Source organism: Mobula hypostoma, chromosome X2 (genome assembly GCF_963921235.1).
Source record: "Mobula hypostoma chromosome X2, sMobHyp1.1, whole genome shotgun sequence".
Classification (NCBI taxonomy): domain Eukaryota; kingdom Metazoa; phylum Chordata; class Chondrichthyes; order Myliobatiformes; family Myliobatidae; genus Mobula; species Mobula hypostoma.
This window is the reverse complement of record NC_086129.1, coordinates 20,522,255-21,611,179: the sequence shown is the minus strand read 5'-3', so window position 1 is coordinate 21,611,179 and position 1,088,925 is coordinate 20,522,255. Positions and strand designations below refer to the sequence as shown.

At 43.3% G+C, this 1,088,925-nt stretch overlaps 2 protein-coding genes across 4 annotated transcripts; one reads left to right on the top strand and one right to left on the bottom strand.

Moving 5' to 3' along the window:
* The first annotated feature begins 101,251 nt into the window (after positions 1-101,251).
* On the top strand, positions 101,252-129,017 carry LOC134340871 (CMP-N-acetylneuraminate-beta-galactosamide-alpha-2,3-sialyltransferase 4-like). Its single transcript, XM_063038443.1, has 8 exons — positions 101,252-101,301; positions 101,403-101,503; positions 107,305-107,365; positions 109,461-109,556; positions 116,497-116,686; positions 117,933-118,064; positions 127,883-128,032; positions 128,940-129,017. Exons 1-8 carry the CDS (start codon positions 101,252-101,254, stop codon positions 129,015-129,017), a joined length of 858 nt encoding a protein of 285 aa, XP_062894513.1.
* Positions 129,018-167,951: 38,934 nt separating this feature from the next.
* kirrel3a (kirre like nephrin family adhesion molecule 3a) lies at positions 167,952-995,531 on the bottom strand. Of its 3 annotated transcripts, none has more exons than XM_063038271.1 (16): positions 995,216-995,531; positions 543,521-543,670; positions 540,255-540,404; positions 341,679-341,836; positions 325,481-325,631; positions 280,726-280,831; positions 245,295-245,443; positions 239,642-239,769; positions 229,330-229,456; positions 228,102-228,202; positions 222,889-223,087; positions 206,328-206,435; positions 204,657-204,827; positions 178,795-178,895; positions 173,607-173,693; positions 167,952-172,095 (listed from the first exon to the last, which is right to left on the bottom strand). In XM_063038271.1, exons 1-16 carry the CDS (start codon positions 995,259-995,261, stop codon positions 171,655-171,657), a joined length of 2,373 nt encoding a protein of 790 aa, XP_062894341.1. In that variant the 5' UTR covers positions 995,262-995,531; the 3' UTR covers positions 167,952-171,654. The 3 variants fall into 3 exon arrangements, with proteins under 3 accessions (XP_062894341.1, XP_062894342.1, XP_062894343.1); XM_063038272.1 differs by having other exon boundaries at positions 204,657-204,812; XM_063038273.1 differs by lacking the exon at positions 204,657-204,827.
* Between the last annotated feature and the right edge of the window lie 93,394 nt (positions 995,532-1,088,925).

Genomic DNA, 1,088,925 nt, shown 5'->3' with positions numbered 1-1,088,925 from the left:
TTCCCCTTGTCCTCACCTACCACCCCACCAGCCTCCGGGTCCAACATATTATTCTCCGTAACTTCCGCCACCTCCAACGGGATCCCACCACTAAGCACATCTTTCCCTCCCCCACCTCTCTGCTTTCCATAGGGATCACTCCCTACGCGACTCCCTTGTCCATTTGTCTCCCCCATCCCTCCCCACTGATCTCCCTCCTGGCACTTATCCTTGTAAGCGGAACAAGTGCTACACATGCCCTTACACTTCCTCCCTTACTACCATTCAGAGCCCCAAACAGTCCTTCCAGGTGAGGTGACACTTCACCTCTGAGTTGGCTGGGGTGATATACTGCATCTGATGCTCCCGATGTGGCCTTCTATATATTGGCGAGACCCGACGCAGACTGGGAGACCGCTTTGCCAAACACCTACACTCTGTCTGTCAGAGAAAGCAGGATCTCCCAGTGGCGACACATTTTAATTCCACATCCCATTCTCATTCTGACATGTCTATCCATGGCCTCCTCTACTGTAAAGATGAAGCCACACTCAGGTTGGAGGAACAACACCTAATATTCCGTCTGGGTAGCCTCCAACCTGATGGCATGAACATTGACTTCCCTAACTTCCGCTAATGCCCCACCTCCCCCTCGTACCCCATCCATTATTTATTTATATACACACATTCTTTCTCTCTCCTTTTTCTCCCTCTGTCCCTCTCACTATACCCCTTGCCCATCCTCTGGGTTTTTCCCCCCTCCCTGGGCCTCCTGTCCCATGATCCTCTCATATCCCTTTTGCCAATCACCTGTCCAGCTCGTGCTCCATCCCTCCCCCTCCTGTCTTCTCCTATCATTTTGGATCTCCCCCTCCCCCTCCCACTTTCAAATCTCTTACTAGTTCTTCCTTCAGTTTGTCCTGACGAAGGGTCTCGGCCCGAAACGTCGACTGTACCTCTTCCTAGAGATGCTGCCTGGCCTGCTGCGTTCACCAGCAACTTTGATGTGTGTTGCTTGAATTTCCAGCATCTGCAGAATTCCTTGTGTAGTACCTCATTACATGTGCAGGTTTCTTACAATAATTACAAATAATACCAAAATGTCTTTCCTTCACATGTCTCCCTTCATCTTTACTTTTCTCACTAACTTCAGATTTAATTTCTGGTTTACTTTGACGCTGTGCTATTTTTCCTTTTAAAAGTTCTACCTGGAGAAAATTTATTCTTATGAATTAAAGCATACTCATCAGCTAATTTAGCAGTCTCCTGCAACGTAGCAGTGTCCCTTTCATTTAAGTATGTTCTCACTTCAACAGGAATGCTCCTTTTAAATTCCTCCAGTAAAATCAACTCAATTTATTATACTGCCCATTCACATTTTTAGAGGAAACCCATCTCTCAAAACACACAGATTACTCATAAGCAAATTCCACGTAAGTTTTTTCCACAGATTTCTTCAAATTTCTGAATCTTTCTCTATACATTTCTGGAACCAACTCATATGCCTTCAATATATGCTGTTTAACAATATCATAATCCAGTGCTTGCTCAGCATCTAAAGCTGTATAAACTTGTTGTGCCTTTCATCTAATTACTCTTTGTAACATCACTGGCCATTGCTCTTTCGGCCACCCTAAACTCAGAGCAACAGTTTCGAGATGCTGTAAATATGTGTCCACTTCAGCTTCATTAAATGGAGGAGCCAAAATAACCTCATGACTAGCAATAAACTGTTTCTTAGAACCAGAAGACTGATTCTCAGACTTTAATTTTTCCATCTCTAGCTCAAATTTCCTCTGGTTTTCAGCTTATCTTTCTTTAAATTCCCTTATTTTATGGGCCTCCCTAGCCTCGAATTCCTTCTGTTTATTTTCAGCTTCTAACCGACCTCCAAAAGACCATTACATCATTCTCACAAGAAAGTCACAAGATCTCCTTGAGGTATGTAACAGAGCGTTTACTAATAGGGTCTCACCCTCAGGTACTTCCCCCAGGCTGTACCACAATCCGCTCTCGTTTAAATTCGGTACTGGCCCAAGGCCGCTACACGCGTCCTCACAAGCAGCTTGAAACACTGGGTGCGCAGACAATGCCCCCATGAACTCCAGTTTCACTGACCAATAATCGTCTTCTGGATAATCACTGGCACTGGTGTCCCAAATCTCTAGTGCCCTTAATATTGTCAAGGGTAAATGCTTCAGAAACCGGTTGAAAAACGAACTGTACAACAACTTGACTTGCGCCCCGGTGTCGAGGACGACTTTAGCATAGCTTCCATCTAACCGTAACGACACATGGAGGCGTGGTCCCTCTAAGCCTTCAGGAATAGGGTCTTTTCCTTTCGGAAGTTCCTTGGTACATTGTTGGGAACGTGCTCCCCCAGAGACCCCAAGCCATTCCCCCACTGGGCCTCCACTAAGTTTCCCGACATCTCTCTGATCAGCTGAACAACTGAGGAGGGGCTGATCCCCTTAAAATGATCCCCCTGGCACTGCAAGCAATTTAGCTGCCCCCCCCCTAGCCAGAGAGAATACACTGAAAGCTTTTCCCCAATCTCCTGACACAGGTATGGAAAGCCCCCCAGGTGCTACATTTTACTTCCAGTCGAACCAGGCGCATTTTCCCCCGCTTTCAGATAACTGGCAGCTGTCGCTACGGGGTAATTGACCCTGACAGTTCTAAGACCATCACCAGCCCACCTACTCAAACTTTCAACCAATCCGTCGCTCTCCCTCAACCGAGCACTGCCGCTCATCTAACAACTGAGAGATCCGCTTTGCCTATGCCTCCGCCCCTTTAGGGGTGGACATTATCCCAAAAACCAGGCGGATCCTGCCATAGTTGGAACATTTATTTGCAGACACTACCTCCGAATCAGACCACTCTTTCCTCTTTCTCCTAACAGTTGTTACGTACCCCGTAACTGGGTTGCCAAACCAGCAGAAATGGATCACTCAGTTGGAGTCTGGAGTACTAGAACTAAGAAAGTTTTATTAAAGAAACAAGCAACACATTAATCGAAAGGATAATAAATGCAACAGTTCAGCGATGATAAACGCACATGTGCACAGAATTAAGATAACAGCATCAATCAAGCTCTATCGTTGTCTAGGGGTAAATGACCAATTTCAAAATGACTCAAAGTTCAGTCCAGTTTAGTAGTTCAGTTCGCAGTAATCGTTGCCATGGCGGTGGACAACGTGGGGGAAGAGAGACATAGAATAGGAACAACTCATCATTCAGCACAGCTTCACTCACAGACCAGCGAGATGGCTCACAAACAGCATTTGGGCGGGTCCTTGGTGATGTCACCTGAGGTCACCGACTGTGACCCCTCCTCCAGATGCGGTCGATCCTCTGCAGTGAACCCGGCACCCAGGCAAGGGCGGACACACACCGGGTTCCCGCTGATCGTACCTTTCCACCCTGGTCGTTGTCTGGCACTTCTCACCCACTCGTGAGAAGCGTACCGCTTCCAGGGTCTCGTTACCTCGGGTGGCGTGTGTGTCTTAGCGAACCTGTCCCGTTTTATCCCCCTGCTGGGGTATCGCCTGTCCATCACTTCAAACAGTTCAGGGTTCAAAGGGGGGAGCCGCTCCAGACAGCTCTTCCTCCCACATCCCTTCATTACACATCTCCAGACGCTGCTCCATTGTTCCTTATCTCTCCTTCCCCTGAGGGCAGGTGGCAGACCAACTGCTGATGCCACTGATGCTAGCCCAGGCCAGCAAACATCTTAATTTTATGTGTATTCTCGTAACACAGTATGGACAGCCCATGGTCCCGCCTCACCCGGGGCATCAATAGACACTGGCAGTCCTACCACCATTTCGTCAGTGCTACTCCAAACTGGAACAAAGACCTCCAGGGTACCAACAGCCACCCCACCCAACACGCATGCAGTAACAACCAGCAATCCCACAGAGGCTCACCAGCTTTCCGTCCCCGCAGCATGTATAATTTAAAGAGGGTGATCACACAGCTTCCCACTGAATCAAATACACAGATGAAACCCCCAAATGTAGCCCCCTGGTAAGCCTCAGGCTCACTCAGCTCGCTTCCGTCTAGGGGGAGCAGCCTTCGGCCCCACCAAACTGGGTAATCGAGTTTGTGTGGATGCCACGTGATGTACCCCACCCCGCCAAATATCAGGCAATACACTATATGCAATTAAATGATTACACTTTATAGATCTTACTGGAACTATGTAGAGGTACAATATAAAAGGAAAGTAAAAGGCACCAAACTTATCAAAGTTCAACCAGTTCGTGCACAACCATTGGAGCCCAATTAACGGAGTCTTCTTTCCACCATTTGATCCCCTCCTACTTCCTCGACCCGCCACCTGGGACCAACCACAGTGGTTGACCAGACGCTCCAACAAGTCTGTCTTCGTCTCCTCTCCTCGCCGAAGACCCTGGGCCTCGGACTCCCGCTCAGGGTCCATTCCGCCGTCCAGTTTACAGCATTGCGTCTCCTCTCTCTGGCCCCCATCGCAAGCAGCAATATCATCTCTTGTCCAATACAAAATTGCTCTTATATTAGCTAACCAGTAGTAATATAGAAAATTTGGAAGTGCCAAACCCCCCCATCTCACGAGGCCTCTGTAGTATTTTTTCCTTTACTCTGGGCTGTTTTTTAAATTTCAAATAAAACTTGAAATTTGACTATTTAGGTTATTGAAGAAAGTCTTTGTTAGAAAAATTGGGAGGCTTTGGAACATGTATAAGAATCTGGGCAGGACAGTCATTTTAATTGTATTAATCCTCCCGCTAAGGGAAAGAGATAAAGAATTCCAACGTTCAAATTCCTGTTTGAGATTGGAAAGGAGATGTTGATAGTTGGCTTTATAAAGGTCCTTGCAATTATGTGTCATCCAGACCCACAAATATTTAAATTTCCTATAGCTAATTCTAAAGGGGGTCATGGAGAAAGAAATGTCCAAGCATGTGGTCCCAATTGGCATTAGTTCACTCTTTTGAAAGTTAACTTTATAACCAGATATTTGACAGAATTTAGTGAGCAATATTGATAGATTTGGGAGACTTCGACTTGGATCTGAGATATACAATAGCATATCATCTGCGTACAGTGACACTTTATGTTCCAAAGCTCCCCTCTGGATGCCTTTGATACTAACTGATGTTCTCGGAGCTATGGCGAGGGGCTCAATTGCCACAGCAGAAAGGAGTGGAGATAAAGGGCATCCCTGTCTTGTGCCACGTTGCAGTTCAAAAAAGGAGGATATACAGTTATTAGTACGTACTGCTGCCGGTGGGGACGAGTAACATACTTCAATCCATGAGATGAATGTAGAACCAAAACCAAATTTTTTTTAGAGTATAGAAAAGAAAGTCCCATTTCACCCGGTCAAATGCCTTTTCAGCATCAAGTGACAGAATAATCTCTGGGGTACTAGATGCAGAGGAATCATAGTATATTTAGAAGACATCTTATATTAAAAAAAAAGAGTACCAATTTCTTATAAAACCTGTTTGATCGGGTGAGATAATTAATGGTAGAGTCTTCTCCATTCGGTGTGCCAGGACTTCTGCAAGGATTTTGGTATTTGTATTTAAAAGGGAGATTGTTCAGTATGAACGACATTCAAGGGGGTCTTTGCCCTTTTTCAAAATTAATGAAATAACTGCTTGACGCATTGTGGGAGGTAGGGAGTGGGATAAAAAAGACTCTTCAAAAACAGATAATAGTAATGGAGAAAGTTGAGTGGAAAATGTTTTAAAAAATTCAGAACAATATCCATCTGGGCCTGGGGATTTTCCACTCTGCATACTCCTACTTGCTGGGTCTATCTCCAGAGTCGTGATTGCCTTCTCCAGATCAGCAGCTACATACGGATCTATATATTAGATTATGAGAGCACTCAGTCCTCTTTTATTGTCATTTAGAAATGCATACATGCATTAAGAAGTGACACAATGTTTCTCCGGAGTCATATCACAGAAAACAGGACAAACCAAAGACTAACACTGACAGAACCACATAATTATAACATATAGTTACAGCGGTGCAAAGCAATATCATAATTTGGTAAAGAACAAACAATGGGCATGGCTAAAAAAAATTCTCAAAAGTCCCCGAGTCGATTGACTCCCGAGTCCCCGATAGCGGCGGCAAAAGGGAGAAACTCCCTACCATAAACCTCCAGGCACCGTCAACTTGCCGATGCCTTGGAAGCAGCCAACCGCAGACGACCCTGAGTGCATCCGTCCGAAAACTTCGAGCTTCCGACCAGCCCCTCCGATACAGCCTCCCGAGTGCCATCCTCTGCCGAGCGCCTTCGACCTCGCCCCGCCCGCTGAAACAAGCAAAGCCGAGGATTTGGGGCCTTCTGCTCCGGAGATTCCGGTTACCACACAGTAGCAGCGGCAGCGAAGCGGGCATTTCAGAAGTTTTCCAAATGTTCCTCCGTACTCTCACGTTCCTCTCCATCAAATCAGAATTGTGCACGGTACCCTACTTGACAGATAACAGATATTCATCACTGGAGCGGCTGCACGTGCTGCCGTCACGCTGCCATCTTTGCCTCCTTGTATATGGGATGTTCAGCTTTAGAAATCTAGATCTGATGGGGTGGTGGATAAATCTGAGGAGTACAGTGATGGTTAAAAGCCATGGAAGCATGAGTTAATTTCTACATTATCTGTTTGCTTTATGCCCTGTGCATTCCGTATCTCAGGTATACCGTGACTAGCCGCTTTTTGACGCAGTTGATGGGCTAGCAGCCCCCTTGCTTTTTTTCCACGTCCATAAAACTCACATTGCAACTTGGAGATAAGATAGTCAGCCTCTTGAGTTGTTAATAGACTGTATTCAGTCTGAAGTAATAAACATTGTTTGAACAAAGCCGATGAGGGCGCTTGGCTATGCAAGAGGTCTAATTCCAGTATCTGATCTGTCAGTTGTTTAATACGTTCAGTTCTTATTTTTCTCCGAGTCGTGCAGAGTGAGATTATTTGGCCTCTTAAATATGCCTTTAGTGCCTCCCACACAATTGATGGAGACATCCCTGGTGTTTGATTAATTCTCAGAAAAGATTCTATTTCGGAGTACATATACTTCATAAAACATTCATCTGAAAGGAGAGTAGGATTTAGCCTCCACGGACGGTAACTTGGTTGTGTAGCAGGGATACGTAATATTAAAGTCAGCAGACGATGATCGGATATAACTACAGCTTCATAATCACACTCTGTTACAGAAGAGAGGAGGATGGTGTCCATAAAAAAAATAATCTATACGCGAATAGCAACCGTGAACTGAGGAGAAAAAAAGAGTAACTCCGAGAGGTAGGGTTATGAAACCGCCATACATCAGCCACTCCGTATGTTTTAAGAAAATGTCTGATAGACTGTGCTGACTTAGAGATAGGGACATTCCTCACAGCACTGCGGTCCAAAATTGGAGAGAGGACACAATTAAAATCGCCTCCGAGGATGAGCTTATGTGTGACCATGTTTGGCAACTTGGAGAAGAAATCACTGAAAAACATATGGTCATCTCAGTTCGATGCATAAACACTGGCAAGAATAACAGGCAGCCCATATAGCCGCCCAGTTACAGATAAAAACCTTCCAGCTGTATCAGGTTCAACACTCATTGCCACGGACTGTTATTATAGCTACTCCTCTGGCCTTTGAATTAAAATTAGAGTGAAATACTCGACCAACCTATTTCTCTCTTAGTCGACAATGATCAGAGATACGCAAGTGGGTCTCCTGTAGGAATGCTATATTAGTCTTAAGGTGTTTCAAATGAGTAAATACCTTTTTATGTTTTACAGGGTGATTAAGAGATTTAACATTCCAGCTCACTAATTTAACAGGGCAACCATTTGTCTGAGATGAAATATTATTATTAACCGTATGGAACTGAAGGAAGTAGAACATCAGATAGGTATCTCCCAATATACATAGATTGAAACAACGATAGGCCTAAGTATGAAACAAAAAGAAGTAGTCTGGCAATTTCCCTACCCTCATCACCTATACAAACACAGTGAACCCAAAACCCTTTATTACCATATCCACACATTAAGTGTTTACTTGGGTGCCTCCTGAGCTAAATCAGGTTGAGCTCCTGCCCAACCCACCCTTGGGCAGGATTTGCTGATAGACCTGTGAATAATCTGTAATCAGAACCTAATTTGTTACTTGTTTACATTTTTCTGTAGCCACTATTTTGTTATCAAGATGTGTTTTTACTGGTAATTCATCAACTAATGTCATAGGAGGGGTGCTGGGAGCGGACCCAAATGCAAGACACAGACACTGAAGTACTAGGAACAGGACAGGACTAGAGAATAGAGTCAAGGGCGTGACTGGATGCAGACTAGGAGCTGGGACAAGAACACAGACTTGGGCTAGGACATTGGCTAGGCAAGCAGGACCAGGACTAGGAACTAGGAACTTGGAACCTGGACAAGGACTCCGAGCCAGAGACTGGACAAGGACCCGAAACCTGGGTCTCGACTCGGGCTCAGACCCCAGATCTAGGTGAGGACATGACGAGGCTTGGGTTCCTCGAGGTGAGGACATGACGAGGCTTGGGTTTGGACTCCAAGCCAGAGACTGAACAAGGACCCAGAACCTGGGTCTTGACTCAGGCTCGGACTCCAGAACTAGGCGAAGACATGACGTGGTCTTGGGAAACAGGAACCTCGGGACACAAAGCCGGAAGCCTTGACTTGGTCAAGGAAGAGACAGGAACGCAGAGCCTTGGTCGAGGGGCAGACAGGAACGCAGAGCCTTGGTCGAGGGGCAGACAGGAACGCAGGGACATGGAACACAGAGCCAGGACCCCTCCTTGGGAACAGGACATAGGGCTGGGACTCATACACAGAATGCTGAACACGACGAGACAGTTCCTAACACTAGGTAGCGGCAAATGGCCAGACCCACCTAGCGAAGGCATGGATACAGAGACGGATCCCAACACTAGGTAGCAGCAAATGGCCAGACCTACCTAGTGAAGGTGTGGACACAGAGACAGTTCAAAACAACGATAGACAGTTCCTTATCTTGCTCCAGCAGTTGAACTTGACAGCGGTGCAGGCAAGGGTTACAGGCTCAGCTCAGCTCAGCTCAGCTCAGCTCAGCTCAGCTCAGCTCAGCTCAGCTCCAGGCAGGGCTCCGGGGGGATCAGGATCGGGATCAGACAGGAACAATCCAGCAACTGAAGCTGAACGAAGGAGCTATTTATGTAGCCAGCCCAAAATGTGAATCAGCTGCCTCAATTTGAGCACCCAACAGAAAAAAAAGGGAAAACCAGAAAACCTGGAATAAAGAATAATTGGACTGGACTGTGAACCGGAATCCAGACTTCACGGACCGGACCATGACAACTAAGGTTGTAAAAGTTCTATCAAACTCATGCTCCAGTAGATAAGCTTTGACTATAGGTGAGTTTCTAATGTGGCAGGAATTAAGTTTTTGTTATGTGCCATTATCACCTGTTCAAAACACTTCATGATGATTGACATCAGTGCCACTGAGCAGTAGTCATTTAATTCTGAAGGTGTGAAGTTCGTTCGCAGAGGGATGATAGTGGCTGATTTGAAGCATGTGGGGACAGCACCCTGGGTGAGTGAAGTGTTGCAGATGTTTGTGAAGATGTCAGTGAGATGGTGTGCACACTCCTTGAGTATTTGGCCTTGGATGTTGTTTGGCCCCGCCTCCTTACGGGCGTTGACACTCTGCAGAGTCCTCACGTCTGCTGCTGTTACAGACGGTGGCTGCTCACTTGGGAGGGGGTAGCTTTAGTGGCGAACATTGTGTTGCATGCCTCGAAATGAGCATAAATGTTGTTTCACGCCCCGGTAATGATTTTACTGCTAATGTTGTAGGGTATTTCATATAATGATTTTTCTGTAGAAGCAGTGTGTTCTACTGGCAGTGTTTGGGTTAACGTTAAATACAGTGGTATGCAAAAGTTTGGGCACCCTGGTCAAAATTTCTGTTACTGTGAATAGCTAAGCGAGTAAAAGATGAACTGATTTCCAAAAGGCATAAAGTTAAAGATGACACATTTGTTTAATATTTTAAGCAAGATCACTTTTTTATTTCCATCTTTTACAGTTTCAAAATAACAAAAAAGGAAAAGGGCCCAAAGCAAAAGTTTGGGCACCCTGAATGGTCAGTACTTAGTAACACCCCCTTTGGCAAGTATCACAGCTTGTAAATTAAGAGTCTTTCAATTTTTGTTTGGGGGATTTTCGCCCATTCTTCCTTGCAAAAGGCTTCTAGTTCTGTGAGATTCTTGGGCCACCTTGCATGCACTGCTCTTTTGAGGTCTATCCACAGATTTTCGATGATGTTTAGGTCGGGGGACTGTGAGGGCCACGGCAAAACCTTTAGCTTGCGCCTCTTGAGGTAGTCCATTGTGGATTTTGAGGTGTGTTTAGGATCATTATCCTGTTGTAGAAGCCATCTGCACGACTAGTGCGCATGCGCCGGTCGTGCATGCAGCCTGTTACAGCCGTTCCGATCAGTATTCTTACTTTTCTCTTCTTACTTTTTAACTTATGTTATTTTTTGTATTTTTTTTTACACGGTAACACGTCGAAGCTGCACCCTCTCTAACATGCTGGTCGAGAGTTTTATCTGGGCTTTTAGCGCTGGAAATAGTTACATTCCGACATGTCTCATTAGCAGGACAGAAGCATGGTCGCATAGTTCATTCCAGGGACCAGCTGCTTGCACTTATGCTGGCCGGTTTAGCGAGCAGAGCGGCGGACACCCCTGCTGAAATCTGGAGGAAAACACACAGAGGATGCAGAGGGGGATCACAAAGTCGAGGAAAGAGGACCAGGTCGAGACAACAAAGACTTATGGAGAAGAGGAGTTCGGTGGGTAATAAAATGGATGAGTTCACGGCGTTGGCCAGGCATCAGAGAACATTTCGGGAGTGCAGCGTGATGTGTTTCACTGGAACGGGGCTGCACGAGGGCATACCCGATCAAACCTTTTCCATGGACGGCTTCCAGACCATTCGGGCTGACCGGAAGTGCACTGAGAGCAGTAAGCGTAAAGGAGTTGGGTGCTTATTGTTCTGGTTAACAACAGATGGTGCAATCCGGGTCATATTACGATTGAGGAATGCGTTTGTAGACAGGATATTGAACTTTTTACTGTTGGACTTTAGCCATATTCCACCGAGATACAACACTGGGTGGCACGGGAGTTTGTTCCTGACTGTGGCCATCGAACTTTGCAGCTCCTCCCGTGGAGGGTCAGACACCCTGAGCCAATAGACTGGTCCTGGACTTATTTTCCATCTGGCATAGTTTGCATTTTGTTGTTTGATTGTTTGTGGTTTTTGTATTGCTATACTTATGCTCTATTCTTGGTTGGTGCAGCTGTAATGAAACCCAATTTCCCTCGGGATCAATAAAGTATATCTATCTATCTATCCTCTTTTCATCTTCAGCTTTTTTACAGATGGTGTGATGTTTGCTTCCAGAATTTGCTAGTATTTAATTGAATTCATTCTTCCCTCTGCCAGGGAAATGTTCCCCGTGCCACTGGCTGCAACACAAGCCCAAAGCATGATTGATCCACTCCCGTGCTTAACAGTTGGAGAGGGGTTCTTTTCATGAAATTCTGCACCCTTTTTTCTCCAAACATACCTTTGCTCATTGTGGCCAAAAAGTTCTATTTTAACTTCATCAGTCCACAGGACTTGTTTCCAAAATGCATCAGGCTTGTTTAGATGTTCCTTTGCAAACTTCTGATGCTGAATTTTGTGGTGAGAAATTCATGAATTTTTTGGAGAAAAAAGGGTGCAGAATTTTATGAAAAGAACACCTCTCCAACTGTGCAATTTCAGGGAAAGCATTTCAGGATGTATATTGTATACATTTCTCTGACATTAAATGTGACCTTTGAATTAGCGTCAAAGCGTGGAAGGTGGTTGGCAGTGGCAATAGGGTTGAAAATGATGTTACCTCTGATACGGGAGGAAGGTGGACCACGGAACAATGTAAGGGAGGTGTACCCAGTTGCACTCAGACTAGCCCTGTTTCGTTCCCTTCTTCCACGTACTCCTTTTGCCCATCATTCACATGTTCCTCCCATTGGTTGCTCTCCCCAAAATAGACACCATCTCCCTGGCCCTACCGTCTACTTTGAAGCATCTGTACAACAAAGACACCAACGTCAGATACACTGACAAAGCACTGCCTTCAACATCATATGTCTAAACAACACAAACATGAGAGGTCACAACACACAAAATGCTGGAGGAACTCAGCAGGTCAGGCAACATCTATGGAAAGGAACAGTTGACATTTCAGGCCAAGACCCTTCATTGGGACATTCCTGATGAAGGGTCTTGGCCTGAAACATTGACTGCATATTCCTTTCCAAAGATGCTGCCTGACCTGCTGAATTCCTCTAGCATTTTGTGTGTGTTGCCTTATAATCCTAAACACACTCATCTCTAAACTCCTGGACCTTGGATTCAGCACCTTCTTCTGCAACTGGATCATCAACTTATTGATCAAAAGAACACAACTAGTTAGGATAAGCAGTAATACCTCTGCCACAATTATCCTCAGTACTGGTGCCCCACAGGGCTCTGTCCTCAGGCTTCTACTTTACTCCCTGTGTATTCATAAATGTGTGGCCTGATGCTGCTTTAACTCCACCTACAAGTTTGCAGATGACACTCTTGTAGTGGGCGAAATCCCAAATAATTACAAAATGGAGTACAGGAAGGTAATAGCCCAGTGGCATGGTGTCATTGCAAAAATCTTACGTCAGTTTCAGTAAAAGATCTATTCATTCACTTCAGTTAGTGGGGTGGAGCACACATCCCTGTCATTCTCAATGGTGCTGAGGTGGAGTTAGTTGAAAGCTTCAAGTTCCTTAGTTTTAACATCACCAATAATCTAAGATAGGGAGCCTAGTGACCTGGTGTCACAGGAACAATTTTCCCTCAACGTCAGCAAATGAAATAGTTGATCATTGACTTCAAGAAGTGGAGTGGAGCACATGCCCTATCTGCCTCAATGGTGCTGAGGTGGAGGTGGTTGAGTGCTTCAAGTTGCTAGGTGTAAGTATCACCAACAGCCTGCTATGGTCCAATGATTCAGATGCTATGACCAAAAAAGCCCACCAATATCTCTATTTCCTCAGAAGGTCAAGGACATTCAGCATGTCCCTGTTGACCCTCACCAAATTTTATAGATGCACCATTGTAAGTAGCCTTTTCAGATGCATCACAACTTGGTATGGCAACTGCTCTTCCCACGACCACAAGATAAAAAGAAATACCATGTGACAGTAGTAAACCAATTGCCAATTGCAAGGATTCTCTGTGGAGTCAAGCTTCTCTGACGTTTATGCTTTTTCATGTGAAAGGATGGATGTGGTGTTGTGAAACACACACCAAAAATTACTTTAGTAACGTCAAAATTAGGGCAAACCCAGCATTTTGGCAATGTTCCTTGTGGGTCACAATCATCACTGTCTTCTGACCACTTCTGTTTTGCCTGACATACTTGGATAGAAAGTCAGATATACAGTTGAAGTCAGAAGTTTACATACACCTTAGCCAAATACATTTAAACTCAGTTTTTCACAATTCCTGACATTGAATCCTAGAAAACATTCCATGTTTTAGGTCAGTTAGGATCACTACTTTATTTTAAGAATGTGAAATGCCAGAATGATAGTAGAGAGAATGATTTATTTCAGCTTTTATTTCTTTCATCACTTTCCCAGTGGGTCAGAAGTTTACATACACTTTGTTAGTATTTGGTAGCATTGCCTTTAAGTTGTTTAGCTTGGGTCAAACGTTTTAGCTAGCCTTCCACAAGCTTCTAACAGTAAGTTGCTGGAATTTTGTTCCATTCCTCCAGACAGAACTGGTGTAACTGAGTCAGGTTTGTAGGCCTCCTTGCTCGCACACACTTTTTCAGTTCTGCCCACAAATTTTCTATTGGATTGAGGCCAGGGCCGTGTGGTGGCCACTCCAATACCTTGACTTTGTTGTCCTTAAGCAATTTTGCCACAACTTTGGAGGTATGCTTGGGGTCATTGTCCATTTGGAAGACCCATTTGCGACCAAGCTTTAACTTCCTGGCTGATGTCTTGAAACGTTGCTTCAATATATCCACATAATTTTCCTTCCTCATGATGCCATCTATTTTGTGAAGTGCACCAGTCCCTCCTGCAGCAAAGCCCCCACAACATGATGCTGCCACCCCCATGCTTCACGGTTGGGATGGTGTTCTTCGGCTTACAAGCCTCACCCTTTTTCCTCCAAACATAATGATGGTCATTTTGGCCAAATAGTTCAATTTTTGTTTCATCAGACCAGAAGAAATTACTCCAAAAATTAAGATCTTTGTCCCCATGTGTACTTGCAAACTGTAGTCTGCCTTTTTTATGGCAGTTTTGGAGCAGTGGCTTCTTCCTTGCTGAGCAGCCTTTCAGGTTATGTCGATATAGGACTCGTTTTACTGTGGACATAGATACTTGTCTAGCTGCTTCCTCCAGCATCTTCACAAGGTCCTTTGCTGTTGTTCTGGGATTGATTTGCACTTTTTGCACCAAAGTACATTCATCTCTAGGAGACAGAAAGCATCTCCTTCCTGAGCGGTATGACGGCTGCGTGGTCCCATGGTGTTTATACTTGCGTACTATTGTTTGTACAGATGAACGTGGTACCTTCAGGCATTTGGAAATTGCTCCTAAGGATGAACCAGACTTGACATAATTTTCTGACCTCAATCCGATAGAAAATTTGTGGGCAGAAGTGAAAAAGCGTATGCGAGCAAGGAGGCCTACAAACCTGACTCAGTTACACCAGTTCTGTCTGGAGGAATGGAGCAAAACTCCAGCAACTTACTGTGAGAAGCTTGTGGAAGGCTACCCAAAAAGTTTAACCCAAGTTAAACAATTTAAAGGCAATGCTACCAAATACTAACAAAGTGTATGTAAACTTCTGACCCACTGGGAAAGTGATGAAAGAAATAAAAGCTGAAATAAATCATTCTCTCTACTATCATTCTGGCATTTCACATTCTTAAAATAAAGTAGTGATCCGAAGTGACCTAAAACAGGGAATGTTTTCTAGGATTCAATGTCAGGAATTGTGAAAAACTGAGTTTAAAGGTACTTGGCTAAGGTGTATGTAAACTTCTGACTTCAACTGTAAGTGGCGAAGGGTAAAATTTTGAAGACATTGGATTGGGGAGTTAAGGTCAATGTACTTTAATCTCTATAGCTTGTAAATGGGAAGAACTTGTTTGAAGTGATAGTAATCTATTCAATTAAAGTTTAATTGCCATTTACCCATATAGGAACACTCATGAATACAGCCAAATGAGACAGCATTACTACAGGATCAAGATGCAAAGACACATTAACAGCAGTCACACACTATAAGCACACACGCGATCACAATCATGTAATAGGAGCCCCAAGGCCCACCTCCCCCCTCCCCCCACCCCGTGACTTGATGCACACAAGTCAATTAACCCACATAGAATATCATTACAAATACAATGACCCAGAGCATGCATGTATATCTATAGTCCGGACACCCACCCAAGCCAACTGATATAATCTGTCGACTGGCCCCTAACACCCGCTAGGCAACACCCGAGCTTCATGGCCCATTCTTCGCCCCGACGCTCGACTCCCGCTAGATGAATCTGTGGCTCTGAGGCCCAGACCTCACATATACAAGCACATGGAGAATATGAGAAAAACACAACCAGACAAATATGTATGTACATAGTCCAGACCTCAGCCCATTTTAAATCTACAGTCGCCACAGCTGTGCTACGCCGACCCTGGTAGAGCACAATGCTAAAAAGCAAGTGACCCCACAGCCTGGGGGCCCTGTCCATTGAGTGCCACTAAAAAAATCTGTATGCGGCCACAACAGAGCTTGTCTTCTGTCAAGTGAAACTCTGGGAGAGCAGGTCCGACTCCGTTCTGGACACTGTGCCACACCGTCCCCGGGAAAGCGCAACGACCTCGCCCCCTCACTTCAGATGACTGCAAACAGTCAACACCGTGGCTTCAGGGCTAATCCTCGGTACGACCAAAGACTCAGCCCCCTCCATCCACCCCTGATCGCGTCCAATAAATCAGCAAATTGAATTTGCAGTGTACCAGATTAACAAAGTCCAAAGGGGTCTTGCGATAAGTAGGAAAGTGCATGAGAGAAAGAGCTGAAGAATGGAGGATGAGAAAGCCTTGGCAAGTAGGATTAAGGAAAACCCCAAGGTGTGCTACACATATGAGAAGAACAGGAGGATAATGAGAGTGAAAGTGTACTGTTCAGGGATAAAAGAGGAAACATGGAGTCGGAGGAGGTACGGGAAGTAGTTAATGAATACTTTGCTTCAGTATTCAGTAGTGAAAAGGACCTTGCCATTTCTGAGGATAATGTAAAACAGGCTGATATGCTAGAAGATTTGATATTATGAAAGAGCATGAGCTGGAACTTTCAAAAACCATTAGGATAACTACATTCCCGGGGCCAGACACAATATACCCCAGGTTACTGGGGTAAGTAAGGGAAGAGATTGTTGTGGTCTTTAGCAATGATCTTTGCATCCTTGCTGGTAGCAGGGGTAGTATTAGATGGTTGGAGGGTGGCAGATGTTATTCCTTTGTTCAAAAAAGGGAGTAGGGAAAACCCTGGGAATTATAGACCAGTGAGTCTTCAATGGTGGGCAAATTATTGGAGAAGATTCTTAGAGACAGGATTTATGAGCATTTGGAAAAACATAGTTTGATTAGGGATAATCAGCATGGCTTTGTCAGGGCCTCGTGAATGAATTCTTTGAGGATGTGACAAAGCATGTTGATGAAGGTCAATTAGTGGATGTGGTGCAGATGCATTTTAGGAAGGTGTTTGATAAGGTTTCCCTTGGATGTGGGGGTCCTTGATGATAGATGCTGCTTTGTATTAGGGTGTCCAGTGGTGGGGAGGGCTTTTCCTGTGATGCAGTTGCTATATCCAGCGGTCCATTCTCGGCCAGTAGTATCCTCAGACTGCACTCTCAGGTGTCTTTAATCTCGCAATAAAATAGGTAATGAATATCCCCCTTTTTCTGGTGGTCCAAGTGACTTCTCCAAAGTCGCTATGCTGACTAGCTCCAGCAAGAATGACATCCTTTACTCTTTTCTTGCCATTTGTTTCTTTCCTCAGTGAGTTTCTCTACATCCGTATCCCCATTCCTATTACCCCCTGCTGCAGGGCCCAATCCCCTCGCGGTCTATTGGGCTTCTCCTAAATCTACTCTTTACCTCCTGTTACAGGGTCCCAAACGCCACCTTTTAACAGTGCTTGAATGTCTCCCGGCAAAGGTTTAAAAATTTGACAGGTGTAGCTGGTCAGGACTTTATTTACCTCAGCTGGCGTCCAGCGTTTTAATATTCCCACATCTCCGCTATAATACAGGGATGCTAACCCATCCCCTCATCTGTGGAGTAGGCGGCCATTTCTTCCTCCTTTGTCTTGGATCGAGTTCCGGGGTGGAGGACCCGACCATATCTGGTTTCTCCCTGCCTGTCCCAGGGTCGTGTGGTTCTGACGCTTGCTCCTGTTCTGAACTCCGCCCCCCTTGCGGCAGCTGTTGCTGCTGACGGTAATGGTACTGAGACTCGTCCACAGCCATCCCTGTGTCACTGAGGAGCTCCAGATAAGCCAGAGGGGGGCGGCGAGGCAGTCGGGGCCGAGGGGGATACCTCCGCCTTCGGAGAGATCTGGTTCTCTTCTTGGGTTTAACCTTTGGTGGCTGATGTCATCTTGGCACCTCCCCATTTATTAAAACATCACATCATATATTTTAAGTCTCAGTTTGGATCCCCATTTCCAACTTCTGTTTCGTATTTCCAGCACTGAATTCTCTTTAGATCGAAAGACTCACCATATAGCCAATCACCACAACTCCACCCATACAACTCACTAGTTACAGGGTACCTGTCTGCTGTCTGGTTTCCAATCAAACCTTGTCGGCGGGGGAACCAACGGGTCACCCAGGAGTTGTTTCGTCATCTTATAATCATATATATATATACACACACACACACACACATATATATATATACACATATATATATCAAACTTAGCATTTTGCTAAGAGAAACTCAGCATTTTGTGTGTGTTGCTTGGATGTCCAGCTTCTGCAAATTTTCTCTTGTTTGTTTTGTATACGTATATCATATACAGTGGCATGCAAAAGTTTGGGCACCCCTGGTCAAAATTTCTGTTACTGTGAATAGCTAAGCGAGTAAAAGATGAACTGATTTCCAAAAGGCATAAAGTTAAAGATGACATGTTTCTTTAATATTTTAAGTAAGAAAACTTTTTTTATTTCCAAACACAAAATAATCTGCAGATGTTGGGGTCAAAGCAACACTCGCAACACGCTGGAGGAACTCAGCAGGTTGGGCAGCATCCTTGGAAAAGATCGGTCGACGTTTTGGGCCGGAACCCTTCGTCCTGATCTTTTCGACGGATGCTGCCCAACCTGCTGAGTTCCTCCAGCGTGTTGTGAGTGTTTTTTTATTTCCATCTTTTACAGTTTCAAAATAACAAAAAAGGAAAAGGGTCCAAAGCAAAAGTTTGGGCACCCTGCATGGTAGTACTTAATAACACCCCTTTTGGCAAGTATCGCAGCTTGTAAATGCTTTTTACAACCAGCTAAGAGTCTTTCAATTCTTGTTTGGGGGATTTTCGCCCATTCTTCCTTGCAAAAGGCTTCTAGTTCTGTGAGATTCTTGAGCGGTCTTGCATGCACTGCTCTTTTGAGGTCTATCCACAGATTCTCGATTATGTTTAGGTCAGGGGACTGTGAGGGCCATAGCAAAACCTTCAGCCTCTTGAGGTAGTCCATTGTGGATTTTGAGGTGTGTTTAGTTTCATTATCCTGTTGTAGAAGCCATCCTCTTTTCATTGTCAGCTTTTTTTTTACAGATGGTGTGATATTTGCTTCCAGAATTTGCTGGTATTTAATTGAATTCATTCTTCCCTCTACCAGTAAATGTTCCCCATGCCACTGGCTGCAACACAAGCCCAAAGCATGATCGATCCACCCCCGTGCTTAACAGTTGGAGAGGGGTTCTTTTCATGAAATTCTGTACCTTTTTTTCTCCAAACATACCTTTGCTCATTGCGGCCAAAAAGTTCTATTTTAACTTCATCAGTCCACAGGACTTGTTTCCAAAGTGCATCAGACTTGCTTAGACGTTCCTTTAAACCTTTTGAATATAACTTTTCATGTGCCTTTCTAGCTCTCCTATCCATTCTTCATCTCCTTCCTGGCTACCTTCTAACTCTCCAAAGTCCTTGTCTGATCCTTGCTTCCTAAATCTTAAGTGAACTTCTTTCTTCCTCTTGACTAGATGTTCCACATCTCTTATCAACCATAGTTCCTTCACCCTACCATCATTTCCCTGCCTCAATGGGATGAACCTGTCCAGAATCCCATACAAATGCTCCCTGAACAACCTCCACATCTCCATTGTGCACTTCCCTAAGTACATGGATTCCCAATTTATGCTCCCACATTCTTGCTTAATAGCATCATACTTCCTCTCTCCCAATTAAATACTTTCTCATACCATCTGTTCTTTTCCCTGTTCAAGGCCATGTTAAAAGTTAGTGAGTTGTGGTCACTGTCTCTGAAATGTTTTCCCACCAAGAGATCTGATACCTGACCCTGTTCAGTGCCTAGCACTAGATCCAGAGTGGCCTCTCCTCTATTTGGCCTGTCTACATATTGCCTCAGGAGCTTTCTAAACATCCTGCCTATTCTCTTTCCATCTCCCAGTCACACAGCTATCTGCCTCCTGCAACTTTGGAGTGACAACCTCCATGAAGCTCTTACCTATCACATCCTCATTTTCCCATTTGAGCCACAGATCATCAAGCCTCAGCTCCAGTTCCTTAATGCGGTCTGTAAGGAGCTACACTGGATGCACTTCACGTAGATCTCGATATCCAGGAGACTGGAGGTCACCCAGAATTCCCACGTCTGACATGAAGTACATACCACTGACCCCAGATCTATTCCCATTAGCCAGGCCTAATAGACAATGAAAGAAACAAAACTGACCAGAATCTTACCTTATCCGTCGCCTCTTTTTGCCGAAGCCTCTTGAACCAAAGCCTGAGCTCCCCACTCTAACGCTGTCTACTCCCATAATGGCTGCTCCGCTTATACCTCACTTCTTTTGATAGGCCTATTCCAAGTGCCTAATAAATCGTGGTATCTCAAACCTGCTGAAATGTTCTGAAAGGTTCCACTTACGTTTTAATTCTTACGCTCACTCACCTCCAACCAAGTGACTAGTTGTGTTGTTTTTGTTTGTGTACAGAGATTGAAGAGCATGGCACTGGTGAAGAGGATTACAATGAGCTGGATAGCAGTGGTGGAGAAGCAAATTCAGGAGTTCTTCCAGTTGGTGGATTGGATGGCGTTCAAGGAATCATCAGTGGACCTAGGTCAATTTTCTGGGTTTTAAAAACTCAGAGGATCTGTAGGGTGTTTAAGAAGGCATATGACATGCTTGTTGAGGCTTTCAGTTCAAAGTCAGGAAGTTATGTTGCAGCTTTATACAACTCTAGTTAGACCGCGTCTGGAATATTGCATACAGGTCTGTTCGACCCATTATAGGAAGGATATTGAAGCTTTGGAGAGTGTGCTGAAGAGGTTTACCAGGATGCTGCCTAGCTTAGAGGGTATGAACTATAATGAGAGGTTGGAAAAACTTGGGTTTTCTTTTCTAGAGCGGAGGAGGCTGAGGGGTGATCTGATAGGGGTTTATAAGATTATGGGAGACACAGATAGAGTGGACAGACAGTATCTTTTTCCCAGCATTGAAATGTCTAATACCAGAGGGTATGCATTTAAGGTGAGAGGGTGTAAGTTCAAAGGAGATGTGCGGTGCAAGGTTTTTACACAGAGAATGGTGGATGTCTGGAACGTGCTGCCTGGGGTAGCAGTAGAAGCAGATATATTCGAGGCTTTTAAGAGATGTTTACGTAGGCATATGAATGTGAAGGAAATGGAAGAATATGGACATTGTGTAGGCAGAAGGGATTATTTCAGTTGGGCATTGGATTACTAATTTAATTGATTTGGCACAACATTGTGGGCTGAAGGGCCTGTTCCTCTGCCATACTGCTCTATGTTCTATGTGCATGGCATGGGCTGCCGGTGGAGGTGGAAACAATAGGGCATTTTAAGAGACTCCTGGATGGCTACATGGAGTTTAGAAAAATAGAGGGCTATGGGTAAAGCCTAGGTAGTTCTAAGGTAGGGACAGGTTGTCATAAGGAGGTGGCCAGGAACGGACCCAAGTGCAAGACGCAGACACTGAAGTACTAGGGACAGGACTAGGTTACAGGGTGAGGGTAAGGACATGGACACGAAAACTGGGAACCTGGAACAGGACTGGACCAGAGAGCTAGGAGCCCGGGCTTGGACTCCGAGCCAGAGACCGGACAAGGACCCAGTACCTGGGTCTTGCCTCTGGCTCGGACCCCAGAACTAGGCAAGGACGAGGCTTGGCTGGCAGGCAGGACGAGGCTGGAGTCTTCAGACTTGAGGCTAGAGGCCAGAGACTTGAGGTGAGGCTTGGCAGGAGGCAGGAGGCTGGAGTCTTCAGGCTTGAGGCCAGAGGCCAGAGACTAGATGTGAGGCTTGGCAGGAGGCAGAAGGATGGAGTCTTCAGGCTTGAGGCTAGAGGCTAGAGTCCTGAGGTGAGGATTAGCAGGAGGCAGGAGGCTGGAGTCTTCAGGCTTGAGGCTAGAGGCCAGAGACCTGAGGTGAGGCTTGGCAGGAGGACAGAGACTTGAGGCGAGGCTTGGCAGGGGGCTGGAGGCTGGAGGCTTGGCAAGAGGCTGGAGGCTGGAGGCTTGAGGCAAGGCTTGGCAGGAGGCTGGAGGCTGGAGGTTTGAGGCGAGGCTTGGCAGGAGGCTGGAGGCTGGAGGCTTGAGGCAAGGCTTGGCAGGAGGCTGGAGGCTAGAGACTTGAGGCGAGGCTTGGCAGGAGGCTGGAGGCTAGAGACTTGAGGCGAGGCTAGAGGCTCCTCCTGGGCAGGGCGCAGTACTCCACCCGACGGAGGCAAGGAACAGGAAGGGACAGAACCGACCGCAGGTAACGGCAATATGGCCTGGCTTACCCGAAGGAGGCAAGGGTTAGGAAGGGACAGAACCAACCGTAGGTAACGGCAATACGGCCTGGTTTACCCGATGGAGGCTAGGGACAGGAAGGGACAGAATCAACCACAGGGTAATGGCAAGACAGCCAGACTTACCCAGTGGAGGCAAGGGACAGGAAGGGAGCTAGGTACAGGGTGGCTCCAGGACAAGACTGCAGGCGAGATGAGGCAAGAGTTACCAGCAAGACCAGGCAAGGCTTCAGGCAATACAAGGCGAAATGAGAACTTCAGGCAAGGCAAGAGTTACCGGCAAGACTCCAGGCGAGGAAACAGAAGGCAGGGGAAGGGATACAAGGAGTAAGGACAAGAACAATCCAGCAGCCACACCCTGGTCTCTGAAGGTATTTATGCAGCCAGCCCCAATGAGCATCAGCTGCCTTAATTAGTGCTTAACAGGAACAGAAACAGGGTAGACAAGAAAACCTGGAGCAAGGGTCGATGGACCGGACTGTGAACTGGGATACGGACTTCACGGACCAGACCATGACACAGGTTCCACACAGCTTTGTAGGACGAAGGGCCTGTATTGTGTTGTAGGTTTTCTATGTTCTATGTTCTATCTATCTTGGTCTAGAACATGGAAGCAACCATGAAGAAAGTGCATCAGCATCTTCAAATTCCTTCTAATTTTATGGAGACTCAGCATGTCACTGAATTATCTGATAAACTTCTACAGACGCACAGTGGAAATCATTTTGGTTGCATTATGGCCTCGTGTGGGAATTTCAAGGCACAGAAATGCAAAAGGTTACACAGAGAGGTGGACTCAGCCAATTCTATCGTGGGGTTTATCCCTCCCCAACATTGAGGCAAATTCAACAGGCGATGTCTCAGGACGGTGACAGACATTGTTTAACGCCCTCGCCATCTGAGCCATGCTCTCTTCTTGATGCTGCCATCAGTCAGGAGATACAGGAGCTTAAAGACTCACACTTCAAAGTTCAACAACAGCTCTTCCCCACTGCATCAGGTTCTTGAACTGATCTGAAAAACTGTTATTCAACCTTGGACTATATTACCCTCAGCTTGCACAAGTGCCATTATGTAAGTTTTGTTTATTGAATTGTGTAACTTATGTATAATTCAGGTTAATTTAGGTTTATGCAATTTATGTTCGTCTTGTTAGTACTGCTGCTACAAAAAGCTAATTTTGTGGTATTACAGTATACGATGGATGTGTATGCTCATGACAATGAACTTAAATAACATTAGGTTTTAAAAAAGTTTTTTTGAGCCATTGGCTTACCTTCATATTGTTGCTATTGATGTATGAAGAATGGACACAGAGTCACTGAGTAAAAAAATTCACAGGCAAAAAGAGCAGGGACATGGCATATCCAAGTGAAAGTTACCAATATGTTGTCTCTTTCACCCTTTGATATTCTCTGAAATATATTTGTGTGCACTCCTCCACATCTTCCAATTATTGGGTCTAAATATAAGAGGACAAAAGAGACTGCAGACACCAAAATCTAGAACAAAAAACGGAACACTGGAGAACTCAATGGATCAAGTAACATCTGTGGAAACACAAGGAGTAAGTCGAAGCTTTGGATTGAGACTTTGAGGGTCCTGATGCAGGATTTTGACTCAAAATGCAGACCTTTTCAATCCAATGTTCCTGTGCAACCGTGTTTTGAAAATTGTTATTTGACCTGCTTCAGCCACTTGCCCTGCCAGCTCATTCCACATACGTATATACCACTCATCGTGTTAAAAAAGTTGCTCCTCATTTTGCTATGAAATCTTTCCATTCTCACTTTAATCCTTTGCCCTCTAGTTCTTGATTCACCAACCCTGGGAAAAACACTGAGTTTATCAAACACCCTATCTATTGTGTGTGTGTGTGTGTGTGTGTGTGTGTGTGTGTGTGTGTGTACCCTTAACTCCTGGTGGAGTTGTTGGGGAGCCATCATGACAAGCTTTTTTTTGGTATGCTCATCGTACGGCGTGTCTTGGGCATCTGAAACCTGGCGGAGCCCATCCCTCTCCAGGTTTTTTTTTATGAGGTCAAGTTGTTAGCTCGACACTCAACCCAGACACGGATGGAGAGCGTGCAAAGGTGCTGGCCGGATTCGAGCTCGGGACCTCTCGCCCCGAAGTCCAGCGCTGATGCCACTACGCCACCAGCTGGTGTCCGCCCTATCAATTGCAACACTTAAAAGAAGTTTGGATAAATACATGTATGGGAAGGGCATGGCGAGCCATGGTCCAGCTGCAGATCAATAGGAATAGGTAATAACAGTCCAGCATGGACTAGTTGGGCCAAACAGCCTGTTTCTGTGCTGAGTGCTCTATGACTCTATGATTCTGTGACTTAGTGACTCATTATTGGGGGAAATAGATTTTACCTGTTTCCGTTTTCTCCCTTTAAAATCTACTAATTTTGAACATCTTCTTTAGATTGCTCTTAACAAGGTTGATTACAGAGTTTTAGTACCCCTGAGAAAGCCAAAGCTTCTCCTCCTTAGTGACATCTTAGGAGACAGCTTTCACACCCTCTCCGTGCTTGGGCCATCTTTCCTAAAGCAAGTTATTCACCAGCAAATACAAACTCAACTGTAGCTAAACCAATGCAAGTCAGCATGAGGATTCCTGTCACTTTTCATCTAAGACTTCTACTAATGCTCTTGGGAGCGTTGACATGTTACAGTTACAGGCTAAATAGAAGCTGTTTTTTCTGTATATCCTGTGACGAGAATACACATAGATTAAGATGTTAGCTGTCCTGTGCTGGCACCAGTGGGATCAGCAGTTGGTCTGCCACCTGTCTTCAGGGGAAAGAGAGATAAGGAAAACAATGGAGCAGCATTTGGAGGTGTTAATGAAGGGATGGGAGAGTTTAACGGAAGGAGAGCTGTCAAGATTGGCTCCCCCTTTGAACCCTGAACTGTTTGAAGTGATGGACAGGCGATACCCCAGCAGGGGGATAAAAAGGGACAGGTTCACTAAGGCAAGACACGCACGACACCCCGAGGTAACGAGACCCTGGAAGCGGTGCGTCTCCCACAAGTCGGTGGGAAGTTTTGGACGGCTGGTCGCGGGACAAGCCATAGACGCACAGGGAGGAAAGGCACGATCGGCGGGAACCTGGTGTGTGTCCACCCTTGCCTGGGTGCCAGGTTCACCGCAGAGAAACGATCGTATCTGGAAACGGAGGGGTCACGGTCGGTGACCTCAGATGACATCACAAAGGACTCGCACGAAAGCTGACTGCGAAGGTCTGTGTGGAAGCCGTTTGAATATTCATTCGTTTTGCTCTCTCTCTCCTTCCCCCCACTGTCCATCTCCCACGGCAGCGATTACTGCGAACTGAACTGAACTAAATTGAACTGAACTTTGCGTCACTTTGTAACTGGTCATTTACCCCTAGACAACGATAGAGCTTGATTGATCCTGTTATCTTAATTCTGTGTACATGTGTGTTTATCATTGCTGAACTGTTGCATTTATTATCCTTTTGATTAGAGTACTGTGTTGCTTGTTTCTTTAATAAAACTTTCTTAGTTCTAGTAATCCAGACTCCAACTGAGTGATCCCTTTCTGCTGGTTTGGCAACCCAGTTATGGGGTACGTAACAATCCAAAGATATTTAACTTTGGGCCTAGGCCGTTTTCTAATGTGGGAATGGTCCTAGTGATAGTTCTGGCTTTGGGCCAATATAGTCTACAACGTCTCCAAGACTGGGTGTGCCATTCCATGCTCAATCTATTCCTCCTGCCGTAGTCAGCTATCCAATTACCAGGTATCATTTCATTCACCTAAATCATTTAATAATATAATAGTTGTCATTTAGGAATGAAGTCTATTATTGCTGGTCTTCCTCTCTATTTAAATAATATTGTTCCTTAACCATCTAAGAATTGCCAGCAACAATCTTGGTACATAACAATTTTGTCTTCCATTCAAGAACATGTAGATTTCTTTCTGCTCCATCTTAGTAACATTAGAGGAGGCACAGTACAATTCTTTCAAAGGTACATTTAATTTCAGAAAAATGCATAATAAAATGTTTCTTCTTCACAATTGTGTAAATAAAGTCTTCACTGTACAGTCAGAATTAAAGAAATTCACCCTTTCCATCCTCATTGTGTCATGTTGGAGCATTCTTCAATTCACCACCACCCTCTGTTCACACAGTTCAGTTCTTGCTAACCTCCCATGCTTTCAACTGGTTATTCTGCTATTGTTGATCTTTATTGAAGTTTACTCTCATGACTTCCGTCTCCCTGGAGTCAATACAGTGATTATCGCTTGTTGTGGTGAAATTTAACACTTTCCCTGCTCCAAACAAACACTGACTAGTACTAATGGTAAAATATTCAGTTGATTTCCCTTTCTAATCCCCAGGATACAATTCACACTTTATCCTCTTTTGTGACTGCAAAGGTAACACTTAACAAGACCCTATTATTCACTAAAATATTAACTGCATTTGACTTTAAAGGAACCTCACTTCCCCTGAGTTACTGAGACAATTATCTCTTCATGTGTCTACCTTCAAGGGGTCTCCTAACCTTTTTTTATGCCAATGAGCCTTGCCGTTAACAGAAGGGTCCGAGGACCCTGGGTTGCGAACTCCCAGAACCTGTCTGATTTCCCCTGGAATAAATGGTCATCTAGACCTTTTCAGACAGCATTTAATAATTTTGCTGTGGTTATACTTATAATCACACTGAGGTTCTTGACTTTTCCTGCATTTGTGAATGTATCTCCTCAGAGTCTGATCATGCGTAATTTTCCTTATTTGTTGTCTATAGTTGCTTATCTTTTTAAAAGCTCTTTCAAGTATGTAAAAAATAAAAGGGAGATGAGGGTGGTTATAAGACCGCTAGAAAGTGATGCCGGAGAAATAATAATGGGGGACAAGGAGATGGCAGATCAACTAAATGAGTATTTTGCATCAGTCTTCACTGTGGAAGACACTAGCAGTGTGCCAGGTGTTGAAGAGTGTGAGGGAAGAGAAGTGAGTGCAGTTACTATTACAAGGGAGAAGGTGTTCAAAAAGCTGAAAGACCTAAAGGTACATAAGTCACCTGGACCAGATGAACTGCACCTGAGGGTTCTGAAAGATGTAGCAGTAGAGATTGTGGAGGCTTTAGTAATGATCTTTCAAAAATCATTGCACTCTGGCATAGTGTCAGAGGGGCTGAAAGTTGCAAATGTCACTCATATCTTTAAGAAAGGATAAAGGCAGCAAAAAAGAAATTACAGACCAGTTAGCTGACCTCAGTGGTTGGGAAGATGTTAAAAGTCAATAGTTAAGGTTGAGTTTCTGGTGTACTTAGTGACACAAGACAAGATAGGACAAAGTCAGCATGGTTTCCTTAAGGGAAAATTTTTCCTGACGAACCTGTTGGAATTCTTTGAAGAGATTACATGTGGGATAGTTAAAGGGGATGCAATGGATGTTGTATATTTGGACTTTCAGAAGGCCTTTGACAATGTGTCACACCTGAGGCTGCTTACCAAGTTAAGAGCCCAAGGTATTACAGGAAAGTTATTGACATGGTTAGAGCATTGGCTGATTGGTAGGAGGCAGCGAGTGGGAATAAAAGGATCCTTTTCTGGCTGGCTGCCAGTGACTAGTGGTGTTCCGCAGGGGTCAGTGTTGGGACCACTTCTTTTTATGCTGTATATAAATGATTTAGATGATGGTTTTCTTGCCAAGTTTGTAGATGATACAAAGATTGGTGGAGGGGCAGGTTGTGTTGAGGAAATGGGGGGGGGGGGCTGCAGAAGGACTTAGAAGGATTAGGAGAATGGGCAAGAAAGTGGCAAATGAAATACAATGTTGGAAAATGCATGGCCATGCACTTTGGCAGAAAAAATAAATGTGTAGACTATTTTCTAAATGGGGAGAAAGTACGAAAATCTGAGAGGCAAAGGGACTTGGTAGGTGGAGTTGGTGGTGAGGAAGGCAAATGCAATGTTAGCATTCATTTCAAGAGGTCTAGAATACAAGAGCGGGGGTGTGATACTGAGGCTTTATAAGGCACTGGTGAGGCCTCACCTTGTGTATTGTGACCAGTTTTGGGCTCCTTATCTAAGAAAAGATGCAGAGGGTTCAGAGGAGGTTCACAAGGATGATTCCGGGAATGAAAAGGTTATCATATGAGAAACGCTTGATAGCTCTGGGTGTATACTCACAGGAATTTAGAAGGATGAGGGGGAATCTCGTTGAAATCTTTTGAATGTTGAAAGGCCTAGACAGAGTAATGTGGAAAGGGTGTTTCCCATGGTGGGGGAGTCTAGGACAAGAGGACACAGCCTCAGGATAGAGGGATGTCCATTTAAAACAGAGATGTGGGGAAATTTCTTTCGCCAAAGGGTGGTGAATTTGTGGAAAGGCAGCTGTGGAGGCCAGGTCGTTGGCTGTATTTAAAGCGGAGCTTGATAGGTTCTTGATTGGACACGGCATCAAAGATTATGGGAAGAAGGCCGGGGAGTGGGACTGAGAAGGGAAAAGAAGTATCAGCCACAATTAAATAGCGGAGCAGACTCGATGGGCCATATGGCCTAATTCTACTACTATGTCTTATGTTATTAACTAGGTATGCCTTTTGGAAGGGGTTCTCAGAAACACACTTTGATAGTAGCAATTACCATAAGACATAACTCACACATCTTCACAATTTACCCTATAATTAGTTTCTAATATTAATATAAGCAGGCCAGAACATAAGAGCACAACATAATGTCAGAGTGGACTGTTAGAAACTTTGATACTTTAGTCACTATTCAGTGTGATGGCCTCAACTCCAGCCTAAGGAGTGCCTATAGCAGATGCCATTTCATTGGCTCTTTACTCAGCTCTGGGGCGTTTAGACAACAAAGGTGCATACATCAGGATGCTCTTCATTAACTACAGCTCAGAATTCAACACTATCATCTTCTCCAACCGCATCACTAAACTCCAAGACCTAGGTCTCGATATCTCCCTGTACAACTGGCTCTGCTATTTCCTGACCTGCAGATCCCCATCAGTTCAGATTGGCAACAACATCTCCTCCCCAATCTCCATCACCACAGATATACAACAAGGCTGAGTGCTTGGCCCTCTGTTCTACTTGCTTTATACCCATGAACGTACAGCTACAATGCCATATTTAAGTTTGCTGATGACATCACTGTTGCTGGCTGAATCAAAGGTGGTGATAAATCAGCATATAGGAGGGAGACTAAAAACCTGGTTGAATAATGCCATAACAAGAACCTCTCACTAAACATCAGCAAAACCAAAAGAGCTGTCTGTATTAAGTTCCATCTGGCATTTTTTCCAGCTGGTCCAGATCTCACTGCAACTTTTGATAGCCTTCAACCCTATCCACTACGTCATCAATTATGGTGTCATCCACAAATATGCTGATTAGAGGCAACCATCTACTATCACTCTCTGGGTTACCCCATGAAGCCAATTTTGAATCCAATTTACTCCCTTTTAACTTGCATTTTGATGTTCAGAATGTATCGTCAGAAGTTTTTCATTAATGATCAGAGGGAGTTTTGAACCCTTGGCCTATCTTCATGTTCATTGCTGTTGTTGTGTGAGGAATGGACAGTTACCTTATGCAGTTCTTGTAGAGTTTTTTTTAAAGTTCACAGGCAAGAGATAAGGACATGGCATATCCAAGCGAAAGTTATCAATTACATAGTGTCTGTCACCATTCTTTTCTTTCTTTCTTTCTTTTTCTTTTTAAATCTTTTTATTGAGTAAGTATACAAAAAAGGTAAGCCATATAAACATTAATACAATGTTAAAGTATAATAAAATTCCAAAAGATATCAATACCAAAAAGAAATTACTACAAACAATGTAATTTAAACATAAGAAACCAAGATAACATAATAGTATACTAAATTTTATATATATCAATGGAAAAAAAAGAAAAAAAAACCCCCAAAAAAACCCACCGTGCAGCTAACTAAAAGCAAAGCAAAGCAATGGGCTAACTTGAAACCAAACAGAGTTAAACTTAAAATCACGTCCTCAATCCCGACCTCCATTAAAAACAGTGAAAAAAAAACAAGAAGGGTAAATATTACATTAAATGAAAATATCGAATAAAAGGTCCCCAAATCTGTTCAAATTTAAATGAAGAATCATAAAGGTTACTTCTAATTTTCTCCAAATTCAAACATAAAATCGTCTGAGAAAACCAAAAAAAGGTAGTTGGAGCATTAAGCTCTTTCCAATGTTGTAAAATACATCTTTTCGCCATTAAAGTAAGAAATGCAATCATTCTACGGGCTGAAGGGGAAAGATTACTAGAAATTTTAGGTAGTCCAAAGATAGCAGTAATAGGGTGAGGAGAGATATCAATATTTAATACCTTAGAAATAATATTGAAAATATCTCTCCAAAAAGTTTCCAAAGCAGGGCAAGACCAAAACATATGAGTTAAAGAGGCTATCTGCCCCGAACATCTATCACAGAAAGGATTAATATGCGAGTAAAAACGCGCTAACTTATCTTTGGACATATGTGCTCTATGAACCACTTTAAATTGAATTAGGGAATGTTTAGCACAAATAGAGGAAGTATTAACTAATTGTAAAATCTGCCCCCAATCATCCACAGAAATGGTAAGCCCCAATTCCTGTTCCCAATCTACCCTAATCTTATCAAATGGAGCTTTCCTAAGTTTCATAATAATATTATAAATCATAGCCGATGCACCTTTCTGACATGGATTAAGGTTAATTATCGAATCTAAAATATATGTAGGAGGAAGCATTGGAAAGGAAGAAAGTATAGTACTTAGGAAATTTCTAACTTGTAAATATCTAAAAAAATGTATTCTTGATAAGTTATATTTATTAGATAATTGTTCAAAAGACATAAGGGAACCATCTAAAAATAAATCCAAAAACCGTAAAATACCCTTAGTCTTCCAAGTTTGAAAAGCGCGATCCGTAAAAGAGGGAGGAAAAAATATGTTACCTAAAATAGGAATCGCTAACCCGAATTGATTAAGATCAAAAAATTTTCTGAATTGAAACCAAATGCGCAAAGCATATTTAACTATCGGGTTAGAGACCTGCTTAAGACGTTTCGAATCAAAAGGGAGAGAGGAGCCTAAAATAGAACCAAGTGTATAACCCTGAACCGATTGTAATTCCAATGCTACCCATTTAGGAATAGATAGTATGTCCTGGTCAAGTAACCAAAATTTCATATGTCGAATAGTAATAGCCCAATAATAGAATCTAAAGTTAGGTAATGCTAAACCTCCATCTCTCTTAGCTTTCTGTAAATGTATTTTACCCAGTCTCGGATTCTTATTCTGCCAAATAAATGAAGAAATTTTAGAGTCAACTTTATCAAAGAAAGATTTTGGAACGAAAATTGGTAATGCCTGAAACACATATAAAAATTTTGGCAAAAAAAACATCTTAACCGCATTAATACGACCAATCAAAGTTAAATATAAAGGAAACCATTTAGATGAAAATTGAGTAATATGGTCTATTAATGGTAAAAAGTTAGTCTTAAATAAATCTTTGTATTTACAAGTAATTTTAATCCCAAGATATGAAAAGTAATTATTAATCAATTTAAATGGAAATTTATAATATAAGGGAAGATGTTTATTAATCGGAAAAAGTTCACTCTTACTAAGATTTAATTTATAACCTGAGAAAAGACCAAATTGTGCTAATAACTCTAAAACAGCAGGAATGGATCTCTCAGGATTAGAAATATATAAAAGTAAATCATCAGCATAGAGTGATAATTTATGGGACTTTAATCCCCGAGTTATCCCAGTAATATTTGAAGATTCTCGAATAGCAATTGCAAGAGGTTCTAATGCAATATCAAATAATAGGGGACTAAGAGGACAGCCTTGTCGAGTACCACGAAAGAGAGGAAAAAAAGGTGAGTTTAAAGAGTTAGTACGAACCGAGGCTACAGGGGAGTGATATAACAGTTTAATCCAGGATATAAATCTCAAGCTAAAATTAAACATTTCAAGCACCTTAAATAAATAAGGCCATTCTACTCTATCAAAAGCTTTCTCGGCATCTAAAGAAATAACACACTCAGGAACATTTTGTGAGGGAGTATAAACGATATTTAACAATGTACGAATATTATAAAAAGAGTAACGACCTTTAATAAAACCCGTTTGGTCCTCCGAAATAATAGAAGGAAGTACTTTTTCTAGTCTATTTGCTAATAACTTAGAAAAAACTTTAGAATCAACATTTAATAAAGATATTGGTCTATAAGATGCACATTGAGCAGGGTCTTTATCCTTCTTTAGTATTAGAGAAATTGATGCTCTATTAAAAGATTCAGGAAGTTTACCAAGTTTCAAAGAAGCCTCAAAAACCCTACCGAGCCAAGGAATCAATAAAGAAGCAAAACATTTATAAAATTCAACGGTAAACCCATCAGGGCCAGGAGCTTTCCCCAGATTCATAGAAAAAATAACATTCTTAATCTCATCCATTGTAATGGAAGTATCTAATAAGGAAGACATATCCTGTGAAATCTGAGGGAAGTCTAACTTATCTAAAAAATCATTCATATATTTAGAATCTCGAGGAGACTCTGATTGATATAAAGAAGAATAAAAATCACAAAAGGTTTGATTAATCCCCACATGATCCAGTATCAATCGATCATTTTGGTTATAAATCTGATTGATTTGAGATTTAACATAATTAGATTTCAATTGATTAGCCAGCAGCTTGCCAATTTTGTCACTGTGAACATAAAAGTCACTTCTTGTTTTCTTTAATTGGTTTACAATCGAGGACGAGAGTAGTAAACTGTGTTCCATTTGAAGTTCAGTTCTTTGTTTATATAACTCCTCAGAAGGAGCCATAACATATTTCTTATCAATTTCTTTAATCTTGTCCACAATTACCATCTCCTCCTGCTTCTGTTTCTTCCTCAAAGCAACAGAATACGAAATAATCTGACCCCGAATATAGGCTTTAAAAGTGTCCCAAAGAGTGTTAACCGAAATATCTTCTGTATGGTTAATTGTAAAAAAAAGCTCAATCTGTTCATTCATAAAATTAACAAAGTCCGAGTCCTGAAGCAACAGCGAATTAAAACGCCATTGTCTATTATTCGGTATATTGGCCATAATTTTAATAGAAAGCTTAAGTGGAGCATGATCCGAAATGGTTATAGAATCATAATCACATTTAATCACTGAAGGAATAAGACGAGAATCAATGAAAAAATAATCAATTCTTGAATAGGAATGATGAACATGTGAAAAGAAGGAAAAATCTTTTTCCTGAGGATGCAGAAAACGCCAAATATCCGTCGACCCAGAATCAGAAAGGAAAAAATTAATCAGATTTGCAGATTTATTAGGTAAAGTCCGTAAAGGAGCCGAACGGTCCAAAGCTGGAGACAAACAGGTATTAAGATCTCCGCCCCAGATCAATGAAAACTCGTTCAAATTCGGAAACTGATCGAACAATGATTTATAAAATTCCGGACAATCCATATTAGGAGCATAAACATTAACCAAAACTACTTTTTTATTAAATAGTAAACCACTAACCAATAAAAATCTACCATTCGGATCAGAAATAATATCCTGTTGTATAAAAGTAACTGAGGAATCTATAAAAATAGAGACGCCTCGAATCTTAGCATTGGAGTTCGAATGAAATTGTTGCCCCTTCCAGAATTTGAAAAAACGTAGTCTGTCCCCCCTCCGTACATGGGTCTCTTGTAAAAATAAAATTTGTGCTTTAAGTCTCCGGAACACTTTAAAAACTTTTTTCCTTTTAATAGGATGATTAAGACCATTAGTATTCCAGGAGACAAAATTAATAATAGACTCCATAAATCCTAAAGTCAACCCACAACAAGGAGGATTGACGATAGGCGCGACCCACAAACCTGGAGAGGAAACAGACAATACAAAAGATACCGGGAAAAAGGACGCAACCAGTACTTCAATAATGTATATAGCCCAAAGAGAAACAAACTAAAACGTGAAGCCCCTCCCACCACCCCCCACCCCAAGACCCCAAGGCAAAATCTAAAGCAGACCCGCCAGAAAGAAGCAAACGCTAAAACTACCCCCGTGACTTCCGGTATACGCTCCCTAAAAAAAAAGGTATAAATATGAAAAAGGATCAGCTAATTGTAAAACAGTAAAAAAATAAAAAAAAAGGTAGCTCAATTAAAATACACACAGAACAGAACAAAAGCCGGAAAATATATATTAAAAAAAAAACCACAATAAACCTCAAACCCATGAATAGACACAGCAACAAGAAACAATAAGATTATTGACATAAAGTGGTTATAAAAAGCAAAACAGAATAAAATTTAAAAAAAACTACAAAATTTAAGGCCACACAGGAAATACGTAAGATGACAAAAGGGAAGTAACCACCCAGAATCCCCTGGGAAAAGAAAGAAATGACGCAGTTAAAAAGAAAGTTTAGCAACCATATTAAGAAATCAAAAGTAAACTTTTCTGCCCAAATAGGGCACGAAAAAGTTAAAACCAACCAATTCACAGCCTCCGATCAACGGAGATAATTAAAAAAAAAGCAATTAAGATGTTGAAGATGAAAGTTGATCCAGATAACTCTGGGCATCCGATGGAGAATCAAAAAAACGAAGGGCTCCATCTGACATGCGAATCCTTAGACGTGCAGGGTACAGCAGCGCTGGTCTTAAATCCATCTTATAGAATTCCGACATCACGGATCTGTAACGAACCCGTTGGTCCCAGATTGGTTTACTGAAATCTTCCACGAATCGGAACTTAAGATCCGAAAAATCAATGAAACCTTTAGATCGAGCGAATCGAAACAGTCTCTCCTTGTCTTGAAAATAATGAAAACGTAAAATAACATGCCTAGGTCTATCTGACCTAGACGAATATGATGGGATTCTGTGAACACGATCCAGAAGCGGTGGTTGGTCAGGAAATACAGTAGGGAATGCATCTTTTAAAAGTTGAGAAAAATATTTCATGGGATTGTTGGATTCCACGGCTTCCCTCACCCCGATGATTCGTAAATTCTGCTGTCGCATTCTAGATTCCAAGTCAGAGTTTTTAAAAGTCAAAAAGTCAAGTTTCTTCTTCATTACATTAATTGTTTCTTCGATTTTCCCCATCTTAAGCTCACTTTGTTGCGCGAATTTTTGAAGATCAGATATAGCCGACTGATGTTCCGCAATACATGTTTGCATCTTATCAATTAAATCGGCAATTTTCTGGAAATTAGTTGAGATATCCGTATGAATCAGGTCTTTAACAGAGCCTGCAATTTCCGTACGAATCATCTCCCTAACAGAGGTTGAAATTTCCCTCTGAATTAACTCCGATATCGCTTTCAAAGTCACCGGTGATTCAGTCGGGAGGAGATCCGTAGCTTTCGGTTTAACCGGAGGTTTACCATCCTTGCCGTTTTTCCCGTTCTTAGACATAGCAGATCTAAGTTCCATCCAATTGTCGGAGAATTCAGTTTAATTCAAAGTATTGTAAGAATTGATGCCTTAATGGTTAATTAAAGTATAGCTGACCATAGAGAAAAAAAACTCAGAGGTAATGGAGCGAGTCAAGAACGCGACTTCACTCCATGAGCGCTACCGGAAGTCTCCCCACCATTCTTTTGACATTCTTTGAAATATACAGTATTTGTGTGTGTACCCCCAGATCTTCCAATCACCAGGTCCAAATATAAGAAGCAACAGAATCTAGAACAAAACACAGAATGCTGAAGAACTCAGTGGGCTAAGCAGCATCTGTGGAAACAAAGTGCAAAGTTCAACAGTTCAAAGTGAATTTATTATCAAAGTACATATTTGTTACCATATACAACCCTGAGATTCATTTTCTTGCGGGCAAACTCAATAAATCCATAATAGAGCAATAACCGTAATAGCGAAAGTCAATGAAAGATTGCACCAACATGGGCGTTCAACCAGTGTGCAAAAAAAAACAACAAACTGTACAAATACAAAAATAAATAATAATAATAAATAAATAAGCAATAAATATCAAGAACATGAGCTGAAGAGTCCTTGAAAGAGAGTCCATATGTTGTAGAAACATTTCAATAATGGAGCAGGTGAAGTTGAGTCAAGTTAACCTCTTTGGTTCAAGAGCCTAATGATTGAACCTGGGGATGAGAGTACGTCGAAGTTTCAGGTAGAGACCTGCGTGTATTTGTCCTACATATGCCCCTCTTGATTTTGTTTACCTGTATAATATCACCTCTCACTCTCCTACGCTCCTAGGAATTAAGTCCTGGCCTGTCCAACCTCTCCCTATAACTCAGTCCCTCAAGTCCTGGCAGCATCCTTATAAATCTTTTCTGTACTCTTTCCAGTTTAATAACATCTTTTCTAAAGCAAGGTGACTGAAATTGAACACAGTACTCCAAGTGCAGCCTCTCTAGCATCCTGTACAACTAAACATTAGCCTAGTCTTTAGATTTATCCAATTATTTGTTAAAGTTGCTTGTTCTCTCCATTTTGGGATACTTCCTACAGATGTGACTGTTGACTCCTAATATTCCATTCTGGTTGATTTAACATGCTGTCATGGAGGCCTTTGAGAGAAGAATATGATGGAAATTGTTTCAAAGTTTAGAGTTTGGGGAATAAATCTCCCATTGGATCCGAATAATCATCATAGATATCAGTAGCATGGTCCTTATTAGTGAGTGGAAATTGAAAAGTTTCCTGGGCAGTCGGGAGGCTCTCAAGATGGCCTCTTTTCTATGCATTGTATTCGGTCCATCAGACAGTCCACAGGAAAGTAGAGGGTAAAGAGGGTTAATGCTCCCAGGCAGTTGAGTAATTCGGGCCAAATCCTCTCTGAACATAGATGACATCGGCACTCAGAGGTGGATCTGGTAGAGCCACTGCCACACAACTCCAGACACCAGGGTTTAATCCTGATGCCTACTGCTGTCTGTGTGGAGTTTGTATATTCTTATTGTAAACCTGAGAGTTTCTTTTGAGTGCTCTGGATTCCTCCTTTATCCCAAAGATGTACAAGCTGGTAGGTCAACTGCTTGCCGTAAATTGCCCCTAGTGCATGGGTGAGGAGTAGAATTCGGGATAGGGGTCGCATGGTGGAGCTGAGGAGAATGCAGGAGAATAAAAGATGTGGTGAATGTAGGATTGATAGTAACGGTTGGTTGATGGTTAGCATGGATGCTGTGGGCCAAAGGACCTACTTAAATGCTGTTTCCCTCTGTAATTCCATGATCACTCTCTCCTACCTGGATTTTCTGTCAGAACATTTGTGAACTGGCTTGTGATTCATGGGTTAATCACAGTAAAAGTGATCCCACATTCAACAGCCATCCCTTTGTTCCTTTTCCTTTCAGGTCTGGTTAAGTAATGGGAAGCTGGTTCAGAGGAGTCAAGCAACATGAACCTGGGTCTGTGGGATCAGCTCCTGCTCTCATCTTTGCATGAAAGAATGCAGCCGTTAGTTGCAAGGTGCTGTCTGAGATGATGGTCAGTCAGACAAAAATGGCCCAAACTCACAGTTGGCAAACTATTACACAAGGAAATCTGCAGATGCTGGAATTTCAAGCAACACACATAAAAAATGCAGGTGAACGCATTTGGGTCTCGGCCCGAAACGTCGACTGTACTTCTTCCTATAGATACTGCCTGGCCTGCTGCGTTCACCAGCATTTTTTATGTTGACAAACTATTATCCAGTTTATCTAGCTCACTTTTGGAAACTATCCAATTTAATTTCCTTGGTCATTTTACTGAAGAATAGATATATTTGCCCTAAAGTGGGGTATATTAAATGTTCACAGGAGACATAAGAAACTTCAGATGCTGGGATCTGCGGCAAGGAGAAAAGTGCTGGGGGAGCTCACTGGCTCTCTGTCTTGATGCAGGGTCTCGAATCAAAAGGTGGACATCCTTTTGCCTCCACAGATGCTGCCAGGCACACGAAGGTGCCCAGCAGTAATTTTTTTTACTGATTTAAAATATTCTGGGAAGACAGAATATAGGAAGAAATTTGGTACATTAGACATTTACTGAAAATTCTGAAATATCTTAGAGGATAGAGGCTGCTATGGTGTTGCCAAGGTTGGAGATGCTATGACTAAATGTTTCAGCTTCAAAATAGGACTGAGATGAGGAAAATATTTTTCACAGAGTTGGGAATTGTCAGAATTCGGACCCCAGGGGCCAGATGATGCTTATGCAGGCTTGAGATCTATCATATTTTTGGATACTAAAGAAATGAATGTGGAAGTTGAGTTGAGTCAACAACAATCGTGATCAAAGTTCAAAGTACATTTATTATCGTGTTAAAGTGTAGGTCACTATATATTCACAAACTCAAGAAAATCTGCCAATGCTGGAAATCATCTATGTATGCGTTGCCTTGTCACCATATACTGCCTTGAGATTTATTCTCTTGCAGGCTTTACAGGAAAATAAGTTTATGAAAAACTAGACAGAGCAAAGCCACATCTCTCAATAAAAATCAAAGTCAAATAAAAAAAAATAAAAGTCTGACAAACAAGTTAGAAAAGCGTTTAATTGGAGTAAGGGGAATTATGAGGCTATCGGGCAGGAACTTGGAAGCTTAATTTGGGAACAGATGTTCTCAGGGAAACATACGGAAGAAATGTGGCAAATGTTCAGGGGATATTTGTGTGGAGTTCTGCATAGGTACATTCCAATGAGACAGGGAAGTTATGGTAGGGTACAGGAACCGTGGTGTACAGAGGCTGTAGTAAATCTAGTCAAGAAGAAAAGAAAAGCTTACAAAAGGTTCAGAGAGCTAGGTAATGTTAGAGATCTAGAATATTATAAGGCTAACAGGAAGGAGCTTAAGAAGGAAATTAGGAGAGTCAGAAGGGGCCACGAGAAGGCCTTGGCGGGCAAGATTAAGGAAAACCCCAAGGCATTCTACAAGTATGTGAAGAGCAAGAGGGTAAGACGTGAAAGATTAGGACCTATCAAGTGTGACAGTGGGAAAGTGTGTATGGAACCGGAGGAAATAGCAGAGGTACTTAATGAATACTTTACTTCAGTATTCACTACAGAAGAGGATCTTGGTGATTGTAGTGATGACTTGCAGCGGACTGAAAAGCTTGAGCATGTAGTTATTAAGAAAGAGGATGTGCTGGAGCTTTTGGAAAGCATCAAGTTGGATAAGTCACCAGGATCGGATGAGATGTACCCCAGGCTAATGTGGGAGGCGAGGGAGGAGATTGCTGAGCCTCTGGCGATGATCTTTGCATCATCAATGGGGACGGGTGAATTTCCGGAGGATTGGAGGGTTGCGGATGTTGTTCCTTTATTCAAGAAAGGGAGTAAAGATAGCCCAGGAAATTATAGACCAGTTAGTCTTACTTCAGTGGTTAGTAAGTTGATGGAGAAGATCCTGAGAGGCAGGATTTATGAACATTTGGAGAGGTAAAATATGATCAGGAATAGTCAGCATGGCTTTGTCAAGGGCAGGTTGTGCCTTACGAGCCTGATTGAATGTTTTGAGGATGTGACTAAACACATTGATGAAGGAAGAGTAGTAGATGTAGTGTATATGGATTTCAGCAAGGCATTTGATAAGGTACCTCATGCAAGGCTTATTGTGAAAGTAAGGAGGCATGGGATCCTAGGGGACATTGCTTTGTGGATCCAGAACTGGCTTGCCCACAGAAGGCAAAGAGTGGTTGTAGACGGGTCATATTCTGCATGGAGGTCGGTGACCAGTGGTGTGCCTCAGGGATCTGTTCTGGGACCCTTACTCTTTGTGATTTTTATAAATATCCTGGATGAGGCAGTGGAGGGATGGGTTAGTAAGTTTGCCGATGACACAAAGATTAGAGGTGTTGTGGATAGTGTGGCGGGCTATCAGAGGTTACAGTGGGACATTGATAGGATGCAAAACTGGGCTGAGAAGTGGCAGATGGAGTTCAACCCAGAATAGTGTGAAATGGTTCATTTTGGTAGGTCAAATATGATGGCAGAATATAGTATTAATGGTAAGACTCTTGGCAGTGTGGAGAACTAGAGGGATCTTGGGGTCCGAATCCATAGGACGCTCAAAGCAGCTGCCCAGGTTGACCTTGTAGTTAAGAAGGCATATGGTATATTGGCCCTCATCAATTGTGGAATTGAATTTAGGAGCCGAGAGGCAATGTTGCAGCTATATAGGACTCTAGTCAGACTCCACTTGGAGTACTGTGCTCAGTTCTGGTCACCTCACTACAGGAAGGATGTGGAAACCATAGAAAGGGTGCAGAGGAGATTTACAAGGATGTTGCCTGGATTGGGGAGCATGTCTTATGAAAACAGGTTGAGTGAACTTGGCCTTTTCTCCTTGGAGCGACGGAGGATGAGAGGTGACCTGATAGAGGTGTATAAGGTAATGAGAGGCATTGATCGTGTGGGTAGTCAGAGGCTTTTTCCCAGGTCTGAAATGGTTGCCACAAGAGGACACAGGTTTAAGGTGCTGGGGAGTAGGTACAGAGGAGATGTGATGGGTAAATTTTTTATGCAGAGAGTGGTGAGTGCGTGGAATGGGCTGCTGGCAACAGTGGTGGAAATGGATACAATAGGGTCTTTTAAGAGATTTTTGGATAGGTACATGGAGCTTAGAAAAATAGAGGGCTATGGGTAACCCTTGTAATTTTTAAGGTAGGGACATGTTCTGCACAACTTTGTGGGCCAAAGGGCCTGGATTGTGCTGTAGGTTTTCTATGTTTCTAACATCCAAAAGAGAACAAATAGAGCCAATAATAAATAAAACTGAGAACTTGAGTTGTAGAGCCCTTGAAAATAATTCTATAGGTTGTGGAATCAGTTCTGCATTGAGGTGAGTGAAGTAATCCACAATGGTCTAGGAGCCTGAAGGTTGAAGGGTAATAACTCTTCCAGAACTTGATGATGTGGGAACTCAGGCTCCTGTACCTTCTGCCCAATGGCAGCAGTGAAAAGAGATCTTGGCCTGGATGATGGATGCTACTTTCATAAGGCATAGCTTTTAAATGTGCTCTTTGATGGGGTGGGCTGTATACATGACTTATGTACACTTCTCCATTCCTGAGCACTGGCGTTTCCATACCAGGCCATGATGCAACCAGGCAGGATACTCTCCACTGTGCATCTATAAAAGTTTAGATGACATGACTAATCTATGCAAACTTCTAAGAAAGTAGAGGCGCTGTGTGCCTTTCTTGTGATGGCAGATTGCTTGATATGGTAATGCCAAGGAATTAAAATTTACTGACCCTCTCCCCTGAATAGGTCAGACTCATGGACCTCCGTCTTCTTCCTGCTATAGTGAATCACCAGCTCTTCAATTTTGCTGACGTTGAGTGAGAGGTTGTTGTTAGGGCACCATTCTATCAGATTTTCAATCTCCCTCCAAATGCTGATTCATCACCACCTTTGATTTGGTTAGCAGTAATAGTGTCAACAGCAAATTTAAATAGGCCAATGGCGTTGTACTTAGCCACACAATCATGCGTATAAAGTGAGCAGAACAGAGGACTAAGCACACAGCCTTGTTGTGCACCTCTGCTAATGGCAGTTGTGGAGGAGATGCTGTTGCCAATCCATACAGACTGCGGTTTGCAGGTGAGGAAATGGAGGATCCCCAGTTGCACAGGAAGGTATTGAAACGTAGTGTAGGTCTTGGAGCTTAGTGATTAGTTTGAGGATGATGATAGCATTGAATGTTGAGCTGCAGTCAATGAAAGCTTCCTGAAGTATGCATCTTCATTCAACACACATCAAAGTTGCTGGTGAACGCAGCACACCAGGCAGCATCTGTAGGAAGAGGTGCAGTCGACGTTTCAGGCCGAGACCCTTCGTCAGGACCTGCATCTTCATTGTCTAGATGTTCCCGAACTGAATGACTAGCCAATGAAATAGCATCTACAGTTGACCTGTTGTGACAGTAGGCAATTGGAGCAGATCCAAATCACTACTCAGACTTGAGTTGAGGAGATCACACTTAATGGTGACCAGACTTGCGTTTCTAACGGGCACCTCCTACACTATGCTGTGCCGTAATATTCCTACGTTCTGATAATGTTGTAAGAAACTAACTGCAGAGTTATTTGTCAGCTGTGTGAGTCATGTCGTTTGGTAACACCTACCATTCAATGCATTTTTCTATGAAACAACCCTTTAAGATACAGAAGCCCACATCATTAAGCAACCATAGTCAATCAATAAGGAATATGGCACATGATCAGACTCTGAGGAGATACATTCACAAATGCAGGAAAAGTCAAGAACCTCAGTGTGATTATAAGTATAACCACAGCAATATTATTAAATGCTGTCTGAAAAGGTCTAGATGACCATTTATTCCAGAGGAAATCAGAAAGGGTCTAGAGTGAAGAAGGTAGATACATAAAGAGATGATTGTCTCAGTAACTCAGGGGAAGTGAGGTTCTCTGACATAAATGCGGTTAATATTTTAGTGAACAATAGGGTCTTGTTAAGTGCTACCTTTGCAATCACATTAGAGGATAAAGTGCTAATTGTATCCTGAGGACTAGAAAGGGAAATCAACCTAATATTTTACCATTAGTACTAGTCAGTGTTTGTTTGGAGCAGGGAAAGTGTTAAATTTCACCACAACAAGCGATAATCACTGTATTGAATCCAGGGAGACGGAAGTCATGAGAGTAAACTTCAATAAAGATCAACAATAGCAGGGTAACCAGTTGAGAGCATGGGAGGTTAGCAAGAACTGAACTGTGTGAACAGAGGGTGGTGGTGAATTGAAGAATGCTCCAACATGACAAAATGAGGGTGGAGAGGGTGAATTTCTTCAGTTCCGACTGTATAACTAGTGGAGACTTTATTTACACAAATGTACTGTGCTTGCTCTAATGTTATCAAGATGGAGCAGAAAGAAATCTACTGCAGTTTCTTGAATGGAAGACAGAATTGTTATGTACCAAGACTGTTGCTGGCAATTCTTAGATGGTTAAGCAAGAACAATATTATTTAAATAGAGAGGGAGACCAGCAGTAATACAGAGTTCATTCCTAAATGACAACTATTAAATTATTTATAGGAAATAGTCATGGTAGTGTAGCAGTTAGCACGACTCTATTACAGTCTCGGGCATCAGGGTTCAGAGTTCAATTCTGGCACAATCTATAAGACTGTGTGTTCTCCCCATGACTGCGTGGGTTTCCTCTGGGTGTTCCTCTTTCCTCCCACAGTCTAAAGAATACTGATTAGTAGGTTTATTTGTCTTGTAAGTTGTTCTGTGATTCGGCCAGTGTTGAATAGGTGGGTTGCTCTGCATGCTATCTATTGGGTAAATAATCAGATGAGTTCCTCAACAAACAATCTGCTGCGGGTCAAGCAGCATCTGTCGAGAGAATGGAATCCTCCACACTGACTTGAATTGGCTCAGCTACAGTTGAGTTTTGTATTTGCTTTAGGAAAGATAGCCCATGCATGGAGAGGGTATGGTCAGGGTGTGGAAACAGTCCCTTAAAATGGTAATATGGATTTGAAGCTTTGGCTTTATCAGAGGCACTGAAACTGTGTTTTCCAGAATGTTAAGAGCAAATCTGAAGATGATGTTCAAAATTAGGAGTAGATTTCATGGAGAGAAAGCAAAACATATAAAATTATAGTCTCATAGAGCACTACAGCACAGAATTAGGACTTTTGGCCCATCTATTCCATGCTGAACTGTTATTCTGCTTATTCTCATTGATTTGCATTTGGACCACACCCTTCCTATCCATGTATTTATCCAAACTTCTCTTAAATGTTGTAATCAAACACACATCCATCACTTACACTCTTACCACCCTCTGAGTGAAGAAGTTCCCCTTCAGGTGCTCCTTAAATATTTAAATATTTCACCTTTCACCCTAGTTCTAGTCTCAGTGGAAAAGGCCTACTTGCGCTTACCCCATTTTTACCCCTTATTTTGCATACCTCTCTCAAATCTTTCTTCATTCGCCTACGCTTCAGGGTATAGTTATAACCTTTTCAATCTTACCCAAAAACTCAGGTCCTCATGTCCAGCCAACATCTTTTAAATTTTTCTTTGTATTCTTTCAATATTATTGATATATTTCCTGCAGGATACTGTAAAGTCAGCCTCACCAGTGTCATAAACAATATAGCATCCCAACTCCTGTAATCAATATTCTGATTTATGTAGGCCAACGTGCCTAAAGCTCTCTTTACAACCATATCGGCCTGCAACAACACTTTCAAGGTATTATGGATCTGCATTCTCAGATCCCTTTGCTCTGCTGCACTTACCACTCACCGCACAAGTTCTACCCTGGCTTGTCCCACTAAATTACATCACTTCACACCTGTCTGCATTAAGTTCAGTCTGCCATTTTTCCAGCTGGTCCATATCTTGCTGCAAGTTTTAATAGCCTTCCTCACAATCCACAATGTGCCAGTCTGAGTGTCATCTGCAAACTTGTTGATCCATTTTACCACATCATTATCATTCAGATTGTTGATATAGATGGCAAACAACAATGGACCCAGCATCGATCACTGCAGCACTCCATTAGTCACAAGCCTCCAGTCTTAGAGGTAACCATCTCCTACCACTCTCTGGCTTGTCCTACAAAGCCAATGTTGAATACAGTCTAATCCCTCATCCTGAATGCCCAGTGATTGAACCTTCTTGACCATCCTCCAAAGAAGGACCTTGTCAAATACCTTGCTAAAGTCCATGTAGACAATATCCATTGACTTTCATTCATCAACTTTCCTGGTAACCTCTTTGAAAATCTCCATATGTTTGGTTAGACACAACCTACCATGCACAGTCATGTTGACTATCCTTAATCGTACCCTGTCATGTATACTTAAATATCCTGTCCCTTAGAATACTTTCCAATAAGATATCCACTACTGATGTTAGGCTCATTAGCCCATAATTTCCCAGCTTATTTTTAGAGCCTTCCTTGAACAATGGATCAATGTTAACTATCCAAGTTGACCAGTACCTTGACCATAGTTAAGGATGTTTTAATCACCCCTGCGATTTCTGCAAAAGCCTCTCACAGGGTCTGAAGGGACAGCTTGTCAGGTCCTGGGTATTTATGTCTAATTTCCCTTAAGACAGCAAACAACTCCTTCTGCATAGACTGTATATGGTCCAAGACATCACTGCGCCTCACTTCTCTTGACTCCGTGTCCACCTCACAAGAATATACAGTTAAAGAAACTCCATTTAAGATCTCCCCCATCTCTTTTGGCTCCGTGCACAGATGACTAGACTGATCTTCAAGTGGACCAGGTTTTTTTTCCTTCCTACCTTTACCTTTAATGTATCTGTCGAAGCCCTTAGGAATTTCTATACACCTTGTCTGCTAGAGGAACCTTGTGCCTTATTTTAGCCTCCTGGATTCCCTTTAAGTGCTCGCTTGCATGTTTTATACTCCTCGAGTACCTCATGTGTTCCTTGGTCTCTGTTACGAGACGCACCCAACCGCTTTGGGCGAGGGGGGGGGGGCGCGGTGGTTAGATGCTCTAACTCCCCGGAGAATGGATAGCTGGCGCGGCCCTTTTAAAGGCTCAGGACAGTCCGCTACTCGGCAACCGCTTTGGGCGCCAAGAATTGAGTAGTTAAAGAACACCTAGGTCCAAACCATTCTCGTCACACATCTTCGCACCTTGTATGCGCCTCTTTTTCGTTAACGAGTGCCTCGATGCAACTAAGAAAAACAATTTTACCAAAACCTGTTCGTCTTGCTTTTTATTATGACAGGAACATCAAGCGGCGAGCACCCAGTCCACGATGACAGACGAAGAGAACTCGCTTCATTTAACTGATGTTCTCATTGCGACAAGCACAATAACGGACAGAGCGTCATCGCTAGGTGAGAACCACTCGGCGGGGGAGATGGGGGAGGTGATGCTCAATCACCCCGGTTACAGTCAGGGTGATCCACAAACTGTACAATCCGGGCTAAAATGTAACAACAAATGAACTTGAACATCCCACCATTATCCCACAAACGCGTTTTAAAACATGAACAATAAATAGTGCCAGCCGCCAGGGATGCTGGGTGGGGCGGGCTGTCAACTCCCACCCCCCGAGTTCGACAATACAAACCCTGTTCTAACTCATAAATCAAAAATAAACAACCATAAGTGTGTTACAGGAGTACACAAGAAAGTGGGCTGCAAACTATATTCACGTTACACTCGTCTTGTAGGGAGGTGTAAAAGTACGTAAGTAAGTAGTAATCAGTAGGTGATCTGCCAGCTATCTGGCTTCAAGCCAATCATTTCGCTAACAGAGCAGGTTAATTTTAACACTGTCAGATCATTGATACCCACCTGCTTTTCTTCCCGCCCCTTTATTTCAGGAGATTATGTGTTGGCATTTCACTTGCTAATCAACATTTGAGATATACCACATTTTATTTCCGGTCCATTTGCCACTGGTGTTAAAAGTTGTCATGGCTTTTCCATTTCTTTGAAAAAATATTTTGCGTTCAGAGACAGTTGACCAAGTAATTAAATGATCGAGGTAATTTAAAATCGGATTCTCAATGTGGACAGGCACCGAGGGAGTTGGTAAAGTTGCATTATTTTAGTTTAGTAATCTAAAACGCGCGGAAAGTTCTATTTTAACTGTAAAAACAGTAAACTTTTTATTCCTGCATCTCCGTAAACAATTATATTTGCGAAAAACGCAAGAAGGTTTGTTTGTCACCCTGACACAGAGGCATAGGCGATTTGTGTGTATAGGCTGCATCTGAGTGAAGCCGATATGAACTGTGTATTACTGGCTAATTGCAGACTGCTTTAATGTCCGAACGAAAAGAGATTATTATCAAGATACTTTTCTCAATAGCAAATAAAGGGACTTTGTAGTGCCTAATTTAATTGGGGATTGTTTGCTGGTGGAGGCAGTGTTTGCAGTGTTGAGGCATTGGATGACGCTTGAAGTTTTGGAGAGTTTGTAGGGTTGGTGCTGTTGACTGGTGTGGTAGGTGGTGTCCTAAATGTTGAAAGGGTATTGGTGGTCCTGGATGGTGTAGTGGGTTTAGATAGTTATATTGTTATGATGTTGGATGTGGTACAGTTATAGTGGTGTTGAATGTTATTGGATGATTTTATATGGTATTAGATGTTGGAGTTGCTGTTTTGTGCTGGAGGTTTGGATGATGCTTTGATGTACTGAGGTGTAGATATCATCCCTTGCTACTATTTTGTTTGAGTTCAGTTTCAACCCTAGTGGGGGAAAAATATCAGAGAACAGCACAACCTTCTTTACTTGTGTGACTACTTTCAGGGATTTATGGATTTGGACCCTAAGATCCCTCTGTACATCAATACTTGCCACTAGCTGTGTACTTTCCCTTTATATTTGACCTTCCAAAGTGCAACACCTTGCACTTGCTTGGATTAAGTTCCATCTGTTATTTTTCTACTTGTATCTGTAACTAATCTATGTTCCACTACACATTTTGTCAGCCCTCTAGCACTGACCACAGCTCCAACAATCTTTGTGTTATCTGCAAACTTATTAACCTACCCACCCTCATGTTTATCCAAGTCATTTGTATATATTACCAATAACAGAGGACCCAGCATCAATTCCTGTCGAACACCACTGATCATGGACCTCCAGCTACATATACCCTTCCACCACTACCATCTGTCATCTTTGGCTGAGCCATTTCTGAATCCAAACTACCAAGTCACCTTGGATCCCATGTTCCTAATCAGTCTAACATGAGAGACTTTGTCAAACTCCTTATTAAAATGCTTATAGACAGCATCCATAACTCTACACTTATCAATCACTTTTATCACCTCCTCAAAGCACTCAATCTTTCAATGATGGCATCCGTCTGTCTTGAAGGGCGATGGAGTCTGTACTGGAATGACCTTTCCAGGGCACAAGGTGGGTGGAAGGTGTGGAGATCTTGAGGTGCCCAGTCGTTGAGATCCCCCTCTCGGCTTCACTGGTGTAGTCCAAAGGAAAGCGAAGCAATATGTTTGGCACCAGCTTGGCTGCAGGAGCTGCTGGGAGGATGTTCAATGAGGTTCAGCTGCCTTAGGGGCTCCACTCTGGGTTTTCTGTCTGGGTTTACTCCCGTAGCCTTTGTCTCTCCTGAGGTTGCCTACAAGGCAGTGGGGCTATTTATCCAGAGCTAGGGATTTGGTTCATGAGCACCAGCACATGTCCACACACTGGTGGGCCTGCATGTTACGAGTGTGGGGACCAGACTTCCTCCCCGTCCACTGTAGGTCAGCCTGAGTCTGAAAGGAGATCACTTTCCGTGTGTCGCCAGCGAGGAAGTACTACATGAGGCTTGCTGTTGGAGAGGATGTGTACTGCAGGAAGAGACTTACACATTCAGCTCTCCTTTTCACGAGACTGCTAGCCAATCTTTCAATAACCTGAGATATATCCTATTGGGGCCATAGGACTTGTCTATGCAGCTGCTCTTCAAAAGACTCAGCATCACCTCCTTCTTGATTTTAAAATGCCCAAGCATATTAGCATGCACCACACGAATCTCACAATGTCATTTCCTATAGTAAATACAGATTTAATACCTCACCCACATCATTTGATTCCAAGAATAGTCCCTCTTTTATGCTTGCATTGACCTGCAAATGATAAGGTATGATGTAAAAGGTTGTTACCTACTGTATTCTAATGTCTTCAGTGTACTCTATACACATTAACCCTTAAGGTTGTGGCAAATTCTTCAAAGTACTGTTTTCTCCTTTGAAGATCTGAATTATGGGACCTATCCCTCTTTCTTATAACATTCTTCATTTTATAGTTAATAATTTATAGTTAAGCACTGATTCAAGCTAACTTCTGGTTTCATATGATATAGTATTCCTTCTTGTCTCTTTTCCATTGAAGTCAAGTCAAGTCAAATTTATTGTCTTTTAACTATATACATGTATATAACCATATAGAAGTGAGACAAGGTTTCTCCGAAACATGGTGTAGTACACATAATATACATAATACACATAACACCTGATAACATCTGCAGATGATAAGTTGAGAAGGATAAAATCTACAGATGAATTACCCATAAATAACAAACTAAAGGGCAGTAATATTAAATATTGTAAGGTACGGAACAGATTAACCAGTGCCACTTTGAATATGATGCAGCCAGGATTTCAGAAGCCTGGGGGGAAAAGAACTGGTTTTCATCCTGACCGTTCTTGTTTTTGTGCATCGTAGTCTCCTGCCTGATGGTAGAAAGTCAAAGAGGATGCTGGATGGATGGGTGGGTTCATTAACAATACTAAGGGCCCTGCATATGCAGCGCTGTTGATAAATGTCCTGATGGATGGCAGAGAGACCCCTATGATCCTCTTGGCTGTTCTCACAGTTCTTTGTAGGGACTTCTGGTCTGATGCTCGACTGCTCCCATACCAGATGGAGATGCAACTTGTCAGAACACTGTCATTGTTGCTCCTGTAAAATGCAGTTAAGATGGGGGGGGGGCGGGGGCGGTGGTGGGAGAGAGTCTTGCTTGCCTCAATCTTCTATGGAAGTGGAGACGCTGCTGTGCCTTCTTGTTCAGGGAAGTGATGTTAAGGGACCAGGTGAGGTCATCTGTGATGTGAACTACCACGGAACTTAGTGCAGTTAACTCTCTCTATGGAGGTGCCACGTATTCACACGGGGATGGTTCATCTGCACCTTCCAGAAGTCCATAATGACTTCCTTTTCCTTCTCCACATTCAGGCTTAGGTTGTTCTTCTCAGATTAATGTACCAGCCACTCCACGTCCTCTCTATGCTCCTGTCTCGTCATTGTTCTTGATAAGGCTAACCACTGTTGTGTCATCCGCAAACTTGATGAGATGGTTTGAGCTGGATCCTGTGACATAATCGTGCGTCAGCAGTGTGAACAGCAGCGGGCTGAGTGCATGGCCTTGGGGAATGCCGGTGCTCAGCGTGATGGGACCTGCTGCCCACACGGACTGACTGTGGCCTTGCTGTTAACAAGTCCAGTATCCAATTGCAGAGGGAGGTGTTGAGACCCAGCGAGGACAGTTTCCCCACCAGGTTCTGGGGTATGATTGTGTTGAATGCTGGAATGAAGTTTATAAGCACCAGCCTGGCATATGAGACCCCAGTTTCCAGGTGGGACAGGACAGAGTGGAGGACAGAGGCTATTGCATCGTCAGTGGATCGGTTTAAGCGATAAGCGAACTGGAAGGGGTTCAGTGTAGCTGGGAGAAAGGCTTTAATGTGCTCCATGATCAGCTGCTCAAAGCATTACTCTATCTTTGGTTTTAAGATAACTCCTGCTGATTGCATTACTTCGACTTTGAAGCTGCTTGTGGCCGTCTGTACAATTTCCTTCCCTGCCATCCATCTGTTTGCACCAGTCTGAACTTTGTACTTTGTAAATCAATTATTACTCATCCTAAATGCAAGTTGTACAGTGCTGTGCAAAAGTCTTTAGTATGTATATGTAGCTAGGATGCCTAAGATTTTTCCACAGTAAAGTAGTAATTTTATGTATTGCACTGTACTGCAAAAATAAAAATGAATTTCATGACATATGTGAGTGATGATAAACTGATTCTAATATAGGTCTGTATTGCAGACTGAGATTGGGAAGCGGGTAGGGAGAGGGGAATCAAGGTTGGGAAAAAGGGGAAGGGAGAGGGGAGAGAGCAGAAAGCACCAGAGAGACATTTTGTAATGATCAATAAACCAGTTATTTGGAATCAAATGACCTTGCCTGGTGTCTCAGGGCTGGGAGTGTGTGTTTGCACCAGGCTCCAGGACCACCCCCTGACCCTGCAACTCCTTCTCTGCCACCTGTCCAACACCCCTCCTGCGATGCACCACCCTCACCATTCCCAATAGACATTGCTCCCGCTAGACTTCAAAACTTGCAGCTGTTCCAAGTTGACAAATACAGTAGTCTGTCTCTAAATAGATACACACAAAATGCTGGAGGGAATCTTCAGGTCAGGCAGCATCTTTGGAGGGAAATGAACAGTAAACACATCAGGCATTTTGTGTGTGTTGCTTCAGACACTACAGTGTCAATTGTGTCTCCATGACTGAAGACTCTGGTGGGTGTAGTACTTGGTAACCTGCCTCCAGTATCATCCAGCAGCACTTACGTCCACTCTGATCAAGCATTTTGATATGTTGATGAATTAGAATCAGGTCTAATATCACCGGCATATATCGTGAAATTTGTTAACTGCGGCAGCAGTACAATGCAATCAATACGTGATAAATATAGAAAAAAATGAACTACAGTAAGTAATATATTTATATTAAAAGTTAAATTAAAAATAGTAGTGCAAAAACAGAAACAATAAAAAGTGAGGTAGTGTTCCTGGGTTTGATAATCAAGGACCCCCACCATTCAAGATGTGCTTTCTTCTCACTGCTGAAGAAGGTGCAGGAGCCTCAGGATCCATAGCACTGGGTTCAGGAACAGTTATTACCCCTCTACCATCAGACTCTTCTTTCTTTATTTTTCAATCTTTTTATTAGTTTCATAATAATAAACATACCATAGTATTGATACAAAGTTATTGGGAATACATTGTTGTAATTAACATAGTTAAATATAAGCCCAGTTGACACATGAGTGTTAGATTTCCCAATCATACAGGATACAGATGAACAATATAAAACAAAAATAACTAAAAAAAAATGAAAAAGGAAAAAAAATATATCCCCCCAAAAAACTAACCTAAACAGTGTTAATCAACTAAGCTAAGAAGAAAAAAAAGACATGGGCTGTTATGTAACATCATAAAAAAAGGAACCATTAGTTTCGTCGACTCTGTTCCTCTCAACATAAATTACAAAGAAATAGAATAAGTTTGGAAAAGATCAAATTACATCATATGAAAATGTTGAATTTAAGTCTTTTCAAATTTAATAAAGGGATCATAAGCAACACTTCTAATTTTTTCCAAGTTTAAACACAAGATAGTTTGAGAGAACCAATGAAATGTGGTGGGAGGATTAATCTCTTTCCAGTTCAGCAAAATGGATCTTCTAGCCATTAATGTAAGAAGTGCAATCATCCGACGAGCTGAAGAGGTTAAATGATTTGATTCTATCATTGGTAACCCAAAAGTAGCAGTAATAGGGTGAGGTTGTAAGTCTATATTCAAAACAGTTGAGATAATATCAAACATATCTTTCCAATATTTTTTCAACAAAGGACATGACCAAAGCTATCTCGGAGCGACATCTATCACATACAGGATTTATGTGAACATAATAACGAGATAATTTATCCTTGGACATATAAGCCCTATGCACTACTTTAAACTGTATCAACGCATGTTTAGCACATACAGAGGATGAATTAACGAATTGAAGAATTTTTTCCCATTTCTTAATCGGTACAATAATCTTAAGTTCCCTTTCCCAAGCAGTCTTTTATTCGATACGTCTGGACATATTTTCATAATTGTACTATAAATAATTGCTATTACACCTTTCTGAAGGAGATTTAAATCTAAAATATTTACGAAAATATCAATTTAATATAAATTACCATCAGACTCTTGAACCAGAGGGGATAACTTCACTCACCCCATCTCACAACCCATGGACTCTTCATCTCATGTTCTTAATATTTATTGCTTATTTATTTTGTTTGTTGTCTTTTGCATGTTGGTTGTTTGTCCATCCTGCTGGGTGTGGTCTTTCATTGATTCTATTGTGTTTCTTGGATTTACTCTGCATGGTCACAAGAAAATGAATCTCAAGGTTGTATATGGTGACATATACGTACTTCAATCATAAACTTGCTTTGAACTTTGAAAGCAGAGGTTTCCCAGTTAGCCTAGGAAAATATGGAAATACATTATTAAAGTAATAATAACAAAATCTTAAGATTAGATTAGATTCAACTTTATTGTCATTGTACCGAGTACAGATACAAAGCCAATGAAATGCAGTTACCATCTGACCAGAAATGCAAAGAATAGTGTTATTTACAAAATAACTGTGAATAAAAAGTAAGTGCTACAGCATACAAATATAAAAGTACTGAGACAGTACAATACGGGTGCAATACTGTTTAGCGCTGTGATGTGAGGTTCAGCAGGGTCACAGCCTCAGGGAAGAAGCTCTTCCTGAGCCTGCTTGTTCGGGAGCGGAGGCTCCTGTAGCGCCTACCGGATGGGAGGAGAGTAAAAAGTCCATGGTTAGGGTGAGATGCATCCTTGATAATGCTTTTCGCCCTGCCCAGGCAGCGTTTATGGTAGATGTTCTCAATGGTGGGCAATTGGGTGCCGATAATCCGCTGGGCAGTTTTCACCACCCGCTGGAGTGTTTTGCGGTCCGACACGGGACAATTACCATACCACACTGAGATGCAGTTGGTGAGTATGCTCTCAATGGTACAGCGGTAAAAGTCCGTCAGTATCCTGGGACAGAGGTGAGCTTTCTTGATGCTCCGCAGGAAATAAAGGCACTGTTGCGCCTTTTTGATCAGGATGGAGGAGTTCAGGGACCAGGTGAGATTCTCGGAAATGTGGACACCAAAGAATTTGAAGCTTGATACATGCTCCACTACAGCTCTGTTGATGTAGATGGGGACGTGAGTGTGGCTCCTAGCGTGTCTGAAGTCCACAATGATCTCCTCGGTTTTCTGGGTGTTAAGGGCCAGGTTGTTATCGGCACACCAGGCAGCCAGGTGCTGGACCTCGTCCCTGTAGGCTGTCTCATCATCCTCTCTGATCAGGCCAACCACTGTGGTGTTATCTGTGAACTTGATTATAGAGTTAGAACCATGTACAGGAACGCTGTCATAGGTGAAAAGGGAGTACAGAAGAGAGTTCAGCACACAGCCTTGAGGCACGCCGGTGTTCAGGGTGAGAGTGGAGCAGGAGAGGTTGTCTAACTTAACTGATTGGGGTCTGTTAGTCAGAAAGTCTAAGGTTCAATTGCAGAGGGATGAGCTGATACCAAGCCGGTGAAGTTTGGCCATCAGCTTGGAGGGGATCACAGTATTGAATGCCGAGCTAAAGTCAATGAACAGCATTCTGATGTAAGAGTTGGGGCAGTCCAGGTGGGTCAGGGTAGAGTCAAGTGCTATGGAGATGGCGTCCTCTGTAGACCTTTTGGTGCGATAGGCAAATTGATGGGGGTCCAGGGTAGTGGGCAGACAGGATTTCAGATGTGATAGAACCAGTCTCTCAAAGCTCTTTGCAATGATGGGGGTGAGTGCAACTGGACGGAAGTCATTCAGTCGGATAAGCAGCTTCAAAATGATTTTATGATATTGTTAGACAAGTTTGTTCAAGTTCGTTGAAGATTTATCAAACAGAGTAGGAAGAAATTGTTTCTGACCCAAAATGTCAACAACCCCTCCCCGCTCCCCCCACCCCCAACAGATGTCTCTTGACCCACTGAGTTCCTCCAGCAGATTGTTGGTCCATAATCCTGCATCTGCAGTCTTTCGTATCTCCAGGAAGAAATTAATTTCTCAATTGCCAGTAACCAGGACTACAATGATCAGTGCTGAGACCTCAACTATTTACAGTCTACGGAGTATACGGTCACATTTGTGATGGCATAAAAGTAAGTGGGTTATGACAATATGAGGTGGACACAAACAGCCTGACAAGGGAAAGAGATAGATTAAATGAGGGGGCAGGAACTTGTCACATAGTGTATAATGAGGGCTAGCCACTTTAGAGGAAAAGGAAATCAAATTGTAATTTAAATGGAGAAAACAAAAGGAAATTTTTTAAACCCTGCAGATTCTGGAAATCTGAAATGAGCAGAAACTGCTGGAAACACTCAGCAGCTGAAAAGGTGGAGGAGGGATGTGTGGAACACAGGGAATATAACTGGGGTGATTTAATGTGCCAATTAGAAGGCAACTGTGCTTCTTTGTGTTGTGTTGGCAAGGGTGATGTCGTGGGACATGCCTGGTAGGTGAAGCTACCTGAGACAGAAAACCTGAGCCAAAATGATGCCAGTCAGAAATGGCCAGTTCCAGTGCAGACAGGAAGGAGAGTGTTACTGATAGTTGGAAAATTCAACATTGAGTCCTTTGAGAAAAACTTAAATATTCTCATAATCCTGGGTGGGGTGGATGCAATGTCAAATTATCCAATGACATCAAATGCTTCACCTCAATGTAAGTGAACATGCAAGTGAAACAGGCTATTAAAGGAAGCAAACAGTATGCTTGCTTTTAAAAGCAAAAGGATTTAAATAGAGTAAAGACGTGTTACCACAATTTATAGGGCTTTCACGGCACCACACCTGGAGTATTGTATATCAGTTTGTGTCTTTAATCCAAGGAAGCACTTCCTGCTACAGGAGGAATGTGGCAAAGGTTCACCTGACTAGGTTTGTGGGATGGTTGGTTCATCACATGTAGATTGAATAGGCTGCTCCTTCATTCTCTAGAAGAATAATGAGCAATAACCTTACTGAAATAGACTAACTTCTGAGGGAGTTTGACAACTCCCTCCAACATTGTACAGATTGGTTCAGTAATTGGTTGATAATTATTAGCTTTTCCCTTCTTGATCTTATTTTCTTTTTCTTTCTGTATTTTGCTCTCTATATAGCTCTTAATAAAGTAGCTTGCCATAACCTTGAATGTGTACAACACCTCCTTTGTTTCTGGATACCTCTTGCTGCTGAATCAGGAAAACAGGAATGAATTTCAAAATATTTTCATTACAATTCTCAACAGCAGTGAGCAAATAGACCTGCAATTAATGGCATATTTCACTGTACCACATCTCCAACCATAATACAATTAAAGAAATATAAATGCTGAGTCGGGACAATTTGGATTTGAAGTGAGTCTTGGATTATTGTGTAAACCACGGAATTATATCTGGAGCCGGCCTGGCGGTAAACAGATATTCTATCCAATTGTTCCCCAGGACCATTAGAACTGCAGCAGTCAGAGAGATGTCAAGTGTCCCAACAGGCACTGGGACAACACTGGTAGCTGAAGAGGGAGGAGAAAAGCTGCAGAGGGAAGGCCAGGTGTTATACACCTGGCCTGGGTCAACACAAAAACTTTGCTGAATCAGTTTCTCAGTATCCCACTGACCTGGAGAAGAGAACAAGCAGATGAGGCTAGCTTGGGAACTGATAGCTTGTGAGAGGGAGTCTGATGAACCACAAAAGACCAGACACACTGATAATTAAGGAAATAATGGTTGAACAGCAGCAGCATCAAAGGGTGACAGAAACGTGTACTTATGCCTAGAGTTACAGCTACATATTGGCTATTAAGAACTAAGCAATATATGAAAGGTAGATAAAGATAAAAGTCAGCTTTATTTATCACATGTACAAAGAAACATACGGTGAAATGCATCATTTGCGTCAACAACTGATAGGCTGAGCATGTCACCATGCTTCTGCCGCCAACATAGCATGCCCACCGCTCATGAACCGTATATCTTTGGAAAGTGAAACGCATGTGGAAACAGGGAGAATGTACAGACCCTTTACAGGCAGCAGTGGGAACTGAGCCCAGGTCTTACAGATAGCGCCATACAGCATTGTGCTAACTGCTACACCACTGTGGTGCCCTTATGCAAAGAAATGCATAAATACGGGATGGCCAGCAGCAGCGACACTGCAGACCAACCACTGAAGACAACCCTGAGTCAGAATCAGAATCACATGTCATGACATTTGTTGTTTTGCATCACCAGTACAGTGCAATACATAAAATACTAATGTAGAGGTAGAGAGATAAAGTCATGCACAAATAGAGCTAAAATACTGAGGTAGTTTTAATGGTTTCATTATCCATTCAGAAATCTGGTGGGAAGAAGCTGTTCCTAAAGTGTTGAGAGTGTCTCTTCCTGTACCTCCTCTCAGATGATACGAATGAGAAAAGAACATGTCCAGAGTGATGGGGGTCCTTAATGATGGATGCTGCCTTTCTGAGGCATCACCCTTTGAAGATGCTCTCGATGCTTGAGAGGCCAGTGGCCATGATGGAGCTGGCTGAAGTTTACAACCTTCTGCAGCTTTTTCCAATCCTGTACAGTGGCCCCTCTATACCTGCCAGAGATGCAACCTGTTAGAATGCTTTCTACAGTACATCTGCAGAAATACTAGAGTCTTTGGTGACATTACAAATCTCCTGAAACTCCTAAAGAAATATAGCCACTGGCATGCCCTCTTCATAACTGTATCAATATGTTGGACCCACAGTAGATCTTCAGAAATGTTGTCTTGAAGCTGGTCAGCCTTTCCACTGCTGACCACTCAATTCAATAGGATTCATCTGTGTTTCCTCAACTTCCCTTCCCTGAAGGCCACGACCAGTTCCTTGGTCTTGCTGTCATTGAGAACAAGAATGTTGCAGCCACACCACTCAACCAGCTGATCTATCTCACTCCTGTATGCCTCCTCTTCATCATCTGAAATTCTGCCAACAAAAGTTATCAGCGAATTTATAGATGGTGTTTGAGCTGTGCCTAGCCACGGTCGTGGGTGCAGAGAGAGTAAAGTCACAGGCTAAGCGCACGTCCTTGAGATGCGACAGTTTTGATTGTCAGTTAGGAGGAGATGTTACTTCTGATTCACACAGACTGGTCTCCCAATGGAGAGGTCAAGGATCCAGTTGCAGAGGCCCAGGTTTTGGACTCAGAAGAACTCACCCGCTCTTGATGAATGTTGTAATATCTACATATGGGCTGTATGTCTTGGAAATTATGGAGATAAACTAAGAAGATGTGGAACTACAAGAGCTGTGGAACTATGAAGTTCAGTAACTTTTTGAACTCTGTAGTGAATCTTTGAGTTTGATAAGTAAAGTACATCAATTAGGTGGTGTCATAGTCTGCTGTGTTTTATCTGATCCATTTAATTGACAACAGATCTCAAGGCCAAAATACAGAATATGAAAGTAATTATTATTTCTCCATAAACAGAAGGAAGTTGTTATGACAACTTGCATGGATGGAATCAATCTTAACTATTTCTGGGTGTGACTGACAGGTGAATTTGCCAATCATTTACTTTGTAGCACCAATAACTCCAATCATAAGAACATGGTAGAAAAATAAAATTTCTCTTTGATCACAACGTGACTGCCTACTTGTCAATGCCCTTTCACAACTTTGGAAATGTGAGGGAAAACTCCATTTTAAAAAAACATAGCTTGAAAGGTCCAACCATATACGTCACCAGCGTAGACAAGAAATCCAGAGCCAAGATCAACTTGTGTCAGTTCTCAATTAATATCTGTAATCCTGGGAGAACCACTCAAAAGACATAAGATATTAGAGTAAGCACCCACATACGGTCCTGTGCAAAGGTCTTAGGCACATTATACAGCTAAGGTGCCTAAGACTTTTGCGAAGTACTGTAGTAATTTTATGTATTGCACTGTACTGCTGCCACAAAAAAAAACAGATTTTATGACATACGCGAGTGATGATAAACCTGATTTTGATATGGGTCTCTGTTGTGGACTGAGAGTGGGAAGGGGACAGGGAGAGGGGAATCATTGTTGGAAAAAGGGGAAGGGAGAGGGAGGGAGTGGGAAGTAGCGGAGAGACATTCTGCAATGATCAATAAACCAATTGTTTGGATTCAAATAACTTTGCCTGGTGACTCAGGGCTGGATGTGTCTGTGCGCAGGCACCCAGTCGCATCCCTGGCACTCCTTCTCTGCCACCTTTCCCACACCCCTCCACCCTCATCATTCCCAATATCCTTGGCTCTTTCCAGATTTACAGACTCATTCTCCGCTGCACGTTAACAAATACAATACTGTGAAAAAGCCTTAGGCACCCTAGCTATATCTACCTAAAGACTTTTTGCACAGTACTGAACCTGGACTGTAAAAACAGAATCAGGCACAGAAAGACACAAATAGCCAGATGCACATACACACAGAGACAGATACGAATACCGTACACACACACACACGCTTACAAGGACTTGGATTCAGATTTATTTATCACATGTACATTGAAACATAGAGTGAAATGCGCCATTTGCATTAATAAACGACACACCCAAGGATGTGCTGGGGGCAGCCTGCAAGTGTTGGCATACACTCGGGCACCAACAGAGCACGCTCGCAATGCTCAGCAGAACCACACAGAACACAACAGGCAACAAAGCAAGCTCCAGGGCAGGCTTCCAGTCTGCAGTATCCAGGCCTCAGCCATCGGGCTTCGTCGTCTGATTGACCTTCAGGCTTCAATCCTCAGTACCAACACCTGGGTTAGCCGATGATGGGACCCCGAATCCCAGGGTCAATCTCTGGGAAATAGACAAATCCACACCGACAGTTATGTACACCATGACAGAAACCGACACGCGTATGCTCTTGATTTTAAATATTAGGATTAAATCCTCTGTCTCCAGTGTCCCAACTCAGCGATAATGGAATTGTGCGCATTTGTCTTCACATGTTCAGCAAGTCCTGCTCGAGTCTGTTGTGCTGCTGACAGTGTCCACACAGCTCTCAACATCCCTTCGTCGCTGCTCCTCTCTATCCTTCCTGCAGAGCTCCTCAAGATCTGCAGACAAAGAGACACATATCAATGTGCAGTCTGCACGCCAGAGGAACACTGGCAGCAAGGGACTGGGCCACGTACAGGACTGGTACAGCACTGCCAGCAGCACGTGCTGCAGACGTTTCAAATTCATTGCATTTGTTCTGTGTATGATACACATGAACATTATTAGCGGCGGGAGCGGGAGGAGCTAGGCTTGTGTTCTCACTGGCCACTCAACTCTGTGCACAGCCCCAGAGACATTGCCCTTCAAACACTCAGTAATTCCCCCACAGGTCTAGCTTGTCTCTGTATTCACTCTGCATGTAGGGCTGCTTTGTTGCTGCACCTCTCTCTCCTTCCCAGTGCCTCGAGATCTGCTGCCAAGCAGCTTTCAATTTAACCCGCTGACTGGATAAATGTGGAAAAAATTTGCAAAAGCTTCAATCAGTAATTTTGCAGAGAACTTAGTACAGACTCTTCAGCCCACGATGTTGTGCCAACCTTTTAACCTCCCCCGAGACCAATCTAGCCATTTCCTCCTACAAAGCCTTCCATTTTCTTATCATCCATGTGCCTACTTAAGAATTTCTTAGTTGTCCGTAACATATCTGCTTCTTCCACCATCCCTAGCAGGGTCTTCCATGCACCCACCACTCTGAGCAAAAAAAAACAATTACCTCAGACATCTCCCCTATACTTCCCACAAAACACCTTGAAATTATGTCCCCTCATAATAGCCCTTTCCACTCTGGGAAAAAGTCTCTGGCTATCTACTCTATTTATTCCTCTTACCATGAACTGTGCACCTCCATCCAGTTATCTCTCATTCTCCTTCACTAGAGAAAAGCCCAAGCTCTCTCAACCTATCTCCATAAAACATGCTCTCTAATCCAGTCAGCATCCTGGAAAATCTCCTCTGCACCCTTTCTAAAGCTTCCACATCCTTCCTATAATGAGGCGACTAGAGAACTGCCTGTTTGCTTCCGAATCCAATGCTAACCTTTAAATTTCTGCTCAGGTATTTTTAACTCACATCACCAGTGGCATGAGGGAGGGGCCTGACAGTGTGAATGCACACTGTCTTTTCTCCCAGGGTTAGCGAATCGAGAACTAGAGGGCATAGGTTTCGGGTATGAGGGGAAGAGATAGAACAGGAACCTGAGAGGCCACTTTTTCACCCAGAGGGTGGTCAATAAATGGAATAAGCTGCCAGAGTAAGAGGTTAAAACAGGAACATTAACAACATTAAAAGGCACTTGGATAGGTACATCGAAGGGAAAGGTTCAGAGGGAAGTGGGTCAAACACGGGCAATATGACTAGATTAGATTGGCACCTTGGTCAGAATGAACCAGTTGGGCTAGAGGGCTGGTTTCTGTGCTGTATGTCTCCGTGCTTACATTGGCTTTCTGGGCTCCAATACTTCAACCTTGAATACCTGGCCTCAGCCGCCACTCTAACCTCCTCCAGCTCCGTAGTATTCGGAGAAATGCGCATTGTTCCAAGCGGCCGTTTGCCAGGTCAATGTCCCATGACTGCTCAATCACCAAGACCACAACCTCCTCCCTAAATGTCGCCATTTGTTTCTTTCCCCTATGCATTCTGCAATTAAGTTTTGTTTTAATCAAGTCTTCAATCATTGGATTTGTCAATCACACTCCAGTAATAGCCAGGTCTGCTCTCCCTGGAGCTGAGGAGTCAAGTGGGCATGTGACTGAGGTGGTGGTTCTAACATGTGGAGACTACATGAGTAACTGTAATTTATTTATTTATTGGGATACAGTGGGGAACAGGTCCTTCAGGCCCTTTGAGAAGCACTGCCCAGCAACCCACTGATTTAACCCTGGCCTCAACAATTTACAATGACCTGCTGAGGGATACAACTGTTTACATGCAAGCTTGAAAGGACTTTCCTGGTCAGCTTGGGCCAGAAGAAGACCTTTGACAGAATATATCACAGTCATGTCATCGGGATATCTGGGGAGGAGATGCAGCTTGTCTATGGAAACCATAAGAAATAGGAAATAGGCCATTTGGCCCATTGAGTCTGCTCTGCCATTTCATCATGGCTGATCCAATTTTCCTCTCAGCCCCAATCTCCTGCCTTTCCCTTGTATTCGTTCATGCCCTGACCAATCAAGAACCTATCAACCTCTGCCTTAAATATACATAAAGACTTGGACTCTACAGCGGCCTGTGGCAACGTATTCCACAGACTCACCGTTTTCTGGCTAAGGAAATTCCTTCTCATCTCTAGTCTAAAAGGACACCCCTCTATTCTGAAGCTGTGTCCTCTGGTCTTAGAATCTCTCATCATAGGAAACATCCTCTCCACATCCACTTTAACAAGGCCTTTCATCATTTGATAGGTTTCAATAAGGTCACCCCTCATTCTTCTAAATTCTAGCGTATACAGGCCCAGAACCACCAAATGCTCTTCTTATGACAAGCCATTCAATCCTGGAGTCATATTCATGAACCTCCTTTGAACCCTCTCCAGTTTCAGCACATCCTTTCTAAGATAAGGGGCCCAGAACTGCTCACAATACTCCAAGTGAGGCCTCACCAGTGCTTAATAAAGTCTCAACGTTACATCCTTGCTTTTTTATTCTAGTCCTCTTGAAATGAATGCTAACATTGCATTTGTCTTCCTCACCACAGACTCAACCTGCAAATTAACCTTTAGGGAATCCTGCACAAGGACTCCCAAGTCCCTTTGAACCTCAGATTTTTACATTTTCCTTTCATTTAGAAAATGGGCTACCCTTTCATTTCTTCTATAAAACTGCATAACCATACACTTTCTGACACTACATTCCACCTGCCATTTCTTTGTCCATTCTCCTAATCTGCCTCAGTCCTTCTGTAGCCTCTCTACTTCTGCAAAACTACCTGCCCTTCTACATATCTTCGTATTGTCTGCAAACTTTGAAACAATGCCATTAATTCCATCATCCAAGTCATTGAGATGTAATGTAAAAAGAATCGGCCCCAACACAGACCCCTGTGGAACACCACTAGTCATTGGCAGCCAACCAGAAAATGCTCCCTTTATTCCTTCTTTTTGCCTCCTGTCATTCAGCCACTGCTTTGACCATGCTAGAATCTTTCCTGTAATACCATGTGCTCGTAGTTTGTTAAGCAGACTCATGTGTGGACCTTGTCAAAGGCCTTCTGAAAATCCAAGTGTATAACATCACTGATTCTCCTTTGTCTACCCTGCTTGTTATTTCTTCAAAGAATGCCAACAGATTTGTCAAGCAAGATTTTTCTGGGAAACCATGCTGACTATGGCCTATTTTATCATATGCCTCCAAGTACCCTGAGACCTCATCCTTAATAATCGACTCCAACATCTTCCCAACCACTGAGGTCAGACTAACTGGCGTATAGTTTCCTTTCTTCTGCCTGTCTCCCTTCTTGAAGAGTGGAGTGATATTTGTAATTTTCCAGTCTTCTGGAGCCATTCCAAAATCTAGTGATTGTTGAAAGATCATTACTAACACCACCACTGGAAATGTCCAAAATAATGGCTCGGGTACAGAAAGTTTGCTCATCAATTCTGGGGTCAAGGAAGATGTTTGTGCAATGTATTGTATTGAAATTTTTGTCGAATCTATCAGGAAGGTGAGTGCTGTTAATATTGAAGAGGTTGGTACCATAGCTACTTCTGTTGTGTTTTTTTTTAATTTCCATGTGATTTGACTCTATATCTCTTCCCTTTCTGAGGTCAGTAGTATATCCCCAGCCAAGTGATCGCCCTCTTTCTCTTTCTAAGTTCTGTTCATAAGGCCTCAATTGAATCACATTTTAGGAAATCCTCCATGCTGCAACAATGAACTTCTGGATTAATACTGCCATGCACCCTCCTCTTTTACATTCTCCAGCCCGACCCACATTCCCCCGCACCACACTGCCTTCACCATCCTCAAATCCACGAATACATCTGTACCCTGGAATGCAGATTTACCAGTGCTGCCTTTCATTCAATCATGTACCTATGAGTGCAGCTACCATATTCCCATGTGTTGAATAATGTCCTCAGCTGTTTCATTTGTCAGGTTTCTTGCATTAAAATTGACGCAATCCAGCCATCTATTCCTGCACGTAGCAGCTGCAATCAACCTGAATTGGCCTCATGGGGTTATCACAGCAAAGGTACTCTATTTGTTTCTCTTTGTTGTCAAGTTACCAGAAGTTGATGAAAATCTAACTCAGAGGAGCCTGTGCATGCAGCAGGGACTGTCAGGAGCAAACAGCAAAGGTAAAACTGAAACTGGGAATGTGGGAACAGTGCTGCTACTTAATCATGGGAGTGAACCATATGTCTTGTGCAAAATACTCTCAGTGTTGCTGTATGTGGCTCAGGTGTGGTGTAAACCCTGCTTCTGAGCTGTGACAGTCAAGCAAGTTAATTTCCGTTTCGTCCGTAGGAACAAAATAGATTTTTGTTTGCAGAGAAGCATGATGTATGCATCTCCAGAGAAAGGTATTAAATTTGCCTTATCTGCTTCAAGCAGGCTTCAATCATACCAGTGCCCAAGAAGAATGAGGTAATCTGTTTCAATGCCTATCATCCAGTCACACTTGCATCGACTGTGATGAAGTGCTTTGAGAGCATGGTCATGAAGCATATCAACTCCTGCCTGAGGAGTGACTTCAGTTTGACTCCCTTCACAATAGGTCAACAGCTGATGCCATTTCAATGGCTCCTCACTCCGCTCTGGAACATCCTGACATTGAAGATGCATACATCAGGATGCTCTTCATACTACAGCTCAGCATTCAACAATATCAACCTCTTAAAGCTAATCACAAACTCCAAGATCTAGGCCTTGATAGCTCCTTATGCAATTGGATCTTTGACTTTTATCAATTGCAGACCCCAGTCAGTTTGGATTGGCAACATCTCCTCAATCACCAGCAACACAACTGCACCACAAGGCTAATGTGCTTAGCCCCTTGCTCTACTCACTTTACTGTGAGGCTAAGTACAGCTCCAATGCCATATTTAAATTTGCTGACGATTCCACTGTTGTTGACTGAATCAAAAGTGCTGACGGATCAGTATACAGGAGGGAGATTGAAAATCTGATTGAATGGTGCCGTAACAATAACCTCTCACTCAGCACCAGCAAAGCCAAAGAGCTGATTATTGACTACAGGAGGAAGAAACCAAAGGTCATGAGCCAGTTCTCATCAGGGGATCAGAGGTGGAGAGGGTCAGCAATGTTAAATTATTTGGTGTTATCATATTAGAGGATCTGTCCTGGGACCAGCACAAAGAAGACATGGCAATACTTCTACTTTCTTTGAAGTTTGTACTGACTTGACATGTCATCTAAAACCTTGACAGACTTCTGTAGATACACAGTGGAGAGTATCCTAACTGGTTGCATCTTGGCCTGGTATGGAAGTTCCAAGAATGGAAAAGCCTACAAAAAGGGGTGGACACAGTCTAGCACATAACAGGCAAAGCTGCCCCCAGTATTGAGCACATTTACAAGGAGCTCCATCACACGAAAGCAGCATCCATCTTCAAGGACTCCCATTAACCAGGCCATGCTCTCTTCTTTGCAGCCATCGGGAAGAAGGTATAGGAGCCTTGGGTCCCACACCAACAGGTTATTTACGTTATTTGGTTATGTATAGTTTTTCACAAATTCTATTGATTATCTTTATTTTTTCTGGTAAATGCCTGCAGGAAAATGAATTTCTAGGTAGTCTATGGTAACATATATGTGCTTTCATAATCAATTTACTTTGAACTTTTAACTTGGAAGTGCAGTCCTCCCCACAGTATGCAATTAGTTCTAGTTGTCAGCATCCTTTCCATGTTTTAGCCATATTTCCACAGTATACCAGCTATTACTTTTGGTTTTATTTTACTTTCCTCAAATTATGATTGCTGATGTTTTTGGGAGCTCTATTAAGTGTGACAATTTTTTAGTGACCCTGTTAAAGATATTAAATGTTTTTCTGTGTTTCCTGTTTCTAATGAAATTGTCCATGTTTAGAAATTGAGTTGTAAAAGTTCCTCATAAAAGAAGAAATGCTAATACTGAATCAGTAGTTATTGGAAGAGCAGTGGGATTCATTCGAGATAACTTGGACATCTCTTGATGAACTGTGAGGAGAAGGCTGAGCTGCTAAGTTAGTTTTTTTATTTGGCAGTTACCAAAGGAGAGAACTTTGTCAACGGCACGGCAGTGTATGTATATATATATATATGCTGCTTAAGACTTTTGCACAGTATTGTATTTGTCAACATGGAGCAGAGCGAGTTTGTAAATCAGGCAGCAGCAAAGGATGTTGGGAATGGCAAGTGTGGAGCACCGTGGGAGGGGTGTGGGACAGGTAGCAGATGGCGCAGGTGCAGCCCTGAGACACCAGGCAGGGTCATTTGATTCCAAACAATTGGTTTATTGATCATTACAGAATGTTTCTCTGGTGCTTCCTGCTCCCTCCCCTCTCCTTTTCCCTACCATGATGCCCCTCTCCGGGACCTCCTCCCACTCAGACCACAACAGAGCCCCATATCAGAATTGGGTTTATCATCACTCACATGTCATGAAATTTGTTTTTTTTTTATTTGTGGCAACAGTCCAGTGCAATACATAAAATTACAGTACTATACAAAAGTCTGGGGCACCCTAGCTATTTACAGTATATGATATATTATCCAAATTTATATTAAATGTTGCAATTAAACCTCATCTAACACTGCCACTGGCAGCTCTTTCTACACTCACACCACCCTCTGAATGAAGAAGTTTCCCCTCAGGTTCTTTCAAATATTTTATCTTTCACCCTAAATCTATAACTTCTAGTTCTAGTCTCATCCAACCTAAGTGGAAAATCAACAGCATGCATTAACCATATCTATATCCTTTTTAATTTTGCATACTTCTGTAAGATCTCCCGTTCTCCTGGGCTCCAGGAAGTAAAGTTCTAACCTATTCAACCTTTCCGTATTATTCAGGTCCTCAAGTCCTGGCAGCATCCTTGTAAATTTTCTCTACACTTTTTCAAACTTATTGGTATCTCTCCTGTACGTAGGTGATCAGAATTGCATATAGTACTCCAAATTCTGTTGTAGGGAGTCCAGAACAGATAAAACTGGAGATGAACTACTCAATAGGCTGACAGTATCTTAAGTGGCTAAACCATCCAGTGGGGGTTGGTGAATTCTTGGTTCTTGTAGGAAGGGTTGTGGCCATAGCGAGTAGCTGCTAGATTATTATTTAAAAATCATCATCCTCATTTTGTGCCATGTCGTAGGATGTGCGCGATCATGGTCTTCAACATGATTGTTCTTGGCAATTTTTTCCATGGAAGTGGTTTGCCATTGCCTTCTTCTGGACAGTGTCTTCACAAGACAGGTGACCACGGCCATTATCAATACTCCTCAGAGTTTGTCTGCCTGGCATCTGTGGTCGCATAACCAGGACTTGTGATTTGCACCGGCTGCTCATACGACCATCCACCACCTGCTCCCATGGCTTCTCTGGCCCTGATTTTGGTGGGTGGGTGATAAGCAGGTGCTATCCCTTGCCTGAGCGTGACCTGCAGGCCTGCAGGCTAGCAGAGGGAAGGAGCACCATACACCTCCTTAAGTAGAGATGTATTTAAAAATAGAGGGATAAATTTGGTCTTGCCAGATTGCTTTAACTTTAGCTGTTGCCACAAATGTTGCCATCAAGATATGTCAAAGTCAAGGTAAATTTATTATCAAAGTACATATATTTCACCATATACTACCTTGAGATTCATTTTCTTGCAGGCATGCACAATAGAACAAGGAAACACAATAGAATCAATGAAAAACTACACACTGAAGACTGACAACACGCTGGAGAAACTCAGCAGGTCGGGCAGCATCCGTGGAAATGATCAGTCAACATTTCGGGCCGGAACCCTTTGTCAGGACTTTTGTCAGGGTTCCGGCCCGAAACGTTGACTGATCGTTTCCACGGATGCTGTCCGACCTGCTGAGTTTCTCCGGCGTGTTGTGAGTGTTGCTTTGACCCCAGCATCGGCAGAGTATTTTGTGTTTACACTGAAGACTGACAAGCAACTAATGAGCAAAAAGAAGGCAAACTGTGCAAATAAAAAATAATACTGAGAACATGAGTTGTAAAGAGTCCTTGAAAGTGAGTCTGTAGGTCATAGAATCAGTTCAGAGTTGAGGTGAATGAAGTTATCCATGCTGGTTCAGGAGCCTGATACTTGTAGGGTAATAACTGTTCCTGAACCTGGTGGTGTGGGACTTAGGACTTCTATACCTCCTCCCAATAATAGTAATGAGAAACAAGTATGGCCTGGATGGTGGGGTCTTTGACAACGAATGCTGTTTTCTTGTGGCAACACTCCATGTAAACGTACTCAGTGGTGGGTAGGGCTTTGCCTGTGATGGATTGTGATGTACTGTATCCACCACTTACTGTATAATTCTCCATTCCTGAACACTGGTGTTTCCATACCAGGCTGTGGAGCAACCAGTGAGGATACTCTCTGCTGTGTATCTATAGAAGTTTTTGGTGACATGCCCAATCTATGCAAACTTGTGAGAAAGTAGAAGTGCTATCATGGTTGGCATGAATTTAACTACCACCTTCATTACAAGCTTGAATTTATCCAGGTCTTGTGCCTGTATCCGTGAATAAGGTCTTTATTTTAATAGTTCCTAATGAAGCTACAATCAAAAGCAAACACCATCATTCCTGACATGATGGACAAATGTGTTATGGTTATTACATTATTATGGATTTATTGCATATGCCCACAAGAAAACGAATCTCAGGGTTGTATAATATGACATATATGTACTTTGATAATAAATTTTCATTGAACTTGAACTATGAACTCCTTGATTTCATTGGTTAAAAACTCCAAGTAGCACAGTTTGTGGATCTGGTAGCAAATCATTGACAACAACTATGGGAATTCTGTCTTAAACTGCACATGTGGAAAATTCTCAAATTTGCTCTCAGTCATGTAGGCATATAGACTTCAAGGTGAGCTGGCTAATTGGATCAAAAATTGACTTGGTGATAGGAGGCAGAAGGTACTTGTGCAAGGAAACTTTCCATGTTGTAAGTCTGTGACCAGTGGTGCTCCAGCTGGATTGGAGCAGGGTCCCTGTTGTTTACGATAAGTACTAATGACTTGAATGTGAAAATAGAAGGAATGAGTAGTAAGTTTGCAGATGAATCAAAATTTGGTGGTGTTGTGTATATCGAGGAAGGTTGTCTAAATCCATAGCAGACTATGGATTGGATGGAAAGCTGGGCAGATGGAATTTAACCTCAACAGTGTAAAAGAGGTCAAATAAATGTCAGAAATATACAGTAAATAAACTGGCAGCAAAGACCATTGATGAATAAAATAGTCCTGGAGTCCTTCATTCCCTGAAAGTGGCAACGCAGATAACATGGTGGTGAAGAAGACATAAAGTATGCTTGCCTTCAGAAGTCAAAGCACACTACTGTATTTGCCAATGTTGAGTGGAGAATGAGTTTGTAAATCTGGTAGGAGCAAAGCATGTTGGGAATAGCGAGGGTGGAATACCCTGGGAGGGTTGTGGGACAGGTGGCAGAGAAAGAGTGCCGGGGTGGGTGGTGTCGCGGGTGCAGACACACCCAGCCCTGAGACACCAGGCAAGGACATTTGATTCCAAACAATTGGTTTATTGATCATTACAGAAGGTCTCTCTGGTGTTTCCTGCTCCCTCCCCACTCCTTTCCCCTTTTTCCCAACCTTGATTCCCCTCTCCCTACCTCCTTCCCACTCTCAGTCCACAATAGAGACCCATATCAGAATCAGGTTTATCATCACTCACATACACCATGAAATTTGTTTTTTTTTTTGTGGCAGCAGAATATAAAATTACTATGGTACTGTGCAAAAGTCTTAGGCACCCTAGCTATATATATGTGCCTAAGTCTTTTGCACAGTCCTATATATTTTAAGAGTTGGGATGTTATGTTGCAAATTTACAAAACATCGGTTAGACTGTACTTGGAGTATTGTTTGCTGTCCTGATCACCATGTTATGGGAAGGATATGGTTGTTTAGGAGAGGCTGCCAAGGAAAGTCACCTTGGAACTGTGAGGTGTTGCACTTTGGCAGGACACAGCAGGGTAAGGCTTACACAGTGAATGGCCTTTAAAAGTAAAACCACAACTCAACAAGGGCATACTGGTATGGAAATAGCAATGCCCTTGAATGGAAAATCCTGCAAAATGTAGTGGATATGGCCCAGTACATCATGGAGAAAGTCCTCCCCACCATTAAGCACATCTACAAGGAGCATTGTTGCAGGAATCCAGCATTCATCATTAGGGACCCCCACCACACAGCTCGTGTTTTCTTCTCACCGCTGCCTTCAGGACCCACATCACCAGGTTCAGGAACAGTTATTGCCCCTCAACCATCAGGCTCTTGAACCAGACGGGATGACTTCGCTCAACTTCACTTGCCCCATCACTGAACTCTTCCTACAATGTATGGACTCACTTTCAAGGACTCTTCATCTCATGTTCTCGATATTTCTTGCTTGTTTATTTCCTTATTTTCCATTCTTTCTTTTTGTATTTGTACAGTTTGTTATCTTTTGCACACTGGTTTTCTACCCTGTAGATGTGGTCTTTCATTCATTCTATTATGGTTATTGGATTTAGTGAATATGCTTGCAAAATGAATCTCAGGGGTGTATATGGCAACATATATGTGCTTCAATTGTAAATTTACTTTGAACTTTGAAATTTATTTAGAAGTCTCTTAATGTAGCTGACTCTACCACCACATCAGGCAGTGTTCCATGCGTTTACCACTCTATGTAAAAATTCTACTTCTGACATCCCCCCCTATAAAGTGTAGCAAATATGGTACTCAAGGAGTTGTATCTCAATGTGCGGAGTATAAAAAATAAAGTGGATGATCTTGTTGCACTATTACAGATTGCCAGGTATGATGTTGTGGCCATCAATGAATTGAGGTTGGAGGATGGTTGTAGTTGGGAGCTGAATGTCCAAGGTTACACATTGTATCGGAGGGATAGGAAGATAGGCAGAGGGGGAGGCGTGACTCTACTGGTAAAGAATGGTATCAAATCAGTAGAAAGACGTGACATGGGATTGGAAGATTTTGGATCCTTGTGGGTTGAGTTAAGAAACAGCAAGGGTAAAAGGATCCTGAAGCAGTTATATACAGACATGCCAACAGTACCTGGGATGTGGACAACAGACTACAATGGGAAATAGAAAGGGTGTCTCAAAAGCGCAATGTTATGATAGTCATGGGAGATTTCAACATGCAGGTCGATTGGGAAAATTAGGTTGGTAATGGATCTCAAGAGAGTGAGTTTGTTGAATGGCTTTTTAGAGTAGCTTGTTGCTGAGCCTACTAGGGGATCAGCTATACTGGATTGGGTGTAATGTAATGAACTGGAAGCAATTAGGGAGCTTAAGGTAAAAGAACCCTTAGGAACCAGCGATCACAATATGACTGAATTCAACTTGAAATTTAATAGGGAGAAAGTAAAGTCTGACGTAACAGTATTTAAGTGGAGCAAGGGAAATTACAGTGGTATGAGAGAAGAGTAGGCCAAAATAAATTGGGAGGAGCTGTTGACAGAGATATCAGCAGAGCAGAAATGGCGGGCATTTTTGGGAACATTGAAGAAGGCACAAGACGTGTATTACAAAAATGAAGAAATACTCAAATGGCAAAATATTACAACGGTGGCTGACAAGGGAAATCAAATCTAATGTAAAAACAAAAGAGAGGGCATACAACAAAGCAAAAATTAGTAGGAAGATAGAAGATTGGGAAGTTTTTTAAAAAAACCCACAGAGAGCAACCAAAAGAATCATTAGAAGGGAAAAGATGCAATATGAAAGCAAGCTAGCAAATCATCTCAAAGTGGATAGTAAAAGCTTGTCCAAGTATGTAAAAAAAATTGACAGCGTTAACCACTGCTTAATTAGAGTTTTACAATAAATATGGTAGGTACTTAGAATTTATTCCCATAGTATGATTATCAAAAGCAAGATGCATAGGTTTAAGGGGAGAGGAAGGAGTTTTAAAGGGGAATTTAGAGGAAGGCATCTTGCATTGCAACTGGGTTTTATCTAGAAATTGTTGTCAGAGGTGGTGGTGAAATCAGATACAATCACTATGTTTAAGAGGCATTTAGCCCAGCACTTGAATAGACAAGACATAATGGTCCAGAGCTAATTGCGAGCAAAAGGAATTAGTGTAGATGGGTGAAAATGTCAACAAGAAGGTGATGGGATGAAGCATCCACTTCTGTGCTGTTTGATACTGTGAATTTATGACTCTGTGGTTTCTGAGGAATGACTATGTACTTGCCAATAATTTTATGGCATTTCTACTGTAAAATCTAGAACTGTAGTGTTTGTAGGACCATGCTGCAGAGTGTGTGAGAATATTGAAGCTGTATTGGTTTACAATTAATTCTATTCTTGATCAAAGCTTATTTTAGTTGTATTATATGTTTGATTTTACTATCTTCAAGATCAAAGCTAACCTTAGTTACTAGCTATACAGATTAGCCACTTCTTTCGGCACACCAGCTGGGTAATGCAAATATGTATTCAGTTAATCAGGTGGCAACAGCTCACTGCATAAAAGCATGCAGACATGATCGAGAGGTTCAGTTGTTGTTCAGACCAAACATCAGAATGGGGGAAGAAATATATCTAAGTGACTTTGACTATGGAATGACTGTTGGTGCCAGATGGGGTGACTTGAGTATCTCAGAAACTACTGACCTTGGATTCTCACACCAACAGTTCTCTTGATTTTACAGAGGATGGTGTGAAAATGAAAAGAACATCCAGTGAGTGGCAGTTCTGTGGGTAAAAGCCTCTTGTTAATAGAGAGGTCAGAGGAGAATGGCCAGACTGGTTCAAACTGACAGCAAAGCGACAGTAACTCAAATAATCATGCATTCAAACAGTAGTGAGCATCTCTGAATGCATAACACATCGAATGTTGAAGTGGACGTACACTTAGTGGCCACTTTATTAGATACAGGAGGTACCAAATAAAATGGCCACTGAGTGTATATTAACAGAAAGAAAACTTTAAATTTTAGGTTTATTATGAAGTTATAAAATGGAATAGCAGCTGAAAAGGATGTCCTTCTTCTATTACAGGATAAATCTTCTAGGAAGCACAGATTCTAAAATTTGAGAATTCTCTTCCAGCAAAGATGAAGTGCAAAACAAGTAGGCATGTTTTCTTGTATTCCATAATCTCTGATCACTTCATTAGTCACTACTGTTTTTTCTACTAATGTAGAAATTCACAGAGAATAAAATGTTGGCTGTTATGGAGTCTGTTGTAAATATACTGTATAAATTTAAGCGACATCAAGGCCAACAGAGGAATTATATAAAGAACATATTTACATTTAAAGTTTTTCTTATCTTTACAATGAATGGAGTGTAAGCAGTCACAAATTTATTGTAGTTAATATTGAGCCATTAACTTGAATAAAGCAAGTACTTGGAAAACACTAATGTGGGAATTATTAGATTGTTTGTTCATTCTGATCCAGCCATAGTTATGGATCAGGACACTGATGATAACTTCTAGCAATGTCTCAGATATTATCTTTCTTGATACCAAAGGATTTAAGAAGTCAGTCAATGAAGGGGTTATAGCCTTTAAAAATAAAACTGCAACTGAATGAGGGCATGCTGACAGTTTCCTGGAAGATTATTTCTTTTAAGTGTTCACAGAGAACTTGCGAGAAACCCAACCCCCACTGTACTATGCTGGCTGTGATTTGACTCCACAGGTTTCAATAAGTGCATTTAATGTCAGAAAAATGTATATAATATACATCCTGAAATTCGTTTTATTTGCAAGCATCTACAAAAACAGAGGAGTGCCCCAAAGAATGAATGACAGTTAAATGTTAGAGCCCCAAAGCGCCTCCCCCCAGCTCCCCCCTCCCATGCACAAGCAGCAGCAAAGCAACGACACTCCCACCCCACACCCACTGGCAAAAAAGAATTCACACCCTCCACCAAGCACTCAAGTGTGCAGTAAAACATCAATAAAGACTTATCTTTACAATGAATGGAGTTAAGCAGTCACAAAGACAGCTTGTTCACCTGGTAATTCAACATATCACAGGCTTTCTCTTTCCCTAATAAGGGAAAAAAGAGATGTCCCTGTTTTACAGCGAGAGGGGAGACGTAACAAACAACTCGCAAACAACTCGGTGAATACCTGATCTTTCATTACATGACCTTCCTCCCTTAAACAACACTAACCCATACTCCTGTCATTGGTCTATCCTTCAACTGCAGTTCTGTCCTGTCCCCAAACTTTTCACGATCAGTAAATAAAGCATACAAAGAGATCAGGCAAAAGGATGATATTGTTTAACACCCCTATCCTTCCTTTGGAATGAAAGCAGTGTCCTGGATATTAATATGAAATTCCTGGATCCTCAATTGTTTTCCTGGAGGACTGACAATGCCACTAAGTTGTGTCAGCCAAAGTAGAATGAATGACCATCATGAAAAATAGATACAGTGAAAGAATTCAAAGGCAATAATGGATTATCATCAGAAAACAAAGAGATAATAGAAAATGTGTCCGATTTATGAAGAACAATGAAGTGTCGTGGGGGCGGTGGTGGAAGAAACACTGAATGAAGACAAGTAAAAGTACTGTTCACTAAAGATAAATCATAAAGTACATCTCAACAACAGAAGAATCATTTATTTCAGTCCCTTACGAAACAATGGATTTTAATATTGGTGTATAGTTGACCTTCTAAACTTCCCAATCTCTAGTTCGTCCGCTTAATTTCTTAAAGCTTGTAAACATTATTCACCAAACCTCCAAAGGGGATTTGAGAACTTTCTGCATGAGGCTATTTTCAAGTCAATGCTATGGACCTTCAGGGAGCATTGGGTGGGATTAAAAATTTGGATGCAGTGTGCAAAGAGGGATAGAAGAGTAATGCTAGGTTAGGACATGTGTCCAAGAGATTGGTGTCAGGACTGCTCTAGTGTCTACATTACAGCGACAAGCTAGATTCAGGCACTTTGCTATTTGAACACAGTTGCTAAGAATATAATGAAGGCATGATTAGAAAAATACAAAATGCTCCAAACTGACTAAATTAGTCACTACTGCACTGAAACAGGCACTTCGGCCCATCTAGTCTATGCCAAATTATTAATCTGCAATTGACCTGCATCCGGTCTATAGACTTTGGCCCATCTAGTCTGTGCCAAATTATTAATTTGTAGTCAACCTGCACCTGGACTATAGACGTTCATGCCTCTCCCATCAATATAACCAATCCAAATTTCTTGTAAGTGTTGAAATCAAACTTGCATCCTCCACCTTCCACTGGCAGTTCATTCCACACTCCCATCACCCTCTGAGTGAAGAAGCTTATCCTTGTATTCCCCTTAGGCATTTCACCTTTCACCCTTAACCCATGACCTCTAGTTCTAGTCTCTCCAAACCTCCATGGAAAAAGCCTGCTTGCATTTACCCTATATACCCCTGACAAATTTCCACATTGTGGAAATTTAATTAAAACTAAGTCCTGCAGATTTTAAATAACTGAAATAAAAATATCAAGGGTTCATTTCTTGTCAGCCCATTATAGAAAGAATGTGAAAGCTTTAGAGAGGGCAAAGAAGAGATTTAACAGGATGCTGTCTGGATCATAGAGCATGTCTTGTGAGAAAAGGCTGAGCGAACTAGAGCTTTTCTCTTTGGAGCGAAGGAGGGTGAGAGGAGACTTGAAAGAGATGTACAAGATGATAAGAGGCATAGATAGAATGGATAGCCAGAGACCTTCTCCCAGGGTAGAAATAGCCTATACGAGGGGGCATGATTTTAAGGTGATTGGAGAAAAGTATAGGGGGGATGTCAGAAGTAAGATTTTTACAGGGAGTGGTAAATGCATGGAACACTGCCAGATGTGGTGGTAGAGTCAGCTACATGAAGAGACTTTTAAATAAATGTCAAAGTTCAAAGTAAATTTACAATTGAAGTACACGTATGTCACCCTATACAACTCTGAGATTTATTTTCTTGTGGGCATTTTCAATAAATCCAATAACCATAACAGTGTGGCGGCTCGCCCACACGGCAAGCGAACCGGCTCCAGCAGTCGCGGGCAAGTCTGCAGGCAGCGGCAACCGAGAGGGCTCTGAGTGCGGGGCAGACCTCGGCCTGGAAGCGGGGGATGCTGGGAGCGGGCACTTTAGTGCTCGCAGATTGAAACAGTAAACAGTTCAACCAGAGCCCGCTCGACTCAGTGTGTTGCTTTCACTCGTTGCGTATCAGCGCGACCACATTGGTGACCCCGACGGTCCAACGGCATTTGGGCCCAGCATGAACGACTCGGCTCTGCAGAATGCAGTTTCCCTTAAACTGCCAACCTTCTGGACCACTTTGTCATGGTCCAGTCCATGAAGTACGCATTCCGGTTCACGGTCCAGTCCATGGACTTAGGACTCCGGGTCTTCCAGCTGTCCCTTGTTTTGTTTGAGTTAATCAGAGTCACCTGATTCCCATCTTGGGGCTTGGAATATAAGTAGCCTTGGGGTTGAGTGTGGGTTGCTGGTTTGTCTTGTCAAGATCCCCTGAGAGCAACCTGTTGGTGGAAGGCTAGAGCAGCCACTTGCCATCTTTAGGCCGCGTTGAGGAACCATCCCCTCCTGGAGCCTTGCTGTCAGTAGTTGGAGCTGTCTTTGCGGTATGGATTTGGCCATTTCCTGGGCCAGCTGAGTGGCTGTCAGCCACTCCGAGCTAGGTACGGATCCAGCTGTTTCCGTAGCCAGCCGAGGCTGCTGGCCGTAACTGCTACTCGGAACAGCCCCCATGCAGAGATGGAACTGTCTGTTGTTCTTTGGTGTTTGTCTCTTCTTGTCCTCACCTCCGTGGGGTAAGTCAGGCCGTTCTGCCATTGCCCTGCGGGGGATCTGTCTTGTCCTCGTCTCTGTGGGAGGGTGGAGACCGTGCGGCGACTATTGGAGGCTGAACGACGCCACCACGTCTGATTGCTGTCCGGTACCGCACATCCAGAACTTTACGGCCAACCTGCACATCTTTTTGAAGATTGACCTGGTCCGAGCGTATCATCAGATCCCAGTCCACCCAGACAATGTACCCAAGACGGCCCTCATTACCCCCTTTGGCCTGTTCGAGTTCCTCAGGATGCTGTTCGGGCTCAAAAACATGGCACAGATGTTCTAGCACCTGATGGACGCAGTAGGGCCAGATTTGGATTTTCTGTCCATCTACCTGGATGACATACTTATCACCAGCCGCTCCTGCCAGGAACATCTAGCACATTTACGTCTGCTCTGCCGCTGCCTAAGCAACTACGGCCTAGCTATCAACCTCGCCAAGTGCCAGTTTGGCTTACCCACCATCGACTTCTTGGGACACTGGATTGACCGCCATGGAGCTGTGCTCCTGCCGGCAAATTTGAAGCCATTCGCCAGACCCAGCACTGTTAAAGGCCTGCAGGAATTTGTTGGGATGGTTAACTTTTATCACCGTTTCCTGCCCTCAGCGGCCCGGATCACATGGCCCCTTTTCGGCTTGATGTCTGGCAAGGTCAAAGAGGTCACCTGGACAGAGGAGGCGAAGGCAGCTTTTGAACAAGCCAAGAACATACTATCAAATGCCATGCTCCTGGTCCACCCCCGGGTCGACGTCCCCACTGCCCGGACTGTGGATGCCTCCGACGCGGCAGCTGGCGGTGTGCTCGAGCAGCTCATCGAAGGCCAGTGGAAGCCACTCGCTTTTTTCAGTCGGCACCTACGACCCCCAGGACTTAAGTACCGCGCTTTCGACAGGGAGCTGCTGGCCCTGTACCTTGCCATTCGGCACTTCAGATACTTCCTGGAGGGGAGAGAGTACACGGTCTTCACAGACCATAAGCCCCTCACTTTCACGTTTGCCAAGGTATCGGGCCCGTGGTCGGGCCGCCAACAACGCCACCTGTCGTACATCTCGGAGTTTACCACCACGATCAAGCACATCTCCGGGAAGAACAACGTGGTAGCCGACGTGTTGTCACGCACCTCCGTCCAATCAGTGCACTCTGTCTCCGGGGGTGGATTATGCGGCGTTAGCTAAGCACAACAACTGGACAGTGAGATGCCGGCATACCGAACCACAGTCTCAGGACTCCGCCTCGAAGACATACCCATTGGGCCCGAAGGTAATGAGCTCCTTTGCGATGTGTCCAACGGGCAACCTTGGCCCATTGTTCCGACCGCTTGGAGGTGCCGCGTTTTTGACACCTTGCGCAGTTTAGCCCACCCTTCCATCCGGGTGACCATCCGGCTGATCGCAGACAGGTTTGTGTGACACAGCCTACGAAAGCAGGTCGGGCACTGGGCCAGGACATGCACGCACTGTCAAACCTCCAACATCCAGAGGCGCGTGAGGGCCCCACTACAACCCTTCCAGCCCACACATAGGAGATTTGAACATGTCCATGTGGACATTGTCGGCCCACTGCCGGTTTCGAGAGGAGCGAGATACCTGTTCACCAGGGTGGACAGGTTCACGAGGTGGCCGGAAGCTATCCCACTCGCTGACACAGCCACGGAGACATGCGCCAGAGCCCTGATTACCATCTGGGTGGCACGGTTCCGACTCCCAGCCGACGTCACTTCAGACAGGGGTGCGCAGTTCACATCGGCCTTGTGGTCTGAGCTGGCACAACTCCTCAGAACCCAGCTCCACCGAACGACTGCTTACCACCCGCAGTCCAATGGCCTGGTGGGACGTTTCCACAGGCACTTGAAGTCAGCCCTGATGGCACACCTCCAAGGGCCAGACTGGGTTGACGAACTCCCCTGGGTGCTGCTTGACATCCGCACGGCACCCAAGGAGGACCTGGCCGCATCATCGGCCGAACTTGTTTACGGTGTCCCGCTCACAGTTACCGGTGAGTTTGTGCCAGTACCCCGTGGCCAGGAGGACACAGCTACGGTGGTCCTAACTAAACTCCGGGAGCGGCTTACAACACTTGCCTCAGTCCATCATGGAACAACACCCTCTTTCGTGCTCAGGGACCTACAACAGAGCAAGTATCTTTTCGATCGCCGAGGTGTGTACAGACCACTCCTGCAGCGACCATACGAAGGACCCTACAAGGTGGTGCTCCATAATGGGACGACCTGTGTTCTCGACATCGGCGGCCGTGAAGAGACTTTTACCATTGACCATCTCAAACCAGCGCATCTGGACCTCGAACGTCCGGTTGCGGTGCCACCCCCATGACGACGAGGCCGGCCACCTTAAAGAATTGACAGTGTGCAGGCTGTGGACTCTGCACCTCCTAGCGCCGGTTCTGGGGTGGGTGGGGGGGTCATGTGGCGGCTCTCCCACGCAGCAAGCGAACTGGCTCCAGCAGTCGCGGGTGAGTCCGCAGCCAGCGGCAACTGAGAGGGCTCTGAGTGCGGGGCAGACCTCGGCCCGGAAGCCGACGTCACTTCCGCCCCACAAAGAGCGGGGGATACTGGGAGTGGGCACTTAAGGCGCGCAGTTTGAAACGGTAAACAGTTCAACCAGACCCTGCTCGACTCAGTGTGTTGCTTTCACTCGTTGCGTATCAGCGCGACTACAATAGAATCAGGGCAAATATCCAGTGTGCAAATGAAAGAAAAAAATGAGCAAGAAATATCGAGAACATGAGATGAAGAGTCCTTGAAAATGAGTCCATACAGTATGTTGTGGGAACATTTCAGTGATGGGGCAAGTGAAAGCTCGGGAGCCCGATGGTTGAAGGGTAGTAATTGTTCCTGAACCTGGTGGTGTGAGTCCTGAGGATCCTATATCTTCTTCATGATGGCAGTAGTGGGAAGAGATCATGGCCTGTGTGTGCGGGTCTCTGATGATGGATGCTGATTACCTGCGGCAACACTGTGTAAATGTGCTCAATGGTGGGGAGGGCTTTAAATAGAGTCCTAGAGTACAACACAGAAGCAGGCTTTTTGGCTGATCTAGTCCATGCCAAAACCGTTTAAACTGCCTACTCCCATTAACCTGCACCTGGACCATAGCCATCATTGCCCCTACCATTCCTGTAGTTATCTAAACTTGGCTGAATTGTTGAAATCGAACTCGCATGGTCTACTTGTGTTGGCAAGTCGTTCCACACTCTCACAACCCTCAGAGTGAAGAAGTTCCTGTCATGTTCCCCTTAAGCATTTCAGCTTTTACCCTTAACCCATGACCTCTGGTTGAAGTCCCACCCAACCTGAGTGGAAAAACCCAGCTCTCATTTATGCTATTTATACCCCTCTTAATTTTGTCTACCTCTATCAAATCTCCCCTCAATCTTCTACGTTCTAAGGAATAAAGTCTTAAACTATTCAATCTTTCCTTATAATTCAGATCCTCCAGACCTGGCAACATCCTGATCCGTGATGGACTAGGCTGCATCCACGACTTTTTGTATGATTTTTCATTCAAGGACGTTGGTGTTTCCATACCAGGCTATGATACAGCCAGCCAATAGAAGTTAGTCAAGGTTATATCATGCTGAATTGTCACAAACTCTTTAGGAAGTAGAGACGTCATCATGCCTTCTTTGTAATAGCACTTGCGTGCTGGGTCCAGGACAGTTTCTCTGAAACAATAACATTGGGGAATTTAAAGTTGCTGACCCTCTCTGCCTCTGATCCCCTGATGAGGACTGGCTCAGGGACATCCAGTTTCCTCCTAAAGAAGTCAATAATCAGCTCCTTGGTCTTGCTGATATTGTTGCTGTGGCATCACTCAGCCAGATTTTCATGCACATGGATTAAAGAAAAACGGAGGCTAAGTGGGTGCCTGGGATGGAAGAGTTAGATCAAGGATTCCCAACCTTTTTTATGTCGTGGACCAATACCATTAAGCATGGGGTCCGTGGATCCCAGGTTTGGAACCCCTGGGTTAGATTGATCTTGGAGTAGGTTAAATCATCAGCACAATATCACTGGCTGAAGGACCTGTACTGTACTTTACTGCTCTATTTTCTATGTTCTGATAAACTGGAAATACTCAGCCAGCCTGGCAGCATCTGCAAGGAATGAAATGGAAATATTTTAAATTGAAGAGCTTCCTTCAAGTGCAGTATAGTAAAAGCTTGTAACTGGGAATATTAACTGTTTCATCCTTCATAGACGCGATCTAACTTCTCAAGAATTTCCAGCATTTTTGTTTTTCTAAGTGTAATGCCCTGGTTCATATTTTTTACTATTGTGCTGTATGTATTCCATTTTGTGCTGTTCTGTGAGAGCTGCTTGGTTTCAGCTTATGTTTGGGTTATTGTTGAAGATAAGAGATGAGGATAAATGTGTGCTATCCAATTAGGATGGTTGAATTGAAGGGGAAGTTTCTCTGGTGAGGGACCCTAAGGTTGGGCTTGGGGCTTTTGTTCGAGAGGAGATGAAGAGAGAAGATACTGGGAGAGAACCGGTCGTAGCAAACGATCCAGTGGGAGACCCGTTTGTCCGAGATGGATTGCCAGTGACGTTCGGAAGGTGGTGTGTGCTTTCACGTTGACCGAGGGCCCAGTGTGTGAGTGATGGAGAAGTTCAAGATGAGCTCCAACTTGTGTACATTTGACTGTTTAATTAGAATGGGCCCTTTTATTTTTGTTATTCTTTACTAACCCTTTAGTTAAGATTCATAAATATAATTCCTTTTATCATATGCAGTGTACTGTCTGTTATTTCATGGCATTACTTTGTAACAGGTTAGCAAATGATACAGCATCCGCACAAACTGGGGTTTGGGATGGGATCGAGCGAGCCTCAATCTCATGGGTTTGGCAGGGCCGAAGGTTGTCTTCCCTAGACTCACGCAGCCAAGGAAAGCAGGGTGGTTCCTAAGTTTATATGATGGGAAGACTATGTAGTACTGTATGTGGTTTCCTTATGCAGTGCTTAAAAGCATGAGAAGAATCAAAAGCATTGCTGTTATGACTGCCTTAACCCTCAGAAACGGTAGATGATTGAAAACATTGGCAGGTCAGCAGCTAATGAGGGAAAACGTGCAGAGTTGGGATGTTATGTTGAAGTTGTAAAAGACATTGGTGAGGCATAGTTGGGAGTATTGTGTGCAGTTCTGGTCACCTACCTACAGATAAGATATTAATAAGATTGAAAGAATACAGAGAAAATTTACAAGGATTGTGCTGGGACTTGATGACCTAAATTATAGGGAAAAGTAGGTTAAGACTTTATTCCCTGAAGTGCAGGCATATGAGGGGAGATTTGAGAGAGGTCTACAAAATTATGAGGGGTAGAAATAGATTAACAGCATCAGGCTTTTTCCACTGAAGTTGGGTGAGACTAGAACCAACTTGATGGGCTGACAGCCTTGTTTACTGCTGTAGTGATCTATGTCTCTATAACGTAAGATTATAATTTTGGCAGGGCACAAATGAGAAATGTTTTGGTTGCAGAAGAAAATTGCTTCAAACAAATGCATTCAAGCAATGAAATACAAGGAAGTATAAGGAGATACTGGTCCAAAATATCCAAAATACTTGCATTTGATTTTGAAAATCGAGCTTATTCTCATCTGCACAAGTATATGTATGCAGGGGTTCAATGAAAAACTTATTTGCAGCAGCATCACTGGCATGTAGCATTAGACCCACAATATTCACAAGACAATAATAAATTAAGTATAAAAAATAGAACAAAAAACCCAAAGTCTATGGTCATGTAAATATGAATGCAGAATATAGTATTAATGGTAAGACTCTTGGCAGTGTGGAGGATCAGAGGGATCTTGGGGTCCGAGTCCATAGGACACTCAAAGCTGCTGCGCAGATTGACTCTGTGGTTAAGAAGGCAGACGGTGCATTGGCCTTTATTAATCGTGGAATTGAATTCAGGAGCCGAGAGGTAATATTGCAGCTATATAGGACCCTGGTCAGACCCCACTTGGAGTACTGTGCTCAGTTCTGGTCGCCTCACTACAGGAAGGATGTGGAAACCATAGAAAGGGTGCAGAGGAGATTTACAAGGATGTTGCCTGGATTGGGGAGCATGCCTTATGAGAATAGGTTGAGTGAAATCGGCCTTTTCTCCTTGGAGCGACGGAGGATGAGAGGTGACCTGATAGAGGTGTATAAGATGATGAGAGGCATTGATCATGTGGATAGTCAGAGGCTTTTTCCCAGGGCTGAAATGGTTGCCACAAGAGGGCACAGGTTTAAGGTGCTGGGGAGTAGGTACAGAAGAGATGTCAGGGGTAAGTTTTTTACTCAGAGTGGTGAGTTCATGGAATCGGCTGCCGGCAACGGTGGTGGAGGCGGATACGATAGGGTCTTTTAAGAGACTTTTGGATAGGTACATGGAGCTTAGAAAAATAGAGGGCTATGGGTAACCCGAGCAATTTCTAAGGTAGGGACATGTTCGGCACAACTTTGTGGGCAGAAGGGCCTGTATTGAGCTGTAGGTTTTCTGTTTTCTAAAGTGGTCCAAGTGACCATTCCCTTGTAACACTGGGGTAGTGATTAGAGTTGTGCAGGATGATTTAAGAATCAAATGGTTGAAAGGAAGTAGCTGTTCCTGAACCTAGTGGTTTGGGACTTCAGGCTTCTGTACCCACTGCCTAATGGTGGCACATCCTGGATGTGGGAGTGTGTGGGAGGTGGTGGAATGTTGATGACAGATGCTGCCTTCTTGAGGCACCAACTCTTGTAGATAAGATTGATGGTGAGGAGGGATCTGCTGTGATGTATTGGATATGTCTGCAGTCAGGAAGGACTTGACACTGAGTGATCAGCACATGGACTGAATTAATAAGACTCACTGCATTGATAAATCTTTGAACTCATTCTTTCCCAGGACCTTGAAACAGAGGAGCTCCTCTGTTGAGACACTCATCCTCAGCTCTTAGTGCTAAACACATTGGGTACACTTCTGAAGTTGGATATAGCTCCTTTATTAAGGCTGAAACCTCAAGACTTTTCCAATCCATAGATAAGCTTCATGTAACAGACTCAAGAGATTCTGCAGATGCTGGATATCCCGAGTAACGTGCACAAAATGCTGGAGGAACTGGGCAAGAGAGGCAACATCTATAGAAAGGGATAAAGAGTCAATGTTTCCGAGACCCTTCATCAGGACTACTTCTACTTCACAATTTTGAATGATTTGCTGATGATGTGATTTCTATCTTTCATGGATTAGGGCTTCTCAGCAAATCCTTGACACTTGACGAAACTCGAAGCAGCACACATAGGAAATGGCCATCACCCAGCACGATCCACAGTGACTGCATTTAAAGATTAGTAATTTTATCTTAGAAATTCTGGCCTGTTGCGAATGGAAGATTTTGAATTTGATTCTTAGGCTGAGTAAGTCAGAGATGTAATATTGTTTTATTTTACTATACTACACATTTGAAAAGTGATGTTATCAGGGGTGAAATGCAATTGTGATCATTTGCAGCTTGAATTACCCACAAATTTAATTGTCACCATTGATTGTAATTCACCTTTGTGTATTTGATGCATGCCTTCTCGCCTGACCCCAAATTCTGGCCCACTCTGCCTGCTCAACCAATCCCTTGGTCACCAGCATAAGGAAGTGTGCATTAGACAGTCATTACTGCCTGACCCCAAATGACTAGTTCAAATTTATTGGCAAATCAGCTTATGACATTATTCTACCCCCAAGCAGATGCACAACCCTTTTTACATAGATTAGAAAGAGGTCTCCGGCTCTCAATTCTCTTTCCATTTCCTTTATATCTTTAACAACGTGGCTTTGAGATCCCCAAAGGGATGTACTTTCTTGCTTTCAGGTAAGGCAATAATTGAAGCACATTTTTGTTCATAGTCTGCCTCTGATTGTTAAGTATGTGAGATGTTGGTGTGCAGCTGTGCTAAGCAATTTAATTTTTTTTCATTCATGTGCTTAGGTTGCGGTAAACATGGATGTAGTTGTCTCTTCATTTTTGCAGTGCTGCTCACCTTCTTCTTTGCCATTCTTTGGAACATGTTCCTTGGGTAAGTCCTTTCTGTTTGGTGTTGATTCCCAAACTGGTCCTTGGGTGTAACTATCATTTCCATGAATTAAATAGAAATTAGCTTTCTTTAAGTCATATTTTACTTAATGACAAATTGAATATTTTATTTGTCTCTCAGGAATTTGGTTTGGAAACAATTCAATATAATTAAATAATAATGATTGCAATCTAACTTTTATTTTTTTTATTATGCTAAGAAATTCAACTATATTAAACACTTCAGCAGCTGTTTTTCTCCTGGAGAGACACTTGATTAATCATTTCCAGATCATTCAGCAGGAGTCAGAAATTTCCTTGAGAACTTCATGGTGCCAATCACTCAGTGGCACTGTTATGATCCTGTCTTGTATGCAAGGGATGAGGTCAATACTCACACACCATTCCTTTTGGAGCATTGTTAGGGATCATGGACTTTTGGGGGCACCTGTTCTTGAGCACTCCAAGAACAATATAGTCTTGGCAAGTGAGTGCTAGGCCAGAGCGCAAGTAAATAATTTAATTTTGTCCACAAGTTCCCCTTCATAAAGTGCTGAGACCTCACTATTTCAACTGATTTTCAACTTCTCACCCAACCAACTAGATCTGCAAATTCCACCATATGATCCCCATTCCTCTTGGAGTATACCATGCCCAGTTTCACTCCTTACCCTGAAATACTGCCAGTCACAATCAAGGATCTGATCACACTAATGCCAAATGGTGGTCTCTCCCCTATCTCCCCAACTAAGTATTTATCACTCTCCAGTCTCCTCTCCCCTGATCCCCTCTAAACAAGCATAGGTCTCCTCAAACCCTCCCCAACAATTCCTGTTCTTCTCTCATTTGAATAACTTCTTGGTCTCTTCCCAGTCTCACCAAACCAGGTGCCGGTCTTCCCTGATTCTCCCCAGCACCAAACACCAGGAGTTGCTTTTGGTCCAACACCCAACCCTCTTCTACATGCAAGAGTCTGATGCCCTCAACTCCTCCAATGCTCCAACCATTCCTGATCAGGCCAGCATAACAAAGAAGTACTGAAATAGGCCATATAGTGATCTTGGTCACTTCTTTCCTTATCTTAACTTTCCTGCACTAACCCCTGATTTGCATAATGTTTGGAAAAAATCGATCTGTCTCTCCTTTGCTTACAATGAGTTGCACAGCACTGTTGGATAGAGAATTCCAAAGATTCATTTCTTTCTGGATGAGGAAATCTTTTCTCAGGGCCCGTTGATCTCCCATGCACAAGTAAAGTGCAAGTTGGTCCATCTTAACTCTGAACACATACAATAGCCATATGTCCTCCTGAGGTTTGGGCTTTAAGTGTAACAAATTACTGCTTCTGATGGATGTTTCTGTACTTAACCCTTTTTTATATGAATAGTTTTCTCTCTGTCCTGTCACAGAACCATATTTTCCATTGCCTTAGTTACATTGAAGACTCTGTCTCCAGCATCCATTCCACACCCCAGTAGTTCCTGCCTAGTGTATGTAAGTTTACTCAGTCTCTCAATTTTCTTCTTCTCAATGCTCTTCACTGCAACCTATACTTAAAGTCTCTGAATTATCATCTTCATTTAAAAAAAAATATGATGCAGGTCAATGGGACCAAGCCAAAGAGTTTCTCATGACACGATGGGCTGAAGGGCCTGTTTCTATACTATATGACTCTATAACTCCATGACTCCATAAACAGTAACCAAAATATTAAATGAATAAGTTGTGCCTGTCATTGTAGGACTGGAATTTCCTTTGCCCTCTACAATGGGCTGACAAATGAATACCCCTGATTTGCAAGGCCCTCACCAGAGAGTTTTTTGTAAAGGACACCAAACTAGAATTTCAGGATTTAATCTACGACATCAATCACATCCATCACTTCAGCTCCTGTCTCAGTGATCCAGCTATTGAAATTTTCCTGTGAATGATAAGAACAAGAATCAGATTCAGTTTTATTGTCACAGACATCAGTCGTGAAATTTGTTGTTTAATGGCAGCAATACAGTGCAGACATAACAACCTACCATAAGTCTATTGTGTCTGGTGCTCCCAGTGTGACCTCCTCTCTATTAGTGAGACCTGTCATAAATTAGGGGACCACTTCGTAGAGCACCTTCGCTCCATCTGCCAAAAGCGGTGCTTCTCATTGACCAAACATATTCATTCCAATTCTCGTTCCCATTTGCATTCTAACACGTCGGTCCACAGCCTCCTCTTGTGCCCAGATGAGGCCATTCACAGATGGAGGAGCAACACCTTATATTCTGTCTGGGTAGCCTCCAGCCTGATAGCAAGAATATCGATTTCTACTTCTGGTAATTTTTTTCTCCTCCCCTTCCCCTCTTCTTCTATTCCCCACTCTGGCCTTTTGCCTCTTCTTACCTGCCTGTCACTTCCCCTGCGACCCTTCCTCTTTCGTATTCTCTTATGGTCCACTGTCCTCTCCTATCAGATTCCTTCATCTCCAGCCCTTGACCTTTCCACCCACCTGGCTTCACCTATCACCTTCCAGCTATCTTCCTTCCCTTCCCCACACCTTTTTATTCTGGTGTCTTCCCCCTTCATTTTCAGTCCTGAGGAAAGGTCTTGGCCTAAAGTGTTGACTGTTTATTCATTTCCATAGATGCTGCCTGACCTGGTGAGTTTCTCCAGCATTTTAAAGGCGTAACTCACTATAAGTTGCAATGAAAATAATTAACAAATAGTGCAAAAGAGCAGCGAGGTAGAGTGCATAGGTTTATGAAGCATTCAAAAATCTAATAACAAAGGGAAAGAAGCTATTCCTAAAACATTGAGTGTGGTCTAAGATTGTGCCAACAACAGTGGTGTCATCAGTGAACTTAAAGTTGACATTTGAGCTCTGTCTAGCCACACAGTTATGACTGTAGGGAGAGTGGAGCAGTAGGCTAAGCATACATCCTTGAGGTGCGCCTGTGTTGATTGTCAGCAAGGAGGAGATGTTATCAACAGTCCATACTGTCTATAGTTTCCTGTTGAGGAAGTCAAGAATCTAACTGAGAGGGAATACAGAAGTTTGAAGCTTAGCCTCCCTTCCTGAGTGCAGCTCTTGCTTTGCTTGTAGTCCGGATTTTGACTGCGGTAATTATTTCCTGACTATAGCTTCATCTTCTGACGCAAGCAGTTATATTCTTTTGATAGTAACATTATTCTGATCGAACATGAGAAATAGGAGCAGGAGTAGGCCATCTGGCCCACAAAGCCTGCTCTGCCATTCAAAAAGATCATGGCCGATCTGGTCATGGACTCTTTTCCACCTACCTGCCTTTTCTCCAGTGGGCACGTGGCCAAGTGGTTAAGGCATTTGACTAGCAACCTGAAGGTCGTGAGTTCGAGCCCCAGCCGAGGCAGTATGTTGTGTCCTTGAGCAAGGCACTTAACCATACATTGCTCTGCAACGACACTGGTGCCAAGCTGTATCGGCACCAAGCTGTACCTTGCCCTTCCCTTGGACAACATCGGTGTTGTGGAGAGGAGAGACTTGCATGGGCAACTGCCGGTCTTCCATAAAACCTTGCCCAGGCCTGCGCCCTGGAGAGTGAAGATGGATGTCTTAAAATGGATGCCTTTTCCCCATAACTTTTAATTCCTCTACTAAGCAAAAATCTATCCAGCCTTGTCTTAAATATATTTACTGCTTCATTGGGCAGAGAATTCCACAGACTCACCACCATCTGGGAAAAGCAGTTCCTCCTCATCTATGTCCTCAATCTACTCCCCTGAATCTTGAGGCTATGTCCCTTAGTTATAGTCTCACCAACCATTGGAAACAATTTTACTGCCTCTACCTTATCTATCCCTTTCATAATTTTATATGTTTCCATAAGATCTCCTCTCATTCTTCTGAATTCCAGTGAGTACAGTCCCAGGCGACTCAATCTCTCCTCATAGTCTAACCTCCTCATCTCTGGAATCAACTTGGTGAACCTCTTCTGCACCGCTTCCAAAGCCAGTATATCCTTCCTCAAGTACGGAGACCAAATCTGCACACAGTACTCCAGGTCTGGCTTCACCAGTACCCTGTACAGTTACAGCATAACCACCCTGCTCTTAAATTCAATCTCTCTAGCAATGAAGGCCAACATCCCATTTGCTTTCTTGATAGTCTTTGCAAACCAACCTTTTGTGATTCATGCACTCCCAGGTCCCTCTGCACAGCAGCATACTGCAATTTTTTTTACTATTTAAATAATAACCTGCTCTTCTACTTTACCTTCCAAAGTGGATGACCTTGGATTTACCAACATTGTACTCCATCTGCCAGACTCTTGCCCACTCACTTAACCTATCTACATCTCCCTGAAGACTCTCCATATCTTCTGCACAATTGGCTTTTCCACTCAATTTAGTATCATCGGCAAACTTAGATACACTTCATATGGCTCCCTCTTCCAGATCGTTAATGTATATTGTGAACAGTTGCAGGCCTAGCACTGATCCCTGTGGTACACCGCTCACCAATGATTGCCAACCAGAGAAACACCCATGTATCCCAACCCTCTGCTTTCTATTAATTAACCAATCCTCTATCCATGCTAATACATCACCCCCAAATCTGTGCATCCTTATCTAATGGATAAGTCTTTTATGCAACACCTTATCGAGCTCCTTCTGGAAATACAAGTAAATAACGTCCATCTGTTCCCCTCTATCCACTGTGCTCATTATATCCTCAAAGAACTCCAGTAAGTTTGTCAAACAGGGCCTGCCTCTACTGAGTCCATGCTGTGTCTGCCTGATGGATCCATTTCTTTCCAGATGCCTCGCTATTTCTTGAAGCATGTTCCCAAGTACAGATGTTAAACTAACTGGCCTATAGTTACCTGCCTTTTGCCTACGTCCTTTTTTGAACAGTGGCGTGACATTCGCCGTCTTCCAATCCGCCGGGACCTGCCCAGAGTGTTTTGGCAAATCATCATCAAAGCCTGAACTATAACCTCTGCCATTTCTTTCAGTACCCTGGGATGCATTCCATCAGGTCCAGGGGACTTAATCTACCTTCAGGCCCACAAGTTTTCTCAGCACTACCTCTTTAGTGATAGCTATTGTATCAAGGTGCTCACCTCCCATCACATCCATAACATCTCTCTTTGGCATGTCAGACGTGTCCTCCACCATGAAAAATGACACAAAATAGTCATTCAAAGCGTCTGCCATTTCCTTATTACCTAATATCAATTCCCCCTTCTAGTCCTCCAAGAGACCTACATTCACTTTAGCCACCCTATTCCACTTTATATAATTATAAAAACTTTTACTATCTGTTTTGGTATCTTGTGCTAGTTTATTTTCATATTCTATATTTCCTCTCTTTATTGCTCACTTTGTGGTTCTTTGTTGCTTTTTAAAGACTTCCCGATCTTCCAGTTTCCCACTGCTCTTGGCAACTTTGTATGAACGAGCTTTTAGTTTGATGCCTGCTTTTATTTCCTTAGTTATCCAAAGCTGGCTCTCCCCACCCTTACTGTCCTTGCTTTTAACTGGAATATACTTCTGTTGAGCACCGTGAAAAATCTCTTTGAAAGTCTTCCACTGTTCCACAACTGTCTCACCATATAGCCTGTGTTCCCAGTCTACAGAAGCCAAATCCTCCCTCATCCCATTGTAGTCTCCATTGTTTAGGCATAATGCACTGGTTTTAGATTGAACTATTGGAACCTCCATTTGTATGAGAAACTCAGTCATGCTGTGATCACTCTTTCCAAGAGGATCACTAACTACAAGATTGCTAGTTTTACCTGTCTCATTGTACAGGACCAGATGCAAGACAGCATGTTCCCTTGTAGGTTCAGTAACATGCTGTTCAAGAAAACCATCACATATGCATTCTATGAAATCTTCCTCAATACTGCTGTGACCAACTTGATTTACCCAATCTATGTGCAAGTTAAAGTCCCCCATGATAATTGCTGTTCCATTCCTACATGCCTCAGATATTTCTCTGTTTATTGCCTGTGCCACTGTAATGTTATTATTCGGTGGCCAAACGACAACTCCCACCAGTGATCCTTTTCCCTTTACTATTCCTAAACTATTACCCAGATGGATTCAACTTTCTGCTCCTTAGATCATCTCTCACTATTGACCTGATCTTATCCTTAATTGAGAGCACTACCCCTTACCTTCCCGCCTGTCCTTCCGCATTACCTGATATCCTTGGATATTTAATTCCCAATCCTCTCCACCCTGCAACCAAGTTTCTGTAATGGCCACTAAATCATACCCTTTGTACTGATTTGTTCCACAAGTTGTTATGAATTTGTTATGAATACAAATACAATGACCTTGTTATGAATACAACAGACATTAGATAAAGTGCCCTTACACTCATTGTCTTTAAAATCTAGTAATCTTTGTCTCTTACGTATTTGACTTTTCTGCACTACACCCTTACTTTTCTCTTTTTTAACTTTTGCTTTTACTTTTTCTTTATCCACACTTTTCTCTTTTGCTTTATCCATACTTCTCCAATCTGTTGAACCCATCCCCCTGCTATTTAGTTTAAAGGCCCATCCACAACCCTAGTTATGCAATTCGCCGGGATCCAGGTCCCATCACGGTTCAGGTGGAGCCTGTCCTAATGGTACAGCTCCCTCCTTCCCCAGTACTGGTGCCAGTTTCCCATGAATTCAAACCCACTTCTCCCACACCAATCTTGAACCACACATTTATCTCTGATCTTCTTAACACTGTGCCAATTTGCACGTGGCTCAGGTAGTAATACAGAGATTACCACCTTTTTGGTTCTGCTTTTTAATTTAGACCCTAGCTGCTCAAATTCCCTCAGCAGAATCTATGTCATTGATACCCACATGGGCCATGACAACTGGATCTTTCCCCTCCCACTGCAAATTCCTCTGCAGGTCAGATAAGATGTCCTGAACCCAGGCACCAGGCAGGCAACACTGCTTTCGAGACGCTTCCCTGGGACAGAGAACTTTTGTCTATTCCCCTGAATCTACCCAATCCCCAATTACCACTACATTCCTCTTCTCTCCCCGTTCTTGAACGGCTCCCTAAATTACGGAGCCACAGTTAGGTTGCTCATCCTTTCTACAGCCCCCACTCTCATCCACACAGGGAGCAAAAATCTCAGATCTGCTGGACAAGCTCAAGGGCTGAGGCTCCTCCAATACTGTCTCTTGGATCCCACTAGCTGCCTCACTCGCAGTCACACCCTCTTGTCCCTGACCACAGACCAAATTGAGGGAGTTAATCTAATGGGTGTGAGTACCTGCTGAAACAGAGTCCAAGTAACTTCGCCCCGCCCCCTAGATGTAGATCCTGTATTAACTCTGTTCTGACTGCTGTTGGGCACGTTGCCAAGTGGTTAAGGTGTTCGTCTAGTGATTTGAAGGTCGCTAGTTTGAGCCTCAGCTGTGGCAGCGTGTTTGTGTCCTTGAGCAAGGCACTTAACCACACATTGCTCTAGTGTCTGTGCGAGGAGTGGTGTCCCACACAGACTTCCAATCTGCATCTTGTAAGGCATGAAAATGCCCGACGTAGGCCTCTCATGGTCTGAGTCAACATTCCCTCCCCTCCTCTCTGACTGCTGCTCCTGTCTTGACTGTAAGACAGGAAGGAAGGAAGTTGAGAAGCAGGGATTACGTGCCGCGCGACAGTGGGTATAGGAATAGAATGAGGTGGAGGATGAATGCGTGGCTGAGGGATTGGAGCAGGGGGCAGGGATAAAGAAGAAGAGGGAGTTGTATGAAATGTATAGGAAGTAGGGGGTAAATCAGGTGCTTGAGGAGTATAAGAAGTGCAAGAAAATACTTAAGAAAGAAATCGGGAGGGCAAAAAGAAGACATGAGGTTGCCTTGGCAGTCAAAATGAAGGATAATCCAAAGAGGTTTTACAAGTATATTAAGAGCAAAAGGATTGTAAGGGATAAAATTGGTCCTCTTGAAGATCAGAGTGGTCGGCTTTGTGCGGAACCAAAGGAAATGGGGGAGATCTTAAATAGGTTTTTTGCGTCTGTATTTACTAAGGAAGCTGGCATGAAATCTATGGAATTGAGGGAATCAAGTAGTGTGACCATGGAAACTGTACAGATTGAAAAGGAGGAGGTGCTTGCTGTCTTGAGGAAAATTAAAGTGGATAAATCCCCGGGACCTGACAGAGTGTTCCCTCGGACCTTGAAGGAGACTAGTGTTGAAATTGCGGGGGCCCTGGCAGAAATATTTAAAATGTCGCTGTCTACGGGTGAAGTGCCGGAGGATTGGAGAGTGGCTCATGTTGTTCCGTTGTTTAAAAAAGGATCGAAAAGTAATCCGGGAAATTATAGGCCGGTGAGTTTAACGTCAGTAGTAGGTAAGTTATTGGAGGGAGTACTAAGAGACAGAATCTACAAGCATTTGGATAGACAGGGGCTTATTAGGGAGAGTCAACATGGCTTTGTGCGTGGTAGGTCATGTTTGACCAATCTGTTGGAGTTTTTCGAGGAGGTTACCAGGAAAGTTGATGAAGGGAAGGCAGTGGATATTGTCTACATGGACTTCAGTAAGGCCTTTGACAAGGTCCCGCATGGGAGTTTAGTTAGGAAAATTCAGTCGCTAGGTATACATGGAGAGGTGGTAAATTGGATTAGACATTGGCTCGATGGAAGAAGCCAGAGAGTGGTGGTAGAGAATTGCTTCTCTGAGTGGAGGCCTGTGACTAGTGGTGTGCCACAGGGATCAGTGCTGGGTCCATTGTTATTTGTCATCTATATCAATGATCTGGATGATAATGTGGTAAATTGGATCAGCAAGTTTGCTGATGATACAAAGATTGGAGGTGTAGTAGACAGTGAGGAAGGTTTTCAGAGCCTGCAGAGGGATTTGGACCAGCTGGAAAACTGGGCTGAAAAATGGCAGATGGAGTTTAATACTGACAAGTGTGAGGTATTGCACGTTGGAAGGACAAACCAACGTAGAACATACAGGGTTAATGGTAAGACACTGAGGAGTGCAGTGGAACAGAGGGATCTGGGAATACAGATACAAAATTCCCTAAAAGTGTCGTCACAGGTAGATAGGGTCGTAAAGAGAGCTTTTGGTACATTGGCCTTTATTAATCGAAGTATTGAGTATAAGAGCTGGAATGTTATGATGAGGTTGTATAAGGCATTGGTGAGGCCGAATCTGGAGTATTGTGTTCAGTTTTGGTCACCAAATTACAGGAAGGATATAAATAAGGTTGAAAGAGTGCAGAGAAGGTTTACAAGGATGTTGCCGGGACTTGAGAAACTCAGTTACAGAGAAAGGTTGAATAGGTTAGGACTTTATTCCCTGGAGCGTAGAAGAATGAGGGGAGATTTGATAGAGGTATATAAAATTATGATGGGTATAGGTAGAGTGAATGCAAGCAGGCTTTTTCCACTGAGGCAAGGGGAGAAAAAAACCAGAGGACATGGGTTAAGGGTGAGGGGGGAAAAGTTTAAAGGGAACATTAGCGGGGTTTCTTCACACAGAGAGTGGTGGGAGTATGGAATGAGCTGCCAGACGAGGATGTAAATGCGGGTTCTTTTTTAACATTTAAGAATAAATTGGACAGATACATGGATGGGAGGTGTATGGAGGGATATGGTCCGTGTGCAGGTCAGTGGGACTAGGCAGAAAATGGTTCGGCACAGCCAAGAAGGGCCAAAGGGCTTGTTTCTGTGCTGTAGTTTCTATGCTTCTATGATTCATATTTCTGGATCATTAGGACCTCTTTTGGGACAGGTGTGGGACAGGGGAGGTTTGCTAAGGCTACTGGGGAGAGTTTAAACTCGGATTGTTGGGGGTGGGAACTGAACTGAAGAGACGGAGGACGAGGCAGTTGGCTCACAAATACAAAAAGCTTGGAGACAGTTTGTGAAGGATAGGCAAGTGATAGAGAAGGGATGCGCTCAGACGGACGGTTTGAGATGTGTCTATTTTAACGCAAGGAGTATTGTGAACAAAGTGGATGAGCTTAGAGCACGGATCAGTACTTGGAGCTATGATGTGGTGGCCATTACAGAGAATTGGATGGCTCAGGGACAGGAATGGTTACTTCAAATGCCGGGTTTTAGATGTTTCAGAAAGGGCAGGGAGGGAGGCAAAAGAGGTGGGGATGTGGCACTGTTGATCAGAGATAGTGTCATGGCTGCAGAAAAGGTGGACATCATGGAGAGATTGTCTATGGAGTCTCTGTGGGTGGAGGTTAGGAACAGGAAGGGGTCAATAACTCTACTGGGTGTTTTTTATAGGCTGCCCAATCCAATAGTAACAGGGATATCAAGGAGCAGATAGGGAAACAGATCCTGGAAAGGTGTAATAATAACAGAGTTGTTGTGATGGGAGATTTTAATTTCCCAAATATCGATTGGCATCTCCCTAGAGCAAGGGGTTTAGATGGGATGGAGTTTGTTGGGTATGTTCAGGAAGGTTTCTTGATACAATATGTAGATAAGCCTATAAGAGGAGAGATTGTATTTGATTTGGTATTGGGAAATGAACCTGGTCAGGTGTCAGATCTCTCAGTGGGAGAGCAGTTTGGAGATAGTGATCATAATTCTATTTCCTTTACAATAGCATTGGAGAGAGATAGGAACAGACAAGTTAGAAGAGCGTTTAATTGGAGTAAGGGAAATTATGAAGCTATCAGGCAGAAAATTGGAAGCTTAAATTGAGAACAGATGTTCTCAGGGAAAAGTACGGAAGAAATGTGGCAAACGTTCAGGGGATGTTTATGTGGAGTTCTGCAGAGGTATGTTCCAATGGGACAGGGAAGTTATGGTAGGGTACAGGAACTGCAGTCTTTTTATGAAGCTTCCATTTCGCTCATTCTCAAAAAGAATAAGAATCCTACTGAAGGTTCTTCGTATAGACCTATCTCTTTACTCAATTTTGATACTAAAATTTTATCTAAAGTGTTGGTTCGCAGACTTGAAAATATTATATCTTCTATAGTTTTGGATTATCAGACAGGATTTATTAAAATTCCCATTTTAATCTGTGGCGTTTGTTAAATGTTATGTACTCTCCATCTAAGGAAATATCGGAATGTGTGATATCTTTGGATGTGGAGAAGGCTTTTGACAGAGTTGAATGGAACTATCTATTTACATCCTTAGAAAAATTTAATTTAGGACCTAATTTTATTCATTGGATTAAATTACTTTATCTCCCTCCGCTCGGGTTCTTACTAATTTTCAGAATTCTAAACCCTTTAAATTCCAACGTGGAACTAGACAAGGTTGTCCTTTGAGCCCTCTGCTTTTTGATTTGGTATTAGAACCCTTAACAATTGCTTTTTGAGAGTCTAAAGAGATTGCTGGTATTTTAAGGAGAGGCACTATTCATAAAGTGTCTCTCTATGCTGATGACTTATTGCTTTTTATATCTAATGTTACAACCTCTTTACCATTTGTGTTCTGTTTACTGACTAATTTTAGTCAGTTCTCAGGATATAAATTTAATTTGGTTTTGGTTGTTCGTCCATTGTTGACGTCGATGAGGACCTCGACACCATAATGATGGTGTCGAGACTAGCACGTGATTTGGATTTAAGTGAGGGAGAGTTGCGCAGCGTCAGCCTCACTCTCTCTTCCCAATTCCCATCTGGATCCAGTGGCAAGACAGAGTCTAGACGGCTGGAGATGGGACTAGGCACAGTGGATGACTGGGACGTCTTCTGTGTCTTGTCCTGCTCTACACGTTCCACGACGCTTGCAGAGACCGCCTTCTTGACCGTTGGACCTTCCATTGGTCTCGTCCGCTCAGTCCGCCGGAGTCTGTCTTCACTTGCTGGGATAGACAACTCCCTATCTCACCGAGGGTTTGAGACCCGTTGGCTACCCTCACCTGGTTTAGCCGGCTTGTGGAAGCCGTTGCCCGGGGTGTGGCCGCTGTCGCATGCAAACAGCTACGGGAAGCCACAGGTGAGAGCTGAGTGCCAGGTGGGGACCAAAGGTGGACTAACCGCCCTGAAAAGGACGCGACATGTTCCCCCACCAGAGGTGCTACCCCTCCCTGACACCCCATACACCTTCAGTGGTAAGAAAGAGGCTGCTATGTGATAAGTGAAACCATAAGGGTGTGGGGCGATGGAGAGCTCATGGTCAAATGAAGGCTGGTGAGGCAGGAGGAGGTGGGAGTGTTGAAGCAGAAGCATCACCAATTTCTTGTGTCTATGTAATTAAATTTACAGAAGAGTGAACTGTTTCCTTTAAACAATTTAATACCAACTGATATTAACCTTCCTTTTAAAATTTTAAGTTACGTATTTAGGAGTAACAATTACTAAGAACTATAAAGATTTATTTAAGGAAAATTTTTTAAGCTTATTGAATTATGTTAAAAAACACTTTCTAATTGGTCACCTCTCTCTTTATCTCTGATTGGCCAAATCAATTCTATTAAAATGAATATCTTGCCTAAATTTATATACCTTTTTCAAGCTGTGCCTGTTTTTATTCCTAAATCTTTTTTTGACTCTTTGGATTCAATTCTTTCTTCCTATATATGGAAGAATAAAAAAGCCTCGTAGAAATAAAGCTCACCTTCAAAAAACCAAATAGAACGGAGGATTTGCCTTACCCAATTTTAGGTTATATTATTGGGCAGTTACTATACGAAATATTACATTCTGGATATATTACATTAACCATAAGAATGACAAGAAAGTTATTCACCCAGAATCAAGTACATACGTATAGGTATATGGAATTCGTTATCCAAAAGGGCCATGCAGGCTCAGTCACTGAGTATTAATAGAGATACATTTTTAGATATTTGAGGAATTAAGGGATGTAGAGTACAGAAAAGTGTTGCTGAGGCTAAAAGTATGTTATGATCTTGACAAGTAACAGTGTAGACATGAGGGGCTGAATGAGGTATTTGTACAACACATATCAAAGTTGCTGGTGAACGCAGCAGGCCAGGCAGCATCTCTAGGAAGAGGTGCAGTCGACGTTTCAGGCCGAGACCCTTCGTCAGGACTAACTGAAGGAAGAGTGAGTAAGGGATTTGAAAGTTGGAGGGGGAGGGGGAGATCCAAAATGATAGGAGAAGACAGGAGGGGGAGGGATAGAGCCAAGAGCTGGACAGGTGATAGGCAGAAGGGGATACGAGAGGATCATGGGACAGGAGGTCCGGGAACTATGAGGCAATTGCCCTAATAGCTGCCCTACTGTGCATTGTAGTCTGAGTATATTATCAACATATCAGGGCAAATTGCGAATGCCCATATTCCCGTGCAGATCCCTTAGATGGCAACTTGTTGCCTTCCAGATTTGAATTTGAATCCTGCTCTTAAAACCTGAATGCATGCCGCTAGTTTGACCTGGTATAGATCACACATAAAATCTGTGCTCCTACTTCATTATAATTTTGGTACTTGGCCATGCCCTCTACAGTTTGTTACATTAGCATGTGTCCAGAGGATGTAATCCAAAGGGCTTGACTTGAGTTGACCAATACCATGTCCAGCCATCTTTTCAAGATATGCCTGCAAGTTGGGTATATTTTTTTACCAGACTGGTTACATCTAAGGAGGGAGCTGGGCATGAGAAACAGAAAAGTGACTGATCTTTTGCTATTGATCAATAATTAGATAGGTTTCTTCTGGACTGGATGCATATATATGTCTTGTAATGTTGATCTATTGGGCCTTTGAGCAGGCACTGAAATAATTAGCCAGAGAGAACAGATACAAAAACACTGAGGGACAATCAGAGGAGATTATGTACAACAAGACCTAGTGAAGGGAGGAATAGAGCAGAAACTGAACCAAGAGTATATAGTCAGCCTTGTGGGCCATCATTGTTGTTTAGTACATCACAAGTTAGCTATTTCTAAAGATTTGCCTCTCATATATTAATTTTTTTATTATTAGTTTTGGATTCCAAAATGCGAGCTCTTTTGGTTCTGCTGATCTGTAAGTATGACTATTTGATACCTGCATCTGTCCCTGACCTATTCTAACCTCACCTGTACATTTGTTTAGAAGTGCGTAAAGTCTCTGGAGTGGAGAAAGGGATTCATCAATGTTCCTCTCACTCCCATACTGCTTGCCATCTCAAAGTATTGGAGGAGGAAGAACAGTACCTCCATGTTCTCTGTAACTCTCACATGTATGGCATGATCTGTCTGGATGGCACACAAAACAAAATCATTTCAAGGTATCTCAATGTATGTAATAATGATAAGCTAATACCAATATCAAAACGGATGCGATATCCCCATTGATTCTATGGAATCCCTGACCAGTGACAGCTCAAAGTAAGGAAGAAGTATTTTATAATGCCTCTGAGAACCTTGAGTCTATGAGCCAGGTCTTAACTGAAAAAAGGCAAATGAAGCTCAGCACCTCACAAATCACAAACCTGCCCACCCTATCGTGCACCTACAAGGATTCGCTGTCAACCACTGGGAAGCCCTCCCTTGATTCTACTGCTTTAACCATTCTAACTGGCTTTCAATAAAGCTATGCATTTGTATTTCTAGGTACTTCTTTTCCATTACATAGATCACACTTTCCAGACTGCATCACTTCACACACATTTGTTACTGAAGTACTACGAACAACACAGCCTAATTCTGCATTATCTGCAAACTCGTTGATCATTCTTTGGGCATTCCCATTCAAACCACTTATATAAATAATGAATAGCAAATATCCCAACACTGACCCCTGTGGCACACAACTAGTCATCCACCGGTCTCTATTCCGAGAAACAAACTTCAAACACCACCCTCTGTTTTCTACCTCCAAGCCAATTTTGAATCCACTTTGAGTGCAGTTGGTGGGGGAGAAGTGTCTGAGAAGCTAGGATATCGATGATCTCTGAAGGTAATATCATTGCCTCTTCCACACTTGGTGAAATGAGTAAGGGAGGAATAGAGCAGAAACTGAACCAAGAGTATATAGTCAGTCTTGTGGGCCATCATTGTTGTTTAGTACATCACAAGTTAGCTGTTTCTAAAGATTTGCCTCTGGTATATTAATTTTTTTATTATTAGTTTTGGATTCCAAAATGTGAGCTCTTTTGATTCTGCTGATCTGTAAGATGACTATTTGATAACTTATTCAACATGATAGCGGTAGCGATAGATGGTAGGAATCAGTGTTTGGGATCCCAACTATTAGTGATTTGGTTGGGGGTTAATATAGTTCATTTACAAGTTTGCTGGTGATACAAAACTTAGTGGGAGTAGGAATGGTGCTAAGGATGCAAAGAGACTTAAAAGGAACATGGACAAAGTGAATGGGAAAGGACACAGAAGATTGAATAAAGAATAGAATCCATGTAAAGTTCTCCATTTTAGTAGAAAATACAGAAATATTGAGTATTTTAAATGCTGAGAGATTTTGAAATGTTGCACTTCTTCAAGAAAGTTTTGAGCATATTCTTAAATCTATTCGGTAATCTCCATCTATTTGGTAAACTCCACCCATGACAGATCTTGGAACAGACTAACTTTTTTAGGAGACTGGTGTCAAGCATTGGAATAATGTAGCTTACCCAACCCAGTCAATGGTAAGTAACTAGGGTCTCTGTGTTGGCAATGTTAATCCGGGAACAGAGGTTGACTCTGGGTTGCTTATTCTTCCGGTGAACTTGGAGGATATTCTGGAAGAAAAGGTACTGCGGATCTTTGATCTGTTCTGTAGTTTGTGATGTTGATCTGCTCCATTCATTGCATACCATTTTTGTTGTTTTGCAAGTAAACAACCCTGCATTTATTAGAATAGCATCTCAGCATCATAAGGCTGGCAAGATTAACACCAATTGCTGGCATAAAACTTTGATAAAAATATGATTCCTGTGAAGAGGCCTCAGGGCATTTTATAATTGAATCAAGTTAAAAATATTTAGGCATTGGTCTTTGCTTTATTGAAAATAATCTATTCAATTAAAATGAACAGTCAGGCTGCATTTAAATGCTGGAGAGCATCGTGGGTTAGAGAGGCTTCACAGTTGTCTAGGCTGTTGTATTCCAAACGCAAACAAGAGAAAATCTGAAGATGCTGGAAATCCAAGCAATACACACACACAAAATGCTGGAGGAACTCAGCAGGCCAGGCAGCATCTATGGAAAAAAGTAAACAGTTGATGTTCCTCCACCATCAATGTTGCCCTCAACCACATCTCTATCACCTTGTGTTTCTCCCTCCCCTCCCCCCACCTTCTTACTCTGACTCCTCAGCTTTTATTCTTCAGTCCTCCTGAAGGGTTTCGGCTTGAAGCGTCGACTGTACTCTTTTCCATAGATGCTGCCTGGCCCGCTGAGTTCCTCCAGCAATTTGTGTATTGGCTGTTTTGAAGAAGTAAAATCCTCTTTCCCTGTATTATAATGCCCTGTATTATAAGAGGTTCAAGGCAGTGAAATAATGACAGGCCTTGGCTGGAGCAGTGAGGGCCGTGAAAGCATGTTCTGGTATGTTGTTGTGTGGTACTCACAGCACAGTTAGGGATTGGGGATTGATTGATTCTGCCACAGAAGGCTTTGGGCAGGACAGTGAATCTGCTATACCAAATATAAACCAACACTCCATAATCATTACTTTATCTCCACATAATTACAGAGAAAACAACATGCCTTGCTCAACCTGGTACTCACAGAAGACTGCTCCGATCATCTTAAAGTAAGTCATTTATTGATTACAGCAAAATCTGATGATTCTAAAAGTGGTGCATTTGCTGCACTTTGATGTTTCTCCACATGATTTTGTTTTTTTTAAAACAGTTTTTCTCGGAATCCCAATGTGTTTTTAACACTTGAAGGCGATTGGCGGTACACGCCGAACATAGTGTCTTATAACTTGCCATATGGGATAAAAGGCAATGGTGAGGACCCTTCAAATGACTTCCATTTTTTGTTTTTCCTTTGAAAATATGATTGATAGAGCTCTCTCTTTGAAAACTGAATGGTAAGCATGAACCATTAGTTTGTAAGTTTTGTGTCACAGTCCCGGATGTCCCTCCTGTTTATTCCTCATATTCTCCTAATTCCCTTTTCCCCATGTTTCTTTTGCTCCCCGCCTGTCTCGCTCTGTGTGTGTGTGTGTGTGTGTGTGTGTGTATGGGCGCGGTGGTTGTGGCATTCCTTTTGTTCTCCTGGGCTTCCTGATTGCGACGCACCTGAATCTCATCTAACCTGCAGCATAAATACCCCGGCTTTCCAGATCGTTGCTTCAGCCAGTGTGGCAGTTCACATTCTAGGTCGCTTAGAATTGTGTATTCTAAGTTTTGTTTCTGCGCTGTTGTTTGCCTGTGTTAACTTTGCCTCTCCGTGTTGACAGGAGCATTGCATGCCGCCTTCCTGCCGTTCTCCTCCAGCCACGCTCACACCCTTGTCTGCATCCCTGCTCTGCCTCGTCCCGCCGCCCGCCTACACTCTCCGCTGGCTCAGTGGTTAAATGCCGCACTCTCACCACAGTGACCCGGGCTTGATCCCCAGTCAAGCCTCGCACACTCCTCTGCCTAATCCTCACTCCCCTGCCTGCGACCATTAATAAACACTCTTCAGATTACTCTGCCTCTGTGTCAGTCTGCGTTTGGGTTCACCTGTTCCTCACAACAGTTTGATGTTCGTGAACCAGGAGGTCTCAGAATCTGGTTTGAATTAACTCAGAGGTGATGGAGGCTGGTTCCACACATGTGCTGCATTTGCCCTTACATTGCTTGGCTAGGGAGTGATAGATTCTGAGAGTTCTTCGTGAGATTTGTAGTGATGTACGTAATTGGATGGGTTGGGATTCATTGTGACAGCTGCCTAAAGTCCAGAAGTCAAATAGCTGCCTAAATGTATCTGAGCACATTATTCAGAACCTCACTGGCACTTGTTAAACAGGACCCCAGTAATATCAACATACAAAATGCTGGAGCATCTCAGAGAGTCAGGCAGCATCTATGAGATCCTCCAGATTTCCAGCATCTTCAAAATTCCTTTTATGTCTCCAGTGATATCACATGAGTCTGTCTTCACATGTAGGTCAGACTGGAGGCAGGTTTTCTTCCCCGAGGACATTAATGAACTGGAAGGGCTTTTTTTCTATAACAGTCTGGCAGTTTCATGTTGCAGTTACTGAGACTAACTTTTTCATACACTCCATATTTCTTTAAGTAGCTGAGTAGAAAAGTCCAAACGGAATTTAATCCAAAATTACAAACGAGAAAATCTGCAGATGCTGGCAATCCGAACAACACACACAAAATGCTGGAGGAACTCAGCAGGCCAGGCAGCATCTAGGAAAAGAGTACAGTCAACATTTTGGCCCGAAACATGGACTGTACTCTTCCTAGTTGCTGCCTAGCCTGCTGAGTTCCTCCAGCATCTTGTGTGTATTAATCCAGAATTAAGCCATTTGGCCCATGGAGTCTGCTCTGCTACTTCATCATAGCTGATCCATTTTCCCTCTCAGTCCTGATCTTCTGCATTCTCACCCTGACTAATCAAGAATCTATCAAGCTCTGCCTTAAGTATACCCAATGACTTGACCTGCACACCCACCTGTGGCAACGAATTCCACAGGTTCACCACTCTTTGGCTCAAGAAATTCCCACTCACGTCTGTTCTAATTGAACATCCCTCTATCCTGAGTCTGTGAGACTCACCCACCATAGGAAACATCCTCTCCACTTCCACTCTAATGAGGCCTTTCAACATTTGATAGGTTTCAATGGTATCCCCCCTCATTCTTCTGAATTCCAGTGAGTACAGGTCCAGAGCCATCAAACACGCTTCATATAACAAGCCTTTCAATCCTGGAATCATTTTCATGAACCTCCTTTGAACCCTCTCTAATATCAGCATATCCTTTCTTAGATAAGGGGCCCAAAACTGCTCATAATGCAATGAGGCCTTACCGGTGTTTTATAAAGCCTCAACATTACATCCTTGCTTTCATATTCTAGTCCTCTCAAAATGAATCCTAACTTTGCATTTGCCTCCTCACCACTGACTCAGCCTGCAAATAATCTTTAGGGAATCCTGCACAAGGAGTCCCAAAGTCCCTTTGTGCTTCAGATTTTTGAATTTTCTTTCCATTTAGAAAATAGGCTATGCTTTTATTTCTTCTACCAAAGTACATGACCATACACTTCCATCTGCCGTTAAGTATATGTAGCCCAAGTCTTATGCTTTGCTGCTGTGATCCCCGGCTGCTATACTCTGTACCCCGGTAATATGATGAACTGATACTGAGGCTTTGGGCCTACTCTGGGCTACTCCAGGGTTCAGATCTAAGGACTCAATTTGGTTCAGAATGTTGTTGCTTGCTTCTATTATTTACATGATTTGTGTTCCACCGCCCCCCTCCCACCCTTCCTCTGCACAACAGGTGTTGGCCTTTATTTTTAATCCGGTTCTTTTGGGTTTCTTGTTTTGCGGCTGCCTCTAAGCAAGTAAATCTCAAGGTTGTATAATTTCTACATTCTTTGATAATAAATGTACTTTGAAACTATGAAGAGAAGCAAATTTGCGCCACTAAAACAATGGAATCCTCAGTGTAAACAATACAAACACAGTTGACAAAATGAACGTGACAAGCACAATGAAGTTGATTGGATACAAAGCACAGGATATGAAAGTGCATATCTATTTAAACATTGATAAACACTGGCATTCAACTACTGATCAACTGTGATGCATTAAAGTTCAGTGAATGCACAACAGAACACAATTGATTCAGGAATGCACACAATAGGATGAGAAATTGACAGAATGAGCAGCAACAATTCTAAGGATATCAGGAAAAAGAATTTCATATCATCCAAACAAGAGAAAATCTGCAGATGATGGAAATACAAGCAACACACACGAAATGCTGGAGGAACTCAACAGGCCAGGCAGCACCTATGGAAAAGAGTACATTTGACATTTTGGGCCGAGACCCTTCTGCAGTCCTGTACTTTTTTCCATAGATGCTGACTGGCCTACTGAGTTTCTCCAGCATTTTGTGTATGTTCCTTCATACCATCCAAGGGTAGTTTTCACTCTTTGCTAGTGTACACTCTGCTCTGATCTAGGTGTTGCCTGGAATATAGTTTTGTTTGTTGATTTGCCCATTCTGCTTCCTCCTTTCCTGTTTGCACTTCAATTTTCAAGCAATTCTATTGTTTGACTGGAGCCTTTCTATAAGTTGCTTGACAAGTGAGATATACACAATGTCATCCTCCAGTCAGCTGACACAAAGGTATATTAGTCTTATAGGATAGCCATTGTATGGGAAAAGATTAGCAACTTGAGGTTAATAATTCAGCTGGCTGCAAATTATTTTGTGAATATACAGGGAGACCAGTGCCAATTTATAGCTTTGAAGACACTCCTCCTATGATATCTGGACATCAGAGTAAACAAATGAAGCCAGGAGAACTCAGGAACTGCCTTGAGTGTACCTGGTGATTCATTGTTGTTGTCACTACAGCTTTTGTCATCTACAATTTCTGTCCCAGCATAATGACTACCCTGCTTCTCATCGTTGTACACCATTGGTACAAAGCAATGGAGTCAAAAACTTCTGAGGAATCCTGCTGATGTTTTTATGTGCTGATCAGCAAATCCATCAGTTGTTTTCAGAATAAGTTTCACTCCACCTGCTTGTAAGCAATCCTGAGCAATTCAAGTCCATGGGCCTGAAACTTAATTAATAACTTCACAATTTGTGTATTTGGCAGTAAATCCCCAGGTCACAGTTTCTGTTGGAGAACCCATCATCACCTGGTGCATTTCAATCCATATAACCTTTGGATGTGAACACGTGTCCAATTGTGATCACCGTGGTGTCCTCTTCTGTCTGCATAACATCATGACAGCAGCTTAGTACTACAGAGGGGCTGTTAGGCTTAAGGTGAAGGAGTATGCTGACACCAGTCTGAGGGTAGGTGTGCTGTAAGGCCATCAGTCAGTATGTGTTTGGTTTCTTTATTTTAGAGCTGATCACATTGAAGCACCAAATGCAGTATACCAGATTGAAAGAAGAGGCTGCACCTGGAGAGGCAGTTTGGGTCCCTGGATGGTGGGATGTGGAAAGCTGTAAGGACGTGTTGCATCTCCTTTGGTTGGGAATTGCCACAGTATGGGAAGTGGTTGCTGGGAGTGGAAGAGTGGACTGTGAATCGCAAAGGAAGCAATTTCTGCAAATGGCTGAAAGGGACAAATGCTAAGCGTCTAGTAGAAGAATTTTGTTGGAGATGGTGGAAATTGTGAAGAATGATCCATTGGCTGTGGAGGCTGGTGGAGTGAAAGGAGAGAGATACTTATCATAGATGCTGCCTGGCCTTCTGAGTATTTCCACATTTTCTGTTTTTACTTCATATTTGCAGATTTTGATTTCCTTTACACACTGCAGATTGTCCATTTCCAAAGTCAAGGTTCAACTATTATTTATGAGTTTGGTAGATTACATGGCTTTATTGTATGTCAGAAAATAAACAAAAGACCTTTGGTCTCTAAAATAGTTAATTGAGTCCTTGAAATGTGATCTGAAAATCTCCATTCAAGTCACTTCCTCACATAAATAACACTGGACAACAAAAATTTTGCTTCCTGAATACCTTTAGGTCTATCTTATGAATTTTGGGCTACTGATCATGAAAATCACTATGAAATTTCCCTATCACGCACCATTTTTAAAAATAAACTTATGTTTATTATTTCAATTCATAATTCAAGTCAATTAAAATGTTGCCTACAATGTAAGCTGGAAAGTTTTCTATCTTGTCCAGGCATGCTTGGGCATGATTAGGTGGTGCGGCTGCTGCATGGCAGGGCAGGTTTTAGTAATAATTATTGGGTTCAGGACTGTAAGGATGGAATTTGCTATCACCAGGCACAAAAATTTCTATGAAGGATTTTGATATTTGAAAGAGACGCTTCCCAGAATAATAGATGCCAAGATTAAGGGAAACAGTTTTGTTGGTCCACAAATCAAAGAGGTCATCAATGACAGGCAATTTGAAGAATTTCTAGCGGGACCGGAGAAAATCACATGGAAGGCATTCAAGGAAGTTGCTGAAATTTTTCTTGGCATCTACAGAGCACCAAACTACATGCAGCTGGTTGAAAGCATGCTTCAAGCATATAAAACCATGAAATGCAACTTGTCACTAAAGATTCATTTTCAGCATTCCCATTTAGACTTGTCCCTGCAAATCTTGGTGCTGTTAGTGATGAGCATGGTGAAAGGTTTCACCAGGACACTGCGGTCATGGAGAAAAAATACCAGGGCAACTGGAATCCATCAATGCTGGCGAATTATTGTTGGACATTTAAGCGAGAAGCCTCAGACACTGAGTACAAATGAAAATCATTAACAAAATATTTTTAACTTAGTTGAACTATTGCAAAGCATCAGCACTATTATGCAATTAAAGACATTATATTCAATAAAAGTTAATTTGTTGTTTCTCCGAATTCCTACGTGATACAAGTAGTCTGAAATTATATTTGTGTTCATCTTCAAGCAGTCTACCATAAGCAAAAAAAAGTTCTGAGGAAGCAACACTTCTGAAAAATTTGTTGTCCAGTGTAATTATTCTTTAAATATTAATGTGAAAACCACCAGTTGTGCAGTAGCAGTAAGTGGAATAGTTTGTAGACATTCTAAAGCAATCATTGTATCCTAATATTTTTCTAATCTTTCCAGAAGAACTTGTCAGACAGATACTCGCCCAAACAAAGTCCAACATGCCGGAAAGGATTGACGGGTAAATGCTTCACCTTGAGGGGGAGGGGGGTTTAGTAGTTTTGGGCATTTTTCCCTGTTTGGACTGGCATTACTTTGGCCAGTTCTTTGCATCGAGGATGGCTTGCTTCCACTGCAGTTCTATGGGTTCTGTAGGCCTGGAGTGGCTGATGAAACCAATGTGAGATCCACAGACTCTGTCACAAGTGTGACAGGACGTGCTTGGTCGGGCAGTTGGGTGGAGGGGTGAGGGGTGCTTGGTTTGTTTGCACTCCTTCCTCCATTTACACTCACCCTCTGTGTGCTGTCACTTGAGAGGCTCAAAACTGGTGCTTTCTCAAACAACTCTCCACCAGTTTGAGGGTTTTGGGCCAGGGATTCTCATGGGTCAATAAGGATGAGTCCCCAAGAAAGCTTTAAGGATATTCTTGGCTTTCCTTCAGTCCTCCTGGAAGTTTCTTGCAGTAACTGAGCTTGTTTCAGGAGTTTGCAATCAGACCTACCAATGATGTAGTCCTACTACTGATGCAGGCTGAATACTGCTTCCATATTGAGAATGTTTGCATTGTTAGAGTCCAGTGCTGACTTTGTTTTATCCCATGGATGTTTTCAAAGTGTTATGTTATGCATCTTTTATAACAGATGCTAATACTTTCCCTTCTACTGATGTTAGGCCTAATGGTCTGGAATTCCATGTTATTGCCTTTCTTTTTTAAAAAAATTGTGAGTTATAGTTGGTGCCCTCCAATCTGTAGGAAATACTCCAATGTCTAGGACTTTGGAAGCTGATGACAATTGCCTTCACTATTTCTAGGGGTCATTTCCTTTAGTTATTCTGGGATATAATGAGGTACACAAGATAGATAGTCTTTTTCACAGAGTAGACCAAAATAGTGAGGTAGTTTTCATGGGTTTATTCTCAATTCTGAAATCTGATAGCAGAGGGGGGAAAAGCATAAAAACAAATTGCACAGCCACAGGATATTCCTTATGTCAGGGACTTCATCAGGAATGGTAATCACACCATTGACCGAGCTGAGCAAGTCCTGAGAGATATGCTAGTTAGAGAGAACTGATATACACATGATATACACATATGTGCTTTGTCCTCACTATTCTACCTAAGTAACTGAAGTGACCAAAGTAATGGGTTTTTGCCAGAAAATATCCTTCCCTTGAAATGAATGTGACATTTGAGTGAAATCCTGTCAATCTGGTCAATGGGCATAAAGGGGAAAGCATTCCAATGGTTGAAGTTATATCTTGTACAAAGGAAGATAATGTGCCTGATGGAGATCAATCATCAGAGACCAAGGCAACTGATTCTTCCCTGCATACAACAAGAACTCAATAACATTGGGACATTAAAGGAAAATCACCAGGTGGTGACTATCTCCATGTCTAGAGATGTCTAACCACCAAACCCCAGCATTCACATTTTCAGTGACAGTGGGCACATAACAGTAGAATGGGAGCTTGAAAGGGGAGGAGGGTTCAGTTATATATAGGAAGAAGATGGGGATATGGATGGAACAGGTGGGATTGAGCAGAGATTGAGATGGCGCAGTAGGTAGCAGGAGAGAGTGGGATGGAGCATACGGGAATGCGGAAAGGTTAGGGTATGGTAGGCTGAGATGACTAGAAAGTGGGATAGAATAGATGGAATGGGCGGGTTTTGGACAGAGTAAGTGGGTACAGGCAGTGAAATGGAGGAGGAAGGATGCAGTGAAGGGTTGCTCAACGTAAATTTCCAAGGCTCTCTATGAAATTCATTATAAAGTGTAGCAAGTAGGAAAATGCCAAGAGATTCAGAACATCAGAAAATATTAAAGGATTGTGATTTGGAAAGCTGAGAGAGCTGGACTGAAAGGGAGAGTTGTGGTGGGTGGCAAGACTGTGAGTAGGGAAAGATTTGAAATAACAATCTGGACAATATGTGGAATTAAAAGTGAAAGACTTAGGCTGTCATGTCAATCAAGGATATGCATGTGACTAGTTCATGGAAACCCTGAAGTCAAACCAAATAAGAATTCCAATTTTGACACCATCTCTAACTTACAATGTTCAGTCACTGTGATCAGAATCCAGTTCTTCTTAAGCTCTTGGTCTCTTGCTAGTTTGGTCTGTAAACGGTGTGTTGTTGTCGGAAATGGAAACACCTTAAGGAACAGCTTACTTGGAGAAGTTATCAACAAATACGACATTGTTATTCGGTGAGTGATGTGCAGTCATCTTATTTATTTCACTTTGCTTGTGATGTGACGTACTCTTCATTGGCAAGACCAAGTGTACACCGGGTTACTGTTTTGCACAGCACCTATGCAATGTCTAATGGCCAGCCTTGAACCTTTGGTTGTGCATTATTTCAACTCTCCTTCCTATTCTCCACTGACCTGTCTGCTTTAGCCTACTCCACTGCCAGGGTAAGGCCAAATGCAAGCTAGAAGAACAGCACCTCATATTCTGCTTGGGTAGTCTACAATTCAAAATTCAAAGTTCAAAGTACATTTATTATCAAAGTGTGTATACAGTATACAAGCCTGAGACTTGTCTTCCTGCAGGCAGCCACAAAACAAAAAAAAACACATGGAACCCCTTAAAAGAAAGCATTAAACACACAAGGTGCGAAAAAAGGAACAAATCGCGCAAATGGCAAAAACTGAGCAAATAACATGGAGAATATTAAACATCAAACCTCAGAGTCCCCGATAATGGTCAAGGAGTGACAACCATTGAGTCAGTTCAATTTTGCACTGTGTCAATGATCGCAGGCCTTAGCCACAGAACCAGTTCCGCGCCAAAGCACCTCAATCAAATTGCGCAAATAGCAAGAAAGATTAACCAGAAACACATGGAACATGAACCAAGCGATGAGTCCTCCAAAAGTGAGTCCATGGATTGTGTTCAGTGCTGAGGACATTAAACATCAAACTGCAGATTCCCCCGACAAGGACTCACACAGCCACGAGCCGCGCCACCAAGGCGATTGAACCCAAGAGTCCTGCACCTTCCTCCAATGGCAGGGAGAGGGAGAGGGAGACGGGCGAAATGTAGGGAGATGCTGCTGAATACTGCTCGACTTCCACCCTCGTGCTCGTCGATTTCAATCTCGCTTGACGTTTTAATCAACGAGGGGTGATGAAGCTGGCCATGGGTTCGCGTTCTGCATTTAGAAAATTATGGTGGTAAACTCCGCTCTCGACCTATTTTAGTGTTCAATGCGTGAACATTAAATTTTCCAATTTCAGGAAACACAACTTCCTCGTGTTCCTTTCCCATAGCCACCAGTCCACCCAGTGTCTCTCTCCCTTTAATCACCTTTTCCACACACCTCTCCCCCTCTTATAAATCATCTAACTGCCTCTTGCATACAGATCATTGTTCATACAGATCAGAACATCACATGATGCATTGAGGTAGAATAAAGTAAAACAATAACAATGCAGAATAAAGTGTAAAAGTACAAAACAACTTCGCTCTACTTCTTCGAGGGAACACCTTGTCAGGCTCTGGGGATTTATCCACCCTTATTTTTCTGAAAACAGCAAGCACCTCGGTCCATGACCCACTGCTCTTTTGCCTCAGTCTATATACTTTGCGTCATTCTCCTAAGTAAATACAGATGCAAAAAATACATTTCTTTTGGCTCCATGCTAAGATGCAAAAAATATATTTATTTTGGTCCTGTGCTAAGATGACCATGCTGATCTCCCAGAGGACTGATTTTGTCCATTACTTTTGCTCTTAATATACATCAAGTGCACATCTTTTTTGGCATTGGTACTTGCCACATGTACCAAGATGCAGTAAAATGCGTGTCTTGTATACAGATTAAATCATTACACAGTGCATTGAAGTAAAACAAAGAAAAATTATAGCAATGCCGTATAAAGTGTAAAAATGTAAAACATCTTATCTCCTCTATGTCATCTTGTTCCACTTATCACCTAACAGGCACCATCACACCCTTACCTCGCTTGCAAACTAACTTCTATGTTCTTTCTGATGCAGGATCTTATTCTGAAACATTAACCGTCCCTCTTCCTCTACAAGGTTGCTTGGCCCACTGAGTCCTCAAGCAGGTTTTAGCTCCAAATTCCAGCATCTGCAGTTTCTTGTGTCTTTGCTTCATCTGAGTGTCAGTTTTAGTCAGTGCTAACAACCTGTCTTCTGAATGCAGTAACATGAGTTTGCCCTTATCCGCAGCCACTGATTTTTTTTTTACAGTACTTTGAAATTAGCTTAGTTTTTACAGAAATGGATCTCTCTCTTCCAGCATCCTCTGTTTCCATAAACATGTAGTCCATTCGAGAGCGTTACGTACCCCGTAACTGGGTTGCCAAAACAGCAGAAATGGAACGCTGGTTGGAGTCTGGATTACTAGGAACTAATAAAGTTTTATTAAAGACATAAGTAATACAGTACTCTAATCGTAGGGATATCAGTGTAACAGGTTAGCAATGATAATACACACATATACACAGAAATAGAGTAATAGGAATCATCCAAGCTCTATCACAGTCTAGGGGTAAAATGATCAGTCTTAAGTGAAGCAGAGTTCAGTTCAGTTTAGTGCAGTTCCCAGTAATCGCTGTTGTTGTACCGTTGGGGGGAGAGAGAGAGAGAGAGACGCAATTTGGTTCAGGCAGACCTTTGATGTCTTCACAGTTGGTTTCGGGCAGACCCTTTTATGTCTTCTAATCCCTGCTGTGGTCACCGACTGTGACCCTTCCGTTCCGGATACGATCGTTCTTCCGCGGTGAACCCGGCACCCAGGCAAGGGCGGACACACACCCCAGGTTCCCACCGATCGTACCTTTACACCCTGTGAGCCTCTGGTGGGTTCCCACGAACCGGACCTCCAAAGTCCCACCACTTGTGGGGGTACACTGCTCTTTCCAGGGTCTCGTGGTCTCGTGGTGTGTCGCGTGCCTTAGCAAACCTGCTCTTTTTATCCCCCTGCTGGGGTATCACCTGTCCATCAAACTTCAAACAGTTCAGGTTCAAAGCAATCGGTCTGTCAATATTCTGAACTGTGTTTCTTTTTCCGTTAATCCCTCTCTTCTCTCTTATTAGCATTTTGAATGTTTCTCCATTGTCTTTCTTATCTCTCTCATTATCATCAATCGTCCGATAGCTTTGCTTGGCGTCACAGGAGACACTGAGTGCAACTGTGACTTGAGTGATGTTGAGAGTGGATTAACAAACCTGCACTTTTAGGTTCCTCTGAAGACCTTAACAAACAGTCCAACACTTTCAACAATTCCTTTTCTGCTACAGATGCTGTTTACCAGCTGCGTTCTTCCACCAGATTAATAGTTGGTCATGTCCTGTCGTTAGATTAATCAAAGTTGTCCTGGGTTTTTGATTTTCTTAATATCTCCAACATTCAGAAATACTTCAATTATTCATATAACCATATAACAATTACAGCATGGACACAGGCCATTTTGGCCCTTCCAGTCCATGCCGAACGCCTACTCTCACCTAGTCCCACTGACCTGCACACAGCCCATAACCCTCCATTCCTTTTCCTGTCCATATAGCTATCCAATTTTACTTTAAATGACAATATTGAGCCTGCCTCTACCACTTCCGCTGGAAGCTTGTTCCACACAGCTACCACCCTCTGAGTAAAGAAGTTCCCCCTCATGTTACCCCTAAACTTTTGCCCCCTAACTCTCAACTCACGTCCTCTTGTTTGAATCTCCTCTACTCTCAATGGAAAAAGCCTATCCATGTCAACTCTATCAATCCCCCTCATAATTTCAAATACCTCTACTAAGTCCCCCCTCAACTTTCTACGCTCCAAAGAATAAAGACCCAACTTGTTCAATCTTTCTCTGTAACTTAGGTGCTGAAATCCAGGTAACATTCTAGTAAATCTTCGCTGTATTCTCTCTATTTTGATGACATCTTTCCTATAATTCAGTGACCAGAACTGTACACAATACTTCAAATTTGGCCTTACCAATGCCTTGTACAATTTTAACATTACATCCCAACTCCTATACTCAATGCTCTGATTTATAAAGGCCAGCGTACCAAAAGCTTTCTTCACCACCCTATCCACATGAGATTCCACCTTCAGGGAACTATGCACCATTATTCCTAGATCCCTCTGTTCTACTGCATTCTTCAGTGCCCTACCATTTACCATGTATGTCCTATTTTGATTAGTCCTACCAAAATGTAGCACCTCACATTTATCAGCATTAAACTCCATCTGCCATCTTACAGCCCACTCTTCTAACTGGCCTAAATCTCTCTGCAAGCTTTGAAAACCTTGTCCATTATCCACAACACCACCTATCTTAGTATCATCTGCATACTTACTAATCCAATTTACCACCTCATCATCCAGATCATTAATGTATATGACAAACAACATTGGGCCCAGTACAGATCCCTGAGGCACACCATTAGTCACCGGCCTCCAATCTGACAAACAGTTATCCACCACTACCCTCTGGCGTCTCCCATCCAGCCACTGCTGAATCCATTTTACTACTTCAATATTAATACCTAACGACTGAACCTTCCTAACTAACCTTCTGTGTGGAACCTTGTCAAAGGCCTTACTGAAGTCCATATAGACAACATTCACCGCTTTACCCTTGTCAACTTTCAACAAAATTCAATAAGATTTGTCAAACATGACCTTCCATGCACAAATCCATGTTGACTGTTCCTAATCAGACCCTGTCTATCCAGATAATTATATATACCATTTCTAAGAATACTTTCCATCAACTTAACCACCACTGATGTCAAACTCACAGGCCGATAATTGCTAAGTTTACTCTTAAAACCCTTTTAAAACAATGGAACAACATGAGCAATACGCCAATCCTCCGCCACCATCCCCGTTTCTAATGACATTTGAAATATTTCTGTCAGAGCCCCTGCTATTTCTACACTAACTTCCCTCAAGGTCCTAGGGAAAATCCTGTCAGGACCCGGAGACTTATCCACTTTTATATTCCTTAAAAGCGCCAGTACTTCCTCTTCTTTAATTGTCATAGTTTCCATAACTTCCCTACCTGTTTCCCTTACCTTACACAATTCAATATCCTTCTCCTTAGTGAATACAGAAGAAAGGAAATTGTTCAAAATCTCCCCCATCTCTTTTGGTTCCACACATAGCTGTCCACTCTGATTCTCTAAGGGACTAATTTTATCCCTCACTATCCTTTTGCTATTAATATAACTGTAGAAACCCTTTGGATTTATTTTCACCTTACTTCCCAAAGCAACCTCGTATCTTCTTTTAACTTTTCTAATATCTTTCTTAAGATACTTTTTACATTCTTTATATTCCTCAAGCACCTCATTTACTCCATGCTGCCTATATTTATTGTAGATCTCTCTCTTTTTCTGAACCAAGTTTCCAATATCCCTTGAAAACCATGGCTCTCTCAAACTTTTAACCTTTCCTTTCAACCTAACAGGAACATAAAGATTCTGTACCCTCAAAATTTCACCTTTAAATGACCTCCATTTCTCTATTACATCCTTCCCATAAAACAATTTGTCCCAATCTACTCCTTCTAAATCCTTTGGCATCTCCTTAAAGTTTGCCTTTCTCCAATCAAAAATCTCAACCCTGGGTCCAGACCTATCCTTCTCCATAATTATACTGAAACTAATGGCATTGTGATCACTGGACCCAAAGTGCTCCCCAACACATACCTCCGTCACCTGACCCATCTCATTCCCTAACAGGAGATCCAACACTGCCCCTTCTCTAGTTGGTACCTCTATGTATTGCTGCAAAAAACTATCCTGCACACATTTTACAAACTCCAAACCATCCAGCCCTTTTACAGAATGGGCTTCCCAGTCTATGTGTGGAAAATTAAAATCTCCCACAATCACAACCTTGTGCTTACTACAAATATCCACTATCTCCTTACAAATTTGCTCCTCCAGTTCTCGGTCCCCATTAGGTGGTCTATAATACACCCCTATAAGCGTCGCAACACCTTTCCTATTCCTCAGTTCCACCCAAATAGCCTCCCTAGATGTCCACTAATCTATCCCGCCAGAGCACCGCTGTTAGATAATCTCTGACAAGCAATGCAACACCTCCCCCACTTGCCCCTCCTATTCTATCACACCTGAAGCAACGAAATCCATTCTGAAGTCATTCTGAAACAACTTTAGATATTGCTTTTCAAAAAGTAAATAAAATCAATTGCAGCACTTATTTTTGAATCAGTTAAATCAACAAAACGAAAAAAACAAATGCTTTGTATATACTCTCCATTCTTTCATGTAATCCTATAATCCACATTCCAGTGAACGAACAAGTGGAGCTTCTATCAGCAGAACCCAGAGCTTAAAGACTGGGGAGCCTTAGCAAGCTGTCACTCCAGTGCTGGCTCCCAGCAGAAAATGGCCGACTGTATTGTTGTTCTCTCATTGCCTTTCCTCACTTATGTCGGACCATTGGCAGTGACAACTTTAGTGCGGTGCATGTAGAAGCACAGCACAAAGATATCATTGTCATAGAGTACAGAAACAGGACCTTCAGCCCTCTAGGTCTGTACTGACCACCATTTGCACTGATCTAACACTAATCCCACTTTTTTCTCCCCACATTCCCATCAACAGCTTCCATTTCTCATATACACATGAGAGTTAATTTACAGTGGCCAATTAAACTACAACCCCACGCATTTGTGCGATGTGGGAGAATATGCTATAGGTGGATAGGTGGATTTCACAACTAGAATATTGAGTTGATTATTATTATCCATTCTTTAAGTTTCAAGTAATTGTATTAAAAAGCTGTGATTGTTATGCATGGTTGCAAGGTGAATATATTAATTTTGGTAGAAAAATGGTCAGGGAATGTTAAATGAACACATTGAAATGGATGTACCAGAGGCACCTTAAGGGTGTTATTCTCATGTAATAGTTCACTTGGGAGGTAAAGGTAAAAAAAAAACAATGAAATGAAGCAAAAACCGTCTTCAATGGACTTCTGTTTAATTCACCCAGTGGTGGTGTTCCTCATTGGAAAACATGTCCAAAACTACTTCATCTGTCCTGTAAATTAGAGTGTTAGTGGATAGTGTTTATTCAAAATCAGGTGCCTTACTGGACACTATGATTTTTAACCTCTACCAATTTTCCTCTACTTCTTAGATTAAACAATGCTCCAGTGAGAGGCTATGAACAGGATGTTGGCAACAAGACTACTTTGAGATTCTTTTACCCCGAATCGGCAATTGAAGACCTCTCTGGTGAAAATGAACCTGATATACTCTTTGTGTTGGTACCCTTCAAAACAGCTGATCTCCTCTGGCTGAAGGAACTTGTATATAATAAAAGAGGCGTAGGTATCATGCATGAGAACTGTACTATTTACCACTTATACTTCCCATAACCAGAACCATAACATAAAAAAAAGTTTTTCTGCGCTGGGTCACAGATAGCAAAGCCAGCATATTTTTGCCTCTCCTTTAATGCTACTTTTGAATATTTGTTGTCCTTCTAACTGAAAGTGTTTCCATAAGGTCTTTAGTGAGGGAGTTCCAGGATTTTGACCAATTGATGGTGAAGGAATGATTCATAAGAGAACTAGTAGATATTCCTTCTCCTGGAAGCTTTTTCTTTGATCTCATATAGTCACTATATATTCTCTTAGCCAAAATTTTAGGCAATGCTTCTGTCGGGGTTTTACCTTACAGGAAAATTTATATATTATAAACTATCTATTGACTCTTTAATTGTTAGCCCTGCCTTGCTTGTTGACTGAGATATTATTGTTGCCATATAGTCAACATGCCTCATATCTTTATAGTTTGCCCTGTTCAGTTTAAGGCTCTGCTTTCACATTGAACTAAATGACTTCCTACCATTCCAAAAATTTCATCATATTATGATCACTGTTCTCTAAAGTTCCCCTCACAACTAGACTTACAATTGGCTTACCTTGGTTATATGTAAATTTAAAGACCCTGTGATTATGGAGTTGTCCTTTTGACATGTGTCCTGAGTTGTAGTATTCCCTACATCAACAATACTGATTGGGATTCCATATACAGTTCTGATCAATGCCTTCTGGCCCTTGCATCCAAACTGATTTTCTGAGTTTTCCCCATGGTCTTTATCTGATTCTTTAATATCAACATGCCCATTTCTATCCTTGACCTCTGCCATCAACAAAAGCAGAAAATGCTGGACAGTTTCAACAAATTGGGAAGCAATGGAGTTGGCATTTCAGATCAATCATCTTTTATGTGGATGGGTAAAAGTTAAAAATACAGTTGCAGTGTAGAAGGAAGGTGGAACGAAGAAAGGGAATGTGTGGTGTGTGATAGACACGAATGACAGATGCTCAAAGTTGAGTTTATTGTCACATGCTCAAATACACGTATACACAAATGCAATGAAAAATTTACTTGCACGGACACATTACATTAGGGACATGACATTCATAAGAAAATGGTCATAGTGTCACTGAAACTGAGGTAGTGATTAAGGTTGTGCAGGTTGGTTCAAGAACCAAGTGGTGAAAGAAGGTATGCAGCCATGTGGATTATATACTCCTTTTGACTTGTATTGATTTTTCCCACCAGACAAGGAGTGGATTCTGGAGGAGTCCACCTATAATAAAGAAGTTGGATATTTCTAAGTTGCGGATACTCAACCCTTTTTACTTCTATCAAGCGATGACAGAATTACTGCAGAAAGCAAATGTCATCAAAAAGGTGAGGCATGATTCTAACGGTTCTTGTGAAATCAATTGGGAATACAGTTACTGAACTCTCAGTTAACCAGAAACAGTTAAGTATCTGAATTAGGGAAGTTTGCCTCAGTTTTCAGTTCTCAGGTGACCATGTGCCAGTTCTCATTGGTTCAAAGTTCTCAGTAAATGACACTTACTGAGAACTACACATTCAGAGGTGGAAAGAGTAAGCATATTCGAATTTCTGGGAGTTAACCTTTTGGGTGACCTGCCCCGAGCCCAGCACATGGATTTAATCATGAAGCAGGTACATCAGAAAATAGTTTTAACTGTACTGTTTACCACTTATACTTCCCATAACCAGAACCATAACATTAAAAAAAAGTTTTTCTGCACTGGGTCACAGACAGCAAAGCCAGCATATTTTTCACAAGATCACAAGACGAAGGAGCAGAAGTAGGCCATTCAGCCCATCGAGTCTGCTCCGCAGCTCCCCTATGAGCTAAACTATTCACCCATCTAGTTCCAATTTCCGGCTTTTTCCCCATATCCCTTGATACCCTGACTAATTAGATACCTGTCAATCTCCTCCTTAAACACCCTCAATGATCGGGCCTCCACAGCTGCATGTGGCAACGAATTCCACAAATCCACGACCCTCTGGCTAAAAAAATTTCTCCTCATCTCTGTTTTAACTGGGTACTCTCTAATTCTAAGACTATGGCCTCTTGCCCTGGACTCACCCACCAAGGGAAACAACCTTTCCACATCTACTCTGTCCAACCCTTTCAACATTCGAAACGTTTCTATGAGATCCCCTCTCATTCTTCTATACTCTAACGAATACAATCCAAGAGCCGACAGACGCTCCTCATATGTTAGCCTCTGCATTCCAGGAATCATCCTCGTAAATCTTCTCTGAACTCTCTCCAACATCAGTATATCCTTTCTAAGATTGGGGGCCCAAGACTGCACACAATATTCCAAATGAGGTCTCACTAATGCCCCATAGAGCCTCATCAACACCTCCTTACTCTTATACACTATTCCTCTTGAAATGAATGGCAACATAGCATTCGCTTTCCTTACCGCCAATCCAACTTGGTGGTTAACCTTTAGGGTATCCTGCACGAGGATCCCCAAGTCCCTTTGCACTTCCGATTTTTGAATTTTCTCCCCACCTAAATAATAATCTACCCGATTATTTCTTCTTCCGAAATGTACAACCGTACATTTGTCAACGTTGTATCTCATCTGCCATTTCTTTGCCCACTCTCCTAAACTGACAAAGTCTCTCTGCAACCTTTCCGTTTCTTCACACTTCCTGCTCCTCCACCTATCTTGGTATCATCTGCAAACTTGGCCGCAAAACCATTTCATCCATAATCCAAATCATCGATATACATTGTAAAAAGAAGCGGCCCCAACACCAACCCCTGCGGAACACCACTAGTAACCGGCAACCAATCAGAATAGGATCCCTTTATTCCCATCCTTTGCTTTCTGCCTATCAGCCAGTGCTCCACCCATTTCAATATCTTTCCCATAATTCCATGGGCTCTCATCTTATTAAGCAGCCTCATATGCAGCACCTTATCGAAGGCCTTTTGAAAATCCAAATACACAACATCCACAGCCTCTCCCTTGTCAATCTTATTCGAGATTACCTCAAAAAATTCCAATAAGTTGGTAAGGCAGGATCTTCCCTTCATGAAACCATGCTGGCTTCGGCCTATCTTGTCATACACCTCGAGGTATTTCATAACCTCGTCCTTGAGGATTGACTCCAATATCTTTCCAACCATCGATGTCAGACTATTAGGTCTGTAATTTTCTTTTTGCTGCCTCCTTCCTTTCCTAAATAGCGGAACTACATTTGCGACCTTCCAGTCCTCCAGAACCATGCCAGAGTCTATTGATTCCTGGAAGATCATTTCCAATGTTTCCACAATCTCCAAAGCGAGCTCCTTCAGAACCCTTGGGTGCACCTCATCCGGGCCGGGAGACTTATCTATTCTTAGTCCACTTAGCTTCCCAAGCACTTTCTCTCTAGTTATCTTGACTGTACCTAATTCTATTCCCTGATACCTCTGGCTATCAGGTATATTGCTCATGTCTTCCACTGTGAAGACTGATGCAAAATACTCATTCAGTTCCTCGGTCATCTCTTTGTTATCCATTATAATTACTCCAGCATCATTTTCAATCGGTCCCATATCTACCCTTGTCACTCTTTTACTCTTCATATATTTAAAAAAAACTCTTAGTATCCTTTTTTATGTTAATCACCAACTTCCTTTCATAATTCATCTTTTCTTTCCTAATGACTTTCTTAGTTTCTTTCTGTAAGTTTTTAAAGGTCTTCCAGTCCTCATTTTTCCCACTAATTTTTGCTTCCTTGTACGCCGTTTCTTTTGCTTTCATTTTTGCCTTAACCTCTCTCATTAGCCACATTTGTGCCATTTTTCCATTCATGATTTTCTTTTTTCTTGGAATATATTTTTCCTGCATTTTCCTTATTTCTTGTAGGAATTTCATCCAATTCTGCTCCGCCGTCCCTCCATTTAGTTTACTTTTCCAATTGACTTGGGCCAGTTCCTCTCTCATACCACTGTAATTTCCCCTGTTCCACTGAAATATCGATACACCTGATACCAGCTTCTCCTTTTCAAATTTGAAACTGAACTCAATCATATTATGATCACTACTTCCAAGAGGTTCCTTTACCTTCAGCTCCCTAATCGCCTCAGGTTCGTTACAAAGCACCCAATCCAAAACAGCCGGTCCCCTGGTGGGCTTCTGGACAAGCTGCTCCAAAAAGCCATCCTGTAGGCATTCTACAAACTCCCTCTCCTGAGATCCATTACCTTCCTGACTTTCCCAATCCACTTTCATATTAAAATCCCCCATAATTATCTTGACATTGTCCTTCTGACACGCTTTTTCTATTTTCAGCTGCAACTTGTAGTCCACATCCTGACTGCTGTTTGGAGGCCTGTATATAACTGCTATTAGTGTCTTTTTACCCTTGCCATTTCTTAATTCTACCCATAAGGATTCTACCTCTTCTGATCTTATGTCCCTTCTTTCTATTGATTTGATATCGTTACTTACCATCAGGGCCACGCCACCCCCTTTACCTACCTTCCTATCCTTCCTGTACACTGTGTATCCTGGGATATTCAGCTCCCAATCACATCCATCATTTAGCCATGACTTGGTGATGGCCACAGTGTCATACCTTTTAACCTGCAGCTGTGCAGCAAGGTCATCCACTTTATTTCTGATGCTGCGTGCATTTAAGTACAGTACATTTAGATCGGTACCTGTTGCCACTTGTGCTATATATCTATTTTGCAGCAAATTATCCTGTATATTCACCGGCCTGTCCTTCTTACCATCTTTGCTGCACAGTATTGTTGACTTATTTCTATTTTCCTCTTCCTCGATCCTAACACCTTGGTTTCCTTCCCCTTGCCAACTTAGTTTAAACCCTACCTAACAGCTATATTAAACAATCCCGCTAGGATATTAGTACCTTTTGAGTTCAGGTGTAATCCATCTTTTTTGTACAAGTCATACCTTCCCCAAAATAGATCCCAATGATTCAAGAATTTGAAGCCCTGCCCCCTACACCAGTTACTTAACCACACATTCATCCGCTTAATTTTGCTATTCTTACTATCATTAGCATGCAGCTCAGGCAGCAATCCTGATATTATTACTCTGGAGGTCCGGCTTTTCAATTTTCTTCCTAGCTCCCAGTAATCTTTCTTCAGCACCTCCTCTCTTTTTCTGTCTATATCATTGGTACCAACATGTACCAAGACTTCCGGCTGCTCGCCCTCTCTCCTCAGAATACTTTGGACTCGATCTGAGACATCCCGTACCTTGGCACCAGGGAGGCAACACACCATCCGGGTATCTTTGTCCGGCTCGCAGAATTTCTTGTCCACCCCCCTTACGTTGGAATCCCCTATAACTACCGCATTTCTTCTTGCTCTCTTGATTTCGGCACTGGGCAGAATGCCAGAGTCTCGTTCACTGTGGTCCTCCTCTGTCAGGTTTGCCTCTTCAACAGTATCCAAAACGATATATCGATTTCTGAGGGGGACTGTCACAGGGGTGCTATCCACTACCTCTCTATAGGTAGTATCTATCACCTCCTCACTTTCCCTAATTAGCCGAAGGTCATCTATTTCCATCTCCAGCACCTTAACACGGTCCTTCAGAAGCCTCATCTCAGTGCACCCGGTGCAGATGTAATCCTTGGGGAGGCTGGGAGTCTCCCAGGGTCCCCACATCTGGCACTCCAAGCACAACACTAATCCTAGATGCATACCTCTAATGCTACTGTTTGTACCAAATACCAAAAAACTGTAACTTACTCCATTACTATGAGACTCAACGGTCGCAGGAAGCCTCTTCCTGCCTCTCCGCCGAAGCCCGTTGAGCCAAAGCCCTTTCACTCTGCACCCTCTCACTCCGCAGCCCGCTCCGACGCTGTTTGCTGGATATGGCGATTTTCTTTTTAAACTGTTCGCGCTCAACTGGCTGACGTCATGCGCCTGCACAGTCTGGCCTCTCTCCTACTCTGAGAAATAAAATGTCCTCTCGCTGGAAATCCTTAGCCTCTTACCGCTGTCTTCTTGATCCGAACAGCCTCTCCTTTAATGCTACTTTTGAATATTTGTTGTCCTTCTAAATGAAAGTGTTTCTATCCACACCGCATTCTGGTGGTGATGAAATCTTTTCTTTGAACTAATGTGGTTCTTTTGATGAAACTACTCCCATGATGGTTCCAGATGATGAAGAACCAGCAGTAAGTCAGGATGCTGAAGTAGGAATCAGGCACTGGCAGGTGCTGAAGGTAAACCTCTAGTGATGAACTGCAGTGATGTTTTGGATGAAATATGCTAAGGTTGGAGTATCATGTGTTCACCGAGCAGACTGGATGATATGGTGAGCAGCAGTTGCTAATGGAGGACTGTTGGGGCTGTACTTGTTTAGGAAGATATTGGTGGCTGAGGATGGCTTTAGGAAACAGCACAGTACCCAAAGAGTTTTAATGAAGATTGGATTTGGCTCTTGAAGGACCTGCTGGTGTAAAGATTACATCTTATGATATGCTGGCTTTCAGGGAAAGATGGACTGTTGCAGAGGCAGAAATGGACGATGGCAGAAAGCTAAGCTTTTTAATCAACAGATACAGAGAGAAGCAGTGGGGTAAGTGGGTGGTGACAGTCAGACCAAAGAGTGGGAGGGTTCCTGCAGGCCTGTGGTTCCCTTCAGAAGGACTCACATCAGATCCAGGTCCAGAGAACTGAAGGCAGACATGGATATACCAGGCTGGATGAGTCTTGGTAGGATTGAAATTTCCTAGAATTCTTCAACACAATGAACCAAGTTCCTTCCACATCTGAAAGCGATTTTGTGCGAAGTAGAGTTTGGAGGGTTGATGTCATTGACACTTTTTTTGCATGGCAGGAGGTTGGAGTAGGAGTTTGATGTTCTAGCTGCCGTTTTCTGGGTGGGCAATCTGCTAGTTTTTGTGCAAGGGAAGTGTTGTGGGGGGTAGGATTTGGTCTTCACGAGTTTTGATCATTCTCCAAAATAATCAGTGCAAGTTGCTTCCTATCATAAGTGCGATATTTCCCTATCTTCTCCTCATTATTTGCATGTTAGCCCATATTTTCCTATCTTCTATTCATTATTAGCATGTTAGCCCATGAGTCTTTTTCCTCATGCATCTAATGTATGACTGTCTCTATCATGTTTCGGTAAATAAAACTGACCCCCACTGGTCAAAGTGAAATCATGTCAGGCTGCCAACAGTTGCTTCAAGACTTGTTTAGGTGATACAACATAGACCTTAAGACCATAAGACGTAAGAGCAAAATTAGGTGAGTCAGTCCATTGAGTCTGCTCTGCTAATTTATCATGGCTGATCCTGGATCCCACTCAACCCCATACACCTGTCTTCTCACCATATCCTTCGATGCCTCGACCAATCAGGAAACTATCAACTTCTCCCTTAAATATACCCACAGACTTGGCCTCCACGGCAGTCTGTAGGAGAGCATTCCACAGATTCACTACTCTCTGGATAAAAAAAAATCCTTCTTACCTCTGTACTAAAAGGTTGCCCCTCATTTTTGAGGCTGTGCCCTCTAGTTCTGGATACCCCCACCACTGGAAAACATCCTCTCCACATCCAGCATACCTAATCCTTTCAACATTCGGTAGGTTTCAATAAGATCACCCCGCATTCTTCTAAATTCCAGTGAGTACAAGCCCAAAGCTACCAAATGCTCCTCATATGTTAACCCCTTCATTTCCAGAATCATCCTCGTGAACCTCCTCTGGACTCTCTCCAATGACTGCACATCCTTTCTGAGATGTGGGGACCAAACGTGTTGACAATACTCCAAGAGCGGCCTGAATAGCATCTTATGAAGCCTCAGCATCATCTCCTTGCTTTTATATTCTATTCGCTTGAAATAAAAGCCATTTACCTTCTTTCTCACAGACTCAAACTGTAAATTAACCTTCTGGGAGTCTTGCAAGAGGACTGCTAAATAACTCTGCACCTCTGATGTTTGAATTTTCACCCCATTTAGATAATAGTCTGCACTATTGTTCTTTTTACCAAAATGCTTTATTATACATTTCCCAACATTGTATTCCATCGGCCACTTTTTGCCCATTCTTCCAATTTGTCTAAGTCCTGCTGCAATCACATTGCTTCCTCAGCACTATCTACCCCACAACCTATCTTCGTATCATCTGCAAACTTCGCCACAAAGCCATCAATTCCATTATCCAAATCATTGACAAACAATGTGAAAAGCAGCGGTCCCAATACTGACTCCTGAGGAAAACCACTAGTCACTGGCAGCCAACCAGATAAGGCCTCCTTTATTGCCACTCACTGCTTCCTGCCTGTCAGCCATTCCTCTATCCATGCCAGATATCTTTCCTGTAACACCATAGGATTTTATCTTGTTACGAAGCCTGCTGTGTGGCACACTATCAAATGCCTTCTGAAATTCCAAGTAAATGACATCCACTGCCTCTCCTTTGTTCATCCTGCTTGTTACTTCCGTGAAGAACTCTAACATATTTGTGAAGTTCTTATTGAGACATGGTCATAGAGACAGATTAGGACAATGCCAAAATGGATCCTCAGCCAACATAGTGTAGTCCATCTACACTAATCCATTTGCTGCATTAGGACCGTGCCCTTTATATCTTGCCAAAGATGTACGTAGTAGGTTAATTGGTCGTTGCAGGTTGTCTCATGATTGGGTTTGGGACAAATCGGATTTGTTGGGGGTCGCTGGCGCAGCACTGCTCAAAAGGTTGGAAGGGCCTACTCTGTGCTGCCTTGCTAAATACTGTAAATATGATCCATAAAGCCTCCTAAATGTAGTGATTGTATCTGATTCCACCACCACCTCTGGCAGTGAGTTCCAGATATCAACCACTCTCCTTGTAAAATATTTAACTCTCATGTCCTCTTTTTAAGTTCCATTCTCTCACCATAATCCTTTGTCATCTTATTTTTGATACCCCCACCGTGGGAATAAGATTTTGAACTTTGATTCTGTCTATGCCATTCTAAATTTTATATATTTCAAACAGGACACCCCCTCAGCCTCCTTCACACCAGGGAGAACAAGCCCAGTCCACCTCATCTCTTCCAATGAAGAAAGTCCTTTAGTGCTGGCAACATCCTGGTGAATTTCTTCTGCACTCGCTATAGTGCTGTCACATCTTCCCTTTACTGTAGCAACCAGAACTGCACACAATAGTCCAAGTGTAACCTAGACATCATTTTATGAAATTGTAGCATTTCATTCCAACTCTTGTAATCTGTGCCCTGACCTATAAGGGCAAGCATTCGACTCTGCACTCTTTCCTTCTCCATATGCCCATCATCTCCCCTATTGCTTGGCAGGTCTTGCCCCAACTGTTCACCTCACCCCTTTTTACTGACTATCTGCCCTCTACTCTTTCAGTCCATATGAAGGGGCTTGACCCAAAATATCGATGATACCTTTCCCTCTATAGATCCCACCTGACCCATGGAGTTCCTCCAGCAGTTTAGTTTGTGCTGCATGCCTTATAAATCTGAGATGCCACCTTCAGGGAACTATGGATTTGAGTTCTCTTTTCAGCAACATTTCTTAGTGCCCTGCCATTTATTGTATATGTCTGACCCCTATGGCTCTACATTGATTAGGCTTGCTGAACTTTAAATCGACTATGGCACCCAAGTCTCTTAACTAGCTGTTTCATAAGGACATAAGAACATGCGAGATAGGAGCAGGAATAGGCCATCTAGACCATGGAGCGTGCTTCACCATTCAATGAGCTCATGGCTGATCTCACCTACCTCTCTTTTTCCCATAACCGTGAATTCTCCTGCAATTCCCCTAAATATATTTAATGAAGTAGCCTCTACTCCTTTCCTAGGCAGAGGATTCTCTGGGAAAAACATTTTCTCCTCATCTCCATCCTAAATCTATTCCCCTGAATCTCGAGGCTATGTCCCCTAGTTCTAATCTTCATTTCTGATGTTGCTCTTTCATTAAGCAGCACTGAACAATTGACAATATTAAATTTGATTGCATCTCAAAGAATCTCCTATTATTACTAAACATCCTTTAGAAAGCCTGATTGCTCTTTCATGTCACACATTTATTAATCATTAATGATTTTTAGCTGGTTACACATAGGAAAGGGGAATCTGAGCAGTGATGTAAATGGACATATTTGCTGTGTAATTATCAAGTGAGTTATAATTATCCATTCAAGTAATTGTGAAATGGAATTATTTAAATGTTGTAATTTGTGGAATATGTGAAGAAACACTATGGCATGCTTGACTTCGTAGGTTGAGGCATAAAGCTTCTCCACAGAGTGTGGCTGATATCTGGAAATCTTTTATAAGAATCTCGTGTTTATATTTTTCATATCTGGAACTTGCAACAGAACTGCTGGTGAAATTCGATAAAATTACCATGTTTAAGAGCCATTCAGACTGATCTTTGAATGGGCAAGACACAGAAGGATAATGTCTAAATGCAGGCATATGGGATTAGTGTAGGTGGGAATAAAGGTCAATATAGACATTGGCTGAAGGACTCTGTGTCTCTAAAACTGATGGATTGTTAATCGTCAAATAAATTTAATTGCTTCACTTATTCCTTCAAAGAGAGAAAACTGCCATCTCTGTTTTGGGTAGACTACATATTAATCCTATCAAAAACATTGTAGTTGACATTTAATATGGCAAATAAATAATGTATACTGCCTTCCACCATTTTCTGTATCTTCAGATAAATAAAACAGACATGCCTAAGATTTCACTGCTATTCTATTATGCTGGAATGGAGCTTCCCTTCATTAAAATTTCCTTGCCAGTTTGTCATTGTGGGAATTGTTCATCTGAACTTCCTTCTCAAATACCATATGTGTCTGTTTACCTTTTAATTTCCTCCTCAAGTCCAAACTGACAAAATCAAAACTCTTCTCTATGCTTTTAATGGGCTTGGTGGTTTTCCCATTCAATCCAAGAACCTGGAAGCCAAGGCATTTTTCCATTACTAAATGGTTAATCTTTTTGTAATCCTTTCCTCCCCCTGCCCTGCATTCCACATCGTTGTTCAGTATTAAGAGTTATTTTTTATTTCAAAAGTCTTCGTATGCCTCCACTGTCCTCACCTCCTCTGATCCACCTCCTTTCCTCATGTGGTTTCCCATGTTACTTTCTCAGTCTGATTTGCCTTTAGCATTGTTGCACTTTTCAGTAAATATTTTCTTTCTCTATCACAGACAGCACCTTATGCAACCACTGGCTTATTAGCTGTCACAGTGGCCCTGAACTATTGTGATGAAGTGCATCTCGCTGGATTTGGGTATCCACTAAATCAAAAAACAGGACTGATTCATTATTTTGATAATCTGAACATGAATCTCATGTCTGTAAGTATCAAATAGGAGCAATCCTAGATTTTACATCCTCTCCTTTGTCACAAGTTATCATCTCTTGTAGTCACCATCTTCTGTTTAGTGGACAATCACTTTTATGATTATATGCATGCATTATGTTTATTGAATTATACTCGCAACTACCTGGGCTTACTTGTTTGGGAGCAAGAACTCAAGCATTTACAGTAGGCCTCCAGATGGAGTCAGCATCCGAAGTGTTAATACTTGCTCCAACACTTGCTCCATACTGGGTCACCCAGTTCACCACAGATCCCTCATTCTGGTTAGAGCACAGGAGGAGATTGTTCAGCCCATGTGTGTACAGGCTCTATGTAAGATCAATCAAGCTGGACGATCCCCATGCTTTTTACCCATAGCCTATAAACTGGTCCATTCTGCCTGCACACGATCCATATCCCTCCATTCCCTGCATGTCCATTTGCCTATCTAAAAGTCTTTTCAACACTGTCATACCTACTCCTACTGTCACGCTTGGCAGTGTGTTCCAGGCACCTACCACACACTGTGTAAAAAGAAAAATTTGCCCCATACATCCCTTTAAGCTTTTCTCCTTTCACCCTATAGCTATGGCCTCTAGTACTAAACATTCCTAGCATTTCTTTCTTCTTTTCCCTTGTATTGATAACTATGCTTTACTGATCCCTGCCTTTTTTCCAGTCTGTTCTCTGATTCCCAAGACAAATTAACACCATATGGTCAATTGCTCCAAAAAGTCACTAAAGTTGTTTAGTTTACTTATTGCATTAATATCCATGTACTATAAACCTATCTTGATGCTTCTTATACTTTCTCTTGATCTGATTCAGCCTAAAGCTATTCCATGTTGTTGGTACTTGTATACCTCAAATTTTTTTCAACTTTTTATTCCCTTCCCTTTCAGTGTTACCTCCTGTTCCCATCGTCCTCACCTTCCTTTGAACCCTTAGCTCCCAGCTTGGTTGACGTGAAATACATCTGACTCACACATAGACAACTTCCCCAGAATTGATCTCAATACCACAGAATCTGAAGTCCTCCCTCTGTGAAGGATATTCACTTTCAAAGCCCTGTGAAGCCTTTTGCTAACCTCAGCTTTCTAACACAACAGCATAACTTTTCCAAAGGTCAGCGTTGTTTTTGACAAAGTTAAATTTCTAACCAATATTCCTTGCTTAACTTCTTGTTATGAATAAGTAAACACCAAGGACTTGTAAGCCCATGTTTAATCAATGTAAGACAATGGGGTTATATTAATTGGCCTGCATCAAACACCGGCTAAATTGTTTGCACCATTGTGACTGAGTTCAAGGAAGTTCGCAGACCAGACTGATTTTGTCACTTGGCACAGCAGACATGGTCACAGGTATAGTTAATCAATGGTTGGGATGTTTCTGTACTCTGAGGGTTAGCCCTCAGAGCATTAATTTTGAGTGTCTGGGATCTCTGTCCTCAGAAGCTTTTAGACCATCTGTGAATTACTTTGTCCCAGCAAAGGTATCTGTAAAACATCACATGCAGATAATGTCAGCTAGTAGAAAACAGTAGAGATGTTAGAAGGCATTAGAGATTGTTAAGAATGACAGAAAGACTGAGTGACAGAAAGAACTAGAATTCGTTCCTAACCCTTCAGTTTCTGCAACAGACAACTTGCTTGTCTGCAACTCGTTGGTATGTCCTTTAGATATATAAGAATTGTACCTGTGTTTGGAAACCCTATGAAGTTTATAAAGCTTCTGTAATTCTGAAATCTTTTATAAATCAGAAATCAGTTTTAAGTGTGTAATAAGAACTATTTGTCCAAGTGTATCATTAAAATAAACTGTTTAAAGTACTTCATTAGCTGTAAGTATCTCCTCCTTGGTAGGGAGGGGAACAAACCACTCAAACAGTGGGTATTGGCAGCGAAACTAGGCACAGATGTAAGTTAGTCTTTGAAGAGTAGGTTGATCCAGTATACATTTTATAGTGAGGGTACCATAGTTATCTATATTGGGTAAAGCTTGACATCTTCTTTTGAGTTAAGGGCTTTGTGGACAGTGAACTCAATACCATCACAAGTCGTAGATCATTTCTCCAGCTTCTCCTTTTTTCCACTGTTGTATTTCTTTAGTCAATTGTGCATGACTTTGGAAGTAACAGATGTTACCATCTTTGATTAGATTAGATTAGATTATGAGGACACGCAGTCCTCTTTTATTGTCATTTAGTAATGCATGCATTAAGAAATGATACAATTTGTTCCTCCAGAATGATATCACAGAAACACAAGACAAACCAAGACTAAAAAAAACTGACAAAAACCACATAATTATAACATATAGTTACAACAGTGCAAAGCAATACCGTAATTTGATGAAGAACAGACCATGGGGCACGGTAAAAAATAGTCTCGAAGTCTCTTGAAAGTCCCATCATCTCACGCAGACGGTTGAAGGGAGAAACTCTCCCTGCCATGAGCTTCCAGTGCCCCAAACTTGTCGATGCAGCATCCTGGAAGCACCCGACCACAGTCTGACTCTGAGTCTGTTCGTAAACTTTGAGCCTCCGACACTGAGCACCGAGCACCATCCCTGCCGAGCGCTTCGACCCCGGCCCCGGCAACAGGCAATAGGCAAAGCCGAGGATTTTGGGCATTCCCCTCCAGAGATTCTCGATCACACAGTAGCAACAGCAGCGAAGCAGGCATTTCAGAAGTTTCTCCAGATGTTCCTCCGTGCTTCTCACATCTGTCTCCATCAAATCAGGATTGTGCACGGCCCCTATTTAACAAATACGATATCATTTCGGAGCGGCCGCGCGTGCTGCGTCGCACCGCCATCTTCTCCTCCCCTCCAAGGATGCCCAGCTTCCTAATCTCTTTCCTAGTTCTTAAATTCATGTAAGGAACTTCATTCACTTTTCTATCAATGTCATTGGCAACAATACAGACCAGAATGTCTGTTTGTCTCTCTCCTGCTCCAGAATGTTTCATAACACCTTGAAGGTTGGGAACAAAGGGAGCATTGAAAAGGATGATTTCCAAAATGAATTTGAAGATATATGTAGCAACAGACGCAGAAATATAAACTCTGGCAACAATGAGGCAACATAACTTCCACTGACTTTAATGAGTTTCTACTACCAGATACGTCTTCCCTTCCTATTACAGGTGTCCCCCGCTTTTCAAACATTTGCTTTATGAAACCTCACTGTTATGAAAGACCTACATTAGTACCTTGTTTTCGCTTTCAGAAGGTGTTTTCACTGTTACGAAAAAAAAGCAGTGCGCGATAAAAAATTTAGCGCGCAAAATAAAATCAGTGCGCGATAAAAGGCAGTGCGCCCCGAGCAGCCGCTTTCTTCCGGATTCGGAACGGCATTGCTTTGACACCTGCCTGTGAGCATCCGTTTGCAAGATGAGTTCTATGGTGTCGGAAAAGCCTAAAAGAGCTCGTAAGGGTGTTGCACTTAACGTAAAACTAGACATAATTAAGCATTTCGATCGTGGTGAACGAAGTAAGGACTAAGTGAGTTTGGCTTGTGGAAGCTGATGAAGATGATATTGAAGAGGTTTTGGCATCCCATGACAAAGAGCTGATGCAATTGGAAGAAAAAAGGATAACAATCGAAACCGAATGCAGTAGAGAAAGTGAAGCAACTACGTGAGATTTTCGCTGCAATGATAAAGTACGACTTTAATTTTGCAAGGGTACGTCGGTTGAGGGCATATTTGCAGGATGGTTTGAGTGCTTACAAAGAACTGTATGATTGAAAAATGAGCGAGGCTCAGCAGTTAAGCAAGCCTTCCACATCAGCCACAGCAGACGACGAACCTCGACCTTTGACATCAAGGCAGGCAGTCATAGGAGAAGATGAGCTGCCTGCTCTAATGGAAACAGACAACGAAATGACTCCCCAGTGTCCCACCACCCCAACCCCCAGGCCTCGGACAGATACCGATTTGTGGAGAATGCAATGGTAGCCGGGAGGTGCACAGTACATCTTTAAGAAAAAAGCTAAAATAAACATGCTAATTAATTAGGTGCCACCCCACACATAAATGTCGGCCCAGATCAAAGGTGAAGCAATCGGCACTGACCTGGGCTGACAATTTTGTGCCGGGCAGCATCTAATTAATTAGCATGTTCATTTCGGCTTTTTTCCGAAAGATGTGCTGTGTGCCTCCCGGCTACCGCAGCATGCTTCACGGCAATGTATTGGGTCGGCGGCCAGGAGGGTGGGGGCCACTGCACCACCCAAACCTGCGACGATTCAGTCTAACACACCATCATCAGTGTGCTCTGCGCTGTCCCAATTCCAGTAAGTGATACTACACTGTACATACATTATTTCTACTTTATATCGGCTGTGTATTTTTACGTGTTATTTGGTATGATTTGGCAGCTTCATAGCTTAAAGGTTACTGGAGAGCGCTTGCGCCATGTTTTTGCCAACAGCACTTGTGTGAGATTTTCTGCCGACGGCGCTTGCGTGAGAATTTTGCTCCGGAGAACAGTTCAGTAATGATTGTGGAAAAGTATTTCTACTTTATATAGGCTGTGTATTTATCATATCATTCCTGCTTTTACTATATGTTACTGTTATTTTAGGTTTTATGTGTTATTTCGCATGATTTGGTAGGTTATTTTTGGGTCTGCGAACGCTCACAATATTTTCCCATATAAATAAATGGTAATTGCTTCTTCGCTTTATGACATTTCAGCTTACGAACCGTTTCATAGGAATGCTCTACCTTCGGATGGCGGGGGAAACCTGTATTCAGCATTCTAAAGAGTCTGTTCATCCTGTAATCCCTGGTGCATTCATCCTTCTCTGCTAACATCCTCGCCCCTTCTCATGGCATCTTCCGGTGCAGCTGCAGGAGATTCAACACCTGCTGTTTCACCTCTTCCCCTCCCATCATCCGTGGGTCCAAACACTCTGGCTGTTGATTGCACTGAGATGCTGGAGTTACTAGTAATGGAGAAAGCATGCACATGAAGCCCTTTCTTCCCGACACTCTGTGTGTGGAAGCTGTTGGCTGAATGAAATATTAGGGGTTGGGAGGATCAAGCCTTGGAAGGATTGTGAACTTAAGGATGAGAATTTAAATGATTGGAATTTGATAGAAAGGAAGATATGGGGAACAAAGTTTTGGTTTAATCATCGAGGAAAATGGATGCAAGTGAATCCAGGAAAACACTTGGAGCATAATGAAGAAGGCTTTTCAACCCACTAAATTCATGTTAGCTGTTGTGGAAGTTGAGTCCATGTCCATAAGTGATGTCACTGAAAGAGCATTGAAATGATGGATCCTGAGTAAGATTTGGAGATGGAGAATGGGGAACGATAATGGACAGGGAAGCAATCACTGATATCTAGGTTGGATCTGGTGCTGCAGTGAGCTACCTAGACAAAACAGCAGGATGGTAACAGGATCATGGTTACACATATAGAGCAGTAATAATTAATTTAAATGTAAATCTCTGCAGGTCACTAAAACAGAATATTCTGCCTAAAATTTTATGTGTATAAGCTACTTCAGGTCTTTATCTCAGATACTCTATGAACACACCTCAGTGTGATGATATTGTTTACTTTGGAATACAAACTTTTTTTTTTGAAGGAAAATCTGATTTTATGGTCCATCACCTGTAATGCTTTCTACCGTGAGATTAAATCTGGTTATTAAATGCAAACACTGTTCCTTTAAGTGACTGAGTTCTCAACATTGATTTTAAAGTGTCCTCCTTGTTACATTAATTAGTTTAAAGGCAGGTCGAAATTTGGGTTCTCAACAAAGGGCAAATTGTTGAAAAACTGAGGCACTCTTAACATGAGCCTTCAATCCCAAGCTTGATTTTATTGAATATTTCTTACTGAGGAGACTATTCTGCTCTTGCTGCACAGTATTACCAATCTCAAAGATATATCCAGTGAGCTCTACTCATCCATTCATCCTACAGATCCTGTACACACATTCCGACAAGTATATATCTAATTCACTTCTGAAATATTAAAATTATCTGAATTTCCTTTGATATTTCAGGAAATGCATCTCAGAGCCAATGGAGAAAGATTGCTGGAGCATTTTAATTATATTAACTTTGTGTGCTCTCACTTCCATAATAGATAGCTTGTCCTCATTGACGAGAAGGCTGATTGAATCAACTTTCTAGTCAGCTTTCCTGATGTTAGCAGAGCCTCCCTTTAAATAATAAGAAAGGCAACACACTTGCAAAAAGCGTTTTGCCATAGCATAAATAACAAGATCACTAGAGTCATGGAGTAATAGAGCACTACTGCGCAGAAATATGCCCTTCGGCCCATCTAGTCCATGCTGAACTAGTATTTTGCCTAGTCCTATTGACCTGCACCTGAACAAAAGCCTTCCATACCCACCCCCATCCATATACTCATCCAAATTTCTCTTAAATGTCGAAATTGAACTCTCATCCACCACTTTCACTGGCAGTTCATTCCACAGTTGCATCACATTGTAAGTGAAGGAATCACCCTCTGGTTCCCCTTAAAGATTTCATCTTTCACCCTTATCCCATGACCTTTAGTTCTAGTCTCACCCTACCTCAGTGGAAAAGGTCTGCTTGCATTTACCCTGTCTATACTCCTCATAATTTTGTACAGCTCTTCCAAATCTCGCCTCAATCTCCTATGCTCCAGGAATAAAGACCTAACCTAGCTAACCTTTCCCCTATAACTCAGGTAACATCATTGTAAATATTCCCTGTACTCTTTCAATCTTACTGATATCTTTCCTGTAATTGGTGACCACAGCTGCACACAATACTCCAAATTAGACCCCACCAACGTCTTATACAACTTCAACATAACATCCCATCTCCTGTACTCAATTCTTTGATTTATGAATGCCAATGTGCCAACAACTCTCTTATGACGCCTTATAACTGTGACCCTACTTTCAATGATTATGGACCTGTATTCCCAGATCCCTCTGTTCCACCACAATCCTCAGTCCCCTAACATTCACTGTGTAAGTCCGACCCTGATTTGTCCTCCTGCAGTGCGACACCTCACATTTGTCTGCATTAAATTCCAACTGCCATTTTTCAGCCCATTTTTCCACCTGCTCCAGATCCCACTGCGAGCTTTGATAGTCTTTCTCGCCATCTCTAATCTTGGTGTTATCTGCAGATTTGCTTATCCAGCTTACTACTTTATCATCCAGATCATTGATATACAGTAGATGACAAACAACAACAGATCCAACACTGGTCCCTGTGCACACCACTAGTCATGGGCCTCCAGTCAGAGAGGCAACCATGTACTACCACTCTGTGACTTCTCCCGCAAAGCCAATGGTGAATCCAATTTACTACCTCACCTTGAATACCAAGTGACTGAACCTTCTTGACCATCCTCCCATGCAGGACCTTGCCAAGGGCCTTGCTGAAGTCCATGTGGAGAACATCCACTACCTTTCCTTCATCAATTTTCCTGGTAACCTTCTTGTAAAACTCTATAAAATTGGTTAGACATGACCTACACGCATAAAGTCCCCTTGACTATCCCTAATCAGTCCCTGTCTAGCCAAATACGTATACAGTATATCTGTTCCCTTAGAATGCCTTCCAATAATTTACCCGCTACTGATGTCAGGCTCACCAGCCTATAATTTCCCAGATATTCTTAGAGTTTTTCTTAAACAATAGAAAAGCATTAGCTATCCTCCAATCCTGCAGCACCTTACCCTTGGCTAAGGGCATTTTAAATACCTCTGCTAGGGCCCCTGCAAATTCTGCACAAGCCTCCCACAAGGCCCTATGAATTTATATACCCTAACTTGCTTCTGTAATCAGAAGATCTCTTTGCTATTTTGCCTCAGTCTATAGACTCTGTGTCCATCTCCCAAGTAAGTACAGATACAAAAGGTTCATTTAAGATCTCCCCCATCTCTTTTGGCTCCGTGCATAGATGTCCACACTGATCTTCAAGAGGACCATTGTTATCCTTTGCTATCCTTCTGCTAAAATAAACTGATACTAATACCAATAAAGGTGTGCACTGAATAATATACAGTATATTAGGTGCACATATTTAGTTCAAGTTCAAGTATAATTTTTCATTGAACCATACCAATGAATATAGCCAAACAAAACAGCATTAACTCGGGGCTAAAGTGCAAAACAGAACCGATAGTCACACACAGTACAAGGCACATATAGCACATGTAAGACAGCAGTAAAATACAATCACACACAAAAAAAAATTATAATCCTAGTCCTTGAGTCAATGGATGTTGCAGCAGTCTGCAGTCAAATGCAATATAGCTTGTCTTCTGCTGAGTGAACTCTGGGGGGTAGCATGATCACTGTGCCACACCACATCCGGCACTCCGGTGGAGTGCCCAAATCCAATGCCTTCCCGTAGGCAGCTGTGAATGGGCAACACCGTGGCCTGAGGCCCAGTCCTTGCTATGACCAAGGCCAAGCAGCTCCTCTGCCATCCGCCCTGCCACTCGACAATAAACCTGTGAATCGGACTTGCAGCATTCCACATTAATAATGTCCACCGGTGTCTTGCGATCACAAGAAAAGCAACTATGATGTTCACTCGCTGTTAGGTTGCACTGACTCCTCAGACGCCTCTCTGATGCAGACAGCAGCACAATCTGCACTAAGTCCAGCTCCTTCAGTTTCTATTGTTGTTCTTATTGTTCTTATTTATTGGTATTGGAATTGCTTTATTATTGTCACAAGTACCAAGATACAGTGAAATGCTTGCTTTGTGCACTGTTCACTCAAGATCACATCATTACACAGTGCATTTATTTTTTATTTAGAGACACAGAGCAGAATCGTCCCTTCTAGACCTTTGAGCCACCCCATCCCAGCAACTCATGATGATCTTGATTTAATCCTAACCTAATCATAGAACAATTTACAATGACCAGTTAATCTACCCTGTACGTCTTTGGACCCTTGGAGGAAACCAGAGCACCTGGGGAAAACCCGCACCTTCCACATGGAGGATGTACAGAGGCTCCTTCAAGGAGACACCGGAATTGAACTCCAAATTCCGACTCCCTGAGCTGTAAGAACATCGTGCTAATGGCTACACTACTGTGGCACCCGAACAAGATGCTTTTTAAATCAATAAAATTATACTGCATAGAAATGGGCCATTTCATCCATCTATGTCTGCATTTGGCCACTACCTCTTTATACAGAAGAACATAAGAAATAGGAGCAGGAGTAGGCCATCTGGCCCATCAAGCCTGCCCTGTCATTCAATAAGATCATGGCTGATCTGTCCGTAAACTCAGCTCCAGCTACCTGCCTTTTCCCCATAACCCTTAATTCCCTCACTATCTAAAAACCTATCTAACTGTATCTTGTGTGGGCACGTGGCCAGGTGGTTAAGACATTGGACTAGCGACCTGAAGGTCGTGAGTTCAAGCCCCAGCCGAGGCAACGTGTTGTGTCCTTGAGCAAGGCAATTAATCACACATTGCTCTGTGACGACACCGGTGCCAAGCTGTATCGGCCCTAGTGCCCTTCCCTTGGACAACATTGGTGTCATGGAGAGGGGAGACTTGCAGCATGGGCAACTGCTGGTCTTCCATACAACCTTGCCCAGGCCTGCGCCCTGGAGAGTGAAGACTTTCCAGGCGCAGATCCATGGTCTCGCAAGACTAACGGATGCCTTTAATTTAACTGTATTTCAAATACAAAACTGCTTCCCTGGGCAGAGAATTCCACAGATTCACCACTCTCTGGGAAAAACAGTTTCTCCTCATCTCCGACCTAAATCTTCTCCCCTGAATCTTGAGGGAATGCCCCCTAGTTCTAGTCTCACTGACCAATGGAAACAACTTTCCTACTTCTATCTTATCTATCCCTTTCAAAATTTTGTATGTTTCTATAAGATCCCCTCTCATTCTTCTGAATTCCAGAGAGTATAGTCCCAGGCGACTCAATCGCTCCACATAGGTTAACCCCTTCATCCCTGGAATCAACCTGGTGAACCTCCTCTGCACTGCCTCCAAAGCCAGTATATCCTTCCTCAAGTTTGGAGACCAGAACTGCACACAGTACTCCAGGTGCGGCCTCACCAGTACTCTGTATATTTGCAGCATGACCTCCCTCCTCTTGAATTCAATCCCTCTAGCACTGAAGGCCAACATTCTGTTTGCCTTCTTAATAACCTGTTGTACCTGCAAGCCAACTTTTTGCGATTCATGAACAAGCACTCCCTAGTCCCTCTGCACAACAGCATGCTGCAATCTTTCACTATTTAAATAATAATCTGCTCTTCTATCATTCCTTCCAAAGTGGATGATCTCGCATTTACCAACGTTGTATTCCATCTGCCAGACCTTGACTCACTCACTTAACCTATCTATATCCCTTTGCAGACTCCCCACATCCTCTGTACAATTAGCTTTTCCACTCAGTTTAGTGTCATCAGCAAATTTTGCTATGCTACACTCAGTCCCCTCTTCCAAATCATCAATGTAAATGGTTAACAGCTGCGGGCCCAGCACCGACCCCTGTGGCACCCCACTCATCACAGACTGCATACCGGAGAAACACCCATTTATACCAACTCTAAGTACGTCCAAGTTCCTTTTACTGTTGTTCTGTTATACAGCATCTACCTCTACCAGATCCCCAGACAGCTTGTTCCACAACATCACCCTCTGTGTGAAAAACTTCCCCCTTAGATCTCCTTTAAATCTCCCCCCTCTCACTTTAAACCCATGCCTGTAGTTCCAGATGACTCTGTCCTGGAAGAAACAATAGATCCCGATTATCTATCCTTAAGTATGACCTCTAAACTGTTATAAACCTCTATAAGGTCACTCCTCAGCTTCCTACAGTCCACTAGGAATAAACCTAGCTTATCCCATTTCTTCTTATAACTACAACCAGGACAGCAGTTAGCATGACATATGGGACAGCATGGGGCCTCAGAGTGCAGAACTCAATTCTGTCACTGTCTATAATGAGTTTGTACACTCTCCCCATGACTGCATGGGATTCCTCCTGATGCTCTGATTTCCTCTCACAGGCCAAAGACGTACAGATTGGTAGGCTAATTTGTCATTGTAAATGGCTCTGGGATTAGGCTAGGGTTAAATAGATTGGTTGCTGGGTGGTGTGGCTCGTTGGGCCAGAAGGGCCTTTTCCATGCTGTTTCTCTAAATAAATAAATAACCCTCCATTCCAAGCAATATCCTGGTGAGTCAATCTATTGCTACCACAATAAATGTTAGTGTAAAACCATACACAACACTCCAGGTATGGTCTAACCAATGTTTTGTATGACTGCAGCATGATCTTCCAACACTTGGCTTATTAAGGCAAGCATACCAAGCGCTTTATTCAGCTGCCTTTGTACTTTAATTGAGCTGTGAACTTGCATTGCGAGGTTCAAGGTTCAAGGTACATTTATTCTCAAAGTATGCATGAGGTTCATCACTCCCTGTCAGAAGTTTTAAATGACCAGATTCAGGTCAGATCAGATTCAGATTTATTTATCACATATACAAGGAAATCTACAGTGAAATATGTTGTTTGCATTAACAACCAACACACCTTTTATAGTTAAGGGTACAGAAGCTGTGCAAGCCCTCCAGAGGCAGTCGCACCAATACCTTGTGTATTTTGTCTGATGTTTTGCTAGTTCTAAACTCCAACTCCTTTGCAGTAAAGGTCAATATGCTATTTGGTCTTCTGACAGCTAACTGCTGCAGTTTCCAGTCCCTCCAATCTCTAAAGTCCCTTGGCAGGAAATCTCTGCCCTACACCCCTCTCATGACTCTGTTGTCAATTTCAAACATTGGGTCAGCATTTGCTACAGTAATATGTTCAGCCTACTGAATGGTTTGTAATGATTTAGCGTATCTCTGTGCTTTTCATAAAGATAGTTCCTTTTTCCTGATCTGTGTGAGAAGGGAGGTGGTATGGGGGATGTGGGTGTTGCATTTGCTTCTCTTCAGACTCTGTGCATTGTTTGCTGTTTGAAGTTGCGATCTATGTTTAATCATTCTGATTACTTTGCTTTTTTTCAGAGGTCTGTGCACAATGTTACGAATGAAGACCTATTTTTGAGGAAGATGCAGAAAGCTGAGATTATAAAATATCTCACTTAACCTTAAGAATGATTTGTACATTTGTAAACATGATTTATTTTTAATAACCTGCCAGCAAAGTGGACTTTACTTGAATCTAGTACTACCTCTCTGTTACACTTGGGGTTTCACTGCTATGTGTAGCTCTTTTACTTTCTCATCCTATTCAGCCAATCTGGCAGGGGTGGTCAACACTCAGTACCACCCTTTCCCGCTCTCTAGTGAGACAATGTGAAGGAGTGCCAGTGAAAGATGATTCTGTATTAATATTCATGATATCACTGAAAACTCTTGTTGTGGTGGTTGGGCTATCATATTTAGGTCAAACAAAATGGCCTCTTAAATCGGCAGACAGAAAAAACTTCAGACGCTAAAATCCAGATGCTAAAGAACAAACTTACTCAGGTCTGATGCAAAATATGATGCAAATTCTGATGCAGTTCTGACCCAAAATATTGACCACCCAGCTGCCTCTGCAAATCTGCTTGATCCACTGATATCTTTCAGCATTTTGTTTACATTTTCCCTAACCTTGTTGCTTTTAATAAGCGGCATTATATTCACATGCTATGGGATGCAATGCTGAACACCACAGCTACCTATTGAAATTTGCTGGATGCCAGGGTTACAAGGAATGAGAGGCAAATGTATTCAAATAAGAGAGGTGAATGAGCTGCACAATTGGCAGTGAATAGTAGTGTTTGTGCAGAGCCCAAGATGGATGAAAAAAATTGAGATTAGGACATAGTAAGTGAAATCAGAAGGTTTTCCCTTCATTGTTATTGGCCTGTCTCCTCTTGGCTTTCCTTTCAAAATTTGGCAGACATTTTGTTTTGCTCTTTCCAAGTTCTAGTTGAGTCTTATAGTGGTGATGGTATTTTATCAGGATGTGCTCTGAGCCATAAATTGAGATGTAATGGAACAGTGTTAAACAAGAAAAAACAGGTATCCAAACAACGACTCAGATAACAATGAGATTTGTTGAAAATACAGGGAGGAAAGTACTGTATGTGCAATGAAAAATAGTTTTCCAAAGAGTAAAGAGTAGAATATTTTACTGCTGTTGCTCGTGACAGTTCCTTTGATCATGCTGCTAAGAAAACAAGGTAATAATGGCATTAGATAGCCAATTTATGAAGGAGAGGATGGATGATATGCAATTACAAACCATTGAATAGAATCTCAAGCAAGTCTTTTAACCAAGGTGAAGGAATCTGTCAAGACTCCCAGGCATCTTAAGGTAAAACTATGCTCATTTAAATAGAAGTTATGTGGAGCAAAACCAAAAGAAGAAATTATTAGAAGTTTTGACACTGAGTTGCACAGTGCAAGACATGGAGTTGTGCAGAGTTGAACTTTTACAATGCTTCTCAATTCAACTACACCAAAAGTAGCCATCCTTAGGAAAATACTGGATATGAGATTTGATCACTTTGTGGGCATCATTCATGCTAATAATGATCTCACCTGGTTTAGATCCTGAACCCTTCATGAACTTGGACAGGCATTTGTGTACCAATCATGGTAATGTGGCTGGGATATTTCTTGGCATCAAGCAAACTCCAAAGGCACAACATGCACTTCCCCCCTCACTGCCATATACCAGGGTTTACGAATACAGTCTGGGACCATTGTGGAGTAGTTCTAGAGCAGTGAGAAAAATGTCTCACTATACAACCTGCTCACCTGGGAGACTTGATTGGGCAGTTTTGTAACTGAGTGCAGGTTGCTCAGACCCTTTCCAAAGTCCACAGAACACGGAATGTGCCTCCTTCAACATGTTCACTTAATGCAGCCCTCAGTAGCCATGCTTGCACATTCAGAATCATTCTATCCGTGTCTCTGCCACTCCCTATTCCTCGCAGCCTATTTCCTTTTCCTTCTCCCCCAGCAGCTACCATCTCCCATCCACTCCTCCTCTGCAGCATTTCATCCTCTCTACCTGGCAGCTACAGTAGGTGGTACTGCCTTTTGATTGCCATGGGGAGTTTACTTTAAGAACCAAGACTCGTATGCTTTCAGTGCACTATAAATTGCCAGCGATTATGCTAAATCAGTGATGTCCTGCCAGCAATGTGAGGACTAGTTTTAAAACACGATTCTAGGTTTTAGCTTTTGTTATTGGCAAATTTCATGATTCTTTGCAGTGTGAGATGTAGGGACAGGTTAAGGCACAAGAAAGTCAGGATATTCAGGAGAAGTTGGACATTATGTTGCAGTTGTACAAGACATTAGGCAGGCTGTTCTTGGACTATTGTGCACAGTTTTGATGACTCTGTTACAGGAAAAATGTCATAAGCTGGAAAGAATGCAAAATAGATTTACAAGTATGTTGAGAAAGGAGCACAGGGAGATGAGAATTACCCAAAGTTTAATGTTCATCCCATTGGGTTATTTTCGCCACGTGTACAAGTACATGTATGCATGGGTGCAATGAAAAAAAAACTTACTTGCAGTAGCATCACAGGCACAGAGCGTTCACAAGAAAACTTCAAACATCAACTAAACACCAATGGTCATAGTGTTGTGATTCGAGTTATGCTGGCTGGTTCAATAACCAGATGGTTGAAACCAAGTAATTGTTCTTGAACCTTGTGGTGTGGAACCCCAGGCTTCTGTACCTCCTGCCCAATGGTAGCTGCGAGAAGATAGCACAGCTCGAATGGTGGGGATTTTGATGATGTCTGTTGCCTTCTTGAGACAGCACCTTCTGTAGGTGCTACAATGGTAGGAAGGGACGTGTCTGTGATGTACTGGGCAGAATCATTATTCTCTATGTCTTCTAACGTATCTGCACGTTCTAATTGCTGACCCAGACCATGATGCAACCCAAAAAGATACTTTCAACAATACATCAGCAGTTCTTTCTGAAAAAGTGAGTGTTGACCTTTGTCGTCTGGAGCTTCCAAGCAAATGAAGTTCCTCTGCTTTATCCATGCTAGAATCTTCCCTGTGAACGATGGGCTTGCAACTTGTTAAGCAGCCTCATGTGTGGCACCTTGTCAAGGAATTCTTACAGCTTTGTCAAGCAAGATTTTCCCTTGAGGAAACCATGCTGACTATGGCCTATTTTATCATGTGCTTCCAAGTACCCTGAGACCTCCTTAATAATCAACTCCAACATCTTCCCAACCACTGAGGTCAGACTAACTGGCCTATAGTTTCCTTTCTTCTCCCTTCTTGAAGAGTGGAGTGACATTTGTAATTTTCCAGTCTTCTGGAACCATTCCAGAATCTAGTGCTTATTGAGAGATCATTACTAATGCCTCCATGATTTCCTCAGCCACTTCTTTCGTAACTCTAGGGTGTACACCATCTGGTCCAGGTGACTTATCTACCTTCAGACCTTTCAGTTTCATAAGAACTTTCTCTCTAGTAATGATAACTTCACAAGCTTCATGCCCCCTGACACCTGGAATTTCCACCATACAGCTAGTGTCTTCCACAGTGAAGACTGATGTAAAATACTTATTTGGTTCATCCGCCATTTTGTTGTTCCTCATTATTACCTCTCCAGCATAGTTTTCCAGTGGTCCGATATCCACTCTCGCCTCTCTTCTATATCTTATGTATCTGAAGAAACTTTTGGTATCCTCTTTAATATTATTGGTTAGCTTACTTTTGTATTCCATCTTTACTTTTTCAATTACTTTTTTTAGTTGCCTTCTGTGGCTTTTTAAAAGCTTCCCAATCCTCCAACTTCCCACTATATTTTTCTCTATTATATGCCCTCTCCTTGTTCTTTATGTTGGCTTTGACTTCCCTTGTTAGCCATGGTTGTGACATCTTGCTTTTAGAATACTTCTTCCTCTTTGAAATGTATATATCCCGCGCCTTCCCGAAATTCTAGTCATTGTTGCTCTGCCATCATCCCAGTCAGTGTTCTTTTCCAATCAATTCTGGCCACCTCCTCTCTCATGCCTCTGTAATTCCCTTTACTCCACTGTAATACTGATACATCTGACTTTAACTTCTCCTCCTCAAATTTCAGAATGAACTTGATCATATTATGATCACTGCCCCTAAGGGTGCTATGACCTTAAGCTCCCTAATTCAATTCTGGTTCATTACACAACCCCCAATCCAGAGTATCTGATCCCCTAGTGGGCTCAACCATGAGCTGCTCTAAAAAGCCATCTTGTAGGCCCTCTGGAAATTCCCCCTCCTGGAATCCAGCACCAACCTGATTTTCCCAATCTACCTGCATATTGAAATCCCCCGTGACTATTGTAACATTACCCTTTTGGCATGCATTTTCTATCTCCCATTGTAATTTGTAGACTACATCCTTACTACGGTTTGGGAGTCTGTATGCAACTCCCATCAGGGTCTTTTTACCCTTGCAGTTCCTTAGCTCTATGCACAATGATTCAATACCATCCGACCCTATGTCACCTCTTCCTAATGATTAGATTTCATTTTTTACCAACAGAGCAACACTGCCCCCTCTGCCTTCCTGTCTGTCCTTTCAATACAATGTGTATCCTTGGGCATTCAGCTCCCAGCAATAAGCTTCTTTCAGCCATGATCCAGTGATGCCTACAACATCATGTGTGCCAATCTGTAACTGTGCTGGAAGTTCATCTACCTTATTCTGTATACTCTGGGCATTCAAGTACAACACCTTCAGTCCTGTATTCACCCTTTTCAGTTTGGTCCACCTTTTACGCTGCAACTTATCCTTTTGACTACAATTGTGCCCTATGGTCAACGGCAGCCTCTGCTCACTACACATTGCCTCTGTTTGTAAACCAGCTACCTCATCTTCTGCTCTATTTTCCACCCTACAATACTTCTTGCGTTGAAATATCGGCAGCTCAGGACACTAGACACACCACGCTCAACCTTTCGATTCCTAACTTTGTCTGAGGTCTTACCAACATCTGCCTCCATAGCTTCTCCACTAACTGCTCTGGCACTCTGCTTCCCATCCCCCTGCAACTCTCGTTTAAACTCCACCATGCAGCATTAATAAACCTTCCCTCGAGAATTTTAGTCCCCTTGTAGTTCAGGTGCAAATAGTCCCTTCTGTACAGGTCACAGCTTTCCTGGAAGAGAACCCAATGATGCAAAAATCTTATGCCCTTCCTCCTTCACCAACTTCTTAGCCACATCTTAAATGTATAATCTTCCTAGTTCTAGCCTCACTAGCACAATGCACGCGTAGCAATCCTGAGATCACAACCCTGGAGATCCTGCTCTTTAACTTAGCGCCTAACTCCCTGAACTCCCTATGTAGAAGCTCATCACTCATTCTACCCATGTCATTGGTACCCACATGGACCATGACTCACGACTCTGAATGTTCACCCCCAAGCCACTTAAGAATGCTGAGGACTCGATCCAAAATATCTCAGAACTTTTCACTGGAACACGTCCTAATTGTTTCCTGAAATCTCCCTCTCTTTTACATTAAGATCCTCATAATATATACAGCTTTGAAAGGGTTTTTCATTTTTCCTGTACATCCTGTGTTATTTTTTAACTAAGAAAAAGGGCGTGAAGCAACTTGAGAAATATGGCTTAGTTAAGTTGTCATTGCATGTACATATACATTCTCTGTATATTGGTTGAAGCGGGTTTTTATTTTCAATGATTTGTGTGTATAATATGCAATCATTGTGATTAAAACTTTACCAGACTCTTCATGCAATCAATGGTAGTGCCAGTGTCATCACTCATTTCGATTGGTCGTTGCTCAGATGAAGAGCGAAAAAGGGGGACTTATGGAGCAGGGAAAGAAGATGGGAGAGAGAGAGAGGAGGTGGATGTAGAGTTACAGAAGGTTAAAGGATGGGGAGCAGTGGGGGAGATATGGAGGGGAGATGGAGGGATGGGGAGATTAGAGAGATGTGGATGATATGAAGGCAGAAGACCTGGAATGGACAGAAGGATGGCGGGGAGAGAGAAAGTTAGCAGAGTTACAAAGGGGGTGGAGCAGGGGAGATATGGAGGGGACGGGAGATATGGAGTAGGTTGAGTGGGGATATGAGTGGGGAGAAAGAGTTTGCGGAGTGATGGAGGGGAGAGGAAGGGGTTGTGGGGTTATGGAAGACAGGAAGATGTACAGAGGAGATATGGAGCAGGTAAAGGGATATGCTTTGGAGATATGGAGGGGGAGTGGGGACATATGGAGGGAGAGGGAAGTGTGGGGAGCTTAGTAGAGTGGGGGAAGAAGATAGGGGAGATGGGGAAAGGGGAGCAGGGAGTTATCCTGAAGGACTGCTGAAGAATGAGGTTATTATTTGGTTTTACTTTAGTGGACTTTCCAACCTATTCACTACATCATTATTAAGATTAAGACCTGGTGACAAAAAAACCACTCTGGAGCAACTCAGTGCATCAGGCAGCATCTGTGGAGGGAAATGGGCAGTCAGCATTTCAGATCAAGATCCTTCATCTGAATTGCTGAAGTCGAGGAATGACTTGCTTCCATTCTAGTTTTGAGGTGGTTAAAGTGGGAATCTTCCACATTCGGGGAGGAGAAAGCCAGGAATGAGTGGGTGGGAAGGTCGTAATATGGTCTGCTTTTTCCGCTGCCCACACAGGTCACCTGTGTACTTGAAATGAAGAGACTCCAGTCCATGTGAAGAATTTCAATCCGAAAAGCCGACTGCATTTCCCTCTATTAACACTGTTTGACCTGGTAGATCCCTGCAGTATTCGCTGTTTTACAAAGTGGATTGGATGCTCCAGAAGAGAGAGAGCACTGATATTGAACATTTCAGGAAATTTTCCCCACTTTCCCTTGTTACGTACCCCGTAACTGGGTTGCCAAACCAGCAGAAATGGATCACTCAGTTGGAGTCTGGATTACTAGAACTAAGAAAGTTTTATTAAAGAAACAAGCAACACAGTAATCGAAAGGATAATAAATGCAACAGTTTAGCAATGATAAACACACATGTGCACAGAATTAAGATAACAGCATCAATCAAGCTCTATCGTTGTCTAGGGGTAAATGACCAAATTTCAAAGTGACTCAAAGTTCAGTCCAATTTAGTAGTTCAGTTTGCAGTAATCGTTGCCATGGTGATGGACAACGTGGGGGGAGAGAGAGAGAGAACAGGAACAACTGATCATTCAGACACAGCTTCACTCACAGACCGGCGATATGGCTCACAAGCAGCTTTTGGGCAGGTCCTTGGTGATGTCACCTGAGGTCACCGACCGTGACCCCTCCTCCAGATGCGGTCGATCCTCTGCAGTGAACCCGGCACCCAGGCAAGGGCGGACACACACCGGGTTCCCGCTGATCGTACCTTTCCACCCTGGCCGTTGTCTGGTACTTCCCACCGACTCGTGAGAGGCGTACCGCTTCCAGGGTCTCGTTACCTCGGGTGGCGTGTGTCCTGCCTTAGCGAACCGGTCCCTTTTAATCCCCCTGCTGGGGTATCGCCTGTCCATCACTTCAAACAGTTCAGGGTTCAAAGGGGAAGCCGCTCCAGACAGCTCTCTCTCCCCCGTCCCTTCATTACACATCTCCAGACGCTGCTCCATTGTTCCTTATCTCTCCTTCCCCTGAGGGCAGGTGGCAGACCACTTGCTGATGTCACTGATGCTAACCCAGGCCAGCAAACATCTTAATTTTATGTGTATTCTCGTCACACCCTTCACTCTGGTTGCGGTGCCTCAGGTGATCTTGGAGCTTAGACATCCAGTTCTACTTATAACCAAAGTGCAACACCACTGAGTGTGACAAGAGACTGAACAACGTTGCCAAGAGAATTTCGATAAACAGAACCTATCACTGCTCTTAGTAACAGGAGTCCAGTTCGACCCTTCATAGCACCCACACTGCACTCGCAATCATTCCTCTGAACCCACACCATTCAATCACCTATTATATCTCACTTGCCTTCTGTTTGCCCCATGATTTTGAAGATCAAAGAGCTGAATCCTAAAATTGCTGGGTGAGTACAAAGATGGATAAGACAATGACAGATTTGATTGATGTGTTAAGTAATAATTTCTGGTGTAGAATAATAGTTTTGTCCACTTGAATAAGCACCCTCTTTTCCTTATTTTCCTGTGCCAAAATCATCTCATTTTATCCCTTTGAAATCTCTCCTGTGTGAAAAAGGTTAACTCTTTCTACTAACCATAAGGCCTAGGAATAGAATAAGATCATTCAGCCCATCGAGGCTGCTCTGCCATTCCATCATGGCTGATCCTGGATCCCACTCAACCCCGTACACCTGCTTTCTTGCCATATCCTTTGGTGCTCTGATTGATCAGGGAACAATCAACTCATGCTTTAAATATTCCCACGGACTTGGCCTCCACCGCAGTCTGTGGCAGAGCATTCCACAGATTCACTACTCTCTGGTTAAAAAAAATCCTCCTTACCTCTGTTCTAAAAGGTCGCCCCTCAATTCTGAGACTGTGCCCTCTTGTTCTGGACACCCCCACCAGAGGAAACATCCTCTCCACATCCACCTTATCTAGTCCTTTCAACATTCAGTAGGTTTCAATGAGATTCCACCTCCCCCCCCCCACGCCCCCGCCGGAATTCTTCTAAATTCCAGTGAGTACAGCAGGCCCAAAGCTGCCAAACGCTCCTCGTATGTTAACCCCTTTGTTCCCGGAATCATCCTCATGAACCTCCTTTGGATCCTTTCCAATGACAAGACATTCTTTCTGAGATATTTTACCTTTTAATGTATCATAGTTTCCAAAAAAGTATATAATTATTGGTGATCTTTGCTCAAAATTACCATGGTACATGGGAGAATATTTAGAATATTATTGCCATTTTGAGCACAAGCTCTCAAAAATTGATATTAGTTTTCAAAGGAAAATAAATGTAATCCTTGCATCCTTCTCCAAACCCTTTTAGCAAATACCCAGTCCTCAAAGTGAAGGTGACCCAGGAGAAAGAAGGGGAGGGTGGAGGTAGCGACAGAGGCTGGAAGGTTTTAGTGGTCCCAGATAAAGGAGGGATGAGTGTTAGAATGTACCAAGGAAAAGGAAACTGGGTAATGAGGACTGAGAAGGGTTGTTTGTAAAAAATGGATACAATACTTCATATACCACCTGGGCAGTCTAAGACCCAATAAAATGAACATCAAATTTTCCAATTTTGGCTTGTTCACACATCCTGTGCTCCCTTCTGTCCTATTCGGATCCACCCTGGTTGTCTCATCTCCCCTCTATTTTTTCCCAAATCCCACCCAGACACCTGTTACCCAGTTTGATTCCACTCCCCTCTCCAGCTCTGTTCACCTATCATCTCCCCCCTCAACATCACCACCAGCCCCCATCTCAACTCTTTACACCGACTACCTCCCCTCTGCACTCTCAGTCCTGATACAGGGTCTTGACTTCACATCTCATTCCTCTGCCTCCTCATAAACTGCCTGTCCTGCTGCATTCCTCTGTCAGTTTGTTTTTCACTCCACATTCTAGTAGCTGTTATCTTTTGTGTCTCCTGTTACGTACCCCGTAACTGGGTTCCAAACCAGCAGAAATGGACCACTTAGTTGGAGTCTGGATTACTGGAACTAAGAAAGTTTTATTAAAGAAATATGTAACACAGTACTCTAATCATAAAGATATAAATGCAACAGGTTAGCAATGATAAAACACACATGTACACAGGACTAGGATAATAGGAATTAATTGAGCTCTATTGCAGTCTGGGGGTAAAATGATCAGTCTCAAGTGACGCAGAGTTCAGTTCAGCTTAGTACAGTTCGCAGCAATCGCTGTTGTGCAGTTGGAGAGAGAGAGAATATGCAAATCAGATTCAGACAGACCTCGATGTTCCTCCGCAGTTAGCTTTTGGCGCGAGCCCTTTTAATGTCTTCTGAGGTCACCGACTGTGACCCCTCCGTTCCGGATACGATCGGTCTTCTGCAGTGAACCCGGCACCCAGGCAAGGGTGGACACACACACCGGCTTCCCGCCGATCGTACCTTTTCACCCTGTGCCTCGATGGTCGGTCCCGCGACCAGACCTCCAAAACTCCCACCAACTTGTGGGGGGGGGGGCACACCGCACTTCCAGGGTCTCATTATCTCGTGGTGTCATGGTGTGTCTCTTGCCCTAGCGAACTTGTTCCTTTTATCCCCCTGCTGGGGTATCGCCTGTCCATCAAACTTCAAACAGTTCGGGTTCAAAGCAACTGGTCTGACAATACTCGGAACTGTGTCTCTTCGTTAATCTCTCTCCTCTCTCTCTTATTAGCATTTTGAATGTTTCCCCATTGTCTCTCTTATCTCTCTTATCGGCATCAATCTTCTGATAACTTGGTCTTTTGTCACACTCCAAAGTAAAAGTAATGTTTTCTTGCAATGCTCATGTGATTTTACTCCTAGGTCACATGTTGATGAGTCCAAAATTTTCATTTTTTTCTCTAGATGTCCTGGTGAGCTGGCAGCTTGAAGCAGGTCACAGACCTGCCCCAGATCTCTGCTTTCTTCAGTCCTTCACTTTCTATGCCTTCTGTACCGTATAGCCTACATTATAATAAGGGACTACTTTATGTTTTAGTAACACCTCATTGCATGTGCTTTTAGGCGCGTATTGAGCTGTACGTGTGTGCCGAGTTCAGATTATGCCATGAACCTTAGCTCCTGTCTCCAGCGTTTTTATTAATAGCATTGTTGTGTAACCAGGCCACATAAACAACAAATTGGCAACGAGGTTAATGAACCTACATCTTATCGGAATGCCGTGTTTTAGTTGATAATGACACTCGGAGGAGAAGAGAGAGAATCTAAATGCATCTAGATGGAGTGCGCTTGTTGCGCTAGCAAAAAGAACACGTGTCAAAAAAAAAACAAGGGGAGAACGCGGCTAAATTAACATAACAAAGATGGCGATGATTGGAACCGTTACAGCATTTGATAGTGGCATTGAAGACTGGGCAACTTACATTGAAAGAGTGGAGTTATATTGTGAGGCTAAAGGTGTTAAGGATGAAAAGAAAGCCAGTGTCTTACTCCGTATTATGGGAGCAAAAACAGACGGGCTGCTACGGAGCTTGTTAACCCCTGAAAAGCCAGCTGACAAAATGTTAAAGCAAATAGTAGACACTCTCCAACAGCATTTAAACCCCAGACCACTGGTCATTGCTGAAAGATTTAAATTTCACAAACAGAATCAGAGCAAAAATGAAAGCATTTCTGAATATTGTGCTGAATTGCGCAAATTATCAGAACATTGTCAATTTGGAGCTGGTCTATCGGACGCATTGAGGGACAGGTTAGTGTGTGTCGTGCACTGTGAAACCACACAGAAGAAGCTCCTGTGTGAAAAAGACCTTACATTAGAGAAGGCACTAAACATTGCAATATCAACTGAAACAGCGGCACGGGGTGCTTCAGAGATACAACAAAAATCTCTGGAATATGTCACAAATAAAATGTCACTGAACAGAAATGAAGGAAAGAAATGTTTCCGTGGTGGGAACATGTCACATGACCCTGAGGGCTGTTGGTTTAAAAACAAAGAATGCAGAAACTGTGGCAAACAGGGTCACACTGGCAGAGTCTGCAAAGCTAGTCAACAGCAGAAAAAAGACAAAATACAGAGAAACAAGAAACCCCAGAAAGGAAAACACAACAATGTACACAAAATGGAAGAAAGCAGTTCTGATGAAAACGACTCAGACAAAAGTGAATTGTCTTGTCTACAACTTCACAGCGTGAAAGACACAGATGATCGAAGAGTAATATGGATTACTCCACAAGTGGCAGGCGTGAGACTGAAAATGGAGTTGGACACAGGCTTAGCTTTAACAGTGATCTCTGTACACGACTACAAATGACTGCTTTCTCACATACCTTTGAAACAAACTAAACTACTACTAAAGACTTACACAGGACAGAAAGTGCATCCCAAAGGTAAAAAAGTGACAGTGACCTACGGAGACAAAACACAGCAGCTGAACCTCTATGTACTGAAAAATGGAGGACCACCATTGGTGGGATGTGAATGGCTCAGGAAAATTCAGTTGGATTGGCACACCATCAAGGCACTAGTTGTGTCAGCAAAGGAGGGCAGCAAGACTACATCTGAGAGTCTGTCACAAATACTTGCTGACTCTGAGGAAGTGTTCATGAAAGGAATAAGAACACTTCAGGGCATGCAGGCAAAGATTGAGATTGAGGAAAATGCATGTCCAAAATTTCACAAAGCCAGACCAGTGCCATATACAATCCGTCCTACAGTAGAGGCAGAGCTGAAAAATCTGGAGCAGACTGGGGTCCTGTCAAAGGTGGATTGGAGTGAATGGGCCACGCCTATTGTTCCAGTGATGAAGAAAACTTCTAGCGCAAAACCAGGAAAACCCAGCAAGGTGCGCATATGTGGTGACCTTAAAGTGACTGTTAACCCAGTTTTCCGCACACTACAGTATCCTATACCTCGTATTGAGGACATCTTTGCTTCCCTGTCAGGAGGGGAACATTTCACAAAAATCGATTTGGCCCAGCATTATCCTCAAATGGAAATCGAGGAATCATCCAAGAAATACCTGACAATAAATACACACAAAGGACTTTACCAGTACAACAGGTTGGTGTTTGGGATAGCATCAGCTCCTGCAATCTGGCAAAGGGCAATGGATCAGGTCCTGCAGGGGATTCCAGGGACTCAGTGTTACCTGGATGACATCATTGTCACCGGCAAGGATGACGACAAACATCTTTCTAATCTTGAACAAGTGCTCACCAGGTTACGAGAATATGGGCTCAGAGCTAATCGACAGAAATCTCATACTGTGGGCATGTGATCAACAAGGATGGCTTACACATGTCTCAAGACAAGATAGAAGACACCACCACCTGAAAATGTGTCTCAGCTGAAAGCATATCTTGAACTAGTGAACTATTACCACAAGTTCTTGCCTAACCACAGTCCTACTCCCACTAAATGCACTATTACAGACAAGGACACAATGGAAGTGGATTGAGAGCTGTGAGAAAGCGTTTCAAGAAACTAAAAGACTCATAACTTCAGAAGGGGTGCTCGTGCACTTTGACCCCTCCTTACCAATCCGACTGGTTTGCAATGCCTCACCCCATGGGATAGGAGCTGTGTTATCGCACAAGTTTCCAGATGGCTCTGAAAGACCAATAGCCTTTGCCTCAAGAACGCTAACTTCAGCTGAACGCAACTACGCACATATTGACAGAGAGGCCCTAAGCCTCATGTGGGGAGTCAAGAAATTCAGTTACTACCTGAATGGTCAAAAGTTTACCCTGTTGACTGACCATCAGCCTCTCATGTCAATCTTCAGCCCAAGAAAAGGCGTTCCAGTGATGACAGCACGAAGGCTGCAGTGATGGTCTCTTTTCTTAGGAGGTCACAGGTATGACATTGAACACAAGGGACCAAGCAACACAGCAACGCAGATGGGTTGTCACATTTACCACTGCCGACTTCTGAGATAACTACGCAAATGGATTCAGCGGAGGTCTTTCATACAACAATATTTGAACAATTACCAGGAACAAACACCCTCATTGAAAGGGAAACTTGCAATGACTCTATGTTGTCAAAAGTGTATGACATCACAGTAAAGGGATGGCCAGTGCGTGGTAACACACTGTTTCCAGCCTTCTCAGTGAGGATGGAGCAGTTGTCAGTGTGTCAGGGAACACTAATGTGTGGTTCACCAGTTGTGATTCCTTCCAAGCTGGGCACCAGAGTGCTGGAGGAACTGAATGAGGGGCACCTGTGTACCGTGAAGATGAAAAGTCTTGCCCGTGCCTGTGTATGGTGGCCAGGAATCGATTAACAGACTGAGGACATGACCAAGAACTGCTCTGGATGTCAAAAGATCCAGAACACACCACCACAAGCCCATCTCCATCCATGGGAGTGGCTCTCATCACCATGGAAACGAATGCACATCAACTTTGCTGGACTATTCATGGACTCTATCTTTATAATCGTCATCAATGCACATTCCAAATGGCCAGAGGTCATCAAAATGAAGACAACCATATTGGAAAAGACCATTACAGTGCTGACGACCATGTTCGCCAGGAATGGCATACCAGAACAAATCTGCACAGACAATGGACGACAATTTGTCTCTGAAGAATTCTAAAGTTTTGTGAAGAACAATGGAATCAAGCACTTTACATCTGCCCCTTACCATCCATCCACAAATGGCTTTGCAGACAGATTTGTGCAGACATTCAAGAAGGCCATCAAGGCAATGGACAGTGAAAATCGACCACTTCAACACAAGATAGACAACTTCCTCCTTGCCTATCGTAATGCAGTACATGCAACCACTAATCAGACTCCAGCGATGATGTTTCTGAACAGGAATCTGAGGTCCCACATGGATCTTCGCAAACCAGATGTACGGCGTGATGTGGAGAACAGACAGTTTAAACACTTGAATGCTAAGTTGACACGGAGCTCCAGTGTGGGCAGTCAGTTCTTGCGCGTGATTACCGGACTGAAAAGTGGCAGCCGGGTACAATTTCCGCCATAGACAGGCCACTGATGTATAGAGTACAGGTGGGAGAAAACATATGGAGATATCATGTGGACCAAATCCTGGATGCTCAGGTGAAAAACACAACAACACCTTGCCCGGACTCCCCTGACATAGAAGCAAACACTCTTGATGTGACCACATCAGCCTCATCTACAGATAAGCCTGCCATCAGTGCTGAGGACTCACCTGATGTACCTGTGGAGACTCATTCCCCAAAGCAAACGTTTCAGGACAGATGTTACCCAGAGAGGCAGAGAAGACCTCCCCAGAGACTTGAGTTCCGGCAACATACATCAAAGTTGCTGGTGAACGCAGCAGGCCAGGCAGCATCTCTAGGAAGAGGTACAGTCGACGTTTCAGGCCGAAACCTTTCGTCAGGACTAACTGAAGGAAGAGTTAGTAAGAGATTTGAAAGTGGGAGGGGGAGGGGGAGATCCAAAATGATAGGAGAAGACAGGAGGGGGAGGGATGGAGCCAAGAGCTGGACAGGTGATTGGCAAAGGGGATATGAGAGGATCATGGGACAGGAGACCCGGGGAGAAAGACAGTGGGGGGGGAACCCAGAGGATGGGCAAGGGGTATAGTCAGAGGGACAGAGGGAGAAAAAGGAGAGTGAGAGAAAGAATGTGTGTATAAAAATAAATAACAGATGGGGTACGAGGGGGAGATGGGGCATTAGCGGAAGTTAGAGAAGTCAATGTTCATGCCATCAGGTTGGAGGCTACCCAGACGGAATATAAGGTGTTGTTCCTCCAACCTGAGTGTGGCTTCATCTTGACAGTAGAGGAGGCCGTGGATAGACATGTCAGAATGGGAATGGGATGTGGAATTAAAATGTGTGGCCACTGGGAGATCCTGCTTTCTCTGGCGGACAGAGCGTAGGTGTTCAGCAAAGCGGTCTCCCAGTCTGCGTCGGGTCTCGCCAATATATAGAAGGCCACATCGGGAGCACCGGACGCAGTATATCACCCCAGCCGACTCACAGGTGAAGTGTTGCCTCACCTGGAAGGACTGTCTGGGGCCCTGAATGGTGGTAAGGGAGGAAGTGTAAGGGCATGTGTAGCACTTGTTCCACTTACACGGATAAGTGCCAGGAGGGAGATCAGTGGGGAGGGATGGGGGGACGAATGGACAAGGGAGTTGCGTAGGGAGCGATCCCTGCGGAAAGCAGAGAGGTGGGGGAGGGAAAGATGTGCTTAGTGGTGGGATCCCGTTGGAGGTGGTGGAAGTTACGGAGAATAATATGTTGGACCCGGAGAGGCTTTTCATTCCAGGACGAGGGAGATGTCCTCCTTTTTTAAAGTAAGGGGCTTCCCTTCCTCCACCATCAACTCTGCTCTCAAACGCATCTCCTCCATTTCACGTACATCTGCTCTCACACCATCCTCCCACCACCCCACTAGGAATAGGGTTCCCCTGGTCCTCACCTACCACCCCACCAGCCTCTGGGTCCAACATATTATTCTCCGTAACTTCCGCCACCTCCAACGGGATCCCACCACTAAGCACATCTTTCCCTCCCCCCCTCTCTGCTTTCCGCAGGGATTGCTCCCTACGCAACTCCCTTGTCCATTCGTCCCCCCATCCCTCCCCACTGATCTCCCTCCTGGCACTTATCCGTGTAAGTGGAACAAGTGCTACACATGCCCTTACACTTCCTCCCTTACCACCATTCAGGGCCCCAGACAGTCCTTCCAGGTGAGGCAACACTTCACCTGTGAGTCGGCTGGGGTGATATACTGCGTCCGGTGCTCCCGATGTGGCCTTCTATATATTGGCGAGACCCGACGCAGACTGGGAGACCGCTTTGCTGAACACCTGCGTTTTGTCCACCAGAGAAAGCAGGATCTCCCAGTGGCCACACATTTTAATTCCACATCCCATTTCCATTCTGACATGTCTATCCACGGCCTCCTCTGCTGTAAAGATGAAGCCACACTCAGGTTGGAGGAACAACACCTTATATTCCGTCTGGGTAGCCTCCAACCTGATGGCATGAATATCGACTTCTCTAACTTCCGCTAATGCCCCACCTCCTCCTCGTACCCCATCTGTTATTTATTTTTATACACACATTCTTTCTCTCACTCTCCTTTTTCTCCCTCTGTCCCTCTGACTATACCCCTTGCCCATCCTCTGGGTTCCCCCCCCACTGTCTTTCTTCCCGGGTCTCCTGTCCCATGATCCTCTCACATCCCCTTTGCAAATCACCTGTCCAGCTCTTGGCTCCATCCCTCCCCCTCCTGTCTTCTTCTACCATTTTGTATCTTCCCCTCCCCCTCCCACTTTCAAATCTCTTACTAACTCTTCCTTCAGTGAGTCCTGACGAAGGGTCTTGGCCTGAAACGTCGACTGTACCTCTTCCTAGAGATGCTGCCTGGCCTGCTGCGTTCACCAGCAACTTTGATGTGTGTTGATTGAATTCCCAGCATCTGCAGAATTCCTGTTGTTTGACTTGAGTTCTAAATGGGTCTTAGACCAAAAGTAAAAAAAAAGGATTTGTTATCATTTGATATTATTAAGTTGCTAAGTAAACAAATTGTAGGGAAAAATGGTAGGCAAAAAGTAAACAAATATGTTAAGGTTAAGCGTATTTGTTTAGCATAGTGCCCCAGTAAAAAAAACCAGTTGATACACTATTAAAATAAACAGGGAGGAGTGTACCGTATAGCCTACGTTATAATAAGGGACTACTATATGTTTTAATAACATGTCATTGCATACGCTTTTAGCCGTGTATTGATCCATACGTGTGTGCCGAGTTCGGATTCTGCCAGTAAAGAAGCATGAAACTTAGCTCCCGTCTCCAGCGTTTTTATTAATAGCATTTTTGTGTAAGCAGGCCACGTACACAACACCTTCATTAATAGCCAGTGGTACAGAAAGACAGTCCTTACACGGATCTTCCCCCCTGCTGTTCTCTGAATTCAGACTATTGCTTGTTCTTGCCGTTTGGTTCCACATTCCCCGATGAGCCACTGATACCCCACACTGGCTTCTCAGGCACCAGAGTACAGAGACCTGTTGAAGAAGTGATTCACTGTCACCAAAGATTCTCACAAATTTCTACAGATGTACTGTGGAGAGCATTCTGACTGGAATCATCATGACCTGCTGTGGAGGCTCCACTGCATAGGATCGCAAGAGGCTGGAGATGGTGGTAGACTCAGTCAGCTGCATTATGGGCACAACCCCCCACCATTGAGGACCTCTTCAAGAGGTGGTGCCTCAGGAAGGCAGCATCCATTATTAAAGACCCTCACTATCCAGGACATGCCCTCTTCTTATTACTACCACTGAGGAGGAGGTACAGGAGCCTGAAGACCCACACACAACGATTCAGAGACAGCTTCTTCCTCTCTGCCATCAAATTTTTGAACAGCCCATGAACACTACATTGCTATTCCTTTTTGTGCTATTTAGTTATTTTGTAATTTATAGTCATGTTATGTCTTTGCACTGTACTGCCACTGAAAAATAACAAATTTCACATCACCTAAAACAGCAATAATAAACCTAATTCTGATTCTGGTTCACTCTCCAGCGTGGGGCACCCTCCGGAACCTCAACAAACAGCCCCACACAGTGGCAAAAGGTGGTGTTGCAGCAGGCTCACAGCAGCTGGAGAAAATGGGAAAATCAAGCAGCAAAATGGGTTGGATCCATCAGCCTGTGAGTGGGGAAGTGAGGATGGTGTCTACTGGCAGTGAAGCATCACTGGCATTTGTTAGATTTGGTTATCAAGTCTCATCCAGTTGGCATTGTCCATTTGATGGAATAGAAGGCCGAGACAGATGGATCGTTGGACTACAGTTTATGGGAACAGGGGTCGTTGCTATTGTCACGTACCCCGTGACGGGTTAAAGAACCAGCAGAAATGAAAAACACTTTGGAGTCTGGTATTGCTATTAACTAATGGTATTTATTAGTAACTACGCAATACAGTAATATAAAATCAGATAAATCAAACAGGTTAGCAATGATTATATATATAAGTGTGGAAATATAAAAACCAAGCTTCTTCAAGCCTAGGGATAAATGGATACAGTCTTACGATGATGGGTAAAGGGAATCAGTTCAGTTCATGGTATTGAGTTGAGTAGTGATGGAGAGAGAGAGGTGTCTAGTTCTTTAGGTGAGCTGATGCCATCGATCTTCCCGTTGTCCTCCAAAACTTCCAAGTTAGCCAAACTTGACCAACTTAAGAGCACTGTCTTTGGATGATAGTCTACCAACCCAGGCGAGGGTTAGACACACTAGTGGACTCCACAAGGTCGTTCTTTCACGCACTATTGATCACAGATCGATCTCTCTTAATCGATCCTCAGTCCCACACTCGTGGGCACCTGGACAGGATAATGGTAACTTCACCACACCTTGGTGCGTCCGCGTGTCTGGTGTCCTGTGAAACAAGCAATTACGCTGGTTTAAATACTGTTGTGCTGAACTCCAGCTGTCCATCAAGTAGCTCCTCCCTTCTCTCTCTGTAGGAACTCAGAAGCTGCCAGTATCCTTGCAGAAATTCCAAACAAACTGTGAGCAGTCTTTGCCTCTCTCTCTCTCTTAATAACAAGGCGCTTGTGTTGAACAACTTTCTCTCTCTCTTTTTAAAAGCACAGCTTATAGGGATAATTCAGGATCCCGTCACAATATGAACTTATTGAATGATGGACGAGGCTTGATGGGCCAAGTGGTTGGATTCTATTCTTTATGTGTGGACCTCAACCATTGAGGAGGGAATACCCCCGAGAGGGAGTGGAGAGTAGCCACAGACAAAAAACAAAGTAAATAACCCATAATGCCTGTTGTAAGACCATTGACCTCTGACCTCTGCCTCCTTTAGGTTCTCAGCAATAATAACACCATGACTCTAAAGGCTTTTTCCTCGGATGATGCTAGGAAGTATGCCTTCAGGGCTGTTGTACCGCGAGCTGGTGATAGGGAGAGAGAGAGGTCACCCTGATGTAGATGTGCATTAGGAGCAGGAGTGGGCCACTTGGTCTCTTAAACCTCTGCCACGATGGCTGATCTGATTATCAACTCTTCTGTGCTTTTCCACCCACTCCTGGTAACTTTTCAGCTCTGTGAGCTTGATGTGAGTAAGGCACTTCATTGCACTTTAGTGCATATAACACTAAACTAATCTGCTATCTGTTATCCATTATGCTTAGCAGCTATCTATCCATCTCTGTCTCAAAAATATTGAAGGAATCTACAGTACAATGCAAAAACCTTAGGCGCATATAGCTATGGTGCCTAAGACTTTTGCTGTTATTTGTCAATGTGAAGCAGAGAGCAAGTTTGTAAATCTGGTAGGAGCAAAAGATGTTAGGAATGCTGAGGGGGGAGCACCACGGGAGGGGTGGGGGACAGGTGGCAGAGAAGGAGTGCCAGGGGCAGGGGGTGGCGTGGGTGCAGACACACCCAGCCCTGAGACACCAGGCAAAGTCATTTGATTCCAAACAATTACAGAATGTCTCTCTGGTGCTTCCTACTTCCTCCCCTCTCCCCCTTTTCCCAACCATGATTCCCTTCTCCCTGGTCCCTTCCCACTCTCCGTCTACAATAGAGACCCATATTAGAATCAGGTTTATCATCACTCACAAAGGTCATGACATTTGTTATTATTTGTGGCAACACAAATACAGAAAATGACTACAGTACTGTGCAAACTTCTGAGGTACCCATGCTATATATATGTGCCTAAGGCTTTTTCACAGTACTGTACTTCTAAGCTCTTTAAGGAAGAAAGCTTAAAGATTCACAACCTATGTGAGAAAAATATTCACCAGTTTTGAATGGATGTCCCCTTGATTTTAAGCAGCAACCTTTAGAAGAAGAATTCTTTCCACATCAAAGTGGTCAAGACCTGACAAGTTCTTATGTTTCAATCAAGTCACTTCTCACTCTACTAAACTCCAGCAAGTACATACTTAGTCTGTCCATCCTGTTTAATGTGTCTTTGATAACCAAATATGCAGGAAGCATTTTCAGCTTCCTGTATTTAACCTTAGGGTTTCTAAACTTGACAGTTGGAGTCATTTTGGAGCATACAGAAGCTGAGAATTTCCTGAAACTATATGTTTTGAAAGGTGGAGAGTTCTAGAGGAATAGGGATGGGAGAGGCGTTCAGTGAAGGCCACGTCCGAAGGGCATTTTCAGAAGGTTTCCAGCGCTGCTGGAGGTCTTGGCTGGACTATAGCACAGAACTGTAGGGAAGGTGAGGGGCATTTAGCTCAGCAGTGAGGAGAACTGCAGTAGTTTGGGAAACAAAAGAGAATGGGGCTGACTCTGCATGATGGCAGCAGCTGACATGAGTCTCTCCTCTGGAGAGAAAGAGATTTAGCACACGTGGGACGCAAGCCAGAACAAGTAAAACAGAGACACAGGGATTCTGTAGATGCCGGCAATCTTGAGAAATACACACAAAATGCTGGAGGAACCAGGGAAGTCAGGCTCTGGAGGGAAATGAAGTTGACGTTTCAGGCCAAGGCTCTCCTCCAGCATTTAGTGTGAGCTGCTACAAGTAAGATGAGCACTAATAAATAAAATCAGAAATTGAGCAGAATGTGGGAATGGCTGTGGCTAGACACAGAATCAATCTTCCTCTATGTCAGTGCTGTTCTATGGAACACTCCCAGGCCAGGGATTACAATGTATTAACTGTGGGCATATTTGTGAATGTATTGATGTGTGTGTGTTTGTTTAGTTCTGTGTATTGGGGTCTGCATCCATTTAAATAGACAGCAGCTTTTTACAGTGAGAATGGTTGATATCTGGAGCTCCCTGCCAGTGGAGATGGTGGAATCAGATACAATCACATGTTTCAGAAGCACTCAGGCAGACACGTAAAGGCATGAAAGGATTCTGTCTTAATGTAGGTGAATGGAATTAGAGTAGATGGGTACATAACACGCCGTAAGGTTTCACTGCTAACGTAAATGACCTCTCAGTAATGCTCTGCTGCTAAGCTAATAGTTTCTCTGTAGCAGCAATGTTTGGGTTACGACTAGAGATAACGGGGCATGTTAGCGAATGAGTGGGATGTTGCTCTTTCTTGTGTGTCTGGGAGAGGGATTTTGCGGTCTTTTGCCGGGGAGAGATGAGGAGAGAGGATGCGAATGGAGAGTTGGTAGACCGCCAGACAGAGTGGACTGAGGAGTGAGGGTTCGAAGGTCAGTGACAATCAGAGGAGATCGATGGTGGGCGAGCGGCCTTATCAGTGAGCTCTGTTACATATTAGACATGAGAATGGGCCCTTTTCTTTTTTTCTGTTTCTTTACTAGCCATATAGTCAGACTAAGAATTATAAAGCTCAGTCGTTTAATCACATATTGTGTACTGTTTGTTATTTTGTGGTACTGATTTGTAACAGGGGACACATCGCGCAGCATCCACCCAAACAAGATTTCTTAAGTTTGGCTGGGCCGGGGGCTGTCACCCCCTTGATTAAGCTGCTAGCCGAACCGAGAGTTACAGGTAAAAAGGCAGGCATGGGTGAGGTTGAACATAGGGCCGATTTCTGTGCTGTCTATGACTCTGTGACACTCTGAATGAACAGTCAATCCTGTGTCTGTTGGAAAGTTCAGCTGATATATTAATTTACAACTGTGTTTCTTTAGCTGCTTTCACAGGTGTTTGATTGTCTGTTCGTGTAGATGTAGAACCAACGCCTTTATGCATGTGTTTCTGATGAGATGTATTATGGAAGTGTGAATGTGATTATGGTCCACAACAGTATTATCCTCCTCGCAGATGTACAAGTGTCCATGACCAGCTGGATGTGCGAAATTTCTACAGACAAAATAGACTGGAATCTGGAGCATTATATGGGAAGAACTCAGCAGGTCAGGCAGCATCTATGGAGGCAAAAGGTGTAAGTCCACTTCTTGCGTTGATGCATGGCAGTTGGACTGAGATGGAAGGTTGCCTGGGTGTGGGATGAGGCAGAGGCTGGAAGGTGATAGGTGATACCAGGTGGGGAGGGGACTGTGAGCAGATGGAACAATGTGGGAGAGAAAGAGCTGGAGGCTGGAGTGTCTTTCTGTGCTGCATTGATGACTTCATTGGTGCTGCCTCCTAATTTGTGCAGAACTTGCTAATTTCATCACCTTCACCACCAACCTCTGCCCTGACTAAAGAAATTTGGCATGTGCCTGTTATCCTTGACCAAATTTATCAACACACCATAAAAACATTCTATCTAGATGCTTTATGGCTTGGTATGGCAATTGTTCGTCATGTAACTGCAAGAAACTGCAGACAGTTGTGGACACAGCTCAACACATCATGGGAATCAGCCTCCCCTCCATGGACTCTGACTATACTTATCGTTGCCTCAGTAAAGCAGCCGACATGATTAAAGACTCCATTCATCCCGAACATTCTCTCTTCTCCCCTCTCCATCAGGCAGAAGATACAAAAGCCTGAAAACATATACCACCAGGCTCAAGGACAGCTTCTGTCCGATTGTTTTAAGACTTACTAAATAATTCCCTCGTACAATAAGGTGCACTCTTAACCTCACAATCTAACATGTTGTGACCTTGTATCTTATTGTCTGCCTGCAATGCACTTTCTCTGTAGCTGTTATACTTTATTCTGCATTCTGTTATTGTTTTACCTTGTTGTACCACAATGCACTTTGTATTGATTTGATGCAAGACAAGCTTTTCACTGTGTCTCAGGAGATGTGACAACACCAATGCAAGTACCAGAATTCTGGCTCTTCATTTCATGGATCTTTCTGTCTTCATCTCAGGAGACAGACTTGTTACTTCTTTAGATCCACCAATTTCCACAATGATCTTGATTGTACCTCTTCCCAACTTGCCGCCTGTAAGGAAGTCATCCCTTTCTCAGTCACCATTCAGTTGCTGCACCTCTGTCACATCTCTCCTCATGATGAGACTCTCTGTTCCAGAGCCTCCATTTTCAAGAAGCCTGGCTGCTGTTGAAGATGGCCTTTACGTCCATTTCCTAGATGTCTGGTATCAGCCCTCTCACTCTCTAGACAGCACAGCAATAGAGTTTGCTTGGTCTCCAAATTTCACCCCATCAGTCTCCGCATCCAACTGGTCATCCATCATCATTTCCACCAGCCTCAAAATGATCTCACCTCCTCTCACATCTTCCTTTCTCCATCAAAGTTCAGCGTAAATTTATTATCAAAGTATATATACAGTATGTCACGATACACAGCTCTGCGATTAATTTTCTTGTGGGCATTCTCAATCAATCCAATAGCCGTAATAGAATCAATGAAAGACCATGCCGACAGGGTGGAAAACCAGTGTGCAAAAGACAACAAACTGTGCAAATATAAAAAGAAAGAAGAAAAAGGAAATAACAGTAATAAATAAGTAAGCTATAAATATTGAGAATATGAGATGAGGACTCCTTGAAAGTGAGTCCATAGGTTGTGGGAATAGTTTAGTAGTCCACTTCTTGGTCTCCTCATTTTTCCCACCCACACCTCTCTGTCCCTTCATGGTACTTTCCTCTACAACCAGGAAAGGTGTATCACCTGTCCCTTCACCTCTTTCCACACCACTATCCGGAGACCTGAACTGCCCTTCCAGGTGGTGCAGCGATTCACTTGCACACCTTCCCACCTGGTCGACTGCATTTCGCGCTCCCGATGTGGTCCTCTGCATAGGAGAAACCAGACGTAGGTTAGATGAACTGCTTTGCTGAGCACCTGTGCTCTCAGGCTTCCAGTTATGTGTCACTTTAACCCCCTCCCCTTCCTACTCCCACACCAGCCTGTCAGTCTTAGGCATTCACCATTGCTGCAGAGAGACCAAACACAAACTGGAAGAACAATGACTCATTTTCTACCCAGGTAGCTAACAACTCAGTGGTATGATCATTGAATTTCCAGTGCCCAGTAAATCACACCTGTGCACCTAGTTTATTCACCTTTTGCATTCCCTCTCCGCCCACAAATGACCTATGACTTTTGTATCTATTTTAATGCGTCGATGTGTTTGCTCAAATAGATGCACAGAGTTCTGAATGTCTGAACTGATCACTCAAACCTTGTGTCCATAGACGTAGAAGTAGATAAATACACCCAGTGGCCACTTTATTAGATACCTCCTGAGTGCACGTTCATGGTCTTCTGCTGCTTTAGCCCATCCACTTCAAGGTTCAACATGTTACGCGTTCAGAGATGCTCTTCTGCATGCCACTGTTGTAATGTGTGGTTATTTGAGTAACTGCTGCCTTCCAGTCAGCTTTAAGTAGTTTAGCCATTCTCCTCTGACCTCTCTCATTAACAAGGCATTTTCACCCACAGAACTGCTGCTGACTGGATGTTTTCTCTTGTGTTTTGCACGATTCTCTGTAAACTCTGGAGACCGTTGTATGTGAAAATCCCAGGAGATCAGCAGTTTCTGAGCTACTCAAACCATCCTGTCGGGCACCAACAATCATTCCATGGTCAAAGTCACTTAGATCACATTTTTTCCCCATTCCGTTTGGTCTAAATAATAACTGAGCCACTTGATTATATCTGCATGTTTTTATGCAATGAGTTGCTGCCACATGATTACATATTTGCATTAATAAGCATGAACATAGTGCCCACTTTATTATGGAAGGAAGCTTCAAGCAAATCCATGAATGCCTTCCTCTGATGGCTTGATAATCTTTTCCTATGACTGAGCTCAGATCTCAGAGCCCAAGAAGCTGCTCAGTCCTGTGGATGTTGGCCTGGGAAAAGTTACTGACAGCGGTCTGCTGGCACCCCACCTACCTACCTTCCCCATCTCTCCTGGATTCACCTATCACCTGCCAGCTTGTGCTCCTCCCCCTCCCCCACCCTTTCATTCTTGCTTCTACCCTCTTTCTTTCCCATTCTTGGCCCAAAATGTTGACTGTTCATTGCCTTCCACAGTTGCACCCTGACCTGCTGAGTTCCTCCAGGATTTTATCTGTGTGAGCATAGGATTGCTTTCCCCTCCAGTGATCTTGGAGAATTTTGTCGACACAGTGTTACTGCTATCTTTTATAGTGTCCCAAGTTGTCCGCTGTAGGTAATCCAAGCCTCAAGAGCATATCATTAGGAGGGTAAGGATCACTGCCGCCCAGTAGACTATGAGTGTTGTGCCAAGTCTTGCTCAATCAACCAATGACTGTGCTGACAGATAGAGGGGCAAGGTAGCGAAGCGGTTCGTGTAATTGCTGTCAATTCCCACCGCTGTCTGTACGGAGTTTGCATGCTCTCCCTGTGACTGTGTGGGCTTCCTCCGGGTGCTCCAGTTTCCTCCCACATTTTAAAGACGGACATTTAGGGTTATTGCTTTGTGGTCATGCTATGTTGGCGTTTGAAGTGTGGTGACACTTGTGGGCTGCCATTATAATCCTCACTGATTTGATCTGATGCAAACAACACATTGCACTGTATGTTGCGATGCACCTGTGACAAATAGACCTAATCTCTTTAAAATCACTCTTTGAAGACAGTGGCTCACAAAGTACGGGTAGTGGTTCACATTTTGCTGAGTTTTGCCATGAACCTCCAGAGGGCAGTGTTGTACAGGTTAGTAGAGGACCTTTTGCTTGCAGGTAGGGGAAGAAAAACAAAACTGCTCAAGGAACTCAGTCGCACAAGCAACGTCTGTGGAGGTACAGGTTGACATTTCTGGCTGAGTTCTTGCATCAGGAATGAGAGTGCAGAGGGGAGGTGGGCAGTATTAAGAGGTGACTGGGAGGGGTAAGATAATGGCTGGTTGGTGATAGGAAAAGATTATGGTCAGGTGGTAAGTTGGTGGGAGGGAAAGTTTAGAGAGAGGCAGGGGGATGGAAACAGGGTAGGAAGTCAGCATGGCCAGGTGGGGAGGGGGTGTGAAGAGGGAATCAAATAAAGGAGGGATGATGGACAGATAGTCAGATGGGGGAGGGTAATGAGCTCAGGAGAGGTGGGGGGGTGATAATGTGGGGAAGGATGGAACAGGTGAAAGATGAACAAAGTGAGAAAGACTCTCGTGGTGTGAGTGGAAAAGGTGCTGAGCGAACATATTGGGCCCTGGAATGCTATCTACAGGATTCCATGTCAGCCTGGCTTTCTCATCAAAGGAAGGACATACCTGTGACCATAGGAGTGCAACAACAGGTTCACTGGACTAGTTCCTCATTTGCTCAGCAGATTGATCCCGTGTTCTTAAGCTTAGAAGAATGAGAAGTGATCCCTTTGGAATATACAATTATTCATATATGACTTAATGTGATGGATGCAGAGACAATGTTTCCCATGGCTAGAGTACCTGGCAGGGGTCACAGACACAAATTAAGGTGTTGGTCATACGTGACAGAAATGAAAACACAGACAGTAGTGTATCTGTGGAACAAGCTGTCAGAGGAAGTGGTAGTTGTAGGTACAATACAATATTTAAAAGACACTTGAATAAGTGCATGAATAGGAAAGGTTTAGAAGGATAGAGACCAAATGCAGAGAAATGGGACTAGCTCAGGTAGGCTCCTTGTTCGGGCCTGTATGAAACTATGAAAAGAAAATTCTTCTCAAAAAAGATGGTGAAACTTTGGAATTCTTAACCAAAAAGGTTAATTCCAAGAAAGGGATTTATACAACTTTACTTTTAATGAAATATAGGTATTTGGTTGGTATGATAATGTGCTACTGAGCTGAAAGAGAGGTCATGATTTTATTGAATAGAGGATTGGGCATAAAGTGCCAAATGGCCTGTTCCTGCTTATATCTCTTATGTTTCTTATATCCATGTTCATACCTGTATATACACACACACACAAACCAAGCTCACTAACTCCCTATGGCAGCCTCCTCTCCAACTGATCTTACTGCCTCTCCCTTCTGACCAACTCACACAGCTTGATCGTCATCAGTCAGTACATCTGAACCACAGCAACCCTGCCTTGCTAGCACTATCAGTCCAGTAACTGATAGATGATACTCAGTGGTAGATAGTGAGGCTCTTTAATTTATTCATTCAGAGCATGCAAACGTCACTGGCGATGTTGGCATTTATTGTCTGTCTCTAATTTCCTCTGACCTGGGAAGGATCTAGAGTTGCATACTGTTCAGTCAGGGGAATATTGCTGTCCACAAAGGATATCTGTGAGCTGTAGGAGAGGTATGGAATTCTGCATCTCCATAGCAACCTACCAGGGTCCCCGGGCATTCAGAGACCCAGATCAGCTGGATTCCAATGACCAGGGTTAAACTGTAACCAGAGAGATGCCACTTGACCTCCAGTCTTCAGTTCCTTATTGAAAATAGTCAGTGAACAGATAGTCATGGTATTCGGGGCTTTTTTTCAGATATTTGGGTGACAACAGAAATGTTTCACACATTAAATAATTTCCATAATTTATTCACATTTTATCTTTACTGATTGAGTGCACAGAAAGCAAATGCAGGTAAACTCACTGGGACCACGAGCACAGAACTTAACCCTTCATTAATAGAAGGTAAGTGTGGGGGATGAACCTTTTATTCCAAACATTCCTGTTTTGCAGAAGTACACATTTCTTTCCATAGATCTTTTGTCTGGTATTTTGTGTAGATCCTCTGAAAGGAGAATGCAAATTTCAGCAATTTTCCACCAGCGCTCTCTTGAGTTATTTTTGCTATTCCTTTTACAGGAAGACTGCAGGGAGTCTTGGGAATATTGCACCACCAAGTTGACTATCCCTTTGCACCCAAGAAAGCTGCTTCAGAGTTTTGGAAACTATTCATAGAAGGCCAGTTTCAACAATTTACTTGGTGCCTTTTGTTATATTTAAATCTTCCAAAATATTCTACAGACAATGACATACTGTTGAAGTAGGGCAATTGTTCTAATGAGGAAAAAGCAGCTACTGTTACACAGCAAGCTCCCACAAACAGAAATTAATCTGGGGGATGACGACATTCTGATTAGGGATGTTGATTTAAGGTTAAATATTGTTCTTGGACACCTACCCTTCTCATTAAGAATCATTTTATGGGATCATTTGCATTCCTCCAGGAAATTGATAGAAGTTTTATATTTCATATCAAACTATTTATATAATTATAATTGATTAACTTATGTAACTCTGAAGATTTTAAATGGTAGTGCACCAGTTTCTCATTGATGCCCAGGAACATTAGCCTTGGTTTTGGAGTCATGACTAAGACATGTAGGAATTATGGACACAGAAAAAGAGCCTGAAGGGTAGGGCTTCTGCACAGTCTGTACTGTGATGGACAATTTTGGTGGTTTGCCTTAGCTTAACGCCATTGGTCAGCTTCTTGTCTTTTGGGGCAGTGAGTGGCAGCTGGTTGGTGGAGAGTGATGATTGGCTAGTCCTGAGGTGGTCCAATGGCAGTGTGAGGAGACTGCAGTGTTGTCAGCTGCTGGGAAGGAGATCAGATTGGTAGGAGGTGTGTAGGTACAAGTGACTTGGATGAGGAAGTGGAAGGATGTGTTGGTAAGTTCGTAGATGACACAAATGTTGGTGGGAGTTGTGGATAATATGGAGGGTTATTGTAGGTTGCAATGGGACATTGACCAGATGTAGGGCTGGGCTGAGAAATGGCAGGTGGAGTTCAACCCAGAAAAGTGTGAAGTGATTCATTTTGGGAGAGGTGTGTGGTCAGTGTTTGGGTGTGGAAAGAGGAATGTGGGGTTAGGGTCTGTGTGGAAAGAGGGATGTGGGGTTAGGGTCTATGTGGAGAGAGGGGTGTGGAGTCAGTGTCTGAGGGTGCTTAACCAAATTGGTGGGCCGAGTGGACTGGGTTTTCCTCAGGATGAAGGCTAACCTCACAGTGGTTACACAGGTTTCAATAGACCTGGGTTTGTGTTGACTCAAAGAGTTTCCTATCTGTCTGGAGCTGCATTCACTTTGCAGACCTTGTGGTGTAAGAAAGAGAAATATGCAGGAATGTGCAGGCAACTGAGACTCTGCCGTTTAAATGCTTCATCCCCACTCGACAGGGTAGTTTGAATTTGCCCCTTAGCTAAGGATGCACATGTCCTTCAGAGGAGCACAAGTGTGAGGTCGTCACCAATAGCCTGACCCAAGGGAGGGCTGCCCCACCTGTGAAAATACCCATGGGTCTACAGGAGATGCAACCTGGTGACTGCTTCCACAGATCAAAGTGAGGTGTTTGTTGGGTACCGAGCTCCCTTACGCTGTTCCTTGAGTTGAATTGTGTTTGTAGATCAGAGCCTTCCATTGAGCGTCCCTGATGTCAAATTACAGAAGTTTCTATGGGACTGTATTAGATGTCAGAACCCAGCTGTTCTTCCAGAGCTGCCCGTCACCATTCAAAAGGTTCACTGGTACTATCTACAGTGCACACTGGCATTATCCAGAAGGTTCACTGGAAATTTCCTCTATCTCAAAAATGTACAATTCTTTTCAAAATTACTTCAGAAATTGTTATAAAAACATATTATCAGCAAACAATACTCCACATTTTTGTTAACAAGTTGGCATTGTGGTACCTAATTTACTGACATATAGGATTACTGAGTTGTCCACGGATTTGCCTGAATATCATGGTGTATTGTGAATGACCCTTACTGTTGCACTATATTGGAACATTTACTGTGACTGACTGTGGGTGATTAGGTAGCACAAATGCCAAACAAACAACTTGCAGTTGGGGTGGCGAAGAACAACACTTCAACTTTGTGAAACACTGTACATGAGATTAAAATGATATTTACATCTTTTGTACACTTCACCAACCTCTGTCACCAATTTTTCATGTTCTATTTAAAGAATTCACACCTGTGACAGAGATAAAGCATTTGACATTCCATCAATTTAATTTTGAAAGCCGAGAGTGTGAAAGAATATTGGGGTGAATAACAGTGGATCTCTCATCCTTCGAGCCCTGGGGTGTGTGGAGGGAACTGGTCTCTCAGTTAGAGCAAGTTGCCACAGAACTCAGGACACTGACAATGCGGGGCCCAGTAACCCATTCCACAGGTCATCGGGGTCAGTATCTGAGGGCAGAGAGGATGGGAGTCACGGAGGCAGTGTCTGTGCACAAATTCTCTTGGGTGATAGGTACCAGTATTCGGCTGTGGACGGGGATCACAAGAGCTGGTATTTGAGAGTAGTAGAGGGTGGGGCTCACGGGGGTCAGTATCTGAGTGTGGAGGGGTCAGGGGTGACCTGAGGGTGACGGGACCCCTAAGTAACGGGAGCAGATATCGGACCATCTGGAGCCTTTACCCTCCTTCAGTTATCCAGCATTTGTGCGCACTTAACAACCCTTCTTAAGGCAGTGCAGATGTGTGCTTCTGTGTGGACAGCTGGCTGGACAAGGTGAGAGAGGCAGGAGGAGACAGAATGGGGACTGAGAGACAGACAGGAATAGATGTTGACTGGACATTTCAGTGGAGAACTTTTCACCAAAGGGGTGAAATCGCTTGAGCCCCTCCAGCCTCAGTTGGGACAGCCTGCACATCAAACTGTGTAACCATCATCCTACTTAGTCTTCACACTGCGGAGACTGTTGCAGGGCTGAACAAACTGAACAAGCTGCAGCCCTGGGCCCAACCTTTCAACAGATGACCTCTGTCGACTTTCACAAGCCCTTGACATTGGCGGCAAAGCTCAAAGAGTAGAGATTGGTCTTTTGCACAAAAATGACAAATCTGTCTTTTGCCCCCAACGTTGGGCACGGATCACCCCTTGAAGATAGAAGGGCTGAGAGCCCAGTTTCGAGGCAGTCCCACCCCACCTACACATCACTCGGCTGTTACTTGATCCACCGTGTTTCCTACTTTCCATTGGAGGACGTTGGCGACCTTCTTGGAGATCCAGCACAGTTTGGTTCCCTGTCCTAGACCAGAGGTGTCATTAAACAATCTGCATCAGTCTGTCCCACCAGTGCTGGGTTGAGGCCAGGACTCAAAGTCATAGCTGGATCAAGAACTGAGGCTGTCACAGTCCCATTATCCATGGGGCACTTGGAAATAGACAGGAGTGGCCCTGGGAGGGGGGCAGGTTTGAAGGACTTGGCCCATGGAGATTCCACTGAAGATTCAGGAGCAGGAGAGGCATCCAGGAGGAGGGGCCCAGGACAGGAGGGGCTCAGACATGGGTCTGCATTCGCCTCTGCAGTGGCCGTGTTAAGTCTGAGTTCTGAGACGATGAGTGAGAGTAGTGGGAGGAAGCCGAAGCCTTGCTGGCCTCGTCGAACTGCACCGAGCTGTCCTGCTTGCTGTTGCTGCTGATGCTGCTGTCACACTGGTTGTCGAGGAAGGAGTTGCTGTCGCTCATGGAGCCCCGCTGGTACTCCCGCTCGCACAGCTCGATGGAGCTGCTCCCGTTGCCCAGCACAAAGCGCTGCCCGTACTCGTACATGCGGTTAGCGGCACTCAGCTGTGTGTAGAGGGTCGAGAAGGACATGCCTGTGGGCACCCGTTGCCTCACGGATGGTCTCTGGTCAGGTGGGCAGCCCACAGTGCCAGTGGCAGCAGCTGGCCTGAGTTCTGGGAAGGTGTGAACACTGTAGTAACCGTTGGTAGGATCCTGTGGGGGCAAAGGTTCAGATAGATGTTTGGTTTAGATTTCAGCTTGAGGGAGAATCACACCTCTTCAGCAGATAAAATCTATTTTCTAAAGATGCATAGTGGTGTCAACAATACAAAGCTAATGTGTTAATGGATTGTCAGCTCTCTGCATGGGAGGCAGTTTTAGCTGTTGGTGAGAAGGAGTAGTGCACATCCAAATATCTTGTATTTACATCACCCTTTTAGACAGCTTAGATTGTCCTCAAAAGTATCACAGCTGACTAAGTGCTTTCTCCATGCATTTGGTGTTGTAATTTAGCAAAACACATCAGCTATTCTGTGCACTAGTAGATGCTACAAACTACGAGTTGGAGAATGACTACATAATTGACCTTTTCTTCTCGATCCTCTGCTCTCATTCATTTCTTTTTATTTACACCTCCTCTTAGATAATCCAGCCTGACTATTAAACTTTCCCCACCCTCTCTCAGCTAGCACCGCCTCCATTTTTGCCATTTTGTCTCTCCCCGACATTCCCTTTCAGTCTACACCTCTCCCTTCTCTTAAAACACATTTGATTTTGAAGTTTCCCTTGATCTGATGAGAGGTCATCAGCCTGAAATGTTACCTTTGTTCCTCTCTCCTCAGATGCTGACTGACCTGGTGAGTATTTTTAGCATTATGCATTTTTATTTCAGGTTTCTAGCACCTGCATCTTTTTATTTTTCATTGGCTAGATGCTCTTCTGATTGTAATTTTGAAGACACGGGGAGTTCTTTTAAAGCCTTGCAGTGCCCTGGGTTTTAAAGGTGGGTGGTCAGAAGCTTCTGTGTAGCTTTTGTTGACCCTACCCTCCCCTCCTGCACTGCTTGGCTCTAACTCAACCCCTAATCTCACACAAACTGTGTCTTTGTCTTCTGAGGTAGATAAATGATTTGTGGAACAGATCAGTCTTTAATAACAACATTTGAAAGATACTTGGTCAGCCATATTGATGTTATGGGCCAAACATGCGCAATTGGGACTAGCTTGGATGGCATCCTGGTCAGTTAGGCTATAGGATCTGTTTCCATGTTACATGACTCTGACTAGTAGAACTGGCTAAAAGGGCTGAATGGTCTTCTGTTTCTGTGCTCATTTTCATTCTTCTACTCATCAGCATAGAGAATCTTTCTGATGACTCTCAGGGGGACAGGTGTAAAGGGACCCCGATCCATTTCTGTGTGTCAGGAAGAGGCCTGTCAAGTCCTGGACAGTTTTCGCTTCCCTACATCTGAGGCAGTTGTCCAATTGGCCCCAACCAGAGTTCACAACAATAAACAAATGGAGTAACAAACAATCTGCTGGAGAAACAGCACCTGTGGGAAGAATGGAACCATTGACAGCAACGATTCCTTCCCCACACCCCCACCGCCCAGATACTGCTTGAGTTCCTCCAGCAGATTGTTCGTTGCTCCGAATTCCGGTATCTGCGGCCTTTTGTGTCTTCAAAGTAGAATAGAGAACCAAAAGTACATAAGATCTTTGAACCTTGATGTGTTGATATTCCTTCTCTTCTTCCTTGAGGACTTCCAGCTGTTTCAGCACCGGGTCCTGCTCAAACTCTCCCCGGTTAATCTGTAAACAACAAACAATCAGCACCTTCATCGCCCTTTACACTCCTCCCGCAACACATTCATACTCCAACACTTTCTTCTCAAGGATATGTCTCAAATGATGGTCAAACAGTGAGAAGATCATTATTCAATTTAGTAGTCTGGTACTCTCCTACAGGCGAAACAGCAGATAGTGCTGCTGAGGCACATTGGTTTTGACCATGATACTAGATTCTCTTATCCCTATTACCACATGTGTTTGTCCAAGTGTGTGGCTTCCTTCCACATCCCAACGACATGCTCATGGGTAAGTTGACTGGCTGCTCTAAGTTACCTCCACTGTAGGTGGGTGGAAGGAGAATGAGAATGTTTGCTAGGCAACCAGAAGACAGAGAACTCGGGAACTTGAGCCTTGCACTTGTCCAAACAAGTGACAGGCTCCTGTAGCATGTGCAGATGAAAGCAGAAAGAGTCGACAAACTGACCACAGCATCCATGGTACAAGGGCCGATTCATGAAGGGGAAATGAGAAAGGAATGTGTGGTGATATAAGACCATAAGACATACGAATAGAATTAGGCCATTCAGCCCATCAAGTCTGCTCCGCCATTCCACCATGGCTGATTCATTATCCCTCTCGACCCCATTCTCTTGCCTTTTCCCTGTAACCTTTGATGCCCTTACTAATCAAGAACCTGTCAACCTCTGTTTTAATGACTTGGCCGCCACATCTGTCTGTGCAATAACTCCCACAGATTCACCAACCCTGGCTAAAGAAAATCCTACTCATCTCTATTCTAAAGAGATGTCCTTGTATTCTGAGGCTGTGCCCTCTGGTCCTAAAGTCCCCCACTATAGGAAACATCGTCTCTTCAGCCACTCTATCTAGGCCTTTCAATACACAATGAGATCCTTGCTTCATTCTTCTAAACTCCAGTGAGTACAGGCTCTGAGGCATCAAATACTCTTCATACAAGTGCCTTTCATTCCTGGGATCATTCTTGTGAACCTCCTCAGGTCCCTTTCCAATGCCTGCACATCCTTTCGTAGATAAGACTCCACATGCAGCCTGACTAGTGCCTTATAAAGCCTCAACATTACATCCTTGTTTTTTTAATATTCTAGTCCTCTTGAAATGAATGCTAACATTGCTTTTGCTTTCTTTACCACTGACTCAACCTGCAAGTTAGATATTGAAGAGTATAGTTAGAAGAATATAAATACTGTTTTCTTCAGCTTGAAAGTGAGTACCAAAGGTACAGTGGCAGTGTGAGGAACATCTGGTCAAAGCGGAGGAGGAATTTGGATTGTATGGAGAGAGGACCAGTTGTTGTATTTATTTATTTATTGACTGATTGAGATACAGAGTGGAATAGGCCCTTCTGGTACTTCAAGCCACACCACCCAGCAACCCCTGATTTAATCCTAGCCTAATCATGGGATATGGTTCACATGGGAACCAATGACTTAGATAGACCCTTCCCCGCCCCCCCAGAAATGTTCAGCTGAAGGAGTATGAGTTCAAATTTAAAAAAAAAGCAGAATCAGAAAGGTGATAGTTTCTGAATTACTACGTGAGTGACATGAAAACTGGTAGAGTAGATATGATCAGTGAATTGGGTGCATTGTTCAGAAGCTGGTGTGTGAGAAATGGGCTTTAATTCAGGAGCACCGGACTATCACTGAGGAAAGAAAGAAACACTTCACTAGAGTTGAGCTGGGACCGGTACCAGTGAATCAAATAGCTGGGGCTGTAGATAAGGCTCAACACTTAGTAGTGGAGGGGAAAGATTGGATTGGGGGAATAGCTGAAGAGAAGAGACTTAGTGACAATGTAAAGTTATGAAAAGGGTAATGATAGCCAGAGGGTTTCAGAGAGGGACCAGGAAAACATAAGTCAGTTAGTCATTCCATTCAGTCAGAACAGGGAAAATGGTAAACACACAGAAGTGAAGGATTTTTATCTGAATGCATGCAAAAGGATAAATTAATAACATCAATCAAAGAAAATTAGTACAATCCAAAAAAACTGTGACTCTGATATGATTTCAATATGAATGAGATTAGGTATTAAATATTCCAGGATATTTCATCTGTAAAAGAGATATGGAAAGGAGGTGGGATAGCCTCGCAGGGATTTGTTAAAGGAAATTATGTCTAACCAACCATTCAGAGTTTTTTCTTGAAGCAGCAGAAAGGGATGATGAAAAACATGGTGGATGTGGTGCATCATCCAGATTGTAGCCCATTGAATTAAAAGAGCAGCAGCATTATGAATAGAAAATTGGCTGAGTAATGGGAAACGATGATGTGTGGACTGGAGAGAAGGACTGTGGACTTCCCCAGGGTTTGTTACCGGGACCACTGTTTTGTGTAACTTCAATTGATGTACAGTACAGGTCTGCAGGTGGTGTAGACCGTGGGCATGTCTAAGTTTTGAAGGGGAGTGTAATATAAATATATGTATGATCATATGAATACAGGAGCAATTAATCACTCTGTTCCCTTCACCTACTCCTCCGCTTAATAAATCATGACTCATCTGATTGTAACCTTAACTCAAAATCCCCATCTATCTGTGGTAACATTTCACTCCCAGCTTATCAGAAATCTACCTGTCTTAAAAAAAGTATTCAAAATCTCTGCCTCGCAATCAGATAGATACAGATATGATGACAGAACAGATATGTAGACAGATTATGAAAAGATTTAAGAGCAACAGGGTTATTGTAGTGGGTGACTTCGGCTTCCCCAGTGCAAGAGGATTATCTCGGGCAGAGCGTATGAGGTGTAACCAAGAGTGTTTCATAAAACAGTGCATGGATAGTGCAACTAGAGTAGGGACTTAGTTTTGGGAATGAACCTGGCCAGGTGACTCGTCTTTTGGTGGGGGGGGGGTTGCATTTTGTAACAGTGATTACAACCCCTGAAGATTTAAGATGGTTATGAATAGGATAAGTCTGGACCTTGGGGAAGGGGGTGAAAAAGTACTAAATTAGCGAAGGGAAAATAACATTTTTAGGCAGGAGCTACGGAGAATAAATTGGGAGCAGCTGTTAGTGGGAAAGACCACATCTGACATGTGAATATCATTTAAAGACCAGCTGGTTAGAGTTCAGGGCCGGCTGGTTAGAGTTAAGGAAGAAGGGTAAGAATGGCAAGATAATGGAACTTTGGTTGGAGAGAGAGGTTGTAAATTTAGTCATAAAGAATAAAGAAGCTGAAATCGCATAGTACTTTTGAGAGTAGCCTATAGCCCACATTACGGTGAATTATGGACTGAGGTGACTGGGCTAAATTTCTGGAGGGCAAGATGTCATCTGGAAATTATGGCCAGCATGTTCTATCCTGAGTTAAATCATTATGCACAATTTGTATCTGAAAATAGGTGCTCTCAGATGCAGTTTCTAAGCTGCACAGAGTATACGGTGGACCCTTATGCTCACAGAGGGTACTGTGAAGTTACCGGGGATTCTTATTGCATGGTGGGGCTGAGAGAGTGCACAGCTGAACTGTATGTACAGTAGGACTGTGCTCACTGCGTGTGTACACGCTCAGAATATGGCGTGCTTACGCTGTGCACTGAGCGACTTTGTGGACAACATCTACAGCTGCTGGAAGATTGTTAACTCATTGGTCCTCCATTGGAAGGAGATGCCCGCAGTAAATGCTGTTGGGTGGCGCATTCCAGGGCCCAAGCATGCTGAAGGGCACACTGAAGCTCAGTGCAGCCACTGCAAAGGCTGTGTGGGAAAGGACCACAGTCCAGTGTCCTGCTGCCACTGGACACAGAGGAGTTGGGCCCTGTAACAGCCGCTCACTCATTTCAGGGTTAAGAAACAAACATGAGTGGCTTTGATGCATTGTAAGGAAATGTGTTGAACTGATAGTATGTGAAGAAAGACATGTGCAAATTGTATTTAATGTGCATATATCATGAGTAAAAGATATTTTTGAAATAAAAGAAAACTATTGTTTACTATGGCCTGTGAACTTTTACAAAGAGTGTACTATAAAATAGTGCACTCTGTATACATAGGAAACATATGCTCAGAGCAATATAGCATGTCAAAATTGTGTATAGTTTATGTTTAATGTATGGTTCTCTTGTGAAGGCAGCTTATGTGATTTTATATACCCGTAATACTGTTGCAAGTAAGTTTTCATTTGTGCCTATGCACACATGTACTTGTGCAAGAGACAATAAACTCAACTTTGAACTTAAATAACTTAGCTCATATTGTGAATATTCCATGGTATTGTGTGGACGCTGAGTGTGTAGTATAAGACTGCCTGCTCATATTGTGTATCACTCTAAGTGTGCACTGTGGGCTGTGAACTCATTCATGACAGTGTACTGTGAGGGCACTTTATTATTGAGAATGATAATGACAGTTTTGGCCCCCTGAATTAAGAAAGGATGTTTAGAAATCTAAGGCATGCCAGGAGAACTTCACTTGAATAATTCCTGCAATGAGAGGGTTGTCCCATCATGACTGGCTAAAAATATCTGTTTTCACTGGAGTTTAGAGGAATGAGTGATGACTTTATTGAAACATAACATGCTGAGGTGGGCAGGACAAGGTAGATACTGAGATGTTTCCACTAGTGTGAGAGTCTGGAAGGAGAGAATATGGCTACAAGCCAAGGGGGCTCGCATTTAAAACTCAATCTCATGAGAATATTTGCAGAAGATGTTGACTCTGGAATTCTTTGCCCTGGAGGTGAGATCACTGGAGGTACTTAATGGGGAGATAGGTACATTTTTGAAGGATCTGTGTTTTTGAGGTCTACCTGGAAGTGGCACAGTTGAAGTCTGGGGCAGAGCAGCAGTGAGTATATTGAATAGTGGAGCAGTACTGAAGAGCCACAGGCCTCCTCCTTCTCATATGTCTTGTATGCACACTAAAGCAGAAGCAGGAATCAAGGATGAGGGTTCTGCTCCAATCTGTATCATGAGGGCTAACACCTTGACAGAGAACAGCAAGCTCAGCACAGCAGGGAGTGATACCTGGGACCTGGGCCCATGGGGAACAAGTTACATGATGCACACTGCATCATTTCCTCATCTTAGACTTGTGAGGAGACTAGAAACACTGTGCAGAGAGAGATACCAAACTCACCATCACATTTTGAATCGCTGCCTGGTCTCCTGGCTGCTGGGCTCCATTGTGGACAATCTCTACACGGATCTCATTCTTGGCAGAAACGTCGCCTTTAACATCTGGAAAACAGTCATAGGATGAAAGTCAAACACCCCTCACCTGAACCTTTGCACTTCTAATATGGACCTGGACACTGTAATGGGTATGAAGGGTGAGCTGTTGTCTGGATAAATCAGCCACTTGGATAGAGCTACCTAGTGGGAAAGATTCTCACCCACCATTTTACCTTAATGGTCAGTCTTTATGCCAATCACTGTGTGGAAACTGGCTTTCTGACACTGAACTTGGGCTTTTATCTTAGCAGAATACTTCCTGCTGCATTTTGAAGTACTTTCTTCCTTATCATCAGCTATCTCCACACCTCAGTGTACCAATCTGACATCCTAGGCCAATACTACGTGAGCGCTGCATCGTCAGGCTTCAGTTGAAATATTAAGCTCACACACAGTCTTCCTTGCCTGGGCAATCAATGGTTCTGCTGAGTACAGGTTCTCCTGTGTGTTCACCTCTCTTGACCAGAACAAAGTGTTCACACAAGTAAGCCTTGTATGACTTGTCCTGTAAGAGTGACCTGTGAAGGTACTGAATAAGTCAATCTTTCCATATGACCTATCCTTGACTCTTTAAGTAAAGCAGCAGAGCATAAATTTCTTCATTTTTTTTTTCAAGGTACTTGTTTTCTCATTTGAAGATCAGGTTGCGGAGTTGCTCTGAGGAACCTCCAAGTTCAGTGTGTCACTTATCTGCCTCGTTAACCAAAGCTGGCTAGAGTCCTCCAGTTGTCTGTCCAAAGCAGATTTTGATTTATTTGAGGATACACCTTACTTGATGTCTCCCTCAAAAACTTATATCTCTTTGCTTTAACTGCCTAGGGCAGTATTGGTATGAATAACCAATGTCCAGTGCCATTGATGACAAAATGCTGACCTTGAACTCAAGACAACTATCACTTTGGTACTAAACCTTGTGTTCATAACAGATTGAAAACCCCAGTATATCCCTCACTTTGCTGTTAGCATCAGACATACAGTAGCATCAGTAAAGGGCAAGGCTTGGTTCAATGGGGGAGCAGGCAAGCAGCAGAAATAGTCATCTCTAACCATGAACCCCCCCTGTGCCTGTGTATTAAACAGCAGGAGCTGTGGCCGAGAGAACATTCAATAGATTAGATCAAACCTCTGCAGTCCTATACATGGAGTGTCAATTGGAGCTTGAAAATAATACAACTATTGACAGGAGATTTTCCACAAACAGCTCCACTGTCAACAAGGGCCAAACTAAAAACTATTACCAATCACATTTGGTCAGGAGTTCCAAGTGGATGACTAGTCTTAGCTTTATCCTGAGATCGCAAATTTCTGCCAATGACTTCACTCCCCATGATGCCCAATAATGGCCGGTTACAGCAAAGGCCCGTTCTGGGTGCAGCACTGAAGACCAATGCTCCTGAACCAGCTGCACTTCCAGCCAAGTTGCTCAGTACAGTCACAATGTTGGCACTTGTCTGAGAATGTGGGAAAACTCTCCAAGTATGTCCTGTCCAGAAAAAAAAAGCACAATAAGTCCACCTGCTCCATCAACGAAGCTGTTGCTGGTGCTATCAAGTGGCTCTTACTCGCCAATTACCTGCTCATTGATGCCTAGCTGGTGTTCTACCAAGATCACTCAACTTCAGATCCTATCACAGACTTGATCTGAACTTGATAGAATTCCAAGGATGCTGTGGAAATGACTGCTTTTGACATCAATTGACCAAATATGATAACAAGAACCTTCAGTAATGTTTGCGAATTTTGCTTTCCACTGCCATTCTATTTAATAAGGAAGAGGGATGGACTTATTCGAGACCAATAATCTCAATCCTAGGACATCATTTCAGAGGTTGCTCCAAGCTCCATTTCCAACATCTTCATCAATGACATTCCTTTTAACATGTCAGAAATGGGTAAAATTTACTATGATTGGAGTGTACTTTTGTTTAATTCATAATGCCTCCAGATAATGAAGCACAATGAAGCTACATGGAGCAAGAGGTGGAGAACATTTAAATATGGGCTGATGAGTGGCAAGTAAACTTTGTAGCACACGAATACCAATCAATGGTCATTACTAACAAAAGAAGAATTAGTCACTTGACTTTCTAAATCAGTAACATCACCAACCATCACCATCAAAACTCTAGGGATTATTTTCATCAGGAACCTAGCAGTACTAGTCATACTGCATCTACAAAAAAGGGGTCAAAGAGTGGTCATCCTGAAGTGAATGAGTCACCTCCTGAAACCTGAAAGCAACATCTGGGAAACACACGAGAGATTCTGCAGATGCTGGAAATCCAAAGCAACACACACAAAATACTGGAGGAACTCATCAGGCCAGGCAGCGTCCATGGAAACGAATAAACAGTTGACGATTTGGGTCCGTACTCTTCTTCAAGGCTGGAAAGGAAGGGGGATGACACCGGAATAAAAAGCTGGGGGGAGGGAAAGGATAGTTAGAAGATGATAGGTGAAGCTAGGTGGGTGGGAAAGGTAAAGGGTTGGAGAGGAAGGAATCTGATAGGAGATGAGAGTGGACCATGGGAGAAAGAGAAGGAGAAGGGGGGTGATAGGCAGATGAGAGGAGGTAAGAGGCCAGAATGGGGAATAGAAAAGAGAGGAGGGAAACATTTTTTTACCAGAGAGGAGGGACACCAGGGACAAGAAATTCTGCAGGTGCTGGAAATCCAAAGCAACACACACAAAATGGTGGAGGAACTCAGCAGGTCAGGCAGCGTCCATAAAAGTGAATAAAATGTCAGCGTTTCAGGCCAAGACCCTTCTTCAGGACTGGAAAAGAAGGGGGAAGATGCCAGAATAAAAAGGTGGGTGGAGGGGAAGAAGGATAAACAACTTGGTCAATTTACACCAGTTCAGTACTTCAACCATTCCCTCCATTACTATCTTAGTATGGCTGTGGTATATACAACATATCAGATACACTGCTACAGCAACCTAAGATTCCTCCAACAGGACTTCGAAAACTTTGATCGTCCAGAAGGTCAAGTTTGACAAACTTCTGTAGATCCGCCGTTTTTTAACTGGTTGCATATGGAAGCACCAATGCCCAGGAATGGAAATGGTTACAGAAAGTGATGGATACAGCCCAGTCCATCACAGGTAATGCCCTCTCCACCATTGAGTATACTTACATGGAACTTTGCCATAAGAAAGCAGCATGCATCATCAAAGACCCCTCACCATCCAGGCCATACTCTCTTATCGTTACTACCATTGACCTGGAGGTACAGAAACCTTAAGTTCCACACCACTAGGTTCAAGCCCAGTTATTACTCTACAACCATCAGGCTCCTGAACCAGCATGGATAACTTCATTCACCTCAACTCTGAACTGAGTCTACGACCTACAGACTCACTTTCAAGGTCTCTTTACAACTCATGTTCCCGTTATTATTTTTATTTGCATAGCTTGTCTTCTTTTGCACATTGGTTGTTTGTCAGTGTTTTTTATATATGTATAGTTTATTTTTGTAAATTTCTACTTTATTTTTTCCTGTAAAAGCCTGCAAGAAAATGATTCTCAAGATAATTCAATGGATTCTGATTAATTGGGCCACCAGTTAATCGGGGAAGATGCTTATTTAGGGCAACTGTTAAAGGACAAACACTAATCGAGAAAATTGCTGGGGTTCCCTTCATTTATTTGTGACACTATGCCACTTAATTGGGGCAAGAAACTGTGCCAAACTGGTTCTAATCAATGTCAGTCGCGTGCACTTGTGTGGCTGTTAGACGTTCTACTGTACTTAGAGTAAATAGTTTTAAAATAGTATCAGCTGCATGTGTTTGTGTTGAATAGCAATGATTTTTGTCACTGATAGATGGCAAGAAATAAGCAGTGAGACTATTTCAAACCGTTTTGCTCACTGTTGTTTCAAACATTCAGTTTTGGGGATGCCAGAAATGGCTGGGAGTGAAAATGAAACCATTTCACTACTTCAATAAGTTAGGACCTACGAAGAATTTGAAGGTATGGACAATCATAGAAACATAGAAAATAGGTGCAGGAGTAGGCCATTCGGCCCTTCAAGCCTGCACCGCCATTTATTATGATCATGGCTGATCATCCAACTCAGAACCCCGCCCCAGCCTTCCCTCCATACTCCCTGACCCCCGTAGCCACAAGGGCCATATCTAACTCCCTCTTAAATATAGCCAATGAACTGGCCTCAACAGTTTCCTGTGGCAGAGAATTCCACAGATTCACCACTCTCTGTGTGAAGAAGTTTTTCCTAATCTCGGTCCTGAAAGGCTTCCCCTCTATCCTCAAACTGTGACCCCTCGTTCTGGACTTCCCCAACATCGGGAACAATCTTCCTGCATCTAGCCTGTCCAATCCCTTTAGGATCTTATACGTTTCAATCAGATCCCCCCTCAATCTTCTAAATTCCAACGAGTACAAGCCCAATTCATCCAGTCTTTCTTCATATGAAAGTCCTGCCATCCCAGGAATCAATCTGGTGAACCTTCTTTGTACTCCCTCTATGGCAAAGATATCTTTCCTCAGATTAGGGGACCAAAACTGCACACAATACTCCAGGTGTGGTCTCACCAAGGCCTTGTACAACTGCAGTAGTACCTCCCTGCTCCTGTACTCGAATCCTCTCGCTATAAATGCCAGCATACCATTCGCCTTTTTCACCGCCTGCTGTACCTGCATGCCCACTTTCAATGACTGGTGTATAATGACACCCAGGTCTCGTTGCACCTCCCCTTTTCCTAATCGGCCACCATTCAGATAATAATCTGTTTTCCTATCTTGAATATTACTATGAAAATGAAGATTTGCAAGATGCAATCATTAATAGCATTGTATGAAAGTAATCCATTATCTACACCAGGTGTCTATGTTGATTTTGTTCATTGAGTACTCTGGATGAATTCCTTTGATGATAAATATTAGGAACTAATACACAGTTTTATAATACTGTAGTACTATTCTAATTTGTTTTGTATTTCATTTAAATACATAATTTGTCTTGTTTTTACACTTTTTACAACTATTTCCATGAAACTTCAGCTAATTGGGCCAAAATGTATTGGTCCTGATGTGTCCCAATTAATGGGAATCTCCTGTATATGATAACATATATACACCCAATAATAATCAGAGTTAAAAGTTTCAGCAGTGTAGAAAGACTTAGATTGAGAGGAGGGCTCATATCGAAAGCTACAAACTTCTCTGCATCAGTCATTGCCACTTCATCAGATCCCCATGTTGGCGAGGTTCTAGTCACAAAGCGAAGGCTTTCTGCTTCTGGCAGTTCTGCTGTGGTCTTGCATTACTGTAGAACGTTACCTTTAGTGTGAGGGAGCAGCAAACAAAGTAATGTCTAAGGATAGTGGAAGAGGTTGAGACCAGGAGAGAAGAGTCTGGAGATTTAGGGAGAAAATTAAGACCATAAAAGATAGGAGCAGAATTAGGCCATTTGGCCCATCAAGGCTGCTCTGTCATTCAATCATAGCTGATCCTTTTTTTTTCTTTTCTCCTCCTCAACCCCAGTTCCCGGCCTTCTCCCCATAACCTTTGATGCTTTGTCCAATCGAGAACCTATCAATCTCTCTGTTAAATACACTCAACAACCTAACCTCCACAGCTGCATGTGGCAACAAATTCACCACCCTTTGACTAAAGAAATTTCTCCACATCTCTGCTTTGAAAGGGTACCCCTCTATCCTGAGGATGTGCCCTCTTATCCTAGACTCTCTCACCATGGGAAACATCCTTTCCACATCTACTCTGTCTAGGCATTTCAACATTCGAAAGGTTTCAATGAGATTCCCCTTCATCCTTCTAAATTCCAGCAAGTACAGACCCAGAGCCATCAAACGTTCCTTGTATGATAGCCCTTTCTTCCCTGGAATCATCCTTGTGAACCTTCTCTGGACCCTCTCCAATGCCAGCACATCTTTTGTAAGATGAGGAGCCCAAAAATGTTCATAATACTCAAGGTGAGGCCTCACCAGTGCCTTATAAAACCTCAGCATCACATCCTTGCTCTTGTATTCAAGACCTCTTGAAATGAATGCTAACATGGCATTTGCCTTCCTCACCACCGACTCAACCTGCAAGTTAACCTTCAGGGTGTTCTGCACAAGGACTCCTAAGTCCCTCTGCATCTCAGATTCCTGAACTGAAAATTGAATAAAAAATGAAAATCAAAGAAAAACTGCAGTTGCAATACACAGTGCACAGACAAAGTGATAAGCCTTTAATAGATTATGTACATAACTCACAGAAGTTCCTTATGTTCCACCCTTTGCCCTCCCCCTTCTCCACAGCTACCAAAACTAACGTGTTTTCCCTCTCTCACTTCTGTTGAATGGTCTCATTCCCCAAAAAATTGTCGGTTCTCTCTCCATAGAAGCTGCCTGACTTGCTGAAGTTTCCCAGCAGTCTTAACTTCAGTCGAAGAACACAGAACATAGAATAGAGAATAAGAACAGACCCTTCAGCCCACGATGTTGTGCTGAATTAATTCAATTAGTAATGAAATACTTAACTAAACTAATTCCTTTTGTCTACACAATACCCATGTTATTCCAATTGCTGCGTATTCATCTGCCTATCTACGAGTCTGTGGTGGTCAGTGCTATCATGTTTGCTGTTGTGTGCTGGGGCAGCAGGCTGACGGTAACAGACACCAACAGAATCAACAAACTCATTCGTAAGGCCAGTGATGTTGTGGGGATGGAACTGGACTCTCTCACGGTGGTGTCTAAAAAGAGGATGCTGTCTAAGTTGCATGCCATCTTGGACAATGTCTCCCATCCACTACATAATGTACCGGGTGGGCACAGGAGTACATTCAGCCAGAGACTCATTCCACCGAGATGCAACACAGAGCGTCATAGGAAGTCATTCCTGCCTGTGGTCATCAAACTTTACAACTCCTCCCTTGGAAGGTCAGACACCCTGAGCCAATAGGCTGGTCCTGGACTTATTTCCTGGCATAATTTACATATTACTATCTAACTATTTATGGCTCTATTAATACTTAATTATTTATGATGCAACTGTAACGAAAACCAATTTCCCCCGGGATCAATAAAGTATGACTATGATTATGACTAGATGCCTCTTTTTTCGGCAGATCAGACAAGAGGAAGTGTGAGTATTGAAGGAGGCAAGAGATGGGATTGCTGGGGTCTTGACCATTCCCTTCGTGTCCTCTCTAGCCACAGGCGAGGTCCCAGAGGACTGGCGAGTGAGTAATGTTGTACCTCTATTTAAGAAGGGAACAGGGGAAAATCCTGGGAACTATAGACTGGTGGTTTCACATCAGTTGTAGGGAAATTGCTGGAGAAAACTCTTAGGGATAGGATACATGAGCATTTGGAAACCCGTGGCCTAATTAGGGATAACCAGCATGGCTTTGTGTGTGGTGAGTTGTGCTTTATCAACTTGATGGAGTTTTTTCACAAAGTGACGAGAGAGATTGATGAAGATAGGACAGTGGATGTTGTCTGCATCGATTTTAGTAAGACGTTTGACAAAGTCCCTCATGGGAAGCTAGTTCAGAAGATTAAGATGCTTGGGATCCATGGTGAATTAGCTGTTTGGATTGAGAACTGGCTTGTGCATAGAAGACAGAGGATAGTGGTTGAAGGGACTTATTCAAGCTGAAGATCTGTAATTAGTGGTGTTTCACAGGGATCTGTGCTGGGACCTCTGCTGTTTGTGATATATATAAATGACCTGGATGAAAATATAGGTGGGTGGATTCGTAAGTCTGTGAATGATACCAAGATCGGTGGAGTTGTGGACAGTGTAAAAGGCTGGTAATGAATACCGCATGATGTAGATCAGTTGCACTATGGGCTGAGAAATGCCAGATGGAGTTTAGCCCAGATAAATGTGAGGTGTTGCACCTCAGTAGGGCAAATGGAAGGAGACAGTATACAATTAAGGGCAAGACCTTTAAGAGTGTTGCTGAGCAGAGAGATCTTGGGATCCAAATTTATAGCTCCTTGAAAGTGGCTACACAGGTTGACAAGGTGTTTCAGAAGGTTTTTGGAATGCTTGCTTTTGTTAGTCAAGGCATTAAGTTCAAAAGTCAAGAGGTTATGTTGCAACTTTATAGAACACTGGTTCAGCCACATCTGGAGTATTGGATACAGTTCTGGTCACCCCACTATAGGAAGGATGTTGAGGCTTTGGAGAGGGTGCAGAAGAGTTTTACCAGGATGCTGCCTGGTTTAGAGGGCATATGCTATCACCAGAGGCTGGATAAACTTAGGTTGTTTTCTCTGGAGCACCAAAGGCTGAGGGGAGATTTGATAGAGGTCTACAAGATTATGAGAGGCATAGATAGAGTGGACAGAGAGCATCTGTTTCCAAGGGTTGATTTTCTAATACCAGAGGGCATGCATTGATTGATGAGGGTAGGGAAATGGATGTTGTTACCTTAAATACATTCCCTCTGGTATTGGATATTTCAACCCTAGGGGAGAAATGGCTAACTGCTATATCTATGTTTCTCATAATGTTATCAACCTGTATCGTATCTCCCCTCAGTTTCTGCCATTGCAGTAAAAACAACCCTAGTCCAACCTCTCTTTATAGCACATGCCCTCAAATCCAGGCAGTACCTGGTAAACCTCTTCTACACTCTCTCCAAAGCCTTGACATCCTTCCTATAATGGGATGACCAGAACTGAATGTAATACTCCAGATGCAGTCTCACTCGAGTTTCATACAGCTGGAACATAACTTCCCAACACTTGAACCCAAGAATAGCAAGCATGCTTTGTGCCTCCTTTACCACTCTATCAACCTGTGTTGTCACTTTCAGGGAGCTATGGCTGAACCCCAATACCTCGCTGCAGCTGGAGGAAGCCCACATGGTCACAGCTACAACATGCAGTCTCCTCACAGAGTGCACTGGAGGTCAGGAGTGAACTGGGATGCTGGAGATGTGTGACCATAGTTCCACAACATGCACCACTGTGCCATGGCAGCTATGCGCCCATAGCATCTCACTTACTCTCTACTTTTCTTCTTGCAGTGTTTCCTTAATTTGATATGCTGCACCATACACTCCAATGTCTGAGTTAGAGCTGGACGACACTACCCTGCACTATTTCTGGTGCTGCACTCTACTGTTACACACTCCATTTGTTTTAGTACATGCTAATTCACAGGGCAGTAAATTAATAAACATGCATATTAACAAGCATTCTTCATAGTTACTGTCTTAGCTTTTATCAATGCTCAGTGGAACCTTTAATGCTGTTCGCACAGTCATCTATGGCCAAAGCTGTCTCCGCACATATTTGCTTCTGTTGTACTCCAGCCAATTAGTGTACATTTCAAAGGGTTTAAATACTGATTTACCGGGACTCTTAGCTGGAATGCTCTGGGCAATCCAATTTTTATGCAGACTCTTTGGAAATGAGTAGAATATATGCTGAATCTATATTCCAATGTTTCTGGAGTGTTTTGTAAAAAAAAAGTCTTAAAATTCTCCTGAAGGAAATCAACTTTAATGACCGCGTGTTCATGGTGGATATACTTGTTAATGGTTCTCAGTAAATTCCCAAAGCTTCGAGTGTTAATGGACAAGATGGATTTGGCTGCTGAGCTAGTGATGGAGCAACAGAAGGAAAAGAATTTGTACAGAGGCAGCCAGAGCAGAACAAATCAGGAGAAGCAGAGACAATGTGAAAAGGACTGAGCAGGAATCAATACACTGTTCTCATCCGACACCTCCCTACCAACACCAGACGCATACAAAATACAGTACTGTGCACCTGTATGTGCCTGAGGTTTTTGCTCTGTACTGTATGTCCTCTACTTCAGGGTCCCTTCCTAGTCACAAAGTTAAAACCTGGTTTTAAGGAACATTCATATTTTTCCAAGTTGTCAGTCTTTCATCATCACTGAATCTAAATGTTGGTATTCCCTAAAACCACATTTTAAGAGTATCTTCCCCAGAAAGACTGGAGGGGGGGGAACATTGACTCAGACCATGAGAGGCTTGGGTCAGGCATTTTCATGCCTTACAAGGCGCAGATTGGAAGTCTGTGTGGGGCGCCATTCCTCACACAGACTAGAAGACTAGAGTAGTTCAAAAAGTAGAGTATTGGCAACTTGTCAGAGGAAACTAGAAATGTGCAGTTGATGTTGGCCTTGCCAGAGACACAAATGAAGAATTAATTAATGGAAATATTTTCTGAGTTAATGGGAGAAACTTGATGAAGAAGTGGTGCATTCTGATCATGGTTTTCCAGTGTTGTAACCTACTGATTTGGTTCAATCAGTAATATTGCATTGGCTATTTATTGCAGGTCAGTTCTGTCTGGATGTGTTCAGCTCCAAGTTCAATAAATTTTCTCTTCAGAATTGGTTCAGATTTGTTTATCAAACGTACATCAAAACATACAGTGAAATACATCATTTGTGATGGTGGCAGCCCGCAAACGGTGCCACATATTCTGGTGCCAACAAAGCATGTCCACAATGTCCAGCAGAACAATACAAACAAAAGCAACAACAACTACAAAAGAGGACGAGACAATAACAGCAAAACAAGCCCCTTTCCCACCTCACAACCGCCCCCCGCACAGACACAAGCATGCTTCCAGTCCCAGGACAGGCTGCCTCCGGGACGCCAGTCCGTGTTCTTTTCTTGAATCCAGGTTATTTGAACATCGTGCATGAGATGTGTATGTGCTCTATTCTTCCTTTCCACCTGTACCTTCTGGTAGTTGTCCAGGTTAAATTTTTTTTGTCTGTCAACTTCCCACTTACATGTTCAGTGCATCTTGTGCCTTATATTTTACAGAGCCTGCACTAATTCCACTGCCTTCTTCAGTTTGATAGTATCTGCAAATCTGATCAATTTGCATTGCATTATTAAATCCAAAATGCCATTCAAGTTATTCAGTTACAGATTCTCCACATTCCCTATTCAATAATTCTCCCCACCCTCAGCATTAACCTACAGAAACTCTGCCAATATGTTTACATTTTTGAGGTCTTTCCACCAATTTTTCACTGCTTATCTGATGCCTGGATTCTAATTGACCTCTTTTTAATTGTGGGATATTCTGAGACCTTCTGAAAGCCTGGGTGTAACACATTGTCCAATTTGTCAGTTTATTCATCTGTTAATTTTTCATGAATATGCATGTCTTCTGTGGTACCAGGGGTGGTGGAAGAGATGCGTATTCATGAAAAATAAACAGATGAAAGGTCAACAAGTGAGTAATAACAGGAAGATTTATCTCCTCAATTTAGCGATACAATTCACCGTTAAACTCTCTGCTACTGGAAACTATCTGCCATATTAAAATACGCTGAAAATAGAAGTGCAAACATGTGCTGGTGTATTAACAATAATTACTTCTCATACTCAATATTTTTCCATCCTCACTGAAGCAAGGATCAGAATTCAAGCCATGCTCCGTTGCACCTACTTTCGCATCTGACAGAGACTGTCTGATTTAAAAAATCGTAAATACATTCAGGATGTTCCTTCGATGTCCTCCCTCTGGTATGGAAGACTCATTCGTGTGGATAATGGGAGCATTTGTAACAGGTTTTCATAGATTGAAAACAAAATGCCACTTTTTACAAATGTTCAGTTTGATTTAAATGGAAAATATTCTATTGGATCTTCAACATTATGGAACGATGTGTGAGTTTACCCTACAATTTCTCTGGTATTCTAGGCACTGCACTATATTCCAGGATCCAAAATTATTCCTAGATTTCCTTCTTCTTAAACACCTCTGTTAAACTGAGCAGTCCTATATGTAGTCCTGCAAGACTTGTGCTTCTCCATTTGTCTCCACTGAGCATGGCCCAAAGGGTTGAGACCTCTCCAGCTATCCTCCTCTTTCTCCATGAAGACATTCTTTGAAGACATAACTCTTTGACCAAGCGTTGATCATCTGCCCGAATAACTCTTCGTGCAGCTTGGCACGGAATCTTTCATTTGATAACACTCCTGCGATGTTCCTCCAGAGGTGTCTTTTCATTTGTTAAGGTCACCACAAAAACAAGAGTTATTGTTGCATCGTGAAGATGCTCTTTTACTCATAATGCATTCAAGGATAGGGGCATTTCTTTATTTGTGGAACAGGTCACCTCAACTAATGCAGGCTTATGCTTTGAAAGAGATGTGCCATGGAGATATATTGGTCAGCACTTGCTGTGATGAAAATTTGCTTCCTGGACCAATGGGCCTCTTCTTTTTGCCAAGCTCATCTTTCTAAATGCAGCTGTTAGCCAGAAAGAACTACAATCTACAAATCAGTGAACATGAATAAGGCAGGACAGTGGAAACAGACAAAGCAGAAGACTTTGTTTTTGCCATGTGGTTGCAGGAATGGAGGCGGCCATTTTGTGAGTCTGTCCTTGCAGCCGCCGTTGTGTGAACTGTTTGGTGAACTGATTCTTGATCCAGGATAACTTAAACAGAGCAATTGAATGTAGACACAAAAAGTTTCTGCTAATGATCTGCTAAACCTGAGACCATTCTCAGACAAGAAGCTGTTTATTATATAGAAGAAACAGCCTGTGATCTGGTCATCTGGGCCCAGTGTTTGGCTGACCTAATTAGACTTCTTTGAACCATTCTGAATTGGACAGAACAAAATAAATCACCTAAGGCACAAGATTGATGGATGCAGCCATAAAACAATGCTGCTTGTAGACTTGGGCCATATCCAATGAGAAGCTGACACAGGTCAGTCAGATGACCTTGAACCCATGAAATTGAAACATCATAGATTGATCTGATAATGAAAAGATTAAGAAAGAAGGATTTAGGGAGCACAGGCAGTGACAGCTCTGTGGAGATTGATAATCACAGAAGTTTTTGACCCTACATCGGACGTGTGGAAATTATGTCAGAGTCACAAGGGATGCCTGGTCAGTGTGGAATCTTTTCCCTGGGTATTACCTTTTCTATTCTTTGACTGTTCATGGAGGGTTAAGGAAATCTAGTTGGTGTGCACACTTATATTTAGTTACGTGAATTCATGTTTGTTAGCTGAGCCAATAATGACACTTGTTAGAAAATACAGATTCTCTCTGAGCCAAACTGATCATTATTATTGACAGTTAAACGTTACACAGCAGCTGCCATTTGTAAAGATCAAACAATGTAAATTAAACTTTCAATTATATGCTTTGTTTAGGTTCTGGTCATAAATGGGAGCTAGTCTTCAGTTCTAAAAATGTAAATGGAAAGCAGTAATCAGCTTGAAGTTTGAAAACTCAGCTTTCCAAACAAGCTCTGTATAAAGCAGACACATTGCTTGTAGGTAGCAGGAAATTAGGTCACTGCTGCATAAGAGGTGCAGTTTTAGACAATGGGTTATTTAATTTGGCTTGTTTCAAAACAGACAGCGCTGGCTAAGTTGCTTAGTTCAAAGAAGCTTGCAGACCAGATGGACACAAATGACGTAGCATATCAATAACTGATCCGTTAAAAAGCTGGGAGTTTTATGTACTCTAAGAAGTTAACTTTACACCATTAATTGTGGGTAGCTTGGATCTGTGTCTCCAAGGAGCTCTTAGATTGTTTGTGTAAAAAACGGATCTGAGCAAACATATTTACCAGTGATGTCACCCAAGTGACAAAGAAACTGCATAAATGAAGAGAGCAGTTCAGGCTTAATAGGAATGGTTAAAGAACATCAAGAAGAGTTATAGAAAGGCGGGGTGACAAGAATCCATTCCTCTGACTTCAGTTTCCGAAACGGACGTTAATCTGCATTGTTGGTATTCTTTTTGGTTTATAGAAATTGTACCTCTGTTTTGGAAATATTTTGTGTTTTAGAAATGATTAGTAATTTGAAAATATTTAAGATGGAAATCCTCTGTGAGTTTTAAATGTGTTTTAATATGTATCACTGAAAATAAATCAACTGTGTTTTAAACTACTTTGTTCACAGCATGTTTCTTCGTCTTGGTAAGAAGAGGGGACCCACCACTCAAATATGGGTTTTGGCAGCTAAGCTCACCGTGGAGAATAAACAGAGAAGTGAACTAGTCTTTGAAGATTGGATAGTTACAGTATAATCACCCTTTACTGAGGGTATTTGTAGCTATTTATATCTGATAGGGCTTAAGATCTTCATCTGAGTTTAGAATGTCATGGTCAGCTAACTCAGAACCATAATATTGTGAATCCAAAGATATGGATCAATGGACAATATACCTCCTGTTTCTCCTCCTGAGAAGGCAGTTGGGCGTAATAACAGCAAAAACCCTCATGAGCTATTCAGGTCTATGTCCAAGTGTCATGAAGCACTGTTTCACTGCCAGCTTCTTCAACATATTAAAATGAATACAGGGAGGTTTGAACAGCCCACAGAGCTAAATGCCTGGAGTTCATCTTAAATTTATTTTAGGGGTTTCTTGAGTTTGAGAATAACTCGCTTCCAGTTTTTGACCTGAAACATTAACTCTGTTTCTCTTCCCATAGACGCTGCCTGACCTGCTGAGTATTTCTAGCAGTTTCTATTTTTGCTTCTACTTGAGTTCTGTGGATTCTGAAATAGTTGGTGAGTGTATTGTGGGGCAGGGGATACTAGATTGGATGGGTGGGCTTATGGTGTGAATAGGAGGTGGTGTGCTCTTCCTGTCATTTTCACTGGGGTCTGTGAGCACTCCCCACCCCATCAACTCTGGTGAACACACTAGCAGATCTGCTATTCATAAAGTACACACTCCATTTTGACTCAGTAAGTCCCATGAGTCCCTTCAATCAGTCAGTACCAATGTTACATCTTTCATGGTGACTTTGCACATATTTCTCAATGTTTCCTTTCAATGTATTTTTTGCTGTAATGCAGTAACAAACAGCGTGTCTGTTTTGGGAGTCTGATGTTAAGCATGCCAAGGACTTTGACTGTGTAGTAGACTGATTCTGCGTAATTAGGACTTCAGCACTGACCTACAAGATTTCACTAAAAGTGTGAATGGATTTCGAAGAATTTATGGAGACAGGCTGGTGGTATCTCTCCAGTCCTTTTTGGTATCTGCATTTGGTGCATTTAGAACACCTTTAAAAGGCAGTGGCTCAAGAAGACAGAATCTATCATTGAGGACCCTCACTACCCAGGATATGTCCTCTTCTCATTACTACTATCAGGGAGGAGGTACAGGTACCACAAAACAATAAATTAAATGACATATGTCAGTGAGCATAAACCTATTTCTTATTCTGGTGGTTTGTATGTTTAAACCATATAGGAGAGTAGTGATTACTATTGCCAGTAAACCAGGAGCATTGTGCTCAGTTTTATTATAATTATTATTATTTTTAATAATAATATATTTTTTCTTTCAGCTCCAGCTGGGAAAACCTGAGGTTTGAGCATAGCCAAGCACACTCATTTGTCAATTGCTAGGAACTTTTGGACTATTCCAGTGGTGTTTGTTATTGTGGCTTTCTGGAGATTTATATTTGCTGTGTAGGCCTAATTGTTTAATGCTATTGAGTAGTGACTTTAGGATGATACCAGTTGTAGATATTGCTATTGGGGCAATGTATACCCTGTTCATGTTCCATAGACTTTCAATTTCCTCTTTTAATTCAGTGTATTTCTGGTGTTTTTCACTTATTAATTTCTGTCTGTTATGTGTGTCTGGAATGGCTATATCTGTTAAGTAAGTTGTCCTTGCTTGTTTATCCTGTAATAATATATCTGGATGGTTATTATGGATTGTTCTGTCTATAATAATGGATCAGTTAGTATTATTATTATTTATTATTATTCTTTCTTTTTGTATTTGCACAGTTTGTTGTCTTCTGCACATTGTTTGAACGCCCAAGTTGAGTGGTCTTTCATTGATTCTATTGTGGTTATTATTCTATAGATTTATTGAGTATGCCCACAAGAAAATGAATCTTAGGGTTGCACTGTATATGGTGAGATATATATTCTTTGATAATCAATTTACTTTGAACTTTAAAAGACCTTGATCTTCAGAACATTCTTTCTCAGATGTCTAAAGCCAAGGTCATTGATGACTGCTTTCATTGAGATTTGGAAAAATTGTGTCATGCAGAGGAGAGGTTGATAGAGGAGCTTTCTACAGTAGACATTTAGTGTTAGTGTTGGACATATTTCTCTGATATACAGGAGGTTAGTGGGAAGGTAATATGCTAGCGGTACGCACCAGCCTCTAATATTCTGCATTATGTAGATTGTACAAGATAATTTGAGTGTATAAGAGCAATACTTGTATGAATTGCAGTCATGTACAGATAATAGTTTTATAAGCTATAGTTCTGAAAGTAACTCTTTACTTTAAAAATACTACGTTCCCAAACCCATCACACGCATCAATGTTTCCAAGTTGCAGGAATAGGCGTATTTTCATTAATAGATCAAATTCTTTAAGTTTGTGCACTGAGTCTTAGAATGAATTTTGAAATAATGATTAAAGATTAAAAATTCATTTGCAGACATTGGCACGTTTTCTTTTAACCAGCGGGGTTTTTGGCTCCTGTGGGGAATTAGAGATAAGCTGTGGCCTTGAAGTTGAAATTCAGATTTGGTGTCCGGTTCTAAGTCAATGGAGCTTTTATAAGTGGTGATTTAATTCAGCTACAGTAAGAAATTGCTTTCACTTTATGCAGTTGAAATTGTAATGACTGGTATTGTTTACTATTAATTGGAACATTTATTTGAGCACAGATTGGTTCAGTTGCTGTGGGGTGGAAAGCTGGCTTCTCAAAGGCTCGTCCCATGCTGACGTTATTTATTTATTGCTATTCAGTGTAGAATAGGCCCTTCCAGCCCTTCGAGCCAAGCCGCTCCACAATCCCTGATTTAACCCTACCCTAATCAATGACCAATTAACCTACCGACCGGTAAGTCTTCGGACTGTGGGAGGAAACCGGAGCACCCAGAGGAAAAGCAACACGGTCACAGGGAGAACATACAAACTCCTTACCGGCAGTGGTGGGAATTGAACCTGGGTCACTGATACTGTAAAGCGTTGTGCTAACCACTACGCTCATCTATTTCAGTGAGAAAAAAAATATTAATTAGAGCTGAAAATGTTCTGTTCAACATTAGAAGTTCAAGGGGGATATTAGAAGAAGGTTTTTTACTCAGAGTGGTTGGTGTGTGGAATGCACTGCCTGAGTCAGTGGTGGAGGCAGATACACTAGTGAAGTTTAGGAGACTACTAGACAGGTATATGGAGGAATCAAAGGTGGGGGCTTATATGGGAGGCAGGTTTTGAGGGTCGGCACAACATTGTGGGCCAAAGGGCCTGTACTGTGCTGTACTATCCTATGTTCTATGTTCTATGCTCTGTGTTCAATTTTGGACCTTTAAGGTTAATTTCATGCAAGTTTTTAAAGATCAAACACAGTGTCTTGGGTTAATATTGTAATGTCAGACTCACACTCGAATGCATAAAATACTACCAATATGGACAAGTCTATGAGGAAGTTAAACCTTTCCACTAACAGCTCATTTCTTCATGACAATTGATTTTAAATGGTGGTCATTTGAAATAAGACACGTCTTCTTATTGGATGGGTGGTGATGGATTTTGGATCGTGTATAACAGGAGAAGCAGTGGTCTGGAGAATTTCAGACCCTGTCTGTGCATGTCAGGTGCAGCAGAAACACAAGAGAGGGAGGCTTGAGCATGGCACTTTTGGGGTCACCTGACGAAATACCCAAGGAGGGCTCCCTGGGATCTGGAAAGTTAGTTTTCAGTGACAAGGAAATCAAAATGCATGTAGGTATGAAGCTGCCTACCAGGAATTGGAAGCTTTAATTGGGGAACCAGGGAGGATATTCGTCGAGCCTGCTGATCCAACAATATGGTTTGTTTATAGTTTAGAAATGGGAAAAGAACAAGGACACAATATGTCAGGATATATTGGGAGATCCCTGGGACTACATTACCTGGGCATAATATGCCAGCGGATGTCAGTTTTTATTCCGGGCTGTGGGCCAAGAGAGGTATGGCTAACAGTCAGTAATTTATTATTTTCCCTTGGATTGGACTGTGTCCTTTCCAATGAAAGTCAAAGACCGCTTCCTTTGGATGGTGCCCACGGCAAGGACAGGGAGAGCTGAGGATAGCACAGGAGTCACGCTTTGCAGCGAAGGAAAGGAGATATTTTGGGGGAGCTCTCAGGGCTTTTATGATTATTTTTGTACTGAGGCTTGTGGTTTACTTTATATATGATTTTTTTTAATATTATTGGAGCAATTAAGGAAGTGAGCCAGAGCAGTTAAATACTCATTCTTTCTACATTGTTGTTACAAATGGTCATAGTAGAGTACTCTTCTAATCCCCTTTTCAACGTGTCACTGCTTTAGGTTTTAGGTTTGGGTGCTGAGAGTTAGTTATGATAGGCCATTTTATTCTTCATGCCTCCCACATAAACATGGAATTTGTTGTGACTGGGAAGCTGGAATCCGATTCTGACTGCTGGAGGCCAACTTTGGAAGTGACCCTTATTCACAAAGACAAAGCTGTGACTGCAGCAGGAGGTCCTGGAATTGAACATCACAAGTGCCTTACTGGACAGAAGAGAGGATCACGATGTCAGGCAGAAGTAGCATGGAAGACAGGAGAGAGAATGGAAGACAAGAGTCCCCTTTGTGGTGGAGGTGAGTGGGATGGATGAGGTCTTCAGTGCTGGATCCTGGTGGTATATAGACAGGAAACCGTGGAGAGTGATGACAACCATGGGGTAAAGAAAGAGCAGTGGAAGCTTTGCCAGGGGATATGGTGCCCAAGTGGCTGAACTTGTAGCTCGAATCGAGAATGCCAATATTGGATAGATCGATGGTTAAATATACATGCTGACATAAGGAAATAAGCACGTGGCCAAGAAATGGTTAAATACTCATTCTTTCTATATTATAGTAACTAAAGGTCATATTCTAATATTGTCGTAGTGGGATGGATGAAGTCTTCAGTGAAGGGTTGTGATGTTACTTAGATCCATCTGCAGGCATTGGAATTTGACATGGAAAGGTAAAAATGAATTGTTTGAAGCAATGGATTTGCAGGAAGGACACATTAATGAGGTGAAGGTGCAGCAGAAGAAAAGGGGCCAGGACATGCTGCTAGCACTGACGAGGCTCCCATAAGGGCTGAGTACGAGAAGTACAAATATTTGAGACAGATTGGTCCAATATGTACGAACATTGTGGGATCAACTTAAATATTTAAGAGACAAGATAAAGAAGTGACAATGTACGGAGATTTAAGAGTCTGCAGATGCCACAAAATGTGTCAAAAACCAAACTGCTGGTGAAGCTCCTTGCCTGCGACTGGTTTTCTTTAGTGTGGTGTGGCCGTTGCACAGAGCTGACAGTGTGTGGTCTTGGTCCAGTGGCAGTGATTCCCATGGTAACTGGAAACCAGGCTCTGTAACCCAGTTGGTGCAGCTTTAGTGCTGCAGGGATCTGGCTCAATTCTGACCTCAGGTGCACTGTATGCTGAATTGTTGTGTTTCTCCTGCTGTCTGTGACCACATAGGTTTCCTCTGACTGTTCTGGTTCCTGCCACATCCTAAAGACTTACTAGTACATTGCAAACAAGAGAAAATCTGCAGGTGCTGGAAATACAAGCAACACACACAAAATGCTGGAGGAGCACAGCAAGCCAGGCAGCATCTATGGGTTATCGGTGCAACTAGTTCCCTTCCACCACCACTCTCCTCCGTCTGGTGGAACTTGTCCTCACTCTCAATAATTTCTCATTCGACTCCTCCTACTTCCTTCAAACTGAAGGTGTAGCCATAGGCACTCGCATGGGTCCCAGCTATGCCTGCCTTTTTCTCGGCTACATGGAACAGACTATGTTCCAAGCCTTCACTGGTATCACTCCCCAACTTTTCCTATGCTACATCGATGACTGCATTGGTGCTCCTTCCTGCACTCATGTGGACCTTGTCAACTTCATCAAATTTGCCGCCAACTTCCATCCTGCCCCCAAATTTATCTGAACCATTTCCGACACCTCCTTCCCCTTTCTTGATCTGTCCCTATCTCTGGAGACAGCTTATCTACTGGTATCTTTTATAAACCCACTGTTTCTCACAGCTGCCTGGACTATATCTCTTCCCACCCTGTTACCTGTAAAAATGCCATCCTCTTCTCTCAATTCCTCAGCCTCCACTGCATCAGCTCTCAGGATGAGGCTTTTCATTCCAGAACTAAGGAAATGTCCTCCTTCTTCAAAGAAAGGGGCTTCCCTTCCTCCACCATCAACACTGCCCTCAACTGCGTCTCTTCCATTTCTTGCACATCTGCCCCCATCCTCCTGCCACTCTACCAGGGATAGGGTTTCTCTTGTCCTCACCCCCAACCCCAAGTAGCCTCCATGTCCAGTACATAATTCTCCATACCTTCCACCATCTCCAACAGGATCCCACCAGCAAGCATATCTTACCCCTCCCACCAACTTTCTGCTTTCTGCGGAGACCACTCCCTATGTGACTCCCTTGTCCATTCATCCCTCCCCACTGATCTTCCTCCTGTCGCTTATTCTTGCAAGCGGAACAAGTGACTTGCTGAGGACCCGTGATTCCACCTTCAGAGCGGGCAACAAGGCAGCCCTAACAACAGCGAGGGCCAAACCGTCCCGGGCCATCAGAGAGGCAAAGCGTGCACACGCCCAGCGAATCCGCAGCCACTTCCAGGACAGCGGAGACACGCGGCGCATGTGGAAGGGCATTCAGGACATCACCAACTACAGGACAACATTACCTGACTGTGTGGGTGATGACTCCCTCCCAGATGCGCTGAACAACTTCTACACTCGGTTTGAGGCGGTAATAACGTGGGGGCGAGGAAGACCACTCCTCCTCCAAATGACCAAGTGCTGTGTCTTACCATGGCCAATGGGTCAACCCACAGAAGGCTGCTGGACCAGACAATATTCCTGACAGAGTACTTAGAGGATGTGCAGACCAGCTAGTAGATATTCTCACTGACATCTTCAACATCTCCCTGAGCAACATTGTCGTTCCTACGTGCTTCAAGGCCGCCACGATCATCCTCGTGCTGAAGAAGTCTTCAGTGTCCTGCCTCAATGATTACCGTCCTGTCGCACTCACATCCATCATCATGAAGTGTTTCGAGAGGCTTGTTATGAGGCACATCAAGACCCTGCTGCCCCCCTCACTGGACCCCCTGCAGTTTGCGTACCGTCCCAACTGATTAACAGACGACGCCATTGCCGTCACCCTCCACCTGGCCCTAACCCACCTGGCCAAAAAAGACACGTACGTTCGAATGCTGTTTATAGACTTCAGTTCAGCATTCAACACAATCATTCCTCAGAAACTGCTTGGAAAGCTGAGCCTACTGGGCCTGAACACCTCCCTCTGCAACTGAATCCTAGACTTCCTGACTGGGAGACCTCAGTCAGTCCGGATTGGAAGCAGCATCTCCAACACCATCGCACTGAGCATGGGGCACCCCAGGGCTGTGTGCTCAGTCCACTGCTGTTCACTCTGCTGACCCACGACTGTGCTGCAACACACAGCTCGAACCACATCATCAAGTTCGCCGATGACACGACCGTGGTGGGTCTCATCAGCAAGAACGATGAGTCAGGATACAGAGAGGAGGTGCAGCGGCTAACGGACTGGTGCAGAGCCAACAACGTGTCTCTGAATGTAAACAAAACAAAAGAGATGGTCCAGTCCCTATATACTTCCATCCCCCATCAGGAAGGTCTCAAAGCTCTCCGCTTCTTTTTGGATTCCAGACCTAATCAGTTCCCCTCTACCACCACTCTGCTCCGTCTAGCGGAATTAGTCCTTACTCTTAATAATTTCTCCTTTGGCTCCTCCCACTTCCTCCAAACTAAAGGTGTAGCTATGGGCACCCGTATGGGTCCTAGCTATGCCTGCCTTTTTGTTGGCTTTGTGGAACAATCTATGTTCCGTACCTATTCTGGTATCTGTCCCCCACTTTTCCTTCGCTACATCGACGACTGCATTGGCGCTGCTTCCTGCACGCATGCAGAACTCGTTGACTTTATTAACTTTGCCTCCAGCTTTCACCCTGCCCTCAAGTTTACCTGGTCCATTTCCGACACCTCCCTCCCCTTTCTAGATCTTTCTGTCTCTATCTCTGGAGACAGCTTATCTACTGATGTCTACTATAAGCCTACTGACTCTCACAGCTATCTGGACTATTCCTCTTCTCACCCTGTCTCTTGCAAAAATGCCATCCTCTTCTCGCAATTCCTCCGTCTCCGCCGCATCTGCGCTCAGGATGAGGCTTTTCATTCCAGGACGAGGGAGATGTCCTTTTTTAAAGAAAGGGGCTGCCCTTCCTCCACCATCAACTCTGCTCTAAAATGCATCTCCCCCATTTCATGCACATCTGCTCTCACTCCACCCTCCCGCCACCCCACTAGGAATAGGGTTCCCCTGGTCCTCACCTACCACCCCACCAGCCTCCGGGTCCAACATATTATTCTCCGTAACTTCCGCCACCTCCAACGGGATCCCACCACTAAGCACATCTTTCCCTCCCCACCTCTCTCTGCATTCCGCAGGGATCGCTCCCTACGCGACTCCCTTGTCCATTGGTCCCCCCCATCCCTCCCCACTGATCTCCCTCCTGGCACTTATCCTTGTAAGCGGAACAAGTGCTACACATGCCCTTACACTTCCTCCCTTACCACCATTCAGGGCCCCAGACAGTCCTTCCAGGTGAGGCGACACTTCACCTGTGAGTCGGCTGGGGTGATATACTGCGTCCGGTGCTCCCGATGTGGCCTTCTATATATTGGTGAGACCCGATGCAGACTGGGAGACCGCTTTGCTGAACACCTATGCTCTGTCCACCAGAGAAAGCAGGATCTCCCAGTGGCCACACATTTTAATTCCACATCCCATTCCCATTCTGACATGTCTATCCATGGCCTCCTCTACTGTAAAGATGAAGCCACACTCAGGTTGGAGGAACAACACCTTATATTCCGTCTGGGTAGCCTCCAACCTGATGGCATGAACACTGACTTCTCTAACTTCCGCTAAGGCCCCACCTCCCCCTCGTACCCCATCCGTTATTTATTTTTATACACACATTCTTTCTCTCACTCTCCTTTTTCTCCCTCTGTCCCTCTGACTATACCCCTTGCCCATCCTCTGGGTCCCCCCTCCCCCTTGTCTTTCTCCCTGGGCCTCGTGTCCCATGATCCTCTCATATCCCTTTTGCCAATCACCTGTCCAGCTCTTGGCTCCATCCCTCCCCCTCCTGTCTTCTCCTATCATTTTGGATCTCCCCCTCCCCCTCCCACTTCCAAATCTCTTACTAACTCTTCCTTCAGTTAGTCCTGACGAAGGGTCTCGGCCCGAAACGTCGACTGTACCTCTTCCTCGACATGCTGCCTGGCCTGCTGCGTTTACCAGCAACTTTGATGCGTGTTGCTTGAATTTCCAGCATCTGCAGAATTCCTGTTGTTTAAAAGAGATGGCTGTGACTTCAGGAGGACACGGAGCGACCACTCTCCGCTGAACATCGACGACTCCTCCGTAGAGATCGTTAAGAGCACAAAATTTCTTGGTGTTCACCTGGCGGAGAATCTCACTTGGTCCCTCAACACCAGCTCCATAGCAAAGAAAGCCCAGCAGCGTCTCTACTTTCTGCGAAGGCTGAGAAAATTCCATCTCCCACCACCCATCCTCACCACATTCTACAGAGGTTGTATTGAGAGCATCCTGAGCAGCTGCATCACTGCCTGGTTCAGAAATTGTACCATCTTGGATCGCAAGACCTTGCAGCGGATAGTGAGGTCAGCTGAGAAGATCATCGGGGTCTCTCTTCCCGCCATCACAGACATTTACACCACACGCTGCATCCGCAAAGCAAACAGCATTATGAAGGATGCCACGCACCCCTCAAATAAACTCTCTCCCTCCTGCCATCTGGAAAAAGGCACCGAAGCATTCGGGCTCTCACGACCAGACTATGCAGCAGTTTCTTCCCTCAAGCCATCAGACTCCTCAATACCCAGAGCCTGGACTGACACCAGCCTACTGCCCTCTACTGTGCCTACTGTCTTGTTTATTATTATTTATTGTAATGCCTGCACTGTTTTGTGCACTTTATGCAGTTCTGGATAGGTCTGTAGTCTAGTGTAGTTTTTGTGGTTTTTTCTTACGTAGTTCAGTGTAGTTTTTGTATTGTTTCATGTAGCACCATGGTCCTGGAAAACGTCTCATTTTTACTATGTTCTGTACCAGCAGTTATGGTTGAAATGACAATAAAAAGTGACTTGACTTGAAGTGCTACATCTGCCCCTGCACTTACTCCCTCACTACCATCCAGGGCCCTAAACAGTCCTTCCAGATGAGGTGACACTTCACCTGTGCGTCTGTCAGGGTCATATACTGTATTCAGTGCTCCAAGTGTGGCCTCTTGTATATTGGTGAGACACGACGTAGGCTGGGAGATCACTTCGCTGAGCACCCACACTCCGTCCACTCCAAAAAACGGGATCCTCCAGTGGCCTCCCATATTAATTCCATTTCCCATTCCCATTCCGATGTGTCAATCCATGGCCTCCTCTACTGTCGCAATGAGGCCACACTCAGGTTAGAAGAGCAACACCTTATATTTCATCTGGGTATCCTCCAACCTGATGGCATGAACATCGATTTCTCAAAATTTTGGTAATGCCCCCCTCCTTCACCATTCCCCATTCCCACTTTCTTCTCTCACCTTATCTCCTTGCCTGGCCATCACCTCCCCCTGGTGCTCCTCCCCCTTCCCTTTCTTCCATGGCCTTCTGTCCTCTCCTATCAGATTCCCCCTTCTCCAGCCCTTTATCTCTTCCATCAGTTAATTTCCCAGCTCTTTACTTTACTCCTCCTCCTCTCCTGGTTTCACCTGTCACCTATCACCTTGTGTTTCTTCCTCCCCTCCTCCCACTTTCATACTCTGACTCCTCATTTTTTTTTTCTCTGGTCCGGATGAAGAGTATTGGCCTGAAACATCAACTGTACTTTTTTCCATAGATGCTGCCTAGCCTGCTGAGATCCTCTGGCATTTTGTGCATGATGCCAGTACATTAACTGATCATTGTAAATTGCCTCTTAGTGTAGCTTAATAGCATGAAGAAAAATATCAAAAAGGGAGTTGATGGACATTAAGGAAGAAAACAATTTGCAAGGGTACAGACAAGTAGGAAGGAGGGAAAAGGACTATTAGGATTGTTACCTTGGGAACCAGCATGGAATTTTATTCGGCTGTAAGATGCTAACTTATCGGTGAATATCAGATCACTAGACCGAGAGATAAATCTACAAGCCACTGAGTATCAGGCAGAGCATATTAAAGATGCATAAGAGCATTTACTTCTGGTGGAAAGCTGAGGGCAGAGCCTCACTTGTTGAAAGTGATTAGAACATAAGGGAGCTCCCACCTGAAGTGGTGGTTCATTGATGCCAGCACCTGGTGTTAATTGCAGGTGAGGTGAGGAGGAACATGCAGGGTGGTCTATCCACACCAGAGGGGGAAATTAAGCAGGAAGTCCAGAGGGATGCCGATTACAGTGAGGCTTAAGCATCCCAGCTCATGAACAACTCATGAACAACACTTTCACTGTGGGTTTTTAATGGAGGCTGGGGACTGGGGTGGGATGAACAGAGGAATGTCGACCGAGGTCAAAGTCTTGGGGAGGTGGGGTGGAGGGTCTAGGGAGGGAGCATCATGTTTCATTAACGTGATGAGAATCAAGCTACTCTACAGCCGCACGGTACCTGGGAGAACTGGGTTCCTTGTAGCCGTTACCTGAGCTTTGTTTTCTGTTGGTGAAAGGAAAATGATGCCGTCTCAATGGTTTAATCTCTCTCAGACAGTTAGTCTTGGTGAAGGGAGGAAGCAATCTCTTCACCTGACAATGATCAATGCAGGTACCGGTTATCCACCACGAATGTATTTTGTGAGCTGGAATAAAGCATCCTGGAATATTAATTAATTAATTAATTACCTAAACGCTAACCTTCCCAGTTTAATATGCTGGCTTCCTGTATGTGACACATTTTACCTGGGCTCATTGTTGAATGGGTGCCAGAAATCTGCAGAGTGACGTGGACAGTGCAATGCGAGCAAGCAATTCAAATGCCAAAGGCATTATCTGATCACATACCCACCCACTTTATTTTAGCATAGAGAGTTGTGGGCACAGCTCAGTCCATCACGGAAACCAGTCTCCTCTCCATAGACTCTGTCCACACTTGTCACTGCCCCAGCAAAGCAGCCAACGTACTCAAGCACCCCACCCACCCCCACATATTGTCTCTTCTGCACCTCCCGCCCCCCCACCCCCCCCCAAACCAGGTTCAGGTCACACTGTTACAAGACTCTTGATGGGCCTTTTAACCTCACAGTTTACCTCTTCGTATCCTTTGAACCCTATTGCTATTCTTTCTCTATAACTGTGACTGTAACATTACATCTGCATTCCGTTATTGATTTTTCCATATACTGATGTGTTGAAATGATCTGTATGGATGGCATGCAAACTGAGGTTTTTCATTGTATCTTGATACATGTGTCAAGAATAAAGTAATTAGCAATTACCAGTTTCAAAAAAACATGCAACTGCCAGCATCTAGATTCCAGAGAAGATACTCACTTACCCCCTGCTCTTTTTGACTGGTCCCACACCAGCTGTGGTGGAAACTGAATGATGAAGGAGGTTGGCAGGGGAGGTACGTCTAACTTGCTGGGGTAGTTAGGTGAAAGCTTGGAGGGCATGGGTGGAAGTATGGTTGAGAGCAGCCTGAAGGAGGAATCCCATGTGGATGAGGCAGAGGAAGATAAAGGTATGACAGGAACCTAACCTGATTCTCTGTAAGATTATGGCTGCTCTGGATCTCTATTCACCCCATCACCCCCACTCCCCCCGACATGAGCTGCCTCTTTCTGGAAGGGAGAGTCCCAGATGTTCTCCATCTCTGTGAGATAACCTGCTTCTTGAGTTCTGGGATAAGTTCCTGGCTCTGATTTTTACATCACATCTACTTATTGATGGAACATCCTATCCACCCAGCCACATGTAAACAGTTCAGTTGGATTGACCGTTCTGAAATCTTTTGACATTTTGAAAAGCTCAGATTGCCATTCGTGCCAAGTTTCTTCAGGTTATCCCTGTAATCTAATCCTCCACCCGCTGCCAAACTCTGGGCAAGACCCTGCCGTGGCAAGCAGCCCGTCCATGTGTGCTGTCACCAGAGCTCTGTGGAGATGAAACAAAGGTCCATTTCTTTGTAACCTGGCCCTCCTGAGAGAAAGGCAAATACTCTGATTGTCTTTCTTTTTGTTCATTGTGCCTCACCACTTGTTTTAAACAGTTCATGCGGAGACTCATGACCTCCACACACTTCATTCCTTTTGTCGTCTGCTAAGTGTGCTTTATCTCTTCCACATGTGAGCTCCAGCTTAACTCGAGTCACTTACTTCTCTGGGAGCGCGAGCAGCAGATGACCATGATGGTTGCAAAGACAACAACGAATGCCACTCCAGCACCGACTGCCACACCGATGACGACAGCCAATGAGAGCGCCTCTGTAGGAAGCAAACAGAGTGGGCGTGACCAACTACTGTTAAAACTTTGGGCCCCGTTGACACTGATAGCTTACTCATTACAGGTTTTGGAAATCACAGCTAAGCACACTGAAGGGCTGGCTACTTAATTGTCAAGGAGTCATACAGCACAAAGGCAAGCCCTTTGGCCTAACTATGTCCATGGTAACCTTCAAGTACTTGTGTACACTAATCCCAGCTACCAGCACTTGGTCCATAGCCTTCTACACACTGATGATTCAGGTGTCTAGATCTTTCTTAATTGTTGTGAGCACCTCTGCCTTCACTATCCCTCAGGCACTGTATTGCAAATTCCAAGCTTTTCGATCAGCTCTGAACCTTTTATCCCTTATCCTAAACCTGTGCCCTCTAGTTATTGATACCGCTGTTATGGGGAGCTATCTTTCTACTTAACCTACTGTGTCTGTGGCCATTATAGTTTATCATGCTTTGATTCTTCGTGGGCTGAGAAACTAGGTCAAATTCTTATTTTGCAGGATTAATGAGCTCACAAAGGCACCAGATGTCTCACAGAAGCAGACCCATTCCTGATCATGTGCCCTAACCACCATCTTAGATTAGGATAGACGAGAGGCATTGTTCACCCATGCTTGAAGCCGGCGATATGTACTGTCCACACTTCCTTTGGTGGCTTGTTGCTTCTTGCAGGCTCTGTAATTATGAGCTCCGAATGCCAAGTAACTTTAGAGTCTCAGACGTCACCATTCTTGTGAAGGTGTTTGACCTCTTCCTAAAACTCCAAATGTTGAAACGTGGGTGCTCCTGAAATACTCGCCCCGCCCATGGGGCTTACTATCGGGATAGCCGGTGGCATAGTAGCGTAGCATTTAGCGTGATGCTTTACAGCGCCAATGATCGGAAGATCGGGGTTCAATTCCTGCCACTGTCTGTAAGGCGTTTTTATGTTCTCCCTGTGACTACGTGGGTGGCCTCCAGGTGCTCAGATTCCTCCCACATTACCAAAAGATGTACGGATTAGGATTAGTTAATTGTGGGTATGGTACATTGGCGCCAAAAGCATGGCAACACTTGCAGATGGCTCCCTCAGCACGTGTTTACGCTGTGTTGGTTGTTGAAGCAAATGATGCATTTCACTGAATGTTTCGATATTTTGATAAATAGAGTTTACCTAATCTTATCTGACAAATAAAGCTGTCCTGACGAAGGGTCTCGGCCTGAAACATGGACTGTACCTCTTCCTAGAGATGCTGCCTGGCCTGCTGCGTTCACCAGCAACTTTTATGTGTGTTGCTTAACTAATCCTATCTTATTTTTCCTTATCTTGCCTTGTCTTATCACTGGTCCATTGTAACAGCTGTTCACATGGTAGGGAATCACCATTTTAATGCTTGGAATCTTAATTTTTGAGGAAAGCACTGCCAATCAAGCCTTGGTGTTCTAAACAGGACTCTTGGTGGTGGAACTCTAAACCAATAGAAAGGACATGTAAAATTGCATTTGCATCACCAATACTTGAGGTTTATTCTAGCTTTGAGAAAGAAAAATGTAAGATAAAAGCAGAAAATCCTGGAATTACTCCACAGGTCATGCAGCGTCTGCAGAGAGAACAAAGGAGTTAACTTTGCAGAATTAGGAAATATTGAAATGGAACAAAGCTTGTGATGGAGAGGCATAGGAGAGGGGACAGAAAGAATAAGCTGTGGTAGGAAAGAGACCAGGAGGGATTGACACCTCGCCAGAGATATCTCTATCACCTGCTGTCACCAGGCACCATCTTTTCATCATTTAATCTCACTTGCTTTCTAAACCGTTATTGACACTCTGCTGATCTCTACACCCCCGTCTCTTCTGTGTAAACTTAAATATGTTTGGTTTCTAGCTCTTCCTAGTTCCATCAAAAGGTCATCAAAATGAAATATCAACTCTCTCTCTCCCCACAGATGTTGCATGGATGACCTTATGAGGATTTCCAGTATTACCAGATTTCCAGTTTCTGATGTATTTTGCTTCTGCATGCATTTAAGCTTTCTTTAATGCTGTGTGTAAGCAGGGATATTTATTAAACCTAGATAAATGTACTATTGACTAATTAAATATTAATAGATACACTAATCCATTAAAAATCAATTAGATATCAAGTAAGTATAAACGTGTGCTAATTGAATGTATTGATCAGGTTGTGACGGGAATGGCAGGCCAGATGAAGTGCTGTGGTTACAACATATAGAATTGAATGAGATCCTTGGAATCCTCATCAGTGTAATTGTCTTGCCCCGGAATCTGAACCGCAGAATTTAGAACTGCAGAGAGGTCTCTCGCCCCAACAATCCAAGGCCATATACGAGAAGCAATGCTCTTGCTGAGCCCTCAGCATCGTCGCAGATCCCTCCCACGCGTCCCACAATCTCTCGGATCTTCACCCGTCAGTCAGAATGTACCACAGTCTCAAAACAAGGTTTGTTAGGGTGGGTAATGGCTTCTTCCCCCAGGCAGTGAGATCTCTAAACACCCAGTACACATTATTTATGACAATGCCAGGAGTATTATACTGCTGTATATATAACTATATGTTGTATATGTACTTTATGTCAACTTGTACAGTATATACGTCTACAGAATTGTTTTTCTTACTGTATCTGTTAATATTATCTTACATGCTGTACTGTGTTTTGCACGTTGATCCCAGAGGAATGTTGTTTCATTTACTGTATACCTGAATGACAATAAGCTTGAACTTGAACTTTACCATGAGTTAGTGAAGGCGAGGGTCAATTAGACAATTTGATCTGGGAAGCAGGTGCATTCCTTAAGTTCAAAATTAGCCTTATTTGGGACAGGAAGACATGGCTGTAAGTCGGATAGTTCTGGAGACTGAGGCTGCAGTGACAGAGGATGCTCAGCCTTTGACCTTGGACGACAAGTGCAGGTCAATTGCTGCAAGGAAGGCTTTGGAGTCAAGTGCTAGAATCTGGAGCAGAACACAAACTACTGGAGGACTTGGCAGGTAAGGCTGCATCTACAGAGGGAAATGGACAGTTGACGTTTCGGGCTGAGGCCCTTCTGGACTGAAAGAGTAGGAGATAGACAGTATAAAGTGTGAGGGGAAGGAGTGGAGCTTGAGCTGGCGGGTGATTGGTGGATCCTGGTAAGGAAGGTTGATAGGCAGATGGAGGAGGGAAGAGTGTGAATAGCCACGGAGGCCAGGAGGAGAAAGGTAGAAGCAGATGGTGGAATCTGATAGGAAAGGAAGGTGGAGCATGGAATCAAATAAGGGAGGTGGAGAGGGAAGAAATAAGTGGAGGAGAGAATGAAAATGAGTGACGGAGCTGAGGGTTGGGGTGGTTGTAAATGTATGGCAGGAACTGGGTAGATCATGAGGAGAGAGGTAAGGAACAGAAGGGGCAGAGTGATGTGAAATTGGTTTGTGGCGAAGACAGATAATATGTCCCAGACAAACTGATAGAGGAGACCATTTGCAGGTGCGAGTGGATGTGGGGGAGTGTCAATGAATGTGACTTTCGCTGAGGGCTGTGGAGTCAGAGGGACAAACATTGTACACTGTTGCCAGCCCAGTGACTGGGTTAACAGGCATGTGCTCAGACTGGAGAGCAATGTGCTGTGGGAAAGAAAAATATTAATTTGTCCTGGTTCACAGAACAACAAATACCACAGGTGGAACTAGAGAGGGGGAGCCAGTGTGGGGATCCAGGATTTGAATTAAGAACCAGATTTACAAACTGAATTCTGTCTGGCGTTTTACCTTGGCTATGTGATCTAGAATGAAACACGTGAGGGAATTAGATGGTGTGGAGTTTGATTCCTGGGCAACAGGCAGCTGTAGAAAGGAAAGAGGGATCTTTCCACTGGGCAGGTATCACTTAGAGTTATCAAGGTGTAGACTAATAAAGCATGAAATAGGACCTTCAGTCCAACATGCCCATGTCTACCAAAATTCCCATCCAAGCTAGTTCCTCCAATATGGCTCTAATCCTCACCCCTCTTTGTATTTATTCAAGTGCTCCTTAAATGATGCCATTGTGCATGCCTCTAGTTTCTGATTCCCTTTCCCTGGGAGGGAAAACTGTGTGCGTTCACCCAATCACTGCTCTTCAGGTTTTTAAATCCTTCTGTAAGGTCACCCCTCAGTATCCTACCCTCCAAAGAATAATGTCCCAGGAGACACAAGAGACTGGAGATGCTGGAATCTGGAGCAACATGCGCAAAGCTGGAGGAAATGAACAGGTTAGTCCGAGTCTATGGGGGAAATGGATAGTTGACGTTTTAAGTCAGCTTGAAACATTAGCTCTCCATTTCCTTCTATAGATGCTGCCTGACCTGCTGAGTTCCTCCAACATTTTGTGTGTTGAATAAAGCGCTAGCCTGGCCAACCTCTATAACACAGGCCTGGTAACATTTTCAGAAATCTTCTTCAAAGTTCAAAGTTAAAAGTAAATTTATTATCAAAGTACATATATGTCACCATATACAACCCTGAGATTCATTTTGGGGCATACTCAATAAATTCATTATAGAATAATAACTATAATAGAATCAATGAATGACCGCACCAACTTGGGCATTCAACCAGTGTACAATAAACAACAAACTGTGCAAACACAAAAATAAATAACAATAATAATAATAATAAGCAATAAATATCGAGAACATGAGATGAAGAGTCCTTGAAAGTGAGTCCATTGGTTGTGGGATCATAGGTTGAAGTGAAGTTGAGTGAAGTTGTCCCATTTGGTTCAAGACCCTGATGATTGAGGGACTCTTTCCAGCCTAATGATGCCTTTCCAATAAAAACGTGACCACAATTTTGCACAATTCTCCAGAATCAGTCTCACTAATGTCTTGTACAACTGCAAACAGCATCTAAACTTTGATACTCAGCGCCTAACTGATGAGGGCCAGTGTGCCAGGTATCTTCTGAAGCACCCTGTGACACCACTTTCAGGGAATAGGTATCTATACTCCTGTGTTGTACAAAATTCCCCAGGACACTACCATTCACTGTGTAAGTTTCACCCTCATTTGATTTCCCAAAATGCAACACTGTACAGTGATTTGAATAGAAAGCTATTGCTATATCCTGGCCCACGTATATAGCTAGCCAGAATCCTCCTGAAGTTTTTTCTTATAAACATCTTCATTCTCTATGATGGGCTTATTTTACTGTCATCTATAAAGTTATTAACAATGTCTTGTACACTTTCATCCAAATAATTTCTATGAATGATCAACAGCAAAAGTCCCTGAAGCAAAAACTAAACTGCTGAATGAAATCTGTAAGTCAGGCAACATCTGTGAAGGCAAAACAACATAGAACATAGAAATCCACAACACATTACAGGCCCTTTGGCCCACAATGTTGTGCCGACCATGTAACCTACTCTAGAAACTGCCTAGAATTTCCCTCTATTTTTCCAAGCTCCATGTACCTACCTAAGAGACCCCATTGTTTCCGTCTCCACCACCGTCACTGGCAGTGCATTCCATGCACCCACCACTCTCTGTGTGAAAAACTTACCTCTGTCATCCCCTCAGTACCTATTTCCAAGCACCTTAAAACTATGCCTCCTTGTGTTAGCCATTTCAGCCCCGGGAAAAAGCCTCTGGCTATCCACACGATGACGAAGGAGTGGTTTTGTTTCAGATTGAGAACAAGCGGAAAGAAGATTTAAAGAGGTGAGAAGGAGGGGTGAGATAAGCAGCTGGTGAGTGACGGTGGAACGAGCTGAAGTGAGTGATGACCGGTAGATGGAGTGAAGTGGTGGAGAGGAAAGGAGAGTTGAGAGACACAGGCTGGTGGATGATGGGTGGAAACAGATAAGGAAACATCAAAGACAATGAAGGCAGATGTAGTGAGGTGGGGAAAGTAGCGACAGAGGCTGAAAGCCAGAAAAAGGTAGGATGATATGCAGATGGAAACAGATGGGGAATGGATAAAGAGGGTCGAAGAGCAGGAACTTGGCTGGATTACTCACCACAGCACCCAACTGATCTTTGAACATAACCTTTAGACTCACTTTCAAAGACTCGACAACTCATGTACCCATTATTTATTATTATCATGTATTTTTTCATCCTTGCACAATTTTTCCCTCTTTGAGTGTAGTTTTTTTCATTGATTCTACTGCACTTTGTTCTACTGTGAATGCCTTCAAGAAAAAGAATTTCAGGGTCGTAATGGTGACATATACTGTACGTACTTTAATAATAAAATTTACTTTGAACTTTGGAATACGTGGTTGAAGGGCAGATAGAGATAAGAGTCCTTGCCTTTATTTGTTGAGGAATTGCGTTCAAAAGTTAGGAAGTTAGGTTAATGCTTTGTAAGACTCTAGTTAGGCTGCATCTGAATAATTGCATTCAGTTCTGGACACCCACTTATAGGAAGGATGCCAAGGCTTTGGAGAATGTGCAGAAGTTTACCAGGATGCTGCCTGGATTAGTGGGTATGTGCTACAGGGAGTATCTGGACAAACTTGGCTTGTTTTCTCTGGAGCAGCGGAGGCCCAGGGTTGCTCTGATAGAAGTTTACAAAATTATGAGAGACATAGACTAGATTGCCAATATCTACCACCCGGGGTTGAAATGTTGAACATTAGAGGGTTTCATTTAAGGTGAGAGGGAGGGGTTAAGCTCAAAGGAGATGTACAAAGCAAGTTCTAATACAGAGTGTTAGGTGCCTGGGATGATTGTGGCACCAAATAGGATAAAAGCATTCAAGAGACTCTTCGATAAACACATGAATGTACAGGGAATGGAGGATATGGACATTGTGTAGGCAGAAGGGATTAGTTTAGTAATTACCAATTTAATTAGTTTGGCATGGCATTGTCGGCCAAAAGGTCTGTTCCTGTGCTGTACTGTTTTACATTCTATGTTCCAAATCAGAAGTTAGAATCAATCATTCTGGGTGAGATGTGGACCGGTGGGAGTAGTCTATAGGACTCCGAACATTCATTTATTAATTGAACAGAATATCTGTAGACAAGTGATTGGGGCTTGTACCAATGGTACTGCAATAAACAAGAGGACGAGAAACTTACTACAGATGAGGAACATTAGTCTAATCTTTGATGTGAAACATTAATTCGTTGCTCTTTCTACAGATGCCGCCTGACCTGCTAAGTGTTTCCAGCATCTGTTTTTGTTCCAGCATATGCAGTTTTTAAAAATGTTTTGTTCAGAATCAAGTACGTTTTGTCAGTTATTCTGGTCTCATAATTGCAAAATCATGTTTAACATATTTATTTGGAATTGTCGGAGGATAAAATAAATTGGATGAATATAGCTACATGTGATGCATCTGAATTTCCAAAAGGCATTTGACAAGGCAATACAAAATTGTTTAATTGTAAAAACAAAGTGGGTAGGCTTGAAGATGTAATTTTCAGGCTGTAGTGAGTAGTGTTTCAGAGGGAATGTGCTGGGTAACAATTTATATTGATGAATTGGATAAAGTGATGAACAAGATTGCTAGTCATACAAAGACAGGTGGGAGAGTAAAACAACAAATGAGTGAAGAAAAAGATGGCACATTCGGTATAATGAAGAAAAATGTAAGATTGTCAACTTGATTCGGAAGGCTATTACTTTGTTAGTGTGAGACTTAAAATGTTAGTGTTTATAGAGAAATGAATGTTCTCAAAACAAACTCAGAAAGTCAGCAGATATAGCAAGTAATTAGGGAAACAAAAAATAAATAGGTTTACATTGCAAGGATAATTTATTTATTTATTGATACGGCGCAGGTTAGGCCCTTCTGGCACTCAGAGGCATGCCACCCCAACAACCCCTCAATCCTGATTAGCCTTAACCTAATCACGGGACAATTCACAATGACCAATTAATCTACCCGGTATGTCTTTGGACTGTGGGAGGAAACCGAGCACCTGGACAAAACCCATGCATTCCACAGGGAGGATGTATAGAAACTTCTTACAGAATGGTGCTGGAATTGAACCGGAACTCTGGAACATGCTGAGCTGTAGTACTGTCACGCTAAACGCTACTCTACCATGGCGTAGTAATGGATGTCTATATGTAACTGTAGAGGGCTGTCATGAGACCCCACTCAGCATTATGAATATAGTTACGATGCCTTGGAAGCACTTCAGAGCAGTTCCACTCAGATAATTCCTGGAATGAAGGAATTGTCTGTGAGGGGACCATTGAGAAGAATGAGGCAAATCTCTTTGGAGATTTCAAGAAGATGAGATGATCTCATTCACACAATAGATGCAACAAAGATAAGCAGAGTAATGTCAGAGAGTAGATTAGGCTCCTGGGTTAAGCTCCAATGGAAGAGAATAATCCAAAGTCTGGGTCATAGTGCATGGAAACATTCTCATCGACCCAACTGATCCATGCCAACTAAGGTTCTTACATTAATTTATTTACAGTACTAGTCAGAAGTCTGTGGCACATATACATATGTGGGTCTCTATCATGGACTGAGAGAAGGAAGGAGGCCAGGATGGAACGCTCCTCCGTTCAAATGTGGGATTCAGGATACCTGACAGCTTCCACGATGACTACATCTGTGGGAAGTGCACCCAACTTCAGCACCTGACTGACCGGGCCAAGGAATTGGAGCTGGAGTTGGATGCACTAAGGATCATTCAGGAGGCTGAAGATATTATAAACAAGACTGTTGAAGAGGTGGTCACATCTAGCGCACAGCCTTCAGACAGTAGATGGGTGACCACAAGGAGAGATAAGGGGATTAAGAGGTCAGTACAGGGTTATCCTGTGGCTATTCCCCTCAGCAATAAGTATACCTCTTTAGATGCTGCTGGGAAGATGACCCATCAGATCACAGTAGCAGCTGCCAGGCTGGTGGCACTATGGCTGGCTCTGAGCCTCGACAGAGAAGGGTAAAGTCAGACAGTGCGGTAGTTATAGAGGACTCGATAGTTAGGGAGACAGAAAGGAGATTCTGTGGCCACAAAAGAGACACCATGATGATATGTTGCCTCCCGGGTGCTAAGGTCCATGATGGATTGGAGTGGCTGCAGGATATTCTCAAGGGGGAGGGTGAACAGCCAGAGGTTGTGGTACATATTGGCACCAATGACGTAGGCAGAATAGGAGAAGTGGTCCTACACGCTGAGTATACAGAGTTAGGAAAGAGACTGAAGAGAAGGACCTCTAAGGTTGTAATCTTGGATTACTCCCTATGCCACGGGGTGATAGCACGGATGAATGAGTGGCTGCCCAGATGGGGTAGGGGGCAGAGTTTCAAGTTCTTGAATCATTGGAACCTTTTTTGGAGAAGGGATGACCTGTACAAGAGGGATGGGTTGCGCTGGAGCTGGAAGGGAACCAATCCCCTTGCTGGGAGGTTTGCTGACATTACTCTGGAGAGTTTAAGCTAGTTTTGCAGGGGGCTGGGAACCCAAACTCCAGGTCAGTAAGGGAATGATCGGACCAGAAGGTAGATGTCAGGGAAAGTACTGAAAGGCAAAATCGAATTAACTGGTATGATGGGTCAGATAGTTTGAAGTGTTTATATTTTAATGCGTGGAGTATTATGGGTAAGGGTGATGAACTTAGAGTATGGATCAGTACATGGAACTACAATGTTTTAGGCATTACTGAAACTTGGCTGAGAGAGGGGCAGGAATGGGTGATTAATATACCAGGTTTTTGAAGTTTTAGAAAAGATAGAGGAGGAGGTAAAAGAGGGAGTGGAGTTGCACTACTAATCAGGGACAATATCACAGCTGCACTGAGGGGAGGCATAATGGAGCAGTCAGACTCTGAGTCCATTTGGGTGGAACTCAGGAATAGGAAGGGTGCAATCCCACTGATGGAATTGTACTACAGACCCCCCAGTAGACACCGAGACATCGAGGAACAGATATCTAATCAGATTAAGGAAATACGCAAAAATAATAGGGTTGTTGTCATGGAAGATTTCAACATCCCTGTTATAAACTGGGACCTTCTTAGTGTAAGGGGTTTAGTTGGGATTGAATTTGTTAAGTGTATCCAGGAAGATTTCTTTAATCAATATGTGGACAATTCAACAAGAGGAGGGGCCATACTGGACCTGGTGTTGAGTAATGAGCCTGGCCAATGACAGACGTTTCAGTGGGTGAATAGTTAGGGAACAGTGACCACAAGTCCTTAACTTTCAGGATCGCTATAGGATAGGTATGGTCCTTGTAGGAGAGTTTTAAATTGGAGTAGGGCAAATTACAAGGGCATTAGGCAGGAATTAATTAATTAATTAAGCATTAATTGGGAACACCTTTTCTCTGGCAAGCCCATATCAGACATGTGGAGGGTGTTTAAAGATCAATTGTACCGAGTACAGGAAAGGTATGTTCTTGTTAGAAGGAAGGATGGGGATGGTAAGATAAGAGAACCTTGGATGTCTAGAGAGGTGATAAATTTTGTCAAGAAGAAAAAGGAAAAGTATCTAAAGCTATGGAATTCAGGACATGAGGATGATAAAGAAGCTAGAAATGAACTAAAGAAGGGAATTAGGAAATCCAGGAAGGACCATGAAAAGTCCTTGTTAAGTAGGATTAAGGTGAATCCCACAGTCCTTTACTGTGCTTATTGTCTTGTTTATTAATTATTGTATTGTCTTGCACTGTTTTGTACACTTTATGTAGTCCTGTGTAGGTCTGAAGTCTAGTGTAGTTTTGTGTTGTTTCATGTAGCACCATGGTCCTGGAGGAATGTTGTTTCGTCTTTACTGTGTACTGTACCAGCAGTTATGGTTGAAATGATAATAAAATTGACTTGACTTGGCATTCTACAGATACATCAAGAGTAAAAAGATAAGTAGGGAGAGGGTGGGGCCACTCAAGGATAAAGGGGGAAACATTTGCTTGGATGCACAGAATTTGAGTGAGGTAATTAGTGAGTACTTTTTTCAGTATTTACCAAGGAAAAGAATATGAAGGATCAGGAGATTAGTGCTGAGTGTATAAATACATTAGGGTGTTTAGAGGTCAAGGAGAAGGATGTGTTGCACCTCCTAATGAGTATTAAGGTGGACAGGTCCCCAGCATCTGATGGGATTTACCCCAGATTACTGAAGAAGCCAAGAGATGGGATTGTTGGGCCTTGACCAATATCCTTGTGTCCTCTCTAGCTACAAACAGGGTCCTGGGGGACTGGTGAGTGGCTAGTGTCGTACCTCTATTTAAGAAGGGAACAAGGGAAAATTCTGGGATTTATAGACCGGTGAGTGCCATGTCAGTTGTAGGGAAATTGCAGGAGAAAATTCTGAGGGATAGAATATGTGAACATTTGGAAACCCGTAGCCTAATTAGGGAGAGCCAGCATGGTTTAGAGTGTGGTGAGTTGTGCCTTATCAACTTGTTTGAGTTTTTTCACAAGGTGACGAGAGAGATTGATGAAGGCAGGACAGTGGATGTAGTCTGTATGGATTTTAGCAAGGCATTTGACAAAGTCCCTCATGGGAAGCTTGGGATCCATGGCGAATTGGCTGTTTGGATTCAGAACTGGTTGGCACATAGAAGACAGAGGGTAGTGGCTGAAGAGACTTATTCAAGTTGAAGGTCTGTGGACTTCCACAGGGATCTGTGCTGTGTCCTCTGCTGTTTGTGATAAGTCCATAAGACTTTAACACACAGGAGAAGAATTTGGCCATTTGCCCATTGAGTCTTCCCACCGTTTAATTATGGTTGATCCTTCTTTGTTCCCTCCTCAGCCCCATTCTTCTGCCTTCACCCCATAACCTTTGATGCCGTGTCCAATCAGGAACCTATCAAGCTCTGCCTTAAATACACCCAACGACCTGGCCTCCACAGCTGTCTGTGGTAATAAATTCCACAAATTCACCACCCTCTGGCTAAAGAAATTTTTCCTCATCTCTGGTTTAAATGGATACCACTTTATCCTGAGGCTGTGCCCTCTTGTCCTAGACTCCCCCACCATGGGAAACATCCTTTCCACATCTACTCTGTCTAGGCCTTTCAACATTCAAAAGGTTTCATTGAGATACCCCCTCATCCTTCTAACGTCCAGTGAGTACAGACCCAGAGACATCAAACATTCCTCTTTCATATCCAGAATCATCCTTGTGAACCTCCTCTGGACCCTCACCAATGCCAGCACATCTTTTCTAAGATGAGGGGCCCAAAACTGTTCACGATACTCAAGGTGAGGCCTCACCAGTGCCTTATAAAGCCTCAGCATCACATCCTTGCTCTTGTATTCTAGACCTCTTGAAATGAATGCTAACATTGCATTTGCCTTCCTCACCACCACCTCCACCAGCAAGTTAACCTAAATGGTGTTCTGCACAAGGACTACCAAGTCCCTTTGCGTCTCAGATTTTTGGATTTTCTCCCCGTTTAGAAAATAATCCCCACATTTATTTCTACTACCAAAGTGCATGACCATGCATTTTCCAACATTATATTTCATTTGCCACTTTCTTGCTCATTCTCTGAATCTGTCTAAGTCCTTCTGCAGTCTACCTATTTCTGCAACACTGCCTGCCCCCTCCATCAATCTTTGTATCATCTGCATACTTGTCAACAAAGCCATCTATTCCATTAGCTAAAACATTGATATACAACATAAAAAGAGGTGGTCCCAACACTGACCCCTACGAAACACCACTAGTCACTGGCAGCCAACCAGAAAAGGATCCTTTTATTCCCACTAACTGCCTCCTGTCAATCAGCCAATGGTCTAACCTTGCCAATAACTTTCCTGTAATACCATGGGCTCTTAACTTGGTAAGCAGTCTCATGTGAGGCACCTTTTCAAAGACCTTCTGAAAGTCCAAATATACAACATCCACTGCATCCCCTTTAACTATCCCACATGTAATCTCCTCAAAGAATTCCAACTGGTTCATCAGGCAAAATTTTCCCTTAAGGAAACTATGCTAACTTTATCCTATCTTGTCTTGCGTCACTAAGTACTCCAGAACCTCACCCTTAACAATCAACTCCGACATCTCCCAACCACTGAGGCCTGACTAATTGGTCTATAATTTCCTTTCTGCTGCCTTCCTTCTTTCTTAAAGAGTGGAGTGACATTTGCAATTTTCCAGTCCTCTGGCATCATGCCAGAGTCCAAACACTTTGAAAGATCATTACTAAAGCCTCCACAATCTCTACCGCCACTTCTTTCAGAACCCTAGGGTGCAGTTCATCTGGTCTGGGTGACTTATGTACACTGAGGTCTTTCAGCTTTTTGAGCACCTTCTCCCTTGTAATAGTAACTGCACCCACTTCTCTTCCCTCACACACTTCAACACCCGGCACACTGCTAGTGTCTTCCACAGAGAAGACTGATGCAAAATACTGATTTATTTTTCCTTGTCTCCATTACTACTTCTCCGGCCTCATTTTCTAGCGGTCCTATATCCACTCTCATTTCTCTTTTATTTTTTACATACTTGGAAAAGCTTTTACTATCCCCTTGGATATTGCTTGCGAGCTTGCTTTCATATTTCATCTTTTCCCTCCTAATGATTCTTTTGGTTGCTCTCTGTAGGTTTTTAAAAGCTTCCCAGTCCTCTGTCTTACCACTAATTTTTGTGCTGGTGTATGCCCTATCTTTTGCTCTTACATTACTTCCCTTGTCAGCCATGGTTGTGCTATTTTGCCATTTGAGTATTTCTTTGTTTTTGGAATACATCTATCCTGCACCTTCCTAATTTTTTCCCAGAAACTCACACCATTGCTGTTCTGCTGTCATCCCTGCCTGCAGCTTCTTTCAATTTACTTTGGCCAACTCCTCTCTCATACCATTGTACTTTCCTTTACTCCACTAAAATACTTACTACTGCAGATTTTACTTTCTTCATATCAAATTTCAAGTTGAACTCAATTATATTGTGATCGCTACCTCCTCAGGGTCCTTTTACCTTAAGCTCCCTAATCACCTCCAGTTCATTACATAACACCCAGTCCAGTATAGCTGATCCCCTAGTAGGTTCAACGACAAACTGCTCTAAAAAGTCATCTCGTAAGCATTTCACAAACTTACTCTCTTGAGGTCCATTATCAACCTGATTTTCCCAATTGACTTTCATATTGCAATTGACTTTCATATTGCAATCTCCCATGACTGTCACAACATCTCCCTTTCAATATGCCTTTTCTATTTCCTGTGGTAACCCATTGTGATGTTTATAAATGACCTAGATGAAAATGTAGATGGGTGGGTGTGGTTGTTGATAGTGCAGAAGACCTGCGAAGAATACAGCACAATATAGATCAGTTGCAGATATGGGCTGAGAAATGGCAGATGGAGTTTAACCTGATAAGTGTGAGGTGTTGCACCTTGGTAGGGCTAATGCAAGTACACTGTTAAGGACAAGATCCTTAACAGTGTTGCTGAGCAGAGGGATCTTGGGGTGCAAGTTCATAGCTCCTTAAAAGTGGCTACACAGGTTGGTAAGGTGTTGAAGAAGGTTTACAGAATGCTTGCTTTTATTAGTCGAGGCATTGAGTTCAAAAGTCAAGAGGTTGTGTTGCAACTTTATAAAAGTCTGATTAGGCCACATCTGGAGTATTGCATACAATTCTGGTTGCCCCACTATAGGAAGAATGTCGAGGCTTTGGAGAGGGTGAAGAAGAGGTTAACCAGGATGCTGCCTGGTTTCGAGGGCATGTGTTATCATGAAAGGCTGGATAAACTTGGGTTGTTTTCTCTGGAGCATAAGTAGCTGAGGGGAGATCTGATAGAGGTTTATAAGATTATGAGAGGCATAGATAGAGTGGACAGAGTATCTGCTTCTCAGTGTTGGAATGTCTAATACCAGAGGGCGTGCATTGAAGGTGAGAGGGGGTAGGTCCAAGGGGGATGTGAGGGGTAAGTTTTTCACTCAGAGTGGTGGATGCCTGGAATGCGCTGCCTGGTTTGGTAGTCCATTAAAGGCTTTTAAGAGACGTTTGGATAGGCATATTAATGTGAGGAAGATGGAGGGATGTGGACTTGGTGTAGGTACAAGGGGTTAGTGTTTGGGTGTTTTTGATTTGCTTTTTAGTTGGCTTGGCCCAACATTGTGGGCTGATTGGCCTTTTCCTGTGTTATACTCTTCTATGTTCTACATTCTACCCCCTGCCCCTGGCACGCCTTCTCTGCCACCTGACCCACATCTCTCCCGCAGTGCTCTACCCTCACCATTCCCAACATCCTTTGCTCCCACCAGTTTTACAAACTCATTTTCTGCTCCACAGTAAGGTGTAAAAGTCTTAGGCGCCCTAGCTATATATATGTGCCTAAGACTTTTGAAAACTATACTTTAGAGATACAGCACAGTAATAGTCCCTTCTGGGATGTTCTGCCCATTTATATCCATGTGACCAATTAACATACTAACCCATACATCTTTGGAATGTGGGAAGGAACTGGAGCACCGAGACAAAACTCATGTGGTCCTGGGGAGAACATACAAACTCCTTACAGACAGCAGTGAAATTGAACCTGGATTGCTGGTAGTGTAATAGCATTACACTAACTGTTACGCTACTGTGAGACTTCACTATGCTGTCCAAGATTCCCAAAGTGAGGGTGAAGACCAAGGGTGGAATGATAGCTAGGGGAGTCACTGTCATGAAATGCTGAGTCTCCCGAATCTGGGTTTGAAATGTCATCTGGGTCACAGAGTGGAACTACAACTGGTTGAGAGCAAGGTGGTGGGTTTGAGCACAGAAGTGTGAAGTTTTTGCCATGTAGCAGCAAGGCGATTACTTACGGAAGCAATTGAGAAATCATTTCTCAAGGTGAGTGGGAGACAGAGAAGGGGTTAGGTCAGGGGGATTGAGGCAAGAATCCAGATGCCCTAGAGTGCCAGTGGTAGAGGGATAATCTGATTGAAATATATAAAGTTATGAGAGACAAAGGTGGGTTAGACAGAGTATTTTTCCAAAGATAGAAATGTCAAATACTAGAGGACAAGGCTTAAAGGCTGGGGTGGGGGGAAAGGTGGGAACGTAAGGGGCAAGGTTTTTATACGGAGAGTAGTAAGTATTTGGAATGGATTATCAGGGCTAGTTGTGGGAATGGGCAGTTTGCTGGAATTTAAGAGCCGAATGGTCTGCCCGGTGCTGTGCTCGTCTATGATCTATAAATAGATGATGGAGTGGAGTTGGTGAGGAGGAACAGTATGACTGACAGCAAGAAAAGTGTTGAAGATGAACATTCAGATTTACAGGAATTTCCTCTGTGAGTTTCCAAGGATGTAATATTCTTGCCAAGGATGACACTGGCCAGACAAGTGCTAAGAGAGTGAATAATTGGGTTGAAAGCCAGTATTCATGCACTTCTAGGGAAAGGGTGGGCTAGGGCAGATTGTTAAAGACCCTTAACTGGAATAAAACACAGGAGTATCCAACCCTACATGATCCTAAATGTGGATGGGACATTAAAAGACTGGCCAGGTAAGATTGAAGGCAATGGGTGCAGAAGCTAATTGGTTCCTTGTGTAGCCTACCTTGTTCTTTTAGCCGAATGATTTCTGTGTCCGAGCCAAAGCTGTTCCAAGCCGTGCAGTTGTAAATTGTCTGAAAGTCAGCCCGCACAATGTTACTGATTGTCAGTGTTGAGATCACGCCTTCCTCCATGCTCACTGTTTCCACTGTGTAGCGCCCTGAGGTACCTGATTCCAGAATGTTCTCCTTCCAAGACCAAGCCTGGGTGTATCCAATAGAGCAAAAGGACAGATTAAGTTATCAACTGCTTTCCAAAAACATCACGCATGTCATCATTTACCAAGTTCCACAGGTGCGAGGAGCCCATAACTCCTTTGTCACTTGTGATTATGATGGATGTTCTGTACTTGTGAAAAGCACTAGATAAATGCAAGCTCCTATCTGAGTGCAAGTATCCGACTCTGAGTTTCAAGACCCTTCCTGGGAAAGAATGAGAGGTCATAATAGGAGATTAGATCCCATCATCCTGTGCCAAGGCCAAATACCTCCACAGCCTCCTCCCCATTGGTAAGCTGACCAGTTGCCATCTGGGCTTTTGGCTAATTCCTCAAAGATCAATAAGCTCCTGTGTCTCCATGGTCTAAGGGGAAAGACATTGGTCATTCCCCATTCCAGGTGCTCTAGATTGTGCAAACCCCACACATCGACCACCTTCCTTCTCCATTTCTTAGCTGTGTAGACCGACACTCCATTAATGCATCTCCATAGATCTCCATTGCTCCAACACTGGAGGTCACGTTTCCTGCTCGAGAAAACCTCCTCACTTTCCATATCTGCGTAAAAACATAACTCCTCCTCTTGTATTACTTGAATGGCTCAGTATGATTTGATAACTTTCCAGTGAGGCTTTTTTGAGTGCTTTGGAATGCAAATGGGGCTATATAAATGCAAAGTGTTTTTAGGATGAGAGGTTGTGAGATGAAGACTCTTTCATGATGTAGGATGACCACAAGGGATGCTGTGAGAAATTATGGGTCAGGGTCGTCCACTGTCCAGGGGAGATATACACACCCAGTAGAGAGGGAAGGTGCCTTGATAGGCAAGAGGTGAAATAATAAATAGAAGGCTGCTTCTAGCTGGCTGATCCACAGATGGTCATAGCCCATGCAAAAAGGGGTAGGATATTGGCCACTCTTGTAGAAACCCTGGGACTGAGGGGTTCTTCCTGTTCTCCAAAAAGTCCCTGTACACAAGATGGGTCTGCAGGAGTACATGTAGAAACCACCGGAAAGGAATGTGCATTGTCCATGAACAAAAAAAAAATCATGGAGGAGCTTAATCAAATGACTAAGGGTCCAAGGGTTGTGAGGACGTGAACGGGGAGCACCGAGCTTTCAGTGAATTAGAACATCCAGAAGGCACCAGAGCACTGAGTTCAATGTACAATGCTGGAGCACAGAGTTACACCAACACATAATCCCAAGTTGTGCCAGAATGTGTGATATCAGAGCACTGTGGCAGAGGAGCGCCATCTGGAGTACTGTGAGATGCCAGAACATTGGGAGATGTTGGACATTAAGGCCATGGAGGACCAGAGTACTGGGTCAAAAGCGAACAGCATGTCATGATTTTGGGCAACTGTTAATAATATTAACTGTTTATAAGCCCACACAATTATAACACCAGGCAGTTGGGACTAGGGATCCTGACCACTCTCACCCTGAAATTTATCAGTGCAAGTCAGTAACTGGTGCAGTGAAATTGAAAATTACAGCAATTTGGGAGACTGCATCATCCACTTTTATTTCTAAAATGATTTATTTTTATTTTTGTTGATCCATTGAAGCTTCTCATTGCAATAAAAAAGCCATTAGCCAGGGAACAAATTAAAAACTGAGCATCTGTATAGCTGTCAAATGCTGGTGAGTGTTCTACAAGTCTAATTACACATGGTACAGGTTACACCAGATGTTCTTCACTGGAAGTGCTGCACTGCACCCTACGTGCAGATATTACATTTCCTTTTATTTCATTAGACGTCATTTTTTGCAAGGTTAATATCATTTTATCTGTGTTGTTGAGTGCCGGTGAAGGCCTGTTGTCTTTGTGATTGCTGAGCTTCTGACTGGTTCTGGGATCAGAGGTGCTTACCAACAACATCCAGATCCATTCTTAAAGCAGTGGAACGTCCTGAGTTGACTCAAGGAAGCTCCTTCAAAGAAAATTTGACTCCGAGCCATTAGGAGGTAAATGAGGAGATTTTTGGTCAGTTACACAGCAGGTGGAAGTGATCTCTCACAGCTTCACTGACCAATGTCCTGACCTCAGGTGCATTAGGACACTGCGAAGGGGAAGTCAGGGAAACACACACCAGTCCTTAGGAGGGGTCAGCAGTGGAAAGTGAGCAGCTTCAAGTTCCTGGGTGTCAACATCTCAGAGGATCTGTCTTGGGCCCCATACGTTGCTGCAATCAATCAGAAGGCATGCCAACGCTATCCTTTATGAGGACTTTGAGTAGATTTGGTATGGTCAGCAGAGACTCTAGTAAGACTCTATCAAAATTCCGGTTCTACCACGACCTGCATAGGATCGAAAGAGGCTGCAGGAGGATGTAGACACAGCCAGCTCCACCACAGGCCCAAGCCTCCCCAGCATTGAGGACATCTTCAAAAAGTGGTACCTCAAGAAGGCAGCATCCATCATTAAGGACCCTCACCATTAAGGACATTTCCTCTTCACATTGCTATCATCAGGGAGGAGGTACAAGATCCTAAAGACCCACACTTAACATTTTCGGAACGGCTTCTTCCCCTCTGCCATCAGATTTACGAATGGTGCAAGAACCCATGAACACTACCTCACTATTCCTCTTCTGCATGATTTATTTATTTACTTTATATTTTAAGTTATAATAACTGTAGTGCTGCCACCAAACAACAAATTTCACAACAAATGTGAGTGATAATAAACCTGATTCTGATTTCTCCGGGTGCTCCAGTTTCCACCCATATCCCAGAATTTGGTTACTGTGAGTTGCTCTTAGATAAGTGGGTAGTTGGAGAATCGAGAATTGATGAGCTTGCAAGAGAGCGGGTGGGACAGACTGAAATAGGGAATAGGATTAATTTGGATAGCTCTAAGAGCTTCCATTGACACAATGGACCAATTGGCTGCCTATGTCAAAGGAACAGGAGAAACTTGAAAAGGAGAGGGAGAAGTTTCAGAGGAAATTTTTTTAGATTAGATTAGATTCTGAGGATACCCAGTCCTTGTTTATTGTCACTTAGTAATTCATGCATTAAGAAATGATACACTGTTCCTCCAGTATGATATCACAGAAACACAAGACAGACCAAGACTAAAAAACTGACAAAAACCACATAATTATAACAGATAGTTACAACAGTGCCAAGCAATACCATAAATTGATAAAGAACAGACCATAGGCACGGTAAAAAAAAAGGTCTCAAGTCCCAATAGCTCCATCATCTCACACAGATGGTAGAAGGAAGAAAACTCTCCCTGCCATGAACCTCCAGTGCCGCAAACTTGCTGATGCAGCACCCTGGAAGCATCCGACCACAGCCGACTCTTGAGTCCGTCTGAAAACTTCGAGCCTCCGACCAGCCCTCTGACACCGAGCACCATCTCTGCCGAGCGCTTCGACCCTGGCCCCGGCCACCAAGCAACAGGCAAAGCTGAGGATTTGGGGCCTTCCTCTCTGGAGATTCTCGATTGCACAGTAGCAGCGGCAGCGAAGCGGGCATTTCAGAAGTTTCTCCAGATGTTCCTCCGTGCTTCTCACGTCTGTCTCCATCAAATCAGGATTGTGCACGGTTCCTACTTAACAAATACAGATATCATTTACCGGAGAGGCCGTGTGCGCTGTGTTGCGCCACCATCTTCTCCTCTGTAAGGGTTATCATACAAGGAATGTTTGATAGCTCTGGGTCTGTAGTCGCTGGGATTTAGAAGGATGAGGGGGAATCTCATTGAAACCTTTCAATGTTAAAAGGCCTAGACAGAATAGATGTGGAGAGCATGTTTCCCATATGGGGGGGCGGGGGGGGGAGTCCAGGACAAGAGGACACAGCCTCAGGATAGAGGGGTGTCCATTTAAACAGAGGTGCGGAGAAATTTCTTTAGCCAAAGGATGATGAATCTGTGGAATTTATTACCCCAGGCAACTGTAGAGTCCAAGTCATTGGGTGTATTTAAGACAGAGCTTGTCAGGTTCTTGATTGGACATGGTATCAAGGTTACAGGGAGAAGGCCGGGGAGTGAGGCTGAGGAGGGAAATAAAAGGATCAGGCATGATAAAACAGCGGAGCAAACTCGATCGGCCAAATAGCCTAATTCTACTCCTGTGTCTTATGGTCTTAAGTTTCAGGTGTCATGTTCTGGTTGTTGATGGCATAGTCACTGATGCTGGAGAAAGTTTTCTTTTATTATTTAGAGATAAAGCCCAGGACAGGTCCTTCCAGCCCAACAAGCCATGCTAGCCAGCAACCCATCTGTTTAACACTAGCCTAATCACGGGACAACTTACAACGACCAGTTAACCTACTAACCAGTATGTCTTTGGACTATGGGAGGAAACCAGAGCACCCGGAGGAAGCACATGCAGTCACGAGGAGAACAGACGGCATTGGAATTGAACTCTAAATGCACGATGTCCCGAGCTGTAGTAGCATCGTGCAAACTGTTATGCTGCTGTGGTGGCCTAATTACCGTTCCTTTAACGCAGTGGAGTTTTGGGAGTGTTATTAGCAGGCTGCTGAGAGTCTATAATACAACAGTGACCGCATGTCAAAATTTAATTAATTGGCTGCAAAGTGTGTGGGGATATCTTGAGACATAATGCAAGCTGTTCCACAACCACTCTCCCCCCACCCCCCGGACAGTAAAGTTCAGCTTTTTAAATGTTGTTTTACAGTAAATTTATGCTATTTTACTATATTTTTTGCATGCAGCATTGGGATCTGCATGACTTTGGCAAGGACAGCATTTATTGCCCATCCCTAAATGCCTTCGCAAAATGGTGGAGGGAGCAGCTGCAGTTGCTCTGGTGGCGGAGCCCCACGCTGCTGTGGGGACGGAGTTCTGGAATTTATACCCAATGATGATGAAGGAGGGAAGATGTATATTTCCAAGTTGGCACGGTGCAGAAGATGCAGGTGGCAGTGTTCCGTTTCCACGCACCCACTGCCCTGAAATAATCGGCCATATGGAGGGAGTGTTAACAGGCCACTGTCTGAGTTGCCGAGTCACTCACTATTCGGTCAGGGGGAGGTGTACTGCGGATGAAGCACTTGATTTGGCCCTTCTTCCCCTGTAGAGCGTGTTGCATCTGCGTGCTGGAGATGATGGGGGGTCCTGAAATCCAAAACACAAACAAATCACACATTTAACCCATGGAAGAACATTATTAAATTAGCCCACTCATCCATTCCAGCCCTACTTGTAATACACCCTTTCCAAATGAGCAAGCAACATCAGTGCAAGCTCCACACATAATTATGTTGAATATAATTGCTGTTTATTAGTGGTCTAATTGAAATAAATTTGCATTTTAATGAATATTTTAAAGGGTAATTGCACACACAATGTGCAATGGACAAACTGGCAGCTACTCTTTCATCAGAGAAGATGTGTTGGTGGGCGGGAAGGAGTGAGGGCGGTTTCAGTTGACGGGGATGAAGTGCTGACAAGATTACAGCTCAGTACAAATTCCCAGGCTGGCATTAAAAAGCCCCACTTAATGTTTCTGGTGATTTGCTATTTTGTTCCACAGGAACCTAATTGCCTTCCAAGACGTCATTTAAAATCTATCTGAATGGTGAAACTTTGCTTTTATCCTTCTTCAAGGAGAACATTTGGGCTTTGTCGCAAATTGCCTAGCATCTTAAAGTGCTTTGATATTGTATCACTGCTACTGAAAATTAACGCTGGACCAGAACTACTTTTGGGAAGTATGTCACTGAGGGACCTCAGGTGAAAATAGCATGATACACACACTTCACTGAGCCACAGACCATTATCCAGTTCTGAGCTGATCTAAGGGTTGATCCAAACTACTTCAGTTCATGCATGTGTATATTCCCATGCATCATTAGATTTGCAGTGGCGTCTGTGTTATCTTCAGCTGCAATTCCATGGTTGATGCCTTCTCTTATCTCTGTAAACGTACTTGCATAACTACGTGCACATATTGTGTATGTGTGTGTGTGCGCATTTACTTGTGGATGTGCATATGCATGTATACAGTTGCACGTGTGTTCACGTATACTTTCCATAAGCAAGATCATGTGGCTGCGTATACTTACATGTGATTGCACGTATGTTTGTGTTTGTGTGTGAATGTGCATGTGCACGTGTGAGCATGCATATGTCTGTGTGTATGTGTCTCTGTGCCTGTACAGTGTGCGCGTCTGTGCATTGGTAACCACAGTGAGACTCAGTACACTTCCGAAGAGCAAGCTGTGAACAATCGAGTGCTTTACCGTTGACCGTCAGGCTGACTTCCCTCTCCCCGGCGCCAACTCGCGGTACAACAGCCCTGCAGACGTACTTCCCAGCATCCTCCTGGGTGACGGCCTTCAGGACCATGGTGTTATCATTGCTGAGAACCTAAAGGAGGCAGGGGTCAGAGATCAGCGGTCATTAGAGCAGCATCATGAGTTATTTTCTTGTATACTGCCTGTGGCTGCCCTCCACTCCCCCTCCGGACCATCACCTGATCAGTGGCAGTGAGTGATACAGGAACATCAGAGCTAGAGGGGTAGCAACAGCCGCTCAGCCCATCGAACCTAGTCCATCATTCAGTAAGGTCATGGTCACAGCTCCTGTTTCCTTACTCTAGTCTGTCTTGACTTTCTGTTCCATCAGATGGACAGTAACTGCTAGATAATACAGGCCCGTCTCCTGTGGGAGGTGTGGCAGAAAGTGACGCCATCCTAGTCTCCCCAGGGCCCATCTGTCCTTGACACCCTTTCTCAGCAAAAGCCACATCACTGCCAAAGGTATTGACTAATCTCCTGCCTTGGTTCAGGAGTCTGCTGCAGTGCTGGGAGCCAGTGGGGTGTTCCAGGCCCTGCTTCAGCAGATGCACCTGGTCTATTGACTGGAGGGAGTCACAGGGAGCTAGCTACCTGAGGCATCGCGTGCTCATGTGACTCTTCCAGTTCCAGTCAGCTTACGGGGGGAGAAACTGCAGCTTCATCAGGTGGTGTGGTACCTGTCCAGAGATCCTGCACTCTGCACCGTCAGGGACCAGTCTGTGGTCTGCCCCTCTGCTCCATGGCTCCTGCTCACTGTTCAGTGAGGGACAGGTTTCCCGCTTCCTCTCTCTGCTTGGTGTGGGACTGCTCTCAGCTGTGAATCATGGCCTGGACTAGGAGAGGTGACTGAGTGGGGTCAAGGCAGTGAGGGGGTGGGGGGGGGGAGACGGTGTGGGTGCGGAGGGTGACGGAGTCTGAGTGAGTCTAACGGAGTTAAACGAGGGTGATGGAGGTGCGGAGGTTGGGGGATGGTGAGAGGCTGAGAGAAGGGTGAGGAAATGCTGTGGGAGGGTGAAGTACTATGAGTGAGGTTGAGGGGGTGTAATGGGGGGTGGGGGCATGTGCCTTCACATCAGGTGTGCAGACACTAGGGTGCCACAATATCTGGGAGCCTTTCAGTGTCTTTTGCGGCAGGTGGGAGTTCTGCACTGCCTTTGATTCTTTTAGTGAGAGTTGGGATCACTCCAGGACTTGGGGGGTGCCTGCCTTGGACAACCCCCCACCCAGCCCCGCATCCCTGTCCAGTCCAGCTGATAGTCCCATGCTGTGTCACTTTTCCCACGCGTCAATCTCAGGCCCCGTCTCCTGCACAGAGACCGGCGCACCACTAGCTTCTGTATTGTGACTACACCTCCATCAACACAAGCAAGAATAACTGTTTAATTGCTGTTTGTGGGATCTTGCTGTGGGTCTGCCTGCTGTGCTTTGCACATGATAACTATGAGTACACATGAAAGGGTTGCGTCACTTGTGTGAGGTTGGCCATGTGCAAGGCAATTTATAAGTTCAACATTATAATTCAAACTCCGTAACAGGGCATTAATGTTGCTTAATTATTCCTTCAACATCAGTACACATGGAGAGCTACTGAGCAGCACTTCAGTTACAAAAGACACGGCAGCTAATTGAACAAAGTTGTAGGAAGCCCCTGTTAGTATTGTATCATCACTGTTATAAAGAGGTAAAGGAATCAAATGAAAGGAGTATATTTATACAGTGCATCTCCTGATTTTAAGATGTGACAAGGAATCTTGTTTCTTTGACAGTGTGGTCACTGAAAGCTAACCAGCCAGCTTGTCTCCTGCAGCTCCATGCTGATGCCCTGATAATCCCTCACCAGTTGTGATTCAGTGCCCGAGAAGCGTTCCATTAAATCTAACTTGATCTCAACTGAAGTATGGTGCCTCACTGATGGAGTCCCACCCTTCAAAAGGTTAAGGACAGATGCAACTTCCCATATGGGCAGGCTCGGATAGGCCCACGTCCACTCCTACAGACAGTGGTCAGATCTCTACCATGGCACTTAAAGCCCTTGTCTTTTGGCTCAGGGCGGAGAATGTCATTACCCTAGCTGAGGAAATTCTCTTTCATCTCTCCACTGTCCTCTCAGGCCTCCTCTGTTACCCTGATTAGAGGAAGCGCTGGAGCAGCCTCCGCTCTTGAGCTTGCCCAAAAGGTCTGAGATTGTTGCTCCCTGCGAGGATAAGAGTGGGAGCTGTAGGAAGGACGAGCAACCTAACCTAGGCACCATGGTTCAAGGGGCAATTCAAGAGGGGGGAGAAGAGAAGAGAACTCCAGTTGTAGTTGGGAATAGACACAATTCTCTGCCGCAAGGATTGAGAGTCCTGAAGGTTATGTTGACTACCTAGTAGCCGGGACATCTCACTTGACTTGCAGAGGAATTTGTGAGTGGGAGGGAAAAGATCCAGCTTTCATGGACCATGTGGGTACCAATGACAGAGGAAGAACAAGGAAAAAGGTTCTGCTGAGGCAACTTGAGCTAGAGACTAAATTAAAATGCAGAACCAAAAAGGTAATAATCTCTGGATCGTTACCTGAGCCACGTGCAAACTTGTACAAGTTAATAGGATCAGGAAACTAAATGCATGCCTCAAAGATTGGTGTGGGAGAAGTGGATTTCAATTTGTGGGACATTGGCACCAGTATTGGGGGAGGAGGGAGCTGTTCCGATAGAATGGGCTCCACCTGAATCATGCTGGGACCTGGGTCCTAGTGAATTGTATATTTAGGGCTGTAGATAGGCCTTTTAAACCAAATAGTGGGGGTGGGAGCTGGGTCCAAAAATTTGAAAAAGTGAGGATAATGTAAAAGGGAAAGATAGTGCAGGAGAGGTTATGAAAGTCTCCTGAATAAAAAAAGACAAGGAATTTAGAAAGGGATAAGAATTTAACTTCCAGCAACATGGAGAGAAAGTCAAAAACGGCAATGAATACAGGTCTGAAGTTGTTATATTTGAATGCACGCAGTATACAGAATAAGGTAGATGATCTTGAAGCACAGTTAAAGATTGACAGGTATGCGTGGGCATCACAGAAAAGAGGTTGAAAGAAGATCATAGTCGGGAGCTTAATTTCCAAAGATACACATTGTATCAAAAGGACAGGAAGGTAGGCAGAGGTGGTGGGTGGTTCTGTTGGTAAAAAATGAATTCAAATACTTAGAAAGAAGTGACATATGATCAGAAGATGTAGAATCCTTTTGGGTAGAGTTAATGAGCTGCAAGGGCAAAAAGACCTTTAGTAGGCAGTGATGTACTCAGGATGTGGAATACAAATTACAACGGGATATAGAAAAGGCATATAAAAGGGGCAATGTTGTGATGGCCATGTGGGATTTCAATATGCAGATTGTTATAATTTGTGACTTCAAAACATTAAAAACTAATTTAAAGAAAAAGATGGAAGAACGGGAAAATGGGTCTTAGTTTGTTCTTTACTTTAGCGGGATGTGCATGTATCACATGACCTATGCAATTCACATATTTTAACATATAACCACATTGAATTACATAAACAAAGAATGCATAATCAACAATATATTTACAAGATTACTCAAATATTACTGAAATATTAAATATACCACACAGGTAGATTGGGAAAATCAGGTCGGTGCTGGATCCCAAGAGAACAAATTTGTAGAATGCCAAAGAGATGGCTTTTTAGAGAAGTTTTTGGCAGAGCCCACTAGCAAAAAGGCATTTCTGGATTGGGTGTTATGTAGTGAACCTGATTTGATTAGTGAGTGTAAGATAAATGAACTCTTAGTAGACAGTGATCATAATATGATGTAATTCACCCTGCAGCTTGAGAGGGAGATGCTAAAATCAGATGTATCAGTAAAGGGAATTACAGTGGCATATGAGAGAGAAGCTGGCCAAAGTTAATTGGAAGGAGACAGAGCGGCAATGTTGGGAGTTTCTGGGAGTAATTTGGAAGTGCAGGATTGGTTAATACCAGAGAGGAAGAAGCATTCAAATGGGGGTGGGGGGGTGGGGGTGAGGATGAGGCAAACATAGCTGACAAGGTAAGTCAAAGACAACAAAAAGTCAAAAGTGAAGGCATATAAAATAGCAAGCTCGAGGATTGGGAAGCTTTTAAAAACCAACAGAAGTCAAGTAAAAAGCAATAAGAAGAGAAAATATAAAAGATGAAAGTAAGCTAGCCAATAATATACAGGAATATCCCAAATTTTTTCAGATAAATAAAGAGTAAAAGAGAGGTGACATCAGACAGCTGGAAAATTATACTGGAGAGGTAGTAATGGGGGCAAAGAAGTAGTGGACGAACTCAATAAGTATTTTGTGTCAGTCTTCACTATGGAAGCCACCAGCAATATGCCAGAAATTTGAGAGTATCAGGGGCAGAAGTGAGTGTAGCTGCTATTACTAAGGAGAAGATGCTTGGGATGCTGAAAGCTCTGAAGATAGATAAGTCACCTGGACCAGATGGATTACATGCCAGGGTTCTGAAAAAGGTAGCTGAAGAGATTGTAGAGACATTAGCAATATTCTTTCAGGAATCACTAGATTTTGGAATGGCACCTGAGGACTGGAACATTGCAAATGTCATTCCACTCTTTAATAAGTGAGACAGTTAAAAGAAAGGAAATTATAGGCCAGCTAGCCTGACTTCAGTAGGTGGAAAGATGTTGGAGTTGTTTGTTAAGGATGAGGTTTCAGGGTACTTGGAGGCACATAATTAAATAGGCCAAAGTCACCATGATCTCCTTAAGGGGAAATCTTGACTGACAAATCATGACTAGAGGTGTTCTGCTGGGGTCAGTGTTGGGACCGCTTCTTCTCACATTATGTGTCAATAATCTGGATGATGGAATTGATGGCAATGTCGCCAAGTTTGCAGATGATGCAAAGGTAGGTGGAGGGGCAGGCAGTGTTGAAGAAGTAAGGAGTCTATCAAAGGAATTGGACAAATCAGGAGGATGGGCAAAGAAGTGGCGAATGGAATGTAGCGGAGAGAAATGTCCAGTCAAGCACTTTGGTAAAAGGAATAAAGGTGCAGACTATTTTCTAAACTGGATGCAAATTCTGAGGTACAAAGGGACTTGGGAGTCCTACTATGGATCCCCTAAAGGTTAACTTGCAGGTTGAATCAGTGGTAAGCAAGGCAATTTCAATTTAGCATTCATATCGAGAGGACTAGAAAATAAAAGCAAGGATGTAATGTTGAGACTTTATAAGGCCACACTTAGACCACACTTGGAGTATTGTGAGCAGTTTTGAGTCCCGTATCTGAGAAAGGATGTGCTGGAATTGTAGAGGGTGCAGAGGAGGTTCATGAGAATGATCCCAGGAATGAAAAGATTAACGTATAAGGAGCATTTCATGCCTCTGTGCCTGTATTCGCTGGAGTTTAGAAGACTGAGGGGGGAAATCTTTGAAACCTATTGAATATTGAAAGGCCTAGATAAAGTGGACATGGAGAGAATGTTTCCAACAGAGATGAGAAGGAATTTTTTTAGACAGAGAATAATGAATTTGTGGAATTCAGAGCCACAGACAGCTGTAGAAGCCAAGTCATTAGGTATATTCAAAGTGGAGGTTGATAGGTTCTTGATTAGTAAGGGTGGCAAAGGTTATGGGGTAGAGGCCAGAGAATGGGGTTGAGAGGGATAATGAATGGTGGAGCAGACTCATTGGGCTGAATGTCCTAATTCTACTCCTATATCTTATGGTCTTATTGTCTTGACTAACTTGTTAAACTCTTGCTTCATTTCTGATGAAGGATCCCACTCCTGAAAGATTAACTGGTTTCTTTCTCCAGAGATGCTGCCTGGCCTGCTGAGTGTTTCCAGCATCTTCTTGTTTTTATTTCAGAGTTTCAGTGTCTGCCTTTTCTTGGATTTTCACTTGGACTATTCAGCTGCAGTTACATCACCAATGCATCCATAGTCATAGTCATACTTTATTGATCCCAGGGGGAAATTGGTTTTCATTACAGTTGCACCATAAATAATAAATAGTAATAGAACCATAAGTAGTTAAATAGTAATATGTAAATTATGCCAGTAAATTAAGAAATAAGTCCAGGACCAGCCTATCGGCACAGGGTGTCTGACCCTCCAAGGGAGGAGTTGTAAAGTTTAATGGCCACAGGCAGGAATGACTTCCTATGACGCTCAGTGCTGCATCTCGGTGGAATGAGTCTCTGGCTGAATGTACTCCCGTGCCCACCCAGAACATTATGCAGTGGATGGGAGACATTGACCAAGATGGCATGCAACTTAGACAGCATCCTCTTTTCAGACACCACCGTCAGAGAGTCCAGTTCCATCCCCACAACATCACTGGCCTTACGAATGAGTTTGTTGATTCTGTTGGTGTCTGCTACCCTATCCCGATCAGAAACTCACCCAGTTATTGCACACCATGGTGCCATTCCATTAATCAGTGAACCTCCCAACTCATTATGACCCCTCTTAATGTATGGGTTCTCTTTCTTGACCTAGAGACTGCTCTCATCTTCTATCAATGAGTCAGTGCAACTCCTGCCTTCAAACATTACAACAAAGTGTGAGAGAAATGGAATGCACAGTTTAGGCTCTGCAGGAATTGCAATATTACTGTTGGGGCAAGAGTTTATGATAGAACTTCTTACCAAATGTCCTTCACTCATCGAGAATCATACTCAAATAATAGCAGTGGCTGACACAACAAATATATCAAAAGGCATATCATTGATACACAAATACTTAAAAGTGCACCTACATACAATATACTGCAGATAACGAGCAGTGGATTATGCTGGGGCTAAGTAAAACCAGAAGATGTTGGAAAATCTCGGCAAGTCAGGCAGCTTTTTTTGGAAAGAGAAACAGCTAATCTTTCAAGTCGAAACCCTTCATCAGAATTCAGAAAGAGAGAATGCAAGTTAGTCCATGTTGCAAAGAAGACTGTGATATAATGTCTATCACAGGACAAATGATTAGCCAGTTATTAAGCATGGATTATTAAGCTCCTTTTTGTGTATCATGTTGCTAATATGAGCACTGGGTGATGATCAGTGCTCACATTAGCAATCAAATCCCTAAAAAGAGGTGACATAGGATCGGAAGATGTAGAAACATTGTGGGTAACTGCAAGGGTAAAAAGACCCTGATGGGAGTTATATACAGGCCTCTGAACAGTAGCCAGGATATGGGCTACAAATTACAACAGGAGATAGAAAATGCGTGTCAAAAGGACAATGTTACGATAGTCACGTGGGATTTCAATATGCAGGTAGATTGGGAAAATCAGGTTGGTGGTAATTTTGGGTCCAAAGAGAGAGAGAATTTGTAGAATGTCTATGAGATGACTTTTTAGAGCAGCTTGTGGTTGAGCCCACTAGGGGATCTGCTATTCTGGATTGGGTGTTGTGTAATAAACTGATTTGATAAGGGAGCTTAAAGTAAAGGAACCCTTAGGAAGTAGTGATCATAATATGATAGAATTCACCCTGCAAGTTGTGCACTGTAATATAACAGTATTACAGTGGAGTAAAGGGAATTATAGAGGCATGAGAGAGGAGCTGGTCAAAGCTGGTTGGAAAGGGACACTAGCAGGGATGACGGCAGAGCAGAAATTGCTGGAGTTTCTGGGAGCAAATCAGAAAGGGCGGAATAGGTACATCCTTAAGAAGAAGTACTCTAAAGATTGGATGACACAACCGTGGCTGACAAGAGAAGTCAAAGCCAATATGTAAGGGAAAGAGAGGGCATATAATAGATTAAAAATTAGTGGGAAGTTGGAGTATTGGGAAGCTTTCCTACACCAATAGAAGGCAAATAAAAAGTCATAAGGAGTGAAGAGATGAAATATGAAGGTAAGCTAACCAGTAATATCAAAGAGAATATCAAAAGTTTTTTCAGATATGTAAAGAGTAAAAGAGAGGTGAGGGTAGATATCAGACTGCTGGAAATTGATGCTGGAGAGCTAGTACTGTGGGACAAGGAAATGGCAGACTAACTGAATAAGTATTTTGCATCGGTCTTCACTGTGGAAGACAATAGCAATATGGCAGAAATTCGAGAGTGTCAGTGGGCAGAAATGAGTGCAGTTGCTATTGCTGAAAGATCTGAAGGTAAGTAAGTCACCTGGACCAGATGGACTACTTACGAGGGTCTGAAAGAGGTAGCTGAAGAGATTATGGAGTCATTAGTAATGGTCTTTCAAGAATCACTAGATTCAGGCATGGTTCTGAGAACTGGAAAATTGCAAATATCACTCCACTCTTTAAGAAGGGAGGGAGGCAGAAGAAAGGGAATTATAGGCCAGTTAACCTAGCCCCAGTGGTTGGGAAGATGTTGATTGTTATGTCTGAGGTCTTGTAGTATTTGGAGGCACATGATAAAATAGGCCAAGTCAGCATGGTTTCCTTAAGGGAAAATCTTGTCTGATAAATCCGTTGGAATTCTTTGAGGAAATAATAAGCAGGATAGACAAAGGAGAAAGATGAGCAAAGCTGCAGATACTGGAAATCCAAGCAAAACACACAAAGGGTCTCGGCCCGAAACAGCAACTGCTTACTCTTTTCCATAGATGCTGCCTGGCCTGCTGAGTTCCTCCAGCATTTTGTGTGTGTTGCTTAGACACAGGAGAACTGGTGCATGTTGTGTACTTAGATTTTCAAAAGGCCTTTGACAAGCTGCCACACATGAGGCTGCAAAACAATATAAGAGCCCATGGTATTACTGGAAATATACTAGCATGGATAGAAGATTGGCTGATTGGCAGGAGGCAAGGAGTGAGAATAAGGCTGCCAGTGACCAGTGGAGTTCCGCAGGGTTTGGTGATGGAAGCACTTCTTTTTACATTATATGTCAATGATTTGGACGAGGGAATTGATGGCTTTGTGGCCACGTTTGTAGATGATACGTAGATAAGTGGAGGAGCAGGAAGCATTGAAGAAGCAGGGAGGCTGGGTAAAGAAGTGGCAGATGGAATTCAGTGTTGGGAAGTGTAGGGTCATGCATTTGATAAAAGGAATAAAAGTATAGACTATTTTCCATACGGGGAGAAAATTCAAAAATCTGAGTGCAAAAGGACTTGGGAATCCTCGTGCAGGATTAGAAGAAGGAGGGGGATCTGATTGAAACATATAAAATTTTGAAAAGCCTAGAGAGTGGATGTGGAGATGATGTTTCCCATAGTAGGGGAGTCTAGGACCAGAGGGCACAACCTCAATTCTGATGGATGTCCATTTAGAATGGAGAAGTGGAGAAACTTCTTCAGCCAGAGGGTGGTGAATCTGTGGAACTGATTGATAAGATTCTTGATAAGTCAGGGTGTGAAACATTATGTGAAGAAGGTAGGAGAACGAGGTTGAGAAGGAACTGGATCAGCCATGATCAAATGATGGAACAGAATCGATGGGCTGAATGACTCTGCTCCAACGTCTTATGGTCTTATGACATACTGTCTAGTTGATCAGGAAATGTCTAGCAGGTGAGAGCAAGCAAATAAAGGAAGACAAAGGTAAGAACATATGGCTAGCCCTGGTACTGAGAGATCTCCATAGCTCCTGCCTGATCCAGTGTGTGTTTCCAGCATTTTCTGGTTTTATTTCAGATTTCCAGCTTTGCAGTTTTATCTTGATTTTCTAATACTGGCACTGTAGGCTATTTGCCCTAAAGGCTTTTGAAAAAGAAACACATTCAGCAATGTAGATGTCAGCCTGACCTTGGCATAAATCACAGCCAACTGTCACTGCAAAAACCTGCAGTGACCTTAACACACCATATACAACGGGCAGCTCACCAATAGTCTCTTAAGGGCAATTTGGGGAAAATGATATACCAGTTATGCGTGCATCCCTGGAATTAATACCAAAATAAAAACATTGCATGAACATTCTAATTAGCCGGCTGGTGGCATAGTGTCATCAGCGCCGGACGTTGGAGCGAGGGTTCCCGAGTTCGAATCCAGCTAGCTCTCTTGCACGCTTTTCATCTGTGCTAGATTGAGCGTCAAGCTAGCAACTCGGCTTTGTGAGCCTGCTGAAAAAACACCGTCATGACAGCATCCCAATGACTCCACTCGGAGTTAAGGGCTTAAAAAAAATGAGCATTCAAATTACAATGAAAATATAGCAGAGGGATGCCCTTGGAGGGCTGCAGAATTTGTGGTCTGCTTGGTCTCTTCACATTACATCTGTGGCTTTGTTTACCCAGAGGTATGGAGTGGGGAGGTGAGGAGAGGAAGATTGCTTGCCCGACTGAAGTCAGACACAGTACTCACCACCCCAGAGCCTCGCTTCATCCACACAATGGTGAGGGATGGGTTTCCAGTCCAGGCACAGTTAAACACAGCGCTTGACCCCAAGTCCACGGCCAGAGACTGAGGTTCGGAGGTCAACCTAGGTCCGACTGCACAAGCAAAGAGAGACGAGGTGTGAGAGGAGGTGAAGAACAGGCCTGCTCCACTCAGCTATGAGATCCCAGCTACAATTGTATATGAATCCTTCACTGGATCGGGGCAGTTCAAAGAAGTAATTATTAGAGAGAATTTGGCACTGTTGAGATATTTACCCAGTACCTGGGAAACTTGGGAGGAGTACATGTGCAAACTGCAGGAGGAACTCAGGAGGTCAGACAGCGTCTACGGGGGTGGGGGGCAGGGTGTGGGAGGGAATGAACAGTTGACATTTTGGACTGAATCCCTTCATCAGGATTGGTAAGGAAGGGGGCAGAAGCTAGAATCTGCCATTGGTTAGCATCAACACTTTCCCTACATCCCAAATCTTTTCGACGAAGGCAATAGACTTGGTTGGATCGGAAAGCAGAGTGTGGTGAGAAGCCAATAGACTGCCCAGGGGCACAGTCCACTGCCTCAGGGTGGTGACTTCTGAGAAACAGTCTGAGGGGTGAGGTAATTTTTCAGAGCACAATACTAGGGTCTAAAGCACAAAGTTATACTTAAGGGCTCTAAAGGTAACTTTAAAGATAAGAGAATACAAACATATGCTGGCACAAGGACAGAGAAAGGGTCAATTTAGTCTTGTCTTCCAAAGACTCACTAGAAGCAGAATGGGAATTGGAATGGCATTGTGCATTTCCAGTCTAACATGGCAAATGATCGACAGTGAAGAGACTAGGAGATGACTGGAATTTGAGCGTTGGGAGATGTGGATTAACAAGACTGGGATACCGGGAGGGATAAAGAATTGAGAACCTAATTGAGACTGGACTTTGAAGATTGGTGATTGGAAACTGGGGGCTGGCAATAACTGGGACTTGTGAGATTTGGGAGGCTGGGCATGATTGTGAATTCTGAATGAGAGTTCAGAGATTGGGAATGGTTGGAAGTTGGAAAGTAGAGCATGGCTAAAGTTTGAGAGACTGGGAGTGCATTGGAGTCGGGAGTGTTTGAGAGTTGAGAGAGGGAAGAGACGGGAACAAGAAGACTGAGACAGGTAGTATAGCTAGGAGCAGGGGTGAGCTTCTCAACATGAGTTTAGGGAGCTAGGTAGTCATTTACTGAGCTGGACTTCAAAGGTTGCAATCTCTGATTGCTTCTGGTCCCACAGAGGGCAAATATAGGAACAGAAGGATAAGTTCAATGAAGGGATTAGACAGGAGGATGGGCTTTAGGCTCCTGGATCTTTGAGAAGTTTTCTGGGCAAGGTGGAGCCTGTGCAAGCAAGATTGGTTGTGCCCAAGCTGGAATGAGACCGATAGCTTTGTGGGGAGATTTACTAATATTTTTGGAGAAGGTTTTGAATTGAGTTGACATGGGAAGGGGGATGAGAACAAATTTTCAGTTGGGGGGGATGCATATAATAACCTAGAGGAGAAAGAGTTAGTTAAACCAGTAGGCAGTGCAGGTAGATAAATAAACATGAGGGAAACAAAAAACTACGCTGCATCTATTTTAATGCAAGGAGCCTAATCAGTAAGGTGGAGAACTCAAACAGTTTTCGTTAACATGTGGATTTACACTATCATTGCCATCATGAAGACACAGTTGAAAGACTGGCATGAAGGGCAACTCAGAATTTTTTGGGTGAGGCTGTGGGAGATGGAAAAGAGATGGTGGTTTTGCACAGTTAATCAAGGAATGTATTACTTCAGCATTGAGGGAGGATATCCTCGAATGGTGGTCAAATGAGACCATACAGGTACAGATTAAGAGCAAAAAGGATTTTGTCACTTCTATTAATTGGTGTGTATTGCAGACCTCCTAACATTCAACAGGAGATAGAGGACCAGAGATATTGGCAAATAGCAGAGAGATGTAATAAAAATAGGGTTATAGTATGAAAGGGAGTAAAGTAAGTGCATGTTCGGCACAGCATTGTGGGCCGAAGGGCCTGTATTGTGCTGTAGGTTTTCTATGTTGCGATGAAACGATTTCAATTTCCTGAATATTATCTGAGTATAAAAGACTCAGCTGGGCGGAAGTTTTCAGGTGTCCCATGAGAACTTTTTGATACAGTGTGTAGATAAACCAGTGTGGGAAGTAATATTGCTGGGCTTTGTCTTGGGGAATGCAATTGGACAAGGGGAGGAAGGGTCAGTGAGGGAGCATTTTGGAGGTAGCCAAAGAATCATAGATTAATACAGTCGGAAACTGGCTCTTCAGCTCAACTCATCTATGCTGACTAAATGGGACTACTACCAGTTCCATTTGCCCACATTTGACTCATATCCCTCTGACATTTTCCTATCCACATACTTGTCCAAATATCTTTTAAACGTAGCTATCATAACTGCCTCAACCAGATAGTGACCATGATTCTGTAGGTTTCAAAGAAGGTATGAAAAAAATAGGGATGTAACAGGAATAAAACTTTTAAATTGGGGCTGCCAATTCCATTAAAATAACAGAGATAGACTGGGAGAAATTACCGCCGGTAAGTCCACATCTGCACAGTTCAAAGGTGCAAGTTCACAGACAATATCTTCCTGTAAGGGTGAAAGCCAAGGGTAACAATTACAGGGAATCCAGGATGTCAAGGGATGTAAAGGGATGGACAAACAGATAAAAGAATGCATATAACAGGTGTATGGAACTAAAGACAAGGGGGGGCTTTCAAGAATTTAAAATGAGTTGGGAGGCACTTAAGAAGTAAATTGGGAAGTCTAAAGGGGACTACATAAAAGCACAGGTAAACAGGATTATGGCAAATCCAAAGGCATCCTGGTACTACGGGCAAAGGAATAACTAGGGAAACAGTAGAGCACAGGAGGGACAATAGAAGCAATCTTTGTGTGGACCCTGAGGTATAGATGAGGTCCTGAATGAATTCTTTTCATTAGTATTCACAAAGGAACTGGACTTTGTTGTTGTAGGACTCTGCTAGTGGAAAATGAAGTGACTGTGCGTATCCATCAGTAAAGAGATGGTTCTTAGTGCTTTAAGTGGGCTAAAACCCCAGGGCCAGATGAGGTTTATCCCAGGCTTCAATAGGAGACACAGGAAGTGATTATGGTGCTCAAACTGAGATTTTTACATCTTCATTAGACACAAATCAAGGTACCAGATGACAAGAAATGTGGTTCCCCTTTTCAAAACGGGCTATAGGCAAACATAGTTACAGACCTATGAAGCTAACATCAACACAAAGAAAATTATTGGAAAAAAACACTCTGAAGGACAGGATTAATTATCATTTCAAATGCAAGGACTGACCAGGGGTAGCCAGCATGGCTTTGTCAAAGGCAGATCCTATGAAACCAATCTGACTGAATTCATTGAAGAGGTAATAAAATATATTGATGAGGACAGTGACGTAGACATGTTTTACATGGAACTCTAGAATGACCTTTGACAAGGTCCCAAATACAGTAGTTCAAACTTAAAGTCCTTGGGATCCAGGGTAAGTTAGTGAATTGGATCCAAAACAGACTTGACAAAAGAGACCGAGGTTAAAAGTAGAGTGCTGTTTTTCTGATTGGATGTCTGTTCCAGAGGGATTGGACCTGGGATCCTTGTTGTTTCTACTATATGAGAATGATTTGGATGTAGGAGGCATGATCCAGTAAGTTTGCAGATGATAGGCAGATTTGTGGAGTTGTTCACAGTGTGGAAGGATGGCTTATGCTGGGGTGATATTCATGTGTTGGTGAAATGGGCTGAGATATGGCAGGTGGAATTTAACCCTGATAAATATCAGTTAATGCATTTTGGGAACACTAATGAGCACAGGACATGAACAGCAGGGTCCAATGGAGTATTGGAGAACAGAAAGACCATAGTGTATAGGTCCAAAAATCCTTAAAGGTGGCGGCACAGGTAGATAATGTGGTTTACAAGGCTTATGGGATAGTGGTCTTCATGAGGCAGGGGACTGAATACAAGAGCAGGAGGCTATACTCCAACTTTATAAAACATTGGTCAGACCTCAGCCGGAGCACTGTGCGCAATTCTAGTCACCGCACTTGGGAAGGATGTGATAGTGCTGGAGAGGCTGCAGAGGACATTCACCAAGATGTTGCCTGGAATGGAGTAGTTCAGTTCTGAGGACAGACTGGAGAGGCTCAATCTGTTCATCCTGGAACGGAGGAGATAAAGTGGGGATATGAATGAGGTATATAAACTTATTAGAGGAGACTGCAGGGAAGCTTCTCCCGTGTCAAAGATAGATACAATTAGAGAGCATGGAATTAGGGTAAGGGGATAGAGTTTTGGAGTGGATCTGAGAGGGGGCTTTTTCACCAATAGGGTGGGTACCTGGGACACACTGCTGGAGAGAGTTGTAGAAGCAGAGTCATGAGATCATTTAAGAAGTATCTACACAAGCATTTGAATCACCAATGCATTGAAGGCAATGAGCCAGGTGATGGGGGTTGGCATGGGTGCCCTTTGGTTTGGTGTGATGTGATGGGCCGAATAGCTTGTTTCCAAGCTGTATGATTCTGTGACTTTGTCAGTACGACTTGGTCTTGTGAGATCAGGAAAAACTGAGGTTTGGTCATGAAAGAATTGGAAAATGAGAGCTTTCCAGTGAGTGGAATTTGGAGAGTGAACGTGAGTTGGGTATTGAGAGTGACAGAGTGTTGTGAAAATGGGAACGCCTAGAAGGATGGAGATTAGGAATGAATTGTAACTGGGGGAATGTGAATGACTGAGAGTCTAGTTATTATGTATGATGAAATTGGGAGACTGGGAAATGGGTGAGAAGTAGCTTTGGAGTTACTAGGAGTTGGACTAAGCATGAATGGAAAATTGAAGAGTGATTTAGGAGATTGTCAGTGACTGGGAATTGAGAGAGAAGAAGTGTCTGGGAATTTAGGAATAATTGTTTGGAAGATTGGGATGACTGGCAGTTGGGATATTAGATTCTCTTGGAACTAGGAACTTGGGAAGAACTAGTGCTTGGGAGATTTAGTGTGATTGGAAGTTGGAAGCAAGGGAACAGGGAATCTGGAGCTTCAAGAATAGCTGAGAGTTGGTTGATTGGGAATGTCTAGAATTTGGAAACCTGCAAGTGTTTGGAAACTTGGAGACTGATGGTGACCTGAGAGTGTTGGGAGATTTATTGAGAGTGACTGACAGTTAAGAGATCAGTTGTGATTAATGATTGGGGCATTTGTGGTGATTCCATTTTAGATAGGTGGGTGAGAGCTGGAAGCTTGTGTTGGGAAATTAGACAAGACTGGGAGAGTGATGTTGAAAATAAATCCGAGTGATAGAATTTTGTGTTTGAGAGAGGCTGAAAGTGAGACACAGGGGAATCTCTGAGACCCAGGAGATGATATGACTGAGGAAAGCTGGGAGTAACTATAATTCTTCCTGAGACTGTTGGGAGTATGAGGAATTATGAGCAATGAAAAATTATACCAAATACTGGAGGTTGTAATGACTGAGGACTGTGACACTAGGGAAATCTCCAGTGCTGAAAGCACAGAAAGTTGTGATGCTGGGAAATAAAGAATGAAGAGTTCCTTACAGTAAACATCAACAGTTCGGCTGATGTTTGTACTTCCCAATGGGTTGGACACAGCGCAAGACACGGGCTCTGTGAAGAAGCTGTAGTCCACAATCGTCTCGTAAGTGTCACCCTGAACTCCCCGCAGTAGCTGGCCTCCCTTCGCCCACCTGAAGCAACATGGAAGAGATCAAAAGCCACACTCATTAATGTAGCACTCAGATAACACCTCAGTTTAAATCTCTGAAACACCCCAAATTCTTACTGGAGCTCTCTAATGTACATCACTGGCATCCTCTGATATACTTCATACTTTCACTGTCTTATGGCACTTCTAACAGTGTACACACTTAACAGATGCATCAGCAAATAAAATTTGAGATGGGGCTACAGAAGGAGATATGAGGACAGCAAGCCAGAAACTAAGTCAAAGAACTCAGCCAGTCAGCCAGCATCTGTGGAAAGAGAACACAGTCAGGGACATTTCCTTAGATCTAGGAAGGTTTACAGTTTTCAAAGCAGAGTCGGTGAGAGGGGTGAGGTGTAAGACAGAGGATCTGATTGAGGTGGATGAAGACAGATCAGGTGATAAATAACATGAATACTGACTGCTAACAAGACATTTTTAAAGGAATGGAATGAGAAAGGGATATAGGCAGGGCGATGGGAAATGATGAGAGAGCAGTTTACCTGAAGTTAGTAAGTACAATATTCATTCTTGAGGTTACAAAATGCCCAGGTGGAAGATGTTCTTCTTGTTAATGTTGCACCTCACTGTAGTGGAGGGGCCACAGACAGGTCAGAACAGGAGTGGACTGGAGAACTAAAGTGGCAAACAGCAGGAAGCTCAAAATCACCCTTGCACACTGAGCACAGGTTCTGCCAAAGCCATCACCTAATCTGTATCCAGTTTCTCCAATGTAGAGGAAGCCACATTGTGAACACCAAATGCAGCCCACTGGATTGGAAGAAAAGAAAGTTAATTGCTGATTGTTGTTGTTCCTTTCCGTGCCTTGTAGTGCCATTTCTTTAGCATTTGTCTGTTTTTCATGAGGACGAGTTGCTAGCTCAACGCTGAGCCCAGTACGGAAGGAAAGCATGCAAGGAGCCAGCCAGATTCGAACCCGGGACCACTCCTCTCGAAGACCAGTGCTGATGCTACTACAGCACTGGCCAATTGCTGATTGTAGGCCTCCATTATTACTGTATTATACAACTGTATTAGTCCTATGGGGCGGCAGGGTGGAGAAACCAAAGGAGGTGTAAGGTGCTCCTTCCCTCTGCTAGCCTGCAGATCACCATTGTGCAAGGTGTAGCACCAGCTTATCCCCCTGATCAGGGTCACGTGAAGCCATGGGAGCAGGTGGTGGATGGTCGTACGAGCAGCTGGTGCATATCAAAAGTCCTGGTTACGCGACCACTGACGCCTGGCAGACAATCTCTGAGGAGTATTGATAATGGCCGGGGTCACCCATCTTGTAAAGACACTGCCCTGAAGAAGGCAATGGCAAACGACTTCTGTAGAAACATTTGCCAAGAACAATCATGGTCATGGATAGAGAAAAGAATAAGTAGATAAAAGACAGATGGAAGACCATGATCACCCATGTCATACGACATGGCACGTAATGTTGATGATGACTAGTCTTATGGCATACATCTCTAATTTCCTTTGAAAGTGCCCTCATTTGGCTGTCAGAGGAAGTGACCCTCCTAGACAGTCAGAATCGCACGCTCCCCTCAGGAGAGCTGTGATGGGTAGGAAACAGTCATCCACCTCTTTGCAGACTGTGGATTTACTGAGAGGGTGCGGACAAGGATACAAGAGTCCATGTCCCCATTCATCCACAGCAGCTGTGTAACAGAGGACCCTCTGATCCGTGGGCTGTTCCCAGGGACACACACTGAGACAGACATCAGGTGCTGCTGGAAGGTCATCAACTCAGTGAAAGTCTCCCTTTGGTTTGCCCAAAACCCATTGATCTTCCAGTACAACAGATTGTCTGTAGGGAAATGCTGCCAAATGGCACATTCCAGGCTGCAGGAGTAGATGCTGAGAGACGGAGGCAACATCAAGGCTTTGTGAGGAAGCACTGTAGTCTAGGGTTGTGTCACCACTAGACGTTGAAATGCTAAGCCTGGTGCAGAAGCCCCTCAAACACGTATAGTTTGTATCATTGCAATGGCGTTCTGTACATAAGATATGCTCACATTACCAATATATAATACTTATAACACTGTGAGTATATAGACTGAAGAACACAATAAAGGTGAACAGAACAATGCACTGAGTGTTTTGTATTTCTATGCATTTTTAATGAATGGAACTTATTTCTGAAATTAAAAAAAAACTGTCCATACCTCAGCTGATAAAGTCAAGCATATCACTACAAATGCCCACTCTATTGCCTTCAGAAAGTTCTGCATCTGCCCTCTGAGGTCGTTCTGCTGCAAGTGCAGAGGAATACATTCTACCTGTCTGGATAAGTGAGTTCTAACAACATTCAAGAAACTGAACACTAACCAGGACAAAGCTGTTTGCTCAAGAATCATTTCAACCTCCATCTTCAACCTTTACTCCCTCTACCATTCATACTCGGTGGCTGCAATGTACAAAATGTGTTAAAATAATTCACCAAGGCAGCACTTCTCAAAACCATGACTTTTGCCACCTAATGCAATTTTCTTTGCAGTATGAGCAGCATTCCCTTTTGACACTTTTCCTCCATTTGTTTTCCTGGGACAGTCATGAATTCTTTATTGAAGAGCACTGTGGAAGGACCTTCACGACGAGGACTGAAGAAGGTTAAGCAGGTGGCTCACTCCTGACTTTGCAAGGGTAACTACGACCACACAGCAAAGCTGATCATGCCAATGATACCTTAGATCATGTAAATGAACAAAAAGAAACCCATTGTACAATATAGCACACCTTGTGTATACCCTGTTATTGCCCACAGTGTAATACAGTTGTACTTCATACCATAACATGAGCAGCACACACAAAATGGTGGAGGAACTCAACGGGCAAGGTGGCATCTATTGAAAAAAGTAAGCACATTCAATGTTTTGGGCTAAAACCCTTTGGCAGGACTGGAGGAAAAAAGCTGAGGAGTAGATTTGAAAGGTGGGGGAGGGGAGAGAGAAACAGCAGGTGATAGGAGAAACCTGGAGGGGGAGGGATGAAGTAACGAGCTGGGAAGTTGATTGGTGAAAGAGACAGAAGGCCATGGAAGAAAGAAAAGTGGGAGGAGCACCAGAGGGAGGCGATGGGCAGGCAAGGAGATAAGGTGAGAAAGGGGAAAGGGGATGGGGAATGGTGAAGTGGGGTGAGGGCATTTTATACTTAGCAAGGGGAGAGTTAGAGAAAATGTGGTTTCTCCTTGGTATATACTAAAATAAATTGAAAGTGTGTAAGACAAAATGGCATTAATCTGGAGAGGAATTATTCTGAGAAAGTTAAAGGAGTACAAGTCTACTGCCTTGAGTGTAGATCATGATGAATACATGCTTGTCTGGGGAAAGTGAAATCAATGTACAGATACCAAATGATGCCGTATCATAGGAAAGTACTGGTGTAAGAGTTACGTTGGAGTTTTAAAGGGATCTTAAATGATATAAAAAGGGGCACATTTTTTGTGCAAAGGGGAATCTTCTCTTAGGTTGGGTCACAACTAGTTAGAGATATGTAACAACACACATCAAAGTTGCTGGTGAATGCAGCAGGCCAGGCAGCATCTCTAGGAAGAGGTACAGTCGACGTTTCACGCCGAGACCCTTCGTCAGGAATAACTGAAGGAAGAGTTAGTAAGAGATTTGAAAGTGGGAGGGGGAGGGGGAGATCCAAAATGATAGGAGAAGACAGGAGGGGGAGGGATGGAGCCAAGAGCTGGACAGGTGATTGGCAAAAGGGATATGAGAGGATCATGGGACAGGAGGCCCAGGGAGAAAGAAAAGGGGGAGGGGGGAAAAACCCAGAGGATGGGCAAGGGGTATAGTCAGAGGGACAGAGGGAGAAAAAGGAGAGAGAAAAAGGAGAGAGAGAGAAAGAATGTGTGTATATAAATAAATAACAGATGGGGTACGAGGGGGAGGTGGGGCATTAGCGGAAGTTAGAGAAGTCAATGTTCATGCCATCAGGTTGGAGGCTACCCAGACGGAATATAAGGTGTTGCTCCTCCAACCTGAGTGTGGCTTCATCTTTACAGTAGAGGAGGCCGTGGATAGACATGTCAGAATGGGAATGGGATGTGGAATTAAAATGTGTGGCCACTGGGAGATCCTGCTTTCTCTGGCGGACAGAGTGTAGGTGTTCAGTGAAACGGTCTCCCAGCCTGCGTTGGGTCTCGCCAATATATAGAAGGCCGCACCGGGAGCACCGGACGAAGTATATCACCCCAGCCGACTCACAGGTGAAGTGTCGCCTCACCTGGAAGGACTGTCTGGGGCCCTGAATGGTGGTAAGGGAGGAAGTGTAAGGGCATGTGTGGCACTTGTTCCGCTTACACGGATAAGTGCCAGGAGGGAGATCAGTGGGGAGGGATGGGGGGGATGAATGGACAAGGGAGTAGCGTAGGGAGCGATCCCTGCGAAAAGCGGCGGGGGGAAGGGAAAGATGTGCTTAGTGGTGGGATCCCGTTGGAGGTGGCGGAAGTTACGGAGAATTATACGTTGGACCTAGAGGCTGGTGGGGTGGTAGGTGAGGACCAGGGGAACCCTATTCCTGGTGGGGTGGTGGGAGGATGGAGTGAGAGCAGATGTGCATGAAATGGGGGAGATGCATTTGAGAGCAGAGTTGGTGGTGGAGGAAGGGAAGCCCCTTACTTTGAAAAAGGAGGACATCTCCCTCGTCCTGGAATAAAAACCTCATCCTGAGAGCAGATACGGCAGAGACGGAGGAATTGCGAGAAGAGGATGGCGTTTTTGCAAGAGACAGGGTGAGAAGAGGAATAGTCCAGATAGCTGCGAGAGTCAGGAGGCTTATAGTAGACATCAGTGGATAAGCTGTCTCCAGAGACAGAGACAGAAAGATCTAGAAAGGGGAGGGAGGTGTCGGAAATGGACCAGGTAAACTTGAGGGCAGGGTGAAAGTTGGAGGCAAAGTTAATAAAGTCAACGAGCTCAGCATGCGTGCAGGAAGCAGCACCAATGCAGTTGTCGATATAGCGAAGGAAAAGTGGGGGAACAGATACCAGAATAGATTCGGAACATAGATTGTTCCACAAAGCCAACAAAAAGGCAGGCATAGCTAGGACCCATACGGGTGCCCATAGCTACACCTTTAGTTTGGAAGAAGTGGGAGGAGCCAAAGTAGAAATTATTAAGCGTAAGGACTCCCCCCCCTCCCCCTTTTCCTTCTCCCTGGGCCTCCTGTCCCATGATCCTCTCATATCCCTTTTGCCAATCACCTGTCCAGCTCTTGGCTCCATCCCTCCCCCTCCTGTCTTCTCCTATCATTTTGGATCTCCCCCTCCCCCTCCCACTTTCAAATCTCTTACTAGCTCTTCTTTCAGTTAGTCCTGACGAAGGGTCTTGGCCCGAAACGTCGACTGTACCTCTTCCTAGAGATGCTGCCTGGCCTGCTGCGTTCACCAGCAACTTTGATGTGTGTTGCTTGAATTTCCAGCATCTGCAGAATTCCTCGTGTTTGCGTAGTTGGAGATATGTATTAGGTTTGCTTTCTGTACTGCTATTTCATTAACCATTTGTTTTCTTTCTGTATTGGATGTTTGATATAAGGCCATAATACTGTAAGAGCTAGGATCAGAAATTGGCCATTTGGCCCATCATGTTTCTCTGCCATTCCATCATAGCTGTTTTATCCCTCTCAACCCCATTCTTCTGCCTTCTCCCCGTAAACTTTGATGCCCTGATTAATCAAAAACCTATCAATCTCCACCTTAAATATGCCCAATGACCTGGCCTGCACTGCCATTTGTGGCAAAGAATTCCACAGATTCACCAGTACTGGTTAAAGAAATTCCTCCTCATCTCTGTTCTAAATGAATGTCCCTCTATTCTGTGGCTATACTCCCCCACTATAGGAAACATCCTCTCCATATCCACTCTATCCAGGCCTTCCAATATTCGATAGGTTTCAATGAGATCTACCCTCATTTTTCTGAATTCCAGCAAGTCCAGACCCAGAGCCGTCAAATGCCCCTCATATGTTTACCCTTTCATTCCTGGTTTCATTCCATGAACCTTCTCTGGACCCTGTCCAATGCCAGCATATCCTTTCTTAGATAAGGGGCCTCACAATACTTCGTGCAGTCTGACCAATGCCTCATGAAGCCTCAGCATATCATGCTTGGTTTTGCATTCCAGTCCTCTTGAAATGACTGCTAACATTGCATTTGCCTTCCTTGCCATGAACCTTTAGGGAATCCTGCATGAGGACTCCCAACTATTAAGTTCCTCTGCCATTTCTTTGTCCCCTATTACTTTATCATTTTACAGTGGTCCAATATCCACTCACATCTCTCTTTTACTCTTTATATATCTGAATATTTTTTGTATTATTGGTTAGCTTAGCTTCTTAGTTCAACTTTTCTCTATGGCTTTTTCGTTGTCTTCCACTGGTTTTTAAAAGCTTCTCAATTATCTACCTTTCCACTAATTTCACAGGACAACAAAGATTTTGCTTTCTAAATACTCTTGTGTGTATCTTATGGATTTTGGGTTGCTAATCATGAAAGTCAGAATGAAATTTCCCTATCATGCACCATTTTCTGTAATTGCCTATATTAGTTATTTCAACTCGTAATTCAAGCCAATTAAAATATTGCACACTATGTAAGCTGAAAAGTTTCCTATCTTGTCCAGGCACGCCTGGGCATGCTCAGTCAGGGCAAATGCTGCATGGCAGGACAGGTTTTAGAAAGACTATAAAAGCATCATGTGCACCATTCCATTGCATTGCGTTTACATGTATATCGGTTTGCGATCACGTTGATGCACATGCTCTACGCGCATAGCATATTGTGCGTACTCATTATAATAAAGTAACTATGTTTTCAGGAGTATTTGTAACAGCAAAATGTCTTGCCAATGTTGCAACAGCCGCGGCACTTTCTGTTATATTTGTGGAGAGTATACGCTTAAATCTCAGAGACGGAACATGACTCCTCTTATTAAGAAAGCCTATGAGCTCTACTTTGGGTGTAAAATTGATGACCAAGACAAAGCCTGGCTCCTCACATTTGTTGCATTGCCATTTAGACTTCTTCCCTGCAAATCTTTGCGCTGTCAGTGATGAGCATGGTGAAATGTTTCACCAGGACATTGCGATCATGGAGAAGCAGCATCAGGGCAACTGGAATCCATCAATGCTGACTGATTATTGTTGGACACTTAAGCATGAAGCCTCAGACACTGAGTACAAATGAAAATCATCAACAAAACATTTTTAACTTAGTTGAAAAGTGTCAACACCATTGTTAAATTAAACACATTATATTCAATTAATTTCTTGTTTCTCCAAATTCCTACATGATACAAGTCATCCAAAATTATATTTGTGTTCACCCTCTAACGGTCTATCAAACCAGAAAAAAATTCTGAGGAAGCAACTCTTTTGAAAAAAAGATGTTGTCCAGTGTTTTTGCTATATTATATGCTCTCTCTTTGACTTTCCTTATCAGTCACAGTTGCCTCATCCTCCCTTTAGAATACTTCTTCATGCTTGGAATGTACCTTTCCTCTACCTTCCGAATTTCCCCAGAAACACCAGCACTTCTGCTGTATTTAATATATCAGTAACATTTGAGTAATCTTGAAAATATATTGTTTGATTAAGCTTTCTTTGTTACTCATATAATTCATGATGGTCATATGTAAAAGTACGTGAATTGCATACACTGTTCCACCACCACATGATAACTGTACACCTTGCTTAAAGTAAACACAAGGTTAGTCTAACATTTCGGATGCCTGAGTCTTCTTTTGAATTAGTTTAATGTTTTGAAGTTACAAAACATAACAGTGGCAACAAGGTATTTTTTTAAATTAACCCAAGACTGCTACTGACCTGTTGAAGCACAGTGAGACGTTCGAACTAAAAAAAAGTGCAGCAAGGAATACCAATTAAAAGACGCAGGCCAGCACATGCAGAGATTGTCAAGTAAGAAAAAGGCAGTAAACAGAAGAATTCATGGGTTACATAGAAACATAGAAAACCTACAGCATAATACAGGCCCTTCGGCCCTCAAAGCTGTGCCGAACATTTCTTACTTAAGAAATTACCTAGACTTACCCATAGCTGTCTATTTTTCTCAGCTCCATGTCTCCATCCAGAAGCCTCTTAAAAGACCCCACCATTTCCGCCTCCACCACCGCTGCCGGCAGCCCATTCCATGCACTCACCACTCCCTGTGTAAAAAACTTACCCCTGACATCTACTCTGTACCTACGTACTTCCAAGCACCTTAAAACTGTGCCCTCTCGTGTTAGCCATTTCAACCCTGGGGAAGACCCTGGTACATAAAGAGTGGCTACGGACTGATAATAATCATTTTAAAAAAGCAGAAATGGCTGTTTACATCAGAATGATTGATGTGTTTGATTACATAGCAGGCAACCAGCTCACGTATACTGAGCAAATTGAACAGTACTTTGAAGCAAATGAAATAGCCAATGAGAAACGAGTATCAATTTTTCTGAGTGCATTGGGTTTAAAGGCATACAGTTTGCTTCAAAGTTTAACTGCTCCAACTAAACCATCTGAAGTGAGCTTTGCTGATATTGTGAAAGTATCAAGAATATTTAGAATTGAAACCATTCTGCAGAACTCTTTAGGTTTCATAAACGAAATCAAAAGGAAGGGGAGTCCATTTCAGCATATGTGGCTGAATTGAGTATTGTCAGTTTGATAATAGTCTTAACAATGCCCTGAGAGAATGTTTAGTTTGTGGAATCTTACAAAAAAGTGATGAAAACAGTGGTCCAACTACAGCAGTTTTTGTGGGAAACATATTTGAGAAAGTTTCTGATATGTTGATCAGGCAGTTACATGCAAAATGCAGCTTGGTTCTAAGCTGGAAGAGAGTTCAATGAGCTTCAGAAAAGTTGCAGGCATTTGGCTTTTGTGAGTATAAAGAACCAGACTCTATTCTGTGTGCATCAAGGTTATTGCATGAACTTCAAGCGGGGGACAAAAAGCTGCTTGTAAAGGTAGATGCAAAGACCAAAGCCTAGCTGGGTGACTGGAAGACCAAAAAGAAAGGAGGCTATGGGAATATGAAAGCAGAGGATTCATCAAAGGATGTTGTGAATGAGGGAACCGAGAGGAGAGATCAGATTGTAAAGGGAGCAATAGAAGGATAAATAAGAGAAAACTCCGGTGAACTAAATGCACCTTCCTAAGATCAAGATGCTCAAACTAGAAGAAGAAAAAGGAAGAAGAAGAAAGGTGTTCAGAGTGTCAGAACCACTTCCTGCAGTCCCAGGGTCAACTCCTACAATCACCATGGAGGAGACCCCAGAACCTGAGATAGTTTTCACAGCCACATGTCTCACCTGCCAAGCAGAGGGATCCCCCAAGAGTAAGAAACCCTTCACAGCAGTGAAGTCTTTAGCCCTGAATGGGATAATTTAAAACTTACCATGCTGTGGATGTCTGTATATAGTAGTTGTATTATATAGTATACTGTGTACATAGTTGAGATGCATTCTCCATTGAGTTGGAGTTTATAGCTAAGCAAGGAGGAGTGTTATGTATTTAATATTTAAGTAATGTTTGAGAAATCTTGTAAATATATTGTTTGATTAAGCATTCTTTGTTGTTTATATAATTCATTATGGTTATATTTAAGAATATGTGAATTGCGTATGTCATCATGATACCATATGTTACCTATACGCCTCACTTAAAGTCAACATGAATTTAAACAAACCTTTTGGACTCCTAAGTCTTCCTTTGAATTAGTTTAATGATTTAAAGTTACAAAACTTAACCGTGTCCCATTCCAATCAATTTTGGCCAGTTCCTCTCTCATGCATCTGTAATTCCCTTTATTCCAATGTAATACTGATTTTAACTTTTCCTTCTCAAACTGCAGGGTGAATTCTATCATATTATGATCACTGCCTCCTAAGGGTTCCTTTACCTTAAGCTTTCTAATCAAATCTGGGTCCTTACATAACACCCATTCCAGAATTGCCTTTCCCCTAGTGGGTTCATTTACAAGCTGCTCTAAAAAGCCATTTTGTTGGCATCATTCAAATTCCCTCTCTTGGGATCCAGCACCAACATGATTTTCCCAATCTACCTGCATATTGAAATCCCCCATGATTATTGGAACATTGCCCTTTTTTACATTCCTTTTCTATCTCCTGTTGTAATTTCATTGAATTATTCAAATAAGGTGATTTCTTGTTGTTTAACAAGTGTACAGTGACTCCTTTGTTTGCAGGTAGGTACATGAACGCCCCTTGTTGAATCAGAAAAGAAGGCCAAAAAAGTTAAAATATCTTTGTTACATCTCCTCTGCTATAGAACTTGCTACAGTGCCAATATTCACCAGTATCCTATAGAACTTATGTAACTTTGTTCAGCTTATTGTGGAATACTCCATTACATAGAGTGGTATTCACAATGTATTATACTTTCAGTGACATTGTAATGCTCAGTTCCCATTCATTTACAGCAGTTCTTGCTACACCGTGGCAACAAATGCATAAACATGTCACCTTTCAACAGCAGCTTTATCACAGCAAAATCAACTAAAGTGCTTAAAGGATCAAAGGTTCATTTTATTGTCAAAGTATGCATATATAATGCAACTCTGATATTTGTCTTCCCCAGATAGCCACGAGATACAGAAAGACAATGGGTGTTGATGAAATAAAAGGCATCAACTTCCACCCCCACCAGAAAAAGTAAAGAAACAACATTTGCAAGCCCCAGACTCCTCCCCTCCCCCACATAAAAAGCAGCGACAATAACAGTCCCTGACCCCTTCACTTGCAGAAAAAAAACAGCGACTAAAAAAAGTCACTTAACAAGTGACTTAACAAAATAAATATAAAATCTTGCCTTGAAGCGACAGAAGGATATGGTGAGATAACTACAAGTGGAAGCAAGGAGATGGGAGAGTTAGAGAAAAGATTTCAGGGCTGACAACCATGGAACTAAGACATGGTCACTGAGAGCAGTCTGCTTAAAGAGCAGAGACCTCAAGGCTGGAGAAGGTTCCAAAATAACATTGAGGGAGGGGGGCGCGGGTGATGCTTGGGGGGAGATATGGAAGTAAAGGCTGACAGTGGGGTGAGAATTACACTCAGTGGCCACTTTATTAGGTACAAGAGGCACCAGGTAAAGTGGCCACCAAGTGTATGTTACTGAAGCATATTTGACCAGGAGCCATTTGAGTCATCAAGCATAGGAATGCTGGGAGAATGAGACAAGGTTATGGGTGGCAGGATATGAGATAAGGACAAGTTTATGTCCAGTGGAAGCTTACCTCAGGGCCAAACACATCACCAAACATGTAAATGATCTAAAATAAAAACATAAATGCTGGTAACACATAGCAAGAGTTAATCTTTCTTTTCTCATGGTTAGAGCTACATTGCTGCTCCCTTTCAGTTATTCACCAGTGACCCTGGAGAAACAAATGACTGCAGATAACCTTGTTTATCTTCATGGTCATCCTGGTTTTGTTTTGTCAGAACCAATTCCACTCTCTCAACCTCCCTGCAGCTTAACAAACTCGCTTGTTTTCTTCCCAGTTTTGATAAAGGGCCTTCAAAACTTTTCTCTTCCCACAGATTTGGCCTGGCTTATTGAATGCTTCTTGCATTTTCATATTTTAGATCACTGGTATCTGGGCTTTACCTGATTTTCACTTACATGTAAACAATCCAATTAATGCCGATGAGGGAGACTGAGTGCATAGACTTAAATGTGGTTGGAGGAAATTCCTATTCAGTCACTGCTGGATGCTGGAGGGGCTAGGAGATGCAACATTGAGGTAGACTGCAAGCTTACATATGGAATCCAATCCCATGTCTTTGAATTGTTGTCAAGGGTAATATAGAGATAGGAAAGAGAAGGGAGCCAAGAATAAGTCCTTGGGGTTCTCCAGAGGTGATGGAACTAAAGCTTCTGCAAATAATTCTCTCCATAGAGAATTCTCTCAAAAAGACAATGAAATCAAGGCCAGCTCACCCAGCTGGGCTCCAGAGGTAGGAAGATGGAGGATGCATGTGTGATTAGCCTTCTCAAAGACTGCAGGAGAAGAAGGATGGGCAGATTACTTCATTCACCATTACATAGGATGTGACCTTAAGAAAATGAGGAGGGATAATCAAGTTACTGTCTTATTACAACCTGGGAGAAGGCCAGTTGGTCTATCAGGTCCATGCCAGCAAAGTAATTCCATCAATCCCATTTGCCCTCTCATTATTTTCTTCAGTCTTACCATATATCTTATCATGTACTCCCCTTTGATCCTTTTACCACATGTACTTTAGCTAATAAACTTAGTTAAGCTATTGACATGTCTTTGGTAGAGGGAAAGAAAACTAAAGCACATGGTCACCGGGAGCACTTGCACGCTCCACGTAGACAACACTCCAAAGTGAACCTGGTATTGTTGATTTGGTATTCAGTTTATTTTGTAAAAACAACATTTCCTTCCCATAAGCTACTTTTTCCATCACTACTTGCAGGGGTAAATATGAATTTCAACTTGAAGCGCATATGGTAGAAAGCCGTCCATCGCTATCCACTCTTTAATTTTCCTTGAAACAGCAATAACTTTTCAAAACATTTTCTCATTAAAGACCCAGAAGAAAGCTTCCAGCTTAGGTGGTTTTTGAGAAGGTGCCTAGCTTTCTATACAATGCACTGTGAGGACAGTAGAGTGAACAGATAACTCGCCTTCAAAGGCAACACCATGGGTTGGAGACGCGTCTGAATGCCGTATGCTACAATGTCAGCTTCTGATCTCAGCAATGTCGATTGCTGATCCCTGGAAGTCAGGTCAGAAGGTGGTACATCGATCGCGTTTTCTCGATGCTTAGCATTGCTGCCATTCAAGTCCGTGCTGGAGCTGAAGTGGCAAGAATGGGAGCAGCGTATAGCAAAGCATGAAGCTGAATTGAAAAGGCTTGTGTAAACACAGTGAAAGCACACACAGTCATGGGGAAAGTTCGTGTAGAAGCTACACTGAGTGCGCTCAAGAAGGAACGTGAACCTGAGGCTGCCTTAGCAGAGACAAAGGCGCATGAAGCAGCAACTTACTTAGACAGTGGTGGTTGTCTCTCTAGGAAGATGACAAAAGATCTGACCAATGGTGCAAGTTGTCCAATGCAACATGGTTGCTCAAAGGAGGATGAAGGCATAGGTAGGATCCAGCATCCTGTCATGCCTCACCAAATTTTTACCCAGTCCTCCTCCTGAATTTGCATCCTCCGCTTCAGGTTCAAGCCCAAAGAAAGATGAACCCTCATTCAAGGTGGAAATTGAGAAATGGCCAAGGTCACTCAACCTGGAAATAGAAGGGTGTTCACCAAGAAATAAGAGGAGACAAGGGTTGAGCAGTGCACCAGGTGCCTAAGTGGCTCACCTTTCAACAGAAGCTACCACAGAGCCAACAGCACAGCGCTCACTCGCTGCACCAGGCTACGATGAGTGAGATGCTGAGTCTGACCAGAGAAGCCCTGAGGCAGAGTCAGTCCAAATGTGGACAAAACAGTCATCCACAGAGTGGTGGAGCATCTGAGGAGAGTAGCAAACAGAACGGAGAAGCAGTAACAATATATTGCGGAATACAGATGGACACACGGTGCAGAAAGCACTAGTGGTCTCCGGGAAACTGAGTCCCTACTGACACTTCAGCAGAATTAAACCCAGATATAGCTGCGAAGAAAAAGCATTTCAGAATGTATATTGTATACATTTCTCTGACATAAAATTGGACCTTTGAACCTTTGAACCTTGGCCAACATCTTGGCTACTGGTTCCCGTACACCTGCACCAAAGCACAATGGGGAGACAGCTGAGCAACCATTAGATGTACCGACTTCCCTGTGCATTCTAAAGACACGTTCTGGAACATCAGAAGTTACTGGAAACAGAGTTGGTGGATTTGTCGCAGAGTTAATAGGAGGGAAGGTCGGCTTATCAACGCCAACTCTCATTGACTGCGACCATATTCCCAACAACAGGGATGAAATCTTAACTCCTGAAGCTGCACACAGTCATTTACATCTTTAATCATAGCTGACAAAAGATAAAATAGAGAAAAGTACGAGTGGGGTGAAGAAAAGTCAAGTGCAAAGAAGAAAAAGATTACAAGATTTTTAAAGTACAAAGAGGGTAAGAGCACTTTATCTGAATGCCCGTAGTATTAGAAACAAGGTCAGCGAACTTGTGGCACAAATCAATACAAAGGGGTATGATTTAGTGGCCATTACTGAGATGTGGTTGCAGGGTGGAGAGGATTGGGAATTAAATACCGAAGGATATCAGGTAATATGGAAGGATAGGCAGGAAGGTAAGGAAGGTCGGGTAGCGCTCTTAATTAAGGATGAGATCAGGGCGATAGTGAGAGATGATATTAGATCTAAGGAACAGAATGTGGAATCCATCTGGATAGAGATTAGGAATAGTAAAGGGAAAAAAAACACTGGTGGGAGTTGTCTATTGGCAACCAAATAATGACATTACAACGGCACAGACAATAAACAGAGAAATATCTGAGGGATGTAAGAATGAAGGCAGGAAGGTTGTTTCCACTGGTAGCTGAGACTGGAACTAGAGGATATAGCCTCAAGATTCAGGGGAGTAGATCTCAGATGATGATGAGGAGGAACTGTTTTTCCCAGAGGGTGGTGAATCTGTGGAATTCTCTGCCCAATGAGGCTACCTCAGTAAATATAATTAGACAAGGTTGGATAGATTTTTGCATAGTAGGGGAATTAAGGGTTATGGGGAAAAGGCAGGTAGGTGGAGATGAGTCCATGGTCAGATCAGTCATGATCTTATTGAACGGCGGAACAGGCTTGACAGGACAGATGGCCAACCCCTGCTCCTATTTCTTATGTTCTTATGTTCAAAATATCCCCACTTGACTCTTTTGCTGAGACTTTCCTGTTGCTTGGTGGAGATACCATCTACGTACATAAGGTACGTGAACAGTGCAATAGTTGGCGTAATGCACCGTACATCCAATTACTGGACCTGGGTTGGGTCATAGTGGGTGAAGTCAGCCTCAGTGGTGCTCAACAGCCCACTGTCAGCTCATTTAAGATTAATATCCTGGAGAATGGGTGCCCGAGTCATTTCAGATTAGTACCTATATGAAAGAGAAGATTGAAGGGGTAGTCAAAGACAGTCTTTGCCATAGTTGACACATTTGCAAGCAACCTCTCAGCACAGAGCAACTGAATCGGGCAAAGGTTAGAATCCTTGTTGTTCAAAGACAAGTGTATGCAGAGGAAGTACAGTACATCACAAAGCAGGAACCTCTCCCAATCCAAATTTACTTAGGTGAACTCTGTCCCTTTCTTGACCCTGAAGGTTTACAGTGAGCTTCTTATATTGTTATTCAGAAACAGCATGGAATAGGCCCTTCTAGCCCTTTGAGACACGCTGCCAAGCCTAGCAATCCCCTGAGTTTAATCCTGACCTATTCACGGGACAATTTACAATGACCAACTAATCCACCAACTGGTACGTCTTTGGACTGTAGGAGGAAACCGGAACACCCAGAGGAAACCCACGCAGTCACGGAGAGAACGTACAAACTCCTTACAGACAGTGCTGGGAATTGATCCCGGGTCGCTGGTGTTGTGAAGTGTTGTGCTAACCACTGCACTACTGTGCCGCTGGAGGGACATATTAAGGTATCTCAGCCAATCGTCATTCTGACTGAGCACCGTGTCACCGATCTGCTTATCAGACATTACCACAAGCAAGTATGTCCTCAAGGATGACATTTTCAAAGCTAGAACTGTTAAAGACTGTGTGGTAAGTCTGTTTCAAGACTAACCTCTGACACTGTCCATTCTTTTGCCAAAGACATAATGAAACGATCGTTCGACTTTTAGTTAAGTTTGACATCATGGAATTCAGGTGGGGAGTGTTCTGCCTCTAGAGGCACTATTCATTTTTTAAGCAGTTTGTTTCGTACAAACATCACTTCCTGTTCATAAGGTGTTTTATACATCACTTCTTGTGCAGGCTAGTTTGGATTTTGACCTGAATCACACATGGTGGAAAGCCATCTCCATCCATTCTTTATTTCCTCCTGACACAGCAATACCTTTTCAAAAAGTTTTCTCATTAAAAACCCCGAAGAAAGCTTCCAGCTTGGGTGATTTTTGAGAAGGTGCTCAACTCCCTGCCTAGCTTTGTAGGTAAAGCACTGTGAGGGCAGTAAACTGGGTCTCTGCATCTGTGAATAACACGAACCACTATGTCACTTTGCCACCCAGTCCCAGGGGTGACTGGGACCACAGTACCAGCTTCTGAGGAGAGAGGAGACAGACATGGGAGGTGATAAGAACAGGCAGTTTGAATGGGCAAGAGGAGAGGTTCCATTAATACAGTGCACAACTTCCCCGGGGAGGATGAGAGAGACAATCTAAGTCATGCCTTAGGCCCACTCATACAAAACACACTTTATCGTAACCACACTTAAGTAGACACTGACAATTTCAGACAAGTTTTGACTTACAGCCATGGTTCTGCTTGGATTGGTACTGAGCACCATCAAGCCAATAATGGTTTCTTATTTCAAATGCACATCATTGTGACTTCACACACACGAGAAAATCTGCCAATGCTGGAAATGCAAAGCAACACACACAAAATACTAGAGGAACTGAGTTAGTCAGGCTGCATCTATGGAAAAGAGTAAACAGTCAACATTTCGGGCTGAGACCCTTCAGCAGGCCTCCTGAGGAAGGAGCTTGGCCTGAAACTTCGACTGTTTACTCTTTTCCATAGATGCAGCCTGGCTCATTGTGACTTGTTGCTTCTGGCAACATTATTTGATTGCAATCATTTTTAGTGTTCATCATTAAAGAGTCTGGATCTACATCCACACACCTCATCACTGGTGTTCATTGATTCACCTTCCAACCCTTTACTCCACGCTTATCTGTTTTGCCTTTACAGCCACTTGCTTGTCAGACCGCAAATAGCTCAAGAAGACTGCTCAGAAATCTATTTCCCTGATATATTAAACTCACCACTCTCCACCAACCCACAAGCAATTGCCCTATTTACTGACCCTGCATTTGGTCCAGTGAGATCACAAGAAGTTTGCCAAGTAAGGTGAAGGGTCATTAAGGACCCTCAGGATGCTATTGGTATCATTACAGCTATACAATTATTATGTTACAAAAGCCTTTTCAATCCTGTGCTAGGTTCTAGTAGACCAATCTTTATAGTTCCACTCTTCCTTCTATATTCTCACGGCTGAGGAAACTACCTTTAGGATGACAATGACTTTAGGAGTGTTTTCAGTACCTCTCCCATTAGTGGATTGCAGATTACTGCAATAGTTATGTATTGAAAACTTGATCATCAGCACATCCCCCTTTGTATCTTTTGGTCAAAATGATAAGTGTGCCTCTTCTGGTTCTGTAACTATCTGCCTATGGGAAAAGGCTCTCTCTATTTACCTTTCTAAAATTGTCTTTATTTTATCCACCTATAACACAATTCCCTTCAATTGTCTTTGTTTCAAGGAGGGCAGCCCCATCTTCCCCAGCCCTATTCCTGAAAACATTCAGTCTCCTCTCTGGAACCTTCACATCCTTTCTGAGGTCTGGATATCAGAAGTGGATGTGATGAATCATTTGTAGCCAAGCCAGTGCTTTAACAGATTCAAAGCATTTACATAGGTTTAAGTAAAATCAAACATTTTTACCTCATCTGACTAGACAAGTTCAGAAGGTAGGGCAGTATATTTAGTTCTTACAGCAAGAGACCAGGTTCAGTTTTGACCTTGGGCCTTGGCTGTTTGCACGTTCTTTCTGTGACCATGTAGGTTTCCTCTGGGTGCTCCAGTTTCTTTCCAGATCCCTGACATGCTTAATGGTAGAACAATTTGTCACTGTCAATTGGCATTACTGTGTAGGTAAGTGATTACGGGTTCTGCTTTCACAGGTGTCCATTAGTTGGGAAATGAACAAAAAACATTTGATAGGGTCACACTTGACATGATATGGTGATGAATAACATCAAAAATACACAAGACTGATGAGAAGGATTGCTAAAAGTGGAGAGAGAGAGGAAACTAGTTTTGTCATTCATAGGAACAAATGCATATATGTGCATTGGACTTTTCAACTTAATAATATTATGAGAGCTCGTTCATAAGTGAAGGCATTAGTAGTCATGTGTTTGTAGCCCAGGGGCAGCTCATACACTTAAAAAAAAACTTTTATTCTCTTTCTATATTCCTCTGTAGGTTGTCTTCATACTTTATGTTCTCTCTCTTTGTTATCATTTTTGACTTCCTCTGCAGGACTTTGATGTTTCCCTTGGCTGGGGAATTGAGAGTTATCAGTCACAGGGGCAGGCCATTTAACACAGAGATAAGGAGAATGTTTTTCACTCCGAGCCTGGGGACCCTTTGGAATTCTCTGTTCTGATAGGCTTCGGAGGCTCAGCCATCATTCAAATCCAAGATAGAGAGATAGCTGAAATATCTGAAGCATCAAGGGATATAGGGAGAGAACTAGAAAATGGCATTATGTAGAAGATAAGCCATCTTAGCATGTTTTATACTTAACACCTTTTGGAAGAAATTCTCTGTCTTTAGATTATGCAGCAAGTAAAAGGAGATAAGAACATTTGATCTATGGGTAATCGTGTTTGTGCCTGTAGTCAGGATCCAGTAGGAGCAGGAAAGCTTCTCTCTGTTCCACTAAATGACTAGTTTCTAACCTCATAATGACAAACCTTACCAACGTCCACCCATCCCATACTCTTTTTTTAGCCTTCATGATTATCATTCCTTCATTTCTATGGTTTCCCTTCCCCTTCCTCTGCCGTCTCTTGCCCCCCCCCCCAACTTGATCCAGATTCATGTGGGGTACAGATTTACACTTGAAGAACTGAGTCCACACCATGCCAATCTTGCTTCCAGCTTGCAGAATGAAGCCAAATTTCATGAGGCAACTCTCAACAAAATAACTGATGCTGAGCAGCGTGCCTCTCACCTCTTCGAGGATCATCACTTTGTCATGGTCGGAGAGCCTTGTGAGTTCCTGAGATCTTTAGAATGATACTGCATGGAGCTCAGCTCCTGGCAGGGTCATCCATGGTGGTAAGGTCAAGGGGGTGGTTCCAGACAAAGAATGATCCAAACCATGACCTCAACGGTAGAGCTGGCAGAAGATGATGACTCATCACAACAGAAGTGAAGGGTCCCCAGTCGTCTTGCACTCCATGTCACTGGACCCTGACCATGATCTGTCAAGGACCGTGTGGTGGCTGCCTGTTCATCAGCCTCCCCACATCCTCCATTAAGGGAACAACCCCTTAAAAGAACATCATACCCGACTCGAGTGAACACACTATTGCTACTGGAAATATTACATCAAGCTTGTTCTGAGAAAGGGGTTTGAAGGCGCATCATAGATACAGAGAGAGAAACTGAAAAGTTTAGGGAAGGAATTCTGGAGTTTAATGATGCAGCAGCAAGAGAATGGACATGAAATAGTTCAGAAATCTTGGTGAATATTATATGGACAAAGAGGGGTGAATAAACAGAAGATTTCAAAAACAAGATATAAGACAGAGCATAGTTGTAGCTGATAGTTTTTCTTCTCCAGTCCAGCAAAGGTTGTTTTGCTTTTGTGGGCTTATCTCTGTCACTATATTGATCCTTGAAGTAAGAGATTTCCTTTGCTCTCTATTAGGGGCTCTTGAGGTCATGTGCACTCAGCAGGCCAGAATAAAATAAAGGAACTTCTAACAGCTGAGACTCAACCTCCAGATTTTTTGGTGTTAAGATGAATCAACAGCTCCAGGAGATGTCTTCTGATTCAAAGATCACACTCTGGAATGGCTTCTAACAGAGAGGTGCATTGTCTGAGTGTCTGTTGGTAACTGTGAAGTCTTCTGAAGAACTTCAGACCTGGCTCTGGGTCAGCAAGTTGGTCTGTGCTACAAGCACTATCAGTACTTCCCTGTATGCTGACTGCATCAAGCCTTGTTCACTCCTCAATCTGATTTTAAAAATATTATCCTTGTTTTCAAACAGCAACCAGTCACTCAAGGATCACACACAGTGCTAGTCCCACAAAAAGTCACTTCTCACACCATTTGCTCCTCAGCTATGCAAATGGCTTTATGTCTGAACCTACACTTCCTCTCCAGCTGACCTGGATTACTACCAGCCAAGTAAAAATAAACTGCTGTGTGATATTCAAGAATAACAATATTGTAGTTAGCTCTGGTTTGAAATGCCCAGCTTCAATCTTCCTTCAGACACCACTCCAGTCTGCACTGAATTCACTTTCATCAACATTTGCCTGACTTGTGTAGAGGACAGGAGCTGAGAAACAAGGTCCATGGGTTGGGCTTTAAGAACAGTACAGCTATGATTTGAGCAGCTCCCAGTGTGGACTGGTATTGAAGAATTCCTGAGGGGCACAGTGTCTGGTGCCATTATGCCGCATTATCAATTGTATTTTATTTTGAGAATTGGACATTCTTTTGGAGAGGTCTGTGTAATGATGCAACCTGAAGGAAAGAAATCTGCCTCCCCTACCTGGTCTGGCCTATATGTGACTCCAGACTCACAGCAATGCTGTTGATCCTTGGTTGTCCTCTGAACAGCTGTATCTACAGTAAATTGTTAACGTAATACAGATGAAGCTGAACATTAACCCCATCAATGGATTCGGACACAGCAAAGAGAGCTGACCCCATGCGATTCAAGCAAAGGGCCAATGCAGTTGTACCCATAGAATCATTCCTTACAGATAACGTTGGACTCCTCTATTGCAGACCTGGGGAGGGTCCTGTCCCTTCAACAGGACAGTATCACCAGAGGTAGCCAGTATAATGGTAAGCAAGCAGGATGGAATCTGTAGTACTAGCTCCAGACTCCATGATATCTCATGGGATCTGCTCAAATATGGGCATGGATATCTTCTGCTGTTTACTGTTGTCATCTCTCCTCAGTTGATTAATTATTGTTTCTCCATGTTGATTTACACTTGGAAAACTAACAAAAAGTAGAAAGGGCTTAAAGTGTCCTCTGCCTAGGGAACGTCAATGTCCATCACCAAGTATGGCTTGGTAGATGCACCAGTGATAAAGCTGGTTGAATCCCCTAGGGCATATCTACAAAAAATCCTATTTGCCCACATTAAGTCCATACCCATCTATGTTCTGTTCATTCAAGTACTTCTTCAGATGCCTCTTAATGCTGTGACTGCTCCTGCCTCCACTACCTCCACCTGAGTCCTGGGCTCAGCCGGCTCCGGCTGACAGTACCCGGTATGGGCCCCTATCCAGGGTTACGGATCCCACTGCCTTGTGGGTATCTTCGGGAGAAGAGAAGGCTAAGGAGTAAACCCTGCACAAATCCGGAGTGGAGCCCCTAAGGTGGTTGGATGACGTATCACGTCACCTTCCAGCAGCTCCTGCAGCCAAGCTGATGCTTCGCATTCCTTTGGACCACATCCGTGAGGCCGAGAGGGGGATCTTGGTGTCTGGGCAGCCCAGGATCTCCATATTTATTGCCCAGGTCTTCCACCCGGAACGGGTGCGTCCATTGTCTACTTAAACAGACGGAACCATGAATACAGCACCGGAACAGGTCCTTCAGCCTATGATGTTGCACTGAACTAATTAAGCTAATGATTCCTAATTACACTAATTCTTTCTGCTGGCACATTTATCAGAATCAGGTTTAATATTACTGGCATATGTCATGAACTATGCTGTTTAGTAGTGCAAAAAGAGAGCAAAAGAAGAAAAAAGATAGTTGATTGTCCATTCAGGAATCTGATGGCAGTGGGGTAAGAATGTTTCTAAAATGTTGAGTGCATGTCTTCAGGCTCCTGTACCACCTCCTTGATGGTAGCAATGAGAAGAGGGCATGTTCTGGGTGACGGGCGTCCTTAATGATAGATACCACCTTTTTGAGGCATCGCCTTTTGAAGATGTCATTGTGCTGGGCAGTCTAGCGCCCATAATAGAGCTAGTGAGTTTTCAACTTTCTGCAGCTTTTTCTGACCCTGTGCAGTGGCCCCTCCAAACCAGATGGTGATGCAACCAGTTAGAATGTTCTCCATGGTACATCTGTAGAAATTTGTCAGAGTCTTTGGTGGCATACCAAGACTCCTCAAAGTCCTAATGAAATATCGCTGTTGTCATGCCTTCTTTGTAATTGCATTAATATGTTGGGCCCAAGACAGATCTTCAGAGATGTTGACACCCAGAACTTGAAACTGCTCAGCTTTTCCACTGCTGATCCCTCGATCAGGATTAGTGTGCGTTCCCTTGACTTCCCTTCCTGAAGTCCACAATCAATTCCTTCGTCTTAATTGACACTGTGTGCAAGGTTATTGTTGCGACACCACTTAACAAGCTGATCCATCTTACTCCTTTATGTCTCCTCCTCACCATCTGAGATTCTGCCAGCAATAGTCATTGGCATAACTATAGATACTGCTTGAGCTGTGCCCAGCCACACAGTCATGGGTGTAGAGAGAAAGTAGAGTAGTGGTCTAAGCACGCATCCTTGATGTGCGCCAGTGTTGATTGTCAACATGGAGGAGATCTTATTTCCGATCTTCACAGTCTGTGGACTCCCGGTGAGGAAGTCAAGAGTCCAGTTGCAGAGGGAGGGACAGAGGTCCAGGTTTTGAAGCTTGTTGATTAGAACTGAGGGTATGATTGTGTTGAACGCTGAGTTGTAATCAATAAACAGCAGCCTGAATACAGGTATTGCTAACGTTCAGGCGATTGAAGGCTGAGTGGAGAGCCAGTGACCTGTAGGCCTATTGTGGCGATAGGCAGCGGGTCCAGGTCCTTGCTTAAGCAGGAGTTGATTCTGGCCATGCACAACCCCTCAAAGCACTTTGTAACAGTAGATATGAGCCCGATTGGGTGATGGTTGTTGAGGCAGCTCACCCTGCTCTTGGGCACTGGTATGATTGTCACACTTTTGAAGCATCATGGTACATGGTTCATAACCCTTCATTCTCTGCATAGTCACATGCACTAGGGGGTATACATTTAAGGTGAGACCGGAAAGATTTAATCGAAACTTGAAGGGCAATTATTTACACAAAGAGTGGTATCTATGTGAACCGGTAAGATGGCAGTGTATTCGATCGCAGCAGCTTCTACAGGATCAACAATAAGTGCTATTATCCTTTTAAAATGTATTTTTTTATGATTGAAAGATTCTGATGGACATTAAGAACTTAAAGTACTGTAGGTCTATCCCATCAGCGAGTTGCTCATTGGCGGAGAAAATGAAGGGGTTGCACATCGTGCTACTACCTGTATCAAAGGAGGTGTACAATCTAATAGTGAGTGACTATCTTGGTCACTTTTCTTGGGATCGCTGGACTCTTGTGGACATTGTTAATGTGGAGTGCGGCCAGCTCAACTCACTGATTTATTGGTGGTGAGTAGGGGTGGACGGTGGTGGAGCTGTGTGGCCTCGGTCATAGCGAGGACTAGGCCTCAAGTCATGGCACCGCCTGTTTACAGAGATGCGTTGGTGTGGTGTGGCATGGCATCCAGGCTGGAATGGGTGCTGCCCCCAGTATTCACTCAGCAGAAGACAAGCTGTATTGTGTTTAACTGCAGATTTCTGCGGCACTGATGTCTCGGCTCTGGACTTTTCATTTTGCGTGGCTAAATCTTTCTGTTTCCTTTATGTGCTTGCTACCTTGTATGTGCTATGTGTGCTTTGTGCTGTGTGACTGTTGGTACTGTGGTTTGCACCATGGCCCCTGTGTCGTTTGGCTGTATTCGTGTATGGTTGAATGGCAATTAAACTTGAACTTGAATGGAATTGAATGATCTGCTGCAGGTAGACGATTGGACAGGTACATGGATTAAAAAGGTTTAGAAAGTTGTGGGCTAAATGCTGGCAACTGGGACTAGCCTTAATGGGGCATCTTTGTTGGCATAGACAAGTTGAGTTACAGGACCTGTTTCCAAGTTACCCAAAAGCCTCTTAAACACCTCTATTGTATCTGTTTCCACCACCACACCTGGCACCACATTCCAGGCACCCACCATGCTGTGTAAAAAAAAACTTCACTTGCAACACCTACTTTGAGCATTCCCCCTCTCGCCAAAATGTGTGCCCTCTAGTTTTAGATATTTCGACCCTGGAGAAAAGATACCAGCTGTCTACTCTGTGCAGGTGAGGTCAGCAAACTCAGTGCTAATCACAAAATGAAGTGAGGACTTCTTCATTTGTGTTGGTTTAGTGGTAATGAAGAAAGGTGACATTCCATTACATTGTCAAAGAAAGGAAGTGCCACTGCCCTATCAGACACCAGTGATGTGACTTTACTTCCCGGGCAAAGGAGGCTGCAGCACAGTCTGTGAAGCTTCTTTTATATTGTTAACATTACAATGAATCATAGGGACAATAAAACACTTTAATACTTATTTGAATAAAAAGGCTGAATTATGGATGAAATTGCAAACCTAATAATTTTTCCAGGCAGATATTATTTGCATGAATTTTAATAACTCTGTTCATTAAAATAATCAGAGAATGGCAATAAAATGTAGCCCACTGAATCTGAAGAATACATCGGGACATCTTCTGGCAGGTAGGAATAAAATCAAATAATGCAGAAATATGCAAACTTCTGTTTACAATAGATTTTATGTCTGTCTGGAAATGAATGAATGTACAGTAATTCGCTTTCAAGGAGCCAGAACCTGTTTAGAAGACACTATCTGAGGTTTGTGAGCATTGCCAATGACTCTCTCCACCACTTGGTTACTGTTACTGTTCAACAGAGTAGCAGGTATTGATTTGGAGGTCTGGGTTTAAGGTTTGATCTGTAATCTGTCACTCGGATTCCTCTCTCTCCATGAGGTCTGATCAGTAGATAGTCCAAGAGTGCCACAGCAGAGATATTGTTTCTTTGTTAGTGAATGAATTTGTGAGCACAGAGTTGGAAAGCACGAGGGAGTTGCCAGCCATGGCGAAGTTGGTAGTACCGTGGGAATGCTTTGCTGTTGGAGATGTTGAGCTTTGCATCAGACGTTAATCTGAAACTCTGTCTCCTCTCATAGGAGGACATGCAGTATCCTACAGCACCATTTCAAAGGAGAGAAAGGAATTTAACCCTAGTCATTGTACAATAAAACAGCAAGCGCTTGGTCATTACCTAAGACTACTGACTGTGCCAAAATATTTAGCAGCAGTATAATGGTGGCTTCACTTAACAGTATTTCAATAGTTGAAAAGTACTTTGGGACATCTTGGCCTTGAGAGCATTAGATTACCAAGGGAACTCAACAAATCTTTAACATGAGCCTAGACAGGCAGTTGTATTAGCAAAAGCCATCTATGGAAAGAATAAAGATGGGAAGCTTGTCCTGCGACTTTGCCACAGATGGTCCCAAACCCAGTGGTGAAAGGATGTGGGTTGCACATGGGGCTAGCAACCCCATCCCTGGCAATACAGAAATGCCAACAGATGTTCCAAAGACCGCATCCTTAGAAGAGGATACACCTTCGCTTAGAAGACACCAAGAAGATGGGCTACACCTGGGAAGAACTTGGAAGACTGGCCCAGGGTAGCGGACTCTGGTGATGTACTGTCAGCATCCTATGTTCCAGTAAAGGTGATGGTCTTAAGTAAGCCTGTTCTGCATGGTTCATTACAGCACAAAGCAGGTAACTCCATGACCACAAAAACTTCTTCTGATGTGAAACACTCCACAATAACGAAAGATATTACATTGCGACAAATGAGGTTTTAAAAATACAGTGCACATTTAAATTGTATCAACAAATTTACTTCATATTCTATATAGTTGCCCTTTTATAAAAGAAGGGCACTTATTTTGACTTGATATACTTCATCTAAAATAACATACACAAAATATTGGAGGAGCTCAGCTGGTCAGACAGCATCTATGGAGGTGAATAAAGAGTCAACGTTTTGGGCCAAAACACTTCATCAGGACGCAAAACGCCGACTCTTTATTCCTCTCCATGGATGCTGCCTGAGCTGCTGAGGTCCTCCAGCATTTTGTGTGTATTAGTCTGGATTTCCAGCATCTCCAGAATCTCTTATGTTTATATTTCCTCTAAAAACCAACTGCCTTCTGAAAATTTGGAGAGATCTGAAGGGTCCATTTTACCATCTGCAAATTAATTCAAAATAATCACTGAGGAACTGGAGAAAGGTGAAGGAGAGAACAAACAGGAACAATGGAAATTGTGGAGACGGCAAAAATAAAACAATGGGTTTTTGCACCAGCGCCAACAGGTTCCATAGATTTTCCCAGGCCCGTCCATGGAGTAGCAAGATCTAATGACCAGATTGCTTTGAACTGATAGAGAGCAGTTTGCTACTCATTAGAATCAGAAGCTCATTGAATGCAATATATTGGTTAAAGCCAATATGGCGCCCTGAGACAGTAATGGATTATTCCAACCATATCCTGACTGATGGGTGGAGGCAATCCACCACAGTGTGGTGGACATCCCTGGGACAGCATTATCCCTGGAGCAGAGGGAACACGTCACTATGTGATGGGCAGATGCTGGGACAATGCTAATACATCACAGCTCGACGGAAAGACTGACCTGAGACTATATATGGACTGGACTCTCCTCTGCCTCCCCCCCGCCCACCCCAATAAACATCATCTTTTGTTTATATCCTTCTTTTCCTTCCTTTGAGTTTGAATTTAAGATTATAGAATAGTACAGCTCAGTGTGGGCCCTTCAGCACATTTGCTGACCAATAAAAACCTACTCCACAATCGATCTAACCCTTCCCTCCTACACAGCCCATAATCCTCCATTTTTATCCCATCCTGTGCCTATCTAAGAGTCTCTGAAATGTCCCAGTTATATCAACCGCTACCACGATGCACAGCAGTGCATTCCAGGCGCTCGCCACTCTCTGTGTAAGTCTTGACACTCAGAATCAATATTTGCGAGCATGATTTAGAGTGAGAATGACTGAATAAGAGACAATGAATAATCAGGAAAATTAAGTGAGAAAATGGTCAACCAAATGACTTAAAGGATTGAGAAAAATTGGAGCAAGTATCAAATGGAGCATAAAATGGGAGGTTGTTCTTATCTATTCAGTTCAATGTAGATGGAAGGTACCTATTCATTCTTATGTTTAATTATTCAAGAGGTTCTGAATCCAGTTTGAATGTGGGACTTAGGCATGATTGACAGATGAATTTTGGCTGCATGATATATATTTTATTCAGACCTTGAGGTTGTGAGGCATTCAGTGACGTATAATATAAATTAATTTGTTATCAAGAATAATTTGCATAATTTGTGTAACAGCTATTCTTCCCGATTCTGGCCTCGGGATATGTAAAACCCGTGGAGGGACAGAAACTGGCAGCAAACCACAATGAATTATAAGGTTAGTGTGGTCATCTGCCTCTGATAATTCACAGAACTGTTAAATGCTCTGGCTCACAAATTGCATTTGACGAAGCAAAATTAATTACTTGAAGAACAAGTGCCAAATTTGGTAGTCTCCACTCCAGCGTAAGATCTGTTCAGAATTTAAACTGTTCCCACCTTTTAATCTCCTTTGTCCAGTTATTATGAAACTGTTGATAGCCTCAGGACTATGCATTATGCACTGTTTACAGTTTTGCAATGGGTAGCCAGAGGTTTGAAATGGAGCTCCACAGGAGCATCCCTTGCTTAATTAAGGCAAGATGAGGCATCCAGGATCTATTCAGGGTAATTAAGGGACTGTCCCTTCTTGACAATTGCTTCATAAAACGTTCAGCACTAGATAGGCTGCACTGAGGAAAACCAGTTTGAGATTGAATGTGTATTGCTGGAGGCTGCCATCAGGTCCTCCTGGAGATGTTGATGTTAGTGCTGCAACTGCTGGGTAATAATCAGACAAATCCCTCAGGGAGAATGTCAATCATTAATGTGGAAGGGCCATGGTTTAACTGAGTGTGATCAGTGAACAAAAATACTGCAACATACAGGAGTGACATGGATGTCAGATCCACCTGAAGTGCACATACATTATAAAGCAGAAGTTCAACAGATGGTCATGGAAGCCACAAGATGATTCACAGTAAGCTTTGGCCGGCCACTGTTGTGCAATGATCCCCCAGTGTTTTCTCATGCACGATATTAGCTATCAGGAGCAGGAATCTCTCACAGCCAGGACTATAGCTGGGGAAGAAAATGCAAACACAAGAGGTTCTGCAGATGCCAGAAATTCAGAGCAACACACACACAATTCTGGGGGATCTCAGCAGGTCAGGCTGCAACTCTGAAGGGCAATAAACCCCACCCACCCATCCTCCCTTCACCTGCTTTCACCTATCGCCCTGTCAGCTTGTGTCATGAATGTTGGATCAGTGAGAGGCCTCCAAGGGCTCCAGACCTTAGCACTCTACTTCACATGAGTATCATTTAATTTACTCAATTGTGGCTTGTTTACCCTAAGTTTTTCACACTGTTTATTGGTAACTATGGGTTTCTCATGGGTTTCTAATTTAAATTGCACACACTGAGCACTCGTTGCTTAGACTTGAACTAGCCTTCGCATAGTCACGTTTGTTCCGAATGACTGATGTATCATCATTGATCCTTCTGTAAATAAACTTTCTTCGATGTTTCATACTCGAGTCTCCAGTTACTCTGTGCCTGGGTTTGCAAACCTGAGTTCATCATCCAGGCAAGACTGAGCTATCGTGGACCCAGCAGAGTGTGAACAACTGTGTACGACATTGGCCTGTCAAAGAGAGGCTGTTGGGAGATATGAGCACGTGCTCCAGGAGATCACCAACCTCATTGCAGAAGTTCTCCAAGTCTGGTGGGTGAGATATACATTTTACTGAGATAGGTTCTCATTCCGTGCACTCGCCTATGTATCCTGCCATGGATTTCCTTAACTCTCGTGAAGGACCATTAAACGTACCAGCTCCTGAGCAGTTTGATGTTAACTCTGAGTCTTGCCGGGGTTTTTGATACAATGATCCTTGGCATTTGAGTTACAGCCTTCCAAGTTTCCTTCAGATTGAACTAAGGTGGCAAACATCACCTCACTCCTTTTGGGCAGGGCTCTCTTTTGAGCAACAGCACTATGGGAGAAGGATTCGCCCACCTGCTTCGATTTAGACCTCTTTACTAGATCAATAAGGAGAGTACTCAGTCACCCCAACAGTGGTCAGGAGGCATCCAGCAGGCTCCTTCATCGACATCAGGGTGTCTGGTCTGTGGTGGACCACTCCATCGAATTCTGCAGTATGGCAGCAGAGAGCAGTCGGAACATGGAGGTGCTGGCCGCCATATTTCATCAGGATCTTAATAGCAATCTTAAGGATGCTTTCGTGGCCAGATGGGGTTGAAGATCCGAAGAGTCTCATAGACCTGACAATTTGGATTGATAAACAACTATCTGAGAGGAGGCAAGAAAGATGTGGTGAATTTTCCCAAAGAATTTCCCTTCATACCTATTCAAGGTTTTCTTCGACCCCAAATTCAGGGACTCCACCGAGACCTCTGCTGACTCCTCCTGAGGAGCCAAAGTAAATAGACAGCACCAGACCCTCTTCATCTGAGTGGGAGAGTCAAAGAAGAGAGAAGTGCTGTGCTTATTGTGGAGAGGCTGGCCACTAATGCTCTTCTTGTTTTGAATTGTCAGGAAACTCCCCAAGACCATCCAGGAAGGGGATGACTGTGACGGTGTCTAACTGTTCTCCCAGCCCTGCTACTTCCATGGTGGTGCTACCTTCTCTTTTACCTTGGAAAGAACACCAGCATGCACTTGGAGCCAGTACTGTGAGCAATTTCATAAATCTTGTGCTGAGCAGATGACTTAGTGTCCTTGCCACTCTTCACCATGGCTCTGGATGGGAGACCATTGGTCCTGGGGCAAATTTGTTTTCTTACCTCTCCTCTCCCATTTACTATCAGCCAGCATGTAGAATCTGTTCAATTTTATCTTATCTACTCCCCTGAGATTCCACTCATTCTTGATCATCTTTGACTGGCTTTCCACAACCCTCTGATCAGATGGTCCACTGGAGCCATCAAGGGTTGGCCAATCTCATGCCTGACCAATTGCTCACCTTCTGAGTTGCCTTCAGGACCTTCGGAGTTGCTTACAAGATCTCCCTAGTTGCCTAAAAGATCTCCCAAGCCAATTCCTAGATCTCCTGATTCCTCTCCAAATTCCTCCGAGTCAGATCCTACTTCTCCTGAATTGTCTTGCTGGAGGTATTTAGCAAGAACAGGTCCACCATGCTTTCACCTCACTGGGATTATTATTGTGATATTGATTTGCTACCTGGCACTTGTCCTCCTCAGGGAAGACTTCATTCTTTGTCTCGAGAGAAGAACTATGGAAGGCTACATTCAGGTAGCGCTTGGGTTGGATTTATTTAACCATCCACGCCCCTCGCTGGTGCTGGTTTCTGTTTTGTAACTAAGGAGGATGGTGGTTAAGGCTGTGCATTGACTATAGGGGTCTGACCATCATCAAGAACAAATACCTGCTTCATAAAAACCATTTTGGTCCCTGAGTTAGCAAAGGACTTTCACAACCACCATTCTGATCACCCTGGGCCGTCAGGAGCCAGCCACAGGAGGGGGTGGATTGTCATGAATCCCTTCAATCAGCGATCTCCTCCCAAGAGCTCCAGACCTCAGTCCTCTATGACACCTGAATATTCTTAATTTACCCAATTGTGACTGGTTTTACCTGTTACTTGCTCCCTGAATTCCTTTCTTGCTGTTTACTGGTAACTGCGGGTTTCATGTGTGACCTTGTATTATTTAAGTTATGCTGCTGAACACTTGGCACTCAGTCTTTGAACTAGCTTTTCCATAATATTGAGTGACTGGTGGATCTTCGTTGATTCTTCCGTGAATAAAGTCTCGCCAGTGTTTTGTACTTGAGTCTCCTTTTACACTGTGCCTAGGTGCACTAGCCTGAGTTCATCATTACAGCTTGTACCCCTTCCCCTCCCTGGCATTCTTATTCTGGGTTCTACCCTCTTTCATTCCAGTGCTGAGGAAGCATCTCAGCCCAAAACATCGATTGTCCATTCCCCTCCATAAATGCTGCCTAACCTGCTGTCTTCCTTCAGCATTTTGTGGGTGTTGCTGAGGGGAAAAAAATGTTCCTTGAGTTCCTCTCAGCAGATAACAACATTACATCATATTTAAAAATACATGGCTACATTGGCATCACTGGTAAAGCCAGCAGTGGGTGGCCATTCTTAGTTGCTTTAGAGAAGCTGGCAGTGAACCACTTTCTCAAGGTGCTTTAGTCCATGAGGTGAGGTATTAAGGTTTTAAGATGTTAACCTTTTAAAAATTTATTTCTGAGTATGGATGGATGGTCTGTGACCTGAGAGGAAAGAGCAGGTGGTGATGTTTCCTTGAATCTGCAATCCTACCCTTCCAGATGACAGAGGACTGGAACTGTGAGTATTGTTGAAGATTTGGTGGCTAGCTGGAGGGGGCGCACACACAGGGTGCCATAGTGGAGGAAGCAAACGCTTGTGGTTGTGGGTGGATGACTGATCAGGTACGCACGAGACGCAAGAAATCTTCAGCAAATACAGAAAATGCTGGAGGAACTCAGCAGGTCAGGCAGCATCTATGGAGGGGAGTAATCAGGGAAACAAACCTGGCCTGATGAAGGGTCTCGGTCTAAAGCATCAGCTGTTTATTTATCTGCATAAATGCTACCTGACCTTCTGAGTTCCTTCAGCATTTTGTGCGCATTACTGATCAGGTAGTTGATGTTGTATACTGTTGGACAGGCCAGTCACTTGCTGAATTTGATGACCAAGATCAACTCAAACTGTTATGTTCTTGTTGCATCTTCTAAAGGTTCTGATCTTGTTGACTGGGAATGGCAAAAGCTTCCGTCACCCAGTGGCACTGCATCTCTTGTGATCTGTTGTCTTCAGACCTTCACAACACCTGCACTTCCAGAGCTGGGACCAGTGGCTAGTGAGTCGGAGCTGGAAACCTGACAGAAGGAACGCTTCCCCAGGCTGAGATCAGCTAAGTAAGTTGTACTGTAATACGTACTGTAAAACATACGTAATTATAGTAATGGTAAAATCCTGAAGTATTTCATTTATCCTCCACTAACTATAACTCTTGATTACTTCACTGGGGAGCCACATGCTGTTAGAACTTCTCACGTTGATTGTTAGTTAGAAAAGGTGATCAATCATTTAAGAGGCAGCATCTGCTGGGCCAAGTTTGGTCTGCTGCAGTGGTGCAATTAATGACCTCTCTTCTCATTACAAAATGATCGCAACTCCCTTGTACTGATGTGCCAGTTGTGATGACTCTTTCCACTAACTAATGATCTGCTACATTGCCACCCTTGCTTCACTCAGCCTCACGCGGTGAATATGTAAGTGCTGAAGCCTGGGATGATGAAGGCTGCTAAGTCAAGTAGAGCGAAGGTGCCTCCCGTTTCAGAGGGTGAAACACGGCGAACCAAAATGTACATCCACAGCCAGGGTGCGCAGATTCAGCCTCACTCAAGAGCAACAGTGGGTCAGTCTTTTGAGATGATTTCACTCAGGTGATAGCACCAACTCCTGTTTCTCCAGATACTCCTCAATTATTGTGTTTTGAAAACTCCAATTTATTCCTTGCCATCAGTTCTCAGGAACATAACTTCCCATTTTCCATAGCCAACTATGTGGAAAAGATAGTTCCTGATTTCCCTTCCCAATGTTAATTTGAACATTATAGCCTGCCAGCGGAAATCGCTGCCCCCAATCTGTCCCATTGCACAGTCTTAAACACCTGAGCATTTTAAGCAGTGACATTTTAAATCCAAACACAGCAAAGGTTCAGTGCTAGCCCATTCACTGTCCCATCTCAGATCCGTTCCCAGGCAGTGGCCTATTTGGATCAAAATACCGGGTGATGTGATCCATTCAACAACGTATGAGAACTGGACAGAAGAACTTTCTTCACCCAGTTTTTCACGTTGCTCCTCCTAGAGGACCACAACCTTGTCGTGGTTTGAAGGCCTGCGTGCCTCAGTGACCCAGAGAGCTATGCTGGCTGGAGTCAGGGATTCATGCTTCAGTTCACCCATGCAAAGCAGGTCAAAGGATAGAGGCCATTCAAAAAATGGTCCACTGGTCCTGCAGATTCGGGGTCTCAGCTCAGGGCTAACAACTCTGGTCAAACACAACTGTTATGGAAACAGCACGGAAGAATGCTTCTACATCTGTGTCCGGCAGTATGATGGCCAAGGACAGGGAGACATGGAGGATGTTAGGCTTAATCTAAATCTCTGACGCAGTTGCAAAAGGGAGTAAGCACTACTCTGTCGGACCACTGGCAGATGGGAGAGTACTGTACGTATCCTTCCTGACAATGATCATATTCTCTAGAACAAACCTCATTAGAATCACAGACTTGTACAGAATCGAAACTAGCCCTTTGGCCCATCTTGTCTATGCTGAACAGCGTTTCTACCTATAATTAATTATATTTGCCTGCATTAATTCTATATCTCTCTGTGCCTTGTACCTTCAACTAACTATCCAGATGCCTCCTAAATGTGACTTTTCTTCTCCTCCAGGTCATTCCAGATTCCAACTGCTCATTGTGTTTAAAAATGTATCCCTCATATTCCCTTTAAACCTTCATCCTCTCACCTTAAACCTACACTCTTTAGTCTTAGACACCCCTACCGTGGGAAACAGACACTATCTACCCTGTATTTGTCCCTCGTAATCCTACATAACTCAGCTTTGTCTCCCTTCAGCCTCATTTGCTCAAGGGAAAACATTATTCAATCTCTCCTGATAACTCAATCCCTCCAATCCAGGCAACATCCTTGTGAATCTTTTCTACATTCTTTCTAACTTATTCACAATATTGTGGTGACCAGAACTGCACGCATAACTCCGAGTGCAGTCTAACCAACATCTTGTACAATTGTAATGTGAGGTGCCAACTCTTCCACTCAATGCCTCAACCAATGAATGTAATATGCCTTCCTTGGCACCCTCTTTATTTCTGTTGTCACTTTCAAGGAACCATGCACTTGTACCACAAGGTCTCTCTCTTCAAGAACGCTCCCCAGGGCACCAGCATTCACTGGATATATTCTGCCCATGCTTTACTTCTCGAAATACATCAGTTCACATGTCTGAGTTAAATTTGACCTTCAATTCCTTTGCTCACTTTCCCAGATGATCAATATCCCATCATAACTTGAGACAACCTTCTCTTTTTTTGTCATCTGCACATTTACTAATTATGCCATCTATATTCTCATCCAGTTCATTAGGGTAAATGGCAAACTACAGAGGGCCCAGCTCTGATCCCTGTGGTATATCATTGGTCACAGGTCTCAAATTTGAAAATCAACGCTCTACTACCACCCTCTGACTCCTACCCAAGTCAATTTTGTGTCCAATTAGTTAGTTCTCCGTGGATTTTGTAGGATCTAATCTTCTGGACCATCCTATGATGTAGGATCTTGACAAAGGCCTTGATGAAGTTCAATGATCCTCTTGGCCACCTCTTCCCAATACTCACTGGACTTGAAAATACAGTCAGAGTTCCACGGCCGTGCCTTCCCAATCTATAATCTAGGGCAGCACAGCAGTGTAGTGGTTAGCACAACGCTTTACAGTACCAGCGGCCCAGGTTCAATTCCTGTCACTGTCTTTAAGGAGTTTGTACATTTTCCCCATGACTGCATGGGTTTCCTCTAGTTGCTCTGATTTCCTCCCACAGTCCAAAGATGTACAGATTGGTAGGGTAATTGGTCATTGTAAGTTGTTATGTAATTAGGCTAGGGTTAAATTGGGGGTTGCTTGGTAGTGCGCTGTATCTCAATAAATAAACAAATAATCATCCAAAAGGGACACGCACAGTGTCTTACAAAGTCTTCCTCTCCACACAAGATGTTTGAGCATGCCTAACTCACAGCATTTTCCTATTCTCTCTCCCCCTCTCCTGAAAGTGGTGAACAGCAAGATAAAAACTTTGCCCGACGGTCTATTAGTCAGCCTCGAGAGGGAGTACTGTATGTCTTGTGGGTGACGGGGCAATGAAACCAAACCTTGGCCTTGGGTTATGGACACCTGTGCACTGTCCACAGGAAGTGCTGGATGGCAGTGAGAAGGAGCTCTGGCCAGTGGTGGATCACCAGTTTCAGCCTGACCCACGGTCTGTATCCACTTAGCAGTTTGGTAAACGCATCGAATGGGAAGAGCCATCCCACCCAGCAGGAGATGAGGAGGTACCTGTACAGGCTAACAGCAGGGTTTGCCTTTGCAGAACATTGAAACTTCACCGTGCTCCCTTCCAGGACAGGCTGAGGCTCCATCGTCAAGTTCACCACAGGCGGGTCTGCAGGCAGAAAAGAGGTTATAAATGTATTGCCAGCTCTTACTGCAACTCTCGCTCTCAAAATGATTTTCACTCTGCAGAGTGAATGCAATGTTGACTGAAGATGCCTGGTTTATGTGGTGTAGACTCCACATACAGCAATGTGGACTCTGATGAAGTTAACTGATTGACAACGAAGAAAATGTCGACTCACTGGAGAAATGACCAACAATCTGCATATAAATGGTTACCTTAATGATGTGAAAGAGCTTTTGGCAGACATGAATTGGGCAAGGATTGTGATATTAGGGGAATAGAAACAGGCAGAAATTTCAGAGAGTTAAGAGCTGCTACTAGGAAAATTCTTAAAGGAGGAACGTATGGGGAGTTTGGGGGGGTGTGGGGAAATGGAAGAGACAGCAGAGTACACAACTATCAATAGAGGTGAGGACTACCAAAATAGGGAGGAAAAGAGAAGAGATGGCAGCGTGCAGGGCTGGAAGAGATTGCAGAGAAAAGAAAGGGTGAAGCAAGCAGAGGATTTCAAAACGAGTGTAAGAACCTTAAAGTGAGGGATTAAGATGACATCAAGGCATGCAGAGAATGAGTTAAGATATGGGAAGCTGTGTGCTTTGGGTGTGTTCAATGTGATGGAGGAAGGACATTGGGAGACCAGTGGTCATGAACTATTATAAGGAATGTAGATAGAGGGTATCGATGGAACATGGAAATAGTTTCCCTCCTGCCATCCAGACAGATGTGGCAGTAAAAGGATTTAAAAAAATCTGTCCCATTGAGATCTGGATCACCGCCACTGGAACTGTTTTCTGTGACGGTCTGCTGACATGGAGACCAGTGCATCAGCAGGACTGTGATGCAACGTTAATTTTTTACCTGATGTATGTGCAGCAGAGAGCAGACCCACAGTCCCTTAAAGGGTCCAGTGTGAGACTCACTAGAAATTTAAAGGGATTAGGCTCAGAAATAATCTTTGGAATGGGATAAAATCCTCCCTGGCTCTTCTCTGAAATTCCTGCCTTAACAGTTAATTACCTCAGCTGAGCTAGAAAAGCCAAAGGAGTTGCTGGCTTCTTGGCCAGACATTGCTTAATCACATGAAAAGTCAAATTATTGTTTTTCTTGAACCGACCTGATGTTATTATGAGCACAAGAAATTCTGCAGTTGCTGAAAATCCAGAGTAACACACACAAAATGCTGGAGAAACTCAGCAGGTCAGGCAGTATCTATGGAGAGGAATAAAGAGCTGACATTTTGGGACGACACCTTTCATCGGGACTGAAAAGTCATTGTGCCCACTTTTGTTTATTTTGTCATGTAGGTTATATAATATATATATTTTTGTTAAATTTAGGTTTATGTAAAATATGCTTGTCATGTTTGTAATATACTGTGCTGCTGCAGGGTATAAATGGCGTTTATACCCTGGGCATATATGCTCAGTGGCCACTTCTGTATGTTCATGGTCATCTGCTGCTGCAGCCCATCCATTTCAAGGTTCGATGTGTTGTGTGTTCAGAGATGCTCTTCTGCACACCACTGTTGTAACACGTGGTTATTTACTGTCACCTTCCTGTCAGCTTGAACCAGTCAGCCCATTCTCCTCTGACCTCTCTCATTAACAACACATTTTCACCCTCAGGACCGCTGCTCTCTGGATGCTTTGTGCCTTTTTGCACCATTCTCTGTTAATCTTAGAGACTTTTGTGTGTGAAAATCCCAGGAGGTCAGCAGTTACTCAAACCACCCTGTCTGGCACCAACATTCATTCCACTGTCAAATTCACTTAGATCACATTTCTGATGTTTGAACTGAACAGCAACTGAACCTCTTGGCAGTGTCTGCGTGCTTTTATGCATTGAGCTGCTGCCACATGACTGGCTGATTAAATATTTGCATTAATGAGCAGGTGTACAGTAGTGCCTAATAGAGTAGCCACTGAGTGTATGCCCATGACAATAAACTTGAATTTGCACTTGAACCTAACTGAAGTATCATTTAGGGTAGATTGTACACTATAATAGGAAGCAAGGTTGGTGTCAATCACTGAGAAATAAGAGAATAGTAAAAAGATACTGATTATTGAGTGGATTTGGAAACTTGGACTGTTTGATGTCCTTTGTTGTAAATAGGAGCTCTGATTTAAGCAGAAGGCTGCCGTGGAATTGGACTGAAATTGCTTGGATGAAACAGGGAATGAAAAATCAATCAGTTGGAATCTACAATTGCCAGAGAATTGTAGCAGTGAATTTTGACTTAGTGAACCATGTCTCCAGGCTGCACAATGGGCACAAGATGCGCTCGTACACTACCATATCTGGTCTGTCTACCAAAGGAATGGAAATGGGTGCTGGCAGGGCTACTTAGGATGCGTGCAGTCAAAGGTGGGAAAGATTCACTGGTAAAAAACTCCTGCATAGGAACAAAATAACCATCAGTTCTCCTCAGAAGCTATGTTTGAAGGTAGTTGAGAGGGTGAGAATTAGATCACTGATTATAGGGAATATGGGAAATTAGGCCCCACTTGCAGTTCTGGTTCATCTGACAGGAAGGATGTGGAAGCTCCGGAGAAAGAGCACTGAAGACGCTCACCAGGATGCTGCCTGGTGAACATGCTGCTCTTCTCTCTCTACACCATAGGCACAGCGCAAGCGGCATCTATAAGTCTGCCGATTACACAACTGTTGTTGGCAGAATCTCAGTTAGTAACGAGGAGCTGCACTGATCTCGTTAGTGGTTGAGTGGTGTCACAACAGAAACCTCGTACTCCATGTCAGCAAGACCAAGGAATTGGTTGTGGACTTCAGGAAGGGGAAGTCGAGGGAACAGACACCAGTTCTCAGTGAGGGATCAGCAGTGGGAAGGTGAGCAGTTTCAAGTTCCCGTCTGTCAACATCTCTGAAGGTCTATTTCTGAGCCCAAAGCTATTGATGCAATTATGAAGAAGGTGTGCCAGTGACTATACTTCATTAGCAGTTTGAGGAGATTTGGTATGTCACCAAAGATACTACCAAATTTCTACGATATAATGTGCAAGGCATTCTAACTGGTTGCATCACGGTGTGGTACGAAGGGGCCACTGCACAGGATCAGAAAAAAGCTGCAGAAGGTTGCAAACTCAGCCAGCTCCATCATGGGCACAAGCCTCTGTAGTATTGAGGACATAGTCAAAAGGGGATGTCTCAAAAAGGCCGCATCCATCATTACAGACCCCCACCACCCAGGACATGTCCTCTTCTCACTACTACCATCAGAGAGGAGGGACAGGAGCCTGCAAACACATACTCAACGTTTTAGGAACAGATAAATATTTTATCAAAGTATGTTTATGTCACCGTACACCACCCTGAGATTCATTATCTTGCGAGGAGATCCAATACAAGAAATACAATAGAATCAATGAAAAACTACACAGAAAGACAGACAATGTGTTAAAAAAACAAAGTGTGCAAATACAAAAAAACCTAGTAATCATAATAATAATGAATAAATAAGTAACAAATAATACTGAGAACATGAGTTGTAGATTCCTTGAAAGTGAGTCCAAAGGTTGTGGAATCAGTTCAGTGTTGTGGTGAGTGAAGTTATCGACACTTGTTCGAGAGCCTGATGGTTGAAGAGTAGTAACTGTCTCTGAACCTGGTGGTGAGGGACCTAAGGCTTCTGTACCTCCTGCCTGATAGCAGCAACAAGAAGAGGCCTTGCACTGGTGGTAAGGATCCTTCTTGATGGATGCTGCCTTTTTGTGTCAGCGCTCCTTGTAGATGTGCTCAATGGTGGGGAGGGTGTTTCCTGTGACGAAATGGGCTGTATCACCACTTTTTGTAGGCCTTTCCGTTCTTGGGGATTGGTGTTTCCATACCAGGCCATGATGTAACCAGTCAGGATACTCTCCACCACATACCTATAGAAGTTTGTCAAAGTTTTAGCTGACATGCCAAATCTGCACAAACTTCAATGAAAGCAGAGGTGCTACTGGGCCTTCTTTGTAATGACACTTACATACTGGTCCCCGGGCAGATCCTCTGAAATGATAACACCTAGTTACTGACCCTCTCCACTTCTGATCTCCTGATGAGGACTAACTCTTTGACCTCTGGTTTCCTCCTGCTGTAGTCAATAATCAGTTCTTTGGCTTTGCTGACATTGAGTGAGAGGTTGTTGTGGTATCATTTCACCAGAGTTTCGATCTCCTTCCTATAGACTGATTTTTCACCACCTCCCCTCCACCATCGGATTTCTGAATGCATAATGAACCCATGAACACTACTTCACTAATTCTGTTCTCTTTTTGCACTACATATTTAATGTTTTATCTTTAAGTTTCTATTTATTTTTTATGTAGTTATATATGTATTTATTTATAATTGCAATTTATAGTATATTTTATGTGCTGCAAAATAACAAATTTTACAACATTTGTCAGTGATGTAAATCTGATTCTGATTCTAGATTAGAATATTAGCTTTAAAGAGAGGTGGGACAGGAGCATCAAATTTATGAGAGGCATAGATAGGGTAGACAGCCAGAATCTTTTTCCTAGGGCTAAAGTATCCAATATTAGTGGGGATAGCTTTAAGGTGAGAGAGAAAAGATTTAAAGAAGTGCAGGGTAAGTTTTTCTCACACCAAGTGTCAGGTACCTAGTACGTATTGCCAGAAGTGGTGGTTGAAGCAGATTCAATGGTGGCATTCAAGTGGATTTTAGATGGACACATGAATTTGCAGGGAGCAGAGTGACAAGGTTCATGTTCAGGCAGAAGGGTCTAGCTTAATTTGGCACAGACATCATGGGCTGAAGGGCCTGTTTCAATGTTGTTCTGTTTTATGTTCTGCTCTCTGTGCTCCAAGTCAGTGCTCACGCATATTGGAGTTAGGGATGTTCACTGGTGAACGTTCCATTTGCATCTTTTCAGCAGATGAATCAGTCCATGCCTGTATGCAACATTTGAATATTATGGCAACTATCCGTGATGAAGGACTTACCTACTAACCCCAGATCGTTCCCAGTATCTACAAGGCACCACTGTTCACTCAGTTTTCCTGCTGTGCACAGTCAGGATAGTGATGTTCTTCCCCACAGGAGGGCACCATGCCTACTGCCAAGCACCACCCCTCAGGAGAATACACACCCCATAGCCAGATAGCTTCAACTGCATCTTCAGCTAGCTTGGGCAGTGGATGGATACTGACCCAACTAGAGCAAGATCTCATGGGTCATCGTGGGCTAATGTACAAACTCAAAGAGAAAGGAAAGAAAATCTCTGGCATCCAGGTGAGTCACACAGAGGTTTGGTGCTGGGAAGGATGAGATTACTCCAGCTATTAGATGTGAACTTGGCTCAGAGATCAAGATAATGAATCAGTCTGAGAAGGGATAAGAAGTAGAAAAGGAAATTCACTCGCCTGAATCGGGGCCTCTGAGGGCAGCTACAACATAAATCAGAAAATGGGTGGGAGGGCTTGCAGGAAAAGTATTGCAGAAATTCTGGGTGGACTTTAAACTGCAGATAGATTGAACAAGTCATATTTGTGGTGGAACCCTTGAAAATATTCACAGAATGTATTCACCAAAGTTTCTGAGAGCCAGTGAGAGAACAGATTACTTTGGATCTGGTCATCTGTAATGAGAAAATGATCAATTAATTAATCTGATTGTAAGGGGTTTTCTGAGGAAGTGTCAAAAAATCATAGAGAACTACAGCACAGAAGCAGGCCCTTCAGCCCATTTAGTCTATACTGACCTGTTTTCTGTCTCGTCCCATTGACCCACACCTGGTCCATAGACCTCCAAACCCCTTCCATCCATATACTTATCCAAATTTCTCTTAAATTTTGTAATCAAACCCACATCCACCCTTCTGCTGGCAACTCATTCCACACTCATACCACCCTCTAAGTGAAGAAGTTCCCTCTCAAGCTCCCCTTAAATATTTCACCTTTCACTAGAAACTATTGACTTCACCCAGCCTCAAGAGAAAAGCCTGCATATATTTACCCTATCTATACCACTCATAATTTTGTATGCCTCCATAAGGTATCGCCTCATTCTCTTACGGTCCAGGGAATTAAGTCCAAATCTATTATACCTCTCCCTATAAATCAGTTCCTCACATCCCAGCAACATCCTTGTAGATTTTCTCTGTACTCTTTCAATCTTATTGCTAACTTTCCTGTAGGTAGGTGACCAGAACTGCACACAATACTCCAAATTTGGCCTAATCAACGTCTTATACAACTTCAACATAACATCTCAACTTCTGTCTCAATTCTCTGATTTACGAAGGCCAATATGCCAAAAAAAAAACTCTCTTTCCAACTCTATTGACCTGTGCTACCACTTTCAAGAAATTATGGATTTGTATTCCCAAATCTATTTGTTCCATCGCACAATTTAATGTCCTACTGTTCACCATGTAAGATCAACCATGGCTTGTTCTCCCAAAGTGCAACACCTCTTGCCTATCTCCATTAAATTTCAGCTGCCACTTTTTCAGCTGGTCCAGACCATGTTGCGAGTTTTGATAACTTTCTTTTCTGTCCACTATGCCCCCAATCCTAATGCCATCTACTAATTTGCTGTTCCAGTTTACCACATTATTTATTTAGATAGTGAGACAATGCACATTAGGCTCTTCGAACCATGCCACCACAGCAAACCCAATTAACCCTAACCTAATAATGGGGCAAATTACTATTACCAATTAACCTACCCGGTATGTCTTTGGACTGTGGGAGAAAACCAGAGCACCTGGGTAAAATTCACATATTCCACAGGGAGAATACACAGAGACTCCTTACAGAATGGTGCTGGAATTGAACTCAGAATTGCAGAACACCCCGAGCGGTGATAGCATCGCGCAGCTGTGGCACCCAATCACCTGTCATTAATATAGATCATAAAAAACAATGAAGCCAAAACTGATCTCTGTAGCACACCACCAGTCAGGGGATGACCATCAACTATCACTCTATCTTCTCCTGCTAAGCTAATGCTGAATCCAATTTACTATGTAATGGCTTCTTTGTAATGTTTCACTGTTAAGGCTAATGTGATGGCTTCTCTGTAATGTTCACTGCTGAGGTAATGGCTTCTTTGTAGCAGCAATGTTTGGGTTATGGCTGGAGATAACAAGTCTGTAGTATGTAGTATGCATGTTAGCTAATCGGAGATTGTTGTTTTGTCTTGTGTATCTGGAAGGATGTTGTTTTCGCGGTCTTTTGTCGAGGAGCAATGACGAGGGAAGACGCGTGTGGAGAGAGCTGGTAGACCACCGGACGGGGTGGACTGGGATCTGAGGGTCTGAAGGTCGGCGACACTCGGAGGAGATCAATGGTGGAAGAATGACTACTGAGTGAGCTCCAACGTGACTTTGACTTGACTTGGACCCTTTTTTAAAATTTTCATTACTACCCCTATATTCAGATTAAGATTCACAAAGTTCAATCATTTAATTGCATATGGTGTACTGTCTGATATTTTGCATTGTGGGTTTGTAACTGGGGGTACATTACACAGCATCCACACAAATGTGATTACCCAGTTTGGCGGGGCCGAAGGCTGATTCCCTAGATGAACACGAGCTGGGCGGGCCTGAGAGTTACAATTATGTCCTGGATTGATTCAGTTGGATGCTGTGTGATTGCCCTGTTTAAATCTGTGCTGGTATGGATGCTGCTGGGGTAGAGCAGTGGTGTGTCTCTGTGGGATTGCCGGTAATTAATGCGTGCGTGTTGAGTTGGGTGGATATTCATACCCCGGATGAATTGTTAATTCAATTTTTGAGTATGGTTAAAGCTGTTGGCAAAGTTGAAATCGTAGTGTGAAGGCTTGATAAGATGGCAGGCTCAGACCTTGTTTTAGTTCAGACTAGCGCTGACATAACGGCGGTGGGACTGCCAGCGTCTATCGGTGCCCCAGGTGAGGCAGGGTCATGGCCTGTCCATACTGTCAGGGAGGAGGAGAAGGGAGCCCAGCAGGCTGGGTCACAAGCTGAGTTGCCCGCAGTTGGGGGAAGAGATTTCAGAGACAGGTTTTTATGGTTTCTGAGGAGTGAGAGGAAAGAGTGGTCGGATTTGGAAAGCTTAATTAGTCCCCGTCCCCCAGTGAAGAGTGAGGGTTCTGAGTTGGCATCAGCCCTTACCTGCCTGGTGAATAAGTGGCCCAGTGCACAGGCAGCGGGTCCCTGCCAGAAGCTAAGAGTTTTCTCTGGAATAATGCCCACCCCCGAGGGGGAAGAGGAGTATGAGACGTGGGTGGAGCGGACCTCTCAGTTGTTAGACGAGTGGCAGTGCTCTGATGACGAAAAGCAACAGAGATTGGTTGAAAGTTTGAGGGGGTTGGCAGCTGATGTAGTAAGAGGCGTGACAGTTAACTAGCCCTCTGCTGCCCTTGCTGAATATCTAGACACATTAGAGAGCACTTTTGGTACGACAAGGAGTGCACTGGAGCTCCTGGGGGGGTGGGTTTCAAAACATGTGTCTGGAGAAGGGAGAGAAGCTTTCCGCGTATCTTTTTCGGCTAGAGAGACAACTAAATTGTTTGCAGCGCCGGGGGGTCATTCAGGCGGCTGAGGTGGATCAGTTAAGGATGGATCAGGTAGCCAAGGGCACCCAGCCCCAGGACATGATTGCTTGGGGTCTCCGATAGTCCCGTAAAATGTGCACCCCCTGCATTTGTTCAGCTGATCAGAGAGGTGTGGGATGAGGAGAACGCATTGGGGCCATGAGAGGACTCCGTCAGCAGGGTTCAGTCCTCGGTAGTAGCCCCTTGTGGTGAAGTGACCGGGGATAGCCCAACCCGGGAAATGGTAAAGGAGATGGTGGCAGGGCTGAGAACTGAAATGTCTCGGGTGTTAACAGCGGGTGTGGACCCTCCGTATGATAGCACTGGTAGAGAGGGCCCTCCCCAAGGGGATGGATTACGCAGAGGGCTGCGGGTGGCTGAGGTTCCGCGAGAAGAGGGGCAGCCAGTAGTGTGTGCTATAACTGTGGGGAAGAGGGACACTTCCGGCGGGAACATGAGCGGCAGGAAGCCCCTCGGAGTGTGAGCCCCTGGGTATCTAAGCAGGGAAAGATGTCGGGAAACTTAGAGGAGACCCAGTACCAAGGAGCTCCCAAGACCAAAAGACCCTATTCCTGAAGGCTTAGTGGGACCACGCTCCAGTATGTCGCAACGGATAGAGGGATCATCAGGAATACTACGAAGAGAGAGGTCACCTTCAAGCAGGGATGCCCCTGGCAGGCCCCCATGAGCCATGAGCCTCCTCACAAGAGGTCCCCACCATCATCACTGAGTCCCGAAGCCCCTATGCGTCCCCAATAGTAGTGGCCAGAAGAAGATTGTGAAGGTACGCATGTGTGTGGACTATAGGACTCTGAACAGGCACACCGCCCCTGACCAGTATGCGGTCCTGAGGATTGTCTGAGTGGTGCGAAGTGGTTCACTGTGCTGGACTTGAGGAGTGGATATTACCTGATCCCGATGAGTGAGGCCGACAAAGAGAAAATGGCATTTATATGTCCCCTGGGATTCTTCCAGTTCGAAAGGATGCCCCAGGGCATCCTTCCCCTGCAACCTTCCAGCGGGTCATGGAGAAGACGGTGGGGGATATGAATTTGCTTGAGGTGTTGGTATACTTGGATGTCCTCATAGTATTTGGATCCACCTTGGAAGAACATGAAGCGAGGCTACTGAAGGTGCTCGGCCGCCTGAAAGCTGAAGGGTTAAAACGTTCCCTGAACATGTGCCAGTTCTGCAAAACGTCTGTTAGCTATGTCAGACACATAATCTCACGGCTTGGAGTAGGTGCAGACCCAGCTAAGATAGAAGCGGTGACCACTTGGCCAAGGCCCCAGACTGTGAATGCTCTGTGCTCGTTCCTTGGGTTCTGTGGTTATTATCGGAGATTCATGAAGGGCTACGCCAAAGTGGGTCACCCCTTGAATCAGCTTGTGTATGGTTACCCTCCCTTGGGGAAGAACGGGAGGGAAAAAAGGACAGGAGGGTGGAGAATATCTAAACCCGTCGGATCCCTTTGGACAGAGGTGGGATATAAAATGTGAGGAGGCTTTTCAGTCGCTGAAGGAGTTGCTGACCCAGGCGTCGGTGCTGGCCCCTGATTGCCGTACGTACTGCACACAGATGCCAGCCGAGAGGGGTTAGGGGGCATCCTGTATCAATATCAGGGCACCGGGTTGAGGCCTGTGGCATTTGTCAGCCGGAGTTTGTCGCCCTCCGAGAGAAACTATCCCATGCACAAATTGGAATTCCTGGCGTTGGAGTGGGCGGTGGTGGATAAGCTGAGTGACTATCTCTACGGGGCCAAGTTTGAGGTGAGGACGGACAACAATCCCCTAACTTATATCCTGACATCAGTGGTTGGCAGTGTTGTCTATGATTTCAGCTTGAAGTACGGGCCGGGGAGCCTGAACGTTGATGCGGATGCTTTGTCCTGACGGGTGCATGAGGGACTGGACATGAATGAGGAGTGGGAGAGCGTCCTTGCCACTGGGGTGAAAGCCATGTGTCAGTTTGGCATCACCGTGAAGGCAGAGGAAAAGGAGAGGCAGGATCAGGCACTGGATCAATTGAGGGCTTCTGGTGACGCCATACCCCAAGTTTACTGTAACCTGATTGCTCTGAAGACAGATCAACTGGCGAAATTGAGTTCTGGGGAAGTGGCAACTGCTCAGCGGGATGATCTGGGCATTGGCACTATTTGGTCTGTGGTTGAAAAGGGAGATATGGCTCAGGTGGAGAAGACGAAGCACGCTTCGGTGCCTCCATTACTGAAAGAATGGCCTCGGTTGGAGTTGAAGAATCAGATCTTATACCGGGTCATGTCACCCCCGGAACGACCTTGGCGTTGCCAGCTGGTTCTGCCCGAGAAGTATCGGAGGATTGTGTTGAAGTCACTTAATGATGATTCTGGACATTTGGGGGTGGAAAAGACCTATGGATTGCTCAGAAACCGGTTTTACTAGCCCAGAATGAAGTCGGAGGTTGAAGAATACTGCAAGTCGTGGAGGGTTAGACACCCTGAGCCAATAAACTGGTCCTGGACTTATTTTCCATCTGGCATAGTTGGCATTTTGTTGTTTGATTGTTTGTGATTTTTGTATTGCTATATTTACACTCTATTCTTGGTTGGTGCGGCTCTAACGAAACCAAATTTCCCTCGGGATTAATAAAGTATATCTATCTATCTATCCATCTATCTATCTATTCGCTGCATACGGAAGAAGGCACTGCGTATGCGGGCAGCTACTTTGTCCCACTAGCAGAGTGCAGGGCCCCTGGATCTGGTGTGTATTGATTTCTTGTCAATAGAACCCGATGCCAGCAACACGGCGAATGTCTTAGTCATCATGGACCACTACACCAGATATGCTCAGGCTTTTCCTACCAAGGACCAGAGGGTGTTTTGGGAGAAGTATTTCATTTATTATGGCCTTCCCAGGTGGATACATAGTGATCAGGGACAGGACTTCGAGAGCAGACTCATCCATAAGTTGCTGGGCATGCTTGGAGTCGAGAAGTCAAGGATAATGCCCTATCACCCGAAGGGCGATCCCCAGCCTGAGAGGTTTAATCGGACCTTGCTGGACATGCTCGGGACCCTGGAGATCAGCAAGAAGAGCAGGTGGAGTCAACATATCGGGCATCTGGTTCACTGTTACGAAATGAAGCTACTGGGTACTCGCCATATTATCTGATGTTTGGGCGTGAGGTGAAGTTGCCCGTTGACCTTCATTTTGGGACTGATGAGGGTGACTTACCACCAAAGCCTTATCTGAAGTATGTGTCTGATATGAGCAGAGAGCTGAAAAGGGCTTATGAATTAGCTGGGGTCACAGCTGCCAAGCAGAATCAAGGAAATAAGGAGAGGTATGATCAGAAAGTGAGGTTCTCCCAACTCCTGCTGGGAGACCGAGTCCTCATAACGAACTTGGGGATACCTGGAAAGCACAAGTTGGCTGACCACTGGGTGGCCACACCCTATGTGGTGGAATGGGTCTGTCAGGATTCTCCATCGGAACCACCTGTTGCCCCTGGGACAAGAGGTGCAAGTAGACCCAGAGCCCGACTTGGAGCCTACACCTAGTAAGAGGACTCTGCGAAAACACGGGGCGACTGCAGGGCCCACAGCGGGAGAGGCTGGGCCAGGCCCCGCCTATGAGAGGGATACAAATTCAGAGGATGATGATCTGGATGTTTGGTACATGCTGCCTTTCGTTAACTCCCCATTGATTGAAGAAGAGACTCTTGGCCTTCTCCCACTGAGGCAGGTGAAGTGGTGGGGGGTCCATCTGTGGGCAGCCTGGGTTACAGCAGGACCCTGGAGGAGAGGAAGTGGGGCCTGGACACAGGACAGAGGGCTCCAAGTTGCAGGGGGGCATGAGTGGTAGATTGAGGGAGGACTCGCCAAGTAGACTCGAAGTACCCCCAGTAGCGTCTGAGCCTGAAGAGTTAGGTGAGGAGTTACGGAGGTCTCAGAGAATTAGGAAACCAGTGGATAGTCTGTAGCGCCGAGGGAACAGGGCGTGATCTCTACTGTTTTGGGGAGCTATGTCACTGCCTTTTGCACCTGGATTGGGCTTTGTGTTTTGCAGGAAGGGTTGGCGAACCATCTCAATGTCATGAGGACATGACTAAATTTGGTGGGGGGAGAATGTAATGGCTTCTTTGTAATGTTTCACCGCTAAGGCTAATGTAATGGCTTCTCTAATATTCACTGCTGAGGTAACAGCTTCTCTGTAGCAGCAATGTTTGGGTTATGGCTGGAGATAACAGGATTGTAGTATGCATGTTAGCCAATCGGAGATTGTTGTTTTGTCTTGTGTATCTGGAAGGATGTGGTTTTTGTGGTCTTTTGTCGAGGAGAGAGGAAGAAGGAGGACATGTGTGGAGAGAGTTGGTAGACCACTGGACGGAGTGAACTGGGATCTGAGGGTCTGAAGCTCGGTGATGTTCAGAGGAGACCGATGGTGGAAGAATGACTACTGAGTGAGCTCCAACATGACTTTGACTTGACTTGGGCCCTTTTTTATTTTCATTATTAACCCTATATTCAGATTAAGATTCACAAAGTTCAATCATTTAATCGCATATGGTGTACTGTCTGATATTTTGTGTTGTGGGTTTGTAACTGGGGGTACATTACACAGCTTCCACACAAACATGATTACCCAGTTTGGCGGGGCCGAAGGCTGATTCCCCTAGACGAACTCGAACTGGGCGAGCCTGAGGGTTACAACTACTTCACCCTGAATGCCAAGTGATTTAACCTTCTGAACCAGTCTCCCACGGGGTATTTTGTCAAAGTCCATGTCAAAAACGTCCACCATCCTTATCTTATCAACTTTCTCAGTAACCTTCTCGAAAAACTAAGTTTTATAAGTTTTGTTAGACATGACCTACCACACACGAAGACAAGTTGACTATCCATATACTTATATATAGAGTCATAGGACACTACAGTACAGAAACATGCCCTTTGGCCCACCTAGTCCATGCTGAACTATTAATCTGTCTCGTCCTATTGACCTGCACCCGGATCATAGCGCTTTATACCCCTCCCATTCATGTGCTCACATCTACCACTTGCACTGCCAGCTCATTCCGCACTCTCTCCATCCTCTGAGTGAAGAAGTTCCACCTCATTTTCTCCTTAAACATTTCACCTTTTACCCTTAATCCATGGCCTCTGGTTGTAGTCTCACCCAACCTCAGTGGAAAAAACCGCTTATCACCATTCAGGGCCCCAGACAGTCCTTCCAGGTGAGGCGACACTTCACCTGTGAGTCAGCTGGGGTGATATATTGCGTCTGGTGCTCCTGATGTGGCCTTCTATATATTGGCGAGACCCGACGCAGACTGGGAGACCGCTTTGCTGAACATCTACGCTCTGTCCGCCAGGGAAAGCAGGATCTCCCAGTGGCCACACATTTTAATTCTACATCCCATTCCCATTCTGATATGTCTATCCACAGCCTCCTCTACTGTAAAGATGAAGCCACACTCAGGTTGGAGGAACAACACCTTATATTCCGTCTGGGTAGCCTCCAACCTGATGGCATAAACATTGACTTCTCTAACTTCCGCTAATGCCCCACCTCCCCCTCGTACCCCATCCGTTATTTATTTATTTATTTACACACATTCTTTCTCTCTCTCTCCTTTTTCTCCCTCTGTCCCTCTGACTATACCCCTTGCCCATCCTCTGGGTTTTTCTCCCCCTCCCCCTTTTCCTTCTCCCTGGGCCTCCTGTCCCATGATCCTCTCATATCCCTTTTGCCAATCAACTGTCCAGCTCTTGGCTCCATCCCTCCCCCTCCTGTCTTCTCCTATCATTTTGGATCTCCCCCTCCCACTTTCAAATCTCTTACTAGCTCTTCCTTCAGTTAGTCCTGACGAAGGGTCTCGGCCCGAAACATCGACTATACCTCTTCCTAGATGTGCTACCTGGCCTGCTGCGTTCACCAGCAACTTTGATGTGTGTTGCCAAAATCTGCTGGGTAGGTTTGATTATTTGGATTGCTTATCTGAATAACAGGTGTGGATTTATATCAAGCATAAAGTAGAACTCTGTTTCCAAGTGCCACAGGTTCAGATAATATTCTGGACAGGAAGAGATGAGTTCCTGAATGTAATTGATACACTATAGGAATTTGTTCGAGTGTATTTTCCTTTTGTTAATGCAGCCTCATGAATTACTTAAACACTTTATCGAGAGCGCAGAACAATTGAACTATGGTCTGTTGTTTATTGTTTGCAGAGCTGTCTAACTTCATCCATCATTAACACTGCATGAGGGATTAAATATTGCCTTCGAGGCAAAACTGATTGAGTATTCAGGCAGCGTATGGTGTGTGGTTGTTGCTGTTGTAAAGACAGCAACAGTGTGAGCATTGTGAGCATTGCTCAGAGTCTCCCAATTCCTCTGGCTCTGCCACTGGAGTACGCTACAGAGAGCTGCTTTCTTTATTCATGAGTTTGAAGCTGGGAATTTTATCATTCCCCAGTTACAGCATTAACTTGGCTCTGGAAAGTAACCATTTGATTAAGTAAAGTGAATGCCCATAGCAATGATGTCTGCTAATTCACAATGAATGCTTGATGTCCAGCAGGAAGGCCATAGAAAAACTCTTCAGAAAATGCACAAAGAGAGATCATGGGAATAAAAAGCACTTCCCTCTAAATCTTTGCTGAACCTAGAAGGGTCATATACTGTATTTATACCTGGGCCTGCAGTTTTACTACAGGAGCATTCACAAGCCATCGTGGTAATTGCGGGTCTCGGCCCGAAACGTCAGCTGTTTGCTCTTTTCCATAGGTCTGCTGAGTTCCTCCAGCATTTTGAGTGTGTTGTGTGGGAACTGAAACTCCAGCAAGTTTTAAAAAACAGGACCTTGTTTAACTAAAAACTTAAAGAACTCTATCAGCAACACACACAAGAGGCTGGAGGAATTCAGCAGGCCAGGCAGCATCTATGGAAAAAAGTACAGTCGATGTTTTGGGCTGAGATCCTTTGGCAGGACTGGAGAAAAAAAAGAGGAGTAGATTTAAAAGATGGGGGGAGGGGAGAGAAACACAAGCTGATGGGTGAAACCTGGAGGGGGCGGGATGAAGTAAAGAGCTGGGAAGTTGATTAGTGAAAGAGATACAGGGCTGGAGAAGGGGCAAGGAGATAAGGTGAGAGAAGGAAAAGGGGACGGGGAGTGGTGAAGGGGGTGGGGGGTGGGGTTGACATTACCGGAAGTTTGAGAAATCGACGTTCATGCCATCAGGCTGGAGGCTATCCAGACGGAATATAAGGTGTTGTTCCTCCCACCTGAGTGCGGCCTCATTGCGACAGTGGAGGAGGCCATGGACTGGCATATCAGAATAGGAATGTGAAATGGAATTAGAATGGGTGGCCACTTCTTCTGGCGGACAGAACATTGGTGCTTGGTGAAGCGGTCTCCCAATCTACGTCGGGTCTCACCGATATACAGGAGGCCACACCGGGAGCACCAAACACAGTAGATGACCCCAACAGACTCACAGGTGAAGTGTCGCCTCACCTGGAAGGACTGTTTGGGGTCTGAATGGTAGTGAGGGAGGAGGTGTAGGGGCAGGTGTAGCACTGTACTTGGCAAGTGTCCCCCTCCCGGTTTCACCTATTACTTTGCGTTTCTCTCTCCCCCTCCCCCCACCTTTTAAATCTACTCCTCAGCTTTTTTTTTTCTCTAGTCCTGCCGAAGGGTCTCGGCCTGAAATGTCAACTGTACTTTTCTCCATAGGTGCTGCCTGGCCTGCTGAGTTTCTCCAGCATTTTGTGTGTGTTGCTTGGACGTGCAGCATCTGCAGATTCTCTCTTGTTTGTGATTTACGAGCTCTCTCAGGTTTCATTTAGGATTATGAATAGTTGGAGCCAACCACCCATCTCTGTAGTGCTCACTGGTCCTAGCCAGACAGGCTGACAAAGACCCATTCATTTCTGCTTTCTACCTATTAACTAATTCTCACTTTTTCTGAAAGTCCTAAATACCACATCCCTTGGTTCCCTCATATAGATACGTCCTCAAAGAACTACATCTGCTCATTTAACACACGGGATTCTGCAGATGCTGGAAATCCAGAGTAGCACACACAAAATCTATGGAGAGGAATAAACAGTCGACGTTTTGGGCTGAGACCCTTCTCTCAGCCTGAAACGTCAACTGTTTATTCCTCAACATAGATGCTGCCTGATTTGCTGAGTTCCTCCAACTGATGAGTTAAACTTGATTTTGCTTTCATGAATCCATGCTCAATCATTGCTTGCATGCCTGATATCAAACTCCAGAAGCAGACTCTCTTTCCAAGTTCTGTCATGGGAAGAGAATACCAGGATAGAAGAAAAGATTCAAGAATGTAACAAAAGACTCCTGGAACTCCCTTTCCCACGATAATGCAAACTGGAGAAGGAACATTCAGGATGGTACTGAGAACCTACAGTCCATGTGTTGAGAGGACACAGAAGTCCAGTGTAAATGGCAGAAGAAGCATATTAAACCCAAACTATTTTTACGCTTTCCCTGTAAGGCACCTTCTGTCCTCAGAGTCTGCAGTTCCCACATTGTTCAAGTTCAGTTTATTGTAATTCAGCTGTATGCATGTATACTACCAAAGGAAACAACAAGGTGCACAACATGGTACATATAACTCACACACACAACACATGAAATAATATTACAACAAATAAATTAACAAATAATAAGGTACATTAACGACACAAGTTAAATGTAATCAGTATAATGCTACTGGTGCTTGATATGTGATGAGATCTGGGTGGTGGCAGGGAGTTCAGCAGTCTTACAGCCTGGGGGAAGAAGCTGTTTCCCATCCTAGCAGTCCTTGTCCTAATAGTACAGTACCTCCTGCCTGATGGTAGGGGGCCAAAGGCATGTTTGGATGGATAGGAGAGATCAGTGACAAATGCCATGGATATGGCCTGATCAGTCAGCTCAGAACCCACAGAAACAGACCAGAAGGTCACTCTCTGTCTTGAGGGACAGCCTTAGAAGAAGGACATACCTTTAAATAAAAAGTGGAGGGAATGTATTTTCTGGTAGGAACACCAGACAAAACTTTGAGGAGTTTTTACAACCTGCTTTTATGTTTCTCGCTGCTTTAATCTTAATTCTATTTTCAAATTCTTGCACATCATTTGCTGAATAATAAAATGCTCTAAAACCCCAGACAATGTTTTCTCTGGTAACCTTATGAGCTTTTTCCATAACATGGTAGAATTTCAAATTTGGTTTGAGAGTAAGAAACTTGAGTCTGAACCTAACGTCCTGACCTTAAATAAAGGCAAATTGGTTAGTAAGAGAACAGTGCTGGCTAAACTAGACTGGGAAAGTAGATTTAAAAATAAAGTAGGTTACATTGGCAGACATTTAAAAGGATTATTTTTGAGTGCATTTACCCTATCTTACCCCCCATAATTTTATCAACATACATCAAAGTTGCTGGTGAACGCAGCAGGCCAAGCAGCATCTATAGGAAGAGGCGCAGTTGACGTTTCAGGCCGAGACCTGACGAAGGGTCTCGGCCTGAAACGTCGACTGCGCCTCTTCCTATAGATGCTGCTTGGCCTGCTGCGTTCACCAGCAACTTTGATGTATGTTGCTTGAATTTCCAGCATCTGCAGAATTCCTGTTGTTTCCCCATAATTTTATGTCAGCTCTTATCAAATCTCCCCTCATTCTCCTGTGCTCCAGGGAATAAAGTCCAAACCTGTTCAAACTCTCCCTATAACTCAGTTCTTCAAGTTTGGGCAACATCCATGCAAATTCTCTCTGTACTTCTTCAATCTTTTGGATATATTTCCTATAGGTAGATGACTAGTACTGCACACAATACTCCAAATTTAACCTCACCAATATCTTATACAACCTCCTGCACTCTGTGCTCTGATTTATGAAGGCCAACGTGCCAAAGGCTCACTTTATGACCAAATCTACTCGTGAAGCCACTTTCAAGGAATTATACATCTGTGTTCCCAGATCCCTCTATTCTACCACACTCCTCAATGCTCTAATGTTCACTGTGTAAGTCCTTATCCTGGTTTGTCCTCCCAAAATACAGCACCTCACACTTGTCTGCATTAAATTCCATCTGCCATTTTTCAGCCCATTTTTCCAGCTGGCCCAGATCCTGCTGCAAGCTCTCTGTCGACTATGCCTCCAATCTTAAGAACTTCATTCGCCATTTCACTCAGTGGCTCTTTATTCAGTACACCAGTACACCTGCTTATTGATGCAAATTTCTAATCAGCCAATCATGTCGCAGCAACTCAATGCATAAAAGCATGCAGACATGGTCAAGAGGTTCAGTTGTTGTTCAGTCCAAACATCAGAATGGGGACGAAGTGTGATCTAAGTGAATTTGACAGTGGAATGATTATTGGTGCCAGACAGGGTGGTTTGAGTAACTGCTGATCTCCTGGGATTTTCACACACGAAAGTCTCTAAGGTTTACAGAGAATGGTGCAAAAAACACAAAGCATCCAGTGTGCAGCAGTGTGAGGCAGATGTTAAGATTTCTCTGCAGGTGAGAGTTCCAAATGAGGGAACATAGTTACAAGGCAAGGAGGCTGTCAATTGAATGTATTGGAATTTTGTCAGATAGAGTGTGATGAATCCCTAGAATTTAAAGTAGAGGTAGTCAAATTCAGGGAATTAAGGGCTATGGGGAGCTCCCATAAGAGTTGAGGCCAGGGGCAGATCTGTCATGATTATATTGATTAACACCACTTGAGTGGCCTATTCCTGCTCATATTTTTCTACATTCCTGTGTTCCCCAACATACTAAATGAGACACATTTTTCATATATTTTATAATCAACTTCATTTACCTGTCTTTACATGAAGCCCCACATAATAACCATATTATGCCTTTTACAATTCTTTTACAACTGCCTTTTACAATTCTTCAAGTTCTTTTACAATTCCCTTCATCTCTACAACTACTCAGATAGCACAGGGAATCAGCATTGAGAGTGGGTCATTGGAGCTTGAGGAGGTAGAGAATGAGAATGGGCTACAGGGAAATTTAATAAAGTAATGGGCTTGAATGCCCAACATCTCCACTCCCAAACTGAAAATTCTTTTAGTGGATTAATACTGGTACAATTATCTTACACGCACAGCCTGTCACTCTCCAAGTTAAAAGTTGTTCTAACTTCTCCTGATGCCAACCTGGACCTTCCCACCTGCCCATCTGAATTCCACCAAGTACTAGTTAGGAGCCTCACTGGGGTGTGTTGCAGGGCCTGTAGCAATCCTATCCCACTCTCCTGAGGTTGCGTGACAGACCAGACGTCCAAGCACATCTCCAAACAAGATCCCCATGAGCTTTGAGGAACAGCAGAGAAAATTGGAGATGAAAATTAGAAAATAAGCATTTACAGGAATGATTTCCTTTGACGAGGCAATTATACAAAGCAATCAGGCCTAATATTCCTGATAGGTTTGGTCTATTAAACGCCAATTGGAGAAGCTCTATCAGTTTATGAGGATCTACACTTACAACATTCATAAAGATGCCTATATCAAAATCCCTGACTCTCTGGAAGAAATTGGCTTTCACACAGTATTTAAATTTTTCTAGCTGCCAGATGGTTCTCCATCTCTCATCCCCGGTGGTCCTATTTGACATCTGTTTGCCATTAATATTAAGCAGTTACTCAGAAGATAGATTCCGCTGATCACATAGCAATGCACTGCACCACAAGTTAATAACGTGCCAGGGGCCTAGTGGGCGATACAGGCTCGTGCAGTTCAACTCTGCATAATTGTGCCACAAGAACTTTGTTGCAAAGTAAAGGAACGGAAGCAGTATTCTGCAGTTCAGTTGGCGATCAGGTTAAGCACTTAATTATATCTGGGGATGGCATAAAGGTGCAGCCAGTAGAGGAAACCTGATTCAATCTTGGCCTTTGCTGCTGTCTCTGTGGAGTCTGCATGTTCTTTCTCTGCAGGTGTGGGCATCCTCCGGGAGCTTCAGTTTCCTCCAATATGACAAAGAAATGCAGGTCATTAGGTTAATTGGCCGCTGTTAATTGTCCCTACTAAAGGTGGGTGATAGAACTGATGGGAATGCAAGGAGAACAAGTTGCGGGGATAAGTAGTGGAGGGAGGGAATGGCTAGGTTTGTGATTTAGTATTACAGAGAGGGTGGGGAAGGAATGAATGGATTGGACAAAGAGATGATCTGTGATAAGCTGAGGGTGGAGTTGCTGTATGTACAGTACTGTGCAGGAGTCTTAGTCACATAGAGAGGGCGCCTAAGACTGCTGCACAGCACTGTATTTGTCACTGTGGAGCGGAGAGCAAGTTTGTAAATCTGGCGGGAACAAAGGATATTGGGAATGATGAGGGTGGTGCCACGGAAAGGGTGTGGGACAGGGGGTAGAGGAGGAGTGCCAGGGGCAGGGGGTGGCGTAAGCACAGGCACACCCAGCCCTGAGACACCAGGCAAGGTCATTTGATTCCAAACAATTGGTTTATTGATCATTACAGAATGTCTCTTTAGTGCTTCCCGCTCCCTGCCCTCACCCTTCCCCTTTTCCTAACCATGACTCCCCCCTCTCTCTGCTCCCTTCCCACTCTCAGTCCGCAATAGAGACCCATATCAGAATCAGGTTTATCATCACTCACATAGGTCACGAAATTGCTTTTATCTTTGCGGTAGCAGTACAACACAATACATAAAGTTACTACAGTACTGTGCAAAAGCCCTAGCTATATATATATATTTATGTGCCTCAGATTTTTGCACAGTACTGTATGAGGTTGTCTGGGTGATCAGTTATGGGAGCAGGTATAGAATGAATGCCTTACAGAGAGAGCATGCAGGTAGAAGTAATGAATGCAAGGCTGTGGGACTCACCCAGCAGGTCAGCCTGTGCTAATAGACAGAGGAAAACTGAGCCTGTGCCACAGGGGGTGCAGAAAGGGAGCTGCTTACAACTGTACAATTCAATATTAAGTCTGGAAGGTTGACATATACACAGATAGAAGATGTGGTGTTGTTCCTCGAGCTTTCACTGAGCGTCATTGTAACAGTGCAGGAGGTCACAGGAGGGAGGTCAGTGTGGGATTAGATTGACCAGAGTTGTTTCCTTCAGACGCTTCAAAGATGTGTGGGTTTGTTGGCCATCAGAAACGGCTCCTTTTTTGTAGGTGAGTGATAGAATCTTGGGAAGCTGATGGGAGTGCAAGGAGAATAAGGCTGATGCACGGGCAGCCACCACACGGTCATTGACAGATTGGGGTCAGAGTTCAGTGACATGGAGGGCACGATGACTGAGGGCCCTTCACTGCTGCAGCCCTCCTCCACCTTCACTACTGTTGTGACGTGTCTTCGTCTTCCACCAGCTTCACTGTTTAGGTCTTATTTAGATTGCTCTTTGCCTAGAACCTCCCCCTTGACCTTACCACCATGGGTGACCCTACCAGTAGCTAAGCCCCAGGTGGCGAAAATCCAGACAGCATCACTCTCGGGACTTCAGGAACCCACAAGCCTCTCTACCACGACAAGGTGATGATCCTCAAAAGGTGCACATACGCTTTCCCTGGTACACACTCCTGTCACATTAAGCCCTGCACAATACTATCTCCATCAAATGCTCCACTAAACATGGACCCAGCCCGTCAGGTAACCAAGCACAGCTCCAGCAACCTGGGTTCAATCCTGACCTGAATGGAGCTTCCAGTGTGACTTTCTGCATTGTATATGGGTGGTCTGGTTACCCGCTCACATCCCAAAGACTTGCAGGTTGATAGGTTGAATGGCCACTGATAATTGTTCCTGCTGTGTGTGTGTAAGTTCATGGTGATGTAAGGAGAAAGGAGTGGATTGGTGGAAATGGGTGGGTGATTGTTGATGTGGGAAGAATGGCCTGCTTCTGTACTGTACAGTATCTCTTGGTGACAACCCAGCAGCCTCCAAAGCACACTCCCTAACGCAATCTCGTGGCATTAACTCACCGCTCAACCTACCCAGTACATCCTGGCCAAACATGCATGCCACATACACTCACTGAACACAGTCTGCACACACTCCCATGACACACTTCCTTTGCACTCTCTGCAGAAACTTTCTGCACATTCTCCCTGCAATGGTACCCCCGGATACCACCTGCATGCACGTCCTCACACGTCCGGCCCACACCTGCAGCACACACGCCCCTGCATAAACCCTCAAAGAACATGCATTTCCTTCACTCATACACCTTACATACAAACTCCCTGCACACACTGCACAACACCTGGGAGCTTAGGAGGACGATGGTGCCTGATGGCGACTCCTTTGCTCGCATCTTCGGAAACAGCTCTATTTCTATCTTTAATATCTCTTTTCTCCCCTTTCAGGGTTTTTTTGAAGACCCAGACCTGGAGTTACACGCTGACTTCGGATCTTTACAGGAATGGGACGCGCTCTCGGTGTCTCATGACTGGCCGCTATTTGATATGTCAAGGATGTGGCCTAGAAGACTAGTGTGCGTTCAGGGTTCTGGGATTTTGTGGCTCTGGAGGTTGGCAGGCTCGAGGTTGGTGCCGCCACAGAAAACTGTTGGGTCGTGGGAGATGGAAGATCGAAAGCAGCCCGAGTTCTTTGGGCACAGAGCTCGGAGGAAGCGACACAACAGCATCTATCAGTGAGTCTAACACCATAACACCATAAATCAGTGAGTCATTTTGCTATGCCTCCCCTCTCACTGTGAAACGGGGACACTTCTTTTTCCCTTATTAGGGAGTGGGAGAGCCTGTGGTATGTCGAATTCTGGGTGAACAAGTAGTCTTTGTCTTTATTGACACTTTGCTGCGCACTTGAGTGCTTGCTGGGGGCGCTGATGCTTTTTTGCTGGTGGTGGAGGGGGGTCATTGCCTTGCTGCTGCTTGTGCGTGGGAGGGGGGAGCTGGGGAGCTTTGGGGTTCTAACATTTAACTGTCACTCATTCTTTGGGGCACGCCTCTGTTTTCATGGATGTTTGTGGAGAAAAAGAATTTCAGGATGTATATTGTATGCATTTCTCTGACATTAAATGTACCTATTGAAACCTATTGCACCACCTGCAAATGCATATTGAACAAGCTCAGTTGTGCACCTGCCGTGCCTACTACATGCATACACGTGCATGCACACACTCTTGCACATTATCTGCATACACGTGCTTGCACAGTACCTGCACTCATTTACATATACTCCCTGGTGTGGACTGATCTGCAGTCATATTTTACACAGAAATGGACAGGAATTTAAAAGCAACTGAATAGAGCGTGCAGAGCAGATTTATTAGGTGCAAAAGTACTTACTAAAACATGGAAAGGCAAAGAAATATTATTTATGTCCTTATGATAAAAAGCAAAGAGGCTGTGAGGGTGAGATGAGAGATCATTCAATAACCCATACTCAAAGGGAGTACTTCAGGAATTATAGATGATATTGCAGTCCTCTTGGTAGAGAATGATAATAAAAGCAATCACTGCTTAACAAGGAAGTGCACCGAGAAAGGCAGACAGTGGAAAATCAGAATAATGAGAAGGCATTGTGTATCACTGTGAGGAGATCATGCTCAGTGATGAAACAGATTTTGAGCATGTCAAGATGCCTGAGCAGAAGATTTGATTTTGCATTGTGTTTCTGGCTGAGAATATTGGAGTGGCAAATAGCAATGAAATGTAAGAAGGTCAAAATGGCCAAAGTCTAAAATGGGTTTAGTTTATTCTGGCAGAAATACTCAGCGTTTTCTAATGTACTCCAGTGGATGGCTTCAGTAGCTTACTGAGGACTGAGATTGTCCATGACTTTAGGAGAGGGTCACCTGTGTATTGTCAAATTGTGAATTTATTAGGTACATCTGTATACCTGCTCATTAATACAAATATCTATTCAGCCAAATACACAGCAGCAACTCAATGCATCAAAGCATGCAGACATGGTCAAGAGTTCAGTTGTTGGTCAGACCAGACATCAGAATGGGGGAAGAAATGTGATCTAAGTGACTTTGACCATGGAATGATTGTTGGTGCCAGATGGGGTGGTTTGAGTATCTCAGAAGCTGCTGATCTCCTGGAATTTTCACGGACAACAGTCACTAGTGTTGACAAATGATGTTGTGAGAAACAGAAGACATCCAGTGAGCGGCAGTTCTGAGGGTGAAAACACCTTGTTAATGAGAGAGGTCAGAGGAGAATGGCCAGACTGGTTCAAGCTGACAGGAAGGCGACAGTAACTCAAGTAACCATGTGTTACAGCAGTGGTGTGCAGAAGTGCATCTGTGAACACACAACAAATTGAACCTTGAAGTGGATGGGCTACAGTAGCAGAAGACCACGAACATGCAGTCAATAACACACACAAAATGCTGGAGGAACTCAGCAGGACAGGCAGCATCTATGGACAGCATTTTGATTGTTCACAAGATGGTTCACAGCATCTTATCTGTGAACATACACTTGGTGTCCTCTTCATTAGGTACAGGACGTACTTAATAAAAAGGGCATTGAGTGTATATAAATGACTTGGATAAAAGTATAGATGGACGTGTCAATAATGTGTCAGCGAAGAGCGGCTAGTGTGTGAGAGGCTCAGGGTAGGAGTGGAGCTTTGGGGCTTTGGCTCAAGAGGCTTCGGTGAGCAAAGGCTAAGGACGAACCTGCACTCAGTGAGGTAAGGCCGGGTAAGTTCCTTTAATTACTCTAATTAACTTAGGAGTAGGTAATGGAGGCAGCAGTTAGGGCAGTTGAGTGCTCCATATGCAGTATGTGGGAAGTCATGGACAGCACAATTGTCCCAGATGACTACACCTGTAAAAGGTGCATCCAGCTGCAGCTCCTGACAAACCGAGTTAGGGAACTGGAGCTGGATGAACTTCGGATCATTCGTGAGGCAGAGGCAGAAATAGACAGGAGATAGTCACCCCTAAAAGTCAGGAGGCAGATAGCTGGGTGACTGTCAGGAGAAGGAAGGGGAGTAGACAGAATGAGCAGATCATCCCTGTGGCCATCCCATTCAATAATAAGTATACCATTTTGGGTGTTGGTGGGGACAACCTACCAGGGACAAGTTGTAGTGGTCACGTCTCCGGCACCGAGACTGGACCCTCAGCTCAGAGAGGAGGGAGGGAAAAGGGGAGAGCAGAAGTGATAGGGGAACAGATAAGAGGTTCTGTGGGAGAGATCGAGAATCCCAGATGGTCTTGTTGCCTCCCTGGTGCCAAGGTCCGCAATATCTCAAATCGAGTTCTCGGTATTCTCAGGAGGGAGGGTGAGCAGCCAGATTTCGTGGTCCATGTAGGGACCAATGACGTGGAAAGGAAAGAGGGGGAGGTCCTGCAAAGAGAGTATAGGGAGTTAGGTGCAAAGTTGAAGGACAGGACCTCCAGAGTTGCAATCTCAGGATTGCTACCTGTGCCACGTGCTAGTGAGGCTAGAAATAGGAAGATAATGCAGCTAAATACGTGACTAAGGAGATGGTGCAGGAGGGAGGGCTTCATGATTCTAGACAATTGGGCCTTGTTCCAGGGAAGGTGGGACCTGTTCCAATGGATGGTTTGCACCTGAACTGGAGGGGGACTAACATCCTTGCGGGTAGGTTAGCTAGTTCTGCTTGGGGGTTTAAACTATATTTGCAGGGGGAGGGGAACCAGAGTGTTAGAGCAGATAGTGAGGTGGAGGAGGATAAAGGTCATGCGAGGACTGCGTGTATAGACAGTAACCAAAGGTTTGTACGTGATAGAAATGGTCTCAGGTGCATCTATTTAAATGCAAGGAGTATCGTAGGTAAAGCAGATGAGTTTAGGGCGTGGATTGACACGTGGGATTATGACATTATTGCTATTAGTGAGACTTGGATGCAGGAGGGGCAGGACTGGCAGTTTAATGTTCCGGGGTTCCATTGTTTCAGACGTAACAGAGGTGGAGGGACGAAAGGGGGAGGTGTGGCATTACAAGTTAGGGAGAATATCACAGCTGTGTGTTGACAGGACAGCCCAAAGGGCTTGTCTATAGAGGCCATATGGGTGGAGCTGAGGAACGGGAAAGGTGTGACCACACTAATAGGGTTGTATTATAGATCGCCCAATAGTCGGAGAGAATTGGAGAAGCAAATCTGTAGAGAGATAGCAGACCGATGTAAGAAACAGAAAGTTCTAATAGTAGGGGATTTTAACTTTCCACATATTGACTGGGACTTCCACACTGTGAAAGGGTTAGATGGCATGGAGTTTGTCAAATGTGTTCAGGAAAGTTTCCTAAATCAATATATAAAGGTACCAACGAAAGAGGATGCAATACTTGATCTCCTATTAGAGAACCGGACAGGCAGGTGACAGAAGTATGTGTAGGTGAACATTTTGGGTCCAGTGACCATAATGTCATTAGTTTCAAGTTAATTATGGATAAGGATAGGTCTGGTCCTTGAGTTAAGGTTCTAAATTGGAGAAGGGCCAATTTTGAGGAAACGAGAAAGGATCTAGGAAGAGTGGATTGGGATAAGTTGTTTTCTGGCAATGATGTGTTCAGTATGTGGAAGGCATTCAAATTCAAAATTTTGAGAGTGCAGAGTTTGCATGTTCCTGCCAGGATTAAAGGCAAAGTTAACAGGCATAGGGAACTTCGGTTTTCATGGGATATTGCCTATCTGCTTAAGAAAAAGAGAGAGGTGTATAGCAGGTATAGGCAACAAGGAACAAATGAGGGACTTGAAGAGTATAGAAAATGTAAGAAAATACTAAAGAAGGAAATCAGGAAGGCAAAAAGAAGATATGAGGTTGCTTTGCAGATAATGCGAAAGTAAACCCAAAGGGTTTTACAAGTATATTAAGAGTAAAAGGATAGTAAGGGACAAAATTGGTCCCCTAGAAGATCAAAGTGGTCGTCTATGTGTGGAGCCTCACGAGATGGAGGAGATCTTAAACAATTTTTTTGCATCAGTATTTACTCAGGAAACTGGCATAGCGTATATGGAAGGAGGGGAAACAAGCAGCAATGTCATGGAACATATAGAGATTAAAGAGGAAAAGGTGCCTGCTGCCTTATGGCGAATAAAGGTAGATAAATCCCCTGGGCCTGACATGATATTTCCTCGGACCTTGAGAGAGATTAGTGTAGAAATTGTAGGAGCCCTGGCAGAAATATTTAAAATGTCCTTAGCCACGGGTATGGTGCCGGAGGATTGGAGGGTAGCTCATGTTGTTCCGTTGTTTAAAAAAGGCTCCAAAAGTAAACTAGGTAATTACAGGCCGGTGAGCCTGACATCAGTAGTAGGTAAATTATTGGAAGGTGTTCTGAGAGATCGGATATACAAGTATTTGAACAGCCAAGGGCTGATTAAGGATAGTCAGCATGACTTTGTGTGTGGTAGATCATGTTTAACGAATCTTGTAGAGTTTTTCAAGGAGGTTACCAAGAAAGTAGATGAAGGAAAGACTGTGGATGTGGTGTACATGGACTTTAGTAAGGCCTGTGACAAGGTCCCACATGGGAGGTTAGTTCAGAAGGTTCAGACACTAGGTATCCATGGAGAGGATGTAAACTGGATTCGAAATTGGCTGCGTGGGAGAAGGCAGAGAGTGGTAGTGGATGATTGCTACTCAGACTGGAGGCCTGTGGCTAGTGGTGTGCCTCAAGGATCTGTGCTGGAACCCATTGTTGTTTGTTGTCTATATCAATGATCTGGATAATAATGTGGTAAATCGGATCAGCAAGTTTGCTGATGACACTAAGATTGGAGGCGTTGTGGACAGCGAGGAAGGCTTTCAAAGCTTGCAGAAGGATCTGGACCAACTGGAGGGGTGGGCCAGAAAATGGCAGATGGAATTTAATGCAGACAAGTGTGAGGTGTTGCATTTTGGAAGGACAAATCAAGGTAGGACATACACAGTAAATGGTAGGGCACTGAGGAGTGCGGAGGAACAAAGGGATCTGGAAGTTCAGATACATAATTCCCTGAAAGTGGTGTCACAGGTAAACAGGGTTGTAAAGAAGGCTTTTGGCATCCTGGCATTCATAAATCAAAATATTGAGTATAGTAGTTGGGATGTTATGGGGAGGTTGTATAAGATATTGGTGAGACCAAATTTGGAGTATTGTGTACAGTTCTGGTCACCTATCTATAGGAAGGATATCAGTAAGATTGAAAGAGTGCGGAGAAGATTTACTGGGATGTTGCCGGGTCTTCAGGAGTTGAGTTACAGGGAAAGATTGAACAGGTTAGGACTTTATTCCTTACAGCGTAGAAGAATGAGGCGAGATTTGATAGTGGTTTACAAGATTATGAGAGGTATAGACAGAGTAAATGTGAATAGGCTCTTTCCACTTAGATTAGGAGAGATAAATACGAGAGGACATGGCTTTAGGGTGAAAGGGGAAAGGTTTAGGGGGAACATTAGGGGGAACTTCTTCACTCAGAGAGTGGTGGGAGTGTGGAACAAGCTGCCATCTGACGTGGTACATGCGGGCTCACTCTTAAGTTTTAAGAATAAATTGGATAGGTACATAGATGGGAGAGGTCTGGAGGGTTATGGACTGGATGCAGGTCAACGGGACTAGCGGAATAATGTTTTGGCACAGACTAGAAGGGCTGAATAGCCTGTTTTCTGTGCTGTAGTGTTCTGTGGTTCTATGGTTCTAAATCTACACATGACACAGAGGTAGGTGATTTATAGAGTGTAGAAAATTGCCAAAGGATACAGCAGAATATAGATTGACTACAGATATGGGCAGAGAAATAGAGGATGGTGTACAATATGAGTAAGTGTGACATTTTGTACTTCGGGAGATTAAACGTAAGGGGAAAGTTTCAGACTAGATGGTGTGTGCTATAAATTGAAGCTGGACAAACTTCGGTTGTTTATCTGGAGCACTGAATGCCAAGGGGAGACCTGAAAAAAGTTTATAAGATTATGAGAGGCTTAGATAGGGTCGGAATCTTTCTCCCAGGGTAGAAATGGCAAACGCTAGGGGACATGCATTGAAGGTTAAAAGGAGAAGGTTTGATTGAGGTGTTTTGGGAAAAATTTTTCCACAGTAGGCGTCTGGAATAGGATGTAAGGGGATGTGTCAAAAGCAGCCTCGGTACTGGTATTTAAGAGTCCGTTAGACACAGGGAGTGGCAGGATATGAATCACATGCAGGCAGAAGAAATTTAGTTTAATTTGGCATCATGTCTGGCATGGATACTGTGGGCTGAATGGCCTGCTCCTGTGCTGTACTGTGTGGCTTGATGCAGCCCACGCTACAGGTCATACGGCAGAGGCCTTCGATCAGAGGAACTTTGCCACCTCAGGGAAATCGTCAAAGTGGCATATGTGGAGGAAGCAGATGTGGAGAGAACAGAGGATTCATCACTGACCCTGCGGTTTGACAGCAAGCCTGAGGAAAAGAGAAGTCAGTTGGAATTAGATTGGGTAAGGCAGTCGATTGATCCAAACATCTGGAGGATCATGTGACAAAGTAAATCACACTAGGCATTGTGAATGTTTGTTTCTTCTTTTTGCCTTTCATTATTAATGGAACATCTGTGTCTTATATAATATTAGTTGCCAACAACCAATGCTGTTTTAAAGTTGTACTACTTTAATTGTTGCATTATTTCACGGACTGTTCCATTTTGTTCAGTGTGTGGAATGTTCCAGAATTTGTCTGTTCTTTTGGTGAAAGCTACAAGCAGAAATGAAGCCTGACAAAGTAGCCTTGTTTTTAGTTTGAGTGGGCGACTGTTTGCTCAATCATCATCTTACAAGGACTATAAGGTGAGGGGTAATGCCTTGTTAAGATATTACTTAGACAGCAGAAGTTATGGAGCAATCAGTAAACTGGAATAAGACCATAAGACAAAGGAGCAGAATTAGGCCATTTGGCCCATCGTGTCTACTCTGCCATTCCATCATGGCTGATTTATTTTCCCTCTCAACCCCATTCTCATACATTCTCCCCATAACGTTTGACGCCTTTACTAATTGAGAACCTATCAACCTCCGCTTTAAATATACCCATCAACTTGGCCTTCGTAGATGTCTGTGGCAATAAATTCTGCAGATTCACTAGCCTTTCAATATTCGATGGGTTTCAAATGAGATTTCCCCTCATTCTTCTGAACTCCAGCGAGTACCGGCCCAGAGCCATCAATGCTCTTCATACCTAAACCCTTTCTATCCCAGGATCATTCTTATAAACCTCCTCTGGACCCTCTCCAATACCAGCATATTCTTTTTCAGATAAGGGGCCCCAAACTGCTTACAGTACTCCAAGTTGTCTGACCAATCTGAATCTGAAAATCGAAGAGTTGCCCAGGGTATCCAAGGTAAGCCAATGATCTCCGAATGGAGGCACTGAGTGCCCAAACAAATCCTACTGATGTTGTGAATTAAGCAAGAATCACCAATTCCCATCTATTACAAATGGACAATTTTGTATTGGTATTTTGGGATATAATTGAGAAAATTGGGGCAACCACACATAGCTTCCTAATCAACTATTTCTTTTCCCCCAACAGATCAGACACAATGCTGCTCAGAGACTTTTTAATTCTGATTTCCCAAATTTTCAGAGGGTGTGTGTGCGTGTGTGTGTGTGTGTGTTATGTGGGTTTCAAGATGATGTTGGAGTGAGGGCAACAGCACATCCATATTGTATGATTCTGACAATTGCTTGCATACACTTCATGTTGGCAAAATAAAATAGAATTATGTTTGAAATAAAAGATGATAGCATGCCGTGAACTGAAGGAATTTTATTGTAATTAAAAGCTACAAATGTGACAAGCGGCTGGCTTTCAATCAAATAGCTCTTCTGAAAAGAGCTTGTTTTGTTTCCAGTTTCATTTAAGACTGGCTTTTGTTTCATAGAATGCCAATCAACATAAATAGCTTGGCCTAGCACCAGATGGATCGGTTACTAAAACCTGTTTGGTTACCAAGTTTTGTTAAGTGAGAAAAATGAGTGTGGTAGATAGGTTTGTGAGCAGATGTTCGTGACAAAATAAGGTAAGAGTGTACTCAGGAGTTATGAAAGAAGTCCATGTTGCTGGGGTCATGGGGTTTTAGATTTGCTACCTGCTCCAGCCTACCAGAACCTTACCCAAAAGGGTCAGCACACAACCTGTGGTCAAAAGGACGTGAATTGGAGGCTTGTCTGAGCTGTGCAACCCTAAGGTGGAACTGCAGAACAGAAAACTTAAAGTGACAATATAACCACAGTTTTCCCAGTAACTTGTAGCAAAAGTGACCTCAAAGAGCTGTGGGAGATATTCACTGTGCTGGTGAAACACAAGCTGCAATGTTGTAAATCAAAAATCACTGGTGGGAACTTTTAAATGGTGGAGATAGTAAGTATGCTTTGCAATCAGCTGGATTAATGTAGCAGGTCCACATCCAACGTTGAACAGTATTGTGATTAAGAATTTGGTAGTTTAGCAAATGTTCAACAATATCCTGGTTGAAGTCTTGAATTCTGGACAGGGTGGAAAATTTGTACTGACTTTAGTGTAGAACTAATGCTGCATCATGTAGGCAAACAAAGGTGAAGGAAACTTCGTTTTACAATGAGCCATATGTTAATACTAGAAAAATGATGTGTGGCCTTGCTGTTGGTCATTAAGGCATTCGGATCCATGTTGGCGGTCACTCATTACGGACGGACTGAGTTCCTGCAGCTACTCTCCTCATATGCCGCCAAAAAGACGTTTCCCATATTCTGAGATTTATGTGATTACTGGACTGTACTTTATATTGGCTTCCTTCAGTTTTTGGTGTTTTCTTTCTTGTGGATGATTGGTGGGTGGGTGATCTGATAATTTTTTGTGTGCAGCGGGGAGGGGGGAGGTTTGGTGTTGGTGTTACTGTTGCTGCTCCTTTTTATGAGTGAGGGGGTCGGGGTTGGTTATTGTCGCTGTTTTTTCTGTGAGTGGGGGTTTGGTACTGTTATTGTTGCTGTTTTTTCTGTCGGTGAGGGAGTCGGGGATTGTTATTGTTGCTGTTTTTTTCTGTGAGTGAGGGGGGTCGGGGATTGTTATTGTCACTTTTTTTCTGCAGGGAGGGGGTCTGGGATATTGAGGTCTGCAAGTTTTGTTTCTTCTCATTTTCATGCTAGAGGTGGAGGGGTTGATGTCTTTTCTTTCATCAACACCCATGGTTTTTCTGTATTTAATGGCTATCTGGAAAAGACAAATATCAGTGTTGTATTGTACATGTGTACTTTGACAATAAAATGAATCTTTGCAAAAGAACAATTTTTGAGCAAGAGTGAATGGGATAATATGACTATCCTGATAGTATGTAATCAGCCTAGAGACACGAGACCCTGTCTTTATAGAAAAATGACAGGTGTTATTCCAACTGGTGGGTTCGATTGGGATCCCAGAGAAAGTAAACTGGATTATGTCAGTAACTGCAGGCAAGTACTCTTCCGTAGTGACAGTCTATCAAAGGACATAGCACCACGTAGACTTGTCCTGCTGCAGCAAAAGATTTTTGCTTACCTCTGTCCAACCTGTAAGATTTAAGATGTGGGTTTCATTAACCATGCATGAGCAAATATACTGGCAAGAAAGGCATTTAAAAAAAATATATCACCATGTAGCAATGTTCAGACATGATATGCCAACCCATCAAAACCACCAGGAAAGCTGGCAAAAGGAAAAGACCAGTCACAAAACATTAATATGCTCTAACACAAAATCATAAACATGTTAAGTAAGAGCAGGTCCATAGGGGAGACAACTGATCAAGTGGGGGCATTGGCATGAATTTTGGAACCCATGCTCAGATTAGAATCCTGTCACTTACTCCTTCCCTTACCTGTGGATCATTTGCTGACGTCCATGTCCGATGTGGAGAACAGAGACAGAATGCGTTGGCTGGACACACATCCATAAAGGTGGAAGGGACAGGCTGCTCAGGCTCATGGAACAAAGGTCAGTACCTGGGGTTTTGTCTCAGCAAGAACAGGGTTAAAAGTGAGAGCGCTGGACTTGTAATGTAAATACAGTCTTGTGCAAATTAATATTGAGAATGTGGGTTGGGGATGGGTTGGGGGTGGGCTTCATTGGTGCCTAGAAATTTAACCCTGCAATCCTTGTTTCCAGGTGATGAATGTCATGCTGATCTTGGATAATGGTGGGAGGAAGCCACTGGTACTTAGGAGGCCTTGGAAAGAAGCAAACTGTTGGAGGTTCTCCGTGGGTCAGTCAGCACCTGTAGAGGGAAATCACCTCCTCTAGTCCAAGCAGAAACTGGGTGAGTACTTTGCCGAGCATCTGTGTTCCATCCGCCATGGTGATCTAAGCTTCAATTTGCCGGGCATTTTAATTCCCCTTCCATGTATACACCCACATAAGACCATAAAACATGGGAGCAGAATTAGGCCAGTTGGCCCATCAAGTCTGCTCTGTAATTCCATTGTGGCTGATTTATTATTGCTTTCCATCATATTCTCTTGCCTTCTCCCTGTAACCTTTGACACGCTGACTAATCAAGAACCTATCAACCTCCACCTTGCATATACCCAATGACTTGGCCTCTACAGCTATCTTTGGCAATGATTCACTACTCTCAGGCTAAATAAATTCCTCCTCATCTCTGTTCTAAATTGGACATACTCTAAGGCTGTGCCCTTTGGTCCCAGAGTCCTCCACTGTAGGAGCCATCCTCCACATGTCCACTCTGACTAGGCCTTTCAATATTTGATAGGTTTCAATAAGATCTCCCCTCATTATTCTTAACAGGCCCAGAGCCATCAAACGCTCCTCATATGTTAACCCTTTCATTCCCAGGATCATTCTCATAAATCTCCTCTGGACCCTCTTCAGTGATAGCACATCTTTTCTTGAATCATCATCATCATCATCAGGTGCCGTGCCCAGTTTGAGCTTTCACTGCCATGGCCCACACACTCCTGTTTCGGGTCAAGTGAATCAATTCATTGGTATTCATTTCCAATTCTCTGGCTGCTGTCTCCATCATCATTTGTCTTTGCCTTCCTCTTGCTTTCTTCCCTTCAATCTTTCCCATAATTATCGTGCATTGTAATTCCTCTTTCCTAATCACGTGTCCAATGAAGTCACATTGCCTTTTCATGATCTCATACATTATTTCTCCTTTTGTGCTTGCTCTGTTCATGACATCCTCATTAGATATTAGTTTTGTCCATGATATTCTGTGCATCCTCCTCAAAAACCACATCTCTGCTCTTTCAATTCATTTCCTCATGTTACTAGATATAATCTAACATTCTGAGCCATATAACATAACAGGATAAATGTAACATTTCAGTGCTCTGAGGCGGATTGTCATGCCTAGTTTAGTGTTGGTCAGTATACTCTTCATTCTCGTAAAGATGTCTTTTGCCATCCCTATTCTTCTTTTGATGTCCATGTCGCACCTGCCATCTGACGTCACCCAGCTTCCTAAGTAGCAAAAGTTCTGTACTTGTTTTATGAATAAGGGGCCAAAAACTGCTCACAATACTCCAAGTACAGTCTGACCAATGCTTTATAAAGCCTCAGCATCAAAGTACATCCTAGATTTTATATTCTAGCCCTTTTGAAATGAATGCTAACATTGCATTTGCCTTCCTCAGCACTGACTCACGTGCAAGTTAACCTTTAGGGAATCCTGCACGAGGACTTGCAAGTCCCTTTGCATCTCTGATTTTGGAATTTGCTTCCCCTTTAGAAAATGGTCTATACCTTTATTTCTTTTACCAAAGTGCATGACCATACACTTCCTTACACTATATTCCAGCTGCCACTTCTTTGCCCATTCTTCCAATCTGTCTAAGTCCTTCTGCAGACTCCCTGCTTCCTCAATACTACCTGCCCCTCCATCTATCTTCATATGACCTGCAAACTTGGCCACAAAGCCATAAATTTCATCATCCAAAATGTTGACATATAACTTGAAAAGAAGCAGCCCCACCACGGATCACTGCAGAATATCATTACAGCCAACCAGGAAAGGCTCTCTTTATTCCCACTCTTTGCCTCCTGCCAGACAGACAATCTTATGTCTATGCTAGTATCATTACTGTAATACCATTGGCTCTTATTTTGCTTAGCAACTTTATGTGCAGCACCTTGTCAAAGACCTTCTGAAAATCCAAGTAAATAGCATCCACGGGCTCTCCCTGTCTATCCTGCCTGTTATTTCCTCAAAGAATTCCAACAGATTTGTCAGGCAAGATTTTCCCTTCAGGAAAACATTAGAACTTGGCCTATTTTATCATGTACCTGCAAGTACCCCAAAATTTCATCCTTAATAATGGACTCCAACATCTGCCCAACCACTGAAGTCAGATTAACTGGCCTATCATTTCCTTTCTTCTGTCTCTCTCCCTTCTTAAAGAGTGGAGTGACATTTACAATGAGTCCTCAGAAACCATTCCAGTATCTAGTGATTCTTGAAAGATCATTACTAATGCCTCCACAATCTCTTCAGCTACCTCTTTTAAAACACTGGTGTTATTCATCTAGTCCAGGTAACTTATCTATCTTCAGACCTTTCAGCTTCCCAAGCATTTTCTCTTCAGTTATAGAGACTACACTCACTTCTTCTCCCCCCCCCCCCCAACACACTCGAATTTCTGGTATACAGCTGGTGTCTTCCATAGTGAAGACTCATGCAAAATACCTATTCAGATTGATCACCATTCTTTGTCCCTTGTTACTACCTCTCAGGCTTCATTTTCCAGTGGTCCGATATCCACTCTCACCTCCTTTTTACTCTTTGTATATCTGAAAAAATGTTTGGCATCCTCTTTTATGTTATTGGCTAGTTTACCTTTATATTTCATATTTTCTCTCTTTTTAGTTGCTTCTGTTGGCTTTTAAATGTTTCCAATACTCTAACTTGCCACTAATTTTGCTATATTATATGCCCTCTCATTTAGCTTTATGCTGTCTTTGACTTTCCTTGTCAGCCACAGTTGCCTCATTCTCTCTTTAGAATATTTCTCCTTCTTCTTTGGGATGAGTCTATCCATATCTGAGGACATGTCTGTCCTCAGCCTCCCTCACTGCCAGGGTGAGGCCACGCCCTGACTAGAGGAACAGCACCTCATATTCCTCCTGGGTAGTTTACAGCCTGATGGCATGAATCCTCCAATTTCAGGTAAATTGCTCCCCTTCTGTCCTTGTCTCTCTCCTCCTGACCTACTCATTCCTCCTATACGCACAATAACTCTCCCTCTGACTCCACACCCCCATCACTGAGCTTCTTTCTCCTCCTGCACCAACACCCACACACTCCTCTCACTGGCCTCCTCCCCCAACTGTTTCCATCTGCCCTTCTCACCCCTTTAATTGTTCCATATGCTCCTCCTACTTTCCTATCAGATTCCATCATCTGCAGCCATTTGTTGCTTTCATCTATCACCTCTCAGTCTCTATCGCCATTTCTAATCTTCCTTCCTCCATTTGCCTATCATCCCTGCTCATCAGGATCCACCTATCACCTGCCTGGTCTTGTCTCACCTCACTTCTTTGCACTGGTTGTCTTCTCTCTAAATGTCGACTGTCCACTCCCCTCCACAAATGTCGCCTCACCTAAACTCCAGCAGTTTGTCTGTCGCTTTGGATTCCAGCATATGGAGGAAAGTGCCCAGGGCTTGTGCACAATGCCAATCAAAGGTTAATGCCCCAAGAGATAGTGTTAGTGGTTGGTTATTCAAGATAACCAAGACTGTGGTCTTTAAAGGGACCTCTGCAGGTCACAGCCAGCAAGGTAAAAGTGAAATTATAAAAAAAGAAAATGCTGGAGATAATCTGCAGATCAGGCAGCATCTGTGAGGAGGGAAGCACAATTAAAGGTACAGTCGACGTTTCAGGCCGAGACCCTTCGTCAGGACTAACTGAAGGGAGAGTCTCTTACTAACTCTTCCTTCAGTTAGTCCTGACGAAGGGTCTTGGCCTGAAACGTGGACTGTACCTCTTCCTAGAGATGCTGCCTGGCCTGCCGTGTTCACCAGCAACTTTGATGTGCGAAGCACAATTAATGTTGTTCTTAGTCTCCACCCTATTAGGGGTTGGTGTCCACGCCTGTCCTCTCTTTTGAAATCAAAACATGTTGATTTCTAACTTTACCCTGTTTTGATGAAAGGTCATGGACCTGAGTCATTAACTTTCTCTCCATATCTGCTGTCTGACCTCTGGGTACTTCTAGTGTCATTTCCTTTTACTTCCGATCTCCTTTATCTGCATCTTTATATCTTTCATTTCATTATATATCCAGCTGATGGGAGATAGAGGAAGAATCAGCAGAACGTCTGATTCAGATCATCATTCGCTTCCTTCTCAGCAGCAGCGCAGCCTCACGATCAGATTTCGAATCTCCCTTTCCACATTCCTGATTTCCCTCTTTCTCATTATCTGCATGTTCCATTGCACAGTTTGCGGCTTCAGCGACAACAAGGTGCTTCAGTTTTCACATGCTTTCAGCTGTGAATGTGGCACTGCATTTAACCTACCATGGGAAAAGTTTTATTCATTATGCCTACTGACGCTAACCATTGATCCTGGCCAGCTGTGTACTTGGGTTCTGAGCTGAGGTTCATTGCATCTGGTGCAGTAACCGTGGCCTGAAACAGTCCCATACAGTGAATGTGAGATGGGGTGCACGCCACAGTTCCCGAGCAGTAGAGGGAGAGAGAGTTTAAAAGAAGGGAATAGAGACAGTCGGCACATTTTGCTCGCCAGAGTTCCTGAGGAGACATTGGTTTGTATACAGGGAGAATGAGATTAAAAGAAGTGAGCGGGGGCTGTCGGTACATGTTATGCACCATATTTCTCAGGGAGACATTGTATTGCATAGAGGGAGAGAGAGAGTTTAGAAGAAGCGAGTGAGGGCAGTCAGCACATTTTGTGCAGCACAGGTCCTGAGGAGACATTGGATTGCACTGAGGGATAGAAAGCTTAAAAGAAGTGACTGAGGGCAGCCGGCACATTTTGCGTACCATGGTTCCCAAGGAGATATTGCATTGCGTAGAGGGAGGGAGGGTTTAAAAGAAGCGAGCAGGGGCATTTGACACATTTTGCGCACCACGGTTCCCGAGGAGACATTGGATTGCATGGAGGGAGAGTGCTTAAAATAAGCAAGCGGGGGCAGTCAGCATATTTTATGCACCACAGTTCCAGAGGAGACATCGGATTGCATGGAGGGAGGAAGAGTTTAAAATAAGCGAGCAGGTCAGTCGACACATTTTATGCGGCGATGTTCCCAAGGAGACATCCGATTGCGTAGAGGCAGAAATGCATTTAAGAGAAATGAGCAGAGACTGTCAGCTTATTTTATGCGCCACAGTTCTCAAGGAGACACTGGATTGTGTAGAGGGAAAGAGAGCTTAAAAGAAGCGAGCAGGGGCAGTCAGCATATCTTGCGCGCCACAGTCCTGACAAGACATTGGATTGCGTAGAGGGAGAGTGGGTTTAAAAGAAGCGAGCAGGGGCAGTTCGCACATTTTATGCAAGGCAGTTTCTGAGGAGACATTGGATTGTGCAGAGGGAGAGGAAGTTTAAAAGAAGTGAGCGAGGATGGTCAGCGGATTTTGCGCGCCACGGTTTCGGAGGAGACAATTGATTGTATAGAAGGAGAGAGAGTTTAAAAGAAGCTAGTGGGTACATTTTGCATATTTTTGTACACGGCAGTTCCCAAGAAGACATTGGACTGTGTAGAGGGAGAGTTTAACAGAAGCGAATGGTTGAATTTGACACATTTTGTGCACCACTTCCTGAGGAGACATTGAATTTCAGAGCAGAAGAGAGAGTTTAAAAAAACCGTGCGGGGTCATTCGGCACATTTTGCGTGCCACAGTTGTTGAAGAGGAAGAGTGAATTTAAAGGAATGAGTGAGGGCAGTCGGCAGATTTTGTGCACCACAGTTACTACGGAGACATTGGATTGCACAGAGGCAGAGTGAGTTTAAAAGAAGCAAACGAGGCCAGTCAGCAAATTTTGCGCTCCACTGTTCCTGAAGAAACATTCAGGAACAGAGGGAAAGAGAGTTTAAAATTAGCGTATAGGGGCAGATGGCAGATTTTGCGCGCCACAGTTTCTGAGGAGACATTGGATTGTGTGGAGGGAAAGAGAATTTAAAATTAGCGTATGGGGGCAGATGGCAGATTTTGCGCACTACAGTTCACGAGGAGACACTGGAGTGCAAAGAACAAAAGAGAGTTTAAAATTAGTGAACAAAGGGAAATGGCAGATTTTGCGCACCACAGTTCACAAGGAGACATTGGAGTGCAAAGAACAAAAGAGAGTTTAAAATTAGTGAACAAAGGGAAATGGCAGATTTTGCACACCACAGTTCACAAGGAGACATTGGAGTGCAAAGAACAAAAGAGAGTTTAAAATTAGTGAACAGGGGCAAGTGACAGGCTTTGCGCACCACAATTCACGAGGAGACATTGGAGCGCACAGAAGGAAAGAGAGTTTAAAATTAGTGAACAGGGGCAAATGGCAGATTTTGCGCACCACAGTTCATGTGGAGAAATTGGAGTGCATAAAGGGAAAGAGTGTTTAAAATTAGTGAACAGGGGCAGATGGTAGATTTTGCACACCACAGTTCACGAGGAGACATTAGGTTGTGCAGAGGGAAAGAGAGTTTCAAAGAAGCGAGCAGCGGCAGTCGGCATATTATGCATACCACAGTTCCCCAGGAAACATTGATTGCGTAAAGGTAGAGAGTTTAAATGAAGCAAACGGGGGAAGCCGGCACGTTTTGCGCACCCCAGTTCGAGGAGACATTGGATTGCGTAGGGAAGAGAGAGTTTAAATGAAGGAAGCAGAGACTGTCGGCACATTTTGCTCAACACAGTTCATGAGGAGGCATTGAGTTGCGTAGATGGAGAATGAGGTTAGAAGAAGCGAGCAGGGGCAGTCAGTACATTCAGTGCGCCACAGTTCCTGAGGAGACATTGGATTGCGCAGAGGGAGAAGGTTTAACAAAAGCAAGCAGGAGCAATCGGCATATTTTATCCACCGCCGTTCCTAAGGAGGTATTGGATTGCATAGAGGGAGAGCAAGTTTAATTGGAGGGAGCAGAGGCCGTCGTCATATTTTGTACACCACAGTTCCCGATGTGACATTGGATTATGTAGAGGGAGAGAGAGTTATGCCACAGTTCTCGAGGAATAAACTGGATTGCGTATAATTAGGCACTTTGTAAGGAAAGGTCTTCTTTCTTTCTTATTGCACATTTAATGCAGTGGTGATGCCAAGTAGGATAGTTAAATGCTCCTCTTGCGGTACGTGGGAAGGCAGGGAGACCTCCAGGGTCCCTGATGACTATACCTGCAAGAAGTGCATCCAGCAGCAGCTTCTGACAGGCCATATTAAAGATTTGAAACTGAAACTGGATGAACTCTGGATCATTCGGGAGACTGAGGGATTGATACACAGGACATACAAGGAGGGGGTGATGCCCAAGGTGCAAGAGACAGGTAGCTAACTGGGTGACCGTTAAGATGGGTAAAGGGAATAGGCAGCCAGTGCAGAGTACCCCAGTGGCTGTTCCCTCTAAAACAGGTATAGCACTTTGGATACTGTTGGGGGTGATGACTTAGCAGAGGAAAGCCACAGTGGTCAGGTCTCTGGCACTGAGTCTGGCTCTGTGACCCAGAAGGGAAGAGGGGAGAAGAAGTGAGCCGTAGTGAAAGGGGATTCATTGGTTAGGAGATCAAAAAAGAGGTTCTGTGGATGAGAGTGAGATTGCTGGATGACATGTTGTCTCCTGGGTGTCAGGGTCAGGGACATCTCTGATCAAGACCACAGGCTTCTTACATGGCAGGGTGAACAGCCAGATTTGTGAGTCATGGTCCATGTAGGTACCAATGACATGGGAAGGATGAGCAACGAGGTTCTGCAAAGTGAGTTCAGGGAATTAGGTGCTACGTTATAGGACAGGATCTCCAGGGTTGTTATCTCAGGATTGCTACCCATGCCATGTGCTAATGAGGCCAGAAATATGAAGATCAGACAGTTTAACATGTGGCTAAGGAGATGGTACAAGAGAAAGAGCTTCAGATTTCTGGACCATTGGGCTCTCTTCCAGGGAAGGTGAGACCTGTACAAAAGGGACGGTTTTCACCTGAACTGGAGGGGGACTAATATCCTAGTATCCTAGAGCTGCACTGGGGGGTGGGGTTGAAAGTAGAGTTACAGGGGAATGGGAACAAGAGTGCCAGAACAGTTAGTGGAGAGATTGTGGAGGCAGATGTTGTAAAGCCTACATATAATTTCAGGAATCTAAAGGTTGAGTGTGGTAGGACTAATGTTCTGAGCTGCATATATTTCAATGCAAGAAGTATGGTAGGAAAGGCAGATGAGCTCAGGGCATGGATCGACGTATAGAATTATGATATTGTAGCCATTAGTGAGACTTGCAGGAGGAGCAGGATTGATAACTGAATATTCTGGGCTTCCATTGTTTTAGATGTGATAGAGTGAGAGGGATTAAAGGGGGAGAGTTGGCATTACTAGTCAGGGAAAATGTTACAGTGGTTCTCAGTCAGGACAGATTGAAGAGCTCATCTAGTGAAGCTTTATGGATAGAACTGAGGAATAAGAAAGGTACAACCATGTTAATGGGATTATATTACAGACCACCCAACAGTCCGTGGGACTTATAGGAGCAAATTTGTAGAGAAATCGCAGACTGTTGCAAGAAACATGAGGTTGTGATATTAGGTGGCTTTAACTTTTCACACATTGACTGCGACACCCATACTGTAAAAGAGCTGAATGGGAAAGAGTTTGTCAAATGTGTTCAGGGAAGTTTCCTTAATCAGTACATAGAAGTTCCAACTAGAGAGAGTGTGATACTAGATCTGCTGTTAGGGAATGAGACAATTGGCAGACGTTTGTGTCGGGGAACACTTTGTATCTAGTGATCATGATGCCATTAGTTTCAATGCAATTATGGAAAGGGATAGGTATAATCAGTGGGTTGAGATTTTAAATTTAAGAAGGTCAGTTATGATGTTATCAGAAGGATCTGGCAAGTGTGCATTGGAAATAGTTGTTTTCTGGCAAAGGCATACTTGGTACGTGAGAGGCCTTCAAAAGTGAATTTTTGACAGTACAGTGTTTGGATGCTCCTGTCAGAATAAAAGGCACAGTTAAAAGGTTTAGGGAGGCTTGGTTTTTGAGCGATATTGAGGCCCTGGTTAAGAAAAAGAAGGAGGTGCATAGCAGATATAGGCAGGAAGGAGCAAATGAGGTGCTAGAGGAATATAAGAAATGCAAGAGAACACTTAAGAAAGATCTCAGGAGGGCTAAAAGAAGGCATGAGTTTGCTCTTGCAGACAAGGTGAAAGGGAATCCTAAGGGCTTCTACAGATATATGTAAGAGTAAAAGGATAGTAAGGGATAAAATTGGTCCTCTGGAAAATCAGAATGGTCATCTACGCATGAAGCTGAAAGAGATGGGAGAGACCTTAAATGGATTTTTTACATCTGTATTTACTTGGGAGATGGACACAGAGTCTATAGAAGTGAGGCAAAGCAGAAGCAAGGTCATGGACTCTATACAGATTACAGAGGAGGTGTTTGCTGTCTTGAGGCAAATTGGGGTAGATAAATCCCCAGGGTTTGTCAATGTGTTCCCTCAGACCCTGTGGGAGGTTAGTGCAGAAATTGTAGGGGCCCTAGCAGAGATATTTAAAACATCCTTAGCCACTGGTGCTGAGCCAAAAGATTGGAGGATAGCTAATGTTGTTCCATTGTTTAACAAAGGCTCTAAGAATAAGCCAGGAAATTATAGGTCAATGAGCTTGTAGTGGGAAAGTTATTGGAATGTATTCCAAGGGACTGGATATATAAGTATTTGGATAAACAAGGTCTGATTAGGGATAGTCAACATGGCTTTGTGCAAGGTAGGTTGTGTCTAACCAATCTTCTAGAGTATTTTGAAGAAGTTATCAGGAAAGTGGATGAAGGCAAGACAATGGATTTTAGTGAATTTTAGTAAGTTATTTGACAAGGTCCCGCATGGGAAGTTGGTCAAGAAGGTTCAGTCGTTTGGCATTCAGGATGAGGTAGTAAATTGGATTAGACATTGGCTTTGTCGGAGAAGTCAGAGAGTGGTAATAAAGGGTTGCTTCTCTGACTGGAGGCCTCTGACTAGTGGTGTGCCATAGGAATTAGTGTGGGATCCATTATCGTTAGTTGTATCAACAATCTGGATGTTAATGTGATTAACTGGATCAGCAAATTTGCGGATGACACCAAGATTGGGGATGTAGTGGACAGTGATGAAGACATGGCTTGCAGCGGGATCTGGACTAGCTAGAAAAATAGGCTGAAAAATGGCAGATGAAATTTAATGCAGACAAGTGTGAGGTGTTGCACATTGGGAAAACAAACCAGGGTAGGTCTTGCATGGTGAACGGTTGGGCAATGAGGAGTGTGGTGCAACAGAGGGATCTGGGAATATAGGTCCATAATTCCTTTAAAGTTGTGTCACAGGTAGATGGGATTGCAAAGGAAGCTTTTGGCACATTGGCCTTCATAAATCAAGGTACTGAGTACAGGGGTTGTGATGTTATGTTGAACTTGCATAAGATGTTGGAGAGGCCTAATTTGGAGTATTGTATGCGGTTTTGGTAACCTACCAGCAGAAAAGATGTAAATAAGATTGAAAAGAATGCAGAGAAAATTTACAATGATATTGCTGAGACTTGAGGACCTGAGTTATAGGGGAAGGTTGAATAGGTATTTAAAATTATGAGGGGTATAGACAGGGTAAATGTAAGCATGCTTTTTCCACTGAAGTTGGGTGAGACTACAACTAGAGGTCATGGGTTAAGGATGAAAGGTGAAATGTTTAAGGGAAACATGAGGGGGAGCTTCTTCACTCAGAGGGTGGTGAGAGTGTGGAACGAGCTGCCAGAGCAAGTGGTGGCTGTGGGGTTGATTTCAAAATTTAAGAGAAATTTGGATAGGTACATGGATGGGAGGGATATGGAGAACTATGGTCCAGGTGCCGCACAATGGGACTCGGCTGATTAATAGTTCGACATGGACTAGATGGACCGAAGGGCCTGTTTCTGTGCTGTAGTGTTTTATGACTCTATGACTAAAGGCTGACTGAGAGCCTTGGAGTGGATAAAGCAACTCACGTTGGATATCGATGGTGACCTCGGCCTCCCTCCCCTCTGGGATTGCCGCATTCTTTGCTCTACAAATGATACGCTGGCCATTTTCAATTTCAGACGATGGGATGTGCAGGCTGCTGACAATGCTCTCTCGTTTGCCATCCTTCAGGAGTCTCTGCGGGAGGAAACAATTTCAGGGTTAGCTGTGGCTTTGGAAATAACTCTCTTGCCCCTGAGCTGGAAGGTCATGCATTCAAAATCCACACCATGGTGCGTGGTCAGCGGCTGATGGTTTTGAATAAGGAAGGAAACCTCCTGAAGTGGGAGTTCACTGTTATCAAAGAAACCTGATGTGGAAGCAAAACCAAAATTCAATCTCATTTTTACAGATTATAAAGTTTCTTGACTTTCCAGTCTTTAAATATGCATTATGTACAATGAAGCTCCTAAACGTACTGCAAAAGCAAATTAACAGTACAGCTGGTGTACAGCAAATGCTTTATTGAAGGCAGAAACTACCAAGTAAATTGAAGTTTTTGGGTACTAAAATGCATCAAATGTCATATTGCACGATACAAATTTGATCTTAAAAATACCCTGCAGGTGCATATATACAGTTCAACACATAATCCAGCATTTATATCAACCCCCAGCTCCATTAGTTTGAGCACTAAGGGGCAGAAGACGCTGGTGGGAGTTGTGTACAGGCCACCTAACAGTAGTAGTGAGGTCGGAGATGGTATTAAACAGGAAATTAGAAATGTGTGCAATAAAGGAACAGCAGTTATAATGGGTGACTTCAATCTACATATAGATTGGGTGAACCAAATTGGTAAAGGTGCTGAGGAAGAGGATTTCTTGGAATGTATGCGGGATGGTTTTTTGAACCAACATGTCGAGGAACCAACTAGAGAGCAGGCTATTCTGGACTGGGCTTTGAGCAATGAGGAAGGGTTAATTAGCGATCTTGTCGTGAGAGGCCCCTTGGGTAAGAGAGACCATAATATGGTGGAATTCTTCATTAAGATGGAGAGTGACATAGTTAATTCAGAAACAAAGGTTCTGAACTTAAAGAGGGGAAACTCTGAAGGTATGAGACGTGAATTAGCTAAGATAGACTGGCAAATGACACTTAAAGGATTGACGGTGGATATGCAATGGCAAACATTTAAAGGTTGCATGGATGAACTACAACAATTGTTCATCCCAGTTTGGCAAAAGAATAAATCAAGGAAGGTAGTGCACCCATGGCTGACAAGAGAAATTAGGGATAGTATCAATTCCAAAGAAGAAGCATACAAATTAGCCAGAGAAAGTGGCTCACCTGAGGACTGGGAGAAATTCAGAGTTCAGCAGAGGAGGGCAAAGGGCTTAATTAGGAAGGGGAAAAAAGATTATGAGAGAAAACTGGCAGGGAACATAAAAACGGACTGTAAAAACTTTTATAGATATGTAAAAAGGAAAAGACTGGTAAAGACAAATGTAGGTCCCCTGCAGACAGAAACAGGTGAATTGATTATGGGGAGCAAGGACATGGCAGACCAATTGAATAATTACTTTGGTTCCGTCTTCACTAAGGAGGACATAAATAATCTTCCAGAAATAGTAGGGGACAGAGGGTCCAGTGAGATGGAGGAACTGAGCAAAATACATGTTAGTAGGGAAGTGGTGTTAGGTAAATTGAAGGGATTGAAGGCAGATAAATCCCCAGGGCCAGATGGTCTGCATCCCAGAGTGCTTAAGGAAGTAGCCCAAGAAATAGTGGATGCATTAGTGATAATTTTTCAAAACTCGTTAGATTCTGGACTAGTTCCTGAGGATTGGAGGGTGGCTAATGTAACTCCACTTTTTAAAAAAGGAGGGAGAGAGAAACCGGGGAATTATAGACCGGTTAGCCTAACGTTGGTGGTGGGGAAACTGCTGGAGTCAGTTATCAAGGATGTGATAACAGCACAATTTGGAAAGCGGTGAAATGATCGGACAAAGTCAGCATGGATTTGTGAAAGGAAAATCATGTCTGACGAATCTCATAGAATTTTTTGAGGATGTAACTAGTAGAGTGGATAGGGGAGAACCAGTGGATGTGGTATATTTGGATTTTCAAAAGGCTTTTGACAAGGTTCCACACAGGAGATTAGTGTGCAAACTTAAAGCACACGGTATTGGGGGTAAGGTATTGGTGTGGGTGGAGAATTGGTTAGCAGACAGGAAGCAAAGAGTGGGAATAAACGGGACCTTTTCAGAATGGCAGGCAGTGACTAGTGGGGTACCGCAAGGCTCAGTGCTGGGACCCCAGTTGTTTACAATATATATTAATGACTTGGATGAGGGAATTAAATGCGGCATCTCCAAGTTTGCGGATGACACGAAGCTGGGTGGCAGTGTTAGCTGTGAGGAGGATGCTAAGAGGATGCAGGGTGACTTGGATAGGTTGGGTGAGTGGGCAAATTCATGGCAGATGCAATTTAATGTGGATAAATGTGAAGTTATCCACTTTGGTGGCAAAAATAGGAAAACAGATTATTATCTGAATGGTGGCCGATTAGGAAAAGGGGAGGTGCAACGAGACCTGGGTGTCATTATACACCAGTCATTGAAAGTGGGCATGCAGGTACAGCAGGCGGTGAAAAAGGCGAATGGTATGCTGGCATTTATAGCGAGAGGATTCGAGTACAGGAGCAGGGAGGTACTACTGCAGTTGTACAAGGCCTTGGTGAGACCACACCTGGAGTATTGTGCTGTTTTGGTCCCCTAATCTGAGGAAAGACATCCTTGCCATGGAGGGAGTACAAAGAAGGTTCACCAGATTGATTCCTGGGATGGCAGGACTTTCATATGAAGAAAGACTGGATGAACTGGGCTTGTACTCGTTGGAATTTAGAAGATTGAGGGGGGATCTGATTGAAACGTATAAAATCCTAAAGGGATTGGACAGGCTAGATGCAGGAAGATTGTTCCCGATGTTGGGGAAGTCCAGAACGAGGGGCGACAGTTTGAGTATAGAGGGGAAGCCTTTTAGGACCGAGATTAGGAAAAACTTCTTCACACAGAGAGTGGTGAATCCGTGGAATTCTCTGCCACAAGAAACAGTTGAGGCCAGTTCATTGGCTATATTTAAGAGGGAGTTAGATATGGCCCTTGTGGCTACGGGGGTCAGGGGGTATGGAGGGAAGGCTGGGGCGGGGTTCGGAGTTGGATGATCAGCCATGATCATAATACATGGCGGTGCAGGCTCGAAGGGCCGTATGGCCTACTCCTGCACCTATTTTCTATGTTTCTATGTTTCTATGTTTCTATTATCTGACACGATATTCCAGTGAGGTACTATTGACGGCACTGTCTTTTGTACTAGATTTTAATAAAGAATAAGAATTGTGTTTATTATCACTGACATATGTTGGAAAATATATTGTTTTGTGGCAACAGTACAGTGCAAGACATAAAAGTTACTATAAGTCGCAATAATAAATAGATAGATAAATAGTGAAAAAGTGGACCAGTGAAGTAGAATTCCTGGGTTTATGGAGATTGCAGATGAGAAGAAGCTGTTCTTAAAACTTTGGGTCTCATGGCTCTGATACCTCATGGTAGCAACGAGAAGAGGGCATGTCCCAGGTGGTCAAGGTTCTTAATGATGGATGCTGCTTCCTTGAGATACTGCCTTTTGAAGATGCCCTCAATGTTGGGGAAGTGTGGGCTCATGATGGAGCTGGCAAAGTCTACAAATCCCTGTAGCTTCTTTTGATCCTGTGCACAAGGCATCTCAGGCGGAGATGCAACCTGTCAGAATTCTCTCTGTAGTACATCTGTAGGAATTTGTTAGAGTCATTGGTGACATGTCAAGTCTCTTCACACTCCTAATGAAGTATCGGAGTTTGATGGCTCTGGGCCTGTATTCTCTGGAGTTTAGAAGAATGAGGGCTGATCTCATTGAATCCTATCAAATATTGAAAGGCCTAGATAAAGTAGACATGGAGAGAATGTTTCCTGTAGTGGGGAAGTCTAGAACCAGAAGGCACATCCTCAGAATATAAGGAAGTCCCTTTAGAACAGAGATGTGGAGGAATTTCTATAGCCAGAGAGTGATGAATCTGTGGAATTCACTGCCTTGGGTGGCTGTGGAGGCCAAGTCATTGGGGGTATTTAAGATGGAAGTTGATAGGTTCTTCATTATCAGGGGCACCAAAGGTTATGGGGAGACAGCAGGAGATGGTGTTGAGAAGGTTGATAAATCAGCCCTGATGGAATGGCGGAGCAGTCTCCGTGCCCTAATTCTGATCTTAAGTCTTATGTTCTGATGGACACCACTCAACTAGCCGATCTATCTCTCTCCTGTATTCCTGCTCGTCACCATCTGAAATTCTGCCAATAACAGTGCTGCCATCGACGAATTTATAGATAGCATTTGAGCTGTGCCTAACCACACAGTCAGGAGTGTCGAGGGAGAGAGAGCAACAGGCTAAGCACACATCCCTTGAGGTGTGCATGTGTTGATCGTCAACAAGGAGGAGATGATATTACCCATCTGCATCGACTGAGCTCTCCCAGTGAGGAAGTCAAGAATCGAATTGCATAGGTACATCCTACATCCTGCTCTGTCAGTATCCCATCTAATAACAATGAAATGCTGAGATTGGTAACTCTGTTTCTCCTTCTGCAGATACTGGCCTAGTCTGCCGAGTATTTCTACCATTTCTCTGTTTGTATTTCTGATTTCCAGCCACTGCAGTTCTCTAATTTTCATTGCAGTTGTAATAAGTGTAATAATGGTTATTACTTTAAATTTGCCACTACTTTAACATTTTTGTTATATGTCTACTTACTCTCTGGGTAGTAAAGTTGTTTAGATAAGGTCCGAAAGAATCTACTTTGCACACCGTATTGAGTTTATCAATCTGTACGCTCTGCAGTGAACCTTGTTAGGGCTTGCAGACCCACTGAATAACAGCAGTAGAGCAGGGGAATACCCTGAGCAAAATTAATCTGTCAGCCAACATCATTGGAGCAGATTATTGCTGTTTAACAGAGATTGCTGTGTGCTGTTCGGCTGATGTGCTTCCTTTGATACAGGAGGACACACTCTAGACAATTACTTTGTTGACTGTAATACACTTAGGGATATCCTGAAGTTATGAAAGTCGCTGTACAATGGTCGTCTTTTATCTGACATGATGTGTGCACTGCGATACCTACTGTATGTCATACCCACAATGAAATGGAGGACAGAAGGGCCGAGCAAGGTTGATTAGGCTGGCTGTTCAGAGGCAACACAAGTGAGAAGCATTGAAAAACACGGAGCTTGAATCTTGGGAGGTTCCCCGTCTGGATCCAGATTGTAACAAGCTGCAGGATAAAGTTCATCTGTTCATGATCCTCAGTCCCTCTGCCATTAACTTGCTCATCCCAAAACACAAATCAGACAGAAAGAATAAAAGAAAAAAGACAATATCCAACAGAATTGCTTTTTGTTCAGTGTCCTAAGCTGCATATAGATTTATTATCTTTCAGAGTTACAGCTGCTTGCAGCACTCACCCCTCTAAGCACCCTCTCTACTATATTTAGTGATGACACTTTGCCTTGAGCCCAGTCTTTTTTTTACTTCTATCCCATTTAATATTGTTGGCATCTACTACTGTTCATTTTAGCCCATCCCCTCTGTCAACTCATGAACTTTCATTAAGAGACATGTCCATGCTCCCACCTCGATACTGAGCCTCTGTTGTTACTTCTCAATATTTTTCCCATGCTCCTCGCAAAACTAACCAACAATGACCACCTCTTAGCCCTATTTATATTGAAATTCTTGACTTCCAATACTCTTCGGTCTCAAATGGAATTACTACATCATTCTCATTGTTAAAGCTGCCAAGAAACTTTACGTTAGGAACTTCCTCAGTGCAAGTTTCTCTACATTCGTGAGACTTGACGTAGACTGGGGGACCACTTTGTTGAGCACCTTCACTCTGTCCGCCACAATAGGCAGAATTTCCTGATGGCTTCTAACCTCTGGTGATTTCTTTCCCTACCCTTCTCTCTTTTTCCATTCCCCATTCTGGCTCTCCTTTGCCTCTTCTCCTCACCTGCCCATCACATCACTCTGGTGCCCCTCCTTCTTCCCTTCCTTCCATGGTCTACTCTCCTCTCCTATCAGATTCCTTCTTCTTCAGCCCTTTACCTCTTCCACCTATCACCTCCCAGCTGTATCATAAATCATCCAAAAAGCCAAAATCAACGTCTTCAAGATGATTTGCTCGCCTTCCATGCCTTGTTGATTCTAGTGCTCGTACTTAAATATTAATAGACTAGCTCCAAAGCCCATTTGCTTTTAATGAGATGGTGATTCACATTTGTTCCCACAGCTGCATCCCTTTTACTAGAAAATGTATCTGATCTACTCATGGCATGGCGATGTTGAAGGCATTCAGTGTTTTTCAAGTCACATTCTACTCTTAATGCCATGTGTCAGCATATGCGTCCTCTCGATCTCTCTTTGCAACAGCACTGACTCATCTTACTTCTCCAGTGGCAGTAGAGGTGGCAGCACCTCTACTTCCTCAGGAGTTAGTGAAGATTCGGCATGACATCTAAGACTTTGGCAAACTTCCATAGATGTGTAGTGGAGCGTGTATTGACTGGCTGCATCACAGCCTGGTATGGAAACACCAATGCCCTTGAGTGAAAAATCCTACAGAAAATAGTGGATACAGCCCAGCCCATCATGGGTAAAGCCCTCCCCACCATTGAGTACATTTAGGTGGAGCACTGTCGCAGGAAAGAGCATCCATCATCAAAGAGCCCCACCATCCAGACCATGCTATCTTTTTCCTGCTGCCATCAGAAAAAAGATACAGGAACCTCAGGACCCATACCACTAGGTTCAGGAATAGTTATTACTCCTCAACTATCAGGCTCTTGAACCAGAGGTAATAACTTCACTCAACCTCAATCACCCCATCATTAAATTGTTCCCACAACCTATGGACTCACTTTCAAGGGCTCTTCATCTCATGTTCTCAATACTTATTGTTTATTTATTTATTATTATTATTTCTTACTTTTTCTATTTGCAGTTTGTCGTCTTTTGCTTATTGGTTGAACACCCAGTTGGTGCAGACTTTCATTGATTCTATTATGGTTATTATTCTATTGTGGAGTTATTGAGTATGTCTGCAAGAAAATGAATTGCAGGGTTGTATATGGTGGCACATGTACTTTGATAATAAATTTACTTTGAAAGTTGAGCTTTGAAAGGCGACACAGTGGTGTAGCTAGTTGAGCCACCGTCTCACAGTGCCAGAGACCTGGGTTCAATCCTGACCTTGGGTTTCCTCCTGGTAATCCAGTCTTCTCCCACATCCCAAAGACGTAATGGTCGGTAGGTTAATTAGTCACTGTAAATTGTCCGCTGCGTGCGTAAGACAGTGATAGCATTTGAGGCAATTAATGAGAATGTGTGGAGGATATAACATGGGATTTTAAATGGAGAACATAGATTAGTACAGCACAGTATAGGCCCTTCAGCCCATGATGTCATGCCGACCTTTTAATCTATTTGAAGATCAATCTAACCCTTCCCTCCTACATAACCCTTCATTTTCCCTTCATCCATGCACCTATCTAAGAGTATCTTAGATGGCCCTAATGTATCTGTCCCTAACACCACTCCAGCAGTGTGAACCATGTACTACCTCTGACATCCTCTTTATATCACCCAACAATCACTGCCCTGTCATAAAGCACATCCACTCTTCCTCTGCCTCTCATCATCTTATGCATCTCAATCATTACATCTCATTTTCCTTCGCTCCACAGAGAAAGAAACTAACTTGCTCAGCCTTTCTTTGTAAGACATGCTTTCTAATCCAAACATTATCCTGGCAAATCTTCTCTGTACCTTCTCTAAATCTAATAGTGTCATAATTCACACTCCGCCAATTAAATACTTTCCCACACCGTCTTCTCCTATCTCTGTCCAAGGCTATAGGAATGGTCATGGAGTTGTGTTCACTGTCACCAAAATGCTCACCCACCAAGACATTTGACACCTGACCATGTTCATTGCCTAGTACCATCCAGTATGGCTTCTCCTCTAGTGGGCTTGTCCACATACTGTGTTCAGAATCCTTCTTGGACACAGTATAGAATTAGTGTAACTGTGTGCTTAGAGAGGACTTGGTGATCTGAAGCGCCTGTTTCTCTGCTGTATCTCTCCATGAATCTTTCTGAGGACTGCAGAGTTGCATTCTCCTTAAACAACAAAGGAAGTATTTATATAATCCTTTAATATAACATAGCATCCCAAAGCAACTCACAGGAAAATGATTAATAAAAAAAAAAATGAGACAGTTTTGCACAAGGGGATACTGGGACAGATGACCAAAACCTTGAATATAGGGGTAGACTGAAATGAAGAAACAGAGAGAGATAAAGTGGTGAGAAATTTAGAAAGGGAACTCCTGAGCATAAAGCAGAGGTACCTGTCAGTGTGCATCTCAGAGGCTGGAAGAAAAGCAGAAGATACAGGGAACAGGTCAAGCAGCATATGTGGAAAGAGAAACAGAATTTATGCTCTGATTCAGAACTGAGAGGCAGAAGGGAAACTCGGAAGTGTCAGTATTACAGTTGAACAAAGGGAACTATGGTGCTCTGAGGGAGGAGCTGGCCAATGTTCAATGGAACAATACCCTAGCAGGGATGACAGTGGAACAGCAATGGCAAGTGTTTCTGGGAATAATGTGGAAGGTGCAAGATCAGTTCGTTCCAAGGAGGAAGAAAGATCCTAAGGGGAGTAAGGGGAGGCCATGGCTGACGAGGGAAGTAATGGACAGTATAAAAATAAAAGAGAAGAAGTATAACTGCAAAGACGAGTGGGAAGCCGGAGGATTGGGAAACTTTTAAAGAGCAACAGAAGGTAACTAAAAAGGCAATATGCGGAGAAAAAATGAGGTACGAAGGTAAACTAGCCAAGAATATAAAGGAGGATTGTAAAAGCTTCTTTAGGTATGTGAAAAGGAAAAAAATAGTTAAGACCAAAATTGAGCCCTTGAAGACAGAAGCGGGTGAATTTATTATGGGGAACAAGGAAATGGCAGACGAGTTGAACAGGTACTTTGGATCTGTCTTCACTAGGGAAGACACAAACAATCTCCCAGATATAATAGTGGCCAAAGGACCTAGGGTAATGGATGAATTGAAGGAAATTTATATTAGGCAGGAAATGGTGTTGGATAGGCTGTTAAGTCTGAAGGCTGATAAGTCCCCGGGACCTGATGGTCTGCATCCCAGGGTACTTAAGGAGGTGGCTTTAGAAATCGTGGATGCATTGGTAATCATTTTCCAATGTTCTATAGATTCAGGATCAGTTCCTGTGGATTGGAGGGTGGCTAATGTTGTCCCTCTCTTCAACAAGGGAGGAAGAGAGAAAACAGGGAATTATAGACCGGTTAGCCTGACGTCGGTGGTGGGAAAGATGCTGGAGTCAATTATAAAAGATGAAATTACGACACATCTGGATAGTAGTAACAGGATTGGTCTGAGTCAGCATGGATTTACGAAGGGGAAATCGTGCTTGACTAATCTTCTGGAATTTTTTGAGGATGTAACTATGAAAATGGACAAGGGAGAGCCAGTGGATGTAGTGTACCTGAACTTTCAGAAAGCCTTTGATAAAGTCCCAATTAGGAGATTAGTGGGCAAAATTAGGGCACATGGTATTGGGGGCAGAGTACTGACATGGATTGAAAATTGGCTGGCTGACAGAAAACAAGGAATGGCAGGCGGTGACCAGTGGGGTACCGCAGGGTTCAGTGCTGGGACCACAGCTGTTTACAATATATATTAATGATTTAGGTGAGGGAATTAAAAGTAACATTAGCAAATTTGCCGATGACACAAAGCTGGGTGGCAGTGTGAAATGTGAGGAGTTTGTTATGAGAATGCAGGGTGACTTGGACAGGCTGGGTGAGTGGGCAGATGCATGGCAGATGCAGGTTAATGGGATAAATGTGAGGTTATCCACTTTGGTGGTAAGAACGGGAAGGCAAATTATTATCTAAATGGAGTCAAGTTAGGAGAAGGGGAAGCACAATGAGATCTGGGTGTTCTTGTACATCAGTCACTGAAAGCACGCATGCAAGTACAGCAGGCAGTGAAGAAAGCTAATGGCATGCTGGCCTTCATAACAAGGGGAATTGAGTATAAGAGCAAAGAGGTCCTTCTGCAGCTGTACAGGGCCCTGGTGAGACCACACCTGGAGTACTGTGTGCAGTTTTGGTCTCCAAATTTGAGGAAGGACATTCTTGCTATTGAGGGAGTGCAGCATAGGTTCACAAGGTTAATTCCCGGGATGGCGGGACTGTCATATGTTGAAAGATTGGAGCAACTGGGCTTGTATACTCTGGAATTTAGAAAGTTGAGAGGGGATCTTATTGAAACATATAAGATTATTAAGGGAATGGACATGCTGGAGGCAGGAAGCATGTTCCCGCTGATGGGTGAGTCCAGAACCAGAGGCCACAGTTTAAGAATAAGGGGTAGGCCATTTAGAGCGGAGTTGAGGAAAAACTTTTTCACCCAGAGAGTGGTGGATATATGGAATGCTCTGCCCCAGAAGGCTGTGGAGGCCAAGTCTCTGGATGCTTTTAAGAAAGAGACGGATAGAGCTCTTAAAGATAGCGGAATCAAAGGTTATGGGGATAAGGCAGGAACTGGATACTGATTGTGGATGATCAGCCATGATCACAGTGAATGGCGGTGCAGGCTTGAAGGGCCAAATGGCCTACTCCTGCACCTATTGTCTATTGTCCATTGTCTATTGTCTATTGATTCAAAGAGAAGGACATGTTAGTTTTAAGTTGCAGTATGGTGCAGGGACAGTGTTTGGCCAGGGTCACGATAGTGATAAATGGTGGTTGACGTTTAACAGCAGGAATTAGCGAGTGAAAATACATTCAAAGGAGTGTAAAATATGTATAACTGTGGGACATGCTGGACAGGTAAGGTTATAATAGAGAGAGGAAAACTGCACCACTATCAAAGGAACAGAGTGAGGTGGAGGATAAATGTGTGGCTGAGGGATTGGAGCAGGGGGCAGGGACTCAGATTTCTGGATCATTGGGACCTCTTTTGGGGCAGGTGTGACCTGTACAAAAAGGACAGGTTGCAGTTGAATCCCAGGGGGAACAATATCCTGGCGGGAAGTTTTGCAAGGGCTATTGGGGAGAGTTTAATCTAGAATTGCTGGCGGGTGGGAACTGAACTGAACTGACGACGAAGGGGCGGTTGGCTCACGAATAGAGAAAGCTTGGAGACGGTGCGAGAGCGATGATAGTCATCAAAGGAATGACTTGCCAGTACAAACAATGCATGCAAATTGCCCATAACTATAGAATTAGATGATGAGTCTGGAAAGGTTCAGCATGCCTGGAAAGAAGGTAAGGTGCTGTTCCTCTAATTTACATTAGGCCTCATTCTAAAACTGCGGGATGCTGCAGAAATGTAGTTCTGAGTGGGAGTGGGCTGGAGAATTAACGTAATGGCAACAGGAAGATCAGGACTTCCCCTGAAGACTGAACGTAAGTGCTCCAAAAAGCGACCAGCTGATCTGTGTTTGGTTTCTCCAGTTTGTGTCCACATTGTGCACACTGAATACAGTATACTAGTTTGGAAGAAATGTAAGTGAATCTTTGTGTCACCCACCTTGGATCGCAAAATGATGAGGAGGGAAAAGGGAAAAGGAGAGCTGTTGCACCTCTTGTGATTGTATTCATGTCCTCTAAAGATATCAGTGTATATAACCCACTTACTCACATTCTTATGCTTCTTCTTTGGAGCCAAGCTTTCCTATAATTGAACCAATAGTCAGAGTCCTCTCCAGATGCTGATATTAAGAATCTCATGTCAAATACAGTCTGGCCCTGTGGCTTAGAAGGGTAGGGAAAGGAAGAGGATAGGGGATAGGGGACTCTATTGTTAGGGGTCAGACAGATGATTCTGTGGATACAGGAAAGAAACGCGGACGGTAGTTTGCCTCCCCGGTGCCAGTGTCCAGGATGTTTCTGATCGTGTCTACAAATTCCTGAAGTGGGAAGGAGAACAGCCAGAGGTCTTGGTACATATTGGTACCAACGACGTAGGTAGGAAAAGGGAGGAGGTCCTGAAAACAGACTACAGAGAGTTAGGATGAAAGTTGAGAAGCAGGACCTCAAAGGTAGTAATCTCGGGATTACCGCCTGTGCCACGTGACAGTGAGTATAGGAATAGAATGAGTTGGAGGATAAATGTGTGGCTGAGGGATTGGAGCAGGGGGCAGGGATTCAGATTTATGGATCATTGGGACCTCTTTTGGGGCAGATGTGACCTGTACACAAAGGACAGGTTGCAGTTGAATCCCAGGGGGACCAATATCCTGGTGGGGAGGTTTGGAAAGGCTATTGGGGAGAGTTTAAACTAGAATTGCTGGGGGTGGGAACTGAACTGAAGAGACAGAGGAAGAGGTGGTTGGCTCACAAATAGAGAAAGCTTGAAGACAGTGCGAGAGCGAGGATAGGCAGGTAATAGAGAAGGGACGTGCTCAGACTGATGGTTTGAGATGTGCCTATTTTAATGCGAGGAGTATCATGAACAAAGCAGATGAGATTAGAGTGTGGATCAGCACTTGGAGCTATGATGTTGTGGCCATTACAGAGACTTGGATGGTGCAGGGGCAGGAATGGCTACATCAAGTGCCAAGCTTTAGATTTTTCAGAAAGGACAGGGAGGGAGGCAAAAGAGGTGGGGGCGTGGTACTGTTGATCAGAGATAGTGTCATGGCTGCAGAAAAGGAGGAAGTCATGGAGGGGTTGTCTACGGAGTCTCTGTGGGTGGAAGTTAGGAATACAAAGGGGTTAATAACTCTACTGGGTGTTTCTTATAGACCACCCAATAGCAACAGGGATATCGAAGAGCAGATAGGGAGACAGATTCTGGAAAGGAAAAAGGAGAAATAATGACAGGGTTGTTGTGGTGGGAGATTTTAATTTCCCAAATATTGATTGGCATCTCCCAAGAGTGAGGGGTTTAGATGGGGTAGAGTTCAGGAAGGTTTCTTGACACAATATGTAGATACACCTACAAGAGGAGAGGCTGTACTTGATCTGGTATTGGGAAATGAACCTGGTCAGATGTCAGGTCTCAGTGGGAGAGCATCTTGGAGATAGTGATCACAATTCTATTTCCTTTACCATAGCAATGGAGAAGAATAGGAACAGACAAGTTAGGGAAATGTTTAATTGGAGTAAGGGGAAATACAAGGCTATCAGGCAGGAAATTAGAAGCATAAATTGAAAACAGATGTTCTCAGAGAAATGTATGGAAGAAATGCTCGGGATATTTGCGTAAGGTTCTGCATAGGTATGTTCCAATGAGACAGGAAAAGGATGATAGGGTACAGGAACCATGGTGTACAAAGGCTGTTGTAAATCTAGTCAAGAAGAAAAGAAGAGCTTACGAAAAGTTCCAAAAGCTAGGTAATAATCGAGATCGAGATCTGGAAGATTATAAGGCCAGCAGGAAGGAGCTCAAGAAAGAAATTAGGAGAGCCAGAAGCAGCCATGAGAAGGCCTTGGGGTTTTCCTTAATCCCCAAGGCATTCTACAAGTATGTGAAGAGCAAGAGGATAAGACGTGAGAGAATAGGACCAATCAAGTGTGACAGTGGAAAGGTGTGTATGGAACAGTAGGAGATAGCAGAGGTACTTAGTGAATACTTTGCTTCAGTATTCACTACTGAAAAGGATCTTGATGATTCTAGGGATGACTTGCAGCAGACTGAAAAGATTGAACATGTAAATATTAAGGAAGAGGATGTGCTGGAGCTTTTGGAAAGCATCAAATTGGATAAGTCACCACGACCAGACGGGATGTACCCTAGGCTACTGTGGGAAGCAAGGGAGGAGATTGCTGAGCCTCTGGCGATGATCTTTGCATTATCAATGAGGACAGGAGAGGTTCTGGAGGGATTGGAGGGTTGCGGATGTTGTTTCCTTATTCAAGAAAGGGAGTAGAGATAGCCCAGGAAATTATAGACCAGTGAGTCTTACTTCAGTAGTTGGTAAGTTAATGGAGAAGATCCTGAGAGGCAGGATTTATGAATATTTGGAGAGGCATAATATGATTAGGAATAGTCAGCATGGTTTTGTCAAAGGCAGGTTGTGCCTTATGAGCCTGATTGAATTTTTTGAGGATGTGGCTAAACACATTGATGAAGATAGAGCTGCAGATGTAGTGTATATGGATTTCAGCAAGGCATTTGATAAGGCCCCCATGCAAGGTTTATTGAGAAAGTAAGGAGGCATGGGATCCAAGGGGACATTGCTTTGTGGATCCAGAACTGGCTTGCCCACAGAAGGCAAAGAGTGGTTGTAGACGGGTCATATTCTGCATGGAGGTCGGTGACTAATGGTGTGCTGGATCTGTTCTGGGACCCCTACTCTTTCTGATTTTTATAAATGACCTGGATGAGGAAGTGCAGGGATGGGTTAGTAAATTTGCTGATGACACAAAGGTTGGGAGTGTTGTGGATAGTGTGGAGGGCTGTCAGAGGTTACAGTGGGACATTGATAGGATGCAAGACTGGGCTGAGAAGTAGCAGATGGAGTTCAACCCAGATAAGTGTGAGGTGGTTCATTTTGGTAGGTCAAATATGATGGCAGAATATAATATTAATGGTAAGACTCTTGGCAGTGTGGAGGATCAGAGGGATCTTGGGGTCTGAGTCCATTGGACACTCAAAGATGCTGCGCAGGTTGACTCTGTGATTAAGAAGGCATATGGTGCATTGGCCTTCATCAATCGTTAAGAGCTGAGAGGTAACATTGCAGCTATATCGGACCCTGGTCAGACTGTGCACAATTCTGGTTGCCTCACTTCAGGAAAGACATGGAAACCATTGAAAGGGTGCAGAGGAGATTTACAAGGATGTTGCCTGGATTGAGAAGCATGCCTTATGAGAATAGGTTGAGAGAACTCAGCCTTTTCTCCTTGGAGCGACGGAGGATGAGAGGTGACCTGATAGAGGTGTACAAGATGATGAGAGGCATTGATCGTATGGATAGTCTGAGGCTTTTACCTAGGGCTGAAATGGCTAGCATGAGAGGGCATAGTTTTAAGGTGATTGGAAGTAGGTACAGAATAGATGTCGGGGGTAAGTTTTTTACGCAGAGAGTGGTGAGTGCGTGGAATGGGCTGCCAGCGGCAGTGGTGGAGGCGGAAACGATAGGGTCTCCTGGAGAGGTACATGGAGCTTAGAAAAATAAAGGGCTATAGGTAAGCCTAGGTAATTTCTAAGGTAAGGACATGTTTGGCACAGCTTTGTGGGCTGAAGGGCCTGTATTCTATGCGTCTATATTTCTAAATAAGATTCAGAAAAATACGGACTCCTGAGCAGCTAAAGGTCAATGGCTGGAAGCTGTTCCATTTGTAAAAATCTGAAGCAAATGGAAGTGTGACTGGTGTGGACATGGAAAAGGGTCACCTTGGAATTTTAAGATTGGGACAAGATGCAACTTCTGGAGACAGCTTTACTTGGCAGGTGGGAGCGTTCACCAAGCTGACAGAGATGTGAGACACAAGAGACCACACTTGGTACATTATTTTCAGGTCCGGTCGCCTCATTATAGGAAGGATGTGGAAGCTTTTGAGAGTGTGTCACAGAGATTTACTAGATGCTGCCTGGATTATAGAACATGTCTTATGAAGATAGTTTGAGTGAGCTATGGGTTTTCTCTTTGGAGCAATGGAGAATGAGAGGTGACTTGATAAAGGTGTACAAAATGATAAGAGGCATAGATCGATTAGACAGCCAGAGACATTTTCCCATGGTGGACATGGCTAATACAAGGGGGCATAATTTTAAATTGATTGTAGGAAAGTATGAGGAGGGGATGGTCAGAGGTAGTTCCATTACATGATGGTAGTGGCAGATACATTAGGGGCATTTAAGAAACCCTCAGATAGACACATAGGTGATAGAAGAAAATGAAGAGCTATGTAGATTGGAAGCATTGGGTTAAAAGGCCTGTACTGTGCTGTAGTGTGAAATGTTCTATGTTCTATGTGGCTGTAGATCGTGGGTCAAACAGCATCTGTGTGTGGGGTGGGGGGGGGGTAACCATCAGGACTTCACCCTGCAGAGGACCACAGTACGGAACTATCGTTTGTGCTTGCGTCAGGTTGCTTATCTTACCTTTATGTAGGTAGCTCCACTTAGGGGCTCTCCGTCACGTATCCAGGTGATAACGGCCGCAGGCTTGGCATTGTCTGCACGGCATGTCAGGTTGAGGGAGTCTCCCACCTTCAGGCTGACGACTGGCCCACTGCTGATCACTGGATTGTCTGGAGGTACTGCAATAATGGAATACAAGTAAAAGCATGAAACCAATGGCCACTGATTGAGGCTTTCCAGTGAGCCCAAGGATAGTAGGTTCCATTTCTGCAAATGGAATTCCCAGTCTAAATATGCACTCAGTGGCCACTTTATTAGGTACACCTGTACACCTGCTCTTTAATGCAAATATCTAATCAGTCAATTATGGGGCAGCAACTCACTGCAAAAAAGCATGCAGACATGGTCAAGAGGTTCAGTTACTGTTCAGACCAAGCATCAGAATGGGGAAGAAATGTGATCTAAGTGACTGTGAAATGATTGTTGGTGCCAGATGGGGTGGTTTGATTATCTCAGAAACTGCTGATCGCCTGGGATTTTCACACACAACAGTCTCTAGAGTTTACAGAGAACGGTGCAAAAAACAAAAAAAAAACATCCAGTGAGCAGTAGTTCTGAGAGAGGTCAGAGGAGAATGGCCAGACTGGTTCAAGCTGACTGGAAGGCTACAGTAACTCAAATAACCACACGTTACAACAGTGGTGTGCAGAAGAACATCTCTGAATGCACAATATATCGAACCTTGAAGTGGATGGGCTACAGCAGCAAAAGACCACAAACGTACACTCAGTGGCCACTTTATTAGGTATGGGAGGTATCTAACAAAGTGGTGAGCATAGATCTCAACTCAAGTCTATTTTGCTAAGTCACTGTAAGTGAATTACACTCTCTTCACTCAGTATATTGTCTATCCTTCATCCACTCTTAGTCACTCAATGCGCAACACTCCCTGCACTCTCAGTGCTCATGACCCTCTGTTACTCTTCGCCAATCCTCCATTGTGTTTGATGTCATTCAATGACTATCTCTCTATTATGACCTCCAAAGCTGAATGGAAATATGCACTTCCAGTACATTAGATCAATATATGCCAATCACTCTGTTACACTGTCTGACTCAATGCCAATCCATCGATTGCAATGTGCCATTCATTACCAAGCCCCTGACACTCCCCGTCACTCAGTGCAATCGCTTTGTAACAGCCTGCCATTCAATGCCAATCCTTCAACTGCATTGCTCAATCAATTAGTGCCACTTGCTCCATTATCCTCTGCTTAGCTCAGTACAAATCCATTGATTGTGCGCTGTATCACGCGCCAGTCCCTTCATGCCACATGCCATCAATTAGTGCATACCCCAATGGCAGTCGGTTCTAGGTCATCCATTACATTTGATTTGCTACTAGTTTCTCCTTAATCGTGTGTACTTAGCCTTACTCCCTCTCATACGTCTTTTTCAATGTCTTGCTTACTTCGTCTATATAGTAGGTGCTGATCGCTATATCATAGGCTCTGTGCCATTATATAAGACAATGCCAACCCCTGCATTGTTTTTTGTACAATGGCACCAATCATTCCATTATCTTCATACCAAAATGCCAGTTTTTCTGTTACATACACTGCAATTCCATATCAGTCTCCTTTGCCTTGTGTCCTGGTGCTAATCTCTCGGTTACACTGTTGGCCGAGGATCCAAACCTTCCAATGCACTCGGTGTTTCTAAGTGAAAATTCACCCACTGCACCGTATATCACTCAGTTCCTATCCATCTACTGCACTCTCTTTCACTGAGTCTTCATTACTGTCACACCGTTTGCTTTTGGTGAGGCTCGTGTGCCCTTATGAAGGTGTTGACTTTATGTCATTGTCCGGTCCGTGAAGTCCACATTCCGGTTCACAGTCCAGTCCGTCGATCCGTATTCCAGGCTTTTTGATTTTCCATTGTTCTGTTGGGTGCTCTAATTGAGGCACATGTTTCTTGTTTGGGCAGATACATAAATACATCTGGAGACTAGGGCCTGGCTGCTGGATTGTTACTGTCAAAACCCCCTGTCTGAATCCCTTCTCTGCCTCTTCCTCCTGAAGCCTTTCCCTGCAACCAGTGTCTGAAGCCTGGCCTTGCAACCCTTGCCTGAAGACTTGCCTGCAACCTTGCCTATTCTTGCTCTCAAGTTCTATTGCCGGAGCAAGACTGGAGTCTTGCTGTGTCTAGATAGGAACTGTCTTTTGTTGTTTGGAACTGTCTCTGTGTCCACGCCTTCATGAAGTAGGTCCAGCTGTTTGCCGCTACCTAGTGTTGGGAACCATCTTGTCATGTTCAGCATTCTGTGTATGAGTCCTGGCCCTACATCCTGTTCTCAAGGAGGGGTCCCAGCTCTGTGTTCTGCGTTCCTGTCTCTCCCTCGACCAAGGTTCCGCATTCCTGTCTTTCCCTCGACCAAGGCTTTGCTTTGTATTCTCATCCTGTCCATGTGTCTCGTCCTGTCCTTGTGCCTCGCCCAGCCTGGTGCTGGAGATTCCTCGTCCTGGGCTGGAGTTCCTTCGTCCTGTCCAGAAGTCTCATATCCAGTCCTGTTGCCTTGCCATGTCTTGTCTGAGCCTAGATCTGGAGTCCGAGCCCGAGTCAAGACCCAGGTTCCGGGTCCCTGTCCAGTCTCTGGCTTGGAGTCCTTGTCCAGGTTCCAGGTTCCAAATTCCTAGTTCCTTGTCTGGGTTCCGTGTTTCTTGTCCATGTCCTAGCCCAGGTCCTGCATCCTAGTCTCGTCGAGACCTGTGTCAATGTCCAGCGTCCTTTCTTCCCACTTCCCTTGCTTGCTTAACTCTAGTCCTAGTCCTGTTCCTAGTACGTCAGTGTCTGTGTTTTGCATTTGAGTCCGCCACATCCCAGCGCCCCTGTTACGACACTTTAAAGATCAGACAGCAGGCTGCAATAGCTCATTCAGCGCAAAGGTGTATATTATGTTCCAGAGGTGGATAACTTTTAGAACAAGTGCAAAAAATAACAAAATATCAAAATGACAAAATTGAAAATGCAGATATATACCATCAGACCTTTAGGACTACAGCTCCAAAGCATCAGTCTGAAGTAATACATCCTGCACCAGTCCCTACCATCCCCAGACCGATGGACTAGTGGAAAGGTTTAATCAAAACTGGAAGCAACAACAAACAGGAACATCAAAGAATGCCACTGTCCTGGAGCGTGCAATGACAAACAAAAATGTTCATGCTGCGCGATACCCTAGCGTGTGCACCCGATAAGCATAACCTCAGCACTGCCAGCAGTTCTACTCTTAAGTCATTCGGTTTCCAATACCTCCATCTCATGGTGCCAATCTCTCCAATGCACGCTTGCATCAAAATACTAATTCTCTATTACACTTTACCATTGTGCCAGTTCCTCTATTACACCCCCTGTCACTGAGTGTCAATATCTCATTCCAAAATGGGTCAGAGTGCCAATTCCTTTATTGCATCCCAGGTCACTTAGTTTCTATTCTCTGTGACATTGTGCCACTCAGTGTCAGTCCCTGTCCAATACCATGCATCATTCAGTGCTGGCCCTCCATGCACTGTATCACTCACTGCCAATATCTCCATAACTTTGTGTTTCTTAGCGTCAGTCCACACACCTGATGCCAATGCTTTCATTACCTCTTATTCCACATTGCCATTTTTGCTGTCACTCTTGTTGCACTGGCGTTAATCAGTGGCAGGGCTAAATATTTTATTACTCTTGATGTTGCCATGCTAATCTCTTCGTGCCCCCTATCTTTCATTTACCTTCGTTGGAATCACCAAGCCTTCCTTTACCCTCTGAATGAAGGTATCAGTCTTTCGATTCCTCGCGGCCTGATTGTACCAGTGCCTCCCACTGTCAATCGGATAACAAACAAGGCAACTAACTGCTGAACATTTCAAGGTGAGTTCAAAACAGTCGAAGGTAAAATTATCTTGTATCAGGAAATTCCAGCAAAGGGAAAACACAGTGTGGAATATACGTCCGGCTAAGAGTTTGCTTAATATAAGCAATGCATAGGTAGTTTGTCAATTGGATACAATAATGAGAATATACTGACATCTCTCCAAGATGGTCTAAGTAGACTCCTGTGGGAATTTATACACATTCAGCCTGCCTTCTGCAGTCCTGGTTATCACAAAATTGGCACGAACGTTGTTGGCTAATTGTTGCAATCAATGCCTATCAGTTCAACTCCAGGAGTCCCAGTGTTACCTGGAAAAAACACCAATCCAGCCAAGAATTGAACATCATCCTCCTTAGTCACTTGTTCTTCTTGCACACCCAATGTGTACACACATTATATTCTATTCCAAAATAGTCCATCTTGACTAGTGCTCTGACACTAAGAACCATCAGCCGGGACCCAGAGCAATGGATGAGGAAGAATCAAGGCAGATTGTTATCTATCACAGGACTACTGAATAGAGACAGAGATACTCTACATGAAGGAAATGTCACATCAATATGGATTGAGGAAATAATTTTAAAAACATTTTCCTCACACATCAAAGGACCCATGCACAGATATTACAATTTGCTTCCTCAGTCAATTCTCAGAGAACAAAATCCTTGCGAAATGGAGATTCATTAGAGGGAGAATGTTCTATTGGCGATGAGATTAGTGTGCTATTTTAAGAAGCCATCTAAAACTGCAATGTGTTCTGGTGTGGGTTATGTTATTACATTAGCCTGACTTTACATTCAGACAACGTGGCCATTCCATTTATGCACTCAGATCTGAAAATGAGCTCACTAGGGTGAATACAGGAAGCAGACACCAAGTATTCCAAAGCATTAGCTTGTGCTCACTGCCTTATTAACTTCATGGTGCATCAGTTTAACAGCAGCCAATGATTGGCACGTACCTGCAGTTTGCCCAGATTTCAGACCCTTCCGTGGCAGCTTCCTGCAACTCTTGTATTGGCTATCAGGTTAATTCAACAATGTTAACAAATTAATTTTCTTCTACTTACCCCACCTTGTTCCCAACCCTCCCTGTCTTTTTCTCATTCTCCACTCTTTTTGTGGCTATTAATTTTTTCAAAGTGATGATGTTGAGCGATCCTAACAACCACGCTACTGATAGAAATTCCTTATGGAATCATTTGATATCATCCTTTATCCTACTCCGTCTGTTCTTTCGTTGCTGTTGAGCGTCCATGGAAATCCTTGCATCCAGAATGTTCCCGTGAATTCTCTCACCCCTGTGCATGATAAAGTGGGGAGAATGCTGGGAGTGGCAGTATAATGGACACATACAAAATCTAGCTCTTCAGGTCAGGGTTGCGACGGTCAGGTTTGAGGTAGATTGATAGATAGATACTTTATTAATTCCAAAGGAAATGACAGTGTCATTAACATTGCAAGTGCACAGATATACAAATATACAAATATTAGAAGAGATCTGATGTTTGAATGGAAATTGCAGTCCTTCCTGAGAGAATGGAACAACTTACAGAAGTCTTTTGGCCGGAGGCAGGGCACCTTAATCAACTGGTTGTTAGTCCTAGCCTAGAGAGAACGCACCCAGATTTACAACTAGGAGGGAAAACAGAGTTAATGTTTTCAGGTGGAAGACTTTGCCTCAGAATTAGTTCTGATGATAGGTCATTAACCTGAAACATTAATTCAGTTTCTCTCTCCACAAATGATACAAGCGTGGTTGAATGTTTCCAGAAATTTCTGTTTTATTTCAGATTTTAGCAGCAGTTGTTTGGTCTTTGATCAGAGATGGGAGGCTCTGTTTCTCAGGTGACAGACCCTGCTCTTCCAATGAGAGGAGAGGAAGTCGCAGCAAAACATGGGACTGCCAGTTAGCTCCGCTTAATAGCCAATGGTCAGCAAATATTCACCTTAACTTTCGTTCTTAGAACTACAACAGCATCCAACAAAGAGTGTTAATACAAAATTGTCTGAGCTGGGTGCAATGATATATTATGAACACATGTCTATAAACAACTTTGCATGTCAAAAATGAATCACTTTTTGCTTCGGTGCATAATGGAATTGGCTTTTTTCCATCCATTCCAGCACAAATGAGATTAAAAAGCAGATTCACTGACAGAAAGTGGGCAGGCTCATTTTAAAAAGAAACAACCTCAGAATATAGATTTCTCATCTAATCAGACATCATTCTATGCATTTCTGTAGAAAATTGGAACTTGTGGGACTTGTTGATGCATGTGTGCAATATTTGCTCCCTTTTGAAGCTCAGGGACACGGTTAAATCTTCATCCTCCCAAGCTGTTGTTTTTGTTAGTATTTCCTAGTGACAATTTGTGTAAATTAGGACTGTCGTTCCAAAGACCAGCGTTTGCTGGAATTTACCAGAGAAGATGCAATGACTTTCTTTTAAACTTCTAATAGCATTTAGTCACAACTGTAATTTTCTAAATCTGCAATGCATCTTCCCCTGCAATTTATTTATCCACTTATTAATTAATAAATTTCCTTTGAGATTTTCACTGAAGTCCCTTCTGGTGAAGAGCCTGCTGCTTCTCAGGAGCAGAACAATTTCCTGGAGCAGGATGGTGTAACAGGAGCTCTGTGCTCAGTAGCCGTGGAGGTTGCAAAGGATCCAGAGAGTGTGGAAGAGAAAGATTATTCTGCTCTTGGGGAGCTGGTGGGGTTATCAGCCAGAAAGACTGTTTTCCAAGAACAGAAGAATAATCTTCTGGAGACTGCTGGAAGGAACTTAGGAGAAAAAAAAATCATAACAGAATTAATAAAAGAGCAGTTTTAGAAATCTCTTTCAAGTTTTCTGTTTATTGGTTCTAAAAATAAAAATCAAAGGGAGTTAAATGGCCAGTCAAGAACCAAATGATTAGGTAGCAAGGACTCTGTTCCTCTTTCAATTGTGAACATGTTGGTGACTAATGGCAACAGTGTGTGATTGTGAGGGTTTTGGCAGTCAGTCATGTGATAAGATCTCCATAAACACATCCGTTCAGAATTGGCAATCCTCAGAGGGTCACCAGTGGAAGTGCCCTGTGACCCTGAGATCGCGTAAAATATTCCAGGTAAAATGAGGTCTGAGATTAGCACGACAAATAGCAATTACAGCAAGCTTTTCACAAATGTCAACAGAAGTGTTAAATTAATAGCCCTGTACAAAATAATGAAACTCTCTGGATGTGAAATATTTGCCATGTTTTGTTATAATCTTTGAGCACTGCAATTACATGGCTGGCTGGCTGCTGTTATTACCAGCACTCACTTCTCACTGATCCCAAAAAAAAAATCCCTCAAAGGCCCACAGACACTGTTTGTGACTTTCTCCAAAACATCCCAGTGGTAGCTGCACCGTTGCCTTCAGTCTTTCGAACCTGTTTCGGCTCACCAATTCTACCTTCTCCTGCTGCTCCTTGTTGGGATCACGGCTTATCATTTTCAGTTGCACGTATCCTGAAGACAACTTTCTTCCACTAATTGCTTCATACCCACCCTCCCCGTCTGACCAATCCCTTGCACAGCACATTCCCTTTCTTGTCCAGTTAGAAAGCTTGATTATCTACATGGATGATGCAACATGTAATTATGTTGGAAGTCAAAATTACAGTATTAACTGCAAATTTCTTGGCACACATGCATTCTTACCTACCTGCATGGTTCCAGCATTGTCTGACATTATTTCAGATTTCCTCACGTAGGAGAATCTAGAACTGGGGGTCACTCTTTAAAAAGAAGGGTCTCTCATTTAAAACAGAGATGAGATGAGATTCTTTTTCTCTCAGGAGGTCTCAAATATTTGGAAGACTCTTCCTCAGAGCAGAGCTTTGGAGTGTGCTTCAGGCGAACAGAGGAGGGAGATGTTACTGCAGGTGGAGTCGCAGTTAAAATGATACATATCGGCCATGATCCTATTAAATGGTTGAGCAGGATTGAGGGGAGGGCAGTCTGATCCCACTCCTAAATTGCATGCTCATACGTTTGGATTTTCAGTTGTTTTATGAGTCAGCTGCAACCTGCCTCCAATATTATTCTCATGAATAGATGTTGAATAAAAGCAAAGAAATATCCCTTTTTTTATTAGTATACCTGTGCTGATTTTCTTTGCTCTTGTTCTCAGCTTACTGCCCTGAGCCTTGCTGCTTCCATGTTGAAAACTCCAGCCGATTTCCACCTTCCCTACACGGGTGGATCATTGCTGAGGCAGTTGGCAACTGTGGGAAGAGTATCCTTCTTGTTACCACCTCTGTATGGTCCAGCCCTGGCTGGTACTCCATCAGACGGACAACCTAATGCCAAGCATGCCTGCTCAGGGGTACAAGCCAATACCAGGAGTTGTGTGTCCTACACCAAGCTGCTGTGGGACACACACCAACACCAGGAGTACGGTGAACAGGCACCATAACCAAGAGTGAGTGCTGTGGGACACACCAGCACCAAAGTTCAAAGTTCAATGCCAATTCATCATCAAAGCACACACCGCATATATCACCTGTGATTCATTTTCTTGCAGGCATTGACAGTATAAAAATGTAATAGGATCAATGAAACACTGTAACGACACCATCCTTCCTTAATGCTGATTTGATTTGGCCAACAACAATCAGCACACTTAAGTACAGCACTGGAGCTGTGCTTAACCACACAGTTATAAGTGTGAAGTAAGCAGAGCAGGGGGCAAAGCACACAGCCTTGTGGAGCACCTGTGCTGATGGAGATTGTGGAGAAGATGTTATTGGAAGTACGAACTGACTGTGGTCTACGTAAGAGGAAATTCAGGATCCAATTGCACAAGGAGAGATTGAGACTGAGGTCTTGGAGCTCATTGTTTAGTTTTGAGGGGATGATAGTTTTGAACAATGAGTTGCAGTCAATGAAGAGCAACCTGATGAATGCATCTTCAATGTCCAGGAGTTCCAAGATTGAATGAGGAGATAATGAAATAGCATCTGCTGTTCTCCTGTTGTGACGGTAGGCAAATTGCAGCTGATCTATGCAGTCTGCTGGCAGAAGTTGATATGCATCATGACCAACCTCTCCAAGAACTCCATCACAGTGGATGCAATTACAGCTGCAGGATGGTCATTGAGGCAGAAATGGGTGATGTGGACACAAACCAACAGCAGGACTGAGTGGGTGGACGCAGAACAACATCAGGACTGGATGCCTGGGACTCAACAACACCAGGACTGGGGGTGGACAGAACAACATCAGGATTGGGTGTGGATTGGTTGTTCACTCATCAACATTAGGATTTGGTGTGGACTCAACAACATCAGGACTGTGTGTTTACACAACAACATCAGGACTGTGTGTTTACACAACAACATCTGGACTGGGTGTTGCCTCAACAACACCAGGACTGAATGCCCTGCAATTAATAACATCAGTACTGGCTGTAGACTCAACAACACCAGGACCAGGTGGTGTGAACCCAACAACATCAGGACTGGGTGTTTACTCAACAACATCAGAACTGGGAGTGGACTAATCCACATCAGGACTGGGTGTGGACTCAAAAACATCAGGATTGAGGATTGACTCAAAAACACCAGGACTGGATGTGGACACAACAACATCAGGATTAGGTGTGGATTGGATGTTGCCTCATCAATATCAGGACTGGGTGTGGACTCATCAACATCAGGACTGGTTGTTGACACAGCAACATCGGGACTGGATGTTGACTCATCAAAGTCAGGAATGGGTGGTGACTGAAAAACAAAATGACTCGATGTGGACAAAGCAACATCAGCACTGTGTGTTGACTCAACAACATCAGGACTGGGTGGTTACTGAAAAACATATGGACTGGATGTGGACACAACAACACCAGAACCAGGTGGTGTAGACTCAACAACATCAGGACCAGGTGGTGTTGACACAACAACATCAGGACTGGGAGTGGACTCAAAAACATCAGGACGAGGTGGTGTGGACTCAAAAACATTAGGACTGGGTGTTGACGAAACAAAACTAGGACTGGATGAGGACACAATAATATTAGGACTGGGTGTTGACACAGTAATATCAGGACTGGGTGTTGACACAGTAATATCAGGACTGGGTGTTGACACAAAAGCATCAGGACTGGGTGTTGACACAAAAACATCAGGATTGGGTGTTGACTAAACAACATCAGGACTGGTTGTGGACACAACAACATTAGGACTAGGTGTTGACTAAACAACATCAGGACTGGGTTTTAACTCAATAACACCAGGACCAGGTGGTGTTGACACAACAACATCAGGACAGGGTGTTGACTAAACAACATCAGGGCTGGCTGTGGACACAACAACATCAGGACAGGGTGTTGCATCAACAACATCAGGACAGGGTGTTGCATCAACAACATCAGGACAGGGTGTTGACTAAACAACATCAGGGCTGGCTGTGGACACAACAACATCAGGACAGGGTGTTGCATCAACAACATCAGGACTGGGTGTTGACTAAACAACATCAGGACTGGCTGTGGACACAACAACATCAGGACTGGGTGTTGACTCATCAATATCAGGACTGGGTGGTTACTGGAAAACATAATCACTGGATGTGGACAACAACATCAGCACTGTGTGTTGACTCAACAACATCAGGACTGGGTGGTTACAGAAAAACATATGGACTGGATGTGGACACAAGAACATCAGGACTGGGTGTTGTGGACTCAACAACATCAGGACTGTGTGTTGACGCAACAGTATCAGGACTGGGTGTTGTGGATTCAACAACATCAGGACTGGGTGTTGCCTCAACAACACCAGACTGAATGCCCTGCAATTAATAACATCAGTACTGGCTGTAGACTCAACAACACCAGGACCAGGTGGTGTGAACTCAACAACATCAGGACTGGGTGTTTACTCAACAACATCAGAACTGGAAGTGGACTAATCCACATCAGGACTGGATGTGGACTCAAAAACATCAGGATTGGGGGTTGACTCAAAAACACCAGGACTGGATGTGGACACAACAACATCAGGATTAGGTGTGGATTGGATGTTGCCTCATCAATATCAGGACTGGGTGTGGACTCATCAACATCAGGACTGGTTGTTGACACAGCAGCATCGCGACTGGATGTTGACTCATCAAAGTCAGGAATGGGTGGTGACTGAAAAACAAAATGACTCGATGTGGACAAAGCAACATCAGCACTGTGTGTTGACTCAACAACATCAGGACTGGGTGGTTACTGAAAAACATATGGACTGGATGTGGACACAACAACACCAGAACCAGGTGGTGTAGACTCAACAACATCAGGACCAGGTGGTGTTGACACAACAACATCAGGACTGGGAGTGGACTCAAAAACATCAGGACGAGGTGGTGTGGACTCAAAAACATTAGGACTGGGTGTTGACGAAACAAAACTAGGACTGGATGAGGACACAATAATATTAGGACTGGGTGTTGACACAGTAATATCAGGACTGGGTGTTGACACAGTAATATCAGGACTGGGTGTTGACACAAAAGCATCAGGACTGGGTGTTGACACAAAAACATCAGGATTGGGTGTTGACTAAACAACATCAGGACTGGTTGTGGACACAACAACATTAGGACTAGGTGTTGACTAAACAACATCAGGACTGGGTTTTAACTCAATAACACCAGGACCAGGTGGTGTTGACACAACAACATCAGGACAGGGTGTTGACTAAACAACATCAGGGCTGGCTGTGGACACAACAACATCAGGACAGGGTGTTGCATCAACAACATCAGGACAGGGTGTTGCATCAACAACATCAGGACAGGGTGTTGACTAAACAACATCAGGGCTGGCTGTGGACACAACAACATCAGGACAGGGTGTTGCATCAACAACATCAGGACTGGGTGTTGACTAAACAACATCAGGACTGGCTGTGGACACAACAACATCAGGACTGGGTGTTGACTCATCAATATCAGGACTGGGTGGTTACTGGAAAACATAATCACTGGATGTGGACAACAACATCAGCACTGTGTGTTGACTCAACAACATCAGGACTGGGTGGTTACAGAAAAACACATGGACTGGATGTGGACACAAGAACATCAGGACTGGGTGTTGTGGACTCAACAACATCAGGACTGTGTGTTGACGCAACAGTATCAGGACTGGGTGTTGTGGATTCAACAACATCAGGACTGGGTGTTGCCTCAACAACACCAGACTGAATGCCCTGCAATTAATAACATCAGTACTGGCTGTAGACTCAACAACACCAGGACCAGGTGGTGTGAACTCAACAACATCAGGACTGGGTGTTTACTCAACAACATCAGAACTGGAAGTGGACTAATCCACATCAGGACTGGATGTGGACTCAAAAACATCAGGATTGGGGGTTGACTCAAAAACACCAGGACTGGATGTGGACACAACAACATCAGGATTAGGTGTGGATTGGATGTTGCCTCATCAATATCAGGACTGGGTGTGGACTCATCAACATCAGGACTGGTTGTTGACACAGCAGCATCGCGACTGGATGTTGACTCATCAAAGTCAGGAATGGGTGGTGACTGAAAAACAAAATGACTCGATGTGGACAAAACAACATCAGGACTGGGTGTTGACTAAACAACATCAGGACTGGATGGTGACTGAAAAACATAGTGACTGGATGTGGACAACAACATCAGGACTGAATGTGGAAACAACAACATCAGCACTGTATGTTGACTCTACAACATCAGGGCTGGGTGTTGACACAACAAAATCAGGACTGGGTGTTGAGTAAACAACGTCAGGCCTGGCTGTGGACACAACAACATCAGGACTGCATGTTGATGCAACAACATCAGGACTGGGTGTGTGAACTCAACAAAATCAGAACTGGAAGTGGACTAATCCACATCAGGACTGGATGTGGACTCAAAAACATCAGGATTGGGGGTTGACTCAAAAACATCAGGACTGGATGTGGACACAACAACATCAGGATTAGGTGTGGATTGGATGTTGCCTCATCAATATCAGGACTGGGTGTGGACTCAACAACATCAGAACTGGATGTGGATTCAACAATATCGGGGTGGATGTGAACACAACAATATCAGGACTGGATGTAGACACAACAACATCAGGACTGAGCGTTGACTCAACAATATCAGAACTGTGTGTTGCATCAACAACATCAGGATGGGCGTTGACACAACAACATCAGGACTGGGTGGTGACTGAAAAACATAGTGACTGGATGTGGACAACAACATCAGGACTGGGTGTTGACTCATCAACATCAGGACTGGGTGGTTACTGAAAAACATATGGACTGGATGTGGACACAACAACATCAGGACTGGGTGTTGTGGACTCAACAACATCAGAACTGGAAGTGGACTAATCCACATCAGGACTGGATGTGGACTCAAAAATATCAGGATTGGGGGTTGACTCAAAAACATCAGGACTGGATGTGGACACAACAACATCAGGATTAGGTGTGGATTGGATGTTGCCTCATCAATATCAGGACTGGGTGTGGACTCATCAACATCAGGACTGGTTGTTGACACAGCAACATCGGGACTGGATGTTGACTCATCGAAGTCAGGAATGGGTGGTGACTGAGAAACAAAATGACTCGATGTGGACAACAACATCAGGATTGGGTGTTGACTAAACAACATCAGGACTGGATGTGGAAACAACAACATCAGCACTGTATCACACATCAAAGTTGCTGGTGAACGCAGCAGGCCAAGCAGCATCTATAGGAAGAGGCGCAGTCGACGTTTCAGGCCGAGACCCTTTGTCAGGACTAACTGAAGGAAGAGTGAGTAAGGGATTTGAAAGCTGGAGGGGGAGGGGGAGATGCAAAATGATAGGAGAAGACAGGAGGGGGAGGGATAGAGCCGAGAGCTGGACAGGTGATAGGCAAAAGGGGATACGAGAGGGTCATGGGACAGGAGGTCCGGGAAGAAAGACAGGGCGGCGGGGGGGGGGGGGGGTGACCCAGAGGATGGGCAAGACCAAGATCCACAAACCTGCCTGTCCTGGCCGACCTATTGTCTCAGCTTGCTCCTGCCCCACCGAACTCGTTTCTGCATACCTCGACACTGTTTTATCACCCCTTGTTCAATCCCTTCCGACCTATGTTTGTGACACTTCTCACGCTCTTAAACTTTTCGATGATTTTAAGTTCCCTGGCCCCCACCGCTTTATTTTCACCATGGATGTCCAGTCCTTATATACTTCCATCCCCCATCAGGAAGGTCTCAAAGTTCTACGCTTCTTTTTGGATTCCAGACCTAATCAGTTCCCCTCTACCACCACTCTGCTCCGTCTAGCGGAATTAGTCCTTACTCTTAATAATTTCTCCTTTTGCTCCTCCCATTTCCTCCAAACTAAAGGTGTAGCTATGGACACCCGTATGGGTCCTAGCTATGCCTGCCTTTTTGTTGGGTTTGTGGAACAATCTATGTTCCGTGCCTATTCTGGTATCTGTCCCCCACTTTTCCTTTGCTACATCGACGACTGCATTGGCGCTGCTTCCTGCACGCATGCAGAACTCGTTGACTTTATTAACTTTGCCTCCAACTTTCACTCTGCCCTCAAGTTTACCTGGTCCATTTCCGACACCTCCCTCCCCTTTCTAGATCTTTCTGTCTCTGTCTCTGGAGACAGCTTATCCACTGATGTCTACTATAAGCCTACTGACTCTCACAGCTATCTGGACTATTCCTCTTCTCACCCTGTCTCTTGCAAAAACGCCATCCCCTTCTCGCAATTCCTCCGTCTCCGCCGCATCTGCTCTCAGGATGAGGCTTTTCATTCTAGGACGAGGGAGATGTCTTCATTTTTTAAAGAAAGGGGCTTCCCTTCCTCCACTATCAACTCTGCTCTTAAACGCATCTCCCCCATTTCACGTATATCTGCTCTCACTCCATCCTCCCACCACCCCACTAGGAATAGGGTTCCCCTGATCCTCACCTACCACCCCACCAGCCTCCGGGTCCAACATATTATTCTCCGTAACTTCCGCCACCTCCAACAGGATCCCACCACTAAGCACATCTTTCCCTCCCCCCCTCTCTCTGCATTCCGCAGGGATCGCTCCCTACACAACTCCCTTGTCCATTCGTCCCCCCCATCCCTCCCCACTGATCTCCCTCCTGGCACTTATCCGTGTAAGCGGAACAAGTGCTACACATGCCCTTACACTTCCTCCCTTACCACCATTCAGGGCCCCAAACAGTCCTTCCAGGTGAGGCATCACTTCACCTGTGAGTCGACTGGGGTGATATACTGCGTCCGGTGCTCCCGATGTGGCCTTTTATATATTGGTGAGACCCGACGCAGACTGGGAGACCGCTTTGCTGAACATCTACGCTCTGTCCGCCAGAGAAAGCAGGATCTCCCAGTGGCCACACATTTTAATTCCACATCCCATTCCCATTCTGACATGTCTATCCACGGCCTCCTCTACTGTAAAGATGAAGCCACACTCAGGTTGGAGGAACAACACCTTATATTCCGTCTGGGTAGCCTCCAACCTGATGGCATGAACATTGACTTCTCTAACTTCCGCTAGGCCCCACCTCCCCCTCGTACCCCATCTGTTACTCATTTTTATGCACACATTCTTTCTCTCACTCTCCTTTTTCTCCCTCTGTCCCTCTGAATATACCTCTTGCCCATCCTCTGGGTCACCCCCCCCCCCGTCTTTCTTCCCGGACCTCCTGTCCCATGATCCTCTCGTATCCCCTTTTGCCTATCACCTGTCCAGCTCTCGGCTCTATCCCTCCCCCTCCTGTCTTCTCCTATCATTTTGCATCTCCCCCTCCCCCTCCAACTTTCAAATCTCTTACTCACTCTTCCTTCAGTTAGTCCTGACGAAGGGTCTCGGCCTGAAACGTCGACTGCGCCTCTTCCTACAGATGCTGCTTGGCCTGCTGCGTTCACCAGCAACTTTGATTGTGTTGCTTGAATTTCCAGCATCTGCAGAATTCCTGTTGTTATCAGCACTGTATGTTGACTCAACAACATCAGGGCTGGGTGTTGCCTCAACAAAATCGGGACTGCATGTTGATGCAACAACATCTGGACTGGGTGTTGCCTCAACAACACCAGGACTGAATGCCCTGCAATTAATAACATCAGTACTGGCTGTAGACTCAACAACACCAGGTCCAAGTGGTGTGAACTCAACAACATCAGGACTGGGTGTGGACTCAAAAACATCAGGATTGGGGGTTGACTCAAAAACACCAGGACTGGATGTGGACACAAAAACATCAGGATTAGGTGTGGATTGGATGTTGCCTCATCAATATCAGGACTGGGTGTGGACTCATCAACATCAGGACTGGTTGTTGACACAACAATATCAGGACTGGGTGTTGACACAACAACGTCAGGACTGGGGGTTGACACAACAACATCAGGACTGGGTGGTGGCTGAACAATATCAGGACTGGATGTGGAAACAACAACATCAGCACTGTATGTTGACTCAACAACATCAGGACTGGGTGGTTTGGACTCAACAACATCAGGACGGGCTGTTGACTCAGTAACACCACGACCGGATGTGGAAACAACAACATCAGGACTGGATGTGAACACAACTATATCAGGACTGGATGTAGACACAACAACATCAGGACCGAGCGTTGACTCAACAACATCAGGACTGTGTGTTGCATCAACAACATCAGGACCGGGTGTTGACTCAACAACATCAGGACTGCGTGTTGACGCAACAACATCAGGACTGCGTGTTGATGCAACAACATCAGGACTGCGTGTTGACTCAACAACATCAGGATTGCGTGTTGATGCAACAACATCAGGACTGGGTGTTGCCTCAACAACACCAGACTGAATGCTTTGGATTTAATAACATTAGGAATGGATGTAGACTCAACAACACCCGGACCAGGTGGTGTGGACTCAACAGCATCAGGACTGGGTGTGGACTTAACAACACCAGGACTGGATGTGGACACAACAACATCAGGACTGGGTGTTGACTCAGAACATCCGGACCGGATGTGGACTCAACAATATCAGGGCTGGATTTGAGCAGAACAATATTCGTACTGGATGTAGACACAACAACATCAGGGCTGGGCGTTGACTCAACAACATCAGGACTTTGTGTTGACACAGCAACATCAGTACTGGGTGTTGACTCAACAACATCAGGACTGGGTGTTGACTCAACATCAGGACTGGGTGTTGACTCAACAACACCAGGACTGGGTGGGTGTAGTCAAGAACATCAGGACTGGGTGTGCCAACTCAACAACATCAGAACTGGATGTGAACTAATCCACATCAGGACTGGATGCAAACACAACAATGTCAGGACTGGGTGTTGACACAACAACGTCAGGACTGGATGTTGACACAACAACATCAGGACTGGGTGTTCACTCAACAACATCAGGAATAGGTGGTGTGGACTCATCAACATGAGGACTAAATGTGGACACAATAACATCAGGACAGGGTGTGGCCACAACAACATCAGGACTGGCTGATGACGCAACAACATCAGGACTGAGTGTTGAGCCAACAACATCAGGACTGGGTAATGACACATCAACATTAGGACTGGAATTTGTAGACTGAACAACATCAATACTAGGTGGTATAGAGTAAACAATATCAGGATTGACTCAACAACACTAGAACTGGGTGTGTGGACTTAACAACATCAGGACTGTAATGTAGACACAACAACATCAGGACTGGGTATGGCACAATAACTTCAGGACTCATCCACATCAGGACTGGATGTGGACACAACAACATCAGTACTGGGTGTGGATTCAACAACATCAGGACTGGGTATTGATTCAACAATATCTTCACTGGGTGTTGACTCAACTACATCACGTCTGGGTGCAGAATCAGCAACATCAGGACTGGGTGTGGACTCAAAAACACCAGGAGTGGGTGTTGACTCAACAACATCAGGATTCTGTGTGGACTCAACAAAATCAGGATTGATTATTGACTCAACAACACCAGGACTTGGTGTGGACTCAACAAAATCAGGACTGGGTATTGACTCAAAAACAACAGGACTGGGTGTGGACACAATATCATCAGGACAGGGTGTTGACGCAACAACATCAGGACTGGATATTGACTCAACAGCATCAGGACTTGGTGTGGATTCAACAACACCAGGACTGGGGGTGTGGATTTATCAGCATCAGGACTGGATGTGGACACAAAAACTTCAGGACTGGATGTATACTCATTCACACCACTACTAGATGTGGACAAAAACAGCATCAGGACTGGGTGTGGACAGGGAGTTGACTGAACGACACCAGGACTGGGGGCGGAATCAAGAACATCATGACTCGATGTGGACGCAACAACATCACGACTGGATGTGGACTCAACAACATCAGGACCAAGTGATGACTCAACAGCATCAGGAATGGATGTGGACTCAACAACATAAGGAGTTGGGGTTGACTCAGCAACATCAGGATTGGATGTGGACACAACCACATCAGGACTGGGTGTTGACTCAACAACATCAGGACTGGGTGTTGACTCAACAAAATCAGGACTGTATGTGGACACAACAACATCAGGACTGTGTTATGTGGATACAACAACATCAGGACAGTGTGGTGTGGACACAACAACAGCAGGACTGGGTATGTGGACTCAAAAGCAACAGGACTGGGTGTTGACTCAACAACATCAGGACTCGGTATGTGGACACCACAACATCAGGACTGGGTGTTGACTCAACATCACCAGGACTGGATGAGGACAGAACAACATCAGGACAGTGTGATGTGGACACAACAACATCAGAACTGGGTATGTGGACTCAAAAGCAACAGGACTGGGTGTTGACTCAACAACATCAGGACTCGGTATGTGGACACCACAACATCAGGACTGGATGTTGACTCAACAGCACCAGGACTGGATGTGGACACAACAACATCAGGACTGCTATGGACACAACAACATCAGAGTTGGATGCAGACACAACAACATCAGGACTGGGTGTTGACAGAACATCAGGACTGGGTGTTAACTCAACAACATCAGGACTGGGTGTTGACTCAAAAACACAAGGACTGATTGTGGACACAACATAATGAGGCCGGGGTGTGGACTGCGTGTGGACTCAAAATCACTAGGAATGGATCTGTGGACTCAGCAACTTCAGGACAGGGTGTGTGGTCTCAACAACATCAGTACTAGATGTGGACTCATCAACATGAGTACTGGATGTGGACACAATAGCACCAGGACTGGGTGTGGCCACAACAACACCAAGACTGGGTGGTGTGGACTGAACAAATCAGGACTGGCTATTGACTCAAAAACACCAGGACTGGGTACGGACACAACAACATCAGGACCGGGTCTTGACGCAACAACATCAGGACTGGGTGTTGACTCAACGACATCTGGACTGGGTGTTGACTCAACAACATCAGGAATGGGTGTGGACACAACAACATCCGGACTGAGTGTTGACACATCAACATCAGGACCGGGATTTGTAGAGTGAACAACATGAGGACTGGGAGTTACAGACTAAACAACATCAGTACTGTGTGGTATAGAGTAAACAACATCAAGATTGAGTCAACAACACCACGACTGGGTGGTGTGGACTCAACAAAATCAGGACTGAGTATTGACGCAACATCATCAAGACTGGATGTGGACTCAACATCACCAGGACTGGGTGTGTGGACTTAACAACATCGGGACTGGAATGTGGACAGAACAATATCAGGACTGGGTATGGCACAACAATTTCAGGACTGGATGTGGACTCACCCACATCAGGACTGGATGTGGACACAACAACATCAGTACTGGGTGTGGATTCAACAACATCAGGACTGGTATTGACTCAACAATATCTTCACTGGTTGTTGACTCAACTACATCAAGTATGGGTGCAGAATTAACAACCTCAGGACTGGATGTGAACTCAACAACACCAGGACTGGGTGTTGACTCAGCAACATTGGGACTGGGTGTGGAATCAACAACATCAAGACTGGATGTGGACACAACAATATCAGGACTGTGTGTGTGGATTTAACAACATCAGGAGTGGATGCCCAGTGTGGACACAAAAATATCGGGACTGGATGTAGACACAACAATGTCAGGACTGGGTGTTGACCCAACAATGTCAGGACTGGGTGTTCACTCAACAACATCAGGACTGGGTGTTGACTCATTCACATCACTACTGGATGTGGAAAGAACAGCATCATGATGGTGGGTGTGGACAGGGAGTTGACTCAACAACACCAGGACTAGGGATGGAATCAACAACATCAGGACTGGACGTGGACTCATAAACTTCAGGACCGGATGTGGACTCAACAACATCAGGACAGGGTGATGACTCAACAGCATCAGGAATGCATGTGGACTCAAAAACATTGGGAGTTGGTGTTGACTGAACAACATTTGGATTGGATGTGGACACTACCACATCAGGACTGGGTGTTGACTTATCAACATCAGGAATGGATGTGAACACAACATCAGGACTGGGTGTGTGGACTTAACAACATCAGCACTGGATGCCCAACACAACAATACCAGGACTGGTGTGGACAGAAAATTATCGGGACTGGGTGTAGACACAACAATATCAGGACTGGGTGTGGACTCAACAACATCAAGTCCGGGTGTTGACCCAACAACGTCAGGACTGGGTGTTGACTTAACTATATCAGGACTGGGTGCTGACGAAACAACATCAGGACTGTGTGCTGACTCAACAATATCAGGACTGGGTGTTGACTCAACAAAATCAGAACAGGATGTGGACACAACAACATCAGGACTGGGTGTGGACACAACAACATCAGGACTGTGTGATGTGGACACAAGAACATTAAGACTGGGTGTTGACTCAACAACATCAGGAATGGATGTGGACTGATCAACATGAGGACTGGATGTGGACAGAACAGCATCAAGACTGGGTGTGGACAGGGTGTGGAATCAACAACATCAGGACTGGTTGTTGACACAACACCAGGACTGGGTGTGGAATGAACAACATCAGGACTGGATGTGGACACAACAACATAAGGACTGGGAGTAGACACAACAACATCAGGACTGGATGTGGACACAACAACATCAGGACTGCTGTGGACACAACAACATCAGAACTGGATGCAGACACAACAACATCAGGACTGGGTGTTGATAGAACAACATCAGGACTGGGTGTTGACTCAAAAACACAAGGACTGATTGTGGACACAACGTAATGAGGCCGGGGTGTGGACTGCGTGTGGACTCAAAATCACCAGGAATGGATCTGTGGACTCAACAACTTCAGGACAGGGTGTGTGGTCTCAACAACATCAGTACTAGATGTGGACTCATCAACATGAGGACTGGATGTGGACACAATAGCACCAGGACTGGGTGTGGCCACAACAACACCAAGACTGAGTGGTGTGGACTGAACACACCAGGACCGGCTATTGACTCAAAAACACCAGGACTGAGTACGGACACAACTACATCAGGACTGGGTCTTGACGCAACAACATCAGGACCGGGTGTTGACTCAACAACATCTGGACTGGTTGTGGACTCATCAACATCAGGAATGGGTGTGGACACAACAACATCAGGACTGAGTGTTGACACATCAACATCAGGACTGGGATTTGTAGAGTGAACAACATGAGGACTGGGTGTTTCAGACTGAACAACATCAGTACTGGGTGGTATAGAGTAAACATCATCAGGATTGAGTCAACAACACCACGACTGGGTAGTGTGGACTCAACAAAATCAGGACTGAGTATTGACGCAACATCATCAAGACCGCATGTGGACTCAACAACACCAGGACTGGGTGTGTGGACTTAACAACATGAGGACTGGAATGTGGACAGAACAATATAAGGACTGGGTATGGCACAACAATTTCAGGACTGGATGTGGACTCATCAACATCAGGCCTGGGTATTGACTCAGCAATATCTTCACTGGTTGTTGACTCAACTACATCAAGTCTGGGTGCAGAATCAACAACCTCAGGACTGGATGTGAACTCAACAACACAAGGACTGGGTGTTGACTCAGCAACACTGGGACTGTGTGTGGAATCAACAGCATCAAGACTGGATGTGGACACAACAACATCAGGACTGTGTGTGTGGACTTAACAACATTAGGACTGGATGCCCAACACAACAATACCAGGACTGGTGTGGACATAAAAATATCGGGACTGGATGAAGACACAACAACATCAGGACCGGGTGTGGACTCAACAACATCAGGACCGGGTGTTGACCCAACAACGTCAGGACTGGGTGTTCACTCAACAACATCAGGAATGGGTGGTGTGGACTCAACCACATCAGGACTGGGTGTTGACTAAACAACATCAGGACAGGATGTGGACACAACAACATCAGGTCTGGGTGTGGATTCATCAACATCAGGACTGGATGTAGACTCGATACCATCAGGACAATATAAGGACTGGGTGTTGACAGAACAACATCACGAATGCATGTGGACTCAAAAACATCAGGAGTTGGTGTTGACTGAGCAACATCAGGATTGGATGTGGATACAACTACATCAGGACTGGCTGTTGACTTATCAACATCAGGACTGGATGTGAACACAACAACATCAGGACTGGGTGTGTGGACTTAACAACATCAGCACTGGATGCCCAACACAACAATACCAGGACTGGTGTGGACACAAAAATATCGGGACCGGGTGTAGACACAACAACGTCAGGACTGGGTGTTCACTCAACAACATCAGGACTGGGTGGTGTGGACTCAACCATATCAGAACTGGGTGCTGACTAAACAACATCAGGACTGTGTGCTGACTCAACAATATCAGGACTGGGTGATGACTCATCAACATCAGGACTGGATGTAGACTCAACAACACAAGGACTGGGTGATGTGGACACAACAACATTAGGACTGGGTGTTCATTTAACAACATCTGGACTGGGTGTGTGGACTGAAAAACATCAGGACTGGGTGTTGATTCAACAACATCAGGACTGGATGTGGACACAACAACATCAGGACTGGGTGGACACAACAACATCAGGACATCAATACCCAGTCCTGATGTTGTTGCGTCAATATCCAGTCCTGATGTTGTTGCGTCAACACCCAGTCCTGTTGCTTTTGAGTCATTACCCAGTCCTGATTTTGTTGAGTCCACACCACCCAGACGTGGTGTTGTTCTGGCCACACCGAGTCCTGATGCTATTGTGTCCACATCCAGTCCTCATGTTGATGAGTCCCCATCCAGTCCTGATGTTGTTGAGTCAACGTCTAGTCTTAATAACAATAGCATCAGGACTCGGTGTGGCCAGAACAACACCACGTCTGGGTGGTGTGGACTCAACAAAATCAGGACTGGGTAATGACTCAAAAGCAACAGGACTGGGTGTTGACGCAACAACATCAGGACTGGATATTGACGCAACAACATCAGGACTGGGTATTGATTCAACAACATCAGGACTGGATGTGGACAGAACAGCATCAGGACTGGGTGTGGACAGGGTGTTTACACAAGAATACCTGGACTGGGTGTGGAATGAACAACATCAGGACTGGATGTGGGCACAACAACATAAGGACTGGGAGTGGACCCAAAATCATCAGGACTGGATGTGGACACAACAACATCAGGACTGCTGTGGACACAACAACATCAGGACTGGATGCAGACACAACAACATCAAGACTGGGTGTTGATAGAACAACATCAGGACTGGGTGTTAACTCAACAACATCAGGACTGGGTGTTGACTCAAAAACACAAGGACTGATTGTGGACACAACGTAATGAGGCCGGGGTGTGGACTGCGTATGGACTCAAAATCACTAGGATGTGGACACAATAGCACCCGGACTGGATGTGGCCACAGCAACACCAAGACTGGGTGGTTGGACTGAACAAATCAGGACCGGCTATTGACTCAAAAACACCAGGACTGGGTATGGACACAACAACATCAGGACCGGGCGTTGATGCAACAACATCAGGACCGCGTGTTGACTCAACAACATCTGGACTGGTTGTGGACTCATCAACATCAGGAATGGGTGTGGACACAACAACATCAGGACTGAGTGTTGACACATCAACATCAGGACCGGGATTTGTCCAGTGAACAACATGAGGACTGGGAGTTACAGACTGAACAACATCAGTACTGTGTGGTATAGAGTAAACAACATCAGGATTGAGTCAACAACACCACGACTGGGTGGTGTGGACTCAACAAACTCAGGACTGAGTATTGACGCAACATCATCAAGACTGGATGTGGACTCAACAACACCAGCACTGGGTGTGTGGACTTAACAACACCAGGACTGGAATGTGGACACAACAATATCAGGACTGGGTATGGCACAACAATTTCAGGACTGGATGTGGACTCATCCACAACAGGACTGGACGTGGACACAACAACGTCAGTACTGGGTGTGGGTTCAACAACATCAGGACTGGGTATTGACTCAACAATATCTTCACTGGTTGTTGACTCAACTACATCAAGTCTGGGTGCAGAATCAACAACCTCAGGACTGGATGTGAACTCAACAACGCCAGGACTGGGTGTTGACTCAGCAACACTGGGACTGGGTGTGGAATCAACAACATCAAGACTGGATGTGGACACAACAACATCAGGGCTGTGTGTGTGGACTTAATAACATCAGGAGTGGATGCCCAACACAACAATACCAGGACTGCTGTGGACACAAAAATATCGGGACTGGATGTAGACACAACAACATCAGGACTGGGTGTGGACTCAACAACATCAGGACCGGGTGTTGACCCAACAATGTCAGGACTGGGTGTTCACTCAACAACATCAGGACAGGATGTGGGCACAACAACATTAGAACTGGGTGTTCACTCAACAACATCTGGACTGGGTGTGTGGACAGAACAACATCAGGACTGGATGTGGACTCAACAATATAAGGACTGGTTGTTGACAGAAGAACATCAGGACTGGGTGTTCACTCAACAACATCCGGACTAAGTGTTGACTCAAAAACACGGGGACTGATTGTGGACACAACATTATCAGGACTAAGTGTGTGGACTCAACAAACTCTGGACTAGATGTGGACACAACAACATCAGGACTGGGTGTGCACTCAAAAACATCACGACTGGGTGTTGACAGAACAACATAAGGACTGGGTGTTGACTCAAAAACACTGGGACTGATTGTGGACACAATGTAATGAGGCTGGGGTGTGGACTGCGTGTGGACTCAAAATCACCAGGAATGGATCTGTGGAATCAACAACTTCAGGACAGGGTGTGTGGACTCAACAACATTAGTACCAGATGTGGACTCATCAACATGAGGACTGGATGTGGACACAATAGCATCAGGATTCTCTGTGGACAAAACAACACCATGACTGGGTGGTGTGGACTCAACAAATCAAGACCGGCTATTGACTCAAAAACACCAGGACTGGGTATGGACACAACAACATCAGGACCGGGCGTTGATGCAACAACATCAGGACCGCGTGTTGACTCAACAACATCTGGACTGGTTGTGGACTCATCAACATCAGGAATGGGTGGTGTGGACTCAACCATATCAGGACTGGGTGTTGACCCAACAACGTCAGGACTGGGTGTTCACTCAACAACATCCAGACTAGGTGTTGACTCAAAAACACGAGGACTGATTGTGGACACAACATTATCAGGAATGGGTGTGTGGACTCAACAAGCTCAGGACTAGATGCGGACACAACAACATTAGGACTGGGTGTGGACTCAACAGCATCAGGACAGGGTGATGACTCAACAGCATCAGGAATGCATGTGGACTCAAAAACATCAGGAGTTGGTGTTGACTGAGCAACATCAGGATTGGATGTGGACACAACTACATCAGGGCTGGGTGTTGACTTATCAACGTCAGGACTGGATGTGAACACAACAACATCAGGACTGCGTGTGTGGACTTAACAACATCAGCACTGGATGCCCAACACAACAATACCAGGACTGGTGTGGACACAAAAATATCGGGACCGGGTGTAGACACAACAACGTCAGGACTGGGTGTTCACTCAACAACATCAGGACTGGGTGGTGTGGACTCAACCATATCAGGACTGGGTGCTGACTAAACAACATCAGGACTGTGTGCTGACTCAACAATATCAGGACTGTGTGATGACTCATCAACATCAGGACTGGGTGTTGACACAACAGCACCAGGACTAGGTGATGTGGACACAACAACATTAGGACTGGGTGTTCACTCAACAACATCAGGACTGGGTGTGGACTCAACAGCATCAGGACAGGGTGATGACTCAACAGCATCAGGAATGCATGTGGACTCAAAAACATCAGGAGTTGGTGTTGACTGAACAACATCAGGATTGGATGTGGACACAACTACATCAGTACTGGGTGCTGACTGAACAACATCAGGACTGGATGTGGACACAACAACATCAGGACTGGATGTGGACTCAACAAAATCAGCACTGGGTATTAGCTCAACAACATCAGAACTGGGTGTGGATTCAACAACACCAGGAGTAGGTATGGACTCAACAAAATCAGGACTGGGCATTGGCTCAACAACATCAGAACTGGGTGTGGATTCAACAACACCAGGACTGGGTGTGGATTCAACAACACCAGGACTGGGTGTGGACACAACAACATCAGGACTGGATGTGGACTCAACAAAATCAGGACTGGGTATTGGCTCAACAACATCAGGACAGGGTGTGGATTCAACAACACCAGGACTAGGTGTGGACTCAACAAAACGATGACTGGGCATTGGCTCAACAACATCAGAACTGGGTGTGGATTCAACAACACCAGGACTGGGTGTGTGGACTTAACAATGTCAGGACTGGATATGGACTCAACAAAATCAGGACTTGATGTGGACACAGCAACATCAGGACTGGGTGTGGATACAACACCCAGGGTAACATGGTAGGGTGAAGGAACCATGGGTGACAAGTGGGGTGGAAAATCTAGTCAAGTGGAAGAAGGCAGCATACATGAGGCTCCGGAAACAAGGATCAGATGGGTCTATTGAGGAATATAGGGAAGCAAGAAAGGAGCTTAAGAAGGGGCTGAGAAGAGCAAGAAGGGGGCATGAGAAGGCCTTGGTGAGTAGGGTAAAGGAAAACCCCAAGGCATTCTTCAATTATGTGAAGAAAAAAAGGATGACAGGAGTGAAGGTAGGACCGATTAGAGATAAAGGTGGGAAGATGTGCCTGGAGGCTGTGGAAGTGAGCGAGGTCCTCAATGAATACTTCTCTTCGGTATTCACCAATGAGAGGGAACTTGATGATGGTGAGGACAATATGAGTGAGGTTGATGTTCTGGAGCATGTTGATATTAAGGGAGAGGAGGTGTTGGAGTTGTTAAAATACATTAGGACGGATAAGTCCCCGGGGCCTGACGGAATATTCCCCAGGCTGCTCCACAAGGCAAGAGAAGAGATTGCTGAGCCTCTGGCTAGGATCTTTATGTCCTCGTTGTCCATGGGAATGGTACCAGAGGATTGGAGGGAGGCGAATGTTGTTCCCTTGTTCAAAAAAGGTAGTAGGGCTAGTCTGGGTAATCACAGGCCAGTAAGCCTTACGTCTGTGGTGAGAAAGCTGTTGGAAAAGATTCTTAGAGATAAGATCTATAGGCATTTAGAGAATCATGGTCTGATCAAGGACAGTCAGCATGGCTTTGTGATGGGCAGATCGTGTCTAACAAGCCTGATAGAGTTCTTTGAGGAGGTGACCAGGCATATAGATGAGGGGAGTGCAGTGGATGTGATCTATATGGATTTTAGTAAGGCATTTGACAAGGTTCCACACGGTCGGCTTATTCAGAAAGTTAGAAGGCATGTGATCCAGGGAAGTTTGGCCAGGTGGATTCAGAATTGGCTTGCCTGCAGAAGGTAGGGTTGTGGTGGAGGGAGTACATTCAGATTGGAGGATTGTGACTAGTGGTGTCCCACAAGGATCTGTTCTGGGACCTCTATTTTTCGTGATTTTTATTAACGACCTGGATATGGGGGTAGAAGGGTGGGTTGGCAAGTTTGCAGACGACACAAAGGTTGGTGGTGTTGTAGATAGTGTAGAGGATTGTCAAAGATTGCAGAGAGACATTGATAGGATTCAGAAGTGGGCTGAGAAGTGGCAGATGGAGTTCAACCCGGAGAAGTGTGAGGTGGTACACTTTGGAAGGACAAACTCCAAGGCAGAGTACAAAGTAAATGGCAGGATACTTGGTAGTGTGGAGGAGCAGAGGGATCTCGGGGTACATGTCCACAGATCCCTGAAAGTTGCCTCACAGGTGGATAGGGTAGTTAAGAAAGCTTATGGGGTGTTAGCTTTCATAAGTCGAGGGATAGAGTTTAAGAGTCGCGATGTAATGACGTAGCTCTATAAAACTCTGGTTAGGCCACACTTGGAGTACTGTGTCCAGTTCTGGTCACCTCACTATAGGAAGGATGTGGAAGCATTGGAAAGGGTACAGAGGAGATTTACCAGGATGCTGCCTGGTTTAGAAAGTATGCATTATGATCAGAGATTAAGGGAGCTCGGGCTTTACTCTTTGGAGAGAAGGAGCATGAGAGGAGACATGATAGAGGTATACAAGATAATAAGAGGAATAGATAGAGTGGACAGCCAGCGCCTCTTCCCCAGGGCACCACTGCTCAATACAAGAGGACATGGCTTTAAGGTAAGGGGTGGGAAGTTCAAGGGGGATATTAGAGGAAGGTTTTTTACTCAGAGAGTGGTGGGTGTGTGGAATGCACTGCCTGAGTCAGTGGTGGAGGCAGATACACTAGTGAAGTTTAAGAGACTACTAGACAGGTATATGGAGGAACCCAAGGTGGGGGCTTATATGGGAGGCAGGGTTTGAGGGTTGGCACAACATTGTGGGCCGAAGGGCCTGTACTGTGCTGTACTATTCTATGTTCTATGTTCTATAACAATATCAGGACATGATGTTGACTCATCAACAACAGGATTGGATGTGGATACAACATCAGGACTGGTTGTGGACTCAAAAACATCAGGACTGGGTGTTGACTCAACACCATCAGGACTGTGTATAAACTCAACAACATCAGAACTGGGTGTAGGTTCAACAACATCAGAACTGGGTGTAGGTTCAACAACATCAGGACATTGTTTGTGGACTCAACAACCTTCAGGACTGGATGTGGACACAAAAACATAATGACTGTGTGTTAACACATCAACATCAGGACTGGGAGTTGCAGACTGAACTACATCAGTACTGGGTGGTATAGTATTAACAAGATCAAGATTGACTCAACAACAGCACGACTGGGTGGTGTGGACTCAACAAAATCAGGACTGTGTATTGAGTCAACAACATCAGGACTGGATGTTCACTCAGCAACATCAGCACTAGGTGGTGTGGACTCAACAACATCAGGACTGGAAGTTGTCTCAACAACATCAGGACTGGGTGGTGACTGAACAACATCAGGACTGTCTTTGGACACAACAACATCAGGAACGTGTGATGTGGACACAAAAAGGTCAGGACTGGGTGTTGACTCAACAACACCAGCACTGGGTGTGTGGACACCACTACACCAGGACTGGGTGTGTGGACACCACAACATCAGTACTGGGAGTGGACAGGGTGTTGACTCAACAATACCAGGACTGGGTGTGGACTCATCAACATCAGGAGTGGGTATTGACTCAGCAATATCTTCACTGGTTGTTGACTCAACTACATCAAGTCTGGGTGCAGAATCAACAACCTCAGGACTGGATGTGAACTCAACAACACAAGGACTGGGTGTTGACTCAGCAACACTGGGACTGTGTGTGGAATCAACATCATCAAGACTGGATGTGGACTCAACAACACCAGCACTGGATGTGTGCATTTAACAACACCAGCACTGGATGTGTGCATTTAACAACATCAGGACTGGAATGTGGATGCAAGAACATCAAGACTGGGAATGGCACAGCAACTTCAGGACTGGATGTGGACTCATCCACATCAGGACTGTATGTGGACACAGCAACATCAGTACTGGGTGTGGATTCAAAAACATTCGGACTGGGTGTTGACACAACAACGTCAAGAATGGGTGTTCCCTCAACAACATCATGACTGGGTGTGTGGACACTACAACATCAGGATAGGTGTTGACTCAACAACATCAGGACTGGGTGTGCAGACTTAACAACATCAGGACTGGATGCCCAGGACTCAGTGACACCAGGACTGCTGTGGACACACCAACATCAGAACTGGATGTAGACAGAACAACATTAGGACTGGGTGTGGACTCAACAAAATCAGGACTTGATATGGACACAACAACATCAGGACTGGGTGTGTGGACTCAAAAATATCAGGACTGGATGTTGACTCATCAACAACAGGATTGGATGTGGACACAACATCAGGACTGGTTGTGGAGTCAAAAACATCAGGACTGGGTGTTGGTTCAAGAACATCAGGACAGGGTGTGTGGACTCCACAACTTCAGGAATGGATGTGGACTCATCCACATCAGGAATGGATGTGGAAACAACAACATAATGAGTGTGTGTTAACACATCAACATCAGGACTGGGAGTTGCAGACTGAACTACATCAGTACTGGGTGGAATAGAATTAACAACATCAGGATTGACTCAACAACACCATGACTGGGTGGTGCGGACTCAACAAAATCAGGACTGTGTATTGACTCAACAACATCAGGACTGGGTGTTCACTCAGCAACATCAGGACAGGAAGTGGACTCAACAACATCAGAACTGGAAGTTGTCTCAACAACATCAGGACTGGATGTTGACTGAACAACATCAGGACAGAAAGTGGACTCAATAACATCAGTACTAGGTGTTGTCTGAATAACATCAGGATGGGCTGTTGCATCAGCAACATCAGGACTGGAAGTGGACACAACAGCATCAGGACTGGATGTGGACTCAACAAAATCAGGACTGGGTATTGCCTCAACAACATCAGGAGAGGGTGTGGATTCAAAAACACCAGGACAGGTTGTGTGGACTCAACAACATCAGGACTGGATGTGGACTCAACAACATCACGACTAGATGTGGATTCATCAACATGAGGATTGGATATCGACACAATAGCATCAGGACTGGGTCTGGCCACAACAACACTATGACTGTGTGGTGTGCACTCAACAAAATCAGGACTGGATATTGAGTCGAAAACACCAGGACAGGGCGTGGACTCAGCACCATCAGGACTGGATGTGGACACAACATCAGGACTGGTGGTGGACTCAAAAACATCAGGACTGGGTGTTGACTCAACAACACCAGGACTGGGTTTTGACTCAACAACATCAGGACTGGGTGTGTGGACACCACAACATCAGGATAGGTGTTGACTCAACAACATCAGGACTGGATGTGGACAGAATAATATGAGGACTGGGTGTACGGACTTCACAACGTCAGGACTGGATGCCCAGGACTCAGTAACACCAGGACTGCTGTGGACACAAACACATCAGAACTGGATGTCGATACACCAACATTAGGATGGGTGTGGACTCAACAACATCAGGACTGGGTGTGGACTCAACAAAATCAGGACTTGATGTGGACACAACAACATCAGGACTGGGTGTATGGACTCAACAATATCAGGACTGGATGTTGACTCATCGACAACAGGATTGGATGTGGACACAACATCAGGACTGGTTGTGGAGTCAAAAACATCAGGACTGGGTGTTTACTCAACAACATCAGGACTGGGTATGGACTCAACAAAATCAGGACTTGATGTGGACACAACATCAGGACTGGGTGTATGGACTCAACAATATCAGGACTGGATGTTGACCCATCAACAGCAGGATTGGATGTGGACACAACATCAGGACTGGTTGCGGAGTCAAAAACATCAGGACTTGGTGTTCACTCAGCAACATCAGGACTGTGTGTTTACTCAACAACATCAGGACTGGGTGTTGGTTCAACAACATCAGAACAGGGTGTATAGACACAACACCTTCAGGACTGGATGTGGACTCATCCACATCAGGACTGGATGTGGACACAACAACATAATGACTGTGTGTTACCCATCAACATCAGGACTGGGAGTTGCAGTCTGAACTACATCAGTACTGGGTGATATAGAATTAAAAACATCAGGATTGACTCAAAAACAGCACGACTGGGTGGTGTGGACTCAACAAAATCAGGACTGTGTATTGACTCAACAACATCAGGACTGGGTGTTGAATGAACAACATCAGGACTAGGTGTTGGATCAACAACATCAGGACTAGATGTGGACACAACAACATCAGGACTGGATGTGGGCACAACAACATCAGGACTGGGTGTGGACTCAACAAAATCAGGACTGTGTATTGACTCAACAACATCTGGACAGGGTGTTCACTCAGCAACATCAGCACTAGGTGGTGTGGTCTCAGCAACATCAGGACTGGAAGTTGTCTCAACAACATCTGGACTGGGAGTTGACTGAGCAACATCAGGACTGTCTGTGGACACAACAACATCAGGACTGGGTGTGGACACAATAACATCAGGAACGTTTGATGTGGACACAACAACATCAGGACTGGGTGTGTGGACACCACAACATCAGGATAGGTGTTGACTCAACAACATCAGGAGTGGATGTGGACACAACAATATCAGGACTGGTTGTGGAGTCAAAAACATCAGGACTGGGTGTTCACTCGGCAACATCAGGACTGAGTGTTTACTCAACAACATCGGAACTGGGTGTTAGTTCAACAACATGAGGTCAGGGTGTGTAGACTCAATAACTTCAGGACTGGATGTGGACACAACAACATAATGACTGTGTGTTAGCACATCAACATCAGGACTGGGAGTTGCAGACTGAACTACATCAGTACTGGGTGGTATAGAAGTAACAGCATCAGGATTGACTCAACAACAGCATAACTGGGTGGTGTGGACTCAACAAAATCAGGACTGTGTATTGACTCAACAAAATCAGGACTGTGTGTCTGTACTCAACAACATCAGGACTGGATGTGGACACAAGAACATTAGGACTGGGTGTGGACGCAACAACATCAGGACTGGAAGTGGACTCAACAACATCAGGACGGGGTGTTGAGTGAACAACATCAGGACTGTCTGTGACACAACAACATCAGGACTGGATCTGGACACAACAACATCAAACTGGATGTGGACTCAACAAAATCAGTTATGGGTTTTCGCTCAACAAAATCAGGACTGGGTGTGTATTCAACAACACCAGGACTGGTTGTGGCCTGAACAACATCAGGAGTGGATGTGGACTCAACAAAATCAGGACTGGGTATTGGCTCAACAACATCAGGACTGGGTGTTCACTCAGCAACATCAGGACTGTCTGTGACACAACAAAAACAGGACTGTCTGTGACACAACAAAAACAGGACTGGATGTGGACACAACAAAATCAGGACTGTATGTGGACTCAACAACATCAGGACTGGGTGTGTGGTCTCAACAATATCAGGACTGGATGTTGATCATCAACAACAGGATTGGATGTGGAGAGAACATCAGGACTGGTTGTGGAGTCAAAAACATCAGGACTGTGTGTTTACTCAACAACATCAGAACTGGGTGTTGGTTCAACAACATCAGGACAGGGTGTATGGACTCAACAACTTCAGGACTGGATGTGGACACAGCAGCATCAGTACTGGGTGTGGATTCAAAAACATCAGGACTGGGTGTGTGGACACCACAATGTCAGGATAGGTGTTGACTCCACAACATCAGTACTGGATGTGGACACAACAACATCAGGACTGGGTGTGCAGACTTAACAACATCAGGACTGGATGCACAGGACTCAGTAACACCAGGACTGCTGTGGACACACCAACATCAGAACTGGATGTAGATACAACAACATTAGGACGGGATGTGGACTCAACAACATCAGGACTGGGTGTGGACTCAACAAAATCAGGACATGATGTGGACACAACAACATCAGGACTGGGTGTGTGGACTCAACAACATCAGGACTGGTTGTGGATTCAACAACACCAGGACTGGGTGTGGACTGAACAACATCAGGAGTGGATGTGGACTCAACAACATCAGGACTGTTTGTGACACAACAACATCAGGACTGGATGTGGACACAACATCATCAGGACTGGGTGTGCGGACTTAACAGCATCAGGACTGGATGCCCAGGACTCAATAACACCAGGACTGCTGTGGACACAAACACATCAGAACTGGATGTAGATACAAGAACATCAGGACTGGGTGATGACTCAACAAAATCAGGACTTGGTGTGGACACAACAACATCAGGACTGGGTGTGTGGACTCAACAATATCAGGACTGGATGTTGACTCATCAACAACATGATTGGATGTGGACACAACATCAGGACTGGTTGTGGAGTCAAAAACATCAGGGCTTGGTGTTCACTCAGCAACTTCAGGGCTGTGTGTTTACTCAACATTGTCAGAACTGAGTGTTGGTTCAACAACATCAGGACAGGGTGTGTGCACTCAACAACATCAGGACTGGGTGTTGACTGAACAACATCAGGAGTGGTTGTTGCATCAACAACACCAGGGCTGGATGTGGGCACAGCAACATCAGGACTGGATGTGGACTCAACAAAATCAGGACTGGGTATTGGCTCAAGGACATCAGAACTGGGTGTGGATTCAACAACAGCAGGAATAGGTGTGTGGACTTAACAGAATCAGGACATGATGTGGACACAACAGCATCAGGACTGGGTGTTGACTGAACAACATCAGGAGTGGGTGTTGCATCAACAACACCAGGGCTGGATGTGGGCACAGCAACATCAGGACTGGATGTGGACTCAACAAAATCAGGACTGGGTATTGGCTCAGGAACATCAGAACTGGGTGTGGATTCAACACCACCAGGAATAGGTGTGTGGACTTAACAGAATCAGGACATGATGTGGACACAACAGCATCAGGACTGGATGGGGATTCAACAACATCAGGACTGCGTGTGGCACAAAAACTTCAGAACTGGATGTGGCTACAACAGCATTAGGACTGAATATGGACAGGGAGTTGACTCAACAGCACCAGGACTGGGTGTGGAATCAACAACATCAGGACTGGATGTGGAGTCAACAACATTAGGACTGCGTGTTGACTGAACAACATCAGGACTGTGTGTGTGTACTCAAGAACATCATGAATGGATGTGGACACAACAACTTCAGGAATTGATGTGGACACAACAACATCAGTACAGGGTGTGTGTACTCAACAACATGACTGGGTGTGGACACAACAGCATTAGGACTGAATGTGGACAGGAAGTTGACTCAACAACACCAGGACTGGTTGTGGAATCAACAACATCAGGACTGGATGTGGAGTCAACAACATTAGGACTGGGTGTTGACTGAACAACATCAGGAATGTGTGTGTGGACTCATCGACATCAGGACTGGATATGGACTCAACAATATCTGGACTGGATGTTGACTCATCAACAACAGGATTGGATGTGGACACAACATCAGGACTGGTTGTGGAGTCAAAAACATCAGGACTGTGTGTTCACTCAACAACATCAGAACTGTGTGTTGGTTCAACAACATCAGGACAGGGTGTGTGGACTCAACAGCTTCAAGACTGGATGTGGACTCATCCACATCAGGACTGGATGTGGACACATCCACATCAGGACTGGATGTGGACACATCCACATCAGGACTGGATGTGGACACATCCACATCAGGACTGGATGTGGACACAACAACATAATGACTGTGTGTTAACACATCAACATCGGACTGGGAGTTGCAGACTGAACTACATCAGTACTGGGTGGTATAGAATTAACAACATCAGGATTGACTCAACAACAGCACAACTGGGTAGTGTGGACTCAACAAAATCAGGACCTGGTGTTCACTCAGCAACATCAGCAATAGGTAGTGTGGACTCAAAACATCAGGACTGGAAGTTGTCTCAGCAACATCAGGACTGGAAGTTGTCTCAGCAACATCAGGACTGGAAGTGGACTCAACAAAATCAGGACTGGGTATTGGCTCAAGAACATCAGAACTGGGTGTGGATTCAACAACACCAGGAATAGGTGTGTGGACTTAACAGAATCAGGTCTGGATGTGGACACAACAACATCAGGACTGGATGGGGATTCAACAACATCAGGACTGCGTGTAGCACCAGAACTTCAGGACTGGATGTGGCCACAAGAGCATTAGGACTGGATATGGACACAACAGCATTAGGACTGAATGTGGACAGGGAGTTGACTCAACAGCACCAGGACTGGGTGTGGAATCAACAACATCAGGACTGGATGTGGAGTCAACAACATCAAGGCTGGGTGTTGACTGAACAACATCAGGACTGTGTGTGTGTACTCAACAACATCAGGACTGGTTGTGGACACAACAAAATCAGGACTGGGTGTGGACACAACAAGATCAGGAGTGGATGTGGACTCAACAAAATCAGGACTGGGTATTGGTGCAACAACATCAGGACTGAGTGTTGACTGAACAACATCAGGACTGTTTGTGACACAACAACACCAGGGCTATCTGTGACACAACAACATCAGGACTGGGTGTGCGGATTGAACAGCATCAGGGCTGGATGCCCAGGACTCAATAACACCAGGACTGCTGTGGACACAAAAACATCAGAACTGGATGTAGATACAAGAACATCAGGACTGGATGTGGACTCATCCACATCAGGATTGGATGTGGACACTACAACATAATGACTGTGTGTTAAAACATCAACATCAGGACTGGGAGTTGCAGACTGATCTACATCAGTATGGGTGGTATAGTATTAAAAACATCAGGATTGACTCAACAACACCACGACTGGGTGGTGTGGACTCAACAAGATCACGACTGTGTATTGATTCAACAACATCAGGACTGGATATTTACTCAGCAAGATCAGGACTGAAAGTGGACTCAACAACACCAGGACTGGATGTTCACTCAGCAACATCAGCACTAGGTGGTGTGGACTGAAGAATATCAGGAAAGGAAGTTGTCTTAACAACATCAGGACCGAAAGTGGACTCAACAACATCAGGACTGGATGTGGACTCAACAAAATCACGACTGCATATTGGCACAACATCAGAACTAGGTGTTGATTCAACAACATCAGGACTGCGTGTGGCACAACGTCTTCAGGACTGGATGTGGATACAACAGCATTAGAACTGGATGTTGAGAGGGAGTTGACTCAACAACACCAGGACCGGGTGTGGAATCAACAACATGTGGAGTCAACAATACCATGACTGGGTGTTGACTGAACAACATCAGGACTGGGTATGTAGACCCAAAAACATCGGGACTCGGTGTTGACTCAAAAACACAAGGACTGGATGTGGATTCAACATAATCAGGACGGGGGTGTGCACTGGTTGTGGACTCACATCCACCAGGACTGGATGTGTGGACTCAACAACATCAGGTCTGGATGTGAACAAAACAAAATCAGGGCTGTGCATTGTCTCAACAACATCAGGACTGGATGTGCTCAGAACAACATCAGGATTGGGTGTGGACACAACAACATTAGGACTGCATGCTGACTCATCAACAACAGGATTGGATGTGGACACAACTTCAGGACTGGTTTGGACTCAAAGCATCAGGACTGTGTGTTTACTCAGCAACATCAGAACGGGATATGGACTCAACAACGTCAGGACAGGTTGTGTGGACTCAAAAATATAAGGACTGGGTGTGGTCCCAACAACATCAGGATGAAATGTGGACTAATCAACATGAGGCCTGGTTGTGGACACAATAGCATCAAGACTGGGTGTGGCCACAACAACACCATGACTGGGTGGTGTGGACTCAACAAAATCAGAACTAGGTATTGAGTCAAAAACACCAGGGTAAGGTGTGGACCCAACAACATCAGGACTGGATGTTGACTCATCAACAACAGGACTGGGTGTGGACTCAACAAAATCAGGACTGGTTGTGGACTCAAAAACATCAGGACTGGGTGTTGTCTCAACATCATAAGGACTGGATGTTTACTCAACAACACGAGAACTGGGTGTTGGTTCAACAATATCAGTACAGGGTGTGTGGACTCAACAACATCAGGACTGGGTGTGGACACAAGAGCATTAGGACTGAATGTGGACAGAGAGTTGACTCAACAACACCAGGACTGGGTGTGGAACCAACAACCTCAGGACTGGATGTGGAGTCAACAATACCATGACTGGGTTTGACTGAACAACACCAGGACTATGTGTGTGAACTCAACAAAATCAGGACTGGATGTGGACACAACAACAACAGGACTGGGTGTGGACAAAACAACATCAGGAGTGGATGTGGACTCATCAAAATCAGGACTGGGTATTGGCTCAACAACACCAGGACTGGGTGTGGAATCAACAACATCAGTACTGGATGTGGAGTCAACAATACCATGACTGGGTGTTGACTGAACAACATCAGGACTGGGTGTGTAGACCCAAAAACATCGGGACTGGGTGCTGACTCAAAAACACGAGGACTGGATGTGGACACAACATCATCAGAAAGGGGGTGTGTACTGGTTGTGAACTCAAATCCACCAGGACTGGATGTGTGCACTCAAGAACATCAGGACTGGGTGTTCACTCAGCAACGTCATCACTAGATGGTGTGGACTCAAGAAAATCAGGACTGGAAGTTGTCTCAACAACATCAGGACTGGGTGTTGACTGAACAAAATCAGGAGTGGAAGTGGACTCAACAACATCAGTACTCGGTGTTGACTGAATAACATCACGACAGGGTGTTGCATCAACAACATCAGGAATGGGTGTGGATTCAACAACACCAGGAATAGGTGTGTGGACTTAACAATATCAGGACTGGATGTGGACACAACAGCATTAGGACTATTTGTGGAGAGGGAGTTGACTCAACAACACCAGGACCGGGTGTGGAATCAACAACATCAGTACTGGATGTGGAGTCAACAATATCAGGACTGGGTGTTGACTGAAAAACATCAGGACTGGGTGTGTGGACCCAAAAACTTCGGGACTGGGCGTTGACTCAAAAACACAAGGACTGGATGTGGATTCAACATAATCAGGACGGGGGTGTGCACTGGTTGTGGACTCACATCCACCAGGACTGGATGTGTGGACTCAACTTCATCAGGTCTGGATATGGACAAATCAAAATCAGGGCTGTGCATTGTCTCAACAACATCAGGACTGGATGTGCTCAGAACAACATCAGGATTGGGTGTGGACACAACAACATTAGGACTGCATGCTGACTCATCAACAACAGGATTGGATGTGGACACAACTTCAGGACTGGTTTGGACTCAAAGCATCAGGACTGTGTGTTTACTCAGCAACATCAGAACGGGATATGGACTCAACAACGTCAGGACAGGTTGTGTGGACTCAAAAATATAAGGACTGGGTGTGGTCCCAACAACATCAGGACGAAATGTGGACTAATCAACATGAGGCCTAGTTGTGGACACAATAGCATCAAGACTGGGTGTGGCCACAACAACACCACGACTGGGTGGTGTGGACTCAACAAAATCAGGACTGGATGTGGACTCAACATCATAAGGACTGGGTGATTACTCAACAACATGAGAACTAGGTGTTGGTTCAACAATATCAGTACAGGGTGTGTGGACTCAACAACACCAGGACTGGGTGTGGAATCAACAACCTCAGGACTGGATGTGGAATCAACAACATCAGGACTGGGTGTTGACTGAACAACATCAGGACTATGTGTGTGAACTCAACAAAATCAGCACTGGATGTGGACACATCAACAGGACTGGATGTGGACAAAACAACATCAGGAGTGGATGTGGACTCATCAAAATCAGGACTGGGTATTAGCTGAACAACATCAGGACTGGGTGTGGACTCAACAAAATCAGGACGATGTGGACACAACAACATCATGACTGGTTGTGTGGACTCAACAAATTCAGGATGATGTGGACACAGCAACATCAGGACTGGGTGTGTGGACTCAACAATATCAGGACTGGATGTTGACTCATCAACAACAGGATGGGATGTGGACAGAACATCAGGACTGGTTGTGGAGTCAAAAATATCAGGACTCGTGTTCACTCAGCAACATCAGGACTGTGTGTTTACTCAACAACATCAGAACTGGGTGTTGGTTCAACAACATCAGGACAGGGTGTGTGTACAACAACATAATGACTGTGTGTTAACACATCAACATCAGGACTGGGAGTGGACCCAACAACATCAGGACTGGGTGTTGACTTAACAACATCAGGACTGTTTGCTAACACAACAATATCAGGACTTGATGTGGACACAACGACACCAGGACCCGGTGTGGGCTCAACAAAATCAGGACTGGATATTGGTTCAACAACATCAGGACTGGGTGTGGATTTAACAACACCAGGAATGGGTGTGTGGACTTAACAACATCAGGACTGGATGTGGACACAACAACATCAGGACTGGAAGTGGATTCAATAACATCAGGACAGCATGTGGCACAACAACTTCACGACTGGATGTGGTTTCCTCCACATCAGGAATGGATGTGGATACAACAACATCATGACTGTATGTTAACACATCAACATCAGGACTGGGAGTTGAAGACTGAACTACATCAGTAGTGGGTGGTATAGAACTAACAACATCAGGATTGACTCAACAACACCACGAATGGGTGGTGTAGACTCAACAAAATCAGAACGGTGGTGTGGACCTAACAACATCAGGACTGGGTGCTGTCTGAACAAAATCAGGACTGGATGTGGACACAACAGCATCACGACTATGTGGACACAACAGTATCACGACTGGATGTGGACTCAAAAACATCAGGGCTGGGTATTGCCTCAACAAGATCAGGACAGGATGTGGATTCAACAACACCAGGGCAAGGTGTGGACTCAACAAAATTAGGACTGGGCATTTTCTCAACAGCATCAGAACTGGGTGTGGATTCAACAACACCAGAACTGGGTGTGTGCACTTAACAATGTCAGGGCTGGATGTGGACTCAACAAAATCAGGACTTGATGTGGACACAACAGCATCAGAACTGTATGTGGACTGAACAAAATCAGAACAGGGTATTGCCTCAACAACATCAGGACTGGTTGTGGAGTCAAAAACATCAGGGCTGGGTGTTGACTCAACACCACCAGGACTGTGTGTAAACTCAACAACGTCAGAACTGGGTGTTGGTTCAACAACATCAGGACAGGTTGTGTGGACTCAACAACTTCAGGACTGGATGTGGACTCATCCAAATCAGGACTGGATGTGGACACAACAACATAATTACTGTGTGTTAACACATCAACATCAGGACTGGGAGTTGCAGACTGAACCTCATCAATACTGGGTGGTATAGAATTAACAACATCAGGATTGACTCAACAACACCACGACTGGTTGGTGTGGACTCAACAAAATCAGGACTGTGTATTGACTCAACAACATCAGGACTGGATGTTCACTCAGCATCATCAGAACTAGGTGGTGTGGACTCAGCAACATCAGGACTGGGTGTTGACTGAGCAACATCAGGACTGTCTGTGGACACATAACATCAGGAATGTTTGATGTGGACTCCACAACATCAGGACTGGGAGTGGACAGGGTGTTGACACAACAATACCAGGACTGGGTGTGGACTCATCAACATCAGGACTGTGTGTGGACACAACAACATCAGGATTGAATGTTGACACATCAATATCAGGACTGGGATTTGTAGAGTGAACAACATCAGGCCGGCGAGTTACAGACCGAACAACATCAGTACTGTGTGGTATAAAGTAAACTACATCAAGATTGACTCAACAACACCACGACTGGGTGGTGTGGACTCAACAAGATCAGGACTGAGTATTGACGCAACATCATCAAAACTGGATGTGGACTCAACAGGTCTGGGTGTATGGACTTAACAACATCAGGACTGGAATGTGGATGCAACAACATCAGGACTGGGTATGGCACAACAACTTCAGGACTGGATGTGGACACAGCAGCATCAGTAGTGGGTGTGGATTCAAAAACATCAGGACTGGGTGTGTGGACACCACAATGTCAGGATAGGTGTTGACTCCACAACATCAGTACTGGATGTGGACACAACAACATCAGGACTGGGTGTGCAGACTTAACAACATCAGGACTGGATGCACAGGACTCAGTAACACCAGGACTGCTGTGGACACACCAACATCAGAACTGGATGTAGATACAACAACATTAGGATGGGATGTGGACTCAACAACATCAGGACTGGGTGTGGACTCAACAAAATCAGGACTTGATGTGGACACAACAACATCAGGACTGGGTGTGTGGACTCAGCAATATCGGGAGTGTGCATTGACTCAACAACATCAGGAGTGGAAGTTCACTCAGCAACATCAGAACTGGAAGTGGACTCAACAACATCAGGACTGGAAGTGGACCCAACAACATCAGGACAGGGTGTTGACTCAACAACATCAAGAGTGGGTGTGGACTCATCTGCATCATGAATGGATGTGGACACAACAACATAATGACTGTGTGTTAACACATCACATCAGGACTGGGAGTTGCCTACTGAACTACATCAGTACTGGGTTGTATAGAATAAACAACATCAGCAATTGACTCAACAACAGCACGAATGGGTGGTGTGGACTCAAAAAGTCAGGACTGTGTATTGACTCAACAACGTCAGGACTGGAAGTTCACTCAGCAACATCAGAACTGGAAGTGGACTCAACAACATCAGGACTGGAAGTGGACTCAACAACATCAGGACTGGGTGTTGAATGAACAACACCAGGATTGGGTGTTGCATCAACAACATCAGGACTGGATGTAGACTCAACAAAATCAGGAATGGGTATTGGCTCAACAACATCAGAACTGGGTGTGGATTCAACAACACCAGGAATAGGTGTGTGGACTTAACAGCTTCAGGACTGGATGTGGACACAACAGCATTAGGACTGGATGTGGACACAACAGCATTAGGACTAAATGTGGAGAGGGAGTTGACTCAACAACAATAGGACTGGGTGTGGAATCAACAACATCAGTACTGGATGTGGAGTCAACAATATCAGGACTGGGTGTTGACTGAACAACATCAGGACTTGATGTGGAGACAACAACATCATGACTGTGTGTGTGGACTCAACAAATTCAGGACTTGATCTGGACACAACAACATCAGGACTGGGTGTGTGGACTCAACAATATCAGGACTGGATGTTGATCATCAACAACAGGATTGGATGTGGAGAGAACATCAGGACTGGTTGTGGAGTCAAAAACATCAGGACTGTGTGTTTACTCAACAACATCAGAACTGGGTGTTGGTTCAACAACATCAGGAAAGGGTGTATGGACTCAACAACTTCAGGACTGGATGTGGACACAGCAGCATCAGTACTGGGTGTGGATTCAAAAACATCAGGACTGGGTGTGTGGACACCACAATGTCAGGATAGGTGTTGACTCCACAACATCAGTACTGGATGTGGACACAACAACATCAGGACTGGGTGTGCAGACTTAACAACATCAGGACTGGATGCACAGGACTCAGTAACACCAGGACTGCTGTGGACACACCAACATCAGAACTGGATGTAGATACAACAACATTAGGACGGGATGTGGACTCAACAACATCAGGACTGGGTGTGGACTCAACAAAATCAGGACTTGATGTGGACACAACAACATCAGGACTGGGTGTGTGGACTCAGCAATATCGGGAGTGTGCATTGACTCAACAACATCAGGAGTGGAAGTTCACTCAGCAACATCAGAACTGGAAGTGGACTCAACAACATCAGGACTGGAAGTGGACCCAACAACATCAGGACAGGGTGTTGACTCAACAACATCAAGAGTGGGTGTGGACTCATCTGCATCATGAATGGATGTGGACACAACAACATAATGACTGTGTGTTAACACATCACATCAGGACTGGGAGTTGCCTACTGAACTACATCAGTACTGGGTTGTATAGAATAAACAACATCAGCAATTGACTCAACAACAGCACGAATGGGTGGTGTGGACTCAAAAAGTCAGGATTGTGTATTGACTCAACAACGTCAGGACTGGAAGTTCACTCAGCAACATCAGAACTGGAAGTGGACTCAACAACATCAGGACTGGAAGTGGACTCAACAACATCAGGACTGGGTGTTGAATGAACAACACCAGGATTGGGTGTTGCATCAACAACATCAGGACTGGATGTAGACTCAACAAAATCAGGAATGGGTATTGGCTCAACAACATCAGAACTGGGTGTGGATTCAACAACACCAGGAATAGGTGTGTGGACTTAACAGCTTCAGGACTGGATGTGGACACAACAGCATTAGGACTGGATGTGGACACAACAGCATTAGGACTAAATGTGGAGAGGGAGTTGACTCAACAACAATAGGACTGGGTGTGGAATCAACAACATCAGTACTGGATGTGGAGTCAACAATATCAGGACTGGGTGTTGACTGAACAACATCAGGACTTGATGTGGAGACAACAACATCATGACTGTGTGTGTGGACTCAACAAATTCAGGACTTGATCTGGACACAACAACATCAGGACTGGGTGTGTGGACTCAACAATATCAGGACTGGATGTTGATCATCAACAACAGGATTGGATGTGGAGAGAACATCAGGACTGGTTGTGGAGTCAAAAACATCAGGACTGTGTGTTTACTCAACAACATCAGAACTGGGTGTTGGTTCAACAACATCAGGACAGGGTGTATGGACTCAACAACTTCAGGACTGGATGTGGACACAGCAGCATCAGTACTGGGTGTGGATTCAAAAACATCAGGACTGGGTGTGTGGACACCACAATGTCAGGATAGGTGTTGACTCCACAACATCAGTACTGGATGTGGACACAACAACATCAGGACTGGGTGTGCAGACTTAACAACATCAGGACTGGATGCACAGGACTCAGTAACACCAGGACTGCTGTGGACACACCAACATCAGAACTGGATGTAGATACAACAACATTAGGACGGGATGTGGACTCAACAACATCAGGACTGGGTGTGGACTCAACAAAATCAGGACTTGATGTGGACACAACAACATCAGGACTGGGTGTGTGGACTCAGCAATATCGGGACTGTGCATTGACTCAACAACATCAGGAGTGGAAGTTCACTCAGCAACATCAGAACTGGAAGTGGACTCAACAACATCAGGACTGGAAGTGGACCCAACAACATTAGGACAGGGTGTTGACTCAACAACATCAAGAGTGGGTGTGGACTCATCTGCATCATGAATGGATGTGGACACAACAACATAATGACTGTGTGTTAACACATCACATCAGGACTGGGAGTTGCCTACTGAACTATATCAGTACTGGGTTGTATAGAATAAACAACATCAGCAATTGACTCAACAACACCACGAATGGGTGGTGTGGACTCAAAAAGTCAGGACTGTGTATTGACTCAACAACGTCAGGACTGGAAGTTCACTCAGCAACATCAGAACTGGATGTGGAGTCAACAATATCAGGACTGGGTGTTGACTGAACAACATCAGGACTTGATGTGGAGACAACAACATCATGACTGGGTGTGTGGACTCAACAAATTCAGGACTTGATCTGGACACAACAACATCAGGACTGGGTGTGTGGACTCAACAAAATCAGGACTGTGCATTGACTCAACAACATCAGGACTGGAAGTTCACTTAGCAACATCAGAACTGGAAGTGGACTCAACAACATCAGGACTGGAAGTGGACCCAACAACATCAGGACAGGGTGTTGACTCAACAACATCAAGAGTGGGTGTGGACTCATCTGCATCATGAATGGATGTGGACACAACAACATAATGACTGTGTGTTAACACATCACATCAGGACTGGAAGTGGACTCAACAACATCAGGACTGGGTGTTGAATGAACAACATCAGGATTGGGTGTTGCATCAACAACATCAGGACAGACTGTATGGACTCAACAACTTCAGGACTGGATGTGGACTCATCCACGTCAGGACTGGATGTGGACTCATCCACGTCAGGACTGGATGTGGACTCATCCACGTCAGGACTGGGGGTGTGGACTCATCCACGTCAGGACTGGATGTGGACTCATCCACGTCAGGACTGGATGTGGACTCATCCACATCAGGACTGGATGTGGACACAACAGCATTAGGACTGAATGTGGAGAAGCTGTTGACTCAACAACACCAGGACTGGGTGTGGAATCAACAACATCAGTACTGGATGTGGGGTCAACAATATCAAGAAAGGGTGTTGACTGAACAACATCAGGACTGGGTGCGTGGACCCAAAAACATCGGGACCTGGTGTTGACTCAAAAACCCGAGGACTGGATGTGGACACAACATAATCGGGACGAGGGTGTGCACTAGTTGTGGATTCAAATCTACCAGGACTGGATGTGTGGACTCAAGAACATCAGGACTGGGTGTTGACTTAACAACATCAGGAATGTCTGTTGACACAACAAAATCAGTACTGAGTATTGGGTCAACAACATCAGGACTGTGTGTTCACTCAGTAACATCAGCACTAGGTGGTGTGGACTCAACAACATCAGGACTGGAAGATGCCTTAACAACATCAGGACTGGGCGTGGACTCAACAAATTCAGGACTTGATGTGGACACAACAACATCAGGACTGGATGTGGACTCAACAACATCAGGACTGGGTATGGACTCAGCAAATTCAGGATTGGATGTGGAAACAACATCAGGACTGGTTGTGGAGTCAAAAACATCAGGACTGGGTGTTTACTCAACAACAACATCAGAACTGGGTGTTGGTTCAACAACATCAGGACATGGTGTATGGACAAGTTGTCGACTCAACAAAATCAGGACTGTTTATTGACTCAACAACATCAGGACTGGATGTTCACTCAGCAACATCAGGACTGGGTGGTGAGGACTCAACAACATCAGGACTGGAAGTTGTCTCAACAACATCAGGACTGGGTGTTGACTGAACAAAATCAGGAGTGGAAGTGGACTCAACAACATCAGTACTCGGTGTTGACTGAATAACATCAGGACAGGGTGTTGCATCAACAACATCAGGACTGGATGTGGACACAACAGCATCACAACTGGATGTGGACACTACAGCATCACGACTGGATATGGACTCAACAAAATCACGACTGGGTATTGCCTCAACAACATCAGGACAGGATGTGGATTCAACAACACCAGGACAAGGTGTGGACTGAACAAAATGAGGACTGGGCATTTGCTCAACAACATCAGAACTGGGTGTGGATTCAACAACACCAGGACTGGGTGTGTGCACTTAACAATGCAGGACTGGATGTGGACTCAGCAAAATCAGGACTTGATGTGGACACAACAGCATCAGGACTTAATGTGGACTCAACAAAATCAGGACGGGGTATTGCCTCAACAACATCAGGACTGGTTGTGGACTCAAAAACATCAGGGCTGGGTGTTGACTCAACACCATCAGGACTGTGTGTAAACTCAACAACATCAGAACTGGGTGTTGGTTCAACAACATCAGGATAGGGCGTGTGTACTCAACAACTTCAGGACTGGATGTGGACTCATCCACATCAGGATTGGATGTGGACACAACAACATAATGACTGTGTGTTAGCACATCAACATCAGGACTTGGAGTTGCAGACTGAACTACATCAGTACTGGGTTGTATGGTATTAACAACATCAGGATTGACTCAACAAAACCACGACTGGGTGGTGTGGACTCAACAAAATCAGGACTGTGTATTGACTCGACAACATCAGGACTGGATGTTCACTCAGCAACATCAGGACTGGATGTGGACTCAACAAAATCAGGACTGGCTCAACAACATCAGAACTGGATGTGGATTCAACAACACCAGGAATAGGTGTGTGGACTTAACAACATCAGGACTGGATGTGGACACAACAACATCAGGACTGGATGTGGATTCAACAACATCAGGACTGCGTGTGGCACAACAACTTCAGGGCTGGATGTGGGCACAACAACATTAGGACTGGATGTGGCCACAACAGCATTAGGACTGGATGTGGCCACAACAGCATTAGGACTGGATGTGGAGAGGGAGCTGACTCAACAACACCAGGAGTGTGTGTGAAATCAACAACATCAGTACTGGATGAGGAGTCAACAATATCAGGACTGGGTATTGACTGAACAACATCAGGACTGTGTGTGTGTACTCAACAACATCAGGACTGGATGTGGACACAACATCAGGAGTGGATGTGGACTCAACAAAATCAGGACTGGGTATTGGCGCAACAACATCAGGACTGGGTGTTCACTCAGCAACATCAGCACTAGGTGGTGTGGACTCAAGAATATCAGGAAAGGAAGTTGTCTTAACAACATCAGGACTGAAAGTGGACTCAACAACATCAGGACTGTGTGTGGAATCAACAGCATCAGTACTGGATGAGGAGTCAACAACATAGGACTGGGTGTTCACTCAGCAACATCAGGACTGTCTGTGACACAACAAAAACAGGACTGGATGTGGACACAACAAAATCAGGACTGGATGTGGACACAACATCATCAGGGCTGGGTATTGGCTCAACAACATCAGGATTGGATGTGGACTCAACAACATCAGGACTGGGTGTGGCACAATAACTTCAGGAATGGATGAGGGCACAACAACATCAGGACTGGGTGTGTATTCAACAAGATCAAGACTGGATGTTGACACAGCAACATCAGGATTGGATGAGGACATGACAACAACAGGACTGGATGTGGGCTCATTAGCATTAGGACTGGGTGCCTGGACTCAACAACTCCAGGTCTGGCTGGTGTGGACTGAGTAACATCAGGACTAGGCGTGGACTCAACAACATCAGGATTTGCTGACTGGACACAACAACTTCAGGAGTGGATGGTGTAGGCTCATCAACATCAGGACTGGGTGTGGACTCATCAATATCAGGACTGGGAGTTGACCTAACAACATCAGGATTCGGTGTGTGGACTCAAAAAACACCAGGACTGGATGTAGACTCAACGACATCAGGACTGGATGTGGACACAAGAATGTCAGGACTGGGTGTTGACTCAACAACATCAGCAGGAGGTGGTGTGGACTCAACAACATCAGGACTGGATGTTGACTCAAAAATATCAGTACTGGGTGTTGACTGAAAAGCATCAGGACTGGGTGGTGTGGACTCAGCAATATCAGGTCTGGATGTGTACTTATCAGCATCAGGACTGGGTGCCTGGGCTCAACAACTCCATGAATGGGTGGTGTGGACTGAGCAACATCAGGTCTGGGTGTGGACTCAGCAACATCAGGACTTGATGTGTGGACTCAAGAACTTCAGGATTAGGTGTGGACTAAACAACATCAGAACGGCGTGTGGACACAACAACATCAGGATTCGGTGTTGACTCAACAACATCAGGACTGGATATGGACACAGCAACATCATGACTGTGTGTTGACACATCAACATCAGGACCGGGACTTGTAGACTGAAAGACATCAGGATAGGGAGTTGCAGACTGGTCAACATCAGTACTGGGTGGTATGGAATAAACAATATCAGCATTGACTCAACAACACCAGAAATGGATGGTGTGGACTCAACAAAATTAGGAGAGGGTATTGACTCAACTACATCAGGACAGGGTATCGAGTCAACAACACCAGGACTGGGTGAGACCTCGACAAAATCAGGACTGGGTATAGATTCAACAACATCAGGACTGGGTGTGGACTCACAACATCAGGACAGGGTGCTGACTCAACAACATCAGGACTGGATGAGGACTCAACAACATCTGGACTGGGTATGTATTCCACAAGATCAGGACTGGGTGTTGACTCAACTACAACAATCTGGGTGTGAACTCATCAACATCAGGACTGGGTGTGGGCTCAGCAACATCAAGACTGGTTGTGGACTGAGCAACATCAGGACTGGATGTGGAGTCATCAATATCATGCCTGTGTGTTGACACATCAACATCAGGACCGGGATTTGTAGACTGAAAAACATCAGGACAGGAAGTTGCAGACTGAACAACATCAGAACTGGGTGGTATAGAATAAACAACATCAGGATTGACTCAGCAACACCACGACTGGGTGGAGTGGACTCAACAAAATCCGGAGTGGGTATTGACTCAACATCATCAGGACAGGGTGTCGATTCAATAATACCTGGACTGGATGAGGACTCAACAACATCAGGACTGGGTGTGGAATCACAACATTAGGACTGGGTGTTGACTCAACGACATCAGGACTGGATCTGTACACAACAACATCAGGACTGGGTCTTCACTCAACAACATCAGTACTAGGTGGTGTGGACTCAACAACATTATGACTGGATGTGGACTCAACAACATGAGGACTGGGTGTTGACACAACAACATTAGCACTGGGTGTTGACTGAACATAATCAGGTCTGGGTGTTGAATGAACAACATCAGAAATGGGTGTGGATTCATCAACATCAGGACTGGAAGGGAACACAACAACATCATGCCTGTGTGTTGACACATCAACATCAGGACGGGGATTTGTAGACTGAAAGACATCAGGACAGGGAGTTGCTGACTGATCAACATCAGTACTGGGTGGTATAGAATAAACAACATCAGGATTGACTCAACAACACCACAACTGGATGGTGTGGACTCAACAAAATCAGGACTGGATATTGACTCAACAACATCAGGACAGGGTGTCAGTTAACAACACCAGGACTGGGTGTGGACTCAACAAAATCCGGACTGGGTATTGACTCAACAACATCAGGACTGGGTGTTGAATCAACAACACCAGGACTAGATGTGGACACAACAGCATCAGGACAAGGTGTTGACAAGGAGTTGCCAAAGCAACATCAGGACTGAGTGTTGACTCAAAAACATCAGGACTGGCTGTTGACTCACAAACATCAGGACTGGCTGTTGACTCAACAGCATCAGGACTGGGTGTTGAGTCAACAATATCAGGGCTGGGTGTTGACTCAAAGACATCAGGACTGGGTGTTAACTGAAAAACATCAGGACTGTGTGGTGTGGACTCAACAATATCAGGACTGGGTGAGGACTAAACAACATCAGAACGGCGTGTAGATACAACAACATCAGGACTCGGTGTTGACTCAACAACATCAGGACTGAATCTGGACACAACAACATCATGACTGTGTGTTGACACATCAACATCAGGACCGGGATTTGTAGTTCGAAAAACATTAGCATAGGGAGTTGCTGACTGAACAACATCAGTTCTGGGTGGTATAGAATAAACAATATCAGGATTGACTCAACAACACCACAACTGTGTGGTGTGGACTCAACAAAATCAGGACAGGGTATTGACTTAACAACATCAGGACTGGGTGTGGACTCACAACATCAGGAAAGGGTGCTGACTCAACAACATCAGGACTGGATGAGGACTCAACAACATCTGGACTGTGTGTTGACTCAACAACATCAGGACTGGATGTGGACACAACAACACCAGGAATGGATGTGGACACGACAACAACAGGACTGGATGTGGACTCATCAGCATCAGGACTGGGTGCCTGGACTCAACAACTCCAGGTCTGGCTGGTGTGGACTGAGCAACATCAGGACAAGGTGTGGAATCATCAACATCAGAACTTGCTGACTGGACACAACAACTCCAGGAGTGGGTGGTGTAGACTCTACAACATCAAGACTGGGTGTGGACTCAGTAACATCAGGACTTGATGTGTGGAATCATCAACATCAGGACTGGGGGTTGACCCAACAAAATCAGGATTCGGTGTGTGGACTCAAACAACACCAGGACTGGATGTAGACTCAACAACATCAGGACTGGATATCGACCCAATAATATCAGGACTGGGTGTTGACTCAACAACATCAGCATGATGTGGTCTGGAGTCAACAACATCAGGACTTGGTGTTGACTGAACAACATCAGGACAGTGTGTTGATTCACCAACACCAGGACTGGGTGTGGACTCAACAAAATCAGGACTGGGTGTGGCACAACAACTTCAGGACTGGATGTGGACACAACAACATCAGGACTGGGTGTGTATTCCACAAGATCAAGACTGGGTGTTGACTGAACTACATCAAGTCTGGGTGTTGAATCAACAGCATTAGGACTGGGTGTGGACTCACAACATCCGAATAGCGTGTGGACTCAACAACATCAGGACTGGGTGTTGACTGAAAAACATCAGGTCTGGCTGTTGACTCAACAACATCCGAATGGCGTGTGGACTCAACAACATCAGGACTCTGTGTTGAGTCAACATCATCAGGACTGGGTGTTGACTTAACAGCATCTGGAATGGATGTGGACTCAAAAACATCAGGACTGGGTGGTGTGGACTCAGCAATATCAGGAATGGATGTGGACTCATCAACATCAGGACTGAGTACCGGGGCTCAACAACTCCAGGACTGGGTGGTGTGGACTGAGCAACATCAGGACTAGGCTTGGACTCATCAACATCCGGACTTTGTGACTAGACTCAACAACTCCAGGAATGGGTGGTGTGGACTCTGCAACATCAGGACTGGGTGTGGACTCATCAAACATCAGGACTGGGTGTGGACTCATCAACATCAGGACTGGGAGTGGACTCATCAACATCAGGACTGGGAGTTGACCCAACAACATCAGGATTCGGTGTGTGGACTCAAACAACACCAGGACTGGATGTGGACACAATAATATCAGGACTGGGTATTGGCTCAACAACATTAGGACAGGGTGTCAATTCAACAACACCAGAACTGGGTGTGGACTCAACAAAATCAGGACTGGGTACTGACTCAATTACATCAGGACTGGGTGTGGATTTAACAACATCAGGAGTGGGTGTGGCACACAACTTCAGAACTGGATGTGGACACAACAACATCAGGACTGGGTGTGGACTCATCAACATCAGGACTGGGAGTGGACCCAACAACATCAGGATTCGGTGTGTGGACACAAACAAAACCAGGACTGGATGTAGACTCAACAACATCAGGACTGGATCTGGACACAATAATATCAGGACTGGGTGTTGACTCAACAACATCAGGACTGGATCTGGACACAATAATATCAGGACTGGGTGTTGACTCAACAACATCAGCACGAGGTGGTGTGGACTCAACAAAATCAGGACTGGGTGTTCACTCAAAAGCATCAGGACTGGGTGGTGTGGACTCAGCAATATCAGGACTGCGTGCCTGGGCTCAACAACTCCAGGACTGGGTGGTGTGGACTGAGCAACATCAGGACTAGGCGTGGACTCATCAACATCTGGACTTGGTGACTAGAATCAACAACTCCAGGAATAGGTGGTGTGGACTCTGCAACATCAGGACTGCGTGTGGACTCAGCAACATCAGGACTTGATGTGTGAACTCAACAACATCAGGACTGGGTGTGGACTCAACAATATCAGGAATAGGCGTGGACTCGTCAACATCAGGACTTGGTGACTAGACACAACAACATCAGGACTGGGTGTGGACTCATCAACATCAGGACTGGGTGTGAACTCATCAACATCATGACTGTGTGTTGACACATCAACATCAGGACCGGGATTTGTAGACTGAAAAACATCAGGACAGGAAGTTGCAGACTGATCAACATCAGTACTGGGTGGTATAGAATAAACAACATCAGGATTGACTCAGCAACACCACGACTGGGTGGAGTGGACTCAACAAAATCCGGACTGGGTATTGACTCAACATCATCAGGACAGGGTGTCGATTCAATAACACCTGGACTGGATGAGGACTCAACAACATCAGGACTGGATGAGGACTCAACAACATCAGGACTGGGTGTTGACTCAAAAACATCAGGATTGGCTGTTGAATCAACAGCATCCGAATGGCGTGTGGACTCAACAACAACAGGACTCAGTGTTGAGTGAACAACATCAGGACTGGGTGTTGACTTAACAGCATCTGGAATGGATGTGGACTCAAAAACATCAGGACTGGGTGGTGTGGACTCAGCAATATCAGGAATGGATGTGGACTCATCAACATCAGGACTGAGTGCCTGGGCTCAACAACTCCAGGACTGGGTGGTGTGGACTCTGCAACATCAGGACCGCGTGTGGACTCAGCAACATCAGGACTGGGTGTGGACTCAACTACATCAGGACTGGGTGTGGAGTCACAACATTAGGACTGGGTGTTGACTCAACAACATCAGGACTGGATGTGTACACAACATCAGGACTGGGTGTTGAGTCAACAACATCAGGACTGGATGTGTACACAACATCAGGACTGGATGTGTACACAACATCAGGACTGGGTGTTGACTCAACAACATCAGGACTGGATGTGTACACAACATCAGGACTGGGTGTTGACTCAACAACATCAGGACTGGATGTGGACTTAACCTCATCAGGACTTGGTCGTTTGGACTCAACAAGTCCAGGACTGGGTGTAGTGGACTTAGCAACATTAGGACATGCTGTGTGGACACCTACGAACACCAGGAATGGGTGCGCACCAGGACACCAAAAACAGGAGTGTGTGTTCTGCGATATATTCAGTTGAGAAATTGCTTGTCTATAGACCTTTGCGGAAGACTCTTGTCTAATGTTACTCACACCAAAACCTTGCGCACAGGTTCAGAGTTAACAGGGAGTTTGGATTTACGCAGTAACTGAGAAAGACTATAGCTGGCTTTAGTGACTCTAAATCTTTGAATATAAATCTATCATCTATACTAATAAAATGCATTGCAAGCACTTGAATGAAATGTCAAGAAATAATTTCATGGGAGTTTGTTCAAGTTAATAAATAATTTAATTTTACCACAAAAGAAAATAAATCCTCCCTTTAAATAATTCTGCACCAGTAGTTGCCTGTAATAGGCAGTTATGTTGATAGCATGGTGAATGGTGTATTGTAAATCTGAAGGACTGTAGGTGGTGTGAGTTCCGAGTCCCAGGCTGAATGTTGACCATTCCACCCAGATGGGGAGTCAACTGCCTACTGGCTGTGTGATCACCTTGGCACAAACCAGTTTCGCTGTTTGTCCCTGTGACATTTTAGATTAAAGTCTGCATATTGCCTCGGAGAAATGATAGGGTGCTCTTTTGGCTGTAAGAATGATGTTCCTGTGAATTATTTTTCAAAGAGACAACTGCTTTGTGCGACGTTGTGATCCTGAAATGTTACACCTCATTTCTTGAAGTTTGATGGGGCAGCATGGTCGCATTCTGGTTAACACAACGCCTTACAGTACAGGTGGCCAGATTCAATTCCCACTGCTGCCTGTAAGGAGTTTGTATGTTCTCCCCGCATCCTGGGTTTCCTTCGGGTGCTCCAGTTCCCTCCCACTCTCCAAGGACGTATCAGTTGGTAGGTTAATTGGTCATTATAAGTTGTCCCGCGATTAGGCTGGTATTAAATCAGGAGATTGCTGGGCAACGTGGCTCAAAGGGCCAGAAGGGCTATTTCACACTGTATCTCTAAAATAAGAAATAAAAATTAAAAAAAAACACATCCTGAAGCTCACTGCCACATGACGTTGAAAGTCAACATCCTGGGTCAAGGAAGGCGATGATTATCCAGGACCCCTGCTGCTAAGCTCAACATCAGGATCCCGGTTTGAAGGTGACAACATGTTATTGTGAACTTCAGGAACAGTGGGGCCAGATTTAATGTCCTGCAGTTGAATCAGCTCCTGCTGTGTACAAGTGGAATAAAAACATTCACTTGACAAATTGAGGACTACATTCATAAGCAATCTGGATTGTCTACACAAGAGGCTCTGGAGATGCTGGAAACCCTGAAAAGGCTGGAGCAACTCAGCAGGTCAGGCAGCATCTATGGAGAGGAATAAAGGGTTGACGTTTTGGGCCAAGACCCTTCATCAAGACTGGAAAGGAAGGGGAAAGAAGCCAGAATAAGAAGATGGGAGGAGGGGAGGGAATACAAGCTGGCAGCCCCCTGAGGGGAAGGTAGGTGGGTGGATTACAAAACTGTAACTTGATGAAAAAACTGGGAAGCTGAATGATGTAGTGGCCATCCACTGTCCTCAGTATAAAGGTTCAATACTTTCAGCTAAATTTCATTACAGATTAGGAAAATCACCATAACAATGTTCAATGTTATTCAGCAACACAGTGGGGAGCCGGCCCTTCTGGACCGTCAAGCTGTGCTGCCCCGGCAACCCCACAACCCAGATTCACCCTAGCCTAATCATGGGGCAATCTACAACGACCAATGAACCTACACTGTAGGAGGAAACGGGGAAAGCCTTCATGTCCTGCCGGAAGGACGTACAGAGACTCCTTACAGAGTGGTGCCAGAATTGAACTCCAAACTCCGGAATGCCCTGAGCCGTAATGGCATCGTGATAATCGCTACACTGACTTTGGCTCCCATCTGTGCGTGTGCATGTGTTCTGTGCACATCTGTCTATATGTGTAGCTTTGTGTGTGTGTAAATCTGCAGTGCGATCACTCGAGTCACGTATGATGGGTTGTCTATTAATGGGGCTTTAGATGGCAGTAGAAGATGATCCAGGATCCACATATTCTGAGGGGCTTCCAGACCCCAGAATCCTGTTCCCTTCACTGCTTGCTAATCCAGGATGTAGGGATTATTCCCTTAATGGAGAATGCATGTGATTGACTTCTTTTAACATGGGGAGGCTGATGCACGGGCAGCCACCACACGGTCATTGACAGATTGGGGTCAGAGTTCAGTGACATGGAGTGCAAGATGACTGAGGGCCCTTCACTGCTGCAGCCCTCCTCCACCTTCACTACTGTTGTGACGTGTCTTCGTCTTCCACCAGCTTCACTGTTTAGGTCTTATTTAGATTGCTCTTTGATAAACCTCAGAGATCCTGCGGATGCTGGAAGTCTGAAAGAACACACACAAAATACTGGAAGAACTCAGAAGGTCGGACAGAATCGGTGGAGATGAATAAACAGTCACGTTTCGGGCCGAGTCCTGGAGAAGGGTCTAAGCCCGAAATATTGACAGTTTATTCATTTTCATAGATGCTGCCCGACCTGCTGAGTTTCTGCAGCATTTTGTGCGTATTGCTCTTTGTCGGGAAACTCCCCCTGGAGCTTACTGCCATGGGTGGCCCTACCAGGAGTTAAGCCCCAGATGGCTAAACTCCACATGGCATCTCAGGAACTCACAAAACGGTGACAGTCCTCAGAGAAGAATCGTAACTGCTGTACAATTCTGCATAATTGCCACATATTTTGTTGATACAATGAGTCGTAAAGTCACAGAGACATATAGCACAGTAAAAGGCCCTTTGGCCAATTATGTCAAATCTGACCATCAAGCATGCATTTATGCTAATCCCATTTAGCAACTCTTGGACCATGGCTTAATGATTCCAATGCTCATCCGGAAACTTTTGAAGTATTGTTCGAGTACTTGCCTCCTTCTTTTTCAGGCAGTGCATTCCAAGCTTTAGCCATCCTCTGAGGGAAAGAATTATTTCTCAGATTCTTTCTACACCTTTTACTCCTCACTTTAAACTATGCCTTTTGGTCTGAGACACAAGAGAACATTTCTAATGATCCACCCTTTCTATGCTGTTCATAATTTTGTATATCCCTATCAGGTTTCCTCTTAGCCTCTTCTGCTCCAAGAAAAACAAACGCAGCCTCTCCAGTCTCTCCTCATAACTGAAACACAACATCCTGGTGACTCTTTGCTGCACTCTCTCCAGTGCAATCATGTCCTTCCTATAGTGTAGTGATTAGAACTACACACAATATTCCAAAAATGGTTTAACCAAAGTTTAAGATCTTGTACCAAAACCTTCCTGCTCTTATATTCTATGCCTTTGTCCAATGGAAGAAACATTATGTATGCTTCCTTTACCATCCTTTCTTCGTCCTTCAGAGATCTTTGGACCTGTACACCAAGGTCCCTTTACGCCTCAGTATTCGTGATAAATTTCCTATCCTTAGTGGAACCCCTCCCGAACTGATCACTTCATGTTGATCAGGATCAAATTCCACTTGCTTTGTTTTCTAAGCTGATCCATAGCCATCTGCAACTGAAAATTACCTTCCTTTATATCGACAGCACCTCTGGTTAACTAAATGCCTGCACACATGTAGGTGTGTGTGTGTCTGGATTTCTGTGAGTGGAGAGTTGGGGGAAGGGGTTGAGTGTGTGTGTGTGTGTGTGTGTGTTTGTGTGTGTGTGTGTGTGTGTGTGTGTGTGTGTGTGTGTGTGTGTCTGTGCACGGACACGCGTGTGCATATGTGTATGGGTGTTTGTGTTTGTATGTGTATGATTGATTGTGTATGGATGTGTGTGTGTGGGTATGTGTATAGGTTTTTATGTATAGATGTGTGTGTGTGTAGGTGTGTGTATAGGTGTGTGTGTGGGGAGCATGTGTATGGGTTTTTATGTATAGGTATGTATGTGTATGTGTGTGTGCATACATATGTGTATGGGTGTTTGTGTGTAGATGTGTGTGTGTGGGTGTGTGTTTGTGTGTGGGGGGTGTTTGTGTATGGATATGCGTGTGTGGGTATCTGTATGGGTGTTTGTGTGTGGGTATGTGTATGGGTGTTGCTGTATAGGTGTTTGTCTGTGTGTGTGGGGGTATGTGTATGGGTGTTTGTGTATAGATGTGTGTGGGGGGGTGTGTGTGTGGGTGTTTGTGTAGGGATGTGTGTGTGTATGGGTGTTTATATGTGTGGGGGTATGTGTATGGGTGTTTGTGCATGGATGCGTGTGTGTGGGTATGTGTATGGGTGTTTATGTATAGATGTTTGTGTGTTTGTTGTTGATTGTGTATGGGTGTGTATGTGTATGGGTGTTTGTGCATGGATGTGTGTGCGCAGGTATGTGTATGGGTGTTTGTGTATAGATGTCTGTGTGGGTGGGTGTTTCTGCATGTGTGTATGTCTGTGTGTGTAGGTGCCTTATCAATTGGTGTCTGTGTGTGTGTGTGGGTGTGTGCTGGGGATCTCCAATGCCTGAATCCTGTAATCTTCTGGAGTAAATGTCTGATCAATGCTTTGCCTGCAACTCTGATGAGGGTCGCAGCTGATTTACAGTTCACAGACTTCAGAGTTAAAAATAAAGTGTGTACCTGACTCCTGTGCAGCAAAGCCTCATATCAGTCTCAGTCACTTCTGTGCGCGTTGAAATGATCACAGAACGGCCTCCCATCACCAGTCTGTGGTCGGCCGCTAGTTCAACCTGTCCATCACTTACACAAAGCTTTTATTTACTCAGCTGAATTAATCCATTTCAAAATAGAACACTGCTCTCCTCACAAGCTCCAGCAGATGCTCTACACGATAGGTACCGTAAGGAAATCAAAGTCCCACTGATTCATTTGTTGTTCGTGATGGCAATTGCTACTCTACAATAGCAAACCAGCCAGCAGCGCTGAGCGCTTGAATGGGTGTGGGAAGGCTGATATACTGTAAGTATGAGTTTCACTCGCCGGATCCATCCTTTGCTACATACGGCAGCTGATGTTCTCAGGGGTGGTCCGAGTACAGCTGGGTGCCCCTGGATATAGACAGCCGACCATCTGATGCAAGCACAACAGACCTTCCTGAGGTGAACAATTTGAGCTCCGAGACACCAGAACAATATCAGTTACTAATAAGACCCCCGACAAGCCTAGTGTCCTATGGGCAGGACACCAACGTCCTGATGCAGGGTTTCGACCCAAAGCATAAATAGGTTCCTTCTTCCTCTCGATGCTGTCCAACATGCTGAGCTCCTCCAGAAGGTTGTCTGTTGCTCCAGATTCCAGCTTCGCGCTCTCCTGCGGGTGTCTCTAGCCGTGTTGGCTCGTTAGCCCCTCGTTAACAGCCACTGGACTCAGCGGTGAGAAAACCACCTTTCTCGGACTTCGTACGTCTCGGGTTGGCATGACCTGGGTGACCTGGGTCCCACTGAAACCGGGAAGTCGGGATTTCTCGACCGCCCGAACCCCCTGTTTGAGCGAACACTGTGTAAATACTGTCCCCATGCAATTAGCCGTTGGCAAGAAATAACAGACTGTACACTGCATGCAATTATAAAATATACTTATGAATGTCAACTTAACTAAACTGTTATTAAAGAAGGAAGTTAAAAAAACAAAAGGGCCATTATAATTATAAACAGTCAAATGTGCACAGTTTGGAGCTCAAATCTTCAAAAAGCTGGATGTGTCCATTTTACTCACAGTGCCAACTTCCATTCACCAATCACTGGTAGAATTTCCCATCTTGGACTCCATCGAATTGTGCATTTCTGTTGGATCAAATCCTGCGGCTGGTTCTCTCGAGCTTCTTCTCTGTCCATCTCCCACGAAACCGCACCCCCCCCCGCCCCCGTGTCCATCACAAAACCTGTTTTCTCTAGAACCTTTTCCCAATATCACCATCCTAATTGGCTGAGTCAACATTCCTAAGCTGAACATCACAACCCCTTACCTTTAAAGGTGACCCAAACACTACGAGCAGAACATACTGATTTTACAGAAAGCCATTAAATGAACTACCCTACATTAGCAGTAAAATCTTAACCAGGGCATTACACTACTCTCTATTTTTTTTAATTCTTTGATGAGAGGTGGATTTGTCGAAAAGGCCAGCAGTAATTACCTACCCCTTAAGGTGATGTGAACAGTTTTCTTAAACCACTTCAACATGTGTGATATGTACACTCCATCTATTGAGTATGAGGTGCCAGGTTTAAATAACAAGGAGGTGTTCATGAGGGAGAGAGATTAGGCTGAATGGTGTCACAGCTGCAACCTTGCCCTCAACATCATCAAGACCATGGAATTGATAGGGGGACCAGGAAGGGGAAGTTGGGAAAATGCACACGAGTCCTCATTGAGGGGTCAGTGGTGGAAAGAGTGAGCAGCTTCAGGCTCCTAGGCTTCAGCATCTCCGAGGATCTATCTTAGGCCCAGCACATTGAGGGAATCACAAAAACGGCACACCAATGGCTATACTTCTTCAGGAGTTTGAGGAGATTTGCCATGTCACCAAAGGCTCTAGCAAGTATCTATGGATGTATGGTGGAGAGCATTCTGACTGGTTACATCACCACCTGATATGAAGGCCCTAATGTACAGGATTGAAAGAGGCTGCAGACTCAACCATCTCCATATGGACACAAGCCTCTCCACCATCAAGGACATCCTCACAATGCTATGCCTCAAGAAGGCAGCATCCATCATTAAAGGCCCTCACCATCTGTGACTACCATTGTGGAGGAAGTACAGGAGCCTAAAGACCCACAGTCAACATTTTAGGAACAGTTTCTTCCTCTCAGTTCATATTTCTGAACACTTCATGAACTTATCAATGCTACCTCACTATTCCTCTTTTGATCTATTTATCATTTTTTTTGTAAATGATGAGTAATTATTGATATCTTCCTCTGTACTGCTGCCACAAAACAAAAAAAATTACAACATATGTCAGTGATAATAAACCTGATTCTAAAGGGATGTCAACATAATGGTGTAAGGGAAAAGCTCAGAGCTGCATTCTGTATACATACTTCAATAAAAATGGACCTTGAAGTCAGGATAGTATGTGATTTGGTGGGGAACATGCAGACGGTGGATGTCTTTCCAGCTACCTTTGCTCCTATGTCCGGTGTTCTTGGGGGCAGTAATCTGTATATATGTCACCATGCACTATCTTGGGATTCATTTTCTTGCAGGAATTCACAGGAAAGTAAAGAAGTAAAATGGAATTTTTGCAAAAGTATACATAAACAAAGACTGACAAACCAATCTGCAAAAGAAAACCAATTGTACAAATTAAAATATAAAAAATAAATAAAACTGAAAGCATGAGTTGTAAAGTCCTTGAAAGCGAGCCTGTAGGTTGTGGAATCACTTCAGAGTTGAGGTGTTATTTCAGGAGCCTGATGATTGTAGGGTTATAATTGCTCATGAACCTGGTGGGATGGGACCTAAGGCTCCTGTACCTTTTGCCTGATGGTAGAAACAAGAAAGAGAGCTTGGCCTGGATGGCGGGGGTCCTTGATGATGGATGCTGTTTTCTTGTGGCAGCTCTCCTTGTTCAATGTTGGGGAGCTCTTTGCCTGTATCCATCATGTAACTAGCTGGAATGGATAAGTTCACCTCTTCCTGGGCAGAGCATGTCTGGGTAACCTTCCAAGTTTGGAAGATTCCAGTAGTGTGGTTGAAATGGAAATTCATGTTGTAGCTTTGGAAAAGGGGAAAGGTTCTGGATAGATTACAACAGATGGGTGAGAATTTTAGAAACTAAGACATTTTCTAGTGGGAGCCATGTGGGAGCAGAAGGGTGATGAGTGCCTGTGACAATGTATGAACTGTTATGAGTTGCAGAGCTGAAGACCTGAGGGTTATGAGAGATTACACATTTGCTGAATGATATCCCTCCTCCTCCTACTTCTGAAACTACCTGCAGCTTCTGGCACAGCTCCTACACCATCATGCAAAGTCTTGAAAAGCTATCAGAACTTAATGAATTCAAAGTTAAGGTTTAAAGTTCAAAGTAACTGTAGTGCCCTGGGTAAGATTCTTACTCACTATGCTATAGGCATTTCATTTTAGCAGCTCTGTAAGAGCAGTCTGTTCTGTTTTAAGTATATTTTGGCGGGGGGAGGGTTTGAGCTAAAGGTATGGGCTATGTTGTTCAACTTAAGAATGTTGTGTCAGCCAATCAGGAGTTATAAGTTATGGAGTTGGGAGAAGGTTCCAGAGAATGCGAGGCAGAGAGATTTTTTGTGAGGGACACTGGTGTTGGTCGAGGTTTTTTGGTGGGAGCTGGGAGAAGACAGGAGGGAAGATGGCTGAGGATGCCGTCCCTGTTGCACAAGGTGCTTTGTGCAAGTGAATGGCTTCAAGGAGGAAGAACCAATACTCCTGTGGAGGAGTCTGCTTGCTCAAGATGGATTTTGAGTGTCATTTGGAAGGTGGTGTGTGCTTTCACGCACACCACTGGTCCAGTGCATGAGTTAAAGACAACTTCACAATCAGCTCGAACTTATGTGCACATTTGGACTGGGTTAACTGTAATAGGCCCTTTCTATTTTCATTTTCTTTTTCCTACTAACTGTTTGATAAAGCTGAGATTTGTAAATGTACCTTCTTTATAATTGTATGCAGTGTACAATCTGTTATTTCTTGCCAACGGCTAATTACATGGGGCAAGTATTATAACACAGTGCTTGCACAGATCGGGGTTCGGGTGGTTGAGACATCCCAACTTCTCAGTTTTGGTGGGACCCAAGTCATTCCGACCCTACAGTCTGAAAAAGGTGGTTTCACCACTGAGTCTGGTAGTGGTTAACGAGGGACTAATGAGCCACATATCTAGAGATGCCCAGTAAAAAAGGGTAATATAAATTTATTATCAATGTCCGTACAGTATATGTTACCATATACTACCCTGAGATTCACTTTCTTGCAGGCATTCACAGTAGAACAAGGAAACACAATAGAATCAATGAAAAACAACATACAAAGACTGACAAACAACCAATGTACAAAAGAAGACAAACTGTGCAAATAACAAATAAATAAATAATACTAAGAAGACAAGTTGTAGAGTCCTTGAAAGTGAGTCAATTAAGATTTTGACTGCAAGGCCATCCAGCCATTTAGGGCATCATGATTGTGTGGTGGTTAGTGTAACGTTTTACAGTGCTAGCTGTAAGATCAGGGTTCAATGCCCGCCGCTGTCTGTAAGAAGTTTCTAAGTTCTTGCCGTGACCGCATGGGATCGCTCTGGGTTTCCAGAAGTGTATGGGTTAGGGTTAGTGAGTTGTGGGCATGCTATCTTGGTGCCGGAGGCTGCTGACCACCCCCAGCATAATCCCTGGACTGTGTTGGTCGTTGATGTAAACGATGCATCTCACTGTATGTTTCAAGGTTTTGATGTACATGTGACAAAAAAAGCTAATCTTTATCATCAGTGACCCAAATATCATGTCCTCATCTAAATCACTGACATAGACTGCAAACAGCTGGGATCCCAGCACTTATCCCTGCGGTACCCTGCTGGTTACATCCTCCCAACTCAAAACTGACCCGTTTTTGTTCTGTTTTCTGTCCTTCGTCTTTATCAGTATATTCCCCATAATGCCATGTGCTTTCATTTCCTTTCATGATTGTTTGAGTGTCAATTTATTGAAGGCTTTCTGAAAATCTGAATACACCATATTAATTGGTTATGCTTTATCTGTTCTGCCAGTTACAACTTCACAAAATTATGACAGATTTCACAGAGTCACAGAGCACAGAGACAGGCCCTTAGGCTCACTGAGCCAACAAGGACCCATTTGCACTAATGCTACACTAATTTCATTACATTTTTTATTTTTTTATTTTTATTTTAGAGATACAGGCTCTTCCGGCCCATTGAGCTGCACTGCCCAGCAATCCACCTATTTAACCCTGGCCGAATCACAGAACAATTTAAAATGACCAATTAATCTACTAACTAGTACATCTTTGGATTGTGGGAGGAAACCCATGCGCTCATGGGGAGAACGTACAAACTCCTTACAGACGACGACAAAATTGAACTCTGAACTCTGGGTTGCCTGAGCTGTAATAGTGTCGCAATAACCATTATGCTACCGTGGTTACGGACCTCAGTTGGAATAATCTGTTCGGTTCAGGTCACCGCATCATAGGAAGGTATGTGAAAGCTTTGGAGAGGATGCAGAGAGGATTTGCCAGGATATTGCCTGGGCCAGAAAACAGGTCTTATGAAGACAAATTGAGAAAGATTGAGCATTCCTCTTTGGAGTGTAAAAGGATGAGAGGTGACTTGATAGAGGTGTACAAGATGATAAGAGACATACTGTAGATAGTGTGGACAGCCAGTGCCCTTTTCCCAAGGCAGAGATGGCTAATACAAGAGGACATGATTTAAGATCATTGTATAAAGTATAGGGGGTGATGTCAGAAGCAGGTTTATTACAGAGAGAGAGAGAGAGAGAGAGAGAGACAAATACATGGAACAACACCAGGACTGGGTGCGTGGATTCAACAACACCAGGACTCTGTGCCCTGGAATCATCAACACCAGTGCTGGGTGTGGACTCAACCACACCGATGAAAGAAAAATGGAAGGTTATGTGGAAGACAATCTTGGAGTAGGTTATGAGGTTGGTACAACATCATAGGCAGAAGGGCCTGAACACTGCGTTACTCTTCTACCTTCTATCTTAATAATAGATTACGGCAATTTCTCTGCTAATGACATCAGGCTCACTGGTCACACTAGTTTTTGCAAACAAGAGAAAATCTACAGATGCAGAGAAATTCCAAGCAACACACACACACAATCCTGAAGGAACTCAGTAGGCCAGGCAGCATCTATGGAAAAAAGTAGAGCTGATGTTTCAGGCCGGGGCCCTTCAGCAGGACTGACGGACTTCCTGCTGAAGAGTCTTGGCCCAAAACGTCAACTGTACATCAACTGTATAGAAGCCCTTGCAAACTATTCATGCATTTCCAACTTGTCCTCTTTCTTCATCTGCTTTTCCTTTCTCATTATTTCACTTTGCTATGAACGCCATGTGCATGCAGCTAAGGAGCTTGTAGTTTTAGCCTTGTCCCATTTCCCCCAATGGTTGCATGCTTGCATCTTCCTTGACAGATTCTGTAATCAATGCCAGTTTGTTAACCTGTATTATTGCATGTACCTTTCTGCCAATTTGCTAGCTTCATGCAAATGAAGCGCCTGCTATTGACCCCAGCAAGTCCACTGGCACGCTTATCTCAACATCTTAAAAATTATGGGATTGATATTCAACTGCGGTTTTATCGCATCTGGCTCCTATTCTGTTCTGACACAATGTTCACATCGGAGTTTTAAAATTTTTTTTTTAAAATTAGTATTGGCAATTGGTTTACTATTGTCACATGCACTGAGATGCAGTGTTAACTTTTGTTTTGTGTGCCATCCAGAGAGATGATGCCATACATGAGTACATTGAGAAAGTTAAAAAAAACAGGATGCAGAATCTAGTATTGCAGTTACAAAGAAAGTGCAGTACTGGCAAACAAATAAAGGGCAAGGGCCACAATGAGATAAGCTGAGAGATCAAGAGTTCATGTGTTCAGTTTTAGCATATGAGAGGTCTGTTCAAAAGTCTGTTAACAGTAGGTTAGAAGTTGGGCCTGGTGGAATGTGCTCTTACACTTTTGCATCTTATGCCCAAAGGGAGAGATGAGGAGAGAGAATGACTGGGGTAGGAACAGTCCAGGATTACATTAGCTGCTTTCCCAAGGCAGTAAGAAGTGGAGACAGATCCACTGAGGGCTGTCTTCATGTTAATGACTGGGGTGCATTTACAACTCTGCAATTTTTTGCTGTCTGGGCAGAGCAGTTGTTGGACCAAGCTTTGGTGCATCTGAATAGAATGTTTTCAGTGGTGCGTCTGTAAAACTTCATGAGAGTTGTTTTTTTTTATTTTTATTCATTTACGGGATGTGGGCGTTGTCAGCTAAGCCTGCATTTATTGCCCATCCCTAGTTGCACTTGAGAAGGTGGTGATGAGCTACCGTCTTGAACTGTTGCAGTCCCTGAGGTGCAGGTACACCCAAAGTTCTGTTAGGCAGGGAATTCCATGATTTTGACCCAACGACAATGAAGGAATGGCAATATGGTTCCAAGTCAAGATAGTGAGTGACTTGGAGGGGGATTTCCAAGTGATGGTGTTCCCAGATATCTGCTGTTCTCGTCTTTCTAGATGGTAGCGGTCGTGGATCTGGAAGGTGCTGCCTTAGGGACTTTGGCGTGTTGTTGCAGTGCATCTTGTAGATAGTACACACTGCTGCAACAGTTCATCGATGATGGAGGGATTGGATGCTTGTGGAAAGGGTACCAATCAAGTGGGCTGCCTTGCACTGGATGGTGCCGAGCTCCTCGAGCGTTAATGGAGCTGCACTCATCCAGGCGAGTGGTGAGTAATCTATTACACTCCTGACCTGAGCCTTGTTAGATGGTAGACAAGCTTTGGGGAGTCAGAAGGTGAGTTACAAACCGTAGGATGCTTAGCCTTTGACATGCCCTGGTAGCCACAGTGTTTATATGGCTAGACCAGTTCAGTTTCCTGTTGATGGTAACTCCCAGGATGTTGATAGTAGGGGATTCAGTGATGGTGATGCCACTGAATATCAAGGGAGGATAGTTAGAGCCTCTCTTGTTGGAGATGGTCATTGCCTGGTACTTGTGTGGCTCAAATATTACTTGTCACTTGTCAGCCAAAACCTGGATATTGTCCAGGTCCTGTTGCATTAGGGTATGAAATGCTTCACTAACTGAGGAGTCATGAATGGTGCAGAACGTTGTGCAGTCATCTGCGAACATCCCCACTTCTGAAGTTCTGTTTGTTCTTGATAAAAGACAAGCTTGTGTGGGTAAAAATAACACATATTTATTTACGGTAAATGGCTTCAGCCCGACACGAGCACGTGTGTCCAGCTCATGGTTTCAGCTTGACCTGAGCACGCTGAAACCAACATCACTTCTGGTTCCGCGTGAACTGCCAACATTGTACACTGGGAAATGAAGTTCTTTATTATGTAAACACATAATAATACAAGTTTCATTCCGGACGTGCCGAGTTTTGAGGCATCGATCCCTGTTCACCCTCCGTTTTCAGTTCTCACATGATTTGGAAATTAAATGTAAAAGATAAGATGCTGGATATACTGTGTGGAAGGCTGCTGCCTGATTTCCTCCAGCATTTTGCTTTTAGCTCCATCTTCCAGCATCTGTGGTCTCTTATGCATCCATACGGAAATTAAATGTTCATAACATAAAACACAGACACAAGAACAGGCCATGTTGACCATGATACTAAATTGAACTAATCCCGCCTGCCTGCAGATCCCTATTCCCTGTATGTTCATTTGCTTAAACACCACTATTTTACCTGCTTTCATCACTTCTCCTGGCATTCATCACTCTCTCTGTAATAAATTTTCCCCATGCACCTCCTTTAAACTTTCCCCTCTTCTCAAAACTTTGCCCCGAAGTATTTAAGATTTCCACCTTGAGGAGTGACTGGGACTCTCCACCTGATCTGTGCCTCTAATAATTTTATAAACTTCTATCAGGTTTCCCCTTAACCGCCAGATTCAGGAACGCACAGTATGTGGTTAGCGTAATGCTATTACAGCACCAGTGGCCAGGGCTTGATTCCCACTGCTGTCTGTAAGAAGTTCTCCCTGTGACTGCATTCGTTTCCTCTGGGTGGTCCGGTTTCCCCCACCATTCCAAAGACGTATAGGTTACTAGGTTAATTGGTCACATAGGTGTAATTGGGTGATGCGGGCTCCTTGAGCTGGAAGGGCCTGTTACCCTGCTCAATCTCCAGAAACAAAAATTTCAAAAAACAGCTACTTCCCATCAACTATTCAGCTCCTGAACTGAACAATACAACTCTAATCTCTACCTCACTATGGCAACACTATGATCACTTTGCTCCGTTTGTACTGCAATGGCTGTTTTATTTTGTTCTAATTGTGTTCTTTATTGTAAAAAATGTGTCATTTATATTTAATTTATGCTTTTCTTGAAGTGCCGACCAAGATGAGAGTGGAAAACAAACGGGTGTTCAGTGTCTTCTGCCTGCATTTGCCGGTCTCCCTCTCGCCACTGCAGCAGAAAGTGCAGGAGCCTGGGGTCCCATGTTGTAAAATTCAGTCGCCTCAGAAGCTCGTGGATGTGTTCTTACTTTTGGCTGTGGTTTGATGTTTAACATCCTCAGTGATGAATGGGATTTACTATTTGCGCAATTTGATCGAGGCGCTTCTGCGCGGAACTGGATCGGCAGCTATCGACAACAGCGCTGAACTGACTGACATGGTGGCTGCGGCCTGGACTAGATTCAGTCGCCTCTGGGGCTCGAGGCTGTGGTATTACTTTTGGGGATTCTGCAGCCTGATGATTAATATCCTGTATGTTATTTGTTTGCTCTTTGTTCTTTGTGCAATTTTGTTTTTTTTGCATATTTGATGATCTTGTTGGGAGCAGTTTTCTTTAAACAGGTTCTATGGTGTTTCTTTGTTTTGTGGCTGCCTGCAAGAAGACAAATCTCAAGTTTGTATACTGTATACATACTTTGATAATAAATGCACTTTGAACTTTGAATGTAATCTGATGCTATGTGCCTTTTTCACTACACCTGTGCTTGCATTTTCTTATAATATATGATAATACATTTGACTTTGTGTCATTGGGAGAGGGAGATTGAGGAAAATGAAGGTGTGAACTCCCAAGAGAAAGCAAAATTGGATTCTAGATGGGTGTTGATAGAAGACTTAGGATTCAGAGATGGAGTTTTAAAGGAGAGTTAACTCCAAGGAAACAGAGATATGTTTCATGGACAGAGAGAGGCAGGCTTCACTGAACTAGGTTGTTTTGTTGTCAAGCTCATCTATTTGAAAAAAAAGGCCTCTCATGTTGGATACAGAAAACACTGCATACCGGGAAACAACCCAATGCCTCTCATTCTGGAACATCTCTGTACCAAATCCTCAGATGATTAAGTGAGGGTAAGAATCTGCTTTCAGTGATTGACCCCTTCACATACAAACCTCCTGATGTATGGGCGTCACTGCTGCAGCAATGCGCACCTCATTTTCAGACTGGAATTACATTGTACCAGATAAGTGGGAAAAGATTTAATACAATTTTATTAAAATTACAGAGATGTGAAGTACCATACGTGCACTGCTCAGGAGGCTGTCGGATCCTGATTCAGTGAATGACCTGTGATTGAAATTCATTTCTGATTAACGTCTCGCTCCTGCACATCACCCTGATTTCATTTCAATTCCCTGCTCTGCATATCACAGCTGATAAGTTTTGTTGGAACTAATCACAGGGCTTGTCATGACAGCTGGAATTCTAATGAAGCAGGGAGAGGTCCTGCTCTGTGTGTGGACTGTAAAAACCCATGGCCAGTGCATTAGGCTGAAACTCAGCTCGCAGTGCTCCCACTTCTCTGGGGCTTCGCTACTGGACTTGACAAAGTGGAAAACAGGCGACACGCTGAGCTGACAGCCCACTTCACATCCCCTGTCATTTTTATTTCCACTGAGATTGACTGAAATACAATTCATTGAAGTGCCATTTAATAGAGATTTTTCAGATATGATGAAAGGCTTTGTGAGAGTGAAGGAACATACTGCTGGAGTTGTATCATGAAGTACTGTAATATTGTATCCTGTGATACTGTAATCACTGAATAAACCATCTTTGGAAAAGGAAAGAAAAAGAAAGAGACTGCAGATGCTGGAAGTCTGGAGCAACACACAAATGGAAGAACTCAGTGGGTCAGGTAGCATCTATGGAGGGACATTTTGACAGTTGACATTTTGGGTCAAGAGCCTTCATGAGGACACACAGAAGAACTGTGTGCATTTGTTTACTTGAATATTATGCCAATAAAAATGCCTCCAGAGTTAATGCAGAAAATGCCATGTGCAGGAGGCTCAGACATTCAGCTGGGCATTACTTGCTGTCTATTGTGCTTGCTCATCTGATATACGATAAATTCTGTCGTTCCCCATGTAGCACTGGTATTTCCCCATGACGGGGGAAGTTAGATCACGTTAGGAATAAAAATGTAATACATGAGAACATAAGAAGTAGGAACAGCATGAGTCCATTTGGCCTTTCAAGCCTGCGCCACCATTCACCAAGATCATGGCTGGTTTTCCAATTCAGCACCTCCTTCTTTGATTCCTTCAATACGTGGAAATCCATTAATCTGTTTTGAATGAACTCATTGGCTGAGATTCTTTGAACCTGGTAGAGAATTCCAAAGGTTCACCATCCCCTGAGAGGAGAAACTTCTCTTCTCCGAAATAACCACTCCTCATTCTGAAACCAGATTCCACATTCAGGGAAAATTTTTTCCCTGGATCCAGCATCTAGAACCCTGTAAATGTGAATGAGATAATCTCTTATTCTTCCAAGCTCCAAAGAATAAAGGCATGGGCTACTCAATCTCTCCTCAAATAGTACACTTGCATTCTCTGGAACCATTCTAGTGAATCTTTAGTGACACACTTTGTTATGGCAAGTACTGTACATCCAATTTTAAGTAATGAAACTACCACACATATTACTCTTGCCTTGGTCTTAACAAGAATCTAGAAAATTGGAGTAGGACATTTTTGGCCCATATTCAAATCTTCTTTTAATAGAGGCCTACACACCGTTCATCTTTCTAACTGCCTGGGTTGACTTTCAGTATAGTAGAACCTTTGAGCATCAATGTTTCCCAACCTCCCAACATTTAAACAGTAATCTGCGTTTCTATTGTCTGTTCCAAACTGGATCACCTCTCACAATTCAGCAGTGTATGCCACTTGCTGTGTCCTCACCCATTCCTATAGCTTGTTTTTATCCCACCAAGGCTCATTTCTCCTTATAATCCTCCCTAGCTCTACGTTATCCACAAAACTCAAGGAATATGATTCCTGGTTCTCTCAGCTAACTCATTGCTGTCGATAGTGTACTAATGAAGCCACAACACGATCCCTGTACCTCAACAGTGACAGCCTGGAAACATGATGAACATCGATTTATTTTCTCTCTGCTTTCTGTCTGTCAACTAACTTGCAATCCACGCCAATATATTACCACCAGCTTGATATGCTTTAGACTTGTTCTCGTGCCTCTTGTACTGTTCCTCATTAAAGGTTTTCTGAAAATCAGATCTATTGGTTCGTCCTTTTCTAGTCTCCAAGTCTATCCTCTGTGACCTCTGGTAGAGACTCAAGATTTTTTTGTCATACACTCAGTGACCACTTTATTAGGCACACCTGCTTGTTAATGCAAATATCAAATCAGTTGATCATGTGAAAGAAACTTCATGCATAAAACCATGGTCAAGACATTCAGTTGTTGTTCAGACCAAACATCAGAATGGGGAAGAAATGTGATCTAAGTGACTTTCACTGTGGAATGATTTTTGGTGCCAGATGGGGTGGTTTGAGTATCTCAGAAACTGCTGATCTCCTGGGATTTTCACGCACAACAGTTTTTAATATTCACAGAGAATGGTGTGCGAAAGAAAAAACATTCAGTGAGTGGTAGTTCTGTGGGCAAAAACACCTTGTTAATGAGTGAGGTCAGAGGAGAATAGCTAGACTGTGTCAAGCTGACAGGAAGGCGACAGTAACTCAAATACAGTGACTACATGTTACAACAGTGATGTACAGAAGAGCATTTCTGAATGCACAACATGTTGAGCCTTGAAGTGGACGGGCGACAGCAGCAAAAGACTGCGAACGTACACTCAATGGCCACTTTATTAGGTACAGGAGGTACCTGTGATCATGCTTAATGCATGATTATGAGTGTAAATCATACTTAATTCTTCCTTGCTTTTTCTAGACGCTTTGATTACATCCTTTATTATATATTCCAACATTCTCCATACTGATGTAATATGAACAGGTTGGTAGTTTCCTATTCACGGTCTTATTTCTTTATAAAATTATAGGGGCACATTTGCTACCCTCAAGTCTGCAGAAACATCTCCAGAATCAATAACATTCTGGGATATGCTAACCAAAACATCCACCGTTTCTGAACATTTCGAAACTCTCTTTCCTGGTTGCAGCTATGTCTTGCACTGTGAAGATGGGTGTGGTTATGCTTCTTTTGATGCGCCTGGCTGCCTGCTTTCATATTCTGTCAAGGAGAAACAGTTGTGGGAGCACACAGCATATATACGCAATAAATTCACAGCAGCAAATAAATTGTAGCTAGTCCCCCTTTCCCTCCCCTGCCTTTTTATTCTGGCATCTTCCCCCTTCCTTTCTAGTCCTGAAGAAGGGTCTCGGCCCAAAACATTGAGTGCTTATTAATTTCCATAGATTCTGCCTGTCTCTCTGTCTCCCTCTGCAACTAGATCCTCGACTTCCTAATCGGAAGACCACAATCTGTGCAGGTCGGGAATAGGATCCCCACCTCACTGACAATCACACTGGCGCACCCAGGAATGTGAGCTTAGCCCACTGCTTTACTCTCTCTATACGCATGACTGTGTGGCTAGGCACAGCTCAAATGCCATCTGTAAATTTGCTGATGATACATCTATTACTGGCAGAATTTCAGACGGTGATGAGAGGGTGTACAGGAGTGAGATATACCAGTTAGTGGAGTGGTGTCACAGCACAGCAACAACCGTTGCACTCAACGTCAGTAAGACCAAAGAAATAGAAACATAGAAACATAGAAACATAGAAAATAGGTGCAGGAGTAGGCCATTCGGCCCTTCGAGCCTGCACCGCCATTTATTATGATCATGGCTGATCATCCAACTCAGAACCCCGCCCCAGCCTTCCCTCCATACCCCCTGACCCCTGTAGCCACAAGGGACATATCTAACTCATTGTAAATGATTGTAGATTTCAGAAAGGTAAGACAAGGAAACACAAACCAATCCTCATAGAGGGATCAGAAGTGTGAAAGGGTGAGCAGTTTCAAGTTTCTGGGTGTCAGTATCTCTGAGGATCTCTCCTGGACTGAACGTATTGATGCAGCTACAACAAAGCACGACAACAGCTGTATTTCGTTAGGAGATTGAGGAGATTTAGTACATCACCAAAGACACTTGCAAATTTCTCAGATGTATCGTGGAGAGTATTCTAACTCGCTGCATTACTGTCTGGTATGGGGGAGGGGAGATGGGGTGCTGTTGCACAGGATCGAAATAAGCTGCAGAATATTGTAGACTCAGTCTGCTCCATTATGAGCACTAGCCTCCGTAGTATCCAGAACATTTTCAGGGGGCAATGCTTCAAAATGGTGGCATCCATCATAAAGGACCCCCATCACCCAGGACATGCCCTGTTTTCATTGCTACCATCAGGAAGGAGGTACGGGAGCCTGAAGGCACACACTCAATGATTCAGGAACAGCTTCTTCCCCTCTAATCTGATTTCCAAACAGACATTAAACATGTGGACATTACCTCACTACTTTTTTTTCTGTTTTTGCACTACTTATTTAATTTAACCCCGCATCAACATCAGTGAGGTAGAGCTGTAGACAGTCCACCAGTTCAGCTACCTGGGGTGCACCATCTCATCAGATGCCAAGATTGACAAAGAGATTGACAACAGACTGGCAAAGGCAAACATTGCATTCGGCAGGCTGTACAAAAGTATCTAGAGCAACAAGCATTTGAAGAAAGGCACAAAGATCAGCGTGTACAGAACCATTGCACTGACCACCCTCCTGTACGGCTCCGAGTTGTGGGTCACCTACCGTCACTACCTACGACTCCTTGAGCGTTTCCACCAGCACTGCCTCCGCACCATCCTCAACGTCCACTGAAGTGACTTCATCACTAACATTGAAGTTCTCGAACAGACGGAGGTCACCAGCATCGAGGCCATGCTGGTGAAGACACAGCTACGCTGGGCAGGGCACGTCTCCAGGATGGAGGATCATCGCCTGCCCAGGATTGTGCCGTATGGCGAACTCTCCACTGGCCACCGTGACAGAGGGGCACCGGAGAAGAGGTGCAAGGACTCTCTGAGGAAATCCCTTGGTGCCTGTCACATTGACCATCACCAGTGGTCCAATCTAGCCTCCGATCGCGAGGCCCGGCGACACACCATTCACCAGTCTGTCTCCTCCTTCGAGAACGTAAGCAGGGCTGGCATTGAGGACAAAAGGAGAAGGAGGAAGAACCGTGACACAGCAGCACCAAACCCAGAACAGAATTTCCCTTGCAGCCGCTGTGGTTGGGCCTGCCTGTCCCATATTGGCCTTGTCAGCCACCAGCGAGCCTGCAGCAGACGTGGGCAGCCCCCTTCCTAAATCTTCATTCGCGAAGCCAAGCCATGATGGTGATGATAATGATATAGTTACTGTCATTCACATTTTTTCCTATTATTATGTATGCATTGTACTGTTACTGCAAAGACAGTAAATTTCACGGCATATGCGGGAGATACTAAACCTGAATTTCTCCGGCATTTTGTGTGTGCTGTTCTGGATTTCCAGAATCTGAAGAATCTCTTGTGTTGAAATAAATTGTATTTCAAAACTATGTTTTTGTAAAGGTGTAAAAACTACTTTATTAATACTATACGAAAGGGTGCCTTGCTACTGAAGATAATCACATCCCTGAGTAGGGAGGAATGGATAGGGCTTTTATCATGCAGATGATATTATAATTGGAAATAAGGAAAAGTATACCCATTATATAATTACTTTGCATCTGTCTTCACAGATGAGGAGGATAAAGTACCAGAGACAGCAGGAACATTAAAATAAATCAAAAAGGAACCAAACAGTATTAACAGCAATTTCAAAAACGTGATTGAGAAAATACTGGGTGAAGAAAATTTCCAGGATATGATACTTTCAACAGTTACCACGATTTGCTGATACTGTATTTAGCACATTTAGCAAAATAGCAGTATAAAGAGGAATGTATAGAAATGACAAAAGCCTCACTCAATAGTCACCACTTTGAGTTCAATCTTCAGAAGTGACGCTGTGCTTCCTGTTGTTGGTCACCCTCATTCGCTACACCACTCTCACTTTGACATCTCTGTCTGTAACCTCCTGCACTGTTAACATAAGGCCCAAAGTGAGCTTGAGGAACAAAACCTCATCTTCCATCTACAGCTTCAGGTAACTTGTTTTCTTTGCCTGCATCAGTAATGGCCATTTCTATTGTAAGCTGTCCATCTGTGTTATTGACTTTGCTTCTTTCTTCCCATCAGCACAGCATAACTTACTGGTCCAACAGCTTTCCACTTCACATTTTCTGCTCCTTTATGTACACTCTGTGGCCACTTTATTAGTTACACCTGTACACCTGTTTTTTAAAATACAAATACTGTATCTAATCAGCTAATGATGTGGCAGAGACTCAATGCATAACAGCATGCAGCCATGGTCAAAAGGTACAGCTATTGTTCAGATCAAACATCAGAATGGGGAAGAAATGTGACTTCAGTGATGTTGACCATGGAATGATTATTGGTGCCAGATGGGGTGGTTTGAGTATCTCAGAAACTGCTGATCTTCTGGGATTTTCACACATAATAGTTTCTAGAGTTTACAGAGAATGGTGCAAAAGACAGAAAAAAAAAAACATCCAGTGCAGTGCCTGACGTCAACACAATCTCCCCTTTCTCTACACAGTGCTGTACTGGTATATATTTCCTTGCAGCCTCCACCTGCCTGAAAAATAGACAACTCTGCTCTATTATGTTTCTTGAATAGTGGACATCTACTCTTGTGCAACAGGACTTCTGTTAAATACTTCCACTGTCAGGAAATCAGAATCTGACATAGGGAAAGAAACAAGGTGACAATTCAATCCCCCACAAGCAAGAAAAGGTATACATTCCAATTGCAGAATATCCTGAGCCTTTGCTCACCTTCACCTTAATTATCAGTTGCAGAGGACTGATCATGAAATCTTCCATCAGCATGGCAGTTTGATTCATTTCCATAGAAGCTGTCTGACCTGCTGAGTTCCTCTATATGAATTGATTCATCCATGTGAACTGCTGCATGATCATCAGGAATGCTTACCATTCTATCCCTAGGCTGAATTTTGGAAAATCTGATTACCTGGCTGCCCTCCTCCTACCTGTGTACGAGCAGAGGCTAAAGAGCAAGACTCCAGAGATAAGGACAACAAAGAGCTTGTCACGGGAGGCAGAGCAGTGGCTACGGGATTGCTTTGAGTCGGTGGACTGGGCCATGTTCAAGAACCCATCAGAGTATCTGAACGAATACACCAAGGTTGTCACGGACTTTGTAAATACTGTTATAGACAAATGTGTATAATCAAAAGCATTCAAAATCCTCCCAAACCAGAAGCCCTGGATGAACCATGAGATGAACAATCTGCTGAAGGCCAGATTGGAGGTGTTCAAGTGTGGCGACCAAGGAAAATACAAAAGGTCCAGAAAGCTATTTTTGGTTTTGGTCCCAGATGAACTCAATGGCTTTTATGCTCACTTTCACCAACAGAACATAGAGGAATTATCACAAACTCCCATAGCCCCTTTAAGACCCTGTGATTTCAGTCTCTGAGGCTGATGGGAGAGCATCCTTCAGAGGTGTAAACCAGGGAAAGCATCTGACCCAGATGGGGTACCTGCTAATTACTCAAGACCTGTGCTTATCAACTGGCTGGAGTGTTTATTGACATCTTTAATCTCTTGCTTCGGCAGTCAGAGGTACTCATAAGATACGACCATAAGACCATAAGATATAGGAGCAGAAATAGGCCATTCAGCCCATCGAGTCTGCTCCACCATTCCATCATGGCTGATCCAATTCTTCCAGTCATCCCCACTCACCTGCCTTCTCCCATACCCTTTGATGCCCTGGCGAATCAAGAACCTATCTATCTCTGCCTTAATACACCCAATGTCTTGCCCTCCACAGCCACTCGCGGCAACAAATTCCACAGATTTACCACCCTCTGACTAAAGTAATTTCTCCGCATCTCTGTTCTAAATGAATGTCCTTCAATCCTGAAATTATGCCCTCTTGTCCTAGACTCACCTACCACGGGAAATAACTTTGCCATATCTAAGCTGTTCAGGCCTTTTAACATTCGGAATGTTTCTATGAGATCCTCCCTCATTCTCCTGAACTCCAGGGAATACAGCCCAAGAGCTGCCAGACATTCCTCATACGGTAACCCTTTCATTCCTCGAATCATTCTCGTGACTCTTCTCTGAATTCTCTCCAATGTCAGTACATCCTTTAGAAATTAAGGAGTTCAAAACTGCACACAATACTCCAAGTGTTGTCTCATGATTGCCTTATAGAGCCTCAACATCACATCCCTGCTCTTATAATCTATACCTCTAGAAATGAATGCCAACATTGCATTCGCCTACTTCACCACCGACTCAACCTGGAGGTTAGCCTTTAGGGTACCCTGTACAAGGACTCCCAAGTCCCTCTGCATCTCTGCATTTTGAATTTTCTCCCCAGCTAAATAATAGTCTACCTGTTTATTTCTTCCACCAAAGTGCATGACCATACACTTTCCAACATTGTATTTCATTTGCCACTTCTTTGCCCATTCCCCTAAACTATCTGAGTCTCTCCGCAGGCTCTCTGTTTCCTCAATACTACCCGCTCCTCCGCCTATCTTTGTATCATCGGCAAATTTAGCCACAAATCCATTAATCCCATCGTCCAAATCATTGCCATACATCGTAAAAAGCAGCGGTCCCAAAGCCAACCCCTGTGGAACTTCACTTTTAACTGGCAGTCAGCCAGAATAGGATCCCTTTATTCCTACTCTCTGTTTTCTGCCAATCAACCAATGCTCCACCCATGCTAGAAACTCCCCTGTAATTCCACGTGCTCTTATCTTGCTAAGCAGCCTCATGTGCGGCACCTTGTCAAAGACCTTCTGAAAATCCAAGTACACCACATTCACTGCATCTGCCTTGTCTCCCTTGTTTGTAATTTCCTCAAAGAGTTGCAGTCGGTTTGTCAGGCAGGATTTTCCTTTCAGGAAACTATGCTGGCTTTGGTCTATCTTGTCATGCACTTCCAGGAACTCTGTAATCTCAACCTTAACAATCGATTCCAACAACTTCCCAACCACTGATGTCAGGCTAACAGGTCTATAGATTCCTTTTTGCTGTCTTCTACCCCTCTTAAATAACGGAGTAACATTTGCAATTTTCCAGTCATCCGGTACAATGCCAGAATCTATCGACTCTTGAAAGAGCATTGTTAATACTTTCACAATCTCTCCAGCTACTTCCTTCAGAACCCAAGGGTGCATTCCATCAGGTCCAGGAGATTTATCCGCCCTCAGACCATTAAGCTTCCTGAGCACCTTCTCAGTTGTAATTTTCACTGCACATACCTCACTTCCCTGACACTCTTGAATGTCCGGTATACTGCAGAGGTCTTCCATTGTGAAGACTGATGCAAAATACGCGTTCAGTTCCTCTGCCATCTCTGCGTCTCACATTACAATATTTCCAGCATCATTTTCTATTGGTCCTATTGTTACGTATCCCGTAACTGGGTTGCCAAACCAGCAGAAATGGACCACTTAGTTGGAGTCTGGATTACTGGAACTAAGAAAGTTTTATTAAAGAAATAAGCAACACAGTACTCTAATCAAAAGGATATAAATGCAACAGTTTAGCAATGATAAAACACACATGTACACAGAACTAGGATAATAGGATCAATCAAGCTCTATCGCAGTCTAGGGGTAAATGATCAGTTTCAAGTGACGCAAAGTTCAGTTCAATTTAGTTCAGTTCAGTTCGCAGTAATCGCTGTTGTGCCGTTGGGGCGGGGAGAAGAGAGAGAGCGAAAGCGAATGAATATTCAAAACGGATTCCAAACAGACCTTTGATATTCCTCGCAGTTAGCTTTCCGGCGAGCCCTTTTGTAATGTCTTCTGAGGTCACCGACTGTGACCCCCTCCATTCCAGATACGATCATTCTTCTGCGGTGAACCCGGCACCCAGGCAAGGGCGGACACACACACCGGGTTCCCGCCCGACCGTATCTTTCTACCCTGTGCGTCTATGGCTGGTCCCGCGACCAGACCTCTAAAGCTACCACCAACTTGTGGGGGCACACCGCTTCCAGAGTCTCGTTACCTCGTGGTGTCGTGTGTCTGTTGCCTTAGCGAACCTGTCCCTTTTTATCCCCCTGCTGGGGTATCGCCTGTCCATCAAAGTTCAAACAGTTCGGGGTTCAAAGCCACCAGTCTCTGACAATACTCGGAACTGTGTCTCCTTTTCGCTAATCCCTCTCGTCTCTCATTAACATTTCTGAATGTTCCCCCATTGTCCTCTTATCGGCATCAATCTTCTGATAATTTGGTCTGTCGTCACACTATATCTACCCTGAACTCTCTTTTACCCTTTATATTCTTAAAAAAGGTTTTAGTATCTTCTTTGATATTAATCACCAGCTTCCTTTCATAATTCATTTTTTCCTTCCTAATGACCTTCTTAGTTTCTTTCTGCAAGTTTTTAAAAGTTGCTTTTAGAAGTATCTACTTGCTTCAAACAGGCTTCAATCATACTGGTGCCCAAGGAGAACGTGGTAACCTGCTACAATGACTATCATCCAGTAGCACTTACATACATTGTGATGAAGTGCTTTGAGAGGTTAGTCATGAAACTTATCAACTATTGCTTGAGGAGTGTCTTGGGTATGCTCCAGTTTGCCTACTGTAACAATAGGTCAACAGCAGATGCCATTACATTGGCCCTTCACTCATCTCTGGAACATCTGGACCATGAAGATTCATACATCAGGATGCTCTTCATTGACTTCAGATCAGCATTCAATACTACTAACCCCTCAAAACTAATAAGCTCCAAGACTTGGGCTTCGACACCCCCATATGCAACTGGATCCTCAATTTCTTCACTTGCAGACCCCATCCAGTTTGGATGGAAACAACATCTCCTCCACAATCACTATCAGCACAGGTGCACCACAAGGCTGTGTGCTTAGCCCCCTGCTCTACTTGCTTTACACTTACGACTGTGAGGCTAAACACTGTTCAAGTTTGCTGATGATCTCATTGTTGTTGGCTGAATCAAAGGTGGTAATGAATTGGCATATAAGAGGGAGATTGGGAATTTAGTTGAATGGTGCCAGAACAATATCAGTAAAGCCAAAGTGCTGAGTATTGACTATAGGAGAAGGAAACCAGAGGTCCATGAGCATGTCCTCATCAGAGAATCAAAAGTGGAGAGGGTCAGTAACTTTAAATTCCTTGGTGTTATCATTTCAGAGGATCTGTCCTGGGACCAGCCCATACTGTAAGTGCTATTACAAAGAAGGCACAGTAGTGCCTCTAATTTCTTAGAGCTTTGCACAGATTTGGCACGTCAGCTAAAACTTTGACAAACTTCTATGGAGAGTGGAGGGTATCCCGGCTGGTTGCAGCACAGACTGGTATGGACATACCAATGCCCTTGAATGATAAAGCCTACAAAAAGAATTGGATAGAGCCCAGTCTATCACATGAAAAACCCTCCCCACCATTGAGCACATCTACAAGGAGCACTACCACAAGAAAGCAGTTTCCATCATCAAGGACCCTCACCATACAGGGCATGCTTGCTTCTTGCTGCTGCCATCGGAAAGGAGGTACAGAAGCATTAAATCTCACATCACTATGTTCAGGAACGGTTATAGCCCTTCAACCATGAACCAACCTGGGTAACTTCGTTCACCACAACACTGAAGTCTTCCATAACCTATGGGCTCACTTTCAAGGACTCTGCAACTCATGTTCTCTATATCATTTATTTATGGACTGTATTTATTTCTTTATTATCATTATTTTCTGTTATTGCACAGTTTGTCTTCATATGCTGATTGATTGTTTCTCCAAATTTGTTTGTGCATACTTTTTCATTGATCCTATTGTGTTCCTTTGGATCTACTGTGGATGACTGCAAGGCAATGAATCACAGAGAGGTACATACAGCATATGGTGACGTATATGTACTTTGATAAGAAATTTACTTTGAACCTTGAACTGAATGGCCATTCCTTAGGAAAGCAAATTTATGTAGCTTCTTCCCTTTCCCCATATTCCAGCATATCTTTACAGCAATGGACTGTTGTTGCAAATTGCAGTTGTTGTTGTAGCTTCTGTCAATTAGAATGAAATAACGTTCCACAAACTGCATTGCACTAAAGACCAGATGATGGTGCTATACATTAGCTTGATAAATATTGATCCAGACACAGAGAGAATTCTCTTGGTCCTCTTTGAATGGGTCCTCTCTGATGGGGCATTTATTGCTCATCCTCAGCTGCCTGAGAAGATAGTGTAGGGTCTGCTCCTCAGGTGACTGGACTCTTTCCAGTGTAAGTTTGCAGGTGAGTAATTGCCTGGCAATACTTAAGTTGAGTGCTTTGAGAAAGAACTCAAATATAACGTGGAGCTTGTTCCAAAACTCTGAGAGATGACTCAAAGGCTCTTTAATGTCAGCCCAGTACAGTGTAGCCAGGGGGCAACAAGGCAAGCTAAAACCAGTCATTGATTAATGAAAGCCTTAGAGATGATCCAGAAAGGGAAGATGAGAAGAGAGCATTTTGTGATTCCAAATGAAACAACTGGAATGAGGAAACGTCTGGCGCTACAATGAGTCACAGAGGGAGTCTGAAGACAAAGTGGTGTAAAGCAGAGGTACAAAGATGGGGAGTATTAATAAACAGCCAGAGGTAGTTGCATCTGAGTTCATGGTCATCCAATTATGCACTAAAAACAATCTATATTTGTGAGGCCTATGGTCACCGATGCCAGTTTATTAGCAGTGTATTTAGTATTATGTGGAGTAGTCATTGCAGGCAGATACTATCAAGAAGGTAGTGAGTCAGGGCTGAAAGGACAATGTACTCACTGTCATGAAGACAATTATGTTCTGATGAAAATCAGAAGAGAATGAGTCCAGATGTGAATGAGGGATGTGATCAACGGGATTCCTGCTGCCTGGAGTAGGCACTTCAGAGATGATAAACGCAGTTTGTGGTGAAGAGTTCCATGGACCAAGGGACCAAGTGATCAAGTGAATTTATAAACCTTTGAATTTACTATTATGTCTTAATGAAAATGGTTAACTGGCTATATAAGTTCATATTTGTCAGTAGTTCATTTGACTACGTGTTGAGTTTTAAAACAGGGCATTCATTATTCAGTGTTTTTATGAACAGGCTCCCTCCTGTGTGAACAGTCCTTATGCCAGACAAATGCTAATTAAATGTACAGAGGTGGTATCCGGATTGCAGATTGTGGATCGCTATTCATCAGCCCTCAGATGCACAGAGGACCTGGTATCACAATTGGGGGACCCTGTGCAACTTGTGAAGTCCCCAGTTTTCAAACTATCGCTGATTGTCATTTTTGAAATTGAATTAAATGATGCACAAAATAGAAGCAAGCTGCCATCCAGTATTGAGGTAGGATCACTCTCTATTTGCATGACTGCATCTCCAGCATAAGGCATAGTGTTATGATCCTTATCAGGAATTCCCTTGACAATATTGCTTCATTTGTCCAGACACGAGGTTCCCTTTGCCTGGTCATTGGCTCAACCCCAGCACCCTCCCAAAAACCAGGGCAAGGCCGAGTTTATCAAATGGCTAACTGAGAGATGCCTTCTGAGGAGTCCGAAGTCATGGTGGCCAAAACATGTCATTGGACTCTACATGTCATTCCAATAGTGAGGAAGGAGGGGATTGCTGGAGGGTGGAGGGTATAAGGACAGTGTCAGTGGATGTGAACCCATGCACTGCATGGTGTCCCAGAATCTCCAAACAGCAGATCAACTAATGACTACAGAATGGAGCCATGAATGCTCATGGTCACCATATCTATATCAAGTGCCTGGTCTGTGCTGCCTGTTCACGGAGACCATGTATCAGTTTTCTAAAGAAACCCAGAATCAAATTAAAGGATCTTTTCTTTTGTACCTGGGATCTGAGCATTCTTTAGGCTGGGGACAGTTGCTTTCTTTGTGTTCTGTTTATTCAAAATAGTCTGAAATTTTTGGGACAGAGCAGTGCAACTGACAACCTAACTCATCCACCACCACTTAGAAATGATAGGTAGACAAGATAAAGGGCTGAAAAAGATGGAATCTGATAGGTCAGGATGGTTGAGCTTGGAATAATGGAGGAGGTGGGGATGGGATCCACTGGGAGGAGTGTGTGTGTGTCTGTGGGTAACAGGCAGATGGAGGGATAGAAAGAGAGAGAGAGAGAGAGAGAGACGGAGAAATGCAGAGTTACAGACAGGGTAGGCTTGAGGGCACTGGTGGTCAACTCCTGTTCCTAATTCATGCACTTGTGCATTCTTACTTCAAGATCACCCAAAGGACTTTACAGAAATGAAGTACACTTGCTGTGTAATATAAGGGATTGTCATAGAGAAGTTGCACTCGGAAAGTTCCCACTAATACTAATGAGAGTCTATTTTAAAATAGTGGTGCTGATTAACAGTTAATTGTTGGCACAGGAAACTGCCATGCCTTCCTTCAAATAGACCTGTGGGATCTTTGAGGCATCATTGAGAAAGCAGGTGTGGTTTCAGTGTATTGTCTCATCTTATATACTGACTTAGATTACACACTCAAGTGGGGCTTAAATTGACAATCACCTGATCATCACTACATGTGTCAGATGCTGGACAATACAGGTCTAACAGCATGGGAGTCACTAAGGTCCAGGGCTCTTCCAGGTGCAGCACACTTTCTCTCAATGGTCAGAATGTAGAAAAGATCTGAATTTAAAGCTGAAGTTATGCAGCGTTCTCTGGGGAATGACGAGGTTGGGGCAGTCCTTCTGCCACTTGCTGAAATAACAGGAATGAGTGCAGTGGGAAAGCTAAAAGGTTGAAACGTGATCTGTATTTCCTATCAAAGAAATTAATTTATAGAGAAACACAACCTGTACCATAGGTTAAAGAAACTCCACTGATTGAGCACCCTCAAGATTTTGGCAATGTCAGACGGGTGTTCTTTCCAGATTACTGGATTTAACTCACAACCCTAATCCCCTCCCCAACAACAGTCTTCTTATTTCATGCTTTTATTACATATTATGCAGTCATATGAGAAAATTTCCAGTGAATCTGGTGAGTTTAAAGGGAGTGAGAAGCAGAAGCCTGCTCACCAAACAAGTGTTCCTGACCCCAACCCCAGTCACAAATTTACCCACACTCTTGACACCCAGTGTTCCCATCACTGACTCTGACCCCATTCCAGTCACACACATGGCCTATTTACTCTGTATTAAATAGCCGACATCACAAGTACGTGGATGGTAGGTCAGTGGATAACAAGAACTTGGTGCAATGGGAGAGTCAGAAGCCAAACATTCAGGTTTCTGGACAATTGGTTAGCAATTGAACCAGAATATTGGAGTTTCACGGTACTTATTTTCTACAGGTAGTTTAAGATTCCTTTCTCAAATCAAATCCGGTAAGATGGTGGCACACTTGAAGGCAATGGTCTCTACAGGGTTAACCAAATGTGTTTTTGTCTTTTTTAAGTGTCATTTTTACAATTGCAAGACTCTGCTGGGGATTAAGATCGTCAAGTACTGCAGGACTACCCCATCACTGAGTTGCTCATTCGCGGAGGAGTTGGACTTGATAGGGACCGTGTGGCTGCCTGCGACAATTTTGACCATATTATTATTATTTTTCGTCCTGGGCAAGATGTAAAACTGCATCCAGGCGCAGGGGTCCGCAAGGGCTATGAGGATAATGGAGTGCCTCTTAACCGGCGCTGGTACTCCCACGTGCCCCTTGGGCAAGGACTGGCACCTGTCAGCCTCCCTTACCAGGGTTACGGTGAAGACACTGGCAGCAGGGTATTGGATGATAGCACTGGCGGAGGAACCCAGCAGGTCAACGGCAATAATGTCAACTGCGCAGGTGGAAGAATGCCATAATGGCATCAACGGCTGGGCAATTTGGTTAGTGAGAAGGATGTGGGGGACGACTCACAGAATCCTCTTTCCTCAAAGACAACCACTTTCACTCTATGACAGGACCGATGAATGACGAAAACCTTTCCGTGGGCAGTGGGACCCGCAGGATGCATCACGGTAACAATGCTACTGGGGAAGAGGCTGGTGGCACTTCAAGTAACTCTGGTCATAATGGTGACTCTGGGGGAAATCCTCTTCCAGGAACCCCAGAACCTGACACAACCAGTGCTGGAACGAAGACTCTCAGACTTAACAAACATTATATCAATATTGGCTCATGGAATGTTCGCACTCTAAGAAGCACAGGGAAATTTCACCTGTTCATCGATGAAACCGGCAGAACCGGCTGCGATATCATTGGAACAACAGAGATCAGATGGTCTGACAGAGGTCAGTTTCCAACAAAGAACTGCTACACAATGTACTTCTCTGGATCTGAGAAAGGAGGAAGAGCAGGTGTTGCGTTCATCTTGAAGCATAGCTAAAGCAGTACTAGGCTACAACCCATTGAACAAATGACTAACGTCCATCCGCATGCAATGCAAGCCTTTCCCAATCACACTCATTGTCAACTACTGACCAACTAGCGGTGCAGAGGAGGAAGAGCTTGAGGGACACTACAACAACCTGCAAGGCCTCATTGATGATACTCCGAGAACTGATGTTGTGCTCATCTTAGGTGATTTCAATGCAAAAGTAGGTCAAACACCTCTGAATAAGGAAGTCATGGAAAACAACGGTTTAGGAACATCAGATGAACAGGGGACACGGCTAGTTGAGTTCTGTCAAGAAAACCACCTCTGTATAATGAACACAATGTTTGATCAACACCCTCGGCGCAAATACAGCTGGACAGCTCCTGATGGTAAAACCAGGAACCAGATTGATTATATCCAACAAAAGATGCAAATCAAATATTCTGAAATGCAGGACAAATCTGGGAGCTGACTGTGATACTGATCATCAACTGCTGTTGGCCAAGATGAAGCTCAGGGTTAAGAATGTAAAATGAGCAAAACCACCAGCCAGCTATGATCTCTTAGACATACCAAACTCTCTCAGCATAGAGGTTTGCAACAGTTTCGAAGCCCTGCTGAACTTACAAGAAGAGGTCGAACTAGAAGAACTTTGGAACGCAACAAGAGATGCATTGACAACAGCGGCAGAGAAACACATTCCAAAGTGACGCAAGCACAAAGGCACAGCATGGATCACAAATGAAACACTGTATGCAGTAGAAAAGAAGAGATTGGTGAAAGGTCAGAAAGGAACAAGTAAGGAATACAAGGAGCTGAAGCGAGAAGTACAACGAAGCTGCAGGCTTGACAAAGAGGCATACCTACAGCGCATCTGCTCCAGCATGGAACATGAGGCCAACAAAGGCAACAGCAAGATAGTTTATGCTGCAGTAAAAGAACTTACTGGCACCCTCACACCAAGAATTGGTGCAATCAAAAATGACAAAGGAAAAATTCTGACAGAAGATGCAGATGTGAGGGAAAGGTGGCTCGAGTACACCAAGAAACTCTATGAAAATCACGAGAATGAAAACCGTGACAAAGCCATTGACTGGACAACACTAGAACTTGAACCAGAGCCACTATTGTCAGAAGTAGAAAGAGCAATCAAGAAGATTAAAAAGAATAAAGTACCTGGTCCAGACAACATACCAGCAGAACTACTGAAAGCAACAGACACCTCAGCGGCCCACATCTTGCACCGCATTGGCTGCGCCATCTGGAAGACTGGTGCAAATCTGTCTACACTCCAATTCCCAAGAAAGGGGACCTCCTGCAGTGCAGTAATTACAAAACAATTGCATTGATATCACACACCAGCAATGTTCTACTCATAATCATCTCTGAGAGACTAAAGAACTACGTAGATAGAGAAACTGCACTCGAACAGGCTGGCTTCAGGAGTGGCCGAGGTACCAGGGACCAGCTCTTCAACATGCGCCTAATAATGGAGAAAAGGAGAGAGGTCAATACCCCCCCTGTACATCTGCTTCATAGACTACGTCCAATACACCAAACTGTGGACGCCAATGATTCAACTGGGTGTGGCACTACACCTAGTGGCTCTTCAAGAAACACTGTACGCTACGCAGTCCTCCAGCCTTCGGACCACATCTGGCGAGACTGAATCATTCTGCAATGGGAAAGGAGTCTGCCAAGGCGGCATCCTTTAACATCTACACTGAGATGATCATGAGACTGGCAATTCCAGACAACACTGGCATTAAAATAGGAGGAAGAACCCTCAGTAACTTGAGATATGCAGGTGACACAGCTCTGCTAGCCACAGCAGAAGAAGACCTACAAGCACTACTCAATAATGTTGCAAAAGTCTCTGCTGAATTTGGATTGCTGATAAATGACAAAAAGACCAAAGTTATAGTGATAAGCAAAACTGCAATTCAAGCTGACATCTACATTGGAAATGACGAGATTGAACAAGTGTCCTCCTTTATATACCTTGGTGCAGAACTAAGTGACACAAACAAATGCAACAAGGAGGTAAGGCGAAGGCTAGCAATGGCACGCACAAGCACTACCAAACTCTGGAGCATCTGGAAAGATAAATCTATAAGCACTGACACCAAGACACGCCTCCTCAAGAGTCTCGTCTGGCCAGTAACCCTATATGGCTGTGAAACGTGGACCCTAAAAGCAGCTGATGAAAAGAAGTTGACAGCATTTGAGTTGTGGACATACAGATGGATCTTTGGGGTATCATATGTTGAAAGGTGATCCAACTATTTCATCCTAGGAAAGATTGGCACGAAATCAATACTTCTGGAAACCGTTATCCAAAGGAAACTTTGTTATTTTGGACGTATCTCAAGAGCTGATGACACACTGGAGTGCACTGTGCTTGAAGGCAAACTAGAAAGAAGCTGGTCCCGAGGCAGACAGACCTGGACCGACAACATCAAGAAATGGACCAGCCTCCCCACCAGAGATGCAAGAGGTTTGACTGCCGACAGATCGCAGTGGAGGAAAGTGGTCACTGAGGCTCTGGCAGAGTATGGCACATGCTGGTGATGATGATTACTATTTTTATATACTTTTTGTAATTGTATCTTTTTCTGCAATCGTAATTATATGTGCTATACATGCTCTGTGCTGTGGGTGACTGTTGGTACTGTGTTTTTCTCCTTGACCCTGGAGGAACATGGCTTTGTTTGGCTGTATTCATGTGTTATGGTTGAATGACAATTCAACTTGAAACTTGTATAGGAGAGTAGTAGGAGAATCAGGGGAATATGTATTGGTCCTGTGTAAGAGAGACTAGATTACATAGAAATAGGCGAGGAGTAAAGTAGGGTGGAGTACAAACCACGTCCGTATCAGTGGTACTGAGTGGAGATGGTTGAAAGCTGCAAGTTCCTGGGTGCAAGTATCACAAACAATCTGTTGTACTCCAGCTACTCGGACACTCTGGCCAAGAAAGCACAACTATGTCAATACTTCCTCAGAAGACTAGGAAAATTTGGCATGTCCTCGGTGACTCTTGCAAATGTTTACAGAAGCACCCTAGAAAACATCCAATTCAGATGTATCATGGCTTGGTACGGCAATTGCTCTGGCCAAGACTGTAAGAAATTGCAGAGAGTCATGAATGCAGCTCAGTCCATCATAGAAACCAGCCTCCACTCCATGGACTCTGTTTACACTTCCCGCTGTCTTGAGAAGGCATCCAGCAGGATCAAGGACCTCTCCCATCCCGGTCACTCTGTCTTCTGCCCTCTCCCGCTGGGCAGAAGATTCAAAAGCATGAAGCCATTTATGGTCAGGCTCAAGGACAACTTCTATTTGACTGTTATCAGAACCCTGAATGGTCCTCTCATACTCATGAAGATGAATGCTCTATCTTCCAATCTACCTCAACAGGGCTTTTGCACTTTGCTTGTCTATCTGCACTGCACTTTCTCTGGAACTGCAATGCCATATTTGCTATATGGGGACAGCTTCGTCAAGTACCTCTATTTCATCGGCCAAAAGCGGAACTTCCTGGTGGCCAAACATTTTAACTCTAATTCCCATTCCCATTCCAACATGTCGGTCCATGGCCTCCTCTTGTGCCATGATGAGGACACCCTCAGGCTGGAGAAGCAACACCTTTATATTCTTTTTGGGTAGCCTCCAACCTGATGGCATGAATATCAATTTCTTCTTCTGGTAAAAAAAGTTTTCCCTCTCCCTCCCTTCTTCTTCTGTTCCCCACCCTGGCCTCTTACCTCTTCTTACCTGCCAATCACCTTCCCCTGGGTCCCCTCCTCCTTTCCTTTCTCCAATGGTCCATGCTCCTCTCCTGTCTGATTCCTTCCTCTCCAGCCGTTTACCTTTCCTACCCACCTAGATTCATAGAAACATAGAAAATAGGTGCAGGAGTAGGCCATTTGGCCCTTCGAGCCTGCACCACCATTTATTATGATCATGGCTGATCATCCAACTCAGAACCCCGCCCCAGCCTTCCCTCCATACCCCCTGACCCCCGTAGCCACAAGGGCCATATCTAACTCCCTCTTAAATATAGCCAATGAACTGGCCTCAACTGTTTCCTGTGGCAGAGAATTCCACAGATTCACCACTCTCTGTGTGAAGAAGTTTTTCCTAATCTCGGTCCTAAAAGGCTTCCCCTCTATCCTCAAACTGTGACCCCTCGTTCTGGACTTCCCCAACATCGGGAACAATCTTCCTGCATCTAGCCTGTCCAATCCCTTTAGGATCTTATACGTTTCAATCAGATCCCCCCTCAATCTTCTAAATTCCAACGAGTACAAGCCCAGTTCATCCAGTCTTTCTTCATATGAAAGTCCTGCCATTCACCTATCACCTTCTAACTTGTCCTCCTTCTGCTCCCACCTTTTTATTCTGGCATTTTCCCCTTTCCTTTCCAGTCCTAATGACGAGTCTCGGCCTAAAATGTTGACTGCTTATTCTTTTCCATAGATGCTGCCTGACCTGCTGAGCTCTTCCAGGATTTTGTGTGTGTTGCTCTGGATTTCCAGCATCTGCAGATTTTCTCTTGTGTTTGTGACGATATTCTGCATTCTGTTTTTTTCCTTTTGTCACCTCAATGTACATTGATTAGGAATGATCGATCTGGATCACTTGCAAAGCTTTTTACTGTGTCTATGCACATGGAATAATGATAAACCAATACCAATTGCTCTGAGAGATGGCATTGACTCAATGTGCCAAATGACCTCCTTGTATGTTGTAAGGAAATATCTCATCTCCTTCTCAGCTGGACTTGCCACTTCCGACCAAGAATCTTTGAAAAACACATTTTGATACTGATAATTATCAAAGATAGTTCATATGTTACTCATGGCCCTTCTCCCAATGACACCCATACAGTATATTTATATAAATATTAACCTATCAGTGGTCAATATTAGATGACAAATAAAGAAAATGTTAGCGACTACCTTATACTATCCCCCATCCCATCAAATTTTCTTAATCTTTTACTTAAGCCCACTGTGTACTTTCGCCTTCAGTGTCCCACGTCCAAAAGCTATCATAAGTCAGTTTCAAACTGTTGCCAAACATGTTTGCAGATCTTTATAAAATACATTCATTGGCTCAGAAGGAATTCTTCCTCCAAGATGTAACTATACCCCTCCTCTCCCTCCTTCACCATCCCCATCCCCTTTTCCCTCTCTCACCTTATCTCCTTGCCCACCCATCGCCTCCCTCTGGTGCCCCTCCCTCCTTTTATTTCTTCCACGGACTTCTGTCCTCTCCTGTCGGACTCCCCTTCCTCCAGCCTTGTATCTCTTTCACCAACCAACTTCCCAGCTTTTTCCTTCATCCCTCCCCCTTCAAGTTTCACCTACCACCTTGTGTTTCTTTCTCCCGTCTCTCCACCTTTTAAATCTACTCCTCAGCTTTTTTCCTCCAGTCCTGCTGAAAGGTCTCCACCTGAAATGTCGACTATCCTTTTTTCCAGAGATGCTGCCTGGCCTGCTGAGTTCCTCCAGCATTTTGTGTGTGTTGCTTGGATTTACATCATCGGCAGATTTTCTCCTGTTTGTGCCTTCCTGGTGATTGAGGACGTGGTGAACAAGCAGTTGGGACATACAGCATTGCGAGGAGACACTGGATTTTGTGTACCGGGAGAGAGATTTCGAAAGAAGCAGGCAGTGGCAGTTAGGACCTTCTGTGTGCCATATTTCATTAGGTGACATTGGATTTTACATAATTAAGCACTTGGCAAGGGACAATAAGAAGAAGTTATGTTTAAGCAGAGTGGCCCTTGTGGGAGCAGCTGTTGGGTGAGTGGGCCAGTGTTAAGAGTAGTGAGTTGAGGCTTCAGCTTATAAAGGCTTTGGCAAAGAGAGTCAGAGGCTGCAGGCAATGTTTTTTCCCGTTTAGTTTGTCTTTCTTTTTTTCCTATTGTACAGTTAGAGCAGTGGAGATGCCAGGCAGGATAATGGGATGCTTCTCTTCTGGGATTTAGAAGGCAGGGAGACCTCCAGTGTCCCTGATGACTACACCTGCAAGAAGTGCATCCAGCAGCTCCTGACACACTATGTTAAGGATTCGGAGCTGGAGCTGGATGAACTCTGGATCATTTGGTAGGCTGAGGGGTTGATTGACAAGCAATATAGGGAGGTAGTTACATCCAATGTGCAGGACACAGGAGACTTGGTGACTGTCAGGAGGGGGAATGGTGATAGGCAGTCAGTTCAGGGTAATCCTTTGGTCATTCCCCTCAGAGACTGCTTTGGATACTGTTGGGGGGGGTGGGTGTGGATGACCTCGGAGAGGAAAGCCACAGTGGTCAGCTCTCTGGCACTGAGTCTGGCTCTGTGGCTGAGAAGGGAGCGGGGAGACGAGGCAAACTGTAGTGATAGGAAATTCAATGGTGAGAGTAACAGACAGGAAATTCTGTGGATGAGAATGAGATTCCCACATGGATTGTTGCCTCCTGGGTGCCAGGGTCAGGGGCATCTTGGATCAAGTGCATAGCAATATTAAGTGGCAGGGTGAGTAGTCAGAGGCCATGGTTCAAGTTGATAGCAATGACATGTTTAGGAAGGGTGACGAGGTTCTGCAAAGCGAGTTCAGGGAGTTAGGTACTAAGTTAACGGGCAGGATCTCCAGGATTGCTACCCATGCTACATGCTAGTGAGGCCAGAAATAGGAAAATCATACAGTTTAATATGTGACTAAGGAGATGCTGTAGGATGAAGGGTTTCGGATTTTTGAAATATTGGGCTCTCTTCCAGGGAAGCTGGGATCTGTACAGAGGAGGACTAATATCCTTGCACGGAGGTTTGCTAGTGACATTATGACATTGTAGCCATTAGTGAGACTTGGTTGCAGGAGGGGCAGGACTGGTAGCTCAGTATTCCATGATTCTGTTGTTCTAGACATGATAGAGCAGGAGAGATTCAAGTGAGAGTGGCAGCATTACTAGTCAGGGAAAATGTTGCTGCAGTGCTCAGACAGGACAGACCAGAGAGCTCATCTAGTGCGGCTTTATGGATAGAACTGAGAAATAAAAAAAGTGTGACTACATTAACCTGATTTTATTATAGATCATACATTAGTCCATGGCATTTAGAGAAAGACATTTGTACAGAGATCACAGACTGTTGCAAAAAACATTAAGTTGTAATAGGAGATGATTTTAACTCTCCACATATTGACTTCCATACTGTAAAAGGGCTCGATGGGATAGAGTTTGTCAAATGTGTTCAGGAAAGTTTCTTAATCAACAAATAGAGGTTCCAACCAGCAAGAATGTGATATGAGGTCTCCTACTGGTGACAGAGGATTATGGAGGGGAACACTTTGCATTGGTGATCATAATGCCATTAGTTTCAAGATAATTATGGAGAAGAATAAGTCAGGCCCTCGGTTTGACATTCTAAGTTGGATAAAGTTGGTATCAGAAAGATTCTGAGTTTGTATCTTCCTGACAGAATAAAAGGCAAGGCTAACGGGTTTAGGGAACCTTGATTTTTGAGAGATATTGAGGTCCTGGTTAAGGAAAAGAAGAAAGTGCATAGCAGGCATAGGCAGGCAGGAACAAATGAGGTACTTTGAGGAGTATAAGAAATGCAAGTGGACACTTAGGAAGAAATCAGGAGGGCTAAAAGAAGGTAATGGGTTGCTCTAGCAGACAAGGTGAAGAAGAATTCTAGGGGCTTCCACTGATGCATTAAGAACAAAAGGTTAGTGAGAACATAACTGTCCTCTTGAAGATCAGTGGTCATCTATGCATGAAGACGAAAGAGCTGAGGGAGATCTTAAATGGATTTTTTGCATCTGTATTTACTTGGGAGATAGACAAAGACAATAGAAGTGAGGCAAAGCAGCAGCAAGGCCATGGACTGTATAAAGATTACAGAGGTGTTGTTTGCTGTCTTGAGGCAAATTAGGGTGGACAGATCACCAGGGGCTGATAAGGTGTCCCCTCAGGCGTTGTGGGACGCTAGTGCAGAAATTACAGGGGCTGCAGCAGAGATATTTAAAATGTCCTTAGCAACCTGTGAGGTGCCAATGAATTGGAAATGGTGTTCCATTGTTTAAAAAAGGCTCTAAGAATAAACCAGGAAATTATAGGCCAGTAAGCTGGATATCAATAGTAGACAAGTTATTGGAAGAAATTCAAAGGGACTGAATGTATAAGTATTTGGATAGACAAGGACTAATTAGGGACAGTAAACATGATCATTAAACTTGTGAATTAGGGGCATAGTGGACAGAGAGGAATGCAATCAAAACTTGCATTGGGCCCTGGACCATTTAGAAAAATTGCAGATGAAATTTAATTAGATTATGATGACACGCAGTCCTCGTTTATTGTCATTTAGTAATGCATGCATTAAGAAATGATACAATGTTCCTCCAGTAGACATCACAGAAACACAATGCAGACAAATGTGAGGCATTGCACTTTGGGAGGACAAACCAGGGTAGGACTTACACAGGGAGTGGTAGGGCACTGAGGAGCGTGGTAGAACAAAGGAATACAGATCATAATTCATTGAAAGTGGCATCACGGGTAAATAGGGTTGTAAAGAAAGCTTTTGGAACATCGGTCTTCATAAATCAATTATTGAGTACAAAAGTTGGGATGTCATGTTGAAGTTGTATGAGACGTTGGTGAGGACTAATTTGGAATATTATGTCCAGTTCTGGTCACCTACCTACAGGAAAGATGTCAATAATATTGAAAGAGTGCACAGAAAATTTACAGGGATTTTCTGGGACTTGACAACTTGAGTTATAAGGTAATGTTGAAGAGTTAGGACTTAATTCTCAGAGCAGAGAAGAATGAGGGGAGATTTGATAGATGTATACAAAATTATGAGGGGTATGGATAAGCTAAATATCAGCAGGCTTTGTCAACTGAGGTTGGGTGAGACTAGAATTTGAGGTCATGAGTAAAGGGTGAGAGGTGAAATGTTTAAGTGGAACATGAGGAGAACATCTTCACTCAGAGGGTGGTGTGAGTATGGAACGAGCTGCCTGCAGAAGTGGTGGATATGGGTTTGACTTAAACATTTAAGAAAAATTTGGATTTTTCTTAAATCCAAATTGGGAGGGGTATGGAGGGCTATGGGACTAGATGGGCCAAAGGGCCTGTTTCTGTGTAGTACTCTATGATACTATGACTATGATTCTATGACAGACACAATCTCTCAGGGTCATGAAAACAAGGGAATAGAAGCACTTGTGGGCTGTTCAGTGTCTTACATCTGTTGTACCATTTCGTAAAAACTTGTCTTATCTTCTACCCTAGGCCTTTTCAGACTGCAACTTTGCGATTAATGACCTGAAATGGTTGTTGACTTTGTTTCTCTCTCTACAGGTACTGCATGAATTGCGGAGTATTTCCAGCAGATGACATTTTGATTCAGATTTCCATGATCTGCTGTATCGTACTTTTACATTCTTGGAATTCAAGTGAGAGGGTGGAATCTGGTTCCAATTGGCAGCTTGGAAACCGTGCCTTCTTTGAGGAATATTGGATCTGGTGACCGGAGCACACATCAATGTCTTCACAAAAGATCAACCACCCTGAGTCTCTGACCAGTTCCCCTTCAATCTACAGGAGATGCCTTAAGGGTCTGTTCTGACCTTTTCTGCTCTCGTACCCAAACAGATTTGATCTTATGCTTCACTGCTTTCTAATTACAGTTTTTAAAAAATATTTCATTATCTATTACAGGCTCTGTATGGCATTTACTGTCTGTAGTTGGCATTGAGTTGTTTGCATTTTAGAAGGCAGTTAAGTGTCAGTCATGGTAACTCGTGATAGGGGTCACGCGTAGGTTGAACCAGATAACAATAGAAGGTTTCCTTCATTAAAGGACCTGGAAAATCATTTGTCATTTCTCACGACTCTGTTACCTTGTATTAATACTATGCTATTTCAGATACAATCCAAGTTACAAAACTGTGGAATTCAAACTTGTTCTTAAGATTAATGGCCTATCAAACTTCTGAATGGCTTCATTTAAAAAAGGCAGCAACACAAAAATGAAAATGATTGGTTTCAATAATATCATCTATATAATGGAGGCCTGCCATTCTCACAAGGTTTGCTTTGTCTTCAGCACTTTCATGGTCCCCTCTCAGACAAGGACCAATTAGATCGAAAGAAAATTTGGCTGATGACTGCACACTGTCTATATTTGGGTTGGTTTGGAGTTATAAATCATTCAGACAAGGCAGCTTTCCATCTTCCATCTAGCACCATATTGGTCTCTGAGTTAGCCCTTTGCTCAAAATGTAATACGTAACTACTTGGACAGAAAATAAAAGATATTACTCAACATCAGGTATCAGATCTTATAGTGGCATGCCAAGTAAATAGATAGCTTATCAACGAGTCATAGTCATACAGCACAGACACTTTGGATCCTCAAGCACTTATCCATACTATACCTATCCCATTTTGCAGCACCTCTCCTGGTCCCTCTTTGCCTTGGTAATTCAAGAGCTTATCTAAATGTTGTGGGTCTCCATCTCCACCACCCACATCTGATTCCAACCACACTTAGGTGAAAAAAAATTTTCTCAGATCCCCTTGAAACTCTTGCCCTTTAATTTGAACGTATGCTCTCTAGTATTATGCACCTCAAGCATGTGGAAATGTTTCTCACAACCTACCCTATCTATGCATGGCATAATTTTGTGTAACTCTGTCAGGTTTCCCCTCCACTTCTCCAAAGTAAACAAAGCCAGCCCACATCAAATGAGAGATTGGAGTCAATGTTCAATTTAGATGAGGGAATTAGAATCAGATGCTGATGGAACAGAGAAAGGTAGGAGACCATTCAGCCAACTGAGTTTGCTCCACCATTCAATAATGGCTTTTTTCTCTATCAATCTATTTCTCCTGCTGCCTGACCTGCTGAGTTCCTTTAGCATTTTGTGTGAATTGCTCAAGAATTCCAGCATCTGCAGCTTCTCTTCTGAGCTCTTTGCAGTTCAAATGCCCGTCAGCTTCAGGGATCCAGGTTCGATGCTGTGCTGAGCTGTGCAGAATCATGACAGCTCATATCTTTAACCTCTCGCTTCAGCAGTCAGAAGTACCCACCTGCTTCAAACAGGCTTCAATTATACCAGCATCCAGGAAGAACATGATAACCTGTCTCAATAACAGTCATCTAGTAGCACTTGCATCTACTGTGATGAAGTGCTTTGAAAGGCTGGTGATAAAACATAACAACTCCTGCCTGAGAAGCAACTTGGATCCGTTCCAATTTGCCTACCGGCACAACAAGTCCATAGCAGATTCCACCTCATTGGCTCTTCACTCAATTCTGGAACATCTGGACAGCAAAGACGCAGACGTAAGGATGTTCTTTATCGACTACAGATCAGCATTTAATACCATCATTCCCTCAAAACTAATCGATAAGCTTTAAGAGCTTGGCTTGAATACCTCCTTGTGTAATTGGATCCTGGATTTCCTCACTTGAAGACCCCAGTCAGTTTGGATTGGCAATAGCATCTCTTAATGGGCAGGTGCACCACAAGGTTGTGTGCTTAGCCCTTTGCTATAATCGCTTTACACTTATGACTGTGAGGCTAAGCACAGCTCCAATGCCATATCTAAGTTTGCTGATGGCACCGCTGTTGTTGGCCAAGTCAAAGGTGGTGAATAACCAGCATATAGGAGGGAGATTGAAAATCTGGCTGAGTGGTGCCATGACAATAACATCTCACTCAATGTCAGCAAGAACAAGCAGCCGTTTATTGACTTAAGGAGGAGGAAACCGGAGGCCATGAGCCAGTCCTCATTGGGGGATCAGAGGTGGAGAGATGATATAATTTCAGAGGATTTGTCCTGAGTCCAGCACATACTGTAAGTACAATTATGAAGATAGCACAACAGTGCCTCTACTTCCTTATAAGTTTGTGAAGATTCGGCATGACATCTAAAACTTTGACAAACTTCTAGAGATGTGTGGTGGAGAGTATATTGACTGGCTGCATCATAGCCTGGTATGGAAACACCAATGCACCAATGGCCTTATCTGGAAAAGCCTACAAAAAGGAATGGATATGGCTCAGTCCATCACGGGTAAAGCCCTCCCCACCATTGAACACATCTCCATGAGGCACTGTCACAGGAAAGCCAGCATCCATCATCAAGGACCTCACCACCCAGGATATGCTCTCTTCTAGCTGCTGCTATCAGGAAGAAGGTACAGGAGCCTCAGGATCCACACCACCAGGTTCAGGAGCAGTTATTACCCCCCAACCATCAGGATGGTGGACTGAAGTAGTTAACTTCACTCAACTTCACTCGCCTCATCACTGAAGTGTTCCCACAACCTATGGACCCACTTTCAAGGACTGTCCAACTCATGTTCTCAATATTTATTGTTTGTTTATTATTATTATTATTTTGCTTTTTTCTTTTCTATTTGCACATTGATTGTTTGTCCATCCTGTTGGATGCAGTCTTTCATTGACTCTGCTATGTTTGTTGGATTTATTGACTATGTCCACAAGAAAATGAATCTCAGGGTTATATATGGTGACATATATGTACTTTGATAATACATTTTCTTTGAACTTTGAGAGAGATTATGAACATACTTATGTGGGAGTAAATAAGATGCAAGGATATAGGAAAGTTAAGAGAGGGAAGTGAGACTAATGGGACAGCTTTGCAGAATGCAGACATAGACCTGTTGGGTCTCCGATTAATTTCCGCCTTGAATGTATTCACTGACTCTATCACTTCAAGTTTCTGGGGTAAAGAATTATAAAGGCTCTCGGCTCTGAGAAAAGAAATTCTTAATCCTGATCTCAGTCCTGAAGAAGGTTTTTAACCCAAATTGTTGTCTGTCCATTTTCCTTCATAGATGCTGCCTGGCCTACTGAATACTTCCAGTTTTTTGTGTGTTTCTGCATAAGAACATAAGAACATAAGAAATAGGAGCAGGAGTAGGGCTTCTGGCCCATCAAGCCTGCTCTGCCATTCAGTAAGATCATGGCTGATCTTACAGAAGAAGCTGTCCCTTGATTTTGTGTTTAGTCGGTTAATCCTCCACCAACACCCCCACCCATCCTGAAACTAGATATCACAAGTAGAGGAAATAGCCTCTCACTCTCTTGGCATCTACCACTAGATTTTCTTCAAAACTTTATATGCTTCAATAAGATCACCTTTCATTCCTCTGAGCTCCAATGAGTATAGGCTCAACCTTTTCAATGTCATTTCTACTGGAACCGCCTTCATCTCAGGAAGCAAACCAGTTCCCCTTCTCTGCAATGCCTTCTATGCAAGAACACTCTTTCTTAGATATGAAGATCAATGTTGTGTGCAGTATTCCAGATTGCATTGGCACGTGGCCAAGTGGTTAAGGCGTCGGTCTAGTGATCTGAAGGTCGCTAATTCGAGCCTCAGCTGAGGCAGCGTGTTGTGTCCTTGAGCAAGGCACTTAACCACACATTGCTCTGCGACAACACCGGTGCCAAGCTGTATTGGCCCTAGTGCCCTTCCCTTGGACAACATCGGTGGTGTGGAGAGGGGAGACTTGCAGCATGGGCAACTACTGGTCTTCCATACAACCTTGCCCAGGCCTGCGCCCTGGAATCCTTCCAAGGTGCAAATCCATGGTCTCGCGAGACTAACGGATGCCTATATATAATTCCAGATGCCATCTCACCAGCAAAGCTGCATCAAAACTTTCTTAAACACAAGATTCTGCAGATGCTGGAAATCCAGAGCAACATGCACAGCATGTCTGAGAAACTCAGCAGGTCAGGCAGCAACTATGGAAATGAATAAACCGTCGATATTCTGGGCCAAGTCCTGATGAAGGTTCTCAGCCTGAAATGTTGACTGCATATTAATTTCCATAGATGCTGCCTGACCTGCTGAGTTCCTCCAGTATTTTGTGTGTGCTGCTCAAAATGTTTACTTTTATACCCTGCACCCTTTGTATAAAGGCAACATTTCATTTTGTTTCATGTGCGAGAATCCAAAGATCCTTTTGTACCATGATATTTTGAAGCACTATCCTATTTAAATGGAAACCTGTTTGCCACTCTTCCATTTGAAGTATATTACACTTTTCTACATTTCCTCCATCTGCTAACTTCTTGAGCACTCAGTTCAACCAACTAAACCCCTCTGTAGAATCTTCGTATTCTTCATAACTTAGCAGGCAGTTAGCTTTGTATCGACACCAGATTTAGCTCCAGCAGTGACAAATCCAAGTATCACCAGGAAGTAGACAAGCTCGTGTCCTGGTACAACCACAACAACTTGGAGCTGAATGCCCTCAAAACTGGGAGGTGCATATCGATTTCAGGAGAAATGAGTCTCCTCTCCAACCACTCATCAGCAACAACTCTACAGTTAGCACCGCTCAGCATTCAGGACCCTGAGCGTCATTAATTCACAGGACCTCGTGGGAGAACCACATCTCCTTCATTAACAAAATGTCTCAGCAGAGGGTGTACTTCTTGCAACAGTTGGTAAAATTCCATCTTCCCCAAAGCATACTGGTGCAATTCTACCTTCATAAAGAGCAGCATCACATCAGCCATTTCTGTCTGGTTTGGCACAACATCCTCTCACAATATGCAAAAACTGCAGCGAACTGTCAGGTCAGGTGAAAAGGTTATTGGCTGCATCACTGCAGAACTTGTATGTATCCAGCACAAAGAACTGGGGAGGAACAAACATTGTGAACACTACCCACCATGCAAACTGCCTTTTTATAAAGCTCCTTTCTGAAAACCGCTGTAGGGCTATTAAAACTAAAACTTCACAAGTTTCTTCACCCAGTCAGTTAATCTGATCTAACATTCTAGTTAGTTTCCCACCCCCCCCCCTCTATTTATTACCCCAGTCACTGCATTGCACTGTATACAACAGTGTTATAATATTGTTTACATAGTAAATACATGCTGGTATTTATCTATTTATCCACATTTTATTCCATATCTGTACTTTAACCTCCTCTGACTTTATTTATATACAATTCTTTATTATTTATAATTGTTGAATGTTGTTTTTATGTTGCACCTCGCGCCAACACACCACAGCAAATTCCTAATACATGCAAATGTACATGGCAAATAAAGTTGATCTTTGACCCTTAGTCCTTGATCCTTGATTCTTCAGTATTTCCAAGGAGGTCATTAATATATATTACTCGTTGTTGAGCCCAACACTTGATCTCTGTGGCACTCTGCTTGTTATTGATAACTGATCTGAAAATGACTCATTTATACCAGTTCTCTACATTCTCTTAGTTAGTCAGTCCTCTCTCCATATCAATTACCTGCACCCTTGAATGTTGTAGCCTTTCACGTGCTATCTTAATGAATGTCTTCTGGAAATCCATATATGCTCTGTCTTCTGGTTCCTCTTATCTGCTCTCTTTATTAAATTTTCAAAGAATTCAAGGGCATTTGTCAAACATGAATGCCCTTTGATACATCCACATTGACTTTCTACATCTCCTGCTGAATCTTCCCAATTTCCCAATAATTGGAATTGGTCCATTCTTGTCACATGCTCTGAGACACAGTGAAAAACTTCTCTTGCATACTGCTCATACAGATCAAATCATTACAGTGTATTGAGTTACAACAAGGTAAAGCAATAACAATTTAGAATAAAGTGTAATAGTTACAGAGAAGGTGTAGTGCAACATAGATTGTGAGATCAAGAGTCCACCTTATTATACAAGGAAACCATTTAATAGTCTTATAAGAGCAGGGTAGAAGCTGACCTTGAAACTGGTGGTCCGTGCTTTTAGTCTTCTTTATAACAAATACAAGATGTTTTTTTTTAGATCGGGACAAGAAGAGCGGCATGAGAACTGAATTCTGAAGGAAGGCAGTTTTTTAAAAAAACTTCTTCGAGTACAAGAAGGACGAGACTGCGCAGGCGCGTGACGTGGGCAGGACAGTGTGGAGAGTTTAAAGAGAAGACCACCCTATGCAGTGGGCAGTGGAGTGAGTGGCAGCAGAGTGTAGGGCTTTGGCTCAATGGGCTTAGGCAGTAACGGGAAGAGGTGAGAGCGAAGCACCGACTCTGTTTTTTCCCCTTGACAAATCGGCCCGGACAGACAGAGGAACAGCAGGGCTCACACAGCTAATGGTACGAGCTAACGGTTTAAAAAGTTTGAGTGTTTGGTGAAGTAAGTGGGTGAGTAGACTTATTTTTCCTTGTTTCATTCCTGTAGAACTAGGTGGCATGCCTGCAGGGTTAGTGCTTCGTTCAGGGTGTCAGATATGGGAATCCTGGGAGACCTCCAGCCTCCCTGATGGCCACATTTGCACCAGGTGCACTGACATGCAGCTCCTCAGAGACCGTGTTAGGGATCTGGAGCTGCAGCTTGATGACCTATTGCTTATCAAGGAAAGTGAAGAGATGATAAACAGGAACTACAGGGAGGTAGTCATCCCTAGGCTACAGGGGTCAGAAAACTGGGTGACTGTCAGGAAAGGGAAGGGAAATGCCCGGATAGTGGAGAACACCCCTGTGGCTGCCCCCCTCAGCAACAAGTATCTCATTTTGGATGCTGTTGAGGGGGATGACCTGACAGGGGGCGGCCACGGTGACCGGGTCTCTGGCACTGAGCCTGGCGCTGTTGTGCAGGAGGGAAGGAGGGAGAAGAGGAATGAGGTAGTCATAGGGGTTCCATCGTCAGGGGAACAGACAGGAGATTCTGTGAGCCTGATAGAGATCCCACACGGTTTGTTGCCTCCCAGGTGCCAGGGTACAGGATGTCTCAGATCGGGTCCAGAATACTATGAAGGGAGAAGGCGAGCAGCCAGCTGTCTTGGTACGCATTGGTACCAATGACATAGATAGGAAAAGGGAGGAGGTCCTGAAGAGAGATTTCCAGGAGTTAGGAAGGAAGCTGAGAAGCAGGACCTCCAGGGCAGTAATCTCGGGATTGCTACCTGTGCCACGTGCTAGCGAGGGCAAGAATAGTAGGATTAGGCAGATGAATGCATGGCTGAGAGACTGGTGCAGGGGGGAGGGCTTCAGATTCTTGGATCATTGGGATCTCTTCTGGGGGAAGAATGACCTGTTCAAAAAGGACAGGTTACACCTGAACCCGAAGGGGACCAATATCCTGGCAGGAAGGTTTAATAGAGCTGTTAGGGAGGGTTTAAACTAATTTGGCAGGGGGATGGGAACCGGAATGATAGAGCGGAGGAAGGGGAAAACAGAAATAAATCTAAGATAGTGAGCAGTAAAGATGTCAGGAAGGACAGGCAGGTGATGGGGCAAATTTGCAGCCATTGGGATGAGTTGCAGTGTAGTCAAAGCAAAAAATACCAAATACTGGTCTTAAGGTGTTATACTTAAATGCACGCAGCAAAGGAATAAGGTGGATGATCTTGTCGTACAGCTACAGATTGGCAGATATGATATTGTGGCCATCACTGAGACGTGACTAAAGGATGCATGTTTATGGGAGCTGAACGTCCAAGGATCCAGAACCGGGGGTCACAGTTTGAGGATAAAGGGGAAGCCTTTTAGGACCGAGATTAGGAAAAACTTCTTCACACAGAGAGTGGTGAATCTGTGGAATTCTCTGCCACAGAAAACAGTTGAGGCCAGTTCATTGGCTATATTTAAGAGGGAGTTAGATATGGCCCTTGTGGCTAAAGGGATCAGGGGGTATGGGGGGAAGGCTGGTACAGGGTTCTGAGTTGGATGATCAGCCATGATCATACTGAATAGCAGTGCAGGCTCGAAGGACCGAATGGCCTACTCCTGCACCTATTTTCTATATTTCTATGATACACGGTATATCGGAAAGATAGGCAGGTAGGCAGAGGGGGTGGTGTGGTTTTATTGGTAAGAAATGATATTAAATCATTAGAAAGAGGTGACATAGGATCGGAAGGGGCAGAATCTTTCTGGGTTGAGCTAAGAAATCGCAGGGGTAATAGGACCTTGATGGCAGTTTTATACAGGCCTCCTAACAGCTGCAGTGATGTGGACTACAAATTACAACAGGAAATAGAAAAGGCCTGTCAGAAGGGCAGTGTTATGATCATAGTGGGGATTTTAACATGTGAGTGGATTGGGAAAATCAGGTCGACACTGGATCTCAAGAGAGAGAATTTGTAGAATGTCTACGAGATGGCTTTTTAGAACAGCTTGTTGTTGAGCCCACTAGGGGATCGGCTGTACTGGATTGGGTGTTGTGTAATGATCCAGATGTGATTAGAGAGATTGAGGTGAAGGAACCCTTAGGAGGCAGTGATCATAACATGATTGAGTTCATTGTGAAATTTGAGAAAGAGAAGCCGAAATCCAATGTGTTGGTATTTCAGTGGAGTAAAGGAAATTACAATGGCATGAAAGAGGAACTGGCCAAAGTTGACTGGAAAGGAACACTAGCGGGAAGGACGGCAGAGCAGCAGTGGCTGGAGTTTATATGAGAAGTGAGGGAGGTGCAAGACAGATATATTCCAAAAAAGAAGAAATTTTCAAATGGGAAAAGGATACAACCGTGGCTGACAAAAGAAGTCAAAGCCAAAGTTAAAGCAAAGGAGAGGGCATACAAGGAAGCAAAAATCAGTGGGAAGACAGAGGATAGGGAAGTTTTTAAAAGCTCACAAAAGGAAACTAAGATCATTAAGAGGGAAAAGATAAACCTATGAAAAGAAGCTAGCAAATAATATCAAAGAGGATACTAAAAGCTTTTTCAAGTATATAAAGAGTAAACGACAGTTGAGAGTAGATATAGGACTGATAGAAAATGATGCTGGAGAAATTGTAATGGGAGATAAGGAGATAGTGGAGGAACTGAACGGGTATTTTGCATCAGTCTTCACTGAGGAAGACATCAGCAGTGTACCGGACACTCAAGAGTGTCAGGGAAGAGAAGTGTGCACTGTCACAATTACGACAGAGAAAGTACTCAGAAAGTTGAATAGTCTAAGGGTAGATAAATCTCCCGGACCAGATGGAATGTACCCTCTTGTTCTGAAGGAAGTAGCTATGGAGATTGTGGAGGCATTAGCAATGATCTTTCAAAAGTCAATAGATTCTGGCATGGTTCCGGAGGACTGGAAGATTGCAAATGTCACTCCGCTATTTAAGAAGGGGGCAAGGAAGCAAAAAGGAAATTATAGACCTGTTAGCTTGACATCAGTGGTTGGGAAGTTGTTGGAGTCGATTGTCAAGGATGAGGTTATGGAGTACCTGGAGGCATATAACAAGATAGGCAGAACTCAGCATGGTTTCCTTAAAGGAAAATCCTTCCTGACAAACCTATTGCAATTTTTTGAGGAAATTACAAGTAGGCTAGACAAGGGAGATGCAGTGGATGTTGTATGTTTAGATTTTCAGAAGGCCTTTGACAAGGTGTCACACATGAGGCTGCTTAACAAGATAAGAGCCCATGGAATTACTGGAAAGTTACATACATGGATAGAGCGTTGGTTGATTGGCAGAAAACAGAGAGTGGGAATAAAGGGATCCTATTCTGGTTGGCTGCCGGTTACCAGTGGTGTTCCACAGGGGTTCGTGTTGGGGCCGCTTCTTTTTACGTTGTACATCAACAATTTGGATTATGGAATAGATGGCTTTGTGGCTAAGTTTGCTGATGATACAAAGATAGGTGGAGGGACTGATAGTGCTGAGGAAACAGAGAGTCTGCAGAGAGACTTGGATAGAGTGGGAGAATGGGCAAAGAAGTGGCAAATGAAATACAATGTTGGAACGTGTATGATTATGCACTTTGGCAGAAGAAATAAACGGGCAGACTATTATTTAAATAGGGAGAGAATTCAAAGTTCTGAGATGCTACGGAACTTGGGAGTCCTCGTGCAGGATACGCTTAAGGTTACCCTCCAGGTTGAGTCGGTGGTGAAGAAGGCGAATTCAATGTTGGCATTCATTTCTAGAGGAATAGAGTATGGGAGCAGGGATGTGATGTTGAGGCTCTATAAGGCGCTGGTGAGACCTCACTTGGAGTACTGTGGGCAGTTTTGGTCTCCTTATTTTAGAAAGGATGTGCTGACGTTGCAGAGGGTTCAGAGAAGATTCACTGGAATGATTCCGGGAATGAGAGGGTTAACATATAAGGAACGTTTGTCCACTCTTGGACTGTATTCCTTGGAGTTTAGAAGAATGATGGGGGGACCTCATAGAAACATTTTGAATGTTGAAAGGCATGGACAGATTGGATGTGGCAAAGTTGTTTCCCATGGTGGGGGAGTCTAGTACGAGAGGGCATGAATTAATGATTGAAGTGCGCCCATTCAAAACAGAGATGTGAAGAAATTTTTTTAGCCAGAGGGTGGTGAATCTGTGGAATTTGTTGCCACGGGCAGCAGTGGAGGCCAACTCATTGGGTGTATTTAAGGCAGAGATTGATAGGTATCTGAGTAGCCAGGGCATCAAAGGTTATGGTGAGAAGGCGGGGGAGTGGGACTAAATAGGATAAAATGGATCAGCTCATGATAAAATGGCAGAGCAGACTTGATGGGCTGAATGGCCGACTTCTGCTCCTTTGTCTTATGGTCTTAAAAGACCTACAGTTTCCTACTTTCTTATCTGGTATGATACTTGTGATATGCAGCATGAAAACAAGTCCTTTGGCCCAAAACATCCATGCCGAGCAAGTTGCCTAACTGAGCTAGTCCCATCTGCTTGTGCTTAGCCCATACTCCTCAAAAAATTTCCCAGCCATGTACCTGCCTAAGCACCTTTTGAATTTTGTAATTGTGTAACATGCTGTACCACTTCATCTAGCAGATTATTCTATACCCCTCAATTCTGTGTGACAAAGTTGTCCCTTAGGTCCCTTTTTATATCTTTAAACTGTGCTAATTTAGGATACCCCTGCCCTGTGAAAAAAACTGGCTATTAACCTTATTTCTGCAAATCTACAACTCTGCAACTCATGTTCTCATATTATCTCTTTATACATCAATTTATCTATTTTTTTTTGTATTTGTACAGTTTGTCTTCTTTTGCACATCTTCGTTTGTCAGCCTTTTCTTATAGTTATTCATTGATTCCATTGTATTTCTTTGTTCTACTGTGGATGCCCACAAGAAAATGAAACTCAAGGCAGCATATAGCGACATATGCATACTTTGATAATAGGTTTACTTTAAACATTTGAACATTAAACTTTATGACTTTATAATATCTGCCTTGCAGGGAACACAAGTCGTTATCAGGTTTAATCTCACTGGTATGTGTTGTGAAATCTGTTGTTTTGTGGCAGCAGTACATTGCAATGCATAATAAAAAACTATATATTACAATAAAATGCTCTCTCTCTCTATCTATCTATCTATATATATATATGTATGTATAGAATTAAATTAAATAAGTAGTGCAAAAAGAGAGCAAAAAATGGAAAAAATAGTGAAGTAGTGTACATGGATACATTGTCCAGTCAGAAATCTCAAGGCTGAAGGGAAGAAGCTGCTCCTAAGATGTTGAGTGTGTCTCGTCAGGCTCTTATATCCCCTCCTTGATGGTAGCAATGAGGAGAGGATATATTTCAATTTCCTGGGTGTCGATATCTTTGAAGATCTCCTCTGGGCCCAGCATATTTATATAATTACAAAGCAAAGGAGGCTGTATTTCATTCAGAGTTTGAGAAGATTTGGTACATCACCAAAGACTCTTGCAAATTTCTACAGATATGCCACATGAAGCATTCTAGCTGGTTGCATCAGCATCATTAAGAGCCCCCGTCACACAGGACATGCCCTCTTCTGATTGCTACCATCAAGGAGGAGGTTCAGGAGCCTGAAGACGCACACTCAGTGCTTTAGAAACGGTTTCTTCCTCTCTGCCATCAAATTTCTGTGCAGACAATGAACCCACATACACTACCTCACTTTTATCCCCCTTCTTTTTTGGCCATTTTTGCATTACTTATTTCATTTATAGTTTTTTTTATATTTATGTATAGCATTGTACTGCTGCTGCAAAACGACAAATTTCACGACATATGCCGGTAATGTTAAACCTGATTCTGATTCTGATTCTGTCCTGGGTGATACGGGTCCTTAATGACGGACGCTGCCTTTTTGAGGCATTGCCTTTTGAAGGTGTCTTCAATGCTGGCGAGGCTGGTGATGGAGCTGGCTGCGTATGTAACTCTCTGTAGTTTGCAGAGAGGCTTGAGGCACTACTCTATCCCACTCCTGAACGTCTCCTTGTCACCATTTGAAATTCTGCCTAAAATTGTTGTATCATCCTGTGCAGTGGCCCCTCCATACCAGATGGCGATACAACCAGTTAGAATGCTCTCCGTGGTGTATCTGTAGAAATTTGTTTGAGTCTTTGATGATATACCAAACCACCTCAAATTCCGAATGAAATATAGCCACTCTCATGCCTCCTTTGTAATTACATTATTATGCTGGGCTCAGGATAGATCTTCAGAGGTGTTGACACCCAGGAACTTAAAACTGCACATCCTTTCCACTGCTGATCCCTCGATGAGGGCTGGTGTGTGTTCCCTCGACTTCCCCTTCCTGAGATCCACAATCAATTCCTTGGTCTTACTGACATTGAGTGCAAGGATGTTGTTCTTGCAACACCACTGAACAAGCTGACCTACCTCACTCTTGTATGCCTCCTCATCACTTTTTGAAATTCCGCTAGCAATGGTGTTATCGTCGAATTTAGAGATGCTGTTTGAGCTGTGCCTAGCCACACAGTCATAGTTGTAGAGAGAGTAGAGCAGTGGGCTAAGCACGATCTTTGAGGTGCAGCAGGTACTTCACGGTGGTCAGTGAGGAGGAGATGTTATTTTCAATCCCATTGATTGTCATCTCCAGATAATGAAGTTAAGGATCCAGTTGCAGAGGAAGGTACAGAGGCCCAGGTTTTGAAGCTTGTGGATTAGTACTGAGGGTATGATGGTGTTGAATGCTGAGCTGTAATCAATAAACCTGAGATAGGTGTTGCTATTGTCCAGGTGATCCAAGGCCAAGTGGAGAGCCAGTGAGGTTGCATCCGCTGTAGACCTATTGTGGCGATAGGCAAATTACAGCAGGTCCAGGTCCTTGCTTAGGCAGGAGTTGATTGACCAACCTCTCAAACCTCATCACAGTAGATTTAAGTGCAACTGGGTGACAGTCATTGAGGTGTCTCATCCCGCTCTTCTTGAGCACTGATATGATCGTGACCCTTTTCAAGCAGATGGGAACCTTCAATTGCAACAGCAACAGACTGAAGATGTCCTTGAACACTCCCGTCACTCTCCTTATAACTCTAACATTCCAATCTTGCTAAAATCCTCACAAATCTTTTTCATACCCTTCCAAATTTAATGACACCTTTCCTGAGGCAGGAAGTTTGCACAAACAGGGAATTTACAAGTTCTTCCTGTGGCTGTGTGGGTTTTCTCTCACGTCCCAAGGTGTGTTGTTTGATCAGTTATTTGGCTACAGTAAATTGCCCGTAGTATATGTAGGTCATAGAATGAATGGGAATGTGGATAGAATAGATTAAATAGAGGCAAAATTTGTGGTAGAATGGTATTATTTGTGATCCAGCATAGACTCAGTGGGCCATATGTCTCCTCTTTTTATGTTGTAAAGAAATATGTGGGAAAATAATATCCTTGTATTAGCTCCCTTAAAGAGTATTCAATCATTCCCAGTTTCCTGCTGGTTCTCTTCAAACCTATTTATTTTTCCTTTTCAACTAATTATCTGAATAACATTTGAAAGTTATTGTTGAATTTGGCAATCCGTTCAACACTGCATGCCCCTGGAACTAGTCAGCAAATTGTCAGAAGGGTTGGAATGTCTGCTCAAAAAGAAAATATAAAATCAACTAGAAACCAAAATTCTTTTATTGAATTGCACAGATTTCAAAGCTGATAGCTCTCTGGGATCAAGACAAAATTCAGAGAGTGGCAAAAAGTTGAAATGCTATGCTCAGGTGTGTTAATATTGTGTGATATTATATTCAGAATTGTAAACAAAGTTTAAAATTTGTGGGTAAACATCAAACCACCAAAGGACAGCTTTTGTTCTGTTTTGTAAGGCTATTGAACAATCCTCTAGTATGATAAGATGGATTCTAGACCTCAAATCTACTTGGTTATGGCCTAGCTCCTTATTGTCACCCTGCACCGCACTTTCTCTAACTCTAACACATTATTCTGCATTCTGTTATTGTTTTCCCTTGTACTATCTCAATGCTCCGTTGTACTGAAATGATCCTAATGGATGACATACAAAGTAAAGCTTTTCACTGTACCTCTGTACATATGACAGTAATAAACCAGTTTACCAATTTATCAATTTAATTGGGGTAGGGATTATGGTGAATACTAAGACAAATATTCTGAAGCCATTAATAAGCTTGCGGAAAGGGGATATGATCAATATGAGTTTCACCATGTATCCATTTGATATTTCATTGAAGAAAAATCAGAAATTATTTAAAAATGAGAAGCTATATGGACTGTAGGAACAACAGATCTTAGAGTACAAATGCACACATGACTGAAAGCAGCTTCACAGCCTAATGAGCCTGTGAAAAATGCCATCAGGATGGGTGGCCATCTACATGGGATAGTCACCAACAAATAAACAGGCAATTCAAAGGTGGTGATAATGTGGAACATAGGGGTGAGGTTAATGATCTCCAAGGGAGAAGAAAATAGTGTTAGAGTTGGATAAACAAGGATAACAGGAGTATTGAGCCATCTGCTCTGTTAAATATCAGATACTGACAATCCCTTTGATAGATCTCGGGTGTGGTTTATTGGTCACAGACATAACAAGTTGTAGTGTTAGAAGTGTTTCTACATGTTTTAAATCACTGCCCTCTGGATACTGAATTCCCTGCCAGTTGGTTTACCTAAGAAACACAATAAATCAGCTCTCCCTTAACTCTCCACTCTAAAAGCAAACTTAGTTATTTTTGTCTTATTGCATCAGTGACATCTCTAATTCTTCATATTATCCTAGTAAATCTCCCACCACCTTCTCCAAGACCTTGCCAATACTTCTTAAATGTGTTGCCCAGAACACTCCAGTGCAGTCTTAACATTATTTAACGTCGAATCTGCACAGTTACTTGTGCTTCTGATACAGATGAGAAATTGTCCAGAATAAGTAAGGCCACACATTTTACTTTAACACTCTATTACTGCACACTGCTTCCAGTCTCATTAGATCTGAACTTTGTTATTGTCACTTTTAACAGCTTTATTCTTACACTAAGCCATCTGCTTACAGTGTCATTACTTGAAAGTTACAGAGTGGAACACTTTGCAAAGATCCCCATTTCTGATATTGTAATGGAGAGAAAGATCTTAACAGAACAGCCGAGGCTATCCCAAATGGATGCACTTTTAAAAAACCATAGATGGTTGATGCATTTTGGATGGAATGCTGGTATGCTGCTGCAAGAACCAACACAAAGAAATCTACAAACACAGCATTGCTCTTGAGTTTGGTATAATGCTGCGTGAAGGGAGATTCAGGACTGCGACCAATAGGTGGAGGGGCAAGATCAGGAATCTCTGTGGTGAAGCAGTGATCACTGCATGCAGAGGATGGGCTAATACAGTAGATGCTGTGCCACAAACACCAGATGAACTCTCACCCAGTGGCAATGAAGATCTGCGAGAGCTACGAGTTTGAAAGTGCAAGCAAGGTCTGGAAGAAGCAGCAGGTGAGCACATGGTCATATCAGAGTCACTGGCAAAGAGACACACCAGAGGCTATACTTCATTCGGTGTTTAAGGAGATATGGTTTGTCGGCAAAGACGGCAGCAATTTTTTCACAGATGTACCATGGAGCACATTCTAACTGGTTGCATCACTGTCTTGAATGGAGGCTCCAAACTGAAGAACCAAAAGAGATTGCAAAGGATTGTTGACAGCTCCATCACAGGAGCAACGCTCTCCACCATCGAGGCCATCCTCAAAAGGCAGCATCCATCATTAAGGACCCTCACCATTGGGAAATACTCTTTTCTCATTACTACTATCAGGGAGGTGGTTCAGGGGCCTGAAGACCCACATTAAATGTTTTAAGAACAGCTTTTTCCCCTCCATCATCAGATTTCTGAACGGTCCCTAAACCCACGAGCACTACCTCTTTATTTCTCAGTCATTTATTTATTCATTCATTTATGTGATTTGCAGTAATTGTTATGTTTTGTGTTGTACAGCTGCCACAAAACAACAAACAGTTCTCAGTGATCTAGAGCAGCTGCTGTGGGCAAACTGCACAAGAGGTGGAAGCCCTTGGGAAGGTGAACAGGCAGCACTACTTCCAGTCCACATGTGTCTCAGTTGTAAGCATTGCCACCAGGTTAACACAAACACAGGAGAATCAGACAACAAGATCGAAATGGGAATACTAATCAGTATCTATTGTCTACCAGAGGACTGTGATTAGGACACTGCCCTGAGGATTGTGGAAGCACTTATAAACAAGTGCTTCAATACAGCAACACACGAGACCATTACAGGCCATGAGGTGTATCTGAAGTACCACAACCATTTTCCATTAAAGAAAAATAATGACAAGCCCATGCATGCAGGAGGAGCCCTCCGCATTAAGGACTGTTGGGTCTCTGGAAGAGGCAGATGGCTCCAGGTGCCTCTCAAAGACACAAGCATTTCTGCAGATGCTGGAAATCTTGAGTAACACAAGTAAAATCAGCAAGTCAGGTAGCATCTATGAAGGAGACTTAGACATTGATAGATTATTCCTCTCAACAGATGCAACTGAATAGATGCCACATTGCCAACTTGAACACCATAGCTAAAGTGTGCAGTGAGATAGACTGAATGTAGTCAGGCAGAGTTGAGAGCCTGGGAGATGATTTAGAGTTCAGAGCAGGTGACCTCGAAGGAGAAAGCAGGAAAGAGAAAGGGTCTAGTACCTAGAATGTGTCACAAGGAGAGTGAGAATGCAGGATCATATGAGAACAATGACAGAATGCATTGTGAAGCAGCCAAAGATGCTCCAACTGAGTTTATGATATCCAGTAATGTGCCAAGCACAATGTATAGCTGTAATAAGTGTTTGATGATATGAGTTGTTAGCACTGTGTTTCGTTGAACAGAGGCATGTTAGGGCACAAAGGTGGGATTAAGAGGTTGGTGAGGACAATGAAGACAATGACACTCAGGTGACAACTAATGGACAAGATGTGACCAGAAATGAGTGAGGATCATTGCATGGTGTGGACACTTCAGAGATAGTAAGTGATGTTGGCAGTGAAAAGGTCAGTGACTAGATGGAACAAGGGATTAAGGCAATTTATATTACATTGGATTGACAGCTGCATCTTATAATAAATAAGAGCATATACATAATATTTTATAAGGATTTATTGCTCTTTGTTAAGTGAAGTAGTGTATTATATATAGGTGTGAGTGTGCCTCAGGAGCTCAGTGCACCAAGTAGCATGACTGATACTGTATATTGTTGCATCAGACACTGCGATTAGCTGTCATGTACTGTCTTCAATAAAAGCTGTTCTCTTTACTGCTGTCTTTGCTTATAGAGCCTGTTTGCATCACCGATGTTGATGCATTTGCCCCAGCACACCACCGTATAGTGGTATACTGGTGACAACAGCCTGGCACAACATGTGAAGGAGAGGCTTGCATACTCCAAAGGACGTCAGTCTCCTTAGGAAGAAGAGGCAGCTCTGGCCCTTCTTGTACACGGCCCTTGTGTTGGTGCTCTACTCAAGTCTGCCAACCAGGTGCTCCTCCAAGCACTTGTAGGCCCTCACCACATCCATGTCCTCACCATTGATAGCAACAGGGAACAATGCAGGCCTAGTCTTCCTAAAGTCCATCACCATCTCCTTTGTCTTACTGATGTTGAGCTGCAAATGATTCAGCTTGCACCATTTGACAGAGTCCTCCACCAGGGCCCTGTATTCATCCTCCCATCCACCCTTTATACACCCAACTACTGCTGAGTCATCAGAAGAATCAGTAGGTCTGTTGGTCCAGACAACAATCATAGAAGAAGGGGAATGTAGAGGCAGGAAGAGATTGGGGAGGTAACCCCAGCCTCAACACAGGGGACGTTGACTGAAATCATTGTCATCTGTAGTGATCCCTCATTTCAAAGATGATCGCAACCATAGGTTTTCCTGAGTCCTGAGTTGAGATAGACATCTGATTCTGTGACTAGACTTGCAGAGGGTGCAGACATTCCCAGTTGGAAGTGGCTTCCTCTCTATTCAGCTTCAAGGACAGACCTTTGTCCTCAAGCAGCCATGTTCAGATGGAGCATGAAATAGGAAATAGACAATCCTGTCGGAAATGGCCTCAGCCATCGGTGCGTCCTGGGTAACTAGTCAGCTGAAAATGCAAACACAGATGAAGCCTTTGTACCAGGCCACAGCCTTGAGAAATGGAGGAACATAAACACGTTACGAATGTGTCCTTGTTTCTTTATTCTGTGCCTATAATTACAAAACTCCAAATGCCACTGGCCGACAGTCACCTATGCTGAACCCTTCAGGGAATTGTGCATTTTAACAGGGTAATTATAGGTGAGGGAAACAACTTGGACCATACATGTCAAGAGGTTTCCGCTCTCTGCACTGCTGCATCCAACTGCAGCTTGAATTCTGCCAGAATTTGCACTTCAGTCCCTTCATCAATATACATACATCAAAGTTGCTGGTGAACGCAGCAGGCCAAGCAGCATCTATAGGAAGAGGTACAGTCGACGTTTCAGGCCGAGACCCTTCGTCAGGGTCCTGACGAAGGGTCTCGGCCTGAAACGTCGACTGTACCTCTTCCTATAGATGCTGCTTGGCCTGCTGCGTTCACCAGCAACTTTGATGTATGTTGCTTGAATTTCCAGCATCTGCAGAATTCCTGTTGTTTCCCTTCATCAATATGTTGATTTTGTATATCATCATCTGGGCAAAAATCCTCTCTAACCAGCCCCAAGATTTGCGTCTTGGCACCTTTGTTTTATTCCCACATTTAATTTACAGTTACATTGTAAACATGTATTTTCCATCCAGTTTATGATCTTGCATGTATACCTGGCACAGTTTGCTTGCTGCCAGTACATACTGCACTGCGTAGAGCACCTTGCCTCTGTAAAATGCCCAATGTTGTGATAGTTCAACCTAGTTGGAGAGCTGGCCCGTGCCATTGACAACTCACCTGCATGTCACAGCGGGCAGGTACATTATGGCAGCGATGGGTGTGGGCAGTCACTCTGACCCATGAGACACTGAAGAACAGCAGAAGAATGGAGAGAGAAGTCAGAGTCGTATAGCACAGAAACCAGCCCTTTGGCTCACCATGTTCCTACTGACCTGGACATGCCGAGGCCTCTGTGGTGATCCGGAATTCCTTTGAAGACCTTGGTGGAATAGGTGGCCAGTCTGATAGAAAGCAGTGACAGGAGGTGGCTGTGGAGTTGAACTGTAGCCCTGGAGGTCTGGGTGCAGTGCTGCAAGTCACACAGTGACCTCACAGCCATGGGCATGCTCAACAAAATGCCATGTTCTAACTGAGCCACCAGCATCAGACAGAGCACGTCACTATATCCTACATGCTTGGCACTATTCCAAACCAAACATGCAATCTCAAAATTACTGAAATACAAGAAGAAAATTACCCATATACAATGAGCAACACTCCCCAATACACCTCCTTTTCACTTGAAGGGAAAGGTTACAGCATCATCATGGATAGAAACAGACATTTTGATCCTTTATATTCATGCTGGTCATTAGGTTCATTTGGAGGCTTGTATGGATATAAAGGCTCAAAGAATCAGATTTTATTCATAACTCTATAAGCTTTTTCCATCTCCCTGAATTCAACTGTTACCTGCTATGCTATAGTGTTTCAGGTGCAATTATGAGAGTATCTTTTGACCACCACAGAGTTGCTGCCACATGTTTGGCTGTTTAGATATTTGCGTTACCAAGCAGGTGTACAGGTGTACCTAATAAAGTGGCCACGGAGAGTAAGTCAGTGATTTGGATGACGGAACTGATGGTTTTGTGGCCAGACTTGTGGATGACACAAGGATAGGTGGAGGGACAGGTAGTGTTGAGGAAGCAGGGAGACTGCAGAACGACTGCAGACAGATTAGGAATATGGACAAAGAAGTGGCAGGTGGAATATAGTGTAGGGAAGTGTATGGTCATACAGTTTGGGAGAAGGAATAAAGACATAGACTATTTTCTAAATTTGGAGAAACCTCAGAAATCAGAGGTGCAAAGGAACTTGGGAGACCTTGTGCAGGATTCCCTAAAGGCTAACTTGCAGGTTGAGTCTGTGGCGAGGAAGGCAAATGCAATGTTAGCATTCTTTTCAAAGGAACTATAATATAAAAGCAAGGATGTAATGCTGAGGCTTTATAAGGTATTGCTCAGACCGCACTTGGAATATTGTGAGTACCTTTGGACCCTTTATCTAAGAAAGGATATGTTGGCATTGGAGAGAGCCCTAAACAGGTTCATGAAAATGAAAGAGTTAATGTATGAAAAGTGTTTAATGGCTCTGGGCCTGTACTCACTGGAGTTTAGTAGAATGGGGGGGTGAACAGGGGTGTCTCCTTGAAACCTATTGAATATTGAAAGGCCTAGACAGAGTGGATGTGGAGAGGACGTTTCCTATAGTGGGAAGTCTAGCACCAGAGCGTACAACTTTAGAATACAGGTACATCCCTTTAGAACAGAGATGAGGAGGAATTTCTTAAGCCAGAGGGTGGTGAATCTGTGGAATTTATTGCCACAGGTGGCTGTGGATGCCAAATCATTCGGTATATTTAATGTGGAGGTTGATAGGCTCTTGATTAGTAAGGGTGTCAAAGGTAATGGGGAGAAGACTGGGGTTGAGAGGGATTATAAATCAACTATGAGCAGACTCAATGGGCCAAGTGGCCAAGTTCTGCTCCTGTGTCTTATTGTCTTCTGTTCTCATGGTCTGACTGACATTACAGATATGTGGTTGCAGGGTGATCTGGGTGATTAACTTTCTTGTGTTATGAGATTTTGGGAAGATATGCAGAAGGGAAAAGGAGGTAGAGGAGTTATGTTAATTGGTATTCTTCCTATAGTTGCTTATAGAATATTAACAATTATTTAATAATAAATGTTAATTCGGTTGACTTGGTTGTGTAGTGGTTAGTGTATTGCTATCACAGCACAAGCAGTTCAGGTTCAATTCCGCCACCGTCTGTAAGGAGTTTATACGTTCTCCCCATGACCACATGGGTTTCCTCTGGGTGCTCTGGTTTCCTCCCACATCCAAAGGCGTGTGGGTTTGTAGGCTAATTGGTCACCTGGGTATAAGTGGGTGGCACAGGCTTGTGGAGCTGGATGGGCTTGTTACCATGCTGAATCTCGAAACTAAACATTTAAAAAAAACAATTGACTTTATTAAAAATAAACTCAAAAAGCCAGCTGTAGAATCAGTGGCTGGAATCAATTGGGTGGAACAGAAAATAACAATGGGAAAAAGTCTTCATTGCAAATAGGCAATATTAACATAATCAGGAGTTAGTAGAGGTTTGTAGGAAATGTACTGAAGTAATTGAAGATCACTTTAATCTTCATAGAAATTGGACCAATCAAATTTGCAAAGGTCACCTTGTTGTTGATTTCACAGAATATATTTAGCCATTTTCGCAAGAGAACCTTGGTGAACCACTGGGAAATGGGCTAATTCTAATCTGGTCATGTGCAATCAGACCAGATTAATTAATTAATGATAAATATATATCCTTCGGTGAATGATAGAACATCGGATTCAGTTAGAATAGAGACATATTAGAGATACAGCAGAGAAACAGGCCCTTTGGTCAACCAAGTCCATGCAGACACTAATTCCACATGATTCCCATTTTTATTTTCCTGATATCCTCTATATCTTCCGTACATTCAAATACTCACCAGCAACTTACAGAGGTTGATTAACAGCCAACATATTTCTGGGATGTGGGAGGAATCTGGAGCACTAAGGGGAAATCCACATTATTACAGGAGGGTCTGCAAACTCCACGCAATCAGGATATGAGGTCAGGATTTAGTTCTGTTCTCTGGCTCTGTGCTTCAATAACTGAGCCACTGTGCCCCACGAACTGGGACCTCAAAAAACAAACTAATTAAAAAGGTGGTAAGGCAGCATTAGTTTGATTGATAAAATAATTTCAAAGGTACCACAGCCGATAAACTGAAGCAGATTTTTCAACAAAGATAGAAAGATACATTCTCAAAAATGAATGTATTTTAATAAAGATACACTCAGCGGTCTCTTTATTAAGTACACCTGGCCATTAATGCAAATATCTAATCAGCTAATGATGTGGCAGCAACTCAGCACATAAAAGCATGCAGACATGGTCAAGACGTTAAGTTATTGTTCAGACCAAACATCAGAATGGGGAAGAGATGTGATTTAAGTGACTTTGACTATGTAATAATTGTTGTTTCCCATTGGGGTGGTTGAGTATCTCAGAACCTGATGATCTCCTGGGTTTTCACATGCAGCAGTTTCTAGTGTTTACAGAGAATTGTGTGAAAAACAAAAAAAAACCCAGTGAGCGGTAGTTCTGTGAACGAAAACAGAGGAGAATGGCCAGACTGGTTCAAGCTGACAGGAAGGTGACAGTAAATAACCACCTGTTACAACAGTGGTGTGCAGAAGGGCATCTCTGAACACACAACACATCGAACCTTGAAGTGGATGGGCTACAGCAGCAGAAGACTATGAGCATACACTCAGTGGCCACTTTATTTGTTACAGGAGGTTCCTAATAAAGTGGCCATGAAGTTTATGTGCAAGGGACTTTTAGAAGGGATTGAAGAAGAACATATTTATTCAGAGAGTAGCAAATGAATGTGGCATTCCAAGGCTCTCTTTATTCTGGAAAAGTTGTAGTGGACCAGAAACTGCAAATATGACATTTTTGTTCTTAAAAACAATGAGTAAGCAATCAGCTAGCCAAACACCTCTATTAAAGAATATGCTGAAATCCATGATTAGAAATTAAACCACAGAACATTTAGAAAAACACAATAGAATCAACTGCAATCCACATGCCTTTATAAAAGGAAAGTGTGCTTAATAAATTTCTGGCAACTCTTTGAGAAAGCAAAGAACAAGATGGATAAAAAGAGAACCAGTAGCTGCAGAGTATTCGGAACTTGAGATAAGGATCCCCACCAGTAATATGCTAGATAAATAGATGCGTGGATAGAGGATTGTCTAATCAACAGAAATTAAAGTCAGGATAAATGAATTTCATGTTGCCAAACTGTATTTGGTCTTGCATAGGGATGAGTGCTGGGCCAAACACTTCCAATACGTATTAAGACCATAAGATATTGGAGCAGAATTAGGCCAGTCAGCCCATCGAGTCTGCTCCACCATTCCATCATGGCTGATTTATTATCCCCTTGTACTCTATTTTCCTGCCTTCTCCCTGTAACATATGACACCCTTACTAATCAATAATCTGCCAACCTCCACCTTAAATATACCCAGTGACCTGGCCTCCACAGCTGTCTATGACAACGAATTCCACAGATTCACCACCCTCCAGGTGAAGAAATTCCTTCTCATCTCTGTTCTAAAGGGACGTCCTTCAATTCTGAGGCTGTACCCTCTGGCCTTAGACTTCCCCACTTTAGGAGACATCCATTCTATTAACAACTTAGATGATGTGACTGGATGTACTGTGTTCAGATTTGCTTTTATCTCAGTCTTTCACTCAATGGATCAGATGCAGAAGACATGTTAGCAATAGGAAAACAAGTGAAGGGGAGAATACAAAGAATTCACATCTATCCTAGAAAGGAGTGAGTAAGCAAGTGGCCGAGTGCTGGGCAGATGCAGTTCAATGTGGAGAAATGGTCAGAGGAATAACAAAGCAGAACATCGTTTAAATGGAGATTGTAGAATACTGGAGGGCATAGAGTCTCATGGCTTCTTACAAGTAAACACAAAAGTCAGCACACAGGTTCAAAGAGCAATGAGGAAGACAAACAGAATGTCATCCTTTATTACAAAGGAGATAGATTATAAAATTGAGGAGTCTTGCTGCAGTTGCAGAGGCTATCGGTAAGACCACATTAAAACCATTGTGTGAAGTTTAAATCTTATTAAAGTAGGGATATACCTGCAGTGAAGGCTTTGCAGAGATAGTTCACTGGGCTGATTACAGTGATGAAGGATTTGATTAATGGGGAAGGGTTGAACAAGCTCGGCCTATATGTTAGAGTTTAGGAGAAGGAAATGGAACTTATTGACATGTATGATTCCAAGAGGACTTGATGGAACATTGTGGATACTGAGGAGATTTTTTTTTTCTTGTGAAGGAGCCTAAATCTAGGAGCATAGTCTCTCATGGAATTCTCATGAACTCTACCCCTGGGATCTATGGAGGTTTGAACTACTGAATACATTGGAGGATAGACAAATGGGAGACAAGAACTTTGAGAAAAAGGCAGATCAGAGTGGGTGATCTGTGCGAATGGTGAAGGAGACTAGAAGGACTATGTAGCCACTCCTGATTCCATGTCTCATATTTTTATACTCATTTCTAAACCTTTTCAAATACCACTTCTATCTTGTGCTACATTTTTCTGTCTTCTTTCATATGGATGAAAGAAAATTGGCACATGGATAAGACCATAAAACCATGACATAGAACAGAATTAGGCCACTTGGCCCATTGAGTGATCCACCATTCCATCATGACTGATTTATTATTCCTCTCAATCCCATTCTCCTGCCTTCTCCTATCTCCCTGTGGATGAAAGAATATTGGAAGGTTATGTTGGAGGGAAGGGTTAGATTGATCTTAGAGTAGATTATAAGGCCAGCACAACATTGTGGGCTGAAGGGCCTATACTGAGCTGTATTGTTCTATATTCTCCCAGAATGCCTCAGACGACAGCTTGGTTGGGCAGTCCAGTTAGTAACACATCTCTTTCTACATATGGTGTGTATGGAGAGTCCAGGGAGGGGTATCACCTCTGGTGGCGGGCTTGTTGTGCTCCGCCAGGGGCAGCTCATCCACCTTTGGTCCCCAACTGCCACCTGGCTCTCACCTGTGGCTCCAAGCAACTGTTTGCATGTGACGGTGGCCACACCCCAGTACACCTCTTCAAAAGGTGGGCTAAACCGGGCGAGAGCAGCCAGGAACCTCCAACCCTGGTGAGATAGGGGTGTGCCTACCCCAGCATGGGAATCCAGTTCCAGCGGACTGAGCGGATGAGATCAACTGCACGATCTGGCAGCCAAGAAGGCGGTGCGGCGTCATGGCTATCCACTGCAGCCGAGGAAGTCCCAGTCGCGATGATTTTCTGTACCATTGGACTAAGATTTTTGAGGTTGTGAGAGTGGAACTGCTGCAGTGCAATGGAGTTTTCACCATAAAACTCCTTCCGCACAGGTTACGTCATTGTCAGAAACGACAGAAAGCCAACACTCTTTCTACATATAAAGAAACTATAACTCTTTTTCATCTTTTCCATTGTCACCACATCCTTATATCACAGAGAGTTCCTGTTTGTTCATCTACACTATATCTGAACAAACCAAGATGCCATAGAAGTTCACTGTAACTTCTGTGGCTCTGCTTTGGCCTCTAAAAAAATAAACTGATAGATTATCGAGATCTGTTTGGTAAGGCAGGTGTGGAGAAGAGATTTCCACTTCCAAGGGAGGCTAGAATCAGGGTCATAAATCAGCAAGGTAATCTTATAGCAAAATCACAAGAAGCCTTTCACTCAGAAAGTGTTGAAAATGTGGAGCTCACAGTCACATGTAGTGGATACCACTAACATTTATGGGGAAGCCGGATAGACGGACAAACGACTCAGTTACATTGAAGGGTTTAGATAAAGAAAGAGTGGAAGCTGATACAAATACCCATAGTGATCCAACAGGCCAATAGCCAGTCTCCAGACTCTAAATACTTTCCACTAACATCCATGAAATGTAGTACAGGAGGTTCTATGATAGCCCACACACTCCACTCAACAGACATTACCGGGAATCTTTGTAGTGCCTCTCTTTAAGATATCAAACTCTGGTACCAAACCCTGGTATCAAACTCTGTAAGAATCAAATTCCATTTGCTCATTCGCACAAGTACCAGTTATAGAAAGAAAATTGCTCTCCAATTGAATCTCAAGATTTAACTCACACTGAGGTTAATTCTTTACTCTCCTGCCTTTTCTTTTCAAATTACCAACATCTAGCCTGGGAGCACTTTAAGTTCTCTACAACATCCTACAGTTCATTTCTGATATGTGTGGGAGGTCTTTTATTGCTCAGAAGTGAATACTCCACCAGTTACAGAAATTAAACACTGAATCTCCCTGCCATTTGGACACATGTTATTGGGTGAAATAGATCCTTTCCCCTGGGTTTCTTATGAGGCTAAAACTGTGAAATGTTTGAAGCCACCCATTCCAGGGACCAATTGATTGTGCTCATGCTTGCCAGTTTAGCGAACAGAGCAGCGGACATATCGACTGAAATCTGGAGGAAAACACACAGAGGATGCAGAGGGGGATCAAAAAGGCGAGGGAAGAGGACCGGGTCGAGACAACAGAGGCTTTTGGAGAAGAGCAGTTATAGGCCGTGTCTCCCCTCTCTCATCATGGGAAATGTGAGATCGCTGGGGAATAAAATGGACGAACTGCCTGTGCTTGTCAGGAGTCAGAGAACATTTCGGGAGAGCAGTGTCATGTGCTTCACTGAGACGTGGCTGCATGAGGACATACCCGATCAAAGCGTTTCCATAGAGGGCTTCCAGACCGCTCGAGCTGACTGGAATTGCACTGAGAGCGGTAAGCGTAAAGGAGGGGGGCTGGCGGTTCTGGTAAATAACAGATGGTGCAATCCTGGGCATATTACGATCAAGGAACGTGTCTGTAGCCCGAATATTGAACTTTTTGCTGTTGGACTCCGGCCATAGTATTTGCCAAGGGAAATCTTGCATGCAATTGTGGTTGTTGTGTACATCCCTCCCTCTGCCAGCCCGACGTCGGCGTGTAACATCATTTACACCGTCATAGTCAGATTACAAACCCAGCACCCGAGTGCCCTCATTACCACCTTGGGTGACTTCAACCAGGTTACCATGGTTAGAACACTGCCCAACTTCACACAGTATGTGAGTTGTACAACCAGAGGGAAGAGGACTCTGGATTTGATGTACGCTAACGTTAAGGATGCATACAGCTCCTCTCCCCTCCCCCCACTGGGAAGGTCAGATCACAACCTGGTGCATCTAAAACCCTGCTACGTGCCTGTGGTGAAGAGTAAACCTGCAACCTCGAGGACAGTGAGGAAATGGTCGGAGGCGGCTTATGAGGTGCTCCAGGGTTGTTTTGAGGTGACAGACTGGCAGGCACTCTGTGAGTCAGATGGAGAGGATATTGATGGGCTCACAGAGTGCATCACTGATTACATCAACTTCTCTGTGGACTGCAATGTTCCGACAAGAACTGTCCTTTGTTATTCAAATAACAAGCCATGGGTGACAAAGGACATTAAGGACATCCTGAATGCTAAAAAGAGGGCGTTTAGAGATGGAAATAGGGAGGAGCTGAGGGCAATGCAGAGGGACTTGAAAGCCAGGATCAGGGAGGCTAAAGACAGGTACAGGAGGAAGCTTGAGTGGAAACTCCAGCAGAACAACATGAGAGAGGTCTGGAGTGGGATGAGGACCATTACTGGGCTCCGGCAAACTAGCAACAGAGGAGCGGAAGGCAGTGTGGACAGGGGCAATGAACTTAACCTGTTCTTTAACAGATTTGACATTGTGGCCCCTGCCCATCCCACACATGAGCCATCTGTTGTCGGCCCCCAACCAACATATATTCCACTCTCCCCTCCTACCCCTCCTCACAGTCCCCCACCCTGCTCTCATGACTATACTCCTTCCCCACACAAAACCACCACAGTGGGCTTCACGGCTGAACAGGTGAGAAGACAGCTGAAACGTCTCAACCCAAGCAAGGCTGCAGGACCGGATGGTGTCAGTACCAGGGTGCTCAAAGCCTGTGCTCCTCAGCTATGTGGAGTACTTCGCCATGTATTCAACCTGAGCCTGAGGCTCCGGAAGGTTCCTGTACTGTGGAAGATGTCCTGTCTCGTCCCTGTGCCAAAGATGCCACGCCCCAGCGGTCTGAATGACTACAGACCGGTGGCATTGACCTCCCACATCATGAAGACCCTGGAGAAACTTGTTCTGGAGCTGCTCCGGCCTATGGTCAGGCCACACTTAGATCCCCTCCAGTTCACCTACCAGCCCCGACTAGGAGTTGAGGATGCCATCGTCTACCTGCTGAACCGTGTCTACGCCCACCTGGACAAGCCAGCGAGCACTGTGAGGGTCATGTTTTTTGACTTCTCCAGTGCGTTCAACACCATCCGCCCTGCTCTGCTGGGGGAGAAGCTGACAGCAATGCAGGTGGATGCTTCCCTGGTATCATGGATTTTTGATTACCTGACTGGCAGACCACAGTACGTGTGCTTGCAACACTGTGTGTCCGACAGAGTGATCAGCAGTACTGGGGCTCCACAGTACTTGTCTCCCTTTCTCTTCACCATTTACACCTCGGACTTCAACTACTGCACAGAGTCTTGTCATCTTCAGAAGTTTTCGGATGACTCTGCCATAGTTGGATGCATCAGCAAGGGAGATGAGGCTGAGTACAGGGCTACGGTAGGAAACTTTGTCACATGGTGTGAGCAGAATTATCTGCAGCTTAATGTGAAAAAGACTAAGGAGCTGGTGGTAGAGCTGAGGAGAGCTAAGGTACCGGTGACCCCTGTTTCCATCCAGGGGGTCAGTGTGGACATTGTGGAGGATTACAAATACCTGGGGATATGAATTGACAACAAACTGGACTGGTTAAAGAACACTGAGGCTGTCTACAAGAAGGCCGTCTCTATTTCCTGAGGAGACTGAGGTGCTTTAACATCTGCAGGACGATGCTGAGGATGTTCTATGAGTCTGTGGTGGCCAGTGCTATCATGTTTGCTGTTGTGTGCTGGGGCAGCAGGCTGAGGGTGGCAGACACCAACAGAATCAACAAACTCATTCGTAAGGCCAGTGATGTTGTGGGGATGGAACTGGACTCTCTCACGGTGGTGTCTGAAAAGAGGATGCTGTCTAAGTTGCATTCCATCTTGGTCAATATCTCCCATCCACACATAATGTACTGGGTGGGCACAGGAGTACATTCAGCCAGAGACTCATTCCACCGAGATGCAGCACAGAGCGTCATAGGAAGTCATTCCTGCCTGTGGCCATCAAACTTTACAACTCCTCCCTTGGAGGGTCAGACATCCTGAGCCAATAGGATGGTCCTGGATTTATTTCATAATTTACTGGCATAATTTACATGTTATTATTTAACTATTTATGGTTCTATTACTATTTATTATTTATGGAGCAACTGTAACGAAAACCAATTTCCCCCGGGATCAATAAAGTATGACTATGACTATGACTATGAGTAATGCCTGCAATGGTAGGAGATCTGAACTGCTGGTATTACAATGTAAGAGCAGAAACACTAATAGCAAGTTACCTTTATGATAGAAAAAAAAAGCATTTTGTAACTGTGGTGAAAATATCTGGGCCAAAAATGTACATACTGAAAGGATGACTCGAAGATTAGTTGGGAATTTCAGGAAGGAGTTGGGACAGAAATGGAGTTTAAGGAAGGAATTCTAGAAGCAGAGATTCATAGGCTCATACCACAGACATTTGTGGAGAAAAGGAAATGTCCACTTGTTAAAATAGTTATTTGGTCTTAAGATGTGGATTTGACTGGAGATGCCAAGATATATTGTCCTCCCCTAGCTACCCCAGCATGCAGATAAAGTAAAATGACAACAATAAAATGATAAATGGGTCAGGAGTCATACATAGTCCAGACAGAGTCAAGATAGAAGAGTTCTCCCTAAAAGATATATCTAAATCCAATGGGTTTTTAAGATAGTGAAAAGCACTTGACCAAAAAAAATCTACTCAAGGTACAGGGAATGAATGCAGAGAGAACTGAAAGCCAGACTAATTGTAAATTCCAGAATTTAGTTGAGATGAGTTGCGTTTATTATCATATGCACATGTACACGTATGCACAGGTTCAATGAAAATCTTACTTGCAGCAGTATTACAGGCACATAACATCATATAAGCAGCATTCTCAAGAGAAGCATAAATCATACACAAAGTAAACAGAGTGGTCCTAGTATTGCGACATGGGTCAGATGTGGGGACCTTTGATGGCATAGCCTCTTGTAGATTCTACCAATGGTGGGAAGGGATCTGCCTGTGATGTACTGGGCAGACTCCACCGCTCTCTGCAGTTTCTTACAGTACTGTGCAAAAATCTTAGGCACCCTAGATTTTTTATATTGTTTCAGATGGTATGGCCTCCAGAGAGCCCTATTCTCAACATCGAGGCCGTCTGGAATTACCTGGAGAGACCGAAGCAAGTGAGACAGCCAATGTCTGCAGAAAAACTGTGGCACATTCTCCAAGATGACTAGAACAACCTACCAGCTAATTTTCTTATAAAAATGCAGGACAGTGTACATAAAAGAGCTGATGTAGTTTCAAAGGCAAAGGGTGATCACATCAAATATTGATTTGATTTGGCTTTTTATTGTTTACTGCTCTTTACAATTCTTTTTGATATTTAGAAACTTTTCAATTCATTATTTTTGAAAGCATCTTCGCTTTACAGTATTTTGTTACATGATCCTAAGAATTTTTGCACAGTACTGTATGTCCCTATGTATTTGAATTATCAATTAATTAATATTCCACACTGGCTTTGAGTGGGATTCCAATTGTATGATCAATTTAACAGAACTCCATCTGTTAGATTAGTAGCTTACCCCTTATGCTAGTAGAACTTGAGTTTGGGGAACAGCAATATCGCAGAAAGGTGTTGCTGGGAGAGACTTGCTGATTGTGAGCCAATGCAGCCGAAGACCAGGAGATGAGGAAGGTGAGGAAGGTACAAAGGTTTTACGGGTAGCAAGGGTCTGAGTGATAGGTGGATGGAAATACAACTATAGATGTCATCAAAATACTAACGAACACTAAATTATTCTAACTGAATTTCTGAAATCAAGTCTTGCATTGTAATTGGTTTATGATTGTCACATGTACCAAGATACAGTAAAGAGCTTTTCTTGCATACTGTTCACACAGATCAAGTGACTAAACAGTGTATTAAGGTAAAACAATAAAAATGCAGAATAAAGTGGAAATGACTCGGAGAAAATGCAGTGCAGGTAAACAATAAAGGGCAAGATAATGAAAGGGTAGATTGTGAGGTCAAGAGTCCATCTTATCATACAAGAGGTTCATTCAAGAATCTGATAACAGTGAGACAGAAGTCGCCTGTGCTTTTAGGCTTTTGCGCCTTCTGCCCGATGGGAAGGCGGAGACGAGAGAATGGGCAGCGTGGGTTGGGTGTTTGATTCTGTTAGCTGCTTTGCTGAGGCAGACAGGAGGGTGTGACTCTGAGCGAGGATGCAATGGGAGTGGAATGTTGGATGATCCTCAGCTTTTAAGCTTGAACAGCAGGTATGAGATTCTTACATCTTCTGTGAGAGAAAGCAGATACTACAGGGTGGACGAACAAATTGACCACAGTGCCATGATTCAGGGCATCTATTAAGTTTGGAGAGTGGAATGAAATGTAGGAGCAACAGAACAGTATAACTGTGAGGAGTTGATACTTTCCCTTATAGTTATGAGCTCAAGTCCCCGGCAGCCTAGTACCAGGTTATGGACATCTCAAGCCTGGACAACAACTTGGGTGGGAGTGGAATGATTCAGTAGTTATAGCTCATATAAGAACTAATAACTTGGACAAGTCTAAGAAGGGGATTCTGCTGAAAGAAAAGGAACAAATAAATTTGAAATGAAAAAGCAGAGCCATAAAGATGATAACCTCTGGATATTAGCTGAGCCATGTACAAATTGGCATAGTATCATTGGAATATGTGGATCAAATATTGGTGTGGGAAAAACGCACCCAGTAGCCACTTCATAGGTACATCTGTACACCCGCTCATTAATGCAAATATCTAATCAGCCAATCATGTAGCAACAACTCAATGCATAAAAGCATGCAGACATGGTCAAGAGGTTCAGTTGCTGCTCAGACATCAAACATCAGAATGGGGAAGAAATGTGATCTAAGTGACTTTGACTGTGGAATAATTGTTGGTGCCAGACAGGGTGGTTTGAGTATCTCAGAATGTGATGATCTCCTGGGATTTTCATGCACCACAGTCTCTAAGAGTTTACAGAGAATGGTGCAAAGAACAAAAACATCCAGTGAGTGACAGTTCTATGGGCAAAAACGCCTTGTTAATGAGAGAGATCAGAGGAGAATGGCCAGACTGGTTCAAGCTGACAGGAAGGTGACAGTAACTCAAATAACCATGCATTACAACAGTGGTGCAGAAGAGCATCTCTGAACGCACATGTTGAACCTTGAAGTGGATGGGCTACAGCAGCAGAAGACCATGGACATTCACTCAGTGGTTATTATTAGGTAACTCTTGTACCTAATAGAGCATCCACTGAGTGTAGTTTTCAATTTGTTGGGCATTGGAGCCAGTAGTGGGGAAAAAGAGCTCCAATGGTTACAAACTTCACTTGAATTGTGCTCAGACCCAGAATCTTACCAAGTCAAATCATAACTAATGCAGATAGAGAATTAAAGTGAATAGTTTTAGGGGTTGTTATTAAGACAGAAAAAAGTTAAGAAAGCTGAAGTGAAAGAACAATAGTACAGTGCAGCAAAATGGGAAAGGACAACTAGTTTCTGCCAGGAAGAGGCAGTGCATACAAGCAGAAGAGGACATCTTCAATTAGTTTCAGAGGAAGGAAAATGTTTAAAAAGCAAAACTGAAGTTGCTCTATGTGAATTTCTGTGGCACCTGTAACCAGATGGATGAACTCATGGCAGAAGTAGCAGTGAATGGATGGAATCCAATATCCATTAAAATATGTAGCTGAAAAATGCCCAAGTATTGCTGGATACTTAACTTTTACCAAAGATAAGCAAATAGGCAAGGAGAATAGATGTGCTATTAAGGAATGTGAAAAGACAGAAAAAAAGGGAGGGCCTTAGCCTGGGAAATCCAAAAAAAAAATGAGTATCAGTGGTGTATGAACAAGCAAAGGGGTAAATATGTTGGTGACAGTCGTCTATAGGCTTTCAAACAGTACTGGTAATGTCGAACTTGATTTAATCAGGAAATAAGGTGTGCATAGAACAAGGTTAATATAATAATCATGGGGGCTTTAAATATTGATCGGACAAATTAAATTAGCTGTAATAATGTGAGGATGAATTCATGGAATGTATAAGAGATAGTTTTCGCGATCAGTATCTTAAATAAGCAGCAAGGGAACAAGCTATTTTAGAGCAACACACACAAAACGCTGGAGGAACTCAGCAGGTCAGGCAGCATCCCTGGAAATGAACAAACAGTCGGCATTTTGGGCCGAGACCCTTCTTCAGGATCGGCTCAAAACTTCAACTGCTTATTCATTTCCATTGATCTTGCCTGACCTGCTGAGCTCCTCCAGCATTTTGTGTGTGTGTTGCTCATTACTTCCAGTATCTGCAATCTCTTGTGCTTAAGCTATTTTAGATCCACTACTGTGTAATATGAAAGAGTTAATTAATAACCTGGTAGTTAATGGGCCTTCAGGAAGCAGTGATCATAATATGATATAATTTTATAAAATAATTGAAAGCGATTTAGTGCAATCTGAAACCAGGATCTTAAATCTAAACACAACCAGAAAAGCAGAAGACACGAGATGGCCATGATAGATGGGGAAACTATAACTAATACTTGATTACAACAAAATAAATATAAGTTAATACATAAAAAAACCCACAGGAAATGTAGGTCAGCTGTGGCTCAGGAGAGAAGTTAAAGCATTAGATCAAAGGGAAAGGCTTATTCTGTGGCCATACAGAGCAGTAACACTGAGGGTTGGGAAATTTTCAGAATGCAGCAAAGAAGGATCTAGACTTTGATGAAGGGATGGAAAGTAAAATGTGAGATCAGTCTAATGAGAAGCATAAAGCAGTCTATTAAAAAACTTCTACTGATATGTCAAAAGGTTTTGTCATTTTTATGCCTGTCCCTCAGAGACTGAGACAGGAGAAATGACATTACAGAATAAGAAAAGAGCAGTGAAATCAAACAAATATTCTATGCCTGTCTTTGCAACCATACATTCTGTAATAAAAAATGTAATCCTGTCTCAATCTGGTACCACCCAGAAATGTTTGAGGACAGTTCATTGAGAGTAAATGAGGAACTGAAAGAGATATGTGTAATAAGTCTGGGTAAGTTAATGGGACTGAAAAACCAGTAACTCCCCAGGACCTCCTAAGCTAAAACAGAAGGTTTTGGAAGAGAAGGCAAGAGAGACAGTGGCTGCACTTTGTCATCTTACAAAATTCTATTGCTTCCAGAATGATTGGCATAAATTGAATAGTCACAAATGTAACCCCAATTTTTACAAAAGAAGAGAGATAACAGGACCAATGACCAGCTGGCCTGACATCAGAGCAGGGGGAATGTCTATATCTATTTTACTTTAACAGAAACAGAGCGCTTAGAAAATAATCCACAGGGATTTATGAAAAGGAAATTAAATCTGTCAAGATTTTTCAGTTGTCACCAATAGAAAAGATAAGGGGAACCAGTGGATTGAGAGTTTTGAAAGGGCTGTTGCAAAGCCATATACAAGAAGTTTGAACCAAAGATAAAATGCTTGGGATTGGGATAAAATGCTGACTGAGGATTAGTTAACAAACATGAAACATGGAGCAAGATTAAATGGCTAATTTTCAGATTGGGTGGTAGTGACTAATTGAGTATGGATGGACTGGTGCTAAGACCTCAGATGTCCACATTCTATATCACTGACACGGATGAGATGAGCAAGAATAACGTATATACGAGGAAATCTGCAGATGCTGGAAATTCAAGCAACGCACATCAAAGTTGCTGGTGAACGCAGCAGGCCAGGCAGCATCTCTAGGAAGAGGTACAGTCGACGTTTCAGGCCGAGACCCTTCGTCAGGACTAACTGAAGGAAGAGTGAGAAAGGGATTTGAAAGTGGGAGGGGGAGGGGAGATCCAAAATGATAGGAGAAGACAGGAGGGGGAGGGATGGAGCCAAGAGCTGGACAGGTGATTGGCAAAAGGGATATGAGAGGATCATGGGACAGGAGGCCCAGGGAGAAGGAAAAGGGGGAGGGGGGGAAAACCCAGAGGATGGGCAAGGGGTATAGTGAGAGGGACAGAGAGAGAAAAGGGAGAGAGAGAGAGAAAGAATGTGTGTATATAAATAAATAACGGATGGGGTACAAGGGGGAGGTGGGGCATTAGTGGAAGTTTGAGAAGTCAATGTTCATGCCATCAGGTTGGAGACTACCCAGATGGAATATAAGGTGCTGTTCCTCCAACCTGAGTGTGGCTTCATCTTTACAGTAGAGGAGGCCGTGGATAGACATATCAGAATGGGAATGGTACATGGAATTAAAATGTGTGGCCACTGGGAGATCCTGCTTTCTCTGGCGGACAGAGTAATAAAATGTGAGTACCTGGGATCCTCAGAAGGATTCTCCATAACTTCCGCCACCTCCAACGGGATCCCACCACTAAGCACATCTTTCCCTACCCCCCCCTGCATTCCGTAGGGATTGCTCCCTACGCGACTCTCTTGTCCATTTGTCTCCCCCATCCCTCCCCACTGATCTCTCTCCTGGCACTTATCCTTGTAAGCGGAACAAGTGCTACACATGCCCTTACACTTCCTCCCTCACCACCATTCAGGGCCCCAGACAGTCCTTCCAGGTGAGGCGACACTTCACCTGTGAGTCGGCTGGGGTGATATACTGTGTCCAGTGCTCCCGATGTGGCCTTCTGTATATTGGCAAGACCCGATGCAGACCGGGAGATCGTTTTGCTGAACACCTACGCTCTGTCCACCAGAGAAAGCAGGATCTCCCAGTGGCCACACATTTTAATTCCACGTCCCATTCCCATTCTGAAATGTCTATCCACGGCCTCCTCTACTGTAAAGATGAAGCCTCACTCAGGTTGGAGGAACAACACCTTATATTCCGTCTGGGTAGCCTCCAAGCTGATGGCATGAACATTAACTTCTCAATCTTCCGCTAATGCCCCACCTCCCCCTCATACCCCATCCGTTATTTACTTATATACACACATTCTTTCTCTCACTCTCCTTTTTCTCCCTCTGTCCCTCTCACTATACCCCTTGCCCATCCTCTGGGTTTTTACCCCCCTCCCCCTTTTCCTTCTCCCTGGGCCTCCTGTCCCATGATCCTCTCGTATCCCTTTTGCCTATCACCTGTCCAGCTCTTGGCTCCATCCCTCCCCCTCCTGTCTTCTCCTATCATTTTGGATCTCCCCCTCCCCCTCCCACTTTCAAATCTATTACTAGCTCTTCCTTCAGTTAGTCCTGACGAAGGGTCTCGGCCCAAAACATCGACTGTACCTCTTCCTAGAGATGCTGCCTGGCCTGCTGCATTCACCAGCAACTTTGATAATGTATATACCTTCATTGTTGATATAAAGCTGGAGTGCAGTGTGGGCTGTGAGGAAGTTGTCTTCAGGGTGATAAGTGAATGGATGAGGACATGACAGTTGGAATATTATGTAGTAAAATAGGAGGAAGACCATTTTGGTAGAAAAAAAGGCAGAGGATTAAGGAAATTAACTGGTAAGGAACTGAAAGGTGTTGATATGCAGAGGCTTCTACCTTCCTACATTTAGTTACTAAAGCTCCCTTCTGAAAACCACTATAGGGCTATTAAAATAAAAACTTCATGTCATCTTAAAAGTTTCTTCCCCCAGGCAGTTAATCTGATCAAACAGTCTAGTTAGCCACTCACATCCCACCTTACTACCTCAGTCACTGCACTGCACTTTAAATGCTTTACACTACTGCTATTTACATTTTAAATACATTCTGGTATTTATGTATGTATACACATTTCTTTAATCTGCACTTTAACCTCTAAATTTATTTTAATAATTCTTTATTCTTATAATTATTAAATGTTGCTTTTTTTATTGCATGTCTCGCCAACACACCACAGCAAATTCCTAATACATATAAATATATATTGGAAATAAAAATAATTTGTGGTTCTTCATCCTTAATATGTAGATGCAGCAAACACGCAGGAAGGCAACTGGCACATTGGCATTTATTGCAGCAGCATCTGAGAACAACGCAGCAACATTTACTGCACTTACATAGAGCCCTGATAAATAAAATCTGGATTATCGAATATAGGGTGGCTCTCCTGATCCTACTCAAGGAAGGACATAGTTGTGACAGAGGGACTGTGACTAAAGTTCACCAGGTTGATTCCTGGGATAGGCACATGTCCTATGGACGGTTAAGAAGACTGGGGTGAGACTCTCTGAAAAGTGATCTCATTGAAATGCTCAAAATTGACAGGGTAGACGCAGCAATTATGTGTTCAGAACCAGGGGTTGTCCATTCGGCACTAAGATGAGAAATTCTTCACTAGAGGATGACAAATCTTTGGAATTCTCTAATAAGGAGGTACCAATACAAATCAATAACTTTGTTGTTATGAAGAGAATTGAGGGATATAGATTCGTGCAGAAAGGTCATACAGAGGGTGAATGACACTGCAGACACAAGGGTAGCATCTATTCCTGTTTCTCTCTCTAAAGTTCTCGAAGCACGGTCCACAAACTGGAAGTCCTGAGAATTAGTTGTGCGGTATTTTTCTGGGTGGAAATTCTGATGAAAGGGGGTGCACCAAGCATGAGTTTCTCCATCGGAGCATGTCAGCTGACTGAGTGTGGCGAGCTCCATATAACATAGTGCTCAAATTCTCCTCCACCAGGTGGAGCCATCGAGTGACCATGGGAGTGCTTGGTCCATTGGCTTCCATTACAGCAATCTGCGCCTCCCCTCCATTTACTAGGATGCTGTGAAAAGCAGCTGAGCTCTTACCTACCAGGGAGCATGCAGTGAAAGAACGAGGCTCACTAATTAACAATTTGCCAGCTTCTGTGCTGAAATGTACCCAGAACCTTATAACAAACAGGAGTGATCTCTGAACAAATACAGTGTCGTGACTATTCCAAGGAGTAATACACTGCCTTTTCAAGTGTCTAGTTTTAATTTAAAGTACTGAGGGAAGCGCCTTTTATAATGACTATAAAACGTTTAATTTTATTGTTCCCAAAAGGAATGCTTCAAAGGGTTCTTCAATTAATATGGAACTGGAGAATTTAGAGGGATATTTACCCAGCTGCATATTTAATTAATTTCAGGTACAATTCTCCTTTCTGAAAGTGAAGGCAGGAGTTAAACACTGACTAGGTTAGTCATAATGGTGGTCTAATTGCAGATTGGATTTGCGCTGTATTTGTTCACCTATACTGTACATTTTCTGCAGCTATCATTCTGTATTCTGCATTCTGTTTTCTTTTTTATTATCTCAGTGTGCTTATGTATGGCATGTTCGACCTGACTGGCACGCAAACAAAGGCTATTCACTGTATCTCCATATAAGTGACAATAATAAACAAATCTTACCAATATTAGAGCGGGTAGTGCATTATCCTGTTCTGTAATGTACTTCCAAATAATATAAAACAAATACATTGAGAAGCAGCTTTTGACGTAAGGCAGCAACTCGTGACCTCAACAAGCCTTTCAATTCATAGGAATAGTTTTCCTTTCCCCTGTGTGAGTGTGTGTTAGAGTAAGAGACTCTTCTTTGAAAAGTTATCCTCTCCTGCTCGTAACAACCCAGTAGTCCCCCCCCCCCACGTATTAAGTATACAGAATACTGTTCCATTATCCACAAACATATTGGATTAGCGAGGCTTCAAATTAAACGACACGAAAATGGGATTCCAGCAAGAATAGAGTGTGATTGCACTAGTCACCACGACTGGTACTGATCACCCTTTCAAGCCACTTATTCAAGCAGAGATGAATTATTGATTGACTGGTGTCTCATTAAGCCTGATTCAAGAATTCCGGAACAGCATTGCAGCCGCCTCCTCAGTTGGCGGGGATGGGAAACGCGAAGCTGCAGAGAGAACGGGTCCCCTCTTTTTTTAACAATAAATCAGGAAGCATTCAAGCTGCAGGGCTGGAACATTTTCTCTGACACGCCCATGGTCAGCAGTAGCAGGGAGGGACCTGTGCAGTGGGTCAGACCCTAACCTCAGTCCCAGGGCTGCCAACTTCAGCAACCGAGTGAGCGAGAGTGAGAGAGACTGCTTTGCCATTCAATGAGATCATAGCTGCTATTTTCCCTCAGCATCGCTTTCCTGATTTCCATATTCCTTAAAATCATTCAATAAACACCTATTAATATTTGTATTGGATAAATTGAATGTGCCAAGTCTCCTGAGACACCTGTGCTGGTCAATTCTAAAGCTTCTGCAGCTCACTTTTATTTTGAGGCAGTGACTCAGGGAACAGGCAATGCATTGCCAGTGGAAACATCATTCCTGATCTAGATAATTAAACTCTAAGAATCTTGCAGTTTTCACTCTGAACTCTGGGTAGATCAGAGTGGGAACAGCTTATCTGAAATGGAAGATGAATATTCATGCCATTGGGTTGTAGACTACTCAGGAGGTGTTGCTCATCTTTTGGGGGTGTCAAGGACAATCATGTCTGTGCAGTAGAGCTCTTGTGTTTCAGCTGCCAGGTTAGAAGTGTTGATGCTGATACCTTACCTTGGGACATGACAGTGAACAGAAAGCCCATTGTAGAGTAAGAGATGATGGGAGTTGGTGGGAGAGGAGTCATTAAACTGGGAAGAGTGCAGAGAGATTTACAAACAAGAATGTTGTCAGGCCTTATAAAGCCTTAGCATTACATCCTTGCTTTTACATTCTAGTCCTCTCGAAATGAATGCTAACATTGCATTTGCCTTCCTCACCACGGACTCAACCTGCAAGTTAACCTTTGGGGAATCCTGCAGTAGGGCTCCCAGGTCCTTTTGCATCTCTGATTTCCGAATTTTCTCTCCATTTAAAAAGTAGTCTATACCTTTATTCCTTCTACCAAAGTGTATAATCTACACACTTCCCTTTACTATATTCCATCTGCCACTTCTTTGCCTATGCTTATAATTGTCTAAGGCTTTCTGCAAACTCCCTGCTTCCTTAACACGACCTGCTGCTCCACCTATCTTTGTAACATCTGCAAACTTGGTGACAAAGCCACAAATTCTGTCATCAAAATCATTGATATATAACGTGAAAAGAAGTGGTCCCAAAACTGACCTCTGCAGAGCACCACTAGCCATGGCAGCCAACTAAAAAAGGCCCTCTTTACTCCCACTCTTTACTTCCTGCCAGTCAGCTAATCTTCTATCCAATCACCTGCAAGAGAAAATCTGCAGATGCTGGAAATCCAAAGCAACATACACACAAAATGCTGGAGGAATTCAGTGGGCCAGGCAGCATCTATGGAAAAGAGTACAATCGACACTTCAGGCCAAGACCCTTCAGCTGGGCTGGAGAGAAAAAAAAGATGAGTAGATTTAAAAGGTAAGGGGAGGGGGAGGGAGAAACACAAGGTGATAGGTGAAACCGAGAGCCGGGGGAGGGTTGAAGTAAAGAGCTGAGAAGTTGACTGGTGAAAGAGATAGAGGGCTGGAAAAGTGGGAATCTAATAGGAGAGGACAGAAGGTCATGGAGGAAAGAAAAAGCAGGGAGGAGCACCAGAGGGAGGCGATGGGCAGACAAGGAGATAAGGTGAGAGAGAGAAAAGGGGATGAGGAGTGGTGAAGGGGGGGCATTACTGGCAGTTCAAGAAATTGATGATCATGCCATCAGGCTGGAGGCTACCCAGGCAGAATATAAGGTGTTGCTCCTTCAGCCTGAGTGTGGCCTCATCGCGACAGTAGAGGAGAACATGGAGGGACATGTCAGAATGGGAATGGGAAGTGGAATTAAAATGGAAAGGCGGGGGGAAGGTGTTGGAGTGGACCAGGTGAATTTGAGGGCAGGGTGGAAGTCAACAAACTCGCATGGGTACAGGAAGCAGCTCCAATGCAGTCATCGATGTAGTGTATGAAAAATGGGGGATGGACACCAGTGTAGGCCTGGACTGTTCTACGTAGCCGACAAAAAGGCAGGCATAGCTGGGACCCATGTGAGTGCCCATGCCTACACCTTTTATTTGAAAGAAGTGGGAGGAGCGAAAGGAGAACTATCTTTTCGATAATGCCATGAGCTCTTATTTTGTTAAGCAGCCTCACGTGTGGCACCTTGTCAAACACCTTCTGAAAATCCAAGTAAAAAACAACCACTGAATCTTCTTTGTCTATCCTGCCTGTTATTTCCTCGAAGAGTTCCCACAGATGTGTCAGATAAGATTTCCCCTTTAGGAAACCATGCTGGCTTTGGCCTATTTTATCATGTGCCTCCACGTTCAGAGGGATATGGGCAGAACATGACACATGGAGTTTAATTAGATCAAGTGTGAGAGAAGTTAAATATAATGACCCTTAACAGCATTGATGAACAGATGGATCTTGGGATCCAAGACCCTAGCTCACAAAAAGTGGCCACACAAGCAGATAGGACAGTAAAGCAGATATAAGACATGTTTGCCTTCATTGGTCAAGAGCATCAAGTAGAAGGGTCATGAAGTCATGTTTCAGCCACCTAAGGTTATAGTTCGGCCACATTTTTATTACTGTGTGCAGTTCTGATTGCCCCTATTACAGGAAGGACGTGGAGTTTTGGAGAGGGTGCAGAAGTGGTTGATGGTATGTGTTGTTAGGAGAGGTTGGACAAATTTGGGTGTTGGACGCTGAGGGGAGACCTGATAGAAGTTTCTAAGATTATGAGAAGTGTAGATAGGGCAGGCAGTCAGAGACTTTTTTCAGTGTTGAAATATCAAGTAACAGAGGAGATGAATTTATGGTGAGAAGGAGAATGTTTAATGGAGGTATGTGGGACAGAGTGGTAGGGGCCTATAACAGGCTGAAAGGGAGAACGGTGGAAGCAGATATGACAGGCATTTCGGCCTCTTAAATAAACACATGAAATGCATGGAGGAGTATGGATCACATGCCAGCAAAAGAGATTTAGTTTAATTCAGCATCGTGTTTGGCAGAGACACCATGGGCCGAAGGGTCTGTCCCACTCCTCCACTGTTCTGTGTTCCAAGGTGGTAGTGAGCTACCCCTGTCTCTGGGAAAAAGTTACGCCTACAGTCTTGCTGGGTGGGAAGTTCTGGCCATCATTTGTGATGCAGGATAATGTGCTTGCAAGTAGGATGATGTAAAATCTCAAGGGACCTACTACTGCTGCTGTCCCCAAAGCCCTAGGATGGAAGCAGACTCCAGGCTCAGGGATAGCTCTTATCCTGCTGGGACTTGTTTTCCCAAAGGGACCTGATTTTTGGGCGAAGCTAAGATGGTGCCAAAAGGCTGCCTCTTTGAGCTCATCTGCGAAAACATCTTAATTCCTCCCCTTAATGTTGTTTTTTTTTCCCCTTTTCGAGGTGGCTGGGGTTTTATCAAGGCTTCTGATCTGCAACAGCATGCAGCCTGCAGTTTCTCACGGCGGTGAGCTCCCATTCTTGGAGCTGACTGACTGATCGGCTGTTTTCCGACATTCTCCAGGCACGGCATGGAGACCAGGGTGTGGCCCTGTGGACAATCGATTCCAGGCTGGTGGCCACTGACTGAAGCGTCACGGGAGGAGGAGTTTGTAGCAGCCGATGCTGTGGATGTAGGTCTCTGTACTTGAGCGATTCCTCTCTGTCTCTCTTTCTCTCGATGGTGGGGTGAGTTTGCTGCTGATTCCCGAGTGGGAGAATTTCGGAATAAAAGAGACGTGGCAGACTGTAACATCATAACAGTGACTGTTTGTTAGCCTCCCCTTTCGCTGTGAGATAGGTGACATCTCTCTGCCCCTTATTAGTGAGAGAGAGCGCCTGTGGCTATCAAACTGTCGGATAAACAACAGTTTTTGTTCACTGCAGATCATGGTCTCTTTTTGGGGGCTTTGCTGCTTCTTGATGGGTGGTGGGTGCTGATGCTTCCTACTGAAATGGGTGGGGGAAGGGGGTGTTGATGCTTTGCTGCTGCTTGTGCGTGGGAGAGAGAGAGGGGGCTTTGGGGCTCTAACATTTTTCTGTTGTTCATTCTTTTGGTGTTCTCTTCTTTCTCGCAGATGGCTGTGAAGAGCAAGAATTTCAGGTTGTATACAGTATATGTTCTCTGATAATAAATAGAACCACCATTTGTATGACAAGATAAGACAAATGGCCTAATTCTGCTCCTTTGTCTTATGGCCTATGGTCTAAGATGGACTCTCGACCACAAAATCTACCTCATTTATGATCTTGCATTTAATTGTTTACCTCTTTTTCTTAGTAGCTATTATACTTTATTCCATATTCTGTTATCGTTTACCTTGTTCTAGCTCAATGCATGATTATGAAACAAGTTTTTCACTGCATCTTGGTACATGTGACAATATTAAACCTACACCAGTTCTAAACATTCTGTTGGCTCAGCCAGCAGAGTAAGGGCTACTGTTCATGTTGTGGGCCATACACTCAGCAATGACACTGTCCTATTGGAAGCCATGAATGTTTACATCGTGGACAGTAAGTCAGTCAGATGGGCTGCTTTGCCATGGATAGCATCAAGCAGCTTGAGTGTTAATGGAGCTGTAAATGCCCAATCAACTGGAAAGAATTTCATCATGGTTATGACCTATGCCTTATAGATGACAAGGCTTTGGGGTATTGGAAGTCAGTCTCTGCAGAATAACTGATCTCTGACCTGTTCTTGTAGCAAAGGCATGAATGTGTCTGGTTCATTTCAGATTCTGACTGATAGTGACCTTTCAATGAGGGTATTATTAGTGTGGGATTTGCTGATAGCAATGTTTAATGTCAAGGAGAGATGATTAGATCCTCTGCTCTTGGAGATGGACACTGTTGAGCACTAAAGCAGGTATGTCACTTGTTACTTGTCAACTAAGACCCGAATACTATTAATGAGCAACTGACAATTCATTTTCTGGGTTATTATGGGAAGAAATAAAGAACTTTGCAAAATTTTCATCCTGGGCCTTATAATGATCAACTGAAGGTGACCAGGACACCAGAACACCTGCAATACTATCCTGAGATCAAGACCCATTAAAGGCCACAGCCATTATGCCAGGGTGGCACTTGACAGTTTGCCCTCTGCTTTGATTTTACAATGATCTCTTCAAATGCTACCTTTATGTCAAGGGCAGCTACTATAAACTTTTTGACAAAGTTTGAAACAAGGCAACCAAAAGGTCAGGACTCTGTGTTCCAAACTGAACCTCAGTGAGCATGTTATTGGTCTGCAGCAGTGTTTATGGCAGCTTCCATCATTAACAACCCATATAGGGGCTGTAATTCTACATTTTGACTCTATCGACTGGACATAACTAGACAATTACCAATATTGTCACATAGATGACAGGGAAATAACTGTACTGGGGTTGTCAAAGTCATTGAGGCATACAGCACTGAAACAGCTCTCTCAGCCCACTAAGTTTTCACCTACTATCAAGCACCCTCTTATAGTACTAACTCTTACACTAGTCCCATTTTATTCTTACCACATTCCCACCAAGTCCCTTTGCAATCTATTGCTCACCTACACACTAGGAACACACTAGTGACCAATTAACCTACAAACCTGCACATCATTGGGATGTGGGAGGAAACTGGAGTACACAGGGATAACTCATGGAGCTCAGGGATGAACATGTAAATTCCACACTGACAGCACTAGAGGACAAGACTGAGCCCAAGTTACTGGAGATACGAGGAAGTGGTTTAATAGCTGCACTATTGTGCTCACATGGATGGGGGGGGGGAGTCTCATTCCAAAGCATGTTCTAAGCGCATTAGCTGAGGTGTGGTGGAGTCCCTAGGCCTTGGTGCTCTCAGTCATTTCTTGATATCACTTGTGGTGAATCAAATTGACTAGAGACTGAATTATGTGGTGGTGGGAAGACGATTTCAGGAGATCTGAAATAATCAACTTCTGGGTGAAGAATGGCTGTAATTACTTCACTTGTAGTCTGAATCTCCACAACTATTCATTACATGTAGACAGGATCACAAAGAATGGACCTGATTAGCTGGCTTTGCCTGACTTGCCTGCCTGTAGCATGTAGATGGATGCTGTTAGGCCAGGCTGGTGTCTCATTTTCAGATGCACTTTTTTATACTGTGTACAACATTCTATTACGACAGTCTTGAATTAGAACCAGGAGCAGGTTTATTGGATAACATAAAATTTGTTTCCTAGCAATAGTACAGTGCAAAGACGTAAGATTACTATAAATTATAAAATAAATAAATAGTGCAAAAAAAGGAATTATGAATTAGTGCTCATGGGCTCATGAACTGAAGGTGGAGAAGGTACTGGTTCTGAACCATTGAGTGGGGGTCTTCAAGCTCCTGTACTTCTTCACTGATGGTAGTAATGAGAAGAGGGCATGTCCTGGATGGTAAGGGTCTGTAATGATGAATGTTGACTTCCTGCTTCTTGAAAATATTCGAAATGGTGGTGAGGGTCATGTGTGTGGCTGAGTTCACAACCCTCTGCAGATTCTTGTGATACTGTTCATTGGAGTCTTCATACCAGGGTGTGATGCAGCCAGTCCAAAACACTCTCCACCGCACATCTATAGAAATTTTCAAGTGTCTTTGGTGTCTACTTTCAGCTATAGCTTTAAGAGGCATGAAGTTTTCTCTGAAAGCCCTACACCATTATGTTTTGATTGAATGATCTGCACTGGTGAAATTACATTTTGCTGCTTGTCAACATAAGCATGTGAAAAATAGCATCGACTGATTCATTCTTCTGTTTCTCGTCCAATTGAAGTGGGATTGATTCATCTGCTATATTTCACCAGGAGTGAAATGATCACACTTCACGTCATTACCTGAGCTTCCCTTACTCCAGCAAAGGTTCTCCAATTCCTTAATTGCTCACAACTTCCTTGTTAATATCTTTCAATCACCCTCTTTGCCAAATCACCATGCATATTTTTATAAAGTCTCATTATTTACTTGCAGAGATTTGTGTTGATTATTGCATGGGCCTATTCTGACAAGGTCACATCTAGCACAGACACTGGTGCCCGAGTTGTAGTGAGGAACAGAAACAGTGGCAGATTGTATTCTTTACACAGTGGCCTCAAACGAGTTAACAGCCCTTAGCAGTACAGAAACAAAAGGTTGGAAATGGCTATCCTGATGAATGGTCTCAACTCAAAACAGCAACCGTTCCTTTGCTTCCATAAATGCTGCTTGACCCACTGACTTCCTCCAGCAGTTTACTTTTTAGCTTCCGATTCCAGCATCTGCAGTCCCTAGTGTCTTCAAAAGAAATAACCGTAGGGTTTCTCAAACTTGTTCTTACAGAAACATGGCTCCAGGACTACATGCCATGCGCCATCAACCTTCAAGCCATGCCACTCAGGGACTGGTGATAATGTTTTTCCGTCACTGTATGTGCTACAATAACTATATGTGTATTGTGTTTAGCATCTTGGCCCCGGAGGAATGCTATTTTGCTTGGCTGTATACATGTGAATGAATGACAATTAAACTTGAACTCGAACTTGAACTTGAAGCCTGCTCCATCATTCTTCTCCAGCTCTTCAATTTCCCTGGGCTATGCATTTCTGCTACGACAAGTATTTATCGCTCGATGCCATTTGTCCTTGGAGAGATGGAGGTGTGCAATCTTCTTGAATTGCTGCTGTCTTTCAGCTGAAAGTAGTCCTGCAATGTCGCAGAGGAGGACGTCAACCTGCATCTTAACTTGATCTAGCTTCAAGTTAGGATTGTGTGTGTATTTATGGCTTGGATGGGAAGCTGAAAGTCATGGCAATTCCCATGTGCCTGAAACTCTTGTTCAATTGAATGGTATATGTCAAGGGTTTGGGAGGTCCTGCCAGAGCAACCCAGACAAGTAACTGCATTGTATTTTGTAAATAGCATATAATACAGCCACAGTGCATTCATGGTGGAGGGAGGAATTGTTTATCGGGGGTCAAAGGGGCACCAATCAAGTGGATAACATTGTCCTAGATGCTGTCAACCTGCGTGTATTGGAACTGTACTCATCTGTGTGGAAAGCATTCAGCACACATCTGCATTTTGTCTTGTAGACCTTGGCAAGACTTTGATTATCAAAGGTAAGTTGGTTGCTGCAGAGTACTAGCCTGTTCTTGTCACCACATTGTTTATGGGGCTGGAGTATTTTAATGACTGGTTGATGGTGATTCCCAGGAGTTTGTTGCTAGGAGGCTGGGTGATGCTATTGACAATAAATGTGAAGGGCTGGTGGTTTCAACTCTCCCTTGTTGGAAATAGTCATTGCCTGACATTTTTTGTGGTATGGGTGTAAATAGCCACTTAGAGAGCCCATACTTGATTAACATCTTTTTGGCACGTGGCCTGCTTTTTTAGAATAGAATTTAACATTATATGATCATCAGTGAGCACCTCCACTTCTATCCTAAAGATGACAAAAGGTACATTGATGAAGAAGCTTAGGATGGTAGGGCCTAGCATACTGCTCTAAGGAACTCCTCCAACAACGCCCTGAGGCCGAGAAGTTTTACTTCAAGCAACTACAAGTGTCCTGCCAAAGGGCCTTGGCCCAAAACGCCGACTACTCTTTTCCATAGGTGCTGCCTGGCCTGCTAAATTCCTCCAGCATTTTGTTTGTGTTCAGCATCTGCAGAATCTCTCCTGTTTGTGACTGTCCTTTATCCAGTGTGTGACTCCAGCCAGTGATATATTTGCCCTAGAAACCTATTGACTTTCGGTTTTGCTGAAAGTCCCAGGATAACAAATGGGTTCTGTTTTAACAGCCATTTATAAGTTAGTATTGTCCACAAGTCAGAAGATCCACAAAAACCACCTGTTATATTAACCATAAACCCACAGCATTGTAATGAAGGGGATCAAAAGCACATAAGGCTTGAGAAGAAAGAACAATTACTAAAAGTGGAGAGAGACAAGAAACTAGCTCTGCTTGGAACAAAAATATGAATGAACATTGCACTTCTGAATTTAATAATAATATGTAAGTGTGTTCATAAGTCAGGTGTCCTTAGCCTGAAGACAGTCTGTACTCCACTGACTGTTGCCTTAATACCAAGGGAAGTTATTTGTCAGGAATTCGGATCTTTGATCCATGTTTAGATGAAGGATGGCCCTGATGTAATCCAAAATGAGAAATGACAAGGTGGCTATTTTTGAGTAAGTACTGCTTTATAGCACTGATATCTTAGCTTAAGCTGAATATCTATCAAATTGAATAAGATCACAGGCATTTCTATACCTCATCCACTTTCCAACAAAATCCCCATAATTCTAGTCTTCTTTTCTAATCAAAAATGATCACTCTGGTCAGAGACTTTTGGAATCATGAAGTTATTACTATATAAAAGAAAATATCTCCTTATCCTTTAACTATGAACCCAGTTCCAAATAGGAAATCACTTGTCATTGTCTTACCTATCGATCACTTTCAGAAAATGTTATATTTCATAAGATCATCTCCTGTGTTTCAGTGCTGAATTTCACAAAGGCAAAATATTGAAGGGTTTGGAAATCTGAATTATAAACAGAAAATGGTAGAGACCCTGAGCAGGTCTGACCACATCCATGGAGAGACAAGAAATTAATGTTTCAGGTCAGTGACGCATCTTTAGAACTGATTCTCTCCCCACAATTATATGATTGAATGTTTAAAATGATGAAAGGATTTGAAATGAGAGAGGCAGGGTAATTATTTTCTCTGCTGGGGAAGTTCTGAACAAGGAGCCATAATAAAGTTGGAGCTAGTCTACTCTCTGCGATGTCGGAAAGCATTTGCAGATACACGTACAAAGGGTGGCAAAAATTTGGAAATCCCAGCAATAGAACTGTTGAGGCTGGGGTTAGTTTAGTGTGAATGGTCTGAGATCCAAGCTGGGTAAATGGAGACGATATGGCTCAGCTATGACTTAATAAATAGTGGATCAGACAGGGGAGAATGAAAGTCTTCAACATATTCCTATGACCTAATGTTGCTTTAGCTTTTGACCTAGAAGTTGATGGATTCTCATGCTGGCTGTGTGTGGAGTGGCCTCCATTCATAGCCAAAAGTCCGAGTCAAAGTCGAGTTTATTGTCATAAGCACAGGTACATGTATGTACAGGCTCAATGAAAGATTTACTTGCAGCATCAGAGACACATATCATCATATAAGCAGCGTCTGGAAGAAAAACATAAATTAAACATCCAAGCTCAGTGAAAATAGCCTGCTTGCATTTACCCTGACTATAGCCCTCATAATTTTGTATACCACTATCAAACCTCCCCTCATTCTTCTGTGCTCCAGGGAATAACGGTCTAACCTATTCATCTTTCCCTATAACTCAGATCCTCAAATCCTGGCAACATCCTTGTAAATTTACTCTGCACTATTTAAATCTTCTTGATACCTTTCCTGTAGGTAAATGACCGGAACTGCACACAATACTCCAAATTAGGCTTCACTAACATCTTATACAACAAAACATAACATCCCAACTTCTGTACTCAATAAAAGTTGCTGGTGAACGCAGCAGGCCAGGCAGCATCTCTAGGAAGAGGTACAGTCGACGTTTCGGGCCGAGACCCTTCGTCAAGCAACTTTTATGTGTGTTGCTTGAAATTCCAGCATCTGCAGATTTCCTCGTGTTTGCATTCTGTACTCAATAATTTGATTTATGAAGGCCAATGTACCAAAAGCTCTCTTTATGACGCTTTCTACCTGTGATGCCATTTTCAAGGAATTATGGATCTGTATTCCCAGATCCCTTTGTTCTACAGCATTCCTCAGTGCCCGACCATTCACTGTGAATGGTTTTATCCTGGTTCATCTTCCCAAAATGTAACACCTCACACTTGTCTGCATTAAATTCAATCTGCCATTTTTTCAGCCCATTTTTCCAGCTAACTTTGATAGCCTTCCTCGCTGTCCACTAATTTTGGTGTCATCCGCAAATTTGCTGATCCAGTTTACCGCATTATCATTCAGATCATTGATATAGATGACAAATAACAATGGCCCCAGCACCGATATACCTGCATCACCCCACTAGTCACATGTCTCCAGTCAGAGAGGCAACCCTCTACTACTACTCTCTGGCTTCCCCCAGAAAGCCAATGTCTTATCCAATTTACTACCTTTTCCTGAATGCCAAGTGATTGAACCTTCTTGACCAACCTCCCATGTGGGACCTTGTCAAAGGTCTTACTACATCCACTGCCTTTCCTTCATCATTTTTACTAGTAAACTCCTCGAAAAACTCTATAAGATTGGTTAGACATGACATACCAAGTCAAGGCCATGTTGGTTACTTCTAATCACTCCCCGTCTATCCAAATACTTACATATCTGTCCCTTAGGATACCTTCCAATAACTTTCCCACAACTGATGTCAGGCTCTGGCCCATATTTTCCCAGCTTACTCTCAGTGCTTTTCTGAAACAATATAGAACAACATTATCTACCCTCCAATCCTCCAACATCTCACCTGTGCCTGAGGACATTTCAAATACCTCTGCTAGGATCCCTGTAATATCTGCAGTGTCCTCCCACAAGGTCCAAGGGAATACCTTGTCAGGTCCTGGGGTTTATTTACCCTAATTTAGCTGAAGACAGCAAACGCCTCCACCTCTGTAATCCATATACGGTCCATGAACTCAGTGTTCTTTTGCCTCACTTCTATAGACTTCGTGTCCATCTGCTGAGTATCAGATACAAAAATTCCAATTTAAGGTCTCCCCCATCTCTTTTGATTCCATGCATAGATGACCATGCTATCCTTTTACTCTTAAAATATCTGAAATAGCCCTTAGGAATTCTCCTTCACCTTGTCTGCTAGAGCAACCTCGTTCCTTCTCTTAGCCCTCCTGATTTCTTCTTAAGTATTCTCTTGCATTTACTTTATACTCCTCGAAGTACCTCATGTCTTCCTTGCTGTCTATACCTGCTATGTACCTCCTCCTTCCTCTTAACAGGGCTTCAATATCACTTAAAAACCAAAGTTCCTCAAGGCACAATTGAGAGCCTGGCTGTATCACTGCCTGGTATGGGAACTATACCTCCCTTAATCACGGACTCTGCAGAGAGTGGTGTGGACAGCCCAGCGTATCTGTAGTTGTGAACTTCCCATGATTCAGGATATTTACAAAGACAGGTGTGTAAAAAGGGCCTGAAGGATCATTGAGGACCCAAGTCACCCCAACTACAAACTGTTCCAGCAGCTACCATCTGGGAAACAGTACCACAGCATAAAAGCCAGGACCAACAGGATCTGGGACAGCTTCTTCCACCAGGCCATCAGACTGATTAACTCAAGGTGATTTGAGTATATTTCTATGTTATATTGACTGTTCTATTTATTATAAAATATAAATTATTATGATTCCACATTGCACATTTAGACAGAGACGTAACGTAAAGATTTTTAATCCTCATGTTTGTGAAGGGTGTAAGAAATAAAGTCAATTTAAAAACCATTAGCCTTGCCTTTTATTCTGTCAGGAACATACAAACTCTGGACTCTCAAAATTTTACTTTTGAATGCTTCCCACGTACCAAGCATGCCTTTGCATGTAAACAACCTGTCCCAAATCCAAACTTACCAGATCTTTTCAGAAACCATCAAAATTGGCCTTTCTCCAGTTTTGAATTTCAACCCAAAGACCAGACCTATCCTTTTCTTTTGAAACAAATGGAATTATGATCATTCGATCTGAAGTGATTCTCTACACACACTTCTGTCATCTGCCCTGTCTCATTCCCTGTTAAGAGATCCAATATTTTCACTCTCTTTAGTTGGCACCTCTATATACAGCATTGATTAAAGAAACTTTCCGAGACACATTTGACAGACTCGATTCCATCCAGCCCTCTAATCTACGTCCCTCAATTTTTACCACTCACCAACACAGAGGAGGCAATTTATAGTGGACAACTGATCTGCAAACTAGTATGCTTTTGGAATGTGGGAAGAAACCCATAAGGGTCCAAGGAGAACATGGAAATTTCACACAGACAGCAGTGGAGGTCAGGATCGAACTGACATCACTGGAACAGTGAGGCAGCAGCTCGACTAGCTATGCCACTTTTCCACCTAGGCTTCAGTCTGTGTCGGATGCTTGAGCTCTCAGCAGGGGAATCAACTCTCCAATCAAACTCCTGCTGTGCAAGCAAAATATTTCTCTTCGAGGAGAGGCTAACCCCTTCTAATTAGCTGCAAACAACTTGTAATGTATTTTGCACAGATAGATGCTTGCATAGATCTGGAAAAAAAGGCTGAACATGATCACTCAAATCTATAAAAAATCTGACTCAAGCCATGGCATAAATCTAGCAAAAACCGATCCCTTTCACAGAATCTGCTTCTAAGTTCAAAGTTCAAAGTAAACTTATCATCAAAGTACATATACGTTATCATATACAACCCTGAGATTATTTTTTTGCAGGGATACTCAATAAATCTATAATAGAATAATAACCATAATGTAATCAATGAAAGATCACAACAACTTGGGCGTTCAACCAGTATGCAATAGTCAACAAGTGTGCAAATACAAAAAGAAAATAATAATAAATAAATAAGCAATAAATATTGACAACATGAGATGAGGAGCCGGTAGGTTGTGGGAACATTTCAATGATGGGGCAAGTGAAGTTGAGTGAAGTTACCCCTTTAGTTCAAGACCCTGATGTTTGACGGGTAATAACTGTTCCTGAACCTGGTGATGTGAGTCCTGAGTTTCCTGTACCTTCTTCCTGATGGCAGCAGTGAGAAGAGAGCATGTCTTGGGCGGTGGGGGTACCTGATGATGAACGTTGCTTTCCTGCGACAACACTCCATGCAGATGTGCTCAATGTTGGGGAGGCCTGGGTCGTATCCTCTACTTTTCGTAGGATTTTCTGTTCAAGCACATTGGTGTTTCCATACCAGGCTGTGATGCAGTCAGTCAATATACTCTCCACCACACACCTATAGAAGTTATTTAAAGCTTTAGATGTCATGCTGAATCTTAGCAAACTCCTAAGGAAGTAGAGACACTGCTGTGCTTTCTTCATAATTGCATTTACATGCTGGGCCCCGACTGTCCTACAAAATAATAACACTGAGGAATTTAAAGTTTCTGACTCTCTCCACCTCTGATCCTCTGATGAGGACTGCCTCATGGACCTCTGGCTTCCTCCCCCTGAAGTCAATAATCAACTCCTTCGTCTTGCTGGCATTGAGTAAGAGGTTGTTGTTATGGTACCCCTTTTCAGTCTCCCTCCTATATGATTCAGGATGATCAGCCCAGTATTTCACTGGAGCTGTGCTGGCATAAGAAATTAAAATCTCACCTGACTGGAGTCAATCAGGGCCTTGAACAAAACTAGTTCCATACCTGGCCAACATATTTGCAGAAAAGCAGGAGGAAGCTGTGCAGCAAGATTAAGAACAGAGGACGAGGTAGTAACATTATGCACATTGTCCTGGCCTGCATAAAAGCATCAAGCCAGCATGGCCTCATGCAAAACAGAATGTGGATGTTCATTGGAATATAATCCTGGCCCAAACTAAATCTGACACAGGTATGGAGGTCTCACTGGCAACCAATCTCTAATCCAGTCATATTGCAGCTAATTAATGTGTTGTTCCCTCAGAAGTTTTGTTTATGATAGACCACTTGAAGATGAACACAAATATAATTTCAGTCTACTTGTATCATGAAGGAATTTGAAGAAACAATCAATTTCTATTGAATATAATGTATTTAACTGCATAATGGTGTTGATGCTTTGCTATAGTTCAACTAGGGTAAAATGTTTTGTTGATGATTTTCATTGTTCTCAGTGCCTGAGGCTTCTCACTTGTTTCCAACAATAATCAGCCTGGATTGATGGATTCCAGTTGCCTTGATACCGTTTCTCCATGACCACAGTGTCCTGGTGAAACCTTTCTCCATCCTCGTCACTGACAGCACCAAGAATTGCAGGGAAGAAGTCTAAATGGGCATGCTGAAAATGAATCTTTAGTGACATGTTGCATCATGTTGTCAACCATCAGCACATAGTTTGGTGCCCTGTAGTTACCAAGAAATTTTTTAGCAAAATCCTTGAATGCCTTCCATGTGATTTTCTCTAGTCCCACTAGAAGTTCTTCAAAATGCCTGTCATTGATAACCTGTTTGATTTGTGGACCAACAAAAATGCCTACCTTAATCTTGACATCAATTATTACGACTTGAATTATACATTGAAATAACAAATATAGGCAATTTCAAAAAATGGGATATGATAAGGAAATGGCATGGTGATTTTCATGATCAGCAGTGCAAAATCCATAAGATACATCCAAAAGTATTCAGGAAGCAAAACCTTTGTTATCCAGTGTAATGAATGGCATTTTATCATAATACCCAGCTTAATGTAAACTCGTCCAACTTGCAAAGTGTGTCTGTGAGAGAGAGAAAGAGAAAAAGGTGCAAGAGAAGGAGAAAAGTGTGTGCATGTTTATGTGTGTGTGTGTGTGTGTGTGTGTGTGTGTGTGTGTGTGAGAGAGAGAGAGAGATGAGAAAGAAAGAAAGAAAGACAGAAAAAGTGTGAGTTGGAGATGGTGAGAGATTGAGCATTTGAGCGAATGAGTGTGGAAGTCAAAATGAGAAGCTTGAGAGTGAGTGAGGAAGTGAATAAGTGAGGGACAGTGAGCAAAAAAGAGTGACCAAGTGAATGTGAAAGAGCAAGTGACTGGATGAGTAAGAGTGTGCAAATTAGCAGGGGGAGAGAGAGCAAGCGAACTTGTGGGCGACTCTCCCCTTAATTGTGGAGACCGTTTCTTCAGTTCTATGATACCTCTGAGAAACTGTCAGTTTTGGACTGAGAATCTTTGATGTAGATGTGAGAATGGAAATATTATTTGATTATTTTGTTGAGTGAAATAATATAAATAAAAATTAGGAAAGAACTGATAGTGGTGCAGGCAGGGAGAGAAAGCCATTTCATCTTATTCTTTTTATTTGACCGCAAGATAGATCAGCATGGAAGTATGGAGCAGGGCGAGTGTGATTACATTTAACTGGATGGCCACTGAGAGTCTGCAGTGCATGTCAAAGTTGTTTAAGGTGGAAATAGACAGAAAATCTAGGATAGATTGATCCCATTTGTTGCAAAGGATGCTATTAGTCAGCCACAATGTAGAGGAGCCTGGATTATTAATCAGAAATAGTGCTCTAGGCTCTACAAGTAAAGTGAAAACAAAAAATATGTAAGTAAATAAATCAGGAGTTTGAAGCTTGCTAGTAAGATGTTCAAATAAAAGACTGAATATTTGCTATGATCTAAATAATCATTCTTCCAGAAATGCATGTAGTGCAAGGAGAAAACTGAATTGCAAGCAAATTCTATGGGGAAGATATGATGGTTATTACTAAGATGTTGTTGGAAGATGGTCAGTATGAAGGAATTAAATATTTCAAGTTATAAGAATAATAGGTAAAGTAAGAAAATGGCAGGACAAGCAGACAATTGATATCTTAAACATTTTATGGCTCAGTGATCTGAGATGAAATCTCTTCAATGATGAAGACAGAACGAGAGGTAAACAGGCAATTGCGACTCTGGATGGAATTAAGAAGCAGAGAATGTTTTAAGTGTGACAGGAGATGTTTCCTATTCCATCTGGTAGCAATGACATGTTAGAGTACATAAAGTTGAGATTAAACAAGCAGTTAGCAAAGGCAGAGTAGTTTTAGAGGAAGCTTCCAACTTTCATATCTATAGGAAAAGCTCAGATCAGAAGGTAGTGAATTCCTTGAGTGTGGTTAGCATTTTCTTTTGCAATATTGTGTCCCTGATCTATCAAGGGTCAAAGCCATAAAAAATTTAGCAATGAGTAATGACCCAGATTTAACAGTGCATGAACATTTATCTATTCATGATCATAAAATAATTGAGCAGTATAATATATAACTGGTAAAACTGCAAAACAGCTATTAAGGTTCTAGATTTATATGATTTTATGGAGATAAAGCAGAGTGTTAGACAATATAAGTATTAGGAAAGTTGGGCATATGTAGAGAGAGAAATGTGAGAGTACGAAGGATCAGACTAGGGCCATTTAGGAGCAAGGATGAGGGAGAGTAATCAGAAAGAAAATCAAAAGATGGATGAAGAAGGAGAAAGTGGGTGCAGAGTGGGCAGAAATGTGATGGAGGTTTGTTGCGTATTTAATATTTCAGTAACATTTGAGTAATGTTGTAAATATATGGTTTGATTCAGTATTCTTTGTTGTTTACAGAATTCATTACTGGTTATATGTAAAAGTATATGAATGGCATACATCATTGCACCAGCATGTCTTATCTGAGCACCTCACAGAGATAGAACGAAGTAGACGCATTTTCCCAGGCTCCAGGGATTTTTTTCTCAATTAATTTCTGGAATTAAAAAAAACAGAACAATGGTGACAAGGAAGCTTTAAAATGAACTCAAAATGATTACCTACCTGTTGAAGCACAGTGAGCCATTTCAGTAAAAAAAAAGCGCAGCACATTTTTTTTCTTTGCAAGGGGAGAAAGATGATCAAGATGAAAAAAGTCTGAAAAAAGGTGATATTCACAGGTTCATAAACAGTGAGTACCGGGTGATAATAATAAATAAATAAGTAGAAATGGCTGGCTACACTGGAAAGATAGATGTGCTTGATTGTATAACAAATAACTGGATTATGTATACTGAACAAATTGAGCAGTATTTTAAAGCAAATGGAATAGCCAATGAGAAATGAATGTCAGTTTTGGTGAGTGCAATTAGTGGAAGAGCATATAGTTTTCTCAAAAGTTTGACTGCTCCAACCAAACCAGCCAAAATGAGTTTTGCTGTTATCATGAATGCAATGCAGGAACATTTAGAACTGAAACCATTGTTAATTGCAGAATGCTTTCGGTTTCATAAAGGCAGGGAGTCCATTTCAACATTTGTGGCTGAATTGTAGAAATTGCCCGAGCATTGCCAGTTCAGTAATGATACATTGAGAAATTGCCTAGTTTGAGGAATCTTACAAGAAAGCATTCAAAAACGGCTCCTAACTGAAGCACAACTCACATTTAAAAGAGCAGTAGAAATCACTGTATCAATGAAAACTGCAGTCAGGTTAGCAATTGAGTTGCAGTCAGGACTGAAGGTAAGCATGCACAAAATTGCAACATCTGAACAGAAACTCCCTGGCTGAACACATTGAGGCAGGGTCTCTCCTACACCAGACCAATGCAGGTTTAAAGGCAAAACTTGCAGAAAATGCAACTAAGTAGGACACATATGAAGAGCATGTTGGGTAGGCAAAAATAAATGAACTGCATAGGGAAGACAAAATGATAAAAAGTCAAGCTGCAGTTTCAAAAAAAACTCTGATCTGCATGCTGTTGATGAAAAATCTGATAATGATGAGCGTGACACAGTACTGAGTAGCCCTGGGATTTACAATGTGAAAAATAATAAGAGAAAAGCAATATGGCTTACACCTGAAGTGAATGGCAAATTAATTAAAATGGAAATGGACATTGGCTCAGCTGTTTCAGTCATTCCACAAAATGAGTTTGGATGGCATTTTAAAGGCACTGAATTGAAGCCCCTGCAGATATCCAACTAAGAACTTCTACTGGAGAAAAGATAACTCCTGTGTGAATGACATTCTTAACAGTGAAATACAACAACCAAACAAGCCATATTGGGCTTGTATGTGGTAAAACTGGTGGTGAGGGGGGGGGGGAGCATTGTAGGGGTGTGAGTGGCAGAAACAACTTGAACTTGATTGGAGATCCACCTGCAATTTGCATGCCATATACCCTGCAAAAGAGTCAACTCAAAGCAAATTAAGAAAGGTACTGGATAATGGCATTGGAAAACTTAAACATATGAAGAGTAAAATAGTGTTAAGTGAAATTGCCACATCCAAGTTTTACGAAGCCTGCCCAGTTCCTTTTAACATCCATAATAAAGTAGCCAATGAGCCAGATTGCATGGAGTTTGTAGGTATTTTTCCTAAGGTTGACTGGAGCCATGGTCAAGTCCAGAGGTCCTAGTAGCCAAGAAGGATGGGTCTGTCAGGATCTGTGGTGATTTTAAGACCACCATCATCTCAGTACAGAAGGTAGATAAATACCCTCTTCCAGGATAGAGGATAGCTTTGCAAACCTTTTTGGAGGGAAACTATTCAGCAAAGTGGACTTAGCTGAGGCCTACCTACAGATGGAGATGGAAGAAGAGGCCAAAGTGTTTCTCATCATAAACACTCACAAAGGACTTTATTGCTATACTAGGCTTATTTTTCAAGTAGCATCAGCACTTGCATTCTGGTGCTGCAAGGCTGCCCAGGCACTAATTTTACCAGTAAGGATGACAAGGAACTATCATAACCGCAAACTCTGCCGTGGTGTCCACGCGCCTGCAATTTCGCCCGGGATCAATAAAGTATGACTATGACTATGACTATGACTAGGTGAGCTGAGGAACAGTTTCGACAATTGCACTTCTGAGTACTCACATTCCAGCTAATTACTGTTTCATTATGGTGGTATTTAACTCCCTTCTTTTTGTTGTTGTTTTGTCAAGAGATGACCAAAAACACAACACATTAATGCTACCTGCTTACCTTTGTCCATGTCCGGGAAAGAGGACTACTGTTTTGATGGACGCTGTAACGGAGTGGTGTTATTTAGTTATTGCTTCCAGCTGCAAAGTTGGCATGCAACTTTCAGATTGAGAGTTTCAATTAATGGTCCTGTTGGCCTAGTGTTTATTGTTTTTCTTTTCCTTTAAATTCTGCAACAGTTCTCTTTAAAGTCAGTGAACTGTTGACCCTTTTCAATGTCTCTTCCTCTGCACACTTGGGCCATATCTGAGCGATTTGACAGCAAGTCTTGACCAGACTAAAACAGACCCAGCAGAGCGAGAACAGCTGACCTTGGCCCTGAGATTCATTGGCCAGGTAGGGGAGAAGTTACAGGCAGTTGAATCTGTGTTGAGAGAAGTTACTGAAGCAATGTGACAGATAATCTCAGTTCGACAAGCACAGTCTCAGCTGGAGGAATGGAAGTCATCCCTCGAAGCAACAGTTCAACAGCTCATTACAGACAATCAGAATCAGGTGGCAGCCATTTCCACTCTCACAGCCGCAGTCCATGAACTTACAGTTGACAGCCAGAGTCAGCTGACAGCTATTAGTCTTCTCGCAAACACAATTCAGCACCCTTTGGCCATGTCAGTCCCACTTCTAGCACCTTGCAGATCTTCCTTTTCTGTTACCCCAACAACCTCGGCCACTAATGCCTTGACTCCTGCATCCAGATCAGAAATGACTCCCGTATCCATACCAGAGATAACTCCCATGTCTGTACCAGAGCTGAGTATTCCTCCACTGGGCAGATACTCTGGTGACCCCAATGGCTGCAGGAATTTCATTACCTGGTGTGAACTGACTTTTCAAGCCTGCCCTAGTTGGTTTGGTGATGATGTATGTAAACTGGCATACATGGTAAATCTCCGGGAAGGACCTCCACTCATCCTGTTCAATGCTGTAAGGGAGCAAGGTTTCCTTGCAGCCCAGTCATTATCAACATTTTGTTGCCTAGTTAAGGACAGTTTTTGACCTTCCTATAAGGGGTTAGGAAACTGCCCACTGAATGCTGGACCTGCATCAATGTAGAAGCACAGTGAGGGACTATGCAGGAAAATTCCACATGCTTGTGGTGGAGACAGGATGGACCAAGAGAGTCCTCATCACTGCCTTCCAGTGCGGACTGAAGCAGGGGCCCAGCATTGGATCTGTGTCCATGATGAGCAGGACAGTCCAGATAACCTGACTGATCTGGCCATTTGAATTGACGACCCGGTAACTGAGTGGTGCAGGGAAAGAATATATTGAGCTTTAAACTCTTTGGATCACCGTCTGTCTTCAGTCTCTCCCTCATCACCCAGCACCCAGTCTAAGGAGGAGCCTGTGCAAGTGTGGCGCATGTGCCTATGTCAGGAGGAACGAGCTCGGCGCAAGAGAACAGGTTTCTGGCTCTATTGTGGTGATCCAGGACATTTCCAGGCATCTCGTCTCAAACGTCCAGTAAAAGCAGATACCAGAGAGCAGGAAGGAGAGTCCAAATGGGTCAATCCTCGCTGCAATCAGCTTTCCTCAACTGTGTGATCTCCCAGCTTCCTTGTCGTGAGGATCTTAGACCCATGAACTGAAGGCATTTATCATCTCCAGTGCAGTCGGGAATCTCACGGACATCTCTCTGGCTCAAAGCTGGGGAGTTCCAACTCAGAAATTGAGAGTCAAGGCCCTGGATGGCCAACCTCTGGGCACTGGTAGATCCACCTTTCCACTTAACCTCTCCAACTTGTACAAGAAGTCAGCCATAGGGAACAGCTCTCCTTCTGTCTGGTTGATTCACCTAAACTGTCACTGGTGCTTGGTTTCCCCTGGTTATCCTGACATAACCCATGGATTGATTGGTCCCTTAAAGCATTCCAAGAGTGGGGACTGGCATGCCTGTCTAGCTGTCTAGATCCAGCCCATGCTCTGGTTCACCAATCCCTGCCTGAGTCAAACACTGATGTAGACCTGTCTGGCATACCAGCTGAATATGCTGACCTTCTTGATGTTTTTAGTAAAAAGAAGGCCACCTCCCTGCCTCTACACTGGCCATACAACTGCACCATTGGCCTCTGACCCGGTACTAGTCCTCCCCAGGGCTGGCTCTTTTCTCTCTCTCATCCAGAAACAATGGTGATGATAGAGTACATCAAGGAGGCATTGGCCTTGGGGTTTATCCATCCGTCAACCTCGCCAGCAGGGGTGGGCTTCTTTATTTGGAACAAGAAAGATGGCAAGCTCCATCCCTGCATTGATTATCAGCCCCTAAACAATATCACCATGAAGAATTGCTACCCTCTTCCTCTGCTTGCCTCTGTGTTTGAACATCTCCAAGGGGAAATCATATTTTCCTTTTTTTTCAAATCTTTTTGTTGTTATATTATACAGAAAAAATAACATGAGTACATTGAAGTAACAACACTTACAATGTCTCAAAAAAGACATTATCTTAAAGATTGAAAAAAAAATTTGTGATAACAAAAAAAACCTACTAAGCAGAAGAGTGAGAGAAAAAAAAAGAACTCATTAGGTGTACAACCCTGGAGTCATGCGTCATACAAAAAGCTTCTAAAAATAAACATCAAACCGCCAACAAGAAAAGAAAATATACTAAAAAATTTACATATAGATCGTGGAAAAATTATATCAATTAGCTCAAATGATAATAACGAGCAAATGAGCCCCATCTTTTCTCAAAATCAAATAAAGGTTCAAAGGTTCGACTTCTAATTTTCTCCAAACTAAGACATAGCATCACTTGAGAGAACCATTGTGACAAAGTGGGAGCTGATGTATCCTTCCACTTCAACATAATGGCCCTCCTAGCGATCAATGTAACTGAAATCATATTTTCCAAGATATACCTTGTTCATATCAGAGAAGGGTACGAGTGGACAGATCACAAAACATCTCCTACATTCGGGATGCTAAAAGATTCAACTCTCATCCAGCCTGTTGGGCTCTCTTCTTCACCTGCTTTAAAGTCATCCTCACTTATCAGCCGAGCAGCAAAATTACTAAGGCCGACACTCCCTCCTGGCAGATCCTTGGGTCTGAGGACAATGCCAATCCGCAGCCCATCCTTGCATTGGTGCTCCAGTGATCTAGGGAATAGAGGTGGAGATGAGGGCCACCCAACAGTCAGATCCAGGCCTGGGTGGGGGACCTCCCAACTGGCTGCTTGTTCCTGCTGCCGTGCGCTCCAAAGGGTTGGAATGGAGTCACTCCTCCTGTCTGGCTGGACATCCAGGCATTAAAACGGACCCTAGAGTGTATCAAGAGATGATTTTGGTGGCCATCTATGTCTCAGGATGTCCACAACTTCATCACTGCCTGTCCCACCTGTGCTCAGAACAAAATGTAACACCAGCATCCTGCAGGTCTGCCATGTCTGCTGCATGTACCTCACTGTCCCTGGTCCCACCTCTTGGTGGATTTCGTCACTGGTCTTCCCCCATCTAAAGGAAACATTGCAGTTCTAGTCATTGTGGACTGATTCTCCAAGGCTGCCCACACTTCATTGCTCTCCATAAGCTTCAGTCGGCTCATGAGGCTAGCACCCTTATGGTTCAACATGTGTTCAGGCTGCATGGCTTCCCTCAGGATATAGTGTCTGACTGTGGACAACAGTTCACATCCCATTTTTGGAAGGCTTTCTGTTCTCTTGTGGCCAGCCTCTCATCTGGTTTCCACCCCCAGTCTAATGGCCAGATTGAGAGAATGAATCAGGAGTTGGAGACAATTCTGCACTGCCTTGCCTTTGCCAACCCCACGTCCTTGAACTCCCAACTGGTTTGGGGAGAGATTGACTGGAGATAATAACTTCCAGTTGTCCTCCTCTGGTATCTCCCCCTTTGTTTGCCAGAAGGGATTCCAGACGTTGCTCTTCCCTGACTAGGAGACTGATGTGGGAGTTCCGGCTGCTGAGCAATTGATCCATTGCTACAAGTGCACGTGGAGATAAGCCAAGGATTCTCTGCTGCGTGCTCAGAAACAACATGCCCAGCAATATGGTCAGCTCCGCCGACAGGCGGCACCTCTGAAGCTAAGAGAGAAATTCTGGCAGGCATCGAGGAATCTTCTTCTGAAATTCGTGGCCACAATTTGGCCCCACACTACGTGCAACCATTCATCGTGGAAAAAGCTATCAACAAGGTCTTGTATAGATTGTACCAACCATCATCAATGAAGATCCACCCAGCGTTCCTTGTTTCCCAGCTCAAGCAGTTACTACCTCTCCCCTGGCTCTAGTCATCCCACCTCCCCTCCTCTCTGCTTGGTGGATGGTTCCCTGGTCTATACTGTATGACACTTTCTGGTATCTCACTGGGTGCAAGGCAAGGTCCAATACCATGTGGATTGGGAGGAGTACGTTCCCAGGGAACGTCCTTGGATACTGGCTGATAACATTCTGGACAACTCTCTCATTCAACCAGTGGTGGATTCCCAAGGACAAAGGACATGTCACAGTTGTGGTCCTTTTTAGGGTTTGTCAATTACAATTACAGGTTCCTGCCAAACCTGGCTGCTGTGCTTCACCCCTTGAATTCATTACTAAAGATCGGAAATTAACGGTAATGGACAAAGCAGTGTGAGGAGCTTTCAAAAAGGTAAGGGAAATAGTGACGTCAGACACTGTACTCTCACATCATGATCCACATCATCCTGTGAAGCTTGCCTGTGACATCTCTCCTTATGGTATAGGTACAGTCGTGTCACACGTTATGAGTGATGGAAGTGAATGCCCCACAGCCTTTGCATCACATTCCCTTACCGCTACAGAGAAAAATTGTGTACAGATTGACAAAGAGGCCTTGAGTCAGGTTTGGGGTGTAAAACAATTCACCATGGGAGAGAGTTTACTCTCATTACTGATCATCAACCACTAGTGTCCATTTTCAATCCACAGAAGGGTGTTCCACTAACAGCAGTATGAATGAAGAGATGGGCTTTGTTTCTTGGAAGACACAATTACAAGATTGAATTCAAGAGGATGACTAATCATGGAAATGCTGATGGATTGTCCCATTTTCCCTTGGAAAAGGAATTACCTGAAAAATTTACAAATGAGGACATTCCCATTGACATATTCTCCCTAATTTAAATCATAAATCTCCCTATTATGGTAGAGATGATCCAAAGAGAAACTAGGTCTACACGTCCACCCAAAATTCTGCAATCTGCAGCAGAAGTTCCAGTTCCCCCACTTTTACCAGCACCAGGATGAACTTGCTCTTAAAGGAGGTTGCTTTATCTGGGGATTGAGAGTTGTTCCATCCAAGCTGAGAGCTAAAGTGTTGGAGGAGCTACATGCCAGTCATCTAGACTTGGTCAAAATGTAAGTGTTAGTCTGGAGCTTTGTCTGGTGGCCTGGGATAGATCAGCAGATTGAGCAGCTTGCCATACATTGTTCAAGATGCCAACATGTCCAGAAGATGCTAAGAGAAACCAACAACTCCTCAACTATACTGTTCCTGGGTTGTCCTTTGCACCAATGCATGGATCTGTCCAAACCCAATCTCAGACTATACAGGATAAACATTTGAGTCAAATTGAGGGCTTCTCAAACCAGGAGGTTTGACGTTTGAGTCAAATTGAGGGCTTCTCAAACCAGGAGGTTTGACGTTTCACTCCTGGACAAGCAGTCCTAGCGAGGGACTACAGAGGCGATCAACAGTGAATACTTGGAAAGATTAAGGACAGAACTGGACCACTCTCCTACACAGTGGAGTGTGTGTTGTCTGGAGATGACACATTGATCAGTTGAGGAGAACAGTGTCAATTGTTGGAGAAGAAAGTTGGCTACCACTGTCAGAACCACTTGCTGCAGTCCCAGAGTCAGTTCCTACAACCACCACGGAGGAGGCCACAGGACCTGAGATTGTTTCACAGCCACAAGTCTCACCTGTTGAGTAGTGTGACTCTCTTTGTCAGGAATGATATTATCCCATAATATTAAGTAATCCTCCACACCGATTAAATCTTTAGGCCCGAAAGGGACAACTTAAAATTTACTATGCTGTGGATATCTATAGAGCAGCTGGTTAAGCAGGGAGGACTGTTGTGTATTTAACATTTCAGCAATATTTGACTAATATTGTAAATATATTGTTTGATTAAGCATTCTTTGTTGTTTACATAATTCATTGTGGGTTATATATAAAAGTACATGAATGGCATACATCATTTTGCCACCACACCGTTGTGCTCGTCTTGCTTAAAGTAAAAATGAACACCAGCACCATGTTTTCTTTCAATTACTTTTATGTAGTGGAGTTACAAAAAGAATAAATGCATCATACTCAACTGTTGGGCAGGTTATATGAAGGAATTGTAAATGTATTTTAGAAGGGCAGGTTTGAAGTTCAACTGGGGCAATATATTCAGAGTTTATAGAGGTGAACCAAAGTCACACTTGAATACAGTGTTATCCAAGTCCCAAAATATCTTCAAGGATGTCTCCCCTAGGATCACTGGCTACATGACGAATCCATGGATTAACCTTCATACCAATCCGACTACAACAAGCCAAGGTCAATTCCTTTTCTAACAGGAGATAAGTGGAAGCAGACCTCGGAAATTGGAATGAGATACGCCAACTAGTGGAATGGTGCCGCAGCAACAACCTGGCACTCAACGTCAGTAAGATGAAAGAGCTGATTGTGGACTTCAGGAAGAGTAAGACGAAGGAACACATACCAATCCTCATAGACAGATCAGAAGTGGAGAGAGTGAGCAGCTTCAAGTTCCTCGGTGCCAAGATCTCTAACCTGGTCCCAACATATTGATGTAGTCATAAAGAAGGCAAGACAGTGGCTATACTTTATTAGGAGTTTGAAGTGATTTGGCATGTCAACAAATACACTCAAAAACTTCTGTAGTTGTACCATGGAGAGCATTCTGACAGGCTGCATCACTGTCTGGTATGGAGGGGCTACTGCACAGGACTGAAAGAATCTGCAGAAGGTTGTAAATCTAGTCAGCTTCATCTTGGGCACTAGTCTACAAAGTACCCAGGACCTCCTTAGGGAGCGGTGTCTCAGAAAGGCAGCGTCCATTATTAAGGAGGTGCAGCACCCAGGGCATGCCCTTTTCTCACTGTTACCATCAGGTAAGAGATACAGAAGCCTGAAGGCACACACTCAGTGATTCAGGAACAGCTTCTTCCCCTCCGCCATCTGATTCCTAAATGGACATTGAAGCTTTGGACACTACCTCACTTTTTTTTAATATACAGTCTTTCTGTTTTTTGCACATTTTAAAAAATCTTTTCAATACACTTAATTGACTTACTTGTTTATTTGTTATGTTTTATTTATTTTTTTCTCTCTCTGCTAGATTATGTATTACATTAACTGCTGATGCTAAGTTAACAAATTTCACGTCACATGCCGGTGATAATAAACCCGATTCTGATTCTAAAATGCAGTTTTGGTCAAAGTGACACAACCCTTGTTAAATCCTGATGTAATTGAATCTAGGGCACAGAGTATGACAGTGTAGTGACTAAATTTAAATCAGACAGTCTACAGTAGACAAGGTACTTCAATAACTTTGTATTGTCTATCTATACATTTAGAATCCATGGTTATACGTCTCCTACTTACCTGCAGCTAATCAAGGACGATCAGAAGCAGCTCAGTCCATGTGCACAAAAAGTTGTACTCACCCTAGGTTTCACATGGATGCAAATCATTACCAAAAGCATTACACTCCACCACAGACGTGATGTTGGACAGTACTGGCAACCTTATTGCTAAAGTGAATACAGACAATAATCTCAGCGTCTGGGGACACAGCAATATGAAACTGAAACAATCTAAATGCACATTCTCAAAGGTGGAGGTATACAGCTTTGTCTGAATGTAGGTGTTAATAGAGTTAAACCAATTAAAGACACGGTTGAATACCCACAAAACCAGAAGAGAAGTTGATAAGTTCGTAAGTTGATGAAGATCCTGAGAGGCAGGATTTATGAACATTTGGAGAAGCATAATATGATTAGGAATAGTCAGCATGGCTTTGTCAAAGGCAGGTCGTGCCTTACGAGCCTGATTGAATTTTTTGAGGATGTGACTAAACACATTGATGAAGGTAGAGCAGTAGATGTTGTGTATACGGATTTTAGCAAGATATTTGATAAGGTACCCCATGCAAGGCTTATTGAGAAAGTAAGGAGGCATGGGATCCAAGGGGACATTGCTTTGAGGATCCAGAACTGGCTTGCCCACAGAAGGCAAAGGGTGGTTGTAGACGGGTCATATTCTGTATGGAGGCCGGTGACTAGTGGTGCGCCTCAGGGATCTGTTCTGGGACCCCTACTCTTTGTGATGTTATAAGTGACTTGGATGAGGAAGTGAAGGGATGGGTTAATAAATTTGCTGATGACACAAATGTTGGGAGAGTTGTGGATAGTGTGGAGGGCTGTGGGATAGGATGCAATACTGGGCTGAGAAATGGCAGATGGAGTTCCACCCAGATAAGTGTGAAGTGGTTCATTTTGGTAGGTCAAATATGATGGCAGAATACAGCATTAATGGTAAGACTCTTGGCAGTGTGGATGATCAGAGTGATCTTGGGGTCCGAGTCCATAGGACACTCAAAGCTGCTATGCAGGTTGAATCTTCGGTAAAGAAGGCATACGGTGCATGGTACTTGCGTGGGAGAGGGTTTACCCTCATTACTGATCATCAACCACTAGTGTCCATTCTCAATCCACAGAAGGGTGTTCCACTAACAGCAGCAGCCTGAATGCAGAGATGGGTTCTGTTTATTGGAGGACACAATTACAAGATTGAATTCAAGAGGACAACTAATCATGGAAATGCTTATGGATTGCCCTATTTACCTTTGGAAAAGGAAATACCTGAAAAATTTACAACAGAGAACATTCCTCTTGATGTATTCTCCCTAATGCAAATTGGCAGAGATGATTGAAAGGGAAACCAGAAAAGGCCCGACATTGTCTCAGATCTACTTGGCCACCCAAAATGGCTGGAATGTGCAGCAGAAATTCCATTTCTCCCATCCTTACCAGCGCCAAGATGAACTTGCCCTTGACAGAAGTTGTATCATCCAAGCTAAGAGCTAAAGTTGGAGGAGCTACATGCCAGTCATCTAGGCATGGTCAAAATGAAAGCATTGGCTTGAAGCTCTGTCCGGTGGTCTGGGATGGATCAGTAGATCAAGCAAATTGCCATGCACTGTTCGGGATGCCAACACATCAGAAGATGTCAGGACCAGTGCCTCTCCATCCCTGGGAATGGCCTGCATTGCCTTGGCAGAGGATTCATGTGGATTTTGCTGGACCATTCATGGGCACAAATTTCTTGGTAGCAGTGGATGCAGCTGCAAAGTGGTCATAAGCCTCCACTACAGATTGCACACTGTTGATGTGTTGAGAAGCCTCTTCTCAAGGACTGTTGTTCCAGAACACTCAGTCAGTGGGAATGGACTACAGTTTGTTGTGGAACAGTTTCAGTCATTGCTGAATATGAATGGAATAAGACACATTATATTTGCATTGTACTGCCCAGCGACAAGTAGCTCAGCAGAAAGGTTTGCCCAGAGTCGAAAAAAAGTTCTCTCCCCCTCCCTTCTTCTATTCCCCATTCTGACCTCTTACCTCTTCTCACTTGCCAATTACCTCCACCTGGGTCCCCTCCTGCTCCCCTTTCTTCTATGGTCCAATCTCACCTCCTATCAGATTCCTTCCTCTCCAGCACTTTACCTTTCCTACCCATCTGGTTTCACCTACCACCCTCCAGCTATCCTCCTTCCCCTACCCCCACCTTTTTATTCTGTCATCTTCTCCCTTCCTTTCCAGTCCTGAAGAAGGGTTTTGGCCTGAAATGTCGACTGTTTATTCATTTCCATTAATCCTGACTAACCTGCTGAGTTCCTTCAGCATTTTGTGTGCAAAACATTAAGTACCACAAAGAAGGAACTTTCATGGAAAATGAGAGATGCTTTGACTTGTCAATCAGTGAACCAAGTAAGGTTTGCATCTCTAACTAATGTCAAACCAGGCAAACCTCTTTAGGAATGCATTACACATGTTCCAGTTTTGAATTTGGTGTAAGTTATGACAGGATGTGCATTGCCTAATATTTAATGTCACTGTGTATACCTGACAGAAGACATGAACACATGCTATATACATACTGTAGGTGATCGAAATCAAAATTTCCAGTTTGTTAGCACACTAAGTGCTGATTGTAATGGGTTATTAATTAGCTGAAAAAATCAAGAAACCCGATCATTTGTGAAAAATATCTCACTGTGCCACAGAATTTCTTGGAAAAACAACTCATGATAACTTAGATCATCTTAAATTGATAGAATCTCTGAAGGTTGTAAGGGGAAAAGCATGCTTGCTGTGATGCAGAACTAGCTTATACACCAAAGAAGAAAAGATTCACTGCCAGAAAAAAAACCATGGATGACTAAAGAGATGAAGGAGACCAAAAGGGAAAGCATGCAAAACCTCAAACATCAATCATTCGTTTGTCATGTGCCATGTCATATGACATGGGTGATCATGGTGTATCCATGACCATGATTGTTCTTAGTAAATATTTCTGCAGAAGTGGTTTTCCATTGCCTTCTTCAGAGCAGTGTCTTTACAAGACGGGTGACCCTGGGCATTATCAATTCTCTTCAGAGGTCACAAAACCAGGAATTGTGATGTGCACCAGTTGATCATATGACTATTTATGACTATTTCCCATGGCTTCACATGACCCTGATCTATGTGTGGGGGGAGAGGGGTAAGCCATGGGTACACCTTGCTTTTGGGCTTAAGGGTGACCTGCAGGCTAGTGGAGGGAAGGAGCGTTTTATACCTCCTTTGGTAGAGATGTATTTCCACATGCCACCCACAGACACCACTACAGATTCCAAATATTCTTTCCCTAAATAACACTTGAATCAAATCCTACCTGACATGCTGCTCTCCACTTCTCTTCACATGTACCATACTCCTCCCCATCCTACATGTTTTAGCCCTTTACCTCATCTTGTTGAAGTGTCATCAAGCTGGTATCTTTGTAACCTTCGTACAGATTTCCCATACAGGCAACTAATTGAAGGAGGTGACATTGCAAATATTAAAAGCCACAAAGTAAGCAATATGAAGAGACATACCTGGGATATTAAAGGCTATGTTTTTCTTTTTATTTACATTTGAGCAAGTAAGCCAGAAACAATGTTTTTCACGACTACATTTGCGATAATACTATGTTAGGTAGAAATATCTTGTATATCTCAATGTGAATCAGAGATAGAGGCCCATGGGATTTGCAAAGCGAGAGTAATGATAAAAAGATAATGACAGTAAAGAGCGATAAATCATCTGAACAAAATTGCTTTGGTCTCAAGATTTTAAGGAAGCACTTGGCAGAAATCCTGTTGTTCAAAGTTCTCTGGATTTAAGAGCCATTTCCTTCATATTGAAGAATGTCAATGTCACACCATTATTTCGGAGAGACACGAGGGAGAAGATACTGATGAAGTACTTGAATCCATAATGATATATGGAATGAATAAACACCTTGGGCATTTGGAACTATTACAAAGGAGCCTGTATCAATTGGCAAATGTTTTGTCAGGCCTGATTTAACTTCTTGAATAGGTGATTCTTGTGGACTGAGTACTGACTGAATCCTCATGTATATTGATTTAAGAACGTTCTGATAAAATCCTTTACAGATATTGTTAGCAGGTCAAAGCTTATGGAATTGAGTCAAATTATTGACCTGTTTAGGAGAGGCAGGAGATTGAGAACAGGAATGACGTTTAGGTTGTCATATTGGGAAGATGCCCTGCAAGGAACTGTGCTGAGACCATGACCAATTTAATCATCATAAATGGCTAGGTGCTGGGACAGAAAGCTATCTATCCTAGCTTTCTTAAGCTCCAAAGACAGGCAGCATTGTAAGTCATGTCAACAAGATTTTTAAATTACAAAGCAATATTAATAGATTGGAAGAAAGGGTCAAACTGTGGGAAGTGAATATTAAAGTAGATAAATACAATTGAGACAATTTGGACCCATAAACAAATAAAATGGAGAACTGTACAATGAAAATCTGGAAGAGTAGAGTTGCAGGGACAATGATGATTAAAATCCTATAGACAGGCACAGAATGCAGATGAAACATTTACCCAGAAGAACTGGTATTCAAGGCAGAACTGATGTCCCAGTGACACAAAGCTTTAGTTTGGCCACATCCAGAGCACAAGGAAGCTCAGTACGGTACAGTTGACTAATGATGTTTAGGCTGTGAAGGGAGTGCACTGTAGGTTGATTAGATCATTACTCGTCTTTAATTGCTGAAGACAAACTCGAGTTGTATTCCCCCGAATTAATCAAATTAATGCTTACACTACATGTTCAAAATATTATGTAGAACTGAGAGGAGAGTTATTATCAAGTTTTGTTTGAAAATATTGTTCATACATCTTGGGATTTCCTTTGTATTAAAAATGCCGTTTCTCATCGATGATATAACATCAGAGTCACCTTTTGGAGTTGAATACAAACTTCAAATGTTAATCACTCTGGTTGAGCAGAGAGTCTGAACCTCTCTCACTGGAGGTTACTGTGGTTCAGTTTAACACCAGGCACTCGCCATTGCTGGCTGATGTGCTCTTGTAGTTGATTCAGCTGCATTGTCTGCATCTTCTCTTATCACTCAGTCACCACCTCCGAAATGGCTTTCTTGCCAGGCCTGTATATAGCTTGGCTCTCACAATGTAGCAGCGACATGAATTTAAAGCTGAACTTTAGAGGCTGAAGAGCGTGTTTCAGGATGCTGAGGTTGTAGACAGTGTTATTGAGGACTGTCCCTGCTCTCCATATCATTCTTAGATTTACTGAAATTGTCAGTCATATTATCTGAAGGAACTGGGCTGCTGCCTCACAGTACTTGGTTCAACTCTGGTGCTGCCTGTGTAGAGTTTGTATGTTCTCCCTGTCCCTGAAAGGGTTTCCTTCAGATATTCTGGCTTCATCCAACATACCGAAGGCGTAAGGGATGGGAGGTCACTTGGCTGCTGCAAATTTCCTCCAGTGGTAGAATCTGGGGGGACTCATTGAGAATGTGGACAGAATAAAAAAGTAGAATTAGTGCAGGATTCATTAAATAGGCAGTTGATATTTGACAGGGACTCGATGGGCTGAAGGGCCAGTTTGCGTGCCTCATTACTCCATGACTCTCTAACTCTACTTCTGCAGGGTCATCAGTTGATTTGTGATCCTCCGATTATTAGTGAGGAATTATTAATCTTACCTTTCATTAAATGTATTTTTTTGAGTTGCAAACATGCTTAGCACTCAGCAAGCGCAGTTGCAGACTTATGTTACCAACCTTGAATGAGTAAACTTGATTAAACTGATGTCCCCAGTTTAACAATAACTGCTTGATCATTTGTGAGATCCATTCTCAGTGAGGATGCAAATGATCTATTCCTGTTGCAGACACCAAACTGCTCTCTGAATTGCCACTGTTAAAATGTATCCTCTCTCACGTATGCCACGTAATTACTATTGCCTTCAGGAAGAACATTAAAATTCAAGATATACCACCTCATTTAGAAGCAGCCTAAGCAGTTAATTTGGCTTGTGACGATTCAACGCTTGTAGCACAGGCTATAGAAGTGTGGGTCCCACCATGCTGAGCAATAAAAGGATTCTGCATGACCCTATATCATAACCCAAGAACCACACCATCCTAACAGAGTGCTGCCTGCCACAAGAACTGGACAATATGGTATGACCTATCGTGACCCTGTCACTGGGAGGGTTACCAGAATGTCGGAATGATGGTCCAGGTAACGAGGCAGACTCAAAATCAAAATCAGGTTTATCACTGAGCAGCACCTGCAAAATGCTGGAGGAACTCAGCAGGCCAGGCAGCACCTATGGAAAAGAGTACAGTCGATGTTTCGGGCCGAGACCCCTCAGCAGGATACTGGCGTATGTTGTGAAATTTGCTGTTTTACAGTAGTAGTGGAGCGCAATACCGTACATAAAAAGTTACTATAAGTTGGCGTAAGAAATATATAAAAAGAAGTGCAAAAAGTGAGGTGCATTCATTGATTCATGGGCCATTCATAAATCTGAAAGCAGAGAGGAAGAAGCTGTTCTTAAAATGTTGAATGGGTGCCTTCAGGCTCCTGTGCCCCCTCTGTGATGATAGCAATGAGAAAACCATAAGACCAAGACATAGGAGCAGAATCAGGCCATTCAGTCCATCGAGTCTGTGCTGCCATTCCATCATAGCTGACTTATTATCCCTCTCAGTCCCATTCTCTTGCCTTCTCCCTGTAACCTTTGACACCCTGATTAATCAAGAACCTATCAACCTCAGCTTTAAATATACCCAATGCATGGTCTCCCTTTGGCTAAAGAAATTCCTCCTCATCCCTGCTTGAAAGAGATGTCCTTCTATTCTGAAGGCTGTGCCCTCTGGTCCTAGTCTCCCCACTATAGATAACATCCTCTTCACATCCACTCTATCTAGGTCTTTCAATATCCGATAGGTTTCAGTGAGATCCTTCCTCATTCTTCTGAACTCCAGACCATACAGGCCCAGAGCCATCAAATGGCTCTCATACTTCAACGCTTTCCTTCCCAGGATTATTCTCGTGAACCTCCTCTGGACCCTCTCCAGTGGCAGCACACCTTTTCTTAGATGAGGGGCCCAAAACTGCTCATCATGTTCCAGAAGAGGGCATGTCCTGGATGACAACAGGGTCCTTGATGGTGGGGAGGCTAGTGCCCATGATAGAGCACTGAACTATTTGGATAGGGTTGCTCTAGTTTCTAAGGATGTTGTGCACATTTGAACAGGAATATAACAGTTCAGTTTCACTGATGCTGATTGGTCGACCTATTATGATTGACTAGTTTACTGTTGTCACATGTACCAAGATACAGTGAAAAGCTTGTCCTGCAGACCGTTCATACAGATCAAGCCATACACAGTAAAACAAGATTTAAAAAAAAACAATGCAGAATTGTAAGAGCAACAGAGAAAATGCAATGTAGGTAAACAAGTGCAAGATCATGACGTGGTAGACTGGCAAAGACAAAGTAAATTTATTATCCATGTACGTAGATGATACTATGTGAGATTCATTTCTTGCAGACTTTTACAAGAAAATAAATAAATAATAGAGTTTATGAAGGATTATACATAAAAAAGGCAAACAAACTCCTAACAAAAGAAGACAACCTATTCAAATTAAAAATTCAGAATGTGAGTTGTAAATCTTTGAAAGTGAGTCTGTAGGTTGTGGAATCAGTTCAGTGTTGAGGTGAGTGGAGTTATCCAGGCTGCTTTAGGAGCCTGATGGTTGAAGAATAGGTTTTCCTGAACTTGGTGGGAACATGGCCTGGATGGTGGGGGTCCTTGATGATGGATGCTGCTTTCTTGTGGCAACGGTCCTTATAGGTATGCTCAATGATGAGAAGGGCTTAGCCTGTGATGGACTGGGCTGTATCCATCGCTTTCTGTAGACCTATCTGTTCCCGGTCCATACTAGACCGTGATGCAAATCATCAGGATACTCCCCACTGTGAATTTATAGAAGTTTGTCAAAGTTTTTAGTGACATGCCAAATCTATGCAACCTGCTAAGAAACTAAAAGCACTGTCATGCATTCTTTATGATGGCACTTATGTGCTGGTCAGCATCTCTGATATTAATACACAAGGAATTTGAAGTTTACTAACCATCTCCGGCTACCTTAATGAGCCTCCAGCTTCTATCTCCTGCAATCGATAATCAGGTCTTTAGTGTTGCTGACGCTGAGTGGGAGGTTGTTGCTGTGGCACCATTCAACCAGGTTTCGCTGATTCATCACCACCTTTGATTTGGCCAACAATAGTGGTGTTGTTGGCAAACTTATATGTGGCATTGGAGCTATAGTTAGGTTAGGGTCATAAGTATAAAACGAGTAGAGCAGGGGGCTAAGCACACGGCCTTGTGGTGCATCTGTGCTTATGGCGATTGTGGAGGAGATGTTGTCACCAATCCTTAGTGACAGGGGTCTGCAAGTGAGGAAATCAAGGCCTCAGCACCTCCTTGTGCGGCTTGTGTGTGAGGTCAAGAGTCCATCTTATTGTACAAGAGTCTGTTAAAGTGTTTGAAAACAACAAGGTAGAAGCTGTCCTTTGAGCCTGGTGGTACGTTTGTTGAGGCATTTTTATCTTTTGCCCAATGGGAAAGAAGAATGAATATCTGGGGTGGGTCGGGTCTTTGAATTGAATGAGTTGAATTGACTTTATTTCTTACATCCTTCACATACATGAGGAGTAAAAATCTTTATGTTACGTCTCAGTCTAAATGTGCAATGTGCAATCATAGTAATTTAGAATAATTTATAATAAATAGAATAGTGAATAGAACAGAGAAACACACTCAAATCAGCACGAGTTAATCAGTCTGATGGCCTGGTGGAAGGCCTGTTGGTCCTGGCTTTTATGCTGCGGTACCGTTTCCTGGATGGTATCAGCTGGAACAGTTTGTGGTTGGGGTGACTCAGGTCCCCAATGATCCTACGGGCCCTTGTCACACATCTGTCTTCGTAAATGTCCTGAATCATGGGAAGTTCATAACTACAGATGTGCTGGGCTGTCTGCACCACTCTCTGTAGAGTTCTGCGACTGAGGTGGGTACAGTTCCCATACCAGGCAGTGATGCAGCCAGTCAGGATGCTTTCAATTGTGCCCCTGTAGAAAGTTCTTAGGATTTTGGGGGTCCATACCAAACTTCCTCAGCCGTCTGAGGTGAAAAAGGCACTATTATTCCTTTTTCACCACACACCTGGTGTGTACAGACTACGTGAGGTCCTCGGTGTTGTGAACTGGCAGTTGTACTGAGGCAGCAGGAAACCTAGGCAGGTGCTCACTTTAAGCAAGCTCATTCTAGGTAGATCCTCCATGGAGAGGACAAAGGAACATTGATATGCTGCCGTTCAGGATGCCCCCAAAGCACCTTCCAGCCAGTGAGTGCTTCTGAAGCAGAGTCACTGCTGCCAACCAGGAGGCGTTGTGGGGTATTTTTGTGTACACAGTAAGCTCCCATTATAGCAATAGACTAAATGACTGGGAATCCCCATATCACTGCTTGGTCACTGTGTCTCTGCTCGACAAAAGTATCTCTATGTACAACAAATATCCAGTTCGCAGAAAGAGTAAAGGAAACCGTCAACGACACTTTGGTTCAATCTGTCTTCTTTTGTACATTAGCTGTTTACCAGTCTTTCCTTATGTTTGGTTTTCAGAAATTCAATTGTATTTCTTTATTTCTGTATATGCCTGCAAGAAAATGAAACTCAAGGTAGTATATGGTGACATATAAGTAAGTACTTTGCTAGTAAACTTACTTTGACTGTGACTTGATCAGACAGTGAATGGTGGAATTCAGTATGTTACAGCTCAGATGACGGAATCCACAGACTGGAATGTTTGCACAAGGGGTAAACTGAGTTGGACCATTGAATGGTGAGGTGTTGCACAACACAGAATCAGACCATGGCACCAAGTGTTGTGTAACTATGTTCCCCTAATCCTCCAGCTTTCACCTCTTCAATAGCCTGTTGCAGGCCAGAGGAACCACACAAATACCGTGATCAGGAAAGTTCACCAATGTCTCTATCTCCTCGAGTGGCTGATGAAATTTGGCATGTCCCCATCAATGCTCCATAGAAAGAATCTTAACTGGATGCATCAGGGCTTGGTACGGCAACTGCTCTGCACATGACCACAAGAAACTGGAGAAAGCTGTGGACACAGCTCAGCACATCATGGAAATCAGCATCTCTTCTATGGACTTTGTCTATACTTCTCAATGCCTCAAAGTAGCTAGCATAATCAAAGAACCTGCCCACCCTGAAGTTTCTCTCTTCTCCCCGCTCTCGTCGGGCACAAGTGTAAGATAAGAAGCACAGCAGCCAACATGGATACAAGCAAGATCCCTTGAATAGCAGTGAGTTAACTTTCAAATAATCTCCCATTATTTATGCTAATTGGCAAAGTGGCCAGGGGAGCAGAGTGAAGTTATATTTCTGCAGCATATAGTTGTAACCCATAATAAACTGATGGATCCATATGCAATATATCCATAATGTAACACATAATAAAGGGCAGAATGGTACTGTTGTAGTTAGCGTAATGCTAGTGACCTGGGTTCAGTTCTGCTACTGTCTGTAAGGAGTTTGTACGTTCTCTTCATGACCACATGGGTTTCCTCTGTGTGTTCTTGTTTCTTCCCACATTCCAAGTACGTATGGGTTGGTAGGTTAGTTGGTCACATGAGTGTAATTGGGCAGCAAGCATGATTGAGGTGGAAGGAGCTGTTACTGTGCTATATCTCTAAATAAAAAAATATATTCTTTGGAAGCAAAATTCAATAGATTGAACAAGAACATTGACATTAGATCATTGAGTGCTGGCAAAGGTACAAAAGGCTCTCTGGGACCTTGAAGAAAAAGGAAGTATTTATCCTTTGACTAACTTTTATGGAACTCCCTGAGAATTCCATAGGGAAATAATGGAATACAAGGATAGCAGGTACCACTTGTTCCCACAGAGGTGGTCCCCTTGGACTGGGATGCCTTCCATGTTGGAAGTAACTCAATGGCTGGGATGGTGGGAACTTTAGAGAAAGTTCAATGAATGTGGGATGAAAGGGAGATCGGTTTGAAGCTTAGGATAGGCAACTCAAAGCAGGACGTCCTTTGCATTTTGTCGATGCCCATCCCAGGCACAGGTGTTGGAGCATGCACAGCCAGGGGAAGATGAAGGACCTTAAATCCACTCCAGATTGGGAGGAAGAAATGGGCCTAATTTGGGCAGAGGAATGACTGCGTATTCAACATTTTATTCCAGAGTAGCAGATGCCTGGAGTGATAACTACAGTGATTGTACATGTGTCATTTCTTAAACAGAATCACCAGATCATCATCTGACACACTTTCATCACTTCAATATTTGATTATGTAACTCATGCTGGAAGTAGAGCAGGATACTTCCTTAATATATCTCCTATTTTCTAAATTTATTTTTGTATGACACTCTCTAACACACCACTTCTGATTGCCAGTACTCTTCAGTGGTGTTAATCCAAAATTTTTTACATTGCTACAGTTGTTTCTCCCTATCTCTGAGGTACCTGTTGTCCAGATTCCCTCACATCTGGTTATGGAATGAAAGGAAAGTCTGTAGTTTAGCAAGAGTTTGTGAATCAACATCTCTTTGATGATCTGACCATCCCTGTATTATGGAGATGGCAGATGCTGGAATCTGGAGCAGCAAGGAAAGTTCAGGAGGAACTCAGCAGGTCAAACAGCATCTGTGGAGGGAAATGGACGACCAATGCTTCAGATTGAGACACTTCATCTGGACCTCCTGATTTCTTCCAGTGATCTGTTTGTTGCTCAACCTTTTGCTACCTGTTTCTTCAGCACTTTTGGCAGTTCTTGCTGATCCCTCTGCTGTGCTATTTGATGCCAAATGTTATGATGGAATAATTGTGCACTTCTTATGTTTCATTATGAAATCAAATGAAGGAGAATTAGGACTGTTATTTGCTGATGTGGATTAGAATTCTTCCTGTCACGGTACTTGACCCAACATGTATCACCTTGATCCACTGAGTAGCTGTGAGAATGAAAAATTTATCGGTCTTCTTTTCACAATTATAAACGTGTGCTCTTTTTAAAAGTGTTCTTTATGGTTTCCTGTTCAATGAACGTACTTTGGCTCTTCAATCTTGTCAGCAGACATGTTTATGAGCACTAAGATCTACATTAAATCCTAGCCATAGCCAATAGACAAAATCTTTGGGAATATAACACAAATGTTTTATCACAGTCCATTTATGAGGTCTCAAGTCTTCATCTGGATATTTGATTGATTTCAACCTTTTAAAGTTTCTTCACATTCAAGTTTGCCAGCGGGATACATTGAATTTTCTCAACCATCTCCATTGCCGTATTGCAACTTCATTGTGAAGCCATTATTTTTAAAGAGTCATGGGGTCATACAGAGTGGAAACAGGTCATTGAACCCAAATGATCCATGCTGACCAAGATACCTATCTAAGCTAGTTCCGTTGTTTGTGCTGGATCTTCATAAGGTCACTTTGATGATGCATTAGCAATCACTTTTTGTTACAAACTTCCATCCAGTAAAATTCTATTCATCGGGCATGTTCAGGAATTTTGGCAGTGCTGGATTGACACGTTAGCACAATCAGATGTTATTTTATTGATGCTCTAACGCACCTTCAGTTTTTTTTTAGAAAGTGGAATAGCGCATTTAGAGTAGTACATTTTCCAGTGAAGCTGATAAGTTTCATTGGAGCAATAAAAATGAAACCTGCTGAGTTTCAGTGGAGCACTGGAGCCAGGCTCCCAATGAGATGTGGCAGACATCAGATGGTGACCCAGCTGCCGGAGCACCGGCATTTCTGAATGGTCAGATACTGGATTATTGGAGCAAAACAATCAGCTGTTGGAGGAACTCGGCAAGTAAGCCTGTGCCTGTGGAGGAAAGTGGACGATCAGTGTTTCAGGTTGACATCCTTCACTTGGACTGATTTTGGCATGTTTGGGAGAGTGAGGCCCAAAGCTTTGCAAGAGCAAGAGAAAAGAAGAGTGCACCAGTGTGTGGTAGTGAGGGTGGAGTGCAGGACTCAGAGGGAAAACTGTTGGGAGGAGTGGTCAGTACAGTAAAATAGCATCCTGGCTAGGGCTAAACTGGGAGACCTGGAAATGGAGCTGGAAGTCACACAGAATAAGATGGCTGTGAAGTCAAGTACTGAGAAAAGGCAGGCGGTAGCGAATGTGGGTGAGAAGGTGGTCAGAGAGCAGGGTGGCAGTGGAAATCGCAGACAGGTAACAGTGAGAGAGGGTCTCACAGGAATTCCTCTGGAGCACATCTTCAAAGTGGGCATGCTTTGAAGAGATTTTGCAATAAGGAGGAGAAACAAGAGACTATAGATGCAAGAATCTGGAGGAAAATGGATTATTGGAATTTTTACTGCATTCACCTGTGTAGTGATATTGAAATGAGCAAGTGGCTATCTTTATATTCTTGACATAACCAACACTGATATCCGCTACTTAGAACCAAGAACTGCTAACAAGGGTGAATGATCTGTGACCAAATATCTTCTCAATGGGAACCGAAGAAACATTTGCACTTCAGAATTCATCCCAAGTGCCTCCTTCTCACTTTGATGAGACTGAGAGAAATTATGTTCAATATTCTTGATAAAAACATTGTTGTTTTCCAGTACGTGACTGAATTATGGAGTAGCAACAATGATCAGAACACCAGCTTTCAACATGTGTGATGTAGAGTCATGGAGTCATAGAAACCTACAGCACAGAAACAGGCCCTTTGGCCCATCTAATCTGTGCCATTTAAACTGCCGAATTCCATCCCTTTGTTCTACCACACTCTTCAGTGCCTTACCTTTCACTGAGTAAGTCCTACCCTGGTTAGTCTTCCCAAAGTGCAACACTTCACATTTGTCTGCATTAAATTCCACCTGCCATTTTTCAGCCTATATCCCACTGCAAGCTTTGATCATCTTCCTTGCTATGAACTACACCCCCAATGTTGGTGTCATCTATAAATTTGCTGATCTAGTTAACCACATTAACGTCCAGATCGTTGATATAGATGACAAACAAAGGACCCAGCATCGATCCCTGTGGCACTCCATTAGTCACAGGTCTCCAGTTAGAGAGGCAACCATCTACTATCACTCTCTGGCTTGAATACCGGTCAATCATGATAATGAGCTGATAAACATTCCATTTCATAGACTCATCTCACACATTATATGCCGTTTGTTACTGTTTGCTCCACAAACGTGTTATCTTCCTTCAGTAGCTGCTACAAAATCTGGCAAAGATCTAGCATTCTGTACTGTGCATAAGAATGGACTTTAGTTCTTATAAGATGTCAAATTTTGTGGATTCATAATTGCTTCTATCTTTTCATTTGTTGCAATCCATTTGTTTCTAATTTTCACCCAGGCAGTGTCCATTATTAAGGACCTCCAGCACCCAGGGCATGCCCTTTTCTCACTGTTACCATCAGGTAGGAGATACAGAAGCCTGAAGGCACACACTCAGCGATTCAGGAACAGCTTCTTCCCCTCTGCCGTCCGATTCCTAAATGGACATTGAACCCGTGAACACTACCTTACTTTTTAAATAAATATTATTTCTGTCTTTTGCACGATTTTTAATCTATTCAGTATACGTATACTGTAATTGATTTACTTATTCATTTATTATTTTTTTTTCTTCTTATGTATTACATTGAACTGCTGCTGCTAAGTTAACAAATTTCACGACACATGCCAGTGATAATAAACCTGATTCTGATTCTGCTAAAGCACAGCTCTCTGTACAAACACACACTTGTTCCCTGTGGCCATTTCACTAAATAAGTTTACCACTTTGGATGCTGATGGGGTGCACGACCTACCAGGTGGAAGCTGCAGCAATAGGGTTCCTGGCACTGAGTCTGGCTCCGTGGCTCAGAAGGGAAGAAGGGAGAAGAGTAGTGCAGAGTGATAGGCAATTCCATATTCAGAGGAGTAGACAGCAGATTCTGTGGATGTGAAAAAGACACTTAGATGGTATGTTGCCTCCCAGGTGCCAGAGTCAGGGATGTCCACAACATGCTAAAGGGGCAAGGTGAACAGCCAGAGGATGTGGTACATGTTGGTACCAACGACCTAAGTAAGAAAAGGAATGAGCTCCTAAAGAAAGAATATACAGATTTAGCTAGAAAGCTGAAAAGCAGGACCTTAAGAATAGTAATCTCTGGATTGCTGCCTGTGCCACACACCAGTGAGGATCTTAGATTTCTGGATCATTGGAATATCTTCTGGGGAAGGTATGACCTGTACAAAAGAATGGGTTACACCTGAGCTCAAGGGGGACCCATATTCTTGGGGGCAGGTTTATTAGAGCTTTTGGGGAGGATTTAAACTAATTTGGCAGAGACATGGGAACTGGAGTGAGAGGGCTGAGGATGGGGCAGTTGGTATACAAGTGTAGAGAGACTGTGAGGAAGAACAGTCAAATGAAAGGGCAAAATTGCAGACAGTGGGATGAGTTGAAGCGTAAGATGGGGGCAAAATCAAAAACAGTGATGAATACAGGACCGAAGGCATTGTATTTCAATGCATACAGCATACAGAATAAGGAAGATGACCTTAGAGTTGAGGAAGAGATTGGCATTTATGACATTATGAGCATCCCTGAGTCATGGTTGAAAGGAGATCATAGTTGGGAGTTCAACATCCAAGGATAGACATTGAATCAAAAGGACAGATAGGTAGGCAGAGGGGCTTGCATGGCCCTGTTGGTAAAAAAATTAAATCAAACCCTTAGAAAGAGGTGATATAGGGTCAGAAGATGGAAAATCCTTGTGGGTAGAAACTACAAGGGTAAAAAGACCCTGATGGGAGTTTTATACAGGCCTCTGAACAGTAGACAGGATGTGCAATAAAAATTACAACAGGAGATAGAAACGGCATGTAAGAAGGGCAATGTTATGATTGTCATGGGGGATTTCAAATGCATTGCTTGGGAAAATCAGGTTAGTGCTGGATCACAAGAGAAAATATTTGTAGGATGGCTACGAGATTGCTTTTTAGAGCAGTATGTGGATGGTCCCACTGGGAAAAAACAATTCTGGATTGGGTGTTGTGTAAAGAACCAGATTTCATTAGAGAGCTTAATGTAAAAAAAATCCTTTGGAGGCAGTAATCATAATATGATAGAATTCACCCTGCAATTTGAGAGGGAGAAGCTAAAATCAGATGTTTCAGTATTGCAGTGGAATAAAAGGAATTACAAGAGCATGAGAGAGGAGTTGTCCAGAATTGATTAGCAGAGATGACGGCAGAACAGCAAAGACTGGAGATTCTGGGAGCAATTCAGAAGATGCAGGATAGACATATCACAAAGCAGAAGTATTCTAAATGGGAGGATGAGCCAACCATGGCTGACAAGGAAGGTCAAAGACAGCATAAAAGCAGAAGAGATGGCATATAATAGAGCAAAAATTAGTGGAAAGCTAGAGGACTGAGAAGCTTTATAAAAAAACAGCAGAAGCCATTTAGTAAGAGCAATAAGGAGAGAAAAGTTGAAATATAAAGGGAATATAAAAGAAGACACCAAACATTTTCCAGGCATACAGTATAAAGAGCGAAAGAGAGGCGAGAGTGAATATTGGACCGCTGGAAAATGGCACTGTAGAAGTGGTAATGGGGGAACAAAGAAATGGTGGACAAATTTAATAAGTACTTTGTGTCAGTCTTCACTGTAGAAAACACCAATCGTATGCCAGAAATTCGAGAGTGTCAGGAAGCATAAGTGAGTGCATTTACCATTACTAAGGAGAAGGTGCTTGTGAAGTGGAAAGATCGGAAGGTTGATAAGTCACCTGGGCCAGATGGGCTTCACCCCAGGAAAGAGGTGGCTGAAGAGACTGTGGAGGCATTAGTAATGATCTTCTAAGAATCACTAGACTCTGGAATGGTTCCAGAGGACTGGAAAATTGCAAATATCACTCCACTCTTTAAGAAGGGAGGGAGGCAGAAGAAAGGAAATTAAAGGCCAGTTAGCCTGACTTCAGTGATTGGGAAGATGTGGGAATCCATTATTAAGGATGAGGTTTCAATTCCCCAGGAGGCGCTCATGGAGTGAGGTTAACTTTGGCTTCACTCCATTACCATTACTTTTTTTTAACCTACGATCACCCTTATTTAATTCATTTTTACCTACACTAAAAGATTTATACTATTGAATTATCCCTGAACATTGTCTGTGAAATTTGAAGAAATGAGCAGAGAAATAAGTACAAGATCTAAAGGGCGAGATCCTAAAAATGGGAATGATTCCGACGGTAATGGGAGGAAATAAGGTGAAACTAAGCAAACTGAATTAACTTATGATACACTGTTGAATCTTTTAAGTGTAAAATTTGATGAACAACGTCAAAGTTTTAAGGAAGACTTAAAGTCAATTAAGGATTCTTTGGAATCACTTGGTTACGAAGTTAAACAGCAACAAAGCAAAATTGCAGAATTGCATGATGAAGCCCGGAAGAGAGATCTGAAAATTGAGAGTTTGAACAAAAATTGTCTTCGACGTTTAGACATCTGAAGAGTTTTAAATCCAAGATTACTGATCTTGAAAATTGATCCAGAAGACAGAACTTACGTATAATTGGTCGCCCCAAGAATGTCGAGGAAGGGGACCCTTTATAATTCTTCTCTCAACTTTTAAAGGATGCGTTTACCTCTGTATTTCCAGACGACCCTCCATTGCTTGATTGTGTTCACCATACACTTCGTTGAAAACTGAACCCGGGGTCTAAACCGAGAGCAGTGGTTATCCATTTCCATTATGTTCACGTTAAAGAGCATCTCATCCAAATTGCCCGTTGCCAAGGTATGATTAAATTTCAAGATTATCAATTCCGTCTCATGGAGGACTTTAGAGAAGTGAAGGAGCGGCTGGCTTTCAAATCTCTGATGTTGGAATGTTACCAAAAAGGTCTCAGACCAGCTTTATTGTATCCTATGCGTTAAGAATTTCTCCTCTGGAAGGACCATGACGTATCTTTTGTTCCACAAGTGCTGTTCAAAGTTTCTTGGATGAGCACTATCCAACTGCTACGGATACTTCACTCTAATTAATGTATGGCTCTCACAGTATTGGCTCTGTTTTTATGTGCTTCTTTTTAAAGCCTATAATTATTTTATGAAGATGGACCTTTATAGGTTCAAGATTTTAGTTTTTTAGCTAGTAGTGTAGGTATTCTTTCACATTTCAATTTAAGTTTTTCTTTGTTGATGAATTTGTTTTTTCTTATTTTGCTAATTTCTAACTATTTGATTTTTGACATTGTTATTAATGATTTGAAGCTGAATTTCTATTACGCTGGAGGAACATCTTGTGTTTTTTTTTGCTTCGTATAATAAAGATTGCAGTTTGTTTTCCTTTATAATACCTTTTGTTTTTTTTTTACTGCACCATTTTTCCTGTTCCTCTTCCCATAATTCCTTTTTTCTTTTGAAGTGCCATTTCTAATTGTTTCTGTTTGTAATTGACTAATAATATGTATTGGCATTTACTCTTTTCTCTCATTTTAGAAACCACAATATGAAGGTTGTTATAGTTCAGTGTTCAATTTTTCTTTTGGATTTCGGGTGGTTCTCTTTTCAACATATATCTTTGGAGTCACCTTCTGGAGAAATGGGGGTAGAGTTAGTGTTAGTTTATTCTCTGGCCTTTTTCTGGCTTAGTCTTGGGTCTTTGTTGGTTGAGGGTGGGGTTTTTTTTACTATTAGTTTTTTTCAATTGGGCTGACTTAGAACTACAAAAATGTCTGCAGTGTCGTGACTTCTGGTTCCTTTTTGAATTTTTGTTCCTCTTCCGTTTTCATGAGTTTACATTATGGTTAACTCATTATATACCAAAAGGTTGATTCTAGGAAAATATGGATCAGATTATTAATTCTGTCTCTTGGAATACAAACGATTTAAACCATCTGATTAAATGGAAAAGGATTTTTAAAGTATTCCAAAAACTGAATGCTCATATTATTTTTGCACAAGAAACTCAAGAGAGGAAAGAGGATAATCAGTGTTTCTTTAGGCTTTGGAAGGAATAACAGTATCATTCGAACTCCCAGGCCAAAGCGAAAGGAGTTTCAATTTTTACAGATTCCTCAATTACATTTGTTCATCATGACATCATTTCAGATCCGAATGGCAGATTTTTGTTAATTACTGGATTACTTTTTAATAAAAAAGTTGATGTGGTTAATGCCTATGCTCCAAACGTGGACTATCTCGAAGTTTTTAAGCATTTATTTACTTCTTTTCCTAATTTAAATGATTATATGTTGATAATGGGTGGTGATTTTAATTGTTGTTCTCATTCCACCAAGATGCAACACAAAGCATCATAGGAAGTCATTCCTGCCTGTGGCCATCAAACTTTACAACTCCTCCCTTGGAGGGTCAGACACCCTGAGCCAATAGGCTGGTCCTGGACTTATTTCCTGGCATAATTTACATATTACTATTTAACTATTTATGGTTTTATTACTATTTAATTATTTATGGTGCAACTGTAACGAAAACCCCGGGATCAATAAAGTATGACTATGACTATGACTATGACTATGTTTAAATCCCTTGATGGATAGATCTATATCTAGTCAGGCTTTACTGAATAAGTCAGCCAATCTTATCAACTCTTTTATGATTGATTCTGGAATTTCAGAAATTTGGAGATTTCTAGACCCTATGGATAAAGAGTTTTCATTCTTCTCACATGTTTATCATTCTTATTCTAGAATTGACTACTTTTTTATTGATTCTCATTTAATTCCTTCTGTGATTGACTGTAACTATGACATTATTGCCATTTCTGATTATGCTCCAATGAAACTTTCTATCAAGTTATTGGATACATCTGCTAGTACTAGACAAAGGCGGTTTAATTCCAATCTGCTTCAGGACTTGGATTTTGTTAAGTTTATGAAGGAACAGATTGATTTCTTCTTTTCAACTAATATTACGGAAGAAATTTCCAGTGGGACAGTATGGGACACCTTTAAAGCATATATCTGTGGACAGATTACTTCCTATTCTGTTAGTTTGAAAAAACACATTAAGAATGAAACACTTCTGTTGGTTGATAAGATTAAAGACATTGATAAGAAATATTCCATTGCCACTAGTAAGGAGCTTTATAAACAGAGAGTCGAACTTCAAATAGAACTTAGCTTATTACCAATATCCTCAATTGAAAATCAACTAATGAAAACCAGAAGTGAGTTTTATATACATAGTGATAAATCAGGTAAATTATTAGCTAATCAAATGAAAACTGCTTCAGTTAAACGTCAAATTATCAAGATGATACATGATCAAGTAAACATGATGATACCTGGACAGTTGATCATGACGAGATAAACAAATCTTTTCAAGAATTTTATGCCTTTTTATACCACCCCGAATTTCCTCATGATCCCAATACCATGCATGACTTTTAAGGAAATTGAACTTTCCAAAATTATCACCCGAAGAATGTTTAACATTAGAAACTCCTATTATGGATGAAGAAATAAAAGGTGTTATTTCCTCAATGAACTCTGGCAAAGCACCTGGTCCAGATGGCTATACAGTAGAATTCTTTAAGTTTTTTTCTTCTATTCTTTCTCCTTGTTTGTGTAGAGTTTTTAAAGAAGCAATTAGATCAGGTAAATTGCCACAATCATTTTATGGAGCATCTATTTCTTTAATTCTAAAAAAAATAAAGATCCTACTGATTGTGCATCATATAGACCAAAATCCCTGCTGAATGTAGATTCTAAGATTTTTTTCTAAAATACTAGCAACTAGGTGAGAGAAGGTATTACCTCAAATAATCCCTGTGGACCAAACTGGATTTATTAAAAATTGTTATTCATCTTTTAATATTAGGAGATTAATGAATATTGTTTATACTCCTTCACTTAGTACTCCAGAATGTGTTACTTCATTAGATGCCGAGAAAGCCTTTGAGAGAGTTGAATGGCCATATTTATTTAGTGTGCTTGAGAAATTTAATTTTAGTCCGATATTTATATCTTGGATTAAATTGATATATCATACCCCTGTAGCTTCGGTTTATACTAATAATCAAAGATCTCCCTTTTTTTGCTTATTTCGGGGTACTAGGCAGGGAAGTCCTCTTAGTCCATTACTATTTGATATTGCTCTAGAACGTTTAGCTATTTGAGATTCACCTAATATTCTTGGTATTACCTGTGGGAATGAGATACATAAGTTAGCATTATATGCAGACGATTTCTTATTATATATTTCTAATCCTGAGAAATCCATTCCCACAGTTCTACCCTTGTTGCCTCAGTTTAGTAACGTTTCTGGTTATAAATTGAACGTTAATAAGAGTAAACTGTTTCTCCTAAACATGCAGGTTCCAATATATGGATGTTTACCATTTAGATTGGTTACTGACTATTTTACTTGTTTAGGGGTTAAAATTACAAAAAAGCACAAGGATTTATTTAAGGCTGATTTTTTACCTTTAATTGATCAGATTAAACATCTGTTTACTAAATGGTCACCAATGTCTCTATCATTGATAGGTCAGATCAATGTTATCAAGATGATTATTTTACCTAAATTCTTATATTTATTTCAAGCGGTGCCAATCTTTATTCCAAAATCCTTTTTTGATAATGTCGACTCTGAAATTTCTTCATATATATGGCAGAATAAAAATCCTAGGTTAGGTAAAAGATACTTACAGAAGTCTAAAAAGGAGGGTGGTCTGGCATTGCCGAACATTAGATTTTACTATTGGGCAATTAATATTCGATATTTAAAATTTTGGTCATGGGACTTGGACATAATTTCAAGTCCACATTGAGTAAATCTTGAATGTAAATCTGTACAAGGGTTTTCACTGGGTTCTATCTTAGGGACTTTGCTTCCCTTTGCTCTTTCTAAATTGCATAAACAAATGCATAATCAAATAGTTAAATATACTTTACGAATATGGTTTCAATTTCGAAAATTTTTTGGGCTGAATCAATTTATTCTAGCAAGTCCTATTATATGTAATTTTTTTTCAACCCTCTATTATGGATCAAGCCTACTTGGCTTGGAAAACCAAAGGTATTTTACGACTTTGTGATCTATTTTTGGATGATTGTTTCATGTCCTTTGAACAATTCTCTAACAAATATAATTTGCCTAGATCCCATTTCTTTAGATATTTACAGATTTAAAAAAATTTAAATACTGTTCTTCCTACCTTCCTGAATCTATATCCAATGGATATTTTGGAAAAAAAATAGATTTAAATCCTTTTCAGAAAGGTATAATAGCAACTATTTATAACATAATTATGAAAATACGTCCAGACGTATCTAACAAAATTAAGAATGATTGGGAAAGGGAACTTAAAGCTTACTTTACGTATTGAAAAATGGGAAAAAATTCTTCAATTAGTTAACTCATCCTCTATATGTGCTAAACATGTGTTGAAACAGTTTAAAGTAGTACATAGGGCCCATATGTCTAAGGATAAATTAGCTCGTTATTACTCCCATATAAATCCTGTATGTGATAGATGTCACTCTGAGATAGCTTCTTTAACTCGTATGTTTTGGTCATGTCCTTTTTTGAAAAAATACTAGAAAGATATCTTTGATATTATTTCATCTGTTCTGAGTATTGATTTACAACCTTGCCCTATTACCGCAATTTTTGGTTTACCAATGATAGAATCAAGTCATTTAACCTCTTCAGCTAGTCGGATGATTGCATTTCTTACATTAATGGCTATAAGATACACTTTGCTGAATTGGAAAGAGATCAATCCTCCCAGCACATTTCATTGGTTCTCTATATTGTGTTTAAATTTAGAAAAAATTAGAAGTGTCATTTATGATCCTTCTATTAAATTCGAAAAGACTTTAACACTTCCATATGATGTAATTTGACCTTTTAAATATATGCAGAGAGGAGCTGGGTCAATGACACTAATGGTTCTTTTTGATGTTATACAACAGCCCATGTCTTTTACTTTTCCTTAGTTTAGTTGGTTAGCATTGTTAGATTAGTTTTTTCTGAGGTTTTTTTTCCTTTTTTATGCTATTTCTGTTTTTTGGTATATTATATTCGTACTTTGTACAATTTGGGAGGTTTAATACCTGTGTGCCAATTGAGTTTATATTTATGCATGTTAATTATTAACAATGTAATCCCAATAGCTTTGTATTAATACTATGTTATGTTTAACATTTTGATATTAATAAAAAGATTGAAAAAGAAAGATGAGGTTTCAGTGTACTTGAAGGCACATGATAAAATGCCAAAGTCAGCATGGTTTCCTTAAGGGGAAATCTTACCTGACAAATCTGTTGGAATTCTTTGAGGAAACAGAAAGTGTAGACAAAGGAGAGTCAGTGGATGTTGTTTACTTGGACAGTGGTCCCCAAAGCATGTGCTACTAGGCCGCGAGGAAACGATATGATTTGGCGATATGAGTCAGCTGCACCTTTCCTCATTCCCTGTCATGGCCACTGTTGAGCTTGAACGCATGCAAGGTCATTACCCACTCGTCATCCATGTCAGCGCGGGAAGGAGATCAACTCCTCGCGCTTGCAAATGATGGCGGACTGAACAGTATGTTTGACATAACATCTCTGCCGGCATTCTGGATCAAAGTCAAGGCTAAATATCCTGAGATAGCCATGAAAGCACTGAAAATGTTGCTTCCATTTCCAACATATCTCTGTGATGAATGCAATGAAAACTAAATTGCGGAATAGACTGGACATAAGGAAGCCCCTTCGAGTATCACTTGTCTCCCATCACTCTTCGATGCACTGCCTTGTTGCAGGAAAACAAGTATTCAGCCCAGGGCTCCCACTGATTCAGTGATATTGGTGTGTTGCAATGATTTTATATGTTCATACGGGGAAAATATGTGCTGTGTGTTTAATATCCAAACGTTACTTAAAATGTGATGATGCTATTAACTTATACTTATAACCAATTTATAACCATATTACAATTATAGCATGGAAACAGGCCATCTCTGCCCTTCTAGTCCATGCCGAACGCTACTCTCACCTAGTCCCACCGACCTGCACTCAACCCATAACCCTCCATTCCTTTCCTGTCTATATACCTATCCAATTTTTCTTTAAATGATAATATCGAACCTGCCTTGACCACTCCTACTGGAAGTTCATTCAACACTTATTTCAAGCTCCCCTGATAATTGACTTATCACTATATTCATGCAAGGAAAGTATGCGCTGTGTGTTTAATATTAAATTTGTTAGATAAAGCCTTTTAGAAACGAAATTGAGTGTATTAGCCACTTATCATCTATTTCCGGTCGTGATTAAACACGTACTCCCCCCCCCAAACAGAATCGGCAAAAATGATTTGTAGAAAAAAATCGGCACGTACACACACGTGCACTGGTACCCGCGCAAGGCTTCATGGTTATTGTAGTCTTTCTCGGGGTAAACACAATATATTTGACTGCTACTCTTGTCCGTTGGCAACCCTACCCCGCTCCCCCCCGCCCCCCCCCCCCCGGGGTCGGCCGGTCCACAAGAATATTGTCAATAATAAACCGGTCCGCAGTGCAAATAAAGGTTGGGGGCCCCTGGACTTGGATATTCGGAAGGCCTTTGACAAGGTGCTGCATATGAGGCTCCTTAATAAGATAAGAGTCCCTGGTATTACAGGAAGGATACGAGCATGGATAGAAGATTGGCTGACTGGCAGGAGGCAAAGAATGGAAGTAAAAGAGAGCCTGGCGACTAGTGGTGCTCCATAGTGGTCAGTGTGGCAACAGATTCTTTTCATGTTATATGCTATTGATTTGAATGGTGGAATTCATGGCTTTTCAGCCAAGTTTACAGACAATACAATGATAGGTGGAAGGGCAGGTTATATTAAGGAAGCAGGGAGTCTGCAAAAGTACTTAGACAGATTAGGAGAATGGGCAAAGTGGCAGTTGCAATATAGAGTAGGGATGTGTATGGTTATGCACTTTGGTAGAAGGAATAAAGATGTAGATTATTTCCTAACTGGGGAGGAAATTCAAAAATCAGAGGTGAAAAGAGACTTGAGAGTCCTTGTGCAGGATTCCCTAAAGGTTAATTTGCTGATTGAGTCGATGGTTAGGAACACAAATGCAATGTTAGCATTCATTTCGAAGGACCAGAATATAAAAACAAGGATGTAATGCTAAGGCTTTATAAGGTATTGGTCAAACTACAAATGGAATATTATGAGCAGTTTTGGGCCTCTTATTAAAAAGAAGAATATGGTGGCATTGGAGAGGGCTCAGAGGATGTTGACAAAAATGATTCCATGAACTAAATGATAAATGTATGAGGAGCATTTGATGGCTCTAGGTTTCTGCTCACTGGAGTTTAGAAGAATGAGGGGGGATTTAATTGAAACCTATTGAATATTGAAAGGGCTCGATAGAGATGATGTGGAGAGGATCTTATTAATAGTGAGGGAGTCTAGGACCAGAGAATACAGATTCAGAAAAAGAGAGATGTCCATTTGGAACAGAGATGAGGAATAATTTCTTTAGCAAGAGGGTTGTAAACATGTGGGATTCATTGCAACAGACTGTTGTGGAGGTTAAGTCTTTCGGTATGTTTGAAGCAGACATTGATAGGTTCTTGATTAGTCAGGGTGTCAAAGGTTACTGGGAGAAGGCAAGAGAATGGGGTTGAGAGGGATAATGAATCAGCCATGATGTAATGGCAGAGCAGACTCAATGGGCTGAATGGCTTAATTCTGATCCTGTGCGTTATGGTATTCATGCGTTGAGCTTAGCACATTTAAAATTTGCAGATGTTCTTCTTTGGTACTGGTGGCAATTAATGCATGCACCGCACAAAGAGTGATCAACACCTTGTAATCTCTAGTCCAGAATGATCTGTGGAGATGAATTCACATCTTACGGTGTGAAGTAAAGAACTATGGTGTATTGATTGTCAATTAGCACTGACTGCTTCTCCACAAGTCGCTGAGTTTGTACATGTGATGGATCTATATTGGTGCAAACTATGGCTCCTCTCAGCTCCTCCATAAACCCTGTGAAGTAGGCCTTGATCATCACTGCTGTCTTGTGATGAACTCATCACGAATACTGTCTTGTGTGTCAGCATGACCTGCTTGGTTCAACACAACCTATAAACACCATTCATGTCCCTGTAGACACCTACACATGGAGTTGGCCAATCACTTTGATTTGTTTTTACTGGAGCTCTGTTCAATTTGAATTATTCAGAATCAGGTAAAATATCACCGGCAAATGTTGAGAAATTTGTTGCTCAACATTTCCTCCTCCTGGCTCTACAGCACATTGTGTACAGGGAGAAACACTGAGCTGATTGTCTTTGCACTTGTGTTCCCCTGTGGTATCCTGGAACATGCAATATCTGTGCCCCATCCCAATAACCTTGAAGCATCCATTTGAGCATTTCTTTCCATCCCAGCTCCAAAACTCCAAGCCAATCTTTACCTGAGATGATTGATCCATCAGTGTAATGAGTCATAATAACAAGGGCTTTGTCCCTTGAGCACTATGATAAACTAAGTATTTCATCTGGCTGAAAATTTTAATATTAAATACTTTTACTTTTAATATTAAATTTGCGGATGATAGGTTGGCCTGATCTCGGACGAGGATGAAACAGCCTACAGGCTTGAGGTGGATCATCTGTCAGAGTGGTGTAAGGACAACGATCTGGTCCTTAACACTTAAAATAAAAGAGATGATCATTGACTCCAGGAGATCAAAGGACAGAGTACACACACCCTCCATATACATGGAGATGTAGTGGAAAGTGTGGAAAACCTAAAGTTCCTTGGAGTTACGTTGTCAAAACAGCTGACATGGATAACCAACACCTCGTTGCTTGTAAAAAAGGGCACAACAGAGACTCTTCTTCCTCAGAAAGCTGGAACAGGTCAAACTCCTTGCTTAACTTCTACAGAAGCACAATTGAAACCATCCTGACCAACAGTGCCACAGTGTGGTATGCCAGCTGCACAGCCCCTGAGCGACAAGACCTGCATCGCGTGGTGAAGGCGGCCCAGTGAATTGTCAGGATGGAGCTCCCAGGACTGGACACCATCTATTCCAGCAGACTCAGCAGGAAAGCAATCAGCATAACCAGAGACACCACACACCCCGGCCACTCCCTGTTTGACCCGTTGCCGTCCAGCAAAAGGTTCAGGACACTAAAAACCAGAACAAATAGACTGAGGAACAGTTTCTATCCCAGAGCCGTGGCCTCCATCACACCACTCCCACAGAACAATGACTGAAACTGTCAGCACACACATACACATACAAGGCCTCAAATACTTGCACTAACAGCACTTTGTGCGTTACTGTGATATTCTGGTGCTGCTGCAACTTATTTTCTGCTACTTATCTATTTAATACTGTTTTTCTATTACAGTCTTGTTTTTATCTACCGCTTTAGTTAATTGTCTGAGAGGAAGCCAAACAGAGTTTCATTGTACCTATGTACAATGACAATAAAGATCATTCAATTCAATATTTCCAAGTTCTCTGTAACCTTAATCAGCAGTACTTGGCTAAAACATATACACATTTCCATGCATTGCAGAGCAATCTGCTGCTGCGTGGATATCCTGATCAGTTAATTTCTTGTTTTGCTTTTTGCCAGTGGTGCTGCTGGCTTCTTGCTCTGCAAAATGTCCCTACTGGAACTGTTGAGTTAACAACAGCGAAACTTGCTGGGCAGTGCATGGTCGAAGAGGGTGCTAAAGTTGCAGTGTTGAGACAGATCCTTTGACAGGGTAGAGTACTCTTTGTCTTTCTCACTCTACCTCTGCTTCCTCATTCTGTAGTTCTAATGCTACTTCTGGGCATTCAGGATTGAAAAGGTTCCATAACCGTGGTGTTGTTTTACAAAACAATTTTAAAAAATTTTACATGCCGTCAAAGCCTTGCTAACTCTCTACACATTTCAGATAGAAGAATAGCGTTCTAACACGTTTGGTTATCACCGTTTTTGGTGGGCACCAAGTAGATTGTTGCAAAATGGGCTGAATGCCCTAATTCTGCTCTTATGTCTTGTGGTCTTATCGGGGAGAAAGGGGGAGAAAGAAGGAGAATGGGGATGAGAGGAATAATTTAATCAGCCGTGATGGAATGGTGGAGCAGATTCGGCCTAATTCTGCTCCTATGCCTGATGGCCTTATAAAACATCTCTCAGTGTTTGCTTTATGAACCAAAACATTCACACACCTATTTATATCCCCAAGCTTGAGTCATCAACCCTGAGTCATCAAGTGTGAGCCTTTGCAGCTCTTGGTTCCTGCAAACCCTCACAGGGTGGCGCAGTTCCTGCCAGTGTGACCGCACGTTTACACTGCTCCTTCTGCGCTTTGTATTTGACCACCTCTGTTTGTTTCAGCAGTGCTTGTATTGGATTTGAAATAATCAGAGATTCACTCCATGGACTGTATGTCATTTTGTTTTACTGATCTTTTATCTGCCTCGCGTCTTGGTAATATCTGTGTGTAAACATGTGGCCCTTACTTCAAATTCAAGGTCGATGAGATGAAGATAGGTGGAAGGGCAGGTAGTGTTGAGGAAGCAGGGAGTTTGCAGAAGGACTTAAACAGATTGGGAGAATGGGCAAGGAAGTGGCAAATAGAATATGCTATGGGGAAATGTATGGTCATGTAGTTTGGTAGAAGGAATAAAGGCATAGATTATTTTCTAAATGGAGAGAAAATTCAAAAATCAGAAGTGCGAAGGGTCTTAGGGGTCCTTGTGCAGGATTCGCCTAAGTTTAACTTGCAGGTTAAGTCTGTGGTAAGGAAGTCAAATGCAATGTTAGCATTCATTTCGAGAGGAGTAGAACATAAAAGCAAGGATGTAATGCTGAGGCTTTATAAGGCATTCGTCAGATTGCACTTGGAGTATTGTGAGCAGTTTTAAGCCCCTTATCGAAGAAAGGATGTGCTGGCATTGGACAGGGACAAAGGAGGTTCATGAGAATGATCCTGGGGATGAAAGGGTTAACATATGAGGAGCATTTGATGACTCTGGGCCTGTACTCACTGGACTTTAGAAGAATGAGGGGGAACTCAGTGAAGCCTATTGAACATTGCTGGATAGAGTGGATATGGAGAAGATGTTTCCTATAGTGGGTGAGTCTAGGACCAAGGAGCACAGCCTCAGAATTGAGGAACACCCTCAATTGAATTGAGAACAGAGGTGAGGAAAAATTTCTTTAGCCAGCTGGTGGGGAATCTGTGGAATTCATTGCCACAGATGGCTATGCAGGACAAACCATTGGGTGTATTTAAAGTAGAGGTGGAGGTTGATAAGTTTTTGATCTGTAAAGACATCAAAGGTTACAGCAAGAAGGTCGGAGAATGAGGTTGATGGGGATAATATGTCATGATGGAATAGTGGAACAGAATCAATGGGCTGAATGGCCTAATTCTGCTCTCGTATTTGATGGTCTAATGGAAGAGACACAGAGCTCCTGGAACTGGTTTATTCAGTGCTAACTTCGCTGAATGTAGCCTTGTACACTGTGTGTGTGCATCAGACTGTCGTCATCTGTTAACCTCTGAGGCAATGAGGGAGCTTACACTGGCCTCATGGAAGAGCTGGGTTGAAAGAAACACCCAGTGATTCTTATGGTGAACCCCTAGAGGTTTCAAAGCAAGACAAAGCAGGGTTCATCTGATGCCCCAAGAGAATTTAGGAGATAGGAGGGGCTGATGGACTAGAACTGTCCTATGTAATGCTTCATTTTAAACAATTATGAGCAGTCTCATTGACTCTGAGGTGTTACAAGACAGAAGATGATTTTGGCAGATGTGAATGACAGAGTGCATGCCAACATGGCCAGGTTACCTGGGCTGGTTGGTTGCCAAGCAATGAACCCCAGCGGCACTGCTGCTGAAACTTTGCCCTTTCAAGGCCATCCCTTAACCTGTTAATGGGTCAATCACCAACTGCTGCCATGTGAAGTCTTCAACCCAACGGCATCACTCCGCACCCAGAGAGCTGCCCCTGAATAAACAACACTGGGATTAGGGATAGCTGCAGGAGAAGCAGCCCAGATTGTAGGAGAAGAAGTGAGGGCATCTGACTGCTGGTAACTGTTAGTGAAATCACGTCCCTCCACTTCTATACCCTTTCCCTGCTTCATCAGCCTTTCAAACAACTAGCAGGCAACGTCTCTCAGCTACAGTGGACCAGATTCTTAGGAAGTAACATTTTAGGTGTCACATGACAAAGTATCATGTGATACACCTCCAATTTAATGCAGTTGTTAGTTGCAGCAGTAATGACTTTTAGCCAATTTACTTTCAGAAAGGAAATACAAACTGAACTAAGTGACAAAGACCCCAAAGTGCAGGCAGTGTCCAGCACCAAGTAACTGCCCAAAATGCCTGAGAAACACTGGAATTAGGGGAGGGGTGGGGTTTATAAAACCGATTTTGCTGCCCAGGTTTCTCAAACAGATTTAATCTTGGGGCTTTGATTGTAGCTGGGGTGGCAGTGGGACAGAGATGGAGCAGGACGAGTGAGGGGTGTAAGGTGCTAATGAGAAAGGTAGACAACCATATTAACACAGTCAAAATTATAGACTCATAGAGCATAGAAACAGGCCCTTCATCCTGCCATGTCTATATCGAACCATAAAACTAACAACTTGTTTTTGTGTAGCCTGATGTTATCTGGAGAAAAATTTGCCCAGAGACCCTACTAGCAAGGACCAGATGAGGCTCTAGAGACATACAAGGTAGCCAGGAAGGAGCTGAAGAATGTCTTAGGAGAACTAGAAGTGGTCATGAGAAGTCCTTGGAGAGAAGGATTAAGGAAAACCCCAAGGCATACTATAGATAGGTGAAGAACAGAAGGATAACTAGAGTGAGGGTAGGACTGATCAGGGATAGTAGAGAAAACATGTGCCTGGAGTTGGAGGAGGCAGTGGAGACACTTATACTTTATACTTTATACTTTATTGTTGCCAAACAATTGGTACTAGAAAGTACAATCATCACAGCGATATTTGATTCTGCGCTTCCCACTCCCTGGATTACAAATATTAAATATTAAAAATATTAAAAATAGTAAAAATTAGTAAATATTAAAAATTTAAATTATAAATCATAAATAGAAAAGTAAGGTAGTGCAAAAAAACCAAGAGGCAGGTCCGGATATTTGGAGGGTACGGCCCAGATCCGGGTCAGGATCCGTTCAGCAGTCTCAACAAATACTTTGCTTCAGTATTCACCAGTGAAAAGCACCTTGATGTTTTGGAGGATAGCGTAAAACAGGTTAATGTGTTAGAACATGTCGACGTTAACAAAGAGGATAAGTTGGAACTTTTAAACATTAGGATAGATAAGTTCCCGGGGCCAGATGGAATATACCCCAGTTTACTACAAAGAGTGAGGGAAGAGACTGCTGTCTCTTTGGAGATGTTCTTTCCCATCCCCACCGGCCACAAGAGTAGTACCAAATGACTGAAGGGTGGCAAATGTTATTCCTTTGTTCTAGAAAGGGTATAGGGATAATCAGGAATTATAAATTAGTGAGTCTTACTTCAGGGGTAAGTTATTGGAGAAGATTCTTAGAGACTGGACTTACAAACTTTTGGTGAAGCATAGTCTAATTAGGGATAGTCAGCATGGCTATGTGAGGGGTAGGCTATGCCTCATGATCTTGATTGAACTTTTCCAGGATGTGCCAAAGTGCATTGATGAAAGTAGAGTGGTGGATGTGGCATACATGGCTTTTAGTAAGGCATTTGATGAGATTCCCTATACTGGGCTCACTCAGAAAGTAGGGAGGGATGGGATCCAGGGAAATTTGACTATGTGGATATAGAATTGACTTGCCCACAAAAGGCAGTGTGTGGTAGTAGATAGTGCTTATTCTGCCTGAAGGTTGGCGTGCTTCAGGGATCTATTCTGGGACCTCTGCTGTTTGTGATTTTTATAAATGACTTGGCTGAGGAAGTGGAAGGGTGGGTTAGTAAGTTTACAGATGACACGAGGTTTGGTAGAGTTGTGGATAGTGTGGAGGGTTTTACATTGAATCGGGTCATTGACCGGATGCAGAGCTGGGCTGAGAAATGGCAGATGGAATTCAACCCAGAAAAGTGTGAAATGATTCATTTTGCAAGGTCAAATTTGAAGGCAGAGTATAGAATTAATTGCAGGATTCTTGGCAGTATGGAGTATCAGAAGAATCTTGGGGGCCAGGTCCATAGCTTTCTCAAAGTTCCTGCGCAAGTTGATAGGATTGTTAAGACGATGTATGGTGTATTGGTCTTCAATAGTTGGGGGGATTGAGTTTAAGAACCATGAGGTAACATTGCAGCTCTATAAAACTCTGGTTAGACCACACTTGGAATATTGTGTTCATTTCTGGTTTCCTATTATTGGAAGGATGTGGAAGCTTTCGAGAGGGTGCAGAGGGAACTTATCAGGATGCTGCATGGACTAGAGAGAATGTCTTGTGAAGGTAGGTTGAGTGAGCCAAGGTCTTTTTCTTTGGAGTGACCGAGAATGAGAGGTAATTTAACAGAGGTGTACAAGATGATAAAGAAGCATAGAACAAGTAGATAGCCAGAGACTGTTTTCCCATAGAGGTGAAATGGCCAATATAAGAGGACATAATATTAAGGTGATTGGAAGAAGTTTTGGGGGGAAGTCAGAACTAAGTTCTTTACAGAGAGTGCTGTGTGTGTGGATCACCGTGCCAGGGGTGCTGGTAGAGACAGATACATTCGGGACTTTTAAGAGACTCTTAGATAGGCACATGGATGATAGAAAAATGGAGGGCTATATAGGAGGGAAGGGTTAGATTTAACTTACAGTAGGTTATTAGGTTGGCACAACAATGTGAGCCGAATGGCCTGTACTCTGCTGTAGTGTTCTATGTTCTACTTCCCATAGCTTCCTGCTAACTAACTTGTGCAGAGTGACTCATTGGAAGCTGTGTCCAAACAGACTCATATTCAGCCATGAAGACTCTCACAGTCAGTCTGAAGGTGACTAGGAAGTGAGGAAGGAATAACAGGTGCCAGAGGAGCCATCGATCACCATCTTCAACATCCTTGCCCAAAGAGCATGTTAGTGAATTCCTGTCGAGCAGGTACTGAGGTCAAGTGTGGAATCCCAACAGCCATCCAAGTCATCCAACATGAATCTGCCCTGTGCCAAACCTGGCACAGTCCTTTAGATAGTTAACTACCGAACCTTGGTATGATTGAGGTTTCTATTGTGAGATGAAACTAACTCAGGCATCTGGACTAACAATATAGACAGTTCCTAGGTTATAACTGGGCTCTGTTCCTGAGGACAATTTCTGCATAAGTCAGATGCATCTATATTCTATAGTAACCCATACGTAACCCATATAGTAACTCATTCCACATACACTGAGTCGCCCTAACATTACTTATAAATAATGTAATGGAATATATACTGTAGACAGTCTCTAATGAATATCATGAAACATTCTATTGTTATTATTATTATTAGTTGATTGAAAATTGATTTTAAAATGTCTGGAAGAATTTGCATGAAGTAGATTTCCATAAGCCAACTCTTTCATAACCCGGAGACACCGTGTACAAGGTGGTGAGCAACTCGACAGACAGCTGACCTCAGGCTCCACTGTCCACATCTCCACTTCTGGAGAGATCACCAAAGCCACACACCTGCACAGGTATCACATCTGCAGACGGTCATACTCAGCTGCACTGTCCCCTGACACATTCCTTCTAAACATCACCGCGCAGTTGTTCTCCTGCTGGGTGACAGTTCTTTGAAATTTGAGATACACTCTTACATGTCAGTCCTGGCAACATAAAAGGTTTGTTTAGTGTTCTTCTACCTCGCTGTGCAAATGAAAAATAAAGCTAACAGATACTGCCACATAATGCTTGCATTGAAAAAGTAGATGCTGTGGCAAACATTCGGTCCATGATGACAGGAGAAAAGCTCATTTGTCTCAACTGACTTCTTTATTGTGACAAGCACAAAAAAGAACACAGACCGGGTACTATGACCCGGGGAGAAAACTCACCCAGTCACGTATAGACGGGGAGGTGATTATCTCACACCCCGGTTACAGTCAGAGTGACCCATAAGCACACAAGCAAATAACTCTATAACCCAAGCTAAAATATAACAATAAATGAACTTGAACATCCTACCATTATCCCACAAAAGCATTTTATCACAATAACAATAAACAGTGCTGGCCAATAGGAATACTAGGGCAGGCTGTCGACCACCACCTTCCCCCGCTCCCCCCCAACCCCCGCTGCAATACTATATGCTAACCAGTAATCAGAACATACAAACCAACACTGATTCTCCATATGGTGAATAGCACCCTTCTTAACATTAATATTGATACATTGATACACAAATGGTACTCCAACGTGTCCTACCTTGTAGTGCCCAGTCCTTTGTAAATCAGCTCTCACTGTGTGTTCATTTTACTAACCAGTGTGATCTGCAATGTTTCTTTTGTTAATTAGCACCGTGACCCTTTACAAATCTGCACCAACCAGCATTAACTCTGTTGGTTTCTCTAATTATAATTAACTGCAATGATTCTTTGACCAACTGGTACTAACAGTGATGCACCCGTCAATAAGCCCCACTTTCAGTGTGGTCTGCTTATTCACCAGAACTAAATGCAGAACTCCTATTACCAATCAGTGATGGCTATGGTGCATCCTTATTAACCAGCAGTAACTAAAATGCTTGCATTGATGCTCCATTTATGTACCAGCTGTCAGTAAGACACTCCATTTCCTAACTAGCAATAACTGCAATGTTTACTTTTCTTAAACATTGCCCACTTTAATTTTCCCTTTACTAACCAGCACCAAAAGCAATTATCACTTTATTAAAACATGCTCAATCAGATGTTCCCTTGACCAGCCAGTAATGATTGAGATATTCCCCTTACTGTCTAATGGGTTTTGAAGAGTTCCCGTTTACAACCTAGTGTTAATTGTGGCATTCAGTTCTACATGAGATGCTCCATTTACTAGGTAGTGTTCACCACAATATTTGCTTACTAGCTGTGATGCTTTCTTTACTAGCTAATGCACATTGGTTCTCCCTCAAGCAACTGCGGTGTTTCTTAAACAAACTGATGCTGATTGACATACCCCTTTGTTAACTAGCACCAATTGGAATCCACTCTTTTAACGGACAATGATGCACTCTTTCCTAACCAGTGCCGATGGAGATGCCAGTTTGATTAACCAGCAGCAACGAAGAAGTTCTGAGAAATATCACCCCGCAAGACCCCCTTTGCTCATCGGCATTCACCGCGAAGCCCTATTTAATTAACCAGCACTTAAAGCACCTTCCCAGCACTACTGCAGAAAATCTCCAGTGAGCTGCAGGTGTGCCTGGGCTGCAGCTGATAGGTCTGCACCTGGTTTATTGCAGCACTTTCAGTCAGCTACCTGGGAGCAGCGCAGACGATTAGGGGAAGATGTCAGTGGGAAGGGCTGAGCATAAGTGCAATGCCGGTTAGTTTTATTTTTATTTAATTAAAAAGTCATAATCAGAGCAAACACAACATATTTACAAAGTGCCTTATCAAAGGTTTCAAATTGGTCTCAACAGAACAGAGCAATAAATTACATAGAATCATAGACAGTATTTGGCACTGTCTGAAATCTGTTAACTACTGCACACATCATCCTAACCGAGGTGTGGGCTCCCACATGGACAGCAGTTCGCTTGGCCCCTGTACATAAGACCTACACGTGCACACAATCCCTTAAGGAAGGGCTTCTGCCATCCTTATCTGCTGAACCGAAAATGGAAGCCCAGAGCTACTAGTGTGAGTGACCTCTCAGTCAGGGGTATTTAGGGATGACCAATGAATGATGGCACGGACACTCACCCGTATCCTGTGAGCACATGTAAAAGTGCATTTGAAAATGCCTTCACTTACTGAGCACGGTCAGACGTGCTGGCTGTGACCTCAGGGCAGCGTGTGTAGCCTGACACTCGTACACGGCGTCATCGATGAGCTGGGCTTTCTCGATGCGGAGGTTGTATTCCCCAGCTGCGTGGTCGCCCACTATGGAATAACGTGGGAAGCCTGCAAGAGGAAAATAGCCAGCTCAGTAAAACTCTGCTCACGGTCCCCCCTGCCCTGGGAGTGGAGGAATCTGACTTTCTTTAGTTCAAAAACAGCAGAAACCCTGAGTACAAAACCCAGCTGGTGCAGTGAATGTGATGCAGTGGAACTTACTGCTCTGCGGAGTGTGTGGCATTGCTCATCATGATGTGTTCCATGGGCAGGATTGATCCTCACTAATTACATAAGACACTATGTGCAGCAAGCTCTAAACTCTAAATAGGATTGGTTCATCAAAGTGATCACTACTTCATTGACTACATGGACATTTGGTACTGTTTGCCTATTAGACATGTTTATATTGCTGGACTACATGGAACATAAAACATTAAAGCACAGAACAGGCCCTTCAGCTCATGGTGTTGTGCTGACCTTTTAACCTACTCTAAGTTCAATCTAACTCTTCCTTCCTACAAACATACGAGGTTATCATACGAGGCTCTGGGTCTGTACTCACTGGAATTCAGAAGGATGAGGGGGGATCTCATTGAAACCTTTCAAATGTTGAAAGGCCTAGACAGAGTAGATGTGGAAAGGATGTTTCCCATGGTGGGAGAGTCTAGGATAAGAGGACACGGCCTCAGGATAGAGGGGTGCCCTTTCAAAACAGAGATGTGGAGATTTTTTTTAGCCAGAGGGTGGTGAATTTGTGGAAATTGTTGCCACATGCAGCTGTGGAGGCTAGGTCGTTGGGTGTATTTAAGGCAGAGATTGGTAGGTTCTTGGTTGGACATGGCATCAAAGGTTATGGGGAGAAGGCCAGGAACTGGGGTTGAGGAGGAGATTTAAAAAATAAGGATCAGCCGTGAGTGAAGAGCAGAGCAGTTTCTTAGATGTCCCTAATGTACTGTATCTACCTTTCCCCCACCCTTGGCACAGCATTCCACACATTTACCATTCTCTGTAAAAAAATAAACTTACTTCTGATATCCACCCCCCCCCCCTTTACTTTCCTCCAATCTCCCTAAGATTACGCTCCTCCGGATTAGCTTTGGTTTGATTCCCTTTGTTACTGGAGATTCCTTCTGTCTCCTTGAGTCCAACTTGAGTGTTGACCCATTCCAGATTTGAGAATTTAACTCGTGAACTCCTGCTATTATCACCCTTGCATAAGGAACTACTGTATGTACCATCAAACAGCCCTGTCTTCAATTCCACTCACCCCTTGCATTCCCTCTTCAAAATTTTACTGAATTACCTGCTCTCTAAGTTTGCCCCGGAGTCACTGAGAAATAATGACTTCACTATCTACAATTCAGCAAGGAGATCTATTTTCCATTTTTTTGTTTGTTTTTCATAAATGTTTTGGAGATAGAGAAAAAGCTAAATGGCTCCATCAAATATCATCTGATGGGACAGTGATGAGTACATTAGTTTTCCGGTTGGTGGGACAATACCCTTGCCAGGTGACCAATGGGAAAGCATGGGTTAAGGGTTTGTCAGAGGTGGGAGATCAGGTGATGCAAGATCTAGGAACTGATCCAACTGGGAAAAAAAAATTCCACCTTTTCCACATTGTTTCCTTGAGCTTCAGTTAATGCCAATGGGAATTTCAAATTATGTAAGATCTCTAACATTAAGCCTGTACTTTCTAGAGTTTGATAGAGTGAGAAGCAATCTCTTGAAATGTACAAAATTCTTAACTGGGTAATACTTTCTCTTGGCTGTGATGTCAAGAACCAAGAGCCACAGATTCAAAGTAAGAGGTTTGGTCAGAACAGAAATGGGAGGAGATTTGTTCACCCAGAGATTGGCAAAGATTTGGAATCGCCCATCAAAGAGTGCTGTGGAGGATTGGCCAATATTAATGTTCTGCAGAGAGGTCACCTGTTTTTTTACATATTAAAGTGATCTGGTATTATGTGTTAACATAGAACATATAACATAAAACAGTACATCACAGTACAGCTCCTTCGCCCCATGATTTTGTGTTGACTGTTAACCTATTCCAAGGTCAATCTAACCCTCACTGCTACATTCTCTTCCATCCTTGTGGCTATCTAAGGATCTCTTAAATATCCCAAATACATCTGCTCGACAATTACCCCTGAAAGTGCATTCCATGCACTTACACTGTCTCTATAGAAAACCAACTTCTGACATCACCCCTATACTTCCCTCCTTAAAATTATGCCCTCTCGTAAAGGTAATTGCCACTCTGGGAAAAAAACACTGGCTGCTCACTCTGTCTATGCCTCTATCAAGTCACATCTCAACCTCTTTTGCTCTAAAGAGAGAAGCCATAACTCCCTCAATCTTTCCTCATGTGACATGCTCTCTAAACCAGGTAAAGCATCCTGATAAATGTCATCTGCACCCTTTCTAAATCTTCCACATCCTTTCTGTAATGAGGCAACCAGGAATGAATACGATACAGTACAAGTATGGTCTAATTAGAGCTTTATAGAGCTGTGACATTACCCCGTGGCTCTTGAACTCAATCCCTTCAGTAATAATGGCAACACACAATATGCCTTCTTAAACACCCTATCAACTTGCCCAGTAAGTTTGAGGGATCTATGGACATGGACCTCAAGATCTCTCTGCTTCTCCACACTGTTAAGCATCTTTCTATCACTCTTATACTCTATTTTTAAGATCGACCTTCCAACGTGAATCACTTCACACTTTTCTGGATTGAACTCCATCTGCCACTTCTCAGCCCAGCTTTGCATCCTATCAATGTTCCTTTGTAACCTTAAACACCGTCCACAACACGGCCAATCTTTGCATCATCTACAAATTTACTAATCCACCCTTCCACTTCCTCATCTAAGTGTGGGAAAGTGGTACTGAGGTGAAAGGTCGGCCAAAATCAGGAGCTGAATATGCTGAATGGCTTCTACCTGCTTCTTTCTCTTATAATTAAATGTACAGTATTTCCAGTTACCATTTTAGCATTTGCTAAAATTCCACAACAGCTCAACAACTTGGTAGAAATATTTGCATCTGTGCTTCAGAGAGATGTTCTGGGGCTCTATTTGTGCTGAGCTACTTGCTGGTGAATTGTTCCACTGTTGGCCAGTAGAATGCATGAAGGTCAGAGTTTGCCATTGGCCTTGTTGTCAGCTTCTTACCTGGCAGCTGATTCTCGACCCCTAATCCAAGTCCATCCTTTGTCCACAGAATGATTCCGCGATAGCCGGTGACTGCACAGGACAGTGTGACTGGGTGACCAGCCACCACGACTCTATCCTCAGGCTGCTGGATGAATGAGGAGGCATGGCCTATGGGAAACCAAAAAAAAACTTGGCTTAAACTAAGCATTCATTTTACAATAATTGGAAACAATAATAGATTTGCAAATTTAAAATAAAACTGAAAATGTTACAACTACTCAATGCTCCCTCCTGAGTGGAAAATGCTTGCAGGCCTTTTCCCTTCAGGATAAGTGAGACAAGAACTAGAGGTCATAGGTGAAAGGTGAAGTATTTAAGGGGAATCTGAGGAGAAACTTCTTCACACAGGGAGTGGTGGAAGTGTGGACTGAGCTGCCAGCGGATGTGATAAGTATGAGTTCAATTGTAACACTTAAGCGAAGCTTGCATAGGTACTTAGATGGAAGGTGTATAAGGGGCTGTGTTCTGGTTGCAGATAGACGGGACTAGGCAGAAGACCAGACTGGCATGATCTAGATGGGCCAAAAGGCTTGAATATGTGCTGGAGGGCCCTATGACTTTATGACTCTATGACCCTTCATCCAAACAGGGGACCCTTCTCTCCCCATTCCCCAAGGGACCACTCAGAAGTGTATTGCACTGGGATGACATTAGGTCATGTGATGAAATTTCTGGCGTCCTGGAGGTTTCATCACATGACCATCCACCTACCTTTCCCACCACTGGTCTTCTAACACATCAATCCTTCTTCTGTCCTGCCTGTCCACATTATGGAGTACTAGAGTTATTCAGTATGGAAATAGTCCTTCAGCCCAGCAAGTCTAATTGGAGAGAATCTTTGTAGTCCAAATGACTGACAGTGTAACAGGTTTTTCCCCTGCTTATGATGTCATAAAAATAAGAAGCATATGATTTTAAAGAAAATAACAAAAAAAATCATGTTTCAATGTTTTTTCCTAGATTGGTCACAGCAATAGTGAGAAATGAATCTTTAGTTTCACCAGTCTGAGGACAATATAAGGGGTAGTCACCCTGAACTTTAAATATCTCCAGCCATTAATACTAACAGCCTATTGGACTGGCAGAAGGAGTTTTCCATGGGAGCGTTGCCATTTTTTCAGAATGAATAATGCTGAGTGAAGTGTGGTCTAGCAGGTCCCAAAAGAATCTCTCAGAATCACTAGGCTAACAAGCGATTCTGTACATGCTGAAAATCTTGAGCAACACACACAAAACACTGGGGGAATTCAGGATCTTAGGCAGGAAGCGAACAGTCAATCTTTCAGGCTGAGACCCTCCATTGCAACTGGAGTCCCTAGTGTGTCCACATCTAAAAATGCTGACGTTGGTATTAAATACCAAAGGGGCATGGAGAAAGAGCAGTCACTGTTTGTGAGACTACGTGATTGTAGTGTTGTATCTTTCTCACACCTTTTGGATCCCAAGAACAGTCAAGAACTGAATGAAAGCAAGACCTTGAAGCAGAAGAATCATAGAATCATAGAGTAATACAGAAATGGGCCCTTCAGCCAACTACATCCATGCCAACCAAGATGCCCATCAAAGTAGTCCAAAACTGCTGGATTTGGTCCCACATCCCTCTAAAAATGTCCTGTCCATGTACCTATCCAAGTGTCTTTTAAATGTTGTTATTGCATATGACTCAACCATTTTCTTTGGCTACTTCGGCCACCTTCTGCATGAAGAAATTTCTCCTCAGACTTTCCCCTCTTATCTTACATCCTTGCCCTCTAGTTTTTAGCAACACACATAAAAATTGCTGGTGAACGCAGCAGGTCAGGCAGCAGCTCTAGGAAGAGGTACAGTCGACGTTTCAGGCCGAGACCCTTCGTCAGGATTAACTGAAAGAAGAGCTAGTGAGAAATTTGAAAGTGGGAGGGGGAGGGGGAGATCCAAAATGATAGGAGAAGACAGGAGGGGGAGGGATGGAGCCAAGAGCTGGACAGGTGATTGGCAAAAGGGATATGAGAGGATCATGGGACGGGAGACCTAGGGAGAAAGAAAGGGGAAGGGGGGAAGCCCAGAGGATGGGCAAGGAGTAAAGTGAGAGAGACAGAGGAAAAAAATGCAGAGAGAGAAAAAAATTAGTAATAGTAATAAATAAATAATGGATGGGGTATGAAGGGGAAGTGGGGCATTAGCGGAAGTTAAATAAGTCGATGTTCATGCCATCAGGTTGGAGGCTACCCAGACGGAATATAAGGTGTTGTTCCTCCAACCTGAGTGTGGCTTCATCTTTACAGTAGAGGAGGCCATGGATAGACATGTCAGAATGGGAATGGGATGTGGAATTAAAATGTGTGGCCACTGGGAGATCCTGCTTTCTCTGGCAGACAGAGCGTAGGTGTTCAGCGAAATGGTCTCCCAGCCTGCGTCGGGTCTCGCCAATATATAGAAGGCCGCATTGGGAGCACCGGACGCAGTATATCACCCCAGCCGACTCACAGGTGAAGTGTCGCCTCACCTGGAAGGACTGTCTGGGGCCCTGAATGGTGGTAAGAGAGGAAGTGTAAGGGCATATGTAGCACTTGTTCTGCTTACAAGGATAAGTGCCAGGAGGGAGATGAGTGGGGAGGGACGGGGGGGATGAGTGGACAAGAGAGTCGCGTAGGGAGCGATCCCTGCCGAAAGCAGAGAGAGGGGGGAGGGAATGATGTGCTTAGTGGTGGGATCCCGTTGGAGGTGACGGAAGTTACGGAGAATTATATGTTGAACCCGGAGGATGGTGGGGTGGTAGGTGAGGACAAGGGGAACCCTATTCCTAGTGGGGTGGCGGGAGGATGGACTGAGAGCAGATGTGTGTGAAATGGGGGAGATGCATTTGAGAGCAGAGTTGATGGTGGAGGAAGGGAAGCCCCTTTCTTTAAAGAAAGAGGATATCTCTTTCGTCCTGGAATGAAAAGCCTCATCCTGAGAGCAGATGCAGCAAAGACGGAGGAATTGCGAGAAGGGGATGGCATTTTTGCAACAGACAGGGTGAGAAGAGGAATAGTCCAGGTAGCTGTGAGAGTCCGTAGGCTTATAGTAGATATCAGTAGATAAGCTGTAGATAAGAGATAGAGACAGAAAGATCAAGAAAGGGGAGGGAGGTGTCAGAAGTGGACCGGGTAAACTTGAGGGCAGGGTGAAAGTTGGAGGCAAAGTTAATGAAGTCAACGAGCTCAGCATGCGTGCAGGGAGCAGCGCCAATGCAGTCATCGATGTAGTGAAGGAAAAGTCGGGGACAGATACCAGAATAGGCTTGGAACATGGATTGTTCCACAAAGCCAACAAAAAGGCAGGCATAGCTGGGACCCATACAGGTGCCCACCTTTAGTTTGGAGGAAGTGGGAGGAGCCAAAGGAGAAATTATTAAGAGTAAAGACTAATTCCGCTAGACGGAGCAGAGTGCTGGTAGAGGGGAGCTGGTTAGGTCTGGAATTTAAAAAGAAATGGAGAGCTTTGAGACCTTCCTGGTGGGGGATGGATGTATATAGGGACTGGACATCCATGGTGAAAATAAAGCGGTGGGCGCCAGGGAACTTAAAATCCTCAAAAAAATTCAGAGCGTGAGAAGTGTCACGAACATAGGTGGGAAGAGATTGAACAAGGGGGGATAAAACAGTGTCAAGGTATGCAGAAATGAGTTTGGTGGGGCAGGAGCGAGCTGAGACAATAGGTCTACCTAGACAGGCAGGGTAGAAGGATAAATGCTAGGAGGGAGATCAGTGGGAAGGGATGGGGGAGACGGGATGGGTAGGAGGTAGAAACGGTAAGTGCGGGGTGTGGGAACTATAAGGTTAGTAGCAGTGGATGGGAGATCCCCTGAGCTGATAAAGTTGGTGATGGTGTGGGAGACAATGGCCTGGTGCTCCTTAGTGGGTCATGATCAAGGGGTAAATAAGAGGAGGTATCCACGAGTTGTCGCTGTGCCTCGGCAAGGTAGAGGTCAGTACGCCAGACTACAACAGCACCCCGCTTATCGGCGGGTTTAATAGTAAGGTTAGGATTAGTGCGGACGGAGTGGAGAGCAGAGTGTTCGGAAGGAATGAGGGTGGAATGGGAACAAGGTGCAGTGAAGTCGAGACAGTTGATGTCCCATCGACAGTTAGCAATAAAGAGATCTAGACCAGGCAGAAGACCAGAGCGGGGTGTCCATGAAGAGGAGGAGGGTTGAAGACGGGAGAAGGGGTCATCGGTGGGGGTGAAAGAGTCCTTGCCAAAGAAATAGGCTTGGAGACGGAGACGGCGGAAAAAGAGTTCAGCGTCATGGCGAATGCAGAACTCACTGAGGTGTGGGCAAAGGGGGACAAAGGTAAGGCACTTACTGAGAACAGAGCACTCTGCCTCAGACAGTTGAAGGTCAGAGGGGATGGTAAAGACCCGGCCTGGAGTTCAAGGCTGGGATCAGAGGGAGGAGGGGGAGGGAGGCTGGTGGTGTCAGTGGAGAGGGGAGGGTTGAGGTTACAGGAAGAAGGAGCCTCCGAGGGCCCAGGGTAGATGATGGAACGTGATGGAGATGGGATTGCAGAGTGGTGGTGAGGGAAGGGGAGATGGACTCTCACAGCTATCTGGACTATTCCTCTTCTCACCCTGTCTCTTGCAAAAATGCCATCCTCTTCTCACAATTCCTCCATCTCTGCCGCATCTGCTCTCAGGATGAGGCTTTTCATTCCAGGACGAGGGAGATGTCTTCCTTTTGTAAAGAAAGGGGCTTCCCTTCCTCCACCATCAACTCTGCTCTCAAACGCATCTCCCCCATTTCACGTACATCTGCTCTCACTCCATCCTCCCGCCACCCCACTAGGAATAGGGTTCCCCTGGTCCTCACCTACCACCCCACCAGCCTCCAGGTTCAACATATTATTCTCCATAACTTCCACCACCTCCAACGGGATCCCACCACTAAGCACATCTTTCCCTCCCCGCCTCTCTCTGCTTTCCGCAGGGATCGCTCCCTATGTGACTCCCTTGTCCATTCGTCCCCCCATCCCTTCCCATCGATCTCCCTCCCGGCACTTATCCTTGTAAGCGGAACAAGTGCTACACATGCCCTTACACTTCCTCCCTTACCACCATTCAGGGCCCCAGACAGTCCTTCCAGGCGAGGCGACACTTCACCTGTGAGTCGGCTGGGGTGATATACTGCATCCGGTGCTCCCGATGTGGCCTTTTATATATTGGCGAGACCCGATGCAGGCAGGTAGCTGAACATCTACACTCTGTCCGCCAGAGAAAGCAGGATCTCCCAGTGGCCACACATTTTAATTCCACGTCCCATTCCCGTTCTGATATGTCTATCCACAGCCTCCTCAACTGTAAAGATGGAGCCACACTCAGGTTGGAGGAACAACACCTTATATTCCGACTGGGTAGCCTCCAACCTGATGGCATGAACATTGACTTCTCTAACTTCCGTTAATGCCCCACTTTCCCTTTGCACCCCATCCTTTATTTATTTATTTATTGTTTTTTTTCCTCTCTCCTTTTTCTCCCTCTGTCCTTCTCACTATACTCCTTGCACATCCTCTGGGCTTCCCCCCTCCTCCTTTCTTTCTCCCTAGGCCTCCCGTCCCGTTATCCTCTCATATCCCTTTTGCCAATCAACTTTCCAGCTCTTAGTTCCATCCCTCCCCCTCCTGTCTTCTCCTATCATTTTGGATCTCCCCCTCCCCTCCCACTTTCAAATCTCTTACTATCTTTTCTTTCAGTTAGTCCTGACGAAGGGTCTCGGCCCAAAATGTCGACTGTACCTCTTCCTATAGATACTGCCTGGCCTGCTGCGTTCACCAGCAATTTTTATGTGTGTTGCTTGAAATTCCAGCATCTGCAGATTTCCTCGTGTTTGCCTTCTAGTTTTTGATTTCCTGTCCCTGGGAAAAAGATTACGTGTATTACCCTATCTATGTGACTTGTGATTTTCGACACCCCTATGATATCACACCTCAGTCTCCCATGCTCCAAGCCCGACCAACTTCTGACTATAACTCTGATCCCCGAGGGGCAAGTTAAAGAAAGGCAGGTCAGATTGGATCTTGTGAAATATAGTGAGTCAATAATGGTTCACAGCCTTTTCTCTGGCACCATTCATAATATGACAGGGAATAAAGCAGTGTTTGGAAGTGGGAAACGAGAAAAAGCTAAAAGATTTTCAATTTAGATACGGTTGACATTATTCTGAGGAGATGGAGTCTGTACACTGTAAACAGGATTTTAATGCATGAAATAATGGAGGAAATATTTGGAGATAAATACAACTGTGGACAATAGGGAACCCAAAGAATTAGAAAGAGATAAATACAGAAAGGGGCTACTGGTTTATTCACTAGCCTGCTCATCTATGTGCGTCACACATTGACATTTGTACATTTACACTGATTTCGTCTAAACTCAAGAACCAATAATTCATGTATTCATGTTATCTGAGAGTGAGATATATGTGGTGCTCTGATTGTTTCTCTCCGTAACTTTAGTCAAACTTTCATTTCTGTCTGTACTGCCCCCTGTTCCAGTCTCCCCAAGATCTATCTGAACTGAACTGACTCAGGCTGAGTTTTCTATGTATTGGTAACTCAGCAGGAATATAATTGGATGTGCAGTCTGCTGTAATTCTGCAGCATAGCAAGGAATTTGATGACCTCTACATATGCACCCATCTCTTACTTGTTCCTAAATTACTTTTCTTTGACAATTCTCAGTGTGGAAATAAGCATATGCTTGATACTATTTTGTGTTGTAAAGAGCACAATAGAAATAAGCAAAATGGAAGACAACTATTTAAGATGATGCTTGTGAAAAGGCATGACATAAGAAAATGGATCTAAATTCAGATTGTCACATCACTGGGTCCCACATATTTCATCTGATCCACTTTGAGTAGATTGACTAAAAGTTATCAAATTGCCACTCACAATAATCAGTGGGTGCTCTTTAAAAAGATCATATTGCTTAGGTCTAGCTTTGTAAAGATTCTTCTTACACTAATTAGATGCTTTTTGGTTTTCTTTTATCTATTTCTGTTGCATTGGTAACTGGTGTAATAGCATCCATGCTGTTGCGAGACCTGGCACTATTCTGTATCACACATAAGGATGACCGTGGCTCTATTAATGTTAGTCTCAAAAAATTCTGCAGATACTGGAAATGTTGAGCAACACACACGAAATGCTGGAGGAACTCAGCAGGTCAGGCAGCATCTAAAGAGGGGAATAAATAGGCGATGATTCCAGAATAATAAGGTGGGGAGATGAGGAGGAGGTGGAGGGAGAGTACAAGCTGGCAGTTGATAGTTGAGACCAGATGGAGGGCAAAGGTGGGTGGGTGGTGGAGGAGGTATGAAGTAAGAAGCTGGGAGGTGTGGATTTTACTCCTTCCTTTCCAGTCCTTATGAAGGGTCTCAGCCTGAAGCATCAACATTTTATTCTCTTCCATAGATACTGCCTGATCTGCTCAGTTCCTCCAGCATCTTTTGTGCGTCCTATTGTTGTCAGGTTTAGTGTATTCACAAATTACTTCTACCTTTTCTTTGATTGTTTGCAAAACATTTGCCTTTAGTTTTAGCAAACCCATAGCTTTCTGTTCAATTGTACACTTGCTCCTTTTATGCTTTGTGCCTGTGTAGCTGCTAGAACACAAATAATGATTGAAGATTTTCTTCAGAAGTACTTCTGAATTAATATATAATCCTCAGTGCATTGACACTTGTCCACTGTAGCTTAAACATTGCTTGGTGATGAATTCACACCGTACAGGGTAAAGTAAATGTGTACAGATTGTCAATTAATACTGGCTTTGTTACTTCAACTTGAGATTGGTACGAACTTCGGCTCCTCCCAGATCCTCAGTAAATCCTATTAAATAGGTCTCAGGATCCACTCATCATCTGCTGTAATTACCACAGAGATGAGTACTGTCACTTGTGAGGTGATCCTGTCCACACTGACACCAACACTTGGTCACTCTGATTTGTCTTTACTGGTGCTCTTTTCTCTTCAAATTATCCATCATTTCCTCCACAGTGGAAATTTTGATTCCACAGTGCATGCACTACAGGGAGACAATTCCATCAGATTGGATTTGTACCTGGCTAGACCCTGGTACATGGACCATTTCGGCACCCCTTCCTAACCACCTTGAAGCCTCTACACTGAGCAGCTTTATCTAGCCCAACTCCAAATCTGAGCCGATCTTTGTCCAAAACCTGGACAATTAGTGTAATCAGTTACAAGTACTGATGTGCCTGTCCCCTGAGTGTTGTGACAAACTAAACAATTCCTCTAACCTAAAGCCTTCAATATTTGCTCTCAATATATCTTTAAGTTCATTGTATCTTTTGCCAGTGGTACTTGGCTGAATTTAGATACATATCCTTGTCACAATGGAGCACCCTACAGTATGATCACATTGTCCAGTCAACGATATGCTTCTGTAGAAGTTATTCAACTTTTGGCCATTGGCCTTGATGGGGAAACTGGTCAGTAGCCCAGTCCTCACTTTTCTCTGCTGATTCTTACTGTGAAGAGTCAGAGAGACATGCAGCATGTCAATAGGCTTTTTAGTCTAAGGAATCTGCGCCAAACATCAAGCACCCATTTACACTAATTCTACACTAATTCCATTTTGAAAGTTTTCAAAAACAATTTTAGTAAGCTTTCTTCAATTCTTCCTATTATCATTTTGGGCAGGCACATTCTAACTTGTCATATCAGGAAAGGTTGAGTGACCTAGGCACTTTCTCTTTGGAGTGAAGAGGCATATAAGATTATTAGAGGCATCGGCAGTGTGAATAGCCAGCACATTTTTTTTCTCTAGGGTGCTAATGGCTAATACCATAGAGCATACTTTTAAGGTGAATGGAGGAAATTTTAAAGAAGGTATCAGAAGCCGGTAGTTTACACAGAGTTGTGGGTGGGTGGAACACACTGCTGAGGATGATGGTTAAGGCTGATAATAAGGACATTTAAGAGACCCTTAGATAGGCACATGAATGAAAGGCAAATGGAGGGTTATGGACAATGTTGGGAAGGGAAGGTTCCCAAGGTTTGGGAAGGTTTGGACTGATTGTAGAGTGGGTTAAAAGGTTGGCGCAACATCTTGGGCCGAAGCACCTTACTGTTTATGTTCTACGTTCTATGTTACAACTGTCACCAACCATTTTCACAATGTCATTCCGTATGAAAACATTTCCCGGAGTTCTATGTATGGATTGAAGATCTCCTGTATTTGGTTGTAGACACCAAGGTAAATCTGACCCTGGGAATGACGCTGGGTATGGGCAGTGAACAGGAAGGAAATGTGTCCAGCTTTCTGACCAAGGGGACTGAACAGCATGTGCCTTCTAGATGAAGGAGGAAGGGGTAAACCACTGGCTTTAAAACAACACCCATATTTCTTCAGAGGCACAAGAGACAGCAGATAATGAAACCGGGAGCAAAAAAAAATGAACGACTGGAGGAAATCAATGGGTCAGGTACCATTTGTGGAGAGAAATGGGCAGTTGATATTTTGGGTCAATACCTTTCATCTAGACTTATTTTTCTTATATATTTTATATAAAAATAAGAAACAACTAATATTTCCTTATCTTTTTTTTGCTGAATTGTCCAGAGCATTAACTTTGGAGTTTACTCCTGAATGTAATAGAGCACACTTGACGAATAGTGGTACTTCAGGTTTACATTAATCGTCATAGACATACATCCGGGGCACAAAGAGCATGAAATGATATGGGGAGAAGGCAGAACATTGGGGCTGAGAGTGAATAGGAATCATTCATGATGAAATTGCGGAGCGGACTCGATGGGCAAAATGGCCTAATTTTGCTTATATATCTTATGGACTTATGGGCTGATACACAGGGTATAACCACCGTGAAAATTATGTTTCCTTTCAAGTAGCAGCACAGTATATTACAAGATAAGGACAAATGCAAGTTAACATAAATGCTAATTTCCATAAATTATATATAAGTTACAAGTGTGCAAAATAAACAACACAATAAACATCATGACACTAGTGCAAGGTTAACAGAGGCTTGTTCAAACACTACTGGACTTTGCAAGTGGGTAAATAACAGATCCTGAATTATATTTTCTGTTTTGTCATTCACTTACTGAGGATCATTTTATTCCATACACACAATTACAGAGGACTGATTAGTCCTTTAAACTTGTGCTGTGAGGATATCCTGCAAACACTGTGGCTTGTGTGAACCTGTCTAGCAAAAGTCCCGCACATAACAAGCCTTATTTCATTCTCTATCTACAGTAAAACCTATTGCAAGCCCTTCGCCACAATGTCCTCCCTGTTACATAACCCTTTGTCAACTCTTCTTCAAGTGCATCTTTTCCTCAACAAACCTGGATTGGCTATTCCCCATTTCCCATCCTGCACCCAATGCAGAACTCTTGAACAAAGAAAAATGTTTGTCTGCAAACAACAAGATCCTGTGCAAACAGGAAAAGATCATGAACATACATTTCCTTTTTGTCTGGATTCATACTACCCCACTCCCCATTTCCCTGTCCTCAACAATTCATGAACAGCTTCTGCCCCCCTGCCATCAGATTTTGAATGGTCCTTGAATCCATGAAGACTACCTCACTATTTCTTTTTTTTTACACTACTTATTTACTCTGCCTAATCAGAAATCTGCACTGGGAGCAAACTGCCGCTGTAAGAATAGATGGAGAAGTGAGCCAGTTTACGAAAATCAAGAGAGGCATTAGACAAGGATGTGTTTTCTCCCCTGATTTATTTAATGTGTACAGTGAAACAATATTACAAAAAATAAGAGACATCTTGGGAATCAAAGTTGGCGGTGAAACATCAATAATTTCACATATGCAGATGACACTGTGTTAATTGCAAGTACGGTGGAAGAACTACAAAACTTAATTGATACAGTTGTTGAAGAAAGTGCAAAAATGGGTCTATCAATCAATTGTAAAAAGACAGAATGTATGGTGATATCCAGAAAGAAGGAGAATCCTATCTGCAGGTTGAGAATAAACGGGAAGACATAAAACAAGCACAGAACTTTTGCTACTTAGGAAGCTGGGTGACATCAGATGGCAGGTGCGACATGGACATCAAAAGAAGAATAGGGATGGCAAAAGACACCTTTAGGAGAATGAAGAGTATACTGACCAACACTAAACTAGGCATGACAACCCGCCTCAGAGCACTGAAATGTTATGTTTATCCAGTTATGTTATATGGCTCAGAATGTTGGACAATATTTAGTAACATGAGGAAATGAATTGAAGCAGTAGAGATGTGGTTTTTGAGGAGGATGCAAAGAATATCATGGACGAAACGAATATCTAACAAGTATGTCATGAACAGAGCAAGCACAAAAAGAGAAACAACGTATGAAATCATGAAAAGGCAACGTAACTTCATTGGACATGTGATTAGGAAAGAGGAGTTAGAATGCACGGTAATTATGGGAAAGATTGAAGGGAAGAGGAAGACAAAGACAAATGATGATGGAGACAGCAGCCAGAGAACTGGAAATGAATACCAATGAATTGATTCACTTGACTCAAAACAGGAGTGTGTGGGCCATGGCAGTGAAAGCTCAAACTGGGCACGGCACCTGATGATGATGATGATTTATTTTATAATTTTATGTCATTGAACTAAGACAGTGATAATAAACCTGATTTGATGTGCCAGGCCTGGTACGGAAAGCAAAATAAGAAGACTGCCTATTCTGGGAGCAACGATGCGTCTTTGCAGGAGCAATACTAGCTGAGGGCAGGAATAGATGGATTTGCAATGCCACACAGCTGGCTGCAATTATCAGAAAGAGGTGAGAGAAAAAGCAATAGAGTTTACATGAGGGAAATGGAGAGAGAGAACCAGATAGAAGAAAATAAACTGCAGCCCAAACCATGAATTCAAGAAAATCAATTTCATATTTTATTTACATTTTTATTGGACACACTTGGCAGCTGCATTTATTTCATTGACACACAGAGCTGTTGGAAACAATTGCTCAGTGTGCTTTAAAATCACACACACAGCCTGTAGGGAACAGGCATGGCACAGACCTGGGTTCCTGGCTCTGTCTGTCTGCTACAGCATCATCAGCACATGGCTCCAGCTGCCTGAATGTTGTAGATATGGAGCAGACACCACATCTCTTTACCCTTTAAAATAGAGCATGAAACTGATCTCTTTGGAAACTTTTTGTTATCTGTTAATTTTTTTTTTAATGTGGCTGATGGTCAACTTTTTATTTGAAAACATGAAACTCCCTGAAGATTCACCATGTTCAAGGTGTGAGGTGAACGGATTCAGCACGTTTCAGGTGTGAGGTGAATTGATTCACCATGTTCCCTGTGTGAAGTCAGTATATTCAACATATTCGCTGTGTGAGGTCAATGCATTCACCACGTTCAAGGTGAGAGGTCAACGGATTCAGCACGTTCAAGGTGTGAGGTGAATCGATTCACCGCATTCAAGGTAAGAGGTCAATGGATTCACCACATTCAAGGTGTGAGATGAATGGATTCACCATGTTCAAGGTGAGAGGTCAACTGTTTCACCATGTTCACTGTGTGAGGCAAATGGATTCACCATGTTCAAGGCGTGAGATGAATGGATTCACCATGTTCAAGGTGAGAGGCCAATGGATCCACCACGTTCGAGGTGTCAGATGAATGGATTCTACACGTTCAAGATGAGAGGTCAACTCTTTCACCATGTTGACTGTGTGAGGCAAATGGATTCACCACGTTCAAGGTGTGAGATGAATGGATTCACCATGTTCAAGGTGTGAGATGAATGGATTCACCAAGTTCAAGGTGACAGGTCAATGGATTCACCATGTTCAAGGTGAGAGGTGAATGCATTCACCATGTTCAAGGAATGAGGTTAATGGATTCACCACGTTCAAGCTGTGAGGTCAATAGATTGACCATGTTCAAGGTGAGAGGTCAATGGGTTCTCCACGTTCAAGGTGAGGGGTCAATGGATTCACCGCGTTTAAGGTATGAGGTAAGTGGATTCACCACCTTTAAGGTGAGAGGTCAATAGATTTAACATGCTCACTGTGTGAGGTGAATGGATTCACCATGTTTGAAGAATGAGGTCAATGGATTCACCACGTTGAAGGTGTGAGATGAATGGATTCACCACATTCAAGGAATGAGGTCAACGGATTCACCACGTTTGAAAAATGAGGTCAATGGATTCACCACGTTCAAGGTGTGAGGTGAATTGATCCTCTACGTTCGAAGAATGAGGTTAATGGATTCACCACTTTCCCAGTGTGAGCTCAATGGATGTTACTGTAGTAACGTTTACACTAATACCTGGTGTGTGGATGTTTGTGCTTGTAATTTATATATGTGAGAGAATATGTGTGAAAGTATACACATTGGAATTTAGATCGGTATGTACATTTGTTAGTGTATGTGAAAACAAATCTGTGCGTGTGTGTCTACATGTACAGTATATGTGAAAATAGGGTGTGTATGTGCATATATGTTAATTGAATGCATGTTTGTGTTTATGTGTGTTTGTGTGTGTGCATTTTTCTGTGTTTTGTACAACATCAATTCCTGTGTGTGTGAGAGTGTGAGTATGCGTGTGCATATATATGTTTTCACTTGAATTTATGTTTATGTGTGTGTTTGTACATATTTTAAACAAAGTGTTTGAGTTCATGTGTTGTGTGTGTGTGTATGTGTGTGTATGTGTGTGTGTGTTTGTTTACACTGCTGCAGAAAATTGTGCAGTATACGTACAGTAACTATTCTCTAATGGAAACCTTGCTCCCAGTCTGAACATAACTCTAAAAACGCTGACTGAAGAGATGAAAGTTTTTATAAAATACACACCTTTTGGCAGCAACCTAGCCTGTAAGTCCAGTGTTATATCCAACCCTGGCCCTCTTCTGATCACACCAACCCTCTCCCCACTCTGTAGTGTTTTTGTCCTTGTTACATCTTTAGTGCAATGTTAATCCCTTCAACAAAAGCCAATGTTCTAACATCTTCCTGCAGAAAATTAAGCTATAATTAAAGATGCTTATCCTCTTTTCCAAAGCATTATAGAGGGAATCAAGGAACAATTCATTATATTAATAATTATAGTTGAAGTCACAGTCTGCAATTACTACAATTATTCATTCTGATTCCTTCCCTTTGTCCCCATTTCTTTATCAGCCATGCCCAGCTCCCTCTCTGGAGTCACTGTTGACTGCTGACTGGGACATCTGTGTAGGCGCTCTGATTTTTGCCCAGGCTTCCTGGCTTTGATGTCTGTCTTGATCAGTATACTGCTGCATCCTGGCTTTTCCCGTGGAGAATCACAAAACAAGCATCAGGACTACCCTACCACCATCACCACTGATTCCACCATAATTCTATTCCCCCTCCACCCTTTCTGCCAACCCATCTTGCACTCAGCCGCTCCATGATGGGCATAACCCTCCCCATCATTGAGGGGGTAAAGGGATCTGAACACTCATATTCAACATTTTGGGAACAGTTTCGTCCCTCTGCCATCAGATTTCTGAACTAATAAACACGACCTCACTATTCCTCATTTGCACTATTTATTTAATTATATTTTAATTTATAGTGATTTTTTATGTCTTGCACTGTACTGCTGCCACAAAACAACACATTTCATGATATATTTCATCGGTAATAAAGCTGATTCTGATTCTGGGATGAGCTAACTGTACACAGACCGGCGGGGGCAATCGGATGATGTAGGATATTTCTCTTTGGTCTGTTAATTGCTGCTTAAGCCTAGTTCATGTAACAATGCAGCTTATTTTTTGTGCTTGGCAGATGTGGATTCCAGCTGTCCAAAAACTTGAGTGCTTGAGTCTAAACCAGCCAGTCACTGGAGGACATTGGGGTAGATATTACACCCAGACCCAGCCTTCTCTCTCTGGTGAACATAAATGAACTCTGTGGTGGCGAGATAGCAAGCGTGAAACCCAGAACCATTTTATTGGCATGCCTGGGGAAGGGTGGAAGTAGTTGTCCACATGTAAGTAAAGAACTGGTTGTTAACTATAAATTGTGCTACAGTAATATCAGACTGATGAATGGCAAAACTGTGATGGAAGATCTAAGAAACCAAAATCAAGGATGTTCTTCATTCTGAGAGGCTATGAGGTCAAGCAGAATCCATGACAACAGTTTCAAAAGCCAGTGGAAAGGGATTTCATGTGTAAAGGGTGGGACTCTTATTGGTATTACAGAGACCACTGAGTTCAGTGGGATACTGGCACCTCCAGCAAGTGTTGGTCCAGTGGTAGGACAACAGAGGTTCCCCAGAATTCTGTTGAGATGTAAGAGCCATGTTTGAGGAAAAGGTAGGGGCAAGTTAGTAGGTTAAAGAGCCATAGAGAGTCACAGAGTTGTACTGAAAAGAAACTAGTCCCATTTGCCTGCATTAGGTTTGTATCTTTACTTGTCTTGCAGATGTAAGTGCATGTCAAGATATCTTTTAAACCCAGCAACTGTATCTGACTCCATTATGTCCTCTGGCAGCATGTTCTGGATATCCACTACCATCTGTGCAAAATATTTCCCCTCAAGTCTCCTTGAAACCTCCTTCCTCTCATGGAGTCATAGAGTCATAGAAAAGTACAGCTCAGAAACAGGCTCTAGTCCATGCCGAACCATTTGAACAGTCTAGCCCCATCGATGTGCACAAGGACCACCGCCTTTCATACCATCCAAATTTCTCTTAAATGTTGAAATCGAGCTCACATGCACCATTTGCGCTGGCAGCCCATTCCACAGTCACAGCACCCCCTGTGAAGATGTTTCCCCTCATGTTCCCCTTAAACTTTTCACCTTTCACCCTTAACCCATGACCTCCAGTTGAAGCCCCACTCAAACTCCATGGAAAAAGGCATGCTTGCACTTACCCTATCTATGCCCTTCATAATCTTGTATACCCCTATCAAATCTTCCCTCAATCCCTATGTTCCAAGGAATAAAGTCTTAACCTGTTCAATCACACCGTATAACTCAGGTCCTCCAGTCCCTGCAATATCCTTGTAAATTTTCTGCATACACTTTCAAGGTTATTTGCATCTTTCCTGTAGATAGGTGAGCAAAACTGCACACAATACTCCAAGTTAGGCCTCACTAATGTCTTATGCAACTTCAACATTACATCCCAGCTCCTGAACTCAATACTTTGATTTATGAAGTTCAATATAACGAAAGCTTTCTTCACGATCTTATTCTTCTGTGCGCCACTTTCAAAGAATTATGGGCCTGTATTCTCAGATCACTTTGTTCTACCACACTCCTCAGTGCCCTATCATTCACTGTGTAAGACCTACCCTGGTTGGTTCTACCAAAATGTAACACCTGGCACTTGTTTGCATTGAATTCTATTTACCATTTTTCAGTCCTTTTTTCTAGCTGATCCAGATCCCATTGCAAGCACTGTTATCCTTCCTCACTGTCCACTACACCCCCAATCTTGGTGTTATCTGTAAATCTGCTGATCCAGTTAACCACTTTATCATCCAGTTCATTGATACAGATGACAAACAACAAAGGACCAATCCCTGTGGCACTCCACTAGTCACAGGCCTCCAGTCAGAGAGGCAACCATCCACTGCCACTCTCTGGCTTCTCCTGCAAAGTCAATATCTTAACTCTATGCCCTCCTTTTTTTTTGGTACCACAACCATGGGTAAAAAGACTGGCAACCTACCCTGCCTATGCCTCTTATAATTTTATATACTGTAGTTCTATTAAGTTACCCCTCCGCCTTCTTTACTCCAGGGAAAACATACACAGCCTAACTAATCTGTTGCCATAATGATAGTCCTCCAATCCAGTCAACATCCTGATGAATACCCTCTACAGTGCAACAACGTCCTTTCTATAGTGTAGTGACCAGAATGACACGCAATGCTCCAAGTGCAATTTAACCTGTGCTTTATAAAGTTCCAACATTTACTGAGTATTCTATGCACCAATCTATGAAGGAAGCATGCCAATATGCTATTGTTAGGATGAGGGGGGATCTAATTGAAACCTTTCGAATATTGAAAGGCCTTACAGAGTAGATGTGGAAAGGATTTTTCCCATGATGGTGGAATCTAGGACAGGTGGGCACAGCCTCAGGATAGAAGGGTGTCCATTTAAAACAAAGCTGCAGAGAAATTTATTTAACTAGAGGGTGGTGAATTTGTGGAATATGTTACCACAGGCAGGTGTGGAGGCCAGGCCATTGGGTGTGCTTAAGGCAGAGCTTGATAGGTTCTTGATTGGACACGGTATCAAAGATTACAGAGAGAAAGCTGGAGAGTGGGGCTGAGGAAGGGTAAAAAGGTTCTGCCATTATTGAATGGCAGAGCAGACTCGATGGGCCTAATTCTACTCCTACATCTTATGGGTCTTATGTCCTTCTCTTTGGTGAACACAGATGAGAAGCATTATTTTGGAATTTTCTGACAGTTCCAACTCCGCACAAAAATTACTCCTCATGCCCAAAAGGAGACCCATTTCTTCCCCTGGCTACCCTTTTGTTCTTGATGTACTTAAATAAAACCTTGGTATTCTCCTTGCCCTCCAAATTTCTTTCTTCAGTTCTCTGCTACACCTTCTATATTTCTCAAGAGGTTCCCTCAATCCCTGTTGCCCATATGTACCATATATTTCTTTTTATTTCCTGATCAAACCTTTAATAACCTTTATTGTCCAACATTACATAATCTGGCCAGCTTTGCCTTTTGCCCGTGTCAGTGAATGGTAGAATATGCAATGAGTTGGTGAGAATGTGGGGAGAATAAAAACATGGAGTTAACATGCCAGACTCGGTGGGCTGAAAAGCATATTTCAGTCCTTTATCTCTCTGACTCAAAAAGAATTTTGGAGATTCAGATCTGAACCTATTGAGTGGATCCTCAAAAGGTGCAAACAAATAACAAGACATTGAATGGAAAGCAGTAAATATTTCCCATATGGATTTTTAACAAACTGCACATAAAGTGCTTGGTCATAAAACTGAGGCTCAGGGAATAGGTACAGCATGTGAAAAAGCATTATCTAAGGACAAAAGACAACAAGCACTGCTAAGTAGCTTTTCAGACTGAGGAATGGTAGACCATTTCTTTCAGTCAGTGCTCGGATTGCTCTTCGATGTTATACACTATGTAAACTATTGTTTTATAAAAAGGCTATGTCTAGAACTACCAAAGATATCAGACTGCAAAAGGAGATAATTCAGTTGGAATAATGGGCAAGTGGAATTTAATATGGGAGAGTGAGGTGATAGATCTTAGGAGAGGGAATGCTGACATTGATACAGTTCTAAAGAATGTGCAGAGCTTGGGACCCAACAGCTAGATTTTTGAGGGTGGCAGGACAAAGCACACAGGATCTTGAGCTTTAAGAACAGAGACATTGAGTGTAGAAGCAGAGAGTTCAGCTGAACCTTTGTAAAACACCAGATATGACACAATTGCAGTATTATGCCCAGGTTTGTCACCATCTTGTGGGGAATGGAAAAGGTTTAGCAGGGATTTTAGCTATACGTTTAGACCGGTGAAGCTGTTTTTTTTCACAGATCCTAGGAGATCAAGGGGAGGTTGGACTGAGGTGCACAAAATAGACAGGGTGTTTCCATTAGCTGGTGCGCAGGGTCCCAGGGATACAGAGTTGCAGTCTTGGGCAAGAGACAGAGAGTGATGTGAGGAGAAGGTATTTTTTTATACTGTAAGGTAATATAACAGGGATGGAAGTGGATATGATCAAAAGGAAGTTGGTACCACACTGGAGGGAATACATGGCAGGGCTATAGAGACAAGGCAGGAAGATTGAATGGTGGGGATACTCTCAGTAAACTATTACTCGTCCTATGCAACACTGACTATAATTCTACGACATCTCAAACTCTGCCATGTAGACACTGCTGGAGGCTCCCTGCTCTCAACAATGCACCTCAACTAATTTCCCAAATCAGAGCTAATAGGAAAACTGTGCAAAACATTTTGTGAAAATCTTGTTTAAAGATGTTTCCTTCGGCCTTTCATTAATGCTTCTTCAGTCACTGGCAGTGTGCAATTATTATAATTTGGTTTAGTGTTTTTCTGCTCCTTGTGATTCACTGATTCTGTAAATGATGCTTTTGGTAGCTTTTGCTCAAGTCAGGAGGTATCACAAGCACTGCAGCACATCTTGAAAATCCCTGATGGTTCTTAAGATGGTGGTGGAACTGTTCCGTATAACTAGTAGCAAAGGTGCACCCATAGGGCTGTTAAGATAAGGAGTCACAGGATTTTGACCTAGTAATGTTGTAACATTCAACTGTTGAAACTTCACAGAAATATTTTTGTTTAGCCTGGATTGCTGTGGGAGGTGAAGATGTCATGTAGCAGAACTGACTGTGACCTCTCTTGGGAGGACCAGTGCTGAGCGAAATTAATGAGTGCGAGTTGTTGAGTGCAGGACTGAGTACGGTTACAAGAGTGCTCCTTGTAGTGAAATGTCAATGATTTAACTTGGAAAAGCATTGTTTAGCTTTTATGATGAAGGGTTGAATCTCCAAGGGACTGCAGCTCTCTCAGTTACAATCTCGCCAGTGCCCCACAACAGCAGGAGGTTAAAAAGGCCATCTGACAGCAGAGAAACAGCAAGTATAGTGTAGCGGACAGAATCCCCAAATGAAATACCAAAATAAGGAGGAGAAGTGCTTCTGGTGCTAACTTACGACCTTATTTTACACATCTGGGAACTGGAGAGTATGGCCTGGAGTACAGAGAGGCAATAATCATGGGCATCTTCAAGAAAGGGGGTTTCTTGTGTGGAAGATTCTGGCAGTAAGCACTTGAAACAGAATAGAGGATGCAATGGAGGTGGTTTCCAGGCTGGGTTGAGCTGAGGTTGTTATGATGAAGTTCTACAACTTTAACCCATGGACTACCAGGAGAGACATAGAGCAGGCGGACCTAAGTCTAAGTGCAGAGGAGACCAGAGATGAGGACTGAACGAAGAATCTTTCCTTGTGGATTGATTAGTAGAGAACACAGGCTAGGACTCGAGAATCAGTATACACAGGGTAGGAAAACTCAAGATTGGACAAAGATGAACAAAACAGAGGGAACTTAAATAAAGAAGCAAAACAAGGCACAGGTGCACTGATAACTAAAACCAGACACAGATGAAAATAATCAAATAATAATCAGCGAGAACTCGGGCACCCCCTGGTAATCAGACCAAAGCAGAGGGAGATGGAGACTGCAAGGAAGATGTTGGTCGCTGGGCAGAGAGAGTCTGACATAACTGGAGGGAGTTGGACACTGTCTGCAGAGGGAATAACACTGGGAAAAGAGTACAGGACACTGGAAGAATTGGATATTGAGCTGAGGAAGTTGGTCTCCTGATGCAAGGGGATGGACGCTGGATGGGAAGAGTTCAATATCAGGGTAGGGGGAGATGGTCAAAGCCATTGGACATTAGGTGGAGATAATTTTTAAACAGAAGCAAGCTAATTGAGATGACAAGAAGTTCCAAGGTAGAATAACAATGCATGTACAGTACATAAATTCATAACACATATTGAACAATGTTGGTGCTGTGCAGAGGCATTTGGACTAAGAGGTTCCAGCAGTAACCAATATCCAACTGAAAAAGGCAAGTTGGGTTCTAAATATTCTTGAATACAGTACAATCAGCATGATGGGGAATGGAAGAAAGGAATGGGAGAGGCAGAACTGATTAAGGAGAACACTGCAGTGCTGAAAGGAAAGGACAGAATCAGTTTCAAAGTAAGAAAGAATGGAGGTGGAATTATACTGTTCTGATGGTCACCTAATAGTGAGATGCTTTTTAATGTGACATTAAGAACATAGTACATTGAATGTTACAACACAGTACAGGCCCTTCGACCTACGATGTTGTGCTGACTTTTAAACCTACTCTAAGATCAATCTAAGCCTTTCTTCCTACATAACATTTCATTTTTCTGTCATTTATGTGTTTATCTAAGAATTTCTTAAATGCCCTTAATGAATCTGCCTCTACCACCACCCCGGCAGGCTGTTCCATGCACCCAGCATATTTTGCGTAAAGAACGTACCTCTGACATCCCCTCTGTACTTTACTCCAATCACCTTAAAATTATGCCCCCCGTTCCAATTAACAAAAAAGTTCACAGGGAATTTCGGGGTGGAAATATGGCACAGCTGCTGCCTTACAGCTCCAGAATCAATGAAATATATACCCCCGCCATATATTTCAGACTGCTGACAGTCACTGATTGTACAACTGTCCTCTTTTGCCAATCTGCTTCATTACAAATCCCCTACTCTTTGATCCCTTCACAAATGGGAACTGTTTCTCTATCCATTCTGCTGGTGTCCAATGTGATTGCATTTGCCTCTGTCTGATCCCATAGCCACCTTTTCTGTTACAAGGAGAGCAACTCAAGTTCTTTCAGTCTAATCATGTAACCACAGTCCCCCATCCCCGAAACCCTTTTGATTTGCTCCCAGTGTTCAGCTTGCTCCACCCAGTGGTAATTCTCTCTCTCTAGCTAGTGATCAACTGCTTCTATCCAATGTCCATATCCCAATATCCACCACCCAGCATCTTCTGCCCAATGTTTACCTCCATCTGCTGAGTATTCCTTCCACCTAGTTTTCACACCTTCTGCTAAGAGCTTATCTCCATCCCTCCAGTATGTTACTCCCGCAATCTGGTGTCTAACTCCCTCTATCCAGTGCCCTACTTCCTTCAGCTCATGTCAAGTTCTCTCCACTAGATTCCCTCCATCCAGTGGCCATTTTCCTCATTCCTCTGTGACACTTATATACACTTTTATCCTATATTAGACCTGTTCATAAGTCTCTTAGGCTGTTTCTGTCTAAAAGTGAAATCTGCCTTTACTCGGTTTAGATGTGCAGTTATCCATTGATGTTGACCTTCCTTCAATTCATGATTGATACTTTAGACTGGCCTATATTATTTTCTACAGCCATAATAAACTTATAGCAAATGTATTTCCCAAGTATTTTCCCATTGATGCTTGTTCTATTTGGCCTGACTCATTCCTCAGAACTAAGTTCAACATTAATGCCTCCTGATCATGAAACTTGTGCTGAACACACAGGCAAAACCTCCCACTCTTTGCCTTCTGTTATTGTTATTTTAGTCTCCACTCAGTGGCCAGTTTATTAGGTACACCTGCTTGTTAATGCAAGTATCTAATCAGCCAATCATGTGGCAGCAACTCAATACATAAAAGCATGCAGACATGGTCAAGAGGTCCAGTTGTTGTTCAGACCAAACATCAGAATGGGGCAAAATTGTGATCTAAATGACTTTGACCGTGGAATTGGTGCCAGATGATGTGGTCTGAATATCTCAAAAACTATTGATCTCCTGGGATTTTCACACATAACAGTCTCTAGAGTTTACAGAGAATGGTGGGAGAAATAAAAAACATCCAGTGAATGGCAGTCCTGAGGGTGCAGATGGCTTGTTTAGGAGAGAGGTCAGAGGAAAATGGCCAGATTGTTTCAAGCTGACAGGAAGGCAACAAAAGAGTATCTCTGAACAGACAACACATTAAATGATGGGCTACAGCAGCAGAAGACCTTGAATATATACTCAATGACTACTTTATTAGGTACAGGAGGTACCTAATAAACTTCTCCCCCCCCCCCGCCACTTATTAAAACTTTATGACTTTTCCACAATTTCCAATTACCACAAATCTGCATTTCCTGCAAGAAAATGCAGCAATCCTATTCGTCAATAATTTTCATTGTATAACCTTTTCTCCCCACAATCCCATCAGCTCTTCCCAGATTCTACAACTCACCAATGCACCTGTGATAATTTATAGCGGCAAATTAATCTATCAACACATCTTTGGGATGTGAGAGGAAATGCAGCATCCACAAGAGACCTATGGGATCACTGGGGAATGTGAAAATCCCATACAGACCGCACCCAAGGTCAGGATTGAAACACTATTATGTTCAAACAGGAGCTATGGGGAGACAATAGGACTGACTGCATTTGTCTTGCAGGAAGTTGGACAACCGGAGGAGGGAGATGGGCACCGGGGAGAGGGATTGGGGAATATGAGATGGGCACTGTGGAAAGGACAGTAGACCTTGGAGAGGGTGATAGGCACCAGGGAGAGAAAGGTGAACACGGGGGTGAAGGAGATAGCCTGAGGAGAGGGTGATAGACACTGGGGAGAAGGGGTTGGACAGTGGGGAGAGGTAGTTGGACAGGAAATGATGGCACTTGAAATTGGAATAGACAAGCCTTTTTCTGCCGGGATCAATACTGGGGCTCCAGCTATTCAAAATATAATGTATGTCAATGATTTGGATCGGGGAACGGTAAGTTTGCAAACCACAATCCCTGCACACGGTCTCCTGCCAGAAGTTTTCTCATCATGGGTATTACAATGGCCAGTCCAGGCAACAGCCAGTGTTCCTGACCTGATGCTTAAATCAAAATGAATGGGTGGCTACAGGAACCAGCCCTGACCCCGTCACCTACTTTGGATGTCAGCTTTCCTAATGTATCTTCTAGCCACATAATAGATGAGCGTCCGTTGCTAGCTAATACTTATCATCTAATTTCAATAACTGGCACGATTTCGCAGTGGAGCAACAGTCCAGATTGAGATTCTTTTCTACAATATACTTAACGTTTATGTACAGAGGCAATAGAAGTTTGATTCATTCATCGTTTTTGTCCACACACAGAGATTTAAAATGGGAGGCTTATTGAGCACTCCCACAGTTTAGTCAATAAGCACCAGTTTAGAAAGTTCCATGTTCGAACGATCAGACAGTTTGGGATGGTGCTATGGAAGAGTTGCACTGTTACAGTGGGTCCTTTGTCCTGAGAGAAATTAAACTGAAGCCAGAAGCTCCCTTTCAGGTGGCAGTAACACAGCCCTAGTTCCTGGCCAAAAGCAATCCTCCATCAACATGACTCTGCTGCTATAAACACAACGGATTCTGCAGATGCTGGAAATTTTGAGCAACACACGCAAAATGCTGGAAGAGCTCAGTAAGGGTTTCAGTCTGAAATGTTAACTGTTTATTCCCCTCCATAGCTGATGCCTGAGCTGTTGAGTTCTTCCAGCATTTTCTGTGTGTTGCTCGTGACTTGGCTGGTGATGTAAACTTGTTGTACAGAAATTTGCTGACTGCAATTTGAAATAAGTTATTGATTACAAAACACTTTCAGACATCCTAGGGTTCTGAAAGACACTTGTGACGAGAATACACATAAATTAAGATGTTTGCTGGCCTGGGTTAGCATCAGTGACATCAGCAAGTGGTCTGCCACCTGCCCTCAGGGGAAGGAGAGATGAGGAACAATGGAGCAGCGTCTGGAGATGTGTAATGAAGGGACGGGAGAGAGAGCTGTCTGGAGCGGCTCCCCCTTTGAACCCTGAGCTGTTTGAAGTGATGGACAGGCGATACCCCAGCAGGGGGATAAAAAGGGACAGGTTCGCTAAGGCGACACACACGACACCCGAGGTAACAAGACCCTGGAAGCGGTGCGCCTCTCACGACTCGGTGGGAAGTACCGCACCTTAAACGCACAGGGTGGAAAGGTACGATCATCGGGAACCTGGTGTGTGTCCACCCTCGCTTGGGTGCCGGGTTCACTGCAGAGGATCGACCGCATCTGGAGGAGGGGTCACAGTCGGTGATCTCAGGTGACATCACAAAGGACCCGCCCGAAAGCTGCTTGTGAGCAATATCGCCGGTCTGTGTGTGAAGCCGTTCTGAATGATCAGTCGTTCCCGTTCTCTCTCTCTCTCTCTCTCCCCCCACGTTGTCCATCGCCATGGCAACGATTACTGCGAACTGAACGACTAAATTGGACTGAACTTTGTGTCACTTTGAAATTGGTCATTTATCCCTAGACAACGATAGAGCTTGATTGATGCTGTTATCTTAATTCTGTGCACATGTGGGTTTATCATTGCTGAACTGTTGCATTTATTATCCTTTCGATTACTGTGTTGCTTGTTTCTTTAATAAAACTTTCTTAGTTCTAGTAATCCGGACTCCAACTGAGTGATCCATTTCTGCTGGTTTGGCAACCCAGTTACGGGGTACATAACACACTATATTAATATTCCTTCAACTAATTTTTTTCATTTTTAATGACCTGAATCTCACATACCTCTTATCTGACCTCAGCTCCCTGCCTTCTCTTCACTATCGATAACTATAAGACTCAGAGGAATAGTTTACGACCTGAAATGATAATTCTTTCCACTGTCTTTCTGTCTTTCCAGTATTTTTTATTTCAAGCATGTGCACTTTTTTGGTTTACATCTGGGCTCTTCAGTTAGAGTCTTTCCATGTTCACCAATTGCAAGCATCTCCTGTCTGTTCTCAGCCGAAACCCTCGATTAATGCCGAGATTCTGGGACTTTGCAGTTACACACGAGGTCATTATTCTTCGAGCAACATTGTGTTCGTTATCTACCACTGACCAAATGGATATTGCAATCCAAAGGGATGCCAATGATAAGATTCCGATTGCCGCTCAGCAAATGTACAGAGAACAACAAATGTCAACATCTGCCCAAATATCAAACACAGCAAAATAACTGATTCAGACATAAATCAATGTGTTCACCGAGCATAAAAAATAAAACCAGCACTCTTACAGTCCTTTATCACTTGGAAGGGTACAATTTCACAGTATTTGGATTAGGAGAGTAAGCTAGCAAGAAGTATACAAATGGACAGTAAGAGCTTCCATAATGTACGAAAGGGAAGTCACTAAGGTATATGTTAAATACTTCATAGAACATAGAACATAGAATTGTACAGCACATTACAGGCCCTTCGGCCCACAATGTTGTGCCGACCCTCAAACGCTGCCTCCCATATAACCCCCCACCTTAAATTCCTCCATATACCTGTCTAGTAGTCTCTTAAACTTCACTAGTGTATCTGCCTCCACCACTGACTCAGGCAGTGCATTCCACACACCAACCACTCTCTGAGTAAAAAACCTTCCTCTAATATCCCCCTTGAACTTCCCACCCCTTACCTTAAAGCCATGTCCTCTTGTATTGAGCAGTGGTGCCCTGGGGAAGAGGCGCTGGCTATCCACTCTTTGTGGGCAAGAAGAGGGAATTAATAATGGGAAATAAGGAAATGGCAGATTTTAAGCAAGTATTTCATATTTGTCTTCCCACAAGATGCTAGAAGTATCCCAATACTCTTCAAAAATCAGGGCAAAATAGAGGGAAGAACTTCCCTTTCCACAATCTCCAGAGGAAACTGACCAGGGAATCTAATGGGATAAAAAGACCTGGACCTGATACCTACGTTTTGGGTTTTGCTGAACACGGCAACCAGGACCAGTGGTGAGGATGCTGTGGATGGCATGGACCAGATGAGCTAAACGGCCTGTTTCCATGCTGAATGACTTTATGACTCTATGGCTCTAATAGAATTGTCTGCAGAGATCGCGGATGTGACTGTGATCTTCCAACATACCCCATTCTGAATAAAGGGAAACTATTAGATGTGTGTTTGGACTTACAGGGAGATTTGGTAAAAGATGACAGGGAAAAGTAAATTCTCATGGGTTGTAGAATAATGTATCTACATAGATAAAGAATGAGCTAACATAAAACAGGGAGCTAGGGTAAATGGTCATTTTCAGGTTGGCAAATTGTAACTAACGGGGTGTGAGAGGGATCTGTTTTGGGGTATCAGTTGTTTGCAATCTTTATCAATGGTGCAGGGAATGCACCCAAATCTGCTGATGATGTACTGTGTAGTGTCATGCCTCGGTCTGACCACCTGGGGGCACCAGAGCCCTCCAGGCTCCAATACTTCTCCTCCTCTGATTACTAGTTGATCATTTTCACCTGCGTCTGGTTTCAGTTATCAGTGCGACTGTGCCTTGTTTTGTTTGCTCAGTCTTGAGTTTACCTACACTATGCGTACTGATTCTTGAGCCCTATCCCGTGTTCTTGGCTAACCAATCCACAAGGAAAGATTCTTTATTTAATTCCACCCCGTTGTCTGCTGTCCTCTGCACTTGGGTCCACCTGGTCAATGTCTCTCCAGGTTGTCCACTGGTCAAAGATACGGAACATCACCATACCAACCCCGGTTCAAACCCAGCCTGGCAACCACCCCTGTTTCAATAGTTAGGTGGGAAAGCAATGGAGACACAAGAGACTACAGATACTGGAATCTGGATTAACAAACCATCTGCTGAAAGAACTGATGGAGTTGAACAGCATCTGTGGGAAGAAAGGAACAGTCAACCTTTTGAGTTGAAGCCCTGCATCAGGCCAGTATTTGCTTGCACGACCCACTGGATCCCTCCAGCAGATTGTTTGCAGGCAGGAAAACAAGTTATGAAGAAGATGCAGAGAATCTGAAAATGGACATAAATAGGTTAAGCAAGTAGGCAGAGATCTGAAGTATAAAGTGAGATTATCTACTTTGTCAGGAAGAATAGAACAATATAATATACAAACTGGGAGAGAGAGATCAGAGAAGGATCTGAGAATTCTTGTACATGAAACACTAATACTTAGTATTCAGAAACAGCAAGTAATTAGGAGGATAAATAGAATATTAACCCATTTTGAAATTAAGATGGATTATAAACCTAGGGAAGTGTTGTTTCTTCTCTACAGGGCATTAGTGAGACCAGACCTTGGGCAGTGCACTGAGTCTTGATTTCCTTATTTAACAATGGATGTGCTTACATTGAAGAAGACTCATTAGGTTAATTCCTGGGATGAAGAGGATGTATTATGAAACAATGATCAGAATGAGCTTTAGATAAATGAGGGGTAATCTTACTGAAGCATAATAAGATTCTGAATGGCTGGACAGGATTGTTGGTGAGAGAGGATCCCCCTTTAGGAACTCTCAAATTGAGGGGCATAGTTTCAGAATATGGGGTTGCCACTTATGATAGAGATGAGAGTCTCTATAATTCTTTCAAAATCTCTGCCTTAGGTAGAGATGGAACCTCAATTTCGAAAGATAGGTGACATTTACATTGGGGAGGTGGAGCAGGCAGGAAGCTGGAGCGATGGCCAAAATCAGAACAGCTGTGATCCTGCTAGTGTAGGCTAGAGGGACCAAGTGGCCTAAACCTGCTCCTTCTTCTTGTGTAATAAAGTAATTTATCCTTCATCCTATATCTTGGGCTTTCTATCTTTTACACTTCTGAATATGCCAATAAATTTAGACTTATTTTTAGATTTTCCATTTCTTTTACAGAATAGGTTTGCATTTATTTGGTTCTTTCGATATCTCAATTGACTGTACAGCTCATAAGGTTCTTTCCAAAGAAAACACAAGAAACTGCAGATGCTGGAATCTGGAGCAATAAACAACCTGCTTCAGTAGGTCGAGCAGCATCTGTGGGGGAGAAGGAATTGTTGACATTTTGCATCAGGATTGAGAGTGGAAAAGCTTGTTGGTGTTCTGCTTTTGGAGGACAGCCCAGTATAGGACTTACATGGTGAATGGTTGGGCACTGAAGAGTACAGTAGAACAGGAGGATCTGGGATACAGATTTATAATTCCTTGAAAATAGTGTCACAGGTAGAGAGCTTTTGGCACATTGGCCTTCATAAATCAAAGTATTAAGTACTGGAGCTGGGATGTAATGTTGAAGTTGTATAAGACATTGGTGAGGCCTAATTTGGAGTATTGTGTGCAGTTTTTGTCACCTACCTACAGGAAAGATGTAAATAAAGTTGGAAGAGTACAGATAAAATTAACTAGGATGTTAATGGGATTTGAAGACCTGAATTATAAGGAAAGATTGAATACCTGACCAGAGGACTTTAAGACTTTATTTCCTGGAGTGTAGAAGAATGAAGGGAGATTCAATAGAGGCTTACAAAATTATGAGGGGTATAGATTGGATAAACGCAAGCAGACTTTTTTCACTGAGGTTGATGAGACCAGAACTAGAGGTCACAGATTAAGGGTGAAGGGTGAAATGTTTAAGGGGAACATAAAGGAAACTCCTTCACTCAGATGGTGATGACAGTGTGGAACAAGCTGTCAGCAGAAGTGGTGGATGTGGGTTCAATTTCAACAACTAAGGGAAGTTTGGTTCAGTGCATGGTTGGGAGGGGTATGAAGGGCTATGTTCTCGGTGGGGGTCGATGGGATTACGCAGAATAATAGTTCAGTATGAGACAGATGGGCTGAAGGGCCTCTCTCTGTGCTGTAGTGTTCTATGACTCTGAGCGACACTGGCAATCTTACCTCTCCAGTCTCAGTTCTGATGTAGGGTTTCAAGTTAAAATGTTGACAATTCCTTTCCTCTCTTCTAAGCCAGGAAATATAGACCAGTGAGTCTGACATCAGTAGTGGGAAAGTTATTGGAACGTATTCCTAAGGGTCCAGATACATAAACATTTGGATAGAGAGGGCCTGATTAGGGGTAGTCAACATGGCTTAGTGTGTGGTAGGTCATGTCTAACCAATCTTATAGAAATTTTCAAGCCAGTTATCAGGAAAATTGATGAAGGCTAGGCAGCGGATGTTGTAGCAAGCCATTTGACAAGGTACCGCATGGGAGGTTGGTAGTAAATTGGATTAGACATTGGCTTCGATGGAGAAGCCAGAGAGTGGTAGTAGATGGTTGCCTCCCTGACTGGAGACCTGTGATTAGTGGAGTTCCACAGGGAACAGTGCTGGATCCATTGTTGTTTGTCATCTATATCAACGATCTGGATGATAATGTGGTTAACTGGATCAGCAAATTTGCAGATGACGCCAAGATTGGGGGTGAAGTGGACAGTAAGGAAGGCTATCAAAGCTTGCAGTGGAATCTGGATCAGCTGGAAAAATGAACTGAAAATGGCAGATGGAATTTAATGCAGACAAGTGTGAGGTGTTGCACTTTGGGAAGACAAACCAGGGTAGGTCTTACATGGTGAGTGGTAAGGCACTGAGGAGTGCAGCAGAACAGAAGGATCTGGGAATACAGGTCCATAATTCCTTGAAAGTGACATCGTAGGCAGATAGGGTCATAAAGAAAGCTTTTGACACATTGGCCTTCATAAATCAAAATATTAAGTACAGGAGCTGGGATGTTATGTTGAAGATGTATAAGATGTTGGTGAGGCCTAATTTGGAATATCTTGTGCAGTTTTGGTCACTCACCTACATGAAAGATGTAAATAAGAGTGCGGAGAAAATTTACAAGGATGTTGCTGGGACTTCACGACCTGCTTGAGTAGGTTAGAACTTTATTCCCTAGAATGTAGAAGATGGAGGGGAGATTTGATAGAGGTATACAAATTTATGAGGGGGTATAGATAAGGTAAATACAAGCAGACTTTTCTCATTGAGGTTGGGTGAGACTACAACTAGAGGTCATGTGTTAAGGGTGAAAGGTGAAATGTTGAAGGGGAACGTGAGGGGGAACTTCTTTATTCAATGGATGGTGAGTGTGGAATGAACTGCCAGCACAAGTGGTGGATGTGGGTTAGATTTCAGCATTTAAGAGAAATTTGGATAAGTCCATTGTTTGGATGCAGGTCAACGGGACTAGACAGATCAATAGTTCAGCACAGACCAGATTGGCCGAAGGGCTTCTTGCTGTGCTGTAGTGTTCTATGACTACATGGCTCCCACAGCTGCTTTCTGTAGCTCAGTTCCTGCTGCAATGTCAGCAGACCTTGTGCACAGCAAACTCCACACACAACAATCTGAAAGTGACTATTTGATCTGTGTTGGTGATGTTATTTAAGGATAGATTATTGGTCAGGATAATAAGGGCACGCAGCAATAAATAGACCCGTGGAACATGTCTCTGTCCGTCTGAAAGCAGAAAAGGTCTTGGTTTAAATTCCTATCTGGTTGACAACATCATTGACAGTGCAACACATCTTTAAAGCTCCACTGGAGCATTAAGGTATTGTAGATAATGTACTGATATCTCTAGAGTGACTGACGCAGGCAAGCATGCCTTGTGCTTCCTCCAGTGTCTCTGGTCAGGTGTTCCACGTCCTAAAAGTACTGCTATCATAGAGAGTTGGCCTCACTTCTCTGCTTATTAGATCAAAGGCCAAATTGTCACAAAGATGTTATAATAGCTTAGCCTTCAGACAACAAAGTACGATTCCGGAAACAGCAAGAGATCTCTCTCTTCCACTGCCATGGAGACACAAAAGGCTACAGATGTTGGAACCTGGAGCAACACAGGGAGTACTGGAGAAACTCAGCAGGTCAGGCTGCATCTGAGGAGAGAAACGGCACTCGACGTTTTGGGTTTAGATACTTCATCTGGACTGGAAAGAAAGAGGGAAGGTGGCCAGTAGAAAAAGGTTGGGAGAAATGGTGGAGCAAAAGTTGGCAGGTAATATGTGGAAGTGACAAGGTGCTGAAAATCTGGAATATGATAGGAGAGATTGTTGTTGAAACCAAACTGGAAAGGATTTCTTCTATCTAATTCCATCATCTTCACCCCTTATTATGTCCATCTATCATTCTTCTTCTGACATCATTCCTGCCCTCATCTGCCTATCACCTCCCTCAACAAGATCCACCTATCACCTGCTAACTCCTACTCCACCCCTCCCCTTCATTTTTTATACTGTCCATCTTTCCCATTGTTTCTTTCACTGTCATTTAAGGGTCAAATGCCTGGGATACCCGCTTTAGCCATCACAATGTAGGAAAATAATATGCAGACCTCAATAGTTGCACTGGGCTGAATCCTACTGGCTGTGGCATAAGGCCATAAGACATAGGAGCAGAATTAGGCCATTCGGCCCATTGAGTTTACTCTGCCATTCCATCATGGCTGATTTATTTTTCTTCTCAACCCCATTCTCCTGCCTTCTTCCCGTAACCTTGGAGACCTTTTCAAATCAAGAACTTCCTAACTTCCATTGATGTGCTTCTGAAGAGAACTGCGGGTACTCAGAGCCATTCAGGATGTGCTGAACCACACGTATGAGTCGTTGTGAGACTGGGACTTACTAAGGGACAGGTGGTGTTATATCCTTCACTGTGCTTTATCACTGGATTGCATGTGGAGACTTGTAGCAGGGCACAGCCTCACTGGGATTCCCAGTGCCAATAAATCTAGATAATGTACAGAAACCTCTGGAGTAGGACTTGAATCAGAATCAGGTTTATTATCAACGGCATGTGACGTGAAATTTGTTAACTTAGCAGCAGCAGTTCAATGCAATACATAATCTAGCAGAGAGAGAAAAAAATAATAATAAATAAAATAAAACATAATAATAAACAAGTAAATCAATTACGTATATTGAATAGATTTTTAAAAATGTACAAAAAACAGAAAGACTGTATATTAAAAAAAGTGAGGTAGTGTCCAAAGCTTCAATGTCCATTTAGGAATCTGATGGCAGGGGGGAAGAAGTGCTGGGTGCTGGAGGTTCTTGATAATGGATGCTGCCTTTCTGAGACACCGCTCCCTAAAGATGTCCTGGGTACTTTGTAGGATAGTGCCCAAGATGGAGCTGACTAGATTTACAACCTTCTGCAGCTTCTTTCAGTCCTGTGCAGTAGCCCCTCCATACCAAACAGTGATGCAGCCTGTCAGAATGCTCTCCACGGTACAACTATAGAAGTTTTTGAGTGTATTTGCTGACATGCCAAAGCTCTTCAAACTCCTAATGAAGTACGGCCGCTGTCTTGCCTTCTTTATGACTACATTGATATGTTGGGACCAGGTTAGATCCTCAGAGATCTTAACACCGAGGAACTTGAAGCTGCTCACTCTCTCCACTTCTGATCCCTCTATGAGGATTGGTATGTGTTCCTTCGTCTTACCCTTCCTGAAGTCCACAATCAGTTCTTTCGTCTTACTGACGTTGAGTGCCAGGTTGTTGCTGCAACACCATTCCACTAGTTGGCATATCTCACTCCTGTACGCCCTCTCGTCACCACCTGAGGTTCTACCAACAAAGGTTGTATCATCAGCAAATTTGTGGATGGTGTTTGAGCTATGCCTAGCCACACAGTCATGTGTATACAGAGAGTAGAGCAGTGGGCTAAGCACACACCCCTGAGGTGCACCAGTGTTGATTGTCAGCAAGGAGGATATGTTATCACTAATGCGCACACATTGTGGTCTTCCTGTTAGGGAGTCGAGGATCCAATTGTCTTGTGACTAAGGTAGGCAAGTGTGCTTCTTGCTTCACCCAGTCTCCCTGGTCAGGTATTCTACATCATACAGGTACTGCTTGCACAAAGAGCTGCCTTCACTTCTCTGATTATTGGATCAGTGGTCAGGAGGGAGGGAATGTCAACCATGAGAGGCCTGCGTTGGGCATTTTCATGCCTTACAAGGCGCAGATTGGAAGTCTGTGTGGGATGCCACTCCTCGCACAGACACTGGAGCAATGTGTGATTAAGTGCCTTGCTCAAGGACACAAACACGCTGCCACAGCTGAGCTCGAATTAGCGACCTTCAAATCACTAGACAAACACCTTAACCACTTGGCCACATACCCAACACTTGGTCAACTTCATAATAACTTGGTCCTTAGACAACAAAACATGATCCCATTATACTCATAGTTGTAGTACCTATTATGCAGTTGAAGCATCATATCGGTTCAGACCCAATCTCAGCTTGGGGATAGTTGATAAAGCTGTTTCTTTACAGCTACAGAGATCAATCCTGACCTCCGCTATACCACCTTTGTGGAGTCTGCATGCTCTTCCTGTGACTATATGGGCTTCCCTGGGTTTTCTCTCACAATCCCAAAACTGAGCTAGTGGGTCAATTGACAATTGTACATCATCACTAATGTAATTTGATTGTCAAAAGAACCAAAGGGATTGAATAGCCACATGAGAGAGCAGGGTTAGCTGGTGAATTTAGAATCAGGATCTGATTCAGATTTATTATCACCAAGATGTGTTGTGAAATTTGTTATTTTGCAGAAACAGTACAATGTAAGACATAAAAATTACTAGAAGTTACAATAAGGAATGCAAGAAATAAATAAGTTCCGCAAAAAGAAAGCAAAATAGAGAGGTTTTGTTCATGGGTGGTTCAAATCTGATGGCAGAAGGAAAGAAGCTGTTCCTAAAATGCTGTGAGTGTGCCTTCAGGCTCCTGTACCTCCTCCCTGATGCTAGTAACGAGAAGAGGACGTATCCCAGATGTTGAGGCTACTTAAAGATGGATGCTGCCTTCTGGAGGCATTGCCTTTTGAAGATGTCTTCCTAAATTGTTCATGATGTAGATGAAAGGTAGAATACGGGAGGAGTTGAGAGGAATATAGGATTATTGTACATGGGTGTTTGGTGGTCAGCACTGATGGTGGGCTGAATTTATGCTGACTTCATTCACTTCATTGTGAAGACAAGATACAGGGTAGTGTTTGTGTGTTTCTGTGTGTGTGAGGGCCAGTGGTTCGGTTGATCACTGTCAGCTGAGGTCATTTGTAAGAACAGGTTTGGAAGAGAATGGGACTGACCTGTACCTTGGCTCTTTGCTGGAATGCAGCAGAGTATGTGGGAAACAAGAGGCCGGATATAGAGCCCTGCACCTTACAAACATGGCCACATACAAGGCCAGCTTCGGATATTGGATTTGTGGACATGGAAGAGATAAGGAGCAGCAGACCATACCACCCAGTGGAAGAAACACGAAGAAGAAAATGGGTGAGATCATATTTAGAGCAAGGTATCAGAGCTGGGTAAAGGGCTCCTACCTCCAAATGGTAGACAACAATCAGCAGTCTAGGAAGCGAATCCCCTGACTAATTTAAAAAGTGTACAGAAGGGATACCTAATTTACTAAGAAACTATCAAGTGAATATCAAATAAATTAAACATTTCAGTACAATTTTGTTTAGGTAATTGTATTTTATTGGTGCTTTCAATGATAAATTAGGTTATTCACAGCTAAAGGTCTGGAGATTAATAAAAATGTTGATTTTTGCTGATATATACATTTTAGCTGCAATGTGAAAACAAAAAGATCTAATTAAAATCTTGGATGCCTGATTGCTTTGGGTCATAATAGAATGAAAGGTCAGTGACCCAAAGCTTTGACTGTTTCGCTCACTCTATGCAGAGACCATTTGAACTGCAAAGTTTCCAGCTTTTGTTATCATTTGAGTGACATTTGCTGCATTCAGATTTCACAGAAAGCTTTTGCAATTTCTTTTGGTGACAGAAGGATTTCACGCTGGCCATTTTCCCTGGCGATTGGATGGAAGTGGCTGCTGTTTGCTGTATGAATGTGATAAATGGCATTATTGCTGTGAGAAGTCACCCAGCCAGACACACAAGCTTCAGTCAGTTCTCCAGCTGTTATAATCACTGCTGACAGGTCAGAAGGCTTTCCTCTGCTTTCTAAAACTGTTGCATTCAGCATGATAAGAGGCTGTATAGAAGCAAAGCCTTTTCTTTAGTTCAAGGAGCTTTTTGTTCCCTCACGCCAAAACAATTTATTAATAATAAAGCTTCTTGGCCAATAAGTAGATGAGTTCCACTTTAAGAAGGGCATCAGCAACATGATATTTTCTGATGTGACTGATGTGCCGGTGTTGACGTGCTGATAAGTGGCAGAAAATGAGGCATTTCCACCCTGATTAATGCAGAAGTCCATCAACTGTCTCCAGTAAGCAATTTCGTCGATGTTTGCCTTCAAGGTTCTTCACCAATGATTAACTCAGCGCGACATTTCTGGGAAAGGACCAACGCTCATGGAGAATGGCCTTTACTGACACTTGTCAAATGCTAGCAATTAGATTTTCAGTCACTGAAGAGAGTGACAGAAAACACTGATTGCAAAGCTCAGACAGAAATACCCTCTTCTTCTTTTCACACACACACAAAAAATGCTGGTGAACGCAGCAGGCCAGGCACCATCTAAAGGAAGAGGTACAGTCGACGTTTCGGGCCGAAACCCAGTCATGACGAAGGGTCTTGGCCCGAAACATCGACTGTACCTCTTCCTATAGATGCTGCCTGGCCTGCTGTGTTCACCAGCATTTTTTGTGTGTGTTGCTTGAATTTCCAGCATCTGCAGATTTCCTCGTGTTTTTGCTCTTCTTTCTCTCCCTCCCTTTCCGTCCCTATCCTTCTCCTCTCTCTCTCGCTCTTAACCTGTTCCAGTTTCCTACCCCATCTCACTCTTTCTCTGTCTGCCCATCTATCTACCTATCTGTGTCTCTGGTGAAGCATCTCCACCCAAAATAACGATTGTCATTTTCCCTCCACCCAGAACTCGACCCATTGAGTTCTGCTAGCCTCTTGACCACTGCTCCAGATTCCACCATCTGCAATGTCTTGTGTCTCTATCTGTCTATCTACCTATCTATCTTCTATCTATCTCTATACCCGTCTAATTACACACTAGGTACTTCACTAAGGATTAAGAATTTCAATTGACTGCTCAGAAGATCATTTAAAGTTTGCATGACTGTACTTTGAACTATTCCATTGGTTTTGTGCCTATTACTGTACTTACTGTAGTTATTATTACCACAGGAGCTTCACATGAGCGTGGAACTTCATCGCACCTTGGTGTTTATGACAATAAACGCATCTGAACCGATGCTTAGATTGCCCCTACGCAGAGTTCAGGGAGAAGCTGGTCTACAGTGTTCTGGGCCATTCTTGCTATCAGTTCTGTCCTTTGGTGAACGGCTGATTGCAAGGTAAGATGGACACATTTTCATTGGAAACTGACCTCAACTGCCGCTGTTCTCTGCATCTCCCAGCTCCAGATGTTCTTTTATTTTCTCTCTCAAACTGTCTTTGACTATCAGCCAAGCAGCACCCAAGCTAATCTTGGTCCGCACCATACTGGAGACATTGCCTCTGTCCTCTGTGCCCCTCTACCCCTCTGCAACTTTAAGCAACCACACTTGCATTTTTCCTTATTCTGATAAATGGTCATTTACTCTATCTCTTTCCACAAATGAAGCCTGACCTGCTGAATGCTCCGAGCATTTTCTTTTTGTATTTCAGATTTTCGACCTCTGTGGGGTTTGACTTTTGTTTATCATGATAGGCTCAGATTTATTGGCTGCAGCATATCTGGGACTTAAACAGCAAAGGAAGAGTATAGATGGGGTAAAAATATACGTAGCCCAGAGGTTGTGAAAGACACTATATCTGTTTTTACAGTTTGGTTGGATACGTCTGGCTGAGACTAGGGTCCCAGTCCTGATGAAGGGTCTTGACCTGAAATGTGAACCATCCCTTTATCTCTACAGGTGCGGCTTAACCTGCAGAGTTCCTTCAGCAGGTTGTATCTTTCTTTGCTCCAGATAGCACCATTTTCTGTCTCCATCTAACATTTAGGATGATAATTGACAATTGGTTTATTATTGTCACACAGACTCAGATAATGAGAAAAACTTGTGCCTACATGCCATCCAGAGGGATTATACCATACATAAATACATCAAGGTAGTACAAAAGGTAAAGCAAAGCAGAATGCAGAATACAGTGTTACATTCACAGAGAAAGTGCAGTGCAGGTACACAAATAAATTGCAAGGGTCATAATGGGGTAAACTCAGAGATCAAAAGTTCATCTTTGTCATACAAGAGTTCAGCTTAGTAATCATTATAGCTGTCCTTGAGCTTGACGGTATGTGCTCTCAAAGTTCTTGTAACATTTGCCCAATGGGAAGAGGGGAGAAAAGAGAATGACTGGAGTGGTAGGGATCCTTAATAATTTTGGCTGCTTTTTCTAAGTAGTAGGAAGTGTAGATAGAGTCAATAGAGGCATGAAACTTTGGAGGGAACGGAAAAATCAGTAGAAAGGGAGGTGCAGAGTTAGTGTTTCAGAACAGATGTTGGTGAAGAACCACCATCTGAGGGACATTAACCCTTCATGGTTCTGCACAGATGCTTTAACCCACCCAAAGGAAGCAATAAGTTTCTGTGTGCAGCACAGCAGTGCCGCAGTTAACGCAGCCACCTTGCAATTCCAGGACCCTGACATCTCGTGCTGCCTGTGCGGAGTCCGCATGTTCTCCCTGTGACTGTAGGTTTTTTAACTCTGGGTGATCCGCTTTCCTCCCACATGCTGGTAAATTCATTGACTGCTGTAAGTTATCCCCTAGCGCCGGTAAAATGGGGGTGGGGGGAGGGGGAGAGGGAGAGGGAGAGGGAAGGAGACAAATGGATTGCTCTGCTCAGAACTGGCATGGACCAGTTGGGCCAGTAGTCTCCTTCTGTCTCATAATACATGGATTCATTGGCTTCAGTTGGTTGGTTGTCCTGGAGAAGGTTGATATGCATGAATACACCATGCAAGTGACGATGATTCATTCCCATTCCCAGTAATTTTCCCTTTCCGTTTCAAATATCCAGCATCTTTAGCACTTCGGCCACTGCTGTAGGGTAGCATGGATGGGTTGAATGGCCCTCCAGCCACGAGCATAGAGTAGACAAACTGACAGCGTAGCTCTGCTGTGCTGAAGGAAAGCTTCAGTGTGCCTCAGCTGTACTGCCTCGCCTCATGTTTACACTCTGATGACACTGCCAAGCCTGTCAATATGCACAGCTTCCACCCTGTGCATGCCCTTTTGGTCTCAGATCAGCCAGAAATAATGAAAGTGTTTAGCTGAACACAGCAAGAACACGAGCTGGCCACCTGATAGCCAGAAGAAGAGAAAATGTGTACACATCGGAGACAGACCCAGGGAACAGACAAAGCTCATTTAAATTTTTACTTCCTGTCCCAAAAATGGTTTCTGGCTGCAACCTATAATTGTAGCGTTGTTGACCATGCATACCATTGACTTTTCCTTCATTGTGCAGTACCTTGACTTAAACTATGGCTGAGGAGGAAACTGCAGCACATCCCAGGGAAGAAACTGCTGGAAGCTGGCTAATATTTGGGAATGGCTTTCATCAATGGTCACTGAATTTTGTGGTGAATTGTCTCCAGTAAATACTTCCTAGTGTAGGTGGGTGCTAGGAGAACCAGAAGCCATACGTGAGAGGATAGGTCATAGGAAAGTAAGTGTCACAATAATATTGATAAGATTGTTCTGACACCTAGCATAGATGCAATAGGATGAATGGCCTTCCTCTTTGTGGTAAGAAAGAAAATTAACATTAATTTTGAGCTTGGAGTCCCCATGGTATCTGTTCCAGTTGGTTTTGATGTCCAAGAGGCCCCACAGTTTACTGACTTTTCCTGAATTACAACATCAGAGTGGACAGAATTTCTTCTGAGTGTATTTCTGGAAGGTTTTCCTTTTTTTTACATCTCCCAAAGGGTTGTGAAGTTGGAGGTGTCGGGTTGGATTACGTTTCACATGGCTTGAAGCATTAACTGGGCATATTCTTTCAGTGGTTTGATCGGGGCACGACTGCGCGAGTGCGAGGATGTCAGCCAGTGAGAACAGCAAAAAGACTTTAAAAGCGAGAAGAGTTTAAAAGGAGACAGTTATTTCTTCGACGGTTTGATCAGCGTCAATAACTCTACTGGGTGTTTTTTATAGACCACCCAATAGTAACAGGGATATCGAGGAGCAGATAGGGAGACAGACTCCGGAAAGGTGTAGTAATAACAGAGTTGTCATGGTGGGAGATTTTAATTTCCCAAATATCGATTGGCATGTCCCTAGAGCGAGGGGTTTAGACGGGGTGGAGTTTGTTAGGTGTGTTCAAGAAAGTTCTTGACACAATATATAGATAAGCCTACAAGAGGAGAGGCTGTACTTGATCTGGTATTGGGAAATGAACCCGGTCAGGTGTCAGATCTCTCAGTGGGAGAGCATTTTGGAGATAGTGATCACAGTTCTATCTCCTTTACCATAGCATTGGAGAGGGATAGGAACAGACAAGTTAGGAAAGCGTCTAATTGGAGTAAGGGGAAATATGAGGCTATCACGCAGGAACTTGGAAGCATAAATTGGAAACAGATGTTCTCAGGGAAATGTACGGAAGAAATGTGGCAAATATTCAGGTGATATTTGCGTGGAGTTCTGCATAGGTACGTTCCAATGAGACAGGGAAAGGATGGTAGGGTACAGGAACTGTGGTGGACCAAAGCTGTTGTAAATCGAGTCAAGAAGAAAAGAAGAGCTTATGAAAGGTTCAAAAACCTAGCTAATGATAGAAAGCTAGAAGATTATAAGGCTAACAGGAAGGAGCTCAAGAAAGAAATCAGGAGAGCCTGAAGGGGCCATGAGTAACCCTTGGCAGACAGGATTAAGGAAAACCCCAAGGCATTATGTTAAGAGCAAGAGGATAAGACGTGGGAGAATAGGACCAATCAAGTGTGACAGTGAAAAAGTGTGTGTGGAACCGGAGGAGATAGCAGAGGTACTTAATGAGTACTTTGCTTCAGTATTCACTACAGAAACGGATCTTGGTGATTGTAGGGATGACTTACAGTGGACTGCAAAGCTTGAGCATGTAGATATTAAGAAGGAGGATATACAGGAGCTTTTGGAAAGCATCAAGTTGGATAAGTCACCAGGACCGGATGGGATATTCCCCAGGCTACTGTGGGAGGCGAGGGAGGAGATTGCTGAGCCTCTGGCAATGATCTTTGCATCATCAATGAGGACGGGAGAGGTTCCGGAGGATTGGAGGGTTGCGGATGTTGTTTCATTATTCAAGAAAGGGAGTAGAGATAGCCTAGGAAATTATAGACCAGTGAGTCTTACTTCAGTGGTTGGTAAGTTGATGGAGAAGATCCTGAGAGGCAGGATTTATGAACATTTGGAGAGGCATAATATGAGCAGGAATAGTCAGCATGGCTTTGTGAAAGGCAGGTCATGCCTTATGAGCCTGATTGAATTTTTTGAGGATATGGCTAAACACATTGATGAAGGTAGAGCAGTGGATGTAGTGTATATGGATTTCAGCAAGGCATTTGACAAGGTACTCCATGCAAGGCTTATTGAGAAAGTAAGGAGGCATGGGATCCAAGGGGACATTGCTTTGTCGATCCAGAATTGGCTTGCCCACAGAAGGCAAAGAGTGGTTGTAGACGGGTCATATTCTGCATGGAGGTCGGTGACCAGTGGTGTGCCTCGGGGCTCTGTTCTGGGACCACTACTCGTTTTACAAATGACCTAGATGAAGAAGTAGAGGGATGGGTTAGTAGATTTGCTGATGATACAAAGGTTGGAGGTGTTGTGGATAGTGTGGAGGGCTGTCGGAGGTTACAGCGGGACATTGATCGGATGCAAAACTGGGCTGAGAAGTGGCAGATGGATTTCAACCTGGATAAGTGTGAGGTAGGTCAAATATGATGACAGAATATAGTATTAATGGTAAAACTCTTGGCAGTATGGAGGATCAGAGGGACCTTGGGGTCCGAGTCCATAGGATACTCTCTGTGGTTGAGAATACATATGGTTCATTGGCCTTCATCAATCATGGGATTGAGTTTAGGAGCCGAGAGGTAATGTTGCAGCTATATAGCACCCTGGTCAGACCCCACTTGGAGTACTGTGCTCAGTTCTGGTCACCTCACTATTGGAAGGACGTGGAAACCATAGAAAGGGTGCAGAGGAGATTTACAAGGATGTTGCCTGAACTGGGAACATGCCTTATGAGAATAGGTTGAGTGAACTCAGCCTTTTTTCCTTGGAGTGACGGAGGATGAGAGGTGACCTGATAGAGGTGTATAAGATGATGAGAGGCTTTGATTGTGTGGATAGTTAGAGGCTTTTTCCCAGGGCTGAAATGGCTAGCACGAGAGGGCACAGTTTTAAAGGTGCTTGGAAGTAGGTGCAGAGGAGATGTCAGGGGTAAGTTTTTTCACACAGAAAGTGGTGAATGCGTGGAATGGGCTGCCGGCAATGGTGGTGGAGGCGGATATAATAGGGTCTTTTATGAGACTCCTGGACTGGTATATGGAGCTCTGAAAAATAGAGGGCTATGTGTAACCCTAGGTAATTTCTCAGGTAAGGACATGCTCGGCACAGCTTTGTGAGCCGAAGGGCCTGTATTGTACTGTAGGTTTTCTATGTTTCTATATTGCCCAGTCCCAAATTCCCTCGTATGATTATGGTGATATTCTGGTAGTGCGATGGTTAAGTATCAGATTTGTACTCCAGATATCTGACCTCAGGGTGGGTGAGGAATTAAATTCAGTTAATAATCTAGAATTGCAAAGAATCAAACTGGTCATGAGTAGAGATGACGACAAAATTTCCGAGCTCAGTCTGGCTTATGAGTCCAGATCCATCAATATAGTTGCCTCTGAAATTTTTGAGCAAGAAACATGGTTGTATGTACAGTAACTTATTACATTGAAGCAGGGGCACTAGGAAAAGAGATGGACAGTATGGTAGTAACCAAAATTGAACTTTGACAAGGTAAACCATGATTATTTCAGGATTGTTGTGTAAATTGGGAGGTTTTCGCAATGTCATGGCATTTATTTCAAGGGGAATAGAATAGAAAAGCAAGGAGATAATGCTGAGCCTTTATAAGACACTAGTCAGGCCGCACTTGGAGTATTGTCAACAGTCTTGGGCCCCATGTCTCAGAAAGGATGTATTGTCATTGGATAGAGTCCAGAGGAAGTTCACGAGTATGATTCCAGGAATGAAGGAGTTGACATATGAGGAGTGTTTGGCAGCTTGGGCCTGTGCTCACTGGAATTTAGAAGAAAGTGGGGAGGGGAGGGGGTGGTGGTGGGGAGGTGGGATCTCATCTAAACCTACCAAATATTGAAAGGACTCGATAGGGTGGATGTGGAGAGGATGTTTCCTGTTGTGGGGGTATCCAGAACTAGAGCTCACAACCTCAAAGTTGAGGGGCGACCTTTTAGAACAGACTTAAGAAGGAAATTTTTTTCGCCAGAGAGTAGTGAATCTGTGGAATGCTCTCCTACAGACTGCAGTGGAGGCCAAGTCTGTGGGTATATTTAAGGTGGAAGTTGATCGTTTCCTGATAGGTCAGGGCATCAAAGGATATGGTGAGAAGGTGGGTGTATGGGGTTGAGTGGGATCTAGGATCAGCCATGATGGAATAGCGGAGTAGACTCGAAGGGCTGAATGGCCTAATTCTGCTCCTGGGTCTTATGGTGTTATAGGCTATCCAAGCAACAGGTGCACTCAAATATGATACCTCACACACAATGCACTAAGCTGCTCCATCACAAACCCTGCGCATGCCCTGTTCATGACAGAGGGGCTGGCATCGTAGAAGGAGGGCGAAATTCTTGGAGCTCCTAACGTTGACTCCCATGGAGTCTTGTTGTCACATCTGAACAAGGAAACATCCCTCTGAATGCCTGCTAAGGATCCGGCCTGAACACTGGGTCGAAGGGCCTCTGCTGGTAGCTCTGGATCATGACAGTCTTTAATTTCTGTTTTCTTTCACCTGGCCATGTGGGTTCTGGCCCAGACTCTTTCCTTTTTGGATTTCCTCCGATGACCTGCTCGTCTCCTCATTTGCACCACCCACCTGTTTCTAATTTTCACTCATTACCCTGTCCATTTAAACCCCGCCTGGACTAGCATTCTCTGCCAGTTTGTCCCAGTTCTGACCTGTGTCGTTCCAGCCTGTCATTGCGACTTCTGCCAACCGATTTTGCCTGACTCTGTGTTTTGGATTTTGTCCGTTCTTGGACTTGATTTTGCCTGCGCGCTCTGAATTGTCTGCCCTCGCCTGACTGCCTTTCCTGGTAAGACCTCTGCCTGCCATTTCGGATTCATGCCTGCCTTCCGTTTTTGAAAGACTGTTGTCTTAGTGCTCCCTAATAAATCCTGCTGAAAAAGTATTCATTGGTCTGCACTTGAGTCCCACCGAAACCTGACAATGCCATCTACTCAAGTCAAGTCACTTTTTATTGTCACTTCGACCATAACTGCTGGTACAGTACACAGTAAAAATGAGACAAGGTTTTTCAGGACCATGGTGCTACATGAACAATACAAAAACTACACTGAACTACGTAAAACAACACAAAAACTACACTAGACTACAGACCTACCCAGGACTGCATAAAGTGCACAAAACAGTGCAGGCATCACAATAAATAATAAACAAGACAATAGGCACAGTAGAGGGCAGTAGGCTGGTGTCAGTCCAGGCTCTGGGTATTGAGGAGTCAGATGAGTTGGGGGAAGAAACTGTTACATAGTCTGGTCGTGACAGCCCGAATACTTTGGTGCCTTTTGCCAGATGGCAGGAGGGAGAAGAGTTTGTATGAGGGGTGTGTGGGCTCCTTCGTAATGCTGTTTGCTTTGCAGATGCAGTGTGTAGTGTAAATGTCTATAATGGCGGGAAGAGAGACCCTGATGATCTTATCCGCTGCAGGGTCTTGCGATCCGAGATGGTGTAATTTCTGAACCAGGCAGTGATGCAGCTGCTCAGGATGCTCTCAATACAACCTCTGTAGAATGTGGTGAGGATGGGGGGCGGGGGGAGATGGACTTTTCTCAGCCTTCGCAGAAAGTAGAGACGCTGCTGGGCTTTCTTTGCTATGGAGCTGGTGTTGAGGGACCAGGTGAGATTCTCCACCAGGTGAACACCAAGAAATTTTGTGCTCTTAACGATCTCTACGGAGGAGTCATCGATGTTCTGTGGAGAGTGGTCGCTCCGCGTCCTCCTGAAGTCAACAGCCATCTCTTTTGTTTTGTTCACATTCAGAGACAGGTTGTTGGCTCTGCACCAGTCCGTTAGCCGCTGCACCTCCTCTCTGTATGCTGACTCCTCGTTCTTGCTGATGAGACCCACCACGGTTGTGTCATCGGCGAACTTGATGATGTGGTTCGAGCTGTGTGTTGCAGCACAGTCGTGGGTCAGCAGAGTGAACAGCAGTGGACTGAGCACACAGCCCTGGGGGGGCCCCCGTGCTCAGTATGATGGTGTTGGAGATGCTGCTTCCAATCCGGACTGTCTGAGGTCTCCCAGTCAGGAAGTCTAGGATCCAGTTGCACAGGGAGGTGTTCAGGCCCAGTAGGCTCAGCTTTCCAAGCAGTTTCTGAGGAATGATTGTGTTGAATGCTGAACTGAAGTCCATGAACAGCATTCGAACTTTTTTTGTCCAGGTGGAGGGTGATGGCAATGGCGTCGTTTGTTAATCAGTTGGGATGGTACGTGAACTGCAGGGGCTCCAGTGAGGGGGGCAGTAGGGACTTGATGTGCCTCATGAGGAGCCTCTGGAAACACTTCATGATGATGGATGTGAGTGCGATGGGACGGTAGTCGTTGAGGCAGGACACTGAAGACTTCTTCGGCACGGGTACGATGGTGGCGGCCTTGAAGCACGTAGGAACGACAGTGCTGCTCGGGGAGATGTTGAAGATGTCAGTGAGAATCTCTGCTAGCTGGTCTGCACATCGTCTCAGCACTCTGTCAGGAATATTGTCTGGTCCAGCAGCCTTCCGTGGGTTGACCCTGCACAGGGTTCTCCTCACATCGGCCATGGTAAGACACAGTACCTGGTCATTTGGGGTCCCCCAACAGCCGACAAATCAAGCAACACTTGAGGTAGTAAGGGCTCAGGATGTACTCCGGCTGTTTATCATCACTTTAGCATCACAGTAGCATAGCGGTTAGTGCAATCGCTTTACGGAGCTATCCATAACATTGGGGCTCGATTACTACTGCTGTCTGTAAGGAGTCTGTACGTTCTCCCCATGACTGCGTGGATTTCCTACGGGTGCCCCGGTTTCCTCCCACATTCCACACGAGTTAGAGTAGGTGATGGGCACGCTATGTTGGCGGCAGAAAAACAAGGCATCACTTGTGGGGCGCCAATCACAATCCTCGCTGATTTGATTTGACACAAAATAATGCATTTCACTCTATGTTTCGATATCCGTGTGACAAATAAAGCTAATCTTTATCTTTCCTTAAGCTTGGCTTCATAACACCACAACAGTCTGAGCTGGGTGAACCCTGTAGAACATGACTGCCAATGCTGGGTTTGCAGCAGAAAGTGAACACAAGTCACCACCTCCTCACCAATTTACCAGAGGCAGATGCATCTACTCCTCATAGCGACCATAGAAATGACCAGTGCAGAGACAGTCAGGAGACAAAGCCCATCTTCACATGGAGGATACCCTTTATCATGTTTTGTAGTGCCCCATTCATCCGAAATCAGATAGACTTTAGAACAAATCTGGCAGCTCATGAGCTACTGTAGGCCAAGAACAGCAGGAGGACTGTATTCCTTCACTAAAGCATGCAAAAGGGTGAGTCTTACACTGAATATCCACAAGACAATGGAAATCTGCTAACCGTTTCCTGTACACCATGCTGCCATCTGTCAATAAATGTTCATGGATGCTGCAAAATGTGGACCCCCTCACTTCTTGGGAGCCATTTCACGTAAATTCCAGTTGTAAAAGTAGATCAGACATTGTGTGGAGTGACTCATCTCCTGATACCCCAACATCAAAGGCACACAGCTTCGGTTGTGTTTCGCTTCAAAGACATTCAAAAAGCTCGATACCATCTGGGACAAAGCATCCTGTTTGATTGATACCCTAGCAACCATGCTAAATATTAATTTCCTTCACCATCAGTGCCCTGTGGCAACAGTGTGCACCATCCACAAAATGATCTGCAGTTGCTCACTCCAGCTATTCTGCCAACACTTCCTAAACATGCAATTTCTTCCACCAGGAAGGGTAAGGACAACAAGCTCATAAGAACATCATTTACTGAAGGTCTCCCTCCAAATCATAAACCATCCTGACTTGAGGATGTCTCTCAGGTCACAGGTTCTTCTTGAGGAATGATGATCCTTAAATTAGTGGGGACTTACTTAGCTCAGCCAAAAACACTGTAAACCAGAACGCCTCTGTCTCTGTCTGTCTCCCCAATCCTCATTGCTTTCGGTCTCTCCATCCCTTCCTTTCACTCCCTCATTCTCCCCCCCACTTTCTCCCTTTGTATTAAGGTAATTAAATATATAGACTTGGAGAGTTTGGAGAATGCGGTAGTGTTGTGGTTAGCAAAATGCTATTACAGCACCAGTGACCTCGGTTCAATCCCTTTTGCTGTCTGGAAGGAGTTTGTATGCTTTCCCTGTGATCCCATGGGCTTCTTCCAGGTATTCCTGTTTCCTCCCACATTCCAAAGATGTACATATTAGGAGGTTAGTTTCCCACATGGGTGTAATTGTGCGACCGGGACTCACTGGGTTAGTAGGGCCTGTCTCTACATAAATCTAATACTGCATAAAAACAGGCCATTCAGCCCAACTCATACAAGCCAACAACATCATCTTTGGCAACACACCTTAAAGTTGCTGTTGAACACAGCAGGCCAGGCAGCATCTATTGGAAGAGGTACAGTCAACGTTTTGGGCCGAGACCCTTCATCAGGACTAACTGAAAGAAGAGTTAGTAAGAGATTTGAAAGTGGGAGGGGGAGGGGGAGATCTGAAATGATAGGAGAAGACAGGAGCGGGAGGGATGGAGCCAAGAGCTGGACAGGTGATTAGCAAAAGGGATATGAGAGGATCATGGGACAGGAGGCCCAGGGAGAAAGAAAAGGGGGAGGGGGGGAAAAAAGCCCAGAGAATGGGCAAGGGGTATAGTGAGAGGGACAGAGGGAGAAAAAGGAGAGAAAGAAAAAGATTGTGTGTATATAAATAAATAACGGATGGGGTACAAGGGGGATGTGGGGCATTAGCGGAAGTTTGAGAAGTCAATGTTAGCCATCAGGTTGGAGGCTACCCAGATGGAATATAAGGTGTTGTTCCTTCAACCTGAGTGTGGCTTCATCTTTACAGTAGAGGAGGCCATGTACAGACATATTAGAATGGGAATGGGACGGGGAATTAAAATGTGTGGCCACTGGGAGTTCCTGCTTTCTCTGGTGGACAGAGCGTAGGTGTTCAGCGAAACGATCTCCCAGTCTGCATCGGGTCTCGCCAATATATAGAAGGTCACATCGGGAGCACCAGACACAGTATATCACCCCAGCCGACTTACAGGTGAAGTAACACACATCAAAGTTGCTGGTGAACGCAGCAGGCCAGGCAGCATCTGTAGGAAGAGGTGCAGTCGACGTTTCAGGCCGAGACCCTTCGTCAGGACTAACTGAAGGAAGAGTGAGTAAGGGATTTGAAAGTTGGAGGGGGAGGGGGAGATCCAAAATGATAGGAGAAGACAGGAGGGGGAGGGATAGAGCCAAGAGCTGGACAAGTGATAGGCAAAAGGGGATACGAGAGGATCATGGGACAGGAGGTCCGGGAAGAAAGACAAGGTGGGGGGGGGACCCAGAGGATAGGCAAGAGGTATATTCAGAGGGACAGAGGGAGAAAAAGGAGAGTGAGAGAAAGAATGTGTGCATAAAAATAAGTAACAGATGGGGTACGAGGGGGAGGTGGGGCCTTAGCGGAGGTTAGAGAAGTCGATGTTCACGCCATCAGGTTGGAGGCTACCCAGACGGAATATAAGGTGTTGTTCCTCCAACCTGAGTGTGGCTTCATCTTTACAGTAGAGGAGGCCGTGGATAGATATGTCAGAACGGGAATGGGATGTGGAATTAAAATGTGTGGCCACTGGGAGATCCTGCTTTCTCTGGCGGACAGAGCGTAGATGTTCAGCAAAGCGGTCTCCCAGTCTGCGTCGGGTCTCGCCAATATATAAAAGGCCACATCGGGAGCACCGGACGCAGTATATCACCCCAGTCGACTCACAGGTGAAGTGATGCCTCACCTGGAAGGACTGTTTGGGGCCCTGAATGGTGGTAAGGGAGGAAGTGTAAGGGCATGTGTAGCACTTGTTCTGTTTACATGGATAAGTGCCAGGAGGGAGATCAGTGGGGAGGGATGGGGGGGACGAATGGACAAGGGAGTTGTGTAGGGAGCGATCCCTGTGGAATGCAGAGAGCAGGGGGGAGGGAAAGATGTGCTTAGTGGTGGGCTCCCGTTGGAGGTGGCGGAAGTTACGGAGAATAAGATGTTGGACCCGGAGGCTGGTGGGGTGGTAGGTGAGGACCAGGGGAACCCTATTCCTAGTGGGGTGGCGGGAGGATGGAGTGAGAGCAGATGTACGTGAAATGGGGGAGATGCGTTTAAGAGCAGAGTTGATAGTGGAGGAAGGGAAGCCCCTTTCTTTAAAAAAGGAAGACATCTCCCTCGTCCTACAATGAAAAGCCTCATCCTGAGAGCAGATACGGCAGAGACGGAGGAATTGCGAGAAGGGGATGGCGTTTTTGCAAGAGACAGGGTGAGAAGAGGAATAGTCCAGATAGCTGTGAGAGTCAGTAGGCTTATAGTAGACATCAGTAGATAAGCTGTCTCCAGAGACAGAGACAGAAAGATCTTGAAAGGGGAGGGAGGTGTCGGAAATGGACCAGGTAAACTTGAGGGCAGGGTGAAAGTTGGAGGCAAAGTTAATAAAGTCAACGAGTTCTGCATGCGTGCAGGAAGCAGCGCCAATGCAGTCGTCGATGTAGCAAAGGAAAAGTGGGGGACAGATACCAGAATGGGCACGGAACATGGATTGTTCCACAAAGCCAACAAAAAGGCAGGCATAGCTAGGACCCATACGGGTGCCCATAGCTACACCTTTAGTTTGGAGGAAGTGGGAGGAGCCAAAGGAGAAATTATTAAGAGTAAGGACTAATTCCGCTAGACGGAGCAGAGTGGTGGTAGAGGGGAACTGATTAGGTCTGGAATCCAAAAAGAAGCGTAGAGCTTTGAGACCTTCCTGATGGGGGATGGAAGTATATAGGGACAGGACATCATCTCTGGGTCTATATCCTGGAATTCCACCCCCCCCCCGCCACACAGTACAATGGCAGCACCTTCACCAGAAGGACTGTAGTGGTTCAGGAAGGGAGCTTGCAATCAATTTCTCATGAGCATTTAGGGATGGGTTATAAATGCTGCCTTGCCAGTGATGTCCACGGAACAGGCAGTGTTGGAACAGGCCAGGTATTACTGGCCAAGGAGCACGTTTGCCCATCTTGCAGAAGCAACGTAAGTGCACACTGCCTAAGGACTGTAAGAGGAATGGTTATTTTTTTCCATTATTTTTGTCACATGTACCGAGATAGTGAAAAACTCTTGTCTGTGTGTCATCCAGACAGATCACGCCATACAGTGAAAAGAAAACAGAATGCAAAATACAGAACACAAATCAGCAGCGACAGAGAAAGTGCACTGTATGTAACAGAGATTAGAAAGCAATTCTTTGTTTGGGAAGGATTGCCAGCTGGGTTGAGAAAGAAAGTGGAGATAGAAAGTGACCAAAGTAGTATTGTCAAGTGAAAGGACCTCATGGCCACGTGAGATTTTAGTTGTCACTACCTCGGTCAATGCCTTACTTACCAAGAAGATAAATATCATGAAAGATGGCCAGAGATTGTTAGGGCCAATAAACTATCTAATAAATCAATTAGAGCATGATAGGTTGGAATCAAGAAGCCTGCTCACAACAGGTTCCATGTCTTAAATGTTCACTGACTTCATATTTGTGTTTGGAAATGGTTGCTGTCTCATCGCTGAATAACGCTTTGTCAGGAACATTGAGATTCATTGGCATTTATATCTGAGGTCGAGGCCATTTCAAGAGTTTGGTGTGTAACTATGAAGCTCTGTGTTTTGCCTCAGATCAAAGAAATTGGGTGTTACTTTTCTGTGAAGCTATGTTTGCACAAAGGAATTTTCTCAACCCAACACACTTCACAACCACCAAGAGAAAAGTTGATACGTTCAGGCATCTCACGGCTCTTGATAGGACTCAATAATAGAAAGAAAACAGTGAAGGATTGGCTGGATAATATACTTTAGATACAAAAGTACAGAATAGTGCCCATGGTTTGACACAGCAGCTCTGGGAATTGCAAGTGCAGATATCCAGCTCATTTGGACAGATGAGGAATTCTCTGAGAATTCTGTGTTGCTTCTTGAGGGACTGAGCTCCTCTACACTTATCACAATATTATTCCCATGGAAGGGAAGTCGAAAACTAAAGGGAATAGGCTTAAGTTGAGATGGGAAAGATTTAAAGGGGCCTGAGGGGCAAGTTTTTCACACAGATGGCACATGCAACGAGCTGCCAAAGGAAGTGGTAGAGGCAGGTACAATTACAACATTTAAAAGACATTTGTGCAGGTACATAGATAGGAAATATTCAGAAATATATGGGCCAATAGGATTACCAATTACATACAGACATCTTGCTGGGTGGCATACGGATAAGTTAGTTTGAAGAGCTTAGTTTCGTCTTTCATAGTTCTATGAATATATGAATTGGATTTTATTAGGCATAACAGAGAGCGAGAGGGAGAGACAGACAGACAGACAGAGAAGGGAGAGACATAAGGGGGAGGGAGAGGAGAGGAAATGGAAGGGAAGAGATAGGAGAGAGACAGAGAGGAAATGTAAAGGCAAGAGAGAGCGAGAGAGAGAGGTGGGGGAGAGAGACTGAAGGGGAAGTGGGGCAGAGAGAAAGAAGAAAAGAGAAGAGAGCAATGAGAGAAAGAGGGAGAGAGAAAGAAAGACAGACAGACAGAGGGAGAGACAGCAGGGGAAGTGGGGCAGAGAAAAAGAGCGAAGAGAGAGGGGGGAGGAGAGGGGGAGGAGAGGGGAGGAGAGGGAGAGGGGGAAGAGAGGAGGGAGAGGGGAGAGAGAGGGGAGGGGGGAGGAGTGGGAGGAGGGGGAGGAGAGGGGGGCAGAGAAAGAGGGGAGAAGGGGTAGGAGAGAGGGAGAGGGGAGGAGAGAGGGGGAGACGGGAAACAGAGGAGGGAGAGGGGGGAGAGGGGGAGGAGAGAGAGGAGAGAGAGGAGAGAGAGGGGGAGAGGGGAAGGAGAGGGGGAGAGGTAGGAGAGAGAGGGGGAGAGGGGGAGAGGGAGGAGAGAGAGAGGGGGAGAGAAAGAGGGGAGGGGGGTAGGAGAGGGGGGAGGGAGAGAGAGAGGGAGAGGGAGAGGGGGAGAGGGGAGAGGGAGAGGGGGAGAGGGGGGAGGAGAGGGGGGAGAGGAGTGAGGGGAGAGGGGGGTAGAGGGTGGGGGAGCAGCGGGGAGAGGAGGGGGGCAAAGAGAGAGAGGGGAAGAGAGGGGGAGAGAGGGAGAGGAGGAGGGGGAGGGAGGGGGAGAGAGAGGGGGAAGAGAGGGAGAGGGGGAGAGAGGGAGGAGAGAGGAGGGAGAAGAGGGGGTGAGAGAGATGGGAGAAGAGAGGGGGAGAGAAGTGGAAGAGTGGGGAGGGGGGAGAGAGGGGGAGAGGGGGGACGAAGAGAAAGGGGAAGAGAGAGGGAGGGGTGCGGAGAGAGGGGGAGGGAGAGGGTGAGGGAGGGGGAAGAGGGGGAAGAGAGGGGGTAGAGAGAGGGGAGAGGGGGCGAAGAGAGAGAGGGGGTGGGGAGAGAGGGAGAGGGGGAGGAAGAGGGGGAGGGAGGGGGAGGGAGGGGGAGGAGGGGGAGGAGAGGGGGGCAGAGAAAGAGGGGAGAAGGGGTAGCAGAGAGGGGGAGAGGGGGGAGAGAGGGGGGAGGAGAGAGGGAGAGGGGAGGAGAGAGGGGGGAGACGGGAAACAGAGGAGGGAGAGGGGGGAGAAGGGGAGGAGAGAGAGGAGAGAGGGGGAGAGGGGGGAGAGGGAGGAGAGAGAGAGGGGGAGAGAAAGAGGGGAGGGGGGTAGGAGAGGGGGGAGAGGGGGAGAGGGGGTAGGAGAGGGGGAGGGAGAGAGAGAGAGGGAGAGGGAGAGGGGGGGAGGAGAGGGGGGAGAGGGGTGAGGGGAGAGGGGGGTAGAGGGTGGGGGAGCAGCGGGGAGAGGAGGGGGCAAAGAGAGAGGGGGGGAAGAGAGGGGGAGAGAGGGAGAGGAGGAGGGGGGAGGGAGGGGGAGAGAGAGGGGGAAGAGAGGGAGAGGGGAGAGAGGGAGGAGAGAGGAGGGAGAAGAGGGGGTGAGAGAGATGGGAGAAGAGAGGGGGAGGGGGAGAGAAGTGGAAGAGTGGGGAGGGGGAGAGAAGGGGAAGAGTGGGGAGGGGGAGAGAGGGGGAGAGAGGGGGAGAGGGGGGGCGAAGAGAAAGGGGGAAGAGAGAGGGAGGGGTGCGGAGAGAGGGGGAGGGAGAGGGGGAAGAGGGGGAAGAGGGGGAAGAGAGGGGGTAGAGAGAGGGGAGAGGGGGCGAAGAGAGAGAGGGGGTGGGGAGAGGAGGGGGGAGGGAGGGGAGGGAGGGGGAGGAGAGGGGGGCAGAGAAAGAGGGGAGAAGGGGTAGCAGAGAGGGGGAGGAGAGGGTGAGAGGGGTAGCAGAGAGGGAGAGAGGGGGAGAGGGGGGAGAGAGGGGGGAGGAGAGAGGGAGAGGGGAGGAGAGAGGGGGGAGACGGGAAACAGAGGAGGGAGAGGGGGAGAAGGGGAGGAGAGAGAGGAGAGAGGGGGGAGAGGGGAAGGAGAGGGGGGAGAGGGAGGAGAGAGAGAGGGGGAGAGGGGGGAGAGGGAGGAGAGAGAGAGGGGAGAGAAAGAGGGGAGGGGGGTAGGAGAGGGGGGAGAGGGGGAGAGGGGGTAGGAGAGGGGGGAGGGAGAGAGAGAGAGGGAGAGGGAGAGGGGGAGAGGGGGGAGGAGAGGGGGGAGAGGGGTGAGGGGAGAGGGGTGAGGGGAGAGGGGGGTAGAGGGTGGGGGAGCAGCGGGGAGAGGAGGGGGGCAAAGAGAGAGAGGGGGAAGAGAGGGGGAGAGAGGGAGAGGAGGAGGGGGGAGGGAGGGGGAGAGAGGGGGAAGAGAGGGAGAGGGGAGAGAGGGAGGAGAGAGGAGGGAGAAGAGGGGGTGAGAGAGATGGGAGAAGAGAGGGGGAGGGGGAGAGAAGTGGAAGAGTGGGGAGGGGGAGAGAGGGGGGAGAGAGGGGGAGAGGGGGGGCGAAGAGAAAGGGGGAAGAGAGAGGGAGGGGTGCGGAGAGAGGGAGAGGGGGAGAGAGAGGGGGAGGAAGAGGGGGAGGAAGAGGGGGAGGGAGGGGGAGGGGGAGGAGAAAGAGTACAAAGGGGGGGAGAGAGGGGGCAAAGAGAGAGGGGGAAGAGAGAGAGGGGTGTGGAGAGAGGGGGAGGAAGAGGGGGAGGGGGGAGGGAGGTGGGAGGAGAGAGGGGGAGGAGAGAGAGGGGGGAGGGGGTAGATAGGGGGGAGAGAGAAGGGGAGGGGGAAGAGAAAGGGGGAGAGGGTGGTGGAGCAGGGGGGAGAGGAGGGGGTGAAGAGAGGGAGAGAGGGGAAGAGAGAGGGGGAAGAGAGGGTGAGGGGGAGAGAGGAGGTGGAAGAGATGGGGAGAGAGGGGGAGAGGGGGAGAGGCAGAAGGGGGAGAGAGAGAGGGGAGGGAGGGGGAAGTGGAGGGAGGGGGAGAGGGCAGGAGCAGAGAGAAGGGGAGAGAGAGGGGATAAGAGAGGGAGAGAGGGGGGAAGAGGGAGAGGGGGAAGAGAGAGGGAGAGGGGAAGAGAGAGGGAGAGGGGGAAGAGAGAGGGAGAGGGGAGAAGAGATGGGGAGGGGGAGAGCTGGGGAGAAAGAGGGAGAGAGGGGAGGGAGAGAGGGGAAGAGAGAGAGGGGGAGAGGGGGAAGAGAGAGAGGGGAGGGGGAGAAGAGGGGGTGAGAGGGAGGGGTAAGAGGAAGAGAGAGGGGGAGAGAGGAGGGAGAAGAGAGGGGGAGGGAGGGGAGGGGGAGGGGAGGAGATGGGGAGGAGGGGGGAGAGGGGGGAAAAAGGGGGAGGGGGAGAGAGGGGGAGGGGGAGAGAGGGGGAGGGGGAAGAGAGAGAGAGGGAGAGAGAGGGGTGTAGGGGGAGGGTAGAGAGGGGGGAGGAGAGGGGGAAGAGAGAGGGGAGGAGATAGGGAGGGGGAAGGGAGAGAGGGAGGGAGAGGGGGAAGGGACAGAGGGAGAGAGGGGGGAAGAGAGAGAGGAAGGGAGAGGGGGAGAGAGATAGGGAGAGGGAGAGAGGGAGAGGGCGAGAGAGAGAGGGAGGGGGAAGAGAGAAGGAGAGGTGGAAGAGAAAGAGAGGGTGGGAGAAGGGGAAGAGAGGGAGAGAGAGAGGAGGAAGAGAGGGAAGAGAGAAAGGGAGAGGGGGAAGAGAGAAAGGGAGAGGGGGAAGAGAGGGAGAGGGAGGGGAGAGAGAGAGGGAGGGGGGAGAGAGGGAGGGGGAGAGAGAGAGAGGGAGAGGGGGAGAGAGAGGGGGAAGAGAGAGAGGGGGAGAGGGCAAGAGAAGAGAGAGAGGGAGACGGGGAAGAGGGGGGGAGGAGGGGGAGGAGAGGGGGGAGGGGGAGTAGAGGGGGAGGGGGGAGAGAAAGAGGGGAGAAGGGGTAGGAGAGAGGGGGAGGAGAGGGGGAGAGGGGTAGGAGAGAGGGGGAGAGGGGGAGAGGGGGGAGAGAGAAGGGGGAGAGGGGGGAGGAGAGAGGGAGAGGGGAGGAGAAGGGGAGAGGGAGGAGAGAGAGAGGGGGAGAGGGGGGAGAGGGAGGAGAGAGAGAGGGGGAGAGAAAGAGGGGAGGGGGGTAGGAGAGGGGGGAGAGGGGGAGAGGGGGTAGGAGAGGGGGAGAGGGGGAGAGGGGGTAGGAGAGGGGGGAGAGAGACAGAGGGAGAGGGAGAGGGGGAGAGGGGGGAGGAGAGGGGGGAGAAGGGTGAGGGGAGAGGGGGGTAGAGGGTGGGGGAGCAGCGGGGAGAGGAGGGGGCAAAGAGAGAGAGGGGGAAGAGAGGGGGAGAGAGGGAGAGGGGGAGGGAGGGGGAGAGAGAGGGGGAAGAGAGGGAGAGGGGGAGAGAGGGAGGAGAGAGGAGGAAGAGGGGGTGAGAGAGATGGGAGAAGAGAGGGGGAGGGGGAGGGGGAGAGAAGGGGAAGAGTGGGGAGGGGGAGAGACGGGGACGAGTGGGGAGGGGGAGAGAGGGGGGAGAGGGGGGGCGAATAGAGAGGGGGAAGAGAGAGAGAGGGGTGCGGAGAGAGGGGGAGGGAGAGGGTGAGGGAGGGGCAAGAGGGGGAAGAGAGGGGGTAGAGAGAGGGGAGAGGGGGCGAAGAGAGAGAGGGGGGTGGGGAGAGAGGGAGAGGGGGAGGGAGAGGGGGAGGGAGGGGGAGGGGGAGGAGAGAGAGGGGGAAGAGAGAGAGGGGAGTGGAGAGAGGGGGAGGAAGAGGGGAGGGAGGGGGAGAGAGGTGGGAGGAGAGAGGGGGAGGAGAGAGAGGGGGAGGGGGAGGGGGGTAGATAGGGGGAGAGAGAAGGGGAGGGGGAAGAGAAAGGGGGGAGAGGGTGGTGGAGCAGGGGGGAGAGGAGGGGGTGAAGAGAGGGAGAGAGGGGAAGGGAGAGGGGGGAAGAGAGGGTGAGGGGGAGAGAGGAGGTGGAAGAGATGGGGAGAGGGAGGGGGAGGAGAGAGGGGGAGAGGGGGAGAGGGGGAAGGAGAGGGGGGAGGAGGGGGAGGGGGTAGATGGGGAGGGAGAGGGAGGGAGAGAGGGAGAGGGGGAGAGGGAGAGGGGGTAGGAGAGGGGGGGAGAGAGCAGAGAGAGAAAGGGAGAGGGGGAGAGGGGGTGATAGATGGGAGAGGGGAGAGAGGGGGGTAGAGGGTGGGGGAGCAGGGGGGAGAGGAGGGGGGCAAAGAGAGAGAGGGGGATGAGAGAGGGGGAGAGGGGGGAGGGAGGGAGAGAGAGAGGGATGAGAGGGAGAGGGGGGAGGGGGAGAGAGGTGGAGAGAGGGGGAGAGGCAGAAGGGAGAAGGGGGAGAGGGGGAGAGAGAGAGGGGAGGGAGGGGGAAGTGGAAGGGGGAGAGGGCAGGAGGAGAGAGAAGGGGAGAGAGAGGGGATAAGAGAGGGAGAGAGGGGGGAAGAGAGGGAGAGGGGGAAGAGAGAGGGAGAGGGGAGAAGAGATGGGGAGGGGGAGAGCTGGGGAGAAAGAGGGAGAGAGGGGAGGGAGAGAGGGGGAAGAGAGAGAGGGGAGGTGGGAGAAGAGGGGGTGAGAGGGAGGGGTAAGAGAGGGAGAGAGAGGGGGAGAGAGGAGGGAGAAGAGAGGGGGAGGGGGAGGGAGGGGGGAAGAGATAGGGGGAGAAGAGAGAGGGGAGAAGAGAGAGGGGAGAAGAGAGAGAGAGGGAGGGGAGGGGGAGAGAGGGGGAGGAGAGGGAGAGGCGGAGAGAGGGGGGAGAGGGGAGAGAGAAAGAGGGGAAGAGAGAGGGAGAGGCAAGAAGAGAGGGGGAGAGGGAGAGCTGGGAAGAAAGAGGGAGAGAGAGGGGGAGGGGGAGAGAGGGGGAAGAAGGGGGAGGGGGAGAGAGGGGGAGGGGAAGAAAGAGAGAGGGAGAGAGAGGGGTGTAGGGGGAGGGTAGAGAGGGGGAGGAGAGGGGGAAGAGAGAGGGGAGGAGAGAGGGAGGGGGAAGGGAGAGAGGGAGGGAGAGGGGGAAGGGACAGAGGGAGAGACGGGGAAGAGAGAGAGGGGGGAAGAGAGAGAGGGAGAGGGGGAAGAGAGAGAGGGAGAGGGGAAGAGGGAGAGGGGAAAGAGAGAGAGGAAGGGAGAGGGGGAGAGAGATAAGGAGAGGGAGAGAGGGAGAGGGCGAGAGAGAGAGGGAGGGGGAAGAGAGAAGGAGAGGTGGAAGAGAAAGAGAGGGTGGGAGAGGGGGAAGCGAGGGAGAGAGAGGAGGAAGAGAGGGAAGAGAGAAAGGGAGAGGGGGAAGAGAGGGAGAGGGAGGGGAGAGAGAGAGGGAGGGGGAGAGAGAGAGAGGGAGAGGGGGAGAGAGAGGGGGAAGAGAGAGGGGGGAGAGGGGAAGAGAAGAGAGAGAGGGAGACGGGGAAGAGAGAGAGGGGAGGGGGAAGAGAGAGAGGGGAGAGGGGGACGAGAGAGAGAGGGGAGAGGGGGAAGAGAGAGAGGGGGGAGGGGGAAGAGAGAGGGGGGGAGGGGGAAGAGAGAGAGAGAGAGAGAGAGAGAGAGAGAGAGAGAGAGAGATAGAGAGATCCCTCTCTCTCTGAGAGAGATGACTCTTCATTCTGATTTAGAGAGTTGTTGCTGAGCAATATAGCTGCCCAGTAATTAATCATCATTTCTCATTAGTGTAGCATACTCAAGACTTATCAGCAAAGTATAATAGAAAAATCTATTTCATGCTTTCTTTCTCAATTTCAGCCTGTCTTGTAGATGGTGACACTCACAACTCTATTTAATTTTAATTTCTTGGCTTTCTGGATGCTTTGTTATTAAGCAATTTCCTTCAAACAATTTCTGCTTAAACACAAGAGATCATCATAACAGGCCGTACTGTGAGAGGAATAAACAATGTCTTGAATATGAAGGTGAAATAGCCAACCTAGACTGCCAAGTGAAGCTCATTATAGATGGATAGGTAGCAACAAAGGAAAATGGAAGCACTTTGATTTAGGTAGCGCTTACACAAGCTCAGGGAATCTAAAGTAGTTTACAGCCAATAAACAACTTTTGAAGTATAGTTACTGTAGAATTATAAATACAGGAGCCATCAATTTACACAAAGCAGGAACTCACAAATAGAAATGAAATAACAAGGAATTTTAAAATAAAACGTTGTGAGAAATTAATCATGATGCAGGCAAAAACTTCTCTGCTGCTTTTTGAAAAGCTTTTACATCCTTTTAAAAGTATGGAGCGGACTCAGTATCAGCATATGGTGTCTCTAACAGTTCAGTGCATCCTTGTTTCTGGATGTAATATCCTGTTCTGGAGCAAAGCTAATGCAAGTACCTAATGTGAGTGCTCACTTCAGAACTTAACATGCATAATTAACGGCTGGGAGTGGGTGGGCGGGGGAGAGTTCTGTGGTTACTTTTAGGGGAATGAAACTCATCAGATAGGAGGGAAGTTTTATATCGGTGGTGTTATTCAGTGGGATTTAATATAGTCATGGAAAAGAGGTGAAGATAAAATAGAACTGGTTCTTAATTTGGATAAGGAAAACTTTCCCATATTGAGAAGTGGGTCAGCCAGTATGCATCGAATTTTAGATTAGGGAGGTATTTCAGTGAGGTATTCAGTGTTCAGAGTGACATGATCCCACAATAAAAGGATGAAATTGCCAAATCTGGAGCTCCCTGGATGACAAGAGATAAAGAGAGCAAGAGAAGTCAAAAGAGAAACTTACACAAGACCCTGAAAAACTGGGATAATATGGAGGGCAGGGGAGTGAAATTTCATATGAAATTAAGAAAGCCAGGGAAGGGTGCTGACAGTTAACATCAAAAAAGTCTAAAGGTGCCTTTAAATACACAAGGAGCAACAGGATAAAGAGTAGATTTCAAAATGAAAACAGAGAAGGTGAGTAAGATTTTTAATGAATATATAGTAACTGACTTCACAAAACATTGGTATTGTAATTAAGGAAGACACATGTGAACTATTGTATGGGAGAAACGTAGACAAAGAGAAAACATTAAGGGGTTTATCAGCTTTGGAAATGGATAAATTAGCAGGCCAGGATGAAATATATCATAAACTGTGAAAAAAAGCAAAGGAGAAAATTGTAGAGGCTCTGACTAATTTTTCACTCCTTCGTGCCCACAGTAGTGGGGGATGGCTGATGCTACATTGTTGTTTAAAAAGGGAGGAAAGGATAAAATTAGTGATTAAATGCCAGCTGTTTTAAATTCTGTAGTGGGCAAATTATTGGAATCCATTCTGAAGGAGAGGATTCTGCCTTCATTTAGAAAAGCAGAAACTCATCAGGGACATCCAGCACGGTTTGTTAAAGGAAAAGTGATTTGCTCAACTTGATTGAAATCTTTAAGCGTGTAGCAAGGACTCTTGATGAGGGAAGTACATTTCATTTAATCTTCAGCAAGGCTTTTGAAGATTGGTCAAAAGAAGAAAAGTCCTTGGCATGTGAGAGGCTGTGACTGATCGGATCCAACCAGTGGGTTCCTAGCTCTTTGCTCATTTCCTTGTTATTTGTAGTATGCAATACAACACAGGAACAAAGTCCTTCCACCCACGATACCAGTGACTGTAATGCCAATCCAAACTAAGCCCATCTGCTCTCACATGGTCTCTATCTCTCAACTCCCTGCCTTTTCATGTGCATGTTTAAAGGTCTCTTAAATGTTGCTGTCATTTCTGTTTCCACCACCTCTCCTGGCAGGGAGATCTAGGCACCTGCCACTCTGTGTTAAAAGTTTTACCCTGCAAATTCCTTTTAAGTGGTCCCACTCTCACCTAAAAGCTTGGCCCTCTAGTATTTGACATTTATGCCCTGGGGAAAAAAAAACTGTGACTCTTTACCCTATCTATACCCTTCATAATTTTATAGGCCTGTCTTCCCTCCATCTCTGATACCCCAGAGAAAACAACCTCTGTTTATAGTGAATACTCTCTAATCGGCCAGCATCCTGATAAAGCTCTACTGCACCCTCTCCAAAGCACCCACATCCCTCTCGTAATGCAGCAACCAGAACGTCACACAAGGCTCCAAATCAAGCTGAACAGAAGTTTCATACAGCTGCAATGTACCTTTGCAACTTTTATACTCAGTGCCCTGACACATAAACACTTGTTTCCCACCCTTTCTACTTGTGTTGCCACGTTCAGTGAGGATAGACTGGCGCTGCAGCATCCCTTTGTAAAACAGCACTACTAAGGGTCCTGCCATTTATTGTATATTATATTCTTGCATGTGACCTCCCACAGTGCCTCACCTCCCACTTGTTGGAACTAAACTCCATCTGCCAATTCTCTGCTCATAATTTCATTTCAACTACTGTATAACCTATAGAAAACCTACAGCACAATACAGGCCCTTCGGCTCATGATGCCATGCTGAACATGTCCCTACCTTAGAAATTACTAGGGTTACCCATAGCCCTCTATTTTTCTAAGCTCCATGTACCTATCCAGGAGTCGCTTAAAAGACCCTAATATATCCACCTCCACCACCGCCACCGGCAGCCCATTCCACGCACTCACTATTCTCTGTGCAAAAAACTTGCCCGACATCTCCTCTGTACCTACTTCCAAGCACCTTAAAACTGTGCCCTCTCATGTTGGCCATATATTCTGCAGTATCCTTTGATAATCTTCCTCGCTTTCCACAATTGACAAGTTTACTAATCAGCCCAACTATATTTTCATTCAAATCACTTCTATGTATCACAGATAACAGAGGTCCCAAGAATATTCCCTTTCGAACACCATTATCCTCTGCCTTCTATGGTCAAGGGAATCTTGAATGCAATCTACCAATTCTTCCAAGATCTCGTGTTTTAATTTTCAAAATTAGCCTAGCATGAAGGATATTGTTGAATGTTTTATTAAACTCCATGTCGACAACATTCTCTGCTCTACCCTCATCAATCATCTTCATCACCTCCTCAAAAACTTGAAAGATACGCAGTATGGAAATGATATTAATGTTAATGTAGGAAGCTTGCTTACAAAGTTTAAAATGATCAAAAATATTGTCCATGTGATTGACAGGGATAAGAAAAATTTCATCTGCAATAAATTAGAGATGATTTGGTCATTCGGATTGAAAAATGGCAGCTGGATTTTATAGAATCAGAAAAACAGTATGGTCAGAGTATGGAAAGCAATGTGTTTGTGTGCTGGTTGCAAATAGCTAAATTCCCTGCGAGGAGTATTTTCCAAATGAAGTGCTTAGAACAGAGGCCATTCTGCCTATTGTTCCTTCTGATAAACTTCCCTTTCAAGTATTTAACCAATGTGGCTTTGAAAAATGGTATTAAATTTGTTCAACACCCTTTCAGGCATTGCATTTCAGACATGATAAACTGCTGTCAAAAAAATGTGCTCCACATCATTCTCCAGCTCTGTGTCTGATTATCTTAAATCTGTGTCAGTGGAAACAGGATCTAAATATCTTGTCCAACAAATCTCTTCCAAATCTTGAAAAACTCCATGAAATCCACACTTAACCTTCCTTGCTTTAATGAGAATACACCTAGCTTCTTCAGCTTCTCTGTAAGAACAAAGTCTTTCATTGCAGGAACAGTGCTATTAAATCTCTTCTGTGCCTTAACGATTTGCTTGGAAATACTGTATATCCCACTGGAATGCATCCCTTTGGAGCATGGACAGAGAATGGTTATTCCCCTTCTACACATTGCCCAAGATTCAACATGAAATGTTTCCTAATAATCTATTTCATTGACAGTGTTAAATGGCATTAAAAATGGGAATGTCTCTCTATTGTCTTACTTTTGTGTTTGCATTTTAACAGCATCAGTTTTAATTTTTGGTTCATATTTACTGAAGTTGCTTCAGTTATATACTGTTAGTTGGCTCCATCAATACTAGGGTCTCTATTGATCACACCACAACAATAAACTTGAAAATGCCTACACCCAAACACAGACACGCGCGCGCGCGCGCACACACACACACACACACACACACACACACACACACACACACACAATCACAGCCAAAATCTGATTAGATCATGCCCATTCCCCAGAATTACTGCCCATGGTCCCCAATACCTACACTCACCAACATTAGCTGTAGAAGATTGATCCCTCCAGCTGTGAAGCAGCAGACCTCATTGTTGTACCAATAACTACTCTTACAATATTGTTGCAAACTGTGGTGTCGTGGTGACATTTCTACTCCTGCTGATGGTCCACAACCCCTCCTGGATGCCCACTTTTGATCAGCCAGGTCTGTCTAGGGCTCATCCCATTTAGAACAATTCTAGTGATGCATAACAGGATGGAGGTCAAACTTGGTGTGAAGGTGGGACTTTGCCTCCACAAAGATTGTGCTGTAGTCACTTTTGTCGATGCTACTGGCATATACAATGGCCAAAGGTAAATTGTTAATGACTAAGTGAATTTGGTCATCTCTAGTGTTGCTTCATTCACTACCTTCCGCTAACTAAACCCGACAGGTCCTTTGAAGTCCATTGTCGTTCCACTCTTGGTAGTGAACATTGAGGATCTCATTGCGCAGTACATTCTGTGGTCAAGATACTTCAAGTACTTCTTCGAAGTGTTATTCACCATGGAGAAGCACTGATTCATCAGCTGAGGGAGGCCAGTAGGCAGAGTGATCAGTACAAAGTTTCCTTGTCCAAGTTTGAGCACAGGAAACTGCACAGAATTGTAGATGCAGCTCAGCACATTATAGAAACCAGCCTCCCCTCCATGGACTCTGATTATGCTTCGCGCTACCTTGGTAAAGCAGCTATCATAATCAAAGTATCTTCTGCTCAGTGGGAGGGGAAGAAGGATATTTTCTTTTCTCCCCCCTCTCATCAGGCAGAAGATACAAAAGCCTGAAAGTACATACCACCATGTTCAAGCACAGATTCTATCCTGCTGTTGTAAGACTATTGAATGTGATATACAATGTGATGGATTCTTGACCTCACAATATACCTCGTTATGACCTTGCACCTTATTCAAACATAGAACTGTACAGGGCAGCAACAGTTCCACAATGTGCTGAACACAATGTTAAATTAAACTAATCCCACCTGTCTGTGCATAATCCATATCATCCCATTTCCTGCAGATTCTTGTATCTATTTAACAGCCTCTTAAATGCCACTACCATATCTGCTTCCACCACCACCCGACTGGGTATTTACCACTCCCTGTGTGAAAAACTTGCTCCGCACATCTCCGTTAACGGGTTTATCCTTTTACCGTTCCATTCTAGCAGTTATTTACTTGGTCATTTCAGAATCTGCTACATTGGTGGGTCTGATGTCAAACCTCAGATATTATGATTAAGGATGGCAAATACCCTCAACTGAAGAGCAGAAGTGACCCAAATGAGTTCTATAATAACCTGTTAGTTTTATTATTATCAATGCTAATGATGACTTTGTTTCTCCCATATAATTAAAGTTCCACTATTCTGTGGTGGGAGTCTCTGGAATGTTGGTCACAGAATGCATGGATTCAGCTAGGAGGCTTCCTCTGTTGGAATGCCAGGAAACCACAATTTTCTTTGGATCAGCTGGTCACATCTGAAACAATTCAACCCATAACCACACAACCATGCCTGTATGCACATGTACTGCACATAGGGATCTCATACTCGAAATCTCCCAAGTAGGATCTTTACAAGGCTGACGGTAACAGAAGGAAACCGTTTGGTTCCTTGGGTGGTGACTGGCCTGCCTCTTAACCCTGATAACCTACCTTTCCTCACATCTTTACATTCCCAACCAATAGATCCAGTCTTGAAAATATCAAGCTTCCCTCATAATCCCCTCTTTGGTGTCTACTGCCATTCATTCTCCCCTAATCATTCCATTCTCACCCCCTTTACTTATCAGAGTCCAGTACTGGCAGCCCTTTATGTTACTCCTTATCTCTTTCCAACAGCTGTTTCCAACCTTCACACTCCCCTTCCCTCACCTTGCTCCAGCTGCCTCTCATTTTTTTCTCTCTCCCTTTGCCTATCTGCATCTATCATTCACCTGTCACTCCATCCCAATACAACCTCTGCTCCATTCCTCTATTTAGCACCACATACCCTTCCTCAGTCCACCTTGGGCTTATGTCTCACCACTCCTCTTCCCCCCCCCCCGCCAACCTTTAAAATGACTACCTCACCTGTCTACAATCCTAATGCAGGGTTTTGAAGGAAAATGGCAACAATTCTTTTCCACCCATGGATGCTGCTCGACCTGCTGAGTTCCCCCAGCAGATTATTTGTTGCTCTTGTGCCTTCACTCATAACCTACTCACTACTGCGGCAAAGTTCTGGATGAACGGTTGACCCAGTGAGTTCCCTCAGCAGTTTTCATTTTATTCCTGTGTTGAATGACTCCAAATTTAAGATTATTTCTCTTGTTGATCATTCATCTCCATTAAGGAAGTAGTTTCTGTGTCCATATTGTTGCTTTAAAGGCTTCAATCAGATCTGTCTTCTGAACTTATCAAATTCTGGCTGTGTCTAGTAAATAAATCAATGCTTGTCCCTTTTCACCAGAAACGCATAATTGCTCAGTCTTCTTTGCAAAGCAAAAGGAAGTGACGTCAACAGCCAATCACAATAACTGAAAGAATTGGCCCATGGATCTTTGGAAGAGAAAAATTTTGAAAGATGGCTTCATTTGTTTAGTCTTACCACAGTTGCGGAATCGATTAGCAAGAGTGCAACTAATGAGGCATCAGCCTGGTTTTGACATCACCCATCTGCTGCCCATTTGCCTGCCATTATCCATCACTGAGAACTGGCCAAGGCCTAGCAACTGCAGATGGAGGAGTTTAGCTCCGTTCTGTACTCAGGCAGCCTAGGAAAGAGAGTGGGAGTCTGTAACAGTTCCAAGAGTACTGCCACAGCTGGGATCTTGACACCACAGGTCATTATGCATCCATTCCATCTGAAATAATTACTGCAGTATTTTCGAATTTGGGACATGTAAACACTCATTAGTAACACAGATCCATTAAAGTAATCCTTTGAGGTTCAGGGAAGCAATTTTGGATCTAAACCAAACATTAGGAATGGGAACCTTTATGACAGAAATTCTAAATGAGAAATATTCATAAAAATTCCTCAAATTACCACCATGTCACTTTAAAATATTTTGCTACTTTAGACCAATTATATCACGCATCAAAGGAAAATCACCCAGGCTCACTCACAAAGTCATAACCACAGATTTGAAGAATAAAGCAACCTGACAGTTTAGGACGGATGGACACGGACACACACACACACACACACACACACCCCAATTGCAAAAGACCACAAAGATTTAAGATGCAAAAGGAGGAGCTCTAAAGGCATGGAAGTAATTCAATGGTGTGAGTTTATCTGGGAATGCTTCTGATTTGGAGTGGGGTCTCCAGAAATGAGCAGAGCTACTCGGATCTGAAGACTTTCAGGCAAGATCTTGGTCACCACAAGCAGAAGAGGCCTGCTGAATTCCCTTTGAAAGTCACTCAGCTCTCACTGAATGGGCACACTCATCTTCATTGCACACTCAAAGCATCAACATGGATATCTATCATCATTATAGACACCTATCATTAGTGGACACAACTATCGATCAGGGTCACAACCATTAGTCAGCATGGATGCCTGTTATTCAGTATGCATAACCATCAGCCAATATTCACAATCATCAATATGGAAATCTTTCATGTAGCATACAGCCCCACGGTCTAACCAGCATACATTTAATCCAGAATGCACATGTCATCTCATGTCTCCATCCATCATATAACTGTTATTACTGAGCAAATGCATCATACAGCGCGTGGAATATTCCATACCATGTCTGGAGGCATCATCCAGAATAATATCCTGGCAGGGAGATTAGCGAGGGCGACTGAGGTGACTTTAAACTAGAATGGTTGGGGGGTGGGAATAAAATTAAAGAGACTAGGAGAGAGGAGGTTAGTTCACAACAGAGGGATGGGAACCAGTGCAGAGAGACAGAGGGGTGTAAAGTGAGGGTAGAAGCAAAAAGTACAAAGGAGAAAAGTAAAAGTGGCAGGCCGGCAAATCCAGGGCAAAAATCAAAAAGGGCCACTTTTCAATATAATTGTATAAGGGCTAAGAGTGCTGTAAAAGTGAGCCTGAAGGCTTTATGTGTCAATGCAAGGAGCATTCGTAACAAGGTGGATGAATTAAAAGTGCAGATTGTTATTAATGAATATTATATAGTTGGGATCACAGGGACATGGCTCCAGGGTGACCAAGGATGGGAGCTCAACGTTCAGGGATATTCAATATTCAGGAGGGATAGACACGAAAGAAAAGGAGGTGGGGTAGCATTGCTGGTTAGAGAGGAGATTAACGCAATAGAAAGGAAGGACATAAGCCGGGAAGATGTGGAATCGATATGGGTAGAGCTGCATAACACTAAGGGGCAGAAAATGCTGGTGGGAGTTGTGTACAGGCCACCTAACAGTAATAGTGAGTGGGGATGGTATTAAACAGGAAATTAGAAATGCGTGCAATAAAGGAACAGCAGTTATAATGGGTGACTTCAATCTACATATACATTGGGTGAACCAAATTGGTAAGGGTGCTGAGGAAGAGGATTTCTTGGAATGTATGCGAGATGGTTTTTTGAACCAACATGTCGAAGAACCAATTAGAGAGCAGGCTATTCTAGACTGGGTATTGAGCAATGAGGAAGGGTTAATTAGCAATCTTGTCGTGAGAGGCCCCTTGGGTAAGAATGACCATAATATGGAGGAATTCTTCATTAAGATGGAGAGTGACATAGTTAATTCAGAAACAAAGGTTCTGAACTTAAAGACGGGTAACTTTGAAGGTATGAGACGTGAATTAGCTAAGATAGACTGGCAAGTGATACTTAAAGGGTTGACGGTGGATATGCAATGGCAAGCATTTAAAGATCGCATGGATGAACTACAACAATTGTTCATCTCAGTTTGGCAAAAGAATAAATCAAGGAAGATAGTGCACCCGTGGCTGACAAGGGAAATTAGGGATAGTATCAATTCCAAAGAAGAAGCATACAAATTAGCCAGAAAAAGTGGCTCACCTGAGGACTGGGAGAAATTCAGAGTTCAGCAGAGGAGGACAAAGGGCTTAATTAGGAAGGGGAAAAAATATTATGAGAGAAAACTGGCAGGGAACATAAAAACTGACTGTAAAAGCTTTTATAGATATGTGAAAAGAAAAAGATTGGTTAAGACAAATGTAGGTCCCCTACAGACAGAAACAGGCGAATTGATTATGGGGAGCAAGGACATGGCAGACCAATTGAATAACTACTTTGGTTCTGTCTTCACTAAGGAGGACATAAATAATCTTCCAGAAATAGTAGGAGACAGAGGGTCCAGTGAGATGGAGGAACTGAGGGAAATACATGTTAGTAGGGAACTGGTGTTGGGTAAATTGAAGGGATTAAAGGCAGATAAATCCCCAGGGCCAGATGGTCTGCATCCCAGAGTGCTTAAGGAAGTAGCCCAAGAAATAGTGGATGCATTAGTGATAATTTTTCAAAACTCTTTAGATTCTGGACTAGTTCCTGAGGATTGGAGAGTGGCTAATGTGACTCCACTTTTTAAAAAAGGAGGGAGAGAGAAACCAGGGAATTATAGACCGGTTAGCCTATCATCGGTGGTGGGGAAAATGCTAGACTCAGTTATCAAAGGTGTGATAACAGCACATTTGGAAAGCAGTGAAATCATTGGACAAAGTCAGCATGGATTTGTGAAAGGAAAATTATGTCTGACGAATCTCATAGAATTTTTTGAGGATGTAACTAGCAGAGTGGATAGGGGAGAACCAGTGGATGTGGTATATTTGGATTTTCAAAAGGCTTTTGACAAGGTCCCACACAGGAGATTAGTGTGCAAACTTAAAGCACACGGTACTGGGGGTAAGGTATTGATGTGGACAGAGAATTGGTTGGCAGACAGGAAGCAAAGAGTGGGAATAAACGGGACCTTTTCAAAATGGCAGGCAGTGACTAGTGGGGTACCGCAAGGCTCAGTGCTGGGACCCCAGTTGTTTGCAATATATATTAATGACTTAGATGAGGGAATTAAACGCAGCATCTCCAAGTTTGCGTATGACACAAAGCTGGGCGGCAGTGTTAGCTGTGAGGAGTATGCTAAGAGGATGCAGGGTGACTTGGATAGGTTGGGTGAGTGGGCAAATTCATGGCAGATGCAATTTAATGTGGATAAATATGAGGTTATCCACTTTGGTGGCAAAAACAGGAAAACACATTATTATTTGAATGGTGGCTGATTAGGAAAAGGGGAGGTGCAATGAGACCTGGGTGTCATTATACACCAGTCATTGAAAGTGGGCATACAGGTACAGCAGGCGGTGAAAAAGGCGAATGGTATGCTGGCATTTATAGCGAAAGGATTCGAGTACAGGAGCAGGGAGGTACTACTGCAGTTGTACAAGGCCTTGGTGAGACCACACCTGGAGTATTGTGTGCAGTTTTGGTCCCCTAATCTGAGGAAAGACATCCTTGCCATAGAGGGAGTACAAAGAAGGTTCACCAGATTGATTCCTGGGATGGCAGGACTTTCATATGACGAAAGACTGGATTGACTAGGCTTATACTCATTGGAATTTAGAAGAGTGAGGGGGAATCTTATTGAAACGTATAAAATCCTAAAGGGATTGGACAGGCTAGACGCAGGAGGATTGTTCCCGATGTTAGGGAAGTCCAGAACGAGGGTTCACAGTTTGAGGATAAAGGGGAAGCCCTTTAGGACCGAGATGAGGAAAAACTTCTTCACACAGAGAGTGGTGAATCTGTGGAATTCTCTGCCACAGGAAACAATTGAGGCCAGTTCATTGGCTATATTTAAGAGGGAGTTAAATATGGCCCTTGTGGCTAAAGGGATCAGCAGGTATGGAGGGAAGGCTGGTACAGGGTTCTGAGTTGAATGATCAGCCGTGATCATACTGAATGGCGGTGCAGGCTCGAAGGGCTGAATGGCCTACTCCTGCACCTATTTTCTATGTTTCTGTAATAGTGCCAATGAGCCTTTGCAGTGTTATTCTGCAGTTCACGGACAGTGCATGAATGCGTTTTAATGGTCTGATGCCACATCTCTTGAAATTACTTGCATTTCATTTGTATTCTCATTGTGCACATCGAGCTATGAAAATCAACGCTGCTTACATTTTTCATCATTTTGCAACTGAACCACTGGGCCATCTCACTGTGCTCCCACCCTCTCTGTCCCGGATACTCTTCACTAATTATAGATCCCCTCTCAAGCAACTTCAGCCTAGAAAGAGAATTTCATTTTATTTACATGTGCTGCATCTAATACCAATATATAATCAGATTCTACATAAAATAATCATGAAATTGTTCAAAAATTCGCCCATGCCACTGCAAGGAGGATCTATACCTAGAATCAAGAGCTAAACCAGAATCTGTGCATTTCCTGATGGAAGACGTATGGACAGATTCTACATGTCACATTGTAGCAGCGTCAATCAATCCTGAAGGAACCCTCACCATGACAGCTAGGGGGAAATAGGGGGAGCATAGGGCTGTGATCCACTTCTGTGTGGGAACTACCTCCTACTGCAATCTCAGCACTGATCGAGCCTCATGCTGGTGAGATTAGAGGATGATCAATAACAGAGATGTCATAGCCTGATGTGCATTGTGCAATAAGCCTGCAAACAGTGATGGAACAACCAGCCAGAGGGTTTCAGATACCCTCAGCATTGAAAACTGGGGCTGATCATGGCAAATGCAATACAGGGATGTCAGGAGAGAAAGACTTAATCATCTGCCAATCTCAGCGCAATGTGCTGATAACCTTTAGTCAGTGTTCAATAGGTTGCACCACGAACTTCCAATTTATGCTGGCAGGGAGGAAATGAGTGATGTGACTCGTGACGTCATTAGGACTGTGACTGTTGTGGGGCAAACATCACCTCCACTGAGTTGAGTCATCCACAAGGAGTGATTGAGCTAATTTCCCAAAAGACCTGATTTCACCTAGAAATGATCACTACCATGATCTACTCTGGGTTAAGCAACTTTATGTTTGGGTCATAAATGACAACCTGGTCTTAATGACTCAAACTTCTGGGCCTTTGAACTTCTAAATAAGATAACCCAGCCAGTTGACTAGTTGCTGAGATGATTGGAACCAAGAGCTGAGCTCTTCTTTGCTGCTTCCACGAAAGCTGGAATGGATGAAAGTAACTTGTACTTTGAGTCTGATGAAGGGTCCCTCACGAAAAGTTTACTGTTTCTCTGCCTGCTGATATTACCTGATCTTCTTTGCGTTTCCAGCATATTTCATTTTCTGTTTTTTTTTGCCACATATTGGCTGAATTTTTGTTATCCTGGTCATTAAGTCTAATCTACCAGGCAGGTTCCACTGTCTCACTTCTACCTGAAATATGGACAATTCTTTTCCCTCCACAGATGCTGCTCATTCTGCTGAGCTCCTCCAGCATCCAGCATTTGCAGTCTCTTCTGTCTCCACCATCTTACTGGCAATTACACAGACCAATATTATTCAATCATCCAGTTATTTTGACTCATCCTATCACAAATATCCCCTTTGTTTTGCACATACCTTTCCATCTTCTCTCCTACTGTGCTACATGTGACTGGAACTTTAGTTGGTGTGATCAGTTCATTTCTCCCTGCTTTCTTCCCCTGGGACAATCACCTGGAATTTAGCGCTGGCATTAATTGCAGTTGTTCACTTAACTCACTTAACCTTTAACCAAACATAGCAATAAGGAAAACAGATACCTAAGGCTCTCATTAGACACCTGCCATGAGGGAAGTTTAATTGAAAAGGAAGCAAACAGTAGTAGATAAGGTTCAACTCATCATATTTTATTTTGTTTCCAGTTCAAACAAGATGTTCCTGCTTACTTTCCTCAGCTTTTTCTATTCCTGAATGTCCACAAACTGCAAATACCTCAATTAGACCTCAGCTAATCACTAGTCACCAACAGAATTTCTCTCCTTTTTTTTTCATTGTTACTAAAGCTTTGCACAGGGCACCTTGTATTACATCTTGCTTTGTCAAAAGTGAATAATTTCAGGCTTGTTTCTATTTCATTTTGCAATTTTTGATGGAATTCCACCCCATCAACAGCAAATCCTCTTTCATGAGGTCAGCATGGATTCGATTCAGACTGAAGAATCACTCTGTAGTCGTAAAGCATGATTAGATGCCTAGATGAAGTCCCTCTACAGTCTACCATTAAAACACCCAGGGGAGATATGGGTCAGGATTAGTACAGAATTAAGCTCCCTCAGAGGTTTCAAGTAAAATATTCCCAAAGCAGGTTCAACAGTTTACACGGTGACTAACACAAGCAACGAATGTTATATGCGATGGGAAATTCCCTGCATACCAGGGAGGATATGGGCTGATGTAGCGTAGATCAAACCTGGAATAATGTTAATCCCAGCCTTAGAGTGGACATATTGCCGTAATTGAGTCGTCTTCCAGATAACCCAGTGACTGTAAGAGCAACAGGACAATTTGAAGAAACACACAAAATGGTGGAGGAACTAGGGAGGGAAATGGACAGACGATGTTTTGGGTTAAGATCCTTCATCTGATCAAGATGCACTAATGTTGCCTGAACTACGGAGTTCCTCCAGTGCTTTGTGTATTACTTCAGATTCCAGTATTGTCAGTCTCTTACATCTCCACAATTGTGAACTCGGCTGAGACTAATAAAATCCAAGGAGTCATTACTCAAACAAGAGACTGGAGGTGATGGCCAGGGCATGTAGTCTACTGCCCAAAGGTGGAGAAACACTGTTTTAGCTGCTCAGGAACTAGGCATGAGCCTTGTGATTGGGATTCAGGAGGTATGCAATCCTGTGAAAATTGCATATATTAATTCAAATAAGAACCAATCTTCAGTTCTTAAAGTAACTTGAAAGTAGTAATCAGTTTTGAAGTTAAAAGATACCTACAGAGCACAGGCTGCTGGCCCACAACAAGTGGCTGGTTGCTCAAGATATGGTTTGTAACCTGACATGATCATGAGATGTTCTCGTCTGCATCGGCTAAATAAAAGACAATGTGGCTGTGTAAATTGGCCTACATCAAACAAGCCACCTACAGCTAAGTTATTTTATGCTCTTCTTTGAAAGATCAAAGAGGGCTGCTAGACCAGACTAAATTATGTCACTAGCTTATTAAACGTGGTCATAGGCATATTTGCTCTTCAATAGTTGGAATATTTGTGTGTTCAGAGAGCCCGTCCTCACAACACTAATGCTGGGCATCTGGCTTTCTGTCCTCAGAAGCTTTCAGACAATCTGTGTGAATTAGTTTATTCCAACAAGATGATTGAACCATCAGAGGTATCTTATCAGTTTCAATGTACTCCCACTGTAAATATGTACTTCAAAGGAAACATTTGTCAGACACAATATATTGAAGTAAACAATGGCACTGTAGCTTTTGAAATTCTATTGAATCACCTACTGTTACCATTGCCTTCAAGAATATAACATTTTCATTTACTTTGTGTTTTGAAGACGCAAACTCAGGAGGGTCTCTGTGATGAATCAAGAATATTCATATTTATCTGTTTTGCCAGTGACATCGTCACAGACACAAAACCTTGAGTCTGGACTGAGGTCCTCACCAAAAACAACCTTTAAATAGCCTTAAATTGACACATCAGAAAGCTAAAATTAAGAAAAACAGGACACATCAGGCAGCTTCTGTGGAGACAAAAGGTGCATGTTGGGATTTCAGGTCAAGAATGAGAAGAAAGGTGAAAGATTGCTGGAATATAGCACTAGAAATAGGTGGTCAAGTGAGAGAGTCTGGGAGGTGATAAATGGAACCAGAAGGGGAGGCGATGATGGGCAGATGGAATCAGGTGGGACGAGGAAATTGGAGAAGAGAAATAGGTGAGTGGGTGAGTGAGCCAGTCAAGGGTGTGGGTCACCTAACATTGATGATATGATGTTCTTACCACTGGGTTGCCAACTTTTCAAGTAGAACATGAGATGACGTTGTTCTTCCAGTTGGTGTTTAACCTCGCAGTAACAATGGAGAAAGATGAGGACAGACAGGTCAATGTGGGAGTGGGAAGGGGAGTTGAAATGACAGGCAATCAGAAGTCTCAGATGGTCTTTGCAGACAGAGCACAGGTGCTCTTCGAAAATGTTGCCTCGTCCACTCAGTCTTACTGATGCAGAAAAGGCATATTATGAACATACACTCAATAGCCACCTTATTAGGTACCTCCTATACTTAATAAAGTGGCCACTGAGTGTATGTTCATGGTCTTCTTCTGCAATAGCCCATCCATTTCAAGGTTCGACATGTTGTGTGTTCAGAAATGCTATTCTACACACCACCATTGTAATGTGGGATTATTTGTTCCTCTTTTTCAAAGAATGATGTCTATTAAAAACCCACGGACTCTCACAGCTCCTGGCCTACACTTTGTCCCATCCTGATACTTGTAAAAATGCCATACCCTTTTCTCAATTCCTCCATCTCTGCCGCATCTGCTCTCAGGAAGAGGCTTTTCGTTCTAGAATGAAGGAGATGTTCTCCTTTTTCAAAGGAAGGGGCTTCCCTTCCTCCACCGTCAATGCTGCCCTCAACCACGTCTCTTCCATTTCACGCACAGCAGCTCTTACCCCATCTTCCCGCCACCCTACCAAGCATAGGGTTCTTCTTGTTCTCACCTACCACCCCACCAGCCTCCACGTCCAGCACATAATTCTGCAAAACTTCCACCACCTCCAACGGGATCCCACCACCAAGCACCTTTTTCCCTCTCCCCCTCTTTCTGCTTTCCTCAGGGATTGCTCCCTACGCGAATCCCTTGTGCATTCATCCCTCCCCTCTGGTCTCCCTCCTGACAATTATCCTTGCAAACGGAACAAGTGCTACACCTGCCCCTACACCTCCTCCCTCACTACCATTCAAGGCCCTAAACAGTCCTTCCAAGTGAGGTGACACTTCACCTGTGAGTCTGTTGGGGTCATTTACTGTGTTCAGTGCTCCTGGTGTGTCCTCCTGTATATTGGTGAGACATCTACGCTCTGTCCGCCAGAACAAGCGGGATCTCCCAGTGGTCACCCATTTTAATTCCACTTCCCATTCCGATATGTCCATCCATGGCCTCCTCCACTGTCGTGATGAGACCACACTTAAGTTGGAGGAACAACACCTTATATTCTGTTTGGGTTTGCCTCCAACCTGATGGCAAGAACATTGATTTCTCAAACTTCCGGTAAAGCCCCCATTCCCCCCCCCCACTTTTCTTTCTTCCATGGCCTACTTCCCAGCTCTTTATTTCACCCTTCCCCCTCCTGGTTTCACCTGTCACCTGGCGTTTCTCTCTCCCCTCCCCCAACCTTTAAAATCTACACCTCAGCTTTTTTTCTCCAGTCCTGCCAAAGGGTTTCGGCCTGGAACGTCAACTGCACGCTTTTCCATATATGCTGCCTGGCCTGCTGAGTTCCTCCAGCATTTTGTATGTGTTGCTCTTGTTTGTTATTTGAGTTACTGTTGCCTTGCTGTCTGTTTGAACCAGTCTGCCCATTCACCTCTGACCTCTCTCATTAACAAGGCATTTTCACTCATGAAACTGCCACTCACTGAATTCTATTTTGTTTCTTACCCCATTCTCTGTAAACTCTAGATACCATTGTATATGAAAATCCCAGATCACATTTGTTCCCCATTCTGATGTTTGGTCTGAAGAACAACTGAACCTCTTGACCATGTCTGCATGCTTTTATGTATTGGGTTGCTGCGCCATGATTGGCTGATTAGATATCTGTATTAACAAGCAGGTGTACAGGTGCACCTAACAAAGTGACCACTGAGTGTATTTAAAAGATCGTTTGTTAATTAAAAATTGTCACAAAGTGCTCTCTCGCTGCCGAATACCTTTGACCTATGGTCATTGTTATAAAATAGGAAATACTAATGTGAATTCAGTCAGATCCCATGAACAGAACCCACGGCCAGATTTTCTGGCAATTTCCCAAAATAAGTTGCACTGTTCGGATCCCAGAAGCTCATAGCACAGCCAGGATATACAGAGATCTGACAGATAGCACCATCAGGTTGTAGATCCAGCAGCCAGAGCCAATGGCTAGAAGTCACAGATCTCATTAACAGTAATGAGGTGATGTCCACATCTTATGCTTCTGCTCTTGGTTCTGGGACAAACATTGGACAGACACGAGAAACAAGCCTCCTGTCAACTTCAAGCAAATCTCCTGGGATCTGTTACAGACATATAAAAGTATTTTGCTTTTTCATAAATGTAAAACAAGAACCTCTAGTAAAGCTGTCTCACAAACCCACCACCACGTTTTGACATGGCACAGCCTTGATTTTTGTGTCACAGCTAGAAACAGGCCTTTTGGCCCGCTACGATGGCCCTATTAGGCGCCTATCTACAGTATACTAATCCAATCATTCATCTTGCATCTTCATCGTTTCCTGCCTCAATTCCCCTGCCATCCACCTACACCAGAGTCATTTAAAGTAGCCAATGAACCCCATGTGGGAGAAAACTGGAGCATAGGCAATAAAGCTTAAAGTTCTGAGACTTCAGATGAAAGAATGATTTCTCTCAAATCCATACTTAGCAGGCTGTTGAATGAAGGGCTGAAGCTAGGATTGGCACCTACAGATGATTTTTCACAATAATAGGTTAATTCACGTGGAAGGTGCCATGGGCTACTGCTTGCATCCAGCAGAACAGACTTAGTTCAAACACAAATCCAAGTATGTTGTCCATAAATTACTTCCTTACACTGCAGTATTGATCAGAATCAGAATCAGGTTTAATATCATGAAATTTGTTGCCTTTGCGGCAGCAGTACATAATAAATATAGAGAAAAGATCAGTTACTGTAAGGTCTATATGTGTATTAAACAGTAAATTAAAAACAGTGCAAAAATGGAGATAATATAAAAAAGTGAGGTAGTGTTCATGGGTTCAGTTTTCATTTAGGAATCGGATGGCAGAAGGGAAGAAGCTGTTCCTGAATCGCTGAGTGTGTGCCTTCAGGCTTCTGTACCTCCTCCCTGATGGTAACAGCGAGAAGAGGGCATGTCCTGGGTGATGGGGGTCCTAAATAATATACGCTGCCTTAATGAGGCACTGCTCCTTAAAGATGTCCCAAAATCATTTATAAATCTGCCCTATGATCTGAAACAGTACTGGATGATATTAAAGATACAGGAAGAATCAGTATATAATGATCAGCTGTTCAGGTTTATAAAATGAACAAAAGGGAAGGGAGGCCTCGAGATGAAAGAGCTGTACTTCCTCACAACTGTTCTTGGCCTCAGGACATCCTAATGCACGTTAGGGTATGTTTGTTAATGTGCAATCATTGCTTTAGCATTAAAGGCAAGATAGCTGAAAGAGATACAGGCTGGAATCACAATGCAGCTAGAGGCCATGCAGATAATCGAGTCCATGATAGCTCTTTACAGGAGCAACCAGTTCAAATCACTCCCATGCCCTCTCCTCATTACTCTGCCATATTCTGTACTTTCAGATATATATCCAGTTTTGTCTGCAGACACTTACTATCTAGATGATTTTTAAAGCTGTTTCCTGGATTGGCTTGAACCAAGAGTATGAATGTGGGCTGTCCTGTATTAATAATCTATACCTTCTGATATTCCACCTGCTCCCCTTTGACTATTACAAATGAATTGGCTTTCATTGCCAATTATGGCAATTCATTCCAAACCCTAATTACTCACTGTGCAAAAAATTCCTCTTTATGTTGCTTACAGTTCTTTTGCCAATCATTATTCTACATCCTTTAGTTTCAGTCACCCCCTTTTCCTTGCCAGTGCAAACAGTTTCAATCCACTCTCTAAATCCTTTCTGTTTTACATGCCACAATCAGATCTCCCTACAGCCTCCTCTCTCCCAAGAAGAACAACCCGTATTCTTCAGTTTAGCAATGTAAAGCTCCTTATATCTGGAATCATGTTGGTGATTTTGTCCCACACTCTCTCCAGGACTTCTCGTATTCCTTAATCTGTGGTGCCCAAAGCTGGGGATAATGCTCCAGTTGTGGCTGAATCTGTATTTTTATAAAAATCATCGTGACTTTCTTGTTTTTGCACTTTTTGCTTCTATTTATAAAGTATGCCATCCTGTATTCTTTTCAAAATACTTACTCAGGTTGCCCTGCACTTTCATTAAATTGTATCCATGTACCCACTGATCAATTTCTATTCTTGTATCCCTTTTAGAATGGTGCCCTTCAGTTTCTCCTCATATTTACCAACATAGAACAATTCACATATCTTGTGCTATCTATCTGCCCTTTACAGAAGCCTGTACATATCTCATTGAAGTCACTTGTAACGCTCAGCTATATTGGCTGGTATATGTCTAGGGGAAATGCCGCCCGGCACCGGCCTGAACGCTTCCCGCTGGGTCGGTTGCTGTACCACTGCCACCCGAGTCAATCCCAAATTCAATCATCAGCCAGCACACACAGTACGTTTTACCAGGTACACTTTATAGATATTACTAAGTCTATGAAGTTAGTATCAGTTTGATACAGGAAAAGATGTAATGGGAGAAAAAGGCACTAGACTTATCAAAGTTCAAGTTCTTCGTGCACAAGTTGGAGCTCAGAAATTCCTGATGACCACCGGGACCCTGTCGGCTCACGGCTCGGGGCCAACCGGTGTGATCAACCGGAGACTTTTCACACGTCCGTCATCCTCTCCGTCTCTCCTCCGACTCCCCACCAAAAACCCCCATTCCCAGTCATATGAGACAGCATTATCACCCGAAGAAACGATAACATGAACACCCATTGGCTAATAGCACCCTGCTGTCTGTATTAACCCAAGCAAATGTCTAGCTGGAGACTTTCTCAGCATTTAACATAACATAGAAGCCATTTTAATCCACATACGCAGCAATTTAAAAGATTAACACAACAAAGAAGCCATTTTAAATTTAACATACAAAGAAGAGACCCCGTACACTTACTATCACAGTTCACTAACTCTGCATGTTTTGTGTGATCCTCAGATTTTGTAATTCCAAGTGCACCCCCATTTCCCTCAGCTTAGATTGATAGCCAACTACTCCTAGGCTCAGTAAATTTGGGAACCATTTGCAAATTAGATGTGTCCAATGCCCTAAACAACTCTATTCAGTCTGATTTTAATTGTATCATCAAGTTAATATCGTTATTTTATGTTTTATCTTCTTGGTCAATCAGGGAACTCAGGCTTTAATTTTTCTTCTTTTTCCCTTGTGGAAAGGAACCTAGATTGCAGCTGAATTACCTGTAATTTACAGAAAGGATCGAAAGTTCAAAGATTCATATTATTGTCAAACTATGCATGTACAATACAGTTCTGATATTTATCTTCCCCAGAGAGCCATGAAATACAGAAAGACCATGGGAGTTGTTGAAAGAAAAAGCATCAGCTCACCCCACCCCCCACCGGCATGAAAAAAGAAACAAAACTCGCAAACCCCAATTTGCATTGCTTAGTCACAATTTTGCAGCAAATCTTTGATTCCAATTTAGAAAGCTCCCATTGAAATCAGCTGATCTCCAATTGACTTTTTTTTTAAACCTTATGGTGGTCTATTCTGTTTTCCATTACTACTCTGAATGTTGTATTATGATTACTGTTTCCAAGATGTTAACCTACTGATACTCCATTTTGCCTGGCTCATTTCTCAGAATCAAGTCCAGAAATTCTGCCTAACTCGTTGGGCCAGAAACAACCTGATCAACCTACCTTGTTTACAATCAAATTCCAGTTCTTACTTAGAACGAGACCTACACCTTTGTTAAAATTCTTTTTCTTTAGTTTTATTTCAATGGCTTCCTTCACCAGGTGGTCCCAAAAGCCATTGATGCAACATAGTAGTTTTGTGCCGTCGAAGTCAGTCCTATGGCCATTGTGAATGCAATGTTCTGCTACCGCCGATTTCTCTGGATAACACAAACAGATAAACCTCCTGTGCTTCTTGAAGTGGGATTCCATAGTGTCCCCTGTCTGGCCGATGTACGCTGCTCCACATTCACAAAGGACTGGAATTTGATTATAAACAAGGCGGGACAGCAGAAACCTGATTGGATGAGGACTAACCAATCAGGAGGAACGGAGAACAGGTGTATATATACCACCAGACTAGACAGGCTCAGGCATCAATCCTGATGAAGATGGTAGAGTTTGTCATCGAAACATTGGTTAAAATTGATACCTGTACCCAGCTGGAAGCCCGAGAAGAGTTTATTTGTCATTTAAACTTGAATGCACCAGATCCTTTTTGGAGAACAAAGGTTTAATGAACAAAGGCCGTGCATATATGAAACAAGCCACCAAAGGAAATGAAAGAGGCAAGTAAAATTACATTAAAGGATGTTTTCACAGGTACATGGAAAGCAAAGGTTTAGAAGGACATAGCCAAATGCAGACAAATGGGTTTAGCTTGGGTAAAAATCTGGACTGGCATGCACCAGTCGGAAAAGAAGGACTGTATCTATGCTATATAACTCGGTGACCTTAAGTGAACAACATACCTTCTTGTGGAACAATGACCCACCTTCACACTGAGGACACCCTCCATCCTGTCGTATGGTACCACAGACAGCTGCAATCCAAGTGGTGGTTTGGACTCACCACCAACAATAGAACTGAGTACCACCACATTCTGTAACTCATAGCCAGACTTATCACTCTTTCTATTCTCACCACCAAGTTCAATATGCAGCACAGAAAGGCATTCTGGGAGCAGTACTTAATACTGAAATGCCAAACAACAGCTGCAGTAACTCAGGACTATATGGGTGCTAACTAGAAAACACAACATCCAGTACACTGGTCTAAGCTGTCCCACAACCAATGAATCTGTCGATCTCATTTACTCATGAATGGTATTTGACTATTAAACAGCTAATGAAATGAGGGGATGATATGAATGCTCCAGTCCTATTGATGTGAGTGTTAAAGACAAGGATGAAACATTCACAATCGTGTTCAGCTTGAAGTGCCAAGTGAATGATCCATCTTGACTTCCCCCTGAGATCCCTATCATCACAGAAATCAGTCTCCAGTCAATTCTGTTCATGTCATCCGACTGTAATGGCTGACAGCAATGAACATAGCAAAAGCTATAACAGCAAACACATGCCAAAAGGGCAATGTTACAATAGTCAAGGGGGACTTCAATATCTGGATAGACTGGGAAAATCAGGTTGGTGCTGGATTACAGCAGGGGGAATTTCTAGAGTGCCGATGAGATGTCTTTTTTAGAGCAGCTCATGGTTGAGCCCACTAGAGGATCCGCTATTCTGGATTGGGTGTTGTGCAATGAACCGGAATTGATTAGAGAGCTGAAGGCAAAAGAACCCTTAGGGGAGAAATGATCATAATATGATCGAATTCACCCTGAAATTTGAGAAGGAGAAGCTGAAGTCAAATTAGTATTAGAGTGGAGTAAAGGGAATTACAGAGGCTTGAGAGAGGAGCTAGCCAAAATTGATTAGAAAAGAACACTGGCAGAGATGATGTGCAGAGCAGCAATGGCTGGAGTTTCTGGAAGCAATTTGAAGGCTCAGGATATATACATCCCAAAGAGGAAGAAGTGTTCTGAAGCAAAGATGACACAATTGTGGTTCACAAGAGAAGTCAAAGCCAACATAAATTCCAAAGAGAGGGCAAATAATAGAGCAAAAATTAGTGGGCAGCTAGAGGATTGGGAAGTTTTTAAAAACCAGCAGAAGGCAACTAAAAATTCATTAAGAAGGTAAAGATGGAACACGAAAGTAGGCTAGCCAATAATATAAAAGAGGATACCAACAGTTTCTTCTTTTACATAATGTGTAAAAGAGAGGTTAGACTGGATATCGGACAGCTAGAAAACGATGCTGGAGAGGCAGTGATGGGGGACAGTGAAATGGTGGATGAATTGAATCAGTATTTTGCATCAGTCTTCACTGTGGAAGACACTAGCAGTATGGTGGAATTCAAGAATCACTCGATTCTGGAATGGTTCCGGAAGACTGGAAAACTGCAAATGTCACTCCACTCTTCAAGAAGGGAGAGAGACAGCAGAAAGGAAACTATATGCCAGTTAGTCTGACCTCAGTGGTTGGGAAGTTGTTGGAGTCAATTATTAAGAATGAGGTCTCAGGGTACTTGGAGGCATATGATAAAATAGGCTGTAGTCAGCGTAGTTTCTTCAAGAGAAAATCTTGTCTGACACATCTGTTGGAATTCTCTGAAGAAATAACAAGCAGGATCGACAAAGGAGAATCAGTTGATATTGTGCACTTAACTTTCAGAAGGCCTTTGGCAAGGTGCCACACATGAGGCTGCTTAAGAAGCTATGAGCCCGCGGTATTACAAGAAAGATTCTAGCATGGATAAAGCAGTGACTGATTGGCAGGACGCACAGAGTGGGAATAAAAGGCGCCTTTTCTAGCTGAATGCTGGTGACTAGTGGTATTCCATAGGGGTCTGTGTTGGAATTGAATCTTTTTCCATTATATATGACAATGATTTGGATGATGGAATTGATGGCTTTGTTGCAAAGTTTGCAGACAATATAAAGATAGGTAGAAGGGCAGATAGTTTTGAAGAAGTAGAGAGGCTACAGAAGGACTTATATAGATCAGGAGAATGGGCAAAGAAATGGCAGATGGACTTCCCGTACACTACAGTGTCAGGAAGTGTATGGTCATGTACTTTGGTAGAAGAAATTAACAAGTTCTGTATTTTCTAAATGGAGAGAAAATCAAAAAAAAAACTGAGGTGCAAAGGGACCTGTGAGTCCTTGCACAGGATTCTGTAAGGGTTAATTTCCAGTTTCAGATTGTGGTGAGGAAGACAAATGCAATGTTAGCATTCATTTCAAGAGGACTAAAATATAAAAGTAAGGAGGTAATGTTTAATCTTTATAAAGCACTGGTGAGGCCTCACTTGGAGTATTGAGAACAGGTTTAGGCCCCTTATCTTAGAAAGGATGTGCTGAAACTGGAGAGGGTTCAAAGGAGGTTCACGAAAATGATTCCAGGATTGAATGGCTTGTCATATGAAGAGCGTTTGATGACTCTGAGTCTGTGTTCACTAGGATTCAGAAGAATGAGAGATGATCTCATTGAAACCTATTAAATGGTGAAAGGCCTGAGAGAGTCAATGTGGAGAGGATGGTTCCTATGGTGGGAGAGTCTAAGACCAGAGGACACATCCTCAGAATAGAGGGGCATCCTTTTAGAATGGAGATGAAGAGGAATTTCTTCAGCCAGGGAGTGGTGAATCTGTGGAATTCTTTGCCACAGGCAGCTATGGACGCCAAGTCTTTATGTATATTTAAGGCGGAGATTGATAAATTCTTGATTGGTCAGGGTGTGAAGGGCTATGGGGAGCTTTGGGCTGAGAGGAAAATTGGATCAGCCATGATGAAATGGCGGAGCAGACGCATTGGACCAAATGGATTAATTCTGCTCCTATATCTTATGGACTTATAAGACACAGGAGCAGAATTAAGCCATTCAGCCCATTGAGTCTGCTCCACCATTTCATCATGGCTGATCCCAGATCCTACTCATCCTTATAGACCTGCCTCCTCGGCATATGGTTTGATGCCCTGACTGATCAGGAAATGGTCAGCTTCCACCTTAAGTCTACCCATGGACTTGGCCTCCACCACAGTCTGTGGCAGAGCATTCCACAGATTCACTAGACTCTAGCTAAAAAAATTCCTCCTTACCTCTGTTCTAAAAGGTTGCCCCTCAATTCTGAGACTGTGCCCTCTAGTTCTGGATATCCCCACCATTGGAAACAGCCACCTTATGTAGACCTTTCAACATTCGGTAGGTTTCAATGAGATCCCCATGCATTCTTTTAAATTCCAGTGAGTACTGGCCCAAAGCTACCAAACGCTCCTCATATGTTAACCCCTTCATTCCAGGAATCATTCTCGGGAACAACTTCTGGACTCTCTCCAATGACAATACAACCTTTCTGAGATAAGGGGCCCAAAACTGTTGGCAGTAATCCAAATGCAGCCAGCCTAGTGGCTTATAAAGTTTCAACATTATCTCTTTACTTTTATATTCTGTTTCCCTTGAAATGAATGCCAACATTGCATTTGTCTTCTTTATCACAGACTCAACCTGTAAATTAACCTTCTGGGAGTCTTACACAAGGACACCTAAGATCCTTTGCATCTCTGATGTTTGAATTTTCACCCCATTTAGATAATAGTCTGCACTATTGTTCCTTTTGCCAAAATGCATTATCGTACATTGCCCAACACTGTATTCTATCTGCCTCTTTTTTCCTCATTCTTCCAATTTGTCTAAAGCCCAATTTATACCTCTGCGTCAAATGTACGCCATAGGTACCGTGTACCCTATGCCGTAGGGTGACGTGCACCTCCCCAAAAGTGTAACTTGCGCATCGTGGCGACGCAGACTGCAACAACTGTGATTGGTCCGCTTGGTAGCATCGCATTTCTGGTTGCTTTTCTCCGCCATGTCTGTACACTGATGCAAAATAAATGGTTGGAGACAATGAACCAAATCGTCAAATCTACCTGCCGACATCCGAAAATATTTGAAATGCATTTCGTCATCCATGTCTCTCACGGAGAAACTCAGCACAGTGGCATAGAAACCCCATCGCCAACTAGCGTTTTGGCAGTGAACTGCAAAGCGACGCAAACACAACTACGCATACTTACTATAGCGTAGGGCTACGCAAAAAGCATAAATCAGGCCTACGGCGTAGCCTGTACGCACAAGTATAAATCAGCCATTAAGTCCCGCTGCAATCGCATTGCTTCCTCAGCACTACCTACCGCTCCAGCTATCTTTGTATGATCCACAAACTTTGCCACAAAGCCATCAATTCCATTGTCCAAATCATTGACAAACAATGTGAAAAATAAGCAGTCTCAAAACTGACCCCTGTGGAACACCACTAGTCACTGGCAGCCAACCAGAAAATGTCCCTTTTATTCCCACTTGCTGCCTTCTGCCTGTCAGCCATTCCTTTATCCATGCCAGTATCTTACCTGAAATGCCATAGGAATTTAGCTTGTTAAGCAGCCCCGAGTGTGGCACCTTATCAAATGCCTTCTGAAACATAGAAACATGGAAACATAGAAAATAGGTGCAGGAGTAGGCCATTCGGCCTTTCGAGCCTGCACCGCCTTTTGTTATGATCATGGCTGATCATCCAACTCAGAACCCTGCACCAGCCTTCCCTCCATACCCCCTGATCCCTGTAGCCACAAGGGACATATCTAACTCCCTCTTAAATATAGCCAATGAACTGGCCTCAACTGTTTCCTGTGGCAGAGATTTCCACAGATTCACCACTCTCTGTGTGAAGAAGTTTTTCCTCATCTCGGTCCTAAAAGGCTTCCCCTTTATCCTCAAACTGTGACGCCTCGTTCTGGACTTCCCCAACATCGGGAACAATCTTCCTGCATCTAGCCTGTCCAATCCCTTTAGGATTTTATACGTTTCAATCAGATCCCCCCTCAATCTTCTAAATTCCAACGAGTACTAGCCTAGTTCATCCAGTCTTTCTTCATATGAAAGTCCTGCCATCCCAGGAATCAATCTGGTGAACCTTCTTTGTACTCCCTCTATGGCAAGGATGTCTTTCCTCAGATTAGGGGACCAAAACTGCACACAATACTCCAGGTGTGGTCTCACCAAGGCCTTGTACAACTGCAGTAGTACTTCCCTGCTCCTGTACTCGAATCCTTTCGCTATAAATGCCAGCATACCATTCGCCTTTTTCACCGCCTGCTGTACCTGCATGCCCACTTTCAATGACTGGTGTATAATGACACCCAGGTCTCATTGCAACTCCCCTTTTCCTAATCGGCCACCATTCAGATAATAATCTGTTTTCCTATTTTTGCCACCAAAGTGGATAACTTCACATTTGTCCACATTAAATTGCATCTGCCATGAATTTGCCCACTCACCCAACCTATCCAAGTCACCCTGCATCCTCTTAGCATCTTCCTCACAGCTAACACTGCCGCCCAGCTTTGTGTCATCCGCAAACTTGGAGATGCTGCATTTAATTCCCTCATCCAAGTCATTAATATATATTGTAAACAACTGGGGTCCCAGCACTGAGCCTTGCGGTACCCCACTAGTCACTGCCTGCCATTCTGAAAAGGTCCCGTTTATTCCCACTGTTTGCTTCCTGTCTGCTAACCAATTCTCTATCCACATCAATACCCTACCCCCAATACCGTGTGCTTTAAGTTTGCACACGAATCTCCTGTGTGGGACCTTGTCAAAAGCCTTTTGAAAATCCAAATATACCACATCCACTGGTTCTCCCCTATCCACTCTACTAGTTACATCCTCAAAAAATTCTATGAGATTCGTCAGACATGATTTTCCTTTCACAAATCCATGCTGACTTTGTCCGATGATTTCACCGCTTTCCAAATGTGCTGTTATCACATCTTTGATAACTGACTCCAGCAGTTTCCCCACCACCGACGTTAGGCTAACCGGTCTATAGTTCCCCGGTTTCTCTCTCCCTCCTTTTTTAAAAAGTGAGGTTACATTAGCCACCCTCCAATCCTCAGGAACTAGTCCAGAATCTAACGAGTTTTGAAAAATTATCACTAATGCATCCACTATTTCTTGGGCTACTTCCTTAAGCACTCTGGGATGCAGACCATCTGGCCCTGGGGATTTATCTGCCTTTAATCCCTTCAATTTACCTAACACCACTTCCCTACTAACATGTATTTCGCTCAGTTCCTCCATCTCACTGGACCCTCTGTCTCCTACTTTTTCTGGAAGATTATTTATGTCCTCCTTAGTGAAGACAGAACCAAAGTAATTATTCAATTCGTCTGCCATGTCCTTGCTCCCCATAATCAATTCACCTGTTTCTGTCTGTAGGGGACCTACATTTGTCTTTCCCAGTCTTTTCCTTTTTACATATCTATAAAAGCTTTTACAGTCAGTTTTTATGTTCCCTGCCAGTTTTCTCTCATAATCTTTTTTCCCCTTCCTAATTAAGCCCTTTGTCCTCCTCTGCTGAACTCTGAATTTCTCCCAGTCCTCAGGTGAGCCACTTTTTCTGGCTAATTTGTATGCTTCTTCTTTGGAATTGATACTATCCCTAATTTCTCTTGTCAGCCACGGGTGCACTACCTTCCTTGATTTATTCTTTTGCCAAACTGGGATGAACAATTGTTGTAGTTCATCCATGCAACCTTTAAATGCTTGCCATTGCATATCCACCGTCAATCCTTTAAGTGTCATTTGCCAGTCTATCTTAGCTAATTCACGACTCATCCTTCAAAGTTACCCCTCTTTAAGTTCAGAATCCAATAAGTGATGTCAACTGCCTTTCCATTGTCCACACTGCTTGTTACTTCCTTGAAGAACTCTAGATGACTTTGACTTATTTTATCATTAGTCTTCTAGTACCCCGAAACTTCATCCTTAATAATAGACTCCAACATTTTGTCAACCACTGAGGTTAGACTAACTGACCTATAGTTTCCTTCCTTTTGTCTTCCTCCCTTCTTAAAGAGTGGAGTGACATTTGCAATCTTCCAGTCCTCTGGGACCATGCCAGAATCAAGTAATTCTTGAAAGATCATGACCAATACATTCATTATCTCCTCAGCAACCTCTCAGAACTGTGGGATGTAGTCCATCTGGTCCAGCTGACTTATTCACCTTAAGACCTTTGAATTTGCCTAGCACTTTTTCCTTTGTGATAGCGATGGCACTCATGGACTTCTGACACACTGCTAGCATCTTCCATAGTGAAGACAGATACAAAGTACTCATTAAGTTCATCTGCCATTTCTTTGTCCACCATTACTGCCTCACCAGCAGCATTTTCCAGTGGTCCAATATCAACTTTTATTCTTTATATAACTGAAAAAACTTTGGGTATCCTGCTTTATATTATTGGCTAGATTGCCCTCATCTTTTCCCTTTTTATGGTCTAGTAAACAGGCCCACTAATGACCTACATTTCAGAAGTGGCTGTTCCTCCAGCTGAGGTCCTCTGGGACAGTTACAACTACCCGACAAATATGGAAAATTGACCAGGCATGGAGACACACGAAGTGCAGATACTGGAATCTAGAGCAGCAAACAATTACCTGGAAGAACTCAATTAGTCGAACAGCATCTGTGGGAGGAAAGGAAATGTCAATGTTTCAGGTTGATACCTTTCATTTCTGATGCAGGGATTTGACCCGAAACATCAACAGTGTTGTTCTTCCCACAGATTGGAAACTGCTCAGGTATGTTCTGTATATGATAAGACCAGGACAAATCCAATCTGGCTAAATCAATCTGTTTTCAATTGCAAGTAAAGTGATGGAAACCATCCTGGACAGCGCTGTCAAGTAGCACTTACTTACTAATAACCTACTCACAGATGCCCAATTAATTTTCACCTCAGTTCTGGATCTCATCATAGCCTTGGTTCAAATAGAGACCAAAGAGCTGATTCCATATGATGAGATGAGAGGGACTGCCCTTGCCCTAGTAGGATTTGATCAAATGTGCTATCAATGAATGCTGGTGAAACTGGAGTCAAAGAAGGTCAAGCATAAAACACTTGAGTCTGGACTCATAACTCACACAGCGAAAGTTGTTGTGTCTGTTGAAGGTCACTCATTCCTCCGACAGGACATCACAGGTACAGTTCCTCAGAAAAGTATCGTAGGCCAAACTCTCTTCAGCTGATTCACCAATCACCTTCCTTCCATTATAACGCTGGACATAGGGATGTCTGCCTTCGATTGTACAATATTCCAAACTCCATTTTCCAACTCCTCCGACAAAGAAATAGTCCACACCTGCATGCCACAAAATTCACACACAGGCTGACAAGTGGAATGTAAAATTTGTGTCACTGTGACCACCTCCAGAAAGAAAAAAGCTGTTAGTGTTACTAGTATTGCCACCCTCCAGGCCACCATTGACCAAAAGCTCAACTTGACCACCCACATAACTATTGTGGGTACAAGAGCAAGACAGATTTTGGATGTCCTGAATCATATCCTAACACCCTAAACCAGCCCCGACAAGGAATGAATCATGAATGTGGCAGAATACTCATGACTTGCCTGGATGAGTGCAGATCCAACAAAACTCAAGAAATTTGACACCACCCACATTAATTCAGTGTGCTTGATTTGGATCACATCCACCACACTAACCATTTATGTCCTACAACACTAGAACAGAATAGCCATGGTATGGACAACCTTAGCAGCACAATTACTTATCCAGGGTACTCTTACAACTCCATAAAAATCCACAAACTCAATCATCAACAAGGAGAAAGGTGACACCAACATCTACAGGTCCCTGTCCAAGTCACACTGTAACTCAGAAATATATTGCTGTTACTTCATTGTTGCTAGGACTAAATTCTCCAACAGCCTTCACTAGAAGGATGGCATCACACCCTCTCAAGGACAACTAGGGATAGGAGGCAACAGCTGGTCCTGATAATGACACCCATGTCCTGAAAAATAAATTTAGAGAGCTAGATGTTTAGACATGAGGCAGAATTGGCTGAGACTGCGAAAGTCAATCACATTGTGAAGCACTTTCTGACAGGGGGAGGTCACACCTTTCCAAGAAAATGGAAGGGCATCAGAAAGAGAAGAAAAAACAAACTACGTAATCACAATGGCTAGCTATGAACGTTTCTTGTGTCATTTACTGGATGCGGTTGTTGAGGGCGACGTTAATGCTGACGACTATTCCCTAGTTGTACTTTTAGTTAGTGTTTTTATAGGCTATTTCAAACAGAAGTGAATGTGTCAGTCATATCAGTGTTTCTCCAATACCTCATCAGAGAGCAAATACCTTTTACTGAGGGACATTAGTGAATTAGATGCGACTATATTTCATGATCACCATTACTGATCCTAGCTTCATAATTGAATAAATAACAGCTCAGAAAAAGACCAAATATACATCTGCAGCCTTTAATTTCTCATTAAGAGTTTGTATAGATTCGGCATGTCATTTATGAACTTTGACAAACTTCTAATGATGCACAGTGGAGACTATCCTAACTGGATGCATCACAGCCCAGAATGGAAACACCAATGCCCAAGAATGGAAAAGTCCACAGAAAGTGGTGGATACAGCCCAGTCCATCACAGGTGAATCTGTCTCCACCATTGAGCACATTTCGAACAAGTGTTACCACAAGAAAGCAGTATCAATCATCAAGGATTCCCACCATCTAGGTCATGCTCTCTTCTCACTACAACCATCAGGAAGGAGGTTCAGGAGCTTTAGGTTCCACACCACCCGATTAAGGAACAGTCATTACTCTTCAATCATTAGACTCCTGAACCGGCATGGATAACTTTAAGTTGAGTTTGAAGTTCAAGTTTAATTATCATTCAACCATACATGAATACAGCCAAATGAAATAGTGTTCCTGCAGGGCCAAGGTGCAACACACATTACCGACAGTATATAGTACACTGCACAAATAGCATATATGGTGACAATTTCAGAAAAGCATACAGTCACACAGAAAAAAAAACACATACAGTCCAAGTCCCTGAGTGGCATGGCTGTAGTCCTGGTCCAGCTTGCTCTTTCACTGAGTGAACACTGGAGGGCACTGGAAGGGAGTTGTGTTGTGGTGAGTGAAGTTACCATAACAGTGTGGTAACTTCACTCACCACAACACAACTAAACCTACAGATTCACTTCTAAGGATTTTTTATAGCTCATGTTCTCAGTATTATGCTTTATTATCTGCATAATTTGCCTTCTTTTGCACATTGGTTGTTTGTCAGTCTTTACTTATGTGTAGTTTTTCATAAATTCTATTGCATTTCATTGTTTTCCTGCAAGAAAATGAATCTCAAGGTAGTATATGGTAACGTATGCATACTTTAATAATGAATTTCCTTGACTTTGTATTCTACAGCAGTCTTCCTTGTATTTGAATATCTTCAGATTATTTCATAAGCATGGGTCCATTTTGCAATGTATGTGTGAAGTAAATACATCCAGTGAGAAAGATTAAGAGGGAGGGAGAGAGGAGAGAGAGACGGGAGAAAGGGGAGGGAGGGGTGAGAGAGAGGGGTGGGAGAGGGAGGGGGAGGGAGGGCTATAGAAATATAGCTCCAAGCTAAGCAGCCTGTGATTGGTTTTTCCTAGTTTTCAAAAGAAGAAATTTAAATGTATTTATTCATGTAAGTATGTAAGTCAAGCTGGCAGTTGAATACTGCATGCTAGTGTTTGTTATGGTGGGTGGCTGAACCTGTTCCCTCTGTCAAAATCCTGCTAGTAATTACTGTTGTCCCAGGAATTACTGATGCTGGAGAACAAACCAGCCTGTGGGAGCAAGTCTCCTGAGTGCCCCTTCAATCTAGTGGCGAACATTTATACATGAGAGTCTTCAACAAGTAGACTTTGCAATGAGGCCAAAGCCTCATTCCTATGGAGTTCAACCCATGTCAACACAGGAGTTTACGCACATCAGAAATATTTAGATACCAATTCAACTGACTTAGACTCAGGAGCTTTGTTGACTGCGTGGTTACAGGACTGACACTCGATGTTTTAGGGACAGCTTCTTCCCTCCTCATCAGATTTCTGAAGGGGCAATGAACCCATGTACAATTCCTCACTTTTTTTTTCTTTTTTGCTCCAAATTTCTTACTGTAAATTACATTATTGTTGTTATTATTAAGTATTGCACTGTACTGCTGCTGCAAAACAACAAATTTCATGATATATGCCAGTGGTATTAAGCCTGATTCTGATTCAGAGTTTTGAAGTGGGCGAGAACAAATGGCATTAATCCTTCAATGCTTTCTGAACAATCTGCCTTTCTTCTTTTTTTTGTTATATTTTGTTTGTGGTCATTGGTTCACAGCCTGAGAGCAAATGTCTGGGACTTTCAGGATGCTTTAATTGATTCCGGTTAGGTAGAGGCACAGTTGCACACAATGAGTCACTGAACCTTGGCTAGAGTATCACAGGGAGCCACAACCCAGTCTGTGCACCTTGGCAATGGGGCATATGTTTTGGCTCAGCAGTGACAGTTCTTGTAGTGAAAGTATGAATTTACATTCTTATCAGGCTCTGACAACAGAAGGCTATCCCAACATATTATGCAAACAATAATCTTGAAGTGATATTACTGCTCTAATGTAGGACATAAGACGACTAATTTACACTGAGCTAGGGCACATAAACAGAAACGAATGGACTGTACCCCTCATTGCAGTTTTCACTGAGGCACAGATTCTATGACTCGATAAGGGGTAACTTTAGGTCAGAACATCGAGGAGAAGTCCTCCGCACCTCACACTGCGGTGCAAGGCCTTTAACTTCCATCTTAGTGCAAAGTTTGGGACCTAATTTCAAAGGTAAACTCGAGAGATTCTGCTGCTGTTGAAAATCTTGGTCAACACACACAAAATGCTGGAGGAACTAAGTAGGTCAGGCAGCATCCATGAAGGGAAGTGAACAGTCAACATTTTGGGCCGAGACCTGTCATCAGAACATTCCTTCCATAGATACTGCTTGACCTGCTGATCTTCTCTGGTATTTTATGCTTGTTGCTAGTTTCAAATGTGGTATTTTTGACAAATCATCATCTCTTTACTCCTGTACTGAGCTACTAACCTGACTAACCAGACACCCTGCTCCTCTGTCATCCAGTACTTGTGTTATTCTTTCCCTTCACTCTCACAGATAGTCCATTGGTTACTTCTGACCCTCTGCTTTACTGCAAATTAAACCACTTTTAATTTCTAACTTTTCTCAGCTCTGATTAAATTTGGGATGTTCACATGGTTTCTCCTTCCAAGATGCTACCTAACCTGCAGAACAATTCTGTGCTTTCTGGTTTTTTTTTATGTCAGCCGGAAGTACTGCAATTTGAACTCAGAATCTTCTAACTCAGAGTTGTGGGTATTATCAAGAAACTTATTTCTGAAAAGACGGCAATTAGAATGTTGGACAAAGTGCTGGAGGGTCTCAGAAGGTAAGCCCATTCCATTTTATTACTAGAACCATGCATTACTAGAACTTGCCACTTCAGTGGTCTTCCTGAACCCCTTCCCATTTCACTTAACTGGCCTGCCTGACTGATTGTCAAGTGATCATTCCCAAGATTTACCTGTGAGCCCTTGAATTGTGAGACACTTTGAGGCAATTCACTGGCTTCTAACCTTTTCCAATCACTCCATTCGATTGTTTCACTTCTGGTGCCTGGCTCCTTGGGAAGTAGGGGAGCACTGCAGGCCTGTTGATGTCAAGGAAGCGATCCTTCATGTAAATATGGTTCTGAAGGCTGGTGGTAGTATCTAGGGAGAGTGGGTGGAAAGCAAGTATGTTTGTGGAGAGCAGGTCGGAGAGTAGATGACGTGCCATTTTGAGAGATGGAGTCATTCTCCTCTCTCATGCCAGATGGATATGGATATAACCATTTCCTGTTCTTTGCCTCAACAACCAAGGTATAGCATGAAAACAAGTACTAGGCTGGTCATGAGCAACGTCAGGAACCTCTGCCTCATGCAAAACACAATAGAATTTTGGAATTTTTATTACTTAAAGAATGGTGATCACAGACATCGAGACTGTTTTCTAATGGGTTTGAATGTGAAGAGTTGAGGCATCGATGGGAAATCGATGGAGGAGAAGATGGCAGCGCGACACAGCGCGCGTGGCTCTCCGGTGAAATGATATTGTATCTGTTAAATAGGGGCCATGGACAATTCTGATTTGATGAAGACAGACGTGAGAAGCAGAGGAACATCTGGAGAAATTTCTGGAATGCCGGGTTTGCTGCTGTTGTTACTGTGCGATCGAGAATCTCCGAAGGGTATACCCCAAAATCCCCAGCTTTGCCTGCTGCTGGCGACCAAGGCTGCGGTCGAAACGTTCGGATAGAGATGGTGCTCGGTACTCGGTGTCAGAGGGCTGATCGGAGGCTCGAAGTTTTCGGACGACTCAGAGTCGGACTGTGGTCGGGCATGGCAGGGAGAGTTTTCTTCCTTCTCCCGTCTGCGTGAGATGTGGGACTTTCGAGAAACTTTGAACTTTGAATTTTTTTTACTGTGCCATGGACTGTTCTTCATCAAGTTATGGTATTGTTGCACTGTTGTAACTATATGTTATAATTAGTGGTTTTGTTAGTTTTTCAGTCTTGGTCTGTCCTGTGTTTTTGTGATATCACACCGGAGGAATATTGTATCATTTCTTAATGCGTGCATTACTGAATGACAATAAAAGAGGACTGCGTGTCCTCATAATTGAATCTAATCATAATCTAAATGAAGCAAAAATTCAGGTTGTTCATATGATTAGTGAAATGGTTTTGTGGGTCTGAACATACTTCTTCTTTGTTCATGGTCCCAGGTGGGATTCTTATTATCGAAACCCAACTTCTGCATGCATAAGGGTGCCAGATTCCACTAATGTTTTCTAACTGTTTAGAGGCCTACTGCCCTTGGTGTTGTCCCTTCACACAACAAACTGCCAGAACCTGTCCCACAGCAGGCCTCATGCCATGTCTACACACTATGAATTAACTGGGAATCATGATGCTTGGACCATGGCCTCCATGTCTCCCTGGCAGTAAAAGGGCCAGCTAGCCAGGAAGCACAGTCTTGAGTGAACGAATAGGTTCCCTCAAGCTCAGGCTCTCTCATATTGAACTCTGGTGGGCTGTAAACATCTTCTTATCAGCCTCTAAAGATAAATGTGGAACTTTTCCAATAACTATCACTGTAAATACCAGATACTTTATTGGGAAACAGTCATAATGGTCCACATACATTAAAGGAGAAATTACTCCGGATAAGTGCTTTTGGGTGATAGCTTGTATATTCTATATCATTAACCTGAATTTGGAAACTTACTGGTGGCAGAGAAGAAAGAGTGCAGTGCTTTGCTGAGCAGAATTGGCTGCTGTGTTTCCTAAAGTAAATAGTGACTACACTTCAAAGGAGATTCAAGATACTTCTCATTCTGTGGTTATAAAAGGAACAACATAAATGTTTCTTCATTTGTCAGCTCTGGGCATCTGATGGCTCAGTATCTGTTTGCTTGGCCTGTGACCCGAGGCATAATAAACAAGCCAGATCTGACAAAGGGTCTTTGACCTGAAACATTAACTCTATTTCTCTTCCCACAAGATTCTGTCCGACCTGCTGAATGTCTCAAGCATTTTCTTATCTTATTTCAGATTTCCAACATCTGCCATTCTTAGATCTCTCTTTAGCTTGCAGTATTAGCTCTAATAAAAAAAGTACAACATATTAGGAATTCCACCTGGAGCACAGCATGAAATAGCCATTAGTGTACTGTGTTCATAACTCATCCACAACCCAGAGACCGGGCAGATTTTGAGATATTATACATTTCACACTGCTCTTCTAGATATATTTCCATCCCATGTGTCCCACTCAAGAATTACCTATCATTTACTTCATAGCTGATGTTAGTACGACATCACAAACCCATTAAAGCCACCTCATTATTCCATTTTTGGCGCTATTTATTCTTGTAATTTAGAGTAATTTTACATCTTTGCACTGTACTGTTGCTGCAAAACCAGAAACGTCATCTATGTCAGTGATATTAAACTTGACTCTGACTGATTCTGAACGTTTCTTCATCATTCACACGGACTTTGTTCAATGACTGCTCTTTCTGGAAGTCGAGCCTGCGGCTCCCCAGCTGGAGGGCTTTGGCTGACTTTGCCACATCTCCTGCAGTAGAACTTCCTGTTCTGTAACACTGCCTGAGAGAGTAGTTGAAGTTGGGTCACTGACAGCATTTTAAAAAAATCTCTCAATGAGCACTCGAATGACTTAGTCATATCATTTTGGCCTGGGCCAAGTGCCAAGTGATGGGGTTAATGCAGATGGCTACCTATTAGTCAGAGTGGACTCGGTGGGATAAATGGATTGTTTCCACGCTGTGTGCTTTTATGACTCCGTGACTTCCAGCCCAATTTTCTGTTCCACCATTGCCAGCAACCCTGATCATAGTAGGCTCATTCTTTGCAAGATACTGTACTTCAATAGGTTATACACTGCAGGCTGATCTTTTCTGGCAAAACATTTCTTCTGCTATATCTTGTCTTCTTCAACATTCCTTCTGCCAGCAGTGTAGTGGTTGGCACAACGTTTTACAGTAGCAGCGACCCGCGTTCATTTCCCGCCGCTGTCTGTAAGGAGTTTGTACGTTCTCACCATGACTGCATGGGTTTCCTTGGGGTGCTTCAGTTTCCTCCCACAGTCCAAAGACGTACTGGTTGATTAATTAATAATTGTAAATTGTCCTGTGATTAGGCTAGGGTTAAATCGGGGATTGCTGGTGGGCCATAAAGGCCTGTTCTGTGCTGTATTGCAATAAATAAGTGAAGAAATAAATCTCTAAAATATGGCACAGGAATGATGTTGGCCCTCAACCAACTAGAAGAGACATTCCCTTGGTGTTAGCTGCCCTGCCTATAATGGGGGTGTGGGATCCATAAAGGTTGTAAGCAACAGAATTTAGGAAGGTATGACGTTATCAGGGCTCACATACACAGATTGTAAAAGGCAGCTCAGATGAACTTAGTGATTTTTACGGCGATCACGGACTATATAGAAACAAGACTTAAATGGATTTTGTACAAATTGATTTTCAGAAAACACTTGGCAGGTGAAATATCACAAAAATATGAAAACTGGCATTGAAGTGGTCATGTGGACAATAGGGAATGGAAAGATATGTGTTGGAGAAGATATCTTCTGTCTACTTTGAAGGTATGTGTACGATGTCAAGTTGCACTGAACATCAGTCATGGTTCAGTTGAAAGTTAACTCAGAGCTCGACAGTTGTGGGGTTCATGTATTTCTGCAGTGATCAGAGTACACATCCACACTGTGGGAGAACTGAAGTGTCAAACGCGATGAGTGACTAAATTGACACTCAGACGGAAACAAAAGATTCCACAGCACAGCAGAGTTCTCTGAGTGTCCCAGCTAATAACCTAATCCAGTATCACAAAAATACAGACTATTTGGTCAGTGTCACACTGCACTTGTGCGGGACTTTGCTGGTGCTGTATCAAACAGAAACTATACTTCAAAATGGCTTCGAGCTGTAAAGCACTTTGTTACATTCCATAGCTATGAAAGGAATAATATAAATACAGCTTCCTTTGTGAGCAGTGGCATCCCTTTTCATTCACAGTCAACATTCTGGCTACAAGGCCAAGAGGAGCATACACAATGACAGGAAAGGCATGAAGGAAAAGAGGGACCTTTGTAATCCAGGGAGCGTGAAGCACAGAATCAAATATCGCTATGATGATTATACGCTCTAGTGTCAATTGTTTGGTGACAATAAAGTATAAGTATAAAGTATACAAGTCCATGGTCTCTGAAGGCGGCAGCACAGGTAGATAAAGTGGTGAAGAAGGTGAAAGAGATATTGCCTTCGTTGACCGGGACAAAGATCCCCCATCACCCAGTACTTGCCCTCTTCTCATTGCTACCATCAAGGAGGAGGTACAGGAGCCTGAAGACACACACTCAGCTTTTTAGGAACAGTTTTTTTTCCATTCACCATCAGACTTCTGAATGGAGAATGAACCCATATATACTATGTCCCTACTTTTTTCCTTTCTTTTTGTACTACTTCTTTAACTTTATATATATCTCTTATTGTAATATCTATTTTTCTATTATGCACTGCTGCCACAAACAATACATTTCACAACATATGCCAGTGATAGTAAACAATTCTGATTCTGAATGCAGCAGCAAGGAAAATATGGTCCGATTTTATAAAACTTTGGTTAGGCCTCAGCTAGGGTGCTGTAGGCCGTACTGGCTACCATACAATAGGAAGAATGAGATTACAGAGCAGATTCGTCAAGACGTTGCCTGGAATGGTGCATTTCAGTTATGAGGAGTGAATGGAGAGGCAGCATCTCTCACAAGGGTGAAGAAGCACCTGGATAAGCCCTTGAATTACCAAGAGCTAGAAGGGCTATGGACCAAGTGCTGGTAAATGGGACCTCTAGAGATGGGTGCTTGCTGGTTGGCTAGGTAGGGTGTTTCTGTATAATATAACTAGACTACTCTCTCAGAATGAGGTTTGATGTAAGCACCGAATTGGCTGACCAACTGTGAGGGAGATAAGAACAAAGCAGTCATGACAAGTGGATGTAGTTGGTGGGTTAGCACACCCTGGTCCTTGGCAGCTAACTGCAGCTACTACCCATTTGATGAAATCCATCTGACTGCAGTTTCTGAGGCAGTGACAACAACTTCGGGTAAAGTAAGTAGTATATATGTGTCACCATATACTATACAACCCTGAGATTCGTTTTCTTGTGGGCATTCATAGCATTTACAAAGAAACCCCTTAGAATCAATGACAATGCACACAACAAGACAGACAAGCAATCAATGTGCAAATTGTGCTAATTTGTGCAATAAGTATTGTGAACATGCGATGAAGAGTCCTTGAAAGTGTGTCCTAGGTTGTGGGAACAGTTCAGTGCTGGGGTGAGTGAAGTTATCCCCCAGTTCAAGAGCCTGATGGTTGAGGGGTACTAACTGTTCCTGAACCTGGTGGTGTAGATACAGAGGCTCCGGTACCTCCTTGCTAATGATTTTCATTATTTCCAGTGGGTTGAGTGTTTATCCTTTTATCACCCACTGGACCACTTTGTCTGGCGCGTAATGTCAGGATTGTTCTCCTTTCGGATTAACAGGGTCACGGCGTGAACGTTCCTGACTCGAAGATGAGATGCAAATGGAGAAGAAGCTGTATCATGGACTCTAAACAACAGCCTTGAGCTACTGTGAGTCAAAGGACACCTTCACAAGTGCCAGATGGAGAAAATGATACAACCCAGATCTTGCCTTTGTTACCTCGGCAAGCTGCAACCTCTTCACACAAACAGTTCTCCAACATATGCCCAAATCCTAACACCGTCCAGTACAGGTAGAATCCCTTCCAGTTCTGAGACCTGTATCATCAAAGTACCTGCCAAGATTTAAGCTGAGAAAAGCAAATTGGACATCTTTCGCAGAATCCCTTGATCAACTTATCGATACCATACCACCAGAACCTGATCATTATGATGAATTTGTCCGACTAATCTGGAAAGTAGCAGAGCAGAACATACTTAGAGGCTGCAGAACCAAATATATTCAGGGATTGACTAGTGATATCAAGCAAAGTTATGATGAGTATGTCAACTTATATGACCAATAGCCGTTTGGTCAAGACACAATTGAAATCGGAGAGTCAGTTCTGTCCCTATTGAGCCAAGAGCGACAACAGCATTGGCAGGAACTGACAGAAAACACAGACATGACCAAGAACAGTAAGAAGGCATGGGAACTGTTCGGAATCTCAACTCAGACAATAGACCACCACAGAGAATTGCTGCAGTAACATCCAGTCAGGTTGCCCACCAACTAATACTAAATGGTCGACCAAATAACAAGGAACGGAGGCAAAAGAAAAAGCAACATCAAGATGGAGTCAGCTCTCTCAAACGGGCTTCCCACCTCTCACCCTAGAAGAATTAAAGGATGAAGTACCACAGCTAAAAATCCAATAAAGCTGCTGGCATAGATGGGATTCTTAATGAATCCCTTAAACATCTTGGACTGAAGCACTCCACTGACTTCTGTCCCTTTTTAACTGATGCCTAAGATAATTAAAAATACATAAAAGGTGGAGAAGGGGCAAAGTTGTTGTTCTCCTAAAACCCAATAAAGACCCCAACATTCCTAAAAATTACAGACCGATTTCCTTGCTCTGCACCCTCTATAAACTCTACGAGAGACTCATACTGAAAAGAATATCCCCCTTAGTCAAAGATCTTCTAACACCCGACCAAGCTGGGTACAGGCCAGGCCGCTCTTGCTGTGGTCAAGTCCTGAACTAAACCCAGTATATTGAGGATGGCTTGGAAATGCGACATATTAGAGGGGCCGTATTCATTGACTTAACAGCAGCATACGACACTGTGAATCACAGAGGCCTTCTACTGAAATTATCTAAAATGTTAAAGAATGAAACCACAGTCAAAGTAATAAGAAGCCTCCTAGAAAATCACAGATTTTATGTAGAAATGAATGGAATTAAGAGTAGGTGGCGTCCACAAAAGAACGGACTTCCACAGGGATCAGTCCTGGCACCTCTACTATTTAATGTTTACAGAAACGACCAATCAACCTTTCCTAATACACACAGGTTTATCTATGCAGACAAACTATGCATAGCAACACAAGCTAACTCCTTCCAAGAAGTTGAAGTATGACTTACAGCAGTCCTCGAAGCAATGAAGCAGTATTATGTAAAATGGTCTCTGAACCCAAATCCATCAAAAACTCGAGTGTGTGCATTCCACCTGAGGAATCGAGAAGCAGCTCGGAAACTCAAGATCTTCTGGTGTGGGAAGGAGCTCGAACACCATCCGACTCCAATTTACCTGGGCGTGACACTGGATAGGACGGTCTCATTTGCCACCCACATCCAAAAACTCCGAGGGAAAGTTGGCTCTTGCAATTCTCTCTTGAAAAAATTAGCAGGCACGAAATGGGGAACTAATGCTCACACACTTAGATCAACTGCCCTAGCACTCTGCTATGTACCTGCAGAATACTGTGCACCTGTGTGGGGCAGATCAGCCCATGCGAAGAAAATAAACTCGTTGCTTAACGAAGCCTGCCAAATAATCACGGCACACTGCGCCCCACACCCACTAACATCATTTACAGACTTGCAGGCATTGCTCCCCCAGAGATCTGAAGACAAACCACAACAAAAATTGAAAAAGGTAAACAGAACTCGGATCCACGGCACCCATTACATCATCATATGCCAGTTTCCAACCGCCTAAGATCGAGGAAATGCTTTGCTACAGTGGAGGAACTACCGCTCGGAGCATCTCCCCAAATGTACAGGATTGACCTCTGGCAACAAACAGAAGCCAGAACCCCACCAAACAATACAGTGCAAGACCCCACAGAAATGTTACCAGATGAGGCACTGCTCGACAGACCGGAGTGGTGCACTCTCAACAGAGCGAGAGCGGGAGTTTGTAGGACAGGAGATAATATGGTGAAGTGGGGTTTAAAGACCAGCGAATCCTGTGAGTGTGGCGAAAGGGTGCAGCACATTGAACACGTTCTGCGCAACTGCCTACTCTCACCTGATTTAACTGACACTGACCTGCTCAGCATCAACCAAACAACACTAGAGCGGCTGGCTGTCTGGTGTGACAAGCTATGAAATGACCTCCTTGCTGATGGCAGCAGTGAGAAGAGAGCATTGGCAGGATGGTGAGATTCCTTGGTGATAGATGCAATGCCACTGCTTGTAAATATGCTCAGTAGTGGGGAGAGCTTTGCTCGTGATTGACTAGGCTGTATCTACTAATTTTTACAGGCTTTTCCATTCCAGGGCATTGGTGTTTCCACACCAGGCCGTGAAGAAACTCGTCAGTATACTCTCCACTACACACCTATGGTTATGTAGAAATGATAACACTTAGGAATTTAAAGTTGCTGACCCTCTCCACCTCCGATTCTCCAATGAGGACTGGCTCAAAGACCTCCGGTTTCCTTCTCCTGAGATCAATAATCAGCTCCTTCAATTTGTTGACATTGAGCGAGAGGTTTCTGTTGTGGCACCACTCAGCCAGATTTTCAGTCTCCTTCCCATGTACTGATTCATTACCACCTTTGATTTGGCCAATGACATTGCTATCATCAGCAAACTTGAATACGGCATTAGAGCTGTACTTCGTACTACAGTCATAAATGTAAACCGAGTAGAGCAGGGGGCTAAGCACACAGTCTTGTGGTACACCCGTGCTGATGGAGATTGTGATGGAGATGTTGTTGTTCATCCAAACTGACTGGGGTCTGCAAGTGAGGAAATTGATGATCCAATTGCAGAAGGAGGTATTGAGGCCTAAGTCTTGAAGCTTATTGATTGGTTTTGAGGGGATAATAGTGTTGAATGTCAAGCTGCAATCAATGCGGGTCATCCTGATGTCTACATCTTCACTGTCCAGATGTTTCAGGGTAGAGTGATGTCGGGGACTGTAGGAATTTGTGAAGGTTCCTCCATGTTTTATCGATCAAAATGAGCATAAAAGGCAGAGAGCTCATCTGTGAGTGAAGCCTTGTTGTCATACATGTCACTTAGTTTCACTTTGTAGAAGGAGATAGCATTCAAGCCCTGCCACAGTTGTCAAGCATCTTTCAGTGATTCCAATTTGGTCCATAATTGCCACTTCGCATGTGAGATGGCTTTCTGGAGATTATACCTGGATCTCCTGTATTTATTTGGTCACCAGACCTGAACACCACTGATCTGACCCTCAGCAGATCTCTTGGTTCATCCAGAGCTTCTGGTTCCCTCTCCAAACGATATTGTGGGGACACAGTCCATTACAACCGTGCATATTCATTCAGATCTTCCGTTGAGTACTTGAACATGGACCAGTCCATTGACTTGAAGCAATCCCGTAGCCGCTCCTCCGAGCTACATTAACGACTATTGTCCAGTAGCACTGATAACTATGGCGATGTAGTGCTTTGAGAGGTTGTTACGGCTGGAGTTAACTCCTGCCTAAGCAAGGACTTGGACCCACTGCAATTTGCCCATCGCCACAATAGGTCTACAGTGGATGTGATCTCATTGGCTCTTCATGCAGCCTTAGATTACCTGGACAATACTAATACTAGGTCAGGATGCTGTTTATTGACTTCAGAGCAATGTTTAACACAATCATCCCTACAGATCTGATCAAAAAGCTCCAAAACCTATGCCTCTGTACCTCCCTCTGCAACAGGATCCTTGAAATTCGCAAATTTCTGCAGATGTACTCTAGAGGGCATTCTGACTGGCCGCATCAGCATCTGATATGGGGTGATGGGGGGATTCACTGCACTGGATCGAAATAAGCTGAAGAGAGTTGTAAACTCAGTCAGCGCCATCATGGGCACTAACCTCGTAGTATCCAAGACATCTGCAAGAAGTGTTGTCTCAGAAAGGTGGCATCCTTCATTAAGGACCTCCATCACCCAGGACATGCCCTCTTCTCATTGCTACCATCAGGGAAGAGGTACAGGATCCTGAAGGCACACTCTCAACAATTCAGGAACAGCTTCTTCCCTTCTGCCATTAGATTTCTGAATGGACATTGAACCCATGAACACTACCTCACGACTTTTTTTCTCTCTTTTTGCACTACTTTTTTAAATTAACTTCATATATATATATATTCTGATTCTGATTCAGCTATGTCTTTGCATTACAAAGAGTTAATCATGAAACACAGATGTCCACCTTTTGCCCTTTTTGAATCAACAGTCCTGTTCATTTGATGTATCGAAAAGCCCTCAGGTCTTACCAGCGTATTCAATGTGTCTTGAGTGAGTCACGTCAAAGCTGATTTATACTTCTGCGTAGTAGCCTACGCAAGTGGCCTACGCTGTTGTGAGCATTTATACTTGTGCGTTGGTGTGTCTGCGTCGCTCTGCAATTCACCGCCAAAACGCTAGTTGGCGGTGGGGTTTCTATGTCACTGTGTTGAGTTTCTTCGTGTTGAAACTCAACACGAAGAAACTCAAACTTCAAACAATGGCGACTGAAACTGAAGGAGGGTGAATTTTCTGTGCTTGTCCGGCCACTGAGAGATATGGACGAGGAAATGCATTTCAAATATTTTCAGATGTCAGCAGGTAGATTTGATGATTTGGTTCATCGTCTCCAACAATTAATATCGCATCAGTGTACGCAAGGTATACTCAGAGACTGGCAATCACCATTTGAGTTTTAGCTTCAGGTGGCAGTCAACAGGCTGTAGCAGCTAGCTACAAACTGGCATCAAGCAGAGGGTCCTCCATGGTCTGTAAAGCTTTATGGAAAGCACTGCAGCCAGAGTTCCTTCCCTGCCCTTCAGTCGCCCAATGGGAAGCTATTGCAGCGTAGGAGGAAATGCGATGCTACCAAGCGGACCAATCACAGTTGTTTGGTCTGCGTCGCCGTGACGCGTAGTTACATTTTGGGAGAGGTGTGCATTAAGCTACGGAGTACGGTTGGCGTAGAGTACAGCGTAGCGTACGCTGCTACGCCGTACCTACGGTGTACATTTGACACACAAGTATAAATCAGCCTTTACTGTGAATCCCAGAACACAACACTTCCCTCATTTCCCTCTGAAATAGCAATCTTTCCCTTAAGTCCTTAATCTTGTTCTCCAGCGACTATACATCTGCTAACAAAATACCTGGTAGAAGTAGTTTCATATCCCAACGTTTCAGTCTAGCTTGCAGTCCTCCCCTCCTCCCTCTCTTCCAGCTGAGGTGATGTGTCTTCATCCACTTAAAGGTGCCATACCTGCATTTTTAAGAGTTAAGTCCACTGAGTCCTGCAGAAGATCGTAAAATCACTAGTTCATTAAGCCAGTTTAAAAATGTTATCTAAAGGGAAAATACAGACTGCAGATTGCAGTGATAGTAGTTTAGAAGAGAGTTATATCTAAAGGTTTTGTATGTAGCCCTCAAAATGTTGCCCTGTGTTGCCGGTGCTATCTTGATCAAAAGGGAAGGGCCTCAAAAAGGAATGGAAGTGCATTTGTGGAGTTCCGTCTGCCCAGGAGCCGTGGAGCCATGGAGCTCTCTGAGGCTTCCCTCTGCACTTTGATTCTATTGTAAAGAAGAAGGGAATCACTGTGATGCTCGATGCATACTTGCTTTTCCTTGGAATGACATTTGGCATTAATAGAAATCATACAGTGCGAATTTTCTTCATCCTTCCTCTGTAATAAGATGCTATACTACACGACCTAGGCACAGGGAGAATATCAAAACAATAATTAGGTGAGATTTTTCTGTGTCAAGACTAAAGAACAATATGTTAATACACCTATCAAAGGCAAGTGAAGATAAAGAACAGCGTGAACTTGTCATTTTGAATTCTAAGGCATCCACAGCAGTCTGTTTAAAAGTCTTTTCTGCAGTAGCCTCACTGTGGTACTGACTCTACTAATCAAAAGCTCCAGCATTAAGCATCAAAACTCATCTGTCAACACATAAATCAGCAATTAAAACACAAACTGGAAAATGTCAATGTCAACCACAGCCCAAAAGGGCTGAAAATAAGGCCAAACAAATCAATTATAATTGACATGTTGACGTATATGTGAGATTAATTTTTAGCAATCCTTGATTTTATACTATTGGAACTATAATATTATATGTCAGCAAAAGCAAACTCTTTGAACATAAATCATATTGTGAGTGATAGCTCCAAATTATACCTGCACTTTTTGTCATAAGGGGGGCATTGGGAGAGGACCTAAGTGCAAGACACAGACACTGAAGTACTAGGAACAGGATAAGGTTTATCGAGATAGCAAGGTGACTAAGGAAGAAATGATGCTGGACATTGACACAGGCCCTGAACGAGACTAGGATTCAGGACCTGGGCTAGGACTTGGGCTAGGAGCACGGGACCCGACGTGGAACTAGGAACAAGGAGCTTGACTAGGAACTCAGAACTCCGGAACCAGAGCCTGGACAAGGACCCAGAACCTGGGTCTTAACTCGGAACCGGAACCCGGATCTAGGCTAGGACTCGGGACTAGGATCTTGGCAAGGACACGGGACTAGGATCTTGGCAAGGACAGGACGTGGCAATAGGACAGGACGAGGTACTCCAGCACAGGACGAGGTATCCCAGCACAGGACGAGGTACCCCAGCACAGGATGAGGAATCTCCAGCACAGGACGAGGAATCTCCAGCACAGGTCGAGGACACGAAGCTCAGATTTGGACTGGGCTGGAACACGGCGCCTGGACTTGGTCTTGGAACACAGAGCTTTGGATGTGGACTGGATGCTCAGAGCCTTGGACGTGGACTGGACAAGATACTGCAGGGCAGGACCTGGCTCTTGGACTAGGTTTGGCTCGGCTTTTGGACTCGGCTTGGTTAGGCTCTTGGGTACGGAGCCGGGACTCCTCCTTGGAGCGCAGGGCCGGGACCTTTTCTAGGATGCGGGACCAGGACCCTTTCCAGGACACTTGCCGAGGGAACTGCCGAGGTAAACTGCTGAGGGACTTCTGGACTGGACGAGGGACTCCTGGACTGGACGAGAACACGAAGCCTTGACTTGGACAGGACTGGAACACAGGAACACAGAACACAGAGCCAGGACCCCTCCTTGGGAACAGGACCTAGTGCCGGGACTCTTCTTTGACACAGACACTAAACGCGGGGACACAAAGAGATGGTTCCAAACTCAACGATAGATAGTTCTTTATCTTGGTGTGGCAAGGCTCCAGTCTCACTCCGGCAGTTGAAATTGACGGTGATGCAGGCAAGGCTTCAGAAGGAAGGGGAAGGGAACAGTCCAGCAAATAGTCCCTTGTTTGCAGAGGTACTTATGTGCTAGACCGAAATGAGAATCAGGTGCCTCAATTAAGACACCCAACAGAACAAGGGAGAAAACAGGAAAACCCGGAACAAGGATTGTTGGACCGGACCGTGAACCGGAATGCAGACTTAATGGACTGGACCATGACACTTTCATCATTCCCCTTTCCTCATCCTGCTACCTTACAGTCCAAAGGTAAGTTTGGAGTAAAACTAAACACTGATATTCTCACACATGGATCAGCACTAGGTGCAAGGAGTGACAGATGGAGGGATCGTGATCACCATTTCACCAGAGCCTACAGTGACTGAGTCATTGGCTATTCATCCAGTTGTTGGACAGATCACTGCAGGAAACACTGTGTGTCAGCAGAAGGCGCCACCTCCTAGCAGCTAAGTGAGAATCACATGCTTGTTCAATATACAGTAAGCCACATTGAAGGGAAGTGCAACCTGCCTACATACTTCACTAAGCTGGACTTTGGCTCATGGGTGAGGACCCTGGCAGCAAATGGACACGGTCACTACCTCCATCCACTGTACATTTACATAAGAAATATGAAGGAGAAAGGTTTGGCCCCAGAATTATATTAGACAGGGTGTGTTTCAGCTTTATCTTTTATTCTAAATGGGATCACACTTAGCCCCAGTACTCAATTATGGGACCCTAAAAATCATAACATTCAGAAAATCTGCAATAAAACCCAACTTGCTTGGGAGGGTTCCTGCTTATTGCTTTAGAATGTAGCAGGTGCAATTTCCAGTGTAGCTACTGGAGGCAGCTCAGCGTTTACTGCAAAAGAACCATGAGAAGCAGGCCAGTGCTTTAGGGAGCAATATCCGTGGAAAATCAAGCAACTGTGGATAAGGTTGTCATTGAGATGAGGAAAATGAGGAGAGTGGGACATGGACCTTCAGTGTTTGTGGCCATGCCTGAAGCTCCCACCCCATGATTCACCCCACTGATGGGAATTCTGAGCTGCAACAGACCCCTCATGCTTTGAGTGGCCCCACCCATTGTGAATGCCCTGCACCATCCTGTGGGAGTTGGTTTCATTAATTGGAGAGAAGTAGTGGGGATCAGGAGTCTGCAGTTAGCACCGTGACACCCTGCTAATAATGTAAGAAATATGCTCAGAACTGGAGACTCAGAGGGAAGAATTGGAATTGGTTTATTATTGTCCCATGTAATAAGGTACAGTGAAAAACTTGTCTGAAATACCATTCATACAGATAATTCGCTATCTGGTACATTGAGGTAGAACAAGGTAAAACAATAACAAATGCAGAATAAAGTGTAACATCTACAGAGAAAGTACAGTGCAAATAGACAATAAGGTGCAAGGTCATCAGGGGTAGATTGTGAGGTCAAGAGTCAATTTATCATCCTTGGGAACCATCCAGTAGTCCTATGATAATGGGGTAAAAGCTGTCCTTGGGTTTGGTGGTATATACTTCAGGCTTTTGTATCTTCTGTCCAGTGGGAGAGACGAGAAGAGAGAACGTCTGGGGTGGGTGAAGTCTTTGATTATGCTGGCTGCTTTACCAAGGCAACGAGAAGTATAGATAGAGGAGCAGAGAGTGAGGTAACAGTGGACTCTTTCAATCCTATTTCCTGGAGGACTTGTTGTGGGATTCACCCCTTGTTTTACTGGGAGTTAAAATTAAATGCCATGGATTTCCCACTATTTCTCCAATTCTGTCAGTTGGACACTTTGATGATGTTGCCACATATGTATCTCAAGCCAGTGAAGCAATGACTGCTTGAGAATGAGTCATGCCTAGAAACATCCAGTCCAGTTTCTTGGTGCTGCCATTACATTAAGATATGCATAAAATGGTTTTAAATGTGTGATTTTTACAAAAAGAAATGAATCAATGCAAACCCATTTCAGGGCTTACATATTTCAATGGAAAATTATCTGCCTGCAAAGTTCAGTGCAGAACTTCCCTGATTCAAGCACCAGACTGCAAGGCCAGCACTGAAGTATTATTTAGTCACCCAGCAACACATGTGCAATCAGTCTCCGTGGGTTAATTCTCCATGGACTACTTTTAGTTCATTATGGGTTAATGTGTGGTCGGTTTTTTATGGGTCAATGCATGATTGGTTGGCTTTGACTAATGTGTGGTTAGTTGTCTGTAGGTCAATATGTCAGTGGGTTAATGAATGATCAGTTTTCCATGAACTCATGTGCAATTAGTTCTTCATGGGTTAACATGAAATTACTTCTCCATACTGTATTATATGACCAATTCTCTGTGACTTAGTCTGATGTTTGATGGGTTTGCTTGGCACACATAGGGAGTGTGAAAAAGAATTTTATAAATGATTCTAAAATTGGCACTGTGGTTGGCAGTGAAGAGGAGAATTTTAAACTACAGGAGGATATAGATAGTAAGATCAGTTTGATAGGAAAGTCTAAATGTAATTAATTCCTGGAAAGTGAGAATTAAAGCACTTGGGGTGGACCAACAAGGCAAGTGAATATACAATAAACGGGAGAGTATTGTGTGCTATAAAAGAACAGCAGAATCGTCGACTGATTGTCCACAGATCTGAAAAGTTAATAACACAGGTAAAAATAAGTGATTAAAAAGAGGCACACAGGGTTCTTTCCTTAGCAACTAAGGGATATAGTACATGCACGGGGTTACATCAGAATTGTTACAACACAATTATTAAGGGCCCAACTTGAGTATTATGTACAGTTCTGGTTATCACACAACAGAGACGATGTGATAACGCTGGCCAGAGGAGATTTATGAGTAAGTTGCCAGGACTGGAAAACTATAGCTGTGAAGAAAGATTGCATAAACTAGTATTGCTTTTGATAGAAAAGTAAAAGCTGAGGGAGACTTATTGAAATGTGTGGAATAATGAGTGGTCTAGATAAACAAGAAACATCTACTTCCCTTAACAAGGGAGCCAAAATTCAGGATGCATTTAATTAAAGTAACTGGTAAAAGGATTAGGGGGACATGTGGAAAACTTTTCTTTCCCTCACAGAGTGGTGGAGATTCTTGAAATCATTGCAGAAAGAGTAATGCAGGCAGACACCCTCAGCACATTTAGGCAGTATTTAGATGTGTCCTTGAGATGCTGTGACTGCCAGATCTCCAAGCCATTTGTGTTCAAACTGAGGAGATCATTTTTGACCAGCATGAGTTTAATGGGCTGAATAGCCCCCTTCTGTGTTGTAAATGTTCCCTGGTTCACTATGGATTAAAGAGTGAACAGTCTGTTCTGGTTGAATGAGTGTTCGTTTCACCAGGACTTAATGCATGACCATTTTTCATAGGTTTAGCATTTATTCAGTTCTCAATAGTTGATACGTGACCTGAACTCTAGAAATTAATTGTGTGGTGAGCTCTCTGCAGGTCAATAAGTGAACATTAATATGTTTTCCAAAATAGCCCCCTGACCCAGGGTCACTCCTCATTTTTCCTTGGATCTCAAGCAATTCAACAGATGAAGCAATCAAAGAGTGCAGTTGGCCACAGTTGATTGTGAAACAGGTTTAACACAGCCAGCAAAGAAAATCCAATTTGAGACTCTTTAGCTCTTTTTCCATACCTATCCAGTGATAGGTTACTCTTGTATTGTTTGTGATATCCCCCCATCAACAATATCTAAGTCTAAGCGCACAGTCTGCACCTGAAACAAAAAGCAATTGGCTTGAAAAACATTTAATTACCCACCCAACTAATAGCCTGGATAGCTTTCTTAACTCTTCAGTGCTTCTGAAGGACGATTAAAGGATTCCATCTGTCTCAGAATCAGAACATATTTCTTTTCATAAGCGTCTTACAGGCAACAGTGTAATCCCTGACTTGCTCACGAGCTTGTGACAGCCCAGGCCCCTCCTGTGGAGAAGATCGGCTTCTCATTCATAGTCTCAGAGAGAAAAAAAGCTGGTGCAGTTTTTGCAGCAATAAATGCAAACAGTGGCGTTTAGCCGAGATTAGAGGCTCCTGTGACCTATATCAAATTTTGAGAGATCTTATGTTCCAGGCAGAATTTTAACTTTACATCCAATACGGCAATCCATGCCTTCTGGAGGCAGTCTGGCCGCACTGTTTACCCATTTCTGCAATATGCATTTAAACCTACTCTTCACAGACAGCAGGCAAACTCCTTAAGGAGCATGAAAGGGTGAAAAACTGAGTGGAAAGGCACATCATTAGCTGTTCAAGAGCTGGATTTGAATGTAGCCCAGGCAGAGGATGAAAGCTCCCTCTCTCTTTAATAGGTCCTGTAAGTTCAAGTCCTGACCACCTGTGAATTAAAAGATCTGCACACCACAAATCCCTTTGGATTTAATTGACTTTGGCAATAGAAAAAATAAGGGGAAGGATTTCCAATATTAAATAGCTGAGATAGTAAGAGGAAATGCCGGAAGTACTGAGTGTGCCTCAGGAGTACCTCCCGTCATTAAATTGTAATGTTGAGGGTTCAAGTCCATCTCAGGCACTCAGGCATGTTGCCTATGCTGAAACAGCTGTGTAGCACAGGGGTGTGTGAAATGAGGGGTGATGTCAGTTTTCAGGTGAGATGTTAAACTGGGGTTCAATCTGTCCTCTGAAGTGGGCAATAACAATATCATGGGATTGCATTGATCGGAGCAGTTTTTTGAGTGACTGGACCAAATTGATCCAGTCTACTAATACCAGACTTGTCTTATCCAAGGGATCTTACCTCTACCCACTATGAATGTGTTCTTTCTCCCCTCCCTCTAGTCTCGGCCTACCTTTTTTATAGTTTCCTAGTCATACCCATCTAATTTTCGCCCATGGACATCCAATTCTCCTACTCTTCTAAATCACAGCAAGAAAGCCTGAGGACTCTTTGCTTCTTCATTGATCAAAGGCCCATCAAGGCTCTCCACCATTACACTGAAGTCATTCTCTCGTTGCAAACTTCTCCCTTAGCTGTACTCATTTCCTTTAGATGGGAGGTATAGCGGTAGAAACCCTCGAGAGCCCGAGCTACTGCCTGTCAAACAGTTCTTCTCTTATTCTTCCTCAGGTTGCCTCGCTCACCTTTCCCCAGAACACTGATGATGGTACTGATGGCCAGAACTTGAAGGTTTCACACCTCTGGGCCAGGGATCCACCCTGTTCTCATTTTCACAAGGCTCATCTCAGATTCTTCCCTTTGATTTCATGATTTCTCTGCCTCCAGCTCCAGGGATTGTTGGTGACCAATATCCATAGACCTCTACAGCTGGCTTGAATGCATCCACATCACCTGTTTGAAAGAGGTTTTACATTCTCCAAGTTTCTTCATCTCCATCACATTTCTTCTGATGGAACCGCCTTCCTTTTTCTTCTAACATGATTTCCCCTCCACCATCATCGACTGGGCTTTCATCCTCAACCACTCTATTTCCTGCACCTCTGCCCTCACCCTGCCTCGTCTTAGCCAGAACAAGGGGTAGGCTTCCCCTTGTCCTCACTTCCATCACACCAGACTCTACATTCATAATTTCTATAGCATGATTGAGGGGACATTTCCCCCTCTGATGACTTAGTTCACTTTCCCATCTCCACTATCATTTGTTCCCTAGCTTATGGCACCTCGATATGCACAGCAGGGTATATAACATCTGTCCTTTCACCTCCTCCCTTCCCACCATCCAGGCACCCAAACAATCCAAGCAAATGAAACAATGATTCACTCACACATCTTCCAATCTAGAATACTGCATTCAGTGCTCATTGGGTGGACTCTTCTACATTGGAGGATCTGAACACAGATTGGGTGTCTGCTTTCAAAATATGTCTAATCAGTCCACAGAGATGATCATGGGATTACAGTTACCTGTCACTTTAAATTTCTATCTCACTCCCACTCTGCCTTTAACCTCCTGACCTCCTGACCAGCAAACTTTAATGTAAGGTCAAGGAACAGCAACTTATCTTTAATCATAGTCCAGGATTCAGTACTAAATTGAATCATTTCAAATAATCAGCCATTCCAAGCATGTCTTTCTCCTTCCTTTCCAGTCCTGAAGAAGAGTCCCAGCCCTTAACACTGACTGTTTATTCATTTCCATTGGTGCTGCCTGACCTCCTGAGTTCCTCCAGCATTTTGTGTATGGCTTTCTCCTTCTTGTTTTTTTATTTATTCTTCTTCAGTTCATTTCAGATCTCATTCACCTTGCCCTTTTCACATTTCCTTTGGACTCACATTTGTCAGGTCATCTGCCTTCACCCCCTTCTACCCACTTGTGTCAGTCCAGCCTTACACCCTATCCCTTACACTCTCTCTATCTCTCCTACATCTTCTGCAACTTGATTGATCCATAGCTTTTCTCCATTCCACTGAGAGGTCATGAAACTTCGATGTTAGCTGTTTTTAACTCCACAGATGCTTCTGGAGAAGTTGATTATCTGTTTTCTGATAAGTTATCTAATTGTGGCTTCAGGGAATCTCCTGTTTGGAACTTGGCTGCTCTTTTTCATAACTGGAATGAATGTGTATACTTCAGAAACACCCCATTCACAGAAAAAGCTTCAGGAAGCACTGACACATGGAGTGGCCCTAAATAAATGGAATTTCCTTCTTTATATGCAGCTAGTAGCTCAGCTATACTCCTTTAAGGTTTGTCTCATTGATGTATATATTTGAGATGCTAATGGATCTACCATCCATTTCCAGCATTCTTTGCTGTGATTTTCCCACTGAAATTAGTTTCACAGAATCACACAGAGAGGATATTTTCTGCCTAGTTTTGCTTGGTAATATGTTGCGCCTTGAGCTTGGCCAGTGATTTGGAATAAGGAAGTAACAAAGATCATCCGGGTGCTGAATATGAAAGGGTGCTGAATATGAAAGGGTCCTGTTGTTGAATAGGTTTTGCTAGAGTCTCACAGTTCCATTGACCTGGGATCAATCCTGTCCTTGATGCTGTGTACAGGTAGTCTGTATGCAATTCCTTCCTGAGACAGTCTTGTTTCCTCCGTTGGCCCAAAGACAATCTCGTCTTTTTTTTCATTTCAGTTTTTGCACTACTTAACTTAACTATTTAATATACATATATATATATACTTACTGTAATTGAGTTTTATTTTCTATATTTATCATGTATTGCATTGTACGGCTGCCGCAAAGTTAACAAATTTCTTGACACATGTCGGTGCTATTAAATCTGATTTTGATTCTGAGATTAATTGGCCACTATAAATTATCGTGAGTGTAGGCAGGTGGTTGGATAATCAAGGCTGGGCTGATGGTGACAAAGAATAGATTACAGGGAAGTATATGATGGGCGGTTGGGGGAATGTGATTGCTCCAAAGGCTGGTACACACTTGATGGGCTGAATGGCTTCCTGCCACATCAAGGAAATATATGAGCCACACGTAGGGTTCACTTGCAGCTAGGAAAGTGAATATAAATCAGAAGTCGCCATTTTAGTTTTATTCATCTCCTGTCTCCTGTGTTCACTAATGAAGTGTTATTGGTGGATTTAAGTTATGAGAAGGCATTGATGGAGCTGAGTGTTTTCCATAGCTATTGAATCATTGAGTCACCGAGTCCGCCAGCACAGAAACAGGCCCATTGGCTCACCCCCATCCATGCCACTCATCAAGTACTTGTCTACACTAAACCCATTTACCAGCATTTGGGCCAAAGTTCTTCTTATCCAGTTGACTCATGTCTATTCTACCTTTGCCGCTCATAATTATCAGGTCTCCACTCAGTCTTTTCTACTCCAGGGAAATCATGCCCAATCTATTCATTCTCTCCTCATAAATGAGACACCCCATCACAGGCAACAAGTTGCCTCCCAGGTGCCAGGGTGAGGGATGTCTCAGTTCATGTCCACAGCATTCCAAAGGGGGAGGGTCAACAGCCAGAAGTGGTGCTGCATATTGGTGCCAACAGCATAAACAGGAAAAGGGATAAGGCCCTGAAGTGAGAATATAGAGAGTTCGGTAGAAAGCTGAAAAGCAGGACTTCAAGGGTAGTAATCTCTGGATTGCTGCCTATGCCATGCACCATTGAGGGTAAGAACAGGATGATTTGGCAGGTGAATGAGTCGCTTAGGAACTGGAACAAGGGGCATGGCTTCAGATTACTGGATCACTGGGATCTCTTCTGGGGAAGGCATAACCTGTACAAAAAGGACGGGATGCACCTGATGTCGAGGGAGACCAATATCCTAGCAGGCAGGTTTGCAAGAGATGTTGAGGAGAATTTAAGGTACTTTGGCAGGGGGATGGGAACTAGAGCGATAGGGCTGAGGATGGGGCAGTTGGTATACATGTAGATGTGGTGTGACAGGCAGATGATAGGGAAAAATTACAGTCAGTGGGCTGAGTTGAAGTGTAACATGGGGGCAAAATCAACAAGGGTGATGAAAGCAGGACTGAAGGTGTATTATTTCAATGCAAGCAGCATATGGAATAAGACAGATGATCTTGTAGCACAGTTAGAGATTGACAGGTATGACATTATGGGCATCACTGAGCTGTGGCTGAAAGAAGATTATGGTTGTGAGCTTAACATCCAAGGATATGCCTTTTATTGAAAGGACAGGCAGGTAGGCAGAGGGGGTGAGGTGGCTTTGTTGGTAAAAAATGAAATCAAGTCCTTAGAAAGAGGTGACATAGAATCAAAAGATATAGAATCCTTGTGTAAACACGAGAAAATCTGCAGATGCTGGAATTTCAAGCAACACACATCAAAGTTACTGGTGAATGCAGCAGGCCAGGCAGCATCTCTAGGAGGATGTACAGTCGACGTTTCGGGCCAAGACCCTTCGTCAGGACTAACTGAAAGAAGAGCTAGTAAGAGATTTGAAAGTGGGAGGGGGAGGGGGAGATCCAAAATGATAGGAGAAGACAGGAGGGGGAAGGATGGAGCCAAGAGCTGGACAGGTGATTGGCAAAAGGGATATGAGAGGATCATGGGACAGGAGGCCTAGGGAGAAAGAAAAGGGGGAGCGAGGGAAAGCCCAGAGGATGGGCAAGGGGTAGAGTGAGAGGGACAGAGGGAGAAAAAGGAGACAGAGAAAAAGAATGTGTGTAAATAAATAAATAAATAACGGATGGGGTACGAGGGGGAGGTGGGGCATTAGCGGGAGTTTGAGAAATCAATGTTCATGCCATCAGGTTGGAGGCTACCCAGACGGAATGTAAGGTGTTGTTCCTCCAACCTGAGTGTGGCTTCATCTTTACAGTAGAGGAGGCCGTGGATAGACATGTCAGAATGGGAATGGGATGTGGAATTAAAATGTGTGGCCACTGGGAGATCCTGCTTTCTCTGGCCGGCAGAGCATAGGCATTCAGCAAAATGGTCTCCCAGTCTGCGTCGGGTCTCGCCAATATACAGAAGGCCGCACCAGGAGCACCGGATGCAGTATATCACCCCAGCCGACTCACAGGTGAAGTGATGCCTCACCTGGAAGGACTGTCTGGGGCCCTGAATGGTGGTAAGGGAGGAAGTGTAAGGGCATGTGTAGCACTTGTTCCGCTTACAAGGATAAGTGCCAGGAGGGAGATCGGTAGGGAGGGATGGGGGGGGGTCAAATGGACAAGGGAGTCACATACGGAGCGATCCCTGCGGAAAGCAGAGGCAGGGGTGGAGGGAAAGATGTGCTTAGTGGTGGGATCCCGTTGGAGGTGGCGGAAGTTACGGAGAATTATATGTTGGACCCGGAGGCTGGTGGGGTGGTAGGTGAGGACCCTATTCCTAGTGGGGTGGCAGAAATAGCATAGCATTCCCCTTGTCCTCACCTACCACCCCACCAGCCTCCAAGTCCAACATATAATTCTCCGTAACTTCCGCCACTTCCAACGGGATCCCACTACTAAGCACATCTTTCCCTCCCCCACCTCTACTTTCCGCAGGGATCGCTCCCTATGCAACTCCCTTGTCCATTCGTTTCCTCCCTCATCCCTCCCCACCGATCTCCCTCCTGGCACTTATCCTTGTAAGCGGAACAAGTGCTACACATGCCCTTACACTTCCTCCCTTACCACCATTCAGGGCCCCAGACAGTCCTTCCAGGTGAGGCGAAACTTCACCTGTGAGTCGGCTGGGGTGATATACTGCGTCCGGTGCTCCCGATGCGGCCTACTATATATTGGCGAGACCCGACGCAGACTGGGAGACCATTTTGCTGAACACCTACGCTCGGCCTCCTCTACTGTCAAGATGAAGCCACACTCAGGTTGGAGGAACAACACCTTATATTCGATCTGGGTAGCCTCCAACCTGATAGCATGAACACTGACTTCTCAAACTCCCGCTAATGCCCCATCTCCCCTTCGTACCCCATCCGTTATTAATTAATTAATTTATTTATTTATATACACACATTCTTTTTCTCTCTCTCCTTTTCCTCCCTCTGCCCCTCTCACTATTCCCCTTGCCCATCCTTTGGGCTTCCCCCCTCCCCCTTTTCCTTCTCCCTAGGCCTCCTGTCCCATGATCCTCTCATATCCCTTTTGCCAATCACCTGTCCAGCTCTTGGCTCCATCCCTCCCCCTCCTGTCTTCTCCTATCATTTTGGATCTCCCCCTTCCCCTCCCACTTTCAAATCTCTTTCTAGCTCTTCTTTCAGTTAATCCTGATGAAGGGTCTCGGCCCGAAATGTCGACTGTACCTCTTCCTAGAGATGCTGCCTGGCCTTCTGCATTCACCAGCAACTTTGATGTGTGTTGCTAGAAACTTTGTGGGTAGAATTTAGAAACTACAAGGGTAAAAAGACCTGATGGCAGTTATGTACAAGTTTCTGAACGGTAATCTGGATGTGGGGTACAAATTACAACGGTAGATGAGAAAATGTATGTAAAAAGGTCAATGTTACTATAGTCATGGGAGATTGCAAATTGCAAGTAGATTGGGAAAATTAGGTTGATGTTAGATCCCAAGAGAGGGATTCTGTAGAACGCCTACAAGATGATTTTTTAGAACAGCTTGTGGTTGAACCTACTGGGGAAAAGGCAATTCTGTATTGGGTGTTGTGTAATGAACCTGATTTAATTAGGAAGCTTAAGGTAAAGGAATCCTTTGGAGGTAGTGATCATAATCTGATAGAATTTGTCCTGCATTTGGAGAGGAAGAAGCTAAAATCAGATGTATTACCAATACAGTAGAGCAACATGAACTACAGAGGCACGAGCGAGGAGCCGGCCAAAGATAATGAAAGGGAACACTAGCAGGGATAATGGCAGAGCAGCAGTGGCTTGAATTTCTGGGAGCAATTCGGAAGGCACAGGATAGATACATCCTGAAGAAATAGTAGCATTCTAAGGGGTGGTTGAGGCAACCGTGGCTGACAAGGGTTGTCAAAGACAGCATAAAAGCAAAAGAAAGGGAAAATAATAGAGGAAAAACCAGTGGAAAGTTAGAGGATTCGGAAGGTTTTAAAAACCAATAGAAGACAACTAAAAAAGCCATAAGGACAAAAAAAGATGAAATATAAAAGTAAGCTAGCTGATAAGACAAAAGGGGATACAAAAAGCTTTTTTCAGATATATAAAGAGTAAAAGAGAGATGAGAATGGATATCAGACTGCTGAAAAATGATGCCTGAGAGGTAGTAATGGGGGACAAAGAAATGGCAGATGAACTTAATAACTATTTTGCATCAGTCTTCACTGTGGAAGATGCTAGCAATATGTCAGAATTCTGTGAGTATCAGGGAACAGAAGTATGTGTTGCTGTTTATACTAAGGAAAGGGTGCTTGGGAGCTGACAGATCTGAAAGTAGTCTCCTGGACCAGATGGACTACACTCCAGGGTTCTGAAAGAGGTAGTTGAAGAGATTGAGGAGGCATTAGTGATGAGCTTTCAAGAATCATTAGATTCTGGAAGGTTTCGAGAGGACTGGAAAATTGCAAATGTCATTCCACTCTTTAAGAAGAGAGGAAGACAGAAAAAAGGAAATTATAGGCTAGTTAGCCTGACTTCAGTGGTTGGGAAGATGTTGGTGTCAATTATTAAGGATGTGGTTTCAGGGTATTTGGAGGTACATGATAAAATAGGTCAAATTATCAAGATTTCCTTAAGGGGAAATCATGCCTGACAAATCTGTAGGAATTCTTTGAGGAGATAACAGACAGAACAGAAAAAGGCGAATCAGTAGATGCTGTTTTCTTGGATTTTCAAAAGGCCTTTGACAAGATGCCACACAGGAAGCTGCTACACAAGATAAGAGCCCATAGTATTACAGGAAAGATACTAGCATGGATAAAAGATTAGCTGACTGCAGGAGGCAAAGAGTGAGATTAAAAGGGGCCTTTTCTGGTTGGTTGCCAGTGACTGGTGGTGTTCTACAGTGGTCAGTGGTGGGACTGCTTCTTTTCACATTTTATGTTAATGATTTGGATGACAGAATTGATGGCTTTGTGGCCAGGTTTGCAGACAATATGAAGATAGGCATAAGGGCAGGTAGTTTTGGGGAAACAGAGTCTGTGGAAGGACATAGATAGATTGGGAGAATGGGCAAAGAAATGGCAGATGGAATATAGCATAGGGAAGTGTAAGGTCAAGCACTTTGGTAGAAGGAATAAAGGCATAGACTATTTTTTGAACAGGGAGAAAATTCAAAAATATGAGATGCAAAGAGGCTTGGGAGTCCTTGCACAGGATTCCCTAAAGGTTAACATGCAGGTGAGTTGATGGTAAAGAAGGCAAATGCAATGATACCATTCATTCCAAGAGAACTAGGACATAAAAGCAAATATGTAATACTGATGCTTTATAAGGCACTGGTCAGACCACACTTGAAATATTGTGAGCAGTTTCGGGCCCCATTTCTAAGAAAAATTCTACTGACATTGGAGAAGGTCCGGAGGATCTTTTTGAGAATGATTTTGGGAATGAAAGGGTTAACATATGAGGCGTGTTCGATGGCTCTGGGCTTGTACTTGATGGAGTTTAGCAGAACGAGGGGGGAATATTATTGAAATCTATTACATATTGTAAGGTCTAGAGATAGAATGGATGTGGAGAGGATGTTTCCTATAGTGGGGGAGTCTAGGACCAAAGGGTGCAGCTTCAGAATAGAAGGATATCCCTTTACAACATTGATTAGGAGAATTTTTTTTAGATAGAGGGTGGTGAATCTGTGGAATTCGTTGCCACAGAAGGTTGTGGACGCCACGTCATTGGGTATATTCAAAGCAGAGTTTGATAGGTTCTTGATTAGTCAGGGCGTTAAGGGTTATGGGGAGAAATCAGGAGAATGGGTATGAGAGGGATATTAAATCAGCCATGAAGGAGCAGACTTGATAGGCTATATAGTCTAATTCTGCTCCTACATTTGGTCTTATGGTCTTATTGTCATATCACATGAAGTTTCTCGACCTGAAACCTCGACTATCCCTCCACAGCAGTTGCCTGAACTGATGAGCTCCCCCAGCATCCTGTTTTTGTTAACAATCACAGGAAGTTTTTGGAAGGGACAGTTCTCCCCTTTTCAAACTGTTCTGAATTTGTCCCATGCAGCTGGAGCCAATACATTGTGGGCTGTGAGACAGTGTGGTGTAGTGTAAGCATTTCTTTGTCATTTTGTTCTTTAATGTGGGTTTTTGGTAGTTCCGATCCTTTTTAAGCACAAAATTGGAGAGTGACTGTTTCATTCAATTTTCTCTTGGTGACTGTTGCTCCTATGGAGAAAGGCTTGCCCCCATTAGTGATAAGGGGTGACGTTTGCTTATGGCTTTTTTGGGAGGCACATTAGCCTACTTTTTGACAAATATGCTGGTGCAAACTTCTGAGAGTACAACTGCTAAAAACTCTGTTCTACTAAATACTCCAAAGGCAGAACAGGTAAGACCTGTAAAACCTGGTCCAGCGCTCCCCATGCGCTATCCCCAGCTGTTGATTGCTCATTGCCTCGGAGGAGGTGCTCTCTTTCAAAGGCCACATGGCTTTGTGGCGGGAAAGTAATGGTGAAGTACGTGGGTGGTCTTGTGTGTAGTTTGTGTGTTGGGGAGTGAGGTAGTGGTAGGATTGAGGGAGAATCTTCTCTTTGGCAGCTGATTAACAGAGTCAGGTTGGTGACTAAGCACAACTTTCTAGGCATTTTTCACTATTTTTGATTCAAAGGATGCAGTGATCATTTGTTCTTGGATCAGGTGCAGTGATAGGGTGGGAACCTTTGGGAAAAGGGTTGACAGTTGCCTACATGTTATACACTTTTATCAGCCGCCACATGTGATCAAACTACTGAAGACCAGGCTCTTCTGCTGAAAGGGGAGGGGTAGGGGTGTCAGCTCTACAACATAGGGCTTTGAATTCCTTTGCCAATTGAGGCTGAATTTCATAAGTGGGTTGATTGCATTTGGAGGTGTTGTGGGTGGAGACTATGTTATGAGGAGATGTTTTGCTATAGTGTGGGTATGCAAAACCTCAGAGTGGCTAACGTCAGGTGAACTGGAATTTTCTCAGGTCCAGAGGTGCAGTTGAAATGTAAGGACACCATTGGGGAATGTAGTGTCCGCGAGTGTAGAAGAGTGGGAACTGAGCAATCTGAGAGAATTAAGTTGGGCTATCACGTACAATTATCCAAGTAACCACTTCTTGATACTGGGGTCAGCATTTCTCTATTTCATTCCCATTGCCTCTGCCTCCACCACTATAAATATACTGAGGAAGCTTAGTAAGACTGGAAAATCGTGCACTACTTTGACTTTCCCTCAGAATCATCTGAAGGAGGACCCACACACTTTACAGTTACTTTCAAACATTCTTGATCCCTCACACTCTGTGTGCAAATTAAATTGTACAATACAGAGGAAACCATTTGGCCCATTGTGTCTATGTTGGCTCTTTAAAATACTATCCATTAGCCTCCCAGCTTCTTCCTAAATGTCTTGTAAATGTTTCTTTTTCAATTATCCATTCAATTCCACTTTGAAAGTTGCATCAAATCTACTTCCACCATGCTTTCAGGCAGTACATTTCTGATCATGATAACTGATTGTGTAAATAATTTTCTTCTCATTTTCCCCATGGGTTTCTTTGAAAATGATCTTAAATCTGGTTTCTAAACCTTCTACCAATGGTAATAATTTCCCTTTATCTACTTTCTGAGAGCCAGTCATGGTTTTGAATACCCCTATTGCATTTCCCATTTCCCTTCTCTGTTTTATGAATTGTTTTTCAATGTTCTTGGGACAGTCAATGTCTCATTTGCTGTCCATCCCACATAATGTGCCACTGAAATCACATGTATCCATTCTCTGGAGCATATTAGTGAATCAGCTGGATTTTTATGACAAAACAGCAGTTCTCATCTAGATTTGTTTTGTTCCCAGCACACAAATAGTTAGATTTATTAAATTCAATAAATAGTCATTGTCAGTTTAAGAATCCTTGATATTAGGTTGCTAAGCAACTGCTATAAGTACTGGTCCAGCATTGGACACTTAAAGCTATCTTTCCATTCCTGAAGTTTTGCTTGTCTTGCCTGAAGCAAAAAATATTTCCATAAACTTCTTCCTTTGCATTAGGCTGCATCAATGCATGTTTGGCAATTTAATCCTATTTCCTATATCAGAAGTGTGTAAAAAATAGGAACAGGTAGATCCAAGTGACCCATTGAGCCTGCTCCACCATTCAATAAGATCATGACTGAACATTTACATCAACACCACTAATCCTCATTTACCTTGATTTTCTTTGTATTTACAAATCCATTAATCTCAATCATTAATATATTCATAGGCTGAACACCAGCAGCCCAGAGTGGAAACCTCAACACAGCCACACAACTAAAATGATTTCTCTCAGTTTGAGTCTAAATGCTTGACCCTCACTGTGAGATTAGAACCCCTAATTTTAAACTTTCTACTCAGGTGAATGAATCTTTCAGAATACTCCATTGGCTCCTTTACAAATTTTATGATTTTCAATGAAGTTATCTAACATTCTATGTATAAACAATAAATCCACCAGAAAATTCACTCATTTTCTGTTCAATAAATAGTCTTTTTCATCCCAGGAAAATTCATTCATTGAGGGCAATTATATACTTCTTTAGCGAAGCAGACCAATGCAATATCTGAAATGTCATATCACCAAAGCCCTGTATAATTACGATACAAGCCGCCTGCTCTTATATTCCAAGGTATCTTGCAACATACTTTTTTTTGCTGTTCTAATTGCTTTGTGTAGGCATATGATAAATGTGTACCATGTACAGGGACTCTGAACATCACTAAGCATCTCTTCAAGCAGATTAGGGGAGAAGCCTTATGCCCACTGAGGCTGACCAAGCAGGAGTCAGTCCTTAATGTTGGAACTGGATCTCTGAGGTCAGGAAGCACACAGGAACAGCAGACCTTTGGTGTGTAGGTCCACAGATGTCTCAGATCTCTGTTACAGAGTCTTCCCTTGGTCAGTGAAGCAATTTAGTCATATGACATGTTCTTCATATTCTTGGGAAGTCCTTTGGAATGTGAATGACTTGCTTACTCTCTGGTTTAACGGGTTGTGATGTAACTAATGAAAACAGTGTGAAAACTGCAGACTCGGCCATAAATGGGGCAAAGGGTGGATGATGCTTTGGGCAGGTGGGCAGTTTTAAAGTTGGTGCTCTCCTTCTGCATACTCCTAACATATGAATTCAAGGTTCTCAAAGCATCTCAAACTCGCTTCTCTTCTTTGAATGGTTATGAGCTAAATATCCCAGTTGTCAGAGGGAGCTGTTAGCACATCCTTGAGTCTTCCCCTCTGTCTTCCTGGTAACACATTATCAGTAACAGCAGGCATACTGGGGACGAAGCCATAAGCACAAAAGGCAGTTGATTGTTGATAAGAGTACACACCTTGTCAACATGCTGGGCACACATTCTCAGGATAGTGAATGTGTTGCAGTAAAAGTTCCAATGGTTCATTTTGGTCATATACAAGGGGTGATTGAAGAGTTCGTGGCCTAAGGTAGAAGGAGATGAGTTATTAACTTCAAACTTTATGCATAATCACTCAAAGAGTTGAACTGCACATGCATGTAACAAGAGTTGTATAACTCATAAATGTGCTAGGTTTTCTAAAATTGACTCCTTCTACCTTAGGCCACAAACTTATCAATCACCCCTCATATATGAAATATGAACAGGTGAGAAGACAGCTAAAACATCTCAACCCAAGCAAGGCTGTAGGACCGGATGGTATCAGTACCAGGGTGCTCAAAGCCTGTGCCCCTCAGCTATGTGGAGTACTTCGCCATGTCTTCAACCTGAGCCTGAGGCTCCGGAAGGTTCCTGTACTGTGGAAGATGTCCTGCCTCGTCCCTGTGCCAAAGATGCCGCGCCCCAGTGGTCTGAATGACTACAGACCGGTGGCATTGACCTCCCACATCATGAAGACCCTGGAGAAACTTGTTCTGGAGCTGCTCCGGCCTATGGTCAGGCCACACTTAAATCCCCTCCAGTTCGCCTACCAGCCCCGACTAGGAGTTGAGGATGACATCGTCTTCCTGCTGAACCATGTCTACGCCCACCTGGACAAGCCAGCGAGCACTGTGAGGGTCATGTTTTTTGACTTCTCCAGTGTGTTCAACACCATCCACCCTGTTAAGCTGGGGGAGAAGCTGACAGCAATGCAGGTGGATGCTTTCCCTGGTATCATGGATTCTTGATTACCTGACTGGCAGACCACAGTACGTGTGCTTGCAACACTGTGTGTCCGACAGAGTGATCAGCAGCACTGGGGCTCCACAGGGGACTGTCTTGTCTCCCTTTCTCTTCACCATTTACACCTCGGACTTCAACTACTGCACAGAGTCTTGTCACCTTCAGAAGTTTTCGGATGACTCTGCCATAGTTGGATGCATCAGCAAGGGAGATGAGGCTGAGTACAGGCCTACGGTAGGAAACTTTGTCACATGGTGTGAGCAGAATTATCTGCAGCTTAATGTGAAAAAGACTAAGGAGCTGGTGGTAGAGCTGAGGAGAGCTAAGGTACTGGTGACCCCTGTTTCCATCCAGGGGGTCAGTGTGGACATGGTGGAGGATTACAAATACCTGGGGATACGAATTGACAATAAACTGGACTGGTCAAAGAACACTGAGGCTGTCTGCAAGAAGGGTCAGAGCCGTCTCTGTTTCCTGAGAAGACTGAGGTCCTTTAACATTTGTCGGACGATGCTGAGGATGTTCTACGAGTCTGTGGTGGCCAGTGCTATCGTGTTTGCTGTTGTGTGCTGGGGCAGCAGGCTGAGGGTAGCAGACACCAACAGAATCAACAAACTCATTCGTAAGGCCAGTGATGTTGTGGGGATGGAACTGAACTCTCTCACGGTGGTGTCTGAAAAGAGGATGCTGTCCAAGTTGCATGCCATCTTGGTCAATGTCTCCCATCCACTACATAATGTACTGGGTGGGCACAGGAGTACATTCAGCCAGAGACTCATTCCACCAAGATGCAACACAGAGCGTCATAGGAAGTCATTCCTGCCTGTGGCCATCAAACTTTACAACTCCTCCCTTGGAGGGTCAAACACCCTGAGCCAATAGGCTGGTCCTGGACTTATTTCCTGGCGTAATTTACATATTACTATTTAATTATTTATGGTTTTATTACTACTTAATTATTTATGGTGCAACTGTAACGAAAACCAATTTCCCCCGGGATCAATAAAATACGACTATGACTATGACTATGACTATGAATCCCCCAGAAAGCTTCTAAATCAGAATTGCATTACCTAGTTTATTTAAATTGTTTTTTTTATTGGCATACAGCGTGGAATAGACCCTTCCGGCCCTTCAAGCCGCACCGACCAGCAATCCCTGATTTTATCCTCGCCTATCCGGGACAATTTACAATGATCAATTAACCTCCCAACCTGGACCGTGGGAGGAAACTGGAGCACCAGGAGGAAACACACATGGTGATGGGGAGAACATATAAACTCCTTACGGGAATTGACCCTGGGTCACTGGTACTGTAAAGCATTATGCTAACCACTTTACAGTAACTATACATATAGCTCAACTTTTGCACAGTACTGTATTTTTCAACATGGAGCAGAGAGCAAGTTTGTAAATCTGGCGGGAGTAAAGGATGTTGGGAACGGCGAGGGTGAAACACTGCGGGAGGGGTGTGGGACAGGTGGCAGAGAAGGAGTGCCAAGGGCAAAGTGGGGTTGACATGGGTGCAGACACACCCAGCCCAGAGACACTAGGGATTGTCATTTGATTCCAAACAATTGGTTTATTGATCATTACAGATTGTCTCTCTGGTGCTTCCCACTCTCTCCCCCCCCTTCCCATTTTCCCAACCATGGTTCCCTTCTCTTGCCCCCTTCTCACTTTCAGTCCAGAATAGATACCCATATCAGAATCAGGTTTATCATCACTCACATGTCAAGAAATCTGTTTTTTTTGGGGGGGGGTAGCATTATTTGATATGACATAAGGAACTTATCTTCCCTTCTGCACCATTCTTGTCTTCCCACTCTGTGTGCAACCAGTTCAGATTGAAGTCTGTGCAATGTTGCTCAATCTATCTGACATTACTCATTCTGCCAATGGCTGGGCTCAACTCTCAGAGCAGGCACCAACAGCCTGCTTGAACTAGCACAATATTTGTTGGGACTCAAGATAACAAGTGGGAAGCAACAACAGTTAAGCAAGTCCCATTCCTCACTTCCACCCACCCATGCAGATACACTGTCCTCTCACCTCAGGACAGGCTATCTTCTTTGGCCTCCAGTGGATTTGCAGACATTGGGACTTTGACTTTCCCAGCGGACTCACAGTGAATCACAACCTCAGGGCTCCAGCTATCTGGCCTTAACTTCTGGACTTCTGATCAACCTTCGGGCTTTGATCTTCAGTATCAACCCCAGGACTCGCCGATGATGGTGAATGAACATTCCACCTCCAATCCTCGAATGCCAGACTGCCAATGACAGGACCCTGAATACTCATCTTCGAACCCCGGACTCATGATTCGCGTACCTAGAGGGTCATCCACTTTGTCCCTAGCTGGTCTGCTGGCCTGACGTCAGACCATGTCTGCATTGCTGAGCAGAGGCTTAGATTCAGCCTGTCCTCTAATTTCTGTGCATCCCTCTCCCTAAACCTAATCCCTAACTCTCTCCTCTCTGCCCCCAAAATCATCCCTACTAAAGCATATAACTCTGCAACATCGATGTGAAGATGCAGTCTGCAGAGGCCTGTTCTCAATTTTTTAGGAAGAGATTCTTTGATTTATCCTTGTCACAGACCCACTTCATTCCATTGCTGCTCCTCACACTCTCCTGCTGAACTTTGGATGTAACCACACTACAGCAGTGTATTCAATGAAACTGCAATCTACAGGTTCAAGACCTGGCATCTTTAAATTTGCCAGGGCTTTACATATCAAACAACTTGAGCAAGCCATCACCTGAACGGTGTATTGGGCTTCAGCCGTGCACCAGGTTGATGATGAATCTGTGAAAAGACCTTTAGCTAAGACTGCGGACCATGCCAGAAGGATTCATGTGATGTCTTAGACAAAAGACATGCCTTGAAGTGCTTCGGAGACATGGGTAAGAGTAGGTTGAATAATAGGCAGCTTGGTCAATAAGGTAGCGAAGAGTCCTGATGAAGGGTCTTGGCCTGAAATGTCCACTGTTTACTGTTTTCCATAGATGCTGCTTGACTTTCCTCTAGGATTTTGTGTGTGTTGCTTTGGGTTTCCAGCATCTGCAGATTTTCTTGTGTTTGGAGTGATGCAGTGAAGGCAAGTGGTAAAGAGTCAAGATGAGGGAACATGTGTGTAACTATTTGAGGGAAGATGCTGAAAGTTCGAAGAATAGAAGATTTGGGAGGAAACAGATAGCAGAGACCAGGCAGAACATGTTCACGCACTCCAAGAACTGGCCGCAGATAGAGTAACATAAAAAAGCAGTGTTTTTTTTTTCAGATTTTAGTGATTGGTTGCTTGATTATTGCCTGTTAACTCCAGAAAACTGTATATTGACTTCAGTAACTGGCAGAGAGATGCATATGGCATTGGTCTTTCCATGTGTACTAACACTTCATTTGCGGGAACTGTAATTTGAGGTCCATTGAAACAAATTGACAAATAACACGGCTTGCCTCACAAAATTCTTTTAGAAAGAAACATTAAAAGATTTGCAATAATATGTATTGAATAGTTGGGGAAATGAAAAATAAAGTTACACACAACAAGCTAGAGTATCTCAGCAGATCAGGTGGCATCTAGGGAGGGAAATGCAGTTGAGCAGATTCTGTCCAGATGAAGGTTCTCAACCCTAAACATCAATGGTCCTTTTCCCTCCATAGATGCTGCCTGACCTGCTGAGTTCCTCCAGCTTTTTTGTTTGTTGTTCCAGACATCCGGCATTTGCGGACTCCGGTGTCTCTGAAAAATTAAAGTCGTTAGGAACCTGCACTTTCTCAGAACTTTGTCTTGCTGCTAGTCATAATGGGGAAATGAGGACAATCCTACACAGTCACAAAGCAATGGCATAGTGCTTTTGAAAGACTAGCCAAGACAAAAGTACCTGACCCCAAGTGTGTCCACAACCTCTCTCTCCTATCCAAACAGTCCATGCTACATTAAAATATTGCAATGTTATGAAGACTCACCAGGAATCAGACACCTGACCCAGATAATGGCTAGCTCAACATCAGTGCTATTGGAGCAAAAAACAAAGTCTTCAGCCCAAGGCAAGTTGTCAGATTTCCCTCTAAGTGACTTCTCATTAATCTGAGCCACAGCGCACAGGACTGTACAAGGCTGCTGAGGGTTATAGACTCAGCTAGGTCCATCACAGGCACAACCTTCCCCAATATCAAGAACATCAAGAGTTAATACCTCAAGAAGGCAACCTCCATCTCCTAAGGACCCTCACCATCTGGGACGTGCCCTGTTTGCATTACTACCATCAGGAAGGAAGCACAGGAGCCTGAAGACCCACACTTAATGTTCTAAAGAACATCTTCTTCCCCTGCATTATCAGATTTCTGAATGATCCATGCCAATGGATTATAAAGTCGGTGGCGTTGGGGAATGGGTATGTCACCCAAACACCCAGAGTTACAGTCAGGAATCAGACAACCTCAAAACTTTGTTGGAAAGAAAGGAAGATGAGCCATTCATCTGTCAGCACTCTCACACTGCTTGATGTCAGTTTCACTTAGTTGATCACCATAAGATGGGGGAGCGGAGTGAGGCCATTTGTCCCTTTGAGTCTGGTCTGCCATTCAATCATGGCTGATTTTATTCAATCCCATTCTTCTACCCTCTCCCCATAACCTGTAACTCCTTACTAATCAAGAACTCATCTGTCTCCTTAAATACACCCAGTGACTTAGTTTCCATAGCCCTCTGCGACAATAAATTCTCTACTACCTCCCTGGCAGAGAATTCCAAGGATTTACTCATCTCTGGGAAAAGCAGCCCTAAATCGCCATCCCCTGAATCTTGCAGATATGTCCAAGTGGAAGCATTCTCCTGCCTCTATCTTCCATAACCCTTTCATAATTTTGTATGTTTCCATTAGATCTCTTCTCATTCTTCAGAATTCTAGCAAGCATAGCCAAAAGTGACTCAGTCTCTCATTATAGGCTAAACCCCGCTTCTCCAGAATCAACTCAGTGAACCTTCTCTGCACTGCTTCTAAAGCCAGTATATCTCTTCTCAAGTAATGAGACCAGACCTCCACGCAGTACTCCAGATGCGGCCTCAGCAGTACCTTATAGAATTTCAGCATAACCAACCTCCCTGCTCTTCAATTCAATCCCTCTAGTAAGGAAGACAAACATTATTTTTGCCTTCTTGATAACCTCTTGCACTTTCAAACTAATCATTTGTGATTGGTTCACAAACACTCCCAGTCCTTCTACACAAGAGCATGTTTGAATATTTCACCAGTTAAATAATAATCTTATCTTCTATTTTACCTTCTAAAGTGGATGACCTCACATCCAACAACATTGTGCTCCATCTACCAGGCCCTTGCCCACTCACTTAACCTACCTATATCCCTCTGTAGCCTCTCCGCGTCCTCCGCACAATTTGTTTTTCTAGTCAATTTGGTGTCATACGCTGCACTCAGTACCCTTTTCCAAATCATTAATGTATATTTTGAACAGTTGCAGACACAGCACGAACCCCTGTGGCATTCTGCTCATTACTGGTTGCCAACCAGAGAAACACCATTTTATCCCAACTCTCTGCCTTCTGTTGGTTAACATTCTCAGTCAATGCTATTACATTACACTCAACTCCATGCAACTTATTGAATACCTTCTGGAAATCCAAGCATACAACATCCATCCACTTGTTCACCTCTATCTACTGTGCTCATTATATCCTTGAAGATCTTCAGTAAGTTTGTCAAACAGGATCTACCCTTCCTAAATCCATGTTGTGTCTGCCCAACTGAATAATTTCTATCTAGATGTCTCACTATTTCTTCCTTGATGAAAGCTTCAAGCGTTTTCCTAAATACAGATGTTAAGCTATTCGGCCTATTCTTACCTGCCTTCTGCCTACATCCTGCTTTTAAACAATTGTGTTACATTTACTGTCTTCCAATCTGCTGGACATGACCAACATCCAGAGAATTTTTGTAAATATCACAAACACCTCTACTATAACTTCTACAATTTTGTTCAGACTCCTGGTATGCGTTCCAGAGGGGGCTTGTCTGCCTTTAGACCCGCTAGCTTGCTCAACACTGCCTCTTCTGTGACAGTAATTGTATCGAGGTCCTCACCTTCCATCACATCCATAACATCACTCTTTGGCAAAGTTCAAAGTACTTTGATGATCAAAATCAGAATCAGTTCAGCCCTAAGTGGGTAAAGTCTCACAGAGTAGTGAAGCTTTGGGTTCGTCTTTCATCCTCAGCCTCAATGTCTTAATCTTTTTTGTCTGGCTCAGCGCTTAAATCGGCTGAACATTAGTTTGTTTCTCGTTCTCAGGCCTAGGCCCCACTGCTTTGATCTGGCCTGAAGTCCACTCCAGCAATGGTGGCAGGCGTACTTGCATTCTTGGGAGTCCAGTTGGCCAAATTCTTCAGCATTCCACAAAAATGCCAGGTCATACAGATGGTTCAAAAGCACAACTCCCAAAGGGAAATTACAGGCTACATGATCATAGTCCGGAAAAGGTATATTTAACAGTTTTGTTTAGTAGTATAGTTAATAGTATAGTTCATAGTTTTGTTAGCTACCTGCAAAATGTCGCCGTCTCACCAGTTCTATCTTGAAACAGCCATCTTGGCATGTTAGACGTGTCCTGTACCATGAAAGCTGACACAAAATAGTCATTCAAAGCTTCTGCCAATTTGCATTGCCCAATATTAATTCCCCTTTCTCATCTTTCAAGGGACCTACATTCACTTTAGCCATCCTTTTCTACTTCTTATAATTATAAAAACTTTTACTCTCTGCTTTTATATTTTGTGCTAGTTTACTTCCATAATCTGTCTTCCTTTTCTTTATTGCTTGCTCAGAGGATCCCTGTTGCTTTTTAAACCTTTCAGTTCCCCACTACTCTTGGTGATTTTGTCTGCATGAACTTTTAGTTTGATGCTGTCTTTTATTTCCGTACTTATCCAAGGCTGGCTCTCCATATCCTTCCTGTCCTTGCTTTTAACTAGAATATACTTTTGCTGAGCACTATGAAAAATCTCTTTAGGAGTCTTCCACTGTTGCTCAACTGTCCCAACAAATTGCTTTGTGTTCCCAATCTATACTAGCCAATGCCTCCCCTGTACCTATTGTAGCCCTCTTTATTTAGGATTAATATATTGGTTTTAGATCAAACTACTATGTCCTCTATTTTTATCAGAAATTCTGTCACTCTGTGATCACTCAGTCCGAGAGGATTCCGAAGTACATAATTGTTCATTTTACCTGCCTCATTGCACAGGATCAGATCCAAGACAACAAGTTCTATTGTCGGCTCAGCAATGTATTGTACTGTTCAAGAAAGCTATCACAGATAAGTTCTATGAAATCCTCCTCCAAACTACCTCGATTAATTTGATTCAGCTAATCTATGTGCAAGTTAAACACCCCCATAACAACTGTGTGATTTTCCCCCTTTATTATTCCTGAACTCTATCCAGATAGATTCAATGTGCCAGCCCTCAGATCTTATATCGTCTCTCATTCTCACCCTGATCTCATCCTCAATTAAGAGCAATTCCCCACCTCCCTTACCTTTCTGCCTATCCTTCCATATGACCTGATACCTGTGGATATTTCATTCCCAATCATCTCCACCATGTGACTACATTGCTGGATTGGCCACCAAAGCATTGTTCTGATTTGCACCACAGCTTCACTGACCTTGTTTTGAATACCATTGGTATTCAGATAAATGCCCTTACATTCTCGTAGATCTTTTAGAATCTAGTAATCTTTGTGTTATTTGCATTTGACTTCTCTATATCTCACTCTTAATTCCCCCTTTTCTAACTTATACTTTGGTCTCTGTATCACTTCCCTCTGTCTCCCTAAAGCTTTGATCCCAGTCCTGCCCAGGAGTAGACCATCCAGTTTATATTGGTCCTATTTTCCCTTTATTCTAAGTCTGTGTCCTTGGATCTTAGACCCTCCTACAGATGGAAATACCCTCTCTACATTCACATTAATCTCTGAGTCTGGGCAATGGGTTATAGTTTCAAGTTCAGTATAGAGGGAGCACCAGAATGTTAGAGATTAAATCAAGCTCCCATCTTCCTTTATAAGATCACGGGCTGCTAAAGAGCTGGGTAATCCCAGGTATCCTGGTAACATCACCAAAATGTTCAACCTGGAAAAATGTGGAGTGATGCACATTGTAAGCTCACATTTAAAGACAGAATGCAGGGTTGATGGCAAGATTCTCAGCAATGTGGAGGAACAGAGGGATCTTAGGATTCACATCCATTCATCCCTTGAAATTACCGTGCAAATTGATAAGATTGCAAGGAAGATGTATAGTGTGTTGGCCTTCATTACTGGGGGGAGTTGGTTCAAGAGGTGAGAGGTAATGTTGCAGCTCTATAAAGCTCTGATTAGACCACACTTGGAATATTGTGTTCACCTCATTATAGGAAGAATATGAAAGCTTTAGAAAAGATGCAGGGGAGATTTTCCTGATGAAGGAGAATGACTTATGAGGATAGCTTGAGCGAGCTAGGGCTTTTCTCTTTTGAATGAAGGAGGATGAGAGGTAACCTGATAGAGGTGTACAACATAATAAGAGCTATAGTGGATAGCCAGAGACTTTTATCCAGGGGAGAAATGGCTAATACCAGGGACATAATTTTAAGGTAATTGGAGGAAAGTATAGGTGGGACGTCAGAAGTAAGTTTTTTACACAGGGAGTGGTGGGTGTGTGGAACGCACAGCTGAGGGTGGTAGTAGAGGCAGATACATTAGGGGCTTTAAAATTTTTAGATAGGCACATGGATAATAGGAAAGTGGAGGGCTATGTAGGAAGCCAATCTCAAACAAGAGAATTTCTGCAGATGCTGGAAGTCCAAGCAACACACACAAAATGCTGGAGTAACTCAGCAGGTCAGGCAGCGTCTATGGAAAAGAGTACAGTCAACGTTTCGGGCTGGTTCCCTTCAGCACGATTGGAGAAAAAAAGCTGAGGAGTAGATTTATAAGGTGGGGGGAGGGGAGAGAGAAGCACCAGGTGATGGGTGAAACCGGGAGGGGGACGGGTGATGTAAAGAGCTGGGAAGTTGACTGGTGAAAGAGATACAGGGCTGGAGAAGGGGGAGTTTGATAGAAGAGGACAGAAGGCCATGGAAGAAAGAAAAAGGGGGAAGGAGTACCAGAGGGAAGTGATGGACAGACAAGGAGATAAGGTGAGAGAGGGAAAAGGGGATGGAGAATGATGATGGGGGGGCATTACTGGAAGCTCAAGGAATTGATGTTCATGCTATAAGATTGGAGGCTACCCAGACAGAGAGTCCGTGAGTTTGTAATAGACATCAGTAGATAACCTCCTCCCACCCTGTTACTTGGAAAAACGCCATCTACTTCTCTCAATTCCTCCATCTCCACCGCATCTGCTCTCAGGATGAGGCTTTTCATTCCAGAACGAAGGAGATGGTCTCCTTCTTCAAAGAAAGGGGCTTCCCTTCCTCCACCATCAACTCTGCCCTCAACTGCATCTCTTCCATTTTATGCACATCTGCTGTCACACCATCCTCCCGTCACCCTACCAGGGATAGGGTTCCTCCTGTCCTCACCTATCACCCTAGCAGCCTCCGTGTTCAGCACATAATTCGCCACAACTTCTGCCATCTTCGGCGGGATCCCGCCACCAAGCACATCTTTCCCTCCCCTCCATTTTCTGCTTTTCGCAGGGATTGCTCCCTGTGCGACTCCCTTGTCCATTCGTGCCCCCCCCCCCACAATGACCTCCCTCCCGGCACATCCTTGCAAGCGGAACAAGTGCTACACCTGCTCATACATCTCCTCCCTCACGACCATTCAGGGCCCCAACAGTCCTTCCAGGTGAGGTGACACTTCATATGTGAGTCTGTTGGGGTCATTTACTGTGCTCGGTGCTCCCAGTGTGGCCTCTCGTGTATCAGTGAGACCTGCCATAGATTGGGAGATCGCTTCATCAAGCACCAATGTTCTGTCCGCCAGAACAAGTGGGATCTCCCAGTGGCCGCCCATTTTAATTCCACTTCCCATTCCCATTTTGATATGTCTATCCATGGCCTCCTCCACTGTCGTGATGAGGCCACACTTAGGTTGGAGGAACAACACCATATATGCTGTTTGGGTAGCCTTCAACCTGATGGCATGAACATTGATTTCTGAAACTTCTGGTAATGCCCCAGCTCCCCCTCGTACACCATTCCCCATCCCCTTTTCCCTCTCTCACCTTATCTCCTTGCCTGCCCATCACCTCCCTCTGGTGCTCCTCCCCTTTTTCTTTCTTCCATGGCCTTCTGTCCTCTCCTATCAGACTCCCCCTTCTCCAGCCCTGTATTTCTTTCACCAATCAACTTCCCAGCTCTTTACTTCACCCCTCCCACTTCAGGTTTCACCCATCACCTTGTGCTTCTCTCTCCCCTCCTGCTACCTTTTAAAATCTACTTCTCAGCTTTTTTTCCCAGTCCTGCTGAAGGGTTTCAGCCCGAAATGTCGACTATACTCTTTTCCATATATGCTGCCTGGCCTGCTGAGATCCTCCAGCATTTTGTGTGTGTGGTTATGTAGGAGGGAAGGCTTAGATTGATTGGCCTTAGAGTAGGTTAAAAGGTTGGTATAAGATTGTGGGTCAAAGGGCCTGTAGTGTTCTATATCATATAAAAACACATGATCTTGGTGATTCACCACATTAAGCAGCGCTAACTCACCTTTTCCCAATGTCATTCTGATCCGGTTTCATTTTACTTATTGCTTCCATTCACTCATTAACCGGATAATCTTGTTCACAGTTCATCGCCATGGTTACCATGGTTTTACCTTATCAGAGACATGCCCTCCTGTACCCACCATTCGTTTTTCCTCTTTCCCAGTTCTGATGAGGAGTCTTTTACCTGCAACCATGAATCTGTTTCTATTCCCACAGATGTGGCCTAACCTGCTGAGCACTTTCACCATCTCCTGTTTCTGCTCTACCTGCAGTTGTTCAGCTTATTCTGCTGACAGCATGATGTTCGAATGTATTTGCATACAATTGTGCTCCTTGTAGATGAAATAAAATCAAACAAAAATATAATTATTCCATGAATAATATAACTATGTGGTTAAAATTATGTAGCTTAACTTAAGTACCAATGAAAATGCATACTGAATTTAAAGACTGTGTACTTAAATCATATTTCATTTCTTTATACCTACTCTTTAAGTAGGTAGGTACCTATGTACAATGTGTAAATTTACTTAATTTCATTGTTGGAGTGCTTCAGAATACACTATATTTTGTCTTTGAATCAAGTGTAAAAGTTTATAGAATATTATTTTCTCCAACACTGCAACACCAGTATACAGTTGACCATGGGAAAAACATTAGACTTTCAGATTATTGCCGACACCATTTACTAATTGTCCTTGCACCTTGTTAATGTTCATAACAAAACTTAGCTGAACATGGAACTGAAATTGCCTACATTGGAAACGCAAACACAAGGAATTCTGCAGATGCTGGAATTTCAAGCAACACACATAAAAGTTGCTGGTGAATGAAGCAGGCCAGGCAGCATCTCTAGGAAGAGGTACAGTCGACGAAGGGTCTCAGTCCGAAACGTCGACTGTACCTCTTCCTAGAGATGCTGCCTGGCCTGCTGCGTTCACCAGCAACTTTTATGTGTGTTGCTTGCCTACATTGGAAGTGACAGAAGTTGATACAATTACAACATTTAAGAGATACTTAGGACTAATATATGGATAGGAAAGGTTGTTAGGGCCATGATTGCCTAGAATTTATTTGACTTATTTTTGCTGTGATAAAGTATGACTACATTTTGTACAAGAGCCATCACAAATTTGGCCAATTCCCAATGTGAAGCAATGTTAGCTTTGCTACAGGAAATCGGTGCCACAACAGGAGTTGCACAATTACTGAAGGGATCGCATACGATGATATACATCTTCCAACACTTTGTTCTGCAAGATACATAGGTAGCTTTAGTTCTTAGGGCCAGACTTCCTCTGGAAGTCATGCAGCCAGAATGCAGATTTGGGCTTCCATGGAGGAAAGAAAGCCTGCAGAGGCGAATGAAGTGAGCTCACTGCATTGCTCAACAGAACATGGCATGGAAGTCCTGGTCAATAAGGTACATGCCAAGAGGATGGATTTATGAGGTATGAAAGCCAGGAGGTCTGGCAGGTCAACCATATGAAGAATGTGGTGGCAGGTGACTTTGAGAGTCTCCTCTTGGAGGAAGAAATTTAAGATACTTCATCATCCTACAAGAATATGTCAGGGCAATTCCTGACTTCCTTCCATGAGATCTTGCAATTTAGAAAACAGGGACTTTGAGGAAAAGGATCTATTTGTTAAAGTGAGATTATTACCTAAAGATCAAACAACAGAAAGCTAATTTCAGAACTGATGAGTGTGTGGAGGATGCTTCTACACTGATAATTTCTTTACTCTTCTGCAGAAGTTGCAGCTACTCTGTGTGGAGCCCATGCGGGAGCAGTTGTTTGAACAAGAGCTGAGTAATAATGAGTCCAGTTATCCCAGAGCTGAGTCTAACAAAGCCTGTGTTCTCAAGTCAACAGAACATCCCATAGGACTCAAGAATAAAAGTCATGGCTGTGTTTGCATGGAGCATGTCAATGGGATCGAAATGTCATTCAAAAGCCCAGAACTACACAATAGAGACTCCTTCATAAAGAAGTGACGTGTACACTAGTGTATGAATCTTTTATCAGCTCAGGTGACTGAAACACTTTGGATCAATGGTTCTTCTTTCAGAGAAGACCAGTCGATATCAATCCACTTGTAGGGTAGAATTTTGTCTTTACCAACTGAGAGCTACAACATAGAACAGGAACAGGCCTTTCAACCCACAAAGCCTGTGCCAACCATGATGCCAAATAAGACTAATCCTATTTGCCTGCACAGGATCCATATTCCTCCATCCCCTTTCATGTTCATTGGTCTTTATAGATGTCTCTTAAACACTACTATTGTAGCTGCTTTATGATACTCATGAGTCATTGCTTGGAGAATAATGACAGAAGTCGAACCTGTAGCATTGAAAACTACTGATAGTACGTCATCATTCCCATGACTACAAATTCCAGGCAACCGTTGCTGTGCCATCAGATTCTCCTCTGACCCTAATGACACTAATGTGCTGAGGCCAACACATTCAATAAACCATACAATCAGATACTTTGGTGAAAGGTCAACGTCCTGAACATTAATTCTGCTTCCCTCTCCACAGATGCCGTCTGACCTCTTGAGTATTTCCAGAATTCAAATTTTGTGCAGTTGCAGCACCTCATACAATTAAGGATGGCTAGTATATACAGTGGAATGCAAAGATCTGGGCATCCCGGTCAAAATTTCTGTTACTGTGAATAGCTTAGCGAATAAATGATGAACTGATTTCCAAAAGGCATAAAGTTAAAGATGACACATTTCTTTAATATTTTAAGCAAGAAAACCTTTTTTATTTCCATCTTTTACAGTTTCAAAATAACAAAAAAGGAAAAGGGCCTGAAGTTTGGGCACCCTGCATGGTCAGTACTTAGTAACACCCCCTTTGGCAAGTATCACAGCTTGTAAATGCTTTTTGTAGCCAGCTAAGAGTCTTTCAATTCTTGCTTGGGGAATTTTGCCCATTATTCCTTGCAAAAGGCTTCTAGTTCTGTGAGATTCTTGGGCCACCTTGCATGTACTGCTCTTTTGAGGTCTATCCACAGATTTTCGATGATGTTTAGGTTGTGGGACTGTGAGGGCCATGGCAAAACCTTCAGCTTGCGCCTCTTGAGGTAATCCATTGTGGATTTTGAGGTGTGTTTAGGTTCATTATCCTGTTGTAGAAGCCATCCTCTTTCACCTTTGGCTTTTTTACAGATGGTGTGATGTTTGCTTCCGGAATTTGCTGGTATTTAATTGAATTCATTCTTCCCTCTACCAGTGAAATGTTCCCCGTGCCACTGGCTGCAACACAAGCCCAAAGCATGATCGATCCACCCCCGTGCTTAACAGTTGGAGAGGTGTTCTTTTCATGAAATTCTGCACCCTTTTTTCTCCAAACATACCTTTGCTCATTGCGGCCAAAAAGTTCTATTCAAAAGGTTCAAAGGAACATCTAAACAAGCCTGATGCATTTTAGAAACAAGTCCTGTGGACTGATGAAGTTAAAATAAAACTTTTTGCTGGCTACAAAAAGCGTTTACGAGCTGTGATACTTGCCAAAGGGGGTGTTACTAAGTACTGCCATGCAGGGTGCCCGAACTTCAGGCCCTTTTCCTTTTTTGTTATTTTGAAACTGTAAAAGATGGAAATGAAAAAGTTTCTTGCTTGAAATATTAAAGAAATGTGTCATATTTAACTTTATGCCTTTTGAAAATCAGTTCATCTTTTACTTGCTTAACTATTCACAGTAACAGAAATTTTGACCAGGGGTGCCCAAACTTTTGAATGCCACTGTAGATTAATAGATACTTGTATCTGATTTACAGGTTGGAATATGGTCCAGGTGTTTGAGTGGTTTTATGTATAGAATAATTCATATCTGTAATTCAGTTATTGGCTGGAAATTTTATGAAGATCTGAAATGATATACATCTAAAATAACAGGCATCTTGGAATGAGTACAGGCAGGCTTGTGATTGTTATTTATACAGATTAAAAGAGAACTGCAATTGAATTATTGAAGTGTTTATGTAGAACAGACAGACATTCAGAAGTGAGTTATGGGCTGGCGTTTACTTGATGTGCTCACATCAGAATACTGGATCCTTATAGCAAACTGAATTAAGAAGAGTTGATTTTTTCTGCTGTGACATGTTTCCTCTGTTTGATTTTCCTCAATGTTGAAGTGATAATGAATTGAGAGGGAGTGCACTTAATGGGGTGTCTGAAATAATTGCCAGCTTGGTGCCGGGATTACTGCTGTATAAAGACAATATGGCAGGAGTGTTGCCATATGTCCTCGGTGTACCGCAGCTGGCTGCTGAAATGAACATTCTGTGGCACCCTATCCAAACACATACATCACGGCCTGTCAGAATGGCTGCTGCCTTCACCCCATGTCAGTCCAAGCCCTGCACAGAAAGCTATTGTGATGGATGTGTTTACAATTCCCATTGGTTTTTACATGAGAAGTATCCATGTAATCTTGGACCCTGCAGAGACAATGGCCTAAACTACCATGATTTTACTTGATGATGGTGCTGATGGCCAGGGGAGGGAAGTATTTCACTGGTTACTCTTTCCTCACAGAATGCTCTGCCTCTTCGCAGATACAGGCGTTGCTAATGCTGGTCACCTACCGATATCTCATCCCGAAGATTTATGAACTGTTCTCTGAAGAGTAGGACCGCAATGGCCCTCACCAAATGTCCTTTTGCAAATACCTCACCAGGGTCTGAAAAATGTTAGAGGCTGGAAACCACCTAAGTTCCCCTCCCACCTCATGTCAGATGCATGAAAATTAATTGTTGATCTCTCAAAAGCTAGGGCACGGTTGGCCAACTCATTTAAGGAACTTGGCACCTTAAGGGCTTGCAGACAGTAACACTGTAACTTTGGGCCATGTGAGGGGATCAGTGCCAACAGTGTCTGGTGATGCACTGTTACTTGTGGGATCTTTCTGTGCATTTGTGATTGACTTGCTTCCTAGTTACGGAAATGACCTCACTTCATTGGTTGGGAACAGCAATACATCACCTCCTTCATGCATTCTGCATTGGCCTGGAGACTGATGTGATGTCACGCCTTTGATTATTTCGCTGTCCCCGTGCTATGTAATATCTCTCCACTCACTGTTTAGATGTGTTACTCACCATAGAAACTGCTGCTGGTTTTGACTGTCAATCACAACCTCTCTGACCCTAATCACAGCAGTATGTCACCATCCTCCTTGATTTCCTTGTGATCCATATGAAGCTATTTGACCGAATAGTGTTCTTGTTGATTAGTACTGGGTTCCAGGTTGATTACTCTGCAACGATCTTTCTATAATCCTTGCATCCAGCATTCATGAAAAATTATTTTACCATGACTAACGGTTACTGGCGTTGTTGATGGATTAGTGACAGGTTCAAGTGCGGGGCATGCACTTGTGATCGTTGAGATGGATTTAGCAAGGCATGGAGGAAGAAGTGAGCACTCTCTCATTATAAAGGACAGTATCATTTGTTCTAACATTCCCAGCCCACAAGTTGAAGGTTGTGGTGTGCCTCACACGCTGATCGATCGATCAATTGGGAGCTCATTGTGGTGCGTACTCCTGGGCTGAGATTAGAATGCATTATGTCTGAGTTTCCCACCTGCACACTAAGCAGCTCACAGATGTGCCTTGACAACTGTTCTGAATTGAATGAAAACGCACACAGGTTTTTTTATCAAATTGTCACCAATCTTATCGTCACCCTAATTAAAATGTGAAAGAGCATTCGGGGACATTAAGAACATTGAGTCTGTGCAAAGGGAAGCCCAGCATAAACTGGAAGGACCCACACTGGCAACTCCTGCCAAGGCTGTGGCAGACTCTGTGGGTCCATGTTGCCCTCATCAGTGACTTTATGAATCACAGGACTGAAGTGGAAGCAGTCCTGAAGAAATACCGAGGAGGGAGAAGAGGAATGGATACTGCTTTCAAGGGGTGAGATTGTGACTGGAGCCTTTCAGAGCAAGTCACCACAGCAACAGCAGTTAGTGCCTCACTATTACAGCCTGGGGCATTCCGGAGTTCGGAGTTCATTTCTACTGCTGTCTCTGAGGAGTTTGTATGTTCTCCCTGTGACTGCGTGAGTTTCCTCTGGGTGAAATGTTTTCCACCCACATTCTAAAGGCATGCCAGTTACGAAGTTAATTGGTCATTGTAAATTGTCCTGTGATTAGGTTAGTGTTAAACAGATGGGTTGCTGGGCAGTGTGGCTTGTTGTTCTGCACTGCATCTTTAAATAAAGAAATCAAATAAATTCTGATTTGATTCCCCTCTGCTGTGGGATGGAAGATGAAACTGTGGTGCCTTTAAACTTATGCTGAGTGTGTGAATAAGTGAATGCAGTGCTGTGATCTTTCTTTGGACTGTTTCTGGACACTCTTCAGCAAGACTATGGTAGGGTTACAATTGTTGTGTCCACAAGTTTCAGAAGGCCCAATGTTAACTCTCAGTGAGTCAGTCTGCAGTCTCCTGACATGGTTTAGGCATGGTGTTGGTCTCGGTACTCTCGAGCAGGGACCCTCTGCATCGTCCAGTCACAGACGTCTACGAGTGGCTCCAATGTAGACTGAGTGGGATGTGAATGCCCTCTGCAATGCCCTGTCATGGATTCACAGTTCAGCTCTAAGACGAGTTAGACAGAGAGTAAAACTCCCTCTACTCTGCCCCTACAGTATGCATTAATTCAATATACTTTTCACCAGGCCTGGCATTTTCCATTTCTCATACCACCTGTCCTTTTGACCTCAATCAGCATGACTGACAAGTTGGAATGTGCTCATGGATAGCTTGTGTGGTGGGTTGATATCCCTGAGCACTGCGGCTGGTGTTCACCTGATAAGGCATTCTACCTGAACCAGATCCCACCCAACAGAATTACACACAGCTGTCATTTAGCCTCTGAGCCTGACAGCCCTGTTCTGTCAGCGCAGTCAGACACAGGAGACATTGACAGGACTAACTATGTGGTATTAGCCTGTCAGGAGCTGGGGAATGAAGACGGTTGCATTTTATTAGTGCCATCGTTGCCTGCATACCCTCACCCATCATTTCACACTCACTGCACCTCAGACATCAATGCATTGTCACTAAACTGTTCCAGAGGTTCTTTTAACTCTTCATGGTTTATAGCTTATCAAAACATCAGCCCATGCACTGAGGGGGATTTACTGGCAACTTCCTCCTTTCCTCTCATTGGAAGGAATAAAGCTTGAGGTTCCACTTTCCCTGCATGCCACTCAAAAGTCCAAAGTTCAAAGTAAATTTATGATCAAAGTACATCCAGTATGTGTCACCATGCACCACTTTGAGATTCGCTTTCTTACAAGCATTTACAGGAAAATAAAGAAAAACAATAGAAAATATGAAAACGACTGACAAGCAACTAATGTGCAAAAGAAGACAAATGCAAATAGTAAAAAAATTAGTAGTACTCATACTTCAATTCCTTTCTATCCCCTTGGTCCAGTCCCTTCCCACCAACATCTGCAACACTTCTCAAGGTCTCGATCTCCTTAGTGACTTTCAATTCCCTGGCCCTAACCGCCTCATCTTCACCGTGGATGTTCAGTCCTTATAGACCTCTATCCCCCAATAAGCCGGCCTCAAAGCTCTCCGCTTCTTTCTTAACAAAAGAACCAACTGATTCCCTCCACCGCCACCCTCCTCCATCTGATAGAACTGGTCCACACCCTCAACTATATTCCCTTTGGTTCCTCCCACGTTCTCCAGACTTGAGGCATAACCATAGGCCCTAGCTATGCCTGCCTCTTCATTGGCTACGCAGAACAGCCCGTGTTCCAAGCCTTCCCCAGTAACACTTCCCAACTCTTCGTGTGCTACTTTGACAACTGCATTGGTGCTGCTTCATGCACCCATGCTGAGCTTGACAATTTCATTAACTTTCACTTGGTCCATTTCTGACACCTCTCTCCCCTTTTTTCAATCTTTGTCTCCATCTCTGGAGACAAACTGTCAATTGACATCTTTTATAAACCTATTCATTCCCACGATTATCTTGAGCATACCTCTTCCCACCCTATCTCCTGTAAAAATGGTATTCCCTTCTCTCAGTTTTTTCGTCTCTGTAGCATCTGTTCCCAGGACATCAGAGATGAGTCCTCCTTCTTCAAAGAATGGGGTTTCCCTTCCTCCACCATTGATGTTGCCCTCACCCGCATCTCCCAATTTCCCAAACATCCACGGTCATCCCATCTTCTCGCCACCTTAACAGTGATAGAATTCCTCATCCTTACCTACCACTCCATGAGCCTCTGCATCGAACACAGCATACTCCACAACTTCTGCCTTCTCCAAAGGAATCCTACCACCAAACATATCTTTATCTCCCCTCTCTGCATTCCACAGGAATTGCTCCTTCCATGTGCATTTGTCCCTCCCCACTAATCTCCCTTCCCACACTTACCCCTGCAAGTGTTCAAAGTGCTACACCTGCCCATAAACCTTCTCCCTCACCTCTACTCAGGGTCCCAAACAGCAACTTTGATGTGTGGTGCTTGAATTTCCAGCATCTGCAGAATTCCTGTTGTTCCCAAACAGCCCTTCCAGGTGAGACAATACTTCACCTACGAATCTACTGACATCATCTATTGTGTCCGGTGCTGCTGATGTGGTCTCCTCTACATTGGTGAGACCTGTTGTAAATTGGGGGACTGCTTCATTGAGCATCTCCGCTCCATCTACCAAAAGCGGAGCTTCTCGGCGACCAAACATTTTAATTCCCATTTCCATTCTGACACGTCAGTCCATAGCGTCCTCTTGTGCCACGATGAGGCTGCCCTCAGGATGGAGGAACAACACTTTATATTCTGTCTGGGTAGCCTCCAACCTGATGGCATGAATATCAATTTCTTTTTCAGGTAAAAAAAATCTTTTCCCTCCCCCTCCTCTCTTCTTTTCCCTCCCCCTCCTCTATTCTTTTCCCCACTCTGGCCTTTTACCTCTTCTCACATGTCTATCACTTCTCTCTTGGTCCCCTCCTTCTTCCCTTTCTCCTATGGTTGACTCTCCTCTCTTATCAGATTCCTTCTTCACCAGCCCTTAACTTTTCCCACCCACCTGGCTTCACCTATCACCTTCTAACTTCCTCCTTTCCATTCCCCACCTTTTTATCTTACCCCTTCCTCTTCAGTCCTGAAGAAGGGTCTCAGCCCAAAACATCGACTGTTTATTCATTTCTATTGATGCTGCCTGACCTGCTGAGTTCCTCCAGCATTTCGTGTGTGCTGCTTTAAATAATACTGAGTTGTATAGGCATCCGTTAGTCTTGTGAGACCATGGATTTGTGCCTTGGAAGGTTTCCAGGGCGCAGGCCTGGGCAAGGTTGTATGGAAGACCGGCAGTTGCCTATGTTGCAAGTCTCCCCTCACCATGCCACCGGTGTTGTCCAAGGGAAGGGCACCAGGGCCGACGCAGCTTGGCACCGGTGTCATCGCAGAGCAATGTGTGGTTAAGTGCCTTGCTCAGGGACACAACACACTGCCTCAGCCAAAGCTCCAACTAGCGACCTTCAAATCACTAGATGAACGCCTTAACAACTTGGCCATATATATATATTTCTTATTGTAATTTAGAGTGTATTTTATGTCTTGCACTGTATTGCTGTTGCAAAATAAATGTCATGACATATGTCAGTGAAAATAAACCTGATTCTGATTCTGATAGCTGGATTCCATGTTGATTTCACACTTCTATGTCCAGTATTGGCACTCAGGGCAGTTCCAATAGGCCAGCTGCAGTATGCATAAGTGTCCGTCTACCCTTAGCTACAGAGTGCATCACGTCGTTTAACCTCAGTACTTTGTTCAGCCAGATACTGCTCTTTATTTTGTGCCTTCAGTAAAGAATAATACTCATAACAATACCATAAAATATGTAAAGTTATGAGATGCACAGCAAGTATAAATGAGCAGAATATTTTTCCTGGGGTGGGAAGGTTGAATACTAGAAGGCACAGCTTTAAGCTGAAAGTTTAAATGGGATGTGTGGGTTAAGTTTTTTTTACATAGAGAGTGGTGTGTACCTAGAGCATGGCGGATGCTGCAAACAGATATGATAGTGGCATATAAGAGGTTTTTAGATAGACACATTAGTATGCAGAGAATGGAAGGATATGGATCACGTACAGGGAGAGACCATAAGATATAGAAGCAGAACTAGGCCATTTCATCATGGCCGATCCATTTTCCCTCTCAGCCCAATATCCTGTCTCCTCCCTGTATCCATTCATGCCCTGACTAATCAAGAATCTATCAACTTCTGCTTTAAATATACCCAATGACTTGGCCTCCATAGCTGCCTATGGCAATGAATTTCCACAGATTCGCCACTTTTTGGCTGCAGAATTTCCTCCTCATCTGCATTCTGAAAGGACGCCTGTCTAGTCTGAGGCTGTGTTTTCTGCTCTTAGAGTCCCCCACCATAGGAAACATCCTCTCCACATCCGCTCTGTCGAGGCCTTTCAACATTTGATAGGTTTCAGTGAGATCACCACTCATTCTTCTGAAATGCAGTGAGTAGAGACCCAGAGCCATCAAATGTTCCTCATATGAAAAGTCTTTCAATCCCAGAGTCAGTTTTGGAAACCTCTTTGAACCTCTCCAATGTCAACACACCCAAAACTGCTCCAATACTCCAAGTGAGGCCTCACCAGTGCCTTATAAAGTCAACATTATATACTTGCTTTGGTTTAATTTGGCATCATGTTTGATACCTGACCTCATGGGCTGAAGACCCTGTTCCTGTGCTGTTCCATGATCCATAAATATTAAATAAACAGTTTGTGTCTCCTCTTAGTCTAGTATGGATACTTGCAACAACATCAGAGTATCCATAGACCTGATACCGGTGATGGTTTCAGGATCTCGCTGCTTGTGAGAGTGACAAGGCCAGAGAGCCACCATGGTGATACTAGAGAAGTGGCTTCATAGAGCAGCTCGCGCAGTGAGGATGGCAGACTCCCGTCATTCGCCCAACATGAAAGGCAAGAAGTTACATTTTGAAGTAGGGGTGACATCATTGAGGGACTGATGAGGCATGCATCAGAGGAGGATGCCTTGACTTAAGAAGAATGATGATAATGGTGTTCATGTGGATGCATTTTGGCAAGACCATAAATCATGGCCAAAGTCTCTGAAGGAACATTCCAGTCTGCTGCTGTCAGCAGTTGTGGAGAGGTTTCAGACTGAATGAGCTTATGTACCTAGAAAATGCTCGAGAGATGAGCAGGACTGACACCTGCATGTAGGTGGCACATGCAAAGGTGAGGCAGCTTCATTCAAGGCATGAGCCTGAGGTGTGGACAGGAATGGGCTTTAAGGTCGCTGATGGCATTGTGGCCATCTTGATTGAGGCTGCAGCAAATGTGCCACTGCCTCATTGCTCCAGTGACCTGGGCGCAATCCTGACCTTGGGTGTTGTGTGTGGAGTTTGCATGCGCTTTCCATCACTCTGTGTTGCTTCGACATCCCAACAGCATATTAGTAGGGTCATTTTCTTTGCTAAGTTATACTTATTGAAGGTGGCACTGAAAAAGTTGAAGGGAATTGATGGGCATGTGTGAAAGGGCTTCAAGGAAAAGAAGTAAAGGGTGAAAGGGATTGATGGAATTTCTCTGTTAGGAGGCATCACCAATAGCCTCTTTTTGTGTTTTAGTAATAAGTATATGCTGGGGGGGGTGGTGCAGCTTGGAAACCAGCAGGTCAAATGGGCATTAGGTTGGGAAAGGTCTTGTGTTTATAAAAGGGGGCATAGCCTCAGGAAGGCCATTCAGAATAGCCAGGTACTATGATGGGATAGGGCAAGTTGCGCAAAAATCCTCACAGGATCTACAGAGAAGTTGTCCCATGTTCACAAGCGGCGCGGGGGGGGGGGCGGGGGTGTAGCTCAATGGAGTGGACCAGTTGGCTTGTCCCAGATACAGAGGATAAGGTGGTAAAATAACCTAAAATGCCCTGTTTTTCTCTCTCTCTGTCTGAGCAAGAGAATTCCCTGTCTGACAAATATGATTAAATGCTTTCAGGAGGTAACAAGGGAGGGTGGTGAGAGCTATGTATTTCATGCAACCTTAGACAGATCTCGGCAAGGCCTTTGACAATTTTCTAAATGTCAAAAAGAAATCCCTCACATGATCCACGGGAGATTGGAGCATCAGATCAAAATTTGCAGTGCGGCTACTGTTAGATAAATTAGCTTAAGGGCAATAGTTGACAGGTGTTGTTGTGACTGGTAAGCTTTTATCAGACTGGTTTCATAGTGCTCAGTACCTTGTCTCCTGCTATGTGTAACTTGTATTAGTGAATTAGATTTAAATGTGGGAATTAAGACAAATAGGTAGGAGAACTTAATGGGACAACCAGCACCTGTGGAAACAAAGGGGCAGTAGATGTCTCAGGTCAAGACCATGTATCAGGACATCTAAATGGAGGAGCTTTGATGGATGAGTTTGTGGCAGCCGCATTAAATGATCCATGGGGTTGCCACAGAGGGGCAAGGTTCATATTGCAGGAAGGAGCAGGTGAAGGTTCAGGACCACCAGACTCAAAAACAGATACTTCCCCAAGCAGTAAGGCCGATCAACACCTCCAGCCACCTCTACTTTAACATTTCCTATCGGTCACCTTATGTACAGACACTCCTGTGCCTAGCGCCACTTTACAGACATACAATCAATCTGTGTACAGTATATAAAATATCTTATGTATTGATATTTTTTGTTTTTTTATTATTATCATTATTGTGTTCTTTATCTTATTGTGCATTTTTGTGCTGCATCAGATCTGGAGTAGCAATGATTTTGTTCTCCTTAACACGTGAGTACTGGAAATGATATTAAGGAATCTTGGTTGTGTCATTTGGGCAAATGTGATATGATACTTTGGAACGATGCAATAGGGGATGGGAATGCACAAGAAATATGTGGATATTGTATGTTCTGTTTCCTCTCCGGGTTTGTGGGTCGCGCCTATTGTCAATCCTCCTTGTCGTGGGTTGACTTTAGGATTTATGGAGTCTATTATTAATTTTGTCTCCTGGAATACTAATGGTCTTAATCATCCTATTAAAAGAAAAAAAGTTTTTAAAGTGTTCCGGAGACTTAAAGCACAAATTTTATTTTTACAAGAGACCCATGTACGGAGGGGGGACAGACTACGTTTTTTCAAATTCTGGAAGGGACAACAATTTCATTCGAACTCCAATGCTAAGATTCGAGGCGTCTCTATTTTTATAGATTCCTCAGTTACTTTTATACAACAGGATATTATCTCTGATCCGAATGGTAGATTTTTATTGGTTAGTGGTTTACTATTTAATAAAAAAGTAGTTTTGGTTAATGTTTATGCTCCTAATATGGATTGTCCGGAATTTTATAAATCATTGTTTGATCAGTTTCCGAATTTGAACGAGTTTTCATTGATTTGGGGCGGAGATCTTAATACCTGTTTATCTCCAGCTTTGGACCGTTCGGCTCCTTTACGGACTTTACCTAATAAATCTGCAAATTTGATTAATTTTTTCCTTTCTGATTCTGGGTCGACGGATATTTGGCGTTTTCTGCATCCTCAGGAAAAAGATTTTTCCTTTTTTTCACATGTTCATCATTCCTATTCAAGAATTGATTATTTTTTTATTGATTCTCGTCTCATTCCTTCAGTGATTAAATGTGATTATGATTCTATAACCATTTCGGATCATGCTCCACTTAAGCTTTCTATTAAAATTATGGCCAATATACCAAACAATAGACAATGGCGTTTTAATTCGCTGTTGCTTCAGGACTCGGACTTTGTTAATTTTATGAATGAACAGATTGAGCTTTTTTTTATAATTAACCATACAGAAGATATTTCGGTTAACACTCTTTGGGACACTTTTAAAGCCTATATTCGGGGTCAGATTATTTCGTATTCCGTTGCTTTGAGGAAGAAACAGAAGCAGGAGGAGATGGCAATTGTGGACAAGATTAAAGAAATTGATAAGAAATATGTTATGGCTCCTTCTGAGGAGCTATACAAACAAAGAACTGAACTTCAAATGGAACACAGTTTACTACTCTCGTCCTCGATTGTAAACCAATTAAAGAAAACAAGAAGTGATTTTTATGTTCACAGTGATAAAATTGGCAAGCTGCTGGCTAATCAATTGAAATCTAATTATGTTAAATCTCAAATCAATCAGATTTATAACCAAAATGATCGATTGATATTGGATCATGTGGGGATTAATCAAACCTTTTGTGATTTTTATTCTTCTTTATATCAATCAGAGTCTCCTCGAGATTCTAAATATATGAATGATTTTTTAGATAAGTTAGACTTTCCTCAGATTTCACAGGATATGTCTTCTTTATTAGATACTTCCATTACAATGGATGAGATTAAGAATGTTATTTTTTCTATGAATCTGGGGAAAGCTCCTGGCCCTGATGGGTTTACCGTTGAATTTTATAAATGTTTTGCTTCTTTATTGATTCCTTGGCTCTATAAGGTTTTTGAGGCTTCTTTGAAACTTGGTAAACTTCCGGAATCTTTTAATAGAGCATCAATTTCTTTAATACTAAAGAAGGATAAAGACCCTGCTCAATGTGCATCTTATAGACCAATATCTTTATTAAATGTTGATTCTAAAGTTTTTTCTAAGTTATTAACAAATAGACTAGAAAAAGTACTTCCTTCTATTATTTCGGAAGACCAAACGGGTTTTATTAAAGGTCGTTACTCTTTTTATAATATTCGTACATTGTTAAATATCGTTTATACTCCCTCACAAAATGTTCCTGAGTGTGTTATTTCTTTAGATGCCGAGAAAGCTTTTGATAGAGTAGAATGGCCTTATTTATTTAAGGTGCTTGAAATGTTTAATTTTAGCCTGAAATTTATATCCTGGATTAAACTGTTATATCACTCCCCTGTAGCCTCGGTTCGTACTAACTCTTTAAACTCACCTTTTTTTCCTCTCTTTCGTGGTACTCGACAAGGCTGTCCTCTTAGTCCCCTATTATTTGATATTGCATTAGAAATGTGTGGATATTGAGCAGTATGAAGGATCAAGCGCTCTTGGCATGCATGCCCATATGTCCTTAAATGTAGTAGGCTTATCAATAGGTAAACATCTTATGGATATTTTCTGTTATCTGACAAGGCACAGAATACAAGACGAGGATCTACATCACAACTTGAGCACCACAACAAAGGAAAGATACGGCTGCACAGGAGAGGGTGAAGAAGGGTTTTACATGGACGTTGCCATGAAAATTGTATCTACTGAGGCTGGGCTTGTTTTACTTGGAATAGAGTTATTGAGGGGAAATTTAAAAGTATGGGGAACTAGATTAAGTAAACAGGGAATCAATATTTCACTTAGCAGTGAGACAAAAACAGGGAGAGATTCAAAGTAACTAGTAGATGGACTAGAGAGGAGGTGAGGTCAAATGGCTTCACCCACAGGGTGATGGGGTCTGGATCGCATAGCCTGGAAAGGTGGCAGAGAAATCTCTCAAACTGAATTTAGATGTGTTGTTTAAAACTCATGACCTGCAGGTCCATGGGATTAGGCTGAGTGGCTCTTTTCACTAACAGGTTCATGATGGGCTGAATGGCCTTCATCTGTGATGTACATTTTCAATGACTTTTATGAAAATTTGTTTTATTGTAATCAGTATAGAGGGAAGACATTAGAGAGGTGAAAGCTAACTTATAAGTGTTGCTTAAAAGTTGAAAAGGCAGAATATATTGAATTTGTTTTAGTTCATATCTTAGCATGTGGTTGTTGCTGCTAATTCCTAATCACCCTTAAGAAGGTGGCGGTGAACCGCTGCCATGAAGAAGATGGCACCAGTGAAAAACACGACCAAGGGCGACATCCTCCAGACAGTTCACGAAACTACTTCTTTCACATCTTTCAAATGTGGTCCTGCTACTGTTGAAATCTGAGATCTACAAGGTGTTTTCGGGCCGATTGAGCAATCTGGTGCTTTGCTGTCTCCAAGGGTGTTCCGTGAGGCGTGTGGCCTTGAGACCAAGGAGCCTAGAGTTGGGGTGCGAGGCCATGATTGACTCCATTTCTCGCTGATTTCCCCACTCAAAATGCCGAGGATTGAAGTCATCAAGGCAAGTGTCGAAGGTGAGGAGGTGTTCAGCACCATCAACCAGCCTTTCTCTCACTGCTGCCTGAGGAAGGTGTCTGCGTGTGATGGTCCTTCTCTTCCTCTCACTCTGTAGCTTAGGTTATGGTGTGTTTCTGGTTTCCAGTCACGTCTTTTTTTATTGCTATTATGGGTGGTTTTGAACTTGGGAGATGTTGAACTGAGGAGGCCTGCTGAGCTGAACTGACTACGCCTGGACTCTAGTTTTATATTCTGTGTTTTTCACTCTTTTTTTTTTGTTGCTGCTTGCATGTATTTTGTTTTGCACATGGTGGGGGTGGAGTTGATGTTTTTCTTTGAGCAGGTTCCATAGTTATCTTTGTTTTGTGGCTGTTTGTGGGAGGACAAATCTCAGGGTTGTCTACTGCATGCCAACTTTGATAATAAATGTACTTTGAACCTTTGAACTTTAAACCACTGCAGTCCTTTCAGTGAAGGAGCTCCCATTCTGCTGCAGGGGAGGAAGATCCAAGATTTAGAACCAGATCTAAATCTGGTTCACATTAGATTCAGCGTTGATGGAAGAATCTTCTTGGGGGTCAGTGAAAATGGAAATGAAGTAACTACTAAATTTAGTTTACAGTGCATGTATATAAATGTGCAGAGTGTGATAACTAAGGCTGGTGAACTGCAGGCACAGATATCTGCCTGGAATATGATGCAATCGACATTAAAAAAAAAACAGCTTAAAAATGTTATTAAATATTCCTGGAAACAAAGTGTTCAGGAAAGAGAAGGACGGAAAGAAAGGAGGAGGGGAAGCAATGATGATGAAAGAGAATATCACAGTACTGAAGGGAGAGGTTGGCACAGAGACAGAATCTGTTAACACCAACAAATAGCAGAGGGAACATCGCACTGCTGGCTCTGCTGTACGAGTCACCAACAACAAGGTAGATACAGTGGATCAAAGTATAGAGATGTGACAGGGAAGTACAAAACTATAAGGTGCTGTAATGGGAGATGTTCATTATCTTATTGTTAACTGTGGTAGCAATAGTACTAAAGGCAGAGAGGGTGAGAGTTTCTAACAACACACATCAAAGTTGCTGGTGAACGCAGCAGGCCAAGCAGCATCTATAGGAAGAGGTGCAGTTGACGTTTCAGGCCGAGACCCTTCGTCAGGACTAACTGAAGGAAGAGTGAGTAAGGGATTTGAAAGTTGGAGGGGGAGGGGGAGATGCAAAATGATAGGAGAAGACAAGAGGGGGAGGGATGGAGCCGAGAGCTGGAGGTGGGGCCTTAGCGGAAGTTAGAGAAGTCCCCCCTCGTACCCCATCTGTTACTCATTTTTATGCACACATTCTTTCTCTCACTCTCCTTTTTCTCCCTCTGTCCCTCTGAATATACCTCTTGCCCATCCTCTGGGTCACCCCCCACCTCCTTGTCTTTCTTCCTGGACCTCCTGTCCCATGATCCTCTCGTATCCCCTTTTGCCTATCACCTGTCCAGCTCTCGGCTCTATCCCTCCCCCTCCTGTCTTCTCCTATCATTTTGCATCTCCCCCTCCCCCTCCCACTTTCAAATCTCTTACTCACTCTTCCTTCAGTTAGTCCTGACGAAGGGTCTCGGCCTGAAACTTCGACTGTACCGCTTCCTAGAGATGCTGCCTGGCCTGCTGCGTTCACCAGCAACTTTGATGTATGTCGCTTGAATTTCCAGCATCTGCAGAATTCCTGTTGTTTGTGAGAGTTTCTAAGATGTGTCTAAATTCTAAAATAAGCTTCCAGAACAGTACTTATTTTAATTATTTATTGAGATACAGTACGGAATAGGCCCTTCAGCACTTTGAGCTGCTCTGCTCAGCAACCACCAATTTAAGCTTAGCCTAATCACAGGACAATTAAGCTACCGTCTTTGGACTTTAGGAGGAAACCCACGTAGTCATGGGGAGAACGTACAAACTGTTGATACTGTAAAGTGTTGTGCTAACCACTGCGCTACGCTGCCACCCTGTTACTGACCAGATATGGAAGTTGGTATTGCTGGATCTGAGGAGTACGGTGAGTCAAGTGCACCAGTTTCAGTAGGGGAGCATTCAGGATATAGGAATCGTAATGTCGTAAGATTTAGGTTGGCTATAGAAAAGAGAAGTGAACCAAAACAAAAAAAAAATTGGAGTAAGGCCAATTTAAATACACAGAGAATGTATCTAGCTCAGATAAATTGGAACTAAAGGTTGATGGACAAAACTGTTTCTCTCCATGCATATAGGTATTACAGACCAATACCAATGGAGCAAAAGCCAGCTGGCGGTGTAGTGGCATCAGCACCAGACTCTGAGGTGAATGGTCCTGAGTTCGAATCTGGCCAGCTCCCTGCACACTCTCCATCCATGCAGGCTTGACTGTTGAGCTAGCAACTTGGCCTTGTGAAATAACAGTCAAATGCTATGGAAATGGCAAAGATGCTGCCCAATGCACCAGATTTCTTGAACGGATCCCATGGTGTTTCTTTGTTTTGTGGTTGTCTGTGGGAAGACGAATCTCAGGGCTGTATTCTGTATACTGTACATACTTTGAGAATAAATTTTCTTTGAATCTTTGACATGATCCAAGGCGGGATTAAATAAGGCAAGCCAGGACTGTTTTGTTGAGAACAAATCATGTTTCACCGATTTGGTAGAAATGTTTTGAAGAGATAACAAGTAGTATTTGCAAGGGTAATGTAGTTGATGTGGTGTATATGGACATCCAAAAGGCTTTTGAGATGATCAAAGTTGAAGTTCATAGCATAAAAGGACATTGGCAGCATGGATACAAATTTGGCCAAGTTATTGACAACAGAGGGTCACAGTAACTGGCTGTCTTTCGCACTGGAGAAGGGGTATAGTGGTGCTCCTCACTGATGTTGGGACCATTGACATTTTCCCTGATTTAATGACCTAGACTTTCCCCCTTTGTGAAGGTAATATTTGCATGTACTTTGTGGCACAAATATTACTTGTCAATTGCAACATCAGTGAATTTATTTCTGGTTAAATCCATAATTAAATGTGTACCTTTTCAAAAATAACCAGTTAAATGCATTTAGTATTCGATATACGTAATATATACTGTTCCATTAATGGTGTAACTTCATGAATATAGATTGTTGATGTTTTGCATATAATTGTTACTTTAAGTAAAAAACCAAAGCTGGGTGTTGTATTTCAGTGTGAGTATATCTTTGAGAGGCGAATGCATTACATGTGATGTGACCTAGATACCCAGCTATACGTGCGCTGCAGTTGGTTTTGAGAATGGCCGCCTTCATTCCAGCAACCCCAGACAAGTCCACGGATACATCACCCAGATTATTGGTTCACTGAAGCCCCCTGGGGCAATACCAGGGATTGGGGGTGAGGCCTGCAAAGTACAAGTAATGGCGTCCCATTAGGTAGTGTCAAATACCACGACTCCATGTCTCCCACTGGCCTTTCATACCCAGTGCAGGAGAGGGCCAGTTTGTGTGAGCACATTTTACTCTGGAGCCCACTTCACTTTTAACACCACTGGCAACTGCAAGGGATTCACCAGCCTCAGGTAAGTACTGTACAAATGAGCTCCGAACCCAACCCTTTGGTGGTTTCATCTGGTCAGGCTGGTCTGCTATCTGATCTGGCCCTGGGCTTTGGCTGACCTGTACCTTGCACCCTGTACCAGTCTTTGTTCCATATTGCTGAATGTGCACACCTAATGGAATTCAAATCAACCTTAGTTGTGTCACTTTCAAATAACCCATGCCTCAATGGTTCATAAAGCCATACAGTATATGGACACAGTCTTTTTGGCCCATCAAGTCTGTGCTGACCACCAAACACCCATCAAATACTAACTCCATTTTATTCCCGACTCTTTGTCATCAAGTGCTCCCAGATTCTGCCCCTCACTTAGACACCAGGACAAATTACAATGCCAATCCATCTTCCAACCTGAATCTCTTTGGGATGCCAGAGGAAACCAGAGCACCCAGGGAAAACCCACACGGTCACAGGGAGAGTCTATACGGACAACACCAGGGGTCAGGACTGGAACTGTGACACAGAGGCTCCACACCCTATACTACGTTTCTGAGGGAGAAAAGATGCCGGTTTTCTGCTGTCTTTTCTGTGAAGAATTGCTTCCTCACATTTCTGCTGAACAGCACATCTCTGATTTTAAAGTCTTTCCCCTTCTTTAGGAGTCTGCCAGCAGAGGCAAGGGAATGAGCTTCTTCTATCCACCTGACTGACGTTGAGCCAACTTAACTAACATAGACTGAAGCTGCAATCGAGGGACCGGCCATCAGCTTCCTGGGTTGGGAGAGGGAGTGAAAAATCATTTGAGATCTCCACTGCTGCGATAGGCACCACAGCAAAATGCTGCAATGCTGGAATTTAGAAATATTTTTAAAAAATCGAGAGCCTAAAAGGCTTTGCAGCTGCTGAGGGATTCCAGCAGTTTTTGTTTTTAATACGTGGTCAACTTGGTGAACACTTGGCTGATGCAGAAGGCTAGTACACATCTGAAACATCCAATCCCAATACAACTGTTGCACTGTGGTTGCAATCTGTGCTAAAAACAGGATGAGCTGCAGCACTACTATAGATTTTTTTTTCAGAGTTAACTTCCAAAACTCCTGTCTTCACTATCAATAAGGACTGGGGCAATTGGACTGTGTCCACACATATCACCAGTAATTAAGGATGAAACAGAAGCTGTATTGTACAGAAATAAAACCTCACAAGAATGCAGAATATGGCCAGAGATCTGGTAACAACCAGTGTAATTCTGAGATACAAAAATGAAGATTAGATGTGCGCTAGAGACAATAGACCAGCACACTGAACATCGTTGGTCAGTGAGATAATGGAGTCCTTAATCAAAGATAGAAATGAAATAAATTGGTCAGCCAGGACTCCAAAATAGGTCACGTCTAAGTAAATTTATTGAATTCTTTGCATAGATATAAGAGTAATGCAGTGAGCATAATACATCTGGATTTCCTCAAAAAATGTTTGATAAGGTTTCACCTGGCAGATTAATGAGCAGAGCATTTGGAATCAGGAGACAAAGAGGAAAGAGGATTGTAAGCTGCCTACAAAACAGAGAAAACAGACTGAATTTTAAAGTAGATTCAGATTTATCACATGTACATCAAAACATACAGTGAAATGTGTCGCTTGTGTTAACAACCAACACACTGAAGGATGGGGACAGCCTGCACGTGTCGCCACACATTCCGGCAACATAGTATGCCCACCATGCTTGGCAGAACAACACAGAACACAAGAAAATTGAACACAAGCAACAAAGTAACAACAGGAAAAGCCCTGTTCCTCCCTCCACCCAGCCACGCACATACATACACAGTCCTCTAACCCCAGGGAAGGCTATCTTTGTCCTCTGGCCTCCAGCGGACTCGAGGATTCGCAAACATCGGACATTCAGCTTCCCCAGCAGACACGCAGAGAACCATAGGGTTGGGGCTCTGACCATCGGACCTCAGCTTCTGTCTTTGATCAACCTTCGGGCTTTGATCAGGACTTGCAATTGACCTTTGGGCTTCAACGGAGCTTCTGACCGACCTTTGAGTTTGACATTTGGCTTCAACTCAGGACTCGCCGATGACGATGAATGATGTCCCTTGACGAGGACAAATTCTAGGCCTGGAAGTCTGGACTTGCTAGTGACAGGACCCTGAACATCCTTGCTGGTCTGCCGGTGTGACATCCAACCATGTCCAAGTTGCTGGCCTTCGAATGTGGAGTGGAGGCTTCTCTGTACTAAATGGACATCCTTCAATCCTGAAGTCATACCCTCTTGTCCTAGAATCCCCTACCATGGGAAATAACTTTGCCATATCTAATCTTTTACATTCAGAATGTCTCTATGAGATCCCCCCTCATTCTCCTGAACACCAGGGAATACAGCCCAAGAGCTGCCAGACGTTTCTCATACAGTAACCCTTTCATTCCTGGAATCATTCTCGTGAATCTTCTCTGAACCCTCTCCAATGTCAGTATATCCTTTCTAAAATAAGGACCCCAAAACTGCACACAATACTCCAAGTGTGGTGTCATGAGTGCCCTATAGCGCCTCAACATCACACCCCCGCTTTTACATTCTGTACCTCTAGAAATGAATGCCAACATTGCATTTGCCTTCTTCACAACCAACTCAACCCAGAGATTAACCTTGAGGGTATCCATCTTGATCCATCCTGCTTGGCTCCATCTTGACCAGAAAGCTACCTAGATTGGCAAAGACTGAGTTATAGTGCTCCACAAATGTCAGTGCTGAAGTCTCTCTGACCTCCCTTCAGTATTGGAGTCGCCCTGATTCCCCTTTGATACTGAAAAATTTACCCAGGACGAAGGACCACAAGTACCTTCTGAGAGTGCAACAAGTAACAGACAACAAAAGGTGGCTTTACCAGCAATGTACGCAACTCAAGATTAAATAATCCCCTCTCCAAGACATAAGGACATGTTCTGAAGAACTGTTCCAGCCCAGTCATGTTAGAATCAATATATCTTAAGAAAACAAAATCTATAAATGCCATGGGTGTTCAATTTAACTCACTGAGCTATGTACAACACTATGCCAGCACCACGAGAAACCATTTAACTCAACCCTCATCAACTATTTGTGGGATCTTGTTTCTAAATTACTATATGCTTATAACTCTTCTTTGGCATCGCCTTAGAATTGAGGATGAGTGGCTCTACACTGACTTTGCCAATCCTGATGTGGTTGATGAGCTCAAAGTGAGAACCACAGACTCTTCCGCAGATGAAAGGGCATCTGGGTGGGTTGTTTGTGAGGTGATGTGTTTCTTCTGTTGCTTATACAGGGCTTCTGTGTGTTCTCAATGTATAGACTCAAGGTTCAGAGTGGCACCTCAGGTACTCCTCCACTTCGAGTCGCAATGGGCTGGATATTGCCAGGAATATTTCATCAAGCTTGAGCATATCTTTGAGTCCACCAGGTAAATCTCTTCCCATGACACAGCTTGTGTTTTTAGATACATTGCACATTTAAAGGGTAACCATTAAGGTATCTATAAGACTATAAGACATAGGAGCAAAATTAGGCCATTTGGCCAATCGAGTCTGCTCTACCAGTCAAGCATGGCTGATCCTTTTTAATGTAGCACCTTAATGATCAATGTATAAATGCAATTAATTTCTTATTTATGTCAGTGATGTCACAAAAGTGCTGTGCATTGGGGCCTGCTCTGATTTTTTGATGGGATGTGGAAGTCATTTGGAAGGACGCAAATTATTGCCTATCCTGAACTGCTTCTGAAATGAGTGATTTGCTAGGCTTTCCCCAGAGTTTGAAGTTTCATGGAGCCAGACCATCTCCCAAAGGATATTAGTGTATTGGATGGGTATAATAATCTAGGACTTTTGCGGATATTGATTTTGTATTCCAGATTTAGTAAATTCCCCTCCTCTCATATCAAGATCATGACAAGCACATTGGTAATGGGAAGATCTTAGCAATGGGTATTGCAAGGTCTTTCTTTGCGAGAGTCACAGGTGCCTGGTCTGAGGTGTATAACTATGTTGGTGCTTGACATGGTACTATTAGGGTCCCAGAACAAATACCCTAATAACAAGCATCTCTGTTATGGCCTTGAGAGTCCTCCTCAATGTAGATCCTGAGCATACCAGCCACTAATTCAATCACTTGTTTAATCAACTGCATTTACTGTACATTCCTCAGCTGACAAAGTGGGATTTCTAAATGTCCCCAAATAATTAGTCCTGCATTCTGGATTACTGGTCTATGAACAAAATTCTGCTCCCACAGCTAATCAATCAAAGCAGAATACTGCTCCTGGGAGTTGTGGCTCTCCCCCTTTAACCTTTATAAATCCACAAAATTCCTCCTTCCAACTTTCCTGAAATAATAACCGACCAATGCTGTAATAAATCTCTCTGTTATTTGTTCCTTTGGGGATTTGGCTGCGGCATTCTAGATTAAGACATGATGAATGGTCACATGGTTGTGATATTAGAAGAAATTCTGCCATTGAGGCTTCTTGTAAAACATTATGGAAGAGAGTGGGAGAGTCCAAATTCAGAAAACCAGAGATCAGCCTTATCTTAACTGGAGCTAAGGAAGGAGGGAGAGACAAGAGTGATTCCTTGACAAGAGCTTGCTCCCATCATGACATTTAGTTTCTACCACAAATATGATCTTCAGAACACAGAGAAGGTTACAAGATTGTACATTCTACCCAGATGATAAAACTTACTGAGTTGGAATGCCGAACATAGAACATACAACATCCGACTGTATGCCCTGTGTATTTGTGTGCCTGATATGACAACCATCTGCATAGCCAACAAACCTCTTGGCACTTCATAAATCATGAAAGGTTCTTGGAGTAGTGCTCCAACTATCCTGCAGGCACCCCACCAAGGATCAATCAGTGCACCTACCTCAGCTCCTGCTCAATGCTTGGTGCTGCCTCAGGAACTGATCAGTGTAGGTTCTGCACACACACCGGGGAACCTGGCAGCTGAGCAACACACTGGAATTCATTCAAAAGTTCATTACATGGCACCTTTGTCTGCCTTGGTGCAGTAAGAAACACACTATTGGGTGGTAGGTTAACTCCCACTGTAAATTGTCCCTGGTGGGGAGCAGGAAATATTGGGTGGGCAGCAGGGATAATGGGAAAGTGGGAAGAACAATTAGTCATAGTCATAGTCATACTTTATTGATCCCGAGGGAAATTGATTTTTGTTACAGTTGCCCCAACCAAGAATAGAGTATAAATATATCAATATAAAACCATAAATAATTAAATAGTAATATGTAAATTATGCCAGGAAATAAGTCCAGGACCAGCCTATTGGCTCAGGGTGTCTGACCCTCCAAGGGAGGAGTTGTAAAGTTTGATGGTCACAGGCAGGAATGACTTCCTATGACGCTCAGTGTTGCATCTCGGTGGAATGAGTCTCTGGCTGAATGTACTCCTGTGCCCACCCAGTACATTATGTAGTGGATGGGAGACATTGTCCAAGATTGCATGCAACTTGGACGGCATCCTCTTTTCAGACACCACCGTCAGAGAGTCCAGTTCCATCCCCACAACATCACTGGCCTTACGATTGAGTTTGTTGATTCTGTTGGTGTCTGCTACCCTCAGCCTGCTGCCCCAGCACACAACAACAAACATGATAGCACTGGCCACCACAGACTTGTAGAACATCCTCAGCATTGTCCGACAGATGTTAAAGGACCTCAGTCTCCTCAGGAAATAGAGACAGCTCTGACCCTTCTTGTAGACAGCCTCAGTGTTCTTTGACCAGTTCAGTTTATTGTCAAAATTGATTGGTATAGATAGATGCTTGATCACTAGCACAGACACTATGGGTTGAATGGCCTCTTCATCTACGCTATGACTCTGTAACAAAGACACATCGTGGGTCCAAAGTTTGTGCCCTACACCAGAAGAGTCAGGAAGATGTGATACCTGAGGTGGTGGAGAAGGCAAATACAATAGAGGCTTTTAACAGTATCTTAGATAGTCACATGAATATTCAGAGAAAGGAGAGGTATGGGCATATGTAGGCAGAAGGCATTAGCTTTTAGTCACTAGTTTATGGTCTATCATTATGTCACTGCTTGTGGTAGATGCACTGTACGGGAGATTTTGAAGTTCAAAGTTCAAAGTTAACTTATTAACTTACTAACAAAGAACATATACTGTATGTCACCATATACAACCCTGAGATTCATTTCCTGGCGGGCATACTCAATAACCATAATGGAATCAATGAAAGACTGCACCAACAGGGCTGACAACTAGTGTTCCAAAACAACAAACAGTGCAAATACAATAATAATAATAATAATAAATGAATAAGCAATAACTATCAAGAACATGAAATGAAAATTCCTTGTGGTGCACCTGTGCTGATGAAGATTGTGGAGGAGATATTTTTACCAATCTGAATTGACTGCAAATGAGGAAATTGAGGATCCAGTTGCACAAGGAGGTATTGCAGTCAAGGTCTTGAAGCTTGTTAATTAGTTTTGAGTAGATGATAATATTGAATGCCAAGCTGTAGTCAATAAAAGCATCCTGATATATGCATCTTTGCTGTTCAGATGTTGCAGAATTGAGTGAAGAGCCAATGAAATGGTATCTGCTGTGGACCCGTTGCGAAGGTAGGTAAATTGGAGTGGATCCAAGTCACTTCTCAGGTAGGAGTTGATATGTTTCATCATGAACCTATAAAAATACTTTATCACAGTGGATGTAGGTGCTACTGGATGATAGTCGTTGAGGCAGGTCATCACATTCTTCTTAGACACCGGTGTGACTGAAGCCTGCTTGAAGCAGGTGGGTACCTCAGACTGCCGAAGTGAGAGGTTAAAGATCTCAGTGAACACTCCAGCCAGCTGATCAGCACAGGTCTTTAGTACTTGGCCAGGAAACCCATCTGGGCCAGATGCTTGCAGTGGGTTCACCCTCCTGAAGGATGCTCTCATGTTGGCCTCAGAGACTGAAATCACCGGGTATCGGGGGCTGTGGGAGTTTGTGACGGTTTCTCCATGTTTTGACATCAAAGAAAGCAGAGACGGCATTGAGCTCATCCGGAAGTGAATCCCTGTTATCACATGTCACTTGATTTAACTTTATAAGAGGTGATGATATTCACGCACTGTCACAGCTGTCAAGCACCCTTCATTGATTCAAGTTTCATCCAGAAGAGCCACTTCATCCATGAGATGGCTTTCTGGAGATCATACATGGCCCTCTTGTAACTTTCTTGATTGCCAGACTTGAATGCCACTGATCTGGTCCTCAGCAGATTGCAGATCTCATGGTCCAACAAGGGCTTCTGTTTGGGGAAGACTGGATGATTTTGTGGGGACAAACTTGGCTACACTTGTTTTTATAAAGCCCATGGCAACTGTAGTGTATTCATTCAGATCCACAAATGAGTCCTTGATCATGGCCCAGTCCACAATCTCGAAGCAATCCTATGGCTGCGCCCCTGCCTCCTGTGACAACCTCTTTGTTGTCCTAATCTCTGGAGCTTTGCTCTTTAGCCTCTTCCCTTCTTCCCCCTCTTTTCCCTCTTTTGCTGCATTTCCTAAGGATACAACAGTGAAAACACGTCAAAAGGCATCATTATTTTTAAAGAGCTCTGGGGCTCTCTGAGGATGAGGCACTTTGGAAATCTGAGTTGTTTTAACTTACTCTGTCAAGGCAGACTGAAAGAGATAACGAAGAGAGTCTCTGCATGACCTTGAACCTGACTGTCTTGACTGTTGCTTCCAATTAAAATAAAACAACTAATATTACACATTTGACTGCAGTTTTGTCTCGATCTTATACTAAGTCCTGAATAAGTTGAGTAACTACACTCCAAAACACAAGGATTACACGTGGTGTGACCTGAGGAGATCACTATTTTCAGCAGCAGTAGGTCACCAGAAGCCGCAAAAGAGAGTCAATAAATACCCCTTCCCAAACTGCCACCCGTTGGAGGCGCATGAGTTTTACTGAGTGCTGGGCGACGTGCTAAAGGTATGTCACAAATATTAAACTTTAAACAATTCCGTTTACTGCAAAGGAAGCTGCTCTTATAACTGCAGGGTCCACGTTGTTTCTTAGATTAGAAACCTGTCTCACATTCACTATCTTTCTGGTTCTCTCCCCGCTAGGCTGCACAGAAAATAATGTGATTGCATTGCCAATCGCTGTCAGCCACGCATCAGACTAGCACTGACAGGAGCCAGCACCAGCTCCAGCTCGCTGCTAGAAGGGGCTGTGAGTCTGAAGTGTGACATCTCTCCTCCAAGCGCCCAATTCTTCATCCTGCCGCTGGAAGACAACTCGCATCCCCTTGCACAGGGGCCAGCGGACATTAAAATAAAGCAATCGGAAACTGCTGACTCAGCGCAAGGCTGAACCTCAGTGCAAGTAAATCACAGCAGATAATTGAAAATTAAACTGTCGGTTCACTCCACAAGAACAGTTCCCGATAGTGAAGAGTCAGTGAGCTGAGACATTTGGCTAGTGGCAGGCTAAAGCGGAAAACAAATCCGAGGAGATATGTAGACTGCTGAGTATGGGGTCGGCATGAGAAGGATTGCTGGGAGGAATTAAGTTTGCAGTTCCTTTGAAGATATTCTGCCAGCTCTGATGAGACTACAGAACACACGTTTCATCTGTGCTGTTCACCTTCCTTCCAACAGCTGTAGAATGGATGAATGGGAGCACAGCTAATGAGGCATCCGCTTGGTTTGACATTGCCCATCTGCTGCCCATCTCCCTGCCATCACCCATCAGCCTGTGTTGGCTGCGACCATGCAAAAACAGAGATGGAGGGGTTGCTGCTCCCAACTCCAGCGACGGCTGCAGCACAGGAGCGAGGTGGGATCAAAAAGAGCTTGGCAGTCGCCATCACAGCTGGCCATCTAACAGCTCAGGCACCTTCCCAGAACCAGACAGCACAATGCACCGAATTGCAGGATGGGGAGGCATGATTGAGGCCATTTGGCCCATCAGACTCATGCAAGAGCAATCCGGCTAGTCCAGCTTTTATATGCTTTCCACATGCCACTGCAAATATTTTCCTTTCAAATCATTATTCAGCTCCCATTTGAACAATTCAATCCATCCACAAATTCCTATGGCTCATTCCACGGGTACAGAACATTATAATGTCATTGTGTGCTTGCATGTGGCTTTTCGTTAGAAAACAATACACACCACCTTTCTGTTTTGAAGTTGACGTGCACCATAGATACTGCTGTGGTTAGAGCTTGCCTGCATTCTCCCCAGTAAACGATAGCATAGCAGTTAGCACAACGTTATTACAGCTCGGGCATTCTGGAGTTCAAAGTTCAATTCCGGTGCTATTCTGTAAAGACGCTCTGAATGTCCTCCCCATAGAATTCTTGGGCTTTCCCCAAGTGCTCCGGTATCCTCCCACAGTCCAAAGACATACCGGGCAGGTCAGCTGGTCATTGTAAATTGTCCCGTGATTAGTTTAGGGTTAATTGGGGTTGCTGGGGCAGTGTGGCTCGAAGGGCCGGAAAGGTTGACTCTGCGCTGTGTCAATAAATAAACATTAACTAAATAGATCCATGACAAATGGGGACAAGAATAGTTTTCAATTCCAAAGCGAATCAGACGTGGTGAGAAAATGACTGATAAAAAAAATAAATCTTCACTGCATCAACGAAGAACTGCAATCCCATCACACCTATCAGAAAAGTCCACTACATGGCTTTCAGGTAAAAGCAACAGAAAGAGCAGAAAGTGGTCCTGACTGTGGATGCTTCCTGATTCCAGGCTCAGAGAGCTGGGATTGCAACAGTGAATCAGCTCAGAGCAAGAGGGAGAAAGAGGGACTGCAGAAGGGAAAGCCTGGGGTAAGAGACAGGAGGGGGTGTGCGAAAGATGGATAGCAAAAGAGAAAGGGAACTGGAGAGAGGATGACAGAAAAAAAATCAGGGAAGCAGGGAGCTCAAAGAAAGGGGCAGAGAGCATAGCAGTTAATTTTAAATCCAGAACAATCAATTCTAAAGTAAAAATCAAAGCAGCTCCACAAGGGGAGACCCGAGGGGCAAAGTGCAAGTGAACAAAACCATCACAGCATTATCTTTGCAGGAGAAAGAAGTAAATGATAGCCAGAACACAGACAGCTTGGAGCAGTGAAGCAAAGACTGTGAATCATACTCCTCCTTTCATGTTTTCCAATGTTCATTTGCGTTCGGCAGGCGAGAAGGTGTTGAGGATACACAGTCACAGTACTGTCGGGAAAGGGAAGAAGGTGATTATCCCCATGGCAACAGCTCAGAAGCATATCTAGCACACCCTGTCTCAGAAGAGAGTGACATATATCCCATCAGAGGAGGTAGTACGGGCATTTCAACAGGATTTCATTCCAGCACCAGGTGAGACAGCGAGGAGCTGTAAATTCAGCACACACATTCAGAAAATGGAAGGAAAGGTGAAAGCTTGAGAAAGTCTCTAAGTCATTATCACTGACATATCACTTGCAGTACCAGAGGAAACAACACACTGGACCACTGTTATACCACCAAGAATGCCTACCATGCTATCCCTCACCCACACTTCGGGAAGTCTGATCACCGAACTGTACTTCTACTCCCTGAGTATCGGCAGAGACTGAAGACTGCAGCACCAATAGTGAGGACCGAGAAGGTATGGACAAGGGAAGCACAGGAGCGCCTACAGGACTGCTGTGAATCGGTGGACTGGATTGTATTCAGGGATTCATCCTCAAGTCTAAATGAGTACAGTATGCCACAGTTGTCACTAATTTCATTAAAACCTGTGTGGATGAGTGTGTGTCTATGAGAGCAGACCGCACATACCCAAATCAAAAGCCGAGAATAAACCAGGAGATTTGTAGTCTGCTGAGGGATAAATCTGTGGCATTCAGGTCTGGTGTCCCAGGACTGCACAAGAATGCCAGGTATGACTTTACAGGGAGCTATCTCAAGAGCAAAAGAACAATTCCAGCTGAGGCAAGAGGCAGAATCGGACGCACATCGACAGGGTTTGCAGGCCAATGCATCCTACAAAGTGAGACCTGATATCATGAGTGGTAGTGATGCTTCACTCCCAGATAAGCTCAACTCCCTTTAAGCATGCTAGAAAGGGAGAATAAAACTACATCTACGTGTGTGGATCCCTGCAGAACCCGGTGATCCTGTGACCTCTGTGACAGAGGCTGACATCAGAACGTCTTGCAAGAGGGTGAACCCTTGCAAAGCGACAACCCCCGATGGAGTATCTGGTAGGTCTCCGAAAACCTGTGCCAACCAACTGTTGGGTGTGTTCAAAGACATTTTTAATCTTTCATTGCTACAGTCAGAAGTTCCCACCTGCTTCAAAGGGCAACAATTATATCAATGCCCAAGAAGAGCAGGGTGAGCTGCCTTAATGACTATCATCCAGTAGCACTCACTCTACAGTGATGAAGTGCTTTGAGAGGTCAGTTATGGCAAGAATCAACTGCTGCCTAGGCGACGACCCGGACCAACTGCAATTTGCCTATCACCACAATAGGTCTACAGTGGATGCAATCTCATTGGCTCTTCACTTGGCCTTGGATCACCTGGACAATACTAATACTTATGTCAGGCTGCTGTTTATTGACTACAGCTCAGTGTGTAACATAGTATTTCCTATAGTTCTGATTAAAATGCTCCAAAACCTGGGCCTCTGTACCTCCCATTGCAACTGGATGCTGAACTTCCTCATCAGAAGACCACAACCTGTACAGATTGGTAATAACATCTCTACTTCACTGATAATCAATACTGGCACACCTCAAGGATGTGTGCTTACCCCTCCGCTCTACCCTCTCTACACCCATGACTGTGTGGCCAGGCGCAGCTCAAATACCATCTATAAATTTTCTGACGATTCAACTACTGTTGGCAGAATTACAGATGGTGACAGGAAGGCGCACAGGAACAAGATAGATCAGCTAGTTGAGTGGTGTCACATCAACAACCTTGTAGTGAATATCAGAAAGATCAAAGAACTGATTGTGGACTTCAGAAAGGGTAAGATGAGGGAACACATACCAGTCCTCATAGAGGGATCAGAAGTGGAAAGAGTAAGCATTGGGAGTTTGAGGAGATTTGGTACACCATCAAAGACACTCGCAAATTTCCTCTGATGTTCTGTGGAGAGCATTTTAACTGGCTGCATTACCATCTGGTATGGGGTATTGAAATAAGATGCAGAAAGTTGTAAACTCAGTCAGCTCCGTCATGGGCATTAGCCTCCCCAGCATCCAGGGCATCTTCAGGGAGCGATGTCTCTCAAAAAGGGGCATCCGTTCTTTAAGGATCCCCCACCCCACCATCTCCCAGGACATGCTCTCTTTTCACTCCAGGGAGTGGGAAGCGCAGAATCAAACATCACTGTGATGATTGTACGTTCTAGTATCAATTGTTTGGCGACAATAAAGTATAAAGTATAATAACAATAACAGACTCAGTAAAAGACCTCCCAACTAGGGCGTTCAACCAGAGTGCAGAAGACAACAAACTGTGCAAATACAAATATAAATAAATAACAATAAATGCTGAGAACATGGCGGAGGAGGGAGGAGGTACAGGAGCCTAAAGGCACACACTTAACGATTCAGGAATAGTTTCTTCCTCTCCGCCATCAGATTTCTGAATGGACATTGAACCCATGAACACCACCTCACTGTTTTTTTTCTCTTTTTGCACTGCTTATTTAATTTACCTTTTTAAATTATATATATATTTCTTACTGTAATCTACAGTTCTTATTATGTATTGCAACATGATGCTGCTGCATAACAACAAATTTCATGACATATGCTGGTGATATTTAACCTGATTCTGATTATATCATTGAACGAAAACACACAAAATGCTGGAGGAACTCAACAGGTCAGGCAGCATCTGCGGAGGGGAATGAACAGTTGAAATTTCAGGCCAAGATCCTTCATCAAGTTCAACTGATTTCCAGCACCTGCAGAACCTCTTGCGTCTGTGACAATAAAATGTTGGTGTTCTTTTGAACTGTGGAGGTCAAATCATTGGGTATATTTAAAGCAGAAGTTGATAAGTTCTTGATTAGTAACAGTGTCAAAAATTACGGGGGAAAGCAGGAGAATGGAGTTGAGAGGAAAAATTTATCAGACATGAATGAATAGTTGAGTAGACTCGATGGACAGAATGGCTTAATTCTGCTCCTATATCATATAGTCTTACACAGACTGAAGGATAAGTTTCAAATGATCTATGGAACAATACGTTCCCATTCTAAGAAGGCATGGCAGCGCCTCTAACTTCTTAGAAGTTTGTGCAGATTCAGCATGTCATCTAAAATTTTGATAAACTTCTCTAGATGCACAGTGGAGAGTATCTGGACTGGTTGCCTCACAGCCTGGTATGGAAACACCAATGCCCAAGAACAGAAAATATGACAAAAAGTGGTGGCTACAGCCCAGCCCATCACATGAAAAGCCTTCTCTCCACTGAGTACATCTACAAAGAGCGCTGACGCACGAAAGTAGCATCCATCATCCAGGCCATGCTGTCTTCTCACTGCTACCATCAGGCAGGAGGCTCAGGTCCCACACCACCATGTTCAGGAACAGTTATTACTCTTCAGCAAACAGCCTTCTGAACCAGTGTGGATAACTTCACTCACCTTGATACTGAAAGGATTTTACAACCTATAGACTCACTTTCAAGGACTCTACCACTTATGTTATCAGTATTATTTATTTATTTACTTTTAAATTTTTTTTTGCATTTGTAAAGTTATCTTCTTTTGCACATTGATTGCTAGCCTTTGTGTGTATTTTTTTCATGGATTCTGTTGTATTTATTTGTTATACTGTGAATGTCAACAAGAAAATAAACCTCAGAGTCGTATATGGTATCATATACGTACTTTCGTAATAAATTTACTTGAGTTGAATTGAATTGACTTTATTACTTACATCCTTCTTATACAAGAGGAGTAAAAATCTTTACATTACATCTCTGTCTAAATGTGCAATGTACAATTTATAGTAATTTGTAATAAATAGTATACACATCAGGACAGTCACTATAACATAGAAATACAGTTGTGTCAGCATGAATTAATCAGTCTGATGTCCTGGTGGAAGAAGCTGTCCTGGAGCCTATAGGTCCTGGCTTTTATGCTGTGGTACCATTTCCCAGATGGTAGCAGCTGGAACAGTTTGTGGATGGGATGGCTCAGGCCCCCAGTGATTCTTCAGGCCCTTTTGAACTTTGAACTTTGAAGAACTTGGAAACTAAAAGCGTCATTTTAATTAACTTGTAGTAGAGTGGATTCCGTGGAGACGGCATCCAAAAATCCAAGAAATTTCCGTACTCTGCTGGCAAAAATGCACTGGTGGCAGCAGTCATAGAACATTTCCCAAAGCAAAGGTTCAGATATGAAGAACGTATTACTTGACCCCAGTGAAGTGAGTCAGTGTTGTTCATATACTGGCAACTATTTTATCCTCCATATGAAGTGCTATTCCTTTTAGAAGAGAGAAAGCACAGCAACACAAGGCATCAGTTTTGAGCATCACTTCCAATACAACATCAATTCAGGTCAAACTGTTTCCTCAAAAAGATTCAGACAAAGTGAATCCCTGCAATATTTCAACTGATGCAGATGTCACAGAATTTACTTTGCATTGCATCTGTTGTATGAGACTAGGAGACTAAGGTCACAGTCCTGATTGATAGCAAGCCATTAGTGATGTAGTTTAACACAGCTGTAGACTATTCTATTATAGTTAATGTATCGCTGACAAGCAGTTCAGTTCCTCAGCCTCAGTAAGGAGGGATTCAGCAGAAGTTTTGTTTGAAGGCTTTAGAGTTGTGCCTTTAATATTTCAGTAATATTTGAGTAATATTGTAACTATATTGTTTATTTCAGCATTCTTTGGTGTTTACATAATTCATCATGGGTTATATGTGAAAGTACGTGAATGGCATATGTCATCACGTCACCACATCACGTGTGCGTATCCCGATTAAAGTAACAATGCATCTTTCAGATTCCATGTATTTCTTTCAATTAGTTTTATGTTTTGGAGTTACAAGACATAACAGTGGTGATGAGGATGGGATTGGAAAACTCAAACATATTAAGGGTAAAATAGTGCTACAGTAAATTAAAATGCCACACCCAAGTTTTACAAAGCCTGTCTGGTTTCTTATACCATCCATGGTAAAGTAGCCAGTGAGCTAGATCGCTGGAAGGCTGAAGGATTTCTTTCCAAGTTTGAGTGGAGCACATGGGCAGTAGCCAAGGAGAAGGGGTCTACCAGGTTCTGTGGTGATTTTAAGGTCACCATCGACCCAGTGTATCCAAGTAGATCAATAACCAGTGCCCAGGATAGAGGGTATCATTGTAAACCTTCCTGCGGGGAAACACTTCAACAAAGTGGACTTAGCTGAGGCCTACCTACAGATGGAGATGGAAGAGTCCAAAATGTTTCGCACTGTAAACACCCACAAAGGGTTTTATCACTATAATAGGCTTATTTTTGGAGTAGCATCTGCACCTGCGCTTTGGCAGAAAACAATAAGCCAGGTGGTGCATGTTTGTCCAGGCACTCAGTGGCATAATTGTTGCCGGGAAGGATGACAAGGGCATCTCCAAATTCTCAAGGCAGTGTAAAAAATACTAGGAGATAATGGCTCAAAACAGAACGAAACAAGTGTGAATTCCTTAAACCAAGCATCACTGAATGTGATCACACCATTGATTCACAAGATTTACACAAGTGCTGAGAAAATTCAAGCAGTGGTGAACACCCCAAGGTCAAAGGACATGTCACAGTTGTGGTCCTTTTTAGGGTTTGTCAATTACAATTACAGGTTCCTGCCAAACCTGGCTGCTGTGCTTCACCCTTTGAACTTATTACTACAGATTGGGAAAAAATGGCAATGGACAAAGCAGTGTGAGGTAGCTTTCAAGAAAGTAAAGGAAATAGTGACGTCAGACACTGTACTCTCACATCATGATCCACATCATCCTGTGAAGCTTGCCTGTGACATCTCACCTTATGGTATAGGTACAGTCGTGTCACACGTTATGAGTGATGGAAGTGAATGCCCCACAGCCTTTGCATCACATTCCCTTACCGCTACAGAGAAAAATTGTGTACAGATTGACAAAGAGGCCTTGAGTCAGGTTTGGGGTGTAAAACAATTCACCATGGGAGAGAGTTTACTCTCATTACTGATCATCAACCACTAGTGTCCATTTTCAATCCACAGAAGGGTGTTCCACTAACAGCAGTATGAATGAAGAGATGGGCTTTGTTTCTTGGAAGACACAATTACAAGATTGAATTCAAGAGGATGACTAATCATGGAAATGCTGATGGATTGTCCCATTTTCCCTTGGAAAAGGAATTACCTGAAAAATTTACAAATGAGGACATTCCCATTGACATATTCTCCCTAATTTAAATCATAAATCTCCCTATTATGGTAGAGATGATCCAAAGAGAAACTAGGTCTACACGTCCACCCAAAATTCTGCAATCTGCAGCAGAAGTTCCAGTTCCCCCACTTTTACCAGCACCAGGATGAACTTGCTCTTAAAGGAGGTTGCTTTATCTGGGGATTGAGAGTTGTTCCATCCAAGCTGAGAGCTAAAGTGTTGGAGGAGCTACATGCCAGTCATCTAGACTTGGTCAAAATGTAAGTGTTAGTCTGGAGCTTTGTCTGGTGGCCTGGGATAGATCAGCAGATTGAGCAGCTTGCCATACATTGTTCAAGATGCCAACATGTCCAGAAGATGCTAAGAGAAACCAACAACTCCTCAACTATACTGTTCCTGGGTTGTCCTTTGCGCCAATGCATGGATCTGTCCAAACCCAATCTCAGACTATACAGGATAAACATTTGAGTCAAATTGAGGGCTTCTCAAACCAGGAGGTTTGACGTTTGAGTCAAATTGAGGGCTTCTCAAACCAGGAGGTTTGACGTTTCACTCCTGGACAAGCAGTCCTAGCGAGGGACTACAGAGGCGATCAACAGTGAATACTTGGAAAGATTAAGGACAGAACTGGACCACTCTCCTACACAGTGGAGTGTGTGTTGTCTGGAGATGACACATTGATCAGTTGAGGAGAGCAGTGTCAATTATTGGAGAAGAAAGTTGGCTACCACTGTCAGAACCACTTGCTGCAGTCCCAGAGTCAGTTCCTACAACCACCACGGAGGAGGCCACAGGACCTGAGATTGTTTCACAGCCACAAGTCTCACCTGTTGAGTAGTGTGACTCTCTTTGTCAGGAATGATATTATCCCATAATATTAAGTAATCCTCCACACCGATTAAATCTTTAGGCCCGAAAGGGACAACTTAAAATTTACTATGCTGTGGATATCTATAGAGCAGCTGGTTAAGCAGGGAGGACTGTTGTGTATTTAACATTTCAGCAATATTTGACTAATATTGTAAATATATTGTTTGATTAAGCATTCTTTGTTGTTTACATAATTCATTGTGGGTTATATATAAAAGTACATGAATGGCATACATCATTTTGCCACCACACCGTTGTGCTCGTCTTGCTTAAAGTAAAAATGAACACCAGCACCATGTTTTCTTTCAATTACTTTTATGTTGTGGAGTTACAAAAAGAATAAATGCATCATACTCAACTGTTGGGCAGGTTATATGAAGGAATTGTAAATGTATTTTAGAAGGGCAGGTTTGAAGTTCAACTGGGGCAATATATTCAGAATTTATAGAGGTGAACCAAAGTCACACTTGAATACAGTGTTATCCAAGTCCCAAAATATCTTCAAGGATGTCTCCCCTAGGATCACTGGCTACATGACGAATCCATGGATTAACCTTCGTACCAATCCGACTACAACAAGCCAAGGTCAATTCCTTTTCTAACAGGAGATAAGTGGAAGCAGACCTCGGAAATCGGAATGAGATACGCCAACTAGTGGAATGGTGCCGCAGCAACAACCTGGCACTCAACGTCAGTAAGATGAAAGAGCTGATTGTGGACTTCAGGAAGAGTAAGACGAAGGAACACATACCAATTCTCATAGACAGATCAGAAGTGGAGAGAGTGAGCAGCTTCAAGTTCCTCGGTGCCAAGATCTCTAACCTGGTCCCAACATATTGATGTAGTCATAAAGAAGGCAAGACAGTGGCTATACTTTATTAGGAGTTTGAAGTGATTTGGCATGTCAACAAATACACTCAAAAACTTCTGTAGTTGTACCATGGAGAGCATTCTGACAGGCTGCATCACTGTCTGGTATGGAGGGGCTACTGCACAGGACTGAAAGAATCTGCAGAAGGTTGTAAATCTAGTCAGCTTCATCTTGGGCACTAGTCTACAAAGTACCCAGGACCTCCTTAGGGAGCGGTGTCTCAGAAAGGCAGCGTCCATTATTAAGGAGGTGCAGCACCCAGGGCATGCCCTTTTCTCACTGTTACCATCAGGTAAGAGATACAGAAGCCTGAAGGCACACACTCAGTGATTCAGGAACAGCTTCTTCCCCTCCGCCATCTGATTCCTAAATGGACATTGAAGCTTTGGACACTACCTCACTTTTTTTTAATATACAGTCTTTCTGTTTTTTGCACATTTTAAAAAATCTTTTCAATACACTTAATTGACTTACTTGTTTATTTGTTATGTTTTATTTATTTTTTTCTCTCTCTGCTAGATTATGTATTACATTAACTGCTGATGCTAAGTTAACAAATTTCACGTCACATGCCGGTGATAATAAACCCGATTCTGATTCTAAAATGCAGTTTTGGTCAAAGTGACACAACCCTTGTTAAATCCTGATGTAATTGAATCTAGGGCACAGAGTATGACAGTGTAGTGACTAAATTTAAATCAGACAGTCTACAGTAGACAAGGTACTTCAATAACTTTGTATTGTCTATCTATACATTTAGAATCCATGGTTATACGTCTCCTACTTACCTGCAGCTAATCAAGGACGATCAGAAGCAGCTCAGTCCATGTGCACAAAAAGTTGTACTCACCCTAGGTTTCACATGGATGCAAATCATTACCAAAAGCATTACACTCCACCACAGACGTGATGTTGGACAGTACTGGCAACCTTATTGCTAAAGTGAATACAGACAATAATCTCAGCGTCTGGGGACACAGCAATATGAAACTGAAACAATCTAAATGCACATTCTCAAAGGTGGAGGTATACAGCTTTGTCTGAATGTAGGTGTTAATAGAGTTAAACCAATTAAAGACACGGTTGAATACCCACAAAACCAGAAGAGAAGTTGATAAGTTCGTAAGTTGATGAAGATCCTGAGAGGCAGGATTTATGAACATTTGGAGAAGCATAATATGATTAGGTATAGTCAGCATGGCTTTGTCAAAGGCAGGTCGTGCCTTACGAGCCTGATTGAATTTTTTGAGGATGTGACTAAACACATTGATGAAGGTAGAGCAGTAGATGTTGTGTATATGGATTTTAGCAAGATATTTGATAAGGTACCCCATGCAAGGCTTATTGAGAAAGTAAGGAGGCATGGGATCCAAGGGGACATTGCTTTGTGGATCCAGAACTGGCTTGCCCACAGAAGGCAAAGGGTGGTTGTAGACGGGTCATATTCTGTATGGAGGCCGGTGACTAGTGGTGCGCCTCAGGGATCTGTTCTGGGACCCCTACTCTTTGTGATGTTATAAGTGACTTGGATGAGGAAGTGAAGGGATGGGTTAATAAATTTGCTGATGACACAAATGTTGGGAGAGTTGTGGATAGTGTGGAGGGCTGTGGGATAGGATGCAATACTGGGCTGAGAAATGGCAGATGGAGTTCCACCCAGATAAGTGTGAAGTGGTTCATTTTGGTAGGTCAAATATGATGGCAGAATACAGCATTAATGGTAAGACTCTTGGCAGTGTGGATGATCAGAGTGATCTTGGGGTCCGAGTCCATAGGACACTCAAAGCTGCTGTGCAGGTTGAATCTTCGGTAAAGAAGGCATACGGTGCATTGGCCTTCATCTATCGGGGGATTGACCCCACTTGGAGTACTGTGCTCAGTTCTGGTCACCTCACTACAGGAAGGATGTGGAAACCATAGAAAGGGTGTAGAGGAGATTTACAAAGATGATGTCTGGATTGGGGAGCATGCCTTATGAGAATAGGTTGAGTGAACTCAGCCTTTTCTCCTTGGAGCGACGGAGGATGAGAGGTGACTTGATAGAGGTTTACAAGATAAAGAGAGGCATTGATCGTGTGGATAGTCTGAGGCTTTTTCCCAGGCTGAGATGACTAGCACGAGAGGGCATAGTTTTAAGGTGCTTGGAAGTAAGTACAGAGGAGAGGTCAGGGGTAAGTTTTTTATGCAGAGTGTGGTGAGTGCATGAAATGGGCTGCCGGAGGCGGTGGTGGAGGCGAAAACGATAGGGTCTTTTCAGAGACTCCTGGATGGATACATGGAGCTTAGAAAAATAGAGGGCTATGGGTAAGCCTAGGTAGTTCTAAGGTAAGGACATGTTCGGCACAGCTTTGTGGGCCAAAGGCCTGTATTGTGCTGTAGGTTTTCTATGTTTCTATGAGATAAAGTCTTTTATGGGAATGACTTAATATTATGCCATTTCCTTCCTGATTCAGCAATAATGTCTTTGTACAACTTGATAAAAAGAAAGCAAAGTGCAATTGGACTGGTGTGCAACTGAAGGTGTTTGATCAGACTAAGTACAGGTTCAGTAATGAAATGCAACTCAGAGATCTACAGATTTATACAGCATGGGAGAAGACCTTTGGATCAGCTCTTCCAATGCATACTGGTCAACTATGATATGACAGGCAGCCAGTGTTGGTTGAGTGATGCATCTTCCTAAAGTACAGCAGCTTCTATTAACAATTGGGAAGAATGATTGTTATAAATTGTTTATCACACCTGCAAATTGAGAATGAAGCACTAATAATTATCTTTACTTAGAAAACATTCCAGCAGTTGTTACTGGGCGAGTTTTGTTCTTGTTTAAGACCACAGACTCTTGCTAGCTAGCATGGTCCTGGAGTAACACACACAGAATGCTGAAAAGCTCAGGCAGCATGTACGGAAAGGAATAAATAGTTGATGTTTTGGGCCGAGACCCTTCTTCAGGACTCAACATTTTGTGTGTGTTGCTCTGGATTTCCAGCATCTGCAGAATCACTTGCCCTTGTAGATCTGGAGCAGTAATTTTGGCAGTAGCAGAGGCTGGGGTCTTGAAGTTTATTGATTAGTTTTGAGGAGATGATAGTATTGAATACTGAGCTGTAGTCGATGAAGAGCATCCTGATGTATGTGTCTTCATTGTCCAGATGTTCCAGAGTTGAGTGAAGAACCAATGAAATGGCACCTGCTGGTGATGTTTGATGATGGTAGGCAAATTGGAGTGGATCCAAGTCGCTTCTCAGGCAGGAGTTGATATGTTTCATGACCAACCTCTTAAAGCACTTCATCACAGTGGATGTAAATACTACTGGACTATAAATGCACCTGAGCAGAGAATAGCACTAAAAGAGGAGGTTAGACTGATCTGGATGCAATTCAACAAACTGAATCACAAAGTGAAAGTAATTTATTGTCAAAGTACGTATTTGTCATATACTACCTTGAAATTTATTTTCTGGCAGTCACTTACAGGAAAATAAAGAAATACGTACAATAGAGCTTATGAAAAGCTATACATAAACAAAAACTGGCAAACAACAAATGAGGAAAGGCTGACAAATTACACAAATAAAAAATATATATATTAAATGCAAAGATTCTGCAGATGCTGGCAGCCCAGAGCAACACACACAAAATGCTGGAGTAACTCAGCAGGTCAGGCAGCATCTATGGAAAAGAGTAAACAGTCGACAGTTTCGGCCAAGACCCTTCATCAGGAATAGAAAGGAAGGGGGAAGAAGCCAGAATAAGAAAGTGGAGAGAGGGGGAGGGCAAGCTAGAAGGTGATAGATGAAGCCACGTGAAAGGGGGATGAAGAAGTTAATAAGTAGAAAAGACAAAGAGCTGGAGATGAAGCAACATGATAGGAGAGGAGAGTGGACAATGGGAGAAAGGGAAGTAAGAGGGAAACCAGGCGGAGGGGCAGGCAGGTAAGGAGAAGAGGTAAGAGGCCAGAGTGGGGAAATGAAAAAGATGGAAGGGAAAATTATCTTAAGTTGGAGAAATCGATGTTCATGCCATCAAGTTGGAAGCTACCTAGATGGAATACGAGGTGATGCTCCTCCAGCCTGAGAGTGGCCTCTTCGTGGCAGAAGAAGAGGCCACGGACTGACATGTCGGAATAGGAAATGGGATAGGAATAGAAATAGTTGACCACTTTGTCAGGCACCTCAGCTCCATCTGCAAAAAGCGAGATTTCCCAGTGGCCAAACTTTTCAATTTCTTCATTTTCCCACTCTGGCCTCTTACCTCTTCACCACACTTGCCTGTCACTTCCACCTGGTGCCCCTCTTCCTTCCCTTTCTCCCATTGTCCACTCTGCTCTCCTAGTAGATTGTTTCTTCTCATGCCCTTTCCACTTATTACCTCCCAGCTTCTCACTTTATCCCCCCTCCCCCACCCACCAGGCTTCACCCATCACCTTCTAACTTGTCCTCCTCTCCCCCTCACCTTCTTGTTCTGGCTTCATCTCCCTTCCTTTCCAGTCCTGATGAAGGGCCATGGTCTGAAACGCTGGTTGTTTATTCATTTCCATAGATGCTGCCTGACCTGCTGTGTTCTCCCAGCATTTTGCATGGATTGCAATAAATAAATAATACTGAGATTATGAGTTGTAGAGTCCTTGAAAGTGACTCCACTGGTTGTGGAATCAGTTCAGAGTTGAGATGAGAGAAGTTATCCACGCTGGTTCAGGAGCCTGATGGTTGAATGCTAATGACTGTTCCTGAACCTGGTGGTGTGGGACCTAAAGCTCCTGTACCTCTTGCCTGATGGATTCTGCAAAGATTGTAAATGGCATTTATAATAAAAATGTAAATAAATCATATGATATTGTTATTCATGCCATTACTCCCAAATAAACTCCAGATCATTATGCTAAAGTTCCTGGTATCTACAACTCGTGCGATGAGAAGTTAGCACTATCCCCAACCAGCATCCCTTCCCAAAACACATCCCATATCCACTGTGCACTGGGCAGCATGCACTGGTATGTATGCATGGTTCAAATGGTTATCCTGCTACATGTTCCACACAGGCTGAGAGAGTGTTTCCTTCTCATTTTCAGTGATATCATGCAATACCCAGCTTTTGAACCAAGACATCTCTGACGGATCTCAGCCAGTCAAAGAACCCAAATTCAGATTTGCAAGCATTGTTACAGCAACTCAGTGATTAAAAATTCAATCAAGAGAGTACAAAGATTAAGAAGCAAATTTATAGAGCCTTTTAAAGCTCAGAAAGAAGTTTGCAAGAAGGAGAAAGGATGTTTCCATTTGCTAATGAAGGTAAATAGAAACAACACTCTCAAGGGGAAGCAGGTAAGCACCTAAGAAGGGAAGGAATGAGTTTCGGGGGAGGATAATGCTGTACATACTTTGGCACATTTGTAACTTTGCAAGTATGGCTCTGCATTTCTCTCATTGATCGATATCAGTGGCTTTTCCTGGACAGATAGTGTGGCTGTCAAGTGTAATGGAAGGCTGTTCACCTTTGGAAAACAATGCAGACAAAATGTTCACTGTGGCTCACTGTCTGCTTTGCACAGTAAGTGTGATATGTATATCTCATCGCTGTTCCATGGGTAGTATTCTGTTCAAGGCTCAATTCATCCTTCAGACTTAGTAATCAAGTTTGCACACTTAGTATATTAGAATCCTTTCAGAAGACTAAATAAGAGCATGGGGGATTGTCTGCCTGAAATTGTGGATAATACAAATGGTACTTATGTCTTAATAACCTGCTTAATATTGTGTTATTGTCTGAGGGATCTGGTTATTGTAAAATAGGTGCTGTTTTACTTACAGGAATGAGATCAGATATGGTTAGACTGCACTTGGAGTATTGTGAGCAGCTTTGGGCCCTGTATCTAAGATAGGATGTGCTGACATTGGAGAGGGTCCAGAGGTGGTGTATGAGTATGATCCTGGGAATGAAAGTGTTAATGTACTAGAAGTGTTTGATGGCTTTGGGCCTGTACTCAACAGAGTTTAGAAAAATGAGGGGATATCGCATTGAAACCTATCGAATATTGAAAGGCCGAGATAGAGAAGACATTGATAGAATGTTTCCAATACAGTAGTGGGAAAGTCTAGGACCAGAGGGCACAGCTTCAGAATAGAAGGAACAGAGATAACGAGGAATATCTTCAGCCAGAGGGAGATCAATCTATGGATTGCATTGTCACAGATGGCTGTGGAGGTCAAGTAATTGACGTTTAGTCAGGGTGTCAAAGGTAAAAGGCAGAAGGCAGGAGAATGGGGTTGAGAAGGAAAATAAATCGGCTGTGATGAGAAGCATTGTGTTCAAGGCTCTATTCTTCCTTGGTCCGAATGGCCTAATTCTGCTCCTAATTCTTATGGTCGTATGGAGAAAAGTTCAATGATGGAACTGTTAAGTGTGATCACCAGGTCAGATTACATTACCGGATAACTTGGCCTATCAGATTTCTTTGATTTGCTGAGCACTCAACAATTTCTGTCTGAATCTCAGATTTCCAGCATCCATGATATTTTACTTTCACTGACACTACGTTGGTTGCTCAGGGTTTTAGGATACCTTGGAATTGTTAGATGTATCATAGAAGGGCATGCCTTTTTTCCCACTAGAACCTGGTAGAGTTAAAGGTAGTAGGTTTCTGAAGCATAAGAACTGCAGTAGCTTCCACAAAGCAATATTCCAACTGCAGGGAGCTGTGCTGAGCTGGAGGATGGAAATCACTGGGTAATGAGCTGTCTGCGGGCTTCTGGCGATTGGAAAACCAAGTGGGTTAGTTACTTAGAGCTTGTCAGATCAGAAACCTTCCCATAAAAGAAAATTATTATGGTATGTAAACTTTTTAAAGTTTTTCTGCAATTATAAGTCAGGGGTGAGTCAGTTCTTCTTCAGAAGCTAGGTACAAATAGTTACATTGTTCCTTGATCCTATAAATCCTTCATGATCAGCAAAGATTAACCGTTGCCATGCCAGAATAAATCAAGCAATGTTGTTTCTGTTATGGCAGTGCAATGTTAATCTCTGCTGGTTACTAAATAGGTAGTGATATCACCTCAGTGTCAAATGACTACGCATGCAATTTATATTACTGGACAACAGATAACAAAATCATTACTGTGCTCCAACGTAATAATGAGGACTGCTATGTAATCGAAGATGTTGTCTTTCTGACAAGATGATAAAAGCAAGACCCGATTGTTGCGCACGTAGATAATATGGCAGTACTATCTGTGTTTACTATCATGGCCAAGTGGTTAAGGCATCGGTCTAGTGATCCGAAGGTCGCTAGTTTGAGCCTCAGCTGAGGCAGCATGTTGTGTCCTTGAGCAAGGCACTTAACCACTCATTGCTCTGCGACGACACTGGTGCCAAGTTGTATCGGCCCTAGTGCCCTTCCCTTGGACAACATTGGTGGCATGGAGAGGGGAGACTTGCAGATTTGGCAACTGCTGATCTTCCATATAACCTTGCACAGGCCTGCGTCCTGGAAACCTTCCAACTCTCATGAGACTAACGGATACCTATATACTATCTGGAGATGCTCTGGCCATCCTCCTCTGATTTCTAGTTAAACATTATCAGTAAAGCAGATCACTTGGTCATTAATTTGATGTTTGGAAATTATTTGCTGCATGATCTGTGTTACAACAGTAATTGGAATTAAATCAAGCAGGAAAAAAAAACAAAAATACTTCGGACTCTGGAAATTTGAGATGAAGGAGAAGATGATGGAGCCACCCTGTGGGTCAGGCAGTATCTCTGGAGAGAGAAACAATATTAATGTTGCAGGCTCATTACCTTTCCAAGAAGAGCCAATGATGTTGAATCTGATCTGCAGCACCTGAGTCGATCGAACATTGAGTTTCAGGTTCTGGGTGGCATTGAACTCCATTTCGTCCAAAACTTGAGGGCCAATGGGACATCATAAGACATAAGAACATAGAAATGGGAGCTGGAGTAGGAAATCCAGCCCTTCAAACCTGCTCCATCACTCGTCAAGATCACAGTTGGTCTTCCAACACATTATCACTTTCTATATCCTACCTTCCTTGATTCCATCAATGCAGTTCTCCAGAAATACATTGAACTCTGTTTAGAGTGGTCTTAAATGTTGAGTCTCTTTGGCTTTTTGGTAGAGATTTCCAAAAGTTTGTCTATCCACATTCTGAGACTGGACTCTTCATCCAGGGGAAACTTTTTCCCCGCATCCAGCCTCTAAGTGTGAATGAGATCTTCTCTTATTCTTCCAGGCTCCAGAGAATAAACGTATGGGCTACTCAATCTCTCCTCAGATGGTACACCTTCTCTGGAACCAGTCTAGTGAATGTTCAATGACATACTTCAGAGTCAGAATTAGAATCAGGTTTATTATCACTGACATATGTCACGAAATTTGTTGCTTTATGGCAACATTACAATGCAACACATAAAATATACTATAAAAAAAACTGTTGGATGAAATGTATGAAATGTATGTGTTCGTAAATTTACAGATCATACAAAGATTGCTGGTGTTATGGATAGCATAGAAGATCAGCAAAAACCACAGCAGGGTGAAGATCGGTTGCAGATATGGCTGGAGAAATGGCAGATGGAGCTTAACCAGGCCAAATGTGGAGTGCTGCACCTTGCTAGGTCAAATATAAAGAGGCAAGACTCATAACAGTGTTGATGAGCACAGGGATTTTGAGGTCCAAGTTCATAGCTCCCTGAAAGTGTCGACCTAAGTTGATAGGGTGGTTAAGAAGGCATATGGCACGCTTGCCTTTATTAGTTGAGGCACTGAGTTCAAAAGTCAGGAAGTTATGTTGCAGCATTGAAAAACTCTACTGAGGCTACATCGGCGCGATGACAGCGCGCGCAGCCTCTCCGGTGATGATATCTGATATCTGTTATCTGTCCAGTAGGGGACCGTGCACAACTCTGATTTGATGGAGACAGACGTGAGTGCACAGCGGAACATCTGGAAAACTTCTGAAATGCCGCTTTGCTGCCGCTGCTACTGTGTGGTAACCGGAATCTCTGGAGCTGAAGTGCTCGAAATCCTTGCTTTGCATGTTTCAGTGGCCGGGGAGAGGTTGAAGTCGCTCGGCAGAGGATGGCACTCGGGAGGCTGTATCGGAGAGGCTGGTCGGAAGCTCAGAGTTTTCGGACGGATGGACTCAGTGTCAGCTGTGGTCGGCTGCTTCCAAGGCATCGGCAAGTTGATGGTGCCTGGAGGTTTATGGCAGGGAGTTTCTCCCTTTTGCCGCCTGCTATCAGGGACTTGGGAGTCGATCGACTCAGGGACTTTGAGACTATTTTTTTGACTGTGCCTATGGACTGCTCTTCATCAAATTATGGTATTGCTTTGCACTGCTGTAACTATATGTTATAATTATGTAGTTTTGTCAGTGTTAGTCTTGGTCTGCCTTGATTTCTGTGGTATCACGCCGGAGAAACATTGTATCATTTCTTAATGCATGTATACATTTCTAAATGACAATAAAAGAGGACTGAGTGTTCTCATAATCTAAAAAAAAATCTATTACATAAAAAGTATTACATATTTTTTTGGTTGCTGTATTATAAGAAGAAAGCCGAGGGTTTGGAGACAGTGCAAAAGTAGTTTGCCAGGACGTTGCCTGGTTTAAAGGGTGTGTGCTATAGTGAGAGGTTGGACAAACTTGTGTTGTTTTCTGTGGAGCAGCAGAGGCTGAGGGGAGATATAATAGAGGTTTATAAGATTATGAGAGGCTTAAATAGGGTAGACAGACAGTATGTATTTTTTCCAGGGTAGAAATGTCCAATACATGCATTTAAGGCAAGTGTAACTGGAGGTAGATTCAAACAAGTGAGGGGCACATTTTTTACATGGAGTGGTAGGTGCCTGGATTGCACCACCTGGGGTGGTGGTAGAGGCAGATGCATTAGGGATGTTTAGATAGGCAGATGAATGTGAGGAAAATGGAAGGATATGGACATTGTGTAGGCAGAAGAAATTAGTTTAATTGGCTACTTGTTTACTAATGTAATTGGTTTGGCAGAACACTGCATGAAAATAACTAGTGCAAAAAGAACAAAAATAGTGAGGTAGTGTTCATGGATTCATTGTCCATTCAAAAACTTGATGATGGAGGGGAAGGAACTGTTCCTAAAATGCTGAGTGTGGGTCTTCAGGCTGCTGTTCCTCTGCTGTCATGGTAGCAAAGAGAAGAGAGCATTCCCTGGGTGGTGGCAGTCCTTAATAATGGATGCCTCCTTTATGAGGAATTGCTTGTTGAAGATGTCCTTGATAGTGTGGATGCTAGTGTCACGATGGAGCTGTCTGAGTTTACAGTTCTCTGCAACTTATTCCAATCCTGTGCATTGGCGTCTCCATACCAGACGGTGATGTAACCAGTTTGAGTGTTCTCCAAGGCACATCAGTAAAAATTTGATTTGGTGACATACTAAATATCCTCAAATTCACAATGAAATATAGCCACTCGTGTGCTCTGTTATGGCAAATACGTCCATTTTTAGGTCATGAAATCACCACACACCAAGACTCTATACAATTGGAGAATGACATTTTTATCCCCGTAATCAAATCTTCTTCAATACACACTATTCATTTTTCTAAATGTCTGGATTGGCTTTCATCATGTGCTCACCAGATTGTACTGATGTACAGACAATGAGTCTGAATGCAATTTCCTATCCTAAACCACAGGGCCTGAAGCAATCCACTGAATGGATAAGGGTAATGTCAATCAGACAATAGAATTTAGCACACTGCTTAAACAAACCCGTTTCTGCTGCTGTTTGCTTCAGACATACTGAAGAAGCTTTAGAACACTAGTTGGTTGTAAAATCATTGGTATTTCCGAGAATTCTGTGAGTCACTGTAAAGCTAATGAGGGTTATGGGGAGAAGGCAGGAGACTGAGGCTGAGAGGCAAATGAATCCACCATGATGAAATGGTGGAGCAGACTCGATGAGTCAAGTGGCCTAGTTCTGTTCCTATATCTTACGGTCTTATGGTCTAAGCCTTCCTTTATTTTAGTCCAAACAATGACAGACACCAAGGTTTCAAGGCATCATTGACAACAAGGACAATGATGAAGTTATAAAGAGCAGCAGAGGAACTGAGGCAAATAATGGATGTGATCATGATTGAGGGAGAGTCAGAGTCAAAGAGCAATACTTCATAGATCCTGCTCCTTTGGCCAAATGAGTCCATGCCTACCATGTTGCCTACCCAGCTAGACTCAATTTTCTGTGTTTGGCCCATTTCCCTACAGGGCCATCCCTTCCATGTGCTTCTTAAATGGCACAATTGTACTTGCCTCAACCATTTCCCCAGGCAGCTCACTCCAAATACCTACCACCCTGTGGGTGAAAAAAATTGTTTTTCAGGACCTTTTGGAATTTTACCCCTCTCACCCTAAATCTACGACTCCAGATCTCTAGTTTTGGAGAGGGAGGGAGTGAGCAGAGGAAGGTTGAAGGTGGAACCATGGGAGCCTCCTCTATCCTTATTTTGTCACATAGAAATTGCCAGATAATTGTGGGTGTGACTTTAACAAAGCTCACATTTCAGTCACACTCTAATTTTATTTGGAAATATTTGAAGATACTCACACAATACAGGCATCGCTGTCATTTCTGTATATAAATACATTATTCAGTAACCAAGGAAATAAAGCAGTTAGAGCATTATTTTTTCTTTGGCTAATCAACAAAGATTAAATTTCACCTGCATACAGCATGAAAAAAATGCAAAATGAGATCACATGTCCGATGTTGGTGTATATTACTGATTCATTAATTACTGGCCAGACATTCAATTAGCTTTGTCTGCATCTTTAATTAGCCACTTGTGGCTAGTGAATAATTTACTGACAATGGTGACTTCTCAGAAGCTAACTGTTCTTGAATCTCGTCTGCATCTGAGAAAGAGATTTTCAATTCATTTTGGCCAGTGAGAGATTTTAAATAGTTTGACAAAAAAAGCCAAAGTAATTAAGATGAAGGGGCTGCTGTGGAGTACAATTCAATTTCAAAAATATAGAACATGGAACATTATAAGCCCTTCAGAGCACAATGTTGTGCTGAGCATTTCACCTACTCCAGATCAATCTAACCCTCCCCTCTCACATAGCCCTGCATTTTTCTTTAACTCATATCCACCATTCCTAATATACATGCAATCACTGAGTTACGTTAGTGCTCCATTCCTCACAACTGTCCGCAAGCTAATTTCTCCATCAGTCTGAAATTATCTTTCTCCCATGGCCTGCCTTGTTATACTGGTCTAAATACACAGACCAGTATAACAAGGCAGGCTGGAATCCTTTCATTTCATTAAATAATCACTGCAATATTACCCACAATAGAATATACATTGTATCTAGTCATTAATTAATATCATTAAATATTTTCTTAATTTTATTGCTACCAGCTTAAGAAATGCATAAAATTTTGTAAATTTGCATAAATTTTCATAAGTCAAATTATGCCTATCCCAGAGATATGGTAAGTAGAACTGGTACATGCGTTTCTTTATATTTATTGTACTATAAAGATGATACATTCCCTTACAGTGCATCTACGGTCCTCATGTTTTCTCCTTAAGCAAAGCAACCATGAAATACTTGACAGGTTCATACACAGCGTACATCCCTTCAGTGTCCTATAGCAGCAGGATCCTAGACTGCGTTCCTTCCCCACGGAGCCTTTGCATCAAGCTTCCTTCTGCGTGTACTCCTGCACCCTGGAATGGGCCAGGCAACTTAATTCACTTGTGGCCATTACACAGGAGGACCACCACTTTTCAGGCAGACCAAAACGCATCTTTCACCAAACCTGCTATTTCGTCCAACATTAGTCGATGTTTGGTGTGTGTGTGTGTGTGTCTGGGAGCAGTAGGTAGAGCATAGAATTCTGTGGTACATGGTTGCGTGGGTCAAACCTCAGCAAGACCCTGACCCTTTTGGCACATCTGCAGTCCACCAGGAGTTGAACGACTATCCCAGACATACTGCAGCCGTCTCACATGAGGGTCTGCCTGAATAGGAAGCGAATGCTGTTGACTGGCATATTCCATGATGCAGGAACACTGAGGGACCCACTGGAGCTCAGAGCAGCCACTTCAAAGACTCTGTGGACAAGGACCACAGTTGAAAGCATTTATTTACACAGTTTCCCTTTGCTAATCAACAAAAACTAAAGCTCACCTACATATGGCATGTAGAAATGCATAATGAGAGTCCCGTGTTAGAGCCACTCAAACACTTTATGGTGCATTGCTTTGGGAGGAAACATGAGTGATATTGACACCTTGCAAGGGAGCGTGTTAAATTTACGGCACAACGAATGAAGGGAAAAACATGCAGTGAATATATTTACTCATGAATTAATTTTATTTAAAAATAAAAAAAAATCATTGGATCACTGAAAACACTATAAAGCTCAAAATCAGGACTGAAGTGAAAAGCACAACCGCAGGCAGCATCACAGTTGTTTAAAAATCACATTAAATTGAATGTGTATCCATCATCCCTGTTACACGGAAGAGACTGCCATATGCTTTGATCAATATTTATCCTTCAACCAACACGGCTCATGCAAATTATTGAGTCTTTTAACTTTCTATTTTTTTGTGGGAGCTTTCTGTTTGCATATTCGCCGCTGCGCTTCTCTCCAATACAGCAATGACAACTCTTCAAAACTGCTTCATAAAGTGTTCCGGCTCCCCTTGGACTCATGAAATTCATTATAAAAATGCAAGTCCTTTCTGTGAGAAAGCACCACTCTCAGCTTCATTGCTGCTGCTCCCTGAGTGTATATACTTCGCAGTATCAGTTGCTTGACATTGTTCTGTGAGTGTTTGGTACAAGCTTATCTTCCAACTGAAATTGTGTCACCTACTTGAGAAATTACGGATGAGGGTTTCTCTCTTCACTGGTGTCTGCATTCTAAACTAGCACAGAAGGTTTTAATCATTTCCCTACTCAAGCAAAGATACAAAGGCTGTTAGGATCATAGACTATCAATGATAATGTACTGACATGAGTATAATTACAGAGGCTAAGGAGCACTGTGTGACTACAGTGCCAACGCGTTTATTGAACCTGAGGGTCCTTTCAGAGGGGCATTACTTTACACATGAAAAGCCATTGTTTCCTTGCTTATCTCATGAATGATTATTCACAATGACAATGAAAATAATAATTATTTCACGTAATAAGTAAGGGAGTAGGTGAGCTGCCCTCTCACTACAGGTGAAGGGCAAATTGATCCTAAATGTGACCATTCTACTTCAATAAGTGATTATCTAAATTGGATTAGCTCCGCACCACTTCTCCCTTGTAATTGTCGTGCTTGTCACTACACTGACTCGAAAACAGCAGTAAATCAGAAGTAAGCAAGGTACAAATGAAACAAGACATTTAGCTGGAAAACCAATAATGAGAATTCACCAAGGATTTAAGAAATTAGACAATCTGTATGGATTGAAGATTCAACTAAAAACGCTGAAATGGGTATAAGGTGAACTCTTGTCAGAACTGCACTTACAAATTTCAGCACTGGGAGAGAGGGAGGTGGTCCTTTCTTAGCAATGGCTGCTCAAAAGATTTAATTGGCCAGGTGTATTCTCAGAATACAATGGGTCTGGTGGAAAGACTTTCCCTTACAGTGCCTCTTTCATAAATTCTGGATGCTCCAAACATCTTTACAGCAATGAGATAATTCTGAAGTGTAGACATTGCTATACAGCCACCTGCTTTGAACAAAGCAAGACCCAACAAATGGCAATGTGATCATCATCAAATTATTTCTTTTACAGATGTTGGACAAGACACTGAAAAGAGTTCCTTGCTTGAATGTCTTTTAGTTTGATATCATATCTAGTGGAGGCATCTCCGACATGGTAGCATTTTAAGTGTGGGACCTGTAGAAAGATTGAGAATTCTTTCTACAGGTCCCACCCTTAAAATGTTCTGAGCTTCTAACCTCCAATGTGAATTCCACAGTGAAAATTGGGGATATTTCCTAAGCATTATTCAGGATTACAAACAGTTACTTTTAGAGGAGTGGAGAAATGTTACTGCTTTAGGGAACGCATTCATGTCTGGTTTTGCATAATTTAGGCAGAATAGATCAGATATTTTATTTTGGAAACACAATAGAGAAACAAAAGACAACAGCTGCTGGAAACTGGAGCAACAAACAAAATGGAGGAACTCAGCAAGTCAAAGAGCATCTGTTGTGGGAGGAGGGGGAGAAGATTTTTCAACTTTTCTGGTCAAAACCCAACATTAAGACTATTGGACTTTGTGTCATGAAAGTGATCTCGAGCCACAAGAACTGATTGGTTATTCCAAGTGATGTTCGCAACTCAGGATAAGCATTAGTCACTAAATCTCTTGGAGACTGAGAGACAATTATTTCACCATTAGTACTAACTATGCAATTAGTGAAGTCTGGGTCCTACCTTGGAGTTGAGGGTTAGAGTGGAATTGGTGGGATGGGGTTGACGGGAAGATGGGGATGGCTGGTGGAGAAACATTTACACTTCAGTGCATTGAAGTATTATAACACAATAAGATCATGCCCAATAACATCTCAGGGCTTAGTAACTTCTGGTGTATCTATTATTCAGACATCTTAAGCATGAATCTCCAACTATCTCCACATATACTACACTAGATAGGTATAAAGTGCAAGGGGAAAGGTTTAAGAGGACTTGAACAATTTATTTACACAGAGTATGGTGAATACCTGGAACGTGGTGCCAGATGAAGTGGTAGAGGCAGTTACAATTACAGCATTTAAAAAGGCTTGAACAGCAATATGGATAGGAAAAATCTAGAAGGATATGGGCTAAATGCAGGCAAATGAAACTAGCTCAACTTGATCAGCATTGAGAAGTTGATGCAAAGGGCCTGCTTCCAATTTGCTTATTTTTACAAGTCTATGACTCCATGATCCAAAAACAATTTAATTTCAGTGGAGCAGGAGCTGTTAAGTCATCCATGTGGTTCTGTGACAATGCTGCTCATCAATCTGCTGCATTATTCCAGCTGGACCCAGGAAAGCACACCTGAGAGAGTTCATTGTCAGCAGGAAGACTTCAATCACTCACACAGTACTCTTAGGGTGCGTAGTTACAAGATACAAGAGATCTTTCCACCTACTCCTGCAACTGTCTGGATAATCTGTCAGGGTACAGGAACCCGTTAAACTTATTGCCTATTGATTAGTTTGCTTTGTACAGGCTACACTATGTATAGAGGGATGGTTACATTCCCCACTGCTGTGATGGATTACGTGATTCTCTCAGACATGGAGTAGGCCTGCTAAAACACTTCTTCAGCATAGCCAGAGCTGATTACACCTAGTAGTCATTTATTTTTTGTGATAAATGTTAAGTAATGGAGGCAGAGACAAGGATCATCCATATTTGTTTGCTAATGAGTGTGATTATTGAGTGTTCACTTAATGCAGTGCTGTTTACCAAGAAAAGTAAACGTACACTGCCCAGGGTCTTTATTTCTTTTCAGTAGTCATTGCTATTCTAATACATCTCTGACTATATCTCAAGGATCTGTGTTGGGTCACTAGAATACTTACTGCTCCAGTGTATGCCTGAGACCCAGTAACTGAATAAATCGGAAATCACCGGGAATTGAGCAAATTCCTCACTTGTTTTCTTCACTCATTCAGCAGGCACCTGAGGTTGAATGACTTCACTCTTCAGCTGTGAAGAGTGGGAGATGTGTGTGTGTGTGTGTGTGTGTGTGTGTGTGTGTGTGTGTGTGTGTGTGTGTGTGTGTGTAGTCTTTTAATGCCAGGTGACATTGCAGAGTAGCTTTCACATAGAGCAAGGTCTTGGACCAGTGGCAAGAGGTTTAAGGCACCAGGATCACACACATACACATAAACACACAGACATATGGGCACTCTGACCACACACATGGATACCAGTCCATGATCTTTTCCTCAGCTCTCCTCCCATTCAATCTCCTCAACACTGATCTCTTCCCTTCATTCATCCCTCTCTCAGCCTCCATTCCCCTCAACCCTCCACCTGTCCTCAGTTCCAAGGCTCTTCCCTCCCTCAGCTTCCTCTTCACTCCTCCATTGTCCCACCCCCTCCCGACCCTCTCCCCATTCTCTAGTTGTGGCTGCTTGCTTGCTTCAGGAGCGAGGCTGCCTCCTCAACCACTGCCCCTCACTACCTTAGAGGACCTGTTCCTCTAACCACCCCTCCCAACCCAGTCACTGATCATTCTACCCCATACTGAACCTAGCCCTAGAGGACTCTCAACCACCACCCAGTGCTGCCTAATCTCAGCAGGCCTTGTTCTCCCAGTACTCTGTGGCTGGGCTGGTGTCTCTTGGTTCTCAGCCAGCAGAGGTAGATTCATCCTGCGGGACTGGAAACATCTCACCTCGCCCCAGCATCACTCAGCATACATTTTTTTTTAAGCGTGTCGTACCAGACATTCAGCCATTCTTGTCTGGCACGTGGTGTCAGGATTAACCGGGTCACGTTATGAACGTTCCTGACTCGACCCTTGTATTTTTTACGAGGCCAAGTGGCTAGCTCGACACTCAACCCAGCATGGATGGAAAGCGTGCTCTGGTGTGGCCCGGCCTGGATTCGAACTCGGGAACCTTCGCTCCAAAGTCCGGCGCTGATCTCACTGTGCCACCAGCTGGCCACTCAGCATATATAATGAGTCAAAACTCACAGGGCCTCTGCCTCTATGCTCTTGGAAGAAATCATAGCTAACACAGAGGAAATGACTGTGGCACAAGAAGGCCTCAGGCAATCATTTCAGGAGCTCTCCTGTGCTAATCACCATAGATCTTCAGATCCTTTCACAGTTCCTCAGGCATTGAAGCAGCCGCTGCTGTATGAAAGCATTGAGGAGAACAGACCTAGGCTGGTCAATGGTAAGCAACGCGCACCTGGACTGGCCACGTAAGTTCCTTGATAGCAGGTGATAGCTTCATACAATCGTAGAGAGGCACGGCAGAAGAACACATGATTCTGCCCATTGAGTCCACACTGACCACCAACCTCCAAAAATACACCAATCCTATTTTATTCTTCCCACATTCTAATCAACTCTCTCCCATTTACCTACATACTAGGGACAATTTAGAATGACCAATTAACCTACAGGGAGAATGTGCAGATTCCACACAGACAGCACTGGAGGACTCCACATAGGATTTATTGGAGATGACCTGAGCTAAGGCATCAGTTCTACCAGGTGAGCCACTGTACCAGCTCTCAGGTCAGATCTAGTCTGCATCTCTTGCCTTTTCACCGCATACAAGGCACAACTCCAAGATGGGATGCAAAATACTTTCCACCTCCCTGAATGGAAAGTGGAATGAGTGCAGCTCCAGCAAATCTCAAGGGAGGCTTAGCACCATCTAGGACAAAGCAGCCTGTTTGAATGGTGCCCCATCCATCACCTTAAAGAATCATAGCTGTATCACTGCCAGAGTGTGGCTGCATTCTGTGTCATCTAATTAGATCTAGTAATAATTTCCAAAGGTTTATTCAGCGTCACTTCAGAAACTTCTGACTTCTCAAGGTGGGGCATGTGAACCAGCACCTCCTCATCTCCTTAGTGATGCTAAGTGTACAAGCCACCATGCTCCAAGCCAGCCTACAGTTACTAAGTTTGACGACATGGAAGCAGGATGTTTGGTCCATTGTGTCCATGCTAGCTCCCAGCAAGGTTGTTCCATCGGTCTCATTCCCATCTCCCTGCACTTTGTTTTCCTTCACAAGGATAGTTTAGGTGAGATGTTAGAGGAGGAATTTTTTGCAGAGAGCGGTGTGTGCCTGGAGTGTGCTGCTGGGGGTGGTGGTCGAGGCAGATACATTAGGGACATTTACATAGGCACATAGATGTAAGAAAAACAGAGGATTATGGGTCATGTAGGAGGAAACACTTAGGTTGAGTGTGGAGTAAATTTATATTGGTTAGCACAATATTGTGGGCCAAAAGGTCCGTGCTGATGTATTGTTCTATGTTCATGTACTTCTTCAATGATACTTTTGCCACTTATTTACACTATCCATGCTAAGAGATAATATACAGCAGGCAATTAGCAAAAGTATGTCATTGGGATATAGGAGGAAACTGCAGTTCCCAGAAGAAGCCCATCCACTTCTGAAGAGAATATGTAAACTTTGTGCAGGCAAGACCTGAGGTCGGGATTGAACACATTTCACTGGATCTGTGAGACAGCAGCACTAAATCTATGAGATTATGGCTGTTCCTCTGTGCCAACAACCCCACCCCACCCCCACCATGCCTTCCTGCCAGATTCCACATCTTTCTGATCCAAAAGTCTGACGGTTCTGAAAAAAAACTATCAGTCTCTGCAATGACTAGATTCAATGCCTGGAGGTACACTACGGTTTGTTCATTGTCATTAATTCCAAATCACACAACACTCCGATCTGACAGCACTGTAAGATGGTATTCAATCACACATGGCTTAAAGAAGTTGGCTCACCCTCACCTTTTCAAGGATAATAGGGAATGGGCAGTAAATGTCAACCCTGCCTGCAATGCCCACATAACACGAATTACCACATTGTTAAATGAGGGCCTCTGCAATTTGGTTTGAGTTTTGATGAGAATATGACAGATCTGCACTCAAGTTCCACTTACATGCCATGACTCCTTATCCCTTTATAGCTTTAGTTGCCAAAAATCTATTGATCTTCATTTAAAAATTGATAACTGAGCTTGCATCTGCTGCCTTTTATTTGGAAAGAGTCCCACACATACGCCGCCCTTTCCATGAAAATATGTTTTCTATCCCCTTTGCTGCTTGGCTTGGTTTGCTGTTCTGCTTGGGTCTCTTTTGCCAAGACAGGTCACAAGCAGTAAATATTCCCCTTAGTCTGCATTTCAATACTTTTCAAAAAAATAATGTCCTTAATCAAATCAATCGTTAACCTTCTTCACTGTATAGAAACCCAACCATAGTTTACGTACTCACCCCACATAAACTAACCTTTGGAGAAAATACAGAATCACCGCATCACTGGATGATTTTATACATGTGAACGCACACATGAAGACTAAAATTTTAGGAACAGAAGACCATTTGGTCCCTTAACCCTGCTATCCCCTTTGAAAACATCATGGCTGATCTGACTGGTAACTTGAAATGCACATTTCTACCTGCACAAGTAACCTTTCACCCTTTCAATTTCCAGGTATCCATCTCCTTCTGCTTTCACGATACATTGAGGTAGGTAGTTCCAGAGACTTGTAATATTTTAAGAGAAAAATAAATATTTCTGTCTTGAATTGGTAATCCTTGTTTTTAAGCAGTGATCCCCAAATTTCAGATTCTCCCACATTAGGAAAACACTCTTTCCATATCCATCCTCTCTAATCCTCTCAGCATTTTATGTTTCTGTCATCCTTTCACACACTGCTAAACTCCATTAGATATAGACCTGGTTTATCCAACCTTTCCTCATAAGACAAACAGCCCATTACTGAATTAGTTTAGTAAACCTTCTCTGATCTAGTTCCAATGTATTAACATCCAGCATGGAATGAGGCCATTTGGCCCACTGAGTCGGTACTAGATCTGTTTATTAGTAATCCAGCTAGCCCCACTCCATTACAGAAGGCCCTACAATGTCTTGCCTTTCAGATACTTATTCCCTCTGTTTTAAATAGGAAATTGTATCTGCCTCACTGCTCCATCTGCAATTGCTCTGTAGACCCTAACCCATCTATGCATAAAGATGGTTCTCCTCAGGTTACTTCTGGTTCTTCACCAATAGCCTTCATTCTAAGTCCCTGATCCCACTGCCACTGGGAAAGGTTTCCTCTACGTCTTTGACCTTCATGCTTTCAGATAGCTCTCTCTGATCCTGCAGCATCCCCTGTATCTCAAGGAGAGAATCCCAGAATATGATGTCTATAATTTAGTAATCTAAATCTGTAAGCCCCAATATCTGCAGACTCTGTTGTTCTTAAGCGACAGAAGTGTCTTCTGACTTCCACAATTACCAGATTTTTGCCATTGAAATCACATTTGGGTCAATCTGTTTGCTCCAAATTGGATGACATTAGACGTTAGTACATTGAAAGAATTTGGCAAGAGCTTGGATATTTATTTACCACAGAGCCATGGAGTTATATAGCATGGATACAGGTCCTTTGGCCTATCTGGTCCATACTAACCAAGATGCCCCATCCCAGCTAGCCCTTTTTGCTATATTTTGGCCCATAACTTTCTAAACCTTTTCATTCCATGTAATTGTCCAAATGTTACTTTAAGAAGCTGCAATTATATCTGCCTCAACCAATTCCTTTGGCAGCTCGTTCCACATACTCACTACCTTTTATGTAAAATAATGCTCTTTGGGCTCCTATTAAATATTTCTCCTCTCACCTTAAACATATACCCTTTGGTTCTTGATTCCCTAACCCTGAAGAGAAGTGTATTCACTCTGTTTATAACCCTCATGATTTTAAACACCACTGTTAGATCACCTATTAGTCTCCTATGCTAAACAGTAAAGTCCTAGCCTGTCCAACCTCTTATAATTCACTCATGGATGGCGAGCGAGAGTACAGCACCCACTGCTTTCCTTTTGATTGCTGCCGAGGAGTCTGCGAGCAGCCTTTCGCTATGTGGCTTCTTGTGGCAGGTGGTTAGGTCACTGTGCTAGTGTGGCGTCCCTCTCTTTCTATCAATGTCGGTGATATCGGAGGATGGTATCGTGGTTCTGCCTTTATGGATTAGACTATTGCATTTATGGACTGCGGACTTTTTCTGACTTATAGTTTACGTATTCTGTGTTTTGATCGCCCTTTTCCATTTTGTCGAGCGAGAGAAGGGTGTTTAGGGGTTGATGTTTTGTCAGTTTTTTTGTGCAGGGGAGGGGTTTGAAGTTTGAAGTTTGAAGTTTAGAAAATTACAGCACAGACCAGGCCCTTCGGCCCATCTAGTCCATGCCAAGCCACTTAAACTGACTGCTTCCATTGATCTGCACCAGGACCATAGCCCTCCTTACCCCAACCATCCCATGTACCTATCCAAACTTCTTAGGATGCTGTTCTTTTTAGTTTGGGGCGGGGTATGCATTTGATGTTTATTTCTGAACAGCTTTCATGTTCTTTCTTTGTCGCATGGCTATCTGGAGAAGACGAATTTCAGAGTTGTATATGGATACATGCTTTGATAATAAATGAATCTTTGAATCGCATTTGAACTTTTGAATCTGTCAAGTGCTGGCAACATCCTTGCAAATCTCTTCTGCAATCTTTCCAGTTTAATAGCATCATTATATAGCAGGGCGACCAAAACTGAACACAATCCTTCAAGTGAGACCTTATGCCTCTGAATTCTATGTGTCAGTTTATATTTCTTCCTTTACCATTTATATTTGTATGATAAGCAGATTTGAACAGATATGTCAACATTGCTCTATCATTGGGAAAGTATAATAAATAATTAAAGCTCCATCACAAATGGACACCAATAGGCTTTTTCATTTTGACTATATATCTATTTTACCTCATATGCTACTGTAGTTACAAACCATAAATAAACCACGGATTAAGCACAGCTCTTTGGACTGATAGAATGATTCTGCAAGGACTCTTGGGACGACTCACTAGCTTAAAAGTAGAACAGCAGTGGGCATAGTTGAAAGGGTCAATGGATATAATCCAAGGAAAGAATGGTAAGGATGGGTTCTTTGAAATACGGAAGGTAAAATGTTGCATTCAAAGCATCCATCACAATTTCAGGGTGTTACGATGCTTTAACATTCAATTAGTCATTATAACATGGGAGGTAAGTATCAGAATCAGGGTTAATATCACTGGCATATGTCATGAAATGTGTTAACTTTGCGGCAGTAGTACAATGCAATACATGATAAATATAGAGAAGAAAGAAAACTGAATTACAGTAAGCAGATACAGTTACAGTATATAAAGTAGTTAAGTTCAGGTAGCATTCAGTACTGCAAAGTCCCAGAAACAAATAATAAGGTAAGCAAATTAATGACACAATTATAAATGAGTAGATATGGCTAATAGCTGTTACAAGGTGACCGCATTAGGAATCACTTCTTCCACTTTTGGAAGAATAAGTAAGATGGACATGGAGGAAGAGTGGCCTTCATAATAAATAAATGCAGTGAAGGGAAAGGGCATTAGCTCAGAAAATTTAGAAGGAGAGCACGTTTGAGGACAGAAACGTTCGTGGAAACTGTCATTAGACCACACCCACCTCCAAACAGCCAAACAGCAAGACAGTGAAGGAAATTAGAGGTGTATGTAATGAGGGTAAAGTAATAATTCTGAGCTAGTCAGTTAGTTTGTAATGGACTTTGAGGAAAACTGGAATCGTGGCTGGTGCTTTTCATGCAGAACGCGGGTTCAGTGCCAGAGTAATTAAAGTGAAATTCACGGCTACGCAGCAATGAGTGCCAATGTTTATGTGCACATTATAGACTGGTTTAACTGTAATGGGATCTTTTTCTGTTAACTGTTTGTAATAGTTGAAACGTTTGTAAATATTCTTCCACGTTACGTTTATGCTGGTGTAAGTTCTGTTATTTCCTGGCGAAAGAGAACTTTTGCATGGGGCGGTATTTATACAGCATTCACCATCATTTTCGTAACGGAACATTGTAGCTTTCCTGTTTGTGTTGAACCTGAATCATACCGGCCCTAGACATATGTTGCTTATTGGAAATGGCCATCTCACCGTCACCCATGCATCGCTGAGTCACGTGGCTGTTAGTCAGAGATAGCTAACGAGCCTAATTTGTTATGAGCCATGGTGAGAAGGTTACATATAGATCGTGCAAACCAGATTTAAAGCAAATTTAATTCAAAGTGTGGAGGATGAATTCAGGGACTGTGTAAGAGATGCTTTCTCCGAATCCATCAGGGAACAGGCTATTTTAGACCTTGCATTGTTCAATTAGCCAGGGTTAATTGCTGATCATTTAGTTAAGGGCCTCGAGGGAAGAATGATCACAATATCATAAAATTTTACACTATGATTACAAATATTTCAATTCAACCCAAAACTTGGGAATTAAATCTAAACAAAGCAAACTCTAAAGTCATGAGGCATGAGATGGCCTCTGTATAATGGGAAACTGTATTAAAATGTATGACAGTAGACAAACAGTGGCTAATACTTAAAACATTAATGCATTGTTCATAACTATATTCTGTAAATATATACAGTCTACTGTCATACATTTTAATGCAACAGGGACAGTGATCTGACCAGGCATAACAATGGAACCTCAGAGCTGTATTAGATCAGTGAAAAAGGAACTCATAAGGTTGTCATAAGAGCAGTAACTATGAGGATTGGGAACCAAAACATTGATAAGGACAGGAAAAATAGAACATGAAGAAGTCTGGCAAAAATAATTAAAAGTCTGTTAAAGTTGAAATAGACTTTCAAAAAGGACAAAAATGTTGAAGTTTATGATTGCTCCTTATAGAGGGAGTCAGAAAGTATATTGAGAAAGAAGGAAGTGACAACAAGTTTAGATAAGTATATTGTTTCTGTCTTTAATTAAGACAACACAAGCTGCACTCAATGATGACTTTATTAGGTACATCTGTACACCTGCTTACTAATGAAAGTATCTCATCAGCTAATCATGAGGTAGCAGCTCAATGCATACAGTAAATGCATGCAGACATGGTCAGAGGTTTAGTTGTTACCCAGACCAAACATCAGAATGCGAAAGAAATGTGATGTAAGTGACTTTGACCATGGAATAAGAGTTTGTGCCAGTTGGGGTGGTTTGAGTATCTCAGAAACTGCTGATCTCCTGGAATTTTCATGCATACCAGTCTCTCAAGTTTACAGAGAATGGTGCAAAAAAACAAAATAAAAAATATCTAGTGAGCGGCAGTTGTGTGGACAAAACACACTTTGTTAACAAGAGAGGTCAGAGGAGAATGGCCAGACTGGTTCAAGCTGACAGGAAGGTGACAGTAACTTAAATAACCACGTGTTACAACAGTGGTGTGCAGAAGAGCATCTCTGAATGCACAACACATCGAACCTTGAACTGGATGGGCTAAAGCAGCAGAAGACCACAAATGTACACTCAATGGCCACATTTTTAGGTACATGAGGTACCCAATAAAATAGCCACTGAGGGTATATTCCTAGAAACAATGCAGGACTAGAAAAAATGAGGAACTGAAAGAAAGTTCAAAGTAAATTTTCAAAGTACATACATGTCACCATATACAACCCTGAGATTCATTTTCTTGCAAGCATACTCAATAAATCCATAATAGAATCAATGAAAGTTTAGAAGTATTGTATATGTCCCGCAGAACGTCGCCATGGTTCACCGCGCCATCTTGGTCGATAAGAAAATAGCTTTGGTGAAAAATATTAATAGGAAGAAAAGTCGTTCAATTTCCAGGAGCTGATGACCTGCTTTCTTGATGGCTGTAAAGATAATGGATGCACTGGTCTCAGGGGCTTTTGAACAGTTCCTAGAGATTCAACTGATGTAAAGGGGAAGCAGAGAACTGCAGGTCATTTAGTCAGGCATCAACAGGAGGGAAAATATCAGAAAATATTCTTAACAAATTCCCAACAGGGTATTTAGAAAATAATAACAGAATTGAGTGAGTCAAAAATGTAATTATTATAGGAAAATCACGTTTGACTAATCTGTTATTTCTTGAGATTTTGCCTAGCACAATAGATAAAAAGAGTGAACAGATGCAGTGTATTTAGACTTCTAGAAGGCCTTTGTAATGTGCCACACAAGAAGTTATTAAGCAGAATAAGAGGACACAGTACCTGAGGTAAAAGTACTGGGATGGACTGAGGCTTCACTAGCATTCAGAGAACAAGGAAGAGGAATAAACAGGTGATTCTTGGGTTGGGAAGATGTGCTCACTGAGTTAAACATAGAAACACAGAAAACCTACAGCACAATACAGGCCTTTCGGCCCACAATGCTGTGCCAAACATGTACTTACTTTAAAAATTACCTAAGGTTATCCATACCCCTCTATTTTTCTAAGTTGCATGTACCTGTCCAGGAGTCTCTTAAAAGACCCTATCGTATCCACCTCCACCACCGTCGCCAGCAGCCCATTCCACGCACTCACCACCTCTGTGTAAAAAACTTACCCCTGACATCTCCTCTGTACCTACTTCCAAGCAACTTAAAACTGTGCCCTCTCGTGCTAGCCATTTCAGCCCTGGGAAAAAGCCTCAGACTATCCACACGATCAATGCCTCTCATCATTGCTGCAGGAATTGGTGCTGTTCACAATATCAATGAATTGGATGAGGAGGATAATATATAAACAATGGTTGGTGATGGTACAAAGCTTTGTAGCAGTGTATATTGCAAGCAGATGAAGAAGATTCAAGGAGATATAAAGAGGACCTGCCTTTGGATGAGACCATTAGAAGATGGGATACAATATGGAAATCTGCAAATTAATCCACTGTGGTATTAAAAAGAGGAAAAGAAGTGTACTTTATAAATGGTGAGAGATCAAAAGATGCTGGCAATCAAAGGAAATTGCATGTTCTTGTGGTAGACAGCAATAGCTCCATAGCCTGATTGACCCATTTTCATCCTTGAATCTTTCCACTGAGAGTAGAATTTGTTCAACTAAACTGATGAGATGTGTTCAGTCCCTGCTAGAATGTTGTGTCAGATTCTAGACACCACATTAAGGATTTTGTAAAGGCATTATGCAAAACTGCAGAAGTGATTACTGTAATTATTGCAAAACAAAACATTATAGTCAGATGGATAGACCTGAAGATCTGGGTTATTTTTATTGAAATAGGGAGGACTGAGCAAATTTGATGGAGGCTTTTAATTTCATAATAGGTTACGTAGAGCAAATAAAGACAAACTTTTTTGAACAATCAAAGGGTTGAAAAACAAAAGGTAACAATTTGCATGACTGAAAAATATTCATAGGTGATATGAGGAAAGAATTGTTTATGAATTATTTGAACAAAGTGGTGATAATGTTAGGAGAAAAAGTTTAACAAAGCCCTTCAGAGGAGAGATAAATGCTAAAAAAAAGAAACATATTGCATGGATATGAGTGGGCATGGGGGAAGGAAAGTTGTCTGTAATTTTCTGATCTCAGAAGGTAGTTTTAGATGTGGAGTCTCCCGTTTAGGAAGGTGCACTAAGATTTGTATGAGGGGAGGTTGTAGCACAGTATACCTAATCGAAAGTTTGAAGCTTTAACTAGAGCATTGATTTAAACTTCAGCAGAGATCGTTAATATTTCCATTCTGTTGAGCTGTTCTTTTTCCCTTTCCAGGCCTGATCCCTGGTTGATGTGATTTGACCATTCATCAGACCCCCTACTATTGCAAATGAGCTACTAGTAACTAAAGTAGGTTGAATTAAAATATATAACTGTGATTCAACATGCAGAAGCCTCCTACTTCAAAGTAAAAGAGCAGTGTTTGTTTCCCACTGGGCCTGGAGCTCTGGAGGAGGCAAGGTAAATTGATGCTGAGGAAATCATCAAATGTTCGCTGTTCCTCATCCCACACAAAGGCTCCACAAGTGAATGTGTGCTCCATAACCTGCAGCTGGTTCTGGACAGCTGTGTCAGCTGGAATAGCAATAGTGTTGTGCACTTGTGTGCTGCAGCTGTAGAATCTGTTCGCACATAGAACATTTGCAGCAAGTCTCTATTTTCCAGCCGTCGTTCTTCAGCTCCAGAGATGCAATATTGCTGTTACTCTGAGAGCTGCTCTACTGTAATCAGCTCCAAAGTTGCAATGCTGTACCCAAAGAATACAGACCATAGAACTGTACAGTACAGTAACAGGCCTTTCAGCCCACAATGCCTGTGCTAAACATGATGGCATAACAGACAAAATCTCTTCTACCTGTACATGACCCATATCCCTCTATTCCCTGCATATTCATGTGTCTATCTAAAATCCTTTTAAATGCCACTGCTGTATTTGCTGCCACCCTGGCAGTCCATTCCAGTCATCTACCACTATTTGATAAAAAAAATAAATCTTGCCCCACACATCTCCTTTAATCTTTCCCCCTCTCACCTTAAAGCTACAGTATGTCCTCTAGTATTTGACACTTCTAACCTGGGGAAAAAAATTCTGACTGTCCACCCTCTTACAATCTTATGTACTTCTACCAGGACTCCCCTCAATCTCTGACACTCCAGATTAAATATCCTAAATTTGTCCAACCTGTCCTTATAACTTAAAAATCTAGATAGATAAAGCTCTTCTGTACCTTCTCCAAAGCCTCCACATCCTTCTTGTAACAGGGAGACCAGAATACTCCAAATGCAGCTTAAACTGAAAAGTCCCTAAAAAATGAATTGCAATTTTATGAACAGTAACTGACAGAATAACTAAGGAATAATCAGGAAATGTAATAAATTTGAACCTTCATAATGTGCCACACAAGAGGTTATTGAATTAAATTAGAGGACATATTACTGGGGGCAACACAGTGCACTGATTAAGGATTCTCTGACAGTTAAAAGATACAGTGGAGAAATGAATCTGAAATTCATGCTCGAAAGAATGTGGCTTTTGGTGCTGCAGGGATTGATGGTTGGCCCCAGCTTTTAACAATCCGCATAATAGACCTGGATGAGTTGATCAACACTTATATATCCAGGTCTGCTGATAAAACAAAGCTCACTGGCACTGTGGGCTGTGAGGAGGAAGCAGAGAAGTTTAAGTGAATATAATAAAGCTACATGAGAGCAAGGTCATGACTGATGGAACATAACACAGACAGATATGAAGTCATTCACCTCAGTAGACAAAAATTGAAAAAAATAGTGTATTATTTATATGGCAAGAGACTGGAAAGCAATTAGGAAGATAATTGAAATAGTGTCCTTTATCAGAAGAGGTTTTAAGTATATGGGTAAATACATTTTAATGCAATTTCCTGGTGAGACTGTACCTGGAACATTGCCCTGAGAAAGAACATACCAGTGATAGAAGTAGGGAAAGCAGGACTGAGGAAAAAGATTAGCTATCCCTTTGCTGAATGGTAGAACATGTTTAAGGAGTTAAATGTCATACCTTTCTTTCTGCTTGGCCAGATATATCAATGTTACTTGAGGGATACGTGATGGCCAGGACCTAGACACTGGAAGCTCATTTCTCTTCCTGTATGGATTGTGTTGTATGACATTATCCATTCAAAAGTACAGGCTGTCTTCGATTTAGCATCCTCTTAGAAAAATGGTGCTATGGCATTACAGCAGATCCACAGTGTACATAAAAGCTTCAGCCCACAACCTGTGCATTTGGAATTTGAGCTCATTACCTCCTGACTGTCAATAGCTTTGCAGCCATTCAACTTGAGAACGTACAAAAACAAAATGGCTCTGGGGCTGAAAGCAATGCAGCCAACGCAGGATTAACATCAATCTACAAATTTGCTGTGTACTGCAACATGTGCGTGCTCAGTCCCAGTTACAATGTGGCCATCGGCCCCAGAGTTGCGGCATTTTCAGCAGTCCAAGCGTTGCCACGTTGAATGAGAATCAGGTTTATTTTCACTGACATACTGTATATTGTGAAATTTGTTGCTTTGTGGCAGCAGTTCATCTCATCAAGCATTCGAGTGAACCAATTCTCACCCCCTCCATCTATTACCTCAGATACTGCACTGCACTGTAAACACTTTAAACCACTTTTTCATAATATATTCTACCTTGTAAATATATGATGGTATTTATGCACATTTCATTCCATATCCGTACTTTAACCTTTAAGTTTATTTTTTTACGTAATTCTTTATCCTTATAATTATTGGAAGTTTTGTTACATGTCGTGCCAACACACCACAGCAAATTCCAAATACATGTAAATGTATGTGGTGAATAACATTGATCCATTGAAGTTGATCCATTTTTAAATGCAATGATTCATCTTCCAGAATAAGAGCTCCTTAGCTCTCCTTTATCATCCTATTATTTTAAGCCTGTATTATAATTATTTATCTTCCTATTAAGAGAAATAAATCCTTCCCACTCATCCAATCTCTTGTGTCTCATTGTCCCCGTCATGTTTGTACCTCTAACAAGTTGAGGTCAGCACTCAGGAATTATGGCACAGCTTTGGGGATACTGACAGCAACAAAGGCATCACAGCCTTGGAACTCAGGAGCTAGGGACCTTGTCCCACCGATTACTTCACAATCCCTGTCAAGTGGTGGCTGCATGGAAAGGTGCCTTGAATGAACTGGGTCCCAGAAAACCAGCAAATGTCACAATCAAATGCCACTAGGAAGATGTGCCTGGGGAAGTTGATGCCACAGGACCTCCAGGACCTTGCATTATCTGGTCACGCTCAGCTGACGTAACAACAAATCCCGTCAATCAACACACACAGACACACGGAGACAGACATACACATATGCACACACACACACACACACACACACACACACACACATACACATACACACACAGACGAACATACACAGACACAGACATACAGACACACACACAGACACAGACACACACACACACACACACATACACACACACACACACACACACACATACACATACTCACACACACGAACATACACAGACACACAAACATACACAGACACAGACACACACACACACACACACACACATACACATACACACACACACAAACATACACAGACACAGACATACAGACACACACAGACAAACACACAGACACACACAAACACAAAGATACACTCACACACACACAGACATACACACAGACACAGATACACAAACACAGACATATACATACACACACACAGATACACACATAAGCATACACACAGAAACAGACATACACATACACACACACACACACACACACAGACACAGACACAGAAACAGATACAGACACACACACATGCACCTACATACACACACACACACACACACACACACACAGACATACACATACACACACACACACGAACATACACAGACACAGACACAGACACACACACACACACACACACACACACACAGACACACAAAATATCTCATACCTATGTAACCCTTACAGCCATGCATACATATCAAACATACCCACTGCAGCAAGTCCACTAACACACTTCCAGCCCCTGCAGGAGAAAGTTTTTCACCGTTGAAGTGTGCAATAGTGGATCGCAGAGTGTGTGAGAGGTGGCTACCATATCCAGAGACATTTAAAGGACAGGCTGCTGGTGACCATGGGGTTAGCTGCTACAGTCCCAGTATCCATGGCTCTGGATCTCCCAGATGCAGATTCAGATTAGTTTATTGTCAAATACACCAGAATGCAGTGAAATTCCTTGCTAATGTAATGTTCACAGAGTAAATAGTGTACGTGGTAATTAAAAATACAACAATGAATGCAGCAAGAACACAAAACAACAGATTGGTGCAAGAATAGGAGTGGCAGTGCAAGCTAAAGTAGAACTAAGAGACATGGCAAAGTGACACAAACAGAATACCCAAGAGGACGTAGTGGCATCACTGGCATGGGGCTGTGAGAGAGGTGGTAGGTTCGGGAGTCTTATAGCAGTGTGGAAGAAGCTGTTCTTCAGTCTGGTCATCAGGGCTTTCAAGCTCCTGTATCTTCTCCTTGAAGGGAGAAGGGGGGAAGGAAATGGCCAGGGTGACAAGCGTCCTTGCCGATACTGTTAGCCTTTCTGATGCAATGCACCATGAAGATGGGCTGGGCAGAAGGAAGTGATGAGCCTGTTGTGGACTGGGTCGTGTTCACACTCTCTGCAGGTTCTGTCATTTCAGAGCCCAGCCATTACCACAGCAAGCTGAGCTGCAACCCTCAGGATACTTTCTGTAATTCATTCGTACAAGATTCAAGAATCAAGTTTGTTTAATGTCATTTCCTGTACACACGTGTAAGGAGAACAAAATGGTTGTTACTCCAATCTGTTGCAACAAAAAAACCCACAAAAGATAAAGAACACAATAATAATACTAAAAAAAACAGAATAAATGTAGACATAAAAAGATACAATAAATACATAAAAAGACATAATAAAGACGTAAAAAGACATAATATACCTTATATACATAGATTATTGTATGTCCATAAAGTGACGCTGGGCTGTACATAAGGTGACTGACAAGGAAATAATAAAGTAGTGGTGGAGTTAGTGGATGGAGGCGTTGATCAGCCTTACTGCTTGGAGAGTCTGGTGGTCCTGGCGTGGATGCTACATAGCCTCTTTCCTGATGGGAGTGGGACAAACTGTCCATGAGCAGGGTGGGTGGGATCCTTCATGATGTTATTGGCCCTTTCCCAGCACCTTTCTGTATACAAGTCCTTGATGGTGGCTAGGCTGGTGCTAGCGATGCTCTGGGCTGCTTCGACTACCTGTTGTAGACCATCCTTGTCCACCGCAGCAGAGCTTTTGTACCACACAGCGATGCAGTTTGCTAGGATTTTGGGTAAAATTCCAAGGAGACATTTTGTTTTTTACCTCTGCAACACCTTGTCAAGTATCAACATCTTCCAAGTTTGCATCTTGACTTCAATGAATTCCAGAGAAAAGCCACATGCATTTACTGTTCCCATTAAATATTGCAGGTGCAGGCCTAGACCTACTGTTCAAATGTCCTCTGTGTGTGGCTCCCACTGTGAACTAATTGCTTAACCAGGAATCACATCACAGCAGAGGGCTCACATGCATTGTCTGAGGACTGGAGCTGAAGGCGCTGAACACTTTCTGCTGTGTACTGCTCATGTGGGACCGTGACTAAAATTTGCATCCTGCGCTCTAGACCCGATCAGATCGAGATTGAGTTTTGCAATAGGCATTGCAGTGGAATTCAATCATGTAGCACATCAGAAGAAGAGCTGCTGAGCTAGCAAATAGTTCCATTCCCCTCAACAGCATCTCAGCTGCCAAACGTAGACCATCTGAAGTTTTTGATATATTGTCTTGAGTCTTTTAAGGAACAAATAGTGTCCCATCTCAATTTATTTTGCCCCATGTCAGTTGCAGGTGGCCAATATTTGGGCTCTGATATGAGTCTGTGTCCTTGAAGTGACAGCATGCAAATTCAGTGAATGCATACCCTCTGTCATTTCTCTGTGCCAACAAAATATTTTATTTACTGTTCAATTGGCTTTCTTCCACAGAAATGACATTACTGATTCGTTCTGTCTGGGAGATAAACCTGATGGGGCAGCACTGTGATGCAGCAGTTAGTGCAACTGCCATAGAGCTCCAGTGGGCCAGGATGAATCCTGATCTCAGGTGTTGTCTGTGTGATGTTTGCATGTACTTTCTGTGACCACTTGGGTTTACCCTGAAGTACACTGCTTCCCGCCCCCAGGCTAAAGACACGTGGATAGGATCATTGGCCATTATAAATTACCCGTAGTACAGGTAGCTGGGAGGGTGGAGTGGTGAACGATACAAGAGAATAGGTTGCAATAGATAGCAGAGAGCTGGGGAAATGTGACTGGCAGAAGGGTTCTGAGATCCAGCATACATCTGACCAGCTGAAGGGACTTATTCAGTCTGAGCAGGAAATATGAAAAGGAAAAAATGTTATAAGTAAGGCCCTTTCTGACATTTGAACAATTTTCATGTGTTTAATGTTTCAGTGCCAGTTGAGTAAACAGGGTACTGAATTTGCAAAATAACCCTGGATAGTCAGCCCACAAGTGCCAGTGTTGGGGCTAATAGACAGATATCGCAGTGCTTGATATAGTGAGCACTGACTGTGATTTCTTCCATAGCTTTAACTGATCATGAGGTCCGGAAGTTTTCAAAAGGCTATTTTAATAGGTCACTCACAATCTGCCTCGGAATATTTCACAGCAGTTGACACTGAGGTCCCTTTGGGTCTAATTAGACTCTTCCTCAACCTCAATAAACCAATGTCCCTGGATTTGACTTTTGCATGACCAGTTCAGCTGAAATGGCAACAAAACCTTCAGCCCAACTGGGAGTCCGGTTAGGCTGGAATTTTTTGCTTCATTAAATTCCCTTTTTGAAGGGAATGAAGGTTTTCCTTCATTTTCTCCCTGTTTGATTTTCTCTGATCTTGTGAGCTCTGTGCTCTGGCTTAACCCTGATAGTACACAGTTTCATCCTGCTTTAGACTAGCCAGAAACCTGACTATGTATTTTGGCTGAGGATGGAACTAGAAAGTCTTGTATGTTTTTCTTTTGGCATTACAATATCATTGTGTGTCTCTCTAAGCGAAAGGTCAAGAAGCTCTAACTAGCTTGGGAGTTTGCACATATGCTGTGTTATTGGACTCCCTCACACCATGTCCTGCTGTCTTCTAACCAGTAGTCACTACTAAATTTCCCACAGTTGTGACATCTGGACGTGTAGCTAAGATCAAATCAGCCGACCCTTAAATATACCTTTCATAACACCACATACATTCTCCCAGCTGTTGGAGACTGCTTTATGTCACAATGTTCTACCAGTGATTCTTCAGAACAGAGAACTCACTTCCAGCTTCAGTAGAAAGGACTATCTTTGTTCAATGTGGCCACAGGCTTCCTGCAGAAGGAGATTCTCCATTAAAAATATCATTGTCCACAACTGGTGATGATCTCACAACATTGGTCAAGGTGAGTCTTCTTTGATCCAACAGCAGCTCTTCAATGGCATGACAGAAACCAGGCAGATAGATTAGAGAGAAGCTGACGTTGAAGGATTTAAAGCAGAATTTTGGAAGAGAAAGTGGAAGACAGCAGTGGAAAACAAGGATGTAGAAGAGCAAAAGGAAACTTTTAAAATCACATCAACAGTTTCCAGGAAAAATCTTCTCTGCTATACAGAAAGAACCAAGTAAATAGTCTGGGAATCAATGCTTGAATAATGACACAAAGCGACAGCTGAGGTTGGGAAAAGAGGCAGACCTCGTGCACATGTAGCAACACGCTGCTTCCTGCATGGATCTCATTCATTTAGAGAAAGAGTGGTTCTGATTTTTGCTATTGAGGTGGAAGCTAGGGAGAAGTGCCATCATAGATTTGATGTTATAAAAACCTTAGGCCTTGTTATTCAAAAAGGACTGTAAAACATCCTTCTGAATATTAGTTAAATCAGAGAATTATGTCCATTCTACCTCTGATACATGACGATGTGCAGCTGTGATCTGAACCGATGTGTCCGAGACATACCCAAGCCAAGTGCAGAATTGTACTGAGCAAGACTGAGTCATTGGCGCATCACCTAGCTCGGATTTTCTTGGGGCAGTGTTATAGCTCACCTCCGACTAACCTTTTATTGGAGTGAATCAGAATCACGTTTATTATCACTGATATACACTGGCATTCAAAAGTTTGGGCACCCCTGATCAAAATTTATGTTACTGTGAATAGCTAAGTGAATAAATGATGAACTGATTTCCAAAAGGCATAAGGTTAAAGACGACACATTCCTTTAATATTTTAAGCAAGAAAACTTTTTTTATTTCCATCTTTTAGAGTTTCAAAATAACAAAAAAGGAAAAGGGCCTGAAGCAAAAGTTTGGGCCCTTGCATGGCAGTACTTAGTAACACCCCCTTTGGCATGTATCACAGCTTGTAAACGCTTTCTGTAGCCAGCTAAGAGTCTTTCAATTCTTGTTTGAGGGATTTTCGCCCATTCTTCCTTGCAAAAGGCTTCTAATTCTGTGAGATTCTTAGGTCGTCTTGCATGCACTGCTCTTTTGAGGTCTGTTGACGTCTGTTTTGAGGTCTGTTTAGGTCAGGGGACTGTGAGGGCCATGGCAAAACCTTCAGCTTGCACCTCTTGAGGTAGTCCATTGTGGATTTTGAGGTGTGTTTAGGTTCATTATCCTGTTGTAGAAGCCATCCTCTTTTCATCTTCAGCTTTTTTACAGATGGTGTGATGTTTGCTTCCAGAATTTGCTGGTATTTAATTGAATTCATTCTTCCCTCTACCAGTGAAATGTTCTCCGTGCCACTGGCTGAAACACAAGCCCAAAGCATGATTGATCCAGCCCCGTGCTTAACAGTTGGAGAGGGGTTCTTTTCATGAAATTCTCCACCCTTTTTTCTCCAAACATACCTTTGCTCATTGTGGCCAAAAAGTTCTATTTTAACTTCATCAGTCCACAGGACTTGTTTCCAAAATGCATCAGGCTTGTTTAGATGTTCCTTTGAACCTTTTAAATAGAACTTTCTGGCCGTCATGCAGGGTACTTCCACACAGGGTGCCCAAACTTTTGCTTCGGGCCCTTTTCCTTTTTTGTTATTTTGAAACTGTAAAAGGTGGAAATTAAAAAAAAAGTTTTCTTGCTTAAAATATTAAAGAAATGTGTCATCTTTAACTTGATGCCTTTTGGAAATCAGTTCATCATTTACTAGCTTAGCTATTCAGGGTAACAGAAATTTTGACCAGGGGTGCCCAAGCTTTTGAATGCCACTGTATATACCCTGAAATTTGTTGTTTCATGGCAGCAGTGTTGTGCAATACTTTGAAAAATTACTATGTTACAGTAAGAAATATATCAGTATCAGAATCAGATCTAATATCACTGGCACATGTCATGAAATGTGTTAATTTTACGGCAGAAGTACAATGAAATACATGATAAATAAATATAGAGATAACAAACTGAGTTACATTAAGATAATAAGTAGAGCAAAAAGAGAGCAAAAGATGAGGTACTGTTCATGGGTTCATGGTCCACTTAGAAATCTAATACTGGAGGGGAAGAAGCTGCTCCTAAAATGTTGAGGATGTGCCTTCAGGCTCCTGTATCTCCACCCTGATGGTAGTAATGAGAAGAGGGCATGTCCTACAAAGTGAGGGTCCTTAATGATGGATGCGGCCTTCTTCAGGCATCACCTACTGAAGATGTCCTCAATACTGGGAAGGCCAGTGTCCATGATGGAGCTGGCTGAGTTTACAACCCTCTGATCCTGTGCAGTGGCCCCTCCGTAACAGATGGTGATGCAAGCAGTTAGAAAGCTGTCCATTGTACATCTGTAGAAATTTGCAAGTGTCTTTGGTGACATACAAAATATCCTCAAACTCCCAGTGAAGTATAGCTGCTGAAATATCTTCTTTGTAACTGCGTTAATATGTTGGGCTCAGGATAAATCTTCAGAGGTGTTGATACCCAGGAACTTGAAATAGCTCACCCTTTTCAAAGCTAACCCTCCAATGGGAACTGGTGAGTCACCCTTGACCTCAAAGGACCAGCTAAGATGAGGTGAGTTGAAGAGGTAGATGCACTTAAGGGAAGGTTGGCAATGAGGAAGAAAGGAATGGAATGTTATGTTGATAGAATTAGATGAGGGCAGATAGTAGGAGGCATGACTGAAGAAGAAACATGGCTGCAAACTACTTGGGCTGACGCACCAGTTTTTTTCTGCCATTGATCCAATAAAATCGATATGGTTCCTTAATATGATTTCTAATCATAACCTGCAACATGTTCCTCACAGCTCTCAGTCTCTCACACATGGTCTCTCCAACACAAAAGACTGCGATCTCCCTTTCTTCCTTATCGCTCCCTCTGCCTTCCTTGTTGCTCTGTACTTACCCCACCTTCCTGCCCCCCTCTCTCTCTGCCCCATCCCCCTTCTCCTTCTCTCTGTCTCTTTTTCTCTCTGGCCCTCAATGGATGAGCAACATCTCATATTTCTCCTGGGTAGTCTACAACCTGACGGCATAAATATTGATCTTCAATTTCAGATGAACTGCTCCCACTCTGTCTCCTTTCTCTCTCTTTCCATATATCCTGAGTTCAGAGAGAAAACTATAATATTCTTACAGAGTTTGATTGTCTAGATCATGAATCCCAACCTGAGGACCATGGAACTCTTGCTTAATGATACTGGTCCATGGCACAAAAAAGGTTTGGAACCCCTGGTCCAGATGACGTTTCCACTGGCAATGCATTGCCTGTTCCAGGAGCCACTGCCTCTAAAGGTGAGCTGGGAGTGCAGAAGCTTTAGAATTCACCAGCACATCTGACTCAGGAGACTTGGCTGTGAGCGCATTCAATTTACTCAATACAGATATTAATAGGCTTTTAGTGAAGGATGTTAAGGAATATCGAGTTCAGGAAAGTGATGCTGAGGGAAAATAGCAGCAGTGATCTCATTGAATGGCGGAGCAGTCTGGTGGTCTAATATCCCACTCCTAATCAATGCACCTCCACCACTCTGATCCTTTGCATTTCTGCATTTACTCTCCTCCAATTCTCACAGGCCATGCCCTCACGGCCACAGCAATATGTCACTAGAATAAAACCAACCTTTCCACTAGACGACCTGCCTGCCTGCTCCAGTGGAGACAAAACTCAGCCCAAAGGAGCAGTACTAATGTCTGCAGTGTGTGGAAATGGAGGGAGGGAAAGATATTTTTTTCATGCAGCTCTCTTGCATCTAGATATTCTTGGACTCTTCTGTAGGAAACTGGCCCATTGTTTGAACTCCTTAAGTCCCTTTTATCCTACCTCTCATGTTTTCAGCTGCGGTGCCACTGTCCACAGTGGTCATTTGTGGCTGTTACTGGTGGTGATTGTTTTGGGAACACCATGAGAGTATTATGACCCGGATCAAAGTGAATTGGCCCAGGCCAGATCCATGGCAGGATCAGGTCTTTAGAAGGTAACTAGTCTCTTTATTGCATGGGTTGGGAAAAGGAAAGCCTGTTGCATAGTGTACACTTATGCAGAGGGGAGAAGGAAGGTTCATTTATGCAAAAAAATAATAATATAAGTGAGTCAAAATGGAATAAACTGTATTCTTCTTGTTATTTTTCTGCAGTTGATGTATATCCGTATTCCTAGATGTGGAGGTTGTGGTATGTAGTTTTGTTTCTTAGCAGTACCACCAACCTTATCCATATGGAACAGAGCAAACAACAGCTAAAATAAATAGTAAAATGTTTAAACACATGCATCCATTTAATGTGTTCCTGATGTGTTTTCGTGCTTTCATATTGATGCTGTAATGGGACAGTGTTGTAAACATTGTAAACTTTAAGGTAAAGACTGCAAAGCAAATACAGCCCAGTTTTAAGATAAAGGTCAAGAAACAATGTACTTTTTTGGTGAGTTAAAAATGTCAGCTGCAAAGGATGGACTGAAACAAAACCATGTTTAACACTTGTAGAGTGTGAATGTTCAGGACAGTGACTTAGACAGCTTTGGGAGTCTGATGTCATATGTGAAGCACAGACAGTCTGGGACAGAACAAGTACATCAAATCTACCAGGAATGTGCTGGTGAAGTATGGCACTCCAACAGAGTAAACTGATCAGGACAGAGAGAGACCAGAGGAGGATTTGAAATATCCAATGGGCTAGGGCACTGGAACAAATGAAATAGATAAATCCAGATGATTAATATGTTAGACTGTTAGGGATTCAGGACTTATAGAATATTGTGAACATTGCAGATCCTTTTGGTGTTGTGGTGTTTGCTGAGCTTGGCAATTAGTTTCATCACCAGTTCAGGTGACATCCTCTGTGTGCAGTTGTTGGTGTTTCTCACTGAGAGTGCTAGCATTCATATAGGTCCCCATTCACTTGCCCCGGTCCTGATTGGCTACCCCTTCAGTTGATTGCTGAATTCTATTGGCTCATGTTTCTTTGGCTCTGCACGGATCATAGATGGAGTCTATTTCGATATGTTTGTTTACAGAGTTATCAAAAGAGAACCATGTTTCTAAAAATTTTCATACCTGCTTCGTGTTTCCCCTCGCCAGAACCTCCGTAGTGTCCCAGTTAAAATGATGTCCTTCTCAGTCTTCATGTACTGAGATCAGCGACAATGGAACATGTCTCTATACCGCCAGTTTATGTTACCGTAAGCAAATTGAAAGTTTACGTCCTGTCTGGCCGGCATAGTTCATGTTGCAGTCTCCACAGGTGATCCTGTACATCACACTGGTTTTGTCGGTTGTCTTTACTGGTGCCTTGGTTCTTGAGACAAGCATCCTTAAAGTTGCCACTTTAACTGGGACTCAGCGAAGGTTTTCTTGCAGGCAAACACGAAGCAGGCACAAGGATTTTCAGAAGCACAGTTCTCTTCTGATAACCCTGTGAACAAGCATATCAAAATAGACATCATCTACGAATCCCTGAGAGCCAAAGAAACATGAGCCAATAGAATTCAAAGGTCAACCGAAGGGGTAGCCAATCAGGACCAGGGCAAACGAATGGGGACCTATATAAGCGTTAGCACTCCCAGAAAGAAACACCAATGACTGCGATTTGAGGATATCACCTTTACTGGTAACATTTGTAAGCTAATTGCCAAGCTCGGCAAACACCACGACATCAATCACCTCAACCCAAGCTACCAATATTCACCACCATGCTAAGTAGCAGATATTATATGCTAGGATCATTCATGATGTAAATTAATAACGATTTACATGAAGATAATACAATGTAAATTGTAAGCAATAATTGGTTTGAAGTTAAAAGGGCAGCTTGGTAAACAAACAGTATTGTCTATACAGAGCACAAGATGCTAGACCACAGCTTGGAGCTGGCTACTCAAGAGATGGTTTACAAAGTGATGTGACCGTGAGAGGTTCTTGTATGCATCAGGCAAACATAAGACAATCGACTTATGTCAATTAACCTGCACTAAACCTGCCAACACAGGCTACATTGTGAATAAGAGAGTTTAAAGAAAATTTGTTATCAAAGTATAGTATGTATACACTATGTTACCATACACTACCTTGTGATTCATTTTCTTGCCGGCGTTCACAGGGGAAAAAGAAATACAGTGGAGTTTTATGAAAAATTATGCATAAACAGACAAAAATACCAATGTGTCAAAAGAAGGCAAATTATGGGAATTAAAATTATACTGAGAACATGAGTTGTAAAGATTCTTTGAAAGTGAGTTGGTAGGTTGCAGAATCAGTTCAGAGTAGTGGTGAATGAAATTATCTTCATTGGTTCAGGAGCCTGGTGGTTGTAGGATAATAAATATTTGTGAACTCGGTGGTGTGGGACCTTATGCGCCTGTACATCCCACCTGATGGTAATATTGAGAAAAGGGAATGGCCTGAACGGTCGGTGATTTTGGTGATAGATGCTGCTTTTTTGCAATGGTGCTCCATTTAAAGGTCCTCAATGGTGGGGCAGGCTTTGTGTGTGAGAAAATGGACTGTATCCATCGCTGTGGCTTTTCAAGATACCACCACACGACCAATGGTGACACCCTGCAGACAGCTCACAAAACTACTTCTAATCTTTCTTTTTCTTTTAAATATGTTTCTTCTCATGAATTGCAATCGACTGAAGCCTGTAATTTCCACTTTGTTGATGTGTTTTTGGGCTGCCTGAGCAATCTGGTGTGTTTGCTATCACCTGTGCAATTCGGTGAGTTTGGGAGCAGAGTTTGTGGCCATTGTTTCTTAATAGTGGGACATGAACCCTTGGTCAGCTTCATTACTGCTTAATGTGTCTAGCAAGATTGAAATTGACGAGGAGAGCGAAAGACGAGTGGGCATTCAGCACTGTCTGCCTGCGTTTGACTGGTCTCCCTCTCGCTGCTGCCAGAGAAGGGTGCAGGTTTGACAGCCGTGGGACTCTTTCTCAGGTGATTTTGCAGTTTGAGTCTCAGGGTTTGTACACTGTATGCATACTTTGATAATAAATGTTCTTTGAAACTTTGAAACTTTCTGTAGCTTTTTCCATTCCTGGGCATTGATATTTCTATACCAGTTTGGATACTCTCCTCTGATGCAACCAAGTAGTATATAAAATCAATAACTTTTTTGTTGCTTTTGATTTCCAGATAGATTAAAATTAGTTCTAAAAAATAAAATCCACATCTTGTTCATTTGGAAGGTGGGGAATTTCCATTACATTGAAAACAACACATCGCCCTCTCCCCTCTCAGTACACAAACAAACACACACGCACAAAAGAAATTATCTTACAAAATGTCTGGATTCACAGTATGTCAAATTTTTTGGTGTCATGCCGAATCTACAGAAATGTCTAAGAAAGTAGAGGCGCTGTCGTGCCTTCTTTGCAATAACACTTACCGTCTGGTTCCAGGACGGTTCCTCTGATACATTGATGCCAAGGAATTTAAAGCTACTGGCCTTCTTCACCTCTATTCCCCTAATGAAGACTGGTTCATGGACCTCTGGTTTCTTCCTCCTGTGGTCACTAATACAATCTTTTGCTTTGTTGACATTGAGTGAGAGGCTGTTGTTGTAGCAACACTCAACCAGATTTTCAGTCACCACCTTTGATTTGGCCCACAACAGTGGTGTTATCAGCAAATGTAAATACGCCATTGGAGCTGTACTTAGCCACACGATCATAACTCTGAAGTGAGTAGAACAGAGGGCTAAACAACCAGCCATATGGTGTACCTGCGCGGATAGTGAGTGCGAAGGAGATGTTGTTGCCAATTCGCACTAACTGTGGTCTGCCAGTGAGGAAATCAAGGATCCTGTTACACCAAGGGAGGTACCAAGGCCTAGTGATGGAACTTAGTGATGAGTTTCAAGGGGATGATAGTGTTGAATGCCGAGCTGAAATCAAGCTTGCAGACCAGACAAATTCTGTCACTTAGCCCATCAAATGTGGTCACTGGCAGATTTTCTCTATCAATATTTGGGATATTTGTGTATTCAGACCTCATAACATTATTTTGGATGTCTGGGAACTCTGTCCTCAGAAGCTTTAAGACCATCTGTGTGAATTACTTTGTCCCAGCAAAGGTGTTTGAGCATTCAGAGGTGTTTCCCATTGTAGATATACACTCAGTGGCCATTTTACTATGTACCTCTGCTCGTTAATTTAAATATCTAATCAGCCAATCATGTGGCAGAAATGCATAGAAGTAGTGTGCATAAGAGCATCTCCGAACACACAACACTTCAAACCTTGAAATGGATGGGCTGCAGCAGTAGAAGACCACAATGGGTCCACTCCTTTGTCCACTTTTTAGGTACATTCCTGTACATAACAAAGCTCAAAGTAAGCATCCTTAGATTCAAAATATTGATGTAAACAACTTCATTGTAGCATTTGGACTTGTATTGAGCCACCTGTTGTTAACTTTGATCTTAAGGATATAAAAATGTAACGTACTTCCAGTTTGAGAGACTCTACTGAGAGAGTCTTCAGGAGAATGTCTGCATGTGGTGTTGAATAACGACTAGCCTCAGTAACTCTCTGGTAAGTAAGATCATGGTCACAACAGGGACTCCCCTAGGAAAAGCTCAGTCTATGAGGCAGGTAACCAATGGCTCAATTTGTAAAAGGAGAGACAGAGTGAACAATAACTGAAGTATCAGATTACTCTGGAAACTGGTATTTAGTAGGTAAGATCAAAGAGAAAACATGCATGAGATGTGAGGGATGGAGAGAGCGAGAGAGTGTGTAGGGGTGGGAGGTGCAAAAGAGCAAACGCAACTAGAGAACTTGTGGTCAACAGAACACAACAGTGTTGGTTCTTTATACAGGATGCAACTTATTCAATACATCCATTGCATTTATAACTAACACACCAGTACACATAACGGTTTGTTATGGCCACAGACAATTCTCCTTGGTTAGTTTAGATTAATGTTTGAAAGTACAACAGCCACAAACTGGTAAATCTTATTTTGGAAGGAAGACAGATTGTCTCAACTGTGTAGTTTCTTCTCAACTCTTGTCCTTGCAGTGTAAGGGAAAAATCTCTTCCTGGGCATGTTATTAATTCATCTGTCACTGTCTGGACATTTACCCAGTCTTTGACAGTGATTGACCATCCAAACTTTATAGTTCCTACCAAAGTTACCTATGTGTTTATGCAGTTTCCTCTCAAGTTACAATACACCCAATGTCCCCAGCACTCTTTTCCTCTCCCACTCTGGACCAAATTGTGCCCATTGGTCCTCTAACATCAGCCAATTTCTGGTAAAACCGTCAAATTTCTCCAGAACACGGCCTCCGAATTTATAACCTTTATTCCTTTCATGGCACACTACCGGAATCATTAATCTCAATCTTCCATCTGCAGTTCAACAAAAAGAAACCAGTGCAGCCGTTTTTTTTAATGATGCAGAAACTTTAATGAAGGTACTTCATAGAGGAGTGAAAGAAGGAAACAGGAACTGAGCAAGAACAGATTTCAAGCTGTGTATGATAGAAGCAAATTATTTTCTCTGTGGAAAGAGTTCAAATTCATGGAGGCACAAAACTAATAATTAGAGCTTAAGAACTTCATGATGATGGTAGTCAGGGGTTTCCACACAGGTTTGGCAGAAATCGAATAATCTCTTTCCCTCTCTCTCTGTGCTTTTAGAAAAGTAGTATGGGTTTGATGTAGCATTTAAACAGGGGAAAGTAGATATTGTCTTTTTTAAAATTTCATGATAAGGGCTAGACAGTTTGTCTGTGATTCAATAATGAAGCAAACTTTATTATCTTCAGAGATATCTAATGAACCAATTGTTGTTAACAACCCAATAGTGTGTGAACGTTTATTTAGTAACAACCATAATATGAATGAATTTGATACTGTGCTTGAACGGGAGAAATATTAGATAGGTATGAATATTTTGAAACAAATAAGAAAGTTAAGATGATGAAATCTAAACTAAAACCAGAAAATGCTGGAGATATTCAATGGGCCAGAGAGCAACCGCAGAAGGGAAAAACAAAGTTAACATTTCAGGCTAGTGACCTTTCTTCAGAGCGGATTCGTTCTGGTGAAAGATCATCAACTTGAAATGAGTGCTTTGTTCTTGTCTGCACAGATATTCTATGACCTGCAGACTACAGTGGTTATATGAAGACATTAGATTTAGAAAAGGCTGGTCACCATGTGATCAGACTGAGGATCTGTGAATAGGTAAACAAGAAGACGAATTTAATGAGTGAGTCATGCCATTTATACCCATAAAGAAGAAAACACAAAATGCATTAAATGCCAAGAAAATAATTGTAAACCATTAAAGAGGCAAAGTACAAAAAGGTGGCTGGTGAGGATCCTAACAACTGGGAGAGATACAAAAAAACAAAAAGAGACATAATTGAAAAAGGGGAATCATTAAAATAAAACTTACAAACGGTTTTAAAATCCACACTATTTTCATGCTACAAGGTAGTCAAAGCAATGTGGGACCTTCAAAGTTGAGAGTGGTGATTTTATGAATAAAATTTAGTATATAAAAGGCCACTTGTGTTGCTTACAAAAAAGGATACCTAACATATTGGATAAGCTAATATTGAATAAGAATATGGACTCATCAAAAAAGTAAGCAAAAAACAGTAAGAAAGAATATAATGTAAGTGGCAAATTCCCAGCTCATGGTAGTTTCCATTTCAGCGAATAAAGGGAGAAGATTAAAAGAATGCATATGGATGTTTGAACAATAACCTTTCAAAGCTTTCAATTGAGGGAATGTTGCTGCAGGTAGAAAAGCTTTACATCATTTTATTATTTATGACATTTGAGAAATTATAGATCTATTATCTTAAAATCCATCATGAGGAAATTAGTAGAGTGTCTAAGTACAGGCAGAACAATGGAATCTATTGAATGTTATTATGGATCAGAGAATGGGATTTTTCAAACTGTGGTAAACTGTGAACAGTTCTGGCACCACATCAGAATATAATGCACAGCACAGATGTACCAGTATGAATCAGGACTCCCACAGTTAAATTACAAAGGACGGGTACATAATCCAGGACTGTGTTTCCTGGAAATTAACAGTTAGAACGGTAATTTGATTGAAGTTGTCAAGATATGAAAAAGAACTGATTGAATAGATGGAATAAGACTATTGCTGTTGCTTAAGAAATCAGGACCATGGGCACATTCACAAAGTTAGAATCAGGCTTTTTAAAACAAAGATTTTGGAGCATCTCTGTGGTGTATGTGTTTGGAACTCGCCACTACAGATGATATCAAGTATACAGAGCAAAGAATATTCAGAGAGTACTCCAAAAGACATAATAGTCTTAGGTCAATTACAATCTGACTATGCTCACGAAGCTAAAAGGTAGCTGGGCCAATTGGTGTTTAGTTTGCAGGGGTGTGAAAACAGAGAACAGAAATATACTGATTGATCACAATCTAACAATTAACCTTCAGTTTTTTTTGTGATTGCATGTAGTAAATTGAAGTTAAAAGCACAGGCTGCTCCGCAGACACAGATGTAATGGCTAAAGGTTAAGACAATGGGATGGTGTTAATTGGGGCAGCATCAAATTAGGCAACATAAGTTAGTTGCACCAGCAGACCAGATGGATGTTGTCACTTAGCCTATCAAACCTGGTCACGGGTATAGACAACCAATAGTTTTGAGTACTTGTGATATTTGTGTACTTAGAGACAGCCCTGACAACATTAATTATAAGACCATAAGACAGGATCAGAATTAGGCCATATGGCTCATCAAGTCTGCTCTTCCATTTCATCATGGCTGATCTATTTTTTTCTCTCAGCCCCAATCTCCTGCCTTCTCCACATATCCCTTTATGTCCTGACCAATCAAGAATCTATCAACCATTGACTTATACATAAAGACTTTGCCTCCACAGCTGCTTGTGGCAATGAATTCCAGAGATTCACCACTCTTTGGCTAAATTATGGGTGTCTGGGATTTCTGTCCCCAGAACCTTTTAGAATACTTGTGTGAATTACTTTGTGACAAAGGTGTTTGAACATTCAGAGATATGAAATTCAAAGGAAGCATTGTCAACCTAAAATATTAAAGTGAATAATGTCATTGTACCAATTGAAATTGTATTGAATCATAGACTGTTATCTTAGATCTTAAGGGTATAAAAATGTGTTGTACTTTTGGGTTTGTGAGCCTCTACTGAGAGAGACTCCGGAATGATGCCTGCCTGTTGTGGTGCCAGCTTCAGTGTCTCTCCAGTGACCTCGATCACAGTCAGAACATTCGGGAGCTCATCTGGGATACGTTCATGACCCACTGTGTGGCCAGTGACTTCAGCAATCTAAGGGGGTGAGTATTTTTAAGAGTAGCACCCCATGCTTAAATCTGCTCAGGTCAACGACCATGAGATCACAAAGTATCAAAGAATGTGGTCAGGAGCAGAACTGGTAGATCTAAAAGTGTGTGGCGTGTGTGGTGCGTGTGTGTTTGTGTAAAGGACCAGCTATCTGACAGTTTTGAGTAGCTCAGTGAAACGGCGACCAGTTGCAGAACACGGTTACTGACTGTTCGGGACACAAGTGGGGTGCACCTATACTCATTCGGGGAACTGTATAGTGGCAGACGCGTTTGTGTGTTTTACAGTCAGTTTGAAACCTTGGTAACAAGAATTTTAAATGCAAGGAAATACAACAGGCACTGTGAGTTCAGCAGTACATGAGTGGAAGATTACAGAGGACATACCCTGTGATTTTATGTACACACTCTTTAATCTTTACCCATCCTTTATACTTTGCTTCACATGGGAATTAGGGTGGGGATATTTGAGGGAGAGGTTATATTCAAATACATGTTGGCACCAACTGAGGTCACACAACGTCACATCAAGAATCCTGGTGACCTGAGCCAGACCTCGACTCTGATTACTACTATTCACAATCACTTCACCACCAGAGAGAAGCAAAGCATTTTGTCTGAGCTGCCTTCATTTAGTCACTTGTGGGAATTTTGAATTTTGGCACAAGCTCGAGGACATGATTGGACTTCATCAGATGCACCCCAAAGGTATCATCTGTTGGTTATATCGAAATGTCTGAGGAATATCTGGGACAATATGAGTTTAGGATTGTGGGCAACTACCAGGAAAGCCATAATGAAGAGATAGATCATTTCTTTAAGGGGAAAGTGAGGCAGCAACTAGGCGGAGGTGAGAGTAACTGGGGAACAATAATCTCAGTGGTTCAGAGAGCTGATGATTTTGCCATGGATTATGCAGAATGCAAATGTTAAGCGTATGACTATTCAGGGTTGGACTCTCCATGGAGGGATGATCCTGAAAATGTTCAAGGAAAGCTTGAGCTCAGTGCACCAGGTAGTTTTACATTTGGGGATAGCAGTGGGATCAACCTACTCAGAGATAGTATCATGGGCCAGGAAGACAGAACAGAGGAGGAAGAATAGAAGTCAGAAAGTGCCTGTAGTGGATGTAACTGCCATGAGTGCACAATGTAATGACGGAGCTATGGATGATGGTGAACCCCAGTGCAGAGTAAGGTCCAACCCAGACACAAAACAAAATCCAAAGCTAAAATCACAAACTGTAATACCAACAATGGAACTCCTATGACTGGGCACTGAGTGCTCAGCACAAGGCCTCTAAATACAGACTTCCCATGAAGGAAAGTCGTGGGCAATAATTGGCAGACTGAGTCTTAAAAGGAGAGTGGCAGCTAGCCATACTCTGGGGAATTGAAGTGCTGAAATGTGGATACCTGCCACTGTTCAGTCGGGACCATAACATGCAAAGAACTTGCTTTGTGTGCCAGCAACCAGGACACTTAGCAAGGGAATGCCAGAATAGTTGTAGAAAGGTGAAGGAGCTGATTTGTTACAGGTGTGACCTCTCAGGCCATAATTGAAGGCAATGTCCAAAAAAGGAGAAAGGTGTGAGAATCACTCACCAAAACAGGCAGAAACCACAGCAGTGCCCTCTCTGCCTGATCGGCACCATTGTGACTGAGTTCAAGCTGGCAGACCAGATGGATGTTGTCACTTAGCATATCAAACATGGTCACAGGTATAGGCAATCAATAGTTTTTGTGTACTCGGAGACGGTCCTGACAACTTTCATTTCGGGTGTCTGGAATTTCTGCCCCTAGAAGCTTATAGACTATTTGTGCAAATTACTTTGTGACAAAGGTGTTTGAGCATTCAGAGGCATCTGTCACTGTAGATATGTAATTCAAAGGAAGTACTGTCAACTCAAAATGTTGAGGGATATGATGTCATTTTAACTATTGAAATTGTATTTATCAGCTACTGTTACCATTGATCTTAAGGATATAAAAATGTGATGTATTTTTGAGTTTGTGAGCCTCTACTGAGAGTGGCTCCATAACAATGCCTGCTTGTTGTGCTGAATAAAGACTTCTGTATCACCAGCTTCAGTATCTCTCTAGTGACTTCGATCACAGACACAACATCCTCATAAAAACTAAGTCTATTCAAGAAAGGACCAAATCAACAGTTGGGAAATACTTCCAGCACCTTTCTCCTGCTGGCACACAGCGGTTATTATTTAACCTTTAATGATGCTGTGAACCCTCTTTCCCTCAGCTTGTCTCAAGAACTGTCTCGTCAAACTCTTTTCTCTAACTTTAAATGTGATATTCTACACATTGTTTTTCTCTGCACACATTACATTTGTAGTCCACCTTTAAACCATTGCTTTCCAGAAGCACATCAGATCTTGCCCAGCACAGCCTTTTCAACTTAATTTTAATCTCTCCTTGGAAATTGTCTTTTGATTTCCTTCATCTTCTCCTCTAGTTAACAACGTGTATTGTGGATCTAGCTTCATGCATCTCAATTAAAATGGAACTTTTCTTGTATATATTTTCCTTGCCTTCTTCAAATATGACCCAAACGGCAATGAGTTGCTGTGCAAAGCATGACTCTGGAAATATCAAATACATCACTATTTGCATTGGAACCTTGTGAGTACCTTGAAACTTGTATGTGTGGGAAACCTTCGGGGAATAATCTCCATCAAAGCAAAATTCAATTTGAACACAGTTCAGTGTGAACAATAATTTACATATGTACAGTATGTAATGGATAGCCCATAAACCCTAGTCTCATAGCCCAAAGGCATTGAGCTGGAGAGAAACATACTTCAAAGAGCTTTGAATGGAAAGCAGCACTGAAGAAATTAAGACACAATGATTAATAACAGTCCTAGCATCCAAGTGTTAGCAATTTGACAAACAGATGAGAGATTCCAAAATGATTGCCATAAGCAACACACTGCTAAATTAAAAGGTTTTCTATTGTCCTGTCTGAATCAATGGCCTCTTGAGATTTCAGTAACCTGTGGCTTTACACATTGATTTCTCTCATTTATCCGAAGAATTAACAGAGCTCAAAATAGCTGAAATGACAAAGCGTTCTTAAATGAAATATACCAGTGCATCAGCAGAACCAAAAAACTGTTAGATTGTCCTGATGGACAGGTTATGGATAAAATTAGCCAGAGCAAACAGAAGCTTTTCAAATATTGGTTACTAAAGTGTGTTTGCATTCTTAGCAAGCGATTAGAATAATCAATACTACGTTCATTTAATTCCAGTAACAAACTCTGAATATTTGTTGCAGTTTTATGATAAGGATATAGGTTTTATTCCCACAACCTAGCTTTTCTGTTCTTTCTAAACGCAGGAGATTCTGCAGATGCTGGAAATCCAGAGCAACACGCACAGTGCAGGAGACCCTGGGTCTCAGCCCAAAACAGTGACTGTTTATTTGTTTTCACAGATGCTGCCTGACCTGCAGAGTTCCTCCAGCATTTTGTGTGTGTTTTTCTGTTTTTCCCTCTGTTTTAACCCTCCCCATGTTGCATAACTTTTGTTACCCATTGGGATATATATACTATATATCCCCAGGGTTTTGCTCTTTCTTTCTACTGTCATTCTGTCACTTCCCTTCAGTCATAGGAACCAAAGCCAGCTCACCTATCACTCAGTTCTTCTTGACCTACACTCTCTCCTCATTTGATTTGATTTTAAAGCCTTCGTTAAAAAAATCTCCAGGTTCTTGTCCTACTATATCTTTGCAACTTCCTTCAGCCGTACAATCATTCTCCAATTCTGGTCTCTTGTGCATGCCTGATTTCTGTCACCTACTTGAAGCTATGCGTTCCACCGTCTCAACATTTACCACACCATGAATGTCCAGCACCCTGTTGTAGTAAGGCCAGTCTTTGCTCACAACAGCCTCATTCGTGCGTCTGAAATTGAGTGGGGAGGAGGAAATAAAGCTGGAGCCTCCCCATGGACAACAGAGGTCCTTATGATACTTCAAAGTAATCAGCATAATTGTAATGTCGCTTTCCATCTCTGTGACTGGCCAAATGCTAACATGAATAGCGAGCTAGCCAGACCTCAGCCAGTGGATATCCTCCCTGCTCTTATGCTTTGCCCTCCCTAAACTACCATGCTACTCTGAGCTCTGCCATGAGGAGAGATTACCAGGAGGACAGAGGAATTGATTCAGGATGTGTTCAAAACATCCTGGAAGGAATGAAGCACCCCACTGACTCATGGGAATCCCTGGCGCTTGACTGCTCAAATTGAGAAGGAGCCTTCAGGATGGGATTGGGAACCTCGAGGCCACACATTGGGAGTGAACATTGAGTGTAACTAGTGGAAGAAGTGCACCACCTCACAGACAATCTGCCTGTCCTATCAGGCACCTCCTGCCCCATCTGAGGCCCGTTCTGCAATTCCCACACTGAAGCTCATCAATCACCTCAGTACCCACAAATCCAGAGTGGAAGAAAGTCATGTTCAATCCTGAGGGATTGCCTAAAAAGAAAGTCCATAACGTCTAGTGGACGTCTTTCACTTGAGCATCTCTGAAACTGGCTGGTGGCGCAATGGCATCAGTGCTGGACTCCGGAGCAAAGGCTCCCGAGTTCGAATCCAAGCCGGGCCACCCCCCGAGCACACTTTCCATCCGTGCCAGGTTGAGTGTCGAGCTAGTCACTTGGCCTCATAAAAAAAAACAAGGGTCAAGACAGAAATGTTCATATCATGACCTGGTTAATCTGAAAGGAGACCAATCCTGATGCCACGCGTCAGACAAAAATGGCTGACTGTCTGGTGCGACACGCTAAAAAAAACCTCTGAAACCTGAAATAACTGATGAGAATTCCATTCTTGGCAAATATTTATCTTTTAGTCAATGCAAGTAAAAGGATTGTCAGATTAATTATCTCATTACAGTTGTAGATCCTACTTTGTGTTTCTTGTCATACAACTGTGACAACACTTCGGGGTACAGTACAATAGCATAGCGCCAGTGACCCAGGATCAATGCAGCTGCTGTTTGCAAGGAGTTTGTACATTCTCCCCGTGACTGTGTGGGTTTCCTCTGGGTGCTCCAGTTTCCTCCAGCATTCCCAAAGATATACACGTTAGTAGGTTCATTTTTCAATTGGGTGGTATGGGTTTGTTAAGTTAGAAGGGCCTCTTATTGTGCTGTATCTCTAAAATAAAGGACTTCACTGCTCGTAAAGATCCTTGTACCAGCTTGGTCAACAAGAACACTACTAAACTGAACCACCTTTTTTTCTCTCACATTTAAGAAGCATGCTCCTGATTCATTAGAAGGCAGCAGAATGTGTAACTTGCAGTGACCACTGTTCTTTGTACTGAGGGTTTTTTCAGTCTTTCAACCATTTTCAAAATCTATACTAAACCAATAGAATAACAGGCAGTGGAGGTACTAAGATGTAGGCAGTCTTTTCCACCATTACATTGTTTCAAGAAACTTAACTTCTCACTGACATAATCTAAGATTCGTAAGACCACACAGAAGGAAATCATTGGCCCACTGACTCCATGCTACATCCCAAGGCAACAATCCAGTTAGATCCATCGCCCCCCCCCGCCCACTTTTATATTTTCATGCAACTTATTCTCTCTCATGTAGGCCAAGTAACTCCTTTTGATCCTTTTTGTTATTAGCATACACAAGGGAATCATTTATGCAAGCTAATTGATCTAGCAGCATATCGGAAGAAACCCAAGAGGCTGCACTTCTGGTGAAGCCGTAGCAGTAGAACGGAGAAAGGTCAGAGATCATCCTCGATCAAGTATTTGCTCCAATACAAACTTGTCCACTATGGCAAAACCTTGCATCCTGAGTCCCTGCTTCTGAATGAACACAAAGGCAAACAATTAGGAAGTTACATTAACCATTGATTTTTCAGATGAAATATAGTAGCATTAGAAAACTAAACGGGGTATTCAGGCAGGGTCTCGACCTCAATTACTAAGTGAGACTGCCAATTTAGTGTCAGTTTAAGACACACAATGGAATTGTGCCAACCAAGAACAAAATTAATGCAGCTCCTGTCTCATTTCATCTGGGTTCCTTATTGGCAAGGGAGAAACTGTCACCCCCTGCGCTCAGAAGTCCATAACCCAAAGGGGAAAGTCATGCCCAGAGTCCCCTGCCCTTTTTATTGCCCAGTGATGAGAGTCAGCTTGGTGTGGAATTTTGTAGATCAAAGCTACAGTGCTCAGCCAAGACAGTAGCAATAAACCCATGGATGAGTGTTAAGCTGGAAGTACTGGAGGAAGGTAAACACTTAATACTCTGCAGGTGCTGGGGTCAAAGCAACACTCACAACATGCTGGTCAGGCAGCATCCGTGGAAACGATCAGTCAACGTTTCGGGCCGCAACCCTTCGTCAGGACTGAAGAGGGAAGGGGCAGAGGCCCTATAAAGAAGGTGGGAGGAGGGTGGGAAAGAGAAGGCTGGTAGGTGCCAGGTGAAAAACCAGTAAGGGGAAAGATAAAGGTGTGGGGGAGGGGAAGCTGGGAGGTGATAGGCAGGAAAGGTGAAAAAGGAATAGGGGAAAACACAATGGGTAGTAGAAGGAGGCGGAACCATGAGGGAGGTGGTAGGCAGCTGGGGGAGTAGGAAGTATGGGAAATGGAGGAGATGCGGGTGAGGGCATCATTGATGATGGCAGAAGGGAAAGGGTCACAACAGGGACAGAGTTCCCCTTGTCCTCACCTACCACCCCACCAGCCTCTGGATCCAGCACATTATCCTCTGCGACTTCCGCCACTTTCAACAGGACCCCACCACTAAGCACATCTTTCCCTCTCCACTCCTCTCCACTTTCCGCAGGGATCGGTCCCTCCGCGACTCCCTGGTCCACACGTCCCTCCCCACGGATCTCCCTCCCGGTACTTATCCCTGTAAGTGCAAGTGCTACACCTGTCCCTACACCTCCTCTCTTGCCACCATTCAGGACAACAAACAGTCACTTCCAGGAGAGGCAACACTTCACTTGTGAGTCTGTTGGGGTCATCTATTGCATCCGGTGCTCCCAGTACGGCCTCCTCTACATCGGTGAAACCCAACGCAGATTGGGGGACCGCTTCGTCGAGCATCTCCGCTCCGTCCGCCGCAACAGGCAGGATCTCTCGGTTGCCACCCACTTCAACTCTGCTTCCCACTCCCATTCAGATATGTCCATACATGGCCTCCTCTACTGCCATGGTGAGGCTAAACTCAGGTTGGTGGAGCAACACCTCATATACCGTCTAGGTAGTCTCCAGCCCCTTGGTATGAACATAGAATTCTCCAACTTCCGGTAATTCCCTCCCCCTCCCTTCCCCTATCCCTATGTCACTCTGCCCCCTCCCCCAGCTGCCTATCACCTCCCTCATGGTTCCACCACCTTTTACTACCTATTGTGTTTTCCCCTATTCCATCTTCACCTTTCCAGCCTATCACCTCCCTGCTTCCCCTCCCCCACCCCTTTATCTTTCCCCTTACTGGTTTTTCACCTGGAACCTACCAGCCTTCTCCTTCCCACCCTCCCCCCACCTTCTTTATAGGGCCTCTGCCCCTTCTCTCTAAAGTCCTGATGAAGGGTTCCGGCCCAAAACGTCCACCGATCGTTTCCACGGATGCTGCCCGACCTGCTGAGTTCCTCCAGCGTGTTGTGACTGGAGGAAGGTGCCCTTTGACTTTTCATAATCCACCCATGATGAACGATACAGAATAGAGAACATTTGCTTAACACTCACAATGTGGCCTATACAATATAGAATATTGAATACATCCCCCCTAAAACAAGGATATCTTGGGAATTCCTTACAAAGGGCTCTCTTTTGTTGAGTACATTCTATATTGATTTCATTATTTGACTACCAGAGGAATCAAGGGATTAAGATGATGTGGATATTTGAGTTCAGCCAGGATTATGATGTGTGGCGTAGCTGACATGAGTCAAACCTACTCCTCTTTCTTAGCTTCCTAATATAAAAACATCTTTGTATGTGGTCATAAAATGAATTCCTAATCAATCATCTTTTTCATCACCAAGACCAGCCTTTCCAATCCCTCTGACATTGACTGCATTTCCTATCCCTCTGACATTGATCTGTCTTATGTTACTTTTATTTATTTTATTTATTTTATTTAGAGATACAATGTGGAACAGGTTCCTCCGGCCCAATGAGCAACACCAACCAGCAACCCACCTATTTAACACGAGCCTGATCACAGGACAACATACAATCACCAATTAACCTACTGTTGTGTATTTAATATTTCTATATTATTATTTGAGTAAGATTGTAAATATATTGCTTGATTAAGCATTGTTTGTTGTTTACATAAATCATTATGGGTTATACATACATAAATGGCATCATGTCACCGCGTCATGTATGCGCCTCGCTAAAGCGAGAACGAAGTATACAGACGTATCCCTGGCTCCATATTTTTCTCTCAATTGGTTTTATGTCTTGGAGTTACAAAAGAAAACAGTGGTGATGAGCAAATTTTAAAATGAACTAAGATGGCTATGCTGTGACATCCTATGTTACTGGAACTCACAACCAAGCTTAACGTATCATTAGGCGTAACTATGACAATGCTGTCCTTGTCAGTGTCCCAGCTACAATCCTATTGCAACCTATGCTCATGAAAATCTCTGCTGCTTCTGCTTTATACGAGCACTTGTCATTCATTACTTAATAACATAAGAAACCATCACTCCCTTCACCTAGGACCAGCTATCACCAGCTCTTGTTCCATCCCTTCTCACCATCTTTTTATAATAGTGATCAGCCCTCTAAATTTCAATCCGGATGAAGGAACATCTTGACCCGAAAGATCAGCTGTTGGTTTCCCTCCATAGATGCTGCCTGACATGCTGAGTTCCTCCAGTACTTTGTGTGTAAGGCCATTCCCCCCTTGCACCCAATCCACTGTTCAACAAGACCAAGGCTGATCTTTTATCATAGTGTCGCTTTCCTGCAGTAATTCCACAGCCTTGAATCTATTGACTTTTGCCATGAATCTGTTCAATGACTTGTGGGTAGAATATGCACTATATTAGCTCACTTTTTCTTTCCATGTGTGCTGCCTAACCTGCTGAGCACTTCTAGCATTTCTTGATTTTATTTAGTGCAAGGCATTTTAATGGCGAGGCCAAAAAATTCTGCTGAAATTGTACCAGATCCCGGGGACACAATAGTTGACTGGTTGTATCATGGTCTGGTATGGCAATTCAAATGCACAGGAACATGAGAGGCTGCAGAAAGTAATGAACCTAGCCCAATACGTTATGGGCACATCTCTCACCACCACTGGTAGTATCTACAGAAGACACGGGTCTTGAGAAGGCAACATCCATCATCAAAGATCACCACTGTCGCTCCACAGCTCCCATCAGGCAGGAGATACAGAAGCCTGAAGTCACACACCACCAGGGTCAAGGAAAGCTACTACCTCCCTTCAACTATCCCATTGTTAAACCAACTCACACAATGCTAATTACTACCTACTACCTTTGTGTAGTTACACAATGACCATTCTGTAGTAAATAGACCTTTTTTGTTCCATCTGTGATGTTCCTCGTAAAAATGGTGTATAATTTATGTAGATTTTATGTTTTCCTTGTGAATATTGCATATCTGATGCTATGTACCTCTGATACTGCTGGGAGCTTCTCATTGCATCTGTGCACACATGATCTTCTGCATAAGACAATAAACCTGACTTTGATTTGAATATTGTGTATAGGTCTGCTCTCCCTATCTAATAAACTTATCATTTCTTTCTTGAATGGCCTTCCTTTTACTTTGAGACTGTGACCTGTGCTCCGATACACTTCAATTGTGGGAAACATCATCCCTACAATTAACCATTCGGGCCTCGTTATAATTTTGTACATTTCAATAAGACAACCTCTTCTTCTTCTATATTCTAGAAAGAAAGGTACAAAGTGCCAAACACAAAATTAACCTGGTGAACCTTTATGCATGTGGCTTTTGGAAACAAATCCTTTCTCAAATTGGGAGGCCAGTTCTGCACATAGTATTGCAGGTGTCACCACATAACTTCAGCAAGACATCACTACACATACTGAAATTTTCTTGTACTAAATAAAAGAAGACCATGAGGGATATAGATCACGTGCAGGCAGATAGGATTGGTTTAGGTTGGTGTCATGATTAGCACAGACATAGTGAGCCAAAGGGTTTGACTACACAGTCATTGTGTGACTACACAGAGGTAGTGATTAGGGTTGTGTCAGTTGGTTGATCAATGAAATAGTTGAAGGGAGGTCGTAGCTTTTCTTGACCCTGGTGGAGTGAGACCTCAGGCTTCTGTTCTTCCTGCCTGATGGTAGCTATGGGGAGACAGTGAGGATCTTTGATGACAGATGTTGCTTTCTCAAACAGGGCCTCCTGTCTCATGCTTTCCATTTATGCTCCATATATTTGTCCTTGCTTTTTTATCTAGTCCGTCAATATCCCCTTGAAGCCTCTGGTCATCTTCTCTTCTGGGTCCCGTGGTAGCATAGCTTTTAGCACGATGCTGTTACAGCTCAGAGTGCTCCAAAGTTCAGGGTTCAATTCTGACACTATTTTGTAGGGAGTCTCTGTACGTCCTCCCTGTGGAATGCATGAGTTTTCTTTGGGTGCTCTGGTTTTCTCCCATAGTCCAAAGACGTACCGGGTGGGTTAATTGGTCTGTGATTAGGTCAGGGTTAATGGTGTTTGTCAGGAGTTGATGGGATAGCATGGCTTGAAGGGCTGGACGGGCCTACTCCATGCTGTATCACTAAATTAAAGAAAACACACTACCACTCAGCTTAGTATTATCATCAAGCTGGGATATATAATAATAGGCCTTTTCATACAAGTCAAGTGAATTGTGAGCAAATGGCCTCAGCATCAATTGCTGCAGTTAAAGACTACTAACAGCCTCTCACAATCTGAAAATTACTTGTTTAGTTGAACTGTAGGACTGTGCAAAAGTCTTAGGCACATTTATGTAGCTAGGGTGCCTAAGATTTTTGCACAATACTGTAGTAATTTTATGTATTGCAATGTACTGCTGCCACAAAAGAAAACAATTTTCATGGTATATGTGAGTGATGATCAACCTGATTCTGATATGTGTCAGTATTGTGGACTGAGAGTGGGAAGGGAGCAGGGCAAAGGGAACCACGGTTTGGGAAAAGGGGAAGTGAGAGGAAAGTGAGCGGGAAGCACCAGAGAGACATGTTGCAATGATCAATAAACCAATTGTTTGGAATCAATGTCCTGGTGTCTCAGAGCTGGGTAAGTCTGCACCCACACCGCTCCCCTACCCCTGCAACTCCCACATCCTTCCCGCACTGCTCCACCCTGGCCATTCCCAACATCCTTTGCTCCTGCCAGATTTACAATCTCGCTCTCTGCTCCGCATTGACAATAAGAGTACTGTGCATAAGTCTTAGGCATCCTAACAATATATACTTCCCTAAGACTTTAGTGCAGTACTGTATCTTGACATCTTCCAAATTTCAAAAACTGGATTAATTACAATCTTCTGTACTATTTTCTCCAAGACTAAATTGTTCCTTACTGTCCACCCTGCCAAATCCTTCCTCAAAGGCCTCATGTAGAACATACTCTGCTATACTCAAACAACTCCCAATGTATAATATGCTATTCAACATAGATTGAGTACTGAGTACTGAGTGTTTTTGCTCAGTACCATTTTGAAAAAATATCTAAAGTTAAACACCAGTATGACAATGTGACTAACTGCTACCTCTTCAGTCACTGACAGGAATAAACACATGAAAAGTTTAGTGAAACTTCATTGGCATGAAAGATACATTATTTGAGTATATTCTGGAAAATCCTCTGACAGACATGATGTGACATTCCTTCTAATGATCAAAATTGAAGCTGTCAGTCATAGAAACTGATGACTTTATCTTGGTTATGGAAAGATTGGATTACAGAGTTAATAAGGATCGGAAGAATGTATTCAGTCTAAGTGCTTTGCAACCATATCTAGGTAAGCTTTAAGTAGAAGGCATAATAGAAGTACTAAAGGGCAGAAGGCACATGCCTGTATTAAACCAGAGATGATGCCTGTTTACTGCAGACCTGGACTGCTACCACATGCATTGAAGTACGGGCAGTGCCTAGGTTTTTAACAGGGTTCCACTCCTGTAAAATGCTTATAACCTGAAGTTTTCATAAGTCATAAATGAACTACAATATGCAGGAGAGTGAGGAGACACAGGAAGAGTTGCCATGAGCCAGCCTTATTGAATCAGTAAGTGAGTGCGTGAATGAGTGCGTGAGCAAGTGAGCTCCCAACTCTGCTCAGCTTGCTACAGACCTTGCTTGTTGTGGTTCAGGGAGGGTGTGGGCAGAAGTGGCGAGAGAACACGCACGGAATTGCCCCATTCTCACACAGCAGAAAATGCCCTCAGCTCCACAACACTGGCAAATTCATCCCGCCAGTCTCCCAAATGTAGGTACGGGTATCTATAAGTCGGGGACTTGTAACCGGCAAGGGCCTGTAGAGCAAGAAATGGACAAACCTCAGCCACAAAACATTGGTAATACTTAAACTAAGGGGTTGGCAAACAATTCTCACCATTTCATCAAAAGTAGAAAGAATGCCCCACCCTTGGAGGTGGACACAAAATAAGCTTCTACAGAGCTGTAGATGATGAATAGTCTACCTGTCCATACTACATGACCTGCTGACTGAGTTGGTTTGAATGTTGACTAGGCTAAATGTTCCCATGTTCGTATGTAATTAAATAAGGTTGAATAATTCCAATCCTATCAAATCAGCACCATTATGAGCATTTTGTACATATATCAAACGTCTTATAGCATGAAGTTATTACACAGAATATTTAAGACAACTATGAAATCAACGACGTTGATACGAAAGAGGAACTTCCCCATGTAATTGATGCTTTCAGGCCTCCTAAACATACTACTAAGTTATGATATCTTTAAGTTATGATGTCTTTGTGAAGAAAGCATTAAAACAGAAAGTCCTAGAAATACTTTGAAGATCAAGCAGCATCCATGGAGAGAGAAACTTAATTAACATCAACTTTTATGAATAGTCCTAGGCCTAAAATTTCTACTTTATTTCTTTCTTCACACATATCGCTTTTCCTGAAGAACCTTTCTAGTATTCTCTGTTCTTTTTCTGTCAGATTTACTGTATTTACAATGTTTTTCCATAAAATTTATTAAGAATATAGGAATTTATTAAGGTGGATGAATGTGGTCAACAGCTAGTCAAGGAGAAGACTGTGAACACAGTCAAGGTCAGATGAGCAGGATATTATTGGGTTTGGATCCTTCCTATGCCTGGTCCAAAAATGAACTGGTTTTCTGCCCATCTTTGCACCAGAGTTCTTCACCACTGGGCCAATTACTCGAGAAGAAGTAAGCTAAAGATACTAAAGTTAAACAGACTGCAAGATTTGTGTGATACCTTCGGCTGAACAATAGCAGGGAAAACCCAAGGGTCTATCCTTTCCAGCTGTGACTGTGCAGGACATGGGAAGCTTCCCAGAGTTCCCATAAGGGACCAGATGTATATTCCATGGGTCTGTGGCGTCCTGCCATGCCTCTTTCTGAATTAGAAACAGATTTATTATTGCTGATATATCAGGTGAAATTTCCTACTTTTAGATTAACTCACTCATCAAAATCAAATGATGTCTAACTTCACCAATTCAGGCACCTCCTTTTCTTTCTTGTCACACTGATTTTCCAAAACACTTTTCTTTTCTTTTTTAAACTTTGCCCCTTAATCCCTGCTCCCATCTCTTTAGAAATTTTATTTTAATCAGAGCAGGACCCAATGGCTCCCCTCGCTTAGTGCTCAGGTTTAATATGTCCGGGTACAATACCGTATCCCTGTTTGAGAGTATAAATCCTCCCACATTTAAGTGAGCAGAAAGTCCAGAAGCCTAAACCAGCCCCTGCTGACTATAATTTCATGACTAACTGTGCACTTGCCTCCTTACCATTCACTTACACTGTGGTTTCTGCTTCAAGTCAAGATTAAGTTAAATGCTAACTGCAGAATTCTATTTAAACTTAAGAAAAAAATCAATCACTCTGGCCCATAAAATTTCCTCCTTCACCAAAATTATTTTTGGGCTCTGTAGATATGAACCATGCAAGCTGATCAAGTTCTCGACAATCTTATGTTCTGCCCACTTGCCTTGGTACAAGTGATGGTGTCTTCATTGCCCCTCTCAGTGCCCCTGAAGACTAGGTTACATTCAAACAGCAAGTCATGATAGACTTGTTTACTGAAACATACTGAATGGGTTTTATATTCAACATTCCCCAAACCAAATTCATCTACCAATCTGCTCCTGTGTATACACAAACCCTGGAAAATAAGGACTGGCCCTCATACTGCATATCAGAAGCAACCTCTCAGTGACGACAGACACCAATAATGAAATTTGCCATCACCTTCAATATAACCTGGGAGGCTGAAGGAAAGAATGTTTGATAACAGGGACCTCAAACCCAGCATAAAGCACACAAGTATCAGGAAGATGTGACCTTTGTCCTCTGATATGTTTCAGAGACATGAAGTACATGCAGTAGGCATCTCAGGCAGTGACTTACTAACAACATTGTCCTCCTAAAGTCCTTCCAGTCCACTGGCAGGATCAATGCACTTTAGTAGTGGCCTCTCCAAGTACATCCCCGGTATGAGATCCTAATTACACTTACTCAGCTCCAACGGGCAGTCAATTGTGTGCCTGAAACAGGCATCCTACTCCAAGTTGCTTCACAGCAAGAAGTTATCACTCTGAATAGGAAAGGGTTCAGAATCCGAATCAGGTTTATTATCACCGGCGTGTGTCATGAAATTTGTTAACTTATTCAAGGACTTTCTTGAAGTTTTCTTGAAAATATGTAACAATCCCACCAATTTACGGAAGTCTGTGGCCTATGACCACACAAAGCGGAGAAGGAGTATTTAGAGCCTCTGCACTGAGAACCTTAGATCCATGTGGTGAGAGCACACAGAATGCAAACGTAAATGATGGAAGGAGTGGGACTACCTCCCTAACCAAATAGCAGCCTATCCTATCACTCAGCCATCCCTCTGTGGAAGAGTCTGTGGGTCCCACAGTGGCCTCAGCGGCTACGTCAGAACTAGCGAAATGGTGTGGAAGCAAGTCATCCACGACTCTGAGGGACTGCCGAACAAGACCATGTTCACCTGTTCTGTAAAGCTTGTGCCAAGATATATGTTTAGAAGTTCATGACCCTGTTTGTTGTGATCTTAGCCCAAGCACTAGGAAACACATGAACATATAAATTGAAGCAGGAGTACACAACTTGGCCCACCAAACCTGCTCCCCCATTAGGAAGATCATGGCTTATCTGACTGTATTGTTAACTCCATATTCCCAGCTACTCCAGGTATCCTTTCACCTCCTTGCCTTTCAAGAGTCTATTAACCTTTGTCTTAAAAATACTGACTTTGCTTCCACTGAGAAGAAATTTGAAGTCACAAGCCTCTGAGGGAAAAAAATCTGCTCCATCCCAGTCTTAATTGGGTGACCTATTAACTTTAAACTATCACCAATAGTTCTAGGTTCTCCAACAGAGGAAATATCCTCCCTCCACATGCACACACACACTCTCCATTGAGCTGTCAGAATTTGCATATTCCAACCAACTCTCCTAACCCTTCCCTATCTGGACTGTCAGGCTACATTGTGGTTTGAGAGTCTCCAATGAAGGGAATATTTAAACCCCAGTTTAGAGCCTTACAAATGACAGGAATCAGTGAGATGGAGAGCCAATGCAATAATAAGTGTATTATTAAAGCATATTTTGTACGTCACAGTCAGACAAAATAAAATTAAATAAAAATCAATGGCTGAACAATTCAATTCTAACATCATCCATTCAGTGTAAGCTATGAGAGGTAGCAAAATAGGAAGTTTATGACTATAATTCACTCAAAACTTCATTCCACTTGAGTTAGTGATTCTGCCTCAATCGATGAATGCTCATATTTCACTCCTCCTCTCAGCCAAGCCACAACTTGTTAAAATACTGCATAATTTTTGAAAAGCCAACCATGCAGTAAGATTATATATTTAAAACAAATACCAAAAGGTAATTTGTTGCTCGATTGTTTAAAACCTATTACTCATGGTACAGTGTAAGAATAAATTAAGGGGCCTTACAGTTACATGTATCAAGTTATTCCTTTTTATTAATGATTTTAGATCTGGTCTTCTTTCTCACCATTGCTGCAGTTTAAGTATCCAATCAGCAAGTTGGCATTTCTTTTGCCTGCTAACTTGCATTGTGAGATATGACTTTAATTTAAATAGGCTAACCTCTCTGTTAAAAATGGAAATGGAGAAAGGAATTTAAAGCAAAAGCATTTAGTATTGACACACTGATATATCAGGGAAAATTATAGATTTTTAAATAATTACATTTATGAGTTTTTAATATCAGGACATGTTCTCATCCCTCTTTCGTTTCCATAGTTTACTTCCAGATCACCAAGCTGATGTTCTGGTTAGGATTAATAAACTTAGTACACCAGATCTGAGGATCATTAATGTGCAATCTGTCACCACTGTTGAGTTGGTGACACAAGAGATTGCAGATGTTGGAATCTGGAGCAACAAACCATCTATTGGGAAAACTCAGTGGGTTAAGCTTCACCTGCACGATAAAGGAATTGACAACATTTTGGGTTGAAGCCCGGCTTCAGGGAATGCACCAGGGTGGAGTTAGTTGAGTTTTCCCAGGAGTGAAAGTAGTGAGCTAATATTCGTAGTTGGTGACTCATAATTTTGATGGTTACTCAATATTGTTCCCACTCCCAAATGGCGTGGAGGATGACCCAGCATGGGGAATCAACCCATGGTAGCTGGAGAGCTTTGTCTGATAGACCATACACAGCATTAACCACCAGCAGTCGGTGAAAATTCATCCAGTATACTTCATGTGAGACTAATCTTATCCATTGGCAGTCAACGCGGAGGCTTAAATACTGGTACCCAGTGGAGCTTCGTCATATGGCAGTTACAGTGAAGTCCAAGCCACTGTATGTGGGGCTTCACATAATGGCAGACATAATGGTAGATCCTCACCCCACATACTGTGCAGCCAGTGCAATCTCTCACTCATTGGTAGGCAGGAGCCTCATCCACACAGCTATCATGGAGCCTTTAGCCCTGGATGCCAGTGTGGACTTTATCAGTTCCAGCCCTTCTACACTGGCAGCCAGTGCACTGGGTTGGTCCCTGGTAATCAGTGTGTAGTCTTACCCACTGGATATCAGCCAGGAACCTTGCAAGCTGGAAGCCAGTGTGCAACCTTACTGGCTAGTTGCCAGTACAGAGGTTTATCTACTGGCAGCCAGTATATAGCCTCACCCACTGGTTGACTGCATCCCCTGGAGCACCTGGTGTGGAGTCTCACACACTGGCAGGTAGTGTGAAACGTCAGCTGGTAGCAGCCAGTGGAGCATCATCCACTGGAGGTCAACATGGAGACTTGCCTGGTAGTATCCACTGGAGTGTCTTACTTGTATTCAGCTAAAAACTCTCACTGGCAGTTGATATGGACCTTCTTTGACTGTCATTCAGTGTAGAATGTCTTCCACTGGCATGCGGTGGAGGCTTTTTCATTGACAGCCAGAGCAGAGGCTCACAATTTCTATTCTATTGATTTGTATTCTGGAGACAGCCTCTGCTCTCGGCACCAGTGGAAATGGGTCAAACTGCAAGAATAATCAGTGCTTTTATGATGAGAAGGAGTGGGAGAAAAATCAATAGGGAAACGGAAGCCAAGCTGTATTCTGTGATAACATGTTATTTATGGAATGGATCGCACTAATAGAAAAATGTTCTGCAATCCTCTGCTGCCCCTTCCATGACATTCACCCAAGGAAAAGCATTGTTTCACAACATGAAAAGGAACACATCAAGGATTTTCCAAGTCTGCTGCAGTGAGATTTGTCCTTCATCCAAGGTTCACCTGTCAACAGGTCACTCATCAATGGATGATTTCACTTAAAGGTATATCTCAAAGTGTGCCGTTTGAAACTGCATATTACAGTTGTTACCTGTAGTAGCAACAACACTTTGCATTTAAAATCACTTTTAATTAAATAGATTGTAAACAATAGTATTAAGAAAAATCTATAACACTCAAGGAGGCCATTTAGCCCATCATGTCTGTGCCAGTCAAAAGAGGCTACCATCATATCCCACACTCCAGCTCTTGGCCTGTGACCATTCTGTGTCCGCTCTTCAAATGCACATCCAAGTATTATTTAAACATAATGAAGGCTTCTCCTTGTATCACAGTTTTAGGCAGTAGTTTTTAAATCCCTACCACCCCCACAGGTGAAAAAAATCTTCTTCAGTACCTGTCTAATCCGCCTGCCACTTACTTTAATTCCATAGTCCCTGGTTTCTGCGCTTTGGCAAGGGAAATTGGTCCTTCCTATTTAGTCTGTCCAAAGAGCTGATTAAAATATAGGCATTATTTAATCTGTGACTCAACTAGTGTGTATACAGTTTCAGCATCACTTCTCTGCCTTTATACCTTACGCTTCAGTCTCTGAAGAAAACAACTAGTATATATTTGTTGACCTGTTCTACTATCTTCACAGACTTGTTGATAAATACTATTTGAATAATATATTGAGATCCTTTCTCTTATCTTCTCTCCATAGCCCAAGCAAGAGTATCCTTTTGGATGCCATAGCAACATATTAACAGTAACAGGCAGGTAGATAGGATGAGGAAAGATACTGTACAGAACATTTGTCAGTCATAGAGATTATCATTGGTGTCTGATTTTGATGCTACAACTGAGGCAGAACCCTGACTGGAGGGATTCAGAAAGGTGCTGTAGGTTGGCATGGGTTTGGAAGGATAAAACATATTGAAGGAAGAGAGGAAAGTTGGAGTTGAGATGCCAGTCAGTTGGTTCGGTGGTTGGATTATAGGAATGGGGAAGAATTCCTGAGGAGAGAAAAATAGTGGATATATTGCAGAGACCTACATAAATGGAAGTACTTTCTTTTTTATTTTGGCGGGGGGCAAGGTCAGTTTCTGTTGCAAAAAAGAGAAGATGAAAATGAGAAATAAAATGTTACGCAGAGACTGGGGAGAATGTATGTTGCTTATCCATTGCACTTGCTCACAATGTTTGATGTACTGGCAGTTAAGTTTAAATAGTCTTATAGCTAGAGTTTTAATGAAGATGGAATCCTTTCAGTGTTACAAAACTAGACTTTATTTGTGTTTCACAAGAACATAAGGAATGGGAATGGAGAAGGGCATCAGTCTCCCAGCCTCCAGAGCTTGCTATACCACTTAATAAGGATTGACTTCTACTCTGTGTTCCTATCTGTGCCCAACTCGACTTTGAACATGATCAATGACTCAGTATCCCCAGCTCCCTGTGATGAAGAATTCCAAGGATTCATCATCCTTCAAGAGAAGAAGTTCTTCCTCTATTTGTGAACTTAGATTTGTCTAAATTCAACAGAAGCAGATGGAATGAAATACAACCATTTGATCCTGAATAATTCCATTCAGAACATGTTTGTGTGAGATCCATCAAAATACTATCTTTTAAGTTTGGTCAATTTGCCCTGTTAAGAATTCCCCAAATCATGACTAAAACAGTGGAGCTAAAGTACTCATTCCTGATGATGTGAATGTATCACTTCATTAGTTTACTTGAGAAATATCTTCATCACGCGATAGTTATAATTGTCAGAAAGTCCCTTGAATCTGAGCTATTTTCACTTGATATAACAGCATTCAGCCTTGCATCGTGACTGATTGGCAGCTCCATTTGAAGAGCGAATGAGGATATGAAATACGAGGCTGCCAGGTTTTTATTGCTTGATTTCCATCAACAATAGACCTATTTGCCCTTAGGAAGTGGCACAATAGTAATTCTCTTACTTCCCTTCTGTCACAAGCCATGAGGTCACACAGTGCAGAGCGCATAAAGCCGAGGAGGTTTCAAAGTGTGGAAGAGCGCCTGATGTTTTTGGAGATGAACTGCTCATCGCCAGCTTCCGGCTGTGTCAGAACCACTAGGTTAAGCTTAACTCTCAGGATAGATTGTGTCAGTCACACAGTGCCCATTCACTCTGCCCCCTTTAGCTACTCCACTCCCTCGCAGTGGAGGGAAAAATCAGAGCAGTGATGGAGAACTGGCAACCAATAAAGATTATAATATTCATTCTGTTACAAATTTACAGTTGCAAACCAAAACTCTGCTCCACTGCTTCCTAATGGTTGTAAGTGATCATGTGTAGCGCTGTCCCGGTGAACATATGCTGACCTCACCACAGTTCCTGACGTAGGAGAGTGACCTTTCATTTAATCATTTCACCCCCTTATAATTTTACTTTTGTTCCACCCATTGCCTCGGCAACCCTCTCTGCCACTTAGACTAACTTATTTTCTCTTTTTCCCCATTCTGATAAAGGGTCTCTTTCCACAGATGCTGCCTGACCTGCATTTTCTGTTCCTATTACAATTCCTGGGGCCACGCCATGTCGCTGTGATTAGATTAGATTATGAGGACACGCAGTCCTCTCTTATTGTCATTTAGTAATGCATGCATTAAGAAATGATACAATGTTTCTCCAGAATGATATCACAGAAGCACATGACAAACCGACTGAAAAACTGACAAAAACCACATAATTAAAACATATAGTTACAACAGAGCAAAGCAATACGGTAATTTGATAAGAACAGAACATGGGCACAGTAAAAAATCACAAAGTCTCTCGAAAGTCCCATCATCTCACGTAGACGGTGAACCTCCAGCGCCGCAAACTTGCTGATGCAGCACCCTGGAAGCATCCGACCACAGTCCGACTCCGAGTCCGTCCGAAAACTCCGAGCCTCCGACCAGCTCTCCAACACCGAGCACCGAGCACCATCTCTGCCGAGCGCTTCGACCCCGGCCCCGGCAACAGACAATAGGAAAAGCTGAGGATTTGGGGCCTTCCCCTCCGGAGATTCTCGATTGCACAGTAGCAGCAGCAGTGAAGCAGGCATTTCAGAAATTTCTCCAGGTGTTCCTCCGTGTTTCTCACGGCTGTCTCCATCAAATCGGGATTGTGCACGGCCTCCTAGTTAACACATACAATATTATTCGGAACGGCCGCGCGCACTGCATCGCGCCATCTTCTCCTCTCGCCAGAGATAGGTTTGTCTCTGTGCTGCAGTGGGAGTGGAAAGCCAGTAGAGGAAGATTAGAGTGGGGGAGTGCGATAGCATGGCGAGGATTCAGACTGCTCAAATGGCCATAGAAATTGAGAGAAGTCTTTCCTGTACAGCACTTCCACTACCCTATCTTCAGCCCAGATAGATACACAATTGCAGATGGACAGATTCAAGGAATTAGGGTTGGTTATTTTCTTCAGATCAGGCAATAGCTGCAGGGAGCAAACACAGAACCAGAATTGGAATTGGTTTATTATTTTCACATGTACTGAGGTACAGTGAAAAGCTTGTTTTGCATACTGTTCCTTTAGATCAAATCATTACACAGTGCATTGAGGTAGAACAAGGTTAAACAATTACAGAATTTTAAATAAAGTGTAACAGCTACAGAAAAAGTGCAGTGCAGGTAAATAATAATATGCAAGATCATATCAATGTAGATTGTGAGGCCAAGAGTTTATCTTATCATAGTTGGAAACCATTCAATAGTCTTAAATTGTAGAAGCTGTTCTTGAGCCTAGTAGTACATGCTTTCAAGCTTTTGTATCTTCTGCCCAATGGAAGAGGGGAGAAGAGAGAGTATCCAGGATGGATGAGGTCTTCATGCCATGAGACCACATACTGCCCTTGGACATATGGCTGGAATTGTTAGCTTTCACAAGCAACCCAACATTTTGTGAAGTGCACAGCTGATATTTGTAAAAGGTCCCAGCACCTACCAGGGGAGACTCTCAAGTATTTCAGGCAATTTTGATACTGTACTTCCCCCAGTACATTTCAGCTGCAAGAACCCTCTTGTGTGAGACAAGCTGGTCACACTATTTGTATGGGATTGCACAATACAGTAAAACCCCAGCTATCTAGCATGCTTGCGGCTTTGGTAACAGTGAACTAGCAGATGTTATGGATTATTGGGTGTCATTTTTAATACCATCCCAACACACTTAGAATTTGCTACTTTTAGATGTTGCACAGTCATGTCATAAGCTTTCCTGTGAACCCAGCAAGTTTAAAGGGAGCACAGGTGCCCCAGTGAGTGCAAAGGGAGTGGAGGAACTGGTGAGTTTACAAAGCATGCAGGAACTGCAACCCCAGTGTGTTTACAGGGAGCACAGCAAACATTGCCTGGCAAACTAAATGCCAACCATTGAATTTCTAATTCACTGCATACACAGGGAAAGTGTAATACAATACAAAACTAACAGCTGTCACTCATTCTCCATCAATATACACAGAGACCTTCAAATCACTGTCTCAGTTAGGTTCACCTCATGTCTTTGGTCAAAGGGCAACAGGCTTTGTAATTCGATAATTAAACCTTGTTTCATTAACAAATTAAATGCTGCCAAACTCAATTAGCACTTTGTGACTCAAATTGAATTTGAGGTGTTTCTGCATTAACCTTGCCAGGAGATTACTCAGATCGTTGTGCTGTCTGGAGCAGTTGAAGCAGCTGGAGCTACTAATCGGATGTTATTTATCAAACTCTGCCTACCCCAGCCCCTTTCTGCTGTCCCACACAGTGGCCTCAAAAGGAAGATCTACTCAGGGCAACTTCTAGATTTCTCTGTATAGAAAACGTAACATTTTTTCTCCAATTGCCACTCATTGCTGGATGTTATTATACACAAGCACTTCAGACTTTGTTCAAGAGATGCTGACCTACAATCTAATGCACGAGCTAGAGCTTGCTTCCTTTTAGATGCACCGTTACACTTGTTGAGGAGAGATGTTCTAATAAATAGAAAGATAGATACGTTATTGATGCTGAAGGAAATTACAGTGTCACTGTTGCATTACAAGTACACAGATATAAACATTAGAAGAGAAGTAGAAAGAATAAAAATAAATTACCACAAACAGCCAAACAGGAGGGAGTCATCACTTTCCTGGCTATAGGTTGAATCATTATAGAGCTTAATGGCTGAGGGTAACAATGACCTCATATGGTGCCCTTTGGAGCAGCGTAGTTGTCTTAGTCTATTACTAAAGTACTCCCCTGTTCAGCCAAAGTGGCATGCAGAGGGTGAGAAACATTGTCCAGAATTGCCAGGATTTTCTACAACTTCCAGTGTGTCCAGTTTGACTCCTATAACAGAGCCAGCCTTTCTAACCAGTTTATTGAGCCTGTTGGCATCACCTGTGTTGATGCCATTGCCCCAGCACACCACCACATAGAAGATTATACTGGCGACAACAAACCGGTAGAACGTGTAAAGGAGAGGCCTGCACACTCCAAAGGACCTCAGTCTCTTCAGGAAGTAGAGGTGACTCTGGCCCTTCTTGTACACAGCCTCTGTCTTGGTTCTCCACTCAAGTCTGTCATCCAGGTGCACCCCCAGGTACTTGTAGGTCCTCACCACATCCACGTCCTCAATATCAATAGTAACAGGGAGCAGTGCAGGCTTAGTCTTCCTAAAGTCGATCGCCATCTCCTTTCTAATGTTGAGCTGCAGAAGATTCAGCTTGCACTATTTGACAAGGTCCTCTACTAGGGCCCTGTATTCATCCTCCCATCCTCCCTTTATACACCCAACTATTGCTGAGTCATCGGAGGATTTCCGTAAATGACATGACTCAGTGTTGTATCTGAAGTATGAGGAATACATGGTGAACAGGAAGGGAGCCAATACAGTCCCCTGTGGGGCCCCAGTGCTGCTTCTTGCCATGTGTCACACAGAGCTCTGAAGTTGCACAGACTGTGGTCTGCCAATCAGGTAGTCCATTATGCAGGATACAATGGAAGTGCCAATCTGCATTGAATGAGCTTTTCTCTCAGCAATGAGAGCTGTGTGGTACTGAAGGCACTTGAAAAGTCAAAAAACATGATCCTCAGAGTGCTGCCCTGCTTATCCAATTGGGAGTAGGATCTGTTCAGCAGGTAAATGACAGCATCATTGACTCCAATGTGTTCCTGGTAGGCAAACTGCAGGGGATCGAGGGCTGATCTGACCAGGGGTCAGAGGTGAGCCAGGACCAGCCTCTCTCGGGCCTTCATGATGTGTGATGCCAGGGCCACTGGACGGTAGCCATTCAAAACTTTCGGTTGGCCCTTCTTGGGTACTGGGACAACACATGATGTTTTCCACACAGGCGGGACTCTTTCTACACCGAGACTCAGCTCAGAAATGCGCTGGAGAACTCCACACAGCTGCTCAGCACATTCCCTCAGATCCTTGGGGTTCACACCATCCGGTCCCAATGCTTTGCCGTGCCCGAGTTTCCCCAGGGGACTTCTCACCTGCTCAGTCGTGAAGGTGGGCCCATTATGACTGGGGAGTTGATGGAAGGTGGGAGCAGGGGGGGAGTGAAGGTCGGGATGGTAGCAGTTGGTATGTGGAGGTGTGGATGGCAGGTGTAGGGCAAGGGAGGGATGTAGACAGTGGAAATCTGTGTTGCTCATCCACGTGTTGAATTGGAAGGGGGAGGAGTTAGGAGGGGTGGCGTTGGTGCTGAGGAAGCGTTGGGTCCCTCTGCACCTGGATTGGTGTACTGAGGGGTGTGAACAGGAGGGCAATTGTCAAACCTATTGAAGAATTGGTTTAACTCATTAGCCCATTCACAGTTGCATTCCAAGGATCTACAGCGAGGCTGATTGAAGCCAGTGATGTTCTTCATACCTCTCCTCACCTCCCATGTGCTACTCTGCCCAAGTTTGTTCTCCAGCTCTCTCTTGTATTCCTCTTCAGCCACCTTGCTCTTCTCCTTCATCTCCCTCTGCACATGTTTCAGTTCCTCCCTGTCTCCAGATCTAAAGGCTCTCTTTTTGTGGTTGAGGAGAGCCTTTAGATCACTGGTGCAAATACTTAACATGCAAATATTACATGTGTTGGAATTGTAATCCCGTGTGATTGTGTGCAGAAACTGCATGCGAAGCAAGGACTCTATGACTTTGTAGAGCAATTGCCCACTTTGGCTGGAAATAGCCAACCTGCTCTGGAGCAAGTTGATCTTGAGGGAGATGGGTGATGGATGAGGTTGATGGGATGTTGTGTCTTCAGAGGTGGGAATTATTATAGACAGATTTCTCACAAAAAAAGACAAGAGTTGCAAGCCTAGGTTTACTCCCCAAGAACAGTTTGGGTAAGTTCGGACCGCTTACTTTCAATTGACACAGGCCTTCACTCTCCAGTCAAGCTTTGCAGCTGTAACCAAGGATTGTGCCATTTCCTCAGTACAGCTGTGGTACATGATTCACTTATGTGGAGAAATGAGTTGCACTTTCCCAAATCACTCCAGCAATACCATGGTAGTACACATAGATAGGATGTTCTGTGCAAAAGAATTTCCATTTTGTGGTCCCTCAACCTTAATTTTGATCCTCCTGAACCATGCCAATGTTTCCATCACAGGTCAGATGAGGGTGTTGTGGGATGGGCCAGTAGGCTGCAGAATATTTGTGTGGCTTTCAGAAATGGGGGTCGAGGCATGTCACGGGCTCATAGAGCCATGCAGTACAGAAACAGGCTGTTCGATTTACTGTGTCTGTGCTGACCAGCAAATACCCTTCTACACAAGTTCCTGTGTATGTTTTCTCCTGATTCTATCACCTTTAGACAGTGATGCTTGAAGGGCACAGTGGTCTTCTGAGAACCTCTGGTTGATTTACCCAATGCCAAGACAAAATATGCATTGGACTTTGGTTGCTAAAAATGCAATCCACTACTAAACTATAAGTTTCATTGTAAGGATGCTCATGTACTCAGGGAAGGCTTCTTTAAACATGTCTATGCTGGACCTTGTGACCATTTGTGTGACAATGATACAGATTTTCATAAAATCCAGATCTGTATGAAACAAAGAGTTCCAACAGTAGTGAGGTGATCTAGTTTGTATTTTCCGTAAGGCCATTAAGACATAGGAGCAGAATTAAGCTATTCGGCCTATCAAGTCTTCTCCACCATTTCATCATGGCTGATCCATTTCCCTCTCAATACCATTCTCTTGCCTTCTCTTCGTAACCTTTCACACCCTGACTGATCAAGAACCAATCAATCTCCACCTTAATTACACCAAATGACCTAGCCTCCATAGCTGCCTGTGGCAACGAATTTCACAAATTTTGCCACCCTTTAAAAGAAATTTTTCCTCATTTCTATTCTAAATAGATGCCCCTCTATTCTGAGGTTGTGCTCTCTGGTGCTAGACTCACCCACCATAGGGAACATCCTCTCCACATTCACTCTATCTTGGTCTTTCAACATTCGATAAGTTTCAATGAGATTCCCCTCCCCCCAACTTTCTTCTAAATTACAGTTAGTAAAGGCCCGGAGGCATCAATCTCTCCTCATACAATAAGCCTTTCATTCTCAGAATCATTCTTGTGAACCTCCTCTGAACCATCTCCAATGTCAGTACATCATTTCTTAAATAAGGGGCCCAAAGCTGCTCGCGATACTGCAATCCTTTTTCCCTTCAGTTACTCTTCCAACCCTGAGTCTGCTTTCATTCAAAGCAATTTCATGATCCAGGTGATTCATATTAGAACATTCTGAAATACATCAGAAGCCACTGAGGGAAATCATTTGTAAATAGGAACCTGCATTAGAGGCAGTGTCCCCATCCCACTGAGGAGAATCCACACAGCAACCAAATGGAATTTACCAGCAGTCAAAATGTAACTTTCTGTCAAGTGATTGATAGTGTTGTGGCTGCCTATGGACTTTTTCTTGCTACTGCTGTTGTTATTTTCCCTTACAGTTTAATTTAATACGATGTCATTGAATCGTGGATCTAACTGTTCTGTACCACAGAGCACATTCTGAGTGCTGCCAACCCTTGTGAGCTGGCTGAAGCCTTTGGGAATTGAGAGCTAATCTGTGAGCAACTGGGAGAAAGATCAAAAGGCGAGAGATGTTTCCACTTTGTTTGAACACTTCTGTTTAATAGTTATGAAGGAAGTTGGGGAATAAAAGGCTGTGGATTGACAACCAAGACTTACCAACAGGGATTTTCAAATTGAATCTGTATGTATTTAGAGGTGTTATGTTACCAAAGGTTGGGGGCGGGGAGAGGTGTAGGGAGGAGAGTGCTGGAGGAATATGGCAAGTCATATGACAGAGGCAGGGATGGTATCCTTCCCATAATAGGAGAATGGCCCTGTAATATTCCTTCCTGATATGGTTGAGTGGTCCTGTAATAGAGATGACATTCCTATCTATAATGGGTGGGTGCCTCCATAAATGAAACTCTGGATTTTCACACATACATGCCTACTGGGCTAGGCCATCAAACTCAACTGTATTTACTATATACGCTGTATATGTCTCTCAACTAGGCTAATGCACTGAGGAAGATATAAAGACCATAACTAGCCTCTGGACATAATCAAAGGCCTAGGGATATACATTGCCACACTTAGTGATTTAAATATACAGTAATATATACAATTACTAATTTATCTGAGGCTAATTTACTTTCCCTGGATCATTTTCTTTTATCTAATAGAGTGATCCTCTCATCACACCTCATTTCCACATCGTTCAAATCTTCAGTCACAACTTCACCCATGCAACGTTTAAACCTGCATCAACCACTCTGTCCGTATTTGCCTTTACAATCTCCGCAGCCAAGCTCTCTAATGTACTCATCCTTCTGTGTCTACAATTACTGACTCTCTGTCACTGAAAGAATGAACTCCAAAGTTTTGAGATGGAGATGCGAGGGGCTGGTTTATAAATTTAGGCTGATTAATGGCAGATGGTATCTAATATTGAGAATGTGAAATGATGAGTATGGGAATGAAAAGCAAAAAGATGAGAGTTTTATAAGAATTTAGGCAGACCTGCAGAAAGATTTGGGAAATACTCTACTAGGATATTCATTGAAATGTTCAACACTGTGTGAGTTGGTAGTTACCACAGCAATTCAATTCAGGACTGAGAATCAGAGGATAGAGTACATGTTCAAAACTCAGTATTTTTGAATTAAAAGACATAAAATTCAAAAGTTTTCAGCAAGTCAGCCAGCATATATGGGGTGAGAAACAAAGCTACTGCATTTGTCCAACAAGCTTTTCAAAAAAAGAATGAATGGAGGGCTGCTGGTCTGAAACACAAACCGTTTCTCATTGTACAGATATTCCCAGAGCTATTCACTGCACCGTGACCGTTCAATTAGTTCCTCACCTTGGTCTTTCTCCATAAATTTCCACCTTTTTCTTTTCAAGCCAGTGAGCTCCACTCCCATTGTCTGTTCAGACTAGGTGTTCTAGGTCACAACTCTCTGTAGGATCACATGCTCCTTGTTTCCCCTCTGGTAATGTCTTTGCTTCCTGAACTTATTTCCTGTGAGTTGTTTTCCCTCAGTTGCCCAAATCCAAACACTGAGAATTTTGAACTCCTCTGTTAATTCTCCTCCGAACCAAACTTGAATTACAGAAGGAAGCTTGATGGCTGTGGCAGGGATGGAATACTATTACCTCTTAGAAAGTGAAACCAAGCGACATTGGTGACAATAAAGTTTTGCTCCCAGATGAGCTCAATGCCCTTTATACTCACTTTGACCATCAAAACATAGTAGCACCTTCATGAACTCCCAAAACCCCCAGTGACCCTGTAATTTCATTCTTTGAGGCCAACATGACAGCTTCCTTCAGGAGGGTGAACCCATTGCAAGCATCTGGCCCAGATGGCATGCTTGGCCTCATACTAAAGACCTGTGCTGATCAACTGGCTGGAGTGTTCACTGAGATCTTTAACCTCTCGCTTCAGCAGTTTGAAGTACCCGTCTGCTTCAACCACGCTTCAATTATACTATTGCCTAAGAAAACGTGGTAACCTACCTCAATGACAATTGTCCAGTAGCACTTACATCCACTGTGATGAAGTGGTTTGAGAGGCTGGTGATGAAACGCATCAACTTCTGCCTGAGAAGTGACTTGGAACCGCTCCAATTTGCCTACCAGCACAACAGATGCCATTTCATTGGCTCTTTACTCAACCCTGGAACATCTGGACAGCAAAGATGCACACATCAGGAAGCTTCTTATTGACTACAGCTCAGTATTCAATACCATCGTCCCCTCAAAGCTAATCAATAAGCTTCAAGACTTTAGCCTCAATACATCCTTCTGCAATTGGATTCTCGATCATTTGCTGACCTCAGTCAGTTCAGATTGATAAGATCATCTCCTCCTCTCCTCCACAATCTCCATGAGCACAGGCACACGTCAAGGCTGCGTGCTTAGCCCCCTGCTCTACTCACTTTATACTTATGACAGTGAGGCTAAGTACCACTCCAATGCCATATTTAAGTTTGCTAAAAACACCACTGTCATTGGCTGAATCAAAGGTGGTAACGAATCAGCATAATAACAACAACCTCTTACTCAATGTCAACAAGACTAAGGAGATAATTGGTGGTGGAGTCCCAACTCTAGATGTGTGGTGGAGAGTATATTGACTGGCTGCATCAAAGCCTGGTATGGAAACACCAATGCCCTTGAATGGAAAATCCTACAAAAAGTAGTGGATATGACCCAGTCCATCACGGGTAAAACCCTCCCCACCACTGAGCACATCTACATGAAACACTGTTGCAGGAAAGAAACATCCATCATCATGGCACCCCTCCACCCAGGCCATGCATTCTTCTCACTGTTGCCATTAAGGGCGTGGTACAGGAGCCTCAGGACCCACACCACCAGGTTCAGGAACATTTGTTACCCCTCAGCTATTATTCTTGAAGCAGAGGGGATAACTTCACTCACCCCAACACTGAATTGTTCCCATAACCTACGGACTCACTTTCAACGGCTCTCCATCTCATATTCTTGATGTTTATTGTTTACTTATTTATTATTATTTTTTTTTAATTTTGTACTTGCACAGTTTGTTGCCTTTTGCACATTGGTTGCTTGTCCTGTTGGATGCAGGTCTTTCATTGGTTCTATTGTGGTTCTTGGAGTTATTGTGAATGCTCACAAGAAAACGAATCTCAGGGTTGTATATGGTGACATATATGTACTTTGAGAATAAATTTATTTCGAACTTTGAAATTTAACCTTCTGTGCTGTTGGTAAGAACAATTACAATTTTTCTAGGAATGCCCCCATTTCCAGGATTAATCTTCCCAAGATCTTGAAATACTCCCTGCAAAAACCTCTGTGTTCCTTTCAAATTTCCAGCACCTATTTTAATTCTTTCCATTCCTGGTCTGTTTTCCTTAGTGTGTGCATCCCAATCACTACCCTGCAGCTTAGACACAAAATAATAGTAGCTCTTCCTCCAATGAAAAGCAAACTGAACTTTCAGAAGGAGCTGTGGACACAAAGAACTTTTATCCTTGGACAAGGAAGGCTCCGGAGGATTGCTGCATCAAGGGGCATAAAGATACATGGTTACTTGGGCTCCAGGAAATGTCTGACTTTCAAGTAGATTACAGTTGATCTCTGTTGACCCTCCTTGGTTCTATATCCTTACCTCACCATGAACTTCCAGCATTGACATTTTTAATTAACCTCAACATCAATAGCTTTAAGCAGTAAGCTCCAGATTACCACATCCCTTGAATGATAAAGTACATCCCAGTAGCAAGTCAGAACGGATGAGCTCCGAATTCCAGCTTCTTACAGCTCTATCCCTATAATCACACTTCATCATTGGATGAAAGAATTTTTAATATAAGTTTATCAAATCCTTTAATCACCCTGAACACCTTAATTAGGTCACCACTTTATAGGACTCTCTCAGGAAGATTTAGAATTACAAGGGATAAAGGCCATGTAAACCACAGTGATGGCTGTACACAACTTCAGGCTCAACAACTGGGCCAATCAACTCATGCTCATTAACAGCCCAGTCTTCAGACAATTTTGATATAGTTACTTTATGCAGATAGTATAGACATGTCAAACAGGTGGAAACACTGCAGATGCTAGTACCAACATTTCAAGAGGACCCATAAGTTTGGGGTTAAGAGCGAAACATGTAAAACTAAATATCTTTGAAAACAGATGCCACAACCAGGTAGACACTGATGTATGTTTCCAAGTTTCTTACTTCCTAATTCTTACTTTTAGACTCCGCACCCTAACCCTAACCCAAACCCAAACTCTTTGCTTGTCCCTAAATGTATAAGACGACTGTCCATCATTGTACACTGCACTGTCACAGACCCTCACTTGGAACATGCATGTTTGTTCTTCAGAGGGAAATTTTCCAAAGCAACAGCAGCATCAACCAATCCAATGAACTAAGGTCAGATCATTGAGACCTGTGATTAAATACATTGGTAACTGAATGTCAAGGAGGCAGGGAGGGGCCAAAATACTTCATTGAAAACAGAAAGGGACCCGGTCTTGCCTGCATTCCAGCTGGGGAAGTGTGTCTCTGACCTGATATAAGGTTGGAAACCCTATTCATTTCCATGGGGCTTCTCGGCAACAGATTCATTAGTCAAGAGCTGCTAGGATGGGAAACAGTTTCTGAACAACTACTGAACTCCCAGGCACCACCCAGGTCTCATCACATATGAGGCACAAGTAGTGTTATACCAGTGATTCCCAACAAGGGTGGTTACCTATCCTAAGGGGGGTGTTAAGGGAAATAGAAGTCATCGCGGGGTGGGGGGGGGCGTTCAAGATTCTCGGTGGGGGTGATCGGTAAGCAGCACCCTAATTTTAGGTGTGAGACCTCACTGACCATGGCAACTCGCTGCCGTCGTTAACATCCGATAGGTATTCGTACTTTACGTTAATTTTTTATTTTAAATTATCCCCATTAATGATGGATAAATATGTACAGTATGATCTCTATGAGACTGAAGGCAGTGAAGCCTTGAATTCTAATCCTGCCAAGAAAAAGAAACTACAGGAAGTGCGTCAATACAATGTTACATGCCTGGAATATGGATTTATTCCATTCCCATCAGATCAGCAACACCCTCTGTATCTTACTTGTAATATTGTACTGTCAAATGAGCATGAAACTATCAAGATTGCAGGAACACTTCTGTAAAAGATATCTTGAAAAGGCTGCTTATGGTACCACTAGTTCCAAAAGATGAGAGAAGCATTTGAAAAGCATTGCACACTCAAGTCATTTGCTGAGAAAGCCAAAAATGACCTTAATAGTGGTCTCATTGCTTCTTATAACATTTTCAAAATGATAGCAAAGTGTGGAAAATCTCATACAATTGGTGAAAGATGAATAAAGCCTGCTGTATCAGAAGTGCTCACCACTGTTCTCAAAATGGATACTGGTATTTTAAAATCAATTCCCCTGAGTAATAACTGTAGTTTGTTGTATTGATGAAGTGAATGAAGACATTGAGTATCAATTATGTACAGGGCTACAAAAGACAGAATTTGGGATACAACTGGATGAGTCAACAATGCAAGACAATGAGGCATTGCTAATGGCATATGCATGGTTTATCAAAAATGGAAAACTTTATGAAGAGATTCTCTTTTGTAAAAAGTTAAAACAATTATCAACGGAGAATCTATCTACAGCGAGCTCAAAATGTATATTGAGGATAAAAGTATTCTGATTAGGAATATCATTTCTTGTGCACCATATGTGACAGTAACACATACAAAATGCTGGAGGAACTCAGCAGGCCAGGCAGCATCTATGGAAAAGAGTACAGTCAACATTTTGGACCGTGACCCTTCAGCAGGACGGGAGAAAAAACGATAAGGAGTCAGAGTTAGAAGTGATGTGGGTGGTACAGGGGAGGAAGAAACACAACATGGTAAGTGAAACCAGGAGGGGAGGAGGGGTGAAGTAAAGGGCTGGGAAATTGATTGGTGAAAGAGATACAAGGCTGGAGAAGGGAGTCTGATAGAAGAGGACAGAAGGCCATGGAAGAAAGAAAAGTGGGGAGCAGCACCAGAGGGAGGCGATGGGCGGACAAGGAGATAAGGTGAGAAGGAGAGAGAGGGAAAAGGGGATGGGGAATGATGATGAAGGGTGGGGGGGCATTACTGGAAGGTCGAGAAATTGATGTTCATGCCATCAGTTTGGAGGCTACCCAGATGAATATAAGGTGTTGTTCCTCCAACCTGAATGTGGCCTCATCACCACAGTAGAGGAGGCCATGGATAGACATATCAGAATGGGAATAGGAAGTGGAAATAAAATGGTGGTGGATGGAGTGTAGGTGCTCAGTGAAATGGTCTCCCAATCTATGTCGGGTCTCACCGAAATGCAGGGGGCCACACCAGGAGCACTGGTAGCAGTGGGGGAGGGGTGAGGTGAAGGGCTGTGAAGTTGATTGGTAAAAGGGATATAGGGCGGGAAAGGGGGGAATCTGATAGTAGAGGACAGAAGGCAATGGAAGAAAGAAAAGGGGGGGAAGAGCACTAAAGGGAGGAGATGGGCAGGTAAGGAGATAAGGTGAGAGAGGGAAAAGGGAATGGGGAATAGTGAAGCTTCCAACCTGATGGCATGAACATTGATTTCTCAAACTTTCGGCTCTGGCCCTCTCCCCTTCTCTTCGAAATTATTCTCTTCAAAATGAATGGTAAGATCATATTTGCCTTCCTCTCTGACACATCATGCAAATTTTGGTGGATAGAGTGGAAGCGCTTGACAAAGCGACCCCCAAATTTACACTGGGTCTCACGAATGTAGAGAAGGCCACATCAGGAGCACCAACTACAATGGATGACACCAACAGATTCGCAGGTGAAATGTCACCTCACCTGGAAGGATTGTTTGGGGTCCTGAATGGAGGTGAGGGAGGAGGTGAACGGGCAGCTGTCGTATTTCTGTTGCTTGCAGGGTTATGTGTCAGGAGAGAGATTAGTGGGGAAGGACGAATGAACAAGAGATCCCTGCAGAAAGTAGAGTATGGGAGGGATGTAAAGATGTGTTTGGTTGCAGGATCCAGTTGAAGATGGTGGAAGTTGTAGAGAATGATGTGTTGGAAACAGAGCCTCATGGGATGGTAGGTGAGTACAAGAGGAACTCTATCTGTTAAGGCGGTGAAGATAAAGTGAGAGTGGTTGTTCGGGAAATGTACCTCACCTACCACCACATGAGTCTCCACATCATTCTTCAAACACTTACACCCGCGAATCTGTTGGGGTTGTCTATTGTATCTGGTGCTCCTGATGCGACCTCTTCTATATTGGTGAGACCTGACATAAATTGGGGGAACCACTTTATCGAACATCTCTGTTCTATCCACCAAAAGCCGAATTTTGCGGAGGCCAACCACTTTAATTCTTCTCCCTGTTCCCATTCTGACACGTCAGTCCATGGCCTCCTCTTTTGCCGCAATGAGGCCACTCTCAGGGTGGAGCGGCAACACCTTATAGTCTATCTAAGTAGCCTGCTGATACCATGAACTTCGATTTCCCTTTCTGGTAATTGTTTTCTCCCTCTTCCTTCTCTCTTCTTCTATACCCTGTTCTGGCCTCTTACCTCTTCTCTTCACCTACCCATCACCTCCCCCGGTACTCCTCCTTCTTCCCTTTCTCCCATTGTCCACTCACCTCTCATAACAGATTCCTTCCTCTCCAGCACTTTACCTTTCCCACCCACCTGGCTTCACCTATCACCCTCTAGCTAGTCCTCCTCCCCCCACTACCTTTTTATTCTGGTGTCTTCCCCTTCCTTCCCAGTCCTGAAGAAGGGTCTCGGCCCGAAACGTTGACTGCTTATTCACTTCCGTAGATGCTGGCTGACTTGCTGGCTCCTCCAGCATTTTGTTTGTGTTGCTCTGGATTTCCAGCACCTGCAAAATCTCTTGTTCCATCACATCTGGAATAGATTGCAGCCACTGGACTTGAACTGGATATTTTCCTATTCAAACATAAAGCCTGTGGCGTTAATGCAGGCCACCTGATGGCTGAGCAGGATTTAAATTTCCTCCAAGCTCCACCTCACCACCCGAGCCACTTAATCCAAATAGCCTGAAAACAGCTGTGTGATCTGCTATGTACAGGATTTTACACCACATGTAGGTTACATTCTTGCATGGATACAAAGCCATGCAGCATAGTCATACGAAAAACACATCACAGCACAGCTGCAGCACCTGACAAGTGAGACGAGGGCGGATGCTGTCAGGTCTCAAGGCTGACGGACAGACTGAAGTCAACATTTGAAAACATATAATGCAATTTAACAAAAAAAAAAGCTGCAAATAAAATCTTCCAGTCTGCTTATCATGCCACTGTTCCTGGTTTGTTTTATTTCCGGTGGAATCTATCAGTAATTAGCACTACTTCAGGAAAACATAGGAAAAAGAAAGAATTGTGTGAATGTGATGAATTCCACTGTTTTTGACAAAGATTACAGTAAAAAGAAAGATTGCATTCATACATTTCATAACAAAGTTCACGACACAGGCTGGTGATAATAAACCTAATTCTGATTCTGTTACATTCTCACTACTTCTGATATTGTTTCATTTGAGTAGAAGTACTGAGCTTTTACGCAGGCAAAGGTTTTACACAGAACAGTATCCCCACAAACAGCAACAAGATGATTATATCCCATCATGTGATTTGTGGTATATTGATTGAAGGAGCAACATTGACCCATACTGAGAGAACTTCTGTCAAGATTGCAAACATTCTTGCACATAATCCATCTGCCCACAAGGTAACTCATCCACAATCTTCTAAGACAGGTCCTTCATATCATGAGAACGTGACACCTTTTGCATAGAAAATGCTTTTGAAGATAAAAAGAGCAGAACAATGCAGCCACTCTTACAATTATTTAATAAATCTTCAATGAGAATGCCTGCAAACATTACATGAAAGACAAGAGCCAAGTGATATAGCTTACGTTTCTACGGAAAACAGAGCCTAATGCATTTGGTTCCTCATATTTTTCATGAGTTTTTGTCATAGAAGGAAGTCATTTGATCCATTTGCCCAAATTTGTCTGTAATCCATCCTCTCTCACATGCCCATGAACAGCCCCGCTCTCTATTCTCCTGCTACCCAATGACATTAATGGCTAATTATAGTGGATATTCACTTCCTCGTCCGGGGCCTTATGGTTTGCCAAGCTTAGCATTCTAAACACAGTAAATGTCACTTGTAAGATCAAACAGTGTAAGTTAAACTTCCAACTATATGCTTTGTTTAGCGTCTGATTGTAAACGGGAGCCAGTCTTCAGTTTTTAAACTGTAAGTGGAAGGCAGCAATCAGTTTGAAGTTTAAAAACACAGCTTTTCAAACAAGCTCTGTCTATGGAGCAGGCTGGTCGGCCACAACAACTGGCTTATTACTGCTCAAGAGGTGCATTTTAAGATAAAAGGTTATTTAATTTGATGTGTTTCAAGACAGACAACACTTGCTGGGTTTCTTAATTCAAAGAAACTCAAAATTCAAACATCAAGGTAAATTTATTACCAAGGTACCTATATGTCACCATTATACAGCCCTGAGATTGCAGACCAGATGGTGACAAATGACCTAGCATACCAATAACCCGTCAATTAATAAGTTGGGAGCTTAGTGTACTCAGAGAAGTTAGCTTTACAACAATAATGGTGGGTAGCTAGGATTTGTGTTTCTTTTAGACTGTCTGTGTAAAAAGGGGGATCTGAGCAAATATCATTTACCAGTGATGTCACCCAAGTGGCAAAGAAACTGCATAAGTGAAGAGAGCAGTTCAGGCTTAATAGGAATGGTTAAAGAACATCAAGAAGAATTATAGAAAGACAGGGTGACAAGAATCCATTCCACTGACTTTGGTTTCTGCAATGGATGTTCATCTGCATTGTTGGTATGTCTTATTGGTTTATAGAAATTGTACTTGTGATTTGGAAATTCTTTGTGTTTTATAAATGGTTTATAATTTTAAAATGTTTTATAAGATAGAGTCATAGAGAAGTACAGCACAGAAACAGGCCCTTCAGCCCATCTAATTCTTGCTGAAACCATTTAAGCTGCCTTACTGCCATCGACCTGTACTGAGACCATAGCCCTCCATACCCCTACCATCCATGTACCTATGCAAACTTCTCTTAAACATTGTAATCAAGCTCACATGCACCAGTGTTCTGGCAGCTCATTCCAAACTCTCATGACCTTCTGAGCGAAGATGTTTGCCCTCATGTTTCCTTTAAACTTCTCACCTTTCACCCTTCACCCATGACCTCTGGTTGTAGTTCCACCCAAACTCAGTGGAAAAATTTGGTTTCCATTAACCTTATCTATACCCCTCATAATTTTGCATCAAATCTTCTCTCACCCTTCTATGTTCCAAGGAATACAGTCCTGTGTATCCTCTGTGAGTTTTAAATATGTTTTAAGAATGTTGCTTAGATTTAATTGTGTATCACTGAAAGTAAATGAACTGTGTTTAAACTACCTTGTAGCTGGAAGTATCTTCTCCTTGGTAGAGAGAGGAACCCAGTGCTCAAATAGTGGGTACTGGCAGCTAAACTCGGCATGGAGAATGAAGTGAACAAGAAAGCAAACTAGTCTTTGAAGATTGGGTAGCCCCACCTCCCCCTCGTACCCCATCTGTTACTCATTTTTATGCACACATTCTTTTTCTCACTCTCCTTTTTCTCCCTCTGTCCCTCTGAATATACCCCTTGCCCATCCTCTGGGTCCCCCCCCTTGTCTTTCTTCCCGGACCTCCTGTCCCATGATCCTCTCGTATCCCCTTTTGCCTATCACCTGTCCAGCTCTTGGCTCCATCCCTCCCCCTCCTGTCTTCTCCTATCATTTTGGATCTCCCCCTCCCCCTCCCACTTTCAAATCTCTTACTAATTCTTCCTTCAGTTAGTCCTGACGAAGGGTCTCGGCCTGAAACGTCGACTGCGCCTCTTCCTATAGATGCTGCTTGGCCTGCTGCGTTCACCAGCAACTTTGATGTATGTTGCTTGAATTTCCAGCATCTGCAGAATTCCTGTTGTTTGAGTCACACTATAATCTCCCTTTAGTGAAGGTACTTGTGGCTACTTATATCCGATAGGGCTTAAGATCTTTGTTTGAGTTGAGAGCTTTGCGATCAGCAAGCTCAATACCATCACACAATTACCCACCAGTATGTCTTTAGGAAGGAGGAAGAATCAAGAACATCTGAGGGCAACCTGTGAAGTAATGCTTCCCCTGAGAATTTGATACAGGAAGTGCATCATTGCAAGCCATTCCTCTTTGATACTGAATGTTACACAACCATAAAATTAGAGAACAAGCTGCATGCACAGAGGGAAAGGGACAGCTTAGTCTGCAGGATGGCTCAATGGTCCATTCAGTGCACTGGAGGTCTACTTGGCCAACATCCAGAAGGGAATGAATGCAGCAGGAAGAGCCAGTAACACAGAGGGAGAGGCAGCTCCATGGTCACCAACAGAGAACGTAACTGCACAGGTACATCTCTTCACAAGCACCCATCTTTTCCACTGCGAAAAAGATACTGGTCACCACTGACTGAGTAAGCTTGCATATTTGTTTCAATGGAGGCTGATAGATTCGAAGAAGTCATTGTGATGCTTTTGAAGCTGGAGGTGACTGGCTAAGTTCCTATCCGAATTGAGGGAACAGATTGAGAATTAAATAAAAATTGGTCAGGTTGACTTCATCAAATTACTGACAGGCACTGACATTCAATCTCCTGTGTCAGTGGCATTCGTTGTTTGGTTGTCTTTAATTCAGGAGGCTTGTATTTAGAGGCCGATTGTCATAGCTCTGCTATACTAGGGGCTGGGGTGTGAGGGGTGCAGAGAGGTACCAACATTTGTATAAGATATAAAACAGGGTTCTGTTTGATAAAATGTTCCACAGGTCAGGCAACTTCTGTGGGGACAAAAAGTACAATAAGCAATATAGTCCGTGGACTATTTGCATCTGATCTGATGAAAGGTTGTGACCTATAAAGGTTATTGACCTATAAAGTTAATAGCTTTCTCTCTCCACAGATGCTGCTGGACCCATTAGATATTTCTTTAACCCTGTTTGTTTATTGTAACCTAATAATATTTATGTCTTGCACTGTACTGCTGCCACAAAATAACAAATTTTGCAACATTTATTGATGATAATAAACCTGATTCAGATTCTGTTCTGGCATTCTCTCTTATTTCAGATTTACAGTAATTACTGTGATTGACAATTCACAGATGCTTATAATTTCTACTTTTTCACGCATCTGTTCTAATGCATTCTGTTCTGTTTCCATCCCTGCTGGACAGCTCAGCCTTCAGCACCCTCTCTCAGCCAGTGTCAGCTGCACCTGTAACTTCCAGTCTCCCTTGGTCTCCAGCTGATCACAGGCACCTACACCTCCTTCCCCTGAAACTTCAAACCTGCTTGATTTCTGCATCTTTGTGATTTTGATGAAGGATCATTGGCCTGAAATATAAGCACAGCTCCAATGCCATATTCAAGTCAGCTGATGACACCACTGCCGTAGGCCAAATCAAAGGTGGTGATGAATCAGGACGTAGGAGGGAGGTTGAAGATCTGGCTGAGTGGTTCCACAACAACAACCTTTTACTCAATGTCAGCAAGACTAAGAACCTGATTATTAACTGAACAAGTAGGAAATCAGAGGTCCATGAATTAGTCCTCATTGAAGCGTCAGAGGTGGAGAGGGTCAGCAACTATAAATTCCTTGGTGTTTTCATTTCGGTGGACCTGTCCGGGGCCCAGCATGTAAGTGTAATTATGAAGAAAGCAAGGCAGCACCTCTACTTCCATTGGAGTTTGTGAAGATTTGGCATGATGTCCAAAGCTTTGACAAACCTATAGATATGTAGTGGAGAATATATTGACTGACTGCATCACAGCCTGTTATGGAAACAACAATGCCCTTGAATGGAAAATCCTACAAAAAGTAGTGGATACGGCCCAGTCTATCACAGGTAAAGCCTTCTCCAGTACATGGAGTGTTGCTGCAGGAAAGCAGCATGCATCATCAGGGTCCCCCAACACTGACCTCTTTTCACTGCTGCCATCAGGAAGAAGGTATGGGGGCCTCAGGATTCACAGCACCAGGTTCAGGAACAGTTATTACCCCTCAACCATCAGGTTCCTGAACCAAAGAGGATAACCTCACTCAACTTCACGTGCCCCATCATCAAATTATTCCCCCAACTTGTGGACTCACTTTCAAGGACTCTTCATCTCGTGCTCTCAATATTTATTGTTTATTTATTTATTATTATTATTTCTTTCTTTTTCTGTTTGCACAGTTTGCTGTCTTTTGCACACTAGTAGAATGCCTAAGTTGGTGGGGTCTTCCATTGATTCTATTATGGCAGTGGTCCACGAGGAAACGATATGATTTGGCGATATGAAGCGATATGAGTCAGCTGCACCCTTCCTCATTCCCTGTCATGCCACTGTTGAACTTGAACACACGCGAGACGCAAATGACCCAAGACGTGAAAAGGAATGGGTCCGTGACCCATTTGTGAATGTCCCCGGTGAATCATCCATGTCAGCGCGGGAAGGAGATCAACTCCTCGAGCTTGCAAATGACGGTGGGCTGAAAAGTATGTTTGACATAACATCTCTGTCAGCATTCTGGATCAAAGTTAAGGCTGAATATCCTGAGATAGCCACGAAAGCACTGAAAACGTTGCTTCCATTTCCAACAACATATCGCTGTGAAGCGGAGTTTTCTGCAATGAATGCAATGAAAACTAAATTGCAGAATAGACTGGACATAAGGAACCTCCTTCGAGTATCACTGTCTCCCATCACCCCTCAATGGGACTGTCCTGTTGCAGGAAAACAAGCCCAGGGCTCCCACTGATTCAGCAATATTGGTGTGTTGCAATGATTTTATATGCTTATACGAGGAAAATATGCGCTGTGTGTTTAATATCCAAATGTTACTTAAAATGTTATGATGCTATTGACTTATAAGTGCTTATAATTCAGTGGTTCCCAACCTCCGGGCCACGGTCCGATACATGGCCGCGAAGAATGCAGCGGTACAGCGGTAGCTGGGACGCACCCAGCACATCTTTAAGAAAAAAGCCGAAATAAACAAGCTGATTAATTAGGTGCTGCCCGGCACGTAAGTGTCGGCCCAGATCAGAGGCGATTGCTGAGCAGGCGGCAACTAATTAATCAGCTTGTTTATTTCAGCTTTTTTCTTAAAGATGTGCTGGGTGGGTTCCGATCACCGCTGCACCGCTGCATTCTTTGCGGCAATGTATAGGTCCGCGGCCCAGAGGTTGGGGGCCACTGTTATAATTGACTTATCACTATATTCATGCAAGCATGCGAGGAAAATACGTGCTGTGTGTTTAGTATTAAATTTGTTAGACAAACCCTTTTAGAAACGAAATTGAGTGTATCAGCCACTTATAGTTGACTTATCACCTATATTCCGGTTGTGATTAACACCCCCCCCCACCCCCCTCCGGTCGGCCGGTCCGCAAGAATATTGTCAATATTAAAGCGGTCCACGGTGCAAAAAAGGTTGGGGACCCCTGGGTAAAACAACTAGTTCAGATCTGAACTCCCAGGATGCACCTTGCCCAGTACCATCTTCTCAATCTCTGCAATTACTGTAGATCCAGCATCTGGACCAGAACAAAGAGTAACCAGCTTCTGCTCCTTAAAGGATGAGAGAGAGTTTTGCCAGCCTGTGTTCTTCAACAACTCGTTTGTATTTATTTCGTCCTGATTCTTTATTTATAGGTGTGGGTTGGAAATATGTTTCGGCTTAGTTGGGATCTTTTTTAAAGATAACTAGCCAGCCTATGGGGAGCCACAGAGTTCTGTGCACCTGAAAATTGCTTTAACCTGGAAGAGGAATATATTGCCTCTGCTGGGAAATTTGACTCCTAACTTTTTGATGCGATATTTGTCTAGTGATGTTTTCTGATGTAAACCTCCCTGAAATGACATCAACAGCAAAATATTGACAGCCGGAAGAACTTGTAGATGAGTGGAGTGACCTGTACTAAATGTTTCCAGGGAAACCCAAATGTTGAAGATCACAACTGACATATCTTTTATCTTTAAAGGGCTTTCACAGACAAAGTCAGGATGGCACATTTAATTTCTAGGTCTCTTCTTTCTTCTTTAATGGCTGTATCAGGTGCAATAACTATCTGAGAGGCATGCTTTGGTGAAAGGCTTCAGATGGTGACCCGCTCTGAGGGTTGATCCACTCTCAAGCATACCCTCTCACTACTCCCATCTCCATGGAGGCCAGGCTCAGCTTTGTGTGGCTTCTGACAAACATTAGTAGGCCACATTTCTTCTCCTGCACAACCTGAATACTATCTTGATAACATGATGTGTCCTTTCACTGATTCTATAATGGTTATTATTCTATTATAGACTTATTGAGTATGCCAGCAAGAACATGAATCTCAGGGTTGTATATGGTTACATATTTGTATTTTGATAATAAATTTACTTAGACCACATAAGTTGAAAATCAGGCATTGTGTTATAGAGTCATAAAGCACACCAAATTTGCACTGACCACTAACCACCTATTTACACTAATCCCATTTAATTCTCCCTTTACTCCTATCAACTCCTCCCACATTCTGTTCACCTACTGTTAGGGAATTCCCTTTTCCACACTAGACTCAGACCCAGGTATTCGTTAGGAGACTCTTTATTTATGTGACAAGGAGAGCTGTCCCTCCGGTGAGCAGCAACTCCGCTTACAACCGGTACATGCACACCCCACATGGCTAATTCTAACGGGTATGGTTTCTTCAACATTTCCATATCTGGTATTGTTCTGAGCAAGCTAGAGGGAAAAACACCTTAGTCACGTCGCCTCGTAGTGTAGAGCTGTAGGCTAGGGATCAACATCACATAGTCTTATGTCTACAGCGGAAGGCTAAAGGGCAACATCAGGATCTTCTGCTGATTCAGGCATTAAGCAATACAGACACACAATTCTAAAGTCTTGCAAAGGTACTTACCCAATCTAGTTGGCCAAAATCCACCATACCTACACACTAGGAGCAATTCACAATGACTAATTAACCTGCTATAACCCGCACATGTTTGAGAATTGGGAGAAAACTAGAGCACTCGGAGGAAATCCACAGTCACAGGGCGAGTGCCCAAATTTCGCACAGGCAGCACCAGACACCAGAGTCAAACCCAGGTCCCTGACTCTACTAGATGTACAACAGTACCATCTCCCCACTTCGCATTACCACGTTCACAACATAGGCTGCTTTGCTCTGTCAGATTGTCAGCCAGCAGTTGCTGTAAATAAGTGACAGCAAGTTTCTTTCGTGGCCTTCCTGCCCATGAATTAGAATGTTAAGAGTTCAGATCTCGCTCAGCTGATAGGGTTGAATTTTTCATGTTCCTTTGTCACATACGAAGTGATTCCAAAGAGACATTGAATCCTGTCGCGTCTTCTCTCTGCAATGGACTTCAATTGCTGTACAGTCTGCTCACAGATGACTGCATAGCTAAATGCCCGAGTAATCACATTGTCAAGTTCACCGATGACGTGGCAGTTGTGGGGCTCATCACCAACAATGAGGAGGTGGGAGGTCTCAAGGCCCGGCGCCAGGCAAATAACCTCTTCCTCAATGTCAGCAAGACAAAGGAGATGGTTATCGACTTCACCACTCACATCCCTCTTCACATCTGCAGTACAGCAGTGAAAACTGCAAACAGTTTCAAACTCCTAGGAGTACACATCTCACTCAAACTCTCATGGTACCAGAACATAACCTCCATAGTCAAGAAAGCTGACCAACATCTATACTTTCTGAAGAGGCTGAAAACAGCTGGTCTATGTACGTCAGTACGATGCGCAGTAGAGAGCATCCTAACAGGCTGTATTACCGTATGGTACGGAAACTGCACTGTGGCGGACAGCAGAGCTCTACAACAGGCTGTTAAAACTATGCAGATGGATCAATGGCACCAGCCTACCAGTAATCAAGGGCATACAGTATATACAAAGATGTGGCAGAAAATAGATAGTAATATCAGGAAGGATCCCACCCACCCTGCTCGTGAACTGTTTTTCCCACTCCTATCAGGGAAGAGGCTACGTAGCATCCACGCCAGAATCACTAGACTCAAAAACAGCTACTTTCCCTAAGCAGTAAGGCTGATCAACACCTCCACCCACTAACCCACCCCTCCACACCCCCACCCCACTACATGCACATCACCTAGCGTCACTTTATGTACATACAGTCTATGCATGTAACTGTTATTTGTACATTGCGTTTATAGGATTGCTTTTATATTTACCGTACATTTATTGTTTTTTCTTGTTTTTTATTGTCTACTTTATGCTGAAAGTGTGTTTTTTATGCTGCATTAGATCCAGAGAAACAATCATTTTGTTCTCCTTTATTCTCGTGCACTGAAGAATGACAATAAGCAACCTTGAATGTCTCTGTAAGGTTGCTGACTGAGAGTGAAAGAGTTTATCATTGTCTTTTCCTCAAATGCCCTTTCTCAATCTGAGCTCCAGAGACTGACATCTACTCATTCCTAGATCTCCCCTTTAGAACAGGGTCACTATTTCCTGTTCCACATGCTCATATTAATCCGTTTCCTTCTGAACACGGAGCACTCTGCTCTAACCCAACATTGGCGTCACTTCTTCAGAAAACATGGCTCCTCCCCCCCCCCCCACCTTCTGTAGTAGATTGGGCCCACACATGCAATTACTCCATTTACCATACTTTTGTTCTCACCCTCTGTCTCCTCAAACAGGGCAGAATTAGAGGTCCCTTGGTCCACACTTTTCACCCCAGTAACTTCCTCATTTAGCACATTATCCTTTTGCTATTTCTGCCAGCTGTAATGTGATCCCACCACAAGCCACAACTTCCCCTCTCACCCTATTCCTGATTTCCAGGTGCATCTCTGTGCCTCTCATGTCTGCTCATCCTTTTTTCATCCATCCTCCCCATCACCTGCAACTTTAGGAGATGCAACCCTTGTCCCACTTCAAAGTAAAATCATTACTTATTAGCTCTTCTTTCAATTTAGTTACAATATTCACTGGTCATGATGCACTCTGCACTGGGGGAATCAAGTGTACATTCATAAGTTGCTTTGCTGAACCATTCCCACTCAGTCCACAAGTGAAATCCTGAGCCCCAGTAAACTTCCACCCCTTACTTATTAACATCTGCTTATATATTCCTCATCCCCAAAACTCTGCAACCTCAAGCAAAGTCCACAATCCTCTAAAAAACAAAAAAATAAATCCTTCATCCCTGTCATAAACGTGTAACACCCTGGTTAAGATTTACTGTTATGCTGCAGGTATTTCACTTTAGCAGTTCTGTAAGGGCAATCTGTTCTGCCTATTTGGGTTTGAGCTGAGATAAGGGGCTTTGTTGTTCAACTTAGGAACATGGTGTCAGCCAATCAGGATGGTGGAATCAGAAGAAGGTTCTAGGAAATGCTGGACAGAGCAGCTTTTGTGAAGGACACTAGTGTGGGTCGACGTCTTTTTTGGCAGGAACTGGGAGAAGACAGGAGGGAAGATGGCTGAAGGTGCCATCAAGGAGGAAGGACCAATACTTCTGTGGGAGAGTCCGTTTCGTCAAGATGGATTTCGAGCAACATTGAGAAGGTGGTGTGTGCTTTCACGTAGACTGAGGGTCCAGCACGCGAGTTCCAGACAATTTCAAGATGAGCTCCAACTTATGGGCACATATGACTATTTAATTATAATGGGCCTTTTTTTTGTTTTTTCTTTCTTTTCTTTAATAACTCTTTGACTGAGTTAGTATTCATAAATGGACTGTCTTTATAATTGTATGCAGTGTATGATCTGTTATTTCTTGCTGACGAGCAATTGCGGGGGGAAGGCAGTAAATCACACAAACTGTGGTTTGGGTGGTGAGACATCCCAACCTCACAGGTTTAGCGGGATCAAGGTTGTATACACCCTAGACATATGGAGCCTGAGAAAGGTGGGTTTCTCGCTACGGAGCCTAGTGGCTGTTAGCAAGGTGCTAACAAGCCGTATTTCCAGATATGCTCAGTAAAAAGTGGTTTCAAATGGATGACACTTTGCACAAGAACAATGACCCTTGGTTCTAGATTCTTCCAAAGAAGTAATAGGCTCTCCACATTCAACCTGCCAAGAGCCCTCAGGATCAAATTTGTCTCAGTCAGGTCCCCCTCTCACTTTTCAAAACTCCCATAGATATAAAGCATATCTCTTCAACCTTTCCTCACAACACAATAACCCCATTCAAAACATTCGTGGAGTAACCCTTTTCAGAACACCGTTCCTGCACCATTACTGTGTAGTCCAGATGTAGCTTCACAAGGCCTATTGATAAACCTCCTCACTTTTGTATTGAATTTCCTAAATTTCATACCTTACAACAATGTCCACACTTCAAAATAGACTCAGTGGCTACTTTATTAGGTGCAAGAGATATATGTTCATAGTCTGTAGCCCATCCATCTCAAGGTTTGATGTGTTGTGCACTCAGAGATGCTCTTCTGCACACCACTGTTGTAATGGGTAGTTACTTGGGTTACTGTCGCCTTCCAGCTTGAACCAGTCTGGCCATTCTCCGCTGACCTCTCTCATTAACAGGGCATTTTTGCCCACAAAACTGCCACTCACTGGATGCTTATTTGTTTTCCACACCATTTTCTGTAAACTCGAGAGACTATTGCATGTGAAAATCCCAGGAGATCAGCAGGTTCTGAGATACTCAAACCACCTCATCTGGCACTAACGATCGTTCCACGGCCAACCGCACTTAGATCACATCTCATTCCCATTCTGATGTTTGGTCTGAACAACAACTGAACCTCATGACCATTTCTGCATGCATTCAGTTGCTGCCATGTGAGTAGCTAATTAGATATTTTTATTAACGAGCAGATGTACCTAATAAAGTGGCCATAAGTGTATAATTCTGGCTCTAAGCTACTCTGGGACAATTAAGTTATGGAAGGAGCAATGTAAATTATACATTTGATTTTAATCAGTGAAAACAAATCAGCTCTGAACAAAGAGAACACTCTGTATAACCAGGTAAATGGTATCAGGAGGATGGACATGTTTGTTTCAGCCAGTTCAACTATCTGGATGGTTTCATGAAGTTGGAGAGCCTGTAGCTGTTTATTCTGGCTGTTATAGAGCAGAAAAGCCAAAAATTATCGAGGAAAATATTGTTAAAGAAAATTCCAATAGAAAGGATAGGACATTTGGAACATCCTCTGATAGATACTGGAAAAAAGTCGCAGTGGAGAGAGGCGACTATCTGCAGGCACTCTGCGGAAGAACACTTATATACTCATGTTTTGACCTTTTAAAACTGAAATCCGCAGCAGAGCTACAGCAGTAAGAAATGGGCTTTTAAGCAATTTGAATGCCTGACTGGATGCATCATGGTCTGGTAAAGCAATTCCAGCACACAGGAACATAAAGCAGTGGGCACAGCCCAGTCCATCCTTTTCTTTGGCAGCTCAGAAGAGAGTGTGAGTGTTGATGTCAGAGCCCTATGGAAGTCATCGAGAGAATAAAAGGAGCAGATTCAGGCAAAGCCGATCTTTTTAGTCTGCATAGGTGTGGGAAGTGTCAGCATCAGAGGCTTAACCTCAGCTTCAAACAGATGAAGGGTAGGCTCAGGTAGAGCAGCCATTGTTGGAGTGTGCCAGTGACAGAGCGTGAATGCTTTGGCTTAACAGGCTTCGGTGTGAACAGGCGAAGGCACAGTTAAGAAGAGGAAAGCCTTTTTTTCTTTTTTGGCATAGTGTAGGCAGGATAGAATGCTCCTCCTGTTAGATATGGAAATTCAGGACACCTGACGGTTTCCCTGAGGACTACATCTGTGGGATGCGCACCCAACTTCAGAAAGTAGATGTCAGGAAAAGTATGATGCGTCGGATAGTTTGAAGTGTGTATATTTTAACGCTAGGAGCATTAAGACAAAGGCAATGAACTTAGAGCATGGATCAGTACATAGAACTACGATGTTGTCGCCATTATTGAAATTTGGTTGAGGGGAGGAATGGGTGATTAATGTACCAGGTTTTTGAAGTTTTAGAAAATATAGAGGAGGAGGTAAAGGTGGGGGGCAGGGAGTTGCATGACTAATCATGGACAATATCGCAGCTACACTCAGGGGAGACGTAATGGAGGGGTCAGACAATGCGCTTATTTGGGTGCAACTCAGAAATAGGAAGTGTGTAATCACACTGATGGGATTGTACTACAGACCACCTAATAGCCTCGGGGACATTGAGTAATAGCTATGTAAAAATAATAGGGTTGTTGTCATGGGGGTTTTCAACTTCCCCAATATAAACTGGGACCTTCTTAGAGATTTAGATGGGGCAGAATTTGTTAAGTGTATCCAGGAAGATTTCTTAGATCAATAGCGGCAGACCAATCGATTCAAAAAAAGAGTGAGCTTCGCACAGGTCGGGGAGAAGAGTTTAAAAAAGGAGCATTTTTCGGGGCTCGGCGCATTAGTGGCGGACCAATCAATTTGAAGAGAGAGTGAGCTTCGCACAGGTCGGGGAGAAGTGCACAGACGCAGTGGCTCGTCATCGTGCAAGGACACTGAGAAAGCTCCGAAATAAAGGAGAGACACTGTCTAGCAGACTGTCATCAGAGTACTGTAAGTCAGAGTAGTAGGGCTTTGGCTCATCGGAGCTTCAGCAAGGACATGCCTAAGCGAGGTAGGTTACTTCCCCCTCCTCGCCATCAAGAATAGTGAGTCTGACTATGAGGCCAGTTTTCTGTTCTGGATATTAGGTGTGGGATGTCCGGGAGACTTCCAGCCTCCCTGATGGCCACAACTTCTCCAAGTGCTTTGAGCTGCAGCTCCTTAGAGACTGAGTTAAGGAGCTGGAGCCGCAGCTCGATGACCTTCAGCTTGTTAGGGAGAGTGAGGAGGTGATAGACGGGAGCTACATGCAGGTAGTCACCCCGGGGCCACAGGAAACAGATAAGTGGGTGACCGTCAGGAGAGGGAAGGGAGGGCGTCAGGTAGTAGAGAGTACCCCTGTAGCTGTCCCCCTTGACAATAAGTACTCCATTTTGAGTGCTGTTGGGGGGGAAGCTACTTGAAGGGAGCAACTGTGGCTGTGCCTCTGGCACAGAGTCTGGCCCTGTGGCTCAGAATCGTAGGGAAAGGAAGAGGATGGCAGCAGTGATAGGGGACTCTATAGTTAGGGGGTCAGACAGATGATTCTGTGGATGCAGGAAAGAAAGTTGGATGGTAGTTTGTCTCCCAGGTGCCAGGGTCCGGGATGTTTCTGATTCCGTCCACCTCAAAGGTAGTAATCTCGGGATTGCTGCCTGTGCCACATGACAGTGAGTATAGGAATAGAATGAGGTGGAGGATAAATGCGTGGCTGAGGGATTGGAGCAGGGGGCAGGGATTCAGATTTCTGGATCATTGGGACCTCTTTTGGGGCAGGTGTGACCTGTACAAAAAGGACGGGTTGCACTTGAATCCCAGGAGGACCAATCTCCTGGTGGGGAGGTTTGCAAAGGCTATTGGGAGGGTTTAAACTAGATTTGCAGGGGTGTGGGAATGGAAGTGAAGAGGCAGAAGATGGGGAGGTTGGAGCACAAGTAGAGACAGCTTATAGGGAGTTTTTGATGAAGGATAAGCAGATGTTAGAGCAAAGATGCACTCAGTCTGATGGTTTAAGATGTGTCTACTTTAATGCAAGGAGTATCATAAACAAGACAGATGAACTTAAGAGCGTGGATCAATACGTGGAACTGTGACGTTGTGGTCGTTACAGAGACTTGGATGTCTCAGGAGCAGGAATGGCTGCTGAGTGTACTAGGGTTTAGATGTTTCAAAAAGAACAGAGAGGGAGGCAGAAGAGGTGGGGGTGTGACATTGCTAATTAGGGATAGTGTCACAGCTGCAGAAAAGAAGGAAGTCATGGAGGGATTGTCTACTGAGTCAGTGTGGGTGGAAGTCAGAAACAGGAAAGGGGCAATAACGTACTGCAAACACGAGGAAATCTGCAGATGCTGGAATTTCAAGCAACACACATAGAAATTGCTGGTGAACGCAACAGGCCAGGCAGGATCTATAGGAAGAGGTACAGTCGACCTTTCGGGCCGAGACCCTTCGACAGGACTAACTGAAAGAAGAGATAGTAAGAGATTTGAAAGACTGGGTGTTTTTTATTGACCCCCACCCCTAATAGTAACAGGGATATCGAGGAGCAGATAGGAAGGCAGATTCTGGAACTGTGCAATAATAACAGGGTTGTTGTGATGGGAGATTTTAAACTTCCCTAATATTGATTGACATCTCCTTAACACAAGGGGTTTAGATGGGGTGGAGTTTGTTAGGTGTGTTCAGGAAGGTTTCCTGACACAATATGTAGATAAGCCAACTCAAGGAGAGGCTGTACTTGATCTGGTATTGGGAAATGAACCTGGTCAGGTGTCAGATCTCTCCGTGGGAGAGCATTTTGGAGGTGGTGACCACGACTCTATCTCCTTCACCATAGTGCTGGAGAGGGATAGGAGCAGACAATTTGGGAAAACATTTAATTGGGGTAGGGGGAAATATGGTGCGATTAGGCAGGAACTTGGGAGCATCAGTTGGGAGCAGATATTCTCAGAAATGCACAGCAGAAATGTGGCAACTGTTCAGGGAACATTTGCATGGAGTTCTGCATAGGTATGTTGCACTGAAACAGGGGAAGGATGGTAGGGTTGAAGAACCATGGTGTATGAAGGATGCAGAAAATCCTTTAAGAAGAAAAGAAAGAAAAGCATACGAAAGGTTCAAGAAACTAGGTACTATTAGAGTTCTAGAAAATTTCAAGATTGCTTGGAAAGAATTTAAGAGGAATTAGGAAAGCCAGGAGGGGCCATGAGAAGGTCTTTGTGAGCAGGATTAAGGAAAACCCCAAGGCGTTCTACAAGTATGTGAGGAGCAAGAGGATGAGCTGTGTGAGAATAAGACCAATCAGGTGCGATAGTGGAAATGTGTGGATGGAGTTGAAAGAGTTAGCGGAGGTACTTAATGAATACTTTGCTTCAGTATTCACCAGGGAAAAATACTTTGGCAATTGTGGGGATGACACAGCGGACTGAAATACGTGAGCATATAGACATTAAGAAAAAAGATGTGCTGGAGCTTTTGAAAAGCATTAAGTTAGCTAAGTCACCAGGACCAGATGAGATACACCTCAGGCTACTGTGGGAAGTGAGGGAGAAGATTGATGAGCCTCTTGTGATGATCTTTGCATCATCAGTAGAGACAGATGAAGTACTGGAGGATTGGAGGGTTGCAAGTGTTGTTCTCTAGTTCAAGAAAGAGAGTAGCAATAACCCAGGAAATTATAGACCATTGAGTCTTACTTCAGTGGTGGGCAAGTTGTTGGAGAAGATCCCAAGAGGCAGGATTTATGAGCATTTGGAGAGGCATAATCTGGTCAGGAATAGTCAGAATGGCTTTCTCAAGGGCAGGTCATGCCCCACGAGCCTGATTGAATTCTTTGAGGATGTAACAAAACACATTGATGAAGGTAGAGCAGTGGATGTAGTGTACATAGATTTCAGTAAGGCATTTGATAAGGTTCCCCATGCAAGACTCCTTCAGAAAGTAAGGAGGTATGGGATCCAAGGAGACCTTGCTTTGTGGATACAGAATTGGCTTGCCCATAGAAGGCAAAGGGTGGTTGTAGATGATTTGTATTCTGCATGGAGGTCAGTGACCTGAGGTGTTCTGCAGGGATCTGTTCTGGGACCCTTCCTCTTTGTATTTTTGTAAATAACCTGGATGAAGAAGTAGAAGGGTGGGTTAGTATGTTTGCTGGTGACACAAAAGTTGTGGGTGGTGTGGGTAGTCTGGAGGGTTGTCAGAGGTTACAGCGGAACGTCTATAGGATGCAGAATTGGGCTGAGAAGTGGCAGATGGACTTCAACCCAGACAAGTGTGAAGTGGTTCATTTTCGTAGGTCAAATTTGAAGACAGAATGTAATATTAATGGTAAAACTCTTGGCAGTGTGGAGGATCTGAGAGATCTTGGGACCCGTGTCTATAAGACACTCAAAGCTACTGCGCAGGTTGACAGTGTTGTTAAGAAGGCAGATGGTGTGCTGGCATTCATCATCTATGGGATTGAGTTCAAGTGCCATGAGGTAATGTTACAGCTATGTAAGACCTTGGTCAGATCCCCCTTGGAGTACTGTGTGAGTTCTGGTTACCTCACTACAGGAAGGATGTGGATACCATAGAGAGAGTGCAGAGGAGATTTACAAGAATGTTGCCTGGATTGGAGGGTGTACCTTATGAGAATAGGTTGAGTGAATTTGGCCTTTTCTCCTTGGAGCAATGGAGGATGAGAGGTGACCTCAAAGAGGTGAATAAAATGATGAGAGGCATTGATTGTGTGGTTAGCCAGAGGCTTTTTCCCAGGGCTGAAATGGCTAACATGAGGAGCATAGTTCTAAGGTGCTTGGAAATAGGTACCAAGGGGATATCAGGGGTATGTTTTTTTTTAATAAACACAGAAGTGGTGGATGCGTGGAATGCACTGCTGGTGGCAGTGGTGGAAGCGGATACAATAGGGTCTTTTAAGAGCCTCTTAGATAGGTACATGGAGCTTAGAAAAATAGAGGGTTATGTGCTGGGGAAATTCTAGGGAGTCTCTGGAGTAGGGTACATGGTCGGCACAACATTGTGGGCTGAATTGCCTGTAATGTGCTGTAGATTTCTATGTTCTATGTAATATGTGGACAGTCCAACAAGAGGAGGGGCTGTACTGGACCTGCTGTTGAGTAATGAGCCTGCCCAGGTGACAGACCTTTCAATGGGTGAAGAGTTAGGGAACAGTGACAACAACTCCTTAACTTTTAGGATAGCTATAGATAAGGGTAGGTATGGTCCTTGTGTGAGAGTTTCAAATTGGAGTAAGGCAAATTAAGAGGGTATTAGGCAGGAACTAAGAAGCATTAATTGGGAACACCTTTTCTCCGGCAAATCCACAATAGACATGTGGAGGCTGTTTAAAGATCAATTGCACAGAGTACAGGAAAGCTATGTTCCTGTCAGAAGGAAGGACGGAGATGGAAAGTTAAGAGAACCTTGGATGTCCAGAGAGGTGATAAATTTAGTCAAGAAGGAAAAGGAGAAGTATGTAAAGCTTCAGAAGTTAGGATCAAACGGAGCACATGAAGAGTATAAAGAATCCACAAAAGAACTAAAGAAGGGAACTTGGAATATCAGGAGGGGCCGTGAAAAGTCCTTGGCAAGTAGGAACAAGGTGATTCTATACATGCATCAAGAGTAAGAAGGTATCTCGAGAGATGGTGGAACCACTCAAGGATAAAGGGGGGAACATTTGCTTGGATGCAGAGAATGTGAGTGAGGAACTTAATGAGTAATTTGCTTCAGTATTTACCAAGGAAAAGGATATGGAGGACCAGGAGATCAGTGCTGAGTGTCTAAATACATTAGAGCATTTAGAGGTCAAGGTGGAGGAAGTGTTGGGGTTTCCTAATGAGTACTCAGGTGGATAAGTCCCCAGTGTCTGATAGGATTTACCCCTGGTTATTGAAGGAGGCAAGAGCTGAGATTGTTGGGCCCTTGACCAGTATTTTTGTGTCCCCTCTAGCCATAGGCCAGATCCCAGAGGACTGGCGAGTGGCTAATGGTGTACCTCTATTTAAGAAGAGAACAAGGGAAAATCCCGGGAACTATACACCAGTGAGTCTCATGTTAATTGTAGGGAAATTGCTGGAGAAAATTCTTAGGAATAGGATATATGACCATTTGGAAGCCCGTGGCCAAATTAGGGGAAGCCAGCATGGCTTTGTGTGTGGTAGGCCGTGCCTTAACAACTTGATTGAGTTTTTTTGACAAGGTGACAAGAGAGAGTGATGAGGGTAGGGCAGTGAATGTTGCCCACATGGATTTTAGCAAGGCATTTGACAAAGTCCCTCATGGGAGGCTAATCCAGAAGATTAAGATACATAGGATGCATAGCGGATTGGCTGTTGGGATTCAGAACTGACTTGCACATAGAAGACAGAGGGTAGTGATTGAAGAGACTTATTCTAGCTGGGAGTCTGTAATTAGTGGTGTTCCACAGGGATCTCCATTGGGACTTCTGCTGTCTGTGATGTTTATAAATGACCTGCATAAAAATGTGTATGGGTGGGTTCGTAAATATGCAGATGACACCAAGATTGATGGAGTCGTGGATAGTGTAGCAGTCTGGAAAAGAATACAGCACAATATTGATCAGTTGCAGAAATGGGCAGACAAATGGCAGATAGAGTTTAACCCAGATAAATGTGAGGTGCTGCACCTCAGTAGGGCAAATGTAAGGAGACAGTACACTGTTAAGGGCAAGGTCCTTAACAGTGATGCTGAGCAGAGAGATCTTGGGATTCAAGCTCATAACTCCTTGAAAGTGGCTACACATGTCGATAAGGTGTTTAAGGCGGCTCATGGAAATGCTTGCTTTTATTAGTCGAGGCATTGAGACCAAACATCAAGGAGGGTATGCTGCAACTTTATAAAACTCTAGTGAGGCCACATCTGGAGTATTGCATACGGTTCTGATCTCCCAATATAGGAAGGACGTTGAGGCTTTGGAAAAGGTGCAGAGAGGTTCGCCCAGATGTTCCATGATTTGGAGTGCATGTGCTATCATGAGAGACTGGATCAACATGGATTGTTTTCTTTGAAGTGGCGGAGGCTGAGGGGAGATCTGAAAGAGGTTTACAAGATTATGAGAGGCATAGATAGAGTGGACAGAGAGCATCTGTTTCCCAGGGTTGAAATGTCTAATACCAGAGGGCATGCATTGAAAGTGAGAGTAGGTAGGTTCAAAGGGGGATGTGAGGGGTAAGTTTTTCACTCAGAGAGTGGTGGATGCCTGGAATGCGCTGCCTGGTATGGTGGTAGAGGCAAATACATGAGAATCAGAATCAGAATCAGGTTTAATACCACTGGCATATGTTGTGAAATTTGTTAACTTAGTGCAGCGGTCCCCAACCACCGGGCCGCAGACCGGTACCGGGCCGCAAAGCATGTGCTACTGGGCCGCGAGGAAATGATACGGGTCAGCTGCACCTTTCCTCATTCCGTTCCCAGACCCAAAAAATAACATAACAAATCATACCAAATAACACATAGAACCTAAAATAACACTAACATATAGTAAAAGCAGGAATGATATGATAAATACACATCCTATATAAAGTAGAAATAATGTATGTACAGCGTAGTCATGAAGATTACGCCAAAATTGATTTGTGGAAAAAAAATTGGCACATACGCACATGTGCACATCACATATACGCACGTCACGCATGCGCACACAGGTGCCCGTGCAAGGCGTCATGGTCATGGTAGTCTTTCTCAGGGTAAATACAAGTGTCCCATCAACACACACAAAAAATGCTGGTGAACGCAGCAGGCCAGGCAGCATCTATAGGAAGAGGTACAGTTGACGTTTCGGGCTGGGACCCTTCGGCAGGATTTGACTGCTACTTTTTTCCTTTATTTGGGAGTGAGAAAGTTGGCAACCCTAACTGTAAAAGACACATTGAGTTGAGTTTAACCCTACTTGAACATCCCCCTCCCGGTCGGCCGGTCCGCAAGAATATTGTCAATATTAAACCGGTCCGCGGTGCAAAAACGGTTGGGAACCCCTGACTTAGTGGCAGCAGTACAATGCAGTACATGAAAAATATTTTAAAAACTGAATTACTGTAATTATATATATATATATATATATATATATATATATATATATATATATATAGTTAAGTTAAAATAAGAAGTGCAAAAACAGAAATTAAGAAAAAAGTTTTGAGGTAGTGTTCATAGGTTCAATGTCCATTTAGAAGTCGGATGGCAGAGGAGAAGTTGTTCCTCAGTCACTGAGTGTGTGCCTTTAGACTCCTGTACCCCTTTTTCAATGACAACAATGTGAAGAGGACATGTCCTGGGTGGTCGGGGTCCTTAACAATGGACACGGTCTTCCTGAGGCACCGCTCTTTGAAGCTGTCTTCGACACTATGGAGGCTAGTACTCATGATGGAGCTGACTAATTTTACAACTTGCTGCAACTTACTTCAATCCTGTGCAGTAGCTACCACCCCCCCCCCACACACCCCACTGCCCCCGATACCAGGCCATGATGCAGCCTGTCAGAATGCTCTCCATGGTGAACCTGTAGAAGTTTTCAAGTGTTTTAGGTGACCAACCAAGTCACCTCAAACTCCCAATGAAATACAGCTACTGCCTTGCCTTCTTTATAGCTGCATCAATATGCCGCATCCAGGTTAGGTTTTCAGAGATAGTGACACCCAGGAGCTTGAAATTGCTCACCCTCTACACTTCTGATGCCTCTGTGAGGATTGGTGTGTGTTCCCTCATCTTACCCTTCCTGAAGTCCACAATCAGCTCTTTGGTCTTACTGATGTTGAGTGCAAGGTTGTTGCTATGACACCACTCAACTAGCTGGTAGATCTCACTCCTGTACGCCCTCTCGTCACCATTTGAGATTCTGACAACAATGGCTGTATCGTCAGCAAACTTATAGATGATGTTTAAGCTATGTCTAGGCTCACAGTCACGGGTATAGAGAGAGTAGAGCAGTGGACTAAGCACAGTGTTGCACCAGTGTTGATCGTCAGCGAGGTGAGGATGCTATTTCCAATCTGCACAGATTGTTGTCTTCTGGTTAGGATGTCAAAGATTCAGTTGCAGAGGGAGGTACAATGGCCCAGGTTCTGTAACTTCTTAATCAGGACTGTAGGAATGATGGTGTTAAATGCTGAGCAATAGTCAATAAACAGCATCCTGACATAGGTATTTGTACTGTCCAGGTGATCCAAGGCTTTGTGGAGAGCCATTGAGATTGTGCCTGTTGTCAACCTATTGTGGCGATAGGCAAATTGCAGTGGGTCCAGGTCATTATTGAAACAGGAGTTAATTCTCACCATGACCAGCCTCTCAAAGCATTTCATCATTGTAGATGTGAGTGCTACTGGATGACACTCATTACAGCAGCTCACGCTGCTCTTCTTGGACACTGGTATAATTGTTTCCCTTTTGAAGCAGGTGGGAACTTCCGACCATAGCAGTGAGAGGTTGAAAATGTCCTTGAATACCCCTGCCAGCTGGTTGGCTCAAGTTTTCGGAGCCATACCAGGTAGTCCATTGGGCCTGCCGCCTTATAAGGCTTCCCCCTCCTGAAAGACAGCATGATGTCGGCCTCTGAGACAGAGGTCACAGGGTCACCAGATGCTGCAGGGATCCTCATAGCTGTAGCTTTATTCTCCCTTTCAAAGTGAACGAAAAAGACGTTGAGCTTGTCTGGTATGAAGTAGCACTGCCATTCATGATGTTGGGTTTTAAGAGACGTTTGGAGAGGTACATGGATGTAAGGAAGATAGAGGGATATGGACATGGTGTCAGTGAGAGGAATTAATGTTTGAGTGTTTTTGATTTGCTTTTTAGCTGGTTGTGGCTTGTTCCTGTGCTGTACTGTTCTATCACAAGCACATCCTACCTCACTGTTGGAAGAATCTATGTTAGACGTTGCCTCAAGAAGGCAGCGTCTATCATCAAGAACCCCCACGACCTGGGTCATATGACCTCTTCTCACTGCTACTGACATGCAGAAGGTACAAAAGCCTGAAGTCTCACACCACCAGGTTCGGAATCAATTCCTTTACTACAACCATCAGTTTCTTGAACCGATCTGCAAAATCCTAACTCTCCCTCAGCAACAGAGCATTATAGACCACCACTTGAACTACCACAGACTTGCTTCAAATTGTGCTTTTCCACTTATTTTTTCCACTTATTTCTCTTCACAGTCTTGTATAATTTATGTGCAATTTATGTATAATTTATGCTCCGTGTTTTGTCTGAATGTGTATGCTTGTAATGCTGCTTCAAGAAAGTTTTCCATTGTACCTGTATTGCAACTTACTTGTGCATTTGACAATAAATCTCACGGAGTTGAATCAACAACTTGGAACTCTCGAATTAAACAGTACTCAATGCAGACTGCAAAAAGCCACCCAGAAAGCTTGGTATGGAGCTGGGAGAGATGGGGGAGCGATAGATGGGGGAGAGATGGGGGGGAGAGATGGGGGGAGGGGGGGAGAGGGGGAGAGGGGGGAGGGGAAGGGGAGAGAGAGGGGAGGGGGAGAGAGGGGGAGAGAGAGGGGGAGGGGAGAGGAGGAGAAAAATAAGAGGGTGTAAGTTTCAAGATGCCATCAGCGACCAACACGACAAACGGTGACATCTTGCAGGCAGCTCCCGAAACTACTTCTAATCCTTCTTTTTCTTTTAAATATGTTTCTTTTCCTGAATTGAGATCAATTGCAGCCTGTAATTTCCACTTTGTTGATGTGCTTTTGGGCTGATTAAATGCTCTCGCACTTTTGCTACTTCCCGGGCAAATCGACGAGTTTGGGAGGAGAGTTTGTGGCCATCATTTCTTAATGGCAGGACACGAACCCTTGGTCAGCTTCATTACTGCTCACTACTTAATGTGTCTAGCAAGATTGAAATTGACGAGGATGAGAGCGGAAGACGAGTGGGCATTCAGTGCCATCGGCCTGTGTTTGACTGGTTTCCCTCTCGCTGCTGCCTGAGGAGGATGCAGGTTTGACGGCCATGGGACTTGTAGCTGTGGGACTCTTTTTCGGGTGACTTTTCAGTTTGATTGTTTAATATCAAAGTATACATTTATTATCAAACTATGTATACTAGTATGTATAAAGTATTCTTAAGATTTGTATCCTTACAGGCAACCACAAAACAAAGAAACCCAACAGAGCCCATTAAAAAAGACTGTCATACACCCAATGTTCAGAAAAACAAAACAAATCGTGCAACCAATGAAAGTAAACAAATAACATTCAGAACTGACAGTGAGACCACAGCTACAAAGCCAGTCACAGCGAATCTGTGAGCTTGCTAGATGGAGGCCACAGCCTCAGTTCAGTACAAAGATGACTAAGCCTCACTATACAGTGGCCTGTCCCTCTCCTCCAGCACCGACACCCTGACCTTTTCAATCTGGCCTGGTGCTTAAATCAGCGAAACAGTGGTTGTTCCTCACTTTTGGATCCTGGCTTTGCCACTTTGATACGCTTTCAGGCCCAGGACGCGCTGCCTTGATTCGCCCCATATTTAGCCTTTCCAAACTGGCCCAGTGCTGAAATTGGTCAGTCATCGGCTTGTTCCTTGGTCTCGGGCCCAAGCCCTACTGCTTCGACTCTGCTTCGCCGCATTTCTCTCTGTTTTGAATCACCTCCAAGTCCAAGTATTGGCCCATTTTCCACTTTTGGGCCTGGGCCTCATCACCTCAATTCAGCCCGTACTCACCATGCCACAACCGTTCCGCACCTTCAAGACTTCAGTTCACACCACAAAAACGCTAGGTCGTACAGGCAGTTCAAAAGCTCAGCTCCGAAAGGGAAGTTACAGGCTATTGATCGCAGTGATCGTTTCTGAGAAAGTGTGATGAATAAAGTAGTTAGTAGTTGGGTTTGCTGCCAGCAAGTCGTTGCTGTGTTTCACCAGAGCCATCTTAAATTTTGTAATATTACATGGAATAATTGACAGTTCAGATTTCCAGAACACACCTGTGACAACAAAGGCTGCTCTTCATTACAATGACAATAGCATGATATTTACACAGACTACAGCCACCTGCCATAATCAATTGAAATTGAAGCTGGAGAAATCCTGATCTTCATTATGTTTTCAGACAAATATTTGTTTTAATATTAGGACAGACATAAAAAGTGACAGTGCCATGAGGCATTCGGGGACATGACCATCTGTCCATGGAAAACAGCATCCATTTTAATACAGAGTAGACAAAATGCTGAGTGTACAGGAATCTACACTAACAGTTTGACGGATGCATCAGATCTGAACTAGGAAACTCTGATGAGAAGAAGACAAAGGGGACAACTTTGTGGAACTCGGTCTGAGATGTAATACATAGTAAGAAACCAGTGATGGACCAGCAGTCAAGGTGTGAATGGGCCAGAATGGTTTCTGAGTGGTTCCTCTCCCACAACGTCACCAGCTTTTCTGAGCAGCTGGCACATGCAGCAAGAGCCACTCATGAAGCTAACCCTCTCAGCCTCAAGGTGCATCAGATGATTATAAAGGTTCACCTTCTTTCTTCAAAGTGCAGTGTTTCTAACTGTTGCGTCTTACATCAAGGGAACCAAAAATTGTGTAGCTCTCATACGGACAATATCACTGCACAAGGTTTTTTTCGTACTTTTATGTATTTACTAATAGATCTTGTAGTGTCTTCAGAGTGTTTTAATAATTTACAAGTTGAGGCTCTCAATTCCCACTGTTGGTGATTTTTTGTGACATTGTTCCTTTTCTAAGAAAAGTCCTGTCAGGATCGGCATATAAACACACGTAGACATGGATATAACAGTAGAGCCATGGTGGCAAAGCGGTTAGCGTGACACTATTACAGCTCGGGGCTTCAGAGCTCAGAGTTCAATTCCAGCGCCGTCTGTAAGAAATTTGTACATTCTTCCAGTGACTGCGCAGGTTTCCTCTGGGTGGACCCAGCATCCAAAGATGTACCAGTTAGTAGGTGTAAATTGCCCTGTGATTAGGCTAAGGTTCAATAGGTGAGTTGTTGGGTGGTGCAACTCTTTGGGCCGGATGGGTTTGCTCTGTGCTGTGTCTCTAAATAAATAAATAAATGTATTCCTGCTGAAAAATACACAACAGAACCTGAAGTGATAAATTCTAAAAATATTAATTATTTCCTGCTTATGGCAAAGACCTACTGAATGCTGAACTTGCATACATGTAATTACTGCACTTCACTTCCTCAGAAGCTCAGGAAAATTGGCTTGTCTCCGATGATTCTCACCAGCGTTTATTGAAATACCATGGAAAGCATCCTACTCAGACACATCACATCCTGGTATGTCAACTGCTCTGCCTAAGACTGCCGGAATTTACGGAGATTTGTGAACACAGCCCAGTTTGTTACAAACAAAAACAGCCTCTCCTCCATTAACACTGTCTATCCTTCCCACTGCCTTGGGAAAGCAGCCAACATAATCAAGGGCCCCTCAATCCCCTGAGTCTCTTCTCCCTAATTCCATGAGGCAGAAAGTACAAAATCTAGAGAACACATACCATCAGGCTCAAGAACAGCTTCTAACCCACGAAGACTTCAGAACAGACTTCTATACGATAAAAGTGAATGTTTGATCTCACAGTCCGTCTTGTCATTGCCCTGACACCTTATTAGTTGACCTGAACAACATTTTGTCTGTAACTGTAACATTATATTCTACATTCTGTTATTATTTTCCTTTTGCAGTTCCTCAGTTACTTATGTAAGGAATGATCTGCCTGGATGGCATGCAGCCAATAGCTTTTCACCGTTTCTCAGTACACAAGAGAATAACATACCAATGATCAATGATCCCTCTGGGGGAACTTTTGCCACCTGGTCTGCAGCTGTTCAAGAAAGCAGCTCCTTCACCACAGTCTACTGGCACCCTCAGGACTGGCAGATATTGAAGGTTTTGATCCAAGTGTCCACTTTATGAGAGCAAAGGGTTTTTGGCAATCAGGAAGATCTCTGAATATTGGAGGGCCATAGAAGAAAGGTTAGAGATTACAGGAGGGCCAGAAGATTTTGAGGGAAAAAAATTAGAAGATTATTGTTCAGGGCCACAGAGACCATCATCAACCTGGTGCTTACTGGGAGGTGCAATTACATAGAACGTGGTGGGAAAAAGTTTGATGTGCACACCACCAGGCTGGCAATCACTACTATACCTCTGTATTTTTGCACATCCGATTCAAACTAGTCTGCATAAGAAACTTCCTGACCAACAGACCACGATCAAACACCTCAACATGGTGATCCTTAAAACAGATGCCCTGGAAGACTTGTCCTCAGCCTCTTGCTTTACTCCCAGAAACTCATGACCATGTGGTCAGATTCTGCTCTAACTATTTTTGCTCAGACAGCACAAGAATCTTCCCACTGAAAACAGTTGTTCTGCTGCAGGACCCTGTTGCCAATGTTCTACTGCTGGATGGGCCAGGCATTCTGTAAGCCACAGTTACTGAGATAAAGAAGTGTGAACAGCCATGGTTTTGTGGTTGTGGACTTGGCTGCAGCACTGAGGGCACCAAATGATGGCACTATAAGTTCTGACAGACAACAGTGTTGAGCAGATAGACGAGGAGCACTGCCACAAGAAAACAGCATCCATCACCACGAACCCTCACCATATCCGCCATGCTCTCTCCAACGGCAGCAGCGAGAAGAGAGCACGGCCTAGATGGTGGGATCCTTGATAATGGATGCTGCTTTCCTGTGGCGGTGCCCCTTGTAGATTTGCTCAATGGTGTGGAGGGATTTTCCTGTGATGGACTGGACTGGGCTGTTTCCATCAGTTTCTGTGGGCTTTTCCTTTCTTGGGCAGTGGTGTTTCCAGAAAAGGCCACGATGCAAACAGTGAGGATACTCTATAGAACCCAATCAAAAGAGCTGAATAGCCTCCTATTGATGCTACTGTTTGTCTAAGTTCAAGTTTAATTGTGACTGTTGGTACTGTGTATTTCACCTTGGCTCCAGAGGAACGTTGTTTCACATAGCTGTAAACATGTGTATGGTTAAATGACAATTAAACAATGGCAAGAAAATGCATCTCGGGGTTGTCTACGTTGGTGTGTGTGTATATATACACACACATACATTGATAATAAATTTACTTTGAACTTTGTATTATTCAGTTGGACAGTGGCTGATAAACACCTCAACCCGCTGATGAGTGTCACCCCATGCCTTATCACTGTTACATAACAAAATATCCAGACAGCTTGGGCTACCTCTCAGTAGCCATGGTCTCTGAAGACATCAGTAATAATAACCTATGTGAAGCCGAGCTTTCATTATCCCTTTACACTCAAGCAATAAATAAGGGCATTCATCAACTGCAGACCTTCCACACCTGCAGGTCAACACAGCAAGAGTTTGAACATTTTATTTTATTTAATGAAACATCTGCCTGAGTTTCAGCTGAGCTGAAAGTTTAACAGAATTATATTTCTTGACTCTGAGACCAATGTTTCTGAAAAGATTCTGACAGGATAATAAGCACCTTCATATGAATCTTGATTAGTACTGCGTGTGCAAAGGTTACATCATTCCATTGTATAATGTGGAAAACCCAACACAGCTACCACATCCTCTTATCTGCAACTAAAATATGTTGTTTTCTTCTTTCAGCGACCAGAGAAATTGTCCTATTTATAACTTTATTTGCATAAGTATGATAAATATGTTGATTGATGCAAATGTATGTGCATAATTATATTTTGTGTTAACTATAATTTGACAATAGTTGGTCTCATTTGATTTCTTTTCTCTCTTGTTCTTCCTTCTGCCTTATGAAGTCCGATTCATCTTTCCTCTTACCTACCTTGGTGCTGCAACACACCAGGGACAAGGAATTATTTAAAACGCCTAGAGTTCAAGAATTGCAATACAACATTGTGGAGTGTTTGGTGCATGAACACATTGAATGTCAACACATGATCAGATCAATCATTTCTCAACTTCTCTGGCAGCAGTCTGGAGGCTTGGGCTAGGACAGGAGGTGGTCTCTTTCAATAAACAAGTGTAGATTAAGGAGAAGCTGAGAGGGCCTTCCAGGTTAAGTAAGATTATAGTAAGATAAGTTTGGGAGGCTTGCTGGTGGGAATTGTAGAGATGGTGGGATGAACCCATCCATAGCTATCCAGAATAAGTAAGAGTGAGATATGAAAATAGCAAAATTATAATACACTCAGGAAATCCACAGCAAAACACACAAGGTGCTGGAGGAACTCAGCGGGTCAGGCAGAAAGTCAACTTTTTGGGCTGAGATCCTTCGTAAGGACTTCAAAATTATAATACAGTCACAAAGAGGATTTGGAAAAATGTTGGAAAGAAAATTCGATGTAACAAAATCTGGAACCAGCACAGTTCTGGTTCCCAGATGTACGGAGTTGTCACATCACTATCTCTCTTAATTCTCCCAGACGTCCAAATTATCAGACCCTGTCACATAGGGCACTGGAAGAGCAGAAGTCCTCTTGATATATAATGGGGTGACCTTCCTTCAACCCTTCCTAATCCTCCCTGTCAGAAGTTGGAAGAGAGTGCCTGCTTACATAGAACACAGAATAGTACAGCACAGTACAGGCCCTTCGGCCCACAATGTTGTGCTGACCCTTAAACCCAGCCTCCCATATAACCCTCTCCCACCTTAAATTTTTCCATATACCTGTCTAGTAGTCTCTTAAATTTCACGAGTGTATCTGCCTCCACCACTGACTCAGGCAGTGCATTCCACACACCAACCACTCTGAGTAAAAAACCTTCCTCTAATATCCCCCTTGAACTTCCCACCCCTTACCTTAAAGCCATGTCCTCTTGTATTGGGCAGTGGTGCCCTAGGGAAGAGGCGCAGGCTATCCACTCTATCTATTCTCTTAATATCTTGTATTCCTCTATCATGTCTCCTCTCATCCTCCTTCTCTCCAAAGAGTAAAGCCCTAGCTCCCTTAATCTTTGATCATAATGCATACTCTCCAAACCAGGCAGCATCCTGGTAAATCTCTTCTGACCCTTTCCAATGCTTCCACATCCTTCCTATAGTGAAGCGACTAGAACTGGACACAGTACTCCAAGTGTGGCCTAACCAGAGTTTTATAGAGCTGCATCATCACCTCGCAGCTCTTAAACTTATAAAAGCTAACACCCCATAAGCTTTCTTAACTACCCTATCTACCTATGAGGCAACATTCAGGGATCTGTGGACATGTACCTCCAGATCCCTCTGCTCCTCCACACTACCAAGTATCCTGCCATTTACTTTGTACTCTGCCTTAGAGTTTGTCCTTCTAAAGTGTACCACCTCACACTTCTCCAGGTTGAACTCTATCTGCCACTTCTCAGCCCACTTCTGCAACCTATCAATGTCTCTCTGCAATCTTCGACAATCCTCTACACTATCCACAACACCTCCAACTTTTATGTCATCTGCAAACTTGCCAACCCACCCTTCTACCCCAACATCCAGGTCATTAACAAAAATTACGAAAAGTAGAGGTCCCAGAACCGATCCTTGTGGGACACCACTAGTCACAACCCTCCAATCTGAATGTACTCCCTCCACCACGACTCTCTGCTCTCTGCAGGCAAGCCAATTCTGAACCCAACTGGCCAAACTTCCCTGGATCCCATGCCTTCTGACTTTCTGAATAAGCCTACCGTGTGGAACCTTGTCAGATGCCTTACTAAAATCCATGGAGATCACATCCACTAAGTGAAGGCATCCATTAGTCTTGCGAGACAATGGATCTGCACCTGGAAAGTCTTCACTCTCCAGGGCACAGGCCTGGGCAAGGTTGTATAGAAGACCAGCAGTTGCCCATGTTGCAAGTCTCCCCTCTCCACGACACCAATGTTGTCCAAGGGAAGGGCATTAGCTTGGCACTAGTGTTGTCGCAGAGCAATGTGTGATTAAGTGTCTTGCTCAAGGACACAACACACATTGCCACGGCTGGGGCTCGAACTCACGACCTTCAGGTCGCTAGTCCAATGCCTTAACCACCTGGCCACATGCCCACTCACATCCACTACACTACCCTCATCTATATGCCTGGTCACCTCCTCAAAGAACTCTATCAGGGCTTGATAGACACGATCTGCCCTTCACAAAGCCATGCTGACTGTCCCTGATCAGACCATGATTCTCTAAATGCCCATAGTTCCTATCTCTAAGAATCTTTTCCAACAGCTTTCCCACCACAGACGTAAGGCTCACTGGTCTATAATTACCCAGGCTATCCCTATTACCTTTTTTGAACAAGGGGACAATATTTGCCTCCCTCCAATCCTCCGGTACCATTCCCATGGACAACGAGGACATAAAGATCTTAGGCAGAGTCTCAGCAATCTCTTCCCTTGCCTCGTGGAGCAGCTTGGGGAATATTGCGTCAGGCCCCGGGGACTTATCCGTCCTAATGTATTTTAACAACTCCAACACCTCCTCCCCCTTAATATCAACATGCTCCAGAACATCAACCTTACTCATATTGTCCTCACCATCATCAAGTTCCCTCTCATTGGTGAATACCGAAGAAAGGTATTCATTGAGGACCTCACTCACTTCCACAGCCTCCAGGCACATCTTCCCACCTTTATCTCTAATCGGTCCTACCTTCACTCCTGTCATCCTTTTGTTCTTCACATAATTGAAGAATGCCTTGCGGTTTTCCTTTACCCTACTTGCCAAGGCCTTCTCATGCCCCCTTCTTGCTCTTCTCAGCCCCTTCTTAAGCTCCTTTCTTGCTTCCCTATATCCCTCAATACACCCATCTGATCCTTGCTTCCTAAACCTCATGTATGCTGCCTTCTTCCACCTGACTAGATTTTCCACCTCACTAGTCACCCATGGTTCCTTCACCCTACCATTCTTTACCTTCCTCACCGGGACAAATTTATCCCTAACATCCTGCAAGAGATACCTAAACATCCTTTAACTTGTTGCATTTGAGCTTGGGCTGACACTGAATCATATACACATGTGTTCTGCCAACGAGCACATCTTTTTATGCCTCTGTGAAATTACTCGACTCCATTCCACCTGAGCTCAACTCAGCCGAAGCCATCAGATGTGCCTTTGTGACCATGGGCCTTGAAAATACCAGTGACTGCTGGACCATCTCTCTAGTTCCATCCAAAGCTCAACTACAGCAGTCCTACCTCACATCCAGTCCTGTTCATCCTATATTTATGTGCCCACTGAGGTATATTGTCTCCTAATTAAACACCGACTTTTAAATCCTCACTCTTATGTCTGTGACCTTGCACAACTTTATTCCTAAAATGTCCAACTCTACAGCTCTCAGAGATATCAACATATGGATCTCCCCTAAGTAATCGATACAACCTCTATCAACAGACCCAAAGCTCTAGATTTCTCTCCCCAAACATTTTTGATTTTCTCTTTGAAGTGGTCTGTTCAACCTTGACCAAGCTTTCACTGGTCTGCCCTGCTTCCTCCTGTGGCTAAGGGTTGGACAATGCACCTGCAGAACACTCTGCTACATTACGCCCATTGTGCAATTTGTTGCCATTATATAAATCTCGAAAAGGAAGTGGCTTCTTGAACTCAAGCTGTTGAGACGAGGGTGGAATGAGAACGATAGCTCACAAAGAGAATTACCTGGCTAAGATATTTACTTCAGTGCCGTAAGAACAATCTTGTAAATCAATCTAAAAGTTTAAGATTGATTTACAAGATTGCAAGGTAACTGAATCTTCATGCTGGTGAAGCTTTACTTACTACAACATAGGAAGAGGCCACTTGGTCCATCCACTGGCTCCTACTAATCCAATTCCCTTCCTTTTGCCCCTATAGTCTCTTTTACATGTGTTTATTAACTTCACCAGATTTCCATCCACGGTTAACATACACTAAGGGGTAATTTACAGAAGTGCTTTGAGCTACTAGCACACCTTTGGGATTTGGAAGACAAACTGAGCACCCAGGGGAAACCCACACAGACATAAAACTCTACACAGAGGGTACCCAAGGTCACAATTGAACTGGGGTCACTGAAGCTGTGAGGGAGCAGCATTAGTGTTGACGAACAGAGGGATCTTGGCATTATTGTTCATAGCTCCCTAAAAGGGACTACACAGGTAGAGAGGTTGGTTAAGAAGGCGTAAGGCATGCTTGCTTTTATTAATCGAGGCATTGAATTCAAAAGTCCAGAAGTTATGTTGCAACTTTATTAAACTCTAGTGAAGACACATCTGGAATATTGCATGCAGTTTTGGTCACCCTACTATTGGAAGGATGTTGAGGCTTAGTGGCGGGTGCAGAAGAGGTTTACCAGGATGCTGCCTGAATTAGAGGGCCTGCGCTATCATGAGAGCTTGAACAAACTTGGGTTGTTTTTTTCTGGAGCGGTGGTGGCTGACGGGAGATCTGATAGAGGTTTATAAGATTATGAGGAGCTAGATATAGCAGACAGAATCTTTCTCCCATAGTTGAAAAGTCCAATACCAAAGGGCATACTTTGAAGGTGAGAGGGGGTAGTTTCAAAGGAGATGTGAGAGAAAGTTTATTACACAGAGAGTGGTGGGTGCTTGGTTTGCACTGCCTGGAGTGGTGATAGGAACAAATACATTAGAGACTTTTAGATAGGCACATGAATGGAAGGATACGGACATTGTGAAGGCAAAGAGATTAGTTTAGTTGTCTGTTTGATTACTAATTTAATTTGTCTGGTACATCATTGTGGGCTGAAGGGCCTATTCTACTGTTCTATGTTCTATGTTGACTAACTGCTACACCACTATCATAGCTGGAAACTTCTCTGCAGCTCAAATTATTCTGTGTTTGATTTTGTGGAAACTCATGGGTTTGCGAAAGATTCACCTTGCCACTTTCCAGTTCATGGTAATGGACAGTAAAGGCAACTGGGTTTAATGTGGGGGACTGCACATACCCTGCCACCAGATATAGATTTAAGTCGCCCCTATTGTCTAAAAAATGTATGGCTGCCTTCCTTGAGAGGTTTTGAGAAGAGGTGAGGTGGTTCCAGACATGAGTCGAATTACACAGACGTGAGCTTGTTTTCTGTGGAGGTTAGCAGACTGAAAGAAAGGAAGTGGATATAAGTAGGGTATTTATCCTAGTCAGGAAGTGCTACATCAGGGAACACTGAGATGATTAGACTGGAGAGCCACAGACAGGAATAAAGTAATGAACATTTGTATAACAGGTAGATACAAAATGAGCTTCAGAGAGAGGCTTGTAATTCTAATGAAAGCCTTTCCAATAATTCTGAAAAATGTTAGTCACAGATATTACAAAGGAGCTTTACAAAAGAGAAACAATGAAGCAGGTTTTTAAGAAGAGGGAGGGAGAGGGGAGGGACAGAGGGAGTAAAACAGGGAGTGCGGGGCAGCAGAAAGACGCAAAGAGATTGAAATAATTTGAAACTTAAACCTTGAGCCCTGGGTTCATCTCTGAGCAAATATGATTCCTATCGCAAAATATACAACCTACACACACGAGCACATAAGCACGTGCACACAGACGTTTATATTTCCACACACATATATGGATATTCTAGTACAAGTACATTTATCATGCACAGATGCACGTGCACACACCTAAATGTGCTCACTCTCTTTCTCTCTCTCTCTATTCCTCCCTCCCTACCAGCAATGAGATAATACATATCGTCCTCCAAGCGTCCTTTCAAAGCTCCAGTGTGCATTAGCCAGGATCCAAGGCTGTTGAACTCCAGGATGCAGAGCAAGAAGCTGGAGCATTGCCTGAAATTACCTGCTACTGATCACTCTTGTGTGTTAGCAACAGGAGATGATCACATGGAATTGTATGTCAAAGCCAGGGTAAAGCTACAGACACTGGAAATCTGAAATTAAAGCAAACCTCTTGGACATCCTCTGAAGAAGGGTCTTACAAATGAAATGTTTACTTTATTTCTCTCTCCATGGATGCTGCCCGACATGCTGAGTATCTCCTGTATTTTCTGCTTTTATTTCAGATTTTATGATGATGCTTAATTAGTTGACCAGCCTGGGTAAATTAGGAGGAGGAAACTTTGTGTGCTAATATATTGGCAACCCAGCCTGTGAGAGAGAACGGGGAGGAGGGCAATAAAAAAATCTCAGTAAAGGAGATTAAATCCACAGGAGCACACTAGCAAAATGGCTCATATCCAGAGGACACACAAAAAAAAGTTACAAGTAAGCCATCCAGTGAGCAGGTGAAGCATACCACTGGGATGACATGAGGTCTAAAAATGTACTATGTACAGATACAGATATATTCACATTATCATTAGGAAAACAGCAGGCAATGATTTGTGAAAACTTTAAATACAGTATTTGTGGTTCTACAAAAAGAGAAGTGTCTTTTAAAAAGGCTCCTTTTCAAAACTCTGAAGGCTCATCACAAAGCTCCAATGCATCTCGTATATATTTATCCAAACACTCCAGTAAAACATAATAGCAGGTTGTGGGTAAGTGGTGGAGAGCAAGCTTACTGGGCTGTCAGCGGAGGACTGAAATAGTGCTGCAAATAAGCAGGGAGCTGGAATTGGCGCTTTGGAGCTTCAGTTCTGAGCTGTCATTGTGTCGCAATCGAGCTCAGAGCTGCACTTCACAAAGAAGAATTTGCTGTTTCTTTCAGAGGGTTTTCATTTCCTAGAGACTTGTGATCGATTTTATTTAATGTGATTCCCTTTTCCTTCAAGGTTTCTTTTATCGTTTTCCTCCAATTTCCACTCCTATTCACTTGGGTCTAATTCCATTAACGCCAGTCATCCTCGCAAACATCCATTATTCATGACTGGTCTTTGTCAGTGAACGCTCACAAGCTATTCAACTGCATGGTACGGCCCTACCATCGGATTAGGCCTGCACCGGAGAGATGACGAGCTAGATGCATGATGGAAGACTAGGATTGTTTATTAGCAGTTTTATGGGCAGTTCTGAATGGTTCTGAAGTCCTGGAGATCAGACCAGGCTTGGACTTACACAGTGAATAGAAGAGCTCTAGAAAGTGCTGTGGACCAGAGAGACCGAGGAGTGCAAGTGTGTAGATTGCTGAAAGTCACGTCACAGATCGATCAGTTGGTGACAAATACACATGATACAATGGCCTTAATTAGTCACAGCATTGAGTAGAGGAATTGGAAAGTTATGTTACATATATACGATGCTGGTGATGACACATTTGCAGTAATAGAAAGGAACAGATGGACGTTATTTATTTGGATTTCCAGAAGGTGCTCAATAAGGTGCCACATAAAAGACCTATGCATAAGATAAGGATGCATAGAGTTGGGGCTGGTGTATTAGCATGGGTAGAGAATTGGTTAACCAATAGAAAGTAGAGAGTTGGGATACATGGGTGTTTCTCTGGTTGACAGTCAGTGGTGAGTGGTGTGCCACAGGGGTCATGCTGGACCCACAACTATTCACAATATACATTAATGATCTGGAAGAGGAGACTGAGTGTAGTGTATCTAAGTTTGCTGATGACACTAAACTGAGTGGAAAAGCAAATTGTGCAGAGGATACGGAGAGTCTGCAGAAAGATATAGATAGGTTAAGTGAATGGGCAAGGGTCTGGCAGATGGAGTACAACGTTGGTAAATGCGAGGTCATCCACTTTGGAAGGAAAGATGGAAGGTCAGTTTCTTATTTAAATGGTAAAAGATTGCAGCATGCTACTGTGCAGAAAGACTTGGGAGTGCTTGTGCATAAATCGCAAAAGGTTGGTGTGCAGGTACAGTAGATTATCAGGAAGACAAATGGAATGTTGGCCTTTATTGTTAGAGGGAATGAATTTCAGAGCAGGGAGGTTATGTTGCAACTGTACCGGGTACTGGTGAGGCTGCACCTGGAGTACTGTGTGCAGTTCTGGTCTCCTTACTTGAGGAAGAATATACTGGCTTTGGAGGTGGTGCAGAGGAGGTTCACCAGGTTGATTCCTGAGATGAGGGGGTTAGACTATGAGGAAAGATTGAGTCACCTGGGACTGTACTCACTGGAATTCAGAAGGATGAGGAGATCTTATAGAAACGTAAAATTATGAAAGGGATAGACAAGATAGAGGCAGGAAAGTTGTTTCCAACGGTGGGTGAGACTAGAACTAGCCTCAAGATTCAAGGGAGTAAATTTAGGATGAAGATGAGGGGGAACTGTTTTTCCTAAAGACCGGTGAGTCTGTGGAATTCTCTGCTCAATGAATCAGTGGAGGCTACCTCAGTAAATATATTTAAAACAAGGTTGTATAGATTTTTGCATAGTAGGGGAATTAAGGGTTATGGGGAAAAGGCAAGTAGGGGGAGATAAGTCCATGGTCAGGTCAGCCATGATCTTATTGAATGGCAGAGCAGGCTCGATGGGACAGATGGATGACTCCTGCTCCTATTTCTTATTTTCTTATGTAATGTGTGCAGTGTTGGTCCCCTCTTATAGAAAAGATTTTTCTAAACTAGAAAGAGTACTGAAAAGCTTCAAAGTAAATAAGGAAAAAGGTAGGTTTGGTCCGTGGATTGAGATTCTAAATTAGAAAAAGGCCAATTTTGATGGTATCAGAAATGAACTGGCAAGTGTGGATTGGGACAGGCTCGTTTCTAGCAAAGGTGTACTTGGCAAGTGGGAGCCCTTCAAAAGTGAAATTTGGGAGTACAAAGCTTGTATGTGCCTGTTAGAATAAAATATAAAGATAACAGATTTAGGGAATCTTGGTTTTCAAGATATTGAGGCCCTAGTTAAGAAAATAAAGGAGCTGCATAGCAGGTATAGGAAGGTAGGAACAAATGAGGTGCTTATGGAGTATAAGAAATGCAAGAGAACACTTAAAAAAGAAATCAGGAGGGCTAAAAGAAGGCATGAGGTTGCCCTAGCAGATAAGGTGAGGAGAATCCTAAGGGTTTCTTCAGATATGTTAAGAATAAAAGGATTACAAGGGACAAAATTGGTCCTCTGGAAGATCAGAATCCATGCATGGAGCCAAAAGAGATGGGAAGCATCTTAAATGGATTTTTTTGCATCTGTATTTATTCAGGAGATGGACACAGAGTCTATAGAAGTGAGGTAAAGCAGCATCGAGGTCATAGACCCTATACAGTTTACAGAGTAGGAGGTGTTTGCTGTCTTGAGGCAAATTAGGGCAGATAAATCCCCAGGGCCTGACAAGGTGCAGAAATTACAGAGCTCCTAGCAGAGATATTTAAATCATTCTCAGCGACAGGTGGGGTACTGGAGGATTGGAGGATAACTAATATTGTTCTGCTATTTAAGAAAGGCCCTAAAAATAAACCAGTAAATTATAGGCCGGTGAGCCTGACATCAATAGTGGGAAAGTTATTGGAAGGTATTCTAAGGGGCCAGATATATGTGTATTTGGATAGACAGGGCCTAACTAGGGATAGTCAGCATAGCTTTGTAAATCATAGGCCAATATTATAGAGCTTTTCAAGGAAGTTACCAGGAAAGCTGATGAAGGCAAGGTAGTGGATGTTGCCTACATGGACTTTATCAAGGCATTTGACAAGATCCTGCATGGGAGGTTGGTCAGGAAGGTTCTGTTGCTCGGTATTCAAGATGTGGTAGTAAATTGGATTAGATACTGGCTTTGTGGGAGAAGCCAGAGAGCAATTGTAGATGGTTACCTCTCTGGCTGGAGGCCGATGACTTGTAGAGTGCTGCTGGGATCGGTGCTGGGTCCATTGTTGTTTGCCATCTATATCAACAATCTGGATTATAACATGGTTAACTGGATCAGTCAATTTTCGAATCACACCAAGACTGGGGGTGTCATGGACCGCGACAAAGACCACCATGGCTTGCAGCGGGATCTGGACCAGTGGGAAAATGGGCTGAAAAATGCTAGATAGAGTATAATGCAGGCAAGTGCAAGGTGTTGCACTTCAGTAGGACCAACTAGGATAGTTCTTACACAGTGAATGGTTGGGCACTGAGGAGTGCTGTAGAACAAAGGGATCTGGGAATACAGGCCCATAATTCATTGAAAGTGGCATCACAGGTACATCGGGTCATAAAGAAAGCTTTTGGCACATGAGCCTTGATAAATCAATGTTCTGAGTACAGGACATGGGATGACATGTTGAAGTTGTATAACACGTTGGTGAGGCCCAATTTGGAGCAGTGAGTGCAGTTTTGGTCACCTACCTACAGGAAAGATGTAAATAAGGTTCAAAGAGTGCAGAGAAAATTTACAAGGATTTTGCCAGGACTGGAGGACTGAATTATGGGGAAAGATGGAATAGGTTAGGACTTTATTCCTTGGAACATAGAAGATTGAGGGGAGATTTGATAAGCATATACAAGATTATGAGGGGTATAGATAGTTTAAATAGAAGCAGGCATTTTTCACTGAGGGTGGGTGGGACTACAACTTGAGTCATGGGTTAAAGGTGAAAGGTGAAAAGTTTAAGGGGAACATGAGGGGAAACTTCTTCACTCAGAGGTTCATGAGAGTGATGAGTGAGCTGCCAGCTCAAGTGTGGCATGTGAGCTCGATTTCAACTTTCAAGAGAAGTTTGGATAGGTACATGGATAGCAAGGGTATGAGGCTATGGTTCAGGAGCAGGTTGATGGGACTGGCCAGATGAACTGGTTCAGCACAGAGTAGATGGGATGAAGGGCCTGTTTCTGTGCTGTACATTTCTATGACTCCAGGACTCCATTACTCTAAGAAGGAATGTAATAGGAGAGGACAGTGAACCGTGGGATATAGGGTTGGAGGAGGGGGTGATAGGCAGGTGAGGAGAAGAGAAGGGGTAGGAGGCGAGCAAAATTGGGAATGAAAAGAGACAGAAAGAGGGGTTTGAAATTACTGGAAGTTAGAGAAACTGATGTTCAAGCCATCAGGTTGAAGGCCACCCAGACAGAATATGAGGCATTGCTCCTCTAACCTGAGAGTGCCTTCATCGTGGTAGTAGTGGAGGCTATGGACACCTTGAACTCTGTGTTTCCCTATATACCAGGAGTATGTTGGAAAATTTGTTTAGAAGATGTCTGGTTTCATCCCTGGAGGTAGAGCCTTTCACAGCCTCAGCTGCCTGTGACTCTCTGACAGTGTCTGATACATTTTTATAATTCATTTCCTCCTTCTTCCCTGATTCATATGGAGCTGCGCTTCTTCAATTGCATCACAATAATTTGCTGAAATAATAAATTGCCTGAATGTCAGAACCATCAATTTAATACTTAAATTTGTCAGTGAAATGCTAGAGAGCATCAATAGGACTGGATGATGGAGGGTTTGTGTAGGGGCAGGGCAGAGACACATTACATTCCTTTTTGCACCAAATAAAAACTTCACATCATTTCAGACCTTAACCACTCAGGGTAACACTTTCATGATCAGCCTATATTTAAAGTAAATGCATGAAATGGCATGGATATAGACAGTGCCAGTCTCCCCATTGACTTTGTGTACACTTCCCACTACCGTAGGAAAGCAGTCAGCATAAGTAACAACCCCTCCCATCCCAATTATTCTCTCTTCTCCCTCCTTTCAAGAGAGAGAAGATCATCTTACAAAAGCTTGAAAGTATGTATCACCAGGCTAAAGGACAGCTTCTATCTCACTCTTATAAGATACTTGAACAGACTCTTATGTTAAAAATGAACTCTTGATCTCTTAATCTATCTCGTGGCCCTTTCACTTCATTTGTCTGCCTGCACTGCACTTTCTCTGTAATGGTTGCACTATATTCAACATTCTGTTTTGTTTTTCTTTTGTGCTGCCTTGATGTCCTTATGTATGGAATGATCAACAAATCTTTTCACTGTACCTCGGTACACCTCACAATAATAAATAATACCAATTACTAGTACCTTTCACTACTCCAGGTTGCCTCAGCCAATGACACAGTTCTGAATGTTGTCAATGTTGTAAGTACAAAACACACCAGTCAAAATGAGCAAACTGTGTTGCTGCAGAGTGTCAGGAAAGCTCCTCTCCCGGTTCCTCTTGAAGTGTGTGTGACTGGATCCTTGTCAAGAACCCAAGCAGTCAGATGTGGCGTCAGTTTCACACCAGTATCAGACCGTCTGTTGGCTTGACAGTGTTGCACTCCTTCAGTAGTGAATTAAATGATCAGTCAAGATTTCCTCTGAGTCCAAAAGAAGGATTTCGACCCAAAACATCGACTGTTTATTCATTTCCGTAGCTGCTGCCGGACAAGCTGAGTTCCTCCATCATTTTATGTGTGTGTTGCTCTGGATTTCCTGTTAAATTGGACTTCAGCACATAGTCCTGGAAACTCTATCCTGTAGCAAAGATCCTGTCTATGCTGTGCAAATGAACTTTTAACGGACATTTTGATGAATATTTAACATGTGGATTGAAATTTTCTTCTAGTACCCCTACACACTCTGACAACTGGAGGTTTTCAGATGTGCTCAAGATGTCCAACAGAATGTGGCTGCCACATCTGATTTTCGATCCGACATGTAGACTGATGAAAAGGTTCATGTCCATCTTAGCAAACCCAGTATAACGTGACAGAAACAACGAAAGTTGGAAATCTGAAGCACCAAAAGGAAATGCATCAAAATTCTGTCTAAATCAGAGAGAGAGAGATCCGTAGATGCTGTTTGACCTTTGGAGTTCACCCAGCAGCTTATTTGTATTTTCAGTATTCCCTGTCTTGATTTATTAACTTCCATACAATATCATCTTTCATTTGTTGAAACTTCAGACAATAAAAGGACCAATCTATTCATTCATTCCTCATAGGACAAACTTCTCATCTCAGGAATGAATAAAGGCAACCTTTGCTTACCCCTCAGGCAAGTACATCCTTTCTTAAATAAGGAGAACAAAGTAACACCATGTAGTCCAGATGTGCTCTCCACAATGACCATATACTCTCCTCTACACTTTGTGCCCACTTTCTTGGGTATAGGAGAGGAACCCAGTGTGGTCTTCTGTTGCTAAAGTCAAGGTTCAATGTATTGTGCATTCAGAGATGCTCTTCTGCCCATCACTTTTGTAATATGTGACTATTTGAGTTATTGTCACCTTGCTTAACCTAGTCCGGCCATTCTCCTCTGACCCCTCTCAATCACAAGACGTTTTCACCCACAGAACTGCCACTCACTTGTTTTTTTTTGTATTTTGCACCATTCTCTGCAAACTCTAGAGACTGTTGTGTGTGAAAATCCTTGAAGTTCAGCAGTTTCTGAGATACTCAAGCCTCTCCATCTGGCACCAACAATCATTTCATGGTCAAAGTCACTTAGATCACATTTTCATCTCCATTTTAATGCCTGGTGTGAACAATAACTGAACCTCATAACCAGATCTTTCACCTTTGCTCTCCAATTCTTCCTATCAAAAGAGACATTTCACTCTTCTCCACATGCTTTTATGCATTGAGTTGCTGCCACGTGATTGATTAGATATTTGCATTGATGAGTAAGTGTATAGGTATACCTAGAGTAGCCACTGAGTACATCTAATGAGTACATGTCTGCATCAGGTCTCTCTTACACTTGGAAAGCAACTTCCAATGATCAGTTATCTCCAACTGCCTGCACACTAACTTGTTACGGGTCAGGTTCAAGAACATCCAAACCACTCTGAACATTTCCAGATCTCTCACCTTTGCTCTTCAATTCTTCCTATCAAGAGAGACATTTCACTCTTCTCCACATTATTCTCATTCTGCCAACTTCCAACCCAATCACTTTCCCTCTGACTGTCTTCTTCACATTATTCTTTCCCAGCAGGCTTACATCAGCATTCAAATCTGCACCCTTGTACCTTCATCTAAGACATTGATATGAATTATAAGAACCTGACGCTCAATTCCTGATCTTTGCCAATCTGAAAATGATCTTTTCATTCCTCCTGGCTAGCTGCTCTCTGCAAGCCAGTGCACATTTCATTCAAATGCAGTGCCCCCACAACCATCGATCAAACCCTCAGAGCAAGGAAGAGAATTGTAAGGAGCAATAGTACAACCTGGAACTCAGTGGGTCAAGCAGCTTCTGTGGGGGAAGGAACTGTTGATGTTTCAGGATGAAACACTTTATCAGGATGCTGATGGAGAGTTTCAACCTGAAATGTCAACAATTCCTCCCCCCCACCCCCCCACTGATGGTGCTCAAGTCACTCTGTTCCTCCAGAGTACATGTTGCACCAGCTTCCACATCTGCAGTTTCCTGACATGTTTGTCAGGATTGGACCTTGTACTGCCATCAATGTAGCCTTCAGTCTGGGTCGTGTACTTACAAATACAACACAAGACCATACCTTAATGATACCAGTCTTACACATAGGACTGAGCTCTGTGTGGTAAGAATTCAAGATGTGGAATGAAGTCTGATACTGTAGAATCAACTGGAATTGGAACATGCACATTAACAACACAGCTTGCAAATCTAGTATACACATGGGCCTGGACTGTACACACTGCTCACTACAAGTTCTATTGTGTCCTTCACAAGATGTGTGACTGCATTCTACACAGAAACACTGCATATTTCCACCATTCCTTGTTTTCACTATAGTATATGAATTGGCATCTAGTCTGCAACGATTCACAGGTGCCTGGATACCACATAATACTAAACACTACGTTTCAAAGTTCAATATTCAAAGTAAATTTATTATCTAAGTGCTTATATGTAACCATGCACTGCCCTGAGATTCATTTTCGTGCAGGCATTCAAAGTGGAACAAAGAAATACAATAGAATCAATGAAAAGTGACAGACAAAGAAAGGCAAACAAACAAACAAATAAATAAACAAGCGAACAAACAAGCGAACAATACTGAGAACACATGTTGTAGAGTCATTGAAAGCGAGTCCATAGGTTGTGGAATCAATTCAGTGTTGAGGTGAGTGAAGTCATCCATGCTGGTTTAATAGTCCGATGATTGAAGGGTAATAACCGGTCCTAAATCTGGTTGTGTGGAACCTAAAGTTCCTGTACCTCCTTCCTGATGGCAGCAGCAGGGATGGTGGGGATCTTTGATGATTGATGCTACCTTCTTGTAGCATCGCTCCTTGTAGTTGTGTTCAATGGTGGGGAAGGCTTTTCTTGTGATGGACTGGGCTGTATCCACCACTTTTCATAGGCTTTTCTGTTCCTGTGCTTTGGTTTTTCTATACCAAGCCATGATGCAATCAAATAAGATACTCTCTACTGTGCATCTATAGAAGCTTGCCAAAGTTTTGGATGACGTGCAAATTCTGCACAATCTTTTAAGAAGGTAGATGTGTTGCCGTTCAGAGTTCAGCAGAGGAGGGCAAAGGGCTTAATTAGGAAGGGGAAAAAAGATTATGAGAGAAAACTGGCAGGGAACATAAAAACTGACTGTAAAAGCTTTTATAGATATGTAAAAAAGAAAAGACTGGTAAAGACAAATGTAGGTCCCCTGCAGACAGAAACAGGTGAATTGATTATGGGGAGCAATGACATGGCAGACCAATTGAATAATTACTTTGGTTCTGTCTTCACTAAGGAGGACATAAATAATCTTCCAGAAATAGTAGGGGACAGAGGGTCCAGTGAGATGGAGGAACTGAGCGAAATACATGTTAGTAGGGAAGTGGTGTTAGGTAAATTGAAGGGATTGAAGGCAGATAAATCCCCAGGGCCAGATGGTCTGCATCCTAGAGTGCTTAAGGAAGTAGCCCAAGAAATAGTGGATGCATTAGTGATAATTTTTCAAAACTCGTTAGATTCTGGACTAGTTCCTGAGGATTGGAGGGTGGCTAATGTAACTCCACTTTTTACAAAAGGAGGGAGAGAGAAACCGGGGAATTATAGACTGGTTAGCCTAACGTCGGTGGTGGGGAAACTGCTGGAGTCAGTTATCAAGGATGTGATAACAGCACATTTGGAAAGCGGTGAAATGATCGGACAAAGTCAGCATGGATTTGTGAAAGGAAAATCATGTCTGACGAATCTCATAGAATTTTTTGAGGATGTAACTAGTAGAGTGGATAGGGGAGAACCAGTGGATGTGGTATATTTGGATTTTCAAAAGGCTTTTGACAAGGTCCCACACAGGATATTAGTGTGCAAGCTTAAAGCACACGGTATTGGGGGTAAGGTATTGGTGTGGGTGGAGAATTGGTTAGCAGACAGGAAGCAAAGAGTGGGAATAACCGGGACCTTTTCAGAATGGCAGACGGTGACTAGTGGGGTACCGCAAGGCTCAGTGCTGGGACCCCAGTTGTTTACAATATATATTAATGACTTGGATGAGGGAATTAAATGCAGCATCTCCAAGTTTGCAGATGACACGAAGCTGGGTGGCAGTGTTAGCTGTGAGGAGGATGCTAAGAGGATGCAGGGTGACTTGGATAGGTTGGGTGAGTGGGCAAATTCATGGCAGATGCAATTTAATGTGGATAAATGTGAAGTTATCCACTTTGGTGGCAAAAATAGGAAAACAGATTATTATCTGAATGGTGGCCGATTAGGAAAAGGGGAGGTGCAACGAGACCTGGGTGTCATTATACACCAGTTATTGAAAGTGGGCATGCAGGTACAGCAGGCGGTGAAAAAGGCGAATGGTATGCTGGCATTTATAGCGAGAGGATTCGAGTACAGGAGCAGGGAGGTACTACTGCAGTTGTACAAGGCCTTGGTGAGACCACACCTGGAGTATTGTGTGCAGTTTTGGTCCCCTAATCTGAGGAAAGACATCCTTGCCATAGAGGGAGTACAAAGAAGGTTCACCAGATTGATTCCTGGGATGGCAGGACTTTCATATGAAGAAAGACTGGATGAACTGGGCTTATACTCGTTGGAATTTAGAAGATTGAGGGGGGATCTGATTGAAACGTATAAGATTCTAAAGGGATTGGACAGGCTAGATGCAGGAAGATTGTTCCCGATGTTGGGGAAGTCCAGAATGAGGGGCCACAGTTTGAGGATAGCGGGAAAGCCTTTTAGGACCGAGATTAGGAAAAACTTCTTCACACAGAGAGTGGTGAATCTGTGGAATTCTCTGCCACAGGATACAGTTGAGGCCAGTTCATTGGCTATATTTAAGAGGGAGTTAGATATGGCCCTTGTGGCTACGGGGGTCAGGGGGTATGGAGGGAAGGCTGGGGCGGGGTTCTGAGTTGGAGGATCAGCCATGATCATAATAAATGGCGGTGCAGGCTCAAAGGGCCGAATGGCCTACTCCTGCACCTATTTTCTATGTATGTTTCTATGTTTCTTTGAAATGGCACTTACATGCTGGTCCCATGACAAATCCTCTGATATGATTACACCCAGGAATTTAAAGTGACTGACCCTCTCCACCTGCAGTGTTCTAATGAGAACTGGCTTATGGACCCCTAGCTTCCTACTCCTGTAGTCCAGGGGTCCCCAACCTTTTTTACACTGAGGACCGGTTTAATATTGACAATATTCTTGCGGACCGGCCGACCCGGGGGGGGGGGGGGGTGGTGGTGGTGGTGGTAGGGTTGCCAACGGACAAGAGTAGCAGTCAAATACGTTGTGTTTACCCAAGAAAGACTACATGACCATGAAGCCTTGCGCGGGCACCAGTGCGCATGCATGTACCTGCCGATTTTTTTTTCTACGAATCGGTTCTGGCGATTCTGTTCGGGGGGGCGCGCAGTGGTGTTAATCACGGCCGGAATATAGGTGATAACTGGCTAATATGCTCAATTTCGTTTCTAAAAGGGTTTATCTAACAAATTTAATATTAAACACACAGTGCATATTTTCCTTGCATGAATATAATGATAAGTCAAATTATCAGGGGAGGACAGGGGAGCTTGAAGTAAGTATTGAACAAACTTCCAGTAGAAGTGGCAGAAGCAGGTTCAATATTATTATTTAAAGAAAACTTGGATAGGTATATGGACAGGAAAGGAATGGAGGGTTGTGGGCTGAGTGCAGGTCGGTGGGACTAAGTGAGAGTAGCGTTCGGCACGGACTAGAAGGGCCGAGATGGCCTGTTTCCGTGCTGTAATTGTTATATGGTTATATAAGTCACTTATAAGTGAATAGCATAACATTTTAGGTAACGTTTGGATATTAAACACACAGCACATATTTTTCCCGTATGAATATATAAAATCATTGCAACACACCAACATCGCTGAATCAGTGGGAGCCCTGGGCTTGTTTCCTTGCAACAAGACGGTGCCATCGAGGGGTGAGGGGAGACAGTGATACTCGAAGGGGGTTCCTTATGTCCAGTCTATTCTGCAATTTAGTTTTCTTTCCATTCATTGCAGAAAACTCCACTTTGCAGAAAAATGTTGGAAATGGAAACAACGTTTTCAGTGCTTCCGTGGCTATCTCAGGATATTTAGCCTTGACTTTGATCCAGAATGCCGGCAGAGATGTTATGTCAAACATACTTTTCAGCCCGCCGTCATTTGCAAGCTCGAGGAGTTGATCTCCTTCCTGCGCTGACATGGATGACGCGCGGGTAATGACCTCACATGTGTAATGACCTCGCGTACGTTCAAGCTTAACAGTGGGCATGACAGGGAATGAAGAAAGGTTTCCTCTCAGCCCGGTAGCACATGCTTTGCGGCCCGATGGTTGGGGACCACTGCTGTAGTCAATAATCATCTCTTTGGGTTTGCTGGCGTTGAGTGAGAGATTATCACTGTGGCGCCATTCAACCAGGTGTTCAATCTTCCTCTTATATGTCAATTTGTCACCACCTTTGATTTGGCCAGCAATGGTGGTATCATCAACAAATGTAAGTATGGCATTGGAGCTGTAGTTAGCCTCACAGTCATGAGTATAAAGCAAGCAGAGCAGGGGGCTAAGCACACAGCCTTGTTGTGCACCTGTGCTGATCATGATTGTGGAGGAGATATTGCTGCCAATCTGAACTGACTGGGGGTCAGCAAGTGGGGAAATCGAGGATCCAATTGCACAAGGGGGTATTGAGGCCTAGGTCTTGGAGCTTTTTGATTAGTTTTGAGGGGATGATAGTGCTCATTGCTGAGCTGTAGTCAATAAAGTACATCCTAATATATGGATCTTCATTAGTCATTGATCCCATTAGTCACCTGCAAACCCAAAGGAGCAGACGGGAAGCAAACTATCATCAATCACAAGGGACTGTGGTGAAAGAAGAATATAGCTGTATTGTCTGTTTCTGACATTGCAACCATGCAACAAAGACAACTTGCTCCTGTACTGCACCAATCTAAGACACATGACTAGGTCTTACACTTGAACAATAACACACACAAAGGTAATGTTGCCACATCAACATTAAACTTGACAACTCATATCGATATCTTGAACTGAGTGCAATCTTGAAAACTGCTGTCAATGTAACCTTACACTACACCAACATAACAGTCTTTTCTTCACCATGTGGGCATCATTGTCAAGATAACAGTTACCATCCATTTGAAACAGTCTTTAAAATTAAAATTTCCATCATCCACTTCAAAGGGATGTTCAGAACCGAGTATATTGTTGTACATGTGGAGTTTCATAAAAACCATATGGATCAGAATGGCAAATTTGCTTCCCTGAAGGAAATTCAGACAACCAGTACAATTGGGGAGATCAAGTGCTATACTACACCACCACCAATTTAGGAAATAAAACTGGAGAAGGGCTAATTGTGAGGTTTTCAATAGTGTGATATCAAGTGTCCAGGAGTAGCACACTGCAATTAGGGTGACAACTAAACCTGGCAATCTTGAGGATGCTTGGCTAACAAGAGATATTAAAGCTCTGGTCGAGAAGAAGAAGGAAGCATACATTGAGATTAGGAAACTAAGATTAAGTGAAGCTCCAGATGACAATTAAAATATTAATAAAACTTTTAAGAGGAAAATCAGGAGGGAAAGAGGGGGAATGGGATGGATTTATCAGGTAAGGTAAAGGAAAATCTCAAGAGGTTCCATAGCTATATTAAGAATAAAATGGTGGCTAAAAATAGAATAGGTTCATTTAGAGATGAACAGGGGGGTCTATGTCTTGAGCTAAAGGAGAAGGGTGGGACTTTTAACAAATATCTCTCCTCAGTACTGAGGCAAAAATCATAGTTGCTCAAGAGATAAATAAAACAAGTGGGGATAGAAACATAGAAACATAGAAAACAGGTGCAGGAGTAGGCCATTCGGCCCTTCGAGCCTGCACCACCATTCAGTATGATCATGGCTGATCATCCAACTCAGAACCCTGTACCAGCCTTCCCTCCATACCCCCTGATCCCTTTAGCCACAAGGGCCATATCTAACTCCCTCTTAAATATAGCCAATGAACTGGCCTCAACTGTTTCCTGTGGCAGAGAATTCCACAGATTCACCACTCTCTGTGTGTGAAGAAGTTTTTCCTAATCTCGGTCTTAAAAGGCTTCCCCTTTATCCTCAAACTGTGACCCCTCGTTCTGGACTTCCCCAACATCGGGAACAATCTTCCTGCATCTAGCCTGTCCAATCCCTTTAGGATTTTATACGTTTCAATCAGATCCCCCCTCAACCTTCTAAATTCCAATGAGTATAAGCCTAGTTCATCCAGTCTTCCATCATATGAAAGTCCTGCCATCCCAGGAATCGATCTGGTGATATTTTGGAAGACACTCATATTACTAGGAAGGAAGTATTTGCAGCCCAACTCTGGATGTAGTCTATTTAGACTTTAGTAAGGCCTTCAACAAGGTCTTGCATGTAGACAGGTCTGGAAGTTCTGGTCCCACAGAATCCAGGGAGAGCTCGTTAGGTGGATTCATAACTGGGGAGGTTGGAAGCAGACAGTAATATTAACGATCTGGATGATGGGGTGGTAAATTGGATTAGTAAGTATGCAGATGATACTAAGATAGGTGGAGTTGTGTATAATGAAGTAGGCTTTCAAAGCTTGCAGAGAGATTTAGGCCAGTTAGAAGAGTGGGCTGAAAGATGGCAGATGGAGTTTAATGCTGATAAATGTGAGGAGCTACATTTTGGTAGGACTAATCAAAATAGGACATACATGGTAAATGGTAGGGCATTGAAGAATGCAGTACAACAGAGGGATCTAGGAATAATGGTGCATAGTTCCCTGAAGGTGGAATCTCATGTGGATAGGGTGGTGAAGAAAGCTTTTGGTATGCTGGCCTTTATAAATCAGAGCATTGAGTATAGGAGCATTGTGTATTTCATGGACCAGCAAAGACTGGCTGGCTTAGCGAACAGAGTGGCGGACACCCCTGCTGAAATCCGGAGGAAAGCACACAGAGGGGGATCACAAAGCCGAGGAAAGAGGACCGGGTCGAGACAACAGAGACTTTTGGAGAAGAGGAGTTCGGTGGGTAATACCATTCCAGCTGACCGGAAGTGCACTGAGATCGGTAAGTGTAAAGGAGTTCGGTGCTTACTGTTCTGGGTAACAACGGATGGTGCAATCCGGGGTATATTACGATCGAGAAACGTGTTTGCAGACTGGATATTGAACTTTTTACTGTTGGACTTCGGCCACATTCCACCGTGATACAACACTTGGCGGCACGGGAGGTCGTTCCTGCCTGTGGCCATCCAACGTGCAGCTCCTCCCGTGGAGGGTCAGACACCCTGAGCCAATAGACTGGTCCTGGACTTATTTTCCATCTGGCATAATTTGCATTTTGGTGTTTGATTGTTGGGGTTTTTTGTATTGCTATATTTACGCTCTATTCTTGGTTGGTGCGGCTGTAATGAAACCAAATTTCCCTCGGGATTAATAAAGTATATCTATCTATCTATAGGAGTTGGAATGTAATGTTGAAATTGTACAAGGCCAAATTTGGAGTATTGTGTACGGTTCTGGTCACCGATTTAGAGGAAAGATATCAACAAAATTGAGAGAGTACAGAGAAGAGTTACTAGAATGTTACCTGGGTTTCATCTCCTCAGTTGCAGAGAAAGGTTGAACAAGTTGGGGGGAGTCCAAAACTAGGGACCATAGATTCAGTGTGAGAGGGGAAAGATTTAAAAGTGACCTAAGGTTCTACTACAGGACTTGGGGTGATATGGATTGATGCAGGAAAATGGGACCATTTGGGTGGACATTGTGGTCAACACGGACAAGTTGGGCCAAGGGGCCTTTATCTGTGCTGGATTGCTCTATGATTATATGATTCTATATAATGCCATCTGAGGACATGCAGTGCATCCAGGAAAGTGGCATTGAATTAGAAGATCAGTCATGGTCTAATTGACTGTTGAAGCAAACACGAGGGGTTGGGTAGCATATTCTGCTTCTTCTTCTTATGGCTTCAGGGTTGCACAATCTTCATTTGTGCATTGAAGGAGCAAAGGTGACCAGAGGAGCAACATACCAATCAACAGTCGAGGCTGGAATGTCGCTGTACCAATCAACAGCTGGGACTGTAATATACTGTACCAATCAATCATTGCTACTGTAACACACTATGCCAATGAACAGCTGGAGCTGCAGTACAATGTACTAATCAATAGTTTGTCTCTAGTACACTGTACCAATTAACAATTGGATCGTTAGTACACTGTTCCAGGCTGTAGTTGGGGCTGCAGCACACTGCATCAGTAAATAGTGAAAAAAATGTTTTTGATAAATCTGCACTGGCAGGAAACTTGAATTAATCCTATGTTCTGTCTAAATCAATTATGTACCAGGGATTAGAAAACAACTTATTTGATTTAACATGTTAAAGAAAGAACACACAATGCTCCCCCTTGTTTTAAGCAATGATCTCTTTAGTTTAGTGTCTTTTTTCTCTCATTCCTTTTGTTTATCAGATATTGTGTTTCATTTAGAACATAGAACAGGGCAGCACAGGAACAGAGCCTTTGGCCCACGATTTCTGTACTGATCATGATGTCAAACTGAACTAATCCCATCAGCCTGCAATGACCTCTGTCTCTCCATTCCCTGCACATTCACATGCCTCTCTCAATTGTTGCTATCATATCTGCTTCCACCACCACCCCTGGCAGCATGTTCCAGTCACCTGCCACTCTCTGTGTGTAATAAAAATACTTAGCATGCACACCTCCTCCAAACTTCCCCCTCTTATCCTAAAGTTATGTCCCCTAGAACTTGACATTTACACCCTTGGAAAAAGACTCCAACAATCTCCCCTTTCTATGTCTTTCATACCTTTATATATTTATATCAGGTCACCCCCTCGGCTCTGATACTCCAAACAAAGCAATCAAAGTTTGCTAACCTCTCCTTATAACTGATAACACTCCAATCCAGACACCACCTTAGTGAACTTATTCTGTATCTTCTCCAAAGCCTCCATGTCCTAATCAAAATATGTCCTAACCAATTTTTTCATAAAGCAGCAACAGGACATTGCTATTTATAACCTCAATGCCCTTACCAATCAGGTTAAGCATGATGTATGCCATCTTTACCAACCCATTGATTTGGGATGCCACCTTCAGGGAGCTATTGACTGTGCAAAAGTCTTAGGCACATATATATAGCTAGGGTGCCTAAAACTTTTGCACAGTACTGTATTTGTCAACGTGGAGCAGAGAGTGAGTTTGTAGATCTGGTGGGAGCAAAGGATGTTGGGAATGGCGAGAGTGGAGTGCCAGGGCAGTGGTGTGGGACAGGTGGCAGAGGAGAAGTGCCAGGGCCTGAGACACCAGGCAAGGTCATTTGATTCTGAATAATTGATTTATTGATCATTACAGAATGCCTCTCTGGTGCTTCCCGCTCCCCTCCCCTTTTCCAACCATCATTCCCCTCCTCCCTACTTCCTTCCCACTCTCAGTTCACAATAGAGACCCATATCAGAATCAGGTTTATCATCACTCACATATGTCATGAAATTTGTGTTCTTTTGTGTGGCAGAAGTCCAGTGCAATACATAAAATTACTACAGTACTGTGCAAAAGTCTTTGGCACCATAGCTACATATACGTGCCTCAGACTTTTGCTTAGTGCTGTACACTCCAAGATCTTTCTGTACAACAATACTCCAAAGAGACCTGCCATTTGCTGTATATTTTCCTCTCACATTTGTCCTGCCAACGTGCCACACCTCAATCTTGTCTGGATTAAATTCCATCTGCCATTTGTCCCTCCCAAACTTCTGTATCCTGCTGTATTCTTTGGCAATTTCCTTATCTTCCACCAATTTTCATGTCATTTGTAAACTTACTAAGCAGACCCCCTACATTTTCATTGAAATCATTGATAACTTTTTTGATCTTGGAAGGACTGAGCCCCTGAATTATATATAGGTCATGTATAATTCCAACTAATGTTGTGACTTATGTGCGGATAAGTATCTCTGGATGTGAAATTCTGCATGGTAAAGAAGCAACTGAATAGTTGCAAGTGAACTCGAATGTTGATTGCCCGATGTGAATACTACTTTTCTCATCGTAAAACCAGACTTTTTTAAATGAATTTTACAGTTCTAAGTAATGTTCAGGTTCTTAATTTTAATGTCTGTGTGAGCTTTAAAATGTTCATCACAAAAACTGTAAGAGTTGCATGGATAACCTGCAAAGGCATTTCTATATTCCATATTTCCATAATTCTGACATTAGATTGTATATACCCTGTGTTGTAAAACAAAAAATCACATTTGAAATAAAAGAAAATGGCATATTTTATTTTGACTAGAGAATTGTTTTGAACATCTATTTAAAAACGTGAAAAAGTTTATATTCCAAACATCAGTTTCAATCTTGGAGAATTAAAAGATATGAATGGCTTGTAATCAGTTGAGATTCTTTTAATAAATATTTTATGTTGATTTATTTTCTGTTAAAAAACTGTTTTTGTCTCATATAATGTAAATTAAAACTGAATGGTTCTGCTTATTACCAGTTGAGCATCCATTAAAACACAGTTTAATTTGGTCAATAGTTTTTTTGTCAATTAGAGTATTCAGCTTTTTCCACTGGTTTATGAGTATAACTATGTTTGTGATGGAATAAAATAAGTGCAGATGTTGATTAAAAAGGTTGGGGTTGCTGGAAGTGAGAGGGTTTAATGTTAGCTGCCTGCGCTAGCCCTGTTTCTATATAAACCTTGAACCTCATCCAAAGGATCAGTTTACAATATGCTATCAGGTGTGGTGATGGTGCAGGGGGGCATATGCATTGCAGAATCAGAACCAGATTCAATATTACCGGCATTTGTTGTGAAATTTGTTGTTTTGCAGTAGCAGTACATTGCAATACATAATGCTAACTTACATTAAGAAATATATATACTGTACATGTAAAATAAATTAATTACGTAGTGCAGAAGAAAGCAAAAAAATATTGAGGTGTGTTCATGGGTTCATTGTCTTACCATTAATTGTCCATTCAGAAATCTGACGGTGGATGAGAAGAAGCTGTTCCTGAAATGTTCAGAGTGCATCTTCAAGCTTCTGTACCTCCTCCTTGATGGCAGCAATAAGAAGAGGGCATATTCCGGGTGATGGCGGTCCTTAATGATGGATGCCATCTTTTTGAGGCATTCCACAGGTGATATGTCGGTGAGAGTTGTTCAGAGAGTTTTTCAAGCCGGCCTAGTTGAAAATCCCCCTTAATGATAGGGAAGGCATCCGGATGTGCTGTTCTGTGCTTAGCTCTTCCAGAGCCTGTCTGACACTGGCCTGAGGTGGAATGTACATGATTTCAGTAAACCCCCTCAGCAGATAAAATGGACAACATTTGACCACTAGATGTTCCAGCTCAGGTAAGCAGGATTGGGACAGAGCTGCCACATCTGTGTCAGTCAGTCAGTCAGTGGGTGCCATCCCGAATCTGGGGTTGGTGGCTATGCACTTCCATCTTCTTCGATCTTGCGCTCTTTTTCTGGACTCAGCATAACTCAACCCAGTCCATTGCCTCACATTATCGTATCAGGTAGTTCGCTGCCTTCCTCTTTCCCTCTCTCCTTCTATCATCCCTTCCAATAACAATATCTGCATTCCACCACTTCTTAACAAGTGCCCGGCATATTCCCGCTTCCTTTTCTGCACATTCTTCAGCAACTCCTTTTCTCTCCTCGTTCTCTTCATCACTTCCATATTACTGACCTTCATCACCCATCTAATTTTCTGCATTGTCCTTAAACACCACATTTCAAATGCCACGTGTACCATGATGATTTACCATACTCCACCTCCTCTACCTTTAAAAGACTTAGCTGTCCTGTCTTTACAGTGAATGGTGAAGCCATAACGTTTCAGTGTTACGTTGGAACTGGAGGAAATGAGCCATGTTTCCATGAAACCAAGTACACAGCAATCCCTCTGACAGTGCAATCTTGCTCTGAAGTCTTCAATTCTATTTTCCAATAACTACATTTGCCAGCAGGATAATTGGGAGCGGAGGTCTAAGACCTCTGTGTTTTAATCGTACCTGCAGTCCAGTGTGCTCTTTTACTTCCATTTTCTTATAAATCTATCGATATCGCTGGATTTGAGGGTCGATAGATTTTTTTTATAACGTCTTAAAACAATGTTGCTTACTGAAGTACCCATGGCTGTGACTGTGGACTTCAGCTGTAGTCGTCCTAAATGGGAATATTTGATGATTCTCATTGGAGTTGCATACAAAGAATTGCCACTTATCAGCACCACCTTGATGATGCAGAAAGGAACAGTTTGAGTTGTGCAATCCTAAACTCTGCACCACAAAAGGGAAAATTTTATCTACAAAAGCCAGAGTCTTCCTTGTACATACAATGACCTGAAGGAGACATGGGGATCCTCACTGTGATAGCAAAACAACATGTGAGGACCAGCATGACCAATGACATAAAATTTAGGAAACATTCTGTAGTGGACTAATCAAGCACTGTGTATATTAGTTGGGTGCAATGTAACTGGTTAATATTTTTGAGGCCAGGGAGAATAATGTGTATTATATGCAGTGCAGAAGAAAATGCTGCAGGATATAAAGAGAAGTTTCTTATTTGACAAATCCAGCAAGAAAAATAAAATTAAAGATCTCAGAGCAAGACTGCTGTGCCGGGGGACATCAAAGGTTGCTGTGTACTTTGTTTCATGGAAATGTGGCTAATATTGGATGGGAGAATTCAAATTTCAAAGTTCAAAGTAAATTTATTATCAATGTACATATACATCACCATATACAACCCCAAGATTCATTTTCTTGTGGGCATACTCAATAAATCCATAATAGAATAATAACCATAATAGAATCAATGAAAGACCACAACAACTTACGCACTCAACCAGTGTGCAAGACAGATTGTGTTCGGTCTTACAGTTGGACTGTGTCCTTAAGGTCATGAGATCCAAATAGGAAGAGAGGATTGATGAATTCACCAAGCCCAGCTGCAATACTTCATCAATGCACAACAGATGGGGAGGGCAAAATAGAAAGAGGATTTAAAAAGGATCTTTACACACACAAGGGAGGGACATGTTCATAGATGGAAGAAAAGAGATGTGATGTAGAATATGGATTCAAGTAATAAAATAGCCATCTCACTGAAATTACTGCAAAGTGAGAGAGAGCAGTAAGTAGTGTGGCAACTATTGCAGTGGCAAGTGTAGAGTTATGTCTACACTTCCTTGAACTGTCCATTCAGCTTCTGTGTTTCTTTGTAATTCAGATCCAGAGTTCAAGGTGAATTGGGAAGGGCAAGGATTACAATCAGCAGACAGGAGCCCCTCTTAATGTTCATGTGCTTAGGACAGTTGAATAGAGTGTCAGAGAAATTTACCCCTACAGGCTATACAGAGTTTTATCAAGAAACGGCAAATTATACCATGAGGTAAGCATCAGGACAGATATAGGATTGTTAGCTCTTCTATATGGAGAACAGAATCTGTTGTGTAATGTAACCATAACTGTAAATTCTTTTATTTAAGGCAGTAACTTGGCCTGTCCAATTACACAATCAGTCAACAAGAGCAGAAGGTGGTTTGAAAGGGACTGATTCCTTGGTGGGTTCCTAGAAGGGACAAATTCCTATAGCCAGACTTACAGCAAGAATGCACTCAACTCAAAGAAAACCAACATTAAAGTGATCAGATGGCTGCACTATAAAGGCAGCTTCATGGCCTTTAGGCATAAAAATTGACCAAGCTTCACATACGCAGTGTGTCACTAGGAACCAAAGGGAATTTTAAAGGAGGTTTTAAAATAGGCTGCAAGGTGAATGAAAAGCAGAATTCATTTACAGTAATCAAAGGAATTAAAATAGAGTAATCAGACCACACATTATTTGTTTAAATTTAACAGCTTGTCTTTTTCTCCAAGTCCCTGAATTCCCTCTCCCAAACTACAAATAACCAGAAGATGCCATGTTTATGCAGAGTTTAGATCAGTCTACAAAGGCCTTTGGAAATGTTAATACTCAAATTTATTTTTAATTTAAAAAATAGACTTGATTCATAATAAGAAATAAATAGAATAAGAAATGGTGCCAAGGACTTTTACATTTTTGGAACACTACTGAGTTATACCACTGAATTTGTTGCCTTCAGTAGTGCAAACTTTGATAAACTAACATAACACCTTTTACCCCTCACTTGGCTCCCTGAGGTGATATACCTTTTCATTGTACATTTGGTTGCCCCACCTAAATCTGTTCCTCAATGTGTGGTGGCAGAAGGAGCTTAGTCTGTCATTCTTCCCTACACAGTCTTAGCGTTGTCTGAACCTCGCTTTAGTGCATCCCTTGGTGTGTACTCCTACAGCCTGGACTGTGTCGGTTGGTTGCACTTCTTTACAGACATATCTCTGCGTTGGAAGACCAGCAAGTTTTGGGACAACCAAAAGGCAACCCTTACCGAGTTGAACTTCCAGCAGTTCCTATTGCCTGCCTCCATGTGTGTCCCTGGGAACAGGCCACGGATCAGAGAGTCCTCCATTATGCAGCTGCTGGGGATGGACGGGGACCTGGATCCTTGCACCTGCCTTCACCTCCTCTGAGCAAATCCACAGCCAGCAGAGGTGGGTGACAACTTCTTCCTCACCACAAGCATCCTGAGGGAATGTTCACATTGTTGCTGGAATAAATTCTCATTCAAAGTGCTGTCAAAACCAAACATTTCCCACCAAAACGCCTTTGTGTGATATTGGTCAAAGCAGCAAACTGATGTTTCAAAGCATCCATGGAGAAGTCACTGGACTAATTCGTGAGCCCGTTGTGAGAAAGAGACAGATTTAGAGCAAACAGACAGGACTAAGCAGGTACAATCAGAGGGTGTGATTGCGTTATGTCCACAGACATAATTTAAAGTATATTTCATGTCAAATGTCTTTGCCTGCATGTGTGCAAATAAGTGAAACACAAGCGAGATTACAGATGCTGGAAAGGATGATCTTTCATCAGACACCTCCTGATGAAGGGTCTCGGCCTGAATCACTGATTGTTCATTTTCCTCCCTGGACGCTGCCTGACCTGCTGAGTTCCTCCAGCATGTTGTGTGTGTTGCTGCATAATGTGAGAAGTGTGTGAAATCAAGAAAGGCTAAACAGAACTGTCCATGTGAGGAAAGCTTGAAGTTAAAGAGAATAGTGTGCAAAGAGGGATAACTGATTAGTACTCTTCGAAACAATGAACTGTCAGGGGTTCATTAACTTCTGTGAGCCTTGACTTGTTTTACCTGTTGAATGTATTCAGGTCAAATTCAGGAATTGAGTTAGCAAGTGAAGGTGAAGGGGGCATTAGTTACTATCCAAGATATGGGGACACAGATAATCCTGTGAATAAACAGGAATGCTTTCAGTTAGCTCCATTTCACTGCCTGATATCCTACACTGGGTTTCAAATACAAGAGATTCAGTCAAGAAGCTGGATGATGTGTTAGTTTCCTGTCGGCATCTGTACTGGAATTCATGAGATGATGTTACTTATCTTGATTGACCTTTGTGAGTTTAGTGTAACATATGTCAATGCTGTTGAATTTACCATAAGCAACAAACAATCTGTTGGAGGAACAAAATCATCCCTTCAGATTTAATCAACTAACTCCAAAACCTGAGCCTCTGTACCTACCTCTGCAAATAGATCCTTGACTTCCTCACCAGGAGACTACAGTCAGTACAAATCAGAAATAACATCCCCTCCTCATAGACAATCAACCCCAGGTGCACCACAAGGATATATGCTTAGCCCACTGCTCTACCCTTTCTACACCCACGACTGTGTGGCTAGGCATAGCTCAAACAGCATCTATAAATTGTTGGCAGAATTTTAGATGGTGACATGAAGACGGACAGAAGTAAAATAGGTCAGCTGGTTGAGTGGTGTCACAACAACAACCTTGCACTCAACATCATTAAGACCGAGGAATTGATTGTGGATCTCAGGCAGGGGAAGTTGAGGGAACACACACCAGACCTCATCGAGGGGTCAGCAGTGGAAAGGGTGAGCAGTTTCAAGTTCCTGGATATCAACATCTCTGGAGATTTATTGTTGGCCCAACATATTAACACAATTACAAAGAAGGCATGCTATTGTCTATATTTCATTAGGAGTTTGAGGAGATTTTCTATGTCACCAAAGACTCACGCAAATTTCTACAGAAGTACTGTGGAGAGCATTCTGACTGGTTGCATCACCATCTGGTATGGAGGGGTCACTACACAGAATCGGAAAAAGCTGCAGAAAGTTGTAAACTCAGCCAGCTCCATCATGGGCACTAGCCTTCCCCACTGCAAGGACACCTCTTCTCACTGCTACCATCAAGGAGGTGGTACACACACTCAACGTTTCAGAACACCTTCTTCCCAACCGCCATCAGATTTATGCATGGACAACTACTTCACTTTTTTTTTGCTCTCCTTTTGTCCTACTTAATATAATTTTTTAGACATATTTATTGTTGTAATTTATCATTGTTTTTTTCAATTATTTTATACTGTGGCTGTAAAACAACAAATTTCATGACATATGCCAGTGATATTAAACCTGATTCTGATTCTGAACTCAGCAGGCCGAGCAGTATCTATGGGGGGGAAAGGAATGAATGACATTTTATTTCAAAACCAGTCCTGATGCAGGGTTTCAACCCAAAATGTTGACAGTTCCTCCCCTCCTGCAGATGCAGCTCAACCTGTTGAGTTCTGCCTCAGGTTATTTGTTGCTCCAGATTCCAGCATCTTGTGTTGCCCTATTGAAGCAACTATCACTTCAAGCACCTTTTCTTTTCCTACAAGAGCCAAATCACACCTTCTGCAGTGGTATGAGCCATCTTAACCACGGAATCACGGCTCCATTCCTCCTGCAATGTTTACACATAACATGCTTTCCAGCTAAGTGTGGTCCTCATGAAAAGGCACAATGTGGAATGCATTCCCAATTATGTTATGTTACAGAGCAACTCACAGGGTCACAGTATGATTACCACATTGTATTTGGGTAGTCTCTTTTTGTTTCCAAAAGCAAGCTAGTTACAGGAATAATAGACGGAACACGATTGGGAACCATGGTGAATATCCCTCCCAGAAACGAGAGCTAAAAACTAGTAACTTGTTCTTCAATGACGAGATGTTCCCGTTGGCGTCTAGTCAGTAGTTACATCTCATCATGTATCTTCCAGTCAACAACAGGCAATATTAGTTTATATTGAGTTCAATGTGGAAAATGTCCCGAGGTGCTTCACAGGCAGGTAATGAAATCATGCTAGTGGAAGTGTTAGATGGGATAGTGAATACGTTGCTAATGAGGTTTTAAGAAAAGTCAAGGAGAGAGCGAGAACGTGCTCAGATGATCAATAGGATGGTTTTGCTTCCACCTGAGAAGTGATTTGTGGCAATCAAGGTCCAACAATACTCACACACAGCATGTATCAGCCTCTGTCAAATCAGAGTGTTTCTTCAGCATGGGCTAAAGTCACTGACTGAACTACAGAGAGTTAGAGAGTTTGTTAATCAAACAGCTTTAAGCCAAAAGAATTACTCTGCATAGACTCATTAAAATTGGTGATTTTAGCTGCCACTAAGCAAATAAAAGGGAGTCCATCACACTACTTCAGCAAATTGCCTGCTTTGCATCTTATAGCTGTTGCTGGAGTGATCTAGAGCCTTGAAAGTCAACATATTACCTCAGGGTTTGGAGCTTCAGATGTGTCGGTACATCTTATGAAACACATGCACCTTTCCCAAAGACAGATGTTTTGCAGAAAACTGGATGTTCAGTTGCAAATCCCCCTCCCCCAACAGTGCCTCACCCAGGTGGTTGGGAGCCAACTCCTTCCTTGTTGGAGGTACATTAACCAACTCTAGTCTGCTCAGGCCAGGCCATTGAAGTTTCCTGTGGGTCAAGTCATAGTTACACTACCATCTGTTATGAGCCCTGTAGCCTACAATAGAGAATGCAGCTGCTAGGGTTTTTGAGTACCCGTTACCCGTACCCGTTATTAATCGTTACCTTAGCTAGAGTTGTTACCTCCTTATGTTTTCAGTTAATCTTGTCAAGTTAATTGTGACTGGCACATGTTTCCTAGATTCTATGATTATTTAAAGAGGACTCTCATTCAGTGCCAGAGTGGGGTCATTGTGTCAGAGAGGATGAATTACCTCGTGGTGTCGCTCAGTTGTTCCTCCAAGGCTCTGATTCTGACATTTAACCTCTTGCTTCCGTCTCTTCCTGGGATCCTGCCAATCCTCCGCACCTGGGTCCAGTCCTTCATGAGCACACCATGACAGTCATCAGCCTTAAACCTGGTCACCACACTCTGCACTGTCTCTGAACCATTCACACGTAGAACCAAGCTTTCCACATCTGGTAACATTTGCATATTTGATACCAATGTTTGACCCTCAGGTCTCTCCTTACTGATAACTTCAGCATTCCTGTGACAGTACCGGGAGGTTCGAAGCTGAGCATTCTGTGCTAGCTGACTTACCATCTGACATGCCAAAGCCCTTCCGCCATCTTCAAAGCAGAAGTCAGATGTGTGATGGAATTCTCTCCATTTGCAGCCCCAATAACTCTCAAGAGGATCAACATCATCCGGGACAAAACAGTTCACGTGATTTGCACTCCTCCAACCATTGAAGTCATTCATTGCATCCTACACTGACGGAGATTGGCTGCAATGTGCACTGTCTATAAAACACACAGCAGTTATTCACTCAGGAACTCCAACAAGAGCTTCCAGATCCATCATTTCTACCATCAAGAAGGACAAAGACAGTAGGTGTAGGGGAACATCACCACTGGAAAAATACCCTCCAAGATGCACAGCATTTAGGCTTAGTAATGTTACTGGCGCTTCTTTGTCAGTGGGTCTAAATCCTGCAACTCCCTCTGTACCAGCACTGTGTGAGCAGCTTCACCAAAGTAGTTCAATAGTCAGCAAGCTTTCACCTTCTGAAGGACAGCTGAAGATGGGCAATAACCGCTAAACTTGTGCAATGACCACATCAACACAAATGAAGCGGTTTTGAAACATTCTTTAACCTTCATTGAATGGATAATTAATTATCACATTGTTGCTTGGGAGTTTTTGTTGTGTGTGCACTGTTGCATTTGACTACACTTCAGATATATCTCACTGTGTATAAAGGTTGCCGAGCTTATGAAAGATGTTGTGTAAGCCAGTTCGGATTCACATTCAAATTTAGTTATCACGTGTACAGTACATTGACACGCACAGTGAAATGAGTTTATTTGAATTAAACCATCACACCTAGGGATGTGCTGGGGAGAGCCTGCAAGTGAGCCACCCATTCCGGTGCCCGTGCTACTCGGCAGAACACAGAACACAACAAAACAGAACATACCGAGCAACTAAACAATAACAGCAAAACAAGTCCCTTTTTTCCCTCTGTCCCTCCCCCCTCCCAACCCACCCACATACATGAACAGTCCTGCTCCAGCACAGGCTTCATTTTCAGTTTCCAGGCATCAGACGTTGGGCTTCTTTCCCCCTTCCTTTCCAAATACTACAAAGTAGCAAACTGACTTCTTAAGCACAGAATTGCCCAACTGTCAAGTGACTGCCCCAGTGTTTGAGCCCTTTGTCCTGTTGCCAGCTGCCGTGCAAATGTGGGGAGGGTGCAGATGTCCTGACCACTCTAGGCTCAGGGAAGAGGCTGGGCTCACATTGAAGTTAAAATGGGTCCTTCTTCTGTTGTGCAGCACATGTAAGAGGTGGGATAAGACAAAGAATGAAAATGCTGAGTGTGTGAACTGTGGGTGGGTCAAAATTTAGAGAACCAGTATCAGTATCATGTTTCCCCTGAAGGCACTTCACCAGACCTGGCATGATCCAGGTTAACTGTGTTCCTCTCACCTCTTTACCCCTGTTGGTACTCAGACACCAGGTTGACACTGTACTGGACATTTACTGTTCAGAAGGCATTGCTTTTTACCAAGCCCAGCTTTCTAAACACTTGCAGCTGACACTTTTAAAGATCAAAGTGTTGTTTTTGAATGAGCTAAACTTCCAACCAATATTTTTTTGTTTAGCTGCTTGTCATAAACAGCAGCCAGTCTTCAGTTCCTAATTTGAAGGCAAGCAGTAATCAGTTTGAAGTTGAAAAGAGAGTTTTGCAAACAAGCACTGTCTATCGAGCCATAGACTTGTTGCCCCACAGAACCTGGTCTAAATGCTCAAATGGTGCAGTATAAGACAAAGGGTTATTTAATTTGTCATGTTTCAAAATAGACATCACTGGCTGAGTTGGGTTAGTCCAAGGAAGCTTGAAGACTAGATTGATATTATCATTTAACATATCAATAGCTGATGTATTAAAAAGTTGGAAGATTTTATACTTATGGAGTCAGCTGCATAGCATTAATTGTGGGTACCTGGGATCTCAGTCTCCAGAAGCTTTTCGATCACTTGTGTTAAAAGGTACTGTATCTGAAAAAAAATCAAATATGTGTGAAGTCACTCAAGTGGCAGAGAAACAGCATAAATCAAGGGAGTAGTTCAGGCTTCTTTATGAATGGCCAGGAATATCAGGAAGCATGACAGAAACACAGGGTGAACTAGAATCCATTCCTCTGCCTTAGATTTCTGTGATGGACAACTGGTTCATTGTGGCTTGTGGGGATGTCTTTTTAGCTTATAGGAATTGTATCTGTGTTTTGGAAATCCTTTGTGTTTTAGAAATGGTTTGTAGTCTAGAAATGTTATAAGATATAAATCCTCCGAGTTTTAAATGTGTTTTAAGAATGTTGTTTGAATTTGAACGTGTATCACTAAAAATAAATGAACTACATTTAAACGACTTTGTTAGATGGAAGTATCTCATCCTTGGTAGGAGGGGGTGCACCACTCAAATAGTGTGTATTGGTGCTAAACTTGCTGTGGTGAATAAACAGAGAAGTGAATTAGCCTTTGAAGATTGGGTAGTTACAGTATAATCTCCCTTTAGTGAGGGTATTTGTGGCTATTTATATCTGATGAAGCTTAAACTCTTTGTTTGAGTTTGCAGTCAGCAAACACAATACCACCAAACACATGAGGGCTGAGTGAGCTGGTGCAGAGACTGGAAAGACCTTTTCCAGTGCATGCAAGCTTTCTTGTACTGGGAAGGCTGTATTACCTGGTGTTGCTGAAGATTTCAAGCAGTTCTTCCTGCACTATTGGTAACTGAATCCTGGAGTATGTGAAGGAAAAGTGAGCTTCAAAAAAAAAATTCCTGTCAGGAATCCTCTGGAAGAATTCCTTGCTTCTGAGATTCCAAAATGTTGGAGGTGTGGAGCTTCAGAAAACCTGGATGTGTTTAAGGGCACTGACAAGATGTTTAATTACATTGTGCTTCAATGGTTTCACTGCTGAGCTGTGTACAAATTATTTCAACTGTTATGAGCAATAAATAAATCAGTCTGCCCTCCAGTGGGGCTGGCAGGCAAAGCATCAGTCTGAATTTATCCTCACTTTGCATTGCCTGTGCAAAACAGATTAGTTAAATATTATAGAGATGGGAGGAAGTTCGCACAAGGTCACTGTGGGGGAGATGTTACCTCAAAAATGGACTAGTTCATTTTGTACATTATTGTGAAATAAACTATCATATCTTGAAGCCTGTCTTCACCTCTTCCTCATTTCAACTGAAGTCAATTCAAACATCTACCAACAGAGAAGCAAAGTGGGTTGCCAAATCTCTATCAACCCATTTACAAGTGGAAGCAAAACTATGATTTACCCCAATCAGTGCCTGCACAAAAAACTCATCAAGCAACCTCAGAATATTCATCACCTCCAGAAGGTAGGGAGTTATCTGTGAATCAGAGGTAAAACAATAATAACAGTAAATATCTTGTTTAACAAAGAAACAGAGTAATTTCTTTCTTCATCTCATCTTTGCCAACGTTTGCACTTAGTCAATGCAATTTACTTCTGAATTTCCTTCGGATACTTTATTTAGGAAGTAACCTGTGTTGAAAGAGTGGCTAACTGGAATTATGAGGGTGAAGAGCTCTACATGAATGCTTCATGGCTGAGTGAATGATTCCTGTTCTTTAATCTCTTGATTTTTCCTTCTCCTTCCCAACGGAAATTCATTCCTGAAACCTCCCAAAGTATAACATTAAGATTATAAAACTTCAATCCACACCCTTTTCCATTTTATCTATGCTGTTGAACCTTTTGCAGGTTTTCAGGATGTTCTTTATGTATTTGAGTTTTCTGCCATTTGGAATATGCCCACCTTCCTTTTGAAATCAAGCACTTTAAAAAAATAATAATTTGAGCAAATTTCCTGTCCTGTACCCAAGGGAAGTCAGGTTTATGCACCTTTCTGCAAAATACCTTTTATTGTGATTTCTATGAAAAAAACTAGGATTCATTTTTGTTCTAGCATAATATTAGTTTAGAAGGGTCATGCCCCATTCTCGCTGTTACCATCAGGTAGGAATTACATAAGCTTGAAGTCCCACACATCTAGATTCAGCATCCGCTATTTTCCTACAACCATCAGATTCTTGAACTAAGCTACACAACCCTGGTCCTATGTCAGCAGCAGAACATTGAAGAAGGGTGTCAGCCCAAAACATCGACTGTTTATGCATCTTCATAAATGCTGCCTGACCTACTGAGTTCCTTCAGCATTTTGTATGTGTGTTGCACAGAACCCTTTGCACCATCCTGGATTTTTTTTTCGATTGTTTTATTTTGCACGGTCTTTTTCTTATTGTCTTGTGTAATTTATGTATAGTTTAAGTTCTGCATGTTGTCTGATGATGATACAGGCATATTTTTCATTATATGCATACCTTACTGTACTTGTGTACATGACAATAAATTTGACTTGACTTGAATGGGTGTTGGATGAATGGATAAACCTGCTTCACCAAATTCTCCCAAAATTACAGTCAAGCCGACTTTTTTGTTGGAATGTAAAAGACAACTATTTTGTAAATACATATAACTTCAGCAACTAGCACCAAATCCCAAATGAATAAACACTCTGCTCATCTCAGCCATGCTGAGCTGTAAATGCCGTAATGAGTTCCTACATTACTGCAGTGACTCCACTTCAGAAACACTTAATTTGCTGTAAAGCACTTTGGGACGCCTTGAGGTTATGAAGAACACTATAATAACACAATCTTCAAAACAGCTGACTACAGCGCTGTCTAAGAGGAAACAGAAAACACTAGAAACACTTGGGAGTTCAGACAACATCTGTGGAAAGGGAAAGGCGGGAGGAGAAGATGGCGGCGCACCTGCCTGTGTGCAGCCCTCCGGTGAAAAATGATATTGTATCTGTTAAATAGGGGCCGTGGACAATTCTGATTTGATGGAGAATGGACGTGAAAGCACAGAGGAACATCTGGAGAAATTTCTGAAACGCCCGTTCGTTGCTGTCGTTACTGTGTGGTGGGGAATCTTTCGGAGGGTAGGCCTCAAAATCCCCAGCCTTGCCTGCTTTTGGTGACCGAGAAGGAGGTCGAATCGTTCGGACAGAGATGGCGCTCAGTACTCGGTGTTGGAGAGCTGATCAGAGCTCAAAGTTTTCGGATGACTCAGAGTCGGATTGTGGTCGGCATGGCAGGGAGATTTTTTCTTCCTTCTCCCGTCTGCGTGAGATGTGGGACGTTTGAGAAACTTTGAACTTTACTGTGCTCATGGATTTCTTCATCAAGCTATGGTATTGTTACACTGTTTGTAACTACATCTTATAATTATGTGGTTTTGTCAGTTTTTTCAGTCTCGATTTGTCCTGTGCTTTGTGACATCACACCGGAGGAAATAATGTATCATTTCATAATGCATGCATTACTAAATGACAATAAAAGAGGACTATGTGTCTTCATAATCATAATCATAATCATCATAATATCTAATATTTCAGGTCAAACATGAGAAGTGGGATGGACAATTAACTTGGAACTTTAACTTTCCTTCTCTTTCCACAGATGCTGCCTGACCTGATGAGTGTTTGGGCAGCATTTTCTGTTGTTACGAGATTTCCATCAGTTTATAGATTTATATTGCCTGGATGGGCCATTTGTACCACATGGACAAGGACTCACCAAGATGATTGTTCCTTTGTGGTCCTGCTGAGCAAGAAGTACATTTGCTAACCTACCAAGCAACAGCCAGATTAGCAGGATAACTAAACTGAATAAATGTTGGCCAACAGCATGTCTTCCCTGTCCTCTTATTTTTCCACTTTTATTGGAAGGTGAATAAAGAAACCATCAAACATAAAGTGGGTATGATACTCCAAAAGAAGAACAGATACCTTGCCTAAACTCATGGCGATCACTCATTTAATCACATTGTCAATGATAACAGTTGTCAAACTGCATCCTTTAGATTTTACAGTATGAACAAATGCTATTTGGCGCACATGTGCCCACATCACTTCATTGCAACAGCTTATCTGCTGAGGAAGAAGCCAGAGGTCCATGAGCCAGTCCTCATTAGGGGATCAGAGGTGGAGAGGGTCAGCAACTTTAAGTTCTTTGGCATTACCATATCAGAGGATCTGTCCTGCGAACAGCACATACTGTAAGTGCAATCACAAAGAAAGCACACAGTACTTCTATTTTGGCATGTCATTTAAAAATTTGACAAACATCTATGGATGGACATTGGAGTGTATCCTGACTGGTTGCACTACAGCCTGGTATGGAAGCACCAATGGCCAAGAATGGAAAGTTTATGAATGCACCTCAGTCCATCACAGGCAACACCCACCCCATCACCGAGCACATCTACAAGGAGCACTGTCACAAGAAAGCAGCATCCATCATCTTAGCCTTGCCCTATACTCACTACTACCACTGAGAAGGAGGTACAGGAGCTTTAGGTCCCACACCAGCAGGTTCACAACAGTTATTTCCTTACAACTATCAGGTATCGATAACTTCACTCACCTCAACTCTGACCTGACTCCACAAACTATACTCACTTTCAAGGACTCCAGATCTCATGTTCTCAGTACTATTCATTTACTTTTTTATTGTTTGCACAATTTATCTGCATCGGTTGTTTGTCAGTCTTTCTTATGTATAGTTTTTCATAAATTCTATTGTATTTCTTTGCTTTCCTGTAAATGACTGCAAGAAGGTGAATCGCAAGGTAATATATGGTGACATGTATGTACTTTGGTAATAACGTTACTTTGGAATCTGAGTATTTCTAGTATTTTCTCTTGTTACTTCCGATTTCCAGCATTTGCAATATTTTCTTTTGTGACCATTTTAGTCTGACTCCAATTACCATTTCCTGCTGTCAATGAAAACATGTTTTTCTTTCAGCAGCACCCCCACCCCACAACACCCCTGCCCAGGAGAAGATACTTCCCCAGGCAAGTGCATCAATAATCAAAGGATGCAGATTTAATATAGTTGCCAAAGAGAAGTATTTAACATTTCAGGTCAAAGACCCTTCATCAGAAGTGGGGAACAGCCCTTGACTTGAAACTTTAATTTTGCTTCTCTCTCCACAGGTGCTAGCTAACCTGCTGAGTGTTTGCAGCATTTTCTATTGACACGAGATTTCCAACAGCTTCTTGATTTTTATTTGCTGGAAGTGTTGTTTGCATGCATTATAAGATATATCATATGGGTAAGGACCCATCATAACAATTGTTCCTTCCAGTCACACTTTGGGAGAAGCACCTTTGCGAATTAAACAAACATTAATCAGGTTAGCAGCAAGGGTGTTAAAGGGAAGCCTAATACACAGTATGTTAAAAAAAAAAGGGATATTTATAAATGGTGAGTTGTTGTGGCCTGGATTACTCTGCCTAGAGACCAGTGAGATGTTTAGCAATAACTCTCAGAAGGCAATGAGATAAGTACTTGAAAAAAAAACATGTTTTCTTTGCTACTAGGAAAGGGTAATTGGAGTCAGACTAAAATGGTCACAAAAGAAAATATTGCAGGGGGAAACTGGAGACTTTGAGTTGTCCAGCTGCATTTTATTTTCTTTGATGACGGTCTAACACTTCTTCTCGTGACTGGGATCTTCTGGGATTTCTCACACTAGTGTCCAGTGTGACTAATTTGTCGAGATACGGGGATATAAGCCCAAGAGACAAGGAAAAAGGTAAAAGTCTATCCAGTTCATATTATTCCTTCCTAGCAAGTGTAGGATATGACGATAGCAGACTTTTTACCTAATTAGAGCATTTACTTTTTCTCAATTATTCCGAAGAGCACTGATAAAAGGGGAGAAAGCAAACAAACTGGTACCATGGGATGTATACATGGGATGAATTGACTGTAGATTTCACTTTGAGCAGTTGAATTAAGGCAATGGGCAGAGTTAGCTGCTGCAGGAAAGGAGGACAATATGGATAAGTGGGATTATGTATGTAGATCAACAGCCCTGCTACATTCCAATCAGTTTTGGAATGAGTGGGAAGTCATATTCAAATAGAGGGATGTTGAGGGGTGGAACCTGCTCGAGGAGAAAGACAAATTTACATTGATGGCTGCATCTGCCCAAAGCCAGGACCTATAGAACCAGAGAGTCGTACAGCACAGAAACAGGCCCTTTGACATCAATGCCAACACATTTTTTCCATCTACACTAATCCCAGTTGCCTGCATTAGGACAATTTTCTTCTGCACCTTGCCCCTTTAAATATTGGTCTAAATGTCTTTGTGTCTTTCTTTTTGTGTTTGTGTCTGATTCTACCCCTTCTCCTGGCAGCTCTTTGCAGATAACAACCTCCTGCTGAGTTCTTAAATTATTTGACCAGGTTTATTTTTAGTGTGCAATATTCAGATGACCAGTACCATTTAATGTACAACTATGAACACAAGCAGTCCAGACAGCTTACTCATAGTATATACTGTATGTATCCTGATTGAAACTCTCCCCTGGCTGGTCGTTCCCTATTGAATGTATTATTTTTAGATGAAAGTAGGTTCTTCTTTAAGTGTGTGTTTTTCCTTCTCATTCATTCAAAAGGAAAAAAACCTGAAGAATTTAGCACCAGAGTCCATAAGACCATAAGGCATAGGAGCAGAATTAGGCCATTCAGCCCGTCGAGTCTGCTCCACCATTCTATCATGGCTGATCCAGATCCCACTCAACCCCATACACCTGCCTCCTCACCATATCCTTTGATGCCCTGCCAGATCAGGAAACTATCAACTTCCGCTTTAAATATACCCACGGACTTGCCCTCTATAACAGTCTGTGGTAGAGCATTCCACAGATTCACTAATCTCTGGCTAAAAGAATTCTTCCTTGCCTCTGTTCTGACTGGTCAACCTTATTCCATCCAAATGCAAATATTCTTAATGGGAAGCCAGAATGAGGCGTGAGGGTGAGAGTGAGAGTGAGGGAAGAATGGCTAACTCCACATGCTTGCTTCAGATGATTAATACGGTGATTCTCTCCAGGGGTCTGGCACTTGAGGGAAGATGGCAGGGGAACCATAAGCACTGGAAGCAGCATCTGCCAGTATGTTCTCAATGACCAGCATGTCATGGATAGGTCACTGGACAAAGCTGATGAGAGGGAGGAGGGTTTGCTTTTGTTTTTAGAAAGAGAGAGGGAAGAGTTACAAAAGTTATCAATTGTTACTCAGTTATCACACATTCACAACTAACAATTGAAGAAATGGACTCAAATTCTATCCAGAAGTATATTCAGGAGGATGTGCAGATTAGATTCACCAAAATCCCTGAATGACATGAAGGTTAGTATTTCAATTTTGAGAGAAGGTAAAGCCTGTTAAACTGTAATCTGATAAAGGTGCTTCTAAAGACAAAATAAACTTAAAGTTTGTCAATAAGGATTTATTTTTCCCACAGGGAGGGAAATTAGGACAAGTGAATCACTTGTGCTATTCCTAGATCACTTTCGAATACAAGTCTGAAAGCATTAACGTAAACATAGGTGAAATCTGGAGCTCACCCCAAATAGCTGACACTCTTGAGTCAATTAATATTTTCCAAGCTAACACAGCTGTTTGTTGGTAAAAATTCAGCAAATACAGATAGAAGGTGATTCCACGGAAGAACAACCCAGCCCCAGATTCTGCCACACATCTACACACCAGGGGTAATTTACAGAACCTGAATCGCCTACCAAATTACACGCCTTTATCCCTGTGGAGGAAAGCACACACTTGGGAGATGATCATGTTGTCACTGAGAGAGTTTAAGATAGTTTTGCAGGCGGCTGGGAACTGAAACACCAGGTCAGTAAGAGAAGGATCGGATCAGAAGGTAGATATCAGGGAAAGTATTAGATAGTGTGAAGTGTGAGAGGGGGTAGGTTCAAAGGGGATATGATGGATAAGTTTTTTTTAAATCAGAGAGTGGTGGCTGCATAGAATGCATTGCCTGGTAACGTGGTAGAAGCAAATATATTGGAAGCTTTTAAGAGATGTTTGGATAAGCATATTGATGTGAGGAAGATGGAGGGATATGGGCATTGTGTAGGTAGGAGGGATTAGTGTTTGGGTGCTTTTGATTCGATTTTTAGCTTGTTTGGCACTGCATAGTGGGCTGAATGGCCTGTATTGTTCTACGAACATGCAAACTCCACACAGTCAGTACCAGAAGACAGGATTGAACCTGTGTTGCTGGAGCCGTGAGACAGCAGCTCTACCAGCTGCATTGTTCTGCTGCTTCTATTGTTGGTGCAGTTCTGAAAGGTCAGTTGTTCAATTTCATTGATGCCTAGTTAATTAAGGCACAATACCGGTGTTGCCCTGCTCCTCTGCAGAAAATAACATTTGTTATTAAAATGAGGCTGTTTGTTCTTCACTGTTTGTCACTCTCTGATCAGCACTGCCTGATGTACTGGAGAAGCAGGCATGTGGAGTTGGTCATCAAGTCGTAGAGCCATAGAACACAAAAACAGACCTCTCGGCCCATCCAGTCCATGCTGAACCATTAATCTGCATAATCCCATCGATTTGCACCCAGACTATGGCCCTCCCTACCCCTCCCATCCAGGTATCTTGCTAAATTTCTCTTAAATATTGAAATCATCCCACATCCACAACCCGCTGGCAGCTCGTTCCACGCTCTCACCGCCCTCTGAGTGAAGGTAGTCCAACTCATGTTCTCCTTGAATATTTCATGTTTCACCTTTAACCTATGATCTCTAGTTGTAGCCTCACCCTGCATCAGAGGAAAAAGTCTGCATGCATTTATCCTAATTATACCTCTCATAATTTTGTATCAAATCTCCCCCCAGTCTTCTACATTTTGAGGAATCAAGTCTTAACCGATTGAATCTTTCCCTATAACTCAGGTCCTCAAGTCTTAACAACATCCTTGTAAATTTTCTCTGCACTCTCTCAATCTTATTTACATCTTTTCTGTAGGTAGGTGACAAAAATTACACACAATACTCCAAACTAGGCAAGCAAGTCTGACTAATGGCGACAATGTCATTATTCCACATGCTGATCCATGCCTTGAGTTCAGCCACCTTTCCTCCAATTCTCCTTGCATTGAAATATACGCAGCTCAGAATATTAGTCCCACCATGCTCAATCTTTCGATTTCTGACTTTTATGTAGGATTAAGAACATCTTTCTCCACAACCATTCCACAATCTGTTCTGGCGTTCCCCTGCAACTCGATTTGAACCTACCCAGTGCAGCACTAGCAAACCTTCCTGCAAAGGTATTAGACCCCTCCAGTTTGGGTAAAAACTGTCCCTTCTGTATGGGTCCCACCTTCCCTGGAAGGTGAGAACCAAGTGATCCAAAAATCTGAAGCCTTCCCTCCTTCCACGTATTGAATGATATGATCTTCCTATTTCTGGCCTCACTAGCACGTGGCACGGGTAGCAATCCTGAGATCACAACACTGGAGGTCCTGTCCTTCAACTTTGCACCTAACTCCCTGAACTCCTTTTGCAGGACCTCGTCACTGCTCCTGCCCATGTCATTGGTACCAAGATGTCCCTGACTCTGGCAGCCAGGAGGCAACAAACCAGCTGGGGATCTCATTCTTGTCTACAGAACCTCCTTTCTGTTCCCCTAACCAACAAATCCCCTATAACCACAGCTCATCTCTTCTCTCTCCACACCCGTCCCACCCCCACTTCCCTTCTGAGCCACAGGGCCAGACTTAGTGCCAGAGACCTGACTGCTGTGGCATTCCTCGGCTAGGTCATTCCTCCAACAATATCCAAAGTGTTATACCTATTGTTGAGGGGAACGGCCGCAGGGGTACTCAGCACTGGCTGTCTATCCCCTTTCCCCTTCCTGACAGTCACCTAGTTATGTGTCTCCTGCACCTTGGTTGTAACTACTTCTCTATATGTCCTACCCATCATCCCTTTAGTCTCCTGAATGATTCAGAGTTCATCCAGCGTCAGCTCCAACTCCTTAACACCATCTGTTAGAAGCTGCAGTTGGATGTATTTCTTGCAGGTGTAGTCATCAGGGGCACTGGAGGTCTCTCTGCCTTCTACACCCCACAACAGGAGTATTCCACTGTCCTGTCTGGTATCCCCACTGCTCTAGATGTGCAATAAGAAAGAAAGAAAGAAAGAAAGAAAAAATAATGAAATAAAATCTAACTATGGCCTTCACCTCTCCTTGCCAAGGCCTCAACTCTCCACTCACAGAATGGCCACTCCCACAATGGTCAGTCCATTTAAACCACACTTCTTTTTAATGGTCCTTGCCAAGTGCCTAATCATGTGCAATCCAACGTCTCCTCGGGACTGTAGTGTGCACGGTGTACTGGCTAACCCCGCTTGCTTCTCCTAAACCAGGGGTCGGCAACCTTTTTGCCTCTGTGGGCAGGATCGCGTATTAATCAGTGGACGGTGGGCCAGATAAATGCCACAAAAACTTGAAATATGAGAATTATCCATTTAAATACATCTAGTTATGTTTTGCCTCATATTAATAAATAACACATGCTAGAAAATCATTTGTGCTTAAGGTTGCCTACCCGTCTTACGCTCTCTCTCCCTCTATGCAATCCAATGTCTCCTCGGGTCTGTGGTGTGCAAAATATGCCGACTGCCCCCGCTCGCTACTTTTATCCTCTCTCTCTCCCTCCAAGCAATCCAGTGTCTTCCCAGGATTGTGGCACGCAAAAGTTCACCCCTCCTTCACCCTCACCCCTCACCTAAGCTTCCTGTGAGGAATGTTTGCATTCAGACTCTGACTTCTTCATCAATCAAGCAATTAAGGGTCTAGGGAAGGTGGGAAGGGTACAAAATAGAAAGCATAATTGTAGATTCGGAAATGTTACGGGATAAATGGATTGCGACAGATGAGTATGCTGCCAAAGTGATATTTCAGTGCAAATCTCTGCTCACTGACTCTTCTTAATAGCTAAGGAAAGATGAGGGAAAAAAAGGCACATACTTGACAGGAGCTGACTGTGTTGGCAGATAGAATCAGCCAGAAATTAGTCCCAATTTCACAGACCCTTGAATTAGTATACCACAGCAGTCACCTCAGTTTATGGTCCCACCTTATTCATGTTGACACAGTATTTCCCTGTCTAATCTCACTCAGTATTTAGCTCTGAAAGGCACCACAGCTCTTACTTCACATCAGGTAGCATTCAGAGTCAATGGGCTGGCCTGTCTGGGTTTTGTTTCATCTTCCATTCATCTACTCACTCATCAGAGATTGACAGCTACGGCCAGTGGGAAATTCGCAGTCTCAATTGACACAGAGCTACGCCCGAACTCTGGATGCACATTAGCATTGACACAGAGCTGTTGCTGTATTAAAAGTAGCAGCATGACATAATAAAGCGTTCTTCTTATAATGAATAGTCTGTAATGATTGTGATCCAAAACCGTGCCAAAATAAAATTTGCTTTGGAGAATTATAAGTTCTTTGTGTACACACTTCTGATGTAATTGAGATGTTTTCTTGCAAATTAATGTCACCCACTGCCTTGAACTCTAATCTCTCTCATTAAATCAGGTTAGATCACTTGATAAAACTGCATCAGTGTTTAATTACCATAAACAATTTATACTTTGGCCTGCTCCATTTAACCCATTAGTACCAGTCATTCAGCATTACTAAGACAGTGATGTAATTAGAATCAAACTAAGTCAGTTCTGTGCTCACTACACCAAGGATATAATGGCCTTGGACTGGACGAAGTACAGATTCATCAGAATTTAGAGAGTTAAGGTATGAAGAGAGGTTGCAGAAACTTGCCTTTGACAGCGGAAGATTCAGAAATGATCTGCTTGATGCATTAAAAGTTTTTAAAGGATGTAATAAAATAGTTATAGAGAAATCATTTCCTTTGCAGGGGAAGTTATGAACAAGGGGACATAATCTCTGAAGTTGAAGCAGGCTCCTGGGAAAATGAATGAGAAGACATCCTCTGCACACAAGGTGGAGTGGGAACATTTGATTCCCTCCTCCTCCAGTCTGAGATGTCAGAGACAGTTACAGCTTTCAAAGATCAAAAGGCTTTTGTTAGTTTTGTGCAGTAAGAAATAGAAGCTGGAGTTGTACGCATTCCCCTGACATTATTCTGTCAAAGACAATGACAACTTGTATTCCTATAGCACCTCGAGCATATTAAAAGGCCATAAGGTGTATCACAGCAGCATTATCAAACATAGCATGACTGAATATCACAGTAGAGATATTAGAATAGATCACTAAAAAAAAAGTGGATTTTAAGCGGCATCTTAAAAGAGAGGAGCAAAAGGGAAATTTTGATATTTGAGGGTGAATCCTAAGGCTACCAAAAGTCTTGTTTTTAACTTTGAAGGAGGGTAAGTTTGGAGGCATTCGAAAGCCTTGCTTTTAACTTTTAGGATGTTTCAGAGAATGAAGTATGGGAGTTCTCAGAGAGTACTGATGCTGCAGGGAATTTTGATCATGGAGTGGAATTCGGTCTTGGAGCGATTTGAAAATAAAATGAAGAATTTTACAAGGACATTGCTCAAATGGGAACCATATATGCTTATTATCATAACACCGGACTAATACAGTTTAGCCAAATTGTCAGACTATTTATGTACAGTGTAGAGCGAACTCATAACCTCATGTATAGGCTCTTGAACAAGGAGGATCAGCCTACATGCCGTTGGAATAGTTAAAGCTGGAAGTAAAGAAGGTACAGATGAAGCTTTCAGCAACAGTTGAGGTGTTGATGGGGTAGAGTAGGTGGTTTTAGTTAAGATACTGGTTTCCAGTAATCTGACTCCTGGTCAAAACGGGAGTTAAGATGGCATAGAGTCTCATTCAATATGGATAGATACTCAGGAAAGGGATGGTCCTTAGAGTCGGGTTTAGGACTTTGTGTGGAGGACCGAAAGCCCTACTATTTTTGCCAGAGCAAATCTTTGCTCTTCAGATGTAGGATGTTGGTGGCAATGTAAAGGTCAAATAGTATAATGGAGCGACAGGGCTGAGTATGTTCAGAATACACAGGGGATCTGTAAAAAGCTTTTAGATCATACTGATGAGGAGAAGTATGTAAATGAAAAGTGGGAGGATAATCCTTGGTGAAAGTACAGGAAGGGAAGCTGTCATCAAAATTAGGGGCAAGGGGGCAAAAGCAGTGAGATATACCAGAGAAGGAGATAGGATAATATTAGATAACAGCCGACTAAGAATGATTATGAGAATGCAAAGGCAGGTTCATAATGCATGTACAGTATGTAAATGAACAAATGCAGCAACAAAGTTGGGTAAATGACATATTCAGCTAGGTATGTGGGAAACAATCAAAAGAACAACAATTATCCAAGTGCCCAAGAAGAGCAGGGTGAGCTGACTCAATGACTATCATCCAGTAGCGCTCAAGTCCAGAGTGATGAGGTGCTTTGAGAGGTTGGTTATTAACCCCTCTCCCGGCAAGGACCTGAACCACTGTAATTGGCCTATCGCCACAATAGGTCTACGGTGGATGCGATCTCATTGGCTCCTCATGCAGCCTTGGATCGCCTGGATAATACTAATACCTATGTCAGGATGCTGTTTATTGACTACAGCTCAGTGTTTAATACCATCATAGTAGTCATAGTCATAATCATAGTCATACTTTATTGATCCCGGGGGAAATTGGTTTTCATTACAGTTGCACCATAAATAATAAATAATAATAGAACCATAAATAGTTAAATAGTAATATGTAAATTATGCCAGTAAATTATGAAATAAGTCCAGGACCAGCCTATTGGCTCAGGGTGTCTGACCCTCCAAGGGAGGAGTTGTAAAGTTTGATGGCCACAGGCAGGAATGACTTCCTATGACGCTCTGTGCTGCATCTTGGTGGAATGAGTCTCTGGCTGAATGTACTCCTGTGCCCAACCAGTACATTATGTAGTGGATGGGAGACATTGACCAAGACGGCATGCAACTTGGACAGTATCCTCTTTTCAGACACCACCGTCAGAGAGTCCAGTTCCATCCCCACAACATCACTGGCCTTACAAATAAGTTTGTTGATTCTGTTGGTGTCTGCTACCCTCAGCCTGCTGCCCCAGCACACAACAGCAAACACGATAGCACTGGCCACCACAGACTCGTAGAACATCCTCAGCATCGTCCGGCAGATGTTAAAGGACCTCAGTCTCCTCAGGAAATAGAGGAAATAGATCATTCCTACAGTTCCAATTGAAAAGCTCCAAAACCTGAGCCTCTGTACCCCCCCCCCCCCGCAACTGGATCCTCAACTTCCTCAACGGAAAACCACAGTCTTTGCAGATTGCAAATAACATCTCCACATCGCTGACAATCAACACTGGCGCACCTCAGGGGTGTGTGCTTAGCCCACTGCTCTACTCTCTCTACACCCATGACTGTGTGGCTAGGCACAGCTCGAATGCCATCTGTAAATTTGTTGATGACATAATTATTGTTGGCAGAATTTCTGATGGTGACGAGAGGCCATACAGGAGCAAGATATATCAGCTAGTTGAGTGGTGTTGTAGCAAGAGCCTTGCACTCAACATCAGTAAGACCAAAGAACTGATTGTGGTAAGATGAGGGAACACACACCAGTCCTGATAGAGGGATCAGAATTCAAAAGAGTGAGCAATTTCAAGTGCCTGGGTGTCAAGATCTCTGAGGATCTAACCTGGGCCCAACATATCGATGAAGCTCTAAAGAAGGCAAGACAGCAGCTTTATTTCATTGGGAGTTTTGATATGTCACTAAAGATACTTACACATTTCTACAAATATACCATGGAGAGCATGATAACTGGCCGCATCATCATCTGGTATGGGAGGTGCAGAGGTGGGAGCACTGCTGCACAGGATCAAAATAAGCTGCTGAGAATTGTAAACGTAGCCAGCTCCATCATGAGCACTAACTTCTGTAGTATCTAGGACATCTTCAAGGAGCGATGCCTCAAAAAGGCAGCATCATTATTAAGGAGCCCCATCACTTAGGACATGCCCTCTTCTCATTGATACCATTATGGAGGAGATACAGAGGCCTGAAGACACACACTCAATGATTCAGGAACAGCTTCTTCCCCTCTGCCATCCAATTTCTGAGGGACGGACGTTGATCCCATGATCACTACTTCACTCCTTTTGTTTTGCATTACTTATTTAATTTAACAATTATATATATGTGTGTGCGTGTGTGTGTGTGTGTGGAAATACTTAGTGTAGTTCACGTTTTGCTTTTATTATTATGCCTTTGTGTTTAGCATTGTACTGCTGCAGCAAAGATAACAAATTTCACAACATATGATGATGATAATAAATCTGATTCTGATATAATATAGAGGTAATAATTGAAACCTAACTTAAAATATTGAAGGGTAGAAGGGCAAATAGGACCAGACAAAGGTCTCAGTGGTACACTTTGGTCTCGCTACCTTCAGAGGATATAATTACTTTGGAGAGAGTGAACCAAAGATTCATCAGATTGATTCCTAAGGACAATCAAGAAAAGGGAGAGAGTAAAATGTCCTTATGTTGCCTGGAATTTCAAAAGATGGAGGGAGATTTCTTTGAAGTACTTAAGAGTGAGGGTGCGTCAAGATGGATATGCAGAAGTGTTAATGCCTGCAGGAGATGTGAACTGTGGCTCATTGCTTCAAGTTAAGGTTTGATCATTTAGCAAAGAAATACTAACATTCTTTATTCAAAATCTTATTGATACTTTGAGGATCTCTACCTGAGTGGGTGGATGGATCCTTGGAATTCAAGAGATATGGGAATATGGTGGGAAAGGCAGGTATTCATGATTTCATTAAATAACTAGCCAGTTCCCTCCCTCAATCTTATCCAATGCACTGATGATTTCTATCTCCTTGGGTGCTTCCCCCTCCTTCGAATTTGTTGTTCCTTGAAAAAGAAGCCCTTCATTCCTCTGTCATTGGAAACCTCCACACACCCCTTAAACACGTTTCCACTACTTTTCCTCAGACTTCTGGTTTGAATTGTATCAATCAGCTTATGGCTTTCTGGTTTCCATTGTGAATTGTTCAGTGTATGTAGGTGGAAGTGTACCTTTAAAAACAGAGTGTATCATCTGATACACTATAATTCTAGACACTGCTATTTAGTTAAGTGTGTAGTGTCATCAATAAAGCATGTTCCATTGATTGCTCTTCCTTTGTACTCCAGACTCCACAGCTGTTACACTGGTAATGAAGATGAGATATTGCTGCTTGAAGGCGTGGTATGACAGTACCTCATTGTGAAGGACAAGGAGAATGGGGTGACATAAAACACAGAGCAACACAGCCCACGAACAGGCCCTTTGGCCCATGATGTGTGCCAAGCTAATTAAACTAATAACACCTAATTAGACTAACCCCTTCTGCCTGCACATAGTCCATATTTTTCTATTCTCTGTATATTCAGGTGCCTGTCCTGGAGCGTCTTAAACACCATTATCATATCAGTCAGTAAAAATCATCTCCTTTCAACTTACTCCCTCCTCACCTTAAATGCATGCCCTCTGGTTCTCCGTAACTTCCGCCACCTCCAACAGCACATCTTTCCCTCCCTGCCTCTCTGCTTTCCGCAGGGATCGCTCCCTACGCGACTCCCTTGTCTATTCGTCCCCCCCATCCCTCCCCACTGATCTTCCTCCTGGCACTTATCCTTGTAAGCGGAACAAGTGCTACACATGCCCTTACACTTCCTCCCTTACCACCATTCAGGGCCCCAAACAGTCCTTCCAGGTGAGGCGACACTTCACCTGTGAGTCGGCTGGGGTGATATACTGCGTCCGGTGCTCCCGATGTGGCCTTCTACATATCGGCGAGACCCGACGCAGACTGGGAGACCACTTTGCTGAACACCTACGCTCTGTCCGCCAGAGAAAGTAGGATCTCCCAGTGGCCACACATTTTAATTCCACATCCCATTCCCATTCTGACATGTCTATCCACGGCCTCTTCTACTGTCAAGATGAAGCCACACTCAGGTTGGAGGAACAACACCTTATATTCCGTCTGGGTAGCCTCCAACCTGATGGCATGAACATCGACTTCTCTAACTTCCGCTAATGCCCCACCTCCCCCTCGTACCCCATCCGTTATTTATTTTTATACACACAGTCTTTCTCTCACTCTCCTTTTTCTCCCTCTGTCCCTCTGACTATACCCCTTGTCCATCCTCTGGTTCCCCCCCCCCCGCCCACCTTGTCTTTCTCCACAGACCTCCTGTCTCATGATCCTCTCATATCCCCTTTGCCTATCACCTGTCCAGTTCTTGGCTCCATCCCTCCCCCTCCTGTCTTCTCCTATCATTTTGGATCTCCCCCTCCCCCTCCCACTTTCAAATCTCTTACTAACTCTTCCTTTAGTCAGTCCTGACGAAGGGTCTCGGCCTGAAACGTTGACTGTACCTCTTCCTAGAGATGTTGCCTGGCCTGCTGCGTTCACCAGCAACTTTGATGTGTGTTGCCCTCTGGTAGTCAACATTTTGACCATGGGATAGGCAGGTGAGCATGTAGTGTGTGCAAGCTCATCTATTCTTCTTGTACTGAGAACTTCATTGTGTGAGAATGTCATAGCGACCATGAAGATCTAAGAATCATGCATCACTGAAGCAGGATCTTTGGGTCCCTTCCTACCATTAAACACGATTTACCTTAAACGTACATGAATCCTATTTATTATTCATGCATTCCCATTAATTCCCTGCATGCTACACCCATCTATACACTAGGGACAATTTACAGTAGCCACTTAACCTACCAAGCATCACATCTTCGGGATGTGGGAGGAAACTGGAGCAGCTGGAGGAAACCCTGTGGTCTCTGGGAGAATGCACAAATTCCACATAAACAGAGCCTGAGGTCAGGATTGAACCCTGGCTGTTGGAGCTGTGACGTGTCTAGCTAGGTTGCCCTTGAGGTAATGGGGAGGACACGAGAGATAGAGAAGTACAGACGTGCATTGGTAGAGGAAAGTGGATTTCTACTGGGGCTTAGTCTGGAGACACATGAGAAGTTGGAGAAGCTACCAACTATAGATGAGGCTGTACCAAGGATGTGAGAGCTTTATCGAAGGTGCAGAGGAGATTTACCAGGCTGCCAGGATTACTGAACATGTCTTATGTGGAAAGGTTCAGTGAGCTAGTACTTTTCTCTGTGGATCGAAGAAGGATGAGAGGTTCTTAATTCACAATGTGTAGTATAGGCTTATAGGAGGCACAGCTAATGCCTTTTGCCCAGGGTGTCAACGAATGGCTAATACCAGAGGACATCCTTTTAAGGTGAGAGGAAGAAAATTCAGGGAAGATGTCAGTTTTTTTTTTAACACAGAGTGTATGGAAGGCACTGCTGGGGATGGTGGAAGAGGCATTAAGAACAATGAACAAATTCTTTTAAATGAAAGAAACAAGCTGAATCTTGTGCAGCATTCGAATTCCTGAGCACCTGATGGTTTGGAAGAATAACGTACATATGAAATAAAGCTAGTCTTTATCTCTTCAAAGGTGGTAAGGTGAATAGAAGCGTGCCAAAACTGCCACCCCTCCCCCACCCCCGCTAAACCAGAATAACATCTAAATAATGCCATCAGGGAGAACCTTTCCAACCCAATTTTCATGAAAACATTAATAATGCTTAAAAACTCATGGGAACAATGTAAGGTGTGAAAGGGGAGACTCTGCAAACAACTGACTTTGGCCTTGTGTGCTCAATGGCAGAGAGCTGCATTCCTGTTTGGGTGGCCACCGAACACATGGAGGTGATGGATGTGCAAATAACCATGATCATGACTACCCTTATTGAAGCACAGAAGTAAACTGGTTCTTAACACAGATGAACATTGCCTCCCAGAAACAGTGACCAATGGCTCCTGATACTGGTAAACACTGGGTTACGATTTTGGTTGATTCGAGTTTCCAACACTGATGAACATGTGGTCCTGACACTAGTGAACGTTGCTTTCCTACACCAGTGAAAAGATTGCCCCACCAATTGGCTCCTGACACCAGTAAGTTGAAGCTGTAGGTTTTCGCAAATAAAGATAGTGGAGGCGTTTTATATTTAAGAAAAACTGTAGCATCTCATTTATTGTACTTCAAACATGAACACAAAGCATGGTAAAAGCCTAACATAATTACGTCATCACATCAGACCAGCCTCTTAAAGTAAAACCCCAACTCAGTATCGGTGGTTGTGAATTACATACATTTCTCCCAATTACGTTATCCTACAGAGGACCCCCAGAACTTACTAGAATTGTGAGCCTGTCTGTAGCGCGGATGAGCTGCCCAGCTCGGGTCCTATGTTCCATGGGTGGAGAAACAGCAAGTGCCTCTGGCTCGTCCAGAGATGTGTTGACACACTCATGGTCATCTTGTGACATCAGGGGCACCGTAGTGGAATCCTCCAAAACACATTCAGGTTTACCCCTCTTATCTGTGATAAAAGTCTTTTATCTCCGTTCCAAGATGTGGAATGGGCCATCATAAGGAGGGCTAAGGGGATGTTTGTGTGCGTCATGGCAGACAAAGACAAATGAAGTGGAATGGAGGTCAACAGGAACCCAAGAGAGCCATATGCTATGGTGGGAGGTAGAAATAGGTGAAAGGAATTGAATTTGCTGAGAGGGTGGAATGCTGTTGAGAGGCTGACCAGGCGGTTGTGGCATCAGGAATAAAATCACCTGGCACTCGTAACGCTGTCCGTATACCAACCCAGCTGCTGTCGACTGCAGGTCCTCCTTTGGTGCTGTTCTGAGCCCCAGCAGATCCCACGGGAGCCAATCATGCCAACACTCATCCGTCAGGGAAGCCCTTAGAGCAGCCTTTAAGGAGTGGTGAAACCGTTCACATAGGCCATTGGACTGTGGGAGATACGTCGTGGTGTGATGTAGCCTAACGCCAAGGTTCTGGGCCACCACAGCCCAGAGGTCTGATCGGAATTGGGGACTGTGGTCAGAGGAAATATCAGATGGGGTGCCAAACTGAGCAACACAGGTGCTGATGAACATCTGAGCCATCTTCGCGGTGCTAGAGAGACAACCTCTGGCCACCTGGTGGTACAGTCCACCATGGTAAGGAGATGCGAGAAACTGCGGGAGAGGGGAAGAGACTCCCTCTTTCACAAGGTCCACATTGACATGGTCAAACCATCGCTCGAGACCTCAAAAGGTGCCAATGGCACCTGAAAATGACGGTTAATTTTTGCCCATTGGCACTCCACACAGACTGCAGTCCAATCACACACGTCCTCTCTCAGGCTGTGTCACACAAATTTTAATGCAACCAGTTTCTGTGAGGCCTTCCGGCCTGGACCCGAGAGGCCATGAATGCAGTCAAAAACAGTGCAATCACACACGTCCTTTCTGAGGTCATGCCAAACAAACTTCAGTACAACCAGTTTCTGTGAGGCCTTCCAGCCCAGATGTGAGGGGCCATGTATGCAGTCAAAAACAGTCCGCCTCCTGTTTGCGCACACTATGGGGCAAGGGCAACTGGTTTAGACATCGCACAGGAGAGAAACCCCAGCTTCTCTGAACTTAATATCAGCCAACCACAGGCCTGTGATGCTGTTCAGTAAGTCTGGGCCTCTTGGTTGGCTGCCATACCAGCATAATCAACCCCTATGTGTACGGCTTCAATGGTTGGCAGCGAGAGGCATTCGGCTGCGGCATTATTTTTCTCCTTGATATGGTGTATATCTTTTATGAACTCAGACATGGAGGCCATTTGGCATTAGTGCCATGCAGACCAAGGGCCTGCTATTTTGGACATGGTGTTCACGAGGGGTTTGTGGTCAATGCACCTAGTGAAATGGTGACCCCCTAGAAGAAAATGAAAATGGCAGACTACCAGATAGAGACCGAGAAGCTCATGGTCAAACATGCTGTACTTCCTTTTGAGGGGATGAAGCTGCCGGTTGAAGAAGCCTCTGACCAACTGTTCATGCACAACACTAACAGTATAGTTTGAAGCATCAGTAGTAATGGCTAAGGGTGCATTGGGGAGCGGGTGTGCCAGTAGTGTCATGTTGGAAAGAGCTCATTTGGTAACATCAAATGCCCTGGTCACGTCTGCTGATCAGTCAAGCACATGATTAGTGTTATTGCCTTTAAGCGCACTATACAGGGGAAGCTTAAATTCAGCGGCTCGCAGAATGAAGCAGTGATAAAAATTCACCATGCCTAAAAACTCCTGTAGTTTTTTAGTAGTGTGGTGTGGTGGGAAATCCATAATAGCGACTAATTTTGATGGGAGGGGTCTTCCAACTTCTGCACAGATGCAATGGCCAAGAAAGTCAATGGTTGACAACCCAAACTGGCATTTAGCATGGTTAATAATCAAACCGTGTTGGATTTAGCACTGGAAAAGTGTGCAAAGATGAGATACATGTTTGGATTTGGATGCACTGGTGACAAGTATGTCATCCAAGTAAACTAAAAGAAAGTTTCAGTCTTTTAATACAGAATCCATCGGCCATTGGAAAGTCTGGTGCTGCATTTTTCAGCCCAAATGGCGAATGTAGAAACTCAAAGAGGCTCAGCGGGGTTATCACAGTGGTTTTGGGAATGTCCACCGAGCTCACAGGCATCCGATGGTAGCCTCTAACTAAATCGACTTAGGAAAATATTAATTTTTGTGCTAAGCGTACTGAAAAGTCCTGAATGCGTGGGACCGGGTACCGGGTAACGATCAGGGGCGGTGACTTCACTAAGGCGTCAGTAATCACCACACAGGTGGCAACCGCCATCGGACTTAGGGACCATGTGGAGGGCTGAAGCCCAGCGGCTATTCGACCGGTGTACAATCCTGAGTCTTTCCATGTTGGCAAACTCAGCCTTAGTGGCTGCCAACTTTTCTGGGTCCAGTCTACGTGCACCGGCATGGACTGGCGGGCCAGTTGTGGAAATTTGGTGCTTGAACCCATGTTTTGTGACTGTAGAGGCGAATTTGGGCTTGGTGATGTCTGGGAATTTGCCCAGCAGTCAAGTAAACTCACATGCAGTGGTGCGTGCACTGGACAGAGTCGATGTGGGGAACATACTGGGGGAGCAGAGTATTAACCCAAAGTCCTTGACATCCACAAGCCTGCAGTTCTTAAGATCAACTAATAGTCCTTGGGCACACAGGACATCTGCACCGAGCGGAGGTCTAGCCACTTTAGCCAGGACGTAGTCCCATGTGTAGCGTCACCCACTGAAGCAGAGCGTCACCTATCATGTCCCGTAGGTTCTGGATCGTGCTGCTGTTGGCAGTCTCCAGCAAGATTTCATTGCTCTTTGCCTTTTGTCAATAGGCGATGCTGGCAGCACACTCACTTGAACACTCGTGCCACGTAGGAAGCATTGCTCTGAAAGGGTGTCCATAATGAACAGTAGATGACCCTGGCAGCTGGAACCCACAGTGTTCACAGACATCTGATGACCTGGTGCGCTGGCACTGTCGAAGCTGCAAGTCTTTTTCCAAGGTTGTACCAAGACGAGCATGGGAAAAGCACAGTCACAAGTATCCTTATTGGAGGCCTTGCTGACCGGGCTTATTGGAGCAGGGAAAGGAGGAGGAATTATGCACCTCTGCCTGGCTGAATGTAGAATCTCAGCCATTTCAGCAAGCTCCCAATAGTCCTTCACGGGTGCATTAGCGAGGGCTATGTGAATTTGATCAGGCATTTTCTGCATGAAGAGTTCTTTAAAAATAAAACAAGGATGGCGATTTCCCAGAAGAGACAGCTCTTGGTCTAATAGCTCCAAAGGCTTAGCATCGCCAAGGCTGGGCAAGGAGAGCAACTTTTTGACGCGCTCAGACTCCGATAGTCCAAAAGCCTGTAAAAGGTGAGTTTTCAGCGATCGCTATTTATCGTGTTCAGGCGGGTGTTCAAGCAAACTCACCACTCTTGTATCCGTAGAGTTACAGAGTGACGCAACCACATAGAAATATTTTGTGTTGTCGGCGGTGATTTCTCACAGCATGAATTGGGCCTCCGCTAGTACCAACCAAGCAACGGCATTTTGCTTCTGAAACTCCGACTGTTTCAAAGCCACTGCGTTGGTTGACATGTTCAATAACTCTGGAATCGTCCTGGAGCATCAGGGTCACCAATGTAGGTTTCACAAATAGAAATGATGTGAGCCATTTTATGTTTAAGAAAAACCATAACAGCTCATTTATTGAACTTCAAACATTAAACATAAAGCATGGTAAAAACTTTACGTAATTACATCATGTCGGACCAGCCTCTTCCAAGTGAAACCCAACTCAATGTCGGTGGCTGTGAATTATGTGAATTACAAAACAAGTACTGCTCCAGGAACTCAGCCTCGAACTGCCTGATGACATTGATAGGCTGGGAACGGCCTCGTGCCTACTGCCAAAGCTGTCAGGAATTTATAAAAAGCTAGTGAACATCTCTGATAAATAATGATATATAAAAACTGCTTTAAAACTTATTTTATATTGAATTACGGTGTGGAGCAGGAGCTTCTGGCCCACTGTGCGGCAACCCCTCCAGCATCCCAACTATTTGACACCAGCCCAATCCTAGGGCAACTTACAATTAATCTACTAACCAGACTGTCTTTGGACTGTGGGAGGAAACTGGAGCACCCAGAGGAAACCCACGCAGTCATGGGGAGAACGTACAAACTTTCTTTCAGGGGATGCTGAAATTGAACTCCAAACTCTGATGCCCCGAGCCATAATGCCCTTATGCTGCTACGCTGCTGTGGTGCCCCAAATACCAGATAGATACTAAATATTTAAACAAAAAAAATAGGAGAATACATTGAATTAAAATCCCTTTACAACACAAATAACTAAACACATTAAAATTAAACAACATTAGAAAGAAAATAAAGTTTATTTATCTTCACAATAGTTTACAATATCTGGTGATGTACCAGATAAAATAAATATCTGTAACCACATACATTATTGAATTTGAATTGAACATCGTACGTCTGGTATATGCAGGCAAGATCAGGAAGATACTAGACAAGAATATGTAAGACAACATACTCACAGTTAAGGGGGAAAAAATATGCTGAGCTAACAATTGGAGATGTAGTGAAGGTAGAGATTCTCACATATTTCTGAAGTATCAAGGCAAGCATTGCAATTGCCAAGGCACAGGAAACACCCACGTGCTGGAAAACGGAATTAATACAGATGGACACTTCGTGGTCAGCCTGGCCATCATTGGCTGAAGGAGTTGTTCGTAACTCTTTGAGAACGTGCGACTGAACGTGAATGAGATCTGCCTGGGGAGGTGGTCACTGGATACACTGTTCCTGGAAGGGGCACAGATGTTTATGTGAAGCCTGCTGTGAAAAGTTTGCTTAACAAAATTACCAAGTGATGGAGTGGGTTGATGTTAGTGGAATTTACACTTGTACGTGGAACCTTTAGAGAGGGCACAGAGGAGGTTTACCAGGATGCTGCCTGGATTAGAAAGCATGCCTTATGTTTAATACCAGAGGACATACTTTTAAGGTAAGTGGAGGAAAGTTTCGGGAAGATGTCTGTTTTTTACACAGAAAATGGTAGGTGGTGCTGGAGGCAGATACATTCGGGATATTTAAGAGATTCTTCAATGAGAATAAAATTGAAAGATAAATATTAGCTTTATTGTCATATGTACATCAAAACATCAAGATATACAGTAAAAGACTAACACAATCTGAGTTAGTGTTGCCGTGTTTTCGACACCGACGTAACATGCCCACAACTTACTAACCCTAACACGTACGTCTTTGGAACGTGGGAGGGAACCAGGGCACCTGGAGGAAACCCAAGCGGTCACAGAGAGAATGAACAAACTCCTTACAGATAACGATTTACCTAAATTGTTACACTAAGCGCTGCATTACCATACTGCTCTATAGGCACATGGATGAGAGAACACTGTCGCCAGTGTAGGAGGGAAGGGTTAGATTGATCTTGGGGTAGGATAAAAGATCAGCACATATTATGTGCTGAAGGGCCCCTACTATACTGTATGTGTTCTATATTACTCCAAAAGTTAATTGATTATAGAATGTTTTATAGTTCATGATCCAAATAGTTTGAGGGGAAAGCATTGTAATGTGTATATGTTCCTTCGTCTACCATTTGGTAAGTCTTTTGACCCACTGTTGAACCAGTCACTGACTGGTTCACCAGTTGAGAGGGACTCATTAAAAGATCTTTTGTGAGCTTTACCTCCATTATCTGCCTTTGCTAACAGCAGATCGCATAGGCTATAGACAGACAACATTTGAAATGGTACAATTGTCCTGATAGTATGACTGTAATTTGAGAAGGGCCCATGACAACAAATGAAAACTTGACCAACTATTATGTTGTCGTAATGTTCATTCAGGGTAATCTTAGAGAGTGTGAAACCTCCTGCTCTTCTGCAGCCACCTGAGGGAAAGGAGAAGATCTCAATTTTACATGCCCCAGAGAAAAGACTCTGAAGATGCAAGAGTTCCTCAGCACTAGATTAGTGATTGCTTCTGGAATAGGTTGTGGACCTAAGATTTTAGAGACATAGATGTGGATATTAGTATTGAGCCAAGCGTAAGACCTTTGTGTGCTTAAGCTGGTGCTTGTGGAGAGAAGTCTGACTGGCTGGAATCTTCTCATGACATGACTTGCTCTTCCATTGCTATTGCAGCTCAAACAAGTAAATAATTTACAGCTTTGGCCATGTACTCAGCAAAAGACTGCCTTGGGCTTTTAGCATGACCTCCCTGAACTAGCTAACAGATCAGCAAATAAAAGAAGTGAAAAAGGTTTGCAGTTGTTTCAATTTACCGCCATTAACCTTCTGATCAGATCGGGAGATTGTTGGTGGCTGGGATTGTTTGATGCTGGGACTGAACGGATATTTGGGAACTTTATGAGATTAATCACAGCATAGACATAACATAGTTCAGTACAGCATACTACAGGCCATTTGGCTCATGATGTGGCACCTACCTATATCAACCTACTCCAATGAATTCTTCCATCCTGCATGCAGAGGAATCTGACCAGGATTAATCCATGAAAACAATAGTGTGTTTGGTTGTTCACTTTTTCTCAAAAAACTTGATCTTCTGTGCGCAATGTCAGGTGGATTAGTGGGTACAATTCTCCGCACACCTTCATCCCCTACATCTGGAGGGGGATATTGAGGGAGGGCACAGATGCCATTATTTGGAAGATAGGTGGACTTTTGTATGGTATCAGGTCAATGTGATCACTGGGGCTGGTTTCAATTGCTTGAGAGATATTTTACCATATTTCCTTCAGGTAATGGCCAGAGATTTTGCATGTGTTTTTTTAAATTTTATTTTCACTGTTGGTTATTGGAAAGTGATGAGGAATGATAGCTGTGATGGGAACGATCATGTTCCAGGTACATCCATCATGGGGATGCTGTTCCTGTTGAACCTCTTTGGTTTCTTTCCTGAAAACTGCCAAAACAAAAAGAATGCTACAAAGTAGATTGCACTTTCCATTCTGAGTATTATTTTATTTTAGAAAGTTTAATCTGACCTGCAGGAGCGAATATGTTTTATGCAGCAATAAAACATATTCTTGGGTTGATGTAATGTTGTTGCTAAGTTACCACGGCACAGCTCCAACGTTATCCGCCAACATAACCACAATCACCAAACGTTTTACTTCCAAGGTTAAGAGATATTTGAATCATGCTTGCATTTTCTCAACCTGATCACTAAGTGAAAACAGTTCAGTGTTGTCTGGTTTTTGATCTGTGGCAGACTGAATTAGGTTACAAGACAATGCAAAGTATATCTGCAATAACGGGTCTCTCTATTTTCAGTCCTGATTATTGTAATATGGGAGTTATGGAAATGCTGAACATCCCTGATGTTTCTTCTCTGTGCAGGGCAGCTCTCAAAGAGCAGAGACACGAGGAAGGGAATCTTCCACTTAGCAGCCCTCTGCACTCTGCTGGCTTCTGATCCTTTGCACCAATCTGTAATGTGACAGCTGTCATGTGGATCTCATCTCAACGATCTCTCTCTCTCTCTCTCTCTCTCTCTCACACACACAGTAGTAAACACAAGGCATTGCCTCGACAGCCGGAATATATAATACACTCAGAGCTTGGCCAGGAAGTAAACCTCACAGGCACTAACAACAATCCTAGTGAGTCATCAACATTACCCAAAATCACCAGCCGGGATCACTGTGGGAATGATGCAATGGAACACTGAAGTTCAGAGTGAATGTTGCCCATTATCAAGGCTCTGTAATTTTGCCAAGTGTTTGAATCAAGTATGAGCGGGGTTGGAGGAGAGTTGGATCTGCCAAGCTTCTTACAGGCATCAGCCAAAGCAGAAAGGTGTTGAGAGGAATGGAAGCAGGTCAAAGCCATCCCCTCTGTTAAACCAAAACAACATCTAGATAACAGTAATAGCTACCTACATGTTATCATGCTATTACCCAGCAGGGAGAACCACTTCCACCCCATTTCTCATGAAAACTCAGAAACTCATGGGAACAATGTAAGGTGTGAAAGGGGAGACTCTGCAAACAACTGACTTTGGCCTTGTGTGCTCAATGGCAGAGAGCTGCATTCCTGTTTGGGTGGCCACCGAACACATGGAGGTGATGGATGTGCAAATAACCATGATCATGACTACCCTTATTGAAGCACAGAAGTAAACTGGTTCTTAACACAGATGAACATTGCCTCCCAGAAACAGTGGCCATTGGCTCCTGATACTGGTAAACACTGGGTTATGTGGCGAACACCGGCTCCTGACTCACAACGACTGGTTTCTGATTTTGGTGAACACTAGTTTCCAACACTGACCAACATGCACTCCTGACACTAGTGAATGTTGCTTTCCAACACTAGTGAATAGGTTGTCCCACCAATTGGCTTCTGACACCAGTAAGGTGAAGCAATGCCTCAGTACTGTGCCAGGAGCTCAGCTTAGAACTGCCTAATGCCACTGATAGGCTGAGAATGGCCTTTTGCCTACTGCCAACATTGTCAGAAATTTATAAAAGACTGTAAACATCTCAGAAACAGGGATATATAAACCTCTTTAAAAATTAGAAAGATTTTAAAATCTTAAACAAAAGATAGGAAAATATATTCTATTGACATACCTTTATAACAATAATAAATAGTTATAAACAGTAATATGAAACATTAAAAACAAAATAAATAAGTCAGCATCCATTTTCTTCCAAACCTTCCTGTCAAGCACATCAATTCAAGTGCTCAGGAATTCTAAAGCCGCACAAGACCTGACTGCTGCATGTGGATTCCCCAGGGAGACCTGGGGAATTTTAACATGATTTCGTCCTGGCGTTGGGCTCTGTGCAGAGACCAGTGACAGGGCGTAGTGACAGACGCCGCTGCCACTCACACTTGCAAGCTGGACTATGAAGGTCTTGCACAGGCCACCTCTCAGCCGTCGACTAAGGAAAACAAACACAGCCTATTAAACCTCTGCCCATAATTAAAGTTCTCCAATCCAAGCATCACTTTAGTGAGTGTCCTCTGCGCTCTCCCCGGTGCAATCCTTTCAACAGTGTGACAACCGGATCTATACACGATGCCCAAGTGCAATCTACCTGGTGTTTTGTAAAATTGCTGCATATTGTCCCAACTCTCACATTCTATACCTGAACTTACAAAGGCAAACAATCCAAATGCTTCTACACCACACTGTCTATTATACAGCCACTTTCAGGGAACAATGAACTTAGTCCCTCTGTTTACCAGCTTTCCTTGTTGCCCTGCCATTTACTGTAAATGCATATCTTACTCCTATTTAACTTCTCAAGATGCATCCTCCTCCACTTGTCAGGATTAAACTTCATCCATCGATGCTTTTCTATCTGATCTCTGTCTTACCATAGCCTTAGACAACCTTTCTTACTCTCTGCAACATCTCAATTTTTGTGTCATCTGCAAACTTACCTATCATGCCTTCCACAAACAAGAGAAAATCTGCAAATGCTGGAAATCCAAGCAACACACACGCAAAATGCTGGAGAAACTCAACAGGCCAGGCAACATTTATGGAAAAGAGTATAGCTGCCTGAAATGTCATGTCCTTCTCCTTGGTTAATGTAGATAAGAAGTATTCAGTTTGGACCTTGCTTAGTTCCACATATGGAGAGAACCTACCCTTTCTATAGTGACCCTTTTGGTTCTAATATATTTATAATATATTTGGATTCTCTTTCATCTTATCTCCCAGTAAGATTTCATGGCCTTTATGAGTCCTCCAAATTTCTCTATTAAGTTGTTAATTTTTTCTACAGCAACTATATTCCTATAGTCACTCATTGATTCCAGTTACCTATACCTGATAAATGCTTCTTTTATTTTCTTGATCAACAAACTCAAGGAGGGAATTCGGAAAACCAGGAAGTACCACCTGGAGCAACACATACAGCACTTGAGCTGGAGGAGCTCAGCAGGTCAGGCAGCATTTATGGAGGGAAAAGAAAACTGGTGTTTTGATTCAAAACCCTTCATCGGAATTGGAAAGAGAGCGGGGAGATAGCCAGTATACAAGTATGAGAGAAAGAGATTGAATAAGAACTGGTGGGTGATAGGTGGATCCAAGTGAGGGGTAGTAAGCAAATGATGGATGGGTCAGAGTGAGAATGATGTAAGAAGCTGGGAGGTGACAAGTGGAAGTAACAAAGGGCTGAGCAAGATGGAATCTAACAGAAGAGCACAGTGTCCTCTTTGTCTTTCATCCTTAAAGAGCATGCTGGCCCTGAATTCTTGTTGAATCTCCTTTAAAGGACTCCCATAGGTCAGATGTCACTTCCCCTGCAACTACCTGCTTTGAATCTGCTTTTATCAGGTCCTCTTGCGCTATCAAAATCAGCCTTCCTCAGTTTAGGACCTTAACTTGAGGACCAACATTATCCTGTTCCATAATTTCCTTGAAACTTACAGAATTTCCCTAACAATACCCCACCACTTGCTCAGTTTCATTTCTTACTATCAGGTTTCATGGAATTGAACAAAGGGACATCCTTCACAATCTACAAGGGAACCATTCACAGTGATTAGCATTGTCTAGTTTAAGAAGCAGTAGGCCAACATATGGCATTGTTCTTCATCATAGAATAATCAGCTATAAAAGCACCAATGTCTATTGGCATATACCACTCTGCGCACTCATTGAAAGATCTTTTTGGTTCACCTCAGTTCCCTTCTCCTTGGTATTTCCTATTCCTGCAGGCCCCTTCTTCATACAAGAGTTTCAATTGTTCCTTTATGGGAGTTTTATTGAATGTGCCTCTACTACCCATTCACAGAGAACAGATCTGATCAGGACAAATAGCTACATACATTTTTCCATCCTTTTCGTCTCTGTTCTTTTGACAACTATCTTAAATCTGTTTTTCAGCCTTTCAAGCAATTGTCTGTCCTTATCTGGTGAAATCCTTCAAGGCATCTATTAAGTCTTCCCTTAACCTTTACTGCTCTGAAAAATAAGCCCACTTTCTCCACATCATTTCTTTCATCACTCATACTGTTCCACTCCACAATAATTGGGCTCTCACTTTCTCAGTCTCTTGAAATATTGCTGAAGCCTGGTTCCTAAAACTGAATAAAACTTGCCAGCTGAGATCCAACAAATGACTTATAAAAGTTTTGTATAACTTTTGTGTTTTTGTACCCAGTGCCTCTATTTATAAAAACCTTTCAAATTTACCCTGCTACCTTAAGTGATTTGCCCCTGGGTCTTTTCTTCTTGACAACATATGAAATTGCATTAAATTTATATTGGCTTCCTTCATTATTCCTATCAAAGTGAATTACTTCATACTTTTTCTGCATTAACTGTTACCTGACATGTGTCTGTCAACTTTCCAGTAATTTACCAGTCTGTCTGTCTTCCTTCATCTAATCAACTAATCCAATCTCGAAGTATGACATAGTGTTAGCCTAAAACATTAAGTATGGAGATGATTTCCACAACCTGTTAATTTCTGGGTGAAAAAGTTTCTGCTGTCCATTGTTTGAAAGTTCATCTTGCATTTGGGTGTTCCAATCTTAACTTTGCAATCATTATAATAGGCCTATTTCCATCTCCCCTGTTCCCCCCTTTCATAATCTTATAGTGTGTGAACCTTGATTTAAAACCAGTTCTGGCTTCAATCTGACGATGGCATGCAGTGTTAGGCAGAACATGACTTAGATGTAGCAGAGAGTTAATGCACACCCCAGTAGGTACACACACATGAAGGACAGCTATGCTATTGTATAACTGAGCATCATTCAATTTAGAGGGCTTGGCCAATTGAATTAAATAATATAAAAGTTTTCGGGCTGGATTTCCCACAGAAGCAATGGAGAGAAAATATTCTGGACACTCCCAGGACTGATGTGCCAACAGGATTTCATCAAACTATAAGAAGAGATAATAATAGAAGAAGAAATGCTTGACCAAAGGGATAGGCTGTAGGGAATATTCTAAATGAGCAGAAAATGATTTGAGAAAAATGGAGGAGTGGTGGGGATGGGGAGGGCATTCCAGCACCCAGGGCTTGAGCAGCTGAAGCTGTGGCTACAATGGCAGAACAATTTAAATAAACAGCGCTGCTCAGAAGGTGAGAATTGGAGGAGGCCAAGTATCTTAGAAGGCTGATTGGTGGAGAACTTCACAAACTGAACATCGGATAAGCAGGTTGTACATTGGAAAAAATGACACAGAGACAAAGAAATCCATGAGGAGCTGAAAAGGAAAATGAGAAAGGCTGAAGATTCCAGACTCATTTTCAGTATCTGGTACATCTTGTACTTAGAAAAACAGTAAAGTCCTCTTTGGATTTAGGAAAGATAGATAAGAATAATTTCCAGAAGGCAAGAAGCTCAGATCTGAGAGGATCAAGAAACACAGACTCATATTCAAGGACTTTTTACAACCCATGTCTCAGTATTATTTTTTATTTTTATTGTAGAGTTTGTCTTATTTTGCACGTTGGTTGTTTGTCAGTTGTCTGTTCATGCAAATATTTTTTCATAAAATTCTATTGTATTTTTTCCTGTAAATGTCTGCAAAAAAAAAATCTCAATGTAGTATATGGCAACAGATACGTGGTTGGTGGTCTGTCACGAAGGACAATGGGTGATGACCATCATTATTGTTGTTGCGTGAATGAAGTTGCCAGAGAAAACTACTGGTAGATACAAAGCAGCTTCTTTATTCAACAAAACAAGTATAATGCCATGGGAAAAGTTTCACTGCTAATGTAATGGTTGCTCTGTAGCAGCAGTGTTTGGGTTACGACTAGACATAACAGGGGGTTTGGAATGTTCTGCCATCCAATGAAGGGAATGTTTTTTCTTGTTGTGTGCCTGAGAGCGGGTTCTTCGAGGGCTTTTGCTCAGCAGAAGGTGGAGAGAGAAGATGCCAGAATGGAGAGGTCATAGACTGCACAACGGAGTGGACTTGGAATGGGGTCGGGAGTCGACAATGCTTGGGGGAAATCGATAGAGAATGAACAGATGAGAAAACCGTGAGCTCCAACATGTGCATTAGACTGTTTCATTCAAATGGGCCCATTTTCTTTTTGTTTTCTTTACTAACCCTATAGTCAAATCAAGAATTATAAAGCTAAGTTGTTTAATTACATATGGTGTACTGTTTGATATTTCATGGTACTGATCTGTAACAGGGGAAAACATCATGCAGCGTTCATACAAACAAGATTTCACAAGTTTGGCAGGCCGGAGAGTGTCTTCTCCTAGACTAACGCCTTCGACCTACCTGAGGGTTACACAAGGTACAGCAGGCATCATTTGGAGACGCTTTCAGAGGAAAGGTCTGCTGACCCAACATGGGGCTTGATATTTTATGTGCCAAACATCAAAGGACAACTCCATACATACAAAGTATGGACAATGTTTTCTTTGAAACTACATACATCCTTCGCACCTCCTGATTCACATCCACACCACAGACATCAAAATGAATTTTAATCAGCATTGTCTGGACTGGGACTCACAGCTTTTAGGAACTCATTGATCAGAGCTGCACTCCAAATTAAATGCACAATATATTTTCAGATGTGAAGACTAGTATATGTCCTAAACCCAAAAATCACTCTAACAATTATCACAAGCCAGGGCAGAGGGTATGGAGATCCTGAGATGCCAGTCGTCAAGATCCCCTTCTCGGCCTCACCAGTGTAGTCCAAAGGAAAGCTTATGAAGCAATATGTTTGGCACCAGCTTGGCTACAGGAGCTGCCGGAAGGATGTTCAGTGATGTCCAGTCACCTTAGGGGCTCCACTCCGGGTTTGTTGCCCGGGTTTCGTCTCTCCCAAGGCTGCCCACAAGGCACTGGGGCTATTTACCCATACCTGTGAATCTGGTTCACGAGCACCAGGGTGTGTCTACGCACCGGTGGGTCTGCGTGCTACATGTGCAGGAGCCAAAGCTCCTCCCCATCCTCTGTAGTTCAGCCTGAGTCCGCAAGGAGGCACTACATGAGGCTTGCCATTGGAGAGGCTATGTACTGGCAGGCAGAGACCGACACATTCAGGTCTCCTTGTCGCAAGACTGCTAACCAGCAGTGGAAACTGAAAATGAGAGCAATACTATGAACTTTGAACACATGGGTCAAAGTTAGAAGTCAATAAGATTATAAAATCTGATGGGTTGGTCCAGCACTAGATACAAAATGGAGAAGGATCCACATGCTGAATGATATCTAGTAAGAATTGTGTCTCTTTGATTGTTGTCTTGCTTTTTGGAAATTATTCTAATCTACTTTCCTCTTCAGTTTCTCACAGACATCCCTATCTCAGTATCTTGTGTCATCAACAGTGAATATCCCACTCCTGACCTTGCAATGGGTGGGGGGAAGGTTTTTTTAAGATGTATATGGTTTGCCCAGGATACTGCTCTGAGGAACTTCTGTAGCATTATCCTGAGACTAAGAAGATTTGCTCTGACAACTATGGAGAAGTTATGCTAGAGGAGGTGGTGGAATATGATACCAGTGTTATGTTTAAGAGGAGTTTAGACAGACAATTTAAGGCTCTAATGCAGTCAAGTAGGATTTCTATGGAGGGGCAAAAAGATTATTATGAAAGTGGTGGACTGTAGGGCCTTTTTCTGTGCTGTACAACTCTGAATATTGTCTTTTGTACAAGATATGACTACAGCCATTGTATGTATTGCATTTGATGCACATTGGCTTCAGTTCAACAAGTGCTTCTTGATACTGCTCTTGGTTAAATGCTGTTTTGATGATTGGACAGTTGCTTTGACCTCAGTTCTAGAGGTCAGCTCCTTTGCCAATGTTTGATTGAGACATTTCATTCTGGTGCTCTTGGTGAAACCCAAATGCAGTATGCTATTTTTGTATGTGCTACTGAAAGGCATGCTAATAATCGAGAAGATCAGCGGAGCTGTTATCATCCCTCCTTATGTGTCAGGTCTACCTCGAACAGCTTTGTTTGACTGATGTCAATGCTGCTGTTATACTCTGGGAACTTGGGTATAGGCACAGCCAGTCTTGAAACATGGCTCTTTAACAATACAGTCAGCATGTTGTCAGGGATCATAATGCTTCATTCAATGCACTAATACATCTCTTATCATGTATTGAAGGAAGAAAATTAGCTGACAAGTGACTTCCATGATGGTCATGACCTCAAGAAGAAGTTGTGATGCATCATCCATAAGACCATATGAACATAAGACATAGGAGCAGAATTAGGACATTCGGCCCATCATATCTGTCTGCCATTCTATCATGGCTGATTTATTATCCTTCTTAAACCTGTTCTCATGCCTTCTCCCTGTCTTGATGCCCTGACTAATCAAGAACCTATCAACTTCCACTTTAAGTACACCCAATGATGGCCTCCACAGCTGTCTATGGCAATGAATTCCATGGATTCACTACCTTTTGGCTAAAGAAATTCCTCCTTTTCTCTGTTCTAAATGGATGTCCCTCTAGTCTAAGAATGTACCTTCTGGTCCTAGGCTCTCCCACTATTGGAAACATCCTCTCCATATCGACTCTATCTAGACCTTTCAGTATTCAATAGGTTTCATTGAGATACCCTCCCCGCCCCCACTCTTCTCAACTCCAGTGAGTACAGGCTCAGAGCCACCGAATGCTCCTCAGACGTGAGTCCTGTCATCCACTGGATACTTCTTGCTAAAAGTGCTTGCAAAAGTTCCTGCCTGTCTTTCGAATTCACAGGCTGGTTTCTGTCACAAATGCTGTGAAACGTTTATTGAAGTGGTGTGAAATGCATCGTTTGTTTCAACAGCCAACACAGTCTGAGGATTGCGAACTGGGGGCAGCCACAAGTATCACCATGCTTCCAGTGCCTAGGTAGCACGCCCATTACTTATTAACCTTAACCCTTATGGCTTTTTGGAATATTGGGGGAAACCAGAGCACCACGAGGAAACCCACCCAGTCATAGGGAAAACATAGAATCTCCTTACAGACAGCGGCAGGAATTGAAGCCTGATCGATTTTACAGCTGGCACTGTAAAGTATTGTGCTAACCACTCAGCTACCAAGCCACCCACCTATGCTGCTGTGCTGCCTGACTGTAAAACATCCAAGCTGTCTTCTCATCCTCAGGACATCTACTGCTTCTCCTGGCACTGTCTTCTTTGCTCCTCTTGGGACCAGATTTGGCTTGTTTGTAATTGCTGTGTAAAGGAAGTGCTAAGCTCTGACATTACACATCATTGTAGAACACTGTCTCTCTCAAGGGGCAATAGAAGCAGAGTGCTTGAAAATTCTCCGGGCAGAGAGGTGGAAGGTTGTGAGCAGTTAGTAGAAATGCGGAACTAAGGTTACAATCAGATTAGTCATGATCTTATGGAAGGGCAGATCATGTTCATGGGGCTGGTTAGCTTATTCCTGCTCAAGTCATCGGTTTGTAGAAAGTTGTTTTTGAATATACTGCTTAAAATCTAGAGTCCTGATTATTTTCTCAATCTATATCAATAACAATATTCTGAATTTGCTTGAATATAGTGTACTCAATGTAGAATAACATCTCAGCATTTCACAGAGGAATGAGAAATTTAACTGCAGAATGAATGGAAATACTGGGGCAAGAAGCTTGATGTTTGACCAGAGAGATGGATTTTATGGAAGATCAGAGATAGGTAGTGAAGTTTCTGTGAGCTGTTGAGATCAGTGATTAGTGCCCTACAATGGTGGTGCCGGAAGAGGGGGGCTACATGTAAAGGGTTCTGGGAGTAAATGGTATGTTGAACAGGATCCAGGGATATGAAGAGGGAGGCTATGCAAGGTTCAAAACACAGGGGTGAACATTTGAAATTTCAGGCAGCTTTGCATTGTGAGCCCAAAAAGATAGAGCACAGAAAGTGGCAGCTGGAAATGACGTGGAGAAAAATAAACTTCGATGGCCGCAAATCAATTAAAGTAAGTTTGCTGCTGCCCCTGGCCTCCTGGTTCCTTCAGGCATGGTCGCTGTGGGATTTTCTTCACTGGTGACATCAAATCAAATAGGCACATACACAGGAAATACTGACTGTGGATACCTAACAATGGTGCGTCCTTTACTTTTCATAAGTGGCAGCAATAGAATAAATTTACTTTCACAGCTCTGAGTTAAATGTGTTCCCACCAATGACAAAGCAAAAGGGTAAATATAAGTCTACTCCATGATCCACACTTCTTGTAGAAGCAACTTCTTGCCAGCAGATCACATTCACTGTTTTTTTTTATACAGTTTACAGGCAATGTGCATGGAAACGTGCATGTTTTCTTTTTGAATACAGCAACAGAAATTTAGGATCAGAACCCACTATGAAAATACCTACCTGAAACTTGCAGAAGAGGGAGAAGATACATCGAAAGGCAATGATTACCAAGACTGGCCATATTATCATGAGAAGGAAAGCTCAAATTGGGAGAAGTATTCATTTTGCTTGGGATAGGAGAGGGAAGATAGTCAGTATTGTTATGTTTTGATTTAACATGGCTGTAATAACGATTTGAGCTTAACTGTCATGTGTGGCAATATGCTATCTGGAGTGTCTGTTCTTTTAGATAATGTGTTCCTTGTCAAATTCTGTTGGATGTTGGTGAATATGTTTCAAAATTATTTCTGAGCAACACAGATCTTGTGTAGTCTGCAGGATATTGTACTCCCTGACCTGGAGATGCCTGATGTCTACAACAATTGTAGCTTGAAATGAATCTGAGTGTTTTACATCCTTTCTTTCATATTCGTCTATGAGTTTTCTGATTTCAATGTGTCATACAATGGCAAGTCCATGGCCTGGTGATGTAATAAGATGAAATAAATTCATGTGCAATGTTATCTGGCAGACCACAGTTTGTATGGCTTCAGAGCTGTGTGTCAGACATGGCTATAAGAAGCACTGGGGTCCTGCAGGGGATGGTATTGGCTCCCTTCCTGTTTACCCTGTATACCTCAGACTTTACATACAACACTGAATCTTGTCATCTGCAGAAATCCTCCGATGACCCAGCAACAGTTGGGTGTATAAAGGGAGGATGGGAGGATGAATACAGGGCCCTGGTGGAGGACTTTGTCAGATGGTGCAAGCTGAATCATCTGCAGCTCAACATCAGGAAGTCAAAGGAGATGGTGATGGATTTTTAGGAAGACTAAGCCTGCACTGCTCCCTGTTACTATCGATGGTGAGAACGTGGATGTGGTGAGAACCTACATGTACCTGTGAATGCACATAGTTGAGAGACTTGAGTGGAGCACCAACACATAGGCTGTATACAAGAAGGGCCAGAGTCACCTCTACTTCCTGAGGAGACTGAGGTCCTTTGGAGCGTGCAGGCCTCTCTTTCACATGTTCTACCAGTCTGTTGTCACCAGAACAATTTTCTATGCGGTGGTATGCTGAGGCAATAGCATCAACACTGGTGATGCCAGCAGGCTCAATAAACTCAATAAACTGTTATAGGAGTCAAACTGGACACACTGGAGGCTGTGGTAGAACAAAGGACCCTACAGAAAATCTTGGCAATTCTAGACAATCTTTATAACTTGGGAGAAGATTTGTTTTCCAGCAAGACAATGACCCCAAGCATAAAGTCAAAGCTCCACAGGACTGGCTTAAAAGCAACAATGTTAGTGTCTTGGAGTGGCCAAGTCAGAGTCCAGACCTCAATCCAATTGAGAATTTGTGACTGGACTTGAAAAGTGCTGTTCACCCATGATCCCCATGCAATCTGACAGAGCTTGAGCAGTTTTGTAATGAAGAATGGGGAAAAATTGCAGTGTCCAGATGTGCAAAGCTGTTAGAGAACTATCCACACAGACTCAAGGCTGTAATTGCTGCCAAAGATGCATATACTAAATACCGACTTGAAGGGGGTGAATAATTATGCAATCAATTATTTTATGTTTAATAATTGTAATAAATTTAGACCAATCTGCAGAAATTTGATTTCACTTTGACACAAAAGAGTCTTTTCTGTTGATCAGTGTCAAGAAAGCCAAATTAAATCTACTATGATTCAGTGTTGTAAAACAATAAAACATGAAAACTTCCAAGGGGGGCATAATTGATACTCCTTATAGGCACTGTATATTCAATAACGTAGCCTCTACTGCTTCCATAAGCAGTGAATTCCACAGATTCACTATTCTCTGGGAAAAGCAGTTTCTCCTTACTTCCATCCTAAATTGATTTCCCCAGAATCTTGAGGCTATGTGCCCCAGTTCTAGTATCACTCACCAGTGGAAATAACTTTTCTGCCTCTGTCTTAGAAATCTGTTCATAATTTAATACACTTCTATAAAATTCCCTCTCCTTCTGAATTCCAGTGAGTATAGTCTCAGGTAACTTAGTATCTCCTCATCAGCTAAGCCTCACATCTTCAGAATCAATCTGCTGACCATTATCACAGATATCATTCCATCTACCACTTCATCCATGGCCATGGCATGAGACCAGATGTTACAGTAGGCTCCCTGACTGTTATTCCAGTCCCCATTTTCCCCAAATGGTCCACACATTTATCATCACTATCTTGAAACAGAAAACCAATGGGAGAGACTAAAAGTTTCAATAACATTGATATATTGCCAGAATGATACATATTTATTCTGATAATCCTGGTAAATTGGGGGTTCCCGACATTTTTTATGTCATGGATCCCAAGTTGGGAACCGTTGTGAGAAGTTGTTCACTGCAGTTAAAAACGATTCAGTAAGAGTTTGTCACTAAAAACCATCACAGTCAAAGTTGCATCACAAGCATGTAGCATCTGATACACAGCATTCACAAGAAAAAGATAATTATACATGAACAAAGACAATTGGAACAAAAAAATCAGGAGGTGTCAGGCAGCAAAATAAAAGTTAGTAATGTTTGTTCTAACTTGTAAGAACATGTGCAGGTGGAGCTAAATGTGCCAGGAGATTGGCTCAAACTCTGACAGATGGTCCTTCACTTAGATAAATGTAGTGCAATGTACTTGGGAAAGATCAATATCAAAGGTACTTTGGTACAAGATATTACTGATTTAAAATCAGTCGAGAGGAAACAGGGTCTTGTGATATTGTTTTAAAAGGTATTATTGATTACTGTCAGCTGTGGTCCTGTGTCTTACTAGGTTCAGAAGGTTGCACAAACCCTCCCTCATGTGCACCCGATTTTAGCTGACATGCTTACTTAACACATAGGCAGTGTCATAACATCTTTCAGTTAAAGTATTAAATTGAGGTCTCACCTGGCATTTTTGATTGCTGTGAATGATCCTGTGATGCTGGGCTGGAGAAGGGCAGGAGAGCTTCTCCCAGAATGCCCCGCACAATGTCCACATCATTTGATGAGCATTGCCTATAAGTGAATTTGCTGTTGTCATCATTACCTGCTATCCTTCCAGTACAGTACAGCTTGTAGTGTCTCAGGTTTCTAAAATTATGTATTAATTATTTCTTAATTATGGCTATTGCAGAGAGTCCAACCCCATAGTAGTCAAGTGCATTTCAGGAACCTCCACAATTGAATAAAGACTATCACCTGGTCCTTGTACTCTCTGTCAAACCAAATTTAAAAGTTCAAAGTAAATTTATTATCAAATTTATTAATGATAAATTTATTATCAATAAAAATTTATTATCTGTCCTGGGCTGGATGTCCTGCTCACTTAAGGAAGGTAAACCATCTTCCATAGCCTCACCTTTCCAGGAGTAGTGATTGCCGCAGGACCACTGTATGGCTTGTCATGTGGGAGGTCACTCGCTACACTACTGTGCCCACAGCAACACCTTCACGTGGAGTCCCTGTTCTTCCTGAGTTTGCTATGTCATAGTGTGACCGAGTGTCCAGCAGTATAACTGGGTGGGTAGACTGGGCTCATCAGTCTTGTTTGGCAGCCAGTCTAGGAGAAGGACAACTCTGATTCCAAACCCAGGTAGATGGGACTCATTAGCCTTGCCAGGCAGTCTGTCTAGGAGAAGGAAAATTCCAATACTCAATCCACAGCCTTGCGGTCGCTGCAGCCATTGCAGCTCATTGTGCCATTGTGGAATGTCCCCCGGCCTAAAGAGCGTAATCAGTCCACGTGCATCGATCCTCACTATAAACCTACGCAGTGCAGCAGGAAGAAAAGTCCTGCAGTGATGAAGTTTTCCCTCCTGATCTTCGCAAGCGAAGAACCAGCTATCATCATCAAGTCCTCATACGACCCTAAGCTTCATTTTCTTCCAGGCATGCTCAAAAATCCATAATAGACATAACAGAATCAATGAAAGACTGTACCAACTTGGACATTCAACATTAAATGTTTGCTTCAATTTTGATCCCTTCAGATGCTAGCTAATGCAGATAAAGCCAGTGGAAGATCAGAAATATCATCTCTAGTTTAAAACATGCATGCTCTTTGGAAGGGCTTCATACACTATCAATCTCATGTCTTTTCCTCATAATGTCCAGAATTGGGGTCAGAGAACTGCTCTGATTCTTGTTTGCATTGCAGTACCAGTCTGTAGAGTCTATGTGAGATCTGCAATATCCTGTTCTCAGTTTACAAAGTTATCTGTAATCCTTAACACACAGAGCTCCACCTGCCTGGACTACATCAGTATTCAACAACGAGTTGTGTATCCTAGTTTACAGATGATACAATCGGGTGCATGAATCATCGCAGGAGTTGCCAGTCACTGTTAAACTCAACATAGGACTATCTTGAGGGCTTCAGCTCCAGATTTTTCGTCGGGGTTTGGTCACAAAGACTTTCCCACGAGTGGACAGGTTTTGATCAGACCATATGGGGAATGTCATTCACACAATGTTGGTACTTCAGTAAACAAGACATGGGTACAAGCACAGGTCCCCCGAGGAAGGTGTGTCTGTGTGTGTGCACGCACACGCATGTCCGTGTCCAATATGCACTAAAAACTTTATAGTTGGTCCTCTGAGGCTATGCAACTAATTTCTTGCTGCTGATGTTCAGAAATGGACACTTAACATGAAAAGAAACATGTCCTTGGATCCACACATAGGTGCAATACTCCAATTAATGAGATGGAAGTCTCAGACATGCACTGTTCCTGCTGGGCACCACAGTCGTGATGAGATAAGGTGGTACTAGGAGGAACTTGCTCCGGGAAAATGCAAGGAGTGAGTTTGTTTGGGCTTGGGAGTAGCGTTGGAAGAAACGACAAGGTCTCCCATGTCTGCTTATGATTGGAGCTAGAGTATGTGTGGCAAGGCACAGCTCAAATGTCATCTAATAATTTGCTGATGACATAACTGTTGTTGGCAGAACCTCAGATGCTGAAAGGAGGTGTACAGGACTGAGAGAGATCAGACAATATACTAGAGGAACTCAGCAGGTCAGGCAGCATCTATAGAAAGGAGTAAATAGCCAATGTTTCGTGCTGAGACCCTTCATCAGGACTGGAAAGGAAGGGTGAAGGAGCCAGAATAAGTAGGTATGGGGAGAGGAAGGAGTACAACCTGGTAGGCAATGGAGGAAGCCAGGTGAGGGGGAAGGTAGGTGTGTGGAGGAGGGGAAGGGATGAAGTGAGAAGCTGGAAGGCGATAAGTGGAAGAGGTAAAGGGCTGAAGAAGAAGAAATCAGACAGGACAGGACAGTGAACCATGCGAGGAAGGGAACGGGGAGTGGTGCCAGAGGGAGGTGATGGGCGGGTGAGAAGAAGTAAAGGAGTAAGAGAGGAGTCAAAATGGAAAATGGGGTGGAGGGAGGTGGGGGGATGGGGGAAGAGGGAGAAATTTCCCAAAGTTAGAGAAATCAACATTCATACCATCAGGTTGGAGGCTACCCAGACAGAATATGAGGTGTTGCTCATCCCACCAGAGAGTGGCCTCAACATGAATGTGGAGGAGGCCATGTACCAACATGTCAAAATGGGAAGTCCAATTGAAGTGTATGGGCACTGGGAAATCCTATACTTTGTGGCAGACTTTCGGCAGGATTTCCTGGAGCCCACACAATATCAATAAGACCCAAGAATTGATTGTGGACTTCTGAAAGGGGAATCCAGGAGAACACACGCAAGATTTCATTGAGGAGTTGGCAGTCGAAAAGATGAGCAGCTTCAATTTCCAGAGCATCGGCATTTCAGAGCGTCTAACCTGGGCCCAACATATTGATGCAATCACAAAGATGATTGCCAAAGTATAGCCAGCAGCTATACATCATTTGGAATTTAAAGATATTTAGTATACTACCAAAGACTCCAGCAAATTTCTGCAGATGTACTGTGGAGACCATTCTGAATGGTAACACCACTGCCTGGTATGGAGGCACTAATGCATAGGATCAAAAAAAAGCTGCAGATTGTTGTAGACTCAGCCAGCTCCATCATGGGTACTAGTCTCCCCACCCCTGGGGACATCTTCAAAAGGCAGTGGCTCAAGAAGACAGCAGTCATCTTGAAGGATTCTTGTCATTCGGGCATATCATCTTTTTCATTACTACTATCAGCGAGAAGACGAACAATATTTTAGGAACAACTTCTTCCCCTCCGCCGTCAGACCTCGTGAGTGGTCCATGAACATTATCTCATTTGCACTATTTATTTTTAATGCATTTTGTACTGTAACTAATAAAAATGTTTGTGTATTACACTATACTGCTGCCGTAAAACAACAAATAAGTGGTTTAAGGGATATGGGTAAATGGGGTAAAGGACAGGTGAGACATTGTCCAACAGAATGGCGGGACAGGCTGGACAGATATATTGGAACAACTAGAGATAATTGTATTTTATTAATGACTGGACAGAGGATTCAGTTGCTGTAACATTAGCAAATTTGCCGATGACACAAAGCTGGGTGGCAGTGTGAAATGTGAGGAGGATGTTATGAGAATGCAGGGTGACTTGGACAGGCTGGGTGAGTGGGCAGATGTATGGCAGATGCAGTTTAATGTGGATAAATGTGAGGTTATCCACTTTGGTGGTAAGAACGGGAAGGCAGATTATTATCTAAATGGAGTCAAGTTAGGAAAAGGGGAAGCACAACGAGAGCTAGGTGTTCTTGTACATCAGTCACTGAAAGCAAGCATGCAAGTACAGCAGGCAGTGAAGAAAGCTAATGGCATGCTGGCCTTCATAACAAGGGGAATTGAGTATAAGAGCAAAGAGGTCCTTCTGCAGCTGTACAGGGCCCTTGTGAGACCACACCTGGAGTACTGTGTGCAGTTTTGGTCTCCAAATTTGTGGAAGGACATTCTTGCTATTGAGGGAGTGCAGCGTAGGTTCACGAGGTTAATTCCCGGGATGGCGGGACTGTCATATGTTGAAAGATTGGAGCGACTGGGCTTGTATACTCTGGAATTTAGAAGGCTGAAGGGGGATCTTATTGAAACATATAAGATTATTAAGGGATTGGACACGCTGGAGGCAGGAAGCATGTTCCCGCTGATGGGTGAGTCCAGAACCGGAGGCCACAGTTTAAGAATAAGGGGTAGGCCATTTAGAACAGAGTTGAGGAAAAACTTTTTCACCCAGAGAGTGGTGGATATATGGAATGCTCTGACCCAGAAGGCTGTGGAGGCCAAGTCTCTGGATGCTTTCAAGAAAGAGATGGATAGAGCACTTAAAGATAGCCGAATCAAAGGTTATGGGGATAAGGCAGGAACTGGATACTGATTGTGGATGATCAGCCATGATCACAGTGAATGGCGGTGCTGGCTCGAAGGGCCGAATGGCCTACTCTTGTACCTATTGTCTATTGTCCATTGATCTTGCACCTATTCTGAGAGCCTTACACTTGGATGGAGACTGGAAAGAAAGAATAAGAGAATTTCAGTTTTGACAGTGCTTCATACAAAATAGTCTTGCCACTCTTCCCAAAGAAATCTAGTATTTTCAAAAAGAGCATGCTATATTGAAAATACTCAGCACAGAAAAGGTTAAATGATTGTACCACTTTATTACCAAATTTTTCTTCAGATACCAAACCAACTTCTTTCGAGATTTAGGATTAACATAAAACACCCAGGGGGTTAGGGTGAGAAGATAACACACGTAAAATGCTGGAAAACTCAGCAGGTCAGGCAGCATCTATAGAAATGAATAAATAGTTGAAGTTTCAGGCAGAGACTCTTAGAATATTCTGATTGTTTCTGTGACTGCCATCTCTGCATTCTGAATCCAAGCAACGTGTATCATTTGAGAAATACACTTGCCTGGACGAGTGCAGTTTGTACAATAGTGAAGAAGGGAGGCACCATCTGGGACAGAACACTCCATTTGCCACCACTCACTGCATTCGCTCCCTCCTCCCCAGCACCCACCTACAAAATACACTGCAGTCACTCACCCAGGTTAATTCAACAGCACATCCCAAACCCAAGACCTCTGTCACCATGAAGGACAAGAGTAGCAGGTTCCCATCTGAAGCATGCACCATCCTGATTCAGAAACATGTTGCTCTATCTTTGCATCACTAGCTCGAAATCCTGGAGGTCTCTCCTCAATAGTAAGAACCTTCACCAGAAAGACTGAAGAAGGTTGCTTATCATCACCTTCTCCAGGCTAATACGATGGGCAATATATTCTGCCTTGCAAGATTCATACCCTAACATGAAATGAAGTAATCAGATCCATCTGTACTTTTAGCAACATCTTTCACCAATGTCATTCACCAAGAAGTCTGCCAGCTTTTGCTGTAGTCATAGAAAGTTATTCTACATGTGTTATGTCTTTATTAACATAAAATAAAGATATTATTTTAGTTAAAAGCAAATGAAGGGAAGACACATATAAAGCTACAGTAAGCCTGAAGATATTTCAGAATTCAGCAAAGGAGGACCAAGGATTTGAAAAGGAATGGGGAATTGGAATACAAGAGTCTTCTAGCAAGAAATGACCGAACATAATATAAAACCTGAGATAGAATTGTAAAAATCAAAAGGTTAATGGAAGTTAACATGGATCCCGTGCAGACAGATGAAATTATACCCAGTAGCCACTTTATTAGGGACACTATACACCAGCTTGTTAAGCAAATATCTAATCAGCCAATCATATGGCAGCAAATCAATGCAGGCTTGGTCAAGAGGCTCAACTGTTGTTCAGACCAAACATCAAAGTGGGGAAGAAATGTGATCTAAGTGACTTTGACCTTGGAATGATTGTTGGTGCCAGATAGGGTGGATTGAGTATCTCAGAAACTGCTGATCTCCTGGGATATTCATGCACAACAGTCTCTAGAGCTTACAAAGAATAGTATGAAAACCAGAAATAAACATTCAGTGAGCGGCAGTTCTGTGGGCGAAATGCCTTGTTACTGAGAGAGGTCAGAGGAAATGATCGGACTGGTTCAAGCTGATGGGAAGGAAACAGTAACCCAAGTAACCACATATTGCAATAGTGGTGTGCAGAAGAGCATCTCTGAATGCAAAACATGTTGAATCTTGAAGTAGGTGGGTTATAGCAACAGAAGACCATGAACGTACATTCAGTCAGTACAGGGGTTACCAAACAAACTGGCCACTGAGTGTACATCTGAGAATTAGGAAATGTTGGAGAAGCTAAACAAATAATTAGTGCCCACCTCTGTAGAAAACAGAGAAAATCCCCCAGAAATTGTGACTGAGCATATTCAAGAGAAGGAACAACATTAAGGGAATCAAGGAATGCAGGGACAGAAAAGCAATTCTGAGATAAAAGATCAGCCAGGATAGGATTGAATAGCTGAGCAGGAGCAAAGGACAGAATGATTAGCCTGCTTCCAGTTCTTTTCAACTTTGGTCTTGTGAGTAATGATGATTCTACTTCAATGTGTTCTCCTGGAGTTGTTTAGATCACCTCAGGAGAATCTCCACAGTAATTCTGCCCTCTTTTCGGCCCAAATCCGTCTCCACTTTTAGGTATTCTCAGGGAATAACATGGTTCAGTGGTGGGAGTGTGCGTGTTTTGGTGGGGAGAAGAGACAAAATCCTCAGTTATCTGTTTGCTGGCATGGTGTTGGACACATTCAGTCCGAAGATCCTGTTATGTGTAAAAAGGCTTGCATCGTGATGGGCTCTGCTAAAGGTCACCAATCTGAAGTGTTGACTCCACTTCTCCTTCCACAGTTACAGCCAACCCAGCCAATTATTCTCAGCTTTTTCTAGCTTATAAATGCTGGAGTGAATTCCACCACCTTGTGCACAAGACATCACCAATGAAACTTCAGATTTTGAAGTACTCCTGAAAACTTCAAACCTCTCAACTGTTGAGAAAATGCCAAATTATTTTCCTACGATTTTAATATGACAGCTTTCTTCCTCTCTTTTCTTGAAATAAATGACTCTCACTAACACAGAGACAAAATGGAGAAGATAGTTTATTTGCCAGTGATGCGAAAACATGCTACAAAGGGGAGGACTGAATGGAAAGTTGATCGGTGTTTTAAAATGAAGAAGTGAATTGATTGTACAGTTACGGAGGAGCAGCTCCTACTTGTAGCTGCATCCAGAATGTAACAAAGGCCATAACAATTTAAAGGAAAAAATCGGGAGGAATGTTTTTTGCTAAGGGCAATGAGAATGAGGAACTCTGCTATAAGCACTGGTTCAAGCCTAGAGTGTTGGTGTTTTTAATAGGACGCTTGATGTGCAGAAAACAAAAGGAAGTTACGATAATGTGCAGGAAGAGGCACATGTAAACATGAGCACAACACAGTGCATTTGGGCTGAGTGATTATTTCCGTGTTGTAGATTCAGTGTAGTGACAGGCTCTTTCCGTCCTCCAGTAACTCATCTCACACTGTTTTCCCATGAAGACAATGTTGGAAAGGCATTGACCAGTCCGACTCTGTGCTCATCCAAAACTTCCTCAAAATCTGTGAAGGTTGTGCAGAGTTGGGACAATTATTCTCCTAGCCTTTCTGTTCTCCAGCAACACGCAAACTACTGGTGAATCTAAAAGGCCAGCCAGTATTGATGGAGAGAAATTGACCTTCACTAAATGCTGCCTGATCAAAATTGCAAATGTCACTCCATTCCTTAAGAAGGGAAGGAGGCAGAATAAAGGAACTTACAGGCCATTTAGCCCGACTTCAGTGGTTAGGAAGATGTTGGAGTCCATTATTAAGGATAAGGTTTCAGGGAACTTGGAGGTATATGATAAAGTAGTCCTAAGTCCTGTTGAAGGGTCTCAGCCTGAAACGTCGACTGTTTACTTTTTTCCATAGATGCTGTTTCCTTCAACATTTTGTGTGTGTCGCATAGTTCAAAGTCAACATGATTTTCATAAGGGAAAATCTTACTTGACAAATCTGTTGGAATTCTTAAAAGAAATAACGGGCAGGAAAGACAAAGGAGAGTCATTGGATGTTGTTTACTTGGATTTTCAGAAGGCTTTTGACAAGGTGCCGCACTTGAGGCTGCTTAATAAATTAAAAGCCTGTGGTATTACAGGAAAGACTGTAGCAAGGGTCGAGCACTGGCTGACTGGCAGGAGACAAAGAGTCGGAATACAGGCGGCCTATTCTGATTGGATGCCAGTGACTAGTGGTGTTCCGCAGGTGTCAGTGGTGGGACCGCTTCTTTTCACATCATATGTCAATGATTTGGATGATGGAATTTATGGCTTTGTGGCCAAGTTTGCAGATGATACGAAGATAGGTGGCAGGGCAGGTAGTGTTGAGGAAGCAGGGAGTTGGACAGATTGGGAGAATGGCCAAAGAAGTGGCAGGTGGAATATAGTGTAGAGAAGTGTATGTTCATACACTTTGGGAGAAGGAATAAAGGCATAGACTGTTTCCTAAATCAAGTCAAGTCAAGTCAAGTGCAGTTTATTATCATTTAACTACATACATGTATCTAATGTATATAATGCATATAGAAACGAGACAACGTTTCTTTGAAACAGGGTGTAAAGCACAGTAGCACACGATAACTTATGAAGATAAGGATAAAATCTACAGATGAATCACACATAAATAACAAACTAATGTGCATTAATATTAAAAACAGTAAGGCACGGAACAGATTAACTGGTGACACTTAGAACACGATGCGGCAGGGAGTTCAGAAGCCTAACGGCCTGGGGGAAGAAATGTTTCCCATCCTGACCGTTCTTGTTTTTATGCATCGTAGTCTCCTGCCTGATGGTGGAAAGTCAAAGAGGATGCTGGATGGATGGGTGGGATCCTTAATAATATGAAGGACCAAGCATATGCAGCGCTCCTAATAAATGTCCCAGATGGATGGTAGGGAGACACCTATGATCCTCTCGGCTGTTCTCACAGTCCTTTGTCACGACAACCGGTCCGATGCTCAACTGCTCCCATACCAGATGGAGATGTAACTTGTCAGGATGCTCTCCATCGTGCTCCTGCAAAACCCAGTTAAGGTGGTGGGGTGGGGGGCGGGGATGGTGAAGGAGGGGTCTTGCTTGCCTCAATCTTCTAAGGAAGTGAAGGTGCTGCTGTGCCTTCTTGTTCAGGGAGGTGATATTAAGGGACCAGGTGAGGCCCATAATGTGAACTCCCAGGAGCTTGGAGCACTTAACTCTGTCTACGGAAGAGCCATGTATTTGCAGAGGGGGATGATTCGCTTGCACCTTCCAGAAGTCCACAATGATTTCTTTTGTGGAGTTGGACCGCTGCCATTCCATCATGGCTGATTTATTATCCCTCTCAACCCCATTCTTCTGCCTTCTCCCCCTTTGGCAGAAAATGGGGAGAAAATTCAAAAATCCCTGGTGAAAGGGGACTTGAGAGTCCTTGTACAGGATTCCCTGAAGGTTAACTTGCAGGTTGAGCCAGTGGTAAGGAAGGCAAATGCAATATTACCATTTATTTCAAGAGGACTAGAATATACAAGCAGGGATGTAATGCAGTGGCCTTATAAGGCATTAGTCAGACTGCACTTGGAGTATTGTGAGCAGTTTTGGGCTGCTTTTCTGAGAAAAGATGTGCTGGCATTGGAGAAGGTTCAGAGGAGTTTCATGAGAATGATTCCGAGAATGAAAGGGTTAACGTATAAGGAGCATTTGTTGGCTCTAGACCTGTACTCTCTGGAGTTTAGAAGAATGAGGGGAGATCTCATTAAAACCTATTGAATATTGAAAGTTCAAGAGTGGATATGGAGAGGATGTTTCCTAAAGTGGGTGTGTCTAGGATCATTGAGCACAGACTCAGAATAGAAGGAGGTCGATTTAGAACCGAGATAACAAGTAATTTCTTTAGCCAGAGTGTAATGAATCTGTGGAATTCATTGTACAGGTGGCTGTGGAAGTCATTGAGTATATTTAAAGCAGAGGCTGATAGTTTCTTGGTTAGTCAAGGTATTAAAGGTTACAGGGAGAAGGCAGCAGATTGGGGTTGAGAGGGATAATAAATCAGCCATGATGGAATGACGGACAGATTTGATGGGCCAAATGTCCTAATTCTGCTCATATGTCTTATAGTCTTGTAGTCTTAAGACAACACACACACACAAAAGGTGGAGGAACTCAGCGGGTCAGGCAGCATTGACGGAGGGGAATAAACATGCTGAGATCCCTCATCAGGACTGGAAAGAAAAGGGGATGAAGCTAAAATAAGAAGGTGGCAGGATGAAAAGGATTACAAGCTGGTAGGTGATAGGTGAAACCAGGTGAGGGGGAAAATAAGTGGGTACGGGAAGTGGGATGAAGTGAGAAGCTGGGGATGATAGATGAAAAAGGCAAAGTGCAAAAGAAGAAAGAATCTGATAGGAAAGGAAAATTGACCCTAAGGGAAAGGGAAGGAGGAAGGGTACCAGAGGGAGGTGTTGGGCAGTTGAGGAGAAGAGAAGGGATCAGAGGGGTGCCAGAATGGGGAACGGAAAGAGAGAAAGAGAAAAATGTTAGGACATTTCAGAAACTCTGCGCCGTTTTGTCGTCACACTTATTTTCATCAGTCTTTATTGGACAATTAAGTTCCACTTTATCTTTATTGTGATCTTCTTTTATTTGTAGATTCAATCCTTGATTTACTTTCCACTACTTGATGTCATTTGGAATACAGTCAGCTGCACCTTCCTCCTTAATTCTAATCATTGATACTGGGGAGAAAGTGTTTGCTGACCAGTGAACATCAGTCACCAGCATACTCACTGCAATGTGTTCGGTTTCAGTGAAGCTGAGTGCGCAGGGGTGAGCGCAAAGCAGCAGCTCCCACTCTCACATACCATAATTGGTAACCAAAGGCCAATTTTTCTCCCTCAGTCTTTGAAGCTTCAAGTACATCATCCCTTCCAAGAGCTGTAACAGGAGCTTTGATCAATATTGCCTTACCACTCATCTTTTTCCACCTTCTCTGAATACATTGTAGCCAGGAATATTAAGTGCCCTTGCTGGCTCCATTGCTGTAATCCCACATGGCTACTTGTGGCAACAACTCATTAATCATACTTGCTTCATTTCTTGTGTCCTTTCATTATCTGGATGGGATTTCAAATTTCTATCCCTGTTCCTTGTTGACAAAATGAGGCAGAAGAGGGTCAGAGAGAGTGAGTGAGAAAAAAAGAGAGAAAGAGAGAAATTGATAGAGAGGCAAAGAGAGATGAACAGAAACAGACAGACAAAGAGACTGACAGACAGCCAGACAATCAAGAGACTGACAAAGAGAAAGAGACACAGAAACAAACTGATCGAAGAAGTCAGCAGGAGGACTTACGTATGCCATTTTAGCCAAATTTAGCTGTTTATAATTGCTTTGAGGACTTAAATGAACAAAGCAGACTACGGCTACTCAGAGGTTGAGTGTCTGAGATAACAGGAGCTTCACTCAGCAGCACAGGCAAATTAAACAAAGGTTTGCTTTGTTTGATATCTTACACTATTATAAATACTGCATAAAAATTTCACATCAAAAGTATAAAAAGGGCAATGAAGCACATGGAGACTATGGTGATGCATTAATCTCATTAAGAGCACATGGTGGCTTAGTTGAACAGTCATAAATATTCATAAATGTACATAAAGTAACTTGAAGTGTTTCTGAAATTTCAGTTTGGAGCTTGACAAGAACAGTGTGTAGGATGGTGTTTATGCAGTTAAGGAGAAAAAGTGAGGAAATTTCAGATCAGCAGTTAATAGAGTACAATACATTCTGTGAGAGCATTACATGGAGGGGAAGAGGACAAAGTAAATGGAAGTGTGTTAACCAAGAAAGCAGAGATCGTTAGAAATTGGTTCGTGCCTCATCAGTAGACTCCAGGTGACCACAAGGATCTACTCACCCCTGACAGGCAGCGGGCATCACAACCCATCTTGCTCGCTGTGATATTGAAGAGGGGCTTGGTCGGGATCTGGAGGCAATGGGTGGATGCGCTGGGGTGATCGCAAAGCATGTGGATTGAAATGAGTTCTCCTACAACCCCCACTATTAGCTTTTAGAATTGAAACAAAAAATGAAACAAAGCCTATTTAATATTGCAATACACACAAAATGCTGGCAGAACTCAGCAGGCCAGATAGTATCTATGGAAAAGAGTAAACGTTCAGGCCAAGACCTTTCATCAGTGACTATTTACTACTGGGTGCTGAAGAACTGAAGCAAAGACACCTCATAAAGAAGACTCCCAATGAGAGTGCACTCAGATTCTTACTGACTTGTGGAAGGAGCCAAATGCCAGGGGGCAATGGAAGAACAATTTTCACAAATTCAGTGGTGGGCTCACTGGCTGAGCAGGATGCTAACCACCCCTCCTCCCCCATCACAGATAAAACAGACCATCATGCTATCTCAGATGGCCACAATGCAACCTTACCCTATCCCAAAGACATGTCACCCCCTCACAAATGACATACTACAGCACAAATACAGGCCCTTCAGCCCACTTTCTCTGTACTGACCTGGTCACCTGACTGGTTCCATCTACCTGCACACCATAGCTCTTAATGCCCTCTCATCCATGTACCTATCCAAACTTCTCTTAAATGTTGCAATCGAACACACATCCACCACTTCCACTAGCAGCTCAGTCCACATTTGCACCACCACCTGAGTGAAGAAAATCCCCTTCAGATTCCCCTTAAATCTTTCGCCTGAAACCTATGAACTCTGGTTCTTGTTGCACCTAACCTGCGAGGAGAAAAAGCCTACATACATTCACTCTATTTATACTCCTCATAATTTTGTATACCTGCATAACATCTCTGCTCATTCTCCTGCACTCTAGGGAATAAAGTCCGAACCTTTTAAACCTTGCCTGATGACTCACGTCCTCAGGTTCAGTCAATATCTTTGACATGTAGGGGAAGGACAGATAAATGTAGCACATTCTACGATATCACAGTTTGTAGATAACACCATTTTCACTAATGATACCATGCATGTTACATCCTTGCTAACAATATTCTCAGAGAGCGTAAAACATATCAAAATGGAATCCGGCCCTTCGGGCCACTAAGTCTACTCTGAACAAACAGAGGTCACAGGAAGAACATGCTGACTCCATACAGACAACACTGGAGGTCAGAATCAAACTCAGATCTCTGGAGCTGCTCTATTTGATGTACCATTGTGCCTTCCAATATTTTCATGCTATTTCAAGACTGTTTATTCAACAGTTGGATATTTTCTAGAGTAAAATATCCTGACAACTATTTCTTAATGTGAATGTGACATGGCGGTCTGGAGTGCAGTGCATATCATTTAATATGATCAATGAAAGTCTGGAGGGTCAGGTATCTGGGACATTAATGACTTGGAACAAGCATCCGGGTTAGTGTGACGTTATTGCAGTTTGGAGCATTGGAGTTCGGAGTTCTCTCATGGTGCTCTCTGTAAAGAGTTTGTATGTCCTCCCTGTGCAATGTGTGGGTTTTCCCCAAGTGCTCCGGTTTCCCCCCGCAGTCCAAAGACGTACCTGGTAGGTTAATTGGTCATTGTAAATTGGTCCGTGATTGGGTTAAGGTTAAATTGGGGTTCTTGGGGGTTGTTGATTGGTGTGGCTCAAAGGGCCAAAAGGGCCTATTCTGTGCTGTATCTATGAATAAATAAATAATAAAATATTAGGGATACAGAAAATTGGAGATATTCTGGACACCTAACTGTTGGAGGTACTCTAAACCCCTCAGACATTCCAGAGGATATCAAGGCTTTGAAGATGGTGATCTATGCTATCAAGGATTTGGGTTTGGGGTATCAAGAGTCTGAAGAAGGAGGATTTGAGTATCGAGAGTCAGTGTGTTGGCATCTAGATCATTGGCAATGCCCTAAATGTTCAGTGGCCAGACCTAGTGTTTAGCCAATAAGGGCAAGTCCAGTGGGATGGGGGCTTATTGAGTGATAATGGTGCAGTGTACGCTGGGGATGGTGGTGGTGGGGGGGGGGAAGGTGAAGCTACTAGCAAGGGTCGGTGCCTTGGACACCCTGGTGTAAGGTCACTCTCCCTGGATGGTATCCCTTGCCATGTTCTAAGATGCAGTGCAGATCAATTGGTGGGGGCTTTTGACATTTTTCTTTCCTTGCTTCGATTTGTGATTCCCTCCTGCTTTAAGAAGGCCACATTCATCCTGGAACCAAAGAAAAACAAGGTAACAAGGAAAGGCAAATGAGCTCAGGCATGGATCAACACATGGAATTGTGACATTGTAGCCATTAATAAGACTTGGTTGCAGGAGGGGCGGGGCTGGCAGCTCAGTATTCCAGTGTTCCATTGTTTTATATGTGGTAGAGCAGGAGGGAGTAAAGGGGGAGGGGTGGCATTACCAACCATGGAAAATGTCACGGCAGCCATCAGTCAGAACAGACTGGAGAACTCTCTAGTGAAGCTTTATGGGTAAAACTGAGGTATGACCACATTAATGGAGCTATATTATAGACCACCTAACTGTCCATGGGATTTAGAGGAACAAACTTATAGAGAAATCACAGACTGTTGCAAGAAACAAAAGGTTGTGATAGTAGGTGATTTTAGCTTTCCACTATTGACTGGGACTCCCATACTATAGAAGAACTAGATGGGGTAGAGTTTGTCATATGTGCTGAGGAAAGTTTTCTTAATCAGTACAAAGAAGTCCCAATGAGAGAGAGCGTGCGATACTTAATCTGCTATTAGGGAGTGAGACAGGGCAGTTGACAGAATTTGTGTAGGGAAGTATTTTGCATCTAGTGATCATAATGCCATGAGTTTCAAGGTAAATATGGAAAACGATAGGTCTAGTCCGCAGGTTGAGTTTCTAAATTGGAGAAACGCCAATTTTGATGGCAACGGAAAGGACCTAGCAAGTGTGGATAGGGTCAGGCTGTTTTCTGGCAAAGGTGTACTTGGTAAGTGGGAGGCATTCAAATGTGAAATTTTGAGAATAGATTAGATAGGTACTTTATTGATCACAGTAGCATTACAAGTGCACATATATATCAATATACAAATCTTAGAAGAGAAATAGAAAGAATAAAAATAAGTTACCTCAAACAGTCAAACAGGAGGGGATCATCACTTCCCCAGCTATAGGTTGACTCATTATAGAGCCTAATGGCTGAGGGTAACAATGACCTCATATGGTGCCCTTTGGAGCAGCGCAGTTGTTTTAGTCTATTACTAAAGTACTCCCCTGTTCAGCCAAGGTGGCATGCAGAGGGTGAGAAACATTGTCCAGAATTGCCAGGAATTTCTGGAGGGTCCTTTGTTCTACAACAATTTCCAGTGTGTCCAGTTTGACTCCCATAACAGAGCCGGCCTTTCTAATCAGTTATTAAACCTATTGACATCACCCGTGTTGATGCCATTGCCCCAGCACACCACAGCATACCACAGCATAGAACATTATACTGACGACAATGGACTGGTAGAACACACAAGTAGAAAACATGTATGTGTCTGTCAGAATAAAAGGCAAGGGTAACAGGTTTAGGCAACCTTGGGTTTCCAGAGATATTGAAGCTCTGGTTAAGTAAAAAAAGGAGGTGCATAGCAGGTACAGGCAGGTAGGAATAAATAAGGTGCTTATGGAGTATAAGAAATGCAAGGCAACACTTAACAAGGAAATCAGGAAGGTTAAAAGAAGGCATGAGATTGCCCTCGTAGACAAGGTGAAGGAGAATCCTCAGGGACTCTACAGATATATTAAGAGTAAAAGGATTGCAAGGGACAAAACTGGTGCTCTAGAAGATCAGACTGGGAATCTATGTGTGAAGCCAAAATAAATGGGGGAGATATTAAATGGATTTTTTGCATCTCTATTTACTCGGGAGATGGACACAGGGTCTACAGAAGTGAGGCAAAACCGCAGCGAGGTCATGGACCCTATACAGATTACAGACAAGGAGGTGTTTGCTACCTTGAGGCAAATTAGGATGGATAAATCTCCAGAGCCTGACAAGGTGCTTCCTCAGACCCTACGGGAGGTGTGCAGAAATTGCAGGGGCCCTAGCAGAGATATTTAAACTTTCCTCAGTGACAGGTAAGCTACCGGAGAATTGGAGGATATCTGATGTTGTTCCACTGTTTAAGAGGAACTTTAGAAATAAACCAGGAAATTATAGGCTGCTGAGCCTGGCATCAGCAGTGGGAAAGTTATTGGAAGGTATTCTAAGAGACTGGATATTAATGTTGCCTCTAATTTGTAATGACCAGTGTGTGCAAAGATCTTGTGCTGTGCAATTTTTTTGCCCAGTGACAACAACATGAGCATTCTGAATAATTTCTTCAATAAAAGCAGTATAAATAAGCCATTTCTAAAATCTGGAGACAAATCATCGCTGTGAGTAGTGGAGTGCCTCAGGGATCAGTGCTATGTTGTTTGCTGTTTGTCATCCAGATCAATGATCTGGATGATAATGTGGTTAACTGGATTGGCAAATTTATGGATGACACCAAGATTGGGGGTGTATTGGACAGTGAGAAAGGCTAACAGAGCTTGCGGCGGGATCTGAACTAGCTAGAAAAATGGACTGAAAAATGGTAGCTGGATTTTACTGCAGACAAGTGTGAGGTGTTGCACTTTGGGAGGACCACCAGGGTAGGTCTTACACAGTGAGTGGTAGGGCACTGAGGAGTGTGGTACAACGAAGGGATCTGGGAATACAGGTCCATAATTCATTGTAAGTGGCATCACAGGTAGATAGGATGATTAAGAAAGGTTTGCACATTGGCCTTCATAGATCAAAGTACTAAGTAATGTTATGTCGAAGTTGTGTAAGATGTTGGTGAAGCCTTATTTGGAGTACTGTGTGCAGTTTTGGTCACCTACCAACAGGGAAGATGTAAATAAGATTGAGAGTGTACAGAGAAAATTTACAAGGGTGTTGTTGAGACTGGAGGACTTGAGTTATAAGGAAAGATTGAATAGGTTAGAACTCTATTACCTAGAACATAGAAGATAGAGGGGAGATTTGATAGAGATATACAAAATTATGAGGGGTTAAATGCAAGCAGGCTATCACTAGAGGTGGATACCATCTCCTGGCCCTACTCTCAATTCTGGAGCATATGGACAGTAAAGACATTTATGTCGGACTGTTGTTTATGACAGCAGCTCCACCTTCAAAGCTATAATTTCAAACAAACCAGTCACCCAACTCTGGTCCCTGGGAGCCAATGCCTACCTCCGCAACAAGATCGTTGACTTCCTGAGTACCAGACTGCTATCAATAAGGAGAGGCAGCAACACTTCAACTCCAATTATTCTAAGCACCGATGCCTCACAAGATTTTGTCCTCAGCCCCCTACTCTACTCCCTGTACACTCATGACTGTGTAGCCAGCTCCTGCTTTTACTCCATCTACAAGTTTGCAGGTGATACCACCGTAGTGGACCACATCTCAAATAATGATGCGTCAGAGTACAGGAAGGAGACAGAGAGCTTAATAACATGGTGTTATGACAACATTTCCCTCAATGTTAGCACAACAAAAAAGCTGGTCACTGACTTCAGGGCAGTGGCGGTCCACATGCTCTTGTCTACATCAACAATGTTGAGGTTGAGAGCTTTAAGTTCCTAGAAGTGGACATCACCAATAGCCTGTCCTGATCCAGCAACTTTGATGTCACAGGCAAGAAAGCTCATCAAAGCCTCTAATTCCTCAGAAGACTGAAGAAGTTTGGAATGTCCTCATTGACCATCGATGCACTGTAGAAAGCATCCTATCTGGATGCATAATGTCTTGGTACGGCAACTGCTCTGTATGTGACCTCAAGAAACTGCACAGAGTTGTAGGCACAGCTCAGTACATCACAGAAAGCAGCCTCTGATCTTTGGACTCTAACTATACTTCTCGCTGCCCCAGTCAGCACAATGAAAAACCCCACCCACCTCAAGCACAAGGCTGAAAGCAAGCACCATTAGGCTCAAGGAATAGTTTCCTAGTATGATAAATTGGACTTGACCTCACCATCTATCTTGTTATGATCTTCCCCCTTATTGTTTACATGAACTGCACTTTCTCTATAGCCATTACATTTCATTCTGCATTGTTATTGTTTTACCTTGTCCTGCCTCATTGCACTGTGGAATGATCTAATCTGTATGAACGGTTTTCGAGATGAACTGTATCTTGCTACATGTGACAATAATAAACCAATTCCAATTCCAATGGTACTCAGAGTAACAGCAAAGGACAATACACTGAATTAGACCCTAGCTCTGCTGCTGAAGCTGGAATTGAACATAGAATATTACAGCACAGTATTAACCCTTCAGCCCACAATCTTGCACCAACCTTTTAACCTACTTTAAGAACAATCTCACCCATTCCTTCCATTTTATTCCTCTCCATCTTTTCTATCATCCATGTGCCTATCTAAGAGCATCTGCCTCGACCAGTTGTATCTGCCTACAACTTCCTTCTGCAGCTGTACAGGGCCCTGGTGAGACCACACCTGGAGTACTGTGTGCAGTTTTCGTCTCCAAATTTGAGGAAGGACATTCTTGCTATGGAGGGAGTGCAGCGTAGGTTCACGAGGTTAATTCCCGGGATGGCGGGACTGTCATATGTTGAAAGATTGGAGCGACTGGGCTTGTATACACTGGAATTTAGAAGGATGAGAGGGGATCTGATTGAAACATATAAGATTATTAAGGGATTGGACACGCTAGAGGCAGGAAACATGTTCCCGATGTTGGGGGAGTCCAGAACCAGAGGTCACAGTTTAAGAATAAGGGGTAGACCATTTAGAACGGAGTTGAGGAAAAACTTTTACACACAGAGGGTTGTGGATCTGTGGAATGCTCTGCCTCAGAAGGCAGTGGAGGCCAATTCTCTGGATTCTTCCAAGAAAAAGTTAGATAGAGCTCTTAAAGATAGCGGAGTGAAGGGATATGGGGAGAAGGCAGGAAAAGGGTACTGATTGTGGATGATCAGCCATGATCACAGTGAATGGTGGTGCTGGCTCGAAGGGCTGAATGGCCTACTCCTGCACCTATTGTCTATTGTCTATTGACCACCATCCCTGGCAGGGTGTTCCATGCACCCACTATTCTCCATGTAAATAACTTACTTCTGACATTACCTCCCCTATACTTTCCTCCAATCACCTTAAAATTATACACCCTTGTATTAGACATTTCTACCCTGGGAAAAGAGTCTCTGGCTATCCACTCTGTCTATGCCTCATATCATCTTGTACAGTATGGTAAAGTGTCATATGCAAATGTTTGTTGGATGCACTTTGAAATCTTGCAGCTTTCAGATAGTTCTGAGTCAAACACAGAGAAGCCAGAGGAGAGGTACGCAGTGACCTCAGTGCTCCAGCCTTTCTGATCTCTGGTGGGATCTACTCACATGAGGGCAGATAATGTAACTGAAGCTGTTTATTCAAATGTTTATTGAAACAATTTCCATCTGTGCTATTTTACACCTCATATTAACTCAGATTAATAAGGACAAGCCAGATCCAGGTGGAATTTATGGGCTAGTAAAATGTAACTAGTGTTTGAATATTGGGAGAATATTTTTAAAAGCCTCGGTGATCACGGGGTCAGCTTAAGTCCATTAAGTTCCTAGGAGAAGCCAATGCAGCCCTGAAATTAAGTTCAAGTTTATTGTCATTCAAGCGTACTCATATATACAGCAAAACAAGGCAATGTGCCTCCGCACCAAGGTACACATAACACATAAAGTAATATTACCACAAATAAATTAACAAATAATAAGATGTATATATGCTACCGGTGCTTCATCTGTGATGAGACCTGGGTGGTGGCAGGGATTTCATTGGTCTCATGGCCTGGGGGAAGAAGCTGTTTCCCATCCTAACAGTTCTTGTCTTAATGCTATGGTACCTCCTGCCTGCTGCTAGGGGGTTAAAGAGATTGTTGGACAGACGGGGGGAGGGGTTCAGTGACAATGCTAAGGGTAAATAACTGATAAATAGTGCTAATAGGTGGAAGAGAGACCCTGATGATCCTCCCATCAGTAGCCACAATCCTTTGTAAGGTCTCGTGATCAGATGCCTTGCAATTCATGTACCAGATGGCGATGTAATTGGTCAGGGCACTCTCAGTAGTGCCTCTGAAAACCTTCGTTAAAACGTATGTGTGTGGTGGGGAAGTCTCAATCTCCTCAGGAATTGGAGACACTGCTGTGCTTTCTTGACCAACGAGGTGGTGTTGAAGGACCAGATGAGATCATCTGTTACGCTTACTCCCAGAAACTTGTAGCTCCTAACTCTCTTCATGGATTCGCCTTGTATGTGCAGTGAGGAGTGGTCATTCTGCATCTTCCTAAAGTCCACAATCCTCTCTTTGGTCTTGTCCATGTTGTGACTCAAGTTGTTGTGCTTCCTCCATTCTATCAGCTCCTCTACCTCCTTTCTGTACACCACCTCATCACCATTGTTGATGAAACCAACTACCGTTGTGTCACCAGCAAACTTAATGATTCAGTTTGAACTGGATCTAACAATGCAGTCATGCATCAGCAGCATGAACATCAGTGGGCTCCTCAGTGAGGCAGTCACATAACCAGTTCAGCGAGAGGTCCCAACACACTAGGCCACTGCTACACTACGATAAGGAATGCCTATCGTTCCTTCCTGAGACCGTATTTTGGCAAGTCAGTTCATTTGGCTGTACTGCTGCTGCTTACACACAGACAGGCCTTATAGAGCAAGGCTCCAGAGATCAAAACAACCAAAAGGTGTTCACGAGAGCTGAAGGAATGGTTACAGGATTGCCTTGAGTCAGTAGACTGGGCCGTATTCAAGAACATATCTGAGGACCTGAATGACTACACCAGGGTCGTTACAGACTTTATTAAGACAGCTGTGGATGAGTGTGTCCCACTAAATCATTCAGGGTTTTCCCCAGTCAGGATTTCTGGATGAACAATGAAATCTGGAACCTGCTGAGAGCCAGATCAGAGTCATTCAAGTCTGGAAATCGAGGATGCTACGAGCGGTGCAGATGCGATCTTTGGAAAGCCATCTCTCAGTCGAGGTGAAGATTCCAGACTAGATTGGAATCAATGAGGGATGCTCGACAGCTGTTGACAGGGTTTGAATGTCATAACCTCCTACAAAGCTAAACCTTGCACAGCTTCATTTCCAGATGAATGCCTTCAATACTCACTTTGACCACCAGAAAATGGAAGAACCATTGCGCAGCCCCACGTCTCCCAATGAGTGTGCGGCACCCACCTGCTTCAAGCAGGTTTCAATTGTACCGGCACCCAAGAAGAGCATGGTAACCTGTCTAAATGACTATCGCCCAGTGGCGCTTACACCCACAGTGATGAAGTGTTTTGAAAGGCTGGTGTTGAAGCATATTAGCTCCTTTCTGAGTGGTGACTTGGATACATTCCAATTTGGCTACCTAAGCAACGGGTCTACAGCAGATGCCATCTCATTGGCTCTTCAAACAACCCTGGAACATCAGGACAGCAAAGATGCATACATCAGGATGCTCTTTATTGATTACAGCTCTGCATTTAACACCACCATCCCCTCAAAACTGATCAGTAAATTCCAAGACCTGGGCCTCAATACTCCCTTGTGTAATTGGATCCTGGATTTTCTTCCCTTGTAGACCCCCATCAGTTCAGATTGGCAAAAACGTCTCCTCCACAATCTTCATCAGCACAGGAGTATCACAAGGATGTGTACTTAGTCCCCTGCTCTACTAGCTTTACACGTATGACTATGTGGCTAAGTACAACTCCAACACCATATGCAAGTTTGCTGATGACACCACTGTTGTGGGTTGTATCAAAGGTGGTGATGAATCAGTATACAGGAGGGAGACTGAAAGTTTGGCTGAGTGGTGTAATAACAACAACCTCTCACTCAATGTCAATATATCCAAGGAACTGACTGTAGACTTCAGGAGAGGTGCAAAGTTTACTTTGAACTTTGAGCTTTTGGGCTGAGAATGCAGTGTTAATTTTAAAGTTAGCGTGGTTGATGCCGCCAGCAACAATAAAGGAACTATTGCGTTGTGTCACTGAAGGTGCTGTAGATCTTATGTAGCACTTCCCTGTCTTAGCACGGTGGGGGTGGGGGGGGGGGGGAATGTATACAGCCACAATGACAATAGTAGTGAACTCCTTTGGTAATTAAAAGGGCCCGCACTTCACCATTAAGAACTTTACCATAGACGAACAGTGGGGCGTCATTGCCAAAAAGTTCACACACCAGTGATATTAATGTAGATACCACTGCAAGTCTTGTCAGAGATCACAAGAATTCTGTCAGCCCAAAAAGAGATGAAATCCTCTAGCTGGATGGCCACTTCAGGGATGGTATCCTGGAGCCATGTTTCCATCAGGATGAGTATGCAGCAGTCCCTCATCTCACGCTGATTCAGTCTTGGACGCTGGTAATCCAGTTTATTTTCAAGCAATTCAACATTTGAAAGCAGAATCAATGGGAAAGCTGACCTGAAGGGTTTTGCTTTTAATCTTGCATGAATACCAGTTCCCTTTCCTCACTTTTGTTTCCGTGTGTACCGCTTCCAATGACGTCTCCCTGGGTGGCTGTAGCAGGCGACAGCAAGGTACGCAATAAGCCCACACTGCAGAGCTCATCCGCTATCCAACAACTCGCTAGTGAGGTAGACTTGCAGTTCTTGGTCTTAATACTCAGCAGTGGCTTTGCTGAACAATTGCAGCATTAGTTGGAGCCGGAGTGGCCATTGCATGTGGAAATGCCACCATCTTGAATAATCAATAAACTCCCAATTTAAGGGTGGAAATACCAAATTAACTTCCTTCAGTCAACAGGATTGTTTATTATACTGAATGGGTGCTGGATGAAAGTTCCCGAGTTCTTTTTACAAGGAGAGGAGCCTGCTGTTAGAGAGCTTTATATCAGGTTTTAAGGACATCCTAGTTCAAGTCCCAATGGTTCAGTTGCTGTTAGAATGGGGTCAATGTTATATTTTGTGTAAATACAACAGTTTCTGGAAGTTGTTGTATTGAGTTCAGTCATCATCTTACTGCATTTGACAGTTTCTAGAGAGATACAGCACAAACGCAGCTCCATCAGTCCACTGAATGAGCATCCATTTCTGGTAATCGTACACAAATACATTTCACTCTCCGCACTCTCCCATCAACTCCACTCCCTGGAAGGGGGAGAATTCCATGGAGAGAAGGGTTACCTAAAATTGGAAAATCCAATGTTAATATCATTGGGTTGTAGACCAAGCCCACTCTGGGTGGAATATCAGCTGTAGTTCCTCTAGTTCGTATTGGGCTTCACCCTGGCAGTGAGAAGAGGAATTGAAATGGCAAAAAACAGGAAGCTCGGGATGGCCGTTGCAGACAAAGTACAAGTGCGCTGCAAAACGGTCACTCAGTCCAAACTTTGTCTTCACTGATGTAGAGAAGGTCACATCAGGAGTCAACACCTCACATTCCACATAGGTAGCCTGCAACTGATTGAGTTTTCCAGTTTTACGTGGCCCTGCCATCCAGTGGGGTTTTTTGCCACTTTCCCTCCCTCCTTTTTCTCTCTCCTTCCAATCTTCCTCTAGTCATAGAAACATAGTAAACCTACAGCACAATACAGGTCCTTTGGCCCACAAAGCTGTGCTGAACATGTCCTTACCTTAGAACTACCTAGGCTTTACCCATAGCCCTCTATTTTTCTAAGCTACATGTAGCCATCCAGGAGTCTCTTAAAAGACCCTATCATACCCGCCTCCACCACCGCTGCTGGCAGCCCATTCTACGTATTCACCACTCTCTGTATAAAAAACTTACCCTTGACATCTCCGCTGTACCTACTTCCAAGCACCTTAAAACTATGCTCTCTTGTGCTCTGCCATTCAGTAAGATCATGGTAAAAAGCCCTGGGAAAAAGCCTCTGACTATCCACACGATAAACGCCTCTCATTATCTTGAACATCGCTATCAGGTCACCTCTCATCCTCCATCGCTCCAAGGAAGAAAGTCTGAGTTCACTCAAACTATTCTCATAAGGCATGTTCCCCAATCCAGGCAACATCCTTGTAAATCTCCTCTGCACCCTTTCTATGGTTTCCACATCCTTCCTGTAGTGAGGCGACCAGAACTGAGCACAGTACTCCAAGTGGGGACTGACCAGGGTCCTATATAGCTGCAACATTACCTCTCGGCTCCTAAACTCAATCTCATGATTGATGAAGGCCAATGCACCGTATGCCTTATTAACCACAGAGTCAACCTGCACAGCAGCTTTGAGTGTCCTATGGACTCGGACCCGAGATCCCTCTGATCCTCCACACTGCCGAGAGTCATGTGATTTTTTTTTCCCCCAACTGCAGCTTTCTCTTTGCCACTCTCCCATAAAGCTGTGACTGGTGAATCACCCAGTCAGCAGTTGTTGTATGTACAGTCTCTCCCATCTCAGCCACTGAAGCTTGTAACTCCTCCAGAGTTGTCATAGGTCTCTTGGCGGTCTTCGTCACCAGTCCTCTTCTTACACAGTCACTACATTTTTGAGGGTAGCCTGCTCTAGGCAGATTTACAGCTGTGCCATATTCTTTCCATTTCTTGATGATTGATTTAACTGTACTCCAAGCAATAGTCAGTGACTTGGAAATTTTCTTGTATCCATCTCCTGACTTGTGCTTTTCAATTACATTCCCACAGTTGCTTGGAGTGTTCTTCTGTCTTCACAGTGTAGTTTTTGCCAGGATACTGACTCACCAGCAGTTGGACCTGTCTGTCTGTATCTTGTTTTACGGCGGTTGGCATCCAGCTTAATGGTGCATTACCGCCACCCTCTGCTCCAGAATGTGCACTAGACATACATTCTAAATGCCTTCACCCAATCACACACACACACACATAATCACCCCCACATCTACTCTGCCTTTTACAGTTTTTAGCCACGTGTCCAAACCTTTGACAATTATCGTACCTCAATGGTTTTGGCACATACACCCTTACTGGGAAACTCATGAAACCCAGGAGCACCTTCCTTGGCACTCTTTCTTCTTCAAATTCAATCAATATTGATTCACTTTCCTTTTTCACTCCCTCCTTTGTTGTTTTCAGTCTTTGAACATTCATTACTTTCCCTCCTTTGATATTCCTCTTTATCTCCTCCATATTTATACTCATTGGTATCCCCATGATCACTCTTTTACAACCACTGTTTTGTGCTCCCACCCTCCCAGTGTATTCCACCTTGCATTTTCCCATCTCTTTTAGCTTGAGTGCTTTCTCAAGTTGTTCCTCATTCACACATCTTACCAATAAGTTGCCATCATTAAGGACTTTTGCAAATACTATTTCCCCTACCTTATTTGTCAGAATTGTTGTTAGCACAAACGGGTTAATTTTCTTCATATGTCCCTGAGCCTTCTCATTAAACCTAATTATGACAACACCTCCTCTCTGAGCTTGTTCATCTTCCTCACTTTCAGAGCTTTCTCCACTATCATTTCTTACTCTTTTATTCCCTTTGTCTTGGTTTTTATTCATCTGACCCCTCACTACCTCCTCATTCCCTTTATTTCTCCCTTCACAATAATCCACCTCTCCCCAGCTGCCTACCTCTGGTCCCAAGTCTCTATCCCTCTCCTTCTCCACTTTCTTTCCCTCAACCCCGCCTCTTATCTTGTCCGCCATTACCGGACCCACACGACCCCCTCCCAGCAATTTCCGTTCCTTCCCCACTCTCTTTCCCTCAACAGGTTCCAAACCACATTCACGCATCAAGCAAAACACAGCCAGCTTCCAGTCCGCTCCCCCTGGTCAGCCAGCAATCTCCTCAGCAGCCAACAGTTAGACCTTCCAGATGCAGGTGTATTTTTACCACAATCAATTGAAACACTGTGACTTCACACAGGTGATCTCCATTTAACTAATTATGTGTCGTCTAAAACCAATTGGCTGCACTAGTGATGATTTGGTGTGTTATCTTAAAGGAGTGAATACTTATGCAATCAATTATTTTGAGTTTTATGCTTGGAATTAATTTGGATTACTTTGTAGAGATCTGTTTCCACTTTGATATGGAAGAGTCTTTTTCATGTTGATCAGTGTCAAAAAAGCCAAATTGAATCCACTGTGATTCAATGTTGTAAAACAATAAAGCATAAAAACTTCTAAAATGGAGGGGGGTGAATACTTTTTATAGACACTGTTTTTACTATGATCTTACTGAACAGCAGAGCAGGCTCAATGGACCAGATGGCTTTTATGTTCTTGTGTCAGAATGTTCCAGAATTCCACAGCATGTTTTTAGCGCTAGTGCAAGGAAGTTGCTGGATCCATAGGTTCCATGTATGCCTGACGAAACAGTTAGGGAAGTGATTTTTGAGCAAATCCAATGAGAAGCTGAGTAAAGTTTGTTGTATCCTGTTGGGCTTTGGAGCTGACAACAGCTAAAGATGATGAATTTCATTGTGAACAGCAAAAACCTAGGTTCATAGGGTAAAGCGAAACCACAAAAGGACAGTAACAGTGTAAAATATAGGAACACTGTAGTGTAGAACATGTTTGCCAGAAGGAAAAATACCTAGTTTATAGGAAAAAATGCCACAGGATCATAAAGGCAATTCACTTTCTATTCCCATGCAAAGTGAAAAGCAGAGGGATTCGAAGAAAGGGCGAAGACCAGGTCATAGTGAAGAGTACAGAACCAGCATACAGTTCCTGATGGATGATGGATGAGAGAAAGAACGTCAAGGTGAAGGTCATGATATGAACCAAGACATAGAGGAGATAGAACTAGTGAACACAGCAGAGTAGGCTGAGTATCAAGTGCAGACCTTTGCTACGACGGAAGCAGAAGAGGGATTCAGACATGAGTGCAACTTGTCTCACATTCCCGACCTGGCACTGAAACTTATACAGATAAAAGGAGTGTTAGTAATGTACAACTATAGAAGCACTGGCATAAATGCAAGATATAAATAATCATTGTCACTATCTGGGCATGCCTGCTTCTCAATACTACCATCAGGGAAGAGATACTTGAAGACCCACACTCAATATCTTAGGAACAGCTTCTTCCCCTCTGCCCTTAGATTTTTAGATCATTCATGAATATTATAGAAACATAAAGGCATCCATTAGTTTTGCAACCTGGAAAGTCTTCACTCTCCAGGGCGCAGGCCTGGGCAAGGTTGTATGGAAGACCAGCAGTTGCCCATGCTGCAAGTCTCCCCTCTCCATGACACCAATGTTGTCCAAGGGAAGGGCATTAGGACCCATACAGCTTGGCACCAGTGTCGTCGCAGAGCAATGTGTGATTAAGTGCCTTGCTCAAGGACACAACACGTTGCCTTGGCTGGGGTTCGAACCTTCAGGTCACTAGTCCAATGCCTTAACCACTTGGCCATGTGCCCACATATCGAAACATAGAAACATAGAAAACCTACAGCACAATACAGGCCCTTTGGTCCACAAAGCTGTGCCAAACATGTCCTTACCTTAGAACTACCTCGGCTTACCCATAGCCCTCTATTTTTCTAAGCTCCATGTACCTAATCCGGAGTCTGTTAAAGGACCATATCGTTTCCGCCTCCACCACCACCGCCGGTAGCCCATTCCATGCACTCACCACTGTCTGCGTAAAAAACTTACCCCTGACATCTCCTCTGTACCTACTTCTGAGCACCTTAAAGCTGTGTCCTCTCACGCTTGCCATTTCAGCCCTGGGAAAATGTCTCCGACTATCCACACGATCAATGCCTCTCAATATCTTGTACACCTCTATCAGGTCATCTCTCATCCTCCGTCGCTCCAAGGAGAAAAGGCCGAGTTCACTCAACCTATTCTCATAAGGCATGCTCCCCAATCCAGGCAACATCCTTGTAAATCTCCTCTGCACCCTTTCTATGGTTTCCACGTCCTTCCTGTAGTGAGGCGACCAGAATTGAGCATAGTACTCCAAGTGGGGTCTGACCAGGGTCCTATACAGCTGCATCTATTTTTGTCCTTTTCCCACAGCTCCCCTGCTCCCATCATTCATATTTATCCCCCTCCCTCTTCTGGTTCCATCACCTACTTCACACACAGTTCACCCAAGGAATTTTCACTACTTTCTGCACAACCTGAGTCTGGTTCCATCTGCTGGTCACCTCTCCCTCAACGGTTCTCACTTTCAACACCTTTATTTATCAGAATCCGGGATTTTATATTCTCCTGCTTATTTCTCTCCAGTTCAAAGTTCAAAATAAATGTATTATCAAAGACAGATATGTTATCACATACTATCTTGAGATTTATTTTCTTACAGGCATTTACAGAAAAGAATTCCAGAGAATTTTACAAGTTTGCCCTAACTCTGCATATAGCTAATTACTCTCTAATCCAGGCAATATCATTTCAAATCTCCTCCAAAATCTCCTCATTATTCTGGTAATGGGGTGACCAGAACTGCACATAATACTCAAAATGTAGCCCAACCAATGTGTTATACAGCAGCAACTTTACTTCATGACTTTTACAGCAAAACCCAAGCTGCTGGAGGCAAGCATGCAATATGCCTTCTTTTTCCAGTCTATGCACTTGTGCTATCACTTTCCAGAAAATATGGACTTGCACCTCAAGGTTGCTCTGTACGCCGATGCTCCGAAGAATCCGACCATTTACTGCATATTTTCCTGTTTCATTTTACTCCCGAAGTGTCCCCTACAGTTAGCAATGAAGGAAATTATAATTGACAGCAAATAAATAGTAGAACAATTAAACACATACTTAGATTCTGACTTCACAAAGAAAGTCATAGAATAATCTTTCATATATGTTTGGGTACCCCTGATGTAGAGGAAGAGAGGAACTGAAGAAAATCAATACTAGTAAAGAAATAATTTTATGGGAAATTAATGGATCTAGGGGTCAGCAAACCTCCAAAGCCTTTTCGTCTACATCCCAGAGATTCGCGAGTACTCTGGATATGGCCTTGGAAGTAATGGATGCATTGGTGGTCACCTACTAAAATTGTTCAGACTTTACATCAGTTGCCACAGCTTGGAAGGTGTAATGAGCAGAACATAGCCTTGATTTAATTCTGAAAAAAATGTGAAAAAACGGGGTAATTACAGACCAGTAAGCCGAATACCAGTCATTGTAAAATGGTAATAATATTATAAAAAGTTATATAACAGCAGAAAATTGGAAGAATGGGATCGGACAAAACCAGAATGGTTTATGAAAGGGTGATTTTGCATAACAAAACTACTGAAGGTTTGTATTTTGACTTCCTGAAGACTTTTAATGAGATCACACAAAAGTAAAGTAAGCGGATAAAATATTGCTATATACCGTGCTGGGGCTGCAAGGCAGCATAGCAGTTAGCGAAATGTTAGTACAGTGACCAGAGTTCAATTCCAGCTTTGTCTGGAAGGAGTTTGTATGCTCTTCCTGTGACTGTGTGTGTTTCCTCTGGGTGCTCTGGTTTCTACACACATTCCAAAGATGTACAGGTTAGAAGGTTCCTGACCACGTGCGCAATTGGGTGGCACAGGTTTGTTGGGCTATTACCTTGCTGTATCTCATAAAACAAACAAACAAATAAATAGACATTCAGAATTGATTTAATTGACAGTCTTAAAATAGAGATTAGGAATAACCAGGTGTTTTTTCCAGTTGGCAAGTAAAGAGGTGCCACAGGGTTCAGTTCTTTGGACCCTATTTTTCACAATGTATATCCAATAATTTGAACAAAGAAACTGAGATCTCCAAGATTTCATATGATACGAAGGTGGTGGGATGGGACAGAGGAGCTGTGAAATGGAGGCGAAGTGGTTTTAATGTAATTGAGGGAAATAGGGTGAATGGGAAAATGCATGGAAGATACAGTTTAACATGGATAAATGCAATGTCATCCACCTGTAAACAGAAAGACAGCTTATATCTGAATGCTGACAGATTGGAAAAAGGGGAGGTGCAATAAGAAATGGCTGGCCTTGCATATCACTCTCTGAAAGCATATGTTCAGGTGAAGCAAGCAATTAGGAAGGGAAATTGCAAGTTGGCCTGCATTACAAGAAGGGGTTTATGTAGAGTTTTGGTCTCATGATAGAACACAGAATATAGAGCATAGAACATTACAGCACAATACAGCCCTTAAGCCAAAAAACTTGTGCCAACCTTAAAACTACATTAGGATCAATCAATTCCATCCCTCCCTCATAGTCCTCCATTTTCTATCATCCATATACCTATCCAAGAGTCTCTTAAATGTCCCTAATGCATCTGCTTTTACCACCATCCCTGGCAGCACATTCCATATACTTTACCTACCGCTCTCTGTGTTTAAAAAAAAACCTATCTCTGACATTCCCCTTATACTTTCCACCAATCATCTTAAAATTATACCCTCATGTATTAGCCATTTCAGCCCTGGGGGAAAAAAAGCCTTTGGCTTTCCAACACTTTATCTATGCCTCTTATCTGGTACATTTCTATCAAGTCTCCTCTCATTCTCCTGTGCTCCAAATTTGTTCAACCTCTCCTCATAAGACATGGTCACTAATCCAGGCAGCATCTTGGTAAATCTCCTCTCTGCTCTCTCTCTGAAGATTCCACATCTTTCCGATAATGAGGTGACCAGAACGAAACACAATACTCCAAGTGTGGTCTACCCAGAGTTTTATAGAGCTGCAAGTTTTATCTCACAGTTCTTGAACTCAATCCCTCAACTAATGAAGGCCAACACAACATATACCACCCTAAGCACCCTGTCAACTTGTCTGCCAACTTTGAGGTATCTCTTGGCATAGAAACATAGAAAACATAGAAAATAGGTGCAGGAGTAGGCCATACGGCCCTTCGAGCCTGCATCGCCATTTATTATGATCATGGCTGATCATCCAACTCAGAACCCTGCACCAGCCTTCCCTCCATAACCCCTGATCCCCGTAGCCACAAGGGCCATATCTAACTCCCTCTTAAATATAGCCAATGAACTGGCCTCAACTGTTTCCTGTGGCAGAAAATTCCATAGATTCACCACTCTCTGTGTGAAGAAGTTTTTCCTAATCTCGGTCCTAAAAGGCTTCACCCCTTTATCCTCAAACTGTGACCCCTCGTTCTGGACTTCCCCAACATCGGGAACAATCTTCCTGCATCTAGCCTGTCCAATCCCTTTAGGATTTTATACGTTTCAATCAGATCCCCCCTCAATCTTCTAAATTCCAACGAGTACAAGCCCAGTTCATCCAGTCTTTCTTCATATGAAAGTCCTGCCATCCCAGGAATCAATCTGGTGAACCTTCTTTGTACTCCCTCTATGGCAAGGATGTCTTTCCTCAGATTAGGAGACCAAAACTGCACACAATACTCCAGGTGTGGTCTCACCAAGGTCTTGTACAACTGCAGTAGTACCTCCCTGCTCCTGTACTCGAATCCTCTCGCTATAAATGCCAACATACCATTCGCCTTTTTCACCGCCTGCTGTACCTGCATGCCCACTTTCAATGACTGGTGTATAATGACACCCAGGTCTCGTTGCACCTCCCCTTTTCCTAATCGGCCACCATTCAGATAATAATCTGTTTTCCTGTTTTTGCCACCAAAGTGGATAACTTCACATTTATCCACATTAAATTGCATCTGCCATGAATTTGCCCACTCACCCAACCTATCCAAGTCACCCTGCATCCTCTTAGCATCTTCCTCACAGCTAACACTGCCGCCCAGCTTCGTGTCATCGCAAACTTGGAGATGCTGCATTTAATTCCCTCATCCATCATTAATATATATTGTAAACAACTGGGGTCCCAGCACTGAGCCTTGCGGTACCCCACTAGTCACTGCCTGCCATTCTGAAAAGGTTCCGTTAATTCCCACTCTTTGCTTCCTGTCTGCTAACCAATTCTCTATCCACATCAATACCTTACCCCCAATACCGTGTGCTTTAAGTTTGCACACTAATCTCCTGTGTGGGACCTTGTCAAAAGCCTTTTGAAAATCCAAATATACCACATCCACTGGTTCTCCCCTATCCACTCTACTAGCTACATCCTCAAAAAATTCTATGAGATTCGTCAGACATGATTTTCCTTTCACAAATCCATGCTGACTTTGTCCGATGATTTCACCGCTTTCCAAATGTGCTGTTATCACATCTTTGATAACTGACTCCAGCAGTTTCCCCACCACCGACGTTAGGCTAACCGGTCTATAATTCCCCGGTTTCTCTCTCCCTCCTTTTTTAAAAAGTGAGGTTACATTAGCCACCCTCCAATCCTCAGGAACTAGTCCAGAATCTAAAGAGTTTTGAAAAATTATCACTAATGCATCCACTATTTCTTGGGCTACTTCCTTAAGCACTCTGGGATGCAGACCATTTGGCCCTGGGGATTTATCTGCCTTTAATCCCTTCAATTTACCCAACACCACTTCCCTACTAACATGTATTTCGCTCAGTTCCTCCATCTCACTGGACCCTCTGTCTCCTACTATTTATGGAAGATTATTTATATCCTCCTTAGTGAAGACAGAACCAAAGTAATTATTCAATTGGTCTGACATGTCCTTGCTCCCCATAATCAATTCACCTGTTTCTGTCTGTAGGGGACCTACATTTGTCTTTACCAATCTTTTCCTTTTTACATATCTATAAAAGCTTTTACAGTCAGTTTTTATGTTCCCTGCCAGTTTTCTCTCATAATCTTTTTTCCCCTTCCTAATTAAGCCCTTTGCCCTCCTCTGCTGAACTCTGAATTTCTCCCAGTCCTCAGGTGAGCCACTTTTTCTGGCTAACTTGTATGCTTCTTCTTTGGAATTGATACTATCCCTAATTTCTCTTGTCAGCCACGGGTCCACTACCTTCCTTGATTTATTCTTTTGCCAAACTGGGATGAACAATTATTGTAGGTCATCCATGCAATCCTTAAATGCTTGCCATTGCATATCCACCGTCAATCCTTTAAGTGTCATTTGCCAGTCTATCTTAGCTAATTCACGTCACATACCTTCAAAGTTACCCCTCTTTAAGTTCAGAACCTTTGTTTCTGAATTAACTATGTCACTCTCCATCTTAGTGAAGAATTCCACCATATTATGGTCACTCTCACCCAAGGGTCCTCTCACGACAAGATTGCTAATTAACCCTTCCTCATTGCTCAAAACCCAGTCTAGAATAGCCTGCTCTCCAGTTGGTTCCTCGACATGTTGGTTCAAAAAGCCATCCCGCATACATTCCAAGAAATCCTCTTCCTCAGCACCTTTACCAATTTGGTTTACCCAATCTACATGTAGATTGAAGTTACCCATTATAACTGCTGTTCCTTTATTGCACACATTTCTAATTTTCTGTTTAATACCATCTCCGACCTCACTACTACTGTTAGGTGGCCTGTACACAACTCCCACCAGCGTCTTCTGCCCCTTAGTGTTGCACAGCTCTACCCATATCGATTCCACATCTTCCCGGCTTATGTCCTTCCTTTCTATTGCGTTAATCTCATCTTTAACCAGCAACACCACCCCACCTCCTTTTCTTTCATGTCTATCCCTCCTGAATATTGAATATCCCTGAACGTTGAGCTCCCATCCTTGGTCACCCTGGAGCCATGTCTCTGTGATCCCAACTATATCATAATCATTAATAACAATCTGCACTTTCAATTCATCCACCTTGTTACAAATGCTCCTTGCATTGACACACAAAGCCTTCAGGTGCTCTTTTACAACTCTCTTAGCCCTTATACAATTATGTTGAAAAGTGGCCCTTTTTAATGCTTGCCCTGGATTTGTCGGCCTGCCACTTTTACTCTTCTCCTTACTACTTTTTGCTTCTACCCTCACTTTACACCCCTCTGTCTCTCTGCACTGGTTCCCATCCCCCTATTGTGAACTAACCTCCTCTCGCCTAGCCTCTTTAATTTGATTCCCACCCCCCAACCATTCTAGTTTAAAGTCACCTCAGTAGCCCTCGCTAATCTCCCTGCCAGGATATTGGTCCCCCTAGGATTCAAGTGTAACCCGTCCTTTTTGTACAGGTCACGCCTGCGCCAAAAGAGGTCCCAATGATCCAAAAACTTGAATCCCTGCCTCCTGCTCCAATCCCTCAGCCACGCATTTATCCTCCACCTCATCGCATTCCTACTCTCACTGTCGCATGGCACAGGCAGTAATCCCGAGATTACTACTTTTGCGGTCCTTTTTCTCAACTCCCTTCCTAGCTCCCTATATTCTCCTTTCAGGACCTCTTCCCTTTTCCTACCTATGTCATTGGTACCTATATGTACCATGACCTCTGGCTCCTCACCCTCCCACTTGATATCTTGAACACGATCAGAAATATCCCGGACCCTGGCACCAGGGAGGCAAACTACCATCCGGGTCTCTGGACTGCGTCCACAGAATCGCCTATCTGACCCCCTTACTATCGAGTCCCCTATCACAACTGCCCTCCTCTTCCTTTCCCTACCCTTCTGAGCTACAGGACCGGACTCTGTGCCGGAGGCACGACCACTGTCGCTTCCCCCAGGTAAGCTGTCCCCTCCAACAGCACTCAAACAGGAGTACCTATTGTTAAGGGGCACAGCCACCGGGGTACTGTCTATTACCTGACTCTTCCTCTGCCCCCTCCCAACCGTGACCCACTTGTCTGCCACCCGTGGCCCCGGTGTGACCACCTGCCTATAACTCCTCTCTATCAACTCCTCACTCTCCCTGACCAGACGAAGGTCATCGAGCTGCAGCTCCAGTTCCGTAACGCGGCCCCTTAGGAGCTGCATCTTGATGCACTTGGTGCAGATGTAGATGTCCGGGAGGCTTAGAGACTCCAGGGCCTCCCACATCCGACACCGAGAACAACAAACTGCCCTCACACTCATACTGCCCCTCTCCTCAAATAACAACAGAAAATGAATACCAAACCTTCCTCGCCTCGCCCATTGAGCCGAAGCCCTTAAGCCTTCACTCTGCTCCCGGCTCACTCCGCAGCCCGCAAACTCCGCTGCCCGCTGTATGAGGCTCTGTTCCTTTTAAATCTGCCGCGCTGCACTGCCCGATGTCACACGCCTGTGCAGACCCTCCTCTCCGAACGGCATGGACCTCAAGATCCCTCTGTTCCTCCATGGTACAAAGAATTCTGCCATTAACCCTGTATTCTGCTCTCAAGTTCAACCTTCCGAAGGGTATCACTTCATACTTTTCCAGATTGAATTTCATCTGCCACTTCTCAGCCCAGATCTGCCCCCTGTCAATGTTCTGTTGAAACCAATGACAATCTTCAGCACTATCCACAAAATCAATCATCTTATCATCTACAAACTTATTAACCCATCCTTCCACTTACTAATCCAAGTTATCTTTAAAAATCACAAAGAGCAGGGGTCCCAGAACAGATCCCTATGGAACTGCACTGGTCACCAACCTCCAGGCAGAATACACTCCATCTACAACTACCCTTGATGTACTATGTCAAGCTAACTATGAATCCACATAGCCAAGTTTCCCTGAATCCCATGCCTCCTGACATTCTGAATGAACTTACTGTGGGGAACCTTGTCAAATGCCCTAATAAAATCCATATGGTTTCTTCTCTATCTTCATCAATTTGTTTTGTCACTTACTCAAATCAGGCTCATGATGTCATGGTCCGGATCGGGTTCCCCTTAAATTTACTTTGTTTGTGTTACGATCCGGACTGTTGACTCCCTGTTTCCCTTTGGTTCCCTGTTTTCTCGTGTCCCTCAGGCTTGGTGATTAGAGGCAACTTACTCTTGGCTGAACCAGAAGTTTATAAGTCTCCGGCTTTCAGCCGTTCAGTGCGAGAGTGTTAACAAAGTCACTGAAGGTACTGCGAGCCAATGTCATCTGGCCGGAGCAAGCCTAGTCTCCTCCCGAAGCAAGTGCCAGCAAACCGCCTTCCCTTGTCAGTATGGGTCAGTCAAAGTTATCCCACCGAGGTGAGTCAAGAGCTCGCCGCGGCCTGGAGCGTACTTGTGCCCAGTCATAGTACTGTCCATCGTTGTATGGTCCTGTATCCATGTCCTGCATCTAAAAGGGGTCCCAGCCCTGTACCCTGGAAGGGTCCTGACCCTGTGTCAAGAAGAGTCCTGACTCCGTCCTGTGCCTAAGGAGGATTCCCGGCTCAGTGTTTATGTCCTGTGTCTGAGTCTGTCCAATGAATAAGAAGAGTCCCGACTCCATCCTGTGTCCTAGGAGGATTCCCGGCTCTATGTTTTATGTCCTGTGTCTGAGTCTGTCCCGTGAATAAGAAGAGTTCCTGGCTCCAGAGGCTTCAAGTATCAAGTCCTGGCCCTGGAGGCTTCAGGTATCAAATCTTGGCCCTGGAGGCTTCAAGTATCAAGTCCTGGCCCTGGAGGTCCATGTTCCGAGTCCTGGCCCTGGAGATCCATGATTCCGAGTCCTAGCCCAGACCCTTAGTCCCAACCTAGTCCAGAGCTTGAGTCCTTATCCATTACTCTATTCCTGCTTCTGCTTTGCTTTCCTTGTAATGAGCAATAAACTCAATTTAAGTTAACCTCACAAGATGTGTCTTGCATTTGGGTCCACTCCCAGCACCCCCATCGTGACTGAGGCACAATCTGCCCCTCACAAAGTCATGCTGACTATCATTGGATAGTCTAGTCTCCACAGAGATCATACAAGCTTCCACAGAGAGGCCATCGCTGTAGGGAAACTCACGTGCAATAAACGCTTCCTCAAAAGAAGAGGAGGTTCACAGTCTACTGCTCTCAACATCAGGTAACCAAGAAAGCAGAGAGAGAGAAGCTGTCCCCCAGTGGATGTCCCTGAGGTTGCACCAGTCAGTTTACTGCTTCCAAGTGGGACAGACATTTTATCACGTTTCCCAGTTCACCTCACGTACTCCCTTCCTCTGTGGTTCCCATCTACAGCGGCGAGGGATATGCCGTATCAGATTGATTGTGAGAATGAGGTGAGTGTGCCTGCAACCAATTATCAGTTGCATGGTGAATTGATTGGACCTCCTACGACTGGAGGTCTCTCTTTGGGGCATAGGCTCTCAAGCACGCACGTCGTTCACCTTGGCAGGTCTAGTTTGTAACTCCCACGCTGTAGGTTGCCCAGGGTGTACTGTTACTAACATGACTCAGTAAAAGCCTTTAATCACATTATTCTGTTGTTGTTCCTAGCTGTCTTGTAACTCTCCAGAGCCCCATCTGATCCTCGCTTCCTAAACTTAGGTAAGCTTCCTTCTTCCTCTTGACTAAATGTTCCAAATCTCTTGTCAACCATGGTTCATTTTACCTACCATCCGTCCTCTGCTCCAGTGAGAAAGGTAGTAGGGTAAGAATCTGCAGAACTGCTTTCTTGCCATGGAAGGAGTACAAGAAAAGCTTACTGGGCTGATCCCTGGGACAGCAAGACTGTGTTCAGCAGGCTGAAATTTACTGTGGCATAAAATAAGTAGATGGGGTCTCATATAAACTTACTCTGCACCTATGTTTTAAGCCTCACTGTTTCACCACATAAGACAATAAGGCATAGGAGCAGATTTAGGCCATTTGGCCCATCAAGTCTGCTCTACAATTCAGTCATGGCTGATCCCTTTTTCCCCTCCCCAGCCCCAGTCTCCGGCCTTCTCCATGTCCAATCAAGAACCTGTCAAGCATTGCCTTAAATACACCCAACGACCTGGCCTCCACAGCTGCCTGTGGTAATAAATTCCGCAAATTCACCACCCTCTGGCTAAAGAAATTTCTCCGCATCTCTGCTTTAAATGGAAGCCACTTTATTCTGAGGCTGTGCCCTCTTGTCCTAGACTCCCCACCAGGGTAAACATTCTTTTCACATCACCTCTGTCTGGGCCTCTCAACATTCAAAAGGTTTCAATAAGATCACCCCTCATCCTTCTAAATTCTAGTGGTACAGACCAGTGTTATCAAACATTTCCCATATGACGACACTTTCATTTCTGGAATCATTCTTGTGAAACTCCTCTGAGCCTTTTCCAATGCCAGCACACCTTTTCTTAGATGGGGAGCCCAAAACTGTTCCCAATACACAAAGTGAGGCCTCACCAGTACCTTATAAAGCCTCAGCATCACATCCCTGCTCTTGTATTCTAGACCTCTTGAAAAGAATGCTAATATTGCACTTGCCTTCCTCACCACTGACTCTACCTGCAAGTTAACACTTAGGGTGTTCTGCACAAGGACTTCCAAGTCCCATTGCATCTCAGATGTTTGGATTTTCTTCCCGTTTAGAAAATAGTTTGCACATTTATTTCTACTACCAAAGAGCATGACCATGCATTTTCCAACATTGCATTTCATTTGCCACTCTGTTGCCTATTCTCCTAATCTGTCCAAGTCCTCCTGCAGTTTACCTGTTTCCTCGACACTACTTGCCCCTCTGTCAATCTTTGTATCATCTGCAAACTTGGCAACAAAGCCATCTATTCCATCAGCTAAATCATTGATATACAGCATAAAAAGAAGCGGTCCCAACACCGACCCCTATGGAATACCACTAGTCACTGGCAGCCAACCAGAAAAGGATCCTTTTATTCCCACTCACTGTCTCCTACCAATCAGCCAATGCTCTAACCACGCCAGTAACTTTTCTGTAATACCATGGGTTCCTAACTTCGTAAGCAGCCTTAAGTAGGGCCAAATGGCCTACTCCTGCACCTATTGTCTGTAAGTGTGGCACCTTGGTCAAAGGCCTTCTGAAAGTCCAAACATACAATATCCACTGCACCCCATTCATCTATCCTAGTTGTAATCTCCTCAAAGAACTCCAACAGGTTTGACAGGCAAGATTTTCCCTTAAGAAAACCATGCTGACTTTATCCTGCCTTCACCTGTGTCATCAAGTACTCCACAACCTCATGCTTGACAACTGACCCCAACATCTTCCCAACCACTGAGGTCAGGCTAACTGGTCAATAATTTCCTTTCTGTTGCCTTCCTCCTTTCTTAAAGAGTAGAGTGACATTTGCAATTTTCCAGTCCTCTGGCACCATGCCAGAGTCCAATGATTTTTGAAACATCATTACTAATGCCTCCACAATCTCTACCGCTACCTCTTTCAGAATCCTTGGGTGCAGTTCACCTGGTCTGGGTGACTTAGGCACCCTTAGGTCTTTCAGTTTTTTGAGCACCTTCTCCCTTGTAATAGTAACTGCACTCACTTCTCTTCCTTCACACCCTTTAACATTTGGCACACTGCTAGTGTCTTCCACAGAGAAGACTGTTGCAAAATACTCATTTAGTTCATCTGCCATCTCCTTGTCCCCTGTTATTATTTCCCTGGCCTCTTTTTCTAGCAGTCATATATCCATTGAAGCAAAGCAACTAACAAAGAGAGCTCGCCATCAGTGAAATTAGCAAAGGGCATTAAATACTGGCCTTGCCAGTGATGCTACATCCAGTGAATCAATGTAAAGAATTTATAATAAAGCAGATGCTGCAAGGACATAAGGATCTGATAAATGGTTTGCCATCTCAATTATTTTCTTTCTGTGTTTAACTTTTGCTTTGTTTTCCATCCGCTCAGAGCGTAATGTTGACTGACTGGTCTCCGTGAAGTTCCAGGCTATCTTTAGAATATTGAATAGTATAGCCTTATTTAATAAGAAAACAGCCCCGATTCATCTGAGCTTGAATGAGGGCTAGTTTCACAACCTATAACTGAAACATTCAAGATGCTTGAGTTAAAACTGGTGAATTTGGCTTTGACCCTACAATGCTAGGCTAACAGAAATATTAGCCTGTATCATACTTGGCTAAGAACAAAATAACAAATGGAGTTGGTTTTATACTCATAGAAACATAGAAAGCCTACAGCACAATACAGGTCCTTCAGCCCACAAAGCTGTGCCGAACATGTCCTTACCTGAGAAATTACTTAGGGTTACCCATAGCCCTCTATTTTTCTGAGCTCCATATACCTGTCCAGGAGTCTCTTAAAAGACCCTATTATATCCGCCTCCACCACCGTCGCCGGCAGCCCAATCCACGCACTCACCACTCTGTGTGTGAAAAACTTACCCCTGATATCTCCTCTGTACCTGCTTCCAAGCACCTTAAAACTGTGCCCTCTCGTGCTAGCCATTTCAGCCCTGGGAAAAAGCCTCTGACTATCCACACGATCAATGCCTCTCATCATCTTATACACCTCTATCAGGTCACCTCTCGTCCTCTGTCGCTCCAAGGGGAAAAGGCCAAGATCACTCAACCTATTCTCATAAGGCATGCTCCCCAATCCAGGCAACATCCTTGTAAATCTCCTCTGCGCCCTTTCTATGGTTTCCACATCATGCAATTTGATAGTGGCTGTTCAGTCTTACCTGATAATCAAAGCAGAGGAATCAAATATCCTCTAGGAAATGGCAATATAGACTCAGTGGTGTCCACTTTTCCCCGGGTGTTCACCTGGGGTCTTGCAGCAGGAGACCCCTGAAACTCTCATGGGCATCTAGCACCCTCAGATAGTGGCATAAACCTCAGTATCACAGTAGCATCTCCATCTCAATAGCTATACATAAACTGTCAGTTATGCAGTTTCTGTCCCTAGGACCTTGATGTTCATAAAATGAATGCAGCACTTATCCACCAGTATTTGCACTCTCAGTAATAATTCATTATTTTAATTCTGTAACTAATCGGTGGTGCTGAGATTTAGAACAGTGATGTACTCTCAAAATTCCACCTTCTGAAAAAGATACAGGATCAGGAGCAGACTGTCAAGTCTCTGAAGCCTGTTGTGACAGAACGTTATTTTGTAATCAGCTCAGAGATACATAAAAGCTGAATAGGGAGATGTTATTTTCATTGAAGATGCTACCTTCCCTTTTGTGGTAGTGTTGATTATTTGGGAAATCGTGGGTGCAGTTGTGAAATAGGTGTGCTTAACATCAGTCATCCCCTCTTCATCCCCACACCATCTGTTAGTTGTACAATGGAATCCAAACTGCAGTTAAAGCTTCTGAATTATTAGAGTATTTGCTCAGCTCTCTTATTACCTGGAAATAGTTTCTACTTTGGCAGTGCCTTTGGAACAAGGATGCCTTTCTTTCATTCTGTTTGTTTGTGTTCTAAGGTGGCTAATGAATCCCAAGTGGGAATGTGGACCCTTCCACAGATGGAACAAGATGTGCCTCACAGGCAGGTGGGTGGCTATTCCATGAGGGAGTGTGTTTCTGCCATTGTGCCTCTGGACCTGTGTGTGCTGCTTGAACAGGCCAGACATTCTTAGGGAATGTTGCATTTCTTCAAGAACACTCTCAGGAGCTCCTTGAATCTCCTTCTGGTAATTTTCCTTGCACAACAGAGCTTGGAATAGGGTGCTCTTGAATCTGGCACGCAAACAATGTGGCCTGCCCAACCTTGTAGGCCGAGAGTCACTAGGCCCTCAGTGCAGGGGCTGTTGCCTTGGGTTGGATGCTGGTGTTGATTTGCTTATCTTTCCAGTGAATTTGGAGGATTGTGCAGAGAGATTATTGGTGGTATTTTTCCAGCTGTAGGTAGTTCACAACTCAGAACCATATTAATCAGCAATCTGTTCAAGATTCTGGTAGCAGCAGGATAGAAACTATCCTTGTATTGGTGGTTTGTGCTCTCAGGTTTTTGTGTCTTCTGCCCAATGAAAAAGGGAAGGGAAGAGAATGAGGGGGTCTTTGATTATGTTGGTTGCTTCCCGAGCCAGCAGTAAGTCAATGGAGGGGGTTTTGTGATCAATATTTGCCTTAGCTGAGAGGTATTTTCCAAGAAATAGGAAGTGGTCTATTTTCTGAGCTATCATCATAATTGTGCAAAACGATGTACTGATCTAGAGAAGTAAGACATCTCAGAGCATGGTCTCTGGACTCTAGCTCTGTTTCCAGACAGGACTGAGCTTATTGATTTCAGCCTGTCATGGAAGCAAAATGTCTGGTGTCAAAAATCCATCAGGATTCTTGGTCCTGATCACTGTTTGCTGATGTCTTCTGGGCATTGCATGCGCTGAGATAGACAATAGGCTGGTTTGAAAGTACAGTCAATTAAGAATGTTATTGAAACACTTAAAGGATCGTTAAAATTAAAATCTATACAATTTACTTAAAGCTTGAAACTTTTTTAGAGTGCAAAATGGGTTTTAATAAATAAAATCACAGAAACTAGAGTGCAGCAGTATTTCCAATTTAATAGAAATGCTTGAATTGCTGCCAGAGCAACTTGGACAGATAGTACTCTATCGAACATTTACCAAATGGCTTGGTTTGTAAAGAAATCTTTCTTGGATGACGAATCAGATAATTGAGAGCCCTTTGCGATTTGACTGAGCATGTGCTTGCCTCACAAGAGGGGACAGTAAAATAGGAGAGATAAATCAAGTGTTCACGCTTTCCCCCTCCTATAACAATGCAATCATGGATTGCTATTAATGTCAGTCAGTCTCTTTCAAGCATTTCTAGACGCAAAAATCAGATGTTGGTTCATTGTAGGCTACACTCACCCACACACACAGACGTACACACATAAACATAAACACCCACTCCACTCCAATCAAATTCCATATCTTCAGCCCCAACTATCACTTCCCAGCCTCTGGAACTATCTCTATCCTCTCCTCCTCCATCTGCCTATCACCCTCCCCTCACCTGGATTCACCTATCAACTACCTGCTCTTGCCCCGCCCCTTCCTGCCACCTTTTTATACCAGCTATCTCCCTGCTTTCTTTCTATCCAAATCAAGGAGCAAGATCTGAAATGTGAACTGCCCACTTCTTTCCCTAGATGCTGCCTGACCCGCTGAGTTCCTCCAACATTTCCTGTGTGTTGACTCAGACATACAGTGCAAGCTGGTACGTGGTTATTTCCATGAAGATAAATGCTGAGTTACACAAAAATGCAAAAGCTGTACCATCTTGGCAAATGGAAAGTAAATTCAGAACATTTTAGGAAATGTAATTCCTTGAAATTGACTGTCTAACTTTTTGAGAAATGGACATTTAATATCCTAACTCAGACCAATCATATTTTGACTTTTAAAGGGAAGAGTTCATTAGCACAATCCTTCCTCCTTTCAATGCTAATTCCAGTACCTTCACTCAGATAAACTCAGCTCCCATTCATTCTGCAGTCCTAATCCACAGAGAACGCTCCCAGCATTTCAGAGGCCTCACCCCCTGAAAAAATTAATCTGACATTTGGCTTGCTGCTGCAGTAGGCCCCTCCTGTCAGCAGGGGATATTTTAAACAAGGGCACACCCTGCCCTTCTAGTTTCCTAATGCTACCCGAAGAGCTAGGGTGTTTCCCGAGTGACTGGACTAATACTCATTGCTTAAAAAACTGATTAACTGAATCATTCTTTTTTTTGTCATTTGTAGATCTTTGATAAATATGAATTACATTGCAACAGTCACTATGATTCCAAGATACTTCATTAAAGTGTGCTTTGCGATGCTCTTCATTTTGCTAGCATTTATAATTCAGGTTTTCTTCACTTCAGTAGCAAGGTATTCAACCCCAACTGTTCTTCACAACTAGATGAACAGCCACAACCACCTCCTGAATTTAAAAACAGCTTTATACTTGCCGGGAAGGGTAAGTAAAATAGTAACAAATGCATGAATGACTGGTCACCAAATAGCTGAATATGGATACCCTGACGTGATTTCACAAGAAGCCAATAATAGCAGGTCCATGCATCCCAATAAGACATCAATTGATGTCAAGCCAAAATAATGGTTTAATTGGCACTGACACGTCTTGTCTCTCATTGCATTAAAGCTTTGTCTAAACAGAGTCAATGCCAAAAAAAAATGTATTTATCTGGAAATGAAGATTGTCTTTCAGGAACCTTCCCTGTCATGGCAGGGAATGATTTATTTTGAGCAGTGATGGTTGTTTTCCCATCTTAATGGCACAAGGCACAGACAGATTCAGGAATTATCTTAGTTAGAGCAATCGTGAAGAAGAAATGAGGAGAGACAAGGATTCAAGCTGCAGACAGAGACATTTCTGATATTCCTTCATGTGATTTGCATATCACTGGAAATCATTGCTCAGTTCTTCTCATGATTGCTGCCTTTCCGAACACTTCAGTTGTGTAATGAAAGTGTGTCTATGGTGTATTTACATGGGGCATTCTAGGATTCTAACTCAGTGGTGGTGAACGAAAGATAATTCTCACCCAAACCACAATGGAGAAAACTTATCATTCAGCTTTGCACATTGCCTTTTTCAATAATAGTATATTTTTCTGAGATCTCTGAGAAATAGAGATACCTTTATCAAGGTAAAATACAGCACTGTTGAGAATCACAGGCCTCTGTGTTTATGATATCTACTATCATTAAATTTCAAAGTAAAACAGTTCAGACATATTGAGCTTCAAAACTTCACAGACATCTTGCTCAACCTTTTAGGAATTGAGGCCAGCTCCATCTTCTAAAGTACAGCTTCCTCTCACTCAGAACTTAAACACTGAGCAATACAAAGTACTTTTTCGATCAGCCAGCTAAAGCGTTCAATGGAACCATCACATTGCAGAAAAGATGGGACTAAAATTGAAACTAATTCCTGGTGATATCAAAACTTTGTGCATCAATATAATTTTAATTTAAAATGAATAATTACAGCTAATTACCACTTACCTAATATCTGATAAAAGCACACTTGGTGAAGATGTATGGTATGCACCCCACAACCACTGCATTCTGTAATTTCACAAGATACACTGCAGCCTTTCACTGAGTCTCCAGTAACAGCTCCTCTGTCCATTGTGTAAAACATAACACCTGTCTCCAACCTCTGCGAGTTGAATGGCCTAGAAATTCAGTCATGTATTTGAATAGTCATGAGCACTATCTGGTTCAAGTTCGTGGAGAAAGCTATCTATAAGAGAAATCAGAAGCAGGATGAATCAAAGTCAGTGATTTAACACTTGGTGGTGCTTGGATATGCCAGGTGGCCATGCTAGTGCATGCTAGGATGCACCTATGTGCCCTTTGTCCACACATAACTTGGCCTAGGAATGGCACAAATCACAAAATACTGCATTCAGGATAATTCTGCTTCTATGTGCTGTTTTGGGTTCTATTGTGACATTAAGTACTTGCCTCACCCACATCACCGAAGCACCATGGAATCTGACCCTCTTTGCAAGGTTGAATCAGCAACCCCTGAGCGTGATCCAAACAGTTTAAAGTTCAAAGTAAATTTTATTCTCAAAGTATATATGTCACCGTATACAACCCTGAAAGTAATTTTCTTCCAGGCGTGCTCAATAAATCCATCATAGAATCAATGAAAGAACATTCTAACTTGGGCATTCAACCAGTGTGCAAAAAATCACAAACTGTGCAAATACAAAAAAAAAGATATAATAATAATAAATAAATAAAACAATAAATATCGAGAACATGAGATGAAGAGTCCTTGAAATTGAGTCATAGGTGGTGGGAACATTTCAATGATGGGGCAAGTGAAGTTAATTGAAGTGGTCCACTCTGGTTCAAGAGCCTGATGGTTGAGGAGTAATAACTGTTCCTGAACCTGGTGGTGTGAGTCCTGAGGCTCCTGTACCTTCTTCCCGATGGCACCAGTGAACAAACAGCATCTTCCCACGTCACGCACCACCCACTTCACCCTGACCTGAAGCAAGAGTTTTGTTGTTGCTCATTAGATAAGGATATAATCCCATCTTTCAGGCAAAGATTGTCCATTAAAGGCAGTACACAAGAGGACGCTGTCTTGTACTCAGAACTAAACCAGGCTAAAGGAGAACCTCTTCTGCTGAAACCACACTTCCTCCCCCCACCCCAAGAGTGTCAGGAGTCCAAAAGGAAGTGGGTGTTTCCATTATCCATCCCTCCAGCGAGACAAAGGAGACTGCAAATGATGGAATCTGGTGCAACAAACGATCTGCTGGAAGAGCTCAACAGGTTGAGCAGCATCTGTGAAGGCAAACAAATTGTCCAATCGAAACCATGCATTGATAAACAAGGAGACCTTGGGTGAAAGTCCATAGCTCCCTGAAAATGGTGTAACAGGTGGAAAGTGTGGTGAAAAAAGCATCTGGTGTGCCTCACATACAAAATGCCGAACTGCTGAATTCCTCCAGAATTTTGTGTGTGTTGCTCAAGTTTCCAGTATCTGCAGAATCTTTCGTGTCTCCTTGTTGGTGTGCCTGTATTCATAGGCCAAGCGTTGAATATCAGAGTACAGAATTCATGCTGCAGCTGTACAAAACATTGATTAGACAGAACATAAAGCATTAAGTACATTTATGGGCAATCTGCAATAGAGAACACGCGTAGCAACATACACAAAATGCGGGAGGTCAGGCAGCATCTATAGAAATGAATAAACAGTCAACATTTTGGACTGAGACCCTTCTTCAGGACTGAGAAGGAATGGAGAAAATGCTAAAATGAAATGGTGGGGGGAAGGGAAGGAGGCTAGCTGAAAGATAATAGGTAAAGTCAGGTGTGTGGGAAAGCTGAAGGACTGAAGAGGAAAGAACCTGATAGGAGAGAAGAGTGGACTATAGGAAAAGGGATGGAGAAGGGGACCCAAGAGGAGGTGATAGACAGGTGAGAAGAGGTAAGAGGCCAGAGTGGGGAATAGAAGAAGGAAGCTGGGGGCAGGGGGATAAACACAAAATTGTTTACCAGAAGGAGAAATCAATACTCATGCCATCAGGTTGGAGGCTACCCAGACAGAATACAAGGTGTTGTTCCTTCACCCTGTGGGTGACCTCATTGTGACACAAGATGATGCATAATTCACCAGATATTGCTCAGCTGGAGTGGAGGGCTGCAGTTATGTATATAACACAGAACATTACAGCACATTGTGTGCAATCCAGCTCACGATGTTGAGCTGGCCTCTTAACCTACTCTGAGATCAATCTAACCCTTTCCTCCTACATAGCCCTGCATTGTTCTATCATCCATGTGCCTCTCTAAGAGTTTCTTAAATGTCCCTAATGTAACTGCATCGACCACCACCCCTGGCAGGGCATTATATACACCTACAACTCTCTGTGTAAAGAACTTACCTCTGACATCTCCCCTATACTCTCCTCCAATCACCTTAAAATTATGCCCTCTCATATTAGCCATTTCCACCCTGGGAACAAAGTCTCTGCCTATCCACTTGATCTATGCCTCTTACAATCTTGTACGCCTCTCATTCTCCTTCACTCCAAAGAGAAACACTTTAGCTCTCTCAATCTATCCCTACAAAACATTCTCTCTAGTCCAGACAGCATCCTGGTAAATCTCCTCTTCACCCTCTCTAAATTTTCCATATCCTACTTATAATGAGGTGACCAAAACTGAACACAACATTCCATGAGTGGTCTAACCAGGGTTTTATTGAGATGCAGCATTACTTCACAGGTCTAAACTAATGAAGGCCAACACATCATAAACCTTCTTAACAGCTGTATCAACTTATGTGGCAACTTTGAGGGATCTATGAATGTGAGGCTGAAGATCTTTCTGTTCCTCCACACTGCCAAGCATCCTGCCATTAACCTTGTATTCTGCCTTCAACTTTGACCTTCCAAAGTGAATCCTTTCACTTTTTTTCTGGGTTGAACTCCATCTGCCACTTATCAGCCCAGTTCTCCATCCTGTCAATGTCCTATTGCAACCTACGAAAACCCTCCACACTATCCAAAACACCACCAACCTTTGTGTCATCTGCACCCTTCTACTTCCTCATTCAAGTCATTTATGAAAGTCACAGAGAGCAGGGGTCCCTGCTGAACAGCACTGGTCACGAACGTCCAGACAGAATACAGTCCACAACCACCCTCTGCCTTCAATGGGCAAGTCTATTCTGAATCAACACAGCCACGTTTCCTTGGATCCCATGCCTCCTGACTTTCTGAATAAACTGACCGTGAGGGAATTTATAAAATGCCTTGCTAAAATCCATGTATACCACAGGGAGAGATCGGATTGGCTGGGCTTGTTTTCACTGGAACATAAGAGGTGAAGAAATGATCATATAGATGTTGGCCATGAAGGAATTAAAATATGGAAGGAAACATTGAACTCAAACAGGTCAAAGCAATAGAGGTAGATAAACTAAATTGTCTTTGTTCTTGTCATGAGCTTGAAGAAATGGAGGCTGCCATTTTGTGAAGCTGCTCTGTAACCTCCATTTTGTGAACTGTTTGAAGAACTGATTCTTGCTCTGGGATAACTTAATCAGAGCAATTGAACATGGAGACAAGGAGTTTCTGCTACTGATCTGCTAAACCTGAGATCAGTCTCAGATAAGCTGTGTATTGTGTACAATGGCTAGTTTGCAGATGTAATCTTGTTGTCTCAGCCCAGTGTCTAAGTGACCTGGTTTGACTGCTTTGAACCAGAGTCAAATAGAACAAAAGAAGTCACCTAAGGCACAAAGTTGTATAGCCCTTGGTCTACATCCAATGGGAATCTGACCTCGAGCCAACAAGATTGAAGCATGACATTCAAACTGCTAAGAAGTGTTTAAAAGTGAGAGGTTTCAAATGCAAAGGGGTGGGAACCCTGGAGACTAACTATCACAAGAAGGAACACCCATGCCAGAAGCTGGGAGAAGAAGGATTGAGCTTCTGGCAAATGGGAGATTCTATTTCGGTACTATAAATTGGAGAAGTGGTCTGATTGAGCAAACAGTAGAATTCATGTTTTAAGTTGTTGGACTGAGGTCAACAGTTACGTTGTTGTTTGTGCAGAGTCAATAAAGTGCAAGCTTTGATTAACTAAGAGTTGCATAGTGAGTTGCCTGACATAGTTCCATTGATGAACAGTCAACAAAGAGATTTACAGAGTTATGAAGAGCGTGATGAAGTGTGGCAACTCATTGCAAACAGCTCTCTGCAGATCCACTCATTACATAAAATATATAGTTAGAGACTTTTTCCCCAGAGTAGAGGAGTCCAGAAACAGTGAGCATAGCATTAGAGTGAGGGGGAAAAATTTAGAGGAGATATGAGAGTTATTTGCACAGAGGGTGGGTGGTTATCTGGAATGATCTGCCAGAGTAGATGATGGAAATGTATACAATCACAATATTTAAAAGACTTTTCATAGGAAAGGCATAGAGGTATGCAGGCCTAATGAATGCAAATGGATCAATGTAGATTTATATGTACATTATGGTCAGCATAGGTGAGGCAGGTCAAAAAGGCCGTTTACATGTTCAGTTTTTTGCTGTATGATTCTGGGATTCTGTGTTGCTCTTTGAGTTCATGCTGGGCCTCACCATGACAGTGAAAATGTTTGGAAGGGGATTGGTATTGAGAATAATTCCCCATTCTGGTTGCCTTCTCACTTCTTGTTTTCTCCTCACCTGCCCTTCACCTCCCTCTGTTGTCCCACCTCCTTCCCTTTCTCCCATGGTCTCTTCTCCTTTCCTGTCAGATTCCTTCTTCTGCAGCCCCTTACCTTTTCCACCTGTCACCTCCCAGCTTCTCACTCCATCTCCCCTTCCCCCTCACCTGGTCTCACCTATCACCTGCTGGCTTGTACTCCTTCCCCTACCCCACCTCCTTATTCTGCCTTCTGCCTCCTTCCTTTCAAGTCCTGATGAAGTTCCTTTGCACAAAATCTTGACTGTTCATTCCTTTCCATAAATGCTGCCTGACCTGCTGAGGACCTCCAGTATTTTGTGTGTGTTGCTCAGCAGAGTCTCGAGTGTTTATAATGTTTTCCACCTCTGTTGGCTTGTTAGCTGCTGGTTTTCTTTCCCAACAGTTTGCCCCGCCTTTATCAGAGAAGAATTCTGAGCATGCACTGGGAGTGATGCATGAGTTCCACATTGCCCTTTGACTAAAATGCCTCATTTGGACTTGTTGCCTTTGGGAAGACTTTGTAATGTTTCTCGTTTCCTTGTGTTATGTGAAGTTAAGTAGCTCATTATTAGTACATTAGCGGCAGCCATTCTTTAAGGCAACTTTTCAACTGAGGGAAGTTTTTCTTCTACCTGTAATTATATTGCTTTTAAATGAGGTTGATCACACACAGTGAATCAATGTATACATTAGTCAAGTATATGGCTGACGATGTGAGTATAAAAATTATGGCTAACTTTGTTTCCAAGAAAGAGTTCTTGGGAATGCTGGATGCTAGATGCTTCTTGCTTTTTGCCAGCTGGGTATATTGATTAATCCTGCAGATGTTGAAGCTGTTGCCTCAAAAGTGCATTAATTTGCACATTTCATTACATTCTTAAAGGAAACATATCAAAAGACCATTGATTGGAGCTATTGTTGCTGTGTTGTGGATAACTGGCCATAAACAAAGAAATAACAGCTGATGGGCAATATTGGAAGTTTATTTGTAGAAGTCACTACCTGTGGCTACATTCTCAGAATACAAGGACGGCCCTCTAGGACAGAGATGAGGAAGAATTTATTTCGCGTGAGGGTGGTGAATTGGTGGAATTCATTGTTGCAGATGGTTGTGGAGGCCAAATCATTGGGGACATTTGAAACAAAGGTTGATAACTTCTTGATTAGTAAGTGGCATCAAATTTACAGGGGTGGGAGAAGGCAGGAGAATGAGATTGAGAGGGATATTAAACCAGCCATGATGGAATAGTGGAGGAGATTCAATGGGCCGAATAGCCTAATTCTACTCCTATTGTTTTATCGTCTTATGGTCTTAAAACACCTGGAAAATCCAACCAACTCACATAAAAATTGCTGGTGAACGCAGCAGGCCAGGCAGCATCTCTAGAAAGAGACATTCCTACAGTCGACATTTCGGGCCAAGACCCTTCGTCAGGAAAATCCAACATCTGAAACTATTTTTGTTAGAACTCTGGAGTGCAGGCCATAAGATTTAAACCTTATTCATTTCTATTTAATATCATTAACCTTATATTTCTCTCTTTCATTAGACCCCTGGCTTTCTCATATTCAGCCAAACACAAAATATCTCTTTAATGCTTCAACCGTTTCCTTGTTCCCGATTGCAATTTCTCCTGCCGCTGCCTCCAGGCAATCCATTTTCACTTTTGGTAATCCCTTCCATTTTTGCTTGTAGAATCACATATTTTACATTTGTTAATTGACTCCCATAAACTATCTTTTGCCTCATTATTAATTGTTTTGGTCATGGTTTGCTGATTTCTGTAACTCTTCCATTCTCCATTTATACCACTGTTCTTTCAACTGTAATCCCTCTCTTTTAATCTCACACCAAACGAGAATGTACATTCATTAATGCTTATTACATATTTCCTGAAACATTTCATCTACCAATAAACCATTAAGATTCCAATCTACCACTCATACCCAGTTAATTGGTTTTATTTAAGTTCATGTGTCTAGTTCCCAATTTAAGTACATCACTCTCAAAGTCAACATAAAGTGCTATCATATTATGATCACATCTTCTTACAGTCAGGCTGCTAATTACCCTTGCCTCAGTGCCTGACTCAAGATGTGAAAGCTTGTTCCCTAGTTGGTTTCCTCACATTTTGCTCCAGGAAACTGTGCCAAACACATTTAATGAATTTGTCCTCCAAACTGCTTTTATTAATTTAATTTTCTGGTCCAAGTCAAGACAAATCACACTTGCAATTTGATTTTACCTTTGCAACAAGTTCTTGTTACTTTTGTTTATGTTCCTCCAACAGTGCAGGAATCCTACATTTGACAACAATATTTCTTGTTACTGTTTATTTCCACCTGTATTGATTTTATTTCTTGATCTTTCAACTAAGAATATTTCTCACTGCAACCCTTTATCACCAGGATTGTCCACTTATCCCTTTTTCTATTTTTTATTGTCCTTTCTAAAGATCAAAGACATGGGAATCTTTAACTTTCAGTCTTCGTCACAGAGCAACAAGTAATGGCCATTCAAACAAACCTATTTATCTTGATTTGACAAATGGGTTTGATCTAATCTATTTAGATTTTAAAAATCATTTATATACTCAGATAAAGTAGTTTTAATTTTAACTTTTTTGCCAACTTTCCTTGATCTGACCTTCCTCGATAATGGGTAAGTATTGTAAAAGATAGTGGACACTCTGGTTATCCGCACTCAGATTGGAAACTTCACTGTAAAAATGTGACTTCCTTTCACAAATTTATAACTTTCTCCTCACATGAACCTTTCCAAAAAAACTCTTCTTAATTTCAAGGCCTCCTTGGAGATCTGTTTATCCTATTCATTTGGATACAGTTTCCATTTCCGTTTAAGTAGAAACCATCCCAAACCAGCAGCCTTCAGTTTCCTTAAAATGTTACCAGAATTTCATGAACCATAAGCGTGCTAATTCACAGTAATGATAGTAAAATGTAGAATAATTTCATTCAAAGAAAACTGTTGAGTATCTGTCAAAGCAGAAGAATTGATTTTGGTCAGGTAATGGTAACTAGAGATATAGAACAAGTGATAGATTTAAGGTACCAATCAGCAGTGAGCTGATTGAATAGCAACATAGAGACATAGAAAATAGGTGCAGGAGTAGGCCATTTGGCCCTTCGAGCCTGCACCGCCATTCAGTATGATCATGGCTGATCATCCAACTCAAAACCCTGTACCTGCCTTCCCTCCATACCCTCTGATCCCTTTAGCCACAAGGGCCATATCTAACTCCCTCTTAAATATAGCCAATGAACTGGCCTCAACTGTTTCCTGTGGCAGAGAATTCCACAAATTCACCACTCTCTGTGTGAAGAAGTTTTTCCTCATCTCGGTCCTAAAAGGCTTCCCCTTTATCCTCAAACTGTGACCCCTCGTTCTGGATGAACTGAATGCTGAAACAGATCTCTCCAACTCCACTCTCAATGAAGAGTAAAGAAATGGAAGGAGAATTAGCAGTGCTGTCAAGAGGTATTTATAGCTTCTGGGAGTGCACCTTAGCACTCAGCACAGATGATTTCACCTGGTCCATAACATCACCTCTTTAGTCAAAAAAGCACAGCAGCATCATCACTTCCTGAGAAGACTGGGGTGAGTGAGGCTCCCCAGAATCCCCATTCTAACCATAGAAACACCATTGAGAATGCCCTGACCAGCTACATTACTGTCTGGTGTGGGAATTGCAAGACATCTGATCACAAGACCCAATAAAGGACTGTGGGTACTGCTGAGAGGATCTTCCACCCAGTCAAGATACTTATCAAGAGTGCTGCTTACACAAGGTCTTTAGCATTGTCAAGGATCCCTCCCATCCATCCCACAATCTCTTTGATCCCCTAAAATCAGGCAGGAGGTGGGGTAGCAGTAGGACAAGAACTGTTAGGGGGGAAACAGCTTCTTCGCCCAGGCTGTGAGACTACTGAACTCCCTGCCACCATCCAAGTCTTATCACGTATGAAGCATCAGTAGAGTTATACTGTTTACTTTTTCACTTGTATTGTAAATGCACCATTTGCTAAATGTCAGTCTTCTGGAATATATTTTATTAATTATTAATTTCTCTGTGAGAATATTACTTTATATGTTTTATGTGGGTTATATGAACTGTGTTGTGCACCTTGGGCTGGAGGAACTTTGTTTCGTTTGGCAGTTTACATGTGTACAGTTGAATGACAATAAACTTGAACGTACTTTTACAGACATTGATGCCCAGCATGGTTTCCACATTTCAGTACTCATAATACGTTGGTGTGAACAGAAAAACGAGGGCTGGATTTCAGCATTGAGAGTGACTGCATTTGACGTCATGCCAGCATTTAACATTAACTGACCAGTAAACCTCAGCACATGTGAAGTCAATGTGGTTGAGGGAGAATATTCTTCATTGACTGGAGTAATGGCTTGGGATGCCAATCCTCTAAACCAAGATACTGCAGTAGGAGTTCCTTAAGTTAATGACTAAGGCTGAACTACCTTCAATTGCTTCACCAGTGGGTATTTAAGTCCCAGAACAATGCTGCATGGTTCCATGGTTTGTTATCTGAGGCACATGGGCCTTCAGTTCCTTCATCACAAGTGGCACCTTTGAAAAGTCTGCTGTTGAACTATTTGCTGATGAGCTTTTAAAATGTATTAGTTAAGGCCAAAACATATTGTCCATCTCCACCTACTTGATGCCAGTTTGTCAGAGGGTACAGAGGACAGTTAAGAGTGAACTACATCGTTGAGGGTCTTGGCTGATGTTTAGCCTAGATTAGGTAAGGACCACAAATTCCTCTGAAGACAAAACACAGAATGTGACTATCAAATAGTTAGCTGCATTCACAATTACTAAGACAATTGCCCCAACCCAGAAAGATGTGGACCAAATCAAAACTTGGGCTAATAAGTGGTAAGTACATGCCACAGTCACAAACCATCTCCAACAGCCTCACCACTAACTGAACTTAACTATCACATAAAAAGTATTACAACTGCAGCACGTGTCAATCGCCCGCGAGGAATAAGTCAAGAGCATGATGGATTTTTTTCCCCCTCACTTGTCTGGATGAATGATTGCTGCAATACCCTGAACAGCGCTTCCAGTTAGCGCCAACCAATGCTTTAAGTATAGACTCTTCCCACCAGCAGTGCAGTGTGTACAATCCACAGGATGCTCTGCAGCTAGCTGCCAATGCTCGGTCAACCTCACTCTCAACCTGCAACTGCTCAGAACCGCCACGCGGTGAGGTATCAGCAAAGAGGTGAAGGCGCTCCGATAGATCGAAGTAAAAACGGAACATTTGCTGGAGGGCAAGGGAACAGAAAAATGCTGTAATCTTGTTTCACTCTGTTAGAGTGGTCCTCTGCCTAAAAGGCAGGAGTTAACTTTGTGCAGTCATAATGGGAGCCCAGGGACTCAGCTGCTGAAACAGTCTCTCTTTCATATTTGTTCAAAACAATAGACAAGTGTTCTAATCCATCCTCCTACAGGAAGTAGATGTCAGCCTCATCAAAATTCTTTCACTGTTCTTGGAAAATGGAATGAGGCAGTTCAATGTCACGGGGGTTATCTCTGTTACTGCTGGCTCTTATCTCTAACTATTAAAAGAAAATTTTTAATAATTGTTAAATTTCCTCTTGATTCATTGCAATCTGTAATTCACTTATTGGATATCATTTGCCTGTGAAATAGATGAAGCCTTGTTCTTGTTATCTGAAGAACTGCAGTGTTTCTTTCACACTTAGTTGTGATTTTTTTTTCCTTGCTAATAAAAGCAGTAGACATGAACATTTATTAATGAGACACCTGTCAATAATAGAGCTGCAGGCAATCATATTGATGTGCTTCAAATATCATGGCTGAGAGAATGCTCTGTGCCTCAAATGTGTAAGGTGCCAGAGCACATTTTGAGTGCAAGCCTCCTTCAACAATAATCTCAAGTCTCGTCTACTGTTGTGCACAATGCATGCAAAGCCACACACAAAAACATGCAAGTGCCTCTAACACATGTCACATGAATTCCCCAGCTCGTGGAGTAACAAGAGGTAGAGTCAAGGGACAGGATCCTCCTGAGTGAGGTCCTGGGGATAGCAAAGTAGATTTGGCATGGTTGTGAGAAATAGGGTCCTTGAGTTTCAGGGAGAAAGAGTCATCAAATTCAAAGGTCAGGCAATGGCATTGGGTTGTGTACACAGCAAGAAGATGGACTGGTATATGGATTTGCAGCCAGGCTGGGTGCAGGAGGGCTGAAAAACTCTGCAGCTGAAGGGGAGATGGAGGGAGCAAGGGATACACGCACATCTTAAAGGGAAACCAACAACAATTCAGCAAGCGAATTATTGTTGGTTTCCCTTTAAGATGTTTGCATAAGATGTGTGAATAAGATGGTGGGTGCTTGAAATAGACTGCCAGTGGTTGAAATGGTAGCAGAATGATAGTGGCTATCAGACAGATGAATATGTAGGGAAATGAGTACAGATATCATTTAATTTGGCATCATGGTCAGCACAGTCATTGTGGGCCCAATGGCCTGTTTCTGTATTGTACTATTCTATGTTGTTCTAATAAAAAAGAACATTATTTAAAGTTACTTACCCATATTTGTAGCCAGGCAAAGCTGTCCCTTTCCAACATTCCTGTTCACCTCAACCATGCCTGAAGCCAACAAAACTGGTGCCTAAAATTCCTGTCTTGATGAGGGCTCTTGGTCCAAAAAGTTGACTGTTTATTCCTCTCTATAGATGCTGCCTGACCTGCTGAGTTCCTCCAGCATTTTGTGTGTGTTATCTGGATCTCCAACATCTCTCTGGAGGCTAAAGTTCAATCCTCTTTGTTGATGGGTTCCCTCTAAAGGTCAGTTGTGTTTGCAGCTCATTGATTACATGTAAATAGGACTGAGGCCCATCACCAGTGGATCAATTTCCTGATCATTCAAGGGTGAAATTCATAAATGCTAGCTTTTCCATTTGTATTTTGATTTCTGGGGCTCTGCAGGTTTGATGTTTAAAGAATATCACCTGCAATAGCATCTCTCACATTCCTGTAAAATAAGTAGGGCTTCAGTGTAGAAGATACAGCCATCAATCCACACACAGTGCCATCCCTCAGTGGCAAGAGCTAGACTGTCTGCTCTTAGAAAGGTTAATTAGAGGATCCACATTGGCCAGGACATCAGGGACAGCTCTACTTTAAAGGAACCTAAACATTCTCACCACTCTGCAAAGACAGCAAAGAGAACCTTGGTCTAAGGCAACATCTGAAAGATAGCAGCTTTGTAAGCCTTATATCAAGCTAGACTTTTGTGCTCAGTTCTTTGGAGATGGACTTCAATATATGATCTTATAAGGAATAAAGAGTCAATAATTTGGGTCAGAAGTATGTCTGTTGCTAACTGAGTGATAGATGAGTGTTAAGTGAAAGATTGCTGGATTTAAGTGAAGGGATTCATCGAGAAAGAGAAAACATTGTTCAGTTTGGAGCAACACTCACAACATGCTGCAGGAACTCAGCAGGTCGGGCAGCATCCGTGGAAAAGATCGGTAGACTGTTCGGGCCAGAACTCTTTGTCAGGACTGTAGAGGGAAGGGGCAGAGGCCCTGTAAAGAAGGTGGGGGGAGGGTGGGAAGGAGAAGACTGGTAGGTTACGGGTGAAAAACCAGTAAGGGGAAAGATAAAGGGGTGGGAGAGGGGAAGCAGGGAGGTGATAGGCAGGAAAGGTGAAGAAGGAATAGGGGAAAACACAATGGGTAGTAGAAGGAGGCGGAACCATGAGGGAGGTGATAGGCAGCTGGGAGAGGGGGCAGAGTGACATAGGGATAGAGGAAGGGAGGGGGAGGGAATTACCAGAAGTTGGAGAATTCTATGTTCATACCAAGGGGCTGGAGGCTACCAAGACGGTGTATGAGGTATTGCTCCTCCAACCTGAGTTTAGCCTCATCATGACAGTAGAGGAGGCCATGTATGGACATATTTGAATGTCATAGTCATAGTCATAGTCATAGTCACTATGGACAGTTGCTCCATAAATAATAGATAGTAATAGAACCATAAATAGTTAAATAATAATATGGAAATTATGCCAGTAAATTATGGAATAAGTCCAGGACCAGCCTATTGGCTCAGGATGTCTGACCCTCCAAGGGAGAAGTTGTAAAGTTTGATGGCCACAGGCAGGAATGACTTCCTATGACGCTCTGTGCTGCATCTCGGTGGAATGAGTCTCTGGCTGAATGTACTCCTGTGCCCACCCAGTACATTATGTAGTGGATGGGAGACATTGTCCATGATGGCATGCAACTTAGACAGCATCCTCTTTTCAGACACCACTGTCAGAGAGTCCAGTTCCATCCCCACAACCTCACTGGCCTTACAGATGAGTTTGTTGATTCTGTTGGTGTCTGCTACCCTCAGCCTGCTGCCCCAGCACACAACAGCAAACATGATAGCACTGGCCACCACAGACTTGTAGAACATCCGCAGCATCGTCCGGCAGATGTTAAAGGACCTCAGTCTCTTCAGGAAATAGAGGCGGCTCTGACCCTTCTTGCAGACAGCCTCAGTGTTCTTTGACCAGTCCAGTTTATTGTCAATTCATATCCCCAGGTATTTGTAATCCTCCACCATGTCCACACTGACCCCCTGGATGGAAACAGGGGTCACCAGTACCTTAGCTCTCCTCAGGTCTACCACCAGCTCCTTAGTCTTTTTCACATTAAGGCTGCAGATAATTCTGCTCACACCATGTGACAAAATTTCCTACCGTAGCCCTGTACTCAGCCTCATCTCCCTTGCTGATGCCTCCAACTATGGCAGAGTCATCAGAAAACTTCTGAAGATGACAAGACTCTGTGCAGTAGTTGAAGTCCGAGGTGTAAATGGTGAAGAGAAAGGGAGACAAGACAGTCCCCTGTGGAGCCCCAGTGCTGCTGATCACTCTGTTGGACACACAGTGTTGCAAGCACACGTACTGTGGTCTGCCAGTCAGGTAATCAAGAATCCATGATACCAGGGAAGCATCCACCTGCATCGCTGTCAGTTTCTCCCCCAGCAGAGCAGGGCAGATGGTGTTGAACGCATGGGAGAAGTCAAAAAACATGACCCTCACAGTGCTCGCTGGCTTGTCCAGGTGGGCGTAGACACGGTTCAGCAGGAAGACGATGGCATCCTCAACTCCCAGTCGGGGCTGGTAGGCGAACTGGAGGGGATCTAAGTGTGGCCTGACCATAGGACGGAGCAGCTCCAGAACAAGTCTCTCCAGGGTCTTCATGATGTGGGAGGTCAATGCCACCGGTCTGTAGTCATTGAGGCTGCTGGGGCGTGGCGTCTTCGGCACAGGGACGAGGCAGGAGGTCTTCCACAGTACAGGAACCCTCCGGAGCCTCAGGCTCAGGTTGAACACATGGCGAAGTACTCCACATAGCTGAGGGGCACAGGCTTTGAGCACCCTGGTACTGACACCATCCGGTCCTGCAGCCTTGCTTGGGTTGAGACGTTTTAGCTGTCTTCTCAGCTGTTCAGCTGTGAAGCCCACCATGGTGGTTTCATGTGGGGAAGGGGTATAGTCATGAGAGCAGGGTCGGGGACTGTGAGGAGGGGTAGGAGGGGAGAGTGGAATGTGTGTTGGTTGGGGGCTGACAACAGATGACTCATGTGGGGGATGGGCAGGGGCCACAATGTCAAATCTATTAAAGAGTGGGAGTGAGAAGCAGAGTTGAAGTGGGTGGCTACGGGGAGATTCTGTCTGTATTGGTGGACGGAGCGGAGGTGCTCGACGATGTGGTCCCCTAATCTGTGTTGGGTTTCACCGATGTAGAGGAGGCCGCACCGGGAGCATCGGATGCAATAGATAACCCCAACAGACTCACAAGTGAAATGTTGCCTCACTTGGAAGGTTGTTTGGGGCCCTGAATGGTGGCAAGAGAGGAGTTGTAGGGACAGGTGTAGCACTTACGCTTACAGGGATAAGTGCCGGGTGGGAGATCCGTGGGGAGGGACGTGTGGACCAGGGAGTCGCAGAGGGACTGATCCCTGCGGAAAGTGGAGAGGGGTGGAGAGGGAAAGATGTGCTTAGTGGTGGGGTCCTGTTGAAGGTGACAGAAGTTGCAGAGGATAATGTGCGGGATCCGGAGGCTGGTGGGGTGGTAGGTGAGGACAAGGGGAACTCTGTCCCTGTTGTAGTGGCGGGAGGATGGGGTGAGAGCCGAAGTGTGGGAAATGGAGGAGATGCAGGTGAGGGCATCATTGATGACAGCAGAAGGGAAACCACGATCCTTAAAGAAAGAGGACATTTGAGATGTTCTGGAACGGAAAACTTCATCCTTGGAGCAGACGCAGCGGAGACGGAGGAACTGGGAATAGGGAATGGCATTTTTGCATGTGGTGGAGTGGAAAGAGGTATAGTTGAGGTAGTTATGAGAGTCAGTGGGCTTATAGAAGATGTCAGTGGACAGTCTGTCTCCAGAGATGGAGACTGAGACATCAAGAAAGGGGAGAGAAGTGTCAGAGATAGACCAAGTGAATTTGAGGGCTGGGTGGAAGTTAGAAGTAAAGTCGATGAAATTGACGAGTTCAGCATGGGTGCAGGAAGCAGCACCAAAGTAGTCGTCAATGTAGAGAAGGAAAAGTTGGGGAGCAGTACCAGAATAGGTTTGGAGCACAGACTGTTCCACATAACCAACGAAGAGGCAGGCGTAGCTGGGTCCCATGCGAGTTCCCATAGCTACACCCTTAGTCTGAAGAAAGTGGGAAGAGCTAAAAGAGAAGTCATTAAGTGTGAGAACCAGTTCCGCCAACCGGAGGAGGGTAGTGGTGGTGGGGAACTGGTGAGGTCTATTATCCAGGAAGTAGCGGAGGGCTTTGAGGCCTTCTTGATGGGGAATGGAGGTGTATAGGGATTGGACATACAAAGTGAAAATGAAGCGGTTGGGACCGGGGAACTGGAAGTTATTGAAGAGGTGGAGGGCATGGGATGTATTGCGGATGTAGGTGGGGAGAGACTGAACTATGGGTGACAAAATGGAGTCCAGGTAGGCAGATACAAGTTCGGTGGGACAGGAAAAATTGCAAAACTGCCATTCCTTATTCCCAGTTCCTCCGTCTCTGCCGCATCTGCTTCAAGGATGAGGTTTTCCGTTCCAGGACATCTCATAGTCATAGTCATACTTTATTGATCCCGAGAGAAATTGGTTTTTGTTACAGTTGCACCATAAATAATTAAATAGTAATAAAACCATAAATAATTAAATAGTAATATGTAAATTATGCCAGGAAATAAGTCCCGGACCAGCCTATTGGCTCAGGGTGTCTGACCCTCCAAGGGAGGAGTCGTAAAGTTGAATGGCCACAGGCAGGAATGACTTCCTATGATGCTCTGTGTTGCATCTCGGTGGAATGAGTCTCTGGCTGAATGTACTCCTGTGCCCAACCAGTACATTATGTAGTGGATGGGAGACATTGTCCAAGATGGCATGCAACTTGGACTGCATCCTCTTTTCCGACAACACCGTCAGAGAGTCCAGTTCCATGCCCACAACATCACTGGCCTTATGAATGAGTTTGTTGCCCCAGCACACAACGGCAAACATGATAGCACTGGCCAGCACAGACTCGTAGAACATCCTCAGCATTGTCCAACAGATGTTAAAAGACCTCAGTTTTCTCAGGAAATAGAGACGGCTCTAACCCTTCTTGTAGACAGCCTCAGTGTTCTTTGACCAGTCCAGTTTATTGTCAATTCGTATCCCCAGGTATTTGTAATCCTCCACCATGTCCACACTGACCCCCTGGATGGAAACAGGGGTCACCGGTGCCTTAGCCCTCCTCAGGTCTACCACCAGCTCCTTAGTCTTTTTCACATTAAGCTGCAGATAATTCTGCTCACACTATGTGACAAAGTTTCCTACCGTAGCCCTGTACTCAGCCTCATCTCCCTTGCTGATGCATCCAACTATGGCAGAGTCATCAGAAAACTTCTGAAGATGACAAGACTCTGTGCAGTAGTTGAAGTCAGAGGTGTAAAGTCAGACCTGGGTGTCATTATACACCAGTCATTGAAAGTGGGCATGCAGGTACAGCAGGCGGTGAAAAAGGCGAATGGTATGCTGGCATTTATAGCGAGAGGATTCGAGTACAGGAGCAGGGAGGTACTACTGCAGTTGTACAAGGCCTTGGTGAGACCACACCTGGAGTATTGTGTGCAGTTTTGGTCCCCTAATCTGAGGAAAGACATCCTTGCCATAGAGGGAGTACAAAGAAGGTTCACCAGATTGATTCCTGGGATGGCAGGTCTTTCATATGAAGAAAGACTGGATGAACTGGGCTTGTACTCGTTGGAATTTAGAAGATTGAGGGGGGATCTGATTGAAACGTATAAGATCCTAAAGGGATTGGACAGGCTAGATGCGGGAAGATTGTTCCCGATGTTGGGGAGGTCTAGAACGAGGGGTCACAGTTTGAGGATAGAGGGGAAGCCTTTTAGGACCGAGGTTAGGAAAAACTTCTTCACACAGAGAGTGGTGAATCTGTGGAATTCTCTGCCACAGCAAACTGTTGAGGCCAGTTCATTAGCTATGTTTAAAAGGAAGTTAGATATGGCCCTTGTGGCTACAGGGGTCAGGGGGTATGGAGGGAAGGCTGGGTTCTGAGTTGGATGATCAGCCATGATCATAATAAATGGCGGTGCAGGCTCGAAGGGCCGAATGGCCTACTCCTGCACCTATTTTCTATGTTTCTATGTTTCTATGTTTCTAAATGGTGAAGAGAAAGGGAGACAAGACAGTCAAATGTCCTCTTTCTTTAAGGATCGTGGTTTCCCTTCTGCTGTCATCAATGATGCCCTCACCCACATCTCCTCCATTTCCCGCACTTTGGCTCTCACCCCATCCTCCCGCCACCATAACAGGGACAAAGTTCCCCTTGTCCTCACCTACCACCCCACCAGCCTCCGGATCCAGCACATTATCCTCTGCAACTTCCGCCACCTTCAACGGGATCTCACCACTAAGCACATCTTTCCCTTTCCACCCCTCTCCGCATTCCGCAGAGATCGGTCCCTCCGCGACTCCCTGGTCCACACGTCCCTCCCCACAGATCTCCCACCCGGCACTTATCCCTGTAAGCGCAAGTGCTACACCTGTCCCTACACCTCCTCTCTTGCCACCATTCAGGGTCCCAAACAGTCCTTCCAAGTGAGGCAACACTTCACTTGTGAGTCTGTTGGGGTCATCTATTGCATCTGGTGCTCCCGGTGCGGCCTCCTCTACATCGGTGAAACCCAACGCAGATTGGGGGACCGCTTCATCGAGCACCTCGGCTCCATCTGCCAAAACAGACAGGGTCTCCCAGTAGCCACCCACTTCAACTCTGCTTCCCACTCCCATTCAGATATGCCCATACATGGCCTCCTCTACTGCCATGATGAGGCTAAACTCAGGTTGGAGGAGCAACACCTCATATACCGTCTAGGTAGTCTCCAGCCCCTTGGTATGAACATAGAATTCTCCAACTTCTGGTAATTCCCTCCCCCTCCCTTCCTCTATCCCTATGTCACTCTGCCCCCTCTCCCAGCTGCCTATCACCTCCCTCATGGTTCCGCCTCCTTCTAGTACCCATTGTGTTTTCCCCTATTCTTTCTTCAACTTTCCTGCCTATCCCCTCCCTGCTTCCTTTCCCCTACCCCTTTATCTTTCTCCTTACTGGTTTTTCACCTGGAACCTACCAGCCTTCTCCTTCCCACCCTCCCCCCACCTTCTTTATAGGGCCTCTGCCCCTTCCCTCTACAGTCCTGATGAAGGGTTGCGGCCCGAAACGTCCACCGATCTTTTCCACGGATGCTGCCCGACCTGCTGAGTTCCTCCAGCGTGTTATGAGTGTTGCTTTGACCCCAGCATCTGCAGATTATTTTGTGTTTTGCTCAGTTTGGAGATTTGGGCCTAAATGTTCAACTGCTGGCAAAAAATGTGCTAATTTACTGCTGTGCAAGAGGCTTGTGGCAGTTTTCCCCAGTTCCATTCACACTCAAGTTCTTTCTGCTTAGTTCACTTTCAGCCGAGCAAACAACGACCTCTCAGCACATTAGCACAGGTAATTTCAAGTAATTTCAGCAGTCCTCTCCACCAGTGAAACTGACCTGCACTGAAATGTGTGATATTACTATCTCCTAAATGAGAGGTAATTGTTACCTGTAACCATAGAAACAATGGAACAGCACAGTGGAGGCCACTCAATTAAGTCTATCCCTCAAAACACCACCCTATCTGTTCCATAGCTATTCTAACTTCCCTGCATTCTGCCAAATGTGAGATATCCAGAATTGGATGCATCATGAAGATGTGATTTAGCATTGTTTTAAAAGCGGTCAACGCTATCTCCCTGCTTTTAAATTCTATGCCTAGGATCCCAATCATATCTCAAAATGCCCTGCTAATTCAAAATATTTTTATACACATACACGTGGATTCATCTGTAGCTCCATAGCCTTTGGATGATTTAGCCAATCATCTTTCCTCATCACCACTTCCCTCTTAGTTGTCTCCCTGTTCTGTTAGGTAGAGCCTTGTTAAATACCCACATTTCTTTAAAAAATGTGCTTTGGCTGAAATATACTCCTGAGCATTTGTTAATGTATAACAAAAATTTAGAAGCCCCACAGATGACCCTGCAGAACATCATGTCACCTTCCAGTGTGGGAAAAACTGTTTCCTCTCATCAAGTTATATTTTTGTCCATGTTGTCATTGATCCTTTCATTGTAGGAGTTTTGAGTCAAAGCCCAACGTCTGCGAACCCAAGTTCAAATCCAGTGGAGGCTGAACAAGGGGTTAAGAACAGAGCATATGTGTGCTGGGAGGGAGGGAGGAACAGGGCTTGCTTGGGTGTTGTTGTTTTTGTTGCTTGTTGTGTTCTGCGTTGTTCTGCTGAGCATTCTGGGCACGTTATGTTGGCAACAGAATATGTGGCAATACTAGTGGGCTGCCCCCAGTACACCATCGGTTGCGTTGCTTGATAATACACGTGACAAATGTTGGACGTTGTCAAACAGCATCTTAAAATCCAAAAAGGTGACATCTTCTCCACTGCCTTCATCTTCCCTGCTCTTGCTTTTGTTTGTTGGTTACAGTATATGCCTGTAGAAGTATTTTATTATTTTGTAGTCTTCTCATGCTTTCTCTTTGCCCAGTTCATTTTCCTTTTATTTTCAGCTTACTAGATACAACTTAAATTATTCACCAGAAAAGTGTCTTAATGTCCTTTAACCTTTCATCATTTGTCTGTATCATGCAAGGAGTCCTGGTTTCAGTTCTCCTACCTCTGTCTCTTACAAGAATTTTCCAAGCCTGTAACTGAAATGGTTCCTGTGAAAAGATCAATCAGATTTCATTATAACTTTTACCTGCCAATCTTTGGTTCCATTTTATCCTTCACACTTTGAAATGTGTCCTCTCCTCTCTCCTTTAGTAATGGAGAAAATAGGGAGCACCCTAAAATCTACACTATTACTGCTCCATAGCTTCCTCCACTGAAACCTGGTCCACTTGGCCCAGCCTATTCCCCAACACTAGTGACTTCCTATTTGTTCTGAGGTTAGGCAGATCAAGAAAATTCTTTGAAACACAGCTCAGAGATTTTTCTCCTTTGGCCTTTACTCTGATATAATTCCAGCCTTACTGAGATGAATCATATCCCCAGTTTCAACACACTCTGGCCCTTGAACATTTCTGTACTTCCTTTGCAGATTTGCTCCTCTAATTCTGTTCCCTATCTCTGTACGGAATATCCCTTTTGCCTCTTATCTCCAACTAAATGGATTTTGTCCTCGAGCCCTCAATGACGTCTGATCTTTCCAGCATTATAATATCCTCCTTAATCAGTATTTCTACTCTGCCTCTTTTCTTCTTGACATATCTTTTCTCTGCACCTTTTATCCAGGAATGGTAAGTGCCTGATCCTGCCCTTGAGCGGTGTTTCAGTTATCACCGCAGTATTATATTCCCACACACCAACTTGTACCTGAAGCTCACTAACCTTATTTGCCACACTTTCTGTATGTATGAACATTCATTCGAAACTTGTCTTTGATGCAAAATTCTACTACATCCTGGTCCTGTACTCATTAACAGCTGTATTTTGAGCACCTTTCCCCCCTTTTCTGCTGCTGTATCCTGGTTGCCACCTCTCTGTCAGTTTCATTTAAGTGACCCCTACCCACCCCAGACCTCTCCATGAGGACCCATTCCTTTGAGTGGCCGTCCAGCCTGAAGTCATTCTTCAGCTTGTTGACAACAGTTGCATGGACATAGGAATGACATACTGGCTTCATCCACACTGGCCTTGTGATCTTCATAGGAATGTTGGACACCCAGCTGTCCAGCAATTCCGGGGAAAAATGGAAAGCCACCAAGAGGGCACAGCCAGGTATATCAATACACAGAATCCTGTGCTAGGAGCTGGTCCTGGTGCAGAAAGAACTTTAATGACCTCACACTTGCGGTGGTCAGTGTAAGCACCAGCAAAGGTCACTACTGCAAAATGGCACTGCTCCATGTTTTCATGCAACACATACTAATCATTCACCTAACAACAAATACTCCTATCCAATATTCCTGTGCATCAGCATATTTACACACATTTTACACAAAATGTACACCTCCAGCTATTTAACCATGCTCTGCATATCGCGCCGTTTTACTGCAACAGAGCCTCGAACACTTCTGAGGAATCTGGAACATCACCGCAGTCAGTTGCAGTAGGCTAGCAGCAGGTCTTACCTGGCACGCAGACTCAGTTGCACCGAAAAGTGGCTATTAGCCTTGTGGTGACCAGCAGATCACTAGCGATGCTCAAAAGTAATCCCTCCTCTCACAAGCCACTTCTCCCTCATCACATATTCTCTTTTCATTTACAAGATTCAGATGTCTGACCCAATTCATTCCCCTCCCTGTTGGTCTTGACTTTTTCCAGTGTTGGTTTTGTATCTGCAGGAGCCATTTGGACCCCACCTGAGGGACTGTAGCTGACAGAAGATCCAGTGACACCCCATCCAGCAAGTCAAAACCTAGCACATCAGGGGTTCTTTGTGGCAAGTTACCAGCCAAGGGTGGCTGTAGCTAGGACGAGAGGAAAGGGCAGGAGAAAAGAGCAGTTCCTGAAGAGCAAGGTCACTCAGAAGACTCAAATGTGAACTATAGCTGGATGGCCTATGGATTATGAGCATGCACTTGGAAGTGCTTGGGACATTTTATGGCCCACAGGAGGCCCTTCATAAGATGAGGATGTCCAACATCTAACCTTACACATGACCTCACTTTCAGATTGGAGACCATGCTTTCATACAGCTCTGCTTCATCTCTCAAAGGTCCATCCAAGGTCCAGCAACTGATGCTGAGGTCTCAGCTTCCTACGGTGCGCTGACATGTTCCCAATGTGTTTGGTGTGTATGGGGTGTCAGGGAGGGGTAGCACCTCTGGTGGGGGAACATGTCGCGTACTTTTCAGGGCGGTTAGCCCAGCTTTGGTCCCCACCTGGCACTCAGCTCTCACCTGTGGTTCCCCGTAGCTGTTTGCATGCGACAGCGGCCACACCCCGGGCAACGGCTTCGACAAGCCGGCTAAACCAGGTGAGGGTAGCCGACGGGTCTCAAACCCTCGGTGAGATAGGGAGTTGTCTATCCCTGCATGTGAAGACAGACTCCGGTGGATTGAGCGGACGAGACCAATGGAAGGTCCGACGGTAGAGAAGGCGGTCTCTGCAAGCGTCGTGGAACGTGTAGAGCAGGACAAGACACAGAAGACGTCCTGGTCATCCACTGCGCCTAGTCCCATCTCCAGCCGTCTAGACTCTGTCTTGCCACTGGATTCAGATGGGAATTGGGAAGAGAGAGTGAGGCTGACGCTGCGCAATTCTCCCTCACTTAAATCCAAATCACGCGCTAGTCTCGACACCATCATAATGGTATCGAGGTCCTCATCGCCGTCCACGATGGACGAAAACGTGTGTGGCAGTGGAATTTCTGAACCCTGCCATCCACATCCATTTTCTTGCAGTGAAGATTCATCTGTAGCTGTTCTAGCTGGGTGTTCCATGTTTGAAGGGGCTGTATATGGACATTTCAGCATTCCACAAACCTCCCTCCAGCAGATTGGGTTAGACAGCTGATATCCCACCTTGAGGAAGTAGCAGTGCCCTTGTCCACTCTTCATTTGGGATAACAGCCCTTCTGCTCCCATCACCTCTAATCCATCTGAACTTTTGCTGTGACTAATCAGCCAGCTGGCACCTGTGCCCAGATGGTACAGATAAAGTACATGCCATTGTCAGCCCTGAGCTGCCTTTGATTGCTTTGGTGGCCATCTACATCCTTCTCCTCTGCAAGTAAGCAACCTTTCATAAGACCATGTGACATAGGACCAGAATTAAGCCACTTGTCCCATCAAGTCTGCTTGGCCATTCGTTCATTTATTATTCTTCTCACCCCCTTTCTCCTGCCTTTGCCCTGTAACCTTTAATGCTCTTACTAATCAAGAACCTTCCAACCTCCACGTTAAATATACCCAATGACTTGGCCTCCTCAGCAGTCTGTGGCAATGAATTCCACAGTTTCACCATCCTCTGGCTCAATGAATTACCCCTCATCTGTGTTCTAAAGGGACGTTCTTCTATACCCTCTGGTCCGAGACTTTCCCACTTTGGGAACATGCTCTCCACGTTCACTCTGTCTGGTCCTTTCAAGATTTTATAGATTTTTGCAGAGGAAATCCTCTGTCATTCTTCTAAACTCCAGTGAGTACAGTCCAGAGCCATCATACATTCTCATACATTAACCCTTTCTTTCTCTGGATTATTCTCATGAACCATTGCCACTGAAACCAGTAGGGCTCATAATCATGTAAGACTGCCGAGCAAGGACATGTAGAAGGCAGTCGCTAAGAAAGGAGACAATGGTGATTAGTCAACACTCACAACACGCTGGAGGAACTCAGCAGGTTGGGCAGCATCCATGGAAAAGATCAGTCGACGTTTCAGGCCGGAACCCTTCAGCAGGACCGTCGGGTCTCAGTCAACACCGTCAGATGGAACTTACTTCGTTTTAAATTTAATATGCTTACAATACGTTCCTCCAAAACAGTTGATTTATTAAAGTAATTGTCTCTTTAAAATTAAAAATGTGTTTTTTTTATGTCCAAAATTGTTATTTTGTATATTCTGGCCCAAAACGTCGACCAATCTTTTCCACGGATGCTGCCCGAACTGCTGGGTTCCTCCAGCGTGTTGTGAGTGTTGCTTCGACCCCAGCATCTGCAGATTATTTTGTGTTAATGGTGATTAGTCAGCAGTTGTATGCTTTTTGGGTAACTACAAAAGTTACCCTTGAGTGTGTAGGTGATGCGGTCTGAGGGTTTACACTGTGGTTAGAAACAACTGTTATCATACAGTGTGCACAGACCACACACTATATAGATTACAGAACACTGATTCTTGAGAATTTGGATAAAACAGGTTTTAATTTTGAAAGGAAAAACATTTAAATGTTAAGAAATCTAAACTTATATGTTTATAGAGCAAGGTCTCGGCAATCAAGCAATATTTCGGTGCAACCTCCTGATTTTGTAATTTTTTCATAAAATATGTGTTTTTCCTGTCATTACTTAGTTTTTGTCAACACAGTCAGACATAATAAAAAGCTAATAATTCCTATTTATTTAGTCTTATATAGATTTAGAGCTTTTAAATCATTGTGTCTACACCATAGGTACACATATATGCAGGTAAATATTAAATATTCACTTTTGTTCATTTTTTATACTATTTCACGTGTACTCCTTTAAAAACTCTGACATCATGCAACTTTTATCATTAGCCTTAAATATACAAAATAACAATTTTGGTCATAAAGAACACATTTTTAATTTTCAAGAGACAATTACTTTAATAAATCAACTGTTTTGGAGGAGCAGATTGTAAGCATATTAATTTAAAACAAAATAAGTTCCATCTGACGGTGGTGACTGAGACCTGACGGTGGTGGCAGTGGCCTAATTACAACAAACAATTCCAACCTTTTCACCACTCAAGTCAATGCTTCCTTGCTTAACAACTTTATTTAACAATTTGGTACAACAAATAACAATTTGTCATGTACATTTTATCCTACTGTAAATATTAACAACAACGTTAAACAGCAAAATAAAAACTACAGTACAACTGCAACGTTTAAGCATAAAAATCAGAAAATACACCAGGAACTAAAAAGAAAATCCATCCATTTCTGGGCTTGAAAATCTTCAAAAACATTCAGTCAGCTTTATCAGGAAGTAGACGATTAATATGCTCCTCCTCTATGAAGTCCATGACTTCAGCAGACAGGTGATAGATCTCCCTCACCCTGCTTGCATGAGCTGGTGATGATGGCTCCATCAGTTTGACCAGAATATCTTCAACTGGTACGAAGCACATATCCTTTCCACCTGGTTTTGGTTGGGAGCGCGTGTTGGGCCCATAAGGGTGGGAAAACTCCACTTGAACATCCTGATGATGAGCATCCACAGGGACAGCCTTTGCTAAACACCAATTTTGGTCATAAATGACTGCAAGCCAATCTCCACAAATAATGACACCAGCAGATATATCTGTCGTAGTCCCATCAGGACCACTCTGGGGTTCCTGCTCCATTTCCTCCATCAGCATTGCCAAAGGCCCTCTGTTCTTTCCCATTGTGGTAGAGCCATCATTCTCCTCAGCCTGTACCCTGGTGTGTGCATTTTCAGTCAACTGAAATGTTGTTGGGCTGAAATGCTGGCACATCTGTGGCTCACTGCAGAGACATGACAACGAACTGCAATGGATGCTGTTTCCGTAAGGTGTGACCTGATGGATTTTCCTCGTTGCTGGTACAGGTTTTAGTGGTTGAGAAAGGAGTGCATCATATGGCTGCACGTCACCTTCAGCAAAATAATAGAGCTGAGTACTGCAAAGGATTCTCCCAACCATCTCATGGAAGATTTTGCTTCCCTGTAGCATCTGCTCTGTTTTCTTTCTTGGTGATTCTTGTGTTTTTTAATTTCTAGTTTGCTCTGTTGCCAATGCTTCTTCAGTTTGTTCCTATCGTTTATTATCTCTTGAAGTTTATTTTTCCAAAACTTTCATCCCTTTCAAGTAACTTGCTCTTGTTTTCTTTCTTTCCTTTTCCCCTGCTATAGACTGCCTACTGCGAGCTGGCTCCTGTATAGTCTGATCCAATGGGCAATCTGGGGGAGTTTCTGGGTGTTCTGGGCCCTTTCTCTTACGCTCTCTTGACTCTTGCTCTCTACATTTCCATGCCTTTCTCTTACTCCTCTTTTCCCTTTCATTCAAATCACTGATAGTTTTTATCTTCCCATTCTCTACTCTCTTCTTCCATCTTTGCTTTTCCTTTCTCAGGTATTCCCCTTTAACTCTGGCTCACTAAGTATTTTCTCTCTCCACTTTTTTTGGTATTCCCAGTTTCTTCTCCTTCGCTCCTCCACTGATAGCTGCTGCCTAGCCATAACTTTCTGAAATACATAAAAGGAAGGTCAGAATTTAATGGAATTACAATTAAAATGAAATTTTATAAAATGATGCAACTAAATTCATTTATGGTTTTAGTCATTGGGGATACATACAGTAAGGAAATATTGTAGGCCTGTGTGTGGAAGAAATAAAGGGGAAATTATGTATATTATAAACAAAGGTTAATGAAATATTACAAACTATATTACTATTTATTGTGATCATAAATTATATTCAAGCCTCCATTGAGGATGATTTGGATGTTTTTGTCAAACACCGTCAGACAGAAAACCTGACGGTGGTGACAAAAACACACTTTTTTACTTGACATGCATGAGTTATATACAGAAGCCATCTTGTTTTCCCTCTGTTGCTAGCTGCCTCTGGCCCCTACTTAAAATGCATAAATTTATGTCATAATTTAAAATAATTCTTTCAATACAAAAGAGACAGTGTTGACACATCATGGTCGTGATGGTAGCAATCAATAAATATGTAAAAATTATTGAAAAAATAGCAAGCTTACAGAAGCTTGTTTGACCTGGTTGCATTTAGCAGATGTGGAGGGTGGAAAGGGGGTCCTCAGGAATACAGTTGACCATGTGGTTGCCTGATTTTATTGCTTTTTTTTATAGATATCTGATGCTGTTGACAAAAACTTGGGACACATTCTGAGCAATCACAAAATAAGAGTAAATATTGCTGAAAATTCACTGCTTCTAGGTTTTTCACTCTACTCTTTCATCTGGCATATATATATATATTATACATTTTAAATGATTTTTTTCACACTTTTTTATCAAATTGAAATAATAATCTCTTGTCTGAGGACAACTGATTTTGTGGGTACTGGGCTACCATATAATCATATAATTTATAAAATTATAAACAAACATATGAAAAAATGTTGCATTTGTGCAAAAGACCCTCAGATGATCAACCCTGATTATTTTAAATCAGAAAATGTTGTTCATTTTCAACGGTATTAGCACTTTTCTTAGTGGGATATGTTTTCGCCGAAGTCTTAAGAATCAGTGAAAAATATTGAGCAGCAAAGAAGCATCAGGATGATAAATAGAGATGTTTTAATGGAAGTGGACTGATTCACAAGTTGATTCTTTTCCATTGTTTCTGTATCTGCAGAGAATGAATGTCTCATAAAAATCGTGCTTCACTTGTTTTGTGGCTGGCCAGGAACTGAGTCCTGTGTTGCAGCCCACACAATCGCTGATGGGCTTTCCCTGCCTTGATAAGCAAACATTCGGTCTAGGTCTGTTTCTGGTCAATGATGGTTCCCTCAGGATGTTGCTGGTAGCAAAACGAAAATACTTTTCACATCACCAGAAACTAAACTGGACTAGTTATACGTGGCTACAAAGTGGCTGTGTGATGAGGTTAGAAGCTAGAAACCTTGTTGCGTATAACTCACTTCCTGGCTCACCAAAGCCTGTCCACCATCAACAAGAATAATGTCAGGAGTGTGGTAAAATAATTTCCACTTGCCTAAATGAGTGCAGCTTCAATAACATGCATGAATCTTAACACCATACAGGACATAGCAGCTCACATAGGACATAGCAGGCCATCCACAGCTGTTCACTCAATCCACCCTCAACACTGCAGCCACTCACCAAGACTCCGAGATAAAAGAACAAGGGTAGCTAAAGCATAGGGACACCACCATGGTGCATGGCCTGAGGTTTCCCTCCAAGGCACACACCACTCTGACTTGGAAATTTATCACTGTTGCTGTGTCATAATCCTGGAGTCCATTCCTAACAGCATTGTGGGTGCATACCCACATCACAGGGGTGACAGATGTTCAAGGAGGCATCTCACCTCCCCCTTCTCTAGGGCAACTGGGAATGTGTATTTAAGTGCTGGCTCAGCCTGAAAACCCACATCACTTAATTAGATTAAAGCAAAGTGATGACCTTGTAAGTGTCAGGCATTGTCATGGGTGTGCGAGGGAGGGCACATGTTATATATGGTTGTAGAGTCAATGAAGGGGAGGAGAATGTGGTCTATTGGAATTGGTCATGTGATTCTTCGATAAAGGAGATGCGAAAGGATTTAATTAAATTAGGAGTGAGACAGGAGAGCAAAATGTGAGCAGAGTGTGTCACCAAAATAAAATCTCTGTATGCAAGCACAGATCGATTGATTGGCAAACACAGGTTCAGCTTGGAGAGTATGCCATGGCTGTAGCACTACCACCTGGCTGCAGAGTGGTCTCTGTGCGTGGAAATGAAGTTAGAGAGATTCGGGATGAAATCAGGTGATTGCTAGGTCAGAAAGAAACACGAGGAAAACAGGCAAGATGATTTTATGTGTAGAATTAAGAAACGAAACATCTGCATGAATATGTATCTGCAGTCTTGTGTGTCTTCATATGCTTGAATCTATTTGGGATCTGCCTAAGCTCCTCCTGCCCGTTGGTAAGAGGTGCAGAGTGAAAGGATATGTGAATGCAGAATTTTGATAAGCATATTGTAAGGATTGTGTGGTTTTAATGGGTAATTTTAATTTTAATATCAATTGGGATAAGCAGACCTGCTATATTTCTGGAGAATGCACTCTGTAGCTTTCTGCAAAATTATCTCCAAGAACTAACAAAGGAACAGCTCATTTTAGTCTGAGTATTGAGTAATGAGCAGATTTTCACTAACAACCAAATGATGCATGAACATTAATCTGATAGTAATCGTAATTGAGTTCAATGTTACGCTTCAAAGGAACAACAGTGAATAGCACCCAAGGTTCTAGAATCAGTTAAGATTGACTTCCATGAAATGGGAGAAAGACTGTCCCTAATAAAATGGGCAAATAAACCAACAGGTAAAACAAGGGTGAAATACTTGGAGGGATACAATAAGGAATTTACTGTGCAAAGAGGCAAGAGTGTTACTCACAGAAATAAAAAGCCGAGAGTAATTAATTAAATAAATGGCAATACAGTATGCAAAGAGAACAAAAAATACAAAAGCTAGTACAATCCTGGTGAGTGCAAGAAATACAAATCATAGAAAAAGTGTCAGGTTCAAGAGAACAAGGATCAACAGCTAGAGATAGAGCCCAGTCACCAATATCACCAGAGCAATCTCCCCTCCTTACTTCTCTGTAGCTCTGCACTTTATCTCTCTCCTGCGTCTTTCAGCTCCCCTTCAGTTCTTTTACCACCTACCTACACTGTCAATCAACCTGCTGACACGTCATTGAGATATAGAAGAAAACTGAGGCATCCAAATTAATCACAATGTCACAGAAAGAACATGCAAACTCCACACAAATAGTGCCCGAGGTTAGGATCGAACCTGTGCTCCTGGAGTAGTAAACAGAACTACCTGCTGGCAAAGCTGTGAAACCCAACAGAGAGATTTACTGAGTGTCAAAATCAAGCCAAAAACTTACAATTATGTAAAGAATAAAAGGGTCACCTCAAGCATTGTGAACTCGTAAAAAATGAAAATGAAAATTTAAATGAAAATATGAAAATAGCAGTCCTACTTAATGACTGATTTATATTTCAGTTTGTTGTAGAAAAGTGATATTAAGTCAGAGAGCTGAACTCACCAGCCTGACATAAGCAAAATGATAGATTAAAGAAAGGGCACAAGAATGACAAATGGCGAGGATTAGATGTTTTCCATCCTTGAATTGTAACAAGCACATTTAAAAAAATGTAGGTGGCCAAAATATACTTTTCCAAAATCTTCCAATTTCGCCACTATTCCTCCTAACTGGAAAAATCATTTAAATCACTCCTTCTGAATATTTGTGATCTATAATTAGAAGGTTGGGTGATTAAATGCCCTGATATTTTTCAGTAGATTAGAGAAAGAGAATGGTTTTATTAAACAAGCATTATTGTATTTTTTGAGGAATTGAGGGAGTGGTATATTGTCTCCAGACGTTATGCATTGGTCTTGCTAGGAAATGGATTAAGTGGCAGAAGATACAAAGTATAATAATGGAATAACAATAGACCAAAGCTGACCCTGAATTCATGCTTTATGCATACACTGTATCCCTATTCCACAGCCCCCGCATCAACTAGTATGTGGCTTCAAGATAGGGAGAACTCTCTAGCTACAAACACTCCAATTTTTACCAAGCTAAGGGCCATGGGAGTGAAATGGTCTCCAATAAAAATTCAACTATTAGGATTCCTGGTTTCTGTCAAATACAGTATATCTTTTGGACTTCATTAATTCACATTTGTATGACAAGGTAGATGTGCCTATTGAGCAAAAGGAGCATTATAGATTTGTCAATCTGTATTTGTGATGAAATTCAATCAAAAAGTCACATTGCAAACCCCTCCATGAATAGGCATATAATACAGTCATAGTCATAGTTGGCGCATGGCCAAGTGGTTAAGGTGTTCGGCTGGTGATTTCAAGGTCACTAGTTCGAGCCTTGGCTGAGGCAGCGTGTTGTGTCCTTGAGCAAGGCACTTAACCACACATTGCTCTGCGACGACACTGGTGCCAAGCTGTATGGGTCCTAATGCCCTTCCCTTGGACAACATCAGTGGCATGGAGAGGGGAGACTTGCAGCATAGGCAACTGCCGGTCTTCCATACAACCTTGCCCAGGCCTGCGCCCTGGAAACTTTCCAAGGTGCAAATCCGTGGTCTCATGAGACTAATGGATGCCTATAAAAGTCATGGAGCAAGGAAACAGGCCCTTTGTGCCAACCAGTCCATGCTGACCAAGATTCATTTGCCTGCATCTGGCCCATATCTTTCTAAATCTTTCCTATCCATGTTGCTGTCTGACTGCCTTTTAAATATTTTTAATGTACCTGTCTCAGCCACTTTCTCTGGAAGTTCATTCCACATATTGACCATCCTCTGGTTGAAAATGTTACTCCTCAAGTTCCTATTAAATCCCTTAAACCTATGCCCACTAGCCATAGTCATGAAGTCATTGAGCACCGCAGCATAGAAACAATTCCTTCAGCAGGCCTGGTCTCGGAATAGAATCAGGTTTAATTTCACTGGCATACGTCATGAAATTTGTTAATTTGCGGCAGCAGTACATTGCAATACATAACAATAAAAACTATAAATTACAATAGTAGATATAAAAAATTATATTAAATAAATTGTGGAAAAAGAGAGGCAAAATATACAGAGGTAATGTTCATGGATTCATTGTCCATTCAGATATCAGATGGCAGAGGGAAAGAAGCTGTTCTTGAAATGTTGAGTGTGTGTCTTCAGGCTCCTGTACCTCCTCATTGATGGTAGTAATGAGAAGAGGCCATGTCCTGGGTGATGGGTGCTCTTAATGATGGATACCACCTTTTTAAGGCATTGCCTTTTGAAGGTGTCCTGGATGCAGAGGTAGCTAGTGCCCATATTGGAGCTAACATAGTTTACAACCTTCTGCAACTTTTTCTGATCCTGTGCAGTGGCCCCTCCATACCAGATAGTGATGCCAGCAGTTAGAATGCTCTCCACGGTACATTTGTAGAAATTTGCAAGTGTCTTTGGTGACATACTAAGTCTCCTCAATTTCCTAATGAAATATAGCTGCCAGTGTGCCTTCTTTGTAATTGCATCAATAGTTTGGGCCCAGGATAGATCTTCAGAGATGTTGACACTCAGGAACTTGAAACTGCTCACCCTTCTACTTCAGATCCCTTGATGAGAAATAGTGTGTGTTCCCTCGACTTCCCCTTCCTGAAGTCCACAATCAATTCCTTTGTCTTACTGACACTGAGCGCAAGGTTGTTGTGACACCACTCAACCAGCTGATCTATCTCGTTCCTGTATGCCTCCTCACCACCATCTGAAATTCTGCCAACAACAGTAGTGTCGCCAAATTTATAGATGGCATTTGAGGCGTGCCTAGCCACACAATATGTCTTGTCCTTCTTTCATGTTCCCCTTAAACATAAGGGGAACTTGAGGGGGAATTCTTGAAGATCAAGTCCTCCATAATTCTCTTATCCATGTGCCTTCTAATCTCTTATATCTTGAGAACGAGCATAAACATAGTTATATGCAATGTTCCACCTACACATAACTCTGGTTAGGAAAACCTAAGTAGTTCTAGCCTCCACTCCTTAAGAAGGGATGTGGAGAGAATGCAGCATACCTTTATTAGAGATTAAATTATTCTTGAAGATTAAATTATTAGGAGAGAATTAGCAAGCTAAATTCATATTACCGTATCTGGAATGTAAAAGTCCAAGAGATAATCTGCATAATTATTGTTCTATTACTTGACAAGTTTAGGATGGGGCAAAAAATTGAACAAGTAGAGCCAGGTGTTTTGGAAGTAAAGTTAAGAACATTTCTAAATGCAAAATGAGGCAGAACTTGGTATATTCTATCTGCAAATAGCAACAGTTTTTAATTTTATAGTTGGAATTATTAGACTGTTGATAACCAAAGATACAGGGAAGAGGAAAGTATATGGAGCTAGGTAACAGATCAGCCTCTATATTATTAATCCCACAACAGGCTTATGGGCTGAATGGCTGAATGGCTAACTGCTGTGTCTGTTTTTCCTTGTGTCAAAGAGCAGCTGAGGATGAAGTGTCCTTAAGATGGCAGATGAGCTAATGACCCAAATGATGTGGGTCAGACAAAATAACAGAATGACCAACATCGCTACTTTCTCTCTGATCAATTTCTGTTTAAGAACAGGAATTTGTGCAACATAACAAAAAGTGCAGGAAACAAGCAGCATCTGTGCAAAATAAAACAGTAAATCCAGGGCTGAGTCCTTTGGCCAGAACTGGGAAAGAGAAAAAGCATTGGATTTCAAGAGTGCAGAGGGTGGGGAGAATGACGAGAATATCTCTGACAAGGTGAGACCAAATGAGATGATGAGAAGCATACTCTTTCTTTGTCTCTGTTATGCATTGCTAATAGCAGGGCTGTGGGAGATGGCTGGTCGGTCTGGCAGTGTGAGGGAGGCCAAACACAAAAGAATGACAGGCAATAATGGCCAATTCCAGCACAGAGTAAAAGAAAGAACAAATCACTTAAAGTTGGAGAATTCAATATTGAGCCTTGCAGATTGAAATGTGCCCAGATGGGAAATGAGGTCCTGTTCCTTTGACCTGCTTTGGGCATTATTCTGACAGTGCAGGAGGTCACAGATAGATTTGTCAGAGTGGACGTACTTTGGGGAATTAAGGAGGATGCGTGTGCCTCAATGTGCCTTGTCCCACAGGAATATCAGCATTCTGCCTTGCTCTCCAGAATGCATTGGCAGTGTTTGTGTTTCTGATTTATTGTTCAGAGACACCTCCTCCCCATTCCCCATTGTGTCATTGTGAGGTGACTCTTCTTGAATCATGTAAAAGATGTTCAATACCTTAAAGGGACGCAAGACACCAACATGTCAATTCACGAATAGGGAGGTAGATATGTATATAACGCTTAATAGCAGCTCTTCAGACCCCGCTCAGTGAGCCTATTCTTTAGGTGAGTTTGGGCACTGTATGCTTGTGGGCTTTTCACAAGGGTAAGTGTTATAGCCAAGTCTTAATCCTCACCTGACTTCAAATATACTTCCTAGCAGGATTGTTTGATGGTCCTGTCCAAATATTCTATTTACACCTACAATTAAGAACAATAGTAATGCCACACCTGCTGCCAAATTGTAATTAGATTAACTCAGGAACTTTTTTTAACTTTCTCTCCTCTGCTCTCATTCACCTCCCTCTATTTACACCTCCTCCAGACAGATCAGCTGTGATTAACAAGTCTGCATTGCCATCACAGTATTATTCCATTTCTGCTGGATTTAGACCATAAGACCATAAAATATAGCAGCAGAATTAGGCCATTGAGCCTCCTCCGCCATTTCATCATGGCTGATCCAATTTCCCTCTCAACCCCATTCCCCTGCCTTCTCCCTGTATCCTTTCACACCCTGACTCATCTAGAACATTTCAACCTCTGCCTTAAATACACCCAATGACCTGGCCTGCGGTAACAAATTCCATAGATTCACCACCCTCTGTCTAAAGAAATTCCTCCTCATCTCTGTTCTAAATGGATGTCCCTCTAGTTTGAGGCTGTCCCCTCTGGTCCTAGACTCCCCCGCTATAGGAGACATCCTCTCCACATCTACTCTATCTAAGCCCTTCAACATTCAAGAGGTTTCAATGAGATTTCCCCCATTCTTCTATAATCCAGCAAATACAGGCCCAGAGCCATCAAACACTCCTTATACAATAAACTTTTCATTCCTGGAATCATTATCATGAACCTCCTCTGAACCCTCTCCAATTTCAGCACATCCTTTCTTAGATAAGGGGCCCAAAACTACACACAATAGTCCAAATGTGGCCTCATCAGTGCCTTATGAAGCCTTAACATTATATCCTTGCTTTTATATTCTAGTCCTCTCGAAGTAAATGTTAACGTTGCATTTGCCTTCCTCAGCACCAACTCAAGCTGCAAGTTAACTTTGGGAATCCTGCACGGAGGTCTCCCAAGTTCCTTAGCTCCTCTGATTTCTGATTTTTCCATGAATTTAGAAAGTAGTCTATGCTTTTGTTCCTTTACCAAAGTGCATGATCATACACTTCCCGATACTGTAGTACATCAGCCATTTCACTGCCCATTCTCCTTGTTTGTCTAAGCCTTTCTGCAGCTTCCCTGCTTCTTCAACGCTAGCTGCCCGTCCACCTATCTTCATATCATGAGCAAACTTTGTATCATTCGCAAATTGTACACAAAACAATCAATTCCATCATCCATTTTGACACATAACATAAAAAGAAGCGGTTCCAACACTAACCCCTGCAAAACACCACTAGTCACCAGCAGGCAACCAGGAAAGGCTCCTTTTATTCCCACTCTTTGCCTCCTGCCAATCAGCTTATTCCTTATCTGTGCTAGTATCTTTCCTGTAATACCATGGGCTTTTATCTTGCTCAGCAGCCTCATATGTGGCATCTTGTCAAAGCCCTTCTGAAAATCCAAGGACATATCATCCACTGATTCTCCTGTGTCAATCCTGCTTGTTATGTCCTCAAAGAATTCCAACAAATTTGTCAGGCAAGATGTTCCATTAAGGAGATCATGCTGACTTTAGCCTATTTTATCATGTGCCTCCATGTACCCTGAGAATTCATCCTTGCCAATCGACTCCAATATCTTCCCAACCACTGAGGTCAGGCTAACTGGCCTATAATTTCCTTTCTTCTGCCTCCCTCCATTTTTGAAGGGTGGAGTGACATTTGCAATTTTCCAGTCCTCTGGAACTATGCCAGAATCTAGTGATTCTTGTAGAATCATTACCAATGTATCCACAATGTCCCCGGCCACCTCTTTCAGAACCCTGGGATACAGTCCATTTGATCCAAGTGACCTATGCATATTCATACCTTTCATCTTCTCCAGCACCTTCTCCCTAGTAATAAATAATTGTACTCACTCTACACCCTGATACTCTCAAACTTCCAGCATACTGCTTGTGTCTTCCATAGTGAAGACGGAGGCAAAATACTGTTCTAGATTATCCACCAATTCCTTGTCCCCCATTACTACCTCTCCAGCATAATTTTCCAGTGGTCTGATATCTACTCTCGCCTCTCTTTTACTCTTTATATATCTGAGAAAACCTTTGGTATCCTCTTTGATATTGTTGACTAGCTTACATTCATCTTTAGGATTTGTCTATCCTGTACCTTCCGAATTGCTCATAGAAACTCCAGCCATTGATGTTTTGCCGTCATCCCTGCTAGTGTCCCCTTCCAATCAATTTTGGCCAGCTCTTCTCTCATGTCTCTGTAGTTCCCTTTACTTCACTGTAATACTGATACATCTGACTTGAGATTCACCCTCTCAAATTGTAGGGTGAAGCCTATCATATTATAATCTCTGTCTCCTAGGTGTTCCTTTACCATAAGCTTCCAAATCAAATCTGTTTCATCACACAATCCAGAATATTTCTTCCCCTAGCGGGCTCAACCACAAGGTACTCTAAAAAATGACCTTGTAGGCATCCTACAAATTTCCCCTTTAGGATCCAGCACTAACCTAATTTTTCCAATCTATCTGCATATTGAAATCCCCCATGACTATTGTAATACTGTCCTTTTGGCATGCTTTTTCTATGTCCCATTGTAATTTGTTGACTACATCCTTATTACTGTTTGGGGGTCTCTACATAACTTCCATCAGGGTCTTTTTACCCTTGCAGTTCCTTAGCTCTATCTACAATGATTCAACACCCTCTACCCTATGTCACCTATTTCTAAGGCTTTGATTTCATTTTTTACCAGCACAGCAACCCCAACCCCTCTGCCTATTTGCCTGTCCTTTCGATACAATGTGTATCCTTCAATTTCATTGAATCACGGGCACCTTCTCTCCATTCTCACACTTCCCTCCAATTTATAATAGGTTCATGTCTAACAACCTATTGTAATCAAATGTTAATTGTTTTGATCTCTCCATGGATATTTCCTGACCTGCTGAGTATTTCTAACAATCACTATTTTTATTATCTCCTTGCCTTTGTGACTCAGTGTTAGATAACTTGTCAACTTACAGGTATCCTTGCACCTATGTTAAATACCTTCAATAGCCCTATTTCAGATTTGTGAGGGAGTGTGGCATCATTAGTTCTGTCATTTGTTTTTCTGCTCAGGCGAGCATACGAGCAGGATACACTGTGAAGCAAAGTTCTTCAGTATTCTGAGCAAAAATATCTCAACCAGAATATCTGATCATTTATCTCGTTTGCTGTTTGTGGGACTTGCACCGTGCAAAATGGCAGTAATTTTTTTTCATGTGCAAAGTCAGTGAATATGCTTCAAAAAATTTAATGAATCCATTTCATGTTTCAGATTTGCTGAGCATGTGATGTGGCACTTTTTAAATATTTTTTTCTCCAGCACATTGGGTAATGCTGTCTTAGCTTTTTGATATAAATCATTTTAGAAACATGCACTCAAGTGAACTGTTAAGTCAAACGCAATTAAGTTTTATCATGGTACAATCTTCAAAACTCAAATCAATTTTGATGAGTACATTTTAATGAGTCCTGAAATTAATTCACAAGAAAATGAAATGAAAGTTCTATATATTGATACATTTATATCAAAACTTAAAAAAAAATTCTTAGAACACAGGGTTTGTGTACGATCAAAATAATATTTGTTCATGTTTAATGAGCACAAAAAACAAGAAAAAAGTATAAATTAATTATAGAACCATTCACTACCATAGTGTGTGCTGATTATTAGTAGAGTACACAGCAACGGAAATAATGAACCTTAGATGCACTGTTATCTCACTGTTCTGAGGGCTAATGCTAGCTCAACACTTTCTTGACCTGTACATCTGCAAATATCTCCTTAAAGTGTTAATCACACTCTGTTATATTCTGTGAGGAAAGTCATTGCTCTTGTTGGAATAGTAGAGTTGGAAAAGACTGTTACTGACAAACAGGAACAGGTTGAGAATTCCAAATTTCTGTTACTCATTAGGAGAAAAAAATGTCTTAGTTTTGTTTAATGTCTAACACTGATTGAAAATCAGGTCCTCTTGTACTGGATTCCCCAGTAGAGGAACAATCTGTCCGTATCTTTTTCATGGAATCCAGTTATCACTTAAAACACCTGGATTAGGTCATTCATTCCAACCTTTCTAAACGCAAAGGAGTGCCTACTGTGTATACCAAACTAGTTCTCATCATCCAACCATTTAAGATCTGCTGGCTATGATACTGCAAAAGTGGCATTCTGTCAGTGAGAAGCCCCAAGAAAATTACATTGGTGTGGAGAGGGCAGGAGGAAATGAAATAGCATTGTCAGAACAAAAATATCCAAAACTTGTTCAAGAATTCAATTCACCTCACATTGTACAATAGTATCCAATGTTCCCTAACACCCTGCATTTTGTTTTATTGAAAGATGATTAGAGGAATAAAGTAACACAGAGCAACTTTTATTCATTACTCCATATAAAATCACTACATTCAAGGGGTTATTAAAATCAAGACAGCTCTGACAAAAAAAGGGCAGAGAGAATTCTTTGTACTTCAGAATCATTGAAAATAAATATGCCCATGCATTATAGATTTGATTAAAATTCAAAATTGTCCTTAATATTTCTGCTGTTTTATAATGCCATAGTTTTATTTTTTTATTCTCAGGATGACATACCTCAAATCGGTTTTATAGAACATTGCAAAAGATTTGATTAAAATTTGTATGGATTCTGATGAGACAGTTATAAATATTTCATTACGAGGTCTTGGACTAATTCAAACTGACATGTAAAATAGTGTGGAATCCTCTTGAGGAGCAAGTTTTAGCCCAAGGCAAGGCAAGACTGCTGTGGGATGAGACATTGAGAATCTGAGAGAAGCAGATTGCCGGGATTAGTGGATTAGAGGCAGGGATTAGTGGATTAGAGGTAGTATTATTGCCGGAGGAAGAGAGCAGCTGTTGGAGATCTTGCAGTCTTGATCCGGTCACTCAGTCACTGATCTGCCTCATCCCTTTTCATCACCGCGAACACAACCAAGATCACACGGAAGGCCCACTGTAAACCCTTTGCAATAGTCACCATTAACTGCACTATATCTGAGAGCTCCACCTTATCTCTCCCCATTCTCCCAACATTTACTTATACGATGCCAACCATCTTCCTGTTTGCTTGCTTAGATATCTCAACCTTATGCTTGTATGTATGGGTGTGTGCATGTGAGCATCCGTTTGCAGCTGTCGACCTGTGCTTCTTGGTTGCTCACTGCATTTGAAGTAGATGCAGCGGTTAAGTTAATGACCAGCAGCCAGAGTTGGGACTATTTAAATACCACCATGACAGCTGGTGAAATTAAATTCAAGTAATTGAATAAAAAATTTTTAAAAATTGAAGTAATGATCTCAGTAACTATGAAACTGCTGGAGTGTCACTAATTTCCTGCACTCTTGCTCTCATTCCCCTCACTTATTGGACAGAGTTGCCCTGGTCCTCACCTTCCTCCCTGCAACCTTCACATTCAGCAAATCATCCTTTGCAACTTCTGACAGCTCCAACAAGATTCTGCCACCAGAAACATACACCCCTTTCCTCCCCTTGCAGCATTTTGAAGGAATTACTCTCTTTGTGATTCCCTAGTGTGCTCTTCCATCCCTGCCTAATACTCCCCGCCTTAGGGCACTTTCTCATGTATCCAAGAGGTGATTCATCTGTCCTTTCATCTCTTCTGTTCCCAACATCCAGGGACCCAAATGCTTTTCAGTTGAACCCATGATTAATTTTCATTTCTTCCAATCCAGTGTCCTGTATTTGGTGTTCACAATATGGTCTCCTCTACACTGGAGAAACCAAACATATAGGATGGGTCAGAATTATATTGTAGAATTATCCAGCAAGGAGATTGGTCCTTCAGCCCAACTTGTCTATGCCAAACAAGCTTCCTACTTAAACTAGATCCATTTGTCTGTGTTTAGTCCATATCCCTATTAACCTTTTCTATCCATGTAGCTGTCCAAATATCTTGTAAGTCTTCTGCAGCTTCTGTGGTTGAATCCCCATGGTTCCTGTAGCATGGTGACCAGAACTGCACCGAGTACTCCACATGCAGTCTCACCAACATCTTGGCATCCCAACTCCTGTACTCAATATCCTAAATGATGATGGCAAGCATGCCATATGCCTTCAATATCACCCTGTCTACCTGTGCACGATCAGGTTCCTGTCCCAGTGCCCTGCCATTCATGATGAGGTTCTGCCCTGGTTTAACTTCCCAAAATGCATTACTTTGAATGCATTAACTTCAATCTGCCATTTCTTCACCACTTTCCTAGTGAGCTGCAATGAACCAGATTTGATCAGGGAGCTTGAAGGTAAAGAGATCCTTAGGAGGCAGTGATTGTAATATCTTAGAATTCATTCTGCAGTTTGAGAGGAAGAAGATAAAGTTAGATGTATCAGTATTACAGTGGAGTCAAGGGAAATACAGAGGCATGAGAGAGGAGATGACCACAATTAGTTGGAAGGGAACACTAGCAAGGATGACGGCAGAACAACAAAGGCTGGGGTTTCTGGGAGAATTACAGAAGCTGCAGCATTGATATGTCTCAAAGATGAAGACATATTCTAAAGGGAGGATGAGGCAATTGTAGCTGCCAAGGGAAGTGAAAGACAGCATAAAAGTAACAGAGAGGGAATATAATAGAGCAAAAATTAGTGGGAAATCAGAGGATTGGGAAAAATTTTAAGAACCAACAGAAGGCAACTAAAAAAGCCAGAAGGAGAGAAAAGATGAAATATGAAAGTGAGCTAGTAAACAATATAAAAGAGGATACAAATATTTTTCAGATATATAAAGAGCAAAAGAGAGGGAAGAATGGATATTAGACAGGTGAAAAACGATGCTGGAGAAGTAGTAATGGGGACAAAGAGTTGGCAGACAAACATAATAAGAATTTTCTGTCAGTCTTCACTGTAGAGACACAAGCAGTATGCATGAAATTCAAGAATGTCAGGGGGCAGAAGCGAGTGTAGTTGCGATTACTAAGGAGAAGGTGCTTGGAAAGCTGTAAGGTCTGATGGTAAGTAAGTCATCAGGACCAGATGGACTACACCCCAGGGTTCTGAAGGAGGTAGCTGAAGAGATTGTGGATGCATTAGAAGTGATCTTTCAAGAATCTAGATTCTGGAATGATTCCAGAGGATTAGAAGATTGCAAATGTCACTCTACTCTTTAAGAAGGGAGGGAGGCAGAAGAAAGGAAATTATAGGCCAGTTAGCCTCACCTCAGTGGTTGGCAAAATTTTGGAGTCTATTATTAAGGATGAGGCTACAAGGTACTTGGAGGCACATTGAAACATAGAAAATAGGTGCAGAAGTAGGCCATTCAGCCCTTCGAGCCTGCATCGCCATTCAGTATGATCATGGCTGATCATCCAACTCAGAACCCTGTACCACTTCCCTCCATACTCCCTGATCCCTTTAGCCACAAGGGCCATATCTAACTGCCTCTTAAATATAGCCAATGAACTGGCCTCAACTGTTTCCTGTGGCAGAGAATTCCACAGATTCACCACTCTCTGTGTGAAGAAGTTTTTCCTAATGTCAGTCCTAAAAGGCTTCCCCTTTATCCTCAAACTGTGACCCCTCATTCTGGACTTCCCCAACATTGGGAACAATCTTCCTGCATCTAGCCTGTCCAATCCCTTTAGGATTTTATACGTTTCAATAAGATCCCCCCTCAATCTTCTAAATTCCATCGAGAATAATCCTAGTCGATCCAGTCTTTCATCATATAAAAGTCCTGCCATCCCAGGAATCAATCTGGTGAACCTTCTTTGTACTCCCTCTATGGCAAGGATGTCTTTCCTCAGATTAGGGGACCAAAACTGCACACAATACTCCAGGTGTGGTCTCACCAAGGCCTTGTACAACTGCAGTAGTACCTCCTTGCTCCTGTACTTGAATCCTCTTGCTCTGAATGCCAGCATACCATTCGCCTTTTTCACCGCCTGCTGTACCTGCATGCCCACTTTCAATGACTGGTGTATAATGACACCCAGGTCTCGCTGCACCTCCCCTTTTCCTAATCGGCCACCATTCAGATAATAATCTGTTTTCCTGCTTTTGCCACCAAAGTGGATAACCTCACATTTATCCACATTAAATTGCATCTGCCATTAATTTTCCCACTCACCTAACCTATCCAAGTCACCCTGCATCCTCTTAGCATCCTCCTCAAAGCTAACACTGCCGCCCAGCTTCGTGTCATCCTCAAACTTGGAGATGCTGCATTTAATTCCCTCATCCAAGTCATTAATATATATAGTAAACAACTGGGGTCCCAGCACTGAGCCTTGCGGTACCCCACTAGTCACTGCCTGCCATTCTGAAAAGGTTCCGTTTATTCCCTCTCTTTGCTTCCTGTCTGCTAACCAATTCTCTATCCACATCAATACCTTACCCCCAATACCGTGTGCTTTAAGTTTGCACACTAAACTCCTGTGTGGAACCTTGTCAAAAGCCTTTTGAAAATCCAAATATACCACATCCACTGGTTCTCCCCATCCACTCTACTAGTTACATCCTCAAAAAATTCTATGAGATTTGTCAGACATGATTTTCCTTTCACAAATCCATGCTGACTTTGTCCGAAGATTTCACCGCTTTCCAAATGTGCTGTTATCACATCTTTGATAAGTGATTCTAGCATTTTCCCCACCACCGATGTTAGGCTAACCGGTCTATAATTCCCAGGTTTCTCTCTCCCTCCTTTTTTAAAAAGTGGGGTTGCATTAGCCACCCTCCAATCCTCAGGAACTAGTCCAGAATCTAAAGAGTTTTGAAAAATTATCACTAATGCATCCACTATTTCTTGGGCTACTTCCTTAAGCACTCTGGAATGCAGACCATCTGGCCCTGGGGCTTTATCTGCCTTTAATCACTTCAATTTACCAAACACCACTTCCCTACTGACATATATTTCCCTCAGTTCCTCCATCTCACTGGACCCTCTGTCCCCTACTATTTCCACAAGATTATTTATGTCCTCCTTAGTGAAGACAGAACCAAAGTAGTTATTCAATTGGTCTGCCATGTCCTTGCTCCCCATAATCAATTCACCTGTTTCTGTCTGTAGGGGACCTACATTGGTCTTAACCAATCTTTTTCTTTTCACATATCTATAAAAGCTTTTACAGTCAGTTTTTATGTTCCCTGCCAGTTTTTTCTCATAATCTTTTTTCCCCTTTGTCCTCCTCTGCTGGACTCTGAATTTCTCCCAGTCCTCAGGTGAGCCACTTTTTCTGGCTAATTTGTATGCTTCTTCTTTGGAATTGATACCATCCCTAATTTCCCTTGTCAGCCACGGGTGCACTACCTTCCTTGATTTATTCTTTTGTCAAGCTGGGATGAACAATTGTTGTAGTTCATCCATGCGATCTTTAAATGCTTGCCATTGCATATCCACCGTCAACCCTTTAAGTGTCATTTGCCAGTCTATCTTAGCTAATTCACGTCTCATACCTTCAAAGCTACCCTTCTTTAAGTTGAGGGCCTTTGTTTCTGAATCAACTATGTCACACTCCATCTTAATGAAGAATTCCACCATATTATGGTCACTCTTACCCAAGGGGCCTCTCACGACAAGATCGCTAATTAACCCTTCCTCATTGCTCAAAACCCAGTCCAGAATAGCCTGCTCTCTAGTTGGTCAATACCCAGTCTGGAATAGCCTGCTCTCTCATGATAAAATAGACTAAAGTCAGCATGGTTTCCTTCAAGGGAAGTCTTGCCTGACAACTCTGTTGGAATTCTTTAAGGAAATAATAGGCAGGATAGACAAAAGAGAGTCAGTGGATATTGTTTACTTGAATTTTCAGAAGGCTTCTGACAAGGCGTCGCACATGAAGCTGTTTAGCAAGATAAGAGCCCATGGTATTACAGGAAAGATATTAGCATGGGCAAAAGATTAGCTGACAGTCAGGAGACAATGAGTGGGGATAAAGGGAGCCTTTACTGGTTGGCTGCCGGTGACTAGTGGTGTTCTGCAGGGGTTGGTATTGGGACCACAGCTTTTCACATTACATGTCAATGTTTGGATAACAGAATGGATGGTTTTGTGGCCAGGTTTGAGGACAATTCTAAGACAGGTGGAGGAGCAGGTAGTATTGAGGAAGCAGGAAATCTGCAAAAGGACTTAGGCAGTTTGAGAGAATGGGCAAAGAAGTGGCAGATGGAATATAGTGTAGGAAAGTGTATGGTCATACATTTTGGTAGAAGGAATAAAGGCATAAACTATTTTCTAAACAAGAAGAAAACACAAAACTCAGAGGTGCGAAGGGACCAGGGAGTCAATGTGCCGGATTCTCAGAACGTTAATTTGTCGACTGAGTTGGTGGTAAGGAAGGCAAATGCAATGTTTACATTTATTTCAAGTGTACTAGAATATAAGAGTAAGGATGTAATACTGAGGCTTTATAAAGCATTAGTTAGACCGGACTTTAAGTATTGTGAGCAGTTTTGGGCCCCTTATCTAAGAAAAGATGCGCTGGCATTGTAGAGGGTCCAGACGAGGTTCAAGAGAATGATTATGGGAATGAAAGGGTTAACATATAAGGACCGTTTGATGGCTCTGGTCCTGTACTTGCTGGAGTTTAGAAGAATAAGGGGGTTGTTACTGAAACCTATCAAATATTGAAAGGCCAAGATAGAGTGGGTGTGGAGAGGTTGTTTTCGATTGTGGGTGAGTCTAAGACCAAAGGGCACAGTCTCAGAATAGAGGGATGTAGATTTAGAAAGGAAATGAAGAGAAATTTCTTTAGCTAAGGAGTGGTGAATCTGTGGAATTCATTGCCACAGATGGCTGTGGATGCCTTGTCCTTGGGTATAGTTAAAGCAGGGGTTAATATGTTCTTGATTAGTCAGGGTGTGAAAGGATACAGGGAGAAGGCAGAAGAATGGGGTTGAGAGAGATAATAAATCAGCCATGATGAAATGGCAGAGCAGACTCAATGGGCTGATGTGCCTAATTCTGCTCCAGTACCTTATAGTTTTATAATCTTATGGACTAAGATTCAAGATTCAAGATTGTTTAATGTAATTTCCAGTACACAAGTGTAAAGGAGAATGAAATAATTGTTACTCCAGATTCAATGCAGCGCAAAAAAACAGTAAAATAAAGAACACAATAATTTCAAAAACACCAATAAATATAAATACATAAGATAGCTTATATACATAGATTGATTGTATGTCCATAAAGTGATGCTAGGCACATAAGATGACTTACGTACATAAGGTGACTCTGACAGGAGGTGGTAAATTCGTGGTGGGGTGAGTTAGTGGGTGGAGGTGTTGATCAGTCTTACTGCCTGGGGGAACGTAACTGTTTTTGGGTCTGGTGGTCTTGGCGTGGAGTGGGACAAACAGTCCATGAGTAGGGTGAGTGTGATCCTTCATGATGTTACTGGCCTTTTTCTAGCACATTTCTGTATATATGTCCGTGTTGGGGGTAGGCTGGTGCCTGTAATGCATTTGGCAGTTTGAACTACTTGTTGTAGCACCTTCCTCTCCACCGCAGTACAGTTTCCATACCATGCAGCGATGCAGTGTTCCTGTTGTAATCTTAGACAACCTTCTTCACTGTACACTATACCATACATTTTGGTATTACCCAGAAATTTACTAGTCATGCACCTATAATATACAGTATATGACAAACAACAGGAGAGCTGGCACCAATTCCTGTTGATACCACTAGATGACAGCTTCCTAATTGTCTCCATTAGCTCTTTCACCCTCACCCTATCACAGATAGTTCCTTTCTTTCACCCACCTTCTCAGCTACTTTAAACAAACTTGATCTTTCCCTTATCCCAGTACGTTCATTCAACAGGAGTGAGCTGAGCTTCCAGTGACCTGTCGCATTAGTTCTCCATCCCTCTTCCACTCTGGACAGCTGCATCTGGCCTTCTGCACTGTTCTAACAGTACATGTTTGACCAACAATGTCTCACCTTCTATCTGAGCATGCTGCAGCCTTCAGAACACAATTTTGAACTCTACAACTTCAGGTAGCTCTTTCTGTCTGGATCAGAACAGTACATTTCTGCGTGTCATCAATGTAGTACAGCGTTTTTATTATTCTGTTTGTGGGATTGGCCTTTCCCATAATATCATCATTTGCAACACTTTACATTGACAAAAAAAAAGCATTCCTCATTATCTCCACTAGCCCTTTCAGTCTCACCCTATCACAGATAGTCTCTTTCTTTCACCCACCTTCTCAGCTACTTTGATCAAACTTGATCTTTCCCTTATCCCAGTCCTGGCATAAAACTCTGGACCTGAAATATCAGCTGTTTCTCCACAGATGCTGAATGACCTACTGAGTGTTGCCAGAATTCTGTTCTAATATTGTTAAAAACTTATCTAGTTCACTAACATGCTTGGGTAGGCAAACCTGCCATCCTTACTCAGTCTGACCTATATGTAATTCTAGACCCACTGAAGCTGTTGGCTCTTATCTGCATCTGCAAATGGACAATAAATGCCAGCTTTTCCAGAGATAACCACATCTGGTAAATGACACACTTCAGAACCTTTTTTCCCCCTCTCTCCATCTTTATGAATTCTCTGTGGGTAAATATATTGGTCATTGACTGCAGGAGCTGGGTGTTGCTGGCAAGGCCTGTGTCCATTGCCTATCACAAGCTGACCTTAGTCAGTGTTTATTCGACTGAATGTCTCACTGGAACAGAACAGAGAGTAGTGGGGAATCAAATAGATTAGTGTGGGTCAAGAATCACACTCTGATTATACCTGGCTTGCTTTTTGCCCACGTTGTTCCATATTATCTCAACAAACAGCAGTTTAATTTGCAGCTTTGATGACAATTAATTACAGATCCTCGGACTCTCATGGTGAGATCTGAACTCAGGGCCTGCAGATCATTGGTTGAGGTCTGTGGAGTGCCCTAGCCCCTGCACCAGTTCCTACTGAAACATCTTACCACCCCCACATTTAACCCACTGGATCTCTTGCCCCTCTTCCCCCATTTGGTTCCACCTGTCCTTCACCTCTCCCTGAACATCATAGAGCGCTAGAGCACTACAGCACAAAAACAGACCTTTGGCCCATCTAGTCTGTGCCAAACTATTATTCTGCCTAGTCCCATAGACCTGCATGTGGACCACCTCCCTTACTTAGCAGATCCCAGTAGCTGGTATCCTTTGTGTTTTTGCTTACCACCACACAGTCTTGGTCTCCATCTTCACCCTAGTAGGTAAGGTGGATAGAACCAGGTGGATAGGGTGGAAGGGGAGAAACACACTCTGGTGCTCTTTGGGGAGCAGGTATAAGTGTTGTCTTGAATTCTACTGCCTTTGGTGACAACGTCTGGGAGGCAGAGAGGGTTGTCTTGGGTTACTGTCACTCTTCTCTCCCCCCACCTCTCTCCATCAGCCTTTTTGTTTTGTTTGTCTGCTCCTGCCAATCCGGCCTCTGTCTCTCTACTCCACCCCTTCCCCTCACCTGGCTCCACCTGTCTGTTACCCTCCCACCTTTCCTTGGTCCACCAATCACCTCTGCCCCTTCCCCCTATCACCCTCTACTCTTTATGCTGCATACTCCTCTCCCCAACACTCTGTCCTTTTGCACGGTCACCTCCACGCACGTTGCTCAAGCTGTCGCTTCCTCCAGCCGATCGTTCATTGGTTGAGAATATGGTCGGCTGCCTTGCACAGTCAAATAGCCTCCTGGCATTGTTCTCGGACTCCCTCAGGGTAAACAACTGCCTGACTTGAGTGTGGACGAAAACCGAGCATTGCTGTACCGGTGTCCATCGCTTTCAGGAACGGAGAAGGTAACATTAGAAGAGCTCCCGACACACTCTGCATCATATACCGCCTGCTAGGGCTCGGTGTAAGAACAACCTCTGTCCGCACTCCACAACCGCGAAACGCGACCCCAGAGCTCCGGAGTTGGTGCGCAGTGTAATGGGCAATTCCTCTCTCTCGGGCGGTAGGAGCGGCTACAGTGAACGGGAGAGACACTGTAAGCCTCGCCGCAGAGTCTCACCACCCCCCCCCCCCCGCTACTCCACTGGCGGAGGCCGGTGCTGGGATTCCTCAAAGATCTCATTGATTCCTGTCCCCGGCATCCTGCCTCCCAGTACCAGTTCCTGTCGACATACAGATGGTCCGTGTATACTGAATATGCAATGTACTTAGATTGAACACAGTCTGTGTACCGGTGCGCATACACTATGCATAGTCTGTATACATTGGATATGGTCTGTGTACCAGTCTGTGCATGGGCATGACCTGTATAACCGTCTGTGTGCGATGGACACGACCTGTGTACTGCATGTACAAACTGGACACTGTATACGCCGGCATGGTCTGTGTACCAGTTTGTGAACGCTGGACACGGTCTGTTGTACACTAGATCGCAGTACCACCGACTGCTCCGTGTGATCTCACCTGTTCAGGTGGTCAGGTTAGACCTTCGCTATTGCCTCCGCTTGACTTGTGGAAAAGCCGGGAGAGACACGCTGGCACACACCTGAGTCCAGCATCCGGCAGCCGGCTTTCATTGCTCCCGTAACAGGGACCTGGATCCGCGGCTGCAGCCCAGAGACGCTGGTGTGTGTGTGTGTGTGTGTGTGTTTGTGTAGGCACCGCTTCAGCCACGGACAGCTCCCAACCACAGACACAAACACATGCAGTGTGACCAGATGTAACGTCGGCCCTCTGCAGTCCGAGCTTTGCACGGTGTGCCCAGCGCAATTTACCAGCTCCCAGTCGTCACGGTGGCGGCACGGGAAGTAGAGATGTCCCAGATCACTCGGCGAGCCCGCCGCTGTCCTACCCGCCCTCGGGAATTTGCTGCCTCTCACCCCCGCTTTCTCCACTGTAAATGTCAGTGAACAAGCCGGTCACGCGGACGAGGGATTTATTACAATTCTCCCCACTGTCACTGGTGATCTGGGACTCTGTGGGACAATGCCTGAAGGAGCCGCGGGAACATCGAAATCCAGCCGCAGGCAGCGCGGCGGAGAAGTGGTTGGCGCTCTGTTCCAGCGCCCGCTTTTCTGCGCAAACTTGGTTCGCTGCGCACGGAGGGAACCACTTGTACTCCGCAAGCCAACACACTCACTTTGTTCCCTCTTTCCCGCTGTCTCGTCACCCGCTACAGTAATAAGGATGACACATCGGCCAATACGAAACTCATGAGGGGAGCATGTTGGTAAATAGCTCAGACCTGCCAATGTACACGGATCGATACCCAGACTCTTTCCAATGTGCACAGTCAGTGTTCATTAACTGAAACACAGAATGCCCAGCGTTCGCCTCCACTGATCCAGAACGTGCCCGGTGTACACAGACTAGCACACATCCCGCACAATGTCAGTAACCACTCCCAGACGAGTGTGTACCCAGTTCAGACTGAGCTCGAACCCCAGCATGAACACAGACACATAGATTATCCATCCCCAGCGGATGCAGCTCCTGCACAGACCATGCCCAATAGTAACTGGTAAATACACATATAATACACAGGATGAACAGAATGGTACACAAACCACATCTAGTATACACAAACTGACACGCACACCAAATCCAGTGAGTAGAAAACCCGGTGTATACAGAGACTAAGTCAATTGTACAGTCTGACACAAAACCTTCCCCAGCGGACACACTCTATTCTATACAGACTGACAGCAAGACCATCTCCACCGTACACGAGGCTGGCATACAGGCCATATACAGTGTACGTAAACTGACACAGACTATCCCCAGCGTACACAGACACCATACGTACTATAAGTGTACACAAACTGTCATCCACACCAAACGGCATGCACAGCCTGACAGGCAAACTGCATCCCCTGTACACAAGCTGGTATGCAGACCGTGTTCGCTGTAGTCAGGCTAACAGTCACTCTCCGCTGACTACTGAGACTCAGACCTTGATTTCAGACCCGTCTCCCATCTTTTCCTCGAGGTCCCAGTCTGCTAGCAGGGAACCCCGAAAGTGAAATCGACAAGTTGTGAGGATGTTGAGAGGCTGAAACGGTGTTAATGAGTGTCAAGCCTTGTCCTCTGAGACACCTGAGTGGGTCAAACCCAGGAGAGAAGGCTTGCCAGCACAAAACTAACACGTTCTTCCCCAAACACACACACATTACAGTAACAACCTGCTCCTGTCTACAGGGCAGGCAGAGAAGTGAACGATACCGTACAAAACGAGAGCCACAAGTCCTCATAAGCCACGGCAAATCATCCGCTGAAATCACAGGAGAAACAGGCAATGCAGGCAACGACAGGGAGAATAAGCAAAATTAAAGAAAATATAAAATCCAACCAGAGGCTGTTACCTTCCCCGAGGAGCAGAGCGACCAGCAGCGGGAGCAGGGGGTTCATAGCCTGCAGTACGGAGTTACCGCTCCACCGCTGTCTGCAGGGCGACCGGACCGAGCTTCCCCTGTCTGATCCCTCGGCGCTCGCTGCCCTCTGGTTACCGCGCTTCTCTCTTCGCTGTCCCGCTCCTTCCTCCGCTCAGCACCAGCTCTTCTCTGAGAGTCATTCGGATCCAGCGCTTCTACAGGCAACAACTCCGCCCACAGCGGCAGCCCGGCACCCAACAACAGGCAGCAGAGCGTCCACGGCTGACCAGTGTCCTCGCCACAGCCGTACTCACCCCGCCAGTACCTGGCGCAGGACAGTGGACCAATACCCCAGCACCGGGCAATGGAGCTTTACCTCGTCACAGGGAACTGACTAACACCTCATCACAGATGCCCCACCTCAAAGCTATGAGCCCAATACCCCACCACAGGCAGTAAATCAATACCTCAACACAGAACAATAGACTCAACACCCCAACACAGGGTAAGAGACCCAATACCTTATTACAGGGCAATGGACCTAATAGTCTACCACAGAGCATTGGAGCAATAAAACAGCTCCAGTGGAGCCAATATCCCAATATAGGGTAGTGGACCAATTTCCTGCCTTGGGGCAACACAAACACCCTGGTAAAGGGTAACAGACCCAATACCCAGGAGAGGGCAACAAACACTGTCAATACACATTGGACAATAATGCTGATTCACTCAGGACAGGACTACAACCCAGAGGGCAATGAACTGAGAACAGAGCCTTACACTCAGTGCAGAGCAGCCTGCACTCCATAAACTTCAATGGAATGGAGTACCCCCGAGGTGTCACAACACCCCCCGCCCCCGAAGGCAGCACGACCATGAAAACACAGCACTGGCAGGGCTATCGTTGAATCACTGGACTTGTGATTCAGGGGCCCAGGCAAAAAATCCAGAGTTCTGGAGTTCAAATACCACCACAACACCTGTCAAAATTTAAATTCAGATTGGACTATTAGAAATAGACAATCAATGCTGGCCTCTTCAATGAGGCCCTAACCCTAACCTTGTCCCCTCAACTATCCCTTAAAGAAGGCAGTGCTACAAATAATCTACATTTCCAATCAACATCCACATTCAAGGGACAATGAATAGCTGCACATATAAATGCTGCAGATGTTAACAAGACCAGCAACTTATCTATAACTGATACAGGGCTCGCTTTGCACCCCCAAACTTAGCAGAGATTAATTATGTATTTACACCCATCCAGAGCCTAACATGGGGTGGCACATCTCAACCTAAAAACTTGGCAGAGGGTAAAGCACAGTTGATATGCTAGAGAAGATAAACACTACATCCAGCTGGTCCTCGGAGACAAGGTATTGGCCCTGCAACTGGTTTAGTGCCATGTCGAAACCCAGGCCAGGGTAGTCCTACACACACACACACACAACCATTCCTCATCAGAACCCAATAGATTCAGCAAAGGACAACAGAGCTAGCAAGGCTAACACTGGGTTACTTGATTTAAACTACCCACCAAGGGTAATCCAAGCTCTCAATCTAATGCGGAGTAATACAAATTGACTGAGCCCAACCTTGTGCAATAAAACATAAACACCTTAGCATACTCATCCCAAAAAGCACAACCAGATCCACCCCAGAGAGAGACTCAGCACAGCTTGATCCCACCAGCGGAAGACAACTATTAATACATTTGTCAAGGTATCTCATCACAAAATTCCTAAAACTCATTCCACGCGTGGAAATTCAACAAAGTAAACCTATATAAAATATGCCTGCGAAGATGATGAAAATAGACGCATGAGCTTCAACAAAAGTGTACAAAAATTAGTTAAAATGTGTTCCTTTGCAGCTATGGCAAGAGGAATTGTAATGGGGAATAGGGAAATATTATGTATTGTGGGAAAATACACCTATTCTGCAGAAGTAATGAGGTATCAAGGGGCCGTTATGTTTGGTTATATTAAAGTAATTATTATTTAGTGAATGATAAAAATCAACCTGTACACTGGAAGTGATGCATAGCTTCACAGATTTCAAAAAATAATGCCTGCAGAAGGAGTGGAAGCATTGCCTTGTGATTTTCTAATATTTCATAGACTCCGGAATGTTCCTTGTAGACTGGAAGGTAGCAAATCATATCTGTCGAGAAAGGCGGAACAGAGATAATCAGGAACCCAAAACCTGATGTTGGTTGTTGGGAAATTGCTGAAATCTATTAATAAGGAAATAATGGAGAAACAGCTGGAAAACGATAACATGGTTAGGCAGAATCAACATGATCTTATAAAAGGGAAATCATGTTTGACAAATCTAATTGGGCTTTTTTGTAGGTCTAGCAAGGTGCGTAAATTAAACCCAGTGAATGTGTAGTGTGAATTTTGCAAAGGCACTTGATTAGGTGCCAAATGAAACATTGTTACATAAAGCCTCATAGGGTTTAGGTAATGGATTAACATGGATTGCAGAAGGGTTAAAGAAATAAATATGACATTTTCAGATTTGAGATGCTTTCTAGGGACATGCTAGAGTGATTAACCCAGGGATTGCAGCTGTATTGAATCAAAGTTAATGACTTAGATGAAAAGGTTGAGTGTAATGTATCCAAGTTGGCTAAATGTAAAAAAGCTGGGTGGAAGAGTGAAATGTGAAGAGGGTACAGGATCTGTCAAAGGATGAAGGATAAATACGGGAGCAGACAAATGACAGATGGAATATCATGTGAAGAGGTATGATGTTATTCACTTTGGCTGGAAGAAGAGAAGATAACAGATTTTTAAAAATGATAATAAACTTGTTAATGTTGATGTTCTGCTAGATTTGGTCTGATGATTGATAAAAAGTAACAAGAACAGCATGTAATTGACAAGTAAATCATGTTCAGGCCTTTATTGCATCCAGTATTATATTCATACAACAATTTCACAGAGTCAGCAAAGCGATATTCAAACCAGCATATACCACATCCAATCCAGTGAGGGAGTTAGACTCAATCTAAACTGAGCAGGTATCTGATCAACCTACCCAAATTCACAGAGCCAGGAAACCCAATGCAGAGGCACCCTGATCCCACAGGACACCAATGAATGAAAATCAAAGATGCAGCCTGGACTACAACCAGAGTGAGACAGATGATACATTAAGTTGACCTTATACTATACACTGACAGTCTCAAACTGCTCATGTGCAAAGCTGTGTTTCAAAACACTTGGACAGAGAAAAAAAAATCCCAAGTCACAAACACTTTGTTCTTACATGTACCAGAACCCTAACCTCTTATACATGCTATGTACACAGTGTGAATAAAAAGCCTTATTCGTGATTTAGTACCTAGGGTCACTCACATGTTTTCATAATGTGGAGGAGTATTGGTGTGGGCTAAGCATTTCAACACCTTATACATCAAAGATCTGGGCCAGCTGAGGCTGGGGAAACCTCAGTGGTCAAGCTGTGGATTTTTCCCCACTGCAGCCATCTGCTCAATAATCTACACCGCCAGCTGCTACAGTCACTATCAGCTCTGCAGGATTTCCATGAAAACACCAGAAACATATGAGTCACAGAGCAATAGAGCACAGATACAGACCTTTTGGCCCAATGAGTCCACACTGACAGTGATGAGAGTGACACAGTAAACAATGCTATGTTGAGATTAGAAGCCAGAGCTGAATCAATCAATAATTATTTCTCCACTAGATGTCATTACTGTCACCTGTCCAGTGAGTTGCTCCTAATCTTTTGTCCTGCCCTTCTGCTCTTCATATCAATACTTGCTGAATTTACAGGCTGGATCTAACCTACTGTCTGTCATCTGACATTCAACCTATTTGCCTTGATGTTTCTGCAGAGTTACTTAACTAAGCCATATAACCTGTCCATGACCAATCAGTTTATTTGTTTGTTTGTCTCTCTTGAGGAGGAGATTGCAGCATGAAATCTGAGGGAAACACATTTCTTAATGTCCACCCTGAGAAAGGACCTTCTCATAATGTTCACAGGGGACACTCACAAGCCCTTTAGAGCTTATAATTCAAAATATTTCTGATTAAAGTTGTAAACAGTTACCAAAAGCAAAAAAGAGCTTAGCGGACTAAGAACATTTTCTTCCTAGATGATTGACGAGAAATTCAGACTTTAGGTGGTTGACCTCCTCAGTGTAATGTTTTCTTTATAAGCTTTTATGCTTTTCTGAGTCAATTAGTGCTTGGTCGGAGAAGGATTACCATTGTGCTGGGGAAGGATAAATACAATAACAGCACTGAAAAAGCCATAAAAATATGCACAGGAATAAAGGAATATAAATCTTACCACATTCCTCAGATTTTTGTCTTTTATTGATGTTGAAGTCTGCTAAATTAGTCATCTAAACAATTTCTGACAAGCTTCAGTAGCATAACCTCAAATTTAGTAAATTCCTTGGAAAACAATAATGTTAAAAGGTCAACATGGCACTTGCAGACTAAGAGCAGGCATTATGGAATTAGGCCATTCATCCGGTGGTGGCTCTAATAAAATTAGGGAGTTATCCAATGAGTCCAGTTCTTCTTGCTTTTTAACTGAATGTTTTCCCTCCAATTCTTCTTTGAAATCTAGTATTGTATTTCCTCCCACTAGCTTAGTACCATATTGTATCAACCACAAACTAGCCAAGGTCTCCTCCATGAACATCCTGGTCCTTTGAAAGATTAGGGAATTAAGGGCTACGTGGAACTGAAGCAGAAAAGAATTTTCTCTAACCCCTGGTAATCCTTCCCCTCTGTCTCCCACCCCCACCCACACATTTCTTCTCTCTTTTTTTTCCAGTCCACATTCTGATTGACTTCTCATCCCCCACCCTCATCACTTCCCTCCAGTTCCTCCCTTCTTCTTTTCCTTCCATTTTCCACTGTTCTGTCCGATCAGAATCCTTCTTCTTCAGCCCCTCGTACCTGTTCTGCCTACCGCCTCCCAGCTTCTCACTTCATCCCTCGCCCCCGCCCAACCTCCTTCCCCCTCACCTGGTTTCACCCATCACCTGCCAGCTTGTACTCATCCTCCTCCTCCAATCATCATATTCTGATCTCTGCCTCCTTCCTTTTCCATTCCTGATGAAGGGTCTTACCCCGAAATATCGACAGTTTATTCCCCTCTATAGATGCTGCCTGACCTGCTGGGTTCCCCCAGCACTTTTTGTGTGTTACTTATCTCTTGTGTCTGGAAAAGAAATGAGGTCTGATGCATATCAGCCATGATCATATTGAATGGGGGGGCTCACTTGAGAGGTCAGCAGGCCTCTCTTTCTACCTGCTTCCTTGTGTTCTTGTGGATTCCCAACTTTCAAGCTTCTTGTATTATTTCTTTGATTATGTACTCATGTTTGAAATTATGTAAATATTTTGCATGCTGATTAACATATTACCTTGGTTCATTCAAATATTATCCGGACTCAATAATCAATGCTGGTCTGATGATGTAATGCAATAGGAAATGCAGAGTTCTGACCTGAGGATTTTGTTGTCTTATACTATTATGTAATGGAAAAGGGTGAATTGAGGATTTGGGATTTTTAGTGCCTTTGAGAATACTGCCAAAAATGTGATGGAGATTGAAAGTGGTTTAGTTCAATGTGAAACCATTGTTTTAGATCTACTAACAATGAATGCAGGAGGCATTGGGTTGGTATGGTGGTTTAGGAACAAAATTTAAAGATATGATGCCAGCAATGACCAACTTGCAAAGGATCAAGTCACAGGTACAAGTGTTTATATATCCCTTAAGGACAAGCCAAAAAGAAAGAATGAAATATAGTCCAGCAGTGGTTATCAAGTGAAGTGAAAGATAGTATCAGATCAACAAAAATTGCTCATTACAAATTCAGGGAAAAAAAACATAAACTGGATTGGATAAATTTCAGAGTTCAACAAATGCTGAACAAAATATCAATAAGTGAAAGTGGAATACAGCTGTAGTGCAGACTGAAACATATACATGGAGTGTAAGGATATAGAGGGATTTGTTAAAAGTAAATAATTAAATCAGGTTGAAGGCACAACACTTCATATTCCATCTGGGTAGCCAAAATCAAACAAAAGTTAAATCAAAGTCCATATATGTCACCATATACAACCCTGAGATTCATTCTCTTGCAGACATTTACATGAAAATAAAAAAATACAGTAGAATTTATGATAAACTATATATAAATAAATCATAAACACAAGAAAGTCTGCAGATGCTGGAAACCCAGAGCATCACACACAAAATGCTGGAGGAACTCAGCAGGCCAGGCAGCATCTATGGAACAGAGTAAGCAGTCGATGTTTCAGGCTGAGAAGAAGGGTCTCGGCCTGAAACACCAACACTTTATTCATTTCTGTAGATGCTGCCCGACCTGTTGATTTCCTCCAGCATTTTGTGCATATATAAATAAAGACCGGCAAACAACCAATGTGCAAAGTAAGGCAAATCGTGTAAATAATTAAAAAGTAAATAAGTAATACTGAGAACCTGATGGCATGAACATTGATTTCTCTAACTTCTGGTAATTTCTCCTTCCCCTTGTTCTCTTTTTCCATTCCTCATACTGACTTCCCTCTTACCCCTTCTCTCCTCCCTCTAGTACCCTCATTCCTTCCATTTCTCCCATGGTTCACTCTCCTCTCTTGTCAGATTCCTGCTTCTTCAGCCCTTTACCTTTTCCGTGTATCACCTCCCAGCTTCTTGCTTCATTCCCACCTCTGCACATACCCACCGCCCCCCTCATCTATCATCTGTCAGCGTGTGCTCCTTCCCTTCCCCTCACTGACCTTCTTATTCTGGCTCCTGTCCTGGTGAAGGGTCTCAGCCTGAAATGTCAACTATTTATCCCCCTCCATAGATGCTTAGATATGGGTGAATCATTTGATGTCATGTATTTGAAGTTTCAGAAAGCTCATGATAGTGGACCACACTAGAGATTATGAAACAGAATTGGAATGTTTCGTAATGAGAGTAATATATAGGAATGGGTGGAAGACTTTTTGATTGGGAGAAAAGAAAATCGTAATAAACAGAAGAGGAAAAAAACATGCTGGGTATATTGTAGTAACAACACAGAAATGCTGAACATTATGAGTTTTGAAAATTTTAGAAAATGTTGTTCAAAGGGATGTGGATGTCCTTGTTTCTTATAGTGGGGGACTCTAAGACTAGAGAGCACAGCCCCAGAATAGAAAACTATCTGTTTAGAACAAAGATAAGGAGAAATTTATTCAGTCAAAGGGCGGTGAGTCAGTGGATTCGTTGCCACAGGTGGCCAATTCTTTGGGTATATTTAAAGCGAAGATTGATAGGTTGATTGATTGATTAGTAAGGGTGTCAAAGGTTAGAGGGAGAAAGCAGGATAATAAATCAGCCATGATGGAATGGTGGAGCAGACTCAATGGGCTGAATGGCCTAATTCTGCTCCTATATCTAATGGCAAAGGAGTCACTGATGTCTAACATGCAGAAGGCAACTTTGAAGGCAAATGGCCTTTATTACAAGAGGATTTGAGTACAAGGGTATATGTAGATTTCATTACAGTTTAAGGACCTTGGAGACATCACATGTGGACCACTGTTAACAATTTTGATCTCTTTACTTAAAATAGGATATATGTGCCATAGAGAAAGCTCAGTGAAGATTCACTACCATGGCTCCTGGGAGGGTGGGTGAATCATGTGAGGAAAGACTTAAACTAGGACTCAATTCAAAATTCTGACAGGGTTTGACAGAGTAGATATGAGGAAAATATTTTCCTTCCAGAGCTAGGGGTCAAAATAAGGCATAGGCTATTTATTATCGAAATTTAGATTTACTTGCTCAAATATCACAAATCTCTGCCTGTGAGACTCAGTCATTGATTACATTCAAAGAGAGTTTGATAGATTTCTGGCTATGAGAGGAATCAAGAGATATTTAGAAATTGTAGGTAAGAAGGTGATAAAGCAGTTTGGCCATGATCGTGCTGAATTGTTGTAAGTGGTCGAGCAGGGTTAAGTGTTTGAATTGCTACGTCTGCTATTTTTTTTATGACTTTAGGTGAGTGGGCCAAGTTTTAGATGGGAATTTGTGACAAGTAGATCAGTGACAAGGCCCAGCTGTTTACAATCTATAACAATGACTTGGATGAGCAGATCATTCACAATGATTCCCATCTATTAATAATATAAAGCTAGATGTCAGTGTGGCCTGTGTTGTTGTAGGACTGTTTCAGGGGGATGAAGAGGGGTTAACTGAGTGGGCAAATACAAGGAGATGGAAAATGGAAAACATAGGAATTATGAGGTTTTTTATAGAGACAGGGAGTCATAGAGCACTATAACAGAGAAACAGGCCTTTTGGCTCAACTAGTCCATGCCAAGCTATTATTTTGTCTAGTCCTATCAACCTGCACCTCGGGACCATAGTTCTCCATACCCCTCCTATCTATGTACTGCACTTATCCAAACTTCTCTTAAATGTTGCAATCAAACCCGCATCCACAACTTCCACTGGCAGCTCTTTCACCATCCTCTGAGTGAAGAATTCCCCCCGCCTTAAGCATTTCACGTTTTACCCTGAACCCGTGACCCATCATTCTAGTCTCACCCTATCTATACTCCTCAGAATGTTGTATACCTCTATCAAATCTCCTCTCCTTCTCCTACGCTTCAGGGAACAAAGTTGTAACCTATCCAACGTTTCCCTATAATTCAGGTCCTCAAGTCTTTAAATTCCATCTGCCATTTTTCAGCCCATTTTTTCAGCTATTCCAGATCCCGCTGCAAGCTTTGATCATCTTCATTGCTGTCTACTACACCCCCATCCTTGGAGTTGTCCACAAATTTGCTGATCCAATTTACCACATTATCATCCAGATCATTGATATAGATGACAAATAACAATGGTCCCAGTATGGTCCCTATGGCACACCACTAGTCACAGGTATCCAGACTGAGAGGAAAACATTTACTACTACTCTCTAATTTCTCCCGCAAAGCCAATGTCTGATTCTATTTACTACCTCATCTTGAATGCCAAGCGACTGAATCTTCTTGATCAGCCTCCCATGTGGGACTGTGTCAAAGGCCTTGCTAAAGTCCATGTAGATATTATTCATTGCCTTCCTTTCATCAACTTTCCTGGTAACCTCCTTTAAGAACTCTGTAAGATTGGTTAGACATGACCTACCATGCACAAAGCCATGTTGACTATCCCTGTCTTTACAAATACTTACATATCTGGTCCCTTAAAGCACCTTTCAGTAACTTACTCACTACTGATGTCAAGCTCACTGTTCTGGCTTATTGTAAAAGGCTTTCATTAATAATGGAAACAACATTAACTATTCTACAATCCTCCAACACCTCACCTGTGGCTGAGGATGTTTTGAATATTTCTGCTAGGGTCCCTACAATATCTGCATTAGTCTCCTACAAGGTCTGAGAAGACACCTTGTCAAATTCTGGGAATTTATCCACCCTAATTTTCCTCAAGACAGCAACACCTCATCCTCTGTCATGCCTATACAGTCCGTGACCTCACACTGCTTCTCAATTAAATACACACACAAAAATATCCATTTAAGATCTTCCCCATCTCTTTTGGCTCCATGCCTAGGTGACTACGCTGATCTTCAAGAGGACCAATTTTGTCTCTTGTTATCCTTTTGATCTTAATATATCTGTAATTTATTTTAAATTTTAAATGGCATGAGCTTGTATTGCGCAGAGGGACCTGGTGGAACTTTACAAAGATCACTTAAGGTTAACTTGCCAGAATAGCAACCAAGCATTGCTTTGAGGCTTTTGTAGGATGGCATTGAGAATCTCCTGTAGAGATTCTTGCCTCCCTATCTAAAGAAGGTGGTACTTATAATGGAGGAGTACAGCAAAGACACTCTAGATTTATTCCTGGGGTGGCAGGGTAATCGTACAAAAAAAGACTCCTCAGACTCAGTCAGTACCACATTGAATTTAGAAGAATGAATGGTGACCTCATTGGAAGAGTAGAGACAGAGATAATACTTCCTCTGGATGGGGGATCAAGAACTAGGACTCAGTTCAAACTAAAGGCTGATGCATTCAGCACAGAATTTGGAAGATACGTCTGGCAGAAAGGGTGGTGCATCTTTTAAGTTCTCTACCCAAGGGGTATTTAGAGGCTCAGTCACTAATTATGTTTGAGATGGGGATCAACGTATGTTTAATTATTCCGGCAATCTGTGAATATGGGGCCCATATAGAGAAGTGGTCCTGAAGTGGATGATCAGCCACACTCTTAATAAATGGTCATTGAATGTCTGACCTTCAAAAACAAGCGAACATCTGCAGATGCTGGAAGGGTCCAGGACCGCTGAAGGGCCTCGGCCCAAAACGTCAACAGTACTCTTCCTCATAGATGCTGCCTGGCCTGCTGAGCTCCTCCAGCATTACGTGTGCGTTGAATGTCTGACCTTTACTTCTCTTCATAAAAGATGATAAACTTGTCAATGCTTCGTTTTTTTTACTCTGTTTATTCTATTGAGTGTTTCACACTCATCTTTCTCGATGACAGCCTTGGGATAATGAATCTCCTTGTGAAGACAGTTGAAAGGATCCAAGTAACAATTTGTCCACATCCTTTGTCTCCATTTTGGTCCACAACAGGACCAACTCTTTCTTCAGTTATCGACTTGCTCTGTCAGCACTTCTAAGACATCTGGGTTTCTTTTTTTGCTTTTAAATGCTGGTGTTCATACTTTCTCATTGTTTTCTTAATTTCTCCTATTCCTTCATTTCTGTTCTTTATGTCCTCTTCAAGGCTTTCTGCTGTACTAAGCTCTCAGTGTCTCATATTTGCTTTGTTTTGCCCCAGAACCTTTTCATGTAATGCCCGCAAGATATGTGGAGACATATTCACCAAATCCTTTGAACCTTTGTTTTTGCACATTTCTCCTTGCTCTGATTTTCCTCCAAGTAACTGTTTCCTGTCCACTTTTGCCGAATCGCTTCACAGTCTTGTAAACTTAGCTTTAACCGGGATTAGAATCTTTATTTCTATTCTGTCATTCAAAACTATATGAAACGTAATTGAATGCTGATCACTTCCACAAAGATGTTTCCTCATTGATACTCCCTCCAAAATAAATTCCTCCTACAACTCTGTCATCTTATTGGGCATGCTACATGCCTTTTTAAAATACTGTGCTCTCTATGCCCTCTCCACTGACTGGTTTCCTGGTGATGTTTAGATAACTGGAATCTTTCACTATTGCCACCCTGCTTTGGTTTTGCTGTAGTTGTTGAAGACTGTAAGACCATAAGACACAGGAGCAGAATTAGGCCAATTAGCCCATCGAGTCTGCTCCCCCATTCCATCATGGGTCATCCCGGATCCCACTCAATCCCAAAAACCTGCCTTCTCGCCATATCCTTTGATGCCCTGACAAATCAGGAAACAGTCAACTTCCGCCTTAAATATATGCACGGGCCTGGCCTCCATTGCAGTCTGTGGCAGAGCATTCCATAGATTTACTACTCTCTGGCTAAAAAAAATCCTCCTTACCTCTGTTCTAAAGAGTTGCCCCTCAATTTTGAGGCTGTGCCCTTTGGTTCTGGATACCCCCACCATGGAAACATCCTCTCCACATCCACCCTACCTAGTCTGTTCAACATTCGGTTGAACTACATGACTAATAAACTGTCTGGTATAACCAAGCAATATTGGCATCTCCCCAATGATGTGGAAATTTTCCCAGGTGTGTCTTGTCCATCAACAGCACGACAAATCCAGTCCTACTAATGACCACTGATCTAGTCCACTCTCAGCAAAGTATCATTGACAGACCTGTCAAATGGTGAAAAGATAGTACTCCTGCCTTAAAAGTATACAAGGACTCTACTTCCAATATCCTTTGTGAAAGAGAATTCCAAAGATTCATGACCTTCTGAGAGAAAAACTTCCTCCTCCTCTTTCTCTTAATGAGCAACCCATTCATTATGAAAATAAAAAAAAAAGAATGCAGATGACAACATTTGAAGCAAAACTGGAGGATGCTGGAACCGGACCATGAGACTTTACAGAGGATAGTAAAAACCACCTAGGGAATCACCCCCTTATTTGTGACATTTACCGTGAGCACTGTAGACAAAGGACCCATAACATTGCTCAGGATCCCTACCACCCATCCCACAATCTCTTTGACCCACTACCATCAGGGAGGAAGTACAGGAGCATCAGGACTAGGACTGCCAGACTGAGTAACAGTTTCTTACCTCAGGCTGCGAGACTAATGAACACTCTGCCACCACCGAGGTCTCGTCACAAAGTCAGCGCACTGTTTATTGTTTACTGCTTACCTGTGCTGTGCACGACATGGGTGATTACATTTTATGAACTTATTTATGGTAATATTTTGTTTTAAGAGTTGCGTGTGATATATGTCTTGTGGGTGCACCATGGTCCGGTTTCATTTGGTTGTATGTATGTATAGTCAGATGACAATAAACTTGAAGTTGAACTTTGAAACAAGCAGCAAGGCAGCATCTGTAGAGGGAGAAAAAATCACTGCTTTAAGTTGATGACTGTTTGTCAGCATTGGAAACATAAGAAATCAAGATGTAACTGTAATTATCTACCTCCATCCCACTTTGACTTTCTTGTCTGTGACCTCCTGCACTGTCCCAGCAAAGTTCAACATAAATTTGAACTTCATCTTCTGTGTGGGCATATTGCAGCCTTCTAAGCTCCATGCTGAATTCTGCAATTTCAGGTAATTTCTTTTCTCTGGCCAAGTCTACTCTAAGTTTACCAATCTGAAATATTAATTTAGATTTTCTCTCTCCACTGACACTGTCCAATCTGCTGGGCAGTCCTGACCTGCATTTCAGAATTTTACATATATCTTTGTTTTCTCTCTCTATAACTTCCATCATTCATTTATTTACCTGCTTATAAATAGTATATCACCACATTAAATCCTAGCATCATTCTATAAGAGATGTTCTCTTTGTCATAACCATCTGCTCCCACTCTCTCTACAGCTTAAAACTCACTAAAGTTCTCAATTTTTCAGTCAGATCTTCAATCTGAGCTATTAACACTGTTTCTTTATCCACAGATGCTGCCTGACCTGCTAAATGATCCCTTTTTTTTTAACACACTCCCTAGTTCTGGATTCTCCCTCAAGAGCTAACATATTTTCCAGATTCAAGTCAAGAACCCTCAGGATTTTGGTTCATTTAAGTGTCCGATTACTTTTCTAAATTTCAGCAGATACAAACCTTTCCTGTGCAATCTTTTCTAATAATACAGTCCACCCATGGCAAGTATGTCTTGTAAACCTTCTCTGAATGACTTCTAATGCGTTAATATTCTTAACTAAAGAGACACCATACACAGTACTCCAGATCTAGTCCCACAAGTACGCTATATAAATTAACTCATAACCTTTCAACTTTTGTATTAATTCCTCCTGCAACAACCTGTAACATCCTAAAATTTGTTCTAATTACTTGCTGAACCTACAGAATCGCTATTTGCAAATTATGCACAAGAGATCTCAGGGCTCTGAAATCTCTCCTTATTGAGACATGCTTCTTTTTAATTTTTCCTGTAAAAATAATAATATTGCATTTTTCTAATTTTTACTCAATTTGCCAGATCTCTGCTCATTCAACCTATCTATTTTCCTTTGCAACTTCTTTATATCCACTTCAAGCCTAACTTTCCTGTTATTTTCACATCATCAGCATAATTAATCATGCTGTAAGTGCCTTCAGCAAAGTTATTATATATACTGTGAAAAAGCCTCAGCACTGATCCTCATGTTATTAAAGTTTACCAACTAGCAAAGGACTCATTAATGCCCATTCTTTGTTTCCTCCTTCTATCTTGCCTTCTAACCATGTTCACAAGAGATTCTGCAGATGATGGAAATCCAGATCAACACAAACAAAATGCTGGAGGAACTCAGCAGGTTAGCTGACCTTCTGAGTTCCTCTGGCATTTTGCGTGTGTTGTTCTATTCTTGTTACTTCCGACATCATGAGCTTATATGTTCCATGTTGAAGTGTCCGGGAATCTCATCTGCAACTGCAGAAACCCTTCAGTGCTCCCCTTACTGTGAAAACAATGTTACCTTTGTTCTCTTGACTGGTATCCTCTGTCCCTGAGATACTCATGGTGCTATGGTCATGATTTTGGTTGTTCTCATCAGGGAAACTTCTCCCCCATCAGATCCTAGAACTAAATATTGGTTAAAGAATAAGATGTCCTCCTGAACAACCTTCCCGTTCTTTATTGTCTCTCTGGCAGTCACCCTTTCCCTGTCTGCCTACAGAGTCGTTAGCTGTGAGAATCCACCTACTGAAGCATACTGCCCATGACACACTCAGCCTCATATATGTACAGCAATGAAATCAGCTGTTGCTTCAGTTCCAAACCAGAGCTGAAGCTCACCCAGTAGACGATATTTCCAGTACCTACAGTATGGTTGGCCAGGGCACAGAGAGTCCCTTCGGTTCCCACAAGGTAAAGAATATACATTCCATGGATCTGAGGTGTCCTATCATACAACCACTTATTAGATTAACTCACCAAGCAGAACTAGCAGGCCAGCACTTTTTTACCTCTCTGCATTAAATTATACCACTCACCAAAATCCCAAGTTCCCTCTTCTGTCAAAGCAGGATAGATTGGAACTGAGCTCTGCCACTTAAACCAGGAAGCTGTTACCCATCCTCATTTCTATATGGGTTTAAACCTGTTGCTCATGTTCTATCTTTAGGTTAATTTCAACACCTTTGAGAACCTTAACACCCAGTAAAAAGAATAAGAAGGCAAAGTGCATCGAAATGCGTTTGGGACAGTTCTCCCATAGACCACACACTAACTCCAGTCTCACTGATTCTGTGATGCCATTGGGTTCCCCGTCTACAAAGCCGTAAACTCAAAAGAAGACTTTAAGTCCTATCTGATATACTGTAGACATGACTGGGTATCTTCACTATAGGGAGGTCATTCTGTATCTACCTACTATTCAAAGACTAGCTTACTTCCCTGTCTAGTCTGTAAGTGAGGTCTAGCTGCCAATATCCTCTAATTGAGTGGTGGGTCCCCCTTCCCTACCAAGGAGAAGATACTTCCAACAAATGAAGTAGTCTAAACACAGTTTATTTTACTTTAATGATACATATTTACATTTAGACAAATAGCCCTTATCAAGCATTTAAATCACATAGAATTTCTGATTGATACAAATTTCCAAATTCCAAAATATTATAAACTACCAAGTATTTCCAAACACGTGTACAATTCTTGTGAACAAAAAGAATATAACAAACAATTTGCAGAAGAATGAGTCACCCATCACAGAAACGGTTGAGGAATAATTTCTAGATTTTCTTTCTGTCACCCCATCTTTCAATCATTCTCTTTTGTCAGTCCTAGTAATCGCTACTGAATTTATACTGTTTTGCTACTGGTTGACATTATCTGCATGTGATGTTTTTCAGATACCTTTGCTGGGGCAAAATAATTCACACAGTTAGTCTAAAAGCTTCTGGGGATAGAGATCCCAGACACCCAAAATTAATGCCATGAAGGATGACCTTATAAATACACATAAACCTTATAATTAATATTGACTGATTAGCTATACCTGTGATCATGTGCTAAGTGACAACATCAGTCTGTTCCGGTTGCCTGGTTTGCTGCAGGCCAATTAACATAACCTCATTGTCTTACATTTAGCTGATACAGACCAGGATGTCTCATGGTCACTGCACTTTGCAAACCACGTTCCTTAGTAGCCAAATCCTTGTTGTGGGCCAACAACCTGTGCACTGTAACACAGTTTGCCAAGCTGTCCTTCTAACTTCAGACTGTTATTGCTCGCAATTTACATCAAGAACTGAAGACTCCTTTTTTGTTTACAACAAGAAGCTGAGCAAAGGAACATTTGTTAGAAGTTTAACTTTGTCACAAACAACTCTGACCATTTGGAAAGGTCATGCTGCGGTGCTAGAAAGCTGAGGTTAGCAATAAGCCTCTCGACCTTGGAAAGTGAATATGTATCCATCACAATTCTATTGCTGTGCAATTATTCATGAAAGGAAAGAGTGTGCATGATTGTGTCCTCAAGATGAGACTTTAAAATTGTTGACTGATTTATGTCACAGTTTACATCCTTGACCAATTGTCTTTATGACTTGATATTTTTGTGGTCCGCCATTACTCATGATATATATTATCAAGCTTTAGGAAAGCCATTCATACCCATAACTTGATGTATTTCTATGTTTTCAATCTCCTCAGTATGCTATATTTTTAACAAATTGTATTACATTTAGAAAGGGAAAGGTTTTGTTAAAATTTTTGTATAAAGGTTTGACATGAGTTCTTTAACATACCATAAACATTACAAAGAAACCTTAACTGATAATAGCTCACAAAAGCTGTTCTTCCAACTGTAAGTTTTTCTGGGTGACAATCTCAAAGCCCTACTATAAAGTTCATTTCCATAAGACCATAAGACATAGGAGCAGAATTAGGCCATTTGGCCAATCAAGTCTGCTCCGCCATTCAATCATGGCTGATCATTTTTTTCCACTCCTCAACTCCACTCCCCAGCCTTCTCCCTGTAACCTTCGATGCCATGGCCAATCAAGAACTCATCAATCTCTGCCTTAAATACACCTAATGACTTGGCCTCTACAAATGCTTGTGGTAACAAATTCCACAAATTCACCACCCTCTGGCTGAAGAAGTATCTCCGTGTCTCTGTTTTAAATGGATGCTCCTCTATCCTGAGGCTGTGCCCTCTTGTCCTAGACTCCCTCATCAGAGGAAACATCCTTTCCACATCTATTTTGCCCAGGCCTTTCAACACTTGAAAGGTTTCACTGAGATCCCACCTCATCCTTCTAAAATTCAGCGAGTACAGACCCAGAGTCATCACACGTTCCTCATATGATCACACTTTCATTCCCCAAATCACCCTTGTGAACCTCCTCTGGACCCTCTCCATTGCCAGCACATATTTTTCTTAGATAAGGAGCCCAAAACTGTTCACAGTACTCAAGGTGAGGCCTCACCAGTGCCTTATAAAGCCTCAGCATCACATCCCTGCTCTTGTATTCTAGACCTCTTGAAATGAATGCCAACATTGCATTTGCCTTCCTCAACATTGACTCTACCGGCAAGTTGACCGTCAGGCTGTTCTGCACAAGGACTCCCAAGTCCCTTTGCACCTCAGATTTTTGGGATTTCTCCCCACTGAGAAAGTAGTCTGTACATTTATTTCTTCTACTAAAGTGCATACCATGCATTTTCCAACATTGTATTCCATTTGCCACTTTCTTGCCCATTCTCCTAATCAATCTATGTCCTTTTGCAGCCTTCCTGTTTCCTCCACACTACCTGCTCCTCCACCAATCTTTGTATCATTTGCAAACTTGGCAACAAAGCCATCTATTTCATCATCTAAATCATTGATATACAGCATAAAAAGAAGTGGTCCTAACCCCGACCCCTGCCGAACACCACTAGTCACTGGTAGCCAACCAGAAAAGGATCCTTTTATTCCCACTCATTGCCTCCTACCAATCAGCCAATGCTCTAACCATGCTAGTAACTTTCCTGTAATACCATGGGCTCTTAACTTGGTAAGCAGCTTCATGTGTGGCACCTTGTCAAGGGCCTTCTGAAAGTCCAAATATACAAAATCCACTGCATCCCCTTTATCTATCCTACTTGTAATCTCCTCAAAGAATTCCAACAGGTTCGTCAGGCAAGATTTTTCCTTAAGGAAACCATGCTGACTTTGTCCTATCTTGTCCTGTGTCACCAAATACTCCATAACCTCATCCTTAACGATTGACTCCAACATCTTTTCAACCACTGAGGTCAGGCTAGCTGGTCTATAATTTCTTTCTGCTGCCTCCCTCCTTTCTTAAAGAGTGGAGTGACGTTTGCAATTTTCTAGTCCTCCTGAACTATGCCAGAGTCCAATGATCCTTGAAGGATCATTACTAGTACTTCCACAATCTCTAACTCTACCTTTTTCAGAAGCCGAGGGTACAGCTCATCTGGTCTGGATGACTTATGTACCTTTAGTTCCTTCAGCTTTTTGAGCACCTCATCCCTTGTAATAGTAACTGTACTCACTCCTCTTCCCTCACACCCTTCAACATCTGGCACATTGCCACTGCTTTCCACAGTGAAGACTGATACAAAGTACTCATTTAGTTCATTTGCCACCTCCTTGTCCCCCATTATTATTTCTCTGGCCTACTCCCACTCTCCTATACCCAACCTAATCTCTTTTTTATTTTTTATATACTCGAAAAATAGCTTTTTCTATCCACCTTGATATTGTTTGCCAGCTTGATTTTATATTTCTTCTTTTCCCTCCTAATGATTATTTTAGTTGCTTTCTGCAGGCTTTTAAAAGCTTCCCAATCCTCTATCTTCCCACTAATTTCTGCTTTGTTGCATGCCCTTTCTTTTGCTTTTACATTAGCTTTGACTTCCCTTGTGTCTATCCTGCATCTTCCTCATTTTTTTTCCCAGAAACTCAAGCCTGAGTTTCAATCCCTGCCAGCATCTCCTTCCAATTTACTTTGGCCAGCTCCTCTCTCATACCACTGTAATTTCCTTTACTCCACTGAAATACTGCTATGTCAGACTTTACTTTCTCCCTATCAAATTTCACTCAATCATATTGTGATTACTGCCTCCTAAGGGTTCCTTTACCTTACTTCGCTAATCACCTCTGGTTCATTACAGAACACCCAATCCAGTATAGCTGTTCCCCCTGGTAGGCTCAATGAGAAACTGCTCTAAAATGCTCCATTGCCAACCTGATTTTCACAATCTCCCATGACTATCATAACATTGCCCTTTTGACATGCTTTTTCTATTTCCCATTGTAATCTGTTGTCCACATCCCAGCTATTGTCTGGAGGCCTGTGTATAATTACCATCAGGGTCCTTTGACCCTTGCAGTTTCTTAACTCAACCAATAAGCATTCAACATCTTCTGATCCTATGTCACATCTTTCTACTGATTGGAAGCCGTTTGTTACCAGCAGATCCACACCACTCCTACTGCCTACCTTACCATCCCTCTGATACAACGTGTAACCTTGGACATTCAGCTCCCAACTACAACCATCCTTCAGCTATGGCTCAGTGATGGCCACAACATCATACCTCACCATCTGTAGTAGTGCAACAAGGTCATCCAACTTATTTCTTATACTCTGTGCATTGAGATATAACACTTTGAATACTATATTTGCTACCCTTTTTGATTCTGCATCACTAATGTACTGATACTCACCCTGCTGTTTGCTATTTTGTCTTATCATCCGCCTGTCCTTCCTGGCAGGCTGACTGCATGCTACCTTTGCTTTTTCATCATCTATCTTATCCTGAGTCCCTTCACTCTGGTTCCCATTACTCTACTAAATTAGTTTAAACCCTCCTTAACAGCTCTACCAAACCTGCCTGCAACAATATTAGTTCCCCTTGGGTTTAGGTGCAATCCTTCCCTTTTGTACAGGTCATACCTCCCCCAAAAGAGATCCCAATGATCCAAGAACCTGTAGCCCTGCCCCCTGTGCCAACTTCTCTTCCATGCATTTATCTGGCAAGTCACCCTCTTTCTACCCTCACTGGCATGTGGCACAGGTATCAATCCAGAAATTACTACCCTGGACATCCTGCTTCTCAGCTTTCTGACTAGCTCTCTAAATTCACTCTTCAGGACTCTTTGCTCTTACTGCCTATGTCATTGGTACCAATAAGTACCAAGACAACTAGCTGCTTCCCCCTCCCCCTCCAAAATGCTGTGGACGCAATCCAAGGCATTCCTGACCTTGGCACCTGGGAGATAACATACCATCTGGGTGTCCCGTTCATATCATCAGAATCTCCTCTCTGTTCCTCTGACTGTTGAGTCTCCTGTCACTACCTTTCCCCCCTTCTCCCTCTTTCCTTTCTGCACTATGGACCCATGCTCAGTGCCAGTAACCTGGTCTCCATGGCATTCCCCTGGGAGGTCATTCCCCCCACGACAGTATCCAAAATGGTGTTCTTATTATTGAGAGGAAAGGCCACAGGGGTGCTCTGCACTAACTGCCTATTCATTGTCCCATCCCTTCTCCCGACTGTCACCCAGCTACCCACCTCCTGCAACTTAGGGGTGACCACTTCCCTGCAACTCTGCTCGATGATCTCCTCGCTCTCCTGTACAAGATAAAAGTCATCAGCTATTGCTCCAGATCCCACACAGGGTCTTCAAGGAGCTGCAACTGGATGCACTTCATGCAGATATAGTTCCCTAGGAGACTCTGGGTCTCCCAGGACTCCAACATCCAGCATGAAGAACGCATAATGACCATTTATACTACACTAAATACCCCTGATGCAAGAAGGGAAAAGGGAAACTTAACAGAAACTTACCCAGACAACTCACCCAGAACCAACGCCTCTTCCAAGCCAAAGCCTCCTTTGAGCCAAAGCCTGACACTCCCACTCTCACCACTGGCCCACTCCCAACAATGTCGACTCGAACTTTTAGTTTTTTGAATTTCATTCTCCCTTGCAGACCTGTTATTCATCACTTTCCTTCTAAGATTCCTTTTGTATTTCTGAAAGCATTTTAAGCATGTAGATTTCCCCAAGTTTGAGCTGCATTAACAATTCTGATAAAGGCATCTGTCTACTTGGGTGCCAAGTTTGTCAGTGATGTAGTTATCCTTTAAAACTTCAATTATCTCACTTATTGAATGGTCAGGGTACTTCACTTACGAGGTGCTCAGTGAAATAATATGCTGCTTAACTTGGATGAGGCTTGGGGTTGAAGATCTGAGCTTGGAAGGTCAATGGAACAACAATGTTCTTTCCAGGATTAATGTTATTGTTTTATGTAATTCTGCTGTTGTCTGAGTGAAATCAAATGAGTTATTCTATTTCACTTGGAAGGTTTAACCAGATACTTCCATTCTCCCTTACAGACTTGTTATTCTTGTTGGGTAATATCATTTTTGTTCTAACATTCCTTTTGGAGTTCTGTGGGATACCTGAGGCTGAGGTTATCCAACATTGGGTCCTCCTGGGCAATATGGTCTTCACCTATCAAAAGACCTGTGTTATATATTACATTTACCTGAATCCTTGAGCCATTCTCATTGGAAACCATCCCATCTCCCTCAGCTCCCACCACCAACAAATTTAGATCTCGAGCTTCCTTCGTAATTTCCCCTCTGAACGCACTGTCAGCCTTCCCATCTCATCAATTCCCAAATTTTGCTGGGTGACCACTTTCCTGATCCCTCAAATCTGCCAAACTCTCCACATACCAATCCCTAAATGTCTTCTGGCTCGCAATATTAAAAAAATATGCCAAACCAACCCCACTCCCACAACCTCCACTATTACTCTCCCAATTATACAGCTATGTGCCGGTCCATCTGATCTACTGATCTTGTGATCCGTCTGTATTTCCATTTTCTTAATAATTTCCATTAACCTTCCCATCCACTGGAGAATTTAAGCCAAGACATGAGACTCAGTTCCAGCTACAGGTATATGTAATAGTCATTAAACATTTAAACATGGCATAGATAAGAATATAAAAATAAATATCAAAGCATTTTAAAAAGTCCAACAGGATAGCCATAAGGTGTAGATAAAGCAGAAATTTTAATCTTCTAACTTGTATAAAATTTAAGAATTACGATAATAAGGAGTTAACAACACAATATGCTACACACACTAAATGCTGGAAACACAACTAACCTTTACAGGCAGCCTGCCAACAGAGAGGATTGAACTTTAGGCTGGAAATACAGATTAACACACACAAAATTCTGGAGGAACTAGGCAGCGTCTATGGAGAGGAATAAAAAGTCTACGTTTCAAGCCAAGATCCTTCATCAGGACAATATGCAGTAAGTCCCATCAAAATAATATTAAGCAATTCAATAATTAGTGAAATGATAATAAAAAATAGTATTTCATAAATATAATGGAGAATGTGCCTATAAAAAAGAAATTCTAATGAGAGGCAATTAACCTAAACAGTAATTTCGCTCCTCAGAGATGTTGCCTGCACTGCTGAATATTTGTTTATTAATGTTAATAATACATTGTCATCTGCTTAGCATCTATGAACTTCACCTTGCAGACCTACTGAATTATTCAGCAACTTGAATAAATGTAAAGAAAGAATTTAGCACTAAAATATGTTTAATGATCTTTCCATCAGGTGAAATGACTCCACTAAGAATGGGTTTCCAGGAGTAACAATTGATTCAGTTACTATCAGATATAAACTAAATGTTTTAAGTGAGATAATTTTTCCAAAAAAAAAGCTTCCATGAAATAACTAGTTTTGAAGGTTTAGAAATATATTAATTCTCTCAAAAATTGATAAGTGACCCCTTTTCCTTACTTTAATCAAGTATTGGGATTGAAAAGAATAAAGCATTGATTATCATTTCAGGTAAATAGATATCACTGCATCTTGACTGGTTGCCTTATCAAGGGCCATTTCTGGCAGGAGTCCTGCTGGTAACAGGTATAGCTTGTGAATACAGTGTGCGTGAGCTGCAGGTGAAAGCAGTGCCCGGGAAAACAACTTGCAGTGAGCATCTCTGACCCAGGAGGAGCCATTGGTTCATTAGAGGAGTGAGGTGCTATGATGAAACTGCCATAATGGAAACATATGCTGTTAATCAGACAGCAGCTGTTTCCCATTGAAATAATGGAGTTCTATTTACACTACATCAGGATACAATCACAACCCAGACTGCACCATTTAGCTCTGAAATGAGTTTCATTAATAACTCTTCATAAAAGGACTGTTCAACACAAGAAATTAACTTTGAGTTCCTCCCTTGTCTATAGTTATTGTAAATCATTGATACATTTTCATAAGTAATGCTAATTTTCAGGAATAACACAGATAAAAGTGGCAACATGTTGCTGACGTGTGAGACAGAAGCCACAGATCATGGAAGTTGCTTGTCTCTTTCTGACTTAATTCATCTCAGCCCGGACAGGGATTGAGTTTTATAAGTGATATTGCATTTGTGTCCTTCACCATCTGCCATGCTGGGAAGGACGGTTGCACAGGTCATGCTCAGCAAAGCAGATGACATCATGTGTTCAAATAGCTCAGGTCAGTGGTTTGAAACTCAGCAAGCATATTTAAATATGAGAACCTAAAATGCATGATGACAGCAGCCTCATATTTTTATATTCCTTTCATTTTCTTTCAAAAAAGGCCTTTCAGCCCATCAAGTCCTATGTTGACTCTCAATCCCAATCCTCATACGTACTTCCCTCTAACTCATTTTCTCCAAAATATCCATCATTTCCACCCTGATTGTCTCCCCAGACAGCTACATTGGGATAATACACAGCAGTCAATTAAACCATGAATGAGCTCGTCTTTGGCATGTGGAGGAAAGCACAGCACCTGTGAGGAACCCATGTGTCCGCAGAAGTATACACACAAACTGTTGACCGGAAAGATCTACAATCCACGAACAGGAATGGAGGTGGCCATTTTGTGAGACCATCTTTGCAACTGCCATTTTGTGAACAGTCTGGTGAATTGATTCTTGCTTTGGAATAACTAAGGCTATGTCCACACTAGACCGGATAAATCCATAACCGATGCTTTTTCTCTTTGTTTTGACCCTCCGTCCACATTGAAACGGCGTTTTCCTCCCCCGAAAACAGAGGTTTTGAGAAGCACTTTCCAGAGTGAATAAATCTGAAAGCGCCTAATATCCGGCGTAGTGTGTACGGGGTAACCGGCTATTTTTAAAACTGCTGTCATGACGTGCCGGAACAAATGGTGGCGGTAGTGCGGCATTTCATTGTTTTCTTGAACACAACCTCCAACACCACAACAATATCTGACAATAGACGCATAACAGCCTAATGTAACATTGTATGGAAATACAAGATAACACTGATGCAAACATGTTTTATACATTTAACAAGGTGCTTTATTAATGTACTGCTTGTGCAAACATACAATAGATGCAATTGTCACTTTTGCCCAGTAACTCGTTTTATTGCACGTTAAATGCAGCAAAATAATACACAAAGACATGGCAAAAGTAAAGGCAAACAAATGAGATAACAGCAAATTTCACTTTTCCCCAGTATCAAGCCTTATTGCATTTAGTTGTAGCTGTCGTCCCTTTCATCGGTGAAGAGACTATGGCTACAGGAAATGTTTCTGAACAAACGCGCACCAAGTCTTTCGCTTGGCAATTTCCTTTTAAGTTTTTCTAGTCTGTAACTGGACAAACACGCACCAAGTATACCGTTTCCTCTTCGCTTGTTTTCTGTGAGTGTCCTGCACGTGCCCAGTAGGAGGAGATTCACCCAAATATCCATTTTAATGTGGACAGAGGTATTTTTAAATACGCCTAGTGTGGATGCCTGTCGTTTTTACGCAAAATCAGTGTTCTCAAAATTATCTGGTCTAGTGTGGACGTAGCCTTAATCACAACAGTTGAATGTGGACACAAGGAACTTCCGCTAATTATCTGCTAAACCTGAATCCATTCTCAGACAAGAAGCTGCTTCTTTGTGTAAAATGGGAGGTTTGTAGAAGTAACCTTGTCATCCGAGTGCAGTGCCTGTATAATCCGGTTTGAACCAGTCAGAGCTGAATAGAACAAAATAAGTCACCTAAGGCACAAAGTTGAAGGCAAAGGCCATAGTACAATACCGCTTGTAGCCCTGGGCTATATCCAATGGGAATCTGGCACAGGTCAGATGACCTTGAACTAATGAAATTGAAACATCATAAATTGGCCTGATAAGGAAAAGTGTGAAAATAGATGATTTTGTGGGCTCAGCCAGTGACAGCTCTCAGGAGACCAACCGTCACAGATATGGGGGACTCTGGAGATCACATTGGGCCCACGAGGAGCACCTGACAAGTGTAAACTTTTTCCTGGGTATTACCTTTTCTATTCTTTGACTGTTCATGGAGGTCAGGGAAACTTGGAAGATGTGCACACAGTTAGTTTATAAACCCATGTGCTTGTGAACTGAGCCTTGACAGTAGTACTACCTGCTGTGCAGCATAAGATAAAGTGGCTGCATTTACCTTGCAGGAGAGCGGTCCAAGGTTGAATAGATTCAGTTTGAGCTTCCAATGAAGTACCCAGATATTGGGTGGCTTCTGCTTGTGCTGTGATGGAAGCAGAGACATTGGCTGTCAGACAGAGCATGATGATTCATGAGCACCTGCAGAAATATAGCTGGCCACCACTTCCACTGCAGGACACTCTGGGCCCTGGGCTCTGCACAAAGCTGGGTGCCATGTCATTTCATAGCTCCAACAGGCTGTTAATGCACCAAGCTTTTCATTGTCTGTATTCACCAGTTTTCTTCTGTAGGCTGTCCGATCAATTCCTCCCCTGAGTCCTCCGGAGAAAACATACCTCTGAAGAGCAACGAGAATCCAGACCTACCTGTGGGCCACTTACCCTATTAATCATCTTTATGAGTATGTGTTTGTTTGTAGTTTAGTTGGCTGCTGTAAACCGCTGCCGGTGCATATGTGAGCTGAAGGGTCCTGGGGTGGGGTAAATTGATGAAATCCAAGGTTTTGATTTCCTCTGAAGTTCACGATACAGGCATTGTATTAGATTGGAGAGGGTAAAAGTTACCTGGCCAGTTTGTTATATGGGGAAGGCAGGTCCTTTAGAATCAGTCAGTTCAGAGGGACAGGGAGTCTAGGACAATGAGTGAGGCAGGTATGGAGCTTCATCCTTTACACTTGTCTGATAGGTATGAGGCACTTGGGGACAATGACAGAGGTTTCAGCAGAATTCGTCCAGAAGTCGAGGCCTGATGGCCGGAGCCCAGAGTCTACAAATCTCTAAGGCTCTGCTGGAGAAGACAAGGGCGCGGCGTCTGCAAGTCTGCGCCCACTGGAGTCTAGGGGCCAGAGTCCTGGGTTTGGAGGACAGTGTGTGTGCAAGAGTGGTTTGGAGGTAGGGAGGAAGAGTGCTTGCTTTGCTTTTGTTCCTTGCTGTGTCCTGCGTTGCTCTGCTGAACATTGTGGGCCTGCTATGTCAATACCAGAATGAGCAACGCCACTTGTGAGTTGCCCTCAGCACACCCTTGGGCACGCACAACACAAACGACACATCTCACAGTCTGTTTCAATGTACATGCAATAAACAAACTGACCATAGCATTGTGGCATGGGACAACATTCGAGCTGAGGACATGAAAAGGAATATCGTGACAATATGGAAGAGTGTAGTTAATGAGTCCTAAGGACTGTGCTGACAACTTGCTACCAGGATTACGGATATGTCCTGGGGCTGAGGAGGAATTGATGTGTGAGGGGAAAGATCCAGCTGCCATGAATTAATTATGTAGGCTTGGCAAGGAAGAATGTTCTGCTGAAGGAAGACAAATAGCTAGCTGGGTTCAACTAATAAAGGAAAACCACCAAGGTGATAATCGCTGGATACAAACTGAGCCACAAGCAAATTGGATTAAGGTGAATTAGATCAGACAAATAAATAACTGATGTGGTCAAAATATTCTCTCATTCATGCGTACAGTACGTCTGGAGTGTTCCATAGGGGTGGGCTTCTTGAGTCAGGAATGGTAGCAAATCAAACAGGAAAAGCTCTACACCCTACATTTAAACTAAATATGTGTTTTAAATCTCTGATCTGGCATTCTGCGGTATAGCAAATCCTATGATCCAGCATATTTAGAGTATACAGTATAGATCTATACTATATAACTAATTTTAATATCTCACTAAGAGCTAAGATTAAAGAAGACTGTACTAATCTGTGGCCAATTAATCAACTTCTGCAATCAATAGTGATTTCAGTTGACAGTGTTCCCAATTTATAGAAACTTCACTTTATGGATGATTCTTCAAACCTTTACAGGACCCAGCGACTGTCTGTACTTAGAAAGAACAATTCTTCAGCTTGGAGGAAGACAATTGAGAGCCATTTTTGTCGTCTAGATTTTCTGTCGCCCAGCACAAGTCAGATTTAAAGGGTGCCCATTTCTAGTTGGTGTAGGTACTAGCGAGGTGGGTCTATAAACTGAAGAGAAAGGACAAGATGATGGTGCAAGATGGTAAAATGATAACTGGAGGTTATCAGAAAGGGACAGTGCATACAATCATCAGCAATTTGAGTCAGCACGAGGAAAAATGATACGGAGATGAAATTGCTCTTTACCTGAATGCACACAACAATTGTAACAAGGAAAGTGAACTAACGGTATAATTTAAAAGTGTCAGGGAGCAGAAGTGAGTGTAGTTGCTATTACTAGGGAGAAAGTGCTTGGGAAGCTGAAAGGTCTGAAGCTATTTAGACCAGATGGACCAGGTGGACGACACCTCAGGGTTCTGAAAGAGGTAGCTGAAGAGATTATGGAGGCATTTGTAATGAACTTTCAAAAAATACTATATTCCAGAATGGTTCTGGAGACAGAAGAAAGAAAATGATTGGCCAGTTGGCCTGACTTCAGTGGCAAGTAAGATGTTGGAGTCCATTATTAAGACGGGATTTTGGGTTACTTAGAGACACATGATAAAATAAGCCAAAGGCATGGTTTCCTTAAGCGAAAATTTTGCCTGACAAATCTGTCGGAGTTCTTTGAGGAAATAACAGGCAGGATAGACAAAGGAGAGTCAGTAAATATTGTTTACTTGGATTTTCAGAAGGCCTTTAACAAGGTGCCACACATGAGACTGCTTAACAAGATAAGAGACAATGGTATTACATGAAAGATACGATACAGTGTTGATAAGTGTATGGTCATGCACTTTGGAAGAAGGAATAAAGGCATAAACTATTTTCTAAACGGGGAGAAAATTGAAAAGTCTGAGGTGCAAAGGGACTTGGCAGTCCTCATGCAGGATTCCATTGCCTAGAGGTTAACTTGCAGGGTGAGTCAGTGGGAAGGGAGGCAAGTGCAATGTTAGCATTCATTTCAAGAGGACTAGAATGTAAAAGCAAGGATCTTTATACCGTAGGTATTATGAACTCTTCTGGTCCTTTGACCCAGCAACCCCACAACCTTGATTAACGCTAACCTAATCCTGGGACAATTTACAATAACCCATTAACCTGCCCAGTGTGGCTTTAGACTGCGAGAAGAACGCAGAGCACCCGGAGAAAACCCATGATTTTCAAACTCCGAACTCGGAACACTTCAAGCTGCAATAGCATTGCAGTGACCACTATGCCACCATGGTGCCCAAGTTTTGGCGCCCCCTATCTCGGGAAAGATGTGCTGGCATTGGAGACAGTCCAGAGGAGAATTTCAAGAATAATTCCGGGAATGAAAGGGTTAATATATGGGGAGTACTTGATGGCTCTGTGCCTGTAATCACTGGAGTTTAGAAGATTGAGGGAGGGAAATCTCATTGAAACCTACTGAATATTGAAAGGCCAAGATAGAGTGGATATGGAGAGGACGTTTCCTATAGTGGGGGAGTCTAGGACCAGAGAGCTCAGACTTAGAATAGAGGGATGTCCCTTTAGAACAGAGATAAAGAGGATTTTTTTTTTTATCCAGAGGGTGGTGACTCTGTGGAATTCATTGCCACAGCTGGCTGTGGAGGTCAAGTCATTAGATATATATAAAGTGGAATTTGATAGGTTCTTGATCAATCAGGGCATCAAAGATTATGGGAGAAGGCAGGAGAATGAGGTTGTGGGGTATAACAAATCAGCCATGATGGAATGGCAGAGCAGACTCGATGGGCTGAATGGCCTAATTCGACAGCTTGCTTTGTCTTCTGGTCTTATGGGCTATAAATAGATGTAATCTGAAAGTCATTATGGAGACATGTTTGCAAAGTGATCAAGGCTGGAAATTAAATATCCCAGGTATTTAACTCTTAGGAAGGTAAAGCAAAATGGAAAAGGAGATGGGATAGGCTTGATATTAGCCAGCCAGTGGTGTAGTCGCAAATGCACCGGACTTCAAGGAGAGTGGTCCTGGGTTTGAATCCGGCTGGCTCCTTGAACGCTTTCCATCCATGCTGGGTTGAGCATCAAGCTAGCAACTCGGCCTCGTGAAAAACAGACAGATGCTAAAGAAATGACAAGGTTACTGTCTGATGTGCCACAAGCTGTGGAGAGGAACAACAGCGGCAATAGGCTTGATATTAAAGAATGAGATGAAGTCAGTTGAGAAGAAGAAACTTAGCTCAGTAATCAAGAAGTAGAATCAGCATGGATGGAGCCAAGAGATAATAGGGAGCAGAAAACATTGATGGGACAGCAATGATAATTCAGGCCATCGTATTCAGGAAATTAGAGGTATATGCAAGAAGTGGAATAAAATAATTTATGGTGGATTTACAGAATTATGATGTTACAGTAAACTGTAAAATTAGTCAGCTCCATCGTGGGTGCTAGCCTCCGTAGTATCCAAGACATCTTCAAGGACCAGTGCTTCAGAAAGGCAGTGTACATCATTAAGGACCCCTATCAGCCGGGACATGCCCTCTTCTCACTGTTACCAACGGGTAGGGGGCACAGAAGCCTGAAGGCACACACTCAGTGATTCAGGAACAGCTTCTTCCCCTCTGTCATCCGATTCCTAAATGGACATTGAACCCATGAACACTACCTCACTTTTTTTTTCTGTTTTTGCACTATTTTTAACTATCTACATATATATACTTACTGTAATTGATATACTTATTTATTTTTTTCTATTTTATCATGTATTGCATTGAACTGCTGCCAGTAAGTTAACAAATTTCACGACGTATGCAGGTGATTTTGAACCTGATTCTGATTTGAAAGTAAATATGGACTGGTCAAACTAAGTTAGCAGATATAGTGTTGAGAGTGAGTGATTTAGAGATGGTTTTCCATATCAGTATGTTGAGGTACCAACAAAGAACAGACTAGATCAAGTGTTGCAATAAGGAAGAAATGATTGGTGATCAGGAAGTTGCAGGGCCTTTAGGGTTTATGATCCGAATATGAGAGAATTTTATTTAAAGATTGAAAGTGGTTTGATTCAATCTGAGATCAATATCTGATATCTGAATAAAGCATGCAGAGTGATTTGGCTTTGATAGGCTGGGAAATTACATTGAAAGATATGACAATAAACCAGTAATGGCTAACTTTTAAGGAATTAATACAGTGTTTACAAGTGATATGAATATACATTACCTCTTCAGACAAAGAAAAATACAACAGCTAAAGTGGTTCAGCCCTGGCTACCAATCAAAGTTAAAGATAGTTTTAAATTAAATAAAAACAACAATAATATTGCCAGAGAAAAACATGTTAAGCTTGAGGATTGGAAAATTCCAAGGAGACTGATGGGAGAAAGCAGAAAGCGAGAGTAGGCAAGGGAGAAACAAAAATAGCCAAGAGAATATTACAGATATTAAAAAAAAAGAGTTAACAAAAGATTAGTGTTGGTTCCTTTCAGACTGAGACAGGAGAAGTTATGTTTGGGAACATGGAAATAGCAGATAAATTAAATGGATATTTTTCCTATCTTCACAGAATAAAACATAGAAAGTCTTCTGGAATTAGAGAAGATATGCTGTTTTTGAGTAAAAGGAGAGCTCAAGCAAATCCCAACATCTAAAAAAAAGCTTCGGAGAAATTTATGGCCTTGAGTGTAATAAATCAACAGATCCTGATGATCACTATCTTTACACTCGATACTGTCTAGTGTGCTGTCCAAAGACTAAAACATCACAAATGTAACCCCAATAGTTCGGGGAGGGAAAGAGAAACTGCGGAACCAGAGATCAATTAGCTTAAACTCAGTCATAGAGAAAATACTGGAATATACCTGGATTCAGAGTGGTGTGCCAGAGAGATTGGAGTTGGGGCCTGAGACATCCTCTGTGATTTGTATGCGAGGGTCAAGTATAATACATCCAAGTTTGCTATGTTACAGAGCAGAGCGGCAATGTGGACTGTTTGACGGGTACAAAGAGAATTCAAAGGGATAGAGATAGGCTAAGTAAGGGCCAAAGAACATGTCAAATGGAAATGAAGGTGGGAAAATGTGAGATCTTCTTTGGTAGGAAAGATGGAGAAAGGTAGTTTAGTTTTTTTAAAAAATATAGACGGACTGTTGATTCTCCGAGGGACCTAGACATCCTTGTACACAAACTACTGATGTATGCTCAGCAAACTATTAGGAAGGTAATAGAAATGTACAGCACAATGTTCGGCTCACAATATTCTGCTGACCATGTAACCTACTCTAGAAACTACCTAGAATTTCCCTAGTGCATAGCCCTCTATTTTTCTAAGCTCCATGTATCTATTTAAGAGGCTCTTAAACGACCCTATTGTATCTGCTTCCAGCACCGCCGCTGGCAGTGCATTCCACACACCCACCACTCTCTGTGTGAAAGGTAAACTTTATGTTTGCATTTATTGGAAGAAGATACAAGGGTAGAGTTGTTTTGCACAACTGGACTGGAAAACACTGATTGGGATAATGGTTGAAGCTGGGTCACAGGCACTTTAGATGTTAGCAAATTTCAACAGATATAAAGTGGAGAGTATTCTGACTGGTTTCATCAAGGCAACCTCTATGTAGGCTCCAATGTGCAAGATTAAACGAGGTTGCAGAGGATTGTAGACTTAGCCAGCTCCATCAAGGGCACAAACCTCGTCACTTTCAAGGACATCTTCAAAAGATAGTGTCTTAAGAAGCACCTTCACCATCTGGGACGTGCCCCTTTCTCGTTACCACCATCAAAGAAATGGTAAGGGAACCTAATGGCCCACACTCGATGTTTTAGGAACAGCTTCTTACCCTCTGCCGTCAGATTTCCGAATGAACCCATGAACACGACCTCATTATTCCTCTTTAGCGCTATTTATTTATTTAGTTAGTTAGTAATGGAAACTTGTAGTGTTGTCTTGCATTGTAAATCTGCTACAAAACAAGTTTCATGACATATGTCAATAATAATAAAATTAATTCTGATTTGCAGCAGTCAAAAATGGTCCAGCTGAACACTGGTCACTTATGTAGAGAGGGCTATGGTCCTATGGGACAGACAATCTGGCTGAGTTGGGCTGAATAGCCTGTTTCATGTTTAAGATTCGATAATTCTATGAACTTATCATAGGCAGACCATGAATAATGTGCTCAGGATTGGCGATATTCTTGAGACAGGATGAAGGCTCACCTGATTAATTCCAATAATGGCGGATTTGTTATCTGAGGAGAGATTAAGCAGAATGGGCCTATAGTCTCTGGAATTTTGGAGAATCAGAGATGATTTCACTGAAATCTGCACATTTCATAGGGGGTTTGATAGAAGTTTATAAGCACAAGAGATTCTGCAGATGCTGGAAATCCAAAGTGACAACCACAAAATGCTTGAGGAACTCAGGAAGTCAGTCAATGTTTCAGGTTTATGGCTTCTTCCCCCTTCCTTTCCAGTCCTGATGAAGGGTCTTAGCCCAAACGTAGACTGTTCCTCCAGCATTTTGTGTTTGACACAATTTGATATTTCCCCTGGCTGGGGTCTCGAGAATGCCGTTTCCTAGTCTCCAAATAAGGCATTGAACAGTCAGGATAAAGATTAGAAGAAACTAGTTCACTGAAAGTCTGCTAAATCACTGTACTCTAATTCACTACCCGAGAGCCTGTGGAGGTTCTATTACTGAGTATTTTTACCAATAGAGTGAAATGGAGTAAATCGTGCAGAAAAGTGGTACTGGGGTAAAAGATTAGCTGCAGTCTGACTGACTGGTACTACAGGCAGGAGATGTGGTATAGAATACTCCTGCTTCTATTTCTTTTTTCTTATGCTCTTATAGATAAGAAGTGTGGACAGATTTTAATCAGCACCAGCTTGTTACCATGGTAATATGCTGTCAATAAACAGTGTCGTTTAGTTTGGACTGTTCACTGAAATCATTTTGGTGAGGTTGTAGCACAGATTTTATACATTTCCTGCTCTGGAATAATTGAACAACACATTCCCACAACCTGTTTTTTTTTCCATCTATCCATCTTAAACCTCTGTTTGAAATTATCTTTTTAAAAGAGGCTTCCATTCAGTATAAAATGGGTTAAAGCAATTTGAAGTGTAAAAGCACACCGTTAAAAGCAAAAGTTTGCATTAATCCAGCATTGTTCACATGCTTTTCAGAAAATTCACCAAATGCTCTACAGCCAATGAAATCGTTTTGGAAGACGACCTTTTGTAATACAGAAAACAAAAAACAAAGTTGTGCACAGCAAGCTCCCAGGAGCAGCAATGTGACCAGATCAACTGTTTTAAGCATGTTGAGGATAAGTAGCTGGCAATAAAAGTTATTTTTACTTCTGATCCCATTCACTCTTTTCTGCTTCCCTGCGTCTTCCATCCTGTCTCAGTTAAAGTTGATGCTGATCACTGCCAATATTGAGTTAGCAACATTCTCCTGTTTACTTCAGGAATCTTTGTTCAAAAAGCTGGATTTGTGCAGCAACATCATCTCCTGATCTTTTGGCACATATGGGCCAAAATTAATTTGCTTCCCCAGCAATTAATTCAGACATGTGCTCAGCAAGATCAGAATAAAATGCACTCTGTTATAGTCTGCCAGTCTAGCTCCTGTGACACAGGTGTTAAAAAGAGTAGTTTCATCAAAAGAGAGTGAAAAATTGTATGTCAGGAGCTGTTTGTGATACCTCCCACAGCAGACATGTTCATAAAATCCAATCAACTGGCACCTAAAACAATACAACTGAACTCACAATCTTGCCGTGGACTAGGACTTGAAAATTATGTGACCCAATCCATTTGAATTGATTCAACTGATTTGAACATCTTGAAACTTTTGATAACAAGAAACAGTGAAATTCTTTTTGGCTTCACACATATTGCCATAGTTGGAACAACTTTCTGAATGCTATCAACCAGCAATAGTTTCCTGTGCCAAGCTTTTCATGATTCACAGCATAGGTTTGTTTTCCCTGGATTAGCATATGGTCTTCAGTAAAATTAAACATGTTGGTCTTGAGTTTTTTCTGCATGGATTAATTTCACATTCATACAATATTAACAAACTTTATATGAATCAACACCAGGTATTCATAAGGATTTCTTTTGGTGTGGGATTTCACATGTTGAAGCAAGACCTTGCTGATGTTCTGGGTGAAATATTATACTAATATTAGTACTATGTTCAACATTCGTTGCTTTGCAATTGATGGCAATGTGACTGGCTCCATTCATTTGCAGACGGAAAGAAGCAGTGCCCAGAGTGTGTTCAATCTCAGATAATCCTCGCCTACATTGCTTCCTCAAAGCCAGGATCATCCCCAGGGTCCTTGCCTTAGGGTTCTTGCACACTGTCTCTGCCCAGAAACACATCACAGGGCACTGCAGCAATGTGGTAGTCCAAACCAGCAGAACCAGCAAAATGAGGAGCCTTCCATTTTCAGTCAATGTGATTTTTACATTCACACCTGGAAGACGTTTGACTGCAGTGCAAGGTTCCCAAAGCTGCATGCACGAAGAGACAGCATGCATCATTGTACTTATACCTTCGTGACAACTTCCTGCTACAGGTGCCCTTTGTACAAGCTGCTTTCTGTGCACACTGTTCTTTAGAAGTCTGTGCAAACTGGAGGACTCTGATAATCCCTCACCTTGTTGGTGCGAGTTCCTTGGTAGGACCAGCTACAACCTATGTCCTGAGTTCATAATGGAGGAAATGTCCTTCTAACACTAGAAATTTATTCAGTGACAACTGCTGTTTCAGTAGAGAACGGTTATAGCAGAAAGCCCAGCAGCACTTGGAATGTGGCCAACACATTTTGTAAATCTTTTAGAGCTCTTCAAAGTGGTGTTAAGAAATTTTATAATGTTGTTTTAATGATGAAAAAATTGTCACAGATCATTTCTAGGGTGATGTTTCCTCCAAAAGCCTACATGGTTTATAGCAGCACGCCAACATGCTTGTGGATTGTATCCTGCAAGTATAATCCAGGCGTCGTTGATCTGGAACGTTGTTTTCAGAGGTAATATCTCACTTGCTGTCTATTTGCAATTTGCCAGGACATACATGCCCTCTCACACTCGTTGCTTTGTTGCACTTGGGATGCAGAACTGTCAGTAAAGGCTCTTTTTTTTACTATGAGTTCCCTGCCTGTGTGTCCCTCAGAATAAGACAATATTCAGACATTCCTTTTATAAGTGGCAGGCAATGATCATCTTCACCATCTAACCATTCAGCCCTGATGTTCAATAGCATTAAACCATTGAGACCCCACTATCAACAACCTGGGGGTTATCATTGAATAGAAATATAACAGGGCCAGTCACATAAATACTGTTGTTACAGAGCAGGCCAGAAGCTACATATGTCATAGAGAGTGATTTACCTCCTGACATAGCAAGGCCATTTCACTATCTACATGGCACAAGTCAGGAGTGTGAGCGCAGCTCCAACTAATCTCAAGAATTCAGGGCAAGACAGCCTAATTAACTGGCATCCTATCCATTACCATAAATATGAACTCCCTCCATTGCCAGAATGCAGTGGTTGCAGTGCATACCATCTTCAAATTACACTGCAGTTAATCATCCAACCTACTCCAAAAGCACTTCCCAAACCCATGATTTACATACCTGTGAAGCACAAGGGCAGCAGGTACGTGGGAACAACACTGCTTCCAGGTTCTGCATCTTGAAATGTATCATCTCTTTGACATTGTTACTAGATCCAAATCCTGGAACTCCCTGCCCAATACGTACACTAGAAAGACTGCAGCTTTGTGTGGTGGGGCTGATCTCCACTTTGGGCTGATTCGGAGAGGAAGCCAATTTGCATTTAGTGACTAGAATTCCATGGCTTCTAGAGTGCTGGTCACACCTGTACTTATTCACCAATATTTGGTTTCATTGACTTCAGTTCACACTCTGAAGCTTTGTGAACACTGACTACCCAGAAGAAACTCCTCAGGTCCTGTTGCAAGGATTGTTATAATCAGGTTTTATTTTAGCAACAGAAAACTAATCAAACTGTAGATGCTGGACTGAATAATGAAACAAGAAAAAGCTGGAAGAACTCAGTCAGTCAAGCAGCATTTGTGGAAAGAGAAATCAGTTAATATTTCAGTTTAGATTAGTCCTTTCTCTTACACCTCTCCTCCTGCACCCAGCCATGCTTTCAAAACTATAAACCTTCCACTTCCTTCCCATTCTGATGAAGGGTCATTGATGATAATGCTGCTTGTTTAGATGGGTTTATCCAGTATTTTCTGGGTTTTTTTTACTTTATTATAGTAATGTTATGCTGCAAATCTTAAAATTTTTTATTCTCATTATTTTTCCCAGTTGGATATTTAGTTCTGTATTCAAGCTCAGAGGTGTCGGTTTTATTAGAAGTTCTGTAGAATTATGGATTTATGGAATTATTCAGCACAGAAACTTTAGCTCAACTTGTCCATTTAAACCAAGATGCCTATCCAAGCTATTCCCTTTTGCCTCTCTTTGGCCCATATCCCTCAAAACATGTTGTATCCATATACCTATACAAATGCCTTTTAAAAATTGTAGTTCCCATTCCCATTCCAACATGATGATCCATGACATTCTCTACTACTCCAGTCAGGCCACATTCAGGTTGGAGGAGCCATACCTCATATTCCATCAGGGTAGCCTCCATCTTGACAGCATGAACATTGATTTCTCTCCCATCTCCCTTACCTCTTTTTCTACTCGCAATTCTGGCTCCCCTATCATCTCTTCTCTTCTCCTCACCTGCCCATCACACCCATCTGGTGCCTCTCCTCCTTCCCGTTCTCCCATGGTCCACTGTCCTCTCCAATCAGATTCCTTCTTCTTCAGCCCTTTATCTATTCCACCTTTCACCTCTCAGCTTCTTACTTCATCCCAACTCCCCCACCCACCTACCCCCTCACTTGGTTTTATTTATAACCTGCCAGTTTGTCCTCCTTTCCTTCTACCTCCACCTTCTTAGTCTTGCATTTTTCCCCTTCTTTTCCAGCCCGATGAAGGATCTCAGCCTGAAATATCAACTGTTTATTCCTCCCCTTGGGTACTGCCTGACCTGCTGAGTTCTTCCAGCTTTTTCTATGTTAACATTTAAATCTTTCTCTTCACTTTAAGCCTATGCCCTCTAGTGTTAGCCTCCCATACCCTGGGAAATAGACTGTGATATCTATCCTTGCTGTACCCCTCATTGTTTTGTAGATCTCTGTAAGGTCACACCTCTCAGTCTCTTTTGTTCCAGGGAAAACAGTTCCAGCCTATCCAAAATGCTGTAGATTCTGCAAATGTTGAAAATTCAGAGTAATGCACACAGAGTGCTGCAGGAACTCAGCAGGTCAGGCAGCATCAATGGAAAGGAATAAACAGTGTACGTTTCAGACGAAGACCCTTCATTGGGACTGGAAAGTAAGGGGCAAAATGCCAGAACAAGAAGGTACAGAGAGGAGAAGGAGTACAAGGTAGAAAATGACAGGCAAAGTCATGTGAGGGGAACGGTAGGTGGGTGGGGGAGGAGAGATGAGGTGAGAAGCTAGGAAGTGATAGGTGGAAAAGGTAGAAGGCTGAAGAAGAAGAAGAAATGTGACAGGAGAGGAGATTGGACCTTGGAAGAAAGGGAAGGAGGAGGGACACCAGAGGGAAGTGATAGGCAGGTAAAGAGAAGAGACGAGGTGAGAGGGGAGCCAGAATAGGGAACGGAAGAAGACAGAAGGGGCAGAAATTACTTAAAGTTGAATAAATTGATGTTCATGCCATCAGTTTGGCGGCTACCCAGACGGAATATGAGGCAATGCTCCTCCAACCTTAGAGTGGCTTCATCTTGGCAGTAGAAGAGGCCATGGACTGACAGAATAGGAATGGGGATTTGAATTAAAATGGTTGGCCACCAGAAGATCTTGCTTGTTGCAGACAGAGCAAAGGAGCTTGATGAATCAGTTCCACAATCTACAATGGGTTTCACTGATGTAGAGGGGGCCACACCGAGAGCAGCGGATACAGTAGACAACCCCAACAGATACACAGGTGAAGTGTTGCCTCACCTGGAAGGACTGTTTTGGTCCTGACTGGAGGTAAAGGGAGAGGTAAATTAGCAAGTGTACTACTGCAAACAACAGGAATTCTGCAGATGCTGGAAATTCAAGCAACATACATCAAAGTTGCTGGTGAACGCAGCAGGCCAGGCAGCATCTATAGGAAGAGGTGCAGTCGACGTTTCAGGCCGAGACCCTTCGTCAGGACTAACTGAAGGAAGAGTGAGTAAGGGATTTGAAAGCTGGAGGGGGAGGGGGAGATGCAAAATGATAGGAGAAGACAGGAGGGGGAGGGATGGAGCCGAGAGCTGGACAGGTGATAGGCAGAAGGGGATACGAGAGGATCATGGGACAGGAGGTCCGGGAAGAAAGACGGGGGGGGGGGGTTACCCAGAGGATGGGCAAGAGGTATATTCAGAGGGACAGAGGGAGAAAAAGGAGAGTGAGAGAAAGAATGTGTGCATTAAAAAGAGTAACTGATGGGGTACGAGGGGGAGGTGGGGCCTAGCGGAAGTTAGAGAAGTCAATGTTCATGCCATCAGGTTGGAGGCTACCCAGACGGAATATAAGGTGCTGTTCCTCCAACCTGAGTGTGGCTTCATCTTTACAGTAGAGGAGGCCGTGGATAGACATGTCAGAATGGGAATGGGATGTGTACTACTGCTTCTGCTTACAGGGATAAGTGCTAAGAGAGAGATTAGTAAGGAGGGACAAAGGGTCAAGGGAATCACAAAGGGAGCAACTCCTGCTGAAAGTGGAGAGTCCAGGGTTGGGGAGATAAGGGATTCTTTTGAAGATGGCTGAAACTGTGAGAATGATGTGCTGGATTTGGAGGCTCATGGGGAGATAAGCGAGGACAAGAGGAACTCTATCACTGTTAGGGTAATGGGAAGCTGGGGTGAGCACGGATGTCTGGGAAATGGAGGAGATGCTGGTAAGGGTAGCATCAACGGGGATGAAAGGGGAACCACATTCTTTGAAGAAGGTGGACATCTCTTACGTTATGGAAAGGCAAATCTCATCCTGGGAACTGATACGGTGGAGATGGAGGAACTGAGAAAAGGGAATGCCATCTTTACAAATGAAAGGGTGGGAAGAGGATACCTGTTGCAATCAGTAGGTTTATTAAATAAATCAGTAGGCAGTCTGTTTGCAGAGATGGGAACAGAGTGATTGAAAAAGGGAAGCGAGGTGTCAGAAATGGACCGAGTGAATTTAAAGGCAGGATGGAAGTCAGCGGCAAAGGTGGTGAAAATGATAAACTCAGCATGGGTGAATGAAGCAGCACCAATGCAGCTATCAAGGTAGAGCAGAAAGAGTTAAGGAGCATTACCAGGGAGGGCCTGGAACATGGACTGTGCCACATAGCAAACGGAACGGCAGGCATAGCTCGGGCCCATGACTATCCCTTGAGTTTGAAGAAAGTGGGAGAAGCCAAAGGAGAAATTGTTGAGGGTGAGGACCAGTTCTGCCAGATGGAAGGCGGTGGTGGTGGAGGGGAACTGGTTGGGTATTTTGTCGAGAAAGAAGCAGAGGGCTTTAATGGTTTCTTGATGGAGGGTAGAAGTGTATAGGGAATGGACATCCATGGTGAAAATAAGGCAGTCAGGACTGGGGAATTGAAAGTTGTTGAAGAGATCGAGAAGATGTGAAGTGTGCCGATGTAGGTGGGAAGGAACTAAACCAAGGGGGACAGCATGGAGTTGAGGTATGTGGGCACAAGTTCACTGGGGCAGGAGCAGGCAGGAACAATGGGCCTACCTGGACAGACAGTTATGTGAATCTCGAGTAGGAGGTAGAAACGAGAGTTGCATTGTATGGGAAGAATATGGTTGCTGACAGTGGTTGGGAGATCTCCAGAGCTGATGAGGTTGGTGATGGTGTGAGAGACAATGGCCTGATGGCCCTGAGTGAGGTCCTTATCAAGGGGCAAGTAAGAGGAGGTGCCTAAGATTTGCCACCCAACCTCACCAAGATAGATGTCAGTCCATCAGATATAACAGCACCATACACTTGTCTGCAGGTTTGATGGTGAAGTTGGGATTGGTGACGAGAGAGTAGAGGGCAGTCAATTTGGGGGGGCAGGGTAATGTTTGAGTAGAAAAGAAGACTCTGAGGTCAAGATGGTTGATGTCTCGTTAGCAATTATGGATGAAAAAATCCAGAGCAGACAGAGAACCAGAGTGGGGTGTTCATGAAGAGGAGGAGGGTTGGAAATAGGAGAAGGGATCATCGTTGTGGGGTGGGGAATTCTTGCCAAAGAACTAGGCACATAGACAGAAGTGGTGGAAGAAGAGCTCAGCATCATGGCGGGCTGCAAGTCACTGAGGTGTGGGCGCAAGAGGACACAGGTAAGATACCGGACAGAACGCTCTGCCTCAGAGAGGGGAATATCGGAGGGAATGGTGAAGACATGGCAGGGATTAGAATTCAGAACAATGGGGAGAAAAGAGTTGGAGGAGTCGAAGGAGAGGGGAAGGTGGGGTGTTCAGGTAAGTAAAGGTGGGTGGAAGATGGAGGCTCAGAGGAATGGGGGAGCCTAAGAGACCAAGGATTAGTGAGAAGTAGAAGTGAGGGAAGGGGAGCCAAGGGGCCCAACGGCAGTGAGAAAGGTTTCAGCCTGGAGGTGGAGGCGGCCAATGTTGGCACTGGAAGCTGCGTTATCCGTTGTCCGGAGCACAGTTCCCTCTAAGCTGCATGGGTACACAGCCATGCAGTAACTAAAACTCTCCTGCATGCAGAACCTTTGATGCCACGCTGCTGGATTTTCTTTTATATAATATTAATATAATTTTGAAATTATGTTAATGTAATTTTGAAATCTGTAATATAATTGCAAAATACCCTGTAAATATGTATTAATGAATATAATCCATAAATTTTCTAAATAATAAATATACAACTTTTACTTTGAAACATTTTAGAGCTTCAATGTATTTACATTGTCAGTGTTTCGTTTCACAGCACTGTGACAAATTGTAACAATAAATGCAGAATGGTAGTCGATAGCTCATTGCTAATAAACCGCTGGTCCACTGTATGCTAAGCATATTACAAAAAAAACACTTAAAGTGCTGCGCATTTTTCAGGCCGTGAAAAAAATTCCTGCTCAGAGCAATGGTTGGGCCGCACAGCTATATAAACGGTTAGAGGGTCTGGAGGCATTCAGGGCCATTGGAACCAGAGCTGGAGATGTCAGGATTTGAGGCCTGAAGGTGTTTGGGACCACCAGAACTAGAGTTGAAGATGGCAAGATCCGGGGTCTGGTATCCAATCTTCCCTTGCAACTGAAGCACTCCAGTTCAGAAAACATCCTTGTGAATCCTTTCTGCACCGTCTCTTGTTTAATCACATCCTTCTCATAGCATGCTGACCTGAACAGTGCTCGTGGGACTCCATAAATGGAAAAAGAAAGTTACAAAGATACAGAAGGGCTGCGTTGAGAGAGGATAAACTGCAGCAGATGGAATACTAAAAGCATTACAATGTGGTGCACAGACAGAAAAACAATCAAAGGTAAATAGAAATTGCTTTATTTTAAGAAGTTATCAGTGCCAAGGGGAGAAAATGATTTAGCATTTGAACACAGACTTGGCCAGACCATAGCTGGTGACCTGCATTCAGTTTAGGGACTACATTTTAGGAAGACTTCACTTTGACTCTGTCTTGTGCAGATCCATAAGACAGTTTAGGGACTACATTTTAGGAAGACTTCACTTTGACTCTGTCTTGTGCAGATCCATAAGACCATAAGATATAGGAGGAGAAAAAGGCCATTGGCCTGTCAAGTCTGCTCTGCCATCTCATCATGGCTGATCCATTTTCCCTCTCGGCCTCAATCAACTGCATTCCCACCCCACCCCCACCCCATATACCTTCATACCTTGACTAATTAAGAATCTATCAACTTCTGTCTTAAATATACATAAAGACTTTACCATAAGGTTTGGTCATAAGATCCATAAGAATGTCACTGGGAAATAAGGGTTAATTTATGAGGTATGTGGAAGGATTTATCTTGCGATTACTTGAAAAAGGTATTGATTTAATCAAAGTGTTTCAAATACTAATGAAGTTTATAAACTCGATACAGGGAAATTGTTCCTGCTGATGGTGGAATCAAGTGCAAAGGGGCATAATCTTACAAAGGAAAGCAGGCCAAGTGATGTGAAGTTAGGAGACACATCTTCACATGAAGAGTGACACAGGGGCCTGAACTCTTGGGAGATTGAAATGAGATTGTTGAAAACCTAAGCCTCCTCCCCTTCGCTGTGAGATTCAATGAACCAAAACTTAACAGCAAGCTGGGTCAATTGCACTCTTGAATTTCCTTAAAAAATTCAACATATTTAAGTATAAGTTATGGCAAAGTAACAGAAGTCAGCTGAGCAACAAATTATAGGGTGGACAATCTTTATCATCACCTTTAAACTGTGAAAGTTTATAACAGAGTGCAATAACCTCAGAAAGGAATGGGGCAGATCCATTAGGTTATCTTAACACCAGTTCTGCCAGTTTCGCAATGGGTATGATATTTTTTAAAAAAGGCTAATCAGTTTCCATTCCTTAAGTATCAATATTTTTTTCTGCTAAGGAGTCTTATCATAAATTAGTTGCATAGTGCCTCACACCACCTTTACTTTTTACAGATCTCTTAGAATTTTGTGCACAATGCCATGTCTTAATGATCTGTTTGTTTTCAGAGCTCCCAGTACCAGATACACAGGATAAAAGGAAGGACAAAGACAAGAACCTTTCACCAGCTGATTTCAGTGCAAAACCATCCAATATCAGGCTGCATGTCATCCATTGTCCTTACCAACAGTGACTGTGCAATACTTGAAGAGCTATACTAAAGAATATAGAAGCAAAATAGCAGATAATCATTCTTATTTATCTCCATCCATGATTCTGTGAGCATGTTGGCCCCAGACACATCAGCAGCTTGGGCTATATGCCTGTCTGGTCCACACCAATGAAGCATATCTTTTATGCTCTTTAATGTCATGTGAATGAATATTCTGATGTTGTTACATCTGTTGCCTGGGAATCATAGCATGAAGAGCAGCTTTTCCACGATCTCCTCCACTCAATAAAATCATGACTCACCTCAGTACAAATTTCCTTCACTGCAACATTTCCTTTAATTCTTCTAATATCCAAAAACATTCCAACCTCCATTTCGAATTAATGAACCTCTGCAACTCTCTTGGGAAGAGAATTACAAAGATCCACGGTGCTCTGGGGGTAATGGATCTTTGAATGAATGACTTCTCATTTTAAAACTCTGACCCTTGGATGGAGGGCAAGGGAAACATCATCCTAACATCAATCAATCAAATCTAAGTGGATTTTGTATTCTTCAATATGAACTTTTCTCATTCTTTTAATCTTATTTCAAATTACAAATTCAACATTGAAGGAACTGATTAAGGAATCCTCCAGGTTGCAGGTATGTCCTTCCTTAGGTAGCATAAATACAAATGTGGTCTCATTAGGGACCTGTATAAATGAAGCAAAGTGTCTCTGCTTTTGCAATAAAGTGGAACATATTTTTTGTTCTTCCTCTAATGATTATTGTACCATCATGTCAATTTTCAGTAATATGTGTACAAGGACACTCAGGTCCACCTGAATAGCAGCACTTTACAGTTCTTCACTATTTAAAATAATTCATCAGTTTCTATTCTTTCTATTGAAGTGAATTACTTCATATTTTTCAACATTATATTCCATCTGCCATGCCCTTGCCCATTCATTTAACCTGTCTGCATCTCCCTGAAGCCTTATTTCACAGTGAAAGGAGACATCAAAGTGGTTTGCTTTGATTTTTTATGAGCAGAGAATTATCTAACAGGACTGCAGCACACTCTGAGAAGAAGGCAGTAAGCAATCATTAAAGATTTTGCATGTAAAGGGGAATATCTGAAGACAAATTGCCCAGAGCTCGTTTTGTACCTCCTCATTGTAATAGAGTGATTAAGATTATCTATCTCAATCATCAGATCAAATTTAATGTTGCTCTCCAGCACATTTTGATTTTCCCTGAGCTGAACCAATGTGTTCTGAGTTGTAGGCATGAGCATCCATCCTATCATTCAGAGTGACACATTTATCAGCACCAGGCTAAGCTTCATACCACATCATAAACATCAGATTTAATGGTCTATAATGCATATTCTTTTAAAGGATGCATAGGAAGGCCATGGGCACTCACAACAATTTGTATTTATATAACTCTTCCAAAATAGCAGAGTCACTCAGAAGCTCACAGAGTCTTTATCAAACCAAGTAATTACTGCATTAAAAAGACAATGGTCTAAATTTCATTTGGATGGGTAGATTTTAAGAAACATTTTAAAGGCTTGGCTGCCAATGGTGGACAGAGTAAATAAGAATAAATGGGAGACCAGAGCTGGAAGGGTGCAAATGGTGCTGGAGGAAATTAAAGTGAAAATGGAGGAGTGCAGATATAGAGACAATTGGTATCTAATTTTAAATCCAGAACAGTACTTCATACGTTGCAGGGCAGCACAGCCTCACATCTCTAGTGACTTGAGTTCAGTCGTGGCTAGGCACAGCTCAAACGCCATCTATAAATTTGCCGACAACACAGCTATTGTTGGCAGAATTTCAGATGGTGACAAGGAGGTGTATCAGAGCGATACAGATCAGCTGGTTGAGTGGTGTCACAGCAAGAATCTTGCACTCCATGTCAGCAATACTAAGGAATTGATTGTGAACTTCAGGAAAGGGAAGTTGAGGGAGCACACACCGGACCTCATCGAGGGGTCAGCAGTGGAAGGGGTGAGCAGTTTCAAGTTCCTGGGTGTCAACATCTCTGAGGATCTATCTTGGACCCGATATATGGATGCAGCTACAAAGAAGGCACGACATCAGTTATACTTCAATAGGAGTATGAGGAGAATTGGTTTGTCACCAAAGACACTTGCAAATTTCCACAGATATACCATGGTGTGAGCATGTGGCCAAGTGGTTAAGGCTTTGGACTAGCTACCTGAAGGTCGTGAGTTTGAGCCCCAGCCAAGGGAATGTGTTGAGCAAGGCACTTAATCACACATTGCTCTGCGACGACACTGGTGCCAAGCTGTATGGGTCCTAATGCCCTTCCCTTGGACAACATTGGTGTCGTGGAGAGGGGAGACTTGCAGCATGGGCAACTGCTGGTCTTCCATACAACCTTGCCCAGGCCTGCGCCCTGGAGAGTGAAGACTTTCCAGGCGCAGATCCATGGTGAGACCATGGAGAGCATTCTAACTGGTTGCATCACTGGTATAGAGGAGGCTACAGCACAGGATTGGGAAAATCTTAAGGCAGTTGTAAACTCAGTCATCTCTATCATGGGCACCAGCCTCCTCAGCATCCAGGACATCTTCAAATGCCAATGCCTCAAAAAGGCAGTATTCAATATTCAGGACCCCCTTCACCAGGACGTGCTCACAGGAGTCAAAAGACACACACTCAATATTTCAGGAACAGCTTCTTTCCCTCTGCCATTAGAATAGAAGAATGAAGGAGAATGAACCTATGAATGAACCTCACTACTTTTCCTCTCTTTTTGCACTGCTTCTTTGATTTTCTTTTTTATATATACTTACTGTAATTTATAGTTTTTAATTATCATGTATTGCAAAGTACTGCCGCCACAAATCAACAAATTTCATGACTTATGCCAATGATATTAAACCTGATTCTGATTCTTATTCTGATCTCGGCTGCTGTAGAGTTTGCATGCTTTCCCCAGATTTTCTGGTTGGCTTGCATAACCTCAAAATGTGCAGGCTGGTTGCTTCATCGCCCACTGTAATTTTCTCTCAATGTGTCCATGAGTGATAGTGGCGCTGTGAGGAGGATGGAATGAGTTAGTTAGCATTAAGAATAAAAATGAGTGTTGATAGTTGGTGCAGTCTCATTGGGTTGAAAGGGCTGTGTTGGTGCTATACTTCTCGTGATTCTCTGACTCTATAACAAGAAGTCAGTCACAGATGTAAATTATATAAGATTGGACATAACCAGAGATTTGAATGACACTTTTGCTAAGGGGTAAGTGCAGGAAAGGAAGCTCAGAGTGGCTGCCTCCAGAGGTTACAGGAGCATGAATGAAGATTTCAATGTCAAATGAAATAAGTGACCTGATGGTGTGGATAAATGGTCCAAATCACAATTTAATGTGAATATGATGAGCAGTCTTATTCTGGTTGGGTTTCGGTAAATTTTCAGGAATAGCAGAAAGAACCAAGTATGCAACAGGGATTGAGTTAAAGAACTATGAAAACATAATGAATATATTAACAATGTGATTCTGACCAGATTAATAATGATATTTATTATGTGTAAGTTTATTAACCATAACTCTACTTCTCTCCTAGTTTTATACTTTCCTTCCTGTACTTAGGCACCATATTTCCACAGTGTTTACTCCCATGTCAATAATGAGTGCACAGGGTAAGAAATAATCTCTCAGGAAGAGCCATCATCTGGCCATGGGGCAATCTGACGGGTGAGAATGCACTGAGCTCATACCGAAATGACATCCTCCTGACCCCATCTACTATGGCAATGGGGGAGCTGGATGGTGTCCATGTTGTGGACAGAATGTGTCAGCAGGACAAAGCTACCCACGCTTGCTGCAATCTGATCTGGTTCATATGAGTTCACAGTGCAAAGTAAAATTTATTATCGGAGTACATGCATGCCACCACGTCCAACCCTGAGATTCTATTTTTGAGGTTGTTCTTAGCAAATCTATAGAACAGTAACTGTAAACAGGATCTGGAACTTTAAACTGTAAACAAACTGTGCAGATGCAGGTATAAATAAATAGCAGCTCTTCATCAAGCCATTCATCAGCACACACACTCAAGATGTCTCATTCCTCAATCTGAAGACCAGTGCGACACACAGCCTTGAGCGACATAAAGCATTTTTGATACAGAACAGGAACAGGCACCTCAGTCTAATGTTGCCAGATTAAAATAATTCTACCTGCCTACTCATAATTCATATCCCACCATTCTCTTCACGTTCGTGCCTGTCAAAATGCTTCTTAAATGTCTGCATTGTGTCTGCCCCAACTGCCACCCTGGTAGCCGTTTCCAGGCACCCACTGCCCTTAATGTAAAAAGCATAACCTGCATATCTCCCTTAAACTCCACCCCCACCTTAAAGCTCTGCCCCATAGTATTTGATATTTCAATCCTTGGTAAAGAGACACTTTCTACCCTAGCGATACCACTCAGTTTTAAAAAATTCTATCAGATCTTCAATCAGCCTCCAGTGCCATAGAGAACAACCCACTTCTGTATAATTTATTCTAATAGCTAATACTCGCAAATCCAGGCAGCATCCTGGTGAACCTCATCTGCACCTTTTCCAAATACTCCACATCCTTCCTGTAATGGGGTGAACAGAACCAAGCATAATACTCCAAAGGTAACCTAACCAAAGTTTGATACAGCTGCAACAAAACTTGCTGATTTTTATACTCAATGCTCTGATTGATTTAGTCGGGCTTTGAGGGAGGGTTGATGGGTGGAGGTGGGGGTGGGCTGGCTAACAATGCAACATCTAAAAATTAGATAAAATAAGTCAGTGAGCAAACATGTCAAGCAAGTCAGATTAGACAAAGTAGAGTCAGTGGATGTTATTTACTTGGATTTTTAAATGGCTTTTGACAAGGTGACACACATGAGGCTGCTAAACAATAAGAGTTCATGATACTAGAGGCAGGTACTCTACGAGAGGCATGGGTAGAAGATTGGCTGACTGACAGAAGATAGAGAGTGGGGATAAAGGAATTTTTTTAGGATGGCTGCTGGTCCACTGGGGTCATTGTTGGAACAGCAACTTTTCACTTTATGAATTAATGATCTGGAGTAAGGAACTGATGAAATTGTGGCCAGATTTGCAGATGCTGCCAATATAAGTGGACGGGCAGGTAGTGTTGTGGAGGCAGTCAGTCTGAAGAAGGACTTGGACCTTCTGGGAGAGTGAGCAAAACTGTGGAAGTAGGGATGTGTGGCATTACGCAGTTTGGCAGGAAGAATAAAGGTGCAGATTATTGTTCAGATGGGGAGAGAATTCAGAAATCAAAGGTGTAAAGAGACTTGGCAGTCAGAGTTCAGGATTCCCTTAATCTTAACTTGCAATTTGAGTCAATTGTAAAGAAGGCGAATGCAATGTTAGCATTCATTTGAAGAGGACTAAAGTATGAAAGCAAGGATGTACTGCCCAGGCTTTATAAGATCAAATCAAATCAAATTCAAGTTTAATGATGATTCAACCATGAATGTATACAGCCCAAAGAAACACCGTTCCTCTGGAGAAAAGATGCAAAACATACACAGTGCAAGGCATACCCAGCAGTCCACAGACAAACACATGCACGCAATCCACCTTGTCATGCCACGAATTGAACATTGAAGGGCAGCACTGATGGGAGAGGCCAGCCTCCGACTGAGCTGCACTGCCTCTGGTGTCTCCTCTCCAGGGTTGCAGCAGCAGGAAAGCCTGCGGCACGAGGCCTTGTCCTCACTACAACCAAGGCCATGCAGCTCCCTGCTGTCTTTTACACCACCAACCAAGGGAAACAGGCCGACAGCATCTTATGTTATCAATGTCCTACATGACATGATAAAATGTTGCATTTAGAATATTGTGAAATATTTTGGGCTCCTTATGTAGGGAAAGATATGTTGGCCCCAGAGAGGGTCCAAAGGAATTCACAAGAATGGTCCCAGGAAAGGAAGACTTAACAAAATGAAGAGTGTTTGAGGACTCTGGGCCTGCAGTTGATGAAGTTCTGGATGAGGAGGATCTTAGTGAAATAAAGCAAAAATAGATGGGCCTGAATAGAGTGGATGTGGAGAGGATGCTTCCATCAGTAGGAGAGACTAGTGTCTGAGGGCACAGCCTCAGAATAAAAGGGGCATCCAGTTAAAACTGAGATGAGGAGGAATTGAGTGGTGCATCTATAGATTTTTTATGCTACAGGGTTGTGGAGGCCATAATGAGTATATTTAAGGCATTGATTGATAGGGTCTTGATTGGTAAGGGGGTTGAGGATTACAGATAGAAATCAGGAGAAGAAGATTGTAAAAACTCAGCCATGATTGAATGGTGGAGAAGACCTGTTGTGCTGAATATCCTATTTCTGCATCTATATCTTATGGTTGTATGGTCTAAAAGCATTTACGATCTAGAAAAGCAAAAGTCAAGCAATTAATAAAATGTCAAACTGCATGAGGACACTTCCAAATAATTTAAAACATATGTTATTTGGCACTTAACTCGGTTGCTCACAGCCATTCCTCTGCATTCACATGATTGGAGCTGCCGCCCCTACATCAGATCTAAACTGGCACAAGTTCAGTTGGCAGGATGGGATGTTGGTTTGTAGTGAGATGTCCATGAGTAACAGACTGAGGAAAAGGAGACGTTATGCAGTCCAAGAAGAATTCAATATTATCTCCCGTTCTCTTTGTGCAGTTACTGCTTGACTTGCCGAATATTTCCAGAATTTTGTTATTATTATTGTGCTGGAATGACTTTATTAGCAGGTTAACAATCCAGAGAACACAAGTTCAAATCTCACCATGGTTGTTTGAGGTTTTGAATTTAGTTCAACTGAGGCAGCTTAACAATCCACTAATTTGTATCAGGCAGGCTAAGTCAAGGCAGACAGCAAATGCTGGTTTTCCCAAAGAACCAGAATCAGTTTTAATATCACCGGCACATGGCATGAAATTTGTTCTTTAGCAGTAGCAGTACATTGCAATACATAGCAATTAAAAACTATAAATTGCAATATATATTAAAATAAATTAAATAAGTGGAGAGTAGTCCTAAATGTGAATATTTGATGATTCCCATATCCGTTGCACGCAAACAGTGCTACTAATAAAGGGTTAATCTTGCTCTCATGAGCACTAACAATTTTGCTGATTTCTCTTCATGTGTTAGTAATAGTAATATTTGTCTGTTTAGCTGTGCAGTGAAAGTCAATTTTGAAGATATGGTCACTGAGCTATTGAACTAAGATTGATTTTAAAGCAATGGTCAGTTTAATTCCATCATTTAGACTGGTAGTTTTGTTGTAGCTCATATAGTTCAGAGAGCATTAGTTAGTGGATAATGTGTAGGAAAAACAACTCAGCACCTTACCTATTCATCTTGCAGTAGATGACTGACAGAAAAACATTGAACCTTAAATTTAATAAATAAAAACAGAATTTGTCGGAAACACACAGCAAATCAGAGACCTTCTGGGGAAAGAGAAGGACTTTCAGACTGAAGGACCTTTGACAGAACTGCCAGAGAGAGAAACACTTTTGGGATGGAGGGGACAACGATAGGGGAGGGTTAATGTGGTTGTTGAATGCTTCTTTGTCTGTGTTATATGCTGCCAACAGCAGGGCTATGGGATACACTCAACTTATCAAGTTGTACTAGTGGAGAGAGAAGAAATGAGTCAAATCCCAGATGGATGATTGGAAGAAATGGCTATTTCTGATAAAGACAGAAAGAAAATGTGAGTTACCCAAAGATGAGATTGAGTCTGTAAGGCTGCAACATGGCCAGATGGAAAATGAGGTTCATTCTTCATGCCTGGCCAGTCATTGTTGTATCAGTACAGAAGGGGCAGGGTATTATTCCCGTCAATAAGTATACTGCTTTGGACACTGTTGGAGGTGGGGGAGACCTTCTGCAGGAGACTACACCAAGCTGATCTCTGGACAGCAGATTCTGTGAATGTGAAAAGAGTCACACCGCTGCTGCCTGACCTACTGAGCTCCTGCATTTAGTGTACAGTATGTATATGGTATGGGGCCTCCCAGGTGCCAGGGTCAGGGATGACTCAAATCAGGTCCATGGCATTCTAAAGGAGGAGGATGAACTGTTGAAAGTTGTTTGGAGTTGTAAGTGAGGGAGCCACACCTTGCAGGGCACAAGCCATTTGAAAACTGCAAGTCTTATTGAGAGTAAGTCTTCTTTGAGCCAATGAAAAGAAAGGAGGGTGTAAGCAGAGCAGCCATTGCATGAGTGGGCAGTGTTAGAGTGGTCTGCCTTTAGCTCAACAGGCTTTGGCAAGAACATGCTTACGCAAGCACAGGCATAGGTTCTAAGTAAGTCTCCAGTAAGTTTTTGTTTCTGTTTATACAAAGTTAGTGCGCTGAGAATGGGTTCAGGTTTAGTGCTATGTTCCTTGTGTGAATTGTGGGAAGTTTGGGAGACCCCTAGTCTCCCTGACAATGACATCTGCACAAAGTGCACTGAGCTGCAGCACAGTAGAGATCGTGGTAAGAAACAACGCAATGACCTTTGACTCGCACGGGAGAATGAAGAGGTGATAGATTGGAGCTATAGGGAGGTAGTTGCCCCTAAGTTAGAGAAGGCAGGTACCTGGGTGACTGTCAGGAGAGGGAAAGGGAATAGGCAGTCAGTATAGATTATCCCTGTGGCCATTCCCTTTAATAAAATGTATACAGAATTGGATAATATTAGTGGGGATGACCTACCAGGGAGAAGCCACAGTGAGCAGGTCTCTAGCAATGAGTCTGGCTCTGTTGCTCAGAAGGGAAGCGGGGGAAGAAGAGGAGTACAGTAGTGATGGGGGATTCTATAGTTAGAGGAGCAGACAGGAGGTTCTGTGGAGATGAAAGAGACACCCAGATGGTATTTTGGCTCCCAGGTGCTAGAGTCAAAGATGTCTCAGATCGGATCCACAGCATTCTAAAGGGGGAGGGTGAACAGCCGGAAGTTGTGCTATATATTGGTACCAATGACATAGGTAGGAAAAAGGATGAGGTCCTGAAGAGAGTATATAGGAAGTTAGGTAGAAAGATGAAAAGTAAAGACCTCCAGATTCATAACTTCTGGGTTGCTGCCTGTGCCATGCGTCAGTGAGGGTAAGAGTAGGATGATTTAGCGGGTGAATGTATGACTGAGGAAATGATGCCGTGTGCAGGGGTTCAGATTTAGGAATCTGGGAAAAGTATGACCTGCACAAAAGGAACAGGTTACACCTGAACCTGAGGGGGGCCAATATCCTTGCAGACAGGTGTGCTAAAGCTGTTGGAGAGGGTTTAAACTAATTTGGCAGGGAGATGGGAGCTGGACTAATAGGACTGAGGATGGGGCATTTGGTGTACAAGTCGATGCAGTGTGTAGTGAGACTGTGAGGAAGGACAGGCAGATGATAGGGCAAAGCTGTAGTCAGTAGGATGAGGTGGTGTAACATGGGGGCAAAATTGAAAAGGTTGGTGAATACAGGACTGAAGGTGTCAAATTTGAATGCACACTGTGTTAAGAATAAGATAGATGATAAGAGATTGGCAAGTATGACACCGTGGGAATTACTGAGTCATGGCTGAAAGAAGATCATTGTTAGGAGCTTAACATCCAAGGATACACCTTGTATTGAAAAGGTATGCAAGTAGGCAGAAGGGAGGCATGGTTTAAAATGAAATCACATCTTTAGAAAGAGGTGACACAGGATTGCAAGATAAAGGGTTGTTGTGGTCAGAGTTAAGAAATGGCATGGGTGAAAAGACATTGATTGGAGGTATATACAGGCTTCCAAATAGAAGCCAGGATATGGGCTACAAATACAACAGGAGATAGGAAGGGCATGTAAAAGGCAGAGTACTGGAAAATGATAAATGTCACTCCAATCCTTAAGAAAAGAAGGAGACAGAAAAAAAAGAAATCATAAGTCAATTTGCCTGCCTTCACTGCTGGAAACTCGTTGGAGTCTATTATTAAGGATGAGGTTTCAGCGTATTTGGAGACACATGAAATAATAGGCTGCAGTCAGCATGATTTCCTCAAGGGGAACTCTTGTGTGACAAATCTGTTGGAATTCTTTGAGGAAATTATAGGTAGGATAGACAAAGGAGAGTCAGTGGATGTTGCTTATTTGGATTTTCAGAAAGCCTTTAAGAAGGTGCCGCAAATGAGGCAGCAAAACAAGATAGGAGGCCAAGGTATTACTGGAAAGGTACTAGCATGAAGAGCAGATCGGCCGACTGGCAGGAGGCAAAGAGTGGGAGTAAAGAAGGCATTTTTGGCTGACTGCCAGTGACTAAAAGTGTACCACAGGCATCGACATTGGAACTATTTCTTTTCCTGTTATATGCAAATGAATAGATGACTGTGGCCAAGTTTGCAGATGTTATGAAGGTAGGTGCAGGGACAGGTAGCGTTGAGGAAGCAAAGAGTCTGCAGAAATACTTAGACAGATTGGGAGAATGTGCGAAGTAGTGGCAAATGGAATATAGTGCAAGGGAGTGTATGGTCATATACTTTGGTAGAAGGAATCAAGGCGTGTACTATTTTCTAAATGGGGAGAAAATTCAAAATCATAGGTTCAAAGGGACATGGGTGTCCTTGTGCAGGATTCCCTGATGGTTAACTTGCAGGTTGAGTCGAAGGTAAGGAAGGCAAATGGAATGTTAGCATTTGATTTATGACAATGAGAATAAAAAAAGCAAGGATGTAATGTTGAGGCTTTATAAGGCATTGGTCAGACCATATTTGAAATTTCGGGCCCCTTAAGGAAAGATGTGCTGGCATTGTAGAGGGTCCAGAGGAGGTTCACAAAAATGATTTCAGGAAAGAAAGGGTTAATATATGAGGAGGATTGATGGCTATGGGCCTGTACTTGCTGGAGTTTAGAATAATGCTAGGGGATCTCATTGTAACCTATCGAATATTGAACAGCTTTGATAGAGTGCAGGTGGAGTGTGCTATGTATTTAATATTTCAGTAATATTTGAGTAATATTGTAAATATATTGTTTGATTAAGCATTTGTTGTTGTTTACATAATTTATTACTGGATATATGTATGAAGTATGTGATTGGCATACATCATTCTGCCACCACATCACACTGTATGTGTGCGGCTTACTAAAGTAAAGAATGAAGCAGGGTACATGTTTATCCCAATCTCCCCGTGTTCATCTTTTGATTTGTTTCTGGAATTACAAACCAAACAGTAGCAACAGGTTTTAAAGTGAACCCTAGACAACTACCTACCTGTTGAAGCACAGCAAGATGATTGAGCTTAAAAAATGCAGCACATTAGTTTTTCTTCTTTGCAAGCACGGCAAGATGTTCAAGTTAAAAAAAGGCAGAAAATAGATGAAATTCACGGCTTCATAAACAGTGAGTATATGTCACAAATGTTATAATAATAATAAGTAAAAAAAAGAAAAAGCAGAAATGTTTGGCTACATCGGAAAGATAGACGCGCTCAATTTCACAATACGTAACTGGAATATGTATAGTGAGAAAATTGAACAGTATTTTGAAGCTAATGGGATAGCCAATGAAAAATGTGTGTCAGTTCTGCTGATTGTAATTGGCGGAAGAGCATACAGTTTACCTAGAAGTTTAACTTCTCTAACCAATCCAGCCAAAATGAGCTTTCCTGCTATTGTAAAATTAATGCAGGAACATTTAGAACCAAAACATTGTTGAACGCACAACACTTTAGATTTCATGAGTGGAATCAAGAGGAAGGAGAGACCATTTCAGCTAACATGGCTGAATTGAAGATGTTGTCTGAGCATTATAAGTTCAATGACAGACTTAATGATTAATGATTATAGGCTTAAAGTTAACAAATTTCACAACATATGCTAGTGATATTAAACCTGATTTCTGATGATGCGCTGAAGACCATTTTGTTTGTGGAATCTTGGAAGAAAGCATTCAAAGATGGCTCCTAACTGAAGCACAACTCACATTTAAAAGAACAGTTGAAATTGCAGTATCAATGGAAACAGCAGACAGAGACCCCACTGAGTTGCAGTCAGCAATGAAAGTGAGTGTGACAAAATTACAGTGCCTGATCAGAAACCTACCTGGACAAACAAATTGTCTTACCATTCTGGAAGGGGCTTACATAAACCAGACAAATTCAGCTTGAAAGGCAAAAAACTTGCAGAAAATACAATAAAATTAGGACACATACAAAGAGCATGTTGGACAGAAAAAAAAAACAAAATGGACTACACAGGAAAGAAAAAAAAGATAAAAAGTCAAGTTGCAGTATCACAAAGAGCACTAATCACATGCTATTAATGAAAAATCTGATAATGATGACAGTGACTCAGGACTGAGGAGCTTTGAGATTCACAATGTGAAAACTAACAGGAGACAAGCAATATGGCTTACACCAGAAGTGAACAGCAAATCAGTTAAATGGAATTGGACACTGGATTATCTGTTTCAGTCATTCCACAAAATGTGTTTGAATGGCATTTCAAAGATGCTGAACTGAAGTCTGCAGATATACAACTGACAACTTATACTGGAGAAAAGATAACTCCTGTGAGAATGACATTCATAAGAGTGAAATACAAGGACCAACAAGCCACATTAGATTTGTATGTGGTTAAAACAGGAGGGCCAGCAGGGTGGGAACATGATTGGCTGAGACAACTACAACTTGATTAGACATTCATCCAATACTTGCATTCCACATCTCCTGTGATAGAGTCAACTGAAAGCAAATTAAGAAAGGTACTAGATGATACAAGGATGGCATTGAAAAACTCAAACATATCAAGGCTAAAGTAGTGCCAAATGAAAATTCCATACCCAAGTTTTACAAAACCCATCGGCTTGCTTATACCGTCCGTGATAAAGTAACCAGTGAGCTGGATCACATGGAGGCTGAAGGAATTCTTTCCAAGGTTGCGTGGAGCCCATGGGCAACACCAGTGGCCCAAGTAGCCAAGAAGAATGGGTCTGTCAGGATCTATTGTGATTTCAAGGTCAACATCAACCCAGTACTAAAAGTAGGTCGATACCCTCTGCCCAGGATAGAAGATATTTTTGCAAGCCTTTCTGGAGGGAAACACTCAGCAAAATGGAATTACCTGAGGCCTACCAGCAGATGGAGATGGAAGAACAGTCCAAAATGTTGACACGAGGAAGTCTGCAGATGCTGGAAATTCAAGCAACACACACACTAAATGCTGGTGAACGCAGCAGGTCAGGCAGCATCTATAGGAAGAGGTACAGTCGACGTTTCAGGCCAGGACGTTTCGTCAGGACTAACTGAAAGAACAGGTAGTAAGAAATTTGAAAGTGGGAGGGGGAGGGGGAGATCCGAAATGATAGGACAAGACAGAAGGAGAGGGGTGGATCTAAGAGCTGGAGGAGGGAAAGGATCATGGGACGGGAAGCCTGGGGAGAAAGAGAAGGGGGAGGGGAGCCCGGTGGGTAAATATTGACTTCTCTAACTTCCGTTAATGCCCCTCCTCCCCTTCATACCTCATCCTTTATTTATTTATTTTATATCTTTTATTTCCCCCTCTTTTCTCTCTCTCTTTTTTTTCCCCTCTGTCCCGCTCACTATAACTCCTTGCCTGCTCTTCACCTTCCGGGCTCCCCTCCCCCCTTCTCTTTCTCCTCAGGCTTCCGGTCCCATGATCCTTTCCCTTCTCCAGCTCTTAGATCCATCCCTCCCCCTCCTGTCTTCTCCTATCATTTTGGATCTCCCCCTCCCCCTCCCACTTTCAAATCTCTTACTAACTCTTCCTTCAGTTAGTCCTGACGAAGGGTCTCGGCCTGAAACGTCGACTGCACCTCTTCCTAGAGATGCTGCCTGGCCTGCTGCATTCACCAGCATTTTGTGTGTGTGTCAGTCCAAAATGTTCCTTACCAGAAGCACTCACAAAGGGCTTTATTTCTATAATAGGCTTATTTTTGAAGTACTATCAGCACCTGCACTCTGACAGAAAGCCATGGACCAGGTGCTGCAAGGCTGCCCAGGCACTCAGTGTTACCTGGATGACATAATTTTTACTGGTAAGGATGACAAGGAAGATAATCCAAAATCTCAAGACAGTGTTAAAAAGATTAGAAGATTATGGGCTCAGGGTATGACTCAATAAGTGTGAATTCTTAAAAACAAGCATCACTTACTGTGGTCACGACATTGACACACATGCATTACACAAGTGTGCTGAGAAAATTCAAGTAGTGGTGGATGCTCCAAGACCAAAGGATACCCCAAAGTCACAGCTGTGGTCATTTTTTGGATCTGTCATACTATAGTGGTGGGAGTGTGGAACGAGCTGCCATCTGAAGTGGTAAATGTGGGGTCACTCTTAAGTTTTAAGAATAAATTGGTAGGTACATGGATGGGACAGGTCTGGAGGGTTATGGACTGGATGCAGGTCAATGGGACTAGCAGAATAATATTTCGGCACAGACTAGAAGGGCCGAATGGCCTGTTTTCTGTGCTGTAGTGTTCTATGGTTCTGTGGTTCTATAATAGGTTCCTCCCAAATGTGGCTACTGTGCTGCACCCCTTGAATTTATGACTGCAGTTTGGGAAGAAATGGCAATGGACAAAGCAGTGTGAGGTGGCTTTCCAAAAGACAAAGGAAATAGTGATGGCAGATATTGTACTGACACATCATGATCCATATTGTGCAGTGAAGCTTACCTGTGTCACCTTGCCTTATGGTACAGTTACAGTCATGTCATATGTTATGAGTGATGGAAGTGAACACCCCATAGGCTTTGCATCACATTCCCTTAGTGCTGCAGAGAAAAATTACACACAGATTGATAGAGAAGCCTTGAGTCTGGGTTGGGATGTAAAATATTTCAACCAGTACTTGTATGGGAGAGAGTTTACCCTCATTACTGATCATCAACCACTAGTGTCCATTCTCAATCCACAGAAGGGTGTTCCACTAACAGCAGCAGCCCGAATGCAGAGATGGGCTCTATTTCTTGGAAGGTTCCATTATAAGTTCAAATTCAAGAGGATGACTAATCATGAAAATACTGACAAATCATCTTATTTACTCTTAGAAAAGGAAATACCTGAAAAATTTGCAAACGAGGACATTCCTCGTGACGTATTCTCCCTAACGCAAATCAAGAGTCTCCCTATTATGGCAGAAATAATCCAAAGGGAAACCAGAAAAGACCCGAATCAAGAGAAAATCTGCAGATGCTGGAAATCCGAGCAACACACATGAAAATGCTGGAGGAACTCAGCAGGTCAGGCAGCATCTATGAAAAAGAGTACAGTCAATGTTTCAGGCCGAGACCCTTCAGTATGACTGGAGAAAAAAGATGAGGACTCAGAGTTAGAAGGTGGGACAAGGGGAGGGAGAAACACAAGGCAATAGGTGAAACTGGGAGGGGGAGGGGGAAGTGAAAAGCTGGGATGTTGATTGGTGAAAGAGATTAAGGGCTGGAAAAGGGAGAATCTAATAAGAGAGGACAGAGGCTGTGGAACAAAGAAAATAGGAGGAGTACCAGAAAGAGGTGATGGGTAGGCAAGAAGATAAGGTGAGAGAGGAAAAGGGGAATAGGGAATGGTAAAGGGCGGAGAGGGCTAGCCATTACTGAAAGTTTGAGTAATCGATGTTCTGCCATCAATTTGTAAGCTACCCAAATAGAATGTAAGGTGTTGCTCCTCCAGCCTGAGTGTGGCCTCATCACAATAGGAGAGGAGGCCATGGATTGACATGTCAGAATGGGAACAGGACGTGCTATTAAAATGGGTGGCCGCTGGGAGATTCATCTTTTTCTGGTGGATGGAGTGTAGGCGCTCAAACACATCTGTTCCATTTCGTGCACGTCTGCCCTCACCCCATCCTCCCGCCATCCCACCAGGAATAGGGTTCCTTTTGTTCTCACATACTACTACACCAACCTTCGCGTCCAGCACATAATTCCCTGTAATTTCCGCCATCTCCAACATGATCCCACTACCAAGCACTTCTTTTCCTCCACCCCCACCACCCCACTTTCTGCTTTCCACAGGGATCACTCCCTATGCGACTCCCTTCTCCATTCTTCCCTCCCCACTGATCTCCCTCCTGGCACTTATCTTTGCAAGCAAACTAAGTGCTACTCCTGCCCCTACACCTCCTCCTTCACTACTATTCAAGACCCCAAACAATCCTTCCAGGTGAGACGACACTTCACCTGTCAGTCTATTGAGGTCATCTGTTGTGCTTGGTGCTCCCAGTGTGGCCTCCTGTATATTGGTGAGACCCAACGAAGATTGGGAGACCGCTTTGCCGAGCCCCCACGCTCCGTCCAGAAAAAGCAGTCTCCCAGTGGCCACCCATTTTAATTCCACTGATGCACTTGCCCCTTCTGCAGCCCTATATCTCTTTCACCAATCAACTTCCCAGCTCTTTACTTCACCCTTCCCCTGCCCCCGCATTCACCAATCACCTTGTGTTCCTTCCTTTCCTCCCCCCACCTTCTAACTCTGACTCCTCATCCTTTCTTCTCCAGTCTTGCTGAAGGGTCTCGGCCGAAAACATCGACTGTACTCTTTTCCATAGTTGCTGCCTGGCCTGCTGAATCCCTCCAGCTTTTTGTGTGTGTTGCCAGAAAAGACCCAACACTGTCTCTGATCCACATGGATACCAAAAATAGTTGGAATATGAAGCAGAAATCCTGGTTCCCCCATTTTTATGTAGGGATTTTGAGTCATTGTACCACCCAAGCTGAGAGCTAGAGTGTTGCAGGAGCTACATGCCAGTCATCTAGACATGGTCATAACGAAAGTGTTGGTTTGAAGCTTGGTCTAGTGAGATTGATCAACAGATAGAGCTGCTTGTCATGCACTGTTTGGGATGTCAACACATCCAAAAGATGCCAAGAGCAGCGGTTCTCCATCCCTCCCTGGAAATGGCCTGCATTGCCCAAGCAGAGGATTCATGTGGAGTTTGCCGGACCATTCATGGACACAAATTTCTTGGTAGTAGTGGATGCAGCTACAAAGTGGCCAGAAGTGTACTCAATAGCCTCTACTACAGTTCGCACACCGTTGATGTGTTGAGAAGCCTCTTTGTAAGGACTGCTGTTCCAGAACACTTCATCAGTGACAATGGATGGCAGTTTTGTTTGTGGAACAGTTTCAGTTGTTCCTGAAAATGAATGGAATAAGACATATTATATCTACATCATACCATTCAGCTATGTAAATCTTGTCAGAAAGGTTTGTCCAGAGTCTTAAGAACGCATTGTGAGCAATGCCCGCAGAACACACTACACTGCCACTTGAATCACAAGCTTGCCAATTTCCTCCTTGCCTATCACAATACAGCACATTTCACAATCGACATCTCCCCAGTTATGCTGTTCCTGGGTTGTCCTTTGTTCTCACACTTGGATCTCCTCAAACCCAATCTCAGAAAGAGTGTGGAGGACAAACAGCTAAGACTAGTTGAGGGCTTCTCAAACAAGGAGGTTTGATGTTTCACTCCTGGTCAAGCAGACCTGGCGAGGGACTACAGAGGTGATCAAATGTGGGTACTTGGAAAGATTAAGGACAGAACTGGACCACTCTCCTATACAGTGGAGATTGTGTCTGATATCACCTAGAGACGACACATCAATCAGTTGAGGAGAACAGTCAATCGTTAGAGAAGAAAGTTGGCTACTGCTGTCAGAACCACTTCTCGCAGTTCCAGAGTCAACTTCTACAACCACTGCAGTGGAAACCTCAGAACCTGAGATTGTTTCACAGCCACAAGTCTCACCTGTCCAGCAGAGTGACCTCTCCCTGACCCCTGTCAGGAAAGATGTTATCCTACAAGAGTAAGAAATCTTCCACAGAGATTAAATCTTTTGGCCTGAAAGGGACAATTTAAAAATTTCCTATATTGTGAATGTCTATATAGTAGTTGTATTATATGGTATACTGTGTATATAGTTGAGATGCATACTCTATTGAGTTGGAGTTTATAGCTAAGCGGGGAGGAGTGTTGTGAATTTAATATTTCAGTAATATTTAAGTAATATTGTAAATATATTGCTTGATTAAGCACTCTGTTGTTTACATAATTATTACAGGTTATATGTACAAAGTATGTGAATGGCATATGTCATTACACTACCATATTATACTGTAAGTGCACGTCTCACTAAAGTAAAGAATGAGGTAAAGTACATGTTTATCCCAATCTCCCCATGCTTTTCTTTCGACTAGTTTCCAGAATTACAAAACATAACAGACAGGACATTTCCTATCGTGGGTGAGCCTTGGACCAGAGGGCATCAACTCAGAACAGAGAGTCATCCATTTAGAACAGAAACGAGGAAAAACTTCTTTTGGGAAAGGGTGGTGAGTCTGTGGAATTCATTGTCACAGGAGGCTCTGCAGGACAAGTCATTGGATATATTTAAAGTGGAAGTTGGAAGGTTCTTGATTAATCAGGGCATCAAAGTTTATGGGAAGAAGGCAGGATGGGGTTGAGAGGAATCGTGAATCAGCCATGGTTGAATGCTGGAGCAGACTCAAAGGGCTGAATGGCCTAATTCTGCTTCTATGTCTTATAATCTGATCGTAGGAGTGAGATGGGGTGTGAAAGCAACAGGCAACTGGATCTCAGTGACATTTCAATGGACTAAGTGCACAAAGTAAACCTCAATTTGTGATTGGTACCTTCAACATAAAGGAGCCCTCACTGAGAAACATTGCACATTGTGAACTGGATTGGAAGAACATGAAAATTTCATTACATTTGCTGCTGAGTTCCACTCTGGGCTTACCTTCACATGGTCTATCTTGAACTCTTCCCTTTCCTACTGAGCTCTGTCTCCATCTCAAGGGACGGGGTAATCATAAACATCCTGAACCACAGACTGCCACAGCCGTCTTCAAAGTTCAAAGTTCATAGTAAACATAGTATCGAAGTATACGTATATTTGGTATGTTACCATATATTACCTTGAAATTCACTTTCTTGCAAGATTAATGGGAAAACGAGAATAAAATAAAATTTATAAAAAAACTATATATAAACAGACAAAGACTGACAAACAGCCAGTCTTTGTGCAAATGAAGACAAGCTGTGCAAATAAAAACATAATACTGAGTTGTAAAGAATCTTTGAAAGTGAGTCTGAAGTTCGTAGAATCAGTTCAGATTTGTGGATGTTGTCCATGCTGGTTCAGGAGCCTGCTGGTTGAGGGGTAATAACTGTTCCTGAACCTGGTGGTGTGGGACCCAAGTCTTCCGTTCCTCCTGTCTGATGGCTATAGTGAGACAAGGACATGGTTGGATGGTGGAGGTCTTTGAGGATGGATGCTGCTTTCTTGTAGCAGTGCTCCATGTAAATGTATTCAATGCTTGCGAAGGCTTTGCCTATGATAGTTAAGGCTATGTTCACCACTTTCTGTAGCCTTTTCTGTTCCTGGACATTGGTGTTTCCATACCAGTCCGTGATGCCACATACCACAGTTAGGATACTCTCCACTGTGCCTCTGTAGAAGTTGGTCATAGATCTAGCTTGATGATACATCCCCTACCCTCTCTCCTGCAAGTCTTCGATTCCAATCTTGCACAAAAAGAGTATAAGAGAAAGAAGTTTTTAAGAAGCTGATACATATAGTTAAGAATTGGTAACATCTGATCAAACTGTAGTTTGATTTTGGTACATTGAAGCATCTGAGCTTCTCAGCTAGAATGTCAGTCTTTTTTTTCCCTTCTGATTTTAAGCACCATCATATGCATTGCACACTTAATAAATCTATGACACCTGTTTTTCAATGTTCAAAAACTTTATTGATTTGAAGAGTAAATTATAAATAAGAACCAATGTTCTAACATCTGTCAGCTTCTGAAAGAAAAAAAAGCTGGAAAACGATTTATGTGTGATCCTTTGTCAAGGCTCACTATTTGCTCCATTTTTCTTTTGGAAGCTAATTGCCCTGCTGTGTATTCATACCACTTCTGATTTCGATTTCAAAATTCCAGCACTGCCCATTTATTTTCTTTTATCTTTGGGAATGTTCTTTTGATCCCAAGTGACAACATCACCAGCGTCTGGTTCAAAATGATAGCCCACGCTCTTATTTCCCACACTCAAGGAGATGTGGAAATTCCAAGTAAATCCTAATTTGATATAAATAAAATGCCGTCATAGGTGATTTGATTGTGATGTCTCTCTTCTTATTCAGAGCTTATTCTTTTATTTTGTTTCCTTCATACAATCGTTGTCCATGAGGTAATCTGGTGGAAAATTAATTGTAGATTCCTCTCGATTTGCCACTATTTGTGACTTCTTCCCCGGAACTTAATTACCTTTATTGGGAACCGTTTGATGTCTTGTGATTGCCCTGGATTGGATTTAGGCAGCAACATACTTTTGGAGTGCAGACAAAGTTGTACAGTAGTATAACACAGACGTCATAGAACATAGAACATAGAAATCTACAGGCCCTTCAGCCCACAATGTTGTGTCAACTGTGTAAGTCAACTTACACCGAGTTAGTTCCTCTAAGTAACAATGTCAAAATCTACTTTAGTGATGGTGATGTGAAGATTTATAATGACCAGAGCCAAGTGTTCAGTGTTCAGTGCCCAAGCTCTTCTGTATGCATCAAAGTTAAAAGGGAGATGGTCTATTGTTTCACCTGAAGTACAGCAGGATTCTCTTGGTGCGGTAGTGGAGATGCCAGCCTGATTTCTTTTCTTAGGCCTTGGGATATGGACTTGAGCTTTTAAACTTAGATGACACACTACTGCCATAAGCCTTTACTGAGGCCCATCCAAGGATCATTTTGAATGACAATGAACTTACCAAAAAGATACTAGCCACTTAGCACACCAGTTTTGCTGAACTATCAAACTAAACAATCATTACTCTCTCTCTTCATTTGCCTCACTTGGTTACAGTTAAATTCACCAGTACTAGCCCATACTTCTATCACTCCTGGCTTAAAGGAATTTCTTCTGAATTCTCTTTTTGATTTCTTGATGTCAGACTTATAATGACAGCTTTTTCTGCTCATCCCAGAAGCAAAAACTCAACATCATTCTTCAAAATCTTAGTTTTTTTTCCCTCAAAAAATTACACAATGTCATCTTTCTCTCCTGATGTATAAAAGCTGTTCCAGTTTCATCCCTGGGATTCCTTATAGATATTTTTTAGCAATATTATGACCAGAATTATATATAGTACACTGTGTGGTAAACAATGGCTCAGTACACTTTTAACATCTTTTTTCATTCTAACCTCCCACAAATAAATGTCAGTTTACATCATGATTATTAGTTTTAGTGTGATAATCTTCTTATTTTCCTCACAATAAGTGATCTCTTGAGTCCTGATGGAGAGTCTTTGACCTGAAGCATTAACTCTGTTCCTCCTGACTAGTTCTTCATGGTCTGGTACGGCAGTTGAAATGTGCATGAATATAAGAAGCTGCAGAAAGTACCGTTTGTAGTAGAATCCACTCAATGCATCATGGACACATCCTTACCTACCATTGGTTGAATCTACAGGAGGTGCTGCCTCAAGAAGACAACATTTGTCATCAAAGGTCTCCACAATTTGGGCCAGCCATCTTCTCACTGATACCATCAAGCAGGAGGTACAAAAGTCTGAAGTCCACACAACCAGACCCAATAACAGCTAATTCCCTTCAATCATTAGTTTCTTAAACCAACTGGTACAAGCCTAATCCCAAAGACCACTTTGACAATTTTGCACTAAAGTAGACTTTGGTCTTTTAGTTCTAATTGTGCTCTTTCTTTAAAGAATTGTATTTAATTTATGTTTTCTTTGTGAATATTGCTTATATAATGCATTTATCCCCACTTCTTGCTTCTCCCTTTTTCTAGTCCTCATTCTACCTCCCTTCTCAAGCCTTCTTTTCTCCTCACTTGTCCATCACCTCCCTCTGGTGTTCCTCCTCCTTCTCTTTCTTTCATGGTTCACTGACCTCTCCTATTTAGATTCCTTCTTCTTCAGCCTATCTCCTCCCAGCTTCCCACTTCATCTCCCCTCCCACACCCACCCATCTTCCCTATCACCTGTTCTCACCTATCACTTGTCAGGTTGTACGTCTTCCACTCCCCCCACCTTCTTATTCTGGCTTTTGCCCTCTTCTTTTCCAGTTCTGATGAGAGGTCTTAGACCGAAACATGGACTGTTTATTCCCCTCTATAAATGCTGCCTGACTTGTTGAGTTCCTCCAGCATTTTGTGTGTGTAATACAGGATTTCCAGCATCTGCAGAATCTCTTGTGCTATATGATATTATGTGCCTGCAATTCTGCTACAATTTTCTCATTCCATCAATACATACAGTTGCATGTGCATATAACAAACTCAACTTTAACTTTGCATTCCACAGATGCTGCCTGACCTATTGAGTATTTCCAGCATTTTCTGTTTTTGTTTGAGATTTTGATTACCAGCAGTTTATCAATTTTCATTATATCTTGTAATTTTTCTTATACTTTTTGATACTAGAATTAATTTGCCATTTAAATATTTTTTATTTGCATATTTGTTGATGTCTGTTGCTGCATTAGAGTTTTCTTTGATATTGACATTTATAAATTTCTTCTGCTATTTTGCTGCCTCTGATTTTATCCTGTTCATCCTTTAGGGCCCTATTCCCACATTAATTTTCCATGTTTATTTTAGGAATATTTCATTATTTCATGATTTTATTTTGCGCTCCTTGATCTTTAAATTCCAGTTCTTCTTTGTTTTCCTAATTGTCTTTGATCTCTTCTAATTTCTGTGCATTTCCCTTGTCATGCTCTCTGCTGTTCTGACAAATGCTGAGCCTTTTATCCCTATTCTCATTTCTTCCTCCAGTGTTGTTACTCCTTAATGTCAATGGGATCTGATTAGTCTTTTGTTAGTCATGCTCTTTCAATCGAATATATATTTTGGGCTCTGTCAAACCATTTAAAAAGTTTCTGCTTGATGTTTTAAATCATTATTTTCCATCCTAATTTCCTTAGTTCTGATCTCAGCCTTTAGAATCATCACCTCCTTTACCATAGTATTAAGTGCTTTATGGCATTTTAACACCACCACTTCTGAAGTGTGATGGGTATAATATGCTTGATAATAGTACTTTCAAATTATTTAGTCAATCAAGCAATGTGGTTTTATGAGATGGCATTTGTGTTTGGCAAATTTATAAGACTTTTTTAAGGATGTGATGAGTGTGCTGGATAAGGGGGAACCAGCAAACATTTTGTATTTGTCTTTCCAGAGGCATCCAATAAAGTACCACAGAGAACTGTACTTCCTAGGCTAAAGTTCATGGTGTTGAGGGTAACATCTTTGAAGGCATCGAGGTTGAGCTGCCTAAAAGGAAACAGTTCAGATAAATGGGTCAATTTCATGTTGGTGAATTGTAAGTATATCAGTTAGTGCTAGGGTTCCAATGATTTACAGTTGGTATTAATGAGCAAATACCGTATACTGTAACCGGATTCACTGACGATGCAAAAACTAGCACGAAACACAGTGTGGGAGTGACTCAGCAGAGCCTGAAAAGGAATAAAGATAGGTTAAATAAATGTGTAAAAATTAGGCCAATGTATTATATGATGGTAGCCCCAAAGATATGAGATTGTCATGAGGACAGCTAGCCTAACGTTACAGAGGAATACTTTCAAACCTCATCGTGACAGCTGTGGAACTCAAGTTGAGTTTATAGAGTCATAGAGTGTTATAGCACAGAAAAAAATGACCTTTTAATAAATCTTACAACTGTAAGAATCATTCAAGGAAAACCTGTAAATGTAGCATATTTAAATTTCCAAAACACATTTGATAAGGTGCAAGATACAGCAGGTGCATAAATTAAGAACTCATGGTACTGGTGGAAACATATTAGCACATACTGTACAGAACAGAGACTTAGAATCATTTTCAAGTGGGGGGGGGGCGTACCTTTGGGATCAGTACTTGGCTCTTGGTTATTTACTGTATGTGCTAATGACCCGGAGAAAGGAATGATATGTAAGGCATCCAAGTTTCTTGAGGTGGAATGGTGTGTTGTGAAAAGGATGTTATGACACTGAAGTAGGATATCAATAGACTGAGTGACTGGGAAAAGAAAACTTTGACAAATCAAATTCAGTGTGAGAAAGTGTGATGTCATTCACTTCAATACGAGGCATCAAAGGCAGATTACTATCTATATGGAGAGAAACTGCAAATGAGTGAAGTATAAGGGAATCTAGCTGTTATAATGCATGAATTACACAACATGAGCAGGCAAGCTCTGTGAGTAATTAAGAAAGAAAATAGCACCTTTATTGCAAATGAAGTTGAATTTAGAAATAGAAAGGATTTGTGAATGTACACCGTGTTTGCTTGGAGCACTGTGCAAGCTTTAGTCCCCTTACATAAAAAAAGGATACCGCAGCATTAGCATTTGTCCAAAGGAGATTCATCAGATCAATTCCAGGGATGAGAGGACTGTACAATAAAAAGAGGCTAAAAAGGTTGGGCCTGTATTCTTTGGAGTTTAGAAGAGTGAAGAGACATCTTATTGAGACATATTGACATTGTCATCTTACTGAGACATATTGACATAGTAGATGCTGAGAATATTTTTCCGTCAATGGGAGAGTCTCAAGCAAGATAAGAGCATAGTTACTTAAAACTGAGGAGCTTGGAGATTTCTTTTTGTAGAGGGTAGCAAATCCCTGGAATTCTCTACTTCAGGGGATAGTTGATCTCTTTAGAAAGGTAAGTTGCATCTGGAATTTTCCAGTTAGCGGGTGATTTCCTTCCATGCCGCTCTGATGTATTGGGAAATCGTGTACAAGGCAAGCTACAGCAGTAGTTTGCAGAATTTTTTTTAAGAGATCACCAGCTCTTAACCCAGCACGGATGGAAAGGGTGCCGACTGGAATCGAGCTCGGGACCTCTCACCCTGAGGTCCAGCGCTGATACCACTATGCCACCAGCCAGCTAGTTGATCTCTAGATGTATATAAAGTGGAAATAAATAAATATTTGAAAGTATTAAAGGCTATGGGCAACAGAGAGAGAAGAGGAGTTGAGGCTAGCACAGATCAACCATGATTGCATGTTAGAGCAGGTCTGAGGAGTCAGATGACCTCCTTCTACTCCAATTTTCTTGTGTTTGGTTCAATAGGCATGTCAACGATCAAGTTCCCATTCTCACTGAATTCATTTTAATTCATTTTAATCTCATCAACTTCCTCTCAATTCCCCTTACTTCCCACAATGCACTAGGGGCAATTTACAACAGCCAGTTAACCCCCCAACCTAGACATTTTTGAAGTGTGAGAGGAAACCATGGGAAACACACGCTGTCGCAGGAAGAACATACAGAGTACACATTGGCAGCATTTGAGGTCAGGAATGAACCTGAGTCTCTGGAGTTCCTCTGTCATTAGTCATACTTTATATTTGTAATGTGACACAGAACAGCTAGTGTCAGACAAGAAACTGCTGGATTGTCATAAATAAGCTGGTTAAGTAATGCCCTTCAGGGAAGGATCTGGGCTGGTCTTTATTTGACCCTGATCCAGCAATGTATCTCTGAAATGGCAAATCAAGTCAGATCAAGGGGCAGTCCTGAATGGGAAATAAATGTTGGCCATCCAGGGGTACACAAATTCTGAACAGAAGAAGAAGTGTGAAGTTATCTTGCTTGCAGCAAACGTAGAACGGCAGAATTTTAAATGGTGAGCGGCTACAGATGGATCTGGATGCCCATGCACATGAGGAATAAATAATCATAGCATGTACAATCAGTAACCAGAAAAGCGAGTGGACCGGGTCAAAAAAGGAAGTCTTACTCTTGCTGAAACATGAATTGCCATGTGTGGTGTTAATTTCCTTGTAAATTGATAAATTTGTTTATTATTGTCATATGTACTGAGTTACAGTGAAAACTTTGTTATGCATGCCATCCACACAGATGATTTCATTAGATCAGTATTTTGAGGCAGTGCAAGAGAAAACAATAACAGAATATAGTATTACAGTTACAGTGCAGGTAGACAAAGTAGTGCAAAGCCATGATAAAGTAAATTGTGAGGTCAAGAGTCCATCTTATTGTACAAGAGGTCCTTTCAATAATGTTATAACTGTCAGACAGAGGCTGTCCTTGAGCCACGTGGTATGTGCTTTCAAGCTTTGTATTTTCTGACTCATAGGAGGGGAGAGAAGAAGGGCTGTCCAGGGTAGGTGGGATCCTTGATTATGTTGGCTGCTTTACAGAGGCAGTGAAAAATGTAGACAGAGTCCACAGAAGAGAAGCTGGTTTCTGTGTTCACAATTCTCTGCAGTTTCTTTTGGTCTCAAGCACAACAACTGCCATACCAAGCTATGATGCATCTGAATAGGATGATTTTTATAGTGCATCTTTAAAAATTGGTGAGGGTTATCTGGGATATGGCAAATTTCTTTGGCTTCTGAGGATACCGAGGTGCTGGTGAACTTTCTTGACTGTGGAGTCAAAGTGGTTGGACCAGGACAGGGTATTGATGATGCTCACTCTGAGGAACCTGGAGCTCTCAACCCTCTCTACTTCAGTACTGTTGATGCAAACAGGAACATGTGCATCACACACCTCCCCCTCTCCTGAAATCAATTACCAGCCTTTATATTTTTCTGACATTAAGGAAAAGGTTGTTGTCATGACACCCTGTCACAAGGCTCCATATCTCATTTATTGTTGGCTTATTGTTTTCTGAGATTTGGTCCTCTATGGTGGTGTCATCTGTAAACTTGCATTTGGAGTTAGAGCAAATCTGGCCAGGAGTAGAGTAGCAGATAAAGGACGCAGCCCTGTGGGGCACCAGTGTTGAAAATACTTGTTGCATATGTGCTACTAACTATCTGTAGTAGTTGTAATTGCATTGTGTTAGCCACTAGGTTTCTGTGGATGGATCGATAGGCATCTTTGATAGTTGTTGAAATTAGGATTGTGACAGGATCCTGAATGATCCCTTATGAACTGTGCTTTTAAAAAGAGAGAGAGAGAGCTGTACAGCACAAACACCTTGTTATTAAGAGAGAGAGAGAGGCGAAGACTGCTCACAGTTTGTTTGGAATTTCTGCAAGGACACTGCCAGCTTCTGAGTTCCTACAGAGAGAGAAGGGAGGAGCTACTTGATGGACAGCTGGTGTTCAGTATGCTGAGATAAATAGAAGGTCAGCTGGTAAACAGACAGACACATGGTTTTGGACACTGAATGAGCTTTGTTGTGCCAACAGAAAAATGGGTTTTTGGGGGATCGATCAGGAGAATTGATCAGTGGCTCTCACAGTGTGGAGAAGGCGTGACTGGTGGGAAGTTATTAGTGTGCCCAACCCTTGACTGGGTTGATAACTCCACCACAGAAAATGGTCCCTTTGTTGTGGTCACATTGGGTGACTTCTAAAGGATTTCAGAGGACAATGGGAAGAATTGACAGCATCGGCTTACCTGAACAACCACAACACCTCTCTCTCTCCATCACTACTCAACTCAATACCACGAACTGAACTGAACTTTACCCATCACCATAAGACTGTATCCATTTACCCCTAGGCTTGAAGAAGCTTGATTTTTATATTTCCATACTTAGATATTTCCACATTGCTAACCTGTTTGATATATCTGAATTTATATTACTGTATAGCGTAGTTACTAATAAATAGCATTAGTTAATAGCAATACTGGACTCCAAAGTGTTTTCCATTTCTGCTGGTACTTTAACCCATCACGGGGTACGTGACAGGATATACAGTATACTTGCATTGAAGACAATTCATGAAAGGCTCAATGGATTGATTTATGAGATAAAGAAGGAAGGGAGGAGACAGTTTTGTTCTCGGAGGATGTCAAACCTTCAGAATTCGCTATCCTATGGAATTATGGAAGGTAAAGTATTGAATATATTCCAGGCCAAGAGGACAATGTTTTGGACAGTAGGGGAATGAAGGACTTGAGGTAACAAGCAGAAAAGTGGGACTAAGGTCAAGATCAGCACAGCCCTGATCTTTTTGGATGGGTGTTTAGTATCCTGCTCCTCTTTTATGTTCTGCTGTGCCCCGAGAACTACTGAGAGACATGGACACACAGAAAATGTGCATACACCTACCTTCCTTTTTTCCATCGCATTAATATCAGACAAATATTGAGTTCATGTATAATTATCTGAAACTGCAAGCTAAATAATTAACATATCAAAGGTTGGTGTCTATTTATGTTTTGAATCATTTTCTCCATTGTGCTTTATTCAGCATTTTAATTGCAAAAAAGCAGTCCTCACCAATCCATGAGCTACAGGATAATTCCCTGCACCCCACAGAGAAGTGAGAAAGCAGGGAAAGGGAAAATACACTGTTGTTAAAGTGGGTAACTTTAATTAAACTGACACAGGTTCATTGCATTACGGAGTTACACAGGTCCCCTTTAAGTATCTTCTCTCATATCTTAACATACAGTATATGTCCTTTAGTTTTAGACTCTCTTGGTCTGGGAAAAAGACTTGGTAACATCCTTAAGAACCTTTTTTGCCATAATGCAAGATGACCAATTAGAAGTCATGGCAATTGAAATAATTCCTATCAAGGCTGCTTATCTGAGCCGCACTTCAGTGCTGATTTACCTGCTCGGTGATAATTAATCTGAGCCTTACCTGAGATCTTGGGAGTCAAGCCAAACATTGATGATGCTGTGTCCTCCTAAATGAGGGAGCTTTATCTACAGTAGGTTTCTGTCTCTCTGGAGTGGAAGGGGCTGGTTTGCGGAGTAACAGGGCCCAACTCGTATTGAATGCAGTGACTGTGCTGATATCCAATCGTAAAGAGTTTTCACTGTGACCTCTGATGTGATCTTCAGATGGAACTCAACCCCGGATTAAATGAGAAACACTTCCTGCTGAATATCAAGTTCCACTGTGTCTGCTGGCAGATGGTTGAGGCATGGTAAACCGCTTCAGAAGAAAGCTGGCTTGGGATACATATCACTGAGTAATTCATTCCCTGATAGCTGCTGGCACAGGGAGCATGGGTCCAAAGGTTGGGAGGTATTGGGGAATCAATGCAAAACTCATTTGCAAAAGAAAAGGTTCCTTCAGGCAATTAATTATACAATTCGAGGATTCGTTTAGAGGACTGTTGTTGTCATCAATAGCTATGAGTTTACATTTCATAGAAACATAGAAACATAGAAAATAGGTGCAGGAGTAGGCCATTCGGCCCTTCGAGCCTGCACCGCCATTTATTATGATCATGGCTGATCATCCAACTCAGAACCCAGCCTTCCCTCCATACCCCCTGACCCCTGTAGCCACAAGGGCCATATCTAACTTCCTTTTAAACATAGCTAATGAACTGGCCTCAACAGTTTGCTGTGGCAGAGAATTCCACAGATTCACCACTCTCTGTGTGAAGAAGTTTTTCCTAACCTCGGTCCTAAAAGGCTTCCCCTCTATCCTCAAACTGTGACCCCTCGTTCTAGACCTCCCCAACATCGGGAACAATCTTCCCGCATCTAGCCTGTCCAATCCCTTTAGGATCTTATACGTTTCAATCAGATCCCCCCTCAATCTTCTAAATTCCAACGAGTACAAGCCCAGTTCATCCAGTCTTTCTTCATATGAAAGACCTGCCATCCCAGGAATCAATCTGGTGAACCTTCTTTGTACTCCCTCTATGGCAAAGATGTCTTTCCTCAGATTAGGGGACCAAAACGGCACACAATACTCCAGGTATGGTCTCACCAATGCCTTGTACAACTGCAGTAGTACCTCCCTGCTCCTGTACTCGAATCCTCTCGCTATAAATGCCAGCATACCGTTCGCCTTTTTCACCGCCTGCTGTACCTGCATGCCCACTTTCAATGACTGGTGTATAATGACACCCAGGTCTCGTTGCACCTCCCCTTTTCCTAATCAGCCACCATTCAGATAATAATCTGTTTTCCTATTTTTGCCACCAAAGTGGATAACTTCACATTTATCCACATTAAATTGCATCTGCCATGAGTTTGCCCACTCACCCAACCTATCCAAGTCACCCTGCATCCTCTTAGCATCTTCCTCACTGCTAACACTGCCACCCAGCTTTGTGTCATCCGCAAACTTGGAGATGTTGCATTTAATTCCCTCATCCAAGTCATTAATATATATTGTAAACAACTGGGGTCCCAGCACTGAGCCTTGCGGTACCCCACTAGTCACCGCCTGCCATTCTGAAAAGGTCCCGTTTATTCCCACTCTTTGCTTCCTGTCTGCTAACCAATTCTCCACCCACACCAATACCTTACCCCCAATACCGTGTGCTTTAAGTTTGCACACTAATCTCCTGTGTGGGACCTTGTCAAAAGCCTTTTGAAAATCCAAATATACCACATCCACTGGTTCTCCCCTATCCACTCTACTAGTTACATCCTCAAAAAATTCTATGAGATTCGTCAGACATGATTTTCCTTTCACAAATCCATGCTGACTTTGTCCGATCATTTCACCGCTTTCCAAATGTGCTGTTATCACATCCTTGATAACTGACTCCAGCAGTTTCCCCACCACCGACGTTAGGCTAACCGGCCTATAATTCCCCGGTTTCTCTCTCCCTCCTTTTTTAAAAAGTGGGGTTACATTAGCCACCCTCCAATCCTCAGGAACTAGTCCAGAATCTAACGAGTTTTGAAAAATTATCACTAATGCATCCACTATTTCTTGGGCCACTTCCTTAAGCACTCTGGGATGCAGACCATCTGGCCCTGGGGATTTATCTGCCTTCAATCCCTTCAATTTACCTAACACCACTTCCCTACTAACATGTATTTCGCTCAGTTCCTCCATCTCACTGGACCCTCTGTCCCTTACTATTTCTGGAAGATTATTTATGTCCTCCTTAGTGAAGACAGAACCAAAGTAATTATTCAATTGGTCTGCCATGTCCTTGCTCCCCATAATCAATTCACCTGTTTCTGTTTGCAGGGGACCTACATTTGTCTTTATCAGTCTTTTCCTTTTTACATATCTATAAAAGCTTTTACAGTCCGTTTTTATGTTCTCTGCCAGTTTTCTCTCATAATCTTTTTTCCCCTTCCTAATTAAGCCCTTTGTCCTCCTCTGCTGAACTCTGAATTTCTCCCAGTCCTCAGGTGAGCCACTTTCTCTGGCTAATTTGTATGCTACTTCTTTGGAATTGATACTATCCCTAATTTCTCTTGTCAGCCACGGGTGCACTACCTTCCTTGATTTATTCTTTTGCCAAACTGGGATGAACAATTGTTGTAGTTCATCCATGCAACCTTTAAATGCCTGCCATTGCATATCCACCGTCAATCCTTGAAGTGTCATTTGCCAGTCTATCTTAGCTAATTCACGTCTCATACCTTCAAAGTTACCCCTCTTTAAGTTCAGAACCTTTGTTTCTGAATTAACTACGTCACTCTCCATGTTAATGAAGAATTCCACCATATTATGGTCACTCTTACCCAAGGGGTCTCTCACGACAAGATCGCTTATTAACCCTTCCTCATTGCTCAAAACCCAGTCCAGAATAGCCTGCTCTCTAGTCGGTTCCTCGACATGTTGGTTCAAAAAACCATCCCGCATACATTCCAAGAAATCCTCTTCCTCAGCACCTTTACCAATTTGGTTCACCCAGTCTACATGTAGATTGAAGTCACCCATTATAACTGCTGTTCCTTTATTGCACACATTTCTAATTTCCTGTTTAATACCATCTCCGACCTCACTACTACTGTTAGGTGGCCTGTACACAACTCCCACCAGCGTCTTCTGCCCCTTAGTGTTACGCAGCTCTACCCATATCGATTCCACATCTTCCCGGCTTATGTCCTTCCTTTCTATTGCGTTAATCTCTTTTTTAACCAGCAACGCCACCCCACCTCCCCTTCCTTCATGTCTATCCCTCCTGAATATTGAATATCCCTGAACGTTGAGCTCCCATCCCTGGTCACCCTGGAGCCATGTCTCTGTGATCCCAACTATATCATAATCATTAATAACAATCTGCACTTTCAATTCATCCACCGTATTACGAATGCTCCTTGCATTGACACATAAAGCCTTCAGGCGCTCTTTTACAACTCTCTTAGCCCTTTTTAATGCTTGCCCTGGATTTGTTGGCCTGCCACTTTTATTTTTCCCCTTTGTACTTTTTGCTTCTACGCTCACTTTACACCCCTCTGTCTCTCTGCACTGGTTCCCATCCCTCTGTTGTGAACTAACCTCCTCACACCTAGCCGCTTTAATTTGATTCCCACCCCCCAACCATTCTAGTTTAAAGTCACCTCAGTAGCCCCCGCTAATCTCCCTGCCAGGATATTGGTCCCCCTAGGATTTAAGTGTAACCCGTCCTTTTTGTACAGGTCACACCTGCGCCAAAAGAGGTCCCAATGATCCAAAAACTTGAATCCCTGCCCCCTGCTCCAATCCCTCAGCCACGCATTTATCCTCCACCTCATCGCATTCCTACTCTCACTGTCGCGTGGCACAGGCAGTAATCCCGAGATTACTACCTTTGCGGTCCTTTTTCTCAACTCCCTTCCTAGCTCCCTATATTCTTCTTTCAGGACCTCATCCCTTTTCCTACCTATGTCATTGGTACCTATATGTACCAGGACCTCTGGCTCTTCACCCTCCCACTTCAGGATATCTTGGACACGATCAGAAATATCCCGGACCCTGGCACCAGGGAGGCAAACTACCATCCGAGTCTCTGGACTGCGTCCACAGAATCGCCTATCTGACCCCCTTACTATCGAGTCCCCTATCACAACTGCCCTCCTCTTCCTTGCCCTACCCTTCTGAGCTACAGGGCCAGACTCTGTGCCGGAGGCAGGGCCACTGTCGCTTCCCCCGGGTAAGCTGTCCCCCCCAACAGTACTCAAACAGGAGTACCTGTTGTTAAGGGGCACAGCCGCCGGGGTACTCCCCATCACCTGCCTTTTCCCCTTCCCCCTCCTAACCGTGACCCACTTGTCTGCCTCCCGTGGCCCCGGCGTGACCACCTGCCTTCCACTCCTCTCTATCACCTCCTCGCTCTCCCTGACCAGACGAAGGTCATCGAGCTGCAGCTCCAGTTCCGTAACGCGGTCCCTTTCATTCAGATTCACAGTGTTTCCCTGTCTATGTTTACTATAATACAATCAAAATATTATTTATCAGGCTGCTTTTGGCAGGCATTCTGTAGCTGTTCCTACCCTGATGTTTGACAAGTGGAATGTAGTGTAAAATGAGACTATTGGGACCATTACGCCTATCCCAGTTAGCTTGAAGATCTGCTGCAGGTCCAATTTGTGCACTTTCCTTGAGATCCTACAGCACCCTGCTTGTCTCTCTGATTTTTAAAGGTGTTTTTCAGTGGGCTGTGCTGCACCCTGTGCATCATTGGGAAGCTCTTCTGGACTGTCATTACCAGCTCCAGTGGTAAACATTGATATTCTATCTCCACAATACTGTCACAACTTCTGTACAGAAGACTAGGTACAGGAGATATGGGTTCAGAAACTCCTGACATAATCCCTGGTCAAGGAACCCCAGGAACAGGAGAGTAGATTCAGGAGCCTCCGGTTGTAGGAGACTGGAGAACAGAAGCCCTGGCTGAGGAGCTTGAAGAGCAGAGATAAGGTTCAGAGATGTGTGTTCAGAGGACATTTGCTCTTGGGGCCCTAACAACAGAAGTGTGGATAGGAGATGTACCGTGGAGAGCATTCTCCATCACGGGCAAAAGTCTCCTCACCATTGAAAATATCTTCAAAAGACTGTGCTTAAAGAAGGTACATTCCACCATTAAGAGCCCTCATTATGCCTTTTTCTCATTACTATTATCAGGGAGGAGGTACAGGAGGCCAAAGATGCACATTCAACTTTTTATGAATAACTCCCTTCTCATCATCATCAGATTTCTGAATGGTCCGTGAACACTACCTCACTATTCATTTGTTATATTCTTTTGTTGCGACTTACAGTAATTTTTACATCTTGCACTGTAATGTTGCCACAAAACAACATATTTCACAACATGTCAGTGATAATTAACATGATTCTGATTCTGGATCAGTACCTGAGCACTGGAGCCCAGGTAAAGAGGGCCGTGAGGAGTTGATATACAAACGTTTGTAGATGTGTAGCTCTGGGCACTGGAACCTTGGAAAAACAATGGGGTCTCCCTACCTTCTGTCCAAGACCTCTTTCAGAGTCGATGCCTCCAGAAGACACAGTACATCATTAAAGACCCCTCACACCCTCTCCATGAACTGTTCGTTCTTCTGCCATCAGGCAAACATTACAGGAGCAGCAAAACTAAAACCACAAGGCCACTAAACAGCTTCCTCCCACAGGCAGTCAGACTGCTAAGTAGCTGCTCTACCTGACTCTGCTTTGGACACGTTTAACTTGCACTGGACACTTATAACTTGATTTTAACTGACATGTGGCTGCTGTGTTTTCCTATTTATTGTTATGTTTATTATTTAGTGTTGCATTTGTTATGTTATGATTGCACTGCTCCTGAGAAACGCTGTCTGATTCTGCCCTGCAGAGCTGATGTACGGTTAGGATGACAATAAAGTTTTTTGAATTTGAACTTGAATTTGAATTTGAAAGGTCTCGGGCAGAGGAACACTGAGTAAGGGTATTCCAGGCACACGATTTCTGGGGACAGAAGCCAGGTGTGTAGGAGCCCTGTGTGCATGAATTCCAGAGACAGGATCTCCCATTAACTAATTATATTACTGTATATATCCAACCTATTTACTCTGTCCAGGCTTCTCATAACTAAGCAATCCCTCATCCTCCTCTTTTCCAGAGTAAGCAAATCTAGCCTCTCTAATCTTCATCTTATTGCTACGTTTTTACATTCCACTCAACGAAGTGACTTAACCATTTTCAAAGATGTTTTATCTTTTAGTGCTTCCTGTGTGATGATTCTACCATCAACTATTTCACACTCCTCCTGAATAAACATCAGCATCCTCCCACTCTTTTTGAAGACAGTCACAAAAAAAATCGTTAAAAGCATTAGCAACCCAAACAATGCTGGAGGAACTCAGAAGGTCATGTATGGAGGGAGATGAACAGTCAAAACTTTGAGCTGAGACCCTTCATAAATCGCTTTGTTGAGCACCTCTGTTCCATCCCCAAAACTGGTATTTCCTGGCAGCCCAACATTTTAATTCCGATTCCCACTTCTGTTCTGACATGTCAGCCCATGCCTTCCTCTTGTGCCATGATGAAGCCACCCTCAAGGTGGTGGAGCAACACCTTATATTCCATTTGGGTAGCGTCTAACCTGATTGCATGAATATTGATTTCTCCTTCTGGGCAAAAGGAACTTTTTACCCTCCCTTCCTTCTTCTTCTATTCCCCACTCTGCCTCTTACCTCTTCTCACCTGCCTGTCATCTCCCCCTGGGTCCCCTCCTCCTTCCCTTTCTCCTCAGGTCTACTCTCCTCTCCTATTAGATTCTTTCCTCTCCAGCCCTTTACCTGTCCAACCCACCTAGCTCCACCTTCTAGCTATCCTTCCAGCCATCCTTCTTCCCCTCTCCTCACTTTTTTGTTCTGGCATCATCCCCCTTCCTTTCTAGTCCTGAAGGAAAGCCTCGGCCTGAAACGTAGACTCTTTGTTTCTTTTCGTGGATACCACCTGACCTGCTGAGATTGATAATTTCGAGCAACTGCAGAATTTCTTGTGTTGATGATACAGTAACCCCATTTGCCTACAGTGGGCCAATATCCCTTTATGCCTTTCCCCTCTAAGCTTTAAATACGTATCTCTTTCTCCCAGCTCCCCCATCAGATCCAGATAACCATCATCCTCCATGGGAAAAACTATTCTTCAGATCTCCTTTAACTTTTGCCCCTTTTACCGTACACCTGGGCCCTGCAGTTCTTGACTCCCCTTCTCTGGGATAAGATACACTGACTATCTATCACCATGGCAGTGTAGTAGTTAGTGCAATGCTATTACAGTTTGGGGCATTTTGAAATTCGGAATTCAATTTCCGTGCAATCTGTATAGAGTCTGTACATTCTCACCATTGAATGTGTGGGTTTTCCCCAGGTGCCTTACGAGCCTGATTGAATTTTTTGAGGATGTGACTAAACACATTGATGAAAGTAGAGCAGTAGATGTTGTGTATATGGCTTTCAGCAAGGCATTTGATAAGGTACCCCATGCAAGGCTTATTGAGAAAGTAAGGAGGCATGGGATCCAAGGGGACATTACTTTGTAGATTCAGAACTGGCTTGCCCACAGAAGGCAAAGAGTGGTTGTAGATGGGTCATATTCTGCATGGAGGACTGTCACTAGTGGTGTGCCTCAGGGATCTGTTCTGGGGCCCCTACTCTTCGTGATTTTTATAAATGACATGGATGAGGAAGTAGAGGGATGGGGTAGTAAATTTGCTGATGACACAAAGGTTGGGGGTGTCGTGGATAGTGTGGAGGGCTGTCAGAGGCTACAACGGGACATCGATAGGATGCAAAACTGGGCTGAGAAGTAACAGATGGAGTTCAACCCAGATAAGTGTGAAGCGGTTCATTTTGGGAGGTCAAATATGATGGCAGAATATAGTATTAATGGTAAGACTCTTGGCAGTGTGGAGGATCAGAGGGATCTTGTGGTCCGAGTCCAAAGGACACTCAAAGCTGCTACGCAGGTTGACTCTGTGGTTAAGAAGACATACAGTGCATTGGCCTTCATCAATCATGGGATTGAGTTTCAATGCTGAGAGGTAATGTTGCAGCAATATAGGACTCTAGTCAGACCCCACTTGGAGTACTGTGCTCAATTCTGGTCACCCCACTACAGGAAGGACGTGGAAACCACTACAGGAAATACGTGTGTGCAGAGGAGATTTACAAGGATGTTGCCCGGATTGGGGAGCATGCCTTATGAGAATAGGTTGAATGAATTCAGCCTTTTCTCCTTGGAGTGATGGAGGATGAGAGGTGACCTGATAGAGGTATACAAGATGATGAGAGACATTGATCATGTGGATAGTCAGAGGCTTTTTCCCAGGGCTGAAATGGCTAGCATGAGAGAGCACAGTTTTAAGGTGCTTGGAAGTAGGTGCAGAGGAGATGTCAGGGGTAAGTTTTTTATGCAGAGAGTGGTGAGTGCGTGGAATGGGCTGCCAGTGGCGATGGTGGAGGAGGAAACAACAGGGTCTTTTAAGAGACTCCTGGATGGCTACACGGAGCTTAGAATAATAGAGGGCTATGGGTAAAGCCTGGGTAGTTCTAAGGTAGGGATATGTTTGGCACAGCTTTGTGGGCCGAAGGGCCTGTATCGTGCTGTAGGTTTTCTATGTTTCCATGTGCTCTGGTTTCCTCCCACAGTCGAAAGACTGAGATATTTATATCATCCTTGGTGACAGGAGAGGTACCAGAGGATTGGAGGATAGCCAATGCTCTTCTGCTGTTCAAGAAAAGCTCAAAAGATAAACCAGGAAATTATAGCCTGGTCAGTCTGACATCAGTTGTAGGAAAATTATTAGAAAGTATTCTAGTCATAGTCATAGTCATACTTTATTGATCCCGGGGGAAATTGGTTTTCGCTACAGTTGCACCATAAATGATAAATAGTAATAGAACCATAAATAGTTAAATAGTAATATGTAAATTATGCCAGTAAAGGGAGCAGATATATACTGTAAGTATTTGGATAGACATGGGCTGATTAAGGATAGTCAACATAGCCTCGTGCATGGTATGTCATATCTAACCAATCTTATAGAGTTTTTTCAGGAAGTTACCAGGAAAGTTGATGAAGGCAAGGCAGTGGAAGTTGACTACATTGAATTTAGCAAGGCATTTGACAAGGTTCCACATGATAGGTTGGTCAAGAAATTTCAGTCGCTCAGCATTCACGATAAGGTAGTAAATTGGATTAGACAAGGCACATCAAAGTTGCTGGTGAATGCAGCAGGCCAGGCAGCATCTCTAGGAAGAGGTGAAGTCGATGTTTCAGGCTGAGACCCTTCATCAGGACTAACTGAAGAAAGAGCTAGTAAGAGATTTAAAAGTGGGAGGGGGAGGGGCACTATCCTTGTAAGCGGAACAAGTGCTACACATGCCCTTACACTTCCTCCCTTACCACCATTCAGAGCCCCAGACAGTCCTTCCAGGTGAGGCGACACTTCACCTGTGAGTCGGCTGGGGTGATATACTGCGTCCGGTGCTCCCAATGCGGCCTTCTATATATCGGTGAGACCCGACACAGACTGGGAGATCATTTTGCTGAACACCTACGCTTTGTCCGCCAGAGAAAGCAGGATCTCCCAGTGGCCACACAATTTAATTCCACATCCCATTCCCATTCTGACATGCCTATCCACGGCCTCCTCCACTGTAAAGATGAAGCCACACTCAGGTTGGACGAACAACACCTTATATTCCGTCTGGGCAGCCTCCAAACTGATGGCATGAATATTGACTTCTCTAACTTCCGCTAATACCCCACCTCCCCTCCGTACCCCATCCGTTATTTATTTATATACACACATTCTTTCTCTCACTCTCCTTTTTCTCCCTCTGTCCCTCTGACTAAACCCCTTGCCCATCCTCTGGGTTTTCCGCCCCTCCCCCTTTTCCTTCTCCCTAGGCCTCCTGTCCCATGATCCTCTCATATCCCTTTTGCCAATCACCTGTCCAGCTCTTGGCTCCATCCCTCCCCCTCCTGTCTTCTCTTATCATTTTGGATCTCCCCCTCTCCCTCCCACTTTTAAATCTCTTACTAGCTCTTCCTTCAGTTAGTCCTGACGAAGGGTCTCGGCCCGAAATGTCGACTGTACCTCTTCCTAGAGATGCTGCCTGGCCTGCTGCATTCACCAACAACTTTGATGTGTGTTGCTTGAATTTCCAGCATCTGCAGAATTCCTCGTGTTTGCGTTTTTAAATTGGATTAGACATTGGCTTTGTGTGAGAAGCCAGAAACTGGTAATAGATGGCTGCCTCTCTGAATGGAGGCCAATGACTAGTGGTGTTCCACAGGGACCGTTACTGGGTCTGTTGTTTGCCATCTATATCAATGATCTGGATGATGGAGTGGTTAACTGGATCAGAAAGTTTGTGCATGACACCAAGGAAGGCTATCATAGATGGCAGAGGGATCTGGATCAGCTGGAAAAATGGGTTGAAAAATGGCAGATGGAATTTAATGCAGACAAGTGTAAGGTGTTGCACTTTGGTAGGACCAACCACGGTAGGTCTTACACAGTGAATAGATGGGCACTGACGGGTGTGGTAGAACAAAGGCATCTGGCAATACAGGTCCATAATTAATTGAAAGTGGCGTCACAGGTAGATAGGGCCATAAAGAAAGCTTTTAGTACATTGGCCTTCATAAATCAAAGTATCGAATACAGGAGATGGGATGTTATGTTGAAGTTGTATAAGACATTGGTGAGGCCTAATTTGGAGTATTCTGTACAGTTTTGGTCACCTACCTACTGGAAAGATGTAAATAAGGTTGAAAGAGTGCAGAAAAAAAATTACACAGATGTTGCCAGGTATGGAAGACCTGAGTTAAAAGGAAAATTTGAATAGGTTAGGACTGTATTCCTTAAAACGTAGAGATTGAGGGGAGATTTGATAGAGGCATTCAAAATTATGAGGGTTATAGATAGGGCAAATTCAAGCAGGCTTTTTCACTGAGTTTAGGTGGGATTAAAACCAGAGGTCATGGGTTAAGGGTGCAAGGCAAAAAGTTTAAGGGGAACATGAGGGGAAACTTATTCACTCAGAGGGTCATGAGAGTGTGGAATGAGCTGCCAGCACAAGGTGCATGTGAGCTCGATTACAACATATAAGCTAAGTTTGGATAGGTACATGGATGGTTGGGGTATGGAGGGCTATGGTCCCAGTGCAGGTCAATAGCAGTAAGGGGCCAAAGGGCCTGGTTCTATGGTGTACTTTTCTATGACTCTATCATGTACTGAGTAGATTAATTGGCTGTTGTAAATTGTCCCATGATTGCGTCATAATAACATACTTTCCATCAATGTCAATAAAAACAAAGAACTAGTCCTTTACTTAAGGAAGTGGGGCAGTGCCCAAACCCCTGTATATGTCAACAGTGCTGAGGTATGGATGACAAAGTTTTTCACTGTACCCCAGTGCATGTGACAATGGTAGACCAACTGAACAATTTACAAATTTAAGGACTGAATACAGCTTTAACTCCTAACTGTCTCCATAACTTCAAAATCAATGGACTCAAACTCTGACTCTGACTGTGATATGGCCTTGCAATTTATCCTGCATGGGTTCAATCAATGAGCTCATCCAAAGTGGAAATCCACAGATTCCTGGAAAATTTTGGGAGTCAATAAATATGGGGATAAGACATGAAAATGGTTTTGAGGTGGAACGGCCTTGACCTTGATGGATAGCAGAGCTAACTTGAGGGGTCAAATATGCAAGAGGTTCCACAGATTTTGGAAGTCTTGCGAAGCACATGCACAAAATGCTGGAGGAACTCAACAGATCAGGCAGCATCTACGGAGAGAAATAGCCAGTCAGCATTTGAGCCGATGTGTCCAGCCTGAAACATCAACTGTTTATTTCCCTCCATAGATGCTGCCTGACCTGCTGAGTTCCTCCAGCATTTTGTGTGTGTGGCTTGAAGGGTCAAATGTTGTACTCCTGCTGCTGTTTCTTGTGTTCTAATGTCCCTGTGTGTACAGACGTCACTCCTGTCTGCAGTTCTATGCAAGCTGCGACTTAATTTTAAATAACACTCATGCATACAGCTCTAGTTAACTCTATATAGCTTCCAACAAAACTCACCTTGGCTGTCACGTGAAGGAGCCTACCCCCCACCTGCCCTCACATGTGTACAAGGAATAATATTGTCCACCGTTTGTTTGCAAGATACTGAGACTTAACACCAATTTTGGCATTCAAACTGCATGAAAATTAGATAAATGTGTCCTGGTCTCTGATTGCACTAGCTGTAACTTAACCTTGTCTATTGACTGTGAGCTTGTGAACTGGTCCCCTCTCACTCCTGCATCAGTTAAGTCATTAATTAAGTTCTCAAGGGAACTTCATCCTGCTAAAATGCTTGACCAAGATGAGTGGGTAAGGATCATTCTGGGTTTATTAGTACCTGAAGGACGATGATGAGTTTCATTCTTCATGGGACGTGTGTTGGGCACGTGGCCAAGTGATTAAGATCTGGTGATCTGAAGGTCGCTGGTTCGAGCCTCAGCTGTGGCAGCGTGTTTGTGTCCTTGAGCAAGGCACTTAACCACACATTGCTCCAGTGTCTGTGCGAGGAGTGGCGTCCCACACAGACTTCCAATCTGCGCCTTGTAAGGCATGAAAATGCCCGATGCAGGCCTCTCATGGTCTGAGTCGACATTCCCCTCCCTTCATGGGACAGAGCATTCCCATCTTCAAAGTATCTGGGTTTAATCCAACCTACTTGGAACAAAGGTTACTTCTCTGTGGCAGTGAGCAGTCAGATACTGGGAGCTGGGAATGGAAGTGGCTCCTTCTCGTCAGTTTACTATTTGTTTTAAAGATTCATTTAAAAACAGATTCTTCACAGCATGAGAACTTGAGAATACTGAATCCCAATCATGGGATCCTCTAATTTTACTGCAGAATCCCAGCTCCTGAGCCCTCACTCACCAACTAGGGATTCTGCATTTGGAATCCTCAATAAGGATTCTCCTGACTGTTCTCCAAAGCCCTGGATCCTGAATCCAGGCTCCTGATCCCAGGTTGGTGTATTGAGTATCCACTCTCCAGAACTAGAGAACTTGATTCCTGTCTCCTCTATGTTGGCTCCTGTACTGAGACTCCTAAGCCAGGACTCCCAGAAACCAGACTCTTGATCATGTGTTTTCACTGCTGGTATCCTGACCTGGCTCTTTATCAAATACAAAATTAAGGTTATTGTCATGCAAAAGTACATGTATGCACAGGTTCCATGAAAAACTTACTTGCTGCAGCATCACAGGTACATAACATCATATAAGCAGCATTCACAAGGAACTACTACTACTATGTTGACTCAGGCCTAGGGGGGCAGCGTTGGGCACGATGACGGACTCTCCACTTCTCCCTCATCAGTGTGTTCAGTTTTTCTACATTAGCCGTGCCGCTGTCTTCAAGGAGCGTGTTGACCATAGTCTTGGGAGGGCGCCCAGGGTTCATCCTCCCATGCCTGGGCTCCCATATGATGACTAGGCTGGCAGGTAGCTCGTGGTGGTGTAGACAGTGCTCCATTAGTTGCAGTCTTCTCACCTCGACTTTAGTGGTGAGCATCGGTAGGTCATCATAGAGCCAACTCACGTCAAGAGCCATCCGCAAGGAAACATTCACAAGGAAACTATACACAATTTTTACAAGAAAGAACACAATTAGAGCAAAAAACAAGGTGATCAGAGTGGTCACGGTGTTGCTGTATTGAAATAATGATTAAGGTTTTGCTGGTTGGCTCTGGAACCACCTGGTGGAAGGAAAGTAACTGTTCTTGAACCTGGTGGTGTGGGACCACAGGATTCTGTACCACCTGCCTGATGGTAGCTGAGAAAAGATGGCATAGCCCAGATGTTGGGCATCTTTGATGTTGGTTGGTGCCTTCTTGAGGCAGTGCCCTCTGTAGATGCGACCACTGTTGAGAAGGGATTTGCCCATGATGTATTTGTGTAGAATCCACTACTCTCTGCAGTTTGTTACATTCCTGCACGTTCAAAGTGCTGTACCAGAAGTCTGACTGAACTTCTCAATACAAGCTTTGGAATCTGACTTCCTGAACTCGGACTTCACTGAACCATTTTGCTCTATAAAGGCTGCTGGAGCCTTATTCCTAAATAGGACACATAAGCATGTGCTTCTGAAGTTGAATCACTGCACAGACCTTGATTCCACGCTCTGAACCCAGGCACTCAAATGGGGGCTCCAGACCTCAGACTCTGAATCCAGAATCTATGGTTCCAAATCCATAATGTTGTACCTGGGTTCATCAATTCTCCCACCCACCTACATTTCCTCTCTCACCTGGAGTCACCTATCACTTGCCAGCTTGTGCATTTTCCCTCCTCCACAGCCAAATTTTTTCTGGCTTTGCCCTCTTACTTTCCAGTCCTGATAAAAAGTCTTGGCTTGAAATGTTGCCTGTGCATTTCCTTCCAGAGATGCTGCCCGACATGATGAGTTCTTCCAGCATTTTGTATGTATTGATGGAGAGAAGACTAATGGAGTGGTGGAAAGAGCTTAGGAACTGCCCATATTGGTCAGGCTCCATTTACCACATCTACTCCATTAACGTACTTTTTACAACAAAGATGCTTAAGGATCCGAGATTCCTTAAGGTTGCAATAGCCGGGGGAGTAGTGGGGATAAGCTCCCGCTACCTATTAAATGGCGTGCACTTCAAATAGTCTCTGACAACCAAGTCCAGTTCCTGGCCTTCACATGTGGCTTAGCTACTAAGCCTGGCGCAACTGTTCCTACTGTTAGTAGCACCTTAAAGCCAGTTGCTTCAGGCCATGACCGGCAGCTCATTATACCCACTCATGGGGAAGGCTTCAGGAGTAAACCTTGAGGAAAAATCCAGAGCAGGAGTGCTGGAGTCCCTGAGGCAGTCCTACGTTGATTTCAATGCTGATTGGCAAACTCCTGTGACGCTGCTGGTGCCAAACTTCATCGGTCTCTGCTGTTCCTTTGGGTTCATCAGCTGCATGGAGAGGGGTAGCTTACTACAGGCTGATCTCCTTATCGTACTGCCCGAGCTTGTGTACCAGTTTGCATTAATAGCTGGGACTCACCATGACCCCAGTCAATGGATGGCCTACTACCTCAACAAAGAAGGAGGCCATTCAGCGCATGGAGTCAGCAGCAACTTCCAAAAGAGCAGTCTCATCAGAGACATTTCCCCTTTTTTTCCCTATTCTCTCTTACACACCCCTGAAATCTCTACAGATTCCACGACAATCCTCCTACAGTTATTTACCATTGAGTTCCCAAAACCCAATTTCTAAATAGAGGCTTCTAAATATAGGTTTCTGATCTTAGGCTCCCAAGCGCAGCCTCCTAAATCTCAACTTCTGATCCCAGCTTTATGTTCTACACTATCGATAGAAGTTAAACAAAGGCTGTGATCAGTGTTACCTGGGATGCAATTGACCAATTTTCAGCAATAGAGTTGAATGGATCTTGTTTTGAAGTGGTGGAGTCGCAAGGGTGGAGATTGCTGTCATTGTTAAAGCGTTATATCTACTTGGCATCGATCACTGTGCATGGTGAGAGAGCGGATCTTCTATCCCACACAGACAAACTGGTTGGGTTCACTCCAAAGTAAATATCACATTTTGTCAGTGCTGACATTTCCTGTAACAGCAGCATGTGTGCGTGTGTGTGTGTGTGTGGATGGGTGTGTGTGGCTGTGTGTGTGTGTGTGTGTGTGTGTGTGTGTGTGTGTGTGTGTGTGGATGGGTGTGTGTGGCTGTGTGTGTGTGTGTGTGTGTGTGTGTGTGTGTGTGTGTTTGCCGGCCTATCTGTACCTATGTCATTTTCAGCCCTTCTATATAAATATGAAACATATAAGACTTGATTCATGGTGCTGCCACATCCTGATAAAGCGGTTTGAGAACTTGTTCCATTAGATGCAAGGTGTCAGTGACTGAAGTGATGTGATTTAAAAATATATATCAGGGAATTGACTGCAAAGCAGTTGTCTATTACCTGCTCAGTGGGAGGCTGGCTTTTGACAGTCGTTCTCCAGCATTTCAGCAAAGGAAGTGGATTGAGTAGGGTAACTACATTTACAGAAAGGGTTCTGAGCCCAGAACTTGCTCTCATTCTAAGCCTTGATCATATTTTACATTATTCTGAGAGATGGTAATAGACCTTTGGCAATCAATAATAGCTTGCAAAATGACAAGGAATCTGTGGCTCGTTCTGAAAATTGGAAGGCCAGCATGAAGCCGTAGCCCCTCAAGACTGAGCCACTGTTCCTCAAGTGACTGCAGACTGCAGATGTTGGAATCTGGAGCAAAGAAAACGACAAGTTGCTGAACAAACTCAGTGGGTTAGGCAGCTTAGTCTATGTTTCAGGTTGAAACCCTGTTTCAGAACTGAGGGGAGATATCCAGTATAAAGACGGAGGGAGAGGGGTGATTGATGGATCCAGGTGAGGAAGAGGTTTTTGGGCAGATGGAGTCAGATGGAGGAGAAACGTATGGGAATAGTGACAGAGGCTGGAAAGTGATAGATGAAGACAACAAAGATGTGAAGATTATGGAATCGACCTATCCCTTGCCAGCTCCCCCATCTCCCTCTGCACTCTCAATCTATGCAGGGCCTTAACGAAAAATGTCAACTATCCTTCTGCCTTCAAAGATGCTGCCTGACCCATTGAGTTCATCCAGCAACTTGTTATTAAATTGTGATAACTTTCTTATATCTAATTATTAATTTTATATCTCCTAATCTCCTTAACCATTGTACTTATATCTTAGTACGTTCATTAACACCAGCAATTTTTTTTTGTGTGAAACTGTTGGTATTTACTGAGAAAGTTCAATCCAGTTTCTCTCTTGTAGGACCATATTCTTAAACACATTTATCAGATCATTTATTAGTCTTCTGCACTCAGTGGAATATAAGCCAAGGCCACATCGTTGTGCTGATTGCTTAATCTATTTCATCACCACATCATGCTGATGTGAGAATCTTGTTTCTCATTCTTTCCATTTCTGGAGCTCTCTATCTGCTTTGCATGTGATGTTCCTGAGCTTAATGCATGGTCTTTAAGTTGGATAAAATCAGCAGGGTTTACAGTGCATGTCGAAATGTGCAGATATGGCCCAAGTGCGGAGAGAGAGACACTGAAGAGGGTCAACAGTTCACTGACTTTAATGAGAACTGTTGTAGAATTTAAAGGAACAGAAAAACAATAAATGCCAGCCCGACAACTGTTAACTAAAAGTCTCATACTGAAAGTTAAATGCCAACACTGTGTTTGGAAACAATAACTTTCCAGCATCAGTCGAATTGGTAGTCCTCTTTCACAGACAAGGATGAGGTTAAGCAGGGAGAGTAAACTTTGCTGCACTTTTGGTCAAGTCTCAACAGGATGAGAATGGAAAGAAGGGAGTTAAATACCACCATAATGGAACAGTAATTAGCTAGAACACGTATACTCACGAGCGAGCTTGCCATACCTGTTCCACGGCCCGCCTGCGCAGGCACATAAAACCCACAGCAGAGACCGTGGTTGTGACATTGCATTCTTGTTGGTTTATAGGATTCAGGAACATCAGTAATGCTGATGATATGCTTGGTGTGATTTGTCTTGCTCCAATGTCCATTTTTTCCCTAATTCTTGTACATCCTAATAGCAGCCTATTAGGTAATCAGCAATGCTTGATTCCATGCTCATCTGCCCATCGCTTTTACAAGCTTCCCAATAGAATCATATGAGGGTGATTTGGAGTATGAAATCTGCAATAATTTCCAGAACAACTGGACAGCAGTTGTTGGGGACATGGAGACTGCCTTGCAAGATCACTGGCAATTACCTCAGGTCATCGCAACCAAAGTGAAACCACCCAGGTCATCAGAGTCTTGTGGAGCAACTAATGATTTTTTTTGCACGACATTGGTCCTAATTCTTCTGATTTCCTTCACAATGTCCCATCTCCAAGACACATGAAAGGCAATATTGTTTCAAAGAAAAAAAACAGAATGTTGTTCTTGTATCATGATTAAATAATTGAGATGGCGACTTATTCTTTCTCACCTTTTGCTCTTTGAGCTTCTGTTTGAACGGAAAGCTTCTGGGTAACTGCTCTGAGCCCATTGGTATTTTACTGGACTGGAAAGAGTCATTCAAAAGTAATTCAAAATACACTGAACCTATGCCAAAACAATTATGTTTTACTGTATGTCAATAATCATTTTCTAAAACTGGAGTCTTTGGGCACAAACAGCATACAGGAACAAGACATAAAACTTCTCGCCTACCTCAAAGTTCAAAATACACATATATCACCATATACAACCCTGAGATTCATTTCCTTGCAGGCATACTCAATAAATTAATAATAGAATAATAACAATAATAGAATCAATGAAAAACTTCACTAACTTGGGCATTCAACCAGTGTACAAAAGACCACAAAAAGAAAGAAATATTAATAATAAATAAATAAGCAATAAATATTGAGAACATGAGATGAAGAGTTCTTGAAAGTGAGTCTATAGGTTGTGGGAACATTTCAATGATATGGCTAATGAAGTTGAGTGAAGTGATCCCCTTTGGTTCAAGAGCCTGATAGCTGTACTTTCTTCCTGATGGCAGCGGCAAGAAAGAGCATTGCCTGGATGATTGATTGATACTGCTTTCCTGAAACAATGCTTTGTATAGACATGCTCAATAGCGGGAAGGGCTTTACCTATGAAGGACTGTGCCATATTCACTACTTTTTGTGGAATTTTTCATTCAAAGACTTTGGTATTTTCATACCAGGCTGTGATGCAGCCAGTCAATATACTCTACACGAAACATCTATAGAAGTTTGTCAAAGTTTGAGACGTCATTCTGAGTCTTTGCAAACTTCTAAGAAAGTAGAGGCGCTGCCGTGCTTTCTTCATAATGTACTTACGTTCTGGGCCAATGATAACGCCAAGGAATTTAAAGTTGATCCTCTGATGAGAACTGACGCATGGACATCCAGTTTTCTCCTCCTGAAGTCAATAATGCTGACACTGAGTGAGGGGTTGTTGTTTTTACACCTCCTAGATGCTGATTCGTCACCACCTTTGATTCAGCCGATGACAGTGGTGTCATCAGCAAACTTACTCACACAGTCGTAAGTGTAAAGCGAGCAGAGCAGGGGGCTTGTTGTTGCGTAGATGAAATCACTGGAGAGACAGAGTTACTGGTAGATACAAAGCAGCTTCTTTATTCGACACAACAAGGTACAGCAGGCATCATACGGACAGAGACGCTTTCGGTAGAAAGGTCTGCTAGCCCAATGTGGGGTCGATATTTATATGCTAAACACAAAGGGCAATCGCTACTTACAAAGTTATAGACAATGCTTCCTTTTGAAGCTACATACAAAACATCACACCTTCTGACTTCATCCTTTCCTCCCGATGTCAACATGTCTGGGTTGGTGCTCACAGCCTTTAGGAGTGCAACTCAAATCCACAATACATTTATTTGGTATTTTATGTGCGAACATAGAGGACAATTAATAAAGTATAGATAAGGCTGTCTTCGAATCGACCTGTAAACTTCACACTTCCATCCGCGGCGTCTGGCTAGTATTCTGATATTCACAGCTTTTAGGAAATGCATTGTTGTAAACTCAATCTACAGTACTTTGTCAAACAGAAGACTGGTGGCCAGAGTCATTTAAGTGTAAATGAATCATCTACCCAAAAACTCACTCTAACAGTCCCTCCTCTTGGCCCTCCTGGACAAAAACTTAATTTGTACCAGGAAAGGCCAACCTAGGAAGATCTGCTCAAATAGGGCAGCAAAAATGCCCTGTCTCAAAATTCACCCCCAATTTTATGTACCTTGATATCTATCCTAGCATTCCCCAATCACTACCTAACAAATGTTAAGCAGAGAGGCTGTTCCAAGCCTTTAGAAAACTCGGCTCCTTTTGTGTGCCTGTGGTTCTTTCCCTGCAGGCTGACTGCAGCTTAATCACATTCCTTTGTCTTCAGCCCTTTATCCTCTGGTCGCTGAAACTCTCCTTCAAGGAGCACCCACAGGCCTTCTCATCGATGTACAGGAAGGGGTTGGGGTGGCCTCTACGTAAATGTCTGCAAGGACCTCTCCCCAGTGGCACCCCCTTCCAAACTGTGCGGTCGATCACTGGCCCAACTGCTGAAAAGGGCCAAGCTCCTCAGACTCGGGGTGCCTGCTTTCAGATGTCGAGTGCAGTCTGAAATGCCGTCAAAGTGGTGGGACTTGCCGTTTCTGCTTTAACTCAAAAATCTCTCCCCGTCTATTTCCTAATAATTTTCTATACTATGCTATAAAATTAATTGTCTACCTTCAGCAACCAGCCTTCTTTACAGAGTACCATCATCATCACACTTTAGCAGGCTATTCATGATTTTCCAACACGCTCTCAGTGTCTTCTGCCACGCTCTCAGCGTTTTCTGCCTTTGCGTTTTCTCCGGGTATGTTTTCATCAGCTGTGGTCAGGTCTGGCATGGCCAGCTGGTGTTCCTCTCTTAGGTTCTCTGTAATTACATGGTTACTGAGTACACTTGGTTCCCCACTCTGTCTGTGGGAGCAACAAGAGGGTGAGTTGTTTGCTTTAACCTGAGTCCAGTGTTTCCACTGGCTGCCTCGCTGAGTCTGTACACAGACACACGTATCATTGGTTAAGAGTACTGTCTGTGGTCCTATCCACCTGGGGGCAAACCCTGGACTTTCCGGCAGCACCCTCACCATAACTTGGTTGCCGGGCTGCAGAAGAACTATCCCCTTTCCCTCTGGCTCTCTCTGGTCAGCGATTCGCTGTTGTTATTTCGCTCGGTCCTTTAATACTTTAAGTTGGTTACAAAGGTCTTTCGCATATTGGGTCATTCTATCCCTGTAAGCCCCAGGCTCCCCACAACCCGTAACTACCCCATAAGGGAGTCGCATTGCTCGCCCCGTCAATAATTCGTAGGGGCTGAGACCCAACGTGCGGTTCAGGGTTGCACGCAATCTCATCAGGATTCCTGGTAATACATCAACCCATGTCTTTCCTGTCTCAGCTATAGCTTTGGATAATGCATTCTTGATTGTTCGGTTCATCCTTTCAACCATCCCTGAACTCTGGGGGTGGTAGGGTACGTGAAACCGTTGTCGAATCCCTAGCAGTCGACACATTTCCTTCATCACTTTCTCCGTGAAATGTGCTCCCTGATCTGAATCCACCTGAACTGGGGTTCCCCACCTTGGGAGGATTTCCTGACTAGGATCCATGCAGCAGTGCGGGCAGTGCAGTCCCTTGTTGGGAAAGCCTCTACCCACCGAGTGAAGTGATCCATAATTACTAAGATAGTAGCTCTTCCCCCTGCTTTTTGGCGGGGGCCCTGTGAAGTCTATCTGGATGTTTTCCCAGGGTCTCCTCGACCAAGGCTGATTGGCCAGCTGCAGCTTTCTGCCCTTACCAGGGTAATGCTGGGCACAAATGATACAACAGTGGCAGAATTTCTCAACATCCCCGCCCATCCCTGGCCACCACCAGTCCTGCTGGAGGGCTGTGATCATGCTCTGCCTTCCCTGATGCATCGCCCCATGATATAACTTTAGTAGTATCTGCCTAATACAGGGTGGGGCCACCACGACCCTTTCCTCCCCGTGTGTCCAGCACCCATCTGATCCCTCCTTTGCTGCTTCTCTCCTCCACTTTTCCTTCTCTTCTGCCCTGACCTCTTCATATAATTTTACTAAGCTGGCTTCTGTCGTTTCCTCCTGCACAAACACCCCATTGCTTTTAGAGTCCTGACGAAGGGTCTCGACCCGAAACGTTGACTGTACCTCTTCCTATAGATGTTACCTGGCCTGCTGCGTTCACCAGCATTTTTTATGTGTTTTGCTTCCATTGCTTTTAGCATGTTTTTGCCCAATTTTGTAACTTTTTGAGATGTTTCAGTGGTCACATGTCTAACACAGAAAATTAGAATTCCAGTTTCTAGGCAAAACCACTTGCTACTTGACAGTACAATCTATAATTAAATTCATTAAACTTCAGTGCAAAAAGAACATTGTCCTGTGGGTGATTGGTATCATTTGGCCCAGCAGGTCAATTGCTTGCTAGGGATCTTGAAGTGGATATTTTGAGCTCAGGAAAATGGGTGGGGATAATTCCCTC

Bases quoted from the DNA above. Each gene is read 5' to 3' on its own strand.
- kirrel3a (XM_063038271.1), bottom strand. From the start codon at position 995,261: ATGAACCCCCTGCTCCCGCTGCTGGTCGCTCTGCTCCTCGGGGAAG. The intron at 540,405-543,520 runs GTAAGAAGCTGA...TTCCTCTTGCAG, and splicing joins GGTCGAGAATCAGCTGCCAG to GCTTCCCACGTTATTCCATA. The intron at 173,694-178,794 runs GTGAGTTTGGTA...TGTTGTTTACAG, and splicing joins CAGCGATTCAAAATGTGATG to ATTAACCGGGGAGAGTTTGA.
- LOC134340871 (XM_063038443.1), top strand. From the start codon at position 101,252: ATGCCTTGCTCAACCTGGTACTCACAGAAGACTGCTCCGATCATCTTA. The intron at 107,366-109,460 runs GTAAATGCTTCA...GTCTCTTGCTAG, and splicing joins ATGCCGGAAAGGATTGACGG to TTTGGTCTGTAAACGGTGTG. The intron at 109,557-116,496 runs GTGAGTGATGTG...TCTACTTCTTAG, and splicing joins AAATACGACATTGTTATTCG to ATTAAACAATGCTCCAGTGA.